This window comes from Emys orbicularis, chromosome 4 (assembly GCF_028017835.1).
Source record: "Emys orbicularis isolate rEmyOrb1 chromosome 4, rEmyOrb1.hap1, whole genome shotgun sequence".
In the NCBI taxonomy this organism is placed as follows: domain Eukaryota; kingdom Metazoa; phylum Chordata; order Testudines; family Emydidae; genus Emys; species Emys orbicularis.
Window position 1 is genome coordinate 72,761,285 of NC_088686.1, and position 1,134,720 is coordinate 73,896,004.

Sequence of the window (1,134,720 nt, forward strand, 5' to 3'; positions counted from 1 at the left end):
GAGCAAATGCGGTTGTATCTTAGAGTGTGGCTGTACACAATGGATTGTGTGGTGTGGTCTGAATGAAAGCTGGAGGCATGTAGGTAAGTATAGCGGTCAGTAGGTTTCCGGTATAGGGTGGTGTTTATGTGACCATCACTTATTAGCACTGTAGTGTCCAGGAAGTGGATCTCTTGTGTGGACTGGTCCAGGCTAAGGTTGATGGTGGGATGGAAATTGTTGAAATCATGGTGGAATTCCTCAAGGGCTTCTTTTCCATGGGTCCAGATGATGAAGATGTCATCAATGTAGCGCAAGTAGAGTAGGGGCGTTAGGGGACGAGAGCTGAGGAAGCATTGTTGTAAGTCAGCCATAAAAATGTTGGCATACTGTGGGGCCATGCGGGTACCCATAGCAGTTCCGCTGACTTGAAGGTATACATTGTCCCCAAATGTGAAATAGTTGTGGGTGAGGACAAAGTCATAAAGTTCAGTCACCAGGTTTGCTGTGACATTATTGGGGATACTGTTGCGGACGACTTGTAGTCCATCTTTGTGTGGAATGTTGGTGTAGAGGGCTTCTACATCCATAGTGGCCAGGATGGTGTTTTCTGGAAGATCACCAATGGATTGTAGTTTCCTCAGGAAGTCAGTAGTGTTTCGAAGATAGCTAGGAGTGCTGGTAGCATAGGGCCTGAGGAGAGAGTCTACATAGCCAGACAATCCTGCTGTCAGGGTGCCAATGCCTGAGATGATGGGAAGTCCAGGATTTCCAGGTTTATGGATCTTGGGTAGCAGATAGAATACCCCTGGTCGGGATTCTAGGGGTGTGTCTGTGCAGATTTGTTCTTGTACTTTTTCAGGGAGTTTCTTGAGCAGATGATGTAGTTTCTTTTGGTAACCCTCAGTGGGATCAGAGGATAAAGGTCTGTAGAATGTATGATTCCTTTAAAATGATTATAGCGAGGGTTAATCCCAGGACACAGTTTAATCTGTAGAGGCCTTCATGATGGAGGAGAAACAGGACCCAAGTCCTCTAAACAGTACTATCCTCCTACATCCGTTGAGAGTGTAACAGAATTGTCATTTTCTAGACTTGTGGAATTTGGGAATGGGCTCATGACACATGGCAGAATGGGTATACTGGGACACCCAGAATCACAATGGAGATGCTGGCAATGTCAATATTGTTTGGTGCAGGATTAATTCCCATCTGTCTGCCCCATTAGCCTCTTCACCTTTATCTCTAAACTCTTTATCTCTAAACTCACTGAATCATGCAATGTGCAACAGATGCACTTTCTCCTCCAACTTCATCTTCGATCCCTTCCAATCTGGCTTCAGCCCTCTCATCTGCTGGCATTGCTTTCACTAAGGTTTCTAATTACTTCCTTCTCACCATACCACAAGGTCTCTATTTCACCTGCCCCCTCCTCAATCTTTCTGCTGCTTCTGACAATGTCCATCATCATCATATTCTTCTTTTTCTCATTTTCACTGGGTTTTTGAGATTGTTCTCTCCTTGTCTTTCTTTTATCTCTGACCACTCAGTTAGCATCTTTGTAGGTGGGTCCTTCTCCCACTGTCCTTGGGGCTTCCCTGGGGCTCTGTTCTTGGCCCTTTGATATTGGCCATTTGCACCCCATCTTTGGGCAATCTCACCTAATTGTTATCTTAAACTAAGTATGAACAAAAGTGAACTTCTGATCTTCCATCTGACTTTTCTCTACATCCTCCCTTCTCTGTCACTGGTGACAACACCAGCATCATCCCCTTAACTCTCAGATTAAGAGCCTCAGCTATTTTTTTTACTCCTGCTTTTCCTTTGTCCCCCACATCTCAAAGCCATGTTCAAATTCTGTAATTTTTTTCTTACTCAACAGCAAATGATAGGATTGGAGTATGGTTTGGAGATGTGTGGGCCAAAGGAGAGAAAGGAGTCCAAAATAACTCCTAAATTAAGGGGCATCTCTGACTTCCCTTGCTCTCCTGGACCCAGCCACAGTTCTCAGAGGCACACTTTCTGGTTGCCCATACCAGGCCTGTAAACAAACACTCTCTTTGAACCACTCATGGTGAAAAGTTCTTCCCATTATCCTTGGATATGTTGTGCAGTGCACAGCACACCCCTCTAACATGAATGGCATTGGGCATACTGGCATCCTAAGAGATTTGTGGCAGCATCGTCTTGCTTTCAGTTGGCCAAATGCACATACCACCACTGTCCTCCTTTTTTCAGGTGCTCTGAAATCAGGTTATGGCTTCATGAGACAGGGTCATTGAGAATCAACTTAAGTTCCCTATAACAACAAGTGGGCACAAACACCCCTTTGATATCCATATTATTGGGAGAGAATCCCTCCTCGTCGAAATAGGTAAACACCAGATTTCTGGAGTACCCTGACATCATGCACCCTGTCAACACAGGCCACATTGATGTTTATGAACTTCCTGCAATGATTAGCCCAGGCTTGTATAATGAGCTAGTAGCATTTTTCTGGTTGTCATATTCATATGCATCTTGTAAGGAGCAAACAACAGGCACGTATTAATCATTGATAGCCCCAGCACTGTTCAGGAACCCTTTTCTCTCAAAACCAGCTACTATTTCAGGAACATTAACAAATTTCAACACCCATGGGCAAACCACATCTATAACTGCCTTGCAAATCCTTGTCACCACAGCACCAACAGTTGACTTGCTAACACCACACTGGCTAGACTGTGAGCTCCTCAGGGCACCTATCCCTTCTTGAATGCCTGGAAAGTCCAAATGAACTAAAAAAATAAAGTCTCGTCTGCTCAGACTCCAGCTGGACTCATCCTTTTCTCCCTGGGGGGCCTCTCTCTTCCTGCTCACTGAGCAGTTAGAGGAGATGCAGGGCCTACCATGCCTTCTTTGCTGTCTCGCTTCTCTCTGCTTCAGCCCCTGGCTCCCATTCACGTGCCTCACTCTCCTTGAGCCAGGGTCCCCAGCCCTCCTTTTTCAGAGCTTGGGTCAGTCCAGTCTCTCCCATGAAATCAGGAGCTCCTAGTCTTCCTTCCCAGAGCTGGATTATAATGAAAACGACCCTTCTACTTACCTCACAATCCAATCTTGCTCCCCATAGCTGCCTGCAGTTTCCTAATCTTCTGGCATTCTTAGAACTCTCAAGCCTCCTAATTGGAATATTAGCCTCCCGTTCAAGCTTCTCCAGTCCCAGGGACTACTCCAGGTGCCTGTCCCATCCGCCTTTACCTCTCCAGGCCTAGCCTGAATTAATCACATGACTTCATTACCTCATTTATTATTACCCACTTGAGGAGGTGAGCTGATCTTGTCACAGATGGGCCTGAGGCTCCATTTCCCCTTAAAGGGGCCTGCCAACTTGTCACAGGCCAGCAGCAGATGTTTCAGAGAAAGGTTCAAGCAATCCTATTATTGAAGAAACAAGATTAAGGAATAGCCTGATCATAGGAAAAGTTTCTGCTTTAACCCCATCTGTCAGAGCTGTAGTTGTGGTAGACCCCAAAGTGATGCTCCATCCAGTGAGCACATCTTCAAGTACTACATGGAGCCCTTTAATCCATTTGTAAAGAAATAATGGTTTTACAACACTTAATGATAATATATATATATTTTTGTTAAGTTGAAAGTTGTTGCAATTAAACACTTGCCTGCAGAGTTGTGAATTGTGCTGATGCATGAGTACCAGGAAGTTATACTATCCAGTCTAATTTTACTTTCTAAGTTGAGTGAAATGCAAACATGAAACAAACAGTGCCAAAGGTATAAAGTAAATTTGAGTTTAAAAATCTTCCAATTTTAAAGAACAGAGGTATTATTTTATGAGTTTTATGCTGACAACAGCCCATTATAGCTTTCAGATGAGATTTAAAGAGATGGAGAATTGTTGAGCTGGAGATATACAAGAAGGCTGTTTCAAATGGCAGGTGCTGCAGTGAAGGCTCTTGAACCCAGTGAGATTGTAGGATGTGGGAGAGAGCTGGTGGCTGATAGACAAGCATAGGAAGGAGGATGGGAAGTAGAGAATGAAGGACCATGAGGTAAGCTGGAGCATTGTGGGTTTTAAAACAGGGCAATATCCATTAGATTCTCAAATGAGTGGAGAGATTGTAGCATGAACATCCACTCATATCTTGAAGTATAAGTCTGTTAGATAGCACATACTTAGTGGTGCTGGCCTGTTTATTACATTAATGGGACATATCCTGGTAACCATTAGGTGCTGTAAGAAATGGTGTTTATGATTCAGTCAATGGCACTCTTCTCCTTGAGTCAATATTGAATTAAAGGCCTGACCTAGAGAGAATGAGCACAGTGTTGCTGGAGGGATCCCTTCACTACTACAGTTCTCTGCCATCCTGCTAACAATGGAATATTGGTACTGGTATGAGCTGGATGAAAACTTGTTATAGGCTGGGTTAAAATCCCTTTGAGGTTGGTAGGTGTGAACTCACCCTTCAAATAACACAGCTGTAAACATAAGCCTTACCTAACACAAAAAGTGTGTGTGAGAGAGTCCTGGCGCTTTTGGGCTAAATAGTGTTTTGGGTAGGTGTATGTGTGTGTGTGTGTGTGTGAGAGAGAGAGAACATGCAGAAACTGAGGACACAGACGAGAACAGAGAGAGGCAAAGGAAAAAAACAAGAAAGCCTAAGAGTAGCCACGGAGCACAGTATGACCCTGGAAAAAGCGAGAGAGAGCATTTTGGGTCTGTTGGCTAAAGACACTTGGGGTGTAATCCAAGAAACTGCTCCTTCTGTTCTTGATTCTTTCTGTGTTCAGAGACACAGGACTCTGTACATTCTTTGTAAATAAACAAAACTGAATAAAAGAAAATACCAAACTCCATCAATTTCTACTTCCAACTGGAACATCCTCAGGGCCCCGAAATCTAACTTAGCTACTCAGATCAAAAGGGACAACAGTACATAAAGCAGATGAGTTCTACCTCAACTTGCCTGATATGTTCAGTAGCACAGCAGGCATGTCCTGTGCAAAATCCAATAGGAATGCAATGTTTCTACTGATTAAAGGAGTATTCTATATTATGCCATCATTTGTCTCACTACAACCCTCTGAAAGTTGCTCTGACAAGAAGCACATTTCATCACATAAAAATGTGACCTATATTTTGGCATAAGTATTTAAAATTAAAATGGCCATTTCATATATTATGAGAAAAATGGTCTCATATATTTCACTGGGAATCTAGAGCCCACTGCCAGGGACCAAAACTAATATCTCTTTGGTTGTTCATATTGGATTAGAAAAATAAAGAGATAGTGTTAGTGTTTCAACAATGTTTAATTTCATAATATTAAAAAGTAGGAGACAGTTTTGATGTTTATAGGGTAATTTTTCTTCTCTCTCTTTCCTGCTCCAGTTGTATCTCATCTTCAGACTGCTTTGCTTTGTTTTTTTCAGTTCTTTCTTGTTGATAAGCCCCTTTGACTACTTGCAACAGATTACTCCGGATTTACTGCCACTCTTTTGATTTCCTGTAAAGAAACAGCATGAGCACGAGGAAAATAAAGCCCAGGAAAGCAGGGAATCAAAAGAGAGAGAGAGAGAGAGAGAGAGAGAGATCACACATAAAGATACGCACACACACAATTCAGGGCTATGACATTTCTCTTTTCGTCACCACCTCTTAAGAGGTCACAGCACTGAGTTTACCAGAATCAGTGCTTTGTGTTCGATAGTAGGGTGTCCCTACACCTATTACCCCTCACTCATGCCCACAAGCCACTTCTCAGCTGTTAACCTCACACCAGAAGTAAGTGAGGTTCATTCTCTGTGGAACAGCTGAGAGATGTAAAAAGTCTGTGCATACCTGACACCAGTTGACACCACCTGCAGGGTGCTGTCACATTTTTCAGTTATTAGGCAGGGTTTGAAGATCATTTCTGTTCCTGCTAAAAACTGACCAGTAATTGAGAAATGTGCACAGTTTGCACGCCACAGCTGGCTCGGGATGAGGAGACACTTCCTCTGCCTGAGAGTGGCCTTCGGAAGGAGAGATGGAAGAATCACAGAACAAATGAAATGAGAGAGAAGCAAGGAAGGAAGAAAAGAAGAAGGGAAAATGGAAGAAAGGGCAAGGGCAACACAGAAGGAAAAAAACGTTTGGAGGAGGAAACATGATGGGGGATTGAAAGCATAGGGAAGGGAAGAGAAAGAATATGAAAGGATAAAAGATTTAGAGAGGGAAAGGGGGAAAGGAAATGTTAATTAGAGAGAAAGCTGAAAAACTGTAAATTACTGAGGAAAAGAAGCAATTAGACAGGAGGAAAAACAATGATGTGAAAGAAGAGAAAGGGAAGAACCAGGGGAGATAAAGTCAGTCATTCTTTATAGTTTATAAAAAGTTTATGCAAAAAACACTACCACAAAATACATATAAATGATTGGGTTTATATATCAGGAAATGGAGACATGACTGTTGAGGAGGGATGCTCAGAAAATCTGGTAGTGAAGAGGCAGGTGGACCTGGGAACCCGTTGTTTCAAAATAAAATCTGCTTTGGTTTTTCATGGCTTTTTGCAACATTGATGCTTTTGTGTGTGCAACATTGGTACTGTTTTTCTGAAGGCTTTAATGGTTGCGTGTGTGTGAGATGGGGAGATATGAAAAGGTATTTTGGTTCTGGTGGCTTTGGTACATGTTTGTTAGGTATGGTTAAGGCTACAATTTTGTCCTGGAGGTCACAGAATCCGTGACTTCTGCCCTGGTGGCTGGGACCTGCAGAGTCCCGCTGCTTCCCATAGCGGCAGGGAGCTGTGAGGTACCCCCGCTGCTTGAGGCAGTGGGCCCCCAAGCTCCCAGCTGCCCTGGGCAGAGTAGGCACCCCGCATGCTTCCAGGGACAGAGGGATCCCCGCAGCTCCCTGCCAGCTGTGTCGGCAGGGAAGACCCCCGCAGTTACTCTGCCACCGCCGTGGGGCAGGGGGACCCTGGCAGCTCCCCACCATTGCCATGGGGCAGGGGGACCACCGCAGCTCCCCGGCCACTGCCACAGGGCAGGGGGACCCCGCAGCTCCCCACCACCATGGTGAGGCAGGGGGACCCCTGCAGCTCCCCACCGCGGTGGTGGCAGGGGGACCCCGCAGCTCCCCACCACCATGGTGAGGCAGGGGGACCCCTGCAGCTCCCCACCGTGGTGGTGGCAGGGGGAACCCCACAGCTCCTCTCCACTGCAGGGGGCAGGCAGACCCCTGCAGCCCCCGGCCACCACGGAGGGTAGGGGGATTCCTGCAGCTCCCTGCTGCTGGGGAGGGTGGAGGGGGACCCTGAAGCTCCCCTCTGCTGGGAAGGGAAGAGGGACCCTGGAGTTCTGAGGCTCCATGGGTTCAGCTGCCCAGTCCCTTCCCATTTTATCATGGATATTTTTAGTAAAAGTCACAGACAGGTCACGGGCTTCCATGAATTTTTCTTTATTGCCCATGACCTGTCTGTAACTTTTACTAAATATATCCATGACAAAATCTTAGCCTTAGATATGGTATCTTATCAGAATATAGTTTACTATAGACCCAATATTCAAGGACTGAATTCTATTTGCTGCACAATTTATGTCAAAGTTAACATTTTCTGCACAATTTATGTGTGATTATCTTAAAATCTTCTAAAATGTGGGAAATTGCACTGAAATTAAACAATTTCTAAGAAAGGGTAATCCCAGACCCCTTTTAATTTAATACTTTTCACATAAATGTTAATGCTGGAGAAATGTAAATATTGTATATGTATATATGGTGGAAGGATTGAGATAGTGTGCTAAATATGTGCTGATTCACATCTGCCCATAGTCCTTGCCCCAAGTGGGCTTGAATGGCTATTGTGGGAGATGGAGGAAAGAGAATCATAGATGAGACAGTCACAAAGATTCACATACTGTACATAACCACGGGCAAACAGACACATGCAGCAAGACTCTTAGGGTATGTCTACACTACGAGGGTAGTTCGATTTCACTTAAATCGAATATGTGGAATCGATATTGCAAAGTCGAACGTATGTGTCCACACTAAGGACAGTAATTCGACTTTGTGAGTCCACACTAACGGGGAAAGCGTCGACATTGGAAGCGGTGCACTGTGGGCAGCTATCCCACAGTTCCCGCAGTCCCCGCTGCCCATTGGAATTCTGGGTCGAGCCGCCAATGCCTTCTGGGTAAAAAAAATGTGTCTAGGGTGCTTTTGGGTAATTGTCGTCATCCGTCCGTCACTACCGCCCTCCCTCCCTCCCTGAAAGCGCCGGTGGGAAATCAGTTCGCGCACTTTTCTGGTCAGTGACAGCGCGGACGCCACAGCACTGCGAGCATGGATCCCGCTGCAACCATCGCTGCAGTTGTGGCCGTTGTCAACGCCTCGCAGCTTATCATCCACCTTTCCCAGAGGCAGATGCAGATAAACCAGGCGAGGAGGCTACGGCACTGCGGTGAGGGCCTGAAGTCTGAGAGTAGCACAGGACCCAGCGCCGAGGACATCACGGTGACAATGGGTCATGTGGATGTTGTGGAACGGCGATTCTGGGCACGGGAAACAAGCACGGACTGGTGGGACCGCATAGTGCTGCAGGTCTGGGATGAATCCCAGTGGCTGCGAAACTTTCGCATGCGGAAGGGGACTTTCCTTGAACTTTGTGAGTTGCTGTCCCCTGCCCTGAAGCGCAATGACACCCGGATGCGAGCAGCCCTGACTGTCCAGAAGCGAGTGGCCATAGCCCTCTGGAAGCTTGCAACGCCAGACAGCTACCGGTCAGTCGCGAACCACTTTGGCGTGGGCAAATCTACCGTGGGGTTTGTTGTGATGCAAGTAGCCAACGCAATCGTTAAGGTACTGCTCTCAAAGGTAGTGACCCTGGGAAACGTGGAGGTCATCATAGATGGCTTCGCCGCGATGGGATTCCCAAACTGCGGTGGGGCTATAGATGGAACTCACATCCCTATCCTGGGACCGGACCACCAGGCCAGCCAGTACATCAACCGAAAGGGCTACTTTTCAATGGTGCTGCAAGCACTGGTGGACCACAGGGGACGTTTTACCAACATCAACGTCGGATGGCCGGGCAAGGTTCATGACGCTCGCGTCTTCAGGAACTCTGGTCTGTTTAGACGGCTGCAGGAAGGTATTTACTTCCCGGACCACAAAATAACTCTTGGGGATGTGGAGATGCCTACAGTGATCCTCGGGGACCCAGCCTACCCGCTAATGCCCTGGCTCATGAAGCCCTATACTGGCGCCCTGGACACTGAAAAAGAACTGTTCAACTACCGGCTGAGCAAGTGCAGAATGGTGGTGGAGTGTGCTTTTGGCCATCTCAAGGGGAGATGGAGAAGCTTACTGACTCGCTCTGATCTCAGCAAAACCAATATCCCCATTGTTATAGCAGCTTGCTGTGTGCTCCACAATCTCTGTGAGAGCAAGGGGGAGACCTTTATGGCGGGGTGGGAGGTTGAGGCAAATAGCCTGGCTTCTGATTACGCCCAGCCAGACAGCCGGGCGATTAGAAGATCCCAGCGGGACGCGCTGTGCATCCGGGAGGCTTTGAAAGCTAGGTTCCTCAGTGAGCAGGGTAACCAGTGACTTTTAAGTTTGTTTAAAGAGAAGCTGAACCTGCCCCCGTTTCTTTACCCGGTTAATGTTGTCTATCCTATCCAGCTACATACCCCCTTCACCCCCTTCCAAAAAAATAAAATCAGTTTTATTTTGTTAATGAACACCGTTGTCTTTATTACTGTTTTAGCGGGAATGTTTTAAACCTGGGACGCAGACTGTGGTGGGGAGCGGGTGTAGTGTACTGATGCAAATGATGCTTCTAAACTCCAGGAATGACAGGATTCGCAGTGGTGGACTGGTTGTTTCAACGGAGCCTGCCAGCCCTCCTGAGCGGGACTGCGTTTATGTGGGGGCTATGTGACTGTATGGCAGGGGGGTTACAGATCCCCTGCTGCGTGGCTCTGTGATCCAGGAAAAGGACCGCTGCATAAGATCTGTAACTGCCCTCCCCCGTCACAAAGTCACAGAGCAACCCCCCCCCCCCACAGAACATGAAAACCACCTCCCAGACTGACCAGGGTAACTAGTCACTGCACTGTGTATGTGCCCTGCTGCTGGACCTGCCCCCGCCTCTGTACCCTGCTAAAGGTGACTGTCCTGTCCAATTACCAAGCCCCTTCCCCCCCTTCAGACAGACTCTCCTCCAAAAGAACATGATGGAAACAGTAATGAACAGAAACGTATTTTTTATTAACAACCACACATGAAACTGGGGGGTGAAACTTCGACGGGGGCTTGGGTGAGGCGGGAAGGAAAGGACTTTTCAAATTTTGGGGAATGACAGCCTTCTGGTGCTTGAGCAGTCTGCAGGGGTGGAGTGAGAGTTTTCACGGACTCTGCCGCCCCTCCTTCTTTGGACTTTGGGCGAGGGGGGTATGGGACTTGGTGGCGGGGGAGAGCGGTTACTGATAGACTGCAGCGGGGCTCTGTCCTCCTGCCTCCGTTCCTGCAGAACATCAACAAGGCGCCGGAGCGTGTCCGTTTGCTCCCTCAGAAGTCCAAGCAGCGTTTGAGTCGCCTGCTGGTCTTCCTGCCGCCACCTCTCCTCACGTTCCATGTGTGTTCGGTGCATTTGGGACAAATTCTCCCTCCACTGGTTCTGCTGTGCTGCCTGGGCTCGGGAGCAGCCCATTAGTTCTGAGAACATGTCCTCTCGCGTCTTCTTCTTCCTCCGCCTAATGTGCGCTAGCCTCTGGGAGTGTGATGCCAGGCTGGGTTGGGAGACAGTCGCAGATGTGGCTGTGGGAAAGAGAAAAAGGTAGTGAATTCCTCCGAAAGATAAATGTAGTTGTGAACAAAGAACATAGTCTTTCTCTGTGAACAAGACCATGCACTGCACCTATCACATGCGCACTCAGGACAAGGTCGAATTTTCGGACCTCGCTTTCAGTGCCTGGGGTCTTGCACTGCCGATCTGGGAAACGGGGCAGGACACCGGAATTTCTGTAGCAGGCAGACATGGTAAGCCGTAGACTTGTGGCTGCTTAAAACTTTAATAGTAGCACTGGCCTCCTTTCACATTGAAAGCAATGCCAGTCTCTGCTGCCAGCAATCGGCCAAGCATGAACTCTGCCCCTGTCCCACCCCCTCGCGGCTGTCCCAGGGAAAGATCCCTGTATGCTGCCCCTCTCCCGCCTCCACCGCGTGGCTGTAAACCGGCGGTTACAGTTCTGTAAAGGAACGGGCAAGCAGTCCCAATACTAACATTCCCCTACCTAATTCAAAGCAGGTCATCATGAGCGACATCACAATAATGAGGATCTCAGACAGCGATAAAGAAAGGATGCTTCGGGAAAGCCTGCAAAGACCAGGGCCGTATGCCGCCATGCTGTGCAAGGCTATGATCCCGGAGTACTTGAGGATCTCCTGGCGCGGAAACGTCTCCTACTTCGGAGGACCCAATAAGGCCGCTCTCCCCAGGAACCTGATGAACAGTCTTTCCAATTACCTCCAGGAGAGCTTCCTCGAGATGTCCCTGGAGGATTTCAGCTCTATCCCCGGACACACAGACCGCATTTTAATATAGCTGCACTGGCAGGGACTAAAGAGTGGAGCGTCTTTGGCAGCAGAATCATGCACTACCGGACACTGTTAGATTTTTTTTAAATAGTTGGGACTGAATAGTTAAGCGCCTAGGGCAAACAAATCATGAAAAACACATTGTTCTTATTGTTAATATTCCAGTTCTGTTAAAAATAAATGTTTAGATATTTAAAACACTTACTGCTTGATCCTTCCCCTGAATCTGTATCCGGGTTAAATGCTGGGGACGGTTGGTAGGGGATCTCTGTAAGGGTGATGAAGAGATCCTGGCTGTCGGGGAAATCAGCTTGGTAAGCGCTGTCGACTGCCTTGTCCTCCTCATCTCCTTCCTCATCTTCCCCGTCCGCTAACATGTCCGAGGAACCGGCCATGGACAATATCCCATCCTCAGAGTCCACGGTCAGTGGTGGGGTAGTGGTGGCGGCCGCACCTAGGATGGAATGCAGTGCCTCGTAGAAACGGGATGTGTGTGGCTGGGATCTGGATCGTCCATTTGCCTCTTTGGTCTTCTGGTAGCCTTGTCTCAGCTCCTTGATTTTCACGCGGCACTGCGTTGCATCCCGGCTGTATCCTCTCTCTGCCATGGCTTTAGAGATCTTCTCATAGATCTTTGCATTCAGTCTTTTGGAGCGCAGCTTGGAAAGCACGGACTCATCGCCCCACACAGCGATCAGATCCAAGACTTCCCTATCAGTCCATGCTGGGGCCCTCTTTCTATTCTGGGATTGCACGGCCATCTCTGCTGGAGAGCTCTGCATCGTTGCCAGTGCTGCTGAGCTCGCCACGATGTCCAAACAGGAAATGAGATTCAAACTGCCCAGACAGGAAAAGGAATTCAAATTTTCCCGGGGCTTTTCCTGTGTGGCTGGTCAGAGCATCCGAGCTCGGACTGCTGTCCAGAGCGTCAACAGAGTGGTGCACTGTGGGATAGCTCCCGGAGCTATTAGCGTCGATTTCCATCCACACCAAGCCTAATTCGATATGGCCATGTCGAATTTAGCGCTACTCCCCTCATTGGGGAGGAGTACAGAAGTTGAATTTAAGAGACCTCTATGTCGAACTAAATAGCCTCGTGGTGTGGACGGGTGCAGGGTTAATTCGATGTAACGGCGCTAAATTCGACATAAACGCCTAGTGTAGACCAGGCCTTAGCCAGCCAGATGAATGGACAGGAACTAACACATTAAGTGGGTGAAGGAAAAACAGATTTGTGCAGGCAGACAATGTTTTGAGATTATTATAATTAAAAAAAAATTAAATGTGGGTGCATAATGAAACACAATAGGATCCCGAGAGCCATCCATGCCAGGTGAGCCATTGCAAGATCACCACATAGCAGGTAGGAAAAGGAGTGGCCCATAACCAATAAGCCAAGTAGAAAGAGGTGGACAGAGTAACAGCATAAAATATTCCAAGAGTGACTTCCACTCATTCCAATTTCTGTGGCTTGGCTGGAGGAGGAAGTTCATGGGGAGGATCACAAAAACTCTGGTTCAAATCTCTGCTTTACTAGTATGCAGGATGCGCACACCGCAAATTCAGCCATGGGGTGGTGGAGTTCAAGAATGTATTAAATCTGCTCTTAGTGTCTTGTTACCATTTGGCAGGCAAAGACAGCACCACTTATCCACTGAAAATGTAGGAGAAAATATTAATGCAGGGAGTTTTACAGGAGTAAAGACTTATTGTCCAGGTGCCAGATTCTTCCAGAAGGAGGCATTGTTGGGAAGGATGTAGAAGTCCAGGGTGTCAGGAAGTTCCCAGTGACTAGATACCCAACTTCTCTCTGCACGAGACACTGTATATGGCATGGTCTAAGCATCCTGACTATGGGGAACTCTTAGGTGCTCCAGTCCTAGCTTCTCCCAGCAGAAATCACCATAGGCCATGGTGTAGAAATCCTGGCTGTAGGGACTCCCAGCTACTCAAGTTTCAGCCTCTCCTGTGCACACTCATTGTAGGAAATAGTGTAGGAACACAGTTGGTGGGGATGGAGAGGGGAATAAATATTAAAACATTTAATTCATACCTGAAGCCTGCAAATTGTTTTCTGTTTTATACTCTGCTACATTTTCCCTGGAAACAGAAAATTAAGATGCTCACTTCTGTCACAAATAGTCACAAGAGGATTACATAATACGTTCTGTTATTTTAAACTCTCTCTGCCAGCAGTTGGAACATGCCCTGCTAACTCTGTGTAACAGTGCTGCCCTTGAAATGTAGGTGTGATAGAATATACAGGAAATTTAGATGCTATGGACTGCACTTATGTAACATGCAACTGAACTATTTAATGCTGTTAATTTGTGGTTATGGCCTGAAAAGCAACTACATCAAAATCTCCTTCTCACTCCATATATAGGACCAGATTGTCCTTGGCCCTTGCATGGGTGCCTACGTGAATGTCACAGTAAGTTTTCACTTCTCTTCCACTTGCCTCCATGCATTCAGGAGTGCAAAGAATCTGCTCCTTTCCTATATCCCCATGGGTGCAATAGCCCCAAAGAGGGTATGGAGGAGATGGGGCTCCTACACCAGATCATAGAGCTGGCCAAGCAGAGAGAGGAACCGGGCTACACCTACCTAGGATGGTGCATCTTTTATGATTCCCTTGTGTACTGGGAAGGTACAATCCCTCTTAGTATTGACACCAGACTGCCTGCCCTCAACACAAGCTTGAGTCTTAAAAGCATAATCTGGCCCATAGTATCTGCTCCCTGGGTAACTTTGACTCAGATCTACTAGCTTTACTGACACAAACAAGTTTTCACTTCTGTTAGTGCTGCAGAATGAATATAGCTACAGCAGCTTAAACTTGATTATATTGTGTATCATACATTCATAGATTATACCAGGGATCGTGAACCTTTGGCACGTGGCCCATCAGGGAAATCTGCTGGCAGGCCGGGACGGTTTGTTTACCTGCAACGTCTGCAGGTTCGGCCAATTGCAGCTCCCACTGGCCGCGGTTCGCCGTTCCAGGCCAATGGGTGCTGCAGGAAGCGGCGTGGGCCGAGGGATGTGCTGGCTGCCACTTCCCGCAGCCCCCATTGGCTTGGAATGGCGAACCGCGGCCAGTGGGAGCTGCGATTGGCCGAATCTGCAGACGCTGCAGGTAAACAAACCGTCCCGGCCCACCAGCGGATTTCCCTGACGTGCTGCGTGCCAAAGGTTGCCGATCCCTGGAATATACATTTAGAAAACACCTGTTAGGTCATCCAGTCCATCTTCCTGTCACTGCCAAATTATTCTCTTTATTACGTTTATTTATTGTTTTTTCCGGTTTTGTTTTAAATAATAATGAGGCATGTGCAACTCTCCTCCAAGTCTGTTCCAGAGCCTAACAGATCTCACTGAATATCTTACAGATCTTAAATATTCCCTTTCTTAATTTCATCCAATTACTCATATTTCTGTATACCATTCTAAATAACTATTCTCTGTTCTTGGGACTAAGGCCTGATTTTATGGTTAGGGCCCTACCAAATTCACGGTCCATTTTAGTCAATTTAATGGTCAGGATTTTAAAAATCATAAATTTCATGATTTCAGCTATTTAAATCTGAAATTTCACAGTGTTGTAAATGTAGGGGTCCTGACCCAAAAAGGAGTTTTGTAGGGGGGTCACAAGATTATGGTGTGTGTGTGGGGGGGGGGGGCGGGGTTGCGGTACTGCTACCCTTACTTCTGTGCTGCCTTCAGAGCTGGGCAGCTGGAGAGTAGCGGCTGCTGGCCGGGATCCCAGCTCTGAAGAGAGAGCCGCCATCAGCAGCAGCGCAAAAGTAAGGATGACATCGTATGGTATTGCCACCCTTACTTCTGCACTGCTTCCTGCAGAGCTGGGCCCTCAGTCAGCAGCCGCCACTTTCCAGCCACCCAGATCTGAAGGCAGCAGCACAGAAGTAAGGGTGTCATGGTATGGTATTGCCATCCTTACTTCTGCACTGCTACTGCTGGGGCAGGACTGGTTCCAGGGTTTTGGCCGCCCCAAGCAGCCAAAAAAAAAAAAAAAAAAAAAAGCCACGATCGCGATCTGCGACGGCAATTTGGCAGGAGGTCCTTTGCTCCGATCCGGAGTGAGGGACCGTCCGCCGAATTGCCGCCGAATAGCTGGACGTGCCGCCCCTCTCTGGAGTAGCCGCCCCAAGCACCTGCTTGGTAAGCTGGTGCCTGGAGCCGGCCCTGTGCTGGGGTGTTTCTTTCAGAGCTGCGTGCCCGGCCAACAGCTGCCACTCTCTGGCCACCCAGCATTGAAGGCAGCACAGAAGTAAGGGTTGCAATACCGCAATGCCCCTAAAATAACCTTGCAACCCCCCCCCTACACCTCCCTTTTGAGTCAGGACCCCCCAATTTTAGAAATGCTGATCTCCCCTGTGAAATCTGTATAGTATAAGGTAAAAGCACACAAAAAAACAGATTCCACGATGGGGAGACCAGATTTCACGGTCCGTGATGCGTTTTTCATTGCTGTTAATTTGGTAGGGCCCTAGTTATGGTCTACACCTAAAACTTAGGTCAGCCTGCCTATGTAGCTTAGGGTTGTGCCTATGTAGCTTAGGGTCCTGTAGTTAAGTTGACCTAAGCCCTGGTATAGACACTGCTAGATGGATGGAAGAATTCTTCCATCAACTTAGCTACTGCCTCTTGAGGGGGTGGATTTACTTCAGCAATGGAAAACCCTCTTTCATCACTGTAGCAAGCGTGTACATTAAGCACTACAGTGGCATAACTGCAGTGCTTCAGCAGTGCTGCTGTAGCCCTTGTAAAGTGTAGACATAGCCTAAATCTGAAGAGGTGTTCAGTACTTGCAACTCCCATTAAAGTACAGTAACTCCTCACTTAAAGTCATCCCGGTTAACGTTGTTTCGTTGTTACATTGCTGATCAATTAGGGAACATGCTCGTTTAAAGTTGTGCAATGCTCCCTTCTAACGTCGTTTGGCAGCCGCCTGCTTTGTCTACTGCTTGCAGGAAGAGCAGCCCGTTGCAGCTAGCTGGTGGGGGCTTGGAACCAGGGTGGACCAGCAGCCCCCCTATCAGCTCCCTGTATCAGCTCCCCGCTCCCCTAAGTTCCCTGTGCAGCAGCTGCCCAGCAGGCTAGCAGTTGTATCTGTCCCTCCCCCCACTGCCATGTGCTGCTCCTGCCCTCTGCCTTGGAGCTGCTCCCTGAGACTCCTGCTTGCTGTGCAGGGGGGAGGGAAGGAAGAGGGGGGCTAATGTCATGTGTCCCCCTCCCCCCTGCTCCTGCACCCCGCTTACTCCATCTTCCATAGAGCGGGGGGGGGGGACACACCAGGGCTCAGGACGGAGGGAGCTTGCAGCAGCTGCGGTCTCAGCAAGCTGATCTAATTAACAAGGCAGTGTACTTAAAGGGGAAATGCGCATACCTCCCTCCATTTCTGCTGCCTTGTAGAGTGTGAGAGTTAACCCTTGAGGGCTCAGCCAATTGCTAGTTCATCATTTAGCAGTAAGGGAAATATCCCACCCTCTGACTCCTCCACCTCAACCAAGCTTCACAATCATCATCACTGTGTACCAGTATTAAATTGTTTGTTTAAAACTTATACTGTGTGTGTGTGTGTGTGTGTGTAAGTGTAAGTGTAAGTGTAAGTGTAAGTGTAATATAGTCTTTTGTCTGGTGAAAAAACTTTCCCTGGAACCTAACCCCCGCATTTACATTAATTCTTATGGGGAAATTGGATTCGCTTAACATCGTTTCGCTTAAAGTCGCATTTTTCAGGAACATAACTACAATGTTAAGTGAGGAGTTACTGTAATGAGAATCTGGTCTTTGGAATTTGCACCTTTTATGTATTTTAGTGCTTCTCAGACCTGAATGCAACATTGCAGGTGCAGGTATGCTGGGGCAGTATAGAAAGGGTGGTTACTTTCCTGGTCCATGTTGTTGCACATCACCAACCCTGCCATCAGCTTAGCTTTGCTTAAAGAATTATTACCATTGTTGTTGGAGACAAAATGACACAGATAGATATTAAGATAACAGATTGGGTTTGTGATCCTGTCAGTTAGAAAGATGCCTTTTTACCCATAAACTGAGCATGTGTGATATGGAGTAATTGAAAGACAAACATGGAACCCCACAATGCCACATTGACAAAGCTACTTTTTTGCTTCTAATCACATCATAAAAAGTAAGGAGTGGGCTGAGCCCAATTGGCAGAAATGCCAGTGGGACCCTACCCCTGCCTTACTAATGAATATGTTATATAAATGTGCTAATGAGCTGCAAACCATTGTATATAAATTAAAAACTATCCATTACAATAATATTTTTAAAATATTTATTTTTGATTATTAAAGTGTGTGTTTGTGTGTCTGAATTTAGTGTTAGTGAAAAGTGCCAGACTGACATCCTCAGAAACCGAAGTCTTCTGTTCATCCACAGGTGCAGCATGAACAGTGGCAATACAGTCTACTCCCTCACTGCTGTGACATTTCATCTAATTCCTGACCTCGAGGGATCATCTCCTGGGGTAAAAGGGAAAGTTAATCTCCCTAACTTTATAAATCCTTGGTCTCTGCACTGAAACTACACTCTTGGGAGCTAATCATGGGGGTTGTTTTATGATCTGAACACCTCGCTGCTAGAAATTGGACAAAGACCCAACTCATTTCAGAGAACTAGACTAAATGTGAGGTTTGCAGCATGCTCATTTGAACATATACATTCAGATAGAGTGATGTGCGCAAGGCCCTCCACTCCTACCTCAGGTGATGGGTTCTGAATGTTCTGAAAATATGGTGCATGCTTATGGCTTTCCATGTATAATTAGATAGTGCTTTATTCTCTACAAATAGAGTCTGCTACAGTGCCCAGATCTCCTCTCTTCTTTATGTGCATTGTATCTGTGTTTGGATAATTGTATAGTTAATAATGGGGGGAAATTTCAAGGGCACAAATGTAATGTCAGTGGGAGCTGGGTACCTAATTATTATTTGTGTGCCTTTGTAAACCTCTCCCAACACTTGTAACTGTCAACCAGTGGCGTAGCCAGGTTCTAAGAGCAGGGGGAGCAAACATTAAAAAGGCGCCCCCCCTTGGCTCCTCCTCTGGCCACGCCCCCTTGGCTCCTCCTCCGGCCGCTTCGCGCCTCCCCTCCCCTTGGCTGGCTCCTCTGGCCGCGCTGCGCCGCGCCCCCCCCCCCCATGGCTCCTCCGGCTGTGCCGTGCCGCCCCCACCCATGGCTCCTCCGGCCGCGCTGCGGGCTGCCATGCTGCGCCCCCCCTCGTTCCTCTGGCCGCGCCACCCCCCCCCCCCATGGCTCCTCCGGCCGTGCCGCCCCCCCTTGCCTGCAGGAGCCCAGCGCCGGCCCGGCAGGCCAAGCTTCAGAGCGGAGTATGGGCCCCGCCCGCTGGCGCCGTGGTAACCCCTAACTAAGGCGCTGCTTTTGGAAAATGTGCTGAGGGGAAGCGGCTGCTTCCCCTGCACCCCCCCTAGCTACGCTACTGCTGTCAACACTTAGGTAAAGATAAAGGTAATCAGATTTCACACTTCTGGATGTAAAGCCACCTGCAGGGTAAAGGCAGGGGATGGGAAGAGGATGGAATTTCTCCAATGTCTTCTTGCAATATGCCACAATTAGGTGCAGTATGGGTGCGTGGGGTTTTGTCTTGCTCTGAACCATAAGCCAGTGCGCACTGCTAGAGGCAGGAAATTAGTTAGACCAGTAGTCTGCTCCAGCACAGAAGGAGGCAGGATACTGAACTCCATAGGCCAGTATGGAGTTCAGGACACAAGATACTGGACCAACTGGACCCCTGGCTTGATCTAGTATGGCAAATAGTATGGTCAAAAATTTCAAACATGGGTCTCTAAAGTTAAGCACCTAAATCGAAGTGGCCTGATTTTCTGATATGCTGAGCATTTGCAGCTTTTTCTGCAGTCAGGGTAAGCAGTGGGTGCTCAACATCTTGGACAATCAGGTCAGTTTCATTTAGGTCCTAATTATGGATTTATGGATGGGATTTCCAAAAATGCCTGCATGACTGAGGAGCCCAAGCCTAGGTGCTTTTGAAAATCCCTCTCTATGTTCCTAAGCAGCTCAACCTAATACAGCAGCAGAAATATCACAGTAATTCTAAAGTGTTGCTGAAAGAATAACCTCCCTAATGACAGGAACATGCCACTTCTCATTCTCTAAAGTTCAGCTGTGGACACCCTCTGTCTTAGCATCAATATATCCCCAACCACACATACCTGGATTTCTTCCTCTCTGTGCTCTTGCTCTTCTTTACCTTCAGGTGATCTTTTCTTTGTTGTTTCTCTGACTGCATGCTGGGATCTCTTTTGGTCTCTTTTATTATGGAGCTGCGTGAGGCAACTGCCAGCCCTCTCTTGCTGCTGCCACACTCTTCAATAGGACCCACTATGCCAGAGATGGTGACTCGCTTGGAGGATGCTCGCTTAGCAACTTCCTCCTTCTCTGATTCTGGGATATCAATAGAATTCAGAGTCTCTAGCTGGGTGTCTCTCTGTAGGGAATAAGGAAGACACCCAACAAATAAGACAATAGGAATGGGCACAAAGTAAAGGCTCAGGGTGGAGCTGATCAGCACCACTGGGGCTTTGAGTGGAGATCAGAAAATAATATCATATTTATCAATTCTTTATTTATATTGAATTTTGTGTTGGTTAGGAGTGTCAGACTGCCAGTCCTGAGAAATGGGACTACTTACCCATGGGACCAATACAGCAGGGACCATGGCAGTGAAAGCTTCCCCCCCCCGGCCATCAGGTACAGCCCCCAGCTAAAACCTCTCCAGCACATCATCAACCACCTACAACCTATCCTGGAAAATGATCCCTTACTCTCACAGACCGTGGGAGGCAGGCCAGTCCTTGTTTACAGATAGCCCCCCAACCTGAAGCAAATACTCACCAGCAACTACACACCACACCACAGAAACACTAACCCAGGAACCAATCCCTGTTGCCTACTCTGTCCCCATATCTACTCTAGCGACACCATCAGAGGACACAACCACATCAGCCACACCATCAGGGGCTCATTCACCTGCACATCTACTAATGTGATATATGCCATCATGTGCTAGCAATGCCCCTCTGCCATGTACATTGGCCAAACTGAACAGTTTCTATGTAAAAGAATAAATGGACATAAATCAGACATCAGGAATGGTAACATACAAAAGCCAGTAGGAGAACACTTCAACCTCTCTGGATATTCTATAACAGATTTAAAAGTAGCCGTACTTCAACAACAAAAACTTCAAAAACAGACTTCAAAGAGAAACTGCAGAGCTACAATTCGTTTGCAAATTTAACACCATTAATTTGGGCTTGAATAGGGACTGGGAGTGGCTGGCTCACTAACTACAAAAACAATTTTCCCTCTCTTGGTATTGACACTTCCTCATCAATTATTGGGAGTGGACCACATCCACCCTGATTGAATTGGCCCTGTCAACACTGGTTCTCCACTTGTAAGGTAACTCCCTTCTCTTCATGTGTCAGTATATTTATGCCTACATCTGTAATTTTCACTCCATGCATCTGAAGAAGTGGGTTTTTTACCCACGAAAGCTTATACCCAAATAAATCTGTTAGTCTTTAAGGTGCCACCGGACTCCTCATTGTTTTTGTGGATACAGACTAACACGGCTACCCCTCTGATACTTCCCCACCCTGTCCCTTTGCCACTGACTATTGACCAATATGGCAGGCCTGGTCCAATACCTTGCCACTTGGTAGGGTCACACTCTGAAAAAGTTATTAAAATAGAAATAGATAAAGATAACTCATGTTGATAATTGCTTTTAGCTTCACCTGGAAGTTTCCTTTTCTTTGACTTGTCAGATTGGCATATCTACTCTCCAGCTGGTGAGTAAGTGCTCCTCAATGCCATTTTCCCTCCCCCGGGCGAGTACCAGCAACCACCAGACTCATACCTCTCCAGCCCCTCTTAAATGCAACCAAGTGGTTCTACACTTGTGCACGAGGTTTTGCTGGATTGCTGCGCCAGAGTCTGGACTATGGGGGTGTGATTTGTAGAAAGCACCAGTTGCTCTAACTCCCCTGTGTGACCCTACTGGTGTGCCCTAAATGTTCCTTAGTGCACATTAATGTAGTCCTGTTTGAAAGAGGACTGCATTAATGCACACTAGCAGAGTCTACATGGTGAATTAGAGCGCAGCACCCTGGAACACTGTATAAATCACACCCCCAAAGTGTGGACTGACTTTGGGGTCATGAAGACAAGCCTGAAGATTCATGGGAAATCCACAGACCAGATCCGGCCTATGGGTCGTACATTCGACACCCCTGAAACCTCTTCTGGGCATGAGTGAGGAGTTCATTCTCCATGGGATCATGGAAGCCAATACTGACCAAAATTAACCTTTGAGCATTGTTTAATGACCTACATTGCAAGTTTTCTTTTTCCTTTCTTCATCCCATCTATATCCAACAATCATTACCCTGGGTTTTCCTCTGTCTTTGCTCTGATCTGGGAGCAGATACCAGGTATTTGTCTGATGGCTAAGGTTTAAGGTGTCTGGTTACTTCTCCAGGAGATGATATAAAAGTCACAACTGCAATTGCAAACTATCCCAATGCAAAGAAAGTATAGGAAGAATAGTAAGAGGCCAATATGGCTCCACCAGGAGCTCTTTAATGACCTAGAAATCCAAAAGGATTTCTATAAAAAGAGGGAACATGGACAAATTGCTGAGGAGTACAAAAGAATAGCACAGGCATGTGTAGATAAAATCAAAAAGGGTAAGACACTGATAATGTGTGTACCCCACATAGGTCCCAAATGGGTTAATGTGGGCCTGAGAGGCCAGTTAAGTTATCTGGCTGCACCTGGAGGGAGAGCCAAGCTTAATGGATCATGAAGCCCAGATGGGCAGCAGGAGCAGGCTGGTTAGCATAAGGAGAGGAAGTTTGTAGCAAAAGGGGTCTGACTGGAGAAGCACTTATAAAAGTAGAGATAAAACTATTAGAGCTAACTTTTTGGGCAAAGATAAGAGGGAATCATGAAAATGGTAGTACACAACAGATTTATGGGGATTGCTGAGAGTTTAGTAGACAAAATGATATGGATTGCCACAGACTTCCTCATAGTATCGGGGTCAAAAATGGGTAAAGGAGATATGTAAAAAAGAGAAATTGAGAGAACGAAACATTTTTACTCAGGGAAAATCAGCTTATAGCTGATCACTTACTCCTCCATATGTGGATTTGGAATTGTATGAAAACAACAACAACAAATGAAGGACAAAAAACACACATTATGACCAATGACATTTATGAATGAATGAATGAATGAATGAATGAATGAAAAATGGGGCCAGCTTTGCAAAGTCTATAGAGATAGATCTAAAGATGACAGCACAGGCAGAGAAGGAACAGCCTTTTGTGCTCCTAGTATTAGAATCCAGAAACCAAAAAGGTTCTGTAATTTCTGATGGCTGAACTAGTGGGGACAATGTTGGCACTAACCTGGATAAGAGATTTCTGACCAGCTGAAGCTGTAATTTTATATGATTCCTTGTCAGACATAGTGACAATCAGAACAGGGACTTTGGAAAGCAGAAATGACATAAGAAGTGAAATAACATTCCTATCTCTAGAAATAACTCAAATAGATATCTGTGTAACAGTAGCATGGATTCCAGTGCATATCAGAATACCTGGAAATGAGTTGGCTGACAAAGCAGTAAAACATACTCTAAAAAATTAGGAGGTGGATAGTAAGATACCCTTAAGTACACAAGAGTTTAGAAGTGTGGTCACGAAGGAGCCTGCAAAGGAAGGGCAAGAACTATAGCCCAAGGAAACAAAAGGATGAAGTTCTATGGTGTATGATCAAAAATCAAAGATAATACTACATTCCATTGACATGACAGAAAAAGTGAAGTAGCCATTTTTAGAGTGTTAACAGGTCATTATGCCTTAAATGAAAAGTTAAACTTATTAAAAAGACATAAAGATGGGCTGTGTAATGTGTGCAAAACTAAAGAAACTGTTGATCATGTTCTGTGTCATTGCGGGCAATAGTCTATGGAAAGAAAGTTTCTTTATGAAAAATTGAGTTGGCTTGGAATTAAAGATTTTATCCTAAAGGGACTAGTGAGAATGTCAGGGAAATAGATTAGTGCAAAAAAAAAAGCCTTACTACATTTCCTTAAGGATACTAGACTGAGTGAAAGGAGAAAACCCTGACCTCTGAGGAAAGATTAAACAAACTGGGCATGTTTAGTCCTGAGAAAAGGAGACTAAGAGGGGAGACCTGATAACAGTCTTCAAATATGTTCAAGGCTATTATAAAGAGGATTGTGATAACTTTTTCTCCATATCCACTGAAGGTAGGACAAGAAGTAATGGGCTTAATCTGTAGCAAGGGAGATTTAGGTAGATATTAGGAAAACTTTCTAATTGTAGTTAAACTTTGGCATAGGCTTCCAAGGGAGGTTATGGAACCCCATCATTGGAGGTTTTTAAGAACAGGCTGGACAAAAGCCAGTCATTTGTGTGCATGTGTCTCTCCTCTTCTCATGGCCCTCCTTCTGCCAGGCTGAAGCAGGGGCTTGCATGGGTGGGGCAAAAAAGAGAGATGTGGAGGTGCCTATGCCGAAAGTCTCTGTTACTTGTATGGAGCTTTGGGTAACACCTTTAAAAAGTATGTTCAGGATCAGCAGCTATCCTGGTCTCCTTGCTAAGTGTGGACCAAGGGCAGTGTTTCCACCAATTTTGCTGATGAAAGCCCAGAGTATGAATATATTGTCTTTAGCCCTCCGTCCTTCCCCACTCCTACTCCCTCTCTGTCTCTCAGTTGTAGCAAGTGGATACCTCTGACCTTTCTAGCTCTCCACTAATACTTCAACCAAGAGCTGGAACACCCAGCCCCCTCCCAACATGCCAACTGTCTAATGCACCTCACCCATCAGCTACCACAGGCCATGTGAAGAACTCAGCTATGTTATGCCTCTTCTGCTCTGCCCTTTGCCCCCACATCAGAGGGGAAATTCAGAAGGGAAGCGCCACTAAAGGCCACAGCAACCCATTCACCAAAATATCAGGAAAATGAAAGCCAGGACAATGGTGTCAGGTACCCCACTTCTTGACATCCAAATAACCAAGCAGGGCTGCACTACTGGCTGCCATCTGGCTGCCACCACCCTCAGATTCTGTAGGGAGCTTATGACAGGCCAGTTATTTTTATATAAACTCCTTATAAACAGAATTGTAACTCCTTTGAATTCTTGTCTATTGCACAAGCTTTGACTTGTGCAATAATAAGGAATGGTGGAACAAGCATGTGAATTTTTTTACGAACCACTGCCAAAGACTCACGTTGTCTGACTGGTTCCTTGTGCCTTGCATTCTCTCAACTTGCTGCCCATTAAAATTCTCATACACTACATTGACTTGAGTATTGTTGTAGTGGTCTTGGGGACGTTTCAAGAGAGTAATGAGCTGCAGCCACTGACGGAAGAGGAGGCACTGCTTGTCTGGTGGGGCACAGAGCTCCAGGTAGAAGGAGCGGCCACTTGCCAGCTTCAGCTTGAGGCGACGCTTCTCAGCATTGTGAACGGTGATCTCCACAAAGTTCAAGGGGAAGAACCTACAAGAAAACTCAGGTGTCAGACCAGCTAGAGTCTCTGCTTACAGGAGGCACTATATCCATTGCGTGATTCAGGAAATGGGCTGCAGGGGGAGTAGTCTGAAGGGAAATGCATGCAGACTCTTCTCAAAGAAGACATTGTATCTGTCTTCTCTGGGGGCACATCCCGACTGCAGGGGAGAAGTCTGTTGGGAAAAGCATGGTGAGTGTACCCTGAGACACTCTTTTCAGATGCCACTATGCCCTTTGTGGGAGAGGTGCTCTGCAATAGCTCACAGCACCTGTGACATTAAAGCCTGATTTTTTAGAAAGGGCACAGTATATTGACTAGGACACTACAATTAACCCCTATTCTTTCTGAAAAGTGCCCTTAAACCTTTAATTTCCAGGTATGACAATTCCTATGTTCCTATGATCAATCAGTAGTCTGTGTATTCGCTATTATATCCTATCCCATCCTTTATATGTCCTAACATTTTGTTTGACTTCTTGATTGCTACTTCACATTGAACAGAGGTTTTATTGCGCTGCTCACAATGATGTCCAGATCATTTTTCTAAGTGGTTACAATTAATATATAATCTAGCAATTTGTGAGAGTAGTTCAAATTATTCCTTCCAACAATGAATTTAATCTGTCATCAGATTGCCCATTTAGCTCCTTTCATTAGGTTCCTCTGGAGTTTCTCACAGTCTTCTCTGGTTTTAACTAATCCAAATTATTTTGTGTCATCTGCAAATTTTGCCACTTTACTGTTCACTCTTTTACAGATAATCAATAAATATATTAAACAACACTAGTCCGAGTATGAAAACTTAGAGCACCCCAATGTTAGCCTTTGGCCATGTTGAAAATTGACTAATTTATTCCTACTTTGTTTTTTGCATTTCAGCCTGTTTCAAAAGCAAGATAATAGTTCACCCTCTACTCCATAACTATTTAGCTTCTCATGAGAAAATTTGGTAGAGGCTTTTTGAAGTCCAAATAAATTCTATCAACCAGTTTTCCTTTATTCGCTATTTTGCTGACATGCTAAAAAAATTTGAACAGTTTAGAGAAGCATGATCATGTGTTTAATAATTCTATTTTTCATTATTGTTTCAACCAGTTTTCCTAGTACTAAAGTTACAGCATCTCTTAATTACCAGCCATAGGGCCTTTATTGAACAAATAGCAACAACATTTGTTACCCTCTGGTCTTTTGGTATAGTTACTGATTTTAATGAGAGATTGTATATTTTATCAGCTCAACCACTTAATTCTTATAGAGTCCACAGCCAGAAACTACCATTGTGATCATCTAGTCTTACCTCCTATATAACACAGGCCATAGAACTTCTCCAAAAATAATTCCTAGAGCATTTATTTTAGAAAAACATCCAGTCTTGATTTAAAAATTGCCAGTGATGGAGAATCCACATGACCCTTGGTAAATTGTTCCAATGGTTAAATACTACCACTGATAAAAATGTATGCCTTATTTCCAGTATCAATTTGTCTAGGTTCAACTTCCAATCCTTGGATTGTGTTATACCTGTCTCTGCTTGATTGAAGAACCCATTATTAAATATTTGTTCCCCATGTAGATACTTATAGATAGCAATCAAATCACCCCTTAATCTTCTGTTTGTTAAGATAAATAGATTGAGCTCTGAGAGTCTTTCACTCTACGGCATGTTTTCTAATCCTTTAATCATTCTTGTGGCTCTTCTCTGAACCCTTTCCAATTTACCAGAACTCTTGGATGTATTCCATCCATTCCTGGTGACCTCTTGCTCTTTATCATTTTGTCCCAACACCTCCTCTATTGACACTTTATTTTTATGACCTGAAAAAAGTATATTTTGAGTGGGTGTCTCCCCAGCATCCTTTACTGTAAAAACTCATGCAAACAACATTAGCTTCTCTGATATGCCCCATTCCCCTTGATTGATCCCTGGTAACCCAGCAAGTCCACCAATTTTCTTACAGGCTGTCCTGCTTTTAATATTATTAATTATTATTTGTATTCTGGCAGCACCTAGGAGCCTAGACATGGACCAGGAGGCCATTGTGTTAGGCACAGTACAAACACAGAGCAATCTACATATAAGACAAGAGACAATTTCTTTGATGAACTTACAGATTTACTTAAGTGTTTTAATGCCTTTGGCTTGGAATGGCCACTGGAGATTGGCCAAAGGATGCATGTTTTAGCTAATGTTTCATCCAAAGGACAGCATTACTAAATGGACACTAGTGGAGAGACACCTGGTTACAAACCTTTGTCCAAAATATGACCAAGACTTACAAAAAGCCTTTGTGGAAAGCGTGCTCTGTGAACTGACCTTCACTCCTTCTTAGTGCTAACTTACCTGCTGAGTTCTAGCTGCTCCATGGAGGATGGCTGCTTTGAGGCCTTCCAGGGCTTTGACACAGCTTCCTGGGAAGATGTAGGCACTGTGTGTGCTAGCAGCATCACATTGGGCAGTGATAGACTGGGGCTGGATGCACAGATGCCTACAGTCACACAGTTGGGGCGGTTATGAACATAAATTGGTTCACCTCTCCTATTAACCTGCATACAAAAACAAAGTCATTACAGTATGTCATGGAGCCATTACATTGATAATACATTACACAGACCTATTGTGGTACCACTTGCCTGGGACTCTCACAACTCAGGTGGTGAGAAGATAAGGGAACGTAAAAGAATGAGAGGGGCGTGTGTATGAAGAAAGGGAAAGGGAGGAGAAGGAAGTGAGTCAGAATGAAGGGGTTGGAAAGGTGGCATAATCAGCTAACTGGACATATATTCAGCTATTAGCCATCTCTGCATTACCACTTCTCATGGCCCGTGGTGAAGGGGGCATGGCAAGGGTGCTGCAATGCTCTGGTGATCCATTATTATTATTAATAATTACACCTCTACCCCGATATAACACGAATTCGGATATAACGTGGTAAAGCAGTGCTCCAGGGGGGCGGGGCTGCGCACTCCGTGGATCAAAGCAAGTTCGATATAACGTGGTTTCACCTATAACGCGATAAGATTTTTTGGCTCCCGAAGACAGCGTTATATCAAGGTAGAGGAGTATTATTTATTTGTTGATTTGTATTACTGTAGTACCTAAGTGCTCCAGTGATGCACCAAGACATCAATGTTCTAGGTGCTGTACGAACAAAACAAAAAGACGGTCCCTGCCCCAATGAATTACTATCTAAGTATAAAGACAAGAGACAACAAATAGAGACAGATGGACTGGCAGGGTAGTACAAGGAATATACGACACACTATTGGTCAGCATGATAGGCAATGGTTTCAGCATGCCAACAGCCTCACGGTTGTCAATTTTTTTGTAGGCATTAAAACAAAGGAGAGTTTGAAGGAGAGTTTTGATGGAGGATAATGAGGTAACTTTTTCGATGTTTATGGGGAGCGTGGGCAGCATGGGAGAAAACACTAAGATGTTTGTTTGAAAATGTAACCAGAGGGTGATAGAGGCTGGTATCATGGGCTGATTGGGGGCAGAAGTCAACATCTTGATAGCAAATAAGATAGGGTGGGGATAGATTGTGAAGACAAGAGCTTATGTTTGATGTGGGAAAGGGAAGGAAGTGGAGGGATGCAAAGAGATGGGTGACTTGGTTAAAATGATGGGCTAGGAAAATAGTCTTTGCAACAGCATTCTGAATGAATATGAGCAGAACACGATTGCATTTGTCGAGGCCAAAGAAAAGGTTGTTGCAGTTACTGAGATGCGAGATAATGAGAGCCTGGGTAGGAGTTTCAGCAGTGCTGATGGATAGGAAAGGCTGCATCTTAGAGGTCTTATGGAGAAAGAATTGGCAAGATTTAGACAGCCTGGATGCGAGGACCTAGAGAAAGAGGGCAGAGTCGAAGATGACACTCAGGTTATGGATCTGAGTGACAGGTAGGATGGTGGTGTTTGCCACAGTGATTGAGACAGGAGGGAGTGGGGAAGGTTTTTGGTGGGGGAGATTAGGAGGTCTGTTTTTGCCATGTTGATCTTGAGCTGACAGTTAGATATTTATGAGACGATATCGGAGACACAGGCCAAGATTTGCTAGAATGACCACTTAGGAGGTGTTGCAATTGGGTGCAACCTTAAGGCTGCTCTAAGTTGCACAAGGAGTTGAATCAGCACCCAGTTATTCCCAGGATAAAGGTGTGGAAGAGAGAAAAGGGCTCACAAAGCCGCCTTTGTTCTCCCCTCCAGATTAGCTGCGTGCAGCACTAGCATAGCTGGGTATCTAGCCCAGTGTATGTGAGGGGAGAGTAGGATAAGTGTGTATGAGAAGGGGAATATACACGTGTTGGAGTGAGACAGAGAATGAGAATAGTGGAAATGAACAAAGGAGTGGGCAGCAACCACACTGGGGGATAAAAATGGAAATTCTTTATGTAAGGTATGTCAAACCATCAGTGCCAAGCAATTTCATTTAAATGATGTTTACCTGGAGAAAGTTGCTCTCAAACATGGGAGCGGATGTGAAGGGGGCATATTCTCCTTTGCTAAGAACTCTCTGAAGATCTCCCATAATGGAGATCTGGCTTCTGGAGGCTGCACGCACACTGAAGCTCCTAAAAGAGAAGTAGCTTCTAATGTTGTCTACACACAAAACAGGAAAAAATTAGTAAGTTAAGAGGGGCTGTTCCAGAAAAACACAAATAATCAACTGATGGGGAAACAGCAGAAGATAGAAAAGTCTGTTCCATTTCCTATCACAGGCTGCATCAGGTTATTCGAGAGCAAAAACCCACACAAACATGCACATGCTTTCAAGGTATGACCTTCCAAAGGCACTCCAGAAGCTGGACAGGATTTGGCGATGGAGAGGGGATCAGCTTGGGGAGCTGATCAGACATAGGGGCAGGCATATAGACAAGAAAAAAGGAACTATTTTTACCAAGTAACATCTTGCCAAAATCCACCTTCAGTGCCTTTGTTGTTCTGTTTCTCTTACACGACTTACTCTGTTGTCTTCATGCTTTCCTCCTCTTCATCATCAAATCTCACATAGCATAATTCTACGAATAAATATAGATAGTTCACATATGAAACTTGCACAAATACAGTTGAAACACAAACTAGATCACATGTGCTATGCTGTATTTCAGATTGTTCCCCTTGCTTATAATTAAGTGAAGAATCTTAATATAATGGTAGGATTGATCAAAATACTTTTTTGCCATTGTTAGGGTGATGAAGATAACAACAACATTTTACCCTTTCATGTGAGCATACCAATGTATCTTGCAAATAATGGGTTAGATCATTGGGTCTGCTCAGCACAGTTCAAGAGGGATGTGGGAAAGATGACTTGCACAATCTTAATGCCCCCTGTTCATGTTGCTCCCAGGTGCTGGTCTGGTCTTGAGATACAATTTAGAGCAGCCTTAGTACTGCTCTAAATTGAGTCAGTTGTCTAAAACTCAAAAGGGATATTCCAGCAGTCAGGAATCCTTGGGGCAAAGGAACACCCCAACTATGTCTAGTAACCTGTGGACATGCCTCCTTTGCTTGGAGTGGGAAGAGGGTGTCCTCTACCAGCTGGCTAAACGGACTTTAAGGCACAAACAGAAGATAGAGCAACATAAAGTGGTCACGCTTCAGGAGAGGCTAATAATTAATTGAACTTCATAAACACAGCGCCCCCCCATGTTAGGTAGGTAAACATCATTATTCCCATTTATGCTTGCGAATACAGAAGTTAAATAGGGAGTAAGTTAAATGACTTTTCCAAGGCCACATAAGTCAGTGGCAAGGCCATGAAGAGAATCAAGATGTCTCGTCTCTCCTTTTTTAAATACTGTGTACATTCCCTAAGTAATAATAATTAATGGAGATATCCCATCTCCTAGAACTGGAAGGGACCTTGAAAGATCATCGAGTCCAGCCCCCTGCCTTCACTAGCAGGACCAAGTACAGATTTTGCCCCAGATCCCTAAGTAGCCCCCTCAAGGATTGAACTCACAACCCTGGGTTTAGCAGGCCAATGCTCAAACCACTGAGTTATCCCTCCCCCCTTTAGACTTCTACTTCTAGGAATTCATGCCTCGTTTTACTGAAACGAGCCCATTTCTTACATGGAGGAGTCTACCAAAGAAAGAACAAGATACAAATGCTCTAGCTTGTTCTGAAGAGCTCTCTAGAAGTCTGCTGCACTAGGAACCCAGGACTGGCAAATTCAAGTAGATTTTTGAATAGCAAGTTACCCCTCTTGAATTTCCTTAAACAGTCAATGCCTACAGGTGAGGCAGCAAATCATGTCATAATAGGAAGGCAGAGTCGGGCAGGGGCTGCTGGCATCATAATCCACTGGTATGGCCTGTGTGCTCTCAGAGGACACTGAGACCAATTAAATTGCTTGACTAAATCAGGGAAGAGTGTGGGTGATATGAATTTACCCAGTCCAGACATGTTGCATGTATACAGGCTACTCTATATTAGGGATTTTTGCAGAAGCATAGCTCCCCCAGTGCAAACCCATAGTGATGAGCTGCACCAATGTAAAATGGGGCTTGCACTGGTGAGACTGAGGTAAGTCACACTGAGTGCAAACTCCATACTACACTGGTAAACTGCATTTGCACTGGGGGAACTACACTGATGCAACACCCCTGGGTATGAAGCCATCAATAGAACCGGTTGAAAATTTTTTGACAAAACTTGTCTGTCAAAAAATGTTGTTTTGTCAAAATCAAAACCTCTCACTGTCGCCCAATTAATATTTAATTATTTATACAAAGTGGAATAGTTTCAGTAGGAGACACAGTGGCAAGGGCACCCACCTGGGCCATGGTCGGCCCCGGTGAGTGCCCTAACCCTCATGTTAATTGCTATTCTGGGGTCTCGCTCTCTTTCTCTCTGTCTAGTTTTTTCACAAACAATTTTAAAAGGTCTAATTTTTGTTTAATTGCGGGGGGGGGGGGGGGAACGGACACCCAAACCAAAACCACATTTTGAAACCTCTAAATTTTTTGCAAATCAGAATTGTTGTTTTCTAGCCTGCCCTAGTCATCAGCCCTTAGGAAACTCTAACTAGTATGAACACAGCAGTGCATTTCCTCAGCAACACAGGCTGCCATGAGCACATCAAGCCAGTCCTTCGCTCTCTACTCTGGCTCCCTATAAAATATTGAGTCAAATCAATTGAACTTGGCCAGTGAGGCACAAGTTTCAAAGGGGCCATTATGGAAAACACTCTGCCAGCTCCCCACTTTCTCTTATGTGACCTCAGGTGCCACTGCACACACACAGACCCTAGAGGGTCTGTCCAATAAGTAGGTCAGAACCAACACCTTAAATTTTACCAGTAGCTAACAGCTAGCCAGTGGAGACCCAAAAGAACTGGTATCATGTGCACCAGAAATGCACCCTGTAACAAACAAGCTGCCAAATTCTGCACCAGCTTCAATTTGCTCTACTATAATTGAGTACCATTGTGCTTATCCCCCTGGAATGCGCCAATTTTTCACCTACCAGATGGCTATTAAATGCTATATTTCCAGGGGGCTCCCACCAGCCCTTACCATGAAACTGCCTGAGCCAGGAGCTCATCCACAAACATGGAATGTACAGAAAAAGATAAGCCTGAATTTTTTCTTCCATGTTTGTTCATGTGTGCATTTTACCTAGGCTACCACCTTACTGGACTGCTGGCAGTTCAGAGTAATGCAACAGCAGCTCATATCACTAGGCTGTCAGTGGACAATCCAAATGGCTGTAACCCTGCAATAAAAAGTCAGTATTAAGAGAATATCAATGATACCAATGTAGCATAGCTGTAAATAGGGCCTTTCTGCACAGAGCAGGACAGATCCTCAGCTGATGTAAATCAGTGTTGTTCCACTGACTGAAAATTTGGCATAATGCATTTCAGAGTAAGAGAAGGTTCCCAAATACTAGGGGTCTTGCCAAGCTTTGATAGTCTACCATGATTTCAATCTCCACTTCAGCAAATGACATTCCTGTGTTCCTTCAGGGTGGTTATAGTCTGGGTCAGCAGTAAGTAGCTGCCAGTGTGGCAAAGATTTCAACTCCACTCCAGCAGTGCCTTCTGAGTGGTGAGGTAATAATACCTCAGTAGAATGCTGGAGTTAACAAGGATGTGGGGACTTATTTACCATTTTTCTGGCATCCTCTTCTACCCTTGGGGCAGGACAAGTAGGAGTTTTGCACAGATTTCTCATGTCTCCCACAAGAGAAGTCAGAAATTTTCTTCTAAGGGAAACATCCAGGCCAAGAGGCCTGCTCCAAGGTAACTGTGGAGAAAAATAGGAGACCCTGTAACCCTAAGGAGAAGGAAACTGTTAAATGTATTTCTGAATGATCCATTATTTTCATAATCATCCTTCAAAAGACAGTACAAATACACATTAATATTTGGAATTAAGTGGTTTAAGATCATGGACATTTTCCTTTGCCCTCAAAAGTGATCCTTCCCTTTTAGCCCAGGCCACCAAAAGTTTTTGGGTTGTTTTAGCCACACAAGGTAGCACTAAATCCATTTAAACTGGCAATTAAGATAGGTTTATGGCTGTTTTGGGTCATCAAGGTAACGTGAAGCAGCTAGAGCATACCAGTGAGTCTGGCCGTTTAATTCTGTACATGAAGCAGGTATCTCCAATGTCTTTTAGAAAAATATTAGATTGAGATTTTCAAAGGAGATTTAGTGATAGGCACTCTTATTGATTAACTCTTTTAGGCTCTTTAGAAAAATCCCAGCCTTGATAAATAATATTTTAAATAGTATTAACTCCTTAAGTAAAGGAGAAGTTTTGGTTTCAGGGGCAATTGACTACAGGTGGGCATGTCCGTTTTAAACACTGTATTGTGTAATGCTGCTTAGAGCAGGCTACACACATAGTGCTTAAAACACTGGTAGCTGATGGTACCTTGTCTACACTAGCATTCTCACTTTTGGAACCACCAGTAGAACCAGTGGTAGCAATGGCGGGCAATTTTAGTGGTGTAAATTTAATGTAGACGAGGTCTTAGACGGGCCAGGATCAGTGTGAATGGACTTTAAAGCCTCCAATAGTACTCCAACTATCCAGAAGAATTGAAAGCCCATTCTGTTTTGTGATAGTTATTTCATCTCCTTGTATGTATTAAAATTTGTAAAGCTGCGATATGCAGTTCACTTCACACCTTTATGAAGCATTACTCCCTCAACTCTGGAGCTAGATCAGATGTGCCAGTTTGGGTGGGGGGCAGTCTTTCAATCTCTCTTCAGGGACCAGCTCTGTTCTCATTTACACAGGTATAAATCCAAAGTACTTTCATAGATTTCAATAGAATTACTCCAGAAATACACAGGTGCTACTGAGAAGAGAATTTGGTCTTTAATATTTCTCACCCACCCTCTTAGAACGGCAACACCTACTTAGCCTTCTACTATGGAGATCTGTGCTGTTGGAGTAAGTGCCCATGTGCCAAACCACTCAGCCTTCTTCAGCCTTTGCCTACCCCATCTCGACCTTGGTCTTCTGTATCCTTGGACTTCATCATAAAGCTACCCTACTCCCATGGTTGCATTGTCATCCTTGTTGCCGTCAACTTCCTCACTAAGGTGGCATACTTTATTTCCATTCACTCCCTCCCAACTGTCCAGGAAAACGGTCCACCTTTTTCTAGATCATATTTTTCAGCGCCATGAACTGCCAACTGGAGTAGTCTCAGATCAAGGTTCACAATTCACTTCCTGTTATTGGCACAAATTCTGCAAACTCTTAGAAATGAAATTTCTTACCTCCTCAGCCTATCACCTGCAGACCAACAGGTAGACAAAACAAGCGAACCAGGTCCTTGAGCAACACCTCTATTGCTTTCTCAGTTATTGTCAAGGTGACTGGGTTGTCCTCCTGCCATATGCAGAGTTTGCATATACACCTCTACCCCAATATAACGCGACCCGATATAACACGAATTCGGATATAACGTGGTAAAGCAATGCTCCGGGGGGACAGGGCTGCGCACTCCGGCAGATCAAAGCAAGTTCGATATAACGCGGTTTCACCTATAATGCGGTAAGATTTTTTGGCTCCCGAGGACAGCGTTATATCGGGGAAGAGGTGTAATAGCTCCACTCATGCATCCACCCAACATAGGTCTTTCTATGCAAACTACAGTTTCCACTTTAAACTTAATTCAGCTGCACCTCCAGACTCCCAAGTCCCTTCCACAGCAGATCTAGTTGCCCACCTTCACTGGGTCCAATGAGAGCTTAGTGAACACCTTGAAGTCTCCAAGAAGACATATAAACATCATGCTAAGCAAAAATGCCAAGCCACACTGACCCTGTCTGTTGGAGATAAGGTCTGGTTGTCCTTCAAACAGCTAAAATCCACCTGTCCCTCAGCAAAATTGGATCATCAGTACCTAGGCCCATTTAAGATAGCAGAACCAATCAACCCTGTAGGCATTTAGGCTCCAGTTGCTGGATGGTCCACCCAGTTTTCCATCTATCTCTTCTGAAATCCAACATGGAGAATCCCTTTCCTGTTCACTCCACTCTACTCCACCACCACCTTTAGTAGATATCCAAGGCCAACAGGAGTATGAGGCCCAGGAAATTCTAGAGTCCAAGTGGCAAACACTATTATCTGGTGGACTGTGTGTGCTATGGATCAGAAGCACAATCATGGGAGCTGGTAGAAAATGTTCATGCTCCAGAACTCATACTTGCATTCCTTCAGAAATACCTCCTGAAGTTAGGTCCTCTGGCGCCCTAGCAGGCACCCTTGAAGGAGGGTTACTTTTAATGTCAGTACTCAACCATGTCCACAAGAAATTCTGCAGCTCTAGGTCTTGGGTTTTGAAGTGGCTGAAATGGCTGGCAATTGGCATCTTTAACACCTTGAGTCTGGGCTGGCTCTCTGGGGTATAAAGGCACCTTCTGCCATACAACAGACCATCCTTCAAATGAAATCTTGAGTGGGGCAGAATGTTAGGAGCATCTAGAGTCTGATAGCTCTTAGTAGCTTGGAGGTCTTGGGGAAGCAGGGACCGGAAGAAAGGTATCAGGTTCCTGTTTGCTGTCCCTTGGAGAAAACTTGATGGGTGTATAATGGTACCAAAGGGAGCTATGTCTTACTCAGCATATTAATCCTTGCAGGACAGAGCATCTGCCTTCCCATTCTGTGATCCAGGGCAATACGTGTCAACAAAATTGAATCTTGCAAAGAAAAGTGACCAGCAGCTCTATCACTAGTTAAAGTTATGAGCAGTTCAAAGATATTCCAGATTTTTGTGGTCAGTAAGGATCTGGACCAGGAACTAAGCTCTTTCTGGAAGGTGTCTCCATTCTTCAAAATCTGCCTTTATGGCTTTGCTCTAGATATCATAACTCTTCTGAGCAGGGGTTGGGGGCACAGGGATAGAATTAGTTATGTGAGCCAGTATGTTGTGTCAGAATGGCTCAGATGGCAAAGTTCAAAGGATTTGCCTCAATGGTGAAGGGCTGGGCAGGATCCAAGTACACAAGAATGGGAGCTGAGGTAAAAGATCTTTTTAGCTGATCAAATGTGAAGTGTGCTTCTGGCAACCAGATGAAATGAATTCCCTTTCAAAGAAACGCAGTTATTGAGGCAACTAGGTGAGAGAATCCTTTGATAAAATGCCTGTAGAAATTGGCAAACCAAAGAAACTACTGAATGCCTCTTATGTCCTTCAGGGCATTCCATCCAGAGATGGCAAATACTTTCCATGGATCCATTGTTAGCCCTTCGGGGAAAATGGTATACCCGAGGAACTTGACTGTGTCTTTGTCAAACTCACATTTCTCCAGTTTGGAGTACAGATGGTTTTGGTGGAGTCTGTTAAGCATGTGGAGTACATGTTGATCATGCAGTGCCCGGTTTTCAAAAAAAGTAAGAATGTCATCCAAATAAATAACCACAAACTGGTCCGATATGTCCCAAAAAATATTATTGATGAAATTTTGAAATGTTGCCGGAGTGCTACACAACCTAAAAGGCATAACTAACGCTTCAAAATGTTCAAATTGGGTGTGGTACAGTCTTCCATCCATCACCTTCTCTGATTGAGACCAGGTTGTAGGCCCCATGTAGGTCTGACTTAGTAAAAAAATTTGGCTGAGTAGAGCCTCCCAAAGTAGCAAGGGGTAGCAGTTTCAGACTGTCACCTTGTTCAGAGCTCAATAGTCAACACAAGGGTATAAGGAGCCATCCTTCTTTGCCACAAAGAAGATTGGAGCCCCCACTAGAGATGTATGTGTGTGGGCAAATGAACCCCCTTCTCTAAGGTGTCACGGAGGTACTCCCAGAGCATCTGGAGTTCGGACAACAGGAATCTTGGCTGTGGGTTGCAGGTCAATTGGACAATCATAATTATGATGGGGTGGCAAAGCATCTGCCCTCTTTTTATCAAAAACATCGCAGTAATCCAGAATTTTCACTGGGATTCCTGAAGCTACCAAGGGAGTTGCAGGGATGGCGGCAGTCCCCTTCAGTGTACCTCCTTTGGTCTCTGAATTCTCAGGTAGCTGGCAAAGATTGCAGGGGGTTTCTGGTCCAGCACATGTGTTTGGGACGCAAAATTGATGGTGGAGTCTTGATGTAAAGTGTACTGTCCCTGTCCCCCAGTGGATGCATGGATTATGGGTGATGAGCCAAGGAATGCAGAAGATGATGGAGGAGTGAGGTGCGTGGATCAGACTGAACTGTAAAATATCCCAGTGACGCTGGAGCATTGTAACCATCAAAGGTGCTGTTTGATGAGTAACCAGGCCAGTGCATTCTTGGCAGATAGTGTGCAATTCGGATCATCAAACACAATTGCCATAGTTTGGATGAACTCTTTGAACTGCTTCAGCAGAGGACTAAAAGTCTTCAGGAGGGGAGATGGCCAGACCAGGGCATCCTTAGTTAGTAGTCTAGTAATAAGTCCTACTCGGGTCTGGTCAGTGGAGAATGACTGGGGCCAAAGCATGAACAGGACCCAGCAATGGTTCCTGAAACCGCAGACGTTGTTATGGTCCCCATCAAACTTATTTGGTATTGGAATCCCTGGCTCCCTAGAAGCCAGGGCAGCAGCTATGGGCAGGATGGTTTGAGCATATAGGGTTGCAGTTTGTACCTGCAAGGCCATAACCTGGGCCTATAAGGTCTGCAGAATTGCCACGATGTCCAGCAGAGACACAACTGCCTCTGCAGAATCCATCTGAAGGGCAGTCCAACCATTACCCGCACTTGTTCAATCTTTTGAGCTGCTCAAAGTATCAGTGACTGAGCTGTGAGTGGTCTGGCTTAGTGTCTGGAGCAAGAGTCTGGCCTATCAGGTAGAGCTGAATCCAGATGGGGCAGGTCCAGGAGTCGTAACCAGGAGTCAAAGATCAAAGCCTAAGATGAAGGAGTCATAGTCAGAAGGTGGAGATGAAGATCTGAGCTGGAAGTCAGAGATCAGGAAGGAGCTGGAGTAGGAGTGGGTACAGGCTGGGGCTAGAGCAGGAGCTAGGCTAGAGACAGTGGAGGCAGAGACAGGATCAAGCACAGTTGCAGGGGAGAATGTGAGGAGAGGGGCCTTTAGATGTGGGCAGGCCCACACCTGCCCATCCCCAGTGCTTCAATAAGTGCAGGCTAGAATGTGTTGAATGGCCATTGGACTGGTGCTGCTACTGAGCGTAAGTGTCAGCCTGCAGCCAATCAGGTGGCGAGGTTAATTAGATAGCTTCTTTCAGGGCCAGCTTTCATTGGATTGCCAGGAGACTGGCTCTGCTGCAGGCTGGCCCCAGACACCAAGTGCCTGAAGATATTCCAGGCAGCGCTGCAGCTCACAGAGCAGCATGGGGCGGCTGCTGTAACTTAGATAGGCTCTTAGGGTTGGCAAAGATATGCTGGGGGCGGCCTCTCTAGTCTCTGGAATAGCCAAGGATCAGGAGGGAGCAAAGGTAACTTAAAGCTCCCTTAGCCCTCTCTCTCCCTGGCTTGAGAGTTCCCAGGGTTCATTCTTATGTTCTAAGGCATAGTATCTCAAAACTCACACCATCATATAAACCTTTCATTCTATGAACTTAAGAGGAAGGAGAATTGTAAATTAAAAAAAACCCCAAACAACAAACCCCTCCCCTCCCCAAAAACTGTTTTCTTAAATGATGGTCACATTAACTTATTATATTCACAACGCACAAAAATCAGTCTCCCCGAAGACAAACGAGCACAAAAAGAAGCACAAAAAAGCAGGGGGACAGGGAAAAAATGCTCTTTTACAGTCAGATGTGGGTTGAAGCTGGTATCTCCTTATTCTTGTCTCAGTTCCTGGTTCATCTGAGATCAGGCTGGAAGACTGATGTAAAGATGAGGCCTGGCTGTTGGACTATGTTTCTTCCTCTTTCCTGTGGCCAAAAGCCAGCTGAGCCAGTGTCAGATGAGCAGGCTGATACTAATCCAGGACTGGCTCGGGTTAACATTCTTCAAACCCAAGGAACAGTTTTGACCTGATGTTCAATAAGCTTCATACCACTTAAATCTTATAATATAAATAAGGATAGGAAAGAAAAAAAAAAGATATTGAAATGCCAATAGACCAAAGTTGGCAAAAATGCTACCTTCACTTCAGAATCCTTTAGCTTTTTATAACTGTATAGTCCTTGGAAAACTTCTCAGTCCTTGAAAAAAATCTGGAAAGAATTTCTATAATCAGTCTTTTAACCCAAATAATTGTAACCCAGAAATATATCAACAGTCCCAGTCTAAAAAAAAAAAAAAGGCTCAAAACAAAGGTCCCAGTATGTATTAGGTTCTTCTTAGCATGACTTTTGTTAGGTGGTGCATAGTCCAAAGACCTTAAATCTATTACAGAGTCTCTCTTGGAGATAGGCCATGTCAGTTGGCCTCATTGTCACATCAGGTTATGAGGAGGGTTGGGCACTACAGGGCAGATTGGGAAGGGCATTGTGTGTGTGAGATGTGGAAGACAGCATAGGAGAAGTGAACCAGTGACCAGTCTAGGTGGGCACTATTGGTGGAGTGGAGGAAACTAGGGTGGGGAAAGAAATTGAAATTGCTGGTGATGGTTAGAGAGGGAAAATGTGGTTACTCAAAGTGGAATTTGGTCAGGACATGGGGGCTATGATCCCAGCTCATGATAAAGGACATAGAAAGTCAGGAACCAGGTCAAAAAAGAGAAAAACAGAAAAGCCAAAATACAAGCCCTACCTTCTGTCACTTTATATATTTTGTAGTATTACATTGAGTTATGATGAACGTTACCCTGTTGATAGTCCTGGGACTGAAATACTCTGATTATCCGCTGGAGAGGTAAAATTAATGCGAATACCCCTCAAATTAGCCTACCACTTTCTCATTCCTGAGCCTGTATAACCACATAGTGTGAGAGGATCGAGACCCATCATTTCTTGACTTCTTTTCTGAAGCTGCCAACAAGACTGTAAGTTATGATGTGAACATCTGTCCACTAGGAACTGTTCTGAGTTTATCATTCTATTTTACAAAGGCCAAGAAATATTGTTCAGATAGTAATGTTAAGTCTCGCAAACCCCCTTGTGCTTCTGGTCCATAGCGCACACAGTCCACCAGATAATAGTGTTCAGTCACTATCAATCTAGGCTTGGTAGAAAGTGATTTAAAAGGCTCTACAGCCCATTACCAACTTTCTGAGCCACCTACACAACACACCCTGATGTCCTGGATACTAATCCACATGTGAGGGGATTCTCAGAAACTGATGGAATAGGGTCTGGCCAAACATGAATAATGTGCCAAACCAGTTACTGTAGCTGCAACAGGACTGTTCCCTGGCATTTTTACCTTTAAATGTTTTAGTTATACACAATGATGGTTAGCTGGTTGTTGAGATGAGTTGGCTTGTTTTACACTGATACATAATGTTCAACATTGCCTTAGTTAACATGCTTGTTCACAGCCATATTCAGATAGAGTGAAATTTTGTAACATAGACCAGGTCTCAGATGGCTACTTGTAAATTTTCTTGAGTCTCGCTATCTTTCTCTGTAACAAAATGCTCCAACACTATGAACAACCTGCCATCAAATTGTTCCTAGTAATGTGGTTAATAAATCTTATTTTTATTTTCTATCCTGCCTGATATTTGCCTTGTAACTGATATAATAATTATTTGTCTGCATCATATTTAAGAGTCTCACCTTCCAGAGCATTTTGCAAAGGCTTGTTACTTTAGGTCTCTCTCACTAGGTATTTCTATGGTTCCCATCATTGCAGAACCAATATCTGAGCATCTCATAAATGTTAATGTATTTATCCTAGCACCATCCCTGTGAGGCAGATAAATATTATCTCCATTTACAACGGGGGAATTGTGGCACAGAGCAAGGAAGTGTGCCCAAAGTCACACAGTGGCAGAGTCTGTGGCAGTCAGGAACTGAAACCCGATCTCCTGAGTTCCCCTCCAGCACCATAACTACAAAACTACTAGCCAGAATTGGTCTGACTTCATTAATGGAGCAGGCATGATAGCACTGACTCCACAGTGTAGGATCATTCTAAAGCAGTGGTTCCCAAACTTTAACAACCTGTGAACCCCTTTCACTAAAATGTTAAGTCTCGCAAACCCCCTCCTAAAAATGAATATTTCCAGGGATTTTCTCCTTTACCTGAGTATAAATTATAAAAGCAGTGATCTTGGAAATATAAAATTTGTTTTTATGACATGCTTATTACACACAATTTATTATTATTTATCATTACAGTATTTTTATTACATTATGAAAACGGCAACACTCTTCCAAGATCTCACTTTCGTAGCTTGCATCACTTTGAATAAGCCTGTTATAAGACAAGGCTCCTATGTTTCATCAAGGAGTATCAGATGTGAAACAGCATGAAGGTATTTAAGAAGCCAACTCAAAGAGTTCCTCCTACACAAGCATTCAGGTCTTGAGCAGTCCAGACTCCAGGCAAACAACGCACGTTACAACAAAGCTTAAACTTGTTCTTCATAATAATTTTAAAAACAATACTAGCTGCCTATTTAATTTTAAAAACAGCAAAAAATATCTACCTCCCTTTCCATTTCTTGTAAGGAGTCTTGAAGTTTAAGTCTCCTCAGTGTGATAGATATGCTTAGCTCTTGGAAGTCCAGTGGCTCCGTGCTGCTGGCCCCATGCTGCCTGGGGTCCCTAGGGACAGCTCTGTCCGCCATTAGGGAATTTTTTCCTGAGAACCCCCTGTAATATTTCGCAAACCCCCAGGGGTTCATGAACCCCAGATTGGGAACCACTGTTCTAAAGGGATGTAATTTATGGACTCTGCAGCTATACATGGAACCCCAGAGCACATAATTTGGGCAAGTTGTGAATGGACAAGGTATTAACCAAAGATTCATGAAGAGGAGAGAAAGGACCTATAGTACTAGGCCACCTCTAGTACATATCAGGGGTTAGTGCAGAATTGTCATGCAATTCAATGAAAGCACAGCATATTCTTCAGTGCCTTTTCTAGTTTAGTTTTAAATTACCCAGTCATGGGTTCTTCCACCTCTTCAACTGGGAGACTATTCCACAGATCTTATACTTAGAACAGTCTAAATGTCCTTTTGGTCTAATTTCAGTTCACTCATTATATCATCCTAGACAATTCCTTTTATCCCAGCCATTCCCCCCAAAAACTGAAAGAAACATTATTCCCTATTTTCAAACAACAAGGCTAAAACGGTGAAATTTTAAATAATGATCAAGGAATTTTTTTTATTCATTTAAGTTTCAATATCATTACAGAAAATGTTATGGTACAGAGTTGTTTAACATTAGTTTTATTTCTTTGCTCATTTGATTTCCACATGAATGCTGGTAACATTAATATCTGTACAAGATCAGTCTTTGATTTTTTTTTTTTTTAGTTTTTAGTTCTGTACATCTTTAAATGTATTGGTTAAAAAGGCTGTCAGCACTTAAGGAAGCAATTTTTTTTGTTTGTTCAAATAAAAGGTATCCAGTTACTGCCCAAGAGTACTGAGCCAGGTGGCTGCTGGGCCGAGAGATATCCCTGAACGCGCAGCGAGGGGGGAAACCTCGGGGCTTGATCGGGTTCCCAGTGCAGCCACTCTGCTTTTGGCACTGTGCACATCAACACGAGATACAAGATAAAGAACAAGCAGAAGCTCTCTGTGAAGCAGTTATGAAGCATACTAATAAGGGAAATCCAAGTGTTGTCTACGCTAGTATAAATAAGCAGACAGCCTTGTTTTAAGAGCATAAGTAGTTGTATCTTAAAGATGAGAAAAAACACAAGTTCTGCAGGCACCTACTGCTGTCTACTAAAAGCTACTGCTATCAGAACTAGCATTGAACACACAAAGCAATTGCAAGAAAGGAAAAAGTTGCTTTGATATAATCAGAATAAATTTCTTTGTTAAGATTTGTTTTTTTAAAGTTTTTTTAAAAGGTATTTATTTAAATTCCATTTGAAATATAGTTCAAGATGTTGACTATACTGATCAACTTTATCCAATTCAGAAAAACTAGCTGTGCCGTTGCATATTACAGGATACAGTCAATGATATGTGGACATGCATCAAAGCTTCACTCTTGCTGGTGACATCATAGCCTTCCGATGACCATGACGTCCACCACCTCGCCCTTGTGAAGCTCCACATACTGCTCTGTCTTTGGAGGTAGCATCAACAGTCCATTGGCACTACGCATACTCATCAGACGACTGCTCATCTGATTCCCTAGAGCAGAATGAGAGAAAGATTGCGGTTAACAGTACTACTACCACAATATGTGAAGATGGAAAAAAGGGCTATTCTTAGGAGGAGAATCATGGAGCTAATTTAGTCATGGAGCATGGGGTCTGGATACTCAACGGACATATGGCAAATACTTACAGAGTACCCAGGAGAAAGAACTTTTTCCAGGTTCTCCAAACTTCCATTCACTCACTTGTCCTCCTTGCTATCCAAGCTCCCACATTTCTTCCCCTTACTACCCCACCTTTCCACTGATGTTCTCAAATCTTCCTGTTTTCAGATTGCCTTCCCACCAGTTTCCACTGACACCATAGTTATCTTACAATTTGTGTGTCTAATCCATTTCATACAATAACTAAAAACCTAGCACAATCTACATAATTCATCCACTCATAAGAACTCAGAACTCCCACTTGACACCCTCAGACTTGCAATATGTTGTGAAAGTGAACAATTTCAGCTCTGCTGGACCAACTGTGAAGCAAAATACAGAGGCAAAAGTCCCGACAGAGAATACTCTGCCTTTGGCTTCTTGGTGTTCAAACCTAGGGACTGACAGTGAGAGCATTCCAGTTGGTATCAACTGTCTGCCTGGAACATGAGAAAAGAGGTAGCGCATAAAATAACCAGGAACTAAACCATGTAAAGCTTTACAGATAAAAATCAACATCTTGAATTGCCCCTGTAAAAGTGCCTGTTCAGTCTTTGGAATCAGAGGTGTAGAGCTCCATGTGCTAAATCTACCTATGTAAGCAGTGAGACACAATCAGTACTAACAAGTCTCCAGGTAGTCTCCAAGGAAAGCTTCATGTAGGATGTATTGTTTTAAACCAATCTGGAGGTGACAAAAGCATGGGTAGCTGTAGCATGATCTACATCCATCTGAGAGAGAGGCAAGGTCAACCTACTAGCCACATGCCGATGGAAAAACTACTCAAGTACTGCTTCAACCTAGAAACCTAGGAGCAGCTGAGGATCGAACAGCACCCCCAGATTGCAAATCTGGTGTAAAAAGTGGCCATATCCTCTTGATTGAGAGAATAGATACCACCCTCAGCTATCTCTACTGGATGTTTCTCCCATTCAGCTAGCAACATCTCTGTTTATTTGGCATTAAATTCAATCACCCAGCTCCCATCCATGCCCCAACTTGTATTTAGTAAATGTATGAGTGTGGAAGTGAGCATGTGAGGAAGTGCATGTCTATGAGTGAGCACAAACAAGTGTGAGTGAATGTTTATGCAAAAGAATGTGTAAATAGGCAGGCTGTGTGTATGCAAATGAATGTGTGTCAGGGAGCATGAAGGCAAGCAATTGTGTAAAAATTGGCGTAGGCTAGCAAGTCTGTGTTCTACAGCATCAGTGAACTTGCATGTAAGTATGTGCAGGTGTGTGTGTGTGTGTGTGTGTGCATGTGTATGTTGGCAAACATGCAGTTATAGGCTTAAGTGTGTAAATATGTGTATGTATTTGATTGTTTGTATGGTGGATGTTTGGGAGCCTGTCTGTGGGTGTGTCAGTCTACGTAAGTGGCTAACCTGTACTCTGTGCCCAAGGCAGTGGTTCTTGGTGATGCCAAGTCAGTATGCACCGATGGTATTCTGGGCGAGGATCCAATTTTACATCACATGATAACTGCAGGAAAAGCAAAGAGAGGAAGAAGATACAGGCTTTCATTCACATTTCATTAGACAAGCTAGACTTTATTCTGCTTTAGTCATCTGCAACAGGATTGTCAGCTCAGTTCTGACTGTAGAATATTTACTACTGGTGAAGGTTGGGTAAACTCACACTCACACAGCTAGTACATTTTATCCCAAGTTTACCTATCCACCTCTGGGGTGGAACACAAAAGATTTTTTAACTGCACAGCAGCATTATATAACTGTTTAGGACTAGGACTGTAGAGTAATTTATGCAATTGAAATTGTAGGGAGAATTAAGATTGGCAGGAAGTAATTATCTCAACCGGATAAACCCAAGAGCTAATATTCCCTGCTACTGTCAAAAATTCCATGGGCAAGTCAAGTGGTCAGGACCTCAGGCTTACATCTCATTCGAAAGATGGTGCTTCAAACAGTGCAGCTCTCACTAATGACACTCTGTGGTATTGGTTGGGTATTGACTCAGAGGGAAGAGTGGCATCTAGTTAATCACCATCAGCACTTCCTACAGCCCAATCCTTGTGAGATCTGATAGGATCCCTGGACAGAGTGGCATGACTGGTTAAGAGGCAGAAAGAATAGAGCAGGGGTAGGCAACTTTCAGAAGTGGTGTGCCGAGTCTTCATTTTTTCACTTTAATTTAAGGTTTCGCGTGCCGGTAATACATGTTAACGTTTTTTAGAAGGTCTCTCTCTATAAGTCTGGGGTGTGTGTGGAGGTGCAGGGCAGAAGGCTGGGTGTTGGGGGAGGTCAGGGCAGAAGGCTGGGGGAGGTGTGGGGGTGCAGGGCAGAAGGCTGGGTGTTGGGGGGAGGTCAGGACAGAGGGCTGGGGTGTGTGTGGAGGTGCAGGGCAGAAGGCTGGGTGTTGGGGGGAGGTCAGGACAGAGGGCTGAGGTGTGTGTGGAGGTGCAGGGCAGAAGGCTGGTTGTTGGGGGGAGGTCAGGGCAGAGGGCTGGGGGTGTGTGGAGGTGCAGGGCAGAGGGCTGGGGGTGTGTGGGGGTGCAGGGCAGAAGGCTGGGTGTTGGGGGCGACTTGAGGTCAGGGCAGAGGGCTGTGTGTGTGTGGAGGTGCAGGGCAGAAGGCTGGATGTGTGGGGGGGTTCAGGGCAGAGGGCTGGGGGGGATATGCCCTGTTCCACCCCCTTCCCCCAGGCTCTGTCCCTACCTCTCTCTGCGTCCCCTACGGAGCAGGGAGCACGCTGCCGCTCGGCTCTGCTCCGCTCCCCCTCCCCCTCCCCCTCGCAAGGGCCATCGCCGAGAGGGAGGGGGAGGAGGAAGGGCTGGAATGCACCATGCTGGGGGAAGAAGCGGGGGAGGAGGGAAGCTTGGCTGCCGCAGGACCAAGCTTCTGCCTCCTGCCCCCGCAGGGGAGAGCGGTGGGCAGGGGGGCTGTGTGGGGCGGGGGGCCGGGACCCCCCCCACCGCTCTCCCCTGCGGGGGCAGGAGGCAGAAGCGTGGTCCTGCGGCAGCCAAGCTTCCCTCCTCCCCCGCTTCTTCCCCCAGCGTGGCGCTTTCCGGCCCCTCCGCCTCCTCCTCTCACTGGGCAGGCAGCATGCCACTCAAAATCGGCTCGCGTGCCGTGTTTGGCACGCGTGCCGTAGGTTGCCGACCCCTGGAATAGAGCTTGCTGTTGGGATCGCAGGTAGTGTTTGCAGCACTGACAGTTTACGAGTCCATAGATTTTTTCTAAACTGAGCAAATTTGAAACAGACTTCATTAAGAGGAGAGAAACATGGACACAACAGTGATTTTATAATCACTATCTCAAAACCTTCCTATTTTCATTCAACATTCTGATGTGAACAGAGAGGATTCTGATAGGTTAAGTAAGTTGGGCTGACTATATGTTTCCTGCATCTCTAAGTAATCCTTCTACACAAACTTAACAGCTGAGAAAAGCTTAACAGAAATCCCCTTTGCTTTCCCCCTTTTTCTTTTCATCATTTCAGTCCACGTGCTTGAACTCACCACATCCTATGCCCTCCCACAGGCAGCTCTTCCTGCAATTGTCTGAGCTACTCTTTCAGGCACTGCCTTTCTTATGCTCTTATACTATGTCTCTGACCTTCCTAGATCCTACGTGTACTCAAAATTCTGGTAAAAAAAGTCCTTCCTCACCCCACCCCACCCAACCGCCATAGTTCTGGGCTTTGGACAGTCAGTTCTTTCAAATGTAACATCAATATGACGCAGCAGAACATTTCTTGATATCAATGACCTTTAAACATTTTAGTACATTATGTCAGCTGCAAGCTTATGGGTGTCAGCTTGGAACACCAGCTAGGATTGCTTTTCTTATCCTTCTTGGATTAGACATCAATGCAGTACTTTTTGACTTGCTTCAGTATTACTTAGTGGACCATGTACATCTTCAGTGGTGCCCTATGCACAGCTGGTACATCCAATGAAATGGCAGCACTTCATAAAAACACTGCCATTTTCTACAATTACACAGTACCTACAGAAAATTCCAGCCTGGAAGAGTTTAGCCCCCTTCCAAATCCAGAAAATGGCTGGAGGAATGAGCTAGAGGGAAAGCCAGCTGCTTATGAAATGCGTAAGTGTTAAATGGCCTCCATTGCTCAGTGAGTTGCAACCTGCACTGTCAGGAACATGCATGGATGAGACTGATATTACCCACTATTCAAAGTAAAGGGTCTGGGAAAAATGAAACAGAGATGCAGCAATGTGTAAGTGAAAAACGGATCCATCTTGCAGTGATTTCAGGAGCTAAAATGATCATTAAATGAAGCTAGGAATGATGTTAAATGAGCAAATTTGCAAGTATGTGGATGGGCTGGTTTGATAGGCCTAACAGGACTAGCTGGACTGTTATGCAGGAAACTGGGATTTGCTTGATTCCTTGATCCAGTCTCCTCTTTCCCTGGGCTGACAGTAGCTTGGAAGAGGCATGGTGGAAATTTTACACTCAGCCCTGGGATTGGGGAGGAGACTGGAGAAAGGGCCTCCAATAGCAACCTCTAAGCCAACCCTAAACTATTCCTCTCCCTTCTCAGTGTAAACACCCATTACATCTTTTCAGGCAATTGTCTTATGACCTTTAGTTTTTGTTTAATCAAATTCAATCTATATTTAGCTTTTTAAAATCTTTCCAAATCATTTACCTTTAGTCATCTGATCTATTCTCTGCTGTGAATTCCCTTCAATTTATCATCATATCTCTAGTGCTGAGATATCCAAAGTTAGACAGAGTATGGGGGGGGGAGGGGGAGTGGGGCGGGCTCACTGAGCCTGTCAGACAGCAGGATCTCAAATATATTTTTCAAATATCCTATATTTGAAAGTCCTTACCCTGGCTTTGATAATGGTGGGCCGAGGATCCAGGATGCCTTGCATTTTCCTCAGTGCTGGGACAACAAAGAGATTGCAGGTGACAACAGCTGATACAGGATTTCCTAGAGAGCAAAACACAACCGTAGTTCACATGTGAGTAATTCTGAGTTAAGATGTGAAATGATGAAATAATCTCACATTTCCATAGCAATTTTCATCCTAAAGGATTCCAAAGAGCTTTTCACACTATATACACAGGAAAATCTTCACTTAAATCTGGAGTGGCATATGGCAGTTGTTAAGCAGTACACAACTTTACTACTCAGGAGTTTAGGACAAGAAGTGAAGCAGAATATTGTAGTCAACTGAAATTGAAAGGGAAATTTAGGGCCACAGAATGTAATTTATCAGATTATAATTCAGACTAGACATTGGAATAATAACTGTACTCTTGTAAAAAGTGTCATGGGATCTTTAATGACCGCACATGCTCAGATTCTTCAGGTATTCATTGGGAAGTTGGTTTTTGGCAGTATAATGCCCCCTAATATCATGCCAGCAAATTGTTTTAGTACTAATTCAGAGGGATTAGCACCAGCTACTGAGATTTAGTATTGACAGAGCGAAGAGTGCCACCTACTTTTTACAAACAACACTTCTTGCCAACACCTGGGCTGTCCTTGGTGACAACTCTAATAATATACATTATACAATCAGGTAAATGCTCTTCTCATCTCTCTCCTGAAAACAATCAATACAGGAGAGAAAGAAACCCTAAGCATATATCTAAAAAAAAAAAAAAAAAATCACGATCTCATGAAGAAGTGCAGTTCTTTTGTGGTCACAAACGCATGCAAGGTAAACAGAGTAAAGCAAGTTCTTCCTAGCTTCAGAATATGCAGCTTCCTATCCACACTGCTAATGCAACACTGAGGGTAGGTCTATACTACCGCTTAAGTCGATGTGACTTATATCTCTCAGTGGTATGAAAAAGACACCCCCCAGCCATGCAAGATATATCGACCTGAGCACTGTCCACACTGACACTATGTCAGCACATGCAGCTGCACCAATGAAATGCTTCTAGTGTATACCTGCCCTCATTCTGTGCATATTGATTTTCAAAGAGATACAGTGAAGTGAGGCAATAATGCCCTCTTTTGGTTCACACACCTTGAGCATGCAGTGTTGTTGTAGCTGTGTTGGTCCCAGGATATTTACTCCTGGAGGAATTCTGAGCCACTGCGCATGTGCAGAATTTATGTCCCCCACAAATTTCTTTGCTTCCCTGCAGAAAAATGACTTTCTGATGGGGAAGCAAAGGGAAGCCACAAGAGCAGTCATGCGACTGTCCCCAGCAGTGTGTTTTGGGTGCCCAGGGCAGCTGGCAGAAAGGTAAATCACTGTGGGGCAAGGGGTGGGACTGGGGAAGACCCGGCTGGTGGTTCCTACTCTGGGCAGGCTCAGCTGCCAGTCCCTGGGCTGGGGAGGATGGGACTTCCTCTTCCCGTGCATGGCATCCGGGGCCATGACCCACACCCAGATTTCTCCCCTGGCTGTAGGAAGCTCTGCACACTCCTCCCCCCCCATGCTTCCTGCATCCATCACTCCTCAGCTGCAGGGGGAGGGATCACTGTACAGGGAGCTGCTCCCCCATCCACCCAACCCCTGTGCATCCAGACCCCCTGATGAGTCCCACTCCCCCTGCACCCGGACCACCCCAATGAGCTACTTGCGCCTGAATCCCCACCCTACCGAGCCCCAACCAGCTATACCTGGATCCCCACCCCACTGAGTCCCACTCCCCCAGCATCTGGACACCCCCCCACACCCACACCCCCTGCCAAGTTCTATCCCCAGACCTAGACCCGCCCCCCCCTGCTGAGCACCAACCACCTTCACCTGGACCCCCTGCAGAATCTCATTACCGTTGCACACAGAAACCCCCCCAACAAGCACCTATGCATCCAGATCCCTCCCACACCCAGATCCCCCACTGAGCCACCTGCACCAGACTGCCCCACACAGAACGTTCTCAACCCACACGTGGATAACCCACACTAAGCCTCTTCACACTTGGATCCTGCCTTGCTGAGCCTGTCCACCTGCACCTGGCACAGAGGGGCAGGGTTTTGGGGTGCTTCTGGGGCAGGCCCGGTCCTTGTGTTGTGTCAGGGTTGGGTGCGGCCTCACTGCTGAGTCTGTGTCTCGGGAGGGAGCTGCGTAGTGATCTCTCACCTCTGTGCAGCCAGTGGCCTGTGCTCCCCAATGCCATGCTGGAGCCTCCAAATTTATTTGACAAATAAAATTTGCAGAATTTTAAAGTATTGTGCGCAGATTTTTTATTTTTTTGATGCAGAATGCCCTCAGGAGTAAATATTAGACAGACAAGGTGGGTCCAATAAAAGATATTACCTCATGCACCTTGTCACAGCTTGAGGATGACAAATAAGACTACAGTTCTGTGACATATTCTGGGACTGTCTAGTTTTTGTCTATATTAGTGGTACGTCAGATTCTGTGATTTAACTAACACAGATATTCCTGCAGAGAATATCCATTGGGAGGGTGGGGAAATAGGAGGAAAGGAAACTGCACTATATTCTTTAAAAAGACAAAGGAAGTCTCTGGATAGAACAACTGTAGGTCCTGTGCTCCATCACATAGTTAGACAGAGGTAAGAACTCTCTAGCATACCCTCAAATAAACCCTTTGCTGAATAAAAATTGGTGGGAAAATCTCAAGTGTTTTGTGCTTAGGAGAGCAAGTGCCAGGCCTCTGACCTTCATGAGGCATACTGGTTTTATTTTATGGATCTCTGTACCTGTGGAGAGCAACAAAAATCATTACAAAAATATCTTACCTGGCAGTGCAAAGATTATTTTTCGTACACCATCAATATCCAAAGTTGCAAATGTTGTTGGCAGGCTAGGGGGAAAGAAAGTTGTTAATAAATACACTGAACTCATATCTAACGTGGCTGTGCTATTATAATGTACAGATTACCTTCCATTCCTTTCAAAATCTGAAATTTTCCTTCTCTCCTTTATTGTCACTGCCTTTTTAACCCTTAGAGCACTGTGAGCATAATCATCCTCATTACATTGTGTTGAAGAACTTAAGCTGATTAAATTCACCTCCTTGTCCTCATCCCTCCCTCTCTCCCAACAATCACCTTAACCTGCTCCTCAAATGCTAATCCTTCTCCCTAGTAACCAAATCTCCTCCCAGCTTCTTGACCTCGTGCTAATACCCTTTCCTCCTAAATTGTTCTAGTATTATTAATACTTAATCATATTGTAGTAGCCCATAGAATCCCAATAAAGGACTGATTACTCTAACCATACAACTCCCACTGCCTGCTCTGGATCTCTCTCTTCCTGCTGACTCTTGTCTCAATTCCTTGAGCCTCTGGGCAGCCACTCTCAAATGACCCAGCCCCTAGAGTACTAACTCAAACACAATCTCACTACTAACTATTAACTACACGGAGTTTCCTGGTGTCATCCACCTGGGACCTGCTTAGTGTTCCAAGGGTTAAGGACTTGCCAAATGCCTTCATTCTATTTAGAAAAAGTGCTGCTGCTACAACAGGTATTTTCTGTTTTTCATACCTGTTCTTTATTATTAAGAACTAGCCAGCCAACCAACCAACCAACCAACCAGCCCTGCACCAGCTTTAGCCACAATCAGAATTTAGAATCCTGAACTACCTAGTTTGTAAACAAACCACCCTCAATAGTTATTGAGACAAGGAGCTGAGAAAAGACTCCATAGTCTTGGATTTGGAGAAAAGAATTCTCTGCTCCCAGAAGACCCACATTTTTCAGTGTCTCCACAGAGCACAGTACCAGCACTACAGTGAAGTAGTGGTGAGGCAGAAGCAGTACATTCTGCGTGTTTATATATAAAACAAGCACATAAAACATCCTGCATCACTTCAGAATTCCTATATGCAACATTTAGACAACAAGGAGCATTACAACCTAGATCCTACTCCACCCTTCTCTTATTTAAAAGCTCCTTGTTGTACCAATGTAGGTGATGTGAATTCTGAAGTGAAGTGAAATGTTTAATGAGCATATCAACAGCCAGAATGTCCATCCATTTCCCAGCTGCTTCATAGCAAAGCTGGTGTCTGAGCTCTGGCAATATATTTAGGGCTCTGCACATTTTTTAATGTGTTGATTTTTTCCCTGTGATTTCCAACATAGAAATATCTGTTGCTAATCAGCAGTAAGCTTTCAATTCTGGTTAAATTCACTAGCAATGGTAAGGACTGATTTAATTAGGGTTGATACTACTTCCTTCCCATATCCAACTATCCAATGGTTTATATTAGGTTTTAAAATAGCATCTCTACCAAAACAGAACAAAAACCACATGTAGCAGATTTGGCACAAGGTAAACTCCATCAGGGCCACAAAATTAAAAATATTTCTTACCCTGGTTTCATAAAAACTCTGCCAAAGTGAATCTGTGCATGAAGGTCAATGTCCAGCACCTGTTTAAGATAGTCCTGTTTACATTAAAAAAAAGAAAAAAAATATTAAAGTAACATCAAAGTTGTTTACAGTGGTTTACAGCATCAAAGATGTCATGTACATGGAGGCCCTGTTTAAAGTGTTATAAACTAGTAGGGAATTTCCAGTACTAGAAAGGAGTAACTTGCAGAAAGATGGGTGAGGAAGAGGGAGCTATAACTCTTTTAGACTCTGAACATGCAATTGACTCAGTGTGGATACAGGGATCCTTGCACAGTCAACTGCAGTACTGGCATCTTCAAAGTGTCCAAAGATATTCACTACAGGAAATTTTTAATGCCAGCTTGTGAAATCTGGTGCATACATTCCAAAGACAAAAACATTTTTCTTTATAAGTCAGGGCTAAGACTCAAACCCAATAAAACTACTTTTCTTTCGAGACTGTAAATTAGCTACTAGTGGAATTCAGTGATCAGCCAGTACCTTTCAGAACTAGGATGCACTGTAGACCTCAAAGTCTCTCAAAAGGTCACTGTAGTTCTTTGCAGTGTTATTGTAGCCACATTGGTCCCAGGATATCAGAAAGAAAAAGTGGGTGAGGTAGTATCTTCTATTGGACCAACTTCTGCTGGTGACAGAAGTTGGTCCAATAAAAGATATTACCTCACCCACCGTGTCACTATAGTTTTTGTAATTTCTTGGGGACATCATATAATTCACAGCTATAGGTTATTTAACTAAAGTTTCTGTAAGAGGGAAATTAGTGAGCCTACACTTTCTGTGCGTTGGTTCAAGTTAAATTATTTTGGATCAACACAATCAATCCATTAGTTCAAGAAGTCCGGAATTCCTTATGCTGTCTCTCTGTTGATAATAGCTGTGTGCTCACAGATGTGTATCATAACTGAAAATAACAAGCCTATATAAGTTTATTTCTACTAGACTCCATGCATCTTAAATTAGGTTATCACCTGCAAGAAATGTCAGTAAAGAGAGACTTTAGAAGCAATGAACCCGAGGTCCCTACGCAGATTTCTGACTTTTTTTCTTTTTTGTCTATCTGTTTTGTCCAAAGCTGTGACCCTTTTTCTGTCATGACACAAATTCTTGATTGTTGACTCCATTAAGTCCTTGTCTTTAATTTGCCATCTAAATTCTCCTTAAGATGTCTTCAGATATTTCATGAACACTACCAAGAGTCCAATATAAAAAGGATGGATGCCTCAAGGAACTGGTAATGAGATATGGAGCCTTTCAGCTTTAGGCTACTGTCTCAAATCCAGTCTAGATGAGGAGTGACCAAAAATTATTGGCATCCAAAGGCTGTTCAGATGCCTTTGTGAAATGAGGTGGTGGTCTCAATTCAGTTCCTAGTGGCCATGTGTCTGCATGACACCACTGTTCTAAAAATTCATGGATCAATCAACACTTTCCTTTCTGATCACAGTTCCAGGGTCAGTGACTGTGGACTTTACAGGGCCTGAAAGTAATTTTTAATGGACCAACAAAATGTTTCTAGTTCTCCCTTAATGCAAGATACTAGCCTTTTGAAGAGAGGATCTGCTCAGAAAACTGACTCTAAAAATGGAACCATTGAGCTTACTGTTTATCATCTCTCAGTGACTCCATATAAAATCTGCTCTGTTACACCTAGATAAATGTTTATTTTAACTGCCATTCATGCAAACACAACCTGGGATAAAAAAGTCAATTTGAGTTTTTTCCTTCTCATATGTCACCACAAGTTTTAAAGGTTCTCCAGGCCCATTTATGCCCTTTGTAACATCTGTCTTCACTGATTTTGCACAGCTACTACCAACTGCAATTTAGCAAACAATTCTGTTGATGATTCACAAGAAGGCAAATAATCCAGCTCACTGTCTTTTATGTGTGCTGTCTCTGCAGAGGTAAGAGGAATAAAACACAACAAAAACTATTTTAAGGTCAGCAGATCTAGCTCTGATACACTCAGAGAACAAATCTTTCAGTAAGAAGGAGCCAGTTTTACACATTCACTTGCAGAGTAGCTTGCACTGCTACTACCCACATTTTACCTACTCTATGGATAAAAAGAAGTCTTCAGTCTTCAGATGCTGTCAATCCAGCACCTTTCACAAGCACTACATTTATATCATCACTCCTTAAATGAAAACTAGATACAAGATGATTTTGGAAAGGGCTGATTCCAACAACACTTAGAATCTTCCCAGCAATATTACACACCCACTATAGTATTGAAACAAAAGCATAAAAGAAGGACAGTATTAAAATTATTTTTTTAATTAATCCACCAGCGCTGGGTCCAGGGACCTGGAATGTCCTGGTAATAATCATGAATACATTAGCAGTTGCCATCAGGAACTCCTGACCTCATGCCTGGTATTTTTATTGCAATGTAGCAACCATGCTTTAGCTTATACCTTTTCACCCATGGACACGCCTCCTGATGTGATGATAACGTCCGCACGGCTGATACCCTCATTCAATGCATTCAGTAAATCATCTGGGCTGCAAGAAAATCAAAGCAAAGAGATTAATGAACAGATAAATATTTTTAGGTACTGGATAAAGTAAAACATAAATAGATCTTTGCACACACAAAATATAAGGTAATCATAGAATCGTAGGACTGGACGGGAGCTCAAACGGTCATCTAATCCAGCGGTTCTCAACCTTTCCAGACTACTGTACTCCTTTCAGGAGTCTGATTTGTCTTGCATACCACAAGTTTCACCTCACTTAAAAACTACTTGCTTACAAACTCAGGCATAAAAATACAGCACACTATTACTGAAAAATTGTTTACTTTTCTCATTTTGTCTGTATGAAATTTTAGTTTATACTGACTTTGCTACTGCTTTTTATGTAGCCTGTTGTAAAACTAGGCAAATGTCTAGATGAGTTGATATATCCCCTGGAAGACCTCTGCATAACCCCAGGGGTATGTGTACCCCTGGTTGAGAACCACTGATCTAGTCCAGTCCCCTGCACTCATGGCAGGACTAAGTATTATCTAGACCATCTCTGACAGGTGTTTGTCTAACTTGCTCTTAAAAATCTCCAATGATGGAGATTCTACAATCTTCCTAGGCAATTTATTCCAGTGCTTAATCACCCTGACAGGAAGTTTTTCCTAATGTGCAACCTAAATCGCCATTGCTGTAATTTAAGACCATTGCTTCTTGTCCTATCGTGAGGTTAAGGAGAACAATTTTTCTCCTGCCTCCTTGTAACGACCTTTTATGTATTTGAAAACTATTATCATGCCTCTCTCAGGCCTTGGCTACACTTGTAAGTTACAGCGCTGCAAAGCCTCCCCCAGCGCTGTAACTCACTCCCCGTCCACACTGGCAGGGCACTTGCAGCGCTGTATCTCCCTGGGTACACCGCTGCAGGTACTCCACATCTCCGAGAGGAATAAACAGCTGCAGCGGAGTGGCTACGACTCACGGGTGTGAGTGTAAACGCTTGCAGCGCTGTACTAATCACCTTGTCAAGTGGCCAATCCTCTCCATTGTTGTGACCGGCTGCAGGAATGCGGAAGTGCCGGTTTCAAAGCTCGTACCACAGAGAAAAGCAAACAGTTTGCAGCTTGCTTTGAGTGAGTAAATGAATGAGCAGGGGGCCGGGAGTTCGGAACTTGCAAAATAGAGAGCTGACATGCTCCAAAAAGCACTCTCTCTCCCCCCACACTCCCTGTCACAATCCACCCGCCCCGTTTTGAAAAGCACGTTGCAGCCACATGAATGCTGGGATAGCTGCCCATAATGCACCGCTCCCAACACAGCTGCAAATGTTGCAAGTGTGGCCACACCACTGCGCTGTCAGCTGTCAGTGTGGACAGACTGCAGCGCTTTTCCCTACTCAGCTGTACGAAGACAGGTTTACCTCACAGCGCTGTACAGCTGCAAGTGTAGCCAAGGCCTCAGTCTTCTCTTCTCCAGACTAAACAAACCCAATTTTCTCAATCTTCCCTCATAGGTCATGTTTTCTAGACCTTTAATCATTTTTGTTGCTCTTCTCTGGACTTTCTACAATTTTTCCACATCTTTCCTGAAATGTGGCACTCAGAAGTGGACACAATACTACAATTGAGGCCTAATCAGCGTGGAGTAGAGCGGAAGAATTACTTCTTGTGTCTTGCTTACAATATTCCTGCTAATACATCCCAAAATGATGTTTGCTTTTTTTTGCAGTAGTGTTACACCATTCTCTGTTTTCTTTCATAGGACTGCACACCCTTCTTAAGTAGATAAGCCAGGTTTACTCATGAGCAAGTGATCTAATCAAACACCATGTAATTTGATACAGTTCTGGCCAAGAGGTCTATGAGGATCATTGGTAGAGGTATATAAATGTGCAAGACTAGAGCAATTGGGGCACTACAGGTTAGGACTGAGGTGTACTGGCAGAACAGCATAAGGGGCTCTGGCACTGGAAAAGCAAAATGACCTTCAGGTTAGCATTTAGGTGCATTGGAACAGTTGCTTGTGGGAAGTTTGCATAGTGCCTGACTACACTTTGCCAGGCTCTAGTCCACGCTATTAGTCTCCCATTGTCATGAGCAATAAATCCATTCATAAAGATTAAAAAAGGTGAGAGTGATCCCTTTGCTTGGTCCTCAGCACATTGTCTAAAGTCAATCCCAATTTCCCAAGCTTTTTCGCTAGTTTTATTCCACAGTCAACCAAGGGAAAGTAGGGCTGTCACCTGACATAACATACACTAGAATAGATACATATTCAGACACCAAGCCCTTCAAACAGATAAATACTTTGCATCCTATGTTGAAGTAGAGATTCAGGCTGATGCAGAATCAGGAATACACTGTATTTAATGGTGAAAATACTGTAAATGGGGCTGAGTAATGGAAGGCCCCTTAATAACATATCTAACCAATACCTTCTTCACTATCATGCTAACATCTTATTTTTTGAAAAATAAACATTTATTGTTAAATATTCAAACTTTCATCTTCAAAGCTGAGTGACATGGATTAAAATAAATTAAAATAGTTCCAAGCCATCTATCCTTTCTACTCTTTATACAGTTGTACACCAGAGATGCTAGGATGCTGTTGTAAACTGCAGGAGGCCACAGTGACCTACTACCCACCAGTCATTACACACAACTAAAGGGTAGACCCATGCACTGACTAGGAAATTTCACAGGCAATGCTGTTTGGCGTGGGTGGAGGTTGGGTGTGCAGGAAAATGGTCAGGGGCTGATAAATAACAGACATGGGTAATAAAGAGTTGTACTTTGCCAATATAGGGGGAACATTAACTGAAATAACCAGCCCTTCCAGTATATGGTTGACTCCGATTATGAGCAAATTTGTGTATCATCCAGTACATGGTATTAAGTCAATTGCCCCTTATAGTACATAGCAGATAAAACATAGTGGCACTGACCAAAAAAAACCCAACAACAACAAAAAACCCTACAAAGTTAACATAAAATAAACACTAGAATAATTTTTCTCCAATATATTACATTCAAACTCTTTTCCCTTAAACTTCTGCAGACAGATGATCTAACCCACTCCATTTTTCTGGTGTTTTGTTTATGTAGGATTTCCATTCAACACTCCACAACAAACTGTAGTGTTTAGCAATCTTCAGGATCAGATTTTTCATCTGTTATGGACTGAAAGTGACTGTTCTCATGTTCAAAAGCATAAATTTAGAGCAAGTGTTCCCAGTTTCTGTTTCTGAGCCCCCAAACTACCCACATTTTCCTCCCAAGGCCATGTTTCCCAGAATTCATTGCATGTTACACAGAAAAGACCAGAAATGCAGTTCTCTTGCTGTTCTGTACTCACAACTTTGGCTGCTTTCCCCTTCCAACAAAGGTCTCTATTGCTGCTCACCTTCGCATTCCTCCCAAAGTCGTGAGGGGCTGCTTATCTCTTACTGCTCCAAATGTCTTTGGGGCTAATGGTGGAACTCACAGCAGCCCTTCAGTCTCAGAACTCCTCCTTCTCCTTCTCTCTGCAAACCATGGCTGGAGCAGCTCCCCAGTTTTGGAGCTTACAGTGTGGACACTTACTGAGCCTGCGCACTGCACAGACCCAGGGCCGGCTCCAGGCACCAGCTTGCCAAGCAGGTGCTTGGGGCGGCCACTCCGGAGAGGGGCGGCACGTCCAACTATTCGGCGGCAATTCAGCGGACGGTCCCTCACTCCCCCTCGGAGCCAAGGAGCTCCCGCCAAATTGCCGCCGCAGATCGCAATCACAGCCTTTTTTTTTTTGCGCCGCTTGGGGCGGCAAAAGCCCTGGAGCCGGCCCTGCACAGACCTCATAGGTGGACACATGGGATATGTCTATACTACAGCTGGGAGTGAGCCTCCCAGCCCAGGTAGGCAGACTCCTGCTAGTGGGGCTTGAGCTAGCGCACTAAAAATAGCAGTGTGGACATTGCTGCTCTGGCAGAGACTGGGACTGTCAGCTTTTGCTGCAACCTCTTTCTGTCTATTACTGTTCAGCTACTATTATATTGATGAATAAAACAGAAGATGCCCAGTCTGCATTAAGAAAAGTACAGTTACCGTGAGAAGCTAAGAGAAGGGGATTCCTGTTTGTCTATATATCCATTCCACAGAAAAACAACATGTAGAGAATGTAAAGGTAGCACAGGCAAGCACTCAAAACTTGGCAAATACAAAAATAAGAATCAGAGGGGTAGCCGTGTTAGTCTGAATCTGTAAAAAGCAACAGAGGGTCCTGTGGCACCTTTAGGACTAACAGAAGTATTGGGAGCATAAGCTTTCGTGGGTAAGAACCTCACTTCTTCAGATGCAAGGGAAGAAGACTTGCATCTGAAGAAGTGAGGTTCTTACCCACGAAAGCTTATGCTCCCAATACTTCTGTTAGTCCTAAAGGTGCCACAGGACCCTCTGTTGCTTTGTACAAAAATAAGAGTGCACGAGTAACCTTAACTTTGCCTCCTTCTGCATATATATTGTAATACTGTATTTAATTATTTGATAATTATATTTCTGTAGTGGTAGTGCCCAAAATATGTTTGGCACTGTACAAACATATAGGAAGGGACAATCCCTGCCAAGGTCTGCTGTTTCTAGAGGCATCTGCTGGAATCCGTGGTTCAAGTGTGGGTCTGGGAGTTTTGGGAATCTTTCTTAAATAATACAATATAGTACACCTCTACCTCGATATAACGCTGTCCTCGGGAGCCAAAAAATCTTACCGCGTTATAGGTGAAACCACATTATATTGAACTTGCTTTGATCCGCCGGAGTGCGCAGCCCCGCCCCCCCGAAGCACTGCTTTACCGCGTTGTATCCGAATTCGTGTTATATCGGGTCGCGTTATATCGGGGTAGAGGTGTATAATTAATTTTTTCTACAACATTGGATATACAAAAGTAACACCATCTACTGTAGTGTACACCAGACAGAGAGTCCACAGACATCATTTATATAGCAGATGTGTAGAGAGTGAGTGACCTGTCAGCACTTTTCCACAAACTTCCATAACTGGTGTGGCATAATGCAGGTGTTGTTCAGCGATGTTGTATTTTCTCTTTAGGAAAATGCAGTGAGAGTAGGGTTGTGTGGAAAATGATTTTCCTAACTTGAAAATATTTTAAAGATTTTGAAATGTTTCTCAAATTGAAGAGACAAAAAGTCAAAATCTAGAAAATATTCACGAATAAAAAATAAACCACCCCAAAACAACAAACCCTTTTTTTCCCCATTTTGGGTCAGTTGAAACACTTTGTTTTGATAATTTCAAAATGTTTGATTTTGAACGTTTAAAAAACTTTTTCAGTCTAATTAGCCTAAGTTTCTAAATGAAAAGTTATTTTGAACCAAAAAACCCCAGATTTTGTCTGAAAATCTCAAAACTAAATGTTTTTCTGTCTAACTTATCTTGGTTTCATGAACAGTTTCTGATTTGTCAATTCAAATTCCTGCCCAGCTCTAAGTGAGAACTTTTGTCCCCTGACTCGGTGCACTCCTGCAGACAGATTCATGGAGTGGAACTAAGTGATGGTGTGGAATGGGGTAGAAGAAGAAGAAGAACATGATACATGCTCATTTTCCAATGTGTCAGCTGGTAGGATAAAGGTCTGTAGCAGGGAGAATGTAATGTAAGGGATTAGAATGTAAGGTGCTTTGCTCAAGGAAAGAGAAACCAGCTGTGACAAGAAAACAAACACAAAAAGACAAAATCTCTTTCTTTTAGTTAAATAGCATCTGTGTGATTTAAGAATTGGGATTGGAGGATTTTGATCTCAGTATCAACCACTCTTACTATTTCAATTTCACATGATGGCCAAGATTTCAAAAAATAGGAGCCTAAAGTTAGTCTCCTAAATCCATATTTAAGTGCCTAACTAAGAGGCCTGAATTTCAAAAGTGATGAGCTTCCAGCAGCATTCACTGAGATTAATGGAAGTTGCTGAATTGTCAGAACTTTTGAAAGTCAGATCACATTGTGACGGGTTGGATCACAGAAACCCCCCTGGGAGCTGCCAACTGATGTGCCAAGACTACCCCTGCTCCTATTTTCCCTGCCAGCTCAGGACTCCAGCACCCTGTCTTGCTGAGCCAGACACTCCCATCTGCTCCAACACAGACCCAGGGTCTGAATTACTTGCCCCAAAGCTGCAGGTTTACCTGAAAACAGCTCACAGAAGTGTGCTTGTCTATAGCACTCAGATGCCCAACTCCCAATGGGGTCTAAACCCAAATAAATCCGTTTTACCCTGTATAAAGCTTATACAGGGTAAACTCATAAATTGTTCGCCCTCTATAACATTGATAGAGAGATATGCACAATTGTTTGCTCCCCCAGGTATTAATACATACTCTGAGTTAATTACTAAGAAAAAAGTAATTTTATTAAATACAGAAAGTAGGATTTAAGTGGTTCCAAGTAGTAACAGACAGAACAAAGTAAGTTACCAAGCAAAATAAAATGAAATGCGCAAATCTATGTCTAATCAAACTGAATACAGATAATCTCACCCTCAGAGATGCTTCAGTAAGTTTTTTCTCAGACTGGACACTTTCCAGGCCTGGGCATAATTCTTTCCCCTGGTACAGCTCTTGTTCCAGCTCAGGTGATAGCTAGGGGATTTTTCATGATGGCTCCTCTCCCCCTCTGTTCTCTTCCACCCCTTTATATAACTTTTGCATAAGGCGGGAACCCTTTGTCCCTCTGGGTTTCCACCCCCCCTCACTGGAAAAGCACCAGGTTAAAGATGGATTCCAGTTCAGGTGACATGATCACATGTCACTGCAAGACTTCATTACCCACTTGCCAGCACACACACATACAGGAAAACTCATAGGTAAACACAGCCATCTGCAGAAAATGGGAGTCATCAAGATTCCAAACCACCATTAAGGGCCCACACTTTGCATAATTACAATAGGCCCTCAGAGTTATATTTCATATTTCTAGTTTCAGATACAAGAGTGGTACATCTATACAAATAGGATGATCACACTCAGTAGATTATAAGCTTTGTAATGATACCTTACAAGAGACCTTTTGCATGAAGCATATTCCAGTTACATTATATTCACTTATTATCATGTTTTTATAAAACCATATAGACTGCACAACGTCACACATATTTAAGTACTTTAATATGGAATTGGGAGTCTAAATTAAGGTTCCTGTTTTTGAAAATCTTGGTCAGAATGTCTATACTGCTCTCTAGTGGATGTTGTACTTTGTCTCGATTTATTAATTGAAATATTAATTATGAAATCACACCAAGATTATTTAGCCTGAGTTATTTGCAAACCAGCTAATGAAATTTGTCTATCACAGTTATGAAGCCTTTATCTGTGTAGAATCTAGGCTCTGAATTCAGAATTCCTATTAACATCAATTTTAGGCCTAACAGACCCTATTCTTGCCATCTTTCTGAGTTAAACGTCTGAATCTTTTACCCCTTTCTTTGCCCTACCCCACCCCCTCATATATTATCATTGTAAGAAGACTTCTGCAAAAAGGCAGGTTTTTAATTAAGCTTAAAAGTGGTCATCCCTGAGCTCATTCTGATTTCCTCTGGTAATGTGTTTCACATATGAAGATCTGCTAAAAATGCCCTAGACATTGATAAAACTGGTAATAGAACAAGATCCCATCTGCAAATACTCATTTCCAGGAGCCTGTGAAGAATAGCGGGCCATTATGGTGGAACTAAGGAATTGCCATACTTCATTATACACATGGTCCATCTAGGTTAGTATCCTGTCTCTAACAGTGGCCACTACCAGAAGCTTCAGAGGAAAGTATCAAAACCTTGCAGTAGGCAGATGTGAGAAAATATGCCCCCACATTGAATCTCATTCTGATTTCTAATAGAGATTGTCTTAAGACCTGAAACATGAGATTTAATATCCTTTCCAGAATATTTATCATCATGAAGGAGAAGTTACTTTCCTTGTACAGTAACTGGAGTTCTTTGACATGTTTTGTCCCTATGAGTGGTCCACTTCAAGATGTGCGTGCATCCATGCACTCCTGATTGGAGATTTTGTCAGTAGTGTCCATCAGTCTGTGCCTGAGCCCTACATATCCTCGTGCCCTTGTAAGAGGATATATAGGGATAGATGGACCTGCTGCCGCTCCAGTTCCTTTTCAACCATGAAGTCCACAGAAAATGACACAAAAGTAGAGGGGAAGGAAGGCAGGTAGTGGAGCATCTGTAGGGATAAACATCTCAAAGAACTCCAGTTTCTGAACAAGTTAAGTAACCTCTTCTTCTTTTTCTTTGAGTTATTGTTCCTATCAGTGTGCCACATCAGGAGATTCCCAAGCAGTACCTCAATTATGAAGAAGGATGCTGAAGAGACAGATTCAGTACAGACTGTAGAACAGCCTCACCAAAGGCCATGTCAGCTCTAGAAACATGCATGATTGCATAGTGCTCAGAAAATGTGTGCACTGAAGACTAGGTGGTGGACTTTGAAAATGTCCAAGGTGGATATGGTCTTCAATAAGGCCACAGAGGTAGACTGAGCCCTGGTGGAATAGGCAATCACCCTAAATGGAGGATGCGTATCTGAGGCGTTGTGACAGGTCAAGATGCATCCCAAAACCCATTTTCACAGTCTTAGGGTGGACATTGGGTGTCCTTTCACTCTTTCCATGATGGAAATAAAGAGTCTGGAAAAAGCCCTGAAAGGCTTAGTCCTATCAAGGTAAAAGGCGAGAGCTCTTCTTACATCCAGTGTGTAGAGACTGGCTTCTCTCTCTAATGGAGTGAGGTTTGGGTCAAAACACTGGTAGATGAATGTCCTAATTAATGTGAAATTATGATGAAACTTTTGGTAGAAAGCGAGGGTGGGGATGTAATGTCACCTTGTTGCAATAAAACACCCTGTATAGTGGGTCAACCAAAAGAATCCTACCCAACTCTTCTGGCCACGGTGATGGCTATGAGGATTTAAAAGAAAAATGAAGGAGAGAACAGCTCCCCATAGGTTCAAATGGCAGTTTTCTCTTTGAGGTCACATTGTGGAGGAGGTTTTTTGATGGGAGGAAAAGGAAAACCCTTAATGAATCTCACAGTGGTCGTCTGAGCGAAGACTGAAAACCCCTTGATGGGGGGAGGTGAAAGGCTACAGTGGCAGCCAGGTGAACCTTAACTGAGCTCAGAAATAAACCCATGGTTTTTAAATTTTGCAGGAAATCTAGAATGTGTGCGAGGAAAGACTTGAGAGAAGGTATGGATTGTTGGGCATACCACACTTGAAAACACTTCCATTTCTGAAGGTAAGTTGTCCTTGTGGCGGGTTTTCTACTGTTCAGCAGAACTATTTGAACCTCTGCAGAGCAAGCCTGTTCTATGCCAGAGAGGCACCAGGGCGCCAGGCTTTGAGGTGCAATGATGAGAGTTTGGGGTGGGTCATGGTGCTTAACCCTTGAGTCAGAAGGTTCACTGTCAGAGGAAGACAAACAGGTAGCTTTAGGGATAGGTGAAGTAGATCTGGGAACCAAACAAGTCTTGGCCATGATGGTGCTATAAGAATGGACATCAATCTTTCTTGTTTCAGTTTGTTCAGGAATTTGAGGAGCAATGGCATGGGGGGGTAAACATACAATAGGACACATAAGAAGGGCATCTCCGAGCAAGTTGCGACCATGTCGCCTCCTTGAGCACAAGTGCCGGCACTTCACATTGAATGGTGTTACGAAGAGATGGAAATGGCTGCTCAGGCAATCTGCTATGGCATTCTGTAGCCCTGGTAGATAAATCGCTGAGATCTCTATGCAGTAGGATATGCACCAATTCCATAATTTTATGGACTCTGCATATAAAGCCTGGGATCTTGCGCCTCCTTGTTATTTATATAATACATTGCAGCCCTGGTTGTCTAGCATTACTCTGACTGAGTGGCCCCTGATGTTGGGTAGGAAGTTGCTGCAAGCATAAAGGACTGCTTTGAGTCTGAGAATGCTGATATGGAAAGACATCTTTTGGGGGGTCCATTTGCCTTGGGTTGTGAAATCCTGGGAATGAGTATCTCAACCTATCAGGGAGGCAGTGGTGGTGATGATCTTTGTGGGGGAAGAACGTGCAAATGGAATTCCCACACAAACCTTCAGGGGATCCTTCCACTTGCTGAGGCAGTCAAGGAACCTCACAGGTATTGACACCTGCTTGGACACGTTGTGCTTGTTGTGCGTGTAGGCAGACCTGAGCTAGGTGTGGAGACATCAGAAGTGTAGTCTTCCCAGGGGTGATACAAACATACACGCTGCCGTCTGGACCAGGCGTTGAAGACAAATAAGACAGAAGAGTAACAAGCTGGGTCAGCTAGTAAGCTGACACTGTGACTCTCCATCTCAAGACATAGGTGATGGAGAAGGAACTGGAGTGGTGGTGCGGGTCCACCCCTCCCTGTATATCCTTGCATCAGAGTATGCGGGTGTGTTGGGCACAGGCTAGATCTGTGGCTACGGCTGACAAAATCTCAGATCCGGAGTGCATAGGCGCATGCACATCCTGACATGGAGCACCCATACGGACAATAACTTGAAGAAGAATTACGAGTCTGGATATCCTTGAGATCCATATGAATATACAATCACGTTTGAATCTTGCTAAATTCTTATGGCAATGAGTTCCACAGTCTAGTTATGTGTTATTGAAAAAGTATTTCCTCTGATCAGTTGTGGATTTGCCACCTTTTAATTTCACTGAAAGTCTTCTTGCTCTTGTGGTACAAGACAGGGAGAATAGATGTTCCTGGTCTACCTTCTCTCTACCATTCATTATATACTTTTAGCATGTCCCCTCTTATTTGTCTCCATGCTGGTGGGAATAATCTCTCTGGGAGACTGGATGGCTCTGATGGAGGGTAATAGCCTACTGTCTCTCATTTTTATTCAATTTAGGTTAGTAATAATAAAAAGTCACCAGTATCTGACGGCTAGTCCAGCCTTTAGAAAAGTAGCTAAATTAGTTTTGTGCCTCATGGATAGATAGCCACATCACAATACCCACTACGTTAGGCACTAAGTGGCCACCTTGCTGGCAGTCTCAGCAGACAGACCAAAGAAATCAGATGACAGGCTTCATAATTAGTGATTCACTTACTGTGTTTATGATCTTTAGTATTTTTTAAACATGACATTTCTTTAATCTCAGTATTATTTTCCAGAGACTCACTGTAGTAGGAAGAACCTCTGTGGTGCACAAAGAAAACCCATTGATTAAAATATTACATATTGTAATCCTGTTCATCACCAGTCCAATTTATTCAATATGTACAGCAATGGAACCCAAACACGACATAAATAGGCATAGAAAACCCTTCAACTTTATTTTGTCTGAAACTTGCTTCTCATCTCCACTAGAGGACTCTGAAAAAGCCATTCACATATCTGCATTCTCTATGACGTATACACTTTTACACATTCTGCTACACACATTACAAGCCTCTCTGTACTTTTCATGGGAAACAGTGTGGTGGTGGGAAAACATGTTGGTATAAAGACTCTCCATATTTGAGGAGTCTGATGTGATGCAACTAAAAGACAGATATTGAAAAATGAAAACAAACTCAATTCCTAATTCTGTCTCTAATACATCAGCAATCTTTTTCTTACGCACACATTGAAATTTTCATTTTTGAAATGTTGATCAGCTATCTGAGGATAATGACTAACATTAGTCCTGATGCTACTATGTGAATTGGGAGCATGGAGGGGTGAAGCTTCTTACTAATACAGACTGCACACAGCAGAGCAAAAGGAACCATACAGAACTTACAAAATATTGAAGTTAGCTAATTTATAATCAGTTTACATCTACAGCATTTACATGTGAGTTCCTTTAACATAAACTAGTGCCCCCACCCCTGACACACATATACGGTGTATTGAACAATCCTGAACCAATAGAAGATTGACTAATTAATGTGATCGTGTGCTTGGCTCCTCTGCCACAATACTTCTTATACAGTATGCTACTAACCACAAAGTAACTGCCAGTGTTTGGGTTGGGATTGGATATAGGGAGTTTGGAAACTCATCTCATGGACCAACCACTACCTTGATTCAATATGAGGGATACCTCCCCATCTGAATGAGGGGCCTGTTCCAGGAGTCTGCCTTCAGAAACTACTCAAACCTGAATATTTCCAGAAGGCTTGGGAGAAAAAAGTTCCTCTGATAGACCATTCTCTATCAGTGGTGGTGGCGGCATCCTCCACCATCAATCAGGTGGCCCTCATTCACCCTCTCCCCAGGCTTTGGCCTTACAGGTCACCTTGGTTTATAAATAGCTTGCAACAAAGTGAAGCAGGAGGAAAGACAGTTAGAGTGCGGATGGTGCCATGCAGGCCATAGTAAATCAACTGTAACAAAGATTTTTTTTAAGGTGGCTGCATGGGCGGTGCATGAACCGCCCGGTGGGGGAGGCTAGCCCCTGGCCCTTCCCCTTCTGCCCGAGGCCTCCCCCCTCCCCGACCCTTTCTGCCCCCTGTCAGCCACTGGAGCCCAAAGCACTCCCACCATGGCCACCGGCACCCCCGCCCCAGCAGCCCCAGCCCTAGAGAGCCAGGTGGCACAAGCACCGGCCCCAGCTGCTCCGAGTCCTGGCAGCAGGCCAGCCCGCTCCGGCCCTAGCCTGGGCCACAGGGGAAGAGCGGGAACTGGGAGCAGGCAGGAGAGGGCCTGGGGCAGAGCATGGGCAGTGACATGCCAGGCTGTTTGGGGAGGCTCAGCCTCCCCTGGCCTGTGATATGCACTGCCCAGGGGTGGCTGTGTGCGAGGCATGTGACTCCATGACAGCACCTGCAAAATATTGATTAGCAGGTTTGTTTTGACTACTGGGCAGCCTACACTTGGTGGCTAATTTAAGTTCCACTTGTGAGGAAATTTATTTTTAATTTGCATTTAAAATTGCTCAGATTCAAGCAAAACTGTCTTCCTCTGTGTGAAAGTGTGTGTTCTTGAGAAGACAAATGAAAAAGGCTTCTCTGATGGGAGTTTTGGCCAGTGTCACCCTCTAGAGTCTAAGGTACTAGGATCACTTTATTCAACAACCTGTGCTTGAGACTCAGGTCTTTCCTGGTTTCTTGAGGCCAATGGGGAAGAACTGTTGATGGAAAATATCAGTGAAACCTTGAGGATGAGTTGAGTGCCAGCTTCCCTTGAAAAAGAACATGTGCAGCTGCTGTTCATAAAACAATCCCTTGATTTTAGTGATGTGGCCAATTATCACTCTGTATCTAATCTTCCAATTTTGATTAAGATAACTCTCCCAATATCTAGTTGTCCCAGTTCTCCTTGACCCTTGTCTGCTTGGGTACAGACTGAGATACAGATACAGCATGGAGGCTGTGTGGGTTGCATTGTTGGATGGATCTCCTCCTGGCAACAGATAACTGTCAGGTGTCCATGCTGATATTTTCAGATTTAACAGCTGCCTTCAATATCACTGAGTATGAGGTGGTGTCCACTCACCTGCAGACCCAAGTGAGAGTACGTGGGCCTATTTTGGGTGGCTTTATTCTTATCTTGCTTAATTTCTCAAAGGCTGGTAGTGGACAATTGCTCCTTCTGCTTGAGGGTATTCTAATTTGGGGTTCTGCATAATTTTATTTTGTCACCCCTTTTGTTTAATGTAGCTATATGGCTGTTGGAAGAGTTAGTGAGAAGACATGGATTGCTGGGCCTTCTGTGTGCTGATGATACCCAGCTCTGAAAACCAGTCATATCAGACCCAACCAGAAAAGTGAATTGCCTTACCCAATGTCTGGCTGATAGAGGAATGGGAGAGGTCTACCTGGCTGAAACTAGGTCTGTGTAAGACTGGGTTGTTGTTGGTTGGCTGGTGGAGGCGACCAGAAGATATGGTAAGGCTAGTATCTGCCCCATAGTTTGAGGGTTCATGTCCTGTTTTTGTTGTTCATGTCCACGATCTAAGGATTGGGCTAGATTACCAGCTGCTACTAGGTGATCAAGTAGTAGCAACAGCAAGGACAGCTTTTTTTATTTATATATGACCAGGATATTGCGAAGGTTTCTTTTTTATATCCACGTCTCTTCCTATGCTATACCATTGCAGCCGTGGTCAACAGAGGCTTGAGTTAGAACCCTCTTTTTATAAGAGAGAGAGAGTTTCTAGCAGGGTATTCTCATTAGGGGCTCATAAATTTGGAACCCACCTCCACCCTCAGTCTAAAACAGCCCAAATCTATTCTTAAGGGAATGCTGCAAAGCCCATCTATTCTGACTGGCTTTTGGGAAGGGGTAAGGAATTGTAAGCATAGCAAGGAGTGTGGGTTAATAGCGATTCGGTATTTATTAATTATTGTTGGAGGGAGTTGTAAAAAATGTGTAAATGCATATTTAATTGTCAAAGTCACTTAGAGCAATGGAATAGGAGCTCTTTTAGTTATTTTTATGTATAAATCAAAATAAATACATAAAGTAACAATGATAAAGGAAGATGAAAAATAACCCCCATTGACAGTTCAATTCACCACTCTTACTTCAGTTTTATGATGGCATAGTGCCACTAATTTCAATGGATTTATGCCATTTTAAAACTAGAATAATTCAGGGGTAAATTAAACTTCTCTAAAAATTTTGAAGTTTTTCTGTAACATGAGTCTTATAAAAAGTCCTTGATTGTTTGATTTGTGTAAGGGTTTTATTCCAATTCTTTTGGGATGACCTGCATAACTTACCCTTTGCTTCACCAATTGAGTAATATAGGGCATCCACAGCTCAGACCTTATAAAATCTTTATGACGACACCATTCCACATTCCTTTTAGCTATGTTTGCAAAATACTTTACAATCCTTGAGGATGAAAAACACTACATAACATATTATATTAATTTATTATAATTATTATTATAAACTGAAGGAGTTTGCTGGCTGAGTTGTCATTATGAAGGCAAAGCTTTAACATTTGAATGGCATTTAAAAAAATATTTAATCACAGCCAGACAACAGCTGTTAATTTTGTCTCTTGCTTCATCTGCTGTACAAACCATGAACAGCTTCATTCTGGATAGATGGGGAAAGAAAAAGTATTTGGAAAGTACTTGAATTCTAAAATAAAAGGCAAAATAATATTTGTAAGTGGACATATTAAGAACAGGATCAACATCATTCTTCAAGGCATAATATAGCCAATGAGAAGTGCAGGATAAAAACCCTGCTGACACCACTGCTTAATTGGGCAGGTACAGATTGGAGGTTTTGGACTTACTCTGAAAACATCAACTATTGGCCACTGCTAGAGTCAGGATACTGGATTTAATGGACTAATGATCTGATCTGATCTGGCATGGCAAATCATTTAATATGTTTGGCAGAAAATGCCATTCCTGGACATTTCCTTCACTGAGAAATTATGACCGGTACTAAGATATTATGGTGAAGAAGAGCAGATAAGTAGCTTACACCTACAGGAGTTTTCCATGGGAAAGTCTCATCTCCGGGTAACAAAACTACTCACCTTCAGTTGGTGATCTGCACATTGAAGGTGATATTCTTGATTACACAACAGAAAAAAATCCAGCTTTACTGACACAAAAGAACTGTACATTGGTCATACTGATTCACAAATCATACTCTTTGTATTGCTCTTACTCTTATTGCTACTTACAACTTTGTATGTACTGGAGATAGAGCTGATGAGAATATTTTCTCTGTAAGGAAAATATGAAATTTATGAAGTTGTGCATGTAGCTAATTAAGCAGAGATACAAATTTCCCCTGGATAATTAGAAATCCCCACTTTCAGCAGATTGCTTCTGCACTAAGAAGCAGGGATGTGCTTTGTGTACATATTTCGGAAACTGCAGACACTGCGCTTTGCTTAAAGAGTCAGTGTGCTGTTAAGTCTGTTTTAATATTCTCTGCTAACTGTGCCAATTTAGCAAGCACATCACCAGTTTTGCTGTGCATTTTATTGCCCCTCCTCTCTCTCTTCTGTAGAGAGCATACATTCTGGTATGGAGATTGAGGATAGGCTTTGTAAACTGGCAGCAGCAACATGCAATACAAATCTAACAAGCTGATGCATGACATTGCAGTAGAAGTGCAACTTGATTTAATCAAATTGGAAAAGGCTCGGAGGATGGCATTTTTCCAGAAGGGGAATCCTTTCTACAATCATGGAAATCTTCCAGCCCTCCAGGTCAGTCTGTAGAAAGCATATATCAATAGTTATGACTACTGAGCTGTCTTTAAGCTGACCCAGAAAAGTACAAAGGAACTCAATAGCTTGAACCAGCAGCCTGACTGGAAAATGATGCAAACATCAGCAAAACGTACACCACACTTGCAAAAGGTTTTATTTTATCTTGATGAATAAAACTGCACCAAAGAATTCTTCAATAAACAATTCAGTATCTAAAAGCACCACTTTAAAGTATCCCCAAATTTATAGTACAATTTTGTTTGACCTTCAGATAGAGACTGAAGTCTGCTAGACAGCTCATTTTTGCTGATCCTGTTGTTTATTTCTAATGAGATTTTACTGTAACTTATTTTTTAAAGCAGGTAACCCCTTCTGTGACACAACCCATTATATCAGCAGTTTGAAACTCATGCAGTTAGATCATTCAGTTATGCTACTTAATCTGGAAAACAAGTAACAACACAGACAGCATGCAGCATCACCTACCATTCTGCAACAGGATCAGTGGCGTTTGCAAAACTGAATTGGAGCATTTAGCAGGGATTTAATTATCAAGGTGCTGTCATTCTACAACTTCCAGAGCTCGTTACAGATTTCCTGGACCATCTCCACAGAGTTCTCTTTTGTACTAGTCTCATTCACTCAAATGAAGCTCTCAATATCTGTTGGTTATTTCCTATTCTTTTTGTTAACATGTTGGCAGATTACAGTGATGCTATTACTGTTGGAAGACTAATGAAACCACTTAAGACATTCTTACTCCTTTATGCATCAGCCATGGCTTTATAAATCCATGTTTCAAACACTGAGGGGATTCTTTTGGAAAACTGTACCAGTAAAATTTGTACATTTACCACTTTGAATTTGATGGGTGCTTTACAAATTTATGAGAGAGAGAGAGAGAGAGAGAGAGAGAGAGGGGGAGATTTGCATGCAAAATAGGTACTGTAGATGTATGCCTGTGTATACGAAGGCAGAACTGGGTCATCTTTCTTGGCCTCCAGCTACTGTACTTGAAAACAAGACAGTTACAGGTTGAAAGGATTAAACGTTTTTTTCATAAGATCATAGATCATGGAAAGTAGAGCTGTAGGGCTGGGTACAGCCTGGGGGCCATGAGGAGGCTGGTTGCAGTGATGCTGGAGCTGGTTCTATATCAACTTCAGCATAGATCAGAGGAGCTGGAGGGCTATTCTAAACTTCACCAGCTGGCTATGAGCCCCAATTTGGGGATAGCCAGAGTGTAGTATACTCCAGCCACACCCCTTTTGCACCCCTCCTCACCTCCTGTACTGAGGATTGCAGGGGGTTGGGGAAGTTAAGAATTGGCTATGCCAGTCTACACCTCCTGGGGACTTCCCCATGCTAAGGGAATTCCCAGTTTGGGAGATGGCTTGTAAAAAGCTGTTAAGTCCTGTTAGGAATTCCCCAGGTCACCTTAAGACTTCCTTCCCATTGTATAATCACCGCAAACTCCCAGTTTTGACTGAGAGAAATTAAGGAACATCTCCTTTCCATAAAGATAAGGATGGAAGTGTGTGCTGGAGGAAAACGTCAATAAGGAAAAGGTTATTATTTTCATGGGGTCAAGTTCTGAAGAACTTATTTTTTACTCAGCCAAAACTCTCATTGAGGTCAATGAAACTTTTTTCTGAGGAAGGGCTGAAAAAGGACTTGGCCTATGGTGATTAACCCTTATTTGTCTTCTCATGTTCATTCAGTAGAGGTGGCAGATTGCAAAATCATGGATGCAGCTGGGCATAAAGACAAGATATGTCACCCATTTTAGGACTATGCTGTCATGGGTCAGAAGAATGTTTTTGCATATCAGTAATCTTCCAGATGTAGAATAATGACCAGATACCATATCTAGTTCGGCCAAAGAAAGAGCTATTCCCCTTGCAGAGTGTACTTTTTAATATAAAGGGGTTTGTTTTGGCTTATATGTTTTCCTCAGAAACCTTCACCATTCTGATGGTGGATATAGAAGCATATGGAGGCCTTCAAAATAATTTCAGCAGATTAATTGAGTTTCAGAATTCTCCAGTGTGCTCTATAATGTTCTGACAGCATTCCATTCCTCTCACCTTCTTTGTTATTTCCTTTTTACATGTGTTCAAAATGGTGCTTTCTGTCTAGGTCACTTTCAGGGTAAAGCCTGGAATAATGATACTAACTTAGGCTACTTAGATAAAAAGGGGTTGTGTATAAATTCCATCCTTTGTCAGATATCAGCTAAAAGGCTCAGACTTCATTAACTTCTACTACTGTCCTAACTGATGTTACTGCTAATAGGAATACTATTTCCTACCTAGAGGGAAATTTTCCTTCATGCCTCCATCCGTGGGCTCAAGATGTCAGAGCTCTCAGAATGACATGCATGTTTCTGTGAGATCTTCCTAATTCTTTTAAAACATTTTTCTACATTTCAATAGTAATTTATTTTATTCCAGTATATTTATTAACTGTTTTGGCGGGTACCCGTTAGACTGACACAGAATGACAGAGAGCCAACAAAGTGGGAGACAAAGGAGGTGGTGATGATAAAGGTTTCTTTACTGTGGTGGCATCATCCTGTAGAAGTCATTATGCTGTTGATGCCTGGATTCAGATCTGGTTGCGTGTCATCAGCATTTTAGTCTTCTGCTTGTGTACTTCCATCCACTGGAGATTACCTGTGAACTGTCGTGATCTTCTTGGTGACATGGGAAACTCAGGGCAAAGGCTTTGACAGTAGCGATTGTCAGGTAGTGACGCACCAACTTGTGAGTCTTAGCTTTGTAGCTTGCTCTCCCAGGGCAAATTGAAAGTGTAAAGGGTTCAAGAATTATTGAGGGCAAACCAGCTTTGATTTTCCCTGGCAGGATGGAGGCAAGGCTCTGACCTTTGCCTGGATAGGGGTAGTGGATAGTGGTCTGACCAGGGAGGTTGGGTGTTTGTGGTATCTCCAAAGGCCCGTCCTAGGCTGCAGGTCAGGTCCAGTGTGAGAATCCAGAGACAGCCTGACAGAATCTCATGGTTTCCATGTGAACCAGGAGATTAAATACTAAGTTATTCCTGGTCTTTGAACTGAAGCTGAGATCAGCAACCCTTGAGGATTCCAGCACAATACTTACCAGCAGGTGCCTTAGTTCTTTCAAAAAGTTAGCAGGGTTTTCACCTACGAGTCTTGAGACCATTAAGACTGTTAAGTTCTTTTTTGTCCTTTTCCTCACAGACAATATGGATGGATTCAAATGTTTTAATTTCTGAGGTGGAACATTTTCAGCTGTGGTTGGAAGGGAATGTTACTGATGATTGATACTACATGAAGTAATAACACCAAAGAGGTTGCTGGCACTAAGAAAGATGACAGTGCACAGGTGGGTCTAAGACTAGACATGGTGCCAAAGTTGATGTTCTTCCAGAGCCCCCATGCAAGATGGGATAGATGCCATACATTCAGAGATGGCTGCAAGACAAAAATGGGGCTGATAATTTAATCAGTGCCAAGTTCTTCAAAACAACAGACAACGGCACAGAAGCCTCCTCATAGTCTAATACATGGCAACCGGACATAGTTTCTTATAACTGTTTCTTACTTTATAATAATTTGTGTAAGGATTAAGATTTGAGTATGAATACAAAGATAGAGGGTCAAATTCATCCCTGGTGTGAGTGGGTGCAACTTCCATTGAAGTACATGGGATATATATATATATATATATATGGTTATGCCAGCAATGAATTTGGTCCTTAGAAACTGTCAGATCACAGAAGCTGGAATGATGAATTTGAGACCATTCACACTGGACCCAAAGCCTCAGTGTTAAGGGTTTCTCCTGTAAGAGAACATCAAAACACCTCTCCTGATTAACTTGAGTTCAGGGTGTTTAAAACAAAGAAAAAAACATACACACAAGGCTACACACTTCTCTTCAAGGCAAAAACTGATATGAAGAGTGTTGCCCATATAGAGACATTTTGTATGAACAAAAAAGATATTTTTGAAACCTCTCCTTGTCAGCAGCCATCTCTTAAATAGATGTTTACATATGAGGAGAAGTCATAGGAAAAGTTACAGGTTTTTTTTTGTACATAACATAATATAACATTATACAAGTAAGCTTAATAATTACAGTTTACTAAAAGTAAGTAGTGAAAAGGGGGCGAAAGAGAAACTAGATTTTGCCTAAGGCCAGCTGTTCAGAGTTTCACTGATAGGCATCAAATCAATGTAGGGAGTTGGAGATGCTTTATAATTCCTAGGCCACATTCTCTTGTGTGGCAAGATCTGCATAAAGAAGAGTGCGTATGTAGTAGGGGAGAAATGAGGAGGGCCTGTCTCATGGCCCTCCTTAGAAGCTAACTGTTTATAAGGGTTCTATAGGCTGGTGGACCTGATCAAATAATCGGCCACACCCAGTTCAGTTTATATTTCTTACCTCGGGGCTCTGTTTATTCTTTAACTTGGGAAAACTGAACAATAACAAAAAGCAACAGTCCTGTTCTTAACTGAGATGGTGAGGCCCTCTGGCCTGTGATAGCTTAATGAGCTGGACCTTCCCCATGGTGGGTGTTTAGGGCTTGCCTGCCTTCTTGCAGCCTTCTGCTGCAGCCACAAGAGAGTGTACACCCAGCCCTCTCCTGGTTCCAGGCAGCCTCATGTAGCTGAGGCCTTTCTTTATATCCCCTATCTGGGAATCATCAAACCTAATCACTAGATGTTGTCCAGCTCCATCAAATGAATCCCAGCAACTGCCTGTTGGGCTCCTCTATAGAACAGGATTGGCTGCTCCCTGGGCCCCCTGGCCCTTAAAGGGGAAGACCATGCTGCTACAGTTTTGAGATATGCACAACATAGTGAGAGATTCTGATAGGATTGATCTCTTCAGGTAATTTTATGAGGAGAACCTAGAGCTATGATAATCTTGCTTGGCAAGTGCAGATACAAGAATAGTGGGTTGTTGAATTCATCCACATCATCTAAGGGCTAAGGATATTATTCTTGAGCCAATTATGAGTGCAGAGAAGATGTGTCTTTTCTGTGAGATTTTTCATATGATGTGCAGATACCCTGTAATCAGAAGGAATGGCTACTAGCTAATTAAGGGCCCAGCCCTGCAGCCTTTACTTATAAAAGTGGTCCCCTTAACTTTCATGAGGCTACTCACAATTAATAGTTTCAGGCCTGGAGTTTTAGTGCTTTTCATGAGTTTTCTAATTATTTCTGATTTCTTGGCTCTATAAGTAGAATTTAAAATTATGCTAAAGGTTCTCTTTTGTTAACAGAAGCTATGATAGGTTGCTCTTGCCATCTTTTATCACTGTCTATTGTAAACCCCGTATATGACAAGAATATAATCATCATTCACCTTGCATTACACCTCTACCCCAATATAACGCTGTCCTCGGGAGCCAAAAAATCTTACCGCGTTATAGGTGAAACCGCGTTATATCGAACTTGCTTTGATCCACGGGAGTGCGCTTTACCGCATTATATCCGAATTCATGTTATATCAGGTCGCGTTATATCGGGGTAGAGGTGTATTTCCTAATCCAGACTCCAAATAAGATCCAATATATGACAGTATATGTATTTCAGGGCAGAAACTACCCTGGATAGTTCCATGGACTCCATGAGATCTAAAGTCGACCTACTGGAGTAATTATCAGCATGGGCATGATAATGAGTGGCATGATATGGATGTGATTATGACTAAAGAGTTGTAATAATGACTTCAGTGAAGTAGCACCCTTCTGGAATGCCTCCATACCACATCATTTATTCCTAACTTGCACTATCTTTAAAAGGTAAACTCCTGAAGGATAAAGTTGTTTCCTGGTATGGGTGAATAATATCAGCATTCTCAGTACTAGCAGAATGTGAAACAGTTGCAATACCATTAACTTTATCAAAGTCTTGGGTGCCATATGGGCCAGTGCACTGGTGCATAAACATTCAATTTGGTGCTAGCAGTCCTCAGCACCAGCGTGGCAGCAGTATCTAACTTCTTAACCAGCGAGGATAAAATGTTATTTAGTATAACAATAACTGGTATTTTCCATGCTCAAAGTTTTGCACAAATAGCCTCTAGTTTTCCCTGCCTGTGCTGGCATGCATGTGCCTGAACATTTCAAGTGTTTTTAAAAATGGTGCTCACCAATCTGGTAGGCCTGTCTCCGCTGTGTTCTGGAAGCTCTGTGTCCCTTCTTCTTTAAAAGCATCTGGCTTCCTGAGGGTAAAGGAAGCAGAAGGGGAGTAAAGAGCCTGGGAAGAGGAGAGGCTCCTGGGGAGAAAGGAATGGTCTAGGCCCAGCCACATTCCCCTGAGTGGCTCAGAATGTTCAAAGGGCTGCTCACATGGATGAAATGTGAAGAAGCCATGGAAGCATTTGAGGACTTTGAGCATGCCCATCTGCTAGCAACAGTGCTGCTGAGCATAATGAGCATGTTTTGTTTTCTTCCAGAGTCTAGGAAGAAACATCTTCACTCTTGACTTCAAGAGAAATCAAAATGAAGGGTGCTAAGCACACAGATTTTTGTGAAGGACCTCAGAAAATGGACAATCTTTGGAGAAGGCCTCCAACTAAATAGTTAATTCTCACATGCCTAGTGGAGGCATACAAAGGTAAAATAAGAGGAAGGGGAAAGCAAACTTTGGGTCAGACGTAAAGTTTTGTGGTTTGTGCACTGAATTGCCATGCAGGAAACCTAACTTGTTCCTCAGGAAATGGGTTCAAAGGCATGTAAATGTCATGTTCTTGATTGCAAAGAAGAAAGGTGCAGTATCCATCCTGCTTCTCTACCTTAGTGATTGATTACAGCACCACTTCATTCTCATAGGAGTCTGTCTAATCTCCTCTACTCAACTATCGGATACAACTGCTGTTATGAGGGAGAAGGACTGAGACAAAAGTATCCAGAATGAAAGGTAGCTGGTTTTAGGACCCAATTTGAACCAGCTGATGTCTTACTTTAAATTGCTACCTTATGGAGGTGGTGTTCCTATTACCATGTACCCTGGTCAAGTCAATTTGGCTGGGAAACCCTGTTTTCAGATGCTTGGGACCCTCTGTGCTACAAATATAAAACAAACCAAAGTCCATTTTTTACTCTGTGGTATCAGATGACAGATGAGTACATTTCATTTCCCTCACAAAGAAAAGTACTTTTAATCTCTCTCTCTCTCTCCCCCTCTTCTTTTTTAAGACAATTAACTTGATAATGAAATCTTTAAAATGCATCTTCTGGAATATTAAAATAAGATGTTTGAAACCAAAATGGACACAGCAACCATAAGAAATTGTTTTGCAACCCTTGAACAACAAGAAGTTTAATACTTTTCAGGGGCCAAGGGATGCTGCAGAAGAATATGGCAGATATAATCCATCTTCTCAAAGATTTTTTTCAGGTATACTGACTTAATGATATGTAGCTTGTCCTCATTAGCCATTCCAGCAAAGATTTCTGTTATATATGATCAGATACTTGCTAAACAATGTCAGCATGCATGAAAAAAATCCTGAAACTAAGCTGTTCTGAAAAACTAGTAGTCTATACATCTAGACTTCAGTTTCTCTTCGACAGCCATCCTTGAAGAAGGCTTTAGTCTAAGGCTAGGTCTACACTACCCGCCTGAATCGGCGGGTAGAAATCGATCTCTCGGGGATCGAATTATCGCGTCTCGTCGGGACGCGACAATCGATCCCCGAATCGACGCTCTTACTCCACCAGCGGAGGTGGGAGTAAGCGCCGTCGACGGGGAGCCGCGGAGGTCGATTTTGCCGCCGTCCTCACAGCGGGATAAGTCGGCTCTGATATGTCGAATTCAGCTACGCTATTCGCGTAGCTGAATTTGCGTATCTTAAATCGACCCCCCCCCTGTAGTGAAGACCTGCCCTTAGGGTACGTCTATACTTACCCGCTGGTTCGGCGGCCAGCAATCGATCTTCTGGGATCGATTTATCGCGTCTTGTCTAGACGCGATAAATCGATCCTGGAAGTGCTCGCCGTCGACGCCGGTAATCCTGCTCTGCGAGAGGAGTAGGCGGAGTCGACGGGGGAGCCTGCCTGCCGCGTGTGGACCCGCGGTAAGTACTTTTAAGTTCGAACTAAGATACTTCGACTTCAGCTACGTTATTCACGTAGCTGAAGTTGCGTATCTTAGTTCGAACTGGGGGCTTAGTGTGGACCAGGCCTTAGTGTTTTATTGCTTTTGTCAGAGAGCAACCTGTACTTTCATTTCTAGATGTAGGCTCAATGCAGCTCAGGAGGTGGGGGAGAAATGCTGTAATAAGCCACCTTCAAAGTTCCCACCTGATCCTGGTCACTGCTCCAGTCTCCAGCATTAAGGAGAGCAGCGTCAAGAACCAAATTAATTTTTTTTCAGTGGGGTTGCTAAATTGTCTATAGAATATTCTGTTTGCAGTGTTGTTGTAGCTGTGTTGGTCCCAGGATATGCTGTAGCTATCTTGGTCTCAAAGCAACCATTCTATACCTGATCTTTCAATACTTGTCCTTAAGGGAAACCTGCACAACCCCTCAAAAGGTGAACCTGGGAACTTAAATTCATAACTGTGCTAAACACCAAAAATCATGGACTTAACAGGGACATTGGTTTTATGGCTCATTACAATTTGAGAACCACAAAATTGGTTATAAGGGAATCCAAAGCATCTTTTCATAGGCCAAGAAGTTTTAAATTAATTTGAAACAGAGCATTTCAAAAGAACCAAAGTCTAATTTCCAGTATTCTATCCTTCTAAATAATTGCCATATTATTCATCAATCGTTAACCCTCTCAGTGCTGATCTTCTTCTGAACCTGGTGTACTACTATCTATTATCCATTAACGTATGATTGAAATCAATGGAATGTTAGTACATATAGATACTATATTCCATAATGCAGCAGAAGCATTCTGCCTGGTAGATACAGAAGCAGTCAAATGGGTAAGGAAAGGAGTTATTTGCTGTTAAAATATCCTAAAGTCATCATTTAAAAAAAATTAACTTGCAACATTGCTTTAATGTAATAACATTTTTCAACTAGAAGCAATTAAAGGGCTTTGTGTTACTGTCCTCAAAAACAATTTAATACGACTGTAATTATGCTACACTATTTAAATAGGTCAAGATTAGAAACGCTTGACAGAGGTGTTTGGAAACTGATATTTACAGTCTCAGGAAAAAGGAAAGAGCGAGAAAGGAAAAAATAGAGGAATTTTACTCTGCGTTTAGCCCTATCATCTTTCACCTCATAATCTAAATATGACTGCTTTTTTAATGCAATAGCTGATCCTTGCATAATAGCTACTAGAAGGAAAGAATGTTACTGATTCTCGGATCCTAGAATTAATTTGCAGGGCTGTCAGTTAGAAAAACAGCTTTATATTGTAAACAGAACAAATCTGATCTGGAGTCATTGAGAGAGGAAAAACACTGAACCTCACCATACCATTTTTGCAGTCACTTTTTGTTAAGGACAAGGCTGTGGGCAGGGAGGCTAGCCTAGTGGTTGGAGGAGAAGTCACCAAGCTGAGTGGTCAGCACCTGAATCAGGAGCCAAGTTATCAAGCCCAGGGAATGAGCTACGGCTGAGAGCCAGGAATCAGGAACCGAGTGACAGAGCTGAGGTCAGAAGCCAAATACCAAGTCCAGGGAGCAAGCCAGAGGCAAGAACCAGGAATCAGGAGTCAAAGGTCAGAGCCAGACTATCAGCCAGAGCAGGGACAGGAGTAGAGATCGGGAGCCAGGGGAGGAAACCAGGACTGCAAGCCAGGAACAAGGAGCATGGGACAGGAGCAAGGAAGGCATTGACAGCAGGATCAGAAACACAGCTGCAGGCATGGAATACTGTTGAACAGCCAGAGACCCAGACCTGCTGCAGTATTTGAGAATGTGCCTGCTAGAGTCTTCAGCCAATCAGAAGTCCAGATTCATTAGCTGAATCAGCTAAGGGCAATGAGCTGGGTCTGGGTTCAGCTGTGGGTCCCTGACACTTTTCATGGGAGAACTTCACTTTCAGTTTTTTGAAGCTGTGAGACAGTATGCTCTGGAGTATAGGAGTGGAAGTCAAGAAGTCTTGAGTTCTAGTCATGAGACTGTCACTGACTTTGTTGAGTGAGGAAAAGAGGTAAAGTGGCTTGTTCAATGCAAAGTTCTACATCCGTGAAATAGGGATAATATTTACCTATCTCACAGGTTTTAGTCAATATCAATACAGGGCTTTGAAGATGTAAGAGCAATAGATAAATTAAGCAATTATTATTATTTTATAGGGGAATTGTAACCACTGAAAATCAGAGATCTTGGATTTCTCTAGAACTCCCTGAAACATAAACTTTAAGTTATATGAGTGTTATTCTTTTCCTTTTATTTAGTCACTGCTGCAGAATCCTTTTTCCCTCCTGCCACTGGGAATTCATCTAATATGATTTTATTAGCTCAGAAGAAAGTAGAGAATGCACCACAGTCAGATAGGTCCTTAGATGACTTCTGCCAGAGAGGGAGTGGGTGTTATTTTGTTTTATGTGGTAATTTCACAATCTTGGACATGAGAAATACTACACTAAAACTGGAAAACCGTGTTATACTAATTTGTTTTGTTTTTTTACTTGAACTATCAGTACCCGTTTCAGTGTAGGCTAATAGAGCTTCTGGTAATTTCTCAGCAGGCTGCTTTTTCATATTTCTTCTCTACTCCTTTTTGCCAGGTTTTTCAAATTAACCTTTTCTTCTCTACAAGAAGGAAAAGATAATCTCAAATAATCTTTTCTACATCAGATGGTTTTGCACCTTCATTCTTGTGAGAAAACCTTTTAACTGCCCCCTCAAATTCCTACTTAACTACTTTGTTCCATCTAATGGACACCATACATAAAAATTTCAAAAGTGCCTAAATGATTTAGGAGTTTGTCTCATTTTCAAAAGTGAAAGTCAATGGAACTTAGGTTTCTAAGTCCCTAAGTCACTTTTGAAAATGGGACTTAGGCTCCTAAGTAATTTGGTGGCTTATGAAAGTTTTATGCCATGCCTCAAAAGCAGATTGGAGTTGTGGTTTTTTCCCCACCATGGAGGTGTAACAGCTAAAATTATAAAGATTCATGGTACCATCAAATATAGCAAGAGTGGTACCTTCCTCACTATTTACTTGCTGTTTGATGCTGTGCTGTGCTCTTCAGAAACAGTTTTCCGAAATGCTAATTCAGGGAGAAATTCATGCCTGTGTGAGGACCATCAAAATGACTGGTCCTCTTAACAGGTGAAAATTTCACCCTCAGTGAGTGCCACATTGGATAGTTTGTTACCTGCTATAGAAGATAACCTGTTGCACAGGAATCTCAGTTTTAGAAGCTCTTTTATTTCTGACCTTTAGATGTTGCTCTGTGCTTTCAGGTTCAAGTACACACATTAAAACAAGATGGGTTGTCACATAAACAGAGAGGAAGGGATGACATCAGAGTGACATTTGCAATAAAGTTTGGTCTAATGGTCATGAAAAAGTTGTGATATGTACAAAACATTTACACTTGGAAAGGAAAATGTTCTGGTTGACAGGGCTTAATGGAAGAGGGAGCCTCCATGTTTCATAGAATCATAAAACGTGGAGTTGGAAGGTACCTCAAAAGATTGTCTAGTCCAGCCCCTTGCACTGAGACAGGACTAAGTATACCTCCTAGACCATCTCTTACAGGTGTTGCTCTAACCTATTGTTAAAAACCTCCAATGACAGGGATTTCACAAATTCCCGTAGAAGCCTATTCCAGCACTTAACTACTCTTATAGTTAGAAAGATTTTCCTAATATCCAATGTAAAATCTCCCTTGCTGCAGATTAAAGTGATTATTTCTTGTCCTATCTTCAGTGGACATGGAGAACAACTGATCACCATCCTCTTTGTAACAGCCTTGAACCCTCAACTTTTTTCAAATAATTACTGGGTTTGGATATCCCTGGATGCTTTAACTTATGACTGAAATCTATAAAAACAATGTTGTTTGAGCAGATCTAGAAGTGAAGACACTTCTGTAGAAACTAACAACTCAGCACTTGAATTCCTGCCTCTCCACTAGGTCTAACAGATGGTAGTAGCCTTTGTTTAATCATACTCATAAATATCATACTATTTGGAATACATATTTAATTTTGTCTTATGTGGACATCAGACTAATATTTAGTGCAGACAAGATCCTACAGTTCTGCTGCCACATTCTGTATGTATGCTTAACACCAGGGTGATATATATTCCAAAGTGACAGGTGCCTTAAAATGTCACATACACCCCTAAGTGATCTTCATGGTCTGTGAATTAAAATTTTGGTAATTACATGCATCAGACACAGCTACAAAAGGTTTAGACCTTCTGGATGGCAAGCGTAACATTCAGGTAGACTAAAATCCTGGTATGAGTCAGGCCTTGGTATTCCTTCTAAAACATAGAAGGAGCTTTTTCAAAGCTTTTCGTTCTGGGGATATCATTAAGTGATGCTGTCATAATAGCAATGATGATTTTTAAGATTTAGATGTCCCTTGGGAGCTTTATGTCAAACAATGTGTCATTACAGAACTATATCATCAGTGTGGAAATAATTACTTCTGACACACAAAAAACCTATATGTTGATTCTTCACACAAAGTAAAAGAAAGACAGGTTGCCTGTGAATTTATGACTATTCTGATAAGAAATATGTGCAATATTTTTTAGCAATTCAACAAGGCGCATTTAATGTAAAGTTTATGAAGTGTCTGATGAAATTCTGTAGCAATTCCCTTTCTATCTATTATGAACCTTCATGATTGCAGGATAAAATACAGATGAAAGCAATTAACATTACACAGCTGCTACATTGTAAAATGATCAGGGGAAACAACAGTTAGAGAAAGAACCCATAGAAGGGGCAAATTTACTCATGTAAACAGAAGGTAAACAAGAGAGGTAAACAACAGGAAAGGAAATTAAACTCACCAGGCACAGAGGCTAAGATTCAGAGGTCCATCAGTAAACTATTTTAAAGGGGCTCCCTCAGAAGAACTTCTAAAAATGGAGCGTGGTTATGTTAAAAAACCCCTTTGCAACACTGGCCTAATTTATTGCACATTTCTCCAGAGCTAAGCTGTACAACTTTTACAGAAAGTAAATACAAGGAAGGCCATGAACAAAACTTTTAAAAGCAGCAAACACACAAAAAAATTCCATGATAAATAATTAATGGGGATCAGCTACTCAAAACAAAGATGCACATATTTTTAATAATAGTTTTCCACAGAATCAGATGACAATTTCATAGATTATGAGCAAATTAAATGCAACTATAAGCCTGTTTTGACCCTGTTCATGTAGAAGAAAATAGTCAAAAGTAATATTTGTATATCACCTTCAGCATGAAGGTCACCCTTAGACTATATTAGCAAGAAGTGGATCTGGGAAACCAGAGGGCTGGAGATGTAGGAAAGCAGGTCAAGAACAAAAGATAAAGAATTCTAGGCTTCTGGCTTTGTTGCTGTGTGCTCTGTGTTTGGGCTTGTCTTGCAGGAATTTCTTTTCATTCTGCGTCACCTCTTAGAATAACTTTTGAAATGTCTGCTCCTCAAACAATATGGTTTCATATATTGGGAGGGAGGCTTAGCTTTTAGCCTAGGTTCAGCCCCACTTCATTCTCCAGGCTGGTTCTTCTTCTCTTGTATTCCAGACCTCCTGGACTTTCACTGCAGATAGATGTGTTTTGTGAATTGATATTTTGATTTTTTGCATACCAAGCCTTATAAGTAGGCCAAGAGAATGGACACAAACAATGGAGAGAAGCTCAGAAATTGTTTTAACAACATTGAAATAAATAATGAAAATAAATAAAATGTAGGTATAGATTTGAAGTCAAAAGATAGAGTAAGTGGCAAAGTACTCAGTGTGGCTTTATGTCCAATTTTGAGTGGACCATTGAAAACTGCACAAGTGATAAGAATGATTTTAAAGTGCACCTAAGTGCTCTGCAGTGACCATCATGATGTTCAAGCATCTCCTGATCCTTTCAAATATTTGACTAGAATGTGCATACATGCACCGTATAGTATTGGGCTATGGAGTAGCTGCCAACAGGAATATCCTTAACCTGGATGAGCTATTTTGTTAAATTAACACCTGTGAATGGTTCATAAAATTGAGATAAAAGAGAAAAATACTTACCTGAAAAACTGTTTCTCTGCAGATATCATTCCAAAAGGATTCTCACTCTTGATTTTTAGCTTAGTATGAGGTTGGTAGAACTTCTACAGTCCTTAAAGAATTCTGATCTTGGAGAGCACCATTAACAAGTTATATTAGGATCTGTTCCCCCTACTGCATGTTACATGCCAAACCCTGCAGTATATAAATGTTGTCCTCTAAACCTTCCAATCAGTTCCTTCAGTTGCATAGGAAGTGAAGCTCCCGTGATGATAAGGTAATTCAAAAATTATTCAAGTTAAAAAAGTATGCCCCAGAAAAAAGAAAAAAAAACAATTAGGTGTAAGCAGGGAAACACTAAAAGAATATAATTACCAAAATGCGAAGGGAGAATTGTGTCACAATAATCTCTTCAAAGAAGCAGATGGAATTTCCTCTCTCTAAAGATATCTCCCAGGATTTTTATATATATATATAAACCGTAGACTTTAGCTATGAGGGAACCGAGGCTTTAACTAGATCAAATAAACACATTAAAGGTGTATTTGCCTTGTCTACATTAAGCTATTAACATGTGTTAGCTAACTCATCAAAATCCTGCTCTAAACAAGGCCTCTGAGAGAGACAGTAGTCACAATCTTGCCTAGGACCAAATGTGCCTTGACGTGGCCTTCCAGGGTTAAGTCAGAGCAGATCATTACAAAAGGAAACACACTCAAATACCCATGTAGACACTGTCTTCTTGGTAACAGCACTGCACCATGAATTAGCATAAAATGTTTTAAAAAACCCAATTGGGTGGTTTTCTAAAGTAAATTGTTTGACCCTAGTAGAACCCCAAGGACATTTTGACAAATATACAGAAAAAGCCTCCCAAGGATGGGCATTTGGTGTGGAAATAATGTTATAAGGACAATAGGCTCATTTAAGTGGAATAATGTTATTTGGTGAGGAATCTCAGATGAGTCCACAGCACCAAATAATAAAAATAAAGTTCAGTAGTCATTCTCTAGATCTGGAAGCTCAGTAATTCTTTAGGCTGTACTAACTGCGTCCAGGGCTGATCAGAGTGGAGAAAAGGGAGAACAATTGTACTGGAGCCCTGCACTCAGGGGCCCTCTCAGAATGTCTGTAAGTAGGTTGAAATGGAAGGAGATGGGGATCCACCAAACATGATGTACCGGGGCCCCAAATTTCTCTTGATGGGCTTGACTGCCTCCAGAAAAATGACTTTCCAAGTATCAAACTCAGTGGTTGAAACAGATCTTCATCAGCGTAGTCAGGATCATATTATTATCCCAAGACGCAAGGGGCTTTTTAATGGGGAGGGGTCAAATGTGTCAAGCCCCTCATGAACTTGAGAGTAAGGGGCTGCAGAGACACTTGTTTACCTTTGACTGAGAGGCCTAAAAAGCGGTGAGACATATCTGGATGGAGTTTGCTTTGTTTTAAGCTAGGTTCTGACAAACAACTTTTGTGATTGAAAAGTAAAGAGGTTCCCCAGGGACAAATTATATCACATTGCAAATCTTCTTTTCTATTTGGAATCGTAGGTCCTTGCAAAAGGTTTCCATGATGGCAGGAGGACATGAATCACCTGCTTAGACACAATGTGTATACGAAGCTCTACCCTGTCAGGACAAGGGCTTCCTGATTGGGATTGAGTGAGGCGCAATGGTTTTGCATGATGATCTGAGGTCAGAATCTCAGTTTGATGGAATCCCCTTTAGCCAATGGCAAAAGATTTTAGAATCAGACCTGTTTGGGAGAGTATGGGGCTAAAAGGAAAATTAAGCGTTTCTCTCTTCTTAGGTTTGCCAGAGCTGGTGCTGCCAGAGGGACTGATGGGAAGGTGTTCAGGAGCTTCATTATCAGAGGATGGAATCCACTGCTAATGCAGTTTCTTTTTGGTGCCATGATGAGAACACTGGCGGTTTCTTGTTCAAGTGGGTGGTACCTCCAATATCCCTAGTTGGAGGAAGAGCTGATCTGCCACTTCCTGATCCAGAGACCGCTCAGGAGGATCTGTTACAGACTAACTCAGCCTGTGTGTCATTTTCTCCCCTGTCAGGTACGGAATGTGTGATCTGGTGCCTTCTGGCTTGGTTATGTAAAGTATGGTGATGCGATTGTCCATTTGAACAAGTGCCACCTTCTGGGATATTAGGTTTCTGATCTACATGATCCCACTTATGTCCAAATCATTTATGTGCAGTTGTTTCTGTAGAGATCAGCTTACCTGCTTGTAGAGTCCCTTTGTGTTAGCTCCCCATCTCAGGCTGGAAGCACTGATGGTCACTGTGATTTGAACAGGAGGGTTTTGGAAGCCCATTCCTGTTTGAAAACTGCCCTGGACTTCCACCAGGCCAGACAGGTCCACAGGAGATCCATTATCTGGATTTACCTGGATGCAATGTGAAAGTCTTTGTGAGGCTTGCTTCCACTGGGATCTCAAGATCCACTGTGGTTACTGCATATGGAGTTGTCCTATGAATACAGCTGTGTTTTCTAGAAACAATATTCATATAGTATGTTTCAAACTGTGACCTGCTGACTCATCCATATCCTTTCTGCCAGATTGGTGATATCCTGGATCCTGTGTTGGGACAGGGAGGTTTTGAGTTGAGTTGTTTCTAGCAGGGTTTCTAGGTACCAGTTGTCTGCTGGGGACAAGTTGGGGCTTTGGGTAGTTTATCGTGAATGCTACTAACTCCAAAGCAGTGGTGATAGCTATTAATCTTTTGATACACTAGAGAATGGTGTCCTTCATCAGCCAATCATCCAAGTTGGGGAACACATTAATTCCCATCCTGTGCGGTTAGGCCATGACAACTGCCAAAGACCAGCCCATACTGGTCTAAAAGGCAAATACATAAAATAGGTTATGCTGTTTCCTTCAAGAAATATGAGGTACTTCTGTTGCTTGGGAAATATTTCTGTGCGCAGGTCAAGGTCCTAAGTACACTGCTGTTCATGCTCCCATAGAAGAGGCTTTGGGGCTCGCAGGGTGACCATTTCTCTTTGACTACATAGCTATTCAGTTCCTTGAAATTCAAGTTAAGCTAAAGTCCCCAGATTTGACTATCAAGAAGCACTTGGAATAAAACCCCTTATTCCTATCACCTCATGGTGAAAATCTGAAGGCTTTCTCTTCCAGGACAGATTGGATTTCCTGCATCATCTTTTCCTGATATAAAGGAGCCCAAGAGCATTTTAAGATGGGGTTGGGGGTGGGAAAATTTGATCTTGTAGCCCCAAAGAACAATGCTCATGGCCTATGTGTCAGAAGTGACCAGGGCCATCATGGGTAAAAGGCTCCAGGTCAACCTCTGACAAATAGGTCCTGGCAGACTACTGGTAATTATAGGTTAACTAAATGCTCCAGAATCCTTCAAAAACCCTTTGGGTTTTGATGCTTGCTGAAAGAGGCTGCTGAAGCCAAGTGTCCTGTGCAGGGGAAACTGAGCATCCTTGAAGCCATATGTTAATCTGAGACCTGGGTTTTAAAGTGGAGACTTTCCGTTTCCTCCCTTGAACAAGGGACCGAACGGAGAAAACACAGGTCCAAGAGAACCCAATACAGCCATTGTTTCCTTTGTCTTCTGCAGTGAGGTTCCATTTGATCCCCAAAACAAATTCTCACTAGTGTATTGTAGATCCTTGGGCTCTCTCTGGACCTTTTTCTGGAATTCAGAGGTCAGCAGCAAAGCAAACTTGTGGGCATCCACCTCTAGGCAGTGAAATCATATCACTCACATAAAAAGCTGCCCAAGCTAAATCTACACCTTTCTGGATTAGATTACAGGAAGGATGAAGAGAAATGACCAGAGTAAAGGCTTTCTTTGATAGTTTCATCTGACTGTTGGCTATGAAGCCTTGGCAGTACATGATCTGAAGTGTTGTAACCATAGACGGGTAAACATTTATTCTGAATGAATCCAAAGGCACAGCATTGGATTCTGGGGCGCAGTACTGTAATTCAACTAAAAATCATCCATCTTGGATTTATGTTGGAAAAACTAGGGAAAGGTAGTATCATCCCATGAAGAGTTACCTTCTTGGTGCTCCTCCATACAGAATATGTATTTGGCATCAGATGAATCCTCCCATGCATTTGATTTCAGACAGCTCTTTACTGAAATCTCCAGATTCTCTAACAACCCCCTCCCACATACATATTCATGTCCAGAGACTGGGCTGATGATTCCAGACACTTAGTATATACTCAGCTGCCATGATCAGTCATAAACTTCAATGAGGCTGCCACAAAGTGCTGTGTACCAGCTGAGCATTCCTCTTGCCCTGTATCAGCAGGTGTAGGATCTCTTGGCACAGCTGGACCTTTTTTTGTACTGAGGCACAAGCTTCCATCCTGAGAATTGGTGCTCCTGACATGGAAGCTCTGGATTTCACATTGACACATCTAGCACCTTTTGCATCAAAGGCTGCGAACATTTCTGCTAGAGCTCTCGAAAGCAGAACTCTCCTAGTTAGAACCAAGGAGAAATTATTGTCAGATGAATAAAAGGACTTGATCACAGAAGTGTAACAGCAGTCAAAACAGAGAGCTCACTGGAGGACAGCACTGAAAAACTTTCTGCATACTCGGATGCATTTTTGGAATTCTGTTTTAGCAATATCCCACAGTCAAGAGTGGGGCCTTGTCCATAAGATAGTGATTCAAGAAATCTGACAAAAAGTTAACCTCTAAATTAATCTCAATATGGAAAATAAACTGTGTGACAGACACCTTCTTAAAGATCAGGAACTGCAATTTCTGTAGCATATATTCCCCAGTTGCAGGTTCTTGCCTTATTAAATACAGTGTGCTTATATCCATGATGAGGCTGCATGAATAGATACCAAAACACTTCACCATTCAAGTGCTGGTGTTGTTATCCTGTCCCAATTTATACTCAGCCCATACTGCAGGGAGTAGAGGCAATGCTAGAATTGTACAACAAGAGGAAGACTAAACAAGACAAACATCTCTCATTAAAAACATCCTTATCAGACTATTCCTCTTACTACTAGGATGGGGCTTGTTAAACTCTATACTGGGAAGAAAAATAAAAATACTCCTCCTCCAAAATGAGCACCCTCACAATGCTGTAGCACTTAAAGTGAGCTGCATAGTGAATGCAGCTTGTGCCATGTTTTCTTTCCCCACTGCTGCGTTAAACTGCAACACGTGAACATGAAGTGACAACAGATGGAAATCTTTATTAACACGTGGTACTTACTTATCTCCCACAATTCCCAAGTTGATTGTTGGGTAGCCGTGTTCTTGAATTGTAGCTAGGAGAGTTGAACGGTTACTGTCTCGGATCTTTCCTGGTAAGAGGTCATCCTCAGGATTCAACAACTATAAAACAGAGCCATATTACCAGTCAGTCTCCTCAGAGCGTTATGTGCCTTTGCTCATGGGAAACTTCTTGCTTTTGAAGTGGGATATGGTTCCTGCTGACAGACACCTATGACAAGTCAGTCAGAGTGTGTCTATAAATAGGTTCTGTGAATTCAGACTATGCAGCAATTTAAGCCAAAAAGATATGTGGCTGAGACACTGGTAAAGCAAAATAATAAGTTTTTCTAGGATTCTCTCTCTTAAATTGTTTCAGTGCATCCATGTCTGCAAACCCTCTTTTCATGGGGTATCAGGCTTCCAACCCCACGCAGTATAAATCAAATCACAAACTCTAAATTTGTAACTATTTCCAGGTTGATGGACAGATCTGCTTGTTCTTATCTTACTGAAACTTTAAGGATCTGTGTTGATGCTGCAGTGAACAAGAATAATAAAGTCTAGTGTCTACTCACTTTGAAAGACACATTTTAAATGTGGAAACATACAGTAGCCTAACAGATGAAAACGTAAGCACAGCTTCAAATGCCAACCATGTAATTCATAACATAACATCTATTTTAGATGAAAAACTGTGTTACTTTTAAGGGGTAGAAAGCTGGTAATGATGATAATGATCTTATATTTACATAGCATCTTTCATCTTGAAGGATGCCAAAGTATCTAACAAACATACAGACATGTTTTACACTAGGAATCCTTTCACCCATGTCTGAAACACCTCGGACTTTGGGATGGACCGTAGTGCTGATTAACAGCATGCAGCAACACAGCTGTTGAGGACAGGAGGTGAAGGAGAATGCTATATCAATTGAAATTACAGTGAGGATGTTAGGTAGTAAGAATATAATAACTCAGGTTCGAACTTGGCTAGGTCACAACACTGTGACTAGCACCCCGTTCTTGTGAAAAGTTCCACAGGATGTTTAATGAACACAAGCAGGCAGGATCTAGGTTTAAAATGTTATATAAAAGATGCTCACAGGAAAGAGTCTCACTTACTAACTCATCACCACCACTCCTTGGGGCACCCTGGACTTTCTCTGGAGGTATCTACTGCCCAGCTTACTCCTGCCTATCTTAGGATATCTGTTAAGATTGCAGCCTAAGGTGGGTTGGCATTCTGCAGTCACAGAATAACTTTCATTGGGGTTGTGTAAGCATTAAGTATTTCAACAGGGTGCATCAATCAGAAATGGTTTGGACAAATGTGAACAGAGCTTTATTTTTATGGCTCTATTTTACATATCAAAGATTTAAAACTTAGACACATCAAAGGCTTTCAATAGGATGAGAATACAGCCAGGGGTTTATATTAGTGTTTAGACTTCAAAAGGTTTGCCTCAGAAGAGCACAGTCAAGATGTTAGGTCAAAATGCACGTTTGAGGTAACTGGATTTTTTAAATACAGCACAGTTGCTACAATAATAAAAGTGATTTTCTAGTTGGTAAAGATGAGGACTTTTAATTCAATTAAAGATATAAGTTGTCTTTTATAGAAATTGGTCCAAATGCCTCATCTTCCACACAGGGCTATTGCCCACAAGTACCTAAACCAGGTGTTTAAAAATTCCCCTGGTATTAGTATAAATCCTTTGAATGCAGTGTTGTTGTAGCCGTGTTGGTCCCAGGATATTAGAGAGACAAGATGGGTGAGGTAATATCTTTTATTGGACCAACTAAGTATTACCTTACCTACCTTGTCTTTCATAAATCCTTTGCCATTCATGTTTCTAATTTTGAAACTTCTGCAAAGAGTATTAGAAAAGAGAAAAATTACAAACCAGCTGGGTGCTGTTTATATTTCTGTGAACATACTAGAAGAAATAACATCTAGTTTTACTGAGGATTTGGGTTTTATAGTGCATTTGGGAGGTTTAGGTTGGATATTAGGAAAAACTTTTTCACTAGGAGGGTGGTGAAGCACTGGAATGGGTTACCTAGGGAGGTGGTGGAATCTTCTTCCTTAGAGGTTTTTAAGGTCAGGCTTGACAAAGCCCTGGGTGGGATGATTTAGTTGGGGATTGGTCCTGCTTTGAGCAGGGGGTTGGACTAGATGACCTCCTGAGGTCCCTTCCAACCCTGATATTCTATGAAGCCTCTGCAAACAAAACATGTGTAGGACTACAGTTTTGTATCGTATGCTAAAAAAGATATTCTGGCAGAGACCAGTCTCATGCACAGCTCCTTCCTACAATATATACCTGCTAAGAGTAGGCATCATCTCTTTTGGGACCTGTGTGTAGAGGGTTAGGGAGCTTTTATGCATAAACATGTGAACTGCTTCCCTGATCCTTAGGTGCTCAGCACCACTAAAACAGGCCCAATTGGAATTAGGATGGGAATTACTATCCAAAATACTACTCCTGTGCCTGCAGAAGAAAGTAATTTAAAAAGTCTTGAGTTTAAAGATATTTTTCTTACCTCATTCCCTGTTGACATGACTGCAACGACTGGAAATTTGTTAACTTCTACTTCTGTTACCCCAACAGTTGCTAAGAGACCAATCTCCGATGGACCCATGTGGGTTCCCTTAGCCAGCACACATTCACCTCTTTTAATGTCATGTCCTATAGGTCTGAAAACCGTATCACAAAAAAAGAAGAAAGAAAAATAGAATATAATTCAAAATGACTCTCGTTACCTGGTCAAGCTCCAAGCGAGGAGTGTGCATCTGTGCCCTGGTCATAAATTCAAAATTTCAGTGCTATTTATGGTAAAACAATGACTATAAAATGCACTATCCATTATATTCTCTAAAGAGATATTAGAGTATTTTAAAACTAGGTTATTTACAGACCTGATATCTTGGCCTGGTCGAGCCTGCACCAGAATTCGTACTTCTAGCTCTTCAGTGCCCTGTAACAAAAGTCACACAATTCCAAATGTGTTAACCAAACAAAATTAATCAGCTTTTATTTCTCACCAGTCTGCACTGTTTGTTAATGGTTCACAAAATGACCATGCCACTGTCTGATCTCTTCACAGCAGCGATTACTCTGTCATATTATGGTTCAAGCATCCTCTTGGTTCTCTTGATCTGCTGATCATGAGTGCATTACAATGTGTGCTCTAATTTAAAGAGTTTAAAATAATTACTTTCCAGCTGAGCTCACTAGGAAGGGACCTGCACTGAATGCATAGTTTTGCCTTGCTTTTTTAAGAGTGCTATGTTTATGTGTCTTCTCCATACAATATCCTTGGGTTGTGTGTTGATCTTATTTACCACAGGGATTCTTTCCCCTTTTCAGAAGTAGCCTCTCCAGGGAGAAAATCAAGAAGCGTAGTAAAGCATATGGCACTATGCCAACAGATAGGCAATAAGGAAAAACCCACCCTAGCAACCACTCGTGTGCCCAAATTTCCGTGGGGTTATTTGGAATTTCTGTAGTACAGGGACCTTTTCTCCTCTTCAGAACATCAGAGAGCGGTTAATATGTCATGTTTATGTACTGTGAACAAGACAGTGGTAGGAAAGCCTGAGCTCTGATTTCTGATAGAACTTTTGTGATCACATACTCAGGATTTCAATGCTCTGGTGATTTGCTCAATGCCAATAAATCCAGTGGGGCAGTTTAATTTAAAGACTACAAGATATGTATAGATATTTAATTTTATAAACTTTGCAAGTGGGTGGATGATAAAAATGCTCAGCTGTGAGAAAGTGGTAGGTTGTCAGCAGCACTGAATTTGTACTGTGCTGAGAATGGAGAAGAATTTTATTTTTGTATTAGCACCTTTTGTACTTGAGGCATCCCAATGCCATGAGTTAGACACTTGTTTTACAATGCAGGCAAACATGGCAAGCCATTATGTGTTCAGAAATACCTACCTTGCCATGTTGCACATTAAAAGCTGTTTTGTAGAGTAAGGCAATGTTGGACAGCACACTGTGATTACCCTTTACTTTTCTAAAAAAGGTGCCAGAGAATCTGGCATTTTCATCAGGACAGACATCAAAGAGAAGCAGAAAGGATTTTGGTTTAAATTAAACACCCAAAAACACTGTTGCAGAGTTAAAGTTTCCCTGTGATGTCTTGTATTCTCCCAGAATATGGAGATTGTCTAATCGTAAACCTCTGAAAACCAATAAATTAAGAGTTATGATAATGCAATCTTAATCTTCTGACAATGAATAATTACTTACCTCATAGTAACTGTGGTTCTTCAAGATGTGTTGTCCACATGGATTGCACTTTTGGTGTGCATGTGCCCCATGTTTGTGAGATTGGGTTCTTTTGTCTAGCAGTGTTCATTGGGATCATGCTTGCATCCTGGGTGCCCTCAAGTTCCCCCCAAACTGAAGGCATGAAGAGTGGAGTGAGCCACACTGTCCCTCCATTCTTTTGACAACATAGAATCCCATTTGGACTAAGACTCCATAGTAGTTGGAAAAGATAACAGATCATGGAAATCCAGGTGGATAACTTATCTCGAAGAACCAGTGACTGTAAGATAAGTAGTCGTTCTTTCTTTGAGTGATTGTCCATATATATTTCACTCCAGGTGACTTGCAAACAGGGACTCATAATCAGGACATGGGTGCTAAGAGTCTTATTTAAACACTGATCGCAGGACACCTCTGCCAAAGTGGGCATCTGATCTTAAGGCCTCAAATAATGAAAGGTGAAAGACTGACCCCATGTTGCTTCCTTGCAAATTTATGAAACTGCTATGTGTCTCAGAGGAGCTGTTAAAACTTCCTAGCCCTGATGGAGTGAGCTGTAACCTGCACAGGTGGATCACCTCTAGCTAACTCATAACGTGATGTAATATTATTAGATAGACATTTCAGCAGTTACTTTGTCTTTACTGAACACTGTTTACAGTGGATTAGCCACGAGAGCCTGAATCTCCCCTAACCTTAGGGCTGATGATATAGTTACTACAAAGACCATTTTCATAGATAGATGGTATAGACAGAACATAAAAACATCAGAATGGCCATAATGGGTCAGACCAATGGTCCATCTAGCCCAGGATCCTGTCTTCCGACAGTGGCTGGTGCCAGATTCTTCAGGGGGTGTGAATAGAACAGGGCAATTTATCCATCCAAGTACCAGCTGCCATATGCCCCAACAACTGGATCCAGGTTTTTGACCGATGTCTAGAGACTGATTTGAACTATAATGACTAAATTTGATAGGGTTGTAAACCTGCGAATTGGGAGGTAGTCTTTGGCTGCTACCGCATCGAGTTATGAATTCCAATCTTTGCACCAGGGTCAAGGTGTACTTCTGAATATTTAACTGCTGTCCCGGGCTCAGAAATAGTGCTAATTGCCACCGAGATCTTGCTGTAGAAGCACCTCCTTAGCATCCAATCATCAAGATATGTGAATAATAGGATTCCCTTTTCTGCAAACATAAGCCGCTACGACTGACAGAACCTTCAAAAACACTCTGGGAGCAGAAGGGAGACTGAATGGAAGCACTTTATTGAAAGTGGTCTTGAGCCAGAGTGGAACACAGGAACCTTCTGTGGGAAGAGTGAATCACTATATAGAAATATGCATCTTGTACGTTGAGGACCAAGAACCAATCTCCTAGGTCCAATGATGGTATTATTGCTGCAAGTGTTGACATTTTGAATTTCTGTATCTTCACGAACCTGTTGAGGAGCCTTAGATCTAGAATGGGTCTCCACCTGTCATTCTTTTTTGGAACCAGGAAGTACCTCGAATAAAATCACTTCCCTCTGTCTTGTACAGGAACTGTTTCTATAGCACCTAAGTTCAGGAGGAAGTCTATTTTCTGTTCTAGAAGATGCTCACAAGAGGGGTCTTTGAAGAGGGAGGGGGAAGGGGAATAGGGAGGAAAGTAAAGTGGAGTATCCTGCTGATATGATCTCCAAAATTCACCTGTATGTACTGATATGCTTCCAAGCTTGTTGGAAGTGAGAAAGGTGGTCCCTGAAGCAAGGAAGGCATGTGAACCATTGCAGCTAGTAAGGGTAACTCAGAACCTTGATCACCCCATCAAAATTGTTTTTTTGATGAGGAGGGTTGTGAGGTCGATGCCTGTGCAGCAGACGGCCTCTTTTTCTGGAACCTCTGCCTCTTTCATTGGGGTTCATAAGGTCTCTGGAAGCTGGAGAATTGAACAGGACGAGATCTCTGCACTGTCTGGGATTTACTAAATTTCCTTTTATGCACAGTTGTGTAAACTCCCAGAGAATGCAAAGTAATCCTGGAATATTTTAATGTATGCAGAGACTCTTTTGTATTCTCCGCAACAAATTTTAAGCTATCAAAGGCAAGGTCCTTTACTGTATTCTGGACCTCCCTCAGAAATCCTGAGTGCTGAAGCCAGGAGGCCCTTCTCATGACTATCACTGTAGAAACAGAGAAAGCAGCTGTCAGTGGCATCCAAAGAGGCCTGCAGGGATGTTCTGGCAAGAGGATGACCCTCTGTAATGATTGCTTGAAATTGGTCCCTCTGTTCTGGTGGTAAATGCTCAATAAACAAATTGAACTTTGAGTAGTTGGTGTGATTATATTTTGCCATCAGTGTCTGATAGTTGGTGATTCTAAACTGCAGAGTTCAAACGAATATGATTTGTGACCAGACAAATTGAGATGCTTCTGATCTTCGATGTATGGTGTTGATTTAGTGGTGATGTTGCCTTCCACGTTCATTTAAAGCTTCAACAACCAGGGAGGGATGCGAAAACAGGGATGAGAAAACAGAAACTACTAATCTTTAGATGGAACATAATATTTCTTATCAGCCCTTTTACAGGTGGGCAGTATTGTTGCTGGGGTATGCTAGTTTACTTTTGCAAGATCTAGCAGAGCCTCATTACTAGGTAGCACAAATTGGGCAGATGATGCGGATTCTAACTGAGAGATGCTAACCTGAGGTTTCCTTCTGATGAAATTAGGAAATGGTTTCAAGCTGCAAGGAACATGCTATATCTCCTCTGAGGATGTGCTAACAAGTGGGATATTTGGATCAGCATTATCTTCCTTGTGCTAAGAATACTGAGGCAGGCCCTCAGTGCCAAACCTGTAATTACCTGCCACTAATAGAAATTTATATCAATGCAATAGATGATTGAGGCTCCGAGTGGGCATGCAACTAATATAGAGTCTCAAATTCTCAGTGCATAAAGAGTTTGCAGCATCTCAAAGCCCAAATCAAGATACTGGTAGAGACTAAATAAGCCTTCAACAGGAATGCATGGACTAGGATACTACGTGAAGCTGGAATATTGAGAGGTTTATGAGATTCCAGGAAGCAGAGTGAGGTATAGCGAATTTGACTCCTTCTGGATTTGGTACTCTAATTTTAATAAATAGGGCAAAAAAGAACGAATGGTATGGACGCTATGACACAATGTCCCCCTGGAGGCCACTGGATTGCAGAACGATTCTCTGAAATCCCTAGTGACATGCTACTGCACACAGAACTACTAGCACAATGAGTGTTTAGTTATGACTCACATCATCTGATTCCCTGATGAGTTCTGTGTCTTCTACTTGCACCACAGCATCAGCACCACAGGGGATTGGAGCACCTGTTGTAACCCGCATTACCTGACCAGGCATCACAGTCTGAGTTGGCTGAAAAAAACAACAACAACAAACCAGCAAATGATGACAACTAATTTACTTTTAACAAGGGAATGGGAAAACCTGAAAACATTTGAACATTGCAGAAATAAACTGGAGAGTAATAAATCCTTTTCATAGTGTGTCTTATTTTCTTCTTGATACATGTTAGTGGAGTTAATATGGGTAAATCCCCTAGGTAATTAAAGAATAACACAGGTTCAAATCTGACTCAGGTCATTAGTAATTGAAATCCATTATTATCTGATGGCAGTATGAAATAAACTGGTAGTTATTTTTTGTGATGTGGACACCTATCTTCTGGGAAGATGACTGAAACTATCACAATGGGTAATAAATTGGCCCCCTTGCTGGTAAAGAAGCCAAAGAATGATTAGATCAGGAGAATTAATTCCCCTATTGTTGTGTATTTAGGTTTACAGCTCTCTGTGTCTCAAGTGATTTCTTCCTAAAACTGCTGCCGCCAAGGATACAACACCTATCACACAAAGAGGTGGTCATTCTGAGTTAGGGATGAAGCACACAGGCAAAGAGCCACTGTGGTATACGCTCTTTGCATAGAGGACTGCGGTCTCCAGGGCTGCAGACTTTCACTAGCACTAAAATGCATTTGTGTAATGACCCAACCATTCCCAGTCTCTGTTTAAACCTAAGTTAATTGTATCACCTAAGTTAATATGTCCACATATCTATTCAAGTGACACCATCATAGGACCTAACCACATCAGCCACGCCATCAGGGGCTCGTTCACCTGCACATCTACCAATGTGATATATGCCATCATGTGCCAGCAATGCCCCTCTGCCATGTACATTGGCCAAACCGGACAGTCTCTACGCAAAAGAATAAATGGACACAAAGCTGACATCAGGAATCATAACATTCAAAAACCAGTGGGAGAACACTTCAACCTCTCTAACCACTCAGTGACAGACTTGAAGGTGACAATTTTGCAACAAAAAAACTTCAAAAACAGACTCCAAAGAGAGACTGCTGAACTCGAATTTATATGCAAATTAGATACAATTAACTTAGGTTTAAACAGAGACTGGGAATGGTTGAGTCATTACACTAATTGAATCTATTTCCTCATGTTAAGTTCTCCTCACACCTTCTATGGGTCATCTCGATTATCACTTCAAAGGTTTTTTTTTTCCTGCTGCTGATAGCTCATCTCAATTGATTGGCCTCTTACAGTTGGTATGGGTACTTCCACCTTTTCATGTTCTCTGTATGTAAAATATCTTCTGTCTGTGTGTTCCATTCTATGCATCCGAAGAAGTGAGCTGTAGCCCACGAAAGCTTATGCTGAAATAAATTTGTTAGTCTCTAGGTGCCACAAGTACTCCTGTTCTTTTTGCGGATACAGACTAACACGGCTGCTACTCTGAAACCTGTCATTTAATTTTGCTTATTCTAAGGACAGAGGAGATCAAATGTCTTTCAACAGGGCCTAAATAAAATGGTAATGAGAACTAAAAAAGGCACAATTATCATGTACCATATCTGGAATTCCACTAACCACAGAATCATAGAAATGTAGGGCTAAAGGGACCTTGAGCAGTCATTTAGTCCACTGATTCTCAGCCTTTTTCCATTTGTGGACCCCTAAAAAATTTCAAATGAAGGTGTGAATCCCTTTGGGAAATCTTAGACCTAGTCTGCAGACCCCTACGGGTCCACGGACCACAGGTCAAAAATCACTGTTCTATGGTAATGACAACCTTTTCCTGCCCCCTAGACAAAGTCTGCGGACCCTCAGGGTTGAGAACCACTGATCTAGTCCATCTCTCCCTGCTGAGACAGGATCAAATAAACCTAGACCATTCCTGACCCAATGGGCAGAACTGGAGTCAGAAGCCAGTAATTGGAGCCAATGGTCAAAGCAGGGTTCAGAAGTTTGGCAAGGCAGCAGGGCTGGGAAAGATTGGAGCAGAACTGGAACAGAAGCAGACTGGAGCAGGACACAAACAAGGCAGGAGCAAAGCTGGGAACAAGGCAGGCACAGGAGCAATTGTCCCTGCTGGTGCCAGCAGTGAGCAGCTAGTGACCTGCTGGTGAGCTTAAATGCAGACCTGTTGGCTCCTTTCAGCCACTCAGGTGGGCTGGCCAATCAGGCGAGTCTGCTGCAGCCACTGGGTTCATTAACCTGCCTAAAAGCTGAACTGGCTAGCTGCAGGCTTAGCTGAGGGTACTGAACCCCCTGGTTCCTGACACTCTGTATTGAATTTCATCGTGCTAGTTTCAGACCAATTCTCCAATTTATCAAGGTCCTTTTGAATTCTAATCCTGTCTTCCAAAGTGCTTGAAATTCCTCCCAGTTTGTTAACATCTGCAAATTTTATAAGCATACTCTCCACTACATTATCCAAATCATTAACAAAAATATAGAGTAGTACCAGACCCAGGTCAGGCCCCTTCAGAACCCCACTAGATATACCCTCCCAGTTTGATAGCGAACCATTAATAACTACTCTTTGAGTTTGTTTTTTCAACCAATTGTGCATCCACTTTATAGTAATTTCATCTAGACCACATTCCTTTGGTCTAGATGAGTATTATAGAGCAACTTCTAACTGTTGATGAGAATGACACAGCTCTACATGACAAAAGCCTGGCTAAAATCAAGATATATCAAGTCTGCAGCTTTCCCTTACCCAGTAGCCATCGGATTCAATCAGTATAGTAATCTTAAGGTTTTAAGTTATTCAAGATTTGAATCCAGATCATTGCTATGCAATCTTACAAATTTAGCAAATTCACAGGTGGCTCAGATTAAGACATTTTGTGGGTTCCTCATAGAACTCTTCAGTTTTAAGAGACATTCAGGGAAATATACTGACCCAGGAACATAGGACTTGCCACATATGCTTTATTTGTCAGTAAATGTTATCTGAAAGTCTTTTAAAAATAGTCTTGCCTTCTCCAAGCAGACAAGTGGTCCATCTAATCCAGGGGTAGGCAACCTATGGCAGGCGTGCCGAAGGCGGCACGCGAGCTGATTTTCAGTGGCACTCACACTGCCCGGGTCCTGGCCACCGGTCCGGGGGGCTCTGCATTTTAATTTAATTTTAAATGACGCTTCTTAAACATTTTCAAAACCTTATTTACTTTACATACAACAATAGTTTAGTTATATATTATAGACTTATAGAAAGAGACCTTCTAAAAACATTAAAATGTATTACTGGCACGCGAAACCTTAAATTAGAGTGAATAAATGAAGACTCGGCACACCACTTGTGAAAGGTTGCCGACCCCTGATCTAATGTAGTAGCCCAGAAGTTCTCAAACTGTGGTCCACGGACCACCAGTGGTCCGCGAGCTCCATTCAGGTGGTCCGCGGATAGTTCCCTTTAAGGTGCGCACCTGGGTGGACGCACACGAGAGAAGGAAGGTCCACCCACCTAATTAGTGAAGCCACGCAGGCGTGGCTCCACTAATTAGGTGCCTGGACCCTGGAGAAGACACACATGTAGGTGAGGTGGTGGTCTTGGGGGGAATAGGGGGTAAGGGGGTGAGAAGAGGGGGTGGGGGGAATTTGGGACGTGCAGGGCTGTGGTGGCCAGAGAAAGAGGTGACTTTCCCCAGCTCCAGGGCTGTGGCTGCCGGGGAGAGATGGCTTCTTCCCAGCCTCAGCTCTGTGGCTGCTGTGGTGGGGGAGATACTTCCCTCCTTTCCAGCCCCAGCTCGGGGGCTGCCACGGTGGGGGAGAGAGGGTACGTCCATCGCATTAGAAAGGTACTGATATTAAAAGAGTACTGATATTAAAATATGAGTTGTGTGCTTTTATTTGTAGAACCAAAAAAACCCGTTAATTATTATTAAGGTGTTTTTTTTATATATAGCACTTTTATCCAAAGCTCTTTACAATAGTTAGCTAACGGTACAAACAACATTTGGAAAGATCATTAAGTGGTCTACTGAGATCCTCAGCAATTTTCAAGTGGTCCGCAAAAAAAAAAAAAGTTTGAGAACCACTGTAGTAGCCTATATCTGTTTTTCACCTGGAACAGATGCTTCAGAAGGCTAAACCATTATTTTATGCCTGGAATCATTACAGCCCTTATAATTTTTGTCCTAGCTATACTGTAAAAGTACATACTATTTTGTTCATATAAGTGTCTAATAGTGTTTTAAACTTACTAAGCTATTTGTCTCCTATAGCAGCAAGTTTCACAGGTTAATTGTATATTGCATAAAAAAGAATTTAAATTCCTTCCCATTTTAAACTTATTGCCTTTTGGCCTCATAAGGAATATGTCTATGCAAATGTCAGAATTCAATGATTAGGGTCAATCGTTGTAAAATGTGCTGCATTTTCAGCTTATTGTCCAGTGAATTAGCATAATTCCTCTTTTCTGATTTATAAACTTCCAATGATGTAAAGCATCCAAACACACCTGTGAATGTGATTGGGTGTTTTTTTACAGTAAGCACTGTTGCCTGTATATTTATTACCTTCCCTTTCTTTCCTTTTTAAAATTGAACATATTCATTTGTTTTTATGTATTTGTATTTGAGAGAGTGGTATTCTATTGTGTTTTATTACATTAGTTTGCCTTTATTCTTTTCTACATCACCCCACGTGCATTGGCACTGTAAAACAGAATGAATAAAGCTATTGGTGCTACACAACATATTATTATTATTATATTTTTGTTGTAATGTTGTCGTCATCCTCAGGTAATAGCCCAGATTCTGCAATTATCAATATGAAATATACAACTAAGAAAATGGCAACTAAGATGAAAGACGTTGCTTTGATACAGTGAAGTTGTAAAATACATAGTAATAATAATATTTGCACTTCTATAATGCCTTTCATTTTAGAACCTCAAAAATGGTTTACAAACATCAAAATCCCATTTTACAGATGTAGAGAAACTGAGGTACATAGAAGCTGTGTCTTACCTATGTCAAAAAGTGATTCTGTGGCAGAGATGAAAACAAAACCCAGGAATCCTGCCCGTGTGTTCCCTGCTCTTGCCATTAGAGAACATAGACCATTAATAATTATTCTAATTAAAATCCTCAGTTGTCTTAGACTATTACAGTAATCAGATCAAGCTAATGTTGAGCTTAGAATGTACCCCACTTTCATTGGGTCCTGGGGATTCTCAAAGGCCTTTTAAAACATCATAAGGACCACACCCTTTATTCCCCCCAATCAAACTTCCTATTGTGATAAATGTACTTCCACTCCAAGGGAAACAGATACAAATCCTTTCATAACTTAGCTGCTTTTCTCCTGAACCAAACAAAGGGAGTCACTACAGAATGATATGATGTACTCTTGCTCCTCACTCAGACTAAATGTGCTGTCTCCTTAGCAGCCCTTTGTTTGTCCAGCAGCAGAGGATCTAACCAAGTGTTGAAAATGGACACATATTTGCTCCTGCCAGAACTGGGGTAGCTTGCACCACATGCTGTCTTTCACACCCTGTCCGAGACTGTAGACGGACACCAGTATGTTACAAGTGGACCCAATCACTGGATCCCACATGCGCCTAAGCCCGCAGGATAGAGCCAGGTCACTATTCCTAGCTTTGGGTCTCTAAGGCATACAGCCAGGTGAAGACCTCATATCTGCCACCCTTCCTTGAGACATGAGATTCTGCAGCCCCACTGCCTTATATTCCAAAACCAGTGCCTCAGACCACCAGAGCCCCCAGTGACTTATGCACCTTCTCTCAAAGTTCCACTTCACTGTGGATGCTCTGAGCTTCTTGATTAACCCATTCAGGAACAACAAGGCAGGCAAACAAAGAACACAGGCTTAGTCAAGGAACTTCTTACCCACAGTCATTTTACCCTCAAGAAAGCACTAGAGAGTTACAAATCTTTGCAATATAACAAATACAATCTTTGGAGCACTTGTGAGGATTCCAGAGCACAAATGCAAGGCATAAGTTTAAAAAAAAAAAAAAGAAGTTAGATCCTTAGTCTTACAAGAGAAGAAAAACAACTTAGAATAAAAAGAGAAAAAGAAGAGGAGAAAAGAAATTGTACTCACCTGCTCACCAGCTTGGGATTCCCCAATGATGAATCGATCCCCAGGGCCATCAGCAGCTGTAGGACAATACAGAAGAAAGAAGATGATAAAAAGACTGAACCATTGCAAATGGGAAAATTAGAAATCAAGAATGGGAGAACCTTAGAATAATCCAAGATTTAGTTTAGACTTGCTTCTTTAGAACCTGTATGAGAGGATATGAATATTTTGCAAAACATTTTGGACTTTTAAGTTTATTTTAAGATGTATTTATTAATTTGCTAATCACAGTTTATATAATAATATTTTCTACCACAAAATTGCTCAGATATACTCATTGTTCCTAGTTCTTGCAAGAAGTCTGGAGAGAACGTAAAAGGAAACCATTGAATATTATCTTAATATCAAAGATTTCCAATTGTATATAAGATTTTTAAGATAAAAGCCTCAACTTCATGAGGTAGAGGTAACAGCAATAGTTGGTTATCCTCTCTGTGAAACTGCCACTAGACGGGGGGCCATGATATCTATCTATATATATATAGCCAGCATGTTACATAACTGTTTGGAAGACAACAGCAGAATTTTGTATATCAAGATTTCTGGGTTCCCTTCCTAGCTCTGGGAGGAATGTGATTTAATGATTAGTGCAGTGGTTACAGACAGTATAGACAAGCATGTACATCTGATGCATTCACTCTGAAAGACAGTGGGGCTAAGTAGATGTGACTCAAACATACCACGTTAGAGACTTGGGTTCTGTTCCTAGCTGTCAGTGTCAGAGGTGATATTTGAACTCATGATTTCCTCACACCCAGCCCAGTGCACCTTCATTTAGACAAAAGGGAATTTTGATGGGGGAGAGCAGGTGGGCAAAGGTTTATGAGTACTGCAGTTGGAGCATTCTTAAAATTAAAGGACACATTTTACTGTGTATGTTCAAATGGCAATTTCCCAGGGCTACTCATTTGTCCATATCTGGACAGATTTTCAAGGGGACAGCAAAGATACTTCTGCTAACAAATGCTGAGTTTCTACTTTGAAGGCACTAGAAAGGTTCAAAGAAACAATTGAGAATAACTACCATATTTTCCCTGCTCTTATTCTCAGAAACACTTAAACTGTTTTTGCTGAAACTGAATATATAATTCTGAGGCAGAGACCAAACACAGAAATTATTAGTGTGAACAGCTGAAGTTTGAAGCAACTGAAATCGTGTGAAGTATTAAGTGTTAGGAGGTGTATAGGTGTCGCTATGTGTTCTGCCTGTAAGAACTGTATTTATGCTTTTATAGCACCTTTCATTTGAGGATCTCTAAGTGCTTAACAAATGTTAATTAATTAAACCTCACAACAACCTTCTGAGGTAGGTGTTATCAGTATTACAGAAGAAGAATGTGAGGTACAGGAAGAGTAAGTGACTTGCTCAAGGTCTCATAGCTAGAGTCAGGAACAGAATCTGGGAGTGCTGACACTTAGTTACCTGCTCTAACCATTTGATCATGCTACACCCAAAAGTGATTACTCTATATCTAGAGGCAATGTCATCCTAGGGGAAGGGTACAGGATTGGAAGTCAGGAGACTTGGGATCTAATCATCCACCCTCAACGCTGGCTTCTCACAGAATATCAAGTCACGTTCAAGTTGTCTTTCTCCTTATCTACCAAAACAAAACACTACGCTGCATGCAAAATTCTCTCCCTAGGGAGAGGATAGGAGAGAGAACAAACCACATGTGACAGCTGTTAGTCATGTCACTCAATGCACTATTGGAAGGGGCTCCGAAACTACAGTGATGAGGGCAGCATAAGAACCTATCTACACTAGACTAGAAATCCTGCTACCACTGAAATCAGAATTTTATCATTGATGTTAATTGGAACAAAATCGAGTCCCTGGGTTCTAATTTGAGCTCTGACAATGACTTAATCTCTCTTACTCTCAGAGACCCCATCTGGAAAATGGAAGTATTTACCATACCTATGTCCCCAAAGGGTTGTGATGTTTACTCAACTGTGGTCAGTCTCTCTCTCACATACTGAATAGTACCTTACTTCACAAGTAGCCTCACTGATTTCACTGAAATTTCACATGGAGTAAAGTACTGCTCATCACAAGTAAGGGCTGAAGAAACAAGTCTTTCACAATGTCACCAACTCACAAGAGTCTATCACGAGTCTCACAATATTTAGTATTCTAGAGTGAGGGGGGATTTGATAGCAGCCTTTAACTACCATAGATGATGGAGCTAGGCTATTCTCAGTGGTGGCAGATGACAGAACAAGAAGCAATTGCAGTGGGGGAGGTCTCGGTTGCATATTAGGAAACACTATTTCACTAGGAGAGTGGTGAAGTACTGGAATGGGTTACCTAGGGTGGTGGTGGAATCTCCATCCTTAGAGGTTTTTAAGGCCCAGCTTGACAAAGCCTTGGCTGGGATGATTTAGTTGGTGTTGGTCCTGCTTTGAGTAGGGGATTGGACTAGATGACCTCCCGAGGTCTCTACCAACCCTAATATTCTATGATTCTAAAACCCTATTGGGTTAAGAAATTTGCTTTAACCCTTAAAAGCTATTGGAATCAAGAGATTACATGAAAATCTCAGCTCTCATTAAAGAAAAAAAGTAAGTTTCTAGCCCTTCTGATGTATAGAAAAGCTTGAAAATGTGAAACGAGTGCATCCTAAAGACTCAGAAATCAGGAGGCAAATAAAAAGAATCTCAGATTTATAGTTTTAAAAAAATCTCATGATTTTTGAATATTTGAGGCTGGCAATGTTTTTGAGATCCTTAGATGGAAAGTACTAAGTACTAAGTATTATTATTATTACTACTGTAAGTACTTATTGACCCCAATAAGGGGTGTTGGAAGTGCTTTCTGCCAAATCTACAGTCTGTTGCAGTGGTGAGTTAATTTCATGAGTCTATCTGTATCTGCTATTTCAGACAAACCTCTTGGGTCCGCATTACATAATAACACTGAACAGTAAAATCTTCATTTAATTTTAAATGAGTTGTGTTCAGGGCCGGCTCCAGGCACCAGCTTAGCAAGCAGGTGCTTGGGGCAGCCAAGGGGAAGGGGCAGCAGGTGGGCTCTTCGGCGGCAATTCGGCGGTGGGTCCCTCATTCCCCTCTCGGAGGGAAGGACCTGCCACTGAATTGCCGCCGAAGAAGAAAGCGATGCGGCTGAGCTGCCGCCGATCGCGGCTTTTTTTTTTTTTTCCCCTGCCGCTTGGGGCGGCAAAAAACCTGGAGCCTGCCCTGGTTGTGTTGGCTATTTTTTTAGCCAAATAAAATCATATTAAAAATGTAATATCAAAATCAAACCTGGTTTTTCGTTAACTAACTCCTTTCCTTAAAAAGTGGTACTCAGCTGTTAAATAAATAGCTTTGCCTACCTCTCAGATCTCCTGTATACATATTATCTTGTTCTCCAGGAAAACAGGCAGTTTGTTTCATAGTTGTTCATCTGCTTCTACTGTTCATTCCTTACCTAATACCCACAAGTGTTTGCTTTGGGACTGATTATGATGTATCTAATGGAGGGTTATAACATAAGATGAGCTGAGGAAAAGATAACAGGAGCAGATGAACTACTAAGAAACAAAAATCTTGTTTTCATGGCAATATTGCTAGCAGGGAAACATGAGGTGGGGAAAGAAAGACAGACAATATATAAGCAGATCTGTTTCTAAATAAAATACATTTCAGAGTTTTCCATGTGCCACCAATTACTATTCAGAAGTCACATAACGGATGAGCTCAAAAGTGCAACAGGGTAGGGCCGGATTTCCAATTAGGCACAGCAGGCATGTCTAGAGGCACTGGCACTCGTTGCCAAATATGTGATTTTCTAGCCCAATTGGGCTATTTTAGCGATCAGTTGCCAGGGTTTTTTAGCCGCTGCGAGTTGTGGTATTTTGGGCTATTTTGCTGCCCTGCTGCTGCTGGCGGCACTGCTCAGGAGTTCTCGAGAGGGAGGGAGCCTCCTGATCTGTCCTGCTCCCTGCCGAGATGCCCTACACACCACTTGTCTCACATCGTGCCCCCTCCCCTTAGGTGACATTTGCAGCATGCGCAGAATTCTTGTCCAAGGGAGGCAGAATTTCCCCCCCCCTGAACGAAAATGTGTTGCAGTTCCATCTTTTTCCCACCAGAGGCCACTGTGGCACCAGAACAACCTGAGCTGGCTGAGGCTAACTGGTCTGGTGGGTGGCGACAAACAGCTAGCAGGTGGGTGGTGTGTGCATTTTTTCCTCAAGTGAAAAGTCACAGCAGCGTTCTTCAAGCCAGGTTAGGAAACAGAGTGGGCCACACAGGGCTGCTGGGGGGCTCCAGGGCCACATGGGGATGCAGGGGGGTGGGGGTGGGCTCCAGGCAGGATCATATGGAGAGGTGTGAGGGGGGCTCCAGGCAGGGTGACGGGGGGGGGGGAGAGGCTCATAAGGTGTAAATCCGGCCCTGCACCAGGGTTTATTGATGAACCGAGAACCATGAGGTGCATTTCACTACTTTGCTGCCAATATGCTAGTAAATGATTTCAAGTTAGCATGAATCAAGATGCACTGCACTTCAAAAGTAGATTTAACTTTTATTCAAACTGAGTGAGTAGCCTTGGTTGATGTGAAACACACTCTGTGCTGCTGAAGTGCATTTCTTCATTATCTCCTCAACAACACAGGGTTCATAGGCACATAGAGATTGCCACATTGAAACAGTAATCTGGAAATCCATCTTTGATAAGCAGTCAATGCTAGATATTTCAGAAAAAATGCAAAGAAACCATAATGCATGAAATTCTGCAGTACTATATACCATAAAAGGAAATTTCTACTGGACCCCAGTGGGTAGTTCACAGTCTAGAGCATAAAAATTTATAATCTTTGTAATTGTTCATGTTGTTCATTGATCTGTATAAATATCTAATCTTAATGAAAATCTTTGTGAGCTATTTACTTCCGGAGTTTCCTGTGAAAGTGAGTTGCATAGTTTAATTAAACATTGCATTGAAAATATGTCCTTTTATCCGTTTTAAATCTGTTGCATTTCAAAATATTCCCAGTAGTGAAGACCAATCAATGACAACCTTATCCAGTAACCTTTGTTTCATTTCAATACCCCAAACAGTCATCTGGAAAAATCTAGATTCCCTTACCATTCTGAGACGAATTGCTTTCAGGAAGAATGGCTACTCTGCGGTTGGCTACATTTGTAATGGTTTATTGAGTTCACATTCTGAAACCTGTCTACAAATCTGCCAATGAAAGCCTATTGAACTTACTAATTTTTGAAGGAAAGATTAATTTCACTTAAAAAAAAGTCCAACAAAGTCCCTTAACCCTTGACTCCAAACTCTCAAATAGCAAAGGGTGAAAATAACTCAGCAAAGTTGAGCCAAAACGTTTCCAACCTTTATGCCTAAGAACAGTCACAGATGGCAAGTGGTCCTGGGGCTAAGATATTCAGCTCTGAACAGGTGTTCTCTTGTATAACAGAATATTATATAACTGTACATATTTCCTTAAACTTTCAATATTAGATTTTATTTTATTTTTTGGAAACAATTTTCATTTTCTGAAATAATTAAAAAAAAAGTTAAACTACAACATAAGGAATGTGACAACCTTGGTCTCATACATAAGCCTATTTTTAAACAGTCTTACAATAGTGAGGACACATTAGTGAGGCCCATATTCAGTTTGATCAATGTGTACTGCACATTGAAAGCAGATTTGACTTTTAAGGAGCTTCATCACCCATGTAAATGCTGTCCAGAATTGCAGCTCCCATGTTTTGGGACTGCAAGAGCAGCTACTGAATTGCTCTCCCTCTCGCTGGAAGAAACTTACTGGAAAGGGATCAGAGAGTGCTGGAGAGTAGCAAGAGCCATGGTTCTGTTAACTAGCCACCTGTGCAGGAGGGAATTAGTTGCCATGTTTAATGAACTAGTCTCTCTGCCCCATGTTACCATAGAGCTAACCAAAGACACTGTCCCTGAGGCAGAATGCCTATTGATCCCCCTTCCCCCTTCCCCTCCCCCGGACTGTGCAGCTTTTCACCATACCGACTACAGGACTATGTCTAAATGCCAAAATTTAACTCTTATCTGGGAACAAGATAAAGCTCCATGCATTACACCTCCAGTTTAAATAGCTGCTAATGCCTCATAGGAAACTCTGTCCTGTTCCTTTACCTTGAACTCTTGTCTCAGGGCTCAGATCTGCGAATCAACCTACCATTTTATCACCTCTGCAACAATGCCTTTAAATTTCACTGCCTGGAATCTACCTCTGCTGAAATCTTCATCCATTCCTTCATCTCCTCTTGCCTCCACTACTGCAACTCTCTTCACTATAGCCTCCAACTCTCCAGAGTTGAGCATGCACAGAATGCTATTGCCCACCTTCTTTTACATGTAAAACAGTGCAACCATATCACTCCCATTCTCAAATATCGCCATCTTTTTCTGAAATAGAATGTGAAAAACATTTTACAAATATTAATAATAATACTAATATCTGTATGGCTTTTGACCTGAACACTTCGCCAAAATTCTGGGTCTTGCAGGTTTGTATGTTAGGAGGAAAAACTGATGAAGGAGTCAGGTATTGTCTTGATGCAATCCTGTTTATTTACAAATAATGTACACAATAGTACTGTTTTCTTGGACAAAATAGGAATCAAGCAGCAGGAGATCGTTTTTGTTCACAAATCAAAGCCTCTTTCCAGCCAGCACTGTATCGAAAAGGTCCCTCTTTTAATTTTTTTTCAGAGTCACACTACAAGTGTTTCTTTGGCTGCATCTGAGGCTTTCCTGCTGCCTTCTCTGTGTGCTTCTGTCCAGCGGGAGGAACATCCAGTGCTCTATATTAACTGCAAACTATTTCCCTGGGAATTGGCCTATTTTGTTATTGAAAAAAAGGGCTTGACTGTAAAATGGGCAATGGATGCATTTCATTATTACCTGCTTGGGAACCCAGTCATCTCGGTTATGGATCATGCCCCCTAAGATGGGCGAATGCGACGAAAGACCCAAAACTCTGATTGATGAGTTGATATCTGTCCCTTCAGCCATATGCCTCTAGGTTCAGCAAGGGAGGGGACACCTGAATGCCAACTTCTTCTCTTGGGAAGGGACGTGGGGGTTGGATCTACATCCAGTCCCCCAGGATCTGGCTTGAGGGGGAGGGTGTGTGTTGGGCTAATGTGCTGCTGTGAGCCCACTCAACAAGGACTGTTGCTCGAGAATTGGACTTTTTAGCCACTTGCAATGCTGCAACATGACACAATAATTGAACTGCTTTGGCGCTCACACCATTGCCTTTTGAGATAGATGGCTGCCATTCAATACATAAAGACGACTGTGCTGTCTGGGACAGGCCTGCGGGGCCTAATGAGACTGTTCCATGGGACATTTGGGGAACTGTCTCAATCAATTCAGTGGATTTCTGCCCTTTACTGAAGTCTGCCCTATAGTTTGTCTTGGATCATAAAGAGCGCAGTCACAATGTTGGAAATTAGCATCCCCAAAAGCATCAGCTTTTGGGGACGCTAAGCCCCAGATAAGCATCTGAAATCATAGCTCTGTACCTGGGAACTGGCCCCTCAGGATTCCTGAATCTAAACAGCCATTGCAGGGATGCATGGTCTGTCCTGACCATAAATTTCCTCCCATATAAACAGTGGTGAAAATGTCCTATAGATTTAACCACTGCTAGGAGTTCCTTTAGGGTGGTGAAATAATTTCTTTCAGGAGAACTTAGATATTTGTTGTAATACCCTCCAATATAAAAGGGGTTTTAAAATATGGGTAGGCTAAGACAAAAGCAGTCTCAAGAGCCTTTTTCAACTCCAAAAATGCTACATCACACTCTGCTGACCTCTGAAATGGTTTCCTTTTCTCACCAAACCTATGCAATTGGCAAACTCACAAATAAACCTTCTGTAATAGGAGCAGAACCCTACAAAACTCTACACATCTCTGAGTGTCTGGGAAGTTGGCCAGTTCTGTGTAGCCTCAGTTTTCTCTTTGTCTGTGGAAATTTCCACCTGACTGGGTGCCCAAGGTAAATTACCTCTTTTTGAAACAACTCAAATTTCTTTGGGTTCACTTTCAGATTGGCAGACTTAAGTTTATCGCAGACCATTTGTAAATGTATCACTTCCTGTTCAAATGTTTTAGCATGCACCAAGATATCATTATCCCCATTTTACAGATGGGAAAACAGAGGCACAAAGGTGAAGTGACTTGCCCAAGGTCACTCAATAGGTGAATGGCACAACCAGATCTTCTAAGTCCCAGATCAGTGCTCTGTTCTCTAGGTTATACTGCCTAAGGAGTCTTTATAGGAAAGTTCCTAGGAAAACTTTCAGTGTAATATAAAAAATATTTTAATTGCCACATCTAATTACTCTGAAGCGTGCATTCCCAGACACAATTTTGAAAATTATCAACTGTAATAATAAAAAATAATTAATAAACAAACAAACAGTAAGATGGAATTGTAACAGTCTGATAAAATATTTGATGCATAGGAAACACTCTTAATAATAAAAATTCTAAAAAACAGGAAACTCTTTGAAATTCTCATGTCTGTCTCATACAAGAACTGCATTTCCTGGGTCTCAACTATATCATGAGGCCAGACTTCCTGCTGGGAAGTGGCAGCAAAACGGCAACTTTCATTGAAAGGGTTACCAGACCCAAGCACAGTTATAGAGAGTAAAACATTGAAAGGTTTTACTAAACATGGCTCTGTAAATATGCATTTTCACTCCCCCTCTCCCTGTTCCCCTCATTTAAAGAATTAGAACTAATCACTGCAGTCTTCCGTTAAAGTGGCTGAATTTTACACAGTCTTGATTTCAGTAATGATCTAGACATCTACAAATAAAATGTATAACAATAGTTATATCCAAGAAAGAAGTGCTTCTAACTGGAGCATGTAGGTGTACTAACAATCTGGGGTAATGCTGAGTTTTCAAAAGATGCACTGCATGCCTAGAGTTAAAGCATTTACCTCTGACAGCGTATCCATCTTTTACCGATGCTGGGAAGGGGGGTAGGTTGTCTTTTGCATAAACGTCTTGAGCAAGAACTCGGCCCATTCCATCTAAAAGGAAAGAAAGAAAAAAAAAAGACCATGTTCCATGTCAGTGAACATACTCAAAGGGAATAGAAGGTGACAGCAGTGTGCTCCCATGGATGAAATTCATGTGTATGTGACACATCTTGTAATCAGATCTGTCAAGCTTTTGATTTCTCTCCAAACCAAGAGGGAAATAAATGGAGAGATGCAGCCTGGAAGCAGAGATGAAAGATGTGGTTCAGTCAACCTGCATTTCTGGTTAGGACAAGCTTCTTGGCATTGGATTTGGATGTACAGTATCCAGAACCAGAGGAGTCAGCTGAGATACAGACTATGGCCTGGTCTACACCACAAAGTTAGGTTGACATAAGCTGCCTTGCATCGACCTAGTTGTGCGTATGTCTACACTTAAATTTGTCTTCCGCTGATGTAAGTGCCCCATTACAGTGACGCAGTAACACCGACCTTCCCAAGTGGCAGTGAGACACATTGATGTACTGAGGTCAATGCAGCATGAATGTAGATACTATATTACTTATGTCGACTCCAAGAGTCCTCCAGCCACTGCCCCACGATGTCCAACACTGACTGCTCTCCCAGGGGTCATGGAGACCAGAAGGCCCCCTGCCCCTTTAAAGTCCCACACATTTTTGAAATGCCTTTTGCTGATTGTCCAGCTTGGCGAGCATATCTATCTGCTCCGCCCATTGGCCCTGACTTCCCTTGGTGGGATCCTGATGCAGTGTAATAATCATAAATGTAAAGCAAGCACCACAATATTGATAGGCACATTGATAATGTTATTCACAGATGTACAGCAAACACCACACAATTCCTAGCAGACCCCAAATCAGCAGGGCCAGTTACAGTGCAGTACATCACAATGCATTACTGTGGCTCACTGTTAAAGTGATCTTTCAAAGCCTCCCTGAGCCATATAGCTCTGGACTCAGCTCTTCTAAGAGTCCTTGTGTCTGGCTGTTCAAACTCAGAAGACAGCCGTTCCACCTCCGCGGCAACTTTTCCCCTTTTGCTTCACAGATATTTTGCAGGACACAGCAGGCAGCTGTAACCATTGGGATATATTTTCCCACTGATATCCAGTTTTGTGAGCAAACAACACTAGTGTCCCTTCAATCTACCAAAAGTGAATTCAACTGTCATTCTGCACCTGCTGAGCCAGTAGCTGAATCTTTCCTAGTGCTGTTGAGGTGGCTAGTGTATAGCTTCATGAGCCAGAGGAGCAAGGAGTAGCCTGGGTCCCCCAGGATCACTACTGACATTTCAACATTGTCAGTGATAATCTGCTGGTTGGGAAAGTCCCTGCCCTGTAGCTTTCTGAACAGTCCTATGTTCTTAAAGATGTGAGCGTCATGCACCTTCCCTGACCAGTCAACACTGATGTCGATGAAGCATCTCTGGTGCACCAATAGCGCTTGCATAACCATAGGAAATTAGTTCTTTCTGTTCATGTACACTGTGGCCATGTGCCAAAATAAGGGCTGGTGTCATTTACCGCTCCACTTCAGTTCAGGAACCTCATTGCTGCAAATCCAACCATTATGTCCTGCACATTGCTGAGAGTCACAGTCCTGCGTAGCAGGAGACAATTAATGGCTCTGCACACTTGCAGAACAATGGCCCCAGCAGTGGATTTTCCAACTCCAAAAGCATTTCCGACTAGTAGCACTTTGGCATTGCAAGTTTCCATCAGTGCAACTGTCACTCGATTCTCCACTGTCATTGCAGCTCTCATTTTGGTGTTCCTGCACTGGTGGGCTAGGGTAAGCTCAGCTCACAGATCTATGAATGTGGCTTTAGGCATCCAAAAGTTCTGCAACCACTGCTTGTCATCCCAAGCCTCCATTACGATGCAATCCCACCAGTCAGTGCTTGTTTCTTGAGCCCAGAAGTGGCACTCCACCATCTGCAGCAGCTCTGTGAACACCACCAACAAACTTGAATTGGTTCTCGCTATGTCCCACAGCAATCTGTCCTCCAAGAAATCATGTTCCTCCCAATTTGATTCTTTTTACAACTCTACAAATACTGGAGGATCGTGTATCCTGTACTTGCAATGTTTATCACACTAATGTAGAGCTGTGCAGGCTCCATGCTTCTGTCAGCGATGGCAGACAGTGAGGATGGCTGCTTAGGTTCGTAGGATTTTTTTAAAAGGCGTGAAAATTATGGGATATAGATGACATTATGGGATTGAGACAATTGCATGCTGGGAATTTGACTCCTTGCTCCCACTCACCCCTGCGTGGCTAATTTCTGTCCCACCATGCCTTGCCAGAACTTCCCAAAAGAGAGCACACTGGATGGTGGCAGACTGCACACTGGGATACTTACCCATTGTGCACCATGCTGTGCATCAACACAAGCATTCCCTGGTGAGTATGCACAGCACTGACGCAAGGAGCCATGTATGCAGGTGCACAAGCGATACACTAACTGCGGCGGATTTATGCCTGTTAAACTTGCATCGACCAAAGTTAGACATGGCCTATGAAACTAAAACAAATGTTTGCATACATTGAGACTTCTTAAAGAAACATTTACAATCTTTTTTGTATTTGTAAAGGAAAAATCTTTAACCTTTTTTAAAAACAGTATTTTTTAAAGAGAATTCTGCATTGGAGAAAGGTGCTGGATTGAGCCCTGAATACAAACATGATCCATTCCTGAACATATTTTTATGAATTGGTGTAAAAATCATGCTATAAAGTAGCTTTACCTCTAATAATATTTGTCTTATTAGAGGTAGATGGAATTGTTTTGCTCAGTAAGAAAATATGGTTGTTTGGATGTCCGTATGCTATGGTCATGGGCATTATAAGAAACTTTAGCTGGATGGAGGGACAGACAGATTTTTCAGGTACTCTTGAATTGCTAATTGAATTTTGTTACAAGGACACAGTTAAAATTGCGTAGGTGCCAGTCTTGTGTGTGCGTGTGAGACAGAGAACGTTGGTGTCAGAGTTGTTTATGTAATCTTAGCTTGTGATTGGGGTTGTTCGCTGGCACATCTTCTCTTCAATTGCACTTCACAACCATAACCAAACTATTGTTTTTGAATATATTAGGTAAAGTTACTGATATGTACTCTCAAATTTGGAAAATATATATAAAGACAAAAATGACATTAAAACAGAGTTAAAAGAGTACGCATCAGTAATTTAGGAGTAGAAAATAATTACAGGAATGTTCTGATTATCCAAAAATCAAACATTACAAACCCAGGAAATTCAGAGTTAGGCTTACACTTAAAAGAAATCCAAACACATTAAGATATGGATATGCATAGTTAAGGCACCCAAAACAATCTTAACTCTGGCCCTAGTGAGACCATTGCATAATCGTACAGTGATGATTAATGCATTTTAGTGTTTGTCATTCCAGTTTAGATTAAACTAATTTTTAAAGATGGATTGGGGTTGTTTTCATATTTTTCCCTCCCCTTGTTGGCAGTAGAGGTGATACTATTGTTTCATTCTTTCTTTGTGATCTCCCATCTGCTGTATCCAGTCTTGTACTTAGATTGTAAACTCTTCAGGGCAGGGAATACTTCTGCTCCAGTTAGCCATGTGAAGAGGGCAGAAGACCCTGCCACCTCTCTTGAGCAGGGAATCCTTTGAGGGGAGGTGGCCCAGAAGGAGGAAGGAGTGAGGAGGACCCAAGACCCATTTGGTGCCTTGTAAACAAGGATGAGGGGAACCACAGACTCTGCCATACTTCTTAGCAGCCAGGGGAACAGAATCCTCAGTTTCTACCACCTTAAATGGGGGGGCCCACAACCTGGAGTGGGGGCATTGCCATAATGTAGAGGGATGGGGCCAGTGTACAGGAAGTCCCCCATGTGGGATATGCTTAAGACCCTGAATATCCTTAATTCAGCCTGAAGGGTCCCCCAGCCTAAACTATTTAGCCCCCAACCCTGGCTCATGTTCTGTGTCTGCTTTTGCAAAGGCAGCAGAGGAGAAAGAAGCTCCAGCTTCTGAAAAGCTTATTCTTCTGCCGCTGGAGGCAATGTGGACAATTGGGGAGGCTGCTTAGAGCCACTCCACAGTCAGGTAACTCTGAAAAAGAGTGGGAGAGGGAGAGACAGGAAGGTGGTTCAATGTATGTGAGCGTGGGGGAGAGGGCTGTGTATGGGGTGAGGAGTTACTGAGGGGTTTGGGGTTTGGGTGCCAGCAGTCTGAGTTGGGGAGGGGAAGACTCATCTAAGGATGGAGGCTCTGTGTGTGTGTGTGTGTGTTAAACTGCAGAGGGTGCTGTCCTGTACCTGAGGGGGAATCTTAGCATGTGTGTGATTTTGTTGGGAAAAACTTTGGCAATGTGGGTAGTTGTAGATGTGGGAATTTAGTGGGGGAACCAAGTGAGAGCCTCAGACAAGACTGTGTGTATGTACGTGAATTTCTTTTTAAGGAAGACAGGAGTATGCGTGTGATTTGGGGTTAGGAGGAGAAAGAGGGAGAGAGTGTGAGATTTTTGAAAGGGAAATGGGAAAGTGCAGGTGAGTTTAGTTTTGCACAGCAGCAGGCCAAGCTTTTCAAACTTGTAAGTTAACTAAACCTTGATATGTGTGAATACTGGTGAGCTGGACTTCAGTTAAATGGAGTTGTAATGTAAATTACAATTATATCTATATCTATAGATATATATATATATATCTATCCTGGAGCGAATATTTATAGTGCATTTTAGAACTTCTGCTTTTATAGTAGGAATTAGCATGTAAATGCTGACATATTCTTCACTATAGCAGCTAGAAAGGCACCTTTGATACCCATTAATAGTCTCCACATTGTCTTATGTGGAAGTAACTTCTTTTTATTAGAAAGCTTACTACAAAGCTTGAGTAATTGTAGTGAAGGGGAGAATACGACGCACACAACGTTTTAATTATAGCTGAGAAATCAGCTTTCAGAGAAATAGTGAATGCCCCCTCTCTTCATACACGCACAAATCCAATGCAAAAGTAATGCTTCTAATTTTAGCAGGTAAGCTGTCTTCATTTTATTTCTTGTCTGCATGCAAAAATCACACCAATTAGAGAGAGGTGGTGGACAGTATGTTCCTGGCATCCTGCCATGTGCTATTTGGGGAGAACAAATGGACAGCCAGCAGCTAGAAAGCATTTCATTAAGGAAAGAAAAAGAAATAGTCAGTGTTTGGTGAAGCTTTGGGCATTTAATTCAAAAAAGTAAAGACACTCTCAAATATATTTTTTTACTCTCTTTTGTTTGCACTTTCATCGTGGAAGTCTAAAAATCTTTTTCACCCTACTGTTTATGACTAATTTTGATTTTTAAAAACAAAAGTTTTGAAATATCTTCTGCGTCTTCAGACTCCCCTTCCTTGTGATAATAGCTTTTTGGTGTTAACAGAAAAGGCCTGTACATTTTGTTTCTTTGAAAATATCACTGTAATAGGAGTCTTAGTTTTGTGTCTTTGTGAAACTTGCACAGCTGTTAAGAATTTTGATGCCCAGGGGCAGTGGTAATGGGATAAAGTTGTGAGCCAGGCCCCCTAATGGATATCATGCACTACCCCGTCCCATGTTAAAAATGCTTTCCCTCCCCAACAGTTCAGTGTTTTTCTGCAGTTATGCAGAAAGCAAAGCTAAAATAAGCTAATTAGAATTATTAAAATATTAGAAAAATATGCCTGAGTAATAAATAAATTAGGTGTAAATAGAGAAACACTAAAAGTATATAATACCCCAAATGGTCATGCTTGCAAAAGGAAGCAGAGATGTTGGGGGGAAAAAAATTTCACGCGAAAACAAGCCAACTTAAAATAAGGGACAATCTAAATAAGACAGGTTTCAGAGTAGCAGCCGTGTTAGTCTGTATCCGCAAAAAGAACAGGAGTACTTTTGGCACCTTAGAGACTAACAAATTTATTAGAGCATAAGCTTTCGTGGGCTACAACCCACTTCTTCGGATGCATATAGAGTGAAACATATATTGAGGAGATATATATACACACACATACAGAGAGCATGAACAGGTGGGAGTTGTCTTACCAACTCTGAGAGGCCAATTAAGTAAGAGAAAAAAAACTTTTGAAGTGATAATCAAGATGGCTCAGTACAGACAGTTTGATAAGAAGCAAGTGTGAAAATACTTACAAGGGGAGATAGATTCAATGTTTGTAATGGCTCAGCCATTCCCAGTCTTTATTTAATCCTGTGTTGATTGTGTCTAGTTTGCATATCAATTCCAGCTCAGCAGTCTCTCGTTGGAGTCTGTTTTTGAAGTTTTTCTGTTTTAAGATAGCCACCCGCAGGTCTGTCATAGAATGGCCAGACAGGTTAAAGTGTTCTCCCACTGGTTTTTGAGTATTATGATTCCTGATGTCAGATTTGTGTCCATTAATTCTTTTGCGTAGAGACTGTCCGGTTTGGCCAATGTACATGGCAGAGGGGCATTGCTGGCACATGATGGCATATATCACATTGGTAGATGTGCAGGTGAACGAGCCCCTGATGGTATGGCTGATGTGATTAGGCCCTATGATGATGTCACTTGAATAGATATGTGGACAGAGTTGGCATCGGGCTTTGTTACAAGGATAGGTTCCTGGGTCAGTGTTTTTGTTCAGTGATGTGTGGTTGCTGGTGAGTATTTGCTTTAGGTTGGGGGGTTGTCTGTAAGCGAGGACAGGTCTGTCTCCCAAGATCTGTGAGAGTAAAGGATCATCTTTCAGGATAGGTTGTAGATCTCTGATGATGCGCTGGAGAGGTTTTAGTTGGGGGCTGAAGGTGACAGCTAGTGGTGTTCTGTTATTTTCTTTGTTGGCCCTGTCTTGTAGGAGGTGACTTCTGGGTACTCGTCTGGCTCTGTCAATCTGTTTTTTCACTTCAGCAGGTGGGTATTGTAGTTTTAAGAATGCTTGATAGAGATCTTGTAGGTGCTTGTCTCTATCTGAGGGATTGGAGCAAATGCGGTTATATCTTAGAGCTTGGCTGTAGACAATGGATCGTGTGGTGTGTCCTGGATGGAAGCTAGAGGCATGTAGGTAAGTGTAGCGGTCAGTAGGTTTCCGGTATAGGGTGGTATTTATGTGACCATCGCTTATTAGCACAGTAGTGTCCAGGAAATGGACCGCTTGTGTGGATTGATCTAGGCTGAGGTTGATGGTGGGATGGAAATTATTGAAATCATGGTGGAATTCCTCAAGGGCTTCTTTTCCATAGGTCCAGATGATGAAGATGTCATCAATGTAGCGCAAGTAGAGTAGGGGCGTTAGGGGACGAGAGCTAAGGAAGCGTTGTTCTAAGTCAGCCATAAAAATGTTGGCATACTGTGGGGCCATGCAGGTACCCATAGCAGTGCCGCTGACTTGAAGGTATATATTGTCCCCAAATGTGAAATAGTTGTGGGTGAGGACAAAGTCACAGAGTTCAGCCACCAGGTTAGCTGTGACATTATCGGGGATACTGTTCCTGATAGCTTGTAGTCCATCTTTGTGTGGAATATTGGTGTAGAGGGCTTCTACGTCCATAGTGGCCAGGATGGTGTTTTCGGGAAGATCACCGATGGATTGTAGTTTCCTCAGGAAGTCAGTGGTGTCTCGAAGATAGCTATAACTCTAATAAATTTGTTAGTCTCTAAGGTGCCACAAGTACTCCTGTTCTTTTAATCTAAATAAGACTTCATTGAGGTGGTAATGTTTGGCCTTCTTTACCTTGAAAACAACTTCTGGATAAAGGAGAGTCTGAAATGGATTTTCCAGTCAGTAATGCTTAGTGTGGAGAGAAAAGGACCATATCACTGTTTTACAGATGTGTGCTATGGGACATCTCTGGAATAAGCAGCAGAGAGAGCTTTTCTTTCCACTGACTGAGCCTTAATGTGGCTTTCCAGTTTCTGGTCAGCCAGATCATCATAAAAAGAAATCCACTTGAATATCCATTTAGACAATCCTCTCGGTAATACTATAGCTCAGAGATCTAGTTTCAACAGAAACAAAGAGTTGGGTGGATTTTCAAAGCGTTTCAGTCTACTCCAAAGAGAACCCCCTAAGAACTTTTTGTGGAGAAGGGTCCACTGTGTGATGTGGACATGAGATGAAAGTTTGTCGTATTTATATGGAACCACGATGTTGTGCTGGGGAGAGAATCTGGTTGAATCCACAGCACTGCCTTATTCTCATAAAGCTTGGTATAGCGTGGATCAGTCACTGTGGCCTGAAGTTCTCACATATTGAGTTAAGTCATTGACAAAAGGAAAGTAAACTTCCATGTATGAAATTTCAGATCCCAGGAACTAAGTGGTTCAAAATGAGATTTTTTTTCAGCTTTGTCAGAATGAAGTCTATATCCCACACCACAGGGGGTATTTTAATATTATTATATTTTGAAGTCACTACATGGACCTAACTGACAAGGGACTGCATAGAGCAGGGGTGGCCAACCTGAACTTGAGAAGGAGCCAGAATTTACCAATGTACATTGCCAAAGAGCCACAGTAATACGTCAGCAGCCTCCCATCAGCTCCCCCCCTCCGCCCATCGGCAACCCCGCTGATCAGCATCTCCCCCTCTCTCCCGATCAGCTGTTTCGTGGCATGCAGGAGGGTCGGAGAGGGAGAAGTGAGGGCAAAGCAGGCTCAGGGGAGGGGGCAGGAAGGGGTGGAGTTGGGGCAGAGCCTGTGGCAGAGCCAGGGGTTGAGCAGTGAGCACCCCCCGGCACATTGGAAAGTTGCCGCCTGTAGCTCCAGGCCCAGAATCGGTGCCTATACAAGGAGCCGCATATTAACTTCTGAAGAGCCGCATGTGACTCCGGAGCCACAGGTTGGCCACCCCTGGCATAGAGAGTGGTTCACCTTCACTTAGTTTGTGATAGGCTAGAATAGCTGAGAAATTTAGTCTTTATGTAAATTCAGGTGGTTGAAGAAAATAGTCAAGCAGTTTTGGAGGGGGTCAAGTGAAGGGGTCACTTTAGGCTTGACTGAACCAATTTGCAATCTTTTCCATTTTACGTCTGTCTGGGATTTCAAGATGAAAGAACACAAGACACCGGCTCAGACAGAAGTTACAGGGCTCTTGTATTGGATGGAGCAAATGGCCCTGGTTCTGAGGTTGAAGCCATACTCTCAACTTGGGTGGACTGGCTTTGGCCATCCACTACCGAGTTGTGAACCAAATCTATCTGGGTCAGTTTGAGGATATTAGGATCATCAAACCTTTGTTTCTTCTTAGCATTGACAGGACCTTTGCTACCTGGCTTTCTGAAAACCTGATCTTATGTCCCCATTGAACAATATTCAGGAACCATGTATCCAAGGTACCAGAGGCATCGGGGTAAAAGGCTGCCAATTGGCCTTTGACACGAAGAACCATGCAAAATATTGGTAGCGGCAGGCTATCCTATATGCTAAGGATCTACATTCCCTCTAAGCTGCGCGGCCGTGCAGCAGGCTATCAAGGCGCCTCTCCCCCGACCCCAGCCCTGGAGCTGCTGCGGAGAGGCGCCTCTCCCACAACCCTAGCCCCAGAGCTGCCGCGGCTGGGGAGAGGTGCCTCTCCCCCCAGCCTGAGAGCTGCCCTGGCGGGGAGAGGTGCTCTCCCCCGGCCCCGGGCTGCTGTAGCAAGAGATGGCTGCAGGGAGTCTTCTTTCCTTGCTGCAGCCCCAGGGCAACCTGTACCTCAAACCCCTCATCCCCAGCACTCCCCATAGCCCGCACCCTAACCCTCTGCCCTCACCCTGAGCCCCCTCCTGCACCCTGAACCCCTCATCCCCGGCCCCACCCCAGAGCCCGCACCCCCAGCACCTCAACCCTCTGCCCCAGCCCTGAGCCCGCTCCCACACTCCGAACCCCTCGGCCCCACCCCCACCACACATCACCTCCATATTGGTACACATAACAAAATTCATTCCACACATGGATGTAAAAAATTAGAGGGAACATTGCTAAAGAACCCTTTGTTTTCTAGTTGCTGAAAGAGGGCTTAGGATCATTTGGGTTTTGATGTTGTTGAGGCCAAGTGACCTGTGCAGGAAGGTACTGAGTAATCTTGAAATCACTCATCAATCTGAAAGCCATCTTTTGAAGTAGAGCTTTATCCTTCCCTCCCTCAAAGGAGAGGTCCACGGCATGAGGTCTGAGAGAATGTAGCATGGACTTTCCCCCCCTTTCCTTTCTGTAAAAAGTCATTTACTTGCTCCCCAAACAAGCTCTCTCTACTGTAAAACAGATTCTTGATCTCTAGCTAGACCTCTTGGCTGCATCTGTATGCCTGCAACCAGGCTGACCTGTGGCAATGCAACCCTGAGGCAGCAGTCCTTGTCACTGTATCTGCACATCACTTGATGCTGCACTATGTCTACCCCATTGTGGATTATCTTTTTGAAGCTTTCTGCATTTTTCTTGGGGAAGACAATTGACCAGATTGGAGGTTTTCTTCCATTTCTTCCTGACATTTGGTCATGAAGACTCAGTAGTCCACAATGCAAAGGGTAGCAGCCATGGACTAGTTAGGCCTTTCCAGAATTAATCCTAATGTGGCAGCTCAGGATTCTGGGAGACACATCATAGGGGAGCCAATGTTTTGGTTTCAAACTATCCTCATTTCAGCTTTTCAGGGCTTGTACTACACATGGCTGAGTCAGCTCAAGCTGGAACCACTCAGTAATACATCGCATGAACAGTTTTACTTCAGCTTCAACTCAGACATCATGATATTCCATAAATTCAGTTATAGATATCCAGCAACTTTCTAGGCCATGTTCTTTTTTTGGTCTCCATCTTGGATGAATGCCTCATAGCTGAAATCTGTGTACCATGATCATTACTGAGCAAAGGGAAACAATTTAGTGAAGAATAAAGTTAGGGTTGAAATGCTTGAAAAGATCAATTGGGGAACACGATGGAGAGATGTGTGGATTTCAAGCTGGTCTTCAGAATAAGGGCAAGAGCCTGACTGATGCCAAATGTCTGTATGTAGCAACACACTTAGCACCATTACTGTGTATATTGAGATATATTTAGGAATGCAAATCAATTAGATTTGTTTTCTCCTCTTTTGCTTTGATGTTTGTACGAGTGTATGCACTTTATTTATAAAATCAACAATAGCCCTTGAACTTTAAAAATTCCACTTGTCCTACATGCTAGGTGAATTCCAAGAGCTCAGTAGTATTCAATTTTAAAAAAGACACTCCCTTTCTGTGGAACAGGTCTGAATTCAAAGCTTCAGGACTACAGTTGAACTCCCTTCCTGAGAAACAGGTATATCAGCCTAAATAAATGAAGACTTAAATATTAATTAATTTAAACAGAAAGCATTCTTATGAATTAATCTAATTCTAGCAAATGTACAGGAAAATTATATGTATGTTTGATTGTGCAGTATTTTTATGGAAATCATTAATCACTTGTGACATAGAGGTCACACCAAAAGATCAAAGTCTAGGATCTTATTGCATATCTTGGGGAAATAATATTGCCAGTGAGACTAACATCAACTCCCGTTATGGATAGAAGAACTCCAATACAATAGTGAGAATCCTCAAATGATGTACTGTATGCAATAAGAAAATATTGATAAAGAAGCAACCAGATAAAGGAAATCAAGGACTAGTATTAACATTAATCCTAGGCAACGTATATCAAATGTGAAAACTGAAAGGTAATTAAAATCTTGAAAAGGCTTTACTCTAAAATGATTTGTTAGGTTCTTGCTAACATTTTCAAGCAGGCCACCATTATTCTACTATGCCATAAAGCATTCAGGGCCAGTTCTAGGGACAGCCAAGCAGGGCAGGCAGCTGTAGGTTTTGGGTTTTTTTTGCTCCACTCTGATTGCCAGCTTTGCTAATTGGCTGGCCTTTTCCCCTTCTGCCTTAGTCAACAAAATGGCTAGGGCTGCTCCTGAAAGTGGTCAGGTTGGTTACAAGGCAATAGCTCAAAAGAGCTTATGGGTGCCAAAATGTGTTCCTGAGATGTTATAATGAATGTACATTCCCAAAGTACAAGGAAGATAGCAGACTTCCCATTCTACAGCACACCAGTAAAGAAGTGGTGTGAGCAGCAGCTCCATAACATAAACCTGAGAAATACACTATTTACCAAGCTAGTCATTTTTGAACAGAAAAATCAGGAAGGTGAAGCAGAAAGGAGTGAGGCTGATGAAAGCACCTCAAACCACACTGCACAGGCCTACAACCTTTGAGGAAAGGGTCTGGAGCCCTACTCTGCACTCAAAAACAGTTGAGGTATTCACCAAGGTGTCAGTAGGAACTTGGGAGCCCGCAGTAGTGAAAAAGCAGCACATCTGAAGTCTAGAGAAAGACAGACAACTGAGTCCTGTTCAGTTCAAATATCAAATAGATGATAGGAATGAGAATTCATATGTGGGTATACAATCATGTAAACACGTGGAATAAGCTCACTGATGTATAGATAAGTAAACAGGATAGAAAGTTTCCGTCTAGTGAGAAAGTCCATGAAGAATTCCAACAGCAGTCACTACCTGGTAGGTGAATGTGCCAACAAAAAAGCAATGAATTCCAATACTTTACCAGGCTGGTACCTTTGAAGGAAAAAGGATAGTTTTTACACACAGCTGATCTACTTTATTGTAAGTAGACAACCATTATAATTAGGGCTGTTGATTAATCGCAGTTAACTCACGCGATTAACTAAAAATAATTAATTGTGATTAAAAAAATTAATCACGACTTTAATCACAGTTTTAATTGCACTGTTAAACAATAGAATACCAATTAACATATATTAAATATTTTGGATATTTTCCTACATTTTCATATATATTGTATTCTGTATTGTAATTGAAATCAAAGTGTATATTTTTTTATTACAAATATTTGCACTGTAAAAATGATAAACAAAAGATATAGTATTTTTCAATTCACCTCAGACAAGCACTGTAGTGCAATCTCTTTCTTATGAAAGTGCAACTTACAAATGTAGATTTTTTTTTTGTTACATAACTGCACTCAAAAACAAAACAACGTAAAACTTCAGAGCCTACAAGTCCACTCAGACCTACTTCTTGTTCAGCCAATCGCTAAGACAAGTTTGTTTACATTTGCAGGAGATAATGCTGCCCTCTTCTTGTTTACAATGTCACCAGAAAATGCGAACAGGCATTTGCATGGCACTTTTGTAGCCAGCACTGCAAGGTATTTATGTGCCAGATATGCTAAACATTCGTATGCCCCTTCATGCTTTGGCCACCATTCTATAGGACATGCTTCCATGCTGATGATGCTCGTTAATAATACATTAATTAAATTTGTGACTGAACTCTTTGAGGGAGAATTGTTTGTCCCCTGCTCTGTTTTACCCGTATTCTGTCATATATTTCATGTTATAGCAGTCTCAGATGATGACCCAGCACCTGTTCATTTTAAGAACACTTTCACTGCAGATTTGACAAAATGCAAAGAAGGTATCAATGAGAGATTTCTAAAGATAGCTACAGCACTCGATCCAAGGTTTAAGAATCTGAAGTGCCTTCCAAAATCTGAGAGGGATGAGGTGTGGAGCATGCTTTCAGAAGTCTTAAAAGAGCAACACTCCAATGTGGAAATTACAGAACCCGAACCACCAAAAAAGAAAATCAACCTTCTGCTGGTGGCATCTGACTCAGATGATGATAATGAAGATGCATGAGTCCGCACTGCTTTGGATTGTTATCAAGAAGAACCTGTCATCAGCATGGATGCATGTCCCCTGGAATGGTAGTTGAAGCATGAAGGGACATATGAATCTTTAGCGCATCTGGCACATAAATATCTTGCAATGCCAGCTACAACAGTTCCATGAGAACGCCTGTTCTAACTTTCATGTGACATTGTAAATAAGAAGTAGGACTGAGCAGAGTTGCGGACTCTAAAATTTTACATTGTTTTATTTTTGAATGTAGGCTTTTTTTAACATAATTCTACATTTGTAAGTTCAACTTTCATGATAAAGAGATTGAACTACTGTACTTGTATTAGGTAAATTGAAAAATACTATTTCTTTTGGGGTTTTTTCAGTGCAAATACTTGTAATCAAAAATAAATATAAAGTGAACACTGTACACTTTGTATTCTGTGTTGTAATTGAAATCAAATATATTTGAAAATATAGAAAGCATCCAAAATATTAGAATAAATCGTATTCTATTATTGTTTAACAGCGCGATTAATCATGCGATTAATCACGATTAATTTTTTTAATCGCTTGACAGTCCTAATGATAATACCTTAAGAAAGGAGATGATGTAGTTTCTCAAAACAAGACAGTTGTGATTACTGAAAAAGTCTTTAGATTTATTCAGTTAATGCTCCAATGATATAAAACATGAATGATTTACTATCACATGAAAATGTGGGAAAGTTTATCTATGAATTATGATGAGCTAATACCTGTTTCAAAAGGCAGGTTGAGCAAAACATGATAATGAAGTCTAGGTATTGCTATCTCAGAGTAGGCCAGGATGACACTTTGCAATACAAAGGTGTGCAACACCAAGAAATCAGCTATGCACAGTCAGACCTTGAGGATGAAAGACTTCACTAATCTATGACTCCGTTCCTGATTTGTTTGGTGGACAAGAATACGGGACTATGTACTCACCCTGGCAGAAGCCTGGTGCCTTGGACTTTTGGTACCAATGAGAGGCTTTTAATGAATGCCATGTATTTGAGACCAATTGAAGACCTGTGTTGATATAACTCAGTTTGAGACTGTCTTTCACTGATCAAGTCACAGTTTTGGACAAACTACACCTTTCAATTTCTTGGCTCAACACCTACAAGTCTATGATGGAAATGTTTTCTGTGATCTCTCCATGAACAACATGCACTGGTTAATACTTCATTCAAACCTAACTTATTGGTTCACTGCTATTGTGCTACAAAGGGTAGCTGTGTCCAGACCACATACTTGAAGCATCTCAATCCACTGAAGCTATTTACCTTATATGAAGGAGTAACAACATGACACCCCCCTAAGCCAGCATTTCTCAAACATTTCTAAGCTGATTGGTCCTTCTAGAAAATAAAACCAATCAAACTCTCCTTCATCCCCACTTTATTACCAGGGCAGCTTGGGGGGAAACTTACACAGTCACTGTTCCAGGTCCCTGGCTAGTCCTTTAAACCCTCAAAGTGAGCATGCCCCATATGCTGGGAACTTCTGCTCTAAGCTATGAAGCATTGCTTTGACCATGAAACACCAATAGGTAATCCATTGCTGACACTCCTTGGTTCAAATTCTTCCAAATACTGATAGCCTTATTTGGGTAAGTGCAATTGTTCCCATATGGGAACAAAACATTGACTCGACTTGCAACTGCTATTTGAGGTGGCATGTATCAAAGGGGAAATGACTGCCTAGGAAGGAGTACTGCTGAAAGGGATCTGGGGGCATAATGGACCACAAGCTAAATATGAGTCAACAGTGTAAAGCTGTTGCAAAAAAAGCAAACATCCTTCTGGGATGTATTAGCAGGAGTGTTGTAAGCAAGACACGAGAAGTAATTCTTCCGTTCTACTCTGCGCTGATTAGGCCTCAATTGGAGTATTGTGTCCAGTTCTGGGCACCACATTTCAGGAAGAATGTGGACAAATTGGAGAGAGTCCAGAGAAGAGTGACAAAAATGATTAAAGGTCTAGAAAACATGACCTATGAGGGAAGATTGAAAAAATTGGGCTTGTTTAGTCTGGAAAAGAGAAGACTGAGAGGGGACGTGATAACAGTTTTCAAGTATGTAAAAAGTTGTTACAAGGAGGAGGAAGAAAAATTGTTTTTCTTAACCTCTGAGGATAGGAGAAGAAACAATGGGCTTAAATTGCAGCAAGGGAGGTTTAGGTTGGATATTAGGAAAAACTTCCTGTCAGGGGGTTAAGCACTGCAATAAATTGCCTAGAGAGGTTGTGGAATCTCCATCATTGGAGATTTTTAAGAGCAGGTTAGACAAATGACTGTCAGTAATGGTCTAGATAATACTTAGTCCTGCCACAAGTGCAGGCGACTGGACTTGATGACCTCTTCAGGTCCCTTCCAGGTCTATGATTCTATGAAAGCTACTTGTTTTTATGCAGGCAAGCATAGATAGCTTTGTTCCATGGGATGACTGTGTGTGCACTAGACAAACAGGGTCTGAGTCATGACTGCTGTTTTGAAGTGTCTGAGGATTGAGGGTCCTGCTTTATGAAGTGGTTCTAAACCAAGGAAACTTAGCAGCATTCAGTGTCTTGGCTACCAAACTTTAAGCAGCCAAACTTGATACTGTAGTCTATTGTTCAGCATATATCAGCTTCCTGTTTCCAAACACAAGCACTGAAGAAAGGTACTGGGCCAACAGTACCTGTCTCACACAGAACAGTATAAACATTGTGAGCACAGAAATATTACAGTATCAATTCTTGCAAACCGAACTTTGGGTCTGTGGTGCAGCTCTGCTCTGATGCCACTTACTTCAAGTTCCATTGCCTTGATCTCTCTTCTGTCAAAGGACTGCTTTGTGCTGATGAACAGACTTCAGGTCTGAACCAATATGCTGAACCATGTCTTCTGGCATTAAATCCTCTCTGTTAGACAAAGATGTAAGGCCACACTTTGGATACAGGGTCAAATAACTGCTTTGAGGCAGGTGCCTTCAAAAGACTCCAGGCCAGCATATAGGTTGGATGCTAAGGAGTCTGTCCTTCTGGTCCAATCTTGCTCCCACTACAGTGAATGGGAGTTTTAACATTTATTTTAGTGGTACAAGTTTGGTCCCTTAGAGGCTTCTGGATATAACAGTTAGCTGAAGCTCCATGGCCTTGATATAGCCTGTGTCAAAAGGCTGCTTTTGCCCTGACGTGAATTTCCAGTATGAAGGACAGTTCTGAGTGGATATCCAATACCTTAATGTATTCCTAGGTTGAAGCCTCTCTCTGCCCAGCAGAATCCCAGTGAATGAACACTCTGGCCAGCCAGTTTGGAGATACGAATTTAAGATAAAGACCCAGTTGGCAAATGATCTGGGGTGTGTGTGTGTGGTTTCCCAACAACTGGGATCATCATGAGTTTGCATGAAGTGGGAGTGGAGCAGCAGCCAAGATGTGAAGGGAGACAGGAGCACTAGTAGAGAAGGGTCAAGTGTTAGGGGCAGGGCAGGGCAGAGACCAAGGTGGAGTTGCTTGATTAAGAGAAGAGGAAGAGAGTGCTGGAGTGGCCTCTGAGCCAAACAGGAGCTGCAGAGGTAGGCTGAGAGAAGGAGCTGGAGACATGGATGTGGAAAAGTGCAGGTTAGAACAAATAATTGCAGTGACTGAACTTCTGCAACCCCTTGAGCTTTTAGATTGGAAAAGGTTTTATGAGTCCCACAAGGTGAGAGCACAGGCCAAAAGGAGTCAACATAGAGAGGGTCCAGTTGCCCCCTGTTATATCCACCCGTGCTCGCTCCCTTAGACAACTGATATTTTTAAATTTTCCTGTTGCTCTTTCCACAGTATACAGAAGATTTATTTTTTTACTTCATTGCAATTGTTCAGGTAAGACCCAGAAGCTGTAATCTATTCTCAGCAATTTTTTTATGCTGTGTCTAGGACTATCTGTCACTTTTCACAAGTGCTAATTTCATTTTCAGAAAAATTTCTATGAGAAAAATATAAAGCCCTGAATTCAAGTAGGTAAAATGTGGACACCAGCTCTTATGAAGGGAACAGCATCAATTATGTTGAACACTCTTCAGTAGTTGAACCCATCTCTGTGAATTAAATGTTTAGGTCCTGACATCAATTCTAGTTCACACCTGCAACAGAAATTTTCCTATTATCCTTCGCTGATGGGGTATATTAGTCTTTTGTTTCATGGACAGAAACAGAATTCAGTCATTTTAAACAGGTGTTCTGAAACTAGGACTTTTTGTTATCAATGGATTCCAGTCATAGGAAGATCATAGTTCCTTCAGGAAGAAGCACTGAGCCCAATGCACACCCTTCCGATTTGGTAAAGAGAGGCCTACTCTTTGCACTTCACTTTCTAAAACTAACTCCACTGGAGGAGGATAGAGTGTTGTTCCTGTCCCAAGCACCTCCCAACAATTACTAGAAGTCTCCATGTGCTTAAATTGATTAAAATAAAGGAAGTAATATTCCCTAGCCCTAATTTAAAAGAAAAAAGAGTCCAACTAAATGTAAAGTACCTCGGTAATTGATGATTTCTGTTCCGAGTACTGGGGTCATCTCCAGAACTGTGATGAAGGCTTTGTCCATAGATGTCAATGGGAATGGAGACATGCGATGTCTTCTGGCCACCTTGGTAATGTCGACGGCACTGTGACCTGCAGAGAGGAAGAGCATCCAGTTTAGAAAATATTCCATGGCACTGCCTTGGAAGGCTGACAGGATGACTTACATATATTCAACAACTTTCATTCAGAAGAATAACATAGTGTTTTACAAACTACATAGAGGAATAGCTTCAAGTTCACAGCATTTATGGCTAAAAAGTGAAAGCTACTGTATTCATAAAGTCACATAGTTAAGGCCAGAAGGGACCACCAGATCATCTAGTTGGACCTCCTGTATATCACAGCCACCAATACACTATCCAGTATCCAATATCCAGCTGTGGCCATCTCTAATGCCTCAGAAAAAGGAGACTAAAAATCCCTCCAGAGTACACTAAGGGACAAAAAAAATCCCCTCAGCTATCCAGCGGAAGCCTTGAAGCATAAGCTCTGAAATTAACTGAAATTGCAGGGGAAATTTAGGGAAACAAAATATAATTTTCAAAACTGAAAATGATTACAGTGGTTAATATCCCTGCTCTTATGAAAAATGCTCTGGGAGATTTAATGATGACAAGGGAACAGTACATCGCTATTACATATCTTTCAAAAGATGGTGCTATATTTGACACCATGGATCACGATGTGAGGCTGATTCACTATGGGAGCAAGGTAGGGACAGTGGCAACCCCCTCAGATGGTTGTTTCTCCTGAACAGACTGCCCCCAGAATGTTGTGGTGAGTAACTGCTCTTCAGGAGTCAGGGCCCTCATCTGTGGAGGAGTTCTACATGTTTCTTTTCTTTCCTCCTCTCTCATTCAACATATATGTTAAAATCCCTGGAGAGATTGTCAAATGCCAACAATATGCAGATGACACTGAAGTAGAAATCTACTTGATCTTAAGTTCAAATCACACCTCTTTTCAAGCTATCCTAATGCTTAAATGAGATCAGTGGCTGAATGAGGAACAGATGGCTAAATTAAATCCAGGGATGACACGTGATGCTAATGGGTAGAGGGAGATACTCTGAAGCACCAGTCAAAACTGTTCCCTCATCCTCAAAAGAAGGTGTCTGTCCCACCATCATTAAAATGGTATGCAACCAATAAGTCCTCCTGGACTCTTTTTAACTTTAGACACCAAGTAACAACAGCAGCAAAAACACTTTCTTCCACCTTTGGCTTGCCAGACGATTACATCTCATCCTGTCAGACACAGATTGGGCGATGGTGATCCATGCATTTGTGACTTCCAGGTTTAATTACTGTAATACAAAGTGTGACGGGTCCCCCAAAGAACTTGCGAATGAATCCATAGTCACTAAAGAGAGACTCCTCTTCACAGTAGGAATTAGAGGCAGCAATGACTGCAGCAGTGGGGCAGTGGTGTATGGCCCCGTTAGGGCTCCTCTGCTGCTTCTAAATGTGGAGGAAACTGGAGGCATCCTCTGCTACAAGGGCACCAGAGCTCAAGTGCCACTTCCCTCTTCAGGAGGAAGGAAAAAATAGGAGGAAAAAAAGAAGGCACTCTGAGGACTTGCCTGGGAGTACTGTTGGCAGCAGAGTGGCAGGGAGAGAGGCCAACCTGGGGCTCTCATGCCCTCCCCCTCCCAACCTCCTACTTGCCGGTGATGAGTGATCTTACCAGACTATGTTTTTTTCCACTCAGAACGGTCTTACTTTTTGCCGGGTGGCCGTTTGCTCCACCCTCCTGTTGCCCCGGTCCCTCAGTCACTCTGTTGTCAGCTTCAATCTCCTTGCCCTCTATGCTCCTCTCCATCCTTTCCTCCCATCTCACTTTCCCTCCTCAATGTCTTCCATCCACTCCCTTCCTCCTATTAACTCACTCCCACCTGCCTTCCCTTCATTCCATACTTCCTAAAATAGGTTAAAAAAAACAAAAGCTATAGCATAAATACTGAAAAGTAAATTTGATTTTTAAAACCATTTCCCTTGCAATAATGTGTTATCAGTAACACAGATTAGGTATTTTTAAAAATGCCTTATTTTATCTCTGGTGTCTCTATGGCTACCAAGCTCCCTATTTGTTGCTTTACGTATCTTCAGTTCTTTTAAAAAGGTTATTTGAAACAAGAGAGGATGTCTCCATTGTGGTCTGCTGTAAAAGTACTTTATAAGCACACTGCCAAAAACTGCCGTTGCTCAAAGGAGGATGATGCTGAGTCAGTACAGTAATGACTGAGTGCATAAAACTTCCTTCAATGTCAACACATCCTCACTCACATGACTTATGTAGGACATTATTTATGAACTAATTTCTATAGCTGATAATTACCTAGTGGTATAGCAGCCTCTCAAAAGCTACATGAAGCAATCAAATCTTATTACTAAACCAAAGTCAATGTCATTTTTTATAAACAGGCAAAAGCCCCCATTTCCTTCTGACTCCTCTTGTGCTTGGCTCAGAATAGCATAGGAATTAAGTTCCCCAACTAATATCTATATTTTCCAGTTCACCTTTTGTCCTCTTTCCAAAGGGACATTTATTATTTACCACGCCCAAGAGACTGACAACTCTGAAAGCAAAGCAGTTTGAAGAGAGAAAGACTACTTCAGATTCAGAAAATCCTTTAGTGTGTAATTGCCATTAAAAGAAACATTGGTTAAAAGGATGACAGAGCTCCTGCAGCCCTGGGGGACGCCAGACTGCACATGTTAACATGTTTAAGTGGACTGTATAAGACGTGCACTCTTTTGCAAAGGAAAACTGGGAAATGTGAATGGGAACACTAAGAAAGAATTGTCCTGGCAGTGACAGCAAAAGGGAAAGTGCAATGCATCAATTTCCCTCTATTCCACTACCATTAGGCTGCTGGAACACCAGCTGCTACTGCATCACTAAATAGAAATCCATTAAAAGAGAACATCAGCTGGCTAGTCAAAAGTTGTTCCAAGACATGTATATAAATCTTTACGAGCACATTGCCTGGAACTACTCAGTCTTTTTACTGTGGTTCACACCAATATGCCCAGGGTTAAAAAAAACAACAACCAGGAGCAGTAAAATATTTTCACAGCTGCTCTAATTTTTTTTAAATTATTTTAAATGAATATAGGTCTCCTGGTGATGGTGTCAGGCTGTGACTATCAGGAACTTTCAGGATACTTTCGACTTTTCAACTTGCTGCTCCAGCGCTATTCATAAGCTTTTTGGAATGTATGGGAGTAGCTTGTGCTTAACCTGTGTTTCCTAGAAAATCCAGCATTCGATAGCTCACCCATACAAAATAAATTTTATAAGCAGAATGACTTTGCAATCTTGTGTATAGAGTTTCCAGATCTAGTTGCATATATAGCTTTGGACTTCATGTCTCCTAGTATACCTACCATTGGGGACACACTGGTTTTTCATCCTGTTTTTTTTTTTTTTTTTTTAAGGGGTCATGATTTCAATGTTTCTATTTACATATTACACATGTAATAACAGAACTGAAATGTCATATGATTAAACACTCCAAACAAGATGTAGCATGATGACATTATGTACCACATCATAATGAGATCTCTATCCCAGTCATGTGTGTACAGGTCAGAAGAATATAAGAATGCTCATACTGGATCAGACCAATGATGCATGTAGCCTGACAGAGGCCGGTGCCAGATGCTTCAGAGGGAATGAACAGAACAGTGCAATTACAGAGTGATCCATCCTCTGTTGTCCAGTCCCAGCTTCTGGCAGTCAGAGGCTTAGGGACACCCAGGGCATGGGGTTGCATCCCTGACCATCTTGGCTATTAGTCTTTGATAGACTGATCCTGAATGAACTTATCTAATTCTTTTTTGAACGCAGTTACACCTTTGGCCTTAACAACATCCCTTGGTAATGAGTTCCACAGGTTGACTTTGCATTGTGTGAAGAGTACTTCCTTTTGTTTGTTTTAAACCTGCTGCCTATTAATTTCATTGGGTAATCCCTAATTGTGTTATGTGAAGGAGTAAACAACACTTCCTTATTCACTTTCTCCATACTATTAATGATTTTACTGACCTCTATCATATCCCCCCTTATTTGTCTCTTTTCCAAGCTGAACAGTCCCCCTCTTTTTAATTCCTCCTCACATGGAAGCGGTTCCATACCCCTAATCATTTTTGTTGCCCTTCTCTGTACCTTTTCCAGTTCTAATATATCTTTTTTGAGATGGAGTGACCAGAACTGCATGCAGTTTTTAAGGTGTGGGCATACCAGGGATTTGTACAGTGACATTATGATATTTTCTGTCTTACTATCTATCCCCTTCTTAATTGTTCCTATTATTGTTAGTTTTTTGATTGCTGATGCACATTGAGCAGATGTTTTCAGAGAACTATCTATAATAACTCTAAGTTCTTTTTCTTGAATGGTAACCGCTAATTTAGACCCCATCATTTTGTATGTAGTGTTTGGATTATGTTTTCCAATGTGCATTACTTTGTATTTATCAACACTGAATTTCATCTGCCTTTTTTTTGCCTTGTCATCGAGTTTTGTGAGATCCCTTTGTAACTCTTCACTGTCTTCTTTGGACTTAACTATCCTGAGTAATTTTATATTGTCTGCAATCTTTTCCACCTCACTGTTTACCCCTTTTTTCCAGATCATTTATGAATTTGTTGAACAGCACTGGTCTCAGTACAGATCCTTGTGGGACCTGGCTATTCACCACTCTCGATTCTGAAAACTGAACATTTATTCATACCCTTTGTTTCCCATCTTTTAACTAATTACTGATAGAAAGGATCTTCTCTCTTATTCCATGACAGCTTACTTTGCTTAAGAGCCTTTGGTGAGGGACCTTGTCAAAGGCCTTCTGAAAATCCAAGTACACTATATTCACTGGATCACCCTTGTCCCCCCCCAAGAATTGTAACAGGTTGGTGAGGCATGATTTCCCTTTACTAAAGCAGTGTTGGCTCTTTCCCCCAACAAATCGTGTTCATTTATGTTTCTGATAAGTCCATTTTTCACTATAGATTCAACCAAATTGCCTAGTACCGAAGTTAGGCTTATTGGCCTGTAATTGCCAGGATCACCTCTGCAGCCTTTTTAAAAAACTGGCGTTACATTAGCTATCCTCAAGTCATCTGGTATAGAGGATAATTTAAGTGATAGTTTACATACCAGAGTTAGGGCATGGCTACACTTGCAGATGTAGAGCGCTTTGAGTTAAACCAGCTTTTGTAGAGTGCAGCAGGGAAAGTGCTGTAGTCTGTCAATACTGACAGCTGCCAGCGCACTGGCATGGCCACATTAGCAGCTCTTGCAACGGCCACAGAGAGCAGTGCATTGTGGTAGCTATCCCAGCATGTAAGTGGCTGCAACGTGCTTTTCAAATGGGGGGGTGGAGTGGGGTGTGACAGGGAGTGTGTTGTGTGTATGTGGGGGGAGAGAGAGTGGGTTTTTGGGGGGCTGAGAGCATGTGAGCATGCTGTCTTGTAAGTTCAGACAGCAGCAGACCTCCCCCCCCCCGCCCCTCTCACACTCTCACACAGCATTCCACAGTAATGGTTGCTTTGTCTCGGAACAGATAAGCAGCCGGCTGTCAAACGGAGATTTCAAAGGGCATATCCAAAACAATGACAAGAGTGGCCACTTAACTTAAGGGGATTATGGGACGTTTCCGGAGGCTGATCAGAGCGCAGTAATGCAACACCTCGTTCACACTGACGCTGGGGCGCTCCAGTGGGGGCGCATCAAACGTTATTCTACTCGCCGAGGTGGAGTACCAGGAGCGCTCTAGCCGTGGAGTCAGAGCGCTCAATGTACCTTGCCAGTGTGGACGGGTAGTGAGCTAGTGCACCCGGGGCTCCTTTAATGCGCTGTAACTCGCAAGTGTAGCCAAGCCCTTAGTAGTTCTGTAATTTCTTATTTGAGTTCCTTCAGAACTCTTGTGTGAAGACCATCTTGTTCTGGTGACTTATTACTGTTTAATGTATTGATTTGTTCAAAAACCTCCTATATCAACACCTCAGTCTGGGACAGTTCCTCAGATGTGTCACTTAAAAAGACTGGATGGGGTGTGGGATTCTCCCTCACGTCCTCTGCAGTGAATACTGAATCAGATAATTCATTTAGCTTCTCTGCAAGGGCCTTGTCTTCCTTGACTGCTCCTTTACCACCTTGACCATCAGTGGCCCCATTGATTGTTTGTCAGGTTTCCTGCTTCAGATGTACTTAAAAAAAATGTTGCTATTTTGTATATCTTTTGCTAGTTGCTCTTAAAATTCTTTTTTGGCCTGCTTAAATATATTATTATTCTTGACTTGCCAGAGTTCATGTTCCTTTCTATTTTCCTCAGTAGGATTTGACTTCCAATTTTTAAAAGATGCCTTTTTGCCTCTAACCGCCTCTCTTACTCGGTTTACCTATTGTGGCATATTTTTTGGTCATCTTATGGTTTTTTTATTTGGAGTATACATTTAATTTGAGCCTCTATTATGGTGTTTTTAAAAAGTTTCCATGCAGCTTGTAGGCATTTCAGTCCTGTGACTGTTCCTTTTAATTTCTCTTTAATTAGCTTCCTCATTTTTGTGTAGTTCCCCTTTTTGAAGTTAAATGCTTCTGTGGTGGGCTTCTTTGGTATTTCTCACCCTCCACATGAATGTTAAATTTAATTACATTGTGGTCGCTACCGAGCAGTTTAGCTATATTCACCTTAGGTTAGGGTTAGGTCTCCTCACCCTTCCCCACACACTCGTCCACTTGCTGATCTTTACAATTAAATGCAAGCTCCAGGCATGAGATCGGTCCCAAGAGGAAAAAGTAACATGTTGTCCACTGATTGGATCCAATTGCTGTATCTGCTGGATTCCAACACACCGAGCACACCAGATATCTGGCAAGTAGTGCATAGTTTTAATGCAAAGTACAGTGTGCCTCACTTTCATGTTACATACACCACAAAAATAAAATATATGATTTGTTTAAAGTGTGCTTATATTCTGAAATATGACTGTATATATATTCTAATGTATTCTCTCTTAGTGATTCTAGATCAAATATGTTTAATGTACAAGTCAAAAAGATGATTTTTCTAACTATCTGCACCACAAACTGCTCCTGGGATCAGAGAATCCTGCTGGGCTCTTTCCACCTCTGAAACCATCACTGGGAATAAAGATTAGTAATTCTGCAAGCTGAATTTAGCTGACAGTTTTTTGATGGTGTGCAAAGCAAAATAGAATCCAGCTTGCTCTTCTATAGCTGTATTAACTGCAGGGTTAACAGGAGTAAAACATTTTTCCTCATTGTGATGGGGCAGATAGGTCCCGCTGACAGGGTTAATGAGGGCCTGTGGACCTAGTTAGCCCTGCCCCTCATTTCACCTGCAGCAATGTTAGGCATGAAGAGGGGAAGTTAAAAGGAGATCTACCCCATTTCAGCCCTGCCCAGCCTCCTGATGTGAGAGAAGCCTGTCTGCAGCTCAGAGACTGCTTGGAGGAGCTCCTGTTAGAAGGGATGAACAAACCCTGTGAGATCACGGGAACCATGGACTGTTTGAAGGCAAATCCTGAAAAGAAGGGTGGGGTCCCACCGAACCTTCATTGGATGACTGTGTTTTGAGTTGTGATTTTCTATTCCTTTTTTCTTTTAAACCATAAACTAAGGGTAAGATTGAAATGTGCATCTAAAGAAGGACAACTACTTAACAGAGAGAGACGATACAAGCACACCATGTATTTGCTAGTCATTCTAGTATACATGTTTTCAGGGTTTCTGAGGTTTTCTGTTTTATAAAAGTTATTGATAAATATTTTAGACACCACAATTTCACCTCCTAGAACCCCTGGATTGCCACACTTAATGTATACTCAGTGTCCAATTTTTTGAATGGCGCCCACATAGCTGTGAGAATTCTCTGGAAATGAAGATATACATAATTCTATGGAATTCAAACCATGTCAAACAGCTGTCAATTTGCTTTTTTTTATGTCAAATGTCCAAAACGATCTGTTAAAAATCTAGGGGGGAAATGTCTCTAAATTACAAATATTCTTTTTTTTTTAAAGCGGGAGGAAGGAAATCCACCCATCTTGCAAATTTTTAAAATCACAGATGAAACAGCATTCATTACTTTTGCAACCCTCCCCCCCCAAAAGACACAACCCAAAACAAAAAATAACCTGGATTTACAGTAGCCTTTCATAATGCTAAGGCATAAAAGAGGAAGGAAACATACAGAGCTATCATTCTTTTTTCTCTATTTCTTCTTAGCACTGATTTTTCTTTTTCTTTCAGATATGTCAGATATTTAAAAGCAGAAATCTTAAATTCCTGTTATGTTCATGGACAAGACCAACTTATAAAGATTTTGTTTTTTAATTCCCAGTTATGGAATAGTAGATTTCTTTTTTTTACAAAATCTAGATGATGATAACAAATAAATAAATAATAAGCTTCAGCCCTCACAATCTTCCACACGAGTATCTCAAAGTGCTTTTAAAGACAACTGTTTATATCCCACAACATCCTACGTGATAAAATAATGCTGTACTCATTCCAGAAATGAATACTTTGAGGCACAGAAGTCAAGTGATTTGCCTAAGGCCACTCAGCTAATCAGATGGAGAGCTGGCAACAGAACTCAGGAGACCCAACTACCCGTCTTCTGTTTTGACCACTAAACCAACTTTCTATGCAGAGTGTAATATGTTTAAGGTAGGTTAAATTTTCGGGGCACATGAAGAGAGGTCTTTAACCTGGAAGGTTACAAACTGTAATTGTAGAAAGAGTTAATTTGTGTAAATCCTTTTTTTTTGACTCTGACACCTAATTTTTTTTCCTCATCTACCTCAGCATTTCTTAAAACACTTCAAGCTCAAAAGTGAAAATCATGGATATTTACCTTCCCGTTATCTTTGTGTGTTGATTCTTTTCCCCTGTGAAATGTGTACCTGCACTATTAAATGCAGGTACATCGCCCACGATGCGGTGATCAACAGGTGGGCTGGTGACTCCAAAGAAAGAGGATAAAAGCCCAGGCAGGAACTGCACTATGATGCGGTCTCTATCATTTATCACACTATACATAGTTTAGAATCTAATGTCACTAAGAGAAATATCATGGGGAAAAGAATTAAGAGGAAAATACCTATTAACACAGACTCTAACTGCTATTTTAGAAAGGTGAAAGCTGCTAATGTTTTCTCTTTTTTTCTTTTTGGATTGAATTTCATTGTCCTATTTTTTTTTCTATTCCTGCTGAAAAGTCGTATGAACCCTCCCTTGTTCTTCTCTTTCCACACCACCAAAATATTATTCTAACTTGCTCTCCCACTTCCTAACTAAAATGGGAGTCATGGTTCAAAAGTACATAAGGGAGGCAGCAATACTTACTGGCTCTGAGGATGTTCTCCTTGCTGCTGCACCTGGACTGGACCTGCAGAGAGAGCACAGACTCTATGAGCTACAGTAGATAACAGGCACAGCAAGATGTGGCGATTTAATGGGCAAGCTCCTGGGATCTAGAATCAGAGGCTTTACATATTTGACACCTTAACAATTTTATATAGTGTATATATAGGATACATATAATCAAGCAGAAAGTTATTGGTTGACAGTCTGAATCTGATATAAGCAATTAAAAAACACAAACAAACCAGCCTAAAGGACAGATTTTTAGGTTAAGAAATGAATATACAGCTTTCAAAGATACATATTAAACTTCAATTTTACATTAAATTCCAAGTTCATTGTATATAATTGTGACCACAGTGATCCTGAACCTAAGTCCTTGTGTTTTATGTGCAGATCAGAATAATAATATGCCTGTATTAATATAATCTGCTTGAAGACTTGATTATTGCTGCTTTCAGTGGAGTCGCTGAGGTTTCTTAGAGAGAAATTCAAAATGCGAACAAGTTAGAATGTGGTGATTGTGAAAACAATTAGCAATTCTGCTTCACAGCTGCACAAACATCTTCTGGCTGGAGACAGATGAATTTGTTCAGCTGTTTAAGTCTAGTTTAGAAAAGTACTATGCCTAATATGCTTTTTATAGTGTAGATCTACTTTGAAAAGTGATTGTGTAAAAATAGCATCTTCTTACTCAATATATCTACTCCTTGTGGGCCCGATTCCCACTGTGTTACTCCAGTTTTTGGTGTAATATTGAAGTAACAGTGGTGAATCATGTCTGAGTATTTAGAGTCATATCTGCTTGCTATGGAGACTAACAGAAGTTTTTGTTTTCAAATACTGTTAGCCCTGCAGAGCCAACACAATATAGGATATGTCTTCACTGCAGATTTAACTCAAGTTATCTACACTCAAGTTAACTTTTCTCAGTCTTGCTTGAGTCAGAGCAGTCACACTGCAAAATAACACTTGAGCTGCACAGAATAATTGGATTAGTAGTTGAGGAGTTGTCATAATTCGAGCTGTGGCCTATACACCGAGGCCAGCCAGCTGTTAAAAGTTAAAAAGCACCATCAAACTTTAGTTCAAGGTTTTTGTGTGTGGATGGGACTCAAGTTAGAGGCAACACTAGTTATAACTAGTTATAACTCAAATTAATTTTGAAGGGAAGATAAGCCCTATGAAAGTGTGAGAAGTGTGAGCTGGATTCTTTTCCTTCATGTGCTTCTTCAACAGAATTGTTCATTAAGACTTCAAGTACAACGCCAATAAATTAAACCCGTGTAAACCTATTTACAGCAATAGGATTGCACAGGTGTCATTGAGGGCATATTTTCCTTATAAAACCTCTTTTAGTGTTGAAGAAGGAAGGGTAGGAAGGAAAGAGACCAGCTTACCTTTCAGATCTCAGGTTGAGTTTGTGGGGGTGGGAGCTAGAAAAATATCTGCCTGCAAACTGAGCACACATGATCAGGAAATTATTGATGAGTGATAAATGTGGAACCTCAAAGTGCCATTTTTCAGTCTCTTTTCAGAATAGAGCCATCTTTTAAGTCTGAAACTAATCCTTCCTTGTTTTCTAAACCTCTTTCTTTCATTCCACAGCAGCTTGCCCCAAACGCATATTCACACAATTTGGATACTACAGCGTAACACAGTCTACTCATTGTAATGAAAAAAACTTATGACAGTAATGTTGCAACTTAGAGTGGGTTATGGTTGTCCTTCCCTGAAAAAAATTGTTATGTTTAAAAATTAAAACCACCCTCCTCCCCGTCAAAAATACTACATAGGTAAACTCCAAAATGTCAGTGATGCCCTGATTTGGCCCAGAGTTGTTTTTCCATTTTTCAGGTACATGATAAAATAAAATCTCATTGGAAGAGGAAAATGTTTCTCTTTGAAGGGCAATTCTGGACCAAAAAGGAAGGTATAATGATATATGAGAGAGAGAGAGAGGGAGGGCTGGATGAGTGAGTGGGTCACAGTTGGGGAAAACCCAAAATGTGGTATGCAAAAGGAGAGATGGGCCTATCTGCATAGGATATTATTTAAAATTGAAGAGGCTCTGCTATTTCTCATTGAAAACCATATGGAAAGAGAGAACAAGGAATGGGCTTGTTGCAAAATAATCAAGAAATTCAGCAAACTTTGGAATGAAACCTAGCGAAACAACAACACAGTCCTAAAGAAAAAAATAAAAGAAAAAAACCCACACAAACACTCAGAAACAATCTAATAACAAACTAAGTAAAAATATGATTCAAAGGACACAGATAAAAGCTACTAGGGAGAGGAAAAATGTTAGTGGACAAAGACAGTGCTAAAGAAGTAAAATGGAAGTCAAGAGAGAGTCTTCAACAAAGTGTGGGAACAGGAGCCCAAACCCATAGCGCAAAGCAATGTTTGCGAATGGAAAGCAACTCCTTTGAGCAATAATAGTTACTCTCGAGTCGTAGCCTCTATTCCTCCTGAGTTCATCTTTAAGCCCTTCCAATCTATAGTGGAGCTAGTATATGAACAAAAACAAGACATTTATAATGAACAGAGCAGCTGAGACTTGCAGATCTAATATAAAAAAATGTGCTGACAGAGTACCACTCTTACAACGTCCAGATGACAATGGCAACAAAAGACAGCTGGCTTCAAACATAGCTTTTGGAGGTATTTTTTTATTCTATGAGCTCAGAGGACTTCAAATGACAAAGCTAAATTGTGCTTTGCAGTGTCTCATGGTGACCTAATGTTTACACTTTATCACTCACCTGATTAGCAACATATGCACTGTGGGAAATAATTTGCTTTCCACAAATTTTAAAAGCAGCTGTAGAAGAGGAATCCATAATTGTAAAAAAACACTCAACTAAACGTGATCATTTCCCATCCTATGCTCTCAGCTGCAGAATACAAACCCTGCTTCAACACAGCTGAAGGATTAATCAATTAGCCAATACTCCCATTTACTGTATATTTCACATTCATAGCCTGTCTTATTTTTTTAACATTGTTCCATTAAAAATTATTTTAAATTTCAAAAAATAGTAGTGTTTTCTAGCCCAAACATTTAACCTACTTTAGAGCTTTGTGTAAATTGTCTTTTTCATGTTTTATCATTTGTATATATTTTGTACCTGTGATATTTTTAAAATCTGTATGTACATCAGGGTTGCATGATTTTTAAAATCATATAACCCTGAAGTAAATATTCTGGTGTACCATCATACACCATATCATGACTTGCTGGGACAGATGGTTTTGGAACAATTGTAATTCTTCCCTCACTCACAGGCTGCTCCAGAGATGATAACCTGTGCCTGTCTCCCATATCACAGGAAGTCTTACTGTTTCTTCTGTCTACATTCCCTAGCTGCCAATATTTTTTGGCAGAGAAGCTCTGAATAAATTGGGATCTCATTCAATATCATTCCCCAGGGTGGCTCAGGAGAAAACAATCAGAAAGCAGAACATCCACATTCCACTGCCCTGACCTTTACGTCCATAGGATTTTATTATATTTAAATTATAATTGTATTGCCTTGTAATGCAGAGTAAGCCTTGTTCACATGGGCATAAACACCAAACACTATGTGAAACAAAGCATTTTAAATTAAAATAAACAGAGGGAATGGTAAAAACAAGAAACCTGCTGACAATCTCTATCTATCACTCATGACTGGTCTGAGACATGAAATCACTTGTTGCAACAGATTGGATGTGTATAAATCTACATGATATGTTTTGCAGCAAATCATAGCATCTATAAGGGTATCTTTACAAGTAAAATAGAAAATGACATGAAGAAAAGCTCACGCTACAAGTGAAGTAAAAGTAAAATAAATAAAAGAGGAAAGAGAAGCCTTTACTACATGACCACAGTCTTTAGGAATGGTTAGAGAAATTACTTACCTTTTATACGTCATAACAAGATTTAGCACAGAGTATTAAGTCTGCTCTTCATTATGGGAGGTACAGTTAAAAGCCATAGGTTATAGTAAAATGAATTGCTACACAAACATGAAGAGTTTCCAGCCAAATATGAAAAGCTAAGTCTTATGGGGGAACATTTCAACTGAGGTTTAATGCAACATGAAGAACAATTCGTAACAACATCAAAACACATGATTTTACCACCAGCAGTAGAAAGAACCCATTTCTCAAGAACACACAGGACCATAGGAGGCTAACCCATAATCTAGTTACAGGAAAGCATATTCCATTATTAAGACAGCATGCAGAATGTGGAACCACCAGCAGAAACCCAACAGGGAAGGGAATGGGTTAGCCAAGCTGCAATGAAGGAAGCAGGACATGCGAAGCACAGCAGCAGTTATGAATTTGAGAACTGTCTTCATTTAACTGCCCTATAAATGTCAGACTCATTTAAGAAGTAAGGAAAAGATTCTTTTCAGTGTGTTCTACAAGTCATGGCTACAGGTTAGTGTGGAACTCTTATCATCTTTCCCTGAGACTTCAACACTTGTGTAGAAACCAGCTGTACTCTGTGAGAGATTTGGTGCAGTATACTGTTGCTGCCTTTTCCCATCTGTTTCATGAAATAGGCAGAGTGGATAAATTGTATATAATCCACTCTTGGAATACAAAACCTCCAATACATTCAAATCGCTTTTCAGTATAAGACTGTCAGCAGCACATGAGTGGCAAGAAAAACCTTAGCACCAATCAAGCTTTAGTACATACACCTCTACCTTGATATAACGCTACCCGATATAACACGAATTCGGATATAACGCGGTAAAGCAGTGCTCCGGGGGAGCGGGGCTGTGCACTCCGGCGGATCAAAGCAAGTTCAATATAATGCGGTTTCACCTATAATGTGGTAAGATTTTTTGGCTCCCGAGGACAGCGTTATATCGAGGTAGAGGCGTACTACTGCTTGGCTGTTCAAATTCTGCTAACTTTTAAATTTTTCTCCTCAAACTTACCTACAGTTAGTAATTACATGATCTCAGTTCCACACAATTTACTGTGTGTGGATCTTTTGGATGATCCCTCCAATACTGAAGACCTGTCTACTTTCAATTGGTATTAAATATACCATTATCCTATTTTTAGAAGTAGAGGTATACTCTGGTACCCCTTGGCAAAAAATTTCTCCTTGCCCCACAGTGAAATGTATACATATTTATAATTAAATAACATAAAATCACAGCATTTTATAAAAAACAACAAGGAGTCTGGTGGCACCAAATATCCCAACACTATGTTATAACTTTGTAAACCATAATGTTTTGGACTACTATTGTAGGATATTATGCATAAGGTCACGGAGCATAAAGTCAAATTAAGAAAGTATCAGAGTAATATACTAGGATTTGATGGTTTTAGAAAATATTTTGTTTTTTATTTTAAACCTATTCAAAAGAACACAGAAAACTATAATTGTTTTGGTTGAATTAAAATAAAATATAAAATAATTTTGTCTAAATAGGTTATCCATACACATGGCAAATATATATATAAAATTGTAACATTTTGGTAACATGGTAACATTACATACTGCGGTCAAGAGATTCAAAAGCCCTGATATTTAGGAAAGCATCCCCATTCAGGAAAGTACTTAAGAATGTGCTTAACTTTCTTCCTTAATTGGAGCCAAAGTCAGTACAAAACTAAAGAAAATCCTTTATCTGTATAATGGAAATACATTTAAAAGAGACAAAAGAAAAGTGACTTCAAGGGAATATGGTTGGGGCAAATTTATTATTTTCTAACAAACCTTAAAAAGAGGAATATGCTCTTTTCCAAACACTATAAATTTCTAATAATAGATTAATCAATAGCTCTAATTTTTAATTTTAGATTTATTATCCTCAAAGGAGATTTAAATGACAAAAAAGTTACAATCAGCTTGGTGTATCCCAAAATCAAAAAGATTTTAAAAATAAATTCTTTAGGATTCCAAGAAGGAGAAATTATTTTAGGATATTATTTTAACATTAAATGCTAGATTGGATAGAGCAGACACTAAACAAAAGAGAGATATAAATCTTGATCATCTTTATAAACATATGATGACAGTTTTATCTATTCTCATTTTATTCTTATCCACATAAACTTTATATGATGATAGATTTAATTTTGATCACTAACACTGGCCTGGTCTACACTGGGGTGCGGGGGATCGATCTAAGTTACGCAACTTCAGCTACATGAATAACGTAGCTGAAGTTGACGTACTTAGATCTACTTACCGCGGTGTCTTCACTGCGGTAGGTCAACTGCTGACGCTCCCCCGTTGACTCTGCTGATGCTTCTCGCTCCAGTGGAGTACCGGAGTCGACGGGAGAGCGCTCGGTGGTCGATTTATCGCGTCTTCACTAGATCCGATAAATCAACCTCCGCTGGATCGATCGCTCCAGAGGTAAGTGTAGACATGCCCATTGTCTTCCAACAAACTATAAACATAGAATTACATGGTCAGCTCTTGTTCCAACCAAACTAACATTTAATTTTGAACGGTGGGGGGAAATCATTCTCCAAACAGATTGGCAGACTGAATTGTTTCCTGTTACAAGATCCAGACAGAGCAGTCATTTAAAAAAAGATACTACTCATATTCTGAACATAACAACAAAGATTACATACTAAGGATTACATACTGCAAATAAAGCAGTTATGAGAGGTCATCTTATTAATAGTCTCTTAGTTGAAAAAGTGAGACTACAAGATAGATTGCAACTGGTACATGAGATGCAAAACCAAAAATCATATAATTAAAAAAATAGTTCAAACAAAATCGTACAAAAATTCATCAACTTAAGTTGCAAGATAAACACTGTGCTAAATGATAAAACAGAAAAAGCTCAGTGAAAAGAGGGACAAAAGGGAATAAAGGGGATAAACTGTTAGATAGAAAGCTTAAAGGAAAGCAAACTACCAACATAATCCTCCATGCACGATTAGGAATGAAGAAAGGCAAAAAAAATGGGAGATTTTTTTCATATTGTAAAAATATTTACAAAAGTTATTTTTGTATTAGAAAAATAAAAATTATGAGCTAGATTGTGCCTTGAGGTAAAGTCTAGAGTATGAGACAGTGAAGAGATGTGCTGCCCCAAGAGGAGTGCTGGGAAGGCATAGTTCTCAGAGACACTTGTTAGGGATGGGTGAGGGAATACTGGGCAAGCAATACTTGTGCTTCCCCTGTATGTTCTGTGCCCTCAGTCACAAACTGTAAGATCCATATGGTTGCTTGGGGTTACTGGGAGGGGATTGGGCAGCCTTATTACTTGTAGTACTCCCATACAGCCACAAAGGATGACACATTTTAGTGCTAAGTAACGTGAACCTCCTCATATTTCATTTAGACATAGCTCTGCTTGAATAATTCATCAGAGAGGAAAAAAATTAGTATTTATAAATGATATGAAAAATGGTAAAGTCCTGGATCAAGATGGGTTACCAATAAAAATATTATAAACGTTTATAGGGAAATTGGTAGGTCCTCTTCCAGTTACAACAGCTGTTATTCCCAAACCTGGAAAGAACCTTAAATCATATAACTCAATTTCTTTATTAAACTGAGATGTAAGATTCTGACCAACATATTGGTGAACAGACTACATCATAGAGACAATATTAAGTTATCAGAGACCAAATAGGTTTTATAAACAATACAGATAATCATATATGGGTACTAGAAACATTACTCTCACTAAGATAAAAAAAGAAGCCTCTACTACTCTTCTAGTTAACTGCTGAAAAGGCCTTTGATAGGGTTGAATAAAGTTACTTTTATAAAACTATAAAAAGCAACAGAGGGTCCTGTGGCACCTTTAAGACTAACAGAAGTATTGGAGCATAAGCTTTCGTGGGTGAATGCCCACTTCATCAGACCAAGTCTTGCGTCTGATGAAGTGGGCATTCACCCACGAAAGCTTATGCTCCAATACTTCTGTTAGTCTTAAAGGTGCCACAGGACCCTCTGTTGCTTTTTACAGATTCAGACTAACACGGCTACCCCTCTGATACTTTTATAAAACTGAATGCCTTGGGAATAAGTTCCCAGTTTAAGAAATGGATAATATAAATTGATCTAATACCTTTTCTTTCCAAAGAGACGCAGGAAAAAGATGTACCACTATTATTCACAATTAGCAATGTATCTATTTGCCTAATATATATGCAATAACATAAGGATAAAAGGTGTTGCTGAAGGAAAAGAGGAAGTTAATCACCTTGTGCAGTAATGATTCTTCAAGATGTGTGTCCCTATGGGTGCTCCACTGTAGGGGTATCTGCATCCCTGCCCTGCTGATCGGAGAACTTTAGTAGCAGTGTCCATTCAGCCCATGCATTTGCTGCCCCGTCGTGCTCTGCCACGAGGCTAACCAGCGCTGAGCAAGTGAACCCTCCTCAATTCCTTTTCTACCACAGAGTTACTGGCAAGAACTCCGTGGTAGAGGGGAGGAGGGTTGGTCATGGAGCACCATAAAAACACACATCTCGAATAACCATGGTTACTGCACAAGGTGAGTAACTTCCTCTTCTTCTTTGAGTAGTGACTGTATGGGTGCTTCACTGTAGATGACTCCCAAGCACTATCCCCTACTGAAGGCTGGGGCTTCAGAGTCGAGTCTGTTATGGATGATAGCCCCAGGGCAATGAATATGGTGTCTGAAGCAGAGTCCCCCAAGATGGCATAGTGCTTTGTAAAGGTATGTGCAGATGCCCAGGTAGCTGCTCTGCAGATTTCTGATATAGTGGCAAAAAGCATCAGCATGTGGGGGCACCACACGCAGGAACCAGCATCCAGCTGTCCCTTCCATGCAGCGATGTGCATCTCCTGTCCGGGAGAGTGTGAGACGCTTGCACACACTAGTGCAGTGGTTCCCAAACTTTTCGGCATAGATTCATAGATTCTAGGACTGGAAGGGACCTCGAGAGGTCATCGAGTCCAGTCCCCTGCCCGCATGGCAGGACCAAATACTGTCTAGACCATCCCTGATAGACATTTATCTAACCTACTCTTAAATATCTCCAGAGATGGAGATTCCACAACCTCCCTAGGCAATTTATTCCAGTGTTTAACCACCCTGACAGTTAGGAACTTTTTCCTGATGTCCAACCTAGACCTCCCTTGCTGCAGTTTAAGCCCATTGCTTCTTGTTCTATCCTCAGAGGCTAAGGTGAACAAGTTTTCTCCCTCCTCCTTATGACACCCTTTTAGATACCTGAAAACTGCTATCATGTCCCCTCTCAGTCTTCTCTTTTCCAAACTAAACAAACCCAATTCTTTCAGCCTTCCTTCATAGGTCATGACCTTTAATCATTCTTGTTGCTCTTCTCTGGACCCTTTCCAATTTCTCCACATCTTTCTTGAAATGCGGTGCCCAGAACTGGACATCACGCCCCCTTTTTAATTTTCGAGAACCCCCCCCCCATCTCCTTTACCATCATCCAACTCCCCCGATCCTTGTCCCCTGACCACCACCCCGGGACCCCACCCCCTATCCAACCCCCCCCCGGTCGCTGTCTCCTGACTGCCCCAACCCCTGGATCCACACCCCCACCCCCTGACAGGCCCCCCGGGACTCCCATGCCTATACAAACCCCCCTGCTCCCTGACTGCCCCCCAGGACCTCCTGCCCCTTATCCAGCCCCCCCTCCCCACTCCCTGCCCTCTTACCAGGCTGCTCAGAGCAGCAGGACTGGCTTATTAGAAAGCCTGGGAGATGGGCGGGCACAAGCTGCGCTGCCTGTGTGGCGGCATAACTACGGGGGAGGGGGGACTGCAGGGGAGGGGCCGGGGGCTAGCTTCCCTGGCCGGGAGCTCAAGGGCCGGGCAGCCTCGCGCCCCCCATGGAATTTCTTCACGCCCCCCCAGGGGGGCGCACCCCCCCCAGTTTGGGAACCAATGGACTAGCGTGACCAGGGACAGCTATCTGTGAGCCTGGTGCCTGCCCCAGTAGACAGGGCTGTGAGTGGTACAGACATGCTGGAGGAGCTGCCCGGGCTGCATGCTGGCTCCTGCAAGCAATGGCCCAACATGCTGATGCTTTTGCCACTGCAGTTCCTGACCTGGTAGCTGGCCATGGCCCTGCTGATCTCGCTTGTTGTCGCTAGAGCCCTGCAATTCCGCCGATATCCACTTTATATCCATGCATATCCACATCCGTGGATATAAATTTTGTATCCGCGCAGGGCTCTACCCATTGTGGGGTAGGAAGTCTGGCTTGAGGAAAGAGGAAACCTATTCGTAGTTGGGTGGGAGAAAATGGAGTACCCTTCTACCTGCTGGTGGAAGGTTGCAATTGCTGCCAAGTGGACTTTTAGCAAGCTAATAGAGAGTCCCGATTTCTTGAGAGTGAACAGATAGTCTAGGATTACAGGTAGAGTGGCTTCATCCAGGGTGATGCCTTTGGGCTGGCACCAGATCTGAAATCTAGTCCACTTTTGTAGGTAGGTACGACAGGCAGTCTGTAAACTGAACTGAACTGAATGCTTGGAGGCATCTCATGCAGTCTGGCGTGAGCTATAACCTATGTGACCACGGTCATATGCCCCAGAAGCTGGAGGCAGTGTTTGGCTGAAATTTGGGGACTGGATTGCACTGGCTCTAGAAGCATGGAGAGGCTTAGGAATCTGTGATGTGGGAGGAGCACCCTCGCCCAGATGGAGTCGAGTTTGGCTCCTGTGAATTCTAACCTCTATACCGGCATTAATGTCAAATTTTTGTGCATTGATTTGTAGGCCTAGACTCTGGAATAGATCCAGTGTGGTATGGGTGATTTGTTGGGCTTCAATGAAGGAATGTGTCCCAAAGAGAGAATTGTCCAGTAAGGATAAATCATGATGCCCTGGGAGCGTAAGTGGGCTGCCACTACTGAGAGAACCTTGGAGAATATTCTGGGGGCCGATGAGAGGCCAAAAGAGAGTACTCTGTACTGGTAGTGGTCTTGGTCTAATGTAAACCTGAAGCATCATCTGTGACTCGGTATGATCGAGATGTGGAAATATGCATCTTGAAGGTCGAGGGCCGAGAACCAGTCTCCTTTTTACTAATGCTGGAATAATTGTTATGAACATGACCATCTTGAACTTCTGAATCTTGACAAATTTGTTGATCACTCTGAGGTCTAGTATGGGTCTCCATCCTCCCTTTTTCTTTGGTATCAGGAAGAAGTAGAAGCCTTTGCCTTTTAGATGTGTGGGCACTGGCTCTATGACTCTTATGCTGTGGAAATGGTTTATCTCTTGTTGTAGCAGGCTCTCGTGAGAAGAGTCAACTGATTATTATAGTGTATTTGTTGTATGGTGTTCATTAGATAAAGGAAGTCTAATATCCTCCCTTAATTATCTCATACAGAAAGCTTGGGGTGGGGACTAGGGAGTTCTGCATCCTGTGTAACCAGTATGCTACCACGCAGTCTTATTTTCACACTACCTCAGTCACTGGCAAGTTGACTGATGAATCACTTGGTTTAAGGACTATCTTGTTTGTTGTCCTGTCTGACCACTATTAAGACATGTCCAAACCCTTTGCCTATTCTAGTTCAATTGCTTTTTAACTTGGTGTCTGTCAGGAAGGCTGAAACTCCAATAGTGATGTAAATGAACTCTTATCTTCTGGCACAGAACAAATTGCTCTCTGACCTTAGCACACATTAACAGGATTAACATTTTTAATAGCGCTCCAGTCATCTTTCTTTCCTAGTCCCTTGTTTTTAAATGAGGCTTTCCGCTACTTTCACAGTTCTCTTCCTTGTCCACAGTAATAGCCAAATAAATTGTAATACCACAACAACCCAAGTCAGACAATATTGCTCGAAATGGAAACTATTTCATCACCTGTTTTAAAGGGATGACAGTGAAGTATATGTTTTAAAAGGGTTTATCAAATTTAATATAAATTCCCTACAAGAATATAAAAAAGAAACATTATTAAGGTTGCAAAGTCAAGCACTGAAAAGTTAGGCAATACCAAAATTCAAGTTATCTGTGCAATCCAATTTTTTCCCATAATGTGTGTATGGATTATGATAAATAAATTACATGATAACATACAATTTTTTCCACAGGAGACCTACCAGAGATGGATGATGATAAATGTGGGGCTGGCTGAAAAACAAGAATTCTGCTTTGTGAAAAATTCTGAGATTTGAGAATTTCATTTCATTTTGCATTGGGACAAAACTGAAACCTCCTGAATTTTTTTTGTTTAATTAAAAATGAGAGACACTTATCCCAGAATAGCCAATAGTTAGACTACTCACCTGAGACAGCAGAGTTCAAGTCTCTACTCTGCCTTATTTACAGAAGGGATTAGAACATGGGTCTCCCTTATCCAAGGCCTAACCACTGGCTATTCTGGGACAGACCAGTTTCTCTGTCTCTTGTTTTGACCAGGAATCCCACTCTGGACTTTCCCAATGACATTTTCGTAGAAACCAATACATTTCTGCAAAAAGTGTCAGGTTTGATGGATTGGCATTTTCTGATGAAAAGCCTTTGTCAAAAAATTCACAACCAGCTCTAGTTAATTTAATGAGGCAATTGGTCAATATTTCTTTTTATTTCCACAGTTCAATGAGGGAGTCTCATGTTTTGCTTATCGTACACCATCCAAGCCCTGCTCTGAATAAGGAATTATTTTATTCCATCATGGGTTTTTCCTTTGCATTTAGCATTGAAGCACTAAATACCTTACAAATAGAAAGGCATTTATCTTAACACCATCCCTGCGAGGTAGGGAAGTACTCTCATTTTACAAAATGGGAAAGAGATGTATTTAAACCAAACTTTTCAAGAGTATCCATTAATTAACTTGAGACCCCTATGGCTGGATTTATTTTAGAGGTATTGAGCACCCAGAGCTTCCCTTGACTTCAGTTGTTTTTGTGAATGCTCAGCTCATGAAAATCAACCACTATGTGTCTTAGGAAAGACATCCAGAAAATGTTGGTTTAAGTGACTTGCTTGGCATCACGTAGGAAATCTGTACCATAGCGGAGACAGGGATAGAACCCAGTACTCTTTGGAACCAATCCAGTGTCAAACTACAATATCATCTTTTCTCTTGCTGAAGCCCATTACTCATTTGAACCTTCTAACTTCTGCAATGAAGTCATCTGACAACAGCATCATTCCCCATCCATTTCGTGTGCTAACTACCAATTTTGCAATCTCAATCTAAGATTTTGCCCTGTAACAAATGAATAAAAATATAATTGCAGAAAAATCTCCTTTTTGTTTAGTTAACACTTATTTGTTGTCAATGTCTGAATAAACAGTTAACAGGGAAAGGGAGAGATCTCTTTATTCAAAAACCATTGTTCCGACCACTTCTACTGGGGTCTGATAAAAGGCCTATAGGAGTCAATAGAAATCTATCTTTCCATTGACTTTAGAGGGTTTGAATCTGATCTTTCATGTCTGAGAAAACTCACAACCTGCATCTTACATCTCCAACTAGTCCTCCAGTAAAGTCAGCACAGACTAGATGTGACATTCCTGACACTTCTGAGGTAAGGGGGGAAAAAACCCTTTAAACCTGAACAACCAACCTTTCAGACCTTTGTCTTATAAGGAAACAAGAAAAGATGCACAAACCCTCTTTTTTTTTATTTTGCAGGTCACCTTTAAGGGCAAATTCCAACTTCCCTTGTAAGCCTTCTTTTTACAATGCTTTCTCAAACAATTTTGGGGAGAAATTTTGTATGCTTGGTAACAGTCCAAATGGGATTTGTAGAGTTTGAGGAAAACTAGTTGGACCATTTTTCAGTTATTTGAGAATGAAAAAACACACTTTCCCCCATATATTCCAATCAGAAATTTTGAGCTCGGATAACTTAAAAATAGTTGAAACTACAAGTCTTGAATTTATCTTGTTTTTGCACCTTTCCAAGAGACTTAAAAAACAGCAAAAGAGCTAACACACTGTCCAAGGAATACTGATATTTGAAATCCTTCATTAATGCTAGATATTACTGTTTTTTAAATATCTTTGTCATACATTTATACATATCTGTGGCAGTATATAAACACACATACATAAATGTGCATACATACAGAGGGAAACTCAGTGGGCCTTTATGTCATCCCCAATGGGAAAAGGGTAGCAGGAACTGTTTAAGAGTAGCTCCTCTGCACCATCCCACTGCAACCATGACTTCCTGGCACTTCTGCCCTCTGCTGCACAGTTCAGTACAGTGCAGGGATGCACACTATCGGTACAGTCCCCCTCCATCCAGTCTCCCTTATGCAATAGAGCAGGACCAATTCTGCTGCCCTAGGGGACCTCTATGGCCATGGAAGAGGAGGTTAAAGCTGGCCCTTATGAAGTTTATAAGCTCCACAAGTGTAGAGTTTGTAATCTGTTAAATTTATAAACACAGAACTGGGACAAAGCATCATTTATAGGCTGCACAAATTCAACAAAGACAGACCTGAACATCTTCCCTCTATTGAAATCTAATTTCTCTCCCCCCATCTGAATCTTTTTAAAGATTTCTGTACCAAAAACTTTGTGTTGAAGTTTTTCTGTACTGAATTCTTAATGAATTATATTATCACTGCATTGCACTTGTGATGCATATATATGCCCATCATATTTTTCCCCAGGGGAATATTTCTACATAGACATTAATTACAACAGAATCTTAGCGATAGGAAATTTCCTACAACCTATGCATAAAACTCAGTTTCCAATCACTTATAACTTCACTATTTAAAAAAAAAAAAAGTAGCCTGGAGATAAGTCTTTAGTGAGAACAGGACATAAAAAAAGTTTGTAAACATTCACCTGTTCTGATTAATAAGTCATCAAAAAAAGCACTAACAAAGATATTTGGAATGCGAAAAAGCACATTTTTCAACCTTCTATAACTTAATGGATGAATGGATTTTGCTCAGACTTTCTCAACAATATTTTCATTTGGGCTGGGAGTCTAAGTGTGGGAAATTTCAGAAAAAAAAAGAAAAACATTTGAGAAAGTTATGAGTGAGTAAAAATAGAATATGAAAATCCCAACTTAATTTTAACTATAGTGGTCATTACAATGATTGATATATGTAGTACTCTTAAGAGACAAACACACAGTATATGTACACTGTTAAATATAAGGATGAATAAAACTCCTTTCACAAGGAGTAAATAGATTAAACAGAGTAAAGTACATGAATCATCAAGAACTGTAGAGAAAGTAAAAATACATTATGTGAATCCGCTTTGTGCCCAGTATAAAGTATAGTGAATTTTGCTTTATGAAGAGGCAATTATTCATGGAGAGTGCAACAATGACCGTATTACCTTGGGGGGAATGCTTAAAGTGAAATCAGGATCATCATGGCTGAATAACTGGTATATTTCAGAGAGTTTATAACCGGTACAGGATGAACAGAGGCTGAAATGGAGCAAATGCTTCTCTAAGAACTATATTGTCAAATGTAAGCTACAATAGCTTTCTAAAAGCAATCATTAATAACAATTGCAGGTAACAGGATTTGCATTAGAAATCTGCCAAAACGAAAGACCCATAGGCAATTTGCCAGGAACTGGAAGCCTGAAGGCTTTGCATAACATTGATCAGATTCCTCCATGACCATCTTGAATATGGCGGTGCAGCCTGCAAAAATCACAAGGCCCAGCATAGTTTGCTACAACTTGAGCCAACAGGTGTGCAGACCTGTAGCTAAAGTTAAAGGTGATGGCAACCATAAACTGCACTGTAGAAATCAATGGGCTGACTGATAGACTAAATTGAAAACAGAATATAGACTTGGCTGGGTTTCAGGCAATACTGATTCCTAGAATTGATTACAGAAAAAGAGATATGGAGGACAGGAGTTAACATGCTAGGATTAAGCACATTCCTTTTTTCTTTACATGCATTTTTCATGAAATCACAGATATGCAGACAGAGAGGCTTGGGGAAATTTTTTTTTCCATATTAGAAAAAAGTTTACTTTTTTAAACTGCAAAATAGGAAGTTAGTGTAAACACTGATAAGGACAGACTAACATTTGAACTATAAATTACTGACATGGAAAAAGTTGTACACTATTGAAGCTGACAATATGATTTATTAGAAACAGTTTCTATCTGCTACAGACATGAATAAATTAGGTCACATTTGATGTCATTTTAAATTGGATGATTATGCCAAGAAATCTTACAGCAATACAATTAAAGTCGGTTTTAATTTGGTTTAATTATTTGTATTTCAGAGATGGAGCCAACTTCTCAAGGATGCTGCTCTGGAGGCTGACACGATTTGCAGTTTAATATATCTTCTTCCTGGATTAATTTTGGTTTTGGTGTCTGGCCCCTCACTTTTCCTCCTTCCTAATCCCCAGAACAGGTGTCCAATGTCTGGTGAAGACATCCAGAGCTATGGGTACAGACACAGGGGCTTAAGAATACTGGTCACAGATCGAGCAACAACTGTATGCTTGAAGTGCCAAGGTTGTTATGATTTCCTTCTCCTCTCATTCTCAGGGGGAATCCCTTTGCTTTGCCAGGCTCTGAGAGCTCATGGCTAATTATTGCAGCTGCAAACCTAAATCTAACTAGTTAGATTGCTGCAGGGAACTGAACCTTCATTACAGCTGCATAAACCATTGTTCCTGAACAACTGTGATGAAGCTGGAGCCATGCTTTTCAAACAGAACATATAAGTAGAGCAGCCCAAACAAAATCACTGGTAACTGCTGTATGCTGGACAGTAGCAAGGTGCTCAGTAAAGAGAAGTTAGTGGCTGGATAGAATAGAAACCCAGTATACGTGCTTGACCAGGATTGTTCTGCCCTGCATTGTGCAAGGTAGGGTAAAGAATAGGGAAATCCTATGAAAATATATAATTTAACTGGATGCAATTATGAGCAAAGGGAGAAACTACGAGACTAGTTGTGGAATCTTCATCATTGGAGATTTTTAAGAGCAGGTTAGACAAACACCTGTCAGGAATGATCTAGATAATACTTAGTCCTGCCATGAGTGCAGGGGATTGGACTAGATGACCTCTCGAGGTCCCTTCCAGTCCTATGATTCTACGACTAGGAAATGTGAAGCTAAATCACACCTGAGTCTAAACCATATCCACTGAATCAAAAGAAAAGACAAAAAGGTTATTTTAGATCTTCTAGTCCACCTCTCAGGCAAAGTCAGTGCAGTATTGTTCCCTATGGGGATTGCTAAAAGACACTAGTCTCAACCACAGTTAAGGATGAAATGTTTTCCTGCTCCAAGGAAGGAGAAAAGAGGGAGAAATGTACAGATGGACAATTTTAGTTTAATGATTTGAAAAGAACAGAGAACTTGAGAGTGCCAAGTTGAGTACAGTGGAGAATTCTTCCTCCGTTAAATTATTTTTTGATAATGTGGAATATCAATATTAGGTGTTATGGTATGATATGATATATATTTGTCATTATATCATTTAATTTTTTAGTATTGGTGCTTTCTTATTGAATATTCTGAGTTTTTATTTCAGCTCTGTTTGATAAATACAGAGCTGGGGCATTATGACAAAAATTATAAGTATATTACTTTGAATAGATATGACTTCAACAAAAATCTAGATTATGAAGAGAGACTTCCTTTATAAACCCAGTTTTTACTATCTCCCTAATCTAAAATTGATCCATATGAATTATCATAGACATTTTATGCCGGGATAGAATTTATTACTCAAGTCAGAGGCAAAATGAACAAGGCATTTGTAAGATGGGGTAATCGAAAAAAAAATTGGTGTTTTCATTTTTGGGATTTTTTCTAACTTTCTGAAGCATCCACCCAGGAAAACAGTCTAGTCCAGAGAGATTTGTTTTAATTGGTTGTACCTAGCTAGTACTGCTTCCTTAGACAGAAGTCACAGTAGCTCTCTGAGCAGAGCAGCAGTAGGATTAGGCCCATATTTTCTTTCTGTCTTGAATGTGGGATATGCCAATGGGTCGAATTAGGGCTTAAGCAGTGGGCACACTGAAGGGACCATATGAAGTTGAAAAGATATACTAGTACAAACATAAATGCAGGTGTTTTTTAAAATGAATTTTATGGTCCATACCAAATAGATTGCACAAAATCTGTAATGTCAGCAATAATACAATCATTTTCTCTTTCAATTTAACATAGGAGAATTTAGATAAATATCCATGCATGAGATAAAGTCAATGCCCTATTTTGCAATATAGCTAGTTCTTATATCAAGAAAGGCTCTCTATTTGGGTAAGCTGAAGTGAATTCCACATGTAGGATTTTCCCTGAGACTACTGATCCTAACATGGAAGTGAAGGTGATAGTGTTAAGCTGTTCTAGTCACTGTTCTAGTCTGTACATTCTCATGGGTAGGCTGACTTGATCCTAGGTGTGTCACAAACGTTTGCATTTTAGCACGCCATGAAGGGAAACACAAACTTGCCTACAGGTTGCAACTTTGATTTACTTTTTCTCTTAAGCTTCCAAAATAAAACAGGTGATTTCAACAGCAAAATAAAACACGAACCAACCAAAGAAAAAAGAATCAAGGAAAATATAATGATAAAAATGTAAATCACTATAAAGGGAAACTGTCAAGTAGTTGAGACCCAAACTTGACCTACTGTTTGAAACTGAAAGAGAAATTCCTATGAATTCTAATTTTACTTAAAAATACTCTATTCTATCAAAAGGTATTTAAAAAACAAACCAATGAAACAAGAACAGCGAGAATTCACATAATTTCAGGCATAACATGTAGTCTCCTTTTGAACTCACACCCCTCATTGTTGAGTCACTGAGGCCACAGGTGTGTAAAAACAGGTGTCATTCTTATATGCCCTTTTGCAAGTTGAAGATGTTGTCAAAGGACAAAATTAGCATGTACATTACATTACACTGAGCTCAAAAACAAAGGGAAAAAAAGCAATATTCAGCCAAATGAAAGAAGCACTAGCTTGGAGAAAATAAATGTTATTTTCAAGCTCTGAAGAGCATTTTTACAAAGAGTAAGTATTCACAGGGCACTCTGGGTGGGCAATGCTGATTTAATGTAACATGTCCAATGATGGATTAGTAGTTCTGTGATGGGGCTTAATCCCCATCACCTGTAAGGCAACAGAAGGAACCTGATTAGTTATGCTCTACACCTGGGAGATTAACTAATTGCCTCTTGGCTAGAAGAGGTGGAGCTAGGCTGAATAAGAAGCTGAGGGAACTCAGATAAGGGGAGATCTAGAAGAGAGGAGCTAGGGGAAGTACCCTATCCCTTGGAAGGTCCCGGAGGCAGGTCTGCTGGTTTGGGACTGGCTCTGGACAGGATTCAGCACTACAGAGTAGGCTTATCTCCTATGGGGAACCCTAAAGTGGAGATGAGCCCCAAGCTAGGATCTGTGAGGACTAGAGAATGAGGCTGGAGGCTGTGAAGGGTGGAAAGCCAGTTTAAGTGGTACTTAGATTCCCAGCAGGAAAATCCTGGGATGTCAGTATCATGACAAGGGGAGTATCTTAGAGGCAAGGATGTGCATCTACAAGCTCTAGTCATGTTCACAGAATCATAGGGTTAGAAGGGACCGCAAGAGTCATCTAATCTAATCCCTTGCCAAGATTCAGGATCATGGGGTGGCACGTATAAGAGGTTTGGGGAGGCTAAGCTTCCCCAAAAAAGATTGGCCATGCAGGAGGGCAAATGCCATGGATGTGGCGTCTGTTATCTCCATTTGGAGGTGTGCCAGCCTCCCGCTTTTAGAGCGCTGGAAGCCAAGCTCCCAAGAAGTGGGTGTGGGGCTACTGGTGCCTGGATTGTGACTCTGCCTGTGTTCCACCCCAAGGCCCCACCCCTGCTTGGCCTCTTCCCCCCCCCTCCCTCCAAGGGCCTGCCCTCACTCTGCCTCTTCCCCCTAGACCCCCTCGCTGGCTGCTCGCTCCTCTCCACCGGGGGGGAAGAAGCAGAGAGGAGCGGGCGGGAGGCTCGAGGGAGGGGGCGGAGTGGAGACAGGAAGAGGCAGAGTGCGAGCGAGACCTCGGGAGAAAGATGCGAAACGTGGGGAGGGGCCATGGTTCATGCACCAGTGGCCCCTGCACTTCTAGGGAGCTTCTGGTGCTTGCGTGTAAGCCTCCTCCAAACAGAAGACTCATGTGCTGCCTATGTGCAGGTTGTTAAACATTTAAGACTAGATTCTCCACCCCAACTGAGCTCTGCTTGGGTGCAGCAGAGAAGAGGAACTTCAAAGGAGCTTTTGTCTCATTGATCCTGGGCCACTTAGCCCAGGCATATGATAGAGCTTCTGAAGAGCATTGGACTGGTGTATGGTCCCTCAGTGCTCTTACAGCAACGGAGGATCAGGTGTAGCACTGCTCTGCCATGCCACTGAAACACTCCTTCCCTCCCCCATTGCCAACATGGGGGGGCAGTTGGCAAAGGAGGTGGCTACACTACCAGCTTTCTGCCAGAGAAGAGCTCATGTGGGCACACGGAATCCTCCGCTGGCTATAAAGACTGAAAAGTTAAAAGCAAATAAATGTATAAAGAAAAACCACTAAAACAAATTACTGCCCTTTTACATGTGACTAATTTTTTGTTTGCACTTTTCCTTTCATCACAGTCAAAGTAATTTCAGTTTGCTTAAAGATTTATTATGTGCCAATCACCATGACAAGTTGGCATGTTACATTGTTTAAAAACAATGCATTAATCAAGACAGTCCGCAACAAAGTGCAAAAATTGCCATTCTTTGATAAAATCCCACCCAAGATAGAAACATATAATTTCCTCATTACACATGAAAGCAAAAGACCATGCACATTTTACATTACAGACCCGGTGGAATACTGGGAATGAAGTCCTATTTTCCCATTAGATAGTTTACTGGTCTTCAAAAAGAGCACTAAAAACATATCTACGGTAACATGCAATTCAACTTTTAGATTTTATTTTTTTAATAGCTATTAAGTTAGTCTTTGCCTTTACATTTAAAAATATTTTCATGATTTCAAAAGCTAATGATTTCATAGATCATACATTTCCTGACAACTAATAACTGGATGAGGCCTCAACTCCTGCAGTCACCCATTAATTGCCCGAACAATTATCCATATACATTGCTTCTAATATCTGGCAAACACTCATTGAAAAATTCTACATAATTATAATATCAAAAGGAACCACCACTGACATTAATTTGCCCCCTTGTTGGCAGTATCCCAGAGAGGGCAAGGACTAAATGAGCTATGATGATGAACTCACCCTTCATTTGTAGATATGGTTTCTTTAGGTCATACCCAAAGCATATTGACATGTAGGGACAAGATACAAGAAACGTGCACTATACTGCTCATGCTGTATCTTCTGTTCATAAACAAAGGACATTAATGTCGTAGTAGTATCCAGGGCTGTTAATCTGGCACCCTTAATTGGTGTTAAAAATTCACTTGAAAGCCATTTTGCCCAGGAGAAACAGCAAATACCATCGAATATATTGCTCTAGGGGAATGTAGGGGTAAATTTTCACAGGGCAGAGGCCCAGCCTCCTTTTTTTGTGGGGACCACTGGAGCCTGTAATCAGAGATGCAAGTACAATCACTTATGCCCACAATTCAACAAAAGGTGAAGAATGTGGGTACAAATTTTGCAACCGCAGACTGTGCCTGCAAAAACTGAGGTCACCCTTTTGATAATTTGCCCCATAGTTATATGAGCAGTTCCTTATTACCCTGTCAATCTTTTGTCTTCAGGCATTTCTCCTCTGGGAAGAGGATGTGCTCACTCCATTCAGAAGCAAATGTGCTAACTGTGTAGTCTCTACTGACATGCAGAGACTAGCACAATCACTGTATTAATGACAGAATCAATGCCCGTCTCCCACCATAAATTAAAAACATTTATGATAAAATGATGGTGTTCAAAGATCAAAAATATATCTCCTGCTCTATAGATATTTCATTTGTCCACTCATAGAGCAAGATTAGCAGAGTCTGTTTACCATGTCTGGATACAACTTCCCAAGTTTTCAGTCACAGGAACATGTTACTTTATGGCAGCAGAACACTGGTTCATCAATTTCAATATCCTGCTTTAGAAACAGGCCAATATCTGATACTTCAGAGGAAAAGGAAAAAACCATAATGTGTCTAGCCAGCTGTACAATGCCATATTTGTAGGAGAAACATTCACTCCTACCCCAGCTTAGTTCTAAAACATGAGATTCAATTATTCACAACTTGGCACATATAATTATAAATGTAATTAAGGGCTATAACTTTATCCAGCCCTTTTAAAAAGCCCCACACTGTATTTGACTGAATGACATTCTGACACAGGAATTCCATAGATTGATTGCATATTCTATAAAATAGTTATTTTTCATTCTGATAATTATAATATCAAAAGGAACCACCACTAATTAACAGCTAATCTTACTAGCTCTTAATTCCATCAAATAGCCCCTTTGTTCTTGTTTTGTCAAATAAGGATAACCTATAGTATTTTACTATAAAGGATAAGTAGACAACCAAATCTAATTAATCAGTTCCACAATCAATATATATTCCATAACTAGCCTTGTCTTGGGGAGAGGAAGAGCTATACATACCCTTACTGCAGATTTCCCATAACACAGATAATCTTGTCTCTCATCTATGGGACATACCTAACAATACAGAGGACACGTAAGAACAACTGTGCACACTTTAGTGCCTCCCTCTTTGTAACTAGTTTTTCATGCTCCACTGTTTTTGGAAACTGGGGGATGACATTATGATGAATATTTGATTGCTGCTACACTTTCAACAAACATATTGAAAGACTTCCTTCATTACTTTCAGCACACATAGCACATGCAGAAGCGAGAGCAAGAGCAAGAGAGAATGACAGTGATAGTAAAATGGCTGAGATACAAAGAAAGATAAAATAATGGGGCCATTGAAAAACTAAGTGTTGTTTTATGAATTTAGCAGGCTTAGTTTTATACTTTGGGTACAGTATTTTTAAGGCACAAAACTAAAGGCCAAGTACTTTTAAAGATGTAAGTGCAGCCAATCTGGTCTAATTCTTGAAGTGAATAATTATTACAATTTTAAAAAATAAAATGTTGCTTGTTACATTTTGTAATGACTGTCTAATGAGTCAATGACAGGCACAGTTATACTGGATAACTGCTGAGTCAGCACCATTGTTAGCTAATATATTTTCATCTTTCATACCTAACCAACAAAAACCCCCAGTTAACATTAATAAGAGTTAAAGGCATGAAGCTTGAGATTTTCACCAATGGGGAAAAACTTTAACAGCAACAAATAAAACATACATTTACAGTTTGTCATAATATAGTCTTAGAGCATTAAAACTCCACTCCTCCTAAAAGAAGGAAATCTCTTTTTTCAAGGAACTAGAGAAAAGAAAAGTCCCACTAGCTAATGTGTATGTGTACCATCGCCCTATAATGTCCAGAGACTAACAGACTCTAAAAACCTAGAAATGGCTAAGAGTAAATAGATATTCTGATGAACTGTTCTATCCATCAGTATGCAACACATTCTTAAGTTGGCCATGCTTATAGACACTCAGAGGCAAGTCACTGGTGAATAGTTTTTGGCACTGAGGAACTGTGTCACATGTTCAGTTTTCCACCTGCATCTGGCAGAAGCAGCTTGCTGAGCTGTCTTCACTTGGGAAAGGCCACAGACTCTGAGATTTGCAAGCGATGTTCCTCACTTGTCTTTTTTTCTCTCTCCCTCCCTCCTGCGAGACCCTTAACTGACACACCTCAGAGTGGTAGGAATAGGCAAATGCAACTAATCCTCTATACACCAGTGCCCGTCTTCTCCAGCTGTGAGGGACTGGCTCGCCCTGAACCACTAAGCGGGACAGACCTAACCTGGCCCCTTTTAGGAAGCAGTGTAGTGCATTTTATGAGACAAAGGAACAAACACCTTCAACGTGATCTCTGGGGAGAAAGGCGTTTCAGACAGCTCTTTGTATCTTCTACTGGGTGGAGAAGCAAAGCCTAACAGTCTCAGTCTCCTGTATTCAGGGAAAACTTAACATTCAGGACACCTGGCTGAATCACAAGGGTTTTTTTTTCAGCAGAGCGGGAACTGAACAATACTGTATTTCCGTGAGTCTCCTGGAGTGGCGGATTCTGTATATTGACTTATTTGTAACAAAAAGTTGGCTTCCCTCTGCTCCAGATATTGGGAGATAAGTATATGTATTCGAATTCAGCTTCAGACCTTTTCCTGTCTTAGCTTGGGTGGTCAAGAAAATCAAAGTAGATGGGGCATATTCCTAATGGCCTGGTATTGGCCTTGCAGGCCCTGCTTCTCCCATCTGTGGGGAAATCAGTTGTCCCTCCCTCTCAGTTATTTCTCATCAAAGATCTTGTAATGTATGTAAAATTCATTCTGTTGCCAAGACATGGACAAGATCAAACTGGTGGTCTGTAACTTGAAAGGCTGGACCAATGAGATTTGGGTTACTCTGATCAATTAGTAGGTATTTTGCTTCAGTCCACTAACAATGCCACTTCTGTCATATTTTAATGTTATAGTGTCCTTGATCATGATCTCACCTTTAAGTTTACATTAGTATAAACTGATCTTTCTATTAGATGGATTCAGTAAAGGATCCATATGGCTAAGTTGGGAGTCATTGGGTATCCTCTGGGAGAGTCTCGTATTGCACCATGATATTTAAAGAAAGCAATGGCAAATTTTCTTCTTCTAATCAAAACACCTGTTTCCAGATATAAGCTGAATTTAGTAATGAGACAATTGATAGAGCAAAAACTACGCTACTACTTCATTGTTATCCTGCTGAATAGAGAGTAACTTTACCTCTGCAAAAAGGAACAGTAAACTGAACGCCTTGGATATCAAGAAATCATTTGTGCAGTGTTTTCTTTGAGTGGACCTACAAACTACATTCTGATTTTACACCCCACATATGCTTCTCCTTAACTCAAATTATTATTCCTGCTCATTCTGCCCCAACCCTTTTCACCCTTAGGAAGTAAAGTGGCATTAGTTGGGTGTCTATTTGGCTATAAAATTTTATTTAACAAATCAGATTTTCATCACACAAAAGGAGGGATGGCTTGTCCAGAAGTTAGTTTGTTAGCCTGGGACATGTGAGATGCAGGTTCATTTCCCTGTTCCATCACACACTTCCTGTGTTATCTTGGGAAAACCACAGTTTCTCTCTGCCTTAGTTCTCCAGGAGTATAATAGTATTTCCTTAACCCCCAAGGGTATTGTAAGAATAAGTATATTAAAGGACGTGAGCACGAAGAGACTATAACAAAGAGGCCATAAAATATCTAATATAGATAGCATGTGCTTGTAAGAACAAAGATCTTACTGCCTTTGAAGCAACTATCTCCTGGTGGATACAGGCAGCAATTCCTGAATCATATACAAAGACTGGTAAATTACCTTCTTCTGCCTTAAGAGCTTTCTATAAGATCATTTTCCACCTCATGAGCACAGAGTAACAGAACATCTTTTGAGAAGGTTGGTGCCATTTGCCTAAGATGATACCTTTGGGTTTTGCAGTTTTATATCCTCCCTTGATTTCTATGTTCTCTAATTTTCCCTCCCTTCCTCCCTCTTTTCTCTCTCTCTTTGTGTGCGTGTGTATTTCACAAGATTTTAAGCGTTGGGAGTTGTCTCCAGGTCTTGTGGCTCAGTTGCTGAGCATATATGAAGGGAAATTAGGTGCCAATACTTCAGACCTGACAGCTACCATGGTGAGTGACTATTAACATGGTCAACCCAATAGTCCCTTCTAGACTGACAAATTACTGATTACGAGAAAACTAGATTGTAAGCAGTTTGGGGCAAGGACTGTTATTTACCATGTTTGTACAGTGCTTTGAGCTACAGTGTCTCAACCTGGTTGAGGCCTCGAGGTGCTAATGAAATAAAAATGGTCAAAAGTAACTATTCTCTTTTAGTTCAAATGGTAGAGGGCTTTGTTTTTGGGGTTAAAGATCTCACTTTCTATGTATGGTTGAGCTGATAAACGTGATGTCAGTACATACTGAACCATAGCATTGATTTATCAGTATATTATAGAGTCTGGTTTAATCCTAGGATGATGTCCCAGTGGATTAAGCTAGTGACTAAGGCTTTTGTACTGTAATGAGCTTTATGTGGGCACAATGGTCCACTCATGTGGAGCTCACAGAACTATTGGGGCCTGTGCTTCTACTAATTATGGTTTTACAACATGAGATAGAGCTAATTCTCTTCTTAGGAATTCTCAAAGGCTCTTTGTAAAATATATAATGATGGCTGCTTTGGCTCTAGATTAACTCAATATGGTGTACAAGATCAAGTCTATCTCCCTGGTCTTCATTAACTTCCTTAATTTACGGTAAGAATTTGTCAGCTTCCCTTGCGTACACTTTACCTCACTGCCACCCCAAAAAGAGTGTGAAGTAAAAGGAGCCAATTTTATATCATCACTTTTCTGACTGTAACTTCAATTTAAATTTTCCTTTTCAGGTTTTACTAAATTGATATGATCCCTTTAACATATACAAGCTTTACCCTGAAGCAGATGTGGAAAGTAGTTAAAAATAAAGTGTGTTTTGGGGATAAGATGACCTCAGCCAGTCTTTGGGGAAATATGCAGGGCTCTTTTAATGTAAAGATAAACATAAACATTTTTTTTTAAAAATGCATTTCATTAGAGGAACCCACTCATGACTTTGCATTACTGGACATTTCTTGTTGGGGAAAACTTGTTTAACTGATAGAAAACAGAAAAATTAACTGTATAAGGAGCAAGGAAAGAGATATGTTTAATGAAACAGTCAGTGGTTGTGACACCTGCTTGTGAAAATCTCAGGAAAAGATAAAGACTGCAATGTAGTGTAACTGTACATTTTAGCCTCCATTAGTAGCAATGAACTTTAGAAATCCATAAAGTAATTCATATGTAAAGAGGCAATTATTAATCAGAGTGCAACAGCCATTTCTGAATAGCCTTTCAATTACTGAAGTTTCAGCTATAATACTGAGCACAAGGTAAAATGGTTAGAAAGGCTGACAAAAGTGTCTTGCAGTCTGGGCATTTCTGTGTCCATCATGTGAACAGTCTCATTATAAATTAATGGGTAATTAAAGAAGTTTTCTTTATATAAGCTTAGATCATATGTAAGTAATAGTTGCTTGGTTGCACTTTACACCATGATAGTCCCAGACTGACATAGTGATACTGAAACCATACTAGACATGGTTGCAGAGTGAGCATGCAGAATCTATCCCCAAAGTGTTTTCTCATTTGTGCATAGTACAAGGCAAAATAAATTAAAATAAAAAAAACCCTCAAACAAGGGTGATGGGTGAGCATGTTGACTGCGTGATAAAACGCGTGCAAAGTATACCTCAGAAACACTATAGGTGGATGAGCACGAAGGGAGCCGAGCCTGGTTGTGCAGCAGGGAAAAGAAAACATTGTTAAAAAGGAAATGGTGGCACAGTAAGGGTCTCAGAAGGTTTCTGTATAGGTGGTTCCAGCACTGAGACATTAGCAGGGGGTTCATTTAGTTTCTGAGACCAGAGACTTCTGTGTATGAATATCCCATAATTTAGTCATTAAGGTGGAAGCTTCTTTAAAAATATTGTAAAATAATGGTTATAAACTAACAGTGAATTTGAAGTAAGGATTCAATCTTTCCTCCCCCAGAGAGGTGGTAATGTGATAAGAATACCCTCATTAGGATATTCTGGAATGAGATTTTCCAAATATCTCTCATTTAATCCTATAGGTTTTATTCTAGCTCTGCAAAGCTCACAATGTGGAACACATTAGAGACTCTCTCCTTTACTGTATAGCCTACTGATGTCATTTGGGTAGGTGCACAGTGCCAGTTTTTTGATACCATCTACTCCTCCAAAGAATGGGAGATCATTACCATTCGCAAAAGCTATGTCAGTAAAAATAAAATGCAGAAAGAGTCTCAGTTTATTCATAGGAAACGTGGTTTTCCCAGTAATTTGAATCTCAACCCCCCTTCCCAGATGGTGAGTATTTCATTTTTCACAAACAGTATAAGAATTCCAAGGGCTACATTCTGTTCTTCCTTACACACCACGTCTTTGGTCATCAATTAATTTGAATTTCAAGAAGTGTTGCAATGTAGTTTTCGCGTCAAGTTATGCCAAGAACTGGATGTAAAGATCCAAAACAGTCAAATAAATAAAAAAAATCAAAGAAAGAAGAGAAGGTGGCTTCTACAAGTGAGTTAAAAATATCCTGTTTTGACTTTTATGAAAACCTGGATAAATGAGTGGCCTGCTTTTCAGAAGAGCAGAGCATCCAAAACGTCAATTGATTTCAGTAGAATCAGTAAGTGTTTAGCACATGTTAAAAATCAGACCAGATACATTAAAGATGAGAGCTTCTGTGTATGCTACTTGTTCTCATGGAGCACTTGCTGACTTAGGTAGCTTGATGGAATGAACTGGGAATACAACTCCAATGTGTAAGTAACATGTTGGCTTTCTTCAATATTAGCCATGTAGATCTCATGATTCCATCTACTTTTTTCTTCATCAAAATTATAAAATATCCAATTCCAGAAAAATTCCACCCTTCATGCTTAGCCATGTTCCCTTATGCCTTGATTACAGAATTCTACAGAGCTGCTCATGCATCACTAGAAATATTTAAAAATTCTATCCAAAAACAATTTTGCTCCTCTCTAGCATTCTGCATATCATGTATTTCCCTTGCTCTTCCTACATTCTATTACTAAGGAAATCTGTATGGATAAGGAATATTTTAAGTGTGCATGTCTGCCTGACACTTATTACCTCCACCTGATGTAATAATTCTTTATGACAACATGGAGCAGCAGGTTGTTTTGGAAAATCATTATGTCACAAAAAGAAAATAATGACTTCAGATGAATACAAACAGCAGAAGATGCACCCTGAAGAAGCAAAACATTCTTTTCCTACATCCTCTTTTTGCTAAAGAATTAGTCAAGAAACAAGTAAAAATAGGATACAAAGCAAGATTGTTTCTAAAAGGATTATTTTTCAAAGTTTTCCAAGAGAGGTTGGGTGTCTTTTCATTTAATTATACAGCATGGTATTTTGTTATTCATACAGATTTCAATATATATTTTCCAGTCATAGTTTCCATATTTTGTTTTTGGAGGGTAGGGAGAAAGAAGATCCATTAGCTTCAGCTTAGTAAGTGAAGATCCAGAGAACGCAGTATTAAAAAGTAACTTCATAGCAGCGGCTTTTCAAACATCAGAAATTAAATAAACAGGAATAGCAGAATGAGGAGTTTTCAAAATTTACTCATCAGGGCTGGAAAAGATCTCCTGGGTCATCCTATCTACTCTATTCCCCATACTACTGCAGGAGTTACAGTTGCATAGAGTCCAAGGCCAGAAGGGACCATTGTGATCATTTAGTCTGACTTCCTGTATAACACAGGCCATAGAAATTCCCCTCTTATCTCTATACTAAACCAGTGTGTGCTTTATTTAGTCTCTTCTTAAACATCTCTTGTGAGGTGGCCTCCCTTGTCAAATTATCCTATGGCTTAATTGTCCTCACAGATAATTTTTCATCAATATATCATTTAAATTTATGCCTTAGCTTCAGGCTCTTATTCCTCCTGACATTTAATCATATTAAAGCATTCCTTATTCTTGTGTTATAACTTTTAAAATATTTACAGGCAGCCAGTAATATTCCCTGTTCTAAAATGTATATGTTAACTTCCCTTAATCTCATTTTATGCACAATTTTTTCATCATTTTATTCAACCATGTTTAGATTCCCTGTGTCATTTTCTTACAATGATGAGCTCTAAATTGTACATAGTGCTCCAAGTGTGGCCTTACCATGGCTCTCACATGATCCTCCATATACACATTCCAGTATAACTTCTGCTTTTCTTTGGAACAGGATCACACTGTGAGCTCATGTTTAATTTGCTGCACATTGATAAACTTCTGGATCCTTTCTGCATCACTGCTCTCTGACTAACCACATCCCATTCTGAACTTATGACTTGTACTAGTATTCCCTTAGGGCATTACTCTGCATTATCTAAATGATATTTCAACCCATTTCTCCATTTTTCTTTAAACTCTCTTGATCATTCAGTAATTTCTCTCTAAAATCAATAGTGCTTCCAATCCCCTCCTAATTTGGTGTCATCTGTAAATTTAAATGATGGACCTTTATGCATCTCCTTCCGGTTAAAGGGAGGAACTCTCCTCATTTCACATGACACCAAACAGTCCCTGCACATTACTTGAGGTGAAGCTACCCAGGGTGTACTAAGAATTGAGCTTTGTTATATCACAGACACTCAAATAAGGGGCTAAACCCTCAGTTGCTGAAAACTGGCATAGTTTCAGACTTTAAGCTGTGCCCGCTTACAGCAGTTAAGAACATGACTCAACGGCTGCATTAGTAACTTGCCATGAGCCTGATGCATAATATACATATTGCATCTGCTCTAGTCTTTATTAATAAGACACAGTCAAAAGGGACTGAATGACCCATAAATGTAATCCTTCATCAGAATCAAAGAAGGCAGCTTACTCAGATCAAGATGAAACACTGCATGTTGGGCCCCAAGCCCTCATGGGCTACCATTCTATAGGAAAGATTTTGAAAGCAGTCCAGGCTTCATTATAGAGCATCCATGGGCGATATTTGGCCTCCATGCTGCATTTAGGCAACTCCTACCTTGATCCTAAAAAAGGGAATCTTTGATATGAAATCCATGTTTGTCTAACCTGCACACAGAGGCTGATGGACACATTGTTTCAGGAAATTGTGTATGCAGAATTTCCATGTATTTTCAGATTTAGTATCTCCTTACAGAATTTAAATGTTGTCAGTATTTTTCTGAGGAATTTAAACAAATTAAAATAAAATTCTAGCCTGTTTTACAAAGAAAACCTAAATACAAATTGATGCAGTGCTCTGTCTGAGTCTGCATGAATTGTCTGAGCCACCTCAGGCTATCAATTCTGAAAATTAATTTTGAGCTTTAAAATAACACTGCTGTTAACTATTTCACTGTCGATCATTTGAGCAGCCAATGTGCTTTTATCCAGTGTAGCTGGATTCATCTGAAAGAACAAAAATAAGGCTGAAAATTTCAAAGTTGGAAATTACTAACTGTTCTATGAAATATTTAATTTTATTTAAAGAGAAGAGAGAAGATCTAAAGGTAACTGGAATATCTCCAGATGAAGAGAAATAGGAAGATATCTGATGGATGATCTGAAGGGGGAAAAGAAAGATCTCAGTTCAGGATAACTTTTTTTTTTAATGAAAAGGTATGACTGATTATATAAAACGTCATTTTTAAATTAAAACTAACCAATAAATATACAAATGTGTTTAATTTGCTAGTATTTGCATAGATGATTTGAGTTGATATGCTTTAAAAATATCTGGCAGATTTCCCAACAATTTCAGCAGAATCTGGAGGAAAAAATTCCACAGAATCTGGCAAAATTTACTACAGATTTCCAGTGGATCTATCAATGTGAAAGACATGTATTTGAAAATCATTATTAATCAAAGGTTCCACCTTAATAGAGTACAGAACTGTGCAATAGCAAGGCCTCTTAGTTAGAAATTAATGCTAACAGCTACTACCTATTCCCTGTCCAATACCAGTCAATACATTTGCTGCATCATAGTCATGTGAGCAACTTTTATTTAAATCCCTTTCCAAAAACAGTGTGGAAAATATGAAAATTAATTTGAAAGTGCACTTATAAACTATTCCCTCACAATTTTATTTTCAGATGCACAGCACTTACTGAAGGTTTATGCCACTATTTGGTCTAAGCACTGACACTGGTCTCTTCTCCCTCAGAAAGTTGCCTCATGTCATTATTATGACACTCATCAGCATATATAATTAAGGTGGGGAAACTGGCTGCAGATTTTGCCTATTTAATATCTTTCTTGCCAATGATCTCAGTCATCTGAGGAAATTTAGGGGCATCTGTGGCATCTACAGTACATATCTGGGATCAGACTCTGCCCTACCTACTCATCTAAAATAATTGCCCTTCAAATGGTACAGGTCATGATGTGACAGGTAATATGGCATGGAAGAAGAGGGCAACTTAATATTAATCAGTCTCCCAATCTTGAGTTGTCTACTCAATCAATTCTCGAGATATCTAAGGTTACTGCAGACACATATTTTCACTTTGCACTTGTCCTTGTATGCCATTTTGTGGGCGGATGTATAGTCAAGTACAACTTTTGGTAGTATTAATTTTCAATATGCACTTTTTGCTAGCTATATGTTCACCCACTAATACTGTGGATTTGGGATTGAGAATCCTAAAATAAAAGACTCATCCTCTGCCCTTATAAGACCTAAGAAGTTCAATGTTTTACCAAATTAAAAAAAAAAATCGCATGTGCACAATTAGACTGGCTGCTTAGAAATGTATGCCAGTGAAATGACATGAGATCCAAAGTGCTCATCAAACTGATTTTACAGAAAGCTGCTGCCAACCAGCAGCTCAATATCCTTGCATCTCACTGGCACGAGATTATGAGCTCAGGGACTTGACAATGAGCAGGGATTATCTTTATGTCTGATATTTAGCTGAAAATTGAAATGTTCAGATACACCAAAAGTAATAGGTAAAATGATCAGTCTGAAGCTCTCCCTTCTCTTTCACAGCACCATATTGGATTTTGAATCAAAATGGTGATAACTGTAAAGCCAGCTGCCTCAGTGTATGGGGGAGACAAACCAGGACAAGGATCTACACATGATGTTTTGCGAAGAAGACTCATGCAACTGATCTTTTTGCATAAACAAAGACATAATTTGCTATGCCTATCATGCTCATGTTCTTTTCTTATTTTCATACAATATTGCATGGTGCAATTTGCCTTTCAAATTCTATCATAAAGTCAAGAAGCAGGTCTGAAAATGTCAAGGCGACTTCTCTTTTAGGAATGAGGTACTGTCTGTAATGCTCTACTGGATACTTTGTTGTAGATTTCTTTGGCTCTATGAACACTGAACACTCTTAAAGAGGTGTCATGAATTATATGCTGGACACTAATCCTTATTTCATATGATTTTTTGCATTCTGAATGAATTTTTTTTAATTAGAACACAAATATGATAAAAATCTCAGAAGGTGCTGAATGTTTGTTTATTAAAAGGATTCTACTAACTCAAAAGAAGCTGTGAAATTTGATTAGCTGTGCATTCAACATTAAAATTTCTATTTTTTTTCTTTAGATCAAATGTGGGCCCAAGAATCTCAAGGACAGAACTATATCTGAGCCAATGCATCTGGATTACCTTAAACCAGCCCATAGTTTTCAGTTCAACTACAGCTTTTATTAGATATAGGCTGCCCTTCAAACAGGGGATACTTACTGGATTTAATTTAACTATAAGGTTCAGGAATGACCTACAAATACAATTTTGATTTTGGAAAGGGAGTTTTTGTAGTTGTTTAATCATTTTCTGCCATTAAAACCCGCCAGAATATGGTCAAAATTAATTTAAAAGGCACTAGGGTTTTCTTTTAAACAAACCCAATAGGTACGTTAGAATTCTCTCATACATTACAATGAAACCCCAGCTAGAAAAGAAAGAAACACGTAGGGAGAAAGAGAGAGAAAGGAAAAAGATGGAGATGAGAGGACAAAACCAATCAGATTTGGTGTTACCAACCAGCGGAAATTTAAAAATAAATAAATCACCGAGTGAAATCGTACATTTACTCGGAGAGAGCATCCTTTGACATTGCCTTCTAGGTGATCTCTGAGCTCCTCCAGCTTTCGATGGAGCTACATGTAAACATCAGAAAATGAATTGAAAAAGCAACCTGTTCTCTTTTCACTTTTTTTCTTTTTTCTTTCTTTCTTTTTATCTTTTTTTAAAAAATAAGATCATAGCATAACACATTTCTCACTGCCTTTGGCAAAACATTTTAAGACGTCAAAGTTCTTTGCACAACAGAAATAAACATGCTCAGTAAACTCTGAAGTTGGAAACCAGCTATTTTTCTTGATTAACAATGCTCTTTTTTCAGTATGGGAAAGATAAATACAAGTACATGGACACATCATTCTAAAGATATTTGCTATCAGGAAGATTGTTTACATGTTTTATTTTTGGCAAGGTAGTCTGTTGAAAATTGTCTAATCACAGAAAACTTCTTTGGGGTGAATTTTCAAACTTGGGGATCTCAGGTACAGTGTCCAATTCTATATTTAGATGTTCATATTAGACTCTTGTGCCTAAATTAGCATTTTAGGTAGCTAAGTTCCAATTTGAGCAGTCAGATACAGAACTGGGAACTGTAAATTAGGTGTTTACATTTGAAAATTGAGCCCCCTGTTTTTTTTTAAATTGACATTTGAGCAACACTCATTAAAAAAAAATTGAGTCCCAACCCTAAAAGGCTTTCTTTTACTCAAATTATACATACACTTATGTTACACATAATTATATGCATTAAGCATATACAGTTATAATGCAGGGTTCCACTCAAAAGCAGAAATCAGAGGTAGTTATATACATATACAAGTCCCACAACACAGTGGAAACAGTGTTGCTCTCATTTTTTTCCTTCTGTGAATTCATACTGCGTTGCATTGTCTACAGCTGAAACAACAGTGCATCATTAATGTAGTGTTTCCCTCATTTGCACTGTAACTGTAACCTCCTCCCAAAACTAAAGAAGAAACACTAAAACCTCACAGAGATTGACAATGAGGAATACTACAGATGCCTCTAGGTATCACTGGCATTAACAAATAGAAACTGGTTTCTTTTTCTACACTGAAATCAATTTAAATGGTGTCATTACCGGAAATAGATGCATAATTAAACCTTTCCTTCCCTCTCTTTATGCTCAGTGAAATAACATTTTCACAATGAGCAGCTGTATAGCAGTGTTAGAAAACAGAGAGGATGGCTTGTCCTGGAACACAGGCAACACACAGACATATAAAAATAAAATAAAAAGCAAAAACCAAAAAAGGCCGGAGAGGCGAGTAGAGTGCAGAAGGAAAAAAAAATAGTGCTTCATAAAGTGCTGAAAAGGAAATAAAGTGGAAAAAAGTGAAATATTAAAATGATTTTTAAAAAGCTATTGTTGGGGCTGAATCTTAACAGGGTAGCCTATATTATGTGCCTTCAGCATTTTGGTAAATTTGGATTATTTAGATATGTCTTTTAAATACAATAGCATTAGCAAGAATGTACAATTAAAGAAATTTTAATGTGACACATTGTACAAGAGTGGGCACTGATTTAGATGCTCTTTATATTTACAAAGAAGGCAGAGAAATGGCCTAATACTATTAGCTAAATGGTGGCTCCATTCGTATTAGGCACAGATGGATGGAGATCTCTCTCTCTCTCTCTCTCGCACACCTTTCTGATTTTCAAGCATATAAATACTAAATAAATTAATCAATTCTCATAACAGTGATCTTTTCTGGAATTAATTTCAAACAGTGAGAGCACTAAAACAACAATTTAATTACTCTTTAAAGGGGGAAACTATACTCTGAAAATGAGTAAGTCTTTTTCATACATAAGAGGCACTTAACACGCACTGAATGACATCAATCAGAGAAGCCCTGTAATCATGACCCCAAATTATAGGCACCTTACGGAGGCTGTTATCTCCTAGTTGGGGTGACATTCAAAGCTAACTACTTGGCAGCTTGCCTTCAGCTTGTTCTTCTATGTGTAGCACAGAAACAAACAAAATGTGAACCCACAGTGATAAAAATACTGAAATAAAAACAATGGGATGGTGAGAAATGGAAAAGCCCCCTCCCTCCCTCACCTCCCCTCCAAAAGGAAAAGTGAAGGCTATAGAAGAAAACTTGCAAAATAAATGTTAGAAACATATTTACTTTGAGGGATCCAACTCTACTAGCAACTCCTTTGCTTTCATCCGGCCGTCTAATTTGCTACAATGGGGGAAGATGGGTAAAAAGACAGAAGAATAAAGAAAAAGTGAACTTAAAAAAATTTCCACACAATCAATTAGCAGTACATGCAAGACATTAATTTGACTCTCTGAGACATCTCTAGAGGACAAGGACACAGACTCTAGTTTCTGGAATAAGTGATGCTTTAACAAGTCATCTTAAACTTGTTTTTGTTGAGATTATTTTTTCTTTATATTACCAATTTTGCACCAAAACTTTGCATGCTGAATTCACTATCTTCCTCTTCTTCTTCTTCTTCTTCTTCTTCAGGATAAATATTACTTAGTATTTTGTGATTGTCTGGATTTGGTTCATAGAGAAAGTAAGATCCTAACACACTGATAGAAAAAAATCCTATCTTTCACTCCAGTTAATGTTTTAACTTTGTGGTATAAACTGAAGTTAGAAGGTGTCAACCATATGATCAGAAACACAGATGTGCTGTAAATGGAACTATCAATCCTGACAAGTATCATTGCTGATACCTGACAGAATAAAATACAGGTGCCCATGACTCAGAAGTAGAGGTTTTAGCCACTGCCATTAAGATTCCCAATTAAACAATTGTGCTGCCCAACCAGAAAATTTTAATGCCAGACCAACATTAGATTTACTGTAGTACATATATTTTAACTCCATTCCCAACACCTCCTCCTGCCTTGTTCTTTTCCCTTAATTATAGCAATCCTTTTCTAGATTATGTAAAGGATGGAAGAAACAAATGAAGTTGCTGTGCCAACCTTTCACATTGCTATGAACATGTAAACACAATTTTCAAATGCCAGATGAACTATGACCTGAAAAAATCCATTTACAGTAAAAGTTTCATCCAGAACTGTTGAATCAACTAAAGAACTCTTTCTTTCTGAACTGAAATTAAAACTAAGCTAAATCATTTGAGGAGAGGCGAGAGGAAAGAGGAGAGAGCACAGCGGACACAGAGTTTTTCACTTCTTAGTGGCTGGTCTAAATCTAGCCTGGGTTGGCAGTTGTTGCCACTTGATGGCTGTTCCATGTAAAATAAATTGTTGTATCCACTACAAACTGGACTGAGACACATCACAAATGGCATTAACTGGCATCCCTTTTAGTAATCTCAGAAGAGAAGCCAAAGACTTAATAAACCATGGAAACTCAATTCCCTGCTCTGTGTTTGAGGTGATATTTCCAGGTCAGGGCTCAAGCACAATGGCAGGAGTGCTGATGATGTGTGAACATGGGGGCTGGTCTACATTGAAAAGTTACACTGGCATAGCTACATCTCTTAGAGGTGTGAAAAATCCACACCCGAAAGATGTAGTTAATCTGACCTAACTCCGGTGTAGACAACACTAGGATGATGGAAGAATTCTTCTATTGACCTAGCTACTGCCCCTCAAGGAGGTGGATTACCCACAGCGATGGCAGAACCCTTCCTGTTGCTATAGTAAGTGTCTACTCAGTGATACTCAATTAGATCTACCCGCAGGCCGATTTGTGAATTTTAACAAGAGGCGGGCCGTTTGCACAGAAGGCTGACAAAAACAAAACAAAACTTCAACTGCCAATAAACAAAGACCTTGATTGCAACATAAATATTAGTGTTTCTATCTTTTAACAAAGTTTATAAATCAATATTATTACCCGTTTGTGGCAATCTCTAATGGGAGAGGTGACATCGACGATCTCTGGCAAGGTCTGTGAAGAGTGGTTTGTAGGAGGTCAGGGCAAGGCACATGCACTGGTGAAGATGCTCATCTATCAGGCGATTGCGGTGTTGGGTTTTTATAATGCTCATGGTAGAAAACCTAGATTTGCAGAGGTATGTTGATCCAAACATTTTTAAAAGATAGATGGTTAGATTCTGGTTATTCTGAAACTGGGAAGCATATCGAGTCCAGAAACCACAAAGTCCCATTTCTCTGAATTTTGCCTTCAAGACATCTGAACTCTGGAGCCTTACAATTTTTAATTGAAAGGCACCTTCATAAATTGAATCAAGAATGTTCTTTGCTTCAGAAGGGCAAGATCCATCAGCATAGACAACAAACAGATTACAAATAAATAAAAGAAAATCCTTTGGAATTTTAATATTCTTAAATTGCATTTTAAAATTTTTGATGAGATTGTTTAGGAATTCTTGCATCGTTGTCCTCAAGGTTTCATCTGTAGCAACAACACACAATGTGGGAAAGTACAACATTTATCCTGTTAAGTCTGTCTGAAAGATTTCAAGATTCTTCTGAAAGGCACACATTTTTTCAAACAAATACCCCACACTGCTTGCACTGCCTTGGAGCTGCATGTTGAGGGGATTCAAGTGACCAGTAATATCGCACAGAAAAGCTACCTGTGACATAGAGGGGACCTCATGAATATTGTTGGTCTTATGATTTGAAAGAAATTCTATTATTTCTCTTTGAAGCACACAAAACCCTTCTAACATACACACCCTAATTAACCAGTGAACATCATTGTGCTGCAACATGTCACTGTATTTGGCTGAAACGTCTTGAAAGAAAGCTTTAAAAAGACAATGTTGCAAGCTAGAAGTTGAGCGTATGTTGTTTACTAATCTCATCACAATACCCATTGTTTTTTCCAAGTACCCAGACAACTTACCACACAGTGTCTTAGTGAATGATGCAGTGATGTGTATTTAATGAAGAGTGTATCACTGCCAAATGTGAAGCAATGCCCTTCTCTTTCCCTGTGATGGAGGGACTTCTGTCTGTAACAAGCAAGTCTACTTTCTGCAGATCTAAACCTTTTTTTTCAAAAAAGCCTTTTGCCTTTGCAAAACCGATCACTCCTGTGGTGTAGGTTTCTAATGGTATTAAGCACAAAAATTCTTCCTTGAAAATGTCACCATTATAAAATCTAACAAACAGTGATACCTTGGCAATGTCACTTAAATCACTTGATTCGTCCACTGCAAGAGACATTTGGCATTTTTAAGATTGGAAAGCAGTGCTGACAGACAATCCTCGTAAATTACCTCCAATTTTCGCACTGAATCAGACAGGGGAATTTGCTTTACGCGGTTCACAATGTCATCTTTGTTTTTATCTCCAGAAAAAAGCTCCTCCAGCATGTCCAATGTGCACTTCTTCAGAAGCTTGGCATCCAGGAAAGGCTTTTTCTTTTTAGTTAGTATCCACATTATCTGAAGAGAAGCAGTTGTTGCTTTTTCCTGTACAGTTGTTGATGTTGTGAGAATGACATTTGAAGTGTGATACGAAGACTTCAGATTTTCAATTTTGTAACATCTTGCAACACTGTCAGGAGGATAGGCTGCGTTGAAGTTACTGTGCTTTGATTCAAAGTGACGCCTCATGTTGATGACCTCACAGACAGATAAAGTGGTTTGGCATATTAAACACAAAGATTTTGCATTTAAACGAGGTGGCATATTAAAAAGAAAATCCTCTGTCCAGCTTGGGTTAAAAATTCAGTTTTCGCTGTTGACTTTGTGACATTTACTCCCACTCATATTCATTTTTTGCTCCATTTCCATCACTAATGAAAAAACGGGTGGTGTCCTAGCTCAATCATAGACCATGCTATTGAGAGAACTTAGATCCAGTAAAGTGACTGAAGAAAAAAACTGCAAAGCCCTTTAAAATGGAAGGGGTGAAGTGAAATCCATCCAGAAACTGAGACCAGCCTCTAGGTGGGAGGCTGTCTGTGAAACGTTGGATCCCCCCTATAAAGGGTACACTGTAATAAGGCAATAGGTAGCTTGTATGAAAAAAGAGATTTTATCCAATATAGAAGTGTAAAGCCTGAGGTTGCCTCTATATGTTTATTTTCTATCTAACTTGTATATGTTTGCTCTCTCTTACTATTTACTTTGAATCTGTGTTTTTCTATTAAATAAACCTTTTGTTTATTTTTACTCCAAGCAGGTACTACTATATGGAGTGTGTGTGCCAAAGGCAGCTGATAACTAGTGGGGTGGTTTCACACTGTCAGGGCGATGAACCAAAGGGGAAAAGTCCAAGTGTCTGGTAGTTAAGATCTCAGGAAGTAGATTTAGGGAGACTTGGAACTGGAAGGACTGTTGGTATTACCCTGCAAGGAATGGGCTGGTGAAAGCTAGAGTGAGACCTTGTGCTTGTGGGCAGGTTATTGATATCAGGGATCTGAACCAAAGATGTACAGCATTAAGTCACCACAAGGTTATAGGCAGGCAGTGACAGAATCCAGTGGATGATTTCCAAAATGTCACAGTAAGTTGATTTAGGTTGACCTAACTTTGTAATATAGACCAGTCCTGGTTTACTGTATGTCATACACTTACTTCTAAACATATGCCTGTGACTACAGCTCTTAGGCTAGGTCTACACTACCCGCCTGAATCGGCGGGTAGAAATCGACCTCTCGGGGATCGATTTATCGCGTCGCGACGGTCTTACTCCACCAGCGAAGGTGGGAGTAAGCGCCGTCGACAGGAAGCCGCAGAGGTCGATTTTGCCACCGTCCCTACAGCGGGGTAAGTCGGCTGCGATACGTCGAATTCAGCTACGCTATTCGCGTAGCTGAATTTGCGTATCTTAAATCGACCCCCCCCTGTAGTGAAGACGTAGCCTTAGGTTTAAAGGGCCCAGACCTGTAACGTGCACTGGGATATGCACATGCATCCCCAAACCAGTGCCCTCTTCCAAGGCCTCTTCCAAACACTGGTTAATTCACAAACAGTTCAGACATCCTGTTAGATACAGACAAAGTACCTAAAGAAAGCTCTTTGCAATAGTGAATGCATAAAGATTTTAGCCATTTTTTATGGCCAGTGCAAGCGGTCTTAGAGAATAAGAGCATGGCAATCAAGAAGCAGGTGTATACTGCACATCAACGGAGCTGGTTTAGGGCACATGAAAGAAAGGTGATACTGTAATACTTGACTTCCATAGGCTTTGGATGAGCTGCTCAGAAAGTATTTGTAAAAGTTCCACAGTATATAGGACAAATTGAAACTGGGCTAAGGACTGAGCACTAATAATGGGTCAGAAACATGGAAGAAACTGTCAGGCTTTTGAAGCTGGCAAGAAGTCATTTTAGTTAGCAGAGTAATTGCATAATGCCTGTTAATACATTCATCTTGGGGGATTCTGACTGCCAACACCTAGACAATATAAGGAAAATTATTCAAATATGCTCTCATCTCCCGCATCCTTGCTTGACTGAGAAACAACAGCAAATACTGGTAGAGGAACTGAAATGCACAGACACTGAGAATATGGTTTGTACTCACAATTCTCTTTTAAAAACAATACCTCATACCAATAAGTACTTTTTTAGTATATTAGTATATTACGGCAAATCCATTCCTTTTTTAATTAAAAGCGAAAAATATTACATTAATTGATATAACTTTTCCATTGACACATAATAAAAGAAAACTTGTTCCTGAAAAAGCTTTTATTTATACAAGATATAGACCACATAAACACCCATTAGGTGGTGCTTCCTAAATAAATGGTAAGGGTTTTCAAGTAAAGGGGATTGAAAATTCCCATAACAAACATATACAGACATACCCATGATAGTGTGGCCTGGCATAATGGTTTTATTGTCATGAGTTTGGAATTGCTGTATTACAAGTGGTTTACAATTTACAAGTTTTGTAAATTAACCCAACTAAGTGCCAATAAAGCACTGTATCACACCATCATGTATTTTCTTCTTCAAGCCATCTTTAAACTGTTTTAGAGCTGTTTTATTTTAAAAGTTGGTAATATTTTTCTTATCACTCTGCCTGTGGCCTCAGGTTTTACTAGTAAATGAGTCCAACACTATAATAGGTCTTCTTGGGGAAAAAAGGAATAACTAATATATTTTAGTAACTGCTAAAACCTTACCTAAAATAGACTCTTTAAAAATAAATAATCAGTATTGTAATTTTAAGGTGAGCTATTTTACAACCTACCAGGACTAGAAAAAAATGCTGTATAGTCCATTGGAAAGGGGGAGGCGTGTAACAATAAAAATCAAATATTTCTTCATTTCATGATAGTCCATGAAATATGGGGCCTTAAACTTTTCATTAGTCCATATCTGAATATTTTTCATCATATACTCAAACCACTGTAAATTTTAGGGAAATGGAGTTGGAAAGACAAAAATTTTTGTAGTACGATTTTTAATTTTTTAAAAGGGTGTCTATTTAAAGAAATTTGGAAAGAAAGAAGTTGTTATGGTGGAGACGGATTAGCATGCAGAGTGCAGGCAAAGCAATTAAAGGTACAAGATAATGTAATTGATCACACAGCTCTGCAATTTATCATGTGAATATTACCACCAGATATATCCTGTTAATATGTAGAACAGAAAACAAAATATAAATATGTTGCTATAAATCAGATTATGTAAACGCATTAGTAGTTTACACCTGTTGTGCAGTAAATTGTTTTCTTACATATATCTATTGACTTCCCTAGATCAATCAAGCTTAACTATCACAGTCAAGTTCATCAAAGTGAAAAGCTCTAATTAGACCAGGGAAAAGTTAACTCACATGGCTGACAGCTTTCTACACAAATCCTTATTTACATTTTCAAAGCCTGTTCCTCTGCTGCTGTAATAATATTTAGTTTGCTCATTTTAAAAAAATATTGTTTTCACTATTTAATAATTTTTGCAGGTGCTTTCTGAAAGTTTTGTTAATTCAAAACTGTTTTCATTTTAGAAGTTCAAAATTGCCAGTTACAGCATGTAGTCGAAAATGTTAAGAAATAAATGAGTTATAAAAGAATAAAAAAGTCACACACTATGTCACTGTTGCTAACAATTTAAGCACCTGATTTTTTTTTGCACCAGCCTTAGTGGAAATGAAAATCAGGCCCTCATTGTACACAGTGTAGTTAATCAGACCTATTTGTTTTATGCAGAAATCTGAAGAAGATATAAACAATAAGTAGCAGGACTAGATGAGTATATTTGAAAACATGATATGAAGCTTGATCAGAACAGAACAGAAGACTGAAATGAAATGAAGCAGTCCCATTGACTTCAAGGAATATTGGAGTTGGCCCAAACTTTACTATGGAACAGGAAGATACCGTACAATTCAAGTAGTTTTGTGGCATAGCTACATCTTGTGGACACAGCATGTATGCAACCGGAAGTGCAGAGGGAGGATAAAACAGGTTAGAGACACGCGGACAATATACAGGTCAAGATTTTCAAATATGCCTAAAGTATTTGGATATCTACTTACCATTATAATTAAGGCTGCGAGTTTGTCATGGAGGTCATGGAAGTCACAGATTCCGTGACTTTCCAAGACCTCCGTGATTTCTGCATTGGCCAGTATGGCTGGCCGGGGGGCTGCCTGAGCTGCCCTGGGTGAGCCGCACCGGCTGCTGCTGGGGCAGTCTCAGGCCAACACGCCCTCCTCCACCAGTGGCAGCAGGAGTTTGGGTGTGGGAGGGAGCTCAGGACAAGGGGTTTGGACACAGGAGGGGGTGAGGACTCTGGGCAGTGCTTACTTTGGGGGACTCCCTGGAAGCAGCGACATTCCTCGGCCCCTAGGCAAAGGCGCAGCCAGCGGGCTCTGCACGCTGCCTCCCACTGCAGGCACCGCCCCCGCAGCTCCCATTGGCCGTGGTTCCTGGCCAATGGGAACCGCGGAGACAGTGCATGGGGTGGAAGCAGCGTGCAGAGCTGTCTGGCCATGCCTCTGCTTAGAAGCTGAGGGAGGGGGATGTTGCTGCTTCCGGGGAGGCGCGGAGCCAGGTAGGGAGCCTGCCAGCCACACCAACCGCCCCCCAGCACCAGCGGGGGTCCTGGGCCACGTGCCGCTGCTGCCGCCCACCCCCCAGCACCCACGGTGCCCCCCTGGGTACTCCCCCGAGCACCTGCAACATCCCTGGGCCCCCCCTCCCCAAAGATTTAGTCAGGGGTATATAGTACAAGTCATGAACAGGTCATGGGCAGTGAATTTTTGTTTACTGCCCGTGACCTGTCCATGACTTTTCTAAAAATACCCATGACTAAAATGTAGTCTTAATTATAATTAAAGGAAATTGAGCATCCAAATCCCTTAAGTAGCTCTGAAAATCTCAGCCACAGAGTTTAGAGATTCTCTGAGTGAGACACTAAATTTGGTTTCATCCATTATGTTGTTGATAGTAATAGTTAAATTAACATATTATACTGAAACCTCAGATCCCCGCTTCTTTGAAAATACAATTTGGTAATGAGACAGCAGTTTGGTGAGGATATTTGAAAAAGCTGGCAAGCCATAATATACCATTACCCGAGTCTTTCAGCTTGAATGCAACCAATTTGTATGCAGTATATAAGATGCGGATGGACTCCTTTGATCAGACTATCAGTGGACTACATGAAGCAGATGATAAATTGAAACGAACAACATTACTGTAATGAATGGTACTCCCTACCATTTTACTCCATCTACAAATGTAATATCTGAATGGTGCAAATTCAAATTGAGTATGCAAATGGCTGATGAATCTATTGACTTATATATAAATACATTAAGGGAATTAGCTAAGTCTTGTGATTTGGATAACTGAATCAGACATGATTTGAGATCAACTTCTGGAGAACCAAGCTCACAGAACAATGCATGACAGAATTTTGTAAACAGAATGATTTAACTCTCAAAAGAGCAGTTACAATGACATGATTGTATTAGTTAGCATGGGCGGATCTAGATTTATTTCTGTTGTGCCTGCAGAAATGAGCATTTACACAGTTGTCTCACCTTACAGCTAACAGTCATTTCAATCAAAAAGATGATGCTTTAGCATAAGAACAAAATTAGAATTCTACCACTACACATGACAATAGTACCTTTTATCATTGTAGACTATCTACACAGATACAAGATAAATGTGGAATGAGGAACGTTAAATGTATGTCCTGTAAAAAAGTGCATGCTATGCTGCAGTTTGCAGAAGGAAAGCAAATAATGAAAAAAATGGACAGAAATTCTAAAGTAATGCAACATCAAGTAAAAAAGGGAGTAGGAGAGATAATAAGGCTGATTCATAGTCAGAGCAGTGTGTTTATTTTGTTAACTTGGAAATAAGAAAGACCGTGACTGTTAATGGACAAAGGAGGTTGTGGCTCCCTGACACATGGAGGCCTGACCCCAGTGGTAGTTACAGCAGCAAGGAATAATTTAACCTCCACCACAGGTATAAGGTCCATAGGATGAGATGAAGTGGAGTTCCATTCCAACATTCCCCGTCCTGCCTATGCCTTGCCTCTGATGTTTCCCTGATGCAGAGATGCCACTGCCCGCTTTCTGCTACCGAAGTTTCTCTACGCAAATGGGATTCTCTACCAGACAACTTTGGATTTTTAAAGGCCATTTTACACAACTCAGTGAAATTGCCCTATAATGTGTAGAGGAGGGGTAGTCAACAGACAGACCATGACTCCAAATCTGGACCGCCAGACACTTTTGAACAAACCCCAAAATCTTTTTATTTATTTATCATAATTATTGCTGTTATTTTTTAAATTATTTTCTCTGGAGTCTGGACCTTGACTATACCTTGACCAAGAAATCTGGACCTTGACAAAAAATAATTGACTACCCTAAACATTATTGAAGGGTACAGTAAACTCTTTATTACGTTGGAAAATGAGCTTTAATTCACACGTACTCTGGTAGGCACATGGGGTGAATCAAATAGTAAATTCCAGAAACCTGTTCAATAGATTTGTCCAGGAATATGATTCTTTATTCAAAGACCTCAGGGAAAATAAAAGATATTGTCATAAGATTACGTAAGTGACAAAGTCACACCAGAACCCTAAAGACTGCAACATGTTCCATATGCCCTCATAGAAGCTGTGAACCAGGAATTGGATAAAATGCTTGATGACAGAATCAATAAGAAGCACACAAGGGAACAGAATGAATGTCAAATACACCTCTACCCCGATATAACGCGACCTGATATAACACGAATTTGGATATAACGCGGTAAAGCAGCGCTGGGGGGGGAGGGGGGAGGGCTGCGCGCTCCGGCGGATCAAAGCAAGTTCAATATAATGCGGTTTCACCTATAACGCGGTAAGATTTTTTGGCTCTCGAGGACAGCGTTATATCGGGGTAGAGGTATATATTGATTGTGCCCTAAAAGAGATTGAAGAGCAGAGGTGATGTATGGGGGAGAAATGCAGGATCATGTGCCCGCCCAGACTGCTTGGTCACATGATGTGGCTGGGCCCCCTCCCTGTGAGGTAGCTGAGCCTGTGAGTTTTAAGTTGCACAGGGCAGGGAGAGGCAGAGGCAGGAAGAACAGCTGGAAGTTGCAGAGTGGGCCTCTGTTTTAATTCTGCCGGAAGAGGCAGGAGGAACAGCTGGGAGCTGTAGGGAGTGGCCACTGCTTTCTGAGATGGGGAAGTTTGTCTGGGGGGGCATGACTCGAGCTGTTTCGGGGTTGTGCCCCCCCCCCCCACACTATCAGCAAGGCATGGGTCATCTCTGTTGAAGAGATTAGACTTTGTGTATATCTAACATAATTAAATAAAGCCATGGTTAGAGAACATTACCTTATATCTACAACTTATAATATTTTTCATGCCATGAAGGCTCAATCATTTTCACTAAACTTGACATAAGGAAATGTTTCTGGCAAGTAGTGGTATCGCCAAAATCCAGGAATTTGACAGCCTTTATTATTCATCATGATATTAGAATCTGTAAAGTTCCTTTTGGACTTTCCAATGTTTCTGAGGCTTATCACCCCCTCCCTACAGTATATTCAATATTCTACTTTATAATTAAACCTTTAAGTTAAGATTTTTTTTGGCATTCACTCTACAGTTTCCTATGCTAAGTTCCATCCCATTGTTCTACCACCTATCTCTCTAAACAATATCTATCTTTCCATTTTGAATCACTGAACTGCAATTACTAAATCATAAATGGGAACAAGTAGATATAGTTAAAAGAATATTTCACAAACAAAATATAGTGAAAAATCTCAGATTAAGGAAAGCTTTTCCCATAGAGAGTTAGGTCTAAATGAAAGAGGAAGCTATAAAGTGAAAAGGAAAAAAAAAAGAAAAATTATAAGAAAATAGTACAGAAGGAATATAAATTTAAAAAAACCCAACCCAACATTGTCGTCTTGACAGCCACTAATGACTTGGATAAAAAAAGAGGAACTTACACCTTTGATTCTCCCCATCCTTAAAGATTTCTGTTTCTTAATGTTTACAAATCTTGTGAAATATATTACTATATGGAGAAATGTTACCCACATGTTAAGTGGATTGAAGTTTTTTTGTTGGAGTATTGCGACTTTGAGGTCTGTAATCGAGTGACCAGGGAGGTTGAAGTGTTCTCCGACTGGTTTTTGAATGTTATAATTCTTGACGTCTGATTTGCGTCCATTTATTCTTTTATTCTCTACGCAAGACAGTTTTTGCCTTTTTTTAAATTAAAAGCTTTGTTACAATTACAGATACTTATTTTTGGCTCAGCATGTCTTGTCAGTAAAGCTGATTTTCTACATATCAAATTCCATTTGTAAAAATAGATTTCAGATTGGCAATTAGGTTTTTCAAAACACAATCTATGTCTGTATGGTGAGCTTGAAGCTCTGAGTATTCAATGACTTACTCCAGGAAGGATAGACGCTAGCTTGCAAAGTGCAGTAGGAAGGAAGTGGGGAACAGAGAAAATTGCATTCTTTTATTGTATCTCAGCACAGAGGAACCACACCAGTACAGGTACAGCACATGCACACACAGAAAATTATATAATACAGCAGAACATTTGCTCTCCTCCCTTCTTACAACCAATAACTAATGGATAGAAATTTGATAGAAGAATGTAATTTCTCTTATAGCAAAAGAGAAAACATTCAGTGACACTGTAAATTCCTTCTCAAAACCTGTCAAGAAAGGAGGAGAATGGTATCTCTCGAGATAAATCCTGAAAGCCCTGGAAATATTTGGGTGATGCAGTCTTTCTTCTTTAAATGGGCAAAAAGATGTTATGGCTTAGATGAACCATGGAGTTGACCTTTAGCTGAAAAGTATGGTATGATTCTGAGCTCTGACTTACTGAAGTGGAGAGAGTTCTCAAGCTTGTCTGATTGACTTACGAAGAACAAAACTTTGATAGAAAGGAGTCAGACTGGAAATTTCCAAATTGATTTGAATGATAGTCTGTGAGGGTATTCAGCACTAGCTTGAAGTCTACAAGTCTTCCATTTCCCGTTATCAGGTGTCTCAGTTGCTCAATGACCATGAAGAAGCTACAGCTGTCTAGATGTACATTGAGAGGAATAGGGTTTATATAAACTCTGAATTCTGCAACTGCCACTGTTTAAACATTCCAACAAATTATTCTAATAAGCAGGCATCCATTTCCAGGTTCAGCCTTTCTTTTAGTTACTTCAGGATAGCCAGTGTGACTACCATGGATTTGGTTGTTTCTGTTGTCACACCAGACTGAGAATGTTTTTTATATTTTCATATACATATTAAAGTAGACCAATTGTTTCACTACAAAAGGGTAGATTTCATCTTGTCTGAGAGGTACTTGTAATAGGCATGCCACAAGATTGAAGTAAGAAGGATCCTCATTCATGTGCGATTGGCTCTTGGATCATAAGCTAGCCCCATCTTGACACACTGGCATTTGTAGCCAGGTTAACCATTGATAGGGTTCTAAGAGGCATTCTTTCAATAGACTCTTGTTGCAGTGCCATTCTGATCAGGAGCAAGGTGATAGCTGAAACAGTTTCTTGAAGTCCTTTCACTCTGATTTTCACTGCAGGGAAGAAAGCCCTGAAATGGCCTTAAGTGGAAGTAGACCCAGAAGACTACTGCTATACTTGCCACAGAGCCTAGAATTTGTACATAATCCTACATCCAGACCAGTGATAAGTGAAGCAGTGCATGTGTTTGATATTGTTGCTTTTCCTCATCTGTCCTGCATCAGGTAGATGCTGTGTGCTACTTCATTGAATTGGTCTTCTACGTACATGAGCTTCTGCAGTGGAATCAATGACAAATTAGCCATATAACTCTAGGAATATGCCCACCTGGGAAAAGGCTTACTTTATCTGAATTTCAGTTTTGGCTCTCTCAAACAAAAACCTGCTGCTACTGCTGCTAGGACAGCCACCACTTTGAGAATGTTCTGGGTGCTATATGCACACCAAATGAGATTGGTAGTATCGTTTCAGTATTGTGAATTAATGGATGTCAGAATTGGGATGTGTATCAATCTTAGAGAGACCCAGTGAATACTCTCCCAAGTACACTGCCTGAATAATCAATTTCAACGGCTCCATCTTGAAAGCCAGAACTGAATACAGAACTCTATTTTTGGAAGGCAATGATCCTCTGGTAACTGGGATGATGGGTTATTTATAAGATGGTTGAGAGTATCCTGAACACCTTGATGCTTAAAGAGCTCCAGATTGAACTACGACTCTGATGTAGGGTTTGGAAAACAATTCTATCTAGAAAGGATGCTATATAGTCCAGAACTCAGCAATTCAAGGCTGTGTTGGCCCATGCAATGAAGAAGAAATGGAGGCATCCTCTTTTTATGTTTGTGAATAGATAAGCTGACCCTGTCATGCGGTGTGCCTATAGGTAGGTGCTCTGGTCTCTCAGGGCCTTTCTTATCAGATTATATCCTCCTCCCTGGCTGAGACAATCTAGGATCTCTGAACTTGCCTCTAGGTGACTGGAATGAAGAATGCCTTCTACGTCGTCTATCCTGCATTAGTCCTGAATTCCATTTGCCTGCAGAGGACTTTGGCAATTTTTGAAGTTCTTCTTCAAAAAGGAGTAAATCCTTAAAAGGGGGTTGTTATTGAAGGACATGTCAATGTTACTTCAGTGAGGTATGGTTAATATGGTATATTACAGGTTCAGTACCTTTGCAGCCTGACATCTCAAGAACATTGGGCCAAATTAATTCTCATTTACATCCCTTAATATCACTTTGGCAGTATAAATACACCTTAAAATGGATGCAAACATAATTTACATCTGCTTTACAACTATTTCATATTGCTAGACCAGTGTACATGAGAACCAGTACATTTTGTAGAGATTGGAGAAGAAAATGAAGGCAACACTGGCTGAAATCATGCAGTTTCCAAGCAGCAGGAGATGTGGAGGATTCTTGTATCACTGATGAGCCAAAACCACAGCCAAATGAACCACATGCCTGTACTGATGACTAAGATTAGAGCAGGGTCAGGGTGGCTGCTGTTACATACCATGATTTATAGCTACTGAGGGCTAAGAACATGAAGCACATCAGGAAGGACAGGTCTCCTGTAGAGGGCACGTGGACTTATTATAATTCAGCAGGCAGAGGCAAAATGTTTTTTTTTCTTTCTAGAAACCAGCATTCACGAATAAACAAAAATAATCCAGGAGGACCAAGGGAATAATATAATGATGCTCTGAGTTCTCCTTAGGAACTAAATATTTTGAGAGTGTGTGCAAATTTAGAAATGTCTTAATTTTACCATAGCATGATACTGATTTTTAATACTTTTTCATTCTTCCTTCTCTGACAACACCCAACTTCTCACATTCTTAGTGCCATTTTCTGAAAATGTCACCAGCATAAAATAAAATTGCAATGTTGGTACAAACTGGTCACAATGTTCTAGTTAATTTTGAATACTGCCCACTAGGGACCATATTCAAGAAACAAAGACATCATTTAGCTGATGCACTGTGGAAATCTCTGCAAGGCCTGGCATCTTCCAAAGCACTCATCATTTTCACAAGGAATTCAGTTCATATTTCTTTGTGCTTTTACTTTACACTGCTCACTCTCTGCAGTCAGAAAACCCTTTGTTTTTTTACGTAGCCATCAAAGTGAGCACTGGCAGGAGAGATTGAGTTTTTATATGGGAAAATTATTCAACAGCAACTCTTTTTGATGTAGTCCTCTTCTCCCACCTACTACAGAGACATTATGAACCATAGTGTTAATGGTTTAATCTACCAGAAAGCAAGGTGACAATATATTTGTGAAGAGGGGCCTATGACAAATAAAATTGTCAAAAATTAATTCTTAGTCATACTTCCCATAACCTATCTTGGACACAGTAGGATGGTCAGTGAATGTAATAAGAAATACCCAGGGAAGAAGGGCTTATATTATTTTGCCACTTCAAGGAATTTAAGACCTAAGGAAGTATCCCAAGATGCAGTGAAATCCAGTTAGTATAGTAATGCCCTATAAACTTGTGAGGGGAAAAAATAAGTTGCTGCCTTGCACACTTCAAATCTGAATGACTAAGCTCTTACTGCCCAGAAAGTGGAGGCTCCTCTGGAGAAGTGGCATGACTGACTAAGCTGCGACTGAAATAAATTCTCTGGCCCATATGGCCCATTGTGGCAGCTTTGCCTTTGTGAACACAACTGTGTGGCTGTCTCGAACTTTTGTGAAAGAGGTACATAAAATTTCAGAACACATGTAAATATCTAACATCCAACAAATGTTAGTTTTTGTCCTGGGAGAAAACCAGATTAAGACAATGGGTGGAAAAACAATGACCTAGCTGATATGAAATTCTGTATTTACCACTGGGATGAAGTCTGGTGGAAGATCAAAACTATCTTCTGGGGGGGAGGAGGGGAGAAGAGGAGGGAGAAACCTGAAGCAGAGGGGAGAACCACTGCCAAGCTGGTGAACCACTGCCAAGCTGGTGACGGGCAACCCTGCCAGCAACAGGGCCCTGGGTTGGGACCGAAAACAATCACAATTGGTTTTAATTTAAAACTTCGGTTTAAAATTGATAACTCACTTCACTGTATGGAATAACTGACATTAAGGGCCAGATTGTAACTTTTAAGTACTATCTCACTTTATTTGGTGTTCAAATGACCATATTGCAGAGGAAGTAACGAGGCATCATGGTTGAAAAACCCAAAACAGAATTTTTATTCCAGAAATAAACCATGCTGGTGTTATTTTTTTTGTTTTGTTTTAGTGAGGGTGGTTAAGAGTTTTTCCATTTTTTTCTGGGATTTTTCTTAAGTATTTACACAAACATTACATACTGTGACAGGGTGCTGGGCAAAGGGTTGCTGATTCAGCCCTCTGTCATGCCAGCTCCCATTTAGGGGGATAGATTAGAGCTGGCTGGAGATAACCTGGTCCTAACTGGGGAGGCAGAGACAGCTGCCATCTAATTAGCCTGGATCTGTATAAAAGCCTTAGAGGAAGGAAGCTGGGGAAGAGCAGAAAGAAGGGGAAAAGGCAGGGAGTGGAAGCCAGGAGGTAGCTCTTCCCTCGTTGCCTCCTGCCTGCAGATGGTGAAGGGCCAACTGTACATGGTGAAATGGTGGTGAGAACAACCCTGTGAATCAACTGCACCTGGGGTTACTAACCCCAGGGTCTTGGAGTGACTTTGTGGACCTAGCAGAGACAGGAGCCAAGGGGGCCCTGCCACGCTCTGCTACACATGGCGGCTTGTCCGGGATCCCGTGCTAGATCAGGTGTTTGGGAGCCCGGAGATGGAGGAGACCCTGCAATGGCTGGTCAAGCAGCAGGAGGAGGTGCGGAAGTCAATGGAGAATTTTCAACAAGCCCACCAGCTGGAGAGACAGGTCTTGCTCACCTGGCAGGCCGAACAGCTGAAGAGCCTGCAGGACTTCATTTGGGAGCAGCCCAGCACCCAACAGCAGCTCCTGAAGAAAATGGTGAGTCCCACAGGAGGGGATGGCGTTCGGGCGCCGGGCTTAGGACTGTGTAAAATAGGCCTTACAGATGGCCCAATGCCTTCCTAGGCACCTTTGAGCGAGTAGCTGCGGGGGCTGGATGGGACAGGGCCCTGCGACTGGCTCCCTACCTAACCAGCGAAGCCCAAGCGGCCTACAGGGCCCTAAGTGAAGAGCAGGCCAGGAATTATGAAGCGGTAAAGGCAACCACCCTGGATCGGGTGGGGCTGTCCACAGAGAAGTACTGCCAGAAGTTCCAGTCGGCGAGGTGGACGGGAGGGTTGCAGCCCCGGGTATTTGCCCAAAAGTTAATGGACTGGGCTGCCCACTGGCTGAGGCTGGACGCACAGACAGTGGGGGAGATTATGGACGTGCTCGTCCTAGAGCAGTTTTTACAGGGCCTCCATGAGAACATAAGGTGTTGGTGAGGAGGCACCAACCAAATATGGTCGAGGTGGCTGTAAAGCTTACAGAGTAGTACACGGAGGCAGACTTCCCCAGGAAGGAAGGATGGCTGAGCAAGGAAGTGGAGACAAGGCCCACAGAACCCCCGTCTGAGAAGGGTCTGCAGAACAAATGGGAGGACACCCGAGGGGCTCCCATGGGGTCCAGACTGGTTGTCTGCTAGCAGTGCGGATGACCGGGACACAGAAGTGGGACTGCCCGCACACAGATTGTGGGTGGGCAGAGTTTTGTGTCTGGGCAAACGCTGGAGGGTAGGGGAAGGGGCGGAAGCTGTCCACCATTCCAGTAATGGTAGGGAGGAAACCCCAGCAAGACCTGGTGGAAGCTGGGGAAGAGCAGAAAGAAAGGGAAAAGGCAGGGAGTGGAAGCAGGGAGGTAGCTCTTCCCTCTCTCCAGCCTGCAGACGGTGAAGGGCCAACTGTACGTGGTGAAACGGTGGTGGGAACAAGCCTGTGAATAACCTGCACCTGTGGTTACTAACCCCAGGGTCTCCGAGTGATTTCGTGGACCTAGCAGAGACAGGAGCCAACGGGGTCGTACCGCACTCTGCTGCACATACATATTTGAAATTTTTTTACACTGGAAATATGGTCTCTCTACCTTTACTCAGGGAATATAAACTTTAACTATCATTAAAAGTGATAAGGAAAACAAAGTTCTTATTAAGCCTACTAAGAATCAATATGAAAGTTACAGAACCGTCTAGAAACCTTGAGAGGAAGGGGAATGGGTAGCCACCAGTAACAGGAGAGGATGATGTAGTTAGTTGGCAGAATCAATTGTCCTTAGATACTAAAGAGAGGGGAATGGGTGGAGCTGTGAACTGTGTAAAGACTGGATTATCTGGAATCTAAAAACTTCTGGAAGATTAATAGGGCATGATAGTGGGGCTTCATCCAAAGCTGGCTTCCTCATCTTACCTTTCAAAGTGGTGAATTCACTGGTTTGTTCTTTCTTGTTATACCTAGTAAAAGTGAAAGTCACTGCTGACTACTCCAAACAGGAGTGAACATATTACCTAACAGCATACAAATATATCTGATTCAAGGTCCTAAAGATGAAGGACAGGGTAAGCAACAAGAAAAGAAGTGAGTGAAGTAAAGAAAACAGATAATTAAAAAAAAAAAATGTAAAAATTGTCAAGAGAAAAGCAAGATAGCAAAAATGTCCTCATCTCAAAAAGTGCAGAAAACTGGTTTATTTGGATTCGTAATGATTACACATGCCATTGAATGAAACTTTGTTTATTGAAGTGCAAGAGCAAAAAATTGATGAATTTGATGATCCCGTAAGTAAGATGTTTTTGATATCATTGTATTTGCTGGAATGTATTCATGATGATAATTTAAAACCCCTGTCCCTAGTCTTCTTGCAGCTCTTCAACATCTACTTTGTGTCTCCGACACACAAAAATGGCAAAAAATGAAATATTGATTGTGCCATTAGAAAAAATGAAAGGGAAAGATTTGAACTTGAAAAGAAAAGTTGCAATTTTCTTTACTGGTAACAGATAAAACTCTCTGTGCTCCAAAATTAGCAGTTTAAGGAAATGATTTAAGCATTTGCCCTGGACATGCTCTTTGAGATAGTAGATGGCAAATTAGAATCTATGAGATGCTGCAGATGAAGAAACAGAGGAAAAACTAAAGGAAAAAAAATCAACATTGACATTTAATTCAAGGTGATTGGTTAAACAAAAGAAATTACTCAATAAAGGCTACAAGCAGTTTCATAGGGGAAAATGCGTTCCTACTTAATGGTATTGCTTCTTTATATGAAAAGGATATTGCATCTAAATTGGTCAAAATGCCATCCAAGAATATAGAGATTATTATGATAAGGAGATCTTGTGATTTGCTCAGCCAGTGAAAGTGATATGGAAAACTTGAGAGAACTGCTCAGGTATTATCATCCTATACTTTTAAGATATCGATATTCAGAACACAATTTAAACCTCATGAAGTAAGAAGTAATACTTAACACACACATAAAGCACACTCTGAAAAAGTTCAAAAATTCTTCTCCACCCCAATGAGGTTCCTGGTTGGCTGGTTGAAAAAAGAGGACTGATACCTCAGTTTGCCAATGTTTTTTGGTGAAACTCTTAAAAATGTTGTCTCCACATCTGCAACCAACTACCATAAATATGTTGACATTTGCATTGAGCCCAAAGAGGGCTTTGTTCAAAAAACAGTTTGCATTTTACACAAGGAATTCTATAGAGATGCACCAAAACCTTATCAGAGCAACTAAAGGAGCTTTTGGGGGGCCTTGACTGATTACAGGCTGATGACCCTACTCCTGCAGTCTCAGTGAAAATCCAGCTTCATTAACAACCAAGAACTAGACTAACACAGGGACAAAACTTAGGGATAATTTAGGGAAGCAATGGAACTTTTGATGACTGATTCTAAATACATATGTGGAGCTCATTAGTCTATACTTAGTGCTGCGTTAGTGGCAAATTTTCAGAAAATGTGGGAGAAACTGCAAAAACTGAGAAACTTAATTTTTAAAATATTTATTTTGATTTTTAAAATATGTCTGACCACATGCTATACATGCGTATTCAATATATAAAATTTTTCAAAATAAGCTTATGAGAGGTTATAAACTTTTCCTTACACACCTAACCAACCAAGACTATCAACAACCCTACACCATAATCCTAACATACCTTTCATAACCCATCACTTCTGAATCTGCATGTATATTAATCCAGCATAGTTGCTACTATAATTGCTGAAGCTTGGTTCTTGACTGAGAGGGACTGATCTTTTGCTAAAACAGCAGATTCAGTAAAGAGTTACTGAGGTTGTGGTACATAGGACAAAAATACACTTTTCATGGCTATAATAAGATAGACTGGAGTTTGTAGTTCATAAAGAAATCTTTTGTCCCATACCCTTGGGGAAATAGTTTTCTATATTAACATATTGATGGGAGTTGTGATTTTTGTGTATAATTATGTGGATGGTGAGTTGCCTTCTGCTAAGGCTTCTCTATTTTACACTACAATCCCTGTATGTATGTGTTTACGATTCTCCATAATCTAAAGTGAACTTCAAAAACAGGAATATGAAATTATACATATGTTAAACACTTGCAGATTAAAATAAACAGATTCTAACAAATCAATTGCATGTTACAGATTAGAATTTATAGTTAACCCCATTACCTGTGTGAGTCAAGAGCTCTGACATCAGCTCCAGCGAAATTTGCGTGCATGTTGTATGATTAGAAATCCAGGTTCCAAAAGGAAAAAATAATGAAAATTGTAGAGATACCAAGAAACATGAGTATTCCCTAAGGAACAGGCAAGAACCATATACTCCATTATATTTGGTAGCCAACCGCTTCTTGAAAATTTAGCAGGATTCAAAAGATGACTAAACATTTATATGGATAACAAGAATAACCTGAATTTTTACGGTAAGGAATAAAAAAACCCCAAGAACTTTGTATGGGAAATAAAAGATCAAGCTTTTAATTCAACCTCTAAATATTGGGGATTAAGAAGGTTTTCCTGTGTGCAAATTATTCCCAAACTGTCTATTGCTGGGTTTTCTTGAACCTTCCTCTGAAGCAACTTGTACTGGCTACTGCTGGAAGTACAATACTGGAATAATTGGACCAGTGGTCTGATCTGGCACAGCAATTCCTATGTTCTAGAAGGTGCTCAGTGATTTAGCCTGTCTTGAAAATACAGTTGAGTTTCCGATAAGAAATGACAATTAAACATGGGCTAAATTAAGTTTACAAAATGGTGGTCCTTGTTTAGTGGGGACTTATTCCAACCAACTTCATATGGAAAAACCTCAATCTCACCATGTGCTTCGCGTTTCCCTCTTGCTTCCTTGTATAACCCCTTATCTCATAAAGACTGTCCAATAGTATGGATTCTGTTTCAGAGTTGGCACACTGTGCTCTTTCTCTTTGCCATATATTGCTTTAACTATTTCAATTTCATTGGGAGTCTCTCTATAGTATAATGAATATTGTTTAGACCTTTTATTGGCCTCCTGTGCTTTTTGTGTGTATGTGTGTGGACACTCCTACTTCAAAATCTTTTCAAAAGGCACAAACTCTGAGCATTGGGCCCACAGTTTCCCTCTCCTGGCTTGTGCATTCCTCCTTTGTCCTGGGTATTCCTATTTAATACCCTTCCAGGCTGTATTTTAATGAGACCATCCTATAAGTGACAATTTATTTTGGAAAGCAAATGCAAGAAACAAAATCAAGCAAAACTGAAGGTTTCACTAAATCTTGTTTTAAAAGCAATGAACTGCTTAGTGAAGTCCACCACATGCTGCCACCAAAATTCTATTATAGTCAAGGCGTGCAGTTCATAAAACTGTCAAAAATGTTAAACTGAGACAGCTCCATGGGTGGCTACAGGTTAATCTAAATTGCTGACAGAAAAGAAATGAGATAGCAAGAAAAATGAATATTCAGACACCTGCAATCATTTTAGCAAGCAGAATAATCTCTAAGAATTATGAGCAATTAGATGAGAAGTAACGTTACTGTTTGTCATTTGCTACAAGTCTTTTAACATGTTGGTATAACGTACATCAAAAAGAGAACTTTGTGATATGAACAACACTAGCTGAACACAAATGGAGAACTCTCCAGCAGAAAGTAATCGTGATCATTACTGGTCTTGCAACTAGTTCATTCCCTTAGCTTCCAATTTACTGTCTTTGAGGACTGATATAAAACACATATAAACGGAGTTCACCTGAATAAATTAAACCAGCATGGAATAATCTGCAAGAATTGAATAATAATCCCAAAAGGTTGGCATTAAAACTTTCTTTCTAGTCAATTTAGAGTTGTTTTCAAATATCAGGCAGCAAGTATCCAAGTTAAAGCAAAACAAGTTGGCTTGCAAGTGTTTTAAATTCATCAGTATTATACTGGGGCAAAGAGCTGCCCCAGCCCAGGTTATAAATATGCACACATCCTTTTGGTGAAAGTATTCTATTAGTTTAATCCTGTTATTCAGTGGCAGGGTTATCTGTACTATTCAGGGAATGAACAGAGAATTTCAAAGGGTTAACATTCTCATACTCATGATCAATATTGCAATAGATAACAGAAGACAAGTGCTTTCATATATGTAATATGCTTCACTGTTGGCAAATAGGAGCTGCAGCAATGGTTCAATACAGGAGCCACAAAATTATACAAGACCTTTTGTAACCTATTGCTGGTCCCACACTGTAATTTGTGTAACAATACACTATTTTTCATTCATTTGTCATTTTCAACAGCAAAATCTTGCATGCAATCCTACCTTCACCAGCGGAAGGGAACTATCAATCAGATTATACATCCGAACACTGGGAGATGGCAAGGCATTGCACTTACTTTTGGTGTTGGGCAGGACGCAGTGGAGAGACGAGAGGTGGCCTGGGCACGAGGAGATTCTGAAGGGGTAGTGCTGAGGGAGGCTGTGTCTCGTGGGAGCACCTGAACACCACGAGAAATGATGGAGTCTGGAATCTGAACAGGACAAGAGATGCAGTTAACAGTCCAAAATATATTGTACTTAAAAATTATTCAAAATCTTGCATCTGAATCCAAAACTACTTAAAATACCCCATCTCTCTCTGTCCAGCCTTCTTCAGAATTCTGTTCTGGTGGCAAGAATTGCACCTTTGGTAGTTCCAAAACAATCCATCAGCAAATATAAGGTCAGATTCTAACCACAGATGCAGAGAACATACCACAATTTGTCTTAAAAAATTCAGGACTGCATTCAGATACAGCACAATATAAACAAACAAATAAACAGCCAATTCAATGGGGGAGGGGACTAAAAGGGTCAGGGGATTGGCAGCAAGACATGGAACTTTTTGCCTCTAGGACTAAGGTTCAAATCCAACACAAGCCAATAATGACCAAAAGATTACCACCACACAATGGTTCTTTCATGGCCTGTCTAAAAGGAGTTAGACTCCCAATCCAATTCTTAATGGACTGGTGTCCCAATCACAAAACCAGTACCACACGAAGCATTAATTGATCCCTCTGTTGACAATCTAAGAACAGAGGTCAAGAACTGAATACATATTCCTTTTTATTCCATGTAGTTAAGTTATTGTTTCTTCTAAAAAAAAATTAAGTGAATTTGGTGTTGATGAAGGGTGCTGAGTTTATAGCTCTGGAACCTGAAGTCTTATATTTATCCAGAGAGAAGACAGAGCAAGGGCAGCAGCACAACAAACTTTATCTTTACCAACCCACTGCTGTGCCTTGGTCTTTTGTTTTCCATATGTCATTGTTTTCAAATAGTCTGGCCTGCCATTTTTGAACTGCAATTTAAGGGCCAGATCCTTAGCTGGTGTAAATCAGTGTAGCTCCTTTGAAATAAATGGAACTATGCTGATTTATGCCAGTTTATGAGCAAACCTAACTATTTAATTACGTATGCTGGGTTATGAAAGTAAATCTAGCCTTTAGTTTTCTCTTTCTAGCTCTTTTGTTCAATCCCAAGGAAAAGCGGAAACATGGTGGATTTAAGAAACAGATTTTCTTGCTTCTAAAATATTAAGTTTCAGAAAGCTTCTATCTTCCTATCACTGTAATACGTAGATCCAACCAGAGATACAAAATTGTCTATTATAATTGGACTGCCTGTTCAAATTATTCATTCACTTTTTCATGTTTTTATAATCTTGTAAGACATATAAAACATGACTTTTGAGTTCCAAAAGTCAGAGAAGTGAGTTCTAAGAGCTGTGGGGGCTGGTTCTACAATATATTCTGTAATATATTTTCCCTATACTGTATAATGTTTTCCCTACAGCCGTTTTCAAAGTCGCACTCCATTATTTTAATCTCCTCCTTTTTCTGAGACCACTTGGCTATTTGGCCAAGTTGCCCTTATTTAGTGGTATTTACTCCCCAATCACAACTGACAGTATGGTGTAGAGTTGATCATGGAACACCAGCTACAATACATTAGAGCTTTAGAATAATATTTTTTGAATTTCTCTCCTCACTAAGAGTTTCACACTCTAATGGATCAATACAGTATCCTGTTTTCAATTTCCAAAAGAATAATCATCAGTTTCCACTAGCCAGAGTACAAGACCTATGACTAGCCAAAGGCCAACATGAAAGATGTTTCGGTGGTGGGCACAAGTGAGAACAAGGGGCAAAGCCTTGGCGAGAAGCCAGATCTCTACCTTCAGGTGCTGTGAAAGAGGTAGGCTTGTCAGGGTGCTGCAATCTGGATCCTATTCAGGCATCTTTTTAATGAGCTTCTGGCTACTAGGGGCTGCAGGGCAACCAACTAATACCCCCTTCACAGCAGTTCTTGACATAAAGGGCATCTGAATTTGGAGGAGAAGTGGAAGCAGAGCAGGGATAGGGCAGAGAAAGAAGCAGGTAGACTGGGGACAACAAGGGGCCTGGCCAGGGTATTCTTACTGTCCTGGTGATTTTGCACCTGAAATGGAATATAGGGGCCACTGAAATGGAGGTGCAATTTGGGTAGCCTTGATGCCTGTCCTAGCCTGAACAATGGACCTTAATAGGGGAGGCATAAGCTGCCTCGTCTTAGTCCCTGCGCTGGTACATACCCCACAGAAGGAATGAATTTAGCCCTAGGTGTCTGATAACTATGAAGCTTCCCTTCTCACTCCCACCCTCCACTGCTAGAAAGTAGAAGGATCTCTCTTTTCCTCACCATGTTCTTAACAGTCTGCTTGACTATCACAAGGGTAGGGAGTTCTTCATAAATGTGTTCCTCCTCTCCTTTCCTGCCTTCTGCAAAGGAATAGTTTTCTCCTACTCTGCCCTTCAACCAGCCACCTTGCGGTTGCAAGGAGTTGTTTATGGATATCTCCTCCTCTCCTAGTATCCTGGATGTTAGGTATATGAGTTTGTGTGTTTGAAGTGATGGCCCCCCAGCTGGCCAGGTTCTTTCTTTGTATCCTCTAATGATTAGCTTGAGTGCCTGTCTTTTCTGTTGCTCACAACTTTCCCAGTCAGCAGGGTAATATGGAGATAATTCTGGCCCGTTTCACCGCTGAACACAGGATTATGAATTGGTGACACTGACTGCAGCTGAATTAATTTCATTCTGCTGGCATTTGGGAAAGCTATGAGCAGCTAAAGATGCATTGGAACCCTCTGTCTACAGATTGAGAAAGATATTAATGCATCTGTTCACATTCAGAAGATTATTGTCACAGCCCATATGGCAAGAAACCTAACTAAAATATCTAATAGAACAGATTCTCTGGAAAATGATGTCTGAGGACCCACTGGTCGGGGAAAGCTTTCCCACTGCCAGAAATAAATGAAGTAGTGGGTTTTTCAAACCCTGAATTAGGATAAGGGCCAGTGGGCCCAGGAACTACCTTTCATTATCCTAAAAACCTTTTCTTAGACCTTCTTGTGTCTATAACACATGCTTTTTGGAAATACATTTTATTCTTATTAAAAATCAGATTGTCATAAATGTGCAAATAGTATATACAGTAACCATATGGACATTAAGGTGATAAGTATCAGTCATCATGGATTTGTCAAAAACAAATCATGTCAAATCAACCTGATAGCTTTCTTTGACAGGGTAACAAGCCTTGTGGATAGGAGGGAAGCGGTAGATGTGGTATATCTTGACTTTACTAAAAGCTTTTGATACTGTCTCGCATGACCGTCTCATAAACAAACTAGGGAAATGCAACCTAGATGGAGCTACTATAAGGTGGGTGCAAAACTGGTTGGAAAACCGTTCCCAGAGAGTTATCAGTGGTTCACAAACATGCTGGAAGGGCATAACGAGCGGGGTCCCACAGGGATCAGTTCTGGGTCCAGTTCTGTTCAATATCAATGATTTAGATAATGGCATAGAGAGTACACTTATAAAGTGTGCGGACGATACCAAGCTGGGAGGGGTTGCAAGTACTTTGGAGAATAGGATTAAAATTCAAAATGATCTGGACAAACTGGAGATATGGTCGAAGTAAATAGGATGAAATTCAATAAGAACAAATGCAAAATATTCCACTTAGAAAGAAACAATCGGTTGCACACATATAAAATGGGAAATGACTGCCTAGGAAGGAGTACTGCGGAAAGGGATCTGCGGGTCATAGTAGACCACAAACTAAGTATGAATCAACAGTGTAACACTGTTGCAAAAAAAGCGAACATAATTCTGGGACGTATTAGCAGGAGTGTTATAAGCAAGACACAAGAAGTAATTCTTCCGCTCTACTCTGCGTTGATTAGGCCTCAAATGGAGTACTGTGTCCAGTTCTGGGTGCCACATTTCAGGAAAGATGTGGACAAATTGTAGAAAGCCCAGAAAAGAGCAACAGAAATGATTAAAGGTCTAGAAAACATGACCTATGAGGGAAGATTGAAAAAATCAGGTTTGTTTAGTTTAGAAAAGAGAAGACGAGAGGGGATGTGATAACCGTTTTCAAGTACATAAAAGGTTGTTACAAGGAGGAGGGAGAAAAATTGTTCTTCTTAACCTCTGAGAATAGGACGAGAAGCAATGGGCTTAAATTGCAGCAAGGTAGGTTTAGGTTGGACATTAGGAAAAACTTCCTGTTAGGGTGGTTAAACACTGGAATAAATTGCCTAGGGAGATTGTGGAATCTCCATCATTGGAGATTTTTAAGAGCAGGTTAGACAAACACCTGTCAGGAATGGTCTACATAATACTTAGTCCTGCCATGAGTGCAGGGGACTGGACTCTCGAGGTCTCTTCCAGTTCTATGATTCTATGATTATTGAACTGATGGCCCCAAAAGTTAGAGATGCACCACCTCTCTGATAGTGATACAATCTTGATAAATCAGACACATGGGATCAAAAAGTAACCAATAATTTGCTGAGGCAATGTATTGACAACAGAGGGAACAAAACACTACACAGTGTAATTACATGGAAGAAGACTGAAATGCTAAGAAAAACATTCTTAGGGATGCTTCAGGGGAATGAAAATAAACAGTTTAATAAAAATGAATGGAAAACAAAAAAGTATTAAATTGATGACTCAGAATCAAATGAAATATTAACACAATCATGCAAACTTTCTTCAAATGAGTAATGCTTACTCACAAGTGTAGTTTACTAAAGTCATTCCCCATGAGGGCTTTCAAGGTCAGGCCCTAAAATTACAACTATCTTTTCTTTATAATCCCACTTGTGACCCTTCTATCACTATTCTTATCAAAACAAAATCTCTCCACCTGAAATTTCTGATGTGTGAACTCTTGCCAAAGGAGAATTTGGGGGAAAGTCTGAGATTAATTAAGCAACATATTTGTGAAATATGAGAGTCTGAAAAATAAAGGTATTCCAATTTTACATGTGAAATATAATGGGAAGATGTAAAATAGCAGCTACTAAAGCCATACATTTTAAAAATCAGCAAGTCTGGATAACTTGCATCCAAGAGTTTTAAAAGAGCTGGCTTCAGAGCGCGCTGATTTTCAATAAGTCTTAGAACACTGGGGAATTCCCAGAATACCGGAAGAAAACTAATGTTGTGCCAATTTTCAAAAAGGGTAAATGGGATGACCCAGGTAGTTATAGTCCTGTCAGCCTCACATTGATCCCAGACAAGATAATGGAACAGCTGGCACGGGATTTGATTAATAAAGAATTAAAGGAGAGTAACATAATTAATGCCAATCAACATGGGTTTATAGAAAACAGATCTGGTCAATCTAACGATATCTTGTTTTGCTGTGATTCCAGATTTGGCTGATATAGGTAGAAATATTGATGTAATATACTTGGACTTCTGTAAGACATTTGACTTGGTTCCACATGACATTTTGATTAAAAAACTAGAAAGTAGGGCTGTTGATTAATCGCAGTTAACTCACATGATTAACTCAAAAAAATTAACTATGATTAAAAACTATTAATCACGATTAATCGCACTGTTAAGCAAGAGAATACCAATTGAAATTTATGAAATATTTGTGGATGTTTTTCTACATTTTAAAATATATTAATTTCTATTACAACACAGAATACAAAGTGTACAGTGCTCACTTTATATTATTTTTATTACAAATATTTGCAATTTAAAAATGATAAACAAAAGAAATAGTATTTTTCAATTCAGCCCATACAAGTACTGTAGTTCAATCTCTTTATCATGAAAGTGTAACTTACAAAGGTAGGTTTTTTTTGTTACATAACTGCACTCAAAAACAAAACAATGTAAAACTAGAGCTTACAAGTCCATTCAGTCCTACTTCTTGTTCAGCCAATTGCTAAGAGAAACAAGTTTGTTTACATTTACAGGAGATACTGCTGACTGCTTCTTATTTACAATGTCACCTGAAAGTGAGAACAGGCGTTCGCATGGCACTTTTGTAGCCGGCGTTGCAAGGTATTTACGTGCCAGATATGCTAAACATTCATATGCCCCTTCATGCTTCGGCCACCATTCCCAAGGACATGCTTCCATGTTGATGATGCTCATTAAAAAAATAATGCATTAATTAAATTTGTGACTGAACTTGGGGGAGAATTGTATGTCTCCTGTTCTGCTTTACCCACATTCTGCCATATATTTCATGTTATAGCAGTCTCTGATGATGACCCAGCACATGTTCGTTTTAAGAACACTTTCACAGCAGATTTGACAAAACGCAAAGAAGGTACCAATGTGAGATTTCTAAGGATAGATACAGCACTCGACCCAAGGTTTAAGAATCTGAAGTGCCTTCCAAAATCTGAGAGGGATGAGGTTTGGAGCATGCTTTCAGATGTCTTAAAAGAGCAATACTCTGATGCGGAAACTACAGAACCCGAACCTCCAAAAAAGAAAATCAACCTTCTGCTGGTGGCATCTGATTCAGATGATAAAATGAACATGCGTAGGTCCGCTCTGCTTTAGACTGTTATCGAGCAGAACTCATCATCAGCATGGATGCATTTCTTCTGGAATGGTGGTTGAAGCATGAAGGGACATATGAAACTTTAGCGCATCTGGCACGTAAATATCTTGCAATGCCAGCTGCAACAGTGCCATGCGAGCGCCTGTTCTCCCTTTCAGGTGACATTGTAAACAAGACGTGGGCAGCATTATCTCCTGCAAATTGTAACCAAACTTGTTTGTCTGAGCGATTGGCTGAAGTAGAACTGAGTGGACTTGTAGGTTCTAAAGTTTTACATTGTTTTATTTTTGAATGCAGTTTTTTTTTGTACATAATTCTACATTTGTAAGTTCAACTTTCATTATAAAGAGATTGCACTACAGTACTTGTATTAGGTGAATTAAAATATACTATTTCTTTTTTTTTACAGTGCAAATATTTGTAATAAAAAATAAAGTGAGCATTGTACACTTTTGTATTCGGTGTTGTAATTGAAATCAATATATTTGAAAATGTAGAAAACATCCAAAAATATTTAAATAAATGGTATTCTATTATTATTAACAGTGCGATTAATTGCACTTAATTTTTTTAATCACGATTACTTTTTTTAATCGCTTGACAGCCCTAGTATAAATTGTTTGGTATTCATTTAAATATTGATATATAGGCTATAAGTGTGTGTTTTTAAAGGGTCTTTGTTTTAAATTCTCCATAGAGGTGTGCAGTTATTATTTAATATTATACTGAATATTGATTAAGTGGAATAATAGAATCCAAACGGGGTTGTGACAGTCTTATGAATATTCCCCTCTGGTTCAAAGCTCAGTCTCAAAGAAACCTTAAGAGGGAAGGTTAGAGTCTGGGACGAGTCACGATAGGGATTGAAAGGCTGCCATAAGGACCTTGATATACGGAGATAAGGACATTCCTTCGCTGCATAAATCTTGTCAGTTTCTACAAAGAAAAAAAAATTAGACACAGAGCCCCCCTTCTTTATATATCCATCCCCCCACCACTCTTTCCTCCTTTGCCTCAGTCACAGACTCTGGGACTGCTTCCTAGGTTTCTTCTCTAACCCCTGCACCTGCTTCAGTGACTCCATCCCTTTTCATCTCTTGAGTTCCCTCACTCCACTCTGACTCCTACCTTTAACCTTCTCAACTTTTCATTCTCCTCAGGGTTCTTCCCCTTACAACAAAAAACATACCTGGTCTCTTAAAAAGGTCCAGCCTTTACCCCTTATCTCCCATAAATTATTGTTTCATCCCCTTTCACCATTTAGTCTCTAAGCTACTGCTAAGACAATACTCCTTGCATGCTTTTCTATTTCAACTGCCTACATTGGCTCTCCCTTTTCCATAGCACCAAACATGAACTTCTTGTCCTAACTTTTCTAGCTCTTGATAATCTAGTTCTGTCTACTTGTTCAACTTTTTATCTTATCACAAGGTAAATTCAAGTCTTTTCTCTGCCAGTGATATCAGCCACGATTGCCCATTTCTCTGAAAAGCACGTTCACACTTTCTCCCATGCTGCCTCTCACAAGTGGGAAAAGCTCCCAGAAAAATCTGGAAAATGATCACCTTATCTTTCTTTATTCCATCCTTAAAACTCACCTGTTCCATGGTGCATACAGTAAACTGCAATCCGAAAATACTTAGAGAGGTGGCAAGTTGTGATTATTGACTTGATTAGTTAAGACTTGTGCACAAAGGAGCAGTGGCACAGGAGCCAGAAAACAGAGCTGAAAACAGAGTTTGATTGGAAGTTTGGGGGAGGGGCTATGCATTGGTCTGCTTTTGGTTTTTGCGTTTGTAGGGTGTTTTTGTTTTTTTGACATGCGCTTAGGAGAGAAGGCTATGACAGCTGCAGAAGTATCAATGGTAGGGTCCTGAAAAAGGGAAAAGACAATGAAAATGACTGGATGTGGCACCTGTGGGATGTACATTATTCTGGAGAGGGTACCTGAAGTGCCAGTTGATAGATCTGATGGAAGAGAAGATTTGAGGTATGGAGATGCAGCTAGAAACTAGAGTTTCAAAGGGGAGTGGAGCAGATGATGGAGGGAAGGAGATAGAAGGCTGAAAGGAAAACTCAAGACTTGCAGATGCAAGCTGGACCAGAGGACTCTCAGAGCAGACTGCTGGATTAGGAAAGTGGCCAGCGGAAGCATGTGACTATGAGAACACGGCAGAGGAAAAGACTGGCTAGCGAAGGAGAAATAGAGTTAAGGAGCAGGTTTGCTGAGTTGGAAAAGGAAAGGGAAAGGAAGACAGTACCAGAACATGAGAGAGCAAAAAAGAAGAGAAGAGCAGCTAGTCTTACAAGAAGAGAGGAAGAGCCAATGGAGATAGCCAGAGTTTGGAGCCCCAGGAGGATAGAAGATGAATTGCAGAAGATTACAAATGACAACAGAAAAAAAGACTTGTAGCCAGAAAGAACAGAAGGGGGAAGGCTGGAAAATTGTACCAACAGGAAGGGGTAGGTCTACACTACTGGAGACTCCCTACTAGGAAGAACAGACAGGCCTGTCACCAGAACTGATCTGGATCACAGAAGGGTGTGCTGTCTGCTAGGATCTAAGATACAGGATGTGGACCGGAAGCTGAAGAGGATCCTAATGGGAGCACGTAAGAATCCACTGATTGTCCTTCACATGGGAACAAAAGACACTGCTTGATTCCTGCTGGAATGCATCAAGGAAGACTACACCACATTGGGGAAGATGCTTAAAGAAATGATCTTCAGGTGATCTTCAGTGGGATTCTACCTGTCTGTAGGGGACAGTGAATGTGAGATAAGATTATGATGATCAACAGATGGCTCAGGCAATGGTGTAAGTGAAAGCTTTGGGATGATCAACTGCTGGGAGGCATTCATGGAGAGAGAACTGTTCTTTTGTGATGGACTCCACCTGAGTAGGGAGGGAAATAGACATCTGGGATGGGAGATGGCCCATCTGATTAAAAGAGCTTTAAACATGGAAGTTGGGGGAGATGGCTGGGAGATGCTCATGTAATCTTTCCACCTGATTCTAATACTGAGCAGGAGGAAAATCAAATAGGAGAGGATACAGTAATGGAGAAAGGAACAATAGAAGGTAGTAAAAAGGACAACATGAGGAAAGAAAGTGTGAGTACCACTGATAGTAACTGGCAGTTAGGCAATACTGGCAGTAAAATGTACCTGAAGTAAGGAATCTGGGCAAAGCCAAGCAGAAACAACTAAGATGTCTGTACACCAATGCATGGAGCCTGGGTGTCAAAATGGAAGAACTAGAATTACTGGTGCAGGAAGTAAAACTAGGTATTAAAGGGATAATAGAAACATAGTGGAACAGTAGTCATGACAGGAATATAGATATTGAAGGATATGTGCTGTTCAGGAAAGACAGAAATAGAGGTAAAGGTGGTGGAGTAGCATTGTATATTAACGATGAGGTAGAGCATAAGGAAATTAGAAGCGATAGAATGGATAAAATAGAATCTTGGTCAACATCACTTGGGGAAAGAAAGGTAACAGAGGCTCCACTGCGACAGTGCATGGGGGCTGCTACAGATTTCCAAGATTTGATTTGGATATGGATAGTGACATCTTTATTATTTTTAATGAAAAATATTATTGGAAATTTTGTGATTATGGGAGACTTTAATATGCCAGATATTGATTGGAGAACAAGTACTACTAATAACGGTAGGGCCCAGATATTTCTGGATGTGGTAGCTCATAAATTTCTTCACCAAATAGTCCTGAAACGAACAAGAGGTGATGCCATTTTAGATTTAGTTTTGATAAGTAGCAAGGACCTCGTAGAAGAACTGGTTGTAGAGGACAATTCTGGTTTAAGTGATCATGAGTTAATTCAGTTTAAACTAAATGGAAAGATAAACAAAAATAGATCTGCAACTAGGGCCCTTGATTTCAAAAGGGAAAACTTAAAAAATATTAAAGGAATTAGTTAGGGAAGTGGACTAGAATTCAAGATCTGAATGTGGAGGCGGCTTGGAATTACTTTAAGTCAAAGTTGCAGAAGCTATCTCAAACCTGCATCCCAAACAAGGGGGAAAAAATTGTAGGAAAGGGTTGCAGACCAAATTAGATGAACAAGCATCTCAAAACAGGTTATTAAGAGAAAGCAGAAAGCCTGCAAGGAATGGAAGAAGGGATGGATCAGCAAGGAAAGCTACCTCTTGCAGGTCAGAAAGTGTAGAGAAAAAGTGAGAACTGCCAAAAGCCAAGCAGAGTTGTTCCTTGCAGAGGAAATTAAAACCAACAGTAAAAGTTTCTTTAGCCATATAAATAAAAAGAAAACAAGGAAAGAAGAAGTGGAACTGCTAAACACTAAGGATGGGGTGGAGATTAAAGATAATCTAGGCATGGCCCAACACATAAACAAATATTTTGCCTCACTTTTTCATAAGAGTAATGAGAAGCTTGGGGGCTGTGGCAGGGTGGCTAATGGGAAAAGGGATATGGAAGTAGAAATTACCACATCTGAGGTGGAAGAGAAACTCAAAGAAGCTTAATGGGACCAAATTGGGGGGCCCGGATAATCTCCATCCAAGAATATTAAAAAACTTGGCACATGAAATTACAAACCAAATAGCAAGGATTTTTAATGAATCCATAAACTCAGAGGTCATACCCTATGATTGGAGAATTGCAAATATAGTACCTATATTTAAGAAAGGGGGAAAAAAAGGGATCTGGGAAATGACAGGCCGGTTAGTTTGACCTTAATTGTCTGCGATGTCTTAGAACAAGTTTTGAAAGAGAGCAAGTAGTTAAGGACATAGAGGTAAACAGTAATTTGGATAAAATACAAATGGTTTTAGAAAAGGTAGACTGTGCCAGACCAACTTGATCTCTTTATTTGATAAGTGAGTTTCTAGACAAAAGGAATGCAGTATATCTAATCAACCTGGATTTCAGTAAGGCATTTGAAACAATTCCACATGGGAAATTATTAGTTAAATTGGAAAAGATGGGGATTAATATGATACTTGAAAGGTGGCTCAGGACCCTGGTTAAAGGGGAGACAACAACGGGTCGTATTGAAAGATGAACTGTCAGGCTGGAGGAAGGTTACTAGTGGAGTTCCTCAGGGACTGGGATTGGTCTTGGGACCATTCTTATTTAACATTTTCATTCATGACATTGACACAAAAAATGAGAATATGCTAATGCAATTTGCAGATGATACGAAGTTGGGAGGTATTGCCAATACGGAAGAGGGCCGGAATATCATACAAGAAGATTTGGATGACCTGGAAAACCGGAATAATAAAAATGGGATGAAATTTAATAGTGCAAAGTCAGGAACTAAAAAGAAGAATTTTTGGTATAAGCTGGGGGCACATCAGTTGGAAGCAACAGAGGAGGAGAAAGACTTGGTGTATTGGTCAGTCACAGGATGACTATGAGCTGCAAATGTGATGCAGCCATGAAAAAGGCCTAAAGTGATCCTATGATGCATCAGGCGAGGTATTTCCAGTAGAGATAGGGAAGTGTTATTACCATTACACAACTCACTACTGAGACCTCATTTGGAATACTGTGTGCAATTCTGGTCTCCCATGTTTAAAAAAAGATGAATTTAAACTGGAACAGGTGCAGAAGGGGGCTACTATGATTGCTCTCTAAATACATCAGAGGGAGAAACACCAGAGAGGGAGAGTAGTTATTTAAGTTAAGGGCCAATGTTGGCACAAGAACAAATGGATACAAACTGGCCATCAATAAATTTAGGCTTGAAATCAGATGAACCACCCGAGAAGTGAAGTTCTGGAACAGCCTTCTATGGGGAATAGTGAGGGCAAGAAACCTAACATGTTTCAAGACTGGGTTTGATAAATTTATGGCAGGGATGCTAAAATGAGATTGCCTACAATGGCACATGGCCCATCTGCAACTGGTGTTAGCAAATATCTCCAACAGCTGGAGATAGGACACTAGTTGGGGAAGGCTCTCAGTTACAACAGAGAATTATTTCCCGAGTGGCTGGCTGGTAGGTCTTGCACACATGCTTAGGGTCTAACTGACCACCTATGTGGTCTCGGGAAGGAATTCTCCCCCAACTGAAATTGGTAGAGACCCTGGGAGGTTTTTGCTTTCCTCTGCAGTGTTGGGCATGGGTCACATGCTGGTTTGAGCTACAGTAAATGGTGGATTCTCTGTAACTTGAAGTCTTTAAATCAAGATTTGAAAATTTCAGTAACTCAGTCAGAGGTTGTGGGTCTATTACAGGAGGGGGTGGGTGAGGTTCTGTGGCTTGCAATGTGTAGGAGGTCACCTAGATGATCATGATGGTCCCTTCTGCCCTTAAAGTCTATGAATCTATGAGCCTACATGCTATTATTTTTGTTACTCTGTCTCCTCCACCCTGACCCACGTGTTTGACTCATCTACCTGCTTTGTCTTGTCTTTAGAGTATAAGCTCATTGGGGCTTATATGTTTGCACAGCACCTAGTACAATAGAATTCTGATCTGGTTGTTCTCTAGGCACTACTGCAACATAATGTTAAATAATATTAAATTATTAATTATTATTATTTACATGGTATCCAAATAGTGCTAGATACTTTACAGATGTAGAATAAGGCTCCTGCCCTGAAAAACAGATAATTAACTGAAAGCACTCCGACAAAATACAGCCAAAGGAGTAGGGGAAGGAAGCAAACAATTGACAAAGGGATACAGAGGGAAAGAAGTGTCAGAAATATGGAGTGTCAGAATTTAAATACTTGAGTACAAAGATATGAGAAAGGCATAGAAAAAACACTTGGGTAAGGGAATGTCTGCGGTGTAGAAAATGAAACAGCAGTGGTGTGGGTGAGTAGAAAATGAGATGCTGATCAGTGGGAAGGATTTTAAATGGTTGTGGAGGTTGGCAACAAGCTTACTGAAGAAGAAATGTTTTGAGGGAAGGGGAAGGGAAATAAATTCAATTGGAGTGGCGTGCAGAGCAAAAATTAATTATGGAAGAGTAGAACAATTGAAATGAAGGGGCTCTGAACTGATTAACTGGGGAGTGGTTCTCCCCCTGGCCAGGAGAGAACTCCTACCCCTTTCCCTTATCCTTTCTCTCTCTCATTCCTTTCCTTTCCATCCATCCAGCTCACTATCCATCATTTTATTACGCACATATATTTTGATTCTGAAGGACATCTTTCTGTCTGACATCACCTCTTCTGGAAGTTGTTTTATACCTATCTTCTTACAATTTCGCTTGTTAATTTTGAGATCAAAGAACCAAGTGATGACAAGAGAGGAAAAAAGGCAAAGGCAAAAGCTCCTTATTCTCTTTCCCCCAAGAGGATCTGAAGAGAGATTGACAGTACTAGCAAGGTGTTAGTCAAGTGTATAAACTGCTGATTGCAATTGTCATGATTGTCCAAAATAAATAAAAAGAGCAGAAGCATCTTGTAGACACAAAAGACGAAAGGCATACACACTAAAAAAAGTTCTTATAAACTAGCCAATTCCTCTCCTGACCCATGAAGATCAAATTAAGGGGGAGGGGGGGATGACGATGATATCATGAGAGTTTAAAACAAGCTAGCCAAAAACCCTGGAACTAAGTTTAGATGACAATTTGTTAGTGTATTGCTGAGAGAGGTTGAATTCATTATTTTAATAATAATGAAGAGTGTACACTGGGGATGATAATGATATAGATGCTTATTACAGTAGCATCAAGCAGAGTGTCAGTACCCATACAAGTTCATATATTGGACATGGATTCATCATCTACTGTGTTAACTTCAAAAGAGTCCTTTCCTCATTTTGTAAATTACATTTTTTAACATATCATGTCATGTCTGAAATACAGACACATTAGAGTATTTGATGAATGGTTTGGCTTACCATTTGTCTGAGGAGACACAAAAAAGTGAAAAATTAAGTGCAACACTGTGCAGTCTCTGCCAACAAGACTAATGTTACAATGTCCAGAGAATTTTTACCAATAATAAATGAGAAAGCAGCTTGCTGTTTGATGAGATCAGCTAGTCCAAGTCTCTCCAAACCAATTGCTTTTCTTTGGGCTCACTAATCTGTGGCTATGAAATATGATAAATTATATTTTTCTGATGCCCTCTTAGCTCATTCTTTTACCTTGGAATCTAGTCTGAATTTTTTTGGGATAAGAAAAACAGCCAATTATATTGCCAGACTATTAACTATAGCCCTCCAATCTAAATTGTCGGAGCAGCTGACTATCCTAAATGTGGACTTGTCATGTCACGTCCTTCCTCGCTTTTGCCTGTTGTTCACTGAAATTCAACAATAGCTATAATAAAAGTCCTTTTTATCCTGCATCCTCAATTTTTGCCCCTACATTGTGGGAAATCCTGACTCTAAACAAAACATTAGAATTTAGTAGAATCTATAAATGATTAAAGCATAAACAAGCAAAATATGAATGGCTAATATAAATGACACACTAATTTAATACACTCACCAATGAAAACAGTATTTAAAGAGGCAATGCAACTTGATGGGGAAAAAGCCACCAAGATTCCAAGACTCCAAAGCAATAATTTTAAGGGATAATTTTAATGAGGTTGGATAATTTATTAAATATATTAAATATATGAGATGATGAAACAGACACAGGTTTCATAGCAATGAACATCTTGCATCCAAATGAGGATACTCATTGACACAACCCACAATATCTTAATCCTCAACCGAATATTTTGATATTTTGGCTATAGGATAGATCTTATTAAACTCTGTGTCCTTGATAGAATAGGCTCAGTGGCTTTTCATATATTTAATTTTTTTTTAAAGCACCACTGTATGTCTGCTAGAATAAAACAAATAACATCTCCTCTTTACACGCTAGAAGAGGAGGCAGGCAGTATACTTGCAGATACTATTAATGCAAAAGCCTCTTGTAGGTGTGTCTTACCGGTTCTCCTGCACTGCCTGCTGCGTGATGGGAATAACAGATGAGACCCGGGATGGGCTGTTCACCTTTTGCCATGATAACAGCAGAACTGGTGTAGGATGGATGCTTCTAATGTACAATACATAACAGCTATGAATACAGTGACAGGAAAACATGAAACTATACAAGCAAAATGACTGAAAGGGAACAAGGGTGAATACAGGTGGGACACTGAAATGCAAAGTGCTTAGAAATTTATATGAGCACAATCAGTTTAGATCTCAGGTATTTTCTGCCCTTAAAAAATTGCACTAAATACTTAAGTCTTTGGCCATTTCAAAAGAACTATTTGACTTAATTAGACATTACATTTAAATTAATATTAACAAAAATTGCAACTTGCAGTTGATAATTTACATCCCTTTTTGCTTCTAGTCCTGCAAACCTATATGTAATCAGGATTTTTTTGTTCATGAGAAAATGATATTAGGTTGGAGGCATCATGGAAACATGATGACTCATTCCTGAACTTCATCTTTTGGAAGCAGGAATGCTGCTATTGTGTTTTAAATAAAAAGTGGTATACTGTCTTTTTGATTTACTTAAAATGAATTCCTTATCTGGATACACTGGTCAACAGCAACTGAAAAACAGCAGTTTAGCCAGTTGTAGGGTGGATGAACTTAAATAACTTTTCACAAGCATCTAGAAACACACAAACCTTAAATATGTACAAATTGAAGGCATGAAACAAAGGTAAAAGATACAGTACTGCAACTAAAACAATACTACTGATTTGGAAAAACAAAATTATAGAGAAAATAGTATTTTAACCGATTTTGACATATTGAAATAATAAATTTTCCAAGTACTATTTTAACAAATTATTGTAAGTCGTTTTTCTTTTATACTCCAAAATTTCTAATCCTAGTCTTGGTAACATTTGCCTAATCAAACTGGCTAAAGTAATGAAATCTAAATAGTAATGAGACCTATTTATTGTAGCAGAATTCCACATCACTATGCCCCCATAACATGGATGTATATGGGGGGAATACCAGTAGCCTGGGTAGATTATTAGCTATTCTACAACCTCCTTGTCATATTTTTTTCCATTTTAGCTTCGGCAAAATCAATATTGTCCTTTTTAACAGAACGTTGTGATAGCAGGAAATGAAGTACTGCCTACTGGAGTCAGGCAGGGCAGGTGTTTTAAGTAAAAAAAAAAATTCTAGGACTTCAGAAAATGGTATTGTAAAGTCCACAAAAGAATTAAGATAATAGCAGGGTATGTGTGGTACCTTACAAAGTTTGTGATAACTACCAAAACAGGGCTGGCATATTGTTGTGGAACTGGATGGTACTGATTTTTAGACAATGTATTTAAAATCCACCAGTTTGTAAAAACCAAAAAACAAACATGTTCCTAAAATGCAATTGGATGTTGGTGGAAAGTACCTGAGATAGAAACCTAAGTGCCCCTTATGCATATGACTTAGACTCACCTTAGCTGCAATAGCTGCAGCAGTTATATGTGAAGAGGAACTGTCCTCTGTTGAGGCTACTCCACTATCCTTCTTCTCTTCCTCCTCTTCCTCGCACTGTACACCTTTGTCTTCTGTCTGTTTGTGTGGGCTGGTGGTTGGAGGAGGAGAAAGAGGAGGTGGCGGTGAAGGTAGGTCTTCAAGTTCGTCGTGTACCTCCTTTACTTTTACAATGGCATCCCGCAAAAGGTCAATGGCATGAGGTAGGGCTGGCAGTATAAACTGAAAACATTCCTGTGTACAACAAGAAGAGAAATGACAATGAAGAGTTACCTATAGATGAAAATAGGGATTTGACTTCTCTGTCAGTAAGGAGTAATTGGGGTTTAGATCAAATTTTCCATCTGATCAAAAATTAACACCCAATCTCTGATGGGAGAAGAATCAAGTGAAAATCTAATAGATTAATCAAAGGTGAATTGGGCGCTATACAGTATTATTTTTCATAGAATCATACACAAGAACACTTTGTTGTGCAACAGTTAAAACTGCTAAAATTAACCAACCAATATTACAAACATAAAAATCTAGGATATCAACAGTTAAGTGCCATTGTACACACCATCCAGTAACCAATCCACAACAGTTTATAGAATGAACAATCATTAGCCAAACCACGGAACACATATCACAAATATCATGTTTAAACAGACATTCAAAACATAAACAATGTTTATTCTACCCTAGACTCAAACTGTCCCCATTTTGTTCCTTTCATACCCAGAGAAAGATTCTTCAAATCCTTATTCACACCATTAGGGGTTTCTATAATCATGCTTTCACATGGTAAGGCACATTACTTTTTATTCTTGGACTTTTCCTATGGGCTGGTAGAATGACAGACTATCATTAATGTCATCATAATTTCTTATAACTCAGGATAATTTTACAGTGACCATATAAAATCTTTCCTCTAAACCTCCCTTTGTCCTATGTTTTTCTAAAAGATTGTAAGAAGTTTCCATCCTATGGTTGGAGAAATTGAAAAATTGCAGAGACCCTGTAACTGTACTCCTTGTACCTATAATACCAGTCATAGGTGTGATGCATTGCAAACAACACATATACAAACAATACCTATGTATTTAGGAATATTTTAATAAAATTAAAACAATCTAGTTGTCTCAGATCCACAGGATTGGTGCTTTTGCCCAAGCTTTGGAACAGTCTCTAGGAGGAACCCTTTCAGTGTTCCAGGCCCTCACTTGTCCTCCAGGCTCAGCCACATGGCTTTACTGCCTCCTTAGACTGGACCTCCTGGGCTTCAGCACTCCTGCTTTACACCGTAAGCTCTGTTCAGCAAGTCCAAATGAGATAGAGTCCTGGTAGAGACTTGTACGCTCTTCGAGGATTAATGCACCTCAGCAAGCATTTGCAGTGACACTCAAAGAGCTTTGTCAAAACAGTAGGGTTTGTTAGTCAACTGGAACACAGCATAGTAAGTCTTTAGGTTAGCACAGAGAACTGAAGGTTAAAGCATAGACCATTCTGGTTAGCCCAGCAAAGCTGTATTGAACCCCATTATTCAAGCTGTGTGTGTGTCTGCGGCCTGGTCTACACTGGGGGGGGGGGGGGGAGAGAGGGGAATCAATCTAAGTTATGCAACTTCAGCTACGTGAATAATTAGCTGAAGTCAATGTACTTAGATCTACTTAACGTGGTGTCTTCACTGCGGTAAGTCGACGGCTGACGCTGTCCCATCGACTCTGTCTGCGCCTCTCACCCTGGTGGAGTACCGGAGTTGACAGGAGAGTGCTCGGCGGTCAATTTATCGCATCTAGACTAGACGTGATAAATCGACCCCCGCTGGATCGATCACTGCCTGTCGATGTAGACAAGCCCTGAGGCTTGGTCTACACTACTTACTTACTTACTTCAGTATAACTACATTGTTCAAGAGTGTGAAAAATTCACATTCCTGAGTGACGTAGTTATACCGACCTTAATTGCCCGTGTAGACAGTGCTATGTCAGCAGGAGAGCTTCTCCTGCTGACACAGCTACTGCCTCTCACGGTGGTGGAGTTATTAAGCTGATGGAGAGCTCACTCCTGTCAGCTTAGAGCATCTTCACCAGATGCACTACAGTGGCACAAATGCACCAATGCAGCTGTGCTGATGTGAATCTGTAGTATAGACCTGCCCTTAGTCTGACCTCCTTGGTCAAACTCCAGGTGAGAACCCTGACTCTTTCCAGCAGCCAACTCTTATTGCCTGCCTCGCACCTCCTAGCCCTTTGTTTTCAAGCTGGGGAATGTTGCTCAACTTCCCTGCTGAGAAGTGGGGAAATCTATATCCCTTTGGATCACTGGTTGCTAGGTGTCAATGTTCTGATATTGTCTTCTCAAATATTCCATTGATATGGTGACTAAGGGCCAGACAGCTAGATGACATCCATACCCATGTCTCTTCGGCTCTGACTACACTACAAAATTAAATCGACTTAAGTTACATTGATGTACAGCCACTACAGTAATTAAACTGCTGCTGCATGTCCACACTATGCTCCTTGTGGTGCCGGTGCGCATCCACAGTAGCAGCACTTGCATTGATGCAGAGAGCAATGCATCGTGGGTAGTTTCCCACTGTGCACCTTGCTGCCATCTAGCACGGGGTGTTTTGTGAATGGTTTCCAATGCCTCATGGGTCCAAACGAGTTGCATACTCAGCACCCAACGTTCCAAGGTGATGAGGAACCACAAAGCTGAAGTAGGAGAGTCAGTCTGAAAACAAAAAGGGGGCAAGATCCGGTATGGGAACTGATATAACGCTCTTGGGTGCCCCTTCAAAAGTTCTGCTTGGGGCAGTAGTGAGGATGATGAAGAAGAGGGCGGCTGCCTGTGCTTATAACCCCAGCTTTGTTTCTTAAACGGGTCTTGGCGCAGTGCCGGAGCCGAGAAGTAGACCGGTTATTGAGGTCTGAAGTACTTCCTCAAAGGTACCGGGGCATAGAGGCCCAGGGACTTGAGAGTGGCCCTGGAATCCTTCAGGCCATGGAATTTTGTGTCCATCTGTTCTGAGAAGAGAGATGTTCCCTCAAATGGAAGGCTCTGAATGGACTGCTGAACCTCTGGTGGTAGGCCCGAAGATTGGAGCCAAGAGCACCTTCACATGATTACTGCCAATGCCATAGTTCTAGCAGCTGTGTCAGCTGCATCCAGGGCAGACTGGACGGAGGCCCTGGCTATAGTCTGTCCTACCTCCACCTGAGTGGAGAATTACTGTCTGGACTTCTGAGAGCAGCGAGTCCTTGAATATAGACACGAGGTCTCAGATGTTATAGTCATACTGCTCATGCGAGGCCTGCTGGTTGGAGATGTGGAGCTGTAATCCTCCAGTAGAATAAATTTTTCTGCCAAATAGGTCCAGCTTCTTTGAGTCCATGACCTTGGGGGTCACACCCTGCAGCCCTTGCCTGTCTCTTTTGTGGGTTGCTGCGACCACAAGAAACCCAGGAGGGGGATGGGAATAAAGGTATTCATACCCTTTGTGGAGGACAAAGTACTTTTTCTCTGCTCTTTTTGAAGGGGGGGGGGGGCAGGGAGGACAGAATCTGCCATAGGGATCTAACTGGACCCATAATAGCCTGGTTGAGGGGTAGGCCACCTTTGAGAGGGCTGCCACGGCCAAGATATCAATCAGGCTGTGGGAGGATTTTTAAAGCACCTCCACTTCCAGCTGTAGGTTAGAAGCCATCCTTTTCAGTAGCTCCTGGTGAGCTTTAAAGTCATCCTGAGGCGCCGAGCCACTCAACTCCAGCAGAGCTTTGTCTGGGAAGGAGGAGGAAGCCTGAACCAGCAGGGGAGCTTCCTCCTTTTCTTCTGCACCAACCATAACATGTAACCCCAAATCCTGAGTATCGGTACCGTGTTTAGTACTGGAGTCCGGGTAGGGTGCCAGACAGTGCAGTGGAAGGGCCCTTCTCTTGGACCCCACTGAGTATGAACAGCTGGAGGATGTCCCAGTACTGGGGGAAAACACCACGGATTCCCAAAAGGCCATTGGCTCTGCACAGGCCACTGCCCTCTGGACCAAGCACTTGGAGGGGCACTTCCACGGGGATCCAACGGAACATAGGCCAGGTACTGGTATCGGCCCCTTGGCTGGGTGCATGGCTCCACCTCCAACTCTGATGACAAGTCGGCTTGCGGAGATCATGGATGGAGGTACCCCTTTCTTCCACCGACCGATGCCGAGGGTCTGGGGAACGGTGCCAGAGCAGGGAAGCCTTTGCCGACATCAGCAGAGTCTGTTTCCTTCTGGTCAGTACCAAAGGACCCGGCGCTGGATAGGAGCTTGGGGCACCATGCCCCCTTCTGCTTGATATCCTCACCAGTGCCGGATCTTGTTCCACAGGGGTCGGCGGAACCGAGACTGCCATCAGGTTCCTGGCTGCGGCGAATGCCCCTGGGACGGACAGCACCATGAACCCGCTTGTGCTACGATATCCCCCCAGTGTCAGTGGTTGGTCCTGCACCAGACTCAACAGCAACCGTGAGCATGGAAGAGTTGATGGTGCTGCTTGCAGGGCGGAGGCAAAGGAGTGGCCTTATGCAAGTCACACACCGCTGCACTCCCTGTGTTTGTCCTTTCTCAGATCGGGGAACATCCCCTCTTGGACCGTAGCTTTTTGTGCTTCTTCCTCAGCACTAATAAAGGGGAACAGTGCTGAGAGACATGTACCACCAGAGGAGCACTCCGCACTGATGGCGAGGTACTTGGTGCCGAGTCTGACCAGCTTGGCTCCGACGCCAGTGTGAGTGCGGCTTCCATCAGGATGGATCTTGGCCTAGCTTCCCTGTCCTTCTTCATACGAGGCTTGAACTGGTGGCAGACCTGGCAATGCTCTCGTACGTGAGCTTCCACCAGACACTTCAGACAGCTGGAATGTGGGTCGCTCACCGGCATTGGCTTGCCACAGGAGGTACAGGGTTTGAAGCAGCATATAGGGGAACACATGGGATTCATAAAAATATTACAGAAAACTCCCACTTTGTCACACTAGTACTTTGTGTAACTTGACAAGAATGGGTGGGTGTGGGTATGTATTTGATTGGCAGTGTGATGGGGTGGCCACAGAGGAGAGCAGCCATGTGGCAGGAGGGCATAGGAGCAGGGTAGGGAGGGGAAAAGACAACACTGCATTTGTTATATTTGGTGCTCATTTTCCGAGTTTTCTTTGTAACCAGAAATGCAGAAGCAAATCTTTTTAAAATGAAATCTCCAAATCTGAAGCATCCATTCAACAACAAATAGTTGCCAGGAAAAATGGTTATAATAAATATTGCCAGGAAATAAAAAATGATCACATTAACAAAATAAAAAGTAGCCTATCCTTTAGATGATGCTAGACTGTACACATGAATCAATTTGCCAGAAAGATTAAAAAGTCTCAAATGATGCATTTGAATTACAATTCAAGGTAATTAACAGGTTTACTTCTAAATTCTTTGAAAATTAATTCTGTACTCAATGTAAGTGCTGTAAGTTAGGTGAGAATACAGATACACTACATTAAACATATATACTAAAAATAATCTTTAAGTGCAAAACTCTTGTTACCGTTTCTCCAAAACTACTATTTTTTGAAAAACAGCCTTGGAAATACCAAAGCACACAACTCTCTTTATTTAAATAAACTCCAAACCTCAAAAAGTGAAACATGATATAAGTGGTGGACAAGGACAGGAAGTTGTAATCTGACTGAAAATGAAAAGCAGTGAATCTTTGAGGAAGTACACAAAGAATTACTAACACATTAGAAAAGTAAACAGGCTGTTTTGGGGAAAACGAAGCAAGCAAACAACCAAACAAAACCCTGTTTGGTTTAAGTATTGACAAATAGGTTCCAAAAGAGAGTTCTAAATCCCACATTATTTGTAGTATTCAAAACTTTTACTAGCAAACATTAAAAACACTAGGGGGCAGAATCTCTGCTAGTGTAAATTGTCATAGGCCCAATGACATCAGTGGGCCTATGACAATTTACACCGAGTGTGTACCCCAGGGTGATCTGTCCTTCTGTAGCTGATACAATGGTTTAAATTAAGAAATAAGTTGAAATTAGATTTTGGGCCTAAGTTAGCCTAAGTGTAGAGGAGTATGGAAAATTGAATTTGCTAGTGTGAGAAAGTTAAAGATAAGTTGGACACAGAATATAATGGGAAAGTAAGAGTTAGCAAGAACATGACCCAGGGTTATTTTGCTCATTACGTTTAGGCTATAACTGGTTTAAAGCAAAGTTTTAATGAGTGTTTTTGAGAATTGTGAATGTTTATTAAAATGCTATCTATATTGATAGTATGGGAAGGACTTTGGTGCAGATGTTAATTGAAATAATGTGTAATGTAAAGAGCCAATAAGAAGGTGGTCGAAATACAATTATGGAAAGATCAGTTTTATGTTAATTAATTTTATAATAGCTTATAAAAGGAGTAGTTTTGCTAAATTGCCAGTGAGCTCCAATTAATATCAAAAAGTTACCATTAGGTTCTAAGATTATATGGCTATACTTCATTTGGTGTCAGTGGATTGATCATCCATCAATACAATATTTAATCTTTGGGCGCATGTGTAATTGTTGTACAGTGGCAATTGCATGACTGTTTGCTTAACTAATCATTTCTTTTTAATATTTTGGTTGTATCATTCGAAGTGTCACTGCATGGTCCTCTACTAAATACATTTTCTGCAACCAACCTAGAGGCTCGAACCTGAAAACTAAGATGGATTTTATTGCATCCTTATCTTTAACAACTTAATGCTAACTGAGAACATTTCAACATAAAGGTTATAAAAGATTATATCTCTTTCTTTTGTTGAGGCCATATTAAATAAAGGAATGGGGCAGGCAAAAAGTAGGAGAAATCTCCCACAAATCTTGATTGTGAGCAGGGCCGGCTCCAGGCACCAGCCCACCAAGCTGGTGCTTGGGGCGGCACCTGGAGGGGGGCGGCGTGGCGCTCCGGCCCGAGAGCGGGGCCGCGACTGGGCTTGCCGCCGGGGAGAGCGGAGCCGCGGCGGGCTCGCCGCCCTTCCCCCGGCGCTGCCTCTGGCCGCCAGGGAGAGCGGAGTCCCGGCCGGGCTCGCCGCCCTCCCCCCGGCGCTGCCTCTGGCCGCCGGGGAGAGCGGAGCCCCGGCGGGGCTCGCCGCCCTCCTCCCGGCGCAGCCTCTGGGCGCCGGGGAGAGCGGAGCCCCGGCGGGGCTCTCCGCCCTCCCCCCGGCGCAGCCTCTGGCCGCCGCGGAGAGCGGAGCCCCGGCCGGGCTCGCCGCCCTCCCCCCGGCGCTCTGGTCGCCGGGGCTCCGCTCTCCCCGGCGGGGCTCGCCGCCCTCCCCCCGGCGCTCTGGCCCCCGGGGCTCCGCTCTCCCCGGCGGGGCTCGCCGCCCTCCCCCCGGCGCTCTGGCCCCCGGGGAGAGCGGAGCCCCGGCGGGGCTCGCCGCCCTCCCCTGCCGGGGGGGGCGGCAGGAGGCTTTTTTGCCTGGGGCGGCAAAAAAGCCAGAGCCGGCCCTGATTGTGAGGCACACTGTACAAAAGTTTTCTGAACAGAACATCCCAGCACCACTGATATCTTTCCTTTTGCTCCCAGACCTTATACACCATCACTGCAGAGAAGAATGTGCTGGGTTTTGGCATTCAATCAAACACATTGGTTGCTCTCTAAAGCGAAGTGGAATATTCAGTGTGCCAACCATTACTTAGAGTGTTCACAACCACAGCACAGAAGTACTGGGTAAAGTACAGCTTCTTGTGGGTACAAGTGTTTGTTTCTTCCCCCACTATATTGCTAAAGCAAACATAGGGTTGCCGGTTTTGGTTGGACATATTCCTGGGGGTTTCATCATGACATAATCTTTAATTTCTAGAAACTCCAGAACAATCCTGGAGGTTTGGCAACCGTGGTACAATCTAGTTTACCAAACAAATTGCTCCTCTTAAAAGATGACTAGAGCCATTTTATTGCACTAACAGTTTAATCTCTTTTAAAAATTATCTTTTGAAACATCACACTTCTTTTCATTTATCTACCAAAAAGTAACAATCAGTATAGTCAGAAAAGTGAATATAAAATACCATGGGAGGTCTGCTATTTATTTTCTCTTCATGATTTATTCTTCTTCCATGATAAATATGCAGAGTTTAAAAGTAAAAAAATGATTTTGTCTAATTGTCAGGGATATAAAATAAACAACAGGATCTAAAAATCCAGCTGGGTACTTTTTCTGTCTCATATCATTACCAGTAATAAAGATTCTACATTGGAATTTAGCTGCTCATTCTGTTGATAGTGAAACTTAAATTTACAGCTCTTTATATTGGTGTCCTGGTCAGAGCTAAGTACATTGTCAGCGCTTAAATGATTTATTAACTAAATTCCAGGTTAATTTATTAAAATAGACTCCAGGGTCCTCTCCTGTAGCTGTGCTACAGAGCTAAGAGGAATAAACACTTCCTTGCACAAGAAGTTGGCAGTTGTGAATCATAAAATATGAAGGAAACATATACAGAGTAAGAAGGAATGATTTTTACACGTTTACTTTTTTGACCATGATGGCATTTTAACTTCTCCCGTTATTAGGGAAATTGCAGTCTTGCATGTTTTCCAGCTCTGAATGTTAACATCCACACACCCTCTTTTTACCTTCCAGTGATATTTAGTAAGGTTATTTTAATGAAATTAAAAGGGAAGTAACAATTCATGAGAAAAAGTAAATCCTCATTTGATACCTCTGTAACAAACTCATTCAATTCAGTTCTTGAGGTTCCTACATCCCGGAAGTATACCTCTCTATCATGGGTCTTAATAACCTTTGCTGAAATCTAAGAGATCTTGACTTCTTAAACTACATTAATTGAGGGGGGGAAGAGAAAGACAAAGAAAGCACATTAGGTTACAAAAACACCTCCTTTATGAAATTGTACTACATATTTTTTCCTTTATTTTTCAGAAGATCTTGTTCTTTATCCCTTGCACATATTTCATGTATGTGTTAAAATAACTATTTCTCAATATGTTGTACCCCTTTTCATCATCCTTTGTCTATTTATTTTCCTATCTTTACATTGTGAGTAACTCAGGGCAGAGATTGTGCCTTCTTTTTGTTTGGATAACACCTATGACATTGTGGGTCTACTGGAAATAGTAAATAAAAATTATCAAAAAAACAATGCCACTCTGTCTCCCCCATAGTTTAACACATGGGACATCAATCTCTAGAATCTAAAAAAGGGGCAATATAATGTGTTGAAATAATGTTGTCTCTTTGGGATTACCACCTATAAATTGTCAAAACTTCTTCAAGCTTATTAATATTCATTTTTTATTTTTGCTTAAACAATAATAAATATGGGGTAAAATTCTCATTTTGATGTGACTCTTTCACAGCTGTGATGGAAACTCTAAAATATAACATAATTGGGGTAGTGTATTAGAATCAGGAAATGAAAACAACTTGAAATAGAAAACTGACCAGCTAGTTTCACTGTCCAAGCTGAGTGAAAGGCAAAAAGAAAACAAAGTACATGAAGGGTGAAAAATAACTTTGAGTTTTAAAATTCTTTCAGTTGTAATAACTCTGAAATTCAATAACGAAAGAAGAGATTGTTTGGAATATATATATCTTCATAACAGTTTAAAAACTGTTGCCCTACACCTTTTTTTCCCCTTTCCTGACCAAAATTGGTAGTAAGAAAGAAATGAATTCCTCGTACACAAGACTGAGCTGGATCTCTTATTTCTCCCTGAGAATCAGAATGTAGAGTCTTGTGGCTGCAGAGAGCAATGCACTTGATCCTGTTTTTGGCTATATTAACACATATACACATGGATTTTTATAAAATTGGTTGTGCAGCTAATTTTCTGCCATGTCAAGCAATGTGAAGTCCTTCTTATAGGATGGCAGCAAGCTCTAAAGGTAGACTCAATATAAACACTTCTTACCTGTGACCCTTTCTTGCTGCCTGGCAGGTTAATTATGAGAGTTTTTCCTCTGATTCCACATACAGGTCTGAAAAGAAAGAGAAACAGGGTGAAATGTATGCAAGTGCCATCTTTCATGGGAAAACCCCATCATGAAAGGGCAATTATAACTAGTCACCACTGCCTGCCAGTTCAGTTTGCCTGCTCTCAAAATGCCTCGTGGTCACATTCTAATCAAGGGTTGAATTAGGACAGGGGGTGAGATGTGCTCAGAAGAAACAGGACCAGAAGCAGCATCAGGTAAGGCAGACAATCAGATTTCCACATTTGATCAAGTGTAATATAAAGATATTGATTGGGCCAGAGCCCCAGTTGGCGTAAATCTGTTTAGCGCCATTAACTTCATTGTTTAGCTCCATCAAATAAGGATCTGGCCTATTTGCTATTTGCTCAAATTCTTTGGTTTGTGTACAACTTGAGTAATGGTTTCAGAAAATTATTTTGACTAGGAGCTAAAAATAACAATAGGTCACTCCAAGTTCCATTTGTTCTATTTTATGTTTTTTAATTGCAGTATAAGAAAAGAACAAAGGGAAATAATAATAATTCTCATATATAAAAATTTAATCAGGAGGACTGTTAGTACAGCAACCTGGACAGAATGGTATCATATTCATTTCAAACCTAAAGGGCAATTTTCAAATCTTATTCTCCCCATGAGTCTGCTTTGCACTCCCCAAGAGGCACATTCAGCAGTGAAAAAGCCAAGATGAAGTGATGATTTGCAGCAGAGAATTTGAGATTAGAGCCTATCTCATCAGCATGGAAGATAAAAAATGAATACTACTACTATTGCTAAGCAGTTATGTAGATGACTTAACATTTTCGAAGAGCTTCACAACTTTAACCATTTATTCCTTTGGCACCCCAGACTACACCTCCATTTTAAAGATTGGGGGGGAAAGGAAAAGAGATAAGTGATTTGCAAAAAGACAAAGCAGAAGTTGGTTTCAGGACCTCGGAATCAGCCCTGATCAGGCTCTCAATCCTTTACTCAGACAACGTCTCTACCATACAATATAAAATACGGTATATATAATAAATATTACTTTTATATTTCAATACCACATTGGGTATGTCTACACTGCATTGTAATCCTGGGTCTGTGGGACCAGTGCTTGTGGACTTGGTGTTTCCAAGCCCATGCTTGAAAAAACCTGGGTTTACAATTGCTGGACCTGGGTCTCACAACTGTGCTAATGCATCCATATTGCACTATGCAGACCTTCTGACTTGGATCTGTGGCTTGAGTTGTGTCCACACTGCAAAATGACAGGGCTCGGATGTGAGTCTCAGCAGTACTCAGGATCCAACCCCCAGGTGGGTTCTGGGACCAGGGTCCTGAGTGCTTGCTGACCCAAGCCAGACAGATCGTGTGTGGACAGTAGGGGGAGTTGGGCTCAAAACTGAGTCTAAGCCTGGGTTTACAATGCAGTGTACACATACCTCTAGATGCCCGAAGTCAGGATTGAGGCCCTGTAGTGTACCTCTTTGCAGAAAGAAGTAGGCAGAATACCTACCCCTAAGAAAACAAGTGATATATAAAGGGAAGAAGAGATGAATACATCAAAATATATACAGGTAATTATATACAATGTACAATTCCTTTTTAAAAAACATATCCTGCATTATATCTATATCTATTCATTAGATATTCCTAACTGCCCCAAACCCTATCATTTACAGGTAAACATTTGTAGGCATTTATGTCAAAAGTGGGTTCTGAGAGGTATTTGAAAAAGGAGGGTAGTGGCCTTAAGGATCAGCTCAGAAAGGATGTTCCATGTGTAAGTGGTGTCATGGAAGAAAGTGATAAGGTGTTTGGGGCAGTAGGTAAGTTGGTGGTCAACGATGACATTATCAGCAGAGCAAGGGAACTACGCACATGAGTAGTCACTCATGTTTGTACATATTTACAGGATCAGCCCCTAAATTCAAAATTTTACCCACAGGTATCTATGAGTGGAGACAGTGAATACATCACAGGATGGAGTTTTCCTTGACACTGAAAGTAAAGAAACATCGTGAGCGTTGCCACAAATGATGCCCCAGATGTACATCTGTAGCCCAATCCAAAGTCTATTAGCATCACCAGAGTGCACTACAACCTATGGGACCATGAAGCGTTATCAGGAGAGGTTTTTTCCCAGAACTCAGCTAAAGAACATTTAGTCAAAACCAAGAGAAGAGGGAGAAAAGTTGCAAGTCCAGGAAGGTACCTGCCCTTCACCAGGCAACCCCAACATAGTGCAAATCAGTCTACTAGCAATTTAGATGCAGTGATGTTACGTATTTGTGGCACAATTTGTCCTTATTTATGCATTAGAGAATCCCATCAGATACGAACAGATGCATATTTTCCTCATGACTTCATTTCAATATAATAAGGTGCCATGAGATATCCTGAGAGTCCTTTCCAACCTCAGTCACTGACTACAGCTGCTCCAGGTATTCTTAACCACCACTGTGCTTTATTATATATTACATTTACAATCATTGCCAGCTTCCCAACTAGCTTCTGAGGAAGGGTACAGTAGCAGCAGCCAGTCCTGTTTACTTTTGTCTTCCTCTCCTCCCAGCACTTCCTTCCTGTTTACTTATTTAGTCCTAGCTGCTGGATATTTCCATCCAACTAGCCTCTCAGCTGTATCTTCTCTCATTTAATTGGTTTCAGAGTAGCAGCCGTGTTAGTCTGTATACTCAAAAAGAACAGGAGTACTTGTGGCACCTTAGAGACTAACAAATTTATTTGAGCATAAGCTTTGGTGGGCTACAGAGACGAGTGGCTGGGTCATATTGAATCTATTTCACCGTGTTAAGTATCCTCACACCTTCTTGTCAACTATCTAAAATGGGCCATCTTGATTATCACTACAAAAGTTTTTTTCTCCTGCTGATAATAGCTCATCTTAATTAATTAGCCTTTTACAGTTGGTATGGCTACTTTCACTTTTTCATGTTCTCTGTATGTATATATATCTTCTTACTATATGTTCCATTCTATGCATCTGATGAAGTGGGCTGTAGCTCACCAAAGCTTATGCTCAAATAAATTTGTTAGTCTCTAAGGTGCCACAAGTACTCCTGTTCTTTTCTCATGTAATTGGTCACCTCTGCCAACCACCTGTCTTTCAATCAGTGCTCAAATAATATAAACTGGTGGGGAGCTGAGTGACAGGGTGCTGAGTCAGCTCCTGACAGCACGCTTTGTTACATGAGGATTCTTTGCAGAAGTTCCTACATAATTTTGCTAGACTTTGTAGGTCCTGCTTTGTTGCAAGTGAATTAATAATTTGCAAAGAATTTATGCCACAAGTTTTGCTTTTTTCTATTTATTAAATATTTGAGAAGAGATTGGAAATTTCTCATAATTTTAGATTACGTTGTTTAAAAATTACATTTATTCTATGGCTTGATATGCAACATCTTAAATTTTCAGCTACACAGCCGGGTTGTGATTGGCCACATAAGCCATATAGTATTGTTTCTCTTCTCTGACTGAAAGATTGAATCTTGGTATAAATGCTTTCAAAAAGTAAATCTAAGTGAGTACTCAAGCATGTGAACCTAAAATTCACTTCCTACAGACATGCATACTAGTAAAACTGTTTTGCAGGAATGTCTGCAGAAAACAAAGGCAAAAGGGGCATGAAAATAGCAAAAGCCAACTCATGTAAAAAAAGTAGGTGAATTGTATTGACTGCCTGATTGCAGCACTTACCCAGCTCTGAACATTCTTCATTAAAAAGATTGGACATATGATGTTTGCTTTTACAATTTAGTTGTCTAAAATGTTAGAGTGGTAGCTAAAGGGCAAAAGTGAAGCCACCGTGAAAACTGCACACTGTAAATGCACCAGGAGTCCAGTGGCACATTAAAGCCTAACAGATTTATTTGGCCATAAGTTTTCGTGGGTAAAAAAACACTTCTTCAGTTGCATCTGAAGAAGTGGTTTTTTAGCCACGAAAGCTTATGCCCAAATAAATCTGTTAGTCTTTAAGGTGCCACTGGACTCCTTGTTGTTTTTGTGGATACAGACTAACACGGCTACCCCCTGATACTATCCGCAAAATGGAAGCACATAGTGAACCAATATGTGAGTAGTTTTAATTGTTCCTGTCATTAAGAACCATTGCAGTAGGCCCTGAGTCAGGACAGCTCTTACGTGTTGTTCTGAATAGGGATGCTTTCTTGAATCTGTGCCATAGGGAGGAATTTGCCTGCTCTTCTTTTTAGTAAAACGTTTAAAAAAAAAATACAATTATTAGATGTTGCAATGGAGTCATAAGAGTACCTCCCAATTTTATACAGCAAACTGAACAAGTTTTTAGTGAAAATCCTAGGGTGTGGTGGGAGGGAGCAAAAACCGAACTCACACACCTAGGTTTAAGCATCAGTCTGGGAAAAATAAGGTGTCACAAATTTTTAGCAAATGAAAAGGTAAGTCACAGAAAACGAGAGGAGGAAGGGGAAAATATATTTCTTGCTGGGATGTTACTGAACATTTAGAGCCAAGGACCATAGCTGATTTATGAGGGAGGGAATTTCCCTGGCTTTCTCCCTATACAAATAATTCACTGTCTTAATAGCACTTAGAGGCTGTACTGCATTTTTCTGGCAGGGTTACAAATTTCCTAGTGACAGGTGTCAAAATGTTCAGCATTAAAGGGCACAGTAGCTTTTCAGAGCCTCGGAATGAGCCTTTCATGTCATTGCTAACTTGACCCACAGAGAACACAAGGCTTGCTGTGCAGTTCAAATGTGTTTTGTCTAACAGTCTCTGTACTGCCTCATGTATTAGCATATTTCAGGTGCAATACTGCTCAGTTTAGAAATCTCTTCCAAGGGAACTGAGTAACAGCTTAAGGTTACTAGATATCTTGCAAAGATTCAAGTGGCAATTTGTCCACTTGACAACGTGAATTGCATGTTTAACAAGAGATGACAATATTTCCTTCCTCGTCCCTTTTCCCTTCCTAGTCTGTCACAGGAAATGGCTTGGCATGAAAAATGAAGATTACATTGTGCATGTAAAATTACAACATTGTCAACTCTTGCATTTTTTCATGAATGACAGCATTCTGGGTGGAGGTGGAGCCAGTCTTACAATGAGTGAGAAAATCCAGCCCTCCTTGAGCAGTGGTTCTCAACCTGCAGCCCAACCACCACACAGCTGATAGATAGATAGATATATATGATGTGGATGAAGCTCACATAACACATAGAGAGCTGCATATATGGCCCACATTGGTAAACAGATTGAGAACCAATGCTCTAGAGAATATGAATCCTCTGATTGGTTGTCTGTGCCACTTGCTCATCTCTGGGGCAGAACACCCAATCAGAACAGCTACAGGAAGAGTGTGTTCTCTCTCTCTTCCCTCGCCATTCCTCCTTCCCTCCCCTTCCTCCCCCTGAGCAGCCCAAAGCCATTTTCACAGGAGGAGTGAGGGGATGAGGGAGCTAAAGAGCCCTGAAGCTCAGAGAGACTCTGTTCCCTCCTCTCCCCACTCCCTCCTACAACCAATTGGGCCAGGACAGTGCCCCTGCAGCACCCAGCCTGGGAAGGGGCAGAGAGGGCAGAAGAGCCCTTGGAGATGCCTCTCCAGCCTGGAAGGGGGAGAAGGGAACCCTACTGCAGATCCTCAAGGGTGAACAGACCCATGAGGCACGGAGGGGTGGGGGAGAGGCAGAGTTTGAACTGATGCAGGTGAAAAAACTGTGATTTACGCTGCTCTGCAGGGGACATGCCCTTGCATGTGGTTTGGAAAGTGCACATGTGAAAAATATGCAAATTGGACAGTTCAATCATATTACTGCTAGTTTATGCAACTATTTAAATTTCATGCCGTGTGTGGAGCCAGAAGTTTTTGTTTCAATATACTCACTGAGTGTCAAGAAAGAAAGAAAGTAAGAAAGAAAGAAAGAAAGTTGATGCAGCAGCAACCGCTACATTTTGGTTAAAGCTGGATCTTTACAACAGAATTCTCTGTATTTATCTTCTATGCAGTATCTATCCTCACTATTAGGAAAGAAGATTTCCAGGTATCCTAGCACTACACTACAAATATGAAGAGCTTAATTTAATAAATACTGTGTCTGGCTTTGCATGCCACAGCAGTAGATTTTAGAGGGCTTCCAAACAATAAGCCGTACATCTCCACCTGGCAAGGCCTAGGTGGGATACAATGTATAACAAAACTCCACATCACGCAGGAAATTTAAATTGTTGTGGACTCATTCCTTTCGTGCACATAACTCTTTCTACAACCTCAATTTCATGATTCTTGAATTCTGATCTAAATAATTTCAACAATAAAAGTGAGATGACCAACACTGCCAACCTCACAAGTTCAAAAACAGACTAAAGCAGCAGGCAGCAAGAACTGCAGTGGCCTCTATTGGTGACAAATGGAACAGCAGCCCAAAGCTTAAAGTTTAGGTTGCCAAGTGTGGCTTCTAGCCGGTGAAGCCAGATCTGGACATCAATTCCAGCTCAGCCTGAAGTCCTGAGCTGCCCATAACTTCCAGTGAGACCATGCAATGCAAATAAAAGTGCTCCAAAATTGCAGGACCACAAAAATACTTTGATAGTTGGCAACTCTGAAGCATACCAAATTTCTATGGATTCTTGGTCGTTTTGGGGATAAATGAATGATATCCCTCAATGAGGCACACTTGAAAGATATGCACTGGGCTACAGGCTATCTTCAGCTGCATGAAGAGGATAGCAAATTGTTGCAAAAAAGGAGACACACTGAGGAGGGGATGTCCTGATACTGGGACTAGAATCTAGTGGTGAAGCCGGGGTGGATGCGTGGGTGAGAAGAAACAGCAGTACTGAGGATTGATTGGAAGCTGTAGGGAAGGGAGAGACAAATCATATGAGAGCCATGGAGGTCTGAGACTAGCTGGAGAAGGAGAATGGGAACAAACAAATCAGAGTGGGGAGAACTGTGACTGCTTGGGCAAAGAGACTGGGACTGGGATGAGAAGTCTGAGTAGTGGAGACTGGGACTGTGTATGTACCTAGCCAATAATACTTGGTGATTACCTATACAAAATTGTAACCCAGATGTTGGATACACCTTTCCCCCAACTAAATCAAGTTTTTTAGTGTCCCTGTGTTTGGATGTTGATTTTATGTGGCCCCGGTTTAGGGTGACCATACGTCCCGTTTTGGCCAGGAGAAGTCCCCTTTTTCAGCTCTGCCCCAGCCGTTCCTACTTTTTCGCCAAAACTGGGTGTTTGGCCCCGCTGCAAGGCAGAGTGGAGAGTGGCAGCTGCTGCTCGGGGGTCAGCTGAAGGCAGCACTGCCCACCAGCAGCACCGGAGAAATTTGCTGCTGGCGGGCAGCACTGCCTTCAGAACTGACCCCGCCATGTGACGCAGAGCTCGGGCACTCAGCCCCAGCCGCGAGCAGTGTGGGAGGGTTGTTCTGGTGAGCCTGGTGCACGGTGGAGGGGGAGGAGAGGAGGATGCATGATATCCATTGGATTGGTACGAGGTAAAACTGTGTCCCTACAAAGTGATCTGAATCTCAGAGGGTTGGGGGGAAGTGACTTAAAGGCAGGAGGGATGCCCCAGGAATTCCAATAAGGCACTGCAGGAACGGATACGGCATGGGGCCCAATTATGCTGACTCCATTGAGTTCTCTCTCTTGACCTGGTTTTGTACCCATTTTCATGGCAAGTTTGAGAGGATGTCCCCAAAGAAGGAGGGTGAGAGACTTGAGACCTTCTATACATTGAAGATGAGGCATAAGATTAAACCTCTAGATTACAAAGATAAGAAGGAATAATTCATCAGCCATGATGGTATGGTATCCAGGGGAATTGCAGGAGACAGAGAGCCACTACTGATGGAGGGACTGGAGGCTTGCAGCCAATAGGTACCATGTGCCTTGAATGAGGTGATACTGGTGATCTCTTCATTGACGGTGCCAAGGTAAATACTGCCAGGGCCAATTATACCAAAGGTCGTATTGTGTCCAGTGCAATGTATGTCTCACGGGTAGGACCAGTGTGGAAACCTTCATATCATACATCTGGAAGAGTGGAGAATCTGACACTGACAAGCACAGGAGATCTTTAGCTGCAACACATGCTTCTGGCATCGTTGGTACTGACAATGGTTACTGACCCTCAATGTGTGGTGGTACCGAGGTGGAGGCAGATTCCCAGCCCAGAACAGCAGATGACATCAGTCTCAGTGGTTTTGTTGACAGTACCAGATTTGATGGTACCAGGGAACTTCAATCCAGGGCTCAAGCTCTATCTTTGGTACCCAAGCAATTCTGAGAAGGCTTTGATAAGGGTTGACAATGGTCTGAGACCTTCTTGCTGGAAGAGGAGCTCTTTTTAGCTCTCGATGGCCAAGCTGGAGTTTTATCTGTGCCAACCTTCCAAGTTCAGGGGCAGGTCTCAAAGCACACTCTATAAGAAAGTCCCACAGCCTCACCTCGCTAGATTTTTCAGTCCTATTTTTGAAGGATCTCACATCTGGGACTTTTCTCTCTCCCAGACACTTTAAGAACTAGGAATGAGGGCTGCTAACAGGCATTGTTACTCTGAAGATGGAATAATGCTTAAAACTGGGTGACTTCAGCATGTTGAAGCCCTGGTACCAAGCTACTGCTCAGAACAGAAACCAAGACAAATTTTAAGTAAATTATTCTAAGTGGGACAATAGTACTACTAGCTAACTAACAATTATATACAACTAACTAACTATACACAACTGGAAAAATAATTCTTGATAGAGGTAAAAACTCTGTGAGCAAGAGCACATGTGAGGCTCCAACTACCAGCTATGGGTGGTGAGAAGAACTGAAAGTGACTCCCTCTTTATAACCTTGGCTGGGGGTGCAAGGAGGATCAGAGTGAATTCACTGCCACAATGGGCATTACTATGGCTTCAGTGCACAAAGTATGCATGCATTTAATGTGGAACAGACGTGTAATCACTCGAAGAAGAATGGGTTTTTGGTATAAAGGTGGAGGCTGAATTGACTTAGGGACCCTCTGTTGATCCGCAGATTAACATAAGACTGTTACTAAGATGGAAAAACCCTGCTGGAAGAGTTGAAGGACTGGAGAAATACCAGGGTCTCGATAAAAGAACAGGAGTACTTGTGGCACCTTAGAGACTAACAAATTTATTTGAGCATAAGCTTTCGTGGGCTACAGCCCACTTCTTCAGATGCATAGAATGGAACACACAGAAAGAAGATATTTTTACATACAGAGAACATGAAAAGGTGGAAGTAGCCATGCCAACTGTAAGAGGCCAATCAATTGAGATGAGCTATCATCTGCAGGAGAAAAAAAAACTTTTGAAGTGATAATCGAGATGATCCATAGAAGGTGTGAGGATAACTTAACATGGGGAAATAGATTCAATTAGTGAAATGACCCACCCATTCCCAGTCTCTGTTTAAACCTAAGTTAATTGTATCTAATTTGCATATTAATTCAAGTTCAGCAGTCTCTCTTTGGAGTCTGTTTTTGAAGTTTTTTTGTTGCAAAATTGCCACCTTCAAGTCTGTCACTGAGTGGTTAGAGAGGTTGAAGTGTTCTCCCACTGGTTTTTGAATGTTATGATTCCTGATGTCAGATTTGTGTCCATTTATTCTTTTGCGTAGAGATTGTCCAGTTTGGTCAATGTATATGGCAGAGGGGCATTGCTGGCACATGATGGCATATATCACATTGGTAGATGTGCAGGTGAACAAGCCCCCGATGGCGTGGCTGATGTGATTAGGTCCTATGATAGTGTCACTTGAATAGATATGTGGACAGAGTTGGCATCGGGCTTTGTTGCAAGGATAGGTTCCTGGGTTAGTGTTTATGTTGTATGGTGTGCGGTTGCTGGTGAGTATTTGCTTCAGGTTGGGAGGCTGTCTATAAGCAAGGACTGGCCTGTCTCCCAAGATCTGTGAGAGTGAGGGATCATCTTTCAGGATAGGTTGTAGAACTTTGATGATGCGCTGGAGAGGTTTTAGTTGGGGGCTGAAGGTGACAGCTAGTGGTGTTCTGTTATTTTCTTTGTTGGGCCTGTCCTGTAGTAGGTGACTTCTGGGTACTCTTCTGGCTCTGTTAATCTGTTTTTTCACTCAGCAGTACTGAGTACTGTAGTTTTAAGAATGCTTGATAGAGATCTTGTAGGTGTTTATCTCTGTCTGAGGGATTGGAGCAAATGTGGTTGTATCTGAGAGCTTGGCTGTAGACAATGGATCTTGTGGTGTGTCCTGGATGGAAGCTGGAGGCATGTAGGTAAGTATAGCGGTCAGTAGGTTTCCGGTATAGGGTGGTGTTTATGTGACCATCGCTTATTAGCACAGTAGTGTCTAGGAAATGGACTGCTTGTGTGGATTAGTCTAGGCTGAGGTTGATGGTGGGATGGAAATTGTTAAAATCATGGTGGAATTCCTCGAGGGCTTCTTTTCCATGGGTCCAGATGATGAAGATGTCATCAATGTAGCGCAAGTAGAGTAGGGGCGTTAGGGGACGAGAGCTAAGGAAGCGTTCTAAGTCAGCCATAAAAATGTTGGCATACTGTGGGGCCATGCGGGTACTCATAGCAGTGCTGCTGACTTGAAGGTATATATTGTCCCCAAATGTGAAATAGTTGTGGGTGAGGACAAAGTCACCAAGTTCAGCCACCAGGTATGCCGTGATATTATCGGGGATACTATTCCTGATGGCTTGTAGTCCATCTTTGTGTGGAATGTTGGTGTAGAGGGCTTCTACATCCATAGTGGCCAGGATGGTGATTTCTGGAAGATCACCGATGGATTCTAGTTTCCTCAGGAAGTCAGTGGTGTCTTGAAGATAGCTGGGAGTGCTGGTAGCGTAGGGCCTGAGGAGAGAGTCCACATAGCCAGACAATCCTGCTGTTAGGGTGCCAATGCTTGAGATGATGGGGCGTCCAGGATTTCCAGGTTTATGGATCTTGGGTAGCAAATAGAATACACCTGGTCGGGGTTCTAGGCATGTGTCTGTACAGATCTGTTCCAGGTGTATTCTATTTGCTACCCAAGATCCATAATGGGATGAGCACAATAAATGGCAGGGGGACTGCAAGACTAAATCCTCGGCCTGGAGGGAGAGGGACGTGGGTTCTGACCCACAGAGAGATGATGGCTGGGATGCCCTTGAGCAAATCACAGAGGGGACCAGGAGTGCAGTTAACCCTGGAACTGACAAGAGGCATCTCAAATTGGGCACCCAGAATTAGTGTATACCTTTGAACTTCATCTCAATATGCCTCAGTTCCCCTCCGTAAAATGAGGATAATAATACCCCTTTATCTCACAAGTATTGTGAAAATAAATTCATTATTTGTGAAAAACTCAGATACAATAGCAATGAGCACCCCTAAAAAGCCCATGAAGAAATTAATCATTTTGTATTCAGAGCAGGGTTTGAATAGCGTGCAGTACGGCCTGGGGCCATATACTGAGTAAGGAAAAAACAAACAAACAAAAGTTGTTCATTAGGTGATCATCCTCCATTGTGTGCACTGAATGAAGCTGGGTCAGCTGGAAAAAATAGTATGTGATCATGTAATTAATGACTGTATCATCATAATGCATACACACAAGGGAGCCAAATTAAGGTTGCATGCACAACCTTAATTCTGGCATCTTCTAACTTCTGAGTGCTTGATTTTGCAACCTTTATGTTCTTTTAATATTGTTTTTTTCTGTATAGTAATATTAAAGGAAAACTGCAGATGAGTTTTAGGGGGGAAACAGTATGAAAAACCTAATATGACTGCAAGTAATGTGATCTCAGTGTAAAACATTTTAATGAAAAAATTATTTTTGGATTTCAACATTCCCTACACAGTGCTGGAGAGCCAAACCCAATCATGCTAGTGGATGAGAATCAGAGTGTGAAAATTACTAGACCCAAAGTGAAATTAAACAGTCTAGTTTCACAATCCAAGGTGAGTCAAAGAGAGAATACATTACATTGTAAAAACTAACCTTGATATTTAAAATTATCCATCTTAATAATCCCATGCGTCATAAGTAACTCAAAGAAATATTTTTAAATAAAGAGTATAATTCTTATATTGACAGTAGTCCAGGGGCTTGTAAAATTCAGTGCACAATTTCAAAGCTTCTCTGTATTAATGTGAACCACTGCACGCTTTTTAGATTCTGCCTTAGTTTATGTTCTTTCACTGATCAAGATACTTTGTACAGAGAAGCTTTATAAATTATTCCTGATATGTATTCATATTACAGTTTTGCCAACCCCAATACTTCAAAAATCCTCAGTCAGGCCCCAAAAAATCATGAGACTGACTTAAAAATATAATATTTTTTTTTATTTGCCTTCTGGCTTTTGAGCCTTTAGAGTACACATTACCAAGCTTTTCTCTGCAACCAGGAAGTTTAGAAACTTTTATTTTTAAAAATGAAAGCTCAGATTCTGACATAATCATATGATTTCAGGAGGACGAGATTCCAGAAAACAACAAATATTGCAAGACTTGCAATAAAACTGCAAGAGCTGGCAATAGTTTATTTAAATAGGTAGTTAAACACATTGCGGGCAAGCCTGTAAATGGGAAGATACAGTGATAGATTAGCACACAGGAACAGTGAGTTACCCAATGGAGCTCCTGCTTGGCAATCTACTATGTTCCTCATTTATAGATATGGAAAAAAAGACTTAAAACTCTACTGATCTTCTTTTCCATGAGACAGCTACACCATAATAATCATACCTTACATTTATATAGGATCCCAAAGTAGGAATCACTTTTTACATGGTACTTAAATGCAGCCAAGTCTAGGGTGGAATTCAGTAGCCAATTAACAGTACATGGAACCATTACACTACAGTTTATAAGAGAACATGAAAAATAATACCATAGCCAGTTGGAATGAGAGAGAATTATTTAGACTTGGCCAGAACATGACGTTAAACGTTTGTTATTATACAAAATAGTGCCATGCAATTCTTTATTTACAAAAATGGTGAGCATCTTTGTGCTTCCTAGCATAATGCTGGAGCATTTGTGCAGCATTAACACATAAGAAAATGACCTACTGATTCACTAATACAATTTTCTGCAGCACGTGGTTTTCCTGACACTTGATGGTTTACATGGTCTGGAGTTTATTTAGCTGGAAACTAGAGGGGCTAAGAGAAGCCATTTGCTGCCTCAAAGGGTTGGTGTGTCTTTTGGCAGACGTGGGGCATCAGTGCCTGTAACCAGTATCACCAACCAAGCCAAAGGTAAGTATTGTAGCATGTAAAAGTAGCATGTAAAAAGTGATTCCTACTTAGGATCCTTTGCGACGCTATATAAATGTAAGGTATGATTATTATGGTGTAGTTGTAAAGAAGTGTACCAGCTGCATGGACATTCTATTAATATTTTGGAAAAGGTCTAATTTCAAAGGCCTGTATAATAAATCTCTGTTTCTCAAGATAATGTGAAAGACTTTAAGATCAATGTCCCAGCCAATTTCCTGCTGGTCTGCTAATTTCTGTATTTAGTGCTTGAATTGAGGGCGGTGGGCGGGGGAAAGGGGGGGGTTGAGGAGGAATTGTCTGGAGCAAGAGAGAATTGGTATTCTCTTTGAAACAATGAAGTACAATAATTGTATTTGAGACACCTAGGGATGTGTTAGTACGGAAGGGGCATTCCACCCTTCTCCCTCACAACACTTGGGAATGGCTGAAGTTAAGGGACATTTTCTCCTCTTCCACTCCATGCACACAGGAGAAAGGACAGCATGATGCATTCTCTCTGATCAATATTAAACATTATATCCCTGCTTTTAGCCATGTTGTCCACGTGACTCACCAAAGCCTGACAAGCTGTGCAAAGTCAGCCCCACTGTAATCCCCACCTTACTGGTCAGAGCTGATAACAAAGGAGCTAAATTATCCCCTTCCTCTGATGAAATCCGTGTGTATCCAAAAAAAGAAAATTCTTTCTCCCAACAATATACAACAGCAGATATAACAGATATGGAAATGAAAACACTGGGTGCAGTGGACAGAATCTAATGATGCTAACATGGTGTTGACTTTTCGGATACCCACAATGGGACAAAGGTTTAAATGGAAACTCTCAAATCACTTGGGCCCTCACAATTGCAAGCATCTGAGTAAGAATTATCCTCAGATTTTAAAATCCCTTTATTATTCATGATTACAATACTTGTTTTATCCATCACTGTAATTGAGAATTAAATAAAATAAAAACCATTGCAATCATTGTTTCTGAGTTACCCTGAAATATTTTTGCTTTGCTGTTTCAGAGACATATAATCAGCAATCACATGTTAACTAAGGCTTTGTCTACACCACACAGCTTTTAGCAATAAGGTTGTGCTGCTACAGCTGTGCTGCTAAAAGCTGCGCAGTGTAGCTGCTGTTTATTGGCAGGAGAAAGCTCTCCTACCGACAAAAAACTTCCACCCCCCACGAGTGGCAGCAGCTTCTGTTCACACCAATGCCTTTCATCAGTAAAACTTCTGTCACTCAGGTGTGTGTGTGTTTTTTAAGACCCCTGAATGACAAACGTTTTACCAACGAAGTTACAGTATAGACAAAGCCTAACAAAAACTTGTTGATACTACTAACGCTCTGCCATTATAGAAAAAGATCAATCATGATACTGAGAACCTCAAGAGAATAAATGGGAAAACCCATGTTTCTTTTAGGGCACACATGCATAGGATTGTGGAAGAAGTTGTTGTTTGAAGGAAAACACCAACGGGGAAAGAAAAATTATCAAGCATCAGATAGTAAATTCCAAAATTTAATAGTTAAATGACTAAAAACTAAGCACATCTGACAGTGCCACTTTTAACTTTCTATATTTTCATACAGATGTTCTTTGCTTATGCTGGAACATACTGGATCATCAAAATAATACTCTTACATTTATTGTACTAAAGGAAGTGCTTTGGTGCTTTACAAGCTACATATACAAGAATTACTTCACTCATCACTGAAATGCAACTGCACTGGGTTGGAATCAAGCAGCTGTTTAACAATACAGTTTGGGACAGGATGTACAGGAGGATACATTATCCAGCAGAAACTGCAGGGGGAATTTAAGGAGGCAGAATGCAACTACCAGAGTTGGAATTTGGCCACCTATCTGGGGTTGAGACCCCCTATTCTTAAGATATGTGCCAAGCACCAGTTCTTTTCTGTGCAGTCATTCCACCACCTTGAATATTTCTAGGGAAATAGTTCACTTTGTATTTTGTTGGTAACATTCTTACCTAGAGAGCATGCCCAGAGGAGTAACATTAAGTGATCCCATCAGCATTGCCAGGGCCATCCCTGGGGCCTCTCGCTCTATTACTTCTTTAGTGGCCTGTAATCAAAGATTAAACAGCAGACTGAGTGAAAACAACGAAAAGAAATGAAAAGAAATGTGAAACTAACTAAAGTTTGTATAAGAACATTCCCCTTTTTTCTTAAATGTGATCAGCATGAAAGTTTCAGCTGTGAGTGTTACAAACTCAGAGCGGAGACAGTCAGCTTTCCTGAGGTCTTCCCCTCTTGCGATATAGTAAGATGCCCATGACAAAGACTGGATTCTGAAATTCATCCCCTAAAGAATATTTTCTTGCTTGCGTAAAGAAAATAAACATAACATGGAAAATACAAAATCACTGTTAGATTTAGTGTAACAAATTATTGTGAGAATACTGAAAGCCTTGTGCTCTGGGACCTTCATGTTTGCAGGGACTATTAAATTCCACTGCATGAATAATGACAACTTCCTCTATCAGGAATGAAATAGCATTTGGCAACTAAGCAAGACTAGTTGTAAATACCCCCTCATTATCATCATGTGAATTTTCCTGTTGGCTTTTTTAAGGGGAATAGGAGGGGGAAGTATAAAGCAATCTGAACAGGAGCAGGGAAAAGAACCTGCTAAATTAAGCCCATGTAGCAGACAGACAGGAAAAATAGTGAAAATGAAAATGATAATGGCCAGGGGATGGCAGAAAGCTGCAGCCTTCCCTATCAATTACATCAGCAAAGTGGTGGTTCCAAACAAGCCAGTGGCATTTGTTCACAGGAAGCCCATATGCATTAGGCATCAGGAGGACGGTAGTACAGTCACAAAATTTTCACAATTTTTTGCATGTAAGGAAATGGGTGAGAAATTATTTTTAAGGGACATGCATACTTTTCTGCTGCCACTTCATATTTGTCATATAGGATTAGATTTATCTATTCTAGTCTCTAACATCTAGCACTGGCCAATACCTGATACTTCCAAAGAAGTTTTCTTTCTCCCATTCCTTATATGTGGGGGATAAAAACCTCCTGATCCTTGCAGAGAACAGTTTATGCTCTGAACCATGTTACTGGATTACCCTTTTCTTACCATAAATAGTTATGAATGTTACTAACTCTCATAAAATGATCAAATCCATTTTTTAAAAATGCAACCAAACTTCTTTGTGCAGTGATCAGTAGAAGGGACAAGGAAGCAAGAAACTCCTTGTTAGGAAGGTCACTGTCAATATATTAAATATTCTTTGCATAATACTTTGCATTTTGACACACTGAAAGGATTAAAATAAAAAAATAATAGGTAAAGGATTGCATGGAAAAGTAATATATTACAAATCAATTACATTTACCCAGCATGTTTCATTCAGAAGCAGCAGATCCCAAATTGCTTTGCAGGCTGTGGGCTCAATTGTTGTATTGCAATATGCCCCAAGAAGATACTATGCGTACGTCTATACTTACCTCCGGACCCGGAGGTAAGCAATCGATCTTCTGGGATCGATTTATCGCGTCTTGTCTAGACGCGATAAATCGATCCCGGATCGATCCCGGAAGTGCTCGCTGTCGACGCCGGTACTCCTGCTCTGCGAGAGGAGTACGCGGAGTCGACGGGGGAGCCTGCCTGCCGCGTGTGGACCCACGGTAAGTTCGAACTAAGATAGTTCGACTTCAGCTACGTGAATAACGTAGCTGAAGTTGCGTATCTTAGTTCGAAGTAGGGGGTTAGTGTGGACCAGGCCTATGTCTCAGTGGGTTCAGTGTGCCAACCCTTGTGATATTTGGTGTTATTCTTGAAGCCCTGCTCTTGGAGTCAAATGATTACATGAGTATTTCATTAAAAAAAATAATAATTCTAGCTCTCATGGTTCCAGATGAAAGCTTGAAAATGTGAGCCCTAAAGGCTCCAAACCCCAAAGGCAAATAAAACTCTCAAATGTACTATTTTGAAATTTTCATACTTTTTAAGCCTATCTCATGAGTTCTGGGAGCCTGACTGAAACAGTAGGGCTTGGCAATACTGATGTCTCCACATCCAGAAGGGTGCAGAGACACTACATCACTCCTGAAGTGGGTGCAATAGGGAAACACAAGGTCTGCTGCATTGTGTCTAACCCTTGAGCTGGTGTGTAAAAGGGATGTGAAATAAATGCTGCAACTATAATCCCTTCAGCAAATATAAAAGTAAAGATTAAAATTCTTACAGTTACAGCTACTAGATTCTACATAGAGTTCACCAGTGAAAAAAGAAAACAGGAATTGGGGGGAACATTGCTGGTATTAAGAACACTTTGTACTTATTTTGCACTTCTCATCAAAGGATCTCAAAGCATGTTGCAAACATTAATTATTTCTCTCTTATATTATCCAGGAGAGGTAAGTATATCCCCCATTTTATATATGGGAAAACTGAACCACAGATAGGTTAAATGACTTGCCTAAGATCACAAGGTGAGTCAGTGGCATAGCCAGGAATCAAATCTCTCTTTAAGTTCCATAAGAGAACATGTTACAGGGCAAACCCTAAAAAAAAGAATATGCCTATTGCATATTGCTTACGCAACAGGCATTACCACTAGCAACATCTTCCAAAGGTAAATATAATACCAACAGACATAACATATAACCACAAAGAAAAGACCCCAATCTTTCATCAAGATGCAAACTGGTATGTGCACTCGGTCCTGGAAACTAGAAGCTTAGGCTTATGCTAAACCAAAGAATTTGAATGCAGTAATAGAAACTACATTTCCCTTCAATTCATGCATATAGTATATGTTGTACAATATCTGCCATCTTCCCTTCAGAAACAGAAAAGGCATAAAAATGCAGCTTCATGTTTTCATTGCTGCAAAAAGGAAATGGGAAGACATGAGTTGGAAACAATAGAAACAAAGCTCAGATCTCTATGTTGAATAAGATGTTCTGCCAAAAAATATACCTGGTTTGATATAAAATTATCAATCACCCACTGAAAATCTAAAAGATTTGGTATGTTTTACAGTATAGAAGAAATATACATTACAGCAGGGGTCAGCAACCTCTGGCACGCGGCTCGCCAGGGTAAGCACCCTGGCGGGCCGGGCCAGTTTGTTTACCTGCCGGGTCGGCAGGTTCGGCCGATTGCGGCTCCCACTGGCTGCGGTTCGCCATCCCAGGCCAATGGGGATGGCGGGAAGCCATGGCCAGCACATCCCTCGCCCGCGCCGCTTCCCGCAGCCCCCGTTGGCCTGGGACGGCGAACCGCAGCCAGTGGGAGCCGCGATCGGCCGAACCTGCCGACGCGGCAGGTAAACAAACTGGCCCGGCCCGCCAGGGTGCTTACCCTGGCGAGCCGTGTGCCAGAGGTTGCCGACCCCTGCATTACAGAATTGGGACAAGTTACTTAAAGTGCACCTTACTAAGAATGAAGAAAGTTGGCACTCTACTGAATTGTGTATATATGTGTATATAAAATCACATACACCTGTATATATTATACACACATATGCCTTTTACCTTCAAGTAATAGATATTTTCTATGTTAATGAAAATTAGTTTTAAACATAATTTATATATTGAGATCCCTTTTCTTTGCCCTTGAGCACAGTGACACTTTGAAGATGTCATTAGTTAATGTTCGAAAGAGGCTTCAAAGATAGTGCAAGATACAAAAGAACACCACAAACAACGACCTTGCGGTCCAGGGAGTCCTTCAGTGAAATTCAAGCACATTCTTTAACTTCATAAGAAAAATTATCTTGACAAAAAGTCATTGCTAGCATGCAGATTGATTATTAAATATGCATCGTCTACACAACGCCAAAATCTGAAAGGGCAACAAGCCCAGATAAACCATCTGACCTTTGTACAAGCCACTAAATATACTGCATTCTCAGTAATTATGCCTTCATCTATTATTACAGGCATACTTCTGCTAACCGGAGAAGATTGCCTGTTCTCACAGCATAGCTAGATGGATTTAATGAAAATGGCTGTGGCTAACATTCCTCGCAGTGCCATCTGCTGTTTAAATCAGCCACCTGAGACTCCACTCTTGGGATGTCTTTAAATAACACATAGATACAATATGTACAAATCAGTGAGCAAGAAGAATTGCAATCTTCCTGAGACTGAGACGCATGCAAGTTAAGTAGTTGTACATATGACTGAAATAACTGGGCCTGTGATAGTTTGCTGACCGTTTTGCGTTCATCTGTAACACTCTCTTTGTTGTTATTTTCAACTAGTTATTTTATTAGAGAGCTTTTAGCCACCTTTCCTAATCCTTCCTCTGTGGACTGGGGCAGGAGGAGGAATGTCAATATAACATTTGCATCTGTGTCCAGCTTAAGAGCTAACAGGCAGATATATTTACGCTCTTGCATACAAATCACTAATAAAATAAGGTGACTCAGCATCTTGATATTACACCAATACGCTGGGAGTTGCAGTGAGGCAGTAAAACTCTGTTTGATAAACTACTTTAGATAATTTCCTGAAAAGATCAGTAACCAAATATTAGGCCTAATGAAGCCCATTCCCTTATTTTACATCATAATTCATCGTTCTCCTTCTTAACCTGACAGGATTGAAGGGCACTGGTTTTGGGACAATCTGCCGGATGGAGGCAGAACATGAAGACATATTTACACTAGAAAAATTAGTATCCATAGTACAGCAACAGCCAGAAATAGTACAGTGGCACTGGCACTAAGCCACTAATGTAGATGGACCTTAGGTGTTTTTACAACGTCAGAATTGTCAACTATCATGGTTTTAGTGTGTGTCTTGCAATATTTACTTTTTGAAATTTTAGTATCACATTTTCTCATGACTGCAGGCATTACATTTGTGAATTTTACTTCATTCAGAAGGCCAATGTCTCTCATTACTTTCATTGGGGCTGAACCTCAGTCAAGGCAGCTACCGTTTCCTTCATGCTCTGTCCATCGAAGTGAGTATGTTATGTTCACAGTTGGGCTTCTGCAGTTGTGGCAGTACCGGAGGCACTCACCAGGAGGAAGACGGGGAGTATGAGGTGCTTGCTGGAGGAGACAGGCACCATTCCAGCAGATCCACTGATCCCCGCGTCTGACTGCGCATGTGGGCGCATAGCCTCCTCCATCAGATACTTGCAGAGGTGAAGTTCTCTAGCTTCCCAAGTCCGAGGTGGGAACAAGTGGCAGATGGTGCAGCGGGAGATGATGTGGGCTTTGCTGAGGCAGTAGAGACAATGTTGGTGCTCGTCACTCACAGAAAAGCTCACAACTTTTGAAGCCGTCTTGTTAGGGCATAATTCCTGGGAGCTTCCTGGGGGAGGGGTGTCTCCCCACCAGGGGAACAAGTCCTACAGGGGAGCCTAACTAAGAACGTAGCAAAGCCAACTATATACAACTAAATCACAAGTAAACTATATACAATAAGTAGGAATGGACAAGAGTTCTCTTAGCAAGCTAAGAGCACCAAGGAACAGGGGTTCTGACTCTGGCCATGCAGCAGTCAGAGGGATCTGGAACGGCGTTGACCCAGATAGCCTTGGACACAACATGTGGACTATGCATGATGCACGTGTGGGTCAATGGACACTACTGCAAACAGTTCCAGCTCCGGTGCATGGCAACGCATGTGCACCCACGACTGGAATACATATAGGGACCATCACTCGAAGAAGAACTGAGAGGAAACAGTGGAATGTGGGCTGCAGGTAAGATTGCCACCTGTCTTGAATTTCACAGAAGTTTCAAAATTGTAGTGACTATCACACATCCCACAAGGCTGTTAATCAGGCATGTTAAAGTTCCAATTTTGAGTGACAGCAGCCTCACAGGATTTCAGACCCTTCTAGACCAGCATGGAGCTGGCAGAAGGCCTGGAATGAGCTCAAATAAAGGAATACATAGGGCAGTAAACATTGAGTGAGAGAGGAGGTTTTGGGTGGCCTTACCTTCAGATAGGTCTGCCTGCAGCAGCTGCCACTGATTGAAAATGTGTCAGGAGTTGAGTTTGTTCATCCCCCAACTCCCAGGTAACAGTAATGGTGGCAATTCCTTGGGGACACAGAGTGGCAGGATGGGGGGAACAGAATAAGGAATGCAGAATGGTGTAGGGACTTCATTCACAGAGCTATCAAGTTGAGGCCTTCCGTAGCATTACATCTACACTTCTTTTTAAAGTATTGAAAATCACTGGCAAATACAAAATTTAGTCAATTTGCATAAAATGTTCATACAATAGGATCGTACATCTCCCTAATTTCCCCCCCTAAAAGGTGGCAATGCTAGGTGCACAGGAGAAACAGAGGGAATGCAGGATGCAGGCAGGAGACAGAAAGGCATAGGAAATGGATTGTTTGCAGGCTAATATAGGGTTCAGGAGAGACACTGAGGGGCACAAGAATGTGGAGTGCAGGGAGGGAAGCTTAGGCCTTGGCTACACTCGCGGATTCACAGCGCTGCCGCGGCAGCGCTGTGAAGCGCGAGTGTAGTCGCGCCGCCAGCGCTGCGAGAGCTTTCTCGCAGCGCTGCAAGTACTCCACCTCTCCGAGGGGAATAGCTTGCAGCGCTGCGAGGGAGCGTGCAGCGCTGCAGGCGCTGATTACACTGGCGCTTTACAGCGCTGCACTCGCTGCGCTCGGGGGTGTGTTTTTTCACACCCCTGAGCGCAGCAAGTGCAGCGCTGTGAATTGCCAGTGTAGCCAAGGCCTTAGAGGTTACAGTGGAATGTGGGGGCTGCAGACTAAGAGGGATGAGAATATGAGCAGGAGGGAGACTGAAGAGGTGCAGAGGAATGGAGAGTGGCAGAGGGGAAACATAAGGACTAAGATACTGTAAAGGGAAAAGGATGGAATATGTGAATGAAGGGTTTGGGCTGGGAACAGGACACTATGAGGGAGCATGGAGGTGAAATGGGAGTGGGAAGGAGACTGGGTGGAATAGGGAGGGAAATGAAGAAGGGAGAGACAGGATATTGATAGGGGAGGAGGGAATGGACACAGATAAAATGATAGCTTCTCCTAACCCGGGGACTAGGAGGAGTTAAGTGGAGGCCAGTAATGTTTGTTTATTTCAGAAAATGTTTTTATTTCAGTAATGGGTTCCCTAAAAGCAGGGGTGACATTTAGGAAAGGTGTGGGGGAGGGCTCTAGACCCCCACCCTCACCCCCCAGTTTCATACAGGAGGTCTACTCACCCTAGCCCCAGATGGAGCTTTTAACTGCAACACAGCTTGAGCGTAATACGTGATGAGTTCGGAAGCTGGGAGCAGCTCAGACTTTGGGGCAGGGAGTTTGTTTAGAAACAGAGGCAGGGTGATTAAGATAACAAAAGGCTTGTCATTAAAGTACATTAATGATCCTTAGATGATCCTGAAAGCACTGGCAGGCACTCCAGTTAAAAGATAGGAAACAAAGGGTAGGAATAAATGGTGAGAATGGAGAGAGGTAAATAGTGGTGTCCCCCAGGGGTCTGTACTGGGACCAGTGCTGTTCAATATATTCATAAATGATCTGGAAAAAGGGATATGCAGTGAGGTGGCAAAACTTGCACATGATACAAAGCTACTCAAGATAGTTAAATCCAAAGCAGACTGCAAAGAGTTACAAAGGGATCTCACAAAACTGGATGACTGGGCAACACAATGGCAGATGAAATTCAATGTTGATAAATGCAAAGTAATGCACATGGCAAAATCTAATCCCAACTACACATACAAAATGATGGGGTCCAAATTAACTGAACCCATCAAGAAAAAGATCTTAGAGTCATTGTGGATAGTTCTCTGAAAACATCTGCTCAATCAAAAAAGCTAACAGAATATTGGGAATCATTAGGAAAGGGATAAGACAGAAAATATCATATTGCTTCTATATAAATCCATGGTACGCCCACATATCGAATACTGCGTGCAGATGTGGTTGCCCCATCTCAGAAAAGCTATATTGGATTTGGAAAAGGTAACGAGAAGGGCAACAGTTTTTCATGAACCCTAGTGATACCAACACTCTGATGGTGAAAAAGACCTATAGTCTAAAAGTGGTGTCCTTTATAAACCAATTGTCCAACTGTCAAAACACTCTAAGCCTGCACAGGCAGGCCACAACTACTGGCAGGCATTTCATGAAAACATCAGACACCAATATCAACCCAAAAGGCAAAACATGAAATCAATAGTGCTGTTTCTGTACAATAAATCTGAGATACTCCCCAAGCACCAAAGTGTTCCTATGTAAGTGTAGGCATCTTCAAAACCCAGAGGACAAAACCCAGTCACTTTCCCCTGAAGAGGCATGATGAATTCCAAAAAAGCCACTCTGAACTTTTTTTTAACCAAATATTAATTCCAAAAGTGCTTGAGATCCCAGATAGGCCAGAGACTGCTAGATTATCAGGAAGTATCTAGGATACTTTTTAATCCAATGACATTGAATGATGACCCTCTTTGCCAGGAGTGTCTGGATTTTCTGCAACATCTCTTTGTGATCAGAATGTGTCTCAAATCATTTTCAAGCCAGGAGTAGCAGAGAGGAGCAATTTGGAGGGGTTTCTGAAATGTTCAGTACTCTTTGCTACTATCCCAGTGTGATACAAACAGTCTTGCATCTTAACATTTTCATCTGCATGAACTACAGTCGCCTATGAAAGCCCTCAGCTGAAAGGCCTGGCTACATCACTTTTACTATTACTGAGAGAACCCTGTTCACTGTTATATCAAGATCAGAAATAGCTGGGTTTTCAGTTCCAGTGTAGTAAGGAAGAAGTCCATTTAGCAGCTTGATCTCAGGGAACTGGGACTTGGGGATCTAAATTTGAATGACCTAGTACTTTTAGTGTGTTGGACTGACAGTTACCAATTAAAGGTTTCAGAGTAGCAGCCGTGTTAGTCTGTATCCGCAAAAATAACAGGAGTACTTGTGGCACCTTAGAGACTAACAAATTTATTAGAGCATAAGCTTTCGTGGGCTACAACCCACTTCTTCGGATGCATATAGAGTGAACCATATATTGAGGAGATATATATACACACACATACAGAGAGCATGAACAGGTGGGAGTTGTCTTACCAACTCTGAGAGGCCAATTAAGTAAGAGAAAAAAAACTTTTGAAGTGATAATCAAGATGGCTCAGTACAGACAGTTTGATAAGAAGCAAGTGTGAAAATACTTACAAGGGGAGATAGATTCAATGTTTGTAATGGCTCAGCCATTCCCAATCCCTATCATGCTCTCTGTATGTGTGTGTATATATATCTCCTCAATATATGGTTCACTCTATATGCATCCGAAGAAGTGGGTTGTAGCCCACGAAAGCTTATGCTCTAATAAATTTGTTAGTCTCTAAGGTGCCACAAGTACTCCTGTTATTTTTGCAGTTACCAATTAAAGTAGAACTAAGAATAAGGGGAGGTTGTACAAGGTAGTGTGAAGAAGACAGGTTTGGGAAAATAATATCACATTTTAAAGAAATTCAGTTATATTTTAACCCAGTAATCATTCTCTCAGATTATTTAAATTTTCATTCAAATCAGTAAATGGAAAAGCCAGCTAAGAATGCTGTTCTTGCAAAACAGCCAAAGCCACTCAAGATAGCTAAAAACGCTCACCTCCACCTTGTAATCAATCCAACAATGAAAAGATCTTTTCCCCCTTTATGCTGCTTCATATAGAACACTGTATTGCATCTCTATTATTCTTCCAATGTAGTATATGTGTAAAAGTCAGTTATTGTGTGCCCTAGAGGAACAGAGCAATAGAAGTTTGCAGATTATGCTGTCTGAAGCCAACAATTATCATCCACCTACAATCAGACCATGAAAGGAGACCTGTTCTTTTTTCTTCTTTCTCTTCTCCTCTTCTCTTTTATCTATGTTGTATGTCTCTGTTTTACTTGGGAAACTGACTTAATAAAACTTGCAGTGTTGTAAGTAAGCTGCGAACAATTTGGTTGTAACTACACTAACATTTTCATCATTTAAGAAAAGGATTATGAAACAAACGTGTTTTTTACCATTTGATATTCCTGCACACTTAGGGCCTAAAATCGCTTAGGCACACTTTAGATGCCTAAATACTAGGGCTGTCAAGTGATTAAAAAAATTAATCACGATTAATCGTTAAACAATAATAGAATATGATTTATTCAAATATTTTTGGATGCTTTCTACATTTTCAAATATATTGATTTCAATTACAACACAGAATACAAAGTGTACAGTGCTCACTTTGTATTTATTTTTTATTACAAATATTTGCACTGTAAAAAACAAAAGAAATAGTATATTTCAATTCACCTAATACAAGTACTGTAGTGCAATCTCTTTATAATGAAAGTTGAACTTACAAATGTAGAATTATGTACAAAAAATAACTGCATTCAAAAATAAAACAACGTAAAACTTTAGAACCTACAAGTCCACTCAGTCCTACTTCAGCCAATGGCTCAGACAAATAAGTTTGGTTACAATTTGCAGGAGATAATGCTGCCCACGTCTTGTTTACAATGTCACCTGAAAGTGAGAACAGGCATTTGCATGGCACTGTTGTAGCTGGCATTGCAAGATATTTACGTGCCAGATGCACTAAAGATTCATATGTCCCTTCATGCTTCAACCACCATTCCAGAAGACATGCGTCCATGCTGATGATGGGTTCTGCTCAATAACTATCCAAAGCAGAGCAGACTGACGTATGTTCATTTTCATCATCTGAGTCAGATGCCACCAGCAGAAGGTTGATTTTCTTTTTTGGTGGTTCGGGTTCTGTAGTTTCCGCATCGGAGCGTTGCTCCTTTAAGACATCTGAAAGCATGCTCCACACCTCATTCCTCTCAGATTTTGGAAGGCACTTCAGATTCTTAAACCTTGGGTCGAGCCCTTAGAAATCTCGCATTGGTACCTTCTTTGCGTTTTGTCAAATCTGCTGTGAAAGTGTTCTTAAAATGAACAACATGTGCTGGGTCATCATCTGAGACTGCTATAACATGAAATATATGGCAGAATGTGGGTAAAACAGAACAGGAGACATACAATTCTCCCCCAAGTTCAGTCACAAATTTAATTAATGCATTATTTTTTTAACGAGCATCATCAGAATGGAAGCATGTTCTCTGGAATGGTGGCTGAAGCATGCATATGAATGTTTAGCATATCTGATACATATACCTTGCAAGGCCTGTTCTCACTTTCAGGTGACATTGTAAATAAGAAGCAGTCAGCAGTATCTCCCGTAAATGTAAACAAACTTGTTTGTTTTAGCAATTGGCTGAACAAGAAGTAGGACTGAGTGGACTTGTAGGTGCTAAAGTTTTAAATTGTGTTGTTTTTGAGTGCAGTTATGTAACAAAAAAAATCTACATTTGTAAGTTACACTTTCACAATAAAGAGATTGCACTACAGTACTTGTATGGGGTGAATTGAAAAATACTATTTATTTTATCATTTTTACAGTGCAAATATTTGTAATAAAAATAATATAAAGTGAGCACTGTATACTTTGTATTCTGTGTTGTAATAGAAATCAATACATTTGAAAATGTAGAAAAACATCCAAAAATATTTAATAAATTTCAATTGGTATTCTATTGTTTAACAGTGTGATTAAACATGGGATGCTTCAGGGGAATGAAAATAAAGTTTAATAAAAATGAATGGAAAACAAAAAAGTATTAAATTGATGACTCAGAATCAAATGAAATATTAACACACACACCCCAGTTCCCAAAACGTCAACATTTTCTCAAATAGATATTTAAGAATTTTCATTTGGAACCATTGCCAACATGCAAACATTTATCCCAGAAATTACAGCAGATTGCCAACCCTCTGCTTCTCTGCTATATTACAAAGCATTTAATATTCTGCTGAATTTACTGACTCTAGTCTGTCAAAGTGGCAGGAAAAGGTGATAATAAGTCTGAGATTAGAGGGAAAAAATGTTAGTTTACAACAGCCATGGGGGAAAAAAAATCACATAGATTCTGTAATTTAGAGGGCAAAACAAGCTATTAGAAAGATCCCTCTGTTTCTCCTTATTAATTTAATGTCTTAGTATCTGTGTTAGATTTTAGTGGTGGCTTCTATTTCAGGAACCATTGAGAGATGAAAGCATTATATTGATGAATAGCTTGACAAGTAGTTTTTAAAAGAAATTGTGTCACTAGGCATGGCTTTATATTTATTTAGCCATACTGTACAGTAAAGAGCTCAGCCTGACACTGGTGATGTGTCATCCTGATCCTTATAGAAATGCCTTTGTTCCTATTGACACTAAATACTGATATCTGTGTAGTCTGCTTAAAGAAACAACTATTGTGAGATCGCTCTAGTCTATATATACACACAAAGAAATTCACAGACTGGTATTTCAGTTCAGCACCAACACCATGTTCCCACTGTCACAAATTATGGCACATCTGAATGCAGTTGGGAGTTTCCCATGTCCTTGACACGTGCACACTGAAGACCAGATTTCCATTGTTGTAGAGTGGTGTTCAGACCACATTAATATCAGGGGTCCCTATTGATCTTATCCATGTAGGGAACAAAAGTATCATAGCAGTGACCACTGTTTGATAAATTGGAATGTGGGGAAAAATGCACTAGTATTCTTCTGCCTTCTCTTTCTCTTCCTGCATCCATCACCCCCTGCTCCCCTGACAAGCATCCCCATAATCCTCCTCACTCTGCCATATCTATTCATCACCCCATGTACCCCTCCCTTAGGCCTGGTGCATCAGACCCAAGAGCAGGGAGCCAATCCAATGTCCTTCTTGTTTGTGAACTGAGAACTTTTGCCATATGAGTACAATTCCCCTCACTTTGTCTACTAATTTCAATCAAATTACAACATGAAATTAATTGGAGAAGAAATGCGATGACTTGTGGAGTTACCACTGGTGTCATGATGACAATACTTGAGAACGACTTGAGCTCTGACCCAGTTCTAAGTATAATCATAACAGTTAGAAACAATTATTAATAATTTTTCTTAATTAACCCTAATTTCTCCAAATGTATCCTATTAATAAGTTTTCAATTAATATTAACTAAATGGAAAGTGTGAAGAATTTAGGGGGAATTAAAGGGAAGAAGTAAGACTCAGAGCAACATTTTTTAAAGAGCCTATTTTTAAAACTCATTATCCACTTGATAATCTTCAAAAAAAGAAAAACAATCTTTACTCTCAGATTAAGATCACATGCTATAAATTTAAAGAAGATACACTGTATTCTTTATACAAAAGAAGGAGGCTGAATACGTGTTTTATGGGACAATGTCAGAAGAAGTTTAACTATGACATTGTGATCAGATTCTCTGATTCTCCTCGATAAGTTTCGGTTAAAATTCTTAGGTAGCCATGCTTGTGCATATTTGATTTGTATGAATTTCAAGGATTGAAGTCATGTCAGTTTCCTTTGTGTAATACAAGCATTACTGGAATAACTACAGCCAGCTATCACAGTGATATTCACCTTATAAATATTATGACTAATAAACATTAAAATGAATTTTAATACTCATAACATTTATTGTCTCATTACTCCCAGTAAATTTGTCAGATTGTAAAATGTATATAATGTCTATACAAATTGTACATAATTTGATTGTATCCCTCACTCCCATTCTTTGTCATATAAAATCATAAAATTGTAATTCTCTTCATCAGAAAAAAATCAAGCAAAACACTTAATAAATGCTTTTATCCACTTGATGGGTTCAATAAAGTGCATGCTGGCATTAGGAAGATCTATACAGCTTGCCAGATGCACTACATTACAGCATCTGTGGGAATGTAATATACAGCTTGATGATGATGTGCACTAAGCCAGTGTCAAGAGACTTGGTATTTGCACAGGGAGAGATGTTAAGAGGATTTGCTTATTACACATAGTTAAAATAATGGTTGGAATCTAGCTACCACACTTGGCTCAAACAAACAGATCGAATAAAAATATTATTTTCATAGTCATATTTTCCCACTCACAAATTGCGGTGCTTCCCACTTCAGCCTCATTTTATGGCAGACTGAATCAACAAGCCCCTAACTTTTAAAAAAACTTATTCCACTTAAGGAAGAATGAAAGGATAAAGGCAGTGGTGCAACTGTAATATCGTACAAACTCATCTTTAAAATGTTATTTTATCTTTACTTTCTTACCCTCTCCATCTTTCCACAATAGCTTTATACTGGTCACAATTTTACCTAAAATGTTTATTCATTTCACCTTTTGAAAGATTCTTTTCAGTCTTTCTTTTAATGTCTGAATTGTTAAAGAGCAAATATAGTTCACTTTAGGGAAACTTCCCTACCATTTAGTAGAGGAGGTAGAGAAACTGGTAAAAATCATAGTCTCTGCTTCCAGGCATGTATCCTGCTTTCCCTTAAAGCATATTGTTAACTGTGATAAATACAGAGTGGGGAGGAGAAATAGGAAGGTGCAGTTTACAGGATTCAAAAAATTAGATGATTTTTTTTTTTTTTTTTAGAGGAAGAACAAAACATAAGAACGGCTATACTGGGTCAGACCAAAGAACCATCTAGCCCAGTATCCTGTCTTTCAACAGTGGTCAATGCCAGATGCTTCAGAGGGAATGAACAGAACAGATAAACATCAAGTGATCCATCCCGTCGCCCCTTCCCAGCTTCTGACAAACAGAGGCTAGGGACACCATCCCTGTCAATCCTGCCTAATAGCCATTGATGGACCTATCCTCCATGAATTTATCTAGTTCATTTTTGAACCCTGTTAATATAGTCTTGGCCTTCACAACATCCTCTGGCAAAGAGTTCCACAGGTTGACTGTGCATTGTGTGAAGAAATACTTCCTTTTATTTGTTTTAAACCTGCTGCCTATTAATTTCATTTGGTGACCCCTAGTTCTTGTGTTATGAGAAGGAGTAAATAACACTTCCTTATTTACTTGCTCCACACCAGTCATGATTTTATAGACCTCTATCATATCCCACCTTAGTTGTCTCTTTTCCAAGATGAAAATCCCAATCTTATTAATCTCTCCTCATACGGAAGCTGTTCCATACCCATAATAATTTTTGTTGCCTTTTTCTGAACTTTTTCCGATTCCAATATATCTTTTTTGAGATGGGGCGACCAGATCTGCACACAGTATTCAAGATGTGGGCGTACCATGGATTTATATAGGGGCAACATGATATTTTCTGTCTTATTATCTATCCCTTTCTTAATGATTCCCAACATTTTGTTCGCTTTTTTCACTGCCGCTGCACATTGAATGGATGTTATCAGAGAACTAACCGCAGGGGAACTAACGGGGCTGGGCTGCCGATGCCTCCGCCCCGGGGCCGCCGCAGGATTGCAACAGCTGGGCAGCCAGCCCAGACGCGACTGGCCAGGGGCTGGGCGCAGTGTGTGCGCTGCTGGGTCCCCGCAACAGGCCCGGGCTCGGGGGGTTCGGGCCCGGGCGCCAGAGCCACAGCCGCCGAGCGCCATGGCCACTTCCTCCGGCTGCCCCCCTACTCTCCCTCCAGGTACCGCCCGACTGCATCCTGCCTGCGCTCGGGGCCAGGCCGGACTCTCACTCACCCCGGCCCTGTGCTCCCCCTGCGTCTCCGGGGCCTCCCTCCAGCGCTTGTGGAGGGAGGAGGAATGGCCTGCTTGGGAAAGAGGCAGGGATTTGGGGAGGGAGCCAATGGGGGAAGGAGGGGCGGAGTCGGGGCGGGGTGGGCGCGAGCCCTTCCAGGCTCTGGAGCCTTTGCTTGTTTGTCCAGTGTCCCGACCTAACATTGGTCGGGACGCGGAACAAACAAGCAAATATCGGGACAGTCCCGATAAAATCGGGACGTCTGGTCACCCTATGCCCAGTCACCCAGTTTTGTGAGATCCCTATGTAGCAACCAGATGGCATGTAAACAACGGTGTGGAATGAGCATAGATCAGATTCTTGCAAGAGAGGAAAAGAAGAGAGAAAGGGAGAAGAGAGCAACTCAAGATTAACAGGTATTTATTTTATCCTTTGCAGTGTTACAGAGAAATACAGTGAAATCATACATTGGAAATTTGATGTAACAATACACTATTTTAGTGAAGTTGAATGAAAGTCCCAAATTGTTTCAAGCATGTGCAATTTATAGTTTCAATTAGGATGAAACTTCTCTTACAGTGAAGTCATTTTCAGGGTGTGGGGATGAAAGCGGGGCTCTTGAATGTATACTGTTTATTTCACCTCTGTTAGTCCAACACAACAACGAAGGAAAGTCAGTATGGTGTAGATCATGCTGTGAAACATCACTTATAACATCAATTTAACACCTAGTGAAGAGATGATTCTCTCACCCAAGGTTTTCAGAGATAGTAACGCTATGTAAATTGGGTGAAATAGTGGCTCCATTGAGGTTCATGGCAATATCCTGACTGTCTTCAGTGGAGCCACGATTTCATTCATTGTGTTTATTATTGGAGTTGTTAGATGATAACCACAGATATCAGTTGATTGTTTCTTGTTTGTTTTTTCCCTTTGGAAAGTTCAACAACTCCTAACAATTTGTTACTATCTCTGAAAATCTTGGGTAACAGAATCAACTCTTCACTAGGTGTTAAATTGATGTTGTAAGTGATGTTTCACAGCATGATCTACACCATACTGACTTTCTTTCACTGTTGTGTAACAGAGGTGAAGTATACAGTAGACATTGAAGAGGCACTGCCAAATTCAAGAACAGAGAACAGTAGAAGTCTATTTAGTTTTTTTTTTTTTTTTTTAACCTTCGGTGGTGTTACTATTTCATGGAAACTCATGATAGGATTAAAGATGTAGGGGCTAAATAAAGTCCTTCTGAAATGTGTCATTCACAATTCTACAATGACTGTGACTGGCTTAATAATTAATAAGGAGTGGTAGCTCTGAAAAAATACACACCCTAATACGGGGTGCTCCGTCTTAATTTGGTGAGTTTATAGTCTCTTCAGACTATATTTGCGTATTAGAGATACGTCTGGCTAGTTTGCTTCATTTTATACAAAGTAAGTCCCACTCTTGGGCTCCTGGATAATTACCAAAAGGGACCTCAGGTAGGTAAAAAGTGGGGACCCTGAGCCACACATTCCAGCTATCACAAGAAACAGGACTGTCATTTTTGCTCAGTAGTGGCCTTAATTCTCATGAAAGGAAAGGACCTTGCTTTTTTAGGAGCCTCACACCTACATCCACACGAACAACCCACCAGTCAAGAGCTCTATACCAAAATATCCTTTCATGGTAGACACAGCAAAAATTAAAAATCTTTCCCTGTAATTATTCCTCTCTGAAGATATCTTGCAGGATTCTTACTCCTGGGCATTAGCTCCTTAGTTTCAGTTATAAGCCCCTTAGTTCATAATGTTTTTCTAACTTTTAAGGGCAGCAGTAACATGGTAGATAGCAAGCTTGGTACCCTACTGCCTGTTGTTTGCTACCCTCTGCCAAGTACAAATGTTGCCTATGAATGTTCCAGTCATTTCCTTCCATTACATTGGTAGGGAAGCTTCCTCAAAGAAAGGGGCATTCAAAATTTCAAGATGACCAACATAAGATGAAAAATATGGCTTAGTGGGGGGGGGGGGGCACTCAAAAAATTTAATTTCCAAACTCTGAGGGGATGTGGGCAGGTGAGTACTCTGCAAGATAATATCTTCAGAGAAACAGAATCATGCGTAAGTAATTTTCTCTTCTCTAGAGATTCCACCTGTGTAGGATTCTCACTCCCGGCGTCAAGAAGTATCTAATAATAATGGCTTTATAGTAATAATGGTAATAGACAACTTTGCCTCTCCCTGCAACCCCATAGTCACCACTCCTCAGCCAGATCCAAGGATCTGATCTGTTTGCTAAGGGATTAAAGAGATTGTCCTCTTTATCTCTAAGAGGAGTTACAATGCCTTTTATATCCTGGGGCTTGTCTACACTATCAAGTCTACACTACTACTATGTCGACTCCCAAAAGACGACAAAACAAAAATCGCCAAAGGGTGTTCACACTTGCTCCCTCTGTCGACAGATCATGTCCATATTGGGGACACCATCATCCACAGGGTGAGCAATGCACTGTGGGTATGTATCCCACAGTGCAATGTTGTGGGAAGGAAGAGCTGATCGCTGCGCATCTTGGGATTCACTCCCAGTTCTCCCACAGCCCCCTCAGCTGCCGAGAGCAGCATCATGAGCAGCTCTGTGAGCTCTCCATGCTGAGGAATGGCAAAGCAGCACAGCAGTCTGTCCCCCTCGCCCTGCAGCAGCAGTCTGCCTGCTGCTATGTTCCTAGTGCAGGGCAGAACAGGAGCATTCCAATGATTTGCTCTTTGTTTGTTCCCCAAATGGAGCAGCACACTGATACTTCCTGGAGCTTTGAAAGGGGAGGGGCGTATGCCTGCAGGGTAGCAGAGATCAAAACACTGAGCAGAGCAATCAGGGCAGGCATTGCGAGATACTGGTGGAATACTGGTGGCCAGTTCTGTCAACAAAACAATCAGCAGTGTCTAACACTGGCTATTTGTCAACAATAAAGGGAAAAGACAAAAGTCTCTCCTAGGGGTGGAAGTTTTTTGTCGCCAAAACTGGGCGTTTTTCGCTACAAAAGTCCCATTGTAGTGTGTACGCTCTTGCTCTTTTGTCTCCAAAAGACAGTTTTTTGGCAACAAAACTTGCCCCTGTAGACAAGCCCTTGGTTTTGAAACTAAATCCAATCCACTTGTTATTGCACTTTTAGGCCAATGTAATTTTGAGCTGCAGACACAAGCTTAATTCTGGCATTTTAACTTTTGAGTGCTTGACTTTGCAACCCTAATGTTCTTTAAAATTTTTTTTATATAATACATATAAATACCATAATTTTCATTAACATAGTTACAATAATGCAGTTTCCAGGTGTATAAGTAAGGCCTTGTGTACTGTGAGGCAAGCTGGACCTAACTTCAGTAGTGAGATTCCTGGATACTGGAGTGCTCTGATGCAGCAGCTGCATTTATATTTAAAAATGTTACCTTTTTAATTAATTAAATGTCCCCACATTTTCACTTTTCAGTATGATGATTTTTATTCTGAAGGAGCGTAACTACATCATTGAAGCTGTCGGGAGAAACTGGTGCTTTTAACCCTTAAGGATGGTTGTGGGATAAGCACAGAGCAAAGTAATAGTCCTTCTCTCCATATACCTTGGATGTAAACACTTCTGGAATACTGCATTAAGTTTTGGGGATCTTATTAACAGAAAGCTATTGACAATCTGAGGGAATTTCAGAGAACAACTGCAATGATCAGGGGTCTAGAAGGATTAATGACAAAAATTAAAAGAGCAAAATATGTATGTGTGTGTGTGTAGGGAATGAGGGCGATACCTGCATTATTTTGTATGAATACTATATGTACCTTAGTTTACCAGCCTGATATTATTCAGTCTGGCCACACAGAGTTAAATCAAAGGAGGCAATAAGAGAAAACCAAGAAGGAAACAAAATAACAGAGATAAGTTATCTCTGAGGAAAATACCAAGGGGTCTACAGGGAACAATGGGGGAACTATTAATTGGAAAATGCCCACAAGCCTGGCTCCAGCCAGATTAACAGGTTTACTTTTCCCAGGCCTTGGCTACACTTGCGAGTTACAGCGCTGTAATGCCTCCCCCAGCGCTGTAACTCACTCCCCGTCCACACTGGCAGGGCACTTACAGTGCTGTATCTCCCTGGGTACACCGCTGCAGGTACTCCACTTCCCCGAGAAGCATAAGAGATACAGCGGAGTGGCTACGACTCATGCAGTGCTGTACTAATCACCTTGTCAAGTGGCCAATCCTCTCCATTGTTGTGACCGGCTGCAGGAATGCGGAAGTGCAGGTTTCAAAGCTCGTACAACAGAGAAAAAGCAAACATTTTGCTGTTTGCTTTGAGTGAGTGAGTGAATGAATGAGGAGGGGGCCCGGGAGTTCGGAACTTGCAAAATAGAGTGCTGACACGCTCCAAAAAGCACTCTCTCTCCCCCCACACTCCCTGTCACACTCCACCCCTCTCCACCCCATTTTGAAAAGCACGTTGCAGCCACATGAATGCTGGGATAGCTGCCCATAATGCACCGCTCCCAACACAGCTGCAAATGTTGCAAGTGTGGCCACGCCACTGCGCTGTCAGCTGTCAGTGTGGACAGACTGCAGCGCTTTTCCCTACTCAGCTGTACGAAGACAGGTTTACCTCACAGCACTGTACAGCTGCAAGTGTAGCCAAGGTCCCAGGCCAGAGCCAAAGATCACAAGGAAACTAAATTGTTAAAAACTCCTGCTTAGAGAGGAATGATGGGAGTGAGGCACTGCAGGAGAGACACTGACAGAGAGATAGAAAATATTGTGGGGGGTGTTTGTCTTTCCCAGACCATAAGTTAGGTGTGTTTGGGCTGAGCAGAACTTGTGAAAACTTGCGAGAAAAAGACCCAGGTGGATAGGCCTTTTGTTGTTTCAAACCTCTTCTCTGAGTGCTTTGCACCTTTGGGTGAATAAATACTTTATTTTGAAGAAGCTGTTTTGAGTCACTCTATTCAGTTGCTGGTCACATGTTCCCACAGAAAAGGTCTTGGATGTACCAAATACATGGGCCTGTTGTTTTTTCACGGGTATTAAACAGAGGGGCTGCAGCCCAGAGACTCAGACTAACAATGATACGACTGTGTGGTTCCACCCAGAATGGCTAAAGGTAGCAAAACCTGTCACCAGAGGCGTGCACTTGAGAGGGACTGCAAAGGGGTCTGTAACTGTGAGAATTTGTCTAAGTAACCATTAAAGGAAAACATAACAATATTTACAAATATTTGAAGAGTATACAAAACAAGCATGGAGAGGATTAATTAAGTTGGCTATAAAGCACTATAACTAGCAGTAAAAAGATTAAATTAAGCAAAAATTCAGGTAGAATATCAGATAAATCTTCCTGACCATGAAATCTATTAGGCTGTTTTCAGTCTTCCAAGAAAAATGGTAGAAGTCCCATCAAATTTAAAATTTAAAATTTGACTGGACAAAACAACTGAAAAATGTGCTGTAGGGAACAATCCTATATTGGCCACCGGAGGTTAGACTAAATGACTATTAGGTCTTCTTCATTTCTGACTTCTCTAAATCTGTTGTTTTAATTACCTGTGGCATCTCACCTACCTGAAGCCTCAGGTTTTATTTCAGGGGAAGGGAATCAACTCAAGACTGTACTATGATTATACTTCTTTCACATTTACAAATTTGAAAAAAAATTCATTTACTGTTCTATCTACACTCAAAGAAGAGACATCTTTTATGAAAAGGAGACAGAGTGTGTAAGGTTTTTGATTTTTTAAAATCCTAATATACAGTATATATAATAGCTAAAAAAGTAAAAGAAACAGTTGGTGATAAAATGTGATGATGATCAGAAAAGTAGTCATGTAAATATGGCACCTTCTTACTCAACAGATCTGCCCACTGTCTGTGTTAAGAGGTATTTGCTCATTTTTTCAGACAAAAATAGATTTGTATTCCTTTTAGTCCCACAGAATCAACAGAGGTGACAGAGAGAACTAGAGTCTATTCTGTCTGGTAGATCAGCAACAGAATTGTTAAATAAGTTCTGACTGAAAAAAAAATTACTACTGGTGATAATGCATGAGTCATAGTTAACATCAGAGGTAGGCAATCTGCGGCACATGTGCCGAAGGCGGCACGCAAGCTGATTTTCAGTGGCACTCACACTGCCTGGGTCCTGGCCATTTAATTTTAAATGAAGCTTCTTAAACATTTTAAAAACCTTATTTACTTTACATACAACAATAGTTTAGTTATATATTATAGACTTATAGAAAGAGACCTTCTAAAAATGTTAAAATTTATTACTGGCGCACGAAACCTTAAATTAGAGTGAATAAATGAAGACTCGGCACACCACTTCTGAAAGGTTGCCGACCCCTGGTTAACATTTTAGGTGGAGACCAAGGCACCAGCATTTAGAAAAAACATCTCTCAAATTTGATCTGGAAGCCATTGAGACATGGAATTCCACAATGCAACTTTTACAGAGTCAGTTTGCAGAGTATACAGTGACTTCTCTTCAAAAAAGGAGAGATTCTAGTGAGATTGAAAGCAGTGAATTTCCATCAAGGGGATCAGGATAGTGTTGTGGTTTCAGTTCAGGTTTAGGAGGAAACATAAGTGACAAATAGTTACTTTATTTAGAGAGAAACAGGGTGCTGGTCTGCATTAGTCCAGAATCAGTTTTGCAGGAATGACAGTTAAAGAAGCCAGGTGTTCAGATATTACAATGATGAATGCAGTATAAATGCCTAGATACCTATGATTCCCTTCAAATAGACAAAGCACAGGAGATTACAGGAAGTGAACAAAGCAACCAGAAAAGCAACAATGTAATTTAAAATTGTTGCTAGCTTTGGGAAAGATTGTGGAGTACTGCAAAGTAACAAGAGACCCTTTATTTAAAATTATGGAAGTAAGAGACAAAGAAGAATGCTACCAATCCAAAAAGTTTAAAATCTTTTACTGTATGGAAACTCTCTGAGGATGTGTAGTACGAAAACACATGAAAAAAACCTTGCTGGATGACTGATAGTCAGAAGTACTCAGGCATGCAAAGGGCATTTCAGTGGATGATGTACATTAGATATTCAAAAATCATTTTACAAGATTCCATTTCAGAAATAAGTGGTGAAGGCAAAGAGTTCATTAATAGGAAATAAAATAGGGATAAAAGTTGACTGAGTTAGGAAACACAGAGGTGCCACACAGGGAAAGTTTACAAGTTTGAAAGAGGGTGAGCTGAGCATCTCAAAAATTAATTTTAAGACTCTTCTTGTTGCAACGTGTACAGCTGCTCTAAAGAAGCTAACACATATAGGGGTCACTTTATCAGAGGGGCAGAATGCCAAAGAGCAAAGATGATGATAGGACTTGATAAATAGGATTTCTGCTGTAGTGCTTTCCATTGCTTTTGATATTTTTATTGGCTCTTTAATCAAATTATAACTCAACTGTAGATGTGAAAATGACTGGATAAATATCTCTCTGAAATGAACACAAAATCTTTTAAAATAAATTGGTTAGAATTTTTGTTAATTTGAACATCACACCTGCAAGACTGACTTGCCTTGATAGCTTGTTAAGAAGCTGCCTGAGGCAGTTTTGTCCTAGTTTTCTTGCTAATTAAAATTTTCAGTTGAAAAAACATATAAAGCTCTTAACACTGAAAAAAATAGCAAATTCTGTGGCCTCTCAGTCAGTTGCTTTGGTGGCATTCTATTGGTATTTGATTGATTTAAAACTCAGAAAATCTGAATAACATTTGAGAGACAGCTGTTTTCGAAGGGGTAATGCAGAGACACTAGTATGCTATGCTAGAAGGAAGATTTCTGGTTTATTGGGTAGGAAATGAGTTCTAGATGCATCCAACAGTCCCTCTACTTTGTTGGAGGAAACCATCCCTCCACCCTTCTAATGTAATGTCTCCTTTTGATACCCGCTCCCAAACACCAGGCTGGGAACCAGCAAAGGGAGAAATGTCAAACTGAGAGCTGAGATTGGGAGTTGGGGAAGAACTGGAATAAAAACTGGCACTGAGTTCAGACAGCCCTGTTACTAGGACCTCCAGCAATGCAAGGTTGATGGGGAGTAAGATGACATCAGCCTTCTACAATTGTGAGCTTGCAGAGTATGTTTGGGTACTTGATAAAAGAGGGGGAAGAACTCTTGTGTTTGGAGAAGGGAGAGCAGGTGGAAGGACAGAGAGGAGAGGAGGAGCAAGATTATTGTGTGGGAGTGGAAGTAATAGTAATAGTAGTGGTCAGTTTCTCAGTGTAGAACAGTTTCTCAGTTTTCTAAGGGTCAAAGTGAAAACCAGAAAACTCATAGGGAAAGTCCTGGTTTGACATTATCCGAAATACTGTTTGTAATGTTGGGAACTATCCTACAAAGGGGAAGTGAATGTCTTGAAAAATCTGATATTATAAAAACTGTTTGCTTGATCCCATACTGTGCTGGTCTCTATCCCAGAGGACAGAGATTGTTGCCTTGAAGAATGTTATCCTCTTACTTTATAAAGCAATTGTTAGACCTTTTCTATAATAATTAGGCACACTTCAAAATATCACAGGTCAACACGGGTAACATCAGATCTGAAGAATCTAAGTTATTAGGAAAAGTTATGGGAGGTCAGTTTGTTTTAATTGTAAGAAGGACGACTTTAACGTAACATAATTCTTTTCTACGAAATTATGACAGAGATGAAAGGAATGTATAGAGACAGAATGTTCACTCTGGTACTGGGTTCAAAAGCATGATCCAAAACCAAGAAAATTAGAATTAACTGAGAACTCCAGCATGGCTTAGGAGAGGTGTGGTCTAGTAATTTGAGTTCAGGGGAAGGAAGCAGGAAATCCTTATTTCTATTCTAGGCTCTGACAATGACTTGTCTCATTCAGCAAATCACACAGGGTCAGATCCTGGTCCCTGCTCTATGAAAATAGGCCAAAAAGCTGCCATAAGTGGGCAGCTGAAGATTCCCTCAGCACTGAGGATGTGTTAGGGGCACGCCTGAGTGAGAGGGTATATGTCTGGAATATGCTGCACTCTGGCAATTTCCCACTGCTACAAAGGCATCTTTCGGCCAGTTGCAAGCAGTATTGTTTAGAGCATCAACCTCTTTTTTTAGCTTCTTTCCTCCATTGTAAATGGGGAATCATTGAGTGGGGGTCTTTCTAGTGGGGTCCCACATGGATCAGTTCTTGGCCCCACACTATATAACATTTTTATGAATTAGCTGGAAGAAAACTTAAAATCATCACAAATAAAATTTGCAGATGACACAAAAACTGGGGGAGTAGTAAATAATTAAGAGGAAAGGTCATTGATACTAGGTGATCTAGATTTCTTGGTAAATTGGGTGCAAACAAACAATATGTGTCTTAATATGGCTAAATGTAAAATGTATACATCTAGGAACAAAAAACATAGGCCATACTTACAGGATGGGGACCTCTATCCTGGGAAGCAGTGACTGAACATGAGCTCCCAATGTGACACAGTGGCCAAAAGGGCTAATGCGATCCTTGGATAAACAGGGGACTCTTGAGTAGGAGTAGAGAAGTTTTTTACCTTTGTGTTTGGCATTAGTATGACTGCGTCTGGAATACTGTGTCCAGTTCTGGTGTCCATCATTCAAGAAGAATTTTGATAAACTGGAGAATGTTCAGAGATGAGCCACGAGACTGATTAAAGGATTAAAAAACATGCCTTATAGTGATGGACTCAAGGAGCTCAATCTATTTAGCTTAACAAAGAGAGGGCTTGGGGTGACTTGATTACAGTTTATAGGTACCTGCCTGGGAGACAGGCAAGTACCTTTGATAATGGGTTCTTCAATCTAGGTATGACACGATCCAATGGTTGAAAGCTGAACCTAAACAAATTCAGATTGGAAATTAGGTGTAAATATTTAATAGTGAGGGTAACTAACCATTGGAACAATTTACCAAGGGTCTTGGTGGATTCTCCACATTATTGGCAATTTTAAAATCAAGATTGGATGTTTTTTTCTAAAAGATATAGTGTAGAAATTATTGTGGGGAAGTTCTATGGCCTGTGTTTTGCAGGAAGTCAGACTAGATTATCACAATGGTCCCTACTACACTTGGAATCCATAAACTATGCCCAGTGCCTACTGGGCACAGCTGAGCATTCATCCCTTAATATCTCTGAGCCTCAGCAATATGTGACTAATAGTTAATTACCTACCTTACAGTGGTACTGCAAGGATTTCTGTAGATAATGTTAGTAAAGTGATTTTAGACTGAATAGCATTGTATAAATGCTATGTCCTGCAAACTGTAATATACCTACAGAATAAGTTCCCAGATGAGGAGATTGCAGCAAAGAGTTTAAATGAGATTACTGCACCTCTCAGTCTTTTCTAGGAGGAGAAGGGATTGAGTAATCCTATGACAAAGCAGGATGAAGATACAGAGGTCAATATTAAAGTGCTGGTATGTTGGGTTGAAGCAGGGCACATTGGAGCCAGATAATAGCCTTTTCCTGTTCCTCACATTTCCTATGATTTTTTTTTTTTTCCAAATTGTGCTTATTTGGAAGTGATATCTAAGCAGGTAGGCAGGACAGCAGGAGAGAAATGCTAGGAAAATAAGCAAGTGGACAGCGCAGCAAAAAGGGCACTGCCAGTATATAATCAGACTCAAAGGGCAGCAAGGATATAATGTAAGCTAGAAAGCAGGTGGAAAAGCAGAAGGGAAATGCCAGACACTCAGCAAGTCAATAAAGCAGTATCAAGCAATCAGCAGATGCACAAAGCAGCAGGACAGCAATTCCAGGAAGTCAACAGCTGCACACAACAGAAGGAGGGCAATACCAGGCACTCAAGAAAGGAGGCAAGACAGCAGGAAGTCAATGCCCATGTGCAATCTGATGTGAAAAGCAGTAAGAAAGCAATGCAAGCCACTCAACAAATGGATAGGGCAAAAGATAGTCAATGTCAGGCAATCAGGTGGTCAAGAGGGCATAGTCATACACTCAAGCAAAACGCCAGGGCTTCAGGGAGCCAATGCTGAGCTGCCAGCAAGTAGACATAGCAGAAAGAGAGCAATGAATGCCAGGCAATCCCTAGGTGGACAGGGGTAGCAAGAGGGCAATGTCCATTAATAATCAAATACAACTGCTGGCATGGAGAAAATGGAAGCCTGATAATAGGTTGGCAGCAGGATGACAATGCTTTTCAGGTACTGGAGGATAGTGTGAGCAAAACACTCTCTAATAACACCATTAGATTAACATAGTAAACCATGAAAATCCAATAGAGAACAGTACATAAATGGAAACAGCAGATGAATCTGAGCCCTAGTGCCTGGGGAGGCCACAGGACTCTCCTATTAACAGAACTATGCGAATCCACAAGGAAATGAAACAAATGGGAAAAATGAGCCTGAAAGCTGTTTCTGATGATTTAAAAAAACAAACAAACAAACAAAAAAAACCAGCAAAGAATTAGTTTGAAAATGATTGGCTGGAATTGAAGATGTTGCTTACCCCTCTCTGGAGCCCACAAAATGGGAATGTTGGGAATTTCTGCAGCAGAAAAACAGAAGAGAAAAGGGATTTCTGACTCCCTGTTTGAGGAAAAGCAGGTCAATTTAGGGCTAGGTGAATTGTTTTGGGCAAAATAAGAACTGGTCTGAATCTCTGCCTCTCTCTGGACCCAAGCCTTTATTGAGGTCTGAGAAAGGTTTAAGAAGTCCACACCACTTTCATCTCATGATATCCCACCTCTATTTCCAAGAACCATACTTACCTCTAGTGCAGGCTGTGCAAGTGGAGATAGGAGACAGCATCAAGAGCTCACTCCCATATCCACTGGAAGACAGCTAGTGAGGACAGACAACAGTGCCCCAAGGCTTATGCAGGTCATTTTATGGGATACATTAAAGAGGTTCATTAACCCCAACTCACCTCTAGCAAAGGCTGGTATCTGAAGTTGTTCAGATAATCACTTCCCACCCTAGGGGGCATCAGTCTTTGTGGGAATGGCCCTTTTCTTCTCCAAAAGCAGCTGCTGTGTTTGGGGAGATTCAGCAACGCCTTCACTGTACCTTGATGCTGCTATTCTTTTGCAACTCAGGGGCTCTCTGGGGCATCCCTTATATTTGCATCTCAAAGTATGTTTCAGATATCTCACAAGCTGTTTGGTTTCAAAAACACACTTTAAAATCTGAGAAGTAAGTGCTAAGAAAGTCACAGAAGCAACCAGACCCCGTGGAAATACAACTGCATCTTTTCATCTAGTTGGTGTTGTCGCTTGCCGGATTGGAGTGGGGATTTGACTGAGAATTATGAGGAACTGCCTGGGGAGGGATGAAGGGGACCACAGATGTCAACCTGAAGACTGATCTACACTTCAGCAGGACACCTACATCCCCTTAAGATAAGGGTGAGCAGGCAAGTTGTGGTGAGGGAGAGGCTATACGTGAGGGGACGTAGGAAAATTCTCACTGTAGGCTTGAAGGTTCAAAGAAGTATCCGAACTTTCATATATTTATCCAAACCTCCAAAAAAGACAATTACCTTTTCCGTAACTGGTGTTCTTCGAGATGTGTTGCTCATGTTCATTCCACATTAGGTCTGTGTGCTTGCCACATGCACTGGTGCCAGAAGTTTTTCCCCTCAGCATTATCTGTAATGGAGCCTCTCTGGCACTCTCTGGAGTGGCGCCCATGTGGAGCGGTATAAGGGGCGCTGCTGGCTCCCCCCACCCTCAGTTCCTTCTTGCCGGAAATGCCAACAGTGGGGAAGGAGGGCAGGTCGTGGAATGGACATGAGCAACACATCTCGAAGAACACCAGTTACGGACTCCCAGCAGTTCCCGTGGAGGCGGGTAGGAGTTCACAGCTGCGCAGATTGTAATACAACTCTGCCGAACCCAGTGTCGTCTCTGGCCTGCTGAGTGATGGCATTATGAGACGTGAACGTGTGGACTAAGGACCACATCACGGCTCTACAGGTGTCCTGGATTGGGATGTGCGCCAGGAAGGCCGCCGAAGATGCCTGCGCTCTAGTCGAATGGGCTCTAACGAATGGGCGGTGGGACCTTTGCTAGCACGTAACAGGTCTTTATGTAAGAGGTGATCCAGTTGGAAATCCTCTGCAAAGAAACTGGAAGGCCCTTCATCCTATCCACCATAGCGATGAAGAGCTGGGTCAATTTACGGAAAGGTTTGGTATGCTCCAAGTAAAAAGCCATGGCCCTCCGGATGTCCAGCGCATGCAGATGCCTCTCCTCGGCAGTCTTGTGCGGCTTGGGACAGAATACTGGCAGGACTACGTCCTGGCTCGTGTGGAAAGAAGATACCACCTTTGGCAGGAAGGCTGGGTGGGGCCGCAGCTGGACCTTGTCCTTACAAAACACTGTGTAAGGAGGTTTCGAGGTCAAGGCCTTAATCTCTAAGACTCGTCCCGCCGACATCACCGCCACCAGGAAAGCGACCTTCCAGGACAAGTAGGAGGAGCCCAGCAGCTAAAAAGGCAGGCTGGTGAGCCTTGAGAGGACCAGGTTAAGGTCCCACTGTGGGACAGGGGCCCGTACCTGTGGGTAAAGCCTCTTGAGGCCCCTCAGGAAACTGACAGTCATGTCATGCGAAAAGACCGTCTGACCTTGGATCGGCTGGTGGAACACGGAGATGGCTGCAAGGTGCACTCTGATGGAAGAATGTGCCAGACCCTGGGTCCTGAGCTGCAGTAAGTAGTCCAAGATGGACTGCACTGAAGAACGCGAGGGAGAAATGCCGCGCTCCGACACCCAGCGGGAAAACCTCGTCCTCTTGGCCTGGTAAGTTAGTCTTGTGGATGGCTTCCTACTTCCAAAGAGGACCTGCTGGACCTCCTCCGAGCAGGTACGCTCCTCCAGGTTCAACTACAGAGCATCCACGCCAAGAGGTGTAGAGACTCCAGTTTGGGGTGTAGGAGCCAACCTTGATCCTGTGACAGCAGATCCGGATGGTAGAGAAGGGGCCAAGGAGGGGCCACCGCCATGTTTGTGAGCATGCCGAACCTGTGCTGGCGAGGCCATGCAGGGGCGATCACGATAACCTATGCCTTGTCCCTCTTGATCTTTATTAGGACCCAGCTGACCAGAGGGATTGGAAGGAACGTGTACATCAGACCCTTGGCCCACGACATGAGGAAGGCATTGGAGAGGGAGTCCTTGCTCAGGCCCTGCTGGGAGCAAAACCAATGGCATTTTCTGTTTCGCCTGGTGGCAAGTAGATCTACTTGGGGAGTTCCCCATCTCTGGAAGCTCATGCAGGCCACTTCCGGGTGGAGCAACCACTCATGGTGAGAGGAGAAGTTCCTGCTGAGGTGATCTGCTAGGGCATTCCTGATGCTGGGGAGGTGACCAGCTTTCAGATGCAGAAGTCCCAGAGACAGAGAGCCTCTTGGCAGAGAGCCGATAAGCGCGCTCCTCCTTGCCTGTTGACGTAGAACATTGAGGCCGTATTGTCCGTCAGGACTCTCACCACTTTGCTGTGGAGGAGAGGATGCCAGAGCCGCTCCCTTATTTGGATACTGCTGAGGGAAAAACTTCTGGCACCGGTGCATGTGGCAAGCACACACCCCTAATGTGGAATGGACATGAGTAAGTACTCGAAGAAGAATTTGTAAAATTCACCCATCACTGGTTTTGAGAGTCCCTACTTAGACAAGATCTGCGTTGTGCCCCAATTTTCTGGGTCATGTCAGAGGCAGTACATTCAAAGGAATGGACAAAAAGCCTCTGAAAAGACCCCAACAGATGCCAGTCATTGGAATTCCATCCTCCTCCTTGAAGTTGTCTTTGTCACTCTGCATTATTTCTTCTATCCTTCTTTCTATTGGCCAAATCATCTTCTGCTGTCAATCTCCACCCCACTAATGGAACCAGAGTCGTCTCCTTCAACTTCAATCCAACTGATAGAATAAGCACTCTCCTTCTTTCTCAACCTCTGTTGGGATCAGGACTCTATTTCCAGCTATCAAACTTGCACTCACCAATGGGATCAACACCCTCCACAGTTTCCAAACTCCATCACAATGATGGAGTAAAGCCCTCTCCCTGGTTCCCAATGTCTGTCCTCCACATCCCAAAGTCCTGTAGTCCAGGACTTCTCCAAGCCTCCTAACCTCCATCACCAGACCCTAAACAGATTTGGTGCTTTCTTGAAGACTCCTAACCTCGATTCTTGAAATATAATTGTTGCCTTTGCTTGACTTCCAGCTTGCATCCCATCCTCACTAACTGAATTAGGGTCTTTTCTCCTGACTGTCAGCTTTCATCTCCTTTTATTGAGTCAGCACTCTCTCCCTAGTGTCATGGCTTCCCTGGCTTTCTACTTTACAGTAATATCTCTTCTGGCCAAGTATTATATCCATTGTTTTATCCTGGTCATTGTAAATTCCACTTCAACTGCTTCTAATACAAAGCACAAAGTATTTTTTCACATGTAGTCAGCCACCTATGCATCAATTTTATACAGCAAGATTGAAAAATACCTACATCCCATTTTGGATAGGTAATATAATGCAATAAGGGGGCAATCTTTATCTCTTCTCCAAACTGCAGAGAAGTTCAGACACAGGAGAAAGATGCACTAGTTGTATTGTGTGGTGCTGAGTCAAGATTTGGGAAACTCAGAAAAGTCACAAAGCCAGTATCCACAGGGATTTGCTATGCATCCTTGTGCAGCAGGGTTTGTGAGCAGGGCCGGCTCCAGGCACCAGCCGACCAAGCACATGCTTGGGGCGGCACCTGAGAAGGGGCGGCCAATGTTGGGGTGGCGGGGGGCGCTCGCGGTGGTTTTTTTTGTTTTGTTGTTTTGTTTTGTTTGGCGGGGCGGCGCTCGAGGGTTTTTTCTTTTCTTTTTTTTCAGCCAGGCAGCGCGGGGGGTATTTTGGTGGCGCGGCGCTGGGGGGAGGGGATTTGGCGGCGCGGCCCGGCCCGGCGCTCCGGGGGTTTGGGTGGCATGGCGCTGGGGGAAGACGGGGGTTTGGCCGGCCCCTCACTCTGGGGGTTTGGCCGGCCCGGTGAGGCGCTCGGGGTTTGGCCAGCCCGGCGCTCGGGGGGGTTGGGCGGCCCGGCGCGGCGCTCCGGGGGGTTTGGCCGGCCTGGCCCGGCACGGCGCTCGAGGGGGGGCCTGGGGTTTGGCCAGCCTGGCGCTCGGGGGGGTTAGGCGGCCCGGTGTGGCGCTCGGGAGGGTGGGGGTTTGGCCGGCGCAGTGCTCCGGGGGTTTGGCCGGCCCGGCACTCGGTTTGGCCGGCCCGGTAATCCGGGGGTTTGGGCGGCCCGGTGAGGCGAGGCTCTCAGGGGGGGGGGGGTAGGCCAGCCTGGCGTGACGCTTGGGGGGTTTGGGCGGCCCGGCGCGGCGCTCGGGGGGGGGCAGGGGTTTGGGCGGCCCGGCGAGGCGCGGGGGGGGGGCGGGGGGTTGGGCGGCGCGGTGCTCCGGGGGTTTCGGCGGCCTGGCGTGGCACTGGGGGGGGGGGGGGTTGGTGGCCCGGTGCGACGCTCGGGGAGGGTGTGGTTCTGCGCCCGGCGCTCCGGGGGTTTGGGTGGCGCGGCGCTGGGGGGGGTGTCTGTGGCGCGGCGCTGGGGTGGGGGGTGTTACAGCGGGGCGGTGCTCTTCTTTTTTGCCTGGGGAGGCAAAAAAGTTAGAGCCGGCCCTGTTTGTGAGCATGGTAAGGCAGTGACAGGCTGTAGCAGATGGATCAGGGTCTACTGGCCATAGAAGTGGAATGTCTTCCCTATCCTTCCCAAAACAACTCCCCAGTATCAAGCACTGTTACTTGGGTTTGGAAAAGTGTAGAGGAAAATTTAGCCCTAAGAAAGGAACCAAGAGTAACCAGTAATATGATATCATAAGTAAGGGGCACAAACTAGTCAATTATAGTTTGTTGTAAGCAATGGAACCAGAGTAGCCGTTAATATTGTACAGTAAAAAAGATACTCAGACTACCTGCTGGCAGCTTCAGCAGCTCATGTGATATTATGAATAGATGTGGCCAGAGTTAGTTGCATTGCATCACAAACACAATGGCTGGCATCTTTTCTTTAAGGGGGAGATTCTACCTAAGACTTCAGTGGGAATGAACTAGAACAAATGACTCTCAGGAAACAATAAACAAACTTTCATATATGAAGCAACTGAACAGGGTTAAACAATGAAATGTAAGAAATGGAAAGAGGTTTGGAATGTGGATAATATCATAATAAAAGGAGTAATTTAGAATTATACACATCATGCTTAGATAATCATATTACTAAATATATGGGACAGAGTTAGGCTTTGATGGAAAAAGCCTGGAAGCTATCAGTCAGATCACAAGATGTGATAATGGGCACAAATGGTCTGACTGAAGGTTTTATAAAATATTTATTTTCTTGCCCACTATCAACAAGAGTTTCACAATTTGAGAAGGAAAGAACAGTCCCTGTGAGCACAACCACAAGTGCCTAATTAGCAGGAAACATTTTAATACATGAATTATTTTAGTATAATATTTATAGGGATTAATAAAGGCAGGGCGATTAATGACCTACAGCTGAGATGCTAATATTTCCTTGAACACAATTAGAAGCAAACTACTGTCTGTTCCCTGCCTAATCCCTCTCCTCACTGTGGTGGGAAGAGAGTTCTGATGGGGCAAAGGGAAGGATTACATGAGAAAACAATAGTCTGATGCTGGAATTCTCCCAAAGCCCCAAAATAACAACAAAATGCACAACTGAGGAGACATTTTGTTAACGGGTTTGGTTCAAAATGTTTCACTTCTGTATTTTGTTTACCTTTCAAGTAAACTTTTGCCTCCTAGTCCTTATCTTTTTAATCTTCCCTCATATGGAAGTCTTCTATGTCTCTGTTCTTTTTTGCTTCCTTTCTCTAGACTGTTTCTATTTCTGTTATATCCTTTTTGAGAAGGTGACGAGAACTGAACACAGGACAAGGGTGACATTTAATTACTTAGCAGGTTTTTTAGTATTATTCTCTATGTTTTTCTTAACACGATGTAATATCTTGTTCACATCTTTGGCCACTGCTGTGCAATGAGCAGATGTTTTGATTGAACTATCCACAATGATGTTTAGAACAAAGATCCAAAAGACCAGTTCAAGATGAAAAGTCTTTGTGGTAAACATCTTGTTCTTCCCCTCCTCCATTTAACTGTAAGAATCCTATCAAAGAGCTTTTAAAGTCAATATATATAAAAATGAAACAGATGGATTACTTTGCATGTATTGTACTTGGTACTAAAATAAGAGAATAGTAAGTGAGGAGTAAACAGATTGTAGGATAGATTGTACTTGAATACATAGAGTAACAAATAATGCTAATCCCAATCATAGAAATTAGAGAAGGAAAACTCTTGTCCATTCCCCTTGCCAGTACAGATTGTTCCCTATAACATAGTTTTCAGTGCTTTCTCTAATCCAGTTGTAAAAGAGCAAAATAAAGAGGTTTCTAACATTTCCCATGGAAGACTATTCACAGACTAACAGGAAAGGTTTCCTGATACGCAGTCCACATTTTCTTTTAATTTCATCCATTACTGTTTACAGTGTCCTAGCTAATGACTATATATATCATGTTGAGGCTGCACAATCTACCAGGTATAGCATACTAGGTAAAACACCTCTAGTGCTGTCCATTGTAGCTGGTATTGCTCTCTGAAGCACCAACATTCCAATATGAGGAATCACTACATTTTGGGTTAAGCCCTAAGAATGCATTGTGCACCAGGGCCCAGGGAACCTGACTGCAGGGCTTCAGCGTGGCTCAGCAGGGGAGGGTGCCTAGGGGATGGAGCAATCCCGCGATCCCTGGGGGCAGGACCCAGGGCAGGGGGCCGGGTGAAAAAGGTGCTACGCCCCTGCCTGGGGGGTTGCTGTAGAGCCTGCAGGATTGGGGCATGAACAGGCTGGAAATCGCTTCCCCTCCACACCATTCCATAGCTTAGCTGAGGGGCAGAGAGGCTTCCCTGGGCCAGTGCTGTGTGGAGTTTTGGCACATTCAGGGCTCGGTGCCTCCTGGCCAGTGCTTCTTAGGCTTTCCTGGGGTGTCAGCCCAGCCAGAGGCAGTGGGGGAAGGAAGGAGCCTGCCGGCCAGGCTGTTAATGAGCTGAGCGAACCGACCAGGGGCTGTTTCTCCGTACAGCGCCGAGAGTGGGGCACACCTCACCGGGGGGGAGAATATGGAGGAGCAGCGGTGCTGGATGGGGGGGGGGGGGGGAAGGGGCAAAGCAGAGAGAGGACAGGGAGAGGGGGAGCATGTAAAAGGCCGATGGATGGGCAGCAGAAGCAAAACATAACCGGCTGCTGCCTGGCGCCTGCCTGCACTTAACAACCACTGCAACTCACAGCGCGCAGCCAGTGCCGGGCGGAAACGGGATGGGGGGGCAGGGCCCTGCTGGCCAAGAGCCGGCACGCAGCAGGGTCTGCACTGACAGACCAGCAGAGGGAGCGGCTGGCCCCACGTGCTGCATCTTTGCCCCGCCACCAGCCTTGCACACCCACCCCTATCATTGGCCACTGGACCCCCCCACTCACCACTGGTGGGCAAGCGGCTGACGAGCAGGGATCCGGCCAGCAGCAGGACTCGCCAGTACTGGGAGTGGGGGGAAAGATGGGAAAAAATGGGACATGGGACACCTGCAGGAGAGCTTAAATACGGGACTGTCCCTTTAAAAATGGGACATCTGGTCACCTTGAGTATGTCCCCCTCCACATTTGATTGCAGGAAAAGAAAGAACCCCTGGCAGCAAGACCCTGTAGCCCAGCAGTTTGATTCAAACTCTCCTGGACAATAGAACATCCACTAGTTTTGATGCTCCAGAAAGCACAGACAGGATTCAGAAGCACAGTGCACTCTTAGCAGGGCCGGCTCCAGGCATCAGCGAAGGAAGCAGGTGCTTGGGGCGGCCAATGGAGAGGGGCGGCACGTCCGGGTCTTCAGCGGCAATTCAGCGGCGGGTCCCTCAGTCCCTCTTGGAGGGAAGGACCCGCCGCCGAATTGCCACCGAAGAATGAAGCAGCGCGGTAGAGCTGCCGCCGAAGTGTCGCTGATTGCGGCTTTATCTTTATGTATTTATTTTTTTGCTTCGCCGCTTGGGGCAGCAAAAAAGCTGGAGCCGGCTCTGACTCTTAGGGCACAAATACCAGGATAGCCTCAGATAGCAAGTAAGTATGAATGGAGGCAAAACTTCCCCAAAATGACTGCTTCCAGACAACAGTGGCCATTTTAGTTATTCTTTTATTCATGTATGTGAATACCTCAGAATAAATACTATAAATACCTATAAATACCTCGGAATTTCAGGCTTTCACATAAGAAACAAATACAAGCAGAATAGCCCTGATTCTCCATTGCACTGCATCTTGTGTAGTCGTTTACACCTGTGCTATGTGATTGCAAAGAGGGAGTGAGACACAACCAAATAAAACAGTAGCATTTTAAGAACAGGAGTACTTGTGGCACCTTAGAGACTAAGGTGCCACAAGTACTCCTGTTCTTTTTGCGGATACAGACTAACACGGCTGCTACTCTGAAAGTAGCATTTTACACCACTTTGCATTCCTGCAAGAGGCTGCACAAGGTGTAAACCAGTGAAAAATCAAGCCCAATATTTTAATCTCCCTAATTCCAAAACAGCGTCACCACTTAAAGAATGTGGCTAATCACCAGTGATTTGCACTGCAAGGGTTGAAGGTTTCAACAAGCACATTAAATCCTGTGCTAATCTACACATTTTCTAAGTGAACATTGCAAGATCCTATCCCTTTTTCTATAATGTGCAAGCTTTTACGCAGGGTTTTACTCCCACATCCTCCCCCCAACTCAATTATTTATATTCTAATCCCTAAACATTCAGAGATGTGGAGATTTTAGCCTGACAACTGACACTGACTTTTGCAGTACACAAAATTTGCAGTGTGCATGTTGATTAGACTCCCATCCAGCACTGTGTTTTCCTGCAGGCACACAATCTCTTTATACATAAACAAAGAACTCACCTAGGGTCCCCCTTTTGTCTTTGATATTTCAGTAAAATGCAATCATTAACATAACTCTGAAGTGCACAGTGAACTCAGTTTTATGTTTTTCCTTTATTCATGTCATAGCTATGAACGTTATATCATGAAAGTATCAACATATATCCATATGTACAAGTGTCATTTTCCCATTGCATTGAAGGGTGTCATTTCCATTTTTAAGTAGTTGTTTTCTCCATATTTCTTGATTTTGCATAGTAGTTATAGTAATAGTCCCTCCATGCATTCATTTTTCCTCTCTCTGCAAAAACTATCACTTGAAGATGGGACTGGAGGAGTCAGATGACCTTGGAAGCTTGTGTATATACATTTCTGTCAAGTCCCATACATATTAATTGCTGGCATCTTATTATGCTAATAGTTCCTAATCTTTTTCCAGTCAACAGCATGGATAACTTTTCTAAATACATTATTTTTCTCAGGTTTTAAACCTTTCATGACAAAGATGTATTCAGAAATTCTGGAGATAGGAACTTTAAACACTATTCATGTTATAAAAAGAAAAAATATTCCTAAAGCCAGACTACTGGATGGTTCAAGAGATTGGTAGTGGGCTGTATGGCTTTTCACTGCTAAATTGCTAGTTCAAATCCCAGGCAGATCAATAATGATTGAAAGATACTAGCACCTCCTGACTATTTGATAGACTATTAGCAATAAGCTCTGTATTTATACCCAAGAATCATATATGTATTTATTTCCATATAGAGAGACTGCAGAATTTTCAGCATTGCATTTTGGTACTAATACTGATCACCACATTCTGTGGAGCAGCAGCAGAGACAGGAATGCTAGGGCAGCAGCGAGCGAGTGCCTTGGGGAGCATCTCATGGCAGTTGGGCACCACGGGTGGTGCCAGCCAGAGCCAGGCTCCTTCAGGAGAGAGGCAAGAGCATGTCAGGGGTAGTTTGGAGCTGTGCTACCTGCCCTGCCTGGGGAACGCTAGCCATACAGAGGTAGCCCAGCTCGGCTTGGGGACCAGGGCAGGAAGGGCTGCAGAAAAGCAAGCCAGCGCCCTGGCTCCCACAGCGTAGAGAGACAGGGGACCAAGTGGGCCGGGCAGTTCTCACCAGCTTCTGATCTGCTGGGTCCTGGCAGGAGGTGATGCTTTTCAAACTGTAGGGCGCACCTCCTTCTGGGTCACACCCCACAGTTTGAAAACCTTTCTGCTAAATGGAAGGCAGAAATATGGGGAGGCACATGGACATTTGCTGAGAATCAAAAAGTTAAAATTTTATAAACATTAAAACACAAATTGCCAACATCACATGTGAAAATACAAAGTATCCTTACATCAAACGCTAATAAGTTTTCAAGCAGCATTTTTCTTACTTTGCCTATCTTTGGAGAATAGAACGTGACACATGCATAATGTTTAAAATGGGGCTTCGTCCCAGAGAGCAAAAGTACAGTATGGGATCTGGCTCCAACACTAATTAAAATACAAGGGAAGGTTTTTTTGTTCTCACATGTAGTTTTTCAAAAAATTCCATGGCACACCTGTTCGAGCCTAATGGCACACCACTGTGCCACGTTATGCCAGTTGGGAAACACTGAGGGCTGGTCTACACTAGGGGTGGGGGATCGATCTAAGATACGCAACTTCAGCTACGCGAATAGCGTAGCTGAAGTCGAAGTATCTAAGACTGAATTACCTGGGGTCCACACGGTGCGGGATCGACGGCCGCGGCTCCCCCGTCGACTGTGCTACCGCCGCTCGCTCTGGTGGAGTTCCGGAGTCGACGGTGAGCGCGTTCGGGGATCGATATATCGCATCTTAACGAGATGCAATATATAGATCCTGGATAAATCGATTGCTACCCGCCGATACGGCGGGTAGTGAAGACATACCCTGAGTTAACACATATTTCAAGGGACCATTCAAGGTGAAGTGGCCCATTCACACCCCTCCAGTCATAGGGAGGAAAGGAAGGGTGGTGGAAGCAGTTCGGAGGGTTTGTTAGTGAGTTACAGATTGTTGTTATAGCGGATTCTATATTTTAACACACTAACAACCTTGCCAGCTGCTTCCCCTCTTCCCTTCCCAGACCTGAAGAAGAGTGCTGTGTAAACCTGAAAGCTTGTCTTTCTCACTAATGGAAGCTGGTCCAATAAAAGACATTACCTCTCTCACCTTGTTTCTCTAATATCCTGGGACTGACATGGCTACAACAACACTGCAGATATTAACCCATGATTGTCAATTAAGCCAACAACAGCAATAACACAGGTAACAGGGGAACCATTCTTTTTGCTTTTGTGTAGAAATAAGTCAATTATAACCACATTACTCTTTCAGTATTAGCCTGGAAATGACCAATTATCTACTCATGGGATATGCAGAGTCTTCTTCCCACTTCCATTTTCTGGTGTTACCATGGAATAAAAATCTTATTTATAGAAGTCAAATTAAATCTATTACAGGCCAGAAAAATAGGATATCTCATGCTTTTATCTTTCAACGTACACGAAACATTCCAATCTTTGTAGTTTTTTTCTAATTTGAGCAGAGGATTGTGAATATCTTAAATACAACGGGAAGACAGAGGTGGGAATTATTAGCTTGCTTTTTAATGTACCAGGGAAAGTTGTGGTAAAGCAAACAAAACTATTTATCAAAGGGGCAAAAATAAAATAAGCAACCGGGCTGGTTGAGGATTCTAACCTAGGCAAAAAATGGTACTATAAATATTCATAATCTGGTATTCTGTATCTTTCAACCTCCTCATATTAACAGGTTCACAGAACTGATTAAAGATTTGAAAGATATTTTCATCATCACATCCTGTGCAGACATTACCAGCTTTCTCACATATCCGAAGAGAAAAGATCTGTGACCATATCAACCTCTCATACTCAAACAACTTCACTGGCTATCCAAAAGTCAGGATGCTGTTAAAAATTGCCCCTGTGGATTTACTCCAACTGACCTCATAGATTTTGATTAATAGATTCATATGAGTTTAAGGCCAGAAAGGACCATTATATCATCTAGTCTGACTTGTATGTCACAGGCCATTAAATTTCACCCAGTTATTTCTTCATTGATCCCAATTATTTCTGTTTGGTTAGAGAATATCTTCCTGAAAGGCATCCAGTCATGATATGAAGACACCAAGAGATGGAGACTCCACCAGTCCTGTTGGCAGTTTATTTTGATGATTAATCACCTTCACTGTTAATTTTAATTTGTATGGTTTCACTTTTTAGCTACTGGTTCTTGTTGTGTCGTTCTCCGCTAGATTAAAGAGCACTTTAGTACCCAGTATTCTCTCTCTGTGGAGGTACTAATACACTGTACCCAAGTCACTTCTCAATCTTCTTTTGGCTAAGCTAAACAGATTGAGCTTTTTAAGTTTGACTTTACAAGTTATTTTCTCCAGCCTTGGAATCATTTTTGTGCCTTTCTTCTGCACCCTCTCCAAATTTTCAACATCCTTTTTAAAAATGGACACCACAACTCTACATGGTATTCCAGTATCTGTCTCATCAATGCTGTATACATAAGTAAAATCACCTCAGTATTCTTACTTACTACGCCCTTGTTTATTTGTCATATTCAGACTTGTCCATGTCTGGAAATCTGTAGAGAAGCTACTTGGAGTCAAATGCACACCCTTCTATAGCATTACTCTCTCAATCTGGCCTCTCAGTCAGATATTCAGTTTGGGAGGGCAGTTTTACAATTGCTGTTTAACTGCAAGTTTTCAGCTTGCCTTCCTGGGGTTTTATTGCTTGCTAAATTCCCAGCAGCAAGAATACGTGAGCCCATCTTGAAGAAGAAAGGTTGTTTACCAATAACTGGAGTTCTTCTAGAGTATTGTCTCTGCATATTCATTTTACCCTCAGACCTTTCCCTCTTCCTCAGAGTCCTGACACTCTCTGGTCAATGGAACTGAGGCAGAACCTCCCTCCCCAATCCCATATCCTGCTATAGCTACTTTGGAGCTCATAGGTGTCCCCAGTGCAGTGTCTGCTGCTGCTCTGATGGCAGCAGGGCAAGGTTTTTTAGATGTTCAGTGATTCTGGCATGCCGCCAAAATTCTCCCGAGGAACATAAATAAGAGAAGGGAAATTGTGATTTTTAAGCTTTACAATTTAGCTAAATCTGACTGGAGTTTCACAGAACAAAGAAAAGGCACTTCTTTAGCCTGAGGAAATACCTCCTGCAAAATAGCAAAGGTTTGCTGCAAAGAATGGAGCAAAAAGGGTTGGCAAGAATTCTTTATCATGAAAAGTATTAGGTAACCTAAATATAGGGGTCACTATCAGTTCCCCATAAAAAAATCTTGCCTTACAATTTTTTAAAAAGAATTACAAAATTGGTGGACTAGAGGAACACAGTATACATATCATATTTGGATTTTTGATACAGTATATATAAAGTTTTTGATCAGTATCTCAAACTCCTAATTGAATTTAATAAAAAAAAAAAAAAACAGAAAATTAGCTTGGATAAAAATCTATTCATATGGATTGAAAACTGTCTACCAGTACTGATAATTACTGATGGGCTATAACAGGGTACTGTATGCATTAGGATTAATCTTTGTAACAGGATTGTCTGTGCCCTTTAAGGTAGTAATCATTTCCAGCAAAGTGACCATGTTTGCAGGCTTGGGCCCTTTAAGGGCAGGCATGAGGAGGGATGTACTTTGTTGGGGGATCTGGTTAACTGTTGCTCCCTAAGGGCCAAGTGACAGTCATATGACCAGCTGTGATATATAAGGGAAGCCTGTGGCTCAATCACAAGAGGGACATTCAAAGAGAGTGGAATAGTTGGCTATACCGAGTGAGAAATTTTGGAGAGAGGCAGGAGAATTTTGTCTTTTTTTTAAGGTATGCAGGAACATATATGTTTGCTATTTTAGGTGTATTTTGCAAGATAGTGTATAACAAAGAATGTGCATGGAGGTGGGGGGAGTACATAGAGGATATGTCTATACTAGCACTTTTAACCTTAAGTTATTTGATTGCCATAAGCAAAATATGTTTTTATATCAGAATGAATGATCTACAACAAATTATCATGTCAATGTTTTAAAATAATTTCTAAAAAGTCTGAGGCAAAATATCATTAATTTTCTGTTAAGATTCTATCTGCATATCAATTAAATAAAACATTATTATCTTGCAGTTCTAGAAAAAAAGGATTTCAAGGCTGGAAATGTAAAACTGAGGTTCCATAAATAACCTTTACTCTCATCCATCCCCTGACACCAAGCCACCATAAAGCCAAATAACAATTTCACACCACATTTCTAATATGCACCCAAACCCTAGTATCCCAGTGAACACAGTAAAGATATCAACAACCAGAGTTATATGATTATCTCAGCAATGCAATTCCTAGCTTTTGGCTCCAGTTCATACTGGAAATATCATCAACTACCAGGCTGTAGATACAGAACTACCACCCTCACCACCACCATTCAGGATCACCTACAAAGACAGACTGCTTCAAATTTAACCACCCAGTGGCAGTAAGAAACACCTAACCTCTGATCTCTCCATATATAGTCCATAATTACTGTCTCATAGCCACTATTCCTTATAAGGCTATGAGCACAATCTTCATCCGTCAAAATATATATTGTTTGGGTTACCTCTGATAATTGCAATGACCTGATGTGATTAAGATACTGCTCCAAAAAATATGTGGACCATAGGTGGGATACAATGTGACAGTAAAGGTTGTTTGTGAACCTTAATTATGAATTTCCTATGTCACAAACTTTTATTTTTAATAACTCCAATATTCTAGTAAAATTATTTTAATTTAGTTGAGATTTATTTACAAAATTAAATACATCTTAACAACTGTTTTTTCTATTATGCATTTGCCTTCCAGTAATCTTCAAAGGAAAATAATTCATTCTGGGGCTAAGTACTCTTTTTTTAAACATGCTGATATCACTTAAGTGCCAACAGACATTTGCCTAAAAGAACCCTTAGAAATGACAATATTATGGAGGTGATGGCCACAATTTCATAGTTAAGGCAGTTTCATTTTGCAATTAAAGCAGGGATTCAGCCTTTTTTTTATATATGAAAAATACAATGTATCCTTCCCAAATTTACAGCTCTTCCTCTTTGAGTATAGAATTTTCTGAGAATTTATCAGTAAATGTTAATATCAGGGGGTAGCCATGTTAGTCTGTATCCACAAAAACAACAAGGAGTCCGGTGGCACCTTAAAGACTAACAGATTTATTTGGGCATAAGCTTACGTGGGTAAAAAACCTCACTTCTTCAGATGCATGGAGTAAATAAATGTTAGTTTGAGTTAAAATTAATTAAAAACTGGGCCCTTTGAGAAATGTAAGGCAGTCTTTTCTTTTTTCATAGAATCATAGGAAAGAAAGGGACCTCGAGAGGTCACCGAGTCCAGTACCCTGCACTCATGGGCAGGACTAAGTATTATCTAGACCATCCCTGATAGAGGTATGTCTAAACTGCTCTTAAAAATCTCCAATGATGGAGCTTCTATAACACCCCTCCCCCCCGTGGCAACTTATTCCAGTGCTTAACCATTCTGACATTAGTTTTTCCTAATGCCCAACCTAAACCGCCCTTGCTGCAATTTAAGTCCATTGCTTCTTGTCCTATCCTCAGAGGTTAAGAAAAACAATTTTTTCTCCCTCCTCCTTGTAACAACCTTTTATGTATTTGAATACTGTTATCATATCCCCTCTCAATCTTCTTGTCTCCAGATTAAGCAAACCCAATTTTTTCGATCTTCCCTCCTGGGTCATGTTTTCTAGACCTTTAATCATTTTTGTTGCTCTTCTCTGGACTTCCTTCAGTTTCTCCATATCTTTCATGAAATGTGGTGCCCAGAACTGGACACAATACTCAAGTTGAGGCCTAATCAGCACAGAGTAGAGCAGAAGAATTACTTCTCCTGTCTTACTTACAACACTCCTGCTTATACATCCCAGAATGTTTGCTTTTATTTGCAACAGTGTTACCCTGTTGACTCATATTTACCTTGTGAGCCATTATGACCCCCAGATCCCTTTCTGCAGTACTCCTTCCTAGGCAGTCATTTCCCATTTTGTATGTGTGCAACTGATTGTTCCTTCCTAAATGGAGTACTTTTTTATTTATCCTTATAGATTTTTTCCCAAACAGTTTTTAATAACAATAATGCAGATACTTAAAACTTTCCATATAGTTATAATCAAGTGAAATCTTGTGAATAAGTTATGTTAGAAGAAATTAAGTTGCAATCATTCTAAGTTGTTAATGATTTTTGTATCCAGTTGTCATGATTATATAGGATCAGGGAAAGTCAGTTCAACATCTCCAATAAAGGGCCATTGTGGCCTCAGCAATAACTCAATCAATCGTCATTGCCATTCTATAACTAATTTAAATGTAATAATTCTTTTGGTTTTAATGACTCTGTGGTATGAGGGAGACTGCACATTTATGTGAAGAGTTTTCATTGGTAGATTACTTGGCACAACTGCCACTGCCCTTTGAGGTTCCATAGCTCATTGTGGGCGACATTGCTTGAAAGGCTCCATGTGACTCTGCTGCCTTTACTCCACTGTGCACCAAGGCAGTATTGCCTAGGGAACTAGGCAGGAGCAGAGGTTAAGCCCTTAAAGTTCAGCAATATCAGACCCTGGGAATTGGGCTCTCTCCTGCCCATCCTTTTGCAAAGAGTTGTTATCTGTAATACAGTCCTCTAAACCGATAAGTCAATTGCAAAATGATGGCCAGATTCACCTGTACATTTTGGCTACTTTGTGGTGCTCTGGCAATGCAAATCAGGTGTAACTGGCCAGCATGCTCTGGTTGCTTTGCAGTGCTCTCATGTCCCAGTGAATCTGCCTTAAAAGTTTTAAGAAAATATTTAAGTTGATACTACATATCTTTGAATCATCAGAAATATCACATAACAACATTCTCTTTGGGTTTCTTGTTTGGTTTTCTGACATTTTTAATGACCTTTAAAAAAAAAAAAAAAAAAAGGAAATTTCCAGACAAACAACTATGTTAAGATGGAGCTGAGGTTGAGAGTAATTAACATCTATTTAAGAGTAAAAAGCATTATGGAGATGTTATAATCAGTCCAAAATCAAGTGTTACAAACCCAGGAAATTCAGAGTTAAGTTAGCACTTAAAAGAAATCCAAACATGCTAAATTACAGAATTACATATTTAGGCACTTAAGCAACCTTAATACTTGTTCCCTACTGCTGCTACTGCTCCTTTGCTGGGTATCACCCAGTCTGTCCAGAGATACTGCACAATCAGGTCAATGAAGGAAATTTCTAAAAGTCAGGAAGTTTATGTGCTAAAGGGCAGACTGTTGTGCATCCAGGATATCTCACCTCTGGAGTGACGTCTCGTGGTGCAAACCCTGTTCCTCCAGTTGTCAAAATCAAGTTAAGTTCCTTTTCATCACACCAGTCTATCAGTGTCTCCTGAAAGAGAATATCAGCACTGTCAGATTTGGCATATAATGTTAATACAGAAATCTGAAAAATGCCTAAGGCTTAAAAATCTTCAAGTAACAATAATTAAACTCAGATACATATATTCAATGAAGAGAATTTTTAAGACATTCCACATGACAATTTATACGGATACTTTTCTCTCTCTCTCTTTTTGTCTTTATGACCAATATATGACAGAGTAATTTGGGCACCAATACCAATGTGTTTTGGAAATGAAAATGGATATTGATTCTCAATGAAAATTGAGAATTCTTCCCGAGTCCCAAACGAAAAATTAAAAATTGTAATTTTAACACTTTAATAACTTTTTATTACAATACTGAACTACACACACACATTCCAACATAGGTCTGAATACACACATAGACCTCAAGGGTATTTATAGGCTCTTAACTTCCATTGATTTCAATAGAAGTTAGGAATCTAGATACCTTTTATAATCTGGGCCTAAATTCCCCAGCATATGTCAATATACTATATATATATATATATATTCCTGGCGGTGATTGTGGTTTCCATGCTCTAATTTCAACTGGAATGGCCTGATGATTATCAGAGCAACACTGCTGTAAGCTTCTTGGTGGAAAGATTCAAGAATACAAATTAAGTGAATGCTGTATGCCTAAAACAGCAGCAGAAAGGTGATCACTGCTTCTCCCTCACCTTTTCTCTGCTCCCTACTACACATCAGCACTTTCAAGGACCCAGTAGAGTATGGTTCCAAGACTGGACTGAGAAAACTCATAGCTCCATGATGAAAATTCAATACTGACTTTTGGCACTGGATGAAAATTTCATTAAAAAAAAACAGAATTTGTATTTTCTATCAAAACTGCATTTTAAACCAACACATGGACTGTATCACAAACTCAAGTACAGGCAGGAAATGCACATGGTTCAGGCATTACTATATGTCCTTCAAAACCTACAACAGGCACAGCAGGGAGCAAAATGAAGCCTTTAACATGGTGTCTTCTTAGAACTAGGTATTACATGACATGTTTCATGGGGTGTTCCCATCTAAACTGGTCTTTATAGGTTTGTATTGTCCCTTTAATAAAAATTGTTAGTGTAGTTTTTTAAAGTGAATTTCTAGACCAACAGAGATGGTTTTATTTGTTAACAAATATTATTCAGATATTTCTTCTCAAATTAAGTTGGACTGGGGGGCCAGTACTTAGTAATAAATCCAGATGCTGCTACAGCAATCACACCAGACTTCTATGCAAGAACTGGCAAAATATCTCCCCCCCCCCTTATAAATAACATTATGCATCTATTTATCTTCAGTATATCTAATGTGCCCATCATCATGGTATCTAGAAACCATTCAGACTAGCATTTCATTTAGTCAGATATCCCTACCCTAGCAGTTGGACTTGATTCTTCAGAAAAAGGTGAATGCATTGTCATTTTTCTATAATGTTATATGCGGAAAGGAAGAACAATTTTTTGTGACTGCTGGCAACAGATAAGGTGATGACTTGAAACATGAGATTAGATGTGAATACTGTCTTGAGTTTGAAAAAGGCTAAAAGAGTATTGATGGTCATGAAACTAACCATAATGTTTTGAAAGAATGCCATCAATTTAGCTTAAGCCCCAGATGTACGTTTAATATAACTTTATTAAAAAAGGATTTTACAAATCCTATGGCAATTTTTTCATGAAACTTCTTTTCCCCCAATTAAATGAAAATAGTTTTATTTGAACCTTTCCCTGTAATACTGGAATCCCAAATACAACATTACTATTAGAGCTGACTGGAAAAGTTCAGCAAAACATTTTCTCATCAAAATTTGCCTATTTGTCAAAATTGAAAAATTTTGCAGAGATGTTTCGATTTCACCAGAGTTCCAGTAGAACCCAGGTAAGGGTCCAATGGAATCCCACCTGCCAAGCAGGTTTCAAAACCTACCTGGTTTTCTGCCAGATCGCCTGACCAGTTCCTCAGCAGCCATGCAGACTGCCTCAAAGTTGGTAACTCTACAGTTTCCAGGGTCTAAGGTAGCCTGACATGTGGACTGCCTCTGATACCATTCCAAATCAGAAGGAAACCAAATTAAAAAAGAATTAAATCCTCCACAAAATGGAATTACCTTTCTCTTCACAGCTCTAATTGTCATGGATTTGCCTGAAAATCAGAGAGTGAAAGTGAACAATCTAGTTTCAGACCTGCAAAGTGTCATGCCCCATGCATGATCCTCGCATTTGGCAGATCCGTCAAGCCTGCCCACATCTCAGGTAAGATAGAGACAGAGAGAGACTCTCTTACACAAAACCCTTTGGCCTATAGGAAGGTACATTAGACTGGCAGCCAGGAGACCATGGATTCTGATCTCATCTCTTTGATTAAGTGCTGTTAATATTTCTGTGCAGCTCACAACCCTTATTACTGATCTAGGCCATAAGGCAGGCAACTATGATTTCTCCTGTTTTACAACCAAGATAATTGGGAGGTTGTACAAGGCTACTTCATCCCCATATTGAAAACTTCTTCCATTTTGGAGAATAAATGTGTCTGTTGGAATCCTTTTTGCTGTGAATGAGAATGTTTTTAACCTCTGAGGAACATATTCTTTCTGATTAAACCAGTCAGCTAGCGTTCATGCTGTGAGATGAAGAGTGTATGTATCAGGATGCAGGACTTGGCCACAATTCTGATGTACCAGGTCTTGTTTTAGAGATAAGTGTATCAGAGATTGAATGTAGAGATTTCAGAGATATAGGTACCAAAATTGCCTTGGACAGGCTGGGGCTATCATGATCATTTTGTCAGATTCCTGCTTGAGCTTTCTGAGAATCCTGGGTATTAACGGAATCAGGGAATATGCGTAACAGAAGGCCTAAGGACCATGCAATCAGGAATGCATTGAAAACAGATGGCTCTGACCCTTTCTGAAGCAGAAGCGAAGACACTTCCAGTTCTCTCTGTTAGCAAACAGGTCTATGGTCAGGAGACTCCACTTGAGGAATATAGTTTACAGAATCACTGTCATATATGGACCACTTGTGGTCATCTACAATTTGTCTGCCAAAGTGATCTACCAGTATGTTCTGTATTCCTGGTAGATGAACTTCCCTCAGTTGCCCTCGTGGCGGATGCAGAAGTTCCAAAGTCATACAGTCTCTTGACATAGTGGAGTGGATTTTGCACCATCCTGATTATTTATATAAGACACGATTGTAGTGCTATTCATCATGACTTGTATAGTAAGACCCTTGATGGCTGGGAGGAAAACTGAGCATGTTTAATAAATGGCTTTTAAATCCAGGACATTTATGTGAAGCTTTTCCTGTTGAGCAGTCCATAACCCCTGTATTTGCATTCAAATGGCATTCATCTCCAGTCTTAGATGGAAGTGTGTGTAGGAGGATGGAATCTACTGCAAACTTTTGTGGGGTCCAACCACCACTTTAATGATAAGATTAATGGTGGAATATGAACTAGCATTTCCTGTTGATGTCTACTTGGCTGATATACAACCTTCAACCACCCTTCCATGCAGCACATATGAGGTTTGGCATGCTGAGTCATGGAGGTGCACGATGCCATGTGGCCTAGCAGTCTGTGGCACATTCTAATTGATGTTCTGAAGTCTGGGGAGGGGTACATAGATCCAGAATGGCTTGAAATCTTTCTGAAGATAGATAAGACATCACTATCATGGAGTCCAGAATCGCTCCTATGAATTCTGTTTTTCATGTTGGAGTCAGTATTGACTTGTCTTTCTTTACTTTCAGGCCTACCTGTTAAACAGATTCAGAGTCTGCTGAATGAAGTCTGCTACTTAATGGTGCAATTTCCTGTGAATGAGCCAATTGTCCAAGTATGAGAATTCTGAGGAAGCTGCCACTACTGCAAGGCATTTCATGAAAACCCTGGATGCTGTCGACACGCCAAATGGTAATACTCTGTGCTGGTAATGGCAACTGTCCATTTGGAACCTGAGATATCTCCTGTGAGCTAGGAAAATAGTGATAAGGAAACAGGCATCCCAGAGATGGAGTGTGGCATACCAATCATTTGGATTTAGGGATTGAATAATAGAAGCTAGAGACACCATCCTGAAGTTGAGCTTTCTTATTAATGTGTTTCGCTGTCATAGGCTCAAAATAAGTCTTCACACGCCCGTCTTTTTGGGAATGAGAAAATAACGAGAATAAAATTTCCTTGCCCTGTGCTATTGAGGAACAACTTCTACTGCACCAACAGTCAGAAGTTATTGCACCTTTTGATGTAGTATGCTCTCCTGAGAAGGATCCCTGAAGGGTCTGAAGGTGGATGGTCTTGCCCACCTCTACTATTTCTAAAACACATCAGTCAGTAGCGATGGTATTCCAGAACTCATAGAAATGATATAAATGGTTCCCAAAAGGAGGGGATATGATGGGATCTGAACAGTGCTCTTGACCAAGCAGACAAAGCTGATATCTAGATGTAGATGGAGGCTGGTGAGTTGATATGGTGGTGGACAAAGATTATTTTCTTCTAAGAAATTTCTAACATTTTCTAGGTAGTTCCATCTGTTTAATAGGGAATGGAAGACTGTTGCTGTTGAGGTTGTTGTCTATAATGCTTCTGCTTGGAAGCAGGGGTTTAGACCCCTAAAAATCTCAACATTGTACAGGAGTCTTTCAGGGTGTGTAATGCTTCAAATGCCTTAATTTTAGAATTAAAATGTTCACACCCCTAAAATGGGAGAGCCTCAATTGTTAAATGAACTTCTTTAGGGATCCCTAAAGAATGGAGCCTGGAGACTCTTCATTGCTAATGAGATCGCCATCGATCTGCAAGCTGTTTCTGCTGCACTTAACCTTCTCCTTGTTGCCCTGAGGGATCTTTTATGTAATTTTGACTCTGAGTCAATTAATAAAATTGTATTTTGCTAACAAGACATGGTAGCTGGCAATTCTCATTTGGCAGCTAGAAGAAGAACAGTTTTTCCCATTCAAATAAGTTCAACTCTTTGGGGTGTCTATTTTTAGGAGTGGACCTTTCTTGACTCTTACATGTGAATTCATTGGCTGTGGCAACCACCAGTGAATCAGGTGTTGGACGAGTGTAAAACTTCAAATCCCTATGAAGAGACCTGGCCGTGGAGTTCTGCTCTCTTTGACGTTGCAGGTTCAGAAGCAGGCATTTGCCAGAGTAGCTTGGCAGGATCTGATAATCCATCACTGATAGGTAAAGCAAGATGTCCAGGAACCGAGGTATGGATGATGTTGAGAAATTTGTAGCTTTTTCTTAACTGTCTTGCCCAGGATCTCTAATGTGGTGGCAATTCTCCTTAACAGGTTCTGGAATGTCATATAGTCATCTGGAGTGGAAGCCACAATCTAGGCATTATTGCCTCATCTGGGGAAGATACATATACAGGAGCTGGATGATCTGCTCGTGATTTCTCTTCCAAGTCATGAATAGATAGTTCTAGAGTGGTTGCATAGAATGAGGTGGAGATATATCCCTCTTCTGAGGTTGAGAAGGGGACCTGACTCTGGAATGAGATGCTGATGCACAGGATTTCCTTCACTAGGGCTATCAAGCTGATACCTTTAACCTTAGGGAGGCTCTCTGTGACTTTGTGGCTGCTTCCCTTGACCTTACACATGGGCACAGTTTGACTAGGTAGCGTTCACTGGCTCCCTCAACAGCTTGAGGGAGTAGAGGGCACTGCCCACGATTCTGGGCTTGGTGTCCCCTTCTGGCACCCTTACTGCAGCTTTGACATTACTCCCATCTCTGCCCCTCTTGAGCTATCCCTTGTAATTAGTTGATTGATTAATTAATTTGTCCCCTCCTCCTCTCTGGAGGCAAGAAACCTCCCCATCTGCACTGGTGGTTAGATAGACTGATTTTTTTAAAGAAGAAGTTTATAGTTATATGCAAATTATTTCCATATAAGAATATTAAATAATGTGCATAAAATGTCACACATGGAGCAGCACATAACTGGGCAGTTACGAAATTTGATCTTCCAAACTGAGTGAAATGTCCCCCCCCCCCCAAATCAATAGTGACAGCAGATTAAACCTCAAAATTCCTTCAATTTTAATAATCTAAGATGTTCATCAGCAAAACAGATCGGAACAATTTGTTTTTTTTTAAATAGATGACATTTTGTCAGCGCTTGTTTATCATCTAGCAACAGTATTTGTCTCAATGACTTTCAATAGTATTAAGTCTCATATGATGACTCAATAGGACTTCAGTGAAGTAATTTTTTTTGCAACGTTTTGTATTGCACATTTTCAAAAAAAGTCTATCACTGAGCAAAATCTGTCAGTATCAGAATAGGAGGAAGAGAAGTTTGTATTAGTTTTCTTAACACAGTATCTCCATTTCATCATCTTATTTAGACAAAAGAAAACCTGCCAACTACAATCAGCTTTATAAAATACATATTTCATGTGCTTCAGTTTTGCCATAGTTCAGTGACATATTAGCTATGTCTATACTTGGAGCTGGGGATGTGATTCTCAGTTTAAGTAAACATATGCTACCCCAATGACAGCAAGGGTGCTAAAAATAATAGTATGCCCACGGCAGCATATACAGAGGTGAGCAGCAGCACTGGGTAGCCACCCAAGTATGTACCCACAGGGTCTAGGTAGGTTTGTAATCAAGGTGGCTAGCCATACTACCATTCACCACTGCCCATTGATATAGTGATTACACATCTATTTTTAGCCTGTTAGATCAATGAGATCTAGTGTGTGTATCTCTATTCAAGCTGAGAATCACACCTCCAGTTCCAAGTGTAGGGGTAGCCACTGACCACATTTTAAGGCATTGCTAAAAAAGAAAATAAGACATTTAATGTGACATCATACAATGTAGCCAAAGATAAATATTTTTTTAAAGCTGTTCTTTATATAACTAAACAGTAAGTAACTAGATATTATAGCTGTTTCATAAATATGCTGAGGTACAGTTATAATTCTTAACTACTGCCTACACTAAAGAAAAATCAGTTCCTTTATATCAGGCAGTAAACCAGAATTTCATTCTACTTTAGAAGCTTTAATTGGACCACATAGATCTTTAAAACCACAACGAAATTTATCCTATGTTGATATTAAATGTATTTATTTTCTCATTTCCAAAATACTGAGAGAAATGATGACAGGTTGTAATTATGTGTTCATCCAAATTACAGTAAAAACACTTCATAGAATCATAGACTTTAAGGTCAGAAAGGACCATTATGACCTCCTGCACAACGCAGGCCACAGAATCTCACCCACCCACTCCTGTATCAAACCCCTAACATATGTCTGAGCTACTGAAGCCCTCAAATCGTGGTTTGAAGTCTTCAAGGTACAGAGAATCCTCCAGTAAATTACCCGTGCCCCACACTGCAGAGGAAGGTGAAAACCCCCGAGAACCTCTGCCAATCTGCCCTGGAGGAAAATTCCTTCCCGACCCCAAATATGGCGATCAGCTAAACTCTGAGCATGTGGGCAAGACTCACCAGTCAGACACCCAGGTAAGAATTCTCTGTAGTAACTCAGATCCCACCCCATCTAACATCCCATCACAGGCCATTTGGCATATTTATCGCTAATAGTCAAAGATCAATTAATTGCCAAAATTAGGCTATCCCATCATACCATCCCCTCCATAAACTTATCAAGCTTAGTCTTGAAGCCAGATATGTCTTTTGCCCCCACTGCTGCCCTTGGAAGGCTGTTCCAGAACTTCATTCCTCTGATGGTTAGAAACCTTCGTCTAATTTCAAGTCTAAACTTCCTGATGGCCAGTTTATATCCATTTGTTCTTGGGTCCACATTGGTACTGAGCTTAAATAATTGCTCTCTTTCCCTGATATTTATTCCTCTGATATATTTATAGAGAGCAATCATATCTCCCCAGCCTTCTTTTGGTTAGGCTAAACAAGCCAAGCTCTTTGAGTCTCCTTTCATAAGACAGGTTTTCCATTCCTCGGATCATCCCAGTAGCCCTTCTCTATACCTGTTCCAGTTTGAATTCATCCTTCTTAAACATGGGAGACCAGAACTGCACACAGTATTCCAGATGAGGTCTCACCAGTGCCTTATATAACGGTACTAACACCTCCTTATCTCTACTGGAAATACCTCGCCTGATGCATCCCAATACCGCATTAGCTTTTTTCACAGCCATATCACATTGGCGGCTCATAGTCATCCTGTGATCAACCAATACTCCGAGGTCCTTCTCCTCCTCTGTTACTTCCAACTGATGCGTCCCCAGTTTATAACAAAAATTCTTGTTATTAATCCCTAAATGCATGACCTTGCACTTTTCACTATTAAATTTCATCCTATTACTATTACTCCAGTTTACAAGGTCATCCAGATCTTTCTGTATGATATTCCGGTCCTTCTCTGTATTGGCAATACCTTCCAGCTTTGTGTCATCCACAAACTTTATTAGCACATTCTCACTTTTTGTGCCAAGGTCAGTAATACAAAGATTAAATAAGATTGATCCCAAAACCTATCCCTGAGGAACTCCACTAGTAACCTCCCTCCAGCCTGGCAGTTCACCTTTCAGTATGACCCATTGTTGTCTCCCTTTAACCAGTTCCCTATCCACCTTTCAACTTTCATATTGTTCCCCATCTTTTCCAATGTAGCTAATAATTCCCTATGTGGAACCGTATCAAATGCTTTACTGAAATCGAGGTAAATTAGATCCACTGCATTTCCTTTGTCTAAAAAATCTGTTACCTTCTCAAAGAAGGAGACCAGGTTGGTTTGGCATGATCTACCTTTTGTAAAACCATGCTGTATTTTATCCCAATTACCATTGACCTCAATGTCCTTAACTACTTTCTACTTCAAAATTTTTTCCAAGACCTTGCATACTACAGCTGTCAAACTAACAGGCCTGTAGTTACCCGGATCACTTTTTTTCCCTTTCTTAAAAATAGGAACTATGTTAGCAATTCTCCAGGCATACGGTACAACCCCTGAGTTTACAGATTCATTAAAAATTCTTGCTAATGGGCTTGCAATTTCATGTGCCAGTTCCTTTAATATTCTTGGATGAAGATCATCTGGGTTCCCTGATTTAGTCCCATTAAGCTGTTCGAGTTTGGCTTCTACCTTGGATGTGGTAATATCTACCTGCATATCCTCATTCCCATTTGTCATCCTACCATTATCCCTAAACGCCTCATTAAAGACTGAGGCAAAGTATTTGTTTAGATATTCGGCCATGCCTAGATTATCCTTAACTTCCACTCCATCCTCAGTGTTTAGCGGTCCCACTTCCTCTTTCTTTGTTTTCTTCCTATTTATATGGCTATAGAACCTTTTACTATTGATTTTAATTCCCTTTGGAAGGTCCAACTCTACATGGCTTTTGGCCTTTCTCACTTTATCCCTACATGTTCTGACCTCGATAAGATAGCTTTCCTTGCTGATCACTCCCATCTTCCACTCCTTGTAGGCTTTTTGCCTTTTCTTAATCACCTCTCTGAGATGCTTGCTCATCCAGCTTGGTCTACAATTCCTGCCTATGAATTTTTTCCCCTTTCTTGGGATGCAGGCTCCTGATAGTTTCTGCAACTTTGACTTTAAGTAATTCCAGGCTTCCTCCACCTTTAGATCCACAAGTTCTTCAGTCCAATCCACTTCCCTAACTAATTTCCTTAATTTTGTAAAGTTAGCCCTTTTGAAATCAAAAACCCTAGTCACAGATCTTTACCCGATTAGGCCCAGACATTCTACCGCCAGTATCACCTATTAGACTGGTATCTACACTACCCTTCCTCCTTATGTCCATTCTCCTACCCACGGCTGTATCCTTTCTTACTTCGTTTTCTTCCCTCTCAATGTTAAAATCCGGTGTGGAGATTACCTGGACATCTCCCAACCATCTCCCCCCAATTCCTAGTTTAAAGCTCTCTTAATCAGTTGTGCCAGCCTCCATCCTAAGAAGTCTATTTCCCTCCCTACTCAGGTGAAGTCCATCCCGAGAGAACAGTCCTCTGTCCATGAATGCCTCCCAGTGGCCATACATCCCAAAGCCCTCCTTATAGCACCACTGCCTGAGCCATCTGTTGATTGTCACGCCTTTGTTGCCCTTCTCTAGGAACAGGCAGAATCGCACTGAAGATCACCTTAAGCGTCTTCCCCAGCCTGGCATAGTCTCCCTTGATACACTCCAGTGAGTATCTAGCCGTAATCATTTGTTCCCACATAAAGGACAATCAGTGGATTCTTTCCTGCTCCCCTTAGAATCCTCTTCAGCCTCAGGTCCACATCCCGTATCTTAGCACCCGGCAGACAGCACATCCTTCTGTTCTCTGGATCAGCTCTGGTTACAGGCCTGTCTATTCTTCACTAATCCCCAGTCACGTAGACCTGCCTTTTCCTGGTGATGGTGTGATTCTCCGGTCTATCCCCTGTTCCCTTTGGCTGCAAGTCCTCTCGATTCCTATTCTCCCTTGCAATTCTCCGCAACCCATTCCGTATCCTCCTGGGGCTCATATTTGGTGTTGTTATCTCCATTGACTCTTCCTCTCTTCCTATAGGACTAGCTGCTCTTCTTCCTTGCCCTCTCACCTTCAGCGACCACCTGCTGTGTCCCTTCTTCATTTTGCAACTCGGCAAACCTGTTCGTGAGCTCTATTTCTCCTTCACTAGCCCGTCTTTTCCTCTGCTTGGTTCTCTTAGTCACATGCTTCCTGGTCCTGCTTCCATCTGCAAGTCTGAGCTTTTCCCTCCAGACTCCTCAAGTCTTTGCTCCATCATCTGCTCAAACCCCCTTCTAAACTCAACCAGAGTTTCCACCTGCATTTCCAATCCTCTGATCTTTTCTTCCATCAGCTCTATCAGGTGGCACTTCATCCATACGAAACTTTTTTCAGGTATCCCCTCCAGGGTCATGTACATGCCGCAGCTTCCACATCCAGTCATCTTCATTGTGTCTTCCACTGCTTGGGTCACTACCACTGCTGCCTCTGTATCTGTCATAGGCTTCCCACCTAAATCCTGTAAATCTGAGAAACACAAACCAAACCACAACACGACCACCCACAGCCAGGGCCGGCTTTAGGCCGATTCACCCAATCCCTGGAATCGGGCCCCGCGCCTTAGGCGCCTTTTTAATTTTTTTTAAATTTAAATCTTCGCGGCCCCGCTCCCGTGGCCAGAGCGCCGGCCGGAGCGCGGCAAGCCCCGCAGCCCCGCTCTCCCGGCTGGAGCTCCAGCCAGAGCGCGGCAAGCCCCGCTACCCCCCCCCCCCGGCCGGCAATCCGAAGTGCCACCGAAGACTGGGAGCGCCGCCCGGTGAGTACAAGCTCCAGGAATCGGGCCCCGCACTTGCTAAAGCCGGCCCTGCCCACAGCAAAACAAACCCCCGACGAGCACCAAAACACTGCCAGAACACGACACACTCTTTTCACTAGCCTGTCTGTTCCTCTGCCTCCCTCTTAGTCTTCCCCCCAAACTCCCCTTGCAAACTCCCACTCAAATGCCCCTGTTTACAGCTCTGTTTGCTGGCTCCTGTGCCGCTGCAGCTGTCTTTAGACACTCACAGAACACAGACACTCACAGAACACTAACCTAGTCCTAACCCTAACCCTAACCCTAACCCTTAACCCTGGAACACTGAGAACTGGAAATTCTCATCCAAGAAGCACTTTAACCCTTCCCCCCAAACTGTTGATTTTACTGGTACTACTTTTAATATCCCTCTGCCTGTAAACCTAGGCTCCTTTAGTACCAAGCCTACTGCTGAGACCTTAGAGAGGGAGAAAAACAAGAAATCCATTTTAGAAATCTCTAAAAATTATTCAGAATAGTATTTCCAATTTAAAATTATAGCCCCCCACCAAATAATATTTTTAAAAAGTTGTAATCACCTGAAAACAAGAGTCTCAATTTGCAGTGCAACTAAGGGCAGGAGAGACAAAGGGGCTTACAGTCTCCTTTTTGCCTGCCCTGCATAGAATTGTACCTGCTGTGTTTTCAGACTATAGTCCCTCCAGGTCAGGAACATGGTATTTGGCAGAACTCTTTAGTGGTACTATAAAAACAATTTTATAAACCTCAAACAAACAAGACTCCTTGGAATAATATTTGTACATCTCTCATTTATGTCGTTTGACTTTGTTTACAATTCAGACGTTCCATACAAACTAAAATTGAGGGGTAAATTCACATATTATGTAAATCAATGTTGTTCCTTAGAAGTCAATGCAATTATGATTTTTCATACCAGTGGAGGATCTTGCTCTGGAAACATAATTGTAAAAATGACTATTACATTCAAAAACTGCAGCACATGTAGAAAAATGAATCCAATAAAAATCTTTGTCCTTTGTAACAATTATGAATAACAAATCTATTTTTAATACTCAGCTCTCCCCTGCTTCTGTGGTGAAAGGGTCAGGCAAAGAGAAATGTGGTTTATGTTTAATTCCTCTGGACTAATTTTCACTCCAGAAAATCAAATCACAATTGTGCTTATGTCCTGTTTAGTACTTCACTGAAGTGTTTGAATCACTAATTGTTGCTATATTTTTGTGCTACACAGAAATAAAGCATCTACCCAGTTGTCCTTTTACGCTTCAGCTAAGAACTGGTGTACAATTTTATTAGTCCATTTCTTAGGGCTGCTTCCTCCACTTCAGTAGCTATGTTGTGTGTCTTAAGACTATGTGAAAGTAGAATGAATCATATTGTAAAAATAGAATGGATTAAAGAAATGCTGTATGTACCTTTAAGCAGAAATAAGGAATGCTGAAATACAGGTGTCAGAAAAAGGAACATTAAGGCATAAACAATGAGTCCACTTAAGCTAATGGTGGAACATCAGCCGGAGATCTGTAAAAGTTAGTAAGAAAATTGAATATGTATGTCTAGCCTCGGGTAAACTTGTCAGTTCTGCTTTCTTTGTCCTCTTGTTAAGGTCGCGCCCTTTTTATCTGTATAAAATAAGCTAGTGTGGGTCTTGGATGGTGCTCACATTATCTGAATGTATTAGCAGAGCGCTGTGCTAATTAACAGAGTGGTCTAACAAATTGTGAGTCCTGAATCTAACTTTGACAACTACCATTCCATTTTATTTCCACCTCACCTCTTACTCCTTTGGAACATACTGCTTGATTTCTTTGATTTCTCCTACATCTAGGGCTAGTCTACACTTACCGGGTAGTTCGACGGCTGCGGATCGAAGTTCCGAGTTCGATTTATCGCGTCTGGTGTGGACGCGATAAATCGAACCAGGAAGTGATCCCCGTCGACTGCGGTACTCCAGCTCGGCGAGAGGAGTACCGCGAAGTCGACGGGGGAGCCTGCCTGCCGCGTGTGGACCGCGTCTGAACCGCGGTAAGTTCGAAGTAAGATATGTCGAATTCAGCTACGTTATTCACATAGCTGAATTTGCGTACCTTACTTCGACTTGGGGGGTAAGTGTAGACCAAGAGTACAATTTTTTTCTCTTTTTTCAATGGCATTTCAAGAAACTTTGTTGATACTTTTCTAAAGCTCAGTTTTGATCAATGGCATACGGAACTCCTGTGAGCATCACTGCTAAGTGTATTTTGCTTTTTGAGAGAATTCCCTATTCCAGGGGCTCTTGATGTATATGCATGATATAGATCAGTTTAATATTTAATTGGCACATGTTCATTAGTCATGCTTTCTGGCTTTTTTACATAATTTTCTCTTTGTGCTTAGCCATCAGATAACAATTCACTTTGCTCCCTTCATAACCTGAAATGACTTGCTGGGCTTCCTATCCATTCATTGCCCAGAGCCGAACTGATTTCAGTTTTATATTGGTTACTTAGGACTTTACCACTCATCTGTGGTAGAATTTTCTCATGACCAAGTTGCTGATTTCACCAATGCAAAGATATCTTCCTACATTCTTTGCTCTTCTTCTTCCTGATTATAAGTCACCAACCTGCTTTCACACTATATTTACATTAATAGATTCACAAATGTTAAGGCCAGAAGGGATCAGTAGGTCATCTAATCTGACCTCCTGTATAATATAGGCTATAGATTTTACCCAGTTTCCTCTGCATCGAGCCCAATAACTTGTGTTTGGCTACTGCAGAAATAGATGATGGGTGTGTATGAAAATATCAAAACTCTTCTTGATACAGTTTGTCCACTTTTTTGGATACAGGTTGGACTGAAGAAGGATTTGCCCAGATTGATCTTTCATGTTGTAGAAGTCACCCAAGAATGGTAATGATATTCTACCTGAAGATTGATTACCCAAGATGTCAAAAGTTGGGTGGGCTGTTACCTCCTCAGTGGAGGTAAGTAGCTTCAAAGTAGCAGCCATTCTCTGCATTAGCTCTCGGAAAGCTATGGTATCCTGCGAAAGAGAAATGGCTGAAGAAATCCCCACATTCCTGTTTGGTGATGTTTACACATCCATTTCAGAATCTAATTCTGGGAATTCCTGAATAACTACTTGCTCTTCATCATCTGAAAATGATTCTTGGTGAATTGCCAGAGATTTTTCACTTTGTCTGGTTAATAACATTGGATCACTGATCGTGGATTTAAATAATCCAATTCCAAAGGTGCTGGAGGCAGCATATGCCTGGTGGCTTGCATTTGTTGTGGATCTGTTTGAAGAGGCTGGGTCTGCCAGGAAGATTGCCTATATCATAATGGTATTTTCCATTCAGACCAACAGCCCAGATGAGGATTTGGTTTGTAATAATCGTAGTAAGGTTTCTCAGGAATTGGCTGAGAGCCTGAAAGTTTCATTTGGGCGGAAGGTTGGAACTGAGCTTGTCCATGATCTGACTCCCCTTCTGATTACTGTTCTGATCTTGGACACAAGAAGAAACCAATGGGAGATATTAATGGCCCTGGAACCATGGAGAAACACAGCTTCAGCGATTCTAAGGTACCATTGTGATCATCTAGTCTGACATCCTGTATAACACAGACCACAAAACTTCCCCAAATATTTCCTAGAGCACATATTTTAGAAAAACATCTGATCTTGATTTAAAAATTGACAGGGATGGAGAATCCACCAAGACGCTTGGTAAATTATTCCAATGATTGATTATTTTCACCATTAAAAATTTACACCTTATTTCCAGTCTGAATTTGTCTAGCTTCAACTTCCAGACATTGGGTTGTGTTATACCTTTATCTGGTAGATTGATGACCCTGTTATTAAATATTTGTTCCTTGTGTAGGCACTTATAGACTATAATCAAGTCACCTCTTAACCTTCTCTTTGTTAAGTTAAATAGATTGAGCACCTTTAGTCTATCACTATAAGGCAGGTTTTCTAATTCTTTAATCATTCTCATGGCTCTTCTCTGAACCTCCTCCAATTTATCAACATCCTTCTTGAATTGTGGACACCAAATATAGACACAGTATCCAGCAGGAGTCTAACTAGTGCCACATACAGAGGTAAAATAATCTCTTTACTGCTACTCGAGATTTCCCTGTTTATGCATCCAAGCATTGCATTAGCTGTTTTGGCCATAGCATCACACTGGGAGATCACATTCAGTTGATTATTTACCAGGACCCCCAACTCTCTTTCAGAGTCATTGCTTCCTACATTCTTTGTTCCTAGATGTATACATTTACATTTAGCCATATTAAAATGCATATTGTTTGCTTGTGCCCTGTTTAGCAAGATATCCAGATTGCTCTGAATCAGTGACCTGTCCTCTTTATTATTTACCACTCCCCCAGTTTTGGGTCATCCGCAAACTTAATCAGTGATGATTTTATGTCTCCTTTCACTGATAAAAATGTTAAATAATTCATAGCCAAGAACCAATCCCTGAAGGCCACCACTGGAAAAAGACCCACTTGATGATGGTTCCCTGTTAACAGCTACATTTGGAGACCTATCAGCCAGTTTTTAATCCATTTAATGTGTGCCATGTTAATTTTATATTATTCTAGTTTTTAATCAAAATGTTACGTGGTACTAAGTCAAACGCCTTGCAGAAGTTTAAATATATTATGTCAACATTACCTTTATCAACCAAACTTGTAATCTAATAAAAAAATCAAGTTAGACTGAGAGGCTCTATTTTCCATAAACCTATGTTGAGTTGCATTAATTACATTATCTTCCTTTAGTTCTTTATTGATTGAGTCCTATATCAGCTGCTCCATTATCTTGCCTGTGATCAATGTCAGGCTGACAGGCCTATAATTACTGGGTCATCCAGTTTACCCATTTTAAAAGCTGGCGCATTAGCTTTCTTCCAGTCTTCTGGAACTTCCCGACTGCTCCAAGACTTACTGAAATATCTAGCTGGGCAACTGGATGGCATCATTGCTGGAGGCAAAAATTTTGTTCCTTCACTTTTCTGCTCTTCTTCATAGAAACAGCTTCACTGGAACAGTGTTACTAGAAGACACTTTCCTTTTCCCAGAGTCAATATTTCCTGGATCCAACATGGAAAACTTTTCTGTCAGCACTGAAGATAAACACAGCTATACTAAGACTAAAATATCAAATATATTTACAATTATGAAATCAATTCTATCTAAAACTATTTAAAACTAACATAGTAACCATGGGTCACTACCCTATACACCTCTACCCCAATATAACGCTGTCCTCGGGAGCCAAAAAATCTTACCGCGTTATAGGTGAAACTGCGTTATATCGAACTTGCTTTGATCCGCCGGAGTGCACAGCCCCCCCCCCCACCCCCCGAGCACTGCTTTACTGTGTTATATCCGAATTCGTGTTATATCCGGTCGCGTTATATCGGGGTAGAGGTGTAGAAGGGATCCGGCTTCTTTCTGGAGTAGTTGCTGATTCATCATGGCTGGTAGTTGGAAGGAACCAAGGCAGCTGAAATGCTCTCTCCCTCACCCCTTTTATAGTTATACTGCTAGAATAATTTGGAACAGTTAGGGGAGGTGTAGAAGGGCATGTGCAGGCTTTGACAGGCTCTGCTAACTTAAGTTCCACTGTTGGAGCTGCATGCAGCTGGTGCATCTGAAGAAGGGAAATATGCAGAGGCCACTATAAGAAGAACTGAAATGTTTCTGCAAAACATTTTCATTTCAGTGAACTGGCATTTCCCAATGAAAAGCCATTTGGTCAGTAAATTCCCAACTAGCACTATTTAAGACAATGGTGTTGCACAGATATCACTGATGGCATAACTAGGCTTCCAGAATCTTTATTACTGGTGTTGATACAGAAGAACAAAAGAACCTACTTAACTTTCAGATCCCAGGTTGAATTTGCATGGCTCAACATTAGAAAAACAAATCTTTTAATTTATAAATTGACCCACACATGCTATTTTCAGTCTCTTGTAACTTTCAAAGACTCAACTTTCAGGATGAAATTTTCCAGACCTCGTCTTTCCTTTAAGGTGAATATTTACAGAGCAATGAATTATTGCCTCATTCATCTTTGTAATGGTGCATAGTGAGGATCTTGATAAGGCACCCTTCACTCATTCACTTTGCTTATTGTATGTGTTTAAAAAATGACTTGATAATTCTGTCTGGTGTTCAAAGATACTATAAATAGTATATTTGTATCTGAGGTTATAGAAAAGTGTATGAGATTATATTGTATTTTTTAAATAGTATGTGATCATGTAATTAAAGTTCATTTACAATTACTATGCACAAAAGATCAAATTTAAGGTTGTGCATGCAACCATTATATTTCTATTTCCTGACTTTTGAGTACTTAATCATACTCCTTAAAATTTTCTTAGCATAGTTTTTGATTGAATATAGCAATCATTGAGGGTGAAATCCTGGCCCCACTGAAGTCAATGAGATTTCATCTTAAGAGAAAAACGGAACTCGACAATGTCATTTTTAGGTGGGTGAGGTAATCACACTTTTTTAGTCACTTTTCACTTTTAATATCACATTAAATTGTAAATGATAAAATGATAAAATTATCTGCAAAATTCACTGACGTCTGTAAGGGACAGGGGTTCTCTCAAGTTCCATCCACACCCTGCTTCAAGTCCTTATATTTTCTTTCTCTTCCCCACCCCCTACCCCAGTGGATGCCCAAGGGGGTTCTTGGAGCAAACAAACAACAGAGAAGTCCTCTCCCCTCTTTCTTCCCTTATGAAAGAGTGGAGTCCATAGGAAAATAAAGAGAGGTATGGGTGGCCTGGATCTCAGGCAGTCTTCCTGGGTCAGCCCTTTAGGCTTAGTTCAATGGGGTCTACTTCCAGCCCCTCCTCATGGGGCATACTGCTCTGAGCTTGGGTCTTGCAGCTTCAGGAGAGGTGAGGTTTGCTGCTATCTCTCTCTCAGCGAACTTGTCTCGGCTGTCTGAGGTGGAGCAGTCCTCTTCCAGTTCACTGCCCCTTTCTGTGGCAGGTTTTCCCTTTAGGCTCCCATCCCCACTACCCCAGGCAGAACAAGCCTTGCGGGTGCACTGTGTTGGCGCTGAGCAAGCACAAAGGAGCTCATTAGTGTCCTCTCCACCAGTGAGAGGGCATGCCTTAAACTGGACAGGCCATCCTGGGTGGACTGTCGCCATTCCCAATCTCCTGTGAAAATAAATCAGTGTTAGCATGCTTCTTTTCTGCCCGGTGTGGTATTCTGAAACTGCAGGGTTGTAGTGCAAGGTACCACCCCTTATGCATGGCTTTGTGTCTTTCATCGTGTGAATCCAGCAGAGAGGAGTGTGATCTGTGACCAGGAAGAAGGGGCTACTCAACAGATAATACCTAAGGGAATCCATAACCTACTTAATTGTTAATGCCTCCTTTTCAATAACTGAGTAAACCTTTTTTCTAGGAAAGAGCTTCCTACTCAGGTAGAGGAATGGGTGTTCTCTCTCGAAGTCTTGTGAAAGTACGGTCCCAAGTTGGATGTCCGAGGCATCTATCTGCAGTATGAACTCCCGGAAAAAATTAGGGCTGAAAAGCACCTGCGCCCGGCATAGTCGTGTTTTCAGTTCATTAAAAGCATCTTCATTTTCTCATCCCACTAGATCTTCTTAGAGTTGTGACACAATGTTAGGGCATGTACCTTGTTGACCACTAGTTTCATCAGGCTGCCTCTTATGCGGTACCCCATGCAGGTTACTTCACCTATGGCTAACTTACACTTTGCAGGGTTGGCTGTAAGTCCCACATCCTGTAGGGCTTTCAATACTGCCTTTAAGTGCTGTAAGTAGTCTTCCCAGGGAGGACTATGGGTGACAGTGTTGTATATGTAGGCCGCAGCATATTCCTGGTGAGGGCTGAGGATCCTATTCATAAGCTGTTGGAAAGTCATGGCAGCTCCGTGGAGGTCAAAAAGTATAGCCTTGAATAGGGGGCATGCCCGAAAGGGGTGGAGAAAGCTGTTTTCTCTTGTAAAAAAGGGGATAAAAGGATCAGCAAATACTCTTGTTAAGTTTAGCGTGCTCAGGTGTTTTGCAGGTCCCAGCCACTCTAGTAACTCGTCTATCACTGGCATTGGGTAGGCACAGAATTTTGAGATGGCATTAAGCTGTTTAAAGTTGATGCAGAACCAATGGAATCATCTGGTTTGGGAACAAGAACTACGGGGCTTCTCCATTCTCTTTTGGATTCCAGAATTACCCCCATATCCAGCATTGACCACACTTCTCCTCTGGCTTTATTTCACATCCAACGTGGCAATGGCCTAGTGCTCTCTCTGACCAGCTGGCCCAGGATGGTCTCCACTTCATGTTGGATCAACTATCTTCTCTCTGAGTGGGTGGAGAATACCATTGCGAAGTCCTTGATCAACTGGAGGAGCTGCTTCCTTTGTGCAGGGTAGAACCCTCCCCAGTATACTATTGTTGGTTCTTGGCTGCTGGATACTTGGAGTCCTAAATCAGGTTCTGGCAGAGAGGATGTTATCATCAGGACCTCCTGCGTCTTCTAAGGCTTGAGAAGATTCATATAATAGATCTTGGTTTCTTTTCTCCTCCCTGGTAGTCCTATTTCATAGTCCACTGGCCCGATCTGCCTCACCACTTCAAACAGATCCTCCCATCAGACCATTAGTTTAGACTTGGCTGAGGGTAGTAGCAGCAGGCCACAGTCAACCAGGATGAAAGTCTGTAGTTGTGCCCCTCAATTATAATTTCTTTCCTGTGTGTGTTGGGCCATTCTCAAATTTTCTCTCTGTTTCTGAGTTGTTCCCTTAATACTGGGTCGTGCTTAAGAACCCTACATCTTGTTCCTACCAACCTGCGCATAGCAAGTCCAACATTTTCCCTGGTTGATGACCATAAAGCAATTCTAACAGAGAGAACCCCATAGAGGCTTGCAGAACCTCCCTTATGGCAAACGGGAGAAGCCGGTCCAACTGTTTGGGGTTGTCACTGACAAAGCTTTTCAGCATTTTATTAAATTGCTCAATCTCTGGGTAGTATGCCAAGGTTATCAGGGACATGGCCTTCTGAAGGGAGAATAGTTCACTCATCACCTGTGGGGTGAAGTTGGTCCCTTGATCTGCTAATATTTCACAGGGAAGTCCCACATATTAGAAGAGCTTCAAGAGCTATCACCGTAGCTTTCACTCAATGCAGAGGAACAGCCCCCGGGTACCTGGCTGCATAGTTAATGATCACTAATATATATCGATGCCATGAGGCAGTTTTTTCTAGGGGTCTGACCATTTCCACACTGATTCTCTCAAAGGATGTCTTGATCAAGGGCAGAGGGACCAAAGGTGACTTAGGGGCTGCTTTGATGCTGGCTAGCTGACATTCTGGGCAGGAGGAATAGTATTCCGTTACCTCAGTATGCACACCTGGCCAGTAGAACTGGCTAATACCCGAGACAATGTCTTCTCCCTTCTCAGGTGACTAGCACATGGGATATAGTGTGCAAGTAGCAACGCCACCCTGTGGTACCTGTGTAGCACCCGCAACTGGGCCCTCACCACCTCCATTTGTTGATCCTTTTCAATTCGATACAAGCATTCCTTGAGCACAAAGTGTGGATACTGCTCACTCTGCTGAGACTCTGTTACCTCACTTTTTATAGTTGTTCATATACATGGCTCAGTATAGGGTTGTTCCTCTGTTCTTGCATGAAATTCCTGCTCTGTAGGATGGTTTCCAGGTCCCGACTATTTACCTCTTCTTTCCCTGAGGGTGTTGGCAGCTGAGTTGCTCGGGATGTTTTTTTTTCAGGGTCGCTGGCTTCCCCAAGGCTCACTAAGCTCCAGCGAACTGGTTGTAGCCTGGATCCTCACCTGCTATCCACGCTTATGCCCTAATGACTTGCCAGAAAAAGGGCCAGTCCTGGTCTATGATTATGGAGTAGGTCAATTTTCAGCTAAGGCTACTGTTACCACTGCAGTATGGGCTCCCATTGTCAGTTGTAGTTTCTGGCTGGGATATGTTTGACATCGCCATGTATACACTGCAGGTGGATTGTATGTTATGGGAGTCATGGCATCCCACTACGGAGGCCTGAACCACTGTCTGACTGCAACTGGAGTCCAAGAGTTCTTCTCTTGGACCATCAACTTAGGGGGAGTCTTTTTTCCATGCCGGGGTTTCTGCCATCCAGCCCTGGGCATATTTGCATTCCATAAGAGGATATTTCCTCTTTGTGTGTCCAGTCTGCCCACAGCATGTTAACGGGCTGGCACTACCAGCATCTTTCCTAGGTGAGGATGGTCCCGGTTATGGGGTGGCAGCTGGATTCTGGTCTGTGAGTTCTGCTCCTGTTGCCTGACGTGCTTGGCAGTCCCATTGATAGTGTTTTATCTGCACCCGACCACCTTGCCTCCCTGGGACTGTCCCTGGTCCAACGGGTGGTCTCATCATCTGGAAGGACCCCTTCACAGCTAGGCTTCTCAAGGAGATAGTTGCTGATTCTGTCCCTAATGATCCTTTGGCTCCTACAAAGTCCTTCATTAGCTTTACCGTTTCTGGTAACGTCCCTGGGCAATGCCATAGCATTCACTCCTTGCCTTTCATGAATAATATCTTTATGAATTATTCTGTCACAACGGCCTCAGCCACCTGGGCTCCTGATTGCTCCTCCAGATGGAGCCACTTCCAACACTGTTGTCTCAACCTTTGCACTACTATCCAGGGTTTTGCCGCCTGGGGGTAGCTCTCAGTTCTAACCGTTGATGGAGGGTCTTCTCGGAAATATTCAAGTAATCCAAAATGTTGGACTTTACTTGTTTGTAGTCTTTTGCCCTCTCTAAGTCCAGCTATGACAGGGTCGCCTGGGCCAGACTTGTAAAGTATGGGGCCAGGATCAAAGCCCACTGTCCTGGGGGCCACTGGGCTGATAGTGTCATCCTCTCATATATAACTCAAATATAGGAAGGCTTCAGGGTCATCATCCGGATTCATCTCAATTAGCTTTACTCATACTGGCAGAGGAATCCCCTTGGCAGACGCATGACCTCCTGGGACTTCCAGGGGGCATAGGTCTGGTACTATCTGCTGCATCATCTCCTTTTGAAATGCCTGCTGCTGGGCCATCAGTTCCTTCAGCAGCTGTTGTTGTTGTGGTCTGAACTTGTTTCTGGGTAGTCCACTGCTGCAGCAATTTGCTGTTGGAATTGCTGTTGCTGAGCAGCTTGCTGCTGCTGTATCTCTGCTAACCACTTATACCACCACTCTGGTTCCATCTTGCACGGAGCATCTGAACTCTATTCCCTCTCACGTTTTTTTTTTCTAACCCCTTGTATCAGGTGTGGTTATGTCTGCATTCTCCACCATTTGTGGGGGGCAGCATTCCCCTCAAGTCCATCCACACCCTACTTCAGATCCTTATACTGTCTTTCTCCCTGCCCCACCCCCCAGGCAGATGCCCAAGGAGGTTCTTGGAGCAAACAAACAAAAGAAAAGTCCTCTCCCCCTTTTCTTCCCTTATGAGAGAGTTGAGTCTGAAGGAAAATAGAGAGAAGTAAGGGTGACCTGGATCTCAGGCAGTCTTCCTGGGTCAGCCCTTTGGGCTTAGTCTAAATGGGGTCTACCTCAAGCCCCTCCTCATGGGGTATACTGCTCTGAGGCAGAGGGCTTGGCTACACTTGCAAGTTAGACCTCATTAAAGCAGCCCCGGGCGCCTAATTCCTGAGGTGTCCACACTGGCAAGGCACTTAGAGCGCCTGGACTCTGAAGCTGGAGCACTCCTGGTAATCCACCTCCCTGAGAAGCATAAAAGGGGGTCTGCTGCTGTCTGAACTTACAAGCATGCATGCTGACATACTCTCTGCCCCCCAAAACACACTGTCTCTCCCCCCACATACACACAACACACTCCCTGTCACACTCCACCCTCTTACCCCCCATTTGAAAAGCATGTTGCAGCCAGTTGCACACTGGGATAGCTACCACAATGCACTGCTCTTTGTGGCATTGCAAGAGCTGAAAATGTGGCCATGCCAGTGCGCTTGCAGCTGACAGTGTAAACACACAGCAGTGTTTTCCCTGCTGCAGTCTCCAAAGGCTGGGTTAACTCCCAGCGCTCTACATCTGCAAGTGTAGCCACACCCTTAGGGTATGTCTACACTACGAAATTAGGTCGAATTTATAGAAGCTGGTTTTATAGAAATCGGTTGTATACAGCCGATTGTGTGTGTCCCCACATAAAATGCTCTAAGTGCTCTAGTCGGCGGACCGCATCCACAGTACCGAGGCTAGCGTCGACTTCCGGAGCATTGCACTATGGGTAGCTATCCCACAGTTCCCGCAGTCTCCGCCACCCATTGGAATTCTGGGTTGAGATCCCAATGCCCGAATGATGCAAAAACAGTGTCGCGGGGGGTTCTGGGTACATGTCGTCAGGCCCCTCCCCCTCCGTCAGAGCAACGGCAGACAATAGATTTGCGCCTTTTTACCTGGGTTACCTGTGCAGACAACATACCACGGCAAGCATGGAGCCCGCTCAGCTCAGCTCACCATCACCATATGTCATCTGGGTGCTGGCAGACGTGGTACTGCATTGCTACACAGCAGCAGCAGCTAACTGCCTTTTGGCGGTAGACGGTGCAGCATGACTGGTAGCCTTCATCGGCGATCTGGGTGCTGGCAGCCGTGGGGCTGGCAGCCGTAGGGCTGCATTGCACCAGCCCTTGCCTTTTGCCTTTTGGCAGTAGATGGTTTATTACGACTGGTAACCGTCGTCATCGTACTGCAGTGGCTGTCAATCATGGGCACCTGGGCAGACATGCTCAGTCCTATCGAACTGTCTTGACAATGATGGCTATCAGTCATAGTATGCTATTTTCTGCCAAGCGCCCAGTATTTTCTGCTAAGCACCCAGAAGAGGCCGAGGGCGATCTGGGTGCTGGCAGACGTGGGGCTACATTGCTACACAGCAGCAGCCCCTTGCCTTTTGGCAGTAGATAGTATATTACGACTGGTATCCATCGTCGTCATACTGCAGTGGCTATCAGTCTTAGTACACTAACTGCCAAGCGCCCAGTATTTTCTGCCAAGCACCCAGAAGATGCCGAGGGCTATCAGTCATGCTGCACCGTCGTCTTAAGATGTAAAAAAATAGATTTGTTCTGTATTCATTAGCTTCCCCCTCCCGCCGTGAAATCAACGGCCTGCTAAACCCAGGGTTTTGAGTTCAATCTTTGGGGGGGGCCATTCTGTGTGACAGTTGTTTGTGTTTCTCCCTGATGCACAGCCACCTTTGTTGATTTTAATTCCCTGTACCTGTACGCCATGTCGTCACTCGCCCCTCCCTCCCTCCTTCCCCTGGTCCGTTAGATACTCGTTTCGCGCCTTTTTTCAGACCAGGCGCCATAGCTAGCACTGGGATCATGGAGCCCGCTCAGATCACCGCGGCAATTATGAGCACTATGAACACCACACGCATTGTCCTGGAGTATATGCAGAGCCAGGACATGCCAAAGCAAAACCAGGACCAGCCGAGGAGGCGATTGCAGCGCGGCGACGAGAGTGATGAGGAAATTGACATGGACATAGACCTCTCACAAGGCACAGGCCCCAGCAATGTGGAAATCATGGTGTTCCTGGGGCAGGTTCATGCCGTGGAACGCCGATTCTGGGCCCGGGAAACAAGCACAGACTGGTGGGACCGCATCGTGCTGAAGGTGTGGGACGATTCCCAGTGGCTGCGAAACTTTCGCATGCGTAAGGGCACTTTCATGGAACTTTGTGACTTGCTTTCCCCTGCCCTGAAGTGCCAGAATACCAGGATAAGAGGAGCCCTCACAGTTGAGAAGCGAGTGGCGATAGCCCTGTGGAAGCTTGCAACGCCAGACAGCTACCGGTCAGTCGGGAATCAATTTGGAGTGGGCAAATCTACTGTGGGGGCTGCTGTGATCCAAGTTGCCAGGGCAATGAAAGACCTGGTGATATCAAGGGTAGTGACTCTGGGAAACGTGCAGGCCATAGTGGATGGCTTTGCTGCAATGGGATTCCCAAACTGTGGTGGGGCCATAGACGGAACCCATATCCCTATCTTGGCACCGGAGCACCAAGCCACCGAGTACATAAACCACAAGGGGTACTTTTCAATGCTGCTGCAAGCCCTGGTGGATCACAAGGGACGTTTCACCAACATCAACGTGGGATGGCCGGGAAAGGTACATGATGCTCGCGTCTTCAGGCACTCTGGTCTGTTTCGAAAGCTGGAGGAAGGGACTTTCTTTCCGGACCAGAAAATAACCGTTGGGAATGTTGAAATGCCTATCGTGATCCTTGGGGACCCAGCTTACCCCTTAATGCCATGGCTCATGAAGCCGTACACACGCAGCCTGGACAGGAGTCAGGACCTGTTCAACTACAGGCTGAGCAAGTGCCGAATGGTGGTGGAATGTGCATTTGGACGTTTAAAAGCGCGCTGGCGCAGCTTACTGACTCGCTCAGACCTTAGCAAAAAGAATATCCCCATTGTTATTGCTGCTTGCTGTGCGCTCCACAATATCTGTGAGAGTAAGGGGGAGACATTTATGGCGGGTTGGGAGGTTGAGGCAAATCGCCTGGCCGCTGATTACGCGCAGCCAGACACCAGGGCGGTTAGAGGAGCACAGCAGGGCGCGGTGCGCATCAGAGAAGCTTTGAAAACGAGTTTTGTGACTGGCCAGGCTACGGTGTGAAACTTCTGTTTGTTTCTCCTTGATGAACCCTCTGCCCCCCCCCCACCCGGTTCACTCTACTTCCCTGTAAGGCAACCACCCCACCCCCCCTCCCCCCTTCGAGCACCGCTTGCAGAGGCAATAAAGTCATTGTTACTTCACATTCATGCATTCTTTATTAATTCATCACACAACTAGGGGGATAATTGCCAAGGTAGCCCGGGATGGGTGGGGGAGGAGGGAAGGAAAAGGACACACTGCAGTTTAAAACTTTAACTCTTATTGAAGGCCAGCCTTCTGATGCTAGGGCAATCATCTGGGGTGGAGTGACTGGGTGGCCGGAGGCCCCCCCACCGTGTTCTTGGGCGTCTGGGTGAGGAGGCTATGGAACTTGGGGAGGAGGGCTGTTGGTTACACAGGGGCTGTAGCGGCGGTCTCTGCTCCTGCTGCCTTTCCTGCAGCTCAACCATATGCTGGAGCATATCAGTTTGATGCTCCAGCAGCCGGAGCATCGACTCTTGCCTTCTGTCTGCAAGCTGACGCCACCTATCATCTTCAGCCCGCAACTTGCTCTGTTCATCCCGCGATTCAGCACGCCACCTCTCCTCTCGTTCATATTGTGCTTTTCTGTAATCAGTCATTGACTGCCTCCACGCATTCTGCTGTGCTCTGTCAGCGTGGGAGGACATCTGGAGCTCTGTGAACGTCATCCCGCGTCCTCCTTTTTCTCTTTCTAATCTTCACTAGCCTCTGTGAAGGAGAAACATTTGCAGCTGGTGGAGGAGAAGGGAGAGGTGGTTAAAAAAGACACATTTTAAAGAACAATGGGTACACTCTTTCACGTTAAATTTTGCTGTTCACATTACACAGCACATGTGCTTTCGTTACAAGGTCGCATTTTTCCTCTTATATTGAGGGCCTGCCAGTTTGGTGTGAGAGATCACTCACGCAGTGCCAGGCCACAGATTTCGGCTTGCAGGCAGCCATGGTAAGACACAGTCTTTTGGCTTTTTTAACCTTCTTAACATGTGGGAATGGTTTCAAACAGTAGCGCTCTCCTTTCCCATACCAAGCACCCGTTGGGTTGGCCATTTGAAATGGGTTTGCAATGTAAAAGGAGGGGCTGCGGTTTCAGGGTTAACATGCAGCACAAACCCAACTAACTCCCCTCCCCCCCACACCCAATTCTCTGGGATGATCACTTCACCCCTCCCCCCCACCACGTGGCTAACAGCGGGGAATATTTCTGTTCAGCAGAGCAGGAACGGGCACCTCTGAATATCCCCTTAATAAAATCGCCCCATTTCAACCAGGTGACCGTGAATGATATCACTCTCCTGAGGATAACAAAGAGCGATAAGGAATGGATGTTGTCTGCATGCCAGCAAACACCGGGACCATACGCTGCCATGCTTTGTTATGCAATGATTCCAGACTACGTGCTACTGGCCTGGCATGGTAAAGTGTCCTACCATGGCGGACGGGATAAGGCAGCCCTCCCCAGAAACCTTTTGCAAAGGCTTTGGGAGTACATCCAGGAGAGTTTTCTGGAGATGTCCCTGGAGGATTTCCGCTCCATCCCCATACACGTTAACAGACTTTTCCAGTAGCTGTACTGGCCGCGATTGCCAGGGCAAATTAATCATTAATCATTAAACACGCTTGCTTTTAAACCATGTGTAATATTTACAAAGGTACACTCACCAGAGGTCCCCTGTGTGCCCTCAGAGGATGGGAGCACGCCTTGGGTGAGTTCGGGGGTTACTGGTTCCAGGTCCAGGGTGATAAACATATCCTGGCTGTTGGGGAAACCGGTTTCTCCGCTTCCTTGCTGCTGTGAGCTATCTACATTATCTCCATCCTCATCTTCCTCATACCCCGAACCCGCTTCCCTGTGTGTTTCTCCAGTGAGGGAGTCATAGCACACGGTTCGGGTAGTGGTGGCTGCACCCCCTAGAATGGCATGCAGCTCCGCGTAGAAGCGGCATGTTTGCATCTCTGCCCCAGACCTTCCGTTTGCTTCTCTGGCTTTGTGGTAGGCTTGCCGTAGCTCCTTAATTTTCACGCGGCACTGCTGTGCGTCCCTGTTATGGCCTCTGTCCTTCATGGCCTTGGAGACCTTTTCTAATATTTTGCCATTTCGTTTACTGCTTCGGAGTTCAGCTAGCACTGATTCATCTCCCCATATGGCGAGCAGATCCCGTACCTCCCGTTCTGTCCATGATGGAGCTCTTTTGCGATCCTGGGACTCCATCACGGTTACCTGTGCTGATGAGCACTGCGTGGTCACCTGTGCTCTCCACGCTGAGCAAACAGGAAATGAAATTCAAACGTTCGCGGGGCTTTTCCTGTCTACCTGGCCAGTGCATCTGAGTTGAGAGTGCTGTCCAGAGCAGTCACAATGAAGCACTGTGGGATAGCTCCCGGAGGCCAAAAACGTCGAATTCCGTCCACACTACCCCAATTCCGACCCCCTAAGGCCGATTTTATCGCTAATCCCCTCGTCGGAGGTGGAGTAAAGAAACCGGTTTAAAGGGCCCTTTAAGTCGAAAGAAAGGGCTTCGTCGTGTGAACGTGTCCAGGCTTAATTCGAATTAATGCTGCTAAAGTCGACCTAGACACGTAGTGTAGACCAGGCCTTAGTCTTGCAGCTGCAGGAGCGGTGAGGCTTGTTGCTGTCTCCCTCTCAGCGAGCCTACATCAGCTGAGCTGGAGCAGCCCTCTTCCTGTGGCAGGCATAGGTGCTGGAACTAGAGGAACTAGAGGTGCAAATGTTCTGTTCTGAGCAGTGTTTCAGAGATCATTTCTTAAATGTTTCTTAAGCCTGCCTTGATTTCTTTTACCTGGGATTCCTATGGAGCCTTTGTACCTATCTGGGAAGTAGTTTGCATCCCACAAGTAAACTAAGATATAGGTATTGCTTTTATTCATCACAGTCAGAAGTTCATACCTCCTTTTTTCCACAGAAAGAGAGAATCTATGGATTAACATTTTACTGCCTTTTGAAGATTTCTGAAGAGGGCTAAGCAGGGAGTATGACGGGATTCCTGGAGTGCAGCCTGGGACTGTGAGACCGCTGTGCCTCCTTAACTCTCCAGCCTGGGCTGTCTCTCACAATGCTTTGCTAGTGATAAGCAGCAAACCCCTGCACGCGCTGTTATCACTCAGCACAACCGCATGTGGAGCCCCACACCCAGCTACATTGCATGAATGCTTCCAGAGCCACTTATGAATCACACAGAAAAAGCCACCAGCCAAATCCGCCCCGCTCCCAGCACTGTATCTCAGGAATATACCATCAAGATGAGCAGTGCAAATGTATTAATTGGTTCACCAATTCATCAATGGAAAGTGGATATACACTAGCCTTTGCAAACCTGAGCAGATTTACCACAAGCTTCAGGCAAACCCACTGGTAAAGATAAACAGTAAAAGAAGTTTATTGACTAAAAAAAGATAGATTTTAAGTGATATTAAGTGATAGGCAAAAACTCAGACTTAGTTCCCAAAAGAAAAGAAAAAGGAAACACGCAGTCTAAACTCTCATCCTATTAGACTGGGCAACATCTAGATTAAGCAGTTTTTCTCATGCCACTGGATATTACAGTCTTTAATATACAGGTTTGTCCCTTAAACCTTGGCCAATCTCCTCTGTTGGAGTCTTCAGTCCTCTGAGTGTCTTTGTTGCTTGCAGCATAGGTGGGGGCAGGAGAAAGGCCAAGCATGGGCTCCCTGTGTTTTGTTTTATACCCTCAGTCCATGTGCTTGGAGAACACAAGTCCAGGCATGTCTGGGGGGCATTGTTAAGTCCCCAGGCAAGGTTGAACAATTTCCCTGGTGTGGCCATATGCAGGTGAGTCATTGAATTGTATCTCCCTTGCTGGACAATGACTGTTGATGGTTGTTTGACACCCCGCCCGGGCACTGGTTACTTTCTTTGCTGTTGTCTCTGGGGAGCTAATATCTGGCTGATTCTCCAATTTACAGCATGTTTTAGTGACAACCATACAACACAATCTCATAACTTCAAATGCACTAAAGATATACATATTTAGATAGAACAGTGACTTTCAGCTGATCATAAGCTTTTCCCTGATACCTCACATGGCATGCTTTATACGCAATATCACAATTATATATAGCTGAGGAATGTGGGGGTTACAAGACACTCCCCCAGGTATAGTATGTCACAGGGAGGTTCAGTAGTTTTAGCACTATGAAGGTTAAAATGAACAGTAAGTCATAGGTACATAGGTTCCAGCCAAAACAAGCATCTTCTGATTGTTGTTGCTGTGTTTGAATCAGAGAGTAAAGTTGAGCTTGTGTGTCTGAAATTTCTGATGCTTCACAAGAACAGAAAGCTCCCTGCTCAAGCTTGAGTTAGTTTTAGAGATGTGAAACCATGGAAAGCCCTCTGGGCTAGGAAGTGCTCTTTCTTTCTCTCTGTCTTTAAGAGAAAAATACACACAGTAACCTTTAAAAGAATCCTAAACTATTTATATACCTTAAATAACACCAGTTTTAGAAGTGGTGAGGCCTTTTCACTATATGTCATGCCATGCCATCTCATTTTCTATTATTACCTCTCATTTGTGGTCTGTTAGGTGAAGATGTTCACCTACGTAAGTATCTCTAAAACTGGTAACAAAAACTCCCTCACTAAATACATTACAATCTCATTATTTTTATATATATCTGCAAAATCATGCATTCATGTGGTTCAGAAGCAATACATCTTGGTAATAATTAAAAATATCATCCTATAAGTTGTATAGTGCCTTTCATCCCAAAGCACTTCATATATTATATAGTGTATATCAAGTATTACTTCACCTACTAGTGAAATGCAACATTTTGGGGTGGAAGAGATTCTTGTAGTTTTGCTGCCATTGGGTGAAATCACAATGTTCAGTACAGCCATCGAAAAAGTATACATTATTCCTATTGGGAAGGTGGTCTATTGACTGCATCTTTAAACTAATAAGGATATAGATTAAACAATATTGAAAGGACCATGCAACAACCATGTAGAGAGGAATGGGAAGTGCTAATGTACCTTTGCTATCGCAAGTTAGTGTAAAGCTTTGGTTTTTTATTTAAATGCATCCACCATTTCAATATTTAGAAGTATGTTACCTTTCAGATAAGATGCAAAACTGAGGTCCTGACCATCTATTGTCATTAACAATCCCATGGTACTTTTTGTAAGACTAAGGTATTAGCTCCAGTGTCCTACACAACTTCCAACTTGTTTTCTTTAAACTTGGCCTTTCCCCCTGTACAGCTTCATCTGGAGTACAGTATTCTTAACGTATTACCCTAAATTGTTGTGCTGTGTTGCTTTGCTTTCCTATGAAAGAGAGCTAAGATTTAAAAAAACTGGTGGCTCTTGTGTCCTCTTTTGTACCCTATTCAAAAGTGATAAGTATCCAACTGCTCCCATTGACTTCAACTCTTACCCTTACTTGTTCAATACATAACCAACAGACCATCGTCATGAACAGGAAGAAGCCAGAAGAAGTTTTTCTGATGGTGTATTGAACACTACAAATTATTCCAGTAGAATGGTACATAGAAAGTAAGTATAATTGCTTCTGTCACCGTAAAATGTTTGCGGAACACAGTGAAGCTGTTACAATATTTGATAGTCTAAAAATTCAAGGCAACCCAAAGCAGTTATGGACAAAGAGGTTAACAGCAGTAAAACAGAAAAAACAACCCTAGAAGTGTCAGTCTAAGTGTAAATAGTGAAAGCAAATATATAAATGTCACCTTACAGAGTTACTAACAAAGTTGAAGACATTTCATCTACCCTTATTATCAATGAAGCCAGAGTAGGCACCTGAGACTGAATGCAAAAGTTTCTGATGGAACAAACCTAAATATCCCTGTATATCCTGTGAGTCAACTATTTAAAAAGTAAAACTCAGCCACCACTGCACCTTTATTGATCTCTGATGACTCACTGGCATTTTCTCCTTCATACATTTCTCCAAGGATGATTAAGCCAAATCATTTCTGAAGTTCTACTGGTAATTCAAAGGTACAAATAAAAACACGGCCACAAGAAATCAAATAAAAAATCTATTTTTTTTTACCATTTTATCACCAAGATAGTTTGTCTCAATATCCAGAAAAAAAATTATGGAATGCACAAATATCAGAATGCTGAAAATTAGAAGCATTGTATTCTAATCCAGTATTGTTGCTCCATGTGAAAGGAGGCTGTGATGGAGTATACAAATCCTGCACTGGAAAGCAAGGGATTAAGGAACAGCTCTAGGCCCAGGCAGCCCCATCCAGCCCCACCTGCAAAGCCTGCACAAGCTGGAGGCAGGGCTTTAAAAAGGGGAGCAGAGCAGTTCAGAGGCAGGTGGTAGAAGGGAGCTGATTGCTGCACTGAGGGGAAAGTACTGCCTAGGAACTCACTGCCTGAGGCCTGACACTCACTGCCTGAGGCCTGACACCACAAACCTTTGTGGTACATGACTGTGGTACTCAGTCATGTACCACAAAGGAGAGGTACATGACTGAGTACGCATATCAGAGACTTGATTGGAGTGACTTACTCTGGGAAGCTAAAGGAGACTGCGGGAGGAAGGGATGGGGGGGGGGGCGGGAAGGGGGGCGCAGCGGCTTAGCACCGCAAGGTGTCAAGTGTAACTGCCCACCATTGTGCTCTGGACCACAGCCTGCTGGAGAGGGTGGTCCTGGGCTCTGCTACCTGCTTCAGAAGGATGTTACGACTGCAACAGCCTCCAAGTAGGGTGAGAAGCCAACTGGAAAAGACCTTGACTATTCAGGGGCTCAGTCCCCAAAAATCCCTGTGCTAAAGGGGAGAACTGGAAATCACTGGGGTTGGGGTGCTGAAGGACAAGACTGTGTTTCAACAGGAAGATGACCTGTCAATCCCTGCCTGACCACTACGTGGCACTGTCAATGATTGTGCATCTTATATAGAGCCATATTGGGAAGAGAGGCTTCCTCTAACTGGATAATTCCATGCATACCAGGAATTACTTTTTCTGGCTCAAAGTTATTGCAGAAGAGCAAATATTTTGCCTTTGTCTGTACCACATTTCAACAAATATCATCTAAGTTCTCCCAGGTGAGAGTACCTTGAATACTTGTGGTCTTCATGTCTGCAAATTATTCAATCTGATTACAGTCCAAGCGTGAATTATTATTGCCTTATTCCAAATAATGTGGAAAGACTGGTTACTTACCTTACAGTAACTGTGGGCTTTTTTAGATATTTTGTCCATGTTGATCCCACTTATGGTGCACATGTGCCTCATGGGCCAGTGTTTCTTAGATTAACACCTAAGTCCTTCATGTCCACATGCCCCCACACTCAAGGGCATAAAGGGCAGGGCAGCCCCAAGTGCCTCTCAATTGCCTCACTAATTCACAATCCCAGTAAAGATGGACTCTGAGCTATGGAATATGGGTTGTGAGAGTCTCAGAGAAAAAAACAATTCAAAGAATAGGAGTTAAGTAATCATTCTTTCTTCTTCAAGTCTTTATCTGTGTAGATCCCATTTATGGTGACTAGCTGGTAGTTCCCAGATTAATATGTGGAGGAACTGAGGGATCCTAGCTGCAGCTAGCTAAATAAGATGGCAGAACTGCTCTCCCAAATTTGGCATCTGATGTAGTCACCAAATCCAGGCTGTAACGTTTGGTAAAGGTATGGTTTGGTTCAGATTCAAGTGACTGCCCTGCAGATCTTTGGTATAGGCATATTTCTTAGGCAAGCAGAAGAGTTTGCTTTGGCTCTAGCTGAGTGGGCCCTAATACCCGAGGGAAGGGGATATCTGTTTGTTGGTAACAGATTGTACTGCACTTAATGATCTACATGAATAATCTCTGGGAAGAGATGACCTGACCTCCCAGTCTTCTGCAATGCCACAAATAAACACAGTGATTTCCCAAATGATTTTCCCCTAACTAAATAATAAATAAGAGCTTTGGAAATATCTAAAATATGGAGCATAGTTTATTCTGGCTTTGACTGTGGTTTGGTGAAGAGAATGGGGAAGTTGATGGTTTCATTTAAGTGAAAATCAGATACCATCTAAGTGAGGAACTTAGAATGGGGTCTCAGCACCACCTTATCCCTGCAGAAGAAAACATAGGGAGGATCTGTGATTAGTGCTGTAGTAGGAAGAGAGCCTGAGACATAAGCCCTTGTATCAGAGGCCTGAGGCCTGGGTTAAAGGCAGTAGTCAAAACTTTACTGATATAAAACAAAGATAAGCTGTAAGCAAGAGGCAAGCCCTGCTCACAGAATCTGACAAGAACAGGGCTATATTGCAAAACACACATTCCTAAGAGGTGCTAGGCACAGAGCACTCATGCAAACACATTCCAGAAGGATGGTACCAGAACACCTCTAGACTAACACATTCCCTAAAGGGAATAGGAACACGCAGACCCATCCTAAAGGTAAGGTCAGGATGACAGTGTAATGGATAAAGATGTACAAGGTGATGTGTGGTAACCAGCTATGTCAGAGGGTCTCAACTATGTCAGAGGGGCAGTACATAACTTATTTGTATTAATGTATAAAATGGAGTCTCAGAGGGAGTGTCTTTGTCTAGCCTAGGGAGGAATGGAAAGTCCTGCTGTTCACTGAGCTGGTTGATTATTACAGGCATACACATATTAGTGGTCTGGTAGAGTCTGCGGGATGCTAGTACTGTGCTTCGTCGACAATAAACCTGTATCTGAAGTACCCAGGGCTGCTTGGAGTGAAGTCTTGGTTACTAGTTATCTCTCCAGGCGAGGCCAAGAATTGGCCCTGTAAGCCTGTCCAGGATGATCAGGTCTCCAGGATCATGGTTTAGAAAAGTAAAGTGGACTCTTAAAATTTCTTTGATATTTCGTTTTCCAAGGAAGAGGATCAATTTTATGAGTTCCCTTAGAGGGGAGCTCAGTGCCTTGAGGTGGTGAAGGCAGTCCTGGGCTTTGGAACTAAACGCCTAGCCAGTGCTGAATTCTGTTTGGAGGATCAGGGATGGCTGAGTAAAGGGGTTGCAGACTCCTTTTCAGTACCAGTAACAGGAATCTTCAAGGCAAATTCCCAATTTACACGTGTGCTGAACGAGTGGGGTTTTTGGGAGGAGAGTTCTTTTCAGAGTTGAAAGAACATTTTTCTGAATCTGATACACCCTTCATAGATTGCTCCAGCAGGCAGAACTTTAGTGAAGTAATAATGGAGCAGAAAGTTCTGGTGGAGAAGGGCTATCAGAGATCACAATGGTCACACACAAGGCCCGAAGGGAATAAGGTGACTAAATACCTGAATAGAGAACCCTGTGTAGTGGGGAGCCAGGGATTAAATATGCTGTTCCTGCTCCCTGGCTATGGAAGTCACAAAAGAAAAAAAAATTGTGGGCTCTTGGGCCCCTTACTGGCCGTTGTCTGAAGTATCTTAGCTTTCCCTGGTTTTGGAGTGCTGTTTGGAATGGATGGGTGGGGACTCAAGTTGAGGAGTTTAAAGGGAGATGGCATTTTCCAGCACGAGCTGGAGCCATTAGCCCAGATGCCTTGGAGCCTTTTTTCTGTGAGCTGGGGGAAGGCTTCTTTTTGGTCTTCTGCTCTTTCCTGTAGCCTGCTGCTGGTGGAGTAGGGAGAGGTGGTTGCCTGCCTTGGCACAGTATTATTGACTATGACCCTTTGCTAAGTCTGATAAGCAGAAGGCTATTCCCCGCAGAACGTACAAAGGTCCCAGTTCAAACATTCCGAGAGAAGAGGTGTATCCGTGGCAGAATTTTTGCCCCTATTTCTGCTTCTATGCCATAGAGTAGACACATGGCTGGGAGGGGAGATATTCAGTCCCCTGATTAAAAAAATCACTGAGGAGGATAGGTAAAATTCTCCTATAGACCTTCCTTTGACTAAGATTCTGTACAGGATAGCCCCAAAAGCCACATTTAATGATTTCTTCTTCTTGCTGTTCTGAGCAGGACATCTGGTGGAGCTTGCCTGCCACTGCTCGAGGAAGAGTGAAAACCATCAGAGTCTTCAACTCTTCAATGAGCTGGCCACGCCCATCCTGCCCTGAGTGACAAGTCTGCTTCTGCTTATCAGCAAGCTGCAATGGGAGAAGACCCACTGCAGGATCTGCGGACTTTCCTTGTGCAGAAGAACAATCTAGGCAGTGTGATGGTTTCTCATGTAAAGTTGGTTCTTGTCTGATGAAGTCTTTTTTTTTTCCTTGGGAGAGTGACTAGCATGCCCATTGCCGTGTTCACCAACTTCAGATACCATGGATGAACTGAACAATTTAAGCCTATGCTTACAGAACCCCATCCTGAAGACCTGACAGTTTTCTTCATTGGTCTTTAAGGTAAGGGAATACCCACTCCAGTCTAAAACCTATTTGTGCAATAAAGCAACTGTCCTTTGGTCCTGCTGAAAGAGACAGAGGTTCATCACACCATAAGTATATCTCATTGAACATCTCTGAATCATCTCTGACCCAGTCCCCAGGTTTCCAAATACAATTAGCTCAGCCTATCTATTGTGTGTTTTTTGTTGACAGAGATCTATATGGCCCAAATGATATGCCATATCTCTGTTAACGTAAACCTAACATTCTCTGTAAGCAGATGAGTAAGATTTATGGCTGAGAGACCCATTATGTTTATCTTTGTTTATGGTTGAAGTAGATTGCAGTCCTGATATTATCCTGTTGCTGCTGTCTCCATACATGTTGATATTTGTGGCAGCTGTCATGTTGCCTAGCTGTACCTTGACTGCCTTCCTCTAGAGAATGGACTGAACATCTAACTGAGCTCACTGCATTTGTTTCTAAGTCGTTGAACGGAATAGGTGAGGTACCCAAAGATAAAGGCATGCATCTGTGGTCATAATTTTTCACTTCAGTGGCACTAGAGGACAAACACTAGGGGAAATCTTCAGAAGGCCAGTTAAGCCAACTTCAGTGCTACCAGAGCAGGACCAAGGATCTTGCCCACATACTTAATAAAATGTAAAGTCCACTGTCTTCTATTCTATTTTATATAGTTCTTATACCATGCTCCTCATTGTGATATCTCATTTAGCTAGATCTCTGTGTCTCTACCGATCAAGGCACCGGGGCAGTCAAAAGGCCTCCAACCACATGATTTGACTTATCTGTTTATATTTTCAGACTCTCCCTTACTTTTTTACTTTCTTTGGGAAGCTCAAACCAAATAGGGTTTTCTGTTTGCTTTCTATTGGAAGTATCATGTATTACCAACTTTGTTTTGGTTAGCTGACTCTATGGATGACTGGACAGTTAATGGGACGATATCACAAAAAATTTTAAGCTGTGTAGTTGTGATGGGAAGGAATGTTAGTCAGGCTGTTCAACAATTTGGGCCTGATCCTCATTTACATACCCTATTCCTGCACTTGGGGTAGGAGAGTGCACGAGGGGGAAGTTAACTGTAAACCACCTTTACACTTCTTGTATACCGGTGTTTACTTGGTCCCTAGTGTAAGTTAGAGTAGACTCATGGTTTTATAGGGATATCTATCAATGAATCAATTTCAACTGTTAAAAGTGAATAGCAATAGTGCTTAATTGGGAAGGTATTAGCTTACATAGTGTTTAAATAGGGATACGTTCAGCTCCTGAAATGGGATCAAAGAGATGTTTAATGAGGTGTAAAAATTGGGGTGAAATTCTAAGCACCAGTCTATTACTACGAAGCTGCCCCATACAAATTAACTGCTTGAATAACGTTATATATAGTCATATGTCATTTAAAGACTTTTCCTACTTTTTTCTTTCAAAAGCTTCTAATTGGAAAAACAAATGTAAACACACATATAATGAGAGCAAATCAAACAAATAGCATTGTAGTCTAGGAAATAATCTAGCATCTTACAAGTTACAAACTATCACAAAAATACAGTTTATTCAAACAATTTCTGATGAACAGATGACTGTTATAATCAGAGAATGTTTCAGCTTATCTTCCTATAGTAAATGTTTTCTGCTTCTAGGTGACTGTGAATTTAATTTTTCTTACATCAGTGATAAGAAAGCAATAGATGTAAATCCAAAGCCCCAGTGTCAACCTCCCAATTTTTGTACATTTACTATGAGTGTATTTAAAACTTGCAGTAAAAAATATGAAAATACATTGCTGGAATTCAGTCAAACTCATGAACATCTCTATCAAACTTCCAGAGTCTGAAGCTCCATTATTGGCAGAAGCTACACAATGAAGTAATATTTTACTGTTGTAATTTGTAGTCAGAGCTTGTCTATCTGGCATGGCAAAGAGCTCTTACAGGGTGTGATTTATAGAGGGAAAAATGCTTTTGGCCTTCCTCTATGGACTCACTACCCTGCCCAAAATCTCTTTTATGCAATTTTATTCCCAAACTTAAACCAACAAACAGTTTTTCCCTTCACCCATTGTATCTCAGGCTTTAACTGCCTCCACTCCCAGGTCTTTGGCAGTCCTGCCTCTCTCTGGTTCACTCTCAGCCAGTTCCTTCTTGCAGCCTGTCCTCCCTCACTCAAACTCCATCTAAAGCTTTATAGCCTCAGGTCCAGCCCTGCCCCCTTACCTGGCCCAAGTGGGAGCATAGAGGAGCTGGAGCTACTTAAGTAACAGTGGCCAGACACCCCGCGACAGAATTGTAAATATATTGCTAAAACTGATTCTACAACACAGAACAGACCAGCAACCTTGTAGACTTAGAATGTAAATAGTGCACACCACTTGAATACTTTTTTCCACTTTCAAAATGAAAATACAAAACTTTTTTTTTGGCAGGGGGGAGGGTTGAGTGGATATTTAAATATTTATAACACATATAAGGGAAAAAACTAAGACCAGTAAACATTAGCCAATGAAACTAAAGCAATTTGAATGAATTAATCCATCACAAACTTCATTCCAGCAGATGACAAAGTCAAATCTAATATCATCACTGTCTCTTCTTGTGGATCATGATCCAATGAAAATCTGTTAAAACTGATATTTTTTATTAATTTTTATTTATTCTTGAGAAGTTAAAGGATAATCCTGTTCTGCAGAAGGGGTTTCTCATTTTTTTATTCTAACTGCTGGACAAACAGGTAAATAATCTTGGATGGTAGAAGAAATTGGGGTTTGAGAGAAGCTAGCACATTTTAAATAAAATATTATGGTCTTTTTTTTTTAAATCTACCTTGGAGAAAATTGCATAACACATACTGCTGCTGGCAAAGCAAAATTAACTGAACCATGTTTGATAGTATTACAATTGAAATCTGATAACTGACAGTCAACTAAAGTTATAAATGTGTTTCCAAACAGAACCATCCAAGCCTATTGAAGCTGATGATTTCAGGGAAGGACCCAGCACACATTCTCTCCCAGGAATACTAAAAGTACCTTCAGAAGGAGCATTTTCATGCTGTCATTCCATTACATACTGAATGAGGTAGGCCTTCATAAAATGATACATGCAGGAACCCTGTGCTAAACAATAAGCTATTTCCTTAATAAGTCTGCTCCTTCCTATGTTCCCATATAGCATTAGCATGCAGCAAACTGAATTTGCACAACCTATTTAATGGATTGATAATCATGTGCACACTTCTACTGATATGGTAAGCAGATTTTATTCTATTAACAGGTTTGTGTATTTTATATATATATATAAAACATTACTCATACATGTTTAATAGGTACTTGTCAGACATGTTTCACCTGAATACCTTTCCCAGACCTGAAGAAGAGCTCTGGATAGCTCAAAAGCTTCTCTCTTTCCCCAATAGAGGGTGGTCCAATCAAATATATTACCTCACCCACCTTGTCTGTCTAATATCCTGGGACCAACATGCCTACAACAACACTGCAAACAATAAATCATCTATCACGTTCAGGTTCCTTCCTCTCCCAATACAGTAGGAATCAGACATTAGAGATTTTGGTTATCTCTAGTTGAGGGTGTTAACTGCCATGACCTTGTGGTTCCTTCTCCTAGAGAAGAAATTTGGAGTTTTATTGCTATTGAACCTCAAAATTAACTGATTAGTTAAGGTCTGCCCTGAGATTTCTACAGTAAATCAAATACCTCAACACATAGGCCCAACTTGCCTGATTTTATTGACTGCTTACCTTGTGTGCTTAGACTTACAACTTTCCATTTACATTGTGAACATGCAGGGATGACATCTTGTTCTCTGACCAAGAGAGCGGAAGGCTGGAATCCCACTGTTGTGTCAGTGACCTGGTTCTTTTCTGACCAATAATGTTGGCTGTGACTGCAGTATTATCAATCATCACCAACATATTCCTGTAGTGCATCGATGCAGTCAGCTCCCTGAGGGCCATACTAATGATTTATACTGTCTGCTTTCTAATTTGACCAGATCCCTTGAACCTGAGCTCCCTTCTGTAGAGGTTCTCCAGCCAGATTGATATATGTTGTAAACACAATTTTCTCTGAGTCAGATCTTGGGATCAGAGAGCTGTGCAGAGCCCCTTCCTTTACACTAGCTCCCTGGAGTAGATACAAAGTCTGGGGCTCCCTACTATTCCTTTTGCTGCCTCCAACTGGTAGATGTGCTCCTCAGAGCCCATCAGTTACCATCCTCCTTTCTTCCCATGGCCTTTCCAGCCCTTCTGGGGGCATGGTGGGGCCTGAAGGAAGGCAAAGCTGGTAGCTAACATGGCAGCTCATTCCCCTCCCACAGGTGCCCTCCAATCATGCTCCCTCACTGACACCTCTTCCTCAAGAAACAAGGGAAATTAACTGCCCAAAAACATGGTTAATGCAGGTCTTCTTTACACTACAGCGCCTTTGCCAGTATAGTTATGCCAGCTAGATTCACCTCTGCTTAGTACCCTCTTCAACTCAAGAAGTGTGCTTCAGATTCCTGCTGGTACTGCCAGTCTGACATGCCTTCTCTGGCTTGTCAGATTAGGTTTATATCTGCTGGTGAAAAACAACTCCACTCATTAGACTGCATCACAGGCTGATGAACCACCTGTGGTTCATTAATTTTATACCAGTGTAACTCCACTGATTTCATTGGGGTTGCTCCTGATTTACACTGCTACAAGTGAGGAGAGAATCAGGCATAGGCACCGACTCCGTGGGTGCTCCAGCTCTCAAGCACCCATGGAAAAAAATAGTGGGGGTAGTCGACACCCACCAGCCACAGCTGTTCAGCTGTGCTGTAGGGATATTAAAGAAGGTACTAACAGTGATTCCCCCAAGTAACAGTGACCCCCTCATAATTTGTCCCCCACACTTTAAAATCTAACAGTTTCACCAAGTACAAAAATCTCTTGGGTCGTCTGTTAAAACTTGTAAGCTACTGTCTGTAGAAACCATTGATTATATCTATCCTGTGAAAGATACTTTACTACTATGTAAAACTTACAAACAAGTTAACTGACTTTGTTCTTGAAGTAATTGATACAATGCAAACAAACACTATAAGCCGTTAAGTGACTTTCACTTCATTCAACGGCTCCTAGGACAGACCCCCACCCTCTGTAATTAAAGGGCTGGGAGTCTCAAATGAATTAGCACAAACCCTGAAAGTGGTGGAGACAGTAAATTAAAATATGGTTAAGATATGGAATGTATGCTGATGAATGCTTGATATACATGAATGGTTAGGGAGGTGCCAGCCTAGAAAGGGAGTATCCATCGGCCGAAGAATGTGTCAAGTGGATGACCAGAAAACCCCCGGAGGGTAAACTGGGATACACCCCATCACCTGAAAGGATGAGAAACACAAACTTTGGACAGTGTGAAGCCACCAGGAATGTGCCACTTTGGACGGGAATGTGCCATCTGCTGATTGAGTCAGCAACAGCAGGATGAAACAGCTCCCATAGACTAACAGGAATTAAATCCTATAAGAATGGACTCTCAAGACTGAGGACTTTGAGTCTCTGGTTCTGCTGCCAACCTCCAGGAGCATCAGGTGCATCTGACACAGACTCGGCTCCATCCTCATGACCAAGATACCTGGCCAGTAACTTGGCATGAGCAACTTCTAGGCTGGTAACTATAACACCTATACAGAACTTGAATAAATGATCGTGTAAATGAATCTATCTATATCTATCTATATATATATATGTGTATAAAAAATAAGTAGTGATAGGAATAAGTAGTCAAACAACGTTGTTTACTTTTATCTTTTGCTTTATCAGTATATTTACAATAAATGTGGCATCTTTGCCTTAGCCCTCTTAATAAGATCCTGCTGGTTTTTAGTCTATTGGTATAACAGTGCCGCTGTTCAGTTGGTCGGCAACTGGCATGGGATCTCGGGGGAGAGGGGGCAGGAAGAGGCAGAGAGAGGGCTGGGCCTCGAGGGAGAGGGTGGAGTGGGGCGGGGCCTTGGGACGGAGTGGGGGTGGAGCACCCACCGGGAAAAATAAAAGTCAGCACCTATGGGCATGGGCCTTGAGCAAGAAGCACACTGCTTGAAGCCCAGTGACCGGGGCATACCTTTGTGCTGTCAGCAGACACCCCCCAAAAGGGGGAAAACAACAAGTCCAATTTTTTTTAAATATAACTAAAACTTACTAATTATACCAACTACTAAACTAACTTTATTATTATTAGATACAATATTATACAAAAGCTGAAAGAAAAAGCTGTTCTTGTGTTGAACAGAGGTTCCAAATGACCATCACGGGTATTGAGAAGAAACGGTGTGGGGACTAGGGGTTATGCTGCCCTTTGGTGTGTCGTGGTGTGCAGCAGCAGAGGGAGCTCAAGACAACCAAGAGGTATCTCTGAGGGAAATAATTTCCGATGGCTGTGTTATGGACACACAGACACTAAGAGTGGAATACACATATGCAATCATTCAAAGACAGTTTTTGGCCAGTTTCCTTATACTCTTGGATAACCTCCTTATACCTTATATATATATCCTTATACCTCTCTCATTCCACCCTGATAACATTCTCAAGTGCTTCACAGAAAGGGAAACACAGTTTCAGCTTCGACTGTGAAGGAAAATATTTCCATTTAGTCTTCTTACCTTTACTGTACCCTTCCTCACGTGACTCCTTCTTAGGAGGGTTGTCTGGAGGAAGGTCCAGCTACTACTATTCAAAATACTGTGGAGCAAGAAGATTGACTTTGGTCTCCTCTCCTAGTGATCATATACATTGGAAGGAGTCAAAAGACTGCTGTCTAGGTCTTCTGGATATTTTTTCCTCTCTTGCTGAACACTGCATGCATTAAGAAACTAGGTGGTGGAGAACCATAATAGGATGACTGAAGGAAGAATCACTCCCTATGACATTTGTTTCTTTTTCTCCTAGATATTAGAGCTCTGTGTATTTCTTTTGGGATCTGTTTTTCCCCCTGCTCCTCTGACAGAATAGCTGATATGTTGTAGTGCTGCTGGTAGGAGAAATCTGATGATTTTTCCCATCTTGAATAAGGGTAACATGAGATTATTGTCTGCTTTCAGATTCTTTTTTCTATCCTTTAGATCAGTGGTTCTCAACTTATTACACATTGTGGGCCGCAGGGGCCGGGTGGCAGGGCAGCAGCAGCCTGGACCCCGATCCTGGAATCCCTCTGTGCGGGGCCAGCCGGCTGGCTGCCCACTCCGGATCCCTGCCACGTGGCTGCCCTGGACCCCGTGGGGCCATCAGGCTTCCCCAGGCCCCCCATGCAGAATGAGCTGGCTGCCTGCCCTGGACCCCCACTGCGTGGCTGCCTCAGCCCCGGAGTTTGCGGGGCTGGGTGGCTGTCCTGAATCCCGTGGGGCCAGCCGGCAGCCTAGGACCCTGCGGGGCTGGCCAGTTGCCCCAGACCCCAGCCGCATGGCTGACCGGGCCCCTGGAGCTCGCGGGGCCAGGCAGCTGCTCCGGACCCCCATGGCGCGGGACTGGACAGCTGCCCTGACACAGGACTCCCACTGCGCAGCTGCTCCGGACCCCAGAGTTTGTGAGGCTGGGCAGCTGCCCCAGACCCCTGACCCTGCAGGACCAGCTGGGAGCCCCAGACTTCCTACCCCACAGGGCCAGCCGGCAGCCCTGACCCTGGATTCCCGCCACCAGGGGCGGGCCGGCAGCCCTGACCCCCGCCAGGCAGCCCGGACCCCTCCACACTGGGCAGCTGGGAACCTGGCCACCCTGGCAGCCTTTAGCACATAGCTGAGCTGGGCCGCAGCTAATTATGCTAATTGGGCCACATGTGGCCCGCGGGTCCATTGTAACTTTATTTCATCTACCCAGAAAAGCAGGTCCCATAAATTTATCTGACTATGATCCCAAGAAATTGTGAGACTGGTGGTCCCTGATCCCGTCTGGGGTGTGTGTGGGGGAGGGGTAATCTCCTTCTCCTGCAATTATAGAATGTCCCTGATGTGAACACAGACAACTGGTGGTTTTGGTGGGGCTCTAGCCCTGCCAAAAATGTAGATATTGTATTAATAAGGAAAATACTGAGTTTGGAACAGAAGATCATTTATCTTACTTTATCAAAAGAGGACAAATTTAGTCAAAATTACTCATTAAAGTGATATTCAACAGCTATTATTATTTTTAACTGTAGCCTGCCCTTTCACCTCCAATTAAAAAAAAAAAAAAGTGTCTATGCCCCTGCCTGTTGAGGGACTCTGAAAGGAGAACACCATCTGCTGCCATGCCACAGAATATATGTATAACACTTGAAAGAGTCAGGGATAGATTTTCAAAAGTGCTTAGTGTCCATAATTGGTGCTGGATTTTCTAAAGAGCCCAGCTCCCATTTAGGCATCTAAATCTGTGGCCAGATTTTCAGATATGCTCAGTCCCAACAATCCCATGTTTCTTAAGGTGCATAAATGGGAGCTGTGCTCTGTTGGCTGCTAGGGACATAGGGAGGAGACAGTGGGATATAGTAACTCATGGCAAGGACTGGAAACTGTGGCCCAGATATTTCTGTACCCTCTCCTGTTGACTTGGAATTGTATATCTACTGCTGGCTTTTCTGTGCCTCTGGCCTCCATGGTACACTTGCCTCAGGCACCTGCCCAAACATGTTGTATTGGGAACTGTTGTAGCCCGTTAAGGTTTCTGTATGGCTGGCTGCTGAGGCTAAATAACAGCTCAATGAAAGCTTAAAGAACAGGAGTACTTGTGGCACCTTAGAGACTAACAAATTTATTAGAGCATAAGTACTCCTGTTCTTTTTGCGGATACAGACTAACACGGCTGCTACTCTGAAAAATGAAAGCTTAGGCCTGGTCTACACTAGGAGCTTATATCGAATTTAGCGCCGTTACATCGAATTAACCCTGCACCCGTCCACACCAGGAAGCTACTTAGTTCGAAATAGAGCTCTTTTAAATTCGACTTCTGTAATCCTCGAAAACGAGAGGAGTAGCGCTAAATTCGAAATGGCAATATCGAATTAGGCTAGGTGTGGATGGAAATCGACGGTAATAGCTCCGGGAGCTATCCCACAGTGCACCACTCTGTTGACGCTCTTGACAGCACTTAGAGCTCGGATGCTCTGACCAGCCACACAGGAAAAGCCCCGGGAAAATTTGAATTCCTTTTCCTGTCTGGCCAGTTTGAATCTCATTTTCTGTTTGGACAGCGTGGAGAGCTCAGCAGCACTAGCAACGATGCAGAGCTCTCCAGCAGAGTTGGCCGTGCAATCTAATAGAAAGAGGGCCCCAGCATGGACTGATTGGGAGGTCTTGGATCTCATCGCTGTGTGGGACGATGAGTCCGTGCTTTCAGAGCTGCGCTCCAAAAGAAGGAATGCAAAGATCTATGAGAAGATCTCTAAAGCCATGGCAGAGAGAGGATACAGCCGGGATGCAACGCAGTGCCGCGTGAAAATCAAGGAGCTGAGACAAGGCTACCAAAAAACCAAAGAGGCAAACCGATGCTCCGGATCCCAGCCCCACACATCACGTTTCTACGAGGCACTGCATTCCATCCTAGGTGCGGCCGCCACCACTACCCCACCAGTGACCGTGGACTCCGAGGATGGGATATTGTCCACGGCCGGTTCCTCCTCGGAAATGTTAGGTGACGGGGAAGATGAGGAAGGAGATGAGGAGGACGAGGCAGTCGACAGCGCTTGCACCGCTGATTTCAACGACAGCCAGGAGCTCTTCATCACCCTTACCGAGATCCCCTACCAACCGTCCACAGCCCTTACCCCGGACACCGAATCAGGGGAAGGATCAAGCAGTGAGTGCTTTAAACATCTAAACATTTCATTTTAACATAAGTGGAATATTTATATTGTTAAGAATGGGCTTTTCAGTCACTCAGTTAAACATAGAAACGTTTATTTATAACAAAACAGGAATAATAACTATATCAGTAATTTGTTGATCATGATTTAGTTGGCTTAGTAAACTTTTTACTACTAACTATGTATAGAAAATCAAGTACTGTCCGGATATTCATGATTAGTCCACAACACGGCCCCTCCACTCTGTAGTCCGTTATGCTCAACTTAAAGGAAAAGGCGGTCAATGTGCCCGGGAATGGACAGACAGTCCTCCTGGGATAGCTCCGCATAGCTCTCCTGGAGGTACCGCTCCAGCATGCGCACGAGGTTCAACGGCAGGGCAATCTTGTTTGGTCCCCCGTGGTAGCACACGTTCCCACGCCATGAGTCCATGAGGTAGTCGGGGATCAGTGCGCGGCACAGCATGGCGGCATATGGCCCAGGCCTCTGCATGCATTCACGCAGCATCCTTCCCCTCTCGGTCTCCGAGATCCTCATGAGGGTTATGTCACACATGACGCCCTGCTTTAAATTAGGGAGGGGAATGTTAGTATTTGGACTGCTTTACAGCCACGCGGTGGAGGCGGCAGAGGGGCAGCATACAGGGATCTTTCCCGGGGACAGCCGCGAGGTGGTGGGACAGGGGCAGAGCTCATGCTTCCCTGATTGCTGCCAGCAGAGAGTGGCCTTGCATTCAGTGCGAAAGGAGCCCAGTGCTACTATTACATGTTTAAGCTGCCACAAGTCTACGGCTTACCATGTTTTCCCGCAGCAGAAGTAGAGGTGTCCTGCAACGCTTCTCTGATCGCAACTGCAGGACCCCAGACACATAAGGCGAGGGCCGAAAATTCGACCTTGTCCTGAGTGCGCATGTGAAAGGTGCAGTGCATGGTGTTGTTCACAGAGAAAGACTATGCTCTTTGTTAGCAACTTCATTTATCTGTCTCAGGAATTTACTCCCTTTTTCCCATTCCCACAGACACATCTGCGACTGTCTCCCAACCCAGCCTGGCATCACACTCCCAGAGGCTAGCGCAGATTAGAAGAAGGAAGAGAAAAACTCGTGAAGACATGTTTTATGAACTTATGGAGTGCTCACGAGAGCAGGCAGCCCAGACGACACAGTGGAGGGAGAACTTGTCACAAATGCACAGAGCAGTCATGGAACGGGAGGAGAGGTGGCGCCAGGAGGACCAGCAGGCTACTCAAACCCTGCTTGGACTAATGAGGGAGCAAACGGAGACGCTCCGGCGCCTAGTGGATGTTCTGCAAGACCGGAGGCAGGAGGACAGAGCACTGCTGCTGTCTATCTCTAACCGCCCTCCCCCGCCACCAAGTCCCACACCCCCCTCACCAAAAGTACAAAGAAGGAGGGGCGGCAAGGGCCGTTAAAACTGTCAGTCGGCCACTGCACACTGCTGCAGCAATGGAAGGCTCTCGTTCCAAAGTTTGAAAAGTCCTTTCCTACCCATCTCACACTAGCCCATGTCCAAGTTTCCTTCCCCCCCCCCCTTTTCATGTGCGGTTCGTAATAAAACATCGGTTTCTGTTAAGTACTGTTTCCGAGAGTGTCTTTTGGAGGGGATTCTGTCTGAAGGGGGGGAAGGGGTTTGTTACTTGGACAGGACAGTCCCCTGTAGCAGGCTACAGAGGCGGGGGCAGGTCCAGCATCAGGACACATACACAGCACAGTCACCAGTTACCCTGGTCAGTCTGGGAGGCGGTTTTCTTGTTCTGGGGTGCGAGGGGGTTGATCTGTGACTTTGTGTCGGGGGAGGGCAGTTAGAGATCCTATGCCGCGGTCCTTATCCTGGATCACAGAGCCACGCAGCAGGGGATCTGTTACCCTCCGCCCCCTGCCAGAAAGTCACTTGGCCGACACATACATCCAGTCCCGCCCAGGACTGCTGGCAGGCTGCGTTGAAACAACCAATGCAGCACTGCGGAGCCTGTCATTCCCGGACTTTAGAAGCATCATTTGCATCAAAACAGTAAGCCCGCCCCCCGCCACAGTCTGCGTCCCCGGTTTAAAACATTCCCGCGAAAACAGTAAAAAAGAGAACCTTGTTCATTAACAGAACAGAACAGATTTTATTTGTTGGGAAGGTGGGGAAGGGGGTATGTAACTTGGAAGGATAGTCAACAGTAACTGGGTAAAGAAACGGGGGCAGGTTCAGCATCTGTGTCCACAAAGTAAAAAGTCACTGGAGACCCTGTTCAGTCAGGAACCTGGCTTTCAAAGCCTCCCTGATGCACAGTGCGTCCCGCTGTGATCTTCTAATCGCCCTGCTGTCTGGCTGGACGTAATCAGAAGCCAGGCTATTTGCCTCAACCTCCCACCCCGACATATAGGTCTCCCCCTTGCTCTCACACAAATTGTGGAGCACACAGCAAGCAGCTATCACAATGGGGATATTGGTCTCGCTGAGATCACAGCGAGTGAGTAGGCTTCTCCATCTGCCCTTGAGACGGCCAAAAGCACACTCCACCACCATTCTGCACTTGCTGAGCCGGTAGTTGAATAGTTCTTTCCCTGAGTCCAGTGCGCCAGTGTAGGGCTTCATGAGCCAGGGCATTAGCGGGTATGCAGGGTCCCCGAGGATGACTGTAGGCATCTCCACATCCCCAACAGTTACTTTGTGGTCCGGGAAGTAAATACCTTCCTGCAGCCGTCTACACAGACCAGAGTTCCTGAACACCCTAGCGTCATGAACCTTGCCAGGCCATCCAACGTAGATATTGGTAAAACGTCCCCGATGGTCCACCAGTGCTTGCAGCACCATGGAAAAGTATCCCTTTCTGTTTATGTACTGGCTGGCCTGGTGGTCCGGTCCCAGGATAGGGATGTGAGTCCCATCTATAGCCCCACCGCAGTTTGGGAATCCCATCTCGGCAAAGCCATCTCTGATGAGCTCAACGTTTCCCAGGGTCACTACCTTAGATAGCAGTAGCTTGACGATTGCCCTGGCTACTTGCATAACAGCAACCCCCACGGTAGACTTGCCCACGCCAAACTGGTTAGCGACGGACCGGTAGCTGTCTGGCGTTGCGAGCTTCCAGAGGGCTATGGCCACTCGCTTCTGGACAGTCAGGGCTGCCCGCATCCGGGTGTCCTTTCGCTTCAGGGCAGGGGACAGCAACTCACACAGTTCGAGGAAAGTCCCCTTCCGCATGCGAAAGTTGCGCAGCCACTGGGATTCATCCCAGACCTGCAGCACTATGCGGTCCCACCATTCCGTGCTGGTTTCACGGGCCCAGAATCGCCGTTCAACAGTATCAACAAGACCCAGTGACAGCGAGATGTCCTGGGCGCTGGGTCTCATGTTCTCAGAGAGGTCGGAGCTAGTGTCAGACTTCATGCCGTCACGGTAGTGCCGTAGCCTCCTCTCATGATTGATCTGCAGCTGCCTCTGGTACAGGTGGAGGAGAAGCTGCGAGGCGTTGAGAACTGCCACAACTGCAGCGATGGTCGCAGCGGGATCCATGCTCGCACTGCTGTGGCGTCCGCGCTGTCAGTAATCAGAAAAGCGCGCGAAATTATTTCCCGCCGGCGCTTTCAGGGAGGGAGGGAGGGAGGGAGGGCTTGAGTGACGGACGGATGACGACAGGCGCCCAAAAGCACCCTCGACACATTTTTTTACCCAGAAGGCATTTGGGGCTCGACCCAGAATTCCAAAGGGCAGGGGGGACTGCGGGAACTGTGGGATAGCTGCCCACAGTGCACCGCTTCCAATGTCGACGCTTGCCCCGTTAGTGTGGACTCACAAAGTCGAATTACTGTCCTTAGTGTGGACACACACGTTCGACTTAGTAATATCGATTCCACATAGTCGAATTAACTAAAATCGAAGTACTCTCGTAGTGTAGACAAGGCCTTAGACTCCAATAAATCCAAGAGAGTAGGAATAAAAACATTCCTCGTACTCTCCTGTTTTTGTTTGAGTTTCAGCTGTGTAGCACAGAATCTGGAAAAGGCTGTATATACCTGAGAACTAAAACTGGATGGGATTTAAGCAACTGGGGCATTCACTCTGTCAATGACTGAAAGGTTTGGTTCTGCCTCCCGCACTGCAAGTGGGCTGAAGATGAATAGAAGAATAGAATTGACATAGTTAAATTTTGTTCATTTGTACATGGCATGCAAATTGGTTAAAATTCTATAAAAGTTGTTTTGGGTTTTTTGCATACTTATAAAGGTTATTTCCATGGGCGGTGGGTATAATAGGCCAAGGGAGGCTCTGCCTCCCCCGGCACTGCTGCAGCCACTGGACCCCCTAGTTGTGGGGTTTGGCGGCGAATTTTTGCTTTATTATGCCCCATGCAGGTTCCGGGGAGCCACATACTGCCTCCTGAGCCACCCTGGAACCTGCATGGGGCATATCAAAAGCATCTTCTAAAACAGTGGTCTCCAAAGTGGGGTGTGCACAGGAGGAGTGCTTTTTTTTTTTTTTTTTGCTTTGGCAAAAATGGTAGAGCCGGTGCGGCAGAGGGTGCGCGCTCAAAATTTTTTTACTGATAGGGGTGCGCGATCAAAAAAGTTTGGAGACCACTGTTCTAACAGACACTTTTCCCCTGGGTGGGTTGGGTCCGGGCAGGGGAGGCACGGCACAGCTGCAGCCAGCCCCGGGTTCCTCTGGGTGGGTGTGTGGGAGGCTCGGAGCTTCGGCCAGCCAGGGGCTCCACCGGGTGGGAGGCTCATGGCTCCAGCCTTGGGGGGAGGGGGGGCAGGGCAGGGAGTCTTGGGGCTCCAGCCCTGGGGAGGGTGCCAGTGGAAGGGGCGGAGCTGGGGGCTAGCCTCCCCAAAGGGGGGCTCCATCCACTGCCCATAGTTATTTCCATCTTAGATTACATATATCACATTTTTGATTACCACCTAAGTCATAACATCTGAATTTTTGCTAATGGGGAGTGGGAGCTTTGGTTATAGCCATGCACATGCACTAAATAAATACATACACACTCACAAAAGGAAGCACACATATGCATGCAAGCCAGGGGTGGAATCAGCCTCATCCCGGTGGGGGGCTGAGGTGTGCCTTAGCTCCCACTCTCTATGGTCCTGCCTCTGCTCCTCTTCTCCCCCCAAGGTCCAGCCCCCGGCCCTGTCGGATGCTGGAAGCCGGGGCCAGGTAAGAGCTGCCCGGGCGGAGGACCTGGCTCCAGGGCCAGCAGAGCCTTCGGGGAGCAGTGACCACAGGGGCTGGGGAGGAGCCTGGGCTAGAGTGGGTCAGTCTGGGCCACTGTGGGGATCCCCAGACCCACCACCTGCATTGGGTGGCATGCCCCAGCAGGCAGGAACACAGAACAGGGGCTAGCACCCTTGCCCCCTGCCTAGGTTTACTTCTCTGTTGCTGCTGGAGCTGGGCACCTGGCCAGCAGCTGCCACTCTTTCCAGTCCACCTTCAGAGCTGGGTGGCTGGAGAGTGGCAGCTGCTATGGGGTGGCTACAGGGGGGCCAAGGCAAATTTTGGGGTGGCTATAGCCCTCGCAACACCCCCGCCTCCCAAGTGCCACCCCAATGCAGACACACACAAATAAATTTGTTAGTCTCTAAGGTGCCACAAGTACTCCTGTTCTTTTTGTGGTTACAGACTAACACGGCTGCTACTCTGAAACACAGTACATGGGAACTCACAGTATAAACACATAGAGAGATGGGTATACAGCAGTGATTCTCAAACTTTTGTACTGGTCACCCCTTTCACATAGAAAGCCTCTGAGTGCGACCCCCTTTATAAACTAAAAACACTTTTTAATATATTTAACACCATTATAAATGTTGGAGGCAAAGCAGGGTTTGTGGTGGAGGCTGACAGCTCGTGACCCCCCATGAAATTACCTTGCGACCCCCTGAGGGGTCCCAACCCCCAGTTTGAGAACCTCTGGTATACCGCATATAACGTATACACACATACAAAGTATATGCACACACTAGATGGCCATTCACATACACCCCCACACAAGAGGATATGCAGCATAAATGCACTGTAAACACTCAAGGGCATGCACATAATTACACAAACTATAAGCACACATAGGTACACAGTAAGCACAAACTTCATACATACACACTTGGTGAATTCTTTTACCCTTCTAACATATTAACACTTCTAGAAACATATATTATTACTAATCTCATAAAGATTCTTTTCAACCTTGAGGATAATCAAGGCTTAGATGGCTTCTCTTCCTCCATGAAGTCAGTGACATAGTGGAGGTCTCTGTTTAGCATATCTGATATTCAAGTTATATTAATTCAAAAGTCAATAGGATGGTATTTTTCCCCACAAACCACTTTGAGCTGTGTAAGAGGTCAACCTAACACTTATGCTGGAAAACCTGGAGAAGCTTTCAAGCTTGAGGCACACCTTCTGTAAGTTTTGTCCCCAATTTTCTTCTTCGTTTTTCATAATTAGTATTGTTACTGAGAAAACCCGCTTCTTTTGCCCATCAGGGAGCAGGGATCACTCTATAAGGCTAGTAAAGGGCAATCTGATTATTCTTTACCCTGTGGATTTAGTTCAGCAACATGTCAAGATAAATCATATATTTAAAACTATAGTTATTTTCCTTACCCTTAAAAGTCTAGGCTTTAATTTCACATATAGGCAGGGAGAAGGGAAGATGAGAAGTGGAATTTCTCCTCTGCATTACTGTGCATGAGAGGAGATTCCATTTCTTACCCTTGACACAGAGACTCATGGGTGCCAACCTGAAAAAGGCTCATTGTTCTTTCCGAACAACTCTTGTCTCAGACCTGACAAACTCACTACATCTAATATACCACTTTCTTGGTATTTATCCACAGAGTGTAGCTTGTGAGGTCTTTATTGAAAGCTTGTAACGATTGTCAGATGTGTGTATGGGTAACAGTTAAGGAACAATATATGTAACCATATTGAAAATTATTCTCTTATGGTCTTGGAGTAAAAGTTAGTCACCAGAAAATGTTATGTCTTGGTGATGAACCTCTGAAGCAGGAATCAGAGGGGTAGCCCTGTTAGTCTGGATCACCCTCCCTGGCTAACCAATTATGTAATGCATGTTCAATTGCCTACCCTTCCCCCATCCCAGAACAGTCAATGGAAAACCATCAAAACACCTGCAAACAATCAAAACCACTTGGAGGTAAAAAAAGGAACCTTAGAGCAGACTAGGGATCACCCAATCTATTAATAAAGACAAAGGGCTGTTTTAGCATAACACAGAGCAGGGAGAGGCATTCTGGATCTGTTCACTGATAGAGCAGTGGTGTTTTTTCATGAAAGATTGGAGCCTGGTTTCTCTGAAGCCAGCCAGCTCTGAACTTTGGGGGGAAAGCTACTTTATTAGATAGGAAAGGTAAATATTAATAAGTGTAGGCCCTAGTTCATGTCTTATTATTTTGTTTTGTATTGTAACCACTTGTTTCCATCACTCTCTCTTGTTTCTAGTGGAATCTCTACTCTTTCTTAAATAAACCTTCTTTTGTTTCTTTACAATTGCTGTGTGTTATACAGGAGCAGTGATCTAAGGTAAATCTGGTAAAATGGGGTTACACTGCTTTTAGGATTTCTGAGAGTATTCAGTGTCAGGGGATGGAAATCATAGGGGACTGATTTGAGGGGACTTGGGGACTGGGTCCACCTCTTGTTAACCTGCAAGGCAAAGAAAGGGCTGGCATAGCCCACAAGAGAGTGCTTGAGTGGCTGAAAAGCAGGTGGTTTTAGGGAGCCTACATCCAGTTACCTCAAGCAGGACTTTGTCACCCTGGAGGCAGGGGTAGCAAGGGGTGTCACAGACCCAGGTACCCGGAGAACCATCACAACCCTTTATATGTTTAATCACTTCTGTTTTTCTGTTCATCCTCTCTTCTTTCTCCTGTTTTCTTCTCCGATTACCCTCTGTTCTCTGTCTCCTTTTATAGGACTTCAGACAGAATAAACTTCCTCTCTTTACTGCAAGAACTCTCAGGCTATCAGTTTCAACGGTGATAGTGAACCAGTGAAAGAAAAGCGCTGGTTTATGTACTCACTTCCAAGGCATCAGTGTGTGTTTACATTTGCAGCACTTCCATCACCGATGAGAGCAGCGCACTGAGGATAGCTATCCCACAGTGCAGCCCTCTCCATTTTGACAATAGGTCTTGTGGGAAGGGGGCGGGGGTGGGGGTGATTGTGGGGTAGGGTGACCAGACATCCCGATTTTATCGGGACTGTCCCGATATTTGCTTCTTTGTCCCGCGTCCCGACCGATGTTTGTTCGGGACACTGGACAAACACGAAATTTTGCCCTCCCAGAGGGACTCTCGCCCCCCCCCCGCCCCGGCTCCGCTCCCTCCTTCCCCCATTGACTACCTCCCCAAGTTCCCGCCCTGGCCCCGTCTCTTCCCCAACCACGCGGCATTCCTCCTCCCTCCCAGGCTTGCAGCTGCATGGGGGGTGGCGGCGGCGGCGCCTGGATCCTGGAGCAAGTGAGTCAGCTCCGGCACCCGGGCACCGAGCGGGCGGGCAAAGAGGGGCTGGCAAGGGAGGGAGGGAGACGGGGGGGCTCATCTCTGAGCCCCCCGCCGTGCCAGAGGGCTCCTGCCCGGCCCCCAGGCCGCTGCACACGGAGGGCCCGGGGCCAGGAGCGCAGTGCGGAGGCTGCTCCAGCTCTGTAGCCCACGGGGCAGCGCGGTGGGGTCCGGGCGGGGGCAGCGCGGAGCGGGCAGGGGAAGGAGCCGCTGGAGTGCAGCTGAGCGGGAGAGGCACGGTGTCCGGGGCGGTCTGGGGGGCGGGAGTCTCCGAGGGGAGGGCAGTGCGCGCGGCCGGGAAGGAGCCGCAGCCGCTGGAGCGCAGCGCAGCCGAGAGCGGGAGGGAGGGGCACGGGGCTCCCTCGGCAGCAGTGGGGATTCGGCCCATGCCCCCGCGCCGCCCACCCGGCCCCTGCCCGCGCCGCGCTGCCCCCGCCCGGATCCACTGCGCTGCAGGGCTGGAGCAGCCTCCGCGCTGCGCTCCCGGCCCCGCCGTGTGCAGTGAAACTGCTTTTTTTTTTTGCTCCCCCTCCTCCCGCCCCCCCCCTCCCCCCCCCCCCGCGTCCCGATATTTTATCTCTCTGATCTGGTCACCCTATTGTGGGGCATCCTGGGTCCCTGCATAGCCTCCTCTCCCCAAACACTGATCAGCTCCAGTAGCTCAGCATTGTTCTAAACTGGGAGTCCTTTGCTCCATGGAACGGGCATTGTCACCTGGCCAGATAAGTGAGCACTTGCCAAGAAAACAGGAAGGGGATTTTCAAAGTTCCCAGGGCTTTACAGGGGGAGGGGTGGATGTCTGTTTACCTGGCCTCAGAGCAGCAGAGGTCTGATAGAAGGATAAAAGGACAATATGTCCCGAGCTGGATATGCTTTTGATCGCCAAAGGAAAATAGAAAAGTTTAAATATTTCTAGGCTTGACAGAATTCAATTTTTTTTTTATAATTTTGATGGATAATATCAGTGTTTGTTTTTAACCATTTTTAAAGATTTTTATTGATTTAAATTTTCATAGTTTTGCAAAATTATAGGTTTTAAACTTTTTTTTAGCAATTTCAATTTTCACATTTGCAGGAAATAATGGGGGGGGGGGTGTAAGACAATAATTATTTAATGGCAATAGATGTCAAGATTCAAAATTAAAGCTTTATAACCATTAAAATAGAAACTGTCAACATCACATGTCTAAATATACAAAATAAATATCCTTAAATCAAACTCTAATAAGTTCTCAAGCTGCATTTTTCTCACCTTTCCAATCTGTAAATTTTGATTATCAATGGAAATATTTTTCTTTGGTTTGGGTGTGTACAGTGAAATCAATGCTTACTGACATTTAGTGATAAAAATCTAATCCTTCCAAGCCTACATATTTCTAAAAAGTTAAAAAAAATTAGGCCAACATTTTCAAAGTCAGATGTCTAAAGTTAGGCTCCGGAATCTGTAAACATAAATGGCGTGAATTATATAGGTGCTATTGCTAAGCATCAACACATCGTGCTAAAGTCAATGAGAGCTGAAGGTGCTCAGCACCTTTCAAAATCAGGTCAGTTCTATTAAGGCACCTAAATATGGATTTAGGAACCTAACTTTAGGCAGTCATGTTTTAAAATTCTGGCCACGAACTAGAAAGCCTGATTAAAATTGTTGTACAATAAAATACCCCAATCAATTTAAACAAAGGTACCAAGTCAGAAATTAGAAGGCAAAAACCTTATTGAGTCTTTTAAATTCTGTGAGGTTGATTAAAACTATGTTTTTGCCCTGTGGAGATATAGCTAGATGAATATAGCAAATATAATCTGTCATACTCAGTGACAAAAAAGGACTTTAAAATGTATAAAAAGGACAAAAATTCATTTTTATTTTCATGCTGTTTTTAATTTTAGAGACTGCTCCAAATGGCAGTCAGGTCATCTATTCAATATCTAAAATTATTTTTTACCATTTCCAGTATTTATCAGGTAAGGTATTAAGAGAAGGCCATACACACACTGTGCATTCCAAAGCACAAAAGAAGGGAGGAGGGCTTTTTCATGTAACACCTTAGGAATTCTCCCCAGCAAAACACTTCCAGTGTTGAAAGACAGTAGTATTACTGTACCTTGATTTCTTCAATTTCGTCTGGCACGATCTTGTATGCAGATATAGTCCCACCCAACCTGAAATTGGGAGAAGAAAATATTCTCATAACCAGTATCACAAAGCATGGAATGTTGTTCATGTTGTCACTGTTATTTCTTAGTATGTTAGTCCTGAGTGTAAACTTGGTATTTGAGCAGTTCAGAAAATGTTTCTTTCATTAACCAAATAAAAACCTTTAAGTAGTTAAAATGAGCATCCGAACCAAAGTGTGCTTGGCGAGCCTGAGAGGTAAGATTACGTCAACCAAGCAGGAATTACCATCATTAGGGCTTTATTCTTTACTTCAACTGTCATTAATTACCAGATTCCACAATTTTTTTAAAATTATAAAATAATAAAATATAATATACCCTGGGGAGTTGGCAAACTAATTTCAAACCAGACCTAAAAACGGGCGTAACAACGGGGGCTGGGAGGAAGGACCTAGGAGATATCAATAGGAATATGCAGTTATTCAGCAAAGGGAAGTGCACAGCATGATGGAGCAGATTTTTTGGGGGGTAAAAATAGCTAAATAGAATGGACAAGTAGAAGATCTAAGGCTATGTTTTAGTCACCGATATTTTTAGCAAAAGTCATGGACAGGTCATGGGCAGTAAACAAAAATTCACTGCCTGTGACCTGTCCATGACTTTTACTATATACCCCTGACTAAAACTTGGGGGGAGGGGAGACAGCTCGGGGGGGGTGGGAGGGGGCCCAGACCGGGGGCGTTGCAGGTGGTTGGGGCGGGGTGCGCCGCAGGTGCTCGGGGTGGGGGATGCACCACGGGTGCTTGGGGTGGGGAGGGCGGCCTGAGGGGCACCACGGGTTCTTGGGGGGTGGGAGGGGAGTTTGGCGGGGCTGGGACAGGTTCCCTACCTGGCTCCTGGGAAGCAGCAACCTCCAGCCCCAAGCTCCACGTGTTGCCTCTGCTCCGCCCCAAACCCCAGTTCTGTAGCTCCTATTTGCTGGGAACCGCGGCCAATGGGAGCAGCAGGGGCGGTGTCTGTGGGCTAAGGCAGCACATGGAGCTAGGAGCTGAGGGAGGGGAGTTCCTGTCGTCCTTCCGGGGAGCCCCCCACAGGTAAGCACTACCCCAGTCCTGAGCCTCCCCACACCGAAACTCCTGCTGCTGGGGGGGCTCGAGACTGCCCCAGCAGCAGCCGGTGTGACTGCTCAGACAGACCGGCTGCTGCAGAAGTCACGGAAAGTCATGGAATCCGTGACTTCTGTGACCTCCATGACAAACACGGAGCTTTACTAATTAGTAAGTTTCTTATAGGTATTGTGGAAGATATGGATCTTCAGGAGATATTGAAGAGCCTGATCCAAAGCCCTTTGAAGTCAACCGTTGGAAAGACAACCATTGACTTCAATGGACTTTGGCTAGTATCCTATATGAAGAGAGAGGGTAGCGGCTTTATGGACCAACTCAGGAAGGGCATTCCATATACAGGGACCAACATGGAAGAAAGTGCAGAGATAATTGTGGAAAAAAGAGACAAACAGAACAACTCATTTCTCATAGACCATCAAGAACTATTGGATTGTAAAGCCTACAGAAGGTAAAAACTTCTGGCTGCTACAACTCTGAGCTAGATTTGAAATAGCAAACAAATATTGAACATACCACAAAAAAAGCCCCTCAGCCATACACTCCTAAGCTAGCACTGTTTTATGATGGCACTTCCGTGTTGATGTATATTACCAAATATGTGAGGCAGCAGTAGAGATTCATTTTGCTCCACATACCTAGCTCACAATTCAGCAGTAAAGGAGTTATAGAAATTCATTTCATTTAAATGCCATGGTCACATAGTTATGTTTTTTTAATAGTTCACATTTTTAAAAATCCTCCAGAGTTTGAAATCTCCACTTAGAAAATTGGAAATTCAGTTTCATCTCCTTAATGATTCTGTGATTTCTTTTATAACTACTTATTTGGGAAGTTTTAATAGATTTACATGTAAATATTAAAAATGAAAAAATTAATAATTACAACACTGAACTTATCATTTTGCTTAGAGAAACATCATACAGTAATATCATCATAACATTTCTCTATTTAGCAGGGCCTGCCAATATTACAGAATGACCCTCTTTACATCACCTGGGACATGTTGTTTTTAGTTATTTTATTAAACGGAATGAAACTATTGACTCTACTCATATTTATCAAACCAGGGGTATCTATCAAATGTTAATATTCAAAAAAATTGTACAGGTGTGCTGTTTTTTAGGAGAAGATATTTTGAGTATTGAATAAATGGTAATCAAAGACCTGAGTATCTATTTGTCCTTTATTTTGCTGGGTACATAAATGTTGTGGTTTTATTTTTAAACAACATGGCTACTGCATATGCATACAATCCTTTTTTCACCACAATTTCTCCAATATTTATCCTCATTCAGTCTCTATTTTTTAACTAGACTGGTGTGAGGTACCACTGAAAAAATATCTTAAAGAAATTTTATTTTATTATACTACAAACTAAGGTTGATGGTCCTTATTTCCAGATCAAAGCCCATTTCTCTGGCATAATTTGCCTATCTAAATTCTTTCCCACCATATCATGCATTGCCTTTTTAAAAAAAAAAGAAAGTTGTCTGGAAAGATTGATATGTTGGTTTTAACTTTTGTGTTTCTTAATCAAAGCTTCTATTAAAAATAGAAAGATACTTTTTTAAAAAGTTGAGAAACATCATGCCTAAGTAGAATGTACTGGTACAAGGGGAGAGCGAGCCAGTTATAGTTTTAGTTTCTAAATAAATTAGAAAAGTTTCTTTGGTAAACAGCTGGCCAACTGTATGTATTCTCAAAAAGAACAGGAGTACTTGTGGCACCTTAGAGACTAACAAATTTATTTGAGCATAAGCTTTCGTGGGCTACAGCCCACTTCATTGGATGCATGTATTGGAAAATACAGTAGGAAGATATATATATATATATACACAGAGAATATGAAACAATGGGTGTTACCATACACACTATAAGGAGAGTGATCAGTTAAGGTGAGCTTTTATCAGCAGGAGAGAAAAAGAACTGTTTGTAGTGGTAATGAAAATGGCCCATTTCCAGCAATTGACAAGGAGATATGAGGAACTGGGGGGGGGGGGGGGGGGGAAATAAGCATGGAGAAATAGTTTTACTTTGTGTAATGGCCCATCCACTCCCAGTCTTTATTCAAGCCTAATTTAATGGTATCCAATTTGCAAATTAATTCCAATTCAGCAGTCTCTCATTGGAGTCTGTTTTTGAAGTTTTTTTGTTGTAATATTGCGACTTTTAGGTCTGTAATCGAGTGGCCAGGGAGATTGAAGTGTTCTCCAACTGGTTTTTGAATGTTATAATTCTTGACGTCTGATTTGTGTCCATTTATTCTTTTACGTAGAGACTGTCCGGTTTGGCCAATGTACATGGCAGAGGGGCATTGCTGGCACATGATGGCATATATCACATTGGTAGATGTGCAGGTGAACGAGCCTCTGATAGTGTGGCTGATGTGATTAGGTCCTATGATGGTATCCCCTGAATAGATATGTGGACAGAGTTGGCAACGGGCTTTGTTGCAAGGATAGGTTCCTGGGTTAGTGTTTTTGTTGTGTGGTGTGTGGTTGCTGGTGAGTATTTGCTTCAGGTTTGGGGGCTGTCTGTAACAAGGACTGGCCTGTCTCCCAAGATCTGTGAGAATGATGGATCGTCCTTGTAGATCCTTGATGATGCGCTGGAGAGGTTTTAGTTGGGGGCTGAAGGTGATGTATGAAACCTGTATGTATTCCATGGCTCTCCCTACCCAAAAAAAACCCCTCGAGTAGCCTTTGTAAAGGATGTGTATTTGAAGACTGTATACTGCAAGACCTTACTGTCATTTGCTGCTCCTGTTGAAGCAATGGGACTAAAACTCACAATAATAAGTACTGCGGCTGGTGGTATGCATTTGCAGGATTAGGTCTCTATTTTACAGGCACTGATATTCTCCCCCAAGGACATGCTACCCTGGTCCTGTTCATATCATGAAGCATTATCACTGATAATGACAGTACAGCTCTAGGAATATAATTAATTAATATTCCCCTGCTGGGTCTGCTGCAGAACAGAACTAATTATTTTCTAGGTCCTACAGAAGTGAAACCCATTTAGAAAAAAAATTTAATGACAAAGCAGTGGAGAATTATCAAATATTTATACAGTTAAATTCTCTCTCTCTTACTTGGCAGGGATGTTTTTTTTCTTTCAGCTAGAAAGATATACATGCAGTTAGAATATAATGAAATACAGCTTTAATTTATTATACATTTTGCTTTTTTAATAAAAAAAATGTTTTCAAACCAAAGAGGATTTGGCGTATGTGTTCTGGCTATACATCTCTCTACAAGCAGGTCACCTTTAAAACTGATTTGTTGCATGTGGAGTGAAACTGCTTTATGAAAAAGGTGTAGGCTATGTCATGGTAGGAAAAATTATCCCTGTAATTCACCACCGGTGCACATTCACTGGTGGTAGCATAAGTGGATACTGAGGCATAGACAGGACACAGGCATTTTCATCATCATGGTATTTAACTTATGAGCAGTTAGATGACATAGGGTATGTCTACACTGCAAAAAAAAAAAAAAAAAAAGCCCCATGGCAATGAGTCTCAGAGCCTAGAACAACTGATTTGGGCTCACGGGCCTTGCATTGAAGGGCTAAAAATAGCACTGTAGACGTTTGGGCTCAAGCTGGAGCCTGGGCTCTGAAACCCAGTGAGTGGGGAGCGTCTCCGAGCTTGGGCTCCAGCCCGAGTGGGAACATCAACACTATTATTTTTAGCCCCATAGCAGGATCCCAAGTCAGTATACCTGGGCTCTGAGACTCATTGCTGCAGGTCTTATTTTGCAGGGTAGATGTAGGGTTTCACTGGTGGTGAATTGTGTGTCTGATTTTTGCCAATGACAATACAGTACACTGAGGGCTCTGATTTTCCACTATGCCTGAGCTTTGCTCAAATATAATTGAGGGAAAGTTGCAGGGAGCTGGCTGCCACATGATTAAGAACAACTCTGCCTTGGTATAAGTTAGGGCTGCACACAAATTGCCCTAATGTTACTTGGAGTAAAGTCCATGCCAGTGGAGGTGAGGTGTAGCAGAGCTCCATTCTGCCATGCTCCCTCCTCTCCATGTCCTACTCATGCCCTCCCTATCCCTGGAACCTCCCAATACATCCTCTCCTTCTCCTTACACCAGTGGTGATGGGAATAGGAGGAGACAGAGCCACTACTGTGAGATTTACACGAGTGGAAAGTTCCTCTGCACAGGGAGAAATCTTCACTAGCCATCCCTTGACACAAAAGTGGCTTTAGCAGACCAGAGATTCCAGCCCTGAAACTTCCCTTCACCATTCTCCCAGGTCAAGTCAATAAATAACTCAGAATAATTGAATCAGTAGACTCATGTGGATGAATTAAACTCTACCACTTGTATGTTAATAAATGTAACATGTTTTAAACAGAAATATTTTGATTTGTGTCGTGCAGTTTTGCAACTGGACTGTAAGTGTGTGCCTGGAACCACATAGTTTGGTGGAGACTGACTGATAGGGAACAAGGATGAGTAGTTTTGATCATAATTCTGACTGGTGTATCTGAAATGGTTCCCAGAGAGAAAATGTGGAATTGCTGAACTATATCTGAGAGTGGTTTCACCGCTAAACTGGTTTAGTTTTCTTCCTGTGCAATGAAAACTTTACAGACCCTGTGGATTTAATCCATTTTCCAAAGGACTGATCTGTGTTAATCAAAGCTATATGTGTCAAGGGCTGATCATTTTATCTTGGGCTATATGTGATAGGAAAATTAAATTTAAGGCAAATACCAAATGTGAAAGGTGACAGTGATCCAAAGTTAGGATGAAGTAATAGAAATTACTGTCAATTAGTTACCTCGGGAAATAATACTGAATCATGATGTGGACAACATTATTCATATTAAACAAAATGAAACCTCACATGCTTTTACTGTGTTCTTCCTTTTAGATCAGGGGTAGGCAACCTATGGCACGCGTGCCAAAGGCGGCACACGAGCTGATTTTCAGTGGCACTCACACTGCCCGGGTCCTGGCCACCCGTCCAGGGGGCTCTGCATTTTAATTGAATTTTAAATGAAGCTTCTTAAACATTTAAAAAACCTTATTTACTTTACATACAACAATAGTTTAGTTATGTATTATAGACTTATAGAAAGAGACCTTCTAAAAACGTTAAATTGTATTACTGGCACGCGAAACCTTAAATTAGAGTGAATAAATGAAGACTCGGCACACCACTTCTGAAAGGTTGCCGACCCCTATTTTAGATGATTATCATACTTGGACCTCATTAAATTCAGAGTTCTGGACTGGTTTTCATTTTTTCAGTGCCATTATAATGGATGGATTGACTGAATCACAAACGTATCAGTGCCTTCAATTATCATCATAAAGCACTTCCTCTTAGAGCTCTGAGCCTGCCAAGGCGCAGATATGTCACAATGAACCCAAAAAAGGGCAAAACTGGAAAGAGTGAAGGAGATCATTTTGCTTAATATACATATATATTAAAACAGTGTCCTTGACAATAGAGCACTTTCAATGTCAGTGGAAATGTCAAAGGTCACACTGTTTACATTTATGAAAAAGAATGAGATACCTCTAATTATGTCATTGTTTAAATACAGAAATGGTCGCTCAGCCATACCTCTTTTACTCTGTTTCACGGCATACACTATCACAAGCCAATTTATTTCCCAATTCCACAGCGCCATCCTTGGCTTGACCTACCTGACACCACAATTAAACACTTTTAAATTAAGTCGGAAAAAGAACCCCAGCATCACAAATAAACAAAGATACTTGATCCTATAAATGGCTTGCAGCTCAGCCAGAGAAGTCAAGCTATTCTGCACCACATTCAGTTCAAAATGCTCCACCTTATGTACTGCTCCCCCATTCATCTATATCAGTGAGGCTTGATGGGAAACAATTACGATTTAAAATTCTATGGGACAAATATAATAGCAAAGCAATACAATGGATATGCTTACACCTACAACCATTATGCAATCATATCATATAATGAAACACCAATGTACCAAGGAGCCAAATTATTCTTACACAACTTAGAGTAAAAGAACTCAAAATCTCTCCTTCCCCTGAAAGAATTGGGGGAAAGGAAGAAAAAGCAAAATACACAAAAAGAAAATGGATGCAGTTAGAGAAGGAAAGGGGAGAAACATGAAAAGATTCACAGAGTACTATATAAGAAAAAGAGAAAAAAGAGATGAAGAAAAAGGAGAGAAAAAGCATTTCCTCATGCATGTGTATCTGCCAGCTCAAGCTAACCATGCCAAAAACAGAGCTCCTAATCTTCCCTTCTCAACCCTTCCTTTCTTGATCACTGTAGACAACATCACCACTCAGGCCTATCAACTGGGCATCATCTTTGTCTCAGACCTCTCTCTCTAGGTCTTCACTTGCAGGCTATAGCTAAACATTACCAATTCTTTCTGCAAAACATCTCTAAGGTATGACCTTTCCTATCCATCCACACAGCTAAAACTCTATCACACCTTGGATACTGCAAAATCCTTCTCTCTGACTGTGCCAAATACAAACTTGCTCTGCTCTTTTCCATTCAGAATGCTGCTGCAAAGATCATTTTCCTGGTCTGTTGCTTCAACCATAACCCCTCTATTTCAATCCCTCCACTGGGTCCCCTTTCTCTACTGCATCAAACAAACTTCTTGTATTTACTTTCAAGGCCTTTCATAGTCTGCCGCTTCTGGAGGTGACTCTCTCCAGGTCATCAGTAAGTCACATGGGGGGTGGGGAATAGTGGAGGGATTTACTCTTTTACTGTACTGTAATGTATCTGTTATACAAATAAAGAAAGAATTTTGGTTTCCAGGACTGTCTACTTGGCACCTTTCACCAGTGTAAAATTTACATATACAGAAAATTAAAATGGTATCACTAGTTACTAGCCCTTTCTTGAGTGCACTTTCACATAGAGTACGAGTCACTACTGGGCAAAATGCGGTACACAATTCTGTGGCCATACTGACTTTGCTAGAAATGGGCAGAACCAATCATTAAAATTCTGTGCACTTCACACAAGAGTAGTAAAAACCTGTCTATTCTGATCTGGTAAGTGCTCCGAACAGGAAGTTAAAGCAGAACAAAAATTGTTCACTTTTACTGGTGTTAGTTTAGCTGTCTTACAAACCTCCCCCAAACAGACAGCCCCACCATGTGAGAATTGGGGGTGCGGGGGGGCTACACAATGTCACACATACAGACAGAGGATGATTAAAATGTCAAGATGAGTGATAAGAAAACAGCATGTCTGAAGAACATGAAAAACAAACCAAGACTGCAGGTCAGCCCAAGAATCTGTGCATCTGATCTGAGGGAAATTGAAAGATATGATTTTAAGATTTCTCTGAAGTACTTTCAACTGTCACTGCCAGCACAACCTCTGTCTGGCAGTGTATTTATATTTTTTAAAACACTAATATTCTGAAAATAAGCCAAAACATGTCAGGATCTCTTTGTATACACCGAATTATTTTCTGTGTAGTTTGCAAGTTAGAATTGTGATGGGTTTTCCCTGTCATTATCATCCTTTTCAAATATCATTTAGAAATACATTTATTCTTCGATGAAATACATATACATTTTTAAACTTCTTAGGTGGCCTTGGATTGAGGCAGTGTTGTTTTGCTTTCATAATCTTAGCTCTGACCAAATATGTCCTTATATGCAGTTCTATGTTTAGGGAGTGTCACGAGAAGCTGAGCTATTGATTCATCTGTTAAACCTTAATAAATGAGTCATGCTGGATGCAATGTAGTGTTCTAAAAATAACTGCATCCAGCTTGGCTGTTGCCATTTGCAGAAGTTCTCAGATGCCACTTTAATTAACATTAATCTTTTCTCAGGCAGATCATGCTGTCTAAATGATGCCAAGGCTTTCACTGCTATCAGAAAGCTACATGTCATCAGTGAAATTGTGCTTTTCTCTTAAAAAAAAAAAAAAAATCCCTCTGCTCATGTTTTTCCAGACCTATTTTACAATTACATTCATGCTATTTACCAAAAGGGAACTCTCTTTTGATGTATTTATAAACGATTCAGACTATTAAAGACCTGAAATGTTTTTGGAGAATGAATGTGTGATTGTAAGCAGATCAGAGGACTGGGAAACAACATTCTTAGGCTTTATTTCCAACTCTAACACTGACTTGTGCAACCTTAGGCAAACTTCCTTAGCCAAATCTTCAAGTCTAGCTGAGCCACATACAATGCAGGATTTAAGGGGGTTAGGCAGCAAAGGTACCCTAAAGAAAGGAAGCTGTGCTCTTCCCCAATCCTGGGGCAGGGCCGGCTCTAGGCACAATTTCAGGGGCGGCATTCCGGATCCCCTTTTTTTTTTTTTTTTGCTTTGGCAGTTGCGCTCCCGGAGTTTTTTTTTTTTTTTTTTTTAGCTTGGGGCGGCAAAAATCCTAGAGCCAGCCCTGTCCTGCGGGCAGAGATTAAAGCAGGCTCAGCCGGATCTAATTTATGCAAGCTTGTAAAGGCCCCCTAGTAGCTGTTAAACCTTCCAGGAATTATCATAGCATATTGTTTTGGCCATGCCGCCTACACAATTGAATGTTGGAAGGTGCAGAGCTCATATAGATGGCTATATGCCAAGCCAGAATTTCCCTATGCATAGGGAATGCCCACCTGCCCTGGTAAGGCAGCTTTACATCCACTTTGAGTTGCAGGATGTATCGGATGCTAAGGATCTTCCCTACTTCACTCTAAGATGGTTATAATAATTAGGGATGTGACAACAATTTTTTTTCTAATTTTGAGCCCACATGAACATTTGGGAATCTAAATTAGATTAAGAAATGAAATGATTTGAAGTTCATGTTCTATCAGTTCCTGTCTGTTGCTGACAATAGCAGATAGAGTTAGCTAGAAAATATGATTTTTTTCCCCTCATGAATTTTCATGGGAAAAATCATAATTCAAAAGTTTCTTGTGGGAAAAATGGTTTTCCTTTGAAAACAAATGAAAATTAAGAAAGTGTGGAAAAACCTATATTTTCTCCCACCTTTCTACTGTTTTTCAATATTTGATCATGGTAAAACAGTAACAACGTGTGAAAATGGGTTTCCCCCCATTTTCTGACAGTTTTTCAACTGGAAAAAATGCCAATATTACTTTATGTTACTTTCGCTCACTTAAAGAGAAAGTTAAAAGTAAAAGATTCCCCACTTTTCTAAGGGAAAAAGAAAAAAAAAGTTAAAAACAGAAGAGGTGGGTATTTTCCCACAATTTCAAAATGGAATAGCTTAAAAGTGAAAGTCTTAAAACTGAAAAGTGATGTTTTCCCTCCCTTCAGAAGGGGAAAGGACCGTTTGATATCCTGCTCTTCCTTTCTGCCATAGGGAGACGTCATGGAGATACCACCAACTCCACTTAGTTCCTTCTAACCCTAGAAACCTGTCCATTATATGTCTTTGATATCTTCTGCAGTGGTGGTAGGAGGCTGATGGCCAACCCTTCTCTACTTTGGGGTAAGAGGCTGCTCCCTCCCTAATCCTGCGTCCTTGGTAAAGATGTCAAGGAGGCCCATTGTCTTCCTTCTAATGCAAATAACAATGTATAGGGGGCAGGTTGCCTTTGCTGCCCTGCATTTGGCAGCACCAGGACTAGGAATAACTCTTTCCTGTCTTGCTGCAATGACCCTTTAAGCACATGGACCAGGGAGGACCCAAACCGCACTAAGATAAAAGACACCTTTACCTGGCTAAGGAAAACCCCACTTCTGTACAGGCCTGAGTGTGGTTTTCCTATGTATGGGTGATACCAGAGCAGAGTTTTCCTTAAGAGAGGGTTACTCACCTTATGCAGTAACCGAGGTTTTTCAAGATGTGTCCCGCCATGGGTGCTCCACTGTAGGTGCGGCAGCGCCTTTGTGTCTGGAGTTGGAGATCTTCAATAGCAGTGCCCATCGAACCGCACATGCGCAGCTCCCCTCCTTCACGCTGTGCACAGGACGTATAATATAGCGCTTTGTGGTCCGACTGCCCTCAGTTCCTTCTCTACCAGAGCTTCATGTTACACTCCGAAGCAGAGGGGAGGAGGGCGTGTAGTGGAGCACCCATGGGGACACACATATCGAAGAACCTCAGTTACTGCACAAGGTGAGTAATCCTCTCCTTCTTCAAGTGGTGTCCCCATGGGCGCTCCACTGTAGGTGACTACAAACAGTGCTCCTAGCTGGAAGGTTGGTGTGTCAGAGCTGCTGGTATGACTGAGGATAGGACCTTACGTCCAAGGACAGTGTGCGTGGAGGAATCTTGCATGATGGCATAGTGTTGGGCGAATGTATCTGAGGACGCCCAGGTGGCAACCTTGCATATATCTATGACGGGAACATTACTGAAGAATGCAATGGAGGTGGAAAGAGCTTGTGTGATGTGTGTCCTGATAGAGGTAGATGGTTGCTTATTGTGAAGTTCATAAGCTAGACGCATGAACTGTGAGATCCATTTAGAGAGGCGTTGTTTCGATATAGCCGTACCCTTAGACCATTTGGCGGTGGATATAAAGAGACGCAGAGATTTTCCAAATGGCTTGGCTCTATCCCAATAGAATGATAATGCACATCTCACGTCTAAGGTGTGGAGAACCACTTCCTGTTGATTTTTGTGCAGTTTGGGAAAAAGGGAGGGGAGATGTATGGGTTGATTCAGATGGAAGGATGTTATAACTTTTGGCAGAAATTTAGGCTGTAGACGAAGAGTTACTTTGTCTCTATACAACACCATATATGGTGGGTATGTCATAAGGGCCGAGATTTCTCCCACACGTTGTGGGCTACAAGAAAGGCCATTTTCATTGCTAGATGCAGATGTGAACATGTTGCCATTGGTTCGAACAGAGGTCTAGTCAAAGGGCGGAGAATTAGGTTGGGGTTCCAGGGCGGGATAGGGACACGTATGTGTGGGTATAGATTTTGAACACTCTTTAGAAATGCTTAACTAGAGGGTGTACGAAAACAGAGTATCCTTCCACAGAGTAGTGGAATGCAGTAATTGCAGCCAGTTGTACGCACAGAGAAATATTAGTTAATCCATTCTGTTTCAGCTGAAGGAGATAGTCCAGTATGAGAAGCAATGGGGCATGAGCCGCGTCGACCTGACTTGCAACAGTACTAAAGGTGGAACCTGGTCCACTTATGCGCATAGGTTCACCTGGTAGTGTTGCGCCTGCTATTTATTAGTATGTGTCTTACTGACTCTGAACAGGCTATTTCCGGACCCCGGAGCCATGAAGGAGACACATTTTCAGGTGGAGCAGTTGCAGATTGGGGTGGCGAATGTGCCCCATGTCTTGTGAGAAGAACCAGGATGTTGGAGCAAGGTTGATAGGCCAACATAGTGTCATGTGAAGCAGGCAAGTGTATCAGATTTGTCGTGGCCATGCTGGGGCTATTAGTATAACCTGAGGATGGTCTTCCTGTATCTTGCGCAAGACTCTGAACAGAAGGGGAAAGGGATGGAAAGCGTAGAGAAGTGGTGCATTCCAGGTTACGAGAAATGCATCCCTTAGTGAGCCGCATCCCAGACCTGCTCTGGAGAAAAATTGAGGGCAACAGTTATTGCGCTGAGTGGCAAAAAGGTCTATAGTAGGGTGACCCCATTGATGGAATATGAGTCGGAGCACTCTCATATCTAGCTCCTATTCATGCTTGTGTGAAAAAGTCCTGCTCAGGGTGTCCGCGGTAATCTTCGGGGAGATATGCAGCCAACATGGAGATTTTGTTGCGGACACACCAATTCCATAATTTGATTGCTTCTGAGCATAGGGAATGGTATCTCGCTCCTCCCTGCCTGTTGATGTAGTACATGCAAGCGAGATTGTCTGTCATGACTCTTAGAGTCTGATGTTTTAAGAGTGGTAAGAAATGACGGCCGGCATTTCAGACCGCTCTCTGTTCTAAGAGGTTGATGTGCAGGCTGTATTCGGTGGGTGTCCATCTGCACTGTATGGTGTGTTTGCCGAGGTGTGCTCCCCAGCCAATGAGGGAGGTATCAGTGGTTAGCATCATGGTACTTGAGGGCTGGAGAAAGGGGAGTCCGGCACAAACGTTTTTGGGATGTGTCCACCACAGCAGAGAGTCCTTGACCTGACTTAGCATGGACAGAAGTTTTAGTATGCTGTGTTTTGGGGGGAGGTATAAAGTACGAAGCCAGCCCTGAAGACATCCCATATGGAGCCTTGCATGCTTGACAACAAACATAGCTGCAGCCATATATCCCAGGAGGTGGAGGCATATGCATGCTGAGATTTGGGGGCATATTTGAGCGCTGGGTATCAGTTCTGTTCTGGCTCTGACCCTGTGAGGTGGGATAAAAGCCCTTGCTTGTATGGCATTGAGTAGATCACCAATGAACTCTAGCTTCTGCACATGTCACTGTGGATTTTTCGAGGTTGATGAGGAGACCTAATCTTGTGAGGAGAGTCATTGTTGTATGGACTACTTAGAGCACTTCAGTCTCTGAAGGAGCTTTGACAAGGCAATCGTCCAGGTATGGAAAGATGGTGATGCCTTTTTTCCTTAAGAAGGACATGGCCATTTCGAGTACCTTGGAAAAAACTCACAGTGCTGTGGATAGTCCAAGGGTTAGCACCCGGTATTGATAATGGCCATTGCTGATGACAAATCGTAGGAAGCGTCTCTGGGTGGGATGGATGGCGATGTGAAAATACGCATCCTACAGATCGAGGGCTGAGAACCAATCCCCCTGTTCCAGTACTGGGATTATGGTGGAGAGAGTGATCATCTTGAATCGTTGCAGCTTGACAAACTTATTCAGATAGCGACGGTCCAGGATAGGATGCCAACCGCCAGATTTCTTCTGAATGAGGAAGTAGTGGGAGTAGAAACCGTGTCCCCTGTGTTGTAAGGAACAGGTTCTATGGCTCCCAGTTGAAGAAAATGTTTCACCTCCCCATCGAGGATGGAGACATGAGAGTGGTCCCTGAAGAGGGAGGGGAGGGTGGCGGGGGGCGTAGCTAGGTAGGGGATGGAATATCCCTGATGGACTATTTCCAGGACCTATTTCCAGCCCTGATGGACTATTTCCAGGACACTTGTCTGAAGTGATGAGCATCCAAGATGGTAAAAATGGAGCTAGCAGGTTACCAAACTGTTGATGTGCTAGAGATGTTACAGATGGTAGGTTTGACTGGAGCAGATGAGAGGTTCTCGGGACCTCGACCACACCTTCAAAATCGTTGTTTAGCGGAAGACGTATGAGATGGTACTCTTTGTGCAGACGGTTGTTTGCGCCTGGTGGGGGGTCTTTTGTGACAACGTTGGTTATCAAACTGTTGTTGTGGATCATATGGTTGGGGTCGTGATTGTGGGGGAAGCTGGTATTTCCCTGATTTCTGTTTTGGCTGTGGGATGTATATTCTGAGAAATCATAAGGTGGCACGGGAGTCCTTTAAGTAATGTAAGCCATTGTCGGTACGTTTGTAGAAGAGTTTTTGTCCCTCAAAAGGCACCTCCTTAGAGAATCCCGAAAGGTGTACCAGGATACGCATCTCATTACTACTGAGGTAGCAATGGATCGGGCGGCCATGTCTGCTGAATCTAGGGAGGTCTGCAGAGCTGTATGGGTTATTAGGTGGCCTTCAGCTAATAGGAGAAGGAATTGCTCTTTTTTTTTTGCCTCTGGTAGGTCTTAAGAACTGCTCAAAACTGGAGGAGCTTTGTTATAGTTGTACTTGGCCATGAGGGCCTCATAATTAGAAATTCAAAATTGGAGGGTAGTGGACAAATAAGATTTCCTGCCAAATAAATAAAACCGCTTAATTTTCCCCCCCACTCTGGCAGACAATCTGGCATCCAGAATACTGTATAAAATACTGCCATGTGAAACACCATCTGAAAATAGTCATTCTAGGACAGGGGTCGGCAACCTGCGGCACGCGTGCCAAAGGCAGCACGTGAGCCGATTTTTACTGGCATGACGCTGCCAGCCAGGGTCCTGGCCGCCGGCCCCGCTTAGCCCGCTGCTGGCCTGGGTGAACGGAACCCCCGGCTGGCAGCAGGCAGAGCAGGGCCAGCGGCCAGGACCCCGGCTGGCAGGAGCCGGCAGACGGAACCCCAGACCGGCAGCGGGCTGAGCCGCTCAGCCTGCCGCCAGTCTGGGGTTCGGGCCACTGGCACCTTGCCAGCCAGGTCTCGGCCGCCGGCCCCGCTCAGCCCACTGCCGGCCTGAGTGAATGGAACCCCCGGCCAGCAGCGGCTGAGCGGGGCCGGCAGCCAGGACCCTGGATGGCAGAACCTGGGGGCCGGAACCCCAGACTGGCAGTGGGCTGAGCTGCTCAGCCCGCTGCCAGTCTGGGGTTCTGGCTGCCGTCCCCTTGCCAGCCGGGGTCCCGGCCACCAGCCCCACTCAGACTGCTGCCGGCCTGGGATACCAGCCACCAGCCCCGCTCACCTTGCTGCTGGTCTGGGGTTCCAGCTGCCCGGTCCCCTGCCAGCCAGGGTCCGGGCCTCCGGCCATACTCAGCCCTCCTGTCGGCCTGGGGTACCGGCAGCCAGTCCAGGGCTCTGCTCCTGGCCTGGTCCCAGCGCTCTGCAGCCCTTATCAAAAATTACTCAACAATTAGCTTAAAAACTTGAAAACTTAAAAACTTTGTTTGTATATTACAATAATCGTTAAAAAATGTATTATGTTAATAAATACATAGGTTTGATTAAACAAAGTAGTTGTACTTATGTGCCTGTGCTTAATTTGTGTTTTCGATGATTTACCTTCTAAAAAAATCTCGCATGTCTCGCACCCTCAGAAAGGGCATTTCGGACCCCCAGGGGATGCGTGCACCCCAGGTTAAGATCCACTGCACTAAACTGATAAGATCTGCATTTTAATTTAATTTTAAATCAAGCTTCTTAAACATTTTAAAAACCTTGTTTACTTTACATACAACAATAGTTTAGTTATATAATATAGACTTATAGAGAGAGACCTTCTAAAAATGTTAAAATGTATTACTGGCACGCGAAACCTTAAATTAGAGTGAATAAATGAAGACTCGGCACACCAGTTCTGAAAGGTTGCTGACCCCTGTTCTAGGAGAAGAACACCATACATAAACTGCTCTTCAAATGTTTTCTTAGAAGGAAGATCAGTATTTCATGGTTTCTAGTGCCATGGTTCCAGTAGATTACAAGAAGAGAGGGTGGTACTGCATCTGAACTGGGCTGCAAGGGTAGCTCTTTGCTCAGAGTTTCCAGTTTCTAAACAAAATATCATTTTAATCTGCTTTCAAATGCAGAGAGAATCTTAAAAATGTACTGCCATATAGAAGAAGAAACAATTTGTGTGTTGGATGACTACATGTTTACAGAACCGAGGAAGGATTTTAGACTGTTCCATCTGAATGGTAATTTAACTATGGAAGTTATACATTAAATCGAACAGACAGGAATGTCAACTAGGTTTAAGGAAAAATGTACTCAGTGACTTTGAAAGTTCCCACTACGGCATGAGATTCTTGACTGGCCAGCTCATTAAACAACATGAGCAGGATTTTAAGCTTCATGAAAGAAAAAATATGCAGAACCAGAAAAATCATCCTCATAAAAACAGCCATAAATTCACATGGTTTAGACAAAGGAGAAAAGCCTTTCAAAAGCCATTAGAGAGTTAGGCCATGTCCACATAGGGATAAAAAACCCAAAGCTGGCCTGGGTCAGTTGACTCAGGCTCATGGGGCTCCAGCTCCAGGGCTGGAAAACTGCTGTGCAGACATTCGGGTTTGGGCTGGAGCCTGAGCTCTGGGACCCTGCAAGGATGAAGAGTCTACACAGCAATTTTTAGCCCTGAAGCCTGTTCCCGCGAGCCCAAGACAGCTGACCTAGGCCAGCCACAGTTGTGCTGCAGGGTTTTTAATCCCTGTGTAGACGTACCCTTAGTTTGTAGGCTGAAGACTCCAGAAAGCACAGTGGACTATTACAATAGGGGTGAAGGTAATACATTCTTCTTTCTTATTTTGCCCTACAGGAGGCACTTTTTCAATGGGTTGGGTATTTTTAAAGTAAGTACACTTCTATGAGGGGCACAGAGAATCTGCAGCAATACAGTCAGCACTGGATCATCATGGGGCAGTAGTAGTAGAAGGGCCCTACCGTCAATCAAGCCCTAACCCCGCCCCTTGGCCCCTTGAGCCCCGCCCCTTGACCCCTTGGACCCTCCCACCTGTCACCGGAAGTCCCACCCCATGGGGGTATTACTTCTGGGGTCAAGGTGACACCTGACCGGAAGCAAGGTGTGTCATGTGACCCCTCTAAGAACTCCTCCCACCACCCTCTACCAATCAGGAGGGGTTTCGTCCCGACAGGACCTCCCCGAGAGGAGATTTTGACCAATCAGGGTGACTTCCGGGTCGGGTGACCCCTCCGGAAATGAGTCATGTGACCCCACTAAGAACTCCTCCCAAGGCCCTCCGCCACTCAGAGTGCAGCACCATTACCCCATAAGTCCCAGCGCCAGACAGAGGAGGCGGCCATCTCTTACCAAGGACACGTTTTCGAAATCGGGGAAAGGCTGCTGAGAGGAAACATGGACTCCTTCACCACCCCCGTGAGAACTTCGGACTTTGTTTTAGCCCCAAGGGTCTTTGACCATCCGCGGAGAAAGCTACATAAGCGACAGTTCCGAGGAAGAGGAGGGAGCGACCGAGGGGAGCCCTTTGGCCCAGCCGCTGCTGGATACGCCGGAACCCGACCCCGAAACCCTTGTGAGACACCCCAATGAGCATGGCGGTCTCTCTTTGTCCACCCCCTCAGAGGTGGAAGGCGATTGCGGCTCGGGGGACTCACCGGCGGACAAGGCGAACGGAAAAGACGGCGCTCAGGTAAATGAATGATTAAGAAGCGGCGGTCGAGGAGGGGTGGGTAATGGGTTAGGAACCGGGGGCTGTGTAAATTAAAAAACAAGCAGTGGGGGTGCTTACACGTTTTCTTTTCTGAAAATTTCTCAACAGCTCGACGATGCCTTTCTAGAGGACCCGGAGGCCCTGGACAGCGTTGCCTCAAGCAGCGAAGATGAACCAGGCCCACCATGTTTTTGCTCAACGCCGATACAAGTTGTTGAAAAGGACTCTGAGGATGATGGCTATGGGGAGTTTAGGAGGCGGCTTGGCATAGAACTAACTGAGCCAGTGCCACGTCGTGAGCGTAAAAAAGTCATGCGGACTATTGTACGCGGTGCTGTTTATGCTATCCTTAAACACTGCCTTAGGGAAAAGCTTTTTGAAGATTGTGAGGGCTGTGTCATAGATGCGCCAGGCCAAAGGCACCATGACTGTGTGACTTGGACTTCAGTGGGTATAAACTGCAAGCTCCGGGGCCTGTGTGCTGAGCTGTGTTTGGAAAGCTTATTAAACAGTTATTGCCATAGGTTATGCTATGCAATGTCTGTGCCTAACCCAAGAACATTTAGCGCAAGGGATGACCTTGATAAATGCTGTGCAATTCAGTGGAGACCCTGACCATATTTTAAAGAAAATGACCAAACCGGAAGATACCTGCTTACAGCGTTATATTGACTGTCTAGTCCGCACAAAAAGTTACAGAACCCTGCTTAAGAAAAAGACTATTTGTAAGAAATCTAAAAGGATTAAGTTAGAGAATGGTGAGGGGACAAACATGCGATATAAAACTTGGTAGCTGTAAAAAAATTTTTTAAAAAGGGTTTTGTTAGAAGGCCTTTGGCCCTTAAGTGAGCTAAAAAAGTTTTAATGAAGCATCTCGGTTTGTTTTCAAGGAGCTGTATGACTTTTAAATAAAAATAAATTGTTTATGAGAATTAGCTCTTGTGTTTCTGTGTGTAAAACAAACCCATTTATAGCAAAAAGCTGAAATGTATGTTGTGGTAGGGGGAAAAAATCCTAAAAGTGTGCTTACAATAAAACAAACAAGGCTAGTTCAGACATGTGTCTGAGTACAATAGAGTTAATATGGAGATAAACCTATCTCATAGAACGGCCTTTACTAGCAGATATTGATTTTGCCTCAGATCCCTAAGTGGCCCCTTCAAGGCTTGAGCTCACAACCCTGGGTTTAGTAGGCCAATGCTCAAACCACTGAGCTATCCTTAGTCTGTTGAACTGAATGGGTTTAACCACACACACCCCTCACCGAATAGCCAGGGTGACTGCAATTACTTACCCTTGTTGCTATAGGGTTACATTTGATGGGAGTACACCCATAGTAAGGGGTGGGTGGGGGTGGATGGTGAGTTCTGCTTAATATGAAATGAAATTAAACCTCAGGAATTCACAGATGCTATTGGACAGTTTAAATATAACCCCTGGGGTTGGTAGAGCCCTATTGGACAGTTTAAAGGACCCAGGAGTTGGTGAAACGCTACTGGACAGTTTAAATATGGCCCAGGAGTTGGTTGAATGCTATGGGTCATTCTTTCTAGGAAACAACCCCACCCCCCAAACTTTAAGCATGAAAGAAACATGTTTTAAAAAACAACCAAGCCCCAAGACATTCATTGATATCTACAAAGGGCCCCCCACTTGGAAATGGGTACTGTTTAATACTGTAAAAAAGCCACAAATGTATTTTAACTTAAAGGGGGGGGGGGAAAGCCCTGTTGTGCAGACAACATGGTTTCACTACCCCAGATCACAAAAGGGAATGCTATGGGAGGGGTGATTAAATTAACCTGTGAGCAACTGTGTTGAAGTCTGTTTGAAACAATGGACTAAGATGGTATAAAAACCTCAGGTATGCTGGAGATTGTCCTTTTCAACAGAAAACTTTCTTGGATAGCTGCTGGACTGCAAAAAGAGGTAAGACTTGCTGTCTTTAACTCTGAAACTATATATTCTATGATGCCACTCTTTGCCCATGCTGTCTTAGTAAATAATGGTACCTATGTTTATTGCAGTGTGATCTGTTTAGCATGGAACCAGTAACTTTAAACTGCATTTCACCACCAGGCCAAGGTAAAAACCATTTTAACTATAGTTGTGCTTAATACTGTTGAATCAAAACAAAAAGTATTACAGGTTTGGTGTGTTTTATAAAGCTGGTGTGTGTGTGTGTGTGTGTGTGTGTGTGTGTGTGTGTGTGTGTGTGTGTGTGTGTGTGTGTGTGTGTGTGTGTGTGTGTGTGTGTGTGTGTGGCCTGTGCAAGGCATAGGTGGTTTTTTATTTTTTTTTTAAGTATTTGGGTTGTTTCAAACTAACAGGGTTTTTTACTGTGCATAATGTGATGGGTTTTTAAAAATTGGGTTTGAGGCAATTGGGGAGGGGGAATGCTACTAACTAAACCAAAGGCCCCAAGCACACATGGCTGGGGGACAGAACAACCATGTGGTTTTTAAATGCATGTGGGTTTATTGAAAAGTATTTGGTTGCAAACTGTGGGTTTTAAACTGGTTGTATGTGTGTTTCAAACTAACAAGGGTTTCTGTGCAAAATGGATTTTAAAAGCAGTTTTGGTTTTTATTCTGCAAAATGAGATGTATTTAAAAACCTGTGTTTGTTGTACAGCCTGAAATGGATTATTTTGTTGTAAAGCTATGACTTTTTAAATAGAAAAACACCCTAATGAAATAAAAATATATATTCAAGTTTACAAGATGGTTTCATGTGTTTTATAATAATGTTGTTGTTTGCTCCACAGTACAGTCAAAACATGAGAGATCCTTAGACCAGAGGGAAAACAAGCTGAAAAGAAAAAGGAAAGAGACAGCTGAAAAGGAAAATTCACCAGCATCAGTGGCGGATGGATGGATGAAGCCCTGTAAATATATTTTGCTTATTGCTTTGGTTGTTCTATGAGGTTTTGTATTTTAAGTAAATACATAGGTGTGGGTGAGAGAGATGGTAAAGTTCAGTTTTGTAAAATGTTGTTGTTTTTTCCCCCTCATAGGCCTGGGCAACTTTTCTGACAATGCTGTAGTCAGAGCTACAAGGACACCTCCTCCAGAACTGCCAACAGACCAGGAATCTGCTTTGAGACCTTTAACAACGCAAAACAGCACAAGAGTGCAGCTGAAGCATCCAGGCGGTCCAAACCTCATATACGTCAAACCCAAGGACAAAACAAAAGACTCTGATAAAAAACAACCATGCCACCACAATTCCAGTTCCTCAGCGGCCACCACCACACCAAGCCCTGAGGAAACTGTGAGCGAAAACACCCACATTCACAAACCCAGAGCACGCACTCTAGGGGTTCTGAATGTGCGCAAACCCGGAGCATGCGCTCTAGGGGCTGCGTTTAAAAAACCAAGGACTAAAAGCTTCTGCGATGCTGAGGTATTGCAATCACACAACCAGCACTCTAGTTCCTCAGCGACCACCACCACACCAAGCCCTGAGGAAACTGAGCGAAAATGCCCACATTCACAAACCCGGAGCATGCGCTCTAGGGGTTGTGAATAAAAAAACAAGAACTGACAAACCATTCTTCCAAAACCATAAGCTCGTCACAGCTCCCCCATATTCTAGTATTTGGGAAGAGTTTGATGCTTCCCTCAGAAAAGTGATGGATGCTGTATCCTCGGGGAGTCTAAAAGAACGGGATTCTAGAAAGAAATGGGAAAAATATGATGCTTTGTTCAGAACCATGCTGAAAGACGAGGGCTGGAAAGGGTGGCTCTGAGCAGGCATGACTAGTCGTGAAAAGGGGTCTGGGTAAAAGGGGCACCCTCCAGGGTACACATCAGCTCATGTGTAAACAAAAGGGGGGATAGCGCTGCCAAAAAGTTCCAGGCCTGGGTCGTTGTAAAAATTTTAAAAAGGGCTAAAGAGGAAATGAGGGGAAAAAACCAAAAAGAGATGCCCCCTACTGGAGGCTCTCAAACTAGCTTGTCTGAAAATGGGGAGGCGGAATCAAGACTCTGGTTTAGCAAATTCCCCAGAGGGCTCTCTAGACGGGTCCCGTTCTACTCCCAATGACCCTATGGAGGCGCCTCAGAGTCTGACTCTCAAATAGCATCTGATGTAGAAGATGCCGCTAATGATCCCATAGAGGAACCCCCAAGTAACCCCGAAAATGCAGAGGTGTATATGGAGAGAGTGATAAGCTGGCAACGTGAATTATCTAGATTTGGGGGGTCGGTGTATTGTGAGGAATTTCGTTTTGTCAATCTTGAGCAAATAAATTCAGCTCAGCAGGTTCTTGAAGCCATACACCGGGGAATACAGTTAGTGCTCGATGACATTAATGGTAGGGTAGGCCCTGATGATTATGTTCAGTTACGTTTAGAGAGCCGTAATTTAACTAACTCTTTGTTTTCGGTCAAAAGAACTAGGGATGAGCTGTCTGCTGAGGATTTCTTAAATCAGACCTCAAAGCTGCTACAGAGCAATAGAGAGTTGCATGTCGATGGGACATTGCGCCTCGTTGTGACAGTTGTAAAAAACGGGGGTGGGGGCACTCATAGAGTTTTAAATTCTATCCTTAGTAGTCAAATTATTCATAAAAAGAGACCCGTGTTTAGTAGACCTGAGTTACACCGGTACCAATTTGTGTTTTGCGGGTGGGCTCTTGGCCATCATGTCCGATCGTAAACCTACGGACACGGAATTGTTAGCGGAGGCGAGAAAGTTACATGAGAAACTGGGGTGGTCAGATCAAAAAAAGGTTATGCTCAGTGACGTAGCAAAGTTTGAACAGCATTTAGGAGTTAACATACAGGTGGTGCTGTATACGGCGAAAGGCGGCTGGGGCTTTTTTAAAACGGGGGGCACAGTGTACCCCAAGACTTATTTTATCCTGTTGCACGATGAGCATTACTATGGGGTTCTGGATGTAAAAAAGTTGTTCGGAGCGAAACATTATTTTTCCCGAGTTTTGCCACACGGTGTACAGCCACGACCACTCTTGCAGGTATCGTTGCCGCCTCTACTTGAGCATAACGTGGTCAGACAGCGTGGGCGTGCAGCAGCAGTGTCCTAGCTGTAGACTGTATTGTCGGTCCAAAGAGTGTTTAGACAGACATATATCGACTGTGCATCAAAAAACCAAGTTGAATGCCTGTCTAAAACTTTGTGTGATAAGTCTCAGTCTTACGTGGATAAGCGGCATAGGTGTAAAGGGAGGCGGTGTAAGCAGTGTCAGGGTTTGATCGTTGGTGATGTAGACAGTCACCTCTGTTTTATAGACAGCCTTAGAAAGCCCGAATCTTCAGAAAAGTATATTTTTTATGATTTCGAATGCACGCAGGAGACCGGGTTGCACACTCCCAATTACATTTTTGCTATGTCCCTAAAGCCAGAAAAATCCTGGGAATTTAAGGGCTATGAGTGTCTTTCTGTGTTTGTTTGTTAAGACCTTTATTGGCAAAAAGTTTCGGGACTACACGTTCCTAGCACACAATTCTAAAGGTTATGATGCGTACTTCATTGTTAGACAGTTACTCAAGGAAAAGATGGGCCTAGAACTGATCACTCAGGGTAGTAAACTAATGTGCGTGGAAGTTAAGGCCTGGGCATTCATTTTATAGACTCTTTAAACTTCTTGCCCATGAAGCTTAGCAAGCTACCACAGGCGATGGGGTTTGAAGGGTGCAAAGGGTATTTTCCACACTTTTTTAACACGTTAGAAAATCAAAATTACGTGGGGCCTATGCCCGGTATGGAGCACTATGGTGTAGAAAGCATGATGCCCAGAGAAAAAGCAGAGTTTCTCGACTGCTATCGGGACCACAGCTCTGAGGCGTTTGACTTGCAGAAAGAGCTCGCTTATTACTGTCAGCAGGATGTAAAAATTTTGAGACAGGCCTGTATCCTATACAGAAAAGAGATTATGAAAATGACGGAGAAGGGAGATGTAGTAGAGAAAGAACCTGGTAAATTCACCGAGATAAAACTGTGTATAGATCCATTCCGGTACATAACACTGGCATCTGTCTGCATGGCTATGTACAGGTTTATGTTTTTGGAGCCTAACATGGTAGCTCTTCTCCCTCCAGACAACTATCACAGGCAGAAAAAGAGATTCGACCCCATCTATTCAGTGGCTGTTGTATATCTCTCACAAAGAAAATATACAAATACGGCATGCTTTACAGGGTGGGGAACTACAGGTAGGCCCCTACTTTTTAGATGGTTATGCCGATGTTGATGGGGTACGCACAGCCTTTGAGTTTAACGGGTGTTTTTTCCACGACTGTGTCACCTGTTGTGAAAAAGCACAAAATCCTAAAACGGGGACATCTTTTGGGTTTCTTTATTACAAGACGCAGCTCAAGACCGACTATCTGAAACGACTTGGTTTTGTAGTTAGGACTCTTTGGGAGCACAAGTGGGAGGTGATGAAAGAAACAGACAGGGAGCTTGCAGACTTTTTAAACCGAGCCCAGTTACCCCAGCCTCTCGTGCCTAGGGATGCTCTTTTTGGGGGGACAAATGCTATCCGCCTATATTACAAGCCTAACCCCGGGGAAGAAATCCACTATTATGATTTTACCAGCCTGTACCCTTTCGTAAACAAAACCAAAGAATACCCTATCGGACACCCCAATATAGTCTATGACAAATTTGGACCTCTTGCAAATTATTTTGGAATTGCAAAAGTTAAAGTGTACCCCCCCACGAGGCCTCTTTTTCCCATTGTTACCTGTCAGAGTGGGTGGCAAGCTTATGTTCCCACTATGCCGAACCTGTGCGGAAACCGAGCAACGGGAGACATGCACCCATACTGACGAGGAGCGGGCCATCCTGGGGACTTGGTGCACGATGGAATTGAACGCGGCCATAGCGAAGGGGTACGCGGTGGCTAAGATCTATGAAATCTGGCATTTTAATGAAAAATCTGATAAACTCTTTTCAGAGTACATAAAATTACACCTCCGCCAGAAACAAGAGGCTTCAGGGTATCTCAGTTGGTGCACAGACGAGGAAAAACAAAATAAGTACGTTAGCGATTTCTACCAGAAAGAAGGCGTGCATTTATGCCAACACGAGATCAGATCAAACCCTGCTAAACGCCAAATCGCTAAATTGTTTTTAAATTCTCTGTGGGGTAAATTCGGCCAAAGATCCAACCTACCCAACACCAGCATCGTGAGAGACCCTGACAAACTCTTGCAGTACCTGTTCTCCCCCAATTATGAGGTTTCATCCTGCGAGTTTATCGATGATGAAACAGCGTGCGTGTCGTGGAAGCACGCAAAAGAACGGTACTCTGTCTCTGGCAATACCAATGTTTTCATAGCCTGTTTCACCACCGCTTATGCCCGCTTAGAATTATACAGCCTCCTAGATGGTTTGCAAGAGTGGTGCCTGTACCACGACACTGACTCGGTGATATTTGTGAAAAGGGAGGGTGACTGGAATCCCCCTCTGGGGGATTATTTAGGGGACCTCACGAGCAAGATCCCGCCAGATCAACACATCACCGAGTTTGTGTCGGCAGGCCCGAAAACCTATGGGTATAAGCTGTCGGGTGGAAAGGCCTGTATGAAAGTCAAAGGTATTACCCTAAACGTAGCAAACTGTGAAAAGATCAACTTCGACAGTTTGAAAGATCTAGTCCTGGACTATTGCACGGGTCTGCAAGAAAACACCTCAAAAAAGATAGAGGTGCAGCAGACCTCTATTGTAAGAAACAAAAACCAGTGGCAAATAGAGACAAAAACCCTTAAAAAGACACAAAAAGTGGTTTACAACAAGAGGGTCCTAGGAGAAGGTTTTAAAACCCTGCCCTACGGCTTTTGAAAAAATGGATACGAGGTGGAAACACCCCTTTTCTGCAATTCTCGCGGGGCCTGGCAACTGCGGGAAAAGTTACTTTATAAAAAACGTGTTGGATAATGCCAAACACACACTGTCTGTTATGCCTGAGAATATCGTGTGGTGTTACAATTGTTGGCAACCTCTGTATAAAGAACTGCTTTGTAAATATCCCTTTATCAATTTTGTGGAGGGGCTGCCTGATGCTTTTGACGATGACAGTTTGTTTCCTACTAATAAAGTAAATAGGATTATCATAGACGATCTGATGAATTCTGCTTGTGAAAGCGATGAAATCGAGAGAGCCTTTACCAAGTACGTGCATCACAGAAACCTGAGCATTATGTATATAGTTCAAAACGTATTTTGTCAGGGAAAAAAGAGTCGCACGATTAACCTAAACACAAAGTACATGGTTCTGTTCAAAAACCCCAGGGATAAATTACAAATCGCTATGCTCGCTTGGCAAATGTACCCCGGCAAAGCTCAATTCTTTCTAGAAGCTTTTGAGGATGCTACCAAAAGACCTTATGGCTACCTGGTGGTGGATTTAAATGCTTCCACACCAGAAGCTTATAGACTAAGAACTGGTCTTTTCACTCCAGATTGGCCGGCGGTTTATACTTTGAAAAGAACAACAGCCGGGTATAAAAAGAGATGACTTATCGGCAGGCCCCTTTTTAACAGCCGCGGCTGCTGACTGAAAACATGTCTAGCTGCGTGAAGAGAAACCTGGGCCTTTTAAAATTACTTAGCAAATCGTCCCCACAGCAAAGGAGGGCTATACTGTGTTCAGCCTCTGATGATCTAGTAGCGGCCATCTCAGAAATAGCGCTCAATACCTTAAAAGGAAACGTACCTTTAACACAGAATCAAGTGCGTGTGCTGAAAAAGAAACACACGCTTATAAAAACTTTGTGTAATAAAAGGGTTTCACTTAAAAGAAAAAAGCATCTGGTGAAGCAGTCTGGGGAGTTTATCGGACCTCTGTTAAGTTTTGCTATCCCTCTGATAACGGGGCTTTTAACTAATCGATAATGGAGTATGCAGAAAAAATGTTCCTGGTGCCCAGCCACCAGTTGGAGCAATTTAGGGCTCCCCCTCCGGCAGAGGAAAATATCAGAACAACCGCAACTCGCTTACTGGATGCTGAAATGAAGTCTGTTCTTCAAAGAACTGACTTGGCCAAATACGAAAAGGCTAAACTTTACAGCGCCGTGCTTCAAAGGTACCTAATGTACGTGAAGCACAGCGATGCGGATAAAGGGAAAATAAGTCTGTTTCTACCGGAACAGGAACAAAGTGTGACTGCCAAACCCCCAGAAACACCAAAGAACTCAGACTCTGTTGCTCAGGAGATGTTGGATAACGTGAATAAGTGTTATAAGAAAAATGCAATAGTATTGCTAAATAAGCTGGGCCAGGATAAAAATCTCTCTTCATGGAACGATAAAGGGTCTTTTGTGTACAAAGGCTCTGTGGTTAATGGTTCTAACATGCTCGACTTAGTCAGGGCCGTCACCCAGACTCGCTCTGTTCCTAGCAGACGTGTACCTAAAGGATGGGATGTGTTTATGAATGCCATGGCGGAACTGAACGTACCATCTTCCGTCATGGGCAATGCGGCCAACAGAGATCTTTTGGAACGCCTCAAGGCCTCGACTGCTGACACCGGGGTGGATCGAGAAACCGTGACCCCTTTTTTGCCATCTAAAAAACGAAAATTGGCTAAAAGAGCCGAATGGCTCAGTGTGTAATGTTTTTCACATTCTAAAAAAAAATTTTTTAAACTGGTAATGTTTTGCTTTAAATAAAACATTTCTATAATTTAAAAAAAAAATCGGTGTACTTTTTCTCAATTGGTCATTGTTGTTTGGTTTTTTGTTTTTTGTTTGTTTGTTTTTTTAAAACCCACCAAACATCAATTGTCTTTAAACCCCTCACCTGGGGTGCTTTATTGGGTAACATGGCTATGAAAATCATTGCAAGATACACATGTCTGGGCTTGTTGAAACATGGTTTGAGCAAGGCTAGACATGCCCAAGAATTTAAATTTATTTTTTACAAAATTCATCACCATCCGGTCATTTTGCACTAAGTCGTTAGAATACAATTTTAAAATCCGGTCAAAAGATAAACCCTTGCTACGATGATGTAAGAAAAACACGCAGTGAGAGCCGCAGGCGATGGAGCGGGGGTCTTGTAATTGTCTATTGTGAAACACCAGGTCTGTGGCATTTTTGTTTAAAAATTTCATAATGCTTTTAGGAAACAACACGCTGTTCGGGGGGTGCCCATATGAGTCAAACTCTCCACGGTTACGCTCCGCCAGATACAAGGCGAGCCAGTGTTCACCCGGTTGGTTGTGTGGATGCGTGTTCACCACCAAGCTTAGGGGTCTCTGAGACAGCTTGCCTCCAGGGAGCCAATCGCAAGGGAACACGTCTAAGAAATTCTTTTTCGTGTAAGGGTCCGTTGATAAGACACGTGAGAGCTGCACGGTGTCCATGTTCACATGTAGTCAAACAGAACGTTTCTTCTCTGATTTATTTTTATGACATTGTCAAAAACCCCATACACAATCATATTGACGGTAACCGTTAAAGCCTTCCCAAAACGTATTTCTGCTCTCAGGTTCCCGGTTTTAATCAGGGAATAGTGATCAGCGCATTCCTGGTCAGGAGACAGGTCAAAGGCAAACAAGGTGTAACCCTGTGCAAACTCCTCACGGTCGATTAACAGAGAACGATCTTTCATGTGTTTACCAGCTGTCTGTACCAAATTCATGTATTCTCTCACGCAGCGTCCTGCCTCGAAGTCTGGTTGCAGAGGCTTGGTCGGTATCTGTTCACCATCCACATACAAGACCACAAAATTAATATTGTAATGTTTAAAATGAAAGGGATTTTTAGCGTAACTTCCGCTAAAGGCATCGTTATCCACAAACCCTAGGACAAGCATTTTGGGTAACTGTCCCAAGAACAGGTTCTCCTGGTTACTGACCCTGCTGCCCGCAGGGATGCTAAACACTTTCATTCCCACACGGTCCACGGGGTATTTAGCATTAGCGGTAAGCAGGGCCTCCGCGTGCCCCAGACGGACTCCCGGGGCCACCCGTACTTTCTTCACAAAAAGGGACGCTGATACAATGCGCAGTTTAAAACCTTCAGCCGCACTGCCCATTAAACAGAAAGCGTCTTTACTGCGCGTCAGTTTAATTTTCACATCCACTCCATTTAACAAAAGTTTTTCTTGAAAAAACAGGTCGCTGTGTAAATGGCCCAGCAGCTCTACCGTTCTGCTCTCGGCCGTCAGCTTTGCACGCCTCACGAACCCTAGATTCCCTCCATCCAACTCTGTTTCTTCATGTTGTCCAGCAGTGTCATTGTAAAACAGGCCGTCGGAAAATTGCGTGGCGAGGGTGTCGTCGCTGTAATTGAGCACCGATTCTATAAAGGCCCTGTAAGGGTAACAGTTGTTGCTTTGGCTTATGAGGCAGACTCCCAGCGTGACATCCACCAACTGACTGAAAATAGAGGCCACGGGGTAATTCACCAGGCCCACTTCGGCGTCCATGGCGAGTTCAGTTTCGTCTCCTTTTACAATCTTGCAACACAGGTACAGCAGCGTGTTGTTTAAATCCATATAATCTATGCCATTCCCTGCTATAAAAAAATCAATGGGGGCAGACTCCGTAACGGCCGATAGAGGCGGCACCTCGATGTAGATGCTTTTCTCGATGATGGTCTGCGTAGGGGGCTATTTGAAACAAGTCTAGTTCGGATTTGGTGCACTCTTCAGACCCGTAGTGAACAAAAGCCATGTTGATTAAAATATGTCTCTTTTACTAGGCAGAGAGCATCTCCTCTTTCGCCCAGGCTTTCTCTTGGACTTTCGCTTATGGCCAGCCCTGCGTGTCAAAGCCCTTCTTTTAAAGGGTTTCGGGGGACCTGTGCGTCGCGGGTATGAGGTATTTCTCTTTCTCTTCCTCCTTTTAATGTACATCAGCCCCGATCCTTCCTGTGAAGCTGTATTCCCCACCTTCTCCAGAACAGCACGGGAGACATGACCTACCACATCTTTAGCTATGTTTTGAGCGGCGGTTTTTACGTGGGGTTTAATAATCTCTAGCCCCCTCCTCAAAAGCGGTACGGCTTTTCGAAAGAGGCTACGAAATATTCCACCCACACCAGCCCCGTACGTCACGGGGGCCCCATGATATCCAGGAAGGGCGTATCCAGCCTGGGCTTTGTAATAGTTCCTGTAGATGGTGGGGTCGCCATAATTTTTTGGGATCGCCATAATAGTGTTTTGCTTTTTAGAAACCTCGCTCTCTCCGCAGACACAGATGCAGCTTGACGATCACCTTGCCGAAGCGAAATGAGACATGTCTGTTCTGATCTGTCTTTATTTCAATGGTGATGGTGTCGATGTGGTGTTTACTGACAGGGACATAATGAGGTTTAACGTAGGTGATGGTAACAAACTCGTTGTTCCTTCCTCGGACAGGGACGCAGCGTAACCGGGGAACAGAAAAGTCCCCCACAAACTGGTGTTCTACGATATCCGTGTATAGATACAAGGAGTTAAAACCTCCTGTGATGTCTGCCGAGAAGGGGAATTTTTGGACGTTGCGTTTGGGGCCCAAACCCAGAATGTTAGCTAGCTCCCCGCCAGTAGAAAACACATACATAAAATCGGTAGATTTAAGTCTCACTTTTCTACCCACAGGGTCGTAGTTCATGACCACCTCAGGCGGTCCGGGATGACGAGCCACGTTGCTGTTCATATGCTCCAGTAATTCGGGTATGGTTGAGTAATAACCTCGTCGTAGGATGAAATTCCACATTGTAGCTCCAAAGGTGATTTCGAAAGGGGTGTCTTCGTTGATAGTATTCCAGCTGTGCAGGTATTGTATTTTCACTAACCCCACCTCCCAGGCACCCAGGAGATCCAAGGGCTTAATTAGCTGTATTGTAAAGTTCGAGATATTGTTTTGGGGAAAAACTGCAGAGCTGGCATTGCTGGGCAAAGTAATGTAAAACCCGCCGTAGCTCATTTTTTCTCTCTCTCTGTCTTTGCAGAAGGAATTTTTTTTCCCCCCGTGTCTAAATGTCACAGAGTTGAGAAGCTTCCACCCAGCTGTTAAACTTATCGGGCCACCCCAACCATTTCACCAGTAGCTGCTTTTTTCTCCCTTTTCCTTTCTCCACTAGAACTTTTTCAATCCTGTAAATCCTGTCTCGTTTGAGGTTTACTTTTTGTAATTCTTCAGGGTAAAAAGATCCAGTAACTGCCTCACCCTCGTAATCTTTTAATCGGTATACAGGTCTCTGGCCCCTGGTTAAGGCTTCATCCACTATGAATATCTCATCGGTAAACGTCTGTTCATAACCTTTTTCAAAAGCGCCTTTGGTTTTAGATAGTCTCACGTGGTCACCTTTTCTAAAAGGGGCAACAACCGGTTTTATTTTAAAACCATCTCCGTAAACCGTTTTCCATACCTTCAGAGAATTTGAAGGGTTAACATCAACGGGTCTGGTACGTATAGTTCTGTGAAAGCTCTGGTTGTAACTCTTTATAAAGTCAGGTAAGACATCAATGTCAAAAGGTGTTATGGGCTGTAAAATATCTCCACATCCTAGTTTTTAAAGTTCTGTTAAATCGCTCCACAACCCCTGCTTTGACTTCATTATTGGTAACAAAATGATGAACTCCATGCCGCTTTAACAATCCGCTTAAAGGTTTGTTTAAAAATTCTTTCCCCCGATCGGTTTGTAATTTTTGAGGCACGCGACCTTCACTGAAAATAGCTTTAAAGGCCTTGGATACCTCACCACTCATCTTGTCTTTTAGGCCTAAGGCCCAGGCATATTTGGATAGAATGTCTATCACTGTTAAGATGTACTTAAAACCGCTGTTGTGTTTGGAGAACCGGTGTATATCCACTAAATCTGCCTGCCACTGCGCATCCACATCTGAAACAATGGTCTTGTTTCTTTTAAAACGTATTCGAGACGGTTTGTGTAAAGTGTAAGCATCCTGGTCTGAAAGCCATGCTGCCACCTGTCTTCTGTTTAAAGTTTTACTATGCTTTCTGGCCACTTGAAAAAGAGGGTTGACCCCGCCGAAGCTCCCAACTTCCCCGGGGCGTAATATATTTTCTTTAACAGAGCCGTCTGTGTAGACATGACTGTTACTGGTACCGTCTTTTACTACCACGAGTATGAAAGGGGACACATTCATATGGACACATTTAAATAAGTTTTATTAATCGCCTGGTTTAACACAACCTTTTACAGCCGCCTGTAAAAATGGATGCCATGACCCCTACCATAAGGGAGTCTCAGATGTTTCATTCTTCCATTTTGTCCTTTTCGGCTTGAGATCTGTGTCTCAGACATGAGCAAAAACAGCTGACGCACGATATAATTACTCCCACAGGGCTACCGATGTGTAAGTGCTTAAAGGCCTCTAAAAAGGCATCGTCGAGCTGTTGAGAGATTTTCAGAAAAGAAACCATGTAAGCACCCCCACTGCTTGTTTTTTAATTTACGCAACCCCCGGTTCCTAACCCATTACCCACCCCTCCTTGACCGCCGCTTCTTAATCATTCATTTTACCTGAGCAGCATCTTTTCCGTTCGCCTTGTCCACCGGTGCCTCCCCCGAGCCGCGATTGCCTTCCACCTCTGAGGGGGTGGACAAAGAGAGGCCGTCACGCTCATCGGGGGTGCCTCACGAGGGTTTCGGGGTCGGGTTCCGGCGTATCCATCAACGGTTGGGTCAAAGGGTCCTCCTTGGAACTATCGCTGATTGTAGCGCTTTCTCCACACAAGTCCAAAGGTGCTCGGGGCTAAAACAAAGTCCGAAGTTCTCACGGGGGTGATGAAGGAGTTCATGTTTCCTCTCAGCAGCCTTTCCGCGATTTTGAAAACACGTGTCCTTGGTAAGAGATGGCCGCCTCTTCTGTCTGGCGCTGGGACTTATGGGGTAATGGTGCTGCACTCTGAGTGGCGGAGGGCCTTGGGAGGAGTTCTTAGTGGGGTCACACGACTCACTTCCGGACGGGTCACCCCCACCCCGGAAGTCACCCTGATTGGTCAAAATCTCCTCTCGGGGCGGTCCTGTCAGGACGAAACCCCTCCTGATTGGTAGAGGGTGGTGGGGGGAGTTCTTAGAGCGGGTCACATGACCCACTTCCGGACGGGTCACCCCCGCCCCGGAAGTCACCCTGATTGGTCAAAATCTCCTCTCGGGGCGGTCCTATTGGGACGAAACCCCTCCTGATTGGTAGAAGGTGGTGGGAGGAGTTCTTAGAGGGGTCACATGACACACCTTGCTTCCGGTCAGGTGGTACCTTGACCCCGGAAGTAATACCCCCATCGGGTGGGACTTCCGGTGACAGGTGGGAGGAACCAAGGGGCGGGGCTTAAGGGGTCAAGGGGCAGGGTTAGGGTTTGATTGACGGTAGGGCCTTTATACTACTGGCAGTCACACATTGTAACATAACGTCAATGATAGTAAGATGACAGAACAGGATGACTAACTCAGGAGAGTGTGTGGAGGGCATGTGCAAACAGTTTAGGGTCCAGATCCAAAATGAATAAAACACAGGGTTCATAAGGTACTCTATATCAGAAACTGTTTAAGGGTATGTCTTCACTACCAATGTTAAAGCGCTGCCACGGCAGCGCTTTAACGTGGCTGTGTAGTCATGGCTCCAGCGCTGGGAGATAGCTCTTCCAGAGCTGTAAAAAACCCACCCCCATGAGGGGAGTAGCTCCCAGCGCTGGTGCACTGTTTACACTGCCACTTTACAGCGCTGAAACTTGCATCGCTCGGGGAGGTGTTTTTTCACACCCCTGAGCGAGAAAGTTTCAGCGCTGTAAAGTGGCAGTGTAGACAAGGCCTTAGGTAATTCCTCTTTAAAACACTTCCACACATCAGTAATTACAAGAAGGATCTTGGACTCTCTTAAAGACTGGCAGCATAGCAATGATTTGGGGGATTTCACCCCTAGATGCTAATCCCAGCTCTGAGACTGACTTGCTGTGTTCTCTTGAGCAAGTTAGGTTCACGTCCGGTTGCCTTCTTTATTCTCTGCTCCCCCTCTCCAGCCAAAAGTCAATCATCTGGAGTGTACTCACACACAATCCAAAACTATATGTGTACTTAACACGCAAAGTTAGTTTTCCTGCCTTGTCACTTCAACCATATAATCTCCTTTTTCTCTTTGCATTCTTCTACTGGTTCCCCCTTTCCCACTGCATCAAATAAATACTACTTGTCTTCATTTTTACGGTTCTTCATCGTCTATGTTCACCCTACCTATTGCTTCTTTGTACACAGTTGAAATGTTGACTCCCACCTCCATACTGCCAACAATGCTAGTCTTCACTATCCATCTGTAAATTTTCTAACCATCACACTTTCTCCCCTGCTTCTCTTCTGCACAGGAAGAGCTCCCCATAAAACTCTACAAAGCCACCACACTGTCCTCCTTCAAATTCTCCCTTAAAACACATTTCTGCCACAATGATCACCAAAAGCTTAACACCACAAAATTCTGATATTCTCCCTAAGAGAAACTCCATTAAATGAAGATTTGTTCAGTTTGTCTCACTCAGGTATTCAAAGATGTAACTGTGACAGACTGACTATCCTGAATAAACTTTACTGAATTAAGTTAAGCGTTAGTGAATTGAGTTTGTCCTTGATGGCCACTGTATTGAAAATGCAACAGTTTATGTGTTATTGTAGGATTGTATGTGACTTTTTAAAGGACTTGAGTAACTTAAAAGTTAAGAACTTCAAAAGACTTTTTAGGACAATGCATGTAAAGTGGATTTCCTAGGAAATACCTGGGGAGTGAGGGGAATGCAAATAACCCACTTCAAACCCACACTTTTGAAGCTATGCCCTAGGGAGGAAAACCCATTGTCTACTAATTACCTCCTCCAGGAAGCTCCACATCAAAGACCCCTGAACTGTATACAGGATGGACTAAACATGTTATGAGTGTGCGTGTTCTGAGCTGAAGCTGGGATGAACTTGTGACTACATAGGAAACCCTGAAGATGAGGTGTTGAAGGACTGCTTTTGCTAGAGCCCCTGTTAGGATTGGGGTGTTCTCTGGTAAGCTTATTAGTGTGTGTGTAGGTTCTTTTACTGTTTTTAATCTGTTTTCTCTATAGTGTTTTTTCCTTACGAATAAAATAGGTTTGCATAAGAAGTTCTGTGCGGGTAACTTATAATTGTAGCAATGATACCTGTTAGCCATCTCTAAGAAAAAGCAAGCAAGTGTGCTGAGGCAGACTGTCTCTGCTGGGAATAACACAGTGAAGGGAAGGAACTGTGCAGCCTGGGAATATCCTGGTCAGGAGGCAGTGAAATGTGGGTTTGCACTCAAGAAAGCCAGTGACAGGGGAGCTAGACGTTTGAGAGAGTATGCGCCCTTGCTGGTCCTCTAAGGGGAAACACTGGTGCAGTTGCCCTGTACTGAGATAGTAACTACTACTTATTTGTAAGTAAAGTGGATTTTGTTTGAACAGTGTCAGAAAGAAAACAAGATCCTTATTAAACCCATCTTTTACTTGTAGCTATAAATCACACACCTTCCATATCAGCTACTTTCACATGTCAGTTAGTTAGTAGGAAGTTTCCTTTCTCAGAAAGCAGTGAAAATGAGACATTCAGAAATGAGAGGTAAGCTAGGTGATCCTTCTCTAGCTCCATTTTATCTATGTTTTTTCTTTCTTTTAAATGGTTATTATCTGTATTATTTGCATTTTTAGAAAAGAACAATTACTCACCTTACAGTAATTATGGTTCTTGGAGATGTGTTCTCCACATGGATTCCACTCTTTGTGCACATGTGCTCATGCACACCACACTGGGATTCTTTTTTGTTACCAATGTCTGTTGGGGCCACACCTGTGCCCTACATGCCCACATGCTCCCCCTTCCCAACACACACTCCTGAGAGCATAAATGGCAGAGAAGGCCCAACTGTTCCTCAGTTCCTTCACCACTACAGAATTTGAAAGCTGCACGACTCTGTAGTAGCAGGGAAGGAGACACAATCCCAGGTTGTCCGCCGTGCAACTGCATTCTCCAGTCAAGCTCTTAGTAAATCTTTAACTACACGTGACTCGTGTAATCCAAGTAAAAGCTATATAAATGTTTTGAGCTGTTTATGTTGGAGAGAATATAGAAAAAACTTTATTTATTTTAAAAAAAACAAGCTGCAGTATGTCAAGTTTAATTCTCGCAAGTACAATGGTGTGTTTCACTGCAAAGTAACCTAGCAACATACACACAGTCCGCCATTTACAACTGTAAAAAACAGTAAGCAGGATTTCAATCTGACGTGGATCGATTTATTTTTAGAAAAAAAGAAGAGCACACTGGTGGAGAAGATAATTAAAGTCCCGGACCATCTACAGCTACACAAAATGAGCCAGTAAGAAAATATGACACATACTTGAAGTTTGGATTCCCTTTTACCGGATTGGATGATTACCTGTTGCCCAAGTGTGTTATAATATAACTGTTATTTTATATTTTTATTTGCAATATTTTATTTTTTTCTAATTAGTAGAGAGTAGAGTTGGGTCTTTACTTACATAGCACAGAAATTCAGATTTAATATTTCATTAAAAAATGAAATCACAATATAGTGTTAAAAGTTGGACAACTGTTTTGTTTTAAAATCAATTAATAACACAATGGTTTTTTTTTTAACAATTTTGTTAACATTGTTGCTATTGTTCAGTTTTGTACATTGTACATTTATATAGTGTTTTCTCCCTGGTTGAACACCACATTTTGCTCTTAGCGTTTTTTTAAAGTGTAGTTTTACTAAACCTGTTTGGTTTATAAGCATTGAAGCATTTCTTTGAGCGCATATTGCTAGGGATTTCTATCATTATAATTGTTTACATTAAAATGAAAAGGAAACATACATTGTTTATTTACAGTATTATAGTTTATAGCTATGCAATCATTAAAATTAATAACTTTCCTCAAGAAGTGTTAATAGTGGTTCGCACTGCCTATTGCAGCTGCAGAGGTGGGCCTCAGGGAAAAAGTTTGGGAACCCCTGCTGTAAGGTATGTAACCATTCTTTCTTGTTTGAGTGATTGTCCATATGGATTCCACTTTGGTGACTAACCAGCAGTTGTCTGCATGGAGATTAGTACTAGGAATACTACTTAAAATAATGACTAGAAGACAGCCCTACTAAAATGGGCATCTGATCTGGAAGCTCCTCCGAAAAAACAACGTCTTGTAAATGTGTGAACCAAGCTCAGCACATCTCCCCTACAAATTTCAGAAATAGGGACATTTTTCAAAAAGTTAGTAGAAGCTGCCTGAGCTCTATGGGATGAGCTCTAATGTGGCTGGGCAGATCTAACTTGGCTAGCTTGTAACATGTTCTTATACAAATGTAGACCCATTTTGATAATTCCTGACCCATATCCCTCCTACCAGCAAAGGCCATGGACAGTCTGTGTGTGTTCCTAAAGAATTTTTTCTTGTTAAGGTAGTATGACAATAACCTTACTATATCAAGTGCTTGATGTTTAGATTCTCCCAGGATTGAGTGAGGCTTGGGGAAAAAACTGGGAGATGAATTTATTTGTTCATGTGCAACTCTGAAACAACTTTGGGCAGGAACTTGGGATGAGGCCTAAGAGCAACCCTGTCCTTATCAAACAGTATATAAGGGGAACTCACTTTGAAGGTCTCAATCTCCCCTACCATTCAAACGGATGTAATGGCTACTAAAAAGGCATTCTTCACTGATAGATGTTATAGGGAACAGGTTGCTAAGGGCTCAAAGGGTATTAACCCTGTTTATACTGGAGGTCCCAGAGGCAGGAGGCTCCTGAACTGTGGGGAAAAAACATGAATTAGGCCCCTAAGCAATCTAGCCACTCTAAAGTAAGACCATATCATGTGGCCCTGGATTGGAGGATGATGTGCAGATATTGCTGCTAGATGGACCCTTATAGAACTAACAAAGTCCATGCTGTTTCAGGATTAATAAACAGTCCAGTATAGCTGAAATGGGCATTGTCAAGGGAGACAGTTGATGCTAAGATGCCCAAATAGAAAACATCTTCCATTTAGCTTTTGAAGTCAGTCAATGTAGTTGATGCTTTCCTGCTTTGGAGCAGAATGATCTGAACTACAACTGAACAGCTTCTTTTCTAGGTCAGCCAGCCATCATCCAAGCTGTCAGATGTAATGATGCTGTGTTCAGGTATAGGATTGGATTGTTATTCTGTAAGACTATGTTGTGTATAGCAGACAAAAATGATTGGTGGCTGCATTGAGAGGTTTACCAGATCTGAATACCAGAAGTGCCTGGCCAGTGCCAGGGCTATCATACCAGCATCTTGGCTCTATTTCTTCAGCGTCATGAGGATTGGAGAAAGACATACATTAGTCCTAGCATCAAGAGGATGAGACAAGCATCTAACAGAGAGCCTAGACTGGAGCTCCCTCTGCAACAGAAGATCTTTGGATTTTTTGTTCTGCTCTGTGGCAAATAGATCTATTGCTGGGTATCCCCACTTGCGAAAGATGCTTTGTAATGTGTGTGGTCCTTGCTTACACACCTGAAGAGTATTTTTCGATCAGTTTAACAAGGAGAGGACTTCTTGCAGGATCATGACCAACATGTCCATGTGGTGCTTGCTGAGTAGATACATAGATTTCAATCACCCTTGTATGGAACGTAGGTGAAGTCTGGTAAACTGTGGCACATAGGTGCATAGAGTCATGTGTCCCAAAAGTCTGATGCATGCTCTTATCGATGTCTTAGGTGAACATGGAGGTGGTTGATGAGGTTCACTATAGTTTGGAACTTTTATTGTGAAAAGTAAACTCTTGGTGAGCTGGAATCTAACATGGCTCCTATCTATCCTTTCAGTCAGAGTAAGTGGATATTTTTTTCTCTGTTGACTTTTAGACCCAGTGTGGCAAAACGTCACTTGAACTGAGTTGGTCACCTGCTGTGGTGATCTTTCTTGGATCAGCCAGTCACTGAGAAATGGATAGACAAGCAACTCCCATCTCCTTCAATGACTTGCCATGATCGCCAAACATTTAGTGAATGCCCTCAGTGCTGTGGAAAAAATAAAGAGCAGGGCCATGTACTGGTAGTGACATGTTCCTAGCAGGCATCTGAGGTATTTCCTGTGGGCTGGATGAAAGGATATATGAAAGTAGGCATCCTGAATGTTGAGAGTCGCAAAGTAGTCTTAAGGATCTAGATAAGGAATTATGAAGGCCGGACTCATTCTGAACTTGAAATGATGGAAGAATTTGTTAAGATGTCAAATGTCCAGAATGGGAGACCTACCCATTTTCTTCTTTGGGAGGATGAAATAATTGGAATAAGCTCCCCCCGCCCCGAACTCTAAAGGCATCTCTTCCACAGCTCCCAGACATAGAAGGACGTCCATTTATGTTTCAACAGTATCTCATAGGACAGGACTCTGAAAATGGATAAGAAAGGACTGGAATTGGACAGAATATTTCTTGCTGATAATTTCTAGGACTCTCTGGTCCTAGATGATACAAGCCAGTTCCTGGAAATAAAAGACACAATTGCCAAAGGGGATACTGGTGGAAGGGAAATGATCCTTCAGAGGTTCTATTTCTTGACACTATCATCAAATATGCTCCCTGTTGGAAGATGCAGATTGTGCAGCATCAGAGAAAGTGACTGAAAGTCATCAGTGGAACTTTTGCTTCTCTCTCAATGGCTCCAAAATCCTCTGAGGCTGACAGTAGTAATGGTAGGGGGATGCTGCAAGAAGGAAGACTGTGATCTTCCTTCCTTCCTTTTGTGGTTGATATGTACAGTCCCAAACAACGTAGAGCTGCCCTGGGGTTCTTCAATGAATGGAGGCCTTCATCCATTTTGGAATTAAAAATCTCATTACCATCAAAGGGCTCAGATGTGGTTTGGACTTCCCTGAGAATCCCTCCGGATTAGAGCCAGGAGGAACTTCTCATTGCCACAGATGTTGCCATAAACATGCCTCACTGTGTCAGATGTGTCCATTGCAGCCTGAGGGGAAGCATGGGCCATCAGTTGTCCCTTAATTGCGGTGGCTTTAAATTCCTCTGTGTTTCTCTGGAAGCTTGTCCACAAACTGAGACAGTTTGTTCCAAATTCAGAATGTCGTATTTAGAGAGGGGGGCTTAGTGGATATCCATGTGTATCTGAAGGCTGGTGGATGAGTAGACTGCATCCGAACAGGTCCAGCTTTTTAGTCTTTTTCTCCGTAGGAGTTGTTTTGGGAGGCACTTGCTGATTGGTTGTAGCAGCCAGGGGAAAGCCGGTACAAATTACCGGGGCCCGGTGGTCCGGAAGGGGGCCCAGGGCCCGGCTTCCCCCCCCCCCATCGGCCCTGTTTAGCTGGTCTGCCCTTGCTGGGGGGGCCTGAAAAAATTCCGAGCCTGGCTTGCCCGGCTTCCCCGCCCGCCCCACCCCTCGTCAGCCCTGTTTAGCCGGTCCGCCCTTGCTGGGGGGCCCGAAAAATTTTTTTCAATGGGGTCCGAACCCACTCTCGGCTGCCCTGGTAGCAGCTGTCCAGGAGAAATCCAGAGAGCTTGGTACTGGATGATAGTAAAAGTACTCAGCACCTTGGAAGGGACCCGAAACCTTCTGTCTGCACACTTACATATGGCTGGAATCAATGATGGAGTCTGTCACAGGCCTTTTGCAGTCTTCAACAATATCTCATTTAGCCGTATGGTGAGCCTTCCAGGTATAGAAGAATACACAGTAGTCAAGAACTTGTGAGATTTCTCTTACACCATTTCCAGAGGTATCTCCAATGTTTCTGCCATGTACCTGATGAGGTCCTAGAACACCATGAAGCTGTCATCTGAGGAAAGTGACAAGGGATTTATGGCTTCATCATGGGAGGATGAGGTGGTTGTAGTGGTTATGAGTTGTTCCTCCCCTTTATAGATGTTACTCCTCCATCATTTCCTAGGAGCTGAGGCTGCACTAGTTGACTTGGGGTTGGTCTATACTGCCTCTTTGGGGAGGGGGATCTAACAGTAGATGGGGCAGAAGTTGCAGGCTTATAAGAATATGGCTGCAACTCCAAAGCATCTGATAGGGACAAGGCTGATGAAAGTATATGTATTGGGATGGGGGGTACATAAGGGGTACAAAGAGGGATCTTCTCTGTGAGCTCCAGATAGTTTCCTGATGACACAGCCCTCCCTAGAGGTCCTTCCTGCCTTCCACTGTGCTACCTAAATGGGGGAGGGAATGTAGGAGTTGACTCCCTACTGTATCTTGATGGGGAAGTAGAGAAAGAATACACCTCTTCCAAATGTAGGGTCATCCTGTAGGAGTGCCATAGCTTTGCTGTATTTTCCCCATTTGGGTAGGGGATGAAATCAGTACCCTGTGATACTTCCCTCATCTGCCAGGAATTTGGTGGCTCAGCTATCAATCATCCTCAACCTGTAGAGGCTGAGGGTATTGGTATTGCTGGAAGGGCAGTCCATGAGTTTAGTGGGTACTGCAGGCATGTTTAGCAGCCAGCACAAAGTCATCAAATTGACCTATGCCAGGACCTTGGATATCCCTTGACTTGTGAGCTCAAGATAAGTCAGATACTGCTGACTCTTATGTCTTGATTTGGTAAGTACTAGAGAAGGCGCCTTGCACTCCATCTTATCTCTTGAGCAGTGCTCCTTCCTACCTACCTGAGATCATTGACCCAGAATGGAGGTAGACGACTGGGGCTTCTTGGTTAACGTAGCATGGGAGCTTGGGTTGGAATCTCAATTCACTGGGGTTCTCATAGACAGGGACGAACCAAAGGACTATGGTCTCGTTATGTTCTTCCTTTAGGCATCAGTGGACACTTGCACAGAATGCTACACCAGGAACAATTTTAGGTGGGCTTCTCTAGCTTTTTCTGTCCACTTAGAGAAGAAGCAATATATGGAACACTGCTCAGGAATACGTCCCTTTCCTAGGTAAAAAAAAAAGGCACCTGGAGTGCCTGTTAAGCAGCACTGAGGTTTCACATAAGGAGCAGGTTTTAAACCCCAGGGAGTTTGCTTCCAGCACACATACACAAAGCGCCAACAGGCAAAAGACTAAAACTACTAACAATTAACTGATTTGCAACATTATTACAGTGTTCAGAGAAGCAGATGGACACTGCAGGGTTCTGTCTTGCTGCCATGAGCAGTAAGGCGGTACTGAGAGACTGCTGGGCCCGCTCCACCCTTTATGTCCTTTTATGGAGGGGTGTGAGGATATCTAGGATACAGGTGTGGCCTCAACAGACACTGCTGGCTAAAAGAATCCAATCTCATGTGCATGAGTGCATTTCCACCAAGAGTGGAATCCATGTAGACTCAAAGAAGAACTAGGATTTTACAGACCAGACCACACCAATTAATCTCCATGGGTCCAGAAAGTCCACAGAATGCAATGCTGGCAGGGAGAGCAGGAATCAAAGTGTAGAGTAGGGGAGCAGGGAAGGAAACTTGTAGAAATTGGCTGGGAAGTGGGGGATCAAAGTCCTATGCATCTCATCTCATCCTGAACTGAGCAACATATGGAAATCAAACATATATAGCACCAGAACGAAAATGAGAATTTTCAGTTCAAATATAATCTCTGTGCTTGTGATGCTGGCAGACCAGGTGTCAGCTCTTGCCAAGACTTAAGGTCTCAGCCAATCACTGGCAAATTCATTGCTGGAAACCAGTCTGTTTCACCCATGTGTTAGTATGGTTAAAATGGGTATTTGACTTATAACAATGAGTTTAGTAAAAACAACAAGGAGTCTGGTGGCACCTTAAAGACTAACAGATTTATTTGGGCATAAGCTTTCGTGGGTAAAAACCTCACTTCTTCGGATGCATAGAGTGAAAGTTACAGATGCAGGCATTATATACTGACACATGGAGAGCAGGGAGTTACTTCGCAAGTGGAGAACCAGTGTTGACAGGGCCAATTCAATCAGGGTGGATGTAGTCCACTCCCAATAATAGATGAGGAGGTGTCAATTCCAGGAGAGGAAAAGCTGCTTCTGTAATGAGCCAGCCACTCCCAGTCCCTATTCAAGCCCAGATTAATGGTGTTAAATTTGCAAATGAATTCATTGGGAGTGGACTACATCCACCCTGATTGAATTGGCCCTGTCAACACTGGTTCTCCACTTGCAAAGTAACTCCCTGCTCTCCATGTGTCAGTATATAATGCCTGCATCTGTAACTTTCACTCTATGCATCCGAAGAAGTGAGGTTTTTACCCACGAAAGCTTATGCCCAAATAAATCTGTTAGTCTTTAAGGTGCCACCAGACTCTTTGTTGTTTTTGTAGATACAGACTAACACGGCTACCCCCTGATACTTGACACAATGAGTTTAGTGTTTAGAAGGAGCATTTTATATATCATTAGATACTGGTATAGTAGATACTCATGGTGAGTCCCAAAATGTTGTAGCTGGAATGCCTTCAACCAGATACCATTCAGTCAGCTATCACAGTAAAATACAAGTGTGTGGACTGGGGAAAGGTGAAGTCCACTGATGGCAGTATAACAAAACTGGAGGACAAAATTTGATGGATTGCAATCACAGGGAGAAAGCTGTACAGCCCTTACTGGAACATTTATTAAAGACAATGCACTGGTGTATCTTACATTGGAGACAACAGAAAATGATTTTTAAAACTGCACCCTTCATGAGCTGGGGCTGAAGAAGCTTATCCTTGTAATACTTTGACTCCTTTGTCAGATTTTTTCAGAAATATCTGACTCATTACTGATGGCAAAAGCATTCAGAAAAAACATCGATATTTATGCCCTCTTGTAAATCTTGGGAAGATCGGTAATCCAAATCTGATTTACATTATACTCTTACTGTAATTTATAGCTGTTTGAGGAAGACAATTACTATATATATGAAGTGTGGAGTTTCTTTTCAAGGGAAAATACATACAGCTCAACCAAAACAAAGTAGGAAAAAATTATTGTCCTTGAACCAGAAAATGTTTCCTTAGAAGCGGATATAATTATAGATGTTCCAGTTAAACTTTAGTGATTGAGGAAACAAAGTTTATTTTCTAGCATTATGAAGATACTATTTGTTTGCTGAACCAAGTAAGAGAGAGACTAGGATAAAAAGGCCAGGATTTTAAAAAAATAGATGCATAAAGTTAGGCTACTGAGTTCATATTTGGCACCCAAATAAGAGGCCTGATTTTCAAAAGTGCTCATGCCCCACTAACTTAGAGAACTGTGCAAGGTGGGTATGGGGAGCAGAGGCCAAGCAAAAAACAAATTTTAGATACCTCAAATATATACATCCTCTTATACAAAACAAATATATTTGTTGTCATGTGGACACACCAAAAAGCTCGCTTAAATAGCCCACTCAGGATTCCTTTGTGTAAGGGGAATCCCTGGGTCACAGGATAAATAACATGGTTACATGTCAGCTCATTCCCATGCCCCATTGTAGAGGATGTGGCCATGGTGAAGCGAGCATGACTGAGTGCTCTTGTTTTCCTCAGTTGCTGGAACAGCCCACTGGGGCTTATGGGCAGTCAAGCATAGAATCATGGAAACTTAGGACCGGAAGGGACTTTGATAGGTCACCTAGTCCAGTTCCCTGCACTGAGGCAGGATTGAGTATTATCTCGACCATCTACGACAGGTGGTTGTCTAACCTATTATTAAAAACCTCCAATGACAGAGATTCCACAATCTCCCTAGGTAATTTGTTCCAGTGCTTAACTACCCTTAGTTAGGAAGTTTTTCCTAATGTCTAACCTAAATCTCCCTTGTGGCAATTTAAGCTCTTACTTCTTGTCCTGTCCTCAGTAGTTAACTTAATGTACTTGAAGACTCCACTCGATATGCCCTTCCAACTTGACTGTGAACCACAGATAACCACTCTCTGAGAACGCTTTTCCAACCAGCTGTTTAGTCACTTATAACAGGTTCATCAGGCTATATTTCTGTAGTTTGTTTATGAGGTCATATGAGATAGTATCAAAAGCCTTTGTAAAGTCTACTACTGCTTCCCTCCCCCCCCCCCCCCATCTACAAGGCTTGTTACCCTGTCAAAGTAGAATATTAGGTTGGTTTTACATGGATTTGTTCATGCTATTACATATCACCTTATTTTCTTCTAGGTGCTTACAATCTGATTGATTGATTTGCTCCATTATCTTTCTGGGTCCCAAAGTTAAGCTGACTGGTCTAAAATTCCCTGGGTTTTCCTTACACACTTTTTTATAGAGAGTTACTATATTTGCCCTTTTGCAGTCCTCTGGGATCTCTCTCATCCTCCATGAGTTTGCAAAGATGATCACTAATGGCTCAGAGATCTCTTCAGCCAGTGCCTTAAGTATTCTAGGATGTATTTTATCAGGCATTGTTGACTTGAAGACATCTAACTTGTCTAAGTAATTCTTAATTTGCCTTTTTCCCTATGTTACCTGTCAGCTCTATGTTCTTGGGAAAGCAGGGCGCAGTATCCAGTCTGTCTGACTCACGAAGGACACCTTCCCACCCCCAGCCTCTGCTTGAACCAAAACCGATCAGAAGAAAGACTTACAAAAAGCAATGAAAAGGTAGTCGGAGACACACCTAAACCTCTCTGGACAAGGATGATAGGATTAAGGCAACTCCCCTAGCCTTATTTGCAGCGGCGATGGGATAGGGAGGCATCTCCATTAGCATACAGAATGGAGAACAGAGATTCCAAGGCAAGAACCGCACTGAACTCTGGGACCAGAAAAGCAGAGAAGCACTGCATGATGGGGGATCTCTGCTCCAGATGTTAATGAACCCACTCCTGCACACAGCCAGCTCAGTAGTTTTCAGACCAATTCTAGTAATAAATCCTTTACTGGTATCCAAAACACTGAAGCTGCCTAATTGCACTGTGAGTTTCCCTCAAAACCCATAGCCAGGAATGATCAGTTCCTATTGTCTAGCCTGAACAAAACAACTTTGGTATACTCCCCCAAGCCATCAGTTTATCCATAAACAAATCTAGTGTTCTTCCATGAACCATTGTTGTTTCCCTAGGAAAAAACCCTACCCACGCTCAAGTAAGTGTTCTGATGCCTGGATCCAAAATCTGCAGCAGTTCCATTGGGACTTCATCTTCTCCTGACTGATCATGCTGGGGGCTCTGCCTGTCTCCAGCACTCCGGACCCTCAGCTACAACCACCACCTGGGAACCCCGACTGGTTCAAGCTTCACGGAGTGCTGAGAACCCAACTCTCTCTCTCTGTTTTTTAATTCTACTTTAGGTATAGCTTTCTAACCCTGACTTGTGTGATCAGGTACAGTTTTCTAAACCTGACTTTTGTAATCAAATTTAAGCTAGATTTAATATTGTAACCGTTTTTGTTTGTTTGGCTCTCCTTGTATAGTTATTACCTGTCAATAAATAACTTATATGGTTAAGCAGGTTGCTTCCCTCTCTCTTTTGTGTTTTTGGCTTCTCCATTTGCTTTGCAGCAACGCACCTCTTACCTAAGCTAAAGATCCCCATACAGCCCAAAAATCCTGTGGGGTTTGCTCATCAAGTGGGTTACTACCAGAACAATTGTAACGTGAAAGTGGGGATAGGAACGTGCTGAACCTGTGGCATAGGAGGGTGGCAGCTTGGAAGTGCTTCTCGACCCAGCCTGCTGAGTCCAGGGGGATATAAGGGTGGCAGCTTGGGAGTGCTGATTGACCCAGCCTGCTCAGGCGTACTGTACTCTATTCCAGTGCGGTGTCCGTGGCATCTGAAGGTGGCAGCTTGGAAGTGCTGTTCAACCCAGCCTGCTGAGTCCAAGGATCATATAAGGGGTCAGCTTGGGAGTGCTGACTGACCTGGTCCACTCAAACGCGCTCTGTTAACGTGTGCATGTGTGTTGATCTGATTCTGGGGGTGGAGGAACCCAGCCATGGGGAGCCTAGGTCCTGCAGGATAGCTCCATTGGCAGGGAACTTGCAGAAGGAGAAGTAGAGCTCCATTGGAAACACAAGTGACACAAGCAGTACATTGACAGAATTACAGAACCCCCCCCAGAAGAGTAACCCTAATAAATGAGCATACCCCAAAGTAACAGGCAAATCTGGTAACACCTATTAGAGCCTCAGATCCTACCCCGTTTACAATGGCATTCACTATGTTACTCATCCAATCACTGCTAATTTTTTTGATGAAAACTGAAACAAAAAAGGCATTTTACACTTTGGACATTGGTGCTTTTTGCTGTTATTGTCTTTCCCTTCTCACTGAGTAATGGGCTTACCCTGTCCTTGTCTTCCTCTTGCTTCTCATGTATATGTAAAAATATTTTCTTGTTACCTTGTATGTCCCTAGCTAGCTTAATCTAATTTTTTGCCTTGGACTTTCTATTTTTGTTCCTACAGGCGTGTGGTGGTGTTTTATATTCGTTTGTAATTTGACCTAGTTTTCGCTTTTTGTGTGACTCTTTTTTGAGGTTCAGGTCCTTGAAGATCTCCTGGTTAAGCCCGGGTTGTCTCTAACTGTACAGCCTATCTTTCCTATGCAATGGGATAGTTTGCTCATCTGCTCTTAATGTCTCTCTAAAAAACTGACGACTCTCCTGAACTCTTTTTTTTCCTTTAGATTTTCTTCTCTTTGGATCTTACCTACCAATTATCTGAGTTTGCTAAAATCTCTCTCCTTGAAGTCCATTATCTTTATTCTGCTGTTTTCCCACGTATCATTCCTTAGAATCATGAACTCTATCATTTCCTGATCACTTTCACCCAAGCTGCCTTCCACCATCAAATTCTCAAACAGTTCCTTCCTGTTTGTCAGTATCAAATCTAGACTAGCTTCTCCCTTAGTCACATTCTCCCTCATCTGTGATACAAAGTTGTCTCCAATGCATTCTAAGAACTTGTTGGATAATCTGTGACCGGCTGCCTTATTTTCCCAACAGATGTCTAGGTAGCTGAAGTTCACCATTCCTGTGCTTTGGCTGATTTTTGTTTGTTTAAAATAACCTCATCCACCATTTCTTCCTGGTGAGCTGGTCTATATTAGACACCTACCATGTCATCACCCTTGATTAATTTTAACCCTTTTATCCTTACCCAGAGACTTTCAACAGGTCTGCCTCTCACGTCTATCTCAACCTCAGCGCAAGTGCATACATTTTTGATATACAAAGCAACACCTCCTCCCTTTTTTCCCTGCCTGTCCTTCCTGAACAAGCTGTGCCCTTCTATACCAATATTCCAGTTGGGAATTATCCCACCAAGTTTCTATGATGCCAGTGATGTTGTAATTGTGATTATTCACTAGTTTTTCTAGTTCTTCCTGTTTATTCCCTATACTTGTATTAGAATAGAGACTTCTAAGATGTTCATTATATTTCCCCTCTATGTACCCCTTTGTCTCTCCTTTGTCCCTGTTGCGATTGCTCATGTTGATTCCAACCCTTCTAGGAACTTGGAACAGTCCTTAGGTTGGTCTACTTTGGTCCAGTGGAATTGTCTGGCACTGTGATGGGCCAGGACTTGGGGAGGAGGTTGTAAAATCAGCTTAAAGCTACTGTTGCATATATGCACAAATATACACAGATAGTTGCATCAAGCACAGTTTGGTGTCATCTCAAGATGTGACCAGAAAAATCTTGAAGGACTGATATTTTTATTTTTGAACCACAGGTTCTCTGATAGTGAATAAATCAGTGCCAGAATGACCCTATTAAAACAGATGGTAGCAACCGAGGCTCTGGGAGTTGAGTCAATCCCCCACCCTCACTCCTTGACACACCAACTGCCTCTTTCAGGAGGACATACCTTTCTGTGGGAATCAGTGTCCATGGTAAGGAAGTCATGCCTGAAACCACAAGGCATCTGCTTTGTTCCTGTTAATACTGTAGCATTCATACATTTTTAAAGTTGATTAATGCCACTTATACTTACTGTGTTTATGGGATTTCTTCCATTCAGAATTTCTTACATCTTCTAGGGTGGTAAGCTGAGGAATATAAATGTTCTTCTTGTAGCCACCAGGAAAATATCTACATGGTCTTACTACCCTCCCTCTCTTTTCTTTTCTGTCAAAGTCCTTCAGGATGAGATACAGCGTGATGACAACGTTGTCTTGAGAAATTCAACATAAAATAGCTCCTTTTCAGCTTCTTCCATGTTAGAAGGCTTCAATTCTCTCTAAAAAGGTCCTCATTCTCAGTAGCAGTAGTAGTACTACTGCTGGAAGAAGGTAGAGGGAGGAATTTTTTGGTTATTTCCCTTCCTTGTATACTCTTTCCTCTTCTAGCAATTCCCTCATTAACAATGGCGTGAAACTGTTCACGCTGCGACTTTGGGAGCGGATCAATAAAGGTATTAAGCTTGGTGTAATTGATGTAGTCATACTTTGCTGTCAGAACTTGATAGTTTGCAACTCTGAATTGCAGTGTAGTGGAGGAATAGGCATTTCTCCGGAACAGGTTGAGGCATTTCCAAATCCTATCATAAAGGGAGGATCTCACTTGATGTTGACGACCACAGGAGTTTATGGCATCCACAACAACAGAATAAGAGGGCGGATGGGGGAAAAAAAATTCAATAACACTAGCTGAGACATAATATTTCTTATCGGTCCATTTCCAGGTAGGTGTGACTGATGCAGGGGGTTTGCCATATAGGTTTGGCTGAGTCCAGAAGGGTCTTCTTGATAGGGAGGGCTATTCTGGAGGAAGAGGAGGAGTGCAAGATATCTGAGAGCTTATGATGGGTGTCTTTTACCTTGTCGAGAGGTATCTGCAGTGTGTCTGCTACTCTTTTAGCCAGATCTTGAAATAGCTTGAAGTCGGAGGCTAAGGATGGTGGGGGGTGGGGCATCTGTGCCTTGCCCGGGGAGGAGGAAGAGATGTTGGTCTTTGGTGTGATTTCCTCCTGAATTGGCTCTCCTGTTCCTCCATGATATCCTCCGGAGCTTCAGAGGATCTGGATGCTATGGCTGAGGGAGAGTGCCTCCAGGGCTCACTCTTGGTCACGCTGGATGCTCAGGAGGCGTGGAGTCTGTACGCTAACCAAGGGTCCCAGTAGGGCCACTCGGGCAGTGGAAGCGGTCCTGATGGTGGCGCCCATGGCTGGCCATACCATGGTGGTTGAGGAACAGGTGGAGGGTATGACTGAGGGGCCTCAGGTTGATAGCATGCACCATAATAACCTGGGAGGAGCAGTGAGAGACTACCTCCTCCGGCTCACTATCTGATCCACCATTGGAGAATGGAGGTGCATGGCATGGTGCCGGTGAAGATTCCTGTGCCTGAAGGAAACTCGGTACCGGAGCCCGGTCGGATACCATGAGTTCTCTCAAGTGTCTGAATTCCTGCAGTGCCGACTGAACTGGTGCCGATAGTGATGGGTCGGCATGGAGGGGATTGGGGATATTGGCCATACCGAGCGCGCCAAGACTGGATGGTTTGCTGTTGACGGTGTTGATGGTACTGCTTTTACCGATAGTGTCTTCTTCATGGTGGTGCTGTCTCTGTCCTTGCCTGTATCCGTCAGTATCATTGCTTCGGTGCCTATGCCCATCAGGTCTTTAGGTGCATCAATGGCACCTGCCGCTTCAGATCCTCGTAAGCTATGGGTACTGTTTGGAATGCCTCAGTATTGACGATATCGAATGTGCCAGTGATCTTTTCTGGCTAGCTCGGGTCTTATTCTGCGGACTCTTTTTGAAACCTTACATAAGGGGTGCCTGCCTCATTTCTTGGACTCATAGTCCCTAGATGTCAAGGGCTGTGGGGAAGATTCACGCCATCGGTTTGTCTCCAGGCACGGGTCTGGGGAACGCTGAAGAACTGCCTCCATGAGAAGGATTTTTGTCTCAGTTCTCTGTCCTTCTGAGATCTGGGCTTGAGTTGTTGGCAGAGACCACACTTTTTGGGAATGTGACTTTCCCTGAGGCAGCGGATACAGCGGGAATACTTATCCACTACAGGGATGGCCTCCTTGCATGAGAAGCACTTCTTAAAGCCTGGTGAACTGGGCATACCCCATGCTGGGGCAATCCCAGACAAACGGGAAAATAAAAAGGAGGTTTCTAGGAAAGAGAAAATAAAGAAAGCTCTACCACTAAGGGCTTGGCTACACTTGCAGCTGTAGAGCACTTTAAGTTAAACCAGCCTTTGGAGAGCGCACGAGGGAAACCGCTCCAGTCTGTCCACACTGAGAGCTTAAAGCGCACTGGCGTGGCCACATTTGCAGCACTTGCAACTGCATTGGGAGCGGTGCATTATGGGCAGCTATCCCAGCGTTCAAGTGGCTGCAACGTGCTTTTCGAATGGCGGGGTGGGGTGGAGTGTGACAGGGAGTATGGGGGGAGAGAGAGTGTGTTTTGGGGTGCTGAGAGTGTGTCAGCATGCTGTCTTGTAAGTTCAGACCCCCTTCTCTTCCCCCGCCTCTCTCTCTCACTCACTCAAAGCAAACATTAGCTGTTTGTTTTTTTCTCAGACCAGATAAGCAGCCGGCACTCCGAAACGGAGCCTTGAAAGGCACTTCCGCGTCCCGAGATCACAACAAACACAAGAGAGGCCACTTCAGTTAAGGGGATTATGGGATGTTTCAGGAGGTCAATTAGAGTGTTGTAACGTTACTTCTCGTTTACACTGGCACTGAAGCGTCTCACCCAATACGCAACAGCTGTTAATCCTCTTGGGGAGATGGAGTACCAGGAGCGCTCCAGCCAGGGAGTCAGAGCGCTTTATGTGTCTTGCCAGTGTGGATGGGGAGTAAGGTAGAGTGCTCTGAGAGGCTTTATTGCGGTATAATGTGCAAGTGTAGCCAAGGCCTAAGAGAAAAAGGATTAATTATTGAAATGCTAAAAGAGAGATAACAATTCGATGAACGGACTGCTAATAGCTCCATCTTTAGCAAAGGGCAGTTGAGAAGGAACTGAGGCAGGGTTCACCCGGGTCCGCTAGTTAGCCCCATGGCAGGGCATAAGCAGGGGACAGTGCATGAGTGGACCAAATGGACACTGCTACCAAAGTTCTCCGAACAGCAGTGCAGGGATGCAAGTGCACCTACAGTGGAGCACACATAGAGATACTATTCGAAGAAGAACTTCCCCTTTCGGCAGTCTGCTTCTTATGCCTCTTCGTAGGCACTGGGGATGGTGAGCACTAGCAGGAATCAAGCATGGTAGGAGGACCACTCCTTACAGATGCTGAAGCACTCAGTGCCAACCTAGATCGGATGGAGGTCTCAAAAATGCTTCCATGAGTAGAAACTGGCTTCATGATCTTTCTTCATATGAGGCTTAAAATACCTGCAAATTTGCCAATGCTCCATATGAGCTTCTCCAAGGCACTCCAAGCAACTTGAGTGTGGGTCATTCACGGGAATAGCCTAATTGCAGGGAATGCGGGGCTTGAAGCCCGATGACTGAGGCATCCCTTGGCACCAGGAATAGACTAAAACACTCAGGTGGGGTAAAAACCTAACTAACTATACTAAACACTAATAACCCTAATAACATTAAACTATTTACAATAAAATACAAGAGAACACGGTCCACTGAGAACACATGCAAAAGCAAGAAAAAAACGGTTACGTACCTTTCGTAACTGTTGTTCTTCGAGCTGTGTTGCTCATGTCCATTCCATTCTAGGTGTGCATGCGGCCACGTGTGCAGCCATCGGTGATTTTTGCCTTCGCGGTACCCCTAGGGCCGACTGTGGCACCCTCTGGAGTGCTGCATTCATGCCGCGGTATATCAGGTGCTGCCGGCCCTACGCCCTCTCAGTTCCTTCTTGCCAACAACTCCAACAGAGGGGCAGGAGGGCGGGTAATGGAATGGACGTGAGCAACACATCTCGAAGAACAACACTTAAGAAAAGGTAGTTAACCATTTTTTCTTCTTCGAGTGCTTGCTCATGTCAGTTCCATTCTAGGTGACTCACAAGCAGAATCAACGGAGGTGGGCTCGCAGTTAAGAACATAAGAGCAGCCATACTGGGTCAGACCAAAGGTCCATCTAGCTCAGTATCATGTCTTCCAGCAGTGGCCAATGCCAGGTGCCCCAGAGGGAATGAACATAACAGGTAATCATCAAGTGATCCATCCTCTGTCGTTCTTTCCCGGCTTCTGGCAAACAGAGGCTATGTTTTTTAATTTGCGGTATACATTTAAGTTAAGCCTCTATTATGGTGTCTTTAAAAAGTTTCAATGCAGCTTGCAGAGATTTCACTTTTTTGCTGTACCTTTTAATTTCTGTTTCATTAACTTCCTCATTTTTGTGTAGTCCCCCTTTCTGAAATTAAATGCTACAGGTCGGTCACATCTTACGCGCATTTAACATGCGCGAATTCAGCTTTACGCGGTCGGCAAAAACAAAACAAAACAAAAAAAGAGAAAAATAACAATTTAAATACTGTTCCTGTAGTGCGGGCGATTCCGCCCGCCATTACACTCAATGTAATTTTGACTATACGCGGTTTTCGCCTTACGCGCTGACCCGCGGAACGTAACCCCAGCGTAAGATGAGACCGACCTGTACAGTGTTAGGCTGCTGTGGTGTTTTCCCTGCCACAGGGATGTTAAATTTAATTATATTATGGTTACATTTACCAAGTGGTCCAGCTATATTCACCTCTTAGAGCACATCCTGTGCTTCACTTAGGACTAAATCAAGAACTGCCTCTCCTCTTGTGGGTTCCAGGACTAGCTGCTCCAAGAAGCAGTCATTTAAGGTGTCAAGAAACTTTATCTCTGCAACATGTCCCAAGGTGACATGTACCCAGTTAATATGGGGATAGTTGAAATCCCCCATTATTATTGAGTTTTTTATTTTAATAGCCTCTCTAATCTCCCTGAGTATTTCACAGGCACTATCACCATCTTGGTCAGGTGGTCGGTACTATATTCCTACTGCTATATTCTGATTATTAGAGCATGGAATTACTATCCATAGAGATTCCATGGTACAGTTTGGTTCATTTAAGATTTTTACTTCATTTGATTCTATGCTTTCTTTCACATATAGTACTACTCCCCCACTAGCATGACCTGTTCTGTCCTTCCGATATATTTTGTACCCTGGTATCACGGTGTCCCATTGATTATCCTCATTCCACCAAGTTTCTGTGATGCCTATTATATCAATATCGTCATTTAATTCAAGGCACTCTAGTTCACCCATCATCTTATTTAGATTTCTAGCATTTGTATATAAGCACTTTAAAAACTTGACACTTTTTAGCTGTTTCCCATTACACGATATAAATGAATGGAACTTTTTTTCATTTGACTGTTTCTCATTAGATCCTACCTGTCTTTTAATCATCTTCCATCCTCTCCTCCTTACTAGGACATAGAGAATCTCCATTAATAGATCCTCCTCTAAGGGATGTCTCTGTCCGAATCACGTGCTCCTCCACACCTGTTGGCTTTCTCCCAGCCCTTAGTTTAAAAACTGCTTTACGGCCTTTTTAATTTTAAGTGCCAGCAATCTGGTTCCATTTTGATTTAGGTGGAGCCCATCCTTCCTGTATAGGCTCCCCCTTTCCCAAAAGTTTCCCCAGTTCCTAAGAAATCTAAACCCCTCCTCCCTACACCATCATCTCATCCACGCATTGAGACCCTGCAGTTCTGCCTGTCTAACCGGTCCTGTATGTGGAAATGGAAGCATTTCAGAGAATGCTACCATGGAGGTCCTGGACTTCGATCTCTTACCTAGCAGCCTAAATTTGGCCTCCAGGATGTCTCTCGTATCCCTATGTCATTGGCACCTACATGTACCATGACCATCAGCTCCTCCCCAGCACTACACATCAGTCTACCTAGATGTCTCGAGAGATCCGCAACCTTCACACCAGGCAGGCAAGTCACCAGGCAGTTCTCCCGGTCATCGCAAAACCCAGCTATCAATGTTTCTAATGATTGAATTGCCCATTATTAATACCTGACTCTTCCTAATAACTGGAGTTCCCTCCCCTCTCACTGAGAGAGGATACTACATCATCATCTGGAAGGACGGTCCCAACTATGGGATCATTTCCCTCTGCTTCATTTCCCTCCTTCCCTGAGACTTTCATCCTCTCAACAGCACAGAGGCTGTCAGTGGTACCATTCTACTGTGTCCCAGAAAGTCTCTCTCTCTGTCTCCCTTAGCTCCTCCAGTTCAGCCCATATACGGTCTCTGAGGACTAGGAGCTCCTTGCATCGAATGCATACACACGCCATCTGCCCATAGGGCAGGTAATCATACATGATGCATTGGGTGCAATAAACTGGATAGCCCCAACACTGTTGCTGGACTTCTGCCTGCATTATCTTATTACTCCTGAAGCTTGTTCCTTTGTTGTTGTTTTGTTTTTATCAGGGGGTGTTTTTGGTTTTAAGTTTAAAGAAGTTTAAGGAATGTCAAGTGTATCTAGGCCCCTCTCACACTCCCTCTCTAAACTTCCTCGCAAAACTTCCCTGTTCACAATCTTGCAGCATTGCTCTGTCAAAGCCAGCATCGTCTCGAGCCTGCTGAGTGAGTGCGTAGTTCGATGAGAACGTGTGGATGGACGACCAGGTGGCAGCCCGACAAATTTCTTGGATCGGCACTGGCACCAAGAAGGCTGCCGATGACGCCTGTGCCCTAGTCAAATGAGCTGTCATGATCGTCGGCGAGGACACCTGTACCAGCTCATAGCAGTAGCAGATGCAGGCCATGATCCAAGACGAGATTCTCTGGTCTGACACTGGGCAACCTTTCATCCTGTGAGTGACAGCAACAAACAACTGTGTTGACTTACGGAACAGCTTTGTTCTATCAATGTAGAAGGCCAGTGCCCATCTGATGTCCAGGGTATGCAGCCTGTGTTCCTCCTCCATCACATGAGACTTTGGACAAAGGATCGGTAACTAAATGTCTTGACCAGTCTGGAACTGGGAGATGACCTTGGGCAGAAAAGCCAGGTGCAGACGCAGATGGACCTTGTCCTTATAGAAGACCATATAGGGTGGCTCTGACGTGAGCGCCCTGATCTCAGACACCCTACGGGCCCAAGTAGTAGTGACCAAGAAGGAAACCTTCCAGGAGAGAAGCAGGAGGGAGTAGGAAGCCAAGGGTTTGAAGGGGGGAAACACATGCGCCTCGAAGGCAGAACATTCAGGTCCAATGGGGGACCGGGGCCCAGACATGCAGGTAAAGGCACTCCAGACCTTTCAGGAACCATAGCATCATGGGATGGGTGAAGACCGACCAGCCTTGAAACGGAGGGTGGAATGCCGAAATGGCTGCCAGGTGTACCTTAATCAAAGATAGCGACAGTCCCTGGAGTGTAAGGTGCGGGAAATAGTCCAGGATGTCCTGCAGCAGTGCCTCTTCTGCACAAATGTGTCAGTCTGAGGCCCAACACATGAACTGCTTCCACTTTTCCACATATGCAGCCCTGGTGGACGGTTTTCTGCTGCCCAGCAGGACACCAGTAGAGCACTCCTGTTCGTCCATACTCAGCCACACAGCAGACAGGCTGTCAAGTACAGCAACACCAGGTTCGGGTGCAGCAGGTTGCCATGGTTCTGAGACAGCAGATCTGGCCGAAGAGGTAGCTGCAATGGGGTGGCTGCCGAAAGACTCAGCAGCATGCCAAACCAGTGTTGACTGGGGCTATGAGGATAACAGATGCTCTGTCTTGCTTCACCTTCAGCAGCACTTTGTGGATGAACAGTATTGGTGGGAAGGCATACATCATCGCTCCTGACCACGGAATCAGGAAGGCATCTGACAGGGAGCCCTTGTCCCTGCCCTGCAGAGACAGAACATGTTGGCACTTTCTGTTCTGCTTGGACGTAAGCAGGTCCACCTGGGGAGTCCCCCACTTGCGGAATATTAGGCTGACCACCTCCGGATGAAGCGACCATTAGTGGCGAGATGAGAAGGTCCTGCTGAGGTGATCCGCCAGGATGTTCCTGGTTCCAGGCAGGTGGGCGGCCACCAAACAAATGGCATGCCACACACAAAAGTCCCAGAGACTGAGCGCCTCCCGACAAAGGGCCGAAGACCTGGCTCCTCCCTGCCTGTTGATGTAATACATTGCAGCTGTATTGCACCACCCTGCCCTTCAGTGGGGCAAGAACTCCTGGCATGACAGGCGAACTGCTCCGAGCTTCCTGACGTAGATATGAAGGGCCAGATCAGTGTGTAGCCAGCAGCCCTGGGTGTTGACCTTGCCACGTGGGCTCCCCAGCCCAGGTCCAACATGTCTGAGACCAGGGTAAGAAACAGAGACGGAGTCACTAAGGGAACCCCCTGCAGCACCGACTCGGGATCCAGCCACCAGTCCAAGGAAAAGAGGATGTGGCTCGGCACCATGACCACTCGGTCCAGGGTGTGCCTGCTGGGGAAATAGACCGAGGCCAGCCACGCCTGCAGAGGCCATAGATGTCAGGCATGGCAGACCACATACATGCACCAGCCATGTGAAGCCATTAGTCGCAGGCATGTGCGGGCTGTGGTGAGTGGATGGCACTTTACGTGGGAGATCAAGTCCAATGTGGCCTGAAAGTGCGCTTCTGGAAGGAAGGCCCTGACTCATGCTGAGTCGAGAACTGCTCCGATAAACTCTATGTGTTGGACTGGCGTTAATGTGGACTTCTCTGTGTTTATTAACAGGCCCAGATCATTGCAGATGGACTGTACCAGATCAAGGCTTCGTTGCACCTGCTCCGGAGACCTGCCCTTGATGAGCTAGTCGTCGAGATATGGGAAGATCTGGACCCCTTGACGTCTCAGGTAAGCCACTACCAATGCCACGCATTTCGTGAACACCCAGGGGGCCTAGGACAGGCCAAAAGATAGCGCCGTGAACTGGAAGTGGCACCTGGAGACTATGAAACGCAGGAAACGCCTGTGGCCCAGGAATTTGGAGACATGAAAGTAAGCATCCTTTAAGTCGAGAGCGGTGTACCAGTCCCCTGGATCCAGGGAAGGAATGATGGAGGCCAGGGAGACCATGCGGAACTTCAACTTCTTGAGAGACTTGTTGAGGCCATGCAGGTCTAGGATGCGTCTGAGGCCCCCTTTGGACTTCGGGATTAGGAAGTAGCGGGAGTAGAATCCTCTTCCCTCCCTGTCCCGAGGAACCTTCTCCACAGCCCCAAGCCCAGGAGCTTCTCGACCTCCTGAACGAGGAGCTGCTCGTGAGAAGGGTCCCTGAAGAGGGATGGGAAAATGGGGGGGCAGGAAGGAGGGGCAGCCAAGAACCGTAGGGTATAGCCCCAAGCTACTATGTCCAGGACCCAGCGGTCTGACGTAACCCACAACCAGGCCGAGCAGTAGCCAGAGAGACAGTTGAGGAAAAGGCAGGTAGGATCCGGTCGATTGACTGGGGCATCGCTCTCAGGCGCATCCTCAAAACGATCGCTTCTGGCCTCCTGGGCTGGCGAGTGGGAGGAAGAAGGGCGACGATGACTAAAATTAGCGTCCCTTCTCCTTGTAGATCCCTGACGGGGTTGCCAGGTCTTGGAGCCGTTGGTGGCCGGAAGGGCTTCCGGGCTGCTTGCGGCATGTGCGTGCCCAACGAGCAAAGGGTAACGCTAGCGTCCTTCAATCCATGAAGCCTGGCGTCTGTTTGATCCAAGAACAGATCAACTCCATCAAAGGGGAGGTCCTGGATTGAGGCCTGCATCTTCTGGGAGAGGCTCGCCGTTTGGAGCCAGGAGCTGTGTCGCATGACCACCGCCGATGCGACCAGCCTTGCTGCCGACTCTGCTGCTTCCCATGCCATCCCCAGGGAACATCTGGCTGCCGCAGTACCTCCTTCACCAGGGTGCCAAAATCTTGGGCCAAACCATGAGGGAGGGATTCCTGGAACTTTTTTAAGACTGTCCCAGAGATTAAAATTGTACCAGTCCAACAGGGCCTGATGGTTTGCCACTGGAAATTGCAGTCTGGCGGTTGAATAAATTTTTCTCCCAAATAAATCAAGTTTTTTGGCCTCTTTGTTTTTGGGAGTCGAGGCGGTGGGGACCTGCTTGTCTTTCTTGCTGGCTGCAGACACAACCAGTGAGCCCGGGGGCGGGTGGGTATAAAAGTATTTGAAACCTCTGGCCAGAACAAAGTACTTTTTCTTGGCCTGTTTCGAGGTGGGAGGGATGGAGCACAGGGTCTGCCACAAGGCCTTGGCTATTTTGAGGCCGATAGAACATTGAAGAGGGTGTACACTGAAGAGGGTGTCCTCCTTCTTTGCCATCTCCTGCACCTCGAGCCCAAAGTTCTCAGCCACACACCAGAGAAGGGTTTGATGTTCCCTAAAGTCATCTGGCGGGCTAGCTCTGGAAGGTCCTGCGACCATGTCATCCAGGGATGATGAGGAAGACTGGACCACCGGTGGGAGTACTGGGGGTCTCATCCACCGTCGGAGGAGGTGGTTTAGGGGTGGGCAGAGATTCCTCAGAATGGGCTTCCAGTATCAGGCCCAGTGGGGCTGCTGACTAATGCTCTGCCACGGCCACCGAGGAGTGCTGCAAAGGAGGCACTGTCACAACCGGTATGCCCCACGTGCTCCAATAAGACCACTGCGCTGGCTGCTGGCCACTGGCCGTGTTGCCATTGCAGTGCAGTAGACGAGGGAGCGGGCTCCAGTGCCCTGTCATGCCAATGAGACCTTGGCAATGGGCTGGATTGGCCCTCCGTACTGGAGGAACCACCTTCCGGTGACCAGGGAGAAGCCATCAATGTCTGCGTTTGCTTACTGCTCGTGGCTAATGGAGACAGTTGCCCAGGCGTAACTGACCAGTAACTGTACCATGGAGAGTGGTACTGGTGCTGGGGAGACAGGTGCTAGGAACGTTCCCACTGCTCCGATGATCGGGACCAACGCCGAGAGGACGACTTGTGAGAGAGTGAGTGGTGCCGGGAATAACGTCAACTGCATGCTGGTGAGTAGCACTGAGGGATTCTGGAAGTTTGCCTGGGCGACCGATGACGTGACTGGGACCTGCCCCGGGATTCCCAACATGGTGGAGAAGATCGACGTCCTCTGTCCAGCGACCGGTGGTGTTCCTCTGTCCCCTGAGGAGTCTTAATGGTGGGCTTGCCCTCTTGGGGAGCCTTAGCCGGGTCCTGCAGCACTGGGGTCATCATCAGAGCAGGTGGAGACCTGTGATCTCTCTGCGCTTGGGGAGTCTGGGATGGCTATGGTGCAGGCAGGAGTGTGGGGCCCATACAGCTCCCAGGATTCGGTGGCGGACCTTTAAGGGGGCTGGGAGTCCCAACCAGGGAAGCATGATCATGTGGCTCTGGAGTAGCCTGACGGCCAGGCCCAGGTCCCTTGGTAGAGGACCCCTGGGCCTTCTTGCTCGGTACCAGGGATCACTTTTTGGCCTTCTTCTTTGGCACTGGTGAAGGTGAACAGTGCCGGGAGGAGCCAGGTGTCGGCGGTGCGCTGCGCACAGTGGCCAAGGTGCTCGGTGCAACCTGCCTCAACAGCTCAGAAGCTGGACGGAGGGTGGACTCCATCAGGAGAACCCTAAGGCGGATATCCCGCTCCTTTTGGGTACAGGGCTGAAAGTTTTTGCAGATCCGTCACCGCTCTTAACATGCGACTCCCTTAAGCATTGGCCTGCTAAACCCAGGGTTGTGAGTTCAATCCTTGAGGGGGCCATTTAGGGATCGGGCAAAAATCTGTCTGGGGATTGGTCCTGCTTTGAGCAGGGGGTTGGACTAGATGACCTCCTGAGGTCCCTTCTAACCCTGATATTCTATGAAGATAGTGATGAGATAAATATGCAGTGCAGCCACCCCTATCCATTGTAGCATTGTAACTTATGGCAGCTGCTGTGGGGATCACTCTCAGGCATGGGCCTGCTGCAGTCCGAGCAGGGCTTAACCCTGGAGCAAAGTCCCACTGGGACCCTAACTACTAACTAACTAACACTTAACAACTACTTAAAACTATCAAATGCAAACTATGTACAAAGACCCCAAGATATGAAGTTCAGAATGGAGAAACCGCTAGCTCTTGCTAAGCTAGAAAGGCACTCCAACTGACCACCACAGGTGGTAAGAAGGAACCGAGAGGGGATAGGGCTGGTGGCACCTGATATTCTGTGGCATGAGTGTGGCACTCCAGAGAGCGCCACAGCCGGCTCTACGGGTACCGCTAAGGCAAAAATCTCTGACGCCCGTAAACGTGGGTGCACGCACACCTAGAATGGAATCGATATGAGCAAGTACTCGAAGAAGAAGAAGAGCAGTTCCAGTGGCCGTTTTGGGCAGTAAGAAGGAACTGAAGGGGTTTGGGGTCAGCTAGGCCCTTTATATCGGTGACAACAATGTGCAGCAGCAGACGGCACTCAAGTTTCCCTGATGGGTACCACTGAAGGAAAATTTTCTGGCAACTGTGTGCAGGGTGCGTGCACACCAAGAGTGGAATGCACATGTGCAATCATTCAAAGAATAATAATTAAATAGTCGTTGGAGCAGGGACTTGAACGTGGGCCTCCCACATGCTAGATGAGAGTCCTAACTGTCCGGCTATAGAGTCATTCTTACACTTTCCCTGACCCAATGACTATTCATTTTCATTCATAGTGGCAATTCATAATCAATTTTCTGCCAGAAAAAAAATCTGTTTTTGGGTCAAATGCAACATGTTTTGTTTGACCCAAATTGATTTTTTTTCAATTCACTTAAATTTTTCACAATTTTTGGCTTCGGTTCGACCTGAACCCATTTTTTGTGCCGATTTTTTAGAACTGCCAGCAAACTGAAAAATCAGTTATTTACCCATCTCTACTACTGAAGTATTTACTTTGTTTTGGGGTTCCCCCTTCACTGAGCAGCTCTGCTCCTACCTGATCTACTTTTAAAGAAAGAACAAGAAATATAATGGGATGAAAAATCAGTAATATGCAAGACACTCAAGCTACTGTTTAATTGAGATAATTGATAGAACTTCATATGCTTCATCATTATTAATGCTATTAGCCTTCATTCATATCCCACGCCACCAATTTAAGAGTCTTAATGGTATAAAAATATTTTAAAAGTATGACTGAAATAAGCCCATTATACAGCTTTCCTTGTTTTTCATGCTCATTTCTGAAATTAGAACAAATCACCTTTAAGAAAGAATAAAAAAATTCAAGTAGGGGTTTTGTTTACTTTTAAACATCTGAAGATTTTATCCGCCATCCTCATAATTATAAACTAAGTTTTTACTATTATTCACTAGATATGAATTTTGCAGCAAATACATTCTGAATGAACACCTGCTATAAGCTGTAAAGATATTAAAGGTATGAGACATTTCTGGATGCAACAGCTCCAGCTGGCATGTTTTATTAGTAACATTTGACACATTTCAAAACCATGTAAACTTTTCTATTTTATGCATATGACCCATATGTTTACTGTTTATATTTTCTAAACAAACCTCACACACATCATAATGGTGAGGGATTGACGGCAGGAATATTAGTTCTTGAGACCTTTGCAGAGATTTTTATTGAAAATATTGAAATGTTCAGTCTATTCAGGATGACATAATTTTAAGGAAGCGTGGATATGCCAGGCAGCAAAGAAGTTTACCAGAAACAATGCTTCTCGTATAGACTGTTGGTATAAATCCACACTTAAAATGAGAGAAATATAATAACCAGTGACCATCAGGATTTTGCACATGCTGCTTCATACACTCAAACAAGGTCCATGGTCCCAAGTACCCTCAGTTCCTTCCACATAATCAGAATCCATATAAATACACAGAAGAAGTAGGGCCAGAATGTGGGGGAGTGTGGATTTATTCAAAGAACCACAGTTACGGAGAAATAAACATTCTTTTTCCTTCAAATACTGTCAGTATCCATCCCCTCTTGGAAGATTAATTAGTTGCAATAAACCTCTAAAAACGGTAAGTCTGAAGAAACCCTAGTTAAAGAAACAGGATTTTCCTGAATAGACATCGGACCTAGCTACTAGGTCAAAAGAGTAATGGTTGTATGTAGGAACTAAGCCACACTGCAGCATTACACAGAAGACATGCTGAAGGCTGCCTTTAGATGTGGTGGAATGTGTTCTAAGACTTCAGGCACTGATTCACCTGCAAGGTCATACTTTGAATACAGCAATTTGATTTGCTTAGCCAATCTATGAGCAGAGATTACATCCCTCCACTCCAAGATTTTTCTCCACATACCACAAATTATGTGTATTACAGTAGATCTCGAAGGCCCCTAATCAGGATTGTTGGCTGTACACACAGGTTGACACAGTCCTTGCCCTGAACTATTTACAATCTAAAGATAAAACGCAACAAGAGAATGTAACAAGGAACAGGAGACAGGATGGGGGAGAAATGAAAAGTAATAATAGTGACCATAACTATATAGCTACAAGCCAAACAATATGAAAAACTTGATGATTCTCAATTATTTAATATTTTTAATTAAAATTTTAAAAAAATTCCTACCAATCCAGGCAGACTTTTCTCTGGCTAAGATTTGATTAACTAAATTCATAGAATCATAGATTATTAGGGTTGGAAGGGACCTCAGGAGATCATCTAGTCCAACCCCCTGCTCAAAGCAGGATCAATTCCCCAACTAAATCCCCAAATGGCCCCCTCAAGGATTGAACTCACAACCCTGGGTTTAGCAGGCCAACGCTCAAACCACTGAGCTATCCCTCCCCCCCCATGAAGCATAAATTCTATGCACTATGTCCAGAAACCAGTCCTCTGAAAGGTATTTGGGATAGGAAATTGATGGTAACTCCTGTGAAAGTTACCACCTGACTTGGTATAAATGTTTCTTTTTTGTTGTTGATCCACTGACCTAACAACTGAGGGCGTGTCTTCACTACCGGGAGATCGATGCTGCTGCAATCGAGGCAGCGGGTGTCGATTTAGTGGGTCTAGTGAAGACTCTCTAAATTGATGGCAGCATGCTCTCCGGTCGACTCCAGTACTCCAGCTCCCCTAGAAGAGTAAGGTAAGTTGACCGGAGAGCGTCTCCCGTTGACGCAGCACAGTAAAGACACTGGGGTAAGTCAACATAAGCGACATTGACTCCAGCTACGTTATTCACGTAGCTGAAGTAGTGTAACTTAGGTCAATTTACCCTGGTAGTGACGAGAAGCCCTGAAACAGAAAGCAGATTCCCAGAAGGCAGTGTGCTCCTGTGCCCTTATCAGCCAGTCAATCAAATAGGTGTAGACATTTATCCATTGGTATCTTAGATTAACTGCTACTACAGCCAAGCATTTGATGTGCTGATCAGATGGGTATGTTTGGGGAAGTACACATTGTTGAGGCTGGAAGCCCCAAACACCCTTCCACAGACTTGAACAGCAATTCTACTTTGAAAAATTTTACCTAAAGTCTGAGCAGTTTGAGCTTGAAATCACTGAGAAACAGACAATAAATACAGATCTGCAATATTTTTTTTCTGTTTCTTAATGATTTCAAGCTCAAACCTGCTCAAATTGTAAGTAATTTTTTCCCAACTGCCAGCCCTGCAAATTCTCTTTAGGATCTGAACGCCGGTTTGCTTGTTTCTCATGCATTATCCCCAGCACTAAAGGTTCTGCTGGCCAAATACCTTCCTCATTTATACTTGTACATCCTCACTGGGTATCTCTAGATTAACTTAAAAAGAGTTTTTTAAGAACATGTTAGCTGTTATGTTTAATAAGGCAAGCTGTGCTTCAGCACTTACTAGCTGGTTGAATTCTATGATGGGGAGAAAATATTGGTAATAGAAATCTTTTCTCCTGTACACCTATGAAACTTACTGTATTACTCCCAATTGAAGAAGAGAAGTCACTTTGTCCATCTAGACTTTCTCACGAAACAGTTTCTAGGAAATGGATAGGGAAAGGCATTTGGGTGATGATTTACTTTTTAACATTAAAACCACATAGGTAGTCTCTTTTTAGCCTGGCCTGGGGTTGGGGGGCAATGCTGCATGTCCACAGATCATCAAAACACTGTGCCTCTACCCCGCCAGAATCCTGAATTCCTTCCAAATAGGTCAGATCCCTGTAAGTCTCAGGGTATGTCTATACTACCAGCCGGATCGGCGGGTAGTGTTCGATGTATCGGGGATCAATTTATTGCGTCTCGTCTGGATCCCCAAATCAACGCCCGTACTCCACCTCGGCAGGAGGAGTAAGCGGAGTCGACAGGGGAGCCACGGCAGTCGACTTGCCGCCGTGAGGACGGCCAGGTAAGTCGAACTAAGAACTTCAGCTACGTATCTTAGTTTGAACCCCCCCCCGGTAGTGTAGCCCAGGCCTCAGATAGCCCACCTCCAGACCCCACATCTCCTAAATGCCTCAACCTGTCACAACCACCCACACAGGTGCTGACTTTCTCTCTACCTGGGGGGTGCTCAAGCCCCACTCCACTCTAGGCCTGCCTCCACTCTATCCCTTCCTCCAACCCCCCAACCCCACCCTGCCTCTTCCCACCCTAGGCCCTGCCCCGCCCCTTCCCACCCCTGTCCCCACTCCACCCCTTTCTCCAAGGCCCTGCCTCTTCCTGCCCCTGCTGCACCCCCGCCCCTCCTTTTCCTGCCCCCTCCCCCGGGCGTGCCCTGTCCCCGCTCCTCCCCCACCCTCCCAACGCCTTAGAACAGCTATTCACGGCATACAGGAGACGCTTGGGAGGGAGGAGGAGGAGTTGATCAGAAGGGCCTCTGGCGGGCGGGAAGCACTGGGGGAGGAGGGGATGCTTGTCTGCCAGTGGGTGCTAAGCACCTGCTAAATTTTTTCCGTGGGTGCTCCTGCTCACCCATGTTCCAACCTGCCTGATCCTCCCTGCAATCCTCTAACCTCACCATAACCCACTGTTTACCACAGTCCTTCTATAGTCCCATTGTGAGTTTGACAGAAGATGCCCATAGATCAGTGTCATCTGCAGACCCATGCTTGCTGTACAGCCTCTGCATGGATCTGGTCTCTCGCTACCTGACAGTAGTCTTCTTCAAGGTGGAGGAGAGCATAAGAATACCTTTTTCACAGAGCAGACAAAGAGAATATTGGGCAAATGGCGAACTTCTGGTGCAGAATTTTGATTATTATGTTTGTCAACAATTTTCTCTGCTGCAGAGTGAGAAACAAAGACACATTAAGCCTATTCTTTTTCCTTATTGTCAGGCATAGACAGATATTTGGAGACCAATATAAAATCATCAAAGTTAAATTTTAGATCCAAATTGGGAAAGTGCAAAGGCCATTTCTGCTCTCTAAGCTCTGAGGCAAGCTAGGAAGTTTGAAACCCAGGTTTGAGGCTGAACATTTTGGTGAGTCTTTGTTAGGCTGGGCATAGACCTTAGCCTCAGTGCAGTAGATCTAGCTCTGCACCTATCAGAACAGAGTTAGAAAGCCCATTGTAAGGCCTGACAGAGTGCAGGAGAACATCAACTGTGATGCATAAAGTAGGAAGATAACAAAAGTAATGTTAATCAAGGAGCATTACAGCAGACTATAAGAAAACTATTTTAGCAAAATTATATGTACTGAATTCCTTGGGAATATCCAAAAGCAAATTTAAGTATAATTAATACATTTCTCCTTAACATACATAGTAATAGACAATGAGAATAAGATTCAGTAGAATAAATTGTAGCAAAAAGTACAAAATACACTATTTTTCTTAAGTAAGAGAATGAAAAAGAATCAGTAATCATGTTTACAAGGATATTACCATATTATAGGGATTCTTTATATTTTCTATTTTCTCTTACCAGAATATTGTTTTTGTTCTTCGTAACATACAGTGTGTGTTAGGGTGACATCATCAGTGCAAATTTCAAAGAGACCCATCTGCAGACAGATATTTGGGGAGATAGAGGGACAAGAGAACCATGGAAAAGCAAACAGAATATTTGGAGAGAGAAGACTGAGACTGCAGAAATGGACTATTTCCAGGAAATGGACTATTTCCGTGATCGCAAGACATATTATAACCAAGTGGCGGATGATGTATTTGGCTTAGCCTGGGGCAACTTAAAGCCAGAATTCTGTGCGATCCGCAACCTCAGCGGTCAAGAGATAGTTGCTACGAACGGCATCCTAAACGACAGACAAGGCCATCCATGTAAATCAGATGATGACATCCTCTCACACTCAGTGGAACATTATCACAGTGCCCTACACCACCCTCCAGATGCTGCTTGCTCAGAGCTGGATGATCTGGTAGCCACTGCAGTTCCGGACCCAGACACTTGTACTGATGCACCAACATTGGATGAAGTGAAGTGAGTCATCCATAAACTGAAAAATGGATGCGCAGCCGGTGCTGATAGCATCACCCCAGAGCTGCTAAAATGTGCTATTGACCCTATAGCGGAATCACTTCTGGCCATCTTTCATCTTCTATGGAGAACTGGAACCTTGCCAACTGCCTGGAAGGATGGTACTGTGAACTCACTTTCTAAGGGCAAGGGACCGCGCAGTGAATGTAAGAGCTACAGGCCGATCACCTTGCTGTCCGTTACAGGGAAGGTGTTTGCACATGTTCTGCTGGAATGCTTAGAACCTCTGCTACATCAGAAGCGTCGCCCCCAACAGTCAGGCTTTATGACGAACAGGTCCACATTAGACGCCATTTTGGTACTCCACTTGTTGTCTGAGATGCACCTTGAGTTCAGGAAGCCCCTGTCTCATGCTATGGAAGCCCTTAAAGGCCATAGGTGTCCCTATCACTGTGCTGGACTTGATTAGAGAGCTGCATAATAGAACCACTGCTCATGTACATCTGGAGAATTGGATGTCAGCACCTTTTAAATCAGTATCTGATGTCCAGGCAGGGCTGCATCTTGGACTCTGCACTCTTTTGTAAAACAATGGATTTAATAATGCAGCATTCCATCAGGCCCATAGGCATTAAGATTGGTGATCTCTCACTCTCAGACCTTGGCTACGCTGATGATGTTGTTCTCCTAGTTCAGAGCCCTGACAGGATTCATGAGGCACTCCAGCAAATGGAGGAGGAGTCGGCTAAGATTGGCCTCCATGTTTCATGGTCAAAGACAAAGCTGCAAAATCTAGGACAGGTCCACTCGTGACTCCAATCTCTTTGAATAAAGAAACTGTCGAAGCAGTCTCCAGCTTTTGCTATTTGGGTTCTATACTCACCAGTTCCTCCAACTCTCACATGGAGGTTCTCCATCGGATTGGCATCACAGCATCTGCCAGGGGTCGTTTACAGCAAAATGGAATCAACATCATCTCAGCACAATAACCAATTTCAGGACCTATTCGAGCTGTATCCTCCCCATACCGTTGTATGGCTGTGAAACATGGACACTACGCCGCTCAGACTGGGCAAAGCTGGAGGCTTTCCATACAAAATGTCAACGTCGTATATTGGGCATAAAGTGGAATCACTTCACCTGTAATGAAGATGTTTATGGTCACTCTGGTCTATAGACTACCGGGGCCATTGTCCACAGATCGCACCTTATGCTTTTCGGACATGTCATGAGAATGCCACACGACATTCCAGAGAACACTGTTCTCTGGGTGGCTTCTAACATCCGGGATAAGATTCCACCAACCGAGGGGTGGGTGCAGAGGCAGACCCCCTATTACATGGGTTCATCAAGTCTGTTCCAATGTTGGACTCTCTGGCTGTCAAGCCCTTGCAGCCACGCAGGAACGGTCCAAATGGTGAACAACTGCTACGGCCGACTGTTCGGCTAAGCATTGAAGGAAGAAAGAAAGACAGAAAGAATGAATTTGGGACAGGAGAAGCCTGTGGTAAAATGGAAAAGAGAGTGGGAGTCTGGGACTAGGGCGGACAGATTCAAGAAATTACAGGGAAGAAACCATGGATGTGTATAGGGGCACAGTGATTAGGGAAAAGAAAGAGAAAGAGAGAGTGAAAGAAAGAAAGAAAGAAAAGACAGTTAGTTTTTGAAAGGAGAGATTCAGGAAACCTTTATACCCCTTGATTTTCAGGCCACCAAGCCAATCCCGAGAAAATAATTTAGAGGAGCCTTCAAGTACTTTGCCCATATTCCTTTCCCCCGAGGATCTAGCCAGCTTTCTATCCACCTTACAGTCCATTCATCCAGCCCATACTTCTTTAACTTGGCGGCAAGAATACTGTGGGAGACTGTATCAAAAGCTTTGCTAAAGTCAAGGAATAACACATCCACTGCTTTCCCCTCATCCACAGAGCCAGTTATCTCATCATAGAAGGCAATTAGGTTAGTCAGGCACAACTTCCCCTTGGTGAATCCATGCTGACTGTTCCTGATCACTTTCCTCTCCTCTAAGTGTTTCATAATTGATTCCTTGAGGACCTGCTCCATGATTTTTCCAGGGACTGAGGTGAGGCTGACTGGCCTGTAGTTCCCCGGATCCTCCTTCTTCCCTTTTTTAAAGATGGGCACTACATTAGCCTTTTTCCAGTCATCTGGGACCTCCCCCGATCGCCATGAGTTTTCAAAAATAATGGCTAATGGCTCTGCAATCTCATCCGCCAACTCCTTTAGCACCCTCGGATGCAGCGCATCCGGCCCCATGGACTTGTGCACGTCCAGTTTTTCTAAATAGTCCCGAACCACTTCTTTCTCCACAGAGGGCTGGTCACCTTCTCCCCATACTGTGCTGCCCAGTGCAGCAGTCTGGGATCTGACATTGTTCGTGAAGACAGAGGCAAAAAAATCATTGAGTACATTAGCTTTTTCCACATCCTCGGTCACTAGGTTGCCTCCCTCATTCAGTAAGGGGCCCACACTTTCCTTGACTTTCTTCTTGTTGCTAGCATACCTGAAGAAACCCTTCTTGTTACTCTTAACATCTCTTGCTAGCTGCAACTCCAAGTGTGATTTGGCCTTCCTGATTTCACTCCTGCATGCCTGAGCAATATTTTTATACTCCTCCCTGGTCATTTGTCCAATCTTCCACTTCTTGTAAGCTTCTTTTTTGCGTTTAAGATCAGCAAGGATTTCACTGTTTAGCCAAGCTGGTCGCCTGCCATATTTACTATTCTTTCTACACATCGGGATGGTTTGTTCCTGCAACCGCAATAAGGATTCTTTAAAATACAGCCAGCTCTCCTGGACCCCTTTGCCCTTCATGTTATTCTCCCAGGGGATCCTGCCCATCTGTTCCCTGAGGGAGTCAAAGTCTGCTTTTCTGAAGTCCAGGGTCCGTATTCTGCTGCTCTCCTTTCTTCCTTGTGTCAGGATCCTGAACTCAACCATTTCATGGTCACTGCCTCCCAGGTTCCCATCCACTTTTGCTTCCCCTACTAATTCTTCCCTGTTTGTGAGCAGCAGGTCAAGAAAAGCTCTGCCCCTAGTTGATTCCTCCAGCACTTGCACCAGGAAATTGTCCCCTACACTTTCCAAAAACTTCCTGGATTGTCTGTGCACCGCAGTATTGCTCTCCCAGCAGATATCAGGGTGATTAAAATCTCCCATGAGAACCAGGGCCTGCGATCTAGCAACTTCTGTTAGTTGCCGGAAGAAAGCCTCGTCCACCTCATCCCCCTGGTCTGGTGGTCTATAGCAGACTCCGACCACGACATCACCCTTGTTGCTCACACTTCTCAACTTTATCCAGAGACTCTCAGGTTTTTCTGCAGTTTCATACCGGAGCTCTGAGCAGTCATACTCCTCTCTTACATACATCGCAACTCCCCCACCTTTTCTGCCCTGCCTGTCCTTCCTGAACAGTTTATATCCATCCATGACAATACTCCAGTCATGTGAGTTATCCCACCAAGTCTCTGTTATTCCAATCGCATCATAGTTCCCTGACTGTGCCAGGACTTCCAGTTCTCCCTGCTTGTTTCCCAGGCTTCTTGCATTTGTGTACAGGCACTTAAGATAACTCATCAATCGTCCCTCTTTCTCAGTATGAGACAGGAGTCCTCCCCTCTTGCGCTCTCCTGCTCGTGCAGGATGCAGAGATAAAATCTCTAGACACCATAAACGACTGCTTTTTGGAGCAGCTAGTCCTGGAACCCACAAGGGGAGAGACAATTCTTGATTTAGTCATAAGTGGAGCACAGAGGTGAATATAGCTGAACCGCTCGGTCACAGCAACCATAATGTAATTAAATTTTACATCCTTGTACTGAGGAAAATTCCAAAGAAACCCACTGCAGTAGCATTTAACTTCAAAAAGGGGAACTACACAAAAATGAGGAAGCTAGTTAAACGGAAATGAAAAGGAACAGTCACAAGAGAGAAATGTCTGCAAGCTGCATGGAAACTATTTAACACCACCATAATAGAGACTCAAAGTAAATATACACCTCAAATTACAAAAACAAACAAACAAACAAAAACCACAGTGAGAGGACCAAAAAATGCCACAATGGCTAAACAGCAGAGTAAAAGAGGCAGTTAGAGGCCAAAAGGCATCCTTTAAAAACGGGGAGTCAAATCCTACTCAGGAAAATAGAAAAAAAGCATAAATTCTGGCAAGTCAAATGCACAGCCAGTGATGGGACATTAGATGGGGAGGGCTCTGAGTTACTACAGAGAATTCTTTCCCAGGTGTCTGGCTGGTGGGTCTTGCCCACATGCGCTGGGTCTAACTGATTGACATATTTGGGGTCAGGAAGGAATTTTTCCCTGGCTCAGATTGGCAGAGACCCTGAGGGCTTTTCACCTTCCTCAGCAGAATGGGATACAGGTCACTTGCAAGTTTAAACTGGTGTAAAGAATAGATTCTCTGTAACTTGAAGTCTTTAAATCATGATTTGAGGACTTCAGTAACTGAACCAGAGGTTAGGGGTCTATTATTGGAGTGGGTGGATGAGGTTCTATGGCCTGCAATGTGCAGGAGGTCAGACTAGATGATCATGATGGTCCCTTCTGACCTTAAAGCCTATAAGTATAATTAGGCAAGCCAAAAAAGAATTTGAAAAGCAACTAGCAAAAGACCCAAACACTAACAGCAATTTTTAAAAATACATCAGAAGCAGAAAGCTGCCAATCGATCAGTTGGGCCACTGGATGATCATTGCAAGAAGCTAAATGAATTCTTTGCATCAGTCTTCACTGAAGAGGATGTGAGGGAGATTCCCACACCTGAGCCATTCTTTTTAGTTGACAAATCTGAGGAACTGTCCCAGACTGAGATGTTAATAAAGAAGGTTTTGGAACAAATGGGTAAGTTAAACAGTAGTAATAAGTCACCAGGACCAGATGGTCTTCACCAATGTTCCCTCTAATTTTTTCCATCCATGTGCGGAACAAATTGTATGTGCACTGAGGTATGTGCGGATGTGCACCACCAGTAGAAACAAAAAACCTAGATATAATATATATTTTTAAAAAGTTACCATAGGGATAATTACTCCAGCCAGGACAGGTTATGCATTTTAGAACTCACTACTGAAAGAATTAAATTTAAGTGTAAGAGAGAAATAAAAATTAAGAAATGTACAGAAACTAAAAACTAGTCAAAAAACTAAAATAACACACTTTGAAAGAATAAAATTACAGAGAATATATGTGCACTGCAGGAAGTACCAAGAAGTAACAACAACAATAATACAAGTATGTGTTGGGAGGTGAGTGAGAAAGATTTTGTGTGTGTGTGTGTGTGTGTGTGTGTGTGTGTGTGTGTGTGTGTCACACTCACACACACACAGAGGAGCGGCGCCAGGGTTTTTGCCACCCTAGGCGGCAGCGCTCCTCCTCTGAGCATTCGGTGGCGGGGGTCCTTCTGCTCCACGTCTTCGGGGCCCGGAGCGAGTGAAGGACCCGCCGCCGAATTTCCGCCGAAGACCCGGAGCAGAAGGACCCCCCACCGCCGAATTTCCGCCGAGGGCGGCAAAATGCCGCCCCCCAAATCCTGCTGCCCTAGGCGACCGCCTAGGGTCGCCTAGTGGAAGTGCCGGCCCTGCACACACACACAAATAGTGTGTGTGCTGGCTGCTGGGGAGGTTTCTGAGAGATGTGATGCACTGTCTCTTTAAGGCACTCACTGAAAGCTCTCCTGCTCTGTCCTGAGCCCCATCTCCCCTCCCTTGTTCTGCGGAGATGGGGTACATGGGCAGGGGGAGGGGGAGAGACAGAGAGAGAGATTGTGTGAGCTGGCTGCTTGGGAAGTCCCAGAGACTGTGCATTGTCTCCTTTAGGCACTCACTGGGAAGGGAAGGCTGGTTCAGACCTCAGAAGCTCTCTTCTGCTCCGAGTCCTGAGCCAGGCTGTCCCTTCTCCCCTGCTCTGTGGAGATGGGGTACAGGGGCGGGGGAAGGGGGACACCCAGACATCAGCACCTCCCTCCTTCCTCCCGCTCTGCACAGCCAGCAGGAGGATCTTGGGAGCGAGCTGCAGGAACAACGTGGCTGCAAAGTGGGGTGGGGTAAGGGGGACACCTGACCACATGCTGCCAGCTGTGCATGGCTCTGCTAATCAAGTCCGTGGCACTTGAATCACACCTGGGCGCCCGGCCAACCGTGCAGCTTAGAGGGAACACAGGTCTTCACCCAAGAGTTATGAAGGAACTCAAATGTGAAACTGCAGAACTACTAACTGTGGTATGTAATGTACTGCTTAAATCAGCTTCTGTACCATATGACTGGAGGGTGGCTAATTTTATTACTATTTTTTAAAAAGGCTCCAGAGGCAATCCTGGCAATTACAGGCAAGTAAGTCTAATTTCAGTACCAGGCAAATTGGTTGAAACTATAGTAAAGAACAGAATTATCAGACACATAGATGAACACGATACGTTGGCGAAGAGTCAATATGGCTTTTATAAACGGAAATCATGATTCACCAATCTATTAGAATTCTCTGGGAGTATTAATAACAAGCATGTGGACAAGGGTGAACACATTTGTCTGGAGTGGTACAAACTAAGGAGGAGAGCAAGTCCTTCACAGCCTTCTTCCAAGAGGGATGGGCTCCCAAGCCAGCAGATCATTTTTGCTTGCAAGAGTGATTGGACCACTCTGGTGGTATTTGGAAAGAAGTTTCTTTGCCACGAAGGAGTGAAAGTGCAAAAAGGACTGATTCTGGTGCAGTTGAAAGTTTTATAGAGTCATAAAGTTTAAGGCCAGAAGGAACCACTAGATCATCTAGTTTGATCTCTTGTATATCACAGGCCAACAACACCACCAAACACTCCCACACTAAACCCAACAATGGAAAGGAGACTAAAGTAAATGAGACCCACAGAAGACTAGACTATTATGTGCCACAGAAAGAGAATAGGTGGGACCCAAGGTGCACCAGTGCTCAAGTCTCCTGAAATGGCAGGGAAATGATTAAATGAGATATACCCGATAATCCTGGTAAGTGACCTACACTCGCATGCTGCAGAGGAAAGTGAAACCCCCCCAAGGTTAGTGGCAATCTGACCTGCAATTAAAGTGCTTGAAGATCACTCTAGAGTCTCTCAAAGAAGATTGGCTGTGTGTGCTCTTGTTAATGTCTGAGGAATCTTTTAAAGCCTTCTTGAAAGGTGCTCTAAACAGCTTTACTCCACTGAAAGTTGCTCCTAAAAGGGGTGGCAGTGTCCAAGGCCCTACACCAGTTATTGCACTTGGCTAAGGTATTGCTGCGGAGGGATGTGGCAGAAAACTTTATAATGTCACAAGTGGTGTTGTACAAGAAAGCTAATGCCAATATGCTATATTTTGTCTTCTTCTTCAAATCTCTGTCCAGAACCCTGCACAATGTCTTCAGTTTCTAGTGTAACAATAAGCAAACAATAGACAGCAGCTCAAGCTGAGACATCAGAAGACATGGTTGCTTGCAAGGTGATTGAGGAAGATTTGAAGCCTCTTTTTAGAGAGCTCTCAATTTTCTGGTCCACAAATGTCTTGGGAGCTTGTCCCCAATAACTAAAAAAATATAGTACTTGTATCAGTTAGGTTCAATTATGCAAAATCAAGAAATATACACAATGCAGAAAAAAATCATAGAGTCTAGGTAAAACCACAATTAGGGGAAATATGGTGAAGAGTGGGACATACAACACATCCTCCATGGCGTGTGTAGGTCTGTAGGATATAGGAGCACTAACAATATCCAATGTAGTTTAACTACAAATAGGCTGCATGTCACATATTACTAATTCATAGATGTAAAAAAGAAATTATAACAGAAGGATAATTTAAAGCTAGAGTGGGGAAAACATGCCAATTCTTATGTACAGAAATAATAAGGGTATAATAAAAATACTTTTCATTTAAAAATTGGCTCAAAACTAAGATCAGAGCATTCTTATCCAGGACATCATCTAGTTCCTGAAGTCAACCTCATTTTGAAAAACTGGTTAAGGATAGAGTACAAAAAGGCACCAACTCGATGAAGAAGGAAGAGCCTAATGGATCATATGGCACAAGTTTCTCTTTTCTAAACTTTTAGTTGACAACTTGAGGCAATTCTGTTTTCCACTGTAATAAATGTTACCTGAGCTAAATGAACTCCAGGGCTGAAAGCGGATGTATTTATTAGTCTATGGCACAGTTATTTATAAGTTAACTGGAAGTATCCTGAACTCATCGTTACACTGAAATGTCTGCTTAAATATTTTACACATAATTAACATATAAATTACATATGTAAACATATAAATAGCAAATTCTGAGAGCAGCAGAACATCAGCTTTCAAAGATTTTTATTTTGTACAGTTACTGAACACTACCATACACATCAAAGTAAGTAACCTAACCATACAACATCCCTGTACTGAGACTGGCTGTGACCACACCATGTAAATAGCATTAAGGTTAACTTGAACATGTTCCATCGAGAGTTTTAAGTACTAACTTCCAATTTCAAACAAGAAAGGCAAAAAATAAATAAATTGTATTTAGAACTGATTTTTTATTTACTGATCAAAACAACTTCTCATGAGGGCCGCTCATAACTGAAGTCTCTTACGTAATTCACCATTGGTACTCAGACTCATGCCATTGCAAATATTATCTGATTTAAAACTGCGGTGGTTTTAATTAAATTTTAGATTTTATTAAATTCTAGATGCTTGCCTGAAATGACAGTTTATATTCTTTCTGAAAAAAAAAATTAATATGATAACTAAGAGCATGGAAACAAGAAGAAAAGATCTTTAATTGGTACCAGAGCGTATACATACTACTGTCAGTCGAATCTGAAGAGTCATATTCATATTTTTGCTTGTATTATGCCATTCTGGGCAGAAGCGATTCGTATTTTAACCAAGTTTTTACTTTTTGATAATCCTTTAATGATGTTCTCATTTTATAAAGAGAAGGTTACTCACCTTGTGCAGTAAGTGAGGTTCTTCGAGATGGTTGTCCCTGTCGGTGCTCCACTTTAGGTGTCTTGGCGCCCTGTGCTTGTAATCAGAAATTTGTAGTAGCAGTGCCGCAGTTGTTCGTGCACGCGCAGCAGCCGTCTCCGCCACTCCGAGTGGCTACTTGGCATGCGCAGCCAACCGTTCCCCAGTTCCTTCTCTACCCCAGGGGATTGGCCTGAAACTCCGAAGTAGAGGGGGGGTGTCTTGGAGCACCCACAAGGACAACCATCTCGAAGAACCTGAGTTACTGCACAAGGTGAGTAATTCTTCTCCTTCTTCAAGGAGTATCCTTGTGGGTGCTCCACTTTAGGTGACTGCTGAGCAGTGCTCCTCAGTGGAGGGGAGGGGCTTTGGAATTGATTTATTAACGGTTGATAACACCACGAGTCCAAATGAGATAACGCGCTGGTGGAGAGTGTGTGAACTCGTGACAGAGCTAGAGGATTGCTGTTTTAGTAAAATAAATGGATACAGCCAGATATCCATATGGATAGTCTCTATTTCGAGATTGTTTGACCCTTTGAACGTTCAGTTGTAGACATGAAGAGGCGAGATGATTTTCTGAATGTTTTTGTTCTTTCTAGATAGAAAGCTAGCGCTCTGCGGACGTCTAGCATGTGAAGGGCGGCCTCCCTTTTGTCGGCATCTGACTTCGGGAAAAATACAGGTAAGCAGATGGGTTGATTTAAATGAAATGGGGAGGCAACTTTAGGTAGGAACTTAGCGTGCGGCCGTAGGACCACTTTGTCCTTAAATAATGTAGTATAAGGTGGGTATGCCATTAGGGCACCTAATTCTCCCACTTGTCTTGCTGACGTGATGGCAATGAGGAAGGCCACTTTCACTGACAAGTGCAACAAGGAACAAGTTGCGAGGGGTTCAAACGGTTTGCCCATGAGACTGCGGCACAAGGTTGAGATCCCACATGGGGAGAGGGTCTCTTAGTGTGGGATAAGTGTTTTCTATGCCTTTAAGGAAGCGTTTAGTCATGGGATGAGCGAAGATAGTGACTCTGTCCACCTTGCCGTGGAAGGTGATGGCAGAGAGATGCACTCTGAGTGAGATGGTGGATAGACCCAATTTTTTAATAATATGTTAATATGTAATCAAGGATTCTAGGTAATGGGGTCGACTGTGGAACGGTGAATGATAACGTGAAAATAAGCATCTTGAAGGTCGAGGGCTGAGAGCCAATCTCCTTTCTCTAATGCTGAAATTATTGTGGATACAGTCACCATCTTGAAACGTTGTGTTCTTACATATTTGTTGAGCTTTCGTAAGTCCAGGATGGGTCTCCACCCGCCAGCCTTTTTCTGAGTAAGAAAGTAATGGGAGTAAAACCCTCTCCCCCTGTGTTGAGCTGGTACGGGTTCAACGGCACCTACTTGAACAAGATGGTTTACTTCCTGCTAACGGGCGCTCGTGAGAGGGGTCTCTGAAGAGGGACTGTGTAGGGGGGATGGGGTAGGCGGAACAGAAATAAAGAGGATGGAGTAACCCTTCCGGATGGTTTTCAGCACCCATTTGTCTGTAGTGATGTTGTTCCAGACTGGGTAATATGGTGACAGGCGATCTCCGAATGGTCTGGAGACTGGTTCTAGTTCTGGAAGTAAGGAACTAGACCACACCTTCAAAATGATTGTTTGGAGGTGAATGGCTGAGATGTGGAAGATTGATCTTGGTTCTGCCGGCACCTCGCCTGTCTCTGATTTTGTTGTTGGTCGTAATGTCTTTGGGCCTGGGAGTATGGGGCAACCCGGAATCTTTGGTTGTAAAATCTGCCTTGTTTCTTTTTGTTTGCAGGTACACAGATACCCAGAGTTTTCAAGGTGGCCCGCGAGTCCTTTAAAGCGTGTAAGGACACGTCGGTGCTTTCTGAAAACAATTTTTGGCCTTCAAAGGGCAGGTCCTCAATGGTGGCCTGAACCTCCCATTGGGAACCCTGAGAAGTGGAGCTAGGATGCCCAGCACATGACTACGGATGTAGCGATGTACCGTGCTGTCGTGTCTGCAGAGTTGAAGGAGGCCTGGAGGGCTCTCCGGGCAATAAGAGACCCTTCAGAAATGTTTGCTTGGTACATTTCTCTTTTGTCATCTGGTAGATGTTCAATAAAGGTTGACATTTTAGAAAACATGTTGTGTATGTATTTGGCCAGCAGGGCCAAGTAGTTTGCTATGCAGAATTGTAGCGTAGCAGAAGAATAGGCTTTCTGCCCAAAAGGGTCCAGTCTTTTCCAGTCCTTATCATAAGGGGTGGTTTTGGACTGATGTTTTCCCCTTTGATTGACCACCTCCACCACAAGCAAATTTGGTGAGGGGTGGGTAAGTAGAAACTCAGCCCTTTTAGCTGGCACATAATACTTTTTGTCTGACCTCTTGCAAGAGGGAGGGGCCGTGGCAAGTGTCTGCCAGATTGTTTTCACAGGGTCCATTATGGAAGCATTAATAAGCAGCACTATTTCTGCTGTTGGGAACACCTGGAGTATGTCTAGTTTCAGAGTGGTAGCTGTGTTAGTCAGTATCAGCAAAAAGAACGAGGCGTACTTGTGGCACCTTAGAGACTAACAAATTTATTTGAGCATAAGCTTTCGTGGGCTAAAGCCCATACATTTGTTAGTCTCTAAGGTGCCACAAGTACCCTTGTTCTTTTTGGAGTATGCCTGTGAGTTTATGTTGGGTCTCTGGTAGCTCTGATAATGAAATATCCAGGGATTTGGCTACCCTTTTAAAGAGATCCTGAAAAGATTTAAAATCTTCTCCCACCATGAGGTGTGGAGGCATTATTGTTTCTTCCAGAGACGAAGGCAAAATATGTGTGGGTGGCAGTGTATCACCTTCAAGTGCATCCTCAGGTTCTTCAGCCTCTTCATCCTGTGCCTCAGAGGGTGCTGGGTCCGTTGGCGAAGGGGATCATGTTGTTCTAGATCTAGGTGGATTGGAAGGCCTGAGGTTCTGGGCTCTATATATAACCCATGGATCCCAGTATGGCCAATTTGGTGGAAGAGTAATAGGAGGCGGTAGCCAATGTTGAGTCTGCCAGCCTCACACTTCCACATGTGGTTGGTGATGAGAGGGTCCCAGTTTAGGGGAGGAGTGGCAAGGGGTGTATGTGCCTGCCTCCTCCTCATCATCATCACTGGAGAGGGGAGGTGCTAAGCCACCGGGAGTAGTCATTCTGCTTGATCCCGGTCTCACTGGGGTGCCGCCGGCACCGAACAGAGGAGTTCCTGGTGTCGAAGTAACTGTCAGATCCGCCTGTCTCATGAACTGGTGCGGCACCATGAAGCTCAGTGCTGGAGACAGCAGCGCGCTCTGACTAGGAATCAGGGCCAGAGCTGTCAGTGCAGATGACTTGCTCTGTTGTGCAGGTACAGCAGCTGGTGCCATTGCACTACTTGGTGCTGAGGTTTTCTTCGGCTCTGTCGGTGCCAAGCTGTGAGGTTTGGCTTTCGGGCGCATACCTCCATGAGAGCTTGCTCGCATCAGGTCCTTAGCTCCTTGGGAAGTCTCAGTACCAGACATTCTCGGTGCCTCGCAATCCGACGCTCTCAGTGCCGTTGGTACCGGGGCAGATTTTTCACTCAGAGATCACTTTCTTTTGGGCAAATCTTGTTGTGGGGAAGAGTGAGACCGCTTTTTAGTAGCCTTTTTGGGAGCAGGCTCTTCAGCAGCCGTTTATGAGGTAGAACCTGTCAGATGCTGGCGACCGTTGGCCAGGAGACATCCTGGACTCGGGGTCGGAGGCTAGCCTGAGGGATTTCTCCATCATCAGGAGTTTCAGCTGAAGATTCCTGGCCTTCCTTCTCCGAGCAGTTAATTTTTTGTAGTGTGGACACTTTTGAGCAATGTCTCTCACCGAGGCAGCGGATACACTGTGCATGGCCATCTGAGATAGGTATCGAAAGTCTGCAGGTCAGGCAGCGTTTAAAGCCAGGAGACCTGGGCATGCCTGAGAGGATACTTGTTTTGGAGAATGAAACGGGATAAGCCCATTTATATTTCTCTCGTCGTTTTTCAAGCCGGGGACCTGCCGGCATGGCAAGTGGAGGGAAAGGTAAAAATGAAGAAAAAGAGATTTTGGGGGGAGAAAAATTTAAGTAAATATAAAATATAGGGTCTATAAATAACAAAATGGATCGCTATCAGGAAAAACAGAAAATATTAAGCTATCTAAAGTTAGAGAGGTGCTGCTGTCGCTCTGACTCAAGACAAAGGTGGTAGAGAAGGAGCTGGGGGATGGTTGGCTGCGCACTTGGTAGCCACTTGGAGCGGCGCGAGACGGCTGCTGCGCATGCACAGCCATCCGGGGCACTGCTACTAAAAATTTCTGATTACAAGCGCAGGGTGCCAAGACACCTAAAGTGGACCACCCACAGGGATACTCCTCGAAGAACTATTAAATTTAGTGCTTTAACTATTATCTCAAATTTTCTCTTTTAATAACGATTATCACTAAATATCCCATCAACAAATTGTCATCACACTTTCACATGATTACACTGCTTCAAGTAGAAAGTGAGGAAAGATCCATAGACTGGAAAATATAATTGTTAGCATCCTTAACTTCACTTGATTTCTTTGCTACATTATTTACTTCAACCACTATATGTTAATGTTTTCACAATTTGAACACCAACACGTTGGGCATTGTGAAACCTCATGACTTCATTTTGGAGTTTTTCTACCATATTTTGCTTCTCCCTACAATTCTCAGTGGAAGGTAACATGTTGTCCACTCTCTGTTTCTGTTAAAAATACACTGAGTGAAATCTTGGACCCATTCAAGTCAGTGAATTTTGCCAGGATTTTATTCACTGATTGTTGCTAAGAAAGTGGGAGCAGCAGTTCACATATTTCTTTGATATATGGAAATTACTGCAAGTCTATACATTAATATTAATTGCGTACACTAAAGTACACTATTAAGAGCTTTTAGCACTGTCAAATTCTGAGGTTCAATCCAGACCAATGGAGGTTTTTCTCACAGCCTGTCCAGTCAGCTTGGGTGACTTAAATGCTCTGCTGCTGTGGCTCACAGTGTGCACACCAACAGCTAGCAGATGAACAAGCACTGAGTGTCTGTGTGTTAAATACCTCTGGTTCAGCAATTCTGATTCCAGCAGTCTGCTTGCTAAATCCCAGTCACACTCTAGGATCCACCAGCTTTGGTTACACATGGCAAGATGATCCCAACACTCTCCAGTCCCAAATTTTCGCAAAACTATGTGCTCTGCAATATCCAATCCTTTCCTGGATCATTCAGAGGAATAATAAGGTTAGTTTTCTCCTCCAAAAATACAAAAATGCACAGCTTATCACTTTAAGTTAACAATTTCTTCAATTCAAACAGAGCACTGGGTTGGGTTTAGATTAAATGTAGAACAGGTTTATTAAGAAAAAGAGAGGATTTTTAGTGATACCAAGTAGAAGGAATAAGTTTGGAAGAGTTGCAAACAAAAGTAAAAATACACTTTCTAATGCTAAGACTTTAAAAAGCTATTGTCCAGATATTAGGTAATGTTCTTACCACACACTTCTTCAAGCAAGATGGCTGACCACTTCTCTAGTCAGGATCTCTCTCCAAAGACAAAATGCTTTCTTGGTCTTCTTAGGTGACAAGATAACTTGGGGTTTTTTGCCCCTCTCTTTTATAGTCCATTGAACCTCTGAAATGGATTCTTCTGAAGGCTACCCCCTCCTCCCCAAATAAAGTTTATTCAAGCTGGGAAGGAGCAGACATGGCATCTGGTTTCTTCCTCCACTGGTGTTTGCTAAAATGCAAAGTGATCTGTTCCTGCCTTCTCCAATGCAAATGAATGGGCCCTTGACATGTGAATACTAATCGATTCTGACACATGCTTGGAGGCAATGGCTTGTCCTTTGTCTGGGAGAAACCTGCTTGTCTTCTCCCCAGACTTTTCCTTCATATTTGTATGTTCCCTTGGGCATTTATCATATACATATCATGCAAAAATATTAATGATCAATGTGTTATTTTGTTTTCCAGTTTTACATGACACATTTCGGATGCAGTTTAGGACATTAATGAATTGGGGTACACTGAACCGGTCAGGCCAGCTGAAATACACTACCAGATACCAATTAGTCCCTGGCCCTCTTGCACTTGGATGCTGTTAGTCACAAGCCCTACTACAAAATCAGATTAACAGAAACTATGATTATACTCTTATGTCTGCACACATGCATGTGTGGATTCCATTATTTATATCTAAGAAATGACTTTGCATAGCACAATTTACTTAGAAATTAAGAGCAGACAAATGAAAAATAACTTGAGTTTAAGTAGGTCTTACAAATCCAGCCTTAAAATTCAGGGAAATCCAATACGCAATCCTCATGTGACAAATCACTGACAAACTTGTAGCAAAGTCATATGCAAACAAGCACCCTGGCAAGCCTCAGGAGTTGATGCAGACCTAAAATTAGCCCTCAACAACATAACAGGTTTGGCAAAAGAATTCTAATTTGGTTCTCAATGGTTATCCCATCTACAACTAAGACAGACCAGGAAATCATTGCACCAGGAAATCATTTTAGGGTTCTCTATGCACCTAAGTAGAAAGGTAACTTGTTGCTGTTGAGCCAATAAGGCTGAGTGATTTTTAGAAGACTATTTATTCCACCTTACCAAAAAACAACCTGTGCATATTTTAAATTATTAGCTTAAAGACATCAAGATGGAATGTTCTGCAAGTAACTTATATCTGTAGTATTTCATCTACACCTATTCATCTTTCTGTTCTAAGGTGACTTCCATTAAAATATACAGTAATTCACAAAAATACAACTATATTCAAGGTCACCAATTAGCCCTTGCTAAGGATCCAACTTTGCAAGATAAATAGCTTCCTTTTAGTACGATGAAATGCTTTATTCATTTTATAACTGCAGTATGTCACTTAATATGAACTAAACCAAAAGAAATAAAAATCCACAAATGCAACTTAATGAGTCAAAGTAGGTTAAAAAGTCCTTCAAGAGCTTTGGTAGCACCTCTGCCCAAATGGAAACACGTGTCTTAAAAACATGACTTTTCCTTTCATTTACACACAGAGAAAGGATAACTGCTCATTTTAAATGTGCATTTCTGTACATTCAAATGTTTGACTTTTTTAAAAGTATTACATTAACTCTGAATTTCCTGGGTTTCTAATGCTTGGTTTTTTTATTACAACATTCTTATAAGGAATTTTAGCATTATGACAATCATATATACTCCCAATCTTAATGAATTTTTGTGTGTGGAGATTTCCTTACTTTTTTAAAAGTTTGAAATATTTATAGGGAACAGAACAACTTACCCTAAGGTGCAGATTGCAATGGGGGCAAGGGAGCTTCATAACACACTACAAACTATGCAGAACCAGAGAGCAAGAAAGTACATGGAACTTAGGAGCCCCACATAATTATGGATCCATTGCCAGTTTCTGCAAGTCAGCTTCCTACTACTCCCCATTCCTAGTGTCATGCTGTCTGGAGTGGCTCACAACTGTGAGTGCCTACCTCAGGACAGATTGTCATAAAACAGGGCAGATAGCCCCAGCTTGTGGTTTATTCTATAATTAGATTTCACCAAGCCAGTAACAAATTTGAACTCTTGGATCACTATACCAGTCTTATGATGGAGTCACAGACAGTCCCCTTACACTCTCCAGCCTACCTTTTCACCCAGACAAATTGGACTTTGTGATAAAAGGTCACTTAAACCAAAAAAATCACACCACATCAGGTTGCTCCCAGTCCCAAGAGACCAGTCACTTGTCCCAGATCAGTTGGTACTCTAGATCAGAGGTGGGCAAACTACGGCCCACGGGCCCTTCCTGCCCAGTCCTTGAACTCCTGACCGGGAGGCTAGCCCCCGGCCCCTCCCCCGCAGCCTCAGCTCTCCGTGCCGCCAGCGCTCTGGGAGGCAGGGCTGCGAGCTCCTGCTGGGCAGCGCGCTCCTGCTGGGCAGCGCGGCTGCGAGAGCCGCCGGGTGTAGTGTATTAAATTGCTCCCCGTAGGAATGTGCTATTTACGGAGCACCAGGACTGGCAGCTGTAAGTAGCATACTATAAGTAGCACATTCCTACGGGGAGCAATTTAATACACTATACCCAGGTAGGGAAGGCTGTGGCTCCCCAAACAGCCTGGCCCCGCCCTCATCCACCCCTCCCACTTCCCGCCCCCCTCAGAACCCCAGACCCATCCAACTCCCCCTGCTCCTTGTTCCCTGACTGCCCCTCCCAGGACCCCCCCGCCCCTAACTGCCCCCCTGGGACCTCAACCCCATCCAATCCCCCCACTCCCTGTTCCCGACTGCCCCGACCCCTATCCACACCCCCGCCCCGACAGGCCCCCTGGGACCCCCTGCCCCTTATCCAACCCCCCCGCTCCCCACCCCCTTACCATGCTGCTCAGAGCACCAGGACTGGCAGCCGTAAGTAGTACACTGTAAGTAGCACATTCCTATGGGGAGCAATTTAATACACTACACCGGCCCTCCATACACTTTCGGAACCCCGATGCGGCCCTTAGGCCAAAAAGTTTGCCCACCCCGCTCTAGACCTTAACACCAAAGACAACGCTGCTAGCCAATTCTATAGTAAAGTAACTAAAGAATTATTAGCTAAGAAAAGGAACTTAGAGTTGTTGAGAAGTTAAAGCAAGTAAAGCATATGCACATGTGAGTCACGGTTTATAATTCCAAATGGTGGCAGTGATGTAATAAACTGCCAGCTTCCCAAAAGACTTTTCAGGGTACCCAGATTGTCTCTGTCGATCTCCGCTTTGCATCTGGTACACTTCCCTGTAACAGTCCATACAGTCTAGAGATCAAGGGTCTTTCTTTGAATCCATATTTATAACAGGTTTCAGAGTAGCAGCCGTGTTAGTCTGTATCCGCAAAAATAACAGGAGTACTTGTGGCACCTTAGAGACTAACAAATTTATTAGAGCATAAGCTTTCGTGGGCTACAACCCACTTCTTCGGATGCATCCGAAGAAGTGGGTTGTAGCCCACGAAAGCTTATGCTCTAATAAATTTGTTAGTCTCTAAGGTGCCACAAGTACTCCTGTTATTTTTGCATATTTATAACTTCTTCTGACAGAAAACAAGCTGATAGTGTCTCTACCCAGATGGGCTTTTCCTTTGATGACAGTGAACGAGGAATGCACTTTGAATCTTTGACCTCCAGTCATCACATACAATGGCCACTTGCTTTGAAATTAGGACTATTCTGTTAAAATCCTTCATTAGCATTCCACAAGGCTTCTTTGATGGGTTATTTAGTAACATGGATATACACAATGTAAATGTTTGCTGTTGCATTGTAACAGGATTCAAATAAGTGAAAACAATGCAAGTAACATCCCGTTAGTTTTATGAAGTCTACACACCAAATACACTCTTATACCTTTAACAATCACTTTGATCTAGACTAATACACAAGTGAATTAGCCTGAATACACTCTAGCGCAGGGGTTCTCAAACTGGGGGTCGGGACCCCTCAGGGGGTCGTGAGGTTATTACATGGTGGGTCGTGAGCTGTTAGCCTCCACCCCAAACCCCACTTTTCCGCCAGCATTTATAATGGTATTAAATATATTAAAATGTGTTTTTAATTTATAAGGGGGGGTCAGAGGCTTGCTATGTGAAAGGGGTCACCAGTACAAAAGTTTGAAAACCACTGCTCTAGCATGACCTGGTCTGCCAGCATCACATCCTGCTTTGCATTTTTCTGAAATCTGCAAGACTTTCTGTAGACCTTATTCAGTTAACAGAAACAACAAGCACAATGTACACTCTACTAAAGAAGTCTGTGTTAGGTTTTGCTGATGCACTACTGATGCCTCACATAGTGGCACTTTGTAATGATGCTTACGGAAGTAATAAATTTAATGATTCGCCATCTTTTTCTTTAGCCTCATTATTTTCCCTTTCCCCCAATTAAATCAAAGTGGTTCTATTACTATGGGGTAAGATGCCACCACATGTATCACTGTGGTTTTCAGTGCGAGAGAGAGAGAAGATTCTGCAACATATCGCCCTGGGTAGGAGAGATATGGAAAGATTTTACTGCAACCTGTCTTTCTTATACAGGATGCTGAAGACTACACAACCACATGTTCTCTGCATGAAAGAGGCTGAAGACTCTACCACTGGAGAAATACAGTAGTATCTGTACACGGTTGCCTCTGAAGTGACTGACTGAGACAAGACTGCAGCTAAAAAGCAAATATGGGCTCAGCATTTCTAAAAATCAGAAACATCTTTAGGATGTCTTGAATTGAGGACCCAAAAACTGAAACACCCAAAATCTGATAGGCACCTAACTCCCAGTAATATCACTGGGAGTTAGGCACTTAAACATATGGTATACAGTGACAGTGAAAAGGACTTAAGAGTCATGGTAGACAATCAACTGACCATGAGCTCCCAGTGCAATGGTGTAGCTAAGATATCTATCTGATATCTCCCTGCTTATTCATCCTTGGATGAATAAGCAGGGAGATATCAGCTGGAAGTAGGGAGGTGGTATTCTGTATTCAGCCAAGACTATTACTGAAGTATTGTGTCTAGTTGTGGTGCCCATTCTTCAAAAAGTATGATGAAAAATTGGAAAGGATTTTGCAAAGAGCTACAACAATAAACTGAGGTCTGGGAAACATGCCTTAAAATGAGAAACAAAAGAAGTTCAGTCTATGTAGTTTTAGTTTATCCAAGAGAAGGTTAAGCTCTTTAATCTAGCAGAAAACACACAAGAACGATGGTTGGAAGCTGAAACTAGACAAATTCATACTAGAAATAAGATGCATTTTTTTAATAGTGATGGTAATTCACCATCTTTAAACTCTAAGGACATGAATAACTCAAGCTTTAAGAAAACATTACTAAAAAAATTGAAATAAACTATGTCAACACTAAAACCACCTAAATCTAAAAGAACTAAGACCCTTTCCACTCAATCTATCCCTCAGAGAAAACGTAGGTAAATATATAGGCCTTGCAATATGCCCTAACAGTCAAACGAGAACTCTGTCAGAACAAGTTAAGGAGGTAATAAGTTTCAAAGAAGAGGGTCCTCCTCTGAGAATGTCCTTTCTGAACACATCTAAGCTAGGGAGAACAGATGGTTCTGTGGTCAAGGCAGTAGAATGGGACACAGGAACTCTAAGTCCAGCTCTGTGCTCTGTACAACACTTGCTGTATGAATTTGGGCAATTCACATTATGTCTTTGTGCCTCAGCTTCTCATCAGTTATATGGGCATTAATGTTAGTGAGGTGCTCAGATACTATCATGATAGGGGAAATTTCTATATAAATACCTAGATAAATAGCAGGAGTGAGCCAGCTGTTATCAACAGATAGGTTAAAATCGGAGGAGAGAGGCAGACTCCGATATTTTCTGTAAGTTACAGAGCTTTGCCTACTTTTGTTTAGAAGGACAGAAACAATGGGAATTGTACCACTTCCCTTGGGAAATTATTCTGCAGTCTAATAGAGCTTACCACTAGGAAAACATTTTACTGATAATCAACTTCATTTTTCCATTTCTTAATGCAGGAAATCTAAATCTGTTTGCTTCCATGACCACAACTCAACTGAACAATATTAGAATTACAGAGCCAAGTTTTTCATTTTATTAAAGTGCCCATAAACCATTGATGCATAAGAGATTCTCTTTCTAAGCCAGGAGTGAGTGTCTGTCTCTGGAAAAATCACACAAATCAAATAGATAGAAACACTGGCCCCAATGCACACTGTTCTCTAGCAAAGTCTGGCGGCTCATGGTGAAGGTCTCTTGATGCCACAAGTAAGAAATGTCAGAGCCAACCCAAAGAATAACTTTGACGACCCTATTAGCAGATTTAATCCCAGCAGAAGTGTCATACACTATGGCTTTGTGCCAGGTCCTGTTAAACTGTGGATCTCTGAGTAACCAGTCTCAAATAAGTAAATTCCTTGGAAGATATAGGTGGAAATCTACTCTTTATTGTACCTACTTCTCTGCCCCTATGAGCATGGGATCCCTTCCAAAGGGTAAAAGACTCATCCAAAAAGGGTAGAATTGTAGGACAAAGCTTCCACCTTCTTATATTTTACTATCTTAATGCTCAAAGCATGTAATTTTCTTCTCTGGAATTAATTCTACTATGCAATGAAGCTACAAGTTCCCAGCAGAGAGAGTCATATTTCTTTTACTTATTATCTCATATAGTACTTATAATAAAAATATCTAATTCCAGTAGAGTGAACCATAATAAATTGAAAATGACTATGTCACACCTTTATAAAAGCTCATTCAACACAATGCATCCAATAAAAGCAAAAGAAAAATATTTTTGGATAAAGTTTGAACACTATAAATCTTTATCCCAAATTCAACCAAAACTTGTGCAGGTTCACAAGATTTTGTGAGAGACGAAACTTCAAAACAAGAGTATTTCAGTAACATTCAGTGTGACTTAGATCATTTACTTTTAAAAGAGTTGTATTTGCTAATTATGGATGCAAATTAGGGTTGTTTTTTTTAATACAATTTCATCTGTTGAATTGGGAACTGCAAGGACAAACGTAAATGGATTGACAATTTTTAAAATCTGCTTTCACTATAGTTAACTATGAGAGCTTTCTATTCTCTGCTGAAATGGAGTTTAACTTCCTATAAATGACACTGTTGAGTGTACACCTCTTACAGTAACAAGACTGTCACAGAGTGACTGGCTCTCTGAGATGGGCCCAATACCTTACCTTGCCTCCCCAGATGGAGAAAATGAGCAAAGTCATATGACAGGCGGGTTATGTGGCTAAAGCAGGCCTTTGGGGGTGAGTATAAGACAGAAGCCTGTGAAAAACCAAAAAGAGAAGAGAGACACTGGGTAGGAAGCCCAGGGAGCTGATGCTTGGTGGAGCCTCAAAGGAGCCCAGAAGGGGTCAAGAAGAGAAGAAGGACCTTCAGGAAGGAGAGACTGTGCCCAGCTTGAGACTAGGGCTGAAGAGCATTTGAAGTCTGAAAAGGAAACAGACCTTCAAGAAGTAGGGGCTGATCCCCACCTGAGACTGGGGTGGAAGTCTCTTGTGTTTGTTTTGGATGCCCTGGAATTTGATGACATTTGCATTAATCATTTAGTTAGACAGCCAAGTCACTGCAAAAGTCCCTGCAGCATGTAAACCAGGCTGGAAGGTCAGAACTTCCAACCTGAGTGAAAACTGAGGGATCAGCTAGCCTGAAGCCAGATCAGGTAGACAGTGCTGAAACAAGGAGACTAGAGTTCACTATTTTTCCTCTGCCTCCAGTACTGAAATAACAGTATTCCTATAGCACATGTACTCAATTGGGTCACTATCTCTCTGTAAATAGATACAAAAAAGTCCTGCACTTGAAGTTCAGACTTACAAAGGCAAACACAATACTTGATATTTCAGCCTCTCAAAAGTCTAGTTTTTCCTTGATAAAGGCTATAATTCACTTCTTAGATACTTCATGACAAATCTTAGTGAAAATGATGGGATTCTTGAAAAACTTGAGAGGTAAAAGAGTTGAAGCAATTACAATTTATTTGGAAAGGCATCAGTAAAAATGAACTACAAAACAAACCTCATTTGCACTTTTGGACCTTGCTACAACTAAAGGTGATTCAAAGTTAAGTCAGACTGATATTGAAACTGAAAGCTAGGAACTGTTCGTGCCAGGGGGAAATATGAATTCTTCAAGAATATTTTACTTGTGGAAATCCCTGACCCTTATTTCTCGCTTTCCAGTGTTATGTATACATATTTCAGTAAGTACTTTTGTCCATTTTGTCTTTCTGGTTTATTTTTAACAGTTTGTTTAGTACAATGCATCATGTTATATAACTCACACAAGGAGAGCACTCATGACATTTTTTAACAATTCAAGCTACAATATATTTGGAGACTAATCTCGGTTAATGCATGGAAGAAGGCCTCTGGTTCATACCTCCAAAACTAGAAATCAAGGGCTTATCTACACCTGGAAGCTTACCGGCAAAACTACTGCAGAATAATTATACCACTATAGCTATAACAGTATAACTCCCCAGCTGGCTACTCTATTCTGGAATAAAAGTGATTCTATTCCAGTATAATTACTCCAATTTAGATGTAGTTAGGAAGATCTGGGTTCCATTCTTGACACTACCATAGTCTTGCTCTGGTACTTTTGCAAGTCATTTAACACCTCTCTATTTTAGACACTGTGTACACTTAAACTGCTAAAGTGGCACAGCTGTAACTGTGCTTCTGTACTGCTTCAGTGTTGAAGACACTCATTACAGCTGAAAGGTGGTAGCTAGGTCACCAAAGAATTCTTCTATCAACCTACACTGTCTACAATCTTGTCTAAACTACAGGTTACTTCAGTATAATTTATGTTGCTCAGGGGTGTGAATAATCCACACCCCTGAGCAATGTAAATTACACTGACCTAAAGGCTGGTCTAGACAGCGCTATGTCGGCGGGAGAGATTCTCTTATCACCTCTTCCAGAGGCAGGAGTTATTAAGCCAACAAGACAGCTCTCGCTAAGAGCTCCTGTCAACTTAGAGCGTCTTCACCAGAAGCGCTACAGGGCCACTGTAAGTGCTGTAGTGTAGATGTAGCCTATGTGGAAGGTTAAGTCAGTTTAACTATGTCTCTCAGGGATTTTTCACACCCCTGAGCAACGGAGCTGGATCAATTTAACTGTTTAGTGTAGACCTGGCCTTAGTGCCTTAATGTGTAAAATGCGGATAATAATAATAATAATCATGTTATACTGAAAAAGTGCTAATGGCTACAATCAGGGGGTCTTGGATCCAAAAACAATTACAGAGCTCATTAAGGCCAATAGTTGTGCTAAGCCCCCTTTCAGGATCAACAGAAAGCATAATCAAGCCCCTTTACATAGTAAAAACAATTGCATACAAATAGGGGCTACAGCTCAAGAAACTAGGTTGCATGATCAGGGCAGAGCTAAACCAGATGAATTAACAATGGAGTCTCTGGTTGTGATCACAGGGGCTAGAATGTTGGCTGTAGACTGTGTGTGTTGGAAGGATAGGCCAGCAGGGATTATGAACACAACCCTGAAAGGAAGTGAAGATACAGAGCTTCTTGGGCACAGAGCTTGCGAGGGGGTGCATTTGAGATCTCTGAGCAAGGAAATTGCTTGCTGTTTGTTTCTACTGTTTTCATGGAAACAGGATTTTGTGTAAATTTTTTGTGAATAAAAAGATTATACTAAGACTATATCTGACTCTTTTCACTGATTTCTCATCCATAAGGAAACAACCCTTTACAAAACATAGCCTAAACAAAGCTTTAGCAAAGCTTTTGATACAGTCTCCCACAGTATTCTTGCCAGCAAGTTAAAGAAGTATGAATTGGATGACTGGACTATAAGGTGGATAGAAAGCTGGCTAGATCGTCAGGCTCAACAGGTAGTGATCAACGGCTCGATGTCTAGTTGGCAGCTGGTATCATGTGGCGTGCCCCAGGGATCAGTACTGGAGCCGGTTTTGATCAACATTTTCATTAATGATCTGGATGATGGGATGGATTGCACCCTCAGCAAGTTCTATTTCATCCTTACCCATAACAATTTTATATTCAACAATCACTTTGTCCAAACAATGGGAACAGCCATGGGTACTAGGATGGTTCCCCAATATGCCAATCACTTCATGGGCCACCTTGAAGAATTTCTGGACAAATGCATCATAAAATCAATGATATACCTGAGATACATCAACGATATTTTCATCCTCTGGACAGACGACTTCAACTACCTCACAGACTTCCACCACAACTTCAACAACTACCACCCATACATTAACTCACTCAGGAACACTCCCACACTAGCACCATCTTCCTGGACATCATGATCAGCTTCAACAATGGAACTCTATAGACAACTATATACAAGAAACCCTCGGATCACCACACCTACCTTCATAGATCCAGTAACCACCCCAAACACACCAAAAAATCTGTTGTCTACAGCCAGGCACTCAGATACCACAGAATATGTTCCACACTAAAAACCACCTCTACCAAACAAAGACACTCCACCAGAGAAGTAGATTGCATCATGGAATGGTCCACCAAAATACCTCTGCTTCTATTCAGAAATAAACCCTCCTGCAACCACATACCCCTAGCTGATACCTACCACCCCACATGGGAACCCATACAGAGTATCATCGAACAACTATGACCCATACTCGATGGGGACCCCATCTTGAAAGAAGTCTTTCCTGAACCCACTCTTCTGGCCTTCAAACAACCCCCCGAGCTCTCCAAGCTCATCATCTGAAGCAAGCTCCCCCCAGACCAAGACACACCAGCTCTTAGGGGCACCAGACCCTGCCAAAACCACAGATGCAAAATCTGCAAACATATCTCCACAGCTACAATGATCAACACCCCCTACAATACATCTTTGAAGATCCATGGGTCCTACACATGCCTATCTCAACATGTTATAAACCTCACTGAGTGCACTAAATGCTCCAACAACAACTATATGGGTGAAACAAGACAATCACTACACTCTCGAATGAACTCACACAGGAAAATGATGACAAAAAACTATCACCTGCAGGTGAACGCTTTTCACAAAGCATTATCTGAACTCTCAGTTCTCATCCTCAAAGGAAACCTGCACAACTCTTTCAAAAGATGAGTATGGGAGCTTAAATTCATAACTTTGTTAGACACTAAAAAGCATGGTCTTAATAAAGACACTGGATTTACAATTTATTACATCTGTAACCCACTAGCCCTCGTTTTAGTCCTATGACTGCAGGGGTGTTAGAATACATGCTCACTTCTTATGCTAAATACACTGTCTGCTTGACCTTGTATTTAGTTGTGACACTCTAAGTACCTTTCTGAGACCTGAGGAAGAGCTGTGTGTGGCTGGAAAGCTTGTCTTTCTCATTAACAGAAGTTGTTCCAATAAAGATATTACCTCACCCACCTTGTCTCGCTAAGATCCTGGTAATGACAAGGCTACAATAATACTGTATATTCAGATGTAGAAACAGTCCCATCAGAAAATTATTAATGTACAACGGCAATTCCCAAATTCTTGCCTGTGGACAGCAGAGCTGTTGGCTCTGCCCACTTGATTCAGCTCCAGCCAGGAGCTCTGTGGAAGGGAAGAGCTGTCACTATAAAAAGCTGCTGTTTGATAAAACAGACGGTAGTTGGGCCAGAAGCTACAGATCATGGAGCTGGGGACCAGACTGGGAGCCAAGAGTGCTGGGCTGGTCCAGCAGGCAACAGTGTAGTCCATGAGAAAGCAAGGAGTTAGGGGACAGAGTCAGAAGGCAGGAGTGGGAAGCAAAGAGAGAATATGAGCTGGGAGGACAGCAAGTGGGAGTAAAGAAGGAACAAATCATATAAGTGTAGGACTGGAAGGGACATCAATAGGTCATCTAGTCCAGTCCCCTGCAATCAAGGCTTGATCCCATTCTAATACCTTGGAAGAATGGGATCAGGCAGGAGGCAATCCAGGAAAATTAAAGAGGACAACAAATCAGGAAAAGGGAATGGTTTAGGAGTGTCTGAAATTAAACTGGTTGTGTACATGAATATGGAGTGAGGTGGAAACAGATCTTTTTTCTTTTTGTGTCGGCTCCTGCACCCCCTGAAGTTGCGCACTCATGGCGCAGTATATAGGGGCCTGCTGGCCTCCCGCCCTTGAAGTTCCTTATTGCCAGCAACTCCAACAGAGGGGTAGGTGGGCAGGTTTTGGAATGGACATGAGCAACACATCTCTAAGAACAATAGTTACAGAAAAGTTAGTAACCGTTTTTTCTTCGAGTGCTTGCCCATGTCCATTCCATTATAGGTGACTCCCAAGCAGTTACTTTGGAGGAGGGCTCGGAATTCATTTGCATGCTGACTGAAGCACCGTTCTGCCAAAGCCTGCATCATCTCTGGCTTGTTGAGTGATAGCATAGCACGTCACAAACGTGTGGCCCAATGACCATGTCGCTGCACTGCAGATGTCCTGTATTGGGACCTGTGCCACAAACGCAGCTGATGACGCTTTTGCTCGTGTAGAGTGTGCCATTAGTTTAGGAGCTTGAACTCCCACCAAGTCACAGCAAGTATGGATACAGGCCATAATCTGCTACAAGATTTTCTGTGTCGAGACTGGACTGCCTTTCATTCTGTCTGTGATGGCAACACAGAATTGTGTGGTCTTCCTAAAGGGCTTGGTCCTCTCTAAATAGAAAGTGAGGGCCTGTCAGATGTCCAATGAGTGAAGCCTCTGTTTCTCCTTGCTTGCATGGGGCTTTGGATAGAAGACCGGGAGGAATATGTCTTGATTACTATGGAATTGAGAGACCACCTTTGGCCTTAAGGATGGGTGGAGTCATAGCTGCACCTTTTCCTTGAAAAGGACTGTGTATGGTGGTTCAGAGGTAAGTGCCCGAATCTCTGAGACACTCCTAGCTGAGGTGATAGCCACCAGGAATGCCACCTTCCATGACAGATAAAGTAAAAAGCAGGACACTAGTGGCTCGAACGAAGGGCCTGTCAGTCTTGCCAGTACCGGATTAAGGTCCCAACGAGGCAGGGGTTGGCAAATTTGTGGGTACATTCACTCCAGTCCTTTGAGGAACCGGCCACAAATCTGGTTTGAGAATATTGACCGGCTGTTCACCCAGGGGTGAAACACAGAGATCGCTGCCAGATGGACTCTTATAGATGATATCGCTAAACCTCCATGTTTCAGATGGAGAAGATAATCCAAGATAAGAGGCAGTGAGACCTCAGCGAGAGAGACCCCTTTTGAAGCAACCAGGTAGAGAATCGTTTCCATTTAGCCAAGTAAATGGCTCTAGTCGACTGTTTTCTGCTCCCCAAGAGCATCTCCTGCTCTCATTCCGAACACAATCATTCCATCTGGTTCAACCACTGAGCTTCCACATTGGCAGGTGAAGGGATTCGAGGTTTGGGCAGAGCAGGTGACCGTGGTCCTGTGAGATCAAGTCCAGGAGCAGTGGTAAGATGATCGGTCTGTCCACTGAGAGGTCCAGTAAGGCTGTGAACCAACATTGGTGTGGCCAAGCCGGTGCTATGAGGATCAGCTGTGCTTGGTCCTTCTTGACTCTGAATAGGACCTTGTGGATCAGGGGAGTAGGAGGGAACATGTACAGAAGCCTTCCCAGCCAGGGGAGGAGAAAGGCACCCATGAGAGAGCCTGGGTTGCGTCCCCAAAAAGAGCGGAACTGGGGGCATCTCCTGTTGAGTCTCGTCGCAAACAAATCCACCAGGGGAAACCCCCACTTCTGGAAAATCGTGTTTAAGATGTCTGGGCAAATGGACCACTTGTGATGGTTGGTATAGGATCTGCTGAGATGGTCCGCCAACTCATTCTGCAATCCTGGCAGTTAGGATGCTTCGAGGTGAATAGAATGGGTTATACAAAAATCCCATAAACTCAGAGCCTCCTGACATAGGGGAGAGGAGCGAGCTCTCCATTGTCTGTTTATGTAGTACATCGCTGTTATGATGTCCATGAGCACTGATACCTGGTTTCCCTCCAAATGGGTTCTGAAAGCCAGGCACACCACCCTTAGCTCCCTCACATAGATGTTACTGAGTTCCGATATGATCCAGGAAGCTCCTAATACGTTGAGAGCTGACAATATCTAGAAAACCAATTATTCTGTATCCATTTGGTGGCTGGTGGGTTCTCTACCCAAGCTTCCAGACTGGTATTATTGAACAGAAGAACTGGATTTTAAAACAATTCATCTTTTATTCTACAGAAATTGATTACACTCACCTGGAAAAGATTCCTTCTTACTATAGGTGAGTGATTTTTCAAGCTCTGCTGCTACATACAGAGGCTTTAACAGTTGCATCAGAATACTGTACACTAATTTCTGAGGAAGAAAATGTAATGTACATACTTAAATATCACTAAAATGTGCACCAATTTTAAAAATATATATAATGGAACTTGTTTGCTCTAAACTCCGCTACAGAGTGGAGTCCTTCAATATACAAAAGGCAATTGTGCTTGTAGTAAATCCCTCTTTCAAAGTTGTTCTGTAAAATAAATGGCTTCACTGTCAGAGGACCCAAGGGCAATTCTGACCATTAAAAATTGTTAAATATTGTGTGATAATAACTCAGAGTTAACTGAACAAAATAGGATATGCCATTATGTGGAGTTATTGCAAATGTTACGCTGTTTTGTGGAAAATTATTAATCCTCGGTTGCCTAGCATTTTAAAAAAATGCATTTCACCATAATAGCCTGCCTTAACACCAACAGATAAATGCAAGCTACCTATAGCCATGACTGCTTTCCATGTTTCTCCCCCCCTCTCTTCTACATAGTGTGTGATCCAAGAGACCACAACATTGCTCAATCAAGCAGACTAAATGGTAAATGCTACTGCAATCCCCAGAGTATTGAGGGATTTCAGCTCTACCAATAAGGTCAGGTAGTTTCAGTCACTATCAGCAAACTGACTTGGGGGCAAAGAATCAGGGAAATTAGAATGAAATTGACTCAGATCTATATTTAGATGCAACTGTGTTCTCTTTTATTGTCTTTCATTCCTTAATTCCAACCGATCAAAATATATTTCAGTCAATCCCATGTAATCTGCACTAGCAGCAAGTGTATGAATTAAGCAAATTCCTCCCTTCAGAAACCTGTCTCCTCCCCCAAGCCCCATATGTAAAATTGTATGTCAAGGTTGGTTTCTGCTCAAGTCTTTGAACAAACATCTATGAACCTTAGTGTAAAACCTATCAGCCTTAGTACAGTGAAAAAGAAATCTCAAAGATTAAATTAAAGTTTTGGCAGTAACTAAAAGAGGAACACATGATATGCACTTATCAAGTATTTTGTTTTAAATGGATATATTCCTAAACTGTAAGCCTTTTGGAATAGAAATGTGTCTGTATGAGGGAGTCTCCTGATCCTGATGGGGCCTGAATACCTGGATTAAAAACTTGCCAAAGAGTAATTGGCAACAGGGAACCATCATGAAATGGGGTGTTTCTAGTGGGGGGTTCTGCAGGTATCAGTACTAGGCCCAATGCTATTCAATATTTTTATCAATGATCTGGAAATAAATATAAAACCACTGACAAAATTTGTGGCTGACACAAAGATTTGGGGAGTGATTAATAACTATAAGGACCGGGTAGTCATACAAAGCGATATGGATCACACATAAGCTGAGCCCATTGAAACAAAATGTGTTTTAATACAGCCAAATGCAGTGTCATTCATCTAGAAACAAAGAAATGTATGAGGACTATATCCTGGAAAGCAGTGATTGAAAAGGATTTAAGGGTCAGAGTGGACAAGCAACTCAACATGAGCTACTAGAGCTATGGAGAAAAGGGCTATCCCTTGAAAGTTTAACCTGGGTATTATTGAAGTGATTTTACCACTCTATATATGGCACTGGGATAATAAATACTGCATACTGTTATAGGATATACATTTTTTAAAGGATATTGAAAAATTGGAGAGGATAGAGAAAAAAGCCTAAAAAATAATTAGAGAGCTGGAGAAAAGGCCTTGCAGTGAGAGACTTGAAGAGCTAGATATATTTAGCTTATCAGAAAGAAGACTGAGGTGTGACTTGATTTGAGTGTATAAATACCTTCACAGGGAGAAAATACCAAGTACAAAAGGGCTCTTTAATCTAGTGAAGAAAAGTATAACAAGCACCAAAGGATGGACGCTGAATCCATACAAATTAAAATTAGAATTAAGGAAGAAATTTTTAACAGTGAGGGTGATTAACCACTCAAACAATATTACAAGAGAAGTGGTGGATTCTACAACTGTTGATGTCTTCAAATCAAGACTGGATGCCTTTCTAGAAGATATGCTCTAGTCAAACACAAGTCATTGGTCTCAATGAAGAGGTAAATGTGTGAAATTCTATGGCCTGTGTTATACAGGAGGTCAGATTAGTTGATCTAATGGTCCTTTCTGATTTCATTCTATCAAATGCTCCAGGACTAAATTAAACTTCCAGTTGGCCACCAGAATTGATACAAGAACAGATCTTTGCCACTATTTTGTTAAATCTGACAACGAGGATGAGAAGGTAAACTCTCTTTTCTGGAAGAAGCCCAGAGAGCTTAAAATTCAATCACTTGAGGCCTTAAGGACTGAGGCTCAGTCCTTCAAAGCAGCCATTGAGCAGAAGGTGAAGACAATCTTGACCAATACTGATTTTTCATTGAGACGGTGTCATCCCAGGGTTTGAAAACATGACAGATGCAGTAGTAAGCCTTTGGATGCAGAATCTTGTAGAATCCTTTCTAGCTTGAAGGAGGTCATTCACTAACTGGTCAGGATAACTGAAGTCACAATGGTTCACTCATTTCTGTCTTCCAATTGAAAGGTAGCAGCATGTCCTGGCTCCATGACAGATTACCAACCTATGCTGTTGCAGCAACTGGATTGCTCTCTGGGTGATCCAAATAGCTTTTTGTATGTATTAGAACATGATCAGGAGGTTTCCTAAATAGTGGAATACATTAATTCACTCCTTTCTCAGGCACACTTTTAGCACCACCAAAATCGTGACAGTTACTGTATTGGAAAAGGTGCTTCCCAAGCAATTGGTTGTACACCCACTCTCTTTAGAAAACAGTCTCCAAGAGTAGGATCCATGAGTAGGATCTCAATCCTGTGGGGAAATGGCTCCAATGTCCAGGAGATCTTGAGCAGTGTTTGACATAACTGTCTGTGACAGGACATAATCAGAAGCACCTGGATCACGGAGATTACTGCAGAAGAAAGCACAGAGGGTGAGCCTGGGTTGAGGAATGAAGGTTGTGGGGAAGCCTCCCCTTGCTGTAAACCTGCATTACACTATGTAACTTTGTAAGAAAAGAATAAATACACAGCTTGGTGAAAGATAACAAGCTGGTGTGTGTTTGTGATTGTGAGACCACACAAACTGGCCAGGCAGTGGAGTACACTGGGTAATGACAGAGGCACCTTGTGACACTGTCCATTTCGAAGGGTTAAAGCAAAGTGATTTAGTGACAAGAAATTTGGTAGGAAGGGAAGAAATTTCTGAGAGGTAGTTCTGCTGAATGATGTCTAATATCCATTTGTCCTAGTGGTTTGGAACACAGAACTGGAAAAAAAAATTCTTCAACATGCCCCTAAGTTGTGGGTGACATGAGCTGGCCAGCCTTCATTCTTTGCCTTCCTCCAGAACCTCAAGGAACTCCTGAAAATTCCTCTTCAGTATCAGCAAGGACATCCTGCTAACATCTATGTCTGCCCTAACTTACAGCAGCCCATTTGGTACAGCAGCCAACAGAATTCTGGAATTTCTATAGCATTGTGTGCTATGGACCTGCTCCCAATCTGGTCCCTTCCACATCCAGACCATCTCTGGCACCCCTTATGCCATTGTTTGCAAGGGGGTTGTGTGGAGCCACTAACAGAAAGACCACCTATGATGTGCCTACACCAGGGGAATTCTTCCGTGGTCTGATGCAATGCTTTCTGTGGCTCGTATAAGCTATTGGAATGATGTATAGAGCTAGATCAGAGGCAGAATCAGTATCTAGATTTGTTCTCTTTGTGTAGTACTAGCCCATGTTAGGTAATCATAGCAACTAAAATAAGTTTTTATTGGTTTTTACTCCTATTAGCTCTGCTGATTGCAATGCTAAGAGAGTGAGCTGGAGTCTACATTGTTTTGTGTCCCATCAATATTTTTACCAACTTCCATTTACAGGACCATTCAGTTAGACATGTGCAAACCCCCAGTTAGACATGAGCAAAGACCATGGGAAAGTACAGTTGTGACTGAAGGCCTAATCTGGCCAGTAAACCCTTATTACTGGTGATGATGTGTGAGAAGGAAAGAACAGTTTGCTTGTCAGAGCCCACAGTGAGTTTGCAGGGCTGTCAATCAGGAAAAAGAAAATCTATTATTGGTAACTCAGCACAACTGATATGATGTCACTCAGATACTAAACATAGAACCCTACAATGACATCTTTAAAGTGTTTCTTTTCAGCATATAATCACACTTAAAACCTTGCAGAATAGGCTTCTATTTGACAACTCTTTGCAAACACAATGAAACATCTGTGACGACACTAGATTTCTGACAGAAGCTAAACATGACAAAAGACTATATAGACACCAGTATATTTGAGAAAAATATATAAAACAACTAAAGCTAATGCAAAAGAGAGAAGCCATTTGTAATTAAGATTTTGTATCATACAGATTTGATGCAAGAGAAACATTTATAATATATGCAGTGTTGCTGTAGCTGTGATGATCCCAGGATATTAGAGACACAAGCTGGGTGAGGTAATATATTTTATTGGACCAGCTTCTATTGGTGAGGGAGACAGGCTTTCAAGCTTACACAGAGCTCTTCATCAGGTCATCTCTCATCAACAGAAGTTGGTGCAATAAAACATTTTTAATGTCAGACTGTAAGAGTAATACTGTATTTCTACCACCTCTGACCACATCACTTGCTGATAATGTGAATTTAGACATTAATACTATACACAAAGTATCAGTATTAATATATATATTAATAAACCTACATTATTTTGAATTCTAGCTCTCTTAAACTGTTTTATTTGAATCACGACATGCTATTTGTAGTAGTAAGAGAGTCTGGAGCACGAGGTGGTACAAGGTCTGAACCAAAGTCAGCAAAAGTTATGCCCTGTCAAAAGCAGATACTTGCCTGCAAGTTCACTGTCCTGTACATGAACTCGGCACTGGTATTGCTAGCATTGCTAAAACACACTGAATATATAAACACATTCCAGTAGCCTAGGACAAGAACACTCCAACCTAGCAAACGATAAGATGGTTTGACAGAAGTGATGAATAGTGATGTTTTGTCTGAAACATCAGGAGGAAGGTACAAGGGGAGGTAACAAACGTCATGAAACAGGTAAGGTGATACGTAAGTTGTTTATCCCAGATTGTTTGTCTCAGTATATAAATGTTGGGATGCCTCGCCTTAACCCTTTGTTTCGCCTCAGGGGTAACGGAATGTCCCACCACTCACTGAGCTGGTCCATTGTAACAGGCATACGTGTGCTAGTGTAACTGTAGACATTGATCTGGGGAGCTAGGGCCGTGCTTCGTTGACAATAAATCTTGCCATGTGCCTTCCCCACTAAACCAAATCTGTGGTCTCTTCGGACAGTTCGATTGAGGTCTGCTGGGCTGGCTATCTGCGCAGAGCCGGCACCACACAAAGAGAGAACACACACACACACACAGCCAGCAACTGAAACACTATTCAGTCCAACAATTATACAAGATAATTTCAGCCAATTGCTCCTCAGAATATAATTCAACTTTACTCTTCTCCCATAAAAATGCTGATATATCACCTTTATTGACATTGTAGGCCCAATCATTGGCCCTGCTTTGTCCCCTTTGCATTGTTCTGGTGGCAGAAGGAGACAAAAAAAGCTGTCTTTAACAGCCAGGTGGGTTTCCTCTGGCAAAGGACTAGACCCAATAATGTGGCATTATGTGTCAAATCACTTCAGTCATTTTCTATACTGGCCATTCCCTCACACAACTGCACATTTTATAAGAACTGTTCTTAAACAGTTACTTAAATCCCTACCTCATAAGAATGTCCATCAGGAAAGTCATAGAAAAAGAGAGCACAACACATTCACATCATCAGGAGGGAAGAGAAAAGTACTATTTCTTTCTTGTATTATAGTTTGTTGTACAATATACCTATTATTATCATTATTCTTGAAAAAGTAATTGGTTTTGAGGCTGAGTGTCCCAAACTTGCTTCACCTTTTAATCAATCTCAGCAGCCAATTACTACTACTTATGCTACAAATAGTCACAATTTATTTTTGATTTTCCTAGTTTAAACTAATTAATGGATTACAATCTATCTCATACAAGTTATGGGCTGAGGGAAGGAGTTGGAGGATTTCATTACTTTGAAAGAAAAACCAATACTCCACAACAAACACCGTTCACCATCTCTGGATGGAATCTTTGTAACTGGACTACAGCTGTACAGGACTCTTAAGACACTGTTGTACACTATGTACAGCTCTTGAAATCACATTTGCATCTCACTACAAACAGCTACAATTCTCAAGAATAAAAAAAAAGCACGAAGTAAAGTTCAGCTGAAAACGAGGCCCCTTGAAGTTGTCTCAAATTGGACACCCAAAACCGAGGCACCTAAAATCTCTAGTCATGTTTGAAAATTTAGCCTCCCGTTTCTCATCATTCAATAACTTCTCAGGCAATGAATGTACGCCTCCCCTCTTCTTCTTTATATTTTTCTGTGGTACGAATGATCATACACTAAATACATTATGAGCTAGTTCCCTCAGTTTGAAACTTCAGGACATTGATGTCGCTTTTTTGCTCTAGCAATGTGACAAATTAATTGGTGTGCTTGCATCTATCATTAAAAATCTTCCATGTTGAAATAAGGTTTCAAACGTGGCCTCTTCTCTGCTGCTTCTCAACCAATATTGAAAACTTTTTACCTGTTTATGTTGATAGGGCCAATCATGTTCAATACCCATTATAAAAAGGAACAATCAACTCTGCTAGAAAGAGAGAGGACCACATTTTCTTACAACAGGGTGATACACTTGGGTGTTTATCTATAGCAATGGGAAAAGCATTTTTAATATTACTTCAGGAGGAACCTGGGAAAAGCCATGTTTGACACAATATTAAACACGGCTTCACTTCCTAGTGACAGGGCTTGTAAGGGGGAAATATGATTTATAGAAACAGACAGACACACAGTCCTATACTGGACTATGGCTGAATGGGAGGATGTGTGCATTGGCCTGGTCACTAAACAAGTAAGATTAGAAAGGATGACCATATAAGTTTTGTGCTTCTTTGGACTCTTGCCTTAGACTTTCAAAGTTTGTGTCTGTGTTATGGGATGAAGAAGGGACTGTAACTGACCTGTTCTCCTAGTATGAAGTGAAGTTGCCAAAAATTTGTTTGGCATAAATAAAAAGTACTGAAAGAAACAGGAGTTTTAAAAAAAATCAGCTGGAAGAAAATCAGATCAGATATAAAGAAAACAAAGACTTCCAAGGTAAAGAAAACTCTGAAGTAAATTCAAAATCAGGAGATTAAAATCTAGTTATATGATGTTTTGTGCCTATAAAAAATGAAGGAAGAGGACATGAGTACAATGTGTCTTCCTTTACAACAATAACCCTGCTGCTGACAAAGTGTTCCATTTATTATCTGTGCTCCTTGGGAGTTAAATCAATGATGCCATTCTTTTTCCTGTCTCCTCAGAGAAAGACACACTGTGGTTCCAGTCACATCTGTCTGTATTATAGACTCAGCACATAATATACAGACGGCTACAAAAGCAAAGTGTGCTTCATCATATCTAAATCTGTCCCTAATTACAATCACACACACAGGATATAATAACATAGCTTTTCTATGCTCAGCTGTAGCAGTCAGATACTCACAAAGATGGGTCTTGGACCAGATCTTTAAGGTTTATCCCACTGCGATCTTCAGCAAGGTTCCTGAAGCAACTGTCGCTCACTAAAAAAGAGAAACAAAATAAATGAAAATTTGAGAATGGTGTACAGTTTTTGTCAGCCAAATAATATTTGTTTGGTTGGCAGATTGTTTATTTAAAGGAAAGCTCAGAGCTCATCTATTAAATTATTTTTCAGTGAAGTTTCACCTAATTTAGATATGTTGACTAAAACACAAAGAGGTCAAAAAACTTGTCATGAGGCGGATCATTAAGTGCCTCAACCAGGTCCCTCAATACTCCTAAATCCCTTGCTCTGACAAGCCAACCACACAATCTCATCAAACGTGACATTGGAGGTGTAAATATATACAAATAGGACAAATTATAGTGTACTTGTGTCAATCACACACAATTCAATATGCTTAAAGGGTTGGAAATATTGAGAATTGCTATATTTTAACATTTCATTTTAAGTTTTCAATAGTTTATAGTATAAATTGTTTACTTGAATTGCAGTTAAACATACAATAATTTAGATGGTATAATTATTAATACAACTTATAAATGATAATAAAATTGTGTTTAAAACAGTTCCAGTAGAATAATCCACCTAGGAGATTTACCATAATTCAAGACACAACGAATTACATAGGAGTTTAAGTTTAAAAGAACATTATTCATGTATTTTTGTTTTGTTTTCCGAAAAACATGTTTGTTGTTTGAACCTGGAGCCCAAAAGCTACTTTTTGCATAATTCCCTCCTCATATACACACCCTCAGTACTCTTTGCAGCATTGTTATAGTGTAGTACTTTGCATTTGTCCTTACTGAATTTCATCCCATGTATTTCAGACCATTTTTTCAATTTGTCTAGATTATTTTGAATTCTAATCCTGTCCTCCAAAATGCTCCCAACTTGGTATCATCCACAAACTTTATAACTGTACTCTCTGTGCCATTATCTAAATCATTTATGAATACATTAAATGGAACTGGACCTAGGATAGATCCCTGTGGGACCCCACTCGATATGCTCTTCTAGCAGTTGTGCACCCACCTTATAGTAACTTTGTCTAGGCTATATTTTCCTAGTTTGCTTATGAGGGGATCATGTGAGACAGCATCAAAAGCCTTACTAAAGTCAAGATATATCACATCTACTGCTTCCCCCCCAAGTGTTGTTACCCTGTCAGAGAAGGATATTAGGTTGGTTTGACATGACTTCTTGACAAATCCAAGGCATTACTTATTAACTTCTAGATGCTTACAAATTGATTATTTATTATCTTTCTGGGTACCAAAGTTAAACTGACTGGTCTATAATTCCCTGGGTGAGCCTTATTCCCCTTTTTATAGATAGGCCATATATTTGCCCTTTTCCAGTCCACCAGGATCTCTCCTGCCCTTTATGAGTTCTCAAAGATAATCACAAATGGTTCAGAGATCTCTTCAGTCAGTTTCTTAAGTATTCTAGGTTGTATTTCATCAGGCCCTGCTTAATTGGAATCATCTAACTTGGCTAAATAATTCTTAGCTAGTTCTTTCCCTATTTTAGCCTCAGATGCTACACCACTTACACTGATGTTCAGTTTGTTAGTCATCCATTCACTGCTAACCTTTTTGGTGAAAACTGAAACAAAAAACCCTTAAGCCATTGTTGCATTTCCTGTTATTGTTTTTCCCTACTCATTGAATAATAGGCCTACTCTGTCCTTGATCTTCCTCTTGCTTCTCATGTATTTGTAAAATCTTTTTTTTAACCCTTAATACCCTAGCAAGTTTAATCTCATTTTGTGCCTTGGCCTTTCTAATTTTGTCCCTATATACTTGGGTTTTTTGTTTTTTTTTCTAATTCAAAACCAGTTTATTGTGCTAGAAATTACTAACTGAAATTATATCTTCTGTGTTATGCAGGAGGTCAGACTAGATGATCATTACAGTCCTTTCTGGCCTGAAAAATCTATAACTATCATATTGGTCTCTTAGGGCTATGGGTAGCCAATGCAAGTTAGCATACAATGCAGACAGACAGCCTAAGATCCTTGTGTTTAGAGTCAAGTTTTCAGAGACTTTGAACAGGACATTTATGGAAATGCATTCCCCAGGAGAATATTTGCCATCTTGATTCAAAACAGGGCTTTGGAGCTGTGCTCTGGCTCCGCTCCAGCTCCAGGCAAAAACCTGCAGCTCCACTGCTCCGGAGCTGCTCCGTGCTCCAGCTCCGGGCTCCGCTCCAAATTTCAAAATGTAAAGTTTATTGAAAGATGCTGATTTTTGTTACAAATGCATGTAGCGTTTTAACTTAAGTGTTCTACAATGCATGTTTTATGGAGTATCACAGGATTATTAAGCTGCATCTCTCAAATCACTAATACAGTAATTAACTAGGCTTCTGATCTGAACACAGCATAAAAGAATACTTCCTTGTACATTTGGAGAAAGCAAAACAAAGATAGAGAATTAAAATGTATTTGCGCCACTGAATATTGCACGCACATTAACCAATCAAAAGATGCTATAGAATATAAAAACAAAATAAATGCATAAAAATAAACATGCAAAAATGAAATACCTACATAAATATTGTGAGCATAGATTAAACCCATTATTGAGAGTTTTACTGTTAATCTTGACTAAAAACTTCACATTCATATATAGATCATCAGCCAAGGGTTTGTATGCTTACAAATCCTATCAAACGAAGCAATGAAACCTGCAAAGCTGAAACAACAAGGCACCTGGAGTATAAAGATAAATCTAGAGACTTTTTCAATGAAAGAAGAATACAATTGACAGAAAACTCAAATGACAAACATAACATCGGTTCTGGAAAAGGCTCTGAAAGCATCTTCCTTAACAGTGCTTCAGACTGCAAAGAGTAAAAATCCCATACCATTGGAGAAGTACCGATTCTTCCAGCTGCTGTAGAAACATGCAAAGTGATAGTAAGTGAAGATGCAGCATAGAAACTTAAGGCCATACCGCTTTATAACAATACAGTTAGTAGGAGAATTGAAGAGCTTTCAAATGATGTAAAATGCCAACTAACTGAAAGTCTACGTACATGTGAAGAGTTTGCAATCCAGCTTCATAAGACAACCGATGTTGGTAATGCAGAACAATTATTAGTTTTTGTTTGTTAGGTTTGGCTGGGGGGAAATTTTAGAAGATTTTCATTTTTGTCAGGAATTACCAGAACAGACAACAGGTCAGGAAATAGTCAAACTATTGGATATTTCATGAAAGCTGAATTGCTGAATTGGGAGAAGTGTGTTGCTGTTTGCATGGACGGTGATGCTGCTACAGCAGGCAATAAGAGTGGAGTTGTTGCAAGAATATGAGCCATAAACCCACGGGTAATTGTAACACACTATATGTTGCACCACCGGGCCCTTGCATCAAAGAAAATGGAACTCGAATTACAAGATGTGCTAAATGCTGCTGTGACAGTTGTGAGTTTTGTAAAGTCCTGGCCTTTGAATTCATGCCTTTTTGCAAAGCTGTGTTTAGAAATGGGTGCAGGACATGACAAACTATTGTTTCATTCAGAAGTGTGTTGGCTATCTCACAGCAGAGTGTTGGAAAGAGTTTTTGAACTTCACAAAGAGCTGCTGGGTTTTCTTTCTGTGCACAATCCCAAGATCGCCGCAAACTTTTCTGACCCGATATGGATCGTGAAGATTGCATACCTCACAGACATTTTTAACTTGTTGAATGCACTAAACCTGTCCAGTATGGTGATACAACCATACTTGAGGTGAGTGACAAGACTGCAGCTTTTCAGAAGAAAATGGAGATTTGGAAAACTAGGCTGAGCAGTGGAATCTCAGAGATGTTTCCATTATTGACAGAATTTCTGGATACTAATAGCATCACATCTGACTGCATGAGAGATAGAATCGTTGCTCAACTTTCAATAATATAAGCATGGAGGAATATAATTGAGTTCGGGATCCATTCTGAACTTTTGCTATGTCATCTTGGCATTGGAGTGGAAAAGCAGGACAGGATCTGCTCGAACTATCCTGTGACTGCACCCTGAAAATTAAGTTTCAGGAATAGACACCTTGACAGTTTTGGCCAACTGTTGCTGCAGAGTACCCAATTTTAGTTACAGACGCAATGAAAGTGTCACTACCTTTCCCAATAACATATATAAATGAAGCACCATTCTGTGCCATGACAGCTATGAAGACAAAGTTCAGGTCCCGACTGGAAATGGAGAATGATTTATGAGTTTACTTGTCAATCATCACACCAAGAATAGACAGACTGCAGTAAGACGTAGGCACACCCATCTCACTGATTATCTCTAAGTACTCTTATATTCTTTTTCTTAAAGAATTACTAATAGAACGTGTTTATATGAAGTAAACATATACTTTTGTCAATCAGTTTCTCAGCTGGGGGGTGTCCATGATTAACATTGCATTTGAAAAGGGGTACATCAACAAAAAAAAGTATCAGAACTTTGGCCTTAGTATAAAGAGTTTCCTTACAATAAACAGTATTTTATTATATTAAATTTTTCTTATAAATTATTCCTTTTTTGTTTTGTTTTTTTTTTAAATGTCAAGTACCTTAAATCATATTCTTTTTAGGAAATTCTATCTTTTTTGACCTAGCTGTCTCCATGGTGTTCTTCTGTGAACGTTCCATAGCAGAATTTGATTTCTTTCGCCTTTATATAGAATTTTCTCTTAGAATCATCATTTGTATTACAGTGTCGCCCAGAAGTCCCAATTCAGATTCAGGTCCCATTGTTCTGGGCACTGTTCACATATATAGTGAGAGAGAGTCCCTGACCAAATAAGCTTACAATCTAAAGTCCTGATCCAGTAAATGCTTGCGTACATGAGCGGTTCCTCTTTAACTTAAAGATGCATCCTTTTGTAACAAGAAGTAACTGCTTTTGGAACCCAGATCTTAGGCGCTGAACAGAGATAGCAGTAGGTTTCTTTTCCAAATTACAAAATGCCTCTTCCAGAAAAGCTACTCTTCATCAGCAATAGCATTCCTTGTCTTATAGGTATGTCTTTAAGAAAGAATAGCGTGGGACAGGATAGTACGGGCAGTTGAGGACTCCTTCACCAGCCTTAAAGGATCAGTATATCCCATTATAGCAGCTTTAAATTAACTTTGCTGACACATTTGTGTGACCAGTGGATGCTAATCTGGCACCTGAAGGCTGCTTCTACATCAGATCAGCTAACTGCCTCACAGACAGTTTTGTCAGCCAGAGTTCATGCCCTGCCTATGTTCCCTTTCCTGTGGCATATATAGGAGTCATTATGCAAGCCTTATCCAATAGAGGATTGTCCCACATTCTTCACTGAATGTGGTCCATGGACATTGAAGTCAACAAAACCTGTTTTGAAAATTGCGCTTAACTACCTGTACAAGCAATCACAATGCATCTCTTTAGCTCCATGGAGGGACGTAAGAATTGCAATGCTGAGCATCGTGGTACCTAACTTTTAGGTGCATAGAGAGTCACAGAAACAACACTGCAATTCACAAAGCCTAAGTTCGACACCTCGGCTCCCTAATACTATGAATGGGGAGAGGTAGGCACCTAAGAATGCTATCAAAAAAGCCACCCAGCTGGGTGCTGACTAAACTAGCCAATGGGAGACACTGGTCAAAGGTGTTTTTGCTGGTCAGAGGGATGTGTGCCAAACCCTCTCTTGGCAACATGTGCATAAATCCAGGCTGCAGGCGGGGCACCTAGCTTCCCTAGTGATCCATGAACCAGGGGAAGATAGGTGTTCAGCCACCTAAGTTGCAGATGGGGACCAAAACAAAACAGAAGGGGGATGGGTGCAGCGAAACAAAACCGGGGGGGGGGAAGGAGGAAGAGCAGCAGCTCCCTTATAACTTTTAGCCTAAAAGACAGGATACTCACCAATCCCACTCGAATCCCTAATTCAAGTTCCCCCTCCTCCTGAGGGGGAGAAGAGATTTGAACAGGGGTCTGCCACCTCTCAGGTGCATACCCTAGCCACTGGGCTATGGGATATTTTGATATGGGGCTCCCTCAATTTCTCCTATTAAAGTTGTTCCACTTTAAACAACTGAATAATTAAATATTAATTGGGCCACAGAAAGAGTTAGAATGACTCTAGAGTAATGGCTAGGGCACTCACCTGAGAGATGGCAGATCCCTGGTTAAGATCCCTTCCCCCGCTCAGGTGGAGGGATGACTTGAATCAGGGGTCTCCCACATCCTGGCTGAGTACCCTATCCATTAGGCTAAAGGTTATAAGGAAAGTCCTCCACCTCCCCGCCTTGCATATAACTTAGGTGATCAAATGCCTATCTTTCCCAGTTTGTGAATTGCTCTTGGGAAGTGGGAGATAGATATCTCCAGATGCCTATCATGAAGCAGTAGTGCACATGCTCAGGCAGGAGATTGGCACCTCAGCACCTAGAGAGAGGCTGCAGTGCGCATGTCCATAAAGAAAAAACAACAACAAAAAACCACCCTTAGGCACTGAGTGAGTTTAAGTGCCTACCAGGTTAGGCCGCAGCTGAGTGGGGGTTTAGTGAGTCACAGTGGTGCCTAAAAACAGGACGTAGGTGCTGAAGTACTTTTGTGGATCTCACCCTGACAGACTTAATCAGAGAAATGTAGGGCTGAAAGGGCTCTTGAGAGGTCATCAAGTTCAGCCCTCTGCACTGAGGCAGGACCAAATATACCTGGACAATCCCTGACAGGTGTTTGTCCAACTGCTCTTAAAAACCTGGAAAGAACTAATGTGCATGATCGGCATGCAATTTTCAAATGTTCAGAATGGTTAAAGAAAACCAATTATTTTCAAACAAATGCTCTATTTATTTACTTTTGCTACAGGCCTGTCTAAAAAAGTTTGGCTCACATTTTTCAAATGGGAAAAAGCAATTTATTTTAATCTCACTCTACTAAAAATTGCTGTGTGAAAACAGGGAGTTAAAATGGAAACTTTTGCATCTTGAGGATACCAAACACCTGCCATAACAGAATTTGTCACATCATCTCAAAATATATTAATTAAATAGGCACTGTCTGTAATATCTGATGGAAAACATTTCATAGCATAACGCAGCCAATTCAGAAAAACAGTTTAGTAACAGAAAGGTGTGATAGCTACAGTAATTAATCAGGCATGTTATAAAAGCTGTTTAGGTGTGCACATAGTCAATTATAGAAGACATAGTACTATCTTGGCTTCTTCCAAGGGTTTACATATTCTGACATGAAGAGGACCAACTAAGGTGTGTTTTGCTTAATTGGACCCATTACAAGAATTAACCCTTTGCTGACATAGATATTAGATCACATTTATATGACTCTATCCCTCTTCTTCCAACTTGGTTTGGGTAAAGATGAAATCTTTGTGATCAGTGATAAAAAAAGAAAATAATTACTGTGGAGTTCAAACAATGTCTAAGCAATATGCATGCACAAACTCTTGGTGACAAGACAGAACTAAAAATTCATGAGATCATATTTTGCTTCTGCAACAAAAAGTTGCTTAAATATTTTTGTTAATAGAATTACAAATATTCACTATAGAAATTCTTGCTAAATTTACTTGCACTTCATATGCAGCAAAAACTCTGACAGGGAAAGTTTATGGCTCATTATATCAAAAACAGGCTCAAGCAACAAAGATAAATGTTCATAAATGTTAATGAATTTTTTAAACTGAAAAGAAATAATGTTTAAAATTCAAACAATACAATACGGTGCTATTAATAGGATTTTTGTGATATTAAGTCAAAATATTATATTGTTTCTATTCAGATATTCACTTCATCTTGACTGTCGGAACATGTACAGTGAGCAGCAGTAATTCCAGGAAATTGAAAGCCTCTGGGGCAATCTTCTTGGTGAGTTCTCATTTGCCTATAGCTGGCAACAAGCCACTGAGCATGGTTTTCTTCCAGAATTAGCATTTTCAAGTCCATACTGATCTCAGAAGCACTGCTGGCCTTTGCCAAATTGAGCAGAAATTTAGTACTCATTTTTCATTTCATCTTTGAAAAGTTTGTCATGTGAGAACTCTAGAGCCTGAAGTCTGTGAAAGAAAGTGGAACAAAGACTAGCATAATCTCACATTGCTAGAGTTTTGTGAATAACTAATCCATAGTGCAACCTCTAAAGAGATCAAGTATTAGCAATGCCTCATTTTCCTCAGGAATGTACTACTTAATATTTATAAAAGAAAAATACTCATTGTACTCCATAGAACCATAGTTTTAACATCGGAAAGCAACACTATGATTTTCTAGTCTGACTTCCTACAAAACAAAGACCATAGAATTTCATCCAGTAATTTTTGTAATAGAGGGGATTTTTTCATCCCTACAATATAAATGAAAAATAAATCAACTATTTTACCCAAATGGTTTGTGTTATGTAAAAGTCTGATGGACCTACACAAAGTAAGGAAGAGAAATCACTGTTCTGCCTCTGTAAATTACCTGAGGACCAAATTAGCTCCCAGCAAGGGTGCAGGGAAGGATGGGGGGCACTTGTCATTTAACACCAAGCCAATAACTTCCACTTGCTTAGTTTTGTTTATTTTCATTGATCATTCTGAACACATGATACTGAGCAGAGATTTGTTTTAATATTTTTTTAAATGAGCTCTGAGCTGAAAACAGCATTCAGATTAAAAAACTTCATCCTCAGCAATGGAAATTTTGGTTCCCTTTCTTTTAGATTAGTGCATTTGTCTTAAAAATATCCACGCCCGTTATATAGAAAGAAATATACTGTACTACCAATAACTCTATTGACAGTGAGCCACAACAAGAACTCAGATACTAAAATTTCTTTAAGAGCACAAATTGCACATAATTTTCTTCAATTAAAAATTGCCTCCCCCATAAATATTACAGGATATCACCTTTACTGGGAGAAGTGTGGAGTGAGTGGAGTTTGGGGGCTAATTAGTGAGGTTAGGAGTAATTCTGTAGCTTGTTTAGGAGGTCCAGTTTAAATTTACTGCCAATAAATACATTAACAGTTCATAGCAGAACATAACCCATCTCAAACCCTAAGTTCAACTGAATATTTATGGCCTGACTGTCAAAGGTCCTGAGTAACCTAATGCCACTGAAGTCAATGAGAACTGAAAGGTTCAACATTGAAAAATTAGTGTATTCCCGTCTGTATTTTTTCTTGGTAATGGAGGTGGAGCGAGTAGTAGATTATAGTTTATTTACAGAAGGCTAAACTACTTAAATGGAAATGTCAGATGTATAAGAAAAATTACTGAGATCCACATCTTCTACAAATGAACTTCCTGATTTAAGCTAATGCAACCACTTCAGAAGAGACATTTCTGAACAGCAGCAAGGTGATTGCAATTAACTCATCTCAAACACCAGCCTCTCCTCCTCCACCCAGTGCGGGTGCTTCTGTGTTGCTACTGACATTTCAGTGTCAAATCAGGCTATGCGTGCTACCGTAATGAGTAGACAGTACTACCTGTGGCTCATCAAACCCACTGCCTTGTGGGTAGCCCGGGAGGATGTAAGGCTAAGGGAGCAACCCCTGACAGAAAAGCCCCACTCCCTTGTGGGTGAATTCAGGAGAACGTAAGGCTATGAGAGTAAACTCAGACAGAAAATCTGGAGTGGAGCCCCAAAGGGGGTCAGGTACTAAGATCTTAGTATCTTTCCGGCAATTCCTGCAGCGGATATTGGTTCTTCCTCTCTTCTGGATTTTACCAGTGACACTGAGAGGGGGGTCCTGATGCATGGGTAACTCAGGACCTCCATATCATCTGCCCAGGCTTGCACCCTGGAGAGGTACTCCAGCTTCACCTCAAGCGTCGACACGACACAGGAGGCAGCAGTCACCAGTTCTAAGCTCTTACTCAATTGGTGTAGAGTTGGGTGGCGGGGGCTGTCTCCGACAGTGGGATAGATCATCATATTTCACTGGACAACCACCGCCCACCATAAAACTGGGCAGCCCCCAGATAATAGGGTGTTGTCCCGCCACAGTCTGCCTGCTTCAATGGGTGCTCGGAGCTTAGAGTTTTATAACTTGACAAGTGGACTGTAACCAACACACCAGGCAAATCAAGTAAAAGAAAGAAAACATCCTTAAAGACAGGGTGCTGGAACGTTTGCACTGTGACAACCGGATTATCAGAGGACCTTCAAGAAATCAACTATGTATGTAAAATGGCCGTGATCAATAACAAACTGAAATGACTCAATGAGGATATTGCATCCCTCCAAGAAACACAGCTAGCATCAAGTGGATCTCTCAGGGAAAAAGACTACACATTTTTCTGGCAGGGAAAAAGCGCTGAAGAAACGTGAGAGCACAGAGTGAGATTTGCCATCAAGAACTCACTTCTGGGGATGATTGAGCCACCTATAAATGGATCTGAGAGAATTTTGGCACTACACTTGTTCACATCTGATTGACCAATCAACCTTGTGAGTGTGTATGTCCCAACACTCTCCTTATCTTTTAACATCAAGGACCAGTTCTATGACCAGTTGAACACCACTATCAGCAGGATTCCAAAATACAAATATATTTTCCTACTAGTCCCTGGAAAAATCATGGAGCAGGACCTCAAGGAATCAATTCTGAAGCACTTAGAGGAGAGGAAAGTGATCAGGAACAGTCAGCATGGATTCACCAAGGGCAAGTCATGCCTGACTAACCTAATTGCCTTCTATGACGAGATAACTGGGTCTGTGGATGAGGGGAAAGCAGTGGATGTGTTATTCCTTGACTTTAGCAAAGCTTTTCATACAGTCTCCCACAGTATTCTTGCCGGCAAGTTAAAGAAGTATGGGCTGGATGAATGGACTGTAAGGTGGATAGAAAGCTGGCTAGATCGTCGGGCTCAACGGGTAGTGATCAACGGCTCCATGTCTAGTTGGCAGCCGGTATCAAGCGGAGTGCCCCAAGGGTCGGTCCTGGGGCCAGTTTTGTTCAATATCTTCATTAATGATCTGGAGGATGGCATGGACTGCACTCTCAGCAAGTTTGCAGATGACACTAAACTGGGAGGAGTGGTAGATACGCTGGAGGGTGGGGATAGGATACAGGGGGACCTAGACAAATTAGAGGACTGGGCCAAAAGAAACCTGATGAGGTTCAACAAGGACAAGTGCAGAGTCCTGCATTTAGGACGGAAGAATCCCATGCACTGCTACAGACTAGGGACCGAATGTGTAGGCAGCAGTTCTGCAGGAAAGGACCTAGGGGTTACAGTGGACGAGAAGCTGGATATGAGTTGACAGTGTGCCCTTGCTGCCAAGAAGGCTAATGGCATTTTGGACTGTATAAGTAGGGGCATTGCCAGCAGATCGAGGGACGTGATCATTCCCCTCTATTTGACATTGGTGAGGCCTCATCTGGAGTACTGTGTCCAGTTTTGGGCCCCACACTACAAGAAGGATGTGGAAAAATTGGAGAGTCCAGTGGAGGGCAACAAAAATGATTAGAGGGCTGGAACACATGACTTATGAGGAGAGGTTGAGGGAACTGGGATTGTTTAGTCTGCAGAAGAGAAGAATGAGGGGGGATTTGATAGCTGCTTTCAACTACCTGAAAGGGGGTTCCAAAGAGTATGGATCTAGACTGTTTTCAGTGGTACCAGATGACAGAACAAGGAGTAATGGTCTCAAGTTGCAGTGGGGGAGGTTTATGTTGGATATTAGGAAAAACTTTTTCACTAGGAGGGTGGTGAAGCACTGGAATGGGTTACCTAGGAAGGTGGTGGAATCTCCTTCCTTAGAGGTTTTTAAGGTCAGCCTCGACAGAGCCCTGACTGGGATGATTTAGTTGGGAATTGGTCCTGCTTTGAGCAGGGGGTTGGACTAGATGACCTCCTGAGGTCCCTTCCAACCCTGATATTCTATGATTCTAGGAGACGTCAATGCAAGGGTGGGAGCTGATCATGAAGCATGGACCAACTGTCTTAGTCAACATGGAACTGGTAAGATGAACGGAAGCCATCAGAGACTGCTAGAACTTTGTTCCTATTACGACCTCCCTGTAACAAACTCATTCTTCCAGACAAATCCACAACGCAAAGTGTCTTGGACACATCCCAGATCTGGCCACTGACATCAACTGGATCTTATCATCACAAGGCATCCCAACCTTAACACTGTCTTCATTACCCGCAGCTATCAAAGTGCGACATAGATCACTCTCCGGTATGCAGCAAGGTCAAACTTAAAGCAAAGAAAATACACAGATCTAAAGTAAAAGGATGTCCTCGTATTAACATCAGTGCCTTTGCGGACCAGGAAAAGTCACAGCAGTACAAGAACATACTACAACAAGCCCTTGACTCCAGTGATTGTGTCACAAGCGTCCAGCTGAAGTGGGAGCAACTGAAGAACACAAGCTACGATGCAGCTGTCTGTCTTTGGGAAGAAGGAAAACAAGACCAACAGCTGGTTTGACGCATATCCCAGTGTGTTGACACCGGTCATAGAGGCTAAATGCACAGCCCAAACCAACTACAAGAAAGACCCAGATAAAAAAACCTTACAAGCATCGAGAGTGGCAAGAACCAAGATACAACAAACCGTTCGATGCTGCGCCAATGACTACTGGCTGCACTTATGCGAAAGCATACAAGTAGCAGCTGATGCAGGCAACATCAGAAACATGTATGACATGATCAAGAAAGCTTTGGGTCCAATTTCAAAGAAGACAGCCCCACTGAAATCAACAACAGGGGAAACAGTCAACAACTGCACCAAGCAGATGGATCGCTGGGTAGAACACTACTCTAAGCTTTACTCTCATGAAAATATTGTTACAGACGCAGCCATCAACGTCATCAAAAGCCTGCCTCTTATGAACCAACTTGACAATGAACCAACTGTCTAGGAGCTTAGCCTTGCCAGAGATGGCCTCCCCAATGGAAAGGCCCCCAGAAAAGGCTGCATACTATCAGAGATCATAAAATGTGGAAAACCTGTTCTACTGCAACATCTTCATGAGTTGCTCTGCCTGTGCTGGAAAGAAGGCAAAGTACCACAAGAAATGAGAGATGGCAACATCATCACTCTCTATAAAAACAAGGGTGACAGGAGTGACTGTAACAACTATCATGGCATTTTCCTTCTTAGCATTATGGGAAAAAGCCTTTGCCTAAGCTGTCCTTACCAGGCTTCAGACCTTACAGACAAAATCTGTCCTGAATCACTGTGCTGCTTCAGAGCTGAAAGGTCTACTATCGACATGATCTTCTCAATGAGACAACTACAAGACAAATGCAGAGACCAAAAAAATCCCCTTTACATAGCCTTTGTCGATCTCACACAGGCTTTTGACCTTGTCAGTAGAAGTGTACTATTTGCACTTCTAGAAAAGATTGGCTGTCCCACCAAGCTCTTAAGCATGATTCGATCCTTCATAAAAACATATACGGCACAGTTCAATACAACGGCTCGGTTGCTGAGGCTTTCCAGATTCGTAGCCAAGTAAAGAAAGGCTGTGTACTTGCCCCAACTATGTTTGGGATCTTCTTCTCCTTGCTACTGAAACAAGCTTTTGGTTCCTCAACTGAGGGAATCTACTTGCACACAAGATCTGATGGAAAGCTGTTCAATCTTGCAAGACCCAGATGTAAAATCAAGACTCAGGAAGCCCTTATCCAATACCTCCTTTGCTGATGACACATCAGTGATAACCCACACAGAAGTTCATCTCCAAAACCTTATGGACTGTTTTTCCAAAGCCTGCCAAGAGTTTGGGCTTATCATAAGCCTAAAAATAGATGAACATGATGTGCAAAGGAGTTGAGGAAGCACCCTCCATCAAGATCAACAACTATGAACTTGAAGTGATGAATGAGTTCAAATACTTGGGGTCTACTATCACAGTGAACCTTTCACTTGAAACAGGGTGTATGGGAGTGAGACATGGACCTTATACTCTCATCAGGAAAAGAGGCTCAACAGTTTTCATATGCGTTGGCTTCGTCAAATCTTTGGCATCTCCTGGAGGGACAGAGTCACCAACACTGAGGTGCTCAAGTGGGCCAGCATACCCAGCATGCAAACACTCCTCAAACAGAGACGCCTCCGCTGGCTTGGGCATGTGTGCCGAATGAATGATGGGCGCATCCCAAAGGACACATCCTCTACGGTGAATTGGCATCTGGAAAAAGACCCAAGGGGCGCCCAAAATTGCATTTCAAGGAAGAGTGCAAGCGAGACCTCAAAGAAATGGACATGGATGTGGACAACTGGGAAGATCACACTCAAGACCACAGCCTTTGGAAACAAGAGCTTAACAAAAGGTCTCCGGAGTTACGAGAGGAAAAGGAGAAAAGAGGAGAACAGAGGAGAAAAGAGCTCACAGAAGGCAGAGCCCAAAAGGTCAAAACATCACCTTTAAATGTAACAGATATGGCAGAGATTGTCTCTCTCGAATGGTCTCTTGAGTCATAGCCGCAGCTGCCATAAAACCAACTGAGTAAATTCTTTACCTCTCAGGGGTGCATACCCATGGTCTCTCGAGACTGAAGGATGCCTACTATTCTACTGACATGTCAAGCATCACCATGCATACCTTCCACCAGTTATTTCCAACAATTAAAGTTAGCCCATAGGGCTAAACTATTCATAAATTTCATAGACTTTGGGTATGTCTACACTACAAAACAAAACAAACAAACAAAAAAACCATAGCAACACGTCTCAAAGCCCATCTCAACTGACTCAGGCTCATGCTACAAGGCTAAAATTAGCAATGTAGATTAACCCAGGCAGGAATGTCTACATTGCTATTTTTAGCCACATAACATGAAACCTGTGAGCTTGAATTAGTTGACCTAGGCTTTGATACTCTCTGCCATGAGCCTTTTTTGCAGTATAGACATATCCTTTAATGCCAGTGAAGACCATTATGATCATCTAGTCAGACTTCCTGCATAACACAGGTCATAGCTTTTGTTTGATTTACAGCATATCTTTTAGAAACACATCCAATCCCGATTTAAAGATTTCAAGTGCTAGAGAATCAACAACATTCCTAGGTACATTATTCCAATGGCTAATTACCCTTACTCTTAAAAATGTGCATGCTATTTCCAGTTTAGATTTGTATAGCTTCAACATACAGCCATTTGAGCTTGTTATACCTTTGCTAGTTTAAAGAGCCCTTGAATATCAGATATCTACTTCCCAGGTAGATACTTGTAGGTCAGGGGTCAGCAACCTTTCAGAAGTGGTGTGCCGAGTCTTCATTTATTCATTCTAATTTAAGGTTTCACGTGCCAGTAATACATTTTAACGTTTTTAGAAGGTCTCTTTCTATAAGTCTATAATATTTAACTAAACTATTGTTGTATGTAAAGTAAATAAGGTTTTTAAAATGTTTAAGAAGCTTCATTTTAAATTAAATTAAAAAACAGAGGCCCCAGACCGGTGGCCAGGACCTGGGCAGTGTGAGTGCCACTGAAAATCAGCTTGCATGCTGCCTTCGGCACGCGTGCCATAGGTTGCCTACCCCTGTTGTAGATGGTAGTCATGTCACCTCTTTTCCTTCTCTTTGGTAAGATAAATAGATTGAGCTTAAGATATAGCCTTTGCTGAACTAAATAAATCAGGCATGAATATGACTGGTTTACAGTACTTTTGACTGATAATGATGACAAAGTACTGAAAATTCAATGAACCATTTGAAATGGAGAGAAAAATATATAGTAATGAAAATATAACTCCAGAAGAGAAGGTTGATCTTAGACACTAAAGATTGGGCAATGCCATAGTTCCTTGGAATAATATTTTATTGGGGTTGAGGTTGATGACTAAAACAATATTCTTTTCAGTAGGGTCCCAATCCTTCAGTCAGATACATGAGGATGAACTCCTTGCATTCAGTGAGGCTCTCCACATATTCTGGGGCCTGTTTTCATGGATTAGATTGCAGGATCAGAGATTAGTTTTTTAGTAACATGCTATTGTTGAGAAAAACAAAATAATCTGAAATCTAGGGATTTCCAACAGCTATTATAATTCGGTTTCCTGGTTTGAAATGACTTTGTTTTGAAATGTAATATAATTCTAGTAAAAAGTTTTAAAAGGTCAAAATAAAAATTAAATGTTTTGAAAATTGTGTAATGATATAGGTTGATTCACATGAACTAAAATAAGAACATAAGAACAGCCATACTTGGTCAGACCAAAAGTCCGTTAGCCCGGTATCCTGTCTTCCGACAATGGCCAAAGCCAGAAGCCCCAGAGGGAATGAACAGAACAGGTAATCATGAAGTGATCCATCCCTTGTTGCTCATTCCCAGCTTCTAGCAAACAGAGGCCAATCCCGGCCAATAGCCATTGATGGCCCTGTCCTCCATGAACTAATCTATTTTTTTTTGGATTGTTGGCTTGTAACATTTTTTGGCATTTTGACTTTTTGTCCAGATTGGGATGGGATGATTATTTGAAGTTTCAAAAATGTTCCCAGGAGGGGAAAAACATTTCCTACTCAGCTCTAATTTTCCAACTATGTGCAGCTTCGTTTAGGTCTCATTTGCTTCTACAAAATGAAAAGAAAACACCCAGGCAAAAAATAGCACAGGTTTAGTGGGCCAGCAGTTCGGTGCTCTCAGACAACAACAATATGAAAATAAATAAAAATCAAACATTGCTGACATTAAGTTACTTCCTCATTCAGCTGAGCCTACGTACCCTTAACTGAAAGGGTTACAAATCAAATGGTCAAGGTATTGCAACAGGTGAGACAGACATAGAAAGTCACAAAAGAGTTAGACGCAAATCTAAACAACTCTCTCACTTCACCAGAAAAAAACAAAAATAAGTATCGTAAGTCAATAGAAAAAGAAGCAGAGATAAGATTAGAAGAGAGGGAGGTGGCGGTAGAGCAGGTCTGAAGAAGAGTTCATACTTTCAAAGTGATTGAGGCACTTAAAGGGGAGAGGATTGACTGGGGCCTATATAGAAATCACCAATCACCTACCAAATCACAAATTATTTGTTTCCTTGCTTCCTAGTAGGGGGAAGCACAGTGTCATCTCTCCAGAAAGTCTCTCTCTGACAGGACTTGAAAACGGGACATATATCAACAAGGTATTAAAAAAAATCAAAACCAACAAGATGTGTGCATGGCAAACCAAGGAAATAAGAGATCTTATAATGTCACAATCTTCAACCTCTCTTCTCCCTAACCTTGCTTACTACCACTCATAGTGCTATGTCTAAACTTAAACTGTTAGTTCTTTGGGGGCAAGGACCATTTTCTTTTCTATGTTTGTAAAGTACCATGCACTCTTGTGGCATTGTATAATAAAATATGCTCTTTGGCCTTTTCTGTTTATAGTTTAGGATCTCTGAAGAACATGTGTGATATCTGTATTCATTTTCTGAATATCATGTATACCTCTGTTTATGTGATTGTTGTGTTTCAATATGGTGGGGACACAAATGACGTGTCTGCAGGATAGCAGAATGAAAACCAGTTCCCATAGGCAGGGATTCCAGGAATAAGTAGGGCCTGCCTAAGCTTTGATGGAAACAAAGATTAGGCTAAGACATGTGTTATGTCATATGGGCCTTTTATTGTTTTAATCTTTTCTCTCTGAATGCTATGTTCCTATGTTTAAATAAATATTTTGTTCTGAAGGGACTGCTTTGAGTCACTGCATTAACCTATTAGACATAGCTCCCAAAAGGAAGTCTCTTGCAGGTGCCAAACCCAATTGGACCAGCTGAGGAAACATTGTTGGTAAAGAGAGATGCTGTAGCCCAGGAACCCGGGTCTGTCAGTGCGAGAATCACAAGATTCCAGTAGGGTTGCCAACTTTCTAATCGCACAAAACTGAACACCCTTGCCCCGTCCCTTCTCTGAGCCCCCGCCACTTCTCCAAGGCCCTGCCCCCACTCACTCCATCCCCCCCTCCCTCTGTTGCTTGCTCTCCCTCATCCTCACTCACTTGCTCATTTTTACTGGGCTGGGGCAGGGATATAGGCGGGGATGAGGGTCCCAGCTAGGGGTGTGCACTCTGGGATGGGGCAAGAAATGAGGGGTTCAGAGTGCGGAGGGGGCTCAGGGCTGGGGCACAGGGTTGGGAGGGGATGTGGGCTCCGGGAGGGAGTTTGGGTGCAGGAGGGGGCTCAGGGCTGCCAGCCCCACCAACTGGATTTTTAACGGCCCGGTCAGCATTGCTGACCGGAGCCACCAGGGTACCATTTTGTTCCAGTCAAAAATCAGACATCTGGCAACCCTATATTCCACCCTGAGAGGAGTGAAGACGTAGGGCCTATCACTGCTAAGGGTACATTTCGGAAAGACTGAAGAGGTTTCAAAGGTGCAGATTACCCTGTATCTATGACAGTCTCATTCATAATTCTGCTTCTAGAGCTATAAATTAGAGAAATAAATCTGAAGAACTCTACTCTGTACAAATTTAAGGTTAGCCCTCAGGTCATCATACAGATTTTTTACAAAACATTTAAAATAAGAACAAAAATAACTTAAGAAATAACTTTTATTGAAATTTAGATATCTTCTCCCTCAGTGTAACCTGAAAATGGGAAAAAAACCAACTGTTACCATGGGACAGATGCAAAACAGATAGCTGCCCAGTGAGAGACAACTTTTAGATGCAAAAGTCACAAAAAGTTCTGAATGTTCAGACAGTTTTATTTACCACACAATCTCCTAAATGCTGTTGAATATATTTAGAAAGAGATAGTCTGCAGATTCTGAAAGTCTTAAAAAATACTCCCAGACTTCTTACATTCTCTAACATTAATTAAATGAGACATGTATCCTTTGTATTCACTGACCCCATAGATTACAACTGTTTCTAATGATGTATGTCAAACCTTAAAATGTTTATGTGGCCCAGGGCCACTGAACTTATTTGGTATTTCAAATCTCATATTCATTTAATGCATAACTCTCATTTGTGCTTCAATTCAACTGTACTATCCTCTTAATAGTGGTCAGGCTATAGTTTGAAAGGATAATTCAAGACTATGAAGAACATCCAAACCTTAAAGAGATTTAATAGTAATGATACTTATAATAGTTTTCATGCCACTATAAATTCCCAGCGCTTTGAAGCTAATCATATTAAATCCTCTAAGAGATACATTCTTACTGGACTCTGTCAGTTTAAAAAAAAATTCATTATTCTTATTTCAACACATATTTCCATTTAAAAGGTCTCCTATGCTACAGATACCTGGAGACCTAAAAGAGAAAGGCTGAGCATCACACAAGCATTCCCTGAGTTATCAATATAACAGACCAACACATTTGTTTTTAAATGAGCAATTAATAGCACACCAAGAAAACTGGTCATGAGGAGATCTTATACGTTTCTCCCCATTCTGCCTCACAACACACACCCAGGGGAAACATGAACTTATTACAACTTAAAGTCAGGGTGTGCTGTATTTCAATTTGTCTACCTACCCCCAGATCTCCAGAGTTCCAACTACACAATATCTCTTTTCCTCTCCCTCCAAAAAAAATGTGTATTTCATCTTTTTTATATATATAAAGTAACCCATTCACTCTACTTTGTCTCTGTCTTCTCTTCCTGTGTAATGTAACTTACTGAAGTATTTCCTTCAGACAGCATGAATAAAATTTGTTTGATTCAAGCATAAGAACCAAATGTGTTGTGGATTTCAGCAAAAGAAACACTTTAATGAGAAAAAAAGTTGGGGAGCTGTTAATCAGAGGAGATGACAAGTAAGGCATGAATAGCTTGCAGATATGAATGCTGAAATACCAAGCAAGTACTGTGTTTGTTCAGCAGGCTCAACTAGATTCAGCTGCCCTTCAAGCCTTCCCTTTGGGAGCTGACAGCAGAGTGACCCCAAAACAGCCTTTTCATACCAGAGTATAATTTAATCTCAGTAGAAGGAATGAAAACATAACAAGAAAAGATTTTTTAGCACAAATACTGTACATGCATAACTGTCTTACCCTAAAGTTTAAATAGGTTTAGCTTATCCAAACATGCCCACACCTTGGTTTGGGAGGACAGTCTGCTTCACAGAGCATACTCAGTGAGAACCACTGCTACATTGTCTTTTAAGTATTGACAAATGGGGGGATGAAGGGGCATAAGAGGTGTCTGTCTGCCTACCTGTCTATCTGATGGTCAGCACATGGCTGAACTGACCCTCAGTAATCATATAGCAACCAACACAAAAATAATCAAACCAATATTTGAATACATAGTATTCATAAAATAATACAGGCATCTATCACATCCTTCACACATACTATTGTGTATTCTATATGTGCCACAAGTTACAAAAATACTATTTCAGAAGTATTTGTGAGTTTTTAAAACATTTAGGAACTATTTTTCATGTACCTCTGCCTGTAAATCAGAACACTCAAGACAATGAGTCCAAATATCAAGGAGAGAAAAATGCATAACTAATTAATGTCAGAAACATATAAAAATAACCCTCTGGCTGGCCGGCCCGATGCGGCCGGCTGCCGGAGTTAACGGTTAAGGTCCGGTTAACCATAACCCTAATGCTTACTGGTTAATCGGTTAACGTTTTACATCCCTAGAAGCGAGTGCTATATCCCATTGAAAAGCTTGGACTCTCTGCTACTCAAGTTATAAACCTTCTAATTCTTGTCACTGAAGGTTTATGAGACATTAAATCTGTCACTAATCCAAGAGTAAATAGTGTCAATCCTAGGTCTGAGGTCGATATAAATTATGGGTGGGGAAAAAAGGAAACATTTCTCTGTCAAACTATTTTTTTTAAATAGTGTCTGTTTAAAGCTATTTCAGATTTGGAATATTAATAGTGGTCTTCCTGGAAATGCATTAGTGAACAGAGTACAGGTTGAGTGTATTACACAGTCCTGCTATTTTCACATTGATATCACCATCAGATGTGTGTATGTTATATACACATATGTATATATACAAATATAACATACACATAATGTATATCAAACATGCATACATACATCATGGAATAGCAGGGTTGGAAGGGACCTCAGGAGGTCATCTAGTCCAACCCCCTGCTGAAAGCAGGACCAATCCCCAGAAGATTTTTATCCCAGTTCCCAAATGGCCCCCTCAAAGATTGAACTCACAAGCTGGGGTTTACCAGGCCAATGCTCAAACCACTGACCTATCCTTCCCCATAATATTAACTGAAGTAATTTATTCAGCTAGTGAATTTTGTATTCTATTAAAACACCATCAGATATGTTCTGAATTAATTCTGCTGCACCTTCCATTAATTATGCCCATTCTCCTTAAAGGGAACCAGGCAGGTAAAACCCCAGACAGATAGGAGTTATAGAGTATACGAAGAGTGGAATATATTTCAGCTTGGAAAATCCTCCATGAACTTATCTAATTCTTTTTTGAACCCTGTTATAGTTTTGGCCTTCACAACATCCTCTGGCACCCTCTTGTTTGTTTTAAATCTGCTGTCTATTAATTTAATTTGATGACCCCCTAATTCTTGTGTTCTGAGGAGTAATTTTTACTTATTTACTTTCTCCACACCCATCATGATTTTATAGACCTTTATCATATTCCTCCTTAGTCGTCTCTTTTCCAAGCTGAAAAATCCCAGTTTTATTAATCTCTCCTCATTTGAAAGATGTTCCATACCCGTAATCATTTTTGTGGCCCTTTTCTGAACCTTTTCCAATTCCAATATATCTTTTTTGAGATGGGGCAACATCATCTGAACACAGTATTCAAGATGTGAGCGTACCATAGATTTATATAGAGGCAATATGATATTTTCTGTCTTATTATCTGTCCCTTTCTTAATGGTTCCCAACACTGTTAGCTCTTTTGACTGCCGCTGCACAGAGTGGATGTTTTCAGAGAACTATCCGTAATGACTCCAAGATCTCTTTCTTGAGTGGTAATAGCTAATTTAGACCCCATAATTTTATATGTATAGTTGGGATTATGTTTTCCAATGTACATTACTTTGCATTTATCAACATTGAATTTCATCTGCCATTTTATTGCCCTAAAGCAGGGGTAGGCAACCTATGGCACGTGTGCCACAGGCGGCACGCAAGCTGATTTTCAGTGGCACTCATACTGCCCGGGTCCTGGCCACCGGTCCGGGGGGCTCTGCATTTTAATTGAATTTTAAATGAAGCTTCTTAAACATTTTAAAAACCTTATTTACTTTACATACAACAATAGTTTAGTTAAATATTATAGACTTATAGAAAGAGACCTTCTAAAAACGTTAAAATGCATTACTGGCACGCGAAACCTTAAATTAGAATGAATAAATGAAGACTCGGCACACCACTTCTGAAAGGTTGCCGACCCCTGCCCTAAAGGATGTGAAATCAAAGAAAATATGGACTACGTTCACTAGATTTAAAGTTGTCAGGGACTAGGATGTGGTCACTCTGGCCTAATGACTAGAGCAGTAATTGGTAACCAAGAATAGGAGCCAAGAGTCAGATCCAGAGGCCAGAAACCAGGGCAAGGATCAGAGCTCCAGTCAGAGGTCAGCAATCAGAGCTGACGTCAAAACCAGGTTACCCGGAGTGAGGCCAGGCTGGAGCAGGGCTTGAAACTAGGCTGGAGCATGAGCTATCACAACCATGGGCAATATTTCAAACAGCTGCTTGTGCTGTGGGTTTAAGAGATAATCTGCTGACTCTTCCCACCAATCAGGCAGTGTAGCCACTAAGGCAGCCTACTAAAGGCCAACTCTGCTCATCAGGTTGCCCAGAGACTGCCCCTGCTGCAGGCCCTGATAGCTGACAAAAAGACTAAGAGGGATTTTGCTAGTTTTCTTTCTAAAACAATTGTTGCACTACAGAAGTGGTATGAGTCATATGACACAAGGAAAAAGAATATTGAAAGATATAATTACCTAACCAGAGTATAAGTGAATTATTAAAAGAAATTGCTTAAAAAGAGGGGCATTCCAATTAATAGTTTGGCTAATACTCAAATACAGTCCTTGAAATAAATCAAACATAAAAATGCTCTGATAAGAGAAGGATTGAAAAAAACGTATTTACCACCACCATCTACTGGTACTGATGAAAACAGAAGAAAAACAGAGCTGAAATCTGAGGACTCAGTTGGCCAGGGTCTAATAGAAAAGAGAATTGCCTTCTTCCAATAGCCTCTGAAAGAGGGTATATAAACCTGACGTCACAGTGTGGTACCCCAAAGCTTTGCTGAACCCCTGTGGACAGCCTCTCCCGTTCCCCTCCGGACGAAGCAGAGTTAAGTGAATGCACAAAAAAGCTGCAGAATCCCGAAGTGCTACTAATGCTCATGCCAGTCATGTGAAAAGGACTCTTCTCTATTCCAGAGTTAACAGGGCTGTGAAAAAAGAGTGAGATTTCATTTCAAAGTCTATTTCTCTTTCTGTTCTTTAAATATAAATAACAAAAAGTTATCTTGTTGAGTTCTACTCTTTTTAACAATGCTTCAAGTAAACGTATTTTTTATTTTAAATAACTCATGCTATATGCATGCTCTCCTTTGTATGCCCAAGCAAATTGGCCTAAAAGAGATTTAAACAATAGCTTTAAGCAGTTGTTTTTGATAGTTTAAACTTGTCGCTTTCATACTATTCAAATAGCAGGGACCACATACTTCAGAGTGCTTTTAAGACAAGTACATCCTTACTCCTTGGAAAGGTACTAGAAGTGCAATAAACATATTAAAAACACTAAAGAATTGATACATTTAATTATAATAATCAGTTAAGGAGAAATCTTGGTAATTTGTATTATTATATGGTGTAACTGCTGAGCCTCAGCCCTAGTCTATGACAACTGCTTGCAAGACTGAATTTGCGTATTCAGTTACATGCCTAGAACCTTTGTTGCATATACACTTGATTGATGAACAGTTGATTGCATACTCATGAGGTCCTAATCTTGTACCTTAACCATTAAATCATCCTTTCACAGACAGAGAACCAGAAAACCATGAGCGTAATTTGCCTTTTACTTAACTATTATATCTAGGAATTTTGTTCTACAATTTGCAAGAGCATGCTACACTTTCTGGATGGTAACTTCCTAGGTTTATAAGACTGTCAGAGTGCTTGATACCCTCTCAATATCCCTCATGCTGACAAGTTACTTATGAATAATTAACAAAAAACCCCAACACTTTGGTAAAGTAATAATGAGATTTTTTTTCAGTGGGAAGGCCATTAAGTCATACATTATGTTTAACATACTGTTTCCTTATTTGGTTGTTGTTATTTTGTGAATTTAATTTAAATTGTGATTTAAGTACAATTATTAAAAATGGGGGGAGGGATAGTTCCGTGGTTTGAGTATTAGCCTGCTAAACCCAGGGTTATGAGCTCAATCCTTGAAGGGGCCACTTAGGGATCTGGGGCAAAAATCAGTACTTGGTCCTGCTAGTGAAGGCAGGGGGCTGGACTTCATGACCTTTCAAGGTCCTTTCCAGCTCTGTGAGATACACCTATCTCCATATTATTATTATTAATTTAGCAAGTCTAAAATTTAACTTATTTACTTTGTAACTCTACATTCTGAGCATATTTGTTTTTACAGCATTTAAAATAAATTAATTAAAAAAGAACATATGGACCAAGACAATACATAGAGAAAATTTTTAAACAGACCAGATGTTGAGCCTACGATGTTATCCCTATAACTAAGGCTAAGATTTTGTCATGGTTATTTTTAGTAAATGTCAGGGACAGGTCACGGGCAGTAACCAAAGATTCACGGAAGCCCGTGACCTGTCCCTGACTTTTATTAAAAATAACTGTGACAAAATGGGGTGGAAGGAGGGTCCAGCACCCACTGCTGCTGGGGCTCCAGGGTTCCCATCACCCATGGTGTCTGAGAGTTGGGGTCTGAGCGCCGGCAGCAGCCTGGAGCTATGGGATCTGCCCATGGTGGCTGGGAGCTGCATGGTCCTGCCTGAGCCCTGCGGCAGCAGCTTGGGGCTAACCGGGGGGCCCAGCACCCATGGTGGCTGGAAGTTGCAGGGGAGCCCCGTTGGCTGACAGCTCCAGCCCCGCTACCCTGGGGCTGAAATGAAAATGTCACAGAGGTCTCTGGAAGTCACGGATTCTGTGACTTCCATGACTGCTGTGACAAAATGTTCGTCTTACCTATAACTAACATTAAGGATCTGGAAAGTTTATGAAAGCTAGAAAATTCAAACATGAGTCTGAAACAACTCTTACTCTAGATGTTTAGGTACAGAAAAGTCCTCAGTGATATATCAGATATAAATCTTATATGGCACTACCATATTAAAAACAAACAAGCAGTACAAGTTTATATAAACATTATTCAGATAAGACAACTTGACTCCTATTTCATCTTTTTACCCAGTAGTTGAATAGAATAATCAACTACAGTACAACAGCTGTATTCTCTCAAACAATATTCATGAAATTCACATTCTCATTAATGTCCTTTGGCTCTGTTTGATGTTCTCTTGGATTACTTGCCATATTGGGATTTCACCCAAAGGGCAGTAAGACTCTCTTTTGTTTTTTACCTATAAAGGCAAAGCCTCGCTGAAATGTCAGGACCAAAAGCAGTCAACGTATCATCCAGAGCATTAAGCTTCAAATTTAACCAATGAATTAATCTTGTGAAAGCAAACATGCCATTTCCTGATACAGCTGTTAGAACATACCTTTTCTAAACCTTACAAGATCTGAACAAGGTATTTCTAGAATTTAATTTGAAATCCACCCCAACAAGTTACAAAGACAGACAACTGCTCTTACAGCTCTTCATTGTGGTAGGTGAAAGAGCTGCTTGCCAGATCTCTAGAAATTACATTCATTGTCAATTCAGAGGATTGGATTGAGAAACGGACAAAGTTTGCAAGAAAAAATACATATAAATACAGTCTGAGTATGTAGAAAGAAGGAAGGGTTCTTTTGTAGACTTCCTATTTTCTCCTTATTACTTACTTCCTCCCTCTATCAAAAGGTACCATGTCACAGAAATCTTCCCTTTTCGTTTGGCCAAGGACAGGACAAAACTTCCTTCAGAGCCAGTCTACTGCTCAAAGGGTGGGTCAAAGTGACCTGCAGCACACCCCGAAAGACTGAGTGCACAGCCTAATGAGTTTCTAAGACACAAACAACATTTTTCAACACAGGCTTTGATGTTTATCAAGTTTCCATTTAAAAGTGATTTTCTTTTTATATAATCAATGATGCAAGCTGGCAAAATTGATGTCAGTGTTTCTCAAAATGTCATTGAAGTGACTCCTATAAGAAAATGGCAGTGATTTAGGAAACCTATTCACTGAAACACTCCAAGCGTGCTCAACATCTCTGAAAGTCAAGCCACTTATTTAGGTGGCTAAATATCATAGAATCATAGAATATCAGGGTTGGAAGGGACCTCAGGAGGTCATCTAGTCCAACCCCCTGCTCAAAGCAGGACCAATTCCCAACTAAATCAGCCCAGCCAGGGCTTTGTCAAGTCGGGCCTTAAAAACCTCCAAGGAAGGAGACTCCACCACCTCCTTAGGTAACGCATTCCAGTGCTTCACCACCCTCCTAGTGAAATAGTGTCTCCTAATATCCAACCTAAACCTCCCCCACTGCAACTTGAGACCATTGCTCCTTGTTCTGTCATCTGCCACCACTGAGAACAGCCGAGCTCCATCCTCTTTGGAACCCCCCCTCAGGTAGTTGAAAGCAGCTATCAAATCCCCCCTCATTCTTCTCTTCTGCAGACTAAACAATCCCAGTTCCCTCAGTCTCTCATCATAAGTCATGTGCTCCAGACCCCTAATCATTTTCGTTGCCCTCCGCTGGACTCTTTCCAATTTTTCCACATCCTTCTTGTAGTGTGGGGCCCAAAACTGGACACAGTACTCCAGATGAGGCCTCACCAATGTCGAATAAAGGGGAACGATCACGTTCCTCGATCTGCTGGCAATGCCCCTACTTATACAGCCCAAAATGCCATTAGCCTTCTTGGCAACAAGAGCACACTGTTGACTCATATCCAGCTTCTCGTCCACTGTGACCCCTAGGTCCTTTTCTGCAGAACTGCTACCTAGCCATTCGGTCCCTAGTCTGTAGCAGTGCATGGGATTCTTCCATCCTAAGTGCAGGACTCTGCACTTGTCCTTGTTGAACCTCATCAGGTTTTTTTTGGCCCAATCCTCTAATTTGTCTAGGTCCCTCTGTATCCGATCCCTACCCTCTAGTGTATCTACCACGCCTCCCAGTTTAGTGTCATCTGCAAACTTGCTGAGAGTGTAGTCCACACCATCCTCCAGATCATTAATAAAGATATTAAACAAAACCGGCCCCAGGACCAACCCTTGGGGCACTCCGCTTGAAACCGGCTGCCAACTAGACATGGAGCCATTGATCACTACCCGTTGAGCCCAACGATCTAGCCAGCTTTCTATCCACCTTACAGTCCATTCATCCAGCCCATACTTCTTTAACTTGGCGGCAAGAATACTGTGGGAGACCGTATCAAAAGCTTTGCTAAAGTCAAGGAATAACACATCCACTGCTTTCCCCTCATCCACAGAGCCAGTTATCTCATCATAGAAGGCAATTAGGTTAGTCAGGCACGACTTCCCCTTGGTGAATCCATGCTGACTGTTCCTGATCACTTTCCTCTCCTCTAAGTGTTTCATAATTGATTCCTTGAGGACATGCTCCATGATTTTTCCAGGGACTGAGGTGAGGCTGACTGGCCTGTAGGTCCCCGGATCCTCCTTCTTCCCTTTTTTAAAGATGGGCACTAAATTAGCCTTTTTCCAGTCATCCGGGACCTCCCCCGATCGCCATGAGTTTTCAAAAATAATGGCTAATGGCTCTGCAATCTCATCCGCCAACTCCTTTAGCACCCTCGGATGCAGCGCATCCGGCCCCATGGACTTGTGCACGTCCAGTTTTTCTAAATAGTCCCGAACCACTTCTTTCTCCACAGAGGGCTGGTCACCTTCTCCCCATACTGTGCTGCCCAGTGCAGCAGTCTGGGAGCTGACCTTGTTCGTGAAGACAGAGGCAAAAAAATCATTGAGTACATTAGCTTTTTCCACATCCTCGGTCACTAGGTTGCCTCCCTCATTCAGTAAGGGGCCCACACTTTCCTTGACTTTCTTCTTGTTGCTAGCATACCTGAAGAAACCCTTCTTGTTACTCTTAACATCTCTTGCTAGCTGCAACTCCAAGTGTGATTTGGCCTTCCTGATTTCACTCCTGCATGCCTGAGCAATATTTTTATACTCCTCCCTGGTCATTTGTCCAATCTTCCACTTCTTGTAAGCTTCTTTTTTGCGTTTAAGATCAGCAAGGATTTCACTGTTTAGCCAAGCTGGTCGCCTGCCATATTTACTATTCTTTCTACACATCGGGATGGTTTGTTCCTGCAACCGCAATAAGGATTCTTTAAAATACAGCCAGCTCTCCTGGACCCCTTTGCCCTTCATGTTATTCTCCCAGGGGATCCTGCCCATCTGTTCCCTGAGGGAGTCAAAGTCTACTTTTCTGAAGTCCAGGGTCCGTATTCTGCTGCTCTCCTTTCTTCCTTGTGTCAGGATCCTGAACTCGACCATCTCATGGTCACTGCCTCCCAGGTTCCCATCCACTTTTGCTTCCCCTACTAATTCTTCCCTGTTTGTGAGCAGCAGGTCAAGAAAAGCTCTGCCCCTAGTTGGTTCCTCCAGCACTTGCACCAGGCAATATGTCTTTTGGTCCTTAACTTTAGGCTCATAGGTTTGAAAATACTGGCCCTAATGCATACTGCCCAAGGTCAGTAGCCACAATATAACCCCACAGGCGTAAAAAGAAACAAACTAGAAAAGGAATGAATTGTTTGAAGCAATAGAGATTAAGAGCCCAGAAGAGAGTTCAAAAGTAACAACTGAGTTTAATAAGAATTTAATTAAAATTGTATTAGTTCTTGATTTTCATAGAATTCCATTGAACTCTGCATAATATCCAGTGATAACAAATGCAATCAGTGAAGAACCTGTTTGAAGCATTACATCAGCTGAATGAATTCTCATTGTCTGATCCTCTACTGAGGGCAGAACACTCTGTCTGAAAGCTGTCTTTCCCAAATTATTAACAATTTACTGGATGTTACATAAGAGAATAAGTTTTAATTTTCCCCATAACATCACTGCTGAAGTATTAGATGTAAAAATGTGGGCATTCAAGGGTGCATTTAAGCAGCTTAAATATTGCACCTTGAAATTTACACTGAGGTGCCCTGCAGTTCTGAAAGTTTTCTGAAAGAATCAAGCATGTTTCTTTAATGAAAAAAAAGCAGGAGAGACTTACTTTCACAAACAAAAAGACAATTCAAAACAGCAGAACTGATACAGATCTGCCTATCTTTCAGCATCTTGAATCAAGCATGTTGAGTTGCAGTCTTATAAAATGTGTACACTGCAAATCTGGTTTTCAGGCTAAGCAGCATGGGAGAAATTATAGTTATGCAGCATTGGATTATTCATATATTCTTAATTATGTTTACAGAAGTTACACAGGGAGCGCATAGGTGGCAAAATTGATGAGAAAAGAAACAGTGTAATAGCTTTCAGTTGGGGCACACCAGAACAGGGAATGACTGGTATTTTTGAGCCTCAACATTTATAGTGTTTTTTTAAATAAAGTGTTCTGCCAAATCTACCTGAATGTGAATAGAACGAGATACTTTTTCCCTAATAAATTTCCTCCTATGGGCAACCATTCCAACAATGGATTTCCCTCTGCTTTGTACAAGCAAATACTTTTCTCATCCTACAGTTAGGCCTTGCTCCCAGGTATACCAGTTTTGGGGATGGAGTGCAGAGCTATTCTCTTTGCTTATTATTAACCTATGCACTTCCAGGAAGTTACAGACTTTCTGATTGTCAGCCTAATTGCTTGCTCTTATTTGGCTCTAACTAGGCAAGTATAAGTGGACATATATCCCTTTTTTCCTCAGTGCAGCTACAGGAATCACCATTATTTTATTAAAAAGAACAGGAGTACTTGTGGCACCTTAGAGACTAACAAATTTATTACAGCATAAGCTTTCGTGGGCTACAACCCACTTCTTCGGATGCATATAGAGTGAAACATATATTGAGGAGATATATATACACACATACAGAGAGCATGAACAACTCCCACCTGTTCATGCTCTCTGTATGTGTGTATATATATCTCCTCAATATATGTTTCACTCTATATGCATCCGAAGAAGTGGGTTGTAGCCCACGAAAGCTTATGCTCTAATAAATTTGTTAGTCTCTAAGGTGCCACAAGTACTCCTGTTCTTTTTGCGGATACAGACTAACACGGCTGCTACTCTGAAACCTGTCATTATTTTATTGGTCCTTGGTGCTCTCGTCAGCCTAAAGGGGAGTCCTGACTCAAAATAGTTAATCACATGCATATCTGGTACAACCAGAGGATAGGTACACTGGGGGAGAAGCATTTCAGAAATTCACAACAATGGAAGGAGTTCAACAATTTACCAAAGTTCACTGCCTGAATGACTGACTATAAAGACTCCATCCTAAGGCTCGGGAACCTGAGAAAAAGCACTGACCATTTTCAGTACAAGTTATAGCTCTCCTGGTGAAATAAAAAAAATTCTTGGGCTCCTCCAATACATTATGTTGAAGACCTTGAAGACATTTTCTGGGCCCAAATACAGTCTTACCATGATTATTATACTTATTTATGGTGTGTATTAATATAGCCCCATTAACTTGAAGCCCTAGTCATGGACCAGGACCCCACTGTGCTAGAAGCTGTATGAACAAAAACAATTTGCAATCTAAGTATAAGACAAGAGACAACACATAGATACAGACAGACAGATGGGATAGTACAAGGAAACAATGAGATAATATTGGTCAGCATGACAGGTTGTGGTATCGGAACACCAGCAGCCTAACCGTTGGAAAGTTTTTCGTAGGCATCATGGAAAAGGAGAGTTTTAAGGAGAGATTTGAAGGAGAAGAATAAGATGTTTGTCAGGAGCTTCTCCCAAGTGTGAAGAGCAGCATGGGAAAAAGCACAAAGGTGCTTGTTTGAAAAGTTAACAAGTATCATTAGCTGATCAGAGACATGTGTCAACAGCTTGGTAATGAACAAGATGATAGGTAGGGTGGGGACAGGATATGAAGGGCCTTGAAAATAAGACAAGCTTAACCAACAGGCATGTATACCTTCAAGCCAATTGTTTCACGTTTTCAGGCATTCCCTGTGTTTTGTTACCTCTTCTTTGGTGCAGAAAGGACCTAATGCTGTGGAACCCTCCTAATGCTTATTTTGAGCCCCTTTGCCTGATCAGTAGAAACCTATACCTCTGAATCTGCTCTTAGAAAACTGTGCTTGAGCTCGCTTCACAGGCCTGTTCTGCATCAGGCATGCATTCTTGGAACTAGACAGCAACTGTTGGATATTTTTTAGCTCCTCTTCAAACAAGGATTGAAGGGTAGAGCAGGTACCCTAGAGGAATTATCTGATACCTACTACTTCATCCACATGGACTTCTTAGGTGAGTCCAATGAGGCAATGCAGTGGGACATCGATCTAAACACGACAAAAGTGGCACAAAAGATTAAACGAATTCAGATTACCCATCTGTAATTTATGTGCGCATTCACTCTAGAGTTCTCAGTCAGAACATCTGTTTATGCAAGTCTGAGAAGGTACAAGGCCATTAAAGTCCTTAGAAAGAATCTTTGGGAAGAGGGGTTATGGAACTATTTTAAACACAGCCAAAGATTACTATTTCTGTTACTAATCAGTCTGAAGAAGTGACAGTCCACTGGCCTGAAAACTGAAGGAGACTGCCCTCTAAAGACCTATGCTCCTCAAAGAAATGGAAAGGAGAGCCAGATGTTCTTGATGGTGGTCATGATGCAAGATTACCGTAAATTGTTTCTGGCTCTTCTTCCCTGGGATCTATTCCCTCATCCTCTTGAGAAGTTAATCTGCAGAAACTGGTATACAAATAGCCTTAAAAAGACAGCTGAGATTTTGATGAAAGACTTCAGTCCTTCCCTCTGTTGTATGGATGATGGCAGTTTTTTTGGACTTATCCCTTGCCTTAAGTATTTTTTTTTGTCCAGGTGCTCTCCAAACACATTTTGGGACATTACTTGGACTAGAACTGGACTAGAGCCCAGGAGGCTAAGGGGTAATCTTTACTTTCAAAATCCCAGTGGTAGAGATTTGGAAATCTGTTTTAAGAGGAAAAATGAAGGGAGCAGAGGACCCAAACGAAAAGGGCTTCTGTAGCAGGGTCTCCATTTGGTTGGTAGAATTATAAAAGGAAAAAGAATTTACACCTAGTGACACTGTGAGGTACTCTGCGGTCATGGCTGAGACAGGGGCCATGGAGAGACTGACCTCAGTTTGCAGAGTTTCAGGAGATGAAGAAAGTTGCAATGCTCCATTGTCTTGCACTCAGATCTAGACACAGAGAATCTGGGACTGCTGGTCTTCATGGAAGTCACTGGATCAGGCCTAGGGCTGGCTGAAGAGGCACTGAGCCAGAGCCTGTGGTGCTGAGGCTGGAAGTACAGTGAGACTGGTGATAAGAGCCTGGCTGAATGACACAAGCTTGGAAGTGGCAACTGGGGCCTGCAGGAGCTATCGCAATGCCTTCTCCTGGAGTCACATTTTGAAGGACATAAATCCACACCGTGTAGAGGTCAAGCATAGGAGTTTATTACACACAGCGCTGGCGGAGTGTCACCTTGCTTATTAGGCTCAGAGACACTGTCAATCAATTAATTACACTGGAATATATAGATTTTCCATGGGCGGGGGAAAGTGACAGGGTAGGCAGTTCCACACCCCGGGATAGGTTTTGCAGCAAGACAAGTTAGCACAGTAGCCAATGGTTAAAAGGTTACATAATGTCTCCGCCCATGGTCTCAAGTTAGCAAGTTAACATTTAATTAATACTTTGATAAAATGTTATTAGTATAAAATATATATGTTGAATTCTGATTTGGGGTCCATAAGAATGGAGCAACTCCTTTGGTTGTCCAACAGGTACATTCCTAGGGGTTAAAGTAAAGAAACAGTGAAAGCATATGGAAATAGAGATTTTCTCATTTATGTCTTAAGGCAGGGCATTGGTCCCTTGGAAGGGAGGTGGAAGGATGCCATATCATTATAGTGACATGTGCCAATTTTTCATAAACTCAAGGTTGGATCTGTGGGAAGACTGTTTTCCCTTCAGGAGAAACACAATAGGAACAGGGATCCTTTGTTCAATTTGAAACATTGGATGAAACATAATTATTCAGTTATTGCTTCAACATCTGGCATTTCTACTGACCAAGCATATCTTAGCAAAGGCAATGTTATCTTGGTTATTCTGCTTTTCTCTTAGCTAATCACTATTTGCAAGGCCTCTGGAAAGAGCTGGCACAATCCATATACCAGGTTGTTATATAAAATGCACATGGATTTTAACCCTTCACATTTCCTCCTTCTTCCCTTTAGAGCCGCTGTGCCTTCTAGTGCTGAGGGCAAAGGGGAAGCTGTGCTGCTTATGGATGAAGCAGCTGCTACCACTGTCAGTGGAGGATCTTAGGGAGCTCCTATCACAACATCAAAGGCTGTAAAGCAACAGCTAGCAGGAACTATCTAGTAAAGATCGACCTCAGTGCAAACACACTAGTCTAGAAGCAGAAACAACATAATTCTCACTCTAAACAAAGCTAAAAGAGGCAGCTTCTGGCTTCCCCTCTACGTTCCCCTCTTTTTTTTTTTTTTTTTTTGGAAGGTTCCTTTGTCTTCACTGGGCCCAGGGCAAGGTGATTAGAGTATTGTTTTGCAGACACCCAACACTGAAATCATTAAAAAAAAATCCCTCAAAAGGAGACTGGTGAAAAGAGGGGGAGAAGGAGGATTAAGATAAACTTTCCATTTTGGCTAAGAACTTCTTTAAAGATTTCCATATTCTATTCTGATTCTTATACCAACCTCATCAACGTAGTATCTGAAAATCTTCTAAAAGTGAATTAAGTCAGTAGTTTTCAACCAGGCCATGCGTACCCTTGGGGGTACGGAGAGGTCTTACAGGGGGCACATCAAGTCATCTATATATTTGCCTACTTTTACAACAGGCTACACAAAAAGCACTAGCAAAGCCAGTACAAAATACAAGTTCACACAGACAACGACTTATTTATACTGCTCTATATAATATATACTTGAATGTAAGCACAATATTTATATTCCAATTGATTGTATATTTTATAATTATATAGTAAAAAATGAGAAAATAAGCATTTTTTCAGAAATAGTGTGCTGTGACACTTATGTATTTTTATGTCTGATTTTGTAAGCAAGTAGTTTTTAAGCGAGGGGAAACTTGGGGGTATGCAAGACAAAGTAGACTCATGAAAGGGGTACAATAGTCTGGAAAGGTTAGCCAGCCACTAAATTAAGTGACATACACCTCTACCCCGATATAACACAAATTCGGATATAACGCGGTAAAGCAGTGCTTCGGGGGGGCGGCGCTGCGCACTCCGGCGGATCAAAGCAAGTTCGATAACGCGGTTTCACCTATAACGCGGTAAGATTTTTTGGCTCCCGAGGACAACGTTATATCGGGGTAGAGATGTATTTAGCATTTGTCATGTGTCACTCTCTCTCTCCCCCTTCCCTTTTCTCTCCAATGAGAAAGTTGTGTGTTCCATTTATGTATTTTTAATTATTTCATTTTATGTCTTCTACGCTACATGCATTTGTTACTGAAAACGTGTACCTTGCACTTGGAACAGAAAGTGGTGATGTTTGTTGCAGTTCTTAGGGCTTGTCTAGACTGGCAATTAACAGCGCTGCAACTTTCTCGCTCAGAGGGCTGAAAAAACACCCCACTGAGCGCAACAAGTTGCAACGCTGTAAAGCACCAGTGTAAACAGTGCCCCAGCACTGGGAGCTATGCCACGACCACACAAGGCACATTAAAGCGCTGCCGTGGCAGCGCTTTGACGTTGACAGTGTAGACTAGCCCTTAGTTCCTGTGGGAGTTTGTTCTACAGTCTTGGACTGATTCCAGGGAAAGCTTGATCTCCTACACAAATTGCTATGGACTGCTCCATTGTGGCTCTGGAGCAGAGTTGTTGACCACGGTCCATCTGTCAGAGCCTCAGGCAATCTTTTAGATATGCTGCACCCAGACCATTGAGCACTCTGGAGAGGACAGAGATCTTGAATTTGAATAGAAATTCCATAAGAACCCACTGTAGACAGCAGACCATAGTGTATTAGGTGCTCATAATAGCCTCTGTTTCTGAGGAGAAATGCTGCAGCATTCTGAACTAGCTGGAGTTTCCAAAGGGCAGAAGATTTCATGCCCAGGTAGACTGCATTGCTGTAGTTCAGCTGAGAAGTGATGAAAGCATTAGTGAAACCAGGTCATAATTTGCCAGAATGGGACACCATCTGCTTCACAACTAGACATGGTAGAAAGCATTAGCGGCAGATACTGCAAGTGCTAACTGACCGCTTATGAACATTAAGGAATTCAGAAGCACTTCTAAACTGTGGACTGACAACCAACAGGGGTATGTATTCTCAACCAAAATGTTTGATTACTTTTAGTTTGAGTAAACATTGTATTTGCCAGTTTGCTTAAGGGAAGCAGGTTACAGCTGGCCCTAGGAATCAGAAAGTGAAATGGATTATAAATAAGACACAAATCAAGCCAGTGGCCCAGGCTGCGCTGAGTCAGTGACCTGGCACTGTTTCTTGTTCATGTTTGTTTTTGTCTTGTTTTGCTTGTTTGATGCTGCCAACTTGTTCTAGAGAATCTCAGCTGGTTTGAGTTTATTAATTAATTATTATTATTATGTACTTCTGTAACCGTTAGGTATGTGGGGAAAACCTTGAAAATGTGAACCAAATGCAAACCAATGCAAAGATGTCTGCCACAATCTGCAGAAGCTTGTAACAAAACCTCTGACAAGTTTGAGCTGCCCCATTCATAATACAGCCTGTCCAATGATGTATCTGAACCCCACTGAGAGGAAGCCTAAGGAGCCCAGCAGAGTCCATATAATCATATTTTAGACATCTGCACAATCTACTTGTAATCATGTCTCAGTCTGGCATCACAAGTGGGTGAAGCTTGGCTTATGGGCTGTGGGGAACTACACCCAAGTTTCTGAGTAGTACATTTCTGAGTAGTAAAGTAGATATTGAAAAAAGGAAATTCATAATTAAGGAAAAATTATCTGCATATAATTACTGTGATCTTAAAAGTGAAGGTGCAACTCTTCAAAAACACAAACGTGATACTGTGACGTTCTATACCTTGGGCGTGTGTCCTGGAACCCCCATAATCCTTATTTTTACATAATCATGATCTTACATATAAAGCATGCCTTGTAAGGTATCAGGGGAAAGGTTATGATTTGCTGAAAGTCATTTCTCTATCCATATATGTATGTCATTAATGCATATGAAGTTATGAGAATTGTGTTGTATGGTTTTCACTAAAACATGCTGTAAATTGGGGAATCAACCAGAAATTAGCTCCCCAGAGGCAACAGCAAGAAAAGTAACCAACACCCAGGCGGGGTGTCAATCAACCCATCAACACCCATTGTCCAGCAAGGGAGCTACAATGCAATGACTCACTTGCGTGAGGCCACACTAGGGGAATTGCTCAACCTTGCCTGGAGACTCAGCAATGCCCCCAGACATGCCTGGACTTGTGCTCCCCAACCACATGGGACTGAGGTTGTAAAACAACACAGTGGCCACATTTGGGCCTTTCTCCTTCACCCACCCATGCTGCAAGCAACCAGGACACACTGAAGACTCCAACTGAGGAGATGGGCCCAGATTTCAAGGGTGAAATCTGTGTACTATGAACTGCAAGATCCAGTGGGGTCAGAAAAACTTCTTAGTCTAGTTGTTGCCCAGTCTAGTAGGGTTGAGAGTTTAGACTGCATGCTTATATATTTTATTTTATTTTGGTAACTAACTGACTTTTTGCCTATCATTTAGTATCACTTAAAATCTATCTTTTGTAGTCAATAAATTTGTTTTACTGTTTATCTTTACCAGTGAGTTTGTATGAAGTGTGTGGCAAATCTGCTCAGGTTTTGCAAAGGCTGGTGTATATCCACTTTCCATTGATGAAGTGGTGAACCAATTAATAAATCTGCATTGCTCGTCTTGAGCAGTACAAGAGAGTATATTCCAGAGGTACAGTGCTGCGAGCTAGGGGGGATTTGGCTGGTGCCTTTCCCTGTGTGATTCCTGAGTGGCTCTGGAGCATTCATGCAATCTAGCTGGGTGTGGGGTCTCCACATGTGGTTGTGCTGAGTGATAACAGCACCTGGAGAGGTTTGTTGCTGGTCACTAGCAAGACATTGTGAGAGACAGCCCAGGCTGGAGAGTGTTCAGGAGGCACAGCGATCCCACAGTCCCAGGCTGCACCCTGGGGATCCCGTTACAGATACAACATTTTTTTTAAAATTCTGCTCCTACTACTATTAGTTATTATTATAATAGCATATAGAGGCCCCATATGAGTTGAAGGCACTTTTGTGTTAGGTGCATATGCTAAGTATCAATTCCTGCCAAAGAGTTTATAATCTAAATAGATAAAACATGTGAAGTGTGGGATGAAGATCAGAAATCACCACAGATACCATATATGGACATAGCTGGACAAATGGAATAAAGGTAGATTACTTTGTGAAAACTTTCACAAGGCATGTAGGTGGTAAACTGAGAAATCATAACTACAAGAGAATTACATCTCATGCTGTGGGGAAGGTGAGATCAAGTCACCTCTTTCCATTCTCTTCTATATGTTACATAGATTGAGCTTCTTTGATCTCTCAGTATAAGTTCAATGTTGAGATTTTCGAGAACTCAAATCATTCTTGTAGCTTCTTTTCTGAACCCTTTCCAATTTTTGGACATCCTTTTTAAACTGTGGACACCACATCTAGACACAGGACTCCAAAATGGTCTCACTAACGCCGTATTCAGAATTCATACCACTTCTTTACTCCTACTTGATATTCCCATGCTTATTCATCTCATGATTATGTTCATCCTCTTAACTACAGCATCACATGTTCATGTAGTTATCTCCCATGACCCTCAAGCCCTTTTCAGTGTTACTACATGCCAGGATACAGTCCATCATCTTACAAATGTGACCTCCATTCTTTGTTCTTACATGTCTGACCTTGCATTTGCTGTGTTAAAAACACATTGTTCATGTAAGTCCACCTTACCAAGTGATCCAGGTTGGTCTGTGATCATTATATAGTGTACTGTACCAATTTTTGTGTCATCTACAAACTTTACTAGCAATAATTTAACATTTTTTTCCAGATTATTGCTAAAGATATTGAACAGCATTGGGCCAAGAACAGATACTTGTGAGACTCCCACTCCCCACTCCCCGGATGACTATTACGCATTTACAGTTACTTCCTATGATTCATCAGCTAACCAATTTTCAATCCATTTAATAAGGGCTAAAATGATATTTTGTGTGTGTGTGTGTGTATAATCAAAATGTCATGTAGGACTAAGGGTAGTTCTACACTGCAATCAGAGGTGGGACTACAGCACCTGTAGACATACTAGAGTTAGGCTTTGTCTACACTGGAACTTTGTTGGCAAAACTTTTGTCATTCAGAGATGTTAAGAAAAACACACCCCCGAATGACAAAAGTTTTACCAACGAAAAGCGCCAGTGTGAACAGCGCTTTGTCGGCAGGAGCACTCTCCTGCCAACAAAGTCGCTGCTGCTTGTGTGGGGAGGAAGTTTTTTTTGTCGGCAGGAGAGCTCTCTCCTGCCGACAAACAGCAGCTACACTGCGCACCTTTTAGCAGCACGGCTGTGGCGACACAGCCGTGTCACTAAAAGTGAGGTAGTGTAGACAAAGCTTTAGTGTTGATCTAGCTACTTTGAATAAGAAAAGCAATGAAGCTGTTGCAGTACAGGCTGTACAATCCTGCCCAGGACTTTTGGTATATACTTAAGTGGCTAGCCCATACTGCTGTAGTTTCACTGTATTGTTATTTGAGCTAGCCACATCAGAGCTAGCTCAGGTATGTCTACATATGCTGCAGTTACACCTGACTGCAATGTACACGTACCCTAAGTCAAATGCCTTAAAGAAGTCAGAATATATTATGTCAACACTTTATCAACCAAACTACTGAAGCCTGTGAAAGCAGTCTTTTGAAGCAGAGCCTTTCCTTTCCCTCTGTTGAAAGAAAGGCCTGAAAGGATGAAAGATGAAACCCAGAAGAGCAAAATTAACATGGCCTATGTCTCCTTTTCACTTTGTAAAGAGGATTCTACCTACTCCTCCAAAAATGCATCTCTCTTGTTAGGCAGCTCCTTGAGCTTCTTCTGGCCCTCTTTTTGGAATCTGGATGTCTGAAGCCTAGTAGACTTGTAGATATCCACCTCTGGCACAGCATCCCTCACGACAGTATCAACAACACCGAAGACACTTGAACCTGATACCAGTCCAGGCCAATGAACCTGTAGTCTGGCTTCCAAAACTTCATAAGCGCCCGTCATTTCTCTTGGGGAAGGGGATTGATCAAGTGGTCTCCCTCTTTTGCTTGAAAGCTTGTCTCTCTCACCAATAGTCCAATAAATCTTCACCCACCTTGTGTCTCTTTTGCCAAAAATCTAGTAATCCAGGATTTAACAGGTTGTGGCAATAAAATGGATAAACTCTTTTTCCAAATGAATCCTATTGCCACAGCTCAGGATTCTAGGATACAGTACCATAAGCATGGCCAATCTTCCCTTTAGCCATTGCTACTTTCACCCTTATGCTCTCCTGATGAGGTGTAATGTCTTACAGGGAGATCCTTTGCTGACCAGTGAAGAAGGAACTGCTTGGAAAATTCGGAACACAGCATCTTTGGCAGCAGGTTGCACATGATGACCAATAGCATGTCTCGTATACATTCTACCATACCACCACTGCCACGAGTAAAAAAAGCCATAAAAGTGAGAGGAGTTCCACCAGTCTCAGAATCCAAGAACCAGAGGCAAAAAGCCTGCACAAATGGTATCTTTATAGAAATATTTTTGTTCATTTGTTCGATTTTGAAAATGCCATGGTATTTCATCCAGAATTGCTCTCAGACTTTGTGTAACAGTCCAGAGTGTTTTAAAATTCAATGACAAACTTAAAGCATGGACTGATTTGAAATGAAGGATGTGATCTACAGATAGATCTGTGTTAATTTTTAATTACTTTTGTCAGGGGTCAATTTTCTTTTTCTAAGTTGCAATGGGATGATGTTATCTTTGTCTATATAGCAATACTGTGAAAAGGAAGAACAAGTTATCATTTAAGTAGGCAAATGCCTCTGATGTGCTGTAGGATCACAAGTCAAAACAAAGTCTGAAATGCATTGCTAAGATTATGACAAAGTAATGAATGAAGGGGTTTTTGTGGCAAACTGATATTGCATCCAAATCTCATCTCTAATAACTGGTTCCACAACTGCTTGAAAAAATATACTCGAAAGAGTATGCATCAATAGTTTGCTGTCAAACTGAAGGACATATCTAGTGGGATCCTAATACTATTCATTATTTTGATTAATTACTTGGATAATGGTGTGAAGAATATGCTTATAAAATTTGCAACTGATACCAAACTTGGTGAGGGTTCACTTTGCAGGACAGGATTAGAATTCCAAAGGACCTTACAGAATTACAGAATTGGCATGAAATCAACATGATGAAATTCAGTACAAACAAGTACTACAGGTAGGAACAAAAAATCAAATGCACTATTATAAAATGGGGAATAACTGGTTATGTTGTAGTACTGCAGAAAAGAATCTGGGGTAATACAGTCCATCACAAGCTGAATATGAATTAACAATGTGATGCAACTGCGAAAAAGGCTGATGTCATTCTGGGGCACATTAACAGGAGTACCATATGTAAGCCCCAGGAGCTAACTGTCTCACTCTACTCCGCGTTGGGTGAGGCCTCAGCTGCAATACTGTGGTCAGTTTTGGATGCCATGCTTTAAGAAAAATGTGGAAAAAATGGAGAGAGTCCAGAGGAGAGCAACAAAAATGATAAAAGGTTTAGATCTGACTTACGAAGACAGATTTAAAAAAAATTGGGCACGTTTAGTCTTGAGAAAAGAAGACTGAAGGTGGACCTGCTAACAGCCTTAAAGTATCTTAAGGTCTGTTATAAAAAGGATGGTGATCAATTGTTCTCCATGTCCACTGGTGGTAGGAAAAGTAATAATCAGCTTAACCTGCAGCAAGGAAGATTTGGGTTGCATATTAGGAAAACCTTTCTAAGTAAGGATAGTTAAGCAACGGAACAGGTTAGTTACAAAGGGAGGTGGTGGAATCCTCAAATTGGCGGTTTCAAAGAACAGGTTAGATAGACACCTGTCAGGGATGGTCCTACCTCAAGGTGGGGGTTTGGACAAGACAACCTTTTGAGGTCCCTTCCAGCCCAACGTTTCTATGATTCTGTTATCTCCTTCTTCTGGGGTAACAAAAAGGGGGAAATGGTCTGAGATTAGCAAAAGCCACAATGTACTGAAATATTTAGGCACAACAACGCAAGTTAAAGAGAGGGGTAGCAAATCAAGAACAATTTTATTTTAAATTTCTAATTCCTGTCCTTTCACTTTTTAATACCCTTATAGATGATTCTTGTGATCTTTGATGGCTCTAGTCATGTATGAATAATGTTATTTAATTTTGTTCTTATAACTAGTTTTTTTAAAAATCTGAATGTTTCCAATTTGAGAAATTCAGATTATTTATTATTTGGCACATAAAAGACTAACATGTAAATGATCTAATTCTGTTTTTTTTTTTTTTAAACATTTTTATTATGATGAATCACACTGCCAGGTAATTACATAATCAGACATAATGCTAAAATTCACATATTATTCCAGCAAATTTCTACAAAAGCCATGCTAGTTTGTTGGCTTTAGAAAACAAACAAAACCCCTTTTTTCACATCCAGGCTCTGTTTAAATCTTAGCGCCAGTATCCAGGAAGAAGCAGCAAGGTCTGGCCTTTCCACACCATCACATAACTAATACTCTTATCCATGCCCTCATCATCTTAATAAACCCCATCTTACCACACTTACATCTATTCAAAACACTGCTGCAAAGAACACTTTCCTGGCTCCTCTCTCTTTGTTTCCCTCCACTGGCCGCTCCTTCTCCACATCAAACTCAAATTACTTTTCTTCATTTTCAGTGCCCTTCACAGCCTGCCATACTCTGCCTATGATCTCTAATATGCTGACTCCCATCTCAGCTCTTCCAACACCACCACCTGTTTTTATCACTTATTTGTTAAATTTTTCAAACAAGTACCTTCACTCTTCTTTCCCATGTATGAGGAGCATCAAATATTGAACAACAGCTGGTGTGCTGTGACCACTGCTTGTAGTTTTTCTGTTTCCCTTGAAGAAGTGGCAAACTGGATAATCAACTTACACTGGCCAGGCTTCCAAGCAGTGCAAGACAGTATAATTCTGGGGTGCAAGACTGGGGGAATTGGCTTGAGCCTCTCAATTGTTGGTTCATGAGTGGGTGGGAGAGCATTCATGTAACTCAGTTGGATGTGTCCCTGCCAGTGGATGGCTGCATAACTGCAGTACCTACCAGAGATTTGTAGCTGGACCACAGCATCACAGTGTGAGGGCCAGCCCAGGTTGGTGGGTTCAGGGGACTCAGTGGTTCCCACAGACCAGGTTGCACCCCGGGGACCCCATCACAAGAGTACTTAATATTTTATATCACTACATATTCAATCGTTGTGTGGTCAACGATGTAGCGACAATAGGAGATTGAATCATTTGAACAGGCTCAGATCATCATATGTTGTCAACATATAGTTTTGAGCACAATGCCTACGAAGACCATGTCAAGAGAAGCCAGAAAACGAAGGGAAAATGGTACTTGAAAAAAGAGGCATTTGCACAGGAAGTAAGTGAAATGAACCTCGCATATGAAGTCAACAAGGGCATCGATGAAGACTACGAGGAATTTATCTCACAGATAATCTCAGGAGCTAAGGCGGCAAAGGCATCAAAAATGCTCGGACGCAGACAGAGGATCAGCAAGGAAATTGTGAATCTGATGGCAAGAAGGGCGCACATGAAATTAGAAGGAAAAATGGGTGAAGAATATAGAACACTGTGCAAAGAAATTTGCGTAAAGATCAAAGAAGACTACGAAGACTTCAGAAACAAGAAATTCAGAGGCAGCTGAAAAGAATGAGAGTCTGAAAAAGGTAGAAAGAGATGTTAGGCTGAAACAGGTTATCCCAGCAGTGCTGAAAGATGATAATGGTGAAAGGACATCAGAAAGGAGCAAAATTCTACAATAATCTGTACTCCTTGCATGTCAATATCCAGTGTACACCATCAAGGCAGCAGGCTACAGAAGAAGTTCTCTCAATGTTATGTGGGAAGAAATCGAATACACAGTTCGTAACATAAAGAGAGGGAAGAGCCCAGGAGTGGAAGATATTTGGCCGGAATATCTCAAAGCAGGGGAAGATACTCTCTTCAAAGCGTTGGCGCAATGGTTCACCATCTACATCAATAGCAAGTATGTTCTAGATGCATGGAAAAAAATCTAAAACAATACTATTGATGAAGAAAGGCAATCTGGAAGAATTGAGCAACTACCATCCGATCACACTCTTCTCACAAGTGTATAAAGTCTTCACCCGCATCATACTCAATTGGATTAAGAAGGATCTTGGAATTCATGAAAGCAGAGAACACACTGGTTTCTGCTCAGGGTATTCAACTATTGATCATATCCACGCAGTTCAGCAGCTCATCGAAAAATGCAAGGAATACAAAGCACCATTGTGTCTTGCATTTGTCGACTACAAAAAGTCATTCGACTTGGTGGAGATTAACGCTGTACTCAACGCAATCAACGAAATCAGAATTGACCCAAAGTACATTGACCTGCTGGAAGAAATTAACTGCAATTGACAGAGATAACATTATTCAATGACCCGTGCATTATTATTATACTTAGAGGAGTCAAACAAGGCGACACAATCTCACCAAAGCTGTTCGTAGCAGTACTGGAGTTGCCGTTCAAGAAATTGAACTGGGAAGAAGGAATCAGAATTAATGGAGAACAGTTAACGCATCTTCTCTTCACTAATGACTGTGTAATATTTGCAAAGGACACAGCAGAACTGGAGAACAAATTGCAGCAACTGCAAACACTTTCATATGATATCGGGTTGGAAGTGAACACGTCGAAGTGGATGCAGAATGAACATTGTGCAGCAGGAATCATCACTGTAAATGGGAAAGTAATTGAAGAGGTCGACAAATATATTTACCTGGGTCAGCAGCTGAACAGAGAACTCATTCGAAGGGCAAGTTTCAACAAAATAAAGACATCTCTAACAGAGGATGAAGTGTCCATGAAGAAAAGGAAAGAACCGTTTAACTCCACTCTTCTGCCAGCAATGATATACAGAGCGGAAAGCTGGTCAATGACGAAAGCGGAGAAAGAAAAATTAGCTGTCACCCAAAGAGCAATGGAAAGGCGAATGTGTAAGATATCGCTCCATGATCACATACCGAATGAGGAGATCAGAAGGCGTACAGAGGTGACGGATGTAGTGCAGGCGATGTATGACACAAAGCAGAGATGGGCAGGTCATGTAGTCCGCAGGCAAGACAATAGGTGGACAACCCGCATCAGTGACTGGATTTCCAGAGACCACAAGTGACCACTGGGCAGACCGAAAACACGCTGGGCCGATTCTATGACAAAACTCTTCGCTCAGAAATGGAAAGAACGTGCTCGCAACAAAACAGAATGGTGGTGTTGACTTGCATTCGTGGCGGGACGGAAGAGGACAAGCATAAGAGAAAATGAAGAGGTTGGCTCCATCCCTGGAACTAAGGCAGGTTAGCCCTTGGGCCATGGGTCCGTAGAGGGCTTTGATAGCATTGAAGAATCTACATCTCAAGAGTGTCGGCAAGTTGTAGGATCTCATTCGCTTTGTTCTCCCACCACTTGTTCTTCATTTTGCGGGTTTTCCTTTAAACCTCAGTTTTGAGTTGATGGTGGACGTATTGCTTCTGCTTGGAATTGGTGTTATTCTGACAAGCACAGAAGGCTTTGCACTTACTGTCGTTTGTGTTAAAATTGACAAGGAGTATGAGCTTGTCCTCTTTGGGGATGGTGGAGAGAATCTGGTCATGATTGGCGTAGCATCTTCTTTGGTTTCATCATCAGTATCAAGGGTTGGAGTGTATGCACTGATGAGTGTTGCATGCTAGTTCTTGGCAAGTTTAAGATGGAGGTTCATGAGTCATTCATTGATGCTGCCAGGTAGTTCCAAGAGTTAGCTGATTATTTCACTTTTGATGGCGAAACCAATGCCGTGAATTTTCATTCATCATCCCCTAGTTCTTTCCAGAAAAAAGCATAACCATCACCTTGTTCTTTGAGCTGCATCTCACCTGCACGTCAGGTCTCAGTGCAGCAATGTTAACGTTATGTCTCCGGAGTTCTCTGGCTGTTCTTTGCCCTGGCAGGTTACTTTTCGGGTTGTCCATCAGGGTTTGAACGTTCCAAGTTCCAAATTTCATTGTTCAGTTTCGACTGCAGTAAGGTGATCCCTCTGGATGCACTTATCCAGTCAGGGGGAGGTGAAGCGGACTATGTTTAGGGCACCTTTTCTAGCCCTCTCCCCATGTGGGTGAGCAGAATGAGTCCTAAAATGGGCTGCTCAGTCACAGTTGCAGCTGCCGAGTTGCATGCCTGCCTCCGTCCAAAATTACCATCTGACAGCCGCCGCCTGCAAGCTGGTCCATGACTAGAGGCTTCCGGTCATCTCTATTCTGCTCCTGTCACCACGTGTCAATCTGCACAGGACTTGGACAGCTATATGAAAGACGCCTATACATGATTTCTTTTAACATGGAGACACCATTACACACCAGTGTCCACACAGTGCTTGACATAATGAGGATCATAATCCAACATCAGGGAAACCAAGACAATTGGAGACCTTCATCCTGCTGCATCCTTCATCCGCCTTCACAGCCGTTGAGAGAAATTGTCTCTTTGTCCACCTCCTCTTCTGTTGAAAACCTGGGGGGGGGGGGGGGGGGGGAAACGGATTTTTTGGTCTGGAACCTCACTTTTCCACCTTGGATGACCCTGCCAGGAATGCGAGATTCCCGGTGGCATCCTTTCCCTCCCTCCCCCCCCCCACACACACACAAACAAGGAATTCACAGTGGCCAGATGTGAAAAAATTTGGTTTAAGTCACGGGTTCTCAACCTTTTTCTCTGAGGCGCCCCTCGACATTCTATAAAAACTCCAGGGCCTAGCGGGGGCCTCAGGGCAGGGGCCTTGGGCAGAGGCATAGTTTGACTTCTATTTTGGGGGAGCAGGGGCCAGCAGGGCTCGAGCCACCAAAAATTATAACTCAAAAGTGGGGGGCTTAGCTCAAAAAGTTTGAAAACAGCTTAGGGTGGAGGGAGGGGATAGCTAGGGGCTATGTGCACAAAGTGGAGTAGCTCAGGGTGCAAGCAGGGGGTAGCTAGAGGCTGTGTGCAGGCAGGGGGTATCTCAGGGTGCAGGGAGGGGAATAGCTGGGGCTGTGCGCAGGCAGGGGGTAGCTAGGGGCTGTGCGCAGGCAGGGGGTAGCTAGGGGCTGTGTGCTGGCAGGGGTAGCTCAGGGTGCAGGAAGGGCATAACTTAGGGTGTAGAGAGGGGGGTATTAGGGGCTGTGTGCTGGGAGGACTCCCCTGCGGTCATTGTTCCTGGAGGGGTCTGCCAGCCATGGAGCCGGGTCTCCCCACCCAGGCGGCTCTTACCACTGCCTTTGCAGGAGTGTAGTGGGGTGGACACCCAACTCCTGCCCTGGAGGGCTTGAAACCAGCCCTGAAAGAGGGCTGCAGGGGTTAAAAGCAGCCCTGCAGAGGGCTGCAGCTCTAGAAGCTGGGCTGATTGGGGAAGTGGCTGCAGCTGGGCCACGCCCCAATCAGGCCACAGCTGGCCTGTATATAAAGGCTGGGAGCCAGACACTCAGAGTCTCTCTGTGTGTTCAGAGAGAGAAGGGCCTGGCTGCAGGGCGATTTACCAGACACCTAGATTGGGAGCAGGGCTGGGGGAGGGCCAGAGGAGCTGGGAGCTCCGGCCTAGGAAAGCCCCAGGCTGCAGGCCCGGCAAGGCCTAGTAGGTGTAGGGTTGCAGGGGGCAGCCCATGGGTAGGCAGAGGCAGCAGGTCCGAACCTGTTTGCCTATGATGAGTGGCTGATACTGCAGTCTGCCCTAGTGATTGGGGCTAGATGGAGATTGGGCAGTAGCCAAGACTAAGGTGAAGTGGGGGTAGTGGGTGGGGGTTCCCCAGGGAGGGGAGACCCTAAGACTGAGAGGTTACTGCCAGGGGCAGCACCCCAGGTACAAGGGCACTGGGGTCTTGGGAGGGACACAGGGCCACAGGTAAGGCGGATCACCAGCCTGCAGAGGGTGCTCCAGGACGGTGGAAGAGCTAATTCCCGGAAGTCACCAGCAGGAGGTGCCGCAGAGGTGAGTCCACACCTCTACAAGGAGCAAAGGGGGCTGGGAGTTGAGGAGCAACTTCAACCCAGGGGAAAGGGCACCAGCAGGAGAGGAGGGAATGCTACAGTTGCCTGCTCCATGGCACCAGCCAGAGCAGAAGCTGCCCTGCACTGCCTGGTGTAACGGCAAAAACAGCAGCCAGCACACTTTCCCACCAATAGCAGTTACCTACTGAGCCTACTCAGCTCAGGTGAGCATGCTCAGTACAACCTAGATAGGAAATTCTTCTGCCGCGGAGCTGTTTGTGCCGCTACACCTCAGCCCTATGCCTCCTAGTGCCAGCAGGGATCGGGGCTTCAGCCAGCAGGGATTGGTACTTCAGATGTGGGGCCCCACAGCCCCCTTGAAAGGGTTTGCAGACCCCCAAGGGGCTGCGGACCCCCAGTTGAGAACCACTGATTTAAATGACTTGTCCAGCATCACATAGAGAGTCTGCTGCGGGGATAGAATCAGATTCTCTAGGGTTGCATTCAACTTTCTTCACCATGAGCACACCCTTTCTTTTCCTACAGTTCCCTGCCTCATTCACTACATACATCATCTGTAACAAAGAATGATGCAGGGGTCCGGTGGAAAAAACAGTAAGTGATTATGTAATAAAGACTGTCATAGTGCATAGGCACACAAGAGTTGAACTAAGATTGCTTGGTCAACCTTAATTCTGGCATTTCCTAATTTTTGAACACTTGACTTTGAACTTAAATTTTCATTTGATATAGCTTTAAAAAATAACTAGGAAATTATATACAAAAAATTAACTGAGAGTAGAAATTCTATTATGTGGAACTATACTGACCTCCACATGGGTCATAAGCAGAACTGGAACCTTTACATTATTGCACAGGCCTCCACCTCTCAAACTAGCAGAGTAGTTGGTGGTAGTAATAATACTAGCCTGCAGGTTAGACACTAGAAGGGGATGAAACAGAGTGGGTTTGCCAGTCGGTTTCACGGATATTTGCTGACAGCAGAGGAACATTTGGACTCGGGGATCCTGAGTTCTAGCCCAGGTGGTGCCAGGGAGTGTTTTCTAGTGATTTGTAGGCCTTTCTGCTCCTGATCCCTTCTGTCCCTGTCCCCACTATTTCTATCCCCTCTGCTGTCCATCCTAGCCTATCCTATTCGCCCTCTGTTTCTGACATTCCACCTTCAGGACTGTCCCATTCTCCACCTGCTCATGTACCTCCTCACCAGCTTGTCCCACTGTGCTCTAGCTCCAGTCAGTCCCATTTCCCCCTTCTCGTATTTCTCCTCATCAGCCTGCTCATGCCTATTCTTGGTCCTGGCCCCTATGAATCTGAGTCTGGCTGCTTCCTCCTTTTCCTCCAAGCCACCTGGGTGCCAACAGGGAGAGAAAAAAAGTCTCCCTGCTCTCAGTTCTGGTGCTTGGTGCCACAAATGTCAATTACAGAGACAAGGTGGATGAGGTAATAGCTTTTATTGGACCAACTTCTGTTGGTGAGAGAGACAAGCTTTTGAGCTTACACCCGTAAGCTTGTCTCTCTCACCAACAGATGTTGGTCCAATAAAAGATATCACTTCACCCACCTTGTCTCTCTAATATCTTGGGACTGACACAGCTACAACAACACTGCATATAAATGTCATTAGCAGCAACTGCAGGAAAAATTCTGTTCGCCCTATGGTTACTTGAATGTTTCATTAACTATGTCGGGGGGGGGGGGGGGAAGCATGTTCAGTGTGGTTAGTACAGAGTATGTGGAGGTGGAGCATACTCATAGGAGATGAAGTGTTGAGAATTTTTCTGCTAGCCTCTAACAATCCTCTATGGAACCATGTGCAAATAATGATTTTCAGAGACTTAAAATATGCCCAAATTTAGGTGAATTTTCACAAGGATAGCAAAAAGGCAGCTCTCTAACCTCATTTCTTTAGCTTCAAGTCCTTGCTTCAAAACATGTAGACATACTAGAACCTCTCAAAGAAACAGCTGTAAGACATTTTTGTCATTGGCAAAATAACATTTTATCCCAATCTCATTTTCAGAAATGGATGAACCATTTTTGCTTAAAATTTCAAAATAAAAATTTAGCCTGAGGCAGACAAACATTAAACATTTTGTTGACGTCACCAGGCATCACCATCACCCCAGGTAACTCAGGAGGGTGGGAAAATCACAAGTGTCAATGAAGCCTTCCTCCACTAGGCCTGAACCAAACTCCTTCCATGTTTAAACTCTAAGCGACCTCAAAAGCCAGGTGCACGCGAAATGTATAAGCAACCTGCTATCAGTGGTAACCCCCCTTACCGGTAGCAAGCGGTAATAATGAGGCCTGCATGTTTCTGGCTGAAGGGAAAAAGGACAAGATAACGGTTTGAAGAAGTTACTAACAAGCTAGGCTTATAGCTGCCAAGAATGACTTAACTGCTTAAATGTAATCGTTATTTGCTTAGTAATTGTTACCAGGGACGGGAGGGGTAGAGAGAGAGGAATGGGGGGGAGGAAGGGAGGGGTAGCGGGGGAAGGGGGGGGATGAGGCTTGACTGCAAAAGGTATAAAAGAAGAAAGTTTTTATCTGTTAGTGTGCTGGATTTGAGACGTGCCTGTCTCCTAGCACCGCTTTGAGATCTCAAATAAACTTTGTTTGCTTCTCCACCTGGTGTGTTTATTGGCGCGAAGCACACCGGGCCACGAACCTTCGCTGTTGCTTTGCCTCGGGCATTCTGTGCCTGCAACAATTTCAGACTGGAATTATTAAAGTTTGTAAAAATTATAGCAACTGAAAACTGAATTTCATAATGACTGAAATGGAAAGGAAATCTAAAGTTAAAAAAACATTTCTAGGCAGGTTGGAAAAATGACCTATAAAGCAGTAAGGCACTATGGAAGTCACTGCCTCAAACTAAAAGGAAATTGTTTTCTCTATAACCTACAAATAACATATGTTCTCATACTCTTTTAAAGATATATATTTTTGTCCTGAATATTAACAGATTTAATTATCCCCGGATAAGGTATCTATTTTACCGGAGAGTGACTTTCAACCAATCAGACTTCCAGCAACAATAACTGCAGCCATATTACATAGAGAAAAAATGTACTCTGCTTTTACAGTGTCACTAGCTCCACAGTAACTATGAAATTGTTTTAATTTTACAAACTGCAGGACTCCTTCAGTGGTCTAGGAATGTTTAACAGTATATATTCTCACTTACTGTCACACTAATTTTTGCTTATTTTCCCCCCAGGATTTATGTTTCCAACAATGTGTCTAATACTATGTCTTCATTGTCCTGCAGTTCACATTATGGGGTGCAAAGTGCTGCCTGTATGGACACTGTGGGCACAACATAAAGATTCCTTGTTCACATTAAATGTAGCCCTGTTTTAAGGGGACTACATTAATGAGTCAGGAACCTTTTAGTTCGTGCTCTCAAGGGGGTGTTACAGCACAGCGTGCGCACTGCTATTCATGCCCCTTTAGTCTCAACTCTGGGGTAGTGTAGACAAGCGCTAAGAAGCCTAAAAAATAGGGCATGAGCTTTTAAGTACAGCACTAAACCTGTCCTGGACTCAGGCTTTTTTGATTCACCGAGTCATATGAATCAGCTCAGCAAACAGGCGGTCAATTGGTTTGAATAATCTAGCAGAGTTAATCCATTTTTTTTTTTGGAAAACTGGCTACAAGAAACCTTGATCTTTTCCCTCAATCCAATATATTTATAGCATACAGAGAAAATAAGAACAGGATGTGATGCAGTATTGCACATATAGGCAGTGCAGATATATATTTGGGGCACAGCAAGAAAGGGTATTTGAAGTGCTCAGTAAGATTATGCTAAATAAAGACTTTTCAGGAAGAATTATTTTGACAGTATAACCTCTTACTTTAAAGTGTTCATAGAGAAGAAAGGAAGATTAACAGCTTTACCATAAACTGATATTCCTCAATAATATTCCTATATTCCTTCCTCAATAATGTAGCATTAAGGGAGAGATGCAAGAGAGCTCATTATATCAGAGTTTGTAGGGCCAGTTTCAAAGCTCTTCATACCAAAGATGGTATATGGTTAAAGAATTTGCTGGGCTACAGTAAGTGTTCTCATGCATTGTAGAATAAATAAAAGTAAATCTTTCCTTTCTTAAACTATTTTCCAAACAAAGAAAACATATCAATAAAAACATTACTGTTCAACAGAGTATTATTCATATACTACAGTCTCAGAACAGACATCAATCTAGAACTGAGGAATGAAGGTTTTAGTGACAAAAATGCCAAATCCTTCAAAATTGACAAAAATAGAATCTACACTTACAAGACACAAACTATGAATAACTGGAATGTATTGTGACAAAGTTCCTTCTCTGCCTTGGTAGGTCCTGCGCTTATTGGCGGATTTGCTTGCCTCAGAGATTCACGGCAGCCTTCAGTTTGGCCACTTTTGCTAGTGGTTCAAACCTGCCGTTCACTCAGCTAACCTCATCTCTGGCCAGTATGGGGAAAAGGAAGGAGAACAATCCCCGCAGTCTCTGCTGATCCACCTAGTGGGTTGGGGGACAGGCCAGGGACCTTCCCCTCTGGTGGGACCCACAGTCCCGGTCAACTCTTCTTGTATCCAATGGGGGAAGAGGGATGGGGGGGTGGGAGAACCCGGACCCACCCTCTACTCTGGGTTCCAGCCCAGGGCACTGTGGATCACAGCTGTCTACAGTGTTTCTTGTAACAACTGTGTGACAGCTAAAACTCCCTGGGCTACTTCCCCATGGCTTCCTCCCAACTCCTTCTTTATCCTCACCACAGGACCTTCCTCCTGATGCCAGATAGCGTTTGTACTCCTCAGTCCTCCAGCAGCATGCCCTCTCAACTCCTTGCGCACCCCTCACTGACTGAAGTGAGGTCCTTTTTAAACCAGTTGCCCTGATTAGCCTGTCTGTCTTAATTGATTCTAGCAGCTTCTTAATTGGCTCCAGGTGTCCTAATTAGCCAGCCTGCCTTAACTGGTTCCAGCAAGTGCCTGATTGTTCTGGAACCGCCCCTGTTACCTTAGCCAGGGAAAAGGGACCTGCTTAATCTGGGGCTAATATCTGCCTTCTATCACTCTCCTGTACCCATCTGGCCCAACCCTGTCACAGTATATACATTTTTCTTGCATTATCATTACTAATCATGAACATTTAAACACTTTTGTTAATTTGAGTAAGTCAAACTGGTGTCCAGGGCAGGCTAAGAGTTGCTGTTCAGCTGGCCTCTTTTCTTCCTCCCACTCACAACATGAATTGATATGAGAGTTGGGTGAGAAGAGTGTTAAACCTGCACCTCCCTGGGTCAGTTTTTATTTTCAGCTGTCAGTGCTGGACTGTGATGCCTTTAAAGGGACACTGTCTACTTTAAAAAAAAAAAAAAAAAAAAAAAAAAAGTACTTTCAAGTGTTAATTTTAGGTCTTCCTGACACTAAGTTCTTCTGCCAGTATTTTTGGATTTACAAACATTTTCTATTTTTTTTTTTTTAAATACTTTCCCCCCTTTCTTGTTCCTATCTAAATCAAATGGATGGACTACACACATACATTTAAACAATTATACACTTTAATTTACATTTTATTCAGATTCTTTCTTTTTAGCTTTTTAATTATGTTAGAAAATGGTAAATGGTGAATGATGCCTTTTTTATTTTCACTAGTTGATTACTTTTTTACTTGTGATTTGTTTCAAGGTCTAACTGAATGGAAATTCAAATTTAATTAAAAATGCACAAAAACAGCCTTTAATATTTTTTATTAAATAAAACTACCTTAAACATGTTTGATACATATAAAAATTTCCTAAAACAAGTTTTGTATGTAAAACTAACTGATTTATTAAACAAAGGAAATATTACCTTTAGAGAAATGAACTGGTCACTTCTGGTCACCATGTCCTTCAAGACATGAGAAGTACTGGAACTCATCCTGTCACATCTAGTTCTTATTCATACATTGGAAAAGGAAAACAAGCCTTCTTACTTTTTCAACTCTCAGTTGGTTTCTTAACTTTGAACTGAACTAGTCTCTCTGCACCTGATCTCAAAAGTTGATTTAGCACTTCAACTCACTGGTTTCAGGTGCTTAGCCAGTGACCTTCCACCAGTTCAGCGATTTGACTTTCTCCAAAATTTTAGCAGCAAACTGGTATTGCTTAATACACTTTATGTACTTAATTTAAACACATTTAATAGATTATAATAAATCTAGGCCTTAACACAGGTTATTATAATTTCAAATTTAATATTAAAGGTTTAATTTAAATAGAAACATGATTTATATCCACCCTGTTCTGTTTTCTATAATATCTTCCAGTTACAGAAATCTTACATGTTTCTTGTAATAAACGTGGGGGGGGAGGGTGGAAATTCTGACAGAAATGTGATTCTGAAGTTCACTCTGTCCCTTTAATACTATACATATCTCAAGGGATGGCAGCATGGCCAAAAATTTTCAATGCTGATCAAGTTTATCTCCACCCAATGTTTGATTCCATCATGCTGTACTGTCAGGTAAGCATAACAATTTTATTTGGGATTAGATTTATTGGGACACATACTGTTTTGTTTATTGAACATTTCAGATTTGTCATTGTTTATTTAGACTGTTCAACATCATCAATCATTTGTGGTACTGTAGGTGCCTAATTTTTCATTCTTTACCATTTGTTTTGTGAAGCTCTCCACTTAAACACTACAAGTGGAGTATTTAAAGAGATTTAAGAGCTCCCTATAAAACAGTATAATTGTCAGAACCTCCCCAGGTGTGTGGTGTGATGTTTTGTGGAGGAGGTATGATTTAGGATTAATGGGTGATTAGATTAGATTAAATAAATAAATATGCCCACTAGGATTAACAGAAACAATACATTCCCCAGTATCTCTAGCAATCCCAGCAGTTAAAGGATAGGTTCTTACACACCACTTGTAACACACAAGACCTGGGCCAAAAAAAAATCCCATCACCACTAAATCTTCCGAAGAATTTCATGATAAATACGGGGCTCTGGAAGGTGCGGCCATTCAAAACTCAGCTAAAGAAATTAGTAATCAATTTTTCTGATATGGAGTATCAAAGGCTCAAATGTTAATATAATGATTAAGATCACCTGGAGGTCACCATGGGTATGTAAGCCCAGGGTTAGTCGGACTTGAGTCAGCTGACCTGTTTAAGGAAACCCTGGGCTTGAGCATCTATGTTGTATTTTAACTCTATCTTAAGACATTTTTAACCCATGTTCGAACCTAGGGCTCAGGCATCCACACTGCACAAACCTGAGTCAAAGTAACTATATCCCGGAGTCCCCATATCCCTTCACCCACCCCACCCCAATGTGGTCACTCTAGCCCTCTTCAAACAGGATTTCATTAACATGAACTAGGAACATTTTCATTCATGCCGGCAGAGTCTGAAATAGAGGAGGTACAGCGCACACTGCACTTCACACCTCTGTAGTCTGGACTGCAGGGAAGTGTAGACATGCCCTACACAAAATACAGAGTATCCTCCCCAAACAGATGGCACTTTGGGCAGAGAATGACTTTTCTGAGAATTTACATGTGTTAATTAGCTTAAATTAAACTTAACTGAAAAATAGGTGCTTTAAAAAACTTAGTATCCATGTCTTTTTAATTTGTCCCAAATGACCTTAACAAAACAATACAAACTCTTCAAACTTTCCATGTAAAGTTAACTGAAATCTTACACAGACTATATTTGAAGAAATTAGGTTGCAATAAACTAAATTATATTTAATTGTTAGATTACATACACTACAAACAGAGTCAGGAAATTCTTTGAGAGGTCATTATGACAGAGTAATTCAACAAATCCTCTCTCCATGCTAATTTGCATGCAACAATACTATGGGTTGTAAAGAATCCATAGTATAAGGGAGATTGGACAAGTATCAAGAATTCTCATAGACAGATTACTTAGTCAACTGTCAGTGCCCTTTAGATTCCATGGCTGCTTTCTATCTTGAACATCAGTGCTTGGAAGTCTCCAAATGACACTGGTGCGTCAGCTCCACTGTGCACCAACATATTCCAGGAGCATGGGAAGTTCTTAAAGCACAGAAATATTGAGATTCAGAGGACTGGGCTCCCCACATCCATGTCACATAGGGTTGGTCTCACTAACACAATTCTGTAAACCAATAAATCAATGGATCACAATAAGGGTCACATTTCCCCACTATACTTCAGCTGTACTGCATTGCTCTGGTCATGCAAAGCAACTAACTGTAAACCCAGTTTAACTGGTCAATGTGCTCTAAGTGCTTTATGTTGCTCTAGCATGCCAATGAACTTGCCCTTAACATTTAAAATACATTTTTTTTTAAAAGAGCTGATACTGCATAATTTCAAATCATTTCAAATATCACATAATAGCCTTCTACTTGGGATACTTATTTAGTGTTAGTATTTAAAGTTTAATTATTTAAAAAAACAAAAACAAAAACATCCACTTCCAAGACCGAAAACTACATTAAAATGGCCTTAAGGTTGAGAGCACATATCAGTATCTTTAGAGTTAAGTTTACACTTAAAAGAAATCCAAACATGTTATGGTATGGAAATGAACATTATAGTACGTAACAACCTTAACTCTGTCCTGCACTGATATCATCGGGGAAGAAATGTGAAAAAAACCTTCAATATGTCTTTAAAAAGCAGTTTAATCTAATCTAGAACCACAAACGCTAAAATGCCTTAATTATATTTGTATTATTATTACTATCATATGGTGTCATTACAGGTCAGAAGCACAATGGAGGTCCACCAGAACTCAATGTGGTGATGCCACGATGGTATAGATAAAACAATGTGCAATATCTAACTTCTCTTGTTGTCCAGTTATATTTGGAGAAACCAGCAATACAAGAAGGCAACCAAAGAAGGAATGAGCACAGAAGACCTGGAAAAGAAGAATCATTAGCCTACCAAAGCATCATGAGCTGGCTGGGCTGAAATATTTTTCTAGAGTTCCAATACCCACTACAGTAACAACAAAACTAATGTTCCAATGTTGAGGAACAGTGGAGGCTAACAGAGGGAGTTTGCCTGGGATCTGTCCGAGAGGAGGTACGCTAAGTGCTGCATTAGGGGGGCTGTGTTGGTCAGTATCTGAGTGTCTGTTGCAGGGACAGTTTGTCAGTTTGACCATGTGCTTGATTGTTTGAAAAGTGTGAATTGGGAGTGCTTTGTTCCAGGTGGGCCTTGAGTGGGCCTGACTGTTTAAAAAAAGGCAGTCAGCAGCGAACCAGCTGAGCGGCAAACAGCGGAGGCTAACAGAGCATTTGCCTGGGAGTTCATTTGGGGAGAGCACCCTGAGGCTTTCATCTTGCAGGCTTCTCTGAGTAGTTACTGCAACAACTGAGGAAGCTCTTAAAGGAAGGAAATATGGATGGTGAGCATTCAGCTGTTGTTACCTGCACAGGATGTGCCATGTTTCTTTCTTCCACAGGACAGAAGCGACTTTGTCTGTACAAAGTGCAAGCTGGTCTCCATATTGGAAGAGAAGTTTCGAATTCTAGAGAAACAAGCATTGACCCTGCATTGCATAAGAGAAAATGAAGATTTCCTGGACAGACGTCAGGTTATGCTTCTACGGGCACAACATTCTCAAGAATCAGAGCAGGCTGCGCAGTGGGTATAGGACGGTGAAGAAATTTGGCAGCATGCAAGCTCCAGAAGAAGAAAGAGGAGCGTCCATGTACCAGCAATGCAGATGCAGGTGAGCAACCGTTTTCATGTTCTCTCCACAGGTACTAATGAGGAGAATGGACTAGATGATACGTCTGAGGGAAAGGAGCAGAAGGAGACTCCACCGATTGGAAGATATGAGATGCATTATCTAGGGATGGGGGTTCCACAACCACCGCTCCCAAGAGAAGGAGGCAGGTGGTGGTGGTGGTGGTCAAGGACTCCCTCCTCAGGGGGACTGAGTCATCCATCTGCCGCCCCGACCAGGAAAACCGAGAGGTCTGCTGCTTGCCAGGAGCTAGGATGCATGATGTGATGGAGAGACTGCCGAGACTCATCAAGCCCTCGGATCGCTACCCCTTCCTTCTTCTCCACATGGGCACCAATGATACTGCCAAGAATGTCCTTGAGCGGATCACTGCAGACTACGTGGCTCTGGGAAGAAGGATAAAGGAGTTTGAGGCGCAAGTGGTGTTCTCGTCCATCCTCCCTGTGGAAGGAAAAGGCCTGGGTAGAGACCATCGAATCATAGAAGTCAATGAATGGTTACGCAGGTGGTGTCGGAGAGAAGGCTTTGGATTCTTTAACCATGGGATGGTGTTCCAAGAAGGAGTGCTAGGTAGAGATGGGCTCCACCTAACAAAGAGAGGGAAGAGCATCTTCGCAAGCAGGCTTGCTAACCTAGTAAGGAGGGCTTTAAACTAGGTTCACCGGGGGAAGGAGACCAAAGCCCTGAGGTAAGTGAGGAAATGGGATACCGGGACGAAGCATGAGCAGGAGAGCGCAAGCGGGGAGGACTCCTGTCTCATACTGAGAAAGCGGGGCGATCAGCGAGTTATCTTAAGTGCCTATACACAAGTGCAAGCCGCCTGGGAAACAAGCAGGGAGAACTGGAAGTCCTGGCACAGTCAAGGAACTATGATGTGATTGGAATAACAGAGACTAATCTAATTGCCTTCTATGACGAGGTAACTGGGTCTGTGGATGAGGGGAAAGCAGTGGATGTGTTATTCCTTGACTTTAGCAAAGCTTTTGATACGGTCTCCCACAGTATTCTTGCCGCCAAGTTAAAGAAGTATGGGCTGGATGAATGGACTATACGGTGGATAGAAAGCTGGCTAGATCGTCGGGCTCAACGGGTAGTGATCAATGGCTCCACGTCTAGTTGGCAGCTGGTATCAAGTGGAGTGCCCCAAGGGTCGGTCCTGGGGCCGGTTTTGTTCAATATCTTCATTAATGATCTGGAGAATGGCATGGACTGCACTCTCAGCAAGTTTGCAGATGACACTAAACTGGGAGGAGTGGTAGATACGCTGGAGGGTAGCGATAGGATACATAGGAACCTAGACAAAGTAGAGGATTGGGCCAAAAGAAACCTGATGAGGTTCAACAAGGACAAGTGCAGAGTCCTGTTGAGGACGGAAGAATCCCATGCACTGCTACAGACTAGGGACCGAATGTCTAGGCAGCAGTTCTGCAGAAAATGACTTAAGTGTTACAGTAGACGAGAAGCTGGATAGAAGTCGACAGTGTACCCTTGTTGCCAAGAAGGCTAACGGCATTTTGGGCTGTATAAGTAGGGGCATTGCCAGCAGATCGAGGGACGTGATCATTCCCCTCTATTCGACATTGGTGAGGCCTCATCTGGAGTAGTGTGGGGCCCAAAACTGGACACACTACAAGAAGGATGTGGAAAAATTGGAAAGAGTCCAGCGGAGGGCAACAAAAATTATTAGGAGGCTGGAACACATGACTTATGAGGAGAGGTTGAGGGAACTGGGATTGTTTAGTCTGCAGAAGAGAAGAATGAGGGGGGATTTGATAGCTGCTTTCAACTATCTGAAAGGGGGTTCCAAAGAGGATGGATCTAGACAGTTCTCAGTGGTAGCAGATGACACAACAAGGAGTAATGGTCTCAAGTTGCAGTGGGGGAGGTTTAGGTTGGATATTAGGAAAAACTTTTTCACTAGGAGGGCGGTGAAGCACTAGAATGGGTTACCTACGGAGGTAGTGAAATCTCCTTCCTTAGAGGTTTTTAAGGTCAGGCTTGACGAAGCCCTGGCTGGGATGATTTAGTTGGGAATTGGTCCTGCTTTGAGCAGGGGGTTGGACTAGATGACCTCCTGAGGTCCCTTCCAACCCTGATATTCTATGAACATTGTTGGTACTGCCTTTGCTAAAGTGCAAGAAGGTGCTACAAGTACCCAAAAAGTCAAAATTCTTCAGAGCTGGAAGAAGAGGTCCAAGAATGAACCTTATGATAGCATTTTTAAAGATGACAACCGTTCTGATAGTATTACTTGTTCCAAGACAATGAGCTACTAATTCAAAGAAAAGTGCCTCCCAGCACCATGAAAGCCTATGACATCAGCCAAGCCAGTAGGAGCAACCAGAGACATCTAAGAACTGTATGTCTGCTAATGGCAAATGTAATCTCTTTATCTAGTGACTCACTCACAGTGAAAAGTACAAACACATTTAATACACAATCTTTTTGATTCCCTTGAATAAAGCAAAACAAAAAATACTATGTTAAAGTATAGTTATTTTTAACACTCACGACACCATTACTTTTGGAGGTGTCTGGATGGTCTCAATTCCTCCCATGAGTGGAAAGTGTCCACTTCCTAGGAGCCAGCCCCCAACCTCCATTTGAAATATGCATAAAAATGTAAAAGTAAAGTATTTTAAAAAATTCTATTTATTTTTAAGGTCCTACATTATTTTAGTAGCCAGAAGCCTCCCAAATTTTAAGAGTGTAGCTCTGGAAAATAACTACACTTTAAAGTTAAATTTGTTCTTACCTGGTGTGACGCATGGCCAGAAAGGTTAAGCATCCTACAGGATAAATTATCCAAATTCAACCTTTAGGGACATATTGGTAGAGAACATTTGTGTTTTTATGTCTTTACGTATATATTAAGAGGTTAACAATGTAATCAAACAGTTCCTGTCTATGTTGTATTCTGTTAATTGAGAGATCAAAAGGAGATCTTAACATTTAAATGGACTGTAAATATCGTGATACCACTGTATTGATCTCTTTCAAATGTATAGCAAATCACCTGCGAATAGTGGAAAACAAGCAATTGCCTTATGTTAATCCATACAGTTAATTACCGGTGATGCTTAGGAATTAGGTCTACTTCAAAGTCTCCATGATTGCCTGTTGTTCACCTAAGGACCCCGACTGCCAAGAGAAGGCCTGGAACTGTATTAAAAACCCTTGGGTCCTGATCCTTTTTATCTCAGAGCTGCTTGATGCTTTACGCAGGGGAAGCTTAAGTCGTAAGACTGAGATCTGCAGTCCCACGTGGATCATCCTGGATATGAACATTGGACTGAATCTATGGACTAGTTCTAAGAACTCTTTGCAACTCCAAAGCTCACCATCTCTACTATGAAACTGATCTCAGAACTATACTCATGTCTGTAATGTATACTGATCTTTTAACCAATACTCCCCCCCTCTCTTTTTTTTTTTTTTTTTAATAAATTTTAGTTTAGTTAATAAGGATTGTCTATAAGTGTGTATTTGGGTAAGATTTGAAATATTCATTGTGGGAGGTGATATGTCCGATCCTTTGGGATGGTAGAACTTTCACATTTGACTTGGGTGTGTGGGCAGAAGCCCAAGGCTGGGTTGCTATAAGGGAACAATGTATTGGCTTCTGTGCAAACCAATAAGGTATTGTAGATTTACCAAGCCAGCACAAAACAGCTTCTAAGTAATGGAATATCCACCAGCTTTGGGGATTGTTTGCCCCATTCTTTGCAGTTTTTCCTAATTGAGTAACCTCTGAACAAACAAGTCCACTATTCCAAGTTTGCAATTTAGGAAGCAGAACTACACCACACTGGGACTAGGATTTAGGCCTTAGGGATAGCTCAGTGGTTTGAGCATTGGCCTGCTAAACCCAGGGTTGTGAGTTCAGTCCTTGAGGGGGCCACTTAAAGATCTGCAGCAAAATCAGTACTTGGTCCTGTTAGTGAAGGCAGGGGCCTGAACTCGATGGCCTTTTGGGGTCCCTTCCAGCTCTACGAGATAGGTATATCTCCATATTTTATTTTATTTGTCTACACTACAGGGGAAATTCGATCTAAGCTATGCAATTTGAGTTACGTGAATAGCATAATTCAAAACGATGTAGCTTAGCTCTACTTACCGGGGTGTCCACACTACGCAATGTCAACAGGAGACACTCTCCTGTCAACTCCCCCTACTCGTCTCGATCCGGTGGAGTACAGGAATCGATGGGAGAGTGATCTGCGGTCAATTTAGCAGGTCTTCAGTAAACCCGCTAAATCAACGGCCAATGCATTGATTGCCACTCGTCGATCCGCCGGTAAGTATAGACAAGCCTTTAGATCTGCACTTTTTGTAGAAGTTGCCTAATGAGATTTACTTCAGGAAATCAACATAAGCAGTCCCCAGACTTCCTGCGTGCTGCAATACATAAGGAAATCTTTTAAAAATGTATCTTTAATTTTATAAATTTAAGCCTTTTTGTCCTGGGTGAAAAAGCTCTTTGGTTTTTAAGATCCTGTTCTTCCCACACTGTTCTGGTCAGCTTCTGCAGAAAATCCTTCTTTCAGAGTTACAAAATGGCTGCAGTTCTTACTCCATCTCCAAACTACTTCCTTTCTCAATAAGATCCTAGTTCCTCTTTTCACTCCCACTCATGATTTATACTATATTATATAATTTATGCCACTACTCAAATAACAAGTGTATGTTCTCAAGTTCATATTTGTTCCAATAAAACATTTATACGTGTCACTGTATATGCATAAAAGGGAATGAAATTCATATGATAAATTTAATCACTCATCTCTGACCTCATCTGCACCGTGTCCACTAATCCATCTCCCTGAGACCACTTTCAAATCCTCCAAACATTTGAGCCTCCACATATAGACTCCCTTTGGGGAACCCCCCACCCCCAAAAAGCAGACAGATGTTTCTTTCTTCCCCATAACCTTTCATTGGCCCAAGGTGAAGGATGGTCAATATTCAGTCTTGGTCCAGTGAAAAGATTTAATGTATGATATTTTGCAATCCATTATCTCAAAATTGGCTGAATACTGCACCATTATGGGTTCTGCATATTTTTGACACATAAAGGTGCTTTTAAGATAGCTTCAAATGCCACAAGAAAAAGATCAAACTCCAAACACATAGAATCAATGCTGAGGGTGACTGAAATTGCTGCCTCTTTGCTGAGAAATGGGAAGGGACTCTGCTTTGTGACCTGTGAGAGGGTGGGCCCCAATAGGCCCAGTACAGCCAGGGCAGCAGGTTGTATTGGTACTTGCCTGACCACACAGTGCCCACTCATTACTGTGCTGTTGCTTGCTGAACTCAACTAATTGCTGTTGACATTCCTACATCCCCTGTGACAAGTAAGGTTCTCCCCACAATCTCTTTGCCTATTGAGGAGTTCCAAATGAATCAGCAGGACTAGTCCTGTCCCATGAGTTAGGAGCCATGAAGATACCCACATCAGTCAGTGGAGCTTTATTAAACAGGCTTGGTCATGCAGGTGCTCTGGTGCACTACCCTCCAACTCAGGAGGTGCTGAGACATCCCTAGAACTGGGATCTGAATGATGAAACCACCTAAGAAGGGCCAACTGGAAATGAGGGCTGGCACACCACCTGGAGGACAGGAGTCAGAGAGATACTAAATGAATGAAGATCTAAATCCAGAAATCCCTTACAGCAGTGCTTCTCAAAGTCTGGCCACCGCTTGTTCAGGGAAAGCCCCTGGCGGTCCGGGCCGGTTTGTTTACCTGCTGCGTCCGCAGGTTCGGCCGATCGTGGCTCCCACTGGCCGCAGTTCGCCGCTCCAGGCCAATGGGGGCTGCGGGAAGCGGCACGGGCCGAGGGATGTGTTGTTTTTTTTAAAACAGCTAAGGCAAAGAAGCTGCTATTGCTATATAACATGGGCTGAGCTAGGGCAAAAGGCATCCAAATCATCAAGCCAGTAGCTGCATGCTACATATTAGGGTCCAAGAAAGAACCCAGACATTACAATTTAGTGTCTGTGGCTACATAATTAATACTTATCTATTTTCAGAATCTGAATATTTGTACAACATTTGCAAGTTATAAAGCATGACCTAAATGTTAAGAATTATACAATTCTAATTAAATTTAACTTATGTCTGAATTCTTTATCATTTGAACTTAATACAAATACATTACATGGAGGGGACAGCGTAGTTCAGAACAAGAAAGTAAAATAGCAGTTTTTCATTTTCAGACCATTCTCAGTGAAAAGTTAACAGTGAATTCATGTGACTTGCAAGGTCACCTCTATCTCCTGATCATAAATTATATAGCCCAGCTCCTGCCCTACCTTTGGGGAGCTTTGAGCCAATCAACGAGTGCAATGCTGGTGAGGATTCTCTCACTACACATGGAGACAGAGCTGCCATAATGGCTCCTACACCACCATTACTCCCTCTGACCAGCACAGGAAGCTTGGCTGGAGAAGTAAAGAATAGCAGTCAAGACTACTGGAGTAGTCAAGACTTTATGCTGTCCCCAGCTACTGGAAGAGTCTCTCTGGGTCTTGAGCATCTGACATAAATTAGGTTGGTCCAAGTTATATCTGAGTTTTGATGAGGTTTAGGTTCCTTATCCTGTCCCAAACCTATACCAAGTGCTGCTTGGCCATCACTCAGGATCTGGCCCCATATCTTCAGTAAAGAGAGAGGGGAAGACTACATGATAGTGTGATGTGGTGTAAAGGTTTTATCTGGAGTTTGGGATTTCCACATTACTCCCAATACTGAAACCAAAAGTGAATAATTCATATAATTTCAAGTGCACGCTAATGAAATTTTTATATCTAAGCACACCGTCATGCATTCTGTGCATGCCACACATATTACAGAGAAAATATTTTAGGAATTTAAAGCTAATTGGGAACTATTTACATCCTTCTACCTGTAAAGCCAAGTACCTTTCGCATCATGCTTCTAACTGTTCAGGGCTCATAGGGAGAGTAAAATTGTAGGTATTAAGTGTCAGGAACCCATAAAAATAACATAAAATAGCTTTTGTATAAATAAAAGCACCACAATACTAAGCGCTGTTATCTCAGGACTCTACGGAGCTAGAAACATGTCTTGCGATTCCATCCCTTCCTCCCAGTGAAAAGTTATGAATCTCCCTTTTCCAATCACATAAAGCTTCTAGTTGAGAATTTCAAAGCAGCACAGGGGATCTAGCCACCCTTCTTTCATGAAAAATATTGGAAGATGTGTGACTAAGTCCCCTGCAATGCTTTGAAAACTGTAATCCATTTCTAGTAATGGGGCAGGATAACAAACTTTAATGTTTGTGACAGTAAAGCTGTCACTTGTGCAGAACTGAATCTTACCATTTTGGGCTTTGGACAATTGGGGGAGGGCGGCATTTCAAAATAGGAGAAAACATTTAGCTAGCCAGTTAATTTTAAATTAAAAGCAGTGGCTAGCTGAAGCTGTTCAGTGGTTCAAAATCTTAGAAAAAATCCCAGGGAGATGGTTGAATGGGAACATGGTAGGTGAGTTGCTCCAAAATGCCTAAGTTCATTTATCACATGGCTTGCAATTTATCATTACTCTACAAATCAATCACATGACTATCACCTCCAAATATGTGGGGTGTGTCTGTACATACAAGCGCTTATATTTTTGTACAAACATTTAAAAAATAAAGATACAATGAAGGTCATATTAGATAGTCCATTGCTATGCAACTAGTTGCATGTCATTTATACAGCTTACTTTATTAACAGTATCTCATTAACTGGTAAAGGTTTACAGTACATTATATTCTGCTCATAGTAATCTCCCATCCAACATACTTTTTATTTTCCTGATTTTCTTAACACAGATACCATACATTGCTAATCAGAAGAGCAACACACAAATGTCTGGACAAGAACAGAAGTGCTATTGAGAGGAGAAAGACACATAAAATCTTTGTATCTTAGCTACTCTTAGGTTACTCATCCTGCACAGTAACTGAGTTTCTTCGAGATGTTTGTCCTGGTGGATGCTCCATGTTAGGTGAATCCATGTCCCTGTACTTGTAATCAGAGACTTTCAGTAGCAGTGCCTAGTTGGGGCACACATGCGCTGTCCCTGTACCTATCTCGAACCTCCCCAAGCGGTTACATAGCACTGTGCAATGAACCCCCTCCCACCTCAGTTCCTTCTTTACCTCAGTGTCTCTAGTGTGAAAAAACTCTGAAGTAAAAGGGAGAAGGGAGCGTAGTGGAGCACCCACAGGGACAACCATCTTGAAGAACCTCAGTTACTGCCCAGGGTGAATAACCTTTTCTTCTTTGAGGACTGTCCCTATGGGTATTCCATTTTACGTGACTGTAGAGCCGTGCCCCTCAGTGGAAGGGAGGGGCTTCGGAGTTGCAGTTGTGGAGGATGATAAAACCGTATATCCAAATAGAGAATCAGATGATGAGTGCAGCTCTAGGCATAATGCTGTGTGAACATATGGGCTGACTCCCAGGTTACTGCTCTGCAGATGTCCATATGTGGAACATTATTGAGGAAGGCTATCAAGGCAGAAAGTGCTCTGGTGGAGTGTGTGTGGGTCCCCAGTGGGGGCTGCAGCTGTTGCGGACAATAACAAAAGTCAATGCAGCCGGAGATGCATTTAGACAGCCTCTATTTAGATATGGTGTCTCCCTTAGATCATTCAATGATGGAAAGAAATAACTTTGGTGATTTTCTGAAAGTCTTTTTTCTCTCAGTGTAAAATACTAGTGCTCTTCGGTCGTCCAGGGTGTGGAGCATTGCTTCTCATTTATTCTTGTGAGGTTTTGGGAAGAATGATGGGAAATGAATAGGCTGATTCAGATGGAATGAGGAAACAACTTTAGGTAAGAATTTGGGATGGGGTCTTAGGGTAACTTTGTTTTTGAAAAATGTTGTGTATGGATGGTTTGCCATGATGGCCCCCAGTTCCCATACTCTGATCGAACTCATGGAGAGACCTGATTTTTTTAAGCTGCAGTATATAGTTCAGTACCATCAGTAAAGCGGAGGAAATCGTCATAATTTGTCTATTTCGACACCATGTATTGAATCTCTTCCATTTGTATAGGTAGGTATGTCAGGTAGTCGGTCTTCTGCTGTTTAAGAGAATATCCTCCTTTGAACCAGTCATTTCACAGTCTCAGAACCATGGAGTAGCCATGCCTTCAGGTGGAGTCTTGCCAGGTTCAGGTGGTGGATCTGGCCCACATCCTGAGACAGGAGATGTGGTAGAAGGGGAAGAGTATGTGGTTGGCACACAGCCATCTTCGAGAGGTAAGAAAACCATGTTTGTCTGGGCCATGTGGGGACTATCAAGAGGACTCTGGAGTTGTTGGTCCTGATCTTGTGTAGGACCCTGGACAGGAGAGGAGCAAGGGGAAAGGCATACAGTAGAGGTGCATCCCATTTGAGAAGGAAAGCATTGCCTAGAGATCGGGGTCCCAAACCCACTCTCAAGCAGAAGAGTGGGCACTTGGTATTTTCGGTTGTCGCAAAGAGGTCTATAGTTGGGAACCCCCAGTATTTGAATATGTTCTGTAGTACTCTGGTGTTCATTTCCCACTTGTAGTCCTGGGAGAATTTTCTGCTCAGGGCATCTTTGGTGGTGTTTTGGGATCCTGGTAGGTCGGAGGCTGAGAAGTCTGTATTGTGGCTGAGGCAGCAATTCCATAGTAGCATGGCTTCTGTGCATAGGGAGTGTGACTGTGTCCCCCCCTTGTCAGTTTATATAAGACATACAAGCCACGTTGTCTGTCATAACCTTTATGGCCTTGTCCCTGATCATGGGTAGGAAGTGTGAGCGTGCATTGCAGACTGAATACAGATCTAGCAGATTTATCTATAGTGGTGATTCCAATGGGGACCAGTGGCCTTGGATCATGTGGTTGTGTAGGTTTTCCCCCCAACCTACCAGAGAAGCGTCCATTGTGAGTATCATTAATGGAAGGTTCTGTGCGAAGGGGACTCCCACACAAACATTGTTTGGTTGAGTGCACCAATGTAGAGAGTTCTTTAATTTGGTTGACATCGTAAGATGTTTACTTATGCTGTATCTGCATGGAATATATACTGTCCTGAGCCAGGCTTACAGCATCTCATGTGCAGTCTGGCATAGTTTACGACAAACATCGTTGCTGACATGGGACCTAACAGTTGGAGGCAGATCCTGGCCAATGTCTGGGGGCTGGCTTGCGTTGTGGTGATTAGATTGGCTAGAGTGGTAAACCTCTGTTAGGGCATGAGGCTATAGCCTCCAGAGAGTCAAGGTGGGCCTTGATGAACTCCAGTCTCTGCACAGTGTGAGTGTTGGTTTTTGTTCGTTTATTTGAAGACCTAGATGTGTGAAGAGAGCTACTTTATTTTGGGTAGCTTCTAGTACCTCTTCTCAAGTCGATGCTTTGAGTAAGCATAGGGGAATATTACGACTCCTTGTCTGCGGAGGTGGGTGGCCACCACTGCAAGAACTTTAGAAAATACCTGTGGAGTAGTGAATAATCTGAAAGGAAGTACTTTGTACTGGAAATGATCTGAGAACAAACCTGAGAAACCTCCTGTGTAAGGGATGTATCCTGGAGATTGAGGGCCGAGAACCAATCTCCTCTTTCTAGTTCAGAATTATCGTTGTTAGCATGAACACTGTCAATTGTTGGGTCTTCACGAACTTGTTGAGTCTTCTTAAATCAAGAATGGGCCTCCATCCTCCAGTTTTTTTCTGGGTTCGAAAACTGTGGGAGTAGAAACCCTTCCTCTATGTTGTGTTGGTACTGGTTCTACTGCGTCTAGGTGTTGGTTTACCTCCTGTTGCAGTAGGTGTTCATGAGAAAGGTCCCTGAAGAGGGATGAGGAGGGAAGGGGGTGGGGGGGAGAAGGAAGTAATCTGGATGGAATAGCCAGTCTCAATGATCTCTAATGCCCATCTGTGTGACATGATAGTCTGCGAAGCTGGGTGGAATGGTGTCAGACGGTCTCCGAATAGATAGGTGATTGTGGATAGTTTCAGCACTTGAAAATGTGGGAGGTATCTCAGGCCCTCAACCAAACCCTCAAAATTGTTGTTTGGAGGACAGTTGTTGGGACGTCACAGGCTGGGAAGGGAGTGGTCGCCGTTCTACAGGACTCTGCCTCCACCTTTGAGAGTCATATTGCCTCTGGGTCTGTGTATAAGGCATAGATCTAGATCTTTGTGTCAAGTAATACTTCCCCTGTTTTTTCTTCTGCGTAGGTGTGTATATGCCTGAGAATATCTAAGATTTGCTCTGGAGTCCTTCAAGGTGTGAAGCGACTCATCTGTTTTAGCTACAAACTGCTTGGGGCCTTCAAATGGAAGATCCTCCACAACTGATTGCACCTCCTTGGGAAAACCGGAGAGATGGAGCCAGGAAACTCGTTGCATCGCTATGGCTGTGATGATGGAATGTGCCGCCGTGTCAGCAGACTCCAGTGAAGTTTATAAAGCCGTGCAAGCTAGGAGCTGACCCTCAGATATAAAAGCCTTAAATTGCTCTTTTTTGTCTTCAGGTATATGTTCAAAAAAGTCAGACAGCTTTGAGTAATTTGAATGGTTGTATTTCGCCATTAGTGCTTCATAGTTTGCGATTCTAAACTGTAGGGTTGTTGAAGAGTAGGCTTTTCGCCCAAAAAGATCATCATATGGGTGGATCTGGAATGGTGTTGCCTGCCCCATTCATTCACAGCCTCTACCACCAGAGAGTTTGGTGTGGGGTGTGAAAAAAGGAATTCCATCCCCTTGGAAGGGACATAATATTTTTTATCTGCTCTTTGGCAAGAGGGGGGAATTGTTGCCAATCCCCTCTCCACCGAGTATATAAATAAGAAAGGGGAAGGAAAGTAACACTAACAGGAAATGCATGGATTGTGTGCTTCCTGCTGTTCTAAGAGGAGGCGGGGCCAGAAGTACTGGTGAGTGCTTTGCACTACCCATGCAGCAGCTGAGAGGATATAATCTGTGTAAATATCATTGGTCATTGAAAGGATATGAGATATTTGCACATACCAGCAGCTGACAGTCATCTGTGGTGTGGAGCTTCCATCTTGTCAAATTTGCATTCTACACCACATCAACGGTGGGTTGTGGGGTTTTTTTGCCTTCCTCTGACGTTACCACCTTTGACTCGAGTGTCTCAAAGCTGAAGTATGGAAGTACAGGGCAATTGCCAGAATTATTTGGCTATATCCCATTTAATCATTTCCCTGTCATTGCAGGCCTCTCAGGCATTGATGTACCTTGGTCCCTCCTTCTCTGCCTGTGGCACACAAATTCATAGATTCCAAGGCCAGAGGGGACCACTGTAATCATCTAGTCTGACCTCGTGTATAAGACAGGTCACAGAACTTCCCCAAAATAATTCCTAGAGCTTTTTTTTTTTTTTTTTAAATCCAATTCTTATTTATACATTGTCAGTCATGTAGAATCCATCACGACTCTCGGTAAATTGTTCCAATGCTTAATTGCTATCACCATTATGAATTTACACCTTATTTCCAGTCTGAATTTGTCTAGCTTCAATTTCCAGCCTCAAATTTTAGCTCAGTCATGTCATAACCCGATTCTTGTTTACCTGAAAGTGAGAACAGGAGTTTGCATGGCACAGTTGTAACCGGCATTGAAAGATATTTACGTGCCAGATGCTCTAAAGATTCATATGTCCCTTCATGCTTCAATCACCATTCCAGGGGACATGCATCCATGCTGATGATAGGTTCTCCTCAATAACAATCCAAAGCAATGCGGACCAATGCATGTTCATTTTCATTATCTGAGTCAGATGCCACCAGCAGATGGTTGATTTTCTTTTTTGGTGGTTAGGGTTCTGCAGTTTCCACTCTTAAGTGTTGCTTCTTTTAAAACTTCTGAAAGCATGCTCTACACCTCATTCCTCTCAGATTTTGTAAGGCACTTCAGATTCTTAAACCTCGAGTGCTGTAGCTATCTTTAGAAATCTCACATTGGTACCTTCTTTGCCTTTTGTCAAATCTGCAGTGAAAGCGTTTTAAAAATGAACAACATGTGCTGGGTCATCTTTCGAGACTGCTATAACATGAAATGTATAGCAGAATGTGGGTAAAACTGAGCAGGGGACATACAATTCATCAGCAGGATATGAAGGCGCTGATCCCAGTCTCTTATGGTTCTGGGGCAGAATCCTCTACAAATTTTGCAGCGCTCTTTGAGATGACGCTCTCCCAGACACTTCAAACACGAAGTGTGGGTCGCTCTTGGGCATAGACTTGCCACACACACCTCACAAGCTCTCAACCCAGGGACCGAGGCATGCCCTGGTGCCAGGAGAGAATGGGGGGAGTGGGGACCCCCAACTGAAACCTATAGACAATGTGATAGACCTAGGCCAGTTGGGTACAGCAGAATAGCAGAAGGCAGATATACTGGCCACTGGATTAACAGTTTTCTGTTCCCTGACTGACCAGAGCAGGGGCTGCTCCAGGCTAATGAGAACATCTGACTCCAATTAACCTGCAAAGAATCAGGTGAGGCCATTAAGCTAATGTGACCACCTGACTCTAATTAGATACTATAAAAAGAGCTCACTCCAGTCAGGCAGAGGAGAGCCAGAGGAGAGGAAGTGCGGCTGAAGGGCTGGTTAATGAAGACACCCTCAAGTTATTGATAAGGGAGCCCTAAGGTAAGGGTGAAGAAGGGAGAAGCAGGAGAGCTGTGGGGAAGTGGCCCAGGGAAATGTAGCAACTCTGGCAGTGAAAGGTTGGCTGCCAACAGCTGCTACCATAAGGGTCCCTGGGCCAGAACCCAGAGTAGAGGGCGGCCCGGGTTCCCCCCAAACCACCACTACAGGAACACCTCCTGGGAGGGGAAGTCAGGCCCCTGTCAGGACAGGAGGCTAAACTGTTCTAAAGCAAGCCCCTATGGACAACAGAGACTGTGGGAGTTCTCTCACCAACCTCCTTGCTGGCCTATGATGAAAAGGGCTCAGTAGACTGTAACCCTGGCCCTAGAGAGAGAAGGGCTACGTGGAGGGTCACAGTGAGCCACTGAGGCTAGCATATACCGCCTAGAAGCACAGGACCCCTGGGGGCAAGGTCAGAGCTCTGCCACAACAACTAAATAACTAATACTAACTGCTAACTACTATATACAGAAACAGGAAAAAACCTCACTGCCAAAAGTGCGGACGCTTGCCGAAGCAAGAGAATGAACATTCCGGCTAACGATCACTGGCGGTAAGGAGGAACTGTGGGAATGGCGGGTCGGCAGGGCTCTTTATTGAGCGCCATGAAGGCGTGACTGCAGGGGGCACCCAGGACAACCCAACAAATACTGCTAGGGGAAAAGTTTTCCTGCTACCATGCATGCAGCGCCCGCATACGTGATTGGAATTGACATGAGCAAACACTCGAAGAAGAATACTATTTCTTTTGTTTATCATTTTTACAATGCAAATATTTGTAATCAAAAATAATATACACTTTGATTTCAATTACAACACAGAATACAATATACATGAAAATGTAGAAAAACATCCAAAATATTTAATAAATTTCAACTGGTATTCTATTAACAGGGTGATTAAAACAGCGATTAATCATGATTAATTTTTTTAATCACGATTAATTTTTTGAGTTAATCGCTTGCATTAACTGCAATTAATTGACAGCCCTACATCTATACCAATGCTAGAAATATGAGTAATCAGCAAAAGGAATGGAAATTTTTGTTGATTATATGAAATTAGATAACTGGCATTACTGAAAGCTGGTGGGATGCATCTCATGACTGGAATGTTAAAATCACTGGTTACAACTTTTTAAAGAAGGATCAAGCAGGTAAAAAAGGCAGGGAGTGGCACTCTACATCAGAGATGATAAATCAGAGCCACAGGCCCATGAAAGCATATGGATCAACATGTTAACTAACAAAGCCCAGGATGGGATACTGGTGGGGATCTTTTACAGACCACCAAATCAAGCTAGAGTTACTCCTTAAACACATATCTGTAACATGTGGAATGAGGAATTGTGTTATCACAGGGGACTTTATCTGGAAGACATATACTAGAAGTCACATGCAACCAGCACTGTACAAGCACATAACGAAAAAACAGTCCCTGGCCCCACCCCCCACAAACAACTTACAGTTAAGTCTGACTGTGACTGCACTGAATGAAAATGCAGTGGGGAAAGGGCAAGCTTTCTAGACAGTAATTTGTCGCAACTGAAGGCAGTTGAAAGCAGAAGCAAGGTAAAAATTGAGGGGCACTTCTTGTCCCTCTTTCCTGACCTCGTGTTTTCTCTTCTGGGTTCTTTTGGAAGCACCAATCCTCTAAGATAGTGGAGAACAAGGTGTCAGCTGCCTTTGCCCCAGCTGAGCCAGGAGAAGAACTGGAGAGATGAGAAAGACAGCTTGCAGAGGGAGAGGGAGCTAGCACCAAAAAAGTACATCCAGTTTTGATGCCACCTGGGCATCCACAGCGCACACACTGATGAGCAGTCGTTTTTTTAAAAAGTGTTCCTTATTAGAGTTTTTCCTTATGAGACAGAGAGACCTTCCTCAATGCTACCTAAATTCCCTGGATATGTCAGGTGATTAAAACTATACACAGTATTTCAATTGTAACTTTAATATCTTCTATTAAAGTATTATTTCTGTTGATCCTAATTTACCTCCTTATTTATACAACCTAGCACTCCACTCGTTCTTTTCTGCAATCATGCACTATGACCCTATCTGTTGCTGTGCAACCCACCATTCTAAAATAGGACATGCTTAAGCTAGGTGGGACTTTCCCCTAATAATTTATCTTCATAGTTTGACAAAAACAAGTTTTAATTATGATTACTCATGCAAAACTGACACAGCCACAAAAAATCAATTCTCTTCAGCTTCATGAACCACCAAAAAATGGCCAGCTACGTTCCAATTCCTAAGTCTTTATTTTTGGTAGTGATGTATGAAGCAGAAACGGGTTTATTTTTCAACACAAGCTCACACTGCAGTTTGAAATATCTGCCTTTGATATGTAAGCAGAGCAAAACGGATGTGGAAGTCACTGCGGAGGAATCAATATTCAAAGCAGATGTTATTTTTATTGAGTCATGATTCTGACAGTTACCACATTGTAATATAGCAAAATACAACCCAAGTTCAACTGTCTATCTATGTTCACTGTAAAATAATCCAAAGTCCATCAGTGCTGGTGGCAGTTTCTTAGTACACAGGGAATTTATGAAATTGTATGTCACTGTTACTAAAACACTCAAAATGTCACTAGTAATTGGTTTCCTACAAAAGCTTGTCTCAAAGTCAGAAGACAAGTGAAAGCAGTTCTTTCGGAAGGCTCTTTCTCACCTAAATTTCAGCTCCTCTAAGCAAAAAGGATTTTTACATAAAACATGAAGGGAATGGCCTAAAAGGGAGTTCAGGTGCAAACTCAACAAAAGTTTCCACTTGTATACTGTCTTAAATGTTTTTTTAATTAACTCAAATCCTATCATTTTTAATAAACTTTTTATTATTTATCTATTGCTGGATAATAATGCCATGCTGTCAGATGAAGAAGAATAACAAAAGGAAGGTGATGTCAAGGGCCACAGGTCTTGAACCCTGATCCAAAGGACTCTGGGGCCAGTATGTTGTAACCCACCCCTTGTTAACAAGTTGCCAGAATGTGAAGCTCAACTTTCACAGAGAACGCCAGTCCTGGGATGAGTCTTGATTGGTTCCTTGATTCTATTTAAAACAAACAGAGGAACAGGAAGTTGTCCATGCAACTGGGTTTTTCCCTGCTTGCGGCTGCCTCCCCTGCACTACCTTCTCTGGCTGCCTGATCCTGATCTCCTGCTATACTGAACCTGACTCCCAGTCTGCCCTCTGGCCTGCCTCCTAACTCCCAAGTCCTGCACCAACCACTAGGTCAGATCGCCCATGTCTCAGTCATGACAGGCACAAATTAATTAAATTGAGGTGCGTGAAGGCGCCTCTCTCGCGGCCCCAGACCCGGACCTGCAGCGGCCAGAAGAGACGCTCTTCCCCAGCTACGGAGCTGCTGCGCGGGGTGGGAGGGGAGGGGTGCGGCAGAAGACGCAGGGAGAGTCACTCTTCCCCAGCTCCGGATCAATTTCCGTGATGATGACCCTGGCTCCAAAGTTTCTCAAGGCTTCAGCACAACCTTTGCCGACATCACCGTAGCCTGCCACGACGGCCACTTTCCCAGCAATCATGACATACGTGGCACGTTTAATGCAATCGATAAGGGACTCTTGGCAACCGTAAAGGTTATCGAATTTACTCTTGGTGACAGAATCATTGACGTTGATGGCTGGCACTTTCAGGCTCCCATTGGCTTTCATCTTATACTGGTTGCAGTGGCGGGGAGAGGTGGAGAGAGACGCTCTCCCGCAGCTCCTGAGCTGCTGCAGCCGGGAAGAGGTGCCTCCCCACCAGTCCAGGTGCTGTTGTGGTGAGAGAGGGCTGGGGGGAGTCCTCTCTCCCTGCTGTGGCCCCAGGGCAGTCTGCACCCCAAACCCCTCATCCCTGGCCCCAGCCCAGAGCCCGCACCCCCAGCAGGAGCCCTCACCCCCTTGCACCCCAACCCTTTGCCCCAGCCCTGAGCCCCCTCCCACTCTCCGAACCCCTTGGCCCCATTCCCGCCACACATCACCTCTATATTGGTGCACATAACAAAATTCATTCTGCACATGCATGGGAAAAATTTGAGGGAACATTGTTAATGATCCCTTTCACAACTGTCATAGCATATAAGAAGTCATATATGTTTTCTGTGAAAAGAAAAGAAAAGGAATTTATTATGTGGATTCTGGTTAACTTTTGATTGTTTTGCCTCCATTAGGCTGTTTTATTGGAAAACTTGGAAGGAAAGCTGCTGTTATTCTAAGTGAATCCAAATGAGCCTGCAGAGGAATTTAAAGGATCTTTTAAATATTGGGCAGTGTCAAATACAAACTCCTCCACTAGTATTCCTGACAGATTATTAGACAGATTTCCCTCCTCAATTTTAATCAAGTCCAAGTTGCAAAGATCTACTTCCCTTTATTCTTTCTTCTAATTTTCATTCAGAATGATTATAGATAAATGCTTCAGTGTCCAATTACAGCATTTCATGTCTGATAGAAAGACTGTCAAGAATGTTGTTTTAGTTATTTTCATAAACTTGAGACGTTCAAAACAACATATATCATACGTAAACACATACTATATTATTATACAGGCTGGTGCCAAAATAACTACTTACCTACTTCCAATTGTGTCCAGTTTGGGCACTGTACTTTCCAATTTGCCCACATCATTTCTAGACAGCCCAGGAGAGCTACAAAAATGATGAAAGGCTTAGAAAAGAGGAGGTTACTTACCCTGTAACTGGAGGTTCTTCGAGATGTGTGGTCCCTATCTGTATTGCATTCAGGGTTATATGCATGCACCATGTGTCCGGAGCCAGAGATTTTGAAAGTAATAGTGTCCGTTGGTCTGCACATGCATCCTTGCTCTGCCTCATGGTTTCGTCCAAGGCGATAAAAGGCAGGGCAGACTGACCACGGCCTCAGTTCCTTGCCACCACAAACCAAAAACTCCACAGCAGAGGAAAAGGAGGGACGGATTAGAATATGGATATGGACCACACATCTCAAAGAACCCCCAGTTACAGGTAAATAACCTCCTTCTCTTCTTCAAGTGATGGTCCCCATTGTATTTCACTGAGGGTGATTAACAAGCAGTACCTAGCTAGGAGGAGGGTGACAGGAAGATGATGGAACTGTAGAATGAAGAACAGCCACACTGAACAAGGCATCCATCGCAGAGTCTCGCACCAAGGAGTAATGGGAAGAGAAGGTATATACCAAACTCCACCTGACCACCCTACATATGTCCGTAAGTGGTACGTCGTGAAGCACAGCCATAGTCAATGCTTGCACTCTTGTGGAGTGGGTTCATACACCCAGGGATGGAGATAACTGATAATACAGCATAACGCACCTAGAAACCCACTTAGAAATCCTCTGCATGGTGGTCGCTTGCCCTTTAATACTTTCCACTATAGCAATAAAAAGTCTCAGCGACTTCCTAAATGATCTCATCCTCGGCAGGTAAAAAGCCAGGGCCGAGCAGACGTCAAGGGGATGAAGGTGCCATTCTTTTGGAAAGGAATCAGGTAAGCATATGGATTGTTTGAGATGAAATCAGGATACAACCGTTGGCAGAAACTTGGGGTACAAGCACAGGGAAACTTTGTCTTTATGGAATGTGGTAATGGGGGGGGGAGATCTGCCATCATGGCCCCCAGTTCACCAACCCTTCTTGCAGAAGTAATAGCTATCAAGAAGGCGACCTTCATGGAGAGGAGAGACAGGGAGCAGGAGGCCAGAGGTTCAAAGGGCAATTTCATCAACACCATGAGGCCAAGGTTGAGGTCCCCTTGGGAGCGAAGGATTGAATGGGAGGGTAAGTCCATAGGAGACTTGCCCTTCCAAAACCTCGTAGTCAAGGGATGAGTAAAGAGGAGGAGAGGAGATAATCCAAAAGAGGAGGGATGTCCACATCTTCAAGGGCAAGACCCCTCTGTTGGGCCCATGTGGTGAAACGCTTCCACTTGGCCCTATAGGACCACCTTGTGGTATCTTTTCTGCTACTCGAGACAATGTCTTGTACTGCTCACGAACATTCCCACTCAAGCGACAAAGCCCATCCAAAAACAAACTAGAAGGTGAAGAGTCTGTGGATCGGGATGCCGGATCCTTGCCACTGCGTTGCGTGAGGAGTTCCGAGAAAGCTGGCAGTGAAAGCAGGGAACATGCTGACATGCAGAGAAGAAGGGGAAACCAGAACTGGCAAGACCAGAATGGGGTTATCAGAATGACTGTTGCTCTCTCCCATCTGATCTTCGATAGGACACGCAGCGGGAGCAGTAGGGAGGAAAGCTGTAATTGATCTGGATTGACCAGTGGATGACATGGGGTTCACGTTGAGAAAGGGCACTGAGCCTCCCCTCTCCCCAAAGCAGTACTGGATGCATTTGCTGTTGGCATGGGATGTGAAGAGGTCCCTGACTGGAGTCCCCCAGTGGTCAAAAATGTTGGCGACCACAGTGTCATGGAGCTCTCATTTGTGGTCGGTCATGAATTTCCTGCTGAGAGAGTCTGAAATTACGTTCTGAGGGCCGGGAAGGTATGCTGCCGACAACAGGATCTTGTGGGCAATGCACCAATCCCAAAGATGAACTGTCTCCGCACAAAGCGCAAGCGACCTCGTGCACCCTTATTTGTTGATGTAGTAAACAGTGGTGAAATTATGAGACCATGTCAGGACTGAAGGCATGGGAAAAATGCGTGACATGCTCTCTGCACCACCCGAAGTTCCAAGTTGTTGATGGGCATCCGGGATTCCCAACCGGTCCAAGTCCCTTAAGTCATGTGCTCGCCCACGTGAGTGCCCCATCCAACAAGCAACGCGTCTGTGATGCTCATTATGCTTGGGAAGGACAGAAGAAATGGTATCCCGGTGCAGACCTGACCTGGGTCCATCCACCACTGGAGGGAGGAGAGAACCTTGTGGGGAACCGTCAAGTAGAAAGTCCATGGTGCGGCATGTAGAAGAATAGGTCCCCTGGAGTCACAGCAGCGAAAGCAGAGATGAGCAAAGGCAGTAATGTAGGTGCAAGCCACCATGTGGCCAAGAAGAGAAAGACATGTCCTGGCCAGAACAGGAGGACTAGAAATCTCCTTGAAAATCAGCTCTTGTAGGGTCTGGAACCTGGTAGGTAGGTACATGCTAACATCATGTCAATGCAGGCCCCAATGAATTCTAGGGACTGTGTGACAGCCAAAGTCGATTTTCAACATTTACACTGACCCCCAAGGAGGAGAGGAGTGTGAGCAGCATAAAGGTCGAGGCATGAGCCTCCCCTTTTCCCGTGCTGCTAGCAGCCAATCGTCGAGATAAGGGAATATAAGGACCCCTTGGCACTGGAGGTGGGCCGCCACTACCAAGAAAACTTTGGTGAAGACCCATGGAGCAGTGGTGAGTCCAAATGATAGAACACTATATTGGAAGTGACAAAGGGACACCATGAATCTCAGAAAATGTCTGTGGGTAGGATAGATATCCATGTGGAAGTAAGCTTCTTTCATATTGAGAGCCGTAAACCACATGCCTCTTTCTAATGAAGGAATGATAGCTGCTAGGGTGACCATACAAAACTTCGGCTTGCGTATGAAGCAGCTGAGACAGCAGAGGTCTAAGATCGATCTCCACCCACCCTTCTTCTTGGGGACTAAGAAATGGGTGGAACAGAATCCTGCGCCCTGATAGGTTGTAGGAACAGATTCTATCACTCCCCTTTGAAGTAGGTAGTCTACTTCTAGGGCGAGGATACTGACATGAGAGTGGTCTCTGAGGCAGAGCCAGGGCAGAGAACATGGATGAGGTAACGTCGTGAACTCAATCGTACAGCCATGTCAAATGACATCCAGGACCCATTCCTCCATTGTTATCAAACTCCAAGCTGGTAAAAAGAGTGCTAGATGCCCCCAAAGATGTTGGGTGTACAGCATGATCCAGGATGGATGGCAGCGCTCTAGGTGCAGTCAGAAATATCCCTTCTGCAAAGACGGAGTATGAGATGCTGAAGGTTGTGACAATGAACACACAGGGCTGGCCTGTTGCATCTTCTGCCGTTTGCGAGGAGGATCATAGGACTGCTGATGGAAGAATTGGGGAACTCTAAACATTGTGCCAGTAGTGAGCGGTAAAACTTGCGCTTGGGTGCTGATGTGTAGATACCCAGCGACTGCAGAGTGGCTCTGGAGTCTTTGAGGGAGTGGAATGAATCGTCAGTCTTCTAATTGAAGAGATAAGACTCATTGAAAGGGACGTTCTCTATGGTATTCTAGACTTCCCTTGGAAAACCTGACGAATGGAGCCATAACTCCCTCCACAAGACAATCCCCATAGCCATTGTGCACGAAGAAGCGTGCCACATCCACTGTGGCCTAGAGTGTTGTCCTCGCTACTAGTTTCACCTCCTCTAGGATAGCCTGGAAGCAGGCTTGATCCTGCTGGGGAAGTTTGTCTGCAAAGTTCACCAACTTGCCATAGGTAAAGAAGTTGTATTTAGCAAATAGAACCAAGTAATTGGTGATGCAAAATTGGAGGCTGGCAGAGAATACCTTGCAACCCAGAAGAGCCAGTCGCTTGTCCTCTTTGTCTGCCAGGGTGGAGCATGGGTGCTGTTGTTGGGCCCGCTCTATCGATGCCTGTATGACGAGAGAATTGCGTGGAGGGGGGTGAGAGAACAGAAACTCAGACCCCTTTTCAGGTACACTGTACCTCTTCTCCGCCCCCTTGGGGGTGGGGTGTGGAAGTGGCTGGAGTGTGCCAGACAGTCTGGGCCGATTGAAGAATGGCATTGTTGATTGATAGAAAAACTCTGGCCGGTACTGAGGCGTGCAAGATGTCAAGCAGCTGGTGCTGTTTGTCCTGGACTTTCCCCAGTGGAATGTGGATGGCATCAGCCACCCTACATAACAGTCCCTGGACCTGATGGTAGTCATCCGGGGGCAAGGAGCAAGTCGAAGACACTGCAGCATCTGTAGACAGCAAAGGGAACTACTCTGGTTACGGCAGTACCGTCAGAGTTGGACTAAGCGGAGCATTCCCCAACACTGGTTCACAACACCTACTTGATGACGGTTGAAGAGGTGAGATCAGGGACTCCTCTCAAGCGGAGCCAAAAGGTTCTGAAGGCAGATACTGCGGCCACAACCCCCAGTACAGCCAACCAGGAAGATCCAGCGGTTGCTGTGGAGGGCCCTAAGGAGTGGGGTACCAATGGCTCCATTGCTGGGGAAAGGGAGGGTACTGCCATTGAGTCGGCGGAACCTTAGAGTAGTCATATCGGCAGTATGGGAGGGGCGAACTCTGCGCTCCATCCGAGTCCTCTGATGCCAAAAAATCAGAGTCCAGTTTGAATGGCGGTGCCATTGCAACTGGCAGAACCACGGGAGCCAGAGGGGAACGGGTGGGAACATGACCTGAAGGAGGCAAGTTTAAGGTAAGAGAACGTACCCCCCCTCCAAGAGGCGACGGCACTTGATGACATGGAGACCTCACCTCCTCCAAGGCAAAGAGTTCATGAGGCTCAGGGGATGACTCGAGTCTCCCCTGTCAATAGTTCATACTCCGCAGTTGGAACTGGAGCTAGAATGGAGGACTGCCTCAGAATCAAAGGTTCCCTTGACTTTGGTGGTGCCGACCTGGAAGGAGTACATGGCTCAGTGGATGGAACCAGTGGATCAGACGGCCTGTGCAACTTCTTATCGAGCTTGTAAGCCTTGGAATGCGCTGCTTCTTGTCACTGGAACTATGGACAAAGCAGTATCTTTCTTGGGTCTGGAGGAAGACTTACTGCCATGCTTACGCGTATGCTTCCTTGCTTCACGACAAGACCCTGGCACAATGTCCATAGCATTGGTACCAGCAGAACCGGACTGGAGCTCCGCAGTGGGAGGCATGCTCCTTGATTACTCAGGTCAACGTAAAGGGGAGGGTTCCCCAGCCTGTATATGATTGCGGCCTCCTGGCAACCTTCATGAGGTGCTTCTTGAGGCAGAGAGACCAGCCTTCCTGGGTACGGGCTTGGGAAGGAGAGGAAGATACTGCACCTGGATGCAATGTGGGCTTCCCCCAAGCAGTAAAGGCCATGTTCGTGCTCATCGCTCACCAAGAACGAGCGAGGGCAGGAAGCGCAGATCTTGCTTCTTCGGCATAATCTAATATTCAGGCGTGGGTACTGGGGGCAGCAGGAGGGAAGTGGGAGACTGGCAAAATGGCATCCCAAAGTCCTTAAAATCCTAAAAACGACTACTAACACTAAAACTACTAAAAAAAATAACAAAAATACTATTTACAAGAATATAACAGTCTTTTTTCTGTGTTTTAGAAAGTACATCACAAGAGATAAGGTAGATTCCCCTCAATCACAACAGCAGAGGCTCCGACTCACACCATGTGGAGGTGAGAGGAAACTGAGGGTGCTGTTGGTTCACCCCACAATTTATCACTTTGGACAAAACCATGAGGTGGAGCAAGGGTGCAAAATCTCTGGCTCTGGTCACATGGCGCATGAGTATAACCCTCAGTGGAATACTATAGAGACCATCATTCAAAGAAGAACCTGACCTATGAGGAAAGGTTAAAAAACTGGGCATGTTTAGTCTTGAGAAAAGACGACGGGGGGTGGGGGGGGGGGGGGAGAGGGGAACCTGATCATCTTCAAATATATTACAGTCTATTATAAAAAGAACGGAGAACAATTGATCACTGAATTGAACAAATGTCCACTGAAGGAAGGACAAGAAGTAAACAGACTTTATCTGCAGTAAGGGAGATTAAGGGTACGTCTATACTTACCTCCGGGTCCGGCGGTAAGCAATCGATCTTCTGGGATCGATTTATCGTGTCTTGTCTATACGCGATAAATCGATCCCGGATCGATCCCGGAAGTGCTCACCATTGACGCCAGTACTCCTGCTCTGCGAGAGGAGTACGCGGAGTCGACGGGGGAGCCTGCCTGCCGCGTCAGGACCCGCGGTAAGTTCGAACTAAGGTACTTCGACGACTTCAGCTACGTTATTAACGTAGCTGAAGTTGCATATCTTAGTTCGAAGTGGGGGGTTAGTGTGGACCAGGCCTTAGATTAGATATTGGGAAAATATTTCTAACTATAAGGGAAGTTAAGTTATGGAACAGGCTTCCACGGGAGGTGGTGGAATCCCCATCATCGGAGGTTTTTAAGAACAGACTGAGAAGGTGCTGTCAACTCTCTATCAAACTTCATAGTAGGAAACAGTTTGTTCTAAAGAAAATCTGCAAGTATTGCAAGGGTTTTGCACTGTTACTTCTAGGTCACACTTAGAAGAGGAGAGAATGGTGTTCAGAGGCTCATTTTACATATTTTGGGATACAGCAAGCAGAGGTTATTGTTAAAATACAACTCATTCACCCAGAAAATGCTGCATATAAAATATAAAAGAGCTGCCAGATATGCTTGGATACTCAAAGCAGAGGTAGCAGTCTGCTATACACTAACATCCACTGAACATCCATTCATATTCCTGTTGTATGATTTCCAATAACAGTTCCTTTAGCAAATTGGTCACATGCCTGGAACTGATGCAGGTTGTGAAGACTAATTTACTAGCTGTAATTAAAGCTTTGTCTATGTTAGTGAGGCTGCAGCACCAAGCATTACAAACCTCCAGTTACATTACCCTTAGGATAAACAAACCCTTTTTCTAGTCAATTTTGAATATTATGCTATAATAACCAATGTCTGTAGAGAATGGTAGCACACAAAAAAAAAGCCGATCAGAATAAAGCAGAATAGATTTAGCTGCCAAAAGTTACAGCATTAGGTTTTGAACACCTGCCTTAGGACTCTGGCATTAGGCGGGCAACTCAACCTCTGCTCTCTCATACCAGAAAATGTCCTAACCCACCACTCCCAGTTCCAGTGGACATCACATCCAGTGTCCTCACTTAACACATGAATCTTTTAAATGTGAGGGAAATGGGCTACAGGAAGCAGAACAGACCATCCACCACTAACTTTTTTAGAAGGGGAGAGAGCAAAACAGCTGGAACTGCTGCACTTTCTGCAATAGAGGTGAAAGAACATGGAGACTTAGAGGGCCCATCTACAGGAGGATGAGCTGGGAAGCTAAGGGTCTCCTATGAATCCTGGAAAGCAACACGGGTGGCTGCAGCAGAAACAGAATAACCCCGCAAAGAAATAGGGAGTAAAAATGAGTGACCAAATTAATAGATTTGACTGACTGGTTGTGGGGGAAGGAGGAGAATAGGAAAATGCATCTGTGTTTACCTGAAAATGTTCTTTCTTGTGTTATGAAGGTCCACAAATCTTAACTGTGGGACTTCAGCCTATGTCCTGCTAAGGAAACAGAACCAGACTTGTCAATACCTGTTAGGAAGGGATTCAGTTGTCTTCCTTTGACCACCTGGGAATCAAGGAAAAGATGGAGTATAAAACCTTATCTGCTGTGTGAACGCCGTCTGAGTAAGGTATAACTGTTTTCATGGGCTTTCTGATTTCATTTTGTGTTTTTTATTGTTCAGGGGAAGAAGTAGTAAGGGTGAGATATTGTTTGAAGTTGGGAATGCTACACACCTGCATCTCAGAGCCAAGACTACACTTGAAACAATACTATCATGTAGCCTTGGCATCGTAGGCACAACACCCATCTGTCCCTCATGGTACAAATCAATTTTCTTGTAGCACTCGGTAATCTGCCTCCTAGGAGAAGCTCTATTTTGGACTACTCTGACCTAGAATTATGTAGACTGCCAAGGTAAGGTCAAAATTCTCCCCAAACTGTCCTCTATTCCACCAGCCCCTAACAATTTCTTTTGTCTCACTTACATGCTTTAGGAGAACAAGTAGAACAGTGTAGGCACTGCCTTATTATAAATCAAGTGTTACATTCCCTTTTAATTCCTGATAGTGGTCAAGGTTGTCTTCAATTTTTCCAAGGATTCTCCTATGACCTTACCCTTAGGATTCAGGCTCTTTCCTCCATGGCTGTTGATGGAGAAAAAGGCTGGAGTCGTTAAGTGGTAAACTATGGCATTCCAGAGAGGCTGCAAGAACCAACCTCTGGAATATATGACCACATATACTACATCCCATTTCCCAAGAACAGCATACAAGCAGTACTTTCCCACAGCAATGAGACAAGCAAACTTTGACAACAGAAACTTGCTCCATGGCTGCTAAACACAAGTGCTAGGAATCCCCATCCCCCAAGTAGAGTAAGTCGTAAGTCATGAATGTAGATCATAAGTTAGAGAGCCCCCAGTAAGAAGTGGAGTGGAGAGGGCATAGGATCAGGTGATAGAAAACTGCCACTCCCAGAATGAGAGAAATTGGTGCCTTATACTAGAAGCCTCTTTCCTCAAAACTGATCCCTCAGAAGCAATGAAGTATGCAACCTTCTAGTCAGCTCAATCAGAAAAATGGCATTAAAAGACCCTGTGTGAAATCCTGGCCCCATTCAAATCAATGGTAAAATTTCCATTGACTTGAATGGGGGCCAGGATTTAACCCTGTCTGCTGCTACTGCAGTCAATAATAGACAGTCTTGTACCTGCTCTACAAAACTTTAAAGTACAGTATTAAAAATGTATATTTATATGCATAGAGTATTCTCTCCTTTACAAATGTAAATTGCTGCATAAACTATATATATGTTAAGCTGCTGGGATCCATCACTATAAATGAATGGAACTCGAGATCAAAAGATGGAAAATAGAGGAAGAGAAGAAAAGAAAAAGTGTGGGAAAACCAGAGACATTTCCAATCCTTCCTGCTCTACAGTCTCATTTATTGAAATGGCAGTTTATGACAGGCTGCCAAATTTCAGATCTATACACACCATCAGTCTTTCCTCTTACAACAGTCACAAAGCCCTGGCTGGCCCACTCTAACACTTAATTGACCTTAGAATTACTTCTTTTTAAAAGTCTATCTTCTAGGCAGGGCATGGTGAAGGAAATGACACTTAGTTCATAAAGTGTAGAAGAGCAACTTGACATATTTAGAAAAGATTTTCTACTATTTATAACAGACAATTGAAAATGCTGCTTGGTGTTTTCTGAAAATAATGCCAGTTTGCTTACAAGCAATTTGTGACAGATATTATTTTTACTGCTCAGAAAGTTAACTGTAGTTATTATGTATATTACATCAATAACAAGAGGCCCCATCAGGGTCTGGGCACAATTGTGTTAAAGTAAAAACACAAGGTAGATAAGGTCCCCATCTTGATCTTGAAACCTAATTTTAAAAAGTATATAGTTCTGTCTCAAATAAATGTAAGGAAATTATACAAGTGGAAACAACACATTTTGTACAATTTATTGGACTACCATTCATCTTTTTTGAAAACCAGTGTTTGTTCGTTGAAGTTTAATATTATGTCCTGTCAAGTTTGTTCAAGCCGCTTTAGAAATATTTCATATGTTAAGAAAAGACCTTACAAAATGACTAGACATTTACAAAGAATAGTTTTCCAAAAATCAAGTGGTTCAAGAAGTTCAAATATAACAAAATAAAGGTGTGCACACTAGCATAAGAAAAAATTAGATATTGCATGCATGCAGGTGGTCTTAGGTTGCCTTTAAATATCAGTTTCCTGGGTCAATTATGAAATACTTCAGCATAACACCAACCTGCCAGCAGAATACAGTGATTTGTAACCAACACCATTATTATCTGCAGTACAAAGCATATCATAAAACTTAGACATCTGTGTGACATGAGGTACATGCTTCCACAATTAGGATTCATTTGTGTTCTACAGTGGTTAACTGGAAAAAAAGAAAATGTAGTGACAGCTTCAACTTTTATCTTTTTAAAAATGTATGTCATTAAGATATCTAAAGAACCTCACTTCTTGCATCTGAAGAAGTGAGGTTCTTACCCACGAAAGCTTATGCTCCCAATACTTCTGTTAGTCTTAAAGGTGCCACAGGACCCTCTGTTGCTTTTTACAGATTCAGACTAACACGGCTACCCCTCTGATACTTGACACTATGCAAGGCACTGCATTTAGCCGTATGGAATGGAAATCTATCAACCTCATGAAGAAACTTGCACAAATACAGACCGATATCATCTTCCTTTCCAAATGCAAACGGATGGACATCATACCAAATGGACTGAAGGTGAAAAATCAATTGCTATCTACATACTGCACAGACCACAGTGAGAGATTGTGCCATACACTATCAAAGAAACTGAGGAACCACCTGATCAGCATCCTATACAGCAAACAGAAAAACATCAAGAAAGAGCTCTCCAACCTGGAGACTTTCATAAATAACCAACCCTCCACACAAATGGACTTTACTAAAATAAGACAGGAGATCTACATTACACACTTCACCTCTCTACAAAGGAAAAAGGACCGTAAGCTGTCTAAAATCCTACCTGCCACATCGTGCCACAACAGGGGTACCCCTAACCCACCCAGCAATATCGTCAATTTATCCAGCTACACACTCAACCCAGCAGAAGAGTCTGTCCTATCTCGGGGACTCTCTTTTTGCCCCAGCACCCCCACGAACATGATACAGTTCTGCGGTGATCTGGAAGCCTACTTTCGCCGCCTCCGACTCAAAGAATACTTTCAAGATAACACTGAACAGCGCACTGATACACAGATACCCTCCCACCAACAACACAGGAAGAAGAACTCCACATGGACTCCTCCTGAGGGTCGAAATGACAGTCTGGACCTATACATAGAATGCTTCCGCCGACGTGCACAGGCAGAAATTGTGGGAAAACAACATCGCTTGCCTCATAACCTAAGTCGTGCAGAACGCAATGCCATCCACAGCCTCAGAAACCACCCTGACATTATCATCAAAGAGGCTGATAAAGGAGGTGCTGTTGTCATCATGAACAGGTCTGACTACCAGAAGGAGGCTGCCAGACAACTCTCCAATACCAAATTCTACAGGCCACTTTCCTCAGATCCCACTGAGGAATACACTAAGAAACTGCACCATCTACTCAGGACACTCCCTACACTAACACAGGAACAAATCAACATACCCTTAGAGCCCCGACCGGGGTTATTCTATCTACTACCCAAGATCCACAAACCTGGAAATCCTGGACGCCCCATCATCTCGGGCATTGGCACTCTCACTGAAGGACTGTCTGGATATGTGGACTCCCTACTCAGACCCTACGCCACCAGCACTCCCAGCTATCTCCGTGACACCACAGATTTCCTGAGAAAACTACAATGCATTGGTGACCTCCCAGAAAACACCATCCTAGCCAACATGGATGTAGAGGCTCTCTACACAAACATCCCACACACAGATGGAATACAAGCTGTCAGGAACAGTATCCCTGATGATGACACAGCACAACTTATTGCTGAGCTCTGTGACTTTATCCTCACGCACAATTATTTCAAATTTGGTGACAATATATACCTCCAGACCAGTGGCACCGCTATGGGCACCCGCATGGCCCCACAATATGCCAACATTTTTATGGCTGACCTGGAACAACGCTTCCTCAGCTCTCGTCCACTCACGCCCCTTCTCTACCTACGCTACATTGATGACATCTTCATCATCTGGACCCATGGGAAGGAGACCCTGGAAGAATTCCACCATGATTTCAACAGCTTCCACCCCACCATCAACCTCAGCCTGGACCAGTCTACACGGGAGGTCCACTTCCTAGACACCACCGTACAAATAAGCGATGGCCATGTTAACACCACCCTATACCGAAAACCCACCGACTGCTACGCCTACCTTCATGCCTCCAGCTTCCACCCCAGACACACCACACGATCCATCGTCTACAGCCAAGCACTGAGGTACAATCGCATCTGCTCCAACCCCTCTGACAGAGACCAACACCTACAAGATCTTCACCAAGCATTCTCAAAACTACGATACCCACACAAGGAAATAAAGAAACAAATCAACAGAGCCAGACATGTACCCAGAAGCCTCTTGCTACAAGACAGGCCCCAAAAAGAAACCAACAGAACTCCACTGGCCATCACCTACAGTCCTCAGCTTAAACCTCTCCAACGCATCATCAGTGATCTACAACCCATCCTGGACAATGATCCCTCACTTTCACAGACCTTGGGAGGCAGGCCAGTCCTCGCCCACAGACAACCCGCCAACCTTAAGCATATTCTCACCAGCAACCACGCGCTGCACCATAACAACTCTAACTCAGGAACCAACCCATGCAACAAACCTCGATGCCAACTCTGCCCACATATCTACACCAGCAACACCATCACAGGACCTAACCAGATCAGCTACAACATCACCGGCTCATTCACCTGCATGTCCACCAATGTTATATATGCCATCATATGCCAGCAATGCCCCTCTGCTATGTACATTGGCCAAACTGGACAGTCACTACGCAAGAGGATAAATGGACACAAGTCAGATATCAGGAATGGCAATATACAAAAACCTGTAGAAGAACACTTCAACCTCCCTGGCCACACAATAGCAGATGTAAAGGTAGCCATCTTACAGCAAAAAAACTTCAGGACCAGACTCCAAAGAGAAACTGCTGAGCTCCAGTTCATTTGAAAATTTGACACCATCAGATCAGGATTAAACAAAGACTGTGAATGGCTATCCAACTACAGAAGCAGTTTCTCCTCCCTTGGTGTTCACACCTCAACTGCTAGCAGAGCACCTCACCCTCCCTGATTGAACTAACCTCGTTATCTCCATACTGATTTATACCTGCCTCTGGAGATTTCCATTACTTGCATCTGAAGAAGTGAGGTTCTTACCCACGAAAGCTTATGCTCCCAATACTTCCGTTAGTCTTAAAGGTGCCACAGGACCCTCTGTTGCTTTTTGTAAAAATAGCACCTTCTCACTCAGCAAATCTGCTCAGTGTGTATTCATGGACTATTTACTTTCATAACAAGGTATGGAATTTTCAAAGGAGCCTAAGAAAGTTAGGAACCCAACTCTGAAATTCTTTGGGAGCTGGGTTCCTAACTCCCTCAGGCTCCTTTGAAAGTCTCAGCCAAGAGTAATATTTTTCCACAGTCAGCTCTGCAAAAATAAATAGAGTTTTAAGAGAGTGAACAGGATTCTTTTCCAGCATGTGCATCATCCCTAAAATTGATAAATATGAACCAACTGCAGAGGCATCAGAGCAATCCCATTGTCTTCAAATGATGCCCTAATAACACCTGTTCAACCTCAAGTGTAATTAAGGGGAGAAGATGAAGATAGTTGTGTTATATAGATAAAACTGATGGCACCATTTGGCCTGAATCTTCAGTACTGTTGAGGATGTGCAAGCTATAAGGAACAAAGGTAGGTTTTCAAAATCCAGGCTGAGTTTGCAGGCTGGCAGTTAGAAGAAATGTTTTATCAATTGATTAAATCAGATATTAAGTCATTGAGCCACAAATGTAGAACTCTGATGCCATATTTACCAAGTCATTGTCAGAGCTAAAATGGATTTTAATATTATGCTCCCACCAAATATACTTCACTCAATTCTAGAAAATAATGGAAGTCTTATAGCAGTTTGTCTTACTCCAAAAGTGTAGCCAGACAAGGCTGAGGGCAGAGGGCAAGAAGAGAACATGAGCGTTTGTTACCTATAGAATCGCACATATTGTTGCTTCTGCAGGTCGAGTTCACTGCAGATATTAAGGGCTACTTGCATCACTCCATAAGCTCCCTGTGTGCTACCTTCCCATCTGCCTTTATTCCAAGGACTCCCTGTACCCCATCCCTCAAACAAGGGGTTCTGTGTCCTCTATTCCCCCTGCAAAGGGCTATAATGACCCCCCACCCCATATCACTGTCCCCCATTCTCCCCACCACGCCAAAGGGTCTGTTTGTCCCCCCATTTCCCTCTTACCATTATTATTTCTTCTCTCTCTGTCTAGGAGTAAAATCATTCAGGGTGTCAACATTTTAAATTCAACTGGGGTAATGGGAAGAGCTGAAATGTAGGGTGTTATGCTGAGAGGTGTTAGTGGCTACTACAAACCAGTTCTTTGATCTACCAAGAATTACAGACTTGGTTGAGGGGGAGGGCAGTGCATGCGTGTACACCACATGCCAGGGACTCTGTCCTCCATTTTCCCCTCCTGTATTTCACATTTTCCTCAAAATCAAATAGGTTTCTTCCCACTGATGCCTGCAACATTCCCTGAAATTTTGGACTTGATCATATGTGATGTTCAAAAATTATTACATTTACCCAGACAGACAAGCAGAGAAATGTTATCAATTTGAGTGCATGGCCTCACATCGCTTGGCTATACCCCTCTTTCTCATAAATGAACATCCCCTAGTCCAGACACTATTGCTGGGTTATGCCCATACATTACACAGGAATAGAGGCACTTTCAGATGTAGCATTCCTTAGTTCAGATTTCCTCTTCTGGACCACCCTCTAACCAAAGCACACAGACAGTTCCCTTTTAAGAGAGCAACTTCAGAGTCACTTTTCTACCTGAGAGTTTAGGAGTGTGAGAATTACTTGCTACTAAATATTACGAATGTTAAATAAATTGGATTTTCAATCATTTCACAGTATTGACCTTTTTTGATTAAATGTTTTTACTTCTCTAAGTAAGAGGGGGAAGACATACAATTGCAATCAGATAAGAAAAACTATATATCCACTATAAAGCCATATTAATCATGTCATAAGATAATATTTCACATCTGTTCAGGGCTTTAGGTTACAAGAAATTTCAGAAAAAAACAGCAAAGAGTACAGCGAAAAAGTGGTAGGAAATTAGGGAAAGAACACATATGGAACATCATTCTAGACGGATGAAATACCACGCAATCAAATGGTCATCATACGACAACATCAATCTAGAAACAGTTGTCAGCACTGTTTCACCAAATCCATTAATAGAACTCCCCATACAATCATTCTATAGGTATCTAGCCCTAAAAGCAGAAAGATTAAATGGCAAATCTGTGAAGTTTTTTCATTCTACTATGCTACTCTTAAGAACTGCCATGTAACTTTATTCACTGTGCCAGTATTCTATCTTAGGAGATGTTGGTGATCTCCAGTGCTGTAGAATCCTGGATGCTGAGTGTGTGTGCAAATGAATTTAATTGTTCATAGTTCTAATACATAGCTTTTTTTCATTCACAATGAAAGACCTAGTTTGAGAAAATGTATATATGTGTGTGTTTGCACCCCGTCCAGTGTAGTATTTTACCTCACCAATCACTTGCTTCCCTCAGCAAATGGCAGAGCAGTTAACCAGTACCTTCAGTCTGTCAGGTGAAGCACATCTTCCAAGTGGTTGGAATCATTTAGGGAAAGTTGAGACTTGGGATCCACTAGTCTGAATTCCTCCAGTGTTATTCCTCCTTATTCCAAGTGGACACACTAGTGACCTAGCCTATCCCATCACCTTATAGAATCTGTTGCAACATAGCAATGTAAAAGAGTGGTGTTGAAGACTACTGACAATCCAAGTGGCTGTACTGCTATAGAAAAAGATTAGTACTAACACTTTCACTGTTAGCAACAAGAATTGTGAATGCAGCCAAACGAAGAAATACTGTATAGCCATCATCAGAAAACTAGATGACAAGACCTAAGAAGGATTTGTGTTAGAAATTACTTAATTACAGAAAAAACTCATTTGAAACTAAAGGTATATTTTATCAATCATTTGTTGAACGAATCCAAAGCCAAGATTACTTAGGAGCTGTGACTAAAAAAAAATTACAATCATTGCTGAGTCCATGACAAACCAAGAAAGTATGACATATAATCTGCCCTAAAAATTATGTTTACATACCCATACCTCCACACACTCTGTGTTTTCAAAATAAAAAAAAATAAATATTTGTATTTCTCAACCAATGATTAAGAGCAGATGTGATCTGATAGCTTCAGCCAGTTCCCTCACCTTGGTCCAAATCAGGTGCCCATCCTAAAAGGATAAAGAAAAAAGTGAAAGTACTGTAAGAAAGCTGGAATCCTATCAGATCCAGAGGAAACCTTATTCAAGCCCTTTTAAAAACAGGATTAAGTTTAGAGAATCCCTCATAGCAGGGTTTTAAGGATTCATCCAAATTGAACAAACGGCTACCTACCTCTCGTAACTGTTGTTCTTCAAGATGTGTTGCTCATGTCCATTCCAATAGGTGTGTGCACGCACCGCATGCATGATCGTTGGAAGGTTTTTCCCCTAGCGGTACCTGTCGGGTTGGCAATTGAGCCCCCTGGACTGGCGCCCTCATGGCGGTGTATATAGAATGCTGCCAACCCGCCGCCTGCTCAGTTCCTTCTTGCCAGAAGACTCCAACAGAGGGGAGGTGGATGGGATTTGGAATGGACATGAGCAACACATCTTGAAGAACAGTTACAAGAGGTAGGTCACCATTTTTTCTTCTTTGAGTGCTTGCTCACATCCATTCCAATAGGTGATTCCCAAGCAGTTTCTCTGGAGGAGGGATTGGAGTTCACCTGGTTGCTGATTGTAGGACTGCCCTGCCGAATGCTGCATCTTCTCTCGCTTGTTGGGTGATGGCGTAGTGCGACGTGAAGGTGTGGATGGAAGACCACATTGCCATCTTGCATATATCTTGAACAGGGACATGCACGAGGAAAGCTGCGGATGAAGCCTGAGCTCTTGGGAAGTGCGCAGTCAACGGCAGGGGTGGAACTTTGGCCAGGTCATGGCACGTTCTAATGCAGGACGTGATCCACGATGAAATGCGCTGGGATGAGATGGGAAGCCCTCTCATCCTTTTGGCGATTGCAATAAAGAGCTCTCTTCCAGTGGCATGAGGCTTAGGGAAGAAGACCAGTAAAAATATGTCCTGATTCACATGAAACTGGGAGACCACCTTGGGTAGAAATGCAGGGTGAGGGCGCAGCTGAACCTTGTCTTTGTAAAAGACGGTATGGGGGGCTCGGAAGTAAGCGCTTTGAGCTCAGAGACCCTTGTGGGTGATGTTATGGCCACCAGAAAGGCACCCTTCCAAGAGAGGTAGGAGAGAGGGCAGGTGGCTGAGTGTTCTGCCCCAGTCACAGTCTCCCTCCACGCGCTCTGAGTCTGCAGTGTTCCTCCTGCATGCTAATATTTACCCTCTTTCCCCTCAGTCTCATGTCCCTCACATTTTCTCCTGCCCCTCACCTTCCTCCTTGCGCCCTTCTCCCCTTTCCTCCACATTCCTTAAGAATCAGTGTGGATTTCCTGTCTGTTATACCACAGGAGGTTCAGACATAGAATATTACTCTGTTGTGGAAGGGTAAGCTGCATTTAACACGAATATAAACAACACTGAAATTAAATTAAATTATATTTGGTTTCCAATAAGCCTTTATCAGCGCAAGCAATCCTAGTAGTAGTGTGCATATTCAAAAACCCACACTTCACTGCTATCCTTACTTTTAGGTTTTGCTCCTTATGCCTCTAGGTCAGGAAACAATTCAGACACCTGACAGCTTACAGTCAATTATTTATCAAATACCTTTAAACCGAAGCTTTTCTTCTTTTAAACTGATTACTGTAGTACAAAAAACTTTAAATTATTTCATTAATTATACAGTAAAGCTAGACACTGTACAACAGATACCAACTACAATGCAAAAAATTCTGACGCTATAGAGTTTTCGTTAACATCACAGGAACTCCAAATCACAAGGTCTGAAAATCTAGACGTTCAGCAAAATACCAGGTATGAATTCACATACCACTAGTTGTCCTCAGTGATTTGTTTCATAGAAATTAGCATTTTTTCCCTTTCTAAACTTTTTAGAACATTTTAGCACCCAGTCATATACCACAATTCTAGCACAGAAGCTGTTGATTAAGCACTACACAATTAGAACAGCAACTTTCAAGACTACGCTGGAATATTTTTCTTAATAAATTGGAAATGCCTTGCACTAAAATGAAACAAACTATTTTTTCTAATAGAAAGAACTTCTTGGAGTATCCTATCACAACTAACAAACTCTGCTAATTTCATGCAGTGGAAAGTGAAACACAATAATGTAGGTGTCATGGTCAGAATTTCCAAAACCAAAATTAATAGCTTGGACAGCTAACTTCTTCCTTTTTTGGCATTGGGGAGGGGAGTCTCCTGGTATGCATAATATTTTCAAAATATAGTACACCCTCGCTATAACACCCTTCATTATTATGAACCTTTGGCTATAACAAACCCGGGTCCCTGGGTCCCAACTACATGTACAGTACTGCCTGGAGCCCCGCCTGGGGCTGACAGACCCCAGGCAGCGGGGCTGGGACTCGGGGTGCAGGAAAAGGAGAGGAACGTGCAGCAGGAGATGTTTGCGTTTCTCAGACAGCAAACTGAGATGCTGCAGACTCTGGTAGACCTGCAGGTTTAACAATTCCATGCTCGCCTCCCTCTCCATCCCATAGAGAACTCAATATCAGGACCTCCCAATGCAGCCTCCCTCCCAAACATTCCACGTGGCATCAATACCCGTACCACTCCACCCAGTGGGACATTAAGGACAATCACAACTTCATATACACTGACCTGTGAAAGTTATGGTTGGTGTACATGTACCTGAAATGCCAAGTTCTTCCCCCTTCATAAATTCTGTTCCATTAATTTGTTAAGTTTTAAATGTTTTTTTTTTTAGTTGCCTGGTTCACATTTCAGATTAAAATTCTATTTTTTGGAACAAAACTCATCTTTATTAGTTCACAGCATATGCTATCTGTTGCTGAGCAGGTCTGATGCTCACCAATTTCCTATTACTTCACTTTGTCACAGAATGGATAACATCATTCACGGACAATATTAACAGGCGCATTGACAATGTTATATTCCTACCAACAGAGCAATCACTACAAGATTCATGCCAGACTGCAAAAGAGCAAGGCCAGGTAGAACACATTGTAGCAACGCACGCTACTCTGGCTCATTATTAAAATGGTCTTTCAAAGCCTCACTGAGCCTTCTAGCTCCCCATTGAGCTCTTCTAATAGCCCCTGTATCTTGCAGTTCAAAATTCAGCAGACAGCCACTCTACCTCCACGCTGGTGGAAATTTCCCCCCCTTTGTTTCACAGATATTATGCAGGACACAGAAGGCAGCTATACCACTGGGATATTTTTCTCACAGAGGGGCAATCTTGTAAGTGAACAATGCCAGCTTCATGAGTCATGGAAGCAAGGGGTTGGCTGGATCTCCCAGGATCACTACTGGCACTTCAACATCCCAAATGGCAATCTACTGGTCTGAAAAGAAAGTCCATACTTGCAGCTTTCTGAACAGTCCTGTGTTCTTAATTATGTGTGCGTCATTTACCTTCCCTGACCAGGCAACATTGATAGTAAAGCGCCCCAGGTGATCCACCAGTGCTTACATTACCACAGAAAAGTAGACCTTTCTGTTGACATACTCTGTGGCGAGGTGGTCTGGTGCTAAAATAGGGATATGTGTGACATTTATCATCCCACTGCAATTTGGGAAGCCCACTGTTCCAAACCATCCACTATGTCCTTTACATTGCCCAGAGTCACAGTCCTCTGTAGCAGGAGACAATTAATGCCATAATTTTGTAATGTAGACATGGACTTGGAGAGTGGACAGACACGCTAGGCAAAGATGTGCAACTGATCAGTCACACAGTAATGGCTCCAAGTGCCATGCGGTGATTGTAATCACTATGAAAGTATTTGTTTGGGCAAAACACTAGATCAAGCATATTATCAAGTATTTTTATGCTTTTTTTCTTTTTTGTACCCATGTAACTGCCCCTACTCCCACGCTGAAAAGAAGATTAAGTAAAGAAAATAGGAAGTCAGTAGGAACCAGTTTGTTTAGATAGAATCTTTATTCCCTTGGGTAATTATCTTGTGTCAGTGAATTGCAAATTAAATACAGGCATAAGGGCTGGAATGGTAAACATATAACCAGGGTAGATCCTCTTCCTGTCTTCTGTTCTCCCTATATTTGTTAAACAAACTACTGTCTGAAAAAATAAAATAACACCCCATCATATCATCAGTTCAAACCCAGAGATGTATGCTATGACATATCAATAAAAGAGCAAATAGTGAAAAGATTAGCAATGATTTTACAGATGCTGTCTGCAGTGGTGTATATGCCCACATAATACTGTAAAAGAGCTGTGATTTGTATATTATAGATAGACTGGGGGAACAGAGGAACCACTTAAGAGACCCTAATATGTCCCAGTGAATTAGAAAGAGAAGTTACATAATATATTGACACTGAGGAAGGATTCAGCCTCTTCTTCAGGAATATATAACTGGTGAAAAACATGGACCCCTTCCTGTCTGAGAACTGCTATTAACACCAACAGCATTTTATAAATATTTGCAGTGATTTTACAAAACTAATTGGGCAAGGGCCTTTACTGATAGTGTCATGATCTGAAAACAAAGCTTAGCAAGCACCTGTGGGACTGTCAAACTGGGATACGCAGCTAGGTGGCCTAAAATCTACTGATGAATGGAGTTTGTTGTTTTGACAGCGACTAGTGTGGATTTTAAGGTCTCCATTTTGAATTTTGATTTTTTCATGTACCTATTGAGGTACTTGAGGCAGAGAACTGCTCTGTAGCCTTCTGATTTTTTTTTTTTAATCACAATACAATATGAAGTAAAGGGCTTGTTTGCTCTGTAGAAGAGGGACACATTCTGTTGCTCCCACTTGTAAATCTAGGACAGCTGTCTGCATGCCTTGATTGTTCTTACTCAGGGAGAAGCCCTTACACCATGTGATTTTTCATTTTTGGTAGGATGAGGGACCATACTTGCAATACTGTCCACCTATGACAGCACTGCTTGTGAAAGCATATGGAGCATTTAGGGTGACAGATAGCTCATATTTGTTGGTTTGTTTATTCTTGTTGGCCTAATGCCCCCCAGTAGTTTTCATGACCAACGGAGGGGGCTAAGACCAAGACTGCCTCTGAAGGACCTGTATAATGAGGAAACCACTCTTTCTAACTAGGAGAGATTTTTCTATGAAACAACTAGTCCTTGACCATCAGGAAAACATGCACATTTATCTTTGTTTAATGATACAAGGATAAATTTTGATTGGTGCATGCTGAAATACCTTCTGGCCCTATAAAACAGAGGCCTGGGGTGGGGTGGGAGGGAGTAGAAAGAAAGAACTGATGGGCCAAGAAGCCTCTTACTGCCTGCCAATTCTTCCATTTCTGGACCGCTATCCCTCTTATCACTCCATAGCCATCTGCTAGGGGCAGGAGATGGTGGCAAGACATTTAAATCTGTAACAAAGCTGGGAGCAATAACCTGGATATGAGGGCATAGTGACCCACAGCGACAGCAGGAAAGACAGCCTGATACTTTCTCAGTCTTTTAGGTGAGGCAGGAAAATCCCTATCCCATTATTACACTCTCAGGGTGCTTGAGGAGGAATAATTTGCTATAGTTTGTCTAGGAAATCTGCAGGAATCATAATAATAGTTTCCAACCCTCAATACACTCTCTATTCTCTATATCATGTTCTGGTTTTTTGTTTAATATATTTTACTATTTGATTCTCTAACTCTGATTCTAACAGAAGAATTCACTGGAGGTGGGGGGGGGGGGGGGAGAGAGAAGAATATGTACACCCATAAGAATCAGCACGTCTATGGCCCGGGTTTTTGTGTTTTGTTGGGGTTGTTTTGCATTGATTTTCCACGCTGCATTCCAGGAAGGTGAACAGGCGACCCAAGCACTGAGGATTATCTGCCCTGCTGCACTCTGCAGATTCATGCAGCTTCAGAAAAACTTATTTCACTTTATGTCTCTTTAGAGAGACTCCTAGAGGAATTCCCTTAATCAGAGTCTTCTGAAGATGAAGGGAATCAGTGGGCTCTTTTTCTTCCCTCAGTGTTTTTGTTCAGGCAACTAGATAGCTCTGAACATCTGTGGGACCTCTTCTTATGCCTTCCTTGATCTTCCTCTTCCTCCTCCTCCTCAGAAAGGAAGACAGAAATTTTAGACTAAATTCTCTTGGGAGGGGGAAACCTTATGATTACTCTTCTGGGAAGCTATCTTGCCCTAAGAGTAGGTTCAGGCTGGAGATTTGTGCTGGACTGGATTCAGGAGGGGACTTCCCAGTATTCCATTCTTTGTTCAAGGGAGATTCATGGATGTGGCCTGGAAATAGGCTGACCCAACGCTTGGGGTGCCATGCTCCAAGCCAGGAAGTTCAAAGGGGTTTCTTAGACCACCTGCTGTGCTGGAAGACAAAGTGTGACAGGCTGACATTGGTGCCAGAGAGTAGCCCTGAGCCACTGAAAGACTGAGAATGGGGGAGGCATGCTAAGGAATGGAGGGTCCCTTACCAGGTTCTCCCTGCTCTGTCTACTGTGGATCCCTGTCAGTGACAGCACTGAGTACATCTCTACTGCACGATGGAAGGCTGTCATAGCTGTTAGGTGGACTCTGAGATCTTAGAGACCGTTCCAATCTTTGTAGGGCCAGAGTATAATCTAAAATGTGTGGAAGCGTCGCAGATGATAGGGAGATTTGTTGGGAAGTATACCAAATTCGAAACCTGGACAATTTTTGCAGGTAAGTACATCATGTTGAGGACTTTCTACTGTGTAACAATACCCTCTCACGTGTCCTTTAAACAGGTGCTTTCTAGGTGTTTGAACCAAGAAGGAGCTATGCCTTGAGGCAGAGAACCCCCAAGTTGGCATGTCGGGTATCTTGAGTATTACGAAATAATGAGCGTAGAACCCTTTGCCTTGTAAATATTGAGGTACTGGTTCTATAGCTCCTAATTGGAGGAGACGATCTACCTCTTTTAGTAAACTCTCATGAGAATTGTCCCTGAAGAGGGACAAGGAAGGGTGTTGTGGAGGGGGGTAGGGAGGTAAAATGGACAAAGTACTCATTAACAATCTCTAGGTCCCATCAGTCCAATGTTATGCATTCCCAGGTGCTGTGGAACACTGCTAACCGATGGCCAAATGGGTAGGTAGCGGTGGTCGGTTGTAGCAGTTGAGGGGAATGGTCTATCGGCACCTCGACCAACACGTGAAAACTGGTGCTTGGACGTGGATGGCTATGATGAGGAAGATTGCGGGCTAGATGGTTTATGCCTCAAAAATTTAGATCTCTTCCTCTGTGGCTCGTAGTAGCGTTGAGCTGGGCATTGGGCGGTGCGTGGCTTAGGCTGGGGCTGCGAACTAAATTTTCTCTTCCATCCTGGCGTGTAGATGCCCAGCAAATGGAGAGTGGCCTGTGAATCCTTCAGGGTGTGAAAAGAGACATCGGTCTTTTCTGCAAAGAGCTTAGTGCCCTCAAAGGGAAGATCTTCAATGGTTGACTGTACCGCCTTCTGAAAACCTGACAGATGGAGCTAAGATGCATGTCATATCACCACCACCGTGGAGATGGACCAGGCCGCAATGTCAGCTGCATCGAGGGCAGATTGTAGCATTGTCTTTACTACTAACGGTCTCTCCTGAATGATGGCCTTAAATTGGTCATGATGCGACTCGGGCAGCTGTTCAATAAAATCATTCAGCTTTGAATAATTTACATAGTCATATTTCGCTGTGAGGGCTTGGTAGTTGTCAATTTCGAAACTGAAGCATGGCTGAGAAGTACGCTTTCCTCCCAAAAAGATCCAAACGCTTCCAGTCCATCATAGAGAGTGGACCTCATCTGATGTTGATGGCTGCAGGAATTAATGGCATCCACCTCGAGGGAGTTGGTTGGAGGATGGAAGAAGAGGGATTCAGTCTCCCTTGCTGGGACATATATTTTGTCTGTCCACTTGCAAGTAGGGGTCTGCCAGATGGTTCTTGCCAGGTCTACAATGGCCTCATTACTAGGTAGGGTGATCTTTTAGGAAAAGAATGAGTGGAGTATGTCAAGGAGACAATGGTGGGTGTCTTTGACTTCTTGTAGCAGTATTTGGAAAGCGTCTGCCACTCTCTTTGCTAGGTCCTGGAAGAGGCGAAAGTCATCTGCCAGAGATGTCAGGGAAGGCATAATGGCCTCATCGGGGGGAAGGAGGAGGAAATGGTCATTGGGGTCACTTTTCCTCAATGCCACCCTCCTGTTCCTCCACAATTTCTTCAGGATGTTCTGAAGCCCGGGACACGATGGCCAAAGGAGTGTGTTTCGAGGGCTCTTGAGTGGGGCCAGAGGCTCAAGAGGCATGATAGTGAAATGCTGCCCACGTGTCCCAGTATGGCCACTGAGGTTGGTGGTGGTGTCCATGGATGGCCATACCAAGATGGTGGTAGCAGGCCATTTGAGGATATCCTCAGGGGCTCTGCTGATATTGGGCACTGTAAAAAGCCTGTGAGGAGTATTACGATGCCACCTTCTCAGGTTCACTGTCCAAGCCCCCACTGGAGTGTGGAGGAGCACAACATGGCAGCGTGCAAGGCTCCCTTCCCAAGCGAAAACTTGGTGCGGAGGTCCCGGCACCAAGAAGAAGAGACCCCTATATGTCTGTTACGCAGAGGTCCCTGAATTCCGGTGGTGCCAACAGATTTGGTGCCGTTGACAGTACCAGAGGGGGGAAGGAAACGGGGGGGGGGGTGGATCTTGCCTGTATCGGTCGCTCTGGTGCTGGATGAGGCATCGAGGATGGTACCGTTACGGGACCAAGTACCAGTAATGCCTTCTTAGAGGAGTGCTTACTCCGGTCTTAAGACTTCCATGAGCCATGGGTACTGGACTGAGAAGGTCTCAATGCCAGCGGTGCCAAGGATACTGAGCATGCCAGAGAACATTTATGGCTATCTCTTGGCTCATTGTGGGGACTTCTCGCTGTCTTTTTTGATGATTTGTGAGACAGGTCAGCGACTTGTTTCTTCAATTCACAGCCTTTTGATGTTGAAGACTGTAGAGAAGACTTACATGTGCCAGGTGACTTGTGGCGCAAGTCTGGAGAGGGTCGGAAAACCGCCTCCATGAAGATAATGCCTGAGCTCTCTATCCTTACGAGACATGGGCCTGAGTTGCAGCCAAAGACCACACTTTTGTTGAACATGGCCTTCCCGGGGAAGCAAATGCACTGTAAGTGTTTGTCTGTAACACGGATTGCCTATTTGCAAGAGAGGCACTATTTGAAGTCTGGTGTGCCAGGCATATTCCGTTGGCGGAAAGGTCCCCAACAAGCAAAGAAGCAGGAAAAGAAACTAAAAGGTATTTTTATTATTTATTTTTAAGGGGAAAAATAAGAAGGAAAAAAACCCTACAATTAGGACTACAACAAATACTCCTGGGAGAATTCTGCACGACTGCGCATGCACAGAATTTATGTCCCTTGCAGATTTCATTGCTTTCCTGCAAAAAAATGACTTTTTGACAGGGAAGCAAAGGGAAGCCACAAGAGCAGTCACATGACCCTCCCCAGCAGTATGTTTTGGGTGCCCAGGGCAGCCGTCAGAGAGGTAAATCACTGTGGGGCAGAGGGAGGGACTTGGGGAAGACCCAGCTAGTGGCTTCTACACTGCACCGGGGTCAGCTGCTAGTCCCAGCTGGGCTGGGGAGGATGGGACTTCCTTTTCCTCTGCCTGGCATCCGGGGCTGGGTCAAACCCTCCCCCAAATTTCTCCCCAGCTGCAGGAAGCTCTGCAAACTCCTGCCCCCCGCACTTCCTGCACTCATTGCTCCTCAGTTTCAGGGGGAGAGATTACTGTACAGGGAGCTCCTCCCCCATCCGCCGAACCCCTGTGCACCCAAACTGCCTCATGCCCAGACCCTCCCACCGAGCATCATCCCCCCCGCACCCAGAACCCCCCCCTCAATGAGCCCCATTCCCCCTGAACCTGGACCACCCCGACGAGCCACCCACACACAGATCCCGACCCCACCGAGCCCCAACCAGCTGCACCTGGATCTCCACCCCACCACTGAGCCCTCCACACCCAGACCCCCCTGCTGAGCCCCAACCACCTTCACCGGGACCCCCCTGCAGAGTCCCATTACCGTTGCACCCAGAAGCCCCCAGCAATCCCCTGTGCATCCAGATCACCCAATAAGTCACCCACTCCCAGATTGCCCCACACAGAACCCTCTTAAACCACACCTGTATCCCCCCACACTAAGCCCCTCCTATCTTGCTGAGCCTGCCTGCCCATCCACACCTGGTGCACCTACCATGGAGAGGCAGGGCCCTGGAGTGTTTCTGGGGCAGGCCCAATCCTTGCACTGTGTCACGGTTGGTTGCAGCCTCACCGCTGAGTCGTGTCCAGGGGGAGAAATGCACAATGCACAGAAATGCTCCCGCCTCTGTGCAGCCAGTGGCCTGTGCTCCCCAATGCCATGCTGGAGCCTCCATATTTATTTGACAAATAACATTTGCAAAATTTTGCAATATTATGCACAGAAATTTTATTTTTTTGGTGCAGAATGCTCTCAGGAGTAAACAAAGAACTAAGTGGCTAACTGAATTCAAATTGAAGTAATGATCCTAACAGACTGTGAATAGCTCCATCTCTAGCCAGGGGCAGTTGAGAAGGAACTGAGGGGGGTTAGCCCATGCACGCTGACTAACCTCGTGGTATAGCACTAGGAGAGACAGCGCATCTGCAGGCCTAACGGACACTGCTACAACAGTTCTATCAGCAGCGCAGGGACCCAAGCACACCTACAGTGGAGTACCAATAGGAACACTACTTGAAGAACAAACAAATTCACTGTTGATAAAATTTGTGGCGGACACAAAGATTGATGGAGTGGTACATAATGATAAGGATACGGCAGTTACACAGAGCAAACTGGTTTGCTTGTTATGGTGGGCCAATTCAAACCTAATGTGTTCTTAATACAGCCAAATGCAAGGTCATTCATCTAGGAACAAAGAATGATGACCTTATTTATGGCACTGGATTCTGTATCCTAGAAAACAGTGATTCTGAAAAGGATTTATGGGTCACAGTGGGTAAGCAACTCAACATAAGCTCCTAGAAAGGTCCTGTGGCAATACGGGCCAATGTGATCTTTGGATGTATAAACAGAGCAGTAGTGAGAAGAATTATGGAGATAATTTTACTTCTGCACATAGCACCGGTGACACAGATACTGGAATACTATGTACAGTTCTGATGTCCACATTTTTAAAAGAACGTTAAAAAATTGAAGAAAAGAGCCACAAAAATAATTTGAGGGCTGGAGAAAATACCTTATAGCGATAGACTTGGAGAGCTCAATCTGTTTATCTTATCAAAAAGCAGATTGAGAGGTGACTTGATTAGAATCAAGTGATACTGTATATCATTGTATATTGCCATGTATATCATTGATATTGCCATTGTTAGACAATTGCAATAAATCTTGTACAAAGTACATCATGTAAGGTGTCCATGGAAATGTTATGATTTGCTAATTAAGATGGTACATGGATTTTAAAAGAACAATTGCTGTATCTGAAGTTATGAATATTGGCTACATACTGTGTCACAAATAGGGTGTCCGGTTGAAAAATGAGGCTCCGGTCATCAATTCTGATTGGGCCGTAAAAGTCCGGTTAGCACCACAGCAGGGCTAAGGCAGGCTCCCATCCTACTGTGGCTCCGCGCAACCCCTGGAAGCGGCATGTCCCCCCTCCGGCTCCTACGCGTAGGGGCAGCCAGGGGGCTCCGCGTGCTGCCCCCACCCCAAGCGCCACTCCGCAGCTCCCATTGGCCAAGAACAGTGGCCAGTGGGAGCTGTGGGGGCGGCGCCTGGGGACAGGGCGGTGCGCAGAGCCACCTAGCTGCACCTCTGCGTAGGAGCTGGAAGGGGGACATGCTGCTGCTGCTTAAGCACCACCCGGAACCTGCACCCCGACCCCTTCCCGTGCCCCAACCCCCTGCCCCAGCCCTGATCCCCCTCCTGCCCTCTGAACCCCTCGGTCCCACCCCGGAGCACCCTCCTACACCCTAAACTCCTCATCCCCAGCCTCACCCCAGAGTCTGCACCCCAGCTGGAGCCCTCACACCCCCCCGCACCCCAGCCCCCTCTCGCACTCCGAAACCCTCAGCCCCAGCCCAGAGCCCCCCTCCTGCACCCCAAATCCCTCATCCCCAGCCCCACCCTGGAGCCATCACCACCACCCCCCGGAACCCCAACCCCCTGCCCCAGCCCAGAGCCCCCTCCCACACCCTGAACCCCTCATTTTTGGCCCCACACTGGAACCCACACCCCCAGCCCAGAGCCCATACCCTCTCCCTGCCTCAGCCCGGAGCCTCCTTCCATACTCCAACCCCCCCCAATCCGGAGCCCCCTCCTGCACTTCAAACCGTTCATCCCTGGCCCCACCCCAGAGCCTGCACCCCCATCTGGAGCCCTCACCCCCCCTAAATCCCAACTCCCTAAGCCAGCATGGTGAAAATGAGCAAGTGAGGGAGGGTGGGGAGAGTGACAGAGGGAGGGATGATAGAGTGAGCGGGGGTGGGCCGGGGCAGGGCCTCAGAGGAGGGGCAGGACAAGGATGTTCAGTTTTGTGCAAGTAGGAAGTTGGCAATCCTAGTCTCAAATGTGTTTGTTCCTGGGGTAACCCTCACAATATAGTTTACATCCAGTCTAGCAAGCCATTGTGCATGGATTAATCAAGCTTCATGGCCTATTAAAGACACTTAGCTCTCACAATGGGCTATAGAAGAAACTCATTCCACACAGATATCAATTCCTGCCGACACCTCAGACTCCAAGCAGCCAATGGCAACCCCTGTGAGGCATCAAGCCTTGTAAGGACATGTGATATGTTCATGTAACCGTGGACTCCATCTTGTGCCATTAACTTTCCACAAACTGGGCTGTAAACTTTGTATGAAACAGAAAATTTCCAGGCATATGGCAAAGGGTATAAAAGACCCCGGGGATGACTACATTTTGCCTCTTTCCTGCCCTGATTTTCTGGACTGTGGATTTACAACTAAAAGGAACATATTGAACTATGGACTGAGGATCTTCCAGTCTTTTGGAAGTTACCACAAAGACTTTACAACTCAGCAGTCTATAACATCACTGCTATAAACCTGATATAAAGACACTGCAATTGTTGTAAGTAAATGATCTATTAACCATTTTAATTCCCTTCTTTTATTAATAAACCTTTAGATTTTAGTTACTAAAGGATTGGCAGCAGCATGATTATTGGGTAAGATAAGAGTTATATATTGACCTGGCTAAATGGCTGGTCTCTTGGGATTAGAAGGACCCTATATTTGATTAAATTGGTTTTCAATAGCCACTTACCATAAAGTATAGTGTCTGCATGGTGAGATAATAAGAGCTAGAATGCCTAAGGAGACTGGTGAATAAGAAGTCAAAAATGCAATGTGGTGAGAGAGTTTATTTTGGTACTGGCTTGGTATAACCTAATGATGGAATAGCCACCAGTTTGGTGTGAGCCTGCTCTATTTCTCAGCAGTTTGTCCTGAATCTGGTATTCTCAGCTGTGATGCACTGAGGCACGGTGACACCTTCATGGAGAGAAAAGACCAGGTACTAAAGAAGAATCTAGAGAAAGGTATAACAAGAACCAATCACTGGAACATGAAGCCAGACAAATTCAAATTGGAAATAAGACACACTTAACAGTGACAGTAATTAACCATTTGAACTACCACGGGAAGTGATGGATTCTCCATAACTTGATTTCTTCAAATGAAGACTGGATGACCTTCTGGAGTCATGCACATAGTCCTTTATTGCACCCAATAACTAAAAATGTAAAATGTAATGGCCTGTGATGTACAGAAAGCCAGACTAGATAATCTAATGGTGCCTCCAGTCTGTGACTGGACACCGCTTTTCAAGGTATTTCTACAGCTCAACACCAGGGGCCCCATATCCCACAAGAGGGAATGAACAGAGACCCTTGAAGTGGCATCTCAACCACTTGAACTTCCACAACAGGAGTTTTGGACAATTTATTTAACTACGGGATTAGGGACTAGGAAAAGGTGTTATTCACAACTGGAGAGACTTTTAGCTTTCCAATTACACAAAGCCCTTATTTATATGTCATAGTATATCCTGAGTCAGCAAAACCTTAAAGATGACATTACTACGTATGAAAAAGCTATTTTAGGTAGATTTTAGGTTTCTAAATATTTTTCCTCTCTCTCACAGGTTGGTAAAGGATCATGAAATAGTGCCTGTCTTATCCCTGGACCAGTGTAATTTTGTGGGGGGGGGGGAGGATGGATGTAGATTGATTTAAATCAGAGTGACTTAAATCATTTATTTTAGTCATGACTTATATCAGCAAAGAAAGAGCCTATATTAAATTGATTTTTAGTTAGTTTCCCCCAAAAAGGTTGATTCTCATTGTTTGGTATAATTTGATTGTACTTTTTGCTAGCCAGGAGGATACACTATATCTATACTCTTATTTAAATAATTATGTATCTTAACATCATTTATTCAGATTGTTCATTTTTACATTTTTATTATGTTAGAAAATAGGGAATGACAAAATAATTTTTTACTCGTGATTTGAGTCAGGCTGCATTGAGATGGAAATTGGAATTGAATTAAAAACACACCATTTTACAATAGTTTTATTAGTTAAATAAAACAATCTTAAATGCATTGGGTACATAAACTTACTTTTTTCTTATCAAAATAGTTTTATTTAAAATTGACTGATTTATTAACCAAAAAGTATTTTGAACTGATTGTTTCTGGTCACCGTATCCTTCAAGATTTTGGAACTGGTAGATCTTACCCTGTCACACCTAGCTTTTATTAATAGGTTGGAAAACATTTTTTCCCTCTTTTTAAACTACCTGTTCATTTCTCAACTGTCAAATAGTTTAGAGTCCATAAAAAATAATATTGAAGCAGTATATGTTTGCAGTCAAAGTTTTAAAGAAAGTCAATCCACAGAACTGGTGGATGTCACTGGCTGTGCACCTGGAACTAGAGTTTATTGAAGTGTTAAAGAAGTTTTTGATAGCAGTAACCTCTTCTGCAGGTAAAGAGAGAATAATTTTGTTTAATCTGTTTCTTCAGTGCCTGCAATTTAACCTTATCCTAAAATAAACTCCTGGGGTGTTACATGAAATTTCTTCAAAATTTAAACAGTATCAGAGCTATCTGTTTGTAGTTTAATTTAGGCAATGGAAGTAGGCTTCAGTATATTCTCCTTACTTCTATCTTTACTACTTTGGCAGTGATATCACCTATTTTTTCCCCATAATTTTCTTCATAGTTTGTCCCTAATCCCATAGTTAAATAAATTGTCCAAAACTCCTGTTGTGGAAGTTCAAGGATTGAGACTAGCCCTAAGTGAGTACATAACTATCACTAGACTTTTGTACTTCGAGTTGATTGCCAATTAACTTGACGTATTTAACACAGGCTTCCCTGTTAGTTTCACGCTACAAATGTTTGTTCTGAAACTTCACCAAGCAGAAGAAAAATGCTGCATTTAACCATCTTAATGTAAATGAAACAAGCACAGAAACAGGTTTTGTTTTGTTTTTTAAAGATTTGACAAGGTAAGAAACTTTCCCCCTTTTTTTTTTTAGTAGTTTATGTTCAACACAGTGCTGTACTCTATTTGCTTTCTTTTTTTCCTTTCTCGTCTCTGCTGCTGCCTGATTGCATACTTCCAGTTCCAAAAGAGGTGTGCAGCTGACCACTTAGTTCGTAACTCTGTGATTCTACTGTATACAGGCTTTATGCTAACTTGGTGCTTCTTTTTGCTAACCAGGAGGATACACTATATCTATACACATTTATTTAAGCAATATATAGCTTAAATATTAAAAATCTGAATACATGCAAGTTATCTGGTTTATTATGTTAGAAAATGATAAATGATGCATTTCTCATTTAATAGATGCTAAAAAATTTTAAACTTGTGATTTGTCAAACTACTTTGATGAAAATTAAAATTCAGTTAAAATGCAAGAAATTTTAATTTTTTAGTGAAATACTACTTTAAATGTGCTGAATACATAAAAAACTACTTGATCAAAACATGTTTTGTATTTAAAACGAATTGATTTATTAAAAAAAGAAGTATCTGTAGTTAGTGAATTGAACTGACTTTCTGGTTATCATGTTATTCAAGGTTTTAGAACTATTAGATTTCATCCTGCCACACCTAGCTGTCATTCATCGATCAGAAGAGGAAAACAAGCATTTCATGCTTTTTCAACTCCCAATTAGTTTCTTAATTTTGAATGAACTAGTCACTGAATTAAACTAACATGAAGAAAATGTTCTCTCTGAACCTGCAGAAAAGGCCATTACATTCAATCAAAATCTGGTTTAGCACTCCAACAAACTCTGGTTTCAGGTGCTTAGCCAGTGACTTACACCAGTTCAGTAGTTTGACTTTCTTTAAAACTTGGCAACTGCTTAATAATATTTTTTAAATTAAATGAGTTTAATAGATTAAAAAATTTACCTCAAAGTGCTAACAGTAATTCCCATGTTCATGCAATTTTGAAGGTATTTCAGCTGTGGTGGAAAACATCTGCAACACCAGTAAGAAAATGCTGTCCTGATCCTTGTATCTGGAGTGGATATGGACAGCTTGTAGCAGTACATTATGTAATTACCCTTCCCAAAGACCTTTCTTTTAGTGACTTTACTTTTTCAATTATTATGCCTTAAGCCTGAAGTAAATCAGATCTTCCTGACAAACTGGGTCCTGTGTCAACAGATCACCTCTTAGTAGATGAACTGGATATTCTACTATTCTAAAGGACTGCATTATAAAGATCTGCTCTACATGCTGCCATTTGTAACAATCAGGTCTACACTTAATGGCATTTGTACCATTTAAAAGAATAAACCTATAAAAAGCTTTTACTTAACAAAAAGCTCACATTTCATGGCAGAGAAAATATTAAAGACTTCTTGAAAGAAATAAGTCTGTTACATGGAACAAAACTATATTATAAGTATGATCAGTATCATTGTCTCAAAGAGATCGTGAAACGGTATTGTTTTCCTTCTCTCTCTCTGACACCTTATCTCTCAATGTACAGATTAGAGAACTTCACAGAAAAATTAATTCTATTTTTTAACTCCAGAGACTGTTGGTTTCTTTGTATATTTCCCTTGCTACATTCCAGTACTTTTTGTTCAAAAGATTAGTTATAAGAAGGTGTTTATGTCATTTCTGAAAATAAATTCCAAGTGGGAATTCTTGCCATCGTGATGCTGTAACTCACCAGAAAGGTGTGAAATTGCACTGTTTTATTCTAATAGCACCCACTAGCCTAGATATTGTCAAGGATATATCAGCATCTCTATGAAATACCCTTTGTAATTTCAGAGCTATCTTACTCTTAGCTATAAAATTCCACTCAGGTTTCTGATTTAGTTTGTAGGGTCTCAGTTTGGAAATAATTTTCTTAAATAGCAATAGTTGGTGGGTTTTTTTTTTTTAAAGTATCAAAATACTTATCACCTACATAGCATCTTTCAATTTTAAATCTTGTATAGAAGTCTCACTGCCAAGATTAAGATACAAATTAAGTTCCATGCAAAATTCAAGTGGAACTACTTATAAAGATACAATGAACTATTCACCATATAAATATGAGGGTGAGGGAAAAGTGTGAACTACAAGAGGAAGTGAAAGTGGCTTTTTACCCGTTTTTGCTTGTTTGTATCATTACAAGAAGGTTTTAAAGATTGTTGTGTTTTTGTTTGTTTAGTTAGGGGTGCGAGGCAGGATTTTATCCAGATTAGAAATTCAGGTTCTACCTACCCTGTTTTTCCTACAGACAACTGGAAAACAAAATTTATGACATCTGAGATAACCATGCAAGTGAAACCTGATTAAATGAAATGGAGATTTTTTTTTTTCAAACTTCAAAATATGCTGTTTGTTTGAAGTGTTAAAAATTGAAAGAAAGTCTGTCTTTGTTAAATTATCAGAAACTCCACCCTTTCAAGTATGCACTGATAAATCCACAGTCATCCAAATATTTCTAAAGAGTTAAAATATTGAAGAAGTTTAAAAACCCACAAAATCCCATCATTAGGCCTTTCAAACACATCATAAAGTAGTACAAAAGTGTAAATTCTTTGGAGCAGGGACCATCTTTTTGCTTTGTTTGTACAGAGCCTACCGCAATGGAGTTCTGGTCTATGTCTGGGCACTCTAGGTGCTACGGTAATACTAGAAAGACAGAAAGAAAGAAAGAAAGACAGAAAGACAGAAAGAAAGACAGAAAGACAGAAAGAAAGAAAGACAGAAAGAAAGAAAGAAAGACAGAAAGACAGAAAGACAGAAAGAAAGAAAGAAAGAAATCCACTTTTTCTCTTTTAATAGGAATAGAAGTTATGCGCTACAATTCTGTAACAGCGCTTGAGGGGGCTCACACAATTTCCTTGTCAGACTCAGCCTTCTGGCCCCATGAAGAATTATATCAGTTTTCATTTTTAAAAACAGTTTCAAGCCCTCTCCTTCTGAATATAATCTTAGAACTGTAAACCAGTATAAACGGATTCCTTAGGACTGAAATAAAAAAAACTGTGTTCCACTTCTGCAAGAGGCTGAACAGACATAAAGACTCCTTGCCTCTCCTAAAGGGCTTCTAACGGTAGAGAACAACAGAGACACAGATGGGGTGGGCTATTTATACCTTTGTTTCAGGAGCAGAATAGTTCAAGGGACTTTGTGCACTCCCACAACCACTCATCAATGTTTCTAAATAGTTCCAGACTTGTGTAGCTAGACATACAACTCAAAGCTGGATTCTGTGGAGTCAATGTCAAGACAGATAATAAGGGAAACAAGATTTGCCTTAAAAAAAAATAAAAAAAGATAATTCCTTCTACTGTAATGTTTAGTGAACAAATCATAACATTCCAAAACAAATACTTCCGAAACTGATGAAACAATTTTTTTCTTACTATAGAGTTCTCTTCTCATAACATGAAGTCCACTACTCTGGAATAATCTGATGGCATTCAGAATGCTCTGAATATACAGAGGCAACTCACTAGTGAAGAATTTTGGTACCATCTAACTCCCTGGAAAGGATCCAAGCACAGGGAAGCCAAAACAAATATGTCCCCTTTAAAAAGGTCTCAGAGACAGAGCAGTCTTAACTAAATTCATAAGTCCCTCAGGACCCTGGATCAGAGCTCCCAAACTTAGTCAGCAAACGAAGTCTCTGGGCCTCATTAGGCTAGTCCCCTAGAGTCTGAGAGACTGACCACAACCCATAGCAGCCTGCATGGCTTCTAGTCCTCTCTCTCTCTTTCTCAGCTTCCTCTTCCTATTTAAATAACCCAGCCCAAAACAATGACAAGGGGATCCTTCACTATGCCCAGGCTTGCTTCGGCTGCACAATTTCCATTACCTTGAGGGCAGTTAGCCAGATGGTTGGAACAGCTGGCTCAGTTTGACTATCAGATTATATATTGCCCAGGGAAGCAACACCCGAATGCCAATGCCTTTTCCCAGAGGCCTGATTTGGAAGAAGTTGAACCAAAGACTGAGGTGGTGGAGATGCTGCGTGTGTGTCAACCAAGGTTGTAGCACTCAGAGATTCAGAAAAGGTCAGTGGGTCAGTAAATTGGTGTTGGAGCCAGCAGGAAGATACTGATATAAAAAAATTTAAATGATTAAAAAGAAATGGTAGCGGGGAGCTCCCAGAGGAAATTCAGCATCCTCCCCAACTGAAAAGGTATCAGACTGTGTGGCCTGAGCTGAGAGTTAGACAGGGGATACTGGTGTGGACACTGTCAAGATCTGGGCAAAGGTCAGAACTTGTTCAAGTAGTGATGCCAAAGGAGAAAGTGCCAGGAATTTTGAGGACTCTTCGTAATGTAAATATGGGGGGGGACATTTGGACATAAAAAAAAGTTACTCATAAGGTCCTGTCCCAGTATTTCTGGCTGGGGTGGAGGAAGTCCATGAGGAATTGGTGTAGGTTGTGCAAGGTGTTGGGGTCAAAAAAGAAACAGGAAGTAAACAGAGGGCTCCAATGACCTCCACTCAGGCCAGGCAGCCCCTTGAACAGGTAGAATAGGATATCCTGGGTCCTCTGCCCATTACACCTCGAGGAAACAAATATGTGCTGGTAGTGGATGACAGTTTTTCAAAATGGGCAGAGGCATACCCTGTTCCTGATCATGAAGTTCAGACAGTAGCAAGGGCATTTGTCAAGAAGTTTGTGTGCTACCATGGGGTGCCTCGGTTCTTGCATACTGATGAGGGGGAAAAATCTTAAATCCCGATTGTTCCAACAGTTGCATAACCTTTTGGAGATCCAAAAAAAATCCACACTACTCCTTATCACCACCAATCAAATGGGTTCGTCAGGTGATTCAACCGCACGTTTGTTAATATGTCTTCTCTGATCAGACAATCAAAGTAAGTGGGACAAAGTTATCCTCCTGCATTATGATGGCATATCGGAGCAGTGTCCAGACTTCTATGGGATATATACCCTATAATACAGTGTTATTTGGGCAGAACTGCCTACCTGTTAAGCTTATATCTGGAATAGATATATCAGAAAAGTTCAGCAATCTATCCAAGTATGGCACATGGATAGCAGGGTAACTGAGTACCATAAGACAGACTGTTAAGAGGCATCAGGCTAGAGCGATACGCAAAAAGAAGGAATACTATGACCTCAGGGTCGCTATATAGTCCTCGGGAAACTGTCCAGAGTGGTGTATGAGCTGTAAGTTGAGCCAGGTGGACAATCTTCTGTGGTACACTACAACTGGCTGAAGGCTTATGTGAATTCACAATTCAGGGACAATGATCCTACACTGGAGCCCTGGGTGGTACCACCCAACCTCAGCCAACATATTCTCGGGGGTCCCGTATTACATCCCCCTGCAATTCTAATACGCAACCCGCACGGAATGTTCCTGAGTCAGAAAGCTTAGCTTGGGTACCCCGGCATGATGAAGATGGGAATGGTAAGGGCAAGCAAATGCTCAATGTGGTGGCAGAGAAACATCCCTGAAATTCACCTATGCCACGTCAGAATGATTACTGTCAGCCTACTATTTTTACTAGAAGCAAGTGCTTGGGTTGAGTGAATGTGATAGATGAATAAATGTCAGGGAGAACAACAGCCTTCGCTCAGGAAGGTGAGACATGGACGCGTTGATCATGATAAGTCCTTTTTATTCATAATAGCTTTTTGATACCAGAGCACTTTTTAAAAATGTAAATATTAACTCTGTTAAAGATAGAACTGTACAATCCAAAGCAAAATGTTACATGTTTGTGATACATAGGAACTAAGTACAGACAATACTGCTTTTGTCACCAGAGTATTTCTTTGAATTAGCTCACATGAATAGGCTGATGAATGGGCATAAACCGTGCTGCAATTAACTATAAAAAACTTTACCTACAACTAATACGGAATCAGAAATAGGGAAAAATAATAAAAAATGCTAAACAATCCAATAGTATGAGAATCTGCTGTGACGATACTATATAAACAATTCATAAAAGCACTGTGTTGTAATTCAGTTAAGGACGGACTACGCATAACATACAAAATTGAAATTAAAAAAAATGAAAACTTAATACAACCAACAATAGATTCACTCTGCTCTCCCCCTATCTACCTATCCTATCTATCTCACAGAGCTGGAAGGGACCCAGAAAGGTCATCGAGTCCAGCCCCCTGCCTTCACTAGCAGGACCAAGTACTGATTTTGCCCCAGATCCCAAGGTGGCCCCCTCAAGGATTGAACTCACAATCCTGGGTTTAGCAGGCCAATACTCAAACCACTGAGCTATCCCTCCCCCCTCCCGCAACATCCAATATTACCAGCACAACCACTACAGACACCAGAAAAAACACCACAACCTGAACTCTGTACCACTATGTATGCCAAGATTCCAACATACCCTTCCACAAATTCAACCATCTCCACCACTACAGATAGACTTCTTCCCATCCTCTCCAAACCCCTTCTGCAGTTATGTGAAACTGCATGCACTAAGGCCTAAGAGGGTGCACAAGGAACAGGAAAAGTTACTGTGTTAAAGAGTCTGTTCCTCAAAAAACTGTTCAGCAGCTCAAGAGCTCCACTCCTAAATTGGCTGAACAGCAAAATCTTACATTTTTTAAGAAAAACAGGGGAGTGGGGGTTATGAGTTAAAAAAGGCTTAAAAACAAATAATTTTGCAGTAACAATTAGGTTTTTCTGCAGTTTCTGGTTCTGATAATATTGGACTAAACATTTAGCTTGGTTTTCATTTTTGGTAGTGTTTTGGGCTTCATAGTCAGATTTGTCTTTGTATTTGATTGTCATTTGTTAGGGAGCATCACAGGGACTAGTTAGCCTGTGTGCCTGTGTTCATTTTTTGATCATGTCCCTAGAGTAGCAAAACCCATTTTCCATATACTGTGTTAGCCCTCAGTTTCAAATACTGGGAACATTACTGAGGACATAGAACAAAAAACAATGTTCTATGCCTCTTCTAAATGATTCAGAAAGATTTCTGTACACAGCACAGAACACAAGTAGCTTACAAATCATATTCTCCAATGTTTAGGTAACGTGCATAAGGATTTAGTTATGGTGACTGATACTAATAAACAAAAAATTACCACACTAACCAACAAACTCCCACTATGTGGAAAGTATTATAGTTTGTAAATTTTTAAAGATGCTGGAAATCCCAAAAAATCATGAGTCTCACAATATGAACTTTTTTTAAAGGACAGTTTTTCCATTGATTAGCACTAGTTAACAAAATTCCTTGAAAATCATCAGAAAATTCAAGCTTTACTTAGAGATTGTGTGTGGAAAATTTCAGACAGTTTCACTGTGCTGTTCATACAAAACAAAGTGATTGAACTCCTGTCTTAAATGCAAAAATAGTTAACTATTTTGAAACTACCACCCTCTCACAAGAGGAGAACCAACACCTTCTTAAACTAGGGCTTGTCTATAAACAGACTTTGTGCACGGCAAGCCAGGGTTCAACTCTGCAACCACCAGCTCGCCATGCACCAGCCAGCCACACGGACTCTACTACCGCACACCAAGTACACAATACAGAACTTTTAGGGCACAGCAGCAGGGTCCACACAACCAGAAGTGTATGGCAAGCCAATATGGTGCAAATTCACACCCTGACATGCCACATACCAAGTCTCCATCCAGACAAGCCCTTAGACAGTTTCTAGTCAATGATAAACCTTTTACTTGAGACCACTAATATTCATCAAAAAGTTATAATCAAGTAAAATTCCAAAGACCGTAAGGCCAGTTTCAGATGTAGTGACTGAGGCTATGTCTACACTGCGCGCCTTACAAGGGCGCAGCTGTGCCACTGCAGGCACGCCATTGTAAGGTGCGCTGTGTGGCTGCTCTTTATCACTCGGAGAGAGCTCTCCTGGCGACAAAATAAAACCACCCCCAACAAGGGGCGGTAGCTTCGTCGACTGGAGCGTAGTTCCCGCGATGAAGCGCTGTACACACCAGCACTTTTCGTTGCTAAAACTTTTGTCATTTGGGGGTGGGGGGGTTTCACACCCTGGAACGACACATTTTACCGACGAAAGTGCCAGTGTAGACGTAGCCTGAATAACTGGAATCTAAGTCACTATGGATGGTAACAACTCCTTTGTCAGATCATTAGCAATTATTGGTTTTGCTGTTGCTCCTAGGTTTTATCACTTGGGTGCAGAGCAAATGCATACTGCTCTTGTCCTATGCACCATCTCATTTTTTGAAAGGAAATAAAACAGCAGGTTTTTGCATGAATGGCTGGGGACAGTATAATTATGTTGTTGTTTCACAAGTTGCAAGTCAAAAATACATTGATAAACACTGTCAGATTTAATCTTTTAAAGGAGGGTTGTTTTTTTTAATTATTTTGACTGATTCTGTGAAAAACTCTTAATTTGTCCTATATTTTTTAATGTTCAGGTTAGAACTGCTTTATGCACACCGGATTACATGGATGTATATTTAGGTCTTGGCCTGATATTTGTATATGTTGCTGTTATATTTTAACTGAAAGGGACCCAAGGTGGGTATTTAATATTTAAAGAAATTGGAAAGTAATCTTCCAGAACTAGTGGTCCTATTAGTACTGCAATTGATTTTCTTGTTTAAAAGCTTCCTGCTGTAACCCTACCAACCTTCGCACTACCACCACTTTACACTCTCCCCGCCATGTTTATTCCCAGATAGCTAGAAAAAATACTCTTCCTCTTCCATGCACAAAGATAGTCTCTCTGTTAAAACTCCAAGGTACTTGGATTAGGGTGAACTTGCCTTATACAAAATTGACCAATGATATATAACCTTTTGGTCAGACACATCAGCCAAACTAAAAGGCAATATGATGTTTGGATGCTTGTATAGTGGCAATACTGTTACAGAAAACGGATGGTCCCTTTTTATACCATATTAGTGAGGCCATTCCAGGAATGCTATGTACACTTCTTGGCACCTCGATACCAGCAATGGGTCAATGAATTAGATGGAGATCAGAGAATGTAGGAAAATATACCTCTGAAGTGAGCACCTGGTGCTTGTGACCCATTATCACTGGGTGCTTCACCCAGCTCTTCAATGTCATGTCAGCAAGGGGAACTGTTGATAATTGTAGCAAGATTAGAGTTGCCCAAAGAGCATTAGGCAGGCCAAATTCAGCCCATGGATTTTGAAAATCTGATCCACAGCTATCCTTGTATTTTTTTGTTTTTAATATGGAGATGTGGCCCACAGAAAATTGTAAGTCCCAGCATGCGCATTGTTCTATCTTGATCTGAGCTGCCCAACAAGACAGAATAGTATATACTGTGGCCCCGTAGTTTCCACAGGTCATACTACTGTATTAAAAGGAAAGTGGCTGCAAACTGATCAACTTTATGAAAATTAGGTAGTTACTGGGCAAGTTGCTTATATAGATTTCAGTTATGCAAAAGTCTAAGTCTCCCTGTATTAGAGCAAAACAAGAGAGGGTTACTCACCTTGTGCAGTAACTGAGGTTCTTCGAGATGTGAGTCCCTATGGGTGCTCCACTTCAGGTGATTGCGTGCCCCTGCGCCTCTAGTTGGAGAATTTCAACATCAGTACCTGGCTAGGCTGCACATGCGCTCTCCCCGTCTCACACCTGCAGCGGCAATTAATTAGCGCTGTGCGCCTCCCCCCTCCAACCCTGACAGTGCAAGGATCACGCCTGCCCCAGAAACACCCCAGGGCCCAGCGCTTCATTCCAGGTGCACCAGGTATGGGCAGGCAGGCTCAGCAAGGAAGGATCCAAGTGTGGCGGGACTTAGTGTGGGGGGATCCAGGTGTGGGTTGAAAGGATTCTGCGTGGGGCAATGTGGGTGTGGGCAGCTCAGTAGGATATCTGGGTGCGGAGGGTATCTGGATGCATAGGGGCTTGTTGAGGTTTTTTGGATGCAATGGTAATGAGCCTCTGCAGGGGGGTCCAGGTGAGGGGGGTTGGGGCTCAGCGGGGGGTGGGTCTGGGTGTGGGGGGGCTCAGTGTGGGGTCCAAATGCTGGGGAAGTGGGACTCGGTGGGGTGGGGAGCCATGTGCGGGTGGCTCATTGGGGTGGTCCAGGTGCAGGAGGCGTGGGGATCAGCGGGGGGGGTGAGGCTCAGCAGGAGGGTCTGGGTATGAGGGGGTATGGATGCATGGGGGTTGGCTGGATGGCAGAGCAGCTCCCTGTACAGGAATCCCTCCCCCTGCAGGTGAGGAGCGATGGGTGCAGGAAGGTGGGGGAGAGTTTGCAAAGCTTCCCGCAGCCAGGGGAGAAATCTGGGCGTGGGTCTGACCCAGCCCCAGATGCTATGCAGGGGAAGAGGAAGTCCCATCCTCCCCAGCCCAGCCTGGACTACCAACTGAGCCTGGCACAGGGTAGGAGCCACCAGCCAGGTCTTTCCCAGTCCCGCCTCCTGCCCAACAATGATTTACCTCTCTGCCGGCTGCCCGAAACATACTGCTGGGGAGGGTCGCACGACCCCTCTTCTGGCTTCCCTTTGCTTCCCCATCAGAAAGTCATTTTTCTGCGGGGAAGCAAAGAAATCTGCAGGGGGCATAAATTCTGCTCATGCGCAGTGGCAGAGAATTCCCCCAGGAGTAAACGTTTTAGGAAAGAAAGTGGGAAGGTGAATGGGTTGGTTAATGCGGAATGAAGAAGGGACTTCAGGTAGAAACTTTGGGTGTGGCCTTAGAGTGACTTTATTCTTAAGAAAGATCATATATGGTGGGTGTTCCATAAGGGCCCAGAGTTCTCCTACACACCTTGCAGACGTGATGGCAACGAGACAAGCAACTTTCATGGACAGGTGTAGTAGTGAGCAGGTAGCCAAAGATTTGAAAGGGGCAGTTGTGAGGGATCGAAGCACTAAAGTGAGGTCCCATGGAGGAGTTGGGGCTCTGGGTTCCAGGTAGATTCCCTGTAGGAATCTTTTGGTAATTGGATGTGGAAAGACGGAGACCGCATCTACTTTGTGGTGGAAGACTGTGATCGCTGTCAGGTGAACTTGTATTGAGCTCACGGAGAGACATGATTTCTTAAATTGGAGTAAATAATCCAGGACTAATGGCAGGGTAGAGGTAATGGCTTCTATTTGTTTGTTTAGACACCACATGTGGAATTTCTTCCATTTGTGGAGGTATGCTGAGCGTGTCGTCGATCGTCTGCTGTTTAACAAGAGGTCTTTAACTTCCTCAGAACAGATCATTTCCTCGCCTTGCAACCATTGAGGAGCCAAGCTCTCAGGTGGTGTCTCCATGTTCAGATGCAAGGTATGGCCTGTATCCTGTGACAAGCGGTTTGGAAAAAGTGGGAGGACATGAGGTGGGCATGCAGACATCTGTTGTAGGTTAGGATACCAGGTTTGCCTGGGCCAGCCTGGGGCTATCAGGATGACTTCGGTGTGGTCGGTTCTGATCTTGTGGATAACCCTGGCCAATAACAGGGTACGGGGAAAGGCATACAGGAGAGGCGCATCCCATCAGATGAAGAAGGCATCACCCCTGGATCTTGGTCCCAGGCCTGCTCTGGAACAGAACATTGGACATTTGCTGTTCAGACTCGTGGCAAATAGATCTATTAGGGGGAAGACACACTGTTGGAATATGTTGTGAATCACTGAGGTGTTTATTTCCCACTCATGGTCATGGGAGAAATTTCGGCTTAACATATCTGCAGTGATGTTTTGAGATCCCGGTAAGTAAGTGGCTGATATAGAGCTGTTGTGTTGAATACACCATGTCCACAGCCTTATGGCCTCCATACATAGGGAACGTGACCTTGCACCTCCTTGTTTGTTTATGTGGAACATGCAGGCCACATTGTCCATCATGATCTGTATGGCCGTGTTTTTTATCAGAGGCAGGAAATGTGCTCAAGCATTGCAAACTGCTCGGAGTTCCAGAACATTTATGTGCAGTGTTGATTTCGAAGAAGACCATCTGCTCTGGACGGTGAGATTGTCTAAGTGGGAGTCCCACCCCAGTAGGGAGGCGTCTGTTGTGATTATCAGGTCAGGGGGAATCTGCAGAAAAGGGACACCTGCACACACACTGTGTGAGCAGGTCAACCATTGAAGGAAGTCCTTGACTTTTGTTGGCATGTTTAAAAAAATTTTCAGACAGTGTTTGTGTGGGAGGTACATTATCCTGAGCCACCCTTGCAGGCAGCACATGTGCAGTGTGGGTTGTCAGATGATGTAAGTGGTCGCCGCCATATGTCCTAGTAGTCGGAGGCAAGTCCTGGCAGATGTTTGTGGGATGCTCATCATGGTATTGATCAGGTTCACTAGGGTGACAAATCTGTGAAATGGTAAAGAGGATTTTGCTTCTAACGAGTTTAGATGAGCCTCAATGAATTCCAGTTCTTGAACTGGTGTTAATGTTGACTTTTGGAGGTTTATTTGCAGGCTGAGGTTTGTGAAGAGTGACATGGTGGCTTTGATGGCTTCTGAGTGGGAGCCTTGAGGAGACAGTTGTCTAAATATGGGTATATCGTGACCCCTTGCTTGTGTAGGTGGGCTGCTGCCACTGCTAGAACTTTGGAAAACACTCAGGGAGCCGTGGAGAGGCCAAAGGGCAGTACCATGTATTGACAGTGATCCTGCCCAAAGACAAATCTGAGGAATTGTCTGTGTACTGGATGAATGGTGATGTGAAAATAAGCATCTTGCAGATCAAGGGCTACAAATCAATCCCCTCGTTCCAGAGCTGGAATGATTGTTGCTAAATTAAATGATTGTTGAACCAAATTGTTGGTGTTTTGCCAAATTTTTTTAGGCTCCTGAGATCAAGAATAGGTCTCCATACCCCAGACTTTTTCAGGGTTACAAAATAACGCGAATACCCGTTCCCTCTGTGTTGTAGTGCCACTAGTTCTACTGCACTGAGTTGTAGAAGGGGCTCTACTTCCTGTCTCAGGAGGAGCTCGTGAGAGGGGTCCCTAAGGAGGGACATGGAGGGAAGGTGGGTAGAGGGGATGGAGAAGAACTGGATGGAGTATCCTGTTTTGATGATTTCCAGTACCCATTTGGCGGAAGTGATAGTTTGCCATATTGGGTAGAATGATATTAGACAATCTGTAAATGGATGGTTGAAGGAGAGTGGTTTCAGCACTGGTAATTGGGGGAGGTCTCCAAGCCCTTGACCAGACCTTCAAATTTTGATGTTTAGGGGTAGGTTGTTGTGGTGCAGTGGGTTGAGAAGAGGTTTTTCTACGCTTGGGTGGCCTTTGTCTGCGCCTCTGGGAATCGTATTGTCTCTGGGTCTGCATATAGGGAGTCTGTGTAGGACAGGTGAGGTTTAATACCTGCCCCTGTTTATGTATTGTTGCTGGTGTATATATGCCAAGAGATCTGAGAGTGGCTCTCAAATCCTTTAGTGAGTGGAGGGATTCATTGGTTTTTCCTGCAAACAGTTTTGGACCTTCAAAGGGGATGCCCTCTACTGTGGATTGCCTCTCCCTTGGAACCCCGACAGGTGAAGCCAGGAGGCTTGGCGCATTACAATGGTGGTAGTGATGGACCTAGTTGCCATGTCAGTGGAATCCAAATATGCCTGATTGGCCATATGGGCCAAGAGGTGTCCTTCTGAGATGAGTGATATAAATTTTTCTTTTTCTTCTTCAGGTATGCAGTCAATAAATTCAGATACTTTGGAATAATTTGTGTGGTCCTATTTCGCCATTAAGGCTTCATAATTGGCGAGTAAATCCAGTCTCTTCCACTCTTTGTCATATGGGCTGGTCCTGGAATAATATTGCCTTCCCCAGTCATTAACTGTGTTTACCACCAGAGAGTTTGGCTGGGTTGAGAGAATGAAAAGTCCAGCCCTTTCAAAGGGACATAGTATTTTTTATCCGCCCTCTTACAGGTAGGTGGGATTAGGGTGGGGGGGGACACTGCCAAATGGTTGTGGCAGGCTCCATGATTGCAGCATTTATCGGCAGGGTGATCTTGGAGGAGGTCGTTGTGTGGAGTATGTCCAAGAGCTTGTGCTATGATTCAGTGACTTCCTCGAGGGGTATTTGGAGCGTGTCAGCTATCCTTTTAAATAGATCTTGAACCTGTTTGAAGTCATCTCCGGTAGTAGGCGGCGGAGGCATGATGGTCTCGTCAGGGGAGGAAGGAGGGTTGGTGGCAGGTATAGCCTCCTGGTGCACAGCCTCCTCTGTTTCCTCGAAAGATTGTGCATCGGAAACATTGGGAAAAGCATTAGTGGACGTCCCCACGGATATCTGGTCCGGGGTGATGCCTAAGCTTCACTTGTGGCTCAAATCAGAGACTGCCTTGCAGAGGTGCTGGGATGAAAAAACTTTCCCTTCCTTATCCTCCTCACTGGAGAAGAGAGGGGCAGATGCAGCCAGTGGCGAGTGTGGTGGTGAAAACACCAAGGCACTGTCAGGTCTGTAGGTATAAGGAACTGTTGCAAGTTTGGTACTGGCAGAGACGCCTACATTTCTGCAGTGCCAAGAGTTGCTGCCATACCAGGAGGTATTGCAGCGCCTGGGGAATAGGTGCCAACATCAACTGCAAAGAAGAGGACACAGAAAGCTTCAGTGCCGATGCATCCTTACTATGCGGCAAGAAGCCAGGAGGTGACGTCAGTGCCTTAGAAACTGTAGAGGTACTCGGCACCAAATCTTTAGTTGTTGCTGCCAGTGCCACGGTGGAATGGGCAGTCTTTTCTCTGCCTTCCTTTTTAGAGCCTGCCCGCTTAGAGTCTGTGGCTTTAATGGTACCGAGAGTACCGGAAGTCCCTGCCGACTTGTAGGTTCTTTGCTGCAGCGCCCAAGTCAGGGAACACTGCCTCTTAGACATGGACTTGGTAAGAGAGGTGGTAGCTCTCCTCTTTCCACATCCTTTAGGAGACAGGTCCTTCCCATGCAGGGTTGAGAAAGAGGGAGCTTTGTCAGAAGCTGTATTCAGCAATCAGCCACTGGGAGAAGCTTGTGGCCCTGGATCCAAGGCTGGACAGAGGGACTTCTCCATAAATTTTAATTTAAAGTCCCTTGCCTTTCTTATGCAAGCCTTGAGGTGGTAGCAATGGGTGTACTTTTGGGGTACATATTTCCCTGAGGCACCGGACGCATTGAGAGTGTCCATCCGAAAGTGGAATTGCCTCGCAGCAGGAGAGGCAACGTTTAAAGCCTGGAGAGCCTGGCATTTTGAAGAAAATATGCCAAGTAGGATGAAATGATAAAAGTTTTTTTTTGTTTTTTAAATGGGGAAGAAAAACAGAGAAAGGGTTTTATTAACCTAACCTAACTATTATAGACTAACACTACTCTAGCTGTTATGTACTGCTAGCATTAAGGTCTGAGGTAAATCAAGTGAGGCACTGCCGGAGCTCCAACTTGGACCAACAACGGTTGAGAAGGAACTGAGGGGAGGGGGCATGGCCGCACAGCGCTAATTAATCACCACTGCAGGCATGAGACGAGGAGAGCATATGTGCAGCCCAGCTAGGTACCACTGTCAGAAGTCTCCAAATAGCGGCGCAGGTGCACACAATCACCTAAAGTGGAGCACCCATGGACTCCACGCGAAGAAGAAGATAAGCTTCTACTTACTTCAACTAGTACAGCATAAGTTTCAGAAACCTTGATGTGACATACCAGGATACAATCCAGACTAATAAGTAGCTGTGTCCCTCTGGCCCTGTAACCGGAATGCCCTTTACAATGCCTTGCTGCTGTATTCTCCAACCTGGACTGCTCACAAACAGCCTCCAGCATGCAAGTCACTCCCAGCTATGTTTGTGCATGTGCTGCAGCCAGCCAGCCGCACCTTGGCTCTTACCAGCCTTAAAAATTACCAAAGGGTGACCCCAACACACTCCAAGTCCCAGATTTTCCCTCAGAAACATATGTCCTGTACTGCCCAGCCCTCTCCTGGTACAGTACAAATATACGGGGTCTGCTATTCCTTTAAAGGGGAAATGCACACAACTTGTTACCCAAAATGGAGTTACCCAGACACTTCAGCTTGAACACACTGGATTAGATAAAACAATAAAACAAGTTTATTAACTTTAAAGAGATAGATTTTAAGTGAGTACAAGAAATGAGACATAAAAGACAGAATTGATTACAAGAAAAATAAAGATAACATGTTTACTAATGCCTAACAAACTATAGCAGATTCAAGCAAAGTTTCTCACCACATGCTTTCAGCAGTCTTACTGATCAAACTTTTTAGGTCAGGACACCTCTCTCAGAGTCCAACAGCTGCTTTCTTTGTCTCTTCAGGTGCAGTGAATGTGATGGGTGGGAGGAGGGTCCTTTCGGGTGTTTGTCCCTTTTTATAGTTTCAGTCCCCCTCGAGAAATATTTCCAGCTGAGACCCAGGAGACAAAAAGTCCATGAGGAAGGATATTCCCTGTTATTTATTTTGAACATCCTTTGTTTTTCATTTCTGCTTGATGACTCTGTTTATTGCTTAAATGCAAATTAAGGTAAGCACACATTCCTTCCTTTGCTTAGGACAAACCTGACTTCTGCCTGGGCAGGGCTGTCGGGTATGGAACATGTGTAAACATCATCATACAGGAGAATCTTAAATCGTCACATACAATGTTGCCACACATATTTTACCAGGATAATACTGACCAGCAAATTATGAGTTTCAATTATACCTTACAAGGCATGCTTTAGACAAAGATTATTACAATAGTGTGAATACAGGGGTGTATTACATCACACTTGGCGTCAATTAAATCTTGATAGCAAACATAGTAAAAGTAGCATAAGTGCCAGATGGATAATTTAATGAGTTACCTCATCAAAACATCTCTACTAATACGTAGTTTAAAGCAGTGCAAATTAAAGACAACTGTTAATTCTGACTTTTTATCCTATGATTCTATATCTTTGTAGAACTTGCTTATCAAGAACTGGTTGACTACAAGAGATATTTATATATTTTGATTTCTAGGAAGTGTTGCAATTTCATACTGCAGCAATCCTGAAGTAATTCTCCCCTTTTATTCAAATTCCCCTATTGTTTCATTTTTGTCTGGAAAGCTGGAGAGTTCATCTTACCTTACATTATTGGATGTATTATCAATACCCTATATCTGTATTTAACCGGATATTAAGAAAATAGTTACACACAACTCCCTGCAGCAAAGTGAAAAAGAGTGTCCAACTTTGTATTTCTATCTATTTTATCAAAAGATTGTAAAATGTTTCACTGTAAAATCAGAATGGTGATATAAACATGAAATGAGTACAATACCTTTTATTCAGATTAGTTTACTCCAAATAAAAAAGACCCTTAAAATTTAGATGCTTTGATGTTAGCATCTCAGACTTCCTCTCACAGTCCTAAGGAGATTGTCACAATTTTTCCTGCTTTGTGCAGACAATTCTGAAGGCCCTGCTTCACAGCTGACAACCTTCTGGTCAAGGACTCCTGCTGTTCCTTTAGTGTAAATGTAACAGGGTGAAACCCACCTCTTGTGAGAGCCCCCTTCTGGTCAGGTGTGTATGAGGTCTTTAAAGTGTCCCAGGCCTGGTACTGGGCCATACCCCCAGGGCTTCCTCCCTGGAGGCAATGATTTTGCCCTCTTGCTCTGTTCTGGCCCCCAGTTCTCCAGCTGGGCCTCTTAACAGTTCAGTTCCCTTTCCAGGAGTTTATCACTGTCCGATTGTAGGCCTATGGAGGGGACATGGGCTGCCCACTACTCCAGGTCCCAGCGCAGAGATCCTAAGAATAGCAGCCACATGCCACCATGCTCCTTTAATAAAACTGCCTTCAGTTCCCTGGGACACTTCCCCATGGACCCAACGTTCACTGATGCTTCACCCTTAGCTCAGGGCTCTTCTGTGTTCAGGTCGAGCAGCCAGCCAGGAGCTTTTCCTTGCTCCCCTGGTACCTGCTGGCACTGAACTGTCCGTGGTGCTGCAGTCCCCTTTGGCCAGTCAGGAGGACCATCTGTTCTCCTCTGGCTCTAGCAAGGACCTGCCTGTCTCTGGCTCTGCAGCTCCTTTTATTTTGGCTCTCCCTGGCCCTGACAGGCTGCTCTCTGCAGCCTCTCTAGGTCACTCAGAGTACTTAGCTCCACTGCTCCTCTCCTGGGACAGGTGTGGCAGGACCCTAAGGTCTTCAGCAGGGAGCCCCTGGACCTAGTCCACCCCATCACAGTAATACTCTAATTCATTTAACTTTTTTGGCCCCTAGTGATGTTGATACAAATGGTCCTATTCAATTATACATTATAGCTACCACTGTTATACAATTGCAACAAATCTTGTACAAAGTATATCATGTAAGGTATCAATGGAAAAGTTATGATTTTCTAAGTATGATTATCCTGTTTATACGCATATATAATCTTTGTATCTGAAGTTATAAATATTGGCTATACACTGGTATCTTACATGTGTTGTATTCCTTGGTAATACCACCAGATGGAATTTGCATTAAGGCCAGACAGATATGTATTGATGGCTCATCAAGGACACTTAGCTTTCACAGTGGGCCATAGAAGAAACTCATTCTGCCCAGATAGCTCTTCCTGTGGATGCCTTAGCAAAAATATGGGCAATGGCTGCCCCTGTGAGTCAAAGCATGTAAGGAAACAGGATATGCTCATGTGACCCTGGACTCCATCATGGGCCAGTAACTTTCCACAAACTAAGGCTGTGAGCTTTGTTTGGGACAGTAAAATTCCATGCACTTGGCAGAGAATATAAAAGACCCCTGAAACATCTACATCTTGTCTTCATTTCCTGCTTCATTTCTCTGGACTGGATTTCTAACAAGGAAGCTTGAAACAAGAACTGATGAACCCAATATGCTTGGGTAATTTCCAGTGAGACTTTTGCAAGCTAGCAGTTTATGCCATCACTGCTATGAACCTGACCTATGAACACTAACAAATCACTTTATGTATATGATCTATTAACCATTATTAACTCTCTTCTTCTTTTCTTTTATTATTAAACCTTTAGTTTTACTTACTAAAGCAGGCCTGCACAACATGCGGCCCGCGTGGGCTCACTGTGCGGCCCGCGGGGGTTGAGTAGGCAAGGGGCGGGCGGCACTGGGGGGAGTGTTGTGTTTTGGGGGGGCTGGGTGGCGCTGAGGGGGGGTTGGCGGTGCTCGGGGGGTTTCGGCCCTCGCCGCTTTACGAGTTGTGCAGGCCTGTACTAAAGGATTGGCAGCAGCATGATTATTGGGTAAAATCAGAATTATATACTGACCTGGCTAAATGGTTGATCTCTTGGGATTAGACTGACCCTATATATGATTACATTGGTTTTCAGTAATTACTCATCATAAAGTCCAGTGTCTGGATGGTGAACCAGGGCTGGAATGTCTAAGGAGACTGCACTTTTGATTTCTTGTTAACCAGTGTGGTGATACAGAAGTAAACATTTGTTATTGGCTTGGTATAATCTAATGATAGAATCATCACCAGTTTGGGGTGAATCTGCCCTATTTTTCAGCAGTGTTTTCTGAATTTGGCACTCTCAGCTGTGACCCACTGAGGCACGGTGATCCTCTATACCTGAATATCTTTAGGAGCCTTAAAATATATATAAATAAAATTTAGCTTGAGGAATCATTATTATACAATATGAGAAAATTCCCAAATCCTTAGGGATTGAGCAGATTCTATACAGAATTTAGTACGGTTCTTCAGTATAGCAACCCCCTGACAAACAGCTCACTCTGACAGACTTTAAAACAAAAAAAGAAAAACACATTTAATTTAGGGGCTGATCCTGCTTCCAGTGGAGTCAACAAGCAAAGTTCAACTAAATTCAATAGAAGCAAGAGTAAGCCCTAAATTAAAGAGCAAGTATCTTTCAAAAATAAAATAACTGTGTGGTTATGTGAAGAATGCTCCAGAAAGCAAGATAAAGACAACAACTGGCAGAGAAATGATTTGAAAGGATGTCTGCCTAGATCTTTTCCCCCAATTCTTATTTTGAAAAAATACTTTTAAAAAATTGTTTCAATAGAAGGTGTAGGTGCTCAGCGTTTCTGAATATCAAGCCAGTTATATGTCAAGATGTACAAAATCCAAGTAACTGGGCTTTACGTTAATGACTTGTGCAGGGGATAACAGGAAAGAAATCCAACTCCAACCCTCAAATAGACCATAAAGCTATGACATGCATCCGACGAAGTGGGTATTCACCCACGAAAGCTCATGCTCCAATACGTTTGTTAGTCTATAAGGTGCCACAGGACTCTTTGCTGCTTTTACAGTTCCAGACTAACACGGCTACCCCTCTGATACTTGAAGCTATGACATAGTTACTCCTATATTTGCTACTCCAAGCCCACTGTCCCTCCACAGCGCCTATGTTGGAATTCCCACCCATTAGTTCCACATTCGCAACGATCCATTAGCCCTTTCCCACTGTAGGGGCTTGTCTACACTTGAAAATGGTTTTGGATTAACGAGTTTTTGGGGATCAACTGCATTTGCATCCACACAAAAAATTTTGTTTCAAACCATCTGGTGTCCCAACCCATGTTAATTAACCCAAATTGTAAGTGAGTTTACTGACATTCAGAATTTGTTTTCCGAAAACAAGATAGGTGTGGATGCATTCCCACTCCAGATCTACTGTTCTGCGTCTGGCAGTCTTCCCGCTGCTATCCCTCACTGCTTTGCTGCCCACCTGAGTCAGATTGTCTATTTAATTATGTGACCGCTACTTCTTTGAGGTCATCTTGAGAAGATGTCACCTCCCTGTTTAAATGCTGGCGCACATCCAGGTGGGACTCTTTGTGAGAGAGAGGCCAGGAACTGTCAAGGAATATGCAGGCACAGCTGCTGGGGATGGTAGGGAAGCATACAGCCCTACTGGAGAACACAGTGGCGCTTTGTTTAGGGACACCACCCCAACCTAGCCATATCCCATGCAGCAATCTAAGAATGCTGCATAGTGGGAGATACCCTTCACTTCACTTCCCCAATTCCTCACCAGCCCACAACACAGGAGAAAAATGGCTACTGGGCAGGGTGGATAAAAATCAATGATTTAAAAAAAAATCTATTTTTTTTTATTTAAATCAGATTTCTTTGATAAAATGCTTTTTGAGGAAAAAACCTATCTAAAGATAGTTTTAATTAAGATACACTACAGCTCAAAGATATCTCATCATGGAATAGGGATTATAAATTCTAATTCTATAGTATGAGACAATATATTCATGTAATGTTTAAGGACATTTTTGTAAATGAATTCCAACAGTTCATGGATTAGGGACCCAATCTTATGCAGTTCCAGGGGCTTCTGTATAGATTATTTAGGTTAATCTTTCTATCCATCCAATGGGACTCAGTGCTCAGTCTAGAAGATACCATCAGAGATGCTTAGTTTTGCAGTTCTCAAACTGTGAATTTGTGTCTCCAGAGATAACATGCTTGTTAACAGCAAAAATGTTTTTAAATAAGTAAATAATATATAGAGGTGAGAAATAACAGAAGATTGTTGGGGGCAGAATAGATCTGGACAAGGACAAGAAGTCTGGAGATAAATGTGAGAAGAGAGGAACAGGCAGTAGAAACAAAAGTGAAACTGAGCAGCATATTCCAGAAGTCTTGAGATCTTTCTGAGTGTAGTCTTCATTGATTTGAGATCTACCATACCATTCTCTCACTAGAAGGGAAAACCTATAATGGAAGCAGGCCATAAAAGAAACCCAATTTGGGTCTCATCTATCTCTGAGATGTGAAGAATACGTATTAAATCTTAAAGAATATTTAAATCAATTTGATTTAAATCAAATCCACCCTGCTACTGGGAGAGCCCCTTGAGAGTAAGGATGATTAGGACACTAGCGTAAGACTTGGGAGACCAGGAGTCAATTCCCTGCTCTACCACAAGCTTCCTGTGTGACCTCTGAAAAGTCACTTAGCCTCTCTATACCTCATTTCCCCGATGGTGTTAACTATACTTCCCTATTTCACAGGGTTGATATGAGGATAAATACATTAAAGACTGTGAAGTGCTTTGAGATCTACTTATGAAAAGTGTGATAATAAATAGTAATACCTATTCTTATTAACTCCCACAACTGCAAGGGACAGGTCCTTCTACAGCCATCACACCCCAAGACCCAGAGAATATTTTTGACCCTCCCCACCTATACAAGTTTGAGACCTCATTAGCATAAAAATGTATTCACTCAGCACTTTGATTTTAATTTTGCACTGTTTTTTTAACTTTGCACTATGTATGTTCAATAAAAGGTTTTTCTTCTATACAATTTGGCTTATTATTTATTTAAATAGTCATGAAAACTTTTGAAGAAATATAACATTATTGCACAAAGCATGATAAAATTGTTGCATAAAGCATCAGTAATATCCTTACCGAAAGGTCAATAATATTTTTCATAACAGGTGCCCTAGCCTCAAAGTAGGAACACAATATAACTCTGTCCCCACATCCCTAACCAGTTGCAACTGTTCATAATGTTCAAAAATTCTGTCTACCTCCTGCACCCACCTGTCAGTGAGGCTCTCTCCTTTGCTCTCAAAGGGATTGTGAAAAACATAGCACGCAGCTATCACACGAGGCAGATATTGCTCCGCAGGCTCTAGCCTTGCCATGAGGAACCTCCATCAACCCTTCAGCCTTCCAAATCCACATTCTACTGTCATTTTGCAGCTGCTCAGGGGTACAGTTAAACAGCTCTTTTCTCCTATCCAAGTGTTCAGTAAAAGTCTTTATAAACCAGCTAAGCAGTGGGCAAACTGAGTCTCCTAAAATGATAGGGACAATCACACCACCATTAATGTCCATAGTAGTCGTGGGAGCAAAAGTTCCATTTCTCACTGCAGAAAACAGACCACAGTTTGTAAATACTGGACCTTCCAGAACACCCCACATAAATATTCATTAACCTTCTAGTGATCAGAGAAGCCTTGTAGCACCATAAAGAAATACCCCTTTCTACTGATGAACTCTGCAGCCTGGTGTGGGGAGAAAAGAATAGGCACCTGGGTCCCATTACTGGCCCAGATACAATTTGGGATCCCAAGTAGTGCACATCAGTAACCTACTGTGCCTTGCCAATATCTATGGCCTAGGGAGGGGACAGTCCCTTCTTGATAGCAGCACACATCTCCATGACAACAATCCTGACAGTTGATCTACCAACACCAAACTAGTTAGCTACTGACCAGTAGCAATTAGGAGTGACAAATTTCCAGATAGTGATGGCAAGATGTTTCCATGCTGAGGAGAGATCTCATGTAGGTGTTCCAGCACCACAGCTCTAGAAAGTGGCCTTTGACATCCTCAAGCTCTGCTACCACCGCTGGTCACCTCCAGTCCGCAGCACTATCCTGCCCCACCACTCAGTGCTAGTTGGCAGAGTACAGAACAGCAACTAAGTGAAGCCTCTTCAAGAAAAGTTCATTCAGAAGTGACCACTCAATTTCATTTTCCTCAGGTGCCCATAATGTCCTGCCTCTCAAGTCATTGCACAATTGTCAATACATGTGCATCAGCATGTTCACATTAAAGAATGTCAGGACCGCAGCAGTCACCAGTGTTTCCTTTATCCAGCCCGAGAGAGATTTGAAAATGGTGCTGACTTACAAAAGAAAGAAGAAGAATAGGATGAAAGGAATGGAATCATGGGAATATTTTAGTTTGACCCCAAGTCCCAGAACTCAAGGGGCTTTTGGTAGGTATCCCACAATGCATAGCTCAAAAAATCCCAGAATGCATAGAGCCTAGCTGTGGAACAATGCACCTTGAGGAGTCTGCCTAGAATGGTGTGTGCTGATTTTGAAATAACTCAGGGGTGTGTTAATGCAATCATAAGAACTGGCACATTGGGTCAGAGCCAATGATCCACCTAGCCCAGTGTCATGTGTTCAACAGTGGCCAGCACCACAGCTTAAGAGGGAGTGAACAGTACAGGGTAATTTTGGACAGATCTACTCCTGTCTTCCCCGCCTAGCTTCTAGCAGTCAGAGGTTTAGGGTCACATCGAGCACTTAACTAATAGCCATTGATAGACTTATCCTCCATGAACTTATCTAGTTCTTTTCCAAACTCAGTTATACTTTTGGCCATCACAAGGCATTAAGTTCCATGGGTTAACTGTGTGAAAAAGTATTTCCTCTTATTTGTATTATACCCGCTACTTATTAATTTCATCAGGTGACCATTGATTTTTGTATTATGGCAAAGGGTAAGTAACACTTCTTTATTCACTTTCTCCACACCATTCATGATTTTATAGACCTCTATTATTCCTTTATTAATCTTTTCTTTTCTAAGCTGAAGAAACTTCATTTTTTAGTATCTCCTTGTAGGGAAGCCATTCCATACCCTTGATCATCTTTGTTGCCCTTCTCTGTACCTTTTCCAATTACACTATATCCTTATTGAGACAGGGTGACCAGAACTGGACACATTATTCAAGGCGTGGGAGCTCCATAGTATTATACAGTGGCATTATGATAGTTTCAGTCTTATTTTCTACCCCTTTTCTAATAGTTCCTAGCATTCTGTTAGTCTTTTTGACTGCTGCTATGCATTGATCTGAAGTTTTTAGAGAATTATCCTCAATAACTCCAAGATCTCTTTCCTGAGTGGTAACAGCTCCTTGGCAAAGGCTTTCAGAACATCCAAGTGGACCCACTGCCATAATAGCAGGGCTCTACTATTACCCTTATTCACGATCACTCTTATCCACATGCTTGTTCACACCCTCAAAGAAATCTAATAGATTGATGAGGCACAACTTCCCTTTACAAAAGCCATGTTGACTCTTCCCCAAAAACGGTGTTCATCTATGTATCTGATAATTCTGTTCTTTACTATATGTAACACAGATCCTCCTCTATCTTGGTGGGTCCTGCGCTTATTGGTGGATTTGCTTGCCTCAGTGATTCACCATGTGGGTTGGGGAACAGCCCAGAGACCTTCCCCTTTGGTAGAACCCACAGTCCAGGTCAATTGGGAGGTTTGGGGGGAACTCGGTCCCGCCCTCTACTCCAGATTCCAGCCCAGGGCCCTGTGGACTACAGCTGTCTAGAGTGCCTCCTGGAACAGCTGCACGACAGCTACAACCCCTGGGCTACTTCCTCATGGCCTCCTCCCAAAACCTTCTTTATCCTCACCACAGGACCTTCCTCCTGATGTCTGTTAATGCTTGTACTCCTCAGTCCTCCAGCAGCACATCCTCTCACTCCCAGCTCCTTACGCACACACCTCACTAACTGGAGTGAGAGCCTTTTTATACCAGGTGTCCTGATTAGCCAGTCTGTCCTAACTGATTCTAGCAGCTTCTTCTTAATTGGCTCCAGGTGTCCTAATTAGCCTGCCTGCCTTAACTGGTTCCAGCAAGTTCCTGCTTGTTCTGAAACTGCCCCTGTTACCTTACCCAGGGAAAAGGGATCTACTTAATCTGGGACTAATATATCTGCCTTCTATCACTCTTCTGTAGCCATCTGGCCTGACCCTGTCACATATAGTTTCTATCAATTTTCCCGGTACTAAAGTTTGGCAATTATAGGCCAGTGAGCCTAATGGAAGTAATTTAACCTGGGATAACAATGCAATGTGAATGCACTGCTTTCAGAATAGTTATTCCCAATTACTTAACGTGGAAAAATATAACCTGAAATAACTTTCAAGAGTAAAGACGATCTAAGATAAAGATACCACCCTCTTTTATACTGTACTTTGAGATCCTCAGAGAAAAGGCAGCAAGTATTTGTCTTTTAGTAGTGTCTCACATCCACTTGTTAAAATCTGGTCTTTTAGATTTAAAGCTTTTAGGGGCAGGAAATATTATTGATTGTATGTTTGTACAGTGCCTAACATAATGCGGCTTAAACTGGTTGTCGCCTCTAAGGATCTGCAATGTAAACATTAAATAATACATTTATAAATGATTCTCAAATACCCAGCAACTGTGCATAGTATTAGTTGTACTATTAATTCATAAACCATATGTTTTAAAATCATGCTGGAGTAGTAGAGGCTAGTTATCATAAACAATTCAAACTAATTATGAGGATTCAAGGATCAGATTTAAAAATTTTATTAAGATGTTTAAAAAAAGTGAACAGTACAGAGTTTAAGTATAGAAGTTTCTGGTTATCAGGGAATAACGTACAGATTATCGAGGGGGGCGAAGTTCGGTTTAAGATCGGGTGGCATAAGGAATACATAATCTGCAATATCCCCGACTGGGGATAAAAGGTTGATGGGTCAAAGTACAGACATTGAGATTTGAGGGTATGAAGTTCATATAATGGCTATGTGGTGTGGAGTATAATGAGTGGATATGATGATGAGGATGGATTGACCCTCATTTGGTGAGATTTAATGTTCAGGGAGTTTATGGTTCCAGTTCATATGATCCAACGGAGAAAGTCTCTTGGTTCCTTTCTCGTAGTTGAGGAACGATGTCACTCCGGCTCACGCCTCCTGGTACTGTCGGTGGCCGGTGATGTGTTTGATGTAGATGTCCCTGGACCATCGGATAGTGTCTGAGACCATGAGGCGCCGCATGAGCCGTGCGTAGCGTCGACCGATCCCACAGGTCCGCAGCACACGCTCGTTGCAGGGGTCCCAGGTGCCCAGGGCTCCCACGATCAGGGCGTCCATCTGCACCTCGTAGCCCTTCGCTCTCAGGGTGTCGGCCAGGGGGGGCGTACATATTACCTTAATAGTCTAGTCCCAGTGGACTTAGAAAGCACCTGGCCATCAGTGATCTAAGTCAGATAAGTGCAAAGAGAACAACAGGGCTGACCACAACAAAGGTAAAACTCATGGAAAGCACAGGAAATAGTATTCTCAGCAGAAAGCCCTTAACTGTGGAACATCATGGAACATCTAACCAAAAAGAATCAGAATAAGCTTGATCCTGACTTTTCTCAGAAGACTACCGGCAGCAACACAGCCCAAAGATAAGTGAGGGGAAAAAGCAAATGAGGCTGAATATCAAGGACTGGTGAATAACTTTGTGAACAACTTTAATGCAACTCTTACCTTTGGTGTCAAGATACTCTGGTGGTAAGAGCATTAGCAATACAGTAACCAAAAGAGAGGTGGTGGCTTGCAACACTTTGTTTTGCTACTATGTCTTCACTTGCACCAGTAATCCCCTTGCTTTCGAACTCCCATTCCCTTTTGAGAACCAAGCAACGAAGTGGGCAGTATTAAGTGGGCAAGAGACCATGACTGAAACCCTTTAAAATCCCAGAAGTACACAAAGTATGATCAGCCTAAGGGCTTGTCTACACCAGCAATTTACAGTGCTGCAACTTTCTCGCTCGGGGTGTGAAAAAACCACCCCAAGCGCAGCAAATTTCAGCACTGTAAAGCGCCAGTACAGACAGTGCACCAGCGCCAGTAGCCGTGCCCCTTGTGGAGGTGTTTTTTTTAGACCGCTGGGAGAGCTGTCTCCCAGCGCTCTGCCGCGACCATACAAGCCATGTTAAAGCGCTGCCAGTGTAAAGTAGCCCTAAGACCATCCCTGCTTCCAAGAACGTCCCTTACCCTAATTTGACACTCCCTCCTCTTAAGTGATTCCCTTAATTTATTTTCTGCTTTAAATTTTTGAAGCAATATAAACAAAGTGTCACTGTTGGTGACTTATGCCATAACTGGACAGTCACATCTTCACCTCCTCTACCATGAATATCTTATCACATAATGGAGATAGATCCAAACATAAATGGGTACTTTCCCTATATAAAAGTATAAATTCTAGTCTCTCCTTTCCCATTTCAAGTATCAGTAGAGATATGATCTAGCAGAAAGTGTATATAATATACATTATATCTACTTTCCAGCACTTAGAAACCATTTTTTCTCCCTATAAGCTTATCTTTTATAAAATGTAGTGATCTGTGAAAGGTGCCAGGTGCACAGCACTAAAGATCTCATTTGTCTACCATTATATTTACAAACTGATATACAGATTGTTAAAAGCAACAGAGGGTCCTGTGGCACCTTTAAGACTAACAGAAGTATTGGGAGCATAAGCTTTCGTGGGTAAGAACCTCACTTCTTCAGATGCAAGTAATGGAAATTTCCAGAGGCAGGTATAAATCAGTATGGAGATAACGAGGTTAGTTCAATCAGGGAGGGTGAGGTCCTCTGCTAGCAGTTGAGGTGTGAACACCAAGGGAGGAGAAACTGCTTCTGTAGTTGGATAGCCATTCATAGTCTTTGTTTAATCCTGATCTGATGGTGTCAAATTTGCAAATGAACTGGAGCTCAGCAGTTTCTCTTTGGAGTCTGGTCCTGAAGTTTTTTTGCTGTAAGATGGCTACCTTTACATCTGCTATTGTGTGGCCAGGGAGTGGGCTACACAAACATCCCACACACAGATGGAATACAAGCTGTCAGGAACAGTATCCCTGATGATGACACAGCACAGCTTGTTGCTGAGCTCTGTGACTTTATCCTCACGCACAATTATTTCAAATTTGGTGACTATATATACCTCCAGACCAGTGGCACCGCTATGGGCACCCGCATGGCCCCACAATACGCCAACATTTTTATGGCTGACCTGGAACAACGCTTCCTCAGCTCTCGTCCACTCACGCCCCTTCTCTACCTACGCTACATTGATGACATCTTCATCATCTGGACCCATGGGAACGAGACCCTGGAAGAATTCCACCATGATTTCAACAGCTTCCACCCCACCATCAACCTCAGCCTAGACCAATCTACACGGGAGGTCCATTTCCTAGACACCACAGTACAAATAAGCGATGGCCACATTAACACCACCCTATACCGAAAACCCACCGACCGCTACGCCTACCTTCATGCCTCCAGCTTCCACCCCGGACACACCACACGATCCATCGTCTACAGCCAAGCGCTGAGGTACAACCGCATCTGCTCCAACCCCTCAGACAGAGACCAACACCTACAAGATCTTCACCAAGCATTCTCAAAACTACGATACCCACACAAGGAAATACAGAAACAAATCAACAGAGCCAGACGTGTACCCAGAAGCCTCCTGCTACAAGACAGGCCCCAAAAAGAAACCAACAGAACTCCACTGGCCATCACCTACAGTCCTCAGCTTAAACCTCTCCAACACATCATCAGTGATCTACAACCCATCCTGGACAATGATCCCTCACTTTCACAGACCTTGGGAGGCAGGCCAGTCCTCGCCCACAGACAACCTGCCAACCTTAAGCATATTCTCACCAGCAACCACGCACCGCACCATAACAACTCTAACTCAGGAACCAACCCATGCAACAAACCTCAATGCCAACTCTGCCCACATATCTACACCAGCAACACCATCACAGGACCTAACCAGATCAGCTACAACATCACCGGCTCATTCACCTGCACGTCCACCAATGTTATATATGCCATCATGTGCCAGCAATGCCCCTCTGCTATGTACATTGGCCAAACTGGACAGTCACTACGCAAGAGGATAAATGGACACAAGTCAGATATCAGGAATGGCAATATACAAAAACCTGTAGGAGAACACTTCAACCTCCCTGGCCACACAATAGCAGATGTAAAGGTAGCCATCTTACAGCAAAAAAACTTCAGGACCAGACTCCAAAGAGAAACTGCTGAGCTCCAGTTCATTTGCAAATTTGACACCATCAGATCAGGATTAGCCATTCATAGTCTTTGTTTATCCAACTACAGAAGCAGTTTCTCCTCCCTTGGTGTTCACACCTCAACTGCTAGCAGAGCACCTCACCCTCCCTGATTGAACTAACCTTGTTATCTCCATACTGATTTATACCTGCCTCTGGAAATTTCCATTACTTGCATCTGAAGAAGTGAGGTTCTTACCCACGAAAGCTTATGCTCCCAATACTTCTGTTAGTCTTAAAGGTGCCACAGGACCCTCTGTTACTTTTTACAGATTCAGACTAACACGGCTACCCCTCTGATACTTGACAGATTGTTAAATGCATAAAATTCAATAAACAAATTTCTTTGTGAAATTAATGTAAGAGACTGGCTCAAATGTCTGAATGTATGTTAGATGGCCGGGTTATAGCCTGGGGGAGCTTTTCGGTTCTGTTAAGCTAACTAACTGAAGCCAACAAAATTGAAAGCTACACCTTTTTTGCCTACCAACTATGAAAAGGAGAGGGATGGGATAAGATACTGGTGATGGGAACCTCCCATGGATACTTCAAACAGACGGAGCACTCTCTCTCCCTCACTGTGACATCTTGAAGGCCCCACACGGAATACATTTTCTTCCCCACTGATTGACCTAACCACGGAACTGGACAACACACCTCTTGTGGAGGGAGGTGAGAACCCAGGGATTATCTACACTAGAAAATTGCACCAGTTAAATCTAATGTGTGAATTTAAACAGCAATAGTTGAACTGAAGAAAGTATCTAGATGGGGTCAGCACTGGTTTAAGAGTGGCCTTTTTCAGTTTAACTTAAACCCATTTCCAATTGGTGTACATTAAACAAAAAAGCAACTCAATCTGAAACAAGAAAATCTGAATTTAAAACTGCTTAAATTAAACTGGTGTAACTTGCCCATATAGACAAGGCCTGAAAGATAGCCTGGACTCCAGCAGTACTAAGCTACAAGGAGTTGCTCTCAACATGTTAAATTCAGCCCCCAACTGAAGCAGCAGTCTGTTGGGGGAGGAGGGGGAGAGGTAAGGCTGCAATCCTGGGTGCTGAGAGTAGGAGAATGCAATGGTTGAGCTGGCCTCAGAAGGAGAACTAAAAGCTTTGAGAAGCCCTGGGATGGGGAGATGGGGGAAACACACACCCTACTACTACCACTAAGGGCCTTTCTTCCTTTGTTCTAGAGACTCCCCTTCTCAACCAGGCAGGGTTGCCACCAAGAATTGTGCCTATTAGTGGAGCAGCCGCCTGGGGCTCTAACCACTAGGCAGGAGACACTGCCTTCTGCCCACAGGGGGGGAACAGCCAAAGCTTCTTGTTGAAGAAGCTGTGAGGAACTAACTAGATTCCTCTCTCTCTTTTCAATAACAAGACAATATGCTAGAAATGAAAAGCATGGTGAAGTATTTTTAATTTGCCAGCAGAGGAAGTTACCTGGATTATAAAAAAAAATTCTGAAGAGGAATCTTGGTGTTACTTCCATGAATGGGACTAATGTGTATAAAACTATCATGTTTAGAATAAATGAGCAGCAGGAAAAAAGGACAATTAAGGGATGGAGCTACAACTTATTTGTTTTTTCTTGATAATGAAATGTTAAGTTTAAAAAGTCTATTTTTACCACACTTTCTATTGTGATATATATTGATGCCAAATATGCCCTAAATGGAGTGGTACTTCATAACTACTATTAATAACATGGGGGCACCACGTCTCCCAGAACAAGCACCTATAACCCTTTTCATCTATTCCCATCACACTGATGCAGCAAAACATGTAGCTATCCAACTCTGGATATCCCCAAACAAGTGCCTATTCAAGTTTCACCCTAAACCTGGGACAATAGGAGAAGATATCTTGACGTCCAGAAACCAAGATAACGTAACTGCCAGAATCATGTCCCTTTCAGATGGGTCAAAACATATTTCTCCAAGACATGGGCAATACAGAATCTTTCATATGTAGCCAAACTTCCTCAAAATATTGATATTTTAAAAGCTTTCTTAAACTGTTGGTCAGATTAAGAATGATAAAAAAATCTTAAACTTTGTCTACACACAAACCTGCACAGGTTTTGTTAAACTAGGGCCAAGCCCCATGTGGATACTCTTATTTTGGTTTGAGAGTGGCTTATTTGGTCTATCTTAAGCCTGTTCCTAACTGACAAACTAAACCACAATAAAGTCACTCTCAAACTGAAATAAAAGTGTCCATGTGTGGGTTTGCACTGGTTTTACTTCACATCTTTAGTTGAACAAGTGCAACTCTCCATGTAGTCAAACACTTTATAAGTAAGTTTTATTAATCAATTTTCCTTCTCTTATCCTGTTTTAAGACTCTACAAGCCTCTCTTACTGATAGTTAATCAATACTAATTTTCCATATATACGTGCCACTATTAATTAGATTAGAATGAAACTTGATTACAAGTATGCGTATATTTGTTTTAGCAATATAAGCATGTCTGGATTGCTTCACTAAAGAAAGTGGGAGTTTTTCCCCTCGCTATATACGTGGGTATCTGTCTGATCTGAAAACGCCTGTGTACATGACGCAACTCGTTAGAATGCACTAACTCTGCCCTTCTCGTGCACTCTTGAGTTGTCTTTCAAGGTGTACTAACTTTGACATGAATTTGAGTTAGTGCAGTCTATTGTTCGTTGGCATGCAATGCTGCCATGCACTACTCCAGCTGTCCTCCAACTGCTATCCCACACTGTTTTGTGGGCATCTATGACCAACCTATCCACCTGTGTGCCCTCCACTGCTCTGGGGTCAAGCTGATTCCTCCCATTTAAAAGCTGGTGCAGTGCCAGGATTGGCTCATTTGCTCCCGGATTCCAACATATTGGCATTATAGCAATATTATTCCAGCAGCCTTTACAACGTCTTATGCAGATGCTTGGAGCTGTGCACAGACCCTAGATCTCATTGCCATCTGGGGAGAAATGGCAGCGCAGCAAGCTCTTGGGACCAGCCACCGCAATAAAGCTGTATTTGTGGACATTGCTTATCAGATGTTTGAGACGGGTCACAACCGGGACACCTTCCAGTGCTGGATAAAGAGCAAATCAGTGATGGCAGGAAACAGGCCATGAACATATAACCTGTCCAGTTGTTGAGGAGCTGGATAGGATTTTATGCAATTATACCACTACTGAACCTAAGGAGGTTGTGGACCCTGTGGGACTTCCCCCTTACAAACAAACAAGAGTCATCAGAGGAGGAACACAAGGAGGGGAGTGAAGAGATCTACTCGGAAAGTCAGGATCACTTTGGAACTCAGAACCCTGAGAGTGGCCATGTAGAGAAATCCAGCCCAGGACTCTGGAGGCAGATCCTATCAAGGGAACCTCAGCATGTTAGTATTTATTTTTAAAATTTATTATTATACTATACTGCTGTGCTTAAGTTTTCCAGCCACAGCCATTTTTGGCAGATCTGAGTTAGGAGCCTTTCCAAGTCTCCAGCCCCCACCTCCCTTCCTACCTTCCTCTCCCCATGCTATCCCCTTTAGTTTGTTCCCTCCACCATGTGTTTAAAATGGTGTCTGGACTGGCCAGGTAATCAGCTTCTGTCTCAAGCTAAAGCCACAACGACCACAGACTGTTTTAATTTTCTTTCTCCACCTCTGTCCTGCCCAGTGAACACCCCTCTCCCACTCAAAACCCCATTTGCCTGGTCAAAATGGCAGCCATCAGCATGGTGCAGCTCCAACCGCAGCCCCACCTCCTGTCCCGCAGCATAGTGAAACAATGAAAACATTCAGTTGTGCAAAATTTACTGGGACAGTGGTTACAAGAAAAAAGCTTTGGTTGGTATTCTCAGTTTATGTGAGGTAGACATGGGCACTGAATGCCATTAAGGTAATAAGACTACAGCTCTCTATAGGCTTGCATAAAAAAAGACTGTTTGAAACTTAACTGCTCCCAATCAGTGCAAAACCAAATCTGTTTTTCTCTACACTTTCAGAATGTCAACAGCTGAGAGGCTGGCTAACCTGGGGGGGGGGGGGGGGGAGAGAACAGAAATCAGAATAAGATGTTTTCAGAAACCAGACTGAAGACTCAAAAAACCTCACCAAAATCAACAGATGGCTAGAGGTTGTTTTTGAAGTCAGAGAAGGAAAAAGACAGGCAGATATCCAGAGAGAGCACTGAAGTGGCCAGAGACAGCTCAGTCATGGCCAAAGCCATTGTAGAGAAAGGCAAGGACATGAAAAGGCAACTACTGAATGCAATACAGAAGCAGATGCTCTTCTGGAGTGCCTGTTGCAAGCTGGCCTACCGACTATCCTGTCCTCTTAAATGGTACCCAACCATATTCTGCAACAGCAGATGTCCCCCAAATGTACCCCACAACTGTGCTCCAACATGCCATTTCCCTCCTTGGCCCCAACTCAGGGCAGCAAGAACAACCACACCTGAAAACCTAGCTCTTTTGAGCTATCAAAAGCCCCTGGTAACTTTGAGCCCTGACACAACACCAGAAGGCAGAAAAAGAAACGCAGAGACAAGACACATACTCGCCTGTAAATTGGAGCTTCCTCCCCCACTATTGTTGTGTGCTGTCATCCACTTCACTGTTTTACTTTACACCCGTGTTTCATTATTGTTTTAATCAAAGATTTATTTCTGCTTGATTTATTTTTAATTTTTTTTAAAGACAAAATCCATTAGAAATACATTCATAAAGAATCTGCAATGCATGATGTGACAGGTTCGCCTCGGAGTGCCACCTGGAACTCGGGTACCACTGAGCCCCCCGACCCACCAGCCTGGGCTCCCTATACACTGTACTGCTGTGACCAGCCTACCAAACCCTCTCCCAGACTCCAGCGCACACATACAGGTAGGGACACACCCAGCTGTAGTTACACACAGCCCTTGCATGGGAAGGCACAGCTAAGGCACCTCCCAGTTCCTAAGGCACACCTCCACCCCTGGAGTGTAAACCCAAAATTATACCGTCTTGCACTGCACAGCGATCTGTACAGCGTAAGCTCATGAAATTCTCCCCCCTCTCCCCAATGTAGAGAGGAAATGTACAATAGCCTTTTGCCCCAAGTTCTGACTCCCACACACTGGTTTGTGATAAAGCAAAAACAAATTTATTAACTACAAAAGATAGATTTTAAGTGATTATAAGGGACAGAAAATGGATCAAAGCAGATTACCTAGCTAGCAAACAAACAAAACACTCAAACTAAGCTTAATATACTAAAGAGACTGCATATGAGTAGCAAATCCTCACCCTAAATGATGATTTCAGGAGGCTGCAAAAATTCTTAAGGGGCGAGCTGCACTTACAGCTTAAAAACCCCAGGTGTTTCTTTCACAGGCTAAAAATCCCTTCAGCCTGAGGCCAGCACTTCTCCCCAGTTCAGTCCTTGTTCCTCAGGTGTTTTCAGGAGTCTTCTTTGGGAGGAGAGTCAGTGAAGAATCTTGATGATGTCACTCCCTTGCCTTAAATAGCTTTTGCATATAGCGGGAACCCTTTGTCTCCAAGCTTCGTTCCCATGCCAGTCAGTGGAAAAACACTGATATTCCAAGACGGAGTCCAGTACCAGGTGACCTGGTCCTCTGCCCCTGTAGGGTCCTAGCAGCCACGAGTCAGAGGCTGTTTACAGCTTCCTCAGGAAGGCTCCCTGGTGGGAGATTATTTTCTTCTAAAACCTACTGTTTTCTCCTAATGGCCCTGTAATTTGAATGGGCCCTTCCCAGCCAACCATCTAGACTGATAGTGTTTTGCCTAATGGGCGTTCCCCAGCTGTAAACACATTTGTGATACAGATACATAGTCAATATTCCTAACTTCAGATACAAAAATGATATATGCATACAAATAGGATAATCATTTCAGTAAATCATAACCTTTCCAATGATATCTCACATGACTTGCATGAAAATACATTATGGTTATGTCATATCATAATATTACTGTGAAGAATATGGGTTGCAGTGTCACACATAGTACACACAAAAAACATGAATTTTCATAAATCAGATTTCTACAAAGAAAAAAAATACACACACAAGACAAAATAAGAACTCCCATAACATGCCACTTCTACAGTCCACAAAAAAAATCCTGCAGTGTTCACCGTCTGTCTCCCTCCCCTGCATTTTCACGCCCCAGAGTCAAAATGAGGACAATTAGGCATCCCTGACGGTACTGCCCTGGTCATTTATATTTTCTAGTGGATGCCTTGCTGGCTTCTCAAACGGCTGGGCAAATCTCAACACCACACCCTCCAACCCATGATTAAAGCTTTCTTCCTTACTCTCACAAATATTGTGGAAAATATAACAATCAGCTATCATCTTAGGCAATTATTTTTCTGTGGCTTCCAACCTAGCTCGTAAAACACCAACTTCCTTTAAGATGCCAAAGGCACAGTCCACTGTCATTCTGCAACTATTGATGCAACAGTTAAACAGTTCCTTCTTTTTATTCAAGTGGCCTGTGAATAGCTTCATTAGCCAAGGAAGCAGAGGATAAGCCAGGTCTCCCAGGATAACTGGACTATTGCCATAACATTAATGTCCACAGTGATCCTGAGGGCAAAGTCTCCTTTATTCATTAAGGTTAACCAAGCTGAGTTCCAAAAGATCCTAGTATCATGGGCCTTTCAAGACCACTCTGTATTTATGTTTGTGAAATCTGCTACAGCAGTCTGCCAGGCCTTCGAGAACCATGGAGAAATACATTTCTGTTTACAAATTCCAAGCCTGGTGTGGGGACCATAGGCACATAGGTTCCATTAACTGCCCCCATACAGTTTTGGAATCCCGCATGTGCAAAGCCATTAATAACCTACCTCCACAGCATTACCAAGCTTTATAACCCATTGTATCAGTACCTTCCGCGTGTCATCACACATCTCCATGACAATGGCATCAACAATCAATTTCCCTTTGCCAAACTGGTTGGCTATGGATTTGTAACATTAAGGAGTGGACAGATTCCAGATGACAATGGTGACTGACTTCTCAACAGCTACAGGACATCACATGTTGGTATGCTGCCACTGCAGCTCTGGGGCTAGTTCAGAACCGATTTCAAAAAAGGTTGCCTTCACCATCCTGAAACTCTGTTGCCACTGCTGTCATCCTAGGTCTGCTGAACAGTCCTTTCCCCCCAGTCAGCACTGGTTTCCTAAGCCCAGAAATGACATTGCACTGTATAAAGATGCTCCACAAACAACTCGTTTAGTAGCAGTTGCTTGATGTTGCCCTTCTCTTCCTTGTCCTCCCACCTCTGCTGCTGCTGCAGGAGCGGGAGCCACTACTGCAACCACCTCATTTGCTACAGAGTGAAGTCCAAAACCAAAGCCACCTGCCTCAGAGAGCTCACATGAAATGCAAACGGCCTCTGCATATTCATCGTTGCCAACAGAGTGGTGCACAGAATTGTTGGATCCATGCTGGTCAACAACAGTTCAAAAATGGCACTAGCCTGCCAACAGAGAGAGGATCCATGGGGCAGAGGGAGTGGAATCATGGGATTTTTGGAGTTTGACCCCAAATTCCAGAATTAAGATGGTTTTTGCCTGGCTTCTCATAGACTCATAGACTTTAAGGTCAGAAGGGACCAATATGGTCATCTAGTCTGACCTCCCGCATGATGCAGGCCACAAAAGCTGACCCACCCACAACAGAATCTTCCAGCCTGCGACCCCTGCCCTATGCTGCGGAGGAAGGCGAAAAACCTCCAGGGCCTCTGCCAATCTACCCTGGAGGAAAATTCCTTCCCGACCCCAAATATGGCGATCAGCAGAACCCCGAGCATACAGGCAAGATTCTACAGCCGGACCCTCATTTTACCCGCGATGGCACGTTAATGCCTAATTGACTAAAATCACGTTATCCCTTCAAACCATTCCCTCCATAAACTTATCAAGCCTAATCTTGAAGCCAGAAAGGTCTTTCGCCCCCACCGTTTCCCTCGGAAGGCTGTTCCAAAATTTCACCCCTCTGACGGTTAGAAACCTTCTTCTAATTTCAAGCCTAAACTTCCCCACGGCCAGTTTATATCCATTCGTTCTCGTGTCCACATTACTACTGAGCTGAAATAATTCCTCTCCCTCCTTGGTATTAATCCCTTTGATATATTTAAAGAGAGCAATCATATCCCCCCTCAGCCTTCTTTTGGTTAGGCTAAACAAACCGAGCTCCTCGAGTCTCCTTTCATAGGAAAGGTTTTCCATTCCTCGGATCATCCTAGTGGCCCTTCTCTGTACCCGTTCCAGTTTGAGTTCATCCTTTTTAAACATAGGAGACCAGAACTGCACACAGTACTCCAAATGAGGTCTCACCAGCGCCTTGTATAACGGAAGCAGCACCTCCCTGTCCCTACTAGAAATACCTCGCCTAACGCATCCCAAAATCGCATTAGCTTTTTTCACAGCCACGTCACATTGCCGACTCATAGTCATCCTGCGATCAACCAGGGCTCCGAGGTCCTTCTCCTCCTCCGTCACTTCCAACCTATGCGTCCCTAACTTATAACTAAAATTTTTATTAGTCATCCCTAAATGCATCACCTTACACTTCTCTATTAAATCTCATCCTATTATTGTTACTCCAATTTACAAGGTCATCCAAGTCTCCCTGCAGAATATCCCGATCCTTCTCCGAATTGGCAATACCTCCCAACTTTGTGTCATCCGCAAACTTTATCAGCCCACTCCTACATTCGGTTCCGAGGTCAGTAACGAATAGATTGAATAAAATCGGACCCAAAACCGAACCTTGAGGAACCCCACTGGTGACCTCCGTCCAACCCGACAGTTCACCTTTCAGTACTACCCGCTGCAGTCTCCCCTTTAACCAGTTCTTTATCCACCTCTGGAATTTCATATCGATCCCCATCTTTTCCAATTTAACCAATAATTCCTCGTGCGGCACAGTATCAAACGCTTTACTAAAATCGAGGTAAATTAGATCCACCGCATTTCCTTTATCTAGAAGGTCTGTTACTTTCTCAAAGAAGGAGATCAAGTTGGTTTGGCACGATCTGCCTTTCGTAAACCCATGTTGTAATTTGTCCCAATTGCCATTCACCTCAAGGTCCTTAACTACTTTTTCCTTCAAAATTTTTTCCAAGACCTTGCATACTACAGAAGTTAAACTAACAGGCCTGTAGTTACCCGGGTCACTTTTTTTCCCCCTTCTTAAAAATAGGAACCACATTAGCTATTTTCCAGTCCATCGGTACCACCCCCGAGTTTACAGATTTATTAAAAATTATCGCCAAGGGGCTTGCAATTTCTCGCGCCAGCTCCTTCAATATTCTAGGATGGAGATCATCCGGTCCGCCCGATTTAGTCCCATTTAGCTGGTCAAGTTTGGCTTCCACCTCTGATACTGTAATTGCAATCGCCCCTCCTTTATTCCCCTCTGTCCCGCTCCCTCTATTCCTAAGCCCTTCATTAGCCTTATTAAACACCGACGCAAAATATTCATTTAGATATTGTGCCATGCCTAGATTATCCTTAATCTCCACTCCATTTACATGCTTCAGCGGTCCCACTTCCTCTTTCTTTGTTTTCTTCCTATTTATATGGCTATAAAACCTCTTACTATTGGATTTAATTCCCCTCGCGAGGTCCAACTCTACACGGCTTTTGGCCTTTCTCACCGCATCCCTACATGCTCTGACCTCAATAAGGTAGGTTTCCTTGCCGATCTGTCCCCTCTTCCATTCTTTGTACGCTTTCTGTTTTTTCTTAATCGCCCCTTTGAGACGCCCGCTCATCCAGCTAGGTCTAATTCTCCTGCCTACTAATCGTTTCCCCTTTCTCGGGATCAAGGCCTCGGACAGCTCGTGCAACTTCAGCTTGAAATAATCCCAGGCCTCATCTGCCTTTAGCTCTCTAAGTATGTTAGCCCAATCCACTTCCCTAAGTAGTTGCCTTAATTTATTAAAGTTGGCCTTTTTGAAATCGTAAACCTTAGTCACAGTTTTATTTCTGTTAATCCTTCCATTTAGTTTAAACCGAATTAGCTCATGGTCACTCGAGCCAAGGTTGTCCCCTACTACCATTTCCTCAACTAGGTCCTCACTACTCACCAGCACTTCTACTATGCATCCCACAATACGCAATACGCAACTCAACAGCAAAGCAAAGGACCATGGGATACCCTCCCACAATGCAATTTACTTAGAGTGCACCAAACCCCCGCCATCTGTACACAATGATGAGAACTGAATGAGGGCACAGCCGTCCTGTGTGCAGCTTGCACATTGTGCACCAACTAGTACAGGTCAACTCAGTGCAGACTAAACCCCCTGTATAGACAGAGCCTATATCTAGCAAACTCACTTATATTATCACCTCAAGAAAACAAAACTAACAGGTTTTCATTCCAAGCTAGAAGTAGTTTTATCTGTTGTTACAAATCAGATAGCTGGTCTTTCTGTACCCATACATTCTATTTCATTTGAGTAATTCTATGTATTTTATTCTAATGTAAAGATCAGAAGTTATTAACTAAATATATTAGATGTAATTTAACTCAGAGAATGTATGGAACACTGCCACCAAAGATGAGAACTATAAGATTTTGAAAAGTTGTTGCATTTTGGAAATAATAATCTTCTAATAATGTGAACTGCATTATACAGAGAAGGAAGGAAATATTGTAAGATATAAACACCCAACCTGGATGCAGTTTTAGGACATTAAAAAGAATTGAGTAAAGAATTCTTTATTAATAATATGGGTTAACAAAGAAAGTCTTGAAATGGATAAAACCTAAAATCATCTGGAAAAAGAAAAAAAAAATCAAACAAGATTTTAGATATACTGACGCTATCTAATGGACATCAACAGAAGAAGAACAAAAACCTGAGGATCAGAAATCTGAAAGCCAATATCCAATAGAAACAGGGGTAAGTCCCCGCTCCAGCCTCTCCCCCAAAAAGGCTATAAAAGCTGAGGTGTCAAGAAAGAGCCTCAAGGGATGCTGAATCCACCAAGAGCAACAAAATCTATGCAAAACTTAACACTGAGAGCAGCCTCACCCCTCATCCACCGATTACCAGAAACCAGAAAAAGTTGTGAGATTTCATTTAAAAGATTGAGATAATTAATAAAACAAAAAGAGAGCCAAAGTTACCTTGCTGGATCTTCACTCCTTCCAGCAAGATACTAAGGAACTGAATGTTGGGTTTTACTAAGGCTTTGTATTACACTACAGACCTTACAGAGGCACAACTGTACCACTGCAGCTGCGCCGCTGTAAGGTCTCCCCTGTAGTTGCTCTCTGCCAGCGGGAGAGCGCTCTCCCACCGGCATAATTAAATCACCCCTAACGAGCAGCAGTCTCATGCCAACATAGCACTGTCCACACTGGCGTTGTAACTAAAACTTTTCTCGGTTGGGGGATGTTTTTTTACACCCCGACCAACAAAAGTTTTACTGACAAAAGTACTAGTGCACACAAAGCCTAAGTAATTGAATATACACGTTTTTTCTTTATAAATCCAAGCAAGGTGGCTTAAGAAAATCCTAAAAATATGTCAGAGGATAGCTGGCCCGCCAAAGAAGTAAGGGGTTCCGCCTACCTGACAGTCTCCGCGGGAGGGAGGGAAATGAGGCAACTCAGGTTCACCTGGGACTAATTACCTCATGGAGTAACTGGGAGACAGTAAATTAGGCAGGGAAACACACAGACATGATCTCCCTGGGAGGGTGTTGGCTAGAGAACAGAGGTTCCTGAGAAGAGGAACAGTTTTCAGAAGGAAGAGAAAGTTTCCAAGGGGAGGTCTTCTCAGGGGAAACCCGATGAGGGAGTTCACCAGGGAAGAAAACCAAGGTAAATGCTCATAGGTGGGAGGGGCACTGAAAGGGAAGAAATAAGACTGCCAAGTCTCAGTGGAACCTAGCCCCCCATGGAAGGACTTCACCTGGTAGCAGCAGAAGCCCCAGATCAGAGGAATTATATGCTGTTCCAAGGAAGGGCTGTTGTGGTTTGACTGCTGTGAGCATCTTGACACAGGAGGAGAGACCCTTCCTCATCTGATAAGAGATCCTGGCTCCAGAAGATGATTCTGGGTCAGGAGGGCCTTTCTAGTAAGGGATTGTCACAGAGTGTGGGGGAAGACAAGGCCCTACACCCCCGGCTTCCTGCGATTCACCATGACTCTCAGCCAGCCAGTAAAACAGAAGGTTTATTTAGACGACAGGAACACAGTCCAAGACAGGTCTTGCAGGTACAGACAACAGGACCCCCTCAGTTAGGTCCATCTGGGGGGTGGAAAAGGGAGGCCAGAGCCCCGCTGGGAGACCAGAGCCCATCTGGGCTCCTCTCCATTTCCCCAGCCAGCTCCAAACTGAAACTCCCTCCAGCCGTCTCACTCAGCCTCCCCCCGGTTCCTCCCCCCAGCCTTTGTCCAGTTTCCCGGGCAGAAGTGTAACCTGGTCTCCAACCCCCTTCCTGGGTTCTCATATTATGTGCTCAGGTATCCTCCCTCAAGGCAAGTCTCCCATCCCCCCATGCAGACAGTCCCAGCAAAACTCCCCTGCAACCTTCCCAGGCCAACACTCCCCACTCAGCATTCAAAGAACACATTAAGAACATTGCCACTTCGTCACAGGGATCTAGACATAAGTGGAGTTGATGAAGTACGGTTAGCTCAACCCCCTCCCACTCCAGATAGAGATGGTGGGGTGGACGCCTATTGTATGATATTCCACATCAGAACATTAGAATGGCCATACTGGGTCAGACCAATGGTCCATCTAGCCTAGTATCCTGTCTTCTAACAGTGACCAATGCCTTATTCAGAAGGAATAAACAGAACAGGCAACCATCGAATGATCCATCCCGTCATCCACTCCCAGCTTCTGGCAATCAGAGGCTAGAGACACCTAGAGCATGGGGTTGCATCCCTGACCATTTGGCTAATACCCATTGATACTCCTATCTTCCATGAATTTATCTAATTCTTTGTTGAACCCTGTTATAGTTTTGACCTTCACAACATCTCCCGGTTGACTGTGCATTGTGTGAAGAAGTACTTCCTTTTGTTTGTTTTAAACCTGCTGCCTATTAATTTCATTGGATTTAACCTTTGAGTTAAATAAACAAGACTTCTGAAGAGGTACTGTTCAATATACCTCAGCCTCACCGGGCACACTGAAAGTTCACTAGGGAAAACTGAGGCACAGATGTAATGGCCACCAAAGAGCATTCCTTACAGCAAATTCTTTTGCTATTATAAAAATAGTGCCTTCTAAACAAAGTAATAGAAAATCTCAGGAACAACATTTATATAATACAGTCAGTCAAAAAGTAACCTTTTCTCCTTTGAGAGTTATTTTGGTATGTGTTCAGAGTATTTAAAATACTATAGAAATTTAGTAACTCATTTTATAAATTTTATAAGAAATTAGTGGTGATTAATTTTCTTGTATAAGCACTTAGCCTCAACACAAGTCTACGTAGAATACCTGAAAGACGGTACGTTGTGAACTTATATGCCTAGAATATCTTGTGCATCCAGACTTGATTTATAGATCTTTTCCAACTGTTGAATACATATAAAATTGTCTGTGGTGAATGCATAAAAACAGCCATTAAGAATAATTAAATGTCCGCGTGCAAGAGTGCTGTCCAAAGAAAAAAATTACTCAGTGTAAAGAACCCAGCATTAAAGTAAGTAAACTAATGCTCCATAAACTCAAACCAAAACAAGGTTAAAATACTGCCAGACGATATTGGTATTCATCAAACTTGTTAAATCGTGTTTGTGAAAACTGAGCTAATCTAACAGGCACCGTGGCAAATAGATACATTTGAACCCCATTCATGCTTACACTATGGAAGAAAGGTAAAATGTCCTATTTTCTGATACTACCTACTATTTTGGTAAAGTAAAGCACACTGGCATTGGTATACAGTATCTGTTACAAAGAGCAGAGACTTTCTCCATCATGAATCTGTACAAACGGTTAGCATATATCCAGAGAATACACCAATTTTTTTTCCATTTTATAGCATAAAATCTATATCACTACATGCCCTTTCTAAATTTAATTTATAATTGGCAGCATGACTTACAGTTCTATAGTTTTAATCATAATCAAACTGCTTATTATAGGTTTTGATATTTCTAGAGAATTATCAATTAGCATTACAGTAAAATTCCTGGCTACAGTCTGGTCCTGCTTTGCCAAGCAGTCTAACATTCACAAAATGTTACTGAAAATAAGTGAGACAGCAGACTGAGTTCCCTACATACCACTTGTTTAAGATAACTTTTAGAAATTTTCTCTGATACCTTAGCAACTCAAAAAAAATATGTTTTGAAATTTTAAATGATTGATTGCTTTTATTAATGGCTAGCAGAAGCCAGTCTCCCAATGTTTATTAATATTGTTTCAGTCTAATTGAATGTTTATTAAGGGGAATTAGTATTGAAATAAGACACCAAGAAAGCATCTGAACAGCCAAATCAAGTTTTAGGTTATAAATATTCCATATCTATGTACTCCCAAGCACAGAAAGGGTTCAAAATGTTTTGTTTTCTGAGTTGGGGGCAGGCGGGGCAGGGGCAGGACATGTACATGTATTTCTTTCAGTTACTTGAATTTATAGCCAAAAAATAAAAATCCTCTCTAAGTTTGCTTCTTAGTGACCCCCACTATATCCTCCATCTCTCATCATGTTTTCTCTGGTCTACTGTTTGTCTCCTCACCTACACACATTTTGCACATTTTCTTTGCTGTCCCACAATCCTACTTGACCTCTCTCCACCCATAGCCATTAGAATGGGTTTTCTGACAATGAAAGGAAGAATGCTGTCTCTCTTAAGGCACTCAATTAGCACTCCAGAAATCTGACTGCTGTTCCCAGCTGCACCACATACTTCCTGTATGAAATCTCTCTTTTTCAGTTCCCATCTGTAAGCAATGACTCTCCTTCTTCACAGGGGTGTCCTGACATGCCTTAAAGACAGGGACAAATAGCTTGAATTTGATACAAAAATTAGTGGAAAATAAGAAGACAATAGATGCAGAGCTATGTAAAATCCTCATCACCCAGCTCCTCCAGCCAAAATAACTCCAAATAACCTCTTGTATACAATTTTGAACTCACTCTCTCTCAAGTATTCTGTACTCTTTGCACTCAAATATTTTCATGAAGATAGTATATTTGAAAGGTTAAAACAACTAGAAGAACCATTAGGCTTAGGACTGATTGAAAAAAAAAATCAAAAAATTTTATGAGTTTTCACAGAAAATATTCCAATTTTTCGACTACCAGTTCTTATTAGGTTATCCTTTAAATTACCTAAAAAGTTTAAAAGGATGCAATAAGAACATCAAGGTTATGCCTATTACAAAACAAGAAGAAAGGTACATGGGCCTAATGTTCAGAAGTGACCAGAGACTTTGTATGGCTCAATTTCTGGGTACCCAACTTGAGATACCTTAAAAGGTGCTAAATTTTTAAAGAGTGGGTATACTTTTTGAACATTTGGTTCTTTTTAAAGTTATCTCACAATGGGCACCAAAAAGGGTGAGCTACCCCAAATCTCTCATCACTATAAAAAAAATCTAGGTAATAAAATGGTCTGTACACCTAAATGGAAAAGGTGGAATTAGTGGTGACTACAGAGAGAGAGAGAGAGAGAGAGAGAGAGAGAGAGAGAGAGAGAGAGAGAGAGAGAGATGTAATTAGTGACTGGAATCAACTGTCATTGGATGACTAAAAGAAGGGAGTGGATGGAATTATGAACTCTTAGTGGGCTTGGTTTGCTCAAATCTAGCAGATGCTCTAGCTAAAAGGAGGCTACTTCATCTTATCTTTGTCTTCACAATGTTAAATTCCATTAGTTAGTAAATGTCTATGATCAATATTACAAACAGGCAATTGGTATTTGAGTATCAAACATCAGTATTAATTTATCTGACTCAACATGATAAAGCTTAAGGAAGTGGAAGGAGCAAGCAATTTAAATAATGAAAATGGATAATTCTTCTAAATTAAGAAGTAAACAGGAAGAAAAATTAAAGTAGCAAGACTGAATAGGTCTTTTCATCTCCAGAAATGCAGAAAGTCAGTTTCTTCAGTCTTTAAAAACAAATATGCCAATAAATTAAACTTTACTGATTTAGAAAAATCAGGACATTGATGAGTTTGATCATTCTGCTGATCCTGCAAGAGACATTTTTGATATTGTGTTGATTATTTAAGTTGCTGTTTCAAGCTTTCCAGCAGCTCCTTCACCATCAGATTAATTCAGGAAAATTCTCTATTTTTGACTCCCAAAAAATGGCAGAGATCAATTGGTTATTATACCATTAAGAAAAAGTGAAAGGCAAAGACTTGAACTTGATAAGACAGTTATAATCTTCTTTTATGTCAACATCTCCTTCAAACATTTCTTTCAAATTTCTCATTTTGTTCTACATTAAAGAACTGCTCTCTGGATATACTCCTCCAGACAGTAGATAACTTGTAAGTCCACTAGTAGATGCTGCAAAATGAACAAAAGGACAAATTGAAGAAATATTTAGAAGAATCAAAACTGACAATATGGTCAAACACAATAATGCTTTAAAGCAGCCATACAGGGAAAAATATATTCCTTTTTAATGCTATTGAGTCTATGCCTGAAAAGAAAAAAGTCACAGAATATTCTATCCAAGTTGCTGATGATGCCATTCAAGAATGCAGAGAAAAATATGAGAAGGAGGTTGTCATCTGCTCAGACAAGAAAAACAAAATGAAATAAGAACACTTCAAAAGTGCAGCCTTCTCAAGCTTCTGACATATGGGTATTCAGTACATTATTCAAACCTCATTCAGTAAGAGCCAACACTAAAAGACAGTCCTAAAGCAACCATGGAAGTTTAAAAGTTTCATAATCACTATCAGCCTCAAAGTTAGTTGACTGTAAAAAGGATTGATGCCCAAGTTTCCCAATGATATTCAGTAGGAACTCTGAAAGAAAATGTCATACCTATTTGCATCCAGTATTATTGTAATTTGCACTGAGCACCACAACTCGATCAAAACACAGCATGCATTTCACACAACAAGGGACTCTACAGAAAGGCACAAAAAAGTTAGAAAAGCAAATTAAGATTTGTAGGTCCTGTCAGATTACAGGCTCATGACACTCATGTCATAGTTTCAATGGACATTTGGCTTGAGCTAATTAAAAAAGAACTGGAATTGCACAATGAAAAGAAATTGAGAAGGTATGGAACCTTTCCAATACTTAACCAACATGGGTGAGCCTGAATGCAAAGATGTTAAATTGAGCCTAAAACAGGAAAGAGACTGCGTGTGGCAAATGAAACATAATCCCAAAATTTGTTTATTCTTTTCTACTATTTAGAATGGGAGAACCAGATTTCTATCCCCAAATTTACAATTGTGAAGGCAACTTTCTCTCAGTTCACTGTGTAAAATTATGGAAGTAAAATGCATGGAAGAGAAAATAATTTAATTCAGAATTTTGCCAGTTTTTATGATGCCCATAACTCTCTCTCTGCAAGTTCAACATCTGTCAGTTATTTGTTTTTAACTGCATTCATATTAGTTTGATCAAAAAGCAAGATACTGAAAAAATAGGTTGGTAAAAGTATATCGGTAGCTAAAGATAGATAAGAGTGGTAGATCTAACTAATTAGTAGATTGATGCATTCAATTATGGATTTTTGATTTACTTAAGAATTGCAAGCTTTTCATTTTTGACAATATCTCTCCCTTATTATGTTTTGGGAATAAATATACTTAGAAAGCAAAGTATACAGTACACATTTTATGGTTCACTTTGTAAAACTTATGAGTATTTTATTTATTATTTTCCAAGGTTTTTTCTCCTGGAGGTGAGGGTTTTCCAGTGTGGAGAAAAAAATATTAGCCACACTAAATAACGTGATCCAAAGGAACAAAATAAGTAGCTATTTTACTCCCTTAAGCTAGAGATTGTTAGAAGCTCCACTTAGTGGGACTCCAGCCACACAATCTGCCGATGTAGATTTTGGGGAGTTAAAAACAAGAGCCACACATGCTTGATCCCAATGCTTCTTTTTTAAAATCGGATATGCAAAATTCAATGTAGTACTCCAAATGAGGTCTAATTAATCTGCAGCAAGGTCGACTAGTTTGCTTAATTTTACTAGGAGTTCTTCTGTTAAAACAATTCAATATAGCATTTGACTATTTGAGATAGTGTTGCATTACTGATTCACGCAACTTGTCCATTATCACAAAATCCATTTTTGTACTTGTAACAAACATTCTTATCTAACCCACTGTTGCTTCAATTTTCATATTCTACAGACCACTTTTCAAGAAATCCTCTATGAATTCACCTCTCCTTCCAACACACGCTTGGCTCTCAAAAAGTTTAATTTTGTAGACCACTAATGGAAACAGATCAGTTTGAGATATACAGAAGCTACCCACTATTCCTCTAGTTTGTATTTGTACTTTTGATTATTCCTTCTCTAAAATAATTATTTACTCATTGAAGTTTTAGTAAATTATTTTGGTTTCAGCCCAGTATTCTCGGTTCATCAATGCTGACCTGAATTTTAAATAAAATAGTTTAAGAATGTGATTTGTCCCAGGTTTATATCATATTAAAATTTCATTTGCAATTTCACATAATCTCCCCTACTCCCTCCTGCAAGTCATTCACGAATAGTGAAACTCATCAATAATCTTTAAGTAACGTTGGATCCAGAATAGACCCTACAGGACTCACTCAACATAAAACCTTTATTAATCACTTTGTGTCAGACTTTTGAGGCCAACTGTACAAACAGTTTTAGCTAATCTCCATAACTTGTTTCCCCTATGAAAGTGTTGTGCAGAACCATATCAGTGACCTTACTAAAATCAAGATATACCAAAACTACTGCATTTCCTTTATCAACCAAGCTGGTTATCCTAACCAAAGAAAAAAAAATAAGTTTGGCATGAAGAACTCAAAAATGTCAGTTTGACATTCTTCGTTTTTGATAAATCTATGTTGTCTATTATTTAGTACCTTATTTTCTTCTAGATGCTTACAGTTACTGAGAAAGTCAGCAGTCAGTTTGTTCCAGCATTTTACCACACACTAAAGATAAAAAAAATATTGGCCCTTAGGAAGTCCTTTTTTAATTCTCTACCTAATTATGATATGTGATGTGTATTCTTCATCAGTATTCTGGAATCTCACTTGTCCTCAAACAGTTATCAAAAATGAATAGTTAATGGTTCTGATCAGGAAGCAAGGTCAAGTGGACTGAGCAGAACTGGAATTCAGGCACTGCTACTTTGCCTTAAGGCAGCTGACAATTTTTGCACACCTAAGGGTATGTCTACATTTCAAGCTGAGAGGGTGATTCTCAGCTTCAGAAGATAGACTCGCATTAGCTTTCACAGAGCTAGTGAGCTAAAAGTAGAACATGGCTCAGCCCATCTGAGACACAAGCGGTGTACTCAGGGTGGCTAGCCCTTCCATTGTTCACGCTACCATGGCTACAGTCTATTTTTAAGTATCAGAGGGGTAGCCGTGTTAGTCTGAATCTGTAAAAAGCAACAGAGGGTCCTGTGGCACCTTTAAGACTAACAGAAGTATTGGGAGCATAAGCTTTCGTGGGTAAGAACCTCACTTCTTCAGATGCAAGTAATGGAAATCTCCAGAGGCAGGTATAAATCAGTATGGAGATAACGAGGTTAGTTCAATTAGATTAAATCAGTATGGAGATAACGAGGTTATCTAATTGAACTAACCTCGTTATCTCCATACTGATTTATACCTGCCTCTGGAGATTTCCATTACTTGCATCTGAAGAAGTGAGGTTCTTACCCACGAAAGCTTATGCTCCCAATACTTCTGTTAGTCTTAAAGGTGCCACAGGACCCTCTGAGTCTATTTTTAGTGCACCAGTATGTCTCCTGGACCTGAGATCCACACTCCAAGTTTGAAGAGTAGACATACCCTTTATTTCACCATCAGCAAAATATTTACTGCAGAGAGTTGTCAGGGTCAGTGTTCATAAAGAATTTGGAAGATGAAAAGCTCAATAACTTAAATATTAAGGAGAGCTGACTACAATCAGTTGCTTTTACGACATTCAGTTTACTTAAACTTTTCTTTAACCTGTTCCTTCCTCATTTTGTCTTTTTGTTTACTTAGTGCATCACATTAACTATCCTGCTACCAGACTTTCTAGTGAAGGCTGTGTAAATACTAAGCATACCAACCTCCTTTTCATTTTCAGAAAATCTGTACTTTTCAATATCATCCTCTTGCTTCATTTTTATAATGTGTGTCCTTTTATATTCTTTGTTAAAACTACTTCATGCTACATCTTTGCACCTACACAGCATTACTATAAACCTAGACTCTCCTGTAATTTCTCCATTTCATTTTCTAGGATTCCCTTTTTATTTATCTTAAAAAGTCCCTGTGCAATCACACTAACCTTTTACATTTCCTATTTTTCATTTGCATTATTGCTTTATTCTGTGACTATTACATGCATCAAAATTCCAAATATCCCAAACTGCATTTTCTCCTTACTTCTGCTACATGCTGGGCCTTCGTAATTAAGATTCTATCGTCACTACACCTTTATCATTCATTTTAAACCAGGTCATGACCTGGTTACCTCCATACACTGTTTGTGTCCACACACAAGATGGTTAATACATAATTAGAAACCATGGAAGCTAACTGTGTACTACGTCTGTCTGCAGGCTATGATGGCACACAGTTGTCTTCTGGTAAATGCATCTAACATTTTGTTTGGAAGACAGGACCCTCTAACTGTGCCAGTGTAACCAAGCTGCCAGTGATCCTTACCCTTACCTTTTATCCCCCCCCCTTTTTTTTTTTTTTTTTGCAGGCCACCTCAAGCATACCAGTGTTCAATTTCCCTGATTAGGGGAAGCCTGTGGCTGGGTGTGCCATCCACATCTATCTCAAAGGGATAACCCTAGAACGTATCCAGAGAGAGATCAGGACTCTGCTTAGTATCAACAGTGAGGAAAGTATTCAGGCCAAAAGGATTTTGCAAAAAGAAAAATTAAAAATTGGAAAAAAAAAAAAGTCCAAACAATTTGCTAACATGATGCTAACTATGACTTTCTGGTCAGTGCATACAAGGACAAATCAAGTTCAATATAGCACGTCAGCTAGCATTTCCTAGAAGACAACTGTACACCAGCCTCGCTTCCAAAAGGTTACTCATTCTCTTCTATGCAGACCAAAAACTCATAGTCAACATCATCCTAGCTAATTTGATTGATGAAACCCAATTAACAATTCCCAATGTAAACAAGGCCACAGAGTGTGTGACTGGCATGTGGTCTGTGGAAAGAGTGAAAACAAGGTAGACCAGAGCTGGTAGTGTTAAGTAACAGAACAGGAAAGAGCACTTCTTCCCCAGTATCCCTTAAAAACAACAACAGAAGCAGTTTTTGTGATAGCATAAGTTTCCTGACATCATCTTCAGTCCATCGCACTACCTGCTATTAGCCACATTTGCAGAGACACATAATCCCAAATGTGGTGAAACAGGTTTCCTGACCTTGATGTTCAAAGTATAAGTTCCTAGGCCAAATTTCCCATCCCTAACAAATGTGCATTTTGGTTTGCACCATAAACCTTTCTTATGGCAGAAGCAGTTGCCATTTTGAGCAACACTGACAATATACCCTGAAGCAAACCTATTTAGTTCCCAGAGTGGCACCTGAACACTGAAGGTTTCTAAAATTCTAAAAACAACAGAAACAATAATAAAGCAAATCACTGGACTAGAGCAGATGTCACCACTATAAGCAATTAGTACTGCATCTCTCTGTTCTTTATCATGGTTCAATTTAGCTAAAGTGAGAGAGATTGTCTTAATCTAGATCTTTTTATGTTATTCTATTTAAATAGACAAACATTTAATTGTGGTATACAAATCTAAAAGACCCATTCATGCATTCTCCACAAATACTAGATCCAGTACTCACTTCTCCCCATTCCAAGACAGTTTACCTAGCCAGACCAAGTATTTTTCATCTCAGTTTTTAGCATAAATTTAAGTATTTCTATAGCATATCATGCAGCTTTTCCAGCTGCTTACGCCTAGATAAGATCCTGGATTCTTGGCTCTATGTTGGGCACAAACGTCTGGAACGGACTATATGCTGACCTAGCTATTATGCATGTGAATCAGAAAATATACATGTGATAACAGGAAAATGTATCTTGAATTACCCAGAAAATTTCTTTTCTTCTAGCAGTAAAGTCTATAGACACTTTACAGTGGATTTCCCCTTCTTGCAATTCACTGAAAGCAGAGCCCTAACTTGTCAATCACAGCAGGCTGGGAATGGCCACATCCTAGGGTACCCAGCCAGTTTGAGATTCTTCCGAAGTTGCTACATAGAGTTCAATTCTGCTAAAACTCCACTAACAGGTAATTAACATAGCAAAAACAGTCACAGAAAAAATGTACTGTAATTTTAAATCTGCTTCAAGCATCAGCAGAGTATAGAAAGAAATTGCACTTAAGAGGGAGAAGAAAAAAAGCAACAAAGGCACAACCGATCCCTCTAAACTGCAAACTTGCATCATATGGGATGGATCTGCGAACTGTCCCACGAGAAGGAAGGAAGTTTTCAGGTAGGTTAAGATATATTATCCTATTCTGTGCAAGGAAATTCTACAGCTCCATTACAATGGGATTTCCAATAAAAGTGTATAGCCAGGGAGGGAACCAAAAGTGCATAAAACAACTATATACAATCTTAGCTTTATTTACATGGCTAACAAGTGACCAAAGTATGCAGAAACCTTCAAATGCAATGTCAGCTGAGGCTAAAAATCTAACCTATAGCAGTTAATGTGTGGATGGACAATCAGGCAGCCACCTTACATATCTTTCAGCACAGGATGCTTCTGAGCAAGTAAGCACAAATGTTGAGGGGGGGAAAGGCAGGCTTCTGGTCTTTTACATCTCAGCAATACACCATTTTACACCTTTAGAAATGAAAGCCTTAAAAGCTTTTTTCCCCCTTAACTCTTTGATGGGTTGTACAGAATGATCAGGCCCAAAAACATTCTGAAGGGGTTAGTGCATGCAATACCGGTTTTTAACATTCTCCTGTTCGAGGGGTGCCATAGTTTCCCAAGGAATGTTTCAAATGAGAGCAGAAAGGTGGAAAGATATTTTCCTGTGACCTGACTGAACTTACTTTACGTATGAAGGCCACATTAATTCTCAGCACAAACTTTATCTTTATGAAAGGTACAGTACTGCAGTTCTATTGATAAAGCCCCAAGCTCTAAAACCTTTCTATGATGGAGAGTACCAACTCCACACTGGCCCAGAAGGAGTTAGTGAGAGCCTGGGGCCTTAATCAGCCTTGCCCTGCTACACCTGCGGTAGGTGTCAAGCCTGGAAGGAGGAGTTAAAAGGACTGAACTGGGCACAGCTGTGGGCTGTTCAGGAGGGAGAGCAGATTGCTGGCTCTTTTTCAGTGAAAGATGCCTTTCTGGAGTCCAGAAGCTGAGCTGGGAGAAGTAAGGTCTCTCTTCAACAGGGAGCCCAAGGTAGTTGTGAAGGAAAATAACGGGAAATAAGTAGGCTCTGGAATCTCTATGCTGGTGGAGGGGCCTGCAGGGAATAGGAAGACTCCAACGAAGTTAGGGACTGCCCTGCTAGGAGAGTAGAGAAAACTCTCCAGCAGCAGAACTAGCTGGATGGCAGAAAGTGCTAGAAAGCTCTGCAGCAAGCCTGTGGAAGAAGTTTAGAGAGGGAAGAGTCAATATACTGTGAACCTGCTATGACAAAAAGGCCCAAGAGAGTGCAAGGTAGGATGCGATCCAGGGAAGTGGCAAGGGGTCTGTGTCAACAGGCCTTGACTGCTTAATAAAGGGTCCTTGGTCCAGAATCCAGTGGAGAGGGAGGGTCTGGGTTCCCCTACTGGCCCACTGAAAAAAGTGTAGTGGAACCCCCCTGGCAAGGCATAAAGACTGAGTCCAGAGTTGGACAGAAGGCCCAATATGAGGGAGATGGACTGTTATTTGTTGGAATATTGATTTACCTCAGAAGGTGCAGGACTACATGTGACCTGGCCCACCAGGTGAGGCTGTCAGCAGGTGGTGCTAAAGGAGAAAAGTCTGCTATGCAATACTGTGCCACCAGGGGCACACTGGTCAGTTAGACACATGCTTACACCTTCCTAGCTGGATGACTCATAGAATCATAGAAATGTAGGTATGGACAGGACCATCTAGTCCATCCCCGCATGTTGTGCCAAGATTAAATATATCTAGACTAGGGCTGTCAATTAATCGCAGTTAACTCACGCGATTACCTCAAAAAAATGTAATTGTGATTAATTGCACTTATAACTATGGAATACCAATTGAAATGCATTAAATATTTGTGGATGTTTTTCTACGTTTTCAATATTGATTTCAATTACAACAATATAAAGTGCACAGTGCTCACTTTATATTATTTTTATTACAAATATATGCACTGTAAAAATGATAAACAAAATAAATAGTATTTTTCAATTCACCTCATACAGTTACTGAAGTGCAATCTCTTTATCGTGAAAGTGTAACTTACAAATGTAGATTTTTTTTGGTTACATAACTGCACTCAAAAACAAAACAGTGTAAAACTTTAGAGCCTGCAAGTCCGCTCAGTCCTATTTCTTATTCTGCCAATCGCTAAGACAAACAAGTTTGTTTACATTGACGGGAAATACTGCTGACTGCTTCTTATTTACAATGTCACCTGAAAGTGAGAACAGGCACTTTTGTAGCAGGTGTTGCAAGATATTTACATGTCAGATATGTTAAACATTCGTATGCCCCTTCATGCTTCGGCACTATTCCAAAGGACATGCTTCCATGCTGACGATGCCTGTTAAAAAAATGTGTCAATTAAATTTGTGACTGTACTCCTTGGGGGGAAAACTGTATGTCTCCTGCTCTGTTTTACCCACATTCTGCATATATTTCATGTTATAGCAGTCTCTGATGATGACCCAGCACATGTTCATTTTAAGAACACTTTCACAGCAGATTTGACAAAACACAAAAAATGTACCGATGTGAGATTTCTAAAAATAGCTACAGCACTGGACCCAGGTTTAAGAATCTGAAGTGCCATTCAAAATCTGAGAGGAACGAGAGCATGGTTTTAGACGTTTTAAAAGAGCAACACTCTGATGCAGAAACTACAGAACACAAACAACCAAAAAAGAAAATCAACCTTCTGCTGGTGGCATCTGACTCAGATGATGAAAAGAAGACGCATCAGTCTGCACTAATTTGGATCATTATCAAGCAGAACCCATCATCAGCATGGAAGCATGACCTCTGGAATGATGCCTGAAGCATGAAGGGACATATGAATATTTAGCGCATCTGGCATGTAAATATCTTGCAACACCATCTACAACACTGCCATGCAAACTCCTGTTTTCATTTTCAGGTGACATTGTAAACAAGAAGCAGGCAGCATTATCTCCTGCAAATTGTAACCAACCTTATTTCTCTGAGTAAATGGCTGATCAAGAAGTAGGACTGAGTGGACAGGTAGGCTCTAAAGTTTTACATTGTTTTGTTTTTTAATGCAGTATTTTATTTTATTTTTACATAATTCTACATTTGTAAGTCAACTTTCATGATAAAGAGATTGCACTACAGTGCTTGTATGAGGTGAATTGAAAAATACACTTTTGTTTTTTACAGTGCAAATATTTGTAATAAAAAAATAAATATAAAGTGAGCCCTGTACACTTTGTATTTGGCGTTTTAACTGAAATTAATATATTTGAAAATGTAGTAAACATCCAAAAATATTTAAAGTAAATGGTATTCTATTGTTGTTTAACAGCGCAACTAATTTTTTTAATAGCACAATTAATTGCGATTAATTTTTTTAATTGCTTGACAGCCCTAATCTAGACCATTCCTGACAGATATTTGTCTAATCCAGCAGTTCTCAAATTGTGGGTCACGACCCCATTTTAATGGGGTCGCCAGGGCTGGCTTTGACTTGCTGAGGCTCGGGGCTGAAGCTCAAGCCCCACCGCCCAGGGCCAAAGCCAAAGCCCAAGGGATTCAGGCTTGGGCGGTGGGGCTCAGGTTACAAACCCACTGGCTGGGGCTGAAACCCTTGGGCTTTGGCTTTGACCCCTACGCCGCGCAGAGCAGTGGGGCTCCGGCTCTGGCTCCCCCATCCAGGGCAGTGGAAATCAGGCGTACTCAGGCTTCAGTCCCTCCCTCCTGGGGTTGTGTAGTAATTTGTGTTGTCACAAGGGGGTCGCAGTGCAATGAAGTTTGAGAAACCCTGGTCTAATCCATTCTTTAAAACCTCCAATGACAGAGTGTCCACAACCTCCCTAGATAACCTGTTTCAGTGCTTAACTACCCTTAGATGAAGAAAGTTTTTCCAAATAGTTAATCTAAATCTCCCTTGCTGCAAACTAAGCCAATTACTTCTTGTTCCACCCTCACTGGACATGAAGAACAACTAATTACCATCATCTTTATAACAACCTTTTACATATTTGAAGACTTATGTCCCCCCTCTGCCTTCTCGTCTCTAGACTGAACATGTCAATTCTTTCCTTGTAGGTCACATTTTCTAAACTTCTTATTTTTGTTGCTCTCTTTTGCACTCTTCCCAATTTGCTCACCTCTTTCTTAAAGTGTGTGCCCAAAAACAATTACCTCCTATGTCTTAAATGACACTCCTATTAATACATCCCAGAATAACATTTACATTTTTGTAACAGTTTCACACTGTTGACTCATTCAATTTGTGATCCACTATAACACTCAGAGCCTTTTCTGCAGTACAGCTGCCTAGCCAGTTATTCCCCATTTTGTATTGGTGTGCTGGATTTTTCCTTTCTAAATGTAGTACTTTGCTCTTGCCTTACTGATGAGGAGATCCAAAATAGGCATACATGAACCCCTTGTTGCCCAAGGAATGGCAAAACAATGATCAGCAGTTCAGGAAACACCTTGGATCTACTGCCGGGCCAAAGGGTAAAGCCACGTAGAGTTAATGCTAGTCATGTGCAAACTGGAGATATCTCCTCTAGAAAGATTGAATAGGAACACATAGGTAGGCATTTCTTCAAGTCTATCAATGACAGGAAGTCCTTTTCATCAGTCACTGCTAAGGTGGACTTTAAGTCATCTTCCTGACCTTTGGCTTCCATAGAAAAGTTTTTGAGAATTTCAGGTTGAGAACTGTCCTGCCTTCCCCAGAACACTAGGGAACTAGGAAAAGCATGGAGTCCCTGAGCTTCTTGCTCCAAGCAGAAGTAGGTGATCTATAGCCATCTTCATACTCTGGGGTTCCAATGGATTGGATAATGCAGAAGATATAAAAAAAAAATCTCAAATTTCAGAACTGCATTTAATTCTAAGGTGAAACCCAGAATAACTATATATATATAAGACCCATCAGTCAAACATGGGCATTCCAAACCTTTTAGAAGTCCTGCAGCTTGCTCTCTTTCTAAGGACCCACACTGGACGGGGTTGCCCTGTAGTTATGCTTGTTTGGAGGAGGCAAAGTTTCCTCTGTGGAGTCTCACTGACCCCTCAAAGCCTCTTGGCTTGTTCTAACTACCTCTTGCTGGTTGGTTATCCTTCCTGTATTGTTTTGCTGAATAGCAGCAAAAGGAGTTCCAGAATCTACAGAATAATATGGAATCCTCTATGGATGTCTTTGTGGCTAACAAACTCTTTTTTTGCTTTACCAGAGGATTCAATTGCTGCTTGATCTATAGGCTAACTTCCAGTGTAGTCCACTGACTCACATTTGTTTTTCTTGAAGGTCTCTTTCTATAGTCTTAGCCGAAGTTAGTGACATGGTGCTGAGTTACACCCACTACTCCTGCACTGTATCGGTCAATCAATTGGAGTGAATGTCATGAAGGCCACTGCTGAGTAAATCTCTCAGTACGGCTCCCAGATCAAAAGATGTTGTAATCTTGAGAGTGATCATATCAAAGAGAAAATCCATCCAGGCCATGATGGCCCTAGTAAAAGAGGTAGAGGTAACAGTTGTAGGACAACTGAGGCGTCCTCAAAATTTCTCCTCTGATATGTTCCTGCCTCCATGTTCCACGGGAGAAATTCTCCTTCTACTGGCATTGCCATATCTTAATCAGAGAAGAGAGGGCTGAGTCCATTTTAGGGAGTGTAACCAGTCAGATTTAGATTTGTGTACATTATAGTGTTTCTTAGCTACACTTTCTAGATGCTTTGCTTCTGCAGGATTTTCCCCCCATTGCCCAAATGTGTGTTCTCCAGAAGAGGATATAGACAGATATATAGATCTGATTTTGATCCTGAGCAGAAATACGTATTTGACCATGGCCCTGCTGCACACCACCTCCACCTCCTCCAATGCTTCCTCCTTTGGGTGAAATCATCCAGCAGAATACCTAGTCCCTTGACTAGCTTCTTAAGAATAGTTTCAAAATACTCCTCCTTGCAACACTTATTTTGGGGCTCATCTTCCTCTGAAACAGATTTTGAAAAACCCTAACAGTTTCTTAGACTCTTTTTGTCCCTTTTGGGATTATTATGCTTATGCAACTTGCAAACAAGGGAATCAGAGATGGAGGAAAGAAAGGAAAATGAGAAGTGCCTACACTTCTTGCTCCTTGCTTTTCTGGAGACTAGTTTTAGGAACACTCTTGGTAGAAGAAGGGATCTCTCTCACACACACCACCATTTCCTCCTCTTATTAGATATGGATGCAGATGAACCCTTTTTATTTCCTGAAATCTTTTTGCTCTTATTTCCTGATTTGTCAAATTCTGAGAGGGAGAGATGTCCCTCTGAAGATTCCAATGGTTAGCATACAGGGGGGACGGGAAAGAGGGAAGGAATGGACAATATGGGCCTTTTGGTCTGTTAGCAACTGCCTGGCTTTTGGGGGCTGGTCTGGCTCTCTGTTCTCACAGTAGAAATCCTGTGAGGGGAGGAAGAGAACATTGAGTAGTATAGGTAGAAAGGGACTTGTTTTCCACAGCCTCAGCTACAGCCATTTATCCAGGTGATTTGATGTCCTTTCAAGAGGCTATGCAGGGAGGCTTCTTACCCTTGTGGGACTTGTCCTTGTGCCTTGCCTCAATCCACTCCTAGCTGAGGAGCCACCTGTTCCACCTGGCCTCTGCCCACTCCCCAACTTGTTCCTGTGTCATTCTGGGGACCTTCCCGGGTCAGTTCTTCAGCAGGAGATAGAATGTGATCCTCAAAGGTGCACAGCTCTTCATCCATACACTCCCCTAAGGTGTGCAGCACTGCAAGTAGAGCCTTCCTCCTATCTCCTACTGTACCAGAATTAAGCTGATCCAGTTCTAGTTGGACACTACTGCTCCTACTAAGCCACAGAAGCAGCACTATTTCTAAGAAACAGCAGTCACACAGCTGTGATCCTCTGCTGCCACATGGGCACAATATGGGAAGAATGCAGGGAGGGACAGTAAAGGTCACTTCCCCATCCTTCTACCAACAAAGTATCATGCCGGTGATGCACCAACCCATAAGACTTCTCGGCACAGTCAAATTAACCAGAATGACTTTACTGCTATTGCTGACGAATGGGAAATCCCTGTAAGGACAAGAAAGCAGTAATACTGTAATTCTACTTGCTTAAATAACCTAGCTGCCTATTGGTCAATAAAATAGCCCTGAAGTTACCATTTTGGAGATAACTTTTTTAATGTTTCTAACTTAAATTAGTATGTTTGCATGACATGACCCTGATACTAGCAAATTACTTAGTGGTACAAGCAGGTTAGTCATGCAAGTGTTTTTCCACCCTCCCATTTCATAAAATTACTTTTTAAAATATGGCAATTTAAGAACATAAGAACATAAGAATGGCCATACTGGGTCAGACCAAAGGTCCATCCAGCCCAGTATCCTGTCTACCAACAGTGACCAAGGTCAGGTGTCCCAGAGGAAGGGAACCTAACAGGTAATGATCAAGTGATCTCTCTCCTGCCATCCATCTCCACCCTCTGACAAACAGAGGCTAGGGATACCATTCCTTACCCATCCTGGCTAATAGTCATTAATAGACTTAACCTCCATGAATTTATCTAGTTCTCTTTTAAACCCTGTTCTAGTCCTAGCCTTCACAACCTCCTCAGGCAAGGAGTTCCACAGGTTGACTGTGCACTGTGTGAAGCTATTTGTTTTAAACCTGCTGCCCATTAATTTCATTTGGTGGCCCCTAGTTCTTATATTATGGGAACAAGTAAATAACTTTTCCTTATTCACTTTCTCCACACCACTCATGATTTTATATACCTCTATCATATCCCCCCTTAGTCTCCTCTTTTCCAAGCTGAAAAGTCCTAGCCTCTTTAATCTCTCCTCATATGGGACCCGTTCCAAACCCCTAATCATTTTAGTTGCCCTTCTCTGAACCTTTTCTAATGCCAGTATATCTTTTTTGAGATGAGGAGACCACATCAGTACTCAGTATTCAAGATGTGGGTGTACCATGGATCTATATAAGGGCAATAAGATATTCTCGGTCTTATTCTCTATCCCTTTTTGAATGATTCCTAACATCCTGTTTGCTTTTTTGACTGCCACTGCACACTGCGTGGACGTCTTCAGAGAACTATCCACGATGACTCCAAGATCTCTTTCCTGATTAGTTGTAGCTAAATTAGTCCCCATCATATTGTATGTATAGTTGGGGTTATTTTTCCCCCCAATATGTATTATTTTACATTTATCCACATTAAATTTCATTTGCCATTTTGTTGCCCAATCACTTACTTTTGTGAGATCTTTTTGAAGTTCTTCACAGTCTGCTTTGGTCTTAACTATCTAGAGCAGTTTAGTATCATCTGAAAACTTTGCCACCTCACTGTTTATCCCTTTCTCCAGATCATTTATGAATAAGTTGAATAGGATTGGTCCTAGGACTGACCCTTGGGGAACACCACTAGTTACCCCTCTCCATTCTGAAAATTTACCATTTATTCCTACCCTTTGTTCCCTGTCTTTTAACCAGTTCTCAATCCATGAAAGGATCTTCCCTCTTATCCCATGACAACTTAATTTACATTAGAGCCTTTGGTGAGGGACCTTGTCAAAAGCTTTCTGGAAATCTAAGTACACTATGTACTTAGATCCCCCTTGTCCACATGTTTGTTGACCCCTTCAGAGAACTCTAATAGATTAGTAAGACATGATTTCCCTTTACAGAAACCATGTTGACTTTTGCCCAACAATTTATGTTCTTCTAGGTGTCTGACAATTTTATTCTTTACTATTGTTTCAACTAATTTGCCCAGTACTGACGTTAGATTTACCGGTCTGTAATTTCCGGGAGCACCTCTAGAGCCCTTTTTAAATATTGGCGTTACATTAGCTATCTTCCAGTCATTGGGTACAGAAGCCAATTTAAAGGACAGGTTACAAACCATAGTTAATAGTTCCGCAATTTCACATTTGAGTTCTTTCAGAACTCTTGGGTGAATGCCATCTGGTCCTGGTGACTTGTTACTGTTAAGTTTATCAATTAATTCCAAAATGTCCTCTAGTGACACTTCAATCTGTGACAATTCCTCAGATTTGTCACCTACAAAGGATGGCTCAGGTTTGGGAATCTAACATAGTCAGACGTGAAGACTGAAGCAAAGAATTCATTTAGTTTCTCCGCAATGACTTTATCATCTTTACGTGCTCCTTTTGTATCTCGATCGTCCAGGGGCCCCACTGGTTGTTTAGCAGGCCTCCTGCTTCTGATGTACTTAAAAAAACATTCTGTTATTACCTTTTGAGTTTTTGAGTAGCTGTTCTTCAAACTCCTTGTTGGCTTTTCTTATTACATTTTTACACTTAATTTGGCAGTGTTTATGCTCCTTTCTATTTACCTTACTAGGATTTGACTTCCACTTTTTAAAAGATGCCTTTTTATCTCTCACTGCTTCTTTTACATGGTTGTTAAGCCACGGTGGCTCTTTTTTAGTTCTTTTACTGTGTTTTTTAATTTAAGATGCTGCTTAATATACATGCATACTTTTTCCTCAATCAGTACAAGCGCAGAAAGTACATTATATTGTCTGTATTGCATAGTATACACTGAAACAGTAATCTTTAATCAGTGGACCAACAGTTTTAACTATTAAAACACAGACCACAACTGAATCACCCTGAAATGGTACCTTGTGGTTCTATTTCCCTTGCCTTTTGCCATCAGCTACATTTGTACATCTGTTTAATTTAGTCACATTCTAGTCTCATCAAAATAAGATCACAAATAAATTTTTTTAAATCTCTATTTCCAAGTAATGTATAGTTTTCAAAATTCTAAAAAAAATACAACCATTATTTAAAAAAATATTAGACTATTAAGATCATGCAGTTAAGTACCTAAAAGTCAAGGAAATGCCGAAGTTAAGGTTTCATGTGCCTCCTTGCCACTGCCCTCTTCTGCATAATCACGATACACTAAAAAGTCTAAACAATCACATCCTATTTCTGAAATATACCAATTTTCTTCAATTTAAGATACATATACAGCATGCTGTAGTAGTGTACTACATGTTTGCCAAACACTTCAATGTCATTTGTATAAGAAATACACACTAAAATATATTTACACATTTTGTAGAACACCAGAGAGCAACACTGAAGTTTGTTGGCATATGTAGGCCACTTACATTTGCGGCTAAATTAGGTTTGTAGTTAGTCACTCCAACCCCTGGACTGCAACTACAAATGTCTTGCTGCTGCTCTCTGAAAATAAATTTTATAGTACATAACTAAGCTTATGTCTACATCATGCTACAGTGCAGATTATGAGTGTGTGAACTGCAGAGTGCACCGAAGTATTGCACTATAACTAGCCCCTGTGGATGTTGCTGGCATGAACCTAAAGGTATCTAGTTCACATTAATGTAGTCCTCTTTCAAACAGGATTACGTTAACATGAATTAGGTATCTTTTAGTTCGTGCCAGCAGTGTCCACACGGGGCAAATAGAGTACAACACTTTGGTGCACTCTGCAATTAACACCCCTGTAGTCCACACTATAGTGCAGTGCCGACAAGTCCTATGAGTTACCAATGAAGTCCATGGAAGTTTTTCCCTTTATCCCAATAGCAGTAGGAACAGGCCCTAAAACACATACCTTTAAGAGAAGAGAACTTTAGTCTAAGTCAATCATAATAAACCATTATGACAATAAAATATATTTTCACTCTTACATTACTTGGACTTTTCAGTGATTAATCATGAAACCTAAGACTCCATGTATGGGAGGGGCAGAGTGAGAGGAGTTACGTGAAAGTATTTCACTACTTGAGTAGATCCCATGGCATCACTTAAACCCACACTCTTCACAAGTTCCATAGGAGGGAGCACTTCTTTTGCAAACCTCTGAAGATGTTCAGTTTTTATCTTGCAAAATGCATAGTGAAGAAGGCAAGGCCTATGGGCTTTTGTTAACTTTCTCACTTCACAACTGAACTTAGCAGTACATTCCAAGAATTTAGCAAGACCCCTCTGCAAAAATGAAGAAGGGCCTAAACCCTACTCTTTTAGCAGAAAAGATGGATACAAGGAGCATTCTTTTAAAGATCTGTAAGTCCATGGGAATATAGGCAATTAGTCTGGAGGAGAACAAAGAGCTTTCAAGACGAATCTGAGGCCCTGGGAGGAGCCACTGACTCGAATCTAGGTTTCAGATAAGTGGCTGCTCAAATGCATCTTTTTGATAAGAAGAGGGACCATAATGAGAAGCCACCAATTTTACCTTTGACAGTACCTAAGGCTGCAACTTGAAACTGAAGAGACGACTGGAGAGACAACCCAGAGTCCAGGCATGCTCTTTTTGTCAGAAATATTTCTAGGAGAAAAATCAATGTGAAAAAAGTTTACCATACCATAAGCTGCTGAAATGAAGGTGAACCTGTCTTTGAGAGAAGGAGGGTATAATTAAGGACTCAATGGGTTAGTCAGAGCAACAACTGTTTCTCAATCTTCAGGTTTCTAGAGATAGTATTCCAGGGTGGTAATGAGGATTTGGCCACTATAGTAAAAAAGATGGGGGCAGAGGCAGCTGAATCTTTAGCTCCAAAACCAGTAGCATGAGATTTGTCTGAAACAGCTGCAAAATTTGGAGATGTTCTGGTTGGCACAGGTATTAGACAACTCCAGTGTCTGTGTTACCCATTTGCTGCACAGAGGTTGAAATGCATCTTGATTTAAATAGCACTTACTTCAGTGAAGCTGACTCTTGCTCAGGTACTCTGCTTGAAGGCTGAGGGCTCCTGCACCAAGTGAAGAGATGGGATTTTGCTCATCAACTAAGGATTCCTACTTCAAAGTAATAGCCCCAGCCATGGTACCACTTTTTGTTAGGTCACAGGATATGACTGCCATTGCCAAATACAATGCAGAATGGGCTAATACTGATTAGAGACTTTAGGACATGATCACATTCTCTCTAGGCACTGTGTGTATTATTTTCTTTCCTTTTTCAATCAAGATCCTTGCATTCAAAAATCTTCTTAGGATTGATGCCCCGAATGACATTCTGGCATCAGTGGTAACTGATCTACTACTTATATCAGGCATGTAGATCAGGAAGATGAAGGTGAAAACTTTGGTCTATGCCAGGGGTCAGCAACCTTTCAGAAGTGGTGTGCCGAGTCTTCATTTATTCCCTCTAATTTAAGGTTTCGCGTGCCAGTAATACAATTTAACGTTTTTAGAAGGTCTCTTTCTATAAGTCTATACATACAACAATAGTTTAGTTATGTATTAAAGTAAATAAGGTTTTTAAAATGTTTAAGAAGCTTCATTTAAAATTCAATTAAAATGCAGAACCCCCTGGACGGGTGGCCAGGACCCAGGCAGTGTGAGTGCCACTGAAAATCAGCTCGCGTGCCGCCTTCGGCACGCGTGCCATAGGTTGCCTACCCCTGGTCTATGCTGATTTTTTGGGGAGAAGGGGTGCGGAAAGGAGCACAGTTTCAGATAAGTAGTTCTATTAAAAATACATAAATGCAATCTTTGACTAAAACTGATCAATTTCACTCCATCTCTCCTACATATTATTTTTATTTTTCCAAGGGAAGCCACCTGGTGTGCTGAATGTTAGTGAAGCCAAAGCTCATGCTCAACAGAGCTATACTAGCCCATTCTCCCTGAAAGGGATTCTCCTGCTTGGACAAAGTTAGAATCATTCCAGAACACTGGAAAGGGCAAATATAGTACCCATCTATAAAAAGGGAAATAAGGACAACCCGGGGAATTACAGACCAGTCAGCTTAATTTCTGTATCCAGAAAGATAATGGAGCAAATAATTAAGAAATCAATTTGCAAACACCTAGAAGATAATAAGGTGATAAATAACAGTCAGCATGGAAAATTTGTTAAGAACAAATCGTGTCAAACCAACCCGATAGCTTTCTTTGATAGGGTAACAAGCCTTGTGGATAGGGGAGAAGCACTAAATGTGGTATATCTTGACTTTAGTAAGGCTTTTGATACTGTCTCACATGACTTCTCATAAACAAACTAGGGAAATACAACCTAGATGGAGTTACTATAAGGTGGGTGCATAACTGGTTGGAAAATCATTCCCAGAGAGTAGTTATCAGTGGTTCACAGTCATGCTGGAAGGGCATAACGAGTGGGGTCCCACAGGGATTAGTTCTGGGTCCGGTTCTGTTCAATATCTTCATCAATGATTTAGATAATAGCATAGAGAGTACACTTATAAAGTTTGCGGACGATACCAAGCTGGGAGGGGTTGCAAGTGCTTTGCAAGATAGGATTAAAATTCAAAATGATCTGGACAAACTGGAGAAATGGTCTGAAGTAAATAGGATGAAATTCAATAAGGACAAATGCAAAGTACTCCATTTAGGAAGGAACAATCAGTTGCACACATACAAAATGGGAAATGACTGCCTAGGAAGGAGTACTGCGGAAGGGGATCTGGGGGTCATAGTGGATCTCAAGCTAAATATGAGTCAACAGTGTAACACTGTTGCAAAAAAAGCAAACATCATTCTGGGATGTATTAGCAGGAGTATTGTAAGCAGACACGAGAAGTAATTCTTCCACTCTACTCCACACTGATTAGGCCTCTGAAGTATTGTGTTCTGTTCTGGACCCCACATTTCAGGAAAGATGGGGACATATTGGAGCAAGTCCAGAGAAGAGCAACAAAAATGATTAAAGGTCTAGAAAACATGACCTATGAGGGAAGATTGAAAAAATTGGGTTTGCTTAGTCTGGAGAAGAGAAGACTGAGAGGGGACATGATAACAGTTTTGAAGTACATAAAAGGTTGTTACAAGGAGGATGGAGAAAAATTATTGTTCTTAACCTCTGAGGATAGGACAAGAAACAATAGGTTTAAATTGCAGCAAGGGGGGTTTAAATTGGACATTAGGAAAAACTTCCTGTCAGAGTGATTAAGCACTGGAATAAATTGCCTAGGGAGGTTGTGAAATCTCCATCATCGGGGATTTTTAAGAGCAGGTTGGACAAACACCTGTCAGGGATGATCTAGACAATACTTAGTCCTGCCTTGAGTACAGGGGACTGGACTAGATGACCTCTCAAGGTCCTTCCAGTGCTATGTTTCTATGAGGACCTTTTAATTGCTGTATTATCCTCATGAGAACACAGCAAATATAAAGACTTATTGTTCAATGTGTACCATAAATACACAGATGAAGTAGGAAACTGAAATTTTGAAATTAATCTGTGTGATCACTTTCTTTAACTTCAATACTGCATTAACAGTGGCACACTATTTGATATTTTCAAAGTTGCATACTTTTACACTGAGAAACATCTTGGAATGCACACTATACAAAAACTAGAAAGCAATTATCTATCCATTAGCTAATGAGGTTTCCTATCCATATAGGAAATACTGCCCTAGTTTATTAGTTTTGTATTTTATCAATAGTGTTTAGACTTGTTCATATTTCTGTGTGTAGGGTCAAGGCTGTAGCGTTTTGAATAAAAACATAGCAATAAATGTGAATGAAAATATGAAAGTCAGCTTTCGAATATTGTACAATGCACAATACACTTCTACATTTCAAAGACACTCTTCCTGGATTTTGAGACAGTGGCTTCTGTATATACCCACTTCTTAGTGACCCCAGCTAACAAAAAGTTTGACAACTCTGGTATATGCTGCATTAACTGCAATAAATAAAACTAAGATATCAAGACATCATTTTCTGTATATTTTTGAATGTCAACGTGAAATATGCTTTCACATATACAGACAGCAGAATCTTTTTACATTCTAAATTTCTAAATTGTTGCAGTACTCAAACTAAGAACAGAGAGGTTAAAAATAACATTTACTTTTAAATAGCAAACTGTTAAAAGTAGCAATACACACACTTGAAGATATACAAACCATGATCACTTTCAGAAGTTATTCTAAAAGCCTATTTGAACATAACTGATTCACGTTACAAGGCAGAAAATATTCACTTGACATTAATTAAATTGATTATTGAACAACCATCAATATCTACAATAAGCAAAACAGGTAGGACACATGTAAAATACATCTATTAGTAACTACTACATACAAATCAATCACTGAAATAGATGTAACCTTTTTTCCTGACAAATCAATATACACCAGTTACTTTTTACCGTACATTTAAATTCTGATTACCATTTTAAAGGAACAATAATGATTTATTCTTTATGCAATATAGCATTTCTGAACGTACAGTTCAAAGTGTGACAGGAATATAAGTCTATATGCCTGTACTGATAAAACATACACATATGTACTTTTACTACTTCAATGATAATGAAACAAATATATAGATATAATCTTAATTAGAAAGCCAAAAAGCCCATGCTAAATTAATTATCTGATTTCTAATTCCTGAATGAATCTGAAAGACTAAGCTAGAAAAATAGTGCTTGTTTAACGTTTCTCTTCCTACTCTTATTCTTTCAGAAATTAGCCAACATACAATTATTAGTTCATTTTTATGAGAAATTTCAATAGACCGCATACTATATTTGCTGAATTCACAGCTGGAGAGAAGATAACAAAAACATCCAGAGGACAAAAACCCTCATAGTGCAAATATTAGCTTTCGATGGATAAACAGAAACACCACAGAGAAGAGAATGAAGCTCAGCCAATGATATTATTTTCAAATAATAAATTTGTATAAATTCTGACTGGAAGTCTGTAAAAAGTCCACTGGCTAAACTACAAAGGGCTATTAAAAATTATTAAGTACATAAACCATCTCTTATCACTGGAAAGAACACTTTAGTGCAACCTTCAATAATTTAATTCAAAATCATGGATTTAAGGAACAAGGACAGGTGTGTTTGTTTTTTAAAGACAGGCCTTGTACTCTTCTCAATGGAACCACAAATTTATGGTAACAAGTATAAGAATTTAATAATCAGACAGGAATTATAATCACAGATATGTAACAGAGAACAGCTCTTAGTGATATCAGATGGTTATTTCAAGCCACTGAAACAATTGTTTAAGAGATTGTTGCATCACTTATGGCTTATATTGCATTTCTTTAAAATGTACAAGAACTAAAAACTTTTAGTTTCTAAAAGAAATATGCCAGCTACCAGAAATCTCCAATCAACATGGAGAAAAATCCAAGCTACATAAAAATGTACAAAACATGCAATTAATATCCTATAATTGCCATACTCCTCCCCCCATACTTTAAGTTTTATAAAATTAAATTGTGTTTGTGTCCTAGGGTACACAAACAGAAAGGTATAAACTCCTGCAATTTGACTTTCACACTTTGTCAAACCACTTATGCCATTATGAATGATCTGATTGTTAAATTTTGAAACCAACACTACAGATTTACTTTTCTATTACTATTACAGTGGAGTTTTCTAGAGGTTTGTATTCTGCCACAATAATCTTGCAGTAAGGCTTGAAATTCCTGTCCCTGTTCTAACCCTTTCATTCTATTGGTGGGTACTGCTGGTGAAAGTCAGTGGCCTGGCAATTTCAGCACCAGGAGGAAAGAACAGCGCACCATCAGACTCGGGGGTTTCCCTCTACATGTCACATTCAGACTCGCTTCCCTAACCAAGGGAGCTTCCAGTAGGACATTCATAGGCAGAACACACGCTCATCCAATAGCTGGGACCGACAAGAACACAGACAAATACAATCCATTTTTAAAAAGAAAAGAGATAGGGTTGTTCTTATTTAACATCATCAAGCTCAATAAATAACTCTCTAATTAGCTCTTCGCTCCCCCCTTCTAATTTATCCCTTTCCATCCTGAACACCTATGGACTCGTCAATGTGCTCATAAAACAGCTGTTCATTAACATGTATCCCTTCTCGAACTCCTGCTAAAAGCTTTCTGAACTGGACGTGAAATAAATGTCTCAAGTATCTTTGCACCCACAAATCCAGATTTATTCTCCGTAAAGAGGCATACCCCATGGGCTTTAGGCGTGCGTCTCCCACTCAGGAGCCTGAATCTCCACACTACATCAGAACAACCATACAACCTCAAAAGCCGAATAAACCCCGAAGCTGCAACACATACTATGGATCTAGAAGTCATTATTTACAGTAATAGCATGTCATGTGCCATGAGTTTATTAAAGCATCATCCGTGCGCTATGAGCAGTGGCACCATACATGCCCACACACAGGCGCGCTCCCCGCTTCCTGGAAGTAAAGGACACAGGAGGGAAGGGGGAGAGTCACTGCAAAGGTGCCTCCTGTGCCGTGCGTGCCACGCTCAGAGACATTTCCCCGGGGGCGTAAGCTTAGCTGAGCTCGCCTCCCGCCCGGGTGAGAACTGCAGGTCTGCCTCCCCTGAGTTCGGCTTGGCCGAAGAGACACTTAGCCCAGGCACGGCTACACCTGCAGCAATCCCGGGGCCCGGCCATCTCCGGCTCTTCCCCCCTCCCCCACCCCACGGCTCAGGTTATTTACGGGCCAGTTCCCAGTGCAGCGCGGAGCAGCCCGCCCGCATGCGGCAGCGGCGCCCAAACCATTCCCCTGGTCTCACGCGCACGACCGCGGGAGCCGGGGCCGCCCCTCTGGCCGGAGCCCCCAAGCCCAGGCCTGGGCCCAGAAACACTGGCGAGCGGCTGTGGCGCCCCGCGCGGCGGCGCCGTCACGGGAGGCGACAGCCGTTGGGACGCCCCGCGGGGCGGCCTAACAGCGAGCACCGACCCTCTGCCGGCTCTTCCCCCCCCCCCACACACACCGGGCCCGGCTGCAGCCCGTTACCTGTGAGGACCCCGACGCGGATTTGATGGTCGTGGTTGGTTAAAATCATTCCCTCCGACGCCATGTTTCCCAGCGCAGCCACCGCACTGACGGGGAGGGGGGAAAGGGAGCGCGAGAGCGGCGCGAGCGCGAGGAGGAGGAGGAGGAGGGGGGAAGGGAAGGAGCGCGAGGCAGAGCCCGCGCGGGGGAGGGGCGGAGCTCGCCTGAGGGAGGAGGCGGGAGCCAGCGTGAAGAGGAGGGGCGAAGCTAGCGTGAGGCGGAGCCAGCGTAAAAAGTGCGCGCGGGAGGGGCAAAGGGAGTGAGTCGAGAAGTGGTGATCGGAGTAAACGCGGGCGAATGAGCTCGAGACAACCAACCCGCGGCGCCGGACTCAAGCAGCATTAATCTACCGCCGAGGCATAGATTTGCAGCGAGGTGTTGTCAGCGGGCTGGCTTGACTCTACGCTGCCCGCTGCCTAGTCAGAGACAGATTTCATGCGTGTGCCCAGTCACTCAGGGCAGCCAGAAAGCACCGCAGTTTACATGTTTGCAGATTATCAATGTATATTGCCTGACCTGTGCAAATAATATACTTACAGCACTCGCCTGTATTGTACTCACGGGCATTCCGCTACATACACCTGCTCTGCAGCTGCACATGCAATGCTAACCATAATGCACCACGCTCACCAGCATTCCACTGCCACACACAAGCTGCACCGGTGTGTACTGCCCTCACCTGCATTGCACCCATACAAATTCAGTTTAGCTTAATTCACTGAGATTTTATTTGCATGCCAACCGATACTGGTTTTTCCAAACGGTAAAAAAAGAGAGACCCCCATGTCTGTTTAGTTCCTTTGACCTAGCTGCATCTACACCAAAGGCTAAATCAAACTAACTCCAGCACTTGGCTTTAAATTTTTTACAGCCCTGAGCAATGTAGCTAGGTTGATCTAAATTTTAAATGTAGACCAGGCCTTGGAAAGCAATACCTCACCATCCAGGGCTGACAAAAATAAGACACAGCTATGTATGATCCACAGCCAAAATTGTCTCACTGTTTCCCCTAGCATACACACAGATCAGCACAAAATTAACTTTATAAATAAAACTAAACTTTGTTATTTTTATAAAATTCAGACTAATTACATAAGGAAAGACACTAACATCCATATGCAGCTGAAATGTGGCACACTTATTCCAGATTCATATTTCGTCTAAATCTGAATGCTGAGAGATCACCAGTTTCAGTTCCATGGCCTTAAGAAGGTCAAGCTACAATCATGTCAATTAATAATGATCTAAAATTAATATGGTCATAACTATCCTTATGCCTGTATTAAAGCTCTGAATCTATCCAGGGTTTCCAGAAGCTTGACCCCCACAGACTGAGCTGTGTACTCATGCAGTTAATAAAATGTTTTACTTACCTTCCTGACAAACCTGAATCCAGAGTGTACATTAAGCCTTTCTGTTTTGTTACTGCCAATTCTTTTTCTATATGTAAGCCAGTTTTATGTGAACATTTCCTAGAATGCTGGGCTGCCATTTTCTCATGCTGCTTCCTCCACCTCTTCTGCTTCCGATGCCACTCCAGAAGGAGAGATGGTGGCTCAGTCTGGACATGCATGGTACTAAAAAGGAAGGAAAAGGGAAACCCCATACATGCATGTGCCTCTCGGAATGCAATAAGTTCATAAGGTGGGATCCCACTAACCTCTGCTACCTGGCAGGTAACCTAGGCCCCCTCCTTAGGGAAATTCTTCTTGCCCCCTTTTTTATGAATATTCTATCCATTAATCTTGAAACACTACATCTGCTCCACATCAACTGAAGGCACTCTCTTGAAGTGGAAGAACCCAAAAGGTATTGAGAAGGCTGATTTTTCTTGTGACACAGGCAACAAGGGGACCTGCCAAGACCCTTTTGTAAGATCTAAAGTACTGATATATACCTGAAAGATCCTAAATGTTCCAATATCTTATCCCCTGGAACTGGGTACATGTCAAGCTGTATATGTAACACTGACAGACCTTGGTCTCTGGCAGGCAGGATCGAACCTGGGATCCTCTAGAACTAAATGCATGAGCCTCTACTGCATGAGCTAAAAGCCACGTGGCTGTTAGCTAAGGTTATAGCAGACTCATTAATCTCTCTCTAAGTCAGTGGTTCTCAAACTTTTGTACCGGTGACCCCTTTCAGATAGCAAGTCTCTGAGTGCGACCCCCCCCTTATAAATTAAATTAAAAACACTGTTTTATATATCTAACACCATTATAAATGCTGGAAGCAAAGCGGGGTTGGGGTGGAGGCTGAAAGCTCACAACCCCCTATGGAATAACCTCTCGACCCCCTCAGGGGTCCCGACCTCCAGTTTCAGAACCCCTGCTCTAAGTGGTCTTGGTGCCACTAGATGGGACAGAGCACCACACCCAGGAGGTGTGTGGATTATACATAGACTTCTAAAAAGTTAATGCAATCTCACAGAAGCGCATTTAACTATCGAGCTTTTGGACAAGAATTATGGGACTTCAGCAGCATAGGCGCCAACTCTGTGGGTGCTCAGGGGATGGATCACCCACAGTGAAAAAATGGAGGGTGCTGAGCACCCACTGGCAGCCCCCCTATTAGCGCCTCCCCCTCCCCCCAGCGCCTACTGCTTGCCGTGGATCAGCTGTTTCACGGTGTCAGGAGGCGCTGGGGGTGTGTGTGGAAGGAGCAAGGGCGCAGCGTGCACAGGGGAGGGAGCGGAACTGGATGTGCGCGGGAAGAGGCGGGGGCAGAGCAGGGGTGGGGCATTGGGGGAAGGGGTTGAGTGGGGCAGGTGGACTTTAGAGTCTACTGGGCCAACCTGTCAATCACTTCAAAATGCCCTTGTCCGCTGGCTAGCCATTTGGATTTCATACTGGAGAAGAGAAACAGTATTTGACCATTGGGTTGGAAGGTCTGTAGGTGTGCACCTTGGCTGCATGATTGTTCTTGTGTCTGCTGAACCCTAAACAAGTTTTCATGAGCAAAATCCCCTAGCTTCTTCAGGTGCTCCCTTAGTTGGAGACCATATAGAGCTGTGTTGGATGCCTTCAGGTCTTGCCTTTCCCAATCCTCACACAGGAGGTCTAATATTCCTTGAAACTGGTGCCATATAACTGTTGGAAAGGAGAGACCCTGGTGAAGTCTTGTGGTACCTCCCTTATGGTGAACAAAATGGGAAGAAGTAGCTAGTCCCAGTGCTTGGCACCGGAGGACCCATCTTCTTAGTATCACCTTCAGCATTTTGTTGACTCTCTTAACTAATCCATCCATTTGTGGATGATAGATGGCGGTCCTCAGTGACTTGATCTTCAGTAGAGAGCATAGCTCCTGCATAACCTTGGATGTAAAGTTGGTCCCCTGATCCATCAGTGTTTCTCCAAAGTTAGGCACCTCAGTCCCTGTGTGTGGTACCACTCCAATCCATGACATTTCTGATAGGCTAACTTTCACACTGCTGCATCCCTCTAGGTGTCTAGATACCTATATACCACCTAAACCCCAGAGCAATTCACAAACTAGAGGATGATATATGTTTGGACTCCTAAGTCGATGCAGGACCCAATCCAGTAGGCAGCCTCTGAGCGTGCCTCCTGGATTGGGCCCCGTTCTGGCCAGAGAAGTGGTGGTGCCCACCTTATAACTTTTAGCCAAGTGGTTTGAGTACTCACCTGGGATGTGGGAGACCCAGGTGCAATTCCCCACTCTCTGGCAGAGGGGGAGAAAGGATTTAAACAGGGGCCTTCCCCTATCTCAGGAGCATGTTCTAACCATTGAACTATGGGATATTCTGTGAACCTCTCCTGTTGAAGCTGCTCCAATAACAGGGGATCTGGACCTGGGATCTCCCACCTCCCATGTGGGTACCCTAGCCACTGGACTACAGAATTGTTCTCTCTCTCTCTCTCACCCAAGTGGAACAGTCATTGGGCCAGAGAGAGAGAGTGAGCATACCATCTCATGGTAAGGTGTGGCAGTACAAGCATCATGTCTCAGTTTCCCTCTTGGTTTTTCCAATAACTCATTGGCAGGCAGACATATTTAACACCATTCCCCTGTTTGTGGTCTGTCTTTTTTACTGACTAATAGAGGGGCTGCTGCATGTTGTAGCATCTGGGACTTTCATGCCTAGGTGGAATGTGTTATATAAATTTTCCTGAAGGAGAAGCTGTATAGATCAACATGTCTAGGTGCTCCTCTGAGAAAAACCTAAGAATGGCCATACTGGGTCAGACCTATGGTCCATCTAGCCCTGTAGCCTCTCTTTCAACAGTGGCCAATGCCATATGCTTAAGAGGGAATGAATGGAACAGGTAACACTGGTCTACAATTTTTGAGAAGTCGTCTGCTTCAGAGATAAAATGTGCTATTTATTATGTATTTTGATGTGCTGAATTCAAATATGACAATTAAAACAACTGATTGGCTACTGTTTCTAAGATATTTAAGTTTTTACATTTTATGTCTATGTATATTGTGTAGATAGTAGAGTTTTAATCATAAATTGTAAACCTAGGTCTTTTCATGTGTTTATGGTTGCTTTACATGATAATATTTCACCTGTCCTGTTTATGTAACACTTTAAAAATCACCAAAAGGGTTATATAAATAAAATTTATTATGAAACAAAAGGCAAAAAACTATTCTGTACATAGTTTAGTCCTATTCAGTGTCTACTCGGCGCTTCTTGGCTTGTCTCTTGTATTCATTAAATGGAGCATCTCTTGTCACTGTCCAGCAACAGTCTGCAAGCATTGATAGGCTCCATTTGCCCTGATAGCGTTTCTCCATTGTTGCAATGTCCTGGTGAAATCGCTCGCCGTGCTCGTCGCTCACTGCTCCGCAGTTCGGTGGAAAAACATCTAGATGAGAGTGCAAAAAATGTATCTTTAGTGACATGTTGCAACCAAGGCTTTTGTATGCCTTGAGGAGGTTTTCCACCAACAACCTGTAGTTGTCTGCCTTGTTGTTTCCGAGAAAATTTATTGCCACTAACTGGAAGGCTTTCCATGCCGTCTTTTCCTTGCCACGCAGTGCATGGTCAAATGCATCATCTCGAAGAAGTTCACGAATCTGAGGACCAACAAAGACACCTTCCTTTATCTTAAGGCACCTAAGGTGCCACAAGTACTCCTGTTATTTTTGCGGATACAGACTAACACGGCTGCTACTCTGAAACCTGTCCTTTATCTTAGCTTCACTTAACCTTGGAAATTTTCCACGGAGGTACTTGAAAATTGCTTGTGTTTTGTCAATGGCCTTGACAAAGTTCTTCATCAGACCCAGCTTGATGTGTAAGGGTGGTAACAAAATATTCCTTGATTCAACAAGTGGTGGATACTGAACACTTTTCCTCCCAGGCTCCAATGACTGTTGGAGTGGCCAATCTTTCTTGATGTAGTGGGAATCTCTTGCACGACTATCCCATTCACAGAGAAAACAGCAGTACTTTGTGTATCCAGTCTGCAGACCAAGCAAGAGAGCAACAACCTTCAAATCGCCACAAAGCTGCCACTGATGTTGGTCATAGTTTATGCACCTCAAAAGTTGTTTCATGTTGTCATAGGTTTCCTTCATATGGACTTCATGACCAACTGGAATTGATGGCAAAACATTGCCATTATGCAGTAAAACAGCTTTAAGACTTGTCTTCGATGAATCAATGAACAGTCTCCACTCATTTGGATCGTGAACGATGTTGAGGGCTGCCATCACACCATCGATGTTGTTGCAGGCTACAAGATCACCTTCCATGAAGAAGAATGGGACAAGGTCCTTTTGACGGTCACGGAACATGGAAACCCTAACATCACCTGCCAAGAGATTCCACTGCTGTAGTCTGGAGCCCAACAGCTCTGCCTTACTCTTGGGTAGTTCCAAATCCCTGACAAGGTCATTCAGTTCACCTTGTGTTATGAGGTGTGGTTCAGAGGAGGAGGATGGGAGAAAATGTGGGTCCTGTGACATTGATGGTTCAGGACCAGAAGTTTCATCCTCTTCCTCTTCCTCGTCTGACTCAAGTGAGAATGATTCTGGTGCATCAGGAACCGGCAGTCCTTCTCCTTGGGGTACTGGGCGTATAGCTGACGGAATGTTTGGATAATGCACAGTCCACTTTTTCTTCTTTGACACTCCTTTCCCAACTGGAGGCACCATGCAGAAGTAACAATTGCTGGTATGATCTGTTGGCTCTCTCCAAATCATTGGCACTGCAAAAGGCATAGATTTCCTTTTCCTGTTCAACCACTGGCGAAGATTTGTTGCACAAGTGTTGCAGCATATGTGTGGGGCCCACCTCTTGTCCTGATCTCCAATTTTGCAGCCAAAAGAAAGGTGATAGGCTTTCTTAACCATAGTGGTTATACTGCGCTTTTGTGATGCAAAAGTCACTTCACCACAAACATAGCAGAAGTTATCTGCACTGTTCACACAAGTACGAGGCATCTCTGCTCACTTTGGCTAAACAGAAATGTGTCCCTTTGCAAAATCAAACACTGACAAATAAGAGAGCACGACACTGTATGATTTCTAGAGCTGATATAGGGCAATTTGTTCAGCAGAGTGATGTAAGCTTCGTTATGATTGCATCATCCATGACTTCTAGGAATAACATGATGCAATTCATATCATGTATGACGCAATACCAGCTTCAGATTGCATCATTCATTGTTTTGCCTAAAAAGCAAGTACTGTCCAAACCCAGTCATAGATTTATTCATAGATCCAGTCAAAGATGTATTTTAGTCATTTCTGATTTAAATTGAGATCCCTTCCCTTTATAACTCACTTACCCTCCGCCATTCCCAAGTCAAGGGTCGTATATACTGACCCAATAGCATATCTTGAAAACTAGAGCCAATCAACAATTTTAAGCATCATTTTCGTTCTCAGTGACCCAGAATTAGTAAAGTTTGACTACATTTATTTCAGAAGCATTTTGGCTGTAGAGCAGTGTAATCATCAAGTGATCCATCCCGTCGCCCATTCCCAGCTTCTGGCAACAGAGGCTAGAGACACTTCAGAGCATGGTTTTGCATCCCTTCCCATCCTGGCTAATAGCCATTGATGGACCTATCCTCCATGAATTTATCTAGTTCTTTTTTGAACTCTGTTATAGTCTTGGCCTTCACAACATCCCCTGGCAATGAGTTTCACATGTTGACTGTGCGTTGTGTGAAAACATACTTCCTTTTGTTTGTTTTAAACCTGCTGCCTATTAATTTCATTTGGTGACCCTTGTTCTTGTGTTATGTGAAGGAGTCAATAACACTTCCGTATTTACTTTCGCCACACCAGTCATGATTTTATAGACCTCTATCATATCCCCGCCTTAGTTGTCTCTTTTCTAAACTGAAAAGTCTCAGTCTTCTTAATCTCTCCCGATATGGAAGCTGTTCCATAACCCTAATAATTTTTGTTGTCCTTTTCTGTACCTTTCCCAATTCCAATATATCTTTTTTGAGATGGGGTGACCAGATCTGCACGCAGTATTAAATCTATGGTACACCCACAGCTTGATTTAGAAGCAGTATGATATTTTCTGTCTTATCTATCCCCTTCTTAATGATTGTTAGCTTTTTTGACTGTCGCTGCACATTGAGTAGGTATTTTCAGAGAACTATTCACAATAACTCCAAGATCTCTTTCTTTTCTTGAGGTAACAGCTAATTTAAACCCTATCATTTTATATGCATAGTTGGGATTATGTTTTCCAATGTGCATTGCTTTGCATTTATCAACATGGAATTTCATCTGCCACTTTGTTGCCCAGTCACCCAGTTTTTTGAGATCCCTTTGTATCTATTCATAGACTGCTTTGGGCTTAAGAATGTCTGCAGTCCTCTGAACATAAGCCTTTATCATCTGTTTAGCAATTTGAAGGTGGAATCCTGGCTCCATTGAAGTCAATAGCAAAATTCCCATTGATTTCAATGAGGTAGAATTTAACCTTGAGTTTCTAAAGGCTATGAGTCCAAAACTATGCATTACCTTAATGACTGTAGTATAGTTGGCTGCAGTGGAGTGTGAGGGTCAGTAATTTGGCCATTTCCATTACAGTGTTTTCCCCTTCCTACCAAAATTACTTTCAGTTTTGCCTGGATTCAGTTTTAGCCAACTGTTTATCCTTATGCTGATTTCATGCAGGCACTGAGAAATCTGAACGATAGCATGGATTGCACTTTTGAGATTAAAGCTGGGTGTAAACATACAGGTGGTACAGAAACCCATTGTGGCTCATTAACTTCATAGTTTTTGCGTGGAGAGGGGATAGGATGGAATTTTGAAGGATTTCCTATAGGAAGGTTTTCAAGGAAGGAGCACTGTTGTCCATCATAATTTTCAAGGATCTGCCAAAGAAGACAGAGCAAAGCAAGTTTAGTGTTATACCACCCACTTCTACTAGATCTTATATCCATGATCGTCCTATCACTGGACTAGGGATTGTCAGCATTCTAGGCACATATAGGCATGCAATGCCTTCCTCCTTGATGGCAAATACTTAATTACTAAGGGAAACTCATCAGGCATGCTAGTGAAACAGAGACCCAAGAGTGCCAATGCCATAATTGTACACCTTCTGAGAACAAGGATGACAGGAATATACTTTTTTGTAGATAGAAATAGTGTACAATGTAACAGCTTCTTCAGGAAGTGAATTTTTTATTATTATTCTTTATCTAAGACAGCATATGTCATGGTGCTTCTTTTTATTTGGTGCCAGTTTCATTACTACACCAATGCACAACCATATCATCATATATATAGATCAGTGAAGAAACATAAGGGATACTTCTGAGTTTTTGCCTGTAATTTAAAGAGAAAAAAATAAATTTGAAAGAAGATTGAAAGCAAAAGGAAGCCTCTGGTTTTTAACCTGATAATAACCACATTTAGCAATTCCTCAAGTACTTTTTTGTCAATAAGGGAGGCACTTCTTTCTTTCTTGATCTATATAACATGTCAGCTTATAATAATGCATGATCCATCTGATTGCATCATAAAGCTCACCTGAGTCACAGACAGAACTGGAACAAAGAACCCAGTGTGCTCCACATCTGATCTCTATGGGTATGTCTACATTGCAATGTAAGCCTAGGGTTCAAACGCAGATTCAAGCCTAACTCTGTGCTTACTCAGGGTACCAGTATCCCCCTGGGGGTGGAGGGTCTGAGCCTGAATCAAGCCAGGATCCAGGTTTCAAGCCCTATTCTTTTGCAGTATGGCACAGCCCCACTGAACTCATCCTTTAGAAGTCCACCAGAAGTATCCCACAATCCCATGGCCTGACTTTCTTTGTCCTCTGGACAGTCAAGCTTGGTTACTCCAGGGGGAATTCTGTGCCAAAAAAATTAAAAGTTCTGCAACAAAAAATTAAAAATTCTGTGCACAGTATTTTAAAATTCTGCATATTTTATTTGTCAAAATAACACAATATAATCACACCAGTTTCAATTATTTTTGATCATTTATTTTAAAATACCTGTCAGCAAGTCTCTTCTGTAACAATACAGACAACAAAAAAGCTTCAGGAAATGTTTTTTTGACAAATAGATTCCTTACTAGGCATATTAATACAGAACTCTGAGTAATAATTCATTTAAACTACAATACAGAACCATATTTCCCACACCCCTCAGATGCAGTGCAAAGGCTTGCGGGAGTCAGGGATAACAGAGGAGCTGAGGAGAGGGAAGTAAATTGCTGGGAAGGAGCCTGGGTGTGAACTTGGAGGGTTGTTGGGTATGGGTGGGAAAAATATGGAACAGTTTTTTTGGGGGGGGGCAGGGAGGGATTGTTAGGGAGCTTCCCCCATGCAGACCCTGGCTGACCCCTCACCTCTCCCATTCAGTCAAGCACATATGTCCCTGCACCCATCCCTCTGTCCCTCTGTGGCTCTGTACCGCCTCCCCCATTCCCATGTGTTTCTATGCCCCCACCCAGCCACTCCCCTGTCCCTATGTGTCCCTTTACCCCCTCCCCCTGTCCCCATGTGGCCCTGCACCTCCCTCCACCCTGTGGTCCTGTGCCTTCACTCCCATTCAGCCCCTGCCCCAGTCTGTCCTCCCCCACTAGTCCTTATGAGCCCCTGTCTGACAAACATCCCTCCCCCCCCAGCATCCCACTCTGTCTGTCTCCCAATAGCCCCTGTCTCCTGATCTCCTCTTCCCTCACTTGTGGGGAGCTGCTGCTGTTCTTGCACCACAATACCCTCTGGTGGGCAAAAGCAGAACTGCAGCAACATTTTGGCAGAAGTTTTTTTCTACCAAAAAAATATATATATATGCGGGGCTCATTAATTATGCACACACACAGTAGTGCAGAATTCCCCCAGGAGTAAATTTGGTGCACAGGCAAGTTTTCCCATACTGCACCATAAACAAAGGCTAGAGCAGCCACATTTAAGGAGGGTGCTAGGAAGTCTAGGACTAGTCTAGGTGTTTGGACTCAGTCCTGTATAATGCGATTTAGACAATGGAGCCCCACATTTGGAACCAGGGTCCAACAATTCCTAACCTGGGGTTACAAATGACTGTAGACACTCAAGCCGTAGGTTACCAAACCCATAGTCTGCTAACTCAAGTTCTCCTAAACCTGGGCTTACATTGCAGTGTAGACATACCTTGCAAGATTGTAAAAAGAAATTCCATAGCATCTGGCTGGTTATTTTTCCTCATTTATGAAAGATCTCAAAGAGGTATACAAACATTAATTAATTAATCTTCACACAACGCTGTGTGGTATGCATACCTAGTGAAAAATGGAGGAAATTATGCAGATTTTTCCTTATTTTTTATTGAATTTTTGAAATGTTCAGATTCACCAACCAACTCTAGTGTAAGGTAAGCATTATTACTCCCATTTTACAGATGAGGAAACTGAGGCACAGAGAAATCAAGTGACTGTGCAAGGTCATAGAATGAGGGTATGTCAGAACTGGGTATACACCATCAAAATCTTGATTGTTAAAGCCCTGTTCTCACCATACACTGTTACAAGGAGAAAGAAAAGTCTGTAGGATCAGAGCTTGAACTGGGGGAAAAATGTGATGATGAGCCCCACAAAGTCATAGTATGCCCATTCTTCCTCCTACCCCTCCATAAACAAGAAAAAAAAAGTTACAACATATTCCAGCTATTTCTAAATACAATTTTTACCTATTTTCCCCTAATCAGTAGCAGTGAAAAATGGTGGTATGTCATAACCACTTGTTTTCCCCATCAATTTAAGCATAGTATAGTACTGCATAGAGTACCAAAACTATCTCCAAGAGCTTCTACACTTTTGTGTGTGATTTGATTGTCCAGATATTGTAGTCTTTCTTCTGCAGCCACATTCCTTTTCAGTTTTATTATGAACAAGGTTATTTGAGTCACCATTTTAAACTCTCAAGTGCTGGTTTTCAGCATTAGCTTCTAATATTAGCAGTCTATTTTCTATATATTTGTCAGCTTATCTGTCATGCATTTGATTTTCTTTTATAAGGTATTACTCACAATGTCACTTTTCTCTATTAAGACTTCAAACATCACTGGTATTATTGTGGTGTCTCCAAATTTTCTTCTAGTGATGCTGGAAGACCCATGTTCCCACATGGCTGAAGAAAAGTCTGTTTTCTTTATTTGTTCTGTATTTTTAGGCATTTTGCCTGCATCTCAACTCACCATCAGCAGAGTTAATAGCACACACATAGGTACTGATTTAGAAAATGAAAGAGAATTTGTAACACTTCCAGAATGGAACTTGGCGGAGCTGTCACCAGTCTGTACAGGATCTGGCTCTATCCACCTCATACAGTATTTCTGACAGTTGTACAATTTTGAAACTGTTTCTGTAAATTGGCAGATTGTCCTATTCTGCATTGGGACTCTCTTGCCTCCTTTATAAGTGTGAGGAGTTACCTTTAAATCACAGTGAGCTTTCTGTGTCTCTCCCCAGCTCACTCTAAATGAGTCTTTACAGCCTCAGATCTGACATATCCCAACACTTGATATACACTGATAATATGTTATACATTGCAAGGAGCAGGGCCGGCTCTGGCTTTTTTGCCACCCCAAGCAAAAAACAAACAAACAAAAAATGGGGGCGGCCAGAACGGCAAAGCAAAAAAAACCAACCTGCGGTGTGGCCGGAGCAGCAAAGCAGGAAAAAAAACCCAAAAAACTGTGGGGCGGCCAGAGCCAGGGTGCAGGGGGACTCCCTGCGCTGCAGACGTGCCCCGGCTAGTGGGGGGGATGGGGAGGGAGTGGGGGGAGAGAGAGAAGGGGGGCGGCCAGGACTTCAGCGGGGCGCTCAGCCTGCGGCCCCGACCGCAGCGCTGCCTGCTGGGAGGGCTCCACGCCGCTCCGGTCGGCGGGGAGGGAAGGTCGCGGGCTGCCCTGCCGGGCTTGCTACAGACCTGGCACCGGCTGGTGCAGACGGAGTGCGCAGCCCGCTCCCAGCAGGGCGCTCCCCTCCTCCGCGCCGCCGCCCCTTACAGGGCGGCCGGATCAGCAAACCAAAAAAAAAAGCGGCCGTGCCGCCCTAGGATTGGGCGGAATGCCACCCCGTAGAATCTGCCGCTCCAAGCACGAGCTTGCTCGGCTGGTGCCTGGAGCCAGCCCTGGCAAGGAGAACTATATAGTCTAGTAAATTTACTTCACTACCAAAAATGTTTGTATGGTGCCTAGTACAATGTGTTCACGACTGGGGCTCCTAGGCAGTATGATGATACAAACAATAAATATAAAACAATATGGAAAAGTATAAACCCCAAAGAAGCTTGCACACTGCTTTGGTACGCCAACTTGACAAAAGGTCAATGCTAGTTCCAGTCTTCTTGATCAGACCTCACAAAATTAGATAGACTATCTAAGAGTGTTCTAGTAAACTGTTCAACTAGTCCCTCTGACCATTAGGTGGTTTGGGATCATCCATCTTTTGTTCACTTGCAACAGGGCACAGAATTCTGAAGCATGAAGTTCTCCATCCTGGCCCATAGAACTTGGTTAATGCTTTAGCTATGAGATTCTTTCCCCAAGTTTCTCATAATGGAGCATTTGCAACATCAGGGGCACTAATGCAAGGACAATGGACCTAGTCGTTTTTTAACTTTGCACTACTAATATTTGGCCAGATACCTAACAGGGCCCTTTTTATTTCTAAGCATGCCCAAACACTATTACATAGGGATTATTTGTGGAGTACTGCTAGAAATCGGATGGTACTGCTGATTCCTCCAATCTGTTCCATGTTTGGAATTGTTGTAAGATGGGTCTCAGACCTGGAAGCTGAGCAAGACAATCTCCTAATATGTTACCTTACACCCATCAAGTTGGGGAGGTTCTGATAAAGTCCTTCATAAACTGAACTGTGGTCAGGTGTGTGACGATAGAACGTCCTTCCACTGTGGGGAGGTAGGTGTAATTGCAGTGAACTGAGAGCTAAACCTGAGGTCTTTAAGAGGAGAAGATAGTCTAGGATAACTGGAATGCCCACAGTATCAAGGGCATGCTGGGGCGGCGATGTGCCCAGGTCCAAAAGTGCCACCATTTAGCTAAGTAGAGTCTAATAGAATCCTTCCTGCTTTGGGTCAGTACTTCCTGAATAGGGTGGAGCATGAGCATTCTAAGTTCAACACCCATCCAAACACCAGACCGGGAACTGGAGTAAGCTTGGGTTGGGGTGCTTGACTTCCCCGCCCCCATCCTGAATTTGGAGTTCCTGAAATGTGTGGATCTTGATGGGGGAGGGGCATGGACATCGTTAGGAGTTCTATGAACCAGACTTGTCTGGGCCAGTAGGGTGATAGGAGGATGACAGTGGCTTTGTCACACCAGATCTTCTGTATAACTTGTGGTAGTAAAGAGATGGGAGGAAAGGCGTATCTAAGGTTGTCTGTCCAGGAGATTATCTCCCTGAGAGTCTTGGCCTATGGTTCCCCTGGAGCAATAAATGAGAAGCTTCCTGTTTGTCTGGGATGCAAAAATCCCACAGCGAAATTCCCCATTGTGCAAATATGGTGGTTAGGACTGTGTAGTGGATCTCCCATTCGTGGTCTGCAGAGAAGTTTCTGCTTAGTCTGTCTGCCAGGGAGTTCTGCACACCTGGGAGATATGCAGCCTGTATGATGGTCTGATTGCTTTTAGGCAGAAGGGACAAGATCTTGCTCCTCTCTGTTTGTTTCTATAGACCACTGTAGTGATACCGTCTGACATTATTTATACATGTAGTGAATATATGATGGGAAGGAAGGCCTTGCATGGCAGGTTGGACCGTTCATAGCTCCCCTAAGTTTACATGTAGTCTGGACTCTCGTGGGGTGGAGGTACCCTGAGCAGTGTGGCAATCCAAGTGAGCACCCCATCCTGAAAGGGAGGCATCCATTAAGATGGTGGCTATCAGCATGAGAGGGCTGAAGGGAATCTCCACCAGGACTTTGTTCAGCTTGGACCACCAAGCAAGGGAAGTGAGAACTCTGTTGGGAATGGTGACTTTGGAGTCAATGCGATCCCTGCTGGGTCAGTAGGGTGAGTCACAAGTGGAGTCTGGCAAAAGATGTCATGTAGGTGCATGCGGCCATGTGGCCTAACAGGAAGAGGCATGATGCACCACAGTTTGAGGTTTTCAGGTGATGCAAGAGATCAGGTTGCTCATCGCATAAAATCTGTCTGCAGGGAGAATAGTTGTTGCAGAGGTTGCGTCCAGCTATGCTCTTATAAAATGTATTGTCTTTGTGTATGGCCAGGTCTACACCCAGCCGCTAGTTCGGCGTCTGGGAATCGAAGTTCTGGGTTCGATTTATCGCGTCTGGTCTGGACGCGATAAATCGATCCCGGAAGCGCTCGCCGTCGACTGCGGTACTCCAGCTCGGCGAGAGGAGTACCGCGGAGTCGACGGGGAGCCTGCCTGCCGCGTGTGGACCGCGTCTGAACCGTGGTAAGTTCGAACTAAGGTATGTCGACTTCAGCTACGTTATTCACGTAGCTGAAGTTGCGTACCTTAGTTCGAATTTGGGGGGTAGTGTAGACCAGGCCTATGACAAAAAGGATTTGTCTTCGTTTATGCAAATACCAAACTGGCATAACTTTGTTGTTGATATAACCTCTTGGTTATATCAGGACTGGCCTACCAGGAGCCAGTCATCCAGGTGTGGAATACTGTATATCCCTGAAGTCTCAAACCATTAAAATTTTTGAGGAAGTAAAATCATCTGTAGGCTGGACGCAGACTGTCAGTGAACTACAGAGTAGATTTTCTGCTGCTATTGGTAATTATATTCCTCTCTGTGTATGTGACTGCAATTTGGGCTACTTACAGAGTCCTTCCTCTGTTTGGGCACAAGACATTCTCCAAACAAAACAAAACAAAACAAAAAAAGGTTCTCCCCACCCCGTCCCGGAGAGAATCAAAGTAAAAGAAAAAGACAAAGGTGTTTAGTCTTTTAGGCAGACTTTTGGTCACCTCTTTGGGGTTTGGCTTATCTGCAGGCTCTACTGTCCTTTATCAGGGTTACGGTCTGCCTCCAGCCCCTCCTTTTGGTAACCCCCACTTTATATCTGGTCCATGCAGTCTCAGGGGCAGCAGGGTCTATGACTGCCTTCCTCTTTGCTGATCTTTCTCCATAGCCAGCAGTCTCTGAGGCAGAGTAGTTTTTCCCCTAGTCACTGCCCTGTCCTGTGGCACACTTTCCCTTTTAAAGCCTCCTCCCTCCAGGCAAAGCAAGCCTTATAAGTATGTCTGATTAGTGCTGGCTGAGCCCACAAGAGCTTGTTAGCCTCCTTGAGTGAGGGTGTGCCCTCACAGTGTATGTGTGGTCTTTTCTAACAGTTGATCAATAAATCTAGTGGAGTTGACTTATCCAAGGTTTGTTATTATTAAAGTAATCCAGACTTGAGAGAACCCCTCCCAGTAAACATATAATCACAATCCAAATGCTTATCTAATTATTGGTTATTAGTAGTTATTGATTATTGACAAATTATTACTTATCAATTATTATCATCAGTGCTGTTCTGGTTTTTTGGTTTCCCTGGAAGCAGCCTTGATGTAACTAATAGTAGCAAGAACCTGGCCACAGCAACTTTGGTCTGGTCTGAAACCAGCCTGTTCCTATGGGAAGATGGCCTCAAAGATAGGGATGAGATGGGCCAGTAATACCCTCTCTGTTAATTTATGAGATGTAGGGAGGAGTGATTTTGAGCGATAGCTGGCGGCATCATTTGGTGGTTTCCCATGTTTAAGGAAGGTAATAACTATTACTCATACCAGCTTTTTGGGGGATCTTTCCCATCAAACATACAGTAGTGAATAAGTCTGCCTACCATGTTCATCCCTTTGACCCCAAATGCTTAAGGAATTTAGGATAAATGCTGTCCTTGCCAGCAGCTTTTCCATTTTTAGGGGCCACAAGGGCTTTGTTTATTTCTTCTGTAGTATATGGAGATGTTAGAGGTAAAGTGTCAGGGCTTTGCCAGATGTTTAAAACAAGAGCTCTTTCTGAACCTTCTGTCTAATCATCAGCTTGTCAGTTTTGGTCTTTGAATTACAGAGAAGGTGTGAGGTGACAGCACTGGCCGTCACTTTCAGTTGACAGTGTCTTATTGAGTCAGTGGCTTCAAGCTTACAGAAGAGTGCCCTGCTTTGTAACTGGAATGAGTGAAGTCACTTCCACTGTTTCATTCCATCTCTTCAGTTGGGCAGAGTTCAGTGACTATTAGTGCTTTTGCTGTATTTGGATCACTGCTCTTATAATTTTTGAACAGTGTTTCTGTTTCTGGCTGCCAGCAAGGAGTATAGACCTTGTGATAGTCATGAGGAATGTATTTCGTAGCAGCTTTAATAAGAAGGTGAATAAAGTGGTCATAGTTTTTCTGTTTGGAGTTAAGTGGTGTGTGTGTGTGTGTGTCCGTCCCCAGATTTATGCAGAACTTGCAGCAATGGAGAGTATGTGCAAGGACTCATTTTCTTCAGTGAGGGCCTGTGAAAACATGCAAAGGCATAATTTGAGCCTATGCCTTCACTGAAGGTTCAAGTAGATGGAGAAATTAGGCAGTTAGGAAGGGAAAGTTGGAGGAGTTTGGTAAGGGAATGGGGCATGATACAAAGCAATGCCTAGCATATTATCCAGGGAAGAAAAGTAAGTGCACTTTAAGATCAAATGCCCTTGATCTTTAAAATCAGGAAATTAGTACTGTACCATCTCAAGAGGGGATATAGCTGCGGAGCCATTGTAACATACCAGCCTGGGGTTCTGGTTCCTGCCACGGCTTAGAGTCCTCCTCAGATTTGTTGTCAGGGGCTTCTTCAAGCTGCTCCTCTGCATAAAGATGCAGAATCAATGCTCCTTGTCCTCCAGTTCTTCTGGGGTGTCCTCCACCATCCCTGCTACCTCCTCGCCCTGACCCTCAAAAATGTCCTGTCAGACAATGAGGGTGGCAGCACTGAGGAGGGGCTCGGGGACCTCAAGAGCACCTGGTCAAGCCCCTTGTAGAGGGGGCACGTACAATGAGCCCTCCCAGACTGCCTGTTGGCATCTCTGGCCTTCCCATACAGGAGCCTTGAGTGCTTCATGAGTTCCCAGCGCTGAGATAGAGTCCACTGAATGCCCACCTGCTCCAGCCTCCATGAAATTTCCCAGTATAGGTGAATGATCCTGCTGCTCCTGCCAAAATCATGGAGGATGGTGTACTTCACCCACACACTGATCAGCACCCAAGCAAAGCGGCTGCTCTTGGAGCTGGATCCATTTTCACTTGTAAGGAGTGCAGCAGAAAGCTGTTCTGCTGTGATCAGTCAGTGCATTTCACTACTATTGAATACACAGTGGGAGAGAGACCTAAAATGTGTAAGAGTCAGGAAGAAAAGAGTTCAATGCATTGTGGGAATGGGAATGGAGGACTAATAAAACTCAAGGCCTGGTATGCACCCCAACCCCCATTCACTCTGAAAATTAGCACAGGTCTGGGGGTGTGCCACACCTAAGGTGTGTACTTACCCACAGGTGTGCTAGCTTACTCATCTCTACTTGTCTGGAGACATGTGCTTCAAAGGTTTTAAGCATGAACAACAGAGGGTTATGGCACAAGCCTGCCTATGGACACAGGCAGTCGCTAGTGTGGACATACCCTAAATTGTGCTGAGTAGTAGGTTCTCCCAGATATCATGACAGCAACTGAGGAGTGGAAAGGGTGCTATGTGCTTTAGTCCCACTCCTGGCTGGTTCTCTCCCTGTCTTCAATATGCCCCCTATGTTGAGGTAAGGGAGCAGATGGCATAAAAGGGTAAAACTAATTTAATTTTATTGGCATTTTAAAAAGTTGTGTGAATTGCATTGCAGACAACTTTTTATTTCAGAAGGTTGAAAAAGCTACTAGGGGGGAAGCTGGTCTAGATTTGGTTTTAACAAATAGGGAGGAACTCGTTGAGAATTTGAAAGTGGAAGGCAGCTTGGGTGAAAGTGATCATGAAATCATAGAGTTCACACTTCTAAAGAAGGGTAGAAGGGAGTACAGCAAAATAGAGACAATGAATTTCAGGAAGGCGGATTTTGGTAAGCTCAGAGAGCTGATAGGTAAGGTCCCATGGGAATCAAGACTGAGGGGAAAAACAACTGAGGAGAGTTGGCAGTTTTTCAAAGGGACACTATTAAGGGCCTGTAGCGGGGTGGACACCCGCTCCTGCCTGAAAGAGCCTGAAACAGCCCTGGGAGAAGGCTGGTGGCTGGCAGCTGCTAAGCTGGGCTGATTGGGGAAGTGGCTGCAGCTGGGGCCATGCCCCAATCAGGCGTCAGCTGGCCCATATAAGAGGCTAGGAGCTCAGCAGGTAGTCTCTTTCTGCCTTCAGAGAGAGAAGGGCTTGGCTGCAGGGAGCTAGACAGGGTACCTGTAGTGGAGCAAGGCTGGGGAAAGGCTGAGGAGCTGGGGAGCTCCAGCCTGGATAGCCCCAGGCTGCGGCCTGGTAATAGGCCAAGGGATACGGGGGGGTTGCAGAGGGCAGCCCAGGGCTAGACCAAGGCAGCAGGTCCAAACCCTCCTTGCCAGTGATGAGTGGCCTATACTGCAGTCTGCCCCAGGGAGCAGGGACTAGATGGTGACTGGCAGTGGCCTGGTGCTGAGGCAAGGTGGGGATAGTGGGTGGGGGTTCCCCTGGGAGGGGAGACCTAGCGTGTGGGTACTGCCAGGGGCAGCACCCCGAGCAAGGGGCACTGGGGTCCTGGGAGGGACACGGGAGCCCAGAAGAAGAGGACAGGTGGATCACCGGCCTGCAGAGGGCACTCCAGAGGCTGGAGAGCTAATTCCCTGGACGACCAGCAGGATGCGCCGCAGGGGTGAGTCCGGACCCTCTCACAGGGCCCAAAAGCAAGCTATTCCACTGGGTAGGAAAGAGAGAAAATATGGCAAAAGACCACCTTGGCTTAACTACAAGATCTTGCATGATCTAAAAAATAAAAAGGAGTCATATAAAAAATGGAAACTAGGACAGATTACAAAGGATGAATATAGGCAAACAACACAGGAATGCAGGGGCAAGATTAGAAAGGCAAAGGCACAAAATGAGCTCAAACTAGCTACAGGAATAAAGGGAAACAAGAAGACTTTTTATCAATACATTAGAAGCAAGAGGAAGACCAAGGACAGGGTAGGCCCACTGCTCAGTGAGGAGGGAGAAACAGTAAAAGGAAACTTGGAAATGGCAGAGATGCTTAATGACTTCTTTGTTTCGGTCTTCACAGAGAAGTCTGAAGGAATGCCTAACATAGTGAATGCTAATGGGAAGGGGGTAGGTTTAGAAGATAAAATAAAAAAAGAACAAGTTAAAAATCACTTAGAAAAGTTAGATGCCTGCAAGTCACCAGGGCCTGATGAAATGCATTCTAGAATACTCAAGGAGCTAATAGAGGAGGTATCTGAGCCTCTCGCTATTATCTTTGGAAAATCACGGGAGACAGGAGAGATTCCAGAAGACTGGAAAAGGGCAAATATAGTGCCCATCTATAAAAAGGGAAATAAAAACAACCCAGAAACTACAGACCAGTTAGTTTAACTTCTGTGCCAGGGAAGATAATGGAGCAAGTAATTAAGGAAATCATCTGCAAACACTTGGAAGGTAGTAAGGTGATAGGGAATAGCCAGCATGGATTTGTAAAGAACAAATCATGTCAAACCAATCTGATAGCTTTCTTTGATAGGATAACTAGTCTTGTGGATGTGGTATACCTAGACTTTAGTAAGGCATTTGCTACGGTCTCGCATGATATTCTTATAAATAAACTACGCAAATACAACTTAGATGGGGCTACTATAAGGTGGGTGCATAACTGGCTGGATAACCGTACTTAGAGAGTAGTTATTAATGGTTCCCAATCCCGCTGGAAAGGTATAACAAGTGGGGTTCCACAGGGGTCTGTTTTGGGACCGGCTCTGTTCAATATCTTCATCAACGACTTAGATATTGGCATAGAAAGTACGCTTATTAAGTTTGCAGATGATACCAAACTGGGAGGGATTGCAACTGCTTTGGAAGATAGGGTCATAATTCAAAATGATCTGGACAAATTGGAGAAATGGTCTGAGATAAACAGGATGAGGTTTAATAAAGACAAATGCAAAGTGCTCCACTTAGGAAGGAACAATCAGTTTCACACATACAGAATGGGAAGAGACTGTCTAGGAAGGAGTATGGCAGAAAGGGATCTAGGGGTTATAGTGGACCACAAGCTAAATATGAGTCAACAGTGTGATGCTGTTGCAAAAAAAGCAAACATGATTCTGGGATGCATTAACAGGTGTGTTGTGAGCAAGACACAAGAAGTCATTCTTTCGCTCTACTCTGCGCTGGTTAGGCCTCAACTGGAGTATTGTGTCCAGTTCTGGGCACCGCATTTCAAGAAAGATGTGGAGAAATTGGAGAGGGTCCAGAGAAGAGCAACAAGAATGATTAAAGGTCTAGAGAACATGACCTATGAAGGAAGGCTGAAAGAATTGGGTTTGTTTAGTTTGGAAAAGAGAAGACAGAGGGGACATGATAGCAGTTTTCAGGTATCTAAAAGGGTGTCATAAGGAGGAGGGAGAAAACTTGTTCATCTTAGCCTCTAAGGATAGAACAAGAAGCAATGGGCTTAAATTGCAGCAAGGGAGGTTTAGGTTGGACATTAGGAAAAAGTTCCTAACTGTCAGGGTGGTTAAACACTGGAATAAACTGCCTAGGGAAGTTGTGGAATCTCCATCTCTGGAAATATTCAAGAGTAGGTTAGATAAATGTCTAGCAGGGATGGTCTAGACAGTATTTGGTCCTGCCATGAGGGCAGGGGACTGGACTCTATGACCTCTCGAGGTCCCTTCCAGTCCTAGAATCTATGAATCTATAAAACTAGCAGCATTGGTGATGCACCTCAAGCCAGGCCTGCAACATGCTCTCCCTAGCATACATGCCCTTCCACAGTTCTGCTAATGCATGTGAAAGACTGCACATAGCTTATGCTAATCTCCTGAGCCACAATTCCTTGTTTTACAAGGTTAACTTGAACCTTGCCTTCCAAGGCAGGACTGAAATACATTGGTTGTGTGTGGGAAGCTTAAACTGCTACTGTTCCTGTTCTGGGAATGAGCAGAATGTTTCAGTGTCCATGGTGGTTAATTCAGTCATCTTTCAATCTGGTATCTTTCACCAAAAGATGAAAGGGTTACTTATATGAGATGAATTGTTAACAACCAGGAAAGAAATGAAGTTCTTGTGCTTGCATTTTAAGGACTTGTTTGGCTCTGGCAAAATAATCAGATGGGGGGGCAGGGGATAAAAGGGGTTGGGAGTTGTTGCCTGAAATTACTTGACAGTGTCTTTGCTTGCTCTGACAGTGGTCTTCCCAGAATTGCCAAGGACCATTTCTTGCATCAATCAGAATATGCCAGAGATCATAGGGCTCTCTGAGGTACAGGAAGGGGGCACAGACTGAGAAGCAGAAAGGGCAAGGGCAAAGCACTGAGACATACCAGCAAGGAGTGAGGAGAAGATGAAGGAACCAAGGGAGACCATGAAGGAGTAGTTTGAGAGTGGGAAAGAGAACCAGTCAACATGGACTCAAAAATGCCCAGAGAGGGGAGAACATTTGGAAGGACAGTGTGGTCAACAGTGTCAAAAGCAATGGAAAGGATGAAGGGAACAAGATTGGAAAGGAGCCTTCCCAACTGGGCTACGGAGAGGTCACTTGTGATGACAGCGAAGCCAGTCTCAATAGAAAAGATGTGATAAAAGCCAGAATGTAAAGGGTCAAGGAGCGTTAGAGGTGAGAAACTTTAGTTGATGGGAATGGACTACATGCCCAAGGATCTTCGATTTGAAAGGGGGCAGGAATATGCGGTGGCACCTAGAAAGATAGGAGAAGTAAGAAAAGGTTATGGATTCTGAGTGTGATCATGTCTTCTCCTAAAGATTGGCATACAGCAGGAACAAGGGATCTACTTCTACCATTATTACTGAGGTGTATGCACCATTGCTATAAAAAGAAGGCCTTCAGTTTTCTGCATACTGAATATTGTTAACATTTTTGGAATCTGCAGGTACAGGCAGCCATTTTGAATGGCAGGGGTCAATGCAAACTATTAAAAAGTATCAGACTGTGATGTGGGTGGTCATGCCTAGTGGTTAGAGCAGGGGTTGGTAGCCAGGAATAGGAGCCCAGGGTAAGAGCTGGAGTCAGATGTCCGGAATTGGAGCAGAGGGTCAGAGCTGAGTTACCTGGCATGGGGCAGGGCTGGGAACAAGCAGGCGTAGAAGCTATTGCTGCCATGGACAAATGGTTTGAGCGGTTGGTCTGCTGACTCTTCCCACCAATCAGGTGGTATAGCCAATCAGGCAGCCTACTGTGCTCATCAGGTTGCCCGGAGACTGGCTCTGCTGTAGGTCCTGATCTCCGACTAGGAGGAATATACACACATTGTGTTCTATCATGGATTTCTTGATAGTTGTTTTAAAATGACTTATTTTAGAGTAAGAGTTTAGGTGAAAAAGGAGGTTACTTACCTGTAACTGGAAGTTCTTTGAGATGCGTGGTCCCTATCAGTATTCCACTGAGGGTTATACGCATGAGCCATGTGTCTGGAGCCAGAGATTTTGAAAGTAGTAGTGCCCATTGGTCCACGCATCTGCACTTGCTCTGCCTCATGGTTTCATCCAAGGTGATAAAGAGCAGGGCGGATTGACCCACCCTCATTTCCTTCACCATCACAACTCAAAGATCTGCAGCAGAGGGGAAGGAGGACAGAATTGGAATACAGATAGGGACCACACATCTCTAAGAACCGCCAGTTACAGGTAAGTAACCGCCTCTTCTTCTTCAAGTGATGGTCCCTATTGTATTCCATTGACGGTGATTAACAAGTAGTATCTGGTTAGGAGGGTGCGAGTAGGATAATGGAACTGTGGAACGGAGAACAACCATGCTGAATGAGGCATCTCTTGCAGAGTCTTGCACCAAGGCATAATGGAAGGGAAGGTATGTACCGAATTCCATGTAGCTCTTACATATGTCCGTAAGCGGCACATCGTGAAGTGCGGCTGTAGTTGATACTTGCACTCTCATGGACTGGCCTTATACCTCAAGGGGTAGAGACAGTCCTAATAACTGACAGAGCGTAATACACCTTGAAACCCACATAGAAAGCCTCTGAGTGGAGATCACTTGCCCCTTAATCCTTTCTGCTATGGTGATAAACAGTCTAAGAGACTTCCTAAATGATCTAATTCTCTGCCAGCAGAAGACCAGGGCCCTGTGGACATCAAGGGAGTGGAGGCGCCATTCCTCCGATGAGGCACGAGGCTTCAGAAAGAAAGCAGGTAAGTGTAGGAGTTGGTTGAGATGAAAATTGGGATGCAAAATGCAGGGAAACTTTGCACTTATGGAATGTAGTGAAGGGGGTCCACCATCATGGTCCCCAGTTCGCCTACCCTTCTTGTGGAAGTAATAACTACCATGAAGGTGACTTTCATGGAGAGGCTAGACAGAGAGGTTGAGGTCAGAGGTTCAAAGGGTGACTTTGTCAATGCCATGAGGACAAGGCTGAGGTCCCATTGGGGAGCAAAGGTTTGGATGGGGTGATACGTTCATAGGAGGCCCTTCCAAAACCTGATAGTCAAGGAGTGAGTTAAGACAGAGTGCCCATCCACAGGGGGTTGGAAGGCACTGATAGCAGCTATGTGCACCTTGATGGAGTTGAGAGTAAGGCCTGATGTCTTCAGTGAGAGGAGATAGACCAAAAGAAGAGGAATGTCCAATTCCCAGTGGCAAGACCCCCCCCCCCCATTGCACCCATGAGGAGAAACGCTTCCATTTGGCCCTATAAGAAAACCTTGTGGATTCTTTTAGGCTACTCAAGAGGATGTCTTGAACTGCTGATGAACATTCTCGCTCTAGTGAATATGCCTATCCAAATACCATGCTCTGAGGTGAAGGTTCTGTGGATTGGGATGTCGGATGCAGCTGCTTTGTTGCGTGAGGAGTCCTGGAAAAAGTGGCAGTGGAAGTGGGAAGCACGCTGACATGCGGAGAAGAAGGGGAAACCAGAAACCACTCCCATCTGATCTTGTGCAGGAAATGCAGCAGAAGTGGCAGAGGAGGAAAGCCATAATTGACCTGGTCTGACCATCAGATGACCAGGACATTGCCTTGCGAAAGGATGCTGAGCCCCCCTCGTCCCCAGAGCAGTACTGGATGCATTTGGTGTTGGAGTGGGAGGTGAAAAGGTATCTGGTCAGAGTCCCCCAGTGGACTAAAAGGCCAAAATGTTTTTCACTCTGAAAGTTAATGTTAGTTTCTAATATTACTTTTTGATATAAATAATTGCTGTAGTTGCCACAAATATGTTGTATGACTAGAATATTGGGAAGGGAACTGATCTCGCCTCGCCGGGCCGCCCAAACCCCCGGAGCACCGGGCCGCCCAAACCCCCACCCTCCCGAGCGCCACACTGGGCCGCCTAACCCCCCCCGAGCGCCAGGCCGGCCAAACCCCAGCCCCCCCCCCCGGAGCGGCGCGCCAGGCCGCCCAAACCCCCCGAGCGCCTCGCCGGGCCGGCCAAACCCCCGGAGTGCGGGGCCGGCCAAACCCCCGGAGTGTGGGGCCGGCCAAACCCCCGCCCCCCGAGCGCGGGGCCGGCCAAACCCCCGTCTTCCCCCAGCGCCACGCCACCCAAACCCCCGGAGCGCCGCGCCGGGCCGCCAAATCCCCTCCCCCCAGCGCCGCGCCACCAAAATACCCCCCGCGCTGCCTGGCTGAAAAAAAAGAAAAGAAAAAACCCTCGAGCACCGCCCCGCCAAACAAAACAAAACAAAACAAAAAAAAACCACCGCGAGCGCCCCCCGCCACCCCAACATTGGCCGCCCCTTCTCAGGTGCCGCCCCAAGCATGTGCTTGGTCGGCTGGTGCCTGGAGCCGGCCCTGAAGGAATGGCATCCCAGTGCAGACCTGACCTGGGTCCATCCACCATTGGAGAAAAGAGATAACGTCATGGGGAACCATTAGAAGAAAGTTCATGGTGTGGCGCGTAGGGGAGTAGACCCTCTGAAGCCACCATTATAGGCAGCAAAAACGGAGACAAGTGAAGGCAGCCACATATGTGCAAGCTGCCATGTGGCAAAGAAGAGAGAGGCAAGTCCCAGCTGGAACAAAAGGACTGGAGATTACCTTGGAAATCAGCTTTTGTAGGGCCTAGAACCTGTCCTCCAGTAGATAGGCGCATGCCGAGATTGCGTTGATGTGGCCCCCAATGAATTCTAGGGAGTGTGTGGGATCCGAAGTTGATTTTTTGACATTTACACTCTCCCCCAGGGAGAAAAGGAATGTTAGCAGCATGGAGATTGAGACTCAAGCTTCTCTTTTGGATTTTGCTGCCAGCAGCCAATTGTCAAGATTAGGGAATATAAGGACCCCTTGGCACCGGATGTGGGCTGCCACTACTGAGAAAATCTTGAAGACCTGTGGAGCAGTGGTGAATCTGAACGGTAGAACCTTGTATGAAAGTGAGAGGCCAGCCATAAATCTCAGGAAACATCTGTGGGTAGGATGGATATCGCCGGGAAAGTAAGCATCTCACATATTGAGAGCTGTAAACCACATCTCTTTCCAAGGAAAGAATGATGGCTGCTAGGGTGACCATACAAAACTCTGGCTTGTGTATGAAGCGGTAGAGATGGCGGAAGCCTAAGATTGGCCTCCGACTGCCCTTGTTCTTGGGGACCAGGAAATAGGTGGAATAGAACCCTGTGCCCTAATACATCATAGGAACAGGTTTTATCACTCCTCTTTATAGTAGAAGTCTACTTCCTGGGCAAGGATACTGTTGTGAAAATGGTCCCTGAGGCGGGGCTGTGGCAAGGGTTGTGGGTGAGGTAGCATCGTGAAGTTGATCGTATAGCCATGTCTAATGACCTCTAGGACCTATTTGCCTGTTATTACACTCCAAGCTGGTAAGAGTTCTAGACGCCCCCCAAAGGGGGTAGGTCAGATGCACAGTGTGAGGGAGGGTGGTTGGCAGCTCTCTGGTTGCACTCAGAAATAAGGCTTCTGCAAAGACTGAGTATGAGACACTGAAGGTTGTGATGCAGAAACTACACTATAACAGATTTAGATTAAATCTCAGGAAAATCTTCCTTACTGTAAGAACAGTAGGACAACAAAACAGACTGGCTAGGGAGGTTGTGGAAGCATCTTCACTGGAGGTTTTCAAAAGGAGGCTGGATAGCCATCTGTCTTGGATGGTTTAGAAACAACAAACCCTGCATCTTGGCAGGGGGCTAGATTAAGATGATCCTTCTAACCCTATGATTCTATGATGAACCCAGAGGATGGGGCTGTTGGGTTTTCTGCTTCTTGCAAGGAGGCTCATAAGACCATTGGTGGAAGAATTCGGGAACTCTAAATCTCTGCATTGGAGGCAGCAGGTAGAATTGCATTTGGGTGCTCATGTGTAGATACCCAGCAATCAAAGAATATAATGGGATAGGGGAGTCTCTTCCATAGGAAAGAGTAAATACAGACAGCGCCTGGGGTGAGGGATTCCCAGTTTCAGGATGGAGCAATTGCAGAAAGTGCCTGGGTTGGTGATTCCTTACCAAAAAATATTTTTGACATGGATATCCAGCTGTTTGAAGCTGAAAAGTTTTAATCTCTAGAAGAGCCTTGTTCTCTCACTGAGTTCCAGAATTGTTCTGTAATGATGTATTCTATATTTAGTAACCAGGGGACTTGATCAATCTGATGGCCTCAATGCATCATTCCTAGTATCCAAGCCTAAGTGAGACAAAGCTGTCCATGGCAGAAATGAGTTTCCTACTCCCTCTAGTGCAGCAACTATATGTGCAGGCATTTCATCAGACACACAGTTTAAACAGGAACTCAGTGGTCAGTCACTTGGTAAATAAAATTTATTAGAGAATAACAGTTTATAAAAAGATATCAGAGTGCATCTGTGTACTGTGTTAGCAACTGTGTTCAAACAGGAACTGAAAGAACCGGACCTTTGAATGAGATGTAAAACAAAGATATTAAGTGCACACATGTGGTCACTAAGGATACTATGGCACTTCTCTAAAGAATGTGTTAACCCTACTATTCTAGCTAAATTACTATTTATAACATTCTCCTTCGCTGTGGTGGGACAAATGACACCTCCCCCGCCCTCCTCCCCCAACACCAAGCCAGGCAAGGATTAAAGAACTGTGGTCATAATCAGCAGTAAACCACTGCACCCATGGGGTTTGTCAGGCTTGGAGATGGGCTCTTAAAAGGGAAGATCTCAGTGCAGTAGGGGTGACACTCAAAATCAAGCAGAGCCAGGACCCAGAGCTCCCAGACTGGGGGTCCTGTGGCACTAACTGACCTATGACTTGTTTGAGCCCTCAGAGGAAGATGATGGGCTGGGCTGGTTTTCTCTGTTGAAATTCTCCCTTGATTAAGCCTGACCTTTACTTGTACTGAATAGTGGGAACTGAGACTGTTTGTGAGGCCTGAGAAACTGCTTCCCTCTCTCTTGCACAAGGAACGGGGTGAGGGAAGGATTTTCCTTTTGTTTGGACTGTGTTATATTGCTAAAAGAGCACAGCTGGAGGGCTTTACCCCAGGCCTCAGAACTAGACCACAGGGTTGTGGCTGCCTGGAGAATGATATAGGACAGGGGTAGGCAACCTATGGCACGCGTGCCGAAGGTGGCACGCGAGCTGATTTTCAGTGGCACTCACGCTGCCTGGGTCCTGGCCACCGGTCCAGGGGGCTCTGCATTTTAATGTAATTTTCAATGAAGCTTCTTAAACATTTTTAAAATCTTATTTACTTTACATACAACAATAGTTTAGTTATATATTATAGACTTAGAAAGAGACCTTCTAAAAACGTTAAAATGTATTACTGGCACGTGAAACCTTAAATTAGAGTGAATAAATGAAGACTCGGCACACCACTTCTGAAAGGTTGCCGACCCCTGATATAGGATTAAGAGGTAAGTGAGAGACCTGCTCTCACACCAAATGAGTAACCTAGAAATGCTAACCTTCAACAGTCCCTAAAAATCCACCATTCAGTTTCAAGTGAATATTGCTTCTTCTTTCACTTTCTGAAGGAAACTCTTTCTGAGCAACTGCCCTGTTCCACGCCAGAGATGGCTGCAGTACAGTACTTCAGTATAGGGTGAAGTGATTCTGCATTCCTTACCCATATTGAGTAGTATTTATTCATGCAAGTAGTCTATAGAACTGGACCCAAAGTTTATACATCACTTTCAAGTTATTTGAATATTTTGGAATCACTGGAAGAAAAAGTGCTATAAAAACACCAATTATCCCAATTAACTTTAAGTTTCAAACAAAGTTGTGTGTTCCTGGCTGTAGTTATGTTGCAATTGCACGCTCACTTTGTTTGCAATATCAGGGCAAGTTTTTATGGAATGAATAGGCTATTTTCCCACTGATGCATAAGAAACATGCAGTGCATGGGTGCAACCATCTACTCAGTACACATTGCAGGACTGAGGCTTTTCAAGTATAAGTATCATTAGGCATTGAAGATGGGTGGGAGGAAGTGGCTGAAATCTCATATCAATCACCCCCACATCAAGTGGAGACTATCACCAGAATTTTCAAAAGTTTGTGTGTGATAGTTTGAGATGTTAAAATATTTTCTAAAAGAGGGCGTTAGTGTCCACTAACAGACCCGAGCACCCATTTCCCCACACTTTGAAAATACGGGTGTCTACCTGTAATTCTTTATGAACAGCAGTGCCTTCAATTTTTATAGTGTCCATCAACCTGAAAGAAGGAAAGTGTTTTCGGCAAGGGACTCTCAAACTTCATTTTCATGGTGTGGATCATATCTTAGTAGAGAGATGATTTTATGGATCAGATCCCTTCCCAATATTCTAGTCATACAACATATTTGTGGCAACTACAGCAATTATTTATATCAAAAAGTAATATTAGAAACTAACTAACTTTCAGAGTGAAAAACATTTTGGCCTTTTAGGTAAAAATTAGTCATCTCATCTCGCTCCTCATTTTATTTCCTCCTACCATCTTGTCTGTTCCTTTCCCACACTCCCTAGCACATATTTTCCTCCAACCAGGTCCTTCTTTTTCCTGCTCCCCTTCACACTTCTCTCCCATTTGAATTTCCTCATAGTAACTGGCAGTTGCAGTCATGCCGGTGTTTGGTAGCTGTGGTCTTACTGGTGGCTCTGGTCTCCAAGTGTGGCTACTCTCTCTTTTTCTCTCTGTTCCTCTAGTAACAATCACTTAGTGGAGGTAATTAGCCTGGCTTCTCCTCCTCATTTCCAGTTGCTTTTACAGGCATCCAGGCTTGTCTTTTCAAAGAAGTGCCTGGACACCTGTGGAAGCAACTGGAAATGAGCAGACGCTATCCCTCTGTGACCCATCATATCTCTGCTGAGCATTAGTAATTTATACATGGACTATAATAATTTGCAAGCCACAGGTTTATGGTAGGTATAGGGTCACTTCACCCACCACTGAAATTCAACTACTTTTGGGGTGGCGCAGGACAGCCAATATAAAGGAAAGAGAAGTGGAGGGAAACTAAAACATACTTTAATTTATCCAACTGAAACTGCACAGCGAATTTTGGTGGATAGAATTTTTCCTCTGGGTTGGCAAGTAAATTCTTTATCTCCTGAGTCACCTGAAAATTGCACATTTTCATGTCTGATGATTATCATGATTTCTTTTAATCACTTGAACAGCCATTGGGGGGGGGATTAGCCCTTTGCATAATTAACTAGGAACATCAATACCATCCATGATTAGTTTAAAAATCCCTCTGATTAGCAGCAGATTCCACAGCACAGAACTGGACCCTTAATAACTTGCACTTTGAGAGCATTATATTTAGTTTAGATATTAATCTGTTTATGGCATTTTTTTTTCAAAGCAGAAAAGGGCAGTGTTGTTTTTAATTAGGGCTGTTGATTGATCACAGTTAACTAATGCAATTAACTCAAAATTAATCTCAATTAAAAATTAATCACGCTTAATTGCAGTTTTAATTGCACTGTTAAACAACAGAATACCAATTGAAATTTATTAAATATTTTGGATGTTTTTCTACATTTTCAAATACATTGATTTCAATTACAACACAGAATACAAAGTGTACAGTGCTCACTTTATATTATTTTTATTACAAATATTTCCACTGTAAAATGATAAAAGAAATAGTATTTTTCAGTTCACCTCATGCAAGTACTGTAGTGCAATCTTTTTATCATGAAAGTGCAACTTACAAATGTAGATTTTTTTTTGTTTTGTTACATAACTGCACTCAAAAACAAAACAATGTAAAACTTTGGAAACAAGTCCACTCAGTCCTACTTCTTGTTCAGCCAGTCGCTAAGACAAACAAGTTTATTTACATTTACAGGAGATAATGCTGCCCGCTTCTTATTTACAATGTCACCTGAAAGTGAGAATAGGCATTTGCGTGGCACTTTTGTAGCTGGCATTGCAAGGTATTTACGTGCCAGGTATGCTAAACATTCGTATGGCCCTTCATGCTTTGGCCACCATTCCAGAGGACTCGTTTCCATGCTGCTGACGTTCATTAAAAAAATGTGTTAATTAAATTTGTGACTGAACTCCTTGGGGGAGAATTGTACGTCTCCTGCTCTATTTTACCCGCATTCTGCCATATATTTCATGTTATAGTAGTCTCGGATGATGACCCAGCACATATTGTTCATTTTAAGAACACTTTCTCTGCAGATTTGACAAAAGACAAAGAAGGTATCAATGTGAGATTTCTAAAGATAGCTATAGCACTTGACCCAAGGTTTAAGAATATGAAGTGCCTTCCAAAATCTGAGAGTGATGAGGTGTAGAGCATGCTTTCAGAAGTCTTAAAAGAGCAACACTCAGATACGGAAACTACAGAACCTGAACCACCAAAAAAGAAAAGCAACTTTCTGCTGTTGGCATCTGACTCAGATGATGAAAATGAACATACGTCAGTCCACACTGCTTTGGATCGTTATTGAGCAGAATCCGTCATTGGCATGGATACATGTCCTAGGGTGACCAGATGAGAGGAAGAAAATATCGGGACACGGCGGAGTAAAAAAAAAAAAAAGCCGAGTGCTGCCGGCGGAGCAAAAAAACCCAACAACCCAGTGCTGCCGGCAGAGCGAAATATCGGGACAAATTGCATCCCGACCCAAGATCGGTTGGGATGCGGGACAAACACCTAAATATCGGGACGGTCCTGATTTTATCGGGACATCTGGTCACCCTAACACGTCCTCTAAAATAGTGGTTAAAGCATGAAGGAACATATGAATCTTTAATGCATCTGGCACTTAAATATCTCGCGATGCTGGCTACAACAGTGCCATGCAAACGCCTGTTCTCACTTTCAGGTGACAAGAAGCAGGCAGCATTATCTCCTGCAAATGTAAACAAACTTTGTTTGTCTATAGGCCTGGTCTACACTGGGGGGGGAGGGGGAAGGGGAGAGGATCGATCTAAGTTACACAACTTCAGCTACGTGAATAATGTAGCTGAAGTCGACTTACCTGGATCTACTTACCACGGTGTCTTCACTGTGGTAAGTCGACAGCTAATGCTCCCCCTTCGACTCCGTCTGCGCCTCTCGCTCCGGTGGAGTACCGGAGTCGACGGGAGAGCACTCGGCGGTCAATTTATCGCGTCTAGACTAGATGCGATAATCGACCCCCCACTGGATCAATCGCTGCCCATTGCTCCAGCGGGTAATGTAGACAAGCCCTAAGTGATTGGCTGAACAAGAAGTAGGACTGAGTAGACTTGTAGGCTCTAAAGTTTTACATTGTTTTATTTTTGAATGCAGGTTTTTTGGTACATAATGCTACATTTGTAAGTTCAACTTTCATGATAAAGAGATTGCACTACAGTACTTGTATTAGGTGAACTGAGAAACACTTTTTTACTGTACAAATATTTTTAATCAAAAATCAATATAAAGTGAGTACTGTACACTTCGTATTCTGTGTTGTAATTTAAATCAATATATTTGAAAATGTAGAAAGCATCCAAAAATATTTAAATAAATGATATTCTGTTATTTAACAGCATAATTAATCACAATTAATTTTTTAAATCGCTTGATAGCCCTATTTTTAATTAAAACAGCTGAGGCCAAATTGTGACCTGGCCAGCACAGGTCTGGAAAGCCAAGATGTTGCCCACCATTTCCTCTGCTAATGGACCCCTGACTAGCTAGAGCAGGAGTCCACAGAGACAACGGGGAAGATGTGCTGCTCTCTTTTAGCAGTATCAGAGTGCCACTAGCTAGTTCTCACTAAATACAATATACCTGCAGAGGGGCTAGACATATCCGTCCAATCTACAGACTATGATGTACAATACAGCTTTGATTTGTAGAGCGTGACTTGCTGTGTCCTATATGAATCTCAGTCTTCCTGTACAAATTACCATTTCCACATGCTCAGAGCTTAAGCAACTGTCTTCCTGGCCATCTGGAATCACCTTTTTCACCTTGCACTTTCTAATCTTGCAGTGGTGCAATTGTAGCTAATAGGTCAGAAGTAACCATGGAAATATCGCTCCATGAACTGGATAACAGTTGGTATCCTGAGAAGGACACGGCTTGAATGAGTTTTCTCCTCTCAGATAAAAACAGTCACCCAGACACCCTTATCACTATAATCTATCTAGGCTTTAATATCACATGAATCACCACAGAATGCATGCTTTACAGAGTAGAAAAATAAGACTTGTGACAAAGTTCCTCCTCTATCTTGGTGGGTCCTGCGCTTATTGGCGGATATTCTTGCCTCAGAGATTCACCATGTGGGTTGGGGAACAGCCCAGAGACCTTCCCCTCTGGAAGAACCCACAGTCCAGGTCAATTGGGAGGTTTGGGGGGAACCCGGGCCCGCCCTCTACTCCGGGTTCCAGCCCAGGGCCCTGTGGACTGCAGCTGTCTATAGTGCCTCCTGTAACAGCTGCATGACAGCTACAACTCCCTGGGCTACTTCCCCATGGCCTCCTCCAAACACCTTCCTTATTCTCACCACAGGACCTTCCTCCTGGTGTCTGATAACGCTTGTGCTCCTCAGTCCTCCAGCAGCATACCCTCTCACTCTCAGCTCCTTGCGCCTCTTGCTCCCAGCTCCTCACACTCCCACCACAAACTGAAGTGAGCTCCTTTTTAAAACCCAGGTGCCCTGATTAGCCTGCCTTAATTGATTCTAGCAGCTTCTTCTTAATTGGCTCCAGGTGTCCTAATTAGCCTGCCTGCCTTAACTGGTTCTAGCAGGTTCCTGATTACTCTAGTGCAGCCCCTGCTCTGGTGACTCAGGGAACAGAAAACTACTCATCCAGTGACCAGTATATTTGCCCTCTACCAGACTCCTGTACCCCACTGGTCTGGGTCTGTCACAGACTGAATAACATACTCTTGATATGGGGGCTCAGCAGCCTGAGTAGTCAGGTGAACTTATCTTCTGAGAGATGTAAACATAAAAATTCACCTTGTGAAACTAAAGAGGAGAACTGTGGCATTGGGTCTGACACACTTTTAAGGAAACAAATCAATAGGCGCTTTAAAAGACAAACTTTATCAAATCACAGCAATAGTGTCAGAGGGCAAAGTGGTGTTTAATGTTCATCAGGTGTGCCTCACCTGGTTCATCCAATGACTTGGTGGCAGGTGAGTGAGTTCATTTCCACCTGCTAAGGTAGTCATCTCCCTGACACAATCAGGGCAGTAATACTGCTGGGCATGTTGGCAGACTTTGCACCCATCTGAAAAATCAGTGTGAACACTGCCTCCACCACCCATCCAACCCACTCATTACCCGGCATGTTTAGGGGGATCTGCCTTATCATCCCTTTTTGGAAATGCCATTTATTCCTCCGGTGTCCTTTTTCAAATTTTGGCCATAGAGCATAAAAGGTATAAGAAAATTGTAATTATCCTCAATTTCCAGATGTCAACAGGAATTGTAGGTAGTCATTATCTTTCACAATTTGGCCCATCGTTTATCCATTTGTAAAGCTTCTCAGACAAAACTAGTTTGACAGTAAAACACAGGTTTGATTTTGTCATCAGAATCCACTGAGATAGAGACATTTGATAAAGCATTAGAAAGTTTGTGTGTATCAATATTGTTTGTAAACAAGTGTGCAGTTAATTATAATTGACAGGAGGAGATTGACACAAACTTAGATCCTCTGTCCTGATGGAGAGGTACTACTTGCTTGTGAGAATAAGAGTTTAAGGACAGAAGGAACCACCAGATCACCTGGTCTGACTTTTTGTGTATCACAGGCCACCGAAAGCACTGAGCACCTGGACACTAAACCCAACAACCAAAATTACACAGAAGTACTACAGCCCACAGGAGACTACATTATTATGTGCCACACATAGAGAATAGGAGGGATGGAGGTGCACCCATGCCTCAGGGCCCAGCAATGGCAGGGAAATGATTAAATGAGATATACCCAGATAATCCTGGCAAGTGATCTACACCCACATGCTACACAGGAAAGCAAAACCCGCCCCTAGATCACTACCAGGAAACTGCTTCCTGACCCTACATATGGAGGTCAGACCCTGAGCATGTGAGTAAGAATCAGCCAGCTAAGCAGATGAGAGAGAGAGAGAGAGAGAGTGTTCAGTTGCTACCATAGAACACTGGCCCACCCCATCCACTGTCCCATCTCCACCTGTGGCCATCTCTGAAGCTTCAGAGGAAGGAGACAAAACAAAACACCCAGAAAAACCCCAGACTATGATGGAGGGGAAATCCCTTCCTGACCCGTGAAAGTAACCAGCTGAAGCCCTGAAGCATGAGCTTTAGGAACATAAGACACAAGCCAGAAGGGACCTCCAGGGCTGCCAAGTCCCCCCGCCCCACCACCATTGGAAGCAACCTCATCAAACAATCCCACTCAAATTTGTCCAGCTCTCTTAAAATTAATTAAGTTGTTTCCTCTCACAGTTCTATTGGGAGGCTGTTCCAGAACCTAGTTCCTCTGATGGTTAGAAACCTTCTTCTAATTTCCATCTTGAATTTGTTCATGACCAGTTTATACCCATTTGCTCTTGTGCCAATATTGTTCTTTAGCTTAAATAGCTCTTCACCCTCGCCCCTGCCCATGTATTTAATTGCAGACAAATCTTAGCCCGGCATTGTTTACCTGCTGAGTCAACAGGGTTGTCTCCAACTCCTTATTTATAAACTTTCCCCCTCTGAGCTCTGATTGATTCAGCTCTCAGATGATGAATGTGCAGAACCTGCTAGGCTGTTTTGCCCTTAATTGGAACCCTGTGCTTAGCTTCAGTGAGAGCTACTGGGCATATGTCCAGTAACTTACCACCCCACCCCCTTTAGATTTCTGTGGGCTTTTCTAACAGGTGCCCTCTGCATATGTGATGAGATACACAGGATTCAAGAAAGAAATCCATGTCTTCCCCACTGCTTCTCTCCCACAGAACTAACAGAAGAAACAGTCCCTGCCCTGAGGAAACTGCTTGATAGGATTTGTCAATGCTTAGATAATAATGACAGACAATAGAAGGGTAAAGGCAATGGAAATAATAATCATATGCTGTGGTTAATTATACATGTTTCATGGTTGCTCTCCCACCTTCTTTTCCATACTTCAGATCCTATTTTCCTTCCTCAGCATTGTATTCATTAATCAAAAAGTGCCTTTTGCAAAATCTCAAATTTCTCCCAACTCTTGCTTTGATTCTTTTCTTTAGTTTCCTTGCTATCAATTTCCAGGTTACCTTCAAAAGAGTGCTCTATATTCATTAATTGTGGATGCACTATAAATAGTTCCTTCTTATTCAAGTTCTCTGTATGTCAAGTAAAGTTACAAATTCCAACTTTGCTGATGCAAACAATTTTTCTCCTTAGCCCTGCAGAGCCAATATAGTTACAGTGTTTCAGGTGCCCTGCACTGGACAATAACAAGAAAGGGCTACAATGGCTCTTTTATTAAGAGAACTATTTAGATGCTGCAACTGCAGCTAGCATTCAAGTCATGTGCACACAGATCGACTTCCTGGCACCTCCTCCAAACTCTTCCCTTTTGCAACCTGTGTTCCTCCCTCCAAGTTCCATGCATGTTGCTAAAGCTTTCTTTTTAGCAATGTCTGTTGTTGTGTCTTTTGTGAAAGTGTTTGCTGGTTTGTAATGGCTGGAGGTTACTGGTACGCAGCTCACCGGAGGGACATGGCATTTACCACTGGCCCATTACAGCCTGTTAGGCCTCATAGTGTTTCAGCATGCTAGTCTTTGAATCAGTCTTCAATTTAATTTGTTTTCTCACTGGTGGGGCAGGACTTGCTTCCACCTGTTGCTGCTTTCTGTCTGTTGGGTGGTATCCAGTTCACCCTCTGTATTGCTTATACACCTTGTTTCTTACAGATCTTCTATGTGAAGCCAACTAATAACTGAGGCTCTTCCTAAGTTTTCCTGGTCCTGGCTTTGGTCCTGTCTGTCCATGTGTGCTGGTTCTCAGTTGCATCTCCACTGCTGTCCTGAGTCTGTAGTTATCTCACATGACCTGTGTTCCACTGCAGCTTGGATTGTTGCCTTATGCCATTGTTTTGTGAACCTATTTGTGAGTTGGACCCAGGCCTGGTCACCCGTGAGCAGTGATCTTAGATCAGGGGTTCTCAAACTGGTGGCTGGGACCCCTCAGGGGGTCACGAGGTTATTACATGGGGGGTGACGAGCTGTCAGCCTCCACTCCAAACCCAGCTTTAACACCATAATAAATGCTGGAGGCAAATATATAAAAAAGGTGTTTTTAATTTACAACGGGGTCACACTCAGAGGCTTGCTATATGAAAGGGGTCACCAGTATAAAAGTTTGAGAACCACTGCCTTAGATTCTTGGTTCCATTGTTGTAGTGAGCTGCCTAGCTTGGTGTTCTCTTAATTGCTTCTGTGTCCAGTCCACTGTTCCTCTGCTGGGCAGTAGCAGACTGCCCCTCATGGGAAGCGGTCTTAATTCTCTGGCTGATCAGTCTCTGTGCTGGGTTCTAGCTCATCCCTGGGCGGGCGTATTGCTATGGTCCAACATTGCAAGTAGTGATCGCTTCCTGTCTGTTTTGTTGTTGCCATTGGTCTCTTGGCTGTCTTAACTGCTGACTCTGCCTTCCTATTGCTTTGTGGGTACCCATGGGAAGATGTCTTGTGCTCATTTGGCACTGAATCATTTTAATTGTGCTGTGCTGTAGTCCATTGTCTGAGCATAGCATGTCAGGTATACCATACCTTGCAAAATGCACCTTCAATTTCCTGAACATAGATTTTGCTCACCTCACACTGTTCCATTTACCTGCTCACAGTTGGGCATTCGTGCTTGGCTGTTTCTTGATTTCAGCTTTTATGTCTACTGGAATTATTGCTTGGTCCCCTTTAAACAAAATCCCATCTTGCACACACAGCTCATCCCTCAGCTGGCAGTAGGGTATAACCTCATGTGGCACTTGCTCCTGGCAGTTTGGCCAACCCTGGAGTAAGAATAATTTTACTGCTTGTAACACTCCATCCTATTCGGTGCTTTGTTGGATTGCCTGGAATCTCCTATCAGAGATATGAAGGCATTGTAACATGTTGATGACTATCTTCTGTTCCTCAGAGCCATCTGTGTTGTACTCCGAAAGGTATGGCCTGCCAAGTGTATGCCATCAATATTGACTTTCTTAGGCAGTACCTTATCCTCATATCATTGTGCTGGACTCTCAGTAACATGTTGTAGTCACATGTGTGCATTCAGCAGTGTCTTCTTCATGCTGCTCTCTAATAGCTTGTGATTGGACTGCAAGTTCGCCTTGTGGCCAATGGTTAACAAATGGAATCATTCATTCAAGGAGCACAGCCAGTAGCTCCTTTTATTTGAGCATGTCCCCTCTGTCTGTCTGTCAGGGCTCTACTAGCAAGTTCTATGGACTGCTGGTCATAGGCCTCCTTCTGAAACCTCATACTGTAGCTCTAGCTGCTCCGCAGGGTTGTAATACTTTAGGATTGGTGCCATCCATGCCTGTGCAAGGTTTTTCAACTGCCTGTTCTTGGGTCTCTGACTGCTTCCATGCTGCATCATTCAGAATCTTCTGACAGGCGTGCATAGAATCTGGAAAGATAGTTGGCCATCTCTATAAATCTCTGGACTCCCTTCACATCCTTGGTCTGGGCATTTCCTTAATGGCTCTTAGTTTCCTAGGGTTTGGCTAGAGTGCCTCAGAAGTCAACAGATGTCCAGCATAGGGGACCACAGTTCTCAGCTTCACTTTGTTTGCATTCAGCCTAATATTCCACTCCCAGCAACCAGGAGCTGTTGTTGCTTGATATCATGTTTCTGTATCACTTCTTCCTTGTCCTCTCTTCCTACAATAGGAATGTCATCAGCTACAATCTTGTTGTCCTGGAGTCCCCTTAGTCCCTCTGAGGTCTGGGTGATTCATTTTGGTAATCTCATGTGCTGCACATGGGAGTCTATTTCTAATTTAGCTTGCCTTCTGGATGTTAATCTCTTTGAAATATATCCTTTCATTGTTAGATTGCTGGACAGAGCCAATGGTGACTATTCATCCTCCTCTTTCATGCAGATGATGTTCTGGTCTTGTACGACAACCAAATCCATGGCTTGCACTGCTCTCTTGACCAGCAATGGGTGGTACTCCAGTATGTCAACTACTAGGAACTCCAAGTGACAACATCTCATTTCATGGGTTTCTTATTGACAGCCTGCATTTGCCCAGTGGCCTCAGAATGGATCTATTGTACATCACCAGCACTTGGTCACATTTTTCCAGTCCAATATTGCTGCTTATTAGTGTTGGTGGGATTACCATGTAGCTGGCTCCACAGCCCAGTTGGAATAGAATTAGTCAATGATCTAATAGCATAGTTGCAAATATGGCAGTTGAAAGGCTGGAAGCTTTCGTCTGCAGTGTGTGTACATTGAAGGTGTCTGAATCTGCTAAAATCACACTGCAGATATGCTCCTCTTCATTAAAAGTCTCTATGTCCTCCAAACAGTGCATGCACTGCTGCTTTTTTTCTTCCTAGGGTAGTTGCAGGATTGGGACATAAAGTGGTTCTGTTTCCCATGCTCCTTGCACCAGTGCTTATAGGCTGGACATTTTTCTTTCTGCCTTTCGTGTTGCTTTCCAAGGTACATACACTGGACAATGATGTCTGCATTCTCAGTCCAACTGTCTCCATCCTGTTTCCTGGATTCCTTTCACTTGAGGCTGTAACTGATATTGTTTTGATCCTTTCCCTGAAGAATTCAGCTGTCCTTGCTATTTGGAGGCATTTCTCTAGGGTTAGATCTGTTTGTCAACAATCTCTCCCATAAGCTGGAATCATGTGTCCACCAACAATTAATTAGGGAATTTTTAATCTCTCAAAGTTAGATGTGGATGTCAGAGTTCTCATTTCTGTAATGTAAGAATCTAGTCCCTCTTCTACTTCTTGGTTTCAGGTAAATAAACTGTCTCATTTTGTCTTGAAGTTGCAACAGTCATCAAACACTTATCAGCTGTTCCAGTATTTCAGGTATTATCAGGCAACAGTGCTTCTCTGACTTCTCATCCTTTCGCCGCAATCAGATAGTAAAAAAAGTTGCCTTCATTGTCTCATCTTTATTCCTTGATCAGCCCTGTATACAGACTCAGTTATTCCTTCCATGCTTGTGCAAGCTTTTTTTGTCTGGAAGTCCAGAATTCCTGATTACCTCAGTCTCTCCATGCTGCCTGCTTTGCTCTGTTTCTAGGCGCTGCTTTGTTTGCCTGTTAATCACACCCTCTTCCTTGTTGTGGGTCTCACTAAGTTGTCTGCTGCCACCATGTTTCGTGTGCTGGATAATAATATGAGCGGACTCCATGCCTACAGAATTAAACACACTTTTTATTAAGAGAATTATTTACACAGATACTGCCAAGGGAGCTAGCATTCAAGCTATATGCACACCGACTGACTTCTGGGTGCCTCTCAAACACTTCCTCCTTCTACAGCCTGTGCTCCTCTCTTCAAGTTCCATGAGGTTGCTCCATCTAAGAGAATGAGTAGGGCTCTATTCTGCTTGGTATGCAATCGAGAGCAGAATTTAGCTCTTCATCTAAATTCTGAATACAGAATATTTGAGACTGATCACCCAGTTCTCACTTATGTTACACTGACAAATCATAAATAATCTATTGTCATAAATTAGACTACTTATATAAGTAAGGGCTGCTGTATCAGGTTCTTTATTGCTGGTGATATAAAAGTCAGAATGGACATAGCTAGATTCTCCAGTGCCAGGTAGAATTTGTGCAATGGGCAATTAAAAAAAAAATCTTTTGACATGTAAACTGTCATTTTGAACTGGAATCTGTGAAAGAATAAAAATGGGCCCCACAGTGACATTTTTACAAAAAGTTATTTTTCTGATTTCTGCATTTTAAGCTTTCATTTCCATTCTACGTAACTGTCCTGCTTTGGATTTGGCAATTCCCAGAAGCCTGAGTCTTGAGATTACCAACAAGGGCCCATAAAAACATGATACTTTGGACACTCAGAATAGCTAGTCTCTTTAAAGAGCAATGTGAAACTCATTTCAATCAAACTCCTGCACTTCTAAATCACACACAACCGGATTCTCCATGGCCGTGTATGGTTATTTATGTCTGTGCAATGTGCATGTGAATGCTGGTATTCAGATTTGCTAACACTTTATACAAACAAGGTCAAGGCAGTGAGAATCAGGCATACAGAATTGTAAGCTTATGATTATAGAGCTTAGGGGAGGCCAGGTAGTTGGTGGACTTTTACCTTTAGAAATGTGATTACAAAACCTAAAGTTTTATTACAAGGTCAGGATTGTGGTGCAGGACTATAATAAAAAGAGATGCTGCAAGACAAAGGAGATTTAGATGCAGAGGCATAGCTCTGTGGGAGTCCAAGTCAGGGTACTGCAAGTCAGGGTTGAGATACATTGGCAAGACTTAGTGCAAGTCCAGGACTGTAAAGAGTAGGGGTACCACAGATAAGGATTGAAGAGCATGGGCACTGAGGTATGGAATGATGAAAATCATAATAGCAAGGGGGGAGGGTGCAGCTGAGGACAGAAGTGCTTTGGCAGACCAGTACAAGTAGTAGTACTGGAATACCTGGGTTGCTAGTACTGGAACAACAGGACTGAGGTGCTTTGAGAGCCTAGGATTGGCATATCGGGGGTTGCTTCAAGTTCTGAGTGAGACGCATTGGTAAAGCTATGTAGAAAGCCCAAAAGTGAAAAATCATGGATGCAACAGGCTAGACCCAGATTTTCAAACTTAGGCTCTTAAAACCATATTTAGACACCTACTAAGAGGTGGCCTGATTTTCAAAATTATTAAACAGTTGCAGCTCCCATTGAGTTGAATGGGAACTGGAGTTGCTCAGAACCTCTGCAAATCAGTCCCTTTCCATTTAGTTGCCAAAAATGGATTTAGAAAACCTGACTTTAGGTACCTAGGTCTGAAGATTTTAGCTGAAGGCCCTAGATAGAACTTCATGAGGGGCCCTAAATTAGAACAGCTATAGGTCAGAATGTAGTTCTATTGAAAAGCTTACACAGTTCCTTTCTGTACTATATCTGCCTTATCTCAGTGTTGGCTTTCATCAACAGTAAAATCAGCCATAACATTTTATTTTTAAAACAAAATAAGCCACTTGTTAAATTAAATCTATTTTAAAATATGCCCCCCTTTAACAAACAATAAAAAAACTGGCAAGATATTTTGGCAGATTTTTTACACTAACCGTATCTAATTTGATAATATGCAGGGCTCCTCTTTGACTTGCTTGCAAAAAAGGACATATGCAAGAGATTTTTTGTTGTGGTGTTTTTTAGAAAAAAATTCACAATTATCACAAACCCGGAATTCCTAATCCCCCACCCCTTTTTTTTTTAAATAAAGCAATAAATAGATCTCAACAGATGGGTAGGCACTCTAGCCAAAAGTATTCCTAAGGCTGTTACTGCTTGTAAAGTTTGTTATAGATATCTATGGGAAGTAAAAATACTTACAGATAAGAAGTACCCTACATACCCCACAGAAATTCATATATAACACTTTACTCATATTGTATTAATGGGATTTATTTGTAATATATTATCTAAATCAAACAACAATATTGAAATGTTTTTGAATTAAAGTAAAATAAAGCACCCTACTAACACTGGTTGTCAGTGGTGGCATGTGTGTGTGTCTCCTATCTGTGTGCTGTCCCAGCTCTGTACAAGTAGCTGGTTCAGCAAACCTTGATAGAACTGCCCAGAAAGACCACAAACTTGTTTCAGTGGCAAAGGCGCTCGACCAGGTTTATTCCCGACAAAGCATAGTACTAGCACTCAATAAATTCTCCAGGGACACTAATACATGTATGCCCATGACAATGGGATTAGCAACAAGGACTTCCCACTGCCCCCTAGGCAAACAAAGTGTTAAGGCAAGTGTAACAATGCTGGCTTTGGTGGGACACAGCTGTGAATGCCAATTCAGGACAAATTGCTTAAAGCAGGGCAGTTGCAGCCCAAGGCTGGAGTTCCTTTACTATTGAGACAAACCAAACCAGCCAGAGAAGACTTCGGTTTTACCCCACTGGCTAACCACAAGTCACACAAGCAAGTCCCTTAGACACTCCAGTTTCCCAGTATCACCACCAGTGCCACTCGTTATGGGGACAAATGGTTATGAAAACCAATACCCCAGTAAAAGAAAAAAGGTACTCTCGATCCCAAAGGACCAATTCCCAGACCTAGGTCAATATACAAATCAGATCTTACCCACAAATCACGCTGTTGCTAATCCTGTAGAATCTAAAATCTAAAGGTTTATTCATAAAAGGAAAAAGATATAAATGAGAGCTAGACTTGGTTAAATGGAATCAATTACATACAGTAATGGCAAAGTTCTTGATTCAGGCTTGTAGCCATGATGGAATAAGCTGCAGGTTCAAATCAAGTCTCTGGAGTACATCCATAGCTGGGATGGGTCATTCAGTCCTTTGTTTAAAGCTTCAGTGTAGCAAAGTCCTTCCAGAGGTATGAAGCAGGATTGAAGACAAGATGGAGGTGAGACAGCTGCCTTTATAGTCTCTTCCAGTGTAAGAACACCTCTTTGTTCTTACTGTGGAAAATTACAGCAAAATGGAGTTTGGAATCACATGGGCAAGTCACATGTCCATGCATGACTCAGTTCTCTACAGGTGGCAGCCATTGCTCACATGCTACCTTGCACATTCCCAGGAAGACTTCTTATGTGTACCGGAGTCTTCCGAGATCCATTGTCAGCTAAGTGTTTCTTGATTCGGCACTTAATTTGCACATTCCTTTCTTAAGAAGCTGACCAAATGCTTTATTAAAGCTACTTCAGAATCAAAACACATGGATATACAAGTACATAGCCAATATTCATAACTTTAAGTACGAAAATGATACACATACAGATAGCATAATCATACTCAGAAAATCATAACCTTCCCATAGACACCTCAACCCATGTACAATATTTGCAGCAAATATAACAGTAGTTGGAACAGTGATCTATACTGTTACAGATTATGTCAATAACATCACAGCAAGGTATCCCAACATTTATAGACTGAGACAAACAATATGGGATAAACAACTTACACATCTCCTTACACATTTCATGACATTTGTTACCTCCTCTTGTACCTTTCCCCTGATGTTACAGACAAAAATATTCATCTTATCTTGTGCTAGGTTGGGATGTACTTGTGTTAGCCTGCTGGAATGTGTTTACATATTCAGTGTATTTTAGCAATGCTACAGGTACCTATGCCAAGTTCACGTACCAGACATTGAACTTATAGGCATTTGCTTTAATGCATGGCCTGACTTTGGTTCACAGTCTCTGGTTCAGGCCTCAGGCCTTGCACCAGGCCTAATGATCTAGGCTCTCTCTACTACAGCTTGATACTCAATTTTATTGTGTACTCTAAATATTACAATATTATTCCAAAAGCAGTTGTTTTACATAACCAAATATTTTGATTAGTTATAAAGCTTGAAATTGGCTTCCATTTCCATCAATCTATTTTAGCTTGACCTCATACATTAAAGGAAGGAGGGTGATCAATATTTCAATGGTAGCAAGCATGTGTTATCACCCAAAATATGCCAGGAACTGTCCAAACACAGCAGAAGACATCCCCTGCCCTGAAGAACATACAATCTAAGGTGGTCAAACATTTTACGTCAGTACTGTCCCAGTGTGAAGGGTAACATTTGTTTAGGTCAATATTGTCCCAGTGCAGTGGTCGGGATGCTATTCAATTAAGTAAATGAGGCTGGGGTGCTGTACTGTGCTGATTTTTAGATTAACTGATATTTCAGTTCAAAACAATTGCAGAAGTGAGATGCTAATATTTGTGGTTAAAGATCCCATGATGTTTTCTACAAGAAAAAGGTTGTTATCCCTTGTATTCTAGCTAGTTTCAAGGTTGTATAATCAGAAGATAAAAATGAACTAACTATTCCTAATAGGTAATTGATTCGATACATTCCTTCCCTTTTTCTGTTCACAAAATGTCCAGAATAATTATCATTTTGATATGAAATTTGTGAATTTCTTTGGAAAATGTTTTCACTATATGTAGCTCATCAACAGTTTGTTGTGAATATTCATTATTCGTATTTTTAAATTCATTCTGTGTTAATTACATAAGTGGTAAAGTTTCTGTATCATGACTGGGTGACTTATGTAACTAACCAATACACTGCGAGTTTCAAACTTTACATGTGAATATACAATTTCAAATATATTTGGTGCCCATTTAAGTTTTCATATTTAAACTCACTTTTTGCAAGTATCAGTAAAGCTTGATTGTTTTTGACTTTGAATTAATATCAGTGGAAAATTTTTCCACTGCTCACTCAGCTCTAGTAATTACATTCTGCTGACCTAGCTTCTCCCTGCAGTTTCAGTTGAATACAGTATTCTTCACTTCATTTTCTAAACTGTTTTGTAGTGTTGTTGTGAGCTGTGAAACAGCTGTCACAATCCACCCCAGAGATGGCTACATTTCAGTAGTGGGTGAAGTGATTGTACAGCTTATAAAGCACTTTGGGACTTTTGATGAAAGGTGCTGCTGAAATGTAAGATTTTCATATTCTTTCTAATGCTAAACAAAAGTCAATCACAGTTAAGCCAAAATTGTCAACATTCAGGGTTTAAAGTTAGGCATCTATGTTTATATTCATGTACCAAAACATAAGTGATTTGATTCTTCAAAAATACAGAGACTCTGCTAACTCCCATTGAAGTTAGTGAAATTTCAGTACATTTTAAAATCAGGCCACTTATTTAGGTGCCTAAATATGTATTCAGATTCCCAACTTTAGGCACCCATTTGGCAATTTGGCCCTGGCTTCTCGGTGCCTAAGTGTTGTTTTTTTTAATCTGTAAAGTCTGCATCATCTTCCTTATGGGATTTTATGAGGTTTAATAGTGGTTTATAAGGTCCTCTGAGATATTCAGATGAAAGGCATTTACAAAGGCAACGTGGTTTAGCATGATTTCTGTAAACATTGATATGTATGACTTTGAGCAGACGTATTGGTCCAGAAAAGTCAGAAAAGCAAACTTTGACTCCCTCAGGGAACTGATGGGCAGGATCCCCTGGGAGAATAACATGAGGGGCAAAGAAGTCCAGGAGAGCTGTCTGTATTTTAAAGAATCCTTATTGAGGTTGCAGGAACAAACCATCCCGATGTGTAAAAAGAATAGTAAATATGGCAGGCGACCAGCTTGGCTTAACAGTGAAATCCTTGCTGATCTTAAACACAAAAAAGAAGCTTACAAGCAGTGGAAGATTGGACAAATGACCAGGGAGGAGTATAAAAATATTGTTCAGGCATGCAGGAGTGAAATCAGGAAGGCCAAATCACACTTGGAGTTGCAGCTAGCAAGGGATGTTAAGAGTAACAAGAAGGGTTTCTTCAGGTATGTTAGCAACAAGAAGAAAGTCAAGGAAAATGTGGGGCCCTTACTGAATGAGGGAGGCAACCTAGTGATAGAGGATGTGGAAAAAGCTAATGTACTCAATGATTTTTTTGCCTCTGTCTTCACGAACAAGGTCAGCTCCCAGACTGCTGCACTGGGCAGCACAGCATGGGGAGGAGGTGACTAGCCCTCTGTGGAGAAAGAAGTGGTTCGGGACTATCTAGAAAAGTTGGATGAGCACAAATCCATGGGGCCAGATGCGCTGCATCTGAGGGTGCTAACGGAGTTGGCGGATGTGATTGCAGAGCCATTGGCCATTATCTTTGAAAACTCATGGCGATCGGGGGAGGTCCTGGATGACTGGAAAAAGGCTAATGTAGTGCCCATCTTTAAAAAAGGGAAGGAGGAGGATCCAGGGAACTACAGGCCAGTCACCCTCACCTCAGTCCCTGGAAAAATCATGGAGCAGGTCCTCAAGGAATCAATTCTGAAGCACTTAGAGGAGAGGAAAGTGATCAGGAATAGTCAGCATGGATTCACAAAGGGCAAGTCATGCCTGACTAGCCTAATTGCCTTCTATGAGGAGATAACTGGGTCTGTGGACGAGGGGAAAGCAGTGGATGTGTTATTCCTTGACTTTAGCAAAGCTTTTGATAAGGTCTCCCACAGTATTCTTGCCGGCAAGTTAAAGAAGTATGGGCTGGATGAATGGACTATAAGGTGGATAGAAAGCTGGCTAGATCGTCGGACTCAACGGGTAGTGATCAATGGCTCCATGTCTAGTTGGCAGCCAGTATCAAGCGGAGTGCCCCAAGGGTCAGTTCTGGGGCCAGTTTTGTTCAATATCTTCATTAATGATCTGGAGGATGGCGTGGACTGTACTCTCAGCAAGTTTGCAGATGACACTAAACTGGGAGGAGTGGTAGATACGCTGGAGGGTAGGGATAGGATACAGAGGGACCTAGACAAATTAGAGGACTGGGCCAAAAGAAACCTGATGAGGTTCAACAAGGACAAGTGCAGAGTCCTGCACTTAGGACGGAAGAATCCCATGTACTGCTACAGACTAGGGACCGAATGGCTAGGCAGTAGTTCTGCAGAAAGGGACCTAGGGGTTACAGTGGACGAGAAGCTGGATATGAGTCGACAGTGTGCCCTTGTTGCCAAGAAGGCAAACGGCATTTTGGGCTGTATAAGTAGGGGCATTGCCAGCAGATCGAGGGACGTGATCATTCCCCTCTATTCGACATTGGTGAGGCCTCATCTGGAGTACTATGTACAGTTTTGGGCCCCACACTACAAGAAGGATGTGGAAAAATTGGAGAGAGTCCAGCGGAGGGCAACAAAAATGATTAGGGGGCTGGAACGCATGGCTTATGAGGAGAGGCTGAGGGAACTGGGATTGTTTAGTCTGCAGAAGAGAAGAATGAGGGGGGATTTGATAGCTGCTTTCAACTACCTGAAAGAGGGTTCCAAAGAGGATGGATCTAGACTGTTCTCAGTGGTACCAGATGACAGAACAAGGAGTAATGGTCTCAAGTTGCAGTGGGGGAGGTTTAGGTTGGATATTAGTAAAAACTTTTTCACTAGGAGGGTGGTGAAGCACTGGAATGGGTTAACTAGGGAGATGGTGGAATCTCCTTCCTTAGAGGTTTTTAAGGTCAGGCTTGACAAAGCCCTGGCTGGGGTGATTTAGTTGGGAATTGGTCCTGCTTTGAGCAGGGGGTTGGACTAGATGACCTCCTGAGGATTCTATGATTAATTACTTTGAAATAATAGTTTTCCACAATGAGCTGTTTTAAAAAGCCTTAGTGACCTAGCTGGATTCCTGGAAAGATAGATACCATGTGGTAACAGGGAATTCCTAGGAGTATAGGGAGAAAGGCAGGATGAGCGGTAGGTAGCAAGAGGTCAGGGATGTTCTCCATCACAGCAGTGGTGGGACAAGATAGGACTCTAGTGATGAACCATCCTGCATCCCAACTACCTGAAACCTTCACTGATCTCTGATTTAACATGTTTTCCTGCAACTAGGAAACCCAAGTCTTGGGACAAGGTGTGCTTGGAGCATGTCTCCTGCAAGTGGAGAGGGAACCAATATAAGCCAAAGTCGGTAGTACAAGACAAGTGGGCAGCAATGGGTGGGTAGTCAGAGAAAGGAAGAAATTCATGGGGAAAAAAGAGTCTGGGTTGTCATATTTTAAAGGGAGGAATGCTGTGAAAGTACTAGGGAAGCGGATGGTGGTCTGGAATGTTGTTGTGGGGGAGAAGATGACTTTGGGAATTAAGGGAAGGTCTGAAGTACCCCGGGGGGAGAGAAAGGGCTAAAGAAAGGTATAATTAATTTAATAATATCTGGATTTATTGACTACCTTATTTGAAATGTTGTCAGTAAAAACACTGGAGTGTATATTATCAGCCTCACTTTTGAGAATAGAGAGTAAGTGTTTTGCATCCCTGATCAAGTTCTCTTCTTCATCTGCCATTTCTATTTTATGTATTTACTGCCTCTTCTTGTTTTGGAGGATTATATAATTTTGATGAAATATCCCTTTATGAATCAATCTACATCTCACACATCTACAGGAGAACAGGGTATTTCACCAAGCTTTTTTCCACATGAATGTGTGATTTCACTCCTTTTTGAGTTGGCTTAGTATTTATTTTTCAACTTCAGCAGTGATTTCTCTCTCTAATTCATTCTGCCTACACAGTAGGTATATATTCTCCTCTTGGCCTCCATTGCCAGCAATTTGCTGATGACACCCAGCTGTATACTTCTTTTTCCAGAGACACAACCAACATCATCACCGGGATGCCACAATGCCTGCAGGAGGTCAACACCAGGATGAAAACCAGCTGGCTCAAATGCAACTTACACAAGACAGAAAAGATGCTAATCATTAACCTCACCTTCCATCAAAGGTACTTGTCTCCCATTTGTCAAAATGATGCAAAGGTGTGGAGGGGTCCTGTTCAACTTCGACTTTGCAATTATCCTGTGAGACCAGGTAGCATGAGTTTATGAATTATGTCTTCTTCCCCCTTCAAGTTGCTCCAGAAAACTTCTCTCCCAGGTAAAGATCTGCCCATGGTGATCCAGAGTCTGATTGCCTCCAGGCCATATTACAAAACCCTCCTCTTTGACAACTTTTTCCCAACACAGCTATATTTAATGGTGGAGAGGTGAATAAACAAAAAACTTCCTTGCTTGTTCATACATGCATATCCTAAGCACCACCTGTTCTGCAAGGGCAGAGGGCATAGCAGAAGACTCTCAAAATCTACCATAGACCTTATCAGAGTAACCTTAGCTGGGAAATGCTTAGATACTACAGTGATGGACTTCTGTAGCTTCCAGATGATGGTTCCCTACCTAATTTGCCTATGTAACTATCAATTATGTTAGTACCAAAAGAACTCTTCTGCCTGCTTATTGGAAGGGCATCCATAATCCTTTAAGAGAAGCTATTCAAGGGGCTAGTTTTTACTTGGTAGCACATACCAAATAATTTTGCAGAGTTCCTTACAGGTGAAGTTTTTGAGCATTGAGGTTCTCAACCTGTATCCTTTTATGATTCTAGTTTTCCATTCACAACTCTTCCTCACATGTTGTCCAGAATCCGTTGGTTTAGGTCTCAATGCTCTTTGTAAGATCCACATGGAAATTGGTGTAAAGGTTTATGAGGAACTCCTGACATCTAAGAGACTAATAAATCTGAGGATATCACCTTAGTTGCTAGTGTGCCGTGCATCTATGTCTCAGATAGATACTCACGTTATATGAATCCATTTTCATGATTGGAATGCCTGAGACTTACTGAGTGTGGAGATTAGGTCAATTCTTAGTCCTGAAGTTGGTGTTTCCTAACATGACCAAGAAGATAGAGGTTGCACCGGGGACACTGGAACCATATTTGACTCACGCGTTAATATCTGAAGGGAGCTTTATCTTAGTTTTTCACCATACTTTTCCCCAGAGATTTCAGTCTATGGGCATAACTTGGGCATATTGCATGGTTTTATGTTGGGACTGTAATGATTTTTATTTCTTACCGTCTAATTTCAGTAAAAATTCATCCAAATACTCGTCATTGCTTTGCTGATAGAGACTGATTCAAACTGGAGATTCTGTTTCTCACCTGGCTGAATCTGTTTCCTGTTATGTACCAACTGTAAACTCTTCTTAGATCATGACACCTTGTAGGCCAAGGGTGAACTGATAAACAGTCTAACAACAAAGGTTTGGATCTACAAAACATTTCCATGATCTGAACAGGATTTGTACTGTCTAACTTTTGGGAATGTGTTTGAGCCAGACCTCAAGCAACAAATGACGCATGCTCACCCATGATTTGATCGTTGAAAAGCTTTTTATAATATCAAGCCTGAAAGCCAGAATATCATTCAACTAAGTATATAGAATGATAGAAATTAGCAATGGTAAAGTCTTATTTTGTTATTAGAGAAAGGCCAGGTCTTGTATTCTGTACACAGAACTTTCTTGGCTCTGATATTAACTTCCTCTGTTAACTTCCCTGCCTTCATTTCCTCTTCTGCAAAATGGGAATAAAAATAGTTCCCTACCTCACAGATGTTAGTATTAGGGCTTGTCTACACTAGACTTAAAATGCGACAATGGTGCTTCAGTGTAGACACTACCAATGTTGATGGGAGGGATTCTCCTGTTGGCATAGGTAATCCACCTCCCCGAGAGGCAGTGGCTAGGGCAATGGAAGAATTCTTCCATTGACTTAGTGCTGTCTACACAGGGACTTTGGTCACCTTAATTACGCTGCTCAGGGCAGTGGATTTTTCACATCCCTGACTGACCTAGCTAAACCAACCTAATTTTCCAGTGTAGACCAAGCCTAAGTGTTTGCAGAACACCATGAAAATGAGAAGCATGATACAGTCCGCCCCTTTTAGGAGGCAGATATAGGATTGTTCACTCCAGCATATTCTCCAGTGCTTTCTCAAGTCCAGTTTTGAATGTCTCTGTTATGAAGCCTTCATCACTTTCTTTGAGAAACTATTCCAAAACCTAGTAGTTTTCTCCATTTGAAAGGTTTTTCTGATACTCAAACTACATTTTCCTTTTCTTAATTTCATTCTATTATTCCTGTGCAAATCTGCCTCCCCCCTGCCCTTTGCTTTCCAAAATAAAGAAAACTGAAGGCCCGGAATGAGGGCTCAAGGAGTTTCCTGCTTCATTTTGTCCTGAGGCAATCCCATCCTGATGCCTGACTTCACAGGGCAAATTGGCTCTGTGGAATTTGAGAGCAACCCTCTGATTTCTCAAGAGGCTGGAGAAAAGATTCTAGATTTTCCCATCTGTCTTTGTTTAGGAAATAAATTTAGGTCTAAATGAGAGAGGTTGCAGCTGATTAGCACGTATCTTGTTAGCAATTACGAGAGCTGGACGAATAATTGATTTTTAGGTTTGCTGGCCAAACAAAAAAAACCTCTACAAAATATTTGGTTTGGTTCCAAAAATCTTTGGGTTTTATCAGCAAATTGGGAAAGTCCATTTTGCATCAGTGTAAGTTTTGTCTTTATCGGTCCCATTTAGAACCTTTAGCCAAGGGGTTAGGGCACTTGCCTGAGATGTAGGAGACCTAGATTTGAACCCCACTCTGGAGCAGGGATTCAAACCCAGATATCCCATATCCCTGGACTGATAGCTGCACACAGTTTGCTGACCTGAAACTATTGGGTCAGCTGAAACTTCATTTTTTGGCGAATAAGCTATTCATCTGAAAATTTCATCCCGCTCTAGCAGTTACCATTATGGGAACTGATAGATGACACATGGTGCACGGGGACATAAGCTGCTCAACAATTAAATGTACAAAAGACAACACGTAAAATGTAAGATGACGTTTCCTTATTTATGTTTAACCTCTTGACCCTCCTGTTCATTTTTCTCAATCTAGTCCCTGTCAGGGCAAATTTAGCATATTTTGAAATAGTTAATCTTACAAATATTCAAGCAATAAAAAACAAAGTCAGGAAAAGTCAGTGGGGCAAGCCAAGAAACAATAAAAATTGTGGCAGATAACAAAACGGAAAAAAAAGGAAGTAACAATGGAGATAACGTGATGTGGGCCACTCACCTGTTTTGTACTGTAATGACTTGTACTCACCACTGCGGCGCCTCCTGCTGGTCAGTCTGGGAATTAGCTCTTTCCAGCCTCGGCGCACCGGCTGCTGGTTGGTTTCTCTTCCTTGGTTACTGGCCCTGTTGTCTCCACCACCTCTGGCCCCGTGTCCCTCCTGGACCCCGGTGCCCCTTACCTTGGGGTGCTGCCCCGCAGCAACACCCCCACACTCAGGGTCTCCCCTCCCAGGGGAACCCCTTCCCCCTATGCCCACCTTGCCTCAGTGGCTACTGCCAGTCATCATCTAGCCCCCTTTCTCTGGTACAAACTGCAGTCTGTAATGGCCATTGGCCAGGGGGTTGGACCTGCCGCCTTTCCCTGCAGCCCCAGTACCTCCTTCGGCCTTTCTGCTAGGCCTCAGCCTGGGAGGTAGCCAGGCCTGAGCTCCCCGGCTCAGCCTGCTCCTTCCCCAGCACTGCTCTGTCAAAGATACCCTGTCTCTCCCAGGCAGCTAGGTACTTCTCACTCCAAAGCTGGACTGAGACTCTCTTGGCTCCTGACTCACAGCTCTCTTATCAGGGCCAGCTGTGTCCAGCTACTCAGCCAGCCTCCCTCAGCTGCTCTCACTCCTTTTATCCCAGGAGCGGGGTAACTGTCCCGCTACATGTACCTTGTATCACTTTCTTCCCCTCTCCTTACCTCTGTCTTTGTCTTTATAGTGTGTCAGCTCATCAGGGCAGGGACACCCTGATGAGCTGACACACTACTGGGGGGAGGGATAGCTCAGTGGTTTGAGCATTGGCCTGTTAAACCCAGGGTTGTGAGTTCAATCCTTGAGGGCGCCACTTAGGGATCTGGGGCAAAATCAGTACTTGGTCCTGCTAGTGAAGGCAGGGGGCTGGACTCGATGACCTTTCGGGGTCCCTTCCAGTTCTATGAGATAGGGACTATGTTCTCTTTTGTCTTTGGAAACTGCTGTAATAAATAACATCAACACTGCACAAAGTGTAAAATTAAGACCATCTTTGCCCCAAAGGTCCTTCACTTAAATTCCTGGCATTTTTACCGAGATACAGAAACATTATTTCACAGAGTTTTAATGATTATTTTTAAAAAAGTGACCGCCTGTATAGTTATTGACGCTTGGCATCATCTGTGCATTTCCCATTGGAGTTCATGGGAATTGCGTATATTCATCTAGGGGAAGAACAGACTTCAAGCTACTGGCAATGAAACATAAACAAAGAGTTCCTTTCAGGTTGCTAACTTTACAGATTGCATCCATTCATTCGTTACATCTTAATTATTGCCCCTGGACCTGTAGCAGCACATGTCCAGCAAAGAGACCCTCATTTCACCCTATGGAAGCGCTGCACGTTGTACAGCTCACTGCTCAATGGAAGGGAAAGCAGAGACTATTTATAGGTGTGGCCTAGGGCACACACAGAGGCTGCACGCAAGCACAGTGATGCTAATCAGAAGCCAAATAAAGCTGCTGTCTGAGTGAATCAGTTGGTGAGTCAGCAAAGCATCTGCAGAAGCAGCAGCAGACACAGCTGTTGCTAGGATACAGTGGTTGCAATACAGAAATATAGCCCACTTTGGTTTCTCCTAATTGATAAATTTTTCTTGCATTTTTATCAGGTCTAAAAAAAGTGAAGAAATTATATATTTAAATTGCTTAAGTGAATTTATATTCTACCATGTGGGAAATCTTCGAGGACTTAAAAAAAATCCTTATAAAAATATTATAGCACAACTAGTGCCTGAGCAGTTACTGTGATTTTTTTTTAAATAAAGGAAGAAGATGAGAGATCAGAATTTGAGCTTAATAATGAGACATTTGAACAAGCTCAAGATTTTATAATGTCAGAGGGACTAGATCTTTTAAACTAGTGACAACAAGGTGTGGGAAAAATTAAAAGCTGGGAGAGAGGGATTGGGAGTGTGTGTAACATTCAAAAACCAGTAGGAGAGCACTTCAATCTCCCTGGACACTCAATAACAGACTTAAAAGTGGCAATTCTTCAACAAAAAACCCTTCAAAAACAGACTTCAACAAGAAACTGCAGAACTGGAATTAATTTGCAAACTGGACACCATCAAATTAGGCCTGAATAAAGACTGGGAGTGGATGGGTCACTACAAAAAGTAATTTTCCCTCTGCTGATACTCACACCTTCTTGTCAACTGTTGGAAAAGGGCGATGTCCACCTTGATTGCATTGGCCTCGTTAGCACTATAAAAGTAATCAACTGTTGAGAATAGGCCACTATCACCTTAATTGAATTGGCCTTATTAGCACTGATCCCCCACTTGGCAAGCCAATTCCCATCTTTTCATCTATATACTGCTTACTGTATTTTTCACTCCATGCATTTGATGAAGTGGGTTTTAGCCCATGAAAGCTTATGCCCAAATAAATGTGTTAGTCTCTAAGGTGCCACAAGTACTCCTCATTGTTTTTGCTGATACAGACTAACATGGCTACCACTCTGAGAGCAGAAAGGAGTCACTGACAGGTTGAAGTAGGTTGAGATGGAGGTGCTGGTCTTTGAGGGTGTAATGGGATCCTGGAGTGGAGGGTCAGGTTGGCAATTCTTACATACATGGTGGTTGTCATGGTGGATCTGAGGAAAGATATAACAGCTAGGAAAGGCACTGGGACAATGGCATTTGTCACTAAGAATATGATAGGGTTTGATAGTTGGGGGCAGAGGGAAGAGGGAGAGGTTTACCACTGGAGTGTGTGAAAGCTGAGAGGGAGTTTGAGCATGCTTGTTATTTGTGGGATTCAGGAGCTTTGGGAACTACATAGGCTAAAGGTGCTTGTTCCTTGTGGAGCTGTAGGAGCTTTCAGAAGCTGGGAGAAGGTCAGGGTAATGTTGTTAGGGAATATGTATGTAAGTATGGTGAGGCAGAAAAAATGGGAGTCAGGTGTTTGTCACAAGAAGGTATCCACTTGTGGCCTCTCTTTTCTCCTTCATGACCTAGTCTCCCACCCCAGTCTCCAGATATTCACACTTTCCTTTCCATCAGATCAACTTCTGCAAACCCCTACCTACCTTAAAGATGAACTAACTTGAGGCCGGGTTGTGTCTTTGCATTGTATTGTCTAATCCATTATTTTATCTTCCATACCAAAGCAGACCAATGGCCTGTCTAATCTGGCTAGTCCTACATGACTTCTACTCTCCTGCCAGACCAGACCAATCACCACTCCATATAATCCATTATCCTGACACTGAGCAGTGGCTAGTACCGAATGCTTCAGAAGAAAGTGAAACTCCCCCATAGTGCAGCTAGCTATTCTGCAAATCTGTGCCAGCACATGGAATCCTGCCACTACAGTGATACAACTGATACATAGAAGCATGAGACCTGTTAACCTAATTCAGCTTCCTGTTTGGAAAGGGTAACATCAGAAGTGAACTATGAACTACATTTTGTACAAAGAATCACACAGAAATTGGCTGTAATGTAAAATCCCCTGTGCCAGACTATATTCTTTAGTTCATACTAGAACTTTCCAGACTAAAGTTTACCATGGGGGAAACCTCTCTAGTTGACCTAATATACAGTGCCTTGTAGTGCCTACAGGTCAACTTGCTCCAGTTTTCACAAGAAGCAGAGTTTACTGGGGATGGAATCTGAATACATTTTATTTGTAAAAATACTTTGAAAATGTAAAGTTGTTTTGCTTCCGTCTCTTGTAGTTACCAACACTGCTTTGATACTCTCTATTCTTTCTATATGGAAGAAAAAATGCATTAATGTAAAGTTAGTTGGTCTGATAAATATTTATAATCATGAATTTAAAGGACCCTAGAACACCAAAGCCACATGCAGTGTTGGCAATCTATTTTGCCCTATCAATGGCCTTAGGCTTGGTCTACACTAGGAACTCATGTTGGTATAACTACATCTCTAAGGGGTGTGGTAAATCCATCCTGCTGAGTGACATAGTTATACCAATCTAACCCCGGTGTAGACAGTGCTATGCCAACAGGAGGGCTTCCCCCATTTACGTGGCTACCGACTCTGGGGGTGGTGGAGTACCTTCACCGACAGGAGAGTTTTGTAGGTGGCATCTTCACTAAGCTTTACAATGGCACAGTGCTGCTGCAGCACTATAAATGTAGACAAGCCCTTAGATATGGAGGGCAGAGAGAACAATATTCTAGTGGAGTGTGATGAGGTATACATGTTCCCTTGCTGGATGAACCATGAAGGAATTAAACATCTTCACAGGGCTAAGAAGAAAAGCCTAGCCCTTAGGGACTGCTGGAGTTGCTAGACCTGAAGAAAGCTGCTCATAGCTGTGGCCTATTAGGAGGCTGTCACACTACAACTATAGTGTAAAAGAAATGTGGATCAGACTCATAAATACAGGGAAGAAAGGTAGGACAGAAAGTAGTCATGAGTCCCTTATAAATATATTAAAAAAGGATTGTTAAGATCTTATAAAAAGTATATTTTAAGTTAAAGTTCCAGTAACAGCAGTCACATGAAAATCGCCAAAAATCTATTTTTAAGGGCAAGAAAGCATCTAGCTAAAAAACATTAGCTGAGATCGACGCAGTACTACATTCTAATCTGAGATGAGTTTCTAAACTAGACTGTACTTCTGACCTGAACCTAGCTTCTGCACTGGAAGTGTACCCTAACTAGTGTAAATTGTCATATCACCATTGAAGTTAATGAATCTATGACAGTTTCCCCCAGCTGAGGATCTGTCCAGAGCTTTATAGTTTCTTGGTTTCAACACTTACTGTTTTAGCCAATCAGTTTCTCACTCCCAAAGCAACTAATACTCATCAGTTTTCTCCTCTTCAAAGAGTAACTGTTGTGCTGCCTTATTTAAAAACATTGCATTCTTAACACCACATAATGCTGTACAAAGATACAAATAGCAGAATTTATAAGCCCCACTTCCCCCCATGACCCTAAATGAAGTCTAATACTCAGTCTGTGGTTTTTCCCAGCTCTAGAGAAAGCTCCACCAAAATATTGCTTCAAGGTAAAAATGCCTAGGCCTCTACGCTCTAAAATCAGGTAATTAGAAGAATGAAAGTAGAGGGCAACTCTGCAGTGTGTACTCTGAAGCTGCATTCTCCTTCCCTAGCTCTCCCTTATACTGAGTTATATTTAAAGTTGTAAATAATATACACTGTTGAATGAACCCTTTCACAGATACTTTTTGGGTTTTCGCTCTCTGGGGGCTTGCACTGTCACAGCTGCTGAGAGAGAGAACTAATAAGTGTGCCTCCAAAGGAGGGAAACTATAAAAGGAAGTGGAATCCTTCCATGTACATACATATGTGTAGTCTCTCTCCTGAGTTGTGGCTTAAGTCTCCTCCCTTTTTTCTCCCTGGTGCTTGCTATTATCAATATCTGGAGTAGCGTTTCCTCTCTCCTCGCATGGGTCAGGTATTGGGGGGGAGAGGGAGGTGTTTGGCACTGGGTGCCTCCAATCAAAGTGACTCCTCACTATCCCAGAAACACAGGGGTGCTATCTCTTGAGAAAAATCCATAAGACTTCTACCTGGCAAGAAATGTAATACCCAATACACAGGGGACAATAAAGTAAATAAAATAAAGCTCAGCAAAGGAATGGCACACCAAATATAACAACATAACAAAATGGGTGACTTTATTGGGAACAGGAAAACAGGATCTGGATAAGAAAAGGGTTAAGGCTAACTAACAAGTAACAAACATTAATAAATAATCCAGGTACCCACCTGCTAACACTCTCAAACTCCTGCTCCCTCCATTGCACATTCCCAAAGCAGATGGCTCAGCCAAGGTGGCATGTCCTGAGATGGAGCATTGCAATGCTGTGGGATTAGCTAGTTTAAACAAAAATATCACCATACTTCTTCACTTTTGGGTGAGACAGGGCCCTCTTCTGACTGCAACCAAGTTTTCTGGTGCTTCTGGTCTAGAATGCTGGTGGGGTCTTGGTTGGTGCTCAGTAGCCTGTGTCGAGTTGAATCTCTCACTCTCTGGATGCTGGTCGCTGCAGTAGTGGGGCACCCTGATCCATGAAGCTAGAGTCTCAGAGCAGTGCAAGAACTCCCTGAGAGGGGAGTAGGAATTTAGCAGGGACTCCCTGAACTGTACTCTCTCTTGCCTGGCTTCCAAACTCAAAGTGAAACTATACTAAATTATCTGAGTCTGAATCAGGCTGTCTCTTGGCTAGGGGCCACTGAGCCCTGGCTTGTCCATATTCCAGTGGACTGCTCATCCAGATCACCCTATTGACCTCAGCAAGGGTTTCTGATTCCTCTGACTCCAAGCAGGCTGCGAAATGGGGTCAGAGGGCAGTGGCAGCCATCTTAGCTGTGGTCCTTGCGGCACGGCCTCCTAGAGCCTCAGTCTGGAGCTGGAGCCTGGAAAACTGCAAGTGGGGGTTACATATGAAATCCTGGGCCCTTAGGAAGAGGGAGAAATGCTCCCTTGTCTGTCTGGTCCTAGAGGCTCTTGAAACCAGAAAATAAGAAAAAAATGGAGAATTAACTACCTTGTTTATACAAGATGACTATCCTGTTCCCAGAAATTAAAAGCATGGTAAGAACGGTCTGCTTTTGTTGGAGCTTTTGCCTGCAAGAAGCTGCCCTGTATGTGTTTGTTCTCATTTGGTCTAGGTTGACAAAAGCCACCCTGTGTTTTGTTTTGCTTTTCCTGTGGATGTGGCTGCAGGAAACTGCTACTGAGGTTTGCTGGAAAATTATGTTATGTGTTATGTGGAAATAGTTGAATGTTGATGTTTGTCCACTGGGAAGCCCCCAAGCCCCTATCAATCTGCACCTGGGCTTAGAGTAAACAACTGTATTTACAGAAAACTGCAGAAATTTTGGTTAAGTGAAGAAGTGGTGAGTGGTCACAAAGTTGGAAACACTTCAGCCTACAGAAGTTGTGAATTGTATTTGAAAATAATGTTTTAAAGTTTCTGTTTTAAACTTTCTGAGTCTATGGCATAGTGTTGCATTTGCAGAAAAGATTGACTTGGAGTCCGGAAACCTGCCTGAGAAGAAAAAGAAAGCGATTCCTGCTTGAAATAGACTTGCTTTCTCAGTACTACACCCAAAACATGGAAAGAACTCTTTTTTCCCTTGGGAAGCTGGTACTAACTCCAAGCACTGGAAGTAAATGTATGACATACATCGTCAACAGAAACTGTTGTTGAGTAATCTAGGAGTTGGTGGACAAGAGGCAGACTGCTAAAATATTTGAACACCTTGAATCAGGTAGCATTGTGCTCCTGTCAATTCTGCTACCTAGCTTTAATGTCCGGTACAGAACAATGGTTGCTATTTAAACAAAATGCTTAATATTGTGAAGTTCTCCTGACTCTTGAATTTGTAAAATGGATGATGCTTTAATTTGGATAGGAACCCAATGAGAGTTTTAGACAAATTCTGCAGAGAGCAAGAGAGATGCTTACTGCTGAACTTAAAAAAAAAAAAAAAAAAAAAGTTAATTTAATATAACAGAATGTGTATACAGTGGATGTAAGTTGAATAAAGAGGTCTTATTTGCCAATTTATATAAAATTACATACACAAAAACCCGTGTTAACAGAACATTATTATGCTTGCAAAGTTGAGCACTTAAAAATTAGGAGATACCAGAAATAAGATTGCCCAGGGAATGTTAATTTGACTCTTTTGTATATATGCATTAAGATAGTCTTTAATTATATGATCTCACACTACTTTCTCAACACGACTCCTAAATCATCTAAAAACTGAGCAGTTCTTTAATAGTTTAAAGTAAAAGTCAGACAGCAACCTGCAAATAAATTCAACAGTTTTGCATTGCAGGAATAACATGAACAACTATGTACTGTTAGTGGCCATCATGCTACTGCTTACATTACTGCTCAGATAATGAAGAATGGTTTCAAAGAAAGAATTATTTCAAATTGTAATAATCTAATCCTCAAGATTTCACAGAAGCATTTTTACATTTATTTAAGGAAAAGAAATTCACTACCAACCACAATCCCTCAGTTTTTCCACATGCTCTTCTGGAATTTCTGCTTGGTTCTACTTTGGATAGTCTGCTACTTGTTAGGTATGTGTCAGAGCTGGACTTTATATATTAGCTCCCTTGGCTTCTAGAAAACGGTGTGTTCCAGCAGTCTGAGCACAGGTGTGGGAGCCACAAATTCTTGTGTTCTAATTCTGTTACTGACTCACTGTGTGATCTTGGGTTGGGAGGATGAGTTCACGTTAAAAAAAACAACAACCTTGAGAACCTTGCAATGATGGAAGGCTTTGGAAAAGGGCATAAAACTATTCTCATAAATGAAGATCTCATTTATTCACTAGTTTACTAGACATTCTACCCCATGGATATTAATCCTAACTGGTCACCTTTATTTTGGCACCAATGTTAGAGATGCAAACATTTTTTACGATTTGCCAGACTCCAACCTGCTGGAGTTTGGAGATCCAGTACTGAGTCACCTGCTCCTCCTCCAGTCCTGCTGTCAGAGGGAAGAAGGGCAAAGATGTGTCTCATTCTTTCATCCCATTGTTATGAGGGAGCTATGAATTTTAAATCTAAATGGGGAACGGCATTTGCAATGCTTGTGTTTTAAGATCAACCTTACAAATATCTGAGAACCTGTGTGCATTCTATACACTGCTAAACTGAAAAAATTCTGCTGCCAAAATAACAGCTGATGGAATAAGAGTTTCAACTTCTAACAACTCTATTTAACTGTATGCTTAGGAGTGACTCATTAAACAGCAAGCAGCCATGAAGTGGTATGTCAAGGATTAAAGGAGTCTTATGTTGAGACATGCTTTGCTGGTTATCTTCCAATTGACAGTTCTCTCCCAGCTTGGTGGGAAGTCAGTGACAACTCAGCAATAGCTACAGCAATTTAAACAGGAGATTGTTAGAAGTAGGGCCTGATTTGAAAACAAAACTCTGCTCTAGTAGTGATTGTAATCTGTGAACCCTTTCACAGAATGCAGATTATCCAAATGAATACTATATATTAATATATACAAATTAAGATAGTTCTAACCATACATATATGGTTTTCTACAGATATAGATACAAATGAAAAGAGAGGTTGCTGCTGTTGGCTGCCACAGAGCTCAATGCAGGCAGCTGGACTCCCAATGAAGTTCCTAAGATCTTCAGAAATTCCCCTGTACCCCAAGCTTAGTGTGCCTTCAGAGCATCTAATACGAGCCGATCCTGCAGCAATCCTGGATCCTTAGCTCCCACCTGGCTTTCCCAAAACATATGATATGATCCACTGTATCCCAAGCTTTGGTGTCTTTCCAAGTTCCATATTGTTATGCTGGAGGGTGCTGGTGGCTGCCAACAATCATGTCTTTGTTTTATGGGCAATCACAGACCTTGCTGAAGCTGGTGGGTGTACTAGCCACCTTTCATCCAGGCTAAATGAGGGATCAATTAAATTCCCCTTTGTTTAGTGATTGTTTAGCTGAAACAATACAAGCTACCACCCAAGGCATAGACCAGCATGGGAAGGCTTAAGTAAAAACCTTGGAGACTGATAGCAAACATAGGGCCTAGGGCATTCATTGGTGGAGCTTTGTACGTCTGACAGAGGCAGACAGAAAGCCAGGAGAAAGCAATAGAAGCTGGTAGGGTGGCCATGGGAGAAAGCCAAGAGAGCAAGTGTCTTTAGGGCAGAGTACTAAGTGTAAGGCTGGCTTAGATTTTTGAACAAGGAGGATGCCTCCTATTGTTAGTTCCTACTGTGTTCAAGGAAACAGAACTTTGTGTACATTCTTTGTAAATAAACAGGCCTGCACCCAAGAAATACCTGACTATCATAAATTTCTCCTCCTAATGGAAACAACCTAGCAAGGTCTCAAACACTGGCTAACTGCTTGGGCCAAAGGGCAACAATATTTGATTCCTGTTCTCAGTTCAGGTAGACATACTTACATGTTATTTAAAGTCCACAGGAGCTGTTGTGGAACCCATGCTCCAGACCTAAAAAAAATAAATGCTAGAATGCACTCCCAGGACTTGCGGTAAGTGATAGTCAAAGTGCTGGAAAGGTGTTCTGGAGCATTCCAGCACCACTTGACCCCTGTGTGGAACTTAATGAGAGTCCACATTAAGCTTAGTATCTCTAATGACTTGCTAAATCCACAGCAGGTTATGTGGACTGTAGATCAATGTGAGAGCCTGTGCATCTTTTAGATGAGATGTAAAACTGTGATCCTGATTCCTGACTGCATGTGATCATTAAAGATTCTTGCTTTTTTGGTAATAGGGTGTTAGTTCTGCTATCCTTGCCAAACTCCGATGTGGATACTTACATTTTGTCTATCTAAATTCCCCAGTATTGTTCACCATTTGCCCTAAACTATTATGCACTGTATCAGCACTGTTAAACCACTACCACCATCCATCTGAGAGCTAGTTGCACTTCAGTGATGGTCATCATTTCTAATTGGCACTGTCGCCGGGGCAAGCGTGCCCCATTCACTTTTGGAGTGGGCTAAGGGTTGTTATAGCAACATGGCTAAGTGTGCCTGATCACCTTTAGTCTCAGGATAGTGTGGCCAAGGGACCAAAATGAAGATGGCTGCCCTCTCCCTCAGTGCTGTGTGGCATAGTGGCCAGTCGGGGAAGTGGGCTGTCACCTAGGTGTAGGTTGTGGCCGGGGTAGGGAGATCTGGATCCTCCTTACTCCACCAGGTCCCAGCCCAGGGCCCTGGCAGTGGCAAGTGTGCTTGTCACTGAGTCAGCAGTGATCTGACCAAAACACGCTAACGCCACCTGGCACAATGGCTAGTCCCCCTGGATTACTTCCTACTGTGTACCCAATGCAGTAGTCCAGGCATCTCTGGGCAATTTTGGCCTGTGCAGTTCCCGGCAGTTCCAACCTTCCTTGGGCGACTGCAGGTGCTTGGATGTCTGCCTGGGTCCTGGCGCCTCTGACTTCTGCAGTTTGGGGCGTCAGCAGTTCTTGGGCTGGAGCCTGCAACATGCATCCTCCCTCCTCGGCAGTCAGCCCCAACTGAGCTGAGCTGCTCACTTTTATATCTGGTTTCCAGCTGCAGCATGCCCAGCAGAGCCAAGGCGGCGTGGCCTCCTTGGCCCATAGGGTGGAGTTAACCCCTGCAGGACGAGTGAGGGGCAAGCATTGTCTGCTCGCAGCACTTCCAGTAGGAGTTGAGCACACAGAATGACTGCAGGATCAGGATACATACAATGTACAGACCTAATTCTTCAGAAACATCCTCCATTATTCTGAGTGCAATCTCAAACTACCTGTCTACACCTGGAAATCAGGTAGGTAGGCATCTAACTGGGTGCAGTGGCATGCACAAATAATTGTACCCTCAGGCTCGTGCCCACATTTCATTGTTGGAGCAAAATTGGGTCTGCAGTATTTGAGGCCCAGGTAAAAGATAAAACACTGTTTGTAAAGCACTTGGGCATCCTTTAGGATGAAGACACAAAAACACCGCTGTCAGAGCCGTCCCTATCCCTATGCAAAGTATGCAGCTGCGTAGGGCACCAGGAAATTTGGGGCACCAAATTTCCTGGTGCCCTGCGCAGCTGTGTGCTGCTCCAGCCCCTACCCCACCTCTTCCCCGGGCCCCCGCCCCAGTCCCGCCTCTTCCCGCCCCTACTCTGCCCCAGCCCCGCCCCACCCCTTCCCCAAAGCCCCTGCCCTGCTCCGCCCCTGCCCCGCCTCTTCCTGCCCCTGAGGACTGCAGCAGGGCTGGGCCTGCACTCACCAACGGTGGGAAGAGTGAGTGCTGGGGGTGGTTCCCCCCTGCCTCCCAAGCCAGCCCAGCCCCCCCCCCCCGCAGAGGCCTGGGACCAACCCCTCCTCCCCGCAGAGGCCTAGCCCCCCCCTGTGGGGGGGCTGCGTAGGGCCCCAGAATAGCTAGGGACGGCCCTGAGCACTGTGCTTATTTCACATCACTTAAAAGCTTTACCTGCCTCATTCCCATTAAAATCAGGAGAACAAGTTTGAGGAAGGATTCTGAGATTTGCTATAACTCCAGTTTTACTCAGAGAATTCAAAGCTACAGTGGCTAATGACTGTATCTCAAAAATATAAAGATGGAAATTATATTTTAACACCAATTTCTTATCCTGTTTGTTTTCAAATTCTACTCACTGACAAAGTCTGCCAGTCACAAATTGCTGTTATTTATAAAATTAGGCTACTTTAAAATAAGAGGCAAAACAGAGTTACAGAAGAACACATATTTGGGAGTGATAATTGCTTTGTAGTCTTGGCATCAGTTCATTTAAAGGAAAATCTTTTCCCATCCATCTTAAATATTTAATTTCCTCAGATGCAAGAATGCTTTTGCACTTTGTACACAATGGAGAGAGAAACCTGCCAAAATCACTATAAAAGAAGACAAAATGACCAGAAACTGAACTCTCTAAGTGAGACAGAAATAAATCTGTTAGATGCCAAAGATAAGTCAGTATCTAGGGAGAGTCACCAGTTAATTTGTCTAGATTCCTTTTATTCTGCAGGACAGGAAAGGTGGATAAAATTGAAGAATGTAGATAGAATTCTTTTCATTCAGTCTCTACAAAGGCAGTGTGACTGTGTTATCTCCATACCTTTCACCCCACTCACAAAATACATATATAGTGGAGTCATGCCTGAAACTCTCACACCCTGGGATTTGCCTTTGTTATTTTTAATTTCAGTAACAAAGCCCTAGAATAGCTCTGACAAACAAATCTTCCTGAGTGGGGTAGTCCCAGGGCTTCTCTTGTCAGGATATCCTTTTCTTCCTTTAGTTATCTTGTTTCAGAAATGCTGAGCCTTTTATATTCCAGAGTTGTAGCTAATGAGACCCACCTGGTCTGGCAGCCTGTGTGAGTCAGCAGACTAGGTTTGTACTTTGCCCTAGAGTCCTAAAGCCTGACACCTTGTTACAGGGCTCCATTTATGCATATAGCATACTGTCCAGCCTTAAGTGTCCACCATCCTCTTTCCCCTCTGTTTCTATCACCTTTCCCTCTCTGTCCCATGTGCCTTATGTACCCATCCAGCCCCACATCACTCCTTGAGTCCTCACAAGATCACAACTCCCTTTGGCTCCAGTCTTGGGCCAATGCGACCCACCTGATTGTACAGAAATCAATCTGGTCCCACACATCCTCAATGTGTATCCTCATATTCACAGGGTGGACCCATACACTCTCATATCAGGCTTACATGCCCCCATGAAACGCACCCTATATGCCACATCCAACTCTTCTCCCTCCCCATCCTGGATTAATTCCTACTTTATTCATTATCTGATGTATTCTTTATAAAATAAAAGTTTGGCATATAGGCACCTGAGCATTTATAAGGTCAATATTGAATGGGAGTGCAGGATGTTCCCATGCTGTGAAGCAATCACATCTCTCATTGTATAGTAGAAGTTCAAACATTTATTTCTGGGTCAGATTTACAAAACATGTACTTTGGGCTCATTTGATCTTGTTTTGTAATACTAGAATTATGCTAGCAGGAAGTGCATAAACTATCAAGAGGCAATTGTTAGCCAGGGTGAATGGTAGTGCTGATCACACAGACTATGCCATTCTGTCCAGGAATATGTATTTTCAGCTTGATCTTACAAAGTGCTAAGTAGTCTGGCCCTGATCCAGTAAAGTATATGTGTAATGCCCTTACCTTCAAGGGAATGATTCTGAAAAGGATCTGGGGTTATAGTGGGTCACAAATTGAATACAAGTCAACAATGTGATGCAGTTGCCAAGAAGACTAATATTATGGGGTATATGTAAGACATGGGAGGTAATTTTTCCGCTCCACAGCTGGAGTCCTGTGTCCAATTCTGAGTGCCACAATTAAAGAAAGATGTGGACAAATTGGAGGGAATCCACAGGAAAGCAACAAAAATGATAAGTTTAGAAAACCTGACGCATGAGGAAACGTTAAAAAAAGGAGCATATTTAGTCTTGAGAAGGAAGGCTGAGGAGGGACCCACTAGCAGTCTTCACATTTGCTAAGGGCTGTTATAAAGAGAATCGTGATCGATTATTCTTCATGTCCATTTAAAGTAGGATAAGAAGTAATCAGTTTAAGCAAGGGAGATTTAGGTTAGATATTAGGAAAACTTTCTAACTACAAGGGTAGTTAAGTTATGAAATAGGCTTTCAAGGGAAGTTGTGGAATCCCCATCACTGGAGGTTTTTAAGTACAGTTTGGACAAACACCTGTCAGGGATAGTCTAGGTTTACTTGGTCCAGGGGGCTGGACTATATGACCTCTCCCTTCCAGCCTTACATTTCTATGATTCTAGTGAAATTGCCATATATTGTGCCAAATTCATCCCTGATGGTATTCCATTGACTTCAGTGGAGTTACACCATGAATAAATTTATCCTATTGGGTCCATATGTGGATGGGACATTTACAAATGCCATTACAGACTCTGATACGTTGTGATTTCTGATGCAAAAGTTACAGATGTGTTTCCTGCTCTCTACAAGCTCAGCAATAAAGCATGAAAATGACATTAAGATGAGGCCCTGCAGATGGCAGCAGTACTTTAAATTTCAGCAGTGCAGCACAGGACTTTGTATAACTGAGCCAGAATCCCACAGTAAAGATACTGATTACCAAAGACTTTTAAAGTGGCATGTTTTTAGCTAGAAATCTAACCAGATAACCAGTCAGATCCACACTTTGTTACTGAGCCTTTTCCAATTTAGAGTTAAGAGAAAAGTTTCAGTATTTTGTTTAAGTCTAAATGCTTCCTAAACATCTTACCATGTAGCAGGACAGTGGTTCTGAACCTTGTGGAATCCCACTCAGCTCCTGGAGTATCCTACTCCCTCCTGCTCTGTTTCTAATACCACAAGTGCTATTTTTCAAAACACTGCTCATTCTTCAGGTCTAAAGCAGGGATTGGGTTTGTGGCAGTAGGATACAGCAGCACTTCTACAATAGCCAAGTCAGTTGCTGCAAAATTTAAATGGTCCTTTAAAAAAGTTTCTAGTCCTTTTTGGTAGCTTATATCTCATTCTGAATAAGGCTCAGTGTAGAGCTGACTCTGTAGATGGAGAGAATGACCCTAAGAACCAAATGCCTCCTCTGTCTGAGTGGACCAGAAAAGGCTCTAAATGACATGTACCTATAAAGGCACCTCTTGTTACTATTATCCAGTCTGCAGCAGGCACAGAGGGGAGCAAGCCTTCACAGCATCAGGTGACTCCTGAAGGAATTGGTCCTAATTCTGTGCACCTTAGATTTTGCTAAATTTACCATTTATCTTGTTGGCAGTGGAGAACTGCTTACCACACCTGCTGCCAGCTCTGTTGCTCTGCTGTGGTCTGTCCTGCCTACCATGCCTCATGCCCTCCTGCTTGGCCTCATGACTTTCCCTGCTTTCCCCTCTTAAACTTCCAGGAATCCCACTTCTTCCTGTTATCCAATATCTTATCTTTCTCTCTAACATCCCTACTTCGTCCAGCCCCTAGCAAATACATAACCCACATCTGTAATATATAGATGCAGGTGAACCAAAAGAAAAATTAATCAGAACCATCGTGACTCAAGAAAACCTACCCAATACAGCCTCCATTTCTTCTGTGGTAGCTCGGATGCACTTCAAACAGGGATTAGGACCCCATATGCCAGGAACTGTATCTCATGATCTTTTTGGCTGTATCTCTTGTCCGGCCTTCCTCTCCCCACTTAAAGAGCTGCTGTCTTGACTAGTATTGTTATGTAGATGAATATATTATAGTGGCGCAGCTGTGCCACTGAAGTTAAGGGTACATCATGCCTTCTGTTTAACGGTCAACCTTTATAAAAAAAAATCAAGTTTTCAAAGAAATCTGACTACATATATTGGTGTGCCTCAGGACAGTGCAGTGTAGGGTTATTGACCCAAATGTGGGGTATTTGAACTAGAGGTTGAGGAGACATTAGACCGGAAAAATAGACATTTTTTTGAAAAAATGTCTACATTGTTTGTTTTTTTGCATGGAGCTAGAGATGAAATTATTGATGCAGTGCGGGTCAAAATGGTCTCAATCTGTTACGTTTTACCCAAGGTAGTGCATGACACCTACTAAATCCTTGGGAGACCCAAACTGAGAATGGTATTTAAGCACCTTTTGCCAGTGGTAAAATTCACTCAAATAAACAAACACCCACATTCCAGTTTAGTTTGAATATTGGATTCTTTGTGTTCCATTTCCTGTCCTATACGATTATGTAATGTTACTGTGTATTTTTTCAAGAATTCTATATTTCATTAGTAGGGGAAATTATTCCCACATTCATGTAGCTTGTAAAGCATTTTGGGATCTGTTAGAAAGATAGGATATAAAACAAACCTTAGATAAGCAGCTGCTTAACTGATTACCTGTTCTTAGGGTTTTTATTTTCTATTGTTTAACAAAAAAGGATCAGAGAGTTGAAATGAGTTTTATAGAGTTTACTAAAAAAATATCCTTAACAATAGGAACACATAGTACCAGATATAAGAAGGCAAAAGATGTTATTGGACTATGATTTGGCTACATAAATTGAAAATTTTGTTGATATAACCAATCAGGTCCGCAGAATCAAATCACACAACCACAATAGGAAGTAATACTTATACTCAATTACTATTTTAGGAAGGTGACTTTGTTTACATTTTTGACTAAGAGTCCCTCAGACTAGGGCCTCACTTGTGCCAACTGATTATCAACTGCAGTGTTGCTAACACAACATAGGAAAAACAATCCAAAGCTAGATCAGAAGACAATTTGGTCAATTACTTACATGCCAGTTTACCAAGGTCTTCTTTCTAATGGATCTATAGTAGTCAATCCTCTTTACCTATTTCCCAAGGAATATTAGTTAGGAGAGTCAGTCAGATCCTGGGGCTATCTAACATGAATGCCTACATTTATGACAGACTGTACAGACTGAGTGCAAAAACCTTGCACGCTTAGTCTCACTTTGTCTATGTACATCTTGAACTTGAAAGGCAGGGTGAAAATTATTAACTATGGTAGACACACATACATGTAGTATCCTATAATCCTAGTTAACAAGAGCAGCTTGTTCAGTTTTAAAGCTACTTTACAGCAATCTTGATTGGAATATGTTACCAAAAAAAAAAAAAAGAGACATACAAACCGTGACAATCTTTAAAGTACTTACACAGACATGTACATTTCCTTACTAATTAGGTAAACAGTTTCAGGAAGTGGTCAATTGATTGATTTGGGTAGTTAACCAAGAGAAAGTCTGTGTTACTTATTACCAAATCTTTTCTCAGCCGTCAGCTTTCAGCTCCCACAGCAGGAGTCAACACTGCAAACACATTACTGGAAAATAGAAAGACAGGCAACTTTTAACTATCTAAATTAGGTACTTGGTGTCATCAGGAGGGCTCCAAGGTGGCCAGCCCCAGACTTCAGTTTTCTCCATTCCAGGTGTCTTTGGCTATTAGAAAGCAATGTGCTGAAGGATACAGCCTATTTTATCCTATTTCTGCCAGGTGATCCAACTTGGTTCATTTTCTTGGAGGTGCTGGTGTGGGCTGATCAGATGGTGACTCATTCTTCTTCTGAAGATTCAAAATGTCCAACCAAAATGAGAGTTGTTCTCTCTCACCATCCAATTGGGAAATGAGACATCCGCTTTTGCGTTCTTGCCACTGAGACGGGAATTTACCAGTCTCTTTGTGCAACACATCTTGTTACACCAGCTTGTGTAAGACTAGTTAGGCCATAACTGTTGGTGCAATCATCTTGGTACACATAGTGAACACCAGCTGGTTTGCTCCAGTCATCAGCTTATCTCTGCAAATCACTTTCCATGGGCCCCTTTATGGTGCGTCCCTTGGCCTATTTTACAGTTATGCTTGCTCAAGTTGTAGTTTTTCCATGAACACTTTGATAGCTGCTGAAATGTCGAGTTTAAAGTTCATATAATTTATACAAAGTCTCTTCATATTCTTTGATGCTCTTTAAACTTGTTTTAACAGTCCATTATACAATGCAAAGTCATTTCAAGAACTATTGTTCTCCAGCAGGACAGCCATTATAAATCTTCTATTTCTGTTCCCCTTGTTTTAACAACAGTGGTGGGACCTTGGTATGTATGGCTGAGTTGAGTCTGCACATTATTAACCAATCACATTTCTAATTATGCCACTCTGTGGTCAGGTGTCCTTATAAACATATTATTTAGGTTCAGTTCCTTTTATTTATTGCCTTTCAGCACAGGTGTATTTCACTAACTAGATAGCATAAACATGCTTAATTGCAAACATTAACCTTCTTCACTTTATCTCAAACCAAAAGAAATCAGTGTGAATGCAATCTCTTTCTTTTCTAACAGGATTACCATAAGGTAAATCCTGTCGTTAAAGTTTGCAATGTCTTGTCCAAAGCTGTATCACTTATAGTTGATTTTCCTTTTATACACATTTAATTATGATTAGATTCCATCAAGATCCCTATTTTACTGCTGTATGTGGCACCTCATACAATATCAATATTTGTTATTAATTTAATATTCTTTTAAATTCATTTACTTATTCATAGACAGGGAATTCTCTTTAGCTGCCCAAGCAGTATGCTCTTGCAAAAGGCTGCAGCACTCTGCATTTCTTCAGACTATTGAACAAAACTAGCCATTAGACTTTGGGTTTTTAATCTCTCAGCCCTCTCTTCTGTCTTTCTAAACGGTGTTTATGCCTGGGCAAGTCTTAAATATTAACAACTCGTAATTGTGGGGTTTTAGTTACTGTAGATCCTTCAGTAAATGTAAATTATTACTTATTTTACTATTTAATCTACAGTGAATTGGTGCTGGAAAGCAGAGGAGTGACAGTTATGCCTCAACACAATATACAATTTGCTATAAATGGAAACACCACTTACTGAACACTCCATTCTCTCCCGTGGAAAACCCAGGATGGCAGTTTTTATTTTCATAACAAACTGAAGAGAATGTTCTGACTGACAGACTGGTTACACCCTGATGGCTAAGTAACCAAGGAGAAGTAATGTGAGAAGCAAGTCTGCTGAAAATAACTCCAGCCATCATCACTGAAGCGTATGGATTTATTCCCGCTATAGAGGTCTATTCCCCTTTCAGCAACTCCACCTTTCCTCACATCCCACAGTGGCGGAGGTCAGCCCGAGCTCTCTCGTGCACTCCTGGGATGTTTTTGTATGTGTTTTGTTTCATGTTTTCCCCTCCACCAGATGGGTAAATGAGGGAGAGAGAAGGCAGGAGGAAAGGGGCGGGAGTTGGAAAACATGACCCAAACCGCCTCCAGTTCTGTGACTGAGCTGCTTTTTAACTGGGATGGTAATAAGGAAAAATCAGAAATCAGGATCCTGGAATGCCTGAGTTCTAGGATTCAAAGTCTATGAAAACTGTTTATAGTTTGTTTCATTCGTGTGCGAGAGAGAGAGAGAGATTCTGACCTTGAAAAATAAAAATCCCATGATTTTAAACTTTTTTAAAGCTCTAAAGTGTTTGCTTTATATAATTTAAAAGGAAATCCACAATTTTCCTGGGTTCACCCACTGTCCTTTTGAAACTATGCACAGGGTTAGCCTTTGCTAACTGTTCTACACTCAAAATTCACTACTGTGGCATTCCAGGGATCCCCCACGGAATCAGGTAAATTACAGATGAAAAGATGCTACAATAGGTCACATGTAGTCCATTCTCAACCCTCCTGGAGACAGTGCAAGATAGTTCCCTCCAGTGATCCCTGCCTCCCGTGCTTTATCCTGGTCAATTGATGGGGTCTCAGCTGCTTCCTTTATCCGAAATTGGAGATGTCAGGATGAGTAACTGGTCTGCTTGGAAGGGAAGGAAGTGTGTTTTACCAGGTATATTTGGTCAATGTTTCATGCTGATTAGGAACCCTCGGTCTTGCTGGCTCTATTGGAGGGGGGAGGAGGGGAAGGGCTCTCTCTTTTAGCCAGTCATCAGCCGCTTGTAAAATCTGCATAGGACAACTACTAGCTGAGATGAGAGAACAGCACCTATTAGCTCATCCAGAAAAGGGACCCTTTTGGTTTACCTAATGGAGCTGCTGCTTAAGGACCCCATCAGGCTTTGGGTTTGATTCTTGGCTTGAGTAACACGCAGGATGCACAGAGTGAGTGAGTCCAGGCACTGGATGGGGGCTTCTGTAGTGAAAATGTTACAAGAGGTGTATTATTATCCAGTGTGTGGAGCCACCAGTGGGCATTACAGATTACACTGTTTATTTCGCTTCCACATTCAAAGTAGTTGTTTGAAAAGATCTGCTGAAATATGTTGCCAGAAGTGCTGTGTGGACTTTTGTATATTTAAACCACAGAATCGCACTCCCACCTAGTAAAAACTGATCAGCTTTTGGGCCTGAAGATTCAGTAAAGGCAAAGAGAGGTTGAACTTGCTGTATGAAAGCTTGAGTGAGAGTTGGGGCAGTGGTGGTGGGAAATGGAAAAATGGCTGCTAACTTTCCAAACTGCTCTCTTCCCCCCCTCCCACCCCACCTGGAATGCAAGGGAGATCTGACTGCTAACTAGTGTTTTTATTTCAAAATAGGCAGACTACAAAGCTGCAACTGAGCTGAAACAGAAACATCCTAAAGTATGGATAGCTTCCTTACATTCAGTAGTGGGAACAGACTGCTGCCAGTATCTCTCACTGCCTGAGGCAGAAAAAACAGGATATTACAAGGACCCATGACGAATTGGAGAAACACTTCAGCTGTCCACACTTTACTAGCACTGAGTTTGCAGAGTTTGGTAATCAATGGGAGTTTGAGTAGCTACCCTCATCACTATAACACAGTCAATCTGACAAATACTGAGCCAGCAGTCAAAATAGCAAAAAAATTGAAAGGTACGAACAATGGTCAAGATCTCTAAAAAGCAATAGTTGACTGGCAGAATTGCCCACCACAAGGAACCATCAGCAGCTCTGTACAACAGCTAATGTCCAGGAAAATCTGACCATTGCTCCAAACAGCCAGTAAACTACATCTGAAGTAATAAAGCACAATTCAATATCATTGCAAAACCAAAGCATATTGTGATCAAGGAACCAAAGAACTGCCAGAGTGAAAAACAGGTCAGAGAAAGGGTAAAGGCATTTCCAACTGAAAGAGATGGAAAGCAGAGAAAGGGAACCTACTTGGATCAGGTTGCTCCATATTCATTCATGCACTGTGGAGCCAGATAGAGGTTCCTAAGGTAACAGACAATTCCTGAGATGTATCAAAGAAACAGGCCACAGTTATGCCAGAGGAAACAGCCATAGCTCCCACTGTATCTTCTCCTAATCCTGAGCCAATGGAAAAACAGGCAAGTGGGCTGAACAAAGATGCAACATCTGAAGACATACACATGCACTGCAAGGTGGTTTGATGAGTAAGAGTGATTAAAACACAAACAAGATTTGAGACAAACTGTTCAATAGCTTACCCAGTCATATCTAAATGTGGGCCATCATCTGTTGGCATTCATGGTATTTTCGAAAAGTAGCCTTAAGTAGCCACAAAGGGCCCTGAGCTATCTGTTGAGATCAGGGAATATAGAGGCAGGACAAGAGCATGGTTTAACTGCTTACATGGCATTTTCAAAATCCCTAACAGGGCACTCATATGCCTAAATAGGGGTTGCTCTTCTAGATAACTAGCTCAGCAGGCATATGTTAACACACTTATTTCACACACACTGATTTTTTTAAGTGTGTGCATTTGGGGGAGGAGAGTGGCATTACATTTGTTTAAAATGTGTTTGTGTGTATTTAAATTTGATTTTTAATTGGCTGGGAAACTGTATGTGGAGTCAATTTTCATTTTGTGAGGTGGCTTATGTGAGTAAGAGTGGGAATCACTGGCCTAAACTGCCTCGAGGGTGTGTCACAAACTGAGAGACAGAGACTTGGAAGACTAGAGCCCGTCTAGAATGCTGCAGGATCTGTAAATATAAAAAAGGGCAATGGTGGGTCTGAATAGCAGTTCTGCAGGGCCATGTGACTTCTCTCTAAGTGCAGAATTTTACCAATTATACATTTTACCAACTGGTTAGAAGGAGAGAAGCCCAAGCCACACTGCTGGATTTGGAACCTGATCAGCATTTGAATTTTTTCAAAGTTGGAGGTGTTGGGTCCAGGGTTTTGGTTTGGTTCACTACTGAGATGGAAGTCTGGATTCAAACTCCCTCAAAGTTTGTGGGTGCTCAGATTTGGAGTTTTGGTTCAGGGCCAATCTGTATGTAGAAGCTAATACCTACGACTTGTGAGACCGCAAGATTTGTCCAAACCACACAGTTGAACTGCTTCCTTATTGCCATTATGGCAGCTTGCATCCTCTACATTCAACCCCTCCTGGGCCTTCACAGGGTATCTTAAATATCAACTAGAAAAAGCAATAAGACACACATTATGCTGTCCTCTCTGGAGGAAAATATGGGGAGGGCAGGTAGAATAAAGTGAACAGATTGGGAAATAATTTCTGCTCAGTCATTCATTTTATTTAAATTAACTCAAAGAAAACGTACTCAGGATATCAAAGTGACAGCTAATACCAAGTTAGCCTGAAAATTATTTAAGAGAAGTCTGGTGGGAGGAAAAAGGCTACACTACCTGGAAAGTCAAATCTGATACAGAAATATTTGAAGATGAAAAAACTGAAGAACCTAGGCCTGATTGCCCACTGTCACTGCCTTGTACCTTGTGGAGTCATTTATGCTAGTGCAACGAGGGCATAAAATGTTACCAAATCAGAATAGTTTGTTAGACCCGCAATAGAGGTCTCCCTACGGGATGGGGAGCAAGCGGATACCGGACACTGTGCTGGTATACAATAGTCTAAATGCTCTTTATTGATTACAAAACAAACCCTACTCACTCCACATTCACACCCCAAACATACTATACCAGAGTCCAAAGGTCAGAATGGTCCTGATGGCCAATCCCGGGATTCCTTCTGTCGGGATAAGATGTGGTTTTCGACAGCTCCCCGCATCTATATCCACACGGGACTCTGGATCAATAAACGACTCTGATTTGCAGAAATCCTAGCCAACCATTTATAGTTCATTCTGTCGCACCATTGGTTCTTTGCCTTTGTTTACTAGGCCTTCTACCCACACAATTCCGAAGATACAATCCTGGGCGGGCTGCTATGATCACAGGTGTGCCATTTCCTCCAATTCTTATACAATTTTATATCAGTCCAGCTGGTGTTATTTCCTTGTCTGATGATCTTCTGTATATTTCTCGGAACATAAGATTGGTTTTGCACAAATAGTTCTAATAGTCCTTGACCCTAAGTTCTTGCTTCAGTTGCTAACTGGCAATGCACGCATTCATGTCAAGCACGTGTCATTCATACCAGGCCTCAATGACCTATAAACATATTACATGGATATATGAATCACAATATATCTTCCAACAAGTTGTGTTTTACATCAACTTCACACTCACTTTGTACAGGTTATAGTGACTACAAGGTGCAATGCAGTGAAGAATCTTTTTATGCAAAACTGTACAATGGCTATTAATTACAGAAATCCTTATATATCGGTCCAGAGTGTTGCTGATCCCTGCATGTGTGCAGAAGAGGGGATTTGGGGGAGGGTGGGGGGCAGCAATAGGGAACAAGGAGACATCTCCTTGTGCACCTTCACAGCCATCAGCCAAAATACCAGTCATCTGACTCCTAAAGTACAACCGCCACGGAAGTCTAGTGCCTCTGGATGTGCTAGACTTCACACATAGCAGAGCCATGGGTTGTCCCCAAGCTGCCTCTCTTCTCCACCAGTCAGCCAAAAGAAACCAGTGCAGTGGGGAGCAGGCAGCTGTAACTTCCAGAATTTGACAACTTCACTTTTCCACCTTAATATTTCTTTAATGTTGCTTTTTTTGTGTTGAATTATAATAGATCCTCCACCAAGTCTCAGTTTCAGCTGTGACATGATCTCAGAGCTGTATATAAAGCTCCTTTCGCACAGAACAAACTGGGGAATTTGTCTCTGTCAGCTTTATGAAAGTACTGACACTCTGACTTTATGCCAGGAAATGCTGGCATTTTGTCACCTCTATGAAATGAGTTAGTCCCTCCAATGTTTGATAGCCATTCAGTTAATTAAAACGTTATGTTGCATAATAATAGACACTACAGCGAATCCTCGGACAACGATGCATCCTTTCTCTGATGACATTTTATTCTCACTGACATGTTCATAGAAAAATCCAGAGAACAGCTAATTACACGTCTCAGCGCTCTCTCATGCTCTCTCTCATTTTCAGGGACATAGCCACCAGAGGGACTTATACAGTATCTTTTATTCTCCTTAGTTGAACAGGACTTTGGAACAATCATAAGAAACAGCCCTATGAAGAATTAATTCCAGGTTTACAATATATCCAGTGCAGGCCTAAACAAGACACTGAGTTATAGTTAGTTTACGGGGATCTCCAGTAAAGCTGCATTTGTAAAGAACTAGCAGTTTTAGCTTACATTTGAGTCTTAGTATTTAATTTGAGCAGAAGGTGTGATATGCCCCTCAATTCCTTATTCACAGACAAACAGGCAGCACAGGGTTGCTTTGTGTAGTGAGGGTAGAATATTTTTTGCCCTGCCAGGTTTGCTTTTGCTTGTTTATGTCCCATTAGAAACCATTTAGCTGCAAAGCTTCTCTCCATTTCTATTACTTCAGGCTCAGTTATGCTCAGTGAAATAGAAATTGTGCCTAACTAAAATATGAAAGTAAGTCACCTCAGGCACAATGCAAATTTAAGCTCAATGAATTCATTGTATGAGAAACCAGTTAGCCCTGAAAAGGTGGTTAATCAATGTGCTTTCGCCTCTCTCACTTGGCACTTTGCATCAATCAAACAAAAGCCACAACCCCAACCCCTGCCCGAGGTTTGAAAGCAGAATCTAGGGGCTTTTCTATACTTACAGTGCTTCAGCGCAGCGGCACCACTGTAGTGCTTAGTGAAGACACTACTACCTATGCTTACTGGAGAGCTTCTCCCATTGGTGCAGGCACTCCACCTCCCAGAGAGGTGGTAGCTCTGTTGATGGGAGAAGCCCTTCCGTCAACATAGTGCTATCTACACCGGGGGTTAGGTTGGTATAACTCAGAGATGGGCAAACTACGGCCCGCGGGACCATCCTGCCTGGCCCCTGAGCTCCCGGCCAGGGAAGCTAGCCCCCGCTGTCTCCCCTCCCCCACAGCCTCACCTCGTTGCGCCACCAGTGCTCTGGCCCGCCGCTCCTGCCGGGCACAGTGGGCGGCGTGGCTGGCTGTGGCAGGGCTGCGAGCTTCTGCTGCTCTAAGCAGCATGGTAAGGGGGCGGGGGGTTGGATAAGGGGCAGGGGGTCTCCGGCAGCAGTCAGGGGACAGGGAGCGGTTGGATGGGGTGAAGGTTCTGGGGGGGCAGTCAGGGGACAGGGAGAGGGGAGGGTTAGGGGGGTGGGGTACTGGGGGTGGTCAGGGGACAAGGAGCAGGGGGGGTTGGATGGGTCGGGGTTTCTGAGGGGGGCAGTCAGGGGGTAGGAAGTGGGAGGGGGCAGATAGGGGGCAGGGGCCAGGCTGTTTGGGGAGGCACAGCCTTCCCTACCCGGCCCTCCATACAGTTTTGCAACCCCGATGTGGCCCTTGGGCCAAAAAGTTTGCCCACCCCTGGTATAACTGCACCATTCAGGAGTGTAGATTTTCCACACTCCTGAGGGTATGTCTACACTACAGGATTAATCCGAATTTACAGAATTCGAATTTTGGAAACAGATTGTATAAAGTCGAATGTATGCGGCCACACTAAGCACATTAATTCGGCAGTGTGCGTCCATGTACCGGGGCTAGCATCGATTTCCGGAGCGTTGCACTGTGGGTAGTTATCCCATAGCTATCCCATAGTTCCCGCAGTCTCCCCCGCCCATTGGAATTCTAGGTTGAGATCCCAGTGCCTGATAGGGCAAAAAACATTGTCACAGGTGGTTCTGGGTACAGCCTCACCCCTCCCTCCATGAAAGCAATGGCAGACAACAGTTTTGCACCTTTTTTCCTGGGTGAACACTGCAGACTCCATACCATGGCAAGCATGGAGCCCGCTCAGCTCAAGACAGCAGTCATGAACATTGTAAACACCTCGCGCATTCTCGTGCAGCTTATGCTGAACTAGGACCAGAAAAACGAGGTGAGGAGGAGGCGGTGACGGCAGCGCAGTGACAAGAGTGATGAGGACATGGACATGGACACAGAATTCTCTCAAACCGCGGGCCCTGGTGCTTTGGAGATCATGTTGTTAATGGGGCAGGTTCTATCCGTGGAACGCCGATTCTGGGCCCGGGAAACAAGCACAGACTGGTGGGACCGCATAGTGTTGCAGGTGTGGGACGATTCCCGGTGGCTGCGAAACTTTCGCATGCGTAAGGGCACTTTCATGGAACTTTGTGACTTGCTGTCCCCTGCCCTGAAGCGCCAGAATACCAAGATGAGAGCAGCCCTCACAGTTGAGAAGCGAGTGGCGATAGCCCTGTGGAAGCTTGCAACGCCAGACAGCTACCGGTCAGTCGGGAATCAATTTGGAGTGGGCAAATCTACTGTGGGGGCTGCTGTGATGCAAGTAGCCAAAGCAATCACTGAGCTGCTGCTACCAAAGGTAGTGACTCTGGGAAATGTGCAGGTCATAGTGGATGGCTTTGCTGCAATAGGATTCCCTAACTGTGGTGGGGCGATAGATGGAACCCATATCCCTATCTTGGCACCGGGGCACCAGGGTACCCAGTACATAAACCGCAAGGGGTACTTTTCAATGGTGCTGCAAGCACTGGTGGATCACAAGGGACGTTTCACCAACATCAACGTGGGCTGGCCGGGAAGGGTTCATGATGCTCGCGTCTTCAGGAATACTACTCTGTTTAAATGGCTGCAGCAAGGGACTTACTTCCCGGACCAGAAAATAACCGTTGGGGATGTTGAAATGCCAATAGTTATCCTTGGGGACCCAGCCTACCCCTTAATGCCATGGCTCATGAAGCCATACACAGGCAACCTGGACAGGAGTCAGGAGCTGTTCAAGTACAGGCTGAGCAAGTGCAGAATGGTGGTAGAATGTGCATTTGGACGTTTAAAAGGTCGCTGGCGATCGTTACTGACTCGGTCAGACCTCAGCCAAACCAATATCCCCATTGTTATTGCTGCTTGCTGTGTGCTCCACAATCTCTGTGAAAGTAAGGGGGAGACCTTTATGGCGGGGTGGGAGGCTGAGGCAAATCGCCTGGCTGCTGATTACGCGCAGCCAGACACCAGGGCGATTAGAAAAGCACCACCAGGAAGCGCTGCGCATCAGAGAAGCTTTGAAAACCAGTTTCATGACTGGCCAGGCTACAGTGTGAAATTTCTGTTTGTTTCTCCTTGATGAAAACCCGCCCCCTTTATTGACTCATTCTCTGTAAGGAACCCACCCTCCCCCTTCGATCACAGCTTGCTTTCAAAGGAAATAAAGTCATTATCGTTTAAAAATCATTTATTCTTTATTAATTGATTATAAAAAGAGGGAGAGAACCTGGGTGGGGTTTGGGAGGAGGATCGGCGGGAAGGAAAAGGCCACTAAAAAAAGGTTAAAAAAATGACAGCCTTTTGCTTGGGCTGTCCACTGGGGTGGAATGGGACGGTGCACGGAGCCTCCCCCCCCGCGTTCTTACACGTCTGGGTGAGGAGGCTATGGAACATGGTGAGGGGGGAGGGGGGTTATACAGGGGCTGTAGCGCCAGTCTGTGATCCTGCTGCCATTCCTGAAGCTCCACCAGACGCCGGAGCATGTCTGTTTGCTCACGCAGCAGCCCCAGCGTTGCATCCTGCCTCCCCTGATCTTCCTGCCGCCACCTCTCATCTCGAGCGTCTCTCCTCTCCTCACGTTGGTCCCTCCTGTCCTCACGTTGGTCCCTCATGTCCTCACGTTCACTGGCATCTTTCCTATACTTTGAAACCGTGTCCTTCCACTCATTCAGATGAGCTCTTTCACTGCGGGTGGATTCCATGATTTCCGCGAACATCTCATCTCGCGTCCTCTTTTTCCGACGCCTTATCTGAGATAGCCTTCAGAACGGAGGAGGGAGGCTTGAAAAATTTGCAGCTGCTGGAGGGAGGGAAAAAAGGAGAGAATTTTTTTAAAAGATACATTTTACAGAACAATGCTTATCCTCTTTCACGATGAACAACACTATTCACATTACATAGCACATATGATTTTTGTGCAAGGTCGCATTTTGCCTCTTAATATTGAGCGCCTGTGGCTTTGCTGCTAGAGATCACAGACACAGGTCCGGGCAACAGAATTCGGCTTGCATGCGGCCATGGTAAGCCATTGTCTTTCGGCTTCTGCGCCCTCCTTTCCCACATACCAAGCAAAGCCCGTTGAGTGCTGCGGTTTTCCTGTTAACCTTCAGCAGCAGAAAACAAACTAACCCCCCCCCATCCAATTCTCTGGATGATCGCTTTATCCCTCCCCCCACCGCGTGGCTGGTATCAGGGAAGATCCCTGCTAGCCAAACGCGAAAAGCTCAGGACCAATTCCCCCACCCCTGCGCTTGGCTAACTGCAGGGAAGGATTTCTTTTCAGCCACAGGCAAACAGCCCAGTAGGAACGGCCACCTCTGTCCCCTTAATTAAATTCCCGTATTTCAACCAGGTTACCATGAGCGATATCACTCTCCTGAGGATTACACAGCGAGATAAAGAACGGATGTTGCTTGAATGCCAGCAAACACCGGGACCGTACGCTGCCAGGCTTTGTCATGCAATGATACCAGATTACTTGCTACCAGCATGGCGTGGTCAAGTGTCCTACCATGGAGGATGGAATAAGGCTGCACTGCCCAGAAACCTTGTGGAAAGGCTTTTGGAGTACCTCCAGGAGAGCTTCATGGAGATGTCCCTGGAGGATTTCCGCTCCATCCCCAGACATGTTAACAGACTTTTCCAGTAGCTGTACTGGCCGCGAATGCATCCCAAGTCCTCAGGGCAAAGTAATCATTAAAAAACGCTTGCTTTTAAAACAAGTTTTATATTTTAAAAGGTAAACTCACCTGAGGTCCCTTCCATGGGGTCATGGTCTTGGATACTGGCTTGGGAGAGTACTTCAGTCAGGCTGAGAAAAAGATCCTGGCTGTTGGGGAGAACGGAGTGCTGTGTGCTCTCCGCAGGCTCGTCCTCCTCTTCCTCCTCTTCCCCGTCCGCAGAATCCTCAGGTGTGGCTGATGAGATTACCCCCGCCTCGGAATCCACGGTCAGAGGTGGGGTAGTGGTGGCGGCCCCCCCTAGAATTGCATGCAGCTCAGCGTAGAAGCGGCATGTCCGCGTCTCTGACCCGGAGCGACCGTTTGCCTCCTTTGTTTTTTGATAGGCTTGTCTGAGCTCCTTGACTTTCACGCGGCACTGATCTGAGTCCCCATTGTGGCCTCTCTCCATCATGCCCTTGGAGATTTTTTCAAAAGTTTTGGCATTTCGTCTTTTTGAACGAAGTTCTGCTAGCACTGAAGCCTCTCCCCATATAGCGATCAGATCCAGTACCTCCTGTACGGTCCATGCTGGTGCTCTTTTTCGATTATCGGCCTGCATGATTACCTGTGCTGATGAGCTCTCTGTGGTCACCTGTGCTCTCCACGCTGGGCAAACAGGAAATAAAATTCAAATGTTCGCGGGGCTTTTCCTGTCTACCTGGCCAGTGCATCCGAGTTCAGATTGCTGTCCAGAGCGGTCACAATGGTGCACTGTGGGATAGCTCCCGGAGGTCAATACCATTGAATTGCAGCCACACTAACCCTAATTCGAAATGGCAATATCGATTTCGGCGCTACTCCGCTCGTCGGGGAGGAGTACAGAAATCGATTTTAAGAGCCCTTTATTTAGAAAGAAATGGCTTCGTTGTGTGGATGGGTGCAGGGTTAATTCGATTTAACGCTGCTAAATTCAAATTAAACTCATAGTGTAGACCAGGCCCGAGTGACATAGTTAGACCAGCATAACTCGGTAGTGTAGACTAAGCCTAGGTCTAAGGCAAGTTACTGCTCCCCCAAGTGGCATTTCACAGGATGGTTACAGAATGCCCTCTGGTGGCACAAAAGAGCCCTAAAGCCTGTATCACTCTGTGCGATCTAAGCAGTAAGTGAATGACTTGCTTGTTAGAAACTAGGGAGGCCCCTACAACTAGGCACAGTTCTGTGCAATGATAAAACACTCTATTGGTGCTCCAGAAATTATAATTATAAATGTGATGTTGCACTCCATATGATTTTATGAAAATATGCTAATGAGTATGAATATAATGTAACTGGAATATGCTTCATGCAGAAGGTCTCTTGTAAGGTATCATTACAAAGCTTATAATCTACTGAGTGTGGTCATCCTATTTGTATAAATGTATCATTCTTGTATCTGAAACTAGAAATATGAAATATAACTGAGGTCCTATTGTAATTATGCAAAGTGTGGGCCATTAATGGTGGTTTAGAATCTTGAGGGCTCCCATCAACTGGGACAATTGACTTAGATGGCTCTGTTTACTTGCAAAGCCTTCCTGTGAGTCAGGCTGGGAAGAATGAAGGCTTGGTCACACAGAACATGTGACCATGTCACCTGGTACTGGAATCCATCTTTAACTTGGTGCTTTTCCATTTAGAAGGAGGGGTGGGGACCCAGAGAGACAAAAGATTCCCACCTGGTGCCAAAGCTATATAAGGGGGTGGAACAGAACAAAGGAGGCTGCAGTCATGAGAAATCCCCTAGTTGCCACCTGAGCTGGAACAAGGACTGTATCAGGGGAAAGGGTTGGGCCCAGAGTAGACCAGAGTCTAGTCTGTGAAAGAAGCTTATTGGAACATCTCTGAGGGTGAGGTTTACCTGCATTTAGTTTCCTACTGTATTAGGCTTAGACTTGTGTGTTTTTGTTTTATTTTGCGTGGTAATTTACTTTGTTCTGTCTGTTATTAATTGAAAGCACTTAAATCCTACTTTTTATATTCAACAAAATCACTTTTTGCTCATTAATTGACCCAGAGCAAGTAATTAATTTCTGGGGGAGCAAACAGCTGTGCATATCTCTCTATCAGTGTTATGGAGGGCGAACAATTTATGAGTTTATCTTGTATAAGTTTTATACAGAGTAAAAAAAATTTGGGGTTTGGATCCCATTGGGAACTGGGTGCTAGAGACAGGAGCACTTTCTAAGCTATTTTCAGTTAAGTTTGCAGGTTTTAGGGGACGTGGTTCAGACCTAGGTCTACATTTGCAGCAGGCTAGCGTGTCTGGGTCAACAAGATAGGGTACTGAAGTCCCAAGCTGCCAGGGAAAACGGGCTCAGAGGCAGTCCCAAGACGGTCTCTGTGACCCAACTCATCATAATATACATTGTGTGTGTATGTGTATACACACACACACACATATATATATATATATATATATATAGAGAGAGAGAGAGAGAGAGAGAGAGAGAGAGAGAGAGAGAGAGAGAATCCATGTTTCACATAATCTTCAACAGTAAAAACACTGCAAGAGATGAAATGTTAACGCTGCAGAGGCCTTGTCTACACTAGGAAATGTTTCCTAAATCTTCTCACTACTGTTCTGGGCTTGTCTACGCTTGGAAATTTATATGAAAATAATTATTCTAGATTAGTTATTCTGGAATAACGCTCCATGTGGACATCCTTATTTCTGAATAAAAGTATCCCTGGGGAGGGTTATACTGTAATAATTATTCTGGAATAGCTATTTTGGTAAATTTCATGGGACTTAAACTCAGGTCTGGAAGGCTACAGTCAGGTGGTACTTCCATGCTGCCACCAGGCAGCCATGGCAGAGCCATGGTCAACACACCATACATCCTGGGAGACCAGTCACTGCAGGAAGTCCTGCCCACAGTAGAGATGAATGGCAGCTCCCCCTGTAACCTCTGACTGGCACAGGCCTACTATGTAAGCCTGGAGAGAGCATTAGGTAGTTGTCTGTGCAATAAGGCAGATCACTAACCTGCTGCTGAAACCGACCCTGCCTTGTTCCTGTTCCCTTGTCTCACCCATGGTTCCTACTCCCTTAGCTGGCCCCCAGGTCCTGGCTATTGACTTCATCTTGACCCTTGGCTCTGGTTCCTGGCTATTGACTCTGGTTTGACTCCTGGTTCTGGACCCTGGTTATCATCTCTGGCTTGATCCCCTCTGACCTAACAGTCTACAGCTCTAACCACTGGTCCTGCCTGCCCAAGTCCCAGTCACTAAAACAGCGGAGTGCTGGATATTGAATTCAGTGGTGAATTCTACAGCCACATCAACATTTCTGTAGAAGATTCAAGTAAATTCAAAAACAGAAGTTTATAATTAAATATGAAAATGAACAATCCAGTGTAATATAACTTGTCATTTATTTTAATATTAAATGTGATACAAAGCTTAACTGATTGTTTCTAATTTTTGCTTTACGCCCAGCGTGCTGTAAAATTTTGTATCAGCAAGTGCATTGCTAGAAGCTCTAGCAGTTGAATAGGGGGAATTTGGGGCTTTTGGCACCCAGGAACAGACAAAATGTGGCTTGAGGTTTAGATAGCCAGGAAGCTGTTCAGGTTTTTGGCACTTGGGAGAAATCAGAGAATTTCAACTCTACCCTCCATGGTCTCCAAAACACCACCTGCCTTATGGGGTTGAATGTCTCATGGCAGAAGACCAAGGTCCAGAACCTCAGAGCTAGGCCACCAGAACCTGTGGTGTAGGAGTAGTCGAGTACTGTGGAGAGTGCTGACAAGTTCATCTACCTAGGTTGCAAGCAGAGTTCAAACAGTCCCAGCAAATTGGACATTCTTCAACAAATAGGTCTCATTATCTCCTGCATTAAGTTCATGTCTTGCTTATGGATGCAAAAAAATGTCTTTGCACTGAGACAAAGTTCAGGATCTATCAAACCTATGTACTGCCTGTATTGCTATCTGAGTCAGAAACCTGGACCCTCCTATAGGCAGACTTGGAGCAGCTAGAGACATTCCATATGTGCTGTCAGCGCCAAATCCTGAGCATAAAGTGATTTGACTTTGAGTGAAATGTCAAAGTCTCACGAAGATCTAGCCTTCCTTCAGTCGCTCATTATATTTGAAAGAGGGGTTGTGTGCTCTTTGGCCATGTTACCAGGATGGACAAAAATACCCCAGCACACTGTGCTCTGAAACTCTCCAAAGATGGACTAGGGTGACCAGATGTCCCGATTTTATAGGAACAGTCCCGATTTTGGGGTATTACCCCCCACCCCATCCTGATTTTTCACACTTGCTGTCTGGTCACCCTAAGATGGACAAAAGGGTGCATGCCCTGACCCTATCTGGTGCTGCTTATGGGCTGCTCCAGAGATTTGTGCATTTGCAGGATTGAGCCAGATCTGGGAACCTCATTACACAATGCCTGGTGCGACGCCATCAACTGTGGTAATTCTGGCTGGTGAAATGCACCTTAGTAGACTATTCATATTTGAGGAGGAATGGGGTGTATTTCTTATTACTTACCCTGAAACTGAGAAGGACTGAAGTGATTCCAAATTTTTGTGAGGGCTTGAGTTCTTAATTCCCACTCCAGCAATCATTGACAACATTCAGTTACTCCCTCCAACCTCCCAATATCTGCCACTGCATGCAACAGCAATAAATACATTCACTACATGATTTTGCTTTGATTATCATCAATGAAATAGTTAACAAAATTATCAGGATTAGAAGAGCTCTGTGTAGCTGGAAAGCTTGTCACTCTCACCAACAGAAGTTGATCCAATCAAAGAAATTACCTCACCCACCTTGTCTCTCTAATATCTTGGGACCGACATGGCTACAACAACCCTGCCTACAGTATTAGGTTTGACAGTTAACCCTCCCATTGAGATTGATTGGAAACAGTTCATGCCTCTCTTACAGCTGTTGTTTCAGGCTGCCTAAAGAGTGGAAAAAACAACAATGTATTGGTTTACTTTCAGCTCACATTAGGAAGCACACTGTTTTAAACCAAATCAATATTAGCCACTCTATACCAATTTAAGAGAGCTCACGCAAGGGGGATTGCACCAAACCAACTAAATCAATTCAGAAAATAATGTAGTTACTCACAGAAATTGCACTGGATTTACAATGGGCCTAATTAGATGTGAGGCAAAAAAGGGGGAGAGGGTAACTGAAGAAAAAAGGACTGAGGAAACATCCATGTGATTCTGCCGTCATTCAGTAAGTGCTGGCCCAGAGTAAGAGGTAACTTGATCATGGTGTATAAGCACCTCATGGGAAGAAGATTTCTGATGATAGAGGGCTCTTCACTCTAGCAGACAGAGGTCCAATGGCTAGAAGCTGAAGCTAGACACATTCAGACTAGAAATAAGGTTTTAGCAGTGAAGATAAAAACCATTAGAACAATTTACCTAGGCATGTGATGATTTCCATCGCTTGAAATCTTTAAACCAAGACTGGATGTCTATTTAAAAGATGCTCTAGCTCAATTAGAATTTATGGGTTTGATGCAGGAACCACTTGGTGAAATTCAATGGCAAGTTATAAAGGAAGTCTGACTACATTATCACGGTCCCTCTGAAAACAAATCAAATTTGCTGTATCATTGTAAGGTATTATGATCTCAGAACCTGTATTTAAATTAATTTTGCTTAAAAACAATCATACTGGTCAGAACAATGACCTATCTAGCCCAGTATCAAATCTTCTGACATTGGCCCATGCCAGATGCTTCTTAGGGAATGAACAGAACAAGTCATTTTCAGTAATCTATCCCCCATTGTCCAGTGCCAGCCTCTGGCAGTCAGATATTTAGGGTCTCCCCAAGCATGGGGTTGCATCCCTGACCATCTTGGCTAATAGTCCTTGATGGACTGATCTATCCATTAATTTATCTAATTATTTTTGTACCCAGTTATATTTTTGGGCCTGTACAATATCCCATGGCAGTGAGTTTTATAGGTTGACTGTGTGTTGTGTGAAGCAGTACTTCCTTTTGCTTTAAACCTGCTGCCTATTAATTTCATTGGGTGACCCTTAGTCCTGTGTTATGTGAAGGGGTTAATAACACTTCCTTATTCTCTTTCTCCATAGAATTCATTATTTTATAGACCTCTATCATATCTCCACTTTTCTGTCTCTTTTCTAAGATGACCAGTCCTAATTTTTTAGTCTCTCCTCATATGGAAGCTGGTCCATATCATACCCTAATCCTCTTTGTTGCCCTTCTTTGTACCTTTTCCAATTTAATTAATTTTTTTTGAGATGGGGTGATCAGAACTGCATGAAGTATTCAAGGTGTGGGCATACCATGGATTTATATAGCGGCATTATATTTTCTATTTTATTATATATCCCTTTCGTAATGGTTCCTAACATTGTTAGCTTTTTTGACTGCTGCTGCACACTGAGCAGATGTTTTCAGAGAACTTTCCACGATGGCTCCAAGATCTCTTTCCTGAGTGGTTACTACTAATTTAGATCCCCATTATTGTCTATGTGTTGTTGGGATTATTTTTCCCCAATGTGCATTACTTTGTACTTATCAACACTGAATTTCATCTGCCATTTTGTTACCCAGTCATCTAGTTTAGTGAGATCCCTTTGTAACTCTTCACATTCACCTTAGAACTTAACTATCTTGAGTAACTTTGTAGTCTTCACATTTCCCCCCCCCCCCCCCACTCTTCACCCACTTTTCCAGATCATGTATTAATATGTTGAACAACCCTGGTCCCAGCACACATCCTTGGTGGACCCTGCTATTTACCTCTCTCCATTGTGAAAATGGACCAATTAGTCCTACCCTTTATTTCCTATCTTTTAAACAGTTACTGATTCATGACAGGACCTTCCCTCTTATCCCATGACTGCTTACTTTGCTTAAGAGCCTTTGGAGAGGGCCCTCGTCAAAGGTTTTCTGAAAGTTCAAGTATGCTATATCCACTGGATCACCCTTGTCCCTATGCTTGTTGACTCTCTCAAAGAACTGTAGCAGATTGGTGAGGCATGATTTCCCTTTACACAAGCTGTGTTGACTCTTCATCAAGATATCATGTTCCTCTGTGTGTCTGATCATTCTGATATTTACTATAGTTTCAACCAAATTGCCTGGGACTGAAATTAGGCTTACTGGCTTGTAATTGCCAGGATTGCCTCTGGAGTCTTTTTTTTTTTTTTAAATCAGCATTACATTAGCTACCCTCCAGTCATCTAGTACAGAGGATGATTTAAGTGATAAGTTACTTACTGCAGTTTCATATTTGAGTTACTTCAGAACTTTTGGGTGAAGACCATCTGGTCCTGGTGACTTATTATTGTTTAATTTATCAATTTGTTTCAAAAACCTCCTCAAATGACACCTCAATCTGGGACAGTTCCTCAAATTTGTCACCTAAAAAGAATGGGTTGGGTATGGGGAATCTCCCCCACATCCTCTGCAGTGAAGAGTAATGCAAATAATTCATTTAGTTTTTCTGCAACACCCTTGTCTCCCTCGAGAGCTCCTTTGGCCCCAGTGACTGTTTGGCAGGCTTCCTGCATCTGATGGACTTAATTTTTTTGCTGTTAGATTTTGAAGAGCAACTAGCTAAAGACACGCACACTTTCTTGGCCTGCCTCATTATACTTTTACACTTGACTTACCAGAATTTATGCTCCTTTCTATTTTCCTTACTAGGATTTGACTTCCAATTTTTAAAGGATGCCTTTTTGCCTCTATCAGTCTCTTTTACTCTGCTATTTAGCCATGGTGGCACAGTTGTCAGGCAGCTGCTTATTTCAGTTATGTTTTATATACACCATGTGCTCAAGTCAAAACTATAAACCATGATTTTCACTCTAAAATTATTTGTTCTGAGTAAAATGTAGCCTCGTTCTTTCAGTTTTGTGTAGGAGGTTCATGCCTTTGGTTCTATAATAAGCTCTGTGTTTTATTACAGCAGAGTGAGAGAGTCTCCTAGAAATCAACTTGTGTAGATCTCTCAAAACAAAATATTGAGACTAAAGTTTTGATGAGGTAACAGGGAAACAAATAGGATCATCATACTTAGTTATGATTTAAATACAAGATAATGAGAAACTATACTAACAAAAAGAAAACAGAACAAAGATGTTGAAATGAAGTCGATTAGTAAATGGCACAAACCTCCGAGTTATATACTATACTGTATTCAGTGCTCCAAAAATGAACACAATACTTTGAAACTACAGTACTAATTTTTTTATGACTATGCTTCACTGGGAAACCACAGAAAAGACCCAGAAACTTAGATTTGTGTATTCCATCCAACACAAACCTTGATGCCTTCTTCCATGATACTACCCATCCACTGTTAGCAAAACAAAATATCTGCCACATCACTGGAGGAACAGAGAATAGAATCTAACAAACTTTAGCAAAGATCAAAAGCATAAATTGTAATGAATTGACTTAAGATAAAGAAGTTGTCCTATTTGGTAACAAATCACAAACAGACATTCTGGCCTTCAGCTAACTGCATACAGTACCTAAAGGGGACTGAGTGGCCCAAGAGATCAGTAATAGAATACTGGATGCTTTTATCTCTAGGATATAGATTTCAACCCATTTCAGCTCAGTAGTATTACGTATAAATAAAAGATGATGGCCCTATGGCCTGCCTAAGGTATCTACAATGGAAACACTCAGATATCCACCCCAAACACATTGCTAAACTCATCCATTTCATCCTCACCCATAATTTTACTTTCAACAACAAACACTTTGTTAAAATCATGGGAACAGCCTGGGTACTAGGATGGCTCCCCAACATGCCAACCTCTACATAGGCCACCCTGAGGAAGATTTTCTGGACAAATGCACCAAACCAAGGATGTACCTGAGACACATTGATATTTTCACCATCTGGTCAGACGACCTGAACTCCTGCATAGATTACCACCACAACTTCCACCACTACCACCCATCTGGCCAACTCTCTAGAACACTCCTGCACTAGCATCAGCTTTCTGGACACCACAATCAGCTTCAACAATGGAACCCTACAGACAACTATATACAAGAAACCCATGGCTCACCACACTTACCTCCACAGATCCAGTAACACCCCAAATACGCCAAGATATCTTATCTATAGCCAAACCTTTAGATACCACAGAATATGCTCCAAGCAGAAAGCCCGGGATACATGTCTTAACACAGTCAAAACCACCCTCACCAAGCATGGACATTCCACTAGAGAAGTCGATCGCATCATGGAACAGGCCACCCAAATAACCTGATAGAGTCTGCTTCAATACAGGGGGAAGAAAACCCTCTATCTACCACCCCTTAGGGGATATCATTAAACAGTTACAACTCATAATCAATGGTGACCACATCATGAAAAATCATTCCTGAACCCCCTCTTCTGGACCTCAAACAATCCCGCGACCTCTTTTTTCTTGTTGATTTTGGTTTTGATGTACATGCTTCTAGGTTACAGCCTGGCACAGGAAACACTACGTGCTGTCAGAAAAGCTCTTCTCTTGACTTCCGTTCCACTCCTGAGAAATGTGAAGTTTGGAGAAGCATCCAGACTGCTAGATGTTTATATCTGATCAGACTCCATAAACCTTTTAACATTCATCCATCTCTAACATAAACATACGCAGGTGCAAGTACAGCATCCAATAGGTGACTCTGCACATTAAATTTTTGACCATTGGTTTGGAGACAGACTTAGGTTATGTGTACACTGGGAACACTTTATCAGTATATAAATACCAATATACTATACCAGCAAAGCACTTCTAATGTGGATGCAGCTTATGCCAGCAAAGCTGCACTTTGTACCAGTGTAGTAAAAATACTCCTCACAAGCAAAAGAAGTTATGCCAGTAAGTGTAGTTTTGCCAGTATAATTGCATCCCCCCCCCCCCAATAGAAACTTCTACCAGCACTGCCATGTCAGTCAGGGATCAGTCTTCTTTACACTACTGACCATCATAGCTATGAGAGCAAGAGTCTGTATTGTAAACATAGATAAAACTATGTCCTGTTTTATCTGCTCAGTCTTTCCTTGGATGGTGAGTAGTTTAGTTGACTGTTAGGTAAGGGGTTTGTGCTTGAGGAAAACTGCTTGGAGTCCAGGTCTCAAGTTGGCCAGGTTTATACTAGGAACACTTTGCTGATATACTGTACCAGCAAAGTGCTCCTAGTGTGGACACAGCTTATGCTGGCCAAAAAAAAAAAAAAAAAAAAAGCACTTTTCCCCAGTGTAACGTATTCCAGCTCCCCACGAGCTAAATAAGCTATACCAGTAAAGGTGTGTTTTTGCCAATATGAACTGCATCTATACTAAGGGCATATGTCAGTCAAAGATTATACCTTAATACACCCCTGCCTGTCACAGTGGTGCTGGCAAAAGTTTATAGTATAGACCTGGCCATTCTTTCACTTAATGAAGCTTTTTAATAAACTGAAAATTGGGTTGTGCTAGAATATCAAATCACAGATTCAGTCACTTTTCTCACCAAGGTTTTACACACTCCATAGTCATTTCAATGTCATTTGGATTAGAGTTAGTGGAAGCCTTTTTTTTTTCCCCCTCAGTAACTTTAAAAAAAAGTACCGAACAATTTTGTACATCCCTTATAAATTGCTTGCAGGCTTGATACACTTAGTTTCCTGTTTATACAAGAGCTTGAATCTGTCAGAAGAGGACTTACTGGTTTTAAGCATTGCAAATTTGAACCATTAAGGGCCAGTCTCCCTTGTGCATGCATTACTCCTTTTTGAAAACTTGACCTGAAATATCTCACATATCCCACTGTTTCTTCAATGGCATTTGCAGCATCTGTTGCCAAAACTATCCGCACTCACTGTTGTGGAATGTGTAGTAGATGGCTGTCATTTTCAACCCCAGAGGTAGCTGCACTTCTCTGGCACTGTATAGCATGTGTTGTAGTATGTCAAGTAATTTGGAAATTTGAGAGGAAAAGTGATATACAAATATCAAATACTTTAATCCAGGCCTGATAAAAATATGTAGCATCTGAAAATTGTATATAAATAACTGATCAATAGTTTATATTTAGCTTGTGTCTTGATTTGTTAGGGACAATTTTTTTTTTCTAGCTACTTCAGGTGTTTTCAAGTGACACAGATTTGGAGAAAAGGGTAAAGATTCTTCATTATGTTATCTTCACTTTATACTTCTCTATTGGCATAAATGTAGTGCAAAGCTAGCAGATATGGTCATCGGGGATTCCCTAGGTTGTGTACATCTGGAGTAATGGTTCTACCATAATGCTTTGCATCCCATTGTACAGAGGGTTCATGGAGGTGTGACTGGGAATGAAACTGGAGCACTGCTGTGTTCTGATTATTCTCTTCTGCTTGGGCCACAGGTAGGTGAGAGTAAGTTACAGGTAAGGATGCTCTGATTTATATGGGGCTGGGCCAAGAATATCCGATGCACAAAGGTGACTTTAAGGCACCATTGCTGCTACCCTTTTGTTTCTGTGCTGCGCATAGTTCGTCTGGAGCAGAATCAGCCAAGAACTCTCCTCTTGCTGCACTATATCAAAATCTCTATACTGAATAAATTTCATCCCTCACTGTCACTGCTCAAAGATCTCAGATACTTGATAGAGAAGAGAATTCTTAGCCAGGAGGCAAGAAGGATCCAAAAGATTCTTAGTAATGAGAAATATTTCCCTTCTTGTAGGATATTTTCCCTACAATCTTCTATATGACCAATGGTTGTGTATAAGGGTGAGTGGCAGACTGGAGGCAACAGGTAGCATGAGACCTGGGTTAAGGAGGTTTCAGTGAAAGCTGAGAGTCTGGAGGCGAAGGTGGCTGTTGCTGACAGGGAGCCAACAGTAGCAGCATCAGGATACAAGCAAAGGATGAAGCAGGAGGTGACTGCACACGTGAATGACAGAAGGACAGCATAGACTGCTGGTGAGGTTGTTTTTACATTAGCATGCCCAGATAACTTGCACCCAGGAGTTGGCCAAGGAACTCTCCAGTCCATTTGTTAACCTTGAATAAATATTGGAAAATTGGGGACATTCCTGAGGGCTTGAAGAAAGCCCAATATCATGTCAATATTTAAAAGGCGCAAATGGATGATCTAGGTAATTATAGGACAGTTAGCCTAAAGCTGATTCTGGGAAAGTTAATAGAATAGCTGATACAAGACTATCAATAAAGGATGCAAAGATAATTAATGCCAGTCAACATAGTTTTATAGGAAACAGATCTTCTTAAATGAACTTTATTTCATTCTTTGAGATCACAAGCTGGTTAATAATGATATATTTAGGACTTGATTCTCATTTACACCAAGGCCCCTTTTACCTAGCCAGAGTGGTGTAATAGGGCCTTGGTGTAAATGAAAATCAGGCCTTTAGACCTCTGTGAGGCTTTTGACTTAGTACTTCCTGATATCATGATTAAAAAATTAGCAATATAAACAAAAGCCAATACAGCACATACTAAACAAATGAAAAACTGGGTAACTGATAGATCTTAGAAGGTAATTATTCCTGGGGAAGCATCAGCTAGTGGGTCTACTCCTCAATATTTTTAGCAATGATCTGGAAGAAAATATAAAATCATTGGTGATAAGTTTTTAAATGACACACATAGGTGGTGTGGTGAATATTGACAAGAACAGGACACTGACAGAAAATGATCTGGATCGCTTGGTAAGCTGGATGTAAATGCAAGTAGAAACAGACTATATCCCATATTTATGGGATGCTATTAGCTGATCACAAAGCTATTGGCTATTCTATGGTGGGTGTCTCTCAATTTCTCCTGTTGAAGCTGTTCCACTTTGAATAAGTAATTAAAATAGTCAGTGGAGCAAGGACTAGAACCCTAGTCTGTGAGCAGATTGGGCTAACCACTAGGCTACAGAGTCATTTTCACTTCCTCTCTGGCCCAGTGACTAGCTATCTGCTACACAGTAGAACAGCTTCAACAGGAGAGACTGAGGCAGGCCCCACCTCAGAATAGCCACTAGCCCAGCAGTTAAGGTACTTACCTGGGTTCCAGTCCCTGTTCCAATGACTATTTAATTATTTATACAAAGTGGAACAGCTGCAACAGGAGAGAGATTGAAAAAGACCTAGACCAGAATACCCTGTAGCCTGGTGGTCAGGACACTCACCTAGGAGAAGAGATATGGGTTCAAATCTCTACTGCAGAGCAGGGACTCAAATAAGGGTTTCCCACCTCCCAGGTGATTGTCTAACCATGGACTAAAGGTTATAAAGCACTCCTCCTCCATTTTTATGAATCTAGCCCTTCATTTCTTTTGCTTTTATTAAAAATACACTAAACACATGTACTTTCACCCACATGGGTGTTTTTAAAAATCATCATTATATTTTTTGGAACTGCCAGTGAATTGAAAAATCAGTTATTTGCAAAGCTCTACTCATGGATCATGGTAGATAACAAATGAACATGAGGTCCCAGTGCAATGCTGTGGCTAAAAGGGTTGACACAGCCTTTGCATATATGAACAGGGGAATATCAAATAGGAGCAGGAAAGTGATTATTTACCTCTGTATATGGCTTTCAGTGAGTTTTCTTCTGGAATACTGTGTGCAGTTTTGGTGTCAACAATTTTAAAAGAATGTTTAAAAAAAAGGGCGGGGATTCAGAGAAGAGCAACAAGAATGATTTAAAGCCTGGAAAATATACCTTACACAGAGAGAGAGAGAGAGAGAGAGAGAGACTTAAAGGAGATCATTTGTTAGTTTGCTGAAGAAAGACATTAAGTTGTCTCTTAGCCTAAGTACCTACACAGGAAGAATATATCTGACACACTGGGTCTATGTAATCCAGCAGACAAAGGCATAATAAGACCCAGTATGGGGAGATGAAGCTAGAAAAGTTCAAATTGGAAATAAGGTGTACATTTTTAATTGAGTGTGTTTAACTGCTGGAATAGCTTACTAAGGATTCTCCATTACTTGGAGGCTTTAAATCAAGATTGGACATCTTTCTAAAAGATCAGTCTATAGTTCTATAGCTGCGTCAGACAAAGTGGGTATTCGCCCACGAAAGCTTATGCTCCAATACATCTGTTAGTCTTTAAAGTGCCACAGGACTCTTCGTTGCTTTTTACAGTCTATAGTTCATGTTTTAAAATGTATGTTTTTATAAATTGTACCAATAGAACCATCTTCTGAATAAACTATATATGCAGAATAATTAACCCACTCTCTGAAGCGGTCTCCTCCAGCATTTTCCTTGTAAGAAAAGTGGTGACCAAATTGCAAGAGACTCCAGAACAAAGCCTGTTGGACTAAGTATTATTGAAACTGTCAGGAGAGAATGACAAGTTTGACAAATTGCAGTGTCCTGGAAGCAGCAAGAAATGCCTTATGTTGCTGAGTCATTGACTCTATTTCAGGTATTGATTGCCAAAAAGTGAATTGGCTTTTGACAGCTTCCCTTCATCTGAACATATGATGGCCTGGATTTTACAGAAGCACAGATTGCTTTCTAATTGACCATTGAGAATGCTGGCCCAGAAATCTGAAATGCCTCTCTGTATCAGCAATAAAAGAATTGTCCAGAATTGTAGTTTCTTGGCTCTATCTTTGAAGTGAGTTATGTATAGTGTGACAAAGCTCTGTACTTGTCTCAGTGGGTCCCGCATTTCCTGGCGGATTTCGCTAGCCTCAGAGGCTCACTGTGACCCTCCACGTAGCCCTTCTCTCTCTAGAGGCAAGGGTCACAGCCTACTGAGCCATTTTCATCATAAGCCAGCAAGGGAGGTGAGGAGAAGCTATCCTCCCTTGCACAGTCTCTGGTCTCTCCCAGTCTCAGTGATTAATTGGGGGGGGGCAAGGGAGGAGCCTGGGCCCACCCTCTACTCCAGGCTCTAGCCCAGGGACCCTAATATTATCAGCTATGGTAGCTGACTTTTTAGAAACAGGACACATACAATTCCCTGGGCCACTTCCCCACAGCAGCTCCCACTCCCTCAAGATCCACTTCACCCTTACCTCAGGGCCTCCTTCCTTGTGCCTGATATGGTTTGTACTTTTCAGTCTCTCCAACAGCACAGCTTCCTCCTACAGCTCCTGACACACATACACACCTGACTAACTGGGAGGCTTTTAACTAGTTTCAGCCAGGCCCTGATTAGCTTCAGGTGTCCCAATCAACCTAGCTGTCCTCCCTGCCTTCTGGAAAGATCTTAATTGGCCCCAGGTGTCTTAATTGACCTGGACCAGCTGCTATTTGCTTATCCTGGTAACAGGGATTTGTTTAGCCTAAAAGTGGCTAATATATCTGTCTCCAATTACTTTACTATAGCCATCTGGCCTTGCCCTGTCACAATAGCTGACTGTAGCGAGGCGGTCTGGTTCCCCGCCGCCCCGGTGGGGGACGAGCCACCCTGGACACCAAAGTGAGTGGAGCCAGCAAACCCTGCGCCCGCCCCTCAGAGGTCAAGGTGCAGGACAGGACGTATAAAAGCCCAGAGCTCACTTAAAGCTCAGCCACCGGAGAGACCAGATGCCTGTGGTGTAGCTCCCAGTGGGGAGACCACAGTGATCGGCGGCTGAACCGAGGACTCGCCAGACCAGCCAACGCCTGATGCTAGCCCGAACCCAGAGATGCTACCAAGCCTACTGCTCGGCCATTACCCCGAGGAGCTGCCAAACCAACCGCTCGCCAGCTACCCTGAGGAGCGCATGGTATGTGACCCCGTGGAGGATGCCATCCAGACCCAGGTACCTCTAGAGGGGGAGGTAGGAAGTAGCCCGGGGGCAGCCGACCCAAGTTTGGCTGCAACACTGCCAGAGCCAATGTCAGTGTGTTGCGGTCAGGATCCCCACTGACACAGCAGCGGGTCTTCTGCTGCTGCTAGGGCCCCGGGCTGGGATGCAGTGGAGTGGGTGGGCCTGTGTCCCCCCTGCCACCCACCTCACGGGTGGCAGTCTCCCCCTCTCTCTGGCTGCTCAGAGCCAAGAGCCTGGGGATTTGTTGTTGAACCTGTTTGCTCAGCCCCTGCCTGAGGGCCTGATCTACTGACTGTTTATTGCCCATCCTGATCTAGGGCTGGGGCTTGATACTATTGAACTGTTTGCTCAGCCCCTTGCAGAGGGCCGGAGCTGCTGACTGTTTTCCACACAGCTAAGCTAATTCCCCGACACACCTTACCCAAGTAGTGAGGTGGTCTGGCTCCCCACCGCCCCAGAGGGGGGTGAGCCCCGACCGAATCTCCCCACAGTGACAGAACCTTGAAATAGCAATTTCTCAGATTTAGAAGCCAAGGGAGCATTGGTGGCAAATTTTGTTCCTAATAAACCACCCACATTATAAAGACAGGGTTGCACAAGTTAATGAGCAGCAGTTATTAAATGTTTATATTACAGTAGCACAAAGAAGCCTCAGTTAAGATCAGGACCACATTACATTAGGTTCTCTACAAACACATAGTAAATCCTTGTCCAGAAAAGTTTATAATCTAAGCCATGGGTGTCAAATTCTTGGCCCATGGGCTTGATCTTGCACACTTGATATATTTATGTCACTGACATGACATTCAGAACTAAACTTTCATTTAAAGAGATTGGGGGGGTGGGGAAGCTAAATTTCTCGTCCTCATCATTGAAAGGACAACCTTTTAAATGTTAATTAAGTGAAAATTGATGCGGTGTTGTCTTCCTGAATCTGCAGTCTGCTTGAAACGATGACTGAGAGCTGTGAATCCCTTCAGTCCCCTATTTATATAATTGGAATGTTAATGCTAAAGCCTAGTGATAACACATTAACATTACATAAAAAACAAATAAGACCCCACTTATGTTAAAAGAACATTACAGTTACAAAGTGAAGTACTCAAAAGTTAGGAAATCGAGAATTAAAGTCCCCCTTCTGCGTATGCATTATGATATAGTCATTAATTACATGACCACATTTTTTTCCCCACTGCCTCATTCAGGGCACAGGATAGATGGGAAGAAAATGAAGAAGGAAGGGAAAAAGGGTGGAGAGAGAGAAGGGGATGAGGTGGGACAATAGGAAGCAGAAGGGAGAGAAATAGAAATATTGTTGGTCCTAAAGGGAAGCTCATTTTCCCACTGAGTGATGCTGAGTTTGAGAATAAGGGCATGTCTATACTAGAGAGCTTACAGCAGCATAGCTGTATTGATGCAGCTTCACCGCTATAAGATCGCTCGTGTAGCCGCTCTATGCTGACGGGAGAGAGCTCTCCCTGTCAACATAACTAAACCACCACCAACAAGCAGCGGTAGCTATGTTGGTGTGAGAGCATCTCCCACCCACATAGCGCTGTCCACACTGATGCTTCTGTTGCAGTCACTTATGTTGCTGTGATGTGTTTTTTCACACCCCTGAGCGACACAAGTTATACTGACAAAAGTGCTAGTGTAGACATAGGCTTAAGCACTGATTAAAATAAGTATCTAAAAGTTTAGCTTCCATGTGAAGACCCAGATTCACTCTTGAACTCTACAGATCTCCCACTGACATCGGTGGGAGATATGCTGTGGATTCAGGGCCTTAAATTTATGCCACATCCAACAGACAATAATTAAAAATGGAATTTGACATACCTGGTGTAAGGGCTAGATTGTGCTCTAAGGCACTGCCCTGAGTAAAGGGCATTGCATCAGTGCCAATAGGAGCGGGAAGCACAATTCACTACCTGCTTCCCCCTTTTTAGTGATTTGCTACTGCAAAATGCAATGCCCTGGCCAAGATCACACAAAACAATCATTACCCACTGGATCAGATTCCTACTCCGAGAAATTCAAGAGAGCCTTACTAAGGGCCAACAAACTAAGTGCCTCTGACCAGCTTCAGCAATCAAATCTTGGCGCTGTTAAGGTCCATTCCCATCAATTAAGGAGACAGAAGAGAATCCCTGGATCAGCATGAGACTACAGACAGGCTCACTGGCTGCCCTGATTTTACTTATGCACAGAGGATCACACAGTGCCCTTAATTTGCATTCATGTCTCCTACTGATATGAGCAACAGCAGTGATCATTTTATTTATAAAGCACTAAAACACCTCCTCTCCACCACTGTGCAAGGGCACTGCACAGCATCATAAAAACAACTCAAATAACAACACAACAACAACAATAATTAATACTTAGCTGCTCTTATATAATGCTTTTCATCCACAGATCTCAAACTACTTTAAAAAAGGTCGGTATCATCCAAATGAAACCAAACAAGGTACAAAATAATGGGGAAAATTAAATAAATAGCGGGTAAGAGGGGATAAAATAAAAGATTTCTGGAAAAAGAAATCCTAAAGTTATTAGTGGAGAGAGGTGGACATAAATGGATGTCAGCAAGGAGTGAGTCATACCCTGGGGCCACCACAGGAAACGCACAATCACCTGTCTCAGCACCTTCATGAAAAATACCCCTCCTTTTCCTCTTCCAAAATAAATAAATTGCAGGTGTGGGGGATGTTTTACATTAGCCAAATGGATTTGAGACCTCAGCATGTCTACTCTACTCCATTGTTATGGCCTCTGGCAATCTAAAAATGTGTACAATAGTTTGGGGAAAATATCAGTATTGCATCCATGTTAATATTGCCCTAATGCCCTTATATAATTCATCTGCAAGCTCTTCTGACTCTGATAGAATGAAAGGGCTTTGCAATTTCCCCTCTTTGATCTAATTAAATACTAATTTTTAAGATGAGAATTTAAGCTCAAAATACATTACCTTTTTCCTGCTCTTCCATATTTGTTTTATACTCTGGACACTCTGCTCCATTGTCACTTTATTTATTCCACTGATACTTCTCTCCCCCGCTCCCCCTTACTTATTCCTTTTCCATAATCTTGCCTAAATGGAATGCAAACCCAATAATATTCACCCTGATGTTCATCTTTAATTTATATCCTTTGTTTGTTTATTTTAGGCTGGGTATTCGATAATTCAGTCACTACTCATAAAAAGATGCCATTTAATTAACAGGGATGGGGATAAAATTCCAGCTGTGACAGAAGGCAAGGGAAGAAAGTCCATGATGGTAAAAAGATTACCATAGAGCAGAGTAGTATTGGTCAGACATTACCACCACTGCTAGGTGGGGTGGTCTATAAATAATGAAATGCTCATTATGGCCATATCGATAACAATATCACTTACTACAATGAGGAAGGTGGCACTTAAAATTAAGATTTAAATATTTTGTTTTATAAACAGGTTTAAAATTGGTCTTTAGCTGACTATGACTGTCATGTTTTTGAAAAGTAACCTCCCTGAGTACAAACATGCTCCCCTCACTTCAAGCAAAATAAATAGAGTCTAATTAGTTATTGGTTTTCATAAATACCAAATACACAAGTATATAATATATAAACTAAATAAATATGTGATTCTAATGCATTTGTAACACCAACAGACCCTAGTTGTTGGTGGGCAGGGTCGAACCTGAGACCTCTAGAGCTAAATTCATGAACCTCTACTGTATGAGCTAAAAGGCACCTGACTCTTAGCTAAGGCTGTAGCAGACTCATTAATCTCTAAATGGTCTTGGTACCACTAGAGGGGACAGAACACCACACCCAGGAGGTGTGTGGGTTACACAGGCGTGTAAGATAGGTACACTGCTTAAGCAATATCATCCTTAATGGCTAGTAATAAAGATGCAGTTACCGGGTTCTATACTATGCTATGATTTTTGCATCTATTTTCTCATATGCATAATTAAGTGTGCCTCATATGGACACTGATCTAATGTAAAGTCTAATGCTTTTTTTAAATGAACAAAATTGTCTGGATTCTGAATAGATATTAATCGCTTGCAACTCAACTCTTGGACATTTTCAGCATTAGAAAACATTTCCTAATTGTGAGGATTCTTGAAGATTACTCAAGGAAACTGTAGAAGCCCAATTGCTTGAATGGTTTAAAATTGGATCAGACAAGACACTAAACTATCATAGGGAAAACCCTGGGTTGGTTGGGTGGAGGGATTAGCTGTTACCCAAAATAACTTTGCCATGAAATGCCTAAATGCTGAGCAGGGGGAGAAGGAGAACACTTTACTTCAAAATGTGTTTTAAAGACTAAATAATGTAAAGCCCCCAGAGGGAAAGATTGTCTTTGTTAGTGATATAGAAAGTGTTTTAATTCCACATACACAGAATTCTGAGATCTTACTGCTCTGTTTACCCTTGATTCCTTCGTTATGTTCTAGTGCCCTGGGCCCTGTTCACACTGCTCAGAGGATTCCCTGTTCTATAGAAATACATGCACTGACTAGATCATGCAGGCTAATGTCAGGCAAATGATTTATTAGCTAAGACAGGAGTTTAAATTATAAAACAACCAAACATGACAAGCTATTAGGAAATTATTCTTCCCAAACTGAACACATGACAAACAAAATCAGCCTTGTGTGTGTTTTTGTCTGTTCTCTTATTATATCCCAAACTGAGTATTATTAAACTGGGCAGATATCCTCAGAAAGCCCACCTACAGTTTAAGCAAACTCTGGCCTTGCCAGGAAGAGTCTCATACAGTGAAGCTTGATGCCTTCTTTAAGAGGTTAAAGACTGCCATCTAGTGACCACCATCTGCATCTTAATTATACTTAGGGTTATCTCTGTTTTTAGTTTTATTTTATTTAAGTTTTCCTGGGAATTTATCAGTGTTTATTACCACAACAACAAAAACAGGTGAAAATCAGTGCAAAAACTATTAATTTTTCTGGATAAATATCGGGGGGAAAGTATTCAGTAGATTAATGCTTTGAATTCCCTTCATCAATGTGGTTTGCTGCAGAACTAAAACAAAACTCAAAACGCAATGCCACCTCTGAGTTTAAGAAAACAATACATCTCTAATCCCCAAATAAAACTTTTCATTTGAATAAACAGTTTACTGTTGTAGACGTAGAACTATTAGCCTATAAATATTTACATTTAATAATTGGGCCACACCATTTGGAGTGCATACACTCAACTCCATCCTTTTCTCCCGTTTTTGTTTTTGTTTTAACTTTTGAATACTTCCTTGTGTTCTGAAATGTATTCTGATACAGATTTTTGTTTTCTTCCCATTTTAATGTGTCAAATTTTTAACTATTACCTGCTAACAGCCTGAAATCTGTACGTGGGAAGCATGAGATTAATCAGTACATTCAGACATGCACGCACTTCAGAACTTGAGTACGTGCCTGTTTGTTTAATGTAAAAAGAACAGGAGTACTTGTGGCACCTTAGAGACTAACAAATTTATTAGAGCATAAGCTTTCGTGAGCTACAGCCAACTTCTCTATATGCATCCGAAGAAGTGGGCTGTAGCCCACGAAAGCTTATGCTCTAATAAATTTGTTAGTCTCTAAGGTGCCACAAGTACTCCTGTTCTTTTTGCGGATACAGACTAACACGGCTGCTACTCTGAAACCTGTCATTATGCAAGGCACTGCATTTAGCCGTATGGAGTGGAAATCCATCAACTTCATGAAAAAACTCGTACAGATACAGACAGACATCATCTTCCTTTCCAAATGCAAGCAGATGGACATCATACCAAAAGGACTAAAGGTAAAAAATCCATTACAATCTACATATCACACAGACTATGCTGAGAGACTGTGTCACACACTCTCAAAGAAACTGCGAAACCACCTGATCAGCATCCTATACGGCAAACAGGGAAAGATTAAGAATGAGCTCTCAAAAGTCTATATGCATCCGAAGAAGTGGGCTGTAGCCCATGAAAGCTTATGCTCTAATAAATTTGTTAGTCTCTAAGGTGCCACAAGTATACTCCTGTTCTTTTTGCGGATACAGACTAACACGGCTGCTACTCTGAAACCTTTGTTTAATGTGTGTATCTTCGACTAATACATAGCCTTACTTCAACAGGCAGCTTTGCGTATACACACAGACTAATGTATTCTTGTAATACATATATCTCACACAACGGATTGTATTTTCCTAATAAAATAAGTTATTTGTTATATATTCGAATGATATAAAAGGAGGGTGAAAAATCAGAAAAAAACTGAATAATACCTTTTGTAAAACCCAGGAATTTTTCAGTGAAACTTGGTTTAAACTGAAAACAAAGGGGCTTAATAATACTGAAGCAGAGACAGTCTTTTAGGGTTACCATAGAAGACTTGAGATCTGCCAGGATTTGGCATAGAATCTTCTTAAGGAAAGGGTTATATATTGTTATGTGATGGTTCCTTCTTATAGCCCTAGGTGAATAAGTGATCTGTTGTTTCTGATTAGTTTCAAGTTCGAAAATCTAGAGGAAAAGAAATACAACTACAGCAAACCCAACTGTTTCATCCAGGGCTGAGCTGTGCTTTGAAACAAAACCTCTGGCAGCCATTTGGCTTCAAGGCAAACTGATGTTGCTAGTGCCTTTGAGAATATATTATTGTAATGCTGATATTCTCAAAGCTCTGTCAGTATTTCCCATTGTGTGTAGCCCCAGGCTGAGTCCACCCTAAACATTTGCAAACATGGTGGCTGAGAGGCCTCGCTCAGCCTCAGAGCACAATTGGATTTAACAGAATATGCAAGGCAGCACCACTGGGGGAATCAAACATTTGGCAGACACTTCAGATCAATTGTAGAAAACTATTCTGTAGCTACTTAGATTGTAATGCGTCTAGTTTTGTTTGAGAAAATTAGAAAACTTGCAGCAACTGCAGTAGGTGGTGGTTTTCTTCTGCTTCAAATGGCTAGTCATAGTGGGTAGGTACAAGTGATAGGAAAAGTTGAAAAAGATATAAACAAAGCAAAAAGATAGATAACGAAGCAAACAAATAAGGTATAATGAAACCAACACCGTTATTGCAGAGTCAACAGCATTTATCAAAGAGAACATAGGATCTGGTGGGTTTATTGGGGGCTTTTAGTTAGGCCTTGCATCTTAAAGACATGAATTTTGTCTTCCTGCCAAAATCAATCACAGCAAAGCATAGTAGTAGTGATGCCCTCTCTTAAAGCTGAACAGCATGGGTAAAAAAATCAGTCCAAAGCAAGGAGAATGGACCAGACGGACACATTTTGCATATTTGCCTACTGAAGCTGAAAAAAACCAAAAATAACTGTGCAGCATATTTATAACATTTCTGGACAAAACTAGTTAATTCTCATTGTGACTCTAGTCTATGACTAGTCACAAGTTAGCATTTTAAAAATGTAATTCTAGAGATACGAATTTTGGTTAACCTTTTCTATTCTATTATTATTATTGTATTTTATTTTGGCAGTTGCTTCTGCATTTCCTATATTTGGAAGGGTTGGGAGTGCCAAAATACCAGCAAGCTGTGGGAAGCTGCTCTCATGGTGCTTCCAGTTAGTCTGGAAGCAGAAAATACTAGAGATCTCATTCATTTGACCAATGCAACAGTGTTCCCTACAGAACATTCTCCAGTGCTGTGTCTAGTTCACTTTTCAATGTCTTGTACGAGGGCATTTCCAACACTTCCCTTGACAGTCCAGTAATTTCACTGTCAGGAAATTTTTTCCTCACCTGTAACCAAATTTTTCTCTTAATATCATACCATCCCCTTACAAAATCCCTTCTCCTTCTCAGTGTCAAATACTAGTCAAATACTTGGAGAAGGAGAGGAGGCAAAAAGATGTGGAGATGGAGAAAAAGAAAAAAAGGGAGGAAATTATTGAGAGAGAAATAGTTAATATGTCCATTTAGGCTAGTTTAGGTGGAAATAATGGGAAGATGGAAAGGTAGGAAAAATTTAAAAAAAATGGAAGAAAGTACAAGAGGAACATACGGTGAGAAAGGGGAGCAAACTTTGGGTTAATTTTAAACTAGTTTCATAGGAAATCTCACAGTATTAATTTTTTTTAAATGGTATTAAAAGCAGAACGTGATGCAGGAGGTGGGGGAGATGGCAGCTTCATGTTAAGCAGCACCGTTCTTGCTCCCAGTGAGTATTTTACACAATAAAAGTTGACCCACTTTTCTTTGTAAGCAACAAGATTTTCACTTGAACCTCTTTTCCCCCTGCTTATGTTTTTCCTCACAAAGATTTTATCTGTGACTGTTTGTGTCTGTTGTACCAGGCTGACACTAAAAATGTCTCCACATAAGGGCAGGAATTTAAAAAAAAGTTCTTTCTCCACCTCCTAGAAGCTGCCTAAGGGATGAATATGGGAAACGGACAGAACTTGAAACACATGAAAAGATCCGTCGGACAATGTCGCAATTCCATAGGTTGCAGCAATCATGATTGCCAGTGAAGATAGGGCCGTAGGACCTTCATCCCCCAAATGTAGGTCTGTGCTATTTTTGCTCAAAGAGAATCTTCCTCCCTTGTGAGTAGTAGCAGGGCCTGTACCTTCTGGGGACTGCAGCTACAACAGGGCAACATACACTTATGGCCAGAGTGTGAGATTTAGCCACTGTCTCCCACAGGGAATGGTATGGAGTCACACCACGTCAGGTGGAACTCAGGAGGTACCATCCTTCCCTGTAGGCAGGAGATGCACAAAAGCAGCACTATCCCTTTGAATGGTGCAGCCTCCTCATTCTCAGGGCTTGACCAGCTCTGTAAGTGGGTGGAGAACCCAGCCACCCCCACACCTCCTCTGGAGCAGTTTGTACTTCTGGGGCTGTGAGGGGGAGCAGCTGCACAGGCTCCTTCCATTCACCCCACATTCTGGCTCTGGCCCTTGTATGGGTGTAATCTAGTCCTTAGCTAACAGAGCATCCACAGACTCAGATAATCACCCAGCCTAAACAAAACATATGCCTGAGGTAAATGAAAAAAGGTGTATGGAAAGTAATCTGTATGGAAAATTTCTTTCCCTCTCACTCTTCTTCCATGGAAGGTTGACTGAGGCCTTGGCTCCTCTTGTTGCTAGGTAAAAACATCAGCGAGGTTAATGGCATCAAAGAGTCTGTCCTGTCTTTTGCATCTCACACAATAATCACATGGAGGGACCACACTGGCACAGCTGGATCCCAAATAACTGTATTTACTAACTACACACACATGCAGGGACAACCTGTGTACATACTCTTGCTCTGACTGGTCTCTGGCAGCTTCTAAAACATAGAACATAGTGAGCATGAGCAGGAGTCTCTCAAATTATTTAAAGAGGATACTATTTCATTCTTATATGCTACAAAGACACCAAAAGAAAAACAAGATTTGCTTTTTTGGAGAAATTCCTGTGCTCAGAATCTAAACATGTAACAATATGAAGGGGGAGGGAATAAAGTTGGGGGGAATTCAGAGGAGAGATTCTGCCTGTATTGCACACTGGATGGTGAGACTGGTGGAACAGTGAGTGATTCAGCACCTTTGGAAGAGATCCTGCTACTTTCCTTCCATTCTTAGAAACAAGTCATTAATAAACTTAGTTCTGACATCCAGCATTTCATTCATCAATCCCAAAGTGCTTTTCAAAAAAGAGTATCATGTCATCTCCATTTTACAGATTGGGGAAACGGAGGCACGAAAGGTGATACCCCAGGTTTACACAATAGGTCTTTCTAGCTAGATGTTACATCTGGGAGGGCTTCAAATACTGTTCTGATGGAAGCCAAACAATAGCAGTGGGATTTCTTCCTTCCCTGCCAGCAGGTCAGTTCCCCCCACTCTTTAAAAAATATATATATTTTAAAAAAATCTTTATTTTGCACTTTAGATGGCACCTAACATTAAATCTGGACATTACAAAAGCATGGGTCAGGGTAGGACTTCAGATTGTTAGGTCAATACCTTTTGACTGTACTGGACTGCCTTCAGTAGAGCCCTTAAGCTAAAATTTGCAGCAAAAATAGATGTCTATGGACCTCCTGTCACTAATTTAGATTAAGAAATGGAAACTGTTGAGGCTATTTAGCTCTCAGGCCAAACAAATGGATGCGTGTAGCCTCAAGGATTTATCTGTTGTGCTTATGAAATATAATGCCATTCTGCAGTACAAAACGGAATGTATTTGTTTATATAGTACTGTAAATGTTCATGGCACGGTACAGTAAATAAACTGTACAAAATAGATTCTTCTCCAAAGATCTTACAGCACAGTATATCTAACTTCTAACTCCAGCTATTTCAAGTTCAGCAGAGCTTCGTATAGCATATAGCTGGTTTAACTAATTTGCAACAACTGACCCAGCCCCACTAACTTGATAATCCCTGCATGCAGGTTATGCAGCTGTGATCTTACATATATTTAGGGAGGATAGGTGAGAGGAGGATTTTTTTTTCCCCTTCCAGTCTTTAGAGGGAGGGTGAAGTATGTTGTTGCAAGACCATCAGAGAGAGGCCTGGGTTATGAGAGTCCTATATTTCAGTTTAAACCATCTCAATTTAATGAAATAGGACAAATTTCTTGTGGGAGCTTGGGTGCAGGGTTCATCATGCTGTTCATTTAATTATTTCAATTCCCCATTTTGTTAGCTACATTTATTTTGGCAAATGAAACAAATCTCAGGATTATGGGACCCCCAATGAGAAAAATAGCCTGGCTCCAACCCTCCCTCCCATTCAAATCAGGGGACTTAACTAGAAGGACATTACAGATTGTCTTAACTGTTGTGGTGACATACAAGGAGAGAGGGGATGGGGTGGAGGCAGATTTTCAGCTGGTGTAGCTCATTTGAAGTCAATGGAGCTATTCTAACTTCATGCCATCTGAGAATCTGTCCGTCAGTCTCTATGCTCACCAGGACACAAATCATAAGGCTTTACAGAAGGAAAAAACAATAAGGAACCACATATAAGGATTTGTGGGGTTAATATAGGAGATCTTTTTCTCTTGGCTTTTCAGTTTCTGGATGTTGGAAATACTAGCAGAAGGGAAGCTCCTGTTACTTTAGCCCCATCAATGGTTCCCTAGGGACAGATAATAAAAATCCATAAATATAAATGTCAAGGTATTCGGAGTTTAGTTAATTTACCTAAATGCTGAGATTAAGAATTTATTCAGATGCCTGTGGACCTTAAATGTGTTGTGTTACTGAAGGACATACCTTAGGCCCCAATTCTATATTAGCTCCTTTAGACATGAACAGTATGTCCTCATAAATCTTTCCTAGTCTCTTTAATCTCTGTGAATCCAAACCAGGTCCCATTGGGTGGTGGAGCACTGCTCTAGTTTTACCAAAGAGTGGACAGATTTGAATGAGATTCCTGGGCTTTCCTGCCACCAACCCTTTTGGAAGAGTATCGTTCTGTACTTAAATACTAATACTTTCCTGGGTAATGAGGTACCACCCAGGAGCCTCCAGGTGACAGCCAGTAGAAACCCCCCCCGTCTTTGTTAAAAAACAACCTATCTTTATCCTCACTTGCCCCATGGAAGGAAGGGTAAAGCAAAATAATTGCATTGCTCTTTAATATACTCTCTCTGTGGCTACAGTGTCGCTTCAGATCTCTTTTTTTCATTGAACATCCCTAAGAAGTTTTAGATTAAAGTGTTCCAAGCAAGCATTTTATTTCACTATAACGAGGTAGTTCAAGTATATTAATTTGCTATCTACCGGGCTCTTCAAAGAACTCAGCATGGCGGTTAAGTACAGAAGACATACCTCAAGCTGCTATATAATTAACTCAGAAATTATAAAGGTAAATGCATGATTGCTCTTTTTATTAACACATTAAAAAGGAGATGTGTAATTGGCATTTTAACAAGTTGGCAGAAGCAAATTAGATATTAACATGATTATGAAATGACAATTACTGTTGGCAATTAATTGGCGTCACCTTTCTGAAGGCCCATTCACTGGACTTTTGAGAGCCTTATATCACTGGCAATGTAATTAGTTTTTAAATGTTTGGAAATGGAAGTTATTCATAAAACACTGTACAGTACCTCTTTATCTTCTGAACAATGCACTTGGGTGTTTTTATTAAGTAACAATTAATATCCTACATTGCTACAGCACCTTTCATCCTAAAAGATCCCAAAGAGCTTCCTTCACAAACACTAGAATATACAGCTATTGCTGCACCCACCACTGAAATGCAACCACATCTAGGATAAAAGGGGACAGCTGTTTAAGAGTGCACCACTACAGAACAGTTTAGGGCAGGAACTGAAGAACAATTTAAACAACAGAAATTGGGGGAGAGGGGAAGAAGAGGAAGATCTTTAGGTTAGCTGAAGGCAGTTACTGCAATAGGAATTTTGGCCAAGACACTGAAGGTGACATGCCTACTTTTGTCATCTTTAATTATCAGAGATAACCAGGAGCTCAGTTTTACATGTAATTTAATAGACTTCCAGCACCAAGTGCATCCTAATACTACGCTGGGGCATTAGTTCAGTGACAAAAATATCACTTCTTGAAGCACTCTTGTTCTTTGGGCTCCAAATACTGGCCAGTATAGACCCGTGGGTCCCAAACATTTTACCAAGACAACCCACCAACTGCACTGTGTCATTTTTTTGTGACCTCCCCTTAGGTATGTGCACCCTCCACCCTGGCACCACAACCCTAATCCTGGCCCAGCGCAGAGGGGAGGCTCAGGGGTGGCGGGCTGGAGAGAGAGACTGCCCCACATTCACCTTGTGGCAGTGACTCCTGTCCTGCAATGCTGGGCCCTGCTCAGTGTTCTGGCAGTTGCAACCTGGCACTTGGGAATCACAGCACCACTCAGGTTAGACCCAACCACTCCTCCATCATGACAGAGGTGTGGCTGGGCCAAACTAGAATGGTGCTGTGACCCAGTGCTCCAGGTTGCACTGCCTGGATTGGGGAGCCAAACCCATCCCTGGAGGACAGAAACTGCTGCGCTGGGTGAATTAGAGATGGGCTTGCTCTGCAACTCCTTTCCCACCCCTCCACTCCCAGGGTCTCCTTCCCACCACAGGCCAGGAAAAATGTATGTTTGATTAGGGCACCGTGACCCATCAAAAGCCTTTCTGCAAGGTGGTTCAGGACCCACCATTTGAGAAACACTGGTCTAGACCATGCTTAGCTGGTGAGCGTAGCAACCTACATGGATCTTGGAGTCCTCATGTTGTTATCCAGGATGTGGTAGATGAAAAGGTGATATCTGATATAATCACAGCCCAAGCTGCTAGACAGATTGGGATGCTGGGCAGCAGGGCATTTGCGTGATGGGCTGATCCCTAATATGGCCTTAGAGTCTCATGTAATCACTTATTTCCAGGAGCTGGAGCTCTGAGTCACACACCAGCTATCTCAAGGTTCATGATAAAGTCATGAGAGTTGATAATACTGAGGACAACTGTCCATGAAGGGGCAGGTGTGTGTAAATGTGTACAGAGTGAGTGGAGATTGCAGATGATTAGACAAAATGGAGGAGAGGCTTTAAAATGTACATTGGAACAAAGAAAAAAGTTGGGAAATCAATGGGAGTCAGGTGCCTACGTATCTTTGAGGATCTGGACCACACATTTTGAAAGTTAATCCTACCAGTAGACCCTCCCTAAACCAGTGTTTAATAAAGGTTTGATTCTCTGTGAATCTTATAACACTCTAAATAGGACAATCTGATGATATTGCCTGGGCTGGCTGTGGCCATCAGTCCAGCCCTGCAAGGTGGCATGTCTGCAGAAAGTTGGTTAGCGTAGACCCTAGTAATAGAAGTCTTTCATGAAGCATAATTGTAAACTTCTCTCCTATGTGCTGCAGAAGTATTTCTTTGGGCTTTCACTTATCTTCTTTCCCCCATAGAACTAGACAGACCTTCACCTAATAGTATTAGCCATGGAGGGATAACTTGGCACACTCCAAGGAGCTCACTTATATTCTCACTGCAACAAAAAGATATGGGGGTCAATTGACAGTGGACTTTCAGGGGGTGAATTAAAAATTAGCACCTTTCCAACGAAGGATAACAGAGGTCCTTTGGGGAAAAGGGAAAGAGTAAAATGAGACTGTTTCAGGAATTGGATGGAAGGGAGAAGAGATTAATGGCCCCAAGGAATGGACTGATGCCTTTTCTGATCAAAGTCCTTAATGGCTGCCATGGAAAACCTTACAGTATCAGGATATCCCAAATATATTTTGTAAGGCTGGAGGTACATGTTCAATAGATAACTTTGTCAGACACACCTGCTGGGCTAACTAGTTAATCATCAACTCCTTTACAACATTCAATTAACACCACATTCATCAACCTGAAATTGGTGAATTCAGGAGAGGTGTCTAGAAATGCCTGTTGGATTTGGACAGGCTAGCAAGTCCTACTTCCTTCTACTTCTCAGTTTAATCACCTAGCAAACTTGAGAATCTTCAGTGTGTTACATAAGAAGATGCTGGTTCCCATCTGATCTGCTGGTTGATTGCTTCAGTTCGCTGCCCTTTTTCTAATATTTTCTACCTTACCAGGCAGAAGGCAGGATACCATGAAAACCCTTCTGACAGTTTATCCTCCAGGTGTTTAATTTTTTCCCAGCCAGTTTCTTGCTCCTGACTTTTATTATTTTTTGTTCTGAAGGACAAAAGTCACATTCCTGTTTCTTATTTCTAATACTCATTAATGGTGTGGTGACAAGGATAAAGGAGCAATATTAATTTCTTATAAGCACACTAATATTCCTGGACAAAACCTTTTAAAGATAGATGTAAGATTGCAAATACAAATCCATTAAAAAGTGGGAGTGGGGGGTGGGGAAGTATTTAAAAGTGAAAAAATATCAGGAGTTTCATAGTTAGGATTCCACAAACAGCCTTAACTCTAACTTGTGCCTATCCACCAACCATCCCTTTACTCCTAACGGAGCTACTTGAAACATTGAAAGATTCTCAGTGAAATTTCAAATTTTGAAATCAGCTCTACCTAACAACTCTACTGCAATACCGTCTGTGTTTCCTATAGGGACCACAAACCTTCTTCATACACACTCTAATTACATATCTATAAACCACATTTCACTCATCTCATGTGGGTCAATAATCCAAACACGCACTCCTCTGCTTTTCCTGGCCATATATTGAGATTCTCTCCCTACTCCTCCATAAATATTCCACAAACCACAATATCCAGATACACACTTTCACTTTCAGTTGGACAACCCAATTGCTCATTCACTCTCCAAAGTACGTTGTAGTCCCTGACTCCCCAGAATGTCTCTGACACAAGCTCCTGACTCTTTGTGATACCTTCCCAGGCAGTTCTCTGTGTTGATAAAAATCACAGACCCCAGCATGCTCTGGAGGTTCTTTTGTCAGGAGAGCCTCCCTGCGCGTTGTAACACATTAACCTACTGAATACCCAAGGCTGGGCAGAAGGACTGTTATGACTGCTGGAAACCCACAACTTTATCAAAACAGGCAAATATTAAAGTTCAACTTCTCACCCTGCCACTAGGCATAAGGGAACTTCTCCTGTTGGAACCAATCTAAACTTTAGGATTTGCATTTAGTTGGATAAAGAATTGGACTGATTAAGCCCGTTGCCAAATATGGCTCCACAAATTTTCCCATCAGCCCTGAGAGATTTTCTGTAGAGAAATTCCAACCAACACATCCCAGTAAAACACCATTTGTGATTAAACTGGGTTCTACAGGTCTAGGATATTCTAAAGGTGACATGCAGAGGTTATTGTTACAAGTCTCCGGAACACACTGCTGAAATCTTTTGGGCTGAGTTTTTGAATGGGGACTGGCAGATAATTGGAACGGATTGCTTGGAAAAGCAGTTGGAAGTAAAGATAGCCAGTATACTGGAGATTGGATTTGGGCTTTTACTTCAGGAGATAAGCTCTAGAAAAGGAGGAGTGGAAAACTCTGGGAATACATAAATTCTGCAAGGTGATTTTCACCTCAGAAAAGAATTGTAAGGAAGATCTGTATGTCAGGTATAATTATCATTTTAAATTATTATTTTATGTGGCCAAAACTATCTTAGGCACTTCACAAAACAAATGAAGATATGATTCTTCTGTGAGAAGGAGCAGGTTGCACACCTTTGTAAATATGGAAGCCGTGTGGGAGGGTTTATTCACAATAACAACTTGGTATTAGGCTAAAGTTTCCATCTATGATTAATCGGACATTGGTATTTGTTTCCTGTACACATTATTCCAATTCTTTTGAAATGTTCATTAGTGTGTGTAAATAAATTAATCTTTCGCTTAGAAACCCAGTTAGAATGTTACATATTGTGAAAGGATACCAAAGAGGATAAATAGCGTAAAAAAAGTCTGCTCTCAAAACATGCTATGTTAAAACAACAGGATGGAACTCATAGATTCCTGTTCTCTGAAAAGCCATGAACACACTGTATGGGGGCAGTGGTAATACAAGAATTTGAAAAAGAAACCCTCCTGCTTATGGAAGGATTCAGCAGTTGTGGAGACATCTGTATTAGCTAAAGCCAGCAGGGCATTTCATTCCCTCAATATGTCATCGCTGCCTCTTAGAGCTGTACAGACAAGCTGACACACACCCATAGCAAATTGAAATGCAGTACTGTGGGAGAACGTACTTATCTATGATGATACTTACTGATCTCCTTCTGGCAATTGACAAAAATCAAGTGTTCATGCTGATTTTATTAGTTCTTTCAGCAACCTTTGATACCATTGTCCACAAAGTGCAGATTGATAAGATGTGGACACTGGCAGGGATAGACAATTATGCTTGACTGGCTCCCTTCTCTTACCCCTGAGAGTTCCCATTTTAGACCTTAGGTTTAACTTCAGTATTTCTGTACTGAGGCATTTATTTTACTAAAGAATCCTAAAATGTTTGATTCTTACACCATTTGTAAACATCTCCAGTTATTATATTATGTTTTTTGAATCTTTTGATTTAAAGTAGCCATTATTATTAGTCTTGTGTTACTCAAATTACAAGAAAGAGTTATAAATGACGTCTTGATATATTTTTGTATGCTACTGAACTATATCAATGGTTTGGCTTGTTAATTTGTCAGATTTAAATTAAAGTTCTTGCTAATTCTTATCTGGTTTATTATTCAAAATGAGCCAAGGTCACTTAACTTACCATTTAACAAAATTTAAATTAAAAAACAACGATACATTTTGAGTAGCTTCTGGAGAAAAACTAAAAGTGTGCCATTAGTGAGGAGGATGTGCTTCCTTCAGAGAACAGTTACTTTATGACAAGTGAGATATTGGTGAGCTTCAGCCAAATGTCTGGTTCAACATTAAGATTCATCCTATACTTGTTTTTAATGCTGATCAGAGAAAAAGCAAAAATAAAACCAAAAAACTAGTCTTCTCATCAGCCAAAAGTGGCAGAGCTGCACTTTGTTGAATTTGAGCTCAAGTCCACCATCACATGATAGGCCAATTAGCTTTTCCTTTCACTTTGCAGAGAAGCTATCTGGCAAAGTATATTCTATTGAAAATGGGTCCCTGATCAGCTCTGTTAGGGTTACCATACGTCCTCTTTTTCCCGGACATGTCCGGCTTTTCGGCACTCAAACCCCCGTCCGGGGGGAATTGCCAAAAAGCCGAACATGTCCGGGAAAATGGCGGCTCTGCTCCTCCCCTGACTCTTCGGCTCTGTTTAAGAGCCGAGCTGCCCGAGCGCTATGGGCTTCAGGCAGCCCCCTTGCCTCCGGACCCCAGCCGCCGGCCGGGCACTTCCCCTCCCGGGCTCCGGCGGCGCAGGGTCCGGAGGCACGGGGGCTGCCCGAAGCCGGTAGCGCTGGGGCAGCTCGGCTCTTAAACAGAGCCGAAGAGTCAGGGGAGGAGCAGAGCCTCCAGCCGCGGCGGCTCTGCTCCTCCCCGACTCTTCGGCTCTGTTTAAGAGCCGAGCGCTATGGGCTTTGGGCAGCCCCCATACCTCCGGACCCTGCGCCGCCGGAGGCTCTGCTCCTCCCCTGACTCTTCGGCTCTGTTTAAGAGCCGGGCATGGGGGCTGCCCGAAGCCGGTAGCGCTCGGGCAGCCCGGCTCTTAAACAGAGCCGGGCTGCCCGAGCGCTACCGGCTTCGGGCAGCCCCCATGCCTCCGGACCCTGCGCCGCCGGAGCCCGGGAGGGGAAGTGCCCGGCTGGGGGCGCAGGGTCCGGAGGTAAGGGGCTGCCCGAAGCCCAAGCGCTACCGGCTTCACGGTTTGCCGGGCAGCCTCCAGACCCTGCGCCCCTGGCTGGGCGCTTCCCCTCCCGGGCTCCAGCTGCGCTGGGCAAGCGCCGGCCGGGGGCGCAGGGTCTGGGGGCTGCCCGGCAAACCGTGAAGCCGGTAGCGCTCGGGCAGCCCTTTCCCCGTGGCTGGGAGTGGGAGGGAGGAGGGGGCGGAGTTAGGGCGGGGAAGGGGCGGAGTTGGGGCGGGGCTGGGGGTGGGGAAATGGGCGGGGCCAGGGCCCGTGGAGGGTCCTCTTTTTTTATTTAATAGATATGGTAACCCTAGCTCTGTGTTTATCACCATCAGGAAAATATTTTTTAAGCTTGGTGACCAAAGTCAGGCAGTGTTCTTTTTATGTCAACAATAAGGTCAGGATGAATTTTCAATGGAGAATTTTTCCAAGGTTGGGAGTGATTAGCAATTTCCCTTCTCTTTTTTGTGCTATAAACAGGGCCGACTCCAGGCACCAGCCGACCAAGCACATGCTTGGGGCGGCACCTGAGAAGGGGCGGCCAATGTTGGGGTGGCGGGGGGCGCTCGCGGTGGTTTTTTTTGTTTTGTTTTGTTTGGCGGGGCGGCGCTCGAGGGTTTTTTCTTTTCTTTTTTTTCAGCCAGGCAGCGCGGGGGGTATTTTGGTGGCGCGGCGCTGGGGGGAGGGGATATGGCGGCGCGGCGCGGCGCGGCGCGGCGCTCCGGGGGTTTGGGTGGCGCGGCGCTGGGGGAAGACGGGGGTTTGGCCGGCCCCGCGCTCAGGGGGCGGGGATTTGGCTGGCCCCGCACTCCGGGGGTTTCGCCGGCCCGGCGAGGCGCTCGGGGTTTGGCCGGCCCGGCGCTCGGGGGGTTTGGGCGGGCCGGCCCGGCGCGGCGCTCCGGGGGGTTTGGCCGGCCCGGCCTGGCGCGGCGCTCGAGGGGGGGCCTGGGGTTTGGCCGGCCTGGCACTTGGGGGGGTTAGGCGGCCCGGTGTGGCGCTCGGGAGGGTGGGGGTTTGGCCGGCGCAGCGCTCCGGGGGTTTGGCCGGCCCGGCACTCGGTTTGGCCGGCCCGGTGCTCCGGGGGTTTGGGCGGCCCGGCGAGGCGAGGCGCTCGGGGGGGGGGGGTAGGCCAGCCTGGCGTGACGCTCGGGGGGGTTGGGCGGCGCGGCGCTCAGGGGGGCAGGGGTTTGGGCGGCCCGGCGCTCGGGGGGGGCAGGGGTTTGGGCGGCCCGGCGAGGCGCGGGGGGGGAGCGGGGGGTTGGGCGGCGCGGTGCTCCGGGGGTTTCGGCGGCCTGGCGTGGCGCTGGGGGGGGGGGGTTGGTGGCCCGGTGCGACGCTCGGGGGGGTGTGGTTCTGCGCCCGGTGCTCCGGGGGTTTGGGTGGCGCGGCGCTGGGGGGTGTGTCTGTGGCGCGGCGCTGGGGGGGGGTGTTACAGCGGGGCGGTGCTCTTCTTTTTTGCCTGGGGCGGCAAAAAAGTTAGAGCCAGCCCTGGCTATAAACTGCAATTTCTTTATCATTGCCCTTGTTTCGTCATGTAAGAAGGGCATAGTTTTTAGTCCCTGTAAACTGGTAGCTCACTGAGGCGCAAAAACCAAGTCAGCTAAATAGGCTATTCTTGACAGCCATAACTCATCCACAAAAATCAATCAATATACGCATTCAAAACTAAAATCACTAAGGAAAACTTGTACCTCGGAATGGAGTTCAAAGAGACTAGTTAAAATCTTCCATTCAATAGCCATCTCACTTCTGTATGGAGAAGCTTTTGATGATCGTTACCTATTTCACTGCACAAAACTGAAAACAAAAATGTTCAATGCCTCTGCTTTAATACAGCTGATCATCTTCACAGTAGGATATAAAACTACATTCAGATTGACAGCCATTCTTTGGTAACTAGTGCCTCTCAATGAATCCTGCAGTAAGTAAAGTTAGTATTAGGTGCCACCACTTTAATTTTTTCCAAAACACTGCCAAATTTTCCAGTCATTGCTTGTGCACTGTCAGAGTGCACACTGATGTGGTTATGCCACTCCACACCATTTGCTGTGATACTCATTTAATCTGCTAAAAATTTCTTCTGCCATTGTATATCTTGATAGACCTTCACAAAACAAGAACTCTTCTTTAACTGTCATTTCTGATTCAAACCTTATATACATAAAGAAGCTGGAGAAAAACTTGTAATATCAATACTTTAGTCTATGCATTGAACTTACTCTGTTTTACACATTTTATGAACTTTTCCTTTACTTGAGATACCAGGTCTTGAATTCTTCTTGATACACTGTTAATTAAAGAAACAACATCAAGCTGTTTGAAACTATCCCTAAGAATCAATGACAGTGTCTCTTGCCACAGGTAAGACAAAAGTCTCACCAATTGTATGAGGGTTTCCAATTTGAGCAATCCTCAAGCTTATGTGGTATGATGCTTCTAATGCCTTCACATTAGTGCCAGTGAGGTGTGTTATTGTTTTTTGGATGTCTTGCTGTACATTTATCTTCCTCCTTAAAAAAGGTTTGTCTATGTAAAAGGCTGTGCTTTGTATTAAGGTGATGTTGGAGTAGTGAAGCCTTTACTGAATGATGGTCCATAGAAAATAGAGCACTGAAGCGCTGGTCACGGTCATCACTCAAAGTAAATCCAAATGATAAGTAGCTGGGATCATACCATCGAACAATCTTATACTTATTACTTGGAACAGGAAACCAATCAACAATACCTAAAATCTCTGTTTTTCCCCCCACTAGATCTTGATTTACACTCCTGCCTATATCCTCAAGAGGCCCTGGTTGAGTTTTTGTGGGGGGTTTTGAAGCTACTGCTAGTTAGCTACTTATCTGTAGCTGAACATCACAATTATATTTACAAATATGAACAACTTCCACAATCGAGTGAAAACCGAAACAAGTGATACCAAAGCACTCAGATGAATGGTCCAAAGGGGGAGGATTTCTGAGTACACACAAACTCATTGAGCCAAGGCCTAAGCCACATCCCCGGAACATGCCTGCCTGGCTAAAGGTGGCCTGACTGGTGGAGATCTGTATAGGGGAGGCTAGAAGAGAAGGAAGGTTGACTGGGGGAGTATGGGGGCCCTGGATGCTTTTAAATGCTGGGGAAACTGTATAGGGGATCCCATTTCTAGGAAGAGGTTCTGATTGCAGCCAGTCATTGTTCTGCTGCTGTAGGGCCAGGTGGTTCTCCTTAGTCCTGTAACCAGGCTTTTATCCTCTCGATCCAACTGACCACCCCACCCACCAGCTTCCCTGCAGAGAAAGGAGTGAATTCCCCAGGTGACCCCTGCCTCCCCACCCTGCAGGGGCCAGGCTGTAGCCTCTGTGGGGTAGGGAGAGCAAGGGGTGCTCCTGCTCTGCAGCAACTTCCTTGGATGAGGGGAGGGACTTTGATCTTGGGGTTCCCTGGGGCTGCAGATTTTTCAGGCACTTTGAAGCAACCCTGTAGGCATGTATCTTTTTGGAATGAGAGGTGCTCTGGTGCAGCAATATGGAGCTTTGTGATTCCTTCGGTGGTCAAGCTGTGCAGCTTGGGCCAGGCTGAAGGCTAGGCCTAGCATCGAGCCAGCCAGCTGTGCACCAGCTGAGAGTACAGTGCCCATCTACATAGCCACAGTGCATAACACACCACTAAATAAAACTACTTTGCCACCATGACTGATGAGTGTTATTCATCATTATAGCTGACAGTGGCCAGAAAAGTGCATCTTGGTTCTTGGACATTTTCTGGTGCACATAACTGTTCATTTGAAACTGAATTTTTTTTTGGCATACCACTTCCAACAAGCTCACATGCCACCAGTGGCACATGTACAATTTGGAAACCCTTGCTCTAGCTGCAGCAGCCACCTACAACCATACTAAGAATCTGCTACCCCCATGAGCTGTCTAATGCTTCTATCTAGCTCTGACTAAAGCGAAGCTAAAAACCTTGAAGAAACTGTCTCTTCTCGTTATATTTCTAGTATGTCCTACTTCTGATTTTTTTTCCTATTGAAGCCAAGACAAAAATAGTGTTCAACAAAAGTTGAGATGAAAAGCTTCCGTATTGCACAGAACAATTGGTGACAGCCAGGATGTAACATGCTCTCAGCGTTTAAAGTATTTGCACTACAGTTAATTACTTACTGTGCTATTCACTTCGCATGAAACCCTTGTCTCAGTAATTGGGCACATCACTGGGTGAGCTGAAGTTGTAATTTGCTGCTGCTGACTACATTTGCTATGTGTAGTCTGTTAGACTCAGTCTATGACTCATTGGGATCCAGATTGGTTTCTTTTATTCAGAGAATTTCCTCTGCCTTTGTCCCTTCTCAGCATGGATGTCTCTGATTTTGCACCCTGTATTTTTAGTTTGAACACTTTGCTCTTACTCTGCAGCTTCATTACCTCTTTAAATGACTATGGGCAGGGTTCAGAGAGATTTTGATGGTTTAACAATTCTGGGGTCTAGCCTGCTGTTGATGGGTGTGTAACTCATGTTACTGTTAATAATGAAAGTGAGCTTACATTTCTATAGCGCCTTTCATCCTGAAGGATCCCAGAGCACCTTAGGAATTATGGACCAGATCTTCAGCTGGGGCAGACCAGCATTGATCTGTTAAATTCAATGGAGCTACACCAACTTACAGCAAAAGAGGACCTAGCCCTATATGATGTAGACAGGAATAATTTCACCTACCATTATAATACAACCACCCTGGAGCAAAATGCAGAAGCTGTTTGACAGCACACAGCAACATTACGTAACAATTTAGGACAGAAAGTGAAGAGGAAGCCCATATGTAATTAAGGGGAAATTAGAGATGCATGATGATTGTTTGGCCCATAAGAAATGAGATGATGGTCTCAGTCAGAGGTATTTTGGGAGAAGGCAGTGTAGGGGAAAGGTGCATAGCTGCAGCTCATGCTCAACCTGCTCTATGATTAGATAGAGAACTTCATTCTTCAGGGTTGACCAGCTGGCACACTTGATGAGCAGTAAAGTTTCTTCAGAAATAAAAAAGCTGTCTAGTTCAGTTTTATTCTTCCTGGAATAATCAGGTGGTGCCATATTTTGGCGCATGTTGGATTTAATCCATAACTTGCTATCTTTAAGAAGTCCTTTGTGGATGGCAGGCTAGTACAGTAGGGTTTTTTTCTGGGTCAAGAAATAAAATTTGAATAGTTAAAAAAAAAAAAAAAGAGAGAGAAAGTGTACTGCAGCAGAAATATAATCAGGCTTCCAGCCAAATGGCTTAGTGGACTTGAAATGCTTATACCACATATGCATAATTATTCTTCAACTCCTGTTAACAGTAAATGGAACAGTTGCTACTGATCATTTTTTGTTTGCAAGAGATTAGCAGTGAATATTTGTAGTCTAGAAAAGGCAAACAGCTGAAAGGGCTTTGGGGTTTCAGGATCCTTTTGTTATTCTAGGTGTAGACAGATAGCCCTCTTGAAGGGGTTACAGACTATCTTCTGGACCCTTGTCCCCTGATTTTGCAAAATCAGCCTGATTTTGGGTTGAGTGATGCTTCCAGCTGGAGGATAGTTCCCTACCTAGACATTTGTTAAGAAGGGACTGCCCACTGTTCCAGGCTAGAAACAGAAAACCTCTAAATATTAAGGTCTACCAATGACCCTTCCCCTTAGAAGCTTAGCATGTGTGATATACCCACCTAATCTTAACAGATAATCTCTGGTAAAAGCTCCAGAGGAAGAAGAAAACACTCAGAGTCCTTGCCAGTATAATCTGAAAGATGAAGTGCTTCTTGCCCCCATATCTGCTAATCAGTTTAGCCTAGTGATTCAGAATAACAATCACTATAATTAAAGCACCAAATCCAATTTATACCACAGATACACAGACTGGTTTTATTATAGAAGCCAAACTCTTTCCACTTTTTTTTTTTTTTTTGGTAAAAATTAAACTAGTGTCTTAAGAGGAAAGTGATTAAGGAACATAGTTGGTGTTCAGCCTTGCATGGGTGAGCGAGAGAGAGAGCAAAAGGAACCTTCCCAATAAGCCCTGACTTGCAGTCCTTATACTCTCCTGAGTGCATGGACTGCTGAAAACCTATCTTCCATGCCCCTCTTCTAGCCAACACTTCCAGTTTGGGGGACTTCACTGGCAGAGGGTAGGTCCTCTCTCCCCCCAACCCCACACAACTGACTTCTTGCAACCCCAAGCTGTGGGCCGATTATTGACATAATCCAAAATCAAATCTAGTCAAAAAATTTCTTTCATGTCATTCTCCCACTAATCTTCTTCACTTGTCCCAGGTACCTCAAGTATGGTTTATTACTTAGAGAGCACACACTGGAAGAAAATTTTCATCCGAAGAAGTGGGCTGTAGCCCACGAAAGCTTATGCTCTAATAAATTTGTTAGTCTCTAAGGTGCCACAAGTACTCCTGTTCTTTTTATCTCAATATAGTTAGTCGGACTGAAAGTACTCCAGCAAAGAGGATGAAAAATAGCTATTCCAGAGACATTGGAAATTAGTTTCCTACAATAAAGAAAGCAGAACACAAAATGCTTTGTCTAGATCAGTGAGAAAGCACACATCCTTAGAAGCTTTAACTTTAGGGTCACACACTGGGTTGCTTCCATAAAAGAAGTATATTGCACACACCAGGGGCTCCCCATATCCCCCTCACAAGCTTCCTATGTGCCACCCTCCCATCCCCTCTATTTCAGGTATTCCCTGAAACATCCCCCACTGTCTCCATTGAGTGGATCAGGGGCTTAAGTTTTGCTGCTTTCAGCATATTGTGTTCTGGGATAAGTGAAGGAGTCTTTTTATTTAAAGGCATATTTTAAGAGATTATCCAGGATGCCCACAGGTAGGAGAGGAACTCATTTTAGTAGCAGTATAAATCTAAATAAGTATAAGGTTGGATACAGTGAACACTTCTACAGCGTCAGCTGCTGTTGTCACTTGGCAAGTCTACAGCAGTGGTGTTAAATGCCTGTACTGTGGGCTAGATCCAGCATGCCTGATCAAGACTTCCTTTCAGTAGGATTTTAGCCTTCATTGTTGTAAAGAAAACCTTCCCAACATGAATGGAGTGTGAATTAATGGCTGTGATGTTTCACTCCATATGCTTTATGAAAATATGCTTATGAATGTGAATATGATGTAACTGGAATATGCTCTATGCAAAAGGTCTCTTGTAAGGTATCATTACAAAGCTTATAATCTACTGAGTGTATTCATCCTATTTGTATGCATGTATCATTCTTGTATCTGAAGCTAGAAATATGAAGTATTACTCTGAGGTCCTATTGTAATTATGCAAAGTGCAGGCCATTAGTGGTGGTTTAGAATCTTGATGGCTCCCATTGACTAGGACAGTTGGTTGTGGATGGTTTATTTACCTGCAAGCCTTCCTGTGTACATGTGGGCCAGCCTGTGAGTAATGAAAAAATGAGGTCTTACAGTGACAGGTGACCATGTCACCTGATAATGAAATCCATCTGAAATCTGGTACTTTTCCATTTAGAAGGGGGGGAGGGCGCCCAGATCGACAAGAGAGTCCCGCCTTGTGCCAGAGCTATAAAAGGGGGTGGAGCAGAACAAAAGGGGCTGCCAGTCATGAGAAAGCCCCTGTTTTCCACCTAAGATGTCTGCTGCAACTAACAAGGACTGTACCAGGGGAAAAGATTGGGCCCAGACTAGGAAGGAGTCTAGTCTGTGAAAGAAGCTTATTGGAACATCTCTGAGGGTGAGATATTACCTGTAATCTGTTTCTTAATTTATTAGGCTTAGACTTGCGTGTTTTTGCTTTATTTTGCTCTGTCTGGGATTACTTGGAACTACTTAAATCCTACTTTTTAGACTTAATAAAATCACATTTGTTTGTTAATAAACCCAGAGTAAGTGATTAATACTTGGGGAAGCAAACGGATAGATATGGACAGCTATCCGTGTTAGAGAGGGCAGACAATTTATGAGTTTACCCTGTATAAGCTTTATACAGAGTAAAATGGATTTATTTGGGGTTTGGATCCCATTGGGAACTAGGTGTCTGGGTGCTGGAGTCAGGTAACCTGCAGCGCTGTTTTCACTTAAAGCCTGTGGCTTTGGGTGCGTGGCCCAGACCCTGGGTCTGTCTTGCAGCAGACTAGCGTGTCTGGCTCAGTAAGGCAGGGTTCTGGAAGTCCCAGGCTGGCAGGGAAGATGGGCTCAGAGGTAATTTCAGCACATCAGGTGACAGTCCCAAGGGGATCTCTGTGGCCGGACCCATCACAGTGGCATCTGTCACAAGCAGACAGCCTGAAACAGCAGCTCAGGACTGCTAAACTTCCCTTACTCTCCATTTCTTTCTTTGTGGTATCATCACTACTTGTGACACTTTACATTTAAACATTAACAATCTAGTTGCCAAAAACTTTAGGAGATGGAGGAGGGAACTGGGAGTTGCTACCAGGAGGGAAATGCAGAGGGAAAAGGAGAAGAGATATTGAGACAGGGACTGGAGAGGGGAAACAAAAATAAACCAAAGAAAGGAGAATGGGGAAAAGAGGAAAAACAAAAGGGAGAAGTAGAGAGTGGTCATAAAGGGGAGCACATTCTGAGTGCAAGAACTAAATGTGTAGTTTCATTTGTTTTATTTAGTTGCTACATAAAAGGCATATTCTTTCTTAGAATTATTTAAACCTCCCATTAACATCAGCAGGAGATCTGCTGTGGACTCTAGGTAGTCTGTAGTCCTAAATTTATATCACAGCCCATAGAATATAATATAAGTATATGAAACTTGGCCTTATCCACTCAATGACTTGAATTCTGGTATCATCTGCTTTGGTTGAAGCGTTTGTCTCCTGTTGCTTTCCAAGCAGCTCCCACTGATGGAAAATACTAAAGGACTTGGGCATTTCACTTGGACTGGGAGTCTTTAATTATAGTGAGGTATGAAACTACAACATGGCTGACTAGAAGGTCAAGAAGTGTCCAGTAGAAATATGGCCTATGTGATTGTTATACTCGGAGTGTTACGCACCCTGGATGCCAGAACAGATATCTTTTGTCAATGTCCACAGTCAGGCATTAAGTATTGTTTTCCTGATTATAATCCAGGCCAAAGAGTCTTTCTCCACTACAGCAGCTTAGTGCGAAGCTGTACATTAAAATGGGAGGGAAAGGGAGAAAATTGGCTGAGTTAAAATCTTCTGTAAACAAGACCTAGTGACATTTTGACATTCAAAGGATTAACATTTTCAGTTTGTGTAGCGATGTTGTGTCACACTGGTATCATGCAAGTATCCCATCATATCAAGCAGAGATTCAGGCTCTTCCCCGTGTACAGCTTGGGGACCTTGTCTCCTGAGACTAGATAAGAGAAGAAAGCCAGTTGCTGGTAAGTTTATGGTCAATAACACAATCCTAGCTTCTCCAGGCTAATGAATCCGAACTTCAGAATGAAGGGAGAACTAGCTAACTCCTCTGCATGGCTGAGGATTACTGAAAACTGGCTCCACTGATGTACTGAAGGCAGAAACTGCAATGCACAACTGCTTGAAAGTAATTACTTGGACATTTTTAGAAATGTTTGATCATGTCCCTGAACGTGATCCCCATAGCTGTATTGGAAGTGAAGAAATACATGAAAACATGAGAATGGTGCTTAGGGGACTTCTATAGATAAGCTTTTGGGGGGGGGGGGAGGAAAGGCAGTCTCATTTATAGAGCTTCTCTGCCACAGACTGACTTGTTGGATCTCACAAAGCATGCAGCTGGGTAAGGTCTGGTCAGCACTTGGCTGGGAATCTACAAGGAAATCCAATTGTCCTGCAAAAGGTGACTCCCCAGCACAAGTAGAGGGACCTCTTTACTGCGGCTTCAGCCAGGATTTACAGGACCTGGAGAATAAATAGAAGCAGGGCCCCTGTGACTTCAAATTTGCATGTGCCATTTTGCACCTGTAATTATTCGTGAGCTAAACTAACAAAAACAGTATTCAGACACCTAACTACCTGTAATTCATTGTGGGTGCAAAACTGAAGGTCTTGTTAAGATTCTGGCCTTATGTATCCAGCCTTCCTTAGTGTGAGGGAGAATCACTAGGGGGCGTTAAAAGTGAACAGTAAGAAAATTAAAATAGGGAATCCCGTAAGACTTCTTTCCACCCAAATTCCTATCCAGAGCAGGAAAGTAAAGGGAAAGTCTGCCAACCAAGTATTTCCAGGAGTGGAGTAAACTGATCAAAATGCTAACTCCTTTGATGTGGGTCTCAAGCCTTGCAGATTACAAGCCACAGAAGGATGGACAGACGGAATAATGCTTATTCTGAATGCTTCACTGGTCTGATGCCTTCAGCTAAACCTCCAGGAAGTCAGAAACCCCTCTGTCATAAGACAGCACCATAATAATTCAACTTAAATGACTTACCACGCTAAAAAAGGGAACTGCAGAACATGGGAGCTTTGGAAAAATGCACTTCCCTCTTACGGTCTGACTTCGTTCTGTTAACAGCAAATGCAGTGTACAAGTGCAGGCTTAGCCTGTGTAACAGGATGCCTGACTGAAGCATACCATGCTAGTACAGGAATAGGAAAGCCAGAGGGTAAAATAGAATGACTCTTATTTTACTGAGTGTAGTGGTCTGGAAAATCAACATAATTAGTTTTCTTTAGGAAGCCTAGTCATTTGGGGTCACCTTGATAGGACGACAGTTCGTGTGGTATGTTTTTTCTTGATAGGAGTTTAGGCACAACTAGAGAGCCTAAGAATAGAAGAGACAAAGAAGACAACATATGGAAGCTGCAGAATGTACATTTATTTTGGAGAGGGTACCTGAAAGGTGCATTGTTTGTATTATGTGTCACCTGATCTCTCTCTTCCATAAGGAGATTGCAGGTTTGGAGATGCAGCTAGAAACTATGGTTGGATTTAGAAAAAAATGGGATTTGAGCAGACAGAGGGAAGGAGAGTGAAGGCTGAAGGAAAATCTCAAGACATGCAGATGCATGCTGGGTAAGAGTACTGTGAGGGTAGACTTCTGGATGAAGAAAGGGCCGCACGTGACTATGAGAACAAGGTAGAGGGGGGGAAAAAAAAAAACAACTTGCTAGCAAAGGAGAAATAAGAGCTGAGGAACAGGTTCGCCGAGGTGGAAAATGAAGATGAGAGGCAGGCAGTAAGAAGAAGAGATGATGGAGATAGCCAGAGCCTTAGGAGGCTAGAGGGTGACTCAGAGGACATTGCAAGTGACAACAGAAGACAAGACAACTTACGGCTAGAAAATACAGAAGGGGGAAGGCCGGAGAATCATACCAACACCAGGAAGAGGTGTCTATGTGATTGGGGACGCTGTTAAGAAGAAAAGCACACGGACCTGTCACCAGAGTTGATTCGGAAAATAGAAGGGTATGTTGTCTGCTGGGAGCTAAGATATGGACAGAGGCTGAAGAGGATCCTAATAGGAGCAAGAAAGAATCCATTGATTAAGAGATGGAAGCTCAGGTGATCTTCAGTGGGATTCTACTGGTCCCTAGAGAAGGACTGCAAAGGCAAAACAAGATTAGGCTGATCAACAGATGGCTCAGGCAATGGGTGTAAAGGAGAGCTTTGGGATGTTTGACCACTGGGAGGCATTCACAGATGGAGGACTGTTCTCTTGGGATGGAGGTTGGTACAACAGATTAAAACAGCTTTAAACTAGGAATTCAGGGGAGATGGTTGGGAGATTCTCATGTAGTCTCCATGCCTGGTTCGAATATTGAGTAGGAGCAAACAAAAAACACCCCCCCCCCCAAAGTAAAAAAGGATATAGTCCTGTAGGCCTGTTAGTTTGACCTCAATTGTATACAAGATCTTACAACAAATTTTGAGATGAGTAATTAAAAACCAAAGTAAACAGTAGTCAGGATAAAATGTACCATGGTTTTACTAAAGATAGATCTAAGACTTAATCGATTCTCTAGACAAGGGAAATGCAGTAGATCTAGTCTACCTGGATTTCAATAACACATTGCTCCAGTTCCCCCAACATAATCCGTGGGCCACTGAGCATCGGATTAATAATGAGGTGCAATTTAGAACAGCCTCTGTGCACTGAAGCATAAAATGGACCCCTGGAAACAAGCCTTTTCTCCATGGTAGTTCAGTGTAGTCCCTTTTACAGATGGCTAATTGTGCAAAATAGTTTTCAACAGAGAAGAGCCAATAGCTGGTGATTCATTCTGTGATTGAGATACCTGCCTACTTCATGTACCTTCTCCTGGCAACTTGGTTTCAGTGGTCTCTGCCAGGCCAGAAGGAAGACAGACTGGAAAATGAGAACTCTAAGCCTTGTGCATACATACACGCTAGCTTACAGATTGACTTTAAGAGGAAGAATTGCTCCCCATGAAATTGGAGGAATAACGCTCATCATCATGACAGCACAGCATCATAGTGCTATAACTGCCTCCTGGTGTTCCTCACTTCCAGAACGGGTCAATTCTTTCTGATTTGAAGGTTATTCAAGAGCTGAGGCAACATGAGATCACAGCAGTGCTACTGACGAAAAGCTGAAGTACACTGCCCTACCGGATCCACCATCTGTGCCTCTGCAACTCAGTTTTCCCTGTTTCCCCTCAGGCTCTTTCCATGCCCCCACATCTTCTCTACCATCACTTTGTGACCTCCGCCACCCGTGTTTCATGTAGTTCTCCCACCCACCCAAATGCTCTCCGTGCATCTGCCTGGAGCGCCCTGTACTACCAACCCTCTCCATGTCTATTGCACTTGCCATGCCCCCTGCATTCCTGGCATCCACAGTACAGTCACACTTCTATTTTCAACTCCATGGTTCATATTTTGCTGAGTTCAGAAGTACAAAGTACAGTCAGTGATGGATAAAATCCCTGAAAAGGTCAGGGTGGGGTTAATAAAGAGCTGTTGCTAGAATTTTTGACAACCCTGCATAAGAAATAAATGACAGTCTGGCTAAACACCAGCATAAGTACTTCTGAACTTGCATTCCTTACACCAGAATCACACAACTCAGGGTCTCATGATGAGAAATACAGGTAGTATAGGGCTCTTGGTTCCATTTCTCCTGACATACAAATCACTTTTCTGCTGCTCCTGAAGTCAGTGAGTAGTGACCTCTTCCTGTCTTTGTTCCCATCTACATACCAGAAGAACTGCTAGTTTGATTACTGCTTCAGAGTTTTACTGTAGACCTTCCCCAAGGAGAATTTCAAGCAGTGTACAAAGGTGCAGCAAGCAACTGTACCAACCCATCTATGTGGACACACACCAGGCTAGGATTCTACCATGATGTAACCTGATTACAAATTTTCTTAAGTTCTGTAGCACAGATGCCCCCCTTCTTTTGATGTGCCTGTCTCTTGTCTACCTTGCTTATTTGTGTCTCTCCAGATCTCCTGACCCATCATCTTTCCTTCCATCTGTCAGTTTTTCTGTCTCACTCTCTCTTTGTCTACTGCATTCTGTTTCTATCTTGTCTTTTAGGGCTCATCTACACATGGAGTTATTCCACAACCCGTATTGTGCTTTAAAATTCACATGCCATCTTAATCTGAACCATCTAGAAGTGCAGACAAGTCTGTTTCTCCCTAAAGGCATTACAGAGCACAATGACTTACTTACATGCCTTGAAACAGCTTCATACAAGCATTCTCTCACTCTCTATCTGTGCTGTGAAAGGCAATGAGATGGATTGGTTTTGATTGAAACATTTCCCCCACCCTCTTCTTGCTCCATCATTGAAAGCGGGACATAACCCACTACACATCTCTCAAAGGAGAAGCAGACAGCTTCATCGGTGCACCAGTAATTCTGTTTTCTTTTGTTCACCATCAAAGCGAGGCCAAGGAAAACGCAGGGTGCTGCAGGCAGTGGTGTGATGCAACAGAGTACTCTCTCCTCATGGCTTGCCTACAGGGAAGTTAGTCCTCAGCAAACTACAGCGTGCTTGCTACTCTGCAATGACACTGTACATGATTAAACTCAAGTGCACAAAGGCACGCTTAGCACACAGTAAGTGTCCCCATAGAAGAGTCAATGCAGAATAGCTAGCACACTGTAAACTCACACTGTGGCTTGCTGAACTCATCTGTGATCCCTCAATTTGAGGACGATCTCTACCACAGATTTACATTGGGTCCCAAGATGACTCAGGAGTCCAATCCTGGAACCACAGATCCACACACTGCCTGCTGGGAGAAAGTTCTTTTTCCTTCCTTCTCCCTCTCTTTTCAGCTTTAAGGGCTTCTTTTGGGAAACTGCTCCAATGCATTTTCATGGACCGTGATCTACGGAAGGACACCAAGATCCAGGTTTATAAGACAATTGTTATTCTCACACGCCTTAATGGATGCAAAACCTAGGTGACCTACGGACAGCACCTGAAGAGTCTGGAGAGGTACCACCAATGATGCCTCTGAAAGATCTTTTGCTTCAAGTGGGAAGATCGGTGCTCTAATGCCAGCATCCTCATTGAAGCTAGTGTTACCAGCATTGCTGAATTCTAACTTCTCTGTGTACACAAGCAGGGCTTTGTAGCGGAGCGCGGAGCTGGAGCGCAGAGCAGCTCCAGAGCAGTGGAGCTGTAGGTTTTTGCCTGGAGCTGGAGTGGAGCTGGAGCACAGCTCCAAAGCCCTGTACACAAGCCTGGTCACTACTTGCCATGAGTGATCCTATAGCAGGGGTAGGCAAACTTTTTGGCCCGAGGGCCACATATGGGTGGGGAAATTGTATGCAGGGCCATGAATGTAGGGCTGTGGCAGGGGCTTGGGGTGTGGGAGGGGGTCCAGTGTACAGGAAGGGGCTCAGGGCAGGAGGGGGCTCAGGGCAGGGGGTTAGGGTGCAGGAGGGGTTCGAGATGCAGGCTCTGGTCTGGCACCACTTACCTTGGGTGGCTCTGGAGTGGCATTGGTGCGCAGTGGGGCTAATGCAGGCTCCCTGCCTGCCCTGACCCCGTGCTGCTCCTGGAAGTGGCCAGCATGTCTGGCAGTGGCTCCTGGGGGTGGGGTGGGGCAGGCGGCTCTGCCGCACGCTGCTCTCATTTGCAGGTACCATCCCGAAGTGCCCATTGGCCATGGTTCCCCATTCCCAGCCAATGGGAGCTCTTGGGGGTGGTGCCTGCAGGCGAGGGCAGCGCACGGAGCCCTCTGGCCCCTCCTCCCCCAGGGGCCTGCAGGGGCATGGTGCCAGCCGCTTCTGGGAGTGGCGTGAGGCCAGGGCAGGCAGGGAGCCAGCCTTAGCCCCGCTGCGCCATGGGGCAGGCAATCCCGCAGGCTGGATCGAAAGCCATGATGGGCCGGATCTGGCCCGTGGGCTGTAGTTTGCCCTCCCCTGTCCTATGGGCATTTCTGCAAGATAGTGTGGTCCTGGAGGGGCACTCCACCTCTGTAACACCCTCTCGTCACAGCTAGTTCACTCAGGGTGTCCAGTGCACATGCTGCTGAGTTCACTCCTCAGACACAGATCTGAAAAATCCTCCTGGGTCGAGTCCAGTCCCTGGCTATTGCAGGCAACCATATCAGACAATCCTGTTCATAAATTTATTGACTTCTGTTTTACCATTACATATGTCCTGCTGTAACCTAATGTGAACAGAAACACCTGATCCCTAGTGGGGGCGAAAGGTGGAAGTTAATAGGGAGCCATTCCACGGATGGAGGGACACAGGCATGGCCAGCACTCTAAGCAAACCCCATTTGGTGAAACCACATCAGATGCTGGCAGATGTGAGTAAAAGCCCCAGCAAAAGCCCAGATCCCTGTAAAACCGAGAAGGGAATGGGGATGCTGGTGGTGGAAGTGTTAGAGTGTCTGATATTTTATTGGGAAGTGATGTAACAAGTTTGAGCCAGAACTCTAGGTAGCAGAACAAACAAGCTAGGGGGAGGACAGACATAAGAGGCTCTGGTCTGTGGCAAAAATAAATGAAGTAGCTGGGAGAAGGGAGGGGGCTCTTCTCACCCCTGACCATGACAAGGCAAAGCACAGGACACCTTCCAGGTGTGAGGGAGAATATAACTGGATCTGACTTGGGAGGAATTCTGCCCAATTCCCCTCAGGTTGTTTGAGTCAAAACTGTCTCAAGTGCAAAGCCACAGAGGCCAGATTCAGTATAGAGAGGCAAGTCCCCAGCCTGTCCTTACCATGGAGTGGACCACTGCAGTGGACCCTGACTCTCAACCAATCAGGTGGTAGGGTAGAGAGAGGAAATGGTCCTGGGGGAAAAGAATGAAGGATTGTCCCTGAAGAGGGAAGTGGTTCCTACCATACAACTTAGCCGAGGGGTGGGAACAGATACAGAGAAGGCACCAGAGGTGGGATGGGGTACCCAAATCCCTTCCCCACTTAACTGTGCGTAACTGGAGTCCAAGAATTATTGCTTGGCTCAGACCTGCTTTTGCAAGGGGCCAGGCCTGATGACCCAAACTATTCAAGAAGGTGCTGGTGACACCCCCCCGGCACACAGCCATGTGGCCGGCACATTAAGAAATAAAAAATAAGGGATCACCACCCTTCTCACTCCCTAGAAGACAAATGGGAAAAGGTGGTAAGTTCAGGTCCCACAAGGTCTGGGTTAATGGAGGCATGTGAAAGCTTCCCAGGTACGACTGTGAGCATGCCCATCCTGGTTGATCTAAAGTGGGGAGATGGCAGATTTGGAGCTGCTCAGTGATAATTTGTGAATGCTGGCCTGGGTATTTGTATTTCCTGTATGACTGTTATACATGTAACTCAACCAGGGTTTGTCTGGAAAAAAGACAGGCAGGAAGAAAAGGAATGGCTCAAGGATTGACGAGGGGTAGCTAATACTTACAAGTTTTTAAGAGGACAATGCCAGAACAATTAGCTTGGATGATTTCAGCTCTGTCTTGAGCTAACCTGCAAAGTGGTTTGGACCAGGAAGGGTCAAAACCTAGGAACAAGAGCAGGGTTTAAAAGGGGGACACATTCTCAAGGCAGTAGTTGTTTGGGGAAACCTTACAGGTTTATGGAGAAGCTAGGCCTGCCTAGCTCACCACAAGATGGTAGGGCTTCATGTATGTTTACATTACCTAAAGATAGAGGGAACGGATTTTAAATCTAAAAGCTTTGTTCCTATGTGTAGTGAGTCGGTGTGGCTCCCCTCCTGCCCAGAAGAGGGAGCACCCTTGCAGGCCCCCGAGTGGGCGGAGCCATCGCCGCCTGTTCCCGCCCTCCGGAAGTCAAGGGGTGGGACAGGAAGTATAAAGGCCGGCCGCCGGAGCTCAGTTGGGGCCCAGCCACCGCAGGGAGCAGACATGCGGCAGGGAGCTCCTGGCCGGGAGACCTCCGAGGCCATTGCCCTAACTGGCCGGAGTTACCCCGAGCCCGCTACGAGGAGGAGCCACCGGAGCCCGTCCCCTCCCGTCGTTGGGAGGAGCCCGTGGAACTCCCCCACACAAACCCCGAAGACGAGACCGTGCCGGAGCCCCTCCGCCCCTGCTGTTACCCGGAGGAACCGCCCGAGTGCAATTGGCCGGATTTCCCGACGGAGCTGCCGGACCTGCCACCAAGCCCCGGCCGAGAGGAGCCCATGCTGGTGGACTGGACCGGGCCCAGTGCCACGGACGAGGTAGGCCCTGAGAGGGATCTTGGAAGTAGCCCGGGGGTAGCCGACCCCGGTCAGGCTGCAGACGCATGTGAGCCAATGTCAGTGTGTTTCAGTCAGGATACCCCCACTGACCGGCAGCGGCAGTAACCGCTGCTAGGGCCCCGGGCTGGAACGCAGTGGAGTGGGTGGGCCTGCGTCCCCCCCTGCCACCCCCACTCACGGGTGGCAGGCTTCCCCCTCACCCAACGCTCAGGTAGGAACCTGGGCCTGATTAACTGTTTGTTTGCTCAACCCCTGTCCCAAAAGGGCTTGAGCTGTGACTGTGTGTGCCCCGCCCTGATCCAGGCCCTGGGCCTTCCTGAACTGCTTGTTTGCCCAGCCCCTGCTCCAGAGGGCTTGGGCTCCTGAACTGCTTGTTTGCCCAGCCCCTGCTCCAGAGGGCTTGGGCTCCTGAACTGCTTGTTTGCCCAGCCTCTGCACCAGAGGGCCTGAGTCCTGAGCTAACTGGTTGCTTGTTCTGTCAGTAGGGAGTCGGTGTGGCTCCCCTCCTGCCCAGGAGGGTCGAGCCCCGGCTAGAACCCTTTACACTATGCTAAAAATAAAAAACAAAAATAACAAGAAGGCTGTCAAGTCACTATATACCTCTGATCATAAACTCCCAAAGGGAAGAACAGCAGGTGTCCAAACTCTGTTGGACCTGCAAGGTAAAAGTGGTTGATACACAGGTGCTGTAGCCCAGGTCCTGCTCTAGGAGTGAGGGAATTGCAGAATTCCACTCTAGGCTAGGTATATGCATGAGGCTTGGCATCTGAGGGGTTCTACTAAGGACAACCAGAAAGGGGGTAGAGGTGCAACTAGCCCTGTAATGAGGACACTTCCTCTTGCCAAAGTTCCTTCTGACTCAGAGGCACATATATGGTTGAAGCTGATTAGTCACTTTGAAGTGGACTTGGGGCAGACAAGACTACAGTCTTTGCTAGTGGCAGTATATTTATAGACTGTGGGACTGATTTTCTGAGGTCTTGCACCTTCTGTCATCATTTATACCAAAGCAAAGTGGGCGTAGAACTATCAAATCAGAATGGAGAATCTGACTTTCCATCTTCAACCCACACAGTGAGTTTTACTGTTTTAATAGGGACAAGAACCTACTCCCCACCCTTCCAAACAATGACTTCTTACACATATTTGCACTGACCTTCTCTCACAGATGGATCCTGGCATTCTATCAATTTTAATTCCTCATGATCTTCCTGTAACTTTCTGATACTGCCAACTGTAGGATTTTTCTGCTGCAATGCTTGAAGCACATCACGGCCTTTCAGACATAACTCTCCGCCACATTTTTACTCCTAGCTGTCTCAACAATGTCAGGTTGTCATCATGAATAAGGGCTTTTGTAACACCTCACTGAGGAGGTGGTTTCTGCCTTTTAAGTTTCAGTTTTTAAAAAGTTTGCAGGAGGTTAAATCGGGTAACAACTTCAATAGGAAAACAATTTAACAAATGGTTACACAACTGTTTTTCCAGCATGCTTGCAAGATGTCAACTGGCTCCATACTGGTCTTTTAATTGATCTCCGTACATATAGCCACCCCCAGAGCAGCTGGAAAAGATACTGCACTTTGCATATGATTTGGTTCTATGACTCTATGGCCTTCAAATAAAGCCATTAGAATTGCAGAGGCACCAGAGTTCCTTTCTGTGCACTAAACTGAAGCAGTTGCATCATTCCTGTTTACTTGTGAAGAATATTTTGATGAGACTGTATGTGAGATTCTCATTGTTACACCCTAACTCTTCTAATCTCCCTTTACCAGATGAATGACAACTCCATTACCTCTCCCAGCTTTAGGCCAGCTGGATACTGGCTCTCCAATTAGAGACACTTCTCAAAGGCACTTCCTTTTATTCTCACCTCAGTTTATATAACATGGGCCTGGATCTAATTCATGGCTCTTCTGATCTTCAGTTCTCTTGTCAAACTGGTTACACAACAGATCCTCATCCAGCACAGGCACCGAGAAGAGGTGGCTTGTGACCTTGCTATTCAGGGGCTGCCAGAAGCCACCCTCACAGCCTTCCAGACTGCCCTATCTTGCACTTTTATTGCAATGACTTCCATGGATCATTGCAGCAGCACAGAAATCAGGGTACGAAGGACTGTCCTGACCATCCCCCCAATCATCCCCAACACACGCCTGGCTATTCCAAAATGCTCCCTGTGCCAGGGCCTCCTGCAAAAGCAGGGGACATAGAGCCAGCTCTGGCAATGCTAAGAGGCCAGCTGTAGGGTCCTTTGCAGTCTCTTTGCAATGGCTTAGCCCTGCATGGCTTGTTTCTGCTGCAGCTTCAAGGCAGGGGCCATCTCTCTCTCTCTCTCTCTCTCTCTCTCTGTCACATTGTCAAGTTGGGGGAAGTTTCTCACATTTGTTCTCCAAAGCCTTTTCTACGCTAGTGTGCCATACCACTCTACCCAGTGTGGACTGCCTAGCATATTTGTAACATACATACTCTATCATTTGCAGTAAGTTTTGCAGCAATGAGGTAGAGTTTTAAGAAAAAGACTTATTAAATATAGTGAAAGGCCAGGGTTACAGTACTGCCAACCACAAATATTCAGGAGTAAGACCGCCCCACCACCAAACATACAATTGGCTTTAAAAGCTTTTATTGTACTTTTGATCTTTTTAACTGCCCCTTCCTAGTGAGAGAGAGAAATTATTGTTGCCAACTCTCCCAAATATATTAAATAGGCTTGCCAACTTTCTAATCGTACCAAACGGAACACCCTTGCCCCACCCCTTCCACGAGTCCCCACCCCTTCTCCATGGCCCCACCCCCACTCACTCCATCCCCCCTCCCTCCCTCGCTCTCCCCCACCCTCACTCACTTTCACCAGGCTGGGGCAGAGAGTTGGGGTGCGAGAGGGAGTGAGGGCTCCAGCTCAGGCTCTGAGGTGGGGCCAGAAATGATGGGTTCAGGGTGCAGGAGGGGGCCCTGGGCTGGGGTAGGAGGTTGGGGTGCATGAGGGGGCTCTGGAGTGTGTGAAGGGCTCAGGGCTGGGGAAGGGGGTTGGGGTGCAGGCTCTGGGGTGTGACAAGGGATTGGGGTGCAGGAAGGGGTTCTGAGCTGGAACAGGGGGTTGAGGTGTGGGAGGGGGTTTGGGCTCTGGTGGGCAGCGCTTACCTCAGTCCCGGAAGTGGACGGCATGTCTGGCTCTTAGGCAGAGGCGTGACCAGGCAGCACTGTGCACTACCTGCACCTGCAGGCACCACCCCTGCAGCTCCCATTGGCCATGGTTCCCAGCCAATGGGTGTTGTGGAGCTGGCACTGGGGAGGGGGGCAGCACATGGAGCCCCCGTGGCCACCCCTGCGCCTAGGAGTTGGACATGCCAGCCGCTTCTGAGAGCTGCGCGGAGCAGGGAGCCTGCCTTAGCTCTGCTGCACCGTCAACCGGACTCTTAAAACCGGACACCTGGCAACCCTATTAAATCAGGTTATTTTGGCACTAGCTGCCTGAGGTAGAAGAGCTTCTAGCTTCTCTGCAAACCCCAACATTCTAGCTAGTTCTATAATCTCTCACCCCCAATATCTGTTGTCCCCCACCTCACCTCTGTTCCTCTTACAGCTTCTGGGGTTCTTCACACCCCTAGCTCAGGCTGGAGGTGGGAGGGAAGCTGCCGTGGGGTGCTCTTCCCAGGCCTGCTGTTGTAGTGAGGGAGGGTGGAAGACAGAGGAGTCATCTTATGGCTCAGAGGAGGGGAGGAGAAAAGAGCAGAGCTACACTGAGCTGCTGGGCTTTTTCTGCTCCTTCCTCTGAAAATGGCATAGGCTCTTGAGGGAAGAGAGCTCTGCCAGCTTTTCACAGCAGCTCTGTTTAGCTGCTCTTTCCCAGGAGGCAGGGCAGTGCAGCAGCCAATCACAGGACAGGGCTGAAATACAACAGAGAACTCTCACGGGGTGAGCTCCAGCCCCAGTCAAAATCCTGTCACTCTTGAAGAGATTGAGTGAAATGGCAAGACACCTTCAGGCTCTGCTGTTTGTCCCTATACCACACCAAAGAGCAGTAAGTGGGTTTCTAGCCCAATACCAATATATGCCCCTCCTGAAACCAGATTCAATTTTTCCAGTTCCACACTCACCATGCTATGCAAGAGTGCTCCCAATAGCACACAAGCATTGCACTTGGTCTGAGAAAGACTAACTATTGTTTGTTCCTTCACCAGGCCAGTCTCCACCAATTCAGTGCCAGTGTATACAGCAAGTAATGGAATATCAGCTCAGGTTGTACAATTAATCCTCCCACTACCAAGTGACAGTGCACTACTCGCTTCCTAGGGGACATCTGGGGCTGAGTTTCTGTATTATTGGACCAAGGTCATGTTTTCAGGAAGCCGAGGGTGACCATATTTTCCCAAAGGGAAAATGGGATACGGCTCAGGCCCAGCCCAAGGCCCCTCTCTCCCTTCCACATGCAGGACCGGCCCAAGTCCCTCTGCCCCTGCCTGCTTGGGGCCAGCCCAAATACCCCCCCCCCCAAGTCCCCTACATGCAGGGCCAGCCCAAGAACTCCTGCTGTCTGCCTGCACGGAGTTGATCATCAGTTGGTAACAGCAAAAGGGACAAATGCCCAGTTTTGCCAAAAAAGTCAGGACGGCCAGACAGGGCTTAAAAAAAGGGATTGTCCCAGCCAAAACAGGAGATATGGTCACCCTAAGGAAGCCCCTCACCAACTATGCTGCACACACTTCAGATATCACTGTGTTTCACCAGCATCCAACTCCCTTGAAACTGTGGTGTAATCAAATTGCTTATGAACATGCTACAAGCTAGTTTGAGGCACAGATCAGAGTGATTGTGAACTTCTGGAGTGACCAGAAAATACAGCCACAGATGACCTCTAGTTTGGAATACCCTGTAGTATGGCCAATATTCAAGTGTCTTGCCCACTAGGCAATCACTTGCTCCAAGAAACACTACTAGGAAAAGATAAAAGGATCTGAAGGTCTGCAATAGGGTGAGCCACCTATCAAGCCCCTCCCCCCAGCAGGCAGCAAGGGGGTGAGGGGAGGGCTTCTATAGAACCTTATATCTGTTTCCCTTTTAAGTTTTTCAGGGCCCCTTAAAACTCCACAGAGGTTTTCTTGTAACTAACCTCACCCCTCCATGGGGCTGTTTAATTACAGAAATTATTCAAAAAAATTCCCCAAGGATCCAAAATAAAGTTCATCACCACAACTCTAAAGTTCATACTTAGCTCTGGCATCTTCTATCACAGCTGGAGCACTTCTTCTATCCCAGTCTGCTACAAACTCCCAGTCCTTCCTAGTTAAAGCTCAACCTTTTTGCTCTGGTTTCTAGGCCCCAACCTTTCTCCCACTCAGGATCTTCTGCAGAAGCCTACAGCTTATTACAACTCTCTTTGACTACAGCTTCCTCTTTCCTGTTCCCCTTTGGCTCTTCATAGAGAACACCGATTTTCTATGGGGCCCCATCAAGGCTGTTAATGAGGCACAAGTGGGATGGAGCAGTTCCCTCTTAAAGGGCCCAGTCCCCTTTGTGAAAAGGTCCCATACCACAGAACCTAGAATTACAACAGTTGCTCCAGTCCAGAAAGAAAAACCTGTCCTTTTATGATGAACTTGACTGCATTCTACAGAGCTAGAATTCATTTTAGATTGTAAGAAGGCACCCAGCAATATAGAAAGACACAAAAAAAAAAAAAAAAAAAGAGAGAAATTATTATTGGGTTCTAGGCCAGAATCAGCATGAGAATCAGGATATAACTACATCTATGCTGGAATCCCAAAGCCCCATTATAGAGGTAGAAAGTGTAGAGCAGTGGTTTTCAACCAGCGGGCTGCTTGTGGCCCAATCAGCACACAGCTGCAGCTCATGAGACATCTTCAGGGCAATACGGATAGTATATATATATTGTGTGACTGTGGCCAACATAGCACATAGAGTGCTGTATATGTGGCCCACAATGGTAAACAGGCGGTTCCTGGCCCTGCCCCATTGGTCTAGAAATGAATTTTGGATGAATCAGACTCAGGAAATGAGAGGTTTGTAAGAATATTGTGTTTTTTTGTGTGTGTGTGAACAAGTTAGTTGTAGCCTTTCAGGAGGGCAAAAGACCTCTTACAAAAACATAACTGGGCGAAGGGAAGTAGCATCTCCCTACTCCATATGTCAATGGCTTTTCAGATGCCACCAAGTTTTGTAGCCACTTCCATAACCAGCCCTGTCTCTGCCTCTGTCTCTCTCCATAGTCAGCTAAATGGACCATGGTTTCAAGTAAAGGTGAAGTACCCTTCAAACAGATGCCATGTGACCAGAGTCAAAATAGCAGCAAAAGCCCAGAAAAGTTAAGAAGTTTATTTTAAAAATTACAAAGGAGAGATATTGAAAATGGTCAAGTAGGATGCATGTGTTGCAGTAAGCTGCATAGTCAGCAGCATCAACTGAGTATATAACTTAGGCCTGGTCTACACTAGGAGTTTGTCTAATTTAGCGCCGTTACATCGAATTAACCCTGCACCCGTCCACACCACGAAGCTATTTAGTTCGACATAGAGCTCTCTTAAATTCGACTTCTGTACTCCTCGAAAACGAGAGGAGTAGCGCTAAATTCGAAATGGCAATATCGAATTAGGCTAGGTGTGGATGGAAATCGACGGTAATAGCTCCGGGAGCTATCCCACAGTGCACCACTCTGTTGACGCTCTGGACAGCAGTTCGAGCTCGGATGCTCTGACCAGCCATACAGGAAAAGCCCTGGGAAAATTTGAATTCCTTTTCCTGTCTGGGCAGTTTGAATCTCATTTTCTGTTTGGACAGCGTGGCGAGCTCAGCAGCACTGGCAACGATGCAGAGCTCTCCAGCAGAGATGGCCGTGCAATCTAATAGAAAGAGGGCCCCAGCATGGACTGATCGGGAAGTCTTGGATCTCATCGCTGTGTGGGGCGATGAGTCCGTGCTTTCAGAGCTGCGCTCCAAAAGAAGGAATGCAAAGATCTATGAGAAGATCTCTAAAGCCATGGCAGAGAGAGGATACAGCCGGGATGCAACGCAGTGCCGCGTGAAAATCAAGGAGCTGAGACAAGGCTACCAAAAAACCAAAGAGGCAAACGGATGCTCCGGATCCCAGCCCCACACATCCCATTTCTACGAGGCACTGCATTCCATCCTAGGTGCGGCCGCCACCACTACCCCACCACTGACCGTGGACTCTGAGGATGGGATATTGTCCACGGCCGGTTCCTCGTCGGAAATGTTAGCGGACGGGGAAGATGAGGAAGGAGATGAGGAGGACGAGGCAGTCGACAGCGCTTGCACCGCTGATTTCCCCGACAGCCAGGAGCTCTTCATCACCCTTACCGAGATCCCCTACCAACCGTCCCCATCCGTTACCCCGGACACCGAATCAGGGGAAGGATCAAGCAGTGAGTGCTTTAAACATCTAAACATTTAATTTTAACATAACTGGAATATTTATATTGTAAACAATGGGGTTTTCATTCACTCATTTAAACATAGAAACTTTTATTTATAACACAACAGGAATATTAATTATATCAGCAATTGGGTGTTCATGATTTCTTTGCCTTAGGCAACTATTTAGTCCCAACTATGTATAAAAAATCAAATAATGTCCGGATTTTCATGATTAGGCAACCACAGGACGCTCCACTCTGTAGTCCCTTCCAGTACAGTTACACCAAAATACGGTCTATATGTCCGGGAATTGACAGAGAGTCCTCCTGGGAGAGCTCAGCATAGCTCTCCTGGAGGTACTGCTCAAGCCTGCGCATCAGGTTCCGTGGCAGGGCGATCTTGTTAGGTCCACCGTGGTAAGACACGTTCCCACGCCATGACTCTATCAAGTAGTCCGGGATCATAGCACGGCAGAGCATGGTGGCATACGGCCCTGGCTTCTGCATGCTCTCCCGAAGCATCCGTCCCCTGTCGCTCTCCGAGATCCTCATCAGCGTGATGTCGCACATGACGCCCTGCTTTAAATTAGGGAGGGGAATGTTAGTATTGGGACTGCTTTACAGCCACGCAGTGGAGGCGGCAGAGGGGCAGCATACAGGGATCTTTCCCTGGGACAGCCGCGAGGTGGTGGGACAGGGGCAGAGCTCATGCTTCCCTGATTGCTGCCAGCAGAGAGTGGCATTGCTTTCAGTGCGAAAGGAGCCCAGTGCTACTATTAAAGTTTTAAGCTGCCACAAGTCTACGGCTTACCATGTTTTCCTGCTACAAAAGTAGAGGTGTCCTGCCACGCTTCTCAGATCGCAACTGCAAGACCCCAGGCACTGAAGGTGAGGGCCGAAAATTCAACCTTGTCCTGAGTGCGCATGTGAAAGGTGCAGTGCATGGTGTTGTTCACAGAGAAAGACTATGTTCTTTGTTAGCAACTTCATTTATCTGTCTCAGGAATTCACTCCCTTTTTCCCATTCCCACAGACACATCTGCGACTGTCTCCCAACCCAGCCTGGCATCACACTCCCAGAGGCTAGCGCAGATTAGGAGGAGGAAGAAGAAGACGCGTGAGGACATGTTCTATGAACTTATGGACTGCTCACAAGCGCAGGCAGCCCAGACGACACAGTGGAGGGAGAACTTGTCACAAATGCACCAAGCAGTCATGGAACGGGAGGAGAGGTGGCGCCAGGAAGACCAGCAGGCTACTCAAACCCTGCTTGGACTAATGAGGGAGCAAACGGAGACGCTCCGGCGCCTAGTGGATGTTCTGCAAGACTGGAGGCAGGAGGACAGAGCCCCGCTGCAGTCTATCTCTAACCGCCCTCCCCCGCCACAAAGTCCCACACCCCCCTCACCAAAAGTCCAAAGAAGGAGGGGCGGCAAGGGCCGTTAAAACTTTCAGTCAACCCCTGCAGACTGCTGTAGCAATAGAAGGCTCTCGTTCCACAAAGTTTGAAAAGTCCTTTCCTACCCATCTCACACAAGCCCCCGTCCAAGTTTCCTCCCCCCCCTTTTCATGTGCGGTTCATAATAAAACATCTGTTTCTGTTAAGTACTGTTTCCAAGATTGTCTTTTAGAGGAGATTCTGTCTGAAGGGGGGGAAGGGGTTTGTTAATTGGACAGGACAGTCACCTTTAGCAGGCTACAGAGGCGGGGGCAGGTCCAGCATCAGGACACATACACAGTGCAGTCACCAGTTACCCTGGTCAGTCTGGGAGGTGGTTTTCATGTTCTGGGGGGCGGGGGGGTTGATCTGTGACTGTGGCGGGGGAGGGCAGTTAGAGATCTTATGCCGCGGTCCTTATCCTGGATCACAGAGCCACGCAGCAGGGGGTCTGTAACCCTCCGCCCCCTGCCAGAAAGTCACTTGGCCGACACATACACGCAGTCCCGCCCAGGACTGCTGGCAGGCTCCGTTGAAACAACCAATCCACCACTGCGGAGCCTGTCATTCCCGGAGTTTAGAAGCATCATTTGCATCAGAACACTAAACCCGCCGCCCGCCACAGTCTGCGTCCCCGGTTTACAACATTCCCGCGAAAACAGTAAGAAAGAGAACGTTGTTCATTAACAAAACGGAACAGATTTTATTTGTTGGGAAGGTGGTGAAGGGGGTATGTAACTTGGAAGGATAGTCAACAGTAACTGGGTAAAGAAACGGGGGCAGGTTCAGCATCTGTGTCCACAAACTAAACAGTCACTGGAGACCCTGCTCAGTCAGGAACCTGGCTTTCAAAGCCTCCCTGATGCACAGCGCGTCCCGCTGGGATCTTCTAATCGCACGGCTGTCTGGCTGGGCGTAATCAGCAGCCAGGCTATTTGCCTCAACCTCCCACCCCGCCATAAAGGTCTCCCCCTTGCTCTCACACAGATTGTGGAGCACACAGCAAGCAGCTATCACAATGGGGATATTGGTTTCGCTGAGATCACAGCGAGTGAGTAAGCTTCTCCATCTCCCCTTGAGACGGCCAAAAGCACACTCCACCACCATTCTGCACTTGCTCAGCCGGTAGTTGAAGAGTTCTTTCTCTGAGTCCAGTGCGCCAGTGTAGGGCTTCATGAGCCAGGGCATTAGCGGGTATGCAGGGTCCCCGAGGATCACTGTAGGCATCTCCACATCCCCAAGACTTATTTTGTGGTCCGGGAAGTAAAGACCTTCCTGCAGCCGTCTAAACAGACCAGAGTTCCTGAAAACACGAGCGTCATGAACCTTGCCAGGCCATCCAACGTTGATATTTGTAAAACGTCCCCGATGGTCCACCAGTGCTTGCAGCACCATTGAAAAGTATCCCTTTCTGTTTATGTACTGGCTGGCCTGGTGGTCCGGTCCCAGGATAGGGATGTGAGTCCCATCTATAGCCCCACCGCAGTTTGGGAATCCCATCTCGGCAAAACCATCTATGATGAGCTCCACGTTTCCCAGGGTCACTACCTTTGATAGCAGTACCTTGACGATTGCCTTGGCTACTTGCATGACAGCAACCCCCACTGTAGACTTGCCCACACCAAAGTGGTTCGCGACTGACCGGTAGCTGTCTGGCGTTGCAAGCTTCCAGAGGGCTATGGCCACTCGCTTCTGGACAGTCAGGGCTGCTCGCATCCGGGTGTCCTTTCGCTTTAGGGCAGGGGACAGCAACTCACACAGTTCGAGGAAAGTCCCCTTCCGCATGCGAAAGTTTCGCAGCCACTGGGATTCATCCCAGACCTGCAGCACTATGCGGTCCCACCAGTCCGTGCTTGTTTCCAGGGCCCAGAATCGCCGTTCCACAGTATCCACAAGACCCAGTGACACCGAGATGTCCTGGGCGCAGGGTCTCGTGTTTTCTGAGAGCTCGGAGCTACTCTCCGACTTCATGCCCTCACGGTGGTGCCGTAGCCTCCTCTCCTGATTTCTCTGCAGCTGCCTCTGGTAAAGGTGGATGAGAAGCTGCGAGGCGTTGAGAACTGCCACAACTGCAGCGATGGTCGCAGCGGGATCCATGCTCGCACTGCTGTGGCGTCCGTGCTGTCACTGATCAGAAAAGTGCGCGAACTGATTTCCCGCCGGCGCTTTCAGGGAGGGAGGGCGGGAGTGACGGACGGATGACGACAGGCACCCAAAAGCACCCTCGACACATTTTTTTACCCAGAAGGCATTTGGGGCTCGACCCAGAATTCCAATGGGCAGCGGGGACTGCGGGAACTGTGGGATAGCTGCCCACAGTGCACCGCTTCCAATGTCGACGCTTGCCCCATTAGTGTGGACTCACAAAGTCTCACAAAGTCGAATTACTGTTCTTAGTGTGGACACACACGTTCGACTTTGTAATATCGATTCCACATATTCGATTTAACTAAAATCGAACTACTCTCGTAGTGTAGACATACCCTTAAATAATTTTTTCACATCTTAGTATACATAAGATAAGAAGTACATTGTCATCAGCTGACTACACTGATTGGGTAAAACTCCAACAGAAACTCTACACCTGCACTTCAGCAAACAAATCCATGTCTACAGGAATTCCAGCAACAAGAACTGCAGAACAGAAGTGGGCTGGTTCCCTCTGCTAATCAACATACAAAAAATATATTCTACTCCTGGAGCTGTCTCACCTTCCAGAATGAGCCCCTATATATATCAAAGCTTTTGAGAATTTAGTTTGCAATTCAAACTTAACTGCTAATGCACGAATGTTCACTCCATTGATCGTTAGGCATGCACTTAACCTTAGCAAAAATCTCTGTTATATGTGCTCAGTGGGCAATTTTCAAAATGCTCATGACTTAGTCAAATCAAAACCAATTTGAGCTCATTCTGTACCTCGCTGGGGACTATTTCCATGCCATATTACAACTTTGAACTAAAGCTATTTTGGCTGTAGCCCTATTTTTTAATAAAAAGTCACATGAACATTAATGTTATGAGCATCTGAAAACAGGGGTTATAACAAACTGTTTTGCAGCCTTCAAGGGAATGGTGTCCAATTTATTTTTGGCCTGAAATTTAAATTTTGAGAAGTAAGCTTATTTCTCAATAGAAAAATTTAATGGACAAATTTAAAATAAATATCCAATGAAAATAAGTGTTTGTAAACAAATAAACACTCTGCTACAGTGCTCCTAAATCCAAACATTGCAGCCAGAAGAATCTAAAAGTGAAACTGGCTTTTAACAGAAGTGAAACTGAGTGATTGAGTTTCATTGTCCAGGCTGAAATAAATGAAAAATGTAAACAAAGGGCATAAATAATGATGAGTTATATTGGATTTTTTTAAAGTCTAATCACTTTTAATAATTCCAGGTGTTGTTAGTAACATAGATAAAGGTAATTTGTTTTTACAATATGATTTTTGAATTGACAATATCACTATAAATATAGCAGCTGCAACAAAGCACCCACTGTAATACACAGATGGCTTAATTCTCCACTTATTTGCACTGCTGTAAATCTGGAGTAACACCAGCAAAGAGACAGGAATCACACTGTTGTATACTGTGACGGGTTCAGTCACAGAAACCCCCTTGGGACTGTCACCTGATGTGCTGAGCCTCTGAGACTACCTCTGAGCCCGTTTTCTCTGCCAGTTTGGGCCTCCAGAACCCTGCCTTGTCGAGCCAGACATGCCAGTCTGCTCCAGCACAGACCCAGGGTCTGAACCACGCCCCCAAAGCTGCAGACTTAACTGAAAACAGCTTAAGAAGTGCTTCTGTCTCCACACCTAGACACCCAGCTCCCAATGGGATCCAAACCACAATAAATCCGTTTTACTCTGTAGAAAGCTTATACAGGATAAACTCATAAATTGTCCACCCTCTATAACACTGAGAGAGAGAGATGCACAGCTGTTTGCTCCCCCAAGTATTAAACACTTACTCTGGGTTCAATAATAAACAAAAGTGATTTTATTAAGAATAAAAAGTAGAATTTAAGTGGTTCCAAGTAATAACGGACAGAACAAAGTAAGTCACCAAGTGAAATAAAGCAAAAACACGCAAGTCTAAGCCTAATACAGTAGGCAACTGAATACAGGTAAATCTCACCCTCAGAGATGTTCCAATAAGCTTCTTTCACAGACTAGACTCCTTCTTAGTCTAATCCTTTCCCCTGGTACAGTCCTTGTTCCAGCTCAGGTGGTAACTCGGGGATTTCTCATAACTGGCAACCCCCTTTCTGTTCCACCCCCTTTTATAGCTTTGGCACAAGGAGGGAATCCTTTGTCTCTCTCTGGGTTCCCACCCTTCCTTCTAAATGGAAAAGCACCAGGTTTAAGATGGATTCCAGTTCAGGTGACATGATCACTTGTTACTGTACGACCTCCTTCTTCATAGCCTAGTAGCTGGAAGACCCGTACATAGGAAGGCTTGCAGGTAAACAAACCCATTCACAGTTCATTGATTCTGAAGCACCCTTAATGGTGTCCACTTAACATGTTTACATTAGTAATGTAAGTTTATATCTTATTCTCCTAACTCCAGACATAGAAATAATACATGCAAACAAATAGGATGAACACACTCAGTAAATGATAAGCTTTGTAATGATACCTTACAAGAGACCTTTTGTATAAAGCATATTCCAGTGACATTATATTTACACTCATAAGCATATTTCCATAAATATATGTGCAACGTCACATATACCAAGAGGAGAATAAAGATGAGACTGTCCAAAGCATTGGTGTAGATTGTGTTCTCCTGCACACAATTTAAGATTGTACTGTATTGGCTCTTTCCTGTACTTAGAGAGAACCTTCCTTTTCAAAGAGCATACAGAGCATTTTGTTTTAACGTACAAGAAAAATCAACCTTTCTGAGAAGCATCATTGGGCAGAAAAATAAAAATTCAATACCAATTGAAGTTTGCTTGCACAAATCCTAGAGATTCCTCCTCTATATTTTATTTTATTTACAAAATTTGTTTCCAGGCAAGATAGAAAGCCCATTCATTTCTATCTTTACTGGTGTGTAAAAATTGCTGCAGCATCTCATATTGCCAAATAAATTTACTGTTGAAATTGGAAGGTAACTGGTACTTCAGGCAGATCATAAATCTATGCTGGCAGCAGTGTATCACTCACAGTACAATGATTGCAAAAATTAGTTAATTCAGGATGAATATTATATTCCTTAAATCCTGGCATAAATCTCTCCAAGTCTTGCATGCATTACTGCCATCCAGTTAAAAGATAAGATATCTATCAGCCTTGTTGACTCTGTGTTCCTGATTTAGATGCTAGTCATTCCAGAGCCTCCAATAAAATGGATATGTATTGCCTATTAAACCTGCCAAAAGACACTCTAAATGGCAGCTTTCAATAATATTGGGGTAATCTGTTGCTTTTATTTACTGATTCTCTTCTTAGGGTCATAAATCCTCAATCACATGGTTTTGCCTACTTCATTATCTATGTGAATGAAAACTAATGAGGATGCAAAGGAGGCTATCTATTGGTGATATTCTATCTAGGTATTTATAGTACATTCATCATGGTAGTTCCTGTTAGGGCGGTGAAATTCGAAACTTAAAAAAAATATAGAAGGGATTTTTATAATAGAGAACTCCTGCCATCTCAGGGAGTGAGGGATGCTCTTTGAAGCTGGTATCAGATCTCCTGATGGACTGGCCCTATCAGATTGTATAATAGATACTGCCAACTTTTTGCACTGCAAGCATCACTGCAAGCGCCTATGCTTGTAACACACCTCATGTTAAGACAAAAATTCTTGCAGGATGCACAGGTATCTGCAGTGCTAATGCAATTTCAATTTGGGGCTGGGGGGGAACAGTGACATTGCTGTTGAGGTGGTGATGTATAAGCCAAGACATGGTGTTTTGCAGGGGTGTGTGCTCCAGGAGGCTAATATGTTAGGCCTGGTCTACACTATGACTTTAATTCAGATTTAGCAGCGTTAAATCGAATTAACCCTGCACCCGTCCACACAACGGAGCCATTTATTTCGAAATAAAGGGCTCTTAAAATCGATTTCTGTACTCCACCCCGACGAGCGGAGTAGCGCCAAAATCGATGTTGTCATTTCGAATTAGGGTTAGTGTGGCCGCAATTCGATGGTATTGGCCTCCGGGAGCTGTCCCAGAGTGCACCATTGAGACCGCTCTGGACAGCAATCTGAACACGCATGCACTGGCCAGGTAGACAGGAAAAGCCCCAGGAAAATTTGAATTTCATTTCCTGTTTGCCCAGCGTGGAGAGCACAGGTGACCACAGATAGCTCAGCTCATCAGCACAGGTAACCATGCAGGCTGATAATCAAAAAAGAGCACCAGCATGGACCGTACGGGAGGTACTGGATCTGATCGCTATATGGGGAGAGGATTCAGTGCTAGCAGAACTTCGTTCGAAAAGATGAAATGCCAAAACTTTTGAAAAAATCTCCAAGGGCATGATGGAGAGAGGCCACAATAGGGACTCAGATCAGTGCCGCCTGAAAGTCAAGGAGCTCAGACAAGCCTATCAAAAAACAAAGGAGGCAAACGGTCGCTCCGGGTCAGAGCCACGGACATGCCGCTTATACGCCGAGCTGCATGCAATTCTAGAGGGGGCCGCCACCACTACCCCACCTGTGACCATGGATTCCGGGTCGGGGATAGTCTCATCAGCTACACCTGAGGATTCTGTGGATGGGGAAGAGGAGGAGGAGGAGGAGGAGGATGAGCTTGCGGAGAGCACCCAGCACTCCGTTCTCCCCAACAGCCAGGATCTTTTTCTCAGCCTGACTGAAGTAGCCTCCCAAGCCAGTAGCCAAGACCCTGACCCCATGGAAGGGACCTCAGGTGAGTTTACCTTTTAAAATATAAAACATGGTTTAAAAGCAAGCGTTTTTTAATGATTAATTTGCCCTGAGGACTTGGGATGCATTCGCGGCCAGTACAGCTACTGGAAAAGTCTGTTAACGTGTCTGGGGATGGAGCGGAAATCCTCCAGGGACATCTCCATGAAGCTCTCCTGGAGGTACTCCAAAAGCCTTGCCACAAGGTTTCTGGGCAGTGCAGCCTTATTCCGTCCTCCATGGTAGGACACTTGACCACGCCATGCTTGCAGCAAGTAATCTGGTATCATTGCCTGACAAAGCCTGGCAGCGTATGGTCCCGGTGTTTGCTGGCATTCAAGCAACATCCGTTCTTTATCTTGCTGTGTAATCCTCAGGAGAGTGATATCGCTCATGGTAACCTGGTTGAAATACGGGAACTTAATTAAGGGGACAGAGGTGGCCGTTCCTACTGGGCTGTTTGCCTGTGGCTGAAAAGAAATCCTTCCCTGCAGTTAGCCAAGCACAGGGGGGCGAATTGGCCCTGAGCTTTTCGCGTTTGGCTAGCAGGGATCTTCCCTGTTACCAGCCACGCGGTCGGGGGAGGGGTACATTGATCATCCCAGGGAATTCATGGCGGGAGGGGGAGCGGGGGGGGGGTTAGTTTGGTTTCTGCAGGGATCTTCCCTGATACCTGCCACGCAGTGGGGGGAGGGATAAAGCGATCATCCCAGAGAATTGGATGGGGGGGGGGGTTAGTTTGTTTTCTGCTGCTGAAGGTTAACAGGAAAACCGCAGCAGTCAACAGGCTTTGCTTGGTATGTGGGAAAGGAGGGCGCAGAAGCCGAAAGACAATGGCTTACCATGGCTGCCTGCAAGCTGAATTCTGTTGCCTGGACCTGCGTCTGTGATCTCTAACACCAAAGCCACAGGCACTCAATATTAAGATGGAAAATGCGACCTTGTACTGAAATCACATGTGCTATGTAATGTGAATAGTGTTTTTCACCATGAAAGAGTATAAGCATTGTTCTGTAAAATGTATCATTTTAAAAACTTCTCTCCTTTTTTTCAACCCTCCCTCCAGCAGCTGCAAATTTTTCAAGCCTCCCTCCTCTGTCCCGAAGGCTATCTCAGATAAGGCGGCGTAGAAAGAGGACGCGAGACGACATGTTCACAGAAATAATGGAATCCACCCGCAATGAAAGAGCTCATTTGAATGAGTGGAAGGACACTGTATCTAAATTTAGGAAAGATGCCAGTGAACGTGAGGTCTTGAGGGACGCTCGAGATGAGAGGTGGCAGGCTGCAACGTTGGGGCTGCTGCGTGAGCAAACGGACATGCTCCGGCGTCTGGTGGAGCTTCAGGAACGGCAGCAGGATGACAGAGTGCCGCTGCAGCCGCTGTATAACCTCCCTCCCCCCTCACCATGTTCCATATCCCCCTCACCCAGACGTGTAAGAACGCGGGGGGGGGGGGGGGAGGATCCGTGCACCCTCCCACTCCACCCCAGTGGACAGCCCAACCAAAAGGCTGTCATTATATTGAATTTGTTCAGTGGCCTTTTACTTCCCTCCTATCCTCCTCCCAAACCTCACCCAGATTACCTTCTTGGTTCTCTCCCTATGTTTATAATCACTTAATAAAGAATACATGATTTTTAAACGATAGTGACTGTATTTCCTTTGAAAGAAAGCTGGGGGAACGGGGAGGGTGGGTTGCTTACAGAGAATGAATGAGTCAATAAAGGGGGCTGGTTTTCATGAAGGGAGAAACAAACAGAAATTTCACACTGTAGCCTGGCCAGTCATGAAACTGGTTTTCAAAGCTTCTCTGATGCACAGCGCTTCCTGGTGTGCTCTTCTAATCGCCCTGGTGTCTGGCTGCGCGTAATCAGCAGCTAGGCGATTTGCCTCAGCCTCCCACCCTGCCATAAAGGTCTCCCCCTTACTTTCACAGAGATTGTGGAGCACACAGCAAGCAGAAATAACAATGGGGAGATTTCTTTGGCTGAGGTCAGAGCGAGTCAGTAGCGATCGCCAGCGACCTTTTAAACGTCCAAATGCACATTCTACCACCATTCTGCACTTGCTCAGCCTGTAGTTAAACAGCTCCTGACTCCTGTCCAGGCTGCCTGTGTATGGCTTCATGAGCCATGGCATTAAGGGGTAGGCTGGGTCTCCAAGAATAACTATTGGCATTTCAACATCCCCAACGGTCATTTTCTGGTCCGGGAAGTAAGTCCCTTGCTGCAGCCCTTTAAACAGAGTAGTGTTCCTGAAGACGCGAGCATCATGAACCCTTCCCGGCCAGCCTGCGTTGATGTTGGTGAAATGTCCCTTGTGATCCACAAGTGCTTGCAGCACCATTGAAAAGTACCCCTTGCGGTTTATGTACTGGGTACCCTGGTGCTCCGGTGCCAAGATAGGTATGTGGGTTCTATCTATTGCCCCACCACAGTTAGGGAATCCCATTGCAGCAAAGCCATCCACTATGACCTGCACATCTCCCAGAGTCACTAGCTTTTGTAGCAGCACCTCAGTGATTGCTTTGGCTACTTGCATCACAGCAGCCCCCACAGTAGATTTGCCCACTCCAAATTGATTCCCGACTGACCGGTAGCTGTCTGGCGTTGCAAGCTTCCACAGGGCTATTGCCACTCGCTTCTCAACTGTGAGGGCTGCTCTCATCTTGGTATTCTGGCGCTTCAGGGCAGGGGAAAGCAAGTCACAAAGTTCCATGAAAGTGCCCTTACGCATGCGAAAGTTCCGCAGCCACTGGGAATCGTCCCACACCCGCAACACTATGCGGTCCCACCAGTCTGTGCTTGTTTCCCGGGCCCAGAATCGGCGTTCCATACCTATAACCTGCCCCATTAACAGCATGATCTCCAAAGCACCGGGTCCTGCGGTTCGATAGAATTCCATGTCTATATCCTCATTACTCTCGTCGCCGCGCTGCTGTAGCCTGCTCCTCGCCGCCTGGTTTTCCAGGTTCTTGTTCAGCATAAATTGCACGATAAGGCGCGAGGTATTTACAATGTTCATGACTGCTGTCTTGAGCTGAGCGGGCTCCATGCTTGCCGTGGTATGGCGTCTGCACTGTTCACCCAGGAAAAAGGCGCGAAACGGTTGTCTGCCGTTGCTTCCTGGAGAGGGGGGAGGATATACCCAGAACCACCCGCGACAATGTTTTTGGCCCCATCAGGCATTGGGATCTCAACCCAGAATTCCAATGGGCGGAGGAGACTGCGGGAACTATGGGATAGCTATGGGATAGCTACCCACAGTGCAACGCTCCAGAAATCGACGCTAGCCCCGGTACATGGACGCACACCGCCGAATTAATGTGCTTAGTGTGGCCGCATACAATCGAATTTATACAATCTGTTTCCCAAATTCGAATTATATAAATTCGGATTAATCCCGTAGTGTAGACATACCTTTAGAGATGCATTTTTTAGCAGTTGTTGATGTCATGGTGGTGGGCTGTTGATGTATGTTTCTCTTTGATATTGTTGTGCTTTAACAAATTTGTTTCTCTTAATGGGGAAGGAGTGAGAAGAGGAAATATTTTTGTGGTTAAGGTTGTGGGTTTATTGCTTTTGGTACTGAATTTTGTCACAGTGAAGAGGGAGTGCATACCTGGAGGAAAAGTAACTGTGTACTTTACACATCAAAACCAGTTTATATTATAACAGGGGAGTTTTGCAAGGGAGTTCTCCAAGTGAAGGAGGAGCGATTGTATGACCCTTGGGGTGAGTTTGTTGTCTTTAGTGTGTGTTTGTGGTGTGCTTGCTGCTTGAGTGAAGTATATAGTGTGGTCTCTTTGTTTGGAAGGGGGGGGGGGTGCTGAGTTTAGCAGCCTGGTGGGTAAGGCTGAGAGCTTCTTAACAAGGCTTTGACAAGGCTCTTTAACACCCATTAACCCTTAACCTGGGGGTGGAGCTACTCTGGGAGCACAGGAGTTTAAAAAGCCAGCTCCTAAGGGACCATTGGAATTAGCAAACAGGAGCAGCTAATGGGAGTCTTTAGAGAAGGAATGGAAGAGCTAGATACACCTGATTAACATTCTCTAAACTTAAGGCAGTAAACACCCTGTCTCCCAATAAACAAAACACAACAACAACAAAAGATGCAAGGTTTTAAAGAGAATGCAGGCAGAAGTCCAGCAACTTCCAGCAACAGAAGTGCAGTGGGAGCTATCCAGGTTATTGCACTGAATGCAGAATGTATGATTACCTACCCTATGGGCAGGTGGTATGCTATCTATCTTGAATAATTTTGTAGTGTCTTTAAATTTTTATTTACTCACTGTTTACTCACCTCACTGTTTACTCCCCTGGTCCAGATCATCCAGACTCTCCCAGTCTTGATAGTTACATCCAAAGCTGACTGCGAAGAGTTACAAAGGGATCTCACTAAACTGTGTGACTGGGTGACAAAATGGCAGATGAAATTCAATGCTGAGACGTGTGAAATGATGCACATTAGAAAACAATCCCAATTATACACACAAAATGATGGGGTCCAAGTTAGCAGTTACCACTCAGGAAAGAGATCTTGGAGTCATTGTGGATAGTTCTCTGAAAACATCTGCTCAATGAGCAGTGGCAGTCAAAAAAGCTAACAATGTTAGGAATGGATGCATCTGAAGTGGGTTTTTTACCCACGAAAGCTTATGCCCAAATCATAGAATCATAGAATATCAGGGTTGGAAGGGACCCCAGGAGATCATCTAGTCCAACCCCCTGCTCAAAGCAGGACCAATCCCCAGACAGATTTTTACCCCAGTTTCCTAAATGGCCCCCTCAAGGATTGAACTCACAACCCTGGGTTTAGCAGGCCAATGCTCAAACCACTGAGCTATCCCCCCCTGCGGGATAGCTCAGTGGTTTGAGCATTGGCCTGCTAAACCCAGGGTTAGTCTTTAAGATACCACCATTGTTTTTGTGGATACAGACTAACACGGCTACCCCTCTGATACTCACCTCCTTATGGACTGTTCACGCAGGCCATAAATGGGCAGACGGGTGGAGGTCAGGCTGGGTTTGAAAAGAACTGGCTTGAAGCCTAAAGTGCCTCGTTTTGGGGGATGTAGCAGCACCAATGCTTTTCAGTGGACTGAAGACATGAGGCTTTCTGCTTCACCCCAACCTTGTCTAAAAAGCACGTGTGCACACACCCATTTTTCCTAGTTAGCAACTTGCATAGACAATGTTTAACACTATTATGATCTGGGTGAAACCTTGTTATGGATTGAGTTAAAACCCCATTGAGATGGACAGGCATGAACTCACCCTTCAATTAGCACAACTGTAAGCATAACCCCCCACCTAAGACAAAAGGTGTGTGTGAACCTGCCCAGGAGCTTTTGCTGAGTATTGTGTTGGGTAGAGGTGTGTGTGTATAGGAAGATAGATTTCACGGAAATTGAGGTCAGACGAGAACAGAGCAGACAGAGTGAGAGACTGCCTGGAGGAGCAGCTAAAAGCATGCGGCTGACTCTGGAAGAAACCTAGGAGAGGATTTTGGGTCAGACATGCAGGCTGAGAGGAGTGCTCTTGCTGCTGTGAGCAAAAGGAGCTGTTTTCTGCTATTTGATTCCTTCTGTGTTCAGAGACACAAGACTGTACATTCTTTGTAAATAAACAAAACTACATCAAAGAAATACTTGACTACCACCAATTTCTACCCCCAACTGGAAGATCCACAGGACTTCAAACATTGACAAGCTGCGTGGGTTGAAAAGTGATAACACTTTTATACACGTGTGATTTGATCACAATCAGCTCTGGGCTCCTCCAGTAAGAGCCACTTGTGGAAGCTGAGCTCTTTAAAGAAGTGATTTTTAGTTACTGTTTAAATATTTTGCATTGGAGTTCTTTAAATCAACGAGTTATTTAATTTCAATAATTGTAGTGGTCTTCCTCCTTGATGGATGGGGAGAGAGCTGCAACCGCCCCCTGGTGGGCAGAGCTGGGACACCCACGATCGCCCTGACGGAAGCAGCAGGGCGGGACAGGAATCGGAAATATAAAAGACAGGCACTCCAGGTCAGTTGGAGGAGAGCTGCTGGAGGATCAGGATGTCTCCCCCCCCCAGCTACTGGAGCTTGGACCCGACAGAGGCCACTACTGCCCCAGAGACCTGGAGGGATTGCCGGCACTGCCAGGCACCGGGGACACCCAGGAGCTATTGGGGCTGTCACTAGCTGTTTACCCCGGTGAGATGAATGACAACCCCGGAACCCAGGTACCCCCTGAATGGGAGTGTAGAAAGGAGCCCAGGGAAGCCGAATAGGGTTCGGCTGCATTACTGACTGCAAGCGTGTTGCGGCTGGATTCCCCACTGACCCAGTGGCGGCCCACTCTGCCACTGTTACGGGCTGGGAGTCAGATGGGCCTGCATCCCCGTACCCACTGCCACCCCAACCCTGGGGTGGAAGCCTCCCCAAATTTAGGCCAAGAGACCTGCATTGGTCTGTCAGCCACCTGAGCTAGGACGCCAGATGGTTTTGCTGTCTGCCCTTCCAGAGAGCTGATCCCCTAGACTGCCGTGTTGCTCAGCCTGACTGCAGGCCAGAGCCATTAACTGTTTGCTGCCCTGCCCTGATTGAGGGCTGTGGTTCATATACTCAATTGCTGCCTGGTCTGGACTGCAGGCTTGGGCCTACTAACTGCTGGTCGCTCCAGAGGCATTGTAGCGAGGGGGCGTGGTCTCCCTCATTGTCAGACGGGGAGAGAGCTGTAACCACCTTACAATTATGAACATTTTATATACAAGAAACCTTTGTTAAAGACTCAACAGCCCCACTTTTTCTGAGGCCCCAAAATGGTCCTTCAGGAAAACCTCATTAGATATTCTGATATCTCTATGGTAAAATACAGAGGGGAAAAAAACAAACCTTTTCATACCTCCTTCCTCCATTATAAAGAAGCACAGAAACTGCACCGGCCACTTTTAAATTAATTTGCAGATTACTTTTAAACTGTCTTAATATTCATATCAAAACAGCTGCAGTATTCTGAGAACCAGTTCAATTGTTCTTTGTGTGATACATGAACTCAAGGAACAAGATAAGATAATACGTTCTGACTACTGATCCTGGCATTGGGTGGCTTATTAATTAAAGCGGCCACGCAAACTCAACCTTGAAAAGCCCCAGTGACAGTCTGTCAGTGAATGGAGCTGCACAAATTAATAACAGCATGACAACTGGCATTGTGTTGCAGTACTGACATCAGTGTCTCACAATCAAAGCTCAATATACTAACATTGTTCACCATATCACAAAGAAAACACTGCCACTAAATGTCAGGCTCTTCCTCTGCAGATCCATTTGACCACCTCCTTGTTCCCCCTTCTGCTCCATACCTTCTTGGTTTTCTGGTGGGATGAAGGTGGATCCTGGTAGCCCATAGCACGTTCTCATTGTGACCCATGCGCATGGTGAGCATTCCCGTGATCGCCACTCCACTAAAACCAAGCAGAGCATTTAGAGCTCCACACAGATAGCTAGAATCCAGTTGAGCTGCATTTGGCTGTAGAACTACAAGCTGAGTTATTGCTGAAGTAAGGTATTATTAAAGGCATTGATGGCTAAGGGTGATTAATGGTTGGGGTTTTGTAATGGCCTGGGGTTCCTCTTCCAAGCTTTAAAGATATCTAATTCTGATTACAATCTATTGCCACCTAACTCCTTGCAAGTGGAAACATTCTACCCTCTTGTGGGATGTGGGTTTCAGTTAATTGGAAGCCCCTAATGGTGCTCTCTTACTCATTCCCCAAGCCTAACCCTTGTCTAATATGTGGTCTTCATCACTGTGTCTTGGTTATTCATAGCCAGATTATATTCAGATAAATATACAGTACAGATTAAAAAACCACACACACACACGTATATATATATATATGTCCTTCACTACCATTCTTTGAATGGCTTTTGGGTACTTTATAAGTGAACCATCAAGGGAATCATTTAGCCAGTATTTATTTAGTTGTCTCTCCTATTTCTTGTCTCTGGTCTTTGCGGAGATGGATTTGCTCTGTCACTTAGAAGTGTTCCTCTTTAGATGCTAGAAAAACCCTATAAAACATTGCTTTGATTCCCATTGTACTGGCTGTGAAGCACTGTGTTATGTGGTGCAAAGGATTTTGGGGCATGTCTGAAGAGGACTGAGTCTGAGGTGTTAAATATTAATCACATTGGGAAAGAGGTTGAAAAACTTCAGATAAAAAATCTCAGTTAGAAATGGCAAGGATCTATTAGATCACTGAGCCCAACCCCTGAAAGTGCAATAGTCGCATCAACAGAGGACCTAACAGATATTAATCTGGTGCTACAGGCGGATTTAGCTAAAAAACTCAGAAGAAACCATAACTGGCATTGCAGAAAGGGGCCATTCTTGAATGTTGTTTTCTTATAGCTGTGAAGTTTTATTAATATGCAGTCCCATGAATATACTATAGAATCACAGGCACTAGAGTAGGAAGAGATTACAGGATTGATTCTGACTATATATCATCCTTTGCATTGTCTAGGCCTGTGGGTTATTTAAATCTGGAAATCACTTCTCTTGAGGGCTATTTCACAGTCAAAAGCTTTCACAGTCAAGATGCTTTTTCTCAATATTCAATCTCAATTTTCCTTTGTTTTAAAATAGAGGGTTTTGAATATATTTTAATCTGGAGAAAAACAATTAGAAGAGTCTAATTACTTGATTCCACATCATTTGCTAATTGAACTAACCTTTTGAAGAAACCTTTACAAATCTATTATTTCTGTATTTTTACTTGTGCTAAAACAATTAAGTACTTAGCAATAAATTGCAGGAGAGACATAAGTTTTTCTTAGAATAAATAAATAGTTTATCACATTTCCCCCCTTAGCATGTACACCTTAGTCATTCATGTGCTCCAAATCATATTAACCTTGCCAAATTCCTTTTGCAGTACAAAGAATGCACTCAGATGAAATGGCTTAATTAGTCAAAGTATTCAAGGTAAAGCCATTACAAAAGAGCTAACTGCTCTGTGGGTGAGGGGGATGAAAGCTGTTATCCTGACTGCTGGGATTCAGCTTATTTTTCTTTTGTCTCTGCTGCCATATCACACTACACACAGCTGCTGAAGTTCCATTTGAGTCAATGTTGAGATGAATAGAATAGCATTTTTTCGCATTTGGCACACACAATGTCATTAGGACAGTTACCTCACATAGCTGTGTGCAGGAGACCCCAAAATGGTTGGAGTTCCAGCTAAGAATCTGGGGTGACTGGCCTTAACATGCAAAATGTTTCTAATCTGAAACAGGCAAAATCCCCCTACCTTGGGGTTTTATCACAAAGCTGGAATGTGGGTCAGGTCCACAGAACTGGGATAGGTGAAAATATGGATAGGTGAAACCTAGGATAGGTAAAATACTAGTGTCGTGTTTACTGCTTATGCTCCTGACATGGTGACATATGAGCTGTCCATGTTGACATATGAGCTGTCCTGTAGTGATAACTTGAGCAGAGGAGAATCAAGATGTCTGCCTTCTTATTGCAGCCCATGATGAGGCACAGTCCAGGTTCCTTCTTCCTCCTGTTTAACAGGAAATCTCCTTTCACAATCTCTAACTTCCTCTGCAAACATATTCATAGATTCATAGATTCTAGGACTGGAAGGGACCTCGAGAGGTCATCGAGTCCAGTCCCCTGCCCGCATGGCAGGACCAAATACTGTCTAGACCATCCCTGATTGACATTTATCTAACCTACTCTTAAATATCTCCAGAGATGGAGATTCCACAACCTCCCTAGGCAATTTATTCCAGTGTTTAACCACCCTGACAGTTAGGAACTTTTTCCTAATGTCCAACCTAGACCTCCCTTGCTGCAGTTTAAGCCCATTGCTTCGTGTTCTATCCTCAGAGGCTAAGGTGAACAAGTTTTCTCCCTCCTCCTTATGACACCCTTTTAGATACCTGAAAACTGCTATCATGTCCCCTCTCAGTCTTCTCTTTTCCAAACTAAACAAACCCAACTTCAATACTTCAATTCGGGGTGCAGTTCTTACTCTGCTACGCACCTCTGAGGGAATGAACATCTGACAGGAGTTTTTGTGAAGGGGGGGAAAGTTGTACACTGAATCTTGGGCCCTAGTGTTGGGGGAGACAAGAGATGTCCCAATGAATTAATTCACTGGGGACTCCAATTTCCTTGATCTGTTCATTTAGTTTCACCAGTGTTTGTGAACCTTCTGAGCAAATCTGGGCTGAGTCTCATGTGAACCTGGGATAAGTTGAAGTTTAGGATAGGACCCACATGAACAATTCCCATTCCCAGATGAAAATGTTTTCCAGGAATCCCTGTGACCAAAAATTATGGCTTTATTTATCATTTGGCAAATGCCACTATTCCTGGATAAGGCATTCTCTCTGAGGGCCCCCTAACTCTGGAATTCTCCCCCTTCCCGCATCCTTACTCTGAAATAGATTTCTAGGACATATTGCAAAACTATCAATTTGACAGGCTTCTGAAGAGGGCTGAGGGTATGGGGCTTTGGGTTGATTAGAATGGGGGAGTGTTTGGCTGCTGCATTTGCTGGCAGTATATTGATTTTTATGTTTCACTACAGGGTGATCTCTGTGGGGATATGATTTTAATTGCTGCCAGCTAGTCTAGAACTCTATATAGGTATTTTATTTTATATTAAATCTAAATGAATGCATAACAAATATTCCTCAGCAAAGACCAGTGTTTCAGGGGGCACATGCACACACATGTGCAGGTCTGATTTACATCGAACAGGAGACAATACTGATAAGATTTAAATTTCAATAGAGGAGCAGGTATAATTCTATCCAGTTAAAGGCAGTGGTGACACAGAGGACTAGTGCAACGTTCTGTACCTCGGGGAACACCCAACATCTCCATGTTCATCCTTATAATATGATTGTGTGGTATCTAATGCAAAGTTTGTCATGTCGGGTGTCTTTGGAAGGCTCATAATGCACTGAGCATTGTTGTTATGGTAATCGTTGTTATAGTAATGTTATAGGTTGTAATTTCATGTATATAGTTATGAGGCTGCAAATATGTCCTCATGGCTTAAAGCAAGCCCAGGCAAAAAGTCTCCAGAAGCAGAGGGGCAGTTTACACCTCATCAGGGCATGTATGGGACAAACCCAGCCCAGCCTCACAGGAACAAAGGACAATGGCGTAGGCAACAACAAATAATTTGTTGGACTCTCGAGTGAGTCACCCCCCTTCCTTTGGTCAGTTTGGGACTGCAATGAGGTAATGCTCACCTGAGTCTGAAGGGGGGGGGCAAAGCCAAGAGGGAAGAAAGGACACGATAAAAGGGAGAGATGTTTGCCATGCTCTTCCTCTCTCTCCCACCTCCATCTCCAGACATCACCACCAAGTGACTGAAGCACTGATCAAAGGGGAGAGCCTGGCTGAAGGGTAACCAGCCAGCCTGTGGTGAGAAGCATCTAAGTTTGTAAGGGCATTGAAAGTGTTAAAATCAAAATGCATTCTAAGCTGATCTTATTTCATTTGACCAAACCTGACTTGTTATGCTTTGACTTATAATCACTTAAAAATCTATCTTTGTAGTTAATAAAGTCATTTGTTTGTTCTACCTGAAGCAGTGCATTTGGTTTAAAGCATGTCAGAGACTCCCCTTGGGATAACAAGCCTGGTACATATCAATTTCTTTGTTAAATTGATGAACTCATATAAGCTTGCAGCGTCCAGCGGGCATAACTGGACACTGCAAGCTGGAGGTTCCTAGTGTTGTGTCTGGGACCGGAGATATTGGCTAGTGTCATTTGGTTGCACAATCCAAGGAGCAGCTTACATGCCAGAGGCTGTGTGTGAACAGCCCAGGAGTGGGGGTTCTCACAGCAGAGCAGGGTAAGGCTGGTTCCCAGAGCTAAGGATTGGAGTGACCTAGCAGATCACCGGTCCAGATAATACCAGGGAAACGTCACAACTAGGTCTGATTCCATCCATATCAGGTTATATTTAAGATATGTGACTGGACATTCTGATAGATTCTTATGAGCAGGGGGGTAAATGGTGCTGCAAGAATATTTAAATGAAAGAGCCTGAAGCCCAGCCATAGAACAGTTCATCTTAGAAAAGAGATGACTAAGGGGGGATATGATATATGTCTATTAAATTACAAATAGTGTAGAGAAAGTGAATAAGGAAGTGTTATTTACCCCTTCACATAACACAAGAATTTTACTCAATAAAATTAATAGGTAGCAAGTTTAAAAACAAACAGAACTACTTCTTCACAGAACGTACAGTCAACCTGTGGAAATTGTTGCCAGAGGATGTTCAGGCTAAAAGTAGAACTTAGATCAAAAAAGAATGTGATAAGTTTATGGAGGATGGGTCCATCAATGGCTATTAGCCAAGATGGTCAGGGATGCAACCCCATGTTCTGGGTGTCCCTAGACTGTGATTGCCAGAAGCTGGGAGTGGATAATAGGGGATGGATCACTCTGTGATTGCCTGTTTTGTTCATTCCCTCTGAAGCACCTGACATTGGCCACTGTCAGAAGACAGAGTACTGGGCTAGATGGACCAGAATGACCGTTCTTATGTCCAGACACCTATCTCCTGCTTAAGCCCCAGAACAAGTCATGAACCAGCAGAAGGCAGACATTCTGCCCCCTAAGTTGCATGTAGGGCCTGATCCAGTAAGCATGCTCAGAAGCTACCTACTGGTTTGGAGTCCATTCTAAATCTGGCTGAAGGAGGAGGTGGGGGTGGGGCCTATCTTATAACTTTTAACCCAATTGATAGAGCACTCAACTGTAATGTGGGAGACCACATGTCCTAACCACTGGGCGATTCTGATGTGGGCCTTCCTTAATCTCTCCTGTTGAAGCTTCCCCAATTGGGGACCATAACCAGCTAGTAGGGTTACCAGTTTTGGTTGGCTGTATTCCTGGAGTTTTCATCACATAACATAATCTTTAATTAAAGACTAGTCTTTAATTCCTGGAGACTCCAGGCCAATCCTGGAGCGTTGGTAACCCTACCAGCTGGTACAAATTAGAGTACACCCCAGGCTGAGTATACACCTAAAAGAACATCTCATGCCCACAACACTACCCAATAAGTCATGCTAAAGAATAGCACTAGGCCTACATGAAGAAAAGTGGCATGTCTATCTGACTATTTTTCTAGATTAGCAGAAATACTTCTTATTAAATCCACGAGTCATCAGGTCACAGAAAAGTTGAAGACAACTTTGCTTGTTTTGGAAGAAATAGACCCTGGCAACAAGCTGCAATTTGCCACCCACAAATACTGAAATTTTGCAATACAATATGAGTTCAAACATCTTACTTCCAGCGCCCAGCACACATGAGAGAAATGAGCATTACAGATGGCCCAGAGAATTTTACAACAAATAGATTCCATATTAGCTCTGGTGAGCTATAGGGCAACCCCTACATCAGTCACCAAAGAAAACCTATCTCAGCTATGTATAGGTCCACTCATTAGAAGAACACACCTATCCTTAATTACTGGATGAGAAAAAATAGTGGACAACAGCGACCCATTGCTGAATGCAGCTACATTCCAAGACCCTACCTGGTTAGGACTGATCATGGTACTCAGTGCAAAGAAAAGGTGGCATGATTCCTCTGATTCCAAACAGAGTTGTATTGCTTTATGACCCTAGTTGCAATGGTTCTCACACTATCCTGTTGTGTTCCAGCTTTTATACCTGTGGGTTTAATAATTCAAGCGAATTAACTGGACAAAACCCTTCTGAAGGCCAGAAGAATTCCAAATCTTGATGAGCAGTCAAGATGGTGAATTGTATAAATCTACAGTTTGTTACAGAGCAAAGGGAGGGAACTGTTGGGATGAGTATGGTTTCTTTAAATCGGTAGCAGGGAGAAGTTCTGCAGTGAGGCACAGAGACAGTAGCTTTAGGGATAAGTACAAAGTACTGTACATAAGAAGGAAAAATCAAATGCCCAAATACAAAATGGGGAATAACTGGGTAGGCAGCAGTACTGCAGAAAAGGATCTGGGGATTGTGGATCACAAAGTGAATATGTCGCACTGTATTCTGCCCTGGTGAGATCTCATAAGGAGTATTGTGTCCAGTTTTGGGCACCACACTTTAAGAAAGATGTGAACAAATTAGACGGAGTCCAGAGGACAGCAACAAAAATGGCAAAAGGTTTAGAAAATCTGACCTCTGAGGTGAAAGAATTGGGCATGTTTAGTTTTAAGAGAAGAAAGCCGAGGGAGTGACCTGATAGAATTCTTGAAATATATGGAAGGTTGATGTAAAGATGATGGCTTAGTTTGCAGGAAGGGAGATTTATGTTAGATATTAGGAAAAGCTAACTACAAGGTCAGTTAAGCCCTGGAACAGGTGACCTATGGAGGAGGTAGAATCCCTGTCACAGGAGGTTTTTAAGAACAGGTTAGACAAACGTCTGTTGGGGGATGACCTAGCCATACTTAATCCTGCTTCAGCACAGGGGGATGGACTAGATGACCTCTTGAGGTCCTCTCTTGCCCTTCATTTCTATGGCTCTGTGATTTTCTTTATTCTAATAAAGTCCCCTGTTCAGTATTAGAAGAAAGTGGCTCTTTCTGTGACTCTTTACTATCATCACGATTGAGAAAAGAGGCCAGAAGTGACAAGAACGGGAGACTAAGGCCTGGTCCACACTAAACCCCCAGTTCGAACTAAGATACGCAACTTCAGCTACGTGAATAATGTAGCTGAAGTCGAAGTACCTTAGTTCGAACTTAAAAGTACTTACCGCGGGTCCACACGCGGCAGGCAGGCTCCCCCGTCGACTCCGCCTACTCCTCTCACAGAGCAGGATTACCGGCGTCGACGGCGAGCACTTCCAGGATCGATTTATCGCGTCTAGACAAGACACAATAAATCGATCCCAGAAGATCGATTGCTGGCCGCCGAACCAGCGGGTAAGTATAGACGTACCCTCAGACATCACAAACTGCAGACCCCTTCTCCACTCCTCACAGTCACACATGGAAGGAGAAATGGATAGAGAGAACTTATGGAGAAGAAAGAAGAGTAGGAAAACGAAGTCTCAGGAGACAGTGAGAGATAATGGACACCTGGGAGGTATATGTTGGCAGATCAAAGTTTGATATCATGAAACTAGGATTGGATCAAAGCATGAAAACCAGGGAGGGTTTGAACCTTGAAATGATAGAAGCTGGGGGAAAGAGAGGAGATGAGAGCACCTTCCCACTACCAACATGATTCTCCTTGGATTTGTAGCTGCTATAAATAGAAGTGGGAACCAAACCAAATTACTTGCCCTGTCTTCTCTGACATGTAATATACTGAGTAGTTTATATGTCTGATCACTGCTTTCTATTTGGATCAAATGTCTCATACCTGCTCAACACATTTTAATTGTCTCTCTCCAGTGGCTGGTGCTCACAGAGGCTATAAACCCCAAATAATGACAGATAATACAGATTTTCCTTTGTTTCGCTGTCTGTCTTAGACCTCTGGCAACTTGGTATCTAAGGCACTGATCACAATTATGTAAAAAATATCAAGAATATAAAAAGATGTGTTTCTCTCACTGCCGCCCCTTTAGCTCAGTGCATAGTATACTGTAGTTTTGGAACAGGAGGTCCTGGCTTCAATTCCCTGTACCATATATATGCATCGGAGATCTGTTTTTATACACCCACATGCCCCTTCACGTGCCAATAGAAAATTTTCCATGGGACACAGACAAAGGAAAGCTTTTTTAGTTAGCAGTGGGACAGCTAACTGGAGGAAACCCTGTTGGTTTGTGTCCTTCTGACAGAAAAAACAATGACCTAACATGTCTCTCTGATTCTTCATTTATAGCTGAAAATTTTTTCTTCCAAACTCCTCCCCCAAAAAACATTTATTATTGTTTGAAAGTGTTTAATATCTATTTATTTGAATTTTAGGTTTTACAGCATCTGACATTTCATCAGCATCTTTGTCACCCATTATTGTTTTTTCCCTAACAGTTTTATTCTTTTAGAACAATTTCCTTGGTACTTTCCCTGATCTTCAGGGGGTATCTCCTTTGATCAAGGATCTTTCTGAGAGCAATCATTAGATTTTTGACAGGATCTATGCATATCTTTTAATTTACCAGCCAAATAATGAGCTACCCTTCTTAATTATTTTTTAAAAAAAGCAAACCCGAAGGGGGGAAAAAATCCCTGAGCATTTTAATTAAAATTTCTGCAGGATAAATTGGAAAACAAAATCTCTGTGGATGGTTGGGCAAAACTTATTAATCATAACTGCGGCAGTCTACAGATCTCTAATACAAATATTTGCACTTCTGTCACAGCAGCTTGTCTGATCTATGCCAAAAGCTGACAGATTTTAAAGACAATCACATTAAGTATTAATCAAGCTTGAAAGATGCAGCTGAGTAACAGCATACTAAAGAGACACCCGTCTCCAAAGACAACTTCACACTCCAAATTCGGAGACTCCCATCATCCTGAATCAATGCTTAAAATCTGTCTCAATCCCACACTGTTTTCTAGAATCTTTTTTTCCTTTTCTTTCTGATTTATCCTCCCAAAGCTTTAGCAATCCTATGCTTTGTGACATGATTAATTCCTCCGAGCGGGACTTCTGTTTCAGGGGTTCCACTTAGTTTACCCTGTCACTGTGTCCCTTAAATTAACTGGAAGTGTTCTACTGAAACATCTCTCTGCCCCTGCCTATATCATTGACCTAATTTCCTCCTACACACCCTTCCTACCTCTCCATTCCCCCAACCCCTTGATCCTATGCATCTTTTCTTCTTATTGCTCTCATGGTGTATTTTCCATTCGCAGCTTCACGTTTTTCTTCTGAGCATCTCTTAGGCTAGGAACAGCCTTCTATAACCTGTATACCAGCACCAATGCTCTTCTCTTTCAAATCCCTCCTTAAAACTCCTTTTATGAAGCCTTCCTACATTGAGCTCCTCATCAATGATGTCTCAGAACTAATTACCACCCAAACTGTTGTCTTGGTTTTATTGTCGAAGCAAAACTGAATCTTCTTAGGGAAGGATCCTATGTCTTCTTTGGGCCTGGTTTTGCCACTCTTACTCTCAGTGAGTAGTATCTTACTTTTCAAGTAGTCCATTGATTTCAATGAGACTACATGAGAAATTAAGTACTAAACATGAATAAGGGTGGCAGAATCTGGCCTATTTATTTTAATAAGGTTACACCTGTAGTAAGGAGTGTATGGGTAAGAGAACTGAGCCTTTTTTTGTTTAAGTGTCCTACATTGTTATGGCATAAACAAAATGATTAAAAAACAGTTAACAGACCATTCTTAACAGGACTCTACAGATAATAAGAGAAAGTGTCCAGGGGTGTGGAATCGCAGCAGCTGGGAAGGAAAAGAGACAGTTAGCGACAATGTAAAGTCTAAAACAATCTTAAGAACAGCACACTAGACTTTGAGGGCCAAAGGAAAAAAAGGGGTGCCACAGCGGCACGCACAAAGTATATACACAACTGTGTAAACAGGTTCATACTTTTACAAATGGATAACTGTGCACATGCAGGTATTTGCATGCTAGCCCCTATTTGCACACTAGTGCAAACTATTTTTCCTATGCAATTACCTGATTGTGTGCACATGTGTATATCTCACAGGCAAAACTTTGGTAGCTACTATTCTTGAGATGGAGCAGTAGTGACATCTAGATTAGGACTGCCTAACATTACCCAGTCTAACACCCTGCTTTCAATTGCATTTAACTATTAAAGCTGAAACTTTCTGTTTAGTGTTTGCATCAGGTTGATTTTCTTTAAAGTTTAAGCAGAGAATATTGCAATTGCTTTCAGTGAGATGGTTGGAGAAAATAGGTAGTTTTGACAACAGTAATCTTTTTTTGGATTTGGAACAACTTGAATGTCTGAGTGGCTTGGAGCAAGAACTTGAAATTTAGTTGGAGTCAGTTGTGGGGCCAGAAAAGTATCTCTTGCTATATCTGTGAAAATCTGTCTAGAATAGGCCAAATTATAATCCTCTGAAATTGTGCATATGCACAGTTGACTGGAGGGGCTTGGTTTTTTTTTAGTTATTTTAATGTTCCAACTGCATTGCACATATTTCCAACCCCTCTACATCATTTTAAAGCCAGGCAGAATTAAGCCTATGGATAGCTTAAAATTAAAAAACTCCTGCTGATACTTTCCCTGATCAATATAACCTTTGGTTTATGGGACAGTGCACTATGCGCTAGGAAAAAGGAGACCCTGAGCTGTAGGCTTAACCCTCTACTGATTGACATAATAATTTTATGTTCATCACAGTCTTTGCTATGCAGAAAGATCTACCACTCTATTCTAAAAAGGGGACAAGTATCAGCCTCTCTCCTCATTTTACAAGAGAGACAGAGAGATTGCACAAAGTTACTTCTGTCAGAGCTGGGAAACCCAGTCTCTATTATGGAAGATCCAAACCACTTTCTTTTAGCTATAGTGCCGTTCAGAAAGAATTGGTCAAACTATCTGCTTTGCTGAACTGTCCATAAGGTAGGGCTACTGCTGCATTTGTAACCCACTATTTCACTATTCCTTTCTAGTGGCTGGTCCACAGAGGAGGACAACCTACTACTGCTGCCTGCTGATGGAGTTTCTCCTTTAGCTCAAATGGTGGAGGTTTCTTGAACTGGACACCCTTTGAAAGTTCTCCCAAAATTATGAGGCAAGAAAGGCCTTTTTTGGTTTTAATAAGAGAATATTCTCCTTTCTAGTAGCAACGAATTTGCTAAACTAGAAATATCTCCTTACTATTTAAAAAGCCTGCAAAAATGATTTAGTATTTGTTTTTTCTCTAGCATTCATCATCAAACCAGAATTGTGAATTATTAATAGGTCTGGCATTAGCTGTTGATCTAATGGAAAGATCTGCTTGTAGTTCACACAAAATAGCCTCAAAATGACTGACTGTATTCAAATCACTGGAAGTCAAAAGGTGATTCCTTAAAAAATGAATGTGAGATGTTGCTAGTTGCTAGGATAATCAATGGGATACAATAATACCAGGGTACAAAATATATCGGAAGGACAGAACAGGTCATGCTGGTGGGGGAGTGGCACTATATGTGAAAGAAAGCATAGAATCAAATGAAGTAAGAATTGTAAATGAATCAAACTGTACCACAGAATCTCCATGGATAGAAATTCCATGCTCTAATAATAAGAATATAGAGGTAGGGATATATTACCGACCACCTGACCAGGATGGTGATAGTGACTGTGAAATGCTCAGGGAGATTAGAGAGGCTATTAAAATAAAAAACTCAATAATAATAATAATGGGGGCTTTCAATTATCCCCATATTGACTGGGTACATGTTACCTCAGGACAGGATGCAGAGAGAAAGTTTCTTGACACCTTAAATGACTGCTTCTTGGAGCAACTGGTCCTGGAACCCACCAGAGGAGTGGCAATTCTTGATTTAGTCCTAAGTGGAGCACAGGATCTAGTCCAAGAAGTGAATATAGCTGGACCGCTTGGTAATAGTGACCATAATATAATTAAATGTAATATCCCTGTGGTAGGAAAAACACCACAGCGGCCCAACATTGTAGCATTTACTTTCAGAAAGGGGAACTACACAAAAATGAGGAAGTTAGTTAAACAGAAATTAAAGGGTACAGTGCCAAAAGTGAAATCTCCGCAAGCTGTGTGGAAACTTTTTAAAGACACCATAATAGAGGCTCAACTTAAATGTATATCCCAAATTAAAAAACATAGTAAGAGAACCAAAAAAGAACCACCGTGGCTAAACAACAAAGTAAAAGAAGCAGTGAGAGGCAAAAAGGCATCCTTTAAAAAGTGGAAGTCAAATCCTAGTGAGGGAAATTGAAAGGAGCATAAACACTGGCAAATGAAGTGTAAAAATACAATTAGGAAGGCCAAAAAAGAATTTGAGGAACAGTTATCCAAAGACTCAAAAAGTAATAGCAATTTTTTTTTAAGTACATCAGAATCAGGAAGCCTGCTAAACAACCAGTGGGGCTACTAGATGATTGAGGTGCTAAAGGAGCACTCAAGGACGATAAGGCCATTGCGGAGAAACTAAACGAATTCTTTGCATCGGTTTTCATGGCTGAGGATGTGAGGGAGATTCCCAAACCTGAGCCATTCTTTTTAGGTGACAGATCTGAGGAACTGTCCCAGATTGAGGTATCATTAGAGGAGGTTTTCGAACAAACTGATAAATTAAACAGCAATAAGTCACCAGGACCTGATGGTATTCACCCAAGAGTTCTGAAGGAACTCAGATGTGAAATTGCAGAACTACTAACTGTAGTCTGTAACCTATCATTTAAATCAGCTTCTGTACCAGATGATTGGAGGATAGCTAATGTGACGCCAATTTTTAAAAAGAGCTCCAGAGATGATCCTGGCCAATTACAGGCCTGTAAGCCTGACTTCAGTACCAGCTATTGCAGGTCTCTGGGCATCAGTCCCATTGCAAAAAGCATTTTCAGAAGGTTAGTAACAAGTTAATTTTTTTAGTCAGATCTTTCTGCTCTGAATTATATACATCTTTAGTAATCTAATCAACTAGCCAAGAATTAGCCAGCAAGGATAAAAATGAAGACAATGACTTAGTTTCAGGTTCAGCCCTTTCAAACACTGTTGCGCAAACTCCCCATGCGAGCCTTTGCAGCTGAGAGCAGTAACAGACCTATATCCTCTGTGCACTGGACACACACAGGGGTCATGTAACACGCACTGAACAGGGGGTTATACAATAGCTCTCCAGACTCTGTATTCGCAGCGCTTAATGCTTTGGGAGGACTCACCGAAATAAACATTGCTACTTGGAAATGTTGAAGTTACATTTGAAGGCAAATAAAAAGCTATTTTATGCACATTATAAATTGTTTATCAACTCTTGTTCATAGCAAGCTTTGACTGAGCTCAGCTATCACTGTCTGGATGCCAGTGGCATTGACTTTGTGAGAAAAGGGAAGGTTGAAACTATCACCAACTACCAGGTGGTCACCTTCCTCCTTCTCATCTGCTTCATGGAGAAGAGTCCCTGCTAGAGCCTAGCAGGATGAGGGAGGATGTGGAAAAGGAAGTGTTGGTGGATTTGGGGCCTGAAATGTCTGATAACTGGTTTGTTGGTGCTTCTCAATCACGCGAGAGACCTGTAGCCTAGTTTCTGGCTCCTGATGAAGACTGTTCCTCTCACTTGTACACAGTCCCTGTATTCATGAGATTTTCAGACCCCAGAAGTCTGGCTAAGACTAAACTTAAGCTTTTTGTGGTTTTCCCAGTACTACCCTCATATATTGGATCCAGACTAGCATGTCGAGGAGAATCTTTGGAAACCTTGGTAGAGCCTCCAGATTTAAAATATATAAAAAATTGTGGTGAGGAAATGGTACTAATGATCACGTTAAGTTGAAGGTCAATGCCCAGAATGATCCAACTTCCCACTTGGATACAGTGAACTGTAACTGGAAGTGAATTGTCTCAAAGACCAAAACTTTGTTTTTTAATATCAGATAAACTCATGGTAAATGCATTACTTATCTTACAGCTGCAATAGGTGCAGCAATTGGGGCAATAAATATTAGTTTTATTTGCTGGATGTCAGATGTGGTAAAAAGTTCATATGCAGCACCCTCCACCCCATTTTCTCCCCCTTACAAACAGACTAACCCAGAAACCCTCACCACTGTTGGTCATCAGCCATTAGTAACATCAGAATGGCACCCTTCCTGTTCAATATTCCTCATTAAAATCCATGGTTGGTAGAGCAGCTAGTCACAAATCACAAAATCCAGCACACAGAAATGAAGTGTAAAGAGTATTGATGGCAAATGTACACAGTTTGTTAATGACATAATGAGAAGATGTGGCACCCTTCCCCCCGCCTATTGAGAGTCGTGCGCTTTTGTTGCACATATGTTCCCTCTAAGAATATTGTTTGGCATCCTTTTTGGCTGGCTCTCTTTGGGAGGTTTCTGAAGCAAGATGCACTTACCTCCTCTGATTAATTGTGCATTGCTCTGATAAATATATAATTTCACACCTGTACTAAGTCTTATTTCTCCACAGAACAGATGCAGTGAAGTTCAAGCTTCTCCACTGTAACTTGCCTATCTGCTTCAGCCCTGACATGGAGGAATTCTAGTCTATGTAGGTTCTTATCACTTCCAGTAGTGCATTAATATCTGCAAGTTTGTTCTCTCATCCTCTCCCCAGAAGGAGAACTCTGTTCAGTAGAGTGGTTTTGTTTTGGATTTTTTTATAGTATAATGCATTGCTATGTGTTCATGTTAGAGAAGGCAGGTCAAAGAAATGCACCTTGAGCTTAGAGCAGAAAGTAGTGAGGCTTGTGATGATTCTTTGTTCCTGGTGCTGTTCATTGCAGAGTCTTGGACCAGCCCCGAGAAAGCTCTGCACAGAACAGCTTTATCCTTATTGTAATGAGTGCCTTTGTGCCAGAGGAGAAGAGTTGTTGACCAGAGTTTCTTCTCTGAGTTTTAGTCTGAGTGTTGCTCATCATTTGCCAGGATGGGACAGAGTCTCCTAGCCAACCAGAAATAGTAGAAAGCATTACTCATGAATGTTGCTAATGAGAGCTTAGTGTTGGTTTCTATGGCTCCTCTTAGCCTCTGTGGCCTCTCTGCTAGATTGATAACAGTGCTTCCAGATATATATGAATTACACCACTGTCTTTCAAGATGGACAGTTGCCAATGCCAAAGAAGTTCAGTTTCTGTGTGTCATGCTGCAGCATCGTACGTGGCTAAAAAGTCCAATTCTTGAGGGACAGTCCTTGCCACAGATAGTGCAGGCATAGGCACAGGAACAGAGGATGAAACGAATGCACTAGTAGTACTTGAGGCCTGTAGCACTTTCCTCTTTGCTCTCTTTGCTTTCCTGTCTCTCCACCACCTCTCTTCAGCCAATCTGACTGCCTAGTGCAGCACAGCCCTCCAGTGTATCCTATTGCTAATTGCATCTTCCCAGCTTGTGGTGCAATGTTGAAAGTTTAAGTTCCTCTTGCAAGCATCCTTGAACCTGAGCATTGTTCGGCCCAAAGGTTTTGGCGCACCCACAAGTTGTCCATACAGGAGATCCTTTTAGGAATGCATTCATCGTTCAGTCGGTACAGATGACCAGGCCATTGGAGACATCTGTGCTTGAGGATAGTGCTTAGACTTGGTAATTTTGCTTTCTCGAGTACTTTGGTGTCAAGAACTTTGGTTTCCCACTTGATGTTTAGAAAGTGGTGAAGACAGCAGGTATGGAAGATGTTTAACCTTTCTTGTGCCTGCTGTAGGCATCCAGGTCTCACTATCATGCAGCAGCATGCTCAGAATGCACATCTTGTAAACCTGTAGCTTGGCGTTCATTGTTTGTTATACCACACACATTTGGTCAGTTGGCAGAATGTGGCAGCTGCTTTTCTGATGTGAGAATTAAGCTTTTCATCTAGACATAAATTATGCGATACAGTCGATACACCAACTTCTAGTGAGGTACTAGCTATTAAAACTTCTGGTGCAGTCAAGCACAGCTTGTATCATAATCATTGTCTTCTTTAGGGGCTGGTTAGTCCAAATTCATCACAAACTAGCACAAAGCTATTGCAAAGTTGCTGAAGTTCCTCTTCACTGTGTTCAATGAGCACTGTGTCACTGACAAAAAGAAGTCCTCCTCTCAGCAGGTATTTGACTTTGCTTTTTGTTCTCAGGTGTGCAATGTTGAAGACTTGTCTATCTGATCTTGTGTGGCAATGAACACCTTCAGAGCTAGATGAGAAAGCAGTAGATACAAGGCTATACTAAAGAGTGTTGGTGCCAAAACACCTCCCCGTTTGATACCACTCTGGATTTCAAAGCTGTCAGAGTGATCACCAACATGCTGGATTGTAGCCTTCATGACATCATGGAAGAATCGAATCAGATTGAGGAGGATGGGTGCATGTGTGCAACCAGTTCTCTCTAGCAATTGGAAAAGGCCCTTTATGGTGACCAAGTTTAAAGCCTTTGTAAGATCTATGAAGGCAGAGTAGAGAGATTTTTCTTGTTCTTGAAACTTTTCTTGCAGTTGCCTTAGTGTGAAGACCATATTGATAATTGTTCTACCATTACAGAAACTGCACTGACTCTCTGCATATACATGGTCAGCAAGAACTTGCAATCTTTTGAGAATGAGCCATGCAAATGCCTTGCCAGCAATATCAAGGACAGAAATTCCTCTGTAATTGTTGCAACCACTGCAGTCCCCTTTGTTTTGTTTTCTATGATGTGGCATTTTTCATGTCTTTGGGTACCCCTTTTAGCCTCCAGCGGGTGAGGGAGACATTGTGCAGATGTTTAAGCATAACCTGCCCTTGTTTCAGTATGTCATCTGGAATTCCACCTTTTCCTGTAGCCTTTCCTAGTGCTAGGGGAGGTGATTGCCTTTTCAAGCTCATTTACAATTGATTCTATATCAAACTCTTCAATAATCTGGAGCTTGAGGGTCAATTTAGCACTGTTTTCTGAAACACTGGTTTCACATGAATAGAGCTTATTATAACTCAGTATTGCATCTGTTTGCTGCTGTCACTAATGATATCTCCATTAAGAGATTTGAGTGAAGCAATCTTGTTGGCTGCAGGACATTTGGCTTTCTTGATTCCATCACACATACCTCCTAGATCTCCATTCCCAAAGGACATTTGTATCTTCTAACACAGATCAAGCCAATGTGATTAAGCACATTGCCTTGCTGTTTGTTGCAATGGACACCTGGCTTGACCAATCTGAGGTTAAAGCTCATGACTCCGGAGAGGGGTTCATGTGGTAGTGGAGACATGCTATGTGTTTGCTTCATTAACTGGAAGCAATTTTTCAGAACATGCTGCAAGCTAGTCTTTATCTTGTTCAGTCTTTTTACCAAATGCTAAGGTTGCAGATATATGGATATTTATTCTGAGTGTGTTCCTTACTGCATCAGCATTCAGGGAAGGTGCAATCGATGACACAGATTCCCTGAGATTTGTAATAAATTGGAGACCCTTTCCTTGGTCTTTTGTGTTGTTGATGTTAATGTGTGGGCAATAGCTTTGTTTGGCACCATGGAATTTCCATAGTGAAAGCCTTATTTTGAATCATACAAGCACATAGTCTGGGTCACAGTCTGCACTGTGAAAACTGTGACTATGGGGAACATCGTGTAGGTTTTTTTTGTGTGTGGATGACAATTAAATAAACACTATATATTATAGTTCACTAGATTGAACCACCAATTCATTCCTATAGGCAACTGAACAGCTATCAAATGGTAATGCCTTTTGGTCACATCTAACCTGGTACAGTTTAGAACTGGTACCTAGGAATGATAATGGGCTGCAGTGTCTTACTCTTCTGAAGCACCTATTCCACATCTGAGTAAAGCCTCCACATCCATGCACTCTGGTGGCATGTCTCCCTGTAATTTAATAAAATAAGGGCCATGTAGAGACAGCTTTGAATAGAAAGTATGTGAAACAACAGCTGAGGATCTTAGGGATAGATTGTGCCTCAGGGAGGAGCGCACAGGCTCATGCTGGTAGTAAGCCCAATGGGGCAGAGACTGTTTCTTATTGTGTTTTTAAACAGAGCGTAGCACAATGGGCCCTAATTTTGGTTGGGGCGTCTTGCTGCAAATTGTACTAAAAAGTAATAAATAATGATAATAGTATCCTACTCTGCCAGCCGTTCCATTGATTTAAAATGGACTAAAGGTGGAATGAAGTACTATTTAGTGTGTGGGTGGTAAATCCAGGTCCTAAGGGCCAGATCTTTAAAAGGTATTTAGGAGCCTAGCTCCCATTGATTTCAGTGGGAATTAAGTTCCTAAATACCTTTGAGGATCTGGGCCTTTGAGGATCAATTGGAGTTAGGCTTCTTTGAGGATCTGGGCCTAAGCAACTTGATCTAGTTGCTTTATTAATAATAAAAAACTTTGAGTCTAGTTTTGGTGGCTGTGGGGCAAATACACATTGAATGTTGAGGCTAATAGTAGGGTGACCAGATGTCCCGCTTTTATAGGGACAGTGCCGATTTTGGGGTCTTTTTCTTATATAGGTTCCTATTACCCCCAACCCCCGTCCCGATTTTTCACTTTTGCTGTCTGGTCACCCTAGCTAATAGTGAATATTAAACAGCTACATCCTGCACTGAGCACTACCCATCTTTTGCACTAAATGAGGCCGGGGTCTGTGACTAGTCAGTCTGCCCCACAACTTGCCATGGATCTTTAAGGGTTGAATGGTCTGCTATAGACACAAGGACCTGGGAAATATTGGGTGAGAGGGAGTGGTCCTGAGAGTAAGTAGGGTTAGGGAGGAAAGCCTGGTACTGCTTTTTTAAGGGCCCAAGGCCAGGAGCCTTGCACAGGGTGGGGCCAAGGCTCCCCTCTCTCCTAATCAATTGGAGATGAGCTGGGAGAAAGGGACCAGTACAAATGCTGCCTCCCTCCTCGTAGCAGGGCAGATGCATGCAGACAATGAAGGGAGTAAGCAGGCTTCTGCAGGGCCCTGAGTTAACAGGGAACGGATATCAACAGGAAAAGGCTGCCAAACCCTCTGATCTTGAGGACTAGTCATGGCCAGCTCAGGGAGACAAATTGCAGCTCAGCTCCAGGAGGAGAGCTGGGGGCTCCAGCCTTAAGCCGAAGACAGACTGAGGAGTAAACAATACTTGCTTGAATTACCCAGCTCCAGAAGGAGGACTGGGGCTCGTGCCATAAGTTCACAGAGACTGAGAAGGTAACCCTGAGGAGACTGGAACAGAGCTTAGAGGGAAGGCTTCAGAGGAACCTTAGAAACCAGAAGCACATTTTGTTTATTTGGGACTTTTGTTATAGACCCTTTTGTAAGAGGTTTTGTAATAAACAAGCCCCAAGGATGGTATTAAGCCAAATGTCGAGAATGCTTCAAATAGAGTTGTTGGCTTCCTGAGAAGGGGGAACTGAGGCAGGAAATATGTCCAGTGCCTACTAACTTATCAAGGGGTGCTACAGGCCAGGCATGTCCTATCACAGGGTCCTGTGGAGAAAATGGTATGGGTGGGGAGAATAAGCTTTGGCATGATGTCTTCAAACTGAAAAGCATAGCCCAGTCAGGACCCACTAGTCCTGCCATGCCTGTAAAAATTGGACCAAATAGTCTCCAGAAAGAGGGATAAGAATAGAGGAAGAACTTAGGACAGGCTGTAGGTCCTATACCAAAACTCAGTAGACCAAAAGCAATCTGAGAAGAATGCCAGGTGGCTGAAATTTCCCCCCCTAGTGCTGAGAAACTTGTTTGGTTTGAAAATACATGAAGCAGCATAGGGTGGAAATATTGGTCTTTTTTATAATGGATAGAGGACTTGTAACAGGGTGGCTTGCCCTTGAGCTGGAGAGCCTGAGGCCAAGCCAACCCTGATGACACAATGACCACCATTTCAGGGGAATCATGCAATTTCCTAGAAAGAGTAGAAAGTGGCTGCAGTAAGGGGGAAGCTCAGGCGGCAGTAGTGAGGCTGCAGACAGTGAGGGATCATAGGACTGGAAGGGACCTTGAGAGGTCATCTAGTTCAGTCCCCTGCACTCATGGCAGTACTATATTATCTAGACCATTCCTGACAGGTGTTTGTCTAATCTGCTCTTAAAAGTCTCTAATGATGGAGATTCCACAACCTCCCTAGGCAATTTATGCTCTTGCAGGCAAGACCCTGATAGGTGGGTGTAGCGAGGGGGCGTGGCCTCCTTCCCTGACAGATGGGGAGAGAGATGTGACCACACTCTGGTGGGCAGATCCAGGACACCTGCAACCACCCTGCTGGAAGCAGAGGGGCGGGACAGGAACCGGAAATATAAAATGCAGGCCCTCCAGCTCAGCTGGAGAAAAGACATCCAGAGAAGCAGGATGTCTTCTCCCTGTCCCCCACCCGCTGCTGGAGCTCAGACCTGATGGAGGCCACTACAGCGCCAGAGACCCGGAGGGACTGCTGGAGCTGGCAGGCACCAGGGACACCAAGGAGCTGTTGGGGCTGCCACTAGCCATTTACCCTAGCAAGACAAACTACAACCCCAGAACCCAGGTACCCCCTGAATGGGAGTGTAGGAAGGAGCCCAGGGAAGCTGAATATGGTTTGGCTGTGTTACTGACTGCAAACCGGCCAGCATGTTGCAGCCGTATTCCCCACTGACCCAGTGGCAGACCACTCTGACACTGTTAGGGTCCTGGGCTGGAATGTGGTAGAGTCGAGTGGGTCTGCATCCCCCTACCTCTTGCCACCCCACCCTTAGGCCAAGAGGCCTGCGTTGGTCTGTCACCCACCTGAGCTGGAACGCCAGATGATTTTACTATCTGCTCCGTCAGAGAGCTGATCCCCCTAGACTACTGTCTTGCTCTGCCTGACTGCAGGCCAGAGCTGTTAACTATTTGCTGCCCTGCCCTGGCTGAGAGTCGGGACTCACAGACCCAATTTCTGCCCGGCCTGGCCTGGCAGGCTGGGGCCTACTAACTGTCGGCTAATTACCCCCTGAACTGAGTTGCTCCAGAAGCATTGTAGTGATGGGGTGTGGTCTCCCTCCCTGATGGACGCAACTGTGTAACGGGGAGAATTGCTCCAGCTGGGAGTGGCCTACTAAGACAGGAAGGACTCTTACGAGATCAAGGGATTTTAGACAGTACCCAGCTGAAGGCTGGAAGGGAGACTTTTGTGTTTAGTTTTGAACTCAATGGCTGTTGTGACTGGATTGGAAAAACCTTCTGAGGAGCTTATTTGGGGATCCAAGAAGGGAAACAGAAGTGAAGGGCTGCGAGCAGGGCTGCTCTGAGGCCACCAGGAAGTGCCATGGGGCAGCCACTTGGCTACAGGATTTCTCCTCATGCTCACACTGACCAGCCCCAGAGAGTTGTTAATCTAGTAACGTTTGTGGATTCATAGATGCTAAGGCCAATAGGGACCATCTCCTCTGGGGTATGCTCCAACCATAACAGGATTTAGTCCAGAGACTAGGAATAATATGTTGTAACCCATGGTACTTACATGGCTAGGACCAAAGAAGAATATGCTTTTCAAACTGATCCAGTCACTTTGGCACCATATCAGCATGAGAAGATGGAAAAAACCTTTCCTGAACAGAACCCTTGGGTGCTGCTATGATTGGAGTGAGACATTCCTTCCACAGCTATCTGAGAAAGGAAGTCTAATTTTCTGTCCAGTGAGGAAACTGTAACAGGATGCTTCCACCAGCGAACAGTCTCAAGAAGTCCCTCATTAACCAGAAAGGTTACCTTCTCTCTTTCCTTTAGTTCCAGTATGTCAAACAACTTGCATAACTGGGACTGGACAAAAGCTAAGGGGATTTGAACACAGATGCCATTCTGTCTACCATGTCGTTAAAGGCCCTGATGTCACCCGGAGAAAAGGAAGTCAGGAGGGAGTAGTCAGTATAGGAGGATGCTGAAAAATGGACCCCACCTTCTGCTCTTGTCTCAGTCCCTCAACTTCCATGGATGTGACGATGATTCTGCTGGTCTAGGAGAATGAAACCTGGATCTTAAAACAACCGGGTGCTTTTTAACTCAGTAGGTTCTTCCCTGATAGAACCTAACTGGAGAGACTGATGAGTGCAGGCCCACAGACCACCTTTCACAGGAGAACTCTAAAGCCTTAAATTCCCAAGGCCTGTTATATTGGGAAGGATTTAAGCTTGTGGCTTTTTTTCATGACAGGCCTTTGCAGAGAGAGCCAAATCTCTTAAACCTTGACTTCCTTTCCCCATATGCTATAGCAATGACAACATAATAGTGTGACTTGAAAGACGACTAAATAATGAGACAAAAATTCTAATTGAGAGCCCAAACCTGACCCTTTTACTTATATTAAGCAATACCATACTCTGAACAGCTCCATTGAAATGAATGGGACTACTTTTGGAGTAAAGTACAGCTCATTAGAAGGGTGACAGAATTAGGCTCTAAACAAACAGAACATACAAAAAACTAATCAAATTTTTAAATACATGAATTAGTATTGAACTCCATTCTCAACACTAAAGATGGTTGGACTTTGAATCTGCTAGGTTAGCAAAAGAGAGGAACTGAAGGATGGTTTGGAAGTATGAGCTTTTATTGCATTGGTTCTAAAATGCCAAATCCAAGAGATGTGTGTGTATTCCTTAGCTGTTGAATGCTCCAAGAGGTTCAGTGGTCACATAGTAAGGTACATATCTCCTATGGGGGAGGGGGAGGGAGCTCTGCAAAGGTATTTTCATAAAGAAGAAATACTACTTATTGCATTTCATCTTTATTTAATCATTTCTACTGTCTGTTTGTTTGTTTGTTCTCTCATGGATTGGTAACCGGTTAAAAGATAGGAAACAAAGGGTAGGAATAAATGGTCAGTTTTCAGAATGGAGAGAGGTAAGTGTGGTGTCCCCCAGGTATCTGTACTGGGCCCAGTCTTATTTAACATATTCATAAACGATCTAGAAAAAGGGGTAAACAAGTGAGGTGGCAAAATTTGCAGATGATATAAAACTACTCAAGATAGTTAAGTCCCAGGCAGACTGCGAAGAGCTACAAAAGGATCTCACAAAACTGGGTGACTGGGCAACAAAATGGCAAATGAAATTTAATGTTGATAAATGCAAAGTAATGCACATTGGAAAACATAATCCTAACTATACATATACAATGATGGGGTCTAAATTAGCTGTTACCACTCAAGAAAGAGATCTTGGAGTCATTGTGAATAATTCTCTGAAATCATCCACTCAATGTACAGCGGCAGTCAAGAAAGCGAACAGAATGTTGGGAATCATCAAGAAAGGGATAGATAATGAGACAGAAAATATCATATTCCTCTATATAAATCCATGGTACGCCCACACCTTGAATACTGCGTGCAGATGTGGTCGCTCCATCTCAAAAAAGATATATTGGAATTGGAAAAGGTTCAGAAAAGGGCAACAAAAATGATTAGGGGTATAGAATGGCTTCTGCATAAGGAAAGATTAATAAGACTGGGACTTTTCAGCTTGGAAAAGAGGCGACTAAGGGGGGTTACGATAGAGGTCTATAAAATCATGAGTGGTGTAGAGAAAGTAAATAAGGGAGTGTTATTTACTCCTTCTCATAATACAAGAACAAGGGGCCACCAAATGAAATTAATAGGCAGCAGGTTTAAAACAAACACAAGAAAGTATTTTTTCACGCAACGCACTGTCAACCTCTGGAACTCCTTGCCAGAGGTTGTTGTGAAGGCCAATACTATAATGGGGTTCAAAAGGGAGCTAGATAGATTCTTGGAAGATAGGTCCATCAATGGCTATTAGCCAGGATGGGCAGGAATGGTGTCTCTAGCCTCTGTTTGCCAGAAGCTGGGATTCAGTGACAGGGCATGGATTACTTGATGATAACCTGTCTGTTCATTCCCTTTGGGGCACCTGCCATTGGCCATTGTCAGAGGACAGGATACTGGGCTTGATGGACCTTTGGTCTGACCCATTATGGCCGTTCTTATGTTCTCTTGATTATCTGTATTTGGCATCTCCTCTATTAAATGACCAGACCTTAGAATATCATGCTTAATTAATACATACTTAGGTATTACAGAGTCACTTGACACTAGCAGAATGTATTTTTCTCTTCTCCTTCCCTCCATTAAGCAAAATTTACACTTAATACTCTTCCAATTAGGCAATGCCATTTACTGTCATTAGGCTAAATTGGTTCCATGGGAGACATCCCAATAAAGTGACTAGCCCAGTTAGGTGGCATAGACTGTACAATGAAAGGAATGCACACTTCCATTCGACAGCTTCCTCTCATCTGAATTACTGTCCAGTATTTGGTGTCCACTGGTTCATGACTTCCAACAGTATTTCTATTAAACTGTTCCTTTCATTAGAAAAATCATAACAATTACTTCTTACATTAAAAAAGTATACACAAGGGGGGGCTCTTACACCTGTATCCAAGATTTCTGAGGTCTTCTTTCCTCAGCAAGTCTATTATTATGATTACACAAATGTGCAACAGATGTTAACTCTCCAGCTCTGATTAGAGTAAACCCCTTAAAATGCAGCCTTGCTTCAAAGGCTCCCTATAGTTTTAAATGGTGTGTTCCTGAACCAATCACTTAGCTTTCCTGAATATTATCAGGAAAAAAATTCTTATTTATTCAGAACCACAAAAATAACCATGGCAGCAGAAATCCACCCAAAACAAAGTGGTACTAGAGAAAGATAAGAAAAAAATCCCAGGCAACTAGAAGAGAACACACACACACAAGGCAAAGCAGTATTGTGGGGGTGAATAGAATACTGGACTGGAAGTTGGGAGATTTGGGCTCTGTTCCCTGATCTGCCATTTAGTCACTGTGTGATCTTGTGGGATTCCCTTCACCTATCTCTGCTTCAGTTTCCATTTCTGTAAAATGGAGATAATGAGACTGACTTTCCCTTGTAAAGTGCTTTGAGATCTGGTGAAAGTGCTTTATAAGAGCCAAGTATTATTATAATGGCAATAAACATGTCAGCTGCACTGTATACTAATGCAGCACAAACACAAAGGAAATAAATACCAGAGTAATGCAGGCAAAGTAGTAGAGGCCAACAAATACATAAATAGATAACATTCAACTCAAAACAGCTTAAAAAACCAAAAAGGGCACTAAATGTATTGGCCCGATCCAGACTTGTTTCTGTTCCAAGGATCACCCTAGGCCAGGGGTGGGCAAACTTTTTGGCCCGAGGGCCACAGCTGGATGGGGAAATTGCATGCAGGGCCATGAATGTAGGTCTGGGGCAGGGGGTTGGGGTGTGGGAGGGAGTGCAGGGTGTGGGAGGGGGTGCGGTGTACAGGTAGGGGCTCAGGGCAGGGGGTTGGGGTGCAGGAGGGGTGCAGAATGCACGAGGGGGCTCAGGACAAAAGATTTGGGTACAGGGTGCAGGAGAAGTGTGGCAGGGGGCTCAGGGCAGGGGATTGGGGTGCAGGAGGGGTGCAGCAGGGGGCTCAGGGCAGGGGGTTGGGATGTAGGAGGGGTACGGCAGGTGCTCAGGGCAGGGGGGTGGGGTGCAGGGTGCAGGAGGGGTTCAGGGTGCAGGCTCCGACCCGGCGCCCCTTACCCGGAGCAGCTCCGAGGTGGCAGCAGCACGCAGCAGGGCTAAGACAGGCTCCCTGCCTGTCTTGGCCCCACGCTGCGCCGCTCCCAGAAACGGCTGGCACCACAACCCTGCGGCCCCTGGGGGAGCAGGGGCTGAGGGCTCCGTGCACTGCCCTTGTCTGCGGGTACCTCCCCCGAAGCTTCCATTGGCCACGGTTCCCCGTTCCCGGCCAATGGGAGCTGCGGGGGGTGGTGCCTGGAGGTGAGGGCAGCGCATGGAGCCCTCTGCCCCCCCTTCCCCAGGGGCCTCAGGGACATGGTGCTGGCTGCTTCCAGCAGTGGCGCGAGGCCCGCGGCACCATGGGGGTGGCAATCCCGCAGGCCAGATCCAAAGCCCTGATGGGCTGGATCCAGCCCGCGGGCCGTAGTTTGCCCACCCCTGCCCTAGGCTATAGCTCCCATAGCTCTGCTTCTCCACATGAGGCAGTCATCTTGTCTCCTTACTTGGTCCCATAGGGGGGCAAAGGAACAGTATAGAGACTTCCCCAGCGGACTGTGTAAGGGTCTTCCAAGGAAAATAATGGAAACCCCATTGCAGGAGGCATTTAAAACAAGACTGAGCAAAGCACTGGCAGAAGACTGTTGGGAAGAATCTTGCACTGACCCCTGAGAGGAAGATGAGAAAGGGTGGCCAAATGACTAAGATTTTTTCCCTTCTGTAATTTCTATAAGTAACATCAATGATAAACCTGACTTTCCTGTTGTCACATCTGAGATACCACATGTCACTCATAAGTACAATTTGAAAGAGCATTGAAGCTCACTGAACAGTCCCTTCAGGTCAATGTTTACCTCTCAGGCCTTAACAGTCTCATCAATAGCAATGGGTATTTTCTTATTATCCTCAGTTTATTCATGAATAAAGTAAGATATAAAGAAGTTAAATGACTTGTCCGAGGTCATACAGTGAGTTGGTGGCACAGACAAGAATAGAACCCAGAAATCTTATTGTGCACTCCCCTGCTACAAATCACTAGACTATACATGCACATATATAAAGATTTTTTTCTAAAAATATACAAAATTAAGGAAAACATGCACAAGGCATATTTCTTTGTGGGATTATGTTGATTATCTGTCTGAGTATTTTGTAATGGAGAAGTGTTGCTTAATATAATAGGTTGTAAAACTAAAGAAATCCCCTGGAGAGTGTGCTATTTCTGGCTAAATCCAGATTGACTAGAGTTTAGGAAATGATAATTATGTACCCTTTCAGACATTGCTGTAAATCCTCACTTTGTTAACAAGTGAGCAATTACAATATCACAGTGAAATTCTATGGAAGCAACATATACAGTGGATGTTAGTTGAAGAGTGTGGCTAATGAATACCACATTGGCTCCACACAAAGAACACAGCACTGATGATTTGGAGGTTTGGTTCAGATAAGCACAGAGGTAAAAGTAAGCTGGTACGGTCCAATACAGTGTACCGGCAAGAGCAAGTACGCCGTGCCGGACTGGACTGGCTTCCGCGGCGGTGATTTAAAGGGCCCAGGGCTCCAGCCGCTGCAGAGCTCGGCCGGGGATTTAAACGGCCCGGTGCGCCGGCTGCTGTGGGGAGCCCCGGGCCCTTTAAATCTCGAGAGGCCCTGCCTCTTCCGGTTGAGGCCACGCCCCCGCTCAGGATTCCGGCGTACTGGTAAGTCCTTTAAGTTACTTTCACCCCTGGATAAGCACCCAAAACTTTAGGTCCTTATCCAGAGCTAGCAGAAGTCTGTATTCTTGATATTGGCAGATGGAAGTTAAAGGGAATAGTTCAAAGTAAAAAAAAAAAAAAAAAAAAGAGAGAGAGAGAGAAAGAGAGACTGATCTTAAAATTAGAAATGAATCTGAATTAAGGACTACATTTTGTCCCCATTTATGCCTAGACAACTGGGAGCAGAATTAGTCCCCAGATATTTTTTGGAGATTTTTTTTAATTGAACTCTGTTTTCATTATTTTTTGCAGCTGCACTTCCAGGCTCAAGCTAGAACTGGAGGTGGAATTGCTGAAATACTGCAAGAACAATTGTTCTTGCACAAGACACTCTGATCTCATGTATTTTTCCAACTTAGGTTCTAGAGATTCAGGAGGTTAGTCTGGGGAAAAAAGCTTGAATAAGTATCCAAACTTTGACATACTTTTCCAAACCAAACATTACGGGGTTCAGCAATCACTGGAAATCCAGCCAGAAATCTCCTATGAAAAGGGTGTCTTTCAAGAATTTCATTAATCTCTAGTTCTTCTATGTGAAGAACTTCTGGACTTCAGTATGACTACCTGTGGTGGTATAAGGTACTATTTATTCAGTATGAGAAGAGACTCCAGTCTAGCCCTCTAGCTGGCCAGAAGTACTGTCAACTGAGTTGTTCTTTTTGATCTTTTTACCTCTGGTGCCAACTGAAAACAGAATATGAAAGGAAGCAAAAGTTTTTGTTTAAAATATCACTGACTTTTTATGAACTTCAAAATGAGTTCAGCATTTTAATTCAAGTTTTGAGCAAATATTTGGAAGAACTGTTCTTAGCTAAATTAGTTTACCCAGCTCTAGTTTTAATAATCAATCTTAATAATTCTCAGGATTCCTAGTGTAATAATATTTTGCATGTCTATAGCACCTTTAATTCAAGGAGCTGATAGTTCTTTAAAATGTTAATTAATCTTCACCACTCTCCTGTGAGTTACTGTTTGGTTATGCATGTGCATGAATCAGGTTTTAAGGTTGCGGTTAAACCAATTTATGAAACTTTAGCTTGTGGTTTCCTTAGTTTTTAATATTTCGAGCTTTTTTAATTGTGTGTCATGATTATTCTTTTGTTTTGAATTGCACTTAACCTCAGCTAAAGTCAAAGTGGTTTGGTTTGGGGGTGGGGGCAGAGAGAGAATTTCCAAAGTTTTTAAAAACGGAAACATAGGGAATTGTTAAACGTTTAGCCAGGCTGTGCAATGAAAGAGAGTATAAGTGTGTGTGTCTGTGTGTGTTTGTGTGTAAGTAAAAAAACAAACAAACAAAACCCAACCCTCTGTAGGGTAGGAGAATGGGCAGGTCTGTTTTAGCAGGGGATCTCCTGTCCTTGCCCATCCCATCCAGTCCCCTCTTACACACTGCCACACAACAAACTACAAAGGTCCTGAATTCTACACCGCATGGTGCCTGGTGGGCACACCCTACAATCCTTCCCCACATTTACCTCTGCTTGGGCAGTGGAATTACACAGACCAAGAATGGGCTGGGGTTTCACTTAATGCCTGATCCTAGCCTATTGAAGTTAGTGGTAGATTTGCAATGGATTTAGTTAGGAACAGGACTGGGTCTAGAGTTTTTTTTCCAAGGGTTGGGGTGCACAGAGTTGTGCTACTGCACTCCTGTGTGCAGGAGAAGAGCTATAGTAAACATTGTGCAGTTTGACCTTCCAAAATTAAATTCTGAACATTATTCCTGTTAGAGCGAGAAGATGGGTGAGGTAATATTGTTTACTGGACCAACTTCTGTTGGTGAGAGAGCGAGAGAGCCTTTTGAGCAATAAAGAGCTCTTCTTCAGATCTGGGAAAGGCCTGGTCTATGCTACAGAGTTAGATCCATGTAAAGCAGCTTATGTTGACCTAACTATGTAAGCGTCTATACTATAACGTTTCTCCCACCGATTTAACTCACCCACTAAGATGACCTAATAACTCAAACACATACAGGTAGTCACAGTACTTGTTAGGAAGGCTGAGGTTCTGGCCTGGAGTCACTCCTGTCTGGCTAGCCACCCATGGTTCCACTTCTGAGGGTTTCCTCCCATCCTCGGGCCCTGGGTCTGGGTCACTTGGGGTTTGGTTGCTTCGTTGGAGGCTCACTTTCTAACAACATTCAGAGGGGAAGCTAATGCTCCTCTGCTGCCAGGAGATACATGGGTCATGCTGCACCAACCAAGGAATGCCAAGAATGATCACATCAAAGCATATTGTTTATCGGTGCTCTTCTGTGATAGCCTCTAAGGGCACGGTCTCTTGAGTAACCAGTCCTGACGATAGGGGTGACCCATCAATCGTCTTCACCAGGTCTGGTGTAGGTTTTGGCTGAAGAGGAATCCGGAGAGTTTTGTCTGCCTCAACTTCTGTAAAGTTGGCAGGAGCCTCAGAGTCTATTACTAGTTATGGTTGTGAGGGTGGGGTGGGTGGATCTGCTGTGCCTGCCCCAATACCTGCAACAGCAACTGGAAATGCAGGGAGACATCCTGGGTCCCAGTTCAGGTTCTGCTTGAGGCCAGGGGGTGGTTCTGAAGCATGCAGCTCTAGTTGTGCGCAGGCTGTACCCCCTACTGAGCCTGGACAGATCTGTTTTCTGAGTTCTTCTGAGATGGGCAAGAGGCAAGGACATGACCCCCACAGTAAAAACAGAGGTTCAGCTGTTGTTGACACGCTACCTCCTCCATTGGTCCTGGTTGACCTGCATGGGTTCAGGACTTACTTCTACAGGCTGTGGTGCAGAGGTGATGCTACCTCTCCTTTCCTCCTTCTGCTCATAGAGCCAAAAGTAGATGCACAGGGTGAGGTCAACAAAGGCATCTATGCAGGTGTGGTTTTCAGCATGGAATAGCTCATCTTTTACCTCGTCATTGAGCCCCCACTGGAATTGGTGAAGTTGGGCTCCCTCATTCCATTCAGCATCAGCCACAAGCCATCAGAAATGGGCAGTGCAGGCGGTGTCTGGCCCTTGTCCCAGTGAAGGTTCTGGAGGGCAGCTTCGGCAGAGTGGACGCGATGTGGGCCATCAAAGATTGTTGTGAAGGCTAGCAGGAAGGCATCCCAGTTGGAGAGCACTGGGCTGCTTTGCTCCAACAGTGGGGAGGCCCAATTGAGTGCTTCACCAGAGAGTAGGCTGACTACTAGCCCCACCTTAGTTTGGTCTGTGGGATATGCTTGGGGGCAGAGCAGCCTGCATTGGTTCAGGAAACCCTGGAATTTCTGACAATCTGCGTTGAACCATTCGGACAATGGCACTGTGGCACTGTGGGGGCTGGTTCAGGTGATGTATGGACTGTTCAGGCACATAGTGCCACTGCTTCTTCCTGGCAGTGAGCTGTGCCACCTGAACCTATGACTGGGTTAGTTGCTCATGCAGGGTCTGTACTTTGAGTTCTCACTGCATAGCATGGGCCTGTAGTGCAAGGTTCTCTGCCTGCAAACAGGTGACTTGGTCCTGCAGGTCCCAGGCCCTAGAGAAGCCACTAGTTGGAGAGCGTGGTGTCTCTCCCCTTCCATCACTGGTGGAGAGGTTGGATGGATTGAGGGGGACTGGTGCAAAGGTGGTCTGAGGAAACGGTCATGATGAGGGCTGTCAGAACTTGTGGTCAAAGCCAAGTTGGGTACTGGGAAGTCAGAATCCAAGGCAGGCCAGAGGGCAGACAGAGTCAGGTATCAAGCAGGCAGGCAGGGTCAGGTTACCAGGAGGTTGGAGTCTGAGACTGGTCAGAGGGAAAATCAAGAATCAGGTGTCAGGAGGCAGGCAGGGGCAGGTTGCCAGGAGACTGGGGTCAGGCACCAGATTACAGTCAGCCATTGAAGAGCAAAATCAAGGACAAGTTAGAGTCAGAAGCGAGAGTCTAAGGTCTATCACAAGCAGGGTGTGGACCAGAGACCAGCAGGCAGTCTATGTTGTTACTCAACTCCTTATCATGGCTTCCTGGTTTAAGTACTGGTACCGACCAATCAATGGACTGTGAGGGGTTGCCATTTAGGTCCTACTGGGTGGTACTTCCTGCCAAGCCTACCCTCCTTGGGGAGCTTAATTTAGCTTCTGATTGTGATATGGTGGCATCAGCAGGCTTGAACCACTGTGGTCCTAGGTTCTAGCCCTGTAGGTTCTTACAGCACATGTCCAAGTCTTTTCAGGACTGGGGCCCAGAAAATATTTATCAGCTGTTAATGAATAATCCATTATTTGACCGTCTCTGGCATAAACTGAAGCAGATATTAATAATAATAATAGGTAGCTCTTATATAGTGCTTGTCATCCATAGAGGTCAAAGAACTTTAGAAAAGAGGTCAGTATTTTTATCCCCATTATAGAAACGGGGAAATTGAAGCACAGAGAGGCGAAGAGGCTTGTCCAAACTCAAGTAATTTTTTGTCAGATTATTGTATAAAAAAAGTGGGAAGCCTTAGATTTAAGTTAAAAATCAACCAGCGAGTCAACTCTCAGAATTCAGTTATTTCTTAGCTTGAGAGATTAAGAGAAATAGGTAATGTGACAAAGTTCCTCCTCTATCTTGGTGGGTCCTGCGCTTATTGGCAGATTTTCTTGCCTCAAAGATTCACCATGTGGGTTGGGGAACAGCCCAGAGACCTTCCCCTCTGAGAGAACCCACAGTCCAGGTCAATTGGGAGGTTTGGGGGGAACCCAGGCCCGCCCTCTACTCCGGGTTCCAGCCCAGGGCCCTGTGGACTGCAGCTGTCTATAGTGCCTCCTGTAACAGCTGCATGACAGCTACAACTCCCTGGGCTACTTCCCCATGGCCTCCTCCAAACACCTTCCTTATTCTCACCACAGGACCTTCCTCCTGGTGTCTGATAACGCTTGTGCTCCTCAGTCCTCCAGCAGCACACCCTCTCACTCTCAGCTCCTTGCGCCTCTTGCTCCCAGCTCCTCACACTCCCACCACAAACTGAAGTGAGCTCCTTTTTAAAACCCAGGTGCCCTGATTAGCCTGCCTTAATTGATTCTAGAAGCTTCTTCTTAATTGGCTCCAGGTGTCCTAATTAGCCTGCCTGCCTTAACTGGTTCTAGCAGGTTCCTGATTACTCTAGTGCAGCCCCTGCTCTGGTGACTCAGGGAACAGAAAACTACTCATCCAGTGACCAGTATATTTGCCCTCTACCAGACTCCTGTACCCCACTCATCTGGGTCTGTCACATATCCCTCCCCCCTGCTCAATGCCAAGGGGTTGGGCAGCTTGGGACGCCAGACAGTGCACACGTGACAAGCCATCGGCGTTGCCATGATGGCTCCCTGCTCTGTGTTGCACACGGAACTGGAACGGTTGGAGGGATAAGAACCATCTGGTTACCCTTGTGTTCTTCTCCTTGTTCCGCTGCATACATTGAAGAGGGGCATGGTCGGTCACGAGGACAAATCTGCGCCCGAGCAGGTAGTAGCGCAATGTTTCCATGGCCCATTTTACAGCGAGGCATTCTCTCTCCACCACTGCATATTTTTGTTCCCTTGGAAGGAGTTTCCGACTGAGGTATAGAATTGGGTGTTCCTCCTCCCCAACCATCTGTGATAGAACGGCTCCCAACCCTACTTCCGATGCATCCGTCTGCAGGATTAACTCCTTGGTGAAATCAGGGGCTATCAGTACGGGGTTACTGCAGAGGGCAGTCCGTAGGTCTGTGAATGCTTCCTCTGCTGCGTCAGACCATCTCACCAGATCAGGTCCACGGGCTTTCACTAGGTCTGTCAGGGGGCTTGCCCTTGTGGCAAAGTGGGGGATAAATTGTCGGTAATACCCCACCACACCTAGGAACACACGGACTTGTTTCTTGCGACTTGGTCGGGGCCAATTTTGGATGGCCTCTAACTTGTTCACTTGGGGTTTTACCAAACCTTTTCCCACAATGTAGCCAAGATATTTGGCCTCTGTAAACCCTACAGCGCACTTGGCAGGGTTTGCTGTAAGGCCAGCTCGCCTGAAGGTATCGAGGACTGCCTCCACCTTCTCCAGCTGGGTTTCCCAGTCTGGGGTATGAATGACCACATCGTCCAAGTAGGCAGCAGCATAACTGTTATGCGGGCGTAATAGCTTGTCCATGAGGCGCTGGAAGGTAGCTGGGGCCCCATGTAGTCCAAAAGGGAGGACAGTATATTGAAAAAGACCCTCTGGTGTAGAGAACGCAGTCTTTTCCTTTGCGTCTTCTGCAAGGGGAATCTGCCAGTACCCCTTTGTCAAGTCTAGGGTAGTCAAGTACCGGGCATTACCCAGATGGTCCACTAGCTCATCTATGCGAGGTATGGGGTACGCATCGAATTGGGATACTTCGTTTAGTCGCCGGAAGTCGTTGCAAAATCTTATGGTGCCATCAGGTTTGGGCACCAGCATGATTGGGCTGGACCACTGACTGTGGGATTCTTCGATGATCCCCAACTCCAGCATTTTTTTTTACTTCTGCTTTTGTTTCCTCCCTTTTTGCTGCTGGCACCCGATAGGGCCTCATTGTTACTCTGGCCCCAGGGTTCGTGACGATGTGGTGATATGTCTCGGTTGTTCGACCCGGTTTTGTCGAGAACACATCTTGGTTCCGGAAGATCATCTCAGACACCTCATTCTTCTGGTCTGGTGTTAAATCGGGAGACACTCTCACCTGTTTGAAAGGCTTGTTTTCCTGGGTTAGGTCTTTTTGGACCGTTGTGCATGCCTCTTGTGCATGCCAGGGTTTCAGAAGGTTAACGTGCTAAATCTGATCTTGTTTTCTGCGTCCTGGCTGCCGCACCTTGTAGGTTACTTCCCCCATGGGTTCAACCACCTCACAGGGCCCCTGCCATTGGGCCAGAAGCTTGCTTTCTGCCGTGGGTACCAACACCATAACCCGATCCCCTGGTTGGGACTGTCGCACTTTTGCCTGGCGATTGTAATGGGTTCACTGGGCCTCCTGTGCCTTCTCCAAATGTTCACGTACAATAGGGGTAACCCGGGCTATCCGGTCTCGCATCTGCATTACATGCTCTATTATATTTCTGCCCTCATTGGGTTCCTCTTCCCAGATCTCTTTGGTGATATCTAGTATGCCACGGGGGTGACGCTCGTATAATAACTCGAAGGGGGAAAACCCAGTCGAGGCCTGTGGTACCTCCCGGATAGCGAACATAAGGTAGGGTAGTAGGGTGTCCCAATCCTTCCCGTCCCGACTTACCACCTTCCTTATCATAGCCTTGAGGGTTCGGTTAAACCTTTCTACCAACCCATCAGTCTGCGGATGGTAGACCGAAGTTCTCAGGGTATGTATATGGAGCAGCGTACAGAGGTTCTTTATTAGCTTCGACATAAATGGGGTTCCTTGGTCGGTTAATATCTCCTTCGGTAGCCCCATTCGGGCAAAGATCCCCACCAGCTCTTTGGCTATAGTTTTAGAGGCCATGTTCCGCAGGGGGACGGCTTCTGGGTAGCGAGTAGCATAGTCCAAAACAACAAGTATATATTGGTGGCCCCGAGCCGTCTTCTCCAGTGGTCCCACTAGGTCCATGGCTATTCGCTCTAAGGGGACCTCTATGATGGGAAGGGGTACTAAAGGTGCCCTCAAGTGGGGACAGGGACTGTGCAGCTGACACTCCAGGCAGGAGGCACAGTACCTCCGCACTTCTTCATGTACTCCGGGCCAGAAGAACTGTCGTAGGACTCATGCCAGGGTCTTCTCTACCCCCAAATGCCCCCCAAAAAGATGACTATGAGCCAGACTTAATACAGCGTTCTGGTGTTTTTGAGGTACTAGGATCTGCTGTACCTTCTGCCCCTGTACTGGTGCAACCCGGTATAAGAGATCCTTCTTCATTATGAAGTAGGGTCCTGGTCCCTGGGTTTTCCCTTCCACGGGGACCCCATCTATTTCAGTCACCTCCTTCCTAATGTTGTCATACCTTGGGTCTTCTGCCTGGTCCCGTCCAAAATTTCCTCTCCCGGGGCTAATCTGCCCAAGATCTAGGAGCCCAGTCTCTGTTGCCTCTATTGGTTCAGAAGCATTAGGGTGGAGGTCAGACTCAGGTGCTTCTCCCTCCTGCATGGCCTCCTTTTCAGCTGCGCGGGTCCGCCTACCTACAAGAGCGACCCTCTGGCTTTGGGTCAGTATTCGGGTTCCCAAGGCCTTAGCTGCCCTTCTTTCCCTTTTTGTCTTTCTACCCTGTCTGGGAGTGGAGAACAAATCTGGGGATATTTCAGAGAAGATTGGGGGTTGACAGTCTGCTGTGGATGCCTCACCAATTTTAGGGTCCCCATCTTTCTCCAATCCCCCTACTGGGAGTAAGTTTCCAAACCCTGGGAAGTCCCTCCCTATGAGCACCGGGTATGGGAGTTTAGGGACTACACCTGCTGCTACCTCAATAGTGTTCCCTTGGATCTCGATTTTTACTGGGATGGTGGGGTAGTAAGTAACTGTCCCATGGACACATGTTATCCCCGTACATTTAGCCTGCAGCAGCTGACTACGCTTCACAAGCTTCCCTGAGATAAGCGTGATAGCACTCCCCGAATCAACCAGTGCCGTGGTCCCTACCCCATTTAGTTTCACTGGTCTGGTATACATATGTGGGGTTAGTGAGACCCCCACAAAGTGGATTAGGGAGCATGGATCTGCCCAGTTCCCCAGGTTACACTGCATAGGTTCCTCAGCATTGGGACACTGTGCAGCTATGTGTCCCCACTCCCCGCTGGCATAACATCTGTATGGAGCCCTAGGCATTCCCCGGTCTCTTGGTTTGGGCAGTCTAACATCACAATCCTCTTCTCCCTCAGTGCTCCGACTCTTTGTGGCCTCTAATGGGCCTTCAGCCTCTCTCTTTTTCCACCTGGGCCCTCCTGGTGGCCCAGTCACCCGAACTTTAGGGCTTGGTGCTGCTAGTTTAACCCGGGGTGCCTCTTCCTTAACTGGCCAGGTCAGCTCCCTCGCTGTCCTTCGCCTCTCTACCAGGGCGACAACCTCATCATAGGAGGAGGGTTCGTTCTGGCTTACCCAGGCACGAAGGTCTGGTGGTAGTCCCCTCATGTATCGGTCGATGACCAGAACCGCTAGTATCTCTTCCGGACTCCGGGACTCTGTTTGCAACCACTTTCATGCGAGATGGATGAGGTCATACAATTGGGACCGCGGGGTTTTGTCTTCCTGGTACCTCCAACCGTGATACTGCTGGGCCCACACTGCTGTCGTTACCCCAGATCTGGCCAGGATCTCTGCTTTCAGCTGGGGGTAGTCTGCCGCAGCCTCTTCAGGCAGATCATGGTAGGCCTTCTGGGCCTCCCCACACAGGAATGGGGCAAGGATGCCAGACCACTGATCTCGAGGCCAGGCCTCCCGTAGGGCTGTCCTCTCAAAGGCCAGAAGGTATGCCTCTACATCATCCTCCCGTGTCATTTTCTGCAGCCAATGGCTGGCCCATATGAGCCGCGTCCCATCATGGCCGCGATTCAGCTCTGTAAGGGACTTTACCTGGTTTACCAGTTCCCGCAACATAGCTCGGTCTTGAGCAGCCTGGTCCATCAGCAGGCGATTAGTCTCTTGCTGCAGCCGCACTGCCTCCTGTTGGGCGGCTGCCTGGACACGGGTAGCCTCCTGCTGGGCCGCCATAGCTTGTATCAGTGCCCGCACTACGTCATCCATTGTGGTGAAAAAAAATAAACCCTCTCCCTTTTTTTGTTTTTTGTTTAAATCACCCTCCTTCTTCCGCCGCACTGTGCACCCCAAGATCCCACTCCTGACACCAGTGTGACAAAGTTCCTCCTCTATCTTGGTGGGTCCTGCGCTTATTGGCGGATTTTCTTGCCTCAAAGATTCACCATGTAGGTTGGGGAACAGCCCAGAGACCTTCCCCTCTGGGAGAACCCACAGTCCAGGTCAATTGGGAGGTTTGGGGGGAACCCGGGCCCGCCCTCTACTCCAGGTTCCAGCCCAGGGCCTGTGGACTGCAGCTGTCTATAGTGCCTCCTGTAACAGCTGCATGACAGCTACAACTCCCTGGGCTACTTCCCCATGGCCTCCTCCAAACACCTTCCTTATTCTCACCACAGGACCTTCCTCCTGGTGTCTGATAACGCTTGTGCTCCTCAGTCCTCCAGCAGCACACCCTTTCACTCTCAGCTCCTTGCGCCTCTTACTCCCAGCTCCTCACACTCCCGCCACAAACTGACGTGAGCTCCTTTTTAAAGCCCAGGTGCCCTGATTAGCCTGCCTTAATTGATTCTAGAAGCTTCTTCTTAATTGGCTCCAGGTGTCCTAATTAGCCTGCTTGCCTTAACTGGTTCTAGCAGGTTCCTGATTACTCTAGTACAGCCCCTGCTCTGATCACTCAGGGAACAGAAAACTACTCATTCAGTGACCAGTATATTTGCCCTCTACCAGACTCCTGTACCCCACTGGTCTGGGTCTGTCACAGTAATTTAAAAATATATCTAACTCCTGAATTAAATTATATACATACTTTTAAAATTTAATAAATTGTTTACCTATGAATAAGTGCTGCAAGTTTGGGGAGTATATGGCCTGCTATGTTGTAAAAATAAATTTAATCCTTGCTTTAAATGGGGGAGGGCGCCAGGGGGGAGGTCGGCCGGAGCCCTGGGAGGAGGTCGGCGAGCCCCGGCCGACCTCCCCCCTGGCACCCTCCCGCTCTCCCCCTGGCGGCCGGCGGGAGGGCGCTGGGCGGGAGGGCGGCCGGAGCCCTGGGAGGAGAGCGGCGAGCCCTGGCCGGGGCTCGGCTCTCCCCCCCGGCGGCCAGAGCGCAGGGGGCAGGGCGGCGAGCCCGGCCGTGGCCCCGCTCTCCCCGGCGGCCGGAGCACCCCGCCGCCCCCCTCCAGGTGCCCGCCCCAGGCAAAAAAGCCTCCGGCCGCCCGCCCCCCCCCCGTGGGGGGGGGAGGGCGGCCGGAGCCCCGGGGGGAGGGTGGCGAGCCCCGGCGGGGGCTCCGCTCTCCCCCCGGCGGCCGTGGGGAGGGCGCCAGGGGGGAGGTCGGCCGGAGCCCTGGGAGGAGGGCGGCGAGCCCCGGCGGGGGCTCCGCTCTCCCCCTGGCGGCTGGCGGGAGGGCGCCGGGCGGGAGGGCGGCCGGAGCCCTGGGAGGAGAGCGGCGAGCCCTGGCCGGGGCTCGGCTCTCCCCCCCGGCGGCCAGAGCGCAGGGGGCAGGGCGGCGAGAGGGCGGTGAGCCCCGGCGGGGGCTCGCCGCTCTCCCCCCGGCGGCCGGGGGGAGGGCGCCGGGGGGGGGGGAGGGCGGCCAGAGCGCCGGGGGGAGGGCGGCGAGCCCGGCCGTGGCCCCGCTCTCCCCGGCGGCCGGAGCACCCCGCCGCCCCCCTCCAGGTGCCGCCCCAAGCACAAGCTTGGTGGGCTGGTGCCTGGAGCCGGCCCTGATAATACTACCATAACTCAATGGGTTGTGAGGATTAGTTACTTGGTGTCATACAACGTGATACTAATAGTACTTCTGAGTTCAAATATTGAACACAGTGAGTAGAGCGTTCGCTACCCTCATGCTGTTTTCTGAGAAATCTAGGTAAGCGAGCAGCAGAAGGGAAAGAGACCCTGTATCTTGTTGACAAGTGAAAAAAGTCTTTTACATCTAGGTCATGATAGAAATAATTTAAACTAGATATACATATTTAATATACACATATATAATATACTCTATTCACACATCTGTTTCATCTTCCCTCTGGATAAAGTATAGGAAAAATCAATGATACTGTTTAATCTCATTTTGCTGATGTTGAAAGGCTCAAGTGACCTGCTTTTCCTCTGAAATGTTTGTACTAAGGAGCATATTTGAATCTGCTTAAGATTCCCATGAAGTGCGTGTGTATTTTAATTGTGTTGCCTCCCTGCGTTTTTCACTCAAAAAGCTGTAGCATTTTGGCAGTGATTCCATTTCACTGTTTGTAGGAATGAATTTGAATGTAAAGGAGAAGAGTGAGAACTGAATAAGCAAGATGTAGAGCAAAATTCTCCTGTATCCTAAAGGTTCATCTCCAATCAAACATCTACTTTCCTAAACTGGGAATTTCAGGATGTAGGGAGAGCAAAATATTATCTGTCATCTAAATGGTCATCATCCTGGTATCTGAGTACCTACTAGATCTGGATTTTGCTCTGATTTTGGAAGCTATAAAAACCCTTTTTTAAAAGGGTGTGGGTTGTATGCAGAAACACTGGATGTGCAGGTGTCTGGGGAGAATACAAATCCTTTGCATAATCCATTCACTATCCTCAAGAATCTTTATAGAATTCTCTTTTACTTTTTCTGCAGGATTCAAGCAAAAAAATTGATGTTCTTCACAAGACTGATGGCCACTGCTGCACCATTGAGATGTTGACTATTGTAGGATGGGACTCTCTCAGTCTCTCCTGTTGGAGCTGTTCCACTGTGTGTAATTAATTAAATATTTATTAGATGAGCTAGAGTGATTGACTGACTCTGTAGTCTGATTGTTAGAGGACTCACCTTGGCTATGGGGTCAAGCCCCTTCTCCAGTGTGTAGAACTAGTTAAATATTCAGTGGAAAAGCTTTAACAGGAGACAGAGAGCTACACCCCTTCATCCCAATTCCCTGGTGGTGAGGGCACTCACTTGGGAGGTAGTAGACCTGCATTTAAGGCCTTCCTCCCAATCCAGCAGAGCAAGAACTTGAACCTGGGTCTCCTACAGCCCTGAGGAGTCCTGCAACCACCAGGCTCTTGGCTGATCTGGAGTGGGGGTGGCTCTCATTTTTCTTGAAAACATTTTGGAAGGTTTCAGTTTCATCCTGGTACTGAACAGGAAAGCTTTAGAAATCACAACTGTTTTTTTGCAGGATGGGAAAGCCATTTCATGCCCAGCTCTCACTGCAAGCAATAGTTGTTGCAGCCCCCCTATTCTATGCTGGAGCTCTGCCCCTCTCCTGTCATTCACCTCTTGACTTGCTTCTCCTCAAAGCCCAGTAACAAGTGATGGTTGTTTCCATCTTTGTCTCTTAAACCTTTGCTGTCCTGTGTGTTCATTCATTTAGGAGTATGAGTTCCTTATGTAATTTATCAGACACAACCAATGGTGTGTCTAGTGGGTAAGTCTATTAACTTGCACCTCCTGATTTAGTTATGCTGCTACCAGAACTAAAGGTGCCGCACCTAGATGAGGGTTTTTTTTGGGGGGGGGGGCACTGAGCACTTCTGAAAATTCCAACAGACCAACTGTTCCTTTGGCCATGCACTAGAGTTGTCCATTTAGGCCACTTGCCCCTAGAGCATTTGGCCATAACTAGCAAGCCTTTTCTGAAAATTCCTTCAGTGGCCAAAGAGATGCTGCTGAGTCCCATTTGGGCTGCTACCTGGCCAGTTTCACCCATTCAAGCTTTCAGAAATTTCCAGCAACAGAGTCTGAATTGAAAGATTAAACTTTAGGAAAGTCTCAGTTAAGATTTGAAAACCAGTCTAAACTCAGCTTTCCACACCCACCCCCTATGCCTTCCAGATACAAGCTAGAGACCCTGTCACAGGGTACTCTATTCACCACCGGAGCGCCTCCTTAAGGCCGTGGTTGAGGATTAGCTCTGCCAGTCTGATGCCCCTTCCTGCAGGTGCTCACTTCATCTTTCTCTCAGGACTTGATGGCTCCTGCTATGTGGCTTGGCCACTACTGCTAGGTCACTGTAGCTTTTCCCTTTTAAGGGTGGGGTGTATGTGTGTTGTGTACCATAGTCTCTCTGTATAAACTGTCCCAGGCAGTCTTCTAGTTCAATGCCCCTCAGTTGGTGCCACTTCCCCAGTGGCTGGTACGGGAACCCAGGACCACCCTCTATACTGGGTTCCAGGCCAGGGACCCTACAACCAGCAGCTAAGGTCTGCATGGTCCCACACCTTGCTGCTGTTTCCCTGAACTGCTTCTTACATTGCTTCTGCCAGGCTCCTTTTCCATCCTCTTTCGGGTACGCCCATCCCTCCAGGTCAAGCTCTCTTTTCTCCTTAACCTCAGAGACAGTGACTGCAGATCTCCTCACTGTAGCCCCTTTCTTCCCTCAGCTACCTGGCTCAATACAAGCCCCCGTTCAGGTGAGCTTCATCCTTTAATTAGTCCTCATTGCTCCCTGGCTTCTCTTCCAGGTGCAGCCTAGGCAATTAATTGGCCCACTTAGCTACCTTAACCCCTTCAGGGGCTGGTGTGGGGTCAACACCCCATCACAGACCACCACAAACCTTAACTGTGTCCCCATAACCCAGTCCACCCTCCAACAACTAGCTAGAGCACCCTTTGTATTCCAGCCTATTTATCTCATAATGACTAAAGATGATCTGATATGCCTGCTTATCCTCTACAAATCACTCAGAAACTCCCATCCCTACCTCTAGCCTCCCGATATGAACTACTGGCCCCCACCTTTCCTAGCTGCATTCCCACTACCACCACTCTCATGTGCCCTCACTGAAGACTAAAGACCCACTGCCTCTTTACACCTTCTGCATACGATTCTGTTTTGAAATACATGTATTTGAAAAAAATACAGTATATGGAGAAGAGAAATTATTCTTTGAAATGCCATGCAGGAGCATAAAGGTTTGTAAGAGAAAAAGGTTCACAGAATATTTTTGAATAAAATATAATAGTCACATCATGTTTCTTCTATTTAAATGCAATGAGGATAAGATCCTTATAGGGAATTGGTGTGTGTATTTTCAATGCACCAGGAAAAGAGAGGGAAAAAAATAAAAGTTACAAATATTCCAAGTATCCCACTGCCCTTATTGTCCTCAATAATCATGGAACAGCTGGAGAACTATCCCATTAAAAGCCAGAGGAGGACAATTTCCTGATCCAGCATGGGGCATAAATGCACTTTCCCTGCCTGGCTGCCTGATTGTAGCAACCTCCTCATGTTAAACTGAAGGAGCTCTTGCTGGGGAGCTTGGATTGAAGAAAAAAGCCCCGCAAAACTCCTTCTCAAGCTGCACAGAGAAGAGAAAAAAAATCTCTGCAGAGCCATGGGATGGCAATTAAACTGTGGGAGGACAATTACTTGGCAAATGCTTTTTGTATAGCAAACACAGGACATGTCAGAGTCTGTGTTATACTGCCTGTCCTCCCTCACCTACTGCTCATGGATACCTGTCAGCGTATTGGAGAACAATGAACACATGATTTGTACAGTTAATGAGACTTTCTGGACCTTCTTACTATAGTCGATAGTGTTAGAGTAATGTTCACGCTTTATTGGTACTGTGTCAGTGGGAAGTTCTTGGAATCATAAAGCATCATCAACATTTCTCAAGAGATGCCATAACAAATGGACAATTAAAGAATTATCTGACCTTAGGGAAGTTTCTTCCAAACCCCTGATGATCAGGTGGCGACTTATGCCTTGAACCATGGGATTTTATATCCCTTCTACATTTTTATCCTGTCTGCTGTGATTTGGAATCACATCTGATGCTCTGTGCCTGGCAATTGCATGCACTCTCCATCCACACCCAAATGTATCTGGTGAAAGTGATGCCCCATGGCTCTCAAACATGCTAAGTGCTATGTGTCTGGCAGAGGTCCCCCCTGTGCCTCTAAATAGGCTAGGTGATGTGTGCTTTGCTGTTTTGGGTCTCTATTCCCCAAATAAGTTGAATGGTGTGTAACTGGTAGATAAGAATGTACTGAGCTTCCCATTGTGCAGCGTGTTCTGTGTTTGGCAGCTGTCCTTTCAATAACCTTGAATGTAGTAAACAATGCATGCCAGATGGACATGCTCCCACCAGGCCCCTGCACAGACTGGATGCTATGTACTTAGTGGTGTGCATCCAGCTTCCCAGAGGCTAGGTGCTGGGTATCCAGAGGACAGATCTGGGAATTTGCTGGGTGCCAGGAAGAGATTCAACCTCATTCCCCAAATCTGCTGGGTGCTCTGTTCAGTGAAAATGAACAGGCTAGATCCACGTGTCCAGATGATTATCCCCTCCTTGCCCTGGACATAGAGGAGGCTGTGTATTCGCTCTATTTTATCCGAGTGGTGCAGCTGGAGTTACAGTAGCAGGAGATCTGCCCCCAAGTCTTTTAAGTCACAGTGTCAGCAGAAAAGTGTGAACTTTGGTCCAGCATCAAAAGGATTAACTACAGCAGCTTATCCCAAAAGACAAATAGCCAATACAGAGAGCATTAATTTGTGCATTTCCTAGCAAAATTAGGAAATTGCATCGATGCAGTATTGGCTGCAAAAGCTGCCTCTCAGTATTTTTGCTCCTTTAAATTAGGGGAAGAATAAAATTCCCAGAAAATACTGTGGTCTTGCCCACTAGGGCTTAAAAATGAAGGGGAAGTAGTGGTGAGTAACCTCCATGGGTGCTTTGTTCCCTCAATAATTAATCTTGGCTCTCCATCCCAATGGTGATGCATAGAAAGGCAGCACTTGGAATCCATTAGTAAGATTCTACTATGTTTACAAAAATGTGGCAGAATCAGTTCCTTTCCCTCTGTGAAGTCATTCAGTGAAACTCAATTTTTCATTTAAATTAAACAATTTTAATTAAATTGAACATAAATGCTGTGTAAAATGAAATGGGATGATTCCCAGATATACTACATAGATATCTTTTATTGCTGAGCAAAAAAATGTGTAATATCACAAGTGTGTATCACAGCTGGTGCCCCGTAAACTTATTCCAGAGAAAATGTGGATTAGCCACAATTTTCACTAGCCCTTGCCTGGCCAGGGGCAGAAGTGAAAGTGCGCTTGTACAGCGTACCGGTAAGAAGTGGCCGCCAGTACGGGCCCATACACAGCTGACATTAAAGCGCTGCCGCAGCAGCACTTTAATGTCGCTGCCCCTTTTGTCCCCCCATCGGTGGCCCTGCCTCCAGGGCTGCTGAGAAGGGGAGCAAAAGGGGCAGCTGCCCTGGGGCCCGGCGATTTAAAAGATTACAGGGCTCCCAGCTGCTACCGTGGCAGCGGCCGGAGCCCCGAGCCCTTTAAATTGCTGCCGGAGCCCCGGGCAGCGCAGGCCAGGCAGTGCTGAAGGGCTGGCTGGGGGAAGTTGACCCCTGCCCGCCCCTTCTGCCCGAGGCCCTGCCTCTCCCGGGGGCCCGGAGCCGGGCCCCCGTACTGGTAAGACTTTTAAGTTACTTTCACCCCTGGCCAGGGGTCACAAGAACCATTCGCTTTTATTAGTCCTCACCAGTCTCCAATTCTGTTCAGTCCTTGATCTCTCTTAGTGCCAATTGTAGTGGCATATTATTATGATATGGACAAAAAGAATGGGGCTAAGATGACAAACTTACTTTACAACAAGGCTATTCAGTGCCCTATGTAATAACTCTTACACTGCTGACATGGACTAGATTCAAACTAATGACCTAGCAATGACTTTTATAATGTTGATACTCAGCTATGCATATCTTTTGACACCTTTCATGATTTCTAGCTGTCCACTCTCTCTCTTGTTGTTTTGTTTCAGTCTCTTTCAGCTATATGTCTCAAAGACAAAAGTGCTTCTCTTCGGCAAGGGGAGTACCCACCAGTACCACTCCGTCACATCTATTTCCCTTTTTGACCCAGATTTCCTGTTTGGCTGCCACTGTTTCTAATTTAGGTGTCAATCTAAATACTCTGCGTATCCTCCCACATCTCCTGAATCCCTTACTCGAACTGCATAACAATATTTGTGTATACTACTGCCTAGATTTCACCTCTGCTGAAATCCTTCTCCAAGCCTCCATCTCGTCTTCTATGTTCTATCTCCCTTCTCAATGGCTTCCCTGACTTCCAACTCTTCTGACTCTGGAAGGTATAGAATTTTGCTGCTGGCCTTTTTATAATTAACAAAAGGCACTACCCCAGCCCCAAACAATTCCAGTAGCTCCCCATTTATTTTAGTTCAAAACAGGCACCTGTGTTTTATAACCCTTCATGAACTTGCTTCAGATGATTTCACTCCCTCCTTTCATCCAGTGCTTGCATCCTCTCTGACCCTTCATATAATATAATTTTTCCACTCTTGGTTCTCCCTTGCAGTTTCTGCCATTTGTTACACCCTTCCTGTCTCTCTCTGCCTCATTGACTCGCTAGCTCATTTTAAATCTCATCTCAGAACAAAGCCTTTCTCTCTTTCCTATGCCTCTTAATTTCTCTCTCCCATTGTTAATGAGCCTTTTAACTGAATATTTTAACTTATTCACCAGTGTCTTTAAACCACTGATTTCTATAATTTAAACTCTAGACACAGTACTTTCTTGTATTTTTTGAATTCTGTTAGGCATTTTGCAATAAAGATTGTATGAAATACTTTTTTAGACCTTGTCTACACTTGTGGCAGTGTTCAGGGCATGTGTAGCCACATGCCACAGTGAAAGGCAGGCTGCATCCACGCTCACTGTGGTGTGTAGCTACATGAGACAGCGAAAGGCCCTGGCAAGGGGGAGGCAGCAGGGAAAGGTTCTGGCAGCAGGGAGGCAGTCGGACACTACACTGCTAAAACTAGCAGTGTAGCTATGGGAGGCATTGCTTGGGCACGGAGAGAGTTGTGTAGGACACATCTTCTACTATATGCTAGGGTTCAGGCATGTAGGGCACTCTAATCTACTCTACTCATCTAAGCCATTCCTCACTGTGTATGGTGCTATTTATACCCATGCTAGTTCGTGCAGGGTCTGTACTCTACATGCCATCCGAAGTATAGACCTATCTTTATATAGGGCTATATTGTAGTGTATTCTTGTTTTGTAAACTTCTTTATCCTATTCCCAATTCCCAGAATCATCCATTCTGTCTTCCTCTTATGTTTGATTTGGCATAGTATAATGAATCTCCACCAAGGAGTTCTTATATGTATTTATTTAGAAGTTAGGTTGATAAAGCTAATAGTGTTGATGTAATATTCTTATATTTCTGGAAGGCATTTGACTTGGTACTGCATGACATTTTGGTTAAAAAAAATCTAGAAAGATATAAAATTAATATGGCACACATTAACTGGATTAAAAAATGGCTAACTGATAAATCTCAAAATGTAATTAATTGTAAATGGGGAATCATCGAACAGGTGTGTTTCTAGTGGGGTCCCACAAGGATCAGTTCTTGGTCTTATGCTATTTAAAACTTTTATTAATGATCTGGATGAAAACATAAAATCTGAATAATCACTGATAAAGTTTGCAGACAACCCAAAAATGGAGGGAGTGGTAAATAAGGAAGAGGACATGTCACTGGTACAGAGCAATTGGGAATTTCACGTAGGAGTAGAAAGGTTATTTTCTACTGGAAATAACTGCTGCTGGAACACTGTGTCCAGTTCTGGTGTCCACAATTCAAGAAGGATGTTGATAAATTGAAGAGAGTTCAGAGAAGAGCCACAAGAGTGATTAAAGGATTAGAAAACATGTCTCACAGTGATTGATTGAGTTCATAAAGTCTATTTAACTTAACAAAATGAAGGTTAAGGGGTGACTTGATTACAGTCTATAAAGTACCTGCCTGGGGAACAAACATTTAATAATGGGCTCTTTAACCTTGTAGAGAAATGCATAACACAATCCAATGGCTGGAAGTTGAAGCTAAACAAATTCAGACTGGAAATAAGGCATACATTTTTAACACTGAGAGTAATTAACCATTGGAACAACTTACCAGGGGTCATGGTGGCTTTTCCATCACTGACCCTTTTAAAATCAAGATTGGGTGTCTTTTTAAAAGATATACTCTAGGTCCAGGAATTATTTTGGGGAAGTTCTATGACCTGTGTTATACAGGAAGTCAGACTAGATGATCACAGTCGTCCTTTCTGGCCTTGAAATCTATGAATCTATCATAAAATTAGGACACTCTCTTTAAATAGACAGCTCCCTCCCAAATAGCTTCTTGTAGAAGAAAATTCAATATTTTCAATATTCTGACTGCCTATTTGCACAAATGCTAAAGGTGTCAAACAAAGAGCCAAACACAGTAGAACCACTACAATGACTCATCTTTCTTAACCTCTCAAGGAAACCCCTTGCCCCTTTGCTAACAGTATAGACACTCCATATTGGGTCTAGTTTATTTGAAGTCTGGTGAGGGAAACTACAGACTCCAAGTAATTAGTGAATACTCAACCTTTCTGCACCCATCTCTAGCTCTTCCTCCTTCTCACCCCCCTCACCTGCGGTACTAATATCCTCTCTAAAAGGATATAAACAAATCAGCTTCTCATCTATTTAATCAACCATCAAACTCATGTGACCTGAGACAGTAGCTGAACCCAGCTCTTCAGAAACAAGAGGTCAGATAAAAAATTTGCTCTGCCATTCAGCCCCTCCATCCATTTACCTAATTTCCACAGGTACCTCACCCATCTGAAATGGTTTTATCTGCTGGTAACTGAGCTTCTCATTGCTGACTCAGTGAAGCAAGGCCCTGGCCTACACTAAGATTGATGGCATTTCTCGGCCTGTCTGTGTGTATGTAGAATATAGAATATCAGGGTTGGAAGGGACCTCAGGAGGTCATCTAGTCCCAACCCCCTGCTCAAAGCAGGACCAATTCCCCAGTTAGATTTTCGCCCCAAATCTCTAAATGGCCCCCTTAAGGATTGAACTCACAACCCTGGGTTTAGCAGGCCAATGCTCAAACCAATGTAGCATGATAACTTTTCAACACCAGATCTGATCAATTCCAAAATTTCAGTAAATGCTCAAGGCATCAATGGGCAGAATACTATTATTAATTAGGGCAAAGATCTGAAAACAGGAAAGGGGGAACCGGAAACACAGGGACCCTTTTGCAGCTGGTTAGCAGAGCCCGCAGCTTTAACCAGCTCTCCAATTGTCTATAGATCAAAAAAACTGGTTGAAGTCAGCCATTAACACCTGCAGCATAATAACCTCCCCCGTCTCAGCCCAGTCTTTTGTCCCAATTGAGTTTAAAATGTTGACACCTTGAATGACTTCTCTCCCAGGCTATTTCTACACTAGGAGTGCTTTACTGAGGGCTAGTCTACACTGGCAACGCTAAAGTGCTGCTGCGGCAGCGCTTTAACGTGGCTTGTGTAGTCACGGCAGAGCGCTGGGAGAGAGATCTCCCAGCGCTCTAAAAATACCACCTCCACGAGAGGTGTAACTACCAGCGCTGGGAGCATGGCTCCCAGCACTGGTGCACTGTTTACACTGGCGCTTTACAGCACTGAAACTAGCTGCCTTAGGGGGGTGTTTTTTCACACCCCTGAGTGAGAAAGTTGCAGCGCCGTAAATTGCCGGTATAGACAAGCCCTTATATAGGAATACAAGTATACTCTACCAGCAAAGTACTCCCAGTGTGGACGCAAAGCTGTACCACGCCCCCACAAGTGAAACAGGCTATACTTATAAAAGCAGCCCAGTTTTGCCAATATAGTTGTATTTATACTATAGACTTTTGCTGGCATTTCTATGTTAGTCTGGGATCACACCTCTCACTCACATAGCTATGCCAGCAGAAGTCTGTAGCACAGAGACACACCCAAACAAAAAGAAAAGAAATATTTTAACAAATTATACAAGCTTAACTATTATACATGGAGTTTGTGGGTGAATGGAGGACTGCTAGGAATCCAGGGGGTGTGCAATGAGTTTGGCCTACAAAAGCAATTAAAGTGTGTGGCCCTGTAGTTATGTTTTCATTTTAAAAACACCGTTCCATCTGTAACCCAGATCTTTACATGATCTGACAACAAGACAGACCATTAAACACACATTCTCCATGCTCAGGGAGGTTAGTCTTCCAGTTAATGGAAAAACAATTAAATAAATTTGTCATAGAATCATCTTCCAGAAAAACTGCACTTCACCCATTGGTGTAAACCAGGGGTAGGCAACCTATGGCACGCGTGCCAAAGGCAGCATGCAAGCTGATTTTCAGTGGCACTCACACTGCACGGGTCCTGGCCTCCGGTCCAGGGGGCTCTGCATTTTAATTTAAATGAAGCTTCTTAAACATTTTAAAAACCTTATTTACGTTACGTACAATAGTTTAGTTATATATTATAGACTTCTAGAAAGAGATCTTCTAAAAATGTTAAAATGTATTACTGGCACGCAAAACCTTAAATTAGAGTGAATAAATGAAGATTCGGCACATCACTTCTGAAAGGTTGCCGACCCCTGGTGTAAACTCTCAGTATCTGGACAACACAAAGGGAAGCGAATGGAAGACCAATAACGTAGTAGAACAATCATTATTACAAGTATTTACAGTCAGGAGATCTGAGTTCTAGTCATGGGTATGTCACTGACCTGCTGTGTGACTGGGCAAATCACTTCATTTCTCTGTGCCCCACTCTTTCCATGCCTTCTCTGTGTTTTCTGTTTAAACTGCAAGCTCTTCCAGGCATAGACAGTCTCGAACTGTTTGTACAGCACCTAGCACAATGGAGCTTCAGTCTCATTTGAGGCTCATATTTTTCTAAACAGAAAAATAAAATAAATTACAGTGACATGGCAACCCAATGTGTCGGGGCGGTGGGGTGGTGAATGAGTTTCATTTATAGTAGTGGGGAGGCATTAAATGCTCTTGAAAACTGTGAAGGACATTACAAAACATAACAAGAGATACACTGGAAGGATTCCTAGAATTTGCAGTTCTTGAATCCCAAGGTAAAGGAAAGATATTTAGGGGAGAGCGATTCCTAAAATAAGGACTGTGAATTAAGTCAATAGCCTGTCATTTCAACTCTCATTAACTCTGGGGTAATTCCATAAGGTTTTTTTTTTATTCTAATGTCTCCAGATAGCAGGAGTAAAATCCTGTAAATTTTTCATATTACCTCTTTAGATAAATGCACATTAGCTCTCTGCCTATTTAACTTTAATACTTGAAAACAGTGAGGAAGAAAATTATAACTCAGAGAGCTTGGAAAAAAAACTACTTGCTGAGCTAGTGCCCAGTCTCTTCCCGCCCTTCCATGCCCTTTTTCTCTCTGTCTCCTCGTCTTTCCTCTTTCTTTTTACCTCCCTTATGATGGCTCATCAAATGCCAATCAGGATAGAGGTATGGGGAGAATGGATGCCTTGTGCCATGAGTATATTGCTAATACTCACCATGCATTACTGAACAGTGGCTGTAAGCTAATTATCTCCAATGGAAGAACAGACAACATGCATATGACTGGTGCTCAAAAGCACCACCCTGGGTCCAAAATTAACCAATATCACTCTGTATTTTTATAAGTAAAGCATCTGTGATATTTTTATCTTTATCCTTAGCATACAATGTTTTAACAAAAGAAAAAAGGCCAGATTATATCTATGAACAGGAATTGGCATAATGGATCACACCAGTGAGGCATCTGTCTGGCATTCTGTCTTGGATAGTGGCCAGTACCAGATGCTTCAGAAGAAGATGTAAGAAATCCAAAAGTGGACATTTATGGAATAACCTGCCCACATGGAAAGTTTCTTCCTAACTCTCATCAGTTAGTGATTGACTTGTCCCTGGTGCATTAAAGTTTATAAACCACCTAAACATTTTTCTTATTATGTAAATTTCGATATATTCCATGTAAATGTAAAGTCCTTTTCTGCATCCTACTAAGAGGTTGGCCTCAATAATTTCTTGTGGGAATGAGTTCCACAGTTTAATCATACACTGTGTAAAAAAAAATACTTTTGTTACCTTTCAGTTTCATTGATTGAACTCTTGCTCTCATATTCTGAGAGAGATTATTGGTAGTCCATCACTGACAATAATGATGATATTGTCACACGTCTCATCTATGGCTACACATATCACTCTGAAGTCCAAACCCTAATGCACAAAGTCAGCTGCACTGAGGGCATGGGAAGTCCATATCTATGATGTTTGATGATACAACTCTGTGCAGCCTGGAGATCAGGGCTGGCTCTACCTTTTTTGCCGCCCCAAGTGGCGAAGCAAAGAAAAAAAAAAGCGGCCGCAGCGGTGCCGCCGAAGAAGAAAAAATGAAAAAGCTGCCGCCGAACTGCCACCGAAGAAGAAGAAATGAAAAAGCTGCCGCCAAAGTGCCGCTGAAGAAGAAAAAAAAAATCGGAGTGCTGCCCCAAGAACGGACGGAGTGCCGCCCTTCAGATTTGCCGCCCAAGGCACCTGCTTCCTTAGCTGGTGCCAAGAGCCGGCCCTGCTGGAGATGATTTTGTCGATCCTGCTCAAACCCGTTACATGCCGAGCTTGTCAGAGACCATCAGTGAGTCCTATTCTGAGCCATTTTCTTGAGTTCTTTGATATTGATGCCAGCCCACTGGAGACTGCTCTTCAGATTATCTTTGAAGCACTTATATGGTTGACCCTTCTTTCTTTTGCCCTGTCTCAGCTCCCCATACACGATCTGTTTTGGGAGACGGTGGTCTTCCATTCTGGGTACATGTCCGTTCCACCTAAGTTGTGCTCTCAGTAGCATTTCCTCATGCTGGTTATGTTTGCTCTTTCAAGGACCTTAATATTGGTCTCTGTCCTGCCAGCGAATGCTCATTATTGAGTGGAGGGAGCACATGTGAAATTGCTCAAGCTGTTTAATGTGACATCTATAAAGAGTTCACATCTCAGATCCATTCAGGAGAGATGTTAGAACCACTGCACTGTAGATCTTCAATTTGGTGGAGGCACGAATATTGTGTTGGTTAAGGACTTTTGTTCGGAGTCGGCCAAGGGCCTGGCTCGCTTTACTAATTCTGGAGGAAATTTCCTTATCAAGGAAACTGTCACTTGAGATGATGCTGCCCAAATTCTTGAACTGATCCATATTTTTCAGCTATGAGAGAGAGATTAAGAAAAATGTTATTGTATTAATTTTGATGGAAAAAATGGGCCCCGAGAGTCAACGATGTTACTATGACCCTGTTACTGCACAACATTAACAGTTTTAAACAAGATTCGGGTGTTTGCGAACAGAGACCTTGGCCTGCTTAGTATCATGGCAAACACACCCACACCATTTTAACACCCCAGCTATTTAAACTTTTATTAAAGATACAGTAAAGAAATAAAATCAGCTAAAGCATTTGAAATATAAAGTGGTAAGGCTTTCAGTTTAACAATATTCCTTAGTCTCTTTCCTTTAACTGTAGAGTTTTTAGAAGAGAAAAAAAACCCTGTCTCACAGTCTCTTAGACAGACAAGATGGGTGAGGTAATATTTTTTATTGGACCAACTTCTGTTGGTGAAAGAGACAAGCTTTCAAGCTACATTCAGTTCCTCTTCAGCTCTGTGTAGCTCAAAAGCTTGTCTCTTTCACCAACAGAAGTTGGTCCAATAAAACATATTTACTCATCGACTTTATCTCTTTATCTCCTGGGACCAACATGACTACAACAACAGTCATGTAGATGGTATTAAATATGGCAATAACTATCCTTTTTGGGAAAAGAAAAAGTTCATTGAGATGATCTGGAGCTGTCGTTGGTAAAGTCCAATCCTGTTGTCTAGAAGGCAAAACAAGCTAAATGCACGCAAGGGGAAGAAAAGAACAGCAAAGAAAGAAGATGCAACTTTTATTTGTGGTATTAGCACTCACTTGCAACCTTACTCCTGGCACAGGCATAGCATAAAGTCTTACCAGCCACTCTGAGACTGGGCAAACTTGTACTAGTTTTGGGCTGTTCAGGGTATTGCTTTTAGCTGCCTCACTGGTCAAAGGCTTGCAGGAGTACTGCAAAACATGCAGTCATGGCCAGCTAAGCCAGACCTTTATTAAACAGAAAGCATAAAGAGAGAGAGAGAGGAAAAAGGAGAACTAAGGTCAGGAAAGTAAAAGGACACATGAAAGAAGAGGTGACAACATGAACCAAAGTCTCACATCCCAGAAGTTAGCCAGAACTGCTGGAGGTGATGATGTCATCTGGGTCCCTCTCTCTGGCCCAGTCTGGTCAAGACATTTCTCAGGATCAGGATGTCAAAGACCCAGTGGTGTCCTGGTGAAACCCAGAGTCCCAGGAAATGGTGGGGGTGGCAGCCACAATGTGAAGCTCACTCCTTCCAGTGCATCTATCTCACAGCCAGTCAGCAGCTGTCTCCCCGACCCCCACTTTTTTTAAAGACTCCAGAAGGAAGTGATAGGTGGAATCTTATTTTGTTCACCAATTAGGGATAATTTTTGACACACCAGTATTGGTCCTTTGGAAGCAAGAAGCGGAATCCTGTTGAATCCTCAGACCTGCACTTTCACCTATAGATCATGCTTTTTCTCCCCTCTCTAATATAAAATAACCTTACTGAAGTGTTTTGGATCATTACTGTAGTATCCTTTTTTAAAAAGAGGTTGGACGTTAATTTTCATTTTAATTAAAATAGATACAAAGGTTTTACCCCAGGCCAAACAGCCAGTCCTGTTGAGCAGCTAGTCTGGAAACAATTTCCCTGCATTTAAGCAATGCTTAGGTCTCCTCTGTTCAATCATAGGATCCAGAGATGAGGGGGAAATATGAAGTTATATAACCATCTAATGCAAGATGGTTCATTCATGTATTTAGAAGTGCTTTGTCCAGTCTAGTTTTAAATGTGTGCAGTGATGGAACTTCCCTAGGGAGACTCTTCCATAGCCTAATTCATCTCATAAAAAAAAAAATCCCTGCTATTCAACCTAAATTTTTCCTTTCTTATTTTCATCCCATTGCTTATAGTTATACCTCATTATACAAAGTATTTTTTCCTTCATTGTTCCTATTTGCATAGCCCCCAGTTGTCACACTGAGATTATTAATAGCGTTGGATGAACTGAATCAGAAGAAATAACTGGTCTATACAGTCAAGCTAAATCCAAACCAGTTTTGAGGGTCACAGAAAAGTTTGATCAACTTCCATTTTTAAAATAACCCCAAGCCTTTTGCCTCTCAATTCCTGTCTGCATTCAGTCCAGTTTGGTTATGACCAGCAGTTGTTTCTACCAAAATCATGCCTTAGATTGGCCCTTGTGAGACTGGGTGGTGGGAAGGCAGGACAGCAGAGAATGACAGCAGAGAAATCTAATGTACAGGGGGTGTTCAAACATCTTCAGTTTTGCCTGAAAATGGTTTTCCCTCACAAAGCTTAACAGTTCTTTTACAAGAACCCTGCGCCCAACTTCCTTTTCAGTCAGAATAAAAGGGCTGTGTGAGCTTCCCTTCCACTTAACACTTTTTGCAGAGGCACTTCAGGTTTGGTCATCAGGGACATGTGAGCAACACTCAGCATTCTTGCTCCTTTCCTCACCCTATGAAATAAAGAATATAAAGTAACATTGAAAGAACAGAAAATATCTATAAGCTCTCATAAAAAGCCTGGAACACATTATATCCAAAGATGGAGAATTTCTCACAAATCACCTTTGTTCTTTTCATTGACAAGAATATGGAAAAACCATCCTGACGCCAGTGACACGCATGACACAAAATACTCTTATTTCTGCAGACTGCAATTTGTGACTTGTTGAAACAAAACGACAACAAAAGCACTCTGTGAGGATGAGGGTGAAGACAGGCAAATGGGTTTGTGAAGGGCTGCAGGAGAAAAACTGATGGTTTTGAACTGTGCCAGTCTGCAGCATGTAACCCTTTCCACCACTTAATTTTCTAGTGCAAAAGCTAAACTTGGAGCTCTTCAACATTCCACATTTAAAAGCTGCTGAGCGCACCCATATTCTGCACCAAGGGCTAGATGCACAAAAGGACAAAGGTGCCTAACTGCCACTTTATGTACCTAAATCCCAGAATCAGGCCCCACTGAGATTTGAAAAACTCTTGCTCAGCTGCCCCTGAACTCTGTAAGTGCCTAAAATTGCTCAGTGGCTACATTTTTGCAGTAGAAGTTCTCTGGGTGCTTATGTTTCTGGCTCTGGGCATGCACACTGCAGCCCCACACCAGGTATCTGGGCACCTAAGCCCCAGTGCAATGCACAAACTGAGAGGAGATAGGCGTTTCTCCACCTAACTTGCTGTGGGGCCCAATCCAGTAATCATGCTCAGACCTCGCCTGCTGGATTGGGCCCCTATAGACAAGCTTATGTGTTGCTGAGTGTCACCACACATAGATTTCTTTGTAAATTTATCCCCAATAGTCTACTCATACCGTAGTTAGCTCTCTGTCTGAATGGTCAGTGATTGAATGGATCCTGTGGACTGAACTGCTCTGATTCCCAGAAACAATTCTGCCAGGCCTGGTTTGAGGGGATGACACTATTGTGCCTTTCCATAGGTTTTGCCAGTCTATTTGGGTATACAGTAACTCCTCGCTTAATGTTGTAGTTATGTTCCTGAAAAATGCGACTTTAAGCGAAACGATTTTAAGCGAATCCAATTTCCCCATAAGAATTAATGTAAATGGGGGGAGGAGAAGGGGTTAGGTTCCAGGGAAATTTTTTTCACCAGACAAAAGACTATATATATATAATATATATATATATATACACACACACTGTATAAGTTTTAAACAATTTAATACTGTACACAGAAATGATGATTGTGAAGATTGGCTGAGGTGGTGAAGTGAGAGGTAGAGGTAGAGGGTGGGATATTTCCCAGGGAATGCCTTACTGCTAAATCTAGCACTCGGCTGAGCCCTCAAGGATTAGCACATTGTTGTTAATGTAACCTCATACTCTACAAGGCAGCACAAATGGAGGGAGGGGAGACAGCATGGCAGACAGAGACAGAGACACACACCCTGTGTTTGAGAGAGAGAGAGATGCGCATTGCCCCTTTAAGTACATTGACCCCACTCTAAGTACATTGCCTTTTTAAGTAGATCAGCAAGTTGAGAGGGCAGCTACTGCCAGCAAGCTCCCTCTGTCCTGAGCCCTGTCGTGTCCGTCCCCCCCCCCCCGCTCTATGGAGATGGGGTAAGCGGGGGGGCAGGAGCAGGGGGGAGGGGGACACCCTGACATTAGTCCCTGTCCCCCTCCTCCCCTGCACAGCAAGTGGGAGGCTCTGGGGAGCAGCTCCAAGGCAGAGGGCAGGAGCAGCACATGGCAGTGGGGTAGGGTGACCAGACAGCAAGTGTGAAAAATTGGGATGGGGTGGGGGGTAATAGGAGCCTATATAAGAAAAAGACCCAAAAAATTGGGACTGTCCCTATAAAATCGGGACATCTGGTCACCCTACAGTGGGGGGAGGGACAGGGGAACTGCCAGCAATTGATAGCCTGCTGGGTGGCTGCTGCACAGGGAACTTAGGGGAGCGGGGAGCTGATGGGGGGCTGCCGGTCCACCCTGGTTCTAAGCCCCCACCAGCTAGCTCCAATGGGCTGCTCTTTCTGCAAGCAGTGGACAAAGCAGGCGGTTGCCAAACAACGTTATAAGAGAGCATTGGGCAATTTTAAACGAGCATGTTCTCTAATTGATCAGCAACGTAACAACAAAACATCATTAACCAGGACGACTTTAAGTGAGGAGTTACTGTATCTACACTGTAAAAAAAACCAAACAAACAAACCCTGCAGCACAGAGTCTTAGAGCCTGGGTCAGTTGACTTGGGCTTGAAATGCGGGGCTAAAAATAGCAGTGTAGATGTTCCCACCCAAGCTGGAGCCTGGGCTCTGAAACCCATCAAGGGGGAAGGATCTTGGAGCCTGGGCCCCAGCGTGAGTGGGAATGTCCACACTGCTATTTTTAGCCTCGCAAACCCAAGTCAGTTGGCCTGGGATCTGAGACTCGGTGCCGTAGATTTTTCTTGGCACCTGTCAGTAGCATTCAATTGACTAAACTAAATTACTAGCATCAGAGTAAATTATGTTTCCATGTTCTTCCTAATACAGTGGCATTGCGGAAGAGCTGTTACTCTAGCATTAAGTCTGAGTGGGCTGAAAGAAGGAAGCACCAGAAATCTCATGAGAGATGCAGCTTTCATGACACTTCCAGACACATTTTGCAAACTTGGGTGGTTCTGAGAGTATGAGTTAACTCCCATGTCAGCTGGAACCTGCCAGTTCCCATGTCTTGCTATTATTGAGCTTGTGCTGGAGGTCTGTTCTGCTCAGTGCTATACTGCAACTGGTATTGATGCTGCGCTAAGGGGCCCTAGTGGGTCAGAGAACTTTTGCTTAATGCTTTACTACCTTGCCAATAAATCTAGCAACAATTCAGCTTTTCACATATATACATCTCTTAGCCTCATCTCTGTCCCATCGGGATAGATTACCCCTCTGATCCATCATTCAGACACAGAATCACAGCTGCATACATCACCTGGGAAGATTGGATCAAGCTGGAATCAAATTCATTGCACATATTAAGGAGAGTTTTCACCTGATAAAATACATAACACGTCAAAGTTGATATAACATTCATGGAGACAAACACTCCAGCCTATCCATTTACTAAATGGAATAAATCAGCAGAGGGAAGAGAGAACCAAACAGGCACTTGCAGTATGTTTAATGGAACCAAAGTGCTCTAAATGTTAGGCCTCTGACAGAGAGAAGAATGCCACCACTCCTCCTGGCTGCTAGTACAAGAGGTATGGGCAGGTTTTTCCCTCTGCCTTGGTGATCCCTGGCTGCTAGAACAGCCTATTGTGCCGGCTGTCAGTGGCCCAAATTAGAGAGGTCTTAAGCCTGCTCTAACCACTGGTAGCAGAAGGGCAGAACAGCCCCAGAAGGAGATTCGTTATTCTTCTCCAGGACCAGTGTTTCTTGTATGGAACAAACTACTATCTTTCTGTCTCCCCAAAGCAGGATAAGGAGATAAGGGCATATGACTCTGTACTGTGTTTCCACTTCTGCAACTGACATGATTCCACTCTTGCTTTGTAACTCTCACCTGAACTACATCTGTTAACATTCCAGTTTTCACTGATTGCCCATGTCCACTGACTTTAAATGACAGTTTGACACTTGATCACATTGCTTCCCCAAACAATTGATTTATTCACTTAAATCACTTCCCCTACTGAGTATTAGATTACCTTGTCACTTTTGACTGACACCTGGTCCAAATGCCTAATTTACTATATACCTATTCTCCTCTAAATGCTTTAGATATTTGATGGTGTTTCACTTTGCTTAGTTGATTGAACTTTTGGATTATCCTGAACCATTTTATCTGTCTATCCACTCCTTTTACCCCAGCACACCACTCACCAAAATCCTAGCCACCAATTCTAGTCTTTCCTCCACATGTCTGTCAAATATGGCTTACATTTACTCCTCTGCCCATCTCTTTGAATGATCATCTCCTCTCCCCTTTTCCATCCATTCCTTCCCCCTCCTCCACATCCCCTTTCCTCTTATCCTCCTCACATCAGCTGTTCCCATCCGCTGTTTGAGGGCCTGACCCTGTGAGTTGCTGCAGGGCCGCCCAGAGGGGGGAGTAAGTGGGGCAATTTGCCCCAGGCCCCGCAGGGGCCCCCACGAGAATGTCGGAGGCTCCCCCCGCCTCCGCCTTCGCCTTCGCCTTCCCCCACCCCCCGGCACCTCAGCGCGCCGCGTCCAGGAGCGGCCCTGGACAGCGCTGCAGCGGCGTGGCTCGGGCAGGGCCTGAGGTCCTCCCGCTCGAAGCCGCGTGGTAAGGGGGCAGGGCTGCGAGCTCCGGAGGGCCGAGTGGCAGGAGCTCCTGGATGCGGCTCGTTGAGGCTCTGGGAGAGAGGGTAAGCGGCATGGTAAGCCCCTCTGAGTCGGGCACCCCTCCAGCCCTGACCCCCAGCTCCGAGCCCAGTCCCTCTGAGCCGGGCACAACCCCCGACCCCATCCCCCGCCGCCCTGACCCACAGCTCCGAGCCCAGCCCCTCTGAACCCCAGCCCCTCTGAACCCCTCTGAACCCCTGAACCCCGGCACCGCCCAACCCCATCCCCCCCCATCCCTGACCCCCAGCTCTGAGCCCAGCCCCTCTGAGCCGGGCACCCCCCCGACCCCATCCCCCTCCAGCCCTGACCCACAGCTCCGAGCCCAGCCCCTCTGAGCCGGGCACCCCCCGACCCCATCCCCCGCTGCCCTGACCCACAGCTCCGAGCCCAGCCCCTCTGAGCCGGGCACCCCCCGACCCCAACCCCCCGACCCCAGCCCCCCACAGCCCTGACCCCCAGCTCCGAGCCCAGTCCCTCTGAGCCAGGCACCCCGATGACCCCATCCCCCCCCAGCCCTGACCCCTAGCTCCGAGCCCAGTCCCTCTGAGCCAGACACCCCCGTCCCCCCGCAGCCCTGACCCCTAGATCCAAGCCCAGCCCCTCTGAGACTGACACCGCCTGACCCCATCCCACCCACAGCCCTGACCCCTAGCTCTGAGCCCAGCCCCTCTGAGCCGGACACCCCCCTGACCCTATCCCCCCCACAGCCCTGACCCCTGGCTCCGAGCCCAGTCCCTCTGAGCCGGAAACCCCCCCCAACCCCATCCCCCCCACAGCCCTGATCCCCAGCTCCGAGCCCAGCCCCTCTGAGCCGGGCACCCCCCGACCCCATCCCCCGCTGCCCTGACCCACAGCTCCGAGCCCAGCCCCTCTGAGCCGGGCACCCCCCGACCCCAACCCCCCGACCCCAGCCCCCCACAGCCCTGACCCCCAGCTCCGAGCCCAGTCCCTCTGAGCCAGGCACCCCCCTGACCCCATCCCCCCACAGCCCTGACCCCTAGCTCCGAGCCCAGTCCCTCTGAGCCAGACACCCCCGTCCCCCCCGCAGCCCTGACCCCTAGATCCGAGCCCAGCCCCTCTGAGACTGACACCGCCTGACCCCATCCCACCCACAGCCCTGACCCCTAGCTCCGAGCCCAGCCCCTCTGAGCCGGACACCCCCCTGACCCTATCCCCCCCACAGCCCTGACCCCTGGCTCCGAGCCCAGTCCCTCTGAGCCAGAAACCCCCCCCAACCCCATCCCCCCCACAGCCCTGATCCCCAGCTCCGAGCCCAGCCCCTCTGAGCCGGGCACCCCCCGACCCAGAGCCCAGCTCCCCACCCAGCCCTGGGCAACAGCAGTGCTACCCCCAGGCAGCGAGAGCCCATTGGCACCAACCATCACCAGCGACAGCCCATTATGTATTTGCAAATGTATACATACCATTAAAGTACTTAATGTTTTTAAAGAATGTATTTAGTGTATTTTCAAATTATTAAAAATTAATTTTTGAATGTATTTCACTGGTTATTTTTTTACATTTCCAAATACCTGTTACTATAGTATTGCAACTTTTTTATGGAAGGGGCCCCCGAAATTGCTTTGCCCCAGGCCTCCTGAATCCTCTGGGCGGCCCTGAGTTGCTGAGCCTCCCCAATCCTACTTTAATGAGTCTTGAGCACCTGGCAGGATGCTCAGCACCTTGCAGGATCAGTTCCTGGTTTCAGGACTGTCTCTTACTTCATATTTGAAAAGCTCCCAGCTCAATGGGGACCTGATTTTGATTGGAGCCTCTAGCAGCTATCGTAACACAAATAGTAATTAAGTCACTTTCGTACTACCTCTCTTCAACTGAGCTGAACACTCCTTGGCTGTAGCTGAGGAACCGAGCCTGTAACTCTATGCCCAGAATTGCTACAATGCACTTTAGGGGATGTAATTACAACTGGTAGAATTATTGGATGCAAATAAATTATCTGAAATCACTCCGTTTCTATTTGCGAACTGTTCACTAAAAGCTCCTGATTTCCACAAATATGTTTGTTTTCAAGTATTCATCACATAATTTATGCAAACAAATTTCTGTTTCTGGAGTGTCCTCAAACTGCTCACTTCAATGAATCATGGTGTACAACTGCGCACTTAAATCACATGGTATTCTTTCTGCTCCCTCATTAGAAGACTGAAACTTTATAAACAGGGAAAAAATTATAATGAACGACAAGTATCTAATAATGAATTCTCTTGTTTGTGCATGAATAATTCCCCTTCTATTCCTCAAACAGGCATTCCCCAAATAGTCATACAAATAAAAACCATTTGCAAGGATGTTTGTGAATAGCAAATAAAAAGGGTACTGTTGAAAGCTGTGCTGACCCCTTATGGGCAGCCCAAGTTCAGCACATTTTTGTTTCCAGCTCTGGCTCAGAATAGAAAGATTCTGGAGAATGTAGTCCAGAAGGGGTCTAGGAGCTGGAGCCTGGGTCAGCAAGGAATGCTGGGAAGTTTGACAGGGTAAAAGAAACAGCTTTCCCTCATAACAGAGAAACATGGAGGGAATAGTAGAAGCTTCTGGGTTTCTCCAGGCAAAGGGCCTGGGAGGAGATTATATTGAAAGATTCCTGGGAGAAGGCCCAGAAGAAGGCTATAGAAGGCCGCTGGGGATGGTACATTTCATTTGATCAAGACTTTGGGACCCCTGGATCAAGAGTGGTAAGCCCTGCATCAAAGGATAAAGGGGTTTGGACCTTTATTAAGCTCTCTGTTCTGTAGGACTCTTATTTGCCTCAGAGAGGTTTATAGACTGGCAGACTAGAAAGACCTGCATTTTGGACTTGACATTTAAATGTTTGGTTTTCCTTGGGATTCTTATTATTTGGAAGGGGAGGATTTTGCAGAATTTGCTGGAGGGCTAAACTTCCTTAACATACCAACAGGGGAGGGAAATTGAGGCAGCAGTCACCCTGATGATGGAGAGGTGAGATGCTAGCATAGGTATAGACATGGACAAAGCACCCAGTCAGAGTCTAGCGGTGTGTTATGAATGGGGAGAGGATGATGAAGAAAGATTCCTTCCTGTTTGATGGCACAGTGAGTTCACAAGCCCAAGAATCAGACTGCTCTGAAAAGTTTGTGGTTTGATTCCTGGAAATCATTCCATATATTACATGGGTCTGCAGAATTTTGTGCAGGAAAAATAAATAGTAAAGAAAGTAAGGAGGAACTAAATACTGCCCTTCGACTGTCCCAGTAAGGTCAACATAAATGGATGTCACATAGCTCGGATGATTACCCATCCTGGGGAGCCATTATAGGCAGCAGCCTGGTTTAGTCTTTCAGCTGAGACACTACTTCTCAGAATGGGAAAATGAGGGATTATTTAGGTGAAAAGATTATGGCTGTAAATGCATTATGAAACCTAAGAGTGGGAGGAAAGAGACTAGGGCTAGAGAGAGGGAACTGAATAGATTAAAAGGAGCACTGGTAAAAAAAATATAATAAAATAATCCTTACCTGTGTTATTAAAAGCATATTAAACTATTTAAACTGAATGCATCTTAAAATATAATTTACTCTTTCATTCAGCTTGGATAGTTTAACTTTCTGTTTTTCAAGCAATAGAACAAGGTTCCTGTATTTCACTTTACAGAACAGGGGAGCATATATAAATATTTTCTTAAACTGCTTCCATTTAAACTTCCTAATTTTTTAAAAAGATTTCCTTTAACACATTTAAAACATATTTTCTGATCAGACCTAAAATCTGTGCATCAGTTAAACTGAGTGTCCCTTTAAACAAAAGCCTCTGCGGATAAATTGTGTGTGTATTGGAGGGCAGGAATTTACATATGTCACTGGCACTGAAGATGGAAATGAGATGATGATTCTCTTCCTCCTTCTTGTATGTTTACTCCTTTTTCTGACTAGCTCATTAAGCGACTTTACAGAGGGGATTTTTAAAAATTATTTCTGCAAGATATAAAATATTAGTACTATTCTTAATGTACACCATAAAATTAAATCAATTATTTTTCAGGGCTAGCAGTGATAAAAGAGGAAAGCTGAGTTGAAATTGAAGAGAGAGAAGTCATGTCTAATCTCACACCAGGCAAAAACATTTTGTTCTCAAGCCTTGTCTCCTATATATAGGAACGGTACTTACTGAAGCCAAAGGGAGTCACATCTGAATGTCTGAGGGCAAGACCGAGATTCGTAGGAGTCAAAAGTGCTAGAGATAGGGAGAGATGGAAACATTAGACTTGCTCTCAGTTGTAATACTTTATAATAGTCCCATACATTTCATTTGTGTCATAGAAGAGAGTGTCCCTCACTGGCTTGTAAAGGACACTCCATGGGGTCCAGGATGGGGCCATGGAGGTAGCTAATCCCATCCCATCTGGGGACTGGATGTCTGTCACTTTATGAGTCTTTTTCTTGACATTATTGTTCCTGTTTTTTGGTGATCTTTCTAGGTTTGACTAATTGTCAATCTTTATTTTGGTTTGCGGATTCAATGTCTGTCCTCATAGGAGTCTGGATTGCCTTCTATTAGGTTTAATTTTTTGAGGGTCCTAATCCCCTCTTTTTTACTCTGATATCATAGGTTTGTCCCTGGTGGGTAAAGAGCAGCTTAAAGGGGAAACTCCATCTGTATCTTATATGAGCTTCCTTTAATGCTGGGGTGACTTCAGCTAGCTCCCCCCCCCTTTTTTTTAAGAGTGGTGGCCACCAGATCCTGGAAGATCAGTATCCCCTAGCATTACTGAAGAGAGCTCCCTGGCTCATCTTAAAATTTGCTCTTTTTGCACAAAATAATGAAGTCGCAAAATCATGTCTATTGGAATTTAAGGGGGGAGTTCACAGGGCTTTGTGAGCTCTGTCTATCTCAATCTCATGGTCTTCTCTCTTAGCATGGTCTCCTCCACTCCTTCAGGGAGACCCCTGAGCCATAGGTTATTTCTCTATTCATGATTCTTCGTGTTTTCCACTTTCTTTCCTTATTCTAGGATTTGGATCCTATTCTGCATCTTAGCCTCTGTCTCCACTCTCTCCCCCATGCCTGTTTCCAGACCAGTCACTCTCACCCCCATTTCGCTGACATCATCCTTAATTTCATCCAATTTGGAATCTAGGGAGGACTTTTGGGATGTAAACTTGTAAATTAGCTGATCAAAATCTTCTTTAGTGACAGGGATCCCTGTTTCCTGCTCCATTCCTCCCCTGAGGGACCTGAGCATGGCTGCCACCTTCTTGGATTTTTCAAGTTCAGCCTGTTCTAAAATCTCACTGCCTTGTGAGTTCCTTTTCTGCAAATAATTCTTCAGATTCATCTCTATGAAAAAGATAGAGTATATGGAGTACCTATCTAAGAATTAGGAGAGGCTTTTTTGGGAACTCACAGAGGGCTGGGGAGCAGCAATGTCCATGAATTGTGTCATGTTCAACACACAGCTAAAGGCTCAAACAGCGATTCAGCTCTGGTGCTATCACTTGTCCCTGCAACACCTACCTTTTAGGTGTCCAGCTGCCTAGTGGAATTCACAACCCCAAGTTAGATGCCCAAGCTCCATATATAATGTATGGGGAGACTTAGATGCCTAATAAAGGTATTGACAGGGCCAGCACACTGAGCAGGGAGATACCTAACCTAGCCAGTAGGAAATGCTGAGAAGGAGCCCCCTCAAAGGGACTTAGGCATTTAATTCTGGGCTGGAGGAAGGCACCTTTCTCCACTTGGATTCACAACTGTGAGTCCTCTCCTTGAGTTAGGCACTTAATCCAGGTCAGCCCTTTCACAAGAGGAGGTTGTGCTGCTGCTGCTGTTGTGTACCCAATAGTCCAGTAGTTAGCACAGTCACCCAGGCTGTGGAAAGTCCCCCAGGCTGTGGAAAGTCCAGGTTCAAATCCTCACTCTTCCTCATTCAGAGCAGGGAATTGAACCCAGGTCTCCACATCTTCAGGGAGGGCCCTAACCTCCCAGAGCTACAGAGTCATTCTCTCCCAATGAATATTTAATTATTTCTTACGAAGTGCAACAGCTTTAACACGAGAAGAACCCACCCCAGACTACCCAATATCCTGGCTGGAGCACTCCTCTGGGTGATAGGAGGCTGGGTTCAAGTTGCTGATCCAAATCAAGCCAAGAAGTATCCACAGATGGCCATTAGAGCACCCAAGCGCCTCAAGTGTTTATGGATACTTGCCTATGCCCACATGCACATAAGCTTGTTCACCTACACCTGTGTGCCCACAAATGCTAATCCAATTCCATCCAGCATGGAACAGCAGTGATATTCATACCTAATTTATTCCATCTAGTAGGGGATGGTGAGCTGGACTGCAGAGGGCAAAACTATGGTATAAAGTGTATTCCTTGTCCCGTGTAACATTTATTGGACATCAGTGGTGCAGACTCATGAAAAAGATCACCTTAGCCTTGGAAATGGTTTGTGGAGGGCAATGCAACTGACTCCACAGCAGAATGGGATTCTGTGAGCTATGAAGAATCTTTATAGCCCAGAAAGAAGACAACAAAGAGGCAATTTCATTGAAGTATGTAGACTTAATGGCATCTCTATTGTCAGCCTGAGTTATTAGGGCTATTCTGGCCCTGACGGCAGTACTGGAGTTAGTAGGGGAGCAGGGGGATAGGAATGTAAAATGAATTAAAAAATGAGATCTGGGGAGCCTATCCATCACAGAGTGACAGACATGTATGGCAATGCCACTCTGGCACATGAACATTTGCCAGAGTCCTGAAAAAAACATAATTAGACAATTAAGAGCAAGAGGGAAATGGCATTTTGGAAATGGGAGAATAGGAGTAATATTTCTCCCAAAGACGGCTGCCTGTTTGGCAGCCTTAGATTAAATACTGCTACTGTGCATGTTGGGATTCCTGGAGAAAAGACTGATATGAGGTGTTACTCAAGTGCTCTTGGATAAGTCATCTGTAAGTCTGAGTACATGATCAGCAGATCCCTTGGGACTTATGAAGCTAAGTATTTCCATTTCCTTCCTACAGATGAGGGAACAGAGGCACAGAATGGTGACATGGCTTGTCCAAGATCCCATAGTAAGTCAGTGGTAGCACTGGGAATAGAAGTCAAGAGCTAGAACTAACAAACCTCTGCTAAAACCACTGGATAATGCTTCCATTCACAAATTAGAAATTACGACATTAAGTGCTGGAATGGAGGAATTAAAGAAGAGTCTTCTAGCATTTACTGTTCATTTGACATCTTTTAAGCTGCCAGGAAGGAGGAAAAAATTATGATGGTGATTTACATACACCAGCATTATCAGGAAACACGTGGGAATTTTTACTTGCACAGAGCTGGGAAGGACTTCTGCCCCATTTCACATTGATAGGGATGTTGCAAGATTTTTTTCCTCCCTCTGGAGAACTTACCAGGAATGAATTAGTAAAATCAATTGGGCCGATCTTACATGTTCTATTTCTTGGAATGGCTGATGGCAGGGACAATAATAGTATTGGAAATTGGTCCTTCCTGTCATCCATTGTATTTCTGGGATTAGATGCTATCTAGGTGATTGAATGGGGGCAACAATATGTTAAAAGTAAAAACATAAAGGACTCATCTGCAGACTCAAAGTCAGATTGCATGCAGTGCTCCCTGAAACATCTTTCTGCTTTTGCCATGGAAGTGCAGGCTGTTGGACACTTCACCAATCTACTTTAGGAATTAAGTTTTAAACAAAACATCCATGCCCAAAATGTTTAGAATAAATAGATTTCACCTAATCCCCAGTAGAAATATTTTATATTAACAATAAAAGTTAATGTTTAGGGAGAGGTGGATCAGATAAGTATAAATCACAATGGTCCCCTAATGTTCTTACAAACTGTTTGTACTTTACTTATATAATTCATAGTATCATAGTCACCATCCAATTGATTTATAGCTGGGTAATCAATCTGTCTTCAGTCATTACCATGCATAAACAATATGCTGAGAAACATTAATTACATGGATACAGAAATTCTATAAAAATGTTCCAAGCAATTTGATGTTACCTCAGAAAGCCTGGGAACTGGCTTCTTAATTTACTGCAGGTTCCAGGCATATGGACAGGGCACTAAGACTACTCTCAGGGAAGAAGACATTCTATCATCTTAAATCTTAAACAAGACAAAACCCTTCTCTGATGTCACAAGAAACATCAAGAAGAAGGAAATCTCCAAGAAGGGTGTCCTGGAGGTTTTAGATGAAGTGCTGTAGTGAGCAGAAAATGCCAGATTGGTCAAAGCAGTGAGAGACCAGACCATTGCCCGCAGGTTAGTTTGAATGCGATTCAAAGTAACATTTATTAAAGTTGGTGAGCTTTGAAAACCAGGGCCGACGAGAGCAGGTTTGGGCCCTGGTGAAAAATTTTTTTCAGGCCCCCCAGCAAAGGCAGATCGGCTAAACAGGGACGACGAGAGGGGGGGGAAGCCAGGCCCCGGGCCCCCTTCCGGACCGCCAGGCCCCGGTAATTTGTACCGGCTTCCCCCCTCTCTCGTCGGCCCTGCCTATATGTTTTATGTGAAGTGTAGGGAGTGTGGGCAGGAAAAATCAGTGAAATCTTTTTTTAAAATGTCAGTCTGTAAGACACTTCTGTGGCATCTGTTCTTGCCTTAAATCAAATTCTGGCAAATCCATGACTATAGTGGACATGATTGGGAGGAGGTACCACAGTAAAATTATTGTAAAAGATCTCTGCTGTAATGCCTACCTCTGCTGTAATTTTACAGTAGCTGCTGCTGCTGAATAAACACCTGCATTTCTGAGAACCAAAAGGGAAAAAACAAATTTAAAATAATCAAAGGGCAGCTCTTTTGAGTACTGTATACTCATAGGAATCTACTGGGTCATCCATTAGAGTCATATTTTTTCTGTGAACTCTCTCCAAATTGGTAGGTATCTTTCTTGTAATTTGGTGCCCAAAACTGAATGTAGTTTTCCAGGGAGGGAGTATTATCTCCTGGCTCGATGACCTTATGCCTATATGTATGTATAGCCCAGAATTGCCTTAGCCTGTTTTGCAGGTTACAAACCATTTGGACATTTTTCTTGAAAATGATAATAGGTTTGTGTTCTAAAAAAGGGTTCACATCAGTTCTTATTTTCTCCAAATTAATTTCCCCCATTTTCTGCAATATACTAATCAATTTCATCTAAAGTTCTGGAGGAGGCTTACTGATATATAATACATTTGTAACCATGGAAGAACTTGAGGGTTCTCTCAGGGGTGTACACAGTGCCCACTCAGAACTTCACAATTAACTCTGATCCCCTAACTCTAAAAGAACAGATTCCCAACATTTAAATTAAAGAAGAACCCTATTATTCCATTATTTACCTTAACTATCTATTAATAATACACCCAGGTATAAGGTTTATATCAAACAGTTTGAGTTGTTTTGATTTTATCCAGTAGAGGGCAATAGTACATATGCACTAGCCACTTTGATGGGAGAGGTGAAGGAATTATGCAAAGTACCAACAATAGAATTAATGTCTAGAACTGACTGAAACTGTTAAACTTTTTTTTTTTTTTTTAACAAAAATGGCTTTGCAACTCAAACAAATTTTCAGTTAGATAAAAATGTTCTGAACTTTCAACAACAACAAAAAGAAAACTTCATTTTTTGGTTCAGTTTTCAGTTAAAAAAATTGGTTGTGGGTTTTACAAAATCATTTTTGGTAAAATTTTGTACTTAAAAAAATGGAATCTTCATAAATTTTTTCACAAGGAATTTTAAAAAAATAACTGGTATTTTTTTTCAACAGCTCTAATAGTTTCTCGGATTATGCTGTTTGACACAAAAGGAAACATTGGCCTAATTTGTCAAAAGTGAGTAGTGATGTTGGTGCCTAATCTTTTGGGTGCTCAGCTTTGAATACCTTAGAGGGGGGCATCTTTCACAAAGTGCTCTGCACCGACTCTCTATAAATCAGATCCCCATACTATGTTAATTTGGGCACTCAAAAACAGAGGCTCCCTAATCACCAGTCATTTTTAAGCATTTGGTCATTAAATATTGAAGGAAAAAGGTTAGTGCCCTTTCACTCAAGTATATGAAAATCTTCTTTGGTGTTTATAATGCTAGCTGATAGCTGGCACATAGAATATGCCTCTCAGGTGTCAACCAACGAGTTTAGAGAAAGCAAACACTTTTTGGTAGGTATGGTATATTGTACACCTGTGGGTTTTGGGGTAAGGAAATATTTGTATAAGAGATTTACTGCCAAGAATCACTTTATTTTTAATGTCCAAACAGAGACACACAACTTCCTCCTAAGGATTTTGGGCATTTCATGTACTTAGTAATATAATTATGAATGCTATGGAGGGCATTCCTAGCAGTGGGGGAAGGGGGTATACTGTGATAAGGTGCTTGGAGGGCCAGGCAGCCTAGCTGTTAGCATACCTGATTTCCAGCCCTTTGCTTCCCTGGCAGAGGTACCTAGTTCTTGACCTTAGGCCTGCAGTTGCATCGGGACCTCAGCCCTCAAGGGACATGGCAGGGGGACACAGGCCCTCCCTCTCCACTAGGTCCCACTCTCAGCCCAGGGCCCTGTGTGAAGCAAAGCCATCAGGGTCCTCCCAGCAGAGTCTAAGTCCATTGCCCTGGTCTACTTCCTGCCTATGTCCCTTCAGTTTGGGGCATGGCACCGAAAGTCCAAGCAGTTGGCAGTGTCTCACCTGGAGTAGTGCCCTCTTGTGGACCTTTTGCAGCATCCTGCCAATGCCTCAGGTGGGCAGGGGTGGATGTCAGGTTGGAGGGGCCTAGTCCCACAATGTCCTTCCAGTCAAATAGTAAAGTTCACTCACTGCTGGGTACTCCCCAGTCTCCTCAGCAGTCTCTCTCTGTCAGGGAAACCACACTTGTCCCCCCATGGCTGTCCCAGCTGTCAGGCTTTTGGAGACGCTCCCCCTCCCCCCACACACATAGAGAGACACAGCTGCCTCTTCACCAGTCAGCCCTGCGCTGAGCCAGATTCTCTCCTTTTCTTCTCCCTCCAGGTCTGGCATTGGCTGCACGTATAGTGGGGGCAGGTCTAGCTGGGCCCATACATTCTCTTTAACTCATCTCCTGCTGGTGTGAGGTTTCTCTGCTCTCTCTCTCACACACACACACACAGATATTATAGGTCATCAGGATTAAAGGAGTCATTAATGTGTAAAAAGTTCAACAGGATGGACAATGTCCTAAAACAGGTCAAGTCCAAAATCTGTTAATGATGGTGACAAAGATGTTAGTAGCAACAGCGGTCATGGAAATGACAGAAATAATGTCTGAGGTAATGATTGTTATGCTAGTGATTTTGATTATAGATTATGGTGATGCTATTTGCAGGGGTGAAATGGAGTCTGATGGTGGAAGTTTTCTGCAGCGGATATTGTTTGTGGAAGTGATAAGAGTTATGATAGTAGGGAAGGTAGCTGTGCCATCAGTGGTGGTTTTGAATGCAGTGGATGTTGGTTGTGGTGGCAATGGTGATTATGATGGATTCCAATAATGGAGCTGGTTACCGAGATTGTGACCAATTTGGGTGATTATGGCATAAATGCTGTGGCTGGTGGTATTGATGGTGGCCATGGCAGTGATGGTGATCAGGATGCTGGTTGTGGTACTGATGGTTGCTTTGGCGCTAACTGTGCTTAGGACAGTGCAGACTGTGATGTGAGGGCTACTGCTTCTTTTTCTTTCTTTCTTTCTTTCTTTTTTTTTTTTTTGCCGCACTCTCCTCCACCTGCCCCCTAATGTCACTGGAGGAGGTTCTCTTTACTTTTCTCATTAATCACCTCTGATGTGCACTTGGCTTCTTATCTGAGAGAATGGATTTCTTAGGGGACTTGCTGACTCCTGCCTGCAGTAGATTTCAAAGCATATTCACCAAATATCTCTTAGACAAGAGGGAAATTTGACAGCCTAAAACTATAACCATTTTTCTTTGCCACTTGAAGCCTTTAATCTTTACAATGGGGAAAATGTTTAAAACATTTTAATGATCAATGTGATCCTCCTTTTATCAGCTTCTCATCCCCATCCTGAACTTATACTACAGAGAGATTCCACTAAAACAAACCAGACTCTTCCCATATAGCATTATTTTTCCTTTAAGGATATTAGTTTAAAAAGATGATTCACCTTATTTGACTAATGCAAAATATCTCATTGCCTTCCTGTGTATACTAGACTACCAAAATAACTAGCACCAGAAAACCATTACAACTGTGCTGGGTACTCACTTACAAAATGGGTGTGCCTCAACCTTTCTTATTACAAGGATTAGTTTTGGCTGTGTATATGGGACCAAATCAGATTAAGAAAAAATCAAAACTTGATCTCAAAACTAAATGACCAATCTGAATTTTAAATATATCAATGGAATTTTATTCTACCAACATGTTTAACATTTAAATAAGTTTGTGTAATTTTGAAAAAGAAAACCAGTACAACAACAATTATAACAGGGTTAGGTTTCCACAGTGTTTTGTAAGGGAGATCTTTGAGGAACCCACAAGGCCTGTAGAAACTAATACAATGCTGCAAGCTCTAGCAGTATTTGTCTTAAAGCTTTCATTAAAAAAAAAAAAAGACGTTTCGGGTTCTCAATGTTGTGGAGAAAAGCTTACCAATGTGTACCCTAAAGGCACTCCCAAAAAAAGTAAATAAAAAAATCCAATTTTAAAAATTTATTTTAAATCTCATGATTTTAAAGCAAACCTCATGATTTTTGGGGCCTGATTCATGATGCTTCCTGCAGTGGGGACATTTTGGTGTTTCTGAAATGAAATATGCTCCCTGGGTTCCTAGGCTGTTGGCAGCCTCTGCTGCACAGTAGTTGATGGGCTGCCAGGGAGCTGGGAACCTGGAACCTGTCCACATGTGCTGCCAAGGAGCCAGGGAGTCTAGGTGCCTGGGGAGACAGGCAGGAAATGAGGCAGTTTCTGATGTTTTGTATAAACATCCCGACAGAACATACTAATTTAAATGAATCAGCATTTTCCAACAGAAAAATATTTTTGGAAAATTTTGGATCACCTCTAATTCCGATCACTTGTGGTCATTAGCAATCCAGCGGTCATTCCTGTGAAAGCTGGTATGTCTGTCCTGGTCTCCTGACTGAATTCCAACACTCAGCCTCTGCTAAATCTCCCTGCTGACAGTACTTCCCATAAATCCCCAGCTTCTTATTCTTTCTCAGGTTACATTCTCTGTCCTTTATTGTACTGGCTGTAGCCTGCATACAGGAGATGGGAGGATGCAGTCCAAGAAATTTGTGTTAACACCTAGAAGTAGTTTTGATTGATTTATCCTTCTCATTGCACTTTTATACAAGATGAGTCCCAAGACAGGTTGTTAATTGGTTTGCCCTTCACTTTGGGATAGCTGGATAAATGATGTTATATAAATGTCAGTCATTCAATATTTATCAAATAGTGATGCAATGAATTTTAGGATCAAACAATTTCTGACTCTGATTGTATGAAAAACCTGTTCCCGTTTTAAAATTGAAGTCAGTCTGATTTCTTCCCTTCATCAATCTTACATCAAAAACTGGTTTGTTGTTAGACTCTGATGGCCAAATTATGAATCTCAGAGGCAGTGTGACATTGGGGTCAGGGAGGAACTACAGCAACTGAGTAATGTAGCAGGTGGCTTTATGCCCATGTAACTTACTGGTCAGTGTGTTAAATGTCCCCCTCTGTGCCTGATCCACAGAGCATGTGAATCTGTTACAGCCCCAGATACAGAGTCTGGCTCTTTGAATCAAGCTATAAAGATTTATGCTTACAGCTCTGAATGTCTCCAATACAGTGTTGGCCACACTTGCCTAAGGGATAGGGTGCTTGTACTCTTACTGTAGTCACTTATAATCAAGTAGGGGAAAATGCTACCAAATCACAAAGTTCTCACCCCTACTCTACATTCTCTTTGCACCGGTGTAACTGGCTACATAAGGTGCAAGGCAGTGAAAAATCAGGCCCAGTGCTGCCAGGGGCACTGAGAGGAACATTTGCCACAGCAGCGCTTTCTACATGTAAAAAACATGTAATGAACATTCCCTTGCACTGACCTCCTAGTATGAATTGGTCTACAGGTGGATGGGACTGTGGCCACACCTTCAGCTTCAACATATCTGCTCCCTTTGGGCTATGCAGTATCTACAGTAGTTGTAATGGATCAGATACTCAACTGGAAGAAATTGCCACAGCTCAGTTCTTCACTGGAACTATATCAAATTACACCAGCTGAGGATCTTGCCCATAGTGTTATCAGGTATATTACAGCTGCCTCCTGTCTTAAAGTACTGATGGGAAGGGACTCCCTGTTCTTTCTCACCTCCCATTGCACAGCCATTGATGGGCAGCAGTCATTTAGAGTCCTAGGTATTCCAGAAAGCTGCATACAGTAGAAGTCCATTTTATTACCTTTGTTCAATGCACAATTATTGATCTTCCCTTCTGGGCAAGGTAATTCCTGGTGCCTTCATTTAAAATTGCAGAATTACAGGAAATAGATACATTCCCTACTCTGCAGTAATGGCAGGATAATTTGTCAATTAAGAGAGATCAGTTCTAGAATGCTTTTTATGTCTGAGTTATTTCTGAAGTCTTTTAATTAGATCCAAGCCCCTCCATATATCTTCTGAGGCAAAGGATATTAACCTGACTATGTCTGTATGTAAGGTTGAGATGAAATACAGATTGTATCAGAGTTTAGGCACTGGGAAATTCTGATTTTCGTGTCCAACATGTGTGTCTCTGTGTTATTTTTGTTTTTAAGCTAGTATTTGAAAGTGAATTAGGTGCTGGACTGCCAGCCCTGGATCCTGCAGCCCTCTGTTTACTTGTTGAACAGGCACAGAATGAGTTCACAGCTTGACAGTCTGGGCCCCTTACCAATATCCCTCAGACCTGACCTGGAAGGACCACATCTGGGAGAGGTAAGGGGAAGGAGGAAGTTCATGTTCAATGTCCATTCAGGCCTTAGCTTCTATGCTGAATGATATATTACACTGGTCGTCTTAACAAAAGCCTCTATAATAGACCTGGCCAAAGAATGGGAATTTTTGCAGGAACACTTTGCATTCAAAATTTTCCCGTTAAGAAAATTTCAAATGGGGATTGTTCCTACAAATATTTGAAAAAATAAAGTGTAGAAAATCTTATTTTCTAACTGTTTCCAAATGGAAATTTTCAAAGTGTAACTTTCTCTCACTCTTTAAGTGAAAAGTAACATTTTAATTTTTTTTTAAACTTTCTCCTCACTTCTCGAGGGGTGAATTTTTTTAAAAATGTGAGCATTTACCCACAATTTTAAAACAAACTATGTTGAGAATATTGGGAAAAAATTAGTTTTTTCCCAAAAAATTTTATTTTGAATTTGTCTTTAAAATAAAAGTAAAAAAAAAAAAAAGATTTTTTCATAGAAAGTTTAATTTTCTATGAAACCCCATTTTTTACATAAAAATTGTCAATATTGCCAGCTTTATCCTACAACAATAAAGCCAATCACAATAAAGACCATTTAAAACAGTTCTTGTGGGTAATGAAGGACTGGAAGACAAGCGATTTGGGTTCTCTTCTTAGCTGCCATGTACCTCTTTTGTCAAGAGTGGGCAAGTCACTTCTCCTCTGCTTCAGTTTCCCCATCTCTAAAATAGGGTTGATCATATTTGCCTATCTCTAAGGTATGGTGAGAGGCTTAATTAATGCTTCTGCCTCTATCTAGGCTGTTGTACCATACCCATCAACATGGTATCTGAATGTCTTTAAAATCCTAAAATGTAAGTTGTTATTATTATGAAAAATAACACGTAGCAGGATTTTCAAAGGAGGCCTTCTGAGTGAGCAATAGGCAAGATGAATGTATCACAGTGGGTTAATTTCTATATATTCCCAGTAAAAAACAAATTATTTCCTTCTACTGTCTGAAAATGAACCGTTGCAAAACGAAATACATGCGATCAGATGTCTTACGAAAAGCCCGAATAACAGTAACAGGAGAAGAAATTGAAGAAGTGGAACAGTACATATATTTGGGCCAAGAAATTAATATGCGCCAAGACATGAACGGAGAACTCTCACGAAGCTTTCGGGCTGGATGGAGTGCGTTTAATTCCATCAAGGACATCCTCAAAGGAAAAAACCGACAAGACCACACGTACAAATATCTTCAATTCAACAGTGCTGCCAGCCATGCTGTATGGCAGTGAAACGTGGGCACTGACGAAGAGAGAAGAACAGCGGCTGTCGGTAGCTGAAAGGGCAATGGAATGAGCTATGTTGGGAATTTCCCTTCTGGATCGTATCCCAAATGAAATGATTAGAGAACGCAGCGGTGTGAAAGATATTGTTGTGGAAAGCAGATATAATAAGATACGATGGGCGGGCCATGTAGCATGGTTCACGGACAATAGGTGGACCGCAATCATTACTGAGTGGTACCCGCGAGAACAGAAAAGACCACCTGGTTGGCCTCCAAGAAGATGGGAAGATGACATTGTAAAACGTTTCAGACGAACGTGGAGAAGAAAGGCAAGAATGCGAGAAGAATGGTGGACGTGTTGTGATCGGCGCAGTCTTAACGACAGCTGAATACCGATCGATCCAGGTGATCCAGGTGACTGCCACCATCCTGCCATTGGGCACATGATATTGCAATATAATCTGGATATTATTAGAACATTGGGAATGCATTAGGATTTACAAGGAATTTTGTAAGAATAATTTGGATAATAAGATGCCCTTGATCCTTCTGGTTATTGGTCTACTGGAGATAAGAAAGAGTCAGGACTGCTAGGTTCTATTTCCTGCTCTCAGCTGACTTACTATACAGCCTTGGCCAAGTTATTCAACTCTTCCTTTACCTATCTGTATAATGAAGATGATAATTACCTACTTTTTATTTGAGTGACTGGGATTATGATACTTGCAGTAATTAATCTTTGTAGACCACTTTGAGATTATTGATGAAAGGTAGTACAGAAGAACTGTATTAACAACTCTACAATCACTTCCCCACTGAAAGAACTCTTAAAATCTGTTCTGTTGCTTCAGTGGCTTGGTGCTCTGTTTCAGCATTGGCTTCCAGTTTTACTCCTGGCGGAATTCAGCGCCACTTCACATTGCAGAATTTGCGCAGAATTGATGCTACAGAGCTGCTGGCTACCACTGGGGCCACTGGACCCAGCAGAGCCTGGCTCACCAGCTCGCAAATACAGGACACTTTTTGGGGGGGAGGGGAGAAGAGGAGGAGTGGGAGCTGGAGCATTCCGGGCAGCTGTGGTTCCCAGCATGTTCTGAAGGAAGGAGGTGGCATGCAGGAAACGGTACAAATCCGGGACCCAGCATCAAGCTGTTTCTGTCTCTGGATCCCTGGGCTCTGGGGAGGGTGGGGGTAGGGGGTGCAGGTGCCTGGGCTGAGGGGTTGCCCCATGGCTAGGCACTGTGGGTAGGGGGTGTGGGTGTCTTGGCTGGGGTGGCACCCCATGGCTGGGTTCTGGTGTGTGTGTGTCTGAGACTGTCTGAGACTGAAGGGGAAGAGTTTTCCTCCAAGATGTGTACATCTGGCATGTGTGACACCCAGACTGAGGCGCTCAACAAAAGCATAACAGAGAAACAGGAACTGACTTGTTGTAGGGGTTTCTTTAACTCTCTACTTCTGGGGGAATCTTTTTCGTTGTCTTTATTGTTACAGACATACTTGCTGGCAACAATTTTTAAATAAATTACCAAAATAATTGAAACTGGTGTGATTATATTGTGTTATTTTGACAAATAAAAATGCCGAATTTTAAAATATTGTGTGCAGAATTTTTAACTTTTTAGTGCAAAATTCCTCCAGGAGTACAGTTTGGAAACTTAGGATCTGATTCTCTTGTCAGGGTGATGTAACACCATTGACTTCATTGGAGTTCCACTGATGTAAATCTGAGTAAGTAAAAGTCAAATAAGGGCCATAGTCTTTTCAACTCATACTAGGATATCAGGGGGGATTACTGCGTTTCTGCAGGCTACTGTTCTGACATATGGGGCCTAAATATATTTAACTTTAAAATCAATATTTTATACAACTCTCTAAACTCCATCCTTTTCCATTCTCTGTGCTCCAAGCCCTCTTTGTTTGTGCATTACTTCCTTTTTTGTGTGTGGTTTTTTCCCTCCCCATGTAGCCTGAGCATTTTCTCACCCTTTGCTTGAAGCACTGCTTCTGGGTCACCCTGTGGCCTTTCCCAACCAAGGATCTATGAAGCCACCATGCATTCTGGGAAGATGGTCATGTCACAAATGAAATTCTTATGAGGTTATATAAGGTAGTGTGTAAAAACTGGGGCAGGGATGTCTATGCTCTGCACCACGACTGATATGAGAGGAAAGGAAGCTTTGCCTGTAAAAATGCAATTACACAATACCTCGGCAGAATTGAAGAGATGCTGCTATGGAGAAACTTGTTTGTTTGGGGATGGAAAAGCATTAGAAGGTGCTAAAATCTGAGGGCTTTGTTTGCTTTCTCCTGAATGACTGACTGACCTCTTAAATCCCCAGTGCGTCCCTTCAATCTCTTCAGCCTCCCAACTCAATCTCCTCAATCTGTCCCTGAAAATAAAAACGTGGATTTTGTTGATGATTCTTTATTTTCTCAGAACTTTCTGCGTGTATCAGGTCCTCTCAATTGTGAGTTCATAGTCTATTAAAATGTGGGACTCTCCCTGCTTGTGACAGCTGGAAGTGGGAGGTTTCTCCTCTCTTTCTGTCCTTTACCCGAAGGAACATCTCTCCTCAGAAGGGAGCATTTTCTTTCTTGGGAAGTAGGGTTCCCTTTCCCCACATCTTCCAGCTTCCACACTGCTGGATCTAGTTGAGACCTATTCTAATTTGGTCAGGACTACCACCCACTGTCCTTATTTTGGAGATTTTCAGAAAGTGGTACCTGTTTTATTGCCTAGTTACATCTACATTGATCAAGCATAATGCTCCCTCGTTATTGCTCCTCTACACAACCTCACATCCTCTCTTCTTGTCGCAAGGTCCCAACAACATGAAGGAAGGAGTTTGGTTCTGTATGCAGATAGAAGAAAATAACTCCACGCAAACTAATCCAGCTCTGATTTTATTCATATTAGTATATAATGCCCAACATTTCCAGTGGCTAAAGCAGGTGTGACAGACCCAGACCAGTGGGGTACAGGAGTCTGGTAGAGGGCAAATATACTGGTCACTAGATAAGTAGTTTTCTGTTCCCTGAGTGACCAGAGAAGGGGCTGCACTAGAGTAATCAGGAACCTGCTAGAACCAGTTAAGGCAGGCAGGCTAATTAGGACACCTGGAGCCAATTAAGAAGAAGCTGCTAGAATCAATTAAGGCAGGCTAATCAGGGCATTTGGGTTTTAAAAGGAGCTCACTTCAGTTTGTGGTGTGAGTGTGAGGAGCTGGGAGCAAGAGGCACAAGGAGCTGAGAGTGAGAGGGTGTGCTGCTGGAGGACTGAGGAGCACAAGTGTTATCAGACACCAGGAGGAAGGTCCTGTGGTGAGAATAAGGAAGGTGTTTGGAGGAGGCCATGGGGAAGTAGCCCAGGGAGTTGTAGCTGTCATGCAGCTGTTACAGGAGGCACTATAGACAGCTGCAGTCCACAGGGCCCTGGGCTGGAACCCGGAGTAGAGGGCGGGCCCGGGTTCCCCCCAAACCTCCCAATTGACCTGGACTGTGGGTTCTTCCAGAGGGGAAGGTCTCTGGGCTGTTCCCCAACCCACATGGTGAATCTCTGCGGCAAGAAAATCCGCCAATAAGCGCAGGACCCACCAAGATAGAGGAGGAACTTTGTCACACAGGATATAGGTGGAGACAGATGGGCCAAGCTGGAGTGGTGCTGTGATGTGTGCCAAGTCATAACACTTGGTTTGGAGGTCTGGGGCAAACTGCCCTTCAACTGGGGCAGGGGTTCTTGGGGGTCAAAATGGACGAGTCTTGTGAAACCTGGAACTGTGGGGAGGTATGTTACTATGCGACTGTGTTCCCAGGAGATTGCCCCAAATGTCTTTCTTTACTGTACTATACAACGTTCATACATTGTATTCATCATGCTTTCTTAACACTCACTGCTTGTGAAGTGGTGGGTAATTTTTTTTTAAGCTGTCTTTGTGGATGATAGAACTAGCCACATTTGAGACCTCCACCTTGAACCTGGTCCTGCCAGGTGACTCATCTTCTAGGGTTACACCATAATACTAGTATAAGTCAAAAGCTGTGTGATAGTCTCTAGAATTTGGCTGTTGTTCCCCCTTCACCTACATCTCACCTTGTTTTTCATGTTTTATTAAGCATTGTACAGTTTTGACTATGTGGTGATATTCTATTTTACTCATGACTGTATTTGTCATCAAGGCAGCACACTGAGCTGCCCTTCTGTGGAGGAGTAGGGAAGTGAGATGGAACAGCTTAGAAATACTAAATAAACTTGGTTAAATTACAGTTAAGGTTGCTTTTTAAAATACAAAACAAGACATTCCTGTACTATTGAAGAGCTGCTCTAAGATGCCCTCTATGTGCTGGCTGATAATAGCCATCTAAGGGTTGCTGTGATGCCACAAAATAGCTCAAGTGCAGTACATAGTATCCACACCTCCTTTCTCCCCAGAAACACACCCTTCTGAGGGGGGGCAGGAAAGGGGGCTGCTGCAGAGATGTTATAACAGCTCTGTGCTGGCTGGAGAACAACCCCCTTTACATCATCAGAGACGTGTAAAAGAGCCACATCATAAGGCAGAATCTGGGTAACTGTGTTTTGATGTCCGCTAGTGATAATTTTATTACATTACTTCTTAATACTATGCAGGAAATGTTTATTGGACTATACTACTCAGAATCCTTAGCAGGAAACTGAGTGTGTGTTTGCAAAGTGACAATCAATCATAATGGATTGTTAGTAGAAAACCTCAACGTAGCTGTCTCTCTCTCTCTATCATATAAGTCCCACACGTATACAAAATTTTGCAGATGGTGCCTGTTACGCACTACAGTTCAGTTTTGGGTATTAGCCCAAATACAGTGGTACAACCTGGCTCAGACACAAGAGCGCTACAGATTGAGTGCTACACATTGCAAATTCAGAAAGATTTAGATATGGCGACTAAAAACTGTTTGGGTTGGGAGGTGGTGACAACTGAACCCAGAAAATCTAGGTGTAAGAAAGCCCCTTAAGAGTACATTCTCTGTGTGATCTTAAGGAATTGGACAACACAACGTCCAGTAATGACAATTGCAGCCAGACTGCTAAAGCTTCATATCAAGTTTTGAAAATGTTTCCCTGGGAGATCACGTGCGTGTAAGGTCAGATTGTGCTTAGCTTAATTCTTTCAGCTCTGATGGCTGAAGTGCTCAGGGAAAAGGCAGAGAGAAAGAAGATTGATTCCAGCTGTGACCAGAATCCCAGGAGAGCCAGCTGAGGTCACTCAATTAGGGTGAACTGCAAAGAATGGGGCAGGCAATCCCCAAAACTGGTGGATATTCCAATACTTAGATTTACCAAGGCAGCACAAAAAAGCTTCTGTTATACCTCACTGGTTACTCAGAAGTCAACAACACAGTTCCCTTAAAGTAATACAGCCTCAGGCCTCCACCTAGACACCCAAGTCAAAATGACGAGGATTACGGAAAATCTTATTCATCATATAAAAAAAGGTCTACCAATCCCAAAGGACTTTGGGATTCATTCATTAATCCCAGGTTGATGAATATTCCAGACCTTTCCCAAATACACACTTACAGCCAATTCTTATTAACTAAACTAAAATTTATTAAAAAAGAAAAGAGAGAGAGTATAGGTTAAAAGGTCAGTATACATACAGACATAAGTACAATCTTGAGCTTCAGATTCATAGCAGAGATGGTGAGCTTTGTAGTTGCAAAGAGTTCTTTTAGAATTTAGTCCATAGGTTATAGTTTGCTGTCCAATATCATATTCAGGGTGTTCCATTTTAGGACTGGGATCTCAATCTTGTGACTCAAACTTCCCCTGATGACGCGTAAGCAGATCTGAGATAAAAAAGGATTCGGACCCAAGGGTCTTTTATACAGTTTTCTAGCATCCACTTGACCATACAGTCCTGGGTAAACAATAGGCTTTTGATGTAACCTTCTGTTTCCTAAACCTCACCGGTAATCGGTAATCAACTACATGGATTAACATAAGGTAATGTATCCATTAAGCAGTTTATCACAAACTTTAAAGAGACATATAGACAATGACATTATTGCACCCAAGATTAATCTTAATGTTAATATTCCCTTTTGATCTCTGAATCCATAGCTATAGTGACAGACAGGAACTGTCTGTTTACATGGCTAGCATCTAAGATACACACAATTAGTATCACCTCTAATTCTCTAACAATACAGGTTTGCACTTCAAAGTTCTAGCCTATTTACCACAGAATGGCCCTAATTACCATTCACATATTTTCCTAACATGACTTTAAAGGTTGGCTTTGGGTTAGTTAGCCTGCAAGCTGTTTAACCCTTTCTGGCCATGTGTCACACCAAATAAATGGGAAGATGAGTTACAGGGGGAGAGGTTAATATTCTTAACCTCTCCCCCTGTAACTCATTTGTGTTGGAAAGCCAGGCAATGAAGGGGGATTATAACTGAAGTATACAGAATCTTAAATGGTATAGATAATGTCAGTGCAAGATGCTTTATTGAAAATAGCATAAGATGATTAGTGCCCAAGGCAGAGAGGGAGTAAAGACAAGGCTAATGCAGAAGGAAGTGAAAGAAGAGACTTCTTTCTATGTATAATAAACATTAGCAAAGGGCCTTTCTGGAGGATGTTAAAGAGATAAAGATGTTGCGGCCGTTCAAGAAGAAATGACATATTGTCCTAGGAAAGAGTCTTCAGGAAAAAGGACATACTCAGAATGGCTTTGGTGACACCCAATATCTCCAAGATGCAGGGCATGTCTACACTTACCTCCGGAGCGATCGATCCAGCGGGGGTCGATTTATCGTGTCTAGTGAAGACGCAATAAATTGGCTGCCGAGTGCTCTCTTGTCGACTCTGGTATTCCACCGGAGCGAGAAGCATAGGCAGAGTCGATGGGGCAGCGTCAGCAGTCAACCTACCGCAGTGAAGACACCGCGGTAAGTAGATCTAAGTACATCAACTTCAGCTACGTTATTCACGTAGCTGAAGTTGCGTAACTTAGATTGATTTCCCCCCTATTGTAGACCAGGCCACATTTCTTCATTTCTGTGGTATAAGAATAAATACATAAAAGATGTTTGGGGCAAATATTACCCCCAGTTACAACTCTATTGTAACGCTATACACCCCTCCAAAATCATTCTTTAGAAATGTCCAGTATAACCAAATATTCACTGTGATGGAGGTAGCATGGATTCCACACACACACACACACAGTGATAAGGGACCACTCAGACCATAAAACTGTAATCTCTTCCTTGCTGCCACAACTCCTCTCTGCTCCCCCCAGAGCTCTGAAACTTCATAGGCTACATACAGTGCCAAATGTGTGACTCAGCACTATCTCTGCATTTTGCATCTGGTGCCTGCCCTTCACTTACGTTTGACTGGGTTAAGTCTTCTCTGATTCTGTAGGTTCAATCAGGACTTTGCTTGGGGCAGATCTTTGTCAGCTGAAAGCCTTTGGTTGTCAGACTGCTTCCCAAAGAGGATCTGCTGGCGTCTCTTGGTGGTAGATTTTAGGGCATATTGCAAGTTGCATTAACGGCAGAGATACATTTTTATCATATTTAGGCTCCTCCTTTGCTTTTATATCCACTACCCTTTGTTCTTCTAATTGCTTTGTGGGTGGGGTTTACCAGACAGCAAATGGAGATGTCCTGGTGCAAAATATCTGTCTTTCTTTCTTTGTACCATGTGGTTGGCTCTTTAAATTTTTAATGTCATGTTTTTAGTTTGTATTGTATGGCACTTAGATGACTTTATAAATGGACTAAATGAATACATAATCCAAAGAAATTTCATATGGGCAGAAACATCATTGATGGAGGGTGTTGGGAGGATTATTGACTTTCTAGGGTTATGCTTAAGGCCCTTAGTTCCTTCCAGACAATTATTAACCTCCAGGGTGTGCCCTGCATGTTAACAATTATAGGAAAAACTGAATGCATTTGCTATGCTCTAAAAACACCCCTCCAAAATAGTCTGGTGCTGTCAACAGATGCTAGCTGTAATTATGGAGGGGAACAGAATTCTATATGAAAAGTCACCCCACTGGATAGTGTAGAATAAAAAATATCATACACTCAGAAGCACTACACTGTAACTCTTGGTAGCTTATTGCCAGAGATGACCAGCTACAGTACTTTAAACAGTTATACAGACAAATCACTCTATGTATTATTCAATTTACAGAACAATCTTATGATAACATACATGGGGTAAGTATCTGGCTCAGTATTTGCATGGAGAAAAACAGCAAATCATTACAGGCACTAATGCAGACTACGCAGAATTTTACAGTGGCTGTGATGTGGGTGCAATACCGGCTCAGGAGAGGTATCTTGCCTCTGTAGATTTATTCAATATTCACCTATTTCACACACAATCCTTTTCCATTTGTGCAACTCTCCAAATTCTCCAACCAGCAGTGATAGGACCACCAGTTTGCATAGGTGCTGGAACTAGGGGTGCCACACCCCCTGACTTGAAGTGGTTTCCATTATATACAGGGTTTACAGTTTGGTTCAATGACTCTCAGCACCCCCACTTACAAATTGTTCCAGCACCCCTGCCAGTTTGGGGACTATAGTACCTGTGTAAGCTGTTGCTGCAGATGTAAGGGAGTGAACCAAGAAGAAGGAAAGTGTGGATGCAAGGCCCACAAATCTGTTTTCTCTCATTCCCCAAAGGAGCTTCTGTCTCCACTGGTGCATTTATGATGTAAACATTATTGGAGAATAAAGATGGTATAATTTAGTTATGCTAGCACTAATGTGACATATACAACCAAGAATGAAGCCCCTAATAATCATAGACTCGTAAATGTTAAGGTCAGAAGAGACCATCATGATAATCTAATCTGACCTCCTGCATATTGCAGGCCACAGAACCTTGCCTACCCACTCCTGTAATGGACCCATGACTTCAGCCTGAGTTAATGAAGTCCTCAAATCATGATGTAAAACTTCAAGTTACAGAGAATCCACCATTTACATTAGATTAAACCTGCAAGTGACCTGTGCCATATGCTGCTCTCTTGATTAGGAGCTCAGACTAATGTGCCCATAACCACCAGGGTCAGCTGACTTGGGAGCGTTGCTGGGCTTCAGTCCCCCATCTGCTCACTTCGATTGATGACTGTCACGGATCCACAGAATTGGTGCTATTCCAGGAGGAATGGTGCTCACTCTTCCTCCAGGTTAAGCCATGCAGCTTCACCGCCTCCTTAGACTGGACCTCTGGGCCTGCAGCTCTCCTGCTTCACACCGTGAGCACCATTCAGTGAGTCCACCTGAGAGACCCCAATGCAGATTTGTACACTCTTCAGGCATTAATGCACCTTGCCAAGCATTTGCAGTGACACTCACATGACATTGCCAAACAGTAGGGTTTATTAGTCTTCTGGAACACAACATAGGAAGTCCTTCTGGTAACAAAGATTAAAGCATAGTCCATTCTGGTTAGCCCAGAGCCCAGTCAAGCTGTAGTGAACCCCTTGGTTTAAGCTCTGTCTGTCTCCATCTGACCTCCTTGGTAAACTCCAGATGAGAGCTCCAGCTCCTTCCAGCCACCCACTCTCATCCCCCACTCATACCCCTTCAGTCCTTTGATCTCCTGCTGGGATATTGTTGTTCAGTTTCCCTACAGAGAGGCAGGGAAGTCCATATCCCCCTGGATCATTGGTTGCTAGGTGTCAATGTCCTGGTGATTGGATTCGCCATTGCCTTCTCAGATGCTCCATTGCTATGGAGGCTAAGGCCCAGACAGCTAGGGAACACCCACACAGATGTCTCTGCCTGCCCTGAGAGCAAACAATCCCTGTCCACTCACTGGGTAACAATGCAGCACAAAGGGGAAACTGAGGCACAAAGAGAACTCATAAAATATTACAAAATATTCCCACTTTGTCACCATGACAAGCTCTCATGGCAGCACACGCTGCTCCTTTAAGAATAGCAATTATATGTGTGGGAGTGCATGTTGTCCTCAGGTCCCCTAAGCCATTTTATTCTCCTCTCAGCCGATATCACTTCTTCTCCCACTCCAACAATCTATCTCTCTATTGTGATGGCAGAATCTTGCACTAATTTTGGAGGGTTACCTGGGATTGCACATTATTTGTATTACAATAAGCATCTTCCGTCTCTGTGTTGAGTCCTGAAGTTCCTCAGCACACTTGAGGTAAAAGTCTAGGGCGGGGTCGGCAACCTTTCAGAAGTGGTGTGCCGAGTCTTCATTTATTCACTGTAATTTAAGGTTCCGCGTGCCAGTAATACATTTCAACGTTTTTAGAAGGTCTCTTTCTATAAGTCTATAAAATATAACTAAATTATTGTTGTATGTAAAGTAAATAAGGTTTTTTAAATGTTTAAGAAGTTTAATTTAAAATTAAATTAAAATGCAGAGCCCCCCGGACTGGTGGCCAGGACCCGGGCAGTGTGAGTGCCACTGAAAATCAGCTCGTGTGCCGCCTTTGGCACACGTGCCATAGGTTGCCTACCCCTGGTGTAGAGCTTAGTGGACATATTTATTCAACAAACAATAGGAATGTTAAAAAGTATAGTCCCCAATTTATCACACTGGGACTATCAATAATTCAATCTTTCTATTTTATTGTCATGTTTTATTCTGCTGTTCATGATAAGCCACAGAAGGAGTGACTGTAGGCCCCCCAAAAGGGCCAAAACAAGGGAAATCTGTAAAGAAATTAGGTGACTTGTCACCAGGGCCGGCTCCAGGCACCAGCCTGGCAAGCAGGTGCTTGGGGCGGCTGCGCCGGAGAGGGGTGGCAGGTCCAGCTATTCAGCGGCAATTCGGCGGACGGTCCCTCACTCCCGCTTGGAGCAAAGGACCTCCCGCCGAATTGCTGCCACAGATCGCGATTGCAATCGCGGCTTTTTTTTTTTTTTTTGTCTGCTTGGGGCGGCCAAAACCCTGGAGCCGGCCCTGCTTGTCACACACTCATCAGGGAGAGGAAAGGGGCTTGGGCACATGACCTTCTTTCTGAATGTTTGGCATTTTTAACACATTGGACCTAATTTTTATCTCAGTTACACCAGGGTAAATGTGAAGATTCCGACCTCTGCCTTTTTCTTCCCAGCTTCTCTCTATATCAACACGTTCCTATCTCTCATTTACATGGATTCACCTACACCCTGCTCTCGTCTCTGTGGGCCACTGTGTGCTTAGCCCTGCATGGGTGTGCAAGGTCGTGAAAGCACAAGGAGCTTCATTTCAGTGTGCAAGCACCAGTCAGAATTGCAGTCCCTGTAATTTGCTAGCAAACTGTTCTGTACAAGTCACCCCAGAGAGGGTAGGGGGATCAGGCGAATGCGGGACAGTGTTCTCTAGTTGTTGAGGGCCAGTCATGAAGGGGGATTGCATATTATATTCTACTACCATAAATTTCAATGAGCATAGTGTCCTTTCATTCCAGGAAGCTCAAGGAGACATTATGTCTTCCTGAAGTACAATGGACCTGATTCCTTGTTGCCCTATAAACCTTTGCACCAGCTAGACAGCCACAAAGAGGCAGATGTAAGGCCCACAGCTATAAAACTGTCAGACTCTGCCAGCTCATGAATAGAGGAGATACAGGCCACCCCCCACCATCTTTCCTTCTGCTGGGGAGTGTGTGTGTGTGTGTGTGTGTGTGGGGAGGGGGGGGGGGGGCTTCACACTGCTTCCAATGTGGGCATGTGGCTTAACAGCACAGTCTGCTTCCATATAGATTAGCCCTCCCCAGTACATATTCAGTCCTTCTCATTCCTTCAGTTTGTATTCACAGTCATCTTGCTCTCTTATTTACATTACCCACGTTTCTCTCTCTTTTTCCCAGTATCAAAGCTCTATTCATCATCACCGACTCGTACTCTCATATGTGGTGTGGAAAGTCTGAGCCCTCGCTCCACAGTATGAGGAGCTGTCTGCCTGCACAACACAATAAAGTATTTAAGAGCCGTTACTCTCCCTGAACTTCCTTACTTCTCACTAATTAATGGAAATGCAAATGAATGAGTAAATTACAAGCAAGAGAGATTTTGTTCTGAGTCTATGCTTTAAAACTGTCCCAACGGCAATAAAATCAAAAGGGAATAGCAGAGCACATGCATCCCAAAAGCAACTCAGAGGTGTGCAGTGCAAGTGGTGATAAGAGAAATAGGAAAAGCCACTGTCTTCAGCCATATCATTGTCAGATGTAAAATAAAAATGATACCATTGGGCCTGGGAAATTTTCACTGTGTGAGACAATTTTGAACAATTTGTTTTAAGGGAACCTTCCACTTCTGCATATAATGTCTACTGAACAGAACTAGCATAAATCTCTCTGCCTAGTACTTTAGCAAACACAATGTCCGATCTCATGGCTATTGGGATTCGTATAGGGGACAGCAAGCAAGTGAACAAGATCATGGCAGGATTAAGCTATAGGTGCTACAGGCTTAGGGCTCCTGCTCCTGAAGTCATGGGATTACATCACAATCTCAATTTACTTTCTTTACATTAAAGTTTCTAGTCCTCGTAGTTATGAGGAGGGGGAAAAAAGCCTTGAAAATGTGACCCAAGTTGTACCTGAGTCTGCAGACAGCCTGAAATAACAGCTCTGAGAGATGTGAACTGACTCAGACACTTCAGTATGGTGTTAACTCCAAAATCCACTGCGCTGGAGGGCCCTGCCATCACCACTGCATCAGGGGACTCTGGGTGGCAGCAGGAGAACAGTGCAGCAGGGCTTGCCGCACTGCCCAAGCAAATGCACCTTGATAGTTGGATAAGTAATGAGAAGCCCCCTTCCTGCCACTCCTGCTTCACCTGGGGACTGAATGGATCACTGCTGTTATCTCTGCTGCACCCAAGGGGAGCAGGATCCCTTATGCCATTCTGGAGAGGGAAAGAATGGGGTCCCTTGCCTCTCTGTGAATGGAGGGGGCTTCCTACTACCACTTCTCCATGTGGGGCAGAGCTATGGCATGCAGGCGGATCCACAATATGTATCATATTGTGCCTGGAGCCCTGCATTGCCATAATCCAGCCCTGGAAGTGAGCGGTATCCAGTGTGAAGGTGTACCACCAGTTTTTTTTAAAGGCCATCAGAGAATTATCTTTCACCCCTTTTCGCTTTGACACAGCTTAGTCACCCTTTGGACTGCAGTTCCACATTGTGTCAACATCTTCACTGACTTGCCCATGCTAACATACAAGATCATTTTTTCTGAAAGGTTACAACTAATTCCCATGCCATGTAGCTTTTTCACTCTCCTTCTAAAAATTGCTCTTGTGACCTTGTAACACTCGCTCCATTTCTACCCACATGATTTGTTTAATTGATGTTGGGGAAAGGGATTAATTCTGCAATGGAGGCCCCTCAGGGAAAGGGTAGGTTGGCTTTGTCCACCTTGAACTGAGTCAGATAAAATGAGATCTTTACCGGCTACTAAGAGATGACTGAGTGCACCTTTCTGAGGCAGTTTCACCTGCATGCCGTCAGATGTCACCAGACTTCACTGGTGTTTTTACATGGACAGGGTAATGGCCTCAGCTTGCAGATTAGCCAGAGAAAAGTCAATTTTGAGAATCCAAAAAAAGACATGAAGAGATGAAAAGAGAGAAACAGCAGGATTAGGATCACAAATTAAATGGTCAAAGCCAGATGCAGAAGATTATCCCCAAAGCTTCATTAGAGGATTTACAAGCCAGAGCAAGCCTGCAATGGAGAAAATAGACAAAGCAAAAGCAGCTAATAGCAAGGCAACTATTAAAAAACAGACAAAGTGAAGTGTCTCAGATGAGTAGTAAACCATAAAATCAATTTATGTGTGTGTACACACAGACACAAAATTTCTTAGGTGGGGACTGGGTAGTTCAGGGGTTATGGAGTAGGCTACAAAACCTTTCAAATGTAGTAGCTGATGTGAGTCCAGCTCAGGCCTGGAAATGGAAATTCTGAAATACAATGAGAAAGGCTGTTCTTGTTTTCCTAGCCCAGCAGGAAATACTGGGATGTTGTAAGCTTTCCAGCCAAACTTTATAGTCAAGCAATCTATATGAGGGTTCATCAAGCAGCCAGACTTTCAGATGCTTATGCAGACTCCAAACCTTTTGAGATTTGCTTATCACCAGACAAAGTTCTCCCTGTCACCCAAACTGGGGATGGGTCACCATTTTTGTAGGTTCAACAAAAAGTTAGATGGTTTTAATTCTCATTGGCAAGTTTCTTCTTGTGGGAAATTCATAGGTCTCTCCCAGCCTCCACTCGATTGTTTCCCCTGTTTCCAGTCCGGTTCTAGGTTTGTCTTCTCACCCAGCCCTAAAAAGACTGCTCTTCCTCATCCCAGCTCTCTTGAATTCTGAGACTGACATCTAGCCCTACTACCTGGCCCTCTGTCCTTATCCAGCTCCCAAGCTGTTTCTTCTAGCCTGCTGCTCACATCCAATAGACTTCTATCTCTCTAGCTGCATGTAAAATAAATAAAATCGCTTTTAACTCAGAAGCCCTGGGAAGAGCTGAGCACAATGTACAAGAGTTTGTATGACAACTTTGCTTTTGGTTCCATAGGATTTGCTTATCTTGAGCTTCACCTTGAGTTTAGGATTGAGATGAACACAAGGAGTGAAATGTTGGCCCCAGTGAGTTGATAGAATCATAGAATCATAGAATATTAGGGTTGGAAGAGACCTCAGGAGATCATGTAGTCCAACCCCATACTCAAAGTGAAGACGGGATTTCACCCAGGTACTGAAAGGAACAGGGCCGCCCGGGGGGGGGGGCAAGTGGGGCAATTTGCCCCAGGCCCCGGGCCCCACAGGGGCCCCCACGAGAATGTCGGAGGCTCCCCCTGCCTCCGCCTTCACCTTCCCCCATCCCCCAGCGCCTCAGTGCGCCGCGTCCAGGAGCGGCCCTGGACAGCACTGCAGCGGCGTGGCTCGGGCGGGGCCTGAGGTCCTCCTGCTCGGAGCCGCGTGGTAAGGGGGCGGGGCTGCGAGCTCCGGCGGGCCGAGTGGCAGGAGCTCCTGGACGCAGCTCGTTGAGGCTCTGGGAGAGGGGGTAAGCGGCATGGTAAGCCCCTCTGAGTCAGGCACCCCTCCAGCCCTGACCCCCAGCTCCGAGCCCAGCCCCTCTGAGCCGGGCACCCCCCAACCCCATCCCCCCCATCCCTGACCCCCAGCTCTGAGCCCAGCCCCTCTGAGCCGGGCACCCCGTGACCCCATCCCCCCCCAGCCCTGACCCCCAGCTCCGAGCCCATCCCCTCTGAGCCGGGCACCCCCCGACCCCAGCCCCCCCCAGCCCTGAGTCCCAGCTCCGAGCCCAGCCCCTCTGAGCCAGGCACCCCCCTGACCCCATCCCCCCGCAGCCCTGACCCCCAGCTCCGACCCCAGCCCCTCTGAGCCGGACACCTCCCCAAACCCCCCCCCCCAGCCCTGACCCCCAGCTCCGAGCCCAGCCCTTCTGAGCCAGGCACCCCCCAACCCAGAGCCCAGCTCCCCACCCAGCCCTGGGCAACAGTAGCACCACCCCCAGGCAGCGACAGCCCATTGGCACTAACCATCAGCATCACCCAGCAACAGCCCATTATGTATTTGCAAATGTATACATACCATTAAAGTATTTAATGTTTTTAAATAATGTATTTAGTGTATTTTCAAATTATTAAAAATTAATTTTTGAATGTATTTCACTGGTTATTTTTTACATTTCCAAATACATGTTACTATAGTATTGCAACTTTTTTATGGAAGGGGCCCCCGAAATTGCTTTGCCCCAGGCCCCCTGAATCCTCTGGGCGGCCCTGCAAAGGCAAACTCAGCCAAAACTGCTAAGCTTTTTTTTGGTTTCACATTGAAACCAATAGAATTTTCTAGATGCCTGATGGCTTCCATCCAAATACATAAATTAGATTAGGGGTGCTTTTAACAGCCTGAGTTTTGTGCAAAATTGAGACCCAGTTTGCTAAAAGATTTGCAATCATTTCAGCACACCAGGGCTGAGTTTTGGGATTCTAACATATTCCATTGCATTATAAAAGCCTTTCAGAGCTCTAGCTAACCAGTCAGATTAAACCAGAAAAAAAACCCCACTCCCCTAACACATACTGGACCTGGACTCAATATTCCAATAGCCTCCTCTCCTAAGCATGTGTGGAAGATGTGTTACTAACATCAAGTAGGTGGAGAGGACATACAGCGGGAGAGGAAATTATCTAACGAGGAAGATTGGTTCACATGATCTCTGATCACTCCAGATAACTTTCATCTTAAAACTGCATTAGATCTGAGACTATAGACTGTCAGATGCCTTGAGATAATTTGAAAGATAGTAAGGTAGCCAGAGAGATTTCTAATGAAGTCTACCCCACCACCACCTTCCTCCACTCAACTGACACGTCATTCACTTCCTCATGACCCTTCCCGATCGCATTTTACTGGATTTTTGATCAGACCTCAACAAAAAGACTTTTTCATCATCTGTTTAAAAAAAAACCCACAAAACAAAACACAGAGTTGTTCCTTAATTTACTGGAAGGCAAGCCTTCAAATATAGACTCATTCAGCCTGCAATGAAGAGTCTTTCTGATTCTGATTTGCCTGAAAAGGATTGTGTGTGTGTGTGTGTGTGTGGGGGGGGAATCTCTGGAATATGAGGGGGGTGGATCTGCAAAACACAGAGGGTCAAACCTTGATCTTGGTTCAGTCTGCTTTGTGCTGCTCCAGTGGTGCAAAGCAGAGACTTAAAGAGCTGGCTAAATAGCTCACTCAAACCAGTGGGACTGGCCATACGCCAGTCTCTCTCCCGCAGCCTTGCTGAAGGAGTTGTGGTTTATACAGTCATAGATAGTTTTAAAGGCCAGAAGGGACTATTATTATCATGTAGTTTGACCTCCTTCAGAACACAGGCCATAGAATTTCACCCTACATTAAGCCCAATAACTTCTGGTTGAGCTAGTTAATATATTTTAAAAAGACATCTAATCTCAATTCAAGATTTCAGGTGACTGAGAGTAAACTACAACTGTAGGTAAATTGTTGCAATGGTTAATTACTCTCACTGTTAAAAAAATTGCACATTATTTCCAGTCTGAATTTGTCTAGCTTCAATTTCCAGTCATTGGATCTTAGTGGTAATGATTCTCTATAATCAGTAATATTCTCCTCAATTGATACCTACTGACGGTGACCAAGTCACCTCTTAACCTTCTCTTTGTTAAATTAAATAGATTGAGCTTCCTAAGTCTCTCACCATAGGCCTGTTTTCAGACCTCTAATCATTCTTGTGGTGGGGAAGAACTGGGACTCCCCCAGATAGTAAAAGTCCCTAGCTGGTGCAGAGCCAACTCATTCAACTGTACATGATCTCCCAGGCATATAAGGCAGGTTGGGATATTAGCACATTACTGATCTCTGGCTATTCTCCACAGCCAAAATGGCCTCCTTGGGGCCACAGCCAGGCAGCATACTTTAGAAAAGCCCTCTTCCAAGGGCAGTTCTGTGGATCACTGGAGAACAGCAGCACTCTGGCTACAGTTCTTCCCCACCACAAGAATGATTAGAGGTCTGAAAACAGGCCTATGGTGAGAGACTTAGGAAGCTCAATCTATTTAATTTAACAAAGAGAAGGTTAAGAGGTGACTTGGTCACCGTCAGTAGGTATCAATTGAGGAGAATATTACTGATTATAGAGAATCATTACCACTAAGATCCAATGACTGGAAATTGAAGCTAGACAAATTCAGACTGGAAATAATGTGCAATTTTTTTTTTTTTTTTGTGGTGGGGAAGAGGGGAGGTCTGGTGTCTCTCCAGACTCCTTGTGCCATTAGAGCAGTACAAAAGTTGCATTACAGGACAGAATTTGGTCCTCCGTATTTACAGATTTTACCACATTAACATTAAAAAGGTAAACAGAGGGGCGGCTCTAGACTAGCTGCCAGCAACTGGCGCCCTAGGCGAACCATGCAATCGGTGTCCCCACCTCCAGACCCCAAGGGCAGATCTAGGCTGAGGTTTTTGGTAAACTGAGAAACATTTTGCCCCTTTTTTCCTTTTAATGTTTTTTTAAGCATTTTTTTTTAAACAGAGACTTAATTATTCAGTTTGTCCATCCGTCCATCTGTCCAACCAATGTTTCTGAGATGAGATAACATAGAGACACAAAATTTTCAGAATAGATTTGTACACAACAGCTAGATGATATTTCAGTCCAATTTCAAATAAAAATGCATTAAAATGTTAATTATAATTTTTATTACAAATCCAAAACCATACATTACGCTATCCTGCTTTAACTGCCATTACCACCACATCCAATATAGAAAGAAATAAGAAAACTCTTCAATGAACTTTAACCTGTATTTACAAAACACTCTGAATAAAAAACACTCTGTGCTCTTAAAACATGACTTTTATTGCTTTAAATTTTGAAAATTCAGTCCCTAGTTCTTTTAGATCCAGTTTTCCAGCTATTTCATGCTCTATTGACATTTTGGCAAGTCCAACAAGTCTCTCCTGCACCATTGTTGAACGCAGATATGTTTTTATCAATTTTAACTTTGAGAAGCTATGTTCCCCACTAGCTACAGAAACTGGCAAAGTTAAAAGAATGCGTAGAGCTATAAAAATATTTGGAAAACTACCTGTGAGTTTATTTTCACCAACTAACTTCAGTACTTCTTCAGGAGTAAAATGTTTCTTAAGTTGTCTTGAAAAAGCCTGAAGCTCACTACACAAATTCGTAGCATCAATGTCTTTTGAATTTTCATGAGTCAATGCTGACTCCAGTTTTATACAAAATTCTCTTATCTGTTTTGCTGTTTTCTGTTGCAAGCTGTGGATATCATCTAGAAAGCCAAATACTGACTCTAGCTGCTGTATCTGTTGAAATCTTTCGTCAACCGAGTGAATAACAGTATTAAGGACTGCAAAGTAGAAATTCACTTTGAACCTTTGTTTTGGGTTCTGAATGGGTGTGTCTCGTCCTTCATACAAAAACTGCTGTTTCTTTTGCCGAATGCGAACTGGCTCTGGTTCAAATTCTGTCAGAAAGTCTATTTCTTCAGCAAGCTCGAGAGAATTTACCAGTGTTCTTTCGAACCCGTCATCACTTCTGAATTCCTCCAGAATATTTTTAGTTTGCTGCAGTTTTTGAATAGCAGAATGGGCCATGAAGCTGGGCCATGAAGCTGGGTCCGTATACTGTAACTTGTTTGTAACTTCCTCATCCATTCTTTCTTCTACTTCATTTACTTCAATTTCTGCATGTGTCTTTGAAGGTGAATAATTTTCTCCACTTCCATATCAGTCTGATGCTGTGAGCTGCCTTCATCTAGAAGTAAGTTTCCATCATCTTGAGTTTCCAAACTGCTTTTTTGTGGATGTGAGCTACCCTCATCTCGAAGTAATATACCAGGGGTAGGCAACCTATGGCACGTGTACCAAAGGCAGCACGCGAGCTGATTTTCAGTGGCACTCACACTGCCCGGGTCCTGGCCACCAGTCCGGGGGGCTCTGCATTTTAATTTAATTTTTAAATTAAACTTCTTAAACATTTTAAAAACCTTATTTACTTTACATACAACAATAGTTTAGTTATATATTATAGACTTATTGAAAGAGACCTTCTAAAAACGTTGAAATGAATTACTGGCATGCGAAACCTTAAATTAGAGTGAATAAATGAAGACTCGGCACACCACTTCTGAAAGGTTGCCGACCCCTGTAATATACCTTCATCTTGATTTTCCAAACTGCTTCCATGTGAATGTGAGCTAACCTCCTCTCCAAGTAAAATTCCTTATTCTGGATTCTGTGAACTGCTTCCATGTTTATTTGGATTAAAGAGAAGATATTTCAGGAAGGATCCCGGCTGTTTTGCTTGGTCCTTTTCCTTCTCAGCCTTTCGTTTAGGATACTCAGCTCCTGAGGCTTTTCTTTTTCCTCTTTCTGCCATGGGGCATTTGAATATTGTTATGTACTGTGCTCCCGACTGCAAGCATTATAGCGTTAAGGATGGCTGACACACCCACAACGACATAGTTGGCGATTTAAACCACATTGCAGCCATCCCAACATATCTTTTCACTGCTTAAAGGTTCAATGATTAGTAACATACACTCACTTACCTATTAAAACAGTTAGTTACAGCGTTTACACAGGAAAAATGACCTTTTCGACGTTGTAACCCGACACCAATTGTCTGGAAAATAATCCCCTTCCTCACGGTTACCCGCTTGGAGTGTGACGTCATCGCTTTTGTAGTCTCTTAAGCATTAATACTGTTACTTTTCTTTTATGGACCTTATTTATTACATATGAACCAGTTATAACAAAGAAAAGTTCATAATTATACAGCCCAATAATAATGCTAAGGTTTAATAACTCTTAAAGATACTCACATTTTGGATTTATAATGCTGAAATATGTTATTCTTTATTCTTTGGCACCAAGAAACACAATTTTCCACAGTATTCGCTCGATTCTTAACCATCTACCTGCTATGTGTGTTAAAATGACCGTTTGACATGTATCAACTCGTGATATCTCCGCTCTACATGAATTTTCAGCTATGCGAACTTGATGTATATTCGAGTTAGGTGTTACTAGCGTTGCAGCTCTTGCCACTGGTGGATGTGTTTCCTTGTGGCTGAGTTATTGCTTATCTAAAGTGCGGAGTGGGTCATCTTGACCTTACGTCGCAAATTGAAAAAAAAATTCGCTAAAATATTATTTATTTTTGCAGTAAATAAAAGATTTGACATATTAATAAATTCTCAGAAATGTAGAGTAATAAATTATAATTCATATTCCCTCCATACGTGCACAGGAATTGAAATAAAGACATCTTCATTATTTTATTTGTATTTTTTTCATCTTTTTCATTTTTTTTTTCAAAATTTGATTTCCCCCCCCCTCGAATTTGGCACCACATTTAACTTGGCACCCTAGGCAACCGCCTAGTTTGCCTATATGGACAGGCCGCCCCTGAGTAAACAAAAGAAAATTACAGAAAAAAGACAGATGGTTACTAGACAGAATAGCAAGAATGTAATGTATTAACCTACAATGTTCAGTGTTTATTAAAAAAACTAATACATTCAACAAATATAACCCATAAAATGTAAGTATTATACTAAAGTGTCAATTTTACTCAATCCTAGTCTAGGAAGATTTTTTTTATCTTAACATAAAAGTCTATAATATAGATCCTTTCAGGTCAATCGACCTTATTCCAAGTCGGTGTCACTGACAGTCAAATGCATTCTAAAATAAGAATTTCAAATAATCTAAATAGCTTTGTTATGAAAATGTCAATTTAAGACAAACTTGTTTCCCCAGATATTAATAAGAGTAAACAAACAATTTCTCACAAAACAACTTTAGGTAATGGGTCAGTTCCACAGCTGTTGTAAATCCGTATGGCTCTATTAAATCAATGGAGTTGCTCTGATTTACATAGCTGAGGATTTGGTCCATTATCGACTGTGAACCCCAAATTATTATGTCTTGGAGGAGCACCTAGGAGCCCTGTCCTGGACCAAGACCCCATTGGAGTAGGCACTGTACAAACAACAGAACAAAAGGGCAGTACTTGCCCCCAGGAACTTACAGTCTAAGTAAATATGGACTCTAAGTGGTTTTAAAACTGCTTTCTAATCTCATTCTACAGTCTGGTTTACACAAAGGTAAAATATGTGGGATTCTAATTACATACAAAGAGATTTTCAAAGGGGGGGGGGCTGAATGGGGCATGCAGTATCACAGATGAGCACTGATGATTGGGCAGTCTTGAAATCTCTGGAATTTCCAGAGCTGAGGATGAATGGGGATAGTTTGGAACATTCAACTACTTATCCAGGAACTCACGCTTCTTTCGTGTTCTGGTTCCTGCTGTATGCTCAGGCTTCAGAATTTTCAGCTGAGTCTTTAATAGCCAGCTACTGCTGTGCCCACTAGTCATCGAAGGCCAGAATTTTCCTACAGTGTACTGGACCCAGCATGCAGCAGAAGGCTAAGCTTGGGCTAAGTGATGACCACTGGGTTACGGGCAGAACCCAAGAATGCCCAGGGACCATGAAAGATACCACAAAGGGACAAGGGGCTCAGAGGGATAAGGACAAATCCTGTCTTTAGTTATAAGATGCCCACTCATATTAACTGCAGGAGAAAACTTGTAGAAAAGGAACGCCCATCAATATGTTCATAATGGCTTCTGGGAAAAGCCTGACCCTCTGGACAGCCTGTGCCTGTTAGAATAAGAAATGTCCTCCCTTCATTTGTTTGTTTATAGATTCTGTAAGGAGGTCAGGGAAAGGTCAGGTTATTAAGGGCTAATAGGACTAATTGACATCAATAATGTTACGCCTGTGTAGGATGGCTGGTGTGGTCTAGGAGAAATTACTATAAAGTAGATGTGTAATGGTTGAAAGACCATACTTAAAAAGCATAGTTTACTAATGATTTGCTGTCAAACTGGGAGGACATATATAGTGGGGTCCCATACGGTTCAGTCCTGGGAACAGTAGTAGTCAATATTTTCTTTAATGACTTGGATAGCAGAGCAGAGAGTATACTTATATAATTTGCAGATGACACCAAGTTGACATGGGTTGCAAGCACTTCGAAGAACACAATTAAAATTCAAAATAACCTTAACAAATTGGAGAATTGATCTGAAATCAACAAGATGAAATTCAATAAAGAAAAGTGCAAAGTACTGCACTTATGAAGGAAAAAGCAGATGCACCAATACAAAATGGGGAATAGCGGGTGAGGCAGTAGTACTGTAGAAAAGGAACTGGGGGTTATAGTGGATCACAAATTGAATATAAGCTAACAATGTGACCCAGTTGCTAAAAAGGCTGATATTCTGAGGTGTGTTAACAGGAGTATTGTCTGTAAAACTTGGGAGGTATACTCCTGGTGGAATTCTGCACTAAAAAATTAAAAATTCTGCAACAAAAAATTCTGCACACAATATTTTAAAATTCTGCAAAATTCTGCATATTTTATTTGTCAAAATAGCACAATATAATCAGACCAGTTTCAATAATTTTGGGTCATTTATTTAAAAATACCTGTCAGCAAATATGTCTGTAACAATACAGACAACAAAAAAGATTCAGGAAATGTTTTTCTGACAAATAGATTCCTTACTAGGCATATTGATACAGAACTCTGAGTTATAATTCATTTAAACTACAATACAGAACCATATTTCCCACACTCATCAGAAGCAGTGCAAAGGCTTGGGGGAATCAGGGAAAACGGAGGAGCTGAGGGAGAGGAAAGTAAATTGCTGGGAAGGAGCCAGGTGTGAACTTGGAGGGTTGTTGGGTATGGGTGGGAAAAGTATGGAATGGGTTTTTTTGGGGAGGAGGGGGGAGGCGGGGAGGGATTGTTAGGGAGCTTCCCCATGCAGACCCTGGCTGACCCCTAGCCTCTCTCATTTAGTCAGGAACATCTGCCCCTGTCCCCATGTGTCTCTGTGCCCGCACCCAGCCACTCCCCTGTCCCTATGTAGCTCAACAACCCCTGTGACAATGCGGTTCTGGCGGAACCCAAGTGAGAATGCCAACTCAGGACAAATTGCTCAAACAGGGCAGTTACAGCCCAAGGCTGGGGTTTTTTCCACCTCTAAGGCAAACCAAACCAGCCAGACTAAGAGGACTTCGGTCTCACCCCACTGGCTAACCGCAAGTCTCACAAGCAATCTCCTTAGACACTCCAGTTTCCCAGTATTACCACCAGTGCCACTCGTTATGGGGACAAATGGTTATGAAAACCAAGACCCCAGTAAAAGAAAAAGGTTCTCCTGATCCCAAAGGACCAAGCCCCAGACCCAGGTCAATATACAAATCAGATCTTACCCACAAATCACGCTGTTGCCAATCCTTTAGAATCTAAAATCTAAAGGTTTATTCATAAAAGGAAAAAGATAGAGATGAGAGTTAGAATTGGTTAAATGGAATCAATTACATACAGTAATGGCAAAGTTCTTGGTTCAGGCTTGCAGCAGCGATAGAATAAACTGCAGGTTCAAATCAAGTCTCTGGAATACATCCCCCGCTGGGATGGGTCCGCAGTCCTTTGTTCAAAGCTTCAGCTTGTAGCAAAGTTCCTCCAGAGGTATGAAGCAGGATTGAAGACAAGATGGAGATGAGGCATCAGTCTTATATAGTCTTTTCCAGGTGTAAGAACACCTCTTTGTTCTTACTGTGGAAAATTACAGCAAAATGGAGTCTGCAGTCACATGGGCAAGTTCCTGCATACTTTGCTGAGTCTGGAGGCATATTTGCCTTCTCTCAATGGGTCCATTATATAGCTGATGGTCCTTAATGGGCCATCAAGCAGGCTAGGCAGAGCTAACACCAGTTTGTCTGGGATGTCAGCCAGCAGCATAGCATAAGTTTGAAATACAGACAGTATAGAGCCAATATTCATAACTTCAACTACAAAATTGATACACACATATAGACAGCCTAATCATAACCAGTAAACCATAACCTTGTCTTAGACACCCCATTTGACCCCCTTTATACAAGATTTGCGTGCCACTACAGGACCTTGGTTGCAACAATGATCTATATGGTCCCAGATTATATCAACAACATCACAACCCCTCCCCCATCCCCATGTGTCTCTGCACTCCCTCCCCCCTGTGACCCTGTGCCTCTACTCCCATTCAGCCCCTGCCCCAGTGTGTCCTCCCCCACTAGCCCTTATGACCCCCCCAACTCCCCATGCTGTCTGTCTCCCCATAGCCCCTGTCTCCTGACTTGGCCTGACAGTCACTGCAAAGAAGGCAGCTCCCTCTCTTCCCTCGCTGGCAGGAGCTGCAGCTTTGTTCTATTGCCACAGCACCCTCTGGTGGGCAAAAGGCAACATTTTGGCAGAAGCTTTTTTCTATGCAAAAAATTAGAAATCTGCAGGGCTCATTAATGATGCACATGTGCAGTAGCGCAGAATTCCCTCAGGGGAAGAGGAAACTGTCCTGCTCTTCATGGCACTGGTGAGGCTTCAGCAGGAGCATTAAGTCCAATTCTGGCCACCCACACTTTAGGAAAGATGTGGATAAATTGGAGAGAGGCCAGAAGAGAGCTACAAAAATGATAAAAGGTTTAGAGAACCTGCCCTCTGAGGAAGGTTAAAAGAACTGGGCATGTTTGGTCCTGAGAAAAGGAAACTAAGGGGTGCTGGACCAGATAATAGTTTTCAAATATGTTAAGGGCTGTTATAGAGAGGACAGTGATTGATTGTTCTCCATGTCCACTGAAGGTAGGACAAGTAGTAATCGGACTTAATCTGAAGCAAGGAAGATTTAGGTTAGACATTAGGTAAACTTTTAACTATAAGGGTAGTTAAACTCTGGAATAGGCTTCTAAGAGAGGTTTGGGGAATCCCTCTCACTGGAGGTTTTACAGAACAGGTCAGACAAACACCTGCCAGGGATGGTCTAGGTATACTTGGTCTTGCCTCAGCGCAGGGGGCTGGATTTGCTGACCTCCCATTGTCCCTTCCAGCCCTACATTTCTATCATTCTATGTACTGCAGTGTGCAGCACCTTCTGTTGCCACTCAAGGACACCGAATGAAGGGGGCTGGTCCAGTCCTTGAAGGTGCAGGGTATCTGAGTACCTGGGGGGGGGGGGGGGGGCTTCTGGCTCTGAAGCACAGACTGTTAGCAGCAGAGCAAGGAGGCACAGAGCAAGGAACACAGAATCCAAATGTAGCATGGTGTGATGGGGTGCTAAAGCCCCTAACTGATATGAAAAACCCCCAAACCTCCTCAGATGCCCTGGACTTACCCCTGCGCTATGCCATGTAATTCTGTTTTTCCTCTCCCATGCTTTCCTACATGTGTTTGATTTTTTTAAAGCTTCATTTAAGAGCACTGTGTCTGGGAGCTATGTTTTGAACAATGAAAGAGTGAGTGGTGGCTTAATTTGTATCTCTGGTTTAGCATGGAGACCACAAAATGCTTTTGAAATCTCAATTGAGTGGTCCCTCCCTTAACCACATCCCAGAACTGCCCTCCTAGACTATTTACCTCATTGGAGTGCTCAGGAGACTAAACACTTGTGTTGAAAGCCCAAGTGGCCAACCATATTCTGAAGCAAGATAGATGGTACAATATCGACTTGTACTTGCACAGACTTTTGAAAATTCCAGCATAAATCACTGTCAAGTTACTGCTTTTCTTTCTATGAGCATCAGATGGTATCAGGCCACTAAAGTATTCAAATTTTTAGAGCAGTGTTTCTGCTTTGGATGTGCTTCCTTCTATTTTAATCTGCAGGTTGGCTACAGATTCCTGCTTAAACTATGCTCAATTAGTATGAGTTGTTGCACATTGAATGCAATAAGTTTCAATGTCTCAACTTAACAACCACTCACTTAAGAATGAATCCGTATCCCTACGTACCTGACAGGGAGATTTGGTACCATATGGCAAGGGCTATGGTATGTAAGTGACCAACAATTAGGAACAAAACACTTTCATTGGTATAGTATACGCCCAATTATCTGAATAGCATGGGGGGACATGGATTTTATTCGGACAATTGGGAGTTCTGATAATCAAGAGAGCAGGAGCCTTTCAGTAGCAGGGTGGCCTTTCCCGAAGCTGGGGGCTCATCCTCCTTGCACTCCTGTTTTGGGCTTCTGCTCTACCCTGCTCACTCACTCCCATGACAGAAGGGCTGCAGAAGGCTCCCTGCATTGTCACAGGGCTGGTGACACCCGATCCATGCAGGTGCAAGGGGCAGGGAGAGCAGAGACCCCGAGCCAGGACTCTGCTTTGCCCCCCCCCCCAAATGGCAGGCTTCCCTGCACCTTGCACTCTGCTGTCACGGCCCCGCTCTCTTGCTCCCATGACAGCAGGGCTGCAGAGGCTCCCTGCACTGCTGCAGGAGCCATTCAACAGCAGGGTGCTCTCCCCCATGGCTGGGGGCTCATCCTCCTTCTTGCAGTCCTGGCCTGAGAGTCTCTGCTCTATTATCCGAACTTCCCCGCTATCCAAACCTATTCGTTGTCCCCCCAGCAGGAGATAATGCGTATTATAGGGTTTTGGATAAATGGGAGTATACCATACTCTAGCAGTGGTTCTCAAACTGGGGCCGCCGCTTGTGTAGGGAAAGCCCCTGGCGGGCTGGGCCGGTTTGTTTACCTGCCGGGTCCACAGGTTCGGCCGATCGCGGCTCCCACTGGCCTTGGTTCGCCGCTCCAGGCAAATGAGGGCTGCGGGAAGCGGCGCGGGACAAGGGATTTGCTGGCCGCAGCTTCCCGCAGCCCTACACAAGCGGCAGCCCCAGTTTGAGAACCACTGCTTTATGGGCACTAAGTCTGTATTACACGCTAAAAGGAATCCTAAGGATGCAACAACTGGGACAGTAAGATAACACTATAGTACAATGGGGATCCTGGTCCATGAGCAGGGCTCTTAGGCATTACAGTAATAGAAATAATAATGGCCCAGTTAATACAGCTGAACTAAGGAATCAGATTATCACCCTCATTTATGTTTGCTTTTTAATCTGAGAGATGCAGGTTGAGATTTTCCATTTTTAAAAAACTCTCTTTAGCAGAGAATGATTTTGCAACTGTAAGTGATTGAAGCAATTATTTAATAACTGAGGAACTTTCTAGTATGAATACTTATAAACGAAAAGACAGCAATGCAACACAGAATTTTAAGCAACAAACAGTATGGCCTTCAAGTTCTTTCTCTGAGGACTTGCTGGTGATAAACTGCATGTGTTAGGAAAACATCTAGGCAGGCTTTCACTCTGCCTGTGGCTTACTTCAGCTGAGCTGCCAGCCAAAGGCTTGTTACAGGCATAGCAAAAGCCTGCCTAGATACTTTTATAATGCATTCAGTAAGTAATTTTGAGGACTTAGAAACATAACTGTCTATAGCGAGACTGTCGTTGGCTGCTCAGCAGCAAGCCATAGCCACAAGGGTATATATTTATATATGTATGCATATACATCTGCAGTTGTTTTTCCTATAACTAATTTATATTCATCATCTTCAAAAATCCTTTCAGATACAGACAAGGTATGTAAAGCACGCCCAGGAAACACTGATTGCACAATACTCATCATAGTTAATGTGGAACTTGTTATTCAGATACAAGTAAACCCACAGTTAAGTTGTTACACATATGTTTTCATTAGTACAAATACATTTTTCCGGTTAGCTTACAATTAGCAGATCATCACCTGGATAATACACATATATAAATGTCTTTGATAAGTATCAAGTTAAAATTGGCATTAGATGTGAATTCTTCAGCTCTGTTTGAGTCCTCAAGCTCTATTAACAGTTTGTGTCTGGCTGATATCTCAAGAAATAATTAGAATCTTCAGGTCAGGATACTATGATAACTTTAGCCTTTTGTAGTAATGCAAGTGGTCTCCTCCTTCATGAAATGAAAGAAAGCGAGAGTTATAGACTGTACTTCTTTTCCAACAGGATTGATCTTGTGGCTGAAAGGGACTTTGGGCCCAGGCTGGAGGGTCCTAATCCTTAAGGGGAGGCAGGTAGAGCAACTCTCAGCATCGGCTACTGCAACTTGTGAGGGAACTGAGTTGACCTGATGGCCAATAGGGACTTTGAGCCCAGGGCTGGAGGATCCTAATCCTCTGGAGGAAGCATTAAGGTTGACCCTTGTGGGACAGGGTTCTGGCCACCTCCCCCTCTTGTGGGGGAATGGGTTGACCAGGTAGCCAAAAGGGACTTTGGGCTCAGGGCCAGAGGGCCCTTATCCATGATGGCCAACCTGGTTTGCTCTTCAGTCATTTGATCTGCCCAACCAAGATATTGGTTATCTGGGTGCCAGGGAATGTGAGGCTGTAAAAGGGCATGCCTGCCCTGTAGCATCCCCTGCTGGCCAAATAAGGCTCTGCAGCACCATTCCTCAATTTCCCTTCTTTCAGGGCCCCTTAAGAATTGCTGGTGCTCTACTTTATTAATTCCAAATAAACCTGAACTAAAATTTCCCTGACCTGTGGTCTCTCCCCTTGGGTTCAGGAGGATGCCAAGCCCTCCTTCCTTGGGCCTGTGTTTTTGGACTTTGAGCAGCTGCTCTATCAATTTTCCCAGCCACTTTCTTCAGGAACCCTTTCAGCAGCAATCTCTGTCATTCTTTCCCAGAGCTGCGAGAGGTCCACAGATTATAAAAGTCCTCCCCCATTCTGAAGGAAGAGACAAAATACACACCACCTTCTTCCCAGACCTTGTCCCAATTGGCTGCCCTGCCTACTCTATAAGGCTTCTGGTCCCAGGTCCTTAAAGAAACTGTATCCTGGGTTTTCCCCAAGCCTTCACTGTTCCCCCGGGACCATCTTCCTCTCTCCCAACCCCTAGCTCTGCCTTCTCTAAATCTTCATCCACTCGAAAAATCCCAGGACTTAAAGGGACACACCACAGAACAGGTGTTGACTGACCTCTAGTGATTACTACTGTTAAGGGGACAGGCACCCTGTTACAAAGGCATTTTTCTGTAAGATGTATTCGTTGTTGTGCAGTGTGTTTGACATAATTGGCAATTTTCTAGTTTTTTAATGGTTACTGTTTGCTGTACCTCAGCAACCTATTCTGTTGCACAACCTAGGGGGAGATTTTACAAAGAGACAAATGTACATCAACAGGACTTGGGCATCTAACTGCCATTGAAAATTTTCCCCATCGTGAATTTGTATTGGATATTATTAAATAGTTATATATAGAATGGCCCATTTTAAGTAAAATTGGATGCACAAAGCTTTGATTACACTGTTGTGTTTTTAATTTCAAGAACAGCCTTTTTTATGGCCTACTTATGTTCTTGGGAGCTAATGTTACAAAAAGATGCCACTTCTGGGAAACATGATGAATTTCTGGGTCACTGGGAGCCAAGAGAAAACAGCGAAGCGAGAGAAAACCTTGTACCACTGTACTGAGTTTGAAATGCTGTGGAGCCCTCTGTATGAGGCTGAACTTAATATAGCAATTCAAATTGAAGCTAAATGCTGCTCAGCTTTCCAAGATTCTGGCAGTCTTTGAATTCTCATTCTCAGATCTCTAAGCTCCCACTCTCCCAAGTGAGTGTGCTAATCAAAATTGAGAGCATTTTTGGTGTTCCCCTATACAGCCTTCCAGAAGGATCTGAACATGAGAAAGGACACTGTCTGGTTGTAGATCTGGCCCATAGATATTTGGATGTATCAGAACAACAGAAGGCTTTAGTAATATTAATGATATTAGCTGTGGCTCTTCAAGACTGCCATATCCTTCAGTATTCAGGATGCCTACAACCACACGTGACAGATACTAGTCATGTTGCTTAATGCACTTCGGAAACGTGCTCAGACACTCTGATAAAGAGGGCTGTATAAGACCTTTGAACAGAACAGAATAGAATAGAATCAAAGCTTTCTTGACCTTTTGCCTCCTCCTCATGTCTCATTCTCAATCGGTACATTCCCCAAGCAGCCTGAACCTCTTGGGCTTATATGGAACCAGGGCTCCAAGTTAAAGCTCCCTTCTTGAGTGGCCCTTAATGATGCAGGGAGGTACCTTATGCATTTTGCTGCACACGCAGAGATTAATCAAGCCCAGGGTATGAAGATCAAGTTGAAATTTCAAGAGATTTGAGGGTGGCATAATACTGTAGATCTGCACAAGTTGTATTTTGGCCAGGAAACCAGTCCCAAAAAAATTTGTGGGATAATTAAGAATTTTGCATCTCATCTAAAAGATCCCATCTCCGGTGTTACAGCACCCTAGTACTTTACTGGTGCACTGATTCAGTCCTGACTCAGAGGAAGGAATATCATCTACTATACCACCAACATTATATCTGCTACTCTGCTAGATTGAAACTGTATCACAAGAGATAAATGGTGGGAGTTGCTTCTCTCAAGTAATTTAAAAACAAATTGGACAAAGAATAGGAATATATTTTGTAAGAAACAATCCTGCATAGGTTTTCCCCGAAAGGGTGAACTAGATGACCCATATGTATTTTTAATCTCTAATTTCTATATTCTTTCATACAAATAATGTTAATAGCTGTACGTTGGGAGTATGGACCATTGTTGCAGGTGGGAGTTTTAGAGACTGAGAGGGCAGATGGAGGACTGGTAGGGAGAAGGTGGCAAAATGGGTGCAGGATTATGAGGCTAGAGAGAGGACTGATCCCCAAAGGATCTTACTGCTCTGCAAAATAAAATGTTGGAGAAGCATAATTCAAAGGGACCAAATCTTTAGGTGGACAGCAGTACCTACTACAGTAGAACCTCAGAGTTACGAACACCTCGGGAATGGAGGTTGTATGTAACACTGAAATGTTCATAACTCTGAACAAAATGTTATGCTTGTTCTTTAAAAAATTTCCAACTGAACATTGACTTAGTACAAGTTTGAAACTTTACTATGCAGAAGAAAAATGTTTTTAACGATCTTAATTTAAATGAAATAAGGACAGAAACAGTTTCCTTACCTTGTCCAATCTTTTTTTAAAACTTTCTCTTTATTTTTTTAGTAGTTAACATTTAACACAGTATTGCACCGTATTTGCACTTTTATTTTGGTCTCTGCTGCAGCCTGATTTCATACTTCTGGTTGCAAATGAGGGGTGTGCTCGACTGGTCAGTTCGTAATTCTGGTGTTTGTAACGCTGAGGTTCTACTATAATAGTATGCCAAAGCTTAAATGCACTCATTGTGTAATAAGTTGTCTGGTGGGCAAGGCACTTGTAGTGGAGAGACTGTGGTCCATATTCTTTGGAATCAGCTATGCTTGTGCAACAGATGCAGTCATTACTTTATTGACCATGAAATATGGGTATCATTTTAACACAATTTTCCTTACTCTCTGCCTCTGGGGAAATTACAGCCCAGTATCAAACAAGTTGTCTTCTAATGTGTACCATTCTCATTGTTAATGTTTCCACTGTTTAATTTGAAAACTTTCTAAAGAAAACTTTGGAGGAGAGGCACATGTTGTACCCAAGTGAAAGCTCTACTTTCCTCTCACTTTCCTCATGCCCTTCCTTTCATCTTTCCTCTCTCTTTCTCTCATATGTTTAACGTACTTGTCTAAATCTATTGGACCAAATTCCCATCCTGGTTTCACATAGTGCAACTCCACTGAGTAAATGAAGTTGCTCCTGATTTATCGATGTGAGAACAGAATCTGGCCCCATGTCATTAAAGCAACCAGAGTCTTCATGATGCGTTTCTATGGTTCCAGAGACAGCATGTCATGAAAAAAATGAAAATATTGATGAGAGATTAATAGCTAATTCAGACTAATATGAATAACCCAAATAACAAACAAGCTAGTAGAAAAATAATTTTACAAGATCCGTGGGGACAGATTACTTCTCAATGTCTTTCAGGAGTGCCGAGAGCATTAGACCTACTTTTAGTATAGATTTACTAGATGAAGTATAGATGAAGTTTCCATTAGAGATTCTATTTAGCCTCTTACATGACATTTACTTTTTTGTTTGCAATTATGATTATATTGTTCATTGACATGCAAGGTATGGAATTTTCGATTGTTTCCAATATATAATTTTAATTTTAAAAATTGGACGTTTTCAATCTGCTGGTGATAAAGTAATGTTTTCAGTGTAAATTGAATTGTTAGTCTTTTAGCATGGAATCAGAGACAGACAAGAGCCAGAAAAACTTCCCAAATTTCTGGGTGTTTATCCAGACTAAAACAGTGCAACTCTTGTGGCTCCACCAATCACTAATTATTAAAGGCCAGCTTTCTTTGGAAAAGAGATTCGTAGGGATTCTGTACTGCTCAGGAGATTGATAGAATATGGAGCCTTTCATGCTTAAGTCACTGGTTCAGATTTAGCTCCAGTTGGTAGTGATCAGAAATCATTTCCCTCTGGTTTTCTGGCCCATTTAAAATGATGGGGGCTGGATCAAAACTGTGGTCCATCTAGTCCAACAGTGGCCAACAGTGGCCATCACCAAATGATTCAGAGGAAGGAGCTAGTTCCCAGTGAACAGGTGTCTATATCACAAAAGCCACTACCATAATTGACACTTTGTGGCATCTTTACCCTATTGGCTCTCAGGATCATAGATTGAATGGACCTGATTTTCAAAAAGTGTAAGAAAATGATTGAAGGATTCCCTAAAGCACGGGTGGGCAAACTTTTTGGGCTGAGGGCCACAACTGGGTGGGGAAATTGTATGCAGGGCCGGGGCAGGGGGTTGGGATGTGGGAGGGAATGCGGGGTGTGGGAGGGGGTGCGATGTGCAGGAAGGGGCTCAGGGCAAGGGATTGGGGCAGAGGAGGGGTGTGGAGTGTATGAGGGGGCTCAGGGAAGGGGGTTGGGGTGCAGGAGGGGTATGAGGTGCAGGCAGGAGGCTTAGGGCAGGGAGTTGGGGGGCAGGGGGCAGGAGGGGTTCGGGCTCCGGCCTGGCGCCGCTTACCTAAAGTGGCTCCGGGGTGGCAGTGGCGCGCACCGGGGCCAGGGCAGGCTCCCTGCATGCCTGCCCTATCCCTGGCCCTGCGCCGCTCCCGGAAGCGCTGTGGCCCCTGGGGAAGGGGGTGAGGGGACAGAGGGCTCCGTGTGTGCTGCCCTTGCCGCGCCTCCAGATACCTCCCCCAAAGCTCCCATTGGCCGCGGTTCCCCGGTCCCAGCCAATCGGAGCTGTGGGGGGCAGTGCCTGGAGGCAAGGGCAATGCACGGAGCCCTCTGCCCCCCCGCCCGGGGGCCACAGGGACGTGGTGCCAGCTGCTTCTGAGAGCGGCGCAGGACCCACGGCACCACGGGGGGCAATCCCGCGGGCCGGATCCAAAGCCCTGAGGGGCTGGATCCGGCCTGCGGGCCGTAGTTTGCCCACCTCTGCCCTAAAGGGTATCCACATCCATAAGAGATCCATCTACATCCACCATACACAGTATAAAAAGGAAACAATTAACAATCAGCTGAATGTTTACATTTTGGGCAGTTTTTCATTCCTGCAGTTGACACCCATGAAAAATCTCACTGTTTCTATCTTCAGCAATTCTGCTTTATCATTCAACCATTTCTTTCCCATCAGAAAAAAAAATCAGTTATTCCTCTAAATCCCATGAGCAATTCAGCCCCATATAACCAATTCAGTCTTTGTCCTTATCAAATCAATTTAGACACCCATCATAAAATCAATTCAACACTGCCAATATCAGCCTCCCAGTTTTCAGATTAATTCAACCCTTCCATCATCACTGAATGAAGGGCTAGAGAGAATGAGGGAAGGAATAGAGCAAGCAGGAGTGGGGCTGGGAGTGGGAGAGATCACCTTTGTCGGTTTTAGCTTTGAACTCTGGCAGTAATTTATTACACACATACAAAAGAGGCAGAAGGAACATTGGTCACGCACAACCACACATGTCATTGGAACAAGTGTTCCTGTTTATGGCGGTAGGGAGGCTGCTGACACAACCCCTCCCATGCTAGCAGAGCACTAGGTCTCACTGTTACAACCTTATAGTGGTTCTGCTGGGGTCATGTCAGCCTCCCCCCTTGTCCCACCAACACACACACACCAAGCCCTCTGATGGGGGAAGAGAAAAGGGGAAATCTAGGTGTGGGGGAGGGAGGGAGAGAGAAAGGGAGGGAAAGGCGATGATGATCCTGAAGACATTAGGGAAGCAGGCTTGCCATGCATTTTGGTGAAGGTGACACAGAGGGAGTAAGCCTCCTGACGATACCCAGTCACACTGAATGATCCTCGCCTCAAGAAGACGTCAGATACTGGAAGCCAAAGACTCCTATTGTGGGGGAGGAGGGAGGTTGTATATCACAGTTCGGGTGAGAACTTCCACAAGTTTGCATAAGTATCCATGTGTTAGGATTCTTCTCCAGACTACAAACCCTGCGGGGAGGGGGTTCCTTTCACTGGTTTTATATGTTATTTTGCATTGTTTTTGATGTTTTGTCACAAGTAATCACTGTGCAGTGAATGTAGGGTTTAGTGGGTATGGTCTGGTAGGAGAAAGATCTTTGATGGTAGCCTGAAACCTGAATTGGTTTTTAGGCCTTGATAAATAAAATATGAATACAAGAATAACCTAAAATTCAACAGAATGTACACACAGGCCTCCAGCAGTTCAGGGCTTAGCAGCCCCAGTACCTCACTCTTATTTTTGGAATTATCCCTGAGGGAAATATCCACTAGCATTGTCACAGTGATGCAGACAGATGCAAAGACAAACTTTTCACTTACCCAAAGAATCAGTGCAGAGCCTTTCCCCTTATATTCTTTCCAGACAAGTACAAAAAGTATATAGTAGGTCCCCTATTTCTGATTTCTTTTAAAGGTGACTGAAATCCAGGAGAAAATGTCATCATGTACTGTATGCACAAATGTGTCAGAGCAGTCATTGTTACAAATGTAACAATATGGAACAAATATGAGTTTAGGAACCATCTGAGCTGCAATTTTCTCACTTCCAATAATAGGCAAATGTCAATTTCAATTGAAGTGGAAAAACAAACGTATAGACACTGTCTTTTCTAATGGAGCAATTTCACAGGTAATACATTCTGATAATCATTTTAAGATTTGAACATCTCTGTCCTCTAACTTCCTTCTTCCCTGGCTCCCTGTTCCTACAGCTTCCCTGCAAAAAATCCTGCCAAGTGCCTTGTGAAGACTCTGCTGATCAGTGGACTGCTGTGCTGCTAGCTGATGGCTTCCCATGCCAATCTTATATAGGAGCAGTCATGTCAGATCAGGCCATTGTTTCATCTTACCTGATTTCTTGGCTCTAGCAATGGCCAATACCTGATATGTCAGACAAAGGCAAGCCCCGCCCACAATTAATGACTCAGCCCTAGTAATTAACCAAACTGGAATTTTCCCAGAACACTAAAGTTAATATTCATCTGGCAGAAAGTGCCATGAGCCAATTGGATCAGTTGGACCTACTGTTCTGTGCTAAGCTCCATCCCCATTGGTACAGGGGTTGGGTCTGGGAGGGCCAATGCCTGAGGTGCTAGTTCTGGTTCTTGGGGAGTATAGTGCTATCAACAATCTCTCCAGGGCTTTAGGAAGTTGATGTGATAAATCTGTGTCTCTTTCCATCTCCGCAGCTACTGGATTTTGTAGTTCATGGTTCATAGAATGATAGAATATCAGGGTTGGAAGAGACCTCAGGAGGTCATCTAGTCCAATCCCCTGCTCAAAGCAGGACCAACACCAACTAAATCATCCCAGCCAGGGCTTTGTCAAGCCAGGCCATAAAAACCTCCAAGGATGGAGATTCCACCACCTCCCTAGGTAACCCATTCCAGTGCTTCACCACCCTCCTAATGAAATACTGTTTCCTAATATTCAACCTAGACCTCCCCCACTGCAACTTGAGACCATTGCTTCTTGTTCTGTCATCTGCCACCACTGAGAACAGCCTAGCTCCATCCTCTTTGGAACCCCCTCCCCTCCCTTCAGGTAGTTGAAGGCTGCTATCAAATCCCCCCTCACTCTTCTCTTCTGCAGACTAAATAACCCCAGTTCTCTCATCCTCTCCTCATAAGTCATGTGCCCCAGCCCCCTAATCATTTTCATTGCCCTCCGCTGGACTCTCTGCAATTTGTCCACATCCCTTCTGTAGTGGGGGGATCAAAACTGGACAGAATACTCCAGGTGTGGCCTCACCAGTGCCGAATAAAGGGGAATAATCACTTCCCTTGATCTGCTGGCAATGCTCCTACTAATACAGCCCAATATGCTGTTGGCCTTCTTGGCAACAAGGGCACATTCCTAACTCATATCCAGCTTCTCATCCACTGTAATCCCTAGGTCCTTTTCTGCAGAACTGCTGCTTAGCCAGTCGGTCCCCAGCCTGTAGCGGAGCATGGGATTCTTCCTTCCTAAGTGGAAGACTCTGCCCTTGTCCTTGTTGAACCTCATCAGATTTATTTTGGCCCAATCCTTCAATTTGTCTAGGTCAGTCTGGACCCTATCCCTACCCTCGAGCGTAGCTACCTCTCCCCCAACCTTAGTGTCATCTGCGAACTTGCTGAGGGTGCAATTCATCCCATCATCCAGATCATTAATAAAGATGTTGCACAAAACCAGCCCCAGGACCGATCCCTGGGGCACTCCGCTTGATACTGGCTGCCAACTAGACATCGAGCTGTTGATCACTACCCATTGAGTCCAACAACCTAGACAGCTTTCTATCCACCTTATAGTCCATTCATTCAATCCATATTTCTTTAACTTGCTGGCAAGAATACTGTGGGAGACGGTATCAAAAGCGTTGCTAAAGTCAAGATATATCACATCCACCACTTTCCCCATATCCACAGAGGCAGTTATCTCATCATAGAAGGCAATCAGGTTGGTCAGGCATGACTTGCCTTTGGTGAATCCATGTTGACTGTTCCTGATCACCTTCCTCTTCCTCGTCCTATCTTCTTGACCACCTCAAATGGGCCTTGCCACTGTGCCAAGAGAGACGACGGGAGAAACAGTAATACCCTGTCACCTGGTTTGAATGTTCGCAGTCAGGCCCCCTGGTTGTAAGTGTGCTCCTGTGTGTACTGGGCTTTCAACAGGTTCTCTTAGCGAGCCCCTTCCTTTTGTTGTAATAGCAGCATATATGGCACTGAGCCTATGGCTCAGGACTCTTGCTCTTCCCTGGTGTCCTGGATGAGGTCCAAAATCCCCCTGGGCTGCTCCCTCCACTAGGAGCATTCCCAGGAGAGGCAAGTAGGGTGACCAGACAGCAAATGTGAAAAATCGGGACAGGGGGTGGGTGGTAATAGGAGCCTATGTAAGAAAAAGATCCAAAAATCGGGACTGTCCCTATAAAATCGAGACATCTGGTCACCCTAGAGGCAAGCGGCGTGGTTTTCTACGTCCAGAGCATCTCTTTAGCGCTTGCCTCACCAGTCCGGGGTTGGTGCAGCCGTTCACAGTAACTAATTATAGTTCAGCTTTCCATCAATGTATCTTGATATGTGTATCTTGACATACAGTGGTGCTGTCCATCTCTAGATCGCTTGTAACTTTTATTTTATTACACTGCCAAAGTAGATTTATCCAGTTATCCACAGCCCTATTATACGACTAGCCACTGTTAAAATTCTAAACATGTCATAGAATCATAGAATATCAGGGTTGGAAGGGACCTCAGGAGGTCATCTAGTCCAACCCCCTGCTCAAAGCAGGACCAATTCCCAACTAAATCACCCCAGCCAGGGCTTTGTCAAGCCGGGCCTTAAAAACCTCCAAGGAAGGAGATTCCACCACCTCCCTAGGTAACGCATTCCAGTGCTTCACCACCCTCCTAGTGAAATAATGTTTCCTAATATCCAACCTAGACCTCCCCCACTGCAACTTGAGACCATTGCTCTTGTTCTGTCATCTGCCACCACTGAGAACAGCCGAGCTCCATCCTCTTTGGAACCCCCCTTCAGGTAGTTGAAAGCAGCTATCAAATCCCCCCTCATTCTTCTCTTCTGCAGACGAAACAATCCCAGTTCCCTCAGCCTCTCCTCATAAGTCTTGTGCTCCAGACCCCTAATCATTTTTGTTGCCCTCCGCTGGACTCTTTCCAATATTTCCACATCCTTCTTGTAGTGTGGGGCCCAAAACTGGACACAGTATTCCAGATGAGGCCTCACCAATGTCGAATAGAGGGGAATGATCACGTCCCTCGATCTGCTGGCAATGCCCCTACTTATACAGCCCAAAATGCCGTTAGCCTTCTTGGCAACAAGAGCACACTGTTGACTCATATCCAGCTTCTTGTCCACTGTGACCCCTAGGTCCTTTTCTGCAGAACTGCTACCTAGCCATTCGGTCCCTAGTCTGTAGCAGTGCATAGGATTCTTCCGTCCTAAGTGCAGGACTCTGCACTTGTCCTTGTTGAACCTCATCAGGTTTTTTTTGGCCCAATCCTCTAATTTGTCTAGGTCCCTCTGTATCTGATCCCTACCCTCTAGTGTATCTACCACTCCTCCCAGTTTAGTGTCATCCGCAAACTTGCTGAGAGTGCAGTCCACACCATCCTCCAGATCATTAATAAAGATATTAAACAAAACTGGCTCCAGGACCGACCCTTGTGGCACTCCGCTTGAAACCGGCTGCCAACTAGACATGGAGCCATTGATCACTACCCGTTGAGCCCGACGATCTAGCCAGCTTTCTATCCACCTTACAGTCCATTCATCCAGCCCATGCTTCTTTAACTTGGCGGCAAGAATACTGTGGGAGACCGTATCAAAAGCTTTGCTAAAGTCAAGGAATAACACATCCACTGCTTTCCCCTCATCCACAGAGCCAGTTATCTCATCATAGAAGGCAATTAGGTTAGTCAGGCATGACTTCCCCTTGGTGAATCCATGCTGACTGTTCCTGATCACTTTCCTCTCCTCTAAGTGTTTCATAATTGATTTCTTGAGGACCTGCTCCATGATTTTTCCAGGGACTGAGGTGAGGCTGACTGGCCTGTAGTTCCCCGGATCCTCCTTCTTCCCTTTTTTAAAGATGGGCACTACATTAGCCTTTTTCCAGTCATCTGGGACCTCCCCCGATCGCCATGAGTTTTCAAAGATGATGGCCAATGGCTCCGCAATCACATCCGCCAACTCCTTTAGCACCCTCGGATGCAGCGCATCCGGCCCCATGGATTTGTGCTCATCCAGTTTTTCTAAATAGTCCCGAACCACTTCTTTCTCCACGGAGGGCTGGTCACCTCCTCCCCATACTGTGCTGCCCAGTCCAGCAGTCTGGGAACTGACCTCGTTTGTGAAGACAGAGGCAAAAAAAGCATTGAGTACATTAGCTTTTTCCACATCCTCTGTCACTAGGTTGCCTCCCTCATTCAGTAAGGGGCCCACACTTTCCTTGACTTTCTTCTTGTTGGTAACATACCTGAAGAAACCCTTCTTGTTACTCTTAACATCTCTTGCTAGCTGCAACTCCAAGTGCGATTTGGCCTTCCTGATTTCACTCTTGCATGCCTGAGCGATATTTTTATACTCCTCCCTGGTCATTTGTCCAATCTTCCACTTCTTGTAAGCTTCTTTTTTGCATTTAAGGTCAGCAAGGATTTCACTGTTAAGCCAAGCTGGTCGCCTGACATATTTACTATTCTTTTTACACATCGGGATGGTTTGTTCCTGCAACCGCAATAAGGATTCTTTAAAATACAGCCAGCTATCCTGGACCCCTTTGCCCTTCATGTTATTCTCCCAGGGGATCCTGCCCATCTGTTCCCTGAGGGAGTCAAAGTCTGCTTTTCTGAAGTCCAGGGTCCGTATTCTGCTGCTCTCCTTTCTTCCTTGTGTCTTTCCTTGTAATATTTTAATTCTACAGGTAATTCTATTACAGTATGAGAATATTGGCTTTTCCAAACTAAATATGAGGTGTGTCTTATATTTTGTCATGTTCTTGTGATCAGGAAACATCAAGCTCAAGGCACTCCAAAAGTAGTGTGAGCAAATACTGATTTCACCATATTTCATCTTTCCACTATTTGGAATTCTCCAGTTTTTTTTTTTTTTAATAAAGAGCAAACACAGGCATATAGAAAAAAAAATGAACAAGACACTCACTGAAACTTTGCAAGAGAGATAATGCATTGTACTGATGTGGACACATACCTACATGTCTGTTCTTTATAAGGTCTAGCCTTCAAGTTGTGGACCTACCAGTTTGTGGCTATATAAGGTCCCACTTTACCAGGTCCTGTATGCCACACACAAAGACCCACCACCCCTGATCTGACAGTCAGAAGATCATTGCCAATTTCCCATCCAGTCTTGGCTGATTCTAATACCAGTTGGCCATGACAAAGAATGAATTCCTTAACTCCCCTCCACGCTCCCTCTTTGCAAAGTCACACTTCGACTTTACTTCTGGCTTCCTGGAATGAGTAGATGGGTTGCCAGGGTGCCTTACATAGGCAAGGGGTTGGTGGTACAACTTGTGAGGACAGCACAGGGAGGTAGAAGGTGTCATATGTGAAGGGGTTGGGGATAATTGTCTAAGGCCAGGTCTACACTACCGCAGTAGTTCGACAGCTGGCAATCGAACTTCCGGGTTCGATTTATCGCGTCTGGTCTGGACGCGATAAATCGATCCCGGAAGCGCTCGCCATCGACTGCGGTACTCCAGCTCGGCGAGAGGAGTACCGCGGAGTTGACAGGGAGCCTGCCTGCCGCGTGTGGACCGCGTCTGAACCGCGGTAAGTTCGAACTAAGGTATGTCGACTTCAGCTACGTTATTCACGTAGCTGAAGTTGCGTACCTTAGTTCGAATTTGGGGGTTAGTGTAGACCAGGCCTAAGTCACAGATGTTAGAAGGATCTGCACATATTACTCCACAAAGGGCCCTACAAAACCAAAATCCATCTCTGCCCTTGATGCTCTTCTCCAAATAGTTTGCTGTCACTCCATTTCTTACTTTGCTTCAATATGTAGAGATCTGTATTTCTTCACCTCTCTCAAAACCCATGATCTCTTAAATTTACCCTTTGGACCTGTCTCTCTCTTTAATAATTCCAGTATGAACTCCACTTGTGACATGGGCTGTCAGCTTAGCTCTCATTCTGGCCTGTTGAACAAACAACACTATCTAATTCATTCCACAGTGTGAAGATTCTGTAAGCACAGAGACAAGAAAATATTAGGCAAGAAAGTATTTGCCCAATTCATGTGGAATTCACACAATATAGAGACAGTGGTACTGATGGCAAATAAGGGTAATACCTAGGTTCCTTGTAACGTCTAAGTTCCTTGAATGTACATGAGCCACACTTCTCCAATACTAAGATCTTTAAAAGATTTTTAATAGAATTGACTAGCAATATCTAATTTTGTGGCTCTGACAAAAACAAATTGGTTCTAGGCTATGCTCATCTGTTTTTATTGTTTAAAAACACTTCCTTCTTCAATGTACTTCACCTCTCTTTAATGATCTCCTATCTCACTCACTTATATGATACAGGAATCTCCAGGTCCATAAACTGTTAGTACAGGCTCTTGGATAACCTAGAAATAGCCATGAGTAAATGCTGCACAAATAAGATATTCAGCACTTTAAATTTAGCCTCTGGAGATCCTATGAATGATATTAGAGCTTCATCTGCTGAATAGTGATGTGAGGGGTAAGGTGGGATTGTTGGTCTAGGCAAAATGGAATATCTTACCATTCCAAATTGGATAGGACACGTCTCAGTTTCCCACTCTGTTCTTGTCCTTTGTTTGTCCTGACCAGCTGGGCCTCCCCAGGGAAACCCGTTCTCCCCCTGAGGTTCTCTCATTTTGCCACGAGAGATAGATGCCCCACCATAGCTGTGGCTGCCAGAGGTTACCACTCTTGTTCCTTTTCCTGCCACTTCCTTTCTCTCCCAGCTCTGTTTCTTACTGCTGGGAAGAGGCAGTCATTTATCTCTTTTTGCTGTTCTGAATAGTGAAGATGTCTCTATGTCTGTTACATTTTCCACTTACAGTAATGTCTGGAATAAATCCAGCACTTCATCCTATTGTAAATTATTTCACTGTAAAATATATTCCCTTGTGTTCTATTCAGGAAAGAGCCATTTTTAGCATTAGAATGACACAGCCAGTAGAGCTTCAATGCACTACTAGAGGGAGCAGTTACACTAACTTACAGAACATTGCTTTAAAAGAAACAAATGTGACAACTAATTATTTTTAACCATTCTGTCAGGTGGTTAATGGCTTCAAAAAGGCCCAGGTTCACTATATCTACAGTGCCTCTTGACAAATAACTAAATCAGCTTAAGCCCCGACTCAGAAACCTAGGAAACCTGCCCCTCCTCCCCTCCCCCCCGCCCCCGGGGTGCCATTAGCAGGCAGAACTGCCCCCAATCACAAAGCATTCTGAGACACAGTACAAACAAGAAAAGGGAACACAGTGATAAACTTGGAAAAACACAGCAACAAAATATGTATGCAAATAAAGAGTAAAAGACCTCCCTTCCAATAACTTTGGCAGTAGCCATTCTAAGTCCCTTCCCAGCCACTGTGGAGAATGTCCCACATTTTATAGTCCTGTGACTGTTCCCATCCACCAAACCCCACTCACAGTTTAGATCAGCAAGTAGCAGTTACCCAAGGGTCTTGCTGTGGATCTATCTCCAGTACCGAAGGAGGGAGTTACATGCCTTGTCCCACCTGGTGGTGCCACCACCTAACCCAGGTTAGTGATTCAGTTGTATTAAGGCAGTGGGGAGGTGGGTCTTATCAGAGTCCACTCAGTTCTACTTTTTTCTAAATCATCTCTTGCCACAAGGTCCTCTGCAATGCTCTCACAGAAATGTCCTCAGGCTCCATTGTCTTTTACCATGGTGTCCTCTGCACCGTTTCCTTCAGTGAAGGTCCCATGGGAGGGGAACCAAGTGCACTTAGGACCCTTGAACAAAGTATTGGCTGCTTGAAAATCAGATTTTTGCCACAAGATAAGAGCTCTTTCCCCTTCTTTGAGCCTCTCAGGGAGCGCACTGCTGTCAGGATCACAACCGGGATGTGGGTGGTCATGCCTAATGGTCAGAGCTGGGAGGCGGGGAATGACCAACTCTGGAGATGAGAGCAGAGTGGAGGTGAGCCAGAGTCAAGAATCAGAGCCATGGGATACCTGGGGGTGTAGTCAAGAGCAGAGTCAAGGGTCCGAGCCAATGGGTGAGCCAGAGATGTGGTCAGAAAGCAGAGCCAGGGGTCAGAGCCACGGTGTCAAGAGTGGAGAAGGGCAGAAACTGGAGGGGGCACAAGTGTAACTTGGGCAGGAGCAGGACTAGGCTTGGGCTGGCTGGGAAAAGGAGCAGACACAGGAAGCAGGGCCAAGCACAGCTTTGGCATGAAATGCGTTGAGCAGCCCTATGTAGGAGCTGGCCCTTTGACTGTATATAAGCTGACTTCCTCCTAAATACAGCAGGTATTGAAATGTTTGTAGTGTCAGCTAAAACAGCCTAAAGAGCCATTAAGTCCTTAGTAGTTACCAGAATAACATTGGCAAAATGTACTGGCTGACTCATTTTGTTCTAAAGGTAAAGATTATTTATTGATAATGGTTGTTTGTGTTGAGGATTTGGGAAAGAGCATTCACATTATTCTCCCATTCCTGTTTATTTATTTTTATTTTTTTGTGGTGGGGGGTGAGGGGGTTGGCTTCTTCTGTTAACTAGTTTAATGCCTTTTTTCAGTTAATACAGCTCTCCAATATTTTATATTGCTATGATTCTTCCCTGTATTATGTTCACCAGGCTACAGCAATACCAAGTTGTTTTCATGCAATACACCTCTACCCCGATATAACACGACCTGATATAACATGAATTCGGATATAACGCGGTAAAGCAGCACTCCGGGGCGGCGGGGCTATGCGCTCCGGTGGATCAAAGCAAGTTCGATATAACGCGGTTTCACCTATAATGCGGTAAGATTTTTTGGCTCCCGAGGACAGCGTTATGTCGGGATAGAGGTGTATATAGATTCTTCCTTAGTCAAATATCACATTCAGGACCAAGATATAAACTTATAAGTAGTAATACCATTAATTTATCACTTCTAAAATTTCCGCAGTGATCTTACAGAACACATCTGGTCCATTAGATATGTCAAAAATTAAATGAAGGAAGCAATACCTGCCTATGGGCAACTAAATGTAGAATGCCTGGAACTTTCCTCAGCCAGCATTATTTAGTAAAAAAAGTACTTGATGAGTCCTCCATGTTGATGTGTTTAGTTCTGTTTTTATCTTATTCCTTAGTTGGGAATTGAAAGCTCATTTTACTAAATTATTTTGGACCAAAGGCATATTTTTAGAGTTTTAAACATTTTTCTGCTATCATCATGATTGTGTCAATGGACCTGTTATATATAATCATGAATGGGCTGATTAAATATAGTCGTTGGATTGGCCCAGATAGTTGGTTCACTGACTTTCTTTTTATCTAACACTCAATGCATGTTACTTCAAGAAGAACCCAGTCACTTATTGGGAATAGATGTTTCCTAGGTGGACTGATAAACCAGGGAATCTCAGCCATTAAACAAAGTGGTGTGTGTCTTTAATGCATCAAATATAATCAAACACTGCATCATACTCCTCTAATATATTATTTTCATTTATTTTAACTCATAACATTGAGATTTCCACTGTATGTTTGATTAGTAATTCTTTACTGATAATTGCTCTCCACTTTAGTTTTAGGTTTGTTTTTCACTGTCTCAGCTCTATTTTCTAATTATCTAAGCACTCTTGGGACATTCAGATGCTCCATTTTCTTTACATTTTTATACGCTCCTGACATGATGTTGGTATAATTGTTTGTTATAAGGCATTTAAGTAACACAGCCAGTCAAGCTACACTATCATTTCATAAAACCCTGCTGTATGCTATTTGTTATTAACATTTTTCAGGCTATGAAAAAAATCTGTTCACTTGGCCACTGGTAGCTAAGACTCAAAATTTTGCAGTCTGACAAGAAAGCCCAGTGGTAGTTTGTAAGCTGCAGCCTTATTCTCTCAGTAAATTAAAATGAAATATTATTGCTGCTGCAATTGTCTAAAGTCATTTCTCTTTATTTTGCTTGTTCTGTTAGAGGCAATGGTACCAGTGTTTTTCCTTTTCATTTTCTTGTTTGGCGAGTCTGTTTCTCACTAAACTCCTACCTGCCACATGGGTCCACAACAGTGGTACCCCTAACTCACCCAGCAATATCGTCAATGTATCCAGCTACACACTCAACCCAGCAGAAGAGTCTGTCCTATCTCGGGGACTCTCTTTTTGCCCCAGCACCCCCACGAACATGATACAGTTCTGTGGTGATCTGGAAGCCTACTTTCGCCGCCTCCGACTCAAAGAATACTTTCAAGATAACACTGAACAGTGCACTGATACACAGATACCCTCCCACCAACAACACAGGAAGAAGAACTCCACATGGACTCCTCCTGAGGGTCGAAATGACAGTCTGGACCTATACATAGAATGCTTCCGCCGACGTGCACAGGCAGAAATTGTGGAAAAACAACATCGCCTGCCTCATAACCTAAGTCGTGCAGAACGCAATGCCATCCACAGCCTCAGAAACAACCCTGACATTATAATCAAAGAGGCTGATAAAGGAGGTGCTGTTGTCATCATGAACAGGTCTGACTACCAGACGGAGGCTGCCAGACAGCTCTCCAATACCAAATTCTACAGGCCACTTTCCTCAGATCCCACTGAGGAATATACTAAGAAACTGCACCATCTACTCAGGACACTCCCTACACTAACACAGGAACAATTCAACATACCCTTGGAGCCCCGACCGGAGTTATTCTATCTACTACCCAAGATCCACAAACCTGGAAATCCTGGACACCCCATCATCTCTGGAATTGGCACTCTCACTGAAGGACTATCCGGATATGTAGACTCTCTGCCCAGACCCTATGCCACCAGCACTCCCAGCTATCTCCGTGACACCACTGATTTCCCGAGAAAACTACAATGCATTGATGATCTCCCAGAAAACACCATCCTAGCCACCATGGACGTGGAGGCTCTTTACACAAACATTCCACACACAGATGGAATACAAGCTGTCAGGAACAGTATCCCTGATGATGACACAGCACAACTTGTTGCTGAGCTCTGACTTTATCCTCACGCACAACTATTTCAAATTTGGTGACAATATATACCTCCAGACCAGTGGCTCCGCCATGGGCACCCGCATGGCCCCACAATACGCCAACATTTTTATGGCTGACCTGGAACAACGCTTCCTCAGCTCTCATCCACTCACACCCCTCCTCTACCTACGCTACATTGACGACATCTTCATCATCTGGACCCATGGGAAGGAGACTCTGGAAGAATTCCACCACGATTTCAACAGCTTCCACCCCACCATCAACCTCAGCCTGGACCAAACTACACGGGAGGTCCACTTCCTAGACACCACAGTACAAATAAGTGATGGCCACATTAACACCACCCTATACCGAAAACCCACCGACCGCTATGCCTACCTTCACGCCTCCAGCTTCCACCCCGGACACACCACACGATCCATCGTCTACAGCCAAGTACTGAGGTACAACCGCAACTGCTCCAACCCCTCAGACAGAGACCAACACCTACAAGATCTTCACCAAGCATTCTCAAAACTACGATACCTGCAGGAGGAAATAAGGAAACAAATCAACAGAGCCAGACGTGTACCCAGAAGCCTCCTGCTACAAGACAAGCCCAAGAAAGAAACCAACAGAACTCCACTGGCCATCACCTACAGTCCTCAGCTTAAACCTCTCCAATGCATCATCAGCGATCTACAACCCATCCTGGACAATGATCCCTCGCTTTCACAGACCTTGGGAGGCAGGCCAGTCCTCGCCCACAGACAACCTGCCAACCTTAAGCATATTCTCACCAGCAACCACACACCACACCATAACAACTCTAACTCAGGAACCAATCTATGCAACAAACCTCGATGCCAACTCTGCCCACATATCTACACCAACAACAACATCACAGGACCTAACCAGATCAGCTACAACATCACCGGTTCATTCACCTGCATGTCCACCAATGTTATATATGCCATCATGTGCCAGCAATGCTCCTCTGCTATGTACATTGGCCAAACTGGACAGTCACTACGTAAAAGGATAAATGGACACAAGTCTGATATACAGGCAATATACAAAAACCTGTAGGAGAACACTTCAACCTCCCTGGCCACACAATAGCAGATGTAAAGGTAGCCATCTTACAGCAAAAAAACTTCAGGACCAGACTCCAAAGAGAAACTGCTGAGCTTCAGTTCATTTGCAAATTTGACACCATCAGATCAGGATTAAACAAAGACTGTGAATGGCTAGCCAACTACAGAAGCAGTTTTTCCTCCCTTGGTGTTCACACTTCAACTGCTAGCAGAGGACCTCACCCTCCCTGATTGAACTAACCTCGTTATCTCCAGACTGATTCTTGCCAGCATATTTATACCTGGCCCTGGAAATTTCCATTACATGCATCCGACGAAGTGGGCATTCACCCACGAAAGCTTATGCTCCAATACATCTGTTAGTCTTAAAGGTGCCACAGGACTCTCTGTTGTTTCTCACTTGGATTTCTATGTAGTTACATCATCAGTATTAAAAGTTAAAATGCAACTGTCCTCACCAGTCTGGGGTTGTGAGTCAGAACCAAAAATGCAATAATTTATTTAAAATTTAAGTACAAATTCTAGTTGATGGTTGCTGTAGCCCATTGAATCTGGGCATCCATATTTCAATGGCAGCTTGAAGCGCATTGATCTGCTTTTTGTGTAGCTTTGCCTCTATAGGCCTAGTGACTTTTACTCTGTCTCGTAGAATAGGTTTTTAGGCATATGAGCCAGAATTGTCTTTCACTGCTGTGAGCTCCAGTAACAATTTCTAACTTTTCCAATGCCTCAAACAACAAGAGACTTTTCTTTTGAAAAGTAAGAGAGATTTTATTTACAATGGTGATTAAGTCCAAAGGGAAATACACAGTGCACAAATTTGCATCTATTGGTGAACTCAGGTTACATCAGTCCTGACTCATTTTATGCAATATTTTCCAAATGAGTGAAAGCCACATGAGAATTTTCGAGCACTGCCCTGACTAGTAACACACATGGTTGTACAGGATCAATACCATAAATACCTATGAAATTGCTCACAGTTGCCTCGAAAGCACCAATAAGAGCTTGAAGTTTCTGTCATCTTTTTTGACATAGACAGTAACATTTGAAAATGTCTTTCAAAATAAATTAATACTCATTCAAACTCTGGCAATTCTTTTGTGTAAAACTCTCTTACAAAGAAGGTATGAAGACTATGCTGGGTGGTACATGGCCAGGGTAAAGTTTTTGGGTGTGTTTAACTGTGCTTCTCCAGAGTTTCAATGTTTTTTTAGGTATTAATTTTAGAAAATCTAACTTTGAATTTCCAGGCTTTTAAACTTTTTTTTTGGTGGTGGTGGGGGGGATGGAGAGAGAGAGATGTTTCTTTACATCCTGAACCATGAGGATTGATATCCCTTGAAATTTATCCACTTTATTTTAAGTGAGGATGATATTCTTATTATTCTCATAAAATTTAGTCATTTTTGAGTCCCGTGAAGTTCTTTCCTCAATAATTCATGGCAGTGAGTTCCATATGTTGTTTATGTGTGGTATGAACAAGTATTCTCATGTAGCATTTTCTAACAGAATCCTTTGCATTGCTTCCAGTAGGGGGTCTAAAGAGGAGATAAAGAAGCTGATGCAGGGGTCTGTTGGGAAGACCTGGTTGCAAGTAGCTAAGCAACTCCATTTCAATAATTGACCAGAGAGTGAATGTCAGAAAGGTTTTTGACTTCCTGAACCCATACTAGACAACTACACCTACAGGTTGAGATCTGCTGAAGCTTAGTACAAGAGAAAATATTGTGCAGTAGGTTGCTGTGCCCTCAGGCAAGGTTGGCTTGGCTCCTGCTCTCTTACACAGGATTAATAGAATAAATACAACTTTAAGGACCAGGAAGCCCAGGGCTGGCCAACCCTGTTTAATCAGCCCTACCCTGCCACAGTTGTGCTGGATGTAGGACTTAAAAAGAGAGAGAGCCCAGCAATTTGGTGCTGTGTGCAGAGGCGAGCAGTCAGTGAGCTGAGTCACAGGCATGGAGCAACTCCTGTGGTAGGCCCCTGGAATGCAATCTTGGAGCCAGTGTTGCACAAGGAACCAGGAGCTGAAGAGAAGCCCAAGAGGGATGAGAGGCTCAAGTTTGGAGTGGGGCAGAAGATGCTTCAGTAGTGTTTGATTGTGTTGTAGTTTTGAGCTCTACTGAGGGACCCAGAGAGAAGCCATGTGACCTGCTGCTTTGGAAAGAAGAATGTGACTTTTGTTAATTTCTAAGGCCTTTTCTGCTAGTCCAGGATGGAACTAGGCAAAAGGACTTTGAAGAGGCCAGCTGGGGACCTGACTAGTTACAGCTGGACTTGGATATCTTGAAAGGGGATTGAACTTTTAAGTGACTTGGCTAGAGGGCTAGGCCACAGAAGACTCAGCCGGAGGTGATCAACAGGAGAAGGCAACCATAGGAGAGACCAAGCAATCCCACATTCAGCCACAAGGAGGCACCAGCTGCTGAGAGGCCTCTGTGTTCATGAGGCTCGCTCTGGAGTGGGATCCTATAACAAGGCCATATATATATATATATACACTCTGTGTACCTTCACAAAAGTCCTATACAAAAGGTAAAGGAACGAATTAGAATAATTTCTTACATTCAGAGGGTACTTTACATCATGGCCAGCCCTACCCAGGTGCACCAGGGAGAGAAAGAGAGGGAAAAGCCTTTCCATTGGAACCCTGTGCAAGAGCAAGGCCCAGAGCTAGTGTCTAGAATGGTGGTAACTTCCTGAAAGTCAGAGTGTTGGGGAAGAGTTGGAGGCACTGCCCCAATACTTTTCCATTTTATCCAGGGGAGCCTGACTCCCACATTATGATACAGTTTTCCATATATGATCACTGTGACATTGCACTCTATATGATTTTATGAAAGTATGCTAATGAGTGTGAATATAATGTAACTAAAATATGCTTCATGCAAAAGGTCTCTTGTAAGGTATCATTACAAAGCTTATAATCTACTGAGTGTGGTCATCCTATTTGTATAAATGTATCACTCTTGTATCTGAAACTAGAAATATGAAATATAACGCTGAGGGCCTATTGTAATTATGCAAAGTGTGGGCCATTAATGGTGGTTTAGAATCTTGATGGCTCCCTTTAACCAGGACAATTGACTATAGATGGCTCTGTTTTCCTTGTAAGTCTACCTGTATACATTTATGCTGGCAAGTGGGTAATGAAGTCTTACAGTGACATGTGATCATGTCACCTGCACTGGAATCCATCTTTAACCTGGTGCTTTTCCATTGAAAAGGAGGGGTGGGAACCCAGAGGGGGACAAAGGATTCCCGCCTTATGCAAATATATATAAGTGGGTGGAACAGAACAAAGGGGGCAACCATCATGAGAAATCCCCTAGCTACCACCTGAGCTGGAACAAGGGCTGTACCAGGGGAAAGGATTGTGCCCAGACTAGGAAGGCGTCCAGTCTGTGAAAGAAACTTATTGAAACATCTCTGAGGGTGAGATTTTATCTGTATTCAATTTTATTACTGTATTAGGCTTAGATTTGCATGTTTTGTTTTATTTTATTTTACTTGGTAATTCACTTTGTTCTGTCTGTTACTACTTGGAACCACTTAAATCCTACTTTCTGTATTTAATAAAATCACTTTTTACTTATTTATTAACCCAGAGTATGTATTAATACCTGGGTGGGGAGAAACAGCTGTGCATATCTCTCTATTAGTGTTATAGAGGGCGAACAATTTATGAGTTTACCCTGTATAAGCTTTATACAGGGTAAAACAGATTTATTTGGGGGGTTGGACCCCATTGGAAGTTGGGCATCTGAGTGTTAAAGACAGGAACACTTCTGTTACCTGCTTTCAGTTAAATCTGCAGCTTTGGGGCACATGGTTCAGACCCTGGGTCGGTGTTGAAGCAGACTGGTGTGTCTGGCTCAACAAGACAGGGTACTGGAGTCCCAAGCTGGCAGGGAAAGCGGGGGCAGAGATAGTCTTGGCACATCAGTTGGCACTTCCCAAGGGGATTTCTGTGATCCAACCCGTCACAATCACATACTAATTTTTCCCCACAGGAAGCCTCTCTCTTATACAGTACACAGGTTTGATGGGGGCACAGTGAATGAAGCAGCTGTTTAATATTTATTTTTATCCTCACTGTTCCATTCCGTGAATGGACCTGTTTTCATACGCTATATACCATCTGTTCCCTGAGGGACTAAACATGCAGCCCTTACGCTCCTGTGGAGTCTCCCTGAAGTCAGTGGGACTATTCACATGAGTAAGATCTGCAGGATATTCACTTATCCCATAACACATCAGATCTTACTCTTCTAGAAAGGATACATTGGTGGGAGAGGAGGCAGGGTGGCCCCCAAGGTAAAAAATTTCAAGTAGGGCATTTAGATAGAACATTTTTGATTTTGAAGATGGGGAGAGGGAGATGATGGGATGGACTGTAGGAATCCTGCATGACTCCACACAAATGTTCTGTTCATTTACCAAGTCATTAAACTAGAGCTGATTTTATTATCATAATTTCTTCCGCTGGCATGGGAGAAAGTTTTATGGCCATGAATAAAGCCTTGTCTCTATTTAGAATCCAGTTTGATTTTTATGGTAGCATCTTCTGGTAAAATTTATGTTCTTGTTTTGCTTAAGATTCACATTTTAATGTAGTCATAAAAACAAGTTAGATTTGCTTATTTCAGGGAATCTTATTAGTTAATTATTGGACACCACATGGCAAACCATTTTATTTGGCTTCTATTATATGACTATAATTATTTATTTTCTTGGCTCACTTCACAATGGGGAGAACTAACATAACCCAAAATGCTGTGGAAATCATTGAATAACAAAGGGACCTCCCTTGCATTGTCTGGAAGATATATGTATATATATTTTAGTGATTGGTGGGGAAAATTCTTTTGGATAAAATAAGGACACCCCCTCAAATCCAAGCATGAAATGAACCCTGAAGCCCTGGATCTCTTTTTACAGTTAACTTTTGTCATTATGTTCTCTTGTTGTTTGCCACTGTTCTGCATTTCTTGTCCCATCTGGAACTAGAATCATGAATGACAAATAATGGGTGATAAGATGTTTTCATGACATTACCAATCCAAACAGCGGTAGTAAACACTGCGACTCTCTATGGAGAAAGCTTGATTATCTGAGTTTCCTTCCAGCCCCACTTTGAAGACCCTAAATGTTTGGAAAGTTGGAGTAAAGTTATAACAAACTCTTGGATGACACCAAAGCTCTAAACCTAATATTTTTGCAGTATGAAACTTCTTCTATGGTCCCAGTGGGTCGTGCGTCAAAGCAGGTGGCAGTATTAGTAAATATTCCGGTGAGTGACTTCCTGACAATTACCTCTTCTGGCTGCTGGAAAGAAATCTTTGACTTGTAGTTTAAACAAAGATGGATATAAAACAATCATTAATCCTTTCTTCTCTCTCTGGGCCCTCAGTATTCTCCTGCCTCAGGCTGCCTCATCCATTCATAGAACATTAGGGGAGAGCTATACTTTTTGGGGGCTGGGGGAATGCAAGTGTTTGTGTAATGCCCTTACATAGTCTAGAAAGGAGATTAGAGAGGTGAAGCCTGAACACCAGATAGGTAGGGAAAAGATAGGGTGAGGGTTTTATAACAAATAAATGGTGGCTAGAAAGACTAGCTGGAGATAAAGGTGCAGAAAAGAATCTTTTCTGCAGTGGCAGAAACTGCATTGTGGATAGATGGGAGCTGTCACAGCTTCCCTCCCCCCACCACACCCCAGGATTTAAAGACCCCTTTTGTGAAAATGTATTCTGCACATAGTTCAGTAGTGAAACAGGTATAACTATTTCTGCAGGGCAATAATTTTCTCCACTTTTCACGTACATTCCCCTGTCTACGAGCTCTAGGAAAGTGCACTGTGGTATTCATCTGGGGAAGGATAGGCTTGTGGATAAATCAAGGACTGGGAGCCAGTAGATCTGGGTTAGTTTGTCTCAGTTACCCTTCCTATGTGATCATGAGCAAGTCATTTAACCTCCCTATGCATCAGCTTTCCTATTTGTTAAATGAGGATAATAATAATGCTGTCCCACCCATTATGGAGGTGGTGAGAATTACTTCGGTAATGTCTCCAAAGTGCTTTGAGGTCCTTGAATGGAAGGCTCCTATAAAATGTAAGTGCAAGGTCTTATTATTTCCTGACAATCTCACACATAGGAATTGCCACAGTAGCACAGACCAATGGCCCATTTAATCTGTTCTCATATCTCTGACAGTGGCCAATATCAAATGCTTTAGAGGAAGAAATTGCATAATGCACCTAACTGAAATAATATCCCATGAGAGAAATGACTTTTGGACCCTGACTTGCAATTAGTAAATGCCCTGATGAATGAGGATTGACAGCTCTTAGTTTTTTATAAATAGCACAACACCACACAGACTCTTTCCTCCCCACTATATGGATTTGTTGCAGTTTTCTCTCACTCCTCTTCCAGAGAAAATATACTGCTCACATCTTACACTCACCTCAAGGTCTTCAGAAAAAAACAGAAAGATGTAGGAGAAGAAATGTCAGTGCATGAAATATCAGTCCATGAAACACACAGTCCAGGCTGCAGCTTTTCAATATCTGTTAAAATGGAATCAAACTGTTGCTGAATGGTTTCCTAAAGTCTTCCCCATAGCAGTGATATGACCAGCAGTATCTGACACATGGCATTGAACCTGTACTAATGAGAGAGGAAGTGCTGACCAAAACAGGGAGGCTACTATGATAGTTGTACCTACCCCACACTGGGCCAACAGGGCCTGGCCATGACCCCTGACCTCTGCTGCGCATGCTCCAGGTGGAAGGGACAGATAAAAGGAAGCAGCCCAGCTCAGTCTGAGCTGGCTGAGGAAGAGGAAGGACATGTGCGGCAGGCTCCTACAGAGACACCTGCAACTCCCCAAGAGGTGGGAAGCATGGAACAAGACTGAGGACAATCAGGCAATTACGGAGACTGACTGGGACACTGAGATGCTGCCAGTTGAGGAGGTGCCTGAGATGTGCCTTGTAGTAGGAAGTGACCCAGGGAATGTATTAAAAGCTGATGCTTAAACCCTTAACTGGGAATTTCCTGGTTTCATGGGGCCCTGGGTCAGAACCTGGTGGAGTAGGGTGGGCCAGGGTTCCCCTACCCCCCACCACACCGGCCACTAGGTGTGGCTACTGGGGGCTACAGCCACAGACTGATTGTTTGTTCTGCCCTGCCCAGGGGGTCAGAGCCCCAACTGCTATTGACTGCCCTAGCCAGGAGGCTCAGAGGCCATAGACTGTTGTGCTCTGTCCCACGCAGGGGTTATGGACTGAAAGTTCACTCAGCCCTGCCAGGGGTCCTGATCCCTCTTTATCACAATTGCCTGATACCATAGGGAGTCCCAATGATTGTGTGATGGGGTGTACCTACCCAGGGCCGGTGCTACCATTTAGGCAAACTAGGCGGTTGCCTAGGGCGCCAAGATTTGGGGGCGCCAAAAGCGGTGCCCCCAATTTTTTTACAGCGTTCCTACGCCTCCTCCCCAAGCGCGCAGTCGCCGCTCCACTTCTCCCGCCTCCCAGGCTTGCAGCGCCAATCAGCTGTTTGGCGCCGCAAGCCTGGGAGGGGAGGAGAATTAGAGCGGGGGCAGCGTGCTCGGGGAGGAGGCGGAGCAGAGGTGAGCTGGGGTGGGGAGCTGCCGCACGGCTCCCCGGGCCGGGGGCGTGGGGAGCTGCCGCGGGGGTGCCTCAGGGCGGGGGGGGGAGCTGCCGCAGGGCTCCCCACCCCAGCTCACCTCTGCTACGCCCCCTCCCCGAGCACGCCATCGCTGCTCCACTTCTCCCGCCTCCCAGGCTTGCAGCGCCAATCAGCTGTTTGGCGCTGCAAGCCTGGGAGGGGAGGAGAATTAGAGCAGGGGCGGCGTGCTCGGGAAGGAGGCGGAGCAGAGGTGAGCTGGGGTGGGGAGCTGCCGCACGGCTCCCCAGGGGAAGGAGCTGCCGTGGGGGGAGGTGCCTCAGGGCGGGGGTGGGAAGTTGCCGTGGGAGGGTGCCTCAGGGCAGAGGGGGAGCGGGGAGCTGCCGCAGGGCGGGCGGCGGGCGCAAGGTGGAAGTTTCGTGCCCCGAAACTTCCTTACACTGGCCCTGTACCTACCCCGCATTGGGCCAACAGGGGCAGCCCCGCTCAACCTGCAGGGCACCCGGTGACAGCTACCATGTTCTTTCTGAAAAGTGCTATGGAAGTTTTAGCTTCAGTATAGAATAGACACCAAAGCAGAACCAAAGGAAGTGTGGTGTAATGGCTATTCCAAAGGATGGCACTTCTAACAGTTCAGCCAACCTCTGCCCCCCCACAATTAGTGCTGCCCTGGAGGGTTAACCCACATAAGAGACCATATTGGTAAAAATGATTTGCACATTTATAGGGTCTCAAAGCGATGCCTCAACATGAACGGCTAGGTTGTAGCATCTATGCCACAGCCCTGGGTAGGGCCTGCACAACCCAAGGGGAAGCAGTGGGAGGGACTGTGCCTTATGCAGGCACAATCTCTCTTGGGGTTGCTCAGTGCACATGGGCATGGTGGTATGATGTTTTTCCATTGGGATGGCTTCTCCTAGTATAGAGAGGGGCAAGGTCATGGTGCCTTCCCCCTTTAATAAGATTTCCTACATGGGGATAGCAGGGAGCAAGCAGTTCCTGTGCTCCCCAGAATGACAGGACTGTTATTGTTGGTGGCTTTTCCATGGCCACACAAGACTGGGAGGTGGGGGTGGAATTTTTCATGCGCTTATCTCCCTCTCACCAGGGTTACCCTAATCTGGCCCTAATTTTAGTTAAGGGTCATAGAAAACCTTGTGAGGTATGTGTATACCACTGTGTACTTACAATTTGAGCATATATGTTATATAAAGAGAGAGACTGAGGCATGTGCGAGTGAAGTGATTTACCCAACTCAGTGGAAGAACCGAAACTAAAACCCAGGAGTCATTACTCCCAGGATCCTGCTCCAACCACTATATGACATGTTCCCCCATCTATTAGTGGGGCATGCCTGGAGCAGATGAGGGAAGTTAGTCAGGGCATGTAAAAAAAGATGGAGTTCCTCTCAAACACAGCTGTATCAATAACATCTGTGTCTGATCATTCTTTATATCAGTTTGTCATTCTTGGTGCAGTATATCTTCCCATTATTGTTTATTTAGAATGTATATTGAATTAATGCATAGGCACCTCGATCTTGTCGGGCCCCCAGTGCTAGACATTGTGCAAACATATAGCAAATAATAGTGCCTGACCAAAAGAGGTTAGCGTATAAAAGACAAGACATAACAGGAGGATGGGACAAACATATGAGTGGAAGGGAGGCTGTTCTTTCTTTCTCACTCAACTTCCTTTCTGAATCTAGAGACAAGGTGGGTGAGGTAATATCTTTTATTGAACCAACAAGCTCCATCATGTCCTCTCTTACTGAGCTTTGTTGCAGTACTGAGTGCAATGTATGCTGACCTGGAGGAACAGTTAGTAGTGTAGTAATAGAGCTTGCTCCCATGGTTCTTGCTGGCTTAGCCAAACTGGGGAAATTTATAGAACTCATTCACAAAATGAACAATCAACAAGCATTTACTGCAACTAAAATTTAGCTGCCTTCCTTATAACCTTTGGAAACACCAAGCAAAAACAATGCTTCAAGCTCCTGGAAGAACAACTGGGTGAAATTTTTCATTCAAAGCCTTTTTTTATTTTATTTTTTGGCCAAAAAATGTAGATTTCGGTCGACCGAAACAATTAGTTAGTTCAGGTTGATTTTGGCTAATTGTTTTAGTTGGAGAGGAAAAAAAATTGAAAATGTCAAAACAGTTTGTTTCAGCATTTCTGAAACAAAATCTTTTGACTTTTTTTGTTTTGGAATTTTCCCTCAGTTGTATTTACATTTTAAAAAAATGTTTAAAATCTTTAAGCAAAGTTTAATTTTGGATCAACATCAATGTTTTGGTCGACATGAAACAACACTTTGACATTTCAGTTCACCAACATTTTTGAATTGTTTCTGGCTGACCCAAGAATACTCAAGGAGCTAATAGAGGAGGTATCTGAGCCTCTAGCTATTATTTTTGGAAAATCATGGGAGACGGGAGAGATTCCAGAAGACTGGAAAAGGGCAAATATAGTGCCCATCTATAAAAAGGGAAATAAAAACAACCCAGGAAACTACAGACCAGTTAGTTTAGCTTCTGTGCCAGGGAAGATAATGGAGCAAGTAATTAAGGAAATCATCTGCAAACACTTGGAAGGTGGTAAGGTGATAGGGAGTAGCCAGCATGGATTTGTAAAGAACAAATCGTGTCACACCAATCTGATAGCTTTCTTTGATAGGATAACAAGTCTTGTGGATGAGGGAGAAGCTGTGGATGTGGTATACCTAGACTTTAGTAAGGCATTTGATACGGTCTCGCATGATAGTCTTATTGATAAACTAGGCAAATACAATTTAGATGGGGCTACTATAAGGTGGGTGCATAACTGGCTGGATAACCGTACTCAGAGAGTTGTTATTAATGGTTCCCAATCCTGCTGGAAAGGCATAACAAGTGGGGTTCCGCAGGGGTCTGTTTTGGGACCGGCTCTGTTCAATATCTTCATTAACGACTTAGATATTGGCATAGAAAGTAAGCTTATTAAGTTTGCAGATTATACCAAACTGGGAGGGATTGCAACTGCTTTGGAGGACAGGGTCATAATTCAAAATGATCTGGACAAATTGGAGAAATGGTCTGAGGTAAACAGGATGAAGTTTAACAAAGACAAATGCAAAGTGCTCCACTTAGGAAGGAAAAGTCAGTTTCACACATACAGAATGGGAAGAGACTGTCTAGGAAGGAGTACGGCAGAAAGGGATCTAGGGGTTATAGTGGACCACAAGCTAAATATGAGTCAACAGTGTGATGCTGTTGCAAAAAAAGCAAACATGATTCTGGGATGTATTAACAGGTGTGTTGTGAGCAAGACACGAGAAGTTATTCTTCCGCTCTACTCTGCGCTGGTTAGGCCTCAACTGGAGTATTGTGTCCAGTTCTGGGCACCGCATTTCAAGAAAGATGTGGAGAAATTGGAGAGGGTCCAGAGAAGAGCAACAAGAATGATTAAAGGTCTTGAAAACATGACCTATGAAGGAAGGCTGAAAGAATTGGGTTTGTTTAGTTTGGAAAAGAGAAGACTGAGAGGGGACATGATAGCAGTTTTCAGGTATCTAAAAGGGTGTCATAAGGAGGAGGGAGAAAACTTGTTCATCTTAGCCTCTACGGATAGAACAAGAAGCAATGGGCTTAAACTGCAGCAAGGGAGGTTTAGGGTGGACATTAGGAAAAAATTCCTAACTGTCAGGAATAAATTGCCTAGGGAGGTTGTGGAATCTCCATCTCTGGAGATATTTAAGAGTAGGTTAGATAAATGTCTATCAGGGATGGTCTAGACAGTATTTGGTCCTGCCATGAGGGCAGGGGACTGGACTCGATGACCTCTCGAGGTCCCTTCCAGTCCTAGAATCTATGAATCTATGAAACCAAAAGTAATTTGTTTCCATTTTTTGGACCTGCACACGAACTGAATATTCAGTTATTTTGACATCTCTAGTGGAAGGTGGTATACTAGTAATCCCTGAAGTCAGTAGATAATAATTTCTGACATGTGCCTAGGGGAGGTCCCTTTGGAATTTTGCACCAGGTCATGTACTGGAGCCAGGAAACAAAATTTCTGTTTTATGATACCATTCCTTCATGTTAGACATTTCTTACATGGTGTTGGAGGTAAACTAAATCTTTCACAAAAATGGAATAAGAGGTGCATCCTAAATCCCTTCAATTTGAAATGAAGCCATGCAAAGAACTGGAGGAGGGAGTTACAAAAATTCCTAATATTCCTGGAGACAGGTGGTAGAGAAGCTGGAGAGAGTGAAATCCATCACACTGGTATATGTGGCAGGCCCAGGGGGACTGCAGATCTACAATAAGTTCCAGTGGGAGCATGACAGGTATTGTAAACTACCAAACAAAGGGCAAAATTTTCAAAAGTGCCTAAGTCCATTTTTCAAACATGATTTGGGACTATAACTTTCACTGATTTCCACCCCCATGAGACATGGGCTTCCAAATGTCAAGTCACATTTGAAAAAAATAGTACTTAGGCTCCTAAATCACTTAGGCACTTTTGAAAGCTTTACCTAAAGTTATTTTAAAAATTCAAGACTACTGTGATGCACACAAGAATGCCACTTGGGAACAGCACATTTTCTTTAAAGGAAATCAGCAGCCAGGTGAGATGATTGACCCTTATTTTACATATCTAGGACTTAGCTTTATTACACGTGAATTTGAACAGTTAACAGATGGAGTAATTAGAGACAATTATTTGTAGTGTAACTGATAATTAGGTCAAAGAAGGTTATTGCTAGACAAGACCTTGACATTGCAAAGGACAGTGAATATTTGCAAGGATACTGAAAACTGTTATCCAAATGAAAGCACTAACAAGCAGGGGGAAGACCTGCCATGTACACCACATCTAAACTGCATACCTAGGCATAATGGGCTTGATGCAAAGCCCACTGAGGTCAGTGGGAGTTTTTCTATTGACGTCTGTAGGCTCTGATCATGTCCAAAGACAGACTACAGTAGGAAACAAATGACAGAAACCAGACTTATTTGCAGTAAATATGTAAGCACATTGTGCATATGCAACAAAATGCAGAGGTGTCCAGCCCAAGTGGTCTCTCGCTTTCAATAAAACAACGATTTTTAAGAGTGTTTTTCAGCATAAATTGCAAAGAAATACAAATGCAAAAATGCTTTCAGGAACATACAGCTGCAGGTCAAACGCTCTGCTGATGATAATACAGAAATGGGTTTGTCACAGGCACTGGGCTAGCTGCACCTTTGACTCCTCTTTTGGTCTCTTAGGGCTGGTCTATACTGGGGGGGGGGGATCGATCTAAGATACGCAACTTCAGCTATGCGAATAGTGTAGCTGAAGTCAAAGTATCTAAGATCGAATTACCTGGGGTCCACACGGCGCGGGATCGAAGGCTGTGGCTCCCCCGTCGACTGCGCTACCACCGCTCGCTCTGGTGGAGTTCCGGAGTCGACGGTGAGTGCGTTCGGGGATCGATATATCGCGTCTTAACGAGACGCGATATATCGATCCCGGATAAATCGATTGCTACCCGCCGATACGGCGGGTAGTGAAGACGTACCCTTAGAGCCCCCCCCCAGGGGAAATATAAAAGCTACATTTGTTGATTTGTATATTTGTTTTGTGCTTTGAAATTTACTCTCTGAAGTGCTACATGGAAGCAATACAGCCAGCAACATTTGCCACGCTTGTATTATTTGGGTCAAACCATAACTCCTGAAACATACCCAAAACTGCATACCCACAGACGGATTATATTTTTAAATTTAGACTCCCCTGAGCTTTCTCTAGTCACTCAGATCCTGGCCCAGCCATAGACCACAAGTTATCCATCCAAATCTATCATGTCTGAAATGATGAATACCTAGATCAGCGGAGTGTGTTCTAACACTGTGGTAAGGAATTAATTCAGGGAGAGGGTGCTGCTTGTTTTGGCACTTTCTGCAGCATCCTCAGCTTTTCTCCAAGAACTGACCCCTGCCTGATCTTATTCAGCTTATGGTATGATCTAGCCAAGCTTACACCCCAAGGCTGCTTGACTGCAGACATAAATGTCCCACCTGAATCTTGTTGCTCTTATAGTGAACAATGTTCCTATTACCATTTAAATTTAACAAGAGTGGTTCACTGCCTCTTGGGTTCATCATCACTGCCTGAAAACTTAACACTATCTCAGCCAAGGAATATTTTATTCATTGTACTGACCCAAATTTCTTTTTGCTACAAAATGGTTATTTAAATATTCCAAGGGTAAGTGCTTTCAAGAATCAAACCTTGACAATGCATCAATTGTGCCAATATCAGGAAAATGACCAAATCTATGCAGAGGTTTTAAACTTTTTTTAAAGACACTTCAATGTACTGAAAGGAAATCATTGTCCTGAGCATATAGCTTTCTAGTATCTCTTTCCCTGGCAAGATTCCATTGGTTTCTTCTTAAGAAAAGAAAAATAATTCTCTCCAGCACTAAAGAGGATCAATTCCATCAAAGAATGACACTTTGACAAAGGAGAAATAAGCTGAGTTAGGAATCAGGAATGTGATATGGGCTAATTCATTTACATTTGGGCTCAAAATCCTTACTTGAACAATCATTAAGTGAAATAAATATCTCAGCCCCTTCAGAGTGGTGAGTCTTTTCATTAGTATGAAGAGTGTGAGTGTGAGAGAGAGAGTTTGCTATTGAAATATGCAGTTAACAATTACAATTTTTTTAAAGTTTTGGTTGTTTAGCAGGGCTGTTTGATACAGTATTAATTTTGCACAGTGAAAATGCCCCCCTCCTCCAGACACACAGGGAAATACAAAAACTAAGGTTTCAACCAGGGCCGGCTCTGGGCACCAGCAAACCAAGCACGTGCTTGGGAAGGCACATTTTCAAGGGCGGCATTCTGGCTGTCTTTTTTTTTTTCTTTTTTTGCTTCGGGCGGTAAAAGCCTAGAGCCGGCCCTGGCAGCAGCAGCGCGTCGCCCTGGGGCCGCTGCAGTCGCGCCACAGGGGAGCAGCGCAGAGTGGCTGCCCCCCCAGCGCCGCAGCCGGGGCTGGGCGAAGTGGCCCAAGCCGCCCAGGGACTGCGACAGGGTGGCCAGAAGCAGCAGCGGGGCCATAGAGGGCGGGGTGCTGCCGTGCGGGGCCCACATCCTGCTCTCTGGGGCTCCGCTCCCTCTGGGGCTGCCCTGCCCTGGCTCCTCAGCCCCCTGCTGGCGCGGTCCCTCCCGGGTCCCAGCTGGTCCTGGAGGCGGGAGCCCTGGCTGGAGGGACCCTGGGCTGAGGCACGGCCTGGGAGCCCCGCTGCTTACCCCGACCCTGCCAGCGCCAGACCGGCTGGAGGCGAGGGGGGAGCGGGCGGAGTCAGCACTGGTGGTGGGGGAACCCATGGGGTGGGGCGGCAGGGGGTGCGGGTGGGGTGGGGGAGGAGAGCCCAGGGCTGGGGCGGCAGGGGGTGCAGGTGGGGTGGGGGTGAGAGCCCAGGAGTGGGGTGGGGGGGCGGCCAAAAATGTTTTTGCTTGGGGTGGCAAAAAACCTAGAGCCGGCCCTGGTTTCAACAGCAACATTAATGTAGCCACATTTCTACTCCTGAATATTTTATTGCAGGGGTGGCCAAACCATGGCTTGTGAGCCACATGTGGCTCTTTTACAGTTAGTGTGGCTCACGGAGCCCCCTATGCCCCCCCATTCTCCACCTACCAGAGTGGGGGCGGGGGGAGAGCTTAGGACCTCTGCCTTGCAGCCAAGTGATGGGGTACGGGCTTCTGCCCAGCGGGGAGGGAGGTCTCGGGTCTTCAGCACCGCAGGACACACCTGTTGGGGCTTGAGGCTTCAGCAGGAGCAGGGCTGAAGCCCCAAGCCCCAGCAGGTGAGCCCCATCTCTCAAACTTCTGAAGACTGTCGTATGTGGCTCGGAGGGTCAGCAAGTTTTGCCACCCTTGTTTTATTGTATACATGTTATGGCATGAATAATATATTAACTAGGGGTGAGTGGAAAAAGTCCATTGCAAGAACTTAATCTCTTATAATATTTGTGGAATGTCCTTGAGCAAACTGAATTACCTGCACTTTTGCAGCAATATTTTTTTTATTATTATTCATGATCAGTTTGCCATGACTATTCAAAATTTGAGCAGCATTAGCTAGTTGTGATTGGTCACATATATCCCATGGTATTTGTTATGCTAGAAGGTCTTAATGGCTGCTATCAAGAAGGTCTTTGAGCTATAATCTTGTCTACACTACAGAGTTTTGTCAACACAAGTTACGCCGATAATCAAACATCAGTATAATTACATCGCTTCTGCATGTTCACACAATGCTCCTTCTGTCGACAGAACGCATCCACAGTTGATGCTCTAGCCATAGAGGGAGAGAGCAGTGTACTGTGGGTAGCTATCCCACTGTGATACTCGCCACCTTCTGCAGCTAGGAGTTGTGGGAAGGTGGAGTGGATCACAGTGCATCATGGGTGTGGGCTCAACGTTCCATGATGCAGTTCTTTCCGTCCTAGCATTCCATGGGCTTGCAGCTGCCTTTTGTGGCATTTTTCAATGGCCCCTATTTACTGTGTGCCCACCATATCTGTCTGAAAGGATGGATCCCGCATTGCTCTCTACTGTTGTGGTCACGGGTATGAGTACATTGTGGATGATCATGCAAGTATATCATGAGCTCCGAATCCAAACAGGAATCCGAGGTGCCTGACCTGCTGTGTGTCATGGAAAGAAACAACACCAGATTACTTTTGGTATTTATGGAGCAGCCGAACACAGTGGACTGTCGCTTTTGGCTACGGGAAACAAGCACTGAGTGGTGGGATCGCATCATTCTGCAGGTCTGGGATGATGAGCAGTGGCTGCAGAACTTTTGGATGCGGAAAGCCACCTTCTAGGAACTGTGTGTGGAGCTCGCCTCAGCACTGCGTAGCAAAGACACCAAAATGAGAGCTGCCTTCTCGGTGAAGAAGTGCGTGGCAATTGCTGTGTGGAAGCTGGCGAATCCAGACTGCTACTTCTGAGTTGCAAATCAGTTTAGAGTCAGGAAGTCGACTAATGGAGCTGCATGAATGCAAGTGTGCAGGGTCATAAATCGCATCCTGCTATGAAGGACTGTGATTCTTGGCAATGTGCATGAAATAGTGGATGGTTTTGCAGAAATGGGATTCCCTAACTGCATCGGGGTGATAGATGGCATACATATTCCAATTTTGGTCCTGGATCATCTTGCGACGGAGTACATCAATAGAAAGGGGTAATTCTCTATGGTATTGCAGGCGCTTGTGGATCACCATGGGCACTTCACTGATGTCAACGCGGGGTGGTCCAGGAAGGTGCATGACGCATGCATCTTCAGGAACACTGGCCTGTACCGAAAACTCCAAGCAGAGACTTTCTTTCCAGACCAGAAGATTCCAGTAGGGGATGTTGAAATGCTCATAGTAATCCTGGGAGACCCAGTGCCCTTGCTTATGAAGCCTTACACAGGAAACCTGCACAGCAGCAAGGAGTGCTTCAACAATTGGCTGAGCAGGTGCATAGTGACCATAGATGTGCCTTTGACAGATTAAAAGCACACTAGCGCTGTCTTTATGGCAAGTTACAGCTAAATGAGGAAAATATTCCCATGTCATAGCAGCCTGCTGCAAGCTGCATAATATTTGTGAGGCTAAGGGTGAGATGTTTCCCCTGGGATGGAGTGTGGAGGTGGATCACCTGGCTGCTGAATTTGAGCAGCCAGATACCATGGCTATTGGAGGGGCACAATGCGGAGGGAAGGGGGGCTATTCGAATCAGGGAGGGTTTGAGGCAACATTTTGACAATGTGCACTAGTAATGTGTCTTTCTATATTGCACTTTGCCATGCTTTGTTAACTTGCCACCTTGCATGAAAATTGTGATGATTCCTGATTGGGATTTGTAGTCAGCAAATGATGAAATTGCCCCTATGTATTACTACCAGCAGCAACCATCACGTGTAGGAGACAAATAAAGATTACTAATCTTCATGAAATATCAGTTAAGTACCAATGCAGTACAGATGGCAGTTCCTGCTCTTCACTGTGCTCTCTCTTGTCTCAGTATCAGCTTGATTTCTCATCTCCTGGATGGCATGGGTATTTTGATGTTGGGCCCTTGGGAAGTAAAATGTTAGCAACACATCAGTAGGAGCCCCTCTGGGCCCCCTAGTGCCATCTAGGACTTTAAAACAGTCCTCTCTGTCTCATCCACCACTTCCTCAGAAATAAGGGACTCAATTGCAACACTCATCTATTTCATAAAACTGGAATTGTCACATGCGCCCTGAGATGAGCCCTTCTCTCCAGGTCATAGTTCACTGAGATCATTTGCATCGGCATCTGACAGGATGACTTGCACTACATCCTCTGGGTTCAAAAGGTGGCCCCTGCAGTCACAGCAGACAAGATAGACTGATATTTCTCTTCTGTAGTTTGCTGTATTTGAACTAGCAGAAATACCAGGTTGTGAAGGTGACGCTATCCTGATGATGATGATGTTAGAAGTGGTCCCTTGTATCTGCCTAGAGTCTAAAGGTGTCAATTTGGAAGACAAATTTCCTCCATCCTCTACTGCTTTGACTATTTTTCTTCATTGTGTGCTGATGACTAATACAAGAAGTTAGCATATCTCATATGGGAAGCTGTTTAACACAGCACAGGGACAGAATCCGGCCACAAGGGCAATTAAACAAGCCAGGCAATGATCTGACTGCACCGTTTGCAAATAAGACTCGGCCCACATACGCAATAAATGTAACGAGAAAATTAAATTTAAACCTTGCACCTAGCCAATAAGTCATACAATAGCCTGCCTTTTATTGTGGGAGCATGGGTAGTAATTCCATAGCTGAGGTTGCATTGATTTCTACTTAAACAGGATTTCAGTCTCTCTATTTCATACTTTAATTAATGAATTTGGTCTCCAAATTTGGCACAAGTCACCAGTGGACAATTGAATTTTCTGCATAAAAACTTGCTGTGTTGCTAGCAAAAGCATTTAAAAATCTCTTACTTAAATTTACGCCAGAGTGTCTCACCTATTGTTGCTCCTCTGTGACCTTTATAATGTGGCTTTGGGGGGGAATCCCAAATTGACATTTGGCCCACTTGTTTCTTTTTTGTTCAGATTTATGTTACATTAATTAACATTCTTATATTCCAAGGAAAGCCAATGGAAACATCAAGTATAGAACTACACCTTCTCTCTTTCAATCCACACTGAAGACTCCATGGACTTTTATTCATTGACTCACCACTACATGCACTTAGTTTATCTCGTGTTAGTGTGCTGTGAGCAAGTTAAGGAAGCAGCAGAGATGTTGCAGTTGATGTTGTTATGGAACATACTGTCAAAATGAGCAGCTTTCTCCACAGCATAGGGAAATATGTCCTCAGTCAAATACCATTTACATTAGTTAATGAGGTCACCATGGGTAGAAATGCATACAGACACCTTCCCTGTTCCCAAACAGGATGCATACAGCTGTTTTAGCAGCACACCAAGAGCTGGGAGGGATTTATTCATGAGGCTAGATTAAAAGAATTAAATGGGTATAGCATAGCTACAAGCCAATGAAGCGGGGGGAGGGGCGGGGGAAGCATGAAATCTGCCTACAAATATCGAAAGTGTGATATTAAGGAGATGAAGAGTGTTATTTGGGAATGCTCAGGGCGAAATAGCTGTAAATATTAGGAATGAAACTGAGAAAGGCGAAGTTACAGCTGGAAAGTAAGAATTATTTGCCTAACAAAAAGATAAATTACACTATAGTAATCTCCTAAGGGAAGTAGCAGAAGCCCCTTTGCTAGAGTTTCACATTCAGGCTTAGGTAAGGCACTGGGTAATGTTCTATAGGGAACAATGCTTCACTGACCAGCTGAATAGGCAGAAGGAGCTAATATTAATACAATTAGAGTTTGAGCTGGCGTAACCCATGTGCCTAACAGGGAGATATCTCTTTAAAAGACCCATTGGAGGGGAAGGTAGAAGTGAGTTGTCTGGGTCATTGTTGCTAGGCAGATTTAGCACTCCACACCCAGAAGCTTCTGGAATTGGGTGTGGTAGTTTTGGGTATGATCTAATAGGTTCCCTATTTTCTCTAATTGCCTCCCATGAGGGCAAGCAGTCAGGACAGCTGCTTTACAAAGGGCCATGTGCCCTGTGTGAGTTGGAAGAAGCTGAGCCCTAGAGCAGAAAGTTTTCCTTAATTCTGAAGCATTTTGCATCAGGTTGGTGATATTGTTAACCTTCTAACAGGGAAGCCTGAGCAATGTTAATTATAGCAAGGGGAAACTGGGGAGGGGGAAAATAATTTCTTCTATTTTAATTCTATGGTTTGAATGTTTCAGTTAAATGGTCTCAACTAATATGATTCATCATCTTTTCTTCAAATGTAGTAATGGGGAAAGAGTCATTTATATTTTGCTATTCTCTGTTTTGTATTTTCTTGTAAGTTTTTTTTTTTTAAATCTATACACCTAACTCAGTGATTGGTTAATCAGTTAGGTGACTGGCTAACAGTGATTTGAGCAGAGGAAGAGTCTGCATGGATTCCAACAAGCAAACGGAGGGAAGATGTTGTTTTAGACTTAGGGTATGTCTTCACTACCCACCGTATCGGCGGGTAGCGATCGCTTAATCGGGGATCGATATATCGCGTCTCGTTAAGACGCGATATATCGATCCCCGAACGCACTCCCCGTCGACTCCGGAACTCTACCAGAGTGAGCGGCAGTAGCGGAGTCGACGGGGGAGCCGCGGCCGTCGATCCCGCGCCGTGTGGACCCCAGGTAAGTCGATCTAAGATACTTCGACTTCAGCTATGTTATTCACGTAGGTGAAGTTGCGTATCTTAGATCGATTCCCCCCCCCCCAGTGTAGACCAGCCCTTAGCAAACCCTATAGATTTGGTGATCAAAGATTCTAACTGAGACTTAGGTGAACTCAACCTAAGCTTCTGGGAACTCTCAGTATCTTCTCACTGTGTTTCTGTGGGGACTGAACTGTTCAAATTTTAATTTGTTTTCTTTATGTTTATGTATAATTGTGAAGATAATATCTGTGGATTATAAAATAGCCATGTTCTGCTGTAAAAATAGATTATTTGTTTCTTTATCATTAGATTTTTATAAAGTTAATTTAATTAAATTCATTCTTCAGTTCCTTTTGGGACTTGAATGTGGGGAGGTATTTTTAGGCACTGGAGAAGGGCAATGAAGTAAACTCTAGCCCACCCAAAGCTTACACTGGGATGAGGTTAGCAAGTGAGACCAGGGAAACACTGAGGCCAAGGCAAGGCAGTTGTATTTGAAGGGATTACAGACCATTATTGGTGCCAAAACTTGAACACTCTTGCTGATATTCTACAGAACTAGAGAAACTGGAATCTTCTAAAGCTTTGGAGTCTTTACTCCTTTCTTGGCAGCATTTTCTGAGTTTACTGTGACTGATTTAAAAACTTTAAAAAATTTTATCCTAGTCTCCGAGCAGCATTAGACTGTGAACCTTCACACCACCTGATGTTCAGGCCCACTACCTCTCAGCAGTCTGACACAGGCCTCAAGACGTACAGTACTTCTCTCCCAGAGAATGAGAGGTATCTCCTTCACCATTCATTCAACTCACCAGAGGAGTCTGATATTTTGTTTCTGCTCTCGGCAACAGTCCACAGCATGGGGGAAAGGCCAGAAAATTCAGTCTGAACAATTAAAATTGTTATTAAAGCTCCCAGCTCTTCAGGATGTGATGAACACTGTGCTATGTGTTGCCAATCTTCACAGGTACTCTGTCAGTGTGGTAGATTTAAATAAAGGGAGAATTGATGGTCCTCGTTTAAGAAAATAGGAACAAGACTATCCGTGCCCCTTTAAGTGCTCAGTTGCGGCTCTGTCATGAGCCTAGATTAAAGGACTGCAGGTTGGCACAAACATCTGTTTTCCCTTGCCTCTGCCTCTAAACTTCTCCCTCCCTCTGTTATTTATCTACCTTTTTTAACCCTAAGGGCATTTGGGGATATGCAGTTTGCATTAGATAGAACATTAAAAGTTGATTGGATTATTTTTACTATCTCGCCTTTTTTTTTCCTTTTGATTTTTCCAGGCAGAAATAACCTGTATGGTTTCATAAAGTGACTTTTAGCCTAAACCATGTTTACTTGCTTTAGTTTTTCACCTCTGAAAAACAAGAGGTTTTTAATGGCTAGGCTGACCACATCTTAATTATTGCAATCCAAGTGCCACTCCGAGTCCTACAAAAAGTGGAAACTTGGTCAAATTACAAAGGATGAATATAAATGAATAACACAAGTATGTAGGGACAGAATTAGAAAGGCCAAAACACAAAATGAGATTAAACTAGCTACAGGCATAAAGGGAAACAAGAAAACATTCTACAAATACATTAGAAGCAAGAGGAAGACCAAGGACATGGGAGGCCTATTACTCAATGGGGGACGGGGGAGCCATAACAGAAAATGTGGAAATAGCAGAAGTACTAAATAATGTTTTTGTTTCAGTTTTCACCAAAAAGGTTAGTAATGATTGGATGTCTAACATAGTGATTGCCAGTGAAAATGAGGTAGGAACAGAGGCTAAAATAGGGAAAGAACAAGTTAGAGGTTTTCAAGTCATCAAGACCTCATGAAATACATCCTAGAATACTCATGGAACTCACTAAGGAGATATCTGAGCCATTAGTAATTATCTTCAAAAAGTCATGGAGATGGGAGAGATTCCAGAAGACTAGAAAAGGGCAAATATAGTACCAATTTATAAAAAGGGGAATAAGAACAACCCCAGGAATTACAGACAAGTCATCTTAACTTCAGTACCCAGAAAGATAATGGAGCAAATAGTTAAGCAATCAATTTACAAACATCTAGAAAATAATGTGATAAGTGATAGCATGGATTTGTCAAGAACAAATCATGTCAAACCAACCTAATAGCTTTCTTTGACAGGGTAACAAGCCTTGTGGATGGGGAGACAGCAGTAGATGTGGTATATCTTGACTTTAATAAGACTTCTGATATTGTCTCGCAAGGAGGAGGGAGATAAATTGTTCTCATTAACCTCTGAGGATAGGACAAGAAGCAATGGACTTAAATGGCAGCAAGGGCAGTTCAGGTTGGACATTGGGGGGAAAAATCCTAACTGTCAGGGTGGTTAAGCACTGGAATAAATTGCTTAGGGTGGTTGTGGACAGGGCTGCCCGGGGGGGAGGGGGGGTCAAGTGGGGCAATTTGCCCTGGGCCCTGCAGGGGCCCCCACGAGAATGTAGTATTCTATAGTATTGCAACTTTTTTATGGAAGGGGCCCCCAAAATTGCTTTACCCCAGGCCCCCTGAATCCTCTGGGTGGCCCTGGTTGTGGAATTTCTGTCACTGGAGATTTTTAAGAGAAGGTTAGACAAAGATCCTGTCAGGGATGATTGGATAATACTTAGTCCTGCCAAGAGCACAGGGGAGTGGACTAGGTGACCTCTTGAGGTCCTTTCCAGTCCTACAATTCTATGATTCTATAACCAGGTCCTGGGCTAATTAAATGCCCCCTTTTCACTTGTCTTGTTTATCTTCAATAAATCTGGTTAACAGTGGCACCTAGTCTTAAGTAGATGCGTGTGTGGGGGGGAGTATATTAATAAAAATATAATTAATCAATACCCATGTAATATTTTTTCTCCCCACGTGTTTGGGCACAAACAATGCCAACTTATTTCATACCTACTGTAATTCAGAATCAATTCCTTGCTACAGTGTCCATAGCTCTGTGTTTAAATATTCATTAAGGAGCTAGAGCTGAAAGATTGTGCCCACATTACAAAATGGATACAAAATTAAATTACTCAATCTCGTTGGCTTTGGGGATAACTGTTTTTGGTTTATTTTAAACAGCAATCCACTCCTCCTAGTAAAACATCACATATAACTAAAATGTTGATCATTTTAGGAATGTTGTCAACACCACAGTTGGGTCCAAATTTACCACCTTATGCCTGGGGGAAGAGGGTAGGATAACAATGGTCAAGTATATAAAGTATACAGATACCAAGAATAATAGAATTTATGTATGAGAATCCAAAGGGGGTATAATTGGAAGTAATGACCAAAATCAGCAACAGAAAATTGAAGGTAGATATCTGGTTCTGTATTCAATCAGCTGCCACTGCGCCCCCTCCCTTCCCCCCCCCCAAAACACTCAAACTTTGGATCCTTTTATTAAAGGGTTAGATAGTTTCAGTTTTCACTGCCACCAAATTGACCCTTAATTTAATTGTGTTAAATACTTCAGGGTTAAATATAGCCCCCTTAGAATTTCTCTTTGAATAATGAATAGTGTTTGTTGAAGGAAGTCATTTTAGATGCTGTCCTTTCCTTTATTATGTCTCTATAGTTGTCTGAACTAAAGCAATCTCCACAAGGTAAAGGAAAATAGATAAAGTGTATTTACAGAGTTTAACACTATTACTGGACTACAGTGCCTACAAGGACAAAACATAGAAACTGGCAACTTGAAACTGGTTGGGAAAAGCATAAAGACAATTATAGAAATACAGGCCTGGAAGGGACCTTGAGAAGTCATTTAACTCTCACACACACACACACACACACACACACACACACACACACACACACACACACACACACACCTGGGACAATTACATACCACCCCCTGGGTACCTCTAAGAGGCAATACTTCCCCTCTCGCAAGCACGGAGTCTGAGTGTAGCAGAAAATGTTTAATAACATGAGGTAAACGACATCAGCATAAAATTGGAAAAACACCACAAACAGGATTCATAACACAAACCATGAGCAAAACCCACCCCAGCAAATTGGGCTGTGTCCTTTCCCTTTGGTTCTTGAATCCAGCAACCCAAAAATCACCCAGAGTCCCCAAAGTCCAACACCCCCAAAGTCTCTTGGGTCCAGCAACCACCCAAAGTCCCAAAAGTCCAACAACCCCCAAAGTCTCTGTCCCTGGTCAGTGCAGCCCCAGAGTAAAGGGGGGGGCACACAGGGCGTTAAGGTGCACCTTATGTGATCCGAGGCTGGCCAGCCATCTGTTTCCCCGTGGGGTTCCGCCGCAGCCTTCACCACAAGCCAGTCCACTTTCCTGCCATCCCACGAAGTGCTCCGCTCCGCTCCGCTCACCGACCTGTGAGCCGTTCCAGCCGTCCCCGCAAACAGCTCCGCTCGCCGTTCCTTGGGCCGCTCCTCCAGTCATCCCCACAAATTGCTCCGCCAGCTGCTGAGCAATATAGCTTCAGGCTCCCCCACTAGTTAACACAGCACTCAGTGATCTCAGCTCTTTTGTGATTTCAGCTCTTAGCGATTTCAGCTCATAGTATAGTAGGGGAGCCCCAGTGCTGGTGCACCATTGGCCCAAAGTGCATTCAGCTCAGCAGCCTCTAACTAGACTCCTAATGGACTCAAAGTTAGCTCTGATATTCAACAGTGGAGAGAGGAGGTGGTGCAATTGGTGTTTCAAACCCTCAGAGGGGAGCCCATACCATCAAGTACAAATACCTGTCCCCATCCTCTCTCAATTCACTGGGTTTTGTAACCCATGCCCCTTGTCAAGCAAGTGCTACTTAGGTAATGGTGAAGGACTCACTCAGTCCTTCTGTCATACAACAGTTCCACTGGCCTTGATTCACAGAATCAGGGTAACAAAACTTTATTCTTCCTGCCCCAATAACAGAGAAACTGGGGATCCCACACCAGCCAAAGTAATCACTTTCAGTTGCTGTTGTTTCATGCCAGGCGAGTGGGTGTGCCTATGCAAACAAGATTAGCCCCTAGAGTTCTTTTCCACACTCGCCATAATTCACCACCAGATGTCAGGGTAGAGCTCATCCTGACTCTGCTTACATTATAGTTAGAAAGTTTATCCTAATATCTAACCTAAATTTCCCTTGCCACAGATTAAGCCCATTACTTCTTGTCCTACCTTCAGTGGACATGAAGAGCAATTGATCACTGTCCTCTTTCTAAACAGCCCTAAACATGTTGTCAGTTCCCCCCTCAGTCTTCTTTTCTCAAAACTAAATATGCCCATTTAAAAAAAACTTTCCCTCATAGGTCAGGTCTAGCCATAGCAACATAAAACAATAATACATCTATGAAAAGAACCAACACATACTAATATCAAAATAAACTTACATGGAGCTAGAAGTCTTAGCTATTTTCTTAGGGCTAGACTCTAATGACCTTACTCACACTGATTAGTATCTTACTTGGTGAGTAGTCCCATTGATTTAGGTGGGATAATTTGAGGAGCAAAGTGAAACTTGACAGGAGTAAGGGTGGCAGATGTGGCCCTCTTCTAAGATCCTTGGGTTATTTTACTCTCAGTTCTTGGACTAGAAACCTAAATATGATGGGCCAGATCCTCAGCAGGTGTAAATCAGTATAGCTCTAATTTCAATGTACACCTCCTGAGGACCTGGGGTGCACTACCTGTCAGCAATCCAACACAGGCCTCCTGGCCTACCTTTCATCCTCTGAGAGGGACAACTGAGCTGTACTTGAGGTCAAGTACTGTACCCAGTTATCCATTTATTCCACTCACCTGAGGAGTCAGAGTGTATTGGAAACTCCTTTATTGGTCTTTATTTTTATAATCTAAACTAAGTATTTTCCCAAGCATTTCACAGCAATGTGCCTTTAGACAGGATTCAGAGCTGGGAGAAACAGCTATTTTCCAAATGACTAGCCGTTCACAGTTAAGCTTATAGTATTTTTAAAACCACTCAGACACATTAATATACCTCAAACCATAATATCACATGGACGGCACAATGTAAATCACAACATCATTAAGAAACAGAATTAATGCATGAATGCTAGTCTCCTTGTAGCTATCCTGCAACCATTAGGGGTTCCTTAAATCAGTTGAAGGGAATGTGGGGGGTTTGAGGATGAAGTATTAGAAGTTCCTGAAATGAGCTGGGGGATGATGTACAAGGTGCCAAACGTGAGTGGGCAAGGAATATTGGAGTACACAGTCCCATCACCAATCACTCAAAATACTGCCCCGAAACTTTTAGGGACTGATTCTGCCCTTCTTTGTGTCTTGGGCAGTCAGTTACACTTGAGCAAAATTGGTGTAAATGCAATTGTCCTGATTTGGTAATCTTTTATACTTTCTTTGCATTCATTTTGCAGAGGTGTAAATGACTCTACAAGGTACAAGGCAGTGAGGAATAAAGCCCAGGGAATGTCTGTTTAAAAGTATAGGAATCCTTGATCTATATAAGGACATAGATCATTGAAAAGTTCAATCATATAGAACCAAAAAACCTTAAATTGAACAGTAGGTAGGTAGGATTAGGGGATTTCCAAGGCTATAGAATGCAGTCTTGATATTTTGTCAGGTTTGTGACAAAGAGGCAGTTTAGCAAACTGGGAAAAGAGAGGCAAATTAATGACATGGGCATTTCAGCATCTCTTTTGCCTTCTAAAATGTTTCCTTAATTATTTATGACTTGAAAGGTTAACATGCTTAATGGTTTTGTGGTTAATGAATAAAGAAGCTCATGTCATAATCCTTCACTGGGAGGTTAGCATTGTCTGATAAACTGTAACAATCGCAAATTCAGACTTTAGTCTAAGAAAAAAAATCTGCTGTGTGAATGCCATGGTAACATGACTGTCTCCAAGATCAAAATGTTTAGAAACATGCATGGGAGAGGTTGGCATTTAAATGTATTGGGAAAATGTGTTGTTTCGTGGGTTTTTTTTTTTTTTTTTTTTTGGTGCAGGGGGTGCTCCTCTGGGAGCACAAAGCATTTTAAAAAGGAGTCTGCTACTTGATCCCACTACTTCTGCATGCCCAGGGACTGGGCTCTGGCAAAGGGCCAGGTCTGGCTTGGGTTGAGAGCTCTTGTGGGATTTTTCAGAGCATGCACTGGTCCCAACATGCACAGTAAGGTACCTCTGAAACAATTGTGCCTCAGGCCTGACTAACTCAGTATGTACAAACAGCCACTCTCCAGCCCTTTCCCAAGCCACTCATACAACCAGACAGACAAGACACAGGGATAACAAACTTAAAACTTTGGGGGGAAGGGAGAGATAAAGGGGGAAGTTGAAAACTTTCCCACAGAGGTTTATCTGCAAAACAAATACTTACAAAATTACTTAATGGACAAACTGAAAGACACAAGCACACATACATGCATATGCAGGAGCCCCTCAGAAAGACACTTACTTCAGCCTGTGGAGAAATGGTTGGGTGTGGACCTCTGGAGGAGCCTCTCTAGATGAAACAGAAAAGATAGAAAGGGCCACCAGTGAAATGACAGTGTTGGCCCCTCTTCCTTGATCCACTCTCAGTCAGCCCCAAGGAAGGACACTATCTTTCCTGAAATCCTCAACAAATCATTGGTTATCGTCCTTTTCCCCCTAATCCTAGCAAGGATTAATTTGTTCCCCCACATCCCAAGCATTATTAATAGTGCTCCTGGAAACATGTAGGAACGTGGTAGGAAGAAGTGTGTGGGGACCTATGGGTAGGGTTACCACCTGGCTGGTATTTATACTAGACATCTATACTGCAAAGGCTCTGTGCATTATGCAATGGACCAAGAAAGCGCTCCAGGGCAGTGATGGGAACGGGCTTTGTCCCAAGATCGATGTGCTAGATATCTAACAACAATGTAGAGATTGTATGATGTGGAGTGTGGGGAGTAGCAGGAGGACTAGCATTAGGAAAGTTGATACTATATGGATTGCCTGGATGATAGAGCAAATCCTGCAGCCATGATACACCCTCACTCGCAATAGCTATCCATGTGCTCCTACAAGTTGCCCATAGATCTGCATCTTGGAGGGCTGAGATAAGGTTATTTAGGTGTTTTAGCAAGAAAAAATGTTTCCTGGTGCCAAAACTCTCTCTAAAATGGCTGAATCATTTTTGTTCAAGCATATTTTAAAAATATCAACTGTAGGAAGGGATGAAGCATGGAAAATGTCAGCCCAAACAGCTACAAGTTGCCAAAGTTATATGCAACTGAAAATAGGGAGTTATAATAGACAATGTTAGGCATCCTCAATTATAGGCAGCACTACTGCTCTCCCTATAACAAGAACATATAAAACATGCATATAAGCAAAATTGGGGATGGCTCTGTGACAGGGTGTACCAAACCCGCACTGGGCCAACAGGGCCTGATCAATCACTGTGGGCCCAGGAGACCACACCCCTCATCCCTGCTGTGCATGCTCTAGGTGGAAGGGACATATAAAGGGAGGCAGCTCAGCTAAGTCTGGGCTGGCTGAGGAGGGGGAAGGATGTGTGTTGCAGGTTCCTGCAGAGGCACCTGTGACTCTCTGAGTGGTGGGAACCTTGAAGCCAGACTACCCTGTGAACAATCAGCCAACCGTGGAGACTGACTGGGATGCTGAGCCACTGCCAGCCAAGGAGGTGCCTGAGATGAGCCTTGCAGTAGGAAGTGACCTAGTGAATGTATTAGAAGCTGATGCTTGAATCTTTAAGTGGGGATTTCCTGGCTTCATAGGGCCCTGGGTCAGAACCCGGTAGAGTAGGGTGGGGCTGGGTTCCCCTACCCCTCTGCACATGCTGCTGGGTATGGCTACTGGGGACTTCAAATACAGACTGGTTTGCTCTGCCCTGCCCAGAGGATCAGAGCCCACTAACTGCTATTGTTTGCCGTAGCCAGGAGTCTTAGGAGACTAGACGCTGAGCATTTGTTCTGCCCCGCCCCAAGAGCTGCTGACTGTTTGTTTGCTTTGCCCTGCCCAGGGACTGCAGACTATTTGTTGGTTTTACCCTGCCCAGCAGGTCCGATCCTCAGCTGCAATTGTTTGCCCTACCCAGGAGGCTCAGGAGTCACAGACGAAGTGTTTACCGGGTCCCACCAGGGGTCCTGAATCCCCCTAACTGCAATTGCTTAATGCAACAGGGAGTCCCAAAGATTGTGACAGGGTATACCAACCATGCCCTGGGCCACTTGACACGCAGGGCCCCGTGACTGGCTCAATCTTGAGTGTGTTCCTTTTTTAACATATCTTAAATTACAGAACTTAGCACCGAGTTGCTTATCCTGAGGTTTGTGCATTGTTCAGCAGATGTTATCAGACATGTATAATAACAAAAAACTGCCTGCTTTAGCATTAGACAATCAAGTCATGTCAACCTTCTCAGCTTCCTGTAGTTCCCCCCACATCAATGATTGCTACATGACTGGCAAAGCATCTTCTGATGGGCATGTGCAAACTGTTGGAAGGACTGTCTTACCAATTGGACATTCGCAGCTTGGCAACAAGTTTCCCATTTATGGGAAGCCTCCAGGAGAATGATTGACAACTAGAAAACACTAACAAAGGAAACAACCATATTCTTTGTTTGGACCTGACTGTGTCTGTCCGTCTTTCTGAGGCAGTAGATATCTAAGAGCTGCAATCTGTGCACTTTCGCCAGTCACAATGGGCCAAAATCACCCCTGTTGTAACTGTCCTGAAGCCAATGGTTGAATTTGGTCCAATATGATGTGTAAGCAAGAAAAGCAAAGTCCTAAAACAAATCTTCCACCTTGCACTGCCGGTATAATCTCTATTGCGGAGATCAGAGTCAGTTAGCTTCCTATGTTGGAGAAAAGAAAGGTAGTTAAGAATGGCAATAAAAATATAAAATTAGAAAGATGTCCAATTAAGTACAGCCAGAGTCTCATGTAGTTTTAGTTTCTGCTAGGAATACAAATGATTGGCTATTGACCAATTCTACTCAGTACTTTGTGCCAACCTCAAGCATATTGTATACTATTTTGTCTTCTGTTCTCCTTTTTAAAAGAGCCCAGGATCTTCCCTGAAGTAATGGGGCTCCAGATGCAGATAGAATCAATGCCAGTTTAAATATTCACAGACAAGCAGATTTCCTCCCCAAGTTGAAAAGATGGTTTTAAACTGAATAATTAACATAAGACAAAAAGTCAGCCTGATTTCAGCCACGTTCATACATTGTGTGTGTGTGTGTCTCTCTCTCTCTCTTTCTCTCTCTCTGCCCAATTGTCTCTTCTGCTATAACTGAGGAGAGGAGGGGAGCCAGATCAGGTAGATGGAGGCCATGCAAGGAGAGGAGTAGCAGCTCCATGGTATGCTGTTCCCTTTCCTCTGATCCTGGAGAAGTTTCCTTGGAGGTGCATTCTGGGGCCAAAGCTTTGCACAGCAGAAGAGTGTGTGTCAGGGGGACAGCCACTGTCCATAGATTCATCCTGCCCCCAGCCCCACAGGGTTTGTGAAGTGTGAGACTCAATCAGTGTTATCTTATATGATGTCTCCCTCCTTGAAGGGGATTTGAGAGCTAGGGCTAGTGGGGACAGTAAAGGAACACAGCTGAAAAGGAAGAAGGAGGTGACCTTGGGAGTGTTCAGACGGTCTCAAGACAGCTGTGATTTAGAGGGCTGAACCCACTGCCTATGCCAAGGGGTGAAGGGGAAACAATTCTGTACATTAATACTTTGTTTCTTGTCCTCATCCTCCCCATGCAAGTTTTCCCTTCTGCCTTCTGATCCAAATTCATGTCTGGAGGAAGCAGGCACAATTCCCACTGAAATCAATGCAGATTTTGTGAACACAACTGGCAGGATAGCCAGACATGAATTGCTTAAAGGGGAGTTTTCAAAGCAGGAGAAGTGTTTGGGAGAAAAGAATGATCTGTTTGGACTGCACTGAATAAAATATGAATTTTCACCGGGCGGTGAAGGTGCAAGAGGGGAGTTGAATGCTCCCAACCAGCACTGCCTGCTCCAGCTAGTTATTGTCGCCCTCTTCAGATTTCAGAAAGAGCAAGTCTGGCAAGAAAGTGGTGCCTACATCCAGGAATGTGCACAAGGGAGGTTACTGTACACAGCATTCTTATTGTCATATGCTGAAATATAGCAGCTCCTGCCCCTGGGCAGTGTACACACTGTAATGAATGTAAAGTGAAATAGATGAACTACAGAGAAGTCATGAGCGAAGCAGCTGGCCCTGACACTAAACGACGACTACCTGGTCTCATATGGATGGTCATGCTGCAGATGCCAGAAGTCAATTACACACTTCTGCCTCTGCCATTATCAGCAGCAAAATTATGTTATGGCACCATGCTCAAGTAGACTGGCCTTAGGATTTGGCAGTAGCAGCAAATCAACACAGGAGAAGCCATTAGCTCTGAATTATACTCAGTTCATCACTGGCAAGGTCTGAGCTACAGTTTTAAAGTGGAAGAGCTCCCTATGCGTTGTTCCTGAGCCAACGCTGCTGTCATTCTGTGGCTCCTGCCTAACGGTCAGCATATAGCGTGGGCAATGAGGGTGGGCCTGGGAACGGCCTGCACCGAGCACGTGTCATTTTCAGAACAAATGCTGCTACTTACGGCATGGTGCAGGAGTGCATGACCTCACCCTTACCTTCCTTAATGCCATTTTAAAATTACATATTGTGATTTATTTTTTCACCTGGAGATGTATGCAAAATAGCCATATTTTCAGTTATGTGCTCAGCACCACATCCCAGCCATGATGATGTCTTCATCTGTTGCTGAATGGGGGTATAGGGCCCTGGCAAGAGGCAAGGTGGGGAAAAAATAAGAAACCCATGGAAAAAATACTGAATGAAAGGGCTAGAAAAAGGAAAAGTAGGAAAAGAGAGTAACTTTTCAGACAGGAAGACTGATGTGCTAAGTATGGAGCCAGTCTCTATGGGGAAGCCTCCCGAAACACCTGCCTCAGTAGTAACAAACATTGTGGCTGGAATGATAAATTCATTCACTTTGCCCAGAATATCATGTGCTGGCCACGAATATGATTCTTTTTAAATGGTGTCTGCAGCCATTTGAACCTGCAGCTTTACAGCCCACATGTAGAGGGTTTGGTTCACTGTCTCCTGAATTTCCCTTCTATCTCAACCTCCAACAGCTACATCTAACGCCCAGTAAATGTCAGAGGGCAGATCCCACCTCCCTCCAAGAAGCCCACATGCCAGTTGCCTTTGAAGAAAAAACATTTTTACTTTTCCTTGAGGCTCTTGGCCTTCCAAAGACTTCTCCACAAAATGCAATTCTTCCTATGGGCATCTTTATCACCTCTAATCTAGTATGGTAAACTCACATGCCCCCCCTCATCCTTTCCCCAATGGATGCCCTATTTCATGCCAAGTGTATTTGAGGGTCTTTGTCATCAATGTGTAATGAGGTCCCTTAACCATGCCCTTTTCCCCACTTCTACTAAGGCACTCAGGGGCCTTAGGGTCATTTACACACACTTTTTGAAAATACTGTGAGTGCCCAGAGGGGCTAAGAACCTCTTATAGCCACCCAAACTGTCACTTTTGGCTGTGCAAAGTTTTGAGAATAGTGGCCTTAGTAGTAAAACTTACTTTTTAAAGAGAAAATTAAATCTATTCTTGTCCCAGGGTGTTGTCTCTCTTGTACAGGATTTCTTAAAGTCATCCCATGGCTCCAAACCTTCAGGAGGAGGATTCCATACTAGGTCCCTATTGCTCAAAGCAGGGGGTCTGGAACAATTTGTAGAGTGGGGGTGCTGAGAGCCATTGAACCAAACTGTAAACCCTGTATATGATGGAAATCACTTCAAGCCAGGGGGTGAGGCAGCACCCCCCAGTACCCCTAGTTCCAGCACTTATAGCTCAAAGACCCTAAAAGCCAAACCAGAGAGCTCCCAGAACCCCAGCTGCCCTTTCAGGTGACATTGGAGCTGAACGGGCCAGTGACGAAAAAAGTCTCTTGACTCCTCATTTCTAAAATTAACAGAAACGCAATCCCATGGCAGCTGACGGTTACAAGCTGAGTACCTCTTGCTTTCCCCTGTAACCAATGAACAGAACTGGCTTTAAAGACTACCTGTGCCAGTCAAGCTAACACGTTTCAGATAAAATAGAAATCAATCCGGAGGCAGAAGAAAAGAATCTCTTGGACATTAAACACTTTTTTTAAGATTAATTACTTCCGCAAAGTCAGAATGGGAAATATTTCTTACCTGTTGCTCTCTAGTGAGTGTCTCGCTGGACTTCAAATGCGGGACTTTTTTTTTGTTTGTTAGAAGAATTTGGTTTGATTGGCATGTAAGTGCCTCAGAGCAGCCCAAGGTCTCTGATAGCTGGGAAAAACGGAGAGAAACTGAATCAGCCTATATACGTAAACTGTTGTGGGACAGCCGCTGCATGATATTTATTTCTTCTCTTTTTTCCCCCCTCTGATTCATTGGAATAACTCTCCAAGCACTGCAATGAGAAGATGAGTGAGCTGGGTTTCTGGCCTCTGATAGTTACATGGCATAAAAGGACCCACAGGTATTTTGTGAAAAGTGAGAAAGATGAAATGATCTCCCTGCATGACTTCTTTTGTGTGTGTGTGTGTGGGGGGGGGGAACCTTGATGTTGATTCCAAATAGGCTGGATCATTATAATACTGTTCCCCTTTCTTTCTGAGAAATAGCAGATGCTACACCGTCTGCCTGTGCAGGGACTTACATGACCCTCATCACTGTAAACCCCTGCACCAGAAGAATCATTGCATCTTTCATTTAAGGGTCTGGAAGTATTTTTCAGAAGTTAATTAGTGAAGCATCATGACACCCCAGTGAGGTAGGTAAATATTATTATCCCCATGTCACTGATATGGAAACTGGGGTACTGATAATTTAAGCGACTTGCCCAATGCCACACACAGAGTCCATGGTAAAGCTGGGACTAGAACTCAGGCTAGTATATGATTGGGAGCACTCCCTCTCTCTACCTGTAAGCTGATCAAATAACCACTGTGGGAGAGAAGCATCAGTTTAAGAAGCGTAATAGACCTATCCAGTATCCTATAGAGGTGCAGCCACTATTCCAGCCTATTGGTTGGTGCATCAGCTGTGTAGTCCTGCATGGCAGCCCCACTCTTTGGCCTTCTGCTGAATTTCACCTTTCAAATATACCACATAAAGTCTGAATACTCTGGCTTTATGCAAGTGCAGTGAATTTTGTCCACTGAATGGAGCAAGGGATTCCAATGGTGTCTATTGCATAAAATGATTTCCATGGGCTTTCTTTGTCTGGGATCCAGTAGTACATGTTAGAGGAAGATACTAAATATGCATATCTGTCATAGGAAAAATATATAAGGTATATTTTACTGTATTATTTTTAAAAAATTTGTGATCATGTACTTAAAGGCTGCAATAATGCATATGCACCAAGCAGCAGAGTTAAGGTTGCAGAGGCCAGTTTAACTTCAGCATTCCTTGACTTTTTGAGTGCCTAACTGTGCAGCCCCGATATTGTCTTAATGTAGGTTTTTATGTAGCTATATAAAGGGCTCTGAGAACCATGCTGCAGAGAAAATCAAGCAGTCCTACAGTAAATGTATAGATAATGTAAATGTACATTACAGTTAATACTCATTGGCAATCACCATCTTGCTCATTTTTCTTGTATGGTGAACACTTTTCCCCTATCCTCAGTCTTTCTGTCTGTCTTGTATTTTTCAATAATAAGCTTTTTGTGACAAAGACGGTGTCTTCTTTTTTTTGTTTGTACAGCACCTGGTACATTGTGGGTATCGCTGGAAAAAAGAGAAAAAATAGAATTAGAATAACGAAGCTTAGAATCCTTTGAAGTTCATCCATCATTACTTATATCTGGTCTGTGTTTCACAGACATAAAATGTAAGTCAGAATTTTCCGAGGCAGAGATGAATAATTTGGGCCTTTTGGTCCAAGGTGTTGTGTCTGCCCCAGCTTGTCAGGATGAGGAGAAATGGTTCACAGTTGAATGGCAGCAATTTATGTGAGAGAAAATCCAAAGTCAAATGTCACTGTCACTGTATATAAATATTCACCAGGTCTACAGTCTCTTCCAGGCAAGCTGTGTTTCTATTGCAGGGCATTTGGGCTTGCCACATATTTCTCAACAATAATAATTACAAAAAAAATAGAAATTAGATAAATGGTTCCAAAAACCCAATCATGACATTCACACCGTGTTTTCCCAGCTGGAGATTTAGTGGTGTTTATCACAGTTCAGGGCAACCACACCTGTATTTCCCCTTAGTGGTCCAGCAAAGGCGCTCACTCTCAGGCTTCCAGGTCCCCTGCCATTGCCTTTCAGGGTGGAGACCTGAACTTCTCTCCTCTCTGATCAGGGTGTTTCCAGGTTGCACAGTTCCCTGCCTTCCTGTGTTATTCCCAGCATACAGGCTGACAAGGACACCTGCTTGCTTTCTCTTCAGAGATGGTTAACAGGTATAATTGCTACAGTTATAAGTTACCACACAGCACTTCCTATGCAAGCCTACTTTATTTTTTATTCTTAAGGTTAAAAAGCATTACAGTGAAAACACATTAAAAACAATAAAAAATCTACATGCATGCTAATAAACTCACCAGAGTTAACCCCAACCCTAACATGGTTTCTAGCAGGAGCAATGCTTCAAACCCCACCCAAAAGGGATTCCTTGTAGGTGCTGGAACTAGAAGTGCTGCCACACCACTGGGCTTGAAGTGGTTTCCATTATATGCAGGGTTTGCAGTTTGATTCAATTGCTCAGCACTGCCACTATACAAATTGTTCCAGCGCCCCAGCCTGGTAGTTACAAGTTCATCAGAGTTTCAGCTCAGAACAAGCACTCAGTCTTTTGTGGCCTTATCAGATCCAGTCCTTTCAACCCTTCTGAAAGGATTGGGGCCTCCATGGACCAGGGGTCCTGTCCATTCGCTGGATCAGGAAGAAGGCCATGAGCCAGTTTAAAATGAGGCTAATTATTCAAAAACGCTTTCTTTGTCTGTTGGTCCTTGGAGAATCCAGTTTGAACTTTCCTGGGGGTGGCTTCTCTGTGAAGTTACAACTTGAGTGAATTTGCCTAATCACCCCCTGCTGTTCCCAGGGAGAAGGTGCTTCTGGAGAGATGGGGCTCATGAAGAGAGGAGCAGTCCCAGAGAGCAAGTGCTCCCAGGGAACGGATAGAAGCAGCCCAGGAGAACAAATAGTGCATGGGACTTTCCAGGGAGCTATTACGGGCTTACTCAGCAAAGAGCTATGTACTGGGGAAGAGTGACAGCTGGCAGAACACCCTGCAGAGGCCCAATTCTAGACAAGAAATTCAGCTAGAGGTGACGCATGGTGGGGGGCATGCGGGGTCACGTGTCCCCCCCAGATTTGCTGCATGGACTGAGCATGCTCAGTAACACTGCTGAAGCTGGCTGCCCTCACTCTGCCCCCATCCCCCCCCCCAATCAGTAGGCACGGAACCTCTCTGAGAATAGCCTGTAGCTAAAGGGCCAAGCTGTAAGACTGACTAACCCAGAGGTGGAGGATTTTCTGGTGGAGTAGCTGACTGAAGGTTTCGCTTACATTTTTTGTTCAATAAATGAGACTCTCCACAGAGGGAAATCTTCAGTACTTGAAGGCCTGCTTGGACTTGCTTATGCCTTGCCTGAGGGGAAACTGAGGCAGGGTTCACTTGAAGCACCATGCCTAACTGGGTGCTCTGGAAAGACATGCACTATGACAGACTATCTATGAATATATCAGTAAAGAACTCTTTCATGCAGGGCTTTGGAGCTGTGCTCCGGCTCCGCTCCAGCTCCAGGCAAAAACCTACTGCTCCGCGCTCCAGCTCCGGGCTCCGCTCCAAAGCCCTGCTTTCATGAATGAAAGATTCCTGTATTGTTTATGCTTATTGCAGTTTATCATCAAGTATGAAGTGCAAATATAAGCACGTCCTTGCTTTTTTTTAGTCTATTTTTGCATTTGAAGAGGCAGACAATTTTTATTCATTATCCCAATTCTTGGTCTGTAATGACAGAGCAGAAGTGTGTCCATTTTTCAGTTGTTTTGAAGAAACACTGTTATCACCTTGGGCAAATCAGTTAACCTCTCTGTGCCTGAGTTACCTCATCTATAGAATGGTGATAATATTTCTTACTCATAGAAGTGTTCTGAGGATACATTTATTAATATATGCGATGCGCTTAGAAGCTGTGATGGAGGACATCTAAGACCCCAGTTAGAAACTAGTCTTTATTTCATCAGCAGGAGAGGAGACCTTGGGAATCCACACAGCTTCTTGGTAACACTTTTAATGAGAGTGTGCCATTGATCCCATTAGCCAGGATCTTTACTACTTTTGAATTCTTCCTTTGTCTTTGAAAGAGCCTTTTAAACCACTTTAAACTGTATACATCTTATTATGTTCTCTTATGTTATTAATACTGAATTCCTTATTAGGAATTCAAAACACTGCCTTTGTGATTATTTTAATATCTTAGATGGTTGTTCTAACACTATTTCCCTATGATGTATCAGAGGATTGTTATTTTTACTTTTCAAACATAATGTCACTGAAATGTATTATTATCATTATTAATACTCACATTTTTGTGACTGCCTCACAACCTGTGGGTTCAATTGGCCAACCCCTCCTGAGTTAGTCATGAGTCTTGGGAAGGCAGATGAGAAGGGGAAAGTCTACTGAGACCATTAATAACCTCTCTAGGACTGGCATTCAATCAGCAGCCACAGTAATTGACTGGCGCAATGGAATCTCTCCCAGAAATAGTGTTTTAACTGCAGTGCTGTCCAATGTGAAGTCAGAGAGAATGGCATTCATGGTCAAGTCTTTTGGGGATATCTGCACATAGTTTCATGTTCTAGTGTATCCCATGTTGGTCCTGCCTCCTGTGAGCACCCAAAAATCACATTAGGGTCCTGTTCTTCACTACAAGATGCTAGTAACTTGCACTGAAATGAAAGGAAGTTGTATTCTGCAGCACGACTATAGGTATTAACAGATTAGAATTTAATAAAAAAATAATTTTACATAGTGGAGTGCCATGCATATTTTTCAGCTCCTGTGCAGTTTAAAAATTTTATCCTAAATTTAACAGTGCAGATTTCCTTTATAAACGGCCTGCCTGTAATTTCAATCACATCCTCTCCTGAGGCTCACCCAGTGCACAATCTGTACATGCTGGTGCCCACAGAATCTAACTTTTGCAAGCTGGTGCAGCCTGGGTGCAAAAGCTGTACATGAGGATGCATTCAGCTGACTTTTCAAGCTGGTCTATCTGGTGCAGAAACTGCCTGCATGCTAGTCAGAATGCTCATCCAAGGGAGTACTGTGAACATTACACTGCGGTGATCTTGAGCATCAAATATTGATACTTAGATGTAACCCAGCTCTGTTTGAATTATTCAGCACTAACAAGCAGCAAGGAGAGAACTAGGCAAGTCAGACATCTCTTCCAAATGCCCTTTAAACTCTCATGCAAGACTAAAGAAGTTTAAAAGAGGAATCCAGGTGCTAACTACTGCCAGGTCCCTTCTTCCTTCCCTAAAAAGGCATTAGTAAACTTTAGGTCTTGTTTTCCAGCCATATTTCCAAAGCTGGATGATATAAGAACTATTTAATAATGTTTCTCCAAACCAATAGGTATGTAAGCACTTGACCGTTGAATTGTTGAGTCCTTTGGTTTAATAAGGTGAAACATCTTCCCCTCCCAAAAAAACTCAAAAACAAACAAACAAAAAAACCTTCCCAACCATCCTTGCATTGCTCTAAAACACAATGAAATTAGATCATAAACTAGAGAAAAGCCACCATTTTATTTAATCAGGGAACAATTAAAATAGAGATTATTAGAAAGGTCAAAGTCTGCTAATAACTATTTCTCCACTCCCCACTTTACTCTAAGAGTTCATATACCATTGTAGGCAGACCTTGCATTGTTACATACACACCAGAAAGACAGCAGGAGAACTTGGTTTTGGGAATCTGAATTGCATGATTGTCCATTATGGCGTTTTACACCTCCTGTGAAGCGTCTAATAATAGCAACTGTTAGAGACAAGCTACTGGATTAGATGGAGCAAGTGCTATGAATGTGATCTCGTACCCCTTTTATCCTCGGAAGAAGATTGTGAAAGCAACAGTTTTTCCTTTAATCAGACCTCTTCATGGATCAACAACCTGGGACAAAGAACAATTTAATTTTCACCATATTACTTTTGCCTGTCCTTCAGGTGTTTATTATCATTGTAAAATTCAGCCTTGAGAAGCTGTTGCCTTATCTTATTAAATGTATCAATACCTATTTGTTATGCTGCTCAAAGACTGACCTCTTTGCAATAAAGGTACTCGAAAAAAATCATTTCCATGGATGTTTAAGTATCTCCTATTGGGGGCACCAGTTTCTTGGTGCAGCAGCCAGTCAGCAATGCATTTATGACTGAAGTGAGGTGCATGTAACAAGTGTCCATGCATGTAACCAGATTTAGGTTTAAGCTATACATGGAGTTCCATATGACACTTACATGCAACTCATTTCAGTCATAAATGCATTTGACTGAAGTGAGTTGCATGTAAGTGTCATATGGAACTCCATGTATAGCTTAAACCTAAGTCTGGTTGGGCTAGAATATCATTTTTTGGAACCAAGATCTGACTGTGACTGGGTAATTCTTGGACTGCTCCATAGTTGACAGTGGGAGGGTAAAAAATTAAAAGCTCCTTTGAGCAGAAAATCTACCACAGGTGCTTGACCTCATTATAAGGAATGTCAGACACAGCAGCTGATGCATCAGGAGCTCAGGAGAGGAATGTGGCTCAGCTGCAGCTAATTGCTCCATCAGGGAGAAAAACCCGAAAGGGATAGTTCTGGCCAACCACTCTTTGGCAAGACCAAACTCAGTCTATGCAAAGGTAAGAGAGAGGCTGCAAAGCTCTTCTGCCTTTGTTTATTGAACTCTGGCTGTGAGAAGCCTAAATGCCTGGGCCATTTGAACCAGCTCTGGAGCCCAAAACTTTGGATTGTTTCCCCTGGACCTGCCTTGGTCTCCCTGACTGGCTGCGATGACCTAACAGCAACCAATCCTACAACACATAGCTAACACACAAGTCAATGAGAATGACTTCCTACTGAGAAATTGTTTAGTTACCTCTCACATGGTTTCAGCAATTGCTCAGAGAAAATGTCAGTCCAAATGGACAACTGTTCCATACAATGCTCCCCATTTATCAGACATTAAAAAGGCCATACTGTTCTTCAAAAAATGAACCATGATTACCTCTAGTGCAGAATATACCTTGTAGTTACACTGTGTGCTCAAGTAATTAAACATCAACTAGGAGTGTCTAAATTTTGCTCAGCCAAGAGTCTATGTTCAACCAATTTGACAGGAATCCAAATATTGTATGATGGTAACACAAAGACCCCAGTGTAGATCCTTGCTCCATTGGGTTGGGTGCTGAACAGACAAAATAAAAATGTCCCTGGCCTGAAGAGCTTACAGTCTACATTTAAGACAAGAAAGAACAAGTGAATTTAAACAAATTGACGGAGGAAAGGGAAGAACGCCAAGGGCAAGAATGTTAACATAGTTACACAGGGTAGCTAGAGTACAGCCTGATGATCACTGATTCAATTAGTCTTTTAAAAAGAAACACAGAAATTACCTCTGTCTATGATTATTCCCAGTTTCAAGTGTGTGTGTGTGTGTATATAATGTTACAAAGTTGCAGAGGGTGTGTGTGTGTGTATACACACACACACACACACACACACACACGCTCACACACATATACTTAAACCCCTGCAACTTCATAACTTTGTAGGATAAAGTAAAAACATCAGCCCAACAATTCCCTAGCATTAGCCCCCTTTTTCTGCTGTTCAGGGTCCCAGGTGTTGCCATCTTCCCCAAAGTCAGGTGATTCTCCTTTAAGGAAAACACCCTTAATGCACAATGGCAATAACACAGGGCAGTCAAGGCCTCTGGCTGTTTCCTTTCTCACCCTAGTCACCTCTGATCAAACAATATTTCTAAGTCAACAGCAAAAGCCCACAGATGATACACTCCAATGATGTCACAGGGTAGTAAAGGTACTGTTCAAGTCCAAAGGAATAGCATTAGGGGAGATACTGACTGAAATGCCCATCATGATGGCGCTGTGGCCCTGCAGCCATTCCAGTCTCCTCCCCAGATGTGCAGGAAATAAACACCATTAAAATTACAGGAGTACTTCATCTCTGTAAATATTTAATAGATTAGGTGCCAGGAGATGGCACTCTAGAATATGTAACTTAGTTTATGGGATTTGTAGGACCAATAAAACTTCCTTTTATGTACTACAAATGGCTTCCCCTGGCAGCTATTTACATCTGCTGTTAACACAAAGGTGAAAGAGAGGTATAGTCTAGTGGTCTGTGCATAGAGCTAACAGTCTGGAATTTCTGAGTGGCCATAGACAAGGAATTTGCAGCCAAATTTTCAAATGTGGTCACTGATTTTGAGTACCTCCATTTCTGGTTTTCCAGCATGAGACACCTTAAAGTGAAAGCTTTCTGGTTTTATTTGCTTTGTTGTTGTTTTTATTGAATTGGCTTTCCACACATGGCACATAAAGAATATATTTGGTTATGGATAGACACATCCATTACAGCATAACCAGAGGAGAAATTATGTCATTTCATGTTCCAATATCTTGCTCATGAAACCTGCAGAATGTTGATATTTTTACTTTGAGGAAACGGACCCTGGAGGCAAGAGGCTGGCCTTTGCTTCATTTTTCTGTCTCTGCTAGGTTATTTGGGAACATTTTCTCTGAGCGTGCTGAGAGCCATGTGAGAAGTTCCCTTTAGTCATGCCAAGTCTGTGCTCACAGACACAAGTCCATTATTTGTGCTGGATGTTATTACTTCAAGCAGCGTATACAGCTGCACAGCAGGAATATTTAATCAGGAACAAGACAAACTTTTGTAAGCTGCTTATTCTGATTTGGGATTGCTCCTCCATGTCAATTGATATTGGAAATAATTACTTTTTAGGTCCTTTAGAGGAAAAGATGTGTAAAGAAAAATTAAAATCTAATTAAATGGAGGCAGAAAGTCTTGTCTGAGTTGACAAATCATAAGCTTTCTCAGTGTTCAAAGGTTACAGTATCCTTTCATCCCTGGAAGTCATTCTTGCTTTCTTGCTCTTGGTCTTGTATATTTAGTTCTTCAGTGGCAGGAGAAAGTGAAACAGGGGGGAGGGATAGCTCAATGGTTTGAGCATTGGCCTGCTAAACCCAGGGTTATGAGTTCAATCCTTGAGGAGGCCACCTAGGAATCTAGGGCAAAATCAGTACTTGGTCCTGCTAGTGAAGGCAGGGGGCTGGACTTGATGACCTTTCAAGGTCCCTTCCAGTTCTAGGAGATATCCTATCTCCATTAATTAATTAAATTAGATGTATCCTACAAAAATAATTGAGCTACACAGACAGTGCCAATGACTGCGCAAGACAAGGGCATTGTTGCAGATCCCAAGGCAGTATTCTCAAGAGTAAGGATCTTAGTCTCAGAGTTTTAGTGAAATTCTAGTTTGGATAACTACCTTCTGCTTCCCTTAAATCCGTCTATATAAACTGTTTAGAGGTCCTCCTCACTATTAAACTGCTGCTGCATTACACCACAGAGGTGGTGGGATTTTGATGGTTGGTGAAGTGATTCTTGAATGTGTCGGGCCAGGTTCCCCACCCCATTATACCAGTTTTGTGTCAATGTAACTCCATTGACCTCGATGGAATTACATCAGGGTATTGGAGTGGAGAATCAGACTCATGATATTCCCCGACGAAAGCTTTAATATCAACTTAGGAGTACATATTAGTAATTTAAGGGTGAAAATACTTACAAGAACATCAAAATTATACAAAAACACAAAACAAAATAAAACCCCCAGGCACTAAAAAGGCATTGTTAATTGTCAACTTAAAAGAAATGGAACCACTTGTAAATATGGAAAATTGCTGTTCCATAATGTAAAGCATTTGGGGATCCTTCAGTGTGAAAAGCACTACTATAAATAAACGATTATTATTGCTAATGTAAAAATAGCCTTATCAGATCCATAAGGATGAAGTCAGAGATCTATGGCAGAACTGACAACTTACCTGGTTTCTAAGCAGAATCTTTTTCCAGGTGCTCCTGTGCTCCAAACAGGAACTGGTACCAGCTGCCCATCACATTTATGACACTACTGGAAAAAAAGATACAGTTTGGTCAAAAAGGAGTGATTTTTGCTTTAATGTTAGTTTTGGGCAAGACAGTGTAATATTCAAAAATGTCTTAATTTTACTTTTTTAATGGATTTTTGTTGTGATTTCACTGAAATGCCCAGATACTGCAAAATAACATCAATTTTGTGGGGCGGAGTTTTCTTGCTCAAGGATAAGACTATATTGGGGTGAAAAAATAGCCCATTTTTACTCCTGAATGTCCAATTTTTGAATGAAACTCACCTGTCCCCACAAATTCCAATATGTTGAAGTTAGCAGAATTGTTAAAATGTTATAATTTTACATAGTCCTACACCATGCATCCCTATACTGAATCCTACTGTCCCAAGCCTACATGAAAATTAAAATCATGTTGGGGTAAAATAAACTCCAAGCATGGGAGTGAATATCTGGTGCATAACACCTACTGAAAAGGGAGAAATCCTCAGGAAATCTAATGGGCAGATCTGGTCATATACAGACAGATCTTCATCTGATGCGTATCAACATAGCTCCACTGACTTGAATGGAGTTATACTGATTTACACCAGCTGAGGATTTGGTCCATAGCAAACATATCTTCTAGTGGAAAAGTTACAAAGCACAGATGTGGCAATCAAGGGGCTAGAGCCTTAGCAGCATTTAGAGAGAATTTGGTCCATTCTAGCAGTGCTGGAGGCATGGCTAAGGAAACGGGAGGTAGGCCAGAGGCATCCCTGTCCTCTGATGATCTCCATTATTTGGAACAGCCTTTAGGCAAGCAGGAATTTTATGTTGCATGATCTTAAATTTAGAAGTCTAATTTGCAATCTGGGTGAAGAATGGGGTCCACCAGCTGCCTTTGATGTACTGAAAAAAAAATCTAAGAGATAGTGAGTGGAAGAGGAAAAAGGGATGAAACATCTTGACAGGTATTTAGCCACCTATTATGATATCCTTTTGCACCTGCAAGTAGAGGGAAGTTAGGTGATGTCTAGAACTAGTTATAGATTTAACACTGATTCTGGGATTTCTAAAGTCCTCCCACACAAAGATTCAAGATGGAGTCACTGGTGGATTCCAAAAGAAAATCACTGGATTGCTGGAGTGCAGAGATTCATGGGAAATTGAGATATACATGAGCAGAATTCTTTGTGAGGAAGATTTCACACATAGGGAGGTGGCAAGGCTAACCTTAGTGTGTTAAAGTCCCCCCTCACAGCATGCATGGTTGCATGAAGGGATTAGTGGGATAGATTTTCACTAATTAATTGAAAGCTTTCCGATTTTTCTTCAGAAATCTTAAAAGACGCTCAATTAAACCCAACCTCTCTGTGTTGTGTTGAGGTAAAGAGAAGCTATTAATATCACTGACTTGGGCCTGGTCTACACTACGAGTTTAGGTCGACTTTAGCAGCGTTAAATCGAATTGAGCCTGGACACGTTCACATGACAAAGCCCTTTCTTTTGACTTAAAGGGCCCTTTAAACCGGTTTCTTTACTCCACCTCCGACGAGGGGATTAGCGATAAAATCGGCCTTAGCGGGTCGGAATTGGGGTAGTGTGGACGGAATTCGACGTTATTGGCCTCCGGGAGCTATCCCACAGTGCTTCATTGTGACCGCTCTGGACAGCACTCTCAACTCAGATGCACTGACCAGGTAGACAGGAAAAGGCCCGCGAACGTTTGAATTTCATTTCCTGTTTGCTCAGCGTGGAGAGCACAGGTGACCACGCAGAGCTCATCAGCACAGGTAACCGTGATGGAGTCCCAGGATCGCAAAAGAGCTCCAGCATGGACAGAACAGGAGGTACGGGATCTGCTTGCCATATGGGGAGATGAATCAGTGCTAGCTGAACTCCGAAGCAGTAAACGAAATGGCAAAATATTAGAAAAGGTCTCCAAGGCCATGAAGGACAGAGGCCATAACAGGGACGCACAGCAGTGCCGCGTGAAAATTAAGGAGCTACGGCAAGCCTACCACAAAGCCAGAGAAGCAAACGGAAGGTCCGGGGCAGAGCCGCAAACATGCCGCTTCTACGCGGAGCTGCATGCCATTCTAGGGGGTGCAGCCACCACTACCCCAACCGTGTGCTATGACTCCCTCACTGGAGAAACACACAGGGAAGCGGGTTCAGGGTACGAGGAAGATGAGGATGGAGATAATGTAGATAGCTCACAGCAGCAAGGAAGCGGAGAAACCGGTTTCCCCAACAGCCAGGATATGTTTATCACCCTGGACCTGGAACCAGTAACCCCCGAACTCACCCAAGGCGTGCTCCCAGACCCTGAGGGCACACAGGGGACCTCTGGTGAATGTACCTTTGTAAATATTACACATGGTTTAAAAGCAAGCGTGTTTAATGATTAATGATTAATTTGCCCTGGCAATCGCGGCCAGTACAGCTACTGGAAAAGTCTGTTAACGTGTATGGGGATGGAGCGGAAATCCTCCAGGGACATCTCCAGAAAACTCTCCTTCATGTACTCCCAAAGCCTTTGCAAAAGGTTTCTGGGGAGGGCTGCCTTATCCCGTCCGCCATGGTAGGACACTTTACCACGCCAGGCCAGTAGCACGTAGTCTGGAATCATTGCATAACAAAGCATGGCAGCGTATGGTCCCGGTGTTTGCTGGCATGCAGACAACATCCATTCCTTATCGCTCTTTGTTATCCTCAGGAGAGTGATATCATTCACGGTCACCTGGTTGAAATGGGGCGATTTTATTAAGGGGACATTCAGAGGTGCCCCTTCCTGCTCTGCTGAACAGAAATATTCCCCGCTGTTAGCCACGCGGTGGGGGGGAGGGGTGAAGTGATCATCCCAGAGAATTGGGTGTGGGGGGGGAGGGGAGTTAGTTGGGTTTGTGCTGCATGTTAACCCTGAAACCGCAGCCCCTCCTTTTACATTGCAAACCCATTTTAAATGGCCAACCCAACGGGTGCTTGGTATGGGAAATGAGAGCGCCACATGTTAAGAAGGTTAAAAAAGCCAAAAGACTGTGTCTTACCATGGCTGCCTGCAAGCCGAAATCTGTTGCCTGGTACTGCGTGAGTGATCTCTCACACCAAACCGGCAGGCCCTCAATATAAGAGGAAAAATGCGACCTTGTAACGAAAGCACATGTGCTGTGTAATGTGAACAGCAAAATTTAACGTGAAAGAGTGTACCCATTGTTCTCTAAAATGTGTCTTTTTAAACCACCTCTCCCTTCTCCTCCACCAGCTGCAAATGTTTCTCCTTCACAGAGGCTAGTGAAGATTAGAAGGAGAAAACGGAGGACGCGGGACAATATGTTCACGGAGCTCCAGATGTCCTCCCACGCTGACAGAGCACAGCAGAATGCATGGAGGCAGTCAATGTCAGACTACAGAAAAGCACAATATGAACAAGAGGAGAGGTGGCGGGCTGAATCGCGGGATGAACAGAGCAAGTGGCGGGCTGAAGATGATAGGTGGCGTCAGCTTGCAGACAGAAGGCAAGAGTCGATGCTCCGGCTGCTGGAGCATCAAACTGATATGCTCCAGCGTATGGTTGAGCTGCAGGAAAGGCAGTAGGAGCAGAGACCGCCGCTACAGCCCCTGTGTAACCAACAGCCCTCCTCCCCAAGTTCCATAGCCTCCTCACCCAGACACCCAAGAACACGGTGGGGGGGCCTCCGGCCACCCAGTCACTCCACCCCAGATGATTGCCCGAGCATCAGAAGGCTGGCCTTCAATAAGAGTTAAAGTTTTAAACTGCAGTGTGTCCTTTTCCTTCCCTCCTCCCCCACCCATCCCGGGCTACCTTGGCAATTATCCCCCTAGTTGTGTGATGAATTAATAAAGAATGCATGAATGTGAAGTAACAATGACTTTATTGCCTCTGCAAGCGGTGCTCGAAGGGGGGAGGGGAGGGTGGGGTGGTTGGTTTACAGGGAAGTAGACTGAACCGGGTGGGTGGGGGCGGAGGGTTCATCAAGGAGAAACAAACAGAAGTTTCACACTGTAGCCTGGCCAGTCACAAAACTCGTTTTCAAAGCTTCTCTGATGTGCACCGCGCCCTGCTGTGCTCCTCTAACCGCCCTGGTGTCTGGCTGTGCGTAATCAGCGGCCAGGCGATTTGCCTCAACCTCCCACCCCGCCATAAATGTCTCCCCCTTACTCTCACAGATATTGTGGAGCGCACAGCAAGCAGCAATAACAATGGGGATATTCTTTTCGCTGAGGTCTGAGCGAGTCAGTAAGCTGCGCCAGCGCGCTTTTAAACGTCCAAATGCACATTCCACCACCATTCGGCACTTGCTCAGCCTGTAGTTGAACAGGTCCTGACTCCTGTCCAGGCTGCCTGTGTACGGCTTCATGAGCCATGGCATTAAGGGGTAGGCTGGGTCCCCAAGGATCACGATAGGCATTTCAACATCCCCAACGGTTACTTTCTGGTCCGGGAAGAAAGTCCCTTCCTCCAGCTTTCAAAACAGAGCAGAGTGCCTGAAGACGCGAGCATCATGTACCTTTCCCGGCCATCCCACATTGATGTTGGTGAAACGTCCCTTGTGATCCACCAGGGCTTGCAGCAGCATTGAAAAGTACCCCTTGCGGTTTATGTACTCGGTGGCTTGGTGCTCCGGTGCCAAGATAGGGATATGGGTTCCGTCTATGGCCCCACCACAGTTTGGGAATCCCATTGCAGCAAAGCCATCCACTATGGCCTGCACGTTTCCCAGAGTCACTACCCTTGATATCACCAGGTCTTTCATTGCCCTGGCAACTTGGATCACAGCAGCCCCCACATTAGATTTGCCCACTCCAAATTGATTCCCGACTGACCGGTAGCTGTCTGGCGTTGCAAGCTTCCACAGGGCTATCGCCACTCGCTTCTCAACTGTGAGGGCTGCTCTCATCCTGGTATTCTGGCGCTTCAGGGCAGGGGAAAGCAAGTCACAAAGTTCCATGAAAGTGCCCTTACGCATGCGAAAGTTTCGCAGCCACTGGGAATCGTCCCACACCTGCAGCACGATGCGGTCCCACCAGTCTGTGCTTGTTTCCCGGGCCCAGAATTGGCGTTCCACGGCATGAACCTGCCCCAGTAACACCATGATTTCCACATTGCTGGGGCCTGCGCCTTGTGAGAGGTCTATGTCCATGTCAATTTCCTCATCACTCTCGTCGCCGCGCTGCAATCGCCTCCTCGGCTGGTCCTGGTTTTGCTTTGGCATGTCCTGGCTTTGCATATACTCCAGAACAATGCGCGTGGTGTTCATAGTGCTCATAATTGCCGCGGTGATCTGAGCGGGTTCCATGATCCCAGTGCTAGCTATGGCGTCTGGTCTGAAAAAAGGCGCGAAACTAGTATCTGACGGACCAGGGGAAGGAGGGAGGGAGGGAGGGGCGAGTGACGACATGGCGTACAGGTACAGGGAATTAAAATCAACAAAGGTGGCTGTGCATCAGGGAGAAACACAAACAACTGTCACACAGAATGGCCCCCCCCAAAGATTGAACTCAAAAGCCTGGGTTTAGCAGGCCGTTGATTTCACGGAGGGAGGGGGAAGCAAATGAATACAGAACAAATCTATTTTTTACATCTTAAGCTGGCAGACGACGGTGCAGCATGACTGATAGCCCTCAGCATCTTCTGGGTGCTTGGCAGAAAATACTGGGCGCTTGGCAGTTAGTGTACTAAGATTGATAGCCATCATCGTCAAGACAGTTCAATAGGACTGAGCATGTCTGCCCAGGTGCCTCTGATCGAACTGCAATATGACGACGACGGATATCAATCTTAATACACCATCTACTGCCAAAAGGCAAGGGGCTGCTGCTGTGTAGCAATGCAGCCCCACGTCTGCCAGCCCCACGTCTGCAAGCACCCAGATCGCCCTCGGCCTCTTCTGGGTGCTTAGCAGAAAATACTGGGCGCTTGGCAGAAAATGGCATACTACGATTGATAGCCATCATCATCAAGACAGTTTGCTAGGACTGAGCATGTCTGCCCAGGTGCCCATGATTGACAGCCACTGCAATATGACGATAATGGATACCAGTCGTAATATACCATCTTCTACCAAAAGGCAAGGGGCTGCTGCTGTGTGCAATGCAGCCCCACGTCTGCCAGCCCCACGTCTGCCAGCACCCAGATCGCCCTCGGCCTCTTCTGGGTGCTTAGCAGAAAATACTGGGCGATTGGCAGAAAATAGCATACTACGACTGATAGCCATCATCATCAAGACAGTTCGATAGGACTGAGCATGTCTGCCCAGGTGCCCATGATTGACAGCCACTGCAGTACGATGACGACGGATACCAGTCTTAATATACCATCTTCTACCAAAAGGCAAGGGGCTGGTGCAATGCAGCCCCATGGCTGCCAGCACCTAGATCGCCGATGAAGGCTACCAGTCATGCTGCACCGTCTACCGCCAAAAGGCAGTTAGCTGCTGCTGCTGTGTAGCAATGCAGTACCACGTCTGCCGGCACCCAGATGACATATGGTGACGGTGAGCTGAGCTGAGCGGGCTCCATGCTTGCCGTGGTATGTTGTCTGCACAGGTAACCCAGGTAAAAAGGCGCGAATCTACTGTCTGCCGTTGCTCTGACGGAGGGGGAGGGGCCTGACAACATGTACCCAGAACCCCCCGCGACACTGTTTTGCATCATTCAGGCATTGGGATCTCAACCCAGAATTCCAATGGGCGGCAGAGACTGCGGGAACTGTGGGATAGCTACCAATAGTGCAATGCTCCAGAAGTCGACGCTAGCCTCGGTACTGTGGACGCGGTCCGCCGACTAGAGCACTTAGAGCATTTTATGTGGGGACACACACAATCGGCTGTATACAACCGATTTCTATAAAACCGGCTTCTATAAATTCGACCTAATTTCATAGTGTAGACATACCCTTGGGTGCAGAGGAATCTAAGTCTGGAACTTTGCCTTTGTCTGTTTAAAGATTTAGACACATAGACCATTCTGTTTTAAATGTAAAGGGACAAGAGCAAGTCATGATTTGTTTTGTGGGAGATGAACAGCTATGAGTGCCCCTTCTGCCTTGATACTGGTGGCCCATGAAACCTCTTCTTTCAAGTGTCCCTGATACTGGTTCTGGAGAAGTGTAGGAGTGTTGTTCTTTATAAAACAGGTTGTTTCTCAGTGGGGTGCCAGCTGGTAATTAGTTGGTTTTACAGTTAAGGGGACAGTCTGGGAATTATAAAGTGTTGTCAGCAGTGGGAAATCAGGGTGGTGTGATAATTTTGGCGGGAGTAAATGCTCCCCCTCCCCCAACTTGTGCCTCCTCACAAGGGCTGAGCACAGTTGCTGCCTCTGCATTAAGATGAGCTGAAGACTGAACAGGTCTAGCATCACTTGAACACCAAAATGCTAATGGCTGCAAATGCCATGGCCTACTCCCACTGCACCACACAGAAATACTGACCATGGAGGTGAGTACACACCTCATCCTTTTACATGTGGTATGAGAGGCCATATTCCTCCTGTGTGCCAGAGAGCTCAGGAGGTATTATTTTGCTTCATGGAAGGACATTGCTTTCTGGAACTCCATTATGGCTGAGCAGCACCAACCCCAATACCTGGGCAGTGCATAAAAGGTACCTTTATCTTTATCCTGCCCTTTATCTACCCCATAATGTATCTTACAGTGGGTTCATGATGCCCACAGTTAGAGCACACAGCTCCCCAGGACCCCATGAAGAGAAATCAAGCAGGATAAGGATGTATTTTCTTCTTTTAGTTTTGGTAGCAATAGTCAGCTTCTCTTCTAGTGCAACTGGTACATGTAGCAGTCAGCCTATGCTCTCTCAGTTACCTCAGGATGCATGAGCTTCCTTGTGGAACATACAAATGGACAATGATGCGTATCACTCCAATTCTCCCCCTGCTTCACCCAGGTCTGCCCCCTCCCAAGCTGTGGATCGATTAGCCTATGTTAGGGCTTTCCATGGGGAACAACGAAAAGGGGACCACACTGTGGAGGCAGCTGATTTCCTATCCTCTGCATGTGGGGGACCTAAGCATGGATAGTTTCCTGTCTATGCAGAACCAGAAGGCATAATCTTGTCCCAATTAATCCTAGCGTATAAGGTTTTTTATTAGATTATACCTAACATCACCCTCTCTAGGATAATAATCACCTTCCTTTGGGATGGCAACCAACTAAGCATACAATACTGCGGATAGGGTAACAAACACCTTATATAGTAAAAATATGCAGCACTGTTCTCTGTAATGATCACAAGGGAAAATTATGCAGCAGCAATTTCAACCGGGCTGTGCTTTAGTACAAAACTGTACTCCTACTTCAGTCTTTTAAACCCTTACTTACAGAACATCCTTATCTGTGTATCAACAAAAACAGCAGAACCAATTACTTGAAAGTGTTATCCTCTAAAGGAGGCTCACTGAGGTCAGGTAATGGCCAGGGGAACTTGGCGAGATGATCTGTTACTTTTGGGCAGCAATGACTAATCCATTGGTCTATATGGATGTATTTAAATTAGATATATACAGGCAATGCATTATTTATAACCAAAGGCATGAATAATTCAACATGCCCACATTTAGCAGGTATCCAGTCTGTGCCAAAGGTCTAAACTAGATACTCACTCTCAGAATTATGGAGAGACTATCAGATGACAGTCTTGTATTTATACTTTACCTTTTCCCCCCCTTATGTTCTGTCATCTTTACCTTGGTGTATCTCAAACTCAGCTGTGTCTCTTGCTTTGGAAAGTGAATCTGGCCAATAAACTCTGCAATGTTCTCTTTCTCACTCCCTTCATCTGAAGAACCCAAAGCATATTACAAACATTAATTAAGCCCCCTAACACACCTGTTGCTATCATGTCTATTTTAGAGTTATGGAAACGAGGCATAGAGCAGATACGGTACTTGCCCAAGGTTATACAGCAAGTAAGTAACAGAGAGGGGTAGTAGAATACCCTTGTCCTAACACACAGTCCCTTGCTCTCCACTAGATGATGTTCTCTTCTATACATTAATAGAATTAGGGCTCAATTGTGGTAGTACCATAGAGTCTGCGATAGGTGGTGGTGTAGATGCTCAGTATCCTTACATCTACCTACTCCTGCATGTCTGACCCCAAGGCCCAGGTAGCATGTGGGAGTGGGGAGAGGGAGAGTGTCCTTACTCTCTGATTAGGTGTGTAGTCCAAATCCCAACCTAACCATTGTGGTTATTTAGGAAAATCATGGTTGTCTCCTTATTCTGGCTTTTCACTCACCTCTCTGGCCACAGCTGTCAGCCTCTATTCTATTTTATTCTATTCTATACAGGATCTTATGCTTCCTTCACCACTGTAGTATCTAAGTGTAGCATATGAAGTGATGTGCCTGTCATCTGGTATGAGTGGTTTGTTCTTTTTCTCATCCTCTGCCCAAGCAGAGAATTGTGTGTGCAGTGAAGTGTTTTGGTAAGGTTATTTTTAATGTACATGCTGCTCTGTGCTCATGTTAGAGAAAGCAGGTTGAAGAAGTGTGCCTTGCATTTAGAGCGGAAGATGGTAAGCTCTTTAGTGATGCTCTTTAGTTCCCGTGGAGTTCCAACGGCTGGGACCAGCCTTCTAGAAAGTTCTGTCTCCTTCATGGATGAGCTTTACCCTTATTGTAAAGAGTTCCATTGTGCCTGAGGAGTGGAGTTATTGACCATGTCTTCATCCCAGAGCTTTAATTGATCTTTTAGCTATTCTGGGCTCAGGCCTTGGAGCACCTTAAACCTGACTCAGTAGTTTATGAGGAGCCCAGTGTAAAGAGCATCAGACAAGGCTGATGTGTCATCATAGCTCATGTTGCTGAGGAGACATGCTGCAGTGTTCTGTATTAGTTGGAGTTTTCTAATGACTCACATGTTCATGCTCAGGTATACGGCATTGCTGTAATCTAGATGGGAGGGGACAAAGGCATACATAATTATGGCCAGGTCATTGTCCACCAGGATGAGACAGAGTCTCCTAGCCAACCAGAGACAGAGGATCTGTTTTACCAGATCCTGTTTCTCAGAATCATTAACATTGTTCCAGGCCACACTGGAGAAATTCAAGGGACTCACTGAAGAATGAACACATATACATACATCTGCCCACAGTCCCAATTTTGCTTGGACATTCCTGGGTTTTTAAGGGAAGCTGGTGTCCTGGACTCCTAGGACTCTCAGTACATACAGGGAGCTTCTCTTCCCCTCCAGGAAAACAACCAGCAGCTCCTTTGCTAGAACTGAACTGCTAGTTGTTTTCTTGTGGGTGAAGAGGCTGCTGCTACAAAACAGCTCCTCCTCCAGCTTCCAACTGGGCCTTCCAGGCTGGGACCAATAGTTCCTCCATCGTATCTCTGCCAGAGCTTCCCAATCTAGCAATTCTCCTCCTGACACTCACCAAACCTCCCTCTCTGCCACCTCCAGATCCCCCCAAACCCACTGAACACACTTACACTTATATCTTCCCCATACTTTCTCCTGCCTGGTGACTCCCACTCATCCTCCCCCAACGCTTCCCCAGACCAACCAAAGCCCCGTCATGTCCTATCAAAATCCTTCTCCTCAGCAGTCTCCAAAGCCCTGGCCTCTTCACAGAATTGTCCCAGGATAAAATGTTTAAAGGATATAATGTTGGCAGCTTAGTCCTTGTTTACACTAGGGGACTGTTACCAAAAGCCTCTACCATTGCTAATACTGGTACAGCTGCAGCATACGCTGCTCTCCAGCTCTGGCAGCTGTTTTCAGCACCGTGTCAGTTAAACCTGTTCAGAGCAAGTCTAATTGACAAGGTGCAGAAAAGAGCTGCCAGACACAGTGAGCCATCTTCATGAGAGCTCCCAATGCTGCTAACACTGGTGCGGCTGGTGACAATTTCTGTAAAAATTCCTTAGTGGCGAGACAGCCTATGTATGCAATGGAGGCAGACTGAACTCGGAACATTGCCAGAAAAGTGATAACACTCAGACCAAACTTGCTGCAAAGGCACAAAGTGCAGTTTTCAAAAGCTTCTAGCTCAGTCAAATCAAAATAAATTTTCACCAGGACATTGAAAGTCACTTCGGTTCAATGCAGACTAGTTCCGCTCCAAACTTTATCTTTCTTTCCCCAGTCCCTGAACTGTTCAAGATTCAGACAGTCCTAGCATTTTTGGGTGCACCTGCAAAATATTATTTACTGCTACCCCAACCACAAGTGTAATCAATTGAATCTGATTACACCTGTAAGCACTGGACATCCTGAAGATTTTGGAGAGGGTAATGAATCTTTGGGGCACATCCCACATTGGACGCACAATCATTTTATATGCAGTGTATGCAGGGGAGATCTTTAGTTTCCCTACAAACTATGAAAGTGAAAGTGGAACCCAATTCAACAAGCCTTTCAACATTAAAAATTTCCAGAGGAAATTAGATTAATCCAGAATCCCACAACTTTAACAAGAGGAAGAATAGCTGAGGGTGCCAGCCTGGGGCTTGAGAGACACAGGTTCAATTCCCTGCTTAGCCACAGACTTCCTTTGTGACCTTGGGCCCTTTGGGTCACTTAGGCCCAGATTCACAAAGTTATTTAGTCTCCCAACTTCTACTGATTTCAGTGGAAGTTAGGAGCCTAAATACCTTTGATCTGGGCCTTAGTCTCTCCATCCTACAGTTCTCAATCTGTAAAATGGGAATAATAGCACTGCCCTACCTCACTGGGCTGTTATGAGGACAGATACATTTAAGATTGTGGGGCACTCAGATACAATGATAATGGCAGCTAAATAAATAGGATAGATATGATGCCTTTCATCCCAAAGCTCCTTACAAATATGTATTATTACAGAGATCACTACCGTAAGACTGAAACTCAGCAGCTGTGTTACACAGCCATGGTATAATGGTGCACAGCAACACTATACAACAATTTAAAGTAGGAACGGGAGTAAAAATCATCCTATGGAAACTACAGAGAAATTGTAGGTAAAAAGGATGTAACTTCTCAAGTTGGAATTTTGGAATTTGGCAAGGACATGAGGAGCCTTTCTGTATGAAAAGTGACATGAGATTGTAATGGCCACCAAGCAGCAGATACTAGTTTTATATCTCTGCTAAAAGATGGTTTTTATGAGGGAAGTGGCCAGTGCACCTGTGACTGGTCAGCTGACCCCCATTTGGGCTATAAGAGAGGTACCTAGGCCCTGGATGAGCCAGGCCTGAGAATCAGTCAGGAAAGGGGCAGAGAGAGCAGACAAGGGGCTCTCACTGCCTGCTTCCTTGGAATAGGAGACAGGCCAGGTAGTGGGAGCAGGAGCAGCCAGAAGTTCCCTGAGAGTGGTGCCAGAGTCACCAGGGAGGCAAAGCAGAGGGAATCTTCTGGGGAAATGAGTCTCCAGGGAGAGAGCCATGGGAGGCAGTGCTCAGTTAACAGAGCATGGGAGACCCTTGAAATAGGCCCTGAAGCAGGAGGAATTGAGAGAGGCAAAGGGGGAAATCTGCTGGGAGCTATAGCCCAGAGCGGGCTGTGGAATTGTGTTTGTTTGTTTTTTGCATATGTTTGAGAAATAAAACTGTCTGGAAAAGAGACTCCGAGTGTAGGATTGGAAACTTTGTGGGCTGGGGACAAGCCAGCACCCTACAAATGGCCCTTCAAATGACGCAGTCCCTCCTAACACCATTCTGGGGTATTGCTTCAGGACTGATTAAGAGGGAAAACATCACCTACTAAGTCACCAAAACATTTCCTGATGAACCCTGGATTTTCCTGAAGATATCTTATCCAAGTATTGATCCAGCCTGACCTGACTTAGGAAGAGATGTCTGACCAAAAAAAAAAAAAAAAAAAATCACAGCATGAGGTGGCATGTGCAGATGAAAGAAGCATTTCTGTGGTAATACAGCAGTGTGTGTCCTTAATGAGGGATTAAGGGATAAGAACTGTTTCAAATCCTAGGTAAAAGTTCCAGAGAAAACAGCATGAATTGAGGCCTAAGTCATATTTCTCATGATCAGTTTTTCCTGTTTTGGCATCCTAATGACCGCCCATAATTCCTTAGTTAATATACACTCAATCAACTATAGAATCATTTAATGATCTCTCATTGTGTGCTCCAACAAGAAAGACAGTTTCTGAGCTCCAGTGTGAGAGTTAAGCTCATTAGCAAAGGAGACAGGCAATAAAATGCTCAGAGATTGCTGTGTGATCTCTGGATATGGTCTCTAGCTCTCTTCCTGATAATGTTTTTGGGCTGAGAACGGAAAAACCCTCCCAGATGCAGAAAGCTCAGTGTCAAAGAATTTGTGTCATTCCAACATGTTATGTGATATTATGAGGATATGCTGTCACATAGTGATAGGAATTTTTCTTATGACATTATAACAATGTGACATAACATATGACCTTGAATCATTAAGTGATGATACAACAATAAGGCATCATATTGTGGTCATCGTTGGGTAGTGATACAAACACATTGCTTGACACAACAATGTTTAAAAAGTGATGAGTACAGTGGTTCTGCTGTCTTTGTGATGGGGATGACATCTATATCAAGAAGGTGTTCAGCAACTCAGTAGGGGGATTCTGATAAACAAGAGGAATCTAAATCAAGTGTTATTTAAAATATTGGATTGAAAAAGACAGTTCTGAAATCCCACTAGAAAAAAAAACACATCTTATTTAATGAAAAGTGAAGAAATCACTGTGTGAGCTTCAGGCAAGCAACTCAGAGTAAACAAAAATAAAAAATGAGGGGCAGATTCTCAGCTCATACGGAACTACACCAATGTCAACTGTAGAGGCCAGATCCTCAGCTAGTAAACCAAGCTACTTTCCAGCCCCTTGTTTTGTTTTCTGTTCCTTTCAGGCACCTCCAGATTAAAACATAAAATGCAGCAATGTGTGTCAGCCAAAATGATTGTGAAATCCCCACTTCATTACTTGTTTGTAAGGGGAGAGTTTCTTTCAGAGCTATCTCCAGACAAGATATTCATCCCTGACAGATTAAACTACTTCTAATTCTGAAGCCACTTGGATCCTACCAGCACATTTTATGATGGAGTTGTGTGGGAATATTAGCACCATAAATCCAAACACAAACAGAATAGAAAGAGCTTTTCAAAGAGAAATGGGGAAGAAAGGGGAGATAGGAAGGAGAATGTATCTTTCCACTATATATAAGTTACATATACTTATTTATCTTGCCATCTCCAAAGAATCACCGTGTCTTCCTATTGATGGTAAATATACAAAAGCATACAACACCTCAGTTAAGCAGAGAAGTATTATTATCTCTCTTTTACAGATGGGGAACTGAGGCACAAGGTGATTAATGCCAGATGTTGCAAAATGTTGCATAGACTCAAGAGGCCAATTGTACAGCTCAGATAGGTCTTGGCACATGTTTACTATCTCGGATTTCCAGACAGTTCTTTAGACATGAACAAATCCCCAAGTGCCTTCAGGGGTAAGCAGTGCAAGGGGTCGTTCTAAGTGGGGGAATCACTCAATCAGGATTTTCAAAAGTGCTCAGTGATTTCCACATATTCACTTAAGTGCTACTGGTCTAGTCATGCTAGGGACATGGACAAATCAGAAGGTACTAGATAAGCCTCTCACTCCCAAGCAGTAGGAACTCCAGAAAAAGCACACTCAGTGACCTCACCCTTAAATGAATACAACTCCTCAGACACACAAGGCAGCCCAAGTTTGAGAGAACGAGAGCAATTCAAATAATAGTGAGGGGTGACAGAAGGAGGAGACTTCTGGAGTTTTCCACAGTGGATGGGAGCTGTAGCACTAGCTCACTGCAGAAGCTATCATGCATCTGTGTGGTAAGCTAAGGGGACACACAAAACCAAATCCTCTCTGTCCCAGTTATAGTGACCATTGTCTGCACATTCTAGCCACTGGGTACTTCCATGGGATTACAGCGGAGAGCACCAATCTCAATCAGTGCTGTGTCAGACTTCCTATGCGACTTCCAGAATGCCATGTTGAGGTGGGTTACCTTGCCCATAGAAAAGAACAGAGAACTCCAGATTAATTCCTTCAGTTTGGGGAAATAATGGATAGGACTCTGTGACGGGGCGCACTTGCCCCGCACTGGATGGGAATGGGGGCTGTGGAAACATTGTGGGCTGAGGAAACCCACACCCCCTACACTCTACTGAGCATGTTCCAAGTGCACCAGTATAAAAGGGAGCAGCTCAGCTCAGTTGGGGCTGAGCACTGGGAAGGAAGGATGTATGCTGCTGGCTCCAGCCAAGGATCAGCTGAAGCCTGAGGCCATGGGCGCTGGAGACTCCGCAACCCAGGCAGACGCCAAGGTACCCATGGAGGCCCCGCAGAGTCCAGAGTTGTTGGGGACAGTGGAGACCGGGAACAGCAGAGATGCGTAGACCACAGCAGCGGGAACTATGGTAGGAAGCAGCACAGGGGAATTAGACAGCGGCCCAGTTAGTGAACCGGAATTTTGAGTCAGCATGTTTTGGTCGGAAATCCCCAACCTCGCTGACTCAGTGGCATGTGCTCTGGCCACTACCAGGCCCTGGACTGGGGTCCAGTGGAGAGGGAGGGCCTGGAGCCCCCTATTTGGGCCACTCCCCCCTTTGTGCATGATGGCTCCCATCCTGATTGACCCTGGCCACTAGGCCTTACTGCCCTGTTGATAAGGGTGAATATGCTGACTGTGGCCACTAGGTCTTACTGCCCCACTACGAGGGGTGAAACTATGGACTCTTGCCGCTATGCCTTATTGCCCTGTCTCCCTGGGGGCGAATTTACTGACTGTGGCCACTAGGCCTTACTGCCCTGCTAAGAGGGGTGAATCTATAGACTGTGACCACTAGCCCTTACTGCCCTGCAGAGCAGGGCCAGCTCCAGGCACCAGCGGAGGAAGCACGTGCCTGTGGCGGCACATGCTAAGGGGTGGCATTCTGTCCATTCTTGGGGCGGCAGAGTCCAAGCAGCTTTTTTTTTTTGCTTGGGGCGTCAAAAATGGTATAGCCGGCCCTGCTGCAGAGAGGGGCAAACCTATTGACTTTGCCATTGGGCTGCACTGCTCAGCTGTTAGGGGCGAGTACTTTGACTTTAGCCATTAGGCCTCAGTATCCTGCTAAGAAGGGTGAGTATATTGACTGGGGTTTAGGAGGCTGTGTGAGGCGCACTTGCCCCGCACTAGATGGGGTTTTCCCACAGCCCTGTCACAGACTCATAACCCCCTGAAGACTAGGGTTGCCAACCCTCCCGGTTTTGCTGGGAGTCTTCCGGAATCGGGCTTGATCTCCCAGAGGCTCCTGAAGCCAAGCCGGGAGATCAGTCACTAAAAGTCCAGTGGCACAGTGGGGCTAAGGCAGGCTGGGAACTGTGGCCAATGGGAGCTGTGGGGGCGGTGCCTGCAGGCAAGAGCTGTTCGTGGAGCAACCTGTTTCCCCCCCCTCCCCCGCCTAGGGGCCGCAGGGACGGGCTGGCCGCTTCTGGAAGCGGTGTGGGGCCAGGACAGGCAGGGAGCCTGTGCCACCAAGCAGGACTCAGAGTTTCCCAGCCGGAGCCTGCATCCTGACCCCCTCCTGCACCCCAATCCCCTGCCCCAGCCCTGAGTCCCCCCACACCCAAACTCCCTTCCAGAGCCTGCACCCCTCACCCCTCCTGCACCCCAACCCCCTACCCCAGCCCTGAACCCCCTGCCACACCCACACTCCCTCCCAGAGCCTGCACCCCCATCTGCACCCTAAACCCCTGCCCCAGGCTCAACCCAGAGCCCCCTCTCACACTCCAAACCCCTCAGCCCCAGCCCAGAGCCTGCACCCCCCTCCCAACCCCCTGCCCCATCCCCGTGAAAGTGAGTGAGGGTGGAGGAGAGCGAGCGACGGAGGGAGGGGGGATGGAGTGAACGGGAGCAGGCCTTCAGAGAAGGAGCGGGGCCAGGGGCAGGGCAAGGGTGTTTGGGTTTGTGTGATTAGACAGCTGGCAACCCTACTGAGGACTCCCAAGGTAGATAATACCACCTGCAGAAAAAGGAACTATTTCTTCATTGAGTATGCTGTGGTCTCCGCGAGGATACAGTTCTCAGAAGTGCGGGCAGATTTCTAGGAAAGACATGAAGAGGCAGGAGCCTGCTGGAGGAGAGGAGGACTGAGGCAACAACTACTATTGTTAGTTAAAAACAAAACTAAGCAAAACTCCAACTCACATACTGGAGAACTAGAAAGTAGCCAAAATGGATCCTTTCTTTTTTAGAAAAGTGGCTAAGGTGGGGGAACTGGAAGAATCACCAGATTGATAACGCACTATAGAGCTTTTCATCCCTAAAACACTGGATTGAATCCAGATCAAGTTGGCAGTGACTGAAATTCATTTAAAAAAACCAACAAGGAGTCCTTGTGGCACCTTAGAGACTAACAAATTTATTTGGGCATAAGCTTTTGTGGGCTAGAACCTACTTCATCAGATGCATGAAGTGAAAAATACAGGAGCAGGTATAAATACATGAAAGGATGGGGGTTGCTTTACCAAGTGTGAGGTCAGTCTAACAAGATAAATCAATTAACAGCAGGATACCAAGGGAGGAAAAATAACTTTTGAAGTGGTAAGAGAGTGGCCCATTACAGACAGTTGACAAGAAGGTGTGAGTAACAGTAGGGAGAAATTAGTATTGGGGGGAAATTAAGTTTAGGTTTTGTAATGACCCAACCACTCCTAGTCTTTATTCAGGCCTAATCAGTTCTGCAGCTTCACGTAGAAGTTCACCTGCACATCTATGTGCTATAAGGGGCCATCATGTGCCAGCAATGCCCCTCTGCCATGTACATTGGCCAAGCCAGACAGTCTCTACGCAAAAGAATAAATGGACACAAATCTGACATCAGGAATCATAACATTCAAAAACCAGTAGGAGAACACTTCAATCTCTCTGGTCACTCAATAACAGACCTCAAAGTGGCAATTCTTCAACAAAAAAACTTCAAAAACAGACTCTAGCGTGAAGCTGTAGAACTGGAATTAATTTGCAAACTGGATACCATCAGATTTTGTTTCAACTTTGAGCATTGTAGTTCATTCTTAAATTAAAAAAAAAATTAAAGGAAATTTTGAAATGAAGTCATTTAGAATTGAACAATATAAGGAATTCCATTTCAAAAAAGTCAGAACAAAACTTTTCAGGTTTTTATTTTCAAAATAAATAAGTGAAATTGACATGATTTAAAAAAACGTTTCAGTGTTACCAAATCTGTATTTTGTGCTTATAAAAAGATTTGGTCAAAACATTTCAGGATCAGACTGCACATTAGTCTGAGCGGCGTAGGGAAGTTTGCATTGCCATGGTCCATGCTGTACCTGCCTTTGGGATAAATAAAGGTTTTCATTTCTCAAAGCTTTCAATCTGGCACCTTTCACCAGCACTAAATCCACTGAAGGTTGAAGGAAAGTGATAAAGATAATTCTTAAATTTATAGACTCTCCCTCTGGTGAGACTTCTTTCTCTTGAATGTTTTTTGCACTAGGATATAAGTAAAAGACGTTATGATCATGCAACACATCAAGCCTGATCTTGTGGTATAAGGTCTGTCTGGATACAAACTTTGTCTCTCAGGCCTCTCTCTCTCTACACTAGGGCAGATTAGAAATTTGGATTGAAACACCTCAAAATGTACAGGAAATTTGGATTGGAATCCAAACTTTGTTGTTTCATTGTCAGCTTTTCAAGGCAGTGACCATTTTTGTGTGTACTCTTACAGTAATATCCAAGTACTAACATCATAAGATTGATGCAAACTTCTTTTTAAGTGAAGCAACTGTCTCACATTTCAATGTGAGATAAATGCCAGAAAAGTATTACAAGTATGCAGGTGATATTAAGGCGCAAGCAGAATAGCAGGGAATGATTGCCCAGGAAAAGCAAACGGCAGTAAGACTAATATGCCAATAGCAACAGAACAAGAGGAATGCCCAAGAACCTGTTAGCACAGCATCTTTGGAGGGGTGATAAACTGCTTAGTATGATGGTACTCATTCCAATCTGACTTTTTCAGCAGCAAAATGAATGAACGCTGAGTTGGGGGGGAAATAATCCTTTTGCACTATGTGGATTTCAGGCCAAACTCGTGCCGTGAATCATTATTTTCCCATATTTCTTCTACAAGACACAGCACAACAGCCTTTTAAAACTACATAAGAAAGTTTTAGTTGGAGGGATTCACAAGGCACAGAAGGGATTCATGACAGACAGAAACTAAGCCAAAAGGAGTGTGATTAACAGTGAAATAAAAATGTTTATATTCTTAGTCAGTGTTCTCCACACAGCAGGCATCTTGGTCATGTCACACTAAAATATCTTAGGAGAATCATGAAGAATGAGGAGAGCTCCTACTGTAAAAGAGTAACATGGCTCCATTGTGGGCTTGTTGAGCATACACTGTTAGGGATCCAGATACATGCTCCTACCAGCATTGTGCAAAGTTTTCTTTAAAGTACAGTTCTGCACAAAAGGGGTTCTCTGCCCAATCATCTTATCTAGCTGCTGCCTTTTGGTATCATCTAATGGACTCTGTGTGCACACAAAATGTTTGTGTGGGTCTGTGTATGTGGATGTTTGAATTTTTGTGTGTTGGTGTTATCTATGTGTGAGAGAAAGGGGAAGGGAGCTGGAAAAAATATACTTTTCAAATTATTTACAAATAGATTTAGGCCACATACACTGGGCCTAATTTTCCATCAGATTATTCCAGTTTTATACATTTGTAATTCTACTGGAGTCAATGGATTTATACTAGCATAAAACCGATGTAAAGCAATGCACAGTCAGGCCCACAGATTCTCCATTTGTATGTAAAGTCTGTTTGCATCAGCAAACATGAGAGATTCTCACGCGCACACATACATTAGCAGATATTGTTGCCAGTGAAGGCTCCTTGGGATACTCCAGAAACCTGCAAGGGGTACTAGTGATTAATACGATTCGTTTGTTATATGGATGTCGTACTAGTCTTACACTGACATGGATCTTTTATGCCTGGGGTCTGATTCTACAACATGCTGAGCTCAATCAGACTTCAGTAGATTTTTTTTTTTAGTAGGTGCTCAGCATCTTTCAGAATTGGGTCCATAAAGGAATATGGGGACTGGCTCCTGACGCTGGACTGAAATAACCTTGGCAGAACTGGGGTGTTCACAGAATGCCACCCTTTTCCTTGACATTCACCAGATCTGTTCATGTCCCCTGCACCTGATAACACAGCTCAATCTGGATTAAGAAATTTATGAAATGTAAAAAAACACCAGTGGTCTCCGTGGCTCAAGCCAAGGATTTCTGCTGATTCCTGGCACCTTCTAGTTTTCCAAATGTCATCCTTCCTGCCAGGCCCAAGTGTGAAGGGAGAATTCACTTCATCTCTTCAGAAGATACAGGGCTCCTGGACAAATTTACTTCCTTTAACCTATTTACAGAGGAAGGAGGCACAAAGCCCTATGTTGATGTTTCTGTGATGAACGTATAGATAAGCTGACTCCAAATGATGTCATTTCATGCCTAGGACTTTGCTATTCTCTGAGCAGTGGCTTCATGCACTGATGCTCCAGGATGTATCCTCATCCTTTCTGAGTTAATACCCTGGTATCAGTGTTCATGGAAATATCATGACTGTCTCAATATGTCACTTCACAATGGTCTCTCTATTCAAGGCGACCACTTGTCTCAGAAAAGGCACAATAATTTGTGTCAGCTCATTAATCCGCATGCTGCTGAGTCAGGTATTGAGCTCTTTAATGGCCCCGCTCTTTAATGGCCTTTCTACTTTATCCTCAGGGGACATTAATAATAAGAACCGGGAGGGAAAGGTCAGAGAATCGAGGTTGATGTTGATTTGAATGAAAATTACAATTTGAAATAAATGATTTGAATAAAACTAAGGTATGTTTAAAAATTTGGAGAAAAGGGCATATACCACTGAGAGCACAATGAATATTAGCCGAAGTATCCTGCTTAGGTAGTTACATACAGCCATTGCCTAGGAATATTTCCCATTCTCCATGGTGGGAAGGTTTAGTGGGTTAGAAATGGAACTCATTCATGACTTCATTCATGGTTGTGAGTGGAAATCTTTCTCTAAAAGTTCATAAAAAGGAAATGGCATGTGGCCAAAATGTGGGGTGCCCAATGCAGAAGTATTAGGACAAAAATAATTTTTAAGAAAGAAGGGGAGTAGAGAGTGATTCTGTGATGGCAACTGGAACAAGTCAATAGAAGGTTTTAAAACCGAGGGCAGTTTTCAATCACATTCGAAGTGAGCATCTAGTGGTGGTGTTTGAGGATTGTGAGTGACGTGGCTGTGTGTCACCGTATGAGTGAGAAGGCAGGTAACAGCATTCTACATGTTCTTTGTATCGAAAAGAGCTAGTTAGGGTCTTCTGATATGCACACTTATAAAGCTCTGGAATCTGGAGAGCTGAGACTTGGAGAAAGGTTGGAGAAGAGGGAGTTCGTTCTTTCTGGGCTATTCAAGAGCTAAGAAATTTGCAGTGGGGTGTTCAATTTGCACAGAGATCACAGACTGTCACAGCAACATTCCCTTTGATCTGTTAGTGTTAAACAAACTAACTTCTCTGGATGGAAACTGGAGCACGGAGCATCATGCTTAATTGGATGAAGGACTGTTATAAGGCTGTACATTTTACTTCCTATCTCTGCCGCACACACTTCACCTCCTTTTCCTCCTCATTTTAAATGGCTACAAATACTGCTAAACAAGCTTAAAAAAATCATTGAGTTTTCAGGCTAACTAGAAGAGAAAATTCCTTGTACTGAGTGCTGCATTTCTGCTGAATGCTTACTTCAATTTGACAAATTAAAAACATTATATGAAACTTTCCAATCAGTAATATGGGTAGTAATTATTCAGTCACACCTGTATTTTCTAATCTCAACAACAGACAGGGTGTTTTGAGCTATAATTGTTTGCAGACTTATGCAAGGTGTTTTATTTCAGTAATCATGATCCACAGATAATAAGATGGACTCTTTTGGGGAAATTAAAAACAAACTATCACAAAAACATAGTGGTCACTCTAAATATAGGTCTACTCATAGTACAAAGGGTAATATTTTATTTATCACACTTCTATCAATTCAGATAAAGTAAGAACTGACCCTTTGTCCCAAATGCAAAATGAATCCTAACTAAACCTTTTTTGAAATTCAAAAGAAAGTGGATAACAGCTCTTCCCCATAACAATTATTCTCATTTCATATTTCACACTGCCTAGTTCATTCTGGGACTGGAAGTGCCACAATAAGAAAGGCTGATGCTGCGATACTTCCAGCTTTACTAGAAGAAGGATGGATTAGAAGCTTAATGAAGGAGTTATATGATTTCCAGCCCAACTTTGCAGACTAAAGTGGTCCAAAGGAGGTTCAGCTAAGTATTTAGGGGCAGATTTTCCAAAGTACAAATTGAAGTTAGTTACCCAACTCCCATTGACTTTAAATGGGTGCCTAAAAACATTAAGAATGGGTTTGGATCCTTGGTTCTGAAACACACTATCCCTGCAACTTATATTTGGGGAAGGAGTTAGATTTGACATTGTGGTTTGGGCCCATCGCTAGTGCCTATGAAACAGTGTATGGTCATGTGGAGTATATAATTCAGTTACATTTTCAGCACTGCTTTGTTGAATCAATTCCCTTCCTTAAGTCATAACACTATTCTGTTCCCTATTTTTATTTGCAGATGTCCATAAAACCATTCAAGTTACATTCAGTTCTGGAATCAGTTTATAATAGTAAGGAACAGACTTCTATCTTTTTTGTGTTGATATGATTTAAGGAATGGAAATTGCCCCAACAAGGGAGTGCTGGGAATAGCTATAAAAGTAACTTGATAATAGAGTCTTGTGATGTAGTTCCTACTTTGCAAATCTAACTCCCATCAGTCCCCTTCCCACTATAAGTCCTTAGATGTTAGAACTCACAATGGCGGCAGAGGATAGAATTTCTGTTTTTCCAGTTGTCTTTTTAAATAACTGGTTCATTTAATTCACACATTGGCAAAAACATCCTTTAAGCAGGTATTACAGTTAAAAAAACATAATTTGTCAATCATCACACAAGGCACAGGTGTTTTGCATTTTGGGCATTGGTAACACATTCATCCACCAACTTATGTGGCCCTCACTACCATAGGTTCTGAGAACCATCCTGGCTGGTTCCAGGTTGGGGAGAAATGGTTGGTGGTGAGGGACATCTACACCCAAAAATTCTCCATAAAAAAAGGAGGGAGAAAAGTTGGCAAATGTGCATTAAAATATTTATCTTAATGTTACCTTATGTTAAATTAGCATATTTTAGACATTCCCATGGCTCTTCTCTGACCTATCTCAGATCTATCAACATCCTTCTTGAATTGTAGACATCAGAACTGGACATGGTTTTCCAGCAGTGGTTGCACCTGTGCCAAATACAGAGGTAATATAACCTTCCTGCTCCTGGCCCTGAGACCGAGTACGAGCTTTGGAGACCAGCATGTCTGAACTGGAGGAGCTAAGGGAGATGGAGAGGTACATACATGAGACTTTCTGGGACACAGTACAACAGTCCCACCCCCAGTCTGACAGGTTATGTGCTGTTGAGGAGGATGAAAGTCTCAGGAAAGGAGAACATCGAACTGGAGCAGAAGGAAATGATTCCATAGTTGGGACCCTCCTTCCAGATGATGTTGTGGTATCCTCTCGCACTGAGGATATCCCTCTGTGGGGAGGGAACGCCAGTTATTAGGAAGAGACAGGTATTAGTAATGGGTGATTCGATCATGAGTAACATAGATAGCTGGGTTTGTGATGACCAGGAGACCTGCATGGTGACTTGCCTGCAGGGCCGGCTCCAACTTTTTTGCCGCCCCAAGCAGCGAAGCAGGGGGAAAAAAAAAAAAAAAAAGATAAAGGCCCGATCGGCGGCACTTCGGCGGCAGCTCAGCCAGCGCTGCTTCATTCTTCGGCGGCAATTCGGCAGCGGGTCCTTCACTCCGAGAGGGACTGAGGGACCCACAGCCGAATTGCCGCCGAAGACCCAGACGTGCCGCCCCTTTCCATTGGCCGCCCCAAGCACCTGCTTCTTTCGCTGGTGCCTGGAGCCAGCCCTGCTTGCCTGCCTGCTGTGAAGGTTGCAGATCTCTCGAGACATCTAGAAAGACTTATGTGTAGTTCTGGGGAGGAGCCAGTGGTCATGGTACATGTAGGTACCAATGACATAGGGAAGGATAGGCGAGCGGTACTGGAGGCCAAATTTAGGCTGCTATGCAAGAGATCGATGTCCAGGACCTCCATGGTAGCATTCTCTGAAATGCTTCTAGTTCCCCACGCAGAGCCAGTTAGACAGGCAAAACTGCAGGGTCTCAATGCATGGATGAGATGATGGTGTAGTGAGGAGGGGTTTAGATTTCTTAGAAACTGGGGAAACTTTTGGGAAAGGGGGAGCCTATACAGGAAGGATGGGCTCCATCTAAATCAAAATGGAACCAGATTGAGGGCATTTAAAATTAAAAAGGTCATAGAGCAGTTTTAAACTAAGGGCTGGGGGAAAGCCAACAGGTTTGAAGGTGCACATGGTTTGGACAGAGACATCCCTTAGGGGAGGATCTACTAATGGAGATTCTCTCTGTCCTAGTAAAGAGGAGAGGATGAAAGATGATAAAATACAGGTAGGATATGATGAGAAACAGTCAAATGAAAAAGTCCCATTCAGTTACATCATGTAATGGCAGACAGATAAAAAGTGACAAGTTCTTAAAGTGCTTATATACAAACGCTAGAAGTGTAAATAATAAGATGGGTGAACTAGAGTGCCTAGTATTAAATGAGGATATTGATATCATAGGCATCACAGAAACTTGGTGGAATGAGGATAATCAATGGGACACAGTAATACCAGGGTACAAAATATATCGGAAGGACAGAACAGGTCATTCTGGTGGGGGGGGGGGGGAGGGGTGGCACTATATGTGAAAGAAAGCATAGAATCAAATTAAGTAAAAATCTTAAATGAACCAAACTGCACCACAGAATTTCTATGGATAGTAATTCTATACTTGAATAATAAGAATATAGAAATAGGGATATACTACCAACCATCTGACCAGGATTGTGATAGTGACTGTGAAATGCTCAGAGAGATTAGAGAGGCTATAAAAATAAAAAACTCAGTAATGGGGGATTTCAGCTATTCCCATATTGACTGGGTACATGTCACCTCAGGATGGGATGCAGAGATAGTTTCTTGACAACTTAAATGACTGCTTCTTGGAGCAGCTAGTTCTGGAACCCACAAGAGAAGAGGCAATTTTTGATTTAGTCCTAAGTGGAGCACAGGATGTGGTCCAAGAGGTGAATATAGCTGGACTGCTTAAATGTAACATCCCTGTGGCGGGGAAAATACCATAGCAGCCCAACATGGTAGCATTTAATTTCAGAAAGGGAAACTACACAAATAATTAGGAAGTTAGTTAAACAGAAATTAAAAGGTACAGTGCCAAAAGTGAAATCCCTGCAAGCTGCATGGAACCTTTTTAAAGACACCATAATAGAGGCTCAACTTAAATGTATAACCCAAATTAAAAAACCTAGTAAGAAAACAAAAAAATGCCACCGTGGCTAAACAACAAAGTAAAAGAAGCAGTGAGAGGCAAAAAGGCATTCTTTAAAAAGTGGAAGTTAAAGCCTAGTGAGGAAAATAGAAGGGAGCATAAACGCTGGCAAGTGAAATATAAAAATATAATTAGGAAGGCCAAAAAAGAATTTGAAGAACAGCTAGCCAAAGATTACTTTTTGAATCTTAAAAAAAAATTAGCTTACATGAGAAGCAGGAAGCCTGCTAAACAACCAGTGGGGCCACTGGACGGTCAAGATGCTAAAGGAGCACTCAAGGACAACAAGGCCATTGCGGAGAAACTAAATGAATTCTTTGCTTTGGTCTTGATAGCTGAGGATGTGAGGGAGATTCCCAAACCTGAGCCATTCTTTTTAGGTGACAAATCTGAGGAACTGTTCCAGATTGAAGTGTCATTAGAGGAGGTTTTGGAACAAATTGATAGAGTAAACAGCTATAAGTCACCAGTAGCAGAAGGTATTCACCCAAGTGTTCTGAAGGAATTCAAATGTGAAATTGCAGAACTACTAACTGGTTTGTAACCTGTCATTTAAATCAGCTTCTGTACCAAATGGCTGGAGGACAACTAATGTGATGCCAGTTTTTAAAAAGGGCTCCAGAGGTGATCCTGGTAATTATAGGCCAGTAAGCCTGACTTCAGTACCAGGCAAATTGGTTGAAACTATAGTAAAGAACAGAATTTTCAGGCACATAGATGAATATAATTTGTTGGGGAAGACTCAACATGGTTTTTGTAAAGGGAAATCATGGTTCACCAATCTACTAGAATTCTTTGAGGGAGTTAACAAGCATGTGGACAAGGGTGATCCAGTGGATATCCAGTGGATATAGTGTTTCAGAAAACCTTTGACAAGGCCCCTCACCAAAGACTCTTATGCAGAGTAAGCTGCCACAGGATAAGAGGGAAGGTGCTCTCATGGAATGGTAACTGGTTCAAAGACAGGAAACAAAGGGTAGGACTGAATGGTCAGTTTTCAGAATGGAGAGAGGTAATAGTGGTGTCCCCCAAGGGTCTGTTTTGGGACCAGTCCTATTCAACATATTCATAAATGATCTGGAAAAGGAGGTAAACAGTGAGGTGGCAAAATTTGCAGATGATACAAAATTACTAAAGATAGTTAAGACCCAGGCAGACTGCAAAGAGCCACAAAAGGATCTCTCAAAACTGGGTGACTGCGCAACAAAATGGCAGATGAAATTCAATGTTGATAAATGCATTGTAAAACATAATCCCAACTATACATATAAAATGATAGGATCTAAATTAGCTGTTACCACTCAAGAAAGAGAGCTTGGCGTCATTGTGAAAAGTTCTCTGAAAACATCCACTTAATATGCAGTGGTAGTCAAAAAAGCTAACAAAATGTTGGGAATCATTAAGAAAGGGATAGATAATAAGACAGAAAAAATCACATTGCTTCTATATAAATCCATGGTACATCCACATCTTGAATACTGAGTGCAGATGTGGTCGCCCCATCTCAAAAAAGCTATATTGGAATTGGAAAAGGTTCAGAAAAGGGTAACAGAAATGATTAGGGGTATGGAACAGTTTCCATATGAGGAGAGATTAATAAGATTGGGACTTTTCAGCTTTGAAAAGAGATGACTAAGGGGAGGATATGATAGCGGTCTATAAAATCATGACTGGTGTGGAGAAAGTAAATAAGGAAGTGTTATTTACTCCTTCTCATAATACAAAAACTAGGGGTCACCAAATGAAATTAATAGGCAGCAGGTTTAAAACAAACAAAAGGAAGTATTTTTTCACACAACACACAGTCAACCTGTGGAATTCCTTGCCAGAGAATGTTGTGAAGGCCAAGACTATAACAGGGTTCAAAAAAGAACTGGCTAAAATCATGGAAGATAGGTCCATCAATGGCTATTAGGATGGGCAGGGATGGTGTCCCTAGCCTCTGTTTGCCAGAAGCTGGGAATGGGCAACAGGGGATGGATCACCTGATGATTACCTGTTCTGTTCATTCCCTCTGGGGCACCTGGCACTGACCATTGTCAGAAGACAGGATACTGGGCTAGATGGACCTTTGGTCTGACCTAGTATGGCCATTCTTATGTTTTTATATCCTGTTTTATGCACCCCAGGCTTGCATTAGCCCTTATGGCCATAGTGCTGCACTGGGAGTTCAGTTGATTATCTGCTGAATACCCCAAGTCTACTTCAGTCACTGGTTCCCAGGATAGAGTCCCCCCCATTCTATAAGTTTGGACTACATTCTTTGTTCCTAGATGTATAACTTTATGTTTGGCCACATTAATGCACATACAATAAGTGCCTATGTTTCTGATGCTGGACGATCTGAGTCCAATCCCTGCATCTTTTGTGGCATTCTGAGTGGCAGTGGGCTGAAGCATAGTAACATCTATGAGTTCTGTAGTGTCTCTGCATTTGTTACAACATTTGAAGTATTTAAGGGAATGGGCTGCAGTCACAAAATTTGGATCTGGATCCAGACTTCAAGCAGTCCAACATTTGAGAGTGTTTAGATCTGAAATTTTGCTTCATTCAAATGTAGAGAAAGGCACCAACCAGGAACTCTGTATTTGAATCACATTAAGATTCTGTCCTCACCTGCCCTTCCTCACCATAATTCAGGGTGTTCACATATGGGGTTTGCTTTGGACCAAGCTCTGTATTAACAAACAAAAAGACATGCTGAGAGCTAGTTTACTTAGCCTATAATTTATTTTTTTAAATCCTTATTCTTAATACTAAAACATTGCTATCTTTATTTTTTAAATACCTATTTTATAACCACACCAAGATACTTGCAACTGTGTAGTGATGCTGATCAATGCACGTACCACTTAGCTTTACCCTGTGGCTTGTTATCCAAGATGAGCATTAGTCAGCACTGGCACATGGTTTGTCATATCTTATTGCTTACACAGAGATTCATTTCAAAAAATAAAACAAAGCCATAACAATAGCTTTAAAAATGTAGTATTTTGGCCTATAGATTGTAAAATTTCCAGATAGATTAACAACATGGTTAACAGCGAATACACTTCTAAAATACTCTGAAACCTAAAAAATCTTGTTCACTGAAATGCATTCCCACCCCCATCCTCACTAATGGTGCTGGAAGCCTTAGAACGCTTCCTTAACTCTCGTCCCCTAACGCCCTTACTCTACTTGCGCTACATTGATGACATCTTCATCATCTGGACCCATGGAAAAGAAGCCCTTGAGGAATTGCACCATGATTTCAACAATTTCCATCCCACCATCAACCTCAGCCTGGACCAATCCACACAAGCGGTCCATTTCCTGGACACTACTGTGCTAATTACCGATGGTCACATAAACACCACCCTATACCGGAAACCTACTGACCGCTATACTTACCTACATGCCTTCAGCTTCCATCCAGGACACACCACATGATCCATTGTCTACAGCCAAGCTCTAAGATACAACCGCATTTGCTCCAGTCCCTCAGACAGAGACAAACACCTATAGAATCTCTATCAAGCATTCTTAAAACTACAATACCTACCTGCTGAAGTGAATAAACAGATTGACAGAGCCAGAAGAGTACCCAGAAATCACCTACTACAGGACAGGCCCAACAAAGAAAATAACAGAACGCCACTAAGCTGTCACCTTCAGCCCCCAACTAAAACCTCTCCAGCGCATCATCAAAGATCTACAACCTATCCTGAAAGAAGATCCCTCACTCTCACAGATCTTGGGAGACAGACCAGTCCTCGCTTACAGACAGCCCCCCAACCTGAAGCAAATACTCACCAGCAACCACACACCACACAACAAAAACACTAACCCAGGAACCTATCCTTGCAACAAAGCCCGATGCCAACTCTGTCCACATATCTATTCAAGTGACACCATCATAGGACCTAATCACATCAGCCACGCCATCAGGGGCTCATTGACCTGCACATATACCAATGTGCCAGCCATGCCCCTCTGTCATGTACATTGGCCAAACCGGACAGTCTCTACGCAAAAGAATAAATGGACACAAATCTGACATCAGGAATCATAACATTCAAAAACCAGTAGGAGAACACTTCAGCCCCTCTGGTCACTCAGTAACAGTCTTAAAGGTGGCAATTTTGCAACAGAAAAGCTTCAAAAACAGACTCCAACGAGAAACTGCTGAACTAGAATAAATTTGCAAACTAGATACCATTAACTTGGGCTTGAATAGAGACTGGGAGTGGTGGGGTCATTACACAAATTGAATCTATTTCCCCACGTTAAGTATCCTCACACCTTACTGTCAACTGTCTGTAATGGGCCATCTTGATTATCACTACAAACGTTTTTTTTTCTCCTGCTGATAATAGCTCATCTTAATTAGAGTTGGTATGGCAACTTCCACTTTTTCATGTTCTCTGTATGTATATATATCTTCTTACTATATGTTCCATTCTATGCATCTGATGAAGTGGGCTGAAGCCCATGAAAGCTTATGCTCAAATAAATTTGTTAGTCTCTAAGGTGCCACAAGTACTCCTGTTCTTTTTGCGGATACAGACTGACATGGCTGCTACTCTGAAACCTGTGCTGGAAGCAGACATGCCAAACCATGAAAAAAATGCAGAAATTGGGCTTGTTTTTGGCTTAATTGGCTTGTGAGTTGCTTGTTGGCTAGTTTTTGGCTTATAGCTTGTTTGGCTTGTAGCTTGTTGCGTGTTGCAGCTTGTTGCTGCTTTTTTTTGATCGGCTCCCAGCAAAGGGGGACAAGCGGGGGAGGAAGGGGAAGAGGGTCAGGGATGCACAGCGAGCCCACCACAGTCCCAGACTGCACACCGGAGGGATCTAGTCACATAGAGTGTTGGGGTTCTTAGGGATTGGCTTGTTTTGGCCTTGTTTTGAAATCGGATTAGCTTGATTTTTGGCTTATTGTGAAAGTCGAGGTGCTTATTTATCGCATGAAAGTTGGCAACTGTGGTTGGAAGGTACTTAAATAGTTAATGTTGGAGGTCTCATTAGACCCTAAGGTAGTACTGACTATCATTAATAATGCCTGGTTTGGAACCATACTTGCCCCTCTATGCTCCTTACTACTGCCCCCACCACTACAAAACACAAAGTGGAGCCTGCCAATATATCCCATCTAACTGAAGTCTATTCCCCACTGAAGCGTGCCCTTATCCCTATTAAAATGGTCCTTTCATTATACCCACTAAAATGTACTCTTCCACTGAAATGTTCTTCATGCCAAAGTTGTTCACATCAAAATTTGCCCCCACAATTAAATGTATCTCACTATTGTTTCCCTACCCACCAAAATAATCACCACACACTAAAATAGCTTTAATGTTGAAGTGTCTTTCCCAGACTCTGAAATCTCACACTGCACCAAAATACCTCCCCTAAAAGAAAATCAATCAATGAATCTCTCTCTCTCTCTCGGTAAGAATCCCATCTCAGACATGTAGATTATGGCTTTTTAAAATAACATTCTTGTTTAAGGAATTGAAGATTTATTGACACAATCCAGACATTAATTAGCTGTTAATTTCTAATTCTATTTTATTTTTCACTATCCAAATTATCATTGTAAATTATATACAAATATTTGTGTGAGGGCCAGAGGCAATCAAGAGTTACAGTAACTGTTGTGTGAGACTGCCATGCGGGCAGCTCCATGGAAGTACAGACTACCTCTGCTCTTTTTGCTGACCAAATAAATCAGTAGGGTTCTGTATTGTACTGGGTTACTGCTGGGCTGCTTCTCAGCTACAGAATCTTGGTCACCAGAGCTGGATTTACACCTTGCGCACCCCTAGGCACAGCATCTTCAGCCCCCGCCCCCTCCCCCCCCCCCCGCCTACAGTTGACCTTCGTGTTGCACACAGTTTTAGAGAGGTAAGGCGCTCCTAGAACGCTGGCGCCCCTAGGCACATGCCTACTGTGCCTAATTGGAAATCCGGCCCTTGTTGGTCACCAGGAATCAAGTTCACCCCTGTAGTCTCTGTACTGAGTACAATGGAGTCATACCAGGGGTGAATTTGGCCATGGGTCTTCCGTGATAAAATATAACAAAGATGAGGACACCATTCTACGAGCCCTCTTCTAATAAGGTGAAATTCACCCCATTGCAGAGCACAAGTATAAGGTCTTTACACCACTTAAGTCTGTTCACCCTTTGCATTGGAGCAGATTTCACCCCCATGAGGAAGCATACTGGTTTATTTAGTAAGGGAGACTGCATTGCCCACATCGCTGAGCCTGCCAGTGTGTGACAAAACCTCGCACATAGAAAATATTAAAGAAAAAAAGGCAGGGAGGAGAGATACCACTTACCTAATCCCCTCTAAACTAATCCCAGCTCCAGTTGATTTTCACGATAGCTGTGATGGAGTGTGCATGCAGGGATGACTCAGAGAACTAGTGATCTGTCACTTCAGACAAACAAAGGCTGTAAACAAAAGCATGTTTAAAACAGAATTAAAAGGGTCAATCTCTAATTTGTATGCTGAATTCCCCATTTATACTCTGCAATTTGAGGCGTTCATCATGTACTCCACACAGTTACAGCAGTTCATTTAAAAAAAAAATTGTTCTATGTATCATTTTAAAAGATTTGGGAATATTTGTCCCCTACTTTAGGCCAAACAGAATTCATCTTTTGAGAGGAAGACATGTTTTATGGCAGGGTTGGAAATATACAAAACTCCAAATGAAGTTGAAGAAATGCACTATGGACAGTTTGTAGATTAGTAGAGGGCTATGGAGCCTCTCTCTGCTAGGTCACCGGCTCAAATGCAGCCCAGCAAAATAGTGACAAAAAGCTGTTACCATCTCTGATGGGTGTTCAGAGATTAATTTGGGGGTTTCAGTCCAATTCAGTGGACAACTGGGAATTGGACTGCAACTGCAGAAAATCATCCTTGTGATAGGCACTAATTGGTAACTTTGGGCTCCATTCATCCCCGTGAGGGAATACACTATGCAGGGGACAAGAAACGGCAAGTTTTCTGCAAATTCCTCTGACAAGGTGAGGGAATGGGACTTGTTCTCCAACAAGAAGGAGCAAGGGGTACAGCCAGAGACCCAATGGGTTCCCCCCAAGAGCAACCGAGATCTCAGCGATCCACTGGATGCCAGAGCAATCTGTGCCTCTTCACTACTCCCAGGGACTCTAGCTCCATCTCCCAGTTCTTTGGAAACATGATTCCAGTGGAGCCACACTCTCGAAGATGCTCTTCCCTCCTACAACCACTGGAATCTCTTTTAAAGCAGGGGTTCCACTGCCTGGGGGAAACAAAGTACACCTCTACCCCTATATAACGCTGTCCTTGGGAGCCAAAAAATCTTACCGCGTTATAGGTGAAACCGCGTTATATCGAACTTGCTTTGATCCGCCGGAGTGCACAGACCCGCCCCCCCGGAGCACTGCTTTACCACATTATATCCGAATTCGTGTTATATCAGGTCGCGTTATATCGGGGTAGAGGTGTATTTGCAGTTAATACAGCCTAACCTTGTATCTCAAATCATGGTGTCCAAATCTACATTCAGCTCAGAACTTTAGTAACTTACTGTACAGGCTGTATTATCTTCTGCTGTTTTCCTAGTGGATTTGGGTGGGGAGAATCTGCAGGAGCCTACCCCATTACTCCTCCCATCCTTTCCAACTCCACGAATCCTGTCTGTTGAGCCCTAGAATGCAATACACCTGCTTGGGGGGGTGGGATAGCTCAGTGGGTTGAGCATTGGCCTGCTAAACCCAGGGTTGTGAGTTCAATCCTTGAGGAGGCCCTTTAGGGATCTGGGGCAAAATCAGTACTTGGTCCTGCTAGTGAAGGCAGGGGGCTGGACTTAATGATCTTTCAAGGTCCCTTCCAGTTCTAGGAGATAGGATATCTCCATTTCCCAGGCCAAGACTGTATGATCTTGTAGGAGACCTTTTATGGGCAGGCTTGGTAGAGTGGCCTAGGGCTAAATGGATTATTGAATATGCACTCTACTCTTTCTCCTTTAGAGGGTCCCTCCAGGATAGGGCTGTGGCAGATTGCTGGGGCATGGGATGAGCTTGTGCATGTGCTGCCTCTGCTGTACCTGATCTAGGACTATAGAGAAGGTTTCAGTCTCTAGCACTAGATACACACACACACACAAAATCTGAATACAGATTATTTTTAAAAGAACTGAAAAAATTCTTGAATTGACTGTGTTTCACTTCTGGCATCAATTTGAACCTGAAGACTACAGTGCTGGGAAAAGACTAGAATTATTATTAGCAAGAACATATGCCACTAGTACTGACATTGTGCATTAAATGAGCTTTCTAACCCATGTCTGCCTGTATTAAATAAATAGGCTCAGGCCCCACTGCCACATTCCTCATTTTTTTTAGTGTGAAATCAAATAAATTAAGACTTATAAATAAGACTCCAGAGAAAGGAATGATCAGTTTTGTTAGCAGAAATTAGTTCAGGAGTGAAGAGCTGCTGCCATTCTGTTTGCTGGTTAAGGAGGCCTGTTTGATTTAATCTGTTCAGGGAAAAATCAGTTCCCTGAGACAAAAGCCTAATATTACTTTAGGATTTTAAAAAAAGAGACCACTGTGTCTTTTCTATTACATTTTGGATCTATAGCTAATGTTCAATTCAAGAGAGGGAAGGGGAACTGCGTGATTAAATCAAATGTTTGCGGAGACTAAGAGAAAAATATGTACCACGTACAGGAGCAGAATTACTGAGTTTGCTTCTAAATGGAGGAATCTTGTTAGTCCAAACGGAGAATTCTTAAGGGATGCTCATGACTTTGGGAAACTGCATCTATTGCGTGAAACAACAAACTGAAGCTTCTCAGACTCTCCTGAGGCAACAGTGATCTCTGGTTTAATGCTTTGCCAAGTTGGAATTTGAACAGATTCAGTGACAGTCTAATGCACATCTCTCTGCATTTATCCTTCTCACCTTGACAAAGGGGTAAATTTACCATCTCCATGATGTCTAACAATCAGGGTGTTATCATATCTACAATGATCTCTTATGTCCCTTCTACAGTTTAACACAACTCCAAAGTCAGTGGACCCAGATAAAACTTGGCAGTTCCCTGATCCAGTTAACCATCTGCACTGCCAGACTGAACTGTATTTTAAACATGCTTAGATATTTCCATGTTGTTACTGGGTCACCCACAATGGCAGTTATAATAATGTAGCCTTTTAACTTCAGAAAAGGTGGGGAACTAAAACATGCTCAGCAATTGTGTTCAGTTCAGCTAAACATTCAAAAGTTCATGAGCCAGATCCTCAGCTGATGTAAATTAACATTCTTCTCAATGAAGCTCCACCAATTTACACCAATGGAGGATCTTGACCCATTGCTTTTCCAAACTGAGTCTCTTGGAGCTGAAAAATTGGACTGGATATTTTATAACAATGTCCCATTAGATTTCCAGACTTATGACTTCCAGCTTCTGACCAGAAGCTTTGGTGCTTTGGCTTCCGGGCCCAGACAGGTTCTAGAGCAACAAACAAAACCCAGACAAATAACTTGACCTGAGCCCAAAATCTGGAGTGATTTTGTATCTCAAAATAGCTTCAATCTTTATGTTGTGTTGGATTTTTTTGGCCAAGGTTTGGAAGCTTCTTATTTTTCTCTCATTTGATTTACCCATCTCTTAGTCTCAGGTATCAGAGTGATCAACAGACTGGCCTGCTGGGCAGTAGCATATCAGTTGTTTTGCAATGGGGATGGGTGATTAGGGCCTTGGGTGTAGCTTGATATGCAAATTAGTATGCACATTTAGCATACATATATCATTATAGCATACATTTATCATTTAGCATACATATATCATTATAAACAAGATGTCCTCACAGCACTCACCAAGGGCCAGAACTGTGCCGGTTGAGTTTTCCCATCTGGAGATGCTAGGACCTATGCAGTGCCCCCACGTCCCCAGCCATGTGGCCTTGAGGAAAGAAACCTCAGGGAGGAGTCAGCCATAGATCAAGGCAGCTACAGAAGCAGTTAAAGCAGAAAATGATCAGATACTGATGACATCATCAGTCTGCTTTCTGCACTTTTCACTCGGAATATTCTTTTCCCTCTGCTGAATGGCTGTTCACTCCAACTATGCCTCCAGTCTTCACTTCTTCCCTTCCTTTGTTTTATTCTCTAGCTAATCCCCATCCTAACAAACCCCACCTAAAGTCTTTAAATAATAAAAACAAAGTTACACCAACGTGATGTTTCCAAACTATCACTCTTCCCTCTACTTGGGCATTCTATCCCTTTCTCTTACACTTTGTCTTGTCTATTTAAATTGTGAACTCTTCTCAGCAGAGACAGTCTCTCTCACGCTGTCCACACAGGGACACTTTGGCGATGTCTATACTGCAATTGAGCTAGCTTGCTAATAATAGCAGTGTAGTCATGGCGGCATGGGGTGTACGACAGGCTATCTGCCCAAGCACAGTCCCATCTGGGACCCTCGGTAGCCACTCAAGTGGCTAGCCTGTGCTGCAACAGGCTATTTGTGGAGATGTAGCTTGATCAAAATATAGACGCAGTTATCCAGAAAAACTTTTTTGCTGGTATAGCTTAGGCCTGGTCTACACTTAAAACTTTTGCTGGCAAAGCAATATTGCCCAGAGATGTGATTTTTATTGACATAGCTATGCCAGCAAAAAAGCCCTTGCATAGGTGCAGTTATACTAGCAGAAGAGTCCTTTTGCCAGCTGAGCTTATTTTGTTTAGCAAATTGATTATAAGCTATATTGGCAAGAGTTCTTTTGCAACTATAAGCTGTCTCTCCACTCAGAGAGTTTGCTGCTATAGTTATACTGGCATATTTTTACCAACAAATCTCTTCTAGTATAAAGAAGGCATTGGTTCACTAGGGAGGTGCAGAGGGCAGGAAGAGTTAGAATCAGGGCCGGCTCCAGGCACCAGACGAGAAAGCACATGCCTGGGGCGGCACATTGTAAGGGGCGGCATTCCGGCCAATCTTGGGGCGGCCAGCCCAGCCCTGAAGGGGCACGGACCCCGACCTGGGGGGGCAGGAACTAGTGATCTCCACTGCTCATCGTGCCACCGGGCTCCCCGGGACGCGCCACTCCCCGCCGCCTGCACCGGCCTCCGCCTCCCGCGCCGCTCTGAGCCCGGCCCGGCCGAGCCACCTTTAAAGGAGTGGCTGAGCCAGCACCTCCTGCAGCCCACGGGCACTGGAAGGAGGGAGAGTTCTGCGGTGGCCCGGCAGGCAGCGGAGGCAGGGAGGGAGGGTTCTGCGGCGGCCTGGCGGGCAGCGGTGGCAGGGACGGTTCTGCGGCGGCCCGGCAGGCACCAGAGGGAGGGAGGATTCTGTGGCGGCCCAGCAGGCAGCGGAGGGGCGGGCCCCACTGATCCCGGCGCCGTTTGCACTGTGCCGAGCCCCGCTGCAATGCCGGCCCCACACGGAGGTCGCAGACCCCAGCCAGCGCTGCCTGTGTCGGCCCCCCTTGGCAGGGCCGGCTCTAGGCACCAGCAAAACAAGCTGGTGCTTGGGGCGGCACATTTTTAGGGGCGGCATGGCCGGCACCAGAATGCCGCCCCTAAAAATGTGCCCCGGCCGCCCTAGCTCACCTCCGCTGCCGCTCACGCGCCGCTACTCGCCCTCTCTCCCAGGCTTGAGAGCCTGGGAGGGAGGGGGAGAAGCGGCGCCCGCGCCGCGGCCACTCGGAGTCTCCCCCTCCCTCCCAGGCTCTCAAACCTGGGAGGGAGGGGGAGATCCCGAGCGGCCGTGGCGCGCGAAACAGTCGTTTCGCCGCCGCTGCTCCCCCCCCTCCCTCCCTCCCTCCCTCCCAGGCTTGAGAGCCTGGGGGGAGGAGGCAGGGCTGGGGATTTGGGGAAGGGGCGGAGTTGAGGCGGGGCCGGGGGTGGGGTAATTAAAAAACGGGGGGGGGGGGGCGGCCAAAATTGTTTTTGCTTTGGGCGGCAAAAATCCTAGAGCCGGCCCTGCCCCTTGGAGCCTGCCCGGCCGGGAGAGGCACCCCAAGGCCGGAGGGGGGAGCCCCTCTCGCCCGGCTGCAAGCGGACTGCAGCGCTTGGCTGCCCACAGGCGGAGGGAGCGGGCGGGTGCCACCCTTCACCCCCCTGCAAGCCGCCTTGACCGCCCTCCACACGCTCCCTGCGGCTGCCGTTTGTTGTGGGTTTTTTTTTGCTTTGGCAGTCTGGCCGCCTTTTTTTTTTTTTTCTTTTGCCTGGGGCGGCAAAAAAGCTAGAGCCGGCCCTGGTTAGAATAAGCTCTACAGAAAAAGCACAGTTATGCTGATATAAACTGCAGTACAGTGTAGTATATTGTTCTAGTTATAAGGGCAATGCCTTCCAGGTTAGACCTGGCCTTAGTTAAAGCACATTAAAACCCTGGGTAGACACTTTTCATTCTGAAGTAAACTAGCGTTAACTCACTTTAGTTTAATTAATTAAGCTAAAGCAAACTAAATCCACTTTACTTCTGAAGTAGAGCATCTACACAGGAGTTTAACATGCTTTAAATTCACACCTTCAGTTTATTCAGCTTAATCTTCCTGAGTATCCCCCTGCAGGCACACTGGAGTTTGCACACTGGAGGCCCATTGTAGGTTGGCTCTGAGGCAACTAACATCATAAACAGCAGAGGACAGCAGAGTTCTGGGCTCTTGAGGATGCTGAACTAATTAGAAATCCATACTCATTTACCTCCTTCCCCATCAGGCAGACACTGCATGGACAATAGACTCAGGATGCATACTCAACAAGACTTGAATCTCATAGTGGAAAACAAGAATACTCACTACACAGGTTTTATTAACTATTCTGTTGATTGGGCTGTTGTGTCAGGTAATTTCTCTGGGAGTTCTCTTGCCTGGAGCTGTCATACCAGGGAATGTATGTGTTTGTGGACGAGGGAAGGGAAACATGGTTGAGTGCATGCAATCCAACTGAAGTTTCATTTAGTTATGTTTCACTCTAGTCACTTAATTATTGTAACCTCAGGCCTTCTCTAATAAATGTGTTTTTGTAACCTACAGCCTCTGAGGTATCAGTCTACCAATATTTATTATGACTGAATAGCTACTTGGGAACACTGTGACCTTTCTATAGCTTTCACTTCAAGAAGGGCATACTAAGAACGCACTCTCATCTTCGCAAAGTGTGAGAAAGATGAGACGCTTTGTTGACAGTACACAGTCAATTCAAAAAAACATTAACAAGCTGAAACAATCCCAATCTGAAATGTTCACACAGCAGTGGGCATGAAATGTGTGAGGTGCATGACAGCTATCAATAAAGGACACAATACCATCTAAAGATTAACTATTAAAGCAATTCAGAAAGGCTTGTCCATCATGATCCATCATTTGTTTCTTCTTCGAAAAATTGGAAAAGTACTGAAGCAATAGTTCGCAAATAAACCCAGCTACCCCTCGGGGTGATTTCATTTCTGACTTCTACAAACACCATCATAGTCTGTATCATTTAGAAAGATATTTCAGTGCATGAACACAGGGTTTGTTTCTTGCTTTAGAACTCTAAAAACTGTAAATTGTCATTCAAGACAGATACCACTCTGCATGCTGTAATTGAAAAGCTTTCCATTGTCAAATAATCAAAAATGTACATAGATATTAAACTGCAAAAAACTGATTACTGTAACATTAAGGATGAGACAACAAACAACAAAAAAATCAGGAAATTTTAAGTATTACTGATTCCACCACAATTAACTCAATCATATTGCAAACCCTGTATGCCTGACAATATTATCTATAATATGTTTACATTTAACAAGGTTAAATAGGAATAGAGAATTCCATGTATGTGTAACTTGGCCAAGTTAGTTTGCTATTGGCACCTTAACATATGGAATTTCCTGACTTGAGTGCTTGATTTCAAAACCTTTATGTTACAATAAATAAAAAAATCTGGAGGTATTCCATTGCAGAGTTCACAAGCTCCTGTGACTTCAGTATCAAAGCTTTAGATTTTTCAGGCTGGAACGATCTGCCTTTTCAGGTGGATCTTAAGAGTTCCTTAAACTGGAGCAAGGTTGCTGTCCTGTTTTATTAAGTCTTGTGTTTATTCCACTGAACTGAGAGTCCAAAGAACTGGGTTAAATTCCTGGCTCTGTTCCAGACATCCACTTAACCTTGGGCAAGTCATGTAGGGCCTAATCCAAAGACTCCCATTGACTTCAGTGTGCAATGGCTCATTTTTAATAATTTATTATGGTAGTGCCCAAGGGCCAAGCAAGATTGGGCCCCATTGTTTCAGGCACTGCACAAACACAGTAGTAGATGGCCCCTGCCCTGAAGTACTTGCAGGCTAAAGAGACAAGACAGATACAGGGTGGGGAAAGGATATAACAATGTGATGGTAACAAACATATTAGTTCCATGGATTTTTTTGTGGTGGGGGCAGAGTATACTTAGAGGGCATAAGCTAAATGGAAAAAAGTTCCACATCTGTAAAATGGGAATAATAAAACATCCTTTCTCTTGTCTATATAGACTGTTAGCTCTTTGGGGAGTGACTGTCTCTAAACAGCGTCTAGCCCAATGGGCCTTTCATCTCATTTGGGATCTTTGCAACACAAATTTAAATATAATATTTGGCTTTCCCTAGTGGACTTTAAAAAAGTTCCTTGAATTATCCGGGCTTCTGTCCTGCGTAGTTTAGGAGCACTAGACCAAATTGTATTAAAAATATATCCTTCAGCCATCATTAACTAATGTCTATTACTGAGACTTTCCAAATCTCATGATTTTGTCCTAAGTCAGGCGGTATGTAGGCGTTCCTTAAGGCGCTGACTTCACAATACTTTGTCAACATCCAAAATATCTTAAAAATAAGTATCCCAGAAAAATATCAAAGGGGTAGCCGTGTTAGTCTGGATCTGTAAAAGCAGCAAAGGGTCCTATGGCACCTTATAGACGTTTGTTAGTCTATAAGGTGCCACAGGACTCTTTGCTGCTATCCCAGAAAAGAGACTAAGGGCAGGTCTACACTTACTTCCTGGTCCAGCCGTAAGCAATCGATCTTCTGGGATCGATTTATCGCGTCTTGTCTAGATGCGATAAATCGATCCCGGATCGATCCCGGAAGTGCTCGCCGTCGACGCCGGTACTCCAGCTCGGTGAGAGGAGTACGCGGCATCGACGGGGGAGCCTGCCTGCCGCGTCTGGACCCGCGGTAAGTTCGAACTAAGGTACTTCGAATTCAGCTACATTATTAACGTAGCTGAATTTGCGTACCTTAGTTCGAAGTGGGGGGTTAGTGTGGACCAGGCCTAAGAAAACATCTCTCAACTGTACTGACAGACTCCTTGTCCAGGATCTACAGCCTGCAGGAGAGGAATGGCTTCTTTCAGGCCCAACTGCCTTGACCTTGCTGTCTCCTTTGCTCCTGGTACTAGCCAGCTGCTGTATGGATATTATGGAGTCTCCCTATATTCTTCAAGATATAGCTAGCAGAGATGCCGCATGCACTACATAGGAGCTGGCTGGTGTTAGGAGGAGGTAGCAGAACAGTGACAGCCATGCCTGCAGAGAGCTGTTTCTCCCATGCAGGCTCAAGGAGGGGGAGCAAGGGGATTATAGTTATGTGGGTAAGCGTAGACAAGAAAAAGGGAGGGGAGTGCTAGAAGTAAAGCATAGCTGCCAAGTTGTATGCTGGTCCATGTGACATGTTATGCAAATTATTTCATAGAGCTAATATTTGAATATATTAAAATAGTTTGCATAAACCCAAAACTTCAAAATTAAAAAGTTGTTTGGATTTAATGCTGATGAAAGGTACTGACTGTAGAGCTCTGGTGAATGAAGGACCCTGTTATCAGGAAGGCAAGCTCTCCAACACACTGCCATGGCACCAGACTTCAAATCTGATCTGAAGAAACTTCCTGTAGGTTTACCAGTGTAATTCAGTTTCCAAGGCCCATGCAATTCTTAGCCTTTCTGCTGAGTTTGCCAGTTAGTATAAAGAGTGGTGATGAGTTTGTGCTGTGGAAGTTGGAACCCAAACTCAAACTCATCTCATGTAAAGGCTACCGAACATTCATTAGTGGGACCAACTTTTACTCCTTACTGACCTGGGCTGAATTCATACTGGTAACGGCGGGGGAGGGATAGCTCAGTGATTTGAGCATTAGCCTACTAAACCCAGGATTGTGAGTTCAATCCGTGAGGGGGCCATTTAGGGATCTAGGGCAAAAATTGGGGATTAGTCCTGCTTTGAGCAGGGGGTTAGACTACATGATCTCCTGAGGTCCCTTCCAACCCTGATATTCTATGAACTGGTTACCCATAGGTGAAAGTCTCTGTAGCTCATTCTGGCTTATTACTCATCACCTGGAAGTCCAGCTGCTGCAGACTCCAGGGAAGATTCAGATCTTTTAAAAAATATATTACCTCCCTCATCCCATATATAATAAAAGTTATGAAACAAACTTTATCTGAAATACATATTCTATATATCAAATATGTAAAGCTTAATACAAAATAAGCATTTACAAAATTCAAGCTATTACCAGGACTGTATAGATTTAGCTGTTAAATCTTATGCTATATACTTGGTTTTAAGATTACACAGAAGGTTAACCCCTTCATCCCTGAACTGTTTACTATCATATGTAAAATACATCTTAAATAGTATATGGTTTTTAGAGCTTATATATAGTAGAAAATGTTACCTAAATCGCATATTCAGTTGACAGTGATGTGTCCCACCACATAAGTGATGCGTATATTGGGTCATATAATAGACATGGACCTTTTGTCACCTAGAAGGGATATATATTTAATAAGTAAAATTTTAGAAACTAATAGAATTTTAAATAGTTTATTGAAAAGCTAGCATATATTTAGTGCTTTACACATGCTTAATTTAGCCTCACAAAAAGCCTTTTGAAGTAGGAACTGTAAGTAGTAGTAGGGCCATTACTAAATGAGGATGGAAAGACAATAACAGAAAACCAGGAACGGCCAAAGTGTTAAATGCCTTTTCATTTCAGTTTTCACCAACAAAATTAGCAGTGATTGTTCTCTGTTAGTCGTCCATCAGTGTAAATGGGGTTGAATCTAAGAGATAAAATAGGGAAGAAACAAGCTAAGAATTACTTAGACAAGTTAGATGTCTTCAAGTCATCAGGGCCTGATGAAATACATCCGAAAATAATAAAGTAACTGGCTGCAAAGACCTGAGCCATTAGCTATTATCTTTGAGAACTCATGGAGGACAAGAGAGATCCCAGATGACTGAAAAGAGGGGCAAACATAATCCCTATCTATTAAAATAGGAATAAGGACAACCCAGGGAATTATAGACCAGTAAGCTCAACTTCCATACCCGTAAAGATAATGGAGCAAATAATCAAACAATCAAATTGGAAGCACCTAAAAGAAAATAAGGTAATAAGCAACAGTCAACATGGATTTGTCAAGAACAAATCATGACAGGCCAACCTAATATCCTTCTCTGACAAGCCTTGTAGATAGGGGGGAAAGCAATAGATGTGATATATCACATTAGGGATGTGATATATCAGGGAAATCATACCTAGAATTCTTTGAGAGGGACAACAAACATGTGGACAAGGGTGATGCAATGGAAATAGTGTACTTAGATTTTCAGAAAGTCTTTGACAATGTCCCTCAGCAAATGCTCTTAAGCAAAGTAAGCTGTTGTGGAATAAGAGGGAAGGTCCTTTCATGGCTCAGAAACTGGATAAAGATAGGAAACAAAGGATAGGAATAAATGGTCAGTTTTCAAAATGGAGAGAAGTAAATAGTGGTGGCTCCCAGGGGTCTGTACTGGGACCAGTATCGTTCACCATATTCATAAATGATCTGGAAAAAGGGTAAACAGTGAGTTGGCAAAATTTGCAGATGATACAAAACTACTCAAGATAGTTAAGTCCAAAGCAGAATGGAAGAGTTACAAAGGGATCTCACAAGATTGGGTGACTGGGCAACAAAATGGCAGATGAAATTCAATGTTGATAAATGCACAGTAATGCACATTGTAAAACATAATCCCACCTATACATATAAAATGATGGGGTCTAAATTAGTTCTTACCAATCAAGAAAGAGATCTTGGAGTCATTATGAATAGTTCTCTGAAAACATCCACTCAATGTGCAGTGGCAGTCATAATAGCTAACAGAATGTTGGGAATCATTAAGAAAGAGATAGATAATAAGACAGAAAATATCATATTGCCTCTATATAAATCCATGGTATGCCCACGTCTTGAATATTGCATGCAGATCTGGTCGCCCCATCTCAAAAAAGATATATTGGAATTGGAAAAGGGCAACAAGAATGATCAGGGGTATGGAACAGCTTCCATATGAGGAGAGATTAATAAGACTGGGACTCTTCTGCTTGCAAAGGAGATGACTAAGGGAGGATATGATAGAAGTCTACAAAATCATGACTGGTGTGGAGAAAGTAAATAGGGAAGTGTTATTTACTCCTTCTCATAACACAAGAACTATGAAATTAATAGGCAGCAGGTTTAAAACAAACAAAATGAAGTATCTCTTCACACAAGGCCAAGACTCTAACAGCATTAAAAAAAAAAAACCTAGGTAAATTCATGGGGGAAAGATCCATCAATGGCTATTAGCTAGGATGGACAGGGATGCAAAACCATGCTCTGAAGTGTAACTAGCATCTGTTTGCCAGAAGCTGGGAATAGGTGATAGGGGATGGACCACTTGATGATTACCTGTATTGTTCATTCCCGCTGAAGCACCTGGCATTGGCCACTGTCAGAAGACAGTATACTGCACTAGATGGACCACTGGTCTGACCCAATATGGCCGTTCTTAACTCTCAACTTTAGTATGGTTTTTTTATACTATCTCACATGACCTTATCAAACAAACTAGAAAAAATATAGTCTAGACAAATCTTCTATAAGATGGGTGCACAACTGGTTAGAAAAACATTTGGAGAGTAGTTATAAAAGGTTCACAATAAACTTGAAAGGCATATTGTGTGGGGTCCCACAGGGATGTGCCCTAGGTCTGATTATATTTGATATCTTCATAAATTATTTGGATAATGGCATGGAAAGTACACTTATAAAGTTTGCAGATGATACCAAGCTCTGAGGTGTTGCAAGTGCTTTGAAGGACAGAATTAGAATTCAAAATGATCTTGACAAACTGGAGAAATGGTCTGAAATAAATAGGATGAAATTCAATACGGGCAAAGGTGAAGTACTACACCGAGGCGGGAATACTCAACTGCACAAATACAAAATGGGAAATGACTGCCTAAGAAGAAGTACTGCAGAAAAGGATCTGAGGGTTATAGTGGATCACAAACTACATACAAGTCAACAATGCAATACTTGCAAAAAAACAAAACAAAACAAAAAACATAAAAATCATTCTGGGATGTATTAACAGGAGTGTTGTAAGCAAGACATAAGTAATCCACTCTACTCAGCACCGATAAGGCCTCAACTGGAGTATTTTGTCCAGTTCTGGGCACCACATTTTAGGAAAGATGCAGACAAATTTGACAAAGTCCAGTGGAAAGCAACAAAATTGATTAAAGGACTAGAAAATATGTTCTATGAGGAAAGATTGAAAAAAATGGGTTTGTTTAGTGTGGAGAAGAGAAGACTGAAATGGGGAGGGACATGATAGTTTTAAACTATGTAAAAGGTTGTTATTAATCTCCCTTGCTTCAATTTAAGCCCATTACTTTTTGTTCTGTCCTTGGTGGTTAAGGAGAAAAATTTAGTTAGACATTAAGAAAAAACTTCCTGACTGTAAGGGTAGTTAAACACTGGATCTAGTTACCTAGGGAGGTTGTGGAATCTCCATCATGGAGGTTTTTAAGACCAGGTAACACAAATACCTGTCAGGGATGGTCTAACATAATACTTAGTCCTGCCTCAGTGCAGGGGACTGAACTAGATGACCTCTTGAGGTCCCTTCCAGTCCTATGGTTCTATGATTATATTTTCACCATTTCACAGGTGGGGAAATTGAGACATTAAGGTGAGGAGTCCGTCAATGTCAGAGCCGACATGAGAACTCAGGACTTCCTGGAGGTTGGTAGGCAAAACAAAGAGCAAGTTGACAGCAGAGGGTAAAGATAACATTGTATCTAAGTAAAATGTCCACCCTGGTTCCCTTGAAGACCTTCTAACATTTCCTGGAATCCAGTCCCATGCTTAGTCAACTATGCCCGTTTAACTACACTCATTTTAGCCTTGTACATTAATAAAGTTTAGCAAATAAAATTTCATGTTTATTTGCTTCTGTGTTAGCTGTATAGAGAGCCTTAATATCATGGGACTTGATGTGTCTGAAGTCAATTCCAGATCTTACTGCAAATATATAGAAATTTACCTTCCTAGTGAAAGGTGGCATAACATTTTCTCAGAGTCCATCTCTGACCAGCCATACAGTCAGAATGACCTATTATACATTTAATGATTAAAATTATTAATACAAATAAGATGACATAGAAATTGATTTCCTTCTTTAATCTTTACTAATGGAGTTAGCATCACCCTTTATCCATGCCAGTCTCATGATTCTTATCTGACCCATCCTCTTCGATGCCTTTCCAAGGCCCTTGCTCTGAAAGCAAAGTTAATGCAAGCTTAGGTCAGATGTATTCATTCTTCAAGTCATCACAAGGTGGGTCAGCTATAGTTCTGGGCTAAGCAAGTGCCCTTTGTAACCCCTCTGATCTCTAACACAAAGTTTTCTAATGTCCTCTTTTTCATCACATTGCGATTCCCACGAGCCTTCACCTTTTGTACCTATTTTTTCTACACACAGCTGTCTTACAGCTTCATCTTCAGAACCCTCTCTACAAATACAACCCTGCATTAGACTGCAATACTGGAACCTTCATTGAAGACTACTATAAAATAGAGAGCTGCGTTTCCTGCTTTCAGTAGTCTGTATTGGAGGAGGATGGAGCTTATACTGCCGAAAAATAAAGTACAGGCCTTACGTACCCTATGTAGCAGGAGGTATTACTCTGAAGTCCAGTCCCTTCTCAAAGGATTAGAGAGAAAAATCTCTTGTGTATACTTCATAATTTTGGAAGGCACTTCAGTATTGTGCCAGGGTGATGGGTGCCATGCAAGAACATGATCAATGAGGTAAAAGGCAATAAAATCAAGACACAAGGTTCGCTTCCTTGGTAAAAGGATGATGCCCGAGAAGGCATCAGGAGATATCAGTGGGAAATAAAAAGATGGGGGGAAAGATACTAGAAATTTTAGGCATAGGCAGAGAACTGTTCTTGGGTTCTGTTTCCTATATCACCAGTGCTCATTTCCCCTATACACAGTCCTAAATTGTGTATAGTGAGATAAACTCAGTACTCTTTGTAGAGAAATCTTCCAGTCAAAAAACCACAGTAGTGCTGGAACAATTTTTATAGTGGGGGTGCTGAAGGTGGAAACCACGTATTTGGGTTTTTATCACTACTTCAAGCCAGGGGGTGTGGCAGCACCCCCAGCACCCTGGTTCCAGCATCTATGAAAAAACACCACATTTTAAAATCCAGCATTTTATCCCTGCATTTGGGGTTTGCTAAGACGCAAGGAGGCTAATTACCAGGCTGTCACCAGCCATCAGAGCTTGGTGCAAATACAGATGTGTGTTGTTCATTACACATTAGCCTATTACCATATAAGACACTAAAGCCTCTGATTCAAACCGAATGGATAGACACTCGGTACAAGCATTTTGTGAGAAACAAGGAGAGGAAGTTCTGAGAACTTTGGGGTGTGTGTGTGGGGGGGAGAGGGTAGCTGCTCACAACCCAGTGGCAAGTCCTGCTTAACCAGTAGCCCTTGTCAAATACAGTAAACCAGGAAAAAGGAGAAACCGTGAGAATGGGATTGCCAGTACTCTCTGCCGTAGCTCTCAGATGAACCCTTTGCATTCACGGAAATGATATTTAGCCTTTAGTTTGATGCTAACCACCCCAAATTTTAGCCCATTAGGAATTGAAATTCTCCCTCCCACACCTCTAATTTCTGGAGAATTTGGACTGAGATTACCTGTTTTAACTGGAAGTCGGAGGGTGTTTACCAGCTGCATAGTGGGGAAACCTGTCTCCTGCTCACTACCTTCTCACTACCTTCAGCAGTGATATTACTTTCGGCGCAGATCTCCAGCAGGAATCAGAAAGAACATACCCCTGAATTGGGTAGAATTGCAAAGTTAATTCCATTACAAGGTTTTACACTTTCCTTTGAAGCATTCAGCATTGGTTACTGGTAAATATAGGATACTGGATTAGACAGCCCATTTGTCTACTCCAATGTGATAATATCTAGGTTCCAGTTTAAATAATCTTTCTCCTAGATATTTTCTAGAGGTTGGCAGGCCATGAGGGGAACAGGTCCAAATTAAAATGGGGCAGAGGTTGCAGGGAGTTGTTGCAATGCATTCATTCAACCTGATCCCCTTTTTTAAAAAAAAGTGTGCTTTTCAAAAATATTCAAAATGATAGTGGAGTTATAGTCAGAAAATTAACTGAAAATACATCATTGTGGGATTCCTCATTCATCTTCTCTGTGATTTGAAATCAGATATGCTCCGTTTACAAGTCCAAAGATCATTTTCTATGTGCTGGCACCACATATTCCAGCTGGGTTCTCAAAATGCAGCTGTCTCTTTCTGGCTCTGACTCCATCACTACAAATAAATATGCTGCAACTGGAAATTACCCAAGAATTGTTTGGCTGATAAATGAAACAGAATACATTCTCCATCTTGCTCTCTTGTACCTGTATTTCCTCTGCACAGTTAACAGGAAGAAAAACTCATTTATGTCTATGAAGGGACTAGATCTGATGTGCAGACACACAGAAAACAGCAGTTTTGTGAAGTAGGAAAGGGCCAGTTTTCCTGGATCATTTTTCTGAGCATAATCAAGGCCCTATGTATTCTGAAGCAAAGAGGATTTAAATGCTACACAGCAAGGAACTGTTGGGGCTTTTGGTCCTGGAGAGCTGTGTGAGGCAGTTTAGGATTCAGGAACATGCTCATTTGTTGGATGTTTCTGCTAAAATGATCAGAAGTAAAATCATAAACAACATTGACATTTATAGTGTCATCTTTAGAGCCTGTAGTCAGTAACCTAGTGACAGAAATGTTGATCATGACTAACAATATTTTCCCCAAATGCCCTGAATGCCCAAACCTGCATTCCACTGCATTTGGGCCATACACCAAGCCATTTGCACCTGCATATGCTTGTGAAAATTCTGGCACTAACCGTGCCTGCGTGACTCCTCCACCACAGGCCCCAATACGTACATGTGTCTCTCGAACCTGGGTTTGCCCATGTTTTATACAGCATGAGGAATGTCCTGACCCTATGGGAGAGGAGACACATGGAGGGGCTTGTGCTGACTGCTGTAGGGCCTGTGTCCTATGGTGCCCCTGACTCCTCAATAGGCAGAGGAGAAAGGAAAGGCCAACCCTCTTCCCAGGTTGCCAGCCTGAGGAAGGAGAACATCTGGCCTCCAGGAAGGGGCCAGAGGAGAAGGCCCTGCTGTGGGGAGAGGGAGAAAAGTTCTTCTGAACCTGGTAGAGGCATCTGCAGGGAATGAGATATTAAGAGTCTGATTCTCCATTGCCCTGCACCTTGTGTAGCCATTTACACCAGTGCAAAGTAGGTACCATTTTGATTTGGTAGAATTTTGCACCCACTTAGCACTCACTCTGCACTGGTGTAAATGATTACAAAAGGCTCAGGGCAATGGAGAATCAGACTCTAGGTGAGTGGGGAATGTGGCGGAACTAAGTGTCAATGACCAGGTTGGCATCAGATGGGGTGATGGGATGTCTGGGTGATTCTAGGCAGATGGTTGTGAGAGCAACTAAATGAGGAAGGGGTGAGAAAAAGTGGGAGACTAGAAGGGGTTGATGGTGAGAAACAGTAGGTAAATGAGGGGATGACTTAATGAGGATGATAACCTTGAACATCTGAAGTTTGAAAATGCCAAGGAGAAGAATTAGATGGACTAAGGGGATTACTAGAAGTAATGAGATGAAACTGACGAAGAGAAGAATTTAGGCTTTATATCGGGAAACATTTCCTAGCAGTGGTTTCTATTCGACTGTGGAAGAGTCTCCCAAGGGACATGGAAGAAGCGTTATTAAGTGAGTCATTTAAAATTCAATTGGACAGGGTGCTGGAGAATATACCTTAGGGAACAATCCTGCCTTGTTAGGGTAGGGTCATTAACTATCTCAAATTAGCTGAGAGGTATGGTTTGGGAAGAAGACTGGAAGAACGATATTTATATTAGGTGAGTATAGGCAATATTTTACTGTTTAACTTTTTAAGAAAATGGATGAGTTGTTAAATTAAAAAAAAAAAGCAGACCTTGGTTTGGCTGATCATTAGTCTAAGTCCATTAGTTTTATGATAAACAAGAACTTAATTAAATATGCTCCTTTTACCATTATCAGCCTGTTTAAATAACAAAGCATACCATGAAGCCTGTGTAGTTGAAAGGAACACATTGCAGAATCACTGGGGGAATTCCAGGAAAGCTATTAAATGCCAGCAGTAAATGGAAAAGCATTTTATTAATTTTACTTGAGCAAGAAAGTGAAAGTGCTTAATTGCAACCTGTCAATAATATCTAATTTGCCTTCCACCAGTGAAGTTTTCCCCTGCAAAATTTGGAATATTAAGGAGATATATTAAAGGGTTTTTTCTTTCTAGCTGCTTTAGGTCAAATTCAGATGTGGTCTAAGTGAAGGCCAATTTTTTTTTTATTTAGTAAAATTGCATTCATTTATACTAGGTCTCAATTTGATCTTTGGATAAGAAATTTTGAAATTAATATATGCTGGAATTTGGTTCAAACTACAAAGACTGGATATAGATTTCAAACTGTGCCCCTATGTTTTGGGAGATTTTTGAATCAAGATTTTGGTTCATCCTTGCATAGCATAAGAGCCATTTGCAAATTTTGGATCTAGGGTTGGGTTCTTCTTTTGAACCCCCCAAATGACCAAGGACATTTAGATCCACGTGTTTGGTTCAAGCCAATCTCTATTATATATGTTAAGCAGAGATGGGCCCAAGCCATAATGTTAGGATCCAGCTCTGAACATTTTTAGTCCAGTTTAAATCCATTGGTTTCAGTGGAGTTATTCCTTATTTGTACTGATGTAAGTGAGAGCACAATGGACCCATTTTGTTGTCTATGCAGGATATTGGTCCTTTCTTTGCAACAAATACAACTGGAACCCATTCTAAACCAGAACCACTTGTCTTGGCTTAAACACTCTGCTTCTGGGCTGTATCTTCTGTTGGTCTGTCTATGCCTGTTGTTCTTGTGCCACTGTAAAGACAATCATACATTTAAAACAAATTCTTACCTGTGTGACTAACAGAATGGATTATTATTATTAATAATAATTAGTGATGAGGGTTATTTCTAATAACACATTACAATCTTAAAAATATTATTCAGGATTCTGTCAGAACCATCAATCAACTGCCAAGAGTATCTGTGAATGGCAGTAAAACGAATCCCAAATTCAGCTAGGGTGAGCTCCGGTTTTGAGATTTCATTGGTAACTATGGTGGCAAGGAAAAATGGATAGAAGTCTGGAAAAGCAGGAAACAAGAGATCCAGTGGCTCCTCACGAATGGCCTAATTATGAGAGGTTCTGAATACCCACAATGCTCAAGTCAATAGAAGTTGCAGGTCTTTAGCAACTCTCAGGATTATGTCTGCTGTATCTGCCCTCAGTGCAACAGACCTGAAGGGAGGTGGGATGGATGAAGAACAAAAGTTCTTATTTGCCTCATCTCATTGACTCTCCCAGACTATTCAAACACACACAAATACTGCTGGGTTGCCCTATACCTTATTTCTATGGTATATTCTCCAGCCCAGAATATCACTGGGAAGTTAGGGAGGCAGAATGTAATTACCTGAGCTGGAATTATTGACTAAGACTCCAGTGTTAACACAGATAGTAACAAATGTGTAAGCCAATCTGAAACCCTGGGAGCTAGCTCTGGCAGCTAGCCCACACTGAGACGTGTTGTCATAGCTTCACTGCTCCAGTACCCAAGCTAACTAGATTAAAGCTAGCTTTGGTATGTCTACATGAGCTTTATATACTCTAAGGGTATGCTTACACATCAAAGAAAAACCCACAGCTGGCCCATGCCAGCTGTCTTGGGCTTAGGCTGCAGTGCTGTTCCATTGCTGTGTAGACTTCTGGGCTCAGGCTGGAGCCTGGGCTCTAGAACCCTGTGAGATGGGAGGATCCCAGAGCTCAGTCTCCAACCCGAGCCCAGAAATCTACACAGCAATGAAACAGCTCCACAGCCCGAGCCCGCTGGCATGAGCCAGCCACAGGTTTTTCTTTGATGTGTAGACATGCTTTAAGTGGGCCGGGCAGGGACCGGCCAGGTCCACAGTGGGTTGAGATAGCCTGAGTAGATGTAAATGAATGTGAGGTCAGAAAAGTGATTCTGTACAAAAAACCCTTTGCTCCAACACAAAACCTTAACCCTGTCCTCATAGTTACCCCCTACATATTACTCATCTTACATCTAGTCCAGGGGTAGGCAACCTATGGCATGTGTGCCGAAGGCGGCACGCGAGCTGCTTTTCAGTGGCACTCACACTGCCCGGGTCCTGGCCACCGGTCTGGGGGGCTCTGCATTTTAATTTAATTTTAAATGAAGCTTCTTAAACATTTTAAAAACTTTATTTACTTTACATACAACAATAGTTTAGTTATATATTATAGACTTATAGAAAGAGACCTTCTAAAAACGTTAAAATGTATTACTGGCATGCGAAACCTTAAATTAGAGTGAATAATTGAAGACTCGGCACACCACTTCTGAAAGGTTGCCGACCCCTGATCTAGTCAGTGCATATATCATATGTCTGTAGTAAATATGTGGTAATATTGCTGAGGTCAGCATTAAGGTTTTGTGTTGGACCCTGATTTACAGGATTTTAAGGTATGCACTGTGTTTCCACACATGCTAAAAGTGGAACAGAGTTTTGTGTGGCAGTGTGGAGTCTGTTAGCACTCCTGATTAATGTGAGGAATGTGGGTTAAGCTATGTTAAATAAGGTTGCTTTACCAAGACATTTCATTGTTTCTCAAGGATTGCATAGCTGGGTTTCCACAGGCAGTGTTAGCTGTAATATAACAAAGATTTCAGCGGTAGAAAGTTATTTGTATGACAGTAGCATCTATTATTAATTATTATTATTAATTAACAAAATAAATTTTCTCCTTTCAGGGTGATCTGACTGCATGATTTTACATCCAATTTCAGATTTGGTTTAAGTTCTTTGAAGCATGATATCTCAGAGTGAGAGAAAATGAGACCTCAGCAAATCAGTTACCTCCTATTTCACACAAGTGACCATAAAATGGTTACTAAATTGTGCCTGGAAATCAATATGTTATGGTTTCCTAATTTCAGAAGATTTAAAAGCATATTTAATCTATAATTAAAAGCTCTGTCTAGCGTCCAGGACTTGAAATCTTCCACTGCCAGCACTCTGACCTACAGGAGGTGTCCTAGCTCAGTATGCTGGGCAGATGCTCAGGTTTATAATCACTATTATACTCCAAGGGTTGGTTTTAATTAACAAGGCACAATGGTTTTAATGAAAAAGGGGGGAGTTTATTTAAACAGAAACCATTAATCTGGAAGGGATTCAGACACTTGGTAATCCCAAGGGGAGCTCTTCTTTCATTTTCTTAAGAAAAATAATAATGAGAAAGAAAGGGAACAAAAAGAAGTAGAAATAAAAAAAAAACCTGTTCTACTGAATTTTAGAACTAGTGAAAAGAGAGGGATTGACAGCCTTGGAAATTGAAGTCCTTTACTTATTGTCCTTCAAACAGGTACAACATTTTTCCACATCCTAGCACTCTAGGGACCATCTCTCAGCACAGAAGAAATTTTAGTCTTCAGGGTCTTCACAGTCTGCAAAAGCTGCCAACATGAAGGCCAGCCAGTGCCAACTGTACTACTGGTTTTATGATTTGGACATGTATTAAAGAGGAAGTATGGTCCATGGAATTTAGAACCTGGCTAAAAACTAGGCACAACTCACTTCTAACCCCAGTTTTGGCTAGCATTTAATCTCTCTGCCTTAATCTTTCCATCTACAAAGTGGGCATAATTTATTTACACTTGCCTACTTCACAGGGATGATGTGAGGTTCAGCCGCCATCTGTAAAGCATGTAGCTTCTACAGATTATATTATTTGCTAGAAACTGGCCTAGTCAATTCTCATACCAATCATCAGGTGCTAAAGATATTCTATTGCTATTGGATGGGTTGGATTCAAACCTTGGCCAGTACGCAAATGTGTTTGCCCTTGTGAACGGGTCCAGTGTACCCCACCTAGGGGGTCTCAGTCTCAGGCGGTCACCTGGCCTAGGGGGTTGTAATAGGAGGGGTAGGGGAACCCGGGCCTTCCCACTCCACCAGGTTCCAACCCAGGGCCCTGCGAGGCCTGCCCCATGCCTTTTACCCCGGGGTGCCTCAAAGCAGCTCCCTAGGTCACTTCCTAGGTCCCCCTTTCCTGCGGCAAGCTGCAGTTTGCTCCAGCAAGCACTAGCTCATGGGTTGCCTACCTATCTCCAGCCTGTAAGAGCTGTTGCTCACCGACACTCCTCCTGCCGGTCTGGCTGTGTCCTCCGGAGCGGGTCCTTCTCTCTCCCCTGTTCACCCTCAGCTGAGCTGGCCAGCTCCCTTTTGAACCCCACCTCCAAATGGAGTATGTGCGGCACAGGTGGAGTCTCCTGAGGGCAGAGCTGCTCTTCAACCCTTTGCTGTCCTGTGAGGGGTTTGTACACCCCATCACAGCCCTGCACACAAGAAGGAATAAGAACATAAGAATGGCCCTACTGGGTCAGACCAAAGGTCCATCTAGCCCAGTATCCTGTCTTCCGACAGTGGCAAGTGCCAGGTGCCTCAGAGGGAATGAACAGAAAGGTAATCATCAAGTGATCTATTCCCTGTCGCTCATTCCCAGCTTCTGGCAAACAGAGGCTAGGGACACCATTCCTGCCCATCCTGGCTAATAGCCATTGATGGACCTATCCTCCTTGAATTTATCTAGTTCTTTTTTGAAATCTGTTATGGTCTTGGCCTTCACAACATCCTCTGGCAAGGAGTTCCACAGGTTGACTGTGCATTGTGTGAAGAAATATTTCCTTTTATTTGTTTTAAATCTGCTGCCTATAAATTTCTTTTGGTGACCCCTAGTTCTTGTGCTATGAGAAGTAGTAAACAACACTTCCTCATCTACTTTCTCTACACCGGTCATGATTTTATACACCTCAATCATATCTCCCCTTAGCTATCTTTTCCAAGCTGAAAAGTCCCAGTCTTATTAATCTCTCCTCATACGGAAGCCGTTCCATACCGCTAATCATTTGTGTTGCCCTTTTCTGAAACTTTTCCAATTCCAATATATCTTTTTTGAGATGGCGCGACCACATTTGGGGCACACAGTATTCAAGATGTGGGCGTACCATGGACTTTTATAGAGGCAATATGATATTTTCTGTCTTATTATCTGTCCCTTTCTTAATGATTCCCAGCATTCTGTTAGCTTTTTTGACTGTCGCTGCATATTGAGTGGATATTTTCAGAGAACTATCTACAATGACTCCAAGATCTCTTACTTGAGTGGTAACAGCTAATTTAGACTCCATCATTTTATATGTATAGTTGGGATTATGCTTTCCAATGTGCATTATTTTGCATTTATCAACATTACATTTCATCTGCTATTTTGTTGTGCAGTCACCCAGTTTTGAGAGATCCTTTTGTAGCTCTTTGCAGTCTGCCTGGGTCTCAACTATCTTTAGTAATTTTGTATCATCTGCAAATTTGTCCACCTCACTGTTTCCCCCCTTTTCCATGACTGTCCTAACAAGGAAAGTCATCACCAAGACTCAGAGCAGGGTCAAACCTGAAGCTGGGAGTAACAGAGGAGTTTGTAGTGAGGTTCCAGGGTATGGTTGATTCCAAGGGTCAGAGTCCAAGTCAGGTTTCAGGGACCAAGTCAGGAGGCAAAGTCCAAATCAAGCTGAGGTCAAAGCTGGGAGTTCAGGAGCAGGGAGAAGGAATGATCATGGCAGTTACAGGAGATCCATGCTGCTCTCTGGACACTTCCTGGAATGCCAGTTGGATTTAGGTAGGGTGGGGAGCCAATGAGGAGCCATGCGGCTGCTGCCTGACAGACTCCTTGAGGCAGGACCACAGTGGGTCATGGGCAGTGGAGAACTAGCTGGTCATAGCTGCTGCTGGATAGCAGCATGAAGATGTCAGTTGCCTTGCAGGCCGGAGTTCTAGACCCATGGGGCCTTACAGATGCTGCATCAGGCCAGATCCTCACATAAACCTATGCCCCTTTCTAAGTAAGTGTTTCCCTCTCAGATAACATAACAGCGGATAAGTGTTTTCTGCATGTGCAGAGAAAGTATCTTGCCCACTATGTCTACACTGCACACTTGTTATGGCAGTGCAGGGAATACATATATTGCATGCCCCCCTACCATGGATATAAATAGCAGTGTAGATAGTGAGGCATTGCTTAAGCAAATAAAGACACAACTGAACCTTTAGGGTATGCAACCTACACAGTTCTCCATGCATGCAAGCAGTGCCTCCCTGTCTACACTGCTATTTTCAGTAGTGTAGTGTCCCATTGCCTCTCTGCTGCTGGAGTCTTTCCCTGACTCCAGGGAAAGGCTCCACCAGTGGGGAAAGGCTCTGGGCAGGAGGAGGGAGTGGGGAAAGACTCCAGCAGCTCCCCACTGCTGGAATCTTTCACCCCTGCAGAGAGCTGCCTGAACCTGCAGAGAAAGACAGCATGAAAAGGCTCAGGCAGCTCCCACTGCAGGGAGACTTTCCATGTCACAGGGGACATACTCCAGCAGTGGGGAAAAACTCCGGTGGGTGGACGTAATGCGGAAAGGCTCCAGCAGCTCCCTGCTGCCGGAGCCTTTCCCCACTACCCCCGACCCACCCACCCACCAGAGCCTTTCACTGCCGCATGTAGCTAACACCACAGCTTGGATGAAACCTGCTTTTCAACGAGGCATGTAACTACGCATACCCTACATGCTGCCGCCAGTGGTGTACAGTGTAGACATAGCCAGAGAGAGCCCCTGACAGTGTGTTACTAATTCTGGACATGGGGATCAGCTGCTGTAGCAAAAACATTTCTTCTTAGTCTGCATATGAAATGTTCCCTAGCATCTGTTTAAGAAACCTTAACCTTCTCCATAGTCTCCAAGCCCATAGCTGTCATTTCACACGTCCCCAGTCAATGAATAAAAATAATATGCCCAGAGATTCTCACATAAAACTTTCTTTGCAGCTGCTCCCCAGCTACCACCAAAAACAGCCAGAGAAATCATGGAAGAGGCTGTAGCTGATGTAGCTTCTAGTTCACCTAATCAAAAATATTTCTTGCCGTCCTTTTTAGCTTGTTCAGTAGATCTCAAGCCCCATCTAAAAAGTCACTTTTCTTTCTCTGTCTTTTACCTCATACCAAAGAAATTCTGCTATAGCAATCAAAACATTCATCTCATTTCTATGTGTTGATTTTTTCTTTATCTGCACTTCCACTCCTCTTGTTTTTACCAATCTCTGTCACTCCAGTTATCTCTCACTTGTCTTGTTGCTACACACATGAACACACATTTCCAACTCAGTGACATTGTTCCAGATGCTCCTAGCACTTGTATTGGCCACATTTAACTTTCTCTTTTCCATTTTTCATACTGCCCTCTCTTTCCTATGCCTTTCTATCACTAATAGCTTTAAGCATTAGATAACTCTCTAGATTCTAATTTGATAACACAAACTGGTTGTTTCTAGGGTTAAGAAGGCAGATCAGGAAGGAAGCACTAATCTGGAGGTAGTTTCATTAAACAGGAAGGTATGCCAATGCTAAATGCTTGCTGAAACATGTCCTTAATCTCCCCTCCCGCTCTCTGCCAGAAGCCCCCCATATCTCTAATGCTTCATGCTCTCCACATGGTCTACTTAACAATTGCAGGTAATGGATCCTACCTTTGCATGGAAACTAATGAGAAAAAGGTGGGTCAGCCGCTGGAAGAAAATATTCACAGTGGTCAAGGAACAAAAAGTGGTGGCAAACAGGACAAGAATAGAAGGCAGGAGGGAAGTGAGCAGGGCGGGGAAGAGAAAGAATGGTTACTTACCTTAGAGTAGCTGTGATTCTTCAAGATGTATTGTTTACATGGATTCTGCTTCTGGTGTGCATGCATCCCATGTGCACAAGCTCACATTATTTTGGCTAGCAGTATCCATTGAGGTTGCACCTTCACACTAGATTCTCTTCTGCTCCCCCATTGAAGGACATAAAGGGCAGAGGGGGCCCAACCATCCCTCAGTTCCTTCACTAGTACAGAATCCAGGTGGTCTGGACTCTGTAGTAGGAGGGAATGAGGGCATGTCATAGAATACAGGTGTACAGTACACCTTGAAGAACCATTATTACTGTAGGGTAGGTAACCATTTTTCTTCTTCAAGTGATTGTCCACATGGATTCCACTTCTGGTGAGTAGCAAACAGTGACTTCATAATCTGGAGGTGATGCTAGGAGTCCTATTTAAACAAGGATTGCAAGCCAGCTCTGCCGAGTAAATGTCAGATCTTGTGGCCTCAGCTAAGGAATAGTGCTGGGTGAAAATATGGACTGATCCACATGTAGCTGTCCTGCAAATTTCTGAAATAAGGATGATTCTTGAAGAAGCCATAAAGGATAGTTGAGCCCCAGTGGAATGGCTTCAAACCTCCATAGGTCGATCTAATATAGAATCATAGAATTCATAGAATATCAGGGTTGGAAGGGACCTCAGGAGGTCATCTAGTCAAACCACCTGCTCAAAGCAGGACCAATCCCCAACTAAATCATCCCAGCCAGGGCTTCGTCAAGCCTGACCTTAAAAACCTCTAAGGAAGGAGATTCCACCACCTCCCTAGGTAACCCATTCCAGTGTTTCACCACCCTCCTAGTGAAAAAGTTTTTACTAATATCCAACCTAAACCTCCCCCACTGCAACTTGAGACCATTACTCCTTGTTCTGTCATCTGGTACCACTGAGAACAGTCTAGATCCATCCTCTTTGGAACCCCCTTTCAGGTAGTTGAAAGCAGCTATCAAATCCCCTCTCATTCTTCTCTTCTGCAGACTAAACAATCCCAGTTCCCTCAGCCTCTCCTCATAAGTCATGTGCTCCAGCCCCCTAATCATTTTTGTTGCCCTCCGCTGGACTCTTTCCAATTTCTCCACATCCTTCTTGTAGTGTGGCCCAAAACTGGACACAGTACTCCAGATGAGGCCTCACCAATGCCGAATAGAGGGGAATGATCACGTCCCTCGATCTGCTGGCAATGCCCCTACTTATACAGCCCAAAATGCCGCTAGCCGTCTTGGCAACAAGGGCACACTGTTGACTCATATCCAGCTTCTCGGCCACTGTAACCCCTAGGTCCTTTTCTGCAGAACTGCTTCCTAGCCATTCGGTCCCTAGTCTGTAACAGTGCATGGGATTCTTCCGTCCTAAGTGCAGGACTCTGCACTTGTCCTGGTTGAACCTCATCAGATTTCTTTTGGCCAATCCTCTAATTTGTCTAGGTCCCTCTGTATCCTATCGCTACCCTCCAGGGTATCTACCACTCCTCCCAGTTTAGTGTCATCTGCAAACTTGCTGAGGGTGCAATCCACACCATCCTCCAGATCATTAATGAAGATATTGAACAAAACTGGCCCCATACCGACCCTTGGGGCACTCCCGCTTGATACCGGCTGCCAACTAGACATGGAGCCATTGATCACTACCCGTTGAGCCCAACGATCTAGCCAGCTTTCTATCCACCTTATAGTCCATTCATCCAGCCCATACGTCTTTAACTTGCCGGCAAGAATACTGTGGGAGACCATATCAAAAGTCAAGGAATAACACGTGCACTGCTTTCCCCTCATCCACAGAGCCAGTTATCTCATCATAGAAGGCAGTTAGGTTAGTCAGGCATGACTTGCCCTTGGTGAATCCATGCTGATTGTTCCTGATCACTTTCCTCTCCTCTAAGTGCATCAGAATTGATTCCTTGAGGACCTGCTCCATGATTTTTCCAGGGACTGAGGTGAGGCTGACTGCCCTGTAGTTCCCCAGATCCTCCTTCTTCCCTTTTTTAAAGATGGGCACTACATTAGTCTTTTTCCAGTCATCCAGAACCTCCCCCGATCACCATGTAGGTATGCCGTAACATGATTTAATATAATTAGATACTAATTTGGACAGGCTTTGAGTAAATATTTCCTGAGCCATATCCTATCTACAAATACAACAAACAGTGTTGGGGGAGCTCCTGCAGGGTCTTGTCCTTTCCAGGTACTGTGATATGAAAGAGCTGTGATCACATCAGGGGTGTGCAGTCGGGGTGTCCTCCCCCTCCCACCCCCCCGCCGCCTCCCGGTTTGAGTGGGGATTGGGGAAGAAAACCTCAGGTGAATCAGCTGCTTTAAATTTAAATTAAAATCAGTGAGTTTTAGGCAAGAACTTGGGGTGAAACCTAACAGTAACTTTGTCTTTATTGAATAGCAAGTATGGTGGATCAGCCATGAGGGTCTGAATTTCCCCTTCTCTCTGAGCTGATGTTACGGCTATCAAAAAGGCAGTCTTCATGGGCAGTCGGCATAAAGTACAGGTTGTTAGGCTCTCACAAGGGAATCCTATGAAGCCAATTAATACTATTTTGAGGACCCAGGAAGGAGGGAGCTCCCAGATCAGGGAAACATATTAATAAGGCCCTTGATGAATCTAGTAACTGTCAGTTGGGAAAATATGGAATGACCCCAAACCGGATGATGTGCAGATATCACTGCTAAATGTATCTTTATAGATAGATTTCAGAGTGGTAGCCGTGTTAGTCTGTATCAGCAAAAACAACAAGGAGTCCTTGTGGCACCTTAGAGACTAGCAAATTTATTTGGGCATAAGCTTTCGTGGGCTAGAGCCCACTTCATCAGATGCATGAAGTGAAAAATGGAGGAGCAGGTATAAATATATGAAAGGATGGGGGTTGCTTTACCAAGTGTGAGGTCAGTCTAACGAGATAAATCAATTAACAGCATGATACCAACGGAGGAAAAATAACTTTTGAAGTGGTAAGAGAGTGGCCCATTACAGACAAGAAGGTGTGAGTAACAGTAGGGAGAAATTACTAATGGGGAAATTAAGTTTAGGTTTTGTAATGATCCAACCACTTCCAGTCTTTATTCAGGCCTAATCTGATGGTATCCAGTTTGCAAATTAATTCCAGTTCTGCAGTTTCACGTTGGAGTCTGTTTTTGAAGTTTTTTTGTTGAAGAATTGCCACTTTTAGGTCTGTTATTGAGTGACCAGAGAGATTGAAGTGTTCTCCTACTGTTTTTTGAATGTTATGATTCGTGATGTCAGATTTGTGTCCATTTATTCTTTCGCGTAGAGACCGTCCGGTTTGGCCAATGTACATGGCAGAGGGGTATTGCTGGCACATGATGGCATATATCACATTGGTAGATGTGCAGGTGAACGAGCCCCGGATGGTGTGGCTGATGTGGTTAGATCCTATGGTGGTGTCCCTTAAATAGATATGTGGACAGAGTTGGCACCGGGGTTTGTAGCAGGGTTTGGTTCCTGGGTTGGTGTTTTTGTTGTATGGTGTGTAGTTGCTGGTAAGTATTTGTTTCAGTATTTGTGGGGCTGTCTGTAGGTGAAGACTGGGGATCGTCCTTCAGGATAGGTTGTAGATCCTTGATGATGCGCTGGAGAGGTTTTAGTTGGGGGCTGTAGGTGACGGCTAGTGGCGTTCTGTTACTTTCTTTGTTGGGCCTGTCTTGTAGTAGGTGACTTCTCGGTACCCTTCTGGCTCTGTCAATCTGTTTCTTCACTTCACCAGATGGGTACTGCAGTTTTAAGAATGCTTGATAGAGATTCTGTAGGTGTTTGTCTCTATCTGAGGGATCGGACCAAATGCGGTTGTATCTTAGAGCTTGGCTGTAGACAATGGATCGTGTAATGTGGTCTGGATGAAAGCTGGAGGCATGTAGGTAAGTATAGCGGTCAGTAGGTTTCCGGTATTGGGTGGTATTTATGTGACCATCGCTTATTAGCACAGTAGTGTCTAGGAAGTGGACCTCTTGTGTGGACTGGTCCAGGCTGAGGTTGATGGTAGGGTGGAAATCGTTGAAATCTTGGTGGAATTCCTCAAGGGCCTCCTTCCCATGGGTCCAGATGATGAAGATGTCATCAATGTAGCGCAAGTAGAGTAGGGGCATAAGGGGACGAGAGCTGAGGAAGCGTTGTTCTAAATCAGCCATAAAAATGTTGGCATACTGAGGGGCCATGTGGGTACCCATAGCAGTCCCACTGACTTGAAGGTATAAAATGTCCCCAAATCTGAAATAGTTGTGGGTGAGGACAAAGTCACAAAGTTCAGCCACCAGGTTTGCCGTGATGGTATTGCGGATGCTATTCCTGATGGCTTGTAATCCATCTTTGTGTGGAATGTTGATGTAGAGGGCTTCTACATCCATAGTGGCTAGGATGGTGATAGTAGATAGTCCAGAACAGCAGAAACAGAGGCTTCCAAGGGAGACAGGTGACATTGTGCTGCTTCAATAGAAAATCTCTTCCATTTTGCTGCATACATTTTTCTACCATGAACCAAACTGGCCTGGATTTCAGCAAAATGGCTTATTTCTGTGGCAGTTAACCAGATGGCATCTATGCTGTCAGATATAATGATGCTCCTCCTGCCCTGTCACCAACATGAGGATGTGCAGGGTTCTCTTTCAGAGATGGATGCCAGGGCTCTATGTCAAGTATCAGAGGGGTAGCCGTGTTAGTCTGGATCTGTAAAAAGCAACAGAGAGTCCTGTGGCACCTTTAATGCCGACGAAGTGGGCATTCACCCATGAAAGCTTATGCTCCAATACATCTGTTAGTCTTAAAGGTGCCACAGGACTCTCTGTTGCTTTTTAGGGATCTATGTGGGTCCTACAAATCCTATTCCCATACAAGTGACACCAGTTCCACTGCATCTGGGGCTCTTCATGGCTGTGGAGGAGAGGACACTGAAAATACTGCTTCCTTTTAAAGTCTCTTTGCTTTTAGTCATAACAAGCAGATTTTGTTCAGCCTTTCAATGGAGAATTATCAGCCCCTACTGACATCTCTGTATAATAACTGTTGAAGTCACGGCACCAGTATTTTTCTTTTTAATTATGAATAGATTAGACAAGTACTTCAATTTTGTAATTTCTTGTGTGAATGAAAGATCTAATCTTGATCTCCACATTCCTTAACTTTTTAATAATACAATTGGCAGGAAACACATGCAACTGGAAATTGCTTCCAGACTATAGCAGGCTGTAATGTCTATAGCAAGTATGTTGTATGACTGGAATTTGTTTCCCTCCACATGTACACAATCCAGATATGAGATATTTTAATGCATGATAGTTTATCTTGTAATTTTACAGTCCTTAGAGAAGTGGGCACAATATCCATGTGTTTATTTCCTTGTAGTTCACCAAAAATGAATTATTTGTCATTTATGTTTTAAATAAGACTTAGAGGCTGCCAGCTGGTGGTGGTTTGACAAGACAAATATTTACCTGCAAAGAGCCTTGGATGTTGTAATATTAACTGGGAACAGAATTACCTAAAGAATATTCAGTGTTCCACTGAGACTTCACACTCCCATCATCTCACCCTAAAGAACATTAGCAGATGGGGAATTGTGGAAAAGATCTAACTGATATCTGCCCATTTCCAAATTTATATATTTATTCTAGGGTCCAAAATTTCCCAAGAGCCTTGATTGGCCATCAGATGATGCTGTTTAGTAGGTAAAATGCATGTTTCATGATTAATAAAATAGGTAATTGAAAGAATTTTAATATAATTCAATTCTAACCAGGGACATGTTTAAGAATGAGGATTTTGAAGGTTTGTCTGGGGATTGGTCCTGCTTTGAGCAGGGGGTTGGACTAGATGACCTCCTGAGGTCCCTTTCAACCCTGATATTCTATGATTCTTGAATACTTCTTGTTTTTATCATGAAAGAACTCTCACATTTTCAAATTCTCAGTGTTACTGAAATGGATTGCGTCTGGCCCTCCCTGTGCAGAGAGGATACAAGGAAACTTCCCTCACCCACGTCTGCTCAGGGGGAAAAAACCCTACAGCTGAAGTCCATCTGTGGACTGCTCCAGACTGTCGGCTGCCACTGTGCTAGTCATACCAAAGAGCAAGGAAAAATGGGCCAAAGGTGGATCTATGGCCCCTGTCCCTCTTCTGTGTCAGCCAGTGGAAAAGAGCCAATGGAAGGGAAGCACCCCATCAAAGGGTGGCAAAGGTGCTGTTCCAGCATTAGCTTCTCAAGAGCCCAGGAGGTGTAGGATAAAAGGACCGTGGCTAACAGGATATAGGAGTCATTCAGTTACCTACCCTTGCCCTGGTGTCTTGAGTCGCGTGGGTTCAACTAGAGCAATGGTCCCCAACCTTTTTCTGTTGCATCCCCTTTACCAGTAGTGGAATCTGTCCATGCCCTCCCCACCCCCGCGGGAGCCTTGGTCTGGAGCCAGGGCTGGGGCCACGGTTGTGAGCCTGGGCTGACAGTGGGGCCTGGAGCCAGAGGCCAGGAGTGGAGGCCAGGGAGGGGCTGGAGTGGAGCTGGAGGCAGAGTGGGGCTGGGTCGTGCTCCCTTCCTGCCCCCTCTCGGGGCTGACACCCCCCGGAACGTTCCTCTGTGCCCCCCTAAGGGGCATGCCTCACAGTTTGGGGACCACTGAATTAGAGGGATTTTTCCAGGCATTCACACTATAGCATGGCTCTTCCACTCCTTACACTTGCAAAGCCATTATTTAAAGCTGAAACTTGTGCCGAGAGGTTTACAGTTAGGTTGAAAATCCCCAAACAGTGGTTGAATAAAGTGCAGGAGATATTTCTGGCAAAAGATTGAGAAACACACTCTCTAAAGCATAGTTTGGAGTAATGCTTATTTCAGAACTATTTACTAGATTTATTTTGATTCTTTGACACAAACAAATCCTGCAAAAGCAAAACAGTTGTTCTTTTGTAAATAAGGAGACTATAGCTCTTGAACTAATCTATATTCCCATGGGACATACTTTTAGCTGCAGGCACATTTACTCCCACCTGTTCTGACTGTTGTAGCCATATAAACCCAATTAATACATACTGGTTAATGGCCTGCCTTCTGCTTTGTACATGCAAATGGCTGAAATAATCTTCAAAACACCCTGGGAAGTAACTAAATATTATTCATCCCAGTTTACAGATAGGGAAGATGATCAAGAGAACTTAAGTCACTTGCCTATGGTCACACAGTAAGTCAGTGGCAGAGACAGAACTAGACTCCACGTGTACTGATCCCTGCCCCCTGTTCTAACTATGACACTCTGCCTCCCCTGGTTTTTCATCAGTTTTGCCAGAAGTGTGAATTTTTGACACACAGTTCCACTCATAATGGGAAGTTACTTTTACAGAAGGAGCATTTTGCCCCTTAAAAACCTGAACAGGATATACCCTTCATAAAATTTTATATAAATAATTAATATGCAATTTGAATGTTTTCATTTTTGCAGTGGAATGTATACAATGTATATTCTCCTTCCTTTTTTCAGGCCACATCAGAATTTATTAGCTGTTCCTTGAAGCAAAATTGTATAAACTTTGGTTTTGCTTCAGTTAATATTTGTCTCTGGGGTGTGTGAATCTTGATCCCAAAAGTAGTATTTAGCACAACAACTTTAAGGTAATTAAGATTGTGTCTTTGATGTCACAAGTAAAGCTGTAACAGTCTTCATGATTAACCTTACATTTTTAAGAGTCGAAAGTTTAGGGAAACACATTCCTTTTCTACATAAGAACATAAAAATGTCTCTACTGGGTCAGACCAAAGGTCCATCTAGCCCAGTATCCTGTCTTCCGACAGTGGCCAGTTACCCAGTTTTGAGAGATCCTTTTGTAGCTCTTTGCACTCTGCTTGGGTCTTAACTATCTTTAGTAATTTTGTATCACTGTTTACCCCCTTTTCCAGATCATTTATGAATATGATGAATAGGACTGGTCCCAGAACAGACTCCTGGGGGACACCACTATTTACCTCTCTCTGTTCTGAAAACTGATCATTTATATCTACCCTTTGTTTCCTACCTTTTAACCAGTTACCGATCCATGAGAGCACCTTCCCTCTTATCCCGTGGCAGCTTACTCTGCGTAAGAGCCTTTGGTGAGGGGCCTTGTCAAAGGCTTTCTGAAAATCTAAGTACACGATATTCACTGGATCCTCTTGGTCTACATGCTTGTTGACCCCCTCAAAGAATTCTAGTAGATTTCTAACAGAAACTTGTTCTGCATCTAATCATTTTAGGAAAGATTTTTTTTTATTGTTTTCATTAATTCATTGCTAGCCGTTTTTATTAGCTGAGCATACAAAAATAAAAGTTTGAATCCTCCACTATGAGGATTATTTTATATTACTACAGCGATACCTCCTTTAAAGTTAAGTTTCCTATATTGGAAAGATAGAAAAAATAACCTGAATTGTAAAAGGAAACAAGATGCTAGAATACAGAATAACTGGTCAATGGGTGGGTGGAAAAAGGGAAGAGTGATATTGATGTTACAAAAATATTACAAATAAGGCCTGCTTCTCCTCATCTGGGTCATGTATCTGTGGGAGTTGTGATCAATATGTCCAATGTTTATTTTCTTTATATAGTGCCACACATCTACACAGTGTTTTATTGACAAGTAAAAAAGCCATGTCTCTTCCAAATTACTTACAAGATAAGAGCCAAATTATACCCTCCTCCAGAGAAACCTGTACTTGAATTGGAGTGTTTTGGTTGATGGGGATTTATAAAACTGCTCCAGCAGACTTTGTAACCAATGTGAATCTGAGCAGTTCAACTGACAATTTACAAACTCTGATGAGCCTTACTCCAGAGGAACTTCTAAACTCTGCTAGACCCGTTGGCTAAGTTTATGTTAGATTTGATGGAACATTTAGAGGCTCAAAATTATACAGTGAATAACTCCATAATTTTGCATCTGAAATCAGAAATAGTCCGTTGCACTACATTTCCTCCCGGATTACTGAATAAAACACATATAAAGAAGTTAGATCGACTGAAATGCTAAGCACATTTCATATTCCAAATTCGTATATTTCAGCAACACCTTGTGTGAGTCAGCTCAAAAGTTTTCCCCCAAATTCTGTCTTCAGACCACACATGCAAAATTTCATGATGTGGAAAGGAGGAGTAGGGTTTTTTAATAAGACTTTTGGGGGGCGGGATGTCAAAACAAGTCTTATTGACCTCCTTGCTTGCCCTCATAACACACAGGCCAAGCAGCTTATAATGGAAATGAGCTTAAATAAATGAGTGGATGGAACATGGCTGAGGTTGAGACATTGGAAGGTCCAAAGCTAGGTTAATCATTCCTGAGCGCCATAGCCTTTTCAGCCAGAATGACCCAAACAGAATCACTGCTGTGCTATCCTTCCTACCTTTTGTATGTTCTGGGGGAGCAATGTAAGAGGTGAGATGGCAATAGCAGAGACATTCACCAATTTGCAAGAAGTCATTCACTTTTGACACTTGGAGAGGCCACAGGACAATTCATTGCTGTTTCCAGAGTCAAAGAAGTCAATCACCAGCCCACCAAACTAATTTGTAATGAGTGAGAATATTTCTGAGTTCAGATTTCATCCTGTTTAGTTTAACTTCTTCAGTGCAAATGTTGGTGTTCATCTCCCCACAAAGAGATGGGCCCAAAAGCCCCTTTCCACATTCTTCAGCCTTCCATTTGTTGCACTGCCCTTCGGACTTCACTTCCCTCATGGAAAAGAGGGAAGGCAAGCTGCTCGCCTCTGGAGAGAAGCTCCATTCCTGTCTAGGGGATGGGGGCCTATGTGATGGCACCCAGCTTGAGGGGATCTGCACTCTGCCCACAGAGCTGGCTAAGCTCCCATATGTGATCCACAATAAGGGGATGAGCCGGAGACACAGACATTTCCTTATGCCTCTGGCTTTTCTTGGCCTGGCTTTCTCCTTGAAGCCTGTAGGGGCACCAGCCAGTGCAAACATCACACAAGGGCAAGCGGAGCTAAGGGGGAAATCTCCACAAAAGGCAAATAGAGTCCTGAGAAACAGCTGGGCATTAGACTGACACATTATTGAGCCAAACTGTCAGTCAGAAATCTGAAATCAAGTTTGGAATTAACTTCAGAAAAGCCCTGCTCAAGGAGGCCGAGCTGAGCTGCTGGCCACTGGGGAGGCAGAGAAAACTGGAGGGAACTTCAGGGCAAGGAGATTCCCCTGCTCCCAGCAACTGATTCTTCCCACAAGCTGCAAGCAGGCTCAAGTATTCATTATAATGGATTTGTGAACCTTAGCATGATCAAGACACATAAGTGAAACTGCAGAAGAAGGTAGATCGGCAAGATGTAATGACCCAAACTGGAATTTGTTTTGAAGATTTGGGGTAAAACTTCTGCTCTTGGACAAAGTACTATGGAATCTGTCCTAATGACAAGAAGTCAGGTCCTTGATTTTACATCTCAGCCAAAAGATGGCATCTCTAGTAGCATACACCCTACTCAACATAATGCTTAAGCACTGAGTCAATTCTACTCCAGAAGACAACTGCCACCTTCTGAATCACCAACATCATTTCCAGCAATACCTTGGCTTCTACTTGGAGGGCCCCCAACCAAACAACAATTACATATACAGATCCTGATCTTTTGTCTCCAAAGGTAAACTCTGAAAATACGGATTCCTGAGATTTGGGCACTGAGTAGAAATGAGCATTTATAATAAAAGCTGTTTGCTTGTAACAATTAGTTAGTATTCAGAGCCCAATACTCAGCGTGCGTGAAGCTCTAAGTAAAGTGTGTGTGGGGGTTATATTTAGATTTAACTTTGAAGACTGACAATCTCAGATAAAAGCTGCAAGGCAGTGATCCTGTGCAATTAGAAGTGGTTAAACACTATCTATTCCCTTGGAGCCCCATGACTGGAGAGTCTGCTTTCTCTCCCCAGCCGGGGTGCAGACTAGTGCATTCTGGAAGCTTCATAATTTCAATTAAGATTCCTAGATACAGATTAGAATGTGGACACGACAAAAATTATATTCAACTACCGTAAGAAAACTCTTAGTGGTTAGTTAAATACACCCAGGGAAAGTAAGGGCATTTCATTTACAATGTAAATGCTTGCATTAGAATTTAGAACAAGGAATACCAACAAAGCTGGAGTTGTTCTAGTGTCAGAGTTCCTAACTAACCTGACGTAGCGCTGGAAGGCTTTATTTTCTACACATTTTGCATGGGGAAATCCTGAGCTGATTTCTTTTGCAAGACTCACAAACCTCCAGGTAATGAAGCCTCTTTAGGCTGTGATCTCGGATAGGGAGATTTTTATGTTTTTCTGAATTGTTTTTATTTTAGAATAAGTGCAACAGAAACATCTAGCATGGGATTGGGGCCTATAAGCATTATTGTAATGGAAGGATTTAAACCTGCCAGGGTCTCTATGTGGAAGATGGCTGACCCCTGGTAAGACGGGCATGCATATTACCTGTGTGTTGTTTTTCAAGTTATGTTTTCTCTGTAACGCTTTTGTTCTAAATAAATACTTTGTTTTATGAAGGCTGACTGGTCACTACTCAACCCTGTCATACCTCCTGGGAGATAGCAGGACAACAGGGGCTGTACTAAACTCAGACTTACTAAGGTGATCACAGTGAATTGCAAGAGGAATTGTAGTCTAAATCCCCAGTCTGGAGGGAGAGGAATGTTGATTCCTGTCCTGAGAAAGATGACAGGCAAAGGCCTGAAGCCTGTTTGGGGTGCTCTCAAGGAAGCCACAAAGGGGTCAGAGGTGCAGTTACTTTGGGAACCATGATACTAACATCAATCTCTCTTTCCTGTTATCCCTCCATATAGAAGTCAGAATTAACACTGTCTCCCAGGCACAATTATATTATTAGTCAGGAAGTTCTATCTCTATTATTAACCCTCCAAAATATACACTTACTGGAATTTCCTGATACAACTTATATTGTGGGCAGGCATAGATGGTCAGAGGTACAATTATTTATGGAATTTTGTTTTTTAGTTTCCTGACTTTCAAACACTTGTTTGTAACCTTACATCTGGATTTCAAAGATTTGTCTTCTTTTATAACAATAACATTTTGATGTTTTAATTTAACTGGTATCTATTGACAGTCTTAACTGTTTCTTAAAAATTTCTGTCTCTAATATACAACATTGGTATCTTTGATTTGGTATCTTTGAGGATGAAAGTACTATAAAAATGTAAGATAATAAACACCTTTATTCCATTTATACTTTGATTTTGAGGATAAACTTCTGCTGTGGTGTCCTTGAGATCTGTCCTTTCTCTTCTGCCCTATCAAAACAACATAAACATAACACTCGTAAATAGATATAAATGATGAAGAGATAGTGCCTTCCTTTGAGCTACTGGGCTATTTCTATTTTAATCCAAAACATGAAGATTCTTGTTCTCTCTGCTAGTTCAGGGAAGAGACTGCAATTCACTAGGGAAAGGAAACAATATTAACATGATCAACAGAACTCCATCTGACCTTATCAAGTTGCAAAACCTCCTCTCAAAGGCCTAGACCAGCAAAAAGAGGGAAGAGGAAGACAGAGAGGAGAAGGAGGTAGTAATCACTAAAAGTAGGGGAGAAATTAAAGTAGGCAGGGAACTGACTGAAGTAGGTAGTAATATGTTGACTGAAAACAGGGAAGATTCTAATAAGAGTGTTAATGAATAAAAGTTCTGGGGGGGAAATAGGAGATAAGTTGAGCAGTGACATGAAGAATCTGCTCTGGGGGATAAGGGAACTCAAGCATTAGATGAACAATACAGCTCTGATTTATGAGCCATGAAAACACCCAAGACTGACCCCAGCATCCAACCCATCTCTGCTCAGGAACTCACTGCTGCTACTGCTCCCCCAGCTGTGTTCCAAAGAAATACAAGATTAGGACCACTTGATGACTGACATTGAGGTTCATGGCAATGGAGACTGTGACAAAAATATGTGACAAAACCTGTGCCAGCCAGTCCCTGGCAACTTTATATTATAGATTCCTACACAGCATTGGGCAGACAGCTCTGGTCTGAGGTAGACTATGCTTACACTAGAGCTAGAAGGTGTAAATTACAGCATGAGGAGATATGCCTCCACTAGCTTGATCAAATTAACCTGGGTATGTCTCCTCGAGCTGGAATTTACTCCTTCCAGCTCTAGTGTAGACATAAATGAAATGGTTCTAGTACTCATATAATCCAGAATGGAATAAAAATACCTAGGGCTTTGAATCAGTCCCTAAACTGGTCTAAGTGGTCTACGTTTTGCATTTTAAATGTGTAAGTTCCTAGATTCATAGCTTCACATCTTTGGCAGAGTTTAACTCTGCATACTTCGAGAGGGGTAAATGAGTCCCCTGCAGTTTGCTGTGGTGGTGGTGGGGGGGGGGGGAGATGTTTTTCAAATGAAACAGTGAAAAGCAAGTTCTTGTGAAGATATTAAAGAGCCTGAGAGAAGCAGTCTAGTTCGGTGTCTTTGTCCAAAAGCTTCTATCCCCCCTGTAGTGTGCCCTGGTGCCTGGCAGCTGCTCTCAAGCCCCAGAGATGGCTGCATTTCATTGGTGGTGTATATGGAGTACATTGCTTGTGAAAACCTTAAGGTCTTTTAGGATAAAAGGTGGTATAGAAATAAGAATATTTAATTTTACCAGTTATTCTAAAGCACTGGCCTGGGACTCTGGAAGTCTGAGTACAGTTCCTACCTCTTATACATACTTCATATGTGATCTTGGGAATGTCTGTTCTCTCCTTGTACCTCAGTTTCTCATCTGAAAAATAGAAATAATATTTCCATATCTTACAAGTTTGTTGTAAAAATAAACCTATTAGCATTTGTAAGGTGCTTATGGTTTACAAAGATGGAGGGCACATACACAGATAGCTGCTCTCTTTACAAATTCACAGCCATGGCTGCTTACTTAAGTGAAAAAAACAGGCTTTTATTGTTTTTTACTCCTGTTAGCAATGCTGAGCCAACACAGCTAAGAGGAGTGAGCTGAGTCCATTCTTTTTTTTACATCACTACCATAAATGTTTATTCTGGGGAACCCCAGTAGAGGAAATGGGGTTACAAAGGCATCACTGGCCTTGTCTACACTAGGAACAAAGGTGGTTTTCAACATATGTTAGTGAACTCCTGTAAAAATCTTAGTGTGGATGGTATTTCTATTTTAACACATGATATCTGGTAGGGTTTAACCCTAGGGATCTGAGAGTTTACCTCAAGCAGTTAGCATGTGAAAACAATAAATTGCTTTGTCTACGCTAGGATTTTAACATGTTAGGTACACTGCAGGCATAGGGTGTGATTGTAGCTTGTGTAGAAATTAAAGCTAGTTTGGGTACCAGAGCAGTGGAGCTGTGGCAGCGCATGCTTCAGCACAGGCTGTACAAGCCCACCCAGCGCCCTGGGTAATTCTTCACACGTGCTACTACAGCTTCACTGCTCCCATAGCTGACCAGACTGGATTGAAGCTAGCTTGGGTATGTCTGGACAAGTTGGAATCCCACCCCATAACTGCAGTGTAGACATATCTTTAATCAACATAGGTTAGCTAACACATACTACACAAGACACCTTTTTTTCCTAGGCCAGTGGGTCTAATCTGGGCTGATAAACCTTTATGACTGGCAATAATGCAAATGAATGAAAGAACTTGGTTTTCAGAAGAGGTATTTCGGGGGGAAAACCCATCATTTTACTTATAAACTAAACACATTTGATTTGGAAGCCATTGATAAACAGTGAACATGGAACCCTCAATGCCTTTTTAGTCACTTTTCAGAGTAGAACCACATTTTTAAGCCCCATCACTTCTAACTTTCTTCTAAACACTCCTCTTGGTTTGAAATGTCTCATGGTAAGTCTTAGAAAAGAGAACAACTTGCAAGGGAATGTTTTTTAATGGGGGGTGGAGATGGACAAGCCATTTTTAAGCTTTTAAAACTTTTTTGCCACCCAGTAACTCAAACACAGCTGCTTTTGCAGCTTTATATTTATAGATACACTTAGTAGGAATGGGTGAACCTCTGGGAGAGGAGAATATGCAGACCTGTCAAACAAATGGGTTCACTAAACTAGTATGAGTTTACAAAACTTTCTTTCTTGTCATTTAAATCCATTTTTAAGGAAGAACATGTTTTTCTAGCTAAAGAGAAGCCAGTGATGTGAACATGAAATAAGAGAATTCTCCCTAAAGCTAGGCTGGCACAAATGAATGTCCTAGGGTCACATTCTCAGCTGGCGTAAATCAGCATAGTTTCATTGACTTCAGTCAAGATGCACCTGTTCATATCAGCCGTGGCTCTGGGCCCTTGTTTCCATACTGGGCAAAAAGATTCTCTTAACTTCACTTATGCAACCCCATGAACACCAATGGAAATACACGACTTTAACTCAGAGTTCAATTTGTCTCACTGACACTGGATTTATTTTTCTATTTTTTTTTGTCCTCCCTTCCCATCTGTGCTTATAGATCACTTTCTTTTTTCATTGGATTTTTCTTTTTTTCCCCTCCACCAACACTTTGGAAAAAAAAGTATACTCGCTTCTAAACGGAACCTGAACCCATCAATGTTTGAATTCAAGGTGAACTCTCAAACCGGTGATGTTTTGAGTAGGGCAGAAACTAGGCCAAACCACTTTGCCCAGCTCTTGTGCATAGCTGTCAATGAGCACTCCATCTTTGACAGATTAGAAACAACCAAGTTCAAATTTAAAATGTCTTTTTGAAATGCAGAAATTGATTTATAAGAGAGACAGCTGATTATCAGGCTGCTCCTCAGCCCTTCTTGGCCGGCCAGGGAGTAGTTCCATAATCTGTCCTTCCCTACAAACACTCACAATTCTTCTGGCATTGAAGCAAAACTGGTCATTAACCGAAACAGGAATAAATCTTCCCCCATGATATAAAATGCACAATTAGTCACCAGCATTATGGGATCTATGCCTTACTCTGATGCATTTAGCAATGGACATTGTCAGAGTCAGGATTATCAGGCTAGATAGACCATTGAGCTATTGTACTAATTTCCTTACAGACTACCTCATCCCTGGCAATTCACTCAAGTAGGAAACAGATTCAGCAATCATCATAAACCAAATGTTTACAAAGAACAAAATGTTTCTATCAACACATACCTCCTTCTCACAGCATTGCCCCTCCTCCTTCCCCTCTTCTGCCTAGGTCACTTGCACTCACTGCTAGGACTTGTGCTGTTTGTGACTAACCGGATGTGTAATAGAGAAGGAGTTAAGATGAATGGTAGCTTTGCTGCCACCATCATTCAGTCATCTGGAAATCTAATTTATATCTTGTTTGGCAGACTAGCAGCCATCTGCTCCAAGGATATGCTCCAAGGCAGCTGCCAAATATTGAGCAGGCTCTCTGCTGTAGGGAAACTAATTGCTTTTATTGGATTGACACAGGCTGGGGAGCTAATGGTATAGGTTATTCCTCCACTAAAAAGATAAAATAAAAGTTACAACTACTCTGACTTCTATCAGTGATGAGAGAGAAAACACATTTCAAGTTACTAGTGGCCATATGGGTCATCTTGGCCAGAGCTGCAGAGAAAATGGCTGTCAGCCCCTTGAAGGGGGACAGGAGTGTTTCAGTGCTACATGCACTGGTGAATGTTTGAAATGATGCAAAGTGTAACAACTGGATTTATTACACAAGTTGAATTTATTGTACACAACACCGAGGCAGCTGTGCCTGGAGCCCAGGGAACCCAATCACATAGTACCCATCCTAATATGCTCCCTTCTGCCTCCTTCTGGAAAGTCCTATCACAGCAAAAACAGTCCTACATCTTAAAGTTTCCTGTTGGGTTAAAGGGAGAAACTCATATAGGTAATCCCACCAGTAATCTCCCCCATACATATACATCCCCATATATACTTCCATCAGCCTTCCCCTCAGTGCGCTCTCCAAATACACTGTCACCCGCTACTCCCTGCATCTGGGGAACATTCAAAGATATAAGCAACTAACAGGCAGCGTTAATGGAAAGCCTGTAACTGTTACCGTACATTTATCCACAGTTTTGACATAGACCCAGTGCACTTTTCAACCTGGAATAAGCAGGAGGATTACAAATCACAACTGAAGAGCCAGGCTTCCTTGTATGCAAAACAACATGCTGACTGGACCTATTTTTAATGATAAATGGATAAACAGCTTCTAAGATAACATAATTCTGCAGCCAATTAGGAGCCTGGAGCAGGATTTTCAGTTATGTAAGTACCTGTTTGTCGGGGGCAGCCAGTCCAGTTTAGCAAGGTTACCGGATACATGATGGTCTTGTATTTAATTTAAAAATAGAAAGAAAAAAAAGTCATAGATGGTAGTAGAAATAAAACCACATGCTCTTAGCATTAGCAAACTTTGTGGAGAAGAAGGTTGGTACAGTAGCTAAAGCACAGGCCTAGGAATGAGGACTCCTGTATTTTATTCCCAGCTTGGCATAGACTTCTTCTCTAACTTTGAATGAGTCAAACAGGCCGTAATTTTCAGAAATGTGCTCTGGGGAAAATTGGCAGTTTATGCAACTAAAAAGGTCTTTTCAACTTCTCTGTACACTTATGTCATTTTTTAAAAAGGGTTGTACGTGGCCAAAAAATGTCTCAGCATTCACTAGCATGAGGCAACAAAGGAGTGTGAAGGGGATGTGATGAAGTCATGGCCACTCATCTCAGATTTTCAAAAGTCCTAACACAGATTCCACCTGTCTAGACATCTATTGCTCCTGTAATTGTGACTCAGCCATGACTTAGTCACCAGGAACGAATTAATATGTTCACCTCACACAGACACCCAAAGCTCACAAAGATCCAGCAGATTGAGCTGCTTAAGTTTCTCATAGTAAGCCATTTTCTCCAGGTCTCACATTATTTTTGTGGCACTTTTCTGTACCCTCTCCAATTTTCCAACATAAGAAGATAAGAACAGCCATACTGGGTCAACCAGTGGTTCATCTTCCGACAGTGGCAAATGCCTGGTGCTTCAGACAGAATGAACAAAACAATTTATTGAGTGATATATCCCCTGTTCTCCAGTCCCAGCTTCTAGCAGTCAGAGGCTTAGGGATACCCAGAGCATGGGGTTGTGTCCCTGACCATCTTGACTAATAGCCATCCATGGACCTATCCTCCATGAGCTTATCTAATTCTTTTTTGGACCCTGTTATACTTCTGGCCTTTACAACATCTCATTGCAATGAGTTCCACAGGTTGACTGTGCATTGTGTGAAAAAGTACTTTATTTTGTTTGTTTTAAACCTGCTGCCTATTAATTTCATTGGGGGTACCCCAGGTTCTTGTGTTAAGTGAAGGGGTAAATAACACTTCCTTATTCACTTTCTCCACACCATTCATGATTTTATAGAGCACTATCATATCCCCCCTTAGTCATCTCTTTTCCAAGCTGAAGAGTCCTAGTCTGTTTAATTTCTCCTCATATGGAAGCTGTTCTATACCCTTCACCATTTTTGTTGCCCTTCTCTGTACTTTTTCTAATTCTAATATATCTTCTTTTTTGAGATGGGGCAACCAGAACTGCACACAGTATTCCAGGCGTCGGTGTACCATGAATTCATATATTGGCATGATGATATTTTCTCTTATTATGTATCCCTTTCCTAATGGGTCCTAGCATTGTTAGCTCTTTTTGACTGCTGATGCACATAGAGCAGATGTTTTCAGAGAACTATCCACAATGACTCCAAGATCTCTTTCTTGAGTGGTAACAGCTAATTTAGACCCCATTATTTTGTATATATAATTGGGATTATGTTTTACAATGTGAATTACTTTGCATTTATTAATGTGGAATGTCATCTGCCATTTCTTTGCCCAGTCATCCAGTTTTGAGAGATTCCTTTGTACTGCTTTGGAGATTGCTTTGGACTTAACTGACTTAAGAAACTTTTCCATTACATAAGGAAAAAGAAATATATAGCATCCAACCTAAGACAGAAATGGTGATATTAAAAGTACGGAAAAATATTGCTTCTATCACTGGAGGATAGGTGAGAACTAGTATCAGAGTCTTCTCTAATGTACTCTTTGCCTTATGTGTAGCTCTAACCACAACCCTTGACTCTGAGGTGCTGGGACCAGGATGTGGCAACAAGGGATGGTCAACAGAGGAGGAAGGCAGAGAAGGTGGCCTAGGTCAGAGGACTGGGAACCACTGAAGATGGAAAGAGGATGGGTGAAAGTGACCTAGGCCTGCAGTGTGATCTCCAGGAGTAAGTCATATAATCCCGCATAGAATAGAATCATAGAATATCAGGGTTGTAAGGGACCTCAGGAGGTCATCTAGTCCAACCCCCTGCTCAAAGCAGGACCAATCCCCAGACAGATTTTTACCCCAGTTCCCTAAATGGCCCCCTCAAGGATTGAACTCACAACCCTGGGTTTAGCAGGCCAATGCTCAAACCACTGAGCTATCCCTCCTCCCCCTTTGACCTGCCAAGTCTTGCTCATATGGAGCTGCAGTCACACACTTGTCCCTGCTGTCATTATCTGTTATCCCAGCTGAAATTCCACTCATTAGCAGTGCTGCAGACGGTGAGCAAGGTTTCTCCTTCAATTCCTCTTCCCAACTACTAGAGGCCACTCTGGGAGCTTCTGGGGAGGCAACCGAGACTTCCTCCTCTCTCTTCCCTTTTTTACTGACTCCCTTGTACATAGAGGGCCATAACCGCAGACTGCAGGTTAGAGCTTCCACTGGAGACCACTCTGATGCCTGGCTGGTCCAAGAATCCAGGTGGTAGAAAGATGGTATAAACTTACCATGGCTGACACCACTGTGCACAAACGCAAGTAGCATTAAGGGAAGGTGCACTGCCACACTGTGATGTGCCTCAGATACTCCCAACTATGGCAGGAGATGCACTGTTGTTAGCTTCATATGAAAGCCAAAGACTCAGTGAGGTACAAACCATACCTGCCTGGGCCCACTTCCTTTTTGTTTTATGCTGATGGAAAGTAATAGTTTGATAGCCCTTTATCAACCCACGGTAGGACACAGATACCTGTAGTACAAGCTACCCCTACTCTGCTTTGTCAGTGTGGCTCAAGCCTCGCTGGGATGAGAAAGTTGTTCACGCTTCACAGTCCATTCAGTCCTTGGCCTCTCTTCTAAAAGAACTCATTAAATCAACCATCACCAATGGAAACTGTACTGAGATCATCAATTTCTTTTACATAGGTCACCAAACTAGCCAAATAAATGAGCAACAGATGAAAAATCTGAACTTTTAGAAATACCTGAGGCAATTGAATGCCATGAGTGTGTATGGGGAGTGGGAAAGGAAGAGGAGGGTGTGTGGGAGAGGTGAAAACAAGTCAGTCTATAAGTGTGGGGGTGCATTGTCATGATTTGCGTGGGGAGAGAAGGCTGTGAACCATCTCTTGAGTGTTGTGACACATGCATAGTACTTAGACTTCATTTCTTTGTTTTATTTGAAGTTGAACAACATAGAGAGAACCTTTGGTGGCTCGGTAGAGGAAAGGGAGTTTCTAGGTAGAGGACATCAAGGTAGCACAGAAAGATTACACACACTCTAGTGCTCACGCAGAATAGCTGATGCTAATGGTGACCATGCAACCAGTAACGATGGAAAGGCTATAAAGAATTAGTGGTATTAAAGATGTCAGGGAACTGTTTATATCAATAACTCTTGGAAATGTGTGTTCAAGAGGACAGATTCTCATCTTGTTTTGATGATTTGTTCCCAGTGGCAATGTCACCAGAGGCTCATTGAAGGTTGATATATGTGAGCAAGCAGACACTGACAGACTAGGGCATGCAGTCCAGAACATGGAGAACGCAGCTGAGGAGCTGAGGAAAGTACAGTTCAGGAAGACATGAAGGAGGGAATGAAACAACCACTTCAAAACTGAACAGAAATTAGGAAAAAAGATGTTGCCGTGAGAGGGATCTTTCCTTGTTCCCTTCCTGAGAGGGAAGAACAGTATTTTCTGACTAACATACATTTTAAAAAATCTGGAAATAGATCAGGTCATTTCCATCATTTCTAATATCACCATATTCCTCTGTAGTGCCCACCAACAGAGGATCTTGAAGCAATTTGCAAACAAATCTGATTTGGTACAAACACCCTATGTGATAGGTCAGTATTATCATCCACATTTTATAGAATGGTGCAACTGAGGCACAGAATGGTGACACTAGTTATAAAAGGTCACACAAGTTTGTTGACACAGTTGGGAACAGAACACGGGAGTCTTGTCTTTCAGTCTCCTGCATTAGCCATTATACAGCACACATCAACAAATGGGCTAAGTAATGTATTTAGCAGGTTTTATTGTAAAAACCACTTATCATTGACAACATTAAAACCCAACGTTGGTCACTTTGCAGTGCTTGCAGTACCATAGTTTCTCCTATTCTAAGTATAGGTAAACATACTAAGGTTACTGTAGATACGTCGGGCCAGTGAATGTTGAGCCCACTTTAGCATGATTTTCTGAAAACTGCAGTTACTCACATGAAGAGTCCACTGTTTATGTTAAGCTTCTTGGCGCAGACCATGAAGGATAAATCATTCAATGATTTTTAAGATAGATTTTAGAAGTGCCTTTCTGATTATTCACTCTACAGGTGTGAACATGGCAAATTTGCAATAGTGTCTGGACAGGTGCTGTATGTTCTTGGTGGTATGAGTCACTAACTACGAAGGCATAGTTAGTTTTCTTGAATATCTGGTCAGGCACTATAAATTCTTGATGACACCTGGCCCACGTATGCACTAGGGGCACTACAGCACCATAGCTACACCGGTGCAACCCCATAGTGTAGATGCAGACTACAGCGATGAAAGGGTTTTTTCCCTCATCACTGTAGCAACTCCACCTCCCTCAATGATGGTAGCTAGGTTGACAGAAGCATTCTCCCCCAAAAGCAGGCAGGGGAGCAGGGGAAGTGTGAGTGAACTTTGAGTAGATTGAGTGCTAATTGGGTGGGTCATGGCCCACCCAGGCCAACTGGTGGCTACACCCCCAGTTTCTAGCTTTTATGGTTGCATAGAAAAGCAAAAAAAACATGAACCTCAAAAGATCAAAAAACAAAATAAAGAGTGCTCCATGTTTATCATTTCCCCCCCCCCAAATCTAATGATTTTGGGGGTCTGACTCATGATTTTTGAGTGTTTAGAGTTGGCAATACTGTAAATTACTTAAGAAAAATCATATTAGAATGTTATAGTCATAAAAAATCATGCGTTTGAAAATCTGGAAGTTGTAAATTGAGCTTCAATTAACCACCAGCCTTAAAATATACTCAGAAGAAATAGTCCTAATTGAGGAAGTGAATAAAGGAAATGTGACCATTCTCGAGTCAAACAATGAAACATATAAAACATTGGAGGATTATTCAAAAAGAGCTCAAACCTCTCATTTTCAGACTCTCATTCTTCAACAAATTCTTGTCTAATTCTCACACATTTCTCCCAAAAATTTCCTTTGGCACAAGACCAGACATGAAAAATTTCATTTGGAAAGGGTTTGCTTTGAGGAAATTGGGGTGTGCAAGTTAAAATTAAATTAACAATGTAAAGCCAGTTACAACCCAAAATACGAAAACAACGATGTAGCTTCATAATCCCAGAAGAATGAGCATTCTGTTAGACAAAGACATTGTATATGTTGGCAGGTAAACAGGGAAGTGTCATGTACAATAAGTTGTGAAACTTTTCACGTGCTCATTGTTATGTGAAGTCTCTGGAATATCAGGAGAACATGAGACCGCACATTTTTCATAAAAACAAGTTGTTAAACAATTAAAGGTTGTATTCAAAGTGTATTCTTGTTGTACTTAATTTCTGGCATGGGTATCTCTGAAAAAGCAATTTCAACCTGTATTTCTACAGTTCTTCAAAGTATTCCTTCTTGAGAGCCTGATCTTTCTTGCAGTTGACATTGAATGGTTTTAGTATGTTCCATTTCAAAGTCCTGTGTATGTACTAGCATCACATTTTAATGTGCTTTTGAAATGCAGATTCTAACTTTCATTCTCTTTTGTAACTAGAAATATGTCTTGGGTAAGTTACTCTGGTATTAACCCATTTAGTTCATCTACACCAAAGAAAACTCTGTAGGCATCAGGCCTGCTTTTATATCCACGGAGCACTTAGAGCTCCCATTGACTTCAGTGAAATTGTAGGTGTTCACTTCTTAAAATCAGGCCCCTAACATTTTAAGACTGTTCACAATGGCTGAACATTGTGTTGTGGGCCACCTCTGGAATGTTGCATTGTATCCATAAAGAAGAGAGGACGTGGCTAGGACATAAGCAAAAAGAGACATAGTACTTGTTAGGGTATCTAAGAGAGCTAACTGGCTCTGTCCACTTAAAACTTAGATCGTCAAAGCTACTGTGTTCAGGAGTCCAGCCAAATTTCCACTTCTAGCTATGCCACTACTAGAAACTTACTTTTTTTTAATGGAAGGTGAGATTCTCACATATTCATGTGATGCCATGGGCTGAGGCTTTAAGAAATTCACCAAATATTGTGCAAGCTGGCAACATTGAATTTATCTGTTTTTCTAGCTTTGGCCTGGTCTACACTATGGGATTAGGTCGAATTTAGCTGCATTAGGTCGATTTAAAAATGAACGCGTCCACACAACCAACCCAATTCCATCGACCTAAAGGGCTCTTAAAATCGACTTCTGTACTCCTCCCCGGCAAGGGGAGTAGTGCTAAAATCGACTTTGCTGGGTCGAATTTGGGGTAGTGTGGACGCAAATCGATGATATTGGCCTCGAGGAGCTATCCCAGAGTGCTCCATTGTGACAGCTCTGGACAGCACTTTGAACTCCGATGCACTAGCCAGGTACACAGGAAAAGCCCCGGGAACTTTTGAATTTCATTTCCTGTTTGGTCAGCATGGCAAACTCAGCAGCACAGGTGACCATACAGTCCCCCCAGAATCGTAGAGCGTAGAATGTTTCTACGCTCCCCCATCATCTCCGTCCCTGAGGTTATCGCAGATTAGAAGGTGAAAAAAACGCACTCATGATGACATGTTTTCCGAGCTCAAGCAGTCCTTCTGCACTGATAGGGCACAGCTTAATGCATGGAGGTATTCAGTGGCAGAGGCCAGGAAAGAATTAAGTGAGTGCGAAGAGCGGAGGCAGGACGTGATGCTGAGGCTAATGGGAGAGCAAACGGACATGATGACACGTCTGTTGGAGCTGCAGGAATGCCAACAAGAGCACAGACCCCTGCTGCATCCACTGTATAACCGCCTACCCTCCTCCCCATGTTCCATAGCCTCCTCACCCAGACACCCAAGAACGCGGGGGGGAGGCTCTGGGCACCCAGCCACTCCACTCCAGAGGATGGCCCAAGCAACAGAAGGCTGTAATTCAAACAGTTTGACTTTTAGTGTGGCTACAACAAGCAATGTGGCCTTGTCCTTCCCTCCCTCCTCCCCCACCCAGGCAACCTTGTCCGTTATCTCATTTTATTTTAATAAAGAATGCATTGTTTCAAAACAATAGTTACTTTATTTTGAAGTGGGGAGGGTGGTTGGCTTACAGGGAATTAAAATCAACAAAGGGGGCGGGTTTGCATTAAGGAGAAACACACACAACTGTCACACTGAAGCCTGGCCAGTCATGAAACTGGTTTTCAAAGCCTCTCTGATGCGCAGCGCGCCTTGCTGTGCTCTTCTAATCACCCTGGTGTCTGGCACAAAACGATTGTCTGCCGTTGCTTTCATGGAGGGAGGAGCAACTGACGACATGTACCCAAAACCACCCACGACAATGTTTTTGTCTCATCAGGCACTGGGAGCTTAACCCAGAATTCCAATGGGCGGCGGAGACTGTGGGAACTGTGGGATAGCTACCCACAGTGCACTGCTCCGTAAGTCGATGCTAGCCACGGTAGTGAGGACGCACTCCACCGACTTAATGCGCTTAGTGTGGACATATGCAATCGACTGTATAAAATTGATTTCTAAAAATTGACTTCTATAAAATCGACCTAAATTCGTAGTGTAGACATACCCTAAAATGAGAGAGGTGCTGAAATCAAAACACCGGATCTTCACACCTGCTCTCTTTCTTTCCCCTAGCTCCCCCTGGCTCATTAGCCTTCCAAAGCCCATCTCCACCTGGACCTTTATTCCACTGTCTTATATTTTATCTACCGATTTTTAAAAAAGAAAACCTAGCAAGATGAAAACATAACAATAAGCATCTCACACTCAACTGCCATATTCCTTGCCTGCCTAAGCACTCTCCCCATTTGGGTTTTGTTCTTGTTCTTGTCATGTCGGGCTGTCTTATGTCTTAAGCCCTGATTTTGCAATGAGCGCTGTGCATTCAAACCCTGAGACTACAGAGACTCCCACTGACTTCAATGTGGCTGTGCACAGGTGCAAACGCTGCCCATGTGGAGCTTACTGTAGGATCAGGGATTTAGATTGTTAGCTCCTCTGGAAGGTGACCTATTTTTTTTTTTAATTGTCTGCAAAATGCCATGCACATCTGTAGCCGTGTATTAATAAACAATAATAATAAAATTGCTGCTCCAAGGGAGAAAGGTATGAACTCTCTCTTTAAAAGAGCGGATAGCTCCGTTGTCATAAGGGGTTAGTTAAGGATACAGGGTTTTAAAATCAGTAAATGTCACAGCGATATTTGCAGGCGCAGTGGTGTAAATGTTATTTGTTGTGCCAAATGCATTTCCAAAGCAGATGTCTTCCCCAATCTATTTACTCAGCTACATCAAAATGAAACAGTTACAGTTTCAGCCTCCTAGGCAGTATTACCATTCATGGGTCTGCATAAGGCCAGTTCATTACGGCACCAGAATAGTAACTCTGTTCACTCCTCTCTGCTGCCCTTCAGCTTTCTTTCAGTTACTCAGATGAAGCTCACATGTCAGCTACAGACACAGCCTTTTGGGGAACTGAACACAAGCAACGACATGGGGCATCCTAAACTGCACCCCCAGGTACAGACTCTTTGAACTAACACAGCCCCTCACATGTGACACTGGAAGCTGATTTCATTTAGGGAAGCAGAAGCACTGAGACTGGCTTTGTCTTTCATGTCATAACATTTCTGCTAGAGATGAACAAAGCTCAGAAGGTTCAGGTGCATAAGTTCAAAGATTTATCTAAAGTTTGTCCAAATTATTCAAACCTTTCTTTAAAAACAAAAGACCCATGTAACTAGCAAAGCAATGCCAAATCTCCATCAGCTTCATTTGCTTGTATGTTGTATCCTTGTTCCCTATTCTTCATCTGTTTGTGTCTTTAGATTGTAAAACTCTTCAGGGCAGGGAATTTCTCTTTTCTATGTTCATAGAGACCTGAGCGCAATAGGGCCCCCCACCTCGGTCCTTTAAGTGTTTCCAGAATATAAATATTTAATAATAAAGCTGGTTGGTTTTTTAATGGAAAATGCAGTTTCTGCAAAATGAAATTTTCTGCAGGAAAATATTGGTTTTCCATCAGGAAAAGCTAAACAAAATACTGCATTTTGGGTCGGGTTGACCTGAATCAAAACATTTTAGTTTGTTGAACCAAAACAAAATGTTTCACTTTGGGTCAGTTCAACATTAATCTGTCTGAGCTGCCCCGGTGCCTAATGGGCCATGTAGTTAGGTGCCTCCTGCCCCTTCAATGGATTGCACCCCATTCCTCCCTTTGGCTGAATCATTGCAGTGCAACATGGAAGTGCCATGATCACAATGCATCATAAGAACTACAGTCCAGCTAAGGAGCCCTTCCTATAGAGGAGAATAGAAGAGTGAGGCACCTGAACCCAAATTACAATTTCTATGAAGTAGCCCAGTACCTCAGGCAGATACATTTCAATGCCAAACCTTTGCTATTGTACATTTTTATTTCAATTTGGGATCAAAAGGCGAAATATTCGAATTCCTCACAAGATGGAAATTCCAATTTTCAGCCAGTGCTATTTAATTATAATTCACCAGGAGACACTACCCTCATGTCAGTTGCTAACTTATCTTGGCTCCCCCATACCTAAAGTTTTGCCTCCTTGCAGGGGAGTCTGGCAGCCATCCTCATACAGGACTGGAGTTGCCTCTGAAAGGATAACTAAACAGCTCTCTTGCAGTTCTACCCCAATCTTCAATGCCTTCAGGAACCCAACCAGGTAGCTTCACTTCTTCCCAACTCACTTAGGTATCAGCTTTTGGGACAGCCAGACAGCGTGTTCCCATCACTCTGGAGCATCAAGACTCCACCAACACTTCTTCGGGATCCTACTGCTTTGCCCCTTTCAATTTTATAAAGCACTCCAGAGTTTATATCACACAGGGAATAGCTGGGCTGCAAAAGTATCAGTAATAGAATACCCCCCTCCATTAATACCCATGGAGCCTGCCCCACAGCCCTCCCCTAACCAACTAATCCGTCAAAAAAACCAAATCAGAACCTTTTTTAAGGTTTGAAAAAAATCTGGCTACTTTTTTATTCAGCTGTTATTTTTCATTGTTGCTAGTCTGATAGTCTAAGACCATTAGACCCATATGGCACTTCTGCTTCTAGTCAGGTCAGCTGGGACTAGAAGCAGAAGTGCCATAATACTGTATCCTGTGAGAAGGGTTTTTTCATGGTATTTCCAATACAATACACAGCAGGAAATATTGAGAATTCCCCCTCTCCCTCCCGAAAAGCTTTGCTCGTGTGATTTCCAGCAGCATTTTACAAACTCAGAGGATACAAAAAGTTTGGACAAGTTAGAGATAAGTATCTGGGACCTGATACTGCAGACTTTTTCCAGTGGGAGTTTTGCTTGAATAAGGACTATTGGATCCTGAACTTCTGGATGCTTGTTTGAACTATACAAACCTGAAAATGTTTAAAATGTGTCCAGGAGGCTGGACTTTTCCCTTCCTCTGTACTCTTGCTCCCAAAGCAGAATGAATGGGTCTAAGGGCTTTTCATTTATAGTAGCTCCTAGGCTTTATCCTACTCAGCATGTTGGCTGTTGAAATACCTGTTTTCTTTTGTAAGTAGCTATGGCTGAGGACCATACAATGGAACTCAGAAGTGGGGGTCATGCAAAGGTAGTTTTAAGCCACCTTTGCGTTCTCAAGAGCCTGAGCTGAACTGTGTGCCATTCCGTGTTCCAATCCTAAATCCCCTACTGTGAGGTAAAACAGCCTGAGGACTGCTCTAATATATGTCAGCTGCCACTGGCCTCCAGGGACCATTACAGCAGCTAGGGAACCACTGGGGCATCGGGAAACACCGGCTGTGCCCTCTTTTCCTTAGCCACATCTCTACATTGGTTGTAGGGATGGGAGGTGGTGAGGGAGCTTACAATAGCTCTGTGCCACATGCTCTTTCTTTGAGGCGATTCTCTTGTGGCTGACTATGTAACTTTAGGACCATTAGACCCAGTACAGCCAAGGATTAGGGCCATTTATCTCCAGTGAAATCTATTAACTGTATGTTAGTCCAGGGACTGAAATCTTTCCCAATCTGACCAGGCTGTTTTTCATTCTTTGCTCTTAAATGCCTTCTCTTTATCATGATATTATTCCCTTCAGCCTTGTGCAAGCACATGAGTTTAGACTGTAATTTCCATTTCTTAAACCTCCCTGAATTTAGTGCTGGGGAGAGATGCTGGGCTGAGTCCTCTGTTTATACCCAAAACAGTGCAAGATCCACTTGTGCCCCACCCAACAGCCAACACCAGTGTGCCTCAGCCTGGACCTGGATGGGTGAAAGGGAAGTTCAGTTTCTGTGGTCAGTTCAGTCCTTGGCCACTGTTCACTGTACCTGCAGGGACAATTAATTAACTACTGTGATAGGTTTTTGCAACATGGGCACCTGTCCACTGGCCTGAAGTCATCCAATCACTTTACACAGATGGCTGAATGGTCATCAGAAGGTAACAACTGGATTTATTTTAATAAAAAATGCAACTATCATGCTAAGTGATGAGCACAATATTGAACCTAAATAGACAGACACGTGCAAAGTTTACAAAAAAAGAAGAAAAAAGCTATCAAGAGCAGCTCCCTCTATTGCTGCTAGAGCTGCAGTTGAGCAAGCAACACCCTATGGTCAATCTATCTGTCTATCCATAGTAGTTATAGTCTTCATTTATCACCAATGTATCTGAGACCTTACCAAAAATAAGCAAGTGCTTCTTGTCATGTGGTTCTCTTCTCCGTGTCCATCTCATGGTTGTGAGGAGTAATTTGTATTAGCTATTGACAAAGCTTTTTATTATATTATTGCTAAGGGAAAACTAGTGTGCTGAGGTAGATTTTGATTTCAGAGTGGTGAGATTTGGGGCCATTCTTATCTCAGGAAGAGAGAGTTCCACAACCATGAGCCAGCTGTCAACAAAACTGTTTCCAGATCTCTGGGGTCTTATTCTTGTTGTAGAATCATCATTTCTGAGGAGTGCAGCTGTCAAGCTGTATCTTGGTCACAGAAGGAAAGGTGGTCCCTCAGGTAGCTCAGTCCCAGCCCATGAACAGCTTTAAAGATCAGGATCATAACCTTGAATAAGTGGTCGCTGGGGAGTCAACATAGTTTCTGAAACATGGGGGTGATGTGTTCCCTTCTGCCAGTGTTGCTTAGTAGGTTGGTTGGTGCATTTTGGATCTGTCTAAATTCTTTTGGGGCTTTAAATGTTCATTCCCAGCTACAGAGAATTGCAATAATCTAGTTTAGGAGGTTACAACAGAATGGAAGAGTATGGCCAAATATGTACTTGTTGAAAGGTAATACAGTTTCCTGGACAGCTTCTAGGTGGAGGAGACCTATTTGGTGGATATTGCTATTTGGGTATCCAAGATTGGTGGGGAATCCAGGAGGGCTTCAAAGTTGACCATTATCTTGAAGATCTGAGGGCTCAATCCCTTACTGATCGGTGACATTATGGTGCTAGCCAATTTTTCTATAAAGTGTGCCACTTCTCACCATCATTATCTCCAGCTGGCCCAGGTTCAGCTTCAATCAGTTACTCTTCATCCATGTGCTTATTTTACTTCGGCTTGGACATAACTGAGAGTGAGTATTTTCTTCATATGCAGTCAATGGCATCAGAAACAGCTGATCGACCTAAAAGAATCAGCAGGAATACTTGCAGTCTCTTTCTCCACTGACTTGCAGGCTGTGTAGTCATGTACACTGGCGTATAGTAAATATAGATTGAGAGTAAAATGTTATCACTGACATGGGTGAAGACAGGGCCGGCTCTAGGCACCTTTTTTGCACTGCTTTGGCGGTGGCAAAAAGGTTTTCTTTTTTTTTTTTTTGATTGGGGTGGCAAAAAACCTAGAGCCGGCCCTGGGTGAAGAATTTTGATGTGGTAGCATTTTGCTCCCAATTTACCTGTGCTTTACATAGGTGTAAATGGCTGTACAATGTGAAAGGCAGCAGAGAATCAGATCCAATGCTCTTCACCTATTGCTAGAAATTGCTCAGAAACAAGACCAGTGCGGTCTCCATACGGTATCTATGCATAAAGCCAGAAATAGATCAAGGAAATATGATACTCTATGTGTTACTGAAGTTGATTCACCACAACCTATGCAATCTCTTTGTTCTAAAGAAGATTAGAGACAGTGTAAAAATTGGTATTTGGAACCAGTAGACCTGGTTATGCTTGAAAAGTCATCAGAGAGAAAAACACTTGTCTCTGCTACTGAGTGCAGACAGTCTAGATTTACCGACTTGTTCACCAGTCAGAACAGTTCTATTGTCAAGGAAACTTAAGGGATGCTATGGCAGAGGCAAAAAACAAAAACTTTTCTTCACTTCCTGCACAGCCATGGCACAAATTCTTTGTCATAATCAGTCATACTCAGTCTGTGCCTTCTGCCACTGGTATTCCAGTGGAGGCGATGTGGAGGGGGCAAACGGGGTCACGTGTGACCCCAGATTTTTTGGTTGTGTCCCCCCAACCAAGACAGGCTGAATGGCCTGCTGAGGTGAGTCAGGGGCTGGAGGTGGCGCTCCCTCCCCGAGTGCCGCTGGGCTGACCCAACTGATCCTCACCACATGGGGCTGGCCCAAGCCACCTGGTGTCACTGGCCCAAGCTGCCTGGCGTCACCACTCTCATACATACATACATACACACACAAACACACACACACACACACCCCAGAACGTTCCTCCACACCCCCACTAGGGGGGCATTCCCCACAGTTTGAAAGCCTCTGTGGGGTGGTCACGTGCCTCCTCAGAACCTTTAAATTGTGCCTCCTCACTATCAAGAGTTACGTGTCGCATTTGTCCAGCCATCTCCCACTTCATCTACCACCGTTATACTGCTATGCTGGGCCACCCGTAGAGTCTTCCATTCCACTGAGCACATTGTACTCTCCCTCAGAGCCTCTGAGACCCAGCTGATTCTATTTTGCCTTTGAGGAATAGGTCTTTTGCCCTACTAGGAAAGGTGTTTCTTGTCCTCATAGTGAACTCAACTCTCCATCTGTAAAATGGTGATAATACTACTCCCTCATATCACATGGATTATGTGAAGATTGCTTCACAATCATTAATTTCTCATACTATAGTGATGAGCACCACAGAAAAAAAGCCCTTGAGAAAATTAATATTTTGCCTTCTGAGCTGGGTTTGCATGGTGTGCAATAAAAAAGGAATAGAGCCACCAAATGTACAATGGGGAGAAAACAAACGATTGAATAACTACTTGTAATAGGGAGGGTTAGGGCTAGCCAACCCCTATTACAGAATAAGACACATCTGGGAGAGATCAGGTTGTTTGCCTATAAAGAGCAGCGGGAGGCTTTACTGAAGGGGGAATGTTCAGAGACTGCTAGGAGTGAGCAGGCTCTAGTAGGAAGTCAGGACTGAGACTCCAGCCAGGTAGGGTTTGAGAATTGCCTGCCAAAGCAGGAAAGGCCCCAGGTCTGGGAGGAGGAAGAGAAATCTTTGTTCTGTATGGACTTGTGATCTTTATTTTGAATGTTTGTTCAGCTAATGAAAGCTCAACCTGAGAAGGGATGGGAATGGACAAAAGTGTGGTGGTGTTGTTTTTTATTATACTGAACAGCCCAAGAGGGGTAAGTGAGGCAACTGCCTGTTGCGTGACTGTAAGTCATGAGGGGGCACACAGGAGGTGGCCAGCCCTACTACACTACTTATTAAGTGAGCACCCTTCATTCTGTGGACTTACTGAGACAGGGGTCCTGTGGAAAAAATGTGATCATGCAGTTAAAGACTGTATCATAATAGATATGTATAAAGGGGTCAAATAAAGGTTGCACAGACAACCTTAACTCTGGCATTTCCTAAATGTTGAGTGCATGAATCTGCAACCTTAAGACTTTTAACATAGTTTTGTGTGTGATGTATTATCATATAGAAAGTTCTGTACTTTATCATTCCTGCCTACTACTGATTCATCTGAGTTTCTACCTTTTTCACACAAACATTCAGCATTTTTCATCTGCTTCCTGGCTCTAGCATTATGTGGTTGGAGGATAATCTGGCCTCCCTGGTGGCCTGTATTTTGCTGGGGAGCACAGCTGATGCTCAGAGAGTTGTCTTGGCAATGCATTGTAGTTTTGGGGATTCTGCAAGCTTTTGATGTAGCTTTTCCCCCCCTTCAGCACATGTTTATTGCTCTTTCTCTCCCCTCTTCTCTTCCACAATAGGCTTCTAAAGAACAACTTTTGGAGGGCTAAAGCCCAGACTCCTTTCTTATGTACACACTTTGTTCATGCACTTCTGAGGCTGCAGTTCCACTGAGGGTGTAAATCACAGCTCAAGCACCTCTACTACATCATTTCTACCTGAAATCAGGTAGGATGCTATGCAGCTTCTCTGATTAGTGCCCCGAATTCAACTGAAAATGTAAAAATGCAGATGAGTTTTTGCAGGCAAAGTTGTGCCCAGAAAAAGGGAGGCTGCTCCTTTGAAAATGTGGTCCAAAATGTTAAGTAACTCAGAATCCAAACATGTAAAGTAAAAATATAGTTACTATAATGTGCCTGCTGGCTTATTACTGTGTATTCCCCCAGAGGTCCTTCAGTGAGGGGCAGGGATCTGATTCAGCATTTAACCTGTGGATTGCTCCATAATCCCAATGAACAGAAAAAAGTGACATCCAAAGGTGAGGGGGAATCAGGTACAGACAGAAAAAGGGCTGTGTATGAAGGTGAGCAGTGAGCTGCCTGCAGGCACCAGCCTGGGAACTGGCTGCAGAGGGAAGGCCAGGTAGCAGGCAGTCTGAGAGCTGAGCAGTGAAACAAACTTGCTAGAAGAAGCTCAGAAGTAGCTGCAACAACCACAGCAACAATATGCAAGGGGAACTGTCTATAAGAAGGAGGACTGAGGCACTTGCATGTCTTCATGACAGAAGAGAGAGGCTCCTGACAACACCACAGACAACAGAACTGGATTCTAGCCAGTGTAACTTATAGACCAACCTTCCAAGAGATGGGTGGAGTAGAAGTCACCCCCAGGTACTAGGATTGGGGAGGGATACGGTTACCCTTGTACTGTTCCATTGGATGGATCGCAGGGGGAGCAATCCATCTTTTCTTGTAACTGCTTGAGTCTTGTACCTATATTGTTTGCAACTTACTTTCTACTAGCCAGAGCAAAGAATCCTCCTTTACTTACTAGAAATGAGTATTTATTGGGGATTCATCAAGGCTTGAGTCTGCAGATTCTAATGCCTGGCGTGCCTACAGTACTTGTCTCCAAGCTTGTGAGCAAGCTACCAGATATCTAAAAATGACTATTGTGTCACACTACTGACAATGACATCCTGCAGTGGGATTGATTACAATACATTAGAAACGTGCCATACAGCTGCTGCCAGTTAGAGAACCAGTATCTGCCAGCTAGAGGCTGAAAGAAATCTGTGAATGCAAACAGACACAATAGACAACAGCTAAACTCCACATATGGGACATTATACAGGACTTTCTGTTCCAAAAACACTGGCTTCCAGCACTTGAGCAAATTGAGAATCTCCATGGCCTGACACTAGTATTAAGATTGTAGCCGAACTAGAGCCCTCCTTCCACTAGAGGGCAATATAATCATACACACATGAATCACACATCTGATTCTGTCCAGCAGGGAGCACATTCAGAAGCTAGTCTATTTTACCGAGCCTGGGTTAGGGGAGACAAATCTACAGATTTATCTGATCCTGGTTAACAGGATGCAGTGGTGAGACACACACCAGAGCGCATCTGATTCCATCCTGTTGCAGGCACCAGTGACATAGACTTTTTAGTTTACTGGTTATTGTTTATGAGGGGCCAACTCTGGCTTAAATATGAATAAAATGTAAGGTAAAGTAAAAGGTTAAGGATGTAGGGAAACAGGCTGGTTGTCATCAGACTGAAGATACAGATTCTCAATACTATTTTTAAATCCATACTTTGCCCATCTGTGTCCAGAGAACTCAACTAGATCTCACTCTGATGTCAGTTGCCATGAAGACTGATGCTTCTGTTCATGCTTTTTACCTCACAACAGTTAATAAGCAGCTTTAATGATACTCGGCTTCCATTCTTGTCCCTGGACTGCGTCCGCTCGTTAATTCACTGTAAACTTATTGGGACCATTTCCAGAGACCAACTGAACAGACAGTGACTGCATGGAACAAATTGGTGACACTGTGCTTCTGGCACTGACATCTGCAACTGCCAACACAGGTTTGTTTGATGACTAAATGCAGAAAGAAAAATAAAAGGTGTATTTGGTTCAGCACTTGGGGAAACACAGGTTCAGCTAATAGCAGTAAATTAAAAACAAGGTGACATAAAAGCTAAGTGCAGTTTTGTTTCATTCCGCAATGGCTCTGTACACACAAGGAAATACAGAAATTATATGGAGGAAGAGGAACACTTTAAGAAAACTGCTTCTCGGTGCTTCCTGGTTTACCAATTAAGGAGCTAATTCACTGAAAAGCTCCATTTAGGCTCTTTTGTTATGGGATTGGATGTAGACTTTGTGGCTGACCAGTTTATCTTGCTGCCTCTCAGCATTTTATCTCATTACTGTGGGCACTCAAACACTTTGGTTATGCTGCTCTTTGGCATATCTCTCTCCAGCACCCCATTTCTGTTGGAACCCAGATATCTCTCTCTATTTTCTCTATTTTCATTAGTAGCCAGACACTTATTCTGACACTTGGCATTTCTAGTGTGGTATAACAGGCACTTTTAGGTTTAACAATGTATTATGCCAGGTCGCTTGTGAAGCAATTCACGCACAACAGGGCATGAGATGCTTAAAAATATATACAGACCTAACTTACAAAGACATGGGTTGGTAGAGAAATGAGATCTCCATGGGAGAAAGACTTTTTCCTCCTTACCTGGTTATTTCCCATGACAACTTCTTTTTAAAATGACCAGATGTGGTTTGTGTTTTCAGGGTTTTTTTTAGTTTTCTTTCCATTGCCATTAACACAGAGACATCCCTTCTGTTTTCCTAATCAAGTCTTTAGAATGGTGGTTTTCAACCTTTTCCGTTTCTGTTTCCCCTTGGAACCTTCTTCCCCTCTTGCCATGATCTAGCTGGTAAACCCCCCACTTATCAATATGGAAAAGTCAGGGTATTCATGATTCGGACACACCTGTTTACATTGCTCAGGTTGAGAACAATGAAAGCAGAGAGATCCCCTCCTACTGCCCAAGTAATCCACCACATATTCTGTACAAGACCTAGTGTGGCAGAGTGGTAATGTGAACAATACAGAAGCAAACCATCCCCAGGATCACTTTCCTTGATAACTTCCTGGTCCCCTTTAACTCACTCTAGAGCAGAGTTGTGTTTTTATAGGAACTTTGTTCCCAGCAAGTTTCTCTGAATCTAACTCTTTACATTTGGCAGACACTAGCAGCTGCATCCCTATGGTGGCCATTTTGTAACTGCTACTGCATTCTGTTACCAGCTGATTAAGTATTCTTAATTCCTTTTATTTCCTTTCCACTTTTCCCATAGGAGATTTCACATTCGCACCTTGGTTATATACTTGGACAGAGCAAGTCCCAAGTGAATTTTGCAATATTCATTTGAATAAAGGATGTGAGATCACTGTGATAGTATTTGTGCCTCCTTTTCATTTGATTCTGCAAGTATTTATACAAGTGAATTTTTGTTCACCGGTATGTTTGGGGGGAAAAGAGACATCACATATACTTGTGCTATGTATCTGCTATCTTGAAAAACTGTTGTGAGTTGGAGTCATCCAATCAGGGAACAAAAACAGTTTCATGGGATGTATTGATTTAGGGCTTGTCTTCACTATAGTGTTAACTTAAGGTATATCTCAAAGTTTTCCCCTAACCCAACTCCCATCCACACACACAAATCTCTAGGTCGAGGTAAGAGGCACTTTAAGCTCAAGGTCACTGGACCGTCTGCTAGCTTGAGTGGCATAACTTGAGTTAACTCTTACAACAAAGGCAATACCATAGAACAGGGGTAATCAATTATTTTTTGTCAAAATCCAAATTTCTTGGTCAAGGTCCAGACTCCAGTGGAAATAAAATAATGATAATAAGTAAATTAAAAGATTTAATGGTTTGAGCATTGGCCTGCTAAACCCAGGGTTGTGAGTTCAATCCTTGAGGAGGCCATTTGGGGCAAAAAATCATAGAATACCAGGGTCCATTCAAAAGTGGTCCACCTATTGACTACCCTACTTTAGCGTGTAAGCACTTCAGGGCTGGTACTGTCTCTTTCCATGTATCTGCACCATGCGCAGCACATTTTGGACATACAACAGTATGAATAAAATAAAGAATAAACAACTTAAGACTCCAATCACACAAAGAAAAGAAGAAGTTGCACATAGGGAATGCTTAAAGCAGTAGTGACCGCAAATAGTTTGTGATTAGTCAATAGGCAGATTGTCAAATAGTTCAGGTAACAAACAAGGAAATACATCTATATTTGTCAAATAAATTGCTTGCTGTGAACAATTCACCCAGATCTAGAAAAGGAACTTAGAGAGCTTTAGTCAGTTTGATTCAGACCTTCAGCAACTGTCAGATGTATATAAAAATACTACAGGTTCTCCACTTTTGTCAGAATTTGTAATAAGTATATTAATATAGATGAAATTAAGAAAGGAGAATTTAAGATGAACATCAGGCAAAACATCCTAACAGTGATATCTATTCAGCTGTAGAATAATCTCCTGAGGGAAGCACTAAAATCCCCATCATTTGATTCTTTAATATTCACTGGTCTACAATTTTTGAGAAGTCATCTGCTTCAGAGATAAAATGTGCTATTTATTATGTATTTTGATGTGCTGAATTCAAATATGACAATTAAAACAACTGATTGGCTACTGTTTCTAAGATATTTAAGTTTTTACATTTTATGTCTATGTATATTGTGTAGATAGTAGAGTTTTAATCATAAATTGTAAACCTAGGTCTTTTCATGTATTTATAGTTGCTTTACATGATAATATTTCACCTGTCCTGTTTATGTAACACTTTAAAAATCAGCAAAAGGGTTATAGAAATAAAATTTATTATGAAACAAAAGGCAAAAAACTATTCTGTACATAGTTTAGTCCTATTCAGTGTCTACTCGGCGCTTCTTGGCTTGTCTCTTGTATTCATTAAATGGACCATCTCTTGTCACTGTCCAGCAATAGTCTGCAAGCATTGATGGGCTCCGTTTGCCCTGATAGCGTTTCTCCATTGTTGCAATGTCCTGGTGAAATCGCTCGCCGTGCTCGTCGCTCACTGCTCCGCAGTTCGGTGGAAAAAAATCTAGATGAGAGTGCAAAAAATGTATCTTTAGTGACATGTTGCAACCAAGGCTTTTGTATGCCTTGAGGAGGTTTTCCACCAACAACCTGTAGTTGTCTGCCTTGTTGTTTCCAAGAAAATTGATTGCCACTAACTGGAAGGCTTTCCATGCCGTCTTTTCCTTGCCACGCAGTGCATGGTCAAATGCATCACCTCGAAGAAGTTCATGAATCTGAGGACCAACAAAGACACCTTCCTTTATCTTAGCTTCACTTAACCTTGGAAATTTTCCATGGAGGTACTTGAAAGCTGCTTGTGTTTTGTCAATGGCCTTGACAAAGTTCTTCATCAGACCCAGCTTGATGTGTAAGGGTGGTAACAAAATCTTCCTTGATTCAACAAGTGGTGGATGCTGAACACTTTTCCTCCCAGGCTCCAATGACTGTCGGAGTGGCCAATCTTTCTTGATGTAGTGGGAATCTCTTGCACGACTATCCCATTCGCAGAGAAAACAGCAGTAATTTGTGTATCCAGTCTGCAGACCAAGCAAGAGAGCAACAACCTTCAAATCGCCACAAAGCTGCCACTGATGTTGGTCATAGTTTATGCACCTCAAAAGTTGTTTCATGTTGTCATAGGTTTCCTTCATATGGACTGCATGACCAACTGGAATTGATGGCAAAACATTGCCATTATGCTGTAAAACAGCTTTAAGACTCGTCTTCGATGAATCAATGAACAGTCTCCACACATCTGGATCGTGAATGACGTTGAGGGCTGCCATCACACCATCGATGTTGTTGCAGGCTACAAGATCACCTTCCATGAAGATGAATGGGACAAGATCCTTTTGACGGTCACGGAACATGGAAACCCTAACATCACCTGCCAGGAGATTCCACTGCTGTAGTCTGGAGCCCAACAGCTCTGTCTTACACTTGGGTAGTTCCAAATCCCTGACAAGGTCATTCAGTTCACCTTGTGTTATGAGGTGTGGTTCAGAGGAGGAGGATGAGAGAAAATGTGGGTCCTGTGACATTGATGGTTCAGGACCAGAAGTTTCATCCTCTTCCTCTTCCTCGTCTGATTCAAGTGAAAATGATTCTGGTGCATCAGGAACCGGCAGTCCTTCTCCGTGGGGTACTGGGCGTATAGCTGATGGAATGTTTGGATAATGCACAGTCCACTTTTTCTTCTTTGACACACCTTTCCCAACTGGAGGCACCATGCAGAAGTAACAATTGCTGGTATGATCTGTTGGCTCTCTCCAAATCATTGGCACTGCAAAAGGCATAGATTTCCTTTTCCTGTTCAACCACTGGTGAAGATTTGTTGCACAAGTGTTGCAGCATATGTGTGGGGCCCACCTCTTGTCCTGATCTCCAATTTTGCAGCCAAAATAAAGGTGATAGGCTTTCTTAACCATAGTGGTTATACTGCGCTTTTGTGATGCAAAAGTCACTTCACCACAAACATAGCAGAAGTTATCTGCACTGTTCACACAAGTACGAGGCATCTCTGCTCACTTTGGCTAAACAGAAATGTGTCCCTTTGCAAAAATCAAACACTGACAAATAAGAGAGCACGACACTGTATGATTTCTAGAGCTGATCTAGGGCAATTTGTTCAGCAGAGTGATGTAAGCTTCGTTATGATTGCATCATCCATGACTTCTAGGAATAACATGATGCAATTCATATCATGTATGACGCAATACCAGCTTCAGATTGCATCATTCATTGTTTTGCCTAAAAAGCAAGTACTGTCCAAACCCAGTCATAGATTTATTCATAGATCCAGTCAAAGATGTATTTTAGTCATTTCTGGTTTAAATTGAGATCCCTTCCCTTTATAACTCACTTATCCTCCGCCATTCTCAAGTCAAGGGTTGTGTATATACTGACCCAATAGCATATCTTGAAAACTAGAGCCAATCAACAATTTTAAGCATCATTTTCGTTCTCAGTGATCCAGAATTAGTAAAGTTTGACTACATTTATTTCAGAAGCATTTTGGCTGTAGAGCAGTGTATTAGATTGGCCAAGCCCTGGAGAATACATTAGAGAGAAAAATCCTGCACTGAACTCCAGGAATGGAATTGATGTGACTTACTACTGGGTACAGCTTTTCCATCTGTAACTTGAATAATTCTCTGATGATAAGGTACCTTGATAATAAAACAGTGATAACAATGTAGGCATATAATGGGTACAGAAATTAAACACACAAGGAAGACCATGGAAGACTGTTTATTAATTGAATATCATTCTTGATGGTCAGCTCTTCTGCAACATTTGTTAAATGAGCTCATTTTGATCATAAGGGAATGTACTGAACACTCAGGAGTTCACTAACACATTACCTAATAAATGATAGACAACATCATCCAGAGTTCAGGGGGGGAAAAAAACACACTTTATCCACACACAGATACACACACTAAAAGATGCCGTCTTCAGCCTTTATGAGTAATTCCACGAGTGCTCAAGTTGCAGGGACTGAAATCATAAGGTCCAGGATTTTTAAAAATAAGAAACTGTCAGTTCTTAAATACCTATGTAGGCAGTTATAGAAGTAGCCTGATTTTCTTAAGTGCAAAGCACTCAGTAGCTGCCGCTGAGGCAGATTTAGAAGCCTATCTTTAGGGACCCATGGGGGAACTGGAAATCTTGGCCTAGGTCTACTTGGAAAGTGCCAGAGGTGTTTGTCTACAAAAACAAAACAAAGTAAAATGATTGCTCCTAAAATTCACTATAGTATTCAGTGTAAAGTTTTGGGTGGAAAAAAGGAAGATTCTTGGCATGCTGACTGAAAATCTGGGAGAAATTGTGTGAAAATGTCTGTTTGTCCCAATCAATTATTATTTAAAAGATACCTAGAAACGACAGGCAGTCAGGAGAGCTACGTTCTGGTTCCGATTCTGCCAAAGACTTGTTGCATAACCTGTGGTTAATCATTTGGCTTTTCTTTGACTCAGTATCCTCATTTGTAAAATGGGGATAACACGTATCCAGGAGGGACATTCTGAGAGGCTAATTTTCATGTAAGAAGTGAAAAACATTGTTACTCTTCAAAGGACAATGGTAGATGATTTATGGTTACATGTGACTTTGTGTTTATCAATAGGAAATGAGCTGCTATATAATTTTATGGTTTATAAATGTGTGTGGTTTTGAGATAGTGTAATGGGTAGTGATTCTATCTGGAAAATGACAGCTCATTTGTGCTAACAGTGGTCCCCCAAAAATGTAACCAAGTGGTTCCATGCCTCACAATAAATTTACTGGGACATGATTGAGCTTTCTAGTGACCCTCCCTGTTGCTTTAAACAAATCCATATAATCTTTTCCAGCCATCTTGAGTGAGAATCATTCCTTTTACCAGTGCACCAGCTGGAGTGAACCTTAGGATACGTCTACACTACCGAGGTAAGTTGACCTACGCTACGCAACTCCAGCTATGTGAATAAAGTAGCTGGAGTTGACCCCGTGGTAACTCGACCTATCTCATGCACTATTTCCTCCTTAGTCTTGTTATATCTGTTTGCGCTGACGTAGGCTACATCTACACTACAGCTGGGATCGATGCTCTGTCTAGTGAAGACCCGCCAAATCGACAGCAGGTCGCTCTCCAGTTGACCCCTGTACTCCACCCCCGACGAGAAGAGTAAGGTAAGTCAACAGGAGAGTTTCTCCCGTCGACCCCCCACGGTGTAGACCCCGCAGTAAGTTGACCTAAGGTACGTCGACTCCAGCTACATTATTCACATAGCTGGAGTTGCGTAGCGTAGGTCGACTTACTGCAGTAGTGTAGACATAGCCTAAGTCAGCACAAACAGATATAACAAGACTAAGGAGGAAATAGTGCATGAAATAGGCAGTGTGGGGCACAGCAAAGAAACTGTTAATTGGCAGGAAGGTCGCAAAGTTAGATGTATTGCCTAGAACAGGACCAAAGACTTGTGGGAATAACTTGTGGCAGTGTTTTTCTTTCTTTCTTTAGCATTTAAACAAAATTATGCATTATAAGTTGTTGTTTTTAAAAAAAAAACCTTTGATATTAAACCAACAACAAAAAAGGGGGAAAATATAACTATAAACAATCAAGTAGTAGTCAAATTTATAGCGTTTTTACATGTGACGTTGAAAAATACCAGGACATCACACTACCGATAATCATTGATCATTAGACTCTGGAAACCTGAATAAAAATTGCACTGGTAGCGTTTCATTTGATGGTAACCTAGAGCAGCAGAGACATGCATAACATACTGAGAGTCTGATCCAACAACCATTAATGCCTCCAGAAAGGCTCCCACTAATTTCAACAGAGCTAGATCAGGCCCTTAGTGAAGAATATAGTATAAACAGTGTAGTATAAAGCTACAACCAGCACCTCTCATTCTTATTTTGCAATAAAGAAAAGAGCAGCAATGATAAGTCTGAGTTGAAATTGTGTAATTAAAAACACAACCCACAGATCTGGGGGTTTAATTCTGGCCCCACTGATGTTAGTGTGAAAACTCCCATTGACTTCAATGGGTCCAAGATTGCAACTCTTATTTCTTACTTTTTTCTCCCTTGTGCAGAATATAAATTCCCCTTTCAAGATCTAGATTAAGTTGCTTCGTAAATAGTTGCCTCTGCAGGTGAGCATGTGGATTTAGGGTCAGGACAATTCAATACAATGTGAGAGATGAAAGTTCACCAGTGATCTAGCCAGAAAAATTCCATTAGCCTCTTCCTCCCATTATGGAATTTACAAATTTAAAAGTTAACATCGATAGCAAAGACATTTCAGCTGCTTTGTGCCTCTCCTGCAATGAAAACAGCTATAAACTAGCCATTTACAACAGGATTATGGCTGTTTTGCATCACTGCAGCTGCACAAAGCAACTAAAGTATATTGGTGACTCTCACTCTTAATCGCCAGGAGGGGAAAGGATTCAAGGAGGGTGCACTCTCTGCTCCAGTACACCATAGGGCTTGCCCATCACCCTTTGCACCTTGCAAAGTACCTCAAGGCATTCAAAGGATTAAAGGATAAACAGAGCTGGCTTTGGAAAGAAGCTGTGATTAAAAACAAACATATATATAATCACCCATGTTCTGAGGGTACCTGAAGAAACAACAAACCTCAGAAACACCTCATATTCCATGCAGCTGGAGTGAGCTAGCACTCCTCTGGTAGTCTTCCTATTAGCAGGCTGGCTCTATGTTTTTTGCCACCCCAAGCATGGCAGTCAGGCGGCCTTTGGCGGCATGCCTGTGGGCGGTCCACTGGTCACGCAGATTCAGCAGTGTGTCTGCAGGTGATCTGCTGGTCCCGCACCTTTGGCGTACCTGCCGCCGAATTGCTGCCGAAACCGTGGGACCGGCAGACCTCACACAGGCATGCTGCAGAAGGCTGCCTGACTGCTGCCCTCACGGCGACCAGCATGCCACCCCCCGTGGCTTGCCGCCCAGGCACGCACTTGCTGCGCTGGTGCCTATTAGTTAATTGCAGAGTGCTAGCAAGATGGGTACACCCACAGCTGGTGCTGTCTCCTGGTCTTGAATTGGAGGATTGTAGCAATGAGGAAGCAGAGAGAAGTTAATGTGACTAAGCATGAGAAGCAGATATAGAGGTTGGCAGGTCCCAAAAAGGCTGCAAAAGGCAGGTTATCTTTTCTTCGTTAAAGTCCAGTTTTCCAAGGTACCAGCACACCTGCCACTGCAGGAGCATGGTGAGCAGTTTTCACCCTCTGCACCTAAAGTCTTAATCTGGCCCCTTGATTTTGAACTGTGCAGGCTGGCTCTTTTCTCTCTCTCATCAAGGCACTCACTGCATTTTTCATTGTATTGCTTTTTGGAGGGGGGATATTGATCTGCTGGTATTTGTAGATTTATCTTTCCATGCAGCCTGGAGGAGATTTCCCTGCAATTTAAATGCATATTGCTTTTGTTTTAAATGATCTCATGTGAGATACACATTTCCTTCTGCAGCCTGTTTTTAGATTATACTGTTCTGCTTTCTGATCAATATTTTTTAAAGGTGACATGAAAACCTTTGTACTTTCCAGACCCAAACTCTACATTCTCCCTTGAGTTGAGGACCTCACTTGCCCCTAAAGCAGAGCCCTGCTGCTCTAGAATGATGTGAGACGGTTTACTATGAAAAAGGTAGAGGAGATAAACTGAAAGAAAATCAAAGTGCTCAGCGACTGATGATTGTTTTAAGAGTAAAACATAAACTGACCAAGGACAGCAGAACAAAACTAGGTATTGCCCAGTGGCAGATATGGAGTCACACAGAGATGATATTTCAGGCCTCACAAGTATTACACCACTTCAGTGGAGTTACCAAAGTAAAAAAAAAGGGATAGAGGATAAGACGGAGAATATCTTATTGCCCTTATATAAATCCATGGTACGCCCACATCTTGAACACTGCGTACAGATGTGGTCTCATCTCAAAAAAGATATACTGGTATTAGAAAAGGTTCAGAGAAGGGCAACTAAAATGATTAGGGGTTTGGAACAGGTCCCATATGAGGAGAGATTAAAGAGGCTAGGACTTTTCAGCTTGGAAAAGAGGAGACTAAGGGGGGATATGATAGAGGTATATAAAATCATGAGTGGTGTGGAGAAAGTGAATAAGGAAAAGTTATTTACTTGTTCCCATAATATAAGAACTAGGGGCCACCAAATGAAATTAATGGGCAGTAGGTTTAAAACAAATAAAAGGAAGTTCTTCTTCACACAGCACACAACCTGTGGAACTCCTTGCCTGAAGAGGTTGTGAAGGCTAGGACTATAACAGAGTTTAAAAGAGAACTAGATAAATTCCTGGAGGTTAAGTCCATTAATGGCTATTAGCCAGGATGGGTAAGGAATGGTGTCCCTAGCCTCTGTTTGTCAGAGGGTGGAGATGGATGGCAGGAGAGAGGTCACTTGATCATTACCTGTTAGGTTCACTCCCTCTGGTGCACCTGGCATTGGCCACTGTCGGGAAGACAGGCTGCTGGGCTGGATGGACCCTTGGTCTGACTCAGTATGGCCATTCTTATGTTCTTATGTTAAATCAATATTAGGAGGTGGAGAATTAGGCCCTGTGGACTAGAGCTTCGCTGGTTGTTTTGTGATGCTCCAGTGGTGCTAAACAGAAAGTCAGATCTACCCACCACCACCCTAATCTGAGCTCTGGTATGTGGGAAGGGGGAGTGTTGAGAGAAAAGGGACATGACTATCCTCTAATGATCCCTAGCAGCTTCAATGGCTCTTGGGTAGCTGTTGCCAATATGTGAAACTTGGAAAAGCACCAAGGCTGCTGTAAGATGGAGTGGGGGCTAAGTCCTCCTCCAGTCAGCCCTAGAGTCAGGGAGCTGTAAGAATGACATAAATCATTCTTGTGCGACCTGCCCCCCACAAGTTTGTCAGATGCAGCACCAGTGCAACCGAGGGTTTGGGAAACAATGGGCCTGATTCTCCATTGCCTTGCACCTTGTGACATGTGTATAAAGAGAGTATAAAATGCTACCAGATCAGAATGGGTGTGTGTTTATTCTCACTTTTCACAGTACTTTGCACTTTTATGTGAGAATTGAAGATTTTTTTTTTTTTTAGATGAAAGCTGAAGCTCTGGAGAATAATTGTCTGTTCACACTGTCCCTTGGCTAGACCTTCCCTTTCTCCCCTTTGCCCCTTGGATCCTACCTGATGCTTTGGAAAACACTGCCTGGAACAAAGATTTGGGACCTCTGGATCCAAAGAGTTGCAGATATGGTGATCCCTCTCCAACCTGCCCCAAAGCTTCCATACATACCAGCGCAGATTTTCACTCTCTATGACTGATTTACTCAAAGTCCAACCCACATGGGGCAGAGGGCTTTGTGCTGGCTTTCTACAACACAGGTAAATTTCATCTTTACTAACTTATTTACTGTATTTATGGCATTTGAAGTGCTGTCTTTTCTTAATATTTTAGAATTGTTAATTGTTTCCCACTAGTTCTTGGCTGAACAAAGGCTAGGGGAGAAAACCCTGAACCGAATCATTGTGAAGAAAATGTCAGGAGGTTGGCACTGCAACTCAGCTCTGCTGGCCGGCATTTCCTGAAACTGTGCTGCTTCCAAATGTCTTGGTTTCCAAGCATTTGGGCCTAGTCAGTACCACCAATAGGGATGTTTTGGTCCTAGGAAATCTACCATCTTTGACCAAAGAGCTGCAGAAGCTTGACGTTGACATAGCTACTCTCTTAGGGTATGTCTACACTATGAGACTAGTTCGATTTTACTTAAATCGAATATGTGGACTCGATATTACAAAGTCGAACGTGTGTATCCACACTAAGGACAGTAATTCGACTTTGTGAGTCCACACTAATGGGGCAAGCGTCGACATTGGAAGCGGTGCACTGTGGGCAGCTATCCCACAGTTCCCGCAGTCCCCGCTGCCCATTGGAATTCTGGGTCGAGCCCCCAATGCCTGCTGGGGGGAAAATGTGTCGAGGGTGGTTTTGGGTAACTGTCGTCATCCAACCGTCACTCCCGCCTTCCCTCCCTGAAAGCGCCGGCGGGCAATCAGTTCGCGCACTTTTCTGGTGAGTGACAACGCGAACGCCACAGCACTGCGAGCATGGAGCCCGCTGCGACCATCGCTGCAGTTATGGCTGTTGTCAACACCTCGCACCTTATCGTCCACCTTTTCCAGAGGCAGATGCTGAGAAATCGGGCGAGGAGGCTACGGCAGTGCGGTGAGGACATGAAGTCTGAGAGTGGCACAGACCTCTCACAAAGCACGGGACCCCGCGCCGTGAACATCATGGTGGCAATGGGTCATGTTGATGCTGTTGAACGGCGATTCTGGGCCCGGGAAACAAGCACGGACTGGTGGGATCGCATAGTGCTGCAGGTCTGGGATGAATCACAGTGGCTGCGAAACTTTCGGATGCAGAGGGAACTTTCCTGGAACTTTGTGAGCTGCTGTCCCCTGCCCTGAAGCGCAAGGACACCCGGATGCGAGCAGCCCTGACTGTCCAGAAGCGAGTGGCCATAGCCCTCTGGAAGCTTGCAACGCCAGACAGCTACCGGTCAGTCGCGAACCACTTTGGCATGGGCAAATCTACCGTGGGGGTTGCTGTGATGCAAGTAGCCAACGCAATCGTTGAGCTACTGCTGTCAAAGGTAGTGACCCTTGGAAACGTGCAGGTCATCATAGATGGCTTTGCCGCTATGGGATTCCCAAACTGCGGTGGGGCTATAGATGGAACTCACATCCCTATCCTGGGACCGGACCACCAGGCCAGCCAGTACATTAACCGAAAGGGCTACTTTTCAATGGTGCTGCAAGCACTGGTGGACCATAGGGGACGTTTTACCAACATCAACGTCGGATGGCCAGGCAAGGTTCATGACGCTCGTGTTTTCAGGAACTCTGATCTGTTTAGACGGCTGCAGGAAGGTATTTACTTCCCGGACCACAAAATAACTCTTGGGGATGTGGAGATGCCTATAGTGATCCTCGGGGACCCAGCCTACCCGCTAATGCCCTGGCTCATGAAGCCCTATACAGGCGCCCTGGACACTGAAAAAGAACTGTTCAACTACCGTCTGAGCAAGTGCAGAATGGTGGTGGAGTGTGCTTTTGGACGTCTCAAGGGGAGATGGAGAAGCTTACTGACTCGCTCTGATCTCAGCGAAACCAATATCCCCATTGTTATTGCAGCTTGCTGTGTGCTCCACAATCTCTGTGAGAGCAAGGGGGAGACCTTTATGGCGGGGTGGGAGGTTGAGGCAAATAGCCTGGCTGCTGATTACGCCCAGCCAGACAGCCGTGCGATTAGAAGAGCCCAGCGGGACGCGCTGTGCATCCGGGAGGCTTTGAAAGCTAGGTTCCTCAGTGAGCAGGGTAACCTGTGACTATTAACTTTGTTTAAAGAGAAGCTGAACCTGCCCCCGTTTCTTTACCCAGTTTATGTTGACTATCCTCTCCAGCTACATACCCCGTTCACCCCGTCCCCCCCCTTCCAACACACGTTTAAAAATAAAATAAATGGAACTTTGTGAATGAACACCGTTTTCTTTATTATGGGTTTTGCGGTAAAGTGTTGAAACTGGGACGCAGACTGTGGTGGGGAGCGGGCGTAGTGATGGAAAGGACCGCTGCATAAGATCTCTAACCGCCCTCCCCCGCCACAAACTCACATAGCGCCCCCCCCCCCGAACATGAAAACCACCTCCAAGACTGACCAGGGTGCCTAGTGACTGCAATGTGTGTGTGACCTGCTGCTGAACCTGCCCCCCTGTCTGTACCCTGGTAAAGGTGACTGTCCTGTCCAATTACCAACCCCCTTCCCCCCCTTCAAACACACTCTCCTCTAAAAGAACATGATGGAAACAGTAATTAACAGAAACGTATTTTTTATTAGCAACTACACAGTTAGGGGATGAAACTGGGCCGGGGGCTTGGGTGAGGCGGGAAGGAAAGGACTTATCAAATTTTGGGGAATGAGAGCCTTCTGGTACTTGAGCAGTCTGCAGGGGTGGAGTGACAGTTTTCACGGCCCCTGCTGCCCCTCCTTCTTGGGACTTTGGGTGAGGGGGGTATGGGACTTTGTGGCGGGGGAGGGCGGTTACAGATAGACTGCAGCGGGGCTCTGTCCTCCTGCCTCCAGTCCTGCAGAACATCCACAAGGCGCTGGAGCGTGTCCGTTTGCTCCCTCATTAGTCCAAGCAGCGTTTGAGTCGCCTGCTGGTCTTCCTGCCACCACCTCTCCTCCCATTCTATGTGTGATCGATGGATTTGCGACATGTTCTCCCTCCACTGGGTCTGCTGAGCCGCCTCGGCTCGGGAGCAGCCCATAAGTTCTGAGAACATGTCGTCCCGTGTCCTTTTCTTTCTCCGCCTAATCTGCGCCAGCCTCTGGGAGGGGGATGCCAGGGTAGGTCGGGAGACAGTCACAGCTGTGGGATGGGAAAAAGGGAGTGAATTCCTCACAAAGATAATTTTTTGTGAACAATGAACATAGTCTTTCTCTGTGAACAAGACCATGCACAGCACCTATCACATGCGCACTCAGGACAAGGTCGAATTTTCGGCCTTCGCATTCAGTGCCTGGGGTCTTGCACTGGAGATCAGACAAGCGGGGCAGGACAGCGGAATTCGGGTAGCAGGCTGACATGGTAAGCCGTAGACTTTTGGCTGCTTAAAACTTAAATTATAGCAGTGCCCTCCTTTCACGTTCAAAGCAATGCTCCTAGCGTTGGCCAGTTCCTGCTGCCGGCAATCCGGCAAGCATGAACTCTACCCCTGTCCCACCCCCTCGCGGCTGTCCCCGGGAAAGATCCCTGTATGCTGCCCCCTCCCGCCTCCACCGCGTGGCTGTAAACTGCCGGTTACAGTTCTGTAATGGAACAGGCAAGCAGTCCCAACAGTAACATTCCCCTAATTCTAAGCAGGTCACCATGAGCGACATCACTCTGCTGAGGATTTCTGGGACAGAGAAAGACCGCATGCTGCGTGAAAGCCAGCAAAAACCAGGGCTGTATGCCACCATGCTCTGCAAGGCAATGATCCCGGAGTACTTGATGATAGCCTGGCGTGGAAAAGTTTCCTACCACGGAGGACCCAATAAGGCCGCTCTCCCCAGGAACCTCATGCAAAGGCTTTCCAATTACCTCCAGGAGAGCTTCATGGAGATGTCCCATGAGGATTTCAGCTCTATCCCCGGACATATAGACCTTCTTTTCCAGTAGCTGCACTGGCAAGGACTAAAAAGTAGAGTGCCTAGGGCAAACTAATCATGATAAACCGGACATTGTTAGATTCTTTTACAGTAATTGCACTGCCAAGGACTAAAACGTTAAGCGCCTAGGGCAAACTAATCATGAAAAACCCATTGTTAATGTTAATATTCCTGTTCTGTTCAAAATAAATGTTTACATGTTTTAAACACTTACCAACTGATCCAACCCCTGATTCTGGGTCCTGGTTAACGCCTGGGGACGGTTGGTAGGGGATCTCTGTGAGGGTGATGAAGAGATCCTGGCTGTCGGGGAAATCAGCGTTGTAAGCGCTGTCGACTGCCTCGTCCTCCTCATCTTCCCCGTCCGCTAACATCTCCGAGGAAGCGGCCGTGGACAATATCCCATCCTCAGAGTCCACGGTCAGTGGTGGGGTAGTGGTGGCGGCCGCACCTAGAATGGAATGCAGTGCCTCGTAGAAACGGCATGTCTGGGGCTGGGATCCGGAGCGTCCATTTGCCTCTTTGGTCTTCTGGTACCCTTGTCTCAGCTCCTTGATTTTCACGCGGCACTGCGTTGCATCCCGGCTGTATCCTCTCTCTGTCATGGCTTTTGAGATCTTCTCGTAGATCTTTGCGTTCCGTCTTTTCGATCGCAGCTCCGAAAGCACGGACTCATCGCCCCACACAGCGATCAGATCCAAGACTTCCCGATCAGTCCATGCTGGGGCCCTCTTTCTATTCTGAGATTGCATGGTCACCTCTGCTGGAGAGCTCTGCATCGTTGCCAGTGCTGCTGAGCTCGCCACGATGTCCAAACAGGAAATGAGATTCAAACTGGCCAGACAGGAAAAGGAATTCAAATTTTCCCGGGGCTTTTCCTGTGTGGCTGGTCAGAGCATCCGAGCTCGGACTGCTGTCCAGAGCGTCAACAGAGTGGTGCACTGTGGGATAGCTCCCGGAGCTATTAGCGTCAATTTCCATCCACACCTACCCTAATTCGACATGGCCATGTCAAATTTAGCGCTACTCCCCTCGTTGGGGAGGAGTACAGAAATCGAATTTAAGAGACCTCTATGTCGAACTAAATAGCTTCGTTGTGTGGATGGGTGCAGGGTTAATTCGATTTAACGCTGCTAAATTCGACATAACCTCCTAGTGTAGACCAGGCCTTAGAAACCAGACTAGCTGACACAGACTCTGTATGTGAGATATATTGATTACACCTTTTTGGGGCATGGAAGAAGCAAACAAGGCTGCCATGAACATAGGATGAGTTCTGCAGTCAAAAATTCATTACCACCCTGTAAAGGGGAACATTCACCACCAGTATTGCCTAATGGTGAGGCAGGGATGCAGTAGGTTGTCACCCTTCCTGATGTCTCCCCTTTTCAGTTATAGTCCTGTCTTGTTAGATCTGTTCCTTCTTTTGTGGCTCAGCTACCCCCACCCCCAGCTGGGTCACCCATTTCAATCCACCCATTTTGGGGTATACCAAAAGAAAATCTGATCACAGAGAAGTCTTTCAGTGCCCACAAAGGCTTCAGGGCTTTCACCTTTGTTCAGGGACTCCAGGTCTGGGCCCTTGAACTCCAGCTGGAGTGTGCACTGAGGTAAAGACTCATATTATTGTCCTATCTTTTGGAGTTGGTAGGGGAGGCCAGGCCCACAGTCTCCACTGGGCTCAAATCCATGGGCCCAATCATGGACAGCTAAGTTCTGCACCTTAGGATACTAAGCATCCATCTCCCTCGATCAAGTCTCCCCGCAGTACCCTTTTTTCCCATGGTACATTAAAGAACTGCAACATCAGTCACCAGTCTCTCCTTTGCAGAATTAATCAGGTCTCTGTTGCCAGGACTCAGGCAACAAGAGCTCCTGATTCCTATGGATAGGGTCCCACGCTCAAGAGTTAGGCTTCCTATATAGGGTACTTGGAGCTAGGATTAGGGTTCCTATGGGTAGAGCTCCCTGCCCTAGGATTAGGGTTCCTATGATTATGGTACTTGGAGCTGGTGTTGGGGTTCTCATGGGTAGGTCTCCCAGCACTATTGTTTGGGTTCCTATGGGTAGGGCTCCCCGCCCTAAGGTTAGGGTTCCTATGATTAGAGTACTTGGTGCTAGGGTTAGGTATCCGATAAGGTTCCCTGCCCTAAAGATAGGGTTCCTGTAGGTAGGGCTTCCAGATATAAGGTTATGGTTTCTATGGGTAGGACTCCAAACCCTAGGGCTAGGGCTCCTATGGGCAGCATACTTAGAGCTAGGGTTAGGGTTCCTTTGTTAAGACTTCTCCACCCTAGGATTAGGTTTCTACGTATTAGAATTCCCACCCTAGGCTTCAGGTTCCTATGAGTATGGCACTTGAAGCTAGGGTTAGGATTCCTACGGGTACAGCTATGAGCCCTAAAGTTAGGGTTCCTATGGTTAGGGGTCCACGTCCTAGGACTTCATTCCCATAGGTTGGGTTCTTGGAGCTAGAGTTATAGTTCCTATGGGTAGGCTCTCCGCCCTAGGGGTAACATTCCCATGGGTAGCCGACTTGGAGTTTGAGTCAGGGATCCAATGGGTAGGCCACTTGGAGTTTCAGGGTTCCCATAGGTAGGGCTGTCCGCTCTAGAGTCAGGGTTCCTATGGGTAAGGCTGCCCACCTTAGTGTTACAGTTCCTAGGAGTAGGGCTCCCCACCCAAGGGTTAGGTTTCCTGCGCATAGGGTTCTCCATCCTAGGGTTAGGGTTCCAGTGGGTAGAGAACTTAGAGTTAGGGTTAGGGTTCATATGGGTAGGGCTCATCGCCCTAGGGTTAGGGTTCATATGGGTAGGCCACTTGGAGTTAGGGTGAGGGTCCCTACGGGTAGGGCTGCCTGCCCTAGGGTTAGGGTTCCTATGGATAGGTCTCCCTGCCCTAAGGTTTGGGTTCCTTTATGGAGGGCTCCCTGCCTTCAGGTTAGGATTCCTATGGATAGGCACATCTAGTTAGGGTTAGGGTTCCTATGGGTAGGGCACATGGTGTGAGGATTAGGGTTCCTACGGGTAAGGCTGCCGCTCTATGGTTTGGGTTCCTATGGGTAGGGCTCCACACCCTAGGGTTAGAGTTCCAATGGGTAGGGCTCCCCACAGTAGGGTGGAGGCTCCTATGGGTAGGGCTCCCCAACCTAGGGTTCCTATGGGTAGGGGATCCCATCCTAGTGTTAGGGTTCTGATGGGTAGGGCACATGGATTTAGAGTTAGGGAGTCTATGGTTAGGGCTCCCCACCCTAGGTTTCCTATGGGTAGGCCACATGGAGTTAAGGTTAGTGTTCCTACTGGCAGGGCTCCACCCTATAGGATTAGCATTTCTATGCATAGGGCTCCCTGCTCTAGGGTTAGGGGTCCTATGCGTAGGTCACTTGGAGTTAGGCTTAGGGTTCCTATTGGTAGGGCTCCCCGCCCTAGGCTTAGGGTTTCTGTGGGTAGGGCACTTGGAGTTAGGGTTAGTTTCCTATGGGTAGGCCCCTTGGAGTTAGGGAAGGGTACCTATGGGTACGGCTCATCACCATAGATTTAGGGATCCCATAGGTAGGACTCCCCACCCTAGGGTTAGTGTTCAAATAAGTAAGGCTTCCTGCACTAGGGTTAGGGTTCCTATGACTAAGGCTCCCTGCCATAGGGTTAGGGTTCCTATGGGTTAGGGTTGCCAGGCCCCCTCCTGCATTCCAAACCCCTCATCCCTGGCCTCACCCCAGAACCCATACCCCCTCCCGCAGCCCAACTCCGTGCACCAACCCGGAGTCCCCTCCCACACCCAAACTCCCTCCCGGAGCCCGCACACACCCCCAACACCTGCACCCTCTGCCCTAGCCCCGTCCTTCACCCCAAACCCCTCATCCCCTGTCCCACCCCAGTGCCCACACCCCCAGCTGGAGCCGGCATCCCCTCCCGCACCACAAACCCCTCATCCAAACTCCAGAGCCCTCTCCTGCACCACAAACCCCTCATCCCTGGCCCCACCCCAGAGTCTGCACCCCCAGATGGAGCCCTCACTCTTTCCCACACCCCAACCCCCTGCCCCAGCCTGGTGAAAGTGAGTGAGGGTGGGCGAATGTGAGCAATGGAGCAAGTGGTGGCGGGGCCTCAGAGAGTGGGGGCAGGGGGCAGGGCAGGAGTGTTCCGTTTTGTGTGATTAGAAAGTTGGCACTATGGGGAGGCCAATTGGAGTTATCATTAGGGTTCCTATGGGTAAGGCTCCCCACCCTAGGATTAGGGTTCCTCTTGGTATGCCACTTGGAGTTAGCATTAGGGGTGTTATGGGTAGGCCACTTGGAGTTACTACCCTATGCTGAGGGTTCCTATGGGTAGGTCTTCCCACGCTGGTGTTTGGGTCCTATGGGTAGGGCAGATGGGGTGAGGGTTAGGGTTCCTATGGTTATAGCTCCGTGCCCTTAGGGTTAGGTTCCTATGGGCAGGGTGGTTGGAGGCAGGTTTAGGGTTCCTGTGAGTAGGTCTTCCCATATGTACCTCCGCACAGCAGTCTCCTCCCCTGCACTGACTGCCTTGTCTGTGCAGCTCTGCTTCCATTTTTAAACTCTGACTCCAGCATGTGCAGGCTTTGGAGGTGCAGCAGGATATTACTGCCTGGGCCCAGTGCTGGTCCTGATCCCCTTTTTCTCCAGTATGGGGCTTGCATACCCCATCAAGTGCTGTGATTGAATGTGTCATTGCAACATCAGAATGTGTCATATCACTAAGCCTATATACCACATGTGGCTTTGCCAACATCATCCATTCACCTGCCCCCACACTTTTCTCCATCTCTGAAGAGAATGACTTGTTCTATCATCAACTCAACAGCATCATCAGTAAGTTACCACCAGGTGTCTGACTCTGTGTACTGGGAGACTTCAGCGCTAATTTTGGCTCCAATCATCACATGTGGCAACTATGCATTGGCCACATGTGATGAAAAATGGGAGTGGGAAAAATGAATGACAGAGGGCAAAAACTATTGGAGCTCTGAACCCACCAAGGATTGTGCATTACTAACACCAATTTCCAAGGCCGTCATCACTGGAAGGTCTCTTATCTGGACACTGGGACCATCTGGATTTAACTATCACGCACAGAAAACATCTAGAGGATGTTCCCCATACTTGCAGTTTTCACAGTTCAGACTTTGACAAAGACCATGTGCTTGTATGCAGGAAAATGCACCGGGGTCATTTTCAAATACAGCAAGTTCTCGCTGAACATGTGTATCCATAGAATCAGTGTAGCTTCTGTGCCAGTAGATCAACCATTGACATGGTCTTTGTACTAAGGCAAACGCAAGAAAAGTGTTAAGAAAAAGGGGAAAAAAATCTATACAGCCTTCATAGATCCTACAAAGACTTTTCACCTGGTCAGCAGAAAGGGCCTTTTCCAATTGGTAGAGAGAATTGGTTAACCCCCAGTTCCCCTCAGTCCGATTTAATTCTTCCATGATGGCATGAAGGCTACAGTCCAACATGGTGGTGATCACTCTGACAGCTTTGAAATTGACAGTGGTGTCTAACAGGGATGTGATTTGGCACCAACATTCTTTGGTATATTCCTCCCTCTATTGCTTCATCATGCTTTCCCAACTAGTACCAAAGGTGTACATCTTCATACAAGATCAGATGGAAAACTTTTCAACATTGCATGTCTAAGAGCAAAAAGCAAAGTCAAATATCTACTGATAAGAGAACTTTTTGCCAATGACACAGTGCTTATCGAAGAGGAGCTCCAGCAACTTTGCAATAGATTTGTGCTAGCTTTAGATGAATTTCAACTAACCATCAGTTTAAAGAAGATGATGATAATGGGCAAGGTGTGTGGACTGCACCAGAAGTTTTAATAGCTAGCACCATGCTAGAGTTTTGCACAAGTTCTGCTGTCTAGATCAACTGTATCAGTTAATGTCTCTATAGATGATGAGCTTAATTCTCTGATCAGAAAGGCAGCCAGCCACCTTCAGCCAACTGACCAAGCATGTGTGGAATAATAGGAAACTGATACTGAACACCAAGATAATAGAGGTCTACAAGACGGGTGTTTTGAACATGCTGTTGTATGATGCCAAGATTGGACCACCTACAGCAGGCGTAAGAGAAGGCTAAACACCTTCCATACCCACTGAATTCCAATGATCAAGTGGGAAAACAAAGTTCCTGATACCAAAGTCCACGAGAAAGCAAAATTACTAAATCTAATCACTCTTCTCAAACGCAGACATCTCCATTGACTTGATCATGTGCACCAGATAGATGACTGATGCATTCCAAAGCATCTCCCATTTGGAGAACTTGCGAATGCTCCAAGGCCTCTTGTCCAGCCTAGGCTCATGTTCAAGGACATTTGCAAGAGGCACTAGAGGACTTTCAACATCGACTCTGCAAGCTGGGAAGATGCAGCTAGCAACAGGCTACCTTGGAGGGCTGTGCTGCACCAGGAAGTCAAAGAGGCTGAAGAGAGGTGGTTAAGAAAGAGGAAAGGGAAAAGGAAAGTGCAGCAAGCCTCAAGTGTTAGTGCACCAGCTTTATCCTCTGGCCCTGTGCCTTATGCCTGCATTATAAGGACAAGGACTGTTGCGAGAGAATTGGACTTTTTAGCTACTCATGGTGCTGTAGCATGCCACACAGTAACTGAACTGCTTCGGTGCTTACTCCGTCATCCCTCCAGATGCATGTTTGCCATTAATTTAAAATACATACGTAATTTTCAAAAATTGTATATAATTCTTAAACATAAATATGTGTGTTTTGGGGGACTTTGTTTTTTATCAGTTAAAAAAAAAGTTTCAAATTTATCCTCTTTGTTTGAGGGACCAACATTTAGCTCTGAACTAAAATAAGAGCCATTTGAAAAATGTTATTCTTAAAGCGTTTAATACTGTGTTTGTCCAGGTTCCGTTATCTCTCATGGAAAACCAGAAATGCTCAAAGGCTATTTCCTGTTTGCAAAGGCTTTAATGGTAAATAAAATACTTAATCCAATTCATTCCAGGCATCCTTCTCTCTCCTTTCAGTTATAACACAAACTCTAGGGAACTCCCCAGTAGGGAAATAACACTTAAAGAAACAGAATTAAAGGGAATTTTTAACTTCCCTGATTTACATAATTGTCTGATAGTATTTAAGTGTCTTTGGCTGTACTTACCTTTCCTCTCCCGGTGTCTTTGCTTTCAAACTCCCAGCTCAGGTAAAGTAACTATTGCTAGTTTCTTACTCATTCTCACACTGGATTCTCATCTTTCAGAACTCAACATTCACATTCAATATCTGAATTTTGGACCCACCTGGTATTTGGCTTTTACATGTTGCCACAGTGCGTGGTTCCTCATCCTGGCCCTCCTTCCCCATGTGAACAGGAACTTGAGGAGAGAGAGACAGCAGCAACTTACTTTCTTCACACTTTCCCTGGTAGTTGGGGGTGAAGGGTAGAGGGGCTCTATATTTCTCTCCATCTTCATAGATGCTGTAACTAAGGTACTGTCCCTGACCTGAAGTGGTTTCCATCATATACAGGGTTTACAGTTTGGTTCAATGACTCTGTCCCCCCACTATAAAAATTGTTCCAGCATTTCTGTCCATCCTCCTCTGATATGTATCAATGGGGGGGTGACTGATGAACACTTTTCCCTTTCCTTTCCCAGTGAAGGAACCAGGGGATTCTTCTCTCCTCTCCCCACAGAGCTCAAGAGACAAGGCATGGCTATCTTCTCCCCCATCCCCACAAAGTTGTCTGAAATAGCCTCTAGGGCTTTCCTCCTCCCAACCAGCGGTGCCAACTTTCTCCGGCGCCGGTGGGTGCCCACCCCGCCCCTTTCCCCACCCCTGGCCCCATCCCAACTCCACCCCATCCCCGCCCTAGCCCCGCCCCATTGCCAAAGTCCCCGCCCTAACTCCACCTCCTTCCTGCCCCTATTGGATCCCTTCCCCAAATCCCCGCCCTAGCCCCACCTCTTCCCCCAGCGTGCGGCATTCCCCCTCCTCCCCTCTCCCTCCCTGCCCCACGAATCAGCTGTGTTGTGGTGCAAGGGCTGGGAGGGAGGAGAAGCAGGACGCCGTGGCGCACTCGAGGGGGAGGTGAGTTGGAGCAGGGAGGCAGGGCGGGGCCACAGGGAGCTGCTGGTGGGTGCTCAGCACCCACCAATTTTTTTCCGTGGGTGCTCCGGGGCTGGCGTTGCTTTCAAACAAGTGGTGCAAAAATGCTGTTTTCTAATAGAATCTGGGCATTCTGAGCTGATGCTAGCAGTCATACTTGTTATAGGTCACAAATGTCATCTTTCTTAAACTTGGTCGGACTTGGCTACTTTGCCCTGTGATTATAGCAGCTCAATAAAATAATTTGAAAGGAACATCCAACTGTCTCTGAAGTTTAATTGGGACAACACCCAGCAGGGCATTCAGTATATTACCTCTTGTCCATTGTGAATTTGCAGTGTATTTGGTTCAGAAAAGATCACTGTGGACAGACAGGAGACTTTTTCTTATCCTTTCATTTTAGAAGAAAGAAATCTGAAACCTGCTGCACAGTTGGGACTGATGAAGGCAGAAGAAACGTGGTCAATCAGTTACTGTGCAGAGAACTGAAGCCACCGCAAAGGTTCTGATGAATACTGTGACAGAGTCACTATGCAGGCTGGGGGAGCAAGTGATGTTTTGGCACACACAGACAGCTTCCAAAGGATGCGCTTCCTCTCATATCGGGAGAACCTCTGGCGAGGAAGTTGGGGGCTATGTCTGTTCTTCCTGCCTCTTGGAGTGAAGGAAGCTATGAACATAACTGCAACACCAGCAACAGGAAGTGATCTACCTGTCCTCTCTTCCAGTAGTAAAAAGTCATGGTTCTTTGGTTTAATGAATTTGTGCCTGCTGTCATTCCCTGGATCAGGGCTGAACCAATAATCCAGCTCACTGCTAAGGAGAGCTGTGCTACTTGAGATGCCATCCATTAGATAAGATCCTGACCACTAGTATTTTTTAACACATACAACAATATAATGGTGAGAGCAAACGTGCGTTCTCAGTGTTCTGGGGAGCAGTGTCACAGCTCAGTCTCTCCAATTCCCCACTGCAAACAGGAGCCCTACACCTCCTTTCCCTCTCTCACAAAATGAGACCCTGTCCTGTAAGGATAGGTGTCATGTTGCTAATATGGGAGTGATTATGCCAATATCTGTGGTAAGCTTCTGAGCAATTTCAATGTGATCGTTGTAGCTCGTCCATCTTTAGCCCACCCTACACCCCCATTAATGCTGGTAGAAGCTTTATCCACTCCAGGAGCCCCAGAACTTCCTGCTCCCCACCTGCCATGCAAAGCCAATGTCCCTACGTCCTTGCCCTGGCATGCTACTAACTCTGTATTGTTTAACCGTAACCCCAATCTGATCTGATGTGCCAGCATGACATGACTAACTTCCAGCTACTGGTGTGTGGCCTGGGGACTAGTAGGGCATGTGGCGCATATCAGGAGCAAGAGTGGAGAGGTAGGTGGGAACTTGCTGTACCTTACACTACTGCTCAACCCTGCTTCCAAAACGTCCCCACACCTCCCTAGGACAGAAACCACCAAACACTCTGAAATTTCCCAGAACCCAATGTTATAAACAGATTTTCATGTCATTTTTTCTCAACCCTACAGCTGTTAACCCAGTGACTTAGCCAAATGCTGTTACACTTGCTCCCTTGAATCCCCCTATGTTTTAATTTGTAGAGTGAATTCTCCTTCATTTCCTGTCCTAATTTTATTAAACAGCTGTGGTGGCGCTTGGCAGTGGTGGCTCCATTTGTGTGGGTGTAGTGAGTCCAGTATGCATCATTTTTTTAAAGGATTTTAGGATGAATGACATATAAATTAAAGACACTAAAATATTATCATTAACCTGTGGTCAACAAACAGCATTTCAATGTTGCCTTTATGGGGGGGGGGGGCGGGGTTGAGCCAGATTCCCTTAAACCATCTGAATTTTCATTTCCCTCCTTCAGTTCTCAGAGCAACATTACAACAACCCTCCTCCTATAATTAGTGGAAATCATTAATGGTGCTAGAATGACAGCAGGACATAAAACCAGCAAGCTGTACGCTGGCCTTGCAAAAGTTGAATATCCTCTCTCTGTAGTGACCATGGATCCAAGGAGTGAGGGATGATCTTATGACCTCCCTTTGCCGTGCCTCTCCAAGACACAGTCTGCTTCTGCTAGCTTGCTGACCAGTCCTTAAATATATTTGTTGAACAGACCTATTCCATTAGGGAACTGACATCTCTTGCTTGAGAGTTTGCCTCACCAAAGGCCATATATCATTGTCCCCACTTTGTAAATAGCAGCGGCTCTAACAAGTGCCAACCTAACATTAACCCACACTGAGATTTTAAGACATTATGGTTCATTAATTTAGGGCTAAATATTGCCTTCTTCCAATCCAAGTGCTGTCCTATATCGTTAGTAAAGGCAAAACAGTGAGCTATAATATTTAACCATGCCATCCCAGGCAAAAAATGTTTGCACAAAGATTTTATCACATAACCATCTCCAACTGGAACAATTAAAAAACAAGAGAGCCATAAACAGCAGGGTAGGTTATTAATGTGATCTACATATGCAAAGCCTGTCAGGCAGGCCCTGTTCATCCACAACCTTCCAAGAATTATTGCTGGATTTCTAGTAACTACCAGTTTTTGCTATACTTTCTGCTTCCCCCCTTCTTGTCAGTGTTCCTCCTGCACCAGGAAATTAACAAGGTACACTGCCTCCTCCCCCAAAAGAAGTGAAATTACAGAAAATATGAAATGCACAAATGTAACAAAGATTCAATTTAACGCAGGTCAACAAATGCAATAACCTTAGCTGAACCTCTCTGGAAAGTAGCTTTCAGAGAAGGCAGATGAGCTTGCAGTTAAAACTGCTTGGAGAAATTTCAACAGAACCATATTCTATTGGAAAATGTGGTTCTGTCAATGTCAAAAATGTTTCACAGAACCATACTGATTTCACTGCAATTTCATTTTGGAAGAAAAGCAGAAAAAAAAGTTCCGACAACGTTGAAAAGTCCCATTTTTGACATTTTCAGAACAAAACATTCTGATGTTTTTAGTCTAAAGTGACTTTTTGTTTTGGTTCTTGTTTATTTTGTATAATAATAAAATACAAAATTTAAAAAGACTATATAAAAACAAAACATTTAGATTTACCTGAAATGAAAAAAATTGGGATTTTTTTTCTTTGTGGAGAATTTTGAAATTTGGGGGGATTGTTCCAATTTGGAATTAAGCCATATTGTGAAATCTCCTAATCCTTTACAAAACAGACCTTCTGTCCTCCATAGAGCTCTGCCTGGGGTTAAGAAAAAGAGTGGGAGTTAAAAGACCCTCCCTTCCCCATATGCCCATGCAGGGCTGACCCAAGAGCACAACAGGTATGTTCATGGCTCAGCTCATTCCTAGTCCTAAACCCCAAGTACACAAACTGTGCTGCGGGTCCTTTGGACTGTATGAATGGGAGCCCTGGTTTGTTTGTTTTTTTCTTAAGGATGAGTAAGGTACTGTGAAGTATTGAGTCTCTCTTTAAGAGGCAGAGTAAAGACTGTACAGTTGTCTTAAGTATCACCTTCTCTCTCCATTTCCCACTTGTGTAAAGTTTGTGTTTTCCGTTTTATTGTAGTGTTAATGCTCTTTTACAGCATCTTAACTCTGTATTTACTGGTTTTCCAGTGGTTGAGTTTTGGGAATGATATTCTCACATTCCGGAAGCACCAAGCATTATTGTGTGGCAGTGACCTTAACTCCACATTAACAAAGATTTTTTGCATGTGACTTAAGCATTAACGATGGAGTTTCAAATCTCAGAGGTCTGGGTCATGATCCCAAAATTTAAATGCTTATCTGAAACTTGGCTGAACTTTTTGAGCTTGTCTCTCTTCTCTGCATCCAGGAGAAGTTATTAAAGCATAAATGAAAAATATCTTTTCTTTGCAATGTAACTTTAAAATGTATTTTGTATTTAAATAAATCACTGAATTATTAATATGTGAATTATGCCAGCCACAGAAAACTAAAGGAAGCAGTTTGATTTTAAGGAATGATTTTACTCAACAAGATTTAGATGTGAAAAAGTGAATGGTTCTGTAGAACATTAATATAACCATATAATATTTATAAAGTTCCTACTCTACTCAAAATGTGTCTTAAAGTTACTACTCAATGGGTCAATAAAATCTGCTGTTTAATGGCAATGGTTTTCTTGTAATGGGGGGGCAGAACTGTACTGAATACATTTTGGAGCAGTTGTTAGGATAGAGAGTTGCCTAATAAGGAGGGACTCCAGTACAGGTTTCATTGCATTTGCTACTAGTTTTCCTGTTGTTCATATTGTCTCCTGGTCTGCTTTATTCTTATAGCTGTAAATGAATAATTTATAAAGTTACAAGCTTATTCTTCCAGAAAATGGAAATCACAGTTGTGGCCGTATCAGTAATTAAAAGCAGGTAAAGCAGATCTACTAAAAGAGACATTTAACAAAAACTAACAGACCATACCAAATCACTGGCCACCTAGCACTTCACAGCTGTCCTGTGCTGTACACCACAGCCACTTGGGATGCCACAAGGGGAGCACGGATATAACTCAGATCTTCCTGCATGAAAGGTATAGGCCCTTCCTAGTTGAGCTAAAGGAAAGTCTCTGTCAGCTGTCTAGGGATAATGACAGAGTGAACTAGTGGAGTTCAGTAGTGTAACACACACACACACACACACACACACACACACACACACACACACACACACACACAAGTTCACTGGAATATTTTCCAAATAGAACTTTTTGTCAAACTGGGCTAGTTCTAAGGGCTAGATGGTTAAGATGGAGCAGAATGCTACCCTTGTGTAGAGTAAGGGTAGATGCCATGCCCCTGCCTCCAATCTACCTTTTTATTGGCTGGTACACTGGTGCCAGTCACTTTTTACACCGGTGCAGAACATCTCATCTAGGAGCTCACTCCAGTGCAGCTATATCAGTGCAGCTACACTACTCCCAAAACCCCAGTGTAAACAAGGACTAAGTAATTGGGGTTAGAAAAACACTCTCCTATACTTGGTTTGTGCAGGGGTTTCTTGCACCTTCCTCTGAAGCTGATCACTGTCAGAGATGGGATACTGGACTTTGGGGTTGATCCAGTCATGTAATTCTTGTCTCCTTAAACAAATGTATGATTTTAAAAAAGAATGGTCCGCCTAGTTCATAAACGCACAGCAGAACTTCCTGTGGAAGGCGAAATGACTGGAAATGCATTTAATTAAACTTTGTGTATAACATTAACACTATTTTTATTGGTACTTTTAAGTAATTTTTTTTTTTAAGTAATTTCTCTAGTGACTAACCTGATAGAAATTAAGAGCTAGTGTCTGTATGTCTCTGGGCGGATGTGCAAAAAGAAAACGTATAGAGTGCCCCCTTCTGTGTCTTCCATTCCCACACAGGGGGCATGCACTCCCTGAATGTCAGGGGAACTTGGGTTAGTGCAAAAAGAGGCACTCCACATTCCAAAGGGGCATGGCAGGGTGGAGTTGGCATGGCCAGCACACTGGGCAATGATTAAAAGCTGGTTCAAAGGGATCAGATACTACTCCTCTCTAAAGGAGGCATAAAAAGCTACTTCCAGGGATAGTTGTCACAGCACATGTGGAATCATTCCAATAGTTTATTTCACTGTTTGATGATAATATTGAGATACAATTGCTGGTGCTTTATATTTCTTAGTTTAAAAGACATTGAAGCCTGCCCTGAAATATTTATTCCAGGCAAGGATTTATTAATTGTGTAAATTTTGTTTCTTATCATACTGTAGACAAATGAGCACAGATTTCACCCACATAGTGCTCCCACTGCTCCTTAATCCTGACCCACAATATCTCCTGGGCCACATAGAGATCCATCAAAGCATTTCAGTCTGGACATGCTTCCTATCTTGCTATACAAGTTTTGGATCCTGTTTCCTCACCCAGTATTCTACTAATTGTCCGTAATCCTGGCATTTCCACCTCTAGTTTATTCCAGTGCAGGGACCCTTAAATACAGCCACATGTAAATTTATACATCTAAGACCAAAGATTGTAAGCGGCACTTAAAGAATGGGGGACTCTATCCTGAGAAGCTGTGAATCTGAAAATGATTTGTGGGGTCCTGGTGGATAAGCAGCTGAACATGAACTTCCAGTGTAACACTGTGGCCAAAAGACTAATCCCATCCCTGGATGGATAAAGAGGAGAATCTCAAGTAAAAGTAGAGAGGTTAGTTTACCTCTGTATTTGGCTCTGCTGTGATCACTGCTAGAATACTGTGGTCAAGTTCTGGTGTCCATAATTCAAGAATGATATTGATAAATTGAAGAGGGTTCAGAGATGAGCAATGAGAATAATTTAAAGGATTAGAAAACATGCCTTATAGTGATAGACTCACAGAGCTCCATCTATTTAGATTAATGAACAGAAGGTTCAGGGGTTACTGGATTACAGTTTATTAAGTACCTACATGGAGTATAAATGATCCAATAGCTGGAATTTGAAGCTAGGCAAATGCAGATTGGAAATAAGGCATACTTAACAGTGAGGGTAATTAACCAGTGGAACAATTTACCAAGGTTCGTGGTTGATTCTCCATCATTGGCAATTTTTAAATTAAGACTGGATGTTTTTCTAAAAGCTCTGCTCTAGGAATTTTGGGGGAGAAGTTCTATGGCCTGTGTTGTACTGACCAGACTAAATGATCACAATGGTCCCTTCTGGCCTTGGGATCTGTGTGCGTCTGCTAGTGCACTTCAGTCATGACCTGCAACACTCCCTGCTATTGCAGTGCTAATCAATCCTCTATTGAATAGAAACTGCCAAACTTTTTGATGTAGATAAGTGGGGCGTATAATGAAATCGCCAATGCTCACTTCAATGGTCACTGCAGAAAATCTGTCTCCCTGGGTGGAAAAATAAATAACACCCTGTGCACAAGCCACGATCAAAGACCCTCACCAAGGAATCCCATCTCAGCAGGCATGTTGTTCTTCCAAATATTTTTATCACTAATGCCCGGGAACTAAAAAGTAGCAATATTGTGGCAAGGGAGCATCTCACTGGAATGAGGTAAGGACAGACTTTGACCCAGAACCTACAACTGCACTATGCACATAGGAATTCTTGATAAGGCAAACTCAATCTTAGGTAGACTGGATGCATAACACACACACTATCCATAGAAGTTAGTCATCTAGATGGCAAGGAAATGGTGGGACTGCAGCTTTGGGAAGACCTAAAGCTGGCATCAAGTAATCCTCAAGAATGGCCGGGGAAGTAGTTGATTCAGAGGAAGGTGAATTAGAGTGCAAAAATGCATCATTTTAGATTTCTACTTGAGGTCCCTCGATGTCACAAGAACTTGCTGTAATTGTCTTATGAGTAGGCAGCCAATAGATAAGTAGGCAGTCAGTAGGCAGCCGGAGTCAGTAGGCAGTCAGTAGGCAGACTTTCTCTGCAACATGTTAGACATGTCTAACATGTTGCAGAGAAAGTCTGACATAAGTATGATCTGGGCCTGTTGCAATCAATGGGAGTTTTGCTGATGACATGAACATCTGGCTCAAGCGCCACAGAAGGCTGTGACTGAAGAGGTTTTTCTTTATGAAGGTCTGACAGGTTTGGGGGAGCCTTGTTATACTTTACGGATAATACTGCTAGGTTGGCCTGATTATTGGGATGTTTAGTATTTGAATGTTTGTTTAGCTCAACAGGAGTCGGTCAGGAAAAACAGGCAGGAAGGAAAAGAATGCCTCGAGATAGCCACCTTGCTACAAACACTTAAGGGACAATGCCAGAATTAAATAACTTCAATGATTTTGCTTCTTCTCCAGCCAGCCTACAAAACTGATTTTGACCAGAAGGGTCAGCCCAGAAACTCAGAAGAACAAAAGAATTACAGCAGGCTTACCAAGGACCCTCTCTCAAAAGAGGGGCAGTAGTTGTTTGGTGTAGGGGGGAGACACCAGACTGAGGACAGGACTCTGTGGAAGTGGCTGAAGAAGTTAGGACTGCCTAGGTTACCATCAGGGAATGGTAAGCCGCTAGGTAAAATAGACATTTGTGTAGATTTTTGTTTTAAAATCTTTTTTCTCAACAAGCTCTGTTTCTATCATGAAAATAAACAATACTTTTGTTTTAAGAAAATTGTTTTGTCACTCTATTCACCACTGGTCACAGACTCCCAAAGGGAAGAATCACAGGTGCCTGAACTCAGTTAGGCCTGCAGGGTGGATACACAGGGTACTGTAGCCCAAGGCCAAATTTCAAAGTGTGAGAATTCCTAATTCCACCCCAGGAGATATACAGGCATGGTGGCCTGCACTCAGAGGGACCCAAAGGGGGACAGAGGTGCAGCTAGCCTGTAATCATAACAGAAGGCTACCTCGTTAATGGGAGTATTGGCCATTTACTCTATACCTAAGTCTTCTTCTCAGACCTAGTGGAAATAGGAGGAACAGCCTTTAATATATCTATATACTATTTTGTCAATTTTGCATTGCCTGGAGTTGTATTTGTTTTACCTGGATTTCAGGTGATCCCTTTAACAAATCCCTTCCCATCACATGATCCAGGTGTGCATAATCTCCCTCTTTACATGTCTCTGAAATACTGTGGATGAAAATACTTATCTCACCTGTAGCTTCCTTGCAAGCACCCAATCATCTTCCTTCTCAGATGCTTACCTTCTCACTCCTACCTCCCTGCACTTGCCACACACCCTAACCACCTTCCCAGCTGCTTAAGCTTCCCCCTACATTCTGCTTCCCCCTTGTTAAGTAACTTCCCCTACGACCTCCCCAACCTCCCCATCACTTTCAGCTACCTGAGTGCCCTACCCCTTCCTTCACATCATAAGATTTGTCTCTTCTCCCAGCTGCTTGCAAACTCCAACCATCATCCCAAAGCAACAACCCTGCTCAGCTCTGGTGAAGTTGCACGTTACTTCAGTTGCCACCACCAAACAATATTTTTTCTGGCTCCTAATCCCCCTACATCAAGTGCAACAAACTCTGAGCAACTTCTGCAAACCCCCCTGCATTTGGCACACACTAGTCACAGCAGTTACTGAGTTGGCTGTAAAGCCTTAAGACCAGTGAGCCCACTATTCATCCACCAGCACATGCTGGAAGGCCAGTGGAATTTTGAGGTTTGGTTTTTGTTTTATTTTGGGTAAGGGTTTTTTTTTAAAAAATGTGAAGATGATTAATGATCAAATTTCAGCCACAAAAATGCTCCAGCTGGTTTGTGCTGATTTTTGTCAGACATAGGCTAGAGAATCCCCTGGATTATTCAGGTTTACTGGATGTTTTTGCTGCAAATAAGATGCAAAGAGTTTTATACATCTAGAGTCTAAAAGGTTAATTGCTTAGATACCATCTTCACTGGCAGTACTAACAGAGCACTCAATACAAGTTTCTACTCATCCTTCCCTGAAAAGGCTACAAGAAGAAGAATAGCTGGCCCAGGGCATTGGAAGTAGGGGATGGAACCTTTTTAACTCTACCTCACTGGCTCAAAGCCTGACCAGTTTGGTAAGAACTGAACATTACCACCACCCTGGTTTTGTTCATATAAAACCTCAACAATGAAGCCTCAGGCATTTTTTGCCTTTAATTTTTTTTTTAAATGCTAAGGAATTACTATCTTGCATCCCTATCGCACCTTCTATCCAAGGATTGCAAAGTGCTGTGCAACTATGAACGAATGAAGCCTCACATTGTCCCTGGGAGGTCGGTATTGCTACCCCCATTACACAGGCAGGGAAACGAAAGCAAAGAGACGGTGAAGTGATTGTCCCATAGTTACAAAGGGTGGTTGTAGCAGAGTCAGGAACAGCACTTAGATTTCTTGACTCTTAGTAACAAGGCCATCCTGACTCTGGAATTAGGCGCTCTGTGATTGTGTGTGTTCTGGAACCGCAGCCCACCCAGAACTGCACTTTCCCACAGAGAGAGTAAAAAAAAACCCAACCCTTAAAATAGGCAATATCAAGTTCCAGCAGAAAAGCCACTAGGTCAGTGGGTCTCCTTCCATAGCTGTTTGCCATTCTCACCCAGACACTTAAGGTGGTATTAGAAGGGCCCAGTAGTTCTTACAAACCTTTCTGCTGGTTTCTAGCACTGAGCATTTCAAATGTTGCTTGCTCTAGAATGCCCAGTGCATTCTTAGGTGCACGCTTCCCAAATTCCCAAAGTTTGACGTGAATAAGCAAACTAAAGATAGACAAGAGGCAGTAAGTCATAGCTTGTGAGATATTACTAAAACAACACTGGGAACTCAAATAATCTGGGGAAAAAATTCAAAAACGCAAGAGTAAAAGTGGAGTAATGAGAAACGGGAATGTAAAATGAGGGCTTAGAAGACTAGGTTTTTCTCCCGTTTTTCTTACTCTGGATTCTAATGTACACAAGAAGCACAGATTGAATTGCTGGGACACCGTTCTCATAGTAGACAATTTAAACAGATCAACTTTTCACTAACAAGTACCAGTGTAGCCTCATTTGAGCAAAGTTTGTGTGGCCTGGACTTGATCCCCAAGTCAGTGTGTTGGTCACCTACAATGTATATTTTTCAGATCACAGAATTTGTCTTCTTGTGCTTGTCGGTAAAGCTCTGTGAACACACATGATGTTATAGAATAATAAATAATCATTTTCCAACCTTGTGATCATGTCATTACTAACAGAGATTTGCTGCCTGCACACTAATCACTGACCACTTACTCCCTCTGCGATGGAACATTAAGCTGGCAATGTCCAGTATCACCTCCATGATTGTTATCCAGCTGCTGTCCTTGCAAGAGGAAATGTTTGCAATCTGCCACTCAGGACAGCTCAGCAGAATACAGAATCACGCTGACAGTGTGCAGATCAGGATCCTGCAGCAGCTGCTTGCAGACATTTACAAAAGCATACACATTTTAAAACTGGTGCTTGGTAATTTTCATGTTGCATCTAAACATCTGGGAAATTCATGTTGGAATCATAAATTCTATCCATCACCAGTGAGATTGTTCCTGAAACTGAACTGGTCCTTTAATAGCTCATTTCTAGAAACTCCTAAAGAAAAATGGCAAATAAAACAAGCAAATCTACAGGCTCTGCTTTCTTCTGCTCTGAGAAAGCATGCACAGAGCAGTTAGGGGAGGAAAAATAGAGGGGAGGAAGGAAACAGAAGAGACAGGAAAGGTAATTGGGAAGGAAGGGGAGAGAGAGAGAGAGAGAGAGAGAGGAAAAATTATACAGGGAGGAGAAGAATTACAGCTAGGGTGATGGAAGTGGCTGGGAAAGAAAAGAATAGAAGATAAAGAAAAGTTCCTTTTGGAAAAAAATCACATCCCATGAAGCAACTATCCCTCTTGAAGAAAGTGGCAGTGGTGTAGATGAAGCTGCCCTGTGAATGGTTGCATGCTCTTTTGACATCCCAGAGCCTAACTCGTGAAATAGGCAGAGTGTGTCCCAAAAAACAGAGAGCATGAAAGAATCATTAGAACTTGTTGCATCCTCAGGGGCATATTTGATGGAGAATTTTAACCAACCTTTGTGTCCCAAGAAGAACTGTTCAAAAATGTTCTGAGAGAACATTTTTGTCAGAAAATATTGATTTATCAAAAAGCTAAATGTTCTGTGGGAATGTGTAAATCCTGACAAAATTTTGTTTTGGAAAAAAAAAAATGAAGTATTTTGATAAGGTTGAAATGTTCCATCTAGCCTTTCACGCCAATGCAGGCATCCCCATTGCCTCCCTGTGTGATTCCATTTTCTCTTGAAAACCTCTCTGAGGAGGTTTCAGCAGAGCTCAGGAACATTTGCTTTCCCCAATGTTTTTTTTCCATCTCCTTCTTTTGAAGCATCAGAAATGGCCATGGCTGGAGATAGGATGCCAGTCAGAGTGGGCCGGTGTGCTGCAGTTACTAATAATTCTCTTCTCAGGTGGGTCTTGCACACATGCTCAAGATTTAACGGATTGCCACATTCAGGGTATGGAAGGAATTTTCCCTCAGGTCAGATTGGCAGGCACCTTAGGTATTTTTGTTTGTTTGTTTTACTCTGCAGCGTGCGGTATGGTTAACTTGTTGGGATTATCTGAATATCTCTCACTAAATTAATCCCCAACAATTGAAGGGGGCTTGGGCATTGGTATCACTCGGCCCCTTCTATTCCCTGTCTGTGGCACGTAATAGTTTAGTCTTCTGACGGCTGTAATATGTTGGTCTAATTCTGGTTGTTGGTTTGGTAGTGGGTGGCTGGGTGGTATTTAGCGGCCTCTGAAATACTGGAGGTTGCACTAAATGATCTCATGGTCCCCTCTGGCCTTAAACTCTATGAGGCTTTGCCTGCCTCCTTTGATAGATTGTTTCGGTGTGTGGAATTCATTCATTCAAGTCATTTTCACTAATACCATAAGAAATCTTGACAGGGAGCAATGGTCTGATCATCTATGACAAAAAGAGGTGTGTGGAAGAGTTGTCTGAAATGTTCAGGAAGCACTTTATAAACACTTATTAGTGAAGCCTCACAAATCCACTGTGAGGCAAATAGAGTCACACAGAGATTGAGTTACTTGCATAAGGTTATGCAGTGAGTCAGTTGTAGAGGGGGAATAGAACTGCAGGCACCCCAGCTCCTAGTCCCTAACTCTCACCATTAGACAATATTTCTTGTCTCTCAACCTTGGCATAATTTGAGTATCCTGCAAGTTCCAAAATTAAATGAATAGCTTAATTGTTATTAAAAAAAAGGCAGAGAGGAGGGCTGAACCTCCTTAAGTCAGTTCTGGTTGCTCTCTGGTGTATGTATACAGGTTGGACTGTAATAGGCAGAGCAGGTATTTCAATACATATGATTGATATCCAATTTTAAACAACAGTCTTTCTTGAATCTCTGACAAAGCCCATGCATCATGATGAGTTGCTCCTTGTCATACAGCCTGACCGAGCCAATCCAGTGCATTGCTCCATATCAGAAATGTAAGCCATACAGAGTCCTTTTCAGGGTGTGGAAGTAGGGGAGAATTTTTCCTCTCCTTGTGGGGACTTTCAGTGCAGTTTGAAATTTGTATTGTTGTTATATCATGAGACATGATCCCCTGACATAGCTGGGATTGCACAGGCAAAAACTGAAAGACAAACACCGCTTTGATTCACATATGATGAAATAGCTCTAATTTATGTTCCTTACTTGGTGGAAGTACATAACTATAATTAAACAATTCAGGATGACTACACAGAAAATATTTTTACACTGTTGTCTACTGTTGTCCTACCACATGATATAATGTAATAATAATACTTTATGCTGATGTCACTTTTCATCTACAGAGCTGAAAGCACTTTACAGGTGTGAGCATCTGTTTATATATGAAAACTAACACACATTGTGTCATACTGGGTGGAATCAGTCATGTGTATATGAGGCAGAGGTGACCATGTTGTTCAGCACACCAGGAATATCCTGCTAATGTTTTTGGGTGCATAGCATATTTTGTACCACCAGTTTGGCAAAGACTCTGGAATCTCATTTTGAGAGGGCCACATGCCTCCTCAGTTACTTAAAGTGCCACCAATATGCAGGTCACACAGCAGTACTTATCCTTCATCACATATGAACATAACAAGCACCAGGATGGTCCAGTGTTTGGATGAGATTACTACATGGAAGAAGAACAGCTGGTTAAGCAGAACCTGATCAAGAAGGAGATGATGATGCTTAGCAGAAGAAAACCACTTTGCATTGCAGTTGCAAACTCTTCAATCTCCTTTGGTTGAAAGCATACACCCACAATTGGTCAAATTCAGCCCATAGTTTAGGAGTACTCCTGGATTCCTTGCTAATGCTAAACTCTTGGATGGCATAATCTGCTAGTAATGTTTTCTACCATCTCCAGTTGGCTACGATACTCTCCTATGTTGGTGTGATTATCTGTCCGTAATTATACATTACTGTCATCTCCCATCTGGGCTACAACAATATAATATACCTGGCTATGAAACCTTTAGCCCGTAGCAAATTCCACCTACTACAGAATGCTACAAGCGCATTTCCTCATAGTCACATGGACTGGCCCTTTGTCTTGTGCAAAAATCTGGAGTTTAGTAGCACCTCTCTCTGTGGCATTGATGGCATACAAGATAATTTTAGTGTCAGCCTCCTCATAGGAACTATAGAGAAACTCCACAGAAAGTGTGAGCAGCTACTTCATTTTGCCATGCAACAATGAAATTCTTCAAGCAATTCTTTGCTGGAGCATTTTTCCTGAAAAGCATTTGGTTATCTCGTCCTTTGTGCAAGGATGAGACAGTAGCTTTTTCATTGTGAAACTGGAGATGTTCATGGAGTCACTGATTTTTGTATTTGACAGGTGCAATATCATGGAGTCTCTTCTTTCTGGTAATATTTTTAATTGATTCGTCGGCATATATGTCAGACATGATGTGGACTTCATCTTAGGTGAAGTATTTTCTCTGTAGCCTTGTAATGAAGTGTTCAGTCAAATCTCGGCCAGTGTTAACAGTTTCTGGTTTGTCGAGAGCTTGTACCTCAGCCATGTCATCTATAATCGATATGCTGAAAAGCCTCTGCTGCATAAGGTTCTGATAATGTGGGTGCTGGCTAAGAAAAACATGCAAGATATGCATTCATTTGCTTTTTGCCTGGCCCATATGCATTGTTCCAATGCATTCGAACATCCACCGTGGTACCATGGAGAACTCGTACTTTCCCAAAGTCTCACATAGATTAACATGATGCTCAGATATGGACAAGACCAGGAGATGAGCTAACAATGATCTGCATGTAGTTAGCTCTGTAATAATTGTTGGCACCTTCACTCTGATTTTCTTCTTTGCATTTAAGCACAAATTTAGTCTATTCTTGATTAGAGCCCACATATTGACAGAGCCTTGGATAATTCTTTGGACTTTGAAGGCTTCATACAAGTCATGACGCAAAGTATCCATTTGACTGATATATTTAGCTATTGCATCACTGAAGACTGCTTTAGTCATGATATTAATGAGCTCTGGTCTGTCATACGTAAATAGGTTGCCAGTGTGAGCAAGCTCATCTTGTAGCTTTAAAATTGCCCCTTCTTGGCATTTAACAGCACCCAATGAGTCTAAATGGTGCTTGGTTACTTCTGGGGAAGTCATCCCAGCCATCCTTAATGTTTTGTTCAAAATTCAATAAAATTCTGGGGTTGCCAGGAAAGAGCATTGGGATGCCGTGTTATGCCCACTAACCCCCAACAACTTTATTGCTCTGTTTTTGTGTTCTAGGGCTTTGTCCGAAACAAATACACAGAAGGGAACTGGCAACCTTTTAACAACTCAATTTCCTTTTCAAAATTCTTCCCATATGTCAGGGTCAGACTTTTCTGCACTGCTGATTTCAGCGAGGTATAGGGCAATCATTGCAGAATAGTTGGTTAAATCTAAAGCAAAAAAGTATTTCACAAAGTCGTCCAGTGCTGTGAGGTGCAAATTCCAATTAGCAGCCCAGACAAATTGAATAAAGAGTAGCAAAAATTCAACCATCTTCATGAATCACCGTACCATCCCATGTGTTTGTCACCAATTCAACCTCATCAAATTGCTTGATCCAGTCTGTGCTATTGCAGCTCTCCATTGTGCGCAGTAGGTCATTAAGAGCTACTAGTTGGTACTCTTCATCTCGCCATTGATGCCTAAAAATGATCAAGACCAAAGTAAAACAAGGTTTTTATAATAAATAACTTTGGGATTGTACTAAATTATGTCATGTTATGATGTGCATACTATTTATGGATGGATTCCAGTAATTTGAGGTTGGATGCTGATGTCTTAACCAGTGCCCCTTACAACTCTTTTGGCATAATGAACAAAGCTGAGAATCAATATCACTGAACTGTTTCTTTTTTTGCCAGTGATGGCAAATCAACTTGAAGCACTCCTTGCATTGATAGTAATGTATACCATTAAAAAATGAATCAGGTATCATGTTCTGAGAATTAACTGATACCACAGTACTGTCAGTCAAGAGCCACGATTTAACTTTGTGAGGGCTGAATGCTTGACACGGTCTGTGTTAAAGTATAAAGTATAGTTAAAGTTTTCAAAAAATATTTACTCAACTACATATCTACATAATTGTTGTAGGTTTGTCATGTGTGGTACCATTGTGCTCATGGGAGAAAGGACTTTCACATGACACCCAACTTGACCCATTTCCGACAAAACTATATTTTCAAAATTTCCACCAACCCGAGGATCCAGGGGGGCAGCAAGTCCCCACCTGCCATGTGCAGAGGATGACACAATTGAGATTAAGATTCTGTTGATTTTTACAAATCAGTGACACCTCCCTTATTTTTCTATCATTAACTTGCCAACAAAATCACACATGCTCCCAGATGGTCAGTGGAAAAGCAGAGCCTAAAATTCAGCAATCCTGAATTTCAGTTCCCTCTGTCAAGCAGTAGAGTATGCTGCTTCCCTAGCGTGATAAAACTTGGAGCAGATTTATTGTGGTGGGGTGAATTACAGGTTACCATACTGTGTTAAAGTCATAAACAATTCTACTTTCAGAGAATGTTGTGCACTAAATTGCTGTCCTCATTGATAGATCCTGGTCTGGTCACCAACCTATTACCTACCTAATATATTAATAACATGCCAATTACCTTGGCATTATAATGGGGAAGCCAAGATGTCAATAGCAACTATTTATATCTCCATATCACAGCAGCCCGATAAAATAGGGAAACAATCCTGCAGAGACTAAATATCAATGTTAAGATATAATATAAGCATTTGAACTTTGACAACAGAACATCTGGCAGACAAGGTGAGGAAGCATGTTTTAGCTTTTCCACTCCTGAATCACGTGGTTCACCCTCAGGCACCTATTTTACTTTTCATAATAGAGGATATCTGGAGATTAATAGACTATTTTCAAGGTTGTTCATTTTGGACTATAATAAAAAAATGCCACAGTCCCATGGCCAGAAGTATCAAACTGTGACAAATCTCTCAAAGGAAGCAGTAGAAATCCTGTCACTTGAGTTATTGAAAGCTAGGTTGACAAAACACTGGAGAGCACACTGTAGGGAACAAATCATTCAGTAGCTCCTACAGGTTGGATGGGGGGGCTAGGTCTTTTTCAGCCCTGCTGAGTATGATTTTATGATCGTACAGTAACAGGATGCTCTATGTGAGCAAACATGGAACAGATGTCAGAAGAAAACCCATTTCTTTTCACATAATAGCAGATGCATCATCACAGCATACACTCAAACAGGTGGGAGATTCACTATATGTGTGCTCATACTTTCTGTTCAGGCTCCTCCTTCCCTCCCTCCCCCCACCTTCTTTTTTTCTTTGAGTCAAAGTATGAAGGCTTTGAATGCTGTAATCTCCTAGAGATAATAGTAAATTGTTACCTGAATAGTTTCCCATCACTTTAAGTTATGGACACCACCCGGTCTGGAGTTCCCAAAAGTGGCAGTTTCTAATTATTGGGAAACCTTTTCTTCTAAGGATGAGGATCATTATCTGTTGTTATACAATGGAAACAGCTGATGAGAAGAATATGATTAATCAGGAAAAGGCTCGAGAAGTTAGGCTCTTGGTGACAGGCTCATAATAAGAATATGCACTAAAGCAATTGTCTGATTAGTATTTTTCTGGACAGTTCTGCATACAAAGCAAAATGTTGGGGATGAATGGGAGGACAAAAGGATAGAAATTCTTCTTTTCACAACCTTACTAACATCATTCGATCTTAATAGAAACAAAACTCCAATCTCCTCCCTGCCTTCATCCAATGGAAATGCCAAATACTACACAACAGTGAACTTCCCTTTCTCTCTCTGCTGAACTACTCACAGCTCTGATTTGCTCGGTGCACTCTGCTGCTGTACCAATCGGATAGGTGTTTGTGGGAGAACACACACACTCTCTCTTGCTTAAAGAAGTTGAGAGTGTTTCAGAGGCACTCTCCAGTCACCTTGTCTGACTGATGCTCAGTGCTAAATTCTAGCAAGAAGAGGTGGTTTATGGAACTTTGAGAGGCATGGCAATAGTATATGATGACTGCACCTTTTGTCATCCGGAACATATGGTGCAGCAGAGTTCTAAAGCTTTGTTCGTCAGCAGTCAGTTACAGCTAGAGCTAGGCTGGAGACTGAACCTAAGAACAGATTAGATGAAACTTGCAAAAAAGATCCTCATCGTTTTAACTTGATTACTTTGCTGTTATTTTATTTTAGTTATTCAGTTGTTGTGGTTAATTAAGAAGGCATATCTGTCTTACTGGACTTCAGGAAACAAAACAAAGGGTCACAATGAAGTGGTGTTTCTAGAGACTTATCAAAGGCTAGGTCTACACTGGGCGGGGCATCAATTTAAGATACGCAAATTCAGCTACGCGAATAGCGTAGCTGAATTCGACGTATCCGATCTGACTTACCCTGCTGTGAGGACGGTGGCAAATCGACCGCCGCGGCTCCCCCGTCGACGGCGCTTACTCCTACCTGGGCTGGTGGAGTACGTGCGTCAATTCGGGGCCCGATTGTCGCGTTCCGACGAGACGCGATAATTCGATCCCAGAGAGATTGATTTCTACCCGCCGATCCAGGCGGGTAGTGAAGACAAGCCCAAAGAGGGGCATCCTGGAAGATCTCCAGAAGACAAACATTACACTGCTCTACAGCCAAAATACTTCTGAAATAAATGCAGTCAAACTTTACTAATTCTGGGTCACTGAGAACGAAAATGATGCTTAAAATTGTTGATTGGCTCTAGTTTTCAAGATATGCTATTGGGTCAGTATAAACGACCTTTGACTTGGGAATGGCGGGGGATAAGTGAGTTATAAAGGGAAGGGATCTCAATTTAAACCAGAAATGACTAAAATACATCTTTGACTGGATCTATGAATAAATCTATGACTGGGTTTGGACAGTACTTGCTTTTTAGGCAAAACAATGAATGATGCAATCTGAAGCTGGTATTGCGTCATACATGATATGAATTGCATCATGTTATTCCTAGAAGTCATGGATGATGCAATCATAACGAAGCTTATACATCACTCTGCTGAACAAATTGCCCTATATCAGCTCTAGAAATGACCTTTATTTTGGCTGCAAAATTGGAGATCAGGACAAGAGGTGGGCCCCACACATATGCTGCAACACTTGTGCAACAAATCTTCACCAGTGGTTGAACAGGAAAAGGAAATCTATGCCTTTTGCAGTGCCAATGATTTGGAGAGAGCCAACAGATCATACCAGCAATTGTTACTTCTGCATGGTGCCTCCAGTTGGGAAAGGTGTGTCAAAGAAGAAAAAGTGGACTGTGCATTATCCAAACATTCCATCAGCTATACGCCCAGTACCCCACGGAGAAGGACTGCCGGTTCCTGATGCACCAGAATCATTCTCACTTGAGTCAGACGAGGAAGAGGAAGAGGATGAAACTTCTGGTCCTGAACCATCAATGCCACAGGACCCACATTTTCTCCCATCCTCCTCCTCTGAACCACACCTCATAACACAAGGTGAACTGAATGACCTTGTCAGGGATTTGGAACTACCCAAGAGTAAGGCAGAGCTGTTGGGCTCCAGACTACAGCAGTGGAATCTCCTGGCAGGTGATGTTAGGGTTTCCATGTTCCATGACCGTCAAAAGGATCTTGTCCCATTCTTCTTCATGGAAGGTGATCTTGTAGCCTGCAACAACATCGATGGTGTGATGGCAGTCCTCAACATCGTTCACGATCCAGATGAGTGGAGACTGTTCATTGATTCATCGAAGACGAGTCTTAAAGCTGTTTTACTGCATAATGGCAATGTTTTGCCATCAATTCCAGTTGGTCATGCAGTCCATATGAAGGAAACCTATGACAACATGAAACAACTTTTGAGGTGCATAAACTATGACCAACATCAGTGGCAGCTTTGTGGCGATTTGAAGGTTGTTGCTCTCTTGCTTGGTCTGCAGACTGGATACACAAAGTACTGCTGTTTTCTCTGCGAATGGGATAGTCGTGCAAGAGATTCCCACTACATCAAGAAAGATTGGCCACTCCGACAGTCATTGGAGCCTGGGAGGAAAAGTGTTCAGCATCCACCACTTGTTGAATCAAGGAAGATTTTGTTACCACCCTTACACATCAAGCTGGGTCTGATGAAGAACTTTGTCAAGGCCATTGACAAAACACAAGCAGCTTTCAAGTACCTCTGTGGAAAATTTCCAAGGTTAAGTGAAGCTAAGATAAAGGAAGGTGTCTTTGTTGGTCCTCAGATTCGTGAACTTCTTCGAGATGATGCATTTGACCATGCACTGCGTGGCAAGGAAAAGACGGCATGGAAAGCCTTCCAGTTAGTGGCAATACATTTTCTCGGAAACAACAAGGCAGACAACTACAGGTTGTTGGTGGAAAACCTCCTCAAGGCATACAAAAGCCTTGGTTGCAACATGTCACTAAAGATACATTTTTTGCACTCTCATCTAGATTTTTTTCCACCGAACTGCGGAGCAGTGAGCGACAAGCACGGCGAGCGATTTCACCAGGACATTGCAACAATGGAGAAACGCTATCAGGGCAAATGGAGCCCATCAATGCTTGCAGACTATTGCTGGACAGTGACAAGAGATGCTCCATTTAATGAATACAAGAGACAAGCCAAGAAGCGCCGAGTAGACACTGAATAGGACTAAACTATGTACAGAATAGTTTTTTGCCTTTTGTTTCATAATAAATTTTATTTCTATAACCCTTTTGCTGATTTTTAAAGTGTTATATAAACAGGACAGGTGAAATATTATTATGTAAAGCAACCATAAACACATGAAAAGACCTAGGTTTACAATTTATGATTAAAACTCTACTATCTACACAATATACATAGACATAAAATGTAAAAACTTAAATATCTTAGAAACAGTAGCCAATCAGTTGTTTTAATTGTCATATTTGAATTCAGCACATCAAAATACATAATAAATAGCACATTTTATCTCTGAAGCAGACGACTTCTCAAAAATTGTAGACCAGTGTTATTGGTGTTTCAGCTTCCAGAGACTCCTGTCATAAAGGAAGGAAATGTATCCATGTACAGACAAACTAAAAGTCAGCAGTTATGAGTTCTACCAATTGCTCATGGGGCCTCCCACAAGTTTTTGAACTCCTCATTTTCAGTAAAACTAGGATACACAGTGCTATAGCACAAGTGGCAAAAACATGAAACCAGTAAAGCTATTGACATAAATATCTGAGAAGGGAACCTACAGAAATGGCCACTACAAATGCCTTCACTCAAGGATCAATAGTTCTGTGCTTAAAAACAGCTGGTTTGAAAACTCTTTGGGTCAGATTCTTTATTGCCCTGTACAATTTATCCTGGTGCAGAGTGGGTGTAAAATGCCATTAAACCAGAACAGTAGAATTTTAGCCCCACTTTTCACTGGTATAAATGACTAACAAGGTAAAGAGCAATGGATAATCTGGCCCTTTATAAATATTAATTCATGAAGCCTCACAATGCTCCTTTGTGGTAGCTGAGAATTATCTGCCGCATTCTACAGATAGTGTAGCGGGCAGCGAGCAAGGTTAATCTACTATAATCATCTCATTTTTGTTTGAATTACTTTGTTTGTCCCCCAAAACAGCTAAAGTGACACAATTTTGTTATCTCTTCACCTGGGGAAAATGAGGCCCCTGAGTTCCAGATTCCCTGTGGCAAAAAGCTGTCAATGTCACAGCACAGCATGATCAGCCAGGGAAGGTTTCCCTTGGGATAAGAAGCATGACAGCCAACAAGCTAAACCAGAAGCTCTGGGGGGGTTTGTTGATGAAAGGTTAGTTTAAAAATAAACATTGTTATGTTAATCGTGACATTTCAATTGAATCCCCAGAATTAAAAAACATAAAAATGCAAGTCAGTAACTGAGTGAGAACTATTATAAGTTGCTGACAAATCTTAAAAGGTTCAGAGGTTTGGTTAAGCACTAAAGTCTGGATACTTTGCTGAACCTTAGCTAGACTTTTGAGGTTTGCAAAATTGGGCTGAATGGATACCTCATGAGAACATGCCTGATCTCTGCGCCTTCCTATTTCCAGCCTGGCCAGAAATACCGCATGAACAGGCTCTCTCATGTTATTGGGTACTATGTCTCATCTAGATGCCAAATGAGAAGAGGGGAGACAAAAATGAAAAGTAATAGGACAAAATGAAATTACCGGAGCATTTTGAACATCTCCTCAACCCCGCACCCACCAAAAAAAAAAAATTGATTACCATTTTGGTGAAGATTTGGGCCAGTTTTTATTTTTTCTGAACTGGTTGACCCAGACCTACTGGCTAAAATTCAATCACCATTGAGCAGCGCTAGCTGGAAAAGCAAAAGCAGAGTAGACTGGTGGCACAGGTGTTACCCGAGGCTTTGCTGAACCCAAAGCTCTTGGTGAATTAACTCTTTGCAAGGCGATGGCAGGAAATAGATCAATAGGGACATGCCATCTGGCCAACTGTTGATGCAAGCAGGCAAACAAAAGTGCTTTCACTAAAGGCTTCCACTTTATTTAGTATCCAGCACTTACACACGTCCGTAACCGGTTAATACAGAACCCCAAATTAACCCCAGATTAATATTTACCCAAGGTCTTGAGGAGATCTTGAGTGGATTTCTGTAGATATCCAGTGGCCAGCCTTCCATCTGCAGGGGAACTTGAGAGGTGTTCAAGTGTCCACTGAGCTCAGATTTCTTCCTGTTTTTATACCCAGTTTGTTAGTATTGCATAGCTTGTTCATCAAAAAAACTGCTGAGCAGAAGCTAAGTAAGTGTGGAGCTTTACAGCCTGTAGTGTGGAGTTTTACAGCATGTCAGGCAGCGAATTTTCCATCAGTTAACCAGTTGTATTTCACATAGCCATAGTTAACTATTGTCAGACTCTCCATCTTGCAAAACCACATTCTCCAGCTAAAAGCTCAAGTCAGGAGGGCACAGGGTCATGTTTAGTCCTCGTGGTCACTCACTTGCCTCCTTTCCTCCTGGTCTGTTAGTTGTGCTAAGGCCTCAGAAATGGCCTTTCTGGCTGCTTTCATCAATGAGTAGGGCCCTACCAAATTCACAGCCATGAAAAACACGCCATGGACCATGAAATCTGGTGGTTGATTTCAGTTTGATGAAGAAGGCTGAAAGCTCTGAAGGAAGGAAGAGACAATCCACATTCAAATCCAGAAGAACTGCCATAGCTCTGGAGTAAGCCTTGTGTCTCTGTTCTGAAGGTGTGTAGTGACCTAAGATAATTGTCTTCTGATGGCTCTTAGGTGATTGAAGTGAAATGAGTTTGATAATTTCAGTCTAGTTGGCCACATCCCAACCACCACCAGCACAGCTGACACTAACAGCTCCTTTAGGACAATCTCAGCAGAGAAGCCAAGAGCAGAATGGGCTGCTGAGATTGAGTTCCTTTCTCACCCTAGAGGTGGCCAGTCTAGAGTAACATACTTATTAGCATGCAAGTATGAGGAAGCTCTCTTTGCTCCTCCTCCAGCTGTGAACCAAAACGAGGGCTTCAGTCTAATGTCTTTCGCTAAAGTTACCTGTATTAGGGAAAATTTGTTTTTCTTGGTACATTTATTGCTCCAGTCTCTTCTAGGATATTTCAGCATGAAGATACTGTAAAATGGATCTGAAAATACAGTTCTGAATTATCATTGGTACTTGGTGCTACCAGCTGGCGGTAACCACCTTGTTAAAAATTGATATGGGCAATCAAACGTCAAAGACTACAATCTCAAACCTCAAATGCACCAGAGCTTCACTTGGCACACTGGGAATGGCTTGGGGCAGGAGGGAGAGAAAGATGGCTTTACACCACCTTTCTAACCATCTCCACAGCAGACCAAACACCAGAATGGCCCTTGGCACAACTTAGAGTAGCCTCAAGTAATGGTGACTTGCAGTAGCCTCATAGAAACCTTTACACTAGCTGGGGATTGCTGGAGCTCAGCATCCATCCATGCCCCACCCATCCTGGGCTCACCCTTTGTACCAGAAGAATCCTCAGCTGCTTTAACCTATGCTAGGGACAACTCTAGTGCCACGCTGGCCACAAAATCTGGGAGATGCAAAGGTAGGATAATGACAATTTTTCTCCCCAACCCCGCTATTCCTATACTGAGCTAGTCTTGGCCTGGAACAGAAAACTGGGTCCTCAGCATTTCGTGGATTTGTGCTGGCACGAAGAGCCTAATTCAGCTCCTTGTGAAATAACTGAGGGTCTTTCAACTGGTTTCAGATGGTATTGAATCAGTCACTGAGCTTCTAACTGAAAGTGTCTTTTGCGAGACATTGAGCTGTAGTCAGAGACTTGGTGGACTTTTGGTTCTACAGATATGCTTGTTATTTGAACTAGTTACATTTGCCTGAATACACAGTAAACAAAAACAAAAAAACACAATAATAGAGTTCCTGCCTGAGACTATTTCTTTGGAAACCACAGACAAGTCTTCAGAGGGGCTGTGTAGTTGTTTCATGACAATGTTCAGAAGTTAAACATCTGTTGAAATATTAACATATTGTCGATAATAGTTAAAGACAGCTTTGGGGAAGGATGGAAAGTGGTGTACAATCCCAGACAGCTTTTACTTGTAAGATTCATAAAATGAGTCAATACACATTCATCTGAAAAGCAGTTTGTGGCACACTGAAGTCTTGCCTAGACAGAGTTCTTAACACAAACAGAAAAAATAGCAAGAAAGATTAAGTTTATGCAATGCAAGCTACTTCTCAAAGAAACATACACATCCCCAACTTTTGTCCTGTGCCTCCAATGTTTGCTTTATCCAGGTGATTGAGCATTGGCTCTCCCAATATACCATATTCAATATTGACCTAAAGTAACCCCTACTATTTAACTCCTGCATCTCACGCCTGACAACATAAAAGTACAATAATTTCATTTTGTGAAGTATCTTCCAGCTTTCAGACAAAACAGCTGCAGAATTTAAAAATAAATTATAACCCAGGGAGAAAGATAAGAAAGGTTTGCTTTACTATGAAAAGTGATTCTAAAAATAGCCTGGTGGGGTTGCATTTTTACTGCATCTCAATGACTCTACATCAAATGTGCTCAGTTTACCAGTAAAAAAGTTGCTCTTTTCTAATTGACATCACTACCCCTACTAAAGGTGTCAAAGGACTTAACCAATAATCATCACCATAAAACTAGTTTGTAACAAGCTCTAGAATGTATATGCATATACATGAAAGAATCCTGAGCTGGTGAATGGGAAATTAATGAGGTAGGACTTTAGGGCTGCTGTGAGTTTATCCTGGCTGCCTATGGCCTCAAAGCTAGCTCTGGAAGCCAGGGAGTGCAAAGGCACTTCGCCCATGCTGCGGACCAGGAGTGGGGATGCCACACAATCACTATGCCAGCTCTATGACACCCAGGGATTACTCTGATGCCAGCACACTGCACAATAGTGGGAGTGGATAAGAAATTTTGGCAAAGGGTACCAGGGCTAACTCCCACAGTTGCAATAAGTGCGAGGGGATTTTTAGTGCCTATTCAGAGCAGACAGTGCATCCAATTTTAAAGTTTCATCTGAAAGATAAACTGGAAACTCATGGAGCTCTATTTATCTACTTCAGAAAAATGAAGGACTAAGTAATCTCTTCCAGGATTTGAATCAGTGGTACTACAAAATTTAGGTATTTCAAGGAAGAGATTTCAAGCCAGAGACTAGGGCCACTAAGGGTTACTTACCTATAGTGGTCACCAGTGAAGTAAACTTTTACCTATAGTTACCACACAAAGACCTCTAATGTGGACCTTTCCACCTTTCCCTTGGCCTGCCTTCCCATTCCCCTGCCTCACTACAAACTATCTCCTCCTTTTTTTTGGTCACAGGTGCAGAAGTTTCTTGTCTGTGCTCCTCCTCTAAGTCCTTCACTTGCCCGAGTGACCCCATCTCATTCATCTGATTTCCCTGGCATCCATGCTCATCTCCTCCCTTACTCTTCTCCTTAACCTTACTTCCTTCAGACTTTTCCCCTCACAATAAAGAATAATAAAGTTAATAATTAATACCACCTCGGTCTTATATAGCGCTTTACATCCACAATACAAGCATCTCTGTCATCTTAAAAAAGATAACATCACTTGCCTCTCCAACTACCACTCCATCTCCCTTACATCTCTAAGCTCACTGAATGCACTGTTTACAATCACTGTCTGGAGTTTCTCTCCTCCATACCATCTAGGTCCTCTCCATTTCAGCATCTGTCTCTTGCACTCAACTGAAAATGCCCTCACCAAAGCTTTTCCTGGCCAAAGCTCAAAACCAGCATTCTGTCCTCATCCTCCTTGACCTGTCAGCCACCTTTGACATCATCGACCATGCTCTTTTGTTTGGAAGCCAAGGGAGGAAAAGATTTTGAGGCACCTGGTTATCCTCCTCTCTCTCTAATTTCTCCTTCAGCTTGTCCTTTGGAGGCTCCTCCTCATCTCCCCTTCACCTTTTTGTGGAGGTTCCATAGTGTTCTGTCCTTGGTCCCCTTATCTTCTCCTTTTATACATTGTCTCTGGGTAATCTCATCTGCAAACACAAATTCAACTACCAGCTCTGTGAGGACGATTCACAGATCTACCTCTCTACTCCAGACTGGTTTCATTCTGTCCAAATTACAATCTTATCCTGTCTCTTTGACATCTCCTTGTGGGTGTGTAGCCATCAGCTCAAGCTCAACATGGCTAAAACAGAGCTCTTAATCTTTCCCCCAAACCTTCCCCTTCTCATGCAATCACTTTGGACAACACCACCAACCTCTCTGCCACTCACGCCCATAACCTGGGTGTCATCTTCAACTCAGACCTCTCTCTAGGTCTTCACATTCATGCTATGTCTAAAGCTTGCAAATTCTTTCTGCATAACATCTCTAAAATACAGCCTTTCCTATCCATGTACACAGCTAAGACCCTTGTCCAGGCTCTCATCTTCTCAATTATTGAAATATCCTTTTCTCAGGCCTTGACAAATGCAATCTTGCTCCACTTATATCTATTCAGAATGTTGTTGCAAAGATCATTTTCCTAGCTGTCATTTTGACCATGTCACTTCTTTCTTTGCATCTCTCCACTGGCTTCCCCTCCTCCAACACATCTAACATAAGCTACTTGTCTTCAAGCCCTTTCACAGTCTATCCCCACCCTACCTATCATATCTCATTCACTAGTGAGATATTGACTCCCATCTTAAATAGTCCTGGGATGCCAGCCACCATCACCCACTTGTTAAATTTTCCAACAAGCACCTCTGTGCTTTCTCCCATGCTGCCACTCATGGTTGGAAGAAGCTCCCCATAAACATCTGCAAAACTAGCTCATTCTCCTCCTCCAAACCCTCCTTTGCCATGATGCCTACAAAAACTTGACAACAGTTAGACTGGTTTCATATTGTCTCCTTGTTTCCTTGTACTCCCCTGTCTGTCTGTATCCATCTGTTGTCTCTTGTCTTATACTTAGATTGTAAACCCTTGGGGCGGGGGCTTTCTTTTTGTTCTGTGTTTTTACAGTACCTAGCGCAACGGGGTAATGTGTCAATCTCCCCACAAATTGGGTCCTGGTCCAGGACTAGGGTTCCTAGGTGCAACAGTAATACTAAAATAAAATAATAAGTTCTGGGGTTGAAAGGGGTTGGATACGTACAAGGGGTATTATTGGAACGGGGGGGAGATGAAGAGAGATGGAATTATTTGTTTTATATTTTACACCCAAACACTTCTGTCCTGTCTTGTTTTGAGTTTGAAAGTAAAAAGTTATGATTCATTCTTGCCAAGTAGTAAAGTTATATAAGATGTGGAAATTAGTTTGTGTGGTAAACAGTTTGACACACAATTCACATCTGTATATTATTTCTACCCATTTAAAATTACTTTTACTGCAAAAATCTTCAGCGAATGGAGCCTATTGGGAGCTAAATGTCAGGAGAAGGAAGCTCTTTGTAGGTTCTGTAGGTACCAGATAATTCAAAGTTTCCACCATAGTTCAAACATTCCACAGATGCAGCTGACCTATAGGAAATTCAGAGCAATCCTTGTGATCTCATGATGTTACAATATCAAAGTGTCATCACTCTAAAGCTATTAGTGCTAGATGACACCATTGCCCCTGTGATGTCAGATAAATACATCAAAATGCCATCACTTTTCAATATATTGCCTAATGGGGTACGGGTCTCTAGTCACTTGGTCCCCAAGGCTGGTTTTGTCCAGCTAAATCCCAGCACCCCACTCTGAAAACATCCCATTAGTGTCCACCTAAAGCATCTTTACTGGGGTGGTTGTTTTTGGATTGGATTGTACCGAGACAAGTGTTTGGCTAATGACAACCGTCTGAAGGCAAGAAGCAACGACATGTGCCCCAGTGATGCAGAGAAGATTCCACATATGAATCAGACCTGGTTGTGAATCAACGTGCAACTTTTCTGACAATTGTTCATCTCCTGAGGGTAATATATTCCCCAGAAAACACACGTCTCAGCACATTCACAGAGCTCTGTGCATGGTGAGGAATTGGGACTGTCAACTTCTCAAATTCTATAAATTCCTGCTAGTGGGTTGGGAAGTGCAAAATCTGATGGCTCTTACAGGACGCTAACTGGACAAAGCCCTGGGGAAAATTATTAACTTGTATGCAGGATTTCTCTCTTTTTTTAATGCAGACATTAAAAAGCACACACTGGCCGCAGACCCACTTTCATGTAAAAAAAAAAAAAAAAAAAAAAACTTTGCCTTAGCGCAGAAGCAGGCAGATGGTACCCTTGTATTAATATCTCTCAGCATAGGCAAAATTCCTACTGGCACAGAGGAAGCCCTGAAATTGCAAAGAGCACACAGGATTTCATAAATAAGTATAGTTCAGAACATCCTACCAATGCATTCTTCAGAGACACTAGCAAGGAATATTTCAACCTGGCCTTAATTCTCTGGACTCAATGAAAAAGTCTCTCTCTCTCTCTCCCTCTCAGTTTCTGTCTCTATCTTTTTCTCTCATTCAGAACCTTGGCAAATAGCTGGCAACAGGTGCATTCTGAGACTCAAGCCCAATTGAACAGCTTTACGCTAGCGTTTGGTCCAAGAATAAATTGCTAGGCCTGTGGATCTTGCAATGCAGCTTAATGGTTTTTGGAAAAGCCGAGATGGGAAACACAACAATCAATGCTGAGAATTAAAATTAAAATGCTAAACCAACCGTGCATATGACTGTCAGCACTGTAAAAATGGCAAACACGTTTAAAGAGACAGCACCAGCTCCTTACAAATTAATTCTCTTTCCCATTATTGTCCATTACTGAAACCAGCAAGCTCCCTCCACTGTACACATTTTTAATATTTACTGGATTGTGGTAGGGTCCACTTAATAATCTCTTCCCGGCATGAGACAAATAATCTTGTCTACTATGTTCCCCATTCTTGAGTCCTGTATCACACTGACCCAGTATTGCAAACCCCAAGCATTCAAATATCATGAGTCAAACCCCAAAAGATCATGAGATTGGTTTCAAAATAATGAGATTGTAAAAAATAATAAATGTAGGTGGCTTTTAATTTGCCTTCTTGTGGTGGGACATTTAGGATTCATGTTTTCAGGCTTTTCTCTGCAGCCACGAGGGCTAGAAACTTTTTTTTTTTTTAAATGAAATCTGAGATTCTCAGGAAATAACCTGATTCCAGCAGCAGGGGCTCTAACAAAAAAATCAAATATTGTGAGACTCGCAATAAAATCACACAAGTTGGCAATCACAAGACTCCTACCCCACACAGTGTCTTAGCAATAATCCCAAACTCATTCCTCCTCTAACACATTCTACCCACTTCCTTGCTGACCCTCCCTTCCATAGAAAAAGACTGCACATGGTTCTCCCCTAGGTCCACCAGTAACATTCCCAAGATGTCCAGAAGAGCAGCTGCTAAGTGATGCAGGGTCAATGGAGACCACTAAGCTCCTTTGGCTTGAGAAGCAAGGCCTTTTGAAATAAAATCAACTCAGTACCTACAGCTGCAGCCATACCTAATGGAGCTGTGAATCCATCAGATCTCAAAATCCCACCCCACAGAGTGTCTTGGCAATAGTCCCAACCTCACTCCTCCTCTTGCAGCGTGGAGTGTCTAACACATTCTACCCACCTCCCTCCTCCCCAGCTTTCCCAGTCAGTTTGTTGTCCAGGGTTGGAGGAGTCCAAGGATTCTGGCAGGACAGTGGCCAGCTCCTAAGGGAAGTGCTGCCTGGGCTGCTCCATGGCTTTACCACCTGGCCCAGAAGAAGTGTTTTTAGCTTATATTGCTGAGTACAGAAGCCCACACTGGAGTCTCTCAAGTAGGCTGCTGCTACCAGTGGCTTCACCTTAAGCCTTCTCAGTGCCATCCACCACCCCAAAGCCACCTCAGCTCAGTTCCATCTGCCGCCCCGGAGCCACCTCAGCTCAGCTTTGTCCGCTGCCCTGGAGCGACTTCAGCTCACCTCAGCTCCATCCACCACCCTAGAGACACCTCAGCTCAGGTCCATCCACTGCCCTGCAGCCACCTCAGCTCAGCTCCATCTGCTGCTTCGAAGCCATCCACTATCTTGAAGTTACCTCTGTGCTGAGTCTTTAGAGAGGAATCAGTGGTATATAGACCCCTTAACAGGATCCTTATAATCAGAGAGGCACTCCCAGCAGAAGTTAGGAGCCCTTCCCCTTACCTTCCTTTATCCCTGTCCAGGCTCCCTTACCCAATTGTACATGACTGAAACCTTGGTCAGAGTGACTCTTCACCCCCAGGCACATTTGGTGCAGTTCTCTTGTCCTTGCATTTCCCAACACAAATAGTAGCATTTTATTGCTCCCAAACTCAAAACTTAAGTATATTTTATGCAAAATGCCCCCAAACTGTCACATAACAGAAACACAAATGAGGCCTGGGCCATCAGTCATTTCCTCTTGCTCACCAACAGGTGCTGACAGAGAATACCCTCCCCTATGGAGCCCCTGCCCACCTGGAGTTCTCAAGCAGCTCTGGGCTGCTTGTCTCCCTATTCATCAACAGGTGTCAATAGTGAGGTCCCTACTCTTCAGGCCAGAGCTTACACAGATGAGATTAAAATTGATGGTCACTAGAGATCCACTGGCATTTTGTCAAGACTAGAGGAATTAGCCCTAGTTTCCAGGCTAAATTCCAATTTAGGTAACTATATTCTGTATTTTTAATTGGATTTAGTTTTCTTCTTTACTTCCTGTCTAAACTTATGTAGCATTGATATGAGTTGTTATCCAGCTGTCCTGTTCCATCCCAGGTTAGCTGTATTTTAGAGGTGGGTGAAGTGAGGTGTGTGTGTGTGTGTGTGTGTGTGTGTGTGTGTAGTTTGTAAAGTACTTTGGGGTTTCTCTGGATGAAAGTTGCTATAGAAATGTAATAATCCAATCCAAAGCAGAATAATTGTCCTATGGGTGTCTACTGGAACGTTCTCCAGACAGCAGCAGTGATAACCCCAGCAAGAACGTACTTAACGGCAAAGCAGAGCCTTTTGAAAGGATCCTGTGCTGTGCAGACTCTAACTAACTAATGGCATGTTGATGCAGTTCAGAAGTAGCGTATGAGTAAGAGGAAGTGGGGGCTGGAGGAATTCTTCCATTGCACCTCCTGATATGCTAGCAATTAGAAACAGCAATCTTTACCTTGTTGCAGTCCCCAAAGCACCAGGACCAGATGCTCTGAACACATGTAGCTCTGAGACCCCCTGCCAAGGAAAGAATAGAACTATCATTTGCTGAATATGGTTAGGGTGCCGCTGATAGGATGCGCTGCTGCATAACAAGTGGCTGTACCACCTTCCTCAAAGCTCTAAATAATTTCTTAATTAAAAACACTCTTACTTTTTCATGCAGATTGTCCCACTTGTATGTGATAGTGCAAAGCTGTGAATGCTAAGAGCTGGTAAGAGGGAAACAGAGCCAAGCAGCAGGAACTGGACTGATTTGGAGAAAAAAAATCTAGTCTAGCCATGAATGGTAAAAAAAATGGAGGTTACTTACCTGTAACTAGAGGTTCTTTGAAATGTGTGGTATCTATCTGTATTCGCATGTGCACTATGTGCCTGAGTTTGGAGATTTCTAGCAAGTTGTGTCTGTTGATCCACACATGCACAGTTGTGCTCCTTGTGCTCCAAACCAAGGGAATAAGGGGCAGTGTGGACCAACACTTTCCTGTATCTTACTATGAATCAGATAAGATCCAAAGCAGAGGGGAAGGAGGGTGGGTAGTGGAATATGGATAGGGACCACACATCTCAAAGAACCTCCTGTTACAGGTAAGTAACCTCCATTTCATCTTGAGTGCTGATCTTTGTGCGTATTGCACACATGAGTGATTAACAAGCAGTATTTAAACAGGTGTGGGGTGGGAGGATGCAGTTGGTATAGATGCTTGTAGTAATGCAGTCACAACAGCAGAATCTGCAGAGGAGGTTTCAACTACTGCATAATGCTTCATGAATGTATGGATGGAGCTCCAGGTAGCTGCCCTAAAGATTTCTAGTATAGGTACCTGTCAAAGAGATGCTGTTGAGGTGGCTTGCGCCCTAGTGGAATGGGCTCTCACCCCATCCGGGGAAGGAATATGCACCAGTTGGTAACACACGATGATGCAGCCATAGATTCACGTACAGAGTCTTTGAGCAGATAAATGTTTGTCCTTTGGACTGTTCTGTTATAGTCTTGGTGATTGTCTAATTGGTTTTGTCCCATGCAGGTAGAACACCAGAGCTTGTCTGATGTCCAGAGAGTCTGACATCCTCTCCTGATTGGAAGCATGAGGTTTTTGGGAAGAAAACTGGTAAGTGGATAGATTGATTGTTGTGAAACTCAGAAATTACTTTCGGGATGAATTTTGGGTGAAGGTGAAGAGAAACCTTTTCCTTATGAAAAATATTGTATGGCAAGTCAGCCATAAGTACTCCCAGTTCACTTACCTTTCTGGCCAATGCAATGGCAACGAAAATGGAAACTTTTATGGAAAGGTGGAACATAGAACATGTGGCCAGTGTTTCAAATGTTGATCAGGTAAGTACTGACAGTATGAGATTGAGGTCCCCTTGTGGTGAAGATTTCATCACCCATGGGAATATCCTAACTAGACCCGTCAGGAATCTAACTATTGTTGGGTGAGTAAAAACGGAGTGTACCTCTATCAGAGCATGGATGGCACTGATCGCTGCTAGATGGACCTGCAAGGAACCAATGGAAAGCCCTGAAGCTTTCAAGGACAGAGGTAATCTAAAATCTGTAGATTCTGGAGATGACTGATTACTGATGGAGAAATGCCTTTGTTACACTGTCACGAGTGGCTCACAACTGTGAGTGCCTACCTCAGGGCAGACTGTCAAAAACAGGGCAGACACCACAAACTGGTGGTATTTTCTATAATTAGAAATATAATATAATACGATTTTCTATAATTAATTTCACCAAGCCAGCAACAAATCTGAACTCCTGGATCACTATAACAGTCTTACCATGGACAGTCCCCTTACACTCTCTAGTCTATCTTGCCACCCAGGCAAGCTGGACTGAATGTAAATGGTCACTTACATTAAAAAAAAAAATCACGAAATATTCAGGTTGCTTTCAAGAGACCAGTCAGTACCCCAGATCAATAGGTACCCTAGATCTTACATCAAAGACCATGCCTGTAGCCAATCTTGTATTAAACTATCTAGAGGTTTATTAATTAGGAAAAAGACAGAGTTATTTACAGGTTAAAGCAAGAAAATCTATGCACATATGTGTTGCAATCTAAATCCCAAGAGTGACAGAGTTGTAGTGATCTGTCAATTCAAAGTGTCTTTCAGGCCAGACCCAGGAGGTAACCTCTGGAGATGGCTGGGTTCAGTTTAGTGTCTCTGGCCCTGAGAGAGTTCAAACAGCAAAGAGATGGGAAATTTTCCTGTGTCTTTGTTTTATTTCCTTCATTCAGGCTCCAAATCCATAGGATGAGCTTCCTTGCATGTAGCATTTCCAAGGCGTGATATGGCCATTTGTCAGTCCTTTGTATTGCAATGTTCCTTGATAGTCCATCTGATTCTGATAGTTCTTCTGGATGGATGAAGGGACACACACTTTCCATCTGATGTCACAAGTTTAGAGCAAACATTTTCAAAGTCACAAAGCAAAACTTACGTATTTCCTTATAGTGTGGAATACAGGCATTACGAATAAGATGAATGCATGAAGGACTTATAAAAATTCTAGAGTCTAACCACTAAACACATTCTTATAAGACTAATACCTATTTTGAGTAAAACTAATACATAAGTGAACTGGTCTGGTTGGCAAAGCTGCGCTGGACCAGTAAAAGGTGAATCTCTTGTTCATTTGGAGGATGCAAACAGATCCCAGTGTTCCCCACTGAGTGAAGATCTCATTCAGGACAGAACTGTGCATCTCCCACTCATGGTCTGTGAAGAAGTGCCTGCTGAGATTGGCCATTAGAGAATTCTGGGCACCTGATAGGTATGTAGCTGAGACCATTATGTGGTTTCTGATGCACAAGTTCCATAAATTGATGGCTTCCATACAGAGAGGAAGGAATTTTGCCCCACCCTGTTTGTTTATGTAAATGGCAGTGGTCATGTTGTCTGGCTGATTTGGTATTGAATAAGTGGGAGAAAAGCATTGCAGACTATATGGACTGCTCTCAGTTCTACTCGATGTGCATTCTGTTTTCATGAGAAGGCCAAGTGCCTTGTTTGGTGTCTACAGGGACTCCCCATCCAATAAGGAATACATCTGTGACAATGGTTGCATCAGGTGTGGGAATGATGAAAGGAACTCCGATGCACACTTGTTCTGGGTCCGTCCACCAGTTGAGAGAAGCAATGACCCTGATGGGAATTGTCACTCTGGAATTTATGTGGTCTCTGTCTGGTGAGTAAGTGGACTGGAGCCAGGTTTGCAGGCAATGTAGGTGAAATCTGGTGAATGATGTTACATAAGTACATGATGCTCTGTGGCCTAGTAGGGGAAGGAAGACCCTTACATTGGTTCATGGATTTAAAGTGACTTGTCTTATCAGAATGCTCATGGCCTGAAATCTTTCCTTAGGGAGGTAGTCCTTGCTGAGATCAAACCTAGGGTCACTCCTATAAAGTCTATAGTCCTTGTGAGAGTCCTTGTGAGAGTCAAAATGGACTTTGTTTACACAGATTTCCAAAGCTTCCAGAAGATGGAGCAAGAACAGAGTCGCCAACTGGGTATCCTGGACCTCCTCTAATGGAATCTGGAGGTCATTGACACTCTTTGCAGAAGCTCCTGATGTTGCCTGTGGTCATCAGACAGGGACAGCAAAGATGGGACAATTGCCTCATCTGGTGAGGAAGATGAAACACCTGTTGGCACTGCTGGTACCTGGAGATCCAGCTCAATCTTCTCTTTCTCATGCTCCAACAGAGCTGGTATGTGTCACATGGGAGAGATGCATTGGACTCATGGAAAGATCCAGAACATCTACTGTAGGGATCCCATGAGGCCCAATAGGGCCAAGATGAAGGGTCAACCATTTGAGGGGGACCCCATGGCATCAGGTACCATCGGTCCCTGGGGTAGTCGTATCTGGATGGAGGACAGGCTCTAGATCTTCTTGAGTCTCTGTCTGAACTCACCTCCCCCTACACAGGGATGAGGAATTGTCTGGAGCCTCCCACTTCTCTGAAGAGGTGATCAGTTCCTGTTCCACCAGTGGTGCCATTGGTACTGATGATTGAATGTTCATGCCTAAAGGCTGAGGAGGGAAACATTCCCATTTCCTCAAAGTAGCTTCCATTCCTGAGTTCATGATTGGAGGGGTGCTGCTCATCGGTTGAGGCTGGTGTACGGTCTCCCTATCCTGGATCATATTGATGTCCTTCACCATCAGATGTTTTCTCAGCCAGGGCTCATGAGCCTCATGGGATCATGGAGGAAATAAGTGGCAAATGCTGAACTTAGCTGAGATATGTGCCTCCCCTCGACAATAGAGGCAGCGCTGTACTCATCACTCATGGATAAGGAGTGGGGGGCAGAAGACAGTTCTTAAACTCTGGTGCTCTGGCTATAGTCTTTGTCCACAGAGAGAAATTCCCTGAGACAAGGAGAAAACTAAATGATACTAACTATGCTAAGATTAAAACTTTAACTACACTAAAATAGTAAAAACTAGTTATAATATATTTACAGGTTTGTTAAGAGAAGCACAGAGAAATTCATGGACACAGAGAATTCCGATTCAGGCCAAGCAGTGGTAAGGAGAAACTGAAGAGGTGTCAATTTGCACCGTCCCTTATGCCCTCAGGTCAGAGCACAAGGAGAACAACTGCACATGTGCAGACCAGTGAACACCACTTGCTGGAAATCTTCAAACTCAGGTGCATGGTGTAAATGTGGAATACGTATAGGCACCAACAGTTGAAGAAAAACCTCTCTTTACAGCATCACCGCCCATGTTTGCATGAGAAACACCCGGTCGCCATGAGGGCAGCAGTCTGGCTGCGTTTGGCGGCATACCTGCGGGAGGTCCGCCGGTCCCGCGGCTTCGGCGGCAATTCGGTGGCGGGACGCCGATGGCGCAGCACCGTCGGACCTCCTGCAGGCATGCCGCCAAATCCGCGGGACCAGCGGACCGCCCGCAGGCGCGCTGCCGAAAGCTGCCTGCCTGCCGTGCTTGGGGTGACAAAAAACATAGAGTCGCCCCTGTCTGCCAGACTTTATGGAGGGAGAAGTTCTCCTATCTCCACCCATCCCCACATTCACTCCCCTCCACCATGCCCCTTCCTGCCCAACCCCACAGATAAAGGCGAAACATTACAATTTCTACAGAAGCTGAATCTCCAAATGCTTTACAGAGTTAAATATATAGGCCCAGAGTAGAATAAATTATGGAGATATACCTATACCTATCTCATAGAACTGGAAGGGACCCTGAAGGGTCATTGAGTCCAGACCCCTGCTTTCACTAGCAGGACCAAGTACTGATTTTTGCCCCAGATCCCTAAGTGACCCCCCTCAAGGATTGAACGCACAACCCTGGGTTTAGCAGGCCAATGCTCAAACCACTGAGCTATCCCTCCCCTTTCTATGAGGAAGAGAAATTCCGAAGCCAGGGCAAAGGAGAAAAGACCTTTTCTGAAGAGATGTGAATTGAGATGGATAGTCAACGAAGCAGAAGAAAGCACAGGGATGCTGACTACAGCTCTAACACAGTGTTGAGACATTGTGAAGGGACAGAGATGATACGGGTTCTATCTGAGAGGAAGCACTGGTGGAATGGAAATAAAAACCTGTTTCCAGGAAATCATCAAAAACAAACAATAATTCCATGCTGCCACCATGACTCCAAAGACTGCCAGAAACACACAACCAAGATCAGCCCTGAGAGGCCCATCATATCAGAGTCTCAAACAGAAACTCACCATGCTGCTAACAAGCCAGCACAAATATTTGGGAGGCCAGCAAAGGACTCCCAAGATTTTGTAGATTATGTAAATTATCCTTTAATGTAGTTTCATCAACAATGGAAATAGAAGAATCTATGCAGGAAAAAACAGCAGCCATTGCATCATTTCTCTTGTCATCTTTCTACACCTAGGTGTCATGTAAGCTATCTGGTGACTGGACACTGCAAAAGACTTATACAATCAGTGAAGCCTTCCATTTTGGGGGGGGGGGGGATTGGTAGGCAAGAGTTGTATTAGATGAGCTCCGCTTTGCTGAACTGAGAGAAGCTGAAATAACTATTGTATGCAAACAAATACCCTCACCATGGAGCCACCCATCTATTGAATAACTTCAGCATTATTCTGAAAACTCTGAATTCAAGACAGTTGGATATTTTGCTAGACTATACCAAAATCAAGGCCATTCCTGAAATGAAAAAACATTATGCGTAGATTCAATGGCTATAGATTCTTTTATCCTCAGCAGGCAATCAAATAGGAATTCTCTGCCCCCAGACATACTGGCAGAATCCATCTCACTGGGATTCAAGGGGAGGAAATGGACAATTGCTTGGAAATGAGTCGTATCCAGAGGATATGATGGTTACTTACTTGTAACTGGAGTTCTTTGAGATAATTCTGAATGTGCTCACTTATCAGTAATGTGCCGACCAGTGCAGACCAGTGGTAGAACCCTCTCCAAACAGGGCCCATTAGAGCACACATACACCCCCTCCCTGCAGCACCTCTGAACATTCTGAGGGCAGGGCTATATGAGGCGGCACTGCACTCTGCTGCCTCTGTTCCTTCCACTGCTGATCCAGAGATATCAGAATAAGACTCTGAGAAAGAGGGGAAGGAGGGCAGGGAGTGTGAATATGCAGAGTCATCTTGAAGAACACCGGCTACAAGTTTGTTCTTTGAGTTGGTCTGTGTATTCCTACTTATGGGTAGTTTGGTAAGCAAACCTGAAAACTCAAAAGGAGGTAACAGAGTTCTAATTAAATAACAACTGAAGCTCCACTTTACCAAATCAAGCTCCACTCTCAAAGCCAAATCCAAAGCATAATGTTTAGTAAACATATGGATTGACTTCCAAGTAGCAGCCTTACAGATTTCCCCAATAGAAACATGTTTATGACAAGCAAAAAATGCTGGCACCATATCCTAGTGGAATGAGATCTCACAACAGTAGGCTCAGAGACTTGTACTAACTTGTAACATTCAAGGATCATTGTTTAATCCATCTGGAAATAGTGTGAGAAGATGCACTATAACTAAGCCTACAATTTAGTCACGGGTATTTTAGGCCAGTGCAGCTGGCTGCAGGGCTGCCCCAGTGACTGACTGCAGAGCCGCTCCAGCAGGCTGGTGTGGCTGTCCCCGGGGCCACCTGAGCAGCTGGCCCTGGAGCTTGGGTGGCCCTAGGGTCAGCCACACTGGCATCTGCAGAAGTCACGGAGGTCCGCAACCTCCATGACAAACATGGAGCCCTAACTATAACTTATATGATGCCTAGCATAAGAAACACATAACCTAGATGACTTCCAAAAATCTTTGGTTCTATTTAAATAATATGCTAAAACCCTTTTATCAACTAAAGTATGTAACGCAGATTCCCCATTATTAGCATGCTATTTGGAAAAAATACTGATGAATTAACTGACTAATGTCAAACTCTGATACTATTTTTGGTAAAGACCTGGTATAAGGACTAAGAAATACCTTATCTTTATGAAAAATAGTAAATGGTCGGTCTGCCATCAAAGCATACAATGCACTTACCCTTTTGGCTGATGTTATAGCCATAATAAACTCTGTCTTAACAGACAGATAAAATAAAGAGCACTCTGCCAAGGTTTCAAAAGTTGGCTTCATAAGCACAGATAAGACCAAATTAAGATCTGACAATGGAACCGGATCTCTCAAGGGGGAGTACATGTTAGATAACCCCTTCATAAACCTTTTAACCATATCATGCACAAATAATGATCAATCAAGACACGATAAGCTAAAATATCTGCTAAATAAGCTCTTAAAGAGGAATTAGATAACTCCTGAGAATTTAAATACATCAGATATTCCAAAACACCGGAAATAAAGCTGAAGCTGGTAAATCAGATTTTCACCGCATCCAATAAACAAATCTAGTCCATATTGAGTAATGATATTTCCTCATAGATTGCTTTCTAGAATGAAGTGATGCATTCTGACCCAATGAGGAACAAGATTGTTCTACGTTACTTGAAGTCTGATAGCTCAGGCCACCAGATGAAGAGGCTGAGGATCCAGATGAAGGATCCTGCCATGCTACTACAGCTGCAACAGGTCTGGAGACAAAGGAAGACCCTTGCAGATTCCATCTGACAGCTGAAGCTCGGCCAAGCTGGGGCTATCAGGATCACCCTGTCCCTGTCCTGATGTATCTCCCTTCCTGCTCTTGAACAGAAGAGGTGACATTTTTTGTTGAACCTGGTTACAAAAAGGTCTACATCAGGCTTACCTCAACTAGAGAAAATCTCTTGTATTACTTGATCCTTCAGAGACCACTCACGCATTTGAGAACTGTCTCTGCTGAGCTGATCTGCCAACATATTGCTCTCTCCTACTAAATGCAGGCCACCAGATAGACATAGTGAAGAATACACAAGTCCCATAGATTGACTGCCTCAGCACACAACAAGGAAGATTGGGCACCTCCCTGTGTGTGGATGTAACTCATGGCTGTTGTATTGGCCATCAGTACCTAAATAATCTTCCCTTTTATGTGAAGAAGAAAAGATCTGAGAGCCATACAAATGGATCTTAATTCTAAAATGTTTATAGGCAAATTCTTTCCTTGAGAGGCCCAATGGCTTGAACTGTGAACAAACCCAGACAAACTCCCTATCCTTGGTTGGATGCAGCGGAAGTTATCATGACAGATGCTGAAGGGGGAGTCAACAAAACACCTCTGAGAACATTTGATCTGATTGTCCACCACATCAATGAATTTAGACTTTCCTAAGTCATGGTGACTAACTTCTGAAGACTGTCCCTATTCTGTCTGTAAATTGGGCCATCCAACGTTGCACTGACTCATTCTGAGGCATTCAAATGGAGTAACATAAATAGTCACCACCATAAGATCCATCAGACCCAAAAAGTAAATCACTTTCTGAGTTCAAAGTAGATGTCACACAATCCACTAGGTCATGGAACTGCAAAGCATCCTCAGAAGGAGATCACACAGAAGCCACACATATGTTCATCAGGTGACACATCAGGATCAAAATCTGTATCCACCTGATCTTGTTCAAAAAGACAATCTATCTCCTCATCAGATAAAGTATCAGGCATCACTGTCTGAGCTGCAGACAGTTCCAGTGTATTCAGATATGAAGATTCCTCAGCCACCAGATCCTTATCAATTGGAACATCACTTTTCCATCCATATGGTGGATGATTTAAAAACTCCTGTGGTGGAGCCCAATAAAGCCAGGGAGCCCAGCACTGTCAATCTCCCCAATAGCTGGGATCTGGACACATATACATAAGAGGAGGTATAAACTGTCCAGAACACTGAGGAAATCCAGGCTTACTTGGCACAAATCTGGATGGCTCAGGTCTTTAAACTCTTCCTCTATCCTCTTCTAACTGAGGATATGACCTTAGACTGCTATGGATCTCACCAGATCAGCACCAGAGGATGTAGAGATATAAAAGGCGAGAAGGATCAGTCTGGTGATCTGTAGGCTTCTTAGGAGGAAGAGGGAAAGATGGATCTGGAGAAAGACACAATATTTTCTTTTCCACCCCTCTTTTCAGGTGAAGGAGGTGCAGATCTCAGAGCTGATGAAACCTCTCTCGTCCTTTGCCCCATTGGTCTCTCATTCATATCTGAGGAATACTCAGAAGCTGAACTGTGAACATCAGCCACCACAGTAATAGTCCTTTTTGGATCTGACAACAGCACTGGAATGGGAATGGACAATTAATACAGATATCATCCACTTCTTCACACCAATATAGGGCAGTACATGTAGCATGAACTTCCCTCACCCTCTGAAAGGAAAGAAAAGAGCAGCAAAAGTCAGCCTGAGGATTAGAATCATAAAACAGAACTCCTCAAAGGGATGACTCACACAAGAGCTTGTACCCCCCACTGAAATACACTAGATAGCCAAAATGGCAGCTAGAAAAAGACACAAGGAACTGAATGGAACTCAAAACAGAGCAGTAATTGCTCCAGCACATGTCCCATGTATCTGGACATAAGGGAAACTGCAAACAGATATTTTCCTGCTCTAAACCAAGGATGTGCTAACATATTGCTGGTGGAGATGCAGGGAGGGATCACCTCTTGAAGTGAGAAGGAAGTTTCAGCTCCATTCAGGACTCTTTGCTGAGATTGCTGACAGCAATTAGTGCCAATTATGTGGATGCTTGTTGAGCAGGAACCAGATTATGATTCTCTTCAAATCACTCCATTTTGGACATTAAGCAGCCATCAGAGTAATGTCTTTAAGTCACAGTCAACTAAAGCCAGATTCAAAGTGTGGAATTGAAGTAAAGGGCTATGTGTGTCATTTTCAGTCCCCTAAGCTGTCTACCAAATACTTGAAGGGATATTTTTAGCTATCCAGGAGACAGGTGCCCTATTTAGTCATCAGCTACCTGCCCTGAAATCTTCCCATTGAAAAGTTGGTTGACCTAAATCAGGTACATAAATGTTCCTGAAGCGAGGAACAATATTTCCATACCATTGTGATAAGCACCATACAAATACTTAAGAGATAGACAGACAGTGGCTACCAGTCATTAAAGCAATTCTGAGTCAAGTAATCAGAGACCTCATTGGTGAGATCTTCGAGAAGGGCTGGCTAAAACCCGGAGAGGCACACACTGCTAAACTGTGGTGCTGCCCTAGTCAAACACTTCAACACAATAGCAAAGGTGATTCTGAAGAGTCCTTCATCTCACAGTGAGCTACGAATGGCCAATATCAATGGATGGTAGGAACAGCAGTGAAAGTACTTTCTCCCTATTTTTGGCTACGGTTGGTATCATGAATAGATGACTAAGAGCAGCATAGAAGGGGCCTTCACTCCACATTGGAAGCACAAACAGCTGATACAAATAGATGGGCAGGAACAGACTGATAACTTAGCATTTTACAGTGGGTCCTATTAAAAGGTTAATGTTCAGCACTGCAGAAACCTGCAAGCTGTGCAGTCTCTTCTTATACTTAGAACAGGAGATACCCATGATACATTAATCACAGCAGGGTGGCAAATATTGTGTTTGCCTGGTGTACCTTTTCAACATATTAACTAATTAACAGCCAGCAAGTATAACTGATGCATTAGCCAATTTGTGTCTCATTTAGGGTCCTGAGCCCATCTTTACAAATGTCCTACCATTATATCTGCACTTTCCTGCAAACACAGACATCATTAGGATATGCTAATGAGTGATTTCCATTGGAAATGCTGGTTGATAGATGAGATTTTCAGCTAATGATATGCTGATTGCTGGAAATATGTGGAACCGCATGCCTGGTTCATTTGAATATTCTTTTTCTGAAGATCCCCTCTCCTCTGAGTCCTATGGCATGCACCGTGCACCTGTAATCACACTGAGACTTGGCTCCTCCTGAGTGACAGGCTTCCAGATTTGCCCATGACCATTATGGCTGTCCATTACATCACAGTAAGAGGATACTATGCCACCCAGTCCTCCTGCTGTGCTTAAAAGAAGAAGCGTCTCCATGCCAGCTGTATCTTTGGCTCCTTCACCATGAGGTACTGTCTCCTGGTGGTCAAAAAGCAGATTGCTATGGCTACAGCTGCCACTGGGTATCAGTGCAATCTTCATCTGCTGTGAAAATTCTGCAAAATTCTGAAAATCTCTTACATCCGCATCCCTTTCCCAAAGTGGCTTTTTGCAAGCTCCAAGCAGCCTGCATGGACAAGTGTTATCTTCTATTTTCAAAACCATAATTCTGCCCCACATGAGCTTTCAAAATTCCATAAAAAAACAGCTCTGACAAAACTGAGTGCCAAAGTCCTACTACGAGATCTTCATGATTTAAATAAAGTATAACTCCTGACATATAAGGGCATTGTGAATATTGATCTCGTCTCACACACATATATGGAGCAGCAGCAGAAGCCATCTGGGGTAACTGCATGCAGTCTGACTCTAGCAGTGGTAGCGGAAGTTGCATGGGACAGCTGCACATGGCCTGAGTCCCAGAAGTGACATCAGCCAGCAGCCCTCTATAGGGCAGATATTCATTGTCCAACCCCCTATATCAGGTGGAGGTCTGGAAATGATTAGGAGGCCAATAAGCAAGGGATTCTGAGAGCTTTAAGCAGATAATTTGAGGATCTTTCAACTTTGACTGTTTCGTTTAAGCAACAAACCACTTCCCTCTTGCATTCCTAACAGGATCAGTCCAGGAGCTTGTGCAGATTTGCATATAGATCTATGAAGCATTATGCATCTGCAGAGACAGCTGGAAGTCCATACACTTCTAAATCCAACTCTAATTAAAGGGATTGAGAGAGTGGTTATTCCACAAATAGACAAGCAGATAGCTGATAGTGGGAATGGGTTTAACTTGCATGAAAGAATTAGCAGCAATTTTTATATTGCTACTCAGGGAGTTTCTGTTAATCCAGTGGGTGCTAAGCAATGACTAGAATGATGGATTCTATTAGAAATAGCAACTCATTCCATTTAAATAAAGTTGCCGTGTGTATCTCCCTAGACAGAGGAGGTATGGAAGCATCTATATCACTCATTTTGGTAGAGATTCAAATTACAAAGAACCCTCTTTAGCTCCCCTTGGTGTGGATCTGTGGTAGGTGGCAGTAGCCAGGAGAAACGTGGAGTGTTTCTGATACAGAAATTACTATTTTAAAGAATTGTTTGGGATAAAAATCCTGCTGATGAAAAGTGCCAGACTGAAAGCCCTGAAAACTAAAGCCCTCTAATGAATGGAACAGGTATATTATATTACAGGTTAATAGGCAGCAGGTTTAAAACAAACAAAAGGACATATTTTTTCACACAATGCACAGTCAACCTGTGGAACTCCTTGCCAGAAGATGCTGTGAAGGCCAAGACTATAACATGGTTAAAAAAAGAACTAGATAAATTCAGGGAGGATAGGTCCATCAATGGCTATTAGCCAGGATGGGCAGGGATGGTGTCCCTACCCTCTGTTTGCCAGACACTGGGAATGAGCGAAAAGGAATGGATCACTTGATGATTAACTGTTCTGTTCATTCCCTCTGGGGCACCTGGCATTGGCCACTGTCAGAAGACAGGATACTGGGCTAGATGGACCTTTGGTCTGACCCAGTATGGCCGTTCTTATGTTCTTATCTATAAACAGATAGTAGCCATACAAAACACTGCCCCACTGATATGCCTCAACTTGACCTCTAGTTTCATGGTCCACTCAGTCTGTGTTTTCTCTGCAGAGACTGCCAGCAAGGGACAATAAGTTTTAACTGTGATGATGATTCTAGTGATGTACACACTTGTCCACAAGGAATTGGAGGAGACCCATTAAACTTATTTAACACAGACCACTGACCCTCCACAAGAAGATACAAATGTCAATAAGTACTGATCTGTGTATCATTTTTACACCTACCTCATTTCCATAGTATCTGAACTCCCTACAAGTTTAAACATATTTTCCCCACAGGATGAGATATTTTAAGTTTATCTCCTTCCCTCCTCCCAGATAGTATTTTTTATTTATTTTGTTTTTACTGTGGGGATGCTGAATCAAATAAGTGAGTTTTGAATGTTGCTCTGAAGATGGTGAGGTATGTAGTCATTCTGATGTGTCCTGACAGTAAGTTTCACACTCTTGGGCTATCTGCCAAGAAAGTTCTGTCCAAACCACTCAAGAGTCTCACCTTTGTGGCTGACAGCTCCATTGTACCAGCGGAATATAACTCTTATGGGAGGCCACAGTCACATAAAGGAGGAAAATCCTCAAGTGGTCTGAGCTAATTTCATGGAGGGCTTTTAATACTGGAATCAGAACCTAGAATTGGATTCTGTATTCCACAGGGAGCAAATGCAAAGAGTGGCGCACTGGAGTGATGTGCTCTCAGAGGTCTGTGTTATTGAGTAGGTGTGCTGCTGCATTCTGAATCAGCTAGAGATTTTTCATTGTCAGCTGCTTCGTTCCTACATATAATGAATTTCTAGAATCAGTGCTAGAGGTTACAAAAGTATGAATTACTATGCTCAAATCAAGATCTGATAGGGTAGGAAGCACATTGATGGATGATCTACTTTTATCCATAGACAAGTGGTATACATCCATACAACAAAAAGGGCTGACGTTTGAAACTCTAGATTTGACCTGGGTGTAGAATATCTGCATTCACTGAGGACTAGGACCTTTGCTTGTTTTGATTTCAGAATAGGACTGTTTGAAAATTGTGCTATGAGAATGTCCCATCGAAATTTTTCTTTCCTCTATAGGGGTACAATAAAACAGATGGAGTGCAGCTAGTTATATGCACAGCTGATTAGATGCACCCTTGTTGATTCAAAGGTCTTGAAGCAAGGCAAGACAAATAGCTGTGGTACAAAGAAGTTGCAAGCTGATTACATCCAGACATTTTCCCTTCACTTTTTCTTTTTTCTGCTTAAAAAACTAAGTAGTGATAGTGTAATATTAACACTGGGAGATCCAGCAATCGGAAGTCAGGTATTAACTTTTTCGCTAGTTAAACATAAACCTTTGATACACACCATAAAATGTACAGGACGTGCAAGGAGGCAAATGCAATTTTAAACATTTCTCAGCTTGTGGGTGTTGGAAATTGCAACTATGCTGTAAGCCTCTATGTTGGCACTATAGAGGCTGTTTAAAAATATATTCTGGGCCAGTTCCTCAACTACTGTAAAGTATTCAGTGAAGCCATACCCACTTACACTAGCTGAGGGCATGGCCCTTTATTTGCAGAGTTCATGCATGCAGAAGGAAGCAAACACAAAGAGTTTTGTTGTTTTTAGCTCATTTGAATATGAAGGGGAAAGAGTCAAATCAGAAAGGAAAGTGCTGATCAGGAATCAACTGTTAGTTTCCAGGTTCTTAAAAATCTGAAAGTGCAGCAGCAATAGTGGGATGATGGGAGGAAACTGCAAACAGTTAAGAATAAAAAAACCCTATAAATCAAGGTCATTTTTTCTGAAATGCCTTTTGAAAGTTGGTCTAACTGCTATAGACAATTGGAAATTTGAAGAATCTTTTCGCTTCTCAATATCCTCCTGCTTTTGCTCAACATCAAAAACACTTCCAAGGCACAATAAGAAAGACAGTCTTTTAAGAAAGATTAAATGGACGTGGACAAAAATGCACCTTTCCAATTACCCAATTCCACATCTTATTTTAATTAAATTGGGGCGGGGAGAGAGATAAAAAACAGAGAACAAGCAAGAGCATGAGCAAAAGGAGAGAGGGAGACAAACGGTGATTAATCATCATCACCATGCCCCACATCAGGTGTTTAAGTACAATATTATATCAGGATTAATCACCTATTATTTTATAAAGTATTGTGACAGCTACAAATATTTAACTTTAAATGTTAAGAAAAAAGAAAGCAAAAGGAAAAAAAGAGCTACATTCACAAGAGATTTTCAGTGCATTAGACATGAAAGGCTCCGAGACAATCTGACACTAGCACTTTGTGAGGCATATCCATCAGAACTGGTGTTCTCAAATCCACCCTAATGGAATTGACATGCAGCTTTTTATTTTTTCTCCTACCAAAGCACAATTTACAATTGACTTTGGAAGAAACTGACTGGCAATGTAGCAGGGAGCAGTGAAGATGCATCAGGCACAGGTAATCGGTGGTGTTTATTGCGTCACTGTTCTTCCACAATCCATTGAACTTTCACATTTACAGTATTGCAGATGGAAAAGGATCATTCCTGACATGCACAGAACAAGCTAGCCTCTGTTTTGAGGCCACTACAGCTGCTTTACATTTTTCAAAGAGGTAGTAATTGAAAAACAAAATTACTAGTCTTTGGAGTAAACTGGCATGTTCAGAAGAGATGTTTCTTATGCATTTAATACAGAAGGTCAGGTGATTCCAAAAATCAAAGCAGAATAATTGCATAAAGCTGAATTGTAGGGATTGGAACCCTGAGGAATTCATCAGAAACAGAGAAAAAGTTCTCTCCCCTTCATTTCAACCAATCCACCAGACATTCCTTTCCACTTTCCATCATCAGGTTTCGAGCTGGCTTAGAGCTGAAAATGACCATTTCCATCATTGATTGGTTTGTCCTGCGTATAGAGAATAACACAAGAGTCATTCCTGTTCAGGTTTCAGAAGATCACCGATGGATTGTAGTTTCCTCAGGAAGTCAGTGGTGTCTCGAAGATAGCTGGGAGTGCTGGTAGCGAAGGGCCTGAGAAGAGAGTCCACATAACCAGACAAGCCCACCTGCTGAAGTGAAAAAACAGATTGACAGAGCCAGACGAGTACCCAAAAGTCACCTCCTACAAGACAGGCCCAACAAAGAAAATAACAGAACACCACTAGCTGTCACCTTCAGCCCCCAACTAAAACCTCGCCAGCGCATCATCAAAGATCTACAACCTATCCTGAAAGATGATCCCTCACTCTCACAGATCTTGGGAGACAGACCTGTCCTCGCTTACAGACAACCCCCCAACCTAAAGCAAATACTCACCAGCAACCACACATCACTGAACAAAAACACTGACCCAGGAACCTATCCTTGTAACAAAGCCCGATGCCAACTCTGTCCACATATCTATTCAAGTGACATCATCATAGGACCTAATCACATCAGCCATACCATCTGTGGCTCATTCACCTGCACATCTACCAATGTGATATATGCCATCATGTGCCAGCAATGCCCCTCTGCCATGTACATTGGCCAAACCGGACAGTCTCTACGCAAAAGAATTAATGGACACAAATCTGACATCAGGAATCATAATACTCAAAAACCAGTGGGAGAACACTTTAACCTGTCTGGTCATTCAATGACAGACCTTCGGGTGGCTATCTTACAACAGAAAAACTTCAAAAACAGACTCCAACGAGAGACTGCTGAGCTGGAATTGATATGCAAACTAGATACAATCAATTTAGGATTAAATAAGGACTGGGAATGGCTGAGCCATTACAAACATTGAATCTATCTCCCCTTGTAAGTATTCTCACACTTCTTATCAAACTGTCTGTACTGGGCTAGCTTGATTATCACTTCAAAAGTTTTTTTTCACTTACTTAATTGGCCTCTCAGAGTTGGTAAGACAACTCCCACCTGTTCATGCTCTCTGTATGTGTGTATATATATCTCCTCAATATATGTTCCATTCTATGCATCCGAAGAAGTGGGCTGTAGCCCACGAAAGCTTATGCTCAAATAAATTTGTTAGTCTCTAAGGTGCCACAAGTACTTCTGTTCTTATTCCTGTTCAGTATTTCAGCAAACACACACAATAAGGGCCTGGCCCATCCTATGGTCTCTAGTTACATCGAGATTCTAGGGTATGCCAAATAGATAGGAGTGAGGGGTTCATGTTGGGAGATTCCTCATTATTTCATTCCTGGTGAGTGTTCCTGTCACCTTCGCTAAGGTACCCATCTGAAAAAGTCTCATCATTCTCACTAGAAGAACCCTTGAAAAGTTTTCCTTTGCTGCTCCATTCAGAGTGAACACCTGGAGTGAAATCCTCACCCCTTTGAAGTCAGTGGGAGCCTTACTATTGACTTCCATGGGACCAAGATTTCAATCATGGTGATTAATATGATTTTTTTTTCCCCACACAAAAAGACTATCCAGACTATCCTGTATTCATATGCCTTATCACCATGGACATGTACAACAGTAGGAGATGAAGTCTTGAGACTAGAGCTGAGACTGTCAAATAGGGATACTTACCTATCTCACGAAAGGATTCTAAGGCTATATTCATTAATGTTTGAAAAGCACTTTGAAATCCTGAAGTGGAACAAGAAAGTATTATATTGTGTAGTGTAGTGTGTTATAAAGAGGACCGTGATCAATTGTTCTCCATGTCCACTGACCGTAGGACAATAAGGAATGGGCTTAATCTGCAGCAAGGGACATTTAAGTTTGATATTAGGAAAAACTCTCTCAATATAAGGGTAGTTACATTCTGGAAGAGGTTACCAAAGAAGGTTGTGGAATCCCCATTACTGGAGGTTTTAAGAACAGGTTGGACTAACATCTGTCAGGCATGGTCTAGGTTTACTTGGTCTTGCCTCAGAGCAGGGGACTGGATTTGACGACTCTTCAAATTCGTTTCCAGCCCTATATTTCTATGATTCTAAGTCCTCTATACCTTCCCCTCCACAGCTTCCTATTCCAGAGTGAAAATATTGTGTGACAAATCTGTTTCTTCCATTTCTTTTTGGCATGTCCACTTTTGCTAAAGTCAGTATACAGACATTTCAAAGTACTCCTTCCACTTTGTGTTCTTGGGTTCTCATCACCATTTCCGGGGACTGAGATTTACAGTTCAGTCAGTACCTATTACTATTGTTTCCCAAGTTAATGTGTTACTTTTTAATTTCATTGAGTACCTCCAGGAGAGAGAAAAACTGGCTAGTCTTTTCTATCATTTTCATTATTATACATGCTCACTCAGAAAATAGAAGGAATGGACAGGGAAGACCCTTCTAGCAAATGGACCTCTATTCTCTGCTTTTAATAAAGTTTAATGTTTTTGTCCCTCAAACGGTCCAACATTTCTCCTTCAAGGTAATGAACATTCAGCAAATTGTTACTTAAAAAATTAAAAACTGTTCAATTAAGAAAGTTACTTAGGCCATGTCTACACTACAAAGTTAAGTCGACTTCATGTAAGTCGACACTGAGCCTCCAATTTAAGCAAGTCAATCTTCCGTGTCCACACTACGCTCATTGTGTCGGCGGAGTGTATCCTCGCTAGCAGGCCTTGCATCAATGCACGGAGCACTGCACTGTGAGTAGCTATCCCACAGTGCACGTAGCCAAGTGGAATTTTGGGTTGGGCTTGCAATACCTTATGGGACCAAAACATTGGAGTGGGTGGTTATGGAAACATGGTGTTAGCCTCCCATGATGCACTTACCTCCCTCCCTGAAATCAATGGCAAACAAACCAAGCCTTTTTGGCACCTTTTTTCGTAAGCCTGGGTTACCCGCACAGATGCCATGGCACCATAAGCATGGATCCTGCTCAGCTGTACACTGTTGTTGTGAGCATTACAAACACCTCACACCTTATCCTGCAGTATTTACACAGGCGATACAGAAGCTGCCATGCCGAACAATGTGATGCCATGCAAGCAACCCTGCTGGAAGACAGAGTGGAGCAATTCACAGCTGCTGGTAACAGTCACACATCACCTTGACATGGTTGAGCGCCGTTTCTGGGCCCAGGAAACAAGCACTGACTGGTGTGACCGCATCATTATGCGGCAATGGGATAATGAGCAGCGGCTGCAAAACTTTTGAATGTGTAAGGCCACTTTCCAATGTGTAAGGCCACTTTCCAGGAACTGTGTGAAGAGCTTTTCCCAGCCCTGAAGCGCAGCAGTACTAAAATGAGAAGTGCTCTGATAGTGGAGAAATGTGTGGAAATTGCTCTGTGGAAGCTTGCAATCCCAGACTGCTACCAGTCAGTGGGGCGTCAATTTGGAGTGGGTAAATGTACCGTGGGAGCTGTTGTGATCCAAGTTTGCAGGGCCACTAACAGACTTCTGCTAAGAAGGATAGTGACTCTGGGAAACGTGCAGGACATAGTGGATGGTTTTGCTGCAGTGGGGTTCCCTAACTGTGGAGGGTCTATAGACAGAATGCATATCATAGAATCATAGAATATCAGGGTTGGAAGGGACCTCAGGAGGTCATCTAGTCCAACCCCCTGCTCAAAGCAGGACCAATTCCCAACTAAATCATCCCAGCCAGGGCTTTGTCAAGCCTGACCTTAAAAACCTCTAAGGAAGGAGATTCCACCACCTCCCTAGGTAACCCATTCCAGTGCTTCACGACCCTCCTAGTGAAAAAGTTTTTCCTAATATCCAACCTAAACCTCCCCAACTGCAACTTGAGACCATTACTCCTTGTTCTGTCATCTGCTACCACTGAGAACAGTCTAGATCCATCCTCTTTGGAACCCCCTTTCAGGTAGTTGAAAGCAGCTATCAAATCCCCCCTCATTCTTCTCTTCTGCAGACAACCGGGAATCCTAGGAGGTGCCCTATCTTGGCACCAGACCACCTTGCCAAAGAGTTCATAAACCAAAAGGGTTACTTCTCAATGGTGTTGCAAGCACTGATGGATCACAGGGGGCATTTCACCGACATCAATGTGGGATGGTCAAGAAAGGTGCATGATGCACACATCTTTAGGAACACAGGTCTTTTCAGAAAACTGCAAGCAGGGATTTTCTTTCCAGACTGCAAAATAACCATTGGTGATGTTGAAATGTCAATCGTGATCCTGGGAGACCCAGCCTACCCCTTGCTCCCATGGCTCATGAAGCCGTACACAGGCAGCCTGGATAGCAGTAAGGACTGGTTCAACCATAGGCTGAGCAAGTGAAGAATGGTGGTGAAATGTGCCTTTGGACATTTAAAAGGTGGCTGGCATTGTTTGCTTACTAGGTTAGCACAAGGGTAGCACTGACAGTGCATACATTGTTTCTGGTGCAAGGTTAATTCTTTTTTTATAAAAAAAACCCCACCCCTCAATACACTTCACTGCAAGCCACAACGTAATCACAACCGCTGGCTATCGCAAGACTCAGTTTGCTGCTGCAGCCATGGTGAGTAAGGCCAGGAAGCATGGGCGGGAGGTCTTGAGCTGCTGCTTTTGTGAAGACATCCTTGGGGATCGCAGGTTGGAACTTGAGAAAAGCCCCCTGCATGAAAGCTTCCTAGAGATCTCCACGGAGGATTCCTGGGCCATCCCTGTGCACATAAACAGTCTTTTTCAGAGAGCACCCTCTGCATAGCTGGAGTGGCCACCGATACCCACTACACCTACTTTTTTTCCAGATTAAACATAAAAATATAACATGAAACCCCTACAGTTTGATTGGAAATATGTACTCACCAGAGGTGCCTTCCCCGGTATCATGCTCTGCCATCAACTGGTCCTGTGAAGGGATGGAATCCAGGGTTAAAAACAGTTCTTAGCTGTTGGGGAGAACGGATCCTCCGCTTGCCCACTTCACATTCTCCTCTTCCTTGTCAACAATGTCCTCCTCGTTGTTGCTTGAGGTTACCCGGGACTCCTAGGAGGTATCCACAGAGTGTTTTGGGGTAGTGATGGGGTCGCCGCCAAGAATCGCATGCAGCGCCTCATAAAAGCGGCATGTCTGTGGTGCAGAACCAGAACAAGTGTTCACCTCACTCGTCTTCTGGTACGCTTGCCGAAGCTCCCTTATTTTCACGCGGCACTGCTATGTGTCCCTGTTGTAGCCCGTCTCCCCCATGCCCTGCACAATATTGGCATAGATGTCAGCGTTTCTTCTGCTGGATCAGAGCTCTGCCTGCACAGACTCTTCTCCCTACACAGCAATAAGATCCACCACCTCTTGTGCACTCCATGCTGGAGCGTGTTTGCAACCTTGAGTCTCCATGTGCTGGCGAGCTCTCCACGCTGATCAAACAGGAAATGAAATTTCAAACGTTCCCAGGGCTTTAACATGGGGGCGGCTGTTTCCTGTGTACCTGGCTGACACGCAGTGGAGCTGAAAGCACTCTCCAGAGCGGTCAAATTGGAGCACTGTGGGACACCTCCTGGAGGCCAATTCTTTCGAATTACACAATACAGTGTCTACACACTATCCCCATGTCGACCCATGGCTGTCGAATCAAGCTCTACACCTCTCGCAGAGGTGGAGTACAGAAATTGACTTTAGAGGCCACTTAGGTCGGCGGAAGGGACTCGGTAGTGTAGACACGTACCTTATTAGATCGACTTAACGCGGCTTATGTCAACCTAAGTTTGTAGTGTAGACCAGGCCTTAAAAATAAACATTAGCACTTGTCAACTATTAAAATGAAATTAGAAGTAGAATAAATGTAAAAGATAAAAGTAAAAAACCATTAGAATCCCTCAATTATTAATTAAAAACCTTAAAATCTATCAATTATGACATGACATGACATGCAAAAAAGCACAGGTATCCCTCCGTTCAGTTATTTGTGACACGTTTTGAATACTCACGTCACGCATTGGCACATTTGAAAGTTGAGAAGCAGATGCAAGGCTGCTCTAAGCTAAACCAGGACAGGGTGAAGCCAGGAAGAGAACCAGGAAGCTGTAACTGGCTCCCTTTCCTACAATGAGCAGATCTCAGTTGCAGCAGAGAATCTTGCTGTCTATTAACACACATCCACAAAACAATGTAAAGCCACAAGAAGGAAGAAGCCTCTAGATTTGAAGGATGTTTAGAAATTGCAAGCATCTATTTAGACTCCTAAGATATGATGCACATTTGCATAATTGCAACTGGACAGAATACTGGTTTGATAGTGATTTCTGCACCTTGTGTTCTGCTTTTATTGCCAGTATACAAACACATGACTACCTTTACAGATCATGTTTCCTTCCTCTCCCAGAGATGCTGAAACTACCATATTGGAATAGGAGAAGAGAGTGGAGAAACACCCAGTGAATCTACGTATTTATACTGTGCTTATACGTATTTATCACTGCGATGTCTGACCTGGGTTTCCTGAATATTTCACACACACTGCTCCACAACAGCCAGTTTGGGCACTAAGCACTTGACTGTGTTCTCCCACTTCCAGTTAGTACATTTAGATCAAGCACTCCTAGACTCTGGCCACAAGGAACATGCCTAACTTGGGCTCATTTCCCTTGTCACTTCAGCCTCATTGCTTTCATTTTCCAGAGACCAATAAGTTTCCTGCAGAATGGAGAAATGAAGAGAGAACCACTGCATGAATAAGTGATAGTTGATGAATTAATAAACAACACTAGGAGGGTAGGGGACAAAATTGAATTAATTGGAGCTTCAGAGAGCTTTCCTAAAAAGTGTTATAAATGCAGTAAAGGGACCAAAGTGTGGTAGTGCAGTGTTAAGAAAGCCCCTCTGCTAGCCTGAACAGCTCAGTAAATGTAGAAGTTATACATTTTTCATGTAATGTTCACAATTTATTTTAGCTACTTTTATTCATTGTGGTTTCACAATTTATTTCAGCAACATTGAGTTTCAGTCACTGGAATGCTGTGCTGTGCTCATTCTCCCCCCTCCCCCCCAAACTTTTTAAAAATAAAAGCAAGGACAGCAATTTTTTTGCATTGTGACTAGGTCTGCTCTCTCACCTCCTGTCCCTTTATCCCCATTTTTTATCTGAAATAATCTACTGAAGGTTATATTTTTATTTTAGACTGCTTGGGAAAACCAGCACTGTTGGTTGTCAATGGCTGTGAAGTTTAAGGATCCCAAGTCCTTCATTACACACAGGGCTGGATATCAGCTGCCAAAGCAAGGAGAGGGAAGACACTGCATTAATGGAATCTGATCTTTCATCATGAGGTATCAGGGCTCTTCCCTTGGGGCCCTCTGATTTAACTATCAGGGCTCTGCCCTACCATAATTTCAAGGCCACATATACACATACCACAAATATTAGTACCAGCCACAGGGCAAACTTCTTTGCAGTCTTCTTTAGTCAACTGCATTTAGGTAACTGAAATGGCTGTACAATTTGCAAAGAAAGATTTCTGTCTGAACCATGCTTAACACAGCTCTCACGAAGTTGACTAAGGCAGAGGCTCCATTTTATCTGTACCTGGTAAAGCTGCTGCTGCTGCTTCCAGACCTCACAAAGATAATGGTTTAAATTTTGTTAACATATGGGGTGCCCATACTGTCCAGCCACTCCAGTAGAGTCGCTGAAAATTGGCAAAATCCAATCTACTGTCTCAACCTGCACACATCACAGCAGTTTAGTCTAACTACTGACTGGAGCTCAATGTAATGTCTCATTTGAAAGTCAGCATTTCTAGTAGCATAGATCTCCCTAACACCATGAAAGGGCATCATTTCTGTATTGACAGAGAGGAAAAAAGAATGTCTATTAAATTGCTAATCCTTTTTTCTGCAGCATCTTGGTGTTCCCTGGTAGTAAGTCATCCAGTAATAAGTTGATCAAACTGCTTGGTGTGTGACCTCTGACAGATCAAAGCATAATGCAGGAAGGCTACAGACATGAGAGGTATGGCAAAGTTAGAGTGGTCAGGGATTTAGACTCTGATCATAACTGGTACTGAGCATCTGCCATTCACACTGACATGCATGGGAATAGAAGGTAATCAGCAACTCTCATGATTAGGCCCTTAATTAATAAGTGATGTTCCTAAGCTTTACTTATTTACTTGTGACTTTTAGAAAATATCCCCACTGACCCAGCTTCTATATTTAGAGAAAATACACAGAGTTCAATACAGAGAAGCAATTATCCATGCAAAATTCATTCAAATTTAAAAGTAGATTAAGACAGAAATGTCATTTTTGTTACATTTAAAAGTCAGTGAAAAATATCCTCTCTCCTTGTTCTTCCTTTGCTGAATATACACTTATCTCAGCCACTTGTTTACTTCTCTTAATTCCCTTGTAAAGTGATTAGGATACAGCAGCAACCATTGAAAAAAGCAATTTAGGAAGAGGGAAAGTGGGGCAGGTGAGCAGCTTTGGTTGCTGAAGTGAATAGCAAACCCTTATTAAGAGCTAGAAAGATAGTTTCCAGTTAGTGATGATCTGATGAAATTTTCTTCCACATAGAGCCAGAAGCTTGTTAGGGAAGGGGAAATATTTATGGCCAGATCCCACAAACATTACTAGGCATAACACCCTCAGGAGCATGTGTTTGCAGGACTGGGCCTTTAAACTTTGTACTTCTAGAGAAAAAGAAAGGTCTCAGAGTTACCAATTGAGCTAGTTACAAGAACTGAATATAACGAGATACCTCACTTCCTGTATAAACACTACTAGTAAATACATAGGATTTTCTGTCCCAGGAGACATCAATCTGAAGCTTTCAGTGCTGTTAGAAGAGCTTCACTCTTCACTGAAGAACTATTCTGGATAGATTCAGTTCAGTTCATGACCGCTTTAACTATACAATGCCTGTTCTTATTAGCCATTGAGGAAAGCTGACAACGAGCAGCTGGTGTTAAAAGAGAGTTAACAGTGTATGCTCAGAAGCTAATTATTGACAAGTCACGCTTCTCTGAACAGGAGCTGGGCTTGCACACCTTCTGTTCCTTTTCTAGTTGGAAACATTTCTTATTTTTCCTATTTTGTGGGGCAGACCTCAACTGTAACCTAATCAAAATAAAATGTGGCTGTGACAGTGTTGTAGCCTCAAAGCCTGATCTAGTCGTCATAGGCTCATGGTTTTGTTTTTTATCAGAAATCAGAATACTGCTGTAATTAAAATACATGTGTGTGTAAATCTACACAAGTGAACAATACATCCCAACCCCCCAGCTCATCATTAGGCCTTTTCTTTAGCTAAAGACTTTCATAGAGCAATAGCCTGGCATGTGAAATTCAAATGCAAGTGGGTTTGAGATTTTTGGCTAAACAGTTATTTCAGATGAAGAAACAAAAATGCTAAGCTCAGGCTCTCATTCAAATTATATATGTCCACTTTACAAATGTAATTTGGACAGAGTTTTCAGTTATAACCTAAATGTTTAGTATCACTGCACTGTAATTCTCTGGAGTGCACCCCATGAAAATTGTTTCTGCTCAGTCAGACATCATAACATTTGTAAGGAAAGCATTTCTGCCGTACATTGCCTGCTGTATTATGGGTTTGTTTTTACAGCAGTTCAAATGGAAGCTTAAGTATCAGCTTCATTTTAGTACATAATCATTGTAAATGTGTAAGCACTGCTGGGCTGAGAGACAAACGCATACAGTTTACATTATAGGTAATGTAAGTGAGTGTTGTATTTTACAAATGAGCAACAGCCAACAGGTGTGAAATTATAATGAAATATGGGTCCCAGATTTGCAATTGACTACCACTTGCCCCAGATAGTCCTGATCCTATGTTAGCAGTGGTGCATTGAAATTGGTTAGCATTGGTAGGCGGGAGAAATGCCCAATACACTCTGGAGGAAATGCTGTGGATGTTCCAGTTATTAAGGCTATGTGCACATCAGACACATGGTGCGTTCAGCCAAAGGAGGACAATCACCGTCTTCAAACATACAAGGATCTTTACTCCCAATGGGAATGAGATAAAGTAAAAGACATGTACTGACAGCAAATATGTGAGATCCGTAAGAATCACAGCCTTAAATAACAGTAAGACAAAAAAATTAACAGGTCCTCTAACAACCAAATAATAATGATGAAACATATGCCCAACATTCTCTTCTGGAACACATACTAGGAGAATTAAACTCTTTCCCAAAATGAAATTCGTAAGTCTAGAGCCTAAGGCATCTTTCCTCAGAGATCCTCTCACACGAGAGAGGCTTCTTGTCCATTCCTGTTTGGGGCTTTTTGGAGCTTCCCCCAAAACAATCTGATTGGCTGAGGGGAGGGACTCAGCTGTCCATCTAAAACATCCTCTAATTGTAATATGTATATTTGCATTATACCATTCAGTCACTGGATTACTCTGTGTGCTGCATAAAATTTCAGAGTGTCAGTGACCAGGACATGGACAGTCAGCTAGCACGTGGAGCAGGAGTCAGGCCTCATGATTAGAGCCAGGGTTGGTAGCCAGGAATCAGAGCCCAGGGTCAGAGCCCAAATGCCAGAGCTAAGAGTCAGAGCTGAAGTCAAAAGTCAGGAATAGGAGCCAAAGGTTCAAGTTACCTGGAATGACGTGAGGCAGGAGCAGGGCTGGAATAAGCAGACAGAACTATCACAGACACAGGTGAATGCTTTAAGCAGCCACTGAACTGCTGCTGCCGGGCTTCAGAGCTGGTCTGCTAACTCTTCCAACCAATAAATCAGGCAGCCTACTACAGACTACCTCCCCTCATTAGAGTGCCCAGGAGCTGATTCTGCTGCAGGCTCTGATTCCTCACAAGACAGGATGTGGTCCTTGGTAAACAAGAGAGACAAAGCTGAAACTCAAGCTATATGAAAGGTTTTGCTCACATATTGCTGCTGTCTGGAAAATGTGCACAGAAACACTTTCTCCCCCTCCCCTCCCGCCCCCCCCCTCCCCCCGGCGTCTTCATCCGGATATCTGTGAACTTTTTCAAGCTTTCTTCACAGTGCATTTCAAATTTGAATCAGGTTCATTGGCCAGCTCATGAGATGGAAAGTCTCCTATTAATTTTTCGTGTGTCCGTGATTACCTACGTTTGCTCTGTGCAATCAGGAGTCTGTCCAGTTCAGCAGAAACTGATTTCAACTGGTTTCTTAGCAAGAAGCTGCTGCTCAGTTGAGCTAACTAACCAAAACTGGAAATTTTCAGAAAAAAATTCTAACCCTGTGCATGTCTCAGAGTAATCTTCCAAGCATTTATTATTTACAAGAGAATTTAGATATCGCCTTGTATTTCTGAGTCTGGACAGAGGCCTAAATTACCCATTAAGCTTGTTCCACCGTCTACTAGAGTTTCTTCAGTTGCCTAAGAATGATTTTATTTCCTCTGATTATGGTTTGTTTAGTGTGGACAGTGTGCTCAGCACTGTACAATACACAAAATAAAGATATCCCCCGCACCAAACACCTGACAATCTAAAAGAGAGACATACAGAATAAAGAATGCACTGGGGAAAAAACTGATGGATAATTTAAATGTATATGCAGACCTCTTTTTAGAGACATTTGAATGAAGAAAGAGCGGTGGTTTGGGAAGGGCATTCAGAGCACAAAGGACAGTTTGGAATAATGCATAGACACAGGAGTGAGGCAAGGAAGTAAAGTGGGATCTGAAGTTGTTGTCATTGGCAGAATGAAGAAAGTGAGAGGTGGGTGTAGCAGAATGTGGGAGATCATGATACACTATGGTGTCCAACACCAGCCACATGCTGACAAAGCCCAGCTCTAAATGTTTTTCATCTTAAGTATAGAGAACACCATCTCCCAGCTATCCCAGCACCTGTGATAAGAGAAGCTCCTGGATAAAGTGCAACTGGTTAAAACACACCTGGGGCAATGTTGGTAGGAAGAGGAAAACACTTTGAAGAATTAGCCATATCTATAATGTCAAGCCTCATTTGAGGGCATTTGTCCTCTGTCAAGGTGAATACACAATCTTGGGCCATAACCAACTCTATTACTCTTAGATACCCAAATAGTGACAGTGGCAGACATAGGGCCCTCCATCTTTGGTTCATCTCTTCCTACTAGATGTGGAAATGACCATAGTGATCTATACATTTGCTACCTCCAGGATAGACTGTTGCAATGTGCTATGCCTGAAAATGAAAGTGGAGGCTTTGAGTAAGCTCTAGCTAGGTCAACACACTCTCTATTAAGAAACAGAGGTGACAACTGTATAGCCCTCCAAAGCTCCAAACATTGGCGCCCTGTCCAGTAATCTATCCATTTCCTGGTTTTGACATTCAAAGCCCTCAAATAGCTGAGTCCTGGTGACATCAGGCACTGCTTCGCTTTCCACAACAGATGAGTTCAGTAGGGATTCTGAAGCTGATGGTACCAGGTTGAAGGTCACAGAACAGGACTTCTTCAGTTTTTGGCCCTTGGCAGTAGATTTCTGCTTTCAGAGCTGAATGAGCCACTTATCTGTTCTCAAAAGCCTTCCCCACAACCTTAATAGAAAGGCCTGGCCCACTTCACTCAAAACGCATGTCACATACGCCAAAGCTTAGTTTTAAAAACACAAAAACAAACTAACAAAGCTCTCAGGCATAACAGGAAGGGACAGAGCTCCTGAGACCGACTGTTTTTTATAATTTTGTTGACAGCCACCTACCATGGCAAAGGGTGCATTATAAATACCAGAGTTATAGCTATGTAGAATATTAACCTAAGGGAAATAAAGCAAAATACTGCAAAATAAAATTATGCTTCAGACTTGTCCCCCTGTATCTTAAAATGTTTGTGCCTGTTTTACAGCTAAAGTGGCAGAAAAACAGCATACATGCATATAGGGAACCTCTTGGTAATTTTTAATTTTTGTAACATTAGAAAATGTCTCTATTACATAAACAAAAGCCTTTCAAGCAAAAACTCCTATATTCAGGAATGCCAAACCCTCAATGGAAAGGTTTATTAATTCCAGCTATTGTGTGTCACAGGTGGGGCTGCTCTGCATCATGGTACGGAAGGCACTCCCTGCCTTCATCCACAAGTTTTGGCTGCCTGCTTGGAGCAGGGTGGCCAGTACCAGTGTCTACGCAGTTAAATAGAAATTAACTCAGAATTTGGCTGCCTGAATCTGTAAATAAAAACAAAACAAAACCTTAAGGGCAGGTGCTTAGTTGCACCACGTAAAGGCAAGGCCCTGACATTCTGGACTAGACCTGAGCAGCTCCTTCTCTGTCCCAATCTCACCCAGCCCTGCCCCCGAGAAGTAGCAGGCAAGCCTTCTTAACTAGCCTGCAGGGTCCCGATTGATCAGTGTCTCCTCCTGACCCTTCTAGGCCTCTGGAAGACTAAGTCTGGTTGGTAGCTGGCTTGAACAGGTGGGTGTAAGGGCGCTGATGGCCCAAGCAGCAAGCAAGGAGGCCTGATAGACCCCATCACACCCTATAATTTCCAGGGAGGCACAGATAAAAATTCAGGCAGTTAGCTCAGCCTTAAGGGATTTGTCTAGTTTTACAGAATTGATATTTACTCACAAGCAAAAATTATTAAAAAAAAAATATGCCAGAGCACTATAAACTCCTTCTGAGCCAGGAAGAATCACTGCCTGTGTCAGTTTAATTCCACATGCTTTAACTCGTCGCTTCGGTATACTAACTCTACTCTCAAGTGAAATCAAATAAAAATTTTATAGATGTTACAAAGTAACTACATATTTAACATTATCAAATTGCCACAGTCCATTCTCCAATAATATGCTCAAGTGGATAGACAAATTATATTCCCATTTACTGGCTAATTAGTTGTCTGTGGCGTGGTTGAGACGGCATGAATACTGGGTTCCTCTTCACCCACTGACAGACAAGACAGCCAAAAACCATCCAGGCATTCCCCATTTTCTAGGGCTCCCTCTTCTTCTTCTGCTTCTCCAGTTTGATTCCTGCTGCTTGCAAAGATATGTTAGCCTACTCTGCTTCCCTATCTTGTGGAAAGCCCGGTCGGCTGGGAGCCTGCACTATCGTCTCTGAGGTAGTAAGAGGGGATGGGATTTCAGTGACCCCCAGATACTGAGGTCTATATAGCTGTATCCCATGAGAAAAAACCATGAGGAGGGAGAACAAGATGGTTCAATTACTGCAGTGTCATCAGACTTTATGAAAACATGCTTTAACCAGATTAGCCTTCAGAATACTATGAAGGATAACCCAACTGCTTGCATTTTGGGTATTTTTGTGGATTTTTCTTTCCCTTAAGAGACCATGCTCTCTGTGCTGCATGGGCTTTGGGGTGAGTTCCTTACAGACTGGCATCTGAAGTAATCTGTACTCTATTGGTGTGTTTCTTTTAATTATATTTATTTTTGTTCTACATGAAAACAAGTAAATTGAACAAAGCTGGTGCTCCCCAGTACTATTGCTGGTCCCAAGAGTGTCCTGCCCAAAAAACAGTCACCAAATAAGGAATTACACCAAATTCTCTTGTGGGAAGGTTGCTGATATGAGCAACATTACTTCTATGAACACACTTGGGGCAAATATTAAGCCAAATGGAAAAGAGCTGCATTGAAAATGGATTGCGTAGACTGGCATTCACAAGTCCACTTGATGCCAGTAAAACTCCCTGTCCCTGTACAAGTAGAGTGGATCTAAAGGATTCTGTTTTCATTTTCTGAAGTTTTATAAACTGGTTCAGCTATTTCAAGTTTAAAAAAATGCTTTTGATCTGGGATAACGGGAAAGCTGACCACTATCGTGGGAAGAGCTGGATGCTGGAGGAAATTGAGAAGATAACGACAAGAGACAATGGAAGAGAACCCAGGAGTCCAAAGAAAACTAGAACAAGTTTTAAACATGGGAGGGAACTTCCTGACCACCATGGAGTAACTTTCCTCAAAGAAGAAAGCTTAGGCTTCTTTTCTGAGAAATTGAAACAGGAAGACAAAATTTGTCTGGCAATCTAGGGTTTTCTCCTGGAGGGGAAATATCTTCCCATATGAACAAATCCATAATGCCTAACAATTCACTAGGGAGGAGGTGAGGGCACTGGCAGAAAAGCCTTGGGGAATCCCGTGCAATACAGTTAGCTGTCCTGTGCAATACAATTAGCTGTCAATGGGACTAGGACAGCTGGGGGTGAGGGTGCCGTTCGGTTCCCTATATACTGTGACAAAGTTCCTCCTCTATCTTGGTGGGTCCTGCGCTTATTGGTGGATTTTCTTGCCTCAGAGATTCACCATGTGGGTTGGGGAACAGCCCAGAGACCTTCCCCTCTGGGAGAACCCACAGTCCAGGTCAATTGGGAGGTTTGGGGAGAACCCGGGCCCGCCCTCTACTCCAGGTTCCAGCCCAGGGCCCTGTGAACTGCAGCCGTCTATAGTGCCTCCTGTAACAGCTGCATGACAGCTACAACTCCCTGGGCTACTTCCCCATGGCCTCCTCCAAACACCTTCCTTATTCTCACCACAGGACCTTCCTCCTGGTGTCTGATAACGCTTGTGCTCCTCAGTCCTCCAGCAGCATACCCTCTCACTCTCAGCTCCTTGCGCCTCTTGCTCCCAGCTCCTCACACTCCCACCACAAACTGAAGTGAGCTCCTTTTTAAAACCCAGGTGCCCTGATTAGCCTGCCTTAATTGATTCTAGAAACTTCTTCTTAATTGGCTCCAGGTGTCCTAATTAGCCTGCCTGCCTTAACTGGTTCTAGCAGGTTCCTGATTACTTTAGTGCAGCCCCTGCTCTGGTCACTCAGGGAACAGAAAACTACTCATCCAGTGACCAGTATATTTGCCCTCTACCAGACTCCTGTACCCCACTGGTCTGGGTCTGTCACATATCCCTCCCCCCTGCTCAACGCCAAGGGGTTGGGCAGCTTGGGACGCCAGACAATGCACACGTAACAAGCCATCAGCGTTGCCATGATGGCTCCCTGCTCTGTGTTGCACACGGAACTGGAAAGGTTGGAGGGATAAGACCCATCTGGTCACCCGTGTGTTCTTCTCCTTGTTCCGCTGCATCCATTGAAGAGGGGCATGGTCGGTCACGAGGACAAATCTGCACCCGAGCAGGTAGTAGCGCAATGTTTCCATGGCCCATTTTACAGCGAGGCATTCTCTCTCCACCACTGCATATTTTTGTTCCCTTGGAAGGAGTTTCCGACTGAGGTATAGAATTGGGTGTTCCTCCTCCCCGACCATCTGTGATAGAACTCCCCCAACCCTACTTCCGATGCATCCGTCTGCAGGATAAACTCCTTGGTGAAATCAGGGGCTATCAGTACGGGGTTACTGCAGAGGGCAGTTCGTAGGTCTGTGAATGCTTCCTCTGCTGCGTCAGACCATCTCACCAGATCAGGTCCACGGGCTTTCACTAGGTCTGTCAGGGGGCTTGCCCTTGTGGCAAAGTGGGGGATAAATCGTCGGTAATACCCCACCACACCTAGGAATGCCTGGACTTGTTTCTTGCGACTTGGGCGGGGCCAATTTTGGATGGCCTCTAACTTGTTCACTTGGGGTTTTACCAAACCTTTACCTACAATGTAGCCAAGATATTTGGCCTCTGTAAACCCTACAGCACACTTGGCAGGGTTTACTGTAAGGCCAGCTCGCCTGAAGGTATCGAGGACTGCCTCCACCTTCTCCAGGTGGGTTTCCCAGTCTGGGGTATGAATGACCACATCGTCCAAGTAGGCAGCAGCATAACTGTTATGCGGGCGTAATAGCTTGTCCATGAGGCGCTGGAAGGTAGCTGGGGCCCCATGTAGTCCAAAAGGGAGGACAGTATATTGAAAAAGACCCTCTGGTATAGAGAATGCAGTCTTTTCCTTTGCGTCTTCTGCAAGGGGAATCTGCCAGTACCCCTTTGTCAAGTCTAGGGTAGTCAAGTACCGGGCATTACCCAGACAGTCCACTAGCTCATCTATGTGAGGTATGGGGTACGCGTCGAACTGGGATACTTCATTTAGTCGCCGGAAGTCATTGCAAAATCTTGTGGTGCCATCAGGTTTGGGCACCAGCACGATTGGGCTGGACCACTGACTGCGGGATTCTTCGATGATCCCCAACGCCAGCATTTTTTTTACTTCTGCTTTTATTTCCTCCCTTTTTGCTGCTGGCACCCGATAGGGCCTCATTGTTACTCTGGCCCCAGGGTTCGTGACGATGTGGTGATATGTCTCGGTTGTTCGACCCGGTTTTGTCGAGAACACATTTTGGTTCTGGAAGATCATCTCAAACACCTCATTCTTCTGGTCTGGTGTTAAATCGGGAGACACTCTCACCTCTTTGGAAGGCTTGTTTTCCTGGGTTAGGTCTTTTTGGACCGTTGTGCATGCCAGGGTTTCAGAAGGTTAACGTGATAAATCTGTTCTTGTTTTCTGTGTCCTGGCTGCCGCACCTTGTAGGTTACTTCCCCCACGGGTTCAACCACCTCATAGGGCCCCTGCCATTGGGCCAGAAGCTTGCTTTCTGCCGTGGGTACCAACACCATAACCCGATTCCCTGGTTGGAACTGTCGCACTTTTGCCTGGTGATTGTAATGGGTTCGCTGGGCCTCCTGTGCCTTCTCCAAATGTTCCCATACAATAGGGGTAACCCGGGCTATCCGGTCTCGCATCTGCATTACATGCTCTATTATATTTCTCCCCTCATTGGGTTCCTCTTCCCAGATCTCTTTGGCGATATCTAGTATGCCACGGGGGTGACGCCCGTATAATAACTCGAAGGGGGAAAACCCAGTCGAGGCCTGTGGTACCTCCCGGATAGCAAACATAAGGTAGGGTAGTAGGGTGTCCCAATCCTTCCCGTCCCGACTTACCACCTTCCTTATCATAGCCTTGAGGGTTCGGTTAAACCTTTCTACCAACCCATCAGTCTGCGGATGGTAGACCGAAGTTCTCAGGGTATGTATATGGAGCAGCATACAGAGGTCCTTCATTAGCTTCGACATAAATGGGGTTCCTTGGTCGGTTAATATCTCCTCCGGTAGCCCCATTCGGGCAAAGATCCCCACCAGCTCTTTGGCTATAGTTTTAGAGGCCGTGTTCCGCAGAGGGACGGCTTCTGGGTAGCGAGTAGCATAGTCCAAAACAACAAGTATATATTGGTGGCCCCGAGCCGTCTTCTCCAGGGGTCCCACTAGGTCCATGGCTATTCGCTCGAAGGGGACCTCTATGATGGGAAGGGGTACTAAAGGTGCCCTCAAGTGGGGATGGAGACTGTGCAGCTGACACTCCGGGCAGGAGGCACAGTACCTCCGCACTTCTTCATGTACTCCAGGCCAGAAGAACCATCGTAGGACTCGTGCCAGGGTCTTCTCCACCCCCAAATGCCCCCCAAAAAGATGACTATGAGCAAGACTTAATACAGCGTTCTGGTGTTTTTGAGGTACTAGGATTTGCTGTACCTTCTGCCCCTGTACTGGTGCAACCCGGTATAAGAGATCCTTCTTCATTATGAAGTAGGGTCCTGGTCCCTGGGTTTTTCCTTCCACGGGGACCCCATCTATTTCAGTCACCTCCTTCCTAATGTTGTCATACCTTGGGTCTTCTGCCTGGTCCCATCCGAAATTTCCTCTCCCGGGGCTAATCTGCCCAAGATCTAGGGGCCCAGTCTCTGTTGCCTCTACTGGTTCAGAAGCATTAGGGTGGGGGTCAGACTCAGGTGCTTCTCCCTCCTGCGTGGCCTCCTTTTCATCTGCGCGGGTCCGCTTACCTACAAGAGCGACCCTCTGGCTTTGGGTCAGTATTCGGGTTCCCAAGGCCTTAGCTGCCCTTCTTTCCCTTTTTGTCTTTCTACCCTGTCTGGGAGTGGAGAACAAATCTGGGGATATTTCAGAGAAGATTGGGGGTTGACAGTCTGCTGTGGATGCCTCACCAATTTTAGGGTCCCCATCTTTCTCCAATCCCCCTACTGGGAGTAAGTTTCCAAACCCTGGGAAGTCCCTCCCTATGAGCACCGGGTATGGGAGTTTAGGGACTACACCTGCTGCTACCTCAGTAGTGTTCCCTTGGATCTCGATTTTTACTGGGATGGTGGGGTAGTAACTAACTGTCCCATGGACACGTTATCCCCGTACGTTTAGCCTGCAGCAGCTGACTACGCTTCACGAGCTTCCCTGAGATAAGCGTGATAGCACTCCCCGAATCAACCAGTGCTGTGGTCCCTACCCCATTTAGTTTCACTGGTCTGGTATACATATGTGGGGTTAGTGAGACCCCCACAAGGTGGATTAGGGAGCATGGATCTGCCCAGTTCCCCAGATTACACTGCATAGGCTCCTCAGCATTGGGACACTGTGCAGCTATGTGTCCCCACTCCCCGCAGGCATAACATCTGTATGGAGCCCTAGGCGTTCCCCGGTCTCTTGATTTGGGCAGTCTAACATCATGATCCTCTTCTCCCTCAGTGCTCCGACTCTTTGTGGCCTCTAATGGGCCTTCAGCCTCTCTCTTTTTCCACCTGGGCCCTCCTGGTGGCCCAGTCACCCGAACTTTAGGGCTTGGTGCTGCTAGTTTAACCCGGGGTGCCTCTTCCTTAACTGGTCGGGTCAGCTCCCTCGCTGTCCTTCGCCTCTCTACCAGGGCGACAACCTTATGATAGGTGGAGGGTTCGTTCTGGCTTACCCAGGCACGAAGGTCTGGTGGTAGTCCCCTCATGTATCGGTCGATGACCAGAACCGCTAGTATCTCTTCCGGACTCCGGGACTCTGTTTGCAACCACTTTCGTGCAAGATGGATGAGGTCAAACAATTGAGACCGCGGGGTTTTGTCTTCCTGGTACCTCCAACCGTGATACTGATGGCCCGCACTGCTGTCGTTACCCCAGATCTGGCCAGGATCTCTGCTTTCAGCTGGGGGTAGTCTGCCGCAGCCTCTTCAGGCAGATCATGGTAGGCCTTCTGGGCCTCCCCACACAGGAATGGGGCAAGGATGCCAGACCACTGATCTCGAGGCCAGGCCTCCCGTAGGGCTGTCCTCTCAAAGGCCAGAAGGTATGCCTCTACATCATCCTCCCGTGTCATTTTCTTCAGCCAATGGCTGGCCCGTATGAGCCGCGTCCCATCATGGCCGCGATTCAGCTCTGTAAGGGACTTTACCTGGTTTACCAGTTCCCGCAACATAGCTCGGTCTTGAGCAGCCTGGTCCATCAGCAGGCGATTAGTCTCTTGCTGCAGCCACACTGCCTCCTGTTGGGCGGCTGCCTGGACACGGGTAGCCTCCTGCTGGGCCACCGTAGCTTGTATCAGTGCCCGCACTACGTCATGCATTGTGGTGGAAAAAAAATAAACCCTCTCCCTTTTTTTTGTTTTTTGTTTAAATCACCCTCCTTCTTCTGCCGCGCTGTGCGCCCCAAGATCCCACTCTTGACACCAGTGTGACAAAGTTCCTCCTCTATCTTGGTGGGTCCTGCGCTTATTGGCGGATTTTCTTGCCTCAGAGATTCACCATGTGGGTTGGGGAACAGCCCAGAGACCTTCCTCTCTGGGAGAACCCACAGTCCAGGTCAACTGGGAGGTTTGGGGGGAACCCGGGCCCGCCCTCTACTCCAGGTTCCAGCCCAGGGCCCTGTGGACTGCAGCTGTCTGCTCCTGTAACAGCTGCATGACAGCTACAACTCCCTGGGCTACTTCCCCATGGCCTCCTCCAAACACCTTCCTTAGTCTCACCACAGGACCTTCCTCCTGGTGTCTGATAACGCTGGTGCTCCTCAGTCCTCCAGCAGCACACCCTCTCACTCTCAGCTCCTTGCGCCTCTTGCTCCCAGCTCCTCACACTCCCACCACAAACTGAAGTGAGCTCCTTTTTAAAACCCAGGTGCCCTGATTAGCCTGCCTTAATTGATTCTAGAAACTTCTTCTTAATTGGCTCCAGGTGTCCTAATTAGCCTGCCTGCCTTAACTGATTCTAGCAGGTTCCTGATTACTTTAGTGCAGCCCCTGCTCTGGTCACTCAGGGAACAGAAAACTACTCATCCAGTGACCAGTATATTTGCCCTCTACCAGACTCCTGTACCCCACTGGTCTGGGTCTGTCACAATATCTTAGAGAAGCCTCAGGGCTGCAGTCTTTGGCAATACATAGGGCTACGTAACTGAAAAATATATGAAAAGTTTGTTAGCCTATCTGGAAAGAAGATTCCCTTTAGAAAGAAATAACTATAACTAGGTACAATGGAAAATAAATTATTACAGAAGATGTAATAAGTAGAGCTATGTGAATAACTGATTTTTTGGTTTACTGATCGTTCTGGAAAAAAAATCATTTTAGGTTGAACAAAACATTTTGTTTCAATCGAACTTTAAATTTTTTTGAAATTTTTAAAATAAAATTGAAGTAAATTTTGAAGCAAAAAGTTGTTTCAAATAAAAAAAATGAAACATTTAATTTTGAAAATGTTGCAACAAAACATTTTGATTTTTTTCAAAATTGTTTTTTCCCCTAGTGAAACAATTTAGCAAAATCGGCACAAATTCACAAAATGTTTTGGTTGATCTGAATCTGCATTTTTTGGGTGAAAAAAGTTTTGGCCAAAAAACTTTGCCCAAATCTAATAAGCATATTACATATATAATAGGAAAGAAGGAAATTATACGGTTATATATTAAAATAAATTAAAAGGAGAGGAATTAAAACACTAGCTTGTATCAAAGAGTACATGAATTATAACTAGACGGGGGGGTTATGCCAACGATTCTGTCTTTATAGGGATGTGTCAGACTTGGAGCTCTGATACAGAGAAACAAAATGGACTTCTGCAAAACTAAGACTTTATTGGACCAAGTAAAATTTATAATTATTACGTAACTTAACTAATCACTAGAACCTTCATGAGATGCTCCATTCAAATTCCTTTCAGGAATTTAATAGATACAATCTTTTTATTTTCTGTTTTCTCTCTATTCCGTAAGCTACAATATTTACAACAGGGCCTGATTCTCATTTACCCCTGGGCTCTTTACCACTGTGGTAGTGTAAAAGGGCTTTATGGCAATTGTGACTCAAGTCTGTAGTATTTATTTTGTTTAATCTAAAATGAATTGAGTCTTGGCTGTTTTATCTGGGGAACTTATTAATTGGTACTCTTGAAGGAAATAGATCTCTGGAAAGCATATGACTGGGGCAGCGGGGCTGGTGGCAGGGGACCCTGCAGCTCCCAGCTGGCACTGGCTCACATCACGCAGGTCTTTGGAAGTCATGGAGTCTCAGCTGCCTTGTCCTTTGGCTGATATTTTTATTTGACTTACCTCACTCCTCAGGAATCTTCATATTTTAGTTCATTTGTGAAATTATTTCTGCACTGATCTCCAAGTGATGAGTAGGAAGCTTATAAAGTCTGCATTTGTAAGCAAAGAGCTTAGAAAATATATAGCAGTATACACTTATTTTACAAAATCTAAAAATATTGTATAGCAATTACAATATTTATTGAGAAATAACTAAAAAAATAAGGATCCCAAAAAAGTTAAAACTATAGCTATTCACTAATTTTCACTTTGAGATCAAAAGACAAAGGAGTTATTTCTGAAAAATTTAAAAAATAACAATTTTTCCAAGTCTTGTAATTCCAAATAGCTTTGTTCATCTCCCTCAAACTTAAGAAAAAAACGTATCTTCTAGCCTGAGACTGTGCATGTGAAAAACCAGGCCAGAAATTTTGCTAAATTAGTGGGGAGACTATCAAAACCACCTAGGAAACTGCCTAACATAGAATTAATTCTGTGGCTCCAAAATAAAGAACTGTTAAATGGGAACAGGCCAGCTTAGTCCCACAAGCCCATTAGCTTTAGGATTTCATTCAAACACACTAGAGCAAAAGGGAAGTCTGGCTATGAGTAGATACAGAGGAGCCTAACCTTTTGAAATGATATATTTGCTGACAAGTACTATAAGCAATATGTCATATTTTACTTACATTTCAAAGTGATTGCATTCAATGCCAAAATAATAAATTAATGTTTATAATTCCCTAACAGAACTTTATATTTCAGAAGAGAAATAGAGAAGATGGAAAGTTGGAGACTTAGAGAAAAAGATATCGACAAGAAATTCTGAACCACTGAAGCCTTTCTGCTGAAATCCATTCTCCGTAGAAGTCCTTGAGAAACAGTGACCCATTGGCAGTTATTCAACTGAGCAATGAATATTTAAAAATATATAAAACTCCAGCTACTCGTTTTTTAAATTTATTTTTTGTTATCAAAGACAATGTCCAGAAACATACAGTACTAAAGAATCTGTTCATGGCATTGTTTACAAAAGTTCCTAACAGACAGTGAATATTTTATTGTTTGAATGTATCCTTTATTATTAATGAGGTGAACTAATCAATGGAATTGTTTCTTTTAAATGACTCTTGTAAAGAAAAAAGATCTAGTCTGATTTTTGAATCTGTTGGTTGGAACAAGTTCACCGCTCGTGACAAGACCAGTTAAAGATCAATTCTTGCCTATCAGTGGAACTGGGCATGGCTCTTCTGAAAAGGTCACAGATCTTTCAAATATAGGCACCATGTTGTAAATTCCGTACATAC

General features: G+C 43.2%; 2 protein-coding genes across 3 annotated transcripts; both read right to left on the reverse strand.

The window, feature by feature from the left end:
- Positions 1-13,605: 13,605 nt before the first annotated feature.
- On the reverse strand, positions 13,606-31,621 carry GARIN2 (golgi associated RAB2 interactor family member 2). Its single transcript, XM_065403314.1, has 7 exons — positions 31,609-31,621; positions 30,174-30,228; positions 29,655-29,781; positions 27,551-27,753; positions 24,926-25,196; positions 19,805-20,079; positions 13,606-13,663 (listed from the first exon to the last, which is right to left on the reverse strand). Exons 1-7 carry the CDS (start codon positions 31,619-31,621, stop codon positions 13,606-13,608), a joined length of 1,002 nt encoding a protein of 333 aa, XP_065259386.1.
- Positions 31,622-42,985: 11,364 nt separating this feature from the next.
- On the reverse strand, positions 42,986-625,335 carry GPHN (gephyrin). 2 transcript variants are annotated; one of them, XM_065404478.1, is made up of 25 exons: positions 625,163-625,179; positions 531,248-531,284; positions 447,905-447,983; positions 344,299-344,356; positions 287,359-287,451; positions 242,407-242,501; positions 227,102-227,168; positions 217,127-217,399; positions 215,643-215,750; positions 200,228-200,362; positions 141,760-141,802; positions 132,337-132,474; positions 114,106-114,198; positions 105,107-105,162; positions 98,961-99,080; positions 94,317-94,375; positions 93,941-94,094; positions 91,395-91,516; positions 78,153-78,224; positions 55,774-55,861; positions 53,315-53,388; positions 51,733-51,797; positions 48,888-48,991; positions 45,451-45,547; positions 42,986-43,894 (listed from the first exon to the last, which is right to left on the reverse strand). In XM_065404478.1, exons 6-25 carry the CDS (start codon positions 242,463-242,465, stop codon positions 43,761-43,763), a joined length of 2,061 nt encoding a protein of 686 aa, XP_065260550.1. In that variant the 5' UTR covers positions 242,466-242,501; positions 287,359-287,451; positions 344,299-344,356; positions 447,905-447,983; positions 531,248-531,284; positions 625,163-625,179; the 3' UTR covers positions 42,986-43,760. The 2 variants fall into 2 exon arrangements, with proteins under 2 accessions (XP_065260550.1, XP_065260549.1); XM_065404477.1 differs by lacking the exons at positions 78,153-78,224; positions 531,248-531,284 and having other exon boundaries at positions 625,163-625,335.
- Between the last annotated feature and the right edge of the window lie 509,385 nt (positions 625,336-1,134,720).

Bases quoted from the DNA above. Each gene is read 5' to 3' on its own strand.
- GARIN2 (XM_065403314.1), bottom strand. The intron at 29,782-30,173 runs GTAAGTCGTGTA...CTTCTCTTTTAG, and splicing joins GAAAGCATGAAGACAACAGA to GAGCTTCAGTGTGCGTGCAG. The intron at 13,664-19,804 runs GTATGTGTGGTT...TTCTGTTTCCAG, and splicing joins ACAGAGAGGAAGAAATCCAG to GGAAAATGTAGCAGAGTATA.
- GPHN (XM_065404477.1), bottom strand. From the start codon at position 625,226: ATGGCGTCGGAGGGAATGATTTTAACCAACCACGACCATCAAATCCGC. The intron at 215,751-217,126 runs GTGAGTCTAAGT...ATTGTACATTAG, and splicing joins CTGCAGCTATTGCAGCTAAG to AAGCATCCATCCTACACCAG. The intron at 200,363-215,642 runs GTAAGACACACC...TGTCCTGTTCAG, and splicing joins CAGGCAGTGCAGGAGAACCG to ATTCCAGACTCCATCATTTC.